Here is a 1129136-nt window from a genome sequence, read left to right on the forward strand (position 1 = left end):
TCTCTTCTTCTCTCTCTCTCTCAAATAAATAAAAAAAAATTTTAATAGAAAAGTAAAAGACAACCCATAAGGTTTTAGACCTGAACAACTGGAAAATGGGGTTGGTATCTACTGAAATTTGGAAAACAGTTTAGGTCAAGCAAGATTGAAGGAAAAAACTATTTTTGAACAAGGTAAGTTTGAGATGCCTATTGGACATCTAAGTAGAGATATCAAATAAGCAATTATTTTTTTAAAGATTTTGCTTATTTATTCATGAGAGACACATGCCTCTCTCTCTCTCTGGGTGTAGAGAGGCAGAGACACAGGAAAAAGGAGAAGCAGGCTCCCCGCAAGGAACCCCATGTGGGACTCGATCCCGGACCCGGGATCCTGTCCTGAGCCAAAGGCAGATGCTCAACCGCTGAGCCACCGAGCCATCCCCAAATAAGCAATTATTTAGAAGAAACATCCAGATAGGAAATACAAATGTATGATTCTACATAAAGATTAGAGATAGGAGAATTAATGCCTTGAGAATTAAATGGAAATATCCAGAGTTTAGCCTAAACTTTTTACCCATCCTTTTGTTGTAGGCTGGTTTTGTTTCTAGATAGTTATCCTATATTGCCATGCAAAATATTGATATGCATACCGTTTGCAATTCATTTGTGTTCTAAAAGGTTTCTTTTTTAATGTTCATGCCTTTCCAAGAAGATTACACATCTCTTGAGAAAATATCTATTTTCCTTTATATACTCCAAAATGCCATATCCCTAGAACATTTTATGATGCTTATATAATAAGCTATTCCAATATAGAGTTTTTCTTGCTTTTGTTGTCATAAAACATCCATTTTTTAAATTAACAATTTAGACACTTCTAACTGTCCTGTGAAAATAAGGGTAGAGTTAGAACTTTCATTCTATTGCCACTCATGCCCATTTCAGATCAGATCAAAGACAGCCTTCTGAAAAACAAAAAGCAACAATAAAAAATCTCAGCTCTCCTCCATATACCTTTATACTCAGGCTTCGTGTGGGAGCAAGACAGCTCCCAATCATTTCAAGTCTTCATCCATCCTGGTCCAAGTCCACCAAGAAAGAGATCCTTTGCAAAAGTCTCTGAATTCACTAATTAAACCACCACAGAGGGGATCCCTGGGTGGCGCAGTGGTTTAGCGCCTGCCTTTGGCCCAGGGCGTGATCCTGGAGACCCGGGATCCAATCCCACGTCGGGCTCCCGGTGCATGGAGCCTGCTTCTCCCTCTGCCTGTGTCTCTGCCTCTGTGTGTGTGTGTGTGTGTGTGTGTGTGTGTGTGTGTGTGTGTGTGACTATCATAAATAAATTTTAAAAATTTTTAAAAATTAAAAAATAAACCACCACAGATTATCTGCCCATCCCTTAATAAATTACCGTAGCCTGGAAAACTCTATCCTGTGATTAGCCAAATGTGAGTCACATGTTTCACCTCTGTTTCATCCAAAGAACATGTACTATAGGAGAAGAGTGGCTCTCCAGGAGAAAAAATGGGGTGCTGTCACCAAAATAAGGAAATACTGATGGTAGAAAATAATACATACTATACCAAATAACAAAGGCCTAAAGCATTCTTGCTTAAGCTTTTAAAAGAAGTGATACCACGGAGGTGCCTAGTTGTCTCAGCGGGAAGAGCACATGACTTGATCTCAGTGTCCTGAGTTCAAGGCCCACTTTTGGTATAGAGATTACAAAAAACAAAAAAGTAAAGAAAGAATACCATGGCACTTGTTTTTACATCTCTCCCAATTCCATACACAATACTGCATTTCCCCTGTATCATTAGGCTGTCATATATTCACTTGTCATTGATGAATAAATGTCACAGAAATTAAATAATTGCATGAATATAAAAGTTAACCAGCTGGAAGGGTCAGTTTTTCAGCACATCACTTTCCAGGATACTCCCACCTGAATACTGCAGGTAGTTTCTTGTCCTACAATTCTTTCCTATTGTCAGTCTGCCTGAAAAATATTTATTAGACCTCAGTACCCTGGGGGCAGGGTGGCTGCTAGCTAAGATGCCTGAGAAACCACTGCAGAAGCAAGTGACAATGAATCAGCTTAAGTTTATCTTCTTGAAGGACATTTACATGGTGTAGAATCTTAAAAGCAAAATGTATCAACAGATTTGTTTTCAGCTTCTTTTTGGTTTCACCATTTCCATTCTTTTCTATACTAATAGGTTACTTTCCTCCACAAGAAGTTTAACCTAACCTCTATGGCATTTTTACCCTTTTAGTTCAGATTTTGCTGCAGAAAATGGATAACATGGGTATAAAGAGAATGTTGGCTCTCTATTATTCTGGAATTTGGGATGGCCTCTCTAGTTTGCTGCTTCCCTGGACACCAAACATAACATTCTCTGTTCTAGGACCTGCTTCAAGTTGGTCATAAGACTGGCAGAAAATCAAACCAAACTAAATGAATAGTTGTTGAGGTTAATCTCACATCCTGGAGCTGTATGTGCCATGAAATAGCCTGCTGTTATTAACAAGCACAATTCTGATTAGAATCACTGCTCTGTGGTCCTATTTATCAGAATCTCGTGTTTGGAAATTGGATTGGGGTCTGGTTACTTTAAAAATAGATATGATAGTGGAATATAGCCATTAAAATTTCCATTGTAGGAGAAAGTAACATAGGATAGTATTAACCATGTATTTAAATGTAGAGCCTGGGTGGCTCAGATGGCTAAGCATCTGCCTTTGGCTCAGATCATGATCTCCGGGTCCTCAGATGGAGCCCTGCAATCAGGCTTCTGGGCTTCTGGGTCAGCGAGGAGTCTGCTTCTCTCTCTGCCTCTCCCCCTGCTCATTCTCTCTCTCTCTCTCTATCTCTCTATCTCCTGTCTCAAATGAATAAATAAAATCCTTACAAAAATAAATAAATGTAGGAGTACAAAGCAATATGTTCAAGATGATTCCTATATTGTTTAATATTATACAAAGACACCCAAATGTTAACCTTAAGGAACGAACTACCAGTGATTTTATTTTGTTTGCTGTTCAAGATACTCCCAGATGAAATGTACTACATCTATACTCAAAGTAATTTTTAAAGAAATATATTTATCATACCCATACCCCAGAGTCAAAATATGCCAAAGGTACGACTAAAAACTAGATCTAATTATGATGCTCAGTACTCAAAATCATTGTATATTTTTCTCTTGCCTTGTATACATCTTTTTTTTCTTCCATCTTAGGAAATCATCCACTGGATGCTAGGAGTAAACGAACTTCTCCTTCTCAGAACTAATTGTCTGGTGGAGATGTAACAAGTCAACAGACGATCCAGCCTGTCACAGTTGATAACAGAGTTTCATGCATACTCTTAAAACATCTAATCCTCCTTCTACACATCAAATTCTGGCGTTGGTATGTCATCTGACAAGAGGTTGAACTCACACACTGGCACTCACTTCCATTTGAGTTGCATCCCATTGTTCACACACTCATGTTCAATTACCAGAGTACTGGAAAATTATTTGGATATTAATTTGCTCTTATTTTGTAAAAATGCAATTGCAAATACTAGCTATAGGAAATGCAGGTCTTATAAATGCAATTTGAATGATATAAAGATGGAAATCATTAGGTGTGCCAGTAACTGAATCTCTAGCCTCAATCAGATATTCAGACATTCATGAAATGAAGTTCAGTAAACTGGCTGAAAGTAAAGAAGAAAATCTGAGAACAAGTATAGGATCCTGGAAATAGTCGTTGTTAAATGTGGTGGCTAGGGATCCCTGGGTGGCGCAGCGATTTTGCGCCTGCCTTTGGCCCAGGGCTCGATCCTCGAGACCCGGGATTGAATCCCACGTCGGGCTCCCGGTGCATGGAGCCTGCTTCTCCCTCTGCCTGTGTCTCTGCCTCTCTCTCTGTGACTATCATAAATTAAAAAAAAAAAAAAAATGTGGTGGCTAAAAGTTTAGGTATGTTTAGAAGATTTGATCTTCATTTTCCGAATTCCTCCTAAAACAGTAAGTTTATTGTTTGATTTGTAGATACATGGCCAGGTATGCTTTATGTTTGAAAGTTGGGACCTGCCTTTGGTGGCTTACCATTGCCTACAGAATATATTTTAAATCATTTATCACATCAATGATGTTAAAATGCACAAGTTTATAATGACATTAAGAAAAGAAAATGTAGGGGGTATCCCTGGGTGGCGCAGCGGTTTGGCACCTGCCTTTGGCCCAGGGTGCGATCCTGGAGACCCGGGATCGAATCCCATGTCCGGCTCCCGGTGCATGGAGCCTGCTTCTCCCTCTGCCTATGTCTCTGCCTCCCTCTCTCTCTCTCTCTCTCTCTATCATAAATAAATTAAAAAACTTTTTTTTAATTCTATAAAAAGAAAAGAAAATGTAGGGACATCCGGGTGGCTCAGTGGTTGAATGTCATGATCCCAGAATCCTGGGATCAATTCCCACATCAGGATCCCCACAGGGAGCCTGCTTTTCCCTCTGCCTGTGTCTCTGATGAGTAAATAAAATATTAAAAGAAAGGAAAAAGGAAAGAAAATGTACAAGTCACCTAGAAGTTGCTATAATAAGTTACTAAGTTATACAGTAATGGAAGTCGGTAAATAAAGAAAAAAAATCAAGCACTATGCTTCTCCTGTACAAATTGCATTTTAGGGTGACCAAAGTTGTTATGAAAAAGTTTCTTTGTATAAAATATTTCCAACTGAGGGACACCTGAGTGGCTCAATTAGTTAAGTACCTGACTCGATCTCAGCTCATGTCATGATCTTAGGGTCATAGGATCAAACCTGGTGTCAGGCTCCACACTCAGCATGGAGTCTGCTTAAGATTCTCTCTCTCACTCTCCCTCTGCTCTCCTCCACACACATGCTCTCTTTCTCAAAATAAATAGTAAATCTTTAAAAAAAATTTTTCCATCTGATAAATGTAAAAGAAATGACAAGAGATCATTGTGTAATCTCCTAATAAAATAGACTTAAATACCAATCATCAATGGCTGCTAAAACAGTAAATTAAAGATTGATAGAGCCACTGACAATTTTAACATCACTAAGATGTTTACTACTTCCCAAAATATTTTGAATTTAAATCCAATCAAGCATCTAAATGTACCAGTTTATGAGGACAAGGGAGAATGAGCAATATAGGAAAGTGTCAAAACAATACCAGAGAAGATGCAATCAACTAAACCCAGAATATGGAAAGTTCTATAGGACAAATTACAGGATTTCTTCAACAAATAAATTATCTTAATAAATTAAAAAAGATTTAAGAGACCTAATACCCAAATACAGTATGTGGATCCTGTTGTTTTTTTTTTTTTTTTTTAGATTTTATTTATTTATTCATGAGAGACAGAGAGAGGCAGAGACACAGTCAGGGGGAGAAGCAGACTCCCTGCAGGGATCCCGGAACTCCAGGATCACGCCCTGAGCCAAAGGCAGATACCCAACCGCTGAGCCACCCAGGCATCCCTGGATCCCATTTTGACAAGCAAGTTATAAACACATATATTTTTTAAGATTTTATTTCTTTATTCATGAGAGACACACAGAGAGAGAGGCAGAGACATAGGCAGAGGGAGAAGGCTCCTTGTGGGGACCCTGATGTGGGACTCAATCCCAGGACCCTGGGATCACACCCTGAATCAAAAGCAGACGTTCAACCACTGAGCCACCAGGTGCCCCTAAACAGATATTTTTGAGACAATTGGGAAATGTAAAGACTAGATATTAGATGATATTAAGGAATTACTGATAAAGGGTTTGTAATTTTGTCCTTGTAACAATTATACTGTGGTTGTGTTTTTGAAAACCGTCTACTACTACTGCTTAAGTATGGAATTCTATGATCTCCAGGATTTCCTTCAAAATATTCCATAGGGAAGGGGGGAAGTGGCTAGAGAGATGAAAACAAGATTAAGCAAGGATTGATAAGTATTAAACCAGAGTGATGGGTATGTGAGAGACAAATGGAGTTTAATACCACATTCTCTGTTTTTTGTGTGTGTTTTAAATTTTCCATAACCGGAAGTTAAATTTCAATCAATCAATCCATACCCTACATATGTAACATACAAACATACATAAAGGCTTTAGGGCAGTTTATTTCCATGCCTGACTTTTGCCCTGGGGAAGTGACTGAGTAAATGAATCCAAAGAACTGTAGTATTAGGATCCCTGAGCCAGTTCGTGTGGGTGCACTATCTAAAAGTATAATCCTGAGGAAAGGAGCGTCTCTCTTTTTTGTGGGACCATGGAGGGGAAGTGTCCCAGTAACAGCCACAGTGAGGACAGGAAGCAAAATCCAATTCCCTTCCTTCTGATGGGCTGTGCATTCATAGGCAATCAAAGTAGTGGTAGCTGAAGATCTTCGTTGCCCTTAGCTGGGGTCTGAGTTTGGGGTGTAAGTATCTCAGACTGATGCTTCATTAGGTATAAAGATGCTATGCTCAAATCCTGTGGGCAACCAGTGGAAGTTGACAAGAGCATTGCTTTCCAAGGGCATAGCTCGGGAATCAGCCATAGCACTAGATTCCCAGCTGCTACAGCAGCTAGGATAACACCTTCCAGAGCAGTCAGCCACCATTGTGATTGCTGTGATTCTTAGATTTACAAGAGAAAGAGGTGGAGCAAGGAGGAGAGAGGAGGAGGTCTGGATTTCCCACTGATCTAGACATGTGAGGCTTCCATTGACAAACCAAAGGCATCCCTATGTTGAATCACTGCGTGTTTGTCAGCTGGTGAAGCAGGATTTGCTCATTACCCAGCTCCTGAATTGCATGATTGTATCATTATATTTGATGGAAATTAGTCTGACTATGACTCAGAGGTATGACTAGAAAATTCCTCCTACTCCCTTGTCCCTTGTGTAATCTTGGACAGGTTGCTCTTCTTGAAATTAGGATAATAATACCTTGCCTCTCTACCTCCAGGGTTGTTTTGAGGATTGAAAAGATAATATGTGGAACTATAATTTTTATGAACTATCAAATGGTGTACAAATAGAAGGCATCATTATTACTGTAAGTGACTAGCTGATCCATATCTTAAAGCCCCTTATTTTCTTTGATTCTGTGTTAACAATGAATGTTTAATTAGTACATTATAAAATTAGATACTCAAGAAACAACTCCAGAGAAGTTTAGCATATAGTATGATCTTTCCGCTTTCTCTAATGTTACATAGGAATTCCTGGAAATAGGAAGATCTTATCTAGTTATATCCTTTATAGATATGTATCTCCTTTCTAGTTATGTCCTTGAATACATGCTCATCAATTTAGGAGACAGACAAGTTGCTCTATATTCCATAAATAATGTATATTACTTTATAATCTCAATTTCATAAGTCAATGTTTCTCCTGTCCAATAATGTATCACAATTGGGAGACTAGAGCAGAAGTTCACCAACTATATGTAGCCCATGCAACAGATCTGGCTACCACTATTTTTATATGACCTGCAAACTAAGAATTGTTTTGATATTTTGAATTTTTTTAATCAAAGGAAGAATATTTTATGACACATCAAATTCAAATTTCAGTGTCCATTCAGTGTCCAGAGGCACACTCATTCATTTATGTACCATCCATGATTGCAACAGCAGTTGAGTAGTTGTAAGACAGACCATATGGTTCACAAAGCCTAAAATATTTACTATCTAGCCCTTTACATAAATATCTTCTTATCCCTGGAATAGAGGATTCAAAACAACAAAAATTAAAAATAAAATTTCTAACTTGCTAGCTTTCCCTGGGATAAATAAACCTAGAATACATGGATTTAAATTATGTATATGCAATAAGAGAAATTCAAAGTTATGGTTTTAATATGCAATGACTGTTTAGAGTCAATTAGGAAGAAGTTAAAAAATATAATAAATACAATATAAATAGAACACAATTAAATCCTTAAAAGTATGTTCCCATTTTGCTCAATGTTGGTGGCAGAGTAAAGAGAATAGGGGGTATATCCATTCTGATTAATATATAGTAGAAACTGACTGTGGCTAAGGGAAATAAGTAGTTCATTGGAAAGAAGATTCATGAACAGTTTCAGAATTGGGGAGAGAGCTAGAGATCATAACACTTGAAAGGACAGGAATCAAAAAAAAAAAAAAAAAAAAAAAAGAAAGGACAGGAATCTGGAGAGCTCTAGGTCCTCAACAGCAAGAGACCCCATGTTTGCTCTCAGGGCATTTCCACAAGACTTCAGAAGCTTTCCATTTGAATTTTGGGGAGAACTGATGGGCCTAGTATAAGGCCCTGGAGCTAAAGGGATAGAGTAACACGATCGGAGTATTTCTGGAATCACATGGTTGGAGTGGAGAAATAAAGAGGCAGTAAGATAGGGGCAAGAATTCCAGGCAGACAAAACCAACAGATGTGCTCACAGGAAGCTTGCCAGGAAATGTGGGCTTTAACCACAAATTCAGCACCTTATGGGTTAATGCGAGAATAAGACATCTTATTGGGCTTTAGTTAGTTAGTTTAGTTTAGTTAGGGGTATTTCCATTATATGTTAGTACTAAAGGAGGGGTACAATTAAAGCCACCTGCCATAAAACTACTCATTGGCCACCATACACACAATATTTTTTTTGAAAAAATTTTTTAAAGATTTTATTTATTTATTAGAGATACAGAGAGAGAGAGAGGCAGAGACACAGGCAGAGGGAGAAGCAGGCTCCATGCTGGGAGCCCGATGTGGGACTCAATCCTAGGTCTCCAGGATCAGGCCCTGGGCTGAAGGCGGCGCTAAACTGCTGGGCCACCCAGGCTTCCCACACAATATTTTTTTAAAGATTTATTTATTGGGATGCCTGGGTGGCTCGGCAGTTGGACGTCTGCCTTTGGCCCAGGGTGTGATCCCGGGATCCAGGATCGAGTCCCACATCGGGCTCCTTATAGAGAGCCTGCTATCCCTTAGTCTGTGTCTCTGCCTCTGTGTGTGTGTGTGTGTGTGTATGTGTGTGTCTCATTAATAAATAAACAAAAATCTTTTTAAAAAAATTTATTTATTTATTTATTTGAGAGAAAGAGAGAGAGCACAAGTATGAGAGGCAGGGGGAGAACAAGAGAGAATCTCAAGTAGACTCTGGACAGGGTGTAGCTGACAAGGGGCTCAATTTGATAAGCCTGAGGTCATGACCTAAGTTTAAACCAAGAGTCATTTAACTGACTGCGCCACCCAGGAACCCCAGAAGATTGTTCTTTAACTTTAAAAAAATATTATTCCGAAGTGTGCCTGGGTGGTATAGTCACTTAAGTATCTGATTCTTGGTTTCAACTCAGTTCATGATCTCAGGCTCATGAGATCCAGAATCTGCTTAAGATTCTTTCTTTCTCCCTCTGTCCCACCCCCACACTCATGCACTTGCTTTCTCTCTCTCTCTCTCTCTCTTAAATAAATAAATAAATACATAAATAAATAAATCATTTTTATTTTTTTTTTTATAAATTTTTATTTATTTATTTATGATAGTCACAGAGAGAGAGAGAGAGAGAGAGAGGCAGAGACACAGGCAGAGGGAGAAGCAGGCTCCATGCACCGGGAGCCCGACGTGGGATTCGATCCCAGGTCTCCAGGATCGCGCCCTGGGCCAAAGGCAGGCGCCAAACTGCTGCACCACCCAGGGATCCCAAAACATTTTTAAAATAAACAAACAATATCTTCCATAGGATAAAATTAAAAGATAATTGTGTGACCCTGTCCCCACTTTTATTCAACATTGCACTAGAGTTTTCAGCCTGTGCACTAAGACAAGAAAGTGAAAAAATAAACATACAGATGGCAAAGAGAAAAAATGATCCTTTTTTGCAGAAAGTGATTGTATGCATATAATATCTAAAAGACTCTATAAATTATTATAATTAATAGGTGAATTCAGTTATGCCACTGGATGAGGGTCAGCCTCCAAAATTTCATTTTATTTCTATATCAGAATGTAATAACACCAAAAATAAAAATAAAATTTTAAAAATGGGACTATTGGAGCACCTGGTTGCTCAGTTGGTTAAGCGTCCACCTTTGGCATGGGTCATGATCCCCAGATCCTGTTTGGGCCCCTGCTCACCAGGGAGTCTGCTTCTCCCTCTTCTTCTGCCTCTGCCTCTCTCCCTGCTCTTGCTCTCTCTCTCAAAATAAATAATTAAAATCTTTTAAAAAATAATATGGGACTATTTACAATAGCATCAAAAAACATTAAATATGTGGGAATAAATGTAATGAAAGATATGCAACCAATTTCCTCAAATTATTTATAGGCTAATGCAGTCCCAAGGAAAATCCCCAAAGACTTTCTTTCTTCCTTTCTTTCTTTCTTTTGTAGAAATTGTCAACCTGATTCTAAAAATTTTAAAGAAATGCAACGGGTGAAGAATAGCTGAGGCAATTTTGGAGAAAAACAAGGAGAATCTACATCACCAGATATCACAACTTAGGAAGATAGCCAAGTATCCTAGTTTGCCAGAGTCTGGGGGGTTTTCTGAGATGCAATACTTTCAGTTTTAAAACCCAGACATTTTTTTTTAAGATTTTATTTATTTATTCATGAGAGACACACACAGAGAGAGGCAAAGACACAGGTAGAGGGAGAAGCAGGTTCCATGCAGGGAGCCCGATGTGGGACTTGATCCTGGGACTCCAGAATCATGCCCTGGGCTGAAGGCAGATGCTTAACACCTGAGCCACCCAGGCGTACCAAAACCCAGAAACTTTCATATATCAAATCATTATCTTGTATAACTTAAACAAATATAAAATTGTATGCAAATTATATCTCAATGGAAATATATCTCAATATCTCTGCAAAGGTGTGTGCAGATTGTACTAGGAAAACCAGGACAGTCACCCTGAGACAGTATAGCGCAATATTACTAAGATAGTTTGACACTGGCACAAGTATAAACAAGTAAACCAATGAAAGAAAACAGACCAGAAATAGACTCATACATGTTTTATCATTTGATTCTGACAAAGATGGCACAACAGTAGTCTATTTGGGATAGGATGGTCTTTTCCATAAATTGTGCTAAGTAATTAGCTATCAATATGGGGCAGTGGGAACTCAACTCCTAACTCATAACACAACAAATAAATTCTAGATGAATTGTATTTCTAAATGTGAAAAGTAGAGTAGTAATGCTTTTAGGAAAAAAAAATAGGAGATTATCAATATGACCATGATATTGGCCAAGATTTCCTAAATAGGAAACATAAAATGCTAAATATTAAGGGGAAAAATTGATAAATTGGACTAAATTAAATTCAAATGCTTTTCTTTTTTTTTAAGATTTTATTTTTAAGTAATCTCTACATCCAATATGAGGCTTGAACTCAACAACCCTGAGATCAAGAGTTGCATGCTCCACCAACTGAGCCAGCCAGAGACCCCAAATTCTTGTTTTCATTATAAAAATTATTTAAGAGGGGTGCCTGAGTGGCTCAGTTGGTGGAACATGCGGCTCTGGATCTTGGGGTTGTGAGTTTGAGCCCCATATTGGGTGTAGAGCTTACTTAAAATCTTTATTTTTAAAAAAGATTTCTTTATTTTAGAGAAAGAGAGCAGGAGCTATTGAAAGTGGGAAGAGGAATAGAGGGAGGGGAAAGAGAGAATCCTTAGGCAGACTCCCTACTGAGCCTAGAGCCCTGCCCAGGGTTCAATCCCAGAACCCCAAGATCTATGACCTAAGCTGAAACCAAGAGTCATATACTTAACTGACAGAGCCACTCTGGTGACCCAAAAATAAAATCTTTTTTTTTTAAGATTTTATTTATTTATTCATGAGAGACAGAGAGAGAGAGAGAGGCAGAGGGAGAAGCAGACTCCAGGTAGGAAGCCTGATGTGGGACTCGATCCCAGGTCTCCAGGATCATGCCCTGGGCCGAAGGCAGACGCCCAATCACTGAGCCACCCAGGTGTCTCCAAAAATAAAATCTTAGGAAAAATTATTTAAGAAAATGTTTAAAAAGCAAGCCAGTCACAGAGTGATTTACATATATATATAGCATATTATACATGTAAATATATATTATAAATAGATATATTTGTATTAAACATTTATTTTCATATATATTTTGAAGAAATATTTAAATATAAATATGTTACTATTCAGTTAATAAATTTTTAAATACCATAATAAATTAATAAATGAGTATAATAATAAATTAATTAATATTAACATATTTATATTTAAATATAAAGTTATATAATAAATATATTTACATATAAATTATATATATCTTCTCCCATTCTATATGTATCTGTGCATATATGCATCTATAGCTATACATATCAATATATATTTTTAGATATATATCTGACAAAGGGCTTATATACAGAATATGTAGAGCATTCCCGTAAATCAGTAAAAAGTGGCATATAAAATGATGCTTAACTTTATCAGTCATCAGAGAGATACAGATTAAAATCACTATGAGATAAGACAAACATCACCAAGTGCTGGTAAGGATGTGGGGCAATTAGAACTTTCATGCACTATCAAAAGTAGTATCAAATGATACAACCATTGTGGGAAACTCTTTGGCAATGTCTACTAAAGCTCAACACATTTATACTCTATGACTTACAGATTCTACTTTTAGGTAAATAGGCACCTAACATAAACCCTCCTTAATGGGTTTAGGCTTGGGACCATACATTCAAATGCATACAGAGAGAGGACAGGCAGTAATATCAACTGTGATAGACAACATAGAGTGTCAAGGACTGTGGTAGACTGTCTCCACTCCCTATTGTCTATGACAATTGACACAACTTGGCCAGCCTATCTCTGCTTACATTAGAACTTGTGGCAGCAAGGCTAAAGCCATGAAGGAAGATTATGTTGGGTACCTGGGAAGCAAGTATTCTTACTGAAGAAGAGACACAGCTGGCCACAGCTCTGCACACTGTCCAGAAGGATATTTTCAGTGGAAGTGACACAAGTAGATATATGCTGGACACCATTTGGCATAGCTGCCCTTCATTCTTCTGTTCACTTACCTCTGGAAACAGCCCTTGCTGCCATGTCTAGATCTCAGGTTTTGGCCTTTCTTTTTCTCAATGGCTGGTTGTTCTTGGGTGCACACCTTACCCAAGCCAGGTGCCATGGATGGATACAGTTGGTGCTCTGCCTAGATCCTAGATCGTCTTGCAAGGGCAATGGACCAGCCCCCAACTGCTCTGAGTGTTGGCTGCTAGCTGCTCACAGCTACCCCCTTCTTTTGAATAGCCTTGCCCAAAAATGCTTGAGAAACTATGCCTGCAGCTAATAACTGATGGACATGGGGGTACAAAAGGCATACTCCATTGCTTCAAAATGGGGTAACACTGCAGATTCCACTGTAGGATCAGACTGAAAATAGATTAACTTCTGTTCTACCCTGCTTCCCTCACTGCCTTGCAGATTTCTGCTGAAAGCACTCCCCAGAAAAATCACTTGCACCAGGATCCCTCTGCTGGCAGGGAACCCAAGCTAACTCACAGGACCTATAAGATCTTCTTTCCCCAAAGAGCGAGAAAGCCCAGGCAGGCTGAAACAATTGTACCAACACAACCATGGAGCTCCGCTCCTTCCCTTGCCAAGCTGTGGTTATTCAACTTTCCTTTGATTTCATAAGAGCCCCCAGGAACTTTCCAATAATCCGCCTTTTTGTTTAAGTCAGCCAAAGTCCATTTCTCTGCCCTAAAACCAGTATAACCTTAACTAATACGATGGGTAATCCAGACCTGACCTGACATGGACCCAATGCTTCATGGGATAACATCAGTTGGAATCCTGAGGGAAAAAAAATAATTGATTACCCTTTCTATTCCCTTAGCATCAGTAACTAAACATGCTGCTGGGCACACTCCCCATCTTGTAATCCTCCAGGAATTTGCCTTGCTAAGGAGCTAATTTGTTACCCAAGACTATGCTTCCCTGAGAACTTCTGGATTCCCTGGAGGCAGGAAAAGATAAATTCCTTCCACTGGACATCATCCTCTAGTATCTCTCGTTTCCAATCCTACCAGGAGGCTCTAGCATCTCTCTGAGACTTCTTTTTTTTTTTTTTAATTTGTTTTTTTTATTTATTTATGATAGTCACAGAGAGAGAGAGAGAGAGGCAGAGACACAGGCAGAGGGAGAAGCAGGCTCCATGCACCGGGAGCCTGATGTGGGATTCGATCCCGGGTCTCCAGGATCGCGCCCTGGGCCAAAGGCAGGCGCCAAACCGCTGCGCCACCCAGGGATCCCTCTCTCTGAGACTTCTTATCCCTCAAACCTACTTTTCTACATCCTCATTCTCTGTGTGTGTCCCCGTGTGCCATGCATATGCAATGTGTTTGCACACATGTTGGGAAAGCAGGAGGAGGTGGTGGGGAAGTCACAGGTGGATAGCCAGAGTTCAGATCATTAAACTAGGGGTTATAAAGAAAGGGTGACACATTATGAGCCTGATTAGTTCCACTCAGAATTGTTCACTGATTCATCAGAAAATTGATCCTCTGACCCAGACTCTCCCCTCTAAAAGGCAGCTTTTGTTAGAGCCAGTAATTGTGCCTCTGCAGCAATTTTATGCAGTTTAGCCCATGACAAGTTGCCACCTGAGCCAATGTGGATCTAGCAGGGTATTTTAAGATATTAACATACGTTCTATTTTCCAGTGAGCATGTCTTCCTCTCCCCACACCATTCAGGCAGACAGTCCTGTGGTCTCAGGGGAGGCTTGCTGTAGAGTGACAAGTGAAAAGTGGACAAGTCTTTCTAGCTTGCTCCCAGTGACTGGTAGATGTCATAAACTGATGGTCCACTGGTCTTAGGGTGTCTACAGAGAAGGTTCTTTTGGTCCACACAGTACTTTTTCTTTCTTTCTTTTTAAAATTATTTATTTATTTATTTATTTATTTATTTATTTATTTATTTGACAGAGAGAGAGAGAGAGAGAGAGAGCGCGCACAAACAGGGGAAGTGGCAGGCAGCAGGGAGCCCAACAGGGGGCTTGATCCCATGGCCCTGGGATCATGACCTGAACTGAAGGCAGATGCTTAGCCAACTGAGCCATCCCCTCATAGTGCTTTTTCAGAGTATGGTTTTGGCCACAGAGGGCTGAGATCCAGTTTGCCACAGTCCCTAGCACTCCTTATTGTCTATCACATTACCTGCCTGGTTTATTTCTGTGTGCACACAAATCTGTGACTGTAGGCCTAAGACCTTTAAGGAAGATCATATTCTCTGCTTAAGAAGCAAACATTCTCCTCTCTGAGGAAGGAACACAAAGATTAAGAGAGGGAACATTTCCATCAGAAGAGGGAAAAGCTCCGTGTTATAGGCAATAATGAGCCAGAGCCTCTTCTTAGCACCATGGAGAGTGAGAAGAAGCAGAGCCCACAGTTTAATGCTGGGTCCTCTGGCCTGGACCCGCTTGGGTCCAAATGTCTGAGGAGGTGGGGAAGTTACAGAAAGGGCTGCTTTGAAGGAGCAGTATTCCCAAAGCAGGAAAGAGGGAAAGAAGTATATGCAATGGCCTAAGGTCACAGTAAGGAAGTTTTCCCTCCCAACCACCCTTTTTGTTTTTCCCATGTGACTCATCCACTGAAGAGATATTTATTAAACATGCATTATGTGTCAAGCATTGTTGTAGGGACTGGGGACATGGCATTGAATAAACTTTTGTGGAGCTTTTATTAAGTGGTGTCTCTCTGTCTCTGCTTCTATCTTTCTCCAGCCTTTCATCCAGATTCAAAAACATCACCACCATGTTTTACCTCTTGGGGTAATTTGGATACCCCTTTGCCTTGAACAAGATATAGAAAATTGTCTTCCCTTCCTATGAATCTAGAATGAAAGTTCTGAAAAAGCCATGAGATCTGAGGAAGGCCTCCCACCTCCAGGAAATGGACACTCACATGTGTGGATATAAGCTCTAGCAGTGTAGCAACTTGGTCTCTTTGGTCACTGTTGCATCCCCACCAGTGCCTTGAACAGTGTCTGGCACATAGTAGGTTCTGAATGCCTTGTTGAATGAGTGAATGAATGAATGAATGAATGAACAATAAGTTGAAGATTGAGCTGGCCCCAGATGCACATGCCTGAATCCCTGTCCAGTCTCTTTCCCAAACTGCAGGTTAGCAAAGGGAAAGTCAGTGGTTCTTAGTAAGGGTTTTAAACAAAAGACTAAGTGAGAGAGAGAGAGAGAGAGAGAGAGAGAGAAAGAAGATTCAATGACCGGGACAGTTTCAGAAGTACATCTAACCATGGCAGATGTCTAGAGGAGCCTGATCTAGTGGAAGCTGCCTTGAACTGCACACGATCTATAGAAATCCCCCCCAGAGCTTCTTGAACTAGTTGCTCTTACCAGGAAATAGGTGCATTTTGGGGGTAAAGGGCTCCCCTAGGGAAAGCTTCCTATTTACCTAGAGCCCCTCACCTCCTTGGCGTTCTGTTCTTCCACTCAACATATAGCAGATCACCCAGCTGTTACCTGACCAATAGTGGGGCTCTGAGCAAACAATGGAATTGGTAGCCTCAGCTCTTGGCTCCAAGGGGTTTAGAGACTTTCTGAAACAAGAACAATGATGGCCCTGGGGTGATTTTGCTGCACAAAGCTTTAATGACAACTGTAGGCAAGATAGGCAGGTGAGAGGCCACCCCAAAAGAAGACAGCAATGCGGTCTTAGACCCTAAGGCTTGAGAGAAGGAAGAAAAGGCTGTGGACCACATGTCTGATCTGCTTGGTCTCCCTTTCCCCTTCTTCTGGTTGTAGCACTTTGGTTATCCCCTCAAAACTGCCCCAACCTATTGCACAGTCTTGATGGGATTTTCAATTAAAGTGTGGTGGCCACGGGATATGTGTGACCAAGTGACCCACCAGGCAATTCATGCTCTTTCTTCCAGGAATTTGAATCTTGAGCACAGGAACATAAGATGGAAAATCTATCCTGAAGCTTTCTAAAAGGACCACCCATTAACTCCTGCTGCCTGGATTCCTCAGGTACCTGAATTCCTCTTCTTTCAGGGACCTGCCAGGTCAGATCCTATATATTCTGTGAGCTTTCTTATATCATTCCAATAAGATTTTTTAAGGATCAGTGTCTGTTTCTGGCACCCTGAGAACCCTGACTTGTACAGAAAGATTCCCGGAAAATGTGGGATGTGAGCTGACATATACAACTGGAAGGGATGGGACATATTCCATGTGTGGAGGACATTATCGGCAAAGCCTCTCAAGAACTCTGCTTGGCCTGGTTCAAGGGCAGACTCCAGGAGAGGAAGTATGAGAAATCAGGTGGGAGGTGGAATGGAACTTGCATGGGGTGGGACTAGCCATCTTTCTCCTATAGCAGAGGTTCCCATGGTGCTGTTGGACTCACTGCGGGGCCATAATCAGTGAGAGCTGGAGATGGAGGGAGAGCGAGCCAGCAGGATCGGGCTGCATATTTTAAAAACGGGATGAGCCAGGGAAGTGGGTTGTGCTGGGCAATGTCACCTGTCCAGTGAGTTGGGGCAGCAAACAGTTGGGAACCCATATGAAGAGAAACAAGAGCCATGGAGGAGGGGAGAATATGAGGAGGAGGTGCTTGTCAAAGAATAGAATGGGTTCCTGAGTCAGTCAGCCTGAATCTAGATCCTGGCTCTATCCCTGACTGTATGGGAGTGAATTTCTTATCCTTAAACAGTCTCTACTTCAATTTAATGTAACAGCTGGCCAATAACAGGCACTCAGTAAATGATGGCTATTATTGTTGTTGTTGTCAATAAAATGTGATTATATGAATCCAAATAGTTAATTATCAATTTTCATTATCACAAATTGAACTTTAGATTCGAAGCCCCAGACCAACCCTACATGCACAGCCACCCACACCCAAAACATAATTATGCTTCAGAAATGCCCCTGGGGCCCAGCCTGACAGACTAATAAACCTGAGACAAAGCCAGTAAGATATCATAAAGAAAAGATCCAACAGGCAGAGACTTCTACCATTGTGTTAAAAGGTAAATAGTGGTCAGAGACAGAGAATTATGGTATAGACAGGGACCCAGATAACTGGCAGAGTTGGAACAAAAACCTAAAACACTTCCTGTTCTAATAAGATCCTTGGAAACTAGATATAGATATAGCCCATACTGCTTCAACGGGAGAATGAGCCTCCTGGAAGTACCCAGTGAGTACAAAGAACTGGACTTGAAAATGTAATTGTATTGTTAAAATAATTTCATGTATCACTGTTCAAAAAGACGGAATGCTGGAGAAAGTGCTGACCTGAGAGAAGTCCTAGATTCCACAGAGAGTCTGTTAGGATTTGTCCTATCTGAGAGGATTTATCCTCTCAAAGCCTGGCTTTCCCATATCAGTAGCCCCTGACCATCACATGCATTTCCCTCCTCCATCTTTGCGGACTTGCAACCGTGGCCAACTCTATCTGGAGCCTAATCTCACTCCTAGAGTGGAGAATGGGTATCAGGATGGGAGGAAGAACTGAAATTTTAAACAAAGTGGTTGAGAAGATGTCTCTGAAAAGGTGACATTTGAGAGAAGACTTGAAGAAGATCATGGACTGAACTGTGAGGGGCACCTGGGTGGCTCAGTGGTTGAGCGTCTGCCTTTGGCTCAGGTTGTGATCCCAGGGTCCTGGGATCAAGTCCTGCTTCTCCCTCTGCCTACATCTCTGCCTCTTTCTGTGTGTCTCATGAATAAATAAATAAATAAATAAAATCTTTAAAAAAAAAAAGGGGGGGGACTGAACTGTGGGATATCTGGGCAAAGAGGTTTCCAGGTAGACAGAAGAACCAGGGTCTGAGGCAGAAGCATTTCTAGTTTGTGCAAGGACAGACAGGGTGGCTGTAGCAGAGTAAGCAAGAGGTTAGAGAGATAAGCAAGGCAGATCATTTGGGCCTCATGTAAGGAGCTTTGACTTCACTTTGAATGAAATAGTAAGCCATTGGAGGGTCCTAAGAATAGGACTCTCCAAAGAATAACAAGATCTGATTCATATTTTAATTAATTTATTTATTTAAAGATTTTAGTTATTTATTCATGAGAGACACACACAGAGAGAGAGGCAGAGACACAGGCAGAGGGAGAAGCAGGCATGGGACTTGATTCCAGGTCTTCAGGATCACGCCCTGGGCTGAAGGCGGCGCTAAACCGCTGAGCCACCCGGGCTGCCCTGATTCAAGTTTTAAAAGAATAACTGGCTGCAATGTTGGGAGTAGATTGTAGGGAGCAAGGGCAAAAGCCTGTGGGTTCACCAACAGGTCAAGGACAAGACAAGAAATCAGCAAAAGAGTTAACAGAGAAGTAGGAAAGAAACCATAGAGTCTGTTTTTCTGGAAGCCAAGAGAAGACTTTCAAAGGGGAAAGTGAGTTGTATTTAGACTCTTTCCAAGACTCTAATAGCAGCGAACATTCCAAAAAGCAAACCAAGTCATGTCATTAGGCTTAAAACCCCTAAGTAAGTGAGTTCCCACTGCCTTCAGGAAGAGTCCAAGGCAATTATCAGGCTTATTAAGCCTTTCATGGCTGATCTCTACTTGCCTCATGCCAGACCTATCCCTATCTGAGGCATCTGCTGCTCCCTAAACATGGAATGCAAGTTTATTGAAGGTACAGATGTTTCTCCTTCACTAGAACCTGAAAAAACTGTAGGAAATATTTTTGAATAAAATAAACAAAATTTTTAATAAATGAATGAAAAAATAAGACTCAAGTTTGGGACATATTAAATTGAGGTATTTATGGGACACAGAAAGTGAAGCATCTGGTTGAACAGTGATGTGTTTATCAACTGGATTTTGATAAAGCCCTGATTAGTAGCATTTGTTGAATGCCATGGTGTAAATACTCCCACTGTGGCCAATTTCAAGCTACCCCTGTGACAATGCTAAACAGTCAGGAAGAGATGTGTACAATTGGTTCTCAGGAATCACTGTGGGCTCCAGCACATCACTGCCTGCACACAGGTGGATATGAGAGAGTCGTGTTCTGGAGTGGGATGTAGGCTGGAGAGATGGATTTGGTAGTCATCTGCAGAGTGATAGTCAGGGGAACAAGAGGATGGCCCACAGAGTTGACTCAGGGTCAAACAAAGAGAACAAAGGTAGACTCTGAGGCAACATTAACAGTCGTATGGCATGTGGAAAAGGAGCCTCTTTGGAGGAGAAGGAGGCAGGAAGACCTGAAAGAGAAAATCTGTAGTACGAGGTTGGTAGAGCATCATGGAAGCCAGGGAGTAGGAATTCTCTAGGAGATTTCCCATTGTCAAATAAAGCAGATATTTAGTAATGTAAATGTTAGAAAATGTCTATTGCATTTCATAGTTAGCAAGTTGTTGTTACTTACCTAGAATGGTGAGGGCAGCAGCCAGAGGAAAATGTTTGAAAAGGGAATGTATATAGTGAGGGAAGCTGGCATTTAGGGTGTTGTATTAGTTATCTATTGTTGCATAATAAATTACTGTCAAACTTAGTGGCTTAAAACAACAATGAACATTATCTCAAAGCTTCTGTGGGTCAGGAACACAGGAACAGCATAGCTGGGTAGTTCAGACCTAGATTCTCTCCTGAGGATGCAGTTAAGATATTGGCCAGAGGGATCCCTGGGTGGTGCAGCGGTTTGGCGCCTGCCTTTGGCCCAGGGCGCGATCCTGGAGGCCCGGGATCAAATCCCACATTGGGCTCCCGGTGCATGGAGCCTGCTTCTCCCTCTGTCTCTGCCTCTCTCTCTCTCTCCCTCTCTCTCTCTGTGACTATCATAAATAAATTTAAAAAAAAAAGAAACTTAAAAAAAAAAAAAAAGATATTGGCCAGAGCTGTGGTCACCTGACAGCTCATCTAGGTCTAGAGGTCCTGTTTCCAAGATAACTCACTCATATGGATGGCAAGCCAGTGCTGGCTGTTGGCAAGAGGCCTCAGTACTCTCCCACAAGAAACTCTCCATAGGGTTAACTAAATGTCTCAACAATATGGCATCTGGTTTCCTCCAGAGTGAGTGATACAAAAAGAGTATGGTGGAAATGCAACATTTTTCACCATCTAGCCTCAGAAGACATCCATCATCACTTCTCCAGTATCTTATTCATCACAAGGACCAGCCATGATTTAGTGTGGGTGGGAACGATACAAGTGCATGGATACCAAAAGGAAAGAATGACTAGGGGGCCATCTTGGAGGCCAGGTACTGGACATAGATGGAGACCAGACATGGAGGGTTGTGGGTCCTGGTAAGATTAATTGGGCTCAGGGTTGGAAACAGAACTTTGATGTAAAGTTGCTTCATAGAATCACAGGTATTGGGTTCCCCAAGAGAGTTGTGTCAGGCCCTCAGTACCAGTACATCTTTCTGTAGACTTTGAGGTGAATGCAGGAAGAGGCCCAACAATATGGAGAATTTTTTCTGGAGGACCACGGGCTAGGAAAGGCTGAGGCCAGCCATGTAGCCTCATTGTTGAGCCTATTTCAAACACAGATTCCTCCCCTGGAAGGTACACAATGACTGGACCTAGAAATCAGTGTGCAGGATGGAAGTAGCATCATTATCAGAATGTAATGATTCAGTGTGACCTTAATGATTAGGGTTTGACCTCTTAGATTTTATTTTTTTCCAATAGTAAAATACGCAATTTGGTGAAAATGCTTTTCCTTTGTAATTTTGTGTGTCATAAATCTATAAGGGCTTAAAATGGTATATACAACACCTCCTATAATGTCTGAAGATCTGAATTAAATTTGTGGACCAACTAGAATTTTCTGGTTAATCATCTTTTGAGGAATTCTCTGTTGCTGCCATCTTGTGGCCACCTAGAATAATAACAACTAGAGTGTTGCCTTTGGTCTTACCAACCACCTACCAGACAATGCCCAGAGTCTCCTCATCCAACAGTCCTCTGGATTCTGAATGAATATTTCCTTTGCAGGTTGCCAATTTGCAAGGCAGTCTATATCTACATTGTAAATATTTTAGTATTAGAAAGTTCTTTCTGATACTGAGCCAAATTCTGCCTTAGTCTCATTTCCATCCAATCTGTCCTTTTTCTATTGTCTATTTTTTTCATTTCCATACTTTTTATTCTTAGACTATGTTGCGTCCTTTATCCCTCCTTACATGATACAATTTCTAGGGCCCTCATCATCCTATACTTCTCTCTCAGGTCAGGTTCCCTAGACAGGGAGTCTTGTGCAAGTGATTTGCTGGAGGCAAGCCCTCAGGGTATACCTGTAGGGATATGAGGGATGCTGGATGGGGCAGGAGACAGAGATGAGCAAGTATGTGTTCTCAGCTGGAGCCGAGGCTAAGGGTGATCCCCAGGGCAGCTCCGGAGCATGAATAGCATCATAGAGATCTCACCATGAGATGTTTGGTTCAGCCTTTTATATTCTATGCCACTCAGGCATTGGCTCTGGAAGTATGAGGAGTTAGGAGCAACATTCCAGAGTAAAGTGGTTCCTGTTCCCCTTGTAAGGGGTTCCAGGAGCGGGTACAGGTGGGCGCTGTTAGCAGACAGCAGTCATGACTTGTGAGGAATGGATGCCTAGGACAAGGGATTTGTCTACCTTCTGTTAAGATCCTGTCTCAGTTGTAACACCCAGACCAAGACCCACATATTCCAGATGCAGCTGACCTGTAGAATTTGAGTGGGCCATTAAATCCCATTCTTTTCAGCCCAGGATCCATAGTCTAGGCTCACACTGGGGCTGTGCTAATCTAACCCCTAAAATGTTTTCACATAACATCGTTCCCAAGCCAAATGTCTTCCATCGGTGCATATAGTATGGTGATACCAAAAGGAAAAGCACTTTTGTTACCTTAAAATTTTATGTTGATGTTTTAAGTTCACATTCTAGGGGCTCCTGGGTGGCTCAGTGGTTAAGCGTCTGCCTTTGGCTCAGGTCGTGATCCTGGGGTCCTGGGATGGAGTCCCGCATTGGGCTCCCCACAGGGAGCCTGCTTTTTCCTCTGGCTATGTCTCTGCCTCTCTCTCTTTGTCTCTCTCATAAACAAACAAAATCTTTTAAAAAATAATTTTGTTTTGGATATATTAAATTTTGAAATGATTTTCAGGCATCCAATGAAGAATTTTTTTTTTAAAGATTTTATTTATTCATTCATGAGAGACACACAGAGAGAGGCAGAGACACAGGTGGAGGGAGAAACAGGCTCCATGCAGGAAACCCGTTGTGGGGCTCGATCCCGGGACTCCAGGGTCACGCCCTGGGCAGAAGGCGGGCACTAAAGCACTAGGCCACCCAGGGATCCCTCCAATGAAGAATTTAAGCAGGCACTTGGCAAAAAGAATCAAATTATTCCCATGGAGCTGATCACTGTGTAGTTGCTCCAGCAACAAGTCCCTCCTGTGACATGATGTCGGCCACTGCCAAGGCTTTCTCCCTGGTGATTGATGTCGCTTAACTGGAGACAGCATTATATCAGACTCCATTTTGTGGTACTGAGAACATAAACAGCTAGGCTTTACTGTTGGTGGCAGCTGCTCTCCAGATGCCAGAATCACCTCCTGAGACCTTTTACTGCGTTAAAAAAAAATAGTCCCAGATGCTGCTTTCCACAAACCTCATACTTCTGTCTTCTCAGATGTTTTTTAAATATGTTAGCTCATAAAGTGGAAGCCATTATCAGACTCATTTATTTTTCATGGAGTGTTGTAACAGGAATCATGGATTCAGCAAGTGAAGCTGAAAGTCATATTAATAATGCATATTAAGCACACCCGATCGGCGCTCTTGTCATCCTAACATCACTGAGAGTGTTAGACCAAAGAGGCGTACATGGGGCAACATGGTCACACTCTGCATCCCTTCTGCAGGGAGACCGATAGTGAAGCAACCAGGTGAATCTGAGCTTTCAGCTTGCCTTAGTGGTTCTTCAGCATTCACGAGCAGAAAAACAGTCCGAGGGTGACTCTAACTCAGTAAGCCTCTTTTTCACCTTACCTTCCTTCCTATCAGACAATGATCGAGCCCTAGAACCTGCATTTTATCAAGCCCTCTAATTGATTTTCTTTTCTTTTCTTTTTTTTTAAGATTTTATTTATTTATTCATGAGAGACACACAGAGAGAGACAGAGAGACAGAGAGACAGAGAGGCAGAGACACAGGCAGAGGGAGAAGCAGGCTCCATGCAGGGAGCCCGATGTGGGACTCGATCCCGGGTCTCCAGGATCACGTCCCAGGCTGAAGGCGGCGCTAAACCGCTGAGCCACCCGGGCTGCCCTCTGATTTTCATTTGGGGGTTCACAGAACATGGTACAAGAAGCTGGCCTCAAGAAACCCATAACTGATACTGTGGTTGTCTCACTAACATTCATTTCATCCCGCTCTGAGCCCACACACGCTGAAGCTCGGTCGTATTTGGTACCCACGCTGCTCTGCTCAGCTACATACTCTGCGCGGGTGGGGCTGATTGGTCCATGGCAATAGTGGTTTTCCTATTCCCCTTCCCAGGGATTGGTTTAGACAGGCTTCTGGGAAAGATTTTCTCATTCCTAATAAAAGACATACTGGAAAAGATGATCTTTTTTCCTGGGCATGGCTATGTCCAAATGTGGAGGCTGGCACTGGGATCGCCACCTTGTGACAATGAGAGGGAGGCTAGTACAGAGGTGAAGCCTGCCCACCAGGGTGACAGAGCAGCGAGATGTCTTTGAGTCATGGAATTATCCTAGAGCTGTCCTAGCCTTGGACTTCCAGGTGTTTCCTTGCTGTTTAGCCAGATGAGTTTGAGATTCTTTTGTTTTCTGCTAAAAACATTCTGACTGGTACTGAACTTATATGTGCACTTTACCAAAAAAAAAAAAAAAAAAAAGATTTTATTTATTCATGAGAGACATAGAGAGAGATGCAGAGACACAAGCAGAGGAAGAAGCAGGCTCCCCATAGGGAGGCCGATGTGGGACTTGATCCCAGGACCCCAGGATCATGACTTGAGCCAAAGGCAGACACTCAACCGCTGGGCCACCCAGGTGCCCCTGCACCTTTCTGATTCAAGGTTTAAGCTCTCTGTATTCTACTACTGAATGCTATAATGTAACGTCTCCATGGGCTCCCCAGAAGCAGATTCTGACATAGGAGTTGGAGGGTAGATGATTTATTGAGGTTGTGATCTCAGGACAAGCCAGTAAAGGAGGAGGGAGATAGGATAGGAAAAGGGAGTAGTCTCAGGCAAAGTCTATCCTCAGTCTGATCCATAGGAGGCTCTGGATCTGTGTAGTCTTATATGGTAACCACCACCTACATGTACCTATTTACATTTAAAGGAATTAAAAGGAATTAAAGTTTAAAATTCAGTTCCTTGGTCTCCTTGCCCTATTCAACCAGTGGCTCCCACGTTGAACAGGGCAGACAGAAGCATTTCTGTCACCACAGAAAATTCTACTGGACAATTATGTGTAAATTATAACACACAGTTGCCCCACCTTGATGCCTCTGCACTGCAGTTTTGGTCAATCATTGCTGTCCGGTAGGGAGTGGTGACATAACCCCTCCACAAAGATCCCAGGAGGTGGCTCCTATCAGCCAAGGGCAATTCCCCAGGGCAGAGCACAGAAGGTCACAGCACCTGTAGCAGCAGCACCCCCAGCAGCTCCAGATTGGCCTTTGGGTAAAGGAACCTAAGGGAAGTACCAACAATGACTACTACCATGGTGTCAAGCAGGCATGAGCTGAGACGCAATACTTTTGACAGAGTGATTAGGGAACCCCCTTCCCTGCTATTCTAGAATCAGGGAATTCACAATCTCCTGGAATTACTACTAGGGAGCACCTTTGTTCCATATCAACCCCGGGTTCAGATGTGTACCAACTCCAGAGATACTCAGATTTCAAGGGGAACACTGGAGGCTCAGAGAGCAGCTTCTAAGAGAGAAAGACACATGGCCCAGTGAGTAAGACCTAGAAAAAGTGCCCGATGTCAAAGAGGGGTGGTGACTCTGTGCAGAATGTGGAGCTGCTACCAGAACTGCTTCAACTAGCCTCTGTGCCCCACTAGAAAGAAAGCGGGGGTATAAATTATTATTAAGTGCCCATTATGCTTCTATAATACATCTTCCTATGTTTTACATCTGTCTATTCTGTTTACCTCTTTATATGACACCAACTTTGTAATGCCTTCTTGTATAAAAAGAATAGAAAATAATTAAGTCTTTCATCTTGCATGGTTTATCAAAATGTCTTATTATTGCAGCTTTAGAAATGCTTCTTTGGGGCACCTGGGTGGCCCAGTGGTTGAGCATCTGCCTTTGGCTCAGGTCATGGTTCTGGGGTCCTGGGATGAGTCCCACATCAGCCTCGCAGGGAGCCTGCTTCTCCCTCTGTCTATGTGTCTGCCTCTCTCTCTTTGCCTCTCATGAATTTTTTTTTTTTTAAAGAAACACTTCTTTTAGCTCTACAGTTTGTTAGGGAAAGTGACGCATCCTTACCTTCCTCCTCATTTCCTTGGTCGGAGTTAATTCTTCCCTAGGGGAAGTCCTCAGATAACACAAGCATGGAATTTCACTCTCCTTGACCTCCCAATAGCTGCTGTCGGAGTGGCTGGTCTAGCTTAGGTCAGATCTTCACTGCCCTGAGGACCTATTCCATCTGATAGTTTGGCCCCGATGGCAGGATGGTGGTGGTAGGTGGTAGTGCGGGAGGAGGTGGCCTAAGCCAGTCATAGTAACCCCTGAGCAGAAAGCAGAGGAGCTTTTCTTTCAGATATTTTTCCTTGGGTCAAAGATAGAATCCAGAGACTAAACGATGGTAGTGATGTTCTACTCATATTCCCTCAGTGAGCATCAGCCCAACTTCCAACTGTGGGCACCTGCAACTTTGTCTGAGGGCTGTTCTCTGGCCACTGATGCCCATTTTGTTCATGTGTGTGGTGGGCTGCGGGTGTCCAGGAATTGCTGTCCTTCCTCTCACCAACCCTCACTCCTCACTAGTTTTCAACCAATGATTAATGGAAGTCAGTATATAATACCAAAGCTCCTCATCCCTTGGATAGGATACTTAAGCATGAGTCTACACTGGCTCCGAGTGCCCCATGATGACAGTCATCCTCATGGTAATTGGCTTGATAATGTCTGAGCTCCCTTTATTTGACTGCCTTTCCCATGCTGTCTCACTTCCCCTCTTACTGGTTTTGTTTTGTTTTGTTTTGTTTGCTCCTAAAATGAACTGTTTGCGTTTGAGTCATTGTATCAGTATGTGCTTCTGGGGGAACCCAATGACGATCCTAGGAAAAGTCCACCTGGCCAGTTATCACTGGGAACTACTGCCCATCCTGAGCCCTAGAACCATCATCAGGTTACAAGAGCTAGAGTAGAATGCCTTGTTTCTACTTCTGCTGAACAGTTAGTTTTATTCTGGAGTGAAGATTATTAGCAAATGTATAAGACATTCAACATGCTGCTTGCTCCCTATCATTTTTTTCCCTATCACTCTTTCAGTTTTAAAGCTGATACTAAAAAAATAAAAAATAAAAAAAAAAATAAAGCTGATACTTTGTTCTCCAACTCCTGTTGTTTAGCTCTCAGTTGGCTCAGAACTTGAAAGGAGAGTACGAGGTTATTAATTGAGTCTCCTGAAACTGTTGCAATAAGCATAGTAGGAAGGTAGCAATTCAGGATGAGCAAAATCCAGGTAGACAGGTCAGAGGGTGGCTAGGTGCTGGCCACCAGCCTGAGGGGAGGAGCAAATCTACAGTCCAGAGGGGAGGAGGCATACCAAAATAAGAATTCAGGAAAAGAGACAAGGCAAAAGCCCAATAATCAGAGCACTTGGGGATGCTGGGGATGTGATCCTGTTGATGAGACCAGAGCTCATTTATCAGAACTGGATCACTGCAACCAGAGTGGGGTAATATCATCCCTGCTGATGCATAGCTTATGGGGCCTGAGCTAGTCAGATGCTTCCTTTATCAGGCTACGATGAAGCCTGGGGGCAGGAGGCTGAGCTGAAGCTGTGAGCAGAAGAGAACCAGCAAGGAAGGAAACAGGCCAGTACTGAGCCATTCTGCAACTGGATATTGAAAAGACTAGCTCGATTCTATCCCTCTTGTTTGTAATGGGGCAATACTGTGCTTTGTTAAGCCACGGAGAGGAAAATGCCGTTCTTTTGTCTCTTTTCTCAGATTTTGCAGACATTGACCTTTGAAAGCTCTCTTGCTTATCTTGTATCTTTCATCTTCTCTGTCAAGGCTCATGAATCATGAGAGGACCTCGGCTGCTCTAAATGACTTCAAAGCTGTCTGGTTCCAGATAAGTTAGAGAGCAGGTATACAGGTCAGGGCTCTGAGTTACAAGGGGTAGGACCTAGGGCGTCTTGGACTGGAACTATGGACTTGCTGCCAACAGGACACTCTCTCTCCATCCAGTTCTCAACACCCTTTGTCCCGCTTTTCTTCACATGTTCATCTTACTCCCTCTGCGGGTAGGCCTTTCTGATACCTTTAATCCACCATCCCCCAGCACCTTTCATCCCCAAGTTTACTGAAGTCAGCAGAAAGAGGTCTATGCATCACTTCCTGGGAAGGACACTCACAGGTTCTGCCTAGATCTTATGCCCATTTCATGGCCCAGCATATAACAGGCAATCAGTAAGTATTCTTGAATGAATGAATGAATGAATGAATGAATGAATGAATGAAGTTATCATGGCACATGTGGCAGAGATATAGCTCCATTGTTATAAATTAATACATTTTAGTTGATGTCTCCATCTCCAGATACTGGTTTATGGGCACGCACTTGCTTCTGAGAGCTGCCTGCGCTCAGTGTGTTGAGGAAACAGTTTCTGAGCCTGCAAGATTGAGAGTTTTGCTAAATTCAGCAAGGTAAGTAAATGCCACCCTGGGGGGTCTCCTGGACAAAAGCCTGTTCTACTTTCTCATATATCAGCCTGCTCTATGCTGTTGATAGAATTTATGCCTGTCGCTGTTTGAATCTCTACCCTGAGAACTACACTAGGAACGTAGTTTTCAAATTTATGTTCAGGGGCACCTGGGTGGCTCAGGTCATGATCCTGGAGTCCCAGGATCAAGCCCTGCATCAAGCCTGACAGTGGGCTCCCTGCTGAGTGGGGAGTCTACTTCTCCCTCTGCCCCTCACTCCTCTTGTGCTCTCTCTCTCACTCTCTTAAATAAATAAAAATCTTAAAAAAAAACAACCCTTATCTTCACGATATCATTGCAAAGTGACTGTCAGATGAGGTCTTATTGTCTCTGCTCAATAACTAGGAAAATCCAAGCATATATTGGGTAGGTTGGTGTTTTCCAGGATTTCTTTCCCAGAATGTGAGCCCCCTGAGTATCCACGGAAAGGGGATTCATAGTCAATAATGATTAGGAAACCTCTGATTGACTTACAGTGCATGTTAGTATATTAAAGGCTCTGAAAGAAAGTACAGTTATGAAACTTATATGAACTGAAATCTTTCTCACATTGAACAAAAATGATTTTACAGAACGATTGGATGCTAAGCCTCCTACTTCTACATCTACCTTCTCTTGTTCCCTGTTTTCCTAGATGATCTCTTTCCACCTAAAACCAGTCCCTTCATCTATGCCCAGCATCTTATCCCCTCCCCCATCCTCAGGACTCTCCTTTGTTTTTTTTGCTACAAGAAAGCCCTTATTGTTTCCATTTGGTCCAGGGTTTGGGAGAGGGCTACAGGGTGGTTCAAGAGCTTCTTTGTAGCTGCAGTGAAGCTCATGCAGAAGCCCTGACACAGGGGGACACCAATGAGGTCCCTTAAGGGCTGCTGAGCCCCCAAAGAACCTAGTTGTGCCTGCAGGTGAGTCTTATAGAAGAGATACTCACCCAGCCCAGTGTGGGGACCAGCCAGCCCTTGGAGATTTGTCAAGCGGTTGACCATCTTCTTGATGAGTTTCACCTCCTCATCTAGGAAGTGGTTCTCTGGGAAGTTACAGAGCTGAGGGTCTGCGTGGGAGAATGCACGGCATGCAGATTCAAAAGGGCATGTTTCAGGTTTCATTCCTGGATCACAGTAGCTCCGTTGGTGTCCAGGGTTTTACCCCACTTATCCTGGGGCGGCTTCTGCATGTCCTGGAAGAGGGCATGGCCCCCACCTTCGTGGTTCTCCTTGGCCAACTCCAGGAATAAGTGGTCCATGTCCTTCAGAACCACATCATTGGGTTGAAATAGAAGCCCAGAGAGAGAGAGATAGGGATGGGAGACCCACAGATGGATGTTGACAAGTGGTTGACAGTGGCCTCCACCTTGATGGAATAATTCTGACAAATCTGGGAGTTCCTCGTTGGTTGCCAATAAAAAGCTATGCACACGCGCGCGCGCGCGCACACACACACACACACACAAGGTGTTCACTGATCCCAGAGGCAGAGAATGACTGAGACAACGGGACAGCTGGAAGAGAGGTTGGAGGGTGGTTGGAGGCTGAAAGAAGTCATGTCCCTGGGTCCCATCCAAACACTTGAAGCAAGAGACAGATCCAGGGGACCATCCGGATGCACCACCTCTTGTATCCCTTTATCTGTTTCTGGATCAATACCTTCTCACTCCTGGATCTTTCCAATAAGCATTTACACAAACTCAAGGGCCTAAATCCTTGCTTTCAATGTGGTCAATGAACCAGCATTCTCAACATCATCCAGTTGATGGTAAGGTAGACATTGGGCAGTCATTGGTCTCACCTTTGTGACAGCACCTGACTCCCTTGCCCTGTGAACTTTGTGCTATGTGATCAGTGTGTAGAGTCCACTTGAGAATTTTGAGCTCTGATTTGTTGCAGAAATGACATTCTCAGAGGATACCAGTCATTTTCCAGTTTGCTGTCAGGTCTGGTCTCCTCTCTTGATACTACAAGGGGCTGACCCTATACTTACATTTCCAGGCTCTCTTGCCAACTGGGTGCTGTCAGTAGGAAGCATTGGTGGAAGATTGAGAGTGGGAGGGAGGGAGTGTCTCCAGCACCACTTTTGTGATTCTGGTCTTGCTCCTGTACTCTGTTAACACCATCTCTTGTCCTTGGTCCTCCAGCCCCAGGGATGGTGAAAGCTCCCTGCTCTTGCTAATCTTTCTGTGGCTTCACCGTCCCTTGTTTGGCTTTTTGATTTTCCTAATACTTATATAACAGGTTCCCCATACCAGATATGGGTTGTGCTTTCCTGAGTGCACCCTGACTGATACATGGAAGTAGCAGAAAATGGGGGTGGGGGGAGGGAGAACATTTGAGAAATAGGCAAATTCTCTTTTTAAAAGATGTTATTTGGGGATCCCTGGGTGGCGCAGCGGTTTGGCGCCTGCCTTTGGCCCAGGGCGCGATCCTGGAGACCCGGGATCGAATCCCACGTCGGGCTCCCGGTGCATGGAGCCTGCTTCTCCCTCTGCCTATGTCTCTGCCTCTCTCTCTCTCTCTCTCTCTCTCTCTCTCTCTCTATGTCTATCATAAATAAATAAATCTTAAAAAAAATAAAAGATGTTATTTATTTATTTGAGAGGGAGTACAGAGAGAGAGGGAGAGAGAGAATCCCTAGCAGACTCTGGCAGAACAAAGAGCCAGATACAGGGCTTGATCCCATGACCCTGAAATCATGACCTGAGCCGAAATCAAGAGTCAGATGCTCAATAGACTGAGCCACCCAGGTGCCCCTAGGGAAATAGGCAAATTCTACTTGACTCAGTAGGCAACCTTGAAGTCCGGGCACATGGTAATGGGGACCAGGAGGCAATGACAGCATATTTGTATCATAAGTTCTGAGCTACCCTCACTCCTATAACACTTTCCTTTGAAAGCTAATGCCCTCCAATCTGGTGGTTGTGGGAAAGTCTTATGAATAGAGAAAAGAGAAGGTTACAGAGGATAATCCATCACCCTGCACATGAGTGACTCTGGTTGTAAGTCACAAATAAATCAGTGTTGTTGTGTAGCTGCCTGGGGTGGGAGTCAGAGGAGTTGTCTCACAACAGAAACCTCTTCATCTGGAAACAGGTTGGGGACTATTTCTTTTGGCTGCATGCATAGCTGGTCTGGTTGGGCCAGTTGCTGAATTGTCATAGCGGTTGGGGCCTATTGTCAAATGTCAATATTTTCACAGTCATCCCACATTGCCAAGCTACAGCTCACCCTGGCATCTGTCCCTTGGCTCTGGGAGGACAGGCAATTCTTTCATACATAATGGGAAAAGATACAAGAGAAACTGTCTTTTTCCCTCAAAGGCTGTTCAAGTAGAAAGCCAGTGTACTCTGAATAATGCCTTTTCAAATGGAGGAAGAATTGAATTCTAGAATCGCATACTCCTGGAACAGTTGGAGATGGCAGTTTGCTGAGTATGATTTTTGCAAGAAGATTCTGTAATGAAATGTTGGCCTCAGGACACCTGGGTGGCTCAATGGTTGAGCATCTGCCTTCGGCTCAGGGTGTGATCCCAGGATCAGGGATTGAGTCCCGCATGGGGCTCCCTGCAGGAAGCCTGCTTCTCCCTCTGCCTCTCTCTCTGTGTGTGTCTCTCATGAATAAATAAATAAATCCTTTTTTTTAAAGAAAAGTTGGCCTCAAAGTCAGAAATAGTGTATTTAATCAGAATATTGCATGTTTGTATATGTGTATATATATACTATGTATAATATAGATATATTTGTATAGGTATGTTTTCATCTTTCCAGTGTCCCTTGAACAACATGACAATTATACCATGTACCATGCCTGGAAATATAGACAGAGCTAAGGCTGAGTGCAAGGTAGGTAGGAATTGCACGCATAAGGACACTCATCAACCAAGATGTTTCCCATTCCTTTTCCTCCAGAGGTTAAACCACTCCCCGTGGAGAGCTGTGGAACAGGTGTGTGGGGTGTGGTCTAAGATGAGAGCACTTTCTGGGAAGGAATGCGTCTTTACCTTTCACACACTGAAGACACAGCTTGAGCTGGAGGTGGGGCAGGTACAGCTTTCAGCAGAGACTAGAGGTCCCAACTATCTGCCCAGTGTGAGGAGAGGTAACCCAACACTCTCCTGGCTGCCATGGGAACCATGGAGGGCAATTAGTGGGTGATTACTCCTGGTAGAAGGTGGGCACATGTGATTTCCCCTCTAAAAGTCTTAAAGGCGCAGACCTGAGCATCCCAGCCCCTCATAAATGTGGGACATGTGTCCTTTTGTCTCTGAGTTGAAACCTCAGGCCTGACTCTTTTAATAATGCCTTATTGACTTTGATTTTATTCATCTCTTCCTATAGGAGCCTCATTCCTGCAAACCCTGGTTAAGGTAGAGATCCTTAGCTTTTGTGTTGAAAAAAAATTTCCAGGGGTGCCTGAGTAGCTCAGTCAGTTAAGTGCCTGCCTTTGGCTCAGGTTATGATGCCAGGGTCCTGGGACAGAGCTCCGCGTGGGGCTCCCTGCTCAGCAGGGAGCCTGTTTCTCCCTTTCCTCCCTGCTTGTGCTCTTCTATCTTGGTCTCTCTCTCTCTCTCTCTCAAATAAACAAATAAAATCTTAAAAAAGAAAGAAAACAAATTTCCATGGTTAGAAAAATGTCAGTTAAAAAGTCTGTATTTTTTAGCCTTTTTTTTTTTTTTTTTTTAGATTTAATTAGCTTTATTAAGCAATTCATGCACTGGGCAGCATCCCATCTAGCCAATAGAGAGTTGCTCCCTAGCTCTGATTTTCTTAAACTGCAAGTGTGATCCTTTAAAAATTGATGGCAATCGCTTCTCGGCCTTTTGGCTAAGATCAAGTGTAAAAATTGATGGCAGAAAAAGGCTTTATTGTTTACAATTCCCTTCCTTCTTCCTAAGGAGGCAGTCTCTAGTAACCAGAGGATTTTCTGTTTGCTAAGGGCAAAATCAACTTCCCTGTAACAATTGCCTCTCTAGCCCATGAGGACAGAGTTAAGTGATAGATGTGGGAATGCAAGATTAGAAAGGTTGAGCAAAGGAGGCTCTACTTCAGGAACGAGACAGACATGGCTGGAGGCCCAGTGGAGGAAGCTGAGCCAAATAGGGCTGACAGATGAGGGAGGAGATCTAGACATCCACTCAGAGGGCAGCAGGCAGGGTGGTTTGGGGAGAAAAGATATGCTTAATAAGATGATTTAGAGTAAAATATGGTGCACTGGAATATGTAAACCACAACCTGTGTTCTCTTTAGAAAATCTAGATTCTGGAAATTCTAGATTCTGAAGTGAAAAACCAATTTTTATTATTGCATAATGGAGTCTGTTTTCTTTTGGAGAGTCAATTGAAGTAGTATCTTGTTCGGAGATGAGGCTCAGCCACAGGTTATATAAAAATCTTGAAAATACAGTTTAAATATTCAAAAGATACAGAAACACACAAAGTAAAAAGTGAAAATTGCACTCCCCCTATTTTGATTCAGGGTTAACCCATCCACAACTAATTGGTGTGTATCCCTCAATATTTTTCCTAAGTATTGTGGGCACACACATAATTGATTAATTAATTATTTGGTTCAAAAAGAATTTGAGGTTGAAAACCATTTCCAAAAAGAAAAAAAAAAGAAAAGAAAAGAAAACCATTTCCCTTTAAAATTGTGAAGATAGTATTCCATGGCCTGCTTTTTCTTGAACATATTAAAAATTAATTTTTGAATAGTTAACACATGCTTCAGATATGAATTCAAAATATAGAAAAGGATATGAAGGTAAATGTTCTCACCATTGATACTTCCTGCTGTCTAGTTTCCTTCACTGGTAATAACAATCATCATTGGATTTTTTACGTGTCTTTTGAGATGTATTTTGTGATATCTATACATTTATAAAGATATATACACATATGTTGAACCATATGAAATTATAATTTTTGAAATTAAAAACCCAGCAATTTCATGGTTCAACATAACATATATGTATATATGAATATAATAAAGATTTCATTTATTTATTCATGAGAGACACAGAAAGAAAGAGGCAGAGACATAGGCAGAGGGAGAAGCAGGCTCCCTGTGGGGATCCCGATGTGGGACTCAATCCCAGGGCCCTGGGATCGTGCCCTGAACCAAAGGCAGACACTCAACCACTGAGCCACCCAGGTGCCCCATGAATACAATTTTTTAAATAAAATTTTATCTATTGAGAGAGAGAGCTTGAGAGAGAGCATGAGCAGGGGAAGGGCAGAGGGAGAGAGAGAAGCAGATTCCCTGCTGAGCACAGAGCCTGACTTGGGGCTCAACCCCAGGACCCAAGACCATTATCTAGCTGAAGGCAGATGCTTAACAGACTGAGCTACCCAGATGCCCCACAAATATAATTTTTAATTGCACTAAAGGTAGCATGCTGTATACATTGTAGCATACTTTGATATCTCTCTTGAGATCTTCCCTTATTCATATGCAGAGAGCTGCCTCATTCTTTTTAAACTTTTGTGCTATTATTTTCACAGTAAACCATTATTATTTTAAAACTTAAATTCAGTAAAATTGAATTTTACTTTTGGTATGAAGTTCCCTGAGTTTTAACATATGTGTAAATAGATCTGTATGCTCACCACCACAACCAGGAAACAAGTATTTCAAGCATATCCATGTACTAACAGCAAAGACAGAGCACTACCCTCAGGTACCCTAGGATCTTTCCTCAATTTCCCCTCCTTGTTGCATTGCCTTTTCTATACCCCAAGACAATATTTTCCTTGATTTCCAATGCCATAGATTAGTTTTGCCTGCATGAAATAACATAGTATACATTCTTTTATTTACCTTCTTTTGCTCAACATTATATAAAATTCATTCATGTTGCCATGTGATTACTACAGAGCAATGCATTGCACAAGATTCATCACATTAGGCATTTTCTGACAAGCAGAATTATGAAAAAACATTTATATAGATTGATAAATTCAACTTTGTTAATTGTAATGGTTTCTGGTTTTGTGTTATACTTAGAAAGACATTTACCACTCCAAGATTATAGAATAACAGTCCTGTATTTTTTTCTAGTGCTTTAATAATCTAATTTTGTAGGTGTGAGGCACGAATCCAACTTTTTTTTCCTCAAGATACTGACTTATTGGGGGCGCCTGGGTAGCTCAATCAGTTAAGCATCTGCCTTGAGCTCAGGTCATGATCCCAGGGTCCAGAGATCGAACCCCACATTGGGCTCTCTGCTCAGTGGAGAGCCTGTTTCTTCCTCTTCTTCTGCCTGCTGCTCCCTCTGTACTGTCTCACTCTCTGTCAAATAAACAGATAAAATCTTAAAAAAAAAAGATACCGACTTTTAAAATTATTTTTATTATTATCCAACTACATTTTTAACCCTCATAGGAAATTTATGGTGGATATAATTATACATCTTCATTTTGCATATGAAAAAACTGAGACACGGTGCCTGGGCCACTCAGTTGATTAAGTGTCTGTCTTGAGCTCAGGTCATATTCTCAGGGTCCTGGGATTGAGCCTCATGTAGGACTCCCTGCTCAGTGGGGAGTCTGCTTCTCTCTTACCTTCTGCCCCTCCTGCCACTCATGCTCTCTCAAATAAATAAAATAAATTTTTTTTTAAAAAGGAAAAAAAAAAAAAAACCTAACCTGAAACAGAGAAGCAAAGCAACTTTTCCCCATCACAGAGTAATAGACAGTGAAGCTAGGATTTGAACCCAGCCAGTTGAGTTCAATGTCTGTGTGCTTGCTTATTCCTCATCTTACCAACCTTTCCATATGGGAAGAATCTACCAACCATTACCTTGAATTTGAGGCAAGGGTTCTTTTTGTTTTTACTGAAACACAAACACAGTATCCAAATGTTTGCAACAGTGAATTTGTGTACCTAAGAATCTGATTGTCAAGTAGTTACTTACTAAGGAGCAAGGAATTTGCCACTTCTCACCTTTATTCCCTCCACTGTTACTAAGAGACCTCATTCTTGAAATGATTTTCCACCCCCCAGCTCAGTGTTGGGGCTTTCTCTTTGAAAGGGTCTTCTCATTAAATTGTTGCCATCAGCTGTGTAAACTGTCCTAGGACATGTCATGCAAACAACTATAAAAGTGCTAAAGATGACATTGAACTTTTAGAAATCTAGCAGGGTGTGTCTCAGAGAAGAGAGGGAAGCGTTAAACTTCTGACAGTTGGGAGGCCAGGAGAAAGAGCAAGAAGGCCTGAGGTCATTTTCCACTTCTGTCGCTGAGATCATATGACTTTAGGAGAGTAATTTTTTTGCTCTTTTTTGTGCCTATTGTCAAACAGGGCACTAACAATGACAATGTAATGCTTCACATCCCCCCTAGTGTACTTACTTTTTGCCTACAAGAGGACTTAAATTAAAAACAAAGGTACCCTCCCCCAAAATTATTTAAGGAAAAGACTGTAGGCAAAAAAGTAGGCTAGATTCCTGAGAGAGTCACAGTCTAAGTTTAGACAAAGATATGGAGACCTTTCTTTCATGGAAGTCTTTCCTACTCTTCTAGAACTGTAATATACCTAGACATACCATGTTCTTTTGCAAAAGTAAACATTAAAAACATACTATGTTTCAAAGTGTTCTCATCAAGAGCATTAAAACAATGTAATGAGGTATTTCAATATATACAAAAGTAAAATATTTCTTTTCTGACAACCAAGAAAGAATTTATTTTAGTGAGCACACATCAGTATCAATCAGTAAATCATTTTGAGGCAGAGTTGGAGAGCACAGAGCAATCAAAGTCAATGAAAATCTGTGCCTCCACAATAATGAATCCAGACGTAGTTTGCATGGTGATGTGCCATGAGCTTTAGAGCTTTAGAGCTTTAGAGCTCTGGGTTCAAATGCTGCTCTACCATCCAGACTGTGTTACTTTGGATGAGATTCTCTCTCTCTCTCTCTCTTTTAATTTTATTTATTTATGAGACAGAGAGAGAGACAGGCAGAGAGACAGGCAGAGGGAGAAGCAGGCTCCATGCAGGGAGCCCGACATGGGACTCGACCCCGGGTCTCCAGGATCACACCCCTGGGCTGAAGGTGGCGCTAAACCGCTGAGCCACCTGGGCTGCCCCTCTTTTTTTTTTTTTTTTTTTTTTAAAGATTTTATTTATTTATTTATGAGAGACACAGAGAGAGGCAGAGACATAGACTGAGGGAGAAGCAGGCTCCCTGTAGGGAGCTCGAAGTGGGGCTCCATCCTAGGGACCTGGGATCATGTCCCAAGCCAAAGGCTGATGCTCAACCACTGAGATTCTAAACCTCTCTGAGCTTTAGTTTTTAAAATTTTATTCTAAAATTTTTATACAGTGAAATTCAGTGTGTGTAGTGCATAGGCTTTTTGCGGGGGGGGGGGCGTTGAGAAGTGCACAGAGTTGTATATCTACCATCAGAGCTATGATATGAAGTCTTTCATCATCCCAAAGATTCCCTCATTATGCCCTTTTAATACCTCCCCCACCCCATCCTCATCCTTCACCCTACTTACGTCCTAGAAAACACTGAATTGCTCTCTTTCCCTATCATTTTGTCTTTCCAGAATGTCATATAAATGAATCATATATGTGTATGACTTCTTTTAAGTCTGACTTTTTTCACTTTACTTGAGATCCTTTCAGGTTGTTGTGGCTATCAATAGTTGATTCTTTATATTTTAGAGTAGTATTCTGTGGTATGGATGTACCACAATTTGTTTACTTAGTCACTGGCTGAGAAACATCAAAGGTTTGATAATTTGTGTCTTTTGAAGGATATGTCCATTTTTCTATATTGTTGAAATTATTTGCCTAAACCCTTTTGTGATACTCCCTAGTACTATCTGTAGAATCTATGGTGATAGCCTGTCTTTAATTCCTGATATTGATAGTGTTTTTCTTTCTCTCAATGAGTCTTACTAGGGGCTTATCAATTTTATTAATCTTTTCTAAAAACCAAAGTTTCGCTTTATTGGTATTTCTCTATTGTTTCTATTTTATTGATTTTTGCACTTATCTGTATTGTTTAATGCCTTCTACTTACTTTGGTTTTAATTTTCTCTTCTTTTTTAAGTTCTTAAGTTGGAGTCTTAGATTACTGGTTTTTAACCTCTTCCTTTTCTAATATAAACATGCAATACTATAAATTTCCTTCTAAGCATTGCTTTAGCTGCACCTCACAAGTTTTGACATGTTTATTTTCATTTTCATTCATTTAAAACATTTTCTGATTTCTCTTGAGCTTTGTTCTTTGACCCATTGCTTATTTGGATGTTAGCTGCCTAATTTCAAAATATTTAGGGATTTTTTAGATATAATTTTGTTATTGATTTCTAATTTAATTCCTTTGTGATCAGAGAATATGCTGTATGATATTAAATCCTTTGAAATTTATTGAGATTTATGAAATAGCATATGGTCTATCTTGAGTATCATGTGTACTAAAAAAGAATGTGCATTCTGCAGTTGTTGGTTGTTGTTTTCCAAAAATATCAATTAGGCAAAGTTAGCTGACTCAGATCCTCTATATCTTTACATACTTTTTTGTCTACTTATTTTATCAAGGAGACTAAGAGAGGGAGAGGAGGTGGCAAGATGGTGGAAGAGTAGGGGTCCTCAACTCATCTGGTCCCACACAATTACCTATAGAACTTTCAAAACATCCTGAACACCTATGAATTCAACCTGAGATTTAAAGAGAGAACAGCTGGAATGCTACAGAGAGAAAAGTTTTCGCTTCCAACAAAAATCATCTGGGGATTTTACATAGGTCATGGTTGATATTTTTGACTCAGCCCACTCATACAGCCACTCTGCACTGGACAAAATGACTAGAAGGAAGAATTCACCACAAAAGAAAACCGGAAACAATACTCTTTGCCACAGAGTTACAGAATTTGGATTTCAATATGATGTCAGAAATTCAATTCAGAAGTACAATTATAAAGTTACTGGTGGCTCTGGAAAAAAGTGTAAAGGACTCTAGAGACTTCATTACCACAGAATTGAGATCTGATCAGGCTGAAATTAAAAATAGATTAAATGAGATGCAATCTAAACTGGATGTGCAACCTGCTAGAGTTAATGAGGTGGAAGACAGAGTGAGTGACATAGAAGACAAGTTGATGGTAAGGAAGAAAGCTGAGGAGAAAAGAGAAAAACAATTAAGAGCCCACGAGGAAAGGCTTAGGGAAATAAATGATAGCTTGAGAAGGAAGAATATACATCTAATTGGGATTCCAGAAGTGCTGAGGGAGAGAGTAGACCACAAATTTGAACAAATCATAGCTGAGAACATCCCAAATCTGGGGAAAGAAATAGGCATTCAGATCCAAGAGATAGAGAGAACCTCCCAAAATCAATAAAAACTGTTCAACATCTTGACATTTAATAGTGAAACTTGCAAATTTCAAAGATAAAGAGAAAATCCTTAAAGCAGCTCAAGACAAGAGATTCTTAACTTATATGGGGAGAAATAACATTAACAGCAGACCTCTCCACAGAGACCTGGCAGGCCAGACAGGGCTGGCAGGATATATACAGGGTACTAAATGAGAAGAAGATGCATCCAAGAATACTTTATCCAGCAAGGCTCTCATTCAGAATAGAAGGAGAGATAAAGACCTTCCAGGATAGGCATAAACTGAAAGAATATGTGACCAGCTCTGCAAGAAATATTAAGAGGGACCCTGTAAAAGAAAGAAGGAGCCCAAATAAACAATCCACAAAACAGGGACTGAATAGGTATTATGATGACACTAAATTCATATCTTTCAATAGTTACTCTAACCATGAATGGGCTAAATGATCCCATCAAAAGATGCAGGATATTGTGCTGGATAAAAAAAGCAAGACCCATCTATTTGCTGTCTATAAGAGACCCATTTCAGACCTGAGGACACCTCCAGCCTGAAAATGAAGGGGTGGAGAACTATTTACCATTCAAATGGTCCTCAAAAGAAAGCTGGGGTAGCAATCCTCATAATAGATAAATTAGAGTGTATACCAAAGACTATAGTAAGAGATGAAGAGGGACACTGTATCACACTTAAAGGGTCTATCCAACAAGAAGACTTAACAATCATGAATATTTATGCTCCTAATGTGGAAGCTGCCAGTTAATTATCAATCAATTAATAACCAAAGTAAAGAGATACTTAGATAATACACTAATAGTAGGAGACTTCAACACGGCACTTTCAGCAAATGACAGATATTCTAAGCAGAACAGCACCAAAGAAACAAGGGCTTTAAATGATACACCAGACCAAATAGATTTCACAGATATATACAGAACTTACAATCCGAATGCAACTGAATACACATTCTTCTCAAGTGCACATGGAACTTTCTCCAGAATAGACCACATACTGGGTCACAAATCATGTCTCAGCTAATAGCAAAAGATTGGGATGGTCCTCTGCATATTTTCAGACCACAATACTTTGAAACTAGAAGTCAATCACAAGAAGAAATTTGGAAGAAACTCAAACACATGGAGGTTAAAGAGATCCTACTAAAAGATGAATGGGTCAACTAGGAAATTAAAGAATTGAAAAGATTCATGGAAAGTAATGAAAATGAAGATACAACTGTTCAAAATCTTTGGGATACAGCAAAAGTGATCCTAAGGGGAAATACATCACAATACAAGCCTCCCTCAAAAAAATTGGAAAAAACTCAAATACAAAAGCTAACCTTGCACCAAAAGGAACTAGAGAAAGAACAACAAATAAAACCTACACCAAGCAGAAGAAGAGATAATAAAGATTCGAGCAGAACTCAATGAAATAGAGACCAGAAGAACTGTAGAACAAATCAACAAAACCAGGAGTTGGTTCTTTGAAAGAATTAGTAAGATAGATAAACCATTAGCCAGCCTTATTAAAAAGAAAAGAAAAGACTCAAATTAATAAAGTCATGAATGAAAGAGGAGAAATCACAACCAATATCAAGGAAATACAATTCTAAAAACGTATTATGAGCAGCTATATGCCAAAAAATTACGCAATCTAGAAGAAATGAATGCATTTCTGGAAAACCACAAATTACCAAAACTGGAACAGGAAGAAATAGAAAACCTGAACAGGCCAATAATGAGTGAGGAAATTGCAGTCATCAAAAACCTCCCAAGACACAAAAGTTCAGGGCCAGATGGCTTCCCAGGTAATTCTATCAAATGTTTATAGAAGAAACAATACCTATTCTACTAAAGCTGTTCCAAAAGATAGAAAGGGATGGAATACTTCCAAACTCGTTCTATGAGGCCACCATCACCTTGATTCCAAAGCCAGACAAAGACCCCACCAAAAAGGAGAATTATACACTAATCTCCCTGATGAACACAGAGGCAAAAATTCTCACCAAGATACTAGCCAATAGGATCCAACAGTACATTCAGAGGATTATTCACCATGACCAAGTGGGATTTATCCCCAGGATGCAAGGGTGGTTCAACACTCATAAAACAATCAACATGATAGATCACATCAACAAGAGAAAAAACAAGAACCATATGATCCTCTCAATAGATGCAGAGAAAGCATTTGACAAAATATAGCATCCATTCCTGATCAAAACTCTTCAAAGTGTAGGGATAGAGGGAACATTCCTCAATATCTTTTTTTAAAGATTTTATTTATTTATTCATGAAAGACACACACAGACACAGGCAGAGGGAGGAGCAGGCTCCATGCAGGGAGCCAGACGTGGGACTCGATCCTGGGTCTCCAGGATCACACCCTGGGCCGAAGGTGGCACTAAACCTCTGAGCCACCCAGCTGCCCCCATTCCTCAATATCTTAAAAGCCATCTATGAAAAAAAAGCCTACAGCAAATATCATTCTCAATGGGGAAAAACTGAAAGCCTTTCCCCTAGGATCAGGAACGCGACAGGGATGTCCACTCTCACCACTGCTATTCAACATAGTACTAGAAGTAATTAGACAACAGTAAAATTAGACAACAGTAATTTTTGGACAGTAATTAGACAACAAAAAGAAATAAAAGGCATTCAAATTGGCAAAGAAGAACTCAAACTCTCCCTCTTCGCAGATGACATGATACTGTACATAGAAAACCCAGAAGACTCCACCCCAAGATTGCTAGAACTCATACAATGTGGCAGGATACAAAATCAATGCACAGAAATCAGTTGCATTTCTATAAACTAACAATGAGACTGAAGAAAGAGAAATTAAGGAGTCAATCCCATTTACAATTGCACCATATACAAAAGCATAAGAGACCTAGGAATAAACCGAACGAAAGAGGTAAAGGACCTATACCCTAAAAACTACAGAACACTTCTGAAAGAAACTGAAGAAGACACAAAGAGATGGAAAAACATTCCATGTTCACAGATTGAAAGAATAAACGTTGCGAAAATGTCTATGCTACCCACGGCAATTTACACATTTAATGCAATCCCTATCAAAAAACCATGGACTTTCTTCACAGAATTGGAAAAAATAATCTTAAGATTTGTATGGAATCAAAGACCTCAAATAAGCCAGAGAATTACTGAAAAAGAAAACCAATGCCAGGGGCATCACAATGCTAGATTTCAAGCTGTATTACAAAACTGTGATCATCAAGCAGTGCGGTACTGGCACAAAAAAACAGACACATAGATCAATGGAACAGAACAGAAAACCCCGAAATGGGCCCTCAATTCTATGGTCAACTAATATTCAACAAAGCAGGAAAGACTATACACTGGAAAAAGGACAGTCTCTTCAATAAATGGTGCTGGGAAAATTGGACAGCCCCGTGCAGAAGAATGAAACTAGACCACTCTCTTGCACCATACGCAAAGATAAACTCAAAATGGATGAAAGATCTAAATGTGAGACAAGATTCCATCACAGTCCTAGAGGAGAACACCGGCAACAACCTTTTTTACCTTGGCCACAGTAACTTCCTGCAAGATATATCTATGAGGGCAAGGGAAACAAAAGCAAAAATGAACTGTTAGAACTTAATCAAGATAATATCTTCTGCACAGCAAAAGAAACAGTCAACAAAACTAAAAGACAACCTACAGAATGGGAGAAGATATTTGCAAATGACATATCAGTAAAGGGCTAGTATCCAAGATCTATAAAGAACTTATCAAACCCAACACCCAAGAAACATAAAATCCAACCATGAAGGCAGAAGGCAGAAGACATGAACAGAAATTTCACCAAAGAAGACATACACATGGCCAACAAGTACATGAGAAAATGCTCTGCATCATTTGCCATCAGGGAAATACAAATTAAAACCACAATGAGGGATCCCTGGGTGGCGCTGTGGTTTGGCTCCTGCCTTTGGCCCAGGGCGCGATCCTGGAGATCCCGGATCGAATCCCACGTCGGTCTCCCGGTGCATGGAGCCTGCTTCTCCCTTTGCCTGTGTCTCTGCCTCTCTCTCTCTCACTGTGTGCCTATCATAAATAAATAAAAAAATTAAAAAAAACAAACCAAAACAAAACAAAAAACAAAACCACAATGAGATACGTCACATCAGTGAGAATGGGGAAAATTAACAACCACAAATGTTGGAGAGGATGCGGAGAAAAGGGAACCCTCTTCCACTGTTGGTGGGAATGTGAACTGGTGCAGCCACTCTGGAAAACTGTGTGGAGGTTCCTCAAAGAGTCAAAAATAGACCTGCCCTATGACCAAGCAATTGCACTGCTGGGGATTTACCCCAAAGATACAGATGTAGTGAAAAGCCAGGACACCTGTACCCCAATATCTATAACAGCAATGTACACAATAGCCAAACTGTGGAAGGAGCCATGATGTCCTTCGACAGAAAAATGGATAAAAAAGATGTGGTATACATGTAGTGTAAATGTGGAATAAATAAATAAATAAATAAATAAATAAATAAATAAATAAATAAATTTATACACACACAATGGAATATTACTTAGCCATCAGAAGAGACGAATACCCACTATGCTTTGACATGGATGGAACTGGAGGGTATTATGCTGAGCAAAATAAGTCAATCAGAGAAGGACAATCATCATATGGTTTCACTGACACATCGAATGTAAGAACTAGTGAAAGGGATTATAAAGGAAAGGAGGGGAAAAACTAGAGAGGGAGACCAACCATGCAGACTTCTAACTCTGGAAAACAAACAAAGGGTTGTAAAGGGGAGGTGTGTGGGAGGATAGGGTAACTTGGTGACGGGCACCGAGGAGGGTACTTGATGGGATGAGCACTGGGTGTTATACTATATGTTGGCAGATCGAACTTAAATAAAAAACAAATGTATAGGGATCCCTGGGTGGCGCAGAAGTTTGGCGCCTGCCTTTGACCCAGGACACGATCCTGGAGACCCGGGATCGAATCCCACGTCGGGCTCCCGGTGCATGGAGCCTGCTTCTCCCTCTGCCTGTGTCTCTGCCCCTCTCTCTCTCTGTGTGACTATCATAAATAAAAATTAAGAAAAAAAAAACAAAAAAAAAACAAATGTAGGGATCCCTGGGTGGCGCAGCGGTTTAGCGCCTGCCTTTGGCCCAGGGCGCGATCCTGGAGACCCGGGATCGAATCCCACGTCGGGCTCCCGGTGTATGGAGCCTGCTTCTCCCTCTGCCTATGTCTCTGCCTCTCTTTCTCTCTGTGTGACTATCATAAATAATTAAAAAAAAAAAAACAAATGTATAAAAAAAGAAAAGGAGACTAAGAGAGGTATCTTAAAATCTCCAACTGTAATTGGAGATTTAAAAATTTGTCCTTTCATTTCAGTTTTTGCTTCATAGCTTCATGAAGCTATGTTATTATATATGTTATTATATACATACACATTTAGGATTATGTTTTCTTGATGAGTTGACCTTTTCTTTATTTTGAAATGTTCTTTAGGGGCACCTGGGTGGCTTAGTAGGTTAAGCCTCCGACTCTTGGTTTTGGCTCAGGTCAAGATCTCAAAGTTGTGAGACAGAGCCCTGCATTTGGCTCCACACAGAGAATGGATTCTGCTTTAGATTCTTTCTCCCTCTGGCCCTCCCCTTCTCAAATAATCTTAAAAAAGAAATAAATAAATGTTCTTTATTTTTGTAATACTTCTTGTCTTGAAGTCTACTTTATTTGATATTAATACAGTTATATCAGCTTTCCTATGATTCAGGTTTGCATAGTATACTGGATTCTCTGGTGCATTGTTCAGATGTGCTTTCAGAACTGAGGCATTCATTTTGCAAGCAGCTAGTAGTGTGGCTACATATGACTCACACCTGTCTGTATTGTCCCAACCCCTCTGGCCTTTCCCCTCTAACAAGTTCTAACACATTTCTTGTAAGTAAATCTCAGAGTCTGTTACCAGGGGAACTTGATCTGTGATATATAGTATATTCTTTTCCATGCTTTTATTTATTTTTATTTTTTAAAATGATTTCGTTTATTTATTAGTGAGGGACACAGAGAGAGAGAGGCAGAGACAGAGGCAGAGGGAGAAGCAGGCTCCCTGCAGGGAGCCCAATGTGGGACTCAATCCTGGAACCCTGAGCCAAAGGCAGAAGCTCAACCGCTGAGCCACACAGGTGTCCCTTTTCCATGTTTTTATGATTAACTTATCTGTGTCTTTATATTGAAATTGCATGCCTTAAAAACAATATATAGTTGGATCTTGCTTTTCTATTCATTATGACCATCTCTGCTTTTTCATCCAAGTATTTAATTAATTTATATTGAGTGTAATTTTTATATGATTAGCTTTAAGCCTACCATCTTCTTCCTTGTTTTTTATTTGTCACATTAGTTCTTTGTTCCCTTTTCATTGCTGTCTTCTTTTTTATTATGTTTTAGGATTGTATCTTACATCTTCTATGGGACTTAAATCTTTTGTTTTAGTGTTTCTTTTTTTAGTGATTGTTCTAGGCATTACAATATGCATCCTTAACTTACCACAGTCTAACCTGAATTAATGTTGTACTACACATATAATGTAAGAACCTTATAGCAGTATACATACTTCCATTTACTAACTTTTTGTCCCTTGTGTTATTATTTTTTTTTCTTTGTGTTATTATTATCATAGATTTTACCTCATTGTATGTTAAGCCCTCCCCCCCACCAATGTATGGTCATGATTTTTGTTTTAAGTGGTTAATTTGATTTAAAAAAAGATTTTATTTATTTACTTCAGAGAGAGAGGGAGAGAGACAATATGCAAGCAGGGAGAGAAGCAGAGGAAGAAGGAGAAGAGAGTCCCAAGCCGACTCTGTGCTGAGTGTAGAGTCCAACTCCAGGCTTGATCCCATGACTCTGAGATCATGACCTGAGCTGAAATCAAAAGTCAGACACTCAACTGATTGAGCCACTGACCCAGGTGCCCCAACAGTCAATTTTTTTTTATTTTATTTATTTTAAGATTTTATTTATTTATTCACGAGACACACACACACACACACAGAGAGAGAGAGAGAGAGAGAGAGAGAGAGAGAGAGGCAGAGACACAAGCAGAGGGAGAAGCAGGCTCCATGCAGGGAACCCGATGCAGGACTTGATCTCCGGTCTCCAGGATCAGGCCCTGGGCCGAAGGTGGCGCTAAACCCCTGAGCCCCCGGGCTGATTTTAAAGAAATTAAGAGAAAAAATAGTCTTTCATATTTATCTGCATATTTATCATTTTAGGATTACTTCCTTCTCTCTTGTATATCCATCTGGAGTCATTTCTTGAGCACTTCTTATAGTTCAAGTTTGCTGGTAAAGAGTTTTCTCAGCTGTTCTTTTTCAGAAAATGTCTTTATTTTGCTTTCATTATAAATGAATGCTTTCTTTGCGTTTTTTAAATTTGTTTCAGCATTTTAAAGATGTTGTTCCATGAAGTCATTATTTTTTTTTTCTCTGTGTATAACATGTCTTTTTTCTCTGGCTGCTTTTTAAGGTCTTCCATACTGTTGGGAAGAATAAAATGACATACTTTCAATTCTCAAGGGAGACTTTGAAGAGGACGGGGTGGAGTACCACAGTCTACTATGGAATCTACTGCCTGGAAGCTCAGTCCCCTTCCCATGTGGTGTTATTCTAGCCTGAATAGCTCAGAGTGGGATAAGTGTAAAATTAAAGAATACTGAGTCTCCAAAATTGCCTAGATGGCGAAGGAGCATGGGCCAACTTCTGTGGGTAAAGGTAAGAGTTTTCCTAAAGGTTGGTAGATTTGCCCTGTAGAATCTAGTAGAGAATGTTCCTGCAGAGGGGTCCTTATGGACAGAGACCAGGGAATAAGATTAAGGTCTAGGGATGGATAATTTCAAGTAATATCCTACAAAGGATATCACTTTTTTTTCGTTACTTTAAGGAATCTCTACATCCAATGTGAGGCTCAAACTCACAACCTCGAGATCAAGAGTCACATGTTCTTCTGACTGAGCCAGACAGGTAACCCAAGGTTATAGGTTTTGAAGTTTTTTTTTCCTTAAACTATGGGAAAAGTTGTATTTAGCATATAGTTTTTTTGTTTTTATTTAAATAGAGTTGACATACAGTGTTACACTAGTTTCAGGTGTATAATTTGGTGATTTGACAAATTTATATGTTATGTATGTTTAGCACAAGTGTAGTTACCATCTGTTCCATTACATCACTATACAGTATCGTTGACTGGATCCCTTATGCTGTGCCTTTTATTTCCATGACTTATTCATTCCATAACTGGAAGTCTGATCTCTCACTCCCCTTCACCTATTTTGCTCAATCCCCATCCCCTATTTAGCATATAGTTTAGATTTCTTCCTTTAATATGCCATAATTCCTTTAGTGTTTTACAATCTGCTAATAAACTTGGTAAGTCTGCCTGTCTTGAGTAGGGCTGTAATGGAAGGAAATGAGAGTTGGGTCCATAAAGATATTTAGTATTTCCCCCAAATGCAACTCGTTTTTCTCCTCCCTCCTGATTCTCATCCTACAAAGTCCCTTAGAGGTATAGCATCAAGGTACCCAGGGAGACTGCAGTCATGATTTCCGGACTGAGACTAATAGCAAATGAAGAGGTTTCCCACAGTAGAATGGGATTTAGTAGAGACTTAAAGAAGAATCGTAGAAGACCAAGGAACACTCTATTTCCCCAAATTTACTTAGAGGGAGTTGTCCCTTAGGGAAAATGAAAAGCTAATATCTAGGTTACATGAATTTTATAATATAATCTGAAAGATCTATGATAACATACACACTTGTAACTAGATTTTAACTTTGCTTATATTTAATTGGAAATCAAAACAAAATGCCATGTCATCTTTTTGTCAAAACATTTTTAAAAATATTTTATTTATTTATTCATGAGATACACAGAGAGAGGCAGAGACACAGGCAGAGGCAGAATGTAGGACTCGATCCCAGGACCCAGGATCCTGCCCTTAGCGGAAGGCAGACACTCAATCGCTGAGCCATCCAGGAGTCCCAAAACATTTTTTAAAATATGGAAATGGGAGGAGTGCCTGAGTGGCTCAGTTGCTTCAGCATCTGCCTTTGGCTCAGGTCATGATCTCAGGGTCCTGGGATCTAGCTGTGCGTTGGAAAGAGTACAAACTAAATTATTAATAGGGGCTGTCTGGGGGCATAAGATTATACAGTTGGCCCTTGAACAATGCAGGGGTTAGGGATGCCAACCTCCTGCATAGCTGAAAAATCTGTAACTTTTGTCTTCCCCAAAACGTAACTAATGACTGGCCTACTGTTGACCAAAAGCCTTGTTGATAACACGAACAGTTGACTAACACATATCTTGTATGTTATGTGTATTATAGATTGTATTCTTACAATTAAGCAAGCTAGAGAAAAGAAAGTATTAAGAAAATTGTAAGGAAAATACATTTACAGTTTTGTACTGTATTTACTGAAAAAAAAAATCCATGTATAATTTTACCTGTGCAGTTCAAATCTGTGTTGTTCGAGGGTCAACTGCACTTTTGTTTTTGTTACAGTGAGTATATTACTTTTGTAATAATAGGTAAAAATACAGTGTGATACATACGTTAACAGCTTATAAGACTGAAGTTGTTTAGAGGGGAGCATGATTAACTCCCTTGATGTGTGTGTGGGTTTAGGGGTGGTGTTGGGAAAGGCTTGAAGCGGGAGATGACGTGGGTAGCATTATCAAGATAGACAAGAAAGGTGGAAAAAGAAGAAATATACAAAGTCATGGAGGAAAATAAGTACGCTGGATTCATTAAGGTTTTCAAAACTACTACCAATAACCTGGGGACTAAAAAAAGAAAGGCAAGGAGGTAGACAAAAGCTGGATGTTCAAGGGAACCACAAGTTAATTTGAAATTTCTGGAGGTTTTAAGTGTGGAGTGTGGAGAGGGTGCATTACAAGAGACAGCAGGAGCCAAGCTGCCAAGGGTTTCTTATACAGCCTGGAAATTTGAATAGTGTCCTGTAGGACAAGGAGTTCACTGATGAGGTTTCAGCAGGAGAGTAACATTAGCTTGGAGAGAAGCCAATTTCGAAACTGGGGGATCATCTTAGTGGTGAGATGTCATGAAGCTTGAAACTAATGGCAGGGTAAATAGGAAAGAGAATGGATTTAAGAAATATTTCAGAGTAAAAGACACAGGGCTTGGTGAGTCTCTGGATACGGGTGAAGAATGAGAGGAATGTTTTGACTAACTTCAAGTTTTCACTTGGGTAACTGGGCAGATGGAGATGACACCAGCCAAGGCAGAAAATACAGATGGCAAGGCAAGCTTGCAAAGAGGAAGATGCAAGAGGGCGAGAGGAAACACAGAAGAGGCAAATCAGGATGGTGATGGTAGGGAGTGTAGTAGCAGATGATTTCGGTTTCAGACATGTTGAATTGAGATGCCTATATACTATTAAGAGAAATTGTTCAGTAGGCAGCTGGATGTATTAAGACTAAATAATTCTGTAGAAATTTAGTGTCAGGCCCTGTACTGGAGACCAGGCACAAAAACAGCCAGTTTTTGCCCTCCTGACAGCCTAATGAAGACGCCATAGTCTGGAGCTCAGGGGACAGGTCTAGGCTGGACCTCTCAACACAGAGAAGGACAATGTTAGAAGCAAGGAGAGAATGAAACTCTCAGAATTTTAAAGTATCATTTACTATGAGCTATATACTCTATGCACATCAAACTTCACAACATTCCCATGAAATATTAAAATGAGGAAAATGAGGGCAGAGAATTAAGACTCAGAAGTCTTAATCTGGCCATCTGGCCTTTGGGCTGAATTTTATTGTAAGAGCTGTTTTGCTGCAGTGATTTAAAAATATCTCTGGAAGAGTTTGCACTATCTAGTTCGTTATTTTCCCTCATTCTTCATTGTCTTAGACCATATGTATGTACTCATAATCTTTCTGCTCCCTTCAGGCATTTGACTTTGTACTATGTGGCCAAAGTCACAATGCTTCTACTTTCTTGGTAAATACATGTATTCACTATGAGATAAGAGAGGACTCAGCCCAGTTGTCAGTGAATGCAACGTTCAGACTAGGCCCCGTTCTGGCTCTACCACACTTAGGGATCAGGCGACATTATCTTACAGAGCAACATGCTAGTAAATATTTGCTGAAACATGAAGATCAGCTCTCAGGTTCCGATACATGGAGGCAATATGAAGCAATTTGGTATAGCCTGCCGAAGTCATTGCAGAGATGGATTTGGGGGTTCACAGATGGCCCACGTTCAGGGTGTTGGAAAAACCAGGCCTATAAACATTAAACTTTCTTAGGATGATTGCAGATGCTAGGGGTAAACTTGGATCCTTTGGAAATTTGTGTATTCCACCAGCTGTGAAATCTTTTAATAAGCCCAAGGACCTAGCACTTAGAATGATAAATATTTCTTTTGAGATTTTATTTTTATTTATTCACAATACACAGAAAGAGGCGGACGCATAGGCAGAGGGAGAGGAGGGCTCCCTGCGGGGGTGGGGGGTGGGGAGCCCCACCCGGAACTAGATCCCAGGATCCCGGGGTCCTGCCTGAGCCAAAGGCAGACGCTCCCGCCCTGGGCCCCCCCGCCCCCCGGCGTCCCGGAACAGGCGTACGCTCTCCCTGGGAACGCGGCGAGGTCCCTGGCTCCCCTCCCCCCACCGCAAGCGCTCACGCCGCAGCTCCTCGCGGACGGCCTTTCCACCTCCGCCGGGGCCTCCGCAGCGCTCAGACCAGCCCCGCCCCAGCTCGGAGCCCGCATCTCCGCACGAAACCAACCGTTGCGGCGCAGAAAACGGCGTGTTAGTGCGGGCGGCCGCGGCAGGGAGCGCCACGCCGAGCGCGCATGTGCGGGCGCGGCGTCGTGCTTGGCCCCTCCGGCGCCCCGTACCGCTCCCCCGGCGAGCTCCACGTCGGCCGCGCAGGCGTCCTGGGCACACCGTTCACCTGCTGCCGTTGTCGCCGCCGCCGCCGCCGCCGCCGCCGCCGGGGCTGGATGGGGGGCATAGGCCAACCAGTGGCACCCAGAAGAAAGAGACGCGGCGGCGGCGACGCCGACGCCCGCAGGACGAGTGTCCCGATCCCCCCGCGAGCCCGAGGAGGCTGCGGTGAGGCCCGGCCCCCGCGGCCCCTGCTGTAGAGAGGCCGCTGCGCCGCGGCGGCGGGGGCGGGGGGTCTCCCAGGGCGCTCGCCCCTCCGGTCTCACATCAGGACCCCGCGCTGCGCCATGTTCAAGAAGCTGAAGCAGAGGATCAGCGAGGAGCAACACCAGCTCCAGCACACGCTGGCCTCGACCCAGGTACTGTGGCCGCTGCTCTCGCCCGGACCCGAACCCCCTTGACCTGGGCTCGGGGCCCAGGAGGAGGGAGTGCCCATCTGTGACCCTTGACCTCTCGCCCGAGACCCTCCCCCAGACTCCGGGGTGGGAAGGAGTCCAGGGCGGCCCGAGTCGCCTGTGCTGGGGGCCCGGGGCCCCAATTCCAAGCGCCACGCAGGGAGTGGGCGTGAGTGGCCAGATCCTTCGGGACGTCCCTCTAGAGTTCCCCCCTAACGCACGACCCCGCCTGGGAAGAGTTGGGAAGGGCTCCGGTGGTGCAAGACTTGACCCGTGTCGAAGGTTCCCCGCGCCCAGCCGAGACTCCAGCTCCGGAGTGAGGGCGGGATGGGAAAACCTGAGTCGCTTGCAATATCCGACCTCACGTCCGAAGGGCCCTCTCCCGTCGCCGCCCCGACGGGGACTACGGAGGGGCCCGGATCGCTCAGGACTCTCACCGGGATGGGAGGCCAGCGCCAAACCGTGGTCCGGCGCTGAGGGCCCAGGGCCGAGCCATCCCAGCCCAGGCTGCTTGCGGCAGCGTTGGACCCGAGCGAGGTGGCAGCGTGGCCGGCGTCCAGCGCCCAGCGCCCGAGGCTGTCACGAGTTAGTCACTTGGCATAACTTGGTTGATCCCGGACGGGCGGAGGGACAGGCACTCGGAGGCCAGCCCGGGCTTCTGCCTGTCCCCAGCCAGGCTTCTGCTTCAAGAGTCCTGTGTTCGTTTTTTTCTTGAATGCTGTTGCTTCAGGAAATGACAGTTTCTAGGAAAAAGGGGGCGTGTTAGCAGTGGTAATTCAAGGAAACAGTCTCCTAGACACCAGTGAGAATGTGTGTTTTGGTGCGAGCAGCACTTGTCACTTGAGGAAAGATGAGGGCTTCTGCTAAATTTCTTCCCAGCCTTTCTCCGTCTCAGCAGCTTGAGCAATTCTCTCTCTCAAATTTTAGGGTTTCTGTAAGAAAGACTGGGTTTTGACTAATTTGGAGACATTAAAAAAAATTTTTTTTTTAATTTGGAGACATTTAAAAGTACTTTTAAAAATATGGTATTTGTACAGTTTTTAAGTAACTGTTAAGCAACTAACAACTACTAAATCAAATATTGCTTTAAAACAACTGTCGATGATAAATTCAAGTTGTTCTCTTAAAGCTAAAGCTCATGTAGAGTAAAACTGCTTGAAATACATTGGAACATGACACTGAAAGCTTGTTCATTCTCCTAAGTAAAAAGCAAATAGTGATTAAAATTTAGATAATAAATATCTTGTTTTTCATACTATGTACTGCAAGCTTTTCTAACTTTACAAAACACATTTAAGAAACAGAAAACTTAAAAGTGAAGTAGAGAGGAGGAATGTGAGGAAACATCATGTTAGTGAATGTAAAGCAGTTACATTTGAGAATGTATAAAATACCAATGATCCGAGATTCCACTTCTAGAAATTTATATTCCGAGAAAGTTTAGGATGCGTTAAAGATTTCATGTCATGGGTTTCTATTTCAACGTTGTTTTGATGGATAAAACTAGCTAAAAATAGAAAATTGATTAACAGGTTAAGGGAGTTGGTTATTATGCAGCCTTTAACAAAAGCCAGCATTTATTGGCTCTTATGATGTGACAGGCATTTTGCTTTGTATTTTACATGGATCATTTTATTTAATTCTTACATACATCAAAGAGGTAGATACTCTTATAGATGAAGGAGTGAGGTTCAAATTAACTTGTCTAACACAGCTATTGTTAGAGCCTACAGGAAAGTAATAATAACATGCAAAGATATTAGTGTTAAAGGACAGACTAAGGGATGCCTGGGTAGCTCAGTCCATTAAGCATCTGCCTTCAGTCAGGTAATGATCCAGGGGTCCTGGAATTGAGCCCCATGTCAGGCTCCTTGCTCAGCAGAAAGTCTTGCTTCTCCCTCTGCCCCTCCTACCTGCTCTTGCTCCCTATTACTCTCTCTCTTGCTTTGCTCTCTCAAATAAGTAAAATCTTTAAAAAAAAAAAAAAAAAAAAAGGACAGATTAAGAAGCAGCATGTAAATTGTGACCCCTGTTTTGTGGGGAAAAAATATGTGTATAAAATATGTTATATACAGGCAGTGAAAATAGCCTAAAAAGGAAGTGCTTATGAGATATTTTGATTATTTTTCTTTTTTTTTTTTGATTATTTTTCTTAATCATAATGTTTAATTCTTCTACATGAAAAGGAATGCTTTTGAGGTGCTTATGAAATTTTATGACTATTTTTCTTATTCATAATGTTCAATTCTTCTACATGAAAAGGAATGCTTTTGCAACATTAACAGAGAGAGAGAGATGTTTTTTAGAATAATAAAAAAGTTATGAGTAACTTCGGTGAGACAATGCATCTGGATCAAATAAAATAACTGTGTATAAAGATTTAAAATATTCCTATTTGATAATATATAGTATGTATATAAAAAGGTAAAAGTTAAGTTCTTAGTGATCATTCTTTTTTTTTTTTTTTAAAGATTTTATTTATTTATTCATGATAGTCACACAGAGAGAGACAGAGAGGCAGAGACACAGGCAGAGGGAGAAGCAGGCTCCATGCACCGGGAGCCCGATGTGGGATTCGATCCCGGGTCTCCAGGATCACGCCCCGGGCCAAAGGCAGGCGCCAAACCGCTGCGCCACCCAGGGATCCCCTTAGTGATCATTCTGATAGAGACTTGATTCTGTTCTGGTCTCAGATCTTTTTTTTTTTTTTTTTTTTTTAAGATTTTATTTATTTATTCATGAGAGACAGAGAGAGAGAGAGAGAGAGAGGCAGAGACATAGGCAGAGACACAGGCAGAGGGAGGAGCAGGCTCCCCAGAGGAGCTGGACATGGGGACTTGCCCTAGGCCAAAGGCAAGACACCTGGGCCAAAGGCAGATGCTCTACCGCTTAGCCACTCAGGTGTCCCTGGTCTCAAATCTTCAGCTATTAAGATCTCTTCAGGATGAGAAGTTCTAGATTATTGTTTTCAGAGTTAAAGATTTTTTTTCAAAGGTGAGTTAAAAACCAAACAGAAAACCCTTTTTGATGACAGTCTTTTTGCAGATTACATGTATCCTACTTTTCTTAAGAAAGGGATCTTGAATTCGTATAATATTACCATTTCTTCATTTTTGAGTATGAATTATGTTGTGTTGAAGGCACCATGCCCTCAAAAATTTACCTGAGTAAATTTCCCTTTTACTTACTCAAGAGAATTTGTTTGTTCTTGGTCTACTTTTTGTAATTTTGTGATCTCCTTCTCTATCTGCCAAATGTCTTCTATCTGCCAAATGTCTTCTCTCTGCCTTTGAACTGTTGTGGGCTTTGAATCAAGACACATAAACTTATAAAATTTTGTGTGGAATAAGGGCAAGTATCTGAGGGGTTCTGTAGTGCAGTGTAGTTTATTAACACAGATTTTGAGTGTTTGGAGGCCTTTGTGTGCATCCTTCTGTTTCCTAGCTTGCTTATCTAGGTGAGGTGGCCTGATAGGTATTTTTCCAATAGATTGAGCTGTCAGGCATAGGTAATTCTGAGATAAACAAATCATTTGCATCACAATATTTGTAAAACTTTCCAGTAATAATAATAGTGATATAGTATAGTGTTCCTTAAGGATTTGAAAGCATTCAATAAAAACGAGAGGTAGACTTCTCTAATACTCTCCAATCACTTCTATTTGGTTGGTACTAAGATTTGCATCCTTCCTTGGCAGATATTATTTTAAGTAATTATTTATTCAACACTGATGATGACTTGAAGCCTACTCACTAATTAAAAATGAAGTTAAAAAATTTTTTTAAAAAATTTTATTTATTTATTTATTTATTTATGATAGTCACAGAGAGAGAGAGAGAGAGAGAGAATGAGGCAGAGACACAGGCAGAGGGAGAAGCAGGCTCCATGCACCGGGAGCCCGACGTGGGATTCGATCCCGGGTCTCCAGGATCCCGCCCTGGGCCAAAGGCAGGCGCCAAACCGCTGCACCACCCAGGGATCCCCGAAGTTAAAAATTTTTAAATCAAGGTTCACTTTTATTATTATTATTATTATTTATTTATTTTTTAAAAGTAGGCTCCATGCCCTGTGGAGCCCAACATGGGGCTTGAACTCATGACCCTTTGATCCAAACCTGATCAAGAGGGGTAAGCTTAACTCACTGAGCCACCCAGATGCCCCCACTTATATTATTATTATTTATTTATTTACCTTTTTTTTTTTTTTTTTTGAGAGAGAGAAAGAGAGAGAGTGCACATGAGGTGAGGTGGGGAGAAGAGGGAAAGATCTCACAGCCCTGAGATGAAATCAAGAGTCTGTTGCTTAATCAACTGAGTCAGCCAGGTGCTCCACTTAACATTATTTTTTAACAATGAGTATCTATTTTGGATTTTTAAATTCCTGTGTGGTGTTTGTCTCAATCGGATGAGGGCCCCCCAAATGTGAGGCGTCCTGATTGGATGGGGTCCAGTGGCATATATTCATGCAAGGCAGAACAAAGGAGATAGAAATGTACTAAATACACCTCAAGGTAGTGAGTGGCTGGCCGGATCGTAAAGCAGACTGTTTGCAACAAGGCAGAGAGAAGGTGAGGACAGTGGGGACATATGGAATTCTCCCTTTTTTGGTTACTGTGCCTGGTTGTGAGTAGCCCATTGGTCACTTAGGGACCATGGATATTTTTGAGTTGGGTTGCCTAATGTGCCTGTGGTATTTAGCCACTTGGTCACTTGGGCCCTTTTGTTTCTGTTGCTCAAGCCTGTTGTCTAAAAGCTGTCTTTATACCTTACAGAATGAATTGGATAAAAGAAACATTAAAAAATAATATAGAATACATTGTAATTGCTTGGGATGTATGTAGTACATAAAAATATATATGTTTTTAAGTGTAATTAAGGAATTACTATGCCCAATGTGGGGCTCAAACTCATGACCCTGAGATCAAGAGTTGCATGCCCCTTTGGGCCAGCCAGGCACCCCAACATAAATAAAAGTATTTTTAAACATTTCAGCCTTTTTCAAATACTACTAAAACTTAAAAGTACAGACACAAATGTACAAATATTGTATGATTCCACCTATCTGTGGTACCTAGATTAGTCAAATTCATAGAGACAAAAAAATAGAATGGTGGAGAGAGGTGGGAGGGGGGGAATTATTGTCTAATGAGTAGAGTTTTGGTTTGGAAAGGTGAAAAAGTTCTGGAGATGGATAATGGTGATGTTTGCACAGCAGTGTGAATATACTTAATGCCACTCAACTATGCACTTAAAATTGGTTAAAAGGGTAACTTTTATGTTACATATATTTCACCACAATAAAAAATTTAATTAGATTAAAAAAAGCAAAAAGTGGGACTCCAAAGTAATAGTTTATGTAATAGAATTTTTTTTTTTTTTTTTAAGATTTTGTTTGTTTATGAGAGACAGAGACATTGGCAGAGGGAGAAGCAGGCTCCCTGTGGGGAACCCGATGCAGGACTTGATCCCAGGACTCCAGGATCATACCCTGAGCCAAAGACAGACATTCAACTGCTAAGCCACCCAGTCGTCCCTGTAATAGAAAAATTTTAAAAGTGCACAGATAGCAGGGAAAGGAATCCCTTTCTGAAGGAACATAGCCTTATTATAAATCCAGATTTACTAAATAATTACCCTCAGTCGTGAAATTAGAGAACCCATAATTCCCCTGGGAGAACATAAATATATAATAATCTGTATTTTGACCAGTAGCAAATAGTGACTTGGTAATTCTTTCGGTAAAATGTGCATTAAGTTCTTATGTTTTAAATAATAAAGTAATCATACTTGATGGGATTAAAAAATGTGCCTCGAAACTCGAATAGATCACTGGCCCTATAGTTCTCTCACTGTGCTTATACTTGTTGCTTTGTTTCAGATTTTAGTAGCAGCTTGTGGTTGTTTAAAGAAACTAGAGCTTATCAAAACTCTGGGAGGGCAGCCCCGGTTCGGCCCGAGGTGTGATCCTGGAGACCTGGGATCGAGACCTGCTCCTCCCTCTCCCTGTGTCTGTGTCTCTGCCTCTCTCTGTCTGTCATGAATAAATAAATAAAATCTTAAAAAAAAGAACAACTCTAGGAGGATAAGCATTATATAGTATACACACATACATATTTAAGTTCTGTTTCTGATTTATCTAATTTTTCTGGGTCACTTGTTATATTCTTACTGGTCATCTTGTTTTGCGCTTTTTTTTTTTTTTAAAGAAAGATATCTTGTGATTGTGGAAGTCTTGGCAGTTGATTTATCTTGATAGCTGACATGGGTTTTCTTTTTCTCTGCTCTTATGTGCCTCTCCTGTGTGGAGAGCCCCAACATAGAGGGTCTGTCTACCTACTTTAAAAGGTGACTGTGGGGATCCTTGGGTGGCGCAGCGGTTTGGCGCCTGCCTTTGGCCCAGGGCGCGATCCTGGAGACCCGGGATCGAATCCCACATCGGGCTCCCGGTGCATGGAGCCTGCTTCTCCCTCTGCCTATGTCTCTGCCTCTCTCTCTCTCTCTCTCTCTGTGACTATCATAAATAAATAAAAAATTTAGAAAAAAAAAATAAAATAAAAGGTGACTGTGTAATTTATCATGTAAACATTCTTGAGAATGAAAGGGGACACTACTTCTAATAATGATCTTGGAACATAAACTGGCATAAACTGGGTGGAACTGGGATTGCAATGGTTAAACTTGGGTGTTTTGTTACCCTGCTACTTTGTGCTATTAGCCCCCACTTTTGAAGACCTAACTCCTACAAGGTAGGTTGCTCACTATATTTTGCAGTTCCTTTTGTCTGGTAATATTTGGATTGGAGGAGGCTGACCTCAAGTACCGTTTTGTCACAAAAACCCTTAATCCCTGAGAACAATAATGAGAACAATAATCTCTCATTCTAGGACACTAAACCTCTGTTTTTTTTTTTTTTTTTTTTCCTCTTGGAAGAATTTGCTGTTTCCTCTTCTTCAACATTCTGTGCAGATTTGGAGTTATGGCTACCTTTGTCCTGATTTCTTCTCTAATTTGCATCCTTTTGCCTTTGGTTCTTTAGAAATTTGTCATCATCTTTTCACTGTTGATGTTCTCTGTCTTGTTCTTGAGTTTTAATTAATCTTTGTTTTCCTACTATTTTTTTTTCTTTAACTTTCATTTCAATGGGTTTTTAAGAGGGAGGGGAGGTAAATAATAGTATTCGGTCTGCATTCTCATACTGGAAACCTAATCACAATGATGTATCTAAACATAAATTCATTTTCTGAAATATTTGACTTTAAAATTTTAAATTCTCAACACGTATTTCTTAGATTGTAAAGATATGTGATTTTTCTATCTTATTTTGTAGAATCACATGGTTAATTAAGTTAGCATATACCATGTGACTGGCCTTCAAAATTGCTGTTAACTAGCTAGTGTCTGAAGTATTGAGTATCAGTCCACTTATTCATTATCAACTAACTGTTGGATAAGATTTTAGATGAGAAGTAGATCATCTTTTAGTCTGTATATCATGCTTCTAAATTTTATTGGGTATCTTGTATTGAACATACTAAGTATTTATGCTTTTAGTTAAAATTTCAAAATAAAATTTTGCTTTTATTTTTATCACAGTAACATATTATATGGTTTTAAAAGGCAAAGCATTACTAAAAGGATATTATGCATTGTCTGCGCCTCTAGTCCTGTTCTCCATGTTCTCAACAATTTGTTTGCCCAGATATTTAACTTCATTTTTCTAATTATAAACTTTTATTACTTTGCTATTTGTTGATTTGTACACTATAAGCCATATTTGCTCTTTTCCTGCCAAGGTAGATAATTTTGGGAGCATTGCTCCATTGTTTTCTGTTTGCAGTGTTGTATTGAGAAGTCCATTGTCATTCTGCTGCCTTTTTTTTTTTTTTTTTTTTTTTTTTTCTGGAGACTTTAGGATCATCCCTTTATATCTTGTCTGAAATTTCATGGTAAATATGCCTTTGTATGGATTTCTTTATGCATTGTGCTGGATATTCAGTGGGCATTGTATGGTGACTCTTGGGCTTAAATTCTTGGAAACTTTTACATGTTGTTTCTTTGATAATTCCCTCCCCTTAATTGTTTTTCTTCTCTTTTTAGCTGCAATTTGGTAGCTTTATGGTACCTTCTCTTTTTGGTAGTTTTATGCCTTCAGGATAGATTCTTTTGTTGTTGTTGTTATGTTTTGGGTTTTGTTTTGTTTTGCACTACTTTTGAGAGATTTTTTCTTTTCTTTTTTTTAAAGATTTTATTTGATTTTTCATGAGACACACACAGAGAGAGGCAGAGACACAGAGGGAAAAGCAGGCTCCATGCAAGGATCCCGACGTGAGACTCTATCCCGGGATTCTAGGATCATGCCCTGGGCCTAAGGCAGGCGCTAAACCTCTGAGCCACCCAGGGATCCCCAAGAGATTTTTTCAACTTGTTTAATTCTTTAATTGAATTTTTAATTTTAGCTACCTTATTTTAAAATTTCTAAGGGCTGTTTCTTACTCTTTTATTTTTTCATAGCATTGTTCTTTTTATACAAGTATATCTTTTATCTCTCCGAATAATGGTGATTTTTTGTTGTTGTTTTGAAATTTTCTTTTAATCTTTGTTGTTTTTCTTCTACTTTTTTGTGTTTTGTTGTTGAGCTTGTTTTGGGCTTACTTTATTGCTTTGGAAACATTATTGAGTGCTCTGGGCTTTGCATTCATATTTAAGGGTGAGGCACAAAAAAATCTTATACCATTTCAAAGTAGAAGTGTCAGAGAGACACTGCGGCTCACTGCTGGGTTATTATTGAGGGAAATATCTTCATGCTGGTAACCACAGGTCTGGAGGTCATTTGATTTCTCCAGAGAAGCATGGGTGTGCTTTGGAGGAAGAGTGAGGGGTTATAAGCCAAGCTGCTAACCTCTGGAAATAGAGCTGATTCACTGTACAGGTTACCACTTAATTTCTCTAAGGTTAGTCATACACTTTGCTCTTCACTCCTATCTTCCCTGTGTTTGGTTTTTCCCAGTTTGTAGCCTCATTGGCTCCTGAAAAAAACCTCTGGCTCTTCAGAGGCTCTGTAAAGTAGAACAGGGACCTGAGGACCTTTTCACCAGTCTTCCTGTTTTTGGTCCTGTCTCTTTACTTTTGCATCTTGCGTTACATTTTTGCTTTAAGTCTTAAGTCTTTTCATGTTTCGGGGGATGAAAATTGGCTTCCGTCTCATCACTGTTCCCTTCTGTAGCTCCTTGGGGTTGTAGTGTTCTCAACTGTGTTAAATCCTTTACTATTCTTTCATTCATAACAATCTTCTGAAAATTGTTTGAAATTTCTTAACTCTTTGAGAGGCAGAGACTCTAGGAGCATATACTTCATCTGTTTAACTGGAAGTTTCCTTAAATTACTTTTGGGTGAGTGGATTTCACTATATTAAAAGGCTGGTTTTTGAGGTAAGCATTTATAACATGAACAACAATATTTCATTTCTGCACTATTATTTTAGATGTCAGGATGCAGAAAGTACTTTACTAAGGACATGGTGAAACGCTCTAATAATTTTGGTAATCAGAATATAAAGGTTTATGTGAAGTGTTAACTCCAAGTTACTTGGCCATTCCTATAGAGCTATTCTATCAAATAGATTGGGGAGGGACTTTCAATAGGGCTCTGATGAGAAGGATTCTATGGTTGTGTCCTTGCCATGATCGATTGTCTGTGGGTTGGAGGGAGGAATGAAGTCAGATTTTGTTATGCTTGTGTAAGAATAATGTCTCTTTAGGGCATAACGTGAGAACCAGGAAATAAGTCAAAAGGCATCCCAGATTTTAATGTCACCAACTTCACATTTCACAGCTAATCTAAGTTATTCATAAGGAAACCTAAAAACATTCTTCATTTAGAGCTTCCTTATGCTTTTTTTTGTCTACAATTCCAATAAATGTAGATATTCAGTTTCTAAACTTGTAACAGGCAAAAATGAATAGAGAAGACTTACTACAAGTAGCATATTTACAAGAGTGAAAACTGACCTAGAAAATGTTAAATTAAAAAAAAATGTTATATTATGTTCAGCTTCTGTTTATCTTTAAGAATTTTTTAGAGATTTTATTTCTTTGAGAGAGAGCACACACGAGTTGGGGGGAGATGCAGAAGGAGAGGGAGAAGAAGGAGGCTCCTCACTGAGCGGGGATCCCAACGTGGGGCTCGATCCCAGGACCTGGGGATCATAACCTGAACCAAAGGCAGACGCTTAACTGACTGAGCCACCCAGGCACCCCTCCTTTTATCTTTTAAAACTAGACTTAGTTAATGGAGTTCAGAAAGTTGTAGATTCAAAATGGTTATACCTCATTGTATCTCCAAAGCCTTTCAGGTATCAGTGAGGTGTAATCATTTTGAATCTATAATTTTATATAGATATCTATATCTATACCTATATTTGTGTTTCTCCAAATCTATCTAACAGTTCAGCTATCTTGAATAGTTCTTTCCATGAAAACTCCCAGATGGTAGAGCCTCTAATGAGTAAACTTTGGTTAACATACTTTTGACTTTAATATAGAATTTTTCAGTAATATGAATATCCAAAATTTGTCTTTTTATTATCTTTAGATTGTGTTGTTCAACCTAGGGTTAATGCTTTTTAATTTTTACTTTTCCAGATAACTGAATTATGTTAGATACATTTGATGCAGTCTCGATTTAAGAGTTAGTGGCTATGTTTATGTACACTATTCTCACAAGGACAAAATGGTATGGTGGAAACTTACCATATGGTGAAAGCAGTTAAGAGGATTGTGGGTCTTTTAATTGGTTGAGATCAGCTTTTTTTTTTTCTTTCTTTCTTTTTTTTTTTAAGTAAACCTTATACCATGGAGTGGAGCTTGAACTCACAACCCTGTGATCAAGCCAGCCAGGTGCCCCATAGCTGTTTTTTTTTTTTTTTTAAATGAAAGAACAAAATGGATCAGGAAATATGACACTTTCTGCCATAAAGATTAAGGTTCTATCAAACTTCTGTTTTAAATGTGTTTGTATGTAAAATGGATTCTTTGTTTTGTCTTTTTATACCATGGATCCCAGTGAAAAAAAATCTGAGAAACAGTGATCTAAACGATACTGGGAAAGTGTATGGAAGGAATCAGAAGACTTGTTTCCTAACCCATAACACAGAACTTGTATGCAACCTGGGCAAGCTACATAAACATTCTAACCTTCTTATTTTCTCATCAGAGATAAGAAATTGGGTATGATAATATCTGTTCTGCTTACCTTTCTGATTGGTTGTGAGGATCAGAAGGGATAAAGTATTTAAAAACATTTGTTGGGGCACCTAATTGGCTGAATTGGTAGAGTATGCAACGCTTGATCTCAGGGTTGTGAGTTCAAGCCCCACTTTGGTGTGGAGCCTCCCAATCAATCGATTGATCAATCAATGAAATTTGTAATTATAGAGCACTTATTTATTGAACAGTGCCTCCTAAGGTGCTGTGCTGGGTATTGCATTTGCCTTGAAGGGTAGAAGTAGTCTCTGTACCATGTGGTTGAGAGACAAGTACTCTTAGTATGGTAATAGTGTGTACAGGATGTTGTGGCTGCACATAGGAAAGCATTTGTGGAGAGAGCCAGGATGACATCTGAGCAGAGTCTTGATGGATAATGAAAAGTCATGGTATTGGGACATGCCACTCAAGACTTATTATTCCCCAGAGTGATTGTATACATTTTCTAATGTTGCATAACAAATTACTACAACCTTAGAGCCTAATAACCCTGTTGTTACTTCGTAGTCTTTAGGTGAGAAGTCTGGCATGGCTGACTGTCTTCTCCGCTGAGTCATACAAGGTGTCATCCAGACTGTTGTTTTCATCTGGATCTTAAGATTTTCTTCTGTGCCCATGTGGCTGTAGTAGAATTCAGTCCTCTGTGGTTGTAGGAGTGAGGTCCTTATTTCTTTCTGGCTATTGCAGGGGGCAACTCCTAGAGGCTACCTGCAGTTTCTTGTCACTTGGCCCTCTTGGACATTTTATTTTCTTTCAGGATAGCAGGAGTGCATCTCTCTGCCTTCTGCCTCTGCCTTTGCTCTCTAGACTCTTATTTGAAGGGCTTTTGTGATTAGGCTAGACCCATCCCGGTAATCTTTGGATTGACTCAAAGACTACTGATTAAAAACCTTAAATATACCTGTTAGAAATCCCTTTTACTATGTAATGTGAGATAATAAGGGGAATGATCTCATCATATTCACAGGTCATTTGGGGTCATCTTAGAATTCTACCTACCACAGTGACTAAAATGGTTTTTCCATTTTAGGAAATTGAGGCTTATGGTTAGTTAATAATCCATTGGTGGGCAATAAAGATATTAATTGTGACAAATAGCTTAGAAACTTGTCTAGATTTCTCATAGCTATGAGAATTAATTAGACCAAGTTTAGTTTGGAGGAATCTAAATCCCTTTCTATTTTGAAGTGAGACTAGACCATTAAAGATCCAGAACCTTTAGATAAATGGTCAAGTACCGTTAGTTTTTTCATGCATGTTTTATATTTTACGAACATATGTAATGTATGTGATCCTTACTCTTGCAACTCTGGGGGAAGACCAGCCATGGGGCCAAGTCTGCCAGGTGGTATACTACTTTTTTGAAGACAATGTGTTTTATGACCTATTCTTCAACTTTGCAAATTCCAACATTTGGTTTTGCTAGTTACTCCAGAGCTGATGAGGTTCTCAGTTACTGATAAGGCTCACATGAAGCCAGAGTATAAAGATTGTAAATATTTACAGTGGGGATATACTTTTCAAGTGATTGGATGATGACTGTCTAAAACTAGCTCTTTCCTGGCATCTGGGAAGCTGAATCAATAATACCTGTGCACAACTGCATAAAGCCTTGTCTCTATTGCTCACCAGATGATGAACTTTAAATTTGTGTGTCTATTTTCTCATATCCCTCACTTATGACTCAGAGTCTCATGTGGGCATATTCATTGGTGGAGCTCAGGTCACCTGCCCTAGATGAGAGGGAGACTGAGTAAATTTTCTGAGTTCTAACTTACGGATTTACAAGAGCTGTTTAGGAAAAAAAGGTTGTTAAATTTTTGTCATTATTTTGTTGTTAGTACCCCCCCCCCCCATTAAACTTTCTTTTGGTTTTTGGTTTTGACAGAAAAATCTCTTTCCCATTCAGTGATTATGGAAATACACTCATATCTTCTTTTATATTTCAATTTTTAAAAATCATGAGTTAAGTAGGTAATAGGGATTAAGGAGTATACTTGTGATGAGTATACTTGTGAAAAGTTACACTTATTGTAAAGTAAATATGTATATGTGTATATGTATGTATCTGTATGTGTGTAATTATTCCTAATGATGTCTCTGTTCCAGCCTAGCCACAGCAGTATGTGCCCACTTGACAGATCGGGGTTCCATTGGTTCATTCATTCACTCATTATTTAACAAATATTTATTAAATGCCTTTTATTGGGGATCCCTGGGTGGCTTGGTGGTTTGGTGCCGGCCTGCCTTTGGCCCAGGGCGCGATCCTGGGGTCCCGGGGTCGAGTCCTACGTTGGGCTCCCAGCAATGGAGCCTGCTTCTCCCTCTGCCTGTGTCTCTGCCTCTCTCTCTCTCTCTCTCTCTTTCTCTCTATGTCTATCATGAATAAATAAAAATAAAATAAAATAAAATAAATTTAAAAAATCTTTAAAAATAAAAAAATGCCTTTTATTGATGTAGAGCTTTGTAGACTACAAAAGGATAAGACCTCAAGAATTATTTCTTTTTTTTTTTTTAGAATTATTTCTATGTGTAGATAAGTTCAGATCTATTTTATTACAAGTGAGGGAAGGTCTTAAAGTTTTGGCTTTATACTTTTAGGATTCTTTTTAGTTCACCTTAGAGTAGACCTTAACCTTCTAGTTTAAATTTTAGGCCCTTTATCCTGAGGGTTTTTGTACTGCACGTTATGGGAGTCAGGCTGTCCTTTACAGAACTGAATGGGTTGGCATTTTAGGATCTAGTTGTGGTGTGCAAGGTAAACTTAAAGTAAGGTGATGGCCAGAGAGATGTTTATTTGTGCATTATGTAGTATCGAGTATTAGAGCTGGAAGGCACTTAAAAGATTGAATTGACAATCTTATTTTTTTTTAAAGATTTATTTATTTATGATAGACATAGAGAGAGAGAGAGGCAGAGACACAGGAGGAGGGAGAGGCAGGCTCCATGCCGGGAGCCCGACATGGGACTCGATCCCGGGACCCCAGGATCGCGTCCTGGGCCAAAGGCAGGCGCCAAACCGCTGAGCCACCCAGGGATCCCCCAATCTTATTTTTTTAATGAACTTTTAATTTTGGAATAATTTTGAGTTATGGGAAAGTTGCCAAAATAGTACAAAGAGTTTGCATATAACTCAACTGGTTTCACTTTCCCTGAATGATTTCATCTTATATTAAAATTACAACCTTATTTTATATATGAGGACATGTGGCCCTCAAAAAGTTAGGGATCCCTGGGTGGCGCAGCGGTTTGGCGCCTGCCTTTGGCTCAGGGCGCGATCCTGGAGACCCGGGATCGAATCCCACATCGGGCTCCCGGTGCATGGAGCCTGCTTCTCCCTCTGCCTGTGTCTCTGCGCCTCTCTCTCTCTCTGTGACTATCATAAATAAATAAAAATTAAAAAAAAATTAAAAAAAAAAAGTTAATTTAGCTAATAAGATCACAGTTCTGGTTGGTGACGGAGTCAGACCAAGGACCCAGTAGGCAACCTAGATCTTCTAGTTGATTGTTTTAGGTATTGTTTTCCTTTTTATATGTTTTTTTCCTTTCTTTCATGGGGTTCTTTGGGCACGGACTGAGAGAGAAGGTCTATACAATACATAGTCTACTAGTCAATGTAGTCTTTCTAATTTGTGCAATAATTTTTTTAATCTAGGCTCCCTCCAATTCTTCAACACCAACAAGAACCAGGAGCAGGACGTCTTCATTTACAGAGCAACTTGATGAAGGTACACCCAATAGAGAGGTAAGTTTGGAATTTCTTCTTTAATAAACCTTTTACAAGGAGCTTATTAATTAAAATGTGGCTACTGTTGATAACAAAATGGAAAATTATTTTTGACAGGTTAATTATTGAATTTTTAGGTATTTTTATTAATAACATAATATTTTTCTTTTTTTGTAAATAGTTATGCTTTTGTAAAGTGTGTTTTCTTTGAGAATCATAATTTGATAGTATAATATTCTCTACCTTTAATATTTGAGGTTTATAATAATTTGATAATTTGTTCAAGATAGCATCATACAGGGAAAAGTTTTATATTTTCAAGCTATTGATTGGAAACTGTGAACTTAACTGATTCTGTGTGACTTGCAGCTAGCACCAAAGCTCAGATTAGACTTTTTTCAATTTCTTTTTCTTGCTGTGAACTGCGACACAAGTTCAGAGGAGAGTAAAACAGAAATGCATAAATCAATGAATTATTATGAAGTAAACCCCATGTAACCACCGCTGAGATCCCAAAAGGAACACTGCCAGCATTATAGTGCTGCCTTCTTCCCCCGCAAAAAGCTTACTATCGTCCTGACTTTTTGGTATTTGTTTTTTTCCTTTTCTTTATCGTACCACTTTGGTATGCTTTCTGATGTAAATGTTATAAACATTTGGGTTGTTTACAGTTTTTGGTTATTATAAATTATTACTGTTCTGAACATCATTGTACAGTTCTTTTGGTATACATGTACCTGCCTTTCTTTTGCTTTGTACACAGGAGTGGAACATTGGGTCAAAAGGTATATATAATTTTAACAACTTAGAAGATCATGCCCATTGTTTTTCGGGTAGTTGAACTTTACCTTTCTACCAGAAGTTTCTGAAAGTTGCTGTTGCTTTACGTTGTTGCTAGTCTTTTTAATTTCAGCTGTTCTCGTGGATGTGTAGCATTCTCTTATTGTTTTAATTTGCATTTCTCTGATGAATTATAGAATTATAAGATTGAGCATTTTTCATCTGTGTATTGGCCATTTGATACCTTTTTTTGTGAAGTGCTTATGTAACTTGCTTATTTTTCTGTTGGTTTGTCTTTTATTGATTTGTAGTTCTTTTCTTTATGGTGTGGATAGGAGTTTTTTATTGAGGTATAATTGACATATAACATTAATTTTATGTGTACAGTATACTGATTTGATACTTGAATACAAAATTCACCACAGTAAGTCAAGTTACCATTCATCACCATACATAGTTACAAATTCTTTTTCTTGTAATGAGGGGTTTTTTTTCTGTCTTGATGTTTCTTTTTTTGTTTATTTCAAGTTTTTATTTAAATTCCAGTTAACATATAGAGATAGGAGTTTTTTTTATTGGATATATGCCTAGCAGATACCTTCTTCTCTGTGGCTTGCCTTTGACTCTCTTAATGGTGTCCTTAGAGGAACTGAAATTCTTAATGTATTCCAATTTATTAATATTTTATCTTCTGACTAGTGTTTTTGTTTCCTATTAAAGAATTGTTTTCTTACCCTGAGAGTATTTTTGTGTTTTACTTTTCAAAAATCATTATTTTTGATTGTAGTGTACAACATAGTGAGTGATTTGACAAGTCTGTAGTTTATACTGTGCTCACCAAAAGTATGGCTGCCATCTGTCACCATACAATGCTGTAACAGTATCTTTGACTATATTCTCTATGCTGTATTTTTTATTCCTGTGACTTAATTATATTGTAATGAGAAGCCTGTACCTCTTGCTCTCCTTCACCCATTTTGCCATCCTCCCATATCTTGTTTTACTTTTCAAATTTGGATCTACATTCCACTTGGAAATGATTTTTTTCAACATGGTGTGAGGTAGAGATCAAGTCTGAGTGTTTTCCCTCTACCCCCCACCCCGCCTTTATGGCTATTCAGTTGTCCCATTCTTTTTTTTCTTTTTTTTTTAAATAATAAATTTACTTTTTATTGGTGTTCAATTTGCCAACATACTGAATAACACCCAGTGCTCATCCTGTCAAGTGCCCCCCTCAGTGCCCGCTACCCAGTCACCCCCACCCCCCGCCCTCCTCCCCTTCCACCACCCCTAGTTCGTTTCCCAGAGTTAGGAGTCTTCCATGTTCTGTCTTCCTTTCTGCTATTTCCTACCCATTTCTTCTCCCTTCCCCTCTATTCCCTTTCACTATTATTTATATTCCCCAAATGAATGAGAACATATAATGTTTGTCCTTCTCCGATTGACTTACTTATTTCACTCAGCATAATACCCTCCAGTTCCATCCACATCGGAGCAAATGGTGGGTATTTGTCATTTCTAATGGCTGAGTAATATTCCATTGTATACATAAACCACATCTTTATCCATTCATCTTTCAATGGACACCAAGGCTCCTTCCACAGTTTGGCTATTATGGACATTGCTGCTATTATAAACATCGGGGTGCAGGTGTCCCCGGCATTTCATTGCATCTGTATCTTTGGGGTAAATCCCCAGCAGTGCAATTGCTGGGTCATAGGGCAGGTCTATTTTTAACTCTTTGAGGAACCTCCACACAGTTTTCCAGAGTGGCTGCACCATTTCACATTCCCACCAACAGTGGAAGAGGGTTCCCTTTTCTCTGCATCCTCTCCAACATTTGTGGTTTCCTGCCTTGTTAATTTTCCCCATTCTCACTGGTGTGAGGTGGTATCTCGTTGTGGTTTTGATTTGTATTTCCCTGATGGCAAGTGATGCGGAGCATTTTCTCATGTGCTTGTTGGCCATGTCTGTGTCTTCCTCTGTGAGATTTCTCTTCATGTCTTTTGCCCATTTCATGATTGGATTGTTTGTTTCTTTGCTGTTGAGTTTAATAAGTTCTTTATAGATCTTGGAAACTAGCCCTTTATCTGATACGTCATTTGCAAATATCTTCTCCCATTCTGTAGGTTGTCTTTTAGTTTTGTTGACTGTATCCTTTGCTGTGCAGAAGCTTCTTATCTTGATGAAGTCCCATAGTTCATTTTTGCTTTTGTTTCTACACTTGTAAAACAGTGTGATTCATCATATCAGCAAGAGAAAAACCAAGAACTGTATGGTCCTCTCAATAGATGCAGAGAAAGCATTTGACAAAATACAGCATCCATTCCTGATCAAAACTCTTCAGAGTGTAGGGATAGAGGGAACATTCCTCAACATCTTAAAAGCCATCTACGAAAAGCCCACAGCAAATATCATTCTCAGTGGGGAAGCACTGGGAGCCTTTCCCCTAACATCAGGAACAAGACAGGGATGGATGTGGATGTCCACTCTCACCACTGCTATTCAACATAGTACTAGAAGTCCTAGCCTCAGCAATCAGACAACAAAAAGACATTAAAGGCATTCAAATTGGCAAAGAAGTCAAACTCTCCCTTTTCGCTGATGACATGATACTCTACATAGAAAACCCAAAAGACTCCACCCCAAGATTGCTAGAACTCATACAGCAGTTTGGCAGTGTGGCACGATACAAAATCAATGCCCAGAAATCAATGGCATTTCTATACACTAACAATGAGACTGAAGAAAGAGAAATTAAGGACTCAATCTCATTTACAATTGCACCCAAAAGCATAAGATCCCTAGGAATAAACCTAACCAAAGAGGTAAAGGATCTATACCCTAAAAACTATAGAACACTTCTGAAAGAAATTGAGGAAGACACAAAGAGATGGAAAAATATTCCATGCTCATGGATTGGCAGAATTAATACTGTGAAAATGTCAATGTTACCCAGGGCAATTTACACGTTTAATGCAATCCCTATCAAAATACCATGGACTTTCTTCAGAGAGTTAGAACAAATTATTTTAAGATTTGTGTGGAATCAGAAAAGACCCCGAATAGCCAGGGGAATTTTAAAATTGGACATCCACATGCAGAAGAATGAAACTAGACCACTCTCTTTCACCATACACAAAGATAAACTCAAAATGGATGAAAGATCTAAATGTGAGACAAGATTCCATCAAAATCCCAGAGGAGAACACAGGCAACACCCTTTTTTGAACTCGGCCACAGCAACTTCTTGCAAGATACAGTTATCCCATTCTTTCCACATTACTCTACTGTGGTACCTTTTTTTCAGAAATAAATGCCTGTGTTTGAGTGGATTTGTTTCTGGGCTCTCTGTTCTGTTCCCTTGTTTGCTATATCTGTCTTTGATCTGATACCGCACTGTCTTAATAACAGTAGTTTTATATTAAATCTTGCCCTTCTTAGAGCAGGTCTTTCCTGTCTTGGTCATTATGGGCTGCTTTAACAAAATTCCATAGACTAGTAGCTTAAACAATAAACATTTGTTTCTCACAGTTCCAGAGGCTGGGCAGTCCAAGATCAAGATGCCAGCAGATTGGCTGTATGGTGAGGACTCTTACGGGTTTGCAGATAGCTGTCTTCTCATTATATCCTAGCATGACCCTTCTTGGTACATATACCTAAGAAGAAAGAGATGGGTAGGAGTAGGGGGGAAGGCAGTTCTCCTGTCTCTTTCTCTTTTTATAAGAGTACTAATCCCATCCTGAAAGCCCCATCCTCTTGACCTTCTCTAGCAGATTACCTCCCTAAGGCTCTGCCTCCAAATAACATCACAGGGCTAAGGCTTCAACATGTGAATTTTGGGGGGCACATTCAGTCCATAGCACTCTCACCTTGTTCTTTTTGAGTGTCTTGGTTATTCTTACTCTTTCCATATAAATTCCATATAAATTTTAGAGTTAGATTTTCAAGTCTCACAAAAACAAAAAACAAAATGAAATACAAACAATGACAACAACAAAAACCTGTGGAGATTTTGATTAGGATTGTGTGGATTCTATAGGTTAGTTTAGAGAGAGTTTCAGTATTATAAATCAAATATCATAATCTTTTTTTTTTTTTTTAAAGATTTATTTAGGGGATCCCTGAGTGGCTCAGTGGTTGAGCACCTGCCTTTGACCCAGGGCATGATCTTGGAGTCCCGGGATCGAGTCCTACGTTGGGCACCCTGCATGGAGCCTGCTTCTCCCTCTGCCTGTGTCTCTGCCTCTCTCTCTCTGTGCCTCTCATGAATAAATAAATAAAATCTTAAAAAAAAAGATTTATTTATTCATGAGAGACACACATGGGGTGGGGCGGGGGGCAGAGACACAGGCAGAGGGAGAAGCAGGCTCCATGCAGGGAGCCTGATGTGGGACTCGATCCCGGGTCTCCAGGATCGTACCCTAGGCTGAAGGCAATGCTAAACCGCTGAGCCACCTGGGCTGCCCAAATATCATAATCAGTATCACAAGCAATACTGTACTGAGCATTGTACATAAATGTAATGCTGTTCTTCTGTAGTATAGAATCCTAGGAATGGGATTGCTGGGTTATAGGGTGGATTTCAAATTTTAAAGATTTGAAAGTTTTCCAAATTCTTTAAAGGAAGGGTACTTTATTTTTAAATTTTTCCTAAGGTTACTTTAAAACAAACAAAAAAAAATTAAACCTTTTTATAATAGATGTTGATAGCAAAATAAGCACTTCACAGTATAGTTTTTGCATTCAAAGTTAATGGCATTAAAAGGGCCCCTGGGTGGCTCAGTTAGTTAAAAATTATTTGCCTATAGCTCAGGTCATAATCCCAGGGTCCTGGGATGGATCCCCACATTGGGCTTCCTACTTAGCGAGTAACCCACTTCTCCATCTCCCTCTCCCTCTTCCCTCATCTGTTTCAAATAAGTAAAATCTTCAAAGTTAATGGCATACCGTATGCTTGGTGCATAGATTTAAATGATAATGACAGTTGTTTAAAGTATGAAGTACATGCATACTTTCTTTGGGAGCTTACTTTCTTGAATATCACTTGCAGTGTTACATCTCTTTAACTATTTGATTTCAAATTTAATGCTGTTAAATTTAGTTTATACATGTAACCAATTTGAATGAAAGTTGCAGTACTGAGTAGTACCCTTTTGGCAATCAGTGTTGATAGCATCATTACTATACTCAGTATATTGATTGCTATTACTGTATATTGGTTTATGTACAATGCAGTTGAAACCTGGAAAATAACTTGATTGCTACTTTTGCTTTCTAAATTTTTAAAAATTTATATATGTATATTTAAATATTTTATTTATTTGACAGAGAGAACACAAGCAGGGGGAGTAGTAGGAGGAGGGAAAGCAGGGGGAGCAGCAGGAGGAGGGAGAGGGAGAAGCAGGTTTCCTGCTGAGAAGGGAGCCCAATGTGGGGAGAGGGAGAAGCAGGTTTCCTGCTGGGAAGGGAGCCCGATGTGGGGTTTGATCCCAGGACCCTGGGATCATGACCTGAGCTGAAGGCAGATGCTTAACCAACTGAGCCACCTAGGCACGCCATATTTTCATATATTTTTAAAGCTTTTCTATTTATGTAAGTAGTCTCTACACCCAACATGGGGCTTGAATTCATGACCCTGAGGTCAGGAGTCGCACATTGTTCTGACTAAGCCAACCAGGTGCCCCTACTATTGTTTTTTAAAAAATATTTTATAGTAGGATGCTTTAAAACTTTTTACTTGAATGTATCTTTACATTCAAATAATCCTTTTTGAAAGGGATGATTTGAATATACTTTTACAATAGGCTGAGTAAGCTAAAGGTTATTTTTTATTTCTTCCCAAATTTCAATTCTAAAGATCCTGTACTTCATAGGTTTAATTTAGGAAGTGGTTTCTGATTGAAAGAGCAGCATCATCCCTTCTTTCTTCTCCTTGCTTTTAAAGTGTTTTCTGACAGGTAGCCTGGGTGGCTCAGCAGTTTAGCGCAGCCTTCAGCCCAGGACGTGATCCTGGAGACCCGGGATACAGTCCCACGTCAGGCTCCCTGCATGGAGCCTGCTTCTCCCTCTGCCTGTGTCTCTGCCTCTCTCTCTCTCTTTCTTTCTGTGTGTCTTTTATGAATAAATAAATAAAATCTTTAAAAAAAAGTGTTTTCTGACAACTCTAAAAGGTATTTTTGACCAGTATAATGTAAACCTTAGTTCAGTTTATTTTACACAATTAAAGGACTTTCTATTTTCATAATTAAGTTCTTGTTTAAAAGGGCATTATATAAGAATTACTTTTTAGTCATCCTCCCACTCCCTGGGGTTTTGTTTTTGTTTTTGTTTTTGTTAAGTCTCTGAGTTGGAAGATACCTCATAAAGGATAGGATCCTGATTGGCTATTTTAGAGGTTATAATGTTCCTTTTTAACAAAATGAGGAGGTTTAACTCAAAATATAAATATTTGTCTACCTCTCCAGTAGATACAGTAAAGTCTTTCTTATCTAGAATGTTTCAAAAGTAGATAGTTCTGTTAAGATAATTTCCTGGGCAATTAAAGATTTTATATACCTCCCGATATATAACACTATTTTCCTGTGTTAGTAAATACCATAGGTAAATCTAAATAAATCTGTCTTTGGTTGCTGGCTTTCTTATAAGGATATAAAAAATCATCCATGATTCAGGCATTGAAGGCAAAGGAGAACAGACTGAATTTGCACTGATGCTAAGGTCCATAGACCTCTGGCACTCCATCATCCTGTACAAATGGCATGTCTGTTCAGTTGACCATCTTCTTTCTCCCAGTGATCCTAGGCATAGCCTTGTTATCTTCAGCATAGAGCTCCCTTCCCCTTTTGTTGCTTGAGATGAATCTTTTTTGCTTCTCTAGAGCTGGCTGCTTAAGAGCAGTAGAGAGTGTAGGATCATGTGAAAGATTGACTAGGGCAAATGAAGCTACCGTAGCCTCCTATCCTCTGTTCCATTCTGATGATGTTTTTTGATTGAGATTAAATTCCTCTATATAACATTTATAGTTTCAAAGTGGCATTTAATACATTCACAATATTGTACATTTGTCACATCTCTTTAGTTCTATGACATTTTCATGATCCCCAAAAAGAAACCCATCCTCATTAAGCAGTTACTCCCCATGCTCCCTCTCTTCCAACCTAGGTGGCTACTAATCTGTGTATTGTGTCTATGGATCCACTTACTCTGGATATTTTGTATAAATGGAACCATACAATTTGTGACCTTTTGTGTCTGTCTCTTTTTAGTTAGCATGATGTTTTAAAGGTTCATTCGTGTTGTAGCATGTTTCAGATATTGCTCTTTGGGGCTGAATCTAATGATTTTTCTGAGTATGAAAATCTGTTTGTGTAATTTGTTTGGAGTAAGACCAAATATAGACTTTTGAGATGAGGATGGTTTTTGGAGTCATTTGGGTGAGCCTGAATTTATATCCAGGCTTTCCCACTTGCTGGCTGAAGGACCTTTGGAAGTTAACTTTTCAATAACTCAGATTTTTTCTTTGTCAAATAGAAATAATACTTGCCTTATGAAATTGTGGAGATTTACTAGCATGTAAATTTCCTAGCATGTGCTTTGTGCATCGTAGGGGCTTGTTAAGTCGATACTGGGGGCAGCATGGAAGATGAGAAGGTCTACTCCACTTACTCTGCTTAGGTCCCTACATGAAGGGAGGGAAACAGATGGACTGTTATATGGACTAAGGCCCTAGGGATGTTATCCCTCTGTCTTTTGCTGAACTTTTGAAGGAAGGAGTGATATCTACATTTACCTGCTCTCTAATTTGCTGTTGTCACTCTTTAGAAATAAAATTGAGAAAATTGATTTTTGTTAATTGGTCTTGTATCCTGCAACCTTGCTGAACTCATTTAATAGGTTCTAATAATTACTTAATAGATTAGTTAGTATTTTCTATGTAAAAGATCATGTCATCTGCAAACAGAGGTAGTTTTATATTTTCCTTTGATCTGGCTACATTTTATAACATTTTCTTCGTAATCGTTCTGACTAGGACTTTCAGTACAATGTTGAACAGAGGTGGTGAAAGCAGACGTACCTGTCTCATGCCTGATCTTAGGGGAAAGGTATTTAGTTGTTTTTGTTTTGTTTTTTTTTTTGGTATTTAGTTTTTTTGTCATTAAGTATGATGTTATCTGTTGGTGTCAGTAAATTGCCTTTATTATGTTGACAAAGTTCCCCTCCTTTCCTAATTTGTTGAGTATTCTTACAGAGCAGTGTTGAATTTTGTCAAATGTATTCTTTGTGTTTATTGAGATGGCCTTGTGATTTTGTCCTTTATTCTCTTGATATGGTATATTATATTAATTGGTTTTTGGAAGTTAAACTAACCTTGCATTCCTGGGATAAATCCTGCTGGTTCATGGCATACATCTTTTATTGCTGGGTGATTTGCTAGTATTTGGTTGAGGATTTTTGTGTCTATATTCATAAGAGATGTTGGTCTGTGGTTTTCTTTTCTGTGATGTCTGGTTTTGATATCAGGATAATATTAACCTCATAAAATGAATTGGGAAGTATTTGGGAGGAGTTTGTGAAGATTAGTTTAATTCTTCAAATGTTTGGTATAATTCACCAGTGAAGCCATCTGATTCTGGGTTCTTCTTTGTGGGAAGTGTTTTTTTGTTTTTTGTTTTTTAAGATTATTTATTTGAGAGAGTGCACATGAGTGAGTATGCACTGGGACAGGGGCACAGGGATAGGAGAGAGAGAAAGAATCCTCAGGCAGACTCCCCTCTGAGTCTTGAGCCTGATGTGGGCTTGATCCCAGGACCCTGAAATCATGACCCAAGCCAAAATCCACAGCTGGCCACCCAACTGACTTAGCCACCCCAGGTGCCTCTTGGGAAGTGTTTTGATTACTAATTCAGTCTTTTTACTTTTTTTTTTTTTTTTTAGTTTTTTTACTTTTTATAGATCTATTGAGATTTTCTATTTCTTTTTGAGTCAATTTTGGTGATTTCTATCCTTCTAGAAATTTGTCTTTGTTATCCAAGTATCTCATTTGTTGGCATACAGTTGTTCATAGCATTATCTTATAATCCTTTTTATTTCTATAAATGCAGTAGTAATTTCCCCTCTTTCATTGCTGATATTAGTAATAATGAGTCTTATGTTTTTCTCTGCCAGTTATGCTAAATATTTATATCTTTTTAAAGAACCAGTATGGTTCTACTTTCTGGTTGAGCGTGCTGAGCATTTTCAGAATTAGAATAGCAAGTTGATCTTTGATAACTTATTTTTCTCAAGTCTCAGGTGCCCTCAGATTAAACAAAAATACCTTGAATCCATATTGCTACTTCCTGGTTGCCTAGGCTGATATAACTTTCTTCCCATCTTCATATTACTGTTGGTCTTTTCAGTGGTGTTATGGCAAGGGAATGTTAACATCTTGTGCTTTTTTACTATCTTTTTTGTTTAGAGACTTTATATTAGTATATATTCTAATATATATGTGTGTGTGTGTGTGTGTATGTGTGTGTATATAATATATATATAGACAAAATAGGGCCTTAAGTTGTGGTCTTGAATTTATTCAAAATAGTTTACCCATGGTCTGTACAGAATTAATATTTTTTCATCTGCTGCTGCTGTTGTCATGTTGTAAACAATTTTATTCTTGTATCTTTGGTAGAGTATATTATGACAAGTACTTCTTAAAATGTACATTGTTGGAAATAAAAACAATGAGTTTAGTGTACCTTAGTACAGCTGACATCTGTATATGACAGTGTCTAGGAAGATAGAAACAGGAGTTCCTCTTGTCATGGCAGAGAGACTTATACATACTTGCTAAAGTACTAAACTTTTTTTTTTAAAGATTTTATTTATTCATGAGAGACACAGAGAAAGAGGGAACGAGAGAGAGAGAGAGAGAGAGAGAGGCAGAAACACAGGAGAGAGAGAGAGAGAGAGAGAGAGAGAGAGGCAGAGACATAGGCAGAGAGAGAAGCAGGCTCCATGCAGGGAGCCTGATGTGGGACTCGATCCCAGCTCTCCAGGATCAGGCCCTGGGCTGAAGGCAGTGCTAAACCGCTGAGCCACCAGGGCTGCCCAAGTACTAAACTTTTTAGAGACCCTCCTCTAATAGGAGTTACATTAATTCATAGGAGATATGCTAATTTGTTACTTATAGTGAATGCTAGTGCATGCCTTAGGGCGGTCATTAAGACTTAAGTTTCTCTTTGAACTCTGGTTCAGAAGGACTGGGAGGGTTCTGTGGTGCCAAAGTTAGATATAGTGCTGCAAGCCAGGACCTGGAGTGGGGCTCCCAACACTGGAGGAAAGAGGTTGAGAAAAGCTTTTGCTAACTGCTGCCTAGAGTTCTCTGTGGTCCATTATGAAAAACTGCTGTCCCTAGGGAGGCCTCGTGACCAAGAACTGAAGCATACCTCACGTTGGCTTATTGTGACTGAGTCAGTGATAACCCTTGTATTGCCATCGGGCAAGAAACTCAAACTGGAGCCTAGGGAGTCAGATTGACTGGATAAGGAAAGAGGAGTACAGAAGGAAGGAGAAAGATGATACCTCCTCAAAGTGAACCTGTATATGAAAATTCTAAAGCAAATGCTAGGAAGGCAGCCATTAAAAACAGGAATTGGCATATAAGTTTATCCTAGATAAGATTCAAATAAAAGAGTAGTCTAGAAAGGACTTTAAAACAAATATGTTTCGTAAGATACATGAAGTAATGATTTTCTGAAAAAGAAGATAAAATTGTGGGGAAAAACAGACTAAAACAAAAGTAGGTAGGTAGGAAAAAGAACCAATTAGAAATCCTTGAAGTGAAAAAAAATTGTTGTAAAAACATACATCAGAATAAAACTCAAGACAGATCCCAAATCACAGGAAAATTAGGATATTCAAAAGGAATACTGAGTAATTCCACCAAAATCACATAGAGATAAATATATATATGTAAGAGTAAGAGATGTGGCGGAAAAATCAAAAAGCCTTCAGAATTCTAATGGGAGTTGTATATATCTTCACAAATGGTCAGACAGTGTTAGTTCAACAGATGGCTTCTTCTAAGGACCACAGAAGAGGTGAATTAAGTTCTTACAAGATTTGGATTCGAATTTGAGCAGAGCTTGAGAGACATGGAGTTGAGACAGAATTTGATTGAGAATATTTGGGAACTGACCATGTAAGATTTTCATAGGCATAAGAAGCAAATGACAAGGACAGCAAGTGGGAAGAAAGGGTCTAGGTTTTGAGGTAGCTGTCAATGGAAACTAACTTTGATACACTTGGCTTTTACTTGGGCTAAGGGCATGAGTGTAAATTGTTTTTTGGTAGCATCTTCCTTTGAAATGTTTGGTCAACATGTTTTTCTCTGTTGGACATCAATTTTTGTGAGTGTGTGGGTGTTTTGTTTTGTTTTTTGTTAGACTTCAAACACTCTGTGAAATTTTAAATTATTTTGTCATGTGGGCCAGAGTGACTTCATTTCAAATGTTAATTTTAGAAGCCTAAGAAGAGTAAATTTGTATAGCCTTTAATTTAAAATCACATCCATTCCAAGGATGACCTTTCTGAATTCCCAGAGGAGTTCAAATTTTCAGCAAGAATAGAAACTTGGATAAGATGAGTAGCCAGAGCCAAGCAGGCATCTAGTACATTTTAGTACACCACTAATACTCAACTTTTAGGACCAGATGAAGAGTTAGTGGAGGCTCTAGTCAATATCCATAACTCTATAGTACTAAGATGAAAAGTGTAAGTTCTTAAGGTTGTGCAACATTTCTGATATAAGTTCTTTATTATATGTAATATATAACATAATAATATACATTACTTGCTGTGTTAAGATTGCAAAAGAATGTTTTTGGTTTTTTTTTTTAGTTTTTATTTTATTTTGAAATAATCATAGATTTACAGGACATGATAAAATTTCTTTTAGGGGAGGGCCTGTGTATATTTTACCCATTTTCTCCCAAAGATGTCTTCTGTAACTATTGTATGCTATCAAAACAAGGGATTTGACCTTGGTAAACTGTGTGATACCCATAGAGCTTATTCAGATTTCAGCAGTTTTTCATTTAAAAGTTCACTTTAATTATAATTTCTTCTAAATCTGATTCATGATTATTAATATTTTGGTGTATAGTTTTTGAAAGAAGACTGAAGGACGGAAGAGAATATATACTAAAAGAATTAAAGTTTCTTCTGTACATATTGGAGAAAACTTTCTAAGTACAAAGTAAATGATTATTTAAAATTTTATGTATTTTGTCCTCCCCATAAATTTCAATGCTATTATTTTGAATGTATTTGTTATGTTAAGGCTTTGTGTTCTTTACCATATGGTTCTTACTAGTTTAGAGACTTAGACCAAATTGGCAGACATGTGGTATGCTGTGGTGGCTGTTGCATATATCATTGTATGCCAGTTGGTTAAAGTTGGGCTTTGAAATTCTGAACAGCTCAACTCCTCTCCATTCCTGACCTTTGCAGCAACTTGTTATTTCTGTTGGTGGAGAGATGGTAGCAGTTGTGATGGTGCAAGGCCATTAGTGTTGTGCATGCTGCGTGGTGAGAACAGTTTGCAACATGCCCTTATTATCTGTTTTTCATTATTTGTTTTATTTTTATACCTCTACTTATTACACTGAATGAGACAGCTACTAGCCGGGATGATAGCAGAGCCTGCTTTTCTCTCTGAGTATACTATCTTTGCTTTGGATTCCTCCAAACAGCCTAAAACAGAGCCTGACAGTGTGGTGAGTCCTTCCACCGCTTTCTGCATTCCCTTTGTGGGGAAGCAAAGTAATTTGGTAATTCTAGAAGCAAATCTCTGCTGCTTGTCACTGACTGTCTCTCAAAGCATCCTCAGTACCCTGTTGCTAACCCTGCTCTAAAAAATCAGAGTGAATTGCTGAATTCTGATGGCTGGTGTGTTTTCTGGTAGCTTTTTAACAACAATAAAATAACACTTTTCATTAATGTAGTGAAGACTACCCTCAACCTGATCTAAACTCTAAGTTTTCTCTTTAGGGAATATTTGCTTAACTAAAAATGGTATGTTTTGCTAGAAATCTCTGTTCTACTATTGGTAGGAGGCCAAGAATATTTTGAGATGTGATTCATATTTTAAGGAAAAAAAGTATTATATGTAAATCTATAATTGAACAACATTGTGTAGGTAGGTGGATTCTACTGTAATAAATAATTGCATCTTATTTTGAGAGAGTACTAGTTTTCTATATATTAAACATTTGAAAGGAAGTAATTACTCATTATTTTCCAATTCAGTGAATTCATACAATTTTGAATCTTGTATATAATTTCAGTTTGAGAAAGTGCACTGTTTTCATATGTATCTTAAGTTGTTAACTTAGGAAATTAAGAGATATTTTTTGCCCAGTAAAGATAGCTTTTTGTGGTATGTTGGATACTGAGTGAGTTAGGATTGAGGTTTTCTTTTTTTTTTTTTAACTTTTATTTATTTATGATAGTCACACAGAGAGAGAGAGAGAGGCAGAGACACAGGCAGAGGGAGAAGCAGGCTCCATGCACCGGGAGCCCGACGTGGGATTCGATCCCGGGTCTCCAGGATCGCGCCCTGGGCCAAAGGCAGGTGCTAAACCGCTGCGCCACCCAGGGATCCCGGATTGAGGTTTTCTTAAACGACAAGAATTGATTTAATTTACTAAGTAGCTTATGATGAAATTAGAACATTTCTCTACTTAATCCATGCAGCCAGGACAGATTTGGTCTGTATATAGTCAGTAGCAATCCTAAATTACATTCTGAACTTGGTTTTAGAGAAGAAAACAGTTGAGGCCACCATAGTTTGGATCTCAGGGCAAAGGGTCTCTCCTTGGTTTTGGCTACAAGTAATATGTCACTCTTTTCAAAACTGGTTTGAGAAAGAGACCGGAGTCCCAGTTAAAGATAACTTAGCAATTTATTTTATTTTATTTTATTTTATTTTATTTTATTTTATTTTATTTTATTTTATTTTATTTTATTTTTTTAAAGATTTTATTTATTTATTCATGATAGTCACACAGAGAGAGACAGAGAGGCAGAGACACAGGCAGAGGGAGAAGCAGGCTCCATGCAGGGAGCCCGACGTGGGATCGATCCCGAGTCTCCAGGATTGCGTCCCTGGCCAAAGGCAGGCGCCAAACCGCTGCACCACCCAGGGATCCCAGCAATTTATTTTAAAAACACAAAATGAGGGGCCTCTGGGTGCCTCAGTTGGTTGAGTCTGCCTTCAGCTCATGTCATGATCCCGAGGTCCTGGGATCAAGCTCCACATTGGGCTTCCTGCTCAGTGGAACTCTGCTTTTCTCTCCCTCTGCCCCCTACTCTTGCACATTCTCTCTCGAATAAATAAATAAAATCTTAAAAAAAAGAAAATACAAAATGATATTACTTTATACTTCATGTTACAGTAACAGAGACTTAAAAAAAGCTTCTCTGTGACCCACTTCCATATATAAAAGTAATTTAAGTACCTCTTCTATTGTGAAAAATGCTAATGAGGCTTTATAACTATTTAAAAATAATTTAAGTAGACTAAGTCTTCATTCATCTTATTTAAATTTTGTTCAGATAAAAGCTTCTCTCTCTTTAACAAAGAGAAACCATAGCATAATGTAAAATGGAATACAAATTTAGTGAGAGTCTATTTCTGTGTTCATCAGCTGATACCTTTTACTTAATTCAGTTTTTTTAAAAAACGACCCCAAATTCTAAAAATTGCTTAGTCCTCAGCAGTCAGTAAATAGTTGTTGAAAATTGAACAAAACATAATTGAAGACAATTCTGACAGGGAACCTGTATGTGCTTTTAAATTAAATACACTTTAGATTATAATAATTTTTCTCTTGTCTTAGAATTGCTCCCAGGAGAAAGTATTGCTGACAGTTGAGTATTGACATGTGTTGAGCTTCTCTCTGGAAGGACTTCAGAATTCTTTTTTTTATACCGAAAGAAGTAACTGTGTAAGGATTTGACAAGCATATATTGAGCCTCACCACCAGTCAGGCAAAAGTTAGGTCCTGTGGACCAAGATGAAGATACAGGGTTCCTGCTCTTTGAGAGTTTATAGTTTACTGTGGAGACATATGCTTACAATAAAAAGGAATTAAGCCTTCATAGAAGAAAATATAGGCATAGGGAATGTGTTAGCCCTCAAGCAAGCGATATGAAGCTTCATAAAAGAAGCTGCATTTGAAAGTTAAAAGGTAAATGAGAATTGGCTGGGCAGAAATGAAGAAGGCATTACAGATAGTGACAAAATCTTTAATTTTGCTTCCTAATTTAAATTTACAAGGTACCTTAGCAAATACTCTCCTTAAGCTGTCCTGCATTTATTTAGATATATGGTATGATATATATATTGAAATACATATGCAGGGAGGAAAAGTTTTTAAATATTAGGTTGTGTTTGTTTGATAGGGTGAGAGGTCAAACAATTATAGAATAGTTTTTTGTGTCATGTGTCAAGTAACTTAATATGGATTCTCTTGTCACTCTTGCTCCTAACTTAAATATCTTAGGGAACCATTTCATTTCTTTTCTCCATAACTTGACTGTCTCAATTTTCAGCTTATGGACCAAGAGACTTGTTGAACTCAACAAAGTATGTTTTTTATTTTATAGCGTGTAGTGTAGTATATTTTAAGGGCCAGCAAGCATTAATTATCATGCTTACACAAACATAGCCATATATACAACTTAATTATTTGAAATGTCAGAGAACAGGAAGATAAAAGTTATGTTCTCCCAACTTTTCTCCCCAGTAAAACTCAAAGGAAAATGTCTTGGACTGATATAATTTGATAATAATTATTATTATTTTTAAAGAGTATGTGTGCACACACGAGCTGGGTGGGGGTAGTTGGAGGGGGGCAGAGGAAGAGGGAGAGAGAATCTTAAGCAACCTCTACACCCACACTCTTTTTATATTAGAAGGAGAAGGTATTTCAGTTATTGTTAGAGAAAAATCCAAATACATTATGGAAGTGGAAATAGTAATAGCAGTATAAGAACTCTCCCTCGTCTCCCGGTATCCATTACCCAGTATCATCTGTTAACTCAAGGCCGTCTTATTTTATTATACCCCCGCAATTCTCTAACCGTCCACCCCACACATGTATACCTACCTCTCTTCCCATGCCTCCATCTCTATTGGATTATTTGAAGCAAATTTCAGAAACCTTATTCCATCTAAATGTTTTGGTATATATTTCTAAAAGATAATGACTAAAAATGTATAATACATTTATCACACCTAAAAATTAATAATTTCTTAGTATCAAATATCTAATGAGAGTTCAAAAATTTGAGAACACTTGCAAAGCTGATACTTATATTTAAGAATTAATATCCAGTTCTATTTAAGAATAAGTAAGGTCAGTTATTTGACCCTTCCTTGGTCGGCTTTGGAAATTTATGGGAAATGTGTTATTTAGCTACCAAGTTACTGAAACATAGTGGCTAATATTTGCTCTAATGCTTTGTTTAAAACTTAGAAGTTATTTTATCATGAGCTACTTATGTAGCTCTAATTTTGGTCAGTGTATTATGAATGCAGTATAGAATTTTGAATCTCTAAGAATCTCATTCATTATCATGGAACCTACGCCAGTATGTTGTGATCAGTAGGATGTCACTTAATTTAGAACATTTACTTTCTTATTTGGAAGATTTTTTAATTATAAGTTTTTCTGAAAATTGCTTTAACAATTTCATTTAGATTGCTGGTTTCAGATGAATGAGGCATTTCCATTTCTTGTTACAAAGATATTTTTCAGGTCTTAGCCCAAATAACTTTGAGTATTTTTTTATCATAGGGAACTCTTGACATTGTTTCTTTTTCTGGATAGTTGTCTATTTGAATGACTTTTGCTAATTGAATCCCTGATGTTAATTTTGTCATGGGGGGAAAAACTGGGGACATTATATTGGGGAGAGGCATGTGATTAGCTTGAAATAAATTTTGCTATATACTAATCTTTGCTATTTAGTTACATATAGCAAAATAAATTTTCTAAATACTCACCATACTAGTTTTGCCTTGCATGAAAACATTCTAATAAATGAACTAATTTTGTTTGATAAATGTATTTAATTGGTACTTGGTTTTTGTTCTTAACAGTTTTAACAGTTTAGCTTTTTGTTCCTTTTCTTTATGATGTTTCTTTGTTTTTCTTAGAATGCATCCATCCAAGCCACGAAATCTGACAGTGTTAATGGAAGTGAACCACCAACTCCTCAGGTCTGTTACTAATGTTATTTTAGAAAATAGCAAGTCATTTCAGAGTGTTGGTCCATCTATATTATTAGCATCTGACTTTCTGTTGGAACAATAATGTCCATAGATTTGATAAAATATGTATGGAAACCTAGGTTTGTTGATGCTTTCTTGGAAACAGTTTTAAATGAAAATGTTTCATGTATACACACCAGTCATGTAATATGCCATTGTTACTCATTTAAGAAATTAATGGCAGTGAAGAGAAAACTTTTTGAAAAAAAGGAATCTGACTTTATAGTTTAAAAGATTATGGACACTTTATATTGAAAGACATTGAGTTACATAATTTAGAAAGTGGGGATATGGAGCATATGGAATTTCTTTTAAAGTTTGCTCTAATGCGAGTATTTTACTAGAAAACTTTGATTTAAAAAAGTCATTTGGGGAGTGTGCAGCTCAAGTGACATTCTTTTGACTCTTTCCAAAAAAGAAAGAAAAAAATTCATTAAGAATATCATAATGGCAGCAGTGTCTGAGATGAACATTTGTTTAGGCTTTAGTGATGATGTTATCATTAATCTGGCTATTCTCAGCAGTCTCTGATTAGGACAAAAACATTTATAATCTGTGGACCTGGATCATGTATGGAGACAATTTATGAGCTATATGATATATGAATTAAATTATTTAGACTAAACATTCTAAAGTATTGTCTGGCAAATGTACAGATTATAGCTTCCAAAATTCTATGAACAGATTCGGTGGACTGAGGATCTCATTCCTTTGGTGGGGGCTGGTCAGGTGCTGGGCATAGTCCAAGTCCCTGAGCTTATTGACTCTGGCTTTGCCCAGTTTCCCTAGGTAATTCCAAGTCCTCTACAAATACATCATTTTTTATAAGCTCCATGAAGTAGGGGTAAAATATTTGGATGTACCACTCTACATGGTACTGGGCAGATCCAGTGATCTTTAATGAGTATTATTAAAAATATTATTTAGAATGATTATTTTCCCTTTACAGAACAGTTCAAAAAGACTATAAATACTGTTATGAATACAAAAACTGAATGATAATCAGCTTTATAACACATTCAGAAGAAATTTAAGTTTTCAATAAGGTGAAGAATGAGCATGGATAAAGTTCAGGAAGTAAGCCCATTGAAAATACAACTGTTTTTCTAAAAATGAATAAGGTACCGGGGATCCCTGGGTTGCTCAGCAGTTTGGCGCCTGCCTTTGGCCCAGGGTGTGATCCTGGAGTCCCGGGATCGAGTCCCGCATCAGGCTCTTGGCATGGAGCCTGCTTATCCCTCTGCCTGTGTCTCTGCCTCTCTCTCTCTATGTCTTTCATGAATAAATAAATAAAACCTTTAAAAAAATAATAAGGTACCTATTATTAACTATGTATCAGGCATTGTTAAACATTTTGCATATATGATCTCATTTAATTCTTATCACAAGGAGATGCCTTTACTCAGTCTGTTTATTTTTAAACATATCTCTGAAAGTTGGTTGTTGGCTGTTATTAGCTAATTGGGAATAATGTATATTCTTGAAGGGGGTGGAATGCTTAGTATGATTGGGCATCTTAACATCAGGAGGAAACCATGGGGTGACACCAAGGTAGGAGAAGAGATGGTACAATGCAAGCCCAAGAGTTTGTAAACACAGCTGCCTGTGATTGCCTTATTACTGGGTCAGATATTCTACATAAATCAATTGGTTTTGGCATACAATATAACAAACAATTTTCTCCTTTTTTCTTTTCAACACAGTATATTATGAAAATTTTCAAACATACAGAGAAATAGAACTTTAAAGTGAGCATGTATATACCTACTGCCCAGAGTATATCATCGATACTTTACTATATACTTGCTTTATCACAAATCTGTCCATGTATACATTATTCTATCTGCCCCTCAATCTATTTTACTTTTTTGATGCTTTTCAGAGTAAGTTGCAGGCCATAGTATCCTTCCTTGTAATATTTTAGCATGTATATCATTAACCAGAGTTCAATATTAGTATTTAAGTATTAATGCTGTAATTACTTTAAGGAAAGAGGAAGGTTAATACCACATCTGATAATTAATTCTCAAGTTAAAAATACAAGTTAAATCAAAATTTAAAGGACCTTGATATGGAACTGACTAGTTTCAGTGGTTTAATTAGTTGTGTAATTACGTATATATCTATTATGCACACAGCTTAGATGTTGGATAGTAATGAATCATGATGAAAATTTACTTTAGTTAATTTATCTGATTAAAAGGTAGTTACCTGGGATCCCTGGGTGGCACAGCGATTTGGCGCCTGCCTTTGGCCCAGGGCGTGATCCTGGAGATCCAGGATCGAATCCCACGTCGGGCTCCCGGTGCATGGAGCCTGCTTCTCCCTCTGCCTGTGTCTCTGCCTCTCTCTCTCTCTCTCTGTGACTATCATAAATAAATAAAAATTAAAAAAAAAAAGGTAGTTACCTCCCTAGAATTTTTTTTTAGATTGAAGTATAACTGACATACAATATCTAATTAATTTCATACGAGGTATAAATCATAGTGATTTGATATTTTTATACATTAGGAAATGGTCCCCATGATTAGTCTAGTTACCAGAATCCATCACCATACAAAATATTACTGACTGTGTTCCCTGTGCTGTACATTACATCCTCCTCACTTCTTTCTTTTATAACTGGAAGTTTGTACCTATTCTCTTTACATATTTTGCCTTCTTCCCCAGACCCCTCCACTCTCTGGTAAGCAATAGTTTGTTTCTTGTGTCTTTGAATCTATATTGTTTTTATTATATTATATATATATATATATTTTTAAAGATTTTTATTTATTTATTCATGAGAGACAGAGAGAGAGAGAGAGAGGTAGAGACACAGGCAGAGGGAGAAGCAGGCTCCCTCCTGGGAGCCTGACGTAGGACTGGATCCCAGGTCTCCAGGATCACGCCCTGGGCTGAAGGCAGGCAAAACAGCCGAGCCACTCAGGGATCCCCTGTTTTATTTTTTTTTAGATTCTACATATAAGTGAAATCATATGGCATTTGTCTTTATCTGACTTCTCTCATTTAGCATAATACCCTCTAGGTCCTCTAGGTCACAGATGGCAAAATTTCATTCTTTTTACATGGCTAAGTAATATTTTTATGTATTTGTTTCTATTATATAGCATATATATATATATTATATATATATATATCTCACCTCTTCTTTATATAATATATATATCTCACCTCTTCTTTATCCAGTCATCTGTTGAAGGGCATTTAGACATTCCTTCTTTATCTTGACTAGTATAAATAATGCTGCAGGAAACTTAAGGGTACATATATATATCTTTGAGTTGGTGTTTTTGTTTTTTTTGTTTCAGATAAATACCTAGAAGTGGAATTGCTGGATTGTATGGTAGTTCTATTTTTAATTTTTTGATGAACCTCCATACTGTTTTCCATAGTGACTGTGCCAGTTTATATTCCTACTAACAGTGCACCAGGATTCCCTTTTTTCTACATCCTTAACCAACATTTGCTACTTTTTGTCTTTTTGATAATAGCCAATCTGACCACTGTGAGGTGTTATCTCATTGCAGTTTTGGTTTGCATTTTCCTGATGATTAATGATGTTGAGTATCTTTTCAGGTGCCCGTTGGCTGTCTGCATGTCTTCTTTGAAAAAATGTCTATTCAAGTCCTCTGCCCATTTAAAAAAATTTTTTGATATTGTATAAGTTCTTTATATATTTTGTTCTTATATATTTTTATATATTTTGGATATTAATCCCTTATCGAATGCATGATTTGCAAATATCTTTTCCAATGCAGTAGATTGCCTTCTCGTTTGGTTGATGGTTTCCTTCACTGTGCAAAAGCTTTTTAGTTTGATGTAATCCCATTTGTTTATTTTAGTTTTTGTTACCCTTGCCTGAGGATACTGATTCAAAAAAAAAAAAAATACTAAGACTGATGTCAAAGAGCTTACTGCGTACCTTTTCTTCTAGGTGTTGTGTATTCTTTTTTGAGGTAAATTTTATGTAAAATGAAATATACAAACCTCGTGTGCATTAACTGAGTTTTAACAAATGTATATGCTAAACCCATATGCTAAACCCATACAGAGGTTTTAGAACATTATCAACACCCTAGAAAGTTCCTTTGTGGTTCTTCTCCCTCCTAGAGGCAATCTCTTAAATTTTTTTCCACCATACCATGGATTAGGTTTGCTTGTTTTAGAACTTTATATAAGTAGCCTCATATATGTATAGCATGTACTCTTGTAGAAAGCTTCTTTCAGTCATGATAGTATTTTTGAGATTTCATCCATGTTGTTGTAGTTATCAGTAGTTCCCCTTTATTCTTTGTAGGGTTCCTTTGAATAGATATTACATGGTTTATTTACCTTTAATGGACACTTGGGCTGTTTCCAGTTTTTAACTATTATGAATAGAGCTACTATAAACGTTATTGTAGAAATCTTTGTCAATGTGTGTTTTCATTTCTTCCTTTTTGACCATTATAGATTGTGTAATAATACTTTTTGATGATTTCTAGAATAACATATACTGTGTGTATATATATAAAATGATGTGTTTGATACATATCATTTTAACCAAAACATTGAATGCTTAAATATCTCTTATTAGATCATCATTATCATACTGACAGATTAAGATATAACTTAACAAATGTGTATTAAGTACTTGCTTTGTGGAAAGCATTGTGACAAGGAACCAGAGATAGGAAATAAGGATTATTTTCTAAATGAGCATAAAGTCTAGCGTGAGGGTGTGTGTGTGTAGCAGATATAATGACAGGAAAACTTACTTAGTGCTTACTGCTTATAGCACATTATTTAAAATATTTTAAATGTGCTCACTCATTTAATTCTTATAACAATCCTACTCTTTTACAAATGAGAAAATTGAAACACAGAGGCCTTAAAAACTACAAACTACTAAGTGGTAAAGCTGGGATTCAAATCAGGGAATTTGGTTCAGAGTCTGTGTTTTTAATCATTGTCCTGTGATGTCACGATAGTTATTCTGGGGCTTAAACAACTCAGGTGTTAAACCAGCATGTTGGTAACTAATGGTGAGTCCGAATGCAAGAAGTGCTCCAGTAATGGTTCTGGTAAAAGCTGAGGCCATTAAGGTTATTTCTGATGAGTGAGATCTGAGGTTTCCTAGAAGAGCTGGCATTTGACCTGAACTTTGAAGGATGTCTGGATTTTCCTATGTAGGGAAATTATGGGCAGTGGTACAGAGGCACACAGTGATGCATTTGTTTCAGGGCAGGAAGTTGCCTGTTATGACTCAAGTTTTTGGTACACAGAGGAGTGAATTTACAGAGAAAAGGGTCTTGGGAAGTGGGAATCTTGAATATAAGCTAAAGATTTTGAACTTTATATTAAATGGGGAATCCAGTTTCAGAATTGGAATGAGATGGTCTGGATGATGTTTTAGACAGACAATTGTGTGGTGACAGTGCAATAGGGCAGATTGGGGTAAGAGATTAGAGGCCAGGGAATACAAGGCTGCTAAGGTATCCAGCTGATGGAGGATGAGAGTCGGAACAATAGTGTTAGGGGAATACATAGGATGGGTTGAAAACAGGCTCTAATGGGGGAGACAGGAAGGAATTAAAGGTAACTCTTGTGTGTGTATGGATTTCTCCTTCTCTAATCCCCTTCAGTTTTTTTTTTTTTTTTTAATGAACTGTAAATCTGCGAATGTCTTTTGTATCAGAAACCTGACAGCAGTTGTCATCAGTGGGAGTTCAGTTTTTCACATATCAGAAGGCCTGAGGATTAAGGGTCCTTCTTCCTTTAGCATCTTGTCCCTGCCACATCCTTGCCACTGCCTTTCACTCTCACAATTAATTACAAGTTGGCCTTCAAGAATTGCATCTTCATTCTGGACAGGAGGAAAGACTGAAGGGGACAAAAGGCATATTCCTATTTGTAAAGAAAATAATACCTGTCCTAGAAGGTTCTTTTTTTTAATTTTTATTTATTTATGATAGTCATACAGAGAGAGAGAGAGGCAGAGACACAGGCAGAGGGAGAAGCAGGCTCCATGCACCAGGAGCCCGATGTGGGACCCGATCCCGGGTTTCCAGGATCGCGCCCTGGGCCAAAGGCAGGCGCCAAACCGCTGCGCCACCCAGGGATCCCCTAGAAGGTTCTGTTTTATAGATTTCCACTTAGTGTAAATTGTACAATAGTGTACATTATTGGCCAAACTTAGTCACATGGCCCCCTCCTAGATGAAACAGAGTCTGGGAAAAGCTAATTTAATAAACTAATTGAATAAAACAAAAAACTTAAAAAAAAAAAAAAAGCTAGGGGCGCCTAGCTGGCTCAGTCGTTGGAGCATGTGACTCTTGATCTCAGAGTTGTGAGTTCAAGCCCATGTTGCTTGTAGAGAGTACCTAAAGATAACAAAAGCTTAAAAAACCATTCCTTTAATTGAAATATATCACAATATAATATATACTGAAAAGTATGATATATGCATTATACAATTTTCTGAATTTTTACAAACCAGTTAAATACACCTTTGTAATCAACATTCCAAGTAACAGAAATTACTAGTATCCCACAAGGCCTTGTGCTCCTTTCCATTCCTCTCTTTTTCCCTAGGGTAATTACTGTTCTGACATTTAGGTTAATTTTGCCTATTTTTCTTTTATGATTTTATTTATTTATTCATGAGAGACACACAGAGAGGGAAAGAGGCAGAGACGAGACACAGGCAGAGGGAGAAGCAGGCTCCATGCAGGGAGCCCGATGTGGGACTCGATCTCGGGACTCCAGGATCATGCCCTGGGCCGAAGGCAGGCGCTTAAACCGCTGAGCCCCCAGAGATCCCCTAATTTTGCCCGTTTTGAACTTTATGTCAATGGAATAAAAGTGGGTACTCTTGTGTCTGTCTTCTTTTGCTCAGTACTCTGTGAGAGTCCTCTGTATTGTGGTGGTTGCAAATCATTCTCATTGCTGTCTGGTATTCCATTGGTGAACAGACTGCAGTTATCCATTCGGTGATTCATCAGCATCAACAGTAGCTTCAAGTTTGGGACTATATTGAATAAGGTTGCTATAAACTTTCTAGTGTTTGTCTTTTGTTGAACATACAAAAGACATATTTCTATTGAGTATATACTTAGTAGTGAAATTGCTGACTCAGATTGTGTACATGTGTTTAGTTTTAGTAAATACTGACAAATAGTTTTCCAAAGTGGACTGCTCCACATCCTTATCGGTACTTGGTATTTTCTGTAGTTTTAATTTTAGCCATTTCTGGTGGATGTGAGGTGGTATCTCCTGTGACTTTAATTTATATTTGGGAAGGTGAATGTTTTTACCTGGGTGTATTGTTATTCTGAACAAAACTGGGGTCCAGTGGAAAAAAAGAAAGAGTAGATATCAGGTGGTAGCCAGTATATATTATTTACCTTAAGCCGGTCATACTTCGGAATACTGTATATGTTTTGATTTATTACTCCTCACAACTACCCCATGAAGTGAGTGTCGTTGTTATCCTCATTTTACATATGAGGAAACAGAGGTATAGAAGGTTAAGTAATTTGCCCAAGGTGTTATTGCCAGTAAGTAGTAGAGCTAAGACTTGTCCCAAGACGTGTGGTTTCATAACCTGTGCTTTTAGCTACTGTATCATATAATCAGAAGAGTCTGCTACATAAGCTTGTGTATGATATTCTTATTTGTAAGTTTGTCTTTTTAGTCTCCTTTCTCTGTTAATAATAATTGTTAGTTTATGAGGTATTTGCTACATTTTAAGCACTTTGTATGTATTAACTCATTAGTCCTTGTGGCATCTATATAAGGTGGCTGGTATGATTATCATCATCATATAATTATTTTTATCATTCCCGTTTTGCAGAGGGAGAAATAAGACTAGTGAAGCTACTTGGTCAAGGTCACGTAGAGCATAGTGGTAGAGCACCCTTACTCGACAGTCCACAGGCCGAATCACTACACTCAAACTGTTACTTCCAAATATAGCAGAGGTGGCAGTTAGTAAGTTTATCAGCTCTGCAAATACATGTCTTTGACATTGTTTATTAGCTTCTGGCTGACCCTAAAACAACTATTTCTAGTGTTATTCAAACTTGTTTTACCTGTGTGTCCAAGGGCAACTTACTCTCTGTGTGAAGTGAAAAGCACTTTCTGCATAGGTTAGAAGTGACTGGTAATGGAATTCAGTAAAGCATTTCTTAAAAGTTTTTGAGCGTGAAGGTCTCTCCTCTCCCTCAAGACTTTCTTCATCCCCTCCCTCCAGTATACAGGTAAAACTTACACGTTATGAAAAAAAACTAGAAAGTACAAAAATATATAAAAATGAAAATAAAAACCACCTAAAATTTTACCATGCAGAACCACTCACTGTTAACTTTTGATGTTTCTTTTTAATGACCTGATTCTAAGGGGGTGTGTGTGTGTGTGTGTGTATAAATAAATATGTTCAGACATATGTATACATATCACCCTATGTGTGTATATATATATAATATATATATGTAAATTGAAAAGTAGATATAATTGCTTTAAATCAAAATGAGTTGACAATATGTATATTGTTTTCTAACTTGTTTTTTTCTATTTAATAGTATGTCTTGAACCTCCCTTCATATAGTATAGTTTACATAATGTATCCTCTACTGGGGTACATTTGGGTTGTTTCTGGTTATTTTTTTAAAAGATTTTATTTATCTATTCATGAGAGGCAGAGACACAGGCAGAGGCAGTCCCATGTGGGACTCCCAGGACCTGGGGATCACCACCTGAGCCAAAGGCTCAACCACTGAGCCACCCAGGTGCTCCTGGTTGTTTTCAGTTTTGACTATTACAAACAACCTGTGATAAATCTCTGTGTATATGAAGGAGCTGGAGCATGTTATCCCCTCTTACTTACTCCCACCTTGCCTAATACTATTACTGAATCTCTAGAATCCATAAGTAAAGTATTCCTGGTTTGAATAAGAGAATCTTTTTGCTTTCCTGTAATATTGCCCACACATGACCTCAATCTCCCCTGAGTATTCATTCCTGGCATTGCTGAGATGTTGCAGGTGACCCTGTGGCACTAATGAGAATGAGTTTGTAGGAAACACCTGTTAAATACTGACTGCTGTCACCTGAACAAAATAACGCAGTTTAAAGCAGCTTATTTACATTATTTTTCATTGTTACTATTCAAATGAACGTGTTATTCTAATTAAGGTAACAGCTCTTATTACTGTTTCTTTTTTTTTTTTTTCTTATTACTGTTTCTGACATCAGACTTGTTGATCTGTGCAGAGGGATTCTAGCTTAGACTTTTCGATTGTTGTGTATGATTTTTTTTTTTAATTTTTTTTTTTTTTTTTTTTTTATTTATGATAGTCACAGAGAGAGAGAGAGGCGCAGAGACACAGGCAGAGGGAGAAGCAGGCTCCATGCACCGGGAGCCCGATGTGGGATTCGATCCCGGGTCTCCAGGATCGCGCCCTGGGCCAAAGGCAGGCGCCAAACCGCTGCGCCACCCAGGGATCCCCTGTGTATGATTTTTTAATGCATATTTTTATTTCCAGTAGACAGAATGGTAATTAGAGCAGAGCTGGATATCACTAGTCAACTCTGCCTGGCATTCTCTTACTGAACAAAGTGGGCTCACAAATCATTACCCTTACCCTTCTCCCATTCCCCTCTTTTGTTGAATAGAGTGATGAAGAATTTAGTACCTGCATACACACTCAAGGTAAAGCTCACTTGACTTGAGCCACACATTTCACACTTTATAATATATACCCCCACTTTAGGCATTAGGTATATACTGGTGATACAGATACCATGGCTTCCAAGGATCTTACGGTTGTGGAGATGAATCCTCACAGGTATGCTGAGAAAACATGACATCCTTCTTTTTTATAGATGTACAAACTGAAGGGAATTGACCTAGTGAAGCTGTTGCACTGCTTGGTGACGGACCTGGGACCTATACCTGAAACCTCTGACTTGAGGTCCAGTGCTTTTTCAGAAATAAACAAGTGTCTCTTGTTTTGCAGAAAACAATGTATTGGGCAACCCGGGTGGCTCAGCGGGTTAGTGCCTGCCTTCAACCCAGGGCATGATCCTGGAGATCCGGGATCGAGTCCCACATCGGGCTTCCTGCATGGAGCCAGCTTCTCCCTCTGCCTGTGTCTCTGCCTTTCTCTCTCTCTCTCTCTCTCTCTCTCTCTCTCATTCTGACTATCATAAATAAATAAATAAATAAATAAATAAATAAATAAATAAATAAATGTGTGATGGAAATAAATAAATAAATAAAATCTAAAATTAAAACAATGTATTATGTAAAATATCAGGAATGTAAATTTAATTTGTTAAGAGCTTTTAATAGATTATTGATGGTGATGGGGAATCCTGGAAGTCTAAATGTGCATTTTAATTACATATTTTGTTGGGTTTTGGTTGCAGTCAGGTGACACACAGTCTTTTGCACAGAAGCTCCAGCTCCGGGTGCCTTCCATGGAATCTTTGTTTCGAAGTCCACTAAAGGAATCTCTCTTCCGATCTTCTTCTAAAGAGTCTTTGGTACGAACGTCTTCCAGAGAGTCCCTGAATCGATTTGACCTAGACTCCTCTGTGGCCACCTTTGATCCATCCTCTGATATGGAGAGTGAGCCCGAAGATTCACTCCCTCATTTAGACAGTCTCAGCAAAGAACAGTTGATTCACTGGTTGCGAAGAATGGAACGAAGATTGAATAGCTACAAAGGAAAATGTTCTGAGGTAGGAGCATGACTTTTTTGCCTATATGAAAAGTTTTCCCCTTATTCTCTGATTCATGTTACTGTATGGGTTTTACTCATCGATGCCTAAACTGTCAATTCCCTAGATACGCTGATCACTAAGGGAGGGTAGTCTATGGCATTATCTAGTTAAAGATTTTCTGGTGAACAGAAGCCCTTTGGCAAGACATTTAGTAAAATTTTTGGGAAGATCATTGTCTATAGCTTTCTGGTTTGCACGTTTTGTGCCCTCCTTTTTTTCCCCATCCCCTCTCTCCAATGTTGCTTAGACACTCAGTACAAAGTGCATCATCTTTGTTCCTCACATCCTCTCCCTTGTTCATCTTCTAAGTGCTGTAGGTCCAAAATGACCTTTTCTGCCAACCAGATTTCCATCACTACTGACTCCAATTATGTTTTAGGTAGTCTGATTTTCTGACTCATTGGGTTCACTCTCATTATACCTACATTTAAACTTTGCCTCAAATGAATCTTTAACTGCTAAACCTCTTGAGGATGATGCTGTCTGTGTAGTCTAAGAGAGGAAGTAGTCCCGCCTCATCTCTCTTTTCTGTTCTTCCCTTCGGGCTGAATTGTATTAGTTCCCCTGTGTAGTTAAACCAGTTCTTCTTCTGGAAAGCCTTTCTGGAGGGAGTTGCACATGGATTTTTTTTTAAGACAATGCATAATGTTTTATTGTCTTAATAATTTGTGAGTCAGCATTGCTGTTAACTTTTAATAAGTAATAAAATTCAAAGTTCATGTATAAAGTTAGCCATAACTTCTATATCCAATTATGGCTATAGTCTGTGTAGTTTTACCCTGTAGCCAAAAATAACAGAAACCCCTAAATGAAACATACAAAATATCTTTTTAAAACTATAGAGTACTGACAAAATTGGAAGGAATTATTACACTAAAATCTGTCAGTTGGCTGGAATTTTAGAGATATAAACAGAGCATTAAAGCCGTCTACCTCAGGATGCCTGGGTGGTTTAGTTGGTTAGGTCCCGATCTTTGGCTCAGATCATGATCTCAGGGTCCTGGGATAGAGCCTTGTTTGGGTCTTCCTGCTCCGAGTGAAGTCGGTTTCTCCCTCACCCTCTGCCCCAAGTTCCACTTGTGCATGCTCTCTCTTTCTCTCTCTTAAATAGATAAATAAACTCTTTAGAAAAAAAAATCCATCTATCTCATGAAGTACTTATGGAATCAGGTAACTTTTTCCTTTAAATTTATTTTTCGTTTTTTAAAAAAGATTTATTTGAGAGAAAGTTGGGGTGGGGGAAAGGGAGAGGGAAAGAATCTCAAGCAGACTACCTGCTGAGCACAGAGCCAGCAGGGCTTAATCTCACAACCCTAAGATCATGACCTGAGCCAAAATCAGAAGTTGGACGCTTAAATGACTAAGCCACCCAGGTTATCCCATTTATTTTCTATTTCTATCCAAGTTAATCATGGTCCTGAATTTGTTGTTTAGATTTATGTCATTTTACTAACTTACCCATGGCTTTCAAGTTTGAAGCTGGGGCAGCAGTATAATTAGTGTTTAAGTGTGTAAGACACTGTGCATTTTATGTTTATAGTGCCATTGAATTTTACATTGTCTCTGTGAAGTAGATATTAATTAGCTCTGTTGAGTAGAATAGGAATTAGAGACTCTTAGAGACTTAATCATAGATCTAAAGTAATGTGCTTAAAGTCACACAGGTAGCGCTTGACAAACTGTGGATTTGATTTTAGGTCTTTCTGGTTGTTTCCACTCTTCTGTGGCACCCCAAGTTGAGTCATGCAGCTGATTAGGGATGAAAAGAGCACATTATAGTCTTTGTCAACCTACCCTGCACTGTAGGTAACCAGGATAAAATAGTGCTGTGAGTGACATCTAATTGTTGGTTACTCTGCCACTTCTTCTACTCCGCAGTTTTTGAGTACCATTTTCTTATCTGGCAATAAGAATGCCTATCGTAAGGTAATAAGAGGAGGATTGTGGTCTTTGGCAGAATTTTTTTCTTTATTGCTAGACTCACCTTCCATTGCTGCCTGCCTCTCAACTCAAGACATCAGTAGATGTGTTTAGAGGCACACAGCAACCTTCCAAGGAGAATGGCGAGGCTCAGAATAAGGGAGTACTTCCTCCTAAAGCTGTAGCTTATGTCTTCAGAGTCCTCTTGGGCTTCTCAAGTAGGGTCCAAATAATTCATTGGAGCCATGCGCTTATTTTTCTTTTTCTTTTTTTTTTTAAGGTTTTATTTATTTATTTATTTATTCAGAGAGCGCGAGAGAGAGGCAGAGACAGGCAGAGGGAGAAGCAGGCTCCGTGCAGGAAGCCCGACATGGGACTCGATCCCGGGTCTCCAGGATCACACCCTGGGCTGCAGGCGGCACTAAACCGCTGCACCACTGGGGCTGCTCCATGCGCTTATTTTTCATATGAATAATGCTATATAATTAATAAGTTTAAATATTTGTTAATCCATAATTTCATCAGGCTGTGCTAGAATGTTTAAATATTCTATTTAATTAGGTTAGTTAAACATTCCTTTAGGACCAGAATTACCAGTTTTTATCTGTTAGTTATAAGTTCCTTTCCTCAGATTTTTACCCAGACCTTTAGAGATGAATGTTATGGTCTATAATAGCCCAAATAAAAAAATCACCTGATGAGCTTGATAAATAAACATGTGTCTGTCCCTCCTTCCCCGAGGTCACATTCAGTTAGTTTGAAGTGGGACCCCAAAATTTGTCTAACTAGCAAGCTCTTAGGGAATGCTATTGCTGTTGGTACAGGTCTATGACTACAGTTTGAGTTGAGTAGTTTCTTGCCTTTAGGCAAGTTGGCTCTAATCTCTACCCCATTCATAATTAAATACTGAAATTAAAAAAATTATTTATTTATTTGAGAAAGCAGGCAAATTATTTATCTGGGGCCGCAAAGGGAGAGGGAGAGAGAGACTCTCAAGCCAACTCCTGGCCGAGCATGGATCCCAACAGAGGACTCGATCTTACCACCCTGAGAACATGACCTGAGCCAAAATCAGGAGTCAGATGCTCAATTGACTGAGCCCCCCAGGTGCCCCTAAGTATTGAAATTTAAAGATGTATGTGTCTGAGGTGAACTCAAGTACAGATTTAATATCTTTATTTATAGAGTCAAGTTACATTTTATTTTTCAGAAACATATTCTTAAGTTTTTTTGACTGTGTATGCATCTGACTAGGTTGAATTATCTATAAAAGGATTATTCTGATTTGTGTATTTTTTGACTTTCATAAAGATATTTTAGTAGAGTCTGGAATAATTTATATAGGAATGACTGATGTTATTGGTGACTTTGTCTTTATTTTAGTTTGTTACAGCTTATCAGACTCTTCAGAGAGAGAAGAAAAAGCTACAAGTAAGTGATATATATTTTGGCTGTGATACTGATTCATACATATTTTTAAAATTAGTGTCTTATAGTATGATAGTTCTGACCCTCACTTTTAATAATTCTCCATGTGATCCAGGCATTTAACCTATTTTACTACCTGGGGTTTTAAATAGAGTGTGTGAGAAATTCCATAGATTTTATCTCTGGTAGGGATGGGCTTTTTTTGAGTTTTGGAGCCCTGCAGTGTTTAAGAGGTCTGGATTTAAGACATGTTTGCCTCTTTCAAACTTGCTTTCTGGTGTCTCAGTCTGTGGGTTGCATCTTTGTTTTAGTGATAGAGACATACAACCTTCTAAACTTTCCCTTCTATTTTTTTTTAAAGATTTATTTATTTATTTATGATAGACATAGAGAGAGAGGCAAAGACACAGGAGGAGGGAGAAGCAGGCTCCATGCTGGGAGCCCAACGTGGGACTTGATCCTGGGACTCCAGGATTGTGCCCTGGGCCAAAGGCAGGCGCTAAACCGCTAAGCCACCCAGGGATCCCCTCCCTTCTATTTTTGAAATACCTGCAGACATCTCTGCTCCTTATCATTCTACCAGGGTCCGAACACAAGCATCCTCTCTCTTTTTTCCTGAGGCTGCTGCTTGTAAAGCTCTTGGTCATGTATGTGGAAAGAAAGGAAGCCATTGAGCTCTTCTGGGTATCCCACCTCAGCCCCACTGTGTCACCCTGTTCCGTGGCTAGACATTTCCCACCAGGTATTTCAGGTGATAATTCACAGGTCAGAGCTAAGGGGAAGTATCCACTCCACTTCAAACACTGCCATCAGTTTGCTATGATATGTAAATATTATCATTTGGAATCATGCATTACTAATTTCTGCTTCTGTCCTGTCTTGAGAAGGAGAATAGTGGCTTATATTGTGAGGGGATAGCATTCTGTATCTCTGCTGTATGACTTATTCCTAAACATTTTAAAATCTTTTAATGATAAAATACATAGAAAATCATACACAAAAAAATATAGTCTTATTTCTTTCAGTAAAAGTTATTTAAAACAGTTTAGCATTTTGTCCCATCTAAAGACACTAATTGAATAACCAAAAAGTTATTTGTAAAGTAACTTGGTAAAATTAATTTCCTGATGTACATTATTTTAATATATTTAATCTGCCATAAATAATAATTTCCAATAAGTACAACATTAAATTTTCTGGCTTTGGTCTGGAGTACAATCAATTGGTTCAGAATGGTAACAGTAGTTTTTATTGCTGATTCAGTGTTCTCATTATCCATTAACAAGTATAAAAATTAGGTTATTACAATTAGAGTTTTTAGTTTGTTTGACAATGTTTTCTTAAACATGGGGTCTTTTGAAATGGAGGTTAGCTCTTATTTATTCCATTGTATTATTAATGTTCTATAAATTAATACCCAAAAGTTCATCTTATTCCTGTGGTATGGGAGCACCTTGCGTGTGTTTCTATAAATTGTCTCTGGATTTTTATTTCTACATGCATATAATTCTACCACTAAGTGGCAGTAGAGAACTGTGGTTGCATAGTCCCAATTTAAAGGATGTTGAAGATCAAGTTCAGTGACTTGTGCTCTTTTTTACTTTCTTTTCATTACTATGTCATGCAGTTCTTTAAATTAGCTTTTTTTTTTTTTTCTTTTTAAAATTAAAGGGTATATTAAGTCAGAGTCAGGATAAAGCACTTCGGAGGATTGGAGAGTTAAGAGAGGTAAGTCATGGTGATTAATACTTTGAGAATTTAATCTCATTTATCAGAACTCTTGTTATTTGTTGGGATAGTTTCATATACAGTTCTTTAGTTATAGTAAAAACCAACCAGGCCATTCTGTAAGACCAGAGATTGCTTCTTACAGTTTTTATTTGTGTAGTTTCCCTAAGATATATGCTGGTAGAATTTATGACATAAGAATGCCTTTATTTAGCAACAGAATATCATTTGCCAGCTTGACAGTCAGTGGCAACTTCCGAGGCTAACCTGTCTCTTCTGTTAGGCATTTCAGGCTCCTTTTTGTTTTTCCTAACCAACAGTTTTGATAAAATTAAATAAAAATTATGTTCATGTAATATTTTGGGGGGGGTAATTTTAACAATGAAATATTAGCAAATATTTACCATTTTTGTCCTGTCCTGTCTTGAGAAGGTTGGAGATTATTGGCTTATACTGGCTAGGGGGTTGGATTCTGTGTCACTGCTATACTTTAACAGTTTGAAATATTTTAATTGTAAAAATATTTTAGTTATAAGGTATAACAAATATAGAAAATCATGCACAAAAATATATAGCTTATTTGTGTATGGTAAACACTATTGTAACCACCACCACGGTCAAGAAATAGAATATTGCCAGTCACCCTGAAAGCCCCTTTGTGTTTCCCCAGCCAGTAATAGCTCCTCCCTTTCTGCAAAAATAACTACTGACTTTTGTTGTACTTCCTTGTGTCTTTTTAAGGTTTTATTACTGAAAAGTGTGCCCCTAGGTACTACAGTCTTGCCCATGTAAAAATTGTTTTGATACAACTTTTAAGTCTCCTTAAATCTGTACATCCCCGCACCCTGCATCCCTTTTCCTTATAGTTGATCTGTTGAAGAACCTAATGATAAATTAGAAGACCCAGTATTATTCATTTGCCTATTCCAGCACTGTAAAACAATACTTGTAGAATAACAATACTACCACCATTAATTATGATTACTGAGATTAGTTAATAAATTTTTATATACTATTCCTGGTTTTCCACCACTTAAAAAATTTTTTTCCATATCTATACTGTTAGATCATAAATCATTGCATATGTATTTCCCTTTAAACCCTTGTGAAAACTCTCTTAGGAGATGCCTGTCAGAGCCATGGATTGACAAATTTTAATTTTTTATTACCTCCCACTTGTGTTAGGTTTCTTTCTTTTTTTTTTTAATAAATTTATTTTTTATTGGTGTTCAATTTACCAACATACAGAATAGCACCCGTCATCCCGTCAAGTGCCCCCCTCAGTGCCCATCACCCATTCACCCCCACCCCCCACCCTCCTCCCCTTCCACCACCCCTAGTTCGTTTCCCAGAGTTAGGAGTCTTTATGTTCTGTCTCCCTTTCTGATATTTCCCACACATTTCTTCTCCCTTCCCTTATATTCCCTTTCACTATTATTTATATTCCCCAAATGAATGAGAACATATAATGTTTGTCCTTCTCCGATTGACTTACTTCACTCAGCATAATACCCTCCAGTTCCATCCACGTTGAGGCAAATGGTGGGTATTTGTCGTTTCTAATGGCTGAGTAATATTCCATTATATACATAAACCACATCTTCTTTATCCATTCATCTTTCGATGGACACCGAGGCTCCTTCCACAGTTTAGCTATTGTGGACATTGCTGCTATAAACATCGGGGTGCAGGTGTCCCAGCGTTTCATTGCATCTGTATCTTTGAGGTAAATCCCCAACAGTGCAATTGCTGGGTCGTAGGGCAGGTCTATTTTTAACTGTTTGAGGAACCTCCACACAGTTTTCCAGAGTGGCTGCACCAGTTCACATTCCTACCAACAGTGTAAGAGGGTTCCCTTTTCTCTGCATCCTCTCCAACATTTGTGGTTTCCTGCCTTATTAATTTTTTGTGTTAGGTTTCTATTGCTGCTGCAGCAAATTACCACAAATTTAATGGATTAAAACAACACAAATCTCAGAATTTACTTAGTCAAATTAGTCTTACTTGGCTATAATTAAGGTGTCAGTTGGACTGTTTCTTAATGAAGGTTCAGAGGGACAATCTGTTTCTTTGCCATTTTCAGCTTCTGAGGCTGCCATGTACTCTGATACATAGCTTCTTTCCTCCATCTTCAAAACTATCAGTGTTACATCTCTGCCCATTCTACTATAATCATTCCTCCCCTTCTCTCTGAACTCACTTGGGAAAGGTTCTGATTTTAAGGACCCCTGTAATTAGATTGGGCCCACACAGATAATCCATGATAATCTCCTTATTTCAAGGCTCTTAATTTGATCACATATGCAAATTCTCCTAATATGCTCCAGTTTCGGGGATTAGGACTTGGAATCTTTGGGGTTGTCTTCTATCTAACATGCTGCTTTTAATCAAGACTATAATCAAAAAAAAAAAAAAAAGACTATAATCAATAAAATGGCTAGGAGACAGCCAATAAGAGAAAGGAGGAGAAATAAGGGGTCTAGAGGCCATATAGTAAATTCTTTTTTCTTTCTTTCTTTCTTTCTTTCTTTCTTTCTTTCTTTCTTTCTTTCTTTCTTTCTTTCTTTCGTAAATTCGTTTTGGTGCGTATCTGTAGTATTTTTGTAGTAGCTAAGATATATTTCTGAGCCATAACCCTGGTTCCAGTTACATGAAGAGAGATTTATTCAGTAATATATATGTAAATACTACACAGATAAATGAGGGTCTGGATATTTTAAATTTTGTTCACAAAAAGATTTCCTCATCTAAATAGTATAACCCATAAAATCATGATTAGTATTTAAACATTCAGAGTGCTGTAAGTCATAAAATGTTTTGTTTCTTTGGAATTAAAGCCTGAATAGAAGTTACACACCATTTCATTAGTACCTTATTGACTTATACTGGGCAAAACAGTATAATGTTCTTTATTATATCAAGCTATTCAAGGTAATAGGAAGGATGTTGGGTTTGAGGTTGGTGTCGAGGAGAATAACTATCATGACTTCCAGTGCTTTGACGAAACCTCAGATGTGAGGTCTTTTGACCAAATATGTACAATTTCATATTGTTGGAACATTCACTGTATGCTTGGGGGTCACAGCTTTTTATGTTGGCTGTGGCCAAACTAGGAAAGAAGGCTAATGTAGTTTTCTACAGAAATTATGATTCCATGAAAGATTTTGAGGAGATGAAGAAGGCTGGTATCTTTCAGGGTGTAAAATAATTTAGGAATGTAAAGAATTTCTTTGGGTTGAGTTTCATGGAAGTTTGTCACTAACCTTTGTTCCTAAACTATGAAACATAAATATTGGGTTATGGAATGGTTTCCCTTTATGAGTAAACAACCAATAAATACTGTGGACAGTAAAAAAAAAAAGAAATTTTTTTTTTCAGAAAATAGTCCTTAGTACTTTATATCTTCCTCATGTTGTTATGAGTATATGCATGAGTAGAATCCATGAACATTTCTCCTAATATTTTATGGAGATATATAATATTATATGGATAATATATAATATTATATGGATATATAATACTTATATATAAATAAAAATTTTATAAAATATTATATATAATATTTTATGGAGAACAAAACAATTCCATATAAGCAAATATTGTGTATTATGTCAAATTCTAGCATAATGGATATTTGTTAATTAAATGAAGGAAAAAGGTAAACAAAAACATTTCTAATCTTGATTTTAGGGGGGGATCTCTCTATTTCCTGGATCTGAATGCCTGTTTCCCTTCCCAGATTAGGAAAGTTTTCAGCTAGAATTTGTTCAAATACATATTCTGGCCCTCTGTCCCTTTCGGCACCCTCGGGAACACCAATTAAACGTAGGTTTTTCTTCCTCAGGCTGTCGTTTATTTCACTTATTCTATCTTCATGGTCTTTTAATTGTTTGTCTCTTTTTTCCTCAGTTTCCCTCTTTGCTATCAACTTGTCTTCTATGTCACTCACTCGTTCTTCCACCTCATTAACCCTCGTCGTTAGGACTTCTAGTTTGGATTGCATCTCATTCAATTGATTTTTAATTTCTGCCTGATTAGCTCTAAATTCTGCAGTCATGAAGTCTCTTGAGTCCTTTATGCTTTTTTCTAGAGCCACCAGTAGCTGTATAATAGTGCTTCTGAATTGGCTTTCTGACATTGAATTGTAATCCAGATTTTGTAACTCTGTGGGAGAGAGGACTGTTTCTGATTCTTTCTTTTGAGGTGAGGTTTTCCTTCTAGTCATTTTGCTCAGTGCAGAGTGGCCAAAAGCAAGTTGTACTTGATAGAAGCGCGAACTCTTCTCGCTGTAGCATTTCAGCTGTTCTCTCTTTAATTCTCAGGCCGAATTCATAGATTTTCAGGATAATTTGAAGGTTTTCTAGGTAATTTGGTGGAGACAGGTGATTTGGAGACCCTACTCTTCCGCCATCTTGCCCCTCCTCCCATTTCTAATCTTTACCCTGTAATTTACTTAGCCTGATTTGGAGTCTTATAACATCAACAGATATTAAATAGCAGTATCTTACTATGAGAAGGTAATTGAACTGTGAAAATTATGAGCTCATCTAAGATGATAGGGTTCTCTGATTTCCTTTTAAGGCCAGTTAAATGTGGAATTAATGTAGACATTCTTAGCTGTTTCCTCCTTTCTCTGTCCTTTTGTCTGTGCATGGTATGTTCTTTTTTCTAGGCTTACTCAAATGCAGTTCATTATAAACAGCTGCCGTTCTCAAAGCTAACTTCAGGGAGGAAGAGTTCTTTTGCAGTTTGAAACACATCTGAACATAATGGGTAGCACAGGCTGAGATAAAAAATAGTGGAACAGTTAATGTATTTGATACATTCTACTTATCAAGATATTTCTCTCAGGACATAATCAGAAAGACCTTGTAAATCATATGCATAAAAATCTTAATTCTAGGGTACTCAGTTGGTTAAGCATCTGCCTTCAGTTTGTGTTTTGGTCCTGGGATCAAGCCCCTCTTTGAGCTCCCTGCTCAGTGGGAAACCTGCTTCTCCGTCTCCCTCTGCTGCTACTCCTGCTTGTGCTCTCTTGCTCTCTCTCTCTCTCTGTCAAATGGAAGAATAAAATCTTTTTTTAAAAAAGTTAATTCCAAAGTTTGCCAAAATTTGGAAGCAGTCTGAATGGCCAAAAATAAGAACATTATTGAATTAGTTGTTGTATTTAGTAATATTATATAACCATTTATTATTATTGTACTTAAAAGTTCAAATAGTGTAGATATACACTAAAAGTCTAATCACAAGAAATTTAAGTAAGAAATGACTCTAGATACTAGGATCCAGGATAGCTAGTGAGATAGCCAGCCTGTGGACTGTAGTCAGAATAGAAGTAGATAGTTCTTAAGTTCCTTTGTAACTATAGCCTTTTTTTATTTTTTATTTTTAAACTTTTTTTTGTAACTGTAGTCTTGACTAATTATGGAGTGCTTATTGGTAGAATAGGGTAAGGTAGAAGGGGGAGGGAAAAGAAAATATGCTGTCATTTTATCCAAGTATTTTTTATATATGAAAGAAAGGGGGAGATGGAAAACATTTAAAACCTGAACACCATCATATAAATTGAGGAATTTTTGTTGGCTGTTAGGGATGGCATGTAACAGAGTTTGGTATGGTAGGATGTAGAAAATTATTTGGAAGAAATGAATTTTAAGGAAAGTAAAGGATCACATTACTATTAAAGAGATGTGTGGCTGTTCATACTAAATAATTGGCCTCTGCAAAGTCATGGAGGACAGTATATTCCAGACTTTTGGATTTCATGGACTGAAAAATTACCTTCCAATTCCTTGGGGGAAAGGAGAATTGTTGTAGAGCTGCAGACTTTTTTTTAAAGACTTACTTATTTGAGAGAGAGAGGGAGCACGGGCGAGTGTGAGCGTGCATGCCCAAGAGCCAGTGAGCGCTTATGTGGGGGAGGGCAGAGGGGAGTATCTCAACTAGACTCCTTGCTGAGCTGAGCTGAAACCAAGAGCCTGAAGCTCAACCAGCTGAGCCACTGAGGTACCCCAGAGCTGCAAACTTATTTTTTCAAGTAAGGACATTGAGAGTAAGAAACCAGATTCTTTTATTGTCATTATTTCATGAAAGAAATACTTTTTTTTTTTTAATTTTTAAGTAATTTTTACATGTATCTCACAACCCCAGGATCAAGAGTCACATGTTTTTCCAACCGAGGCAGCCAGATGCCCTGACAGATTTTTTTTTTTTTTAAATAACAAGATTAGGAAGGACATATTCTCAGAATAAAGGACAGTTGTTTAAATAAAAGAAAAACTCTCTTCTGTTGGCTTTCTGTTTGTTTTTTCACCATGGATCAGTGAAGACTTCATTCTGGACCTGCCCTGATTCAAAGACTGGCATTTGGAGACTACTGCTGTGGGAAGAGTCAAACCAGGAGTCTTTATTGAGAGGAACAGTACAAATGTGATCTTGAAGCAGTGTAGGTGTGGGGGTGAATAGAGGACAGTTAGTGCTTTAGTATTTTGAAATTAGTAAATTTGAACTATGCAAAAAGAGGGCATTGCTGTAAGTCTTTGAAAATATTCTTTGGCCGTGGAAGGAGCCTCGGTGTCCATCGAAAGATGAATGGATAAAGAAGATGTGGTTTATGTATACAATGGAATATTACTCAGCCATTAGAAACGACAAATACCCACCATTTGCTTCCACATGGATGGAACTGGAGGTTATTATGCTGAGTGAAATAAGTCAATCGGAGAAGGACAAACATTCTATGGTCTCATTCATTTGGAGACTATAAATAATAGTGAAAGGGAATAGAGGGGAAGGGAGAAGAAATGGGTAGGAAATATCAGAAAGGGAGTCAGAACATGAAGACTCTTAACTCTGGGAAACGAACTAGGGGTGGTGGAAGGGGAGGAGGGTGGGGGGGTGGGGGTGACTGGGTGGCGGGCACTGAGGGGGGCACTTGACGGGATGAGCACTGGGTGTTATTCTGTATGTTGGCAAATTGAACACCAATAAAAAATAAATTTATTATTAAAAAAAAGAAAATATTGTTTGGGAAAATTTTCTAGCAAATGTGTAAGGGATGGATTAAGTCAGACTTGGGGTAAGATTTCTCTCTAGAAGGCTCCTGAAGGAAATTAGTCATTGAAATTATAAAGTTCTGCACTGTGGTTGTAGATGTAGAAAGAATAGGACTTAAACATCGTAGAGAAAGCAGTAAAAATATATTAGTTATACGTAGGGATCAACAAAAGTAGGTAAAATGTGACTTTGAATATATTTTTTTAAGATTTTATTTATTCATGAGAGTCACAGAGGGAGAGAGAGGCAGAGACACAGGCAGAAGGAGAAGCAGGCTCCATGCAGGGAGCCTGACGTGGGACTCCATCCTGGGACTCCAGGACCACGCCCTGGGCGGAAGGCAGGCGCTAAACTGTTGAGCCACCCAGGGATCCCCGACTTTGAATATTTTGAGTTTAGGAAATTAGAAAAGTTAGGAATCCTAAAAAAATAGAAAGGCTTTGATTGTATGTCTTGCATGTACCAGATGTTAATCTCTAGGATTCTGTTGGAGTACATATAAGGAAGAAGCACCAAGGACACAGGACTGAACCCAGAGGAATAGATGCCCATAGAATCTGTGAAGCAGGTAGAGGAAATTAAGAGACAGGAGTATAGACAGGAGCCTGAAGCCCCAGAGAGCGAGCATCTAAACTGAGGAATTATTGGTGACTGGTATAATAGAGAGGTAAAGGTCATTGGATTTAGTGAGGAAGGCTCATTAATGATCTAAAGAAAGTAGCTTTTTGAGTAATTTCAGGAACTTGAAAATTTTCTGTTTGTAGTTCAGTCTTTTCACTTTACAATTAAGGAGGCTTCTGACTTTGGCTATTGACTGCTTTCATGTATTGGGAGGAGGAAAGCTCTATTGGCTATGGCTGTTTGGTATAAAACAATGTAGTTTTAGATCAAGTGCATATAAGATAGCACAAGTCATAAGATGGCTGAAAGTAGGATAATGTTTTTTTCTTTATCTTAAGCAATTGTTTTATCCTCTCTGCATTATTATCATCACTGAGCAGTCATTACTGCTCTAAAAATACACTTTCTCTTCTTGGATCTCAGTTTTTTTGAGGAATAGAATTCATGTCCCAATGGACAAATACTAATGTTTTACCTATTGATTCTACTCTAATTATTGTTGCTGATACCTCATCTTAAGAAAAATGCAAATCTGGTTTGATCATGTTTTTAAACTTTGAAAACTTCAAGTTTATATTTTTTTGCTTTTTACTGAAAACTATTTATAAAATCCTTTATGTTTTAGGAGCTCCAAATGGATCAGCAAGCAAAAAAACATCTCCAAGAGGAGTTTGATGCATCTTTAGAGGAAAAAGATCAGCATATCAGTGTTCTCCAGACTCAGGTAAAAGATTAAAATAAAAAGAGCGGAATTTTTGGGTAAAGAAAAATTACGGGGGTTTTGATGGGATATCGCAATAGGTTCCAGATGTTATAAAATAGCCTATTTTTAAAATTCTTGCTTTTGTGTTATTTTTCAGTATAATTTTTAAATTTACTGTATCTTTTGGCCAACTATAAATGAAAATAGCAAATATAAAAATCAACTACACTGGGAGTAAACACATTATTTTGGTCCTCCCCTCCTCCCAGTATATTGAAAAAGAATATCCTTTACTCTGTCCCCTCTATGTTTTAAAGAAAGTACTACTGTAATTTCTCATTTTATTTTTTTAGGGAGAGCACATGTGGGCTGGGAGAGTGGGGGGGTGGGCAAGGCCAGGAGAGAGAGAATCTTAAGCAGTCTCCCTGCTCAGCATGGACCCAGAGACAGGGCTCAGTCTCACAACCCTGAGACCGTGACCTGAGCCAGAACCAAGAGTCAGACACCTAACCTGTTGAGCCACCCAGGCGCCCCTCATTTTTTTCCTAAGGAACATTTCTTTTTTAGGTTTCTCTGCTGAAACAGCGGTTACGGAATGGTCCAATGAATGTTGATTTACCAAAACCATTCTCTCCGATGGAACCACAGACTGAAGACATCTCTAAAGAGAACATAGACAGTGATATAGAGCCAGTAGGTAAGCTTCATCTTGTCAAAAAGTTAATTTAAAAACTAGAGGAGGGGATCCCTGGGTGGCGCAGCGGTTTGGCGCCTGCCTTTGGCCCGGGGCGCGATCCTGGAGACCCGGGATCGAATCCCACGTCGGGCTCCCAGCATGAAGCCTGCTTCTCCCTCTGCCTGTGTCTCTGCCTCTCTGTCTCTCTCTGTGTGACTATCATGAATAAATAAATAAAATCTTTAAAAAAATAAAAAAATAAAAACTAGAGGAGGATGTTGACAGTTTCCAGGGCATGACTGAGGGAAGGGGTGCTGGGTGGTGTCTAAGGCAGGAGGGTCCTCCAGGAAGATGCAAGAGTTTTGTTGTTTTGTTTCTTTACTTGTTATTGTTCTTCAGAACAAAGCTAAGTAATTATTTTAAGACTTGAAAGTCTGTGAGCACCACATTTTCATTGTAATTAAAATTCATTGTAGTGTTCACTTCAGCAGCACATATACTAAAATTCATTATATTACACTGTTTTATTGATAACAGTAGCTAGCTTTCATATAAACAGGGTCAGTATTGTTTAAGAGTAATGAATTTGCTATTTTCATTGTTTGGCTATTTCAGTTTTTAAGTAATATTGCTTACATATTTCTACATTCAAAGATTTCTATATTTGCTCTATTATTTGTTTTCTAATTAGAAAGGAAGAAACAGTTAAATTTTGTCTAAAAATCCAGTTATAGACCTCCATACTCTTTGAGGCTGTAGGTACATGTATTCAGTAAAATTTCGTTTTTTTGTTTATTGGCTCTTTCAGAGGTATTTGTGATAAACTTTTAGTCCAGCCTGCACCAGACAGAGCGAGGTGCTGAACAGCTAGCTATCTGTCTGAGCAGCCAGCCTAGAAAGGGTCCTGAAATTCCCTTCGGGGTATGAAAACTTAACTCATAAGTCATAAATGTGTGGAGAATGCAGAACTCTCAGGGACAGATTAGAATGCAGTGGAAAAAATTCTTGATTAATCCTTTGGAGATGGGAGCCAAGGACACATAGGGCACTTTTGAATAACAAAAGATGGTCATCAAACTGTCTTTTGAGGGTGGATTCAGTTAATGTTAGTTAACTAATGAGTGTTTTGTGCCATTTGGGGTAGGCACTCCCTCAGATTCTTCAGATACAGATCATACACATGGTGAGAGTTGAGGTTGGTAAGGATACCTCTCCCTTCTTGGTCTGGCTCAGAGGATAGCAGAGCATTGGGGTGGGGATGCACCCCTGTGTACTGACAGAGGAACTGTTCCCAGAGAGCCGTTCTGTTCCTTACTGATCATGTTCCTCACTGAACACTGCCTGTGCTGCTTATTTTTGATAGTGGTAGATGGAGCTTCTGCTAAAACACTGGAAGTACTTCAGCAGAGAATTAAGAGGCAAGAGAATCTACTGCAGCGTTGTAAGGAAACAATTCAGTCACATAAGGAACAATGTGCCCTATTAACCAGTGAAAAAGAAGCCCTCCAAGAACAACTAGATGAAAGGCTTCAAGAACTAGAAAAGATGAAGGTAAAAGAGCAAATGTGTTTGGTGTACTGTAACCCTGTAAAGCTAGATCCACAGGCTCCAGCGTGGCCTGCACTTCCCTCCTCCTCTGCAGAGCCTTCCCCTTCTCCATAGACAGCTTGGAGAGGACTCCCAAGTGCCCTGGGCTTCATAGCACTTACACCATCCTTTTCAGACCTCCTATATACTTTGCTCTTATTGGATTGAGAAGTATCCAAATTAGATTAAAATGTTTATAGAGTTCTCATATGAGGAGAAGCTTTATTAGAGATGGAAATGAATTTTTAAAATTTTTTTAGGAGCTTCATATGGCTGAGAAGACTAAACTTATCACTCAGTTGCGTGATGCAAAGAACTTAATTGAACAGCTTGAACAAGATAAGGTAAACCAATAAACCTTATGATACTAAAATTTATCAGGGGGCCCCAGAATTCACTTTTGAAAGCAGTTAGAAGCATTCAGGCTTATGCTTTCCAAAGTTATTATTATAGCTGCTTCCATGAAAAATCTTTTTGTTGTAATTTTGAAATTTAAATAACAATTAGCATTCGATGTGTATCATGTAAAACTGATTCTCTGTGACTTTTTGATCCCAGTCAGCATTTTGATTTCTAGATTAGAATAATGTTGCAAAAGAAATCTGTTTACAGTACCTAACTATTTTCTAGAGAAAAGAATTTTTTATAGCTAAGGCATTACTGAATGTGAATGATATTAAATATTATCTTTAATGGAAGCAGATTAGTCTCTCAGATAAATTACCTAAATGAAGAAGTGGTAGTGTATAGATTAGTATAAATAGAAGTTTCTACAATTGAATTTTGGTATATACAGGTGAGATTGGCAGTGTAGAGTTGGAGCAACAGCTATGGCTATGACAGCAGAGGCAACTGAAAATTCATTGGCAAGCGCTTTTAAGTCTTTCAGCCCCAAGTTCTTGGGTTGGTTCCTTTTCTAAAGCAGCTCCTAGTTGGTTCACATCGTCTACCATTTTCTTCAATAGGCTACTTTACAGCTACAGTATTTTAAATGGCCATGCAATTAAGGACATGTCAGAGATGTTCTGCTTTTGAAATGTATTAGCAGTATTTTCATGCTATGATGTCATTTTGTTAGATTCTACTCCGTATACTTCATGAAGGCCCATTTAAAAAAGTGAACCCACCATGCAGCTTCAACAGTTAACATCTCAGGACTAATGTTTTATCTGTACATGCCCAATCCTTATTATCCTCAACCTAGAATTTACTTTGTTGTAGAGCAAATCCAAGAAATCTCATAATTTCTTACATAAACATTTAGGTGTATTTTTTAAATAAAAGACTCTTTATAGAACTGTAATTGCATTATCATGATCATCTCTAAAACTTTCATAATTTCTTAATACTATCGTCTATCTAGTTAGTTTCAGATTTTGCCTTTTGTCTCATACGTTTTTTTCCCATTTTGATGAATCAAGATCTAAGTAAGTTTCTTTCATTGTAATTGGTTGATACGACTTTTAAGACTTCTTTTAATCTATAGGTTCCATTGCCCTCTTTCTCTCCATGTCTCTTTTTCTCCATTGTGATTTGGTTTTTGAAGAAACTGAAGGCCAGCGATCTTGTTTGAAATTTGTGTAATCCCCACTTACCTGGTTTTTATCTGTCCACTAAAATGAACCACCTGGAAGAGTCATACCCTAAACTAAGATGTGACAAACCCTGAAAGCAAAGTAATAATTTGAAGATCGTAAAATAGCTGTCACAAAATCTTATTTTTCAAGAGCCAAGTCGAACCATCCTGTTTTTTGTTAGTTGCAAATGTCTGATTCAGGATATAATATTTATTCCTTTTCCCTCTAGTGACCCTCATTTCATGTGTACATTATCCAGAGAGTGGGAGGACAGTAGCAATTAGCAAATTGGAGGAGTGGGGGTGCCTCCCTGACAGTAGTGATGGGTGGTGGTGGGACCAGGGACTGTCACAAGAGAAAAGAGAAAAAGCAGGTATACCTGTATCACAGTCTTAGCCCATCTTTGTGGCAGCAGTAACCTTCCACCTTCAGTAGCCTTTGAGGCTCTCCCCATGTTCCAGCACAGATTATGGTGGCCCTGAGCCCAGTACAAAAGGCTATATTTTGTTCATTATAAACTCTTTACTAAGATAGGGAAAATTATAGCAGACATTTATAGTAAGATTATAAAATAAGTCTTTTAATTAAAATGTGTTTTTAATACTCAAAAGATTAAACTTACTATTAAAATAGTTTTTCATATTAATAACCCTGATCTGCCAGGTAATCAGTTATTATAGTATATAGGATCGTATAGAGTGCAGAACACAGACTTCAATTTGTGAAATACTAAAATAATTCTTATTTTGTACTTAGTAAGAAATAGTATGTTTTCTGCCTTTTAAGTAAGTTTATATATGCTACTGATGATGCAGTTTTGTTATGCAAACGCTTTAGTACCTGCGCTTCTGTTTAGGGAATGGTAATAGCAGAGACAAAACGTCAGATGCATGAAACCCTGGAAATGAAAGAAGAAGAAATTGCTCAACTCCGTAGTCGCATCAAACAGATGACTACCCAGGGAGAGGAGTTACGGGAACAGAAAGAGAAGTCTGAAAGAGCTGGTAAGAATTCAAGGGCTATTTGTTTTATGTTAGAACTCAAAAGTCATGTGAAGTGCTTGACCAACCAACATTTAGAAAAATTAGTTAAATATTGATACTGATTCAGAGATTCTGTATAAAATACTGCACTGTTCCTTAGGGGAGGCAGGGGCTGGTGAACTATGGCCTGTGGCTGAAATCCAGCCTATGCATAGCCTATTTGTAGGACTCTCAATGCTTTTTTACATTTTTATGTAGTTGAAAACAAGAAGAATATGTGACAGAACATACATGTCCTGCAAAGCCAAAAATATTTACCATTTGGCCCTTTCTAGAAATGTTTGCCGACTACTGCCTTGGAGTATCAAAACTTTTGGAACTCCCCAAGTAGGCACAGTGTGGTGCATATTAAATAAAGGTCACCTTATAGATAGATATGCTCTAGGGTAAACAAAAAGTGTAAGGTAGAGTATTAAAAAAGTATAAGGTAAGCCATTTAACGTAACAGATTTATGTTTTGTCACAATAAATGCTAGGCTGTGAAAATGTGGAGACCAGCATAGTATTCCACAAGGTACGATGCTGAGTAATGCCAGTAAAGGGAAGAGAGAGCAGAGTGAATGAGCATTTCAGGTTAGTGAGGGTCTGAGTTTTGACTTAGACCTCAAGGAATGAATAGAATGGGCCTAAGCAGAGACGTGGAGGCAGCACGTATTTCAGTTACTATGAGGTCATCAGCAGGCACAGTGACTAAAGTGATGTATGAGTCAGCTGCAGACAATTCTTGCTCAAGTGGAAATAAAGTTGAATCATGAAAGAGCTGACTTTTAAAATCTTAAAAGGTGAGTTGTTGAGCTTAGACTTGGGTGTACAAGACAACAGAAAACCAGTAATAGGAAAACATACTGTGATAGAAGCTAGTGTTTTATGTAGAAAAGAAATGAAGTGGTAAATCAGACCTACAAGCAAAGGCAGAAATCTGAGCATGAGGGACCAAGCGAGAGAGCTCTAGCCACCTTGGGTGGGATGGATCTAGGAAGAGAGAAAGAGCAGAATCTGCAGAATTTGGTATCTGATTAATATGCAGGGGCAGAAGAACAGTAGAAATCTGAGATGACTCCAAGGTTTTGAGCTTCAGAGACTGAATGAATAGTGAGAAGTCAGAGTAGGAAATGTAAGTGGGGAAGTTGAAGAATGGAGTGAAGTGATGAATTTGCTTAGATACTTTGAATATTGTCAGTCATGAGTTTTCCAGATGAAAATGGTTTACTGTAATTTGGAAAAGAAACTAGAGGTTTTTTTAGAAGTCAGTAACCTAAGGTTGAAGCCTGTGATTAAATCCACAGGAGAGAAGATTAAGTTTTACAGTGGTAGCAGCCTCACTGCTACTACTAGTACCTATGAGCATGCACATGCCACTGCTGCCACTACTACCAACAGCCGTTTAGTTTTTTTTAATGCAAGGTTCTGTTATAAATACTTTACTTGTATTTACGTGTGTGTTTACTTGTATTTAATCCTCTCAGTTTCTTTGAAATAGGTACTGTTACTACAAATAGGAAAACCTAAGAATGTGAAGAAAGTTAAGTAGCTTATCTGCATTCATACACAGAGAGTAAGTGTATAGTAAGTGAATCTAGTTTGTGCTCTTAACCATAGAGATCTTGAGACTGGGAGAGAGAAATAATGAGGGGAAAAAAAGTTACCCAAGAAGTCATAGGAATTGTGGATAGTTAGGCTTTGAGAGGAATAAACAGGCATTTCCAGAAATGGAAAAGGTAGGTTGAAGACTTTACAAAAGGTCTTTGACTCTGGTGAGTATTTGATTCCCAGGATGCAGTTTGAAAATTTTAGAAACCAGATTATAAAGTTTAAGATGGAAAATGGATTTGGATGAGAGAGCTAGTTGGTTGACACCAAATAAGCTCATAAAATCTCTTTGTGGTTTTATTAATAGGTGATATTAATTAGCTAATGAATTTGTTCCCATAAACCCAAGAAAATTTCCCTTCAGAGAGCATTAATTGACAGCAACTCTCAGAATATAATCTCTGAGGAATTAATTGAAGCAGTTTGAGGCGTGTGAGACATTGTTAGACAGGTTTGCTTTCAGTCAATAGAAAACCTAATGCATGGTCTCAGCTCCTCATATCAAGCCTTCCCGTTTTTAGGGCTGTTTTTGTTGACTAATGTAGTCAGGCAAAAGAAAATAATATTGGTTAGAGGATTAAGTTTTCTTTTAAAATTGGAATGTATTTTATGAGGAGGTAGAAATCCATGACCTAGTGTCAAGTCAAAAGACAAAATACACAGTTAATTCACATGTAGGGTAAATGTTTCCCAGGCTGCTGTTCTAGTTAGTTCATTAGATAGTACACCCTTCCTTCTCTGGCTTCTCCAAAACATGGTTGTATTTTCTCTTTAAATGGCATTTTCATAAAACTGTATTTTTGTCAATATTTCATAGCCTGTAGGTTGGGAAATTTTTGTTAGTACCATAAAAATATCAAAAATTAAATACTTAAAAGAGAATTATGATTTAGTTATTTAATAAAAGCATTAACTTTGGAAAGTCTTTGGATCACAGAGTTGTAAGGGCTTTTATAGATTTTTAAAAAAATATATTTGTAGTCCTAACTATTGGACTATAACAGGAAGTTACAATAGACTCATTCTACATTGAAGATACTGCCTTTTAAATTTATAATGAAAACTAGTCTTGTACAACAACTGCATTTCATCTAATGATCTTTGATGAGTCTGAATAGACCTGTTGAAATATAAAATGGCATTTAGTTCAAATAGAAAGTGCATTTGCCAATTGACAGAAAAATTCCAATTTAGTGCTAAAAGTAGGGAAAAGTCTTTGTAAAGGAAGTAGAGTTTCCATAGTCTATAAACATAATCTGGCTCTTATAGAATTCTGTTCCTCTATGAAATATCTGTCTTTCTCTTTCTTGAATTTAAAATTCAAAGGCTAAACATGTAAGAGCTGGCCGTGGGAAAGAAGCATTAACAGCATTAACATCATTAAAGCTTGTAGTTGTTAAAGATTTTTAAAAGTAAATTTGTCTACATAAAACAATTATGAAAAAATATAAACCCTCCTAATTCATTTTCAACTGTAAATAATAAATATATTTAGTAATTCTTGATATGTGGCTATCAGTAGACAAGTAACTTATTTTTTTGGATCACCTATTTTGGAGGTAAAAATCAGCTCAAGTATATTTCCCAATACTTTTCTTAGAAAATAGTCTGTTGCACTGGTTTTCTAAATGAAACCAGTTTCATTTCAATGTTCTCATAGTTTTTCTAAATGAGCTGTGATGCCTCCCATATGTTGGAGGACAAAGAAATCTGAATGTCTCTGATTTTAAAAAGAGCAATTCTGCCCTAAAAGACCTAAACTATGTGAATATGGTGACATGCCTACTTTATAATATATGCTGTATCAACTTATAGTACTTATTTTACTCTCTAAGGAACTGTTGAGCATGGTTTTTGAAGTATGACAGTATAGCACTCTTGTTTTGTTAAAATTATTTATTTTAGTGGATAAAGAAAATGAAAACCAAATATATTTGTTAGAAGCATTTTACTATTATTGTTAATAATAATCCTTTCTAGGTATGACTTAAGAACAGATGGTCACATCTTCAAGTAACCAGATTTTAAACTTAGAGAAGTCTGGTGATTCAGCTTTAGTGCATAATGCTATATTTTAGCTACTGGGTATTATTACTAATTGTCTAGAATATTATCTTTTCAATGCAACACCAATGCAGGATGTTAATGCTGCTAAATTTTGCCATAGGTTTTGGCTGTTCTGTGTGTGTGCGTGTGTGTATGTTTTAAGTGGAGTAGGAGGTGGAGGTAGCTGGCTAGGTTTTAATACAATGTATTACAAAAACATTGGAACATAGAGAAAATGAAAGCACACTACTGTTGTTTCAGTACACTTCCATTTAGTCTTTCCTCCAATCCTTATTTTTATATTACTGTAATCATATTGTACATACAATTTTGTGTGCTCCTTTTTTCATATTTAGCATTTTACATATTGCTAAAGCACTAACATTTTAATGGCTGTGTCTGAATGCATGTGCATCACTTAACCATTTTCCTCTTGATCATCATCTAGATTATATTTTTGTTATTATGAACAATACTGTACCAACTCTGATGCAGCTTATTCCATCTTTGAATTTTTTCTCAGGATAAATTCTTACATAGACTTCTAGTCTTTTTTGTAAGTTACTTTTAGGTATTTAAACATAGCCATTACAAAAAACCCACACTATAGTGTTAAGTCCCCCATCTCCCATTAAAATGTTCTTGCCTACAATTTATGCAAAGTAACAAAATATTCTGTTTGGATTAGGAAAGTTTCCAAAGTGCTTTCCAGAGTATCTTTTGTAAACCCTGATTCCCTTTCATTTACCCCATCTTTGCCTAAGTCATGTGTTTTGTATGATTTGGCTGCATTGAAAAACTTAGATTAACTCATAACATACTTTGCTTTTTATTGCCATGTTGTGTTTGTGCAGGAAATAAGTTTTTTATTCATTTGTATAGTATAGGCCTGATATATCAAAGACATTCAGTGGAATATATTTATTTGATATTTGGAGGGCCCTCTTAAATAGAGTTATGTATTTAAGTAATATGTAAGATTTATGCATATTTATATAATAAAAACCACATGTATTTAAGTGCCTTGTTAAAAGTTGCTGATAATTTATGTAACAGAGTTTTCTTGGAGTCTTAAGTCTCACAAAACATCTTATTTTTGTGCATCCACACATGCCAATAAGTGAATCATGGTGCCTTTCCCAAGCCTTGTATGAACAGGACTGGGGTAAGGGCTATTTTTTTTCTTATCATGGGTACTTAGATAAAGCTTTATGAAGAAAATTCCATGTTTCTCAGGCAAAAAAGTAAGAATCAAAGTAGAACTTAAGTCTATCATGTTAGATAAGTAATATGTACATATTTTGGCACTAAATGTATACCTGGTGGAAAATTTCATTATTTTAAATGGAATTAGGTTTTCATTCATTATAGGTGATTTATTTAATAGCCATTTATTTGTGGGTACTTGATATGTTTCTATAGTAGTCGCTGCATCTTTATGTTTACATAGTCACTGTCATCCTGCACTTATGTCCCTGTTACTGGAAAGCATCAGGAACATATTTCTTTGCTAAGGAATCATATTTTCTTTTTTTCTTTCTGTTCTTATTTGAGTATAGTTAACACACAATATTACATTAGTTTCAGGTTTATGACATAACGATTGGACAAGACTATACATTATGCTGTGCTCTCCACAAGTGTAGCTCTCATCTGCCACCACACAGTGTTGTTACAGTACAGTACTATCAGAATCATATTTTCAATTTAATTAAATTTACTTAGCTTTAGCCTTATATATTTTTTTTAAAGATTTAATTTATTCATGAGAGAGAGAGAGAGAGAGGCACAGACACAGGCGGAGGGAGAAGCAGGCTCCATTCAGTGCAGGGAGCCTGATGTGGGACTCGATCCTGGGTCTCCAGGACCACACCATGGGCCGAAGGCGGCGCTAAATCACTGAGCCACCTGGGCTGCCCTAGCCTCATATTTTTCAAGATTAGCCTGATATTTTCAATGTATTTAATAGATAAATTTGCATGGATAATGTAAGGAGAACATGAAAATTTGGATAGATCCATAAAAAAATTTTAAAAGCCAGAGTGCAATCTGTAGGGTGAATCTTGTTATGTATTTTAAAAAGTGGTTTAAAAAGTAGGTTTCCATTGCAAATGTGATATTAAATTTCTGAAGGCTCCAATTTATTTTGTTATTATATTTTCTTAAAGGTTTTATTTATTTATTCATGAGAGAAACAGAGAGAGAGAGAGAGAGAGAGAGAGAGAGGGGCAGAGACACAGGAAGAGGGAGAAGCAGGCTCCATGCAGGAAGCCTGACGTGGGACTCGATCCTGGGTCTCCAGAATCATGCCCCGGGCTGAAGGCGGCACTAAACCACTGAGCCACCTGGGCTGCCCAAGCTCCAATTTGTATATAAGTATTGCACTATCTAGTTTGTGCCACTGGGTAGTAGTATTATCTTCATTTTTGTAAACTCTAGACAAGTGGTTTTCAAACTTTTTCATCTCAGGGACCTCTTTACAACTGTTAAAACTTACTGAGGAATCCAAAGAGCTTTCATTTATGTGGGTTATAATTAGTGATATTTACTGTATTAGAAATTAAGAAATAAAAAATTTTTTGGTTCAATTAAAAATAACAATTATAAACCTGCTGCATATTAATCTAAATACTTTTAAAAATTACCTATATTTTTCAAAATAAAATTTGGTGTAAAGTGTGGCCTTGTTTTATATTTTTGCTTTGTTTGGCATAATAGAAGATAGTGGATTTTCATACCTATTTCTGTATTCAGTCTGTTGTGATATGTTATTTTCGTTGAAATATATGAGGAAAATCTGCCTTTACACAGATATGCAGATATGTATTTGCAAAACAGGGACCATATAGGACCCTAGGATCTTTGGACCACACTTTGAAAACTGCTGTTCTAGACTTTTGCTTTTATTCATAAAAGAGCCTTAATGATGGGTGAGAATTCTAATAGACAAAATTCATTTTGTTGCTTTTTCTGTTAATTTGCATTTCATTCATTTTGTAGTATTACTTGTGTTTTTTGCTTTTTTTTTTAAGTTTAATAACATGCATTTTAGTTTTTTTGCTGTAATAAAGACACAGGCACTGGCTTACTTATTCATTCTTGATGTTATTAATCAGCTTCTGAGGATCACCAGTTAATCTGCAGGTTGGCAACCCTTCTGCACTTCTGTATCTATGTTTATTCCCTGCAGAGGGAGTAAAAATGGGTCTTATTATCTTTATAATAAAGTGTCCTCTGGGATAGTAAAACAAAACAGTAGTGCTCCCTGGATCTCAGAATTCTGGCATTTGTTATTGCTAGTTGGTAAGGATGTTGAGGATGAGGAGAGGCAAAGATAGTGAAGAGGCAAAGCAAATGACACATTTTTTTCTAGTTTTACCTAAGGTTTACTCCCCATTGCCTTTAATTACTTAAGCTGCCTTTCTGTGACAAATAGTTTTCATGTCACCCTGTGCCTCCCTTATGCTTGGCAGATGGTAAACATCCAATAAATATTTAATGAATGCATGGTTGGATTATTGAGCTATAGATTGCCAACCTTTCCCATTTAATTCTTCTAGTGAGCATTTTTTTTTCTAGTGAGCATTTATCCATATTTATAATCCCCATGGATGTGAGTGAACCTTACCTGAAGTAGAAAGCAAGGAGCTAGAAAAAAAAAAAAAAAGGTCTTCCCTGCATTTTACTTTTGACAGAGGACCATTCTTAAAGTTTGTTAAATTTTTGCCTAGAAATGTTTTCAGAGTTTTTATTTTTTAAATAAAAGTGCCTGAGATACATTGAATTTTGCTTTGGAAGAACACAATGTGTTCTTGCAACATTTGGCAGCAGTTTGTGCTTAGCCTTCCCGTTGTGTGCTGTGACTGTGGTTTTCCTGCGCTCTCTTGCATGTTGGCAGAGGATTTTTCAGCTGTGGCTGATGCACGCTTTCTTTCTCCCCACTCACTTATCCTTTGTTGGTAATTGGAAGATAAATTACGTGGACATGCACAACATACTTCTTTAGTACTCACATTAAAATCCTAGAATAGTTTCATTTTGGAAAGAGTGGGAAATTCATCTTTAGAACATTATAAGGTATGGACACAACTTTTCTGTATCTCTGATGGTTGTAAAATCAGAGGGTGAGACATTTCTGGATAGTAAGTAAACTCTCAGTATATTCTCCTTTAGCATTGAAATGGGACCGATTGTTGAAGGCAGAGTTCCTAGAGGAAGTGGCTTCTTTTGTTCTACAGTGTAGAATCCAGCATGAGTTTGAAGTATGTTTTCTGTATGTCAGTATATGTAATGTGTTTTAATGCCACCCTCCTTTTGGATACTTAATATTTCCTTGAAGCAGGGTGGAGGTGGAAAGCCATTGCATTTTTCTGTGTCTTTCAGAGGTATAACATGCTATATTTTGATGAGAGTTAGAAGCCATTAGTAATTAATTGCTTCAGAAATTCTGGTTTAGATACATTATTGCCCAACTAAACTGGATCATTGTCAGCATTCTTAGAATTTTAAAAAATGACACAAGGTAAAGAGTGTTTCTTAAATATAATTTTAAAGTTCTGACATCAAGTTAATATATTCAGGTTGGTTTATCATCAAGTTGGATGCCTCACTTCTTGCACTTGAGTGAGAACATTGAATTACAAGATTTCAAAGATTTCTTTCTAGGTATAAAATTATATGGTTCTCTGACATGATAGCAGAATGTGGGAGAGACGATTAAATTTAGATAAAAAGAACTGTGGAACCAGATGTATCCTACTTTAATCATTGTATGATGGATAATCAGGTGACTTAGGAAAATGTCGTCAGTGGACTAAACAATAAAATTAGAGTATAATATAGGAGAATATTCTAAAATTTACTGAGTGTGGTTAGAAAACTTAGTTATTGGAAAATTATTTCTGAATAGGAATTTGTAACAGAGATTTCTGTAAAGTGCTTAGAAGTCCTAAGATACAATTTGACATACTTGAATATATGTTACTATAGTAACAGTAATGAAAAGATAATGGTGACATCCAACCATTATACAATATTGTTATTCCTCTTCCCATTTTTCTATTTCCCAGATTTAAACTTTCAACACAAACTGAGCAGTAAGCACTTTATTATAGAATTTCTCTCTCATAATTGATAACGTGACTTATTTCTAAGAAATTAGGAAACCAATTTTTAAGAAATTAGTAGCAAGAGATATTTCTTTATGCTTGATACTAAAATGTATAGTAAAAGTATCTGAATAAAACAAAAACAAAAAAATCTTTTCTTTAAATATTTTATTTTCCAACATACGTCTGAGAATCTTGGTTTTGCAGGCAAATATTAGTGAAGTTAGATTAGGAATCTTTAAAAATGATTTCAGCTGATAAATATTCCTTTTGTAATTTAGACCTATTTGAGCATCAGTTTTATCTTTTGAACATATAAAACGAGTAGATTGGACAGATATTTTTTTTTATATCAAGGATACATGGCTGATAAAGAAGTTTTTTTTTTTAAATGTTGAGCAGAGTAAGTTGTGTTTCCTATTTGTTATCAGAATTCAGCCTTTCGTCTTTTTCTGTACTGATGCAACTTATCATTAAGAAAATGCTATAGAACAGGTATTTGTCTTCAGTTATAAAATTCCTGCCCAAACCACCATTTATTTATTTATTTATTTATTTATTTATTTATTTATTTATTTATTTATTTTTAGATGAATGGCTAATTTTTTTTTTAACATTTTTATTTATTTATGATAGTCACAGAGAGAGAGAGAGGCAGAGACATAGGCAGAGGGAGAAGCAGGCTCCATGCACCGAGAGCCCGACGTGGGATTCGATCCCGGGTCTCCAGGATCGCGCCCTGGGCCAAAGGCAGGCGCCAAACCGCTGCGCCACCCAGGGATCCCCAAACCACCATTTATTAAGCCAAGTTGTGGTTGGTAAAAAGTCTTCTTTTTGAGATGCCATAGGTTGAAGTTGTACATTTCTTATACCACTGAGGGCAAAAAATAGTACATATTCATGAATGAACTATCTCTCCTCTGGACATATGTTTCTTGATAGGATTAAAAACCCATCTTGAAAATTTATGTTGTATTTATGGTCTATCTCTAGGTAAAGGGAAGTCTGGTATCTTCTGTGAGGTCTAAAGAAAATAATGTAGGATAATAAAACCAGTAGGATTTTGACAGCATATTGCTATACCAGTAGAGAGAGAGTATGTACAATGTACACATGCACACACAGAGATGCTTATACACATAGATACATATACACATATGCAGTTTTTGGTGCTGAGTTCCAGCTGTTGTACCCATCCTGTATGATTTTGTTGGAAGCTGGGTGAGCTATTTGGTCTTCTTAAAAATCATACTACTGTACCCTAGATGATTATTTTTGTAGGGCCTGAATTCTTATATCACACAAGAACTCCTTGCTGGTTATGCCTTTCTATATATTGTTGAATCAGATAAAGATTTCTTTCTACTAAACAGCTCTAGTTTGAAACTTACGCAAATAGTAGATTTCATTTCAGAATACATTGTTTAATATGTGATTCAACTAGTGAATGGTAAAACAAACCCCAGAAAACTCTGTTCTTTTATTTATTGTATGATTAAGAGGTTTTTAAAAATAGAATTAGTCAAAGAATAATTTTTCTATTCTTAAAAATGTTCTAGTGAGAATGTAATGCTATTACCTAATTATTGATAATAATAGGTAAAATGTCTATAGCAAACAAAAAAGCAATTGAAATTCTATAACACAGAAGTCTTCATTTCTTGGAATTTGCAATCCATAAAGACATTTGTTGGTAGAAGGAGTGGGGAGCCATTAGTAATTTAATTTTTTCCCAAATTCCTGAGTTTAAGTTCATACAGGCAGTCTTAAGATCTGGATCCAGAATTCAGTGACAGATTGGTTTCAGTAACTGGACATTTTGTGGCTTTGTTGAATGGCTCAGAAATATCTCTTGGCTTAAAACAAAAATGACAATTTTAACCTGTCTTGCTACTGCTGCTCTTATTAGTTCCCATAAATCAAATGTAAAACACGTTAGCTGAATGATAATATTTCTTGAGATACTTGTTTCCTCTTGTTTTCATTATAGCTTTTGAGGAACTTGAAAAAGCCTTGAGTACAGCCCAAAAAACAGAAGAATCGCGGAGAAAAATGAAGGTAGAGATGGATGAACAAATAAAAGCTATTGAAAAAACAAGAGAGGAGGAACGCACCAGTCTTCAACGGGAATTAAGTCAGATGAAACAGGAGGTTGTTGATGTGACAAATGTAAGAATAATTTTAGATTACAACAGGCTACAGCAATATGGAAACATAAGTTGTATGCTTTTCCTACAATTTTTGATTGTAAAGAAGAGTTAATTTACATTTTAGGCCTTGACCATTTCATGAGTTCAGGATATAGGGAAAAAAAATCACTTTGATAGAGAAAATAATTTTTATCTTTTTGGATGTACTTCCCAGAGATAGTCTCTGCAAATAATTTCTCTTTTATGTTGTATAATCCTCTCTTAAAATTTTTTAGCACAAAAGATAGCATGTTATATATACTGCTCTGTATCTTGCTTTTCCACTTAATATATTCCTTATCATTGACAATTGGTAATGATGCTGCATTTGTTTTTGTTTTTTTTTTCCTCTTATGCCACATCTGTTTTAAAGATTGTTCAGGATTTCACTATATGAGTGTTTCATAATTTAATCAATCTACTACTGATGGATATTTAGGGTTTTCATTTTTTAGCTATTGCAGATGGTGAATATACTTATATTTGCTCACCTGTATATTTTTTTTAGGATAGATTCCTAGAAGTGGAATATTAGGCAAAATTATGTCTATTTTTAATGATTGTATAGTTGCTATAAGCTCTATGGAGGACATTTTATACTCTCACAAGCAGTGTGTTACTTCACAAAGATGGTGTTACCTAATTTTTTTTAATCTTTTCAAACTTACCAGTTAAAAAAAATGACATTTGTAGTTCTTTTTGTTTGTTTGTTTGTTTGTTTGTTTTAAAGATTTATGTATTTATTTGAGAGCAAGCGAGCAAGCAGGGGAGGAGCAGAGAGAGAGGGACCAGCAGACTCCACGCTGAGCGTGGAGCCTGATGGGGGCTTGATTCCATGACCCTGAGATCAAGACCTGAGCTGAAATCAAGAGACAGACACTTAACTGACTGAGCCACCCAGGTGCCCCAACATTGTAGTTTTAATGTGCTTATCTTTTTACCAATATGATAAACATATTTTTCCATGTTTAGAAGGAATTGGCAGTTTTTCTCTTTGAGTTGCTTTGTCAGATCTTTAACTCATTTTCCTATTGGACTGTTGGTCTTATTGATTTGTAGAAGTTTTACATTTATAGTAGGAATTAGTTCTTTGGATATATAGTTCACTTATCCAAATAATCTCTCTCTCTCCCTTTTTTTTTTTTTTTTTTTTGAGAAAAAGAGAGCTCATGCACAAGTAGGCAGGGGCAGAGGGAGAGGGAGAGAATCTTAAGCAGGATCCACACCCAGCATAGAGCCCGAGGTGATCTCATGACCTTGAGATCATGATTTGAGCTGAAAATAAGAGTCTGACACTTAACCAACTGAGCCACCCAGGTGTCTCTGTCTATTTTCAGTTGACTTTGTTTATTATTTGTTTTTGCTTTGGGATCAGTTTATTTTGGAAGAGGGCATGCAGAGATTTTTTTCTTTTCCTTAAATGCTATCTGGATTTTTGTTCTGATTTAAAAATTCAGTCTCACTGAGATCATTTTAAAATTCTCTGTTTCTTATGGCCCTTGTATGCTTTCATTTTTTATTATTAAATCTTTCATCCAACTAGAATTTATTTGGTGTTAGGAATGAGGTAGGGATCCAGCTTTAATTTTTTTCCAGATGACTACAAAGTAGTCTTCAAATTATTTATTTAATAATCCATGTTTTCTCTTCTGATATGACACAGTATCTTTATTTTATACTAAATTATTGAGCTATATATGGGTCTCTTTTTTGAATTCTCTGTGCTGTTCCAGTGCTTTGCCTCACCATGTGCCAGTATTACACTGTTACAGTTACTCTGTTTATAATATGTTCTATTATTTGGTAGCCTCTCCTTATTACACTTAGTTTTCAGAAGAGTACTGGTTATTCATGCATGTTTATTTTGTTCAGTGAACCCTTCCACCCCCATTCTATTGGCAGTTTATTCAGTTGTATTAAATTTATAGATTTATTTAGGGAGATTTGACATTTTTATAAGATTAAGTCTTCCTATCCAAGAAAGAACAAGGCCAATACTTTTTAATAAATAGTATGTGCATGGAAAGCTAGATGTAATTAGATTGTTTTAGCCAGGGCAGTGTGACCATAATGGAGTTCCCTCTTTGAGAAATGTTTTTTTCAAAGGTCTTGTTTATTTATTTGACAGAGTGAGAGAGCAGAAAAACACAAGCGGGTGGGGGGGGGGGGGGTAGCCAGCAGAGGAAGAGGGGGAAGCAGGCTCCCTGCCAAGCAGATAGCCTGATGTGGGGCTCTATCCCAAGACGCCAGGATCATAACCTGAGCCCAAGGCAGCCACTTAACTGACTGAGCCACCCAGACACCCCTGAGAACATCTTTATTCCCCATCCCATACTTCCCTGTTGTGATTGGTGTGGAATATCCCTGCAAGATGTGGAAATGCACTAACCTTTTAAGACTTACTACTGCAGCAGCAGCTGCCATCCTTGTCTTAAATGAGCAATACTTCAGTTACCTGGGTGCCTCAGTTGGTTAAGTGTCACTTTTGATTTCGGCTCAGGTCATGATCTCAGGGTCATGAGCTCAAACTTTGCATTGGGCATGGAGCCTGCTTAAGATTCTCCCCCTGTCCCTCCACCCCTCCCTCACACCATTCATGCACATACTCACTTAATCTCTCTCTAAAAAATAAAAACATAAAAAAATAAATTAGCAATGCTTGATTGGCTTTTCTTTTAACTATTGAGACTTTGGTGACTTTTGATTTATGTGGGAAATATGTTTTGATTTTTCCTCTTACACAGTTGGCTGATGATCAAATCATAATAAAGTATTATTTAATTGTAGAGTTACATATTTTATTATTATTATACATATTTTAAAGTGTTTCACTTTAACTATTTGGCTGACTTTTCAGAAATCCTCAGAACAAATTGCTAAACTACAGAAGCTTCATGAAGAGGAGCTGGCCAGCAAAGAGCAGGAATTGACTAAGAAGTTTCAGGCCCAAGAAAGGCAATTTCAGGAGCAAATGAAAATAGCTCTTGTAAGTACCTGTTTTGTTTTTGTTATAGGTAAATTTTCAGCTTTATATAAAGTTGTTATCTCCTTACTCCTACCTTTCAGCTTGAGGTCAGACTACTAGCAGCCTTGGACTTTGAGTGTGCAGAGAGGATAGGATGTAGGCAGGAAAGAGGGCTTTCAGAGCTTGTTAACTTGGTGTTGTGTGAAAATAACAGGCTTTCATTAACCGGTTTATTTGTATGTCATCCCTCTTACCTTGGCAGAGGCTATGATTATGGAGAAGTAAAGAGGAAGATAAGCTAATTAAAGCCATGAACCAGTGACTGCATAATTCAGGAAGAATGTCTAGAAACTCACTAGACTGACTATACCAGAGTTCAGGGCTCAGAAAGTGTTTTCTGAAATGCATTTTAAAGAAGAAGAAATAATGAAAATGACCAACTAGTTTTCATTTTAAGTAGAATAATTTCATTATTATGAAATTATATAAGATATATATATATATATAAGATATATAAGATATATATATAAGATATATAAGATATTTTAAAAAATAAAGTAAAATAAACAACTGACTGGATGAACCAAAATAATATCCAGAAAAGCAAAGGTGAGATTTTGGGGCATAGTATAATTTGAAAGTTTAAAACAAGAAAGTTATTTTTTTTCAAATTGTGAAAACCTTTCATATAGGTTACCACAGAAGTAGTAGTGCTAAAAATGTAGTTTGATTGTTTTTTATATTAAATTATTATCTGTAAGATAGTGTGTATAATTTTGACAAACTTTGAGTGCAAAACGATGAGAAATAGTATGTGTAATTTTAATCTTTTTTGTTATTTATTTATTTTAGAGAGAGAGAGAAAGAGAGAGCAAGCACCGAGTGGGGTGGGGACAGAGGGAGAGGGAGAGAATCTCAAGCAGACTTCATGCTGAGCTTGGTGCCTGATGCAGGGCTTAGTCTTACGACCCTGAGATCATTACCTGAGCTGAAATTGAGTCGGACACTTAACCTACTGAGCCACCCAAGTCTCCCTATTAATTTATTTTATTTTTTTCAAGTGTACTCTATCCCCAGCATGGGGCTCAAACTCATGGGACCCTCAAGATCAGGAGTCACATGCTCTATTGACTGAGCCAGCCAGGCACTCCAGCCTAGAAAGGATTTAATGTAGTTTATAAGAATGCTTAAAACTATAATAGGATGGCATAAGGGCATAAAGATTAAGGAACAAAGCAGGACATAAGTGAAGCAGGGAATTGTTCCAAAAAATTCTCGTCATAAAGATCTGTGTGTTTTCACGCTGGAGTAATTGGCCTTTGGGGACAGTGAGACTTGAACATTGGCTTTGTTAAAACTGTGTTCTAGAACTGATATACTCAAATATATTCTGAGTAGAGAGAGCAGGATACAGATACACATGAGACACCCACACATGTGCACTTGCCACTTTGTGCCCCCCTTTCTACCTAGCTCCTCAAAAAAGTTAGCTTTGTGTTGATGGTCAAAGTTCAACAGACTATTAAAAGGTCCTCTTTTATTTTTATGGGCACAGAAAGATGTATTTAAAATGTAGTTTACATTAGATAATATAGTATGTCTACGGTGATGTTTTAAAATTGATTAGAAATTAGTATTTTTGGGCAGCCTGGGTGGCTCAGCGGTTTAGCACTGCCTTCAGCCTAGGGCCTGATGCTGGAGACCCAGGATCAAGACCCACATCGGGCTCCCTGCATGGAGCCTGCTTCTCCCTCTGCTTGTGTCTCTGCCTCTCTCTCTCTTTCTATTTCTCTCTCTCTCTCTTTCTCTCTGTGTGTATCTCATGAATAAATAAATAAAATCTTTAAAAAAAAAGAAATTAATATTTTCTAATCAGTCTGCTTATCATATGGCAGAGTGCCTTTCCTTAAAGCAATATGCTTCACCAGAGTGTGTAGTGAATTGAAAATATTGTAGCTGACAATATGAACTCAATGCAGTAAGTATGGATAAGTATCCTTAATTGGAGTCCAAAGCCACTAAATGTTGAAAGTGCTCTCTAGAGCTTCTCTTTTCATGACAGTAAATACTTCTCATATGGATGTTGATACATGATCAGGACAATTGAAGAAGCAGCTTTCTGGGATTGAGGGTAAAAGAGCCCAGGTCATCTGTAAAGAGTTATATAGGCTTTTATAGATAAAAAATATGAATATACTTTATAGATATTTCCTTGATCTAATCCATATAGTCACATTATTTGTCTTTTTTTTTTTTTTTTTGAGGGCAAGAAAGGATTTATTCTCACAGCTGAGCAAAGGATGAGGCCCACAGCCTTGGTAGCAGCAGAGGCAGCTTCACCCCCCCCACCCCCCCCAGGCCCAGCCCTCTCCTCTTGGCATGGCAGCTGCAGGTGGGCTGGGTCAGGAGCCAGGGTGACAGCCAGGGCAGCAGCCCTCCAGCCACGGGAACCAGCTGGCCACAGAGCAGCAGTGGGCAGCACTAGCAGCAGCAGCAGCAGGTTACAGAGTGGGGTGGGGGGTGTTTGTCAGGCTGGCTGACTCCTGTACCCCCATGGATGGTGCTTGATGAGGGTGGGGGTAGGGGGCTGGACTGCAAGGTGGGGTGGGGGGCATCTGGAGTGGTTCAGTCGGCCGTGAAGATGCGGCTGGAAATGTCATCCAGGAGCCAGTCAATGCCAGGCAGGAGGTTCTCCCCAGTGATGGCACTACAGCCCTGGATATACCAATGGTGGCTGTGGATGGAGTCCAGCTCCAGGGCCTCACGGATGGCATTAGAGGACAGTGCTCCAGGCAGGTCTTGTTTGTTGGCAAAGATGAGGAGGGTTGCTCCAGCCAGGCGCTCCTCCACCAACAAGCTCTGGAGCTCCCACTGGCAGTCCTGCATGCGCTGGCGGTTGGCGCTGTCCACCACCCAGATGAGGCCATTGGTGCTCTCAAAGTAGTTCCGCCAGTAGGACCGCAAGGACTTCTAGCCTCCCACATCCCAGATGTTCACCTTGAATCCTCGATGTTCCAGGGTCTTAATGTTGAAGCCTAGCATCGGGGAGATGGTGTCAGTGTCTACCCCGTTGAACTTCTTGAGGATGGTTGTTTTGCCAGCATTGTCTAGGCCGAGCGTGAGCAGTCGCAGCTCCCGCTCTTTCTGTTTCATCTTCTTCAGAATGGTCAGAAGCCCCATGGTCCCTGTAGCCCCCTCCATTATTTGTCTTTCTATGTAGGGTTCCCTAACGAGATATTTCTCACAAATTATATAAACTTAAAGTCTAGTTTCTTGGCTTAGAGTTGAAATAATCAAACTCTGGAGTGGAGAGAAGTAGCAGTGACAATTTTGGGAGCCTTCACATTAAGCGTGTTTTGCAAAACATTTTAAGTAGTGGAAAAATAGCAGATGTAGTGGGGTTACTAGAACAGAATTTTTCTTATCAGTAGTAATTGTGGCAAATATTGGCTAGATCACACTGGAAAAGCCACAGTGCTTTGTTTCTGCACACTAGAGCCTGGGAAGAGAGAAATGATGATACTGCCTACCTCATAGAGCTGGTGTGCAGATCAAATGAAAGACCTGATTCCTGTGGAAGTACTTTGAGAATGCTGAAGATTTATGTGGGTCTAAGGTGGTATTTTTTTTTTTGGCACAGGAAAAAAGTCAATCAGAATATTTGAAGATCACCCAAGAAAAAGAACAGCAAGAATCTTTGGCCCTGGAAGAATTAGAGTTGCAGAAGAAAGCAATCCTCATGGAGAGTGAAAATAAACTTCGGGACCTTCAGCAAGAAGCAGAGACTTACAGAACTGTAAGTTTAAATAATATTCAGGTTCCAGAGTTGTGGAATTATTTGTACAGAAACTATTGTTATCTTTCCAATCAATATAAAGTTGTCAAGAAGCTTTTGTTTTACTGGGTTAGATTTACATACATGCACTTCATTTTTAGATAATAAGAGCTTTTTCTGTGAGTGGTTTTAGTGTTTGCTACATGATGCTGCTGACTCTGCCTTTAGCTGGCTGTGTTTCTTTTTTTTTTTTTTTGCTGGAGGTGTTTCTATTGCCATTCACTATCTTTGCATTTGGGCTTTGCATCCCCACTCCATTGTTTACTTGCCCTTGATCTGTAGGAAATGGCCTCGCTTTGTAGGCAGCATTTGCCCTGGCTTCATCTCATGCCATGGACATGATTCATTCTCTGTTTCTATCACAATGTAGGCACCCCAATGCCCTGCTTTTAACATAAAGTTTCCCCCAATTTTCCCATGTTAATAACATATCCTATAGTGAACAAATTTATATATATGTCTCAGGGTACACATTTTTAGGCCCTCCCCTCAGCAGTATATGAAATGTATGACCTGTTTTGAATAAATTGACTGATGTTATTTAGACTTTTTGCTTTGGTTTAAACAGTGAAAGAATCACACTTTTTCCCCATAATTCTAAACTGTACTTTATTTTCCCATTGCCGACATTTATGTAATGTGGCATGATGGAGGGGAATGGATACTCAGGAGGTCTAGATTTTTCCATTTGCTAGCTTTGTAAATTAATTTTTTTTAAGTGGGGGTTGGGGGATGGTGATACCTATTCTTTTTTTTTTTTTTTTAAAGATTATTTCTTTATCCATCCATCCATTTATTTATTTATTTGACACAGAGAGAGAGAGAGAGAGAGAGAGGCAGAAACACAGGCAGAGGGAGAAGCAGGCTCCACACAGGGAGCCCGACATGGGACTCGATCCCGGGTCTCTAGGATCAGGCCCTGTGCTGAAGGCGGCACTAAACTGCTGAGCCACCCAGGCTGCCCTGTAAATTAATTATACCTTAATTTGTTCACCTTCATATGGAGAAATTGGTTTTGGTAATTCCTTAGGACCTTTTCAGTTTTGATGTTGCATGCCTCTGCCTTACTTAGCTCTTTTTGCTTTTTGCTTTAGAGTCAAGATTGACTTTTTCATGAGCTAACAGTAATCTTTGCTAAAATTTGTGTAAGTAGCTTCTTTTTGCAAAAGATATCTCCTAAATAATCATTTTGCAGTGGAAAACCCAGATACATTATTTACCTTCCAAAATTAAATTATGAAGGTAATAGAATATATTCTAGGCCTTAAAAAACACACAGAAAAAAAATAACCATCTTACTATCAATAGTTACTATTATCTACTTTACGATGTATTTCTTTTTAACTATCCATTCAGAATATTCTTGAAAACATGGGTGACTGAAATAGTTAAAGTATAGGTAGAAAGAATCTGAAATTTTAAGTTGTGTTAAAATAGAATCTTTTCTTTGTTATGTGATTCCTTTAGGAATTGAGCACAGATTGTGCTTTCTAGTGTTTGGCATGATATAATGCCTTATTTTTCTAAGTTTTAATCTTTAAACAGGTGTAGTTATTATAGGTGTAGTCATATATATCATTACATGTGTTGTCATGTATATCATTGCTAATAAACAAATCTGTACTTTAGTAAAAAATACATCTGTTTTTATTAACAGAGAATTCTTGAATTGGAAAGTTCTTTGGAAAAAAGCTTGCAAGAAAGCAAAAATCAATCTGAAGATTTAATTATTCATTTGGAAGCTGAAAAAAATAAGCACAATAAAGAAATTACAATCATGGTTGAAAAACACAAAACAGAATTAGAAAGCTTGCAGCATCAGCAGGATACCCTTTGGACTGAAAAACTCCAAGTCTTAACGCAACAGCATCAGACTGAAATGGAAAGACTTAGAGAAAAGCATGAACAAGAAAAAGAAACATTGTTGAAAGACAAAGAGAGTGTCTTCCAGGCCCACATAGAAGAGATGAATGAAAAGACTTTAGAAAAGCTTGATGTGAAGCAAACAGAACTGGAATCATTGTCTTCTGAACTGTCAGAGGTACTAAAGGCCCGGGACAAGCTAGAAGAGGAGCTTTCTGTACTAAAGAATCAAGCAGATAAAGTAAAACAGGAGCTAGAGGCCAAGCTAGATGAACAGAAAAGCCATCACCAGCAGCAAGTTGACAGTATCATTAAAGAACAAGAGCTGTCCATCCAGAGAACTGAAGAGGCACTAAAAGATGAAATTAATCACCTTGGGCTTCTTCTGAAGGAAAAGGACAAGCATTTGAAAGAGTATCAGGTACGTGTGGAAAACTTAGAGGCAGATATTAGAAGGTCTGAAGAGGAACTCCAGCAGGCATCTGCTAAGTTGGCTCTCTTTGAGTCACAGCAGAGTACTACACATGAGCAGGCCAAAGCATCAGAGGAGCACTTGGCACAATTGCAGCAGAAGTTGTTGGACTTGGAAGCAGAAAGAATTCTTCTTACTAAACAGGTAGCTGAAGTTGAAATGCAAAAGAAAGATGTTTGTACTGAGTTAGACACTCAAAAAATCCAGTTGCAGGATTTAATGCAGCAACTTGAAAGACAGAAAAATGAAATGGAGGAAAAACTACAGTCTTTAACCCAATGTTATGAGTCCCAGCTTAAAGATACTAGCACAGAACAGGCACAGACAAAACAGAGTTTGATAGAAAAGGAAAATGTAATTTTACAAATGAGAGAAGGACAGAGCAAAGAAATTGAAACACTTAGACAAAAATTATCAGCCAAGGAGGACAGTTTTAGTGTTTTACATGAGGAATACGAAACCAAATTTAAAAATCAAGAAAAAAAGATGGAAAAAATTAAGCAGAAAGCAAAAGAGATGCAAGAAACGTTAAAGAAGAAATTACTGGATCAGGAAGCCAAACTTAAAAAAGAGCTTGAAAATACGGTTCTAGAGCTTAGTCAGAAAGAAAAACAGTTCAATGCCCAAATTTTGGAAATGGCACAAGCTAACTCTGCTGGAATCAGTGATGCAGTATCAAGACTGGAAACAAACCAAAAGGAGCAAATAGAAAGTCTCACTGAGGTACATAGACGAGAACTCAGTGATGTTGTATCAGTCTGGGAAAAGAAACTTAATCAGCAAGCTGAAGAACTTCAGGAAAAACATGAAATCCAATTACAGGAAAAAGAGCAAGAGGTAGCAGAACTAAAGCAAAAGATCTTCCAATCAGGGTGTGAAAAAGAAGAGATGAACAAGGAACTAGCCTGGCTGAAAGCAGAAGGCATTAAGCAGGACACAGTAGTAAAGGAATTACAGGAACAATTACACCAGAAGTCTGCTCATATGAATTCTCTCTCACAAAATGAAATGAAACTAAAAGCACAACTTGAAAAGCTGGAGGTTGACTTGAATCATTCTCTGAAGGAAAATACTTCTCTTCAGGAGCATATAGTTGAACTGGAAATGCTAGCAGAAAAAGACAAGCTGAAGGTTTCTGAGTTGACTGACAAGTTGAAAACCACAGATGAGGAATTCCAGAGTTTGAGATCTTCACATGAAAGAAGTGAGAAAAGCCTAGAAGACAAAAGCTTGGAATTCAAAAAACTATCTGAGGAATTAGTAGTTCAGCTGGATATTTACTCTAAGAAAACTGAAGCCTTGTTACAAGCTAAAACAAATGAGCTAATCAACATGAGTAGTAGTAAAATTAATGCCATTCTCTCTAGGATTTCCCACTGTCAGCACCACACAACAAAAGTTAAGGAAGCACTAGTGATTAAAACTTGCAAAGCTTCTGAATTAGAAGCACAGCTTAGACAGCTAACAGAAGAGCAGAATGCACTAAATAGTTCTTTTCGGCAGGCTACCCATCAATTAGAAGAAAAAGAAAATCAAATTAAGAGCATGAAGGCTGATATTGAAGGTCTGGTCATGGAAAAAGAAGCCTTACAGAAGGAAGGAGGCAACCAGCAACAGGCTGCCTCTGAAAAAGAGTCTTGTATCACACAGTTGAAGAAAGAGTTATCAGAGAACATCAACGTTGTCACACTGATGAAAGAAGAGCTTAAAGAAAAGAAATCTGAGATCAGCAGTCTTAGTAAGCAGCTAACTGATTTGAACACTCAGCTTCAGAACAGTATCAGCCTGACTGAGAAGGAAGCAGCCATCTCATCACTAAGTAAGCGATATGATGAACAACAACAGGAATTGCTGGGTCAGGTGCAAGATTTATCTTTGAAAGTTGAAACTCTGAATAAAGAGAAGACCTCTGCTCTTGAACAGGTAGATCACTTGTCCAACAAATTCTCAGAGTGGAAGAAGAAAGCACAGTCAAAATTTCTGCAGTATCAAAGTACTATTAAAGAATTGCAGATGCAGCTTGAGTTAAAAACAAAGGAAGCCAGTGAAAAGGATGAACAGATACAGCTATTGAAGGAGGACCTTGATCAGCAGAATGAGAGGTTGGTATGTTTAAAGGGTGAGATGGAAGATAAGAAGAGCAAGCTGGAGAAAAAAGAGTGTAACTTAGAGACTGAGTTAAAAACGCAAACAGCAAGAATTGCGGAATTAGAAGAGCATCTTACTCAGAAAACAACTGAAATTAAGTCTTTAAGTGAAGTTCTTAACAGTTACAATCAACAGAAGGATACAGAACAGAAGGAGATGCGTCAGAAACTTCAGCACATTCAAGAATTAGGAGACGAAAAGGACTGCAGGGTTAAAGAAGCCGAAGAAAAAGTCTCAAGACTTGAAAAGCAAGTGTCATCCATGAAATCTGAGCTTGAAACCAAGAAGAAAGAATTGGACCATGCGAATTCAAGTATGAAGGGCAAAGAAGAGGAGTTTAAGGCACTGGAAGATAGACTTGAGTTAGAAAGTGCTGCAAAATTAGCAGAACTGAAGAAAAAAGCTGAACAAAAAATTGTTGCCATCAAGAAGCAGTTGTTATCTCAAATGGAAGAGAAAGAACAGCAATATAAAAAAGACACAGAAGGTCACTTGGGTGAGCTAAATACAAAATTGCAGGAGAAAGAAAGAGAAATTCAGGTGTTGGAAGAAAAACTTAAATCAGTGGAAGGTCTACCACAGTCAGAAGCATCAGTTGTACCCACATCAGTAAAATACATGGTAGCCTGTGCTGAGCAAGGAATAGATCCCGAAAGCTCTGTGCAGAAAGCATATGAAGAAAATATCAGTACTTTACAAAGAAGTCTAATGGAAAAAGAAAAGCTGTTGCAGAGGCTAGAGCAGGAAAAAGAAGAGATGGTATCTTCTCATTCTGAAATGCAGTGCAGATACCAGGAACTCTTAATAAAGATAGAGCACACCGAAGCTAAGCAGCATGAGGATCAAGTTATGATAAATTGTCTTCAAGAAGAACTTGAAGAAAAAGGCAAGAAATATTCCTTGGTAGCATCCCAGCATGTGGAAGAAGAAGGAGGTAAAAATACCATAGGAACAAAGCAAAACTTGGAAAATGTGGTTGATGATGTCCAGAAAACTCTCCACGAGAAGGAACTAACTTGTCAGATCTTGGAGCAAAAGATAAAGGAGCTAGATTCCTGCCTAGTAAGAGAAAGGGAAGGGCATAGAGTTGAAATGGAAGAGTTGACCTCAAAATTTGACAGATTACAGGCTTTACAACGACAGATGGATGAAAAAAATAAACCCATAGAAGCTTTGGAAGAAAGTGCTGAAGAAAAGTCCAAATCACATGTAGTCCAACCCATATTGCCTGGTAACATGGAGGTCCAGCACAATGACCTGGAATTTAAATTAGCAGGGGCAGAGCAGGAGAAGCAGAAGCTGGGCAAGGAGATTGTTAAGTTGCAGAAAGATCTTCGAATGTTGCGGAAGGAGCATCAGCAAGAATTGGATATCATGAAGAAAGAATATGAACAAGAAATGGAAGAGAAAATCAAGTAAGTTTTCCAGCATGAATATTTATTTATTTATTGAGTGAGTGAGTGAGTGCAGGGAGAAGGGAGAGGCAGAGGAGAAGGAAAGAGTGAATTTTAAGCTGCACATCGAGTCCAGTGTGGAGCTCGATCTCATGACCCTGAGGTCATGATCTGAGCTGAAATCAAGAGTTGGACACTTGTGATGCCTGGGTTGCTCAGTTGGTTAAGCATCTGACTCTTGATTTTAGCTCAGGTCATGATTCAGGGTGGTGGGATCGAGCTCCATGTTGGGCCCTCTGCTCAGCACAGAGTCTGCTTTTCCCCCCACCTCTTCACCCCCGCTTATGCTCACTTTCTCGCTCTCAAATAAATAAATAAAATCTTTATTTTTAAAAAAGATTTTATTTACTTATTCATGAGAGACACACACACACAGAGAGAGAGAGAGAGAGAGAGAGAGGCAGAGACACAGGCAGAGGGAGAACCAGGCTCCATGCAGGGAGCCCGACATGAGACTCGATCCCGGATCTCCAGGATCATGCCCCGAGCCAAAGGCAGGCGCCAAACCGCTGAGCCACCCAGGGATCCCCTAAATAAAATCTTTAAAAGCAAAGAGTCGGACACTTAACCAACTGAAGTCTCCCGGCATGAGTATTTTTAAGACAGTCCTTTTTAATTAAGTCTTTTTATTATGCCTAATGCACCTAAATTTCACCTACCCAAACTATGAAACATAAGTCAAGTACATTAAATGCTGAGAAGAAATAAAAACAATTTAAGGCAAGAGGCAGTGTTACTTCATGTCCATTTAGAGGGGGAAAAACCATTTTTTGCATATACAATTATTAGGTACGTATCCCAGTAATTACTTTGTTTTACTGTTTTTAGTATCAGCATTGTTATCATGTAAGATAGATGTATATGATGAAAAGTTAAAGTGGAAAAGAAGACTTCTCAAATCCCCAGGACCACTGTCTAGAGATAATCATAGTTTCTGTATCCTTCCAGGAGTTTCCTGTCCCTAGACCACACATATACACATATGCACCCTTTTTTTTTTTTTTAAGATTTTATTTATTTATTCATGAGAGAGACAGAGAGGGAGAGAGAGGCAGAGGGAGAAGCAGGCTCCATGCAGGGAGCCCAATGTGGGACTCGATCCCAGGTCTCCAGGATCAGGCCCTGGGCTGAATGAAGGCTGTGCTAAACCGCTGAGCCACCCGGGCTGCCCCCACATATGCACCCTTAAACATGTTTTTATACCAGTGAGATCTTACGTGCATGTTGTGAAGACTAGGTAACTCTGTATAGCTTGTTTTGTGTTTTACAGCAGTTAGCTCTTTACATTTTTGTTACACAGACAGGAGCAGGAAGATCTTGAGTTGAGACACAATTCCACATTAAAACAGCTGATGAGGGAGTTCCATACCCAGCTGGCACAAAAGGAGCAGGAGCTGGAAGTGACCATAAAAGAAACCATTGGTGAGTCGAATTTAAATTCAGTAAAGAACATGTCAGAATCAGCAGAGACTATTTATAATTTAAACTTATTGTTTTCACACTGTGCTAAGTGCTTTAAGTAATTAAACTGGAGAAAAAAACAATTCCTGTGCAAGAAAGTTCTCTGGTGGGAACCTGTGCTGCCTGGCAGCAGCGTGCCTTTAGGAGAGGAGGAAAGGGTGAAAGAATCTGAAACATTAGCTAATTAATTGCCTTATGAAGACATTTCTACTCTATGAGAGGGTACATATGATCAATTTTTTAATCAAATTTAATTTGGAACTGAAATTGACATGTAGATATTCTTACCTAATGTGTGTTTTTGTGTGTGTCCATCTTTTATTTATTAGATAAAGCCCAGGAAGTGGAAGCTGAACTTTTGGAAAGCCATCAGGAAGAGACAAAACAGTTATATAAAAAAATTGCAGAGAAGGAAGATGATTTACAAAGAACAGCCAAAAGATATGAAGAAATCCTTGATGTACCGTACTTCTTTCTCTTTTTTGAAATTTAGCTGTGCTAGATTTCATAGTAGTGTTAACGATTGGCTATCAGATTTCCTGTTTTTTTTTTTTTAATGTAGAGGATTTTTGTTTTGGCTTAGTATTATCCAAATTTAGTATATGCACTCTATGCAGATTTATAAGGAGTCTGATTGATTTCTGCTAGGATCATAGTTTCCTGATCAGATTCTGCTAACCCAGTAGTTCAGTCCCTTTGGCAGGTATCGAAGCAACATTGAGTTACTGAAGGGAAGAATGGATTCTCTTCTCATATTTCTCTCAGACTAAATTGTAAGAGAACCAGACTAAGAATTGAGAGCTTGTGCTTGGGTGAAGTCTAAGTAATGGGACAGTTTGAGTATAAGCGTGGCCACCTACTGGGATCTTTCCAGGAGGATCAGTTAACTTTACTCCATCCCAACCCAATTTTCACAGTTTTTGTTGCTCTCAAGAGAGAAAAAAAAAATGGAGAAAAAAAATAGAATGCATCAGCCAAATATATTTAGTGGAAGGTTGGTTCAATGTGCTTAATCTGCTGGTGATGGATTAGGATTGCCATTTCTGTGTGTCAAGATAAGCCATGAATGTCAGTGAGTATTTTGGACTCCAGAAAATTTTCAAATGTAAAACAGTGTAAAGTATGCTATGTTGAGATACAGATTCTTTAGTTACTCCAAGCCTTATTTCACTATATGCTAGGAACCATTTGTTGATTAAGAATGCATAAATCAGAGAATCATGCCTCAACAGAGTATGGCAGCGATAGAAGTCTGAGCCAGGAACAGAGTCTAATAATAATATTATTTCAAATGCAGTTGAAAAGGCTGGAATTCCAGTATAAGGCACATGCATAGAGATGCCACCTTGTATAATTTTTGAACTTTAGATCTTATTATGAAAAGGTTTGAATAATTACACTCACATTTCTTATACTTCTATAGAGCATATATCTGTGAAGCTTTGAAAAACACTATTGTTTCTTGAATGCTTAGAGAATGTTGAAATTGGAAAATACATTAAAGTTTTCTTTCCTTTCCTTTCCTTTTTCCTTTTTCCTTTCTTTTTCCTTTCCCTTTCCTTTCCCTTCCCCTTCCCTTTCCCTTCCCTTCCCTTTCCTTGAAGGCAAAGCAAGTTCAGCATAGTTAATGATTTGCCTAAAACTTCACAGTGAGTAGGTAGGAGAGCACTGATCCTTCATAAGCTTCATATATTTATAAAGACTTCTTACTAAGAAAGGAACTTGGGGAACACAGCAGTTATTTATCATGGATAAACTCAGTCAGGGAGTTCATTTGCAGGGACAAATTGTGCCACAGCTAGAATGTTCCCTTTTGTGAACTACTTCTCTGTTTCTGGATGTATGGGGTAGCAGACAAAAGACTTTCCAAGGTCATGACCAGCCTCTACAGGTAGAGGGGTGAGGGAACGGGGAAGCACAGAACAGAAAGTCAACCTGTGGTATGGTTCTTCCTTGAAAATCTACTGTTTATTAGGGAAATTAAAAGAATGATCCTAGAAGTTTCAGGCTTAGAGACAGGAATTGGAGGGTGAGGGGAGGTATTGGATGGACTCTTCTCTAAAACCTCTTCCTGTGTTTCAGACCAGCACAGTCCATTAGAAATAGAATGCTGGCCACAAATGTGAGCCATATGTGTAGTTTTAACATTTTCTAGTATCCACATTAGGAAAAGAAAAAGAAACAAGTGAGCTTAATTTTTTAAAAAGTTTTTATTCAGATTCCAGTCAGTTAATATGCAGTGTAATTTTAGTTTCCAGTGTATGATATAATGATTCAATGCTTCTATACAACACCTGGTGTTCATCATAGATAGTACACTCCTTCATCCCCGTCACCTATTTCACCCCCCATCCTCTGGTAAGCATTGATTTTTTCTCTATAGTTAAGAATCTGTTTCTTGTTTATCTCTTTTTTTCTCCCTCCCTCTCTCCTTTCCTATTTTTTCCCCCTTTGCTCATTTGTTTTGTTCCTTAAATTCCACATATGAGTGAAATCATATGGTATTTGTCTTTCTCTGACTGACTGCCTAGGTGAACTTAATAGTAATATGTTAACCCATTATATCCAAAATATTGTTTTAATCTGTGGTCAGTGTAAAAATTATATATGTATTATTTCTTTAAGATTTAGTGTGTTTTTATGTTTGCAGCCCACATCAGTTTGGAGTAGCTATATTTCAGGTGCTCAAAGCCACAATTCTGGGGTGGCTTGTAGCTACTGTATTGAATAGTGTGGCCTCAGACTTATAGCTGCCAGGTCTAGGGCTAACTTTGTGATAAATAAGCAGTTCTCATCTGAACACCCCAAATACAAACTCTGTCTTGAAGAATTTCTTTCTTTCTTTTTTTTTTTTTTTAAGATTTTATTTATTTATTCGTGAGAGACACACACAGAGAGAGAGAGGCAGAAGCATAGGCAGAGGGAGAAGCAGGCTCCACGCAGAGAGCCCGATGTGGGACTCGATTCTGGGACTCCAAGATCACGCCCTAGGCCGAAGGCAGGCACTAAACCGCTGAGCCACCCAAGGATCCCCAAGAATTTCTTTTTAAAAGTACAAATATTACCAGGGCACCTGGGTGGCTCAGTTGCTTAAGTGTCCAACTTCATCTCAGCTCAGGTCTTGATCTCAATGTTGTGAGTTTGAGCCTTGCATTGGGTTCCATGCTAGACATGAAGCCTACTTTGTTTTTATTTATTCATTTATTCTTTAAAAAGATTTTGTTTATTCATCAGGGATACAGAGAGAGGCAGAGACACAGTCAAAGGGAGAAGCAGTCTCCCCACAGGGAGCCTGATGTGGACTTGATCTGGGAACTCTGGGATCATGCCCTGAGCTGAAGGCAGATGCCCAACCTCTGAGCCACCCAGGCGGCCCTGGAGCCTACTTCAAAAACAAAAACAAAAACAAAAACAAAAAACAAATATTAGCAATTCTTAGCAAATACTATATTCCTTTGATTCTGAGACATATTACATATTCTCTACCATTTTCCCATTTTAATATTTCCAGAATTAGAATTTTATGTGGGATTTGTATGTTTTATTTGGTGGTGTGTTTTTCCTCTCTGGAAAGCTATTATCAAATTGATGATGTATCTTAATGATGACATTGTAGAATGCTGCATTTTATCATTCATTAAAACAGTTCTGAGATTTGTTAATAACAAAATGGAGCACAGAAACCTTTTCATTTCCCTGCCTTTACTGTCTTAGGTAACATTATTACTATTCTTTCCTCTATTTGAAGATGCTGGGGACTTTTGTCATCTTTGATCCACACCTTCTGTCTTCCTCCATCCCTCATACATTTGCACCTCCACACCTTTTTGGGCATGAAATCTGCTTATCTTCCCTGATTTACTAGGCAGAGAAATCCTCTCTTTCCCTATAATTTTATGCCTCCAGCACAACAGCCAACATATAGTAGACCTTCAGTGCAAAGATTTTCACGGAGTCATACTGCATGTTCCTCTCCTCTCAACATTACCTCTATTGCTACTGTCCGACTGCCATCTTCCATTTGGTCTAGTCTTTTGTATTAATTTCTCAGCTGATGTCTTTGCTGCTAGTCTTTTTCTAAGGTATTCATCTCTTCTTGTCAGAGTTATTTTCTGTCTTGAAATGAGGACATGATCCTCCTAAATACCTTCATGGCTTCCCATTGTCCTAATAATACCTCCTCCAGTTCATTCTGTGGTGTAGATGAACTTAGCTTTAGCTTGTTCTTCATCATATTTTACCTTTGGTCATGCTTTTCTGTATGCCTAAAGATCACTTTCTCAAACTTTGTAAATTAGTGTAGTTATTACCATCTTTCAGATTTGGGCTTTAAAAAATAAGTTTCCAATTTAACTTTATTTAGACAAAAATTTTTGAATCAAGTCTTTTCACACAGTTTAAAGATCAAAATAATATTAATAAGTATAGTTTAGAGGATGGCCTATAATAAAATCCATTCCTGTTCTCTGTATTCTACATCTTGCCCCTTCTCTCTCCACAGGTAACCATTCCCCTCTTCTCTTTTTTCTTTTTTAAAGAGTTTATTTATTTGTTTGAGAGAGAGAGAGAGAAAGAGTGTGCATGTGCATCAGCAGTGGGAAGGGCAGAGGGAGAGAGGGAATCTCAGGCAGATTCCCCGTTGAGCCTAGAGTCTGACTCTGAGTTCAATCTGAGCCTGACACAGAGTTCAATCCCATGATCCTGATTATCATGACCTAAGCCCAAATCATGAGTTGGATGCTTAACCAACTGAGCCATTCAGTTGCCCCTATTCTTTTCTTTTAAAAAAATTCGATTTATTTAAGTTAAAAAACAGTTTATCCATTTCTCCCACCTCCGCATGCCCTACCTCTGGCAGCTACCAACCTGTTCTCTGTATCAGTGAGTTTGGTTTTTTCATCCTTTTATTTTTGGTGTGTGTGTCCTTACATCTAAACTAAGTCTCTTGCACACAGCATATAGATGGGTCTTATTTTTAATTTATTCAGCCATTCCGAGTCCTTTTATTAGAAACTCTAGTCCATTTACGTTTAAAGTAGTTATTAATATGTGCTTGTTGTCATTTTGTTCATTGTTTTCTGGCTGTTTTTGTAGTTTCTCTCTGTTCTGTGCTACTTTGCCCATTTTTTTGCTTTGTGTTTTGATGATTTTCTTTGGTGGGGTGCTTATATTTATCTTTTATGTATTTATTATAGTGTTTGCTTCATGATTACCTTGAGGCTTACATATAACAGTCTATTTTAAGTTGATAACTGTTTAAGTCTGATCCCATTGTAAAGCTTAACATTATAATCACTCCTTGACATTTTGTTTGTTTTTTTAAATTTTTTTATTTATTTTTTATTTTTTATTTTTTTATGATAGTCACAGAGAGAGAGAGAGAGAGAGAGAGGCAGAGACATAGGCAGAGGGAGAAGCAGGCTCCATGCACCGGGAGCCCGACGTGGGATTCGATCCCGGGTCTCCAGGATCGCGCCCTGGGCCAAAGGCAGGCACCAAACCGCTGCGCCACCCAGGGATCCCCCTTGACATATTGTTTTTGATGTTATATTCTACATCTCTTTTTTCATTATTTTTACTATTTTTTTAATACTACTTTTGTAGATGTATTGGGGGTTTGTCTCTCAAGTATATGGCTTAAAAGGTGGGATGCCCAATGTGAATTTCAAACCCTTCAGTACTCAGGAGAAATTCTGGGTTTTGAGTTTCCTCCCTGTTGTTAGTTGTCATCCTGGAGATACGATTTATGGCAAGGTTGTGTCTTAGCCTCTTCTCCCCACTTCAATGTGGTTTTTTCCTCATTTGTGTAATGTAGAGCTGTCCCTTATCCAGGCTTTTTTTTTTTGTAAGAGGAAATTGTTCCATATGTAGCTGTAGACTCAGTGTGTTCATAGGAGGAGAGGAGATCAGGATCTTCCTGTATTGCCCCACCATCTTTGTAATATTGCAGTGTTTTATGTTAACAGAAACAAAAATGAAATATGTTATTTTTTCTCTTTTCTACCCAAAAGTTTGCTTTTTGAATATTCTTTTCTGCATCATTATGTTTTCATATATGATTTTTTTTTAGAACCCCTTAAATAGAATTAATTGCATGTATGTTCTTTTGGTACTCTCTATCCATTTCTTCACTTATAACATGAATTTTTGTCATACATACATATGTGTGTAGGAAAATACTAATTTATATATCCTCTCTCCTAGATTGTAAGCATCTGGTAGGTAAAGGAATTTTGTTATTTATCTCTAGTTTTGAAGACCTAGCCAGATACTTGGTGTATACTAGACACTTGGTAAATTTGAAGGAGATGACATATGGTAGGGCAGGGAAGAATCCATTTGGGAAGAGGGAGTGATGACATCCCAGAGGAAGAGTTGAGTACTCATGTAAGTGAGCTTGAGTAATAGCCTGGTCCCAATTCAGAGCCGTCCCACTGGGAGAAAATAGCTTGGCTACATTAGATCAAACTGGTTTTATTGACTATATTTTAGTTTATTTGACTTTGGCATAATAACTAGTCTTTCAAATATGATTTCCATGATGTGCATTAACTTTCAATTTAACCGGGTTTCCTAATTGTTTTTACTTTGAAGGAAAACAATACTGGCTTTTTTTCCCCCTCCTCCCAGAAGACTAGTAAGCTTTTATGCAGGAATTTACAAAATTGTTTCTTAAATTAGAAATAACACAGAAGGGATTCTTTCCTAATTCTTAGAGGGCTTGGTTTAAATAGTATCCCATAACTGTCAAAGGAAATGTCAGGCATAGCTAATTGTCAAATTAAAATTTGGGCCTAGGGGCACCCCGGGTGCTTCTTGATTTTGGCTTGGATCATGATCTTCTAGGTTGTGAGACTGAACCTCATGTCAGGTTCCATACTCAGCTCAGAGTCCACTTAAGATTCTTTCTCTCCCTCTGTCCCCCGCCCCCCATACTCTCACAAAAAAAGAAATAAAAATATAAAATAAAATCTGGGCCTAACTGAATAAGTAGCTGTAGGAGTGATCCTTTCAAAGGTGCCTAAACCACAATGACACAAACATCCACCCAGGATATGCCATGGTAGACTAAAAACAGTAAACCAAGATTGTGGGCATTAACATATTTACAAGAGTTTTGATGTTTTAGGGATAGAGGCTTGATTCAAGTGAGCCTCAGTGGGGAGATGTCTAAGGAGGCTAGTTACTAGACATCTCTGCTTTGCTTATGTTGCCACAAGGAGTTTGTTCTTTTTCAGTTGGTCTAAGTTTCATGACCAGTGGAATTTCAAAGTAGGTTTTCTAAGTGTCCGTCCGTATGGTTCATTCTCTTACTTTGTGCCGTGAGGCCTATCTCTTTTCATTTGTTTCTTCATTCTGTCAATTCCGCATCTGTAAATCAGATACCTGTTTGTTGCTGTTTTTCCTGTTCCGTCTTTTTCTCAGCAAACACTTTTCCTGTCTTCATTACTCAAATCTGATCAATATTCCAATTCCAAATGTTCTTTTAGCACAAAGGTTATAAGATTTATAAGAGCAAGAAGAGGTCTGGACTGCTCTGTACAATAAATTATGGCAATTATCAAGACAAATGAACAAATGTAGAATGGGCAATAACCTTTACTAGGGCAGTCAAAACAGAAGAGAGAATGATTTATGTACCATAAATTTTCTAAGTAAGATTTTTGGACCAAATAAGTCACATATACTTTTGCAGCTTTGTCTATTTTTTTTGCAGAGTTCAGGGCAAATGGAGACATTACATGGTTACTAATGCATTGGACAATAATTTTTTTCAAAAATAGACTTTAGTTGAACATTTTACCCCAAAGAACCACTGGTGTGGTTTGGGGACAGATGAATAGATGTGCAGGTTTGCTGAGTCAGAATAAAGAATCATTTCTTGATTTACACAGCTTATCCAAAGGGCTAGAAAAAACTTCCACAACTTCTTATGATCAGTTAAGTTGCCAGCTGGTTGATCAGTGCTGTGCCTAACAGTATCTGCTAGTTTGTATTAATGGTTATTTCCTGGAAATCAAATCCTAATGTGGAAAAGGGCAAAGTCCATAACACGCAGGCTCTGTGTGCAAGTTCTGTCACCACACTGTTAGATAACCGATGGTCATTCAAGCCTGGGAACCCTTGCTTAAGGGGAAAGAAACTGCTTGTTGGGCTTTATGGTGTGGAGATGGAGAGAGTGAGAGAGGGAACAGTAATATCGCAAGAATAGCGAGCTTGGGGATCCCTGGGTGGCGCAGTGGTTTGGCGCCTGCCTTTGGCCCAGGGCGCGATCCTGGAGACCCGGGATCGAATCCCACATCGGGCTCCTGGTGCATGGAGCCTGCTTCTCCCTCTGCCTGTGTCTCTGCCTCTCTCTCTCTGTGTGTGACTATCATAAATAAATAAATAAATAAATAAATAAATAAATAAATAAATAAATAAATAAATAAAAAGGAGAATTAAAAAAAAAAAAAAGATTAGCGAGCTTGGTGTTAAAAGTGGGACATGAAGGGAGGTGTTTAGAGCATAGTCATCAGTGACAATAGAAAACGTGGTTTGTGTCTCCAGAAATGTTTCTGGGTATTTGTTTCCTCTTAGAGGTAGTTTTCTCTATACTGTGTTTGCCTCTGTGATATTCTTTTTGATATGTTCATTAGCACTTTTTTTTAACTGTAAAGGCTCGTGAAGAAGAAATGACTGCTAAAGTCATGGACCTGCAGACTCAACTAGAAGAGCTACAGAATAAGTACCAGCAAAAGCTACAGCAGGAGGAGAGCCCTGGCAATGACAAGGTGAGAGGTACTGGGTCCTGCTGCACGTGTTACTTCAAAAACACTGTCATTGCCGACTGACCTACATACCTATATCATTTAATCCTAACAAAAACCTTTCAGGAAAGATTTTTGACTCTGTTTTATAGGCAGTGAAATTGAGAATCAAACAGGTTAAGTAAAATATTCAGTTCACACAGTCAGTGTTGCGTTGGGAATTTAAACCCCATCTGCCAAATTTCAGAACCTAGACATTTATATAAGTGCTTCTCAGTCTTTTCCTTGGAAAGAATACAGGTTCCAATACAGTAAACAAAAAGGTTCCATAGAAAATATGATAATTTGAGATTTTTTATATTTTGTGCTCAACACTTATGTAGATTTTATATTCTACTCTATAATATATCCTTATTTATAATCCTATAAAAATGGTTTTGGTAATATACCAGTAAGAAAAACAATTTCTATTTTTTTCCAGTTAATGGAATAGATGCAGATACAGTGGGATTATTTTGGGAAATGGGACTGAATTCAAAGATAGCTAGCAACACATATCTAGACATTTTTGTAATTACATTCTTTAAATATAATTGATGCTGTGAAAGGCCATGTTTGCCTTGTGGGCTGCCTTTTCCCCTCTGCACCTCAGCAAGTACACCTGATAGGGCATGTGGGCCCCAGTTTGAGAAGCTGGACAATGTGTACCATTCTGCTTCCTAAAGTGTCCTCACTCACCTGGTATAGTCTTTTCATCATTGTCATAAGGGCCTTGGTAAAGTAGATGGACACTGTTCATAAATTTATCCTTGAGAATTATAGAGAATTCATTACAGAATATCAGTTACCAGAGAGTAATTTTCTAAACAACCAATTACATGGATTACTTTTCCAAAATGGAGAAAAGTAGTCTTTTTTTTTTTTTTTTTTTTTTAAAGATTTTGTTTATTTATTCATGAGAGACACAGAGGGAGAGAGAAAGGCAGAAGCATAGGCAGAGGGAGAAGCAGGCTCCCTGCAGCGAGCCTGATCCAGGATCATGACTTGAGCTGAAGGCAGACACTCAACCACTGAGTTACCCAGGCATCCTGAGAAGTAGTCTTTATAAAGGGCTCTGTTATGCTATGCCACTTGGTACATATATCTTAGCTATTAGCACCCAGCAAGCTGAGTAGACTATTTCTCTCTTTAATAGTTATAAGTTCTCTTGTGTGTGTGTGTTTTGTTTCGGTTTTTGGCTTTTGGTTTTTAGTTTTTGTTTTGCCATCTGGTCATAATTTGAATATACCAGGTGCTATTAAATATTAATTCCTTGAGAAGAGTACATGTACTTCACTAACATATTCTTTTCCTTAGTATCAGAATAAGTATGTTGCACATAGTGGCATTTGACCAATGTTAGGATGCTGTACAGTATTGAAACATGAAACTAATATTCAGAAGGTCTTCTTAGTCCTTTACCTTGTATCATAAGAAAGGAGAGAAAAAATCCTTAATTATTATTTCTGTTCTAAAAACTGTTTTCTGTTTTATTCTTCATGAATTTTTATCCTTATTGAGCATCTTTTGATGCTTCTGGGATACAATGAATATCAGTGTTGAGTTAAATGAAAAACAATTTGTGATTATACCTCAGAGTGGATTCCCAGAAATAGTCCTTTAGGAGTTTCCCTAAGGGGCCCATATGCTGTAAATAGATTTTAATATGTTTAGTTTTTTTAATGATAGAAATAATAAATAAGTGTATTCTTGTTATAAAAGAGATAATACAGGAGTATATAGAATAAACTCTGTCTGGTGGGTACCTCCCCTTGCGAAGTAGTAATCATTGTTAGGAGTCTGGTGAGTGACTTTCTAGTCCTTTGTGTTTACTTAGGTTTGTGTATATTTACACTATAATAGTTTGAAGATTTTATTTATTTATTCATGAGAGAGAGAGAGAGAGAGAGAGAGAGGCAGAGATACAGGCAGAGGGAGAAGCAGGCTCCATGCAGGGAGTCCGACGCAGGACTCAATCCCCGGTCTTTGGGATCATGCCCTGAGCCAAAGGCAGATGCTCAACTGCTGAGCCACCCAGGCGTCCCTATGCTATAATAGATTGTATAACAAAATAGACCAGGTTAAAAGCAAATATATAAAGTTGTCTCATCTTAAATCTTACCACTCTCTTAAGGTTAAAACACTAAATTTTTATTTTCCTGTTATTTCATATTATTCCATTTATTGTTCTGGATTTTAGTGTATATACTCATTTTTTCTTTTCCATTTTCAGATAACAATTATGGAGTTACAGGTAAGACTAGTTCTTTATTGAATTTGACTGAAGACATTATATTTTCAGGAGTATTTAGGGTGTGTGTGTGTTTAAGATTTTTATTTATTTGAGAGAGCACGAGTGGTTGGGGGCGGGGGCAGAGGGAGAGGTTCAAGCAGATTCTCCTCTGAGCAGGAAGCCTGTCACGGGGCTGAATTCCAGGACTCTGAGATCATCACCTGAGCTGAAGTCAGGTGCTTAACCAACATCAAGGCGCCAGGAGTATTTTGTGTTTTAAAAGTTAAAACATAAAGATAATTTACCAAGCAGTACAGTAGTATATCCAAGCAATGATGAAACCCATATACATTTCAGATCTGACTTTTTGTTCTTTCAGACACAACTAGCACAGAAGACTACTCTAATCAGTGATTCAAAGTTGAAAGAACAAGAGTTCAGAGAACAGGTACAGATTTAATTTGGTGCCTTTTATTTTGAGCTGACTCCCTTAATTTGTGTTCATATGTACTTGAATCTCATTTAGCTACTTTTTTAAAAAGAACTGATATAATATTGATTTAATAGCTGGCTTTGCAGTTTTGTCTTACACAGGAAATGTTATCTCCAAATCTGAAGGTGCTGGAGGATATCTCTTAAATTCATGATCGTGTGTATTTAAACAAGAAAATTTGCATCTTCTTCCTAATGTTTAACATCTTGGATAAGAATTTATGTTTATTCGTAATAACTTAATTTTTAGTAAAGAAGTTTTTATTTTTATCAGAGGGAAAATATGTTGAGATCAGTCTTTATTACTCTTTTTCCCTAAGTAGTTGAATTGTCTTGATTTAATATATTTTGTCCATGTATTATCCAGTAATTAGTTTTAAATAGGACTATGTATATATATTCTTAGAAGGTTGCATAAGCATGAGCATATCAGTATATGTGTATCTGTGGTGCATCATCTTTAGTCTTTTTTCCCAAATTCTGGAGGGGTAGTGACACAAGTCAGCATGCTGTTTAAAGGCTGCATCTCCAGGGATTTTTCCAGTTTTTGTTTTTTGTTTTTTAAGATTTTATTTATTCATGAGAGACAGAGAGAGAGAGGCAGAGACACAAGCAGAGGGAGAAGTAGGCTCCATGCAGGGAGCCCGATGTGGGACTCAATCCTGGAACTCCGGGATCATTCCCTCAGCTGAAGGCAGATGCTTAACCGCTGAGGCACCCAGGTGTCTCTGTTTTGTTTTAAAGGTTCTTTATTTGAGAGAGAGAGAACACATGTGCACAGGCATGAGAGGGGCTTAGGGAGAGGGAGAGGGAGAGAGAATCTCAAGCCGACTTCCTACTGAGCATGGAGCCCGACTTGGGGGCAAGATCTCATGATCTTGAGATCATGACCTGAACTAAAATCAAGAGTCAGAGACTTAATTGACTGAGCTACCCAGGTGCCCCGATTATCCAGTTTTCTTAAAAGTCATACATAACAAAAATCTTGACAATTGTTGAACCTAGGTGATGGATAGGTATGTGTGGGCATTGATTGTACTCTATTCTCTATGGTTTAGTATGTTTCAAAACTTTTACAATATATATATTTTTTAAATCATAAAAATAAGATGCTAAGTCCCAGTGCTACCTTATGTTTTTTGTACTTTCCAGTGGTTTATCTTTTCTTATCTATTCTCAAGGTTACTGTTTTTAAACTCCCTTCTTATAGCATCCTCAAATCTTCAAACTGTGCTAGCATGGCAGTTTTGTATTAGTTACTTTTATGGTGGTAAAATACATATAACAGAAAATTGACCACTTTAACTAAAGTGCACAATTCATTGACACATAGTTCACTCACAATGTGAAACCATCACCATTATCTAGTTCCAGAACATTTCATCACCCCGTAAGGAGACCTCATGCCCATTAAGCAGTCACTCCTCATTATCTCCTGGCAATCACTAATCTACTCCTGTGTCTGTAAATTTGCCTGTTATGAGTATTTATATAAATACAGTCATATAAAACATAGCCTTTCTTTTCTGGCTTATTTTACTCAACATGATGTTTTTAAGGTTCATCAGTATATCATGTATCAGTACTTCATTCTTTTCTTTGGCTGAATATTTTATTATATGGATAATAGCATAACTTCCATTCATGAATGTTTGGGTTATTTTTGCCTTTTGGCTATTAATATAACCAGTGTTCCTGCTGTCAATAACATTGTTACAAGTTTTTTTTTTTCATTGTTACAAGTTTTTATTTGAACACCTATTTCTAGTTCTTTGAGGTATATACCCGGGAGTGGAATTGCTAGATCATTTGGTAATTATACGTTCAGCTTTTTGCTGAACCACCAAACTACTTTACATAGTGGCACTATTTTTCATTCCCACTGACAAAGTTATAAGGATTCCACTTTTTCCTCATCCTCCCCAACATGTTTTTTGATTGTAGCCATAGTGGTTGATATGAAAAGTAGTATTTCGTTACAGTTTTATGTTTTTAAGATTTTATTTATTTATTTGAGATAGAGAACATGAATGAAAGGAGGAGCAGAGAAAGAGAGAGGGAGAAGCAGACTTCCCACTGAACAGGGAGCCTGGCATGGGGCTTGATCCTGGAGCCCTGAGAGCAGGACTTGAGCTGAAGGCAGACACTTAACTGACTGAGCCATCCAGGCACTCCTTCATTATGGTTTTAATTTTTCTAATGAGTAATGATTGGACATCTTATTATCTTCTTTTTGGCCACTTGTATGTCTTATTTAGAGCAATGTCTGTTTAAGTTCTTTGCTTAGTTTTTAGTTGGGTTATTTGGTTTCTTGTTCAGTTGTATTCTTTATTCTGAATACAAGTCCTTTATGAGGTAAGTGATTTGCAAGTATTTTCTCCATTCTGTGGGTGTTCTTTTCACTTCCTTGATAATGTCCTTTGAGGCACAAAAGTTTTACTTTAAAAAAAAAAAAGATTTGATTTATTCATTCATGAGACACAGAGAGAGAGAGAGAGAGGCAGAGACATAGGCAGAGGGAGAAGTAGGCTCCCAGCAGTGAACCCGATGTGGGACTCAATCCCAGGACCCTGGGATCATGCCTCGAGACAAAGGCAGACATCAACCACTGAGCCACCTAGACATCCCTCAAAAGTTTTACTTTTGATAAAGGCCGTTTTATGTAATTTCTCTTTTGTTATCTGTGCTTTTGGTGTCATATCTAAGAAACCATTTGTATTAATTGTATTTGTTTATATTCTGTCTTAAGTATTAATCTGGTTGGCTATAGCAGTCCATTTTTTACATATGATTTCCATATGAATCATATGATTTGAGTATTTGTTACTTTCAGATTCACAATTTAGAAGACCGTTTGAAGAAATATGAAAAGACTGTCTATGCAACAACTGTGGGAACACCTTACAAAGGTATGAGTGATCTCTCATGTTATCCATGGTTATCTCTTATTGCTGGATTTATGGAGGATTTCTATTTTTGTTGTTGCTAATCTTTACGGTGAGTATATTTTACGTTTGTAATTCACCAATAATAGCTAGTTTTAAAGAAAGAATGGTAGTAATCTAAAACAGAAACAATGCATATTTGTTGCAAAAAAAAATCAAACAATATTGTGGTGTCTTAAATGGAACTGCAGGTTCCTACTTTATTCTGTGTTATCCAGATGGAACCAACCTAGTGGCAATTTATGTATAATTTTTTCAGACTCTTCTATGTGTATGCAAACATTTATTTAATCTACTACATATATTCATATGGACTGTTATATTTCTAAAATGATCCTGTTTTTTACTATTACCATAAGGCTGTAATTACTAATTTTAAACTCAGATTTAAGGAGAAAATAATTTCATAAAAATTCTTATATTCAAGGTAGGAGAAGGTGATTTGGAAACATTCCCCCCAAACATAAATAAATAAAAATAAAATAAAATAAAATAACATATGCCACTTACAAAGGATTTTAAAGATGAACTTGAGTGTTTACATAGTTGTTCCCTTGAGGTAATCATGATCTTTGAATAATCTCATAATAATTTTCCATTCGTTGTACTGTCTCACTTCATTAAGAATAGTTTTATTTTGCTATTTTGTAAAGCTTTCTGCTTTTTCAGGGAGGCACTAGCACATAAATCTAAACCATTTTACATTCCTTTGTGCTTTTGAAAGCTCTTACTTATTGCAATGAAATAACACAAGATATTATACAATTTTTAATTAAATTAAACAAGGACTTGCTTTGGATTCTCTCCAAAATGCTCTTCAAAAACAAGAGAAAACCAACTTGGAAGTGTCCCATGGCTCACAGCAGACAAGACTCCTGCTATAAAGATTGTTTGTCATATCTATGTCCACACATGGGATTATCAGCTCAACTGCTGACTCAGTGCTTAGCAGTGCATAGAGAATAATATTGATTCTTTTCTTTAGTTTCAACTTAAGATTTTTATAATTTTCTTTGTTCTCATTTTAAATTGTAAAATGAACCCACATGTACATTTTTTTAAATAACTAACACATAGACAAGTTCCTTTGCCATCCGAAAGTAGAGCATTCCTAGGATACCTTACATTAGCTGAAATGGTATAAAGCAAAGAAGCAATTACCACTAGTTTATATGGAAAATTTTTTTAGCATTCTCAGACCCCAAAAATATCCTCTCTTAGGCTTTTCTGATACTTTAGGACATGTCTTGCTAACAGATGCACAAAATAAATCAAGATAAAACAGAGATGGTTACGTATACAGCTATGGTGGCTTGATGCTGAGTGTAGTTCCTGGGGAAGGTGCTTGGTGGAACCACTCTTGCTGCAGGGTTCTGTGCTGCCTCTGTAATGGCTTGTTGCAAAACAAACACTGAACACTATTTTCACTTTTCTCCCTTTTTATAAAAGCAGAAAGCCCTTTAGATTTCTTTCAGTTAGCAAAGATAGGTACTAATGAAGATTTTTGTAAAAGCCATAGTGTGGCATAGTGTGAGTTTTTGAAAGGCAGGGGATACATGTGTAACACTAAGTGCCAGGCACTGTTTTGTATATCAACTCATTTAATCCTCTCACCAACCCTGTCAGTCTGGTTAAATATGCCCATTAATCTCTTTACTACGCTGCCTCTTTACAGAGTAGAGTAGAATGAGCACCCACCATTCAGGAAGAAATAAAAGGCTACTAGTTCTTCAGAAACCTCTGTGTAGGCCTCTTCAATAATAGCTTTATTCCTCTCCACATACTGATTTTTCTTTCTGATTTATGTTAACCATTCTCTTGTTCTTTATTGTTTACCACCTATGTATATATTTCTAAGCAGTATTTTGTTTAGATTTTGCTTGTTCTGGCACTTTATGTAATAGAATCATATTATAAGCTTGTTTTTCTTTTGCTTAATATAAGTTTTGAGATGCACATGTTGTATGTTGTTCTGGTTCACTCATTTCCATTTATTAATTTTGTTCATTCTTGTATATCTCTTATATGAAAGATTTTCTCTGTACAGATAAGACTGGAATTGCTGAGTCATAGGATAGGAACATTCTTGTGCATATCCTATCCTAGGTTGTCCAAATTAGATATAATTTGAAGATAATGTAGGAAACTACTTTCTATATTTTTTGTAGTAATTTTCATTTTCATCAGCAGTGCTGGATTTATTAAGGCCCTTTAATGCTTCATTTATTAAATTCTGTGCTGTGACATGTAATTTTAATTACCTCTCTTATTGGTAATCAGGTTGGACATCTTATTCTTTTTTTTTTAAGAGATTTTATTTATTTGAGAAAGAGAGTGCATGAGCAGGGAGAGGGGCAGATGAGGAGGGAGAGAGAATCTTAAGCAGACTCTGTCCCAAGTGTGGAGCCCAATGTGGGAATTGATCCCATGACCCTGAGATCATGACCTGAGCTGAAACCAAGAGTTGGATGCTCAACCGACTGAGCCACCTAGGCAACCCAGTCGTTCATTTTTTTATTCATTCATTTTAGTTGTGTATATTTCTTTTGTGAAGTTCCTCTCCATTTCTTTTTTCTAAGATTATTATTTCCTTATTGATTTGTAGGAGTTTTTTTAAAAATTCTGAATATTAATCCTTATTTTTATGTGTGTATGTGTATATTTGTGTGTGTGTGTGTGTGTGTGTGTGTGTAGTCAAGATAATGTACTCGGTGTTTTCTTTCTTTATTGTCTTCTGAATTTTTTATTATGGAACAATAAAAAATAGACATATAGAAAAGTAATGAATATGGTATATAATGAACACATATGTACACATCAGCCACCCTCCACAGTTATCAAGACATATCTAATCTTGGTTCATCTATAACCTAGCCTTTCCTATCCTTGGCCCATTGGATTATCTTAAAGTAAGTCCTAGGTATTATATCTTATTTAATGTGTAAATATTTCAGTATATATGTGTACAAAGGTTTCCTTAGAAATAGCCATAGTGCTAATATCACACTTAAAAATTTCACAGTAATTCCTTAATCAAAGAACCAGTCAATATTCAAACTTTTAGTTTCATAAATGTTTTCTGGTGGTGGTGGTAGTAAACAGTTGATTTATTTGAATTAGTAGCCAATTAGTACCCATACATGGCATTTGATTGAGAAATCTCTTTTTAAAACTAGATTCCTTGTCCCTCTCCTTTGCCTTTTTCTCTCCTTTTGTTTTTATTTGTTGGAGAGACCAAATTACTTATAAATTTAACACATTCTGAGCTCTTGGTACTCCATCTGCTGGTAGTTAGAATGCGGGGCTTGGTTAGATTTCGATTTGTGTTATTGGCAGTAGTACCTCCCAAAGGAATTGTACTATATGTTGCTTCACAGCAAAAGATGCATGTCTTTTTTGTAACAGCTTTCACACAGTTCCAGGTGTCATCATCAGTCTCACTGATCACCTTTATTTAGCCTTAGATTTTAGCACCCACTGGTGACTGTTTACCAAAATCTGTTGTTTCAATAGTGATTGTGTAATGGGGATATTCACATTCTCTCAGTTCTTGTGCAGATATTAATTTGAATTATTCTGTAAATACAAACATTTCCATGCTATCTATGTGGTTACCTTGAGGTATAGCTCATACAGGGAAAACCATGGTAAATTCTATTTACCTGATTTAGTTATTCCATATTTTTGAGAGTCTGTTTTAGCACCTGCAGTCTGTTCCAGTGATGGATTTGTCTGTGCCTGCTCTAACACTTCACTCTGTTAATTATGATGACTTCATAGCCTGTCTTGCTGTTTAGTTGGGGAACACCTCCCACTTTATTTTTAAGAATGTCTTAGCTCTTCTTAGCTCTTTGAATGTCTATTTAAATTTTAGAATTGGATTGTCAAATTACACTCATAACACACACCCAGACCTAAGAGGATTTTGATTAAGATTGCATTGAACTTACAGAAAAATTGAAGAGAATTGGCACATTGTGGTACTGAGTCTCCAAACCATAATCATGATATCTTTTAGCATTTATTTAAGTCTTTTAAAATTTCTGTCCATAATGTTTATTGTTCTGAGCAGTATTCTTGTACCTCTTTTATTACATTTATTCATAGGTGTAATTGTAAATGTAAAATTGGTTTATTTTCCAATATATGTACAATTTTGAAGAAAATGTGAACAAGTCTGCTTTTAACTAAAATTATTTGTAATACACTTAGTTGATTACAATTGTGTTAAGTACAGATAAATGGATATTCCAATTATACATTTTGGAATGGGGCCTGGGTAAAATATTGTATTAAAAATGCTGAATAGTACTCAGGTAAAATTATTTGGAAAGACTCACAAGAAGACAATTTGGCAAGCATCTTTATTTGAATGATAACTAATATCCACTCTTACTGCGTAAAACCCAAAGTAAGAATTATAAGAAGAGGAAGCAGTTTCTTTTATATGCCACTGCTAGGGAGAAGACAAGAAAGAGGCACATGCAATGAAAAGCAGTATTAATTACTTATCTAGGAAAATGGCTATACATAAGTAATCTACATGTTTATAATAATGAAATCAAGTATTTTCTGAAAAGTGTACAGCATTGCAAACTCTTGTATTTTGCATCAATCTACAGGAATGAAACACTTAAGTATGATATATAGATAAGAAGTGTTTGAAAAGGAAATAGTGCATCATCATTATTTAGTGTGGTTGCTCTGTATTTGCAAAGTGTGATTTAAAAGAATCGTGACTTTAAAAGTGTACACGTTTAAAAAATGAAATATTCCAAACTTACGAATGCATGCAAAGTATCAAGTGTGAAGACTAGTTAACACCTATGAATTCACCACCTAGAATATTGTCAGTGCTCCTTGTGCTGCTCTTCAGTCTCCTGTATCTCTATTGTCTCCCATGCTACAGTGTACATGTGGCTCCATAAAATAATTGACTTTATTGTTTTAGATGTTTTGGGCTGCATAGAAATGATATCATACTGTCTGTTTTCTGCCTATTCTTGCCTTTTTTTCACCTAGCATTATGATTTTGAATTTCATTCTAGTGTGTGTTTAGCTATAACTATTTTGAATGCTGAATTTAATAATAATTATATGTTTATACCCTATTTTATTTATTCTCTTGTTGGTAGACCTTTGAATTGCCTCAGTTTTGCTTTTATAAACATTGTAACTGTGAACATTGACTTCTGGTATATATGTGAAGCATTTCAGGATGTATTGGTAGGAATTGAATTTTTGCATCATAGAATATGCTTGTCTTCCACTTTATGAAGTTTTGCAAAGTAATGCCAAGTTGTTGTCTATAGATGTTGTATCTGTTCGTATTCTACGAGCATTGCACAGGCATATCTATTATTCTACATACTCACCAGTGCTTGGTATTATCTGACTTTTAGGATTTTACTAATCTCATATGTTTAAATAATACTCCATGAGGTTTCATTTGTTTCTTTCTTTTTACTGAACAAATGGTGGTTTAAATTCTATGCCAAAAGAAATGTAAAGTTACAATGAAAGGCCACTTTCAACTTTGGCATTTAGAGGGTCACATGCTGTTCATAGTCTTATAATGGAAACCTTATTGTATTATCCTGCTGCACAGTGTGATTTCCTATAATTCAGTTTTTTAAAAATCCAGGGTTACCAAGGTATAAATTTACACATAATAATATTTAGTGTGATTTCGTATACCTGAACTATATTTATTGTTTACTTTTAGGCTAACATGGGGCTTGGTTAACAAACGGAGTTTAACTTTTTATGACAGGCTTTAAGATGTTGAACCAAAATATTTGAAAACCACTAAAATGGCATTAATATTTCATGTGTTTTCAAATTATTTGATCTGTTCTGTATCTCCAAAGAGGTTTGAAAACTTGATTTAAACTTAAGTGCTTTTAGGTTTGTAATACTAGAAAAACTAGAATTCTGTTCTTTTTTTTTTAAAAAAAAAAGATTTTATTTATTTACTCATGAGAGACCCAGAGAGGCAGAGACATAGACAGAGGGAGAAACAGGCTCCACGCAGGGAGCCCAACGTGGGACTCAATCCAGGGTCTCCAGGATCGTGCCCTGGGCTGAAGGCGGCGCTAAACCGCTGAGCCACCTGGGCTGGCCTAGAGTTCTGTTCTAAGATACTGAGTTCTTAATAAATAAAAATGATTGTTAACTTTAGTCATTGTGGAATATCTGAAGCCAACCACATAATATTGAGGAGAGAAATACGAGTTTTAAGGAGTCTTTATATGCTCTAAGTACATATAGTCTTTTTAAATTGCCATGTCAAAAGGAGAAGGAAAGATGTGAGAAATAAAATTGCTATAATAATTCATATTTTCTCTTCCAATGGAAAAATACCAATTGGAATGCTTTGTGTATGTATGTACAATACTATACAGTACAATATAATTAATGCAAGAGTGATGCCTCTCTTTATTCCTTTGATTGTTCTTTAGTTTGGTGTCTAAGTAATAAGTAGCTTATCTGACTTTTCTTTACAATTTGATCTGAGTTTTTTTATTTGACAGGTGGCAATTTGTACCATACTGATGTCTCGCTCTTTGGAGAACCTACCGAATTTGAGTATTTGCGAAAAGTGCTTTTTGAGTATATGATGGGTCGTGAGACTAAGGTATAAATCATTTCTGGTGATTTGGCATGTAGCTTAATTTAAAAGGAAATGTGCCCACTTTTAATACTTTTATACACATGCATATTTTTACTGTTAGACTATACGTGTTAATAGTTGACAATAGGCTATTGTGTTATTGTTCATAGATTATAAAATGAATTGCTTATATTTGTTACAGTTATAAAATATTAATAAAAATACTGTCGGGTGATGCTAAGTACTGAAAGTTGAAATTTCATGAACTTAATACTTTGTGAAATGTTGCTATTTTTATTTTTGACTTCAAATTAAAGTGAGGATAAAAGATTTCATTTTCATGGAAACGTTAGGGTAATGCAGAAATATTGGTAATGGTCATAATTAAGAAGTAAGTAGTAGACTACATAAGTAGTCACTTAGGGATATTTAGAAATATTTTAGTCACTGTAAGAAAACAATTCCTATACATATGGAATATTGATTATTAAAATTACCACATCGTATAAGTAATAGTACTTGGCTAAATTTGTTTTCTGAAATATTACATTTATTGTAAGGTTCTTGAGTGTGTAAGTCTTATCTCTTCTTGTTTGTATTCCCTGCAGTGCTTTTAAAAGAGCCTTATACTGGATTTTTTATAAATGTACCTTGAATTGAATATATTTCAGGAAATTCATGATCCTTTCTCAAAATTTTTCATTTAAAGCAATTTTTCTGACATTGCTTCAACTTTTTCCCTTCATAAACTTTTACATTGTCCATATACTTTGGCTAAGAATGGGATCATGAAATTAAAAAAAAAAAAAGAATGGATCATGAGTTTTCCATTTTTAGAAGCAATCAGTGTTTTAATTTATAGGTCTTTGGAGGTTACTAAGTCAGAGTGCTAATAAGCCAGTTCAGGGATTAATTTGGCAGATACATTTATTTATTTTTTACTTTTTTTAAAGATTATTTATTTATTTATTCATGAGAGACACAGAGAGAGAGAGGCAGAGACATAGGCAGAGGGAGAAGCAGGCTCCATGCAGGAGCCTGATGTGGGACTCCATCCCAGGTCTCCAGGAACACACCCCCAGCTGAAGGTGGCGCTAAACTGCGGAGCCACCAGGGCTGCCCAGGCAGATACATTTAAAGCCTAAAAAGTAAGGGCATAAGAAAATCTCTTAAAAGAATGTTACAAATTTATGGATTATAGATTTAGCTAAACTCTAGGAATTATAGGACTATCAGTTGTTTGAATCTTTAATATCTATAGAAATCTCATTTCATTGTATTAAATGACTTCAAATTAAAGTAACATCTTGGGGATCCCTGGGTTGCTCAGAGGTTTAGCGCCTACCTTCCCGCCAGGGGTGTGGTCCTGGAGTCCCGGGATCGAGTCCCACAACAGGCTCCCTGCATGGGGCCTGCTTCTCCCTCTACCTGTGTCTCTGCCTCTCTCTCTCTCTGCATCTCTCATGAATAAATAAAAAAATTAAAAGAAAAATAAAGTAACATCATGTGGATCCTGAACATGTAACAGAGGAGGGGTATATTAATTCATAGTAATTCAGTATTTTTTTCTTAAAGGACTTCTTTTTTTAAATTCAAAAAATACCTAATGCTGATTTTCTCCTTATTTTTTTTAAAAACCAAGCTAATGAAATATAACTATCTCTTATTAAGTCATTATTGGATAGTAGCCTATATTTGCAGTGGGGTAAATAATTTAATGTTACCTTGTTATTGCAGGGAAGGGAGAAGGGTGTGTCTTAAAAAAAAGCTGCTCAGAACTTTAGCTATACTGATTCATTTCTGAATCTAAAGCTGTGATCCAGTGTTGCTAAATAAATTACGTAATCTTTTCTTGGTCTGTGACGTGAAGAGATGACTGCCTCAAACTGTGTCTTCTGGAGGTTGCAAACTGTGGGGGATGAGATCTCTACAAAGTTTGAATCCTCTTGAAGAAAGACCCAGCACAAGCATAAGATGTGTTCTGGGGCAGTGTCATTCAGCCAAGTGCAAACTTGTGCTTTCAGGGTTGTGCAGTTAGTTTTAGGCTATGACTTACAAAACAGCTGGAAGGGGTAACCTCAGGGCATAGGCAGCCCGTCTAATACTTGATTCGGAGTCTTTGTGATGGAGTGGTCTCTCTGGTCTTTTATCTTCAGCATTTAATGCATCTGGTTACTACAAATGACTAGTCTGTCATCCTACCATCACATTTTACAGATAAATGTAGAAAATCGGTAGCAGATACTCAGCTTAATTTACTTCTTATTTATTGAGCACTTGCTACAGGTGGCCCATTGTATATCACCATGGTGGGGAGGAAGATGAAATTTGACACTATCTCTAATTTATTTTTTTTTACACTCTCCCTAATTCTAAGGAGTTAAGAAAAGTGGAGCTGTTTGCAGTTAAGCATGATACAGAATGTCGTCAGGTTGTTAAAAGAGGCACAGAGTTCTCCTGTTTACTTGTGGGAAGGTCAAGGAGGACATTGTAGAGAAGCACATGTATCTGCTGGGCTTTAAAGCTAGGTCAGGGGTATATGGGGGTGGTTAGATTTTAATAGATGAAATCAGATGGGAGGGAAAGCCTAGACAGAAAGGCCAAGGCAGGAAATTGAGTGTGGGTTTTGGAATGACAAGTAGTCTGGTCCAACTAAAACACTGGATCTGTGGTAGAAGTGACTCCCTTTAGGGCTGCACAGAGTGTGGAGGGCATGGAATGTTTTTAGAGTTTTAACACTAGATATTGGGATAGTTAGCCCTTGAGCAGAGATTGACAAGATCAGAGCTGGTTTTAGACATATCTTTTACTGATTTGGTTAATATCTATACATTGACAGAGAATTTGAAATGGAGACTAGGTTTTGGTTTTTGAGTGAGCCAAAGTATATTGTGGCCCTTGTGATTTGATCCTAATCTAGAGTTGTATCTTGCCCAGCAGGATATGTATGTCATCCCACCTGTGTTTCTTCATCTGCTTTTACACATGGTGTTCCTTATTTTATGAGGCAGATGATTTATTTAAGAAGAGCACATGTAGAACACATGTTCTTATAGTATGAAGCTAAGGAAATGTCCTTTCTTTCTTCTTTCACTTTCTTTTTCTTGGGTTTTTGATCCTCCATGCTAAAATCAGCCTATTCTCCTTTTCAGTAGAAAGTGTTTCTCATCCTAATCTTTATCAAAGCTTCTCCCTAAAGAAAACCTGGCAGGAGATGCCACCTCTAAACCAGGTAGCTCATTTGAACTTTTTTCCTTACTTCCCAGGGCCTGAGTATATTGTATGTAGAATAGACAGTCTGAGTTCTTTCCCAAGATCTGGCAAAGAGCCTGGGCTTCTCCATTTAAGTTTCCTGGCAAGAGAGGGAAGAGCTTTAAGTCTTTACTGGGTAATCTGCTGCAAATTCAGAGTCACTGATGAATTTAGAGGTGGGTTTCTCATTGTCTAGAAATGTGAAGAGACAACTAGGAATAGTTTGGGGTTTTCTTGACAGACATGCTTGTGTGTGCATGTATGTGGTTTCATAGTGAATATAAATGGACTTTTGGGTACTTTTAACCTTGCAAGCTATTGAAATTAATTCCTAAAAACAGTCTTCATAGATAGTATACCAAAAAAGCAAAAAATTGCTTCTGAGTGTTAATGAAAAGAATACTGAAATAGTCACTACTTCATATTTCTCTTGTCATTTCATGCCACATATGCTTAGTTTCTAGACCAGTTTAGCATGGAAGATTCTATCTAGGCAATACAATTTAAAGGATGAGGGTTTTGTAAAATGCCTTAGAATTCTCTAAAAACGACTTTGTTTTAAATGGTATTTTTTTGTTCCTCAAAATGGCAGAGGCAAAGATGAAAGGAAGGAAGGGGGCTGAAATCTTGCGGAGTATGGGGTTTGTGGTTGAAGAACAGTATTAGTGGTTGAAGAACAGTATTAGAAGTATGTCAAGTGACTTAACTAGGCTTAGCACATAATTGGAATTTTAAAAACATTAGTATCTTTCCTTCCTGGAGATAATTATACATATATACATTATATATGATGTGAATTTGTAAAATTTTTGGTTAACTTATTTTATGTCATCTTTTCCTTAGTGACCTTCTCTAGTCCCTAGCCCTCTCCCCTACACACACACACACACACACACACACACACACACACACACAGTCTGTGTAACTGAACCAAGAATGTTAGAGTGAGTTCTCCGGGTGACCGTGCAGTCCTCTGTGGGAGTCCTCAGGGGAGAAGCACTAGCACCTGATTTTGTATGTAAGCACTGAACTTGTTAATCCTACTTATTTCGTGAGTGTATCTTATTTCATAAGGTATCTTCTTTCCTCTCTGTCTCCCTCAAAACACCTCATCTTGATACAAAATAGGGAATTTCAACCTTTGAGGAGAATTTTCCACGAGCTTTTGGGTGACAGTCTGACTTACGGTATATTCATTTAGATCTGCACAATTTATGACCTTGTTTTGCAAGCTACCATGTGTAATGTTTTGATTCATCATGTTTTCTACCAAACAAAACATCTTGTGTTTATTTAAGATGTAATTCGTATTTCTATTAGGCTGATGTGCTGCATGTTGTAAAAAATACCTACTAAGCATGTTCATGTTCATGCAGTAGCCCATGTTTATGAGATATATGATGTGATTTAGTTAAAGCTGAACTTGGGAGTATCTAATTCTGATTATATAGAGCATATGTTTGGCAATACATCACTTACTAGATAGATTTCTACAAATAAAAAGCCTTATAAAATGAATGAGTAATAAAGTTTCATCTTAATAAGACAAAGGGCCAAGAACATTAGAACTTTATATAGCTTCATGCTATTGTAATTTCATCTTCTTGAAATAATATCAACCTAGACATTGTGAGGAATCCTTTTAAATTGAAATTTTAGTGTTGGCTGTTATTTCCTTGACTAATACCTTCACATCATACTTCTTTGGTCGTGGCTTCCATTGAGAGCACTAAAGAATCCCACCAGCAGAACATGTCAGAATGGGGTGAGACTTCATCTGCTTCACTGTCTGTTAGTGATTATCTCTTGTTTTTTTCTAGACCATGGCAAAGGTTATAACCACTGTACTGAAGTTCCCTGATGATCAGACTCAGAAAATTTTGGAAAGAGAAGATGCTCGGCTAATGGTAAGCTTTAAAAGTGGCTACAGATAGAAGACAACTTTATCCCATCTTTTTACATTCTGTTTCATTTACAAAGACTTTGAGTTGTTAAAAGACATTTTAAATGTTTAGTTTTTATTGTACTGTAGCCGAAAAAATGAGAGTGAATCTACATTAAGAAAGTTTAACCAAAGGCAAATATGAATTGGTGTCAAGGAAAGAACAGTCTTCTTCAGTAGCATATATGAGGTTGATATCCATATATGCTGTATATGGGATTTCCAGAACTTGGGCTATTTATGGGAAGTACAAAAAAGGCATTTGTTCTAGTATACCAGTAATAATTTTTAAAACCAGATTATACCATGATGTGAAATGAAACAAACACACATTTCATATACATTTTGCAAAATTATTCCTATGCCGAACTTCTTTTTACTATGGGCCAGTAATTCAGTGGGAAGATCCATTCTAAGTGTGTGTGAAAGTCACACTAAGAGTGTGAAATTTGTGAAGTCTCAGATCTTTCCCCAGCTTTCTTTTTCTGCTTCCTTTTCTTGTCTTACTGGAAGCTTGTGGCACTGTTCACATCCCCCCGCCCCCATTTCTTTACTTGTTTCGTGATCTCAGCACCATTGTTTGCTTCTCTCTCCTCACTAAAGCAAGCAAAGATCTTTTCCTTTATGATGAATTAGTCTATGTCCAAGTATCTCCCATAAGAAAGACTAAGTCAATAAATAATCACCTCTCTAAGCATCTGATCTAGCAGAGTATGTCTCTTATTACAACAGTTCTTGCTTATCTTAAGCCCCAGTCTTCCTGTAGTGGTTACCAATTTGTTCTGGGTCTAACCCATGAAACTCAACCAAAAATCTGTTGATGGCCTGAGTGGAGGACTTTTTTCCAGGCCAGACACCCCACATTTGTCAGCCATTTCTTTTTTTCTTTTCTTTTTTTTTTTCTAGAAAAATCTGGGAGGTTTATTTTTCTATCCAAATTCCCACCCATATTTTTTTTTTTATTGTTGTTCAATTTACTAACATACAGAATAACCCCCAGTGCCCGTCACCCATTCACTCCCACCCCCCGCCCTCCTCCCCTTCCAACACCCCTAGTTCGTTTCCCAGAGTTAGCAGTCTTTACGTTCTGTCTCCCTTTCTGATATTTCCCACACATTTCTTCCCCCTTCCCTTATATTCCCTTTCACTATTATTTATATTCCCCAAATGAATGAGAACATATAATGTTTGTCCTTCTCCGACTGGCTTACTTCACTCAGCATAATACCCTCCAGTTCCATCCACGTTGAAGCAAATGGTGGGTATTTGTCATTTCTAATAGCTGAGTAATATTCCATTGTATACATAAACCACATCTTCTTTATCCATTCATCTTTCGTTGGACACCGAGGCTCCTTCCACAGTTTGGCTATCGTGGCCATTGCTGCTATAAACATCGGGGTGCAGGTGTCCCGGCGTTTCACTGCATCTGTATCTTTGGGGTAAATCCCCAGCAGTGCAATTGCTGGGTCGTAGGGCAGGTCTATTTTTAACTGTTTGAGGAACCTCCACACAGTTTTCCAGAGTGGCTGCACCAGTTCACATTCCCACCAACAGTGTATGAGGGTTCCCTTTTCTCCACATCCTCTCCAACATTTGTGGTTTCCTGCCTTGTTAATTTTCCCCATTCTCACTGGTGTGAGGTGGTATCTCATTGTGGTTTTGATTTGTATTTCCCTGATGGCAAGTGATGCAGAGCATTTTCTCATGTGCATGTTGGCCATGTCTATGTCTCCATCTGTGAGATTTCTGTTCATGTCTTTTGCCCATTTCATGATTGGATTGTTTGTTTCTTTGGTGTTGAGTTTAATAAGTTCTTTATAGATCTTGGAAACTAGCCCTTTATCTGATATGTCATTTGCAAATATCTTCTCCCATTCTGTAGGTTGTCTTTGAGTTTTGTTGACTGTATCCTTTGCTGTGCAAAAGCTTCTTATCTTGATTAAGTCCCAATAGTTCATTTTTGCTTTTGTTTCTTTTGCCTTCGTGGATGTATCTTGCAAGAAGTTACTATGGCCGAGTTCAAAAAGGGTGTTGCCTGTGTTCTTCTCTAGGATTTTGATGGAATCTTGTCTCACATTTAGATCTTTCATCCATTTTGAGTTTATCTTTGTGTATGGTGAAAGAGAGTGGTCTAGTTTCATTCTTCTGCATGTGGATGTCCAATTTTCCCAGCACCATTTATTGAAGAGACTGTCTTTCTTCCAATGGATAGTCTTTCCTCCTTTATCGAATATTAGTTGCCCATAAAGTTCAGGGTCCACTTCTGGATTCTCTATTCTGTTCCACTGATCTATGTGTCTGTTTTTGTGCCAGTACCACACTGTCTTGATGACCACAGCTTTGTAGTACAACCTGAAATCTGGCATTGTGATGCCCCCAGATATGGTTTTCTTTTTTAAAATTCCCCTGGCTATTCGGGGTCTTTTCTGATTCTACACAAATCTTAAAATAATTTGTTCTAACTCTCTGAAGAAAGTCCATGGTATTTTGATAGGGATTGCATTAAACGTGTATATTGCCCTGGGTAACATTGACATTTTCACAATATTAATTCTGCCAATCCATGAGCATGGAATATTTTTCCATCTCTTTGTGTCTTCCTCAATTTCTTTCAGAAGTGTTCTATAGTTTTGAGGGTATAGATCCTTTACATCTTTGGTTAGGTTTATTCCTAGGTATCTTATGCTTTTGGGTGCAATTGTAAATGGGATTGACTCCTTAATTTCTCTTTCTTCAGTCTCATTGTTAGTGTATAGAAATGCCACTGACTTCTGGGCATTGATTTTGTATCCTGCCACGCTACCGAATTGCTGTATGAGTTCTAGCAATCTTGGGGTGGAGACTTTTGGGTTTTCTATGTAGAGTAGTGTAGGGATAGAGGGAGCATTCCTCGACATCTTAAAAGCCATCTATGAAAAGCCCACAGCAAATATCATTCTCAATGGGGAAGCACTGGGAGCCTTTCCCCTAAGATCAGGAACAAGACAGGGATGTCCACTCTCACCACTGCTGTTCAACATAGTACTGGAAGTCCTAGCCTCAGCAATCAGACAACAAAAAGACATTAAAGGCATTCAAATTGGCAAAGAAGTAGTCAAACTCTCCCTCTTCGCCGATGACATGATACTCTACATTGTCAGCCATTTCTTTCTTTTATTTCCTTTATCCTTTCCCTTCCTTCCCCCTTCCCTCCCCTCCCCTTCCCTTTTCCCCATTTTATTTATTTTCTTTTTAAGTAAGTGCCATGCACAAAGTGGAGCTTAAGCTCATAGCCCTGAGATCAAAAGTTGCATCCTAGAGCACCTGGCTGGCTTAGTTGGTAGGGCATGTGACTCAATCTCAAGGTCTGTGCTGGGCGTGGAGCATACTTACAATAAAGAAAAGAAAAGAGTTGCATCTCTAACAACTGAGCCAGCCAGATGTGATGTCTCTCTCCTCTGACGCATTGCGCAGTGCCAGTCATGAAAGATCCCAGTGCTTTAGGCACATCCTGACCTCCTCTTCCTTGCTTTCTCTAAAGTCATCCCAGCATCTCTGACCTTTGTCCCAGTACTCCATTGCATATTGTATCATATACCTATTATATAGTTTCTGAGACAGTTGGAATTATTTTGTTTTTTTGGAAAGCATTCCTCCCTGTATCTAATGGCTTAAAAAATATTGTTATACCTTTGTAGTTATTTCTAGTGATAAGTATTTTTTATAGGAAGTGTATCACTATAATGTATGCCCTTCATCAATAGAATGTTGTTTAAAGTTATAGCAAACATTAATTCTAAAACCACGTAGTTACTTAGAGTACTTTTCCTCCTCACTGAATAAAACAGCTGTGTCTTTGTGAAAATAAAATATTCCAGTGCAATTGGAACCTGTCGACATGATTCTGTCATTATGGCCCAGTTTAAGAAAATATTTTTAAATGATCTAATATACCTTTGTTCATTCTCCCATGGCCTCTTTATCATCTTGATGTTGGGGTATGCCAAACTCTCCTCTTACTGTTGAGCTACACTTCATCAGGATTTGCTTTACAGTTCAGATTCATCCTAAATCGTGGCTTTAGCAATATGATGGGAGATATACCTTTATCCCATACACACGTTCAGTCTTAGATTGGTTTGCCTTGAAGGAAATGAATTGAACTGAATGTGTAAATAGTGAACCATGTAAAGAAAAACCTTTTAAAGCAGATGGATTTTTTTTCTTTTTGAGTTTAACCAAAAAGAAATCTTTGAAAAACATTACATTCTTTATTCCTGAATAAAGTGATATTCATTCTAGATAGGGATGAAATGGTAACTGTTCATTCCTTCCTGAAAGAATCCTCCCTTGTCCCAGAGGTTGACCTGTCTAGGTGGAAAGTCCCGCTCTTTCCTCTACTACTTCAAACAGAGTCTTATCCATCATTAATTAGCTTTTGCTTAATGAATGAGTTCAGTCAGCAGTCAACCTATTCTTCCCTTTGTTGTGGCAAGAATAGGAAAATTGAAGACATGGAAGATAATGGTTGTTGATGTTATGGGAGCCTTTAATTTTAGGGGGAAGAGGTAGCACTCATTCATCATGCACAAATAAAAGATATGTCTAAGTAAGGTAATTCAAATAATAAAAATAGATGCTTAGGAAATACGAAATAACTTATAATGAGCATAAGTGAGGCCCAGTGATGGCTTATAAGTCAGTTTGAGTCACTTCTTACTGGTTTGACATTCTTGGTACTTGCGAGTGATTCATGATTGTTTTTACATTTGATGAAAAATTAAGATTGTTGTTGATTGAGAAAATTGAATCAATAGACACATTTGCCTTTATGATTGCTATCATTCCCAAAATGAGCAATAAGAATCCTTGTCTTTGAACAAGTCTTTTGAAATTACAACTTATTTCTTATCCCCTTCCAATGACTTGTAGCTGATAGAACAAAACACTTCAAAAAAGAATGACTTCTATTTTTCTAATACAAAGGTAAGATATCCACGAGGAAGATATTTGTATCTTTTCAATTTAAATATATAAAATATCTTCCCAATAAAAAGATAGACAACTGTATAGAAAGCAGGCTTTTTTAGGAGTTTATTAAATGACATTAGCTTTAAATGTGTGTTACAGATGGATCTTTTCTATAATTTATTATAAATGTGGAGCTACAGTTACCTTTGTATTCAAAATCAGAAACCTTTTTATTTTAGGTTTGGAGACTGAAAAGCTGGCAAAAGTAAACCGAAACAAACCCAAAACAGTACCAAGCTGCCTTTCCATCCATTAATTTTGGGGGTGCTTGAGAGAGAGTGTGGGCTGCGCATTGTCCTGACAGTGTGCAGCCATGCTAGTGTTTGCACTATTCAGCAGGTATTGTAGGAGGAATGCAGTCTGAAACTTTGCTTTGTGACTCTGATGATTATGTATTTGCTTTTTGGCATTGATCAAAAAATTACCATGACTGCTAATAAGGTATTTCTCAATATGTCCCCTTTTTTACTTTACCTCCCTTCCTCTCAGTGAATTTTACACTCTGTATTTGAAAACCCCATTATAGAATGCAACAGTTATTAATAAGTGGTTTCAGAATTTAACCTAATTTTAAGGTTATATTTCATGGATGAGAAATTGTTATCTGTCAAGATTAAATTGTACAGCATAATTAAATTCTGGTAAATTTGAGGGCTGTGATGTGTAGAAAATGAATCCTAGTCTTTCATTAACAAATCTCAAAACCTCTGTTTCTTAACAAAATAAACATCACCTTGTTAGGGCTGTCAGAAGACCCAAGTATAGTACCTGCACTGGGTTTCTGAGATGATGGTAGGGTTTGCAAGGATGATCACTTAGCGACCATGTAGCAATGTGTGTGTGTGTACAAATAGTATTTCCAAGAGAAGAAGAGTTAGAATGGTCAGTTAATATTAATGTGTGTAAGATCAGTCATTAAAGATGTCAGGAGGACAGTCAGGTCATTTCACAGGCATGATACCAGCTCAGAAAATGTCCCCGTGTCCATTCCAACCTCTCAAAGTACCAGCCATAAGCAGCAGTACTGTGGTGAGAGCCTAGATCTCGCCAGCCCAACCCAGCTGGACTTTGAGCAAGCCCTTTCCATGTTTCTCGCTGGTAAAATGACTGTGGGATTATTCTATTCCTAAGATTTCTTTCCTTCTAAAGTTCTGAATTACTTGTAGATTTTAAAGTTTTAGATTTGTTTCAAGTGGGAAAAAATTGCCTTATGTACAACAGGTGCAAATTAAAAAGAAAATGCACATAACACTTTTTTTTTTTTTTTAAGATTTTATTTATTTATTCATGAGAGGCACAGAGAGAGGCAGAGACACAGACAGGCTCCATGCAGGAAGCCTGATGTGGGATTCAATCCCGGAACTCCAGGATCACGCCCTGGGCTGAAGGCAGACACTTAACTGCTGAGCCACCCAGGCATCCCCAAACACACTTTTTGTGTGTGTGAGAACAGAATTACAGCTGAACAGTAATTTCAGCTTACTGTGCCTGATATTTCGTTTTGTGATGGTTCAGGCAATTTAGTTGTCCAGAGTAGACTGAATATTTGAGTAGCAGGATGGGAACAAGAGTGAATACAAAAGTCTTTGACTTGTCTAATTATTTTTTGCTGAATTAAACTGCCTTACAAGTACACCATCAGATTTTTCTTTTAAAGGAGAGTGTTATTATTTAGGATAATTTTATTAAGAAAGTTTATTTCAATCAGGTGCTAAATCATCTCTTGGAATTGAAAGGTTCTTTTGTTATATAGACATCTCTTTGAAAAAGTGTTCTTAGAAATACATTTTTCCTTTAAGGTACTCGCAAACTGAATGACATGTTTCACCTAGATAGCTGTTTTTCTTGACTCCGTTGAAGGAAAAATTTTCTCTTCCATTGAAGATTTCATCCCCATTCACTCTTGTTATTTTTAAAAATTGATTTTCTGTTGACTTTGTTTTTGCTTTTCTTTCACATTGATTCTTTGTGTTGTGTCAAGTTCTTGACCAGTTTTTGCCCTCAAACAGTCTTGTACTTAAGTTGATGTTTCTCACTTTTCTCCCTTTGGCTAGAATTTTAAGAATCTCCTCTGAGTTAATAAATCATCCAAGCTTTTCTGCATTATTAGATACAAAACTTTGCTATCCCAGAAGAGGCTTGCCTTTGCCTTTACATGGGCTCAGTAGATGCATGGAAGGTGGATCAGGAAACAGATGCAAATAGATACTGATGCAGAGTGAAAAATACTGTACAGATAAAGTACATATTTGTTGTCTCAAGTGGTTTTTACTCTTGATTTTGTTAGAATTACATAGTATATGATCATTGCAAAAGAAAACATTGCAAACAATTCAGAATCATATTACATAGAGAGGGAGACCTTCGAGTTTACAGCCTCCCAACGCTGTAACGCTGATAACACCATGCCATGTAACTATTGTAACTATCTTTGTTAATAGTTTGGTGAATATCCCCAGCTTTCTAAGCTTTATAAATATATATTTATAATATGTTTTTAATCACTTAAGTATTCTATAAAAATGGCAGAATGCAACAGCTTGCTTTTTTTACTTAACATATTTTTACTTTATTCTACTTCATTACAAATTAATGTACCTTATTCTTTCTACTGGCTGATTTTATGATTATATGGATCATTTAGTCCTACATTTAGTTCACCAATTTCCTATTGATGGATACTTAGGCTGTTTCCAGTTTTTCAATATTTACAAGCATAGACACAGGGAGCATCCATATATGTATACTTTGCATGTTTCTGCAAGTTTCTCAATAGGATATTGACCTTATTGTGTTGTATGTGTTGCAAATGTTATTTTCTAGTCTGTCTTTTGATTTTGCTGCTTATTAACTGCACCATTAAATATAAAAGATAAGTAAAATGATTCTTCTGATGTTGGTCACACTAAGAATAGACTCAGATTTTATTAATAATCCCTCCTTTTTTTACTGATGCTCTTTTAAAGCAAACCAGAAAGCTATTTAATAATCTTAGATTATGACCATTTTAGATAGGACAAAGAATTTATTTAAAGAAGGTTGTTACAGTAAAAACTATGCTTGAGATTGAGTCCCCTTGAATGGAAATTTCGATTTGAGTCATCATTCCTGAACTTAATCCTGATATAAGAGAATTATTCAGTGATAAAACTGACATGTATTAGGAATAACAGTTCAGCATATAGATATAGTGTATTCATATTCATCAACATTTTCCCCTGAATTTTTGTTGCTAAATTGAGATTATATGAATCAAATTGTAATGTGGACTTTAATGGAATTATGAGAGAACTCTTTTTATAAAGAAATAATTATACCCAGTTAATCTATTCTATAAATATTTGAAATGTGAAGTATCTTTATGTTGTTTAAATTTTTTAAGTAAAGTTGCAAATGAAAGCTACATAATGCTATATTTACTTAGGATGGGAGGGAGTTGTTACAGATTCCTTATACTTTGTACTCCCTTGATTTGGGGGAGAGTTGAGAAGTTTTAAAGTACATTATGTTTAATCCTTTGAAATTCATATACACATATAATCTCTGTGTTATATTAAGTCTTAAAACTAACCCAATAAGCTTTTTTTCTTCCTGGCTTGTAGTATACTTCACCTCGCAGTGGTATCTTCTGAGTAAACCATCAGTCTGTGCTTAGTTAGCATGTGGTGAGTGAAGAATAATGTCTTGTGTCTTTTGTGCGAAAATCAAATGTATTGCATGATACTAACCATTACACTGGAATTCTTTTGCTCTTTTCTTTAATGAATACATGATTATGCTATGGGTTAATATAGGTATTTTCTGTAATTCTGTTTTATAGATTAATAATATATAGATAATCACTACCACCAGTAAAAGTTATATAATTTTTAGGAAATTTTACTTCTTTCAATAGCAATTGAAAGTTTTAAAATTACTCTTTGAAATTTTATTAAATAAAAAAAATTATCTATTTTATAATCTTTTTTGTTTTTAATTCCCAAGGATAGTCTTGGAAATTAATAGAAATTGTGAGAGAGAAATGAAAAATCATTTTCTAGAAGGAAAAGTCATTCTCAAGATAGAGATATTTCCAGATAGAAATGAAAAATCATTTTCTAGATATATTTCACAGAATCAGAATTTAAGATATTGTAAGGTCTACTTATCAAGGCCAGACTGAAATAATGAAAACTAGTAAAGGTGACTTTAAAATAAATGCAATTTTATTACTTCCTGGGATCATACGGTATACCAGGCTAACATCTGTCCTGAGGAGACCGTTAGGCAGCCTGCTTTGATTGAATGCGGCTATTTGTAGTTAGCATATTGTTACTAGGAAGTGAAGGCATCTCAACTGTTTGGACAGTTGATGGTCTTCACCATTTAAACACCCCTGCTATTGCCTCCAAGTATTAGTCACGGTAGTGGCTTAACTTGGCACCCCCTAATATTTAGGGTACATCTTTACCTCAGACTTTTCTGCAATTTTTACAAATGCCAAATAAGCTGCAGTGCAATTAATAGAGCTTAATCAAATTAAAATCAAAATTTTCTGTGGTTGTTAATTCAGTGGTATTCAGCTAATGGTATCAAGGTTTAAAATGCTAATATACAGCTTTTCTTTTTTAACCTTTTAGCTTTAAAAATCATTTAGGCCTACATTTGAGTCTCATTTTTATTTTATTGTATATCAGTTAACCTGCCTTACCTATTATCTAAAACTTCTTTAGTCTTGTAAGTCCCTTAGCATTTTCCTTTTTTTATGGTATTATAAATACTGCGTCATGTTTATCATTGTATCATTTAAATACTATCATTTATCACTGGAAGTGTATACTACGCAGCATTTCTATTGATTAATTGACTATCTCTTCAACTTTTATTTCGAAAAATTTCAAACATAAGATTTGCAAAAATAGTGCAGTGAACACCTATATATCCTTCATCTATATTCACCAATTCTTAATCTTTTGCAAAATTTTCTCACTTGCTCTTTCTCTCCATATATATCTTCCCATCTGTAACATTTGACCATTGCTTGCAAACACTTGTACTTGCCAGCATTTGACAATTACTTGCAAATATAAATAAATACTTTAGGAAAGATCTTTAAGAACAAGGGCATTTTCCTACAAATTATCACTCTCATGAAATTTAATATTAATATAAAACTATTGTCTAGTATAGTAAATATTCATATTTTTCCAGTGTTTCAAATAATGTGTTTCATGATTTTTTTAAAATTCCAGAATCCACTAAGTGATTGCACATTGCACGTCATCGTCATGTTTCTGTAGTTTCTTTTAAACTTGAAAAGCTCTCCCGGGTTTTTTTTTTTTTGTCTTTCATGACATTGACATTGTGCAGCATTATTGAATCATGCATGAATTTCTTTTCCTACAACAGCACAAGCTAAAGTTTCAAAATAATAACTGACACAGGAATTTAAATAGGACAGATCTTTTTTTCATCTTCTCTAGGTTTCTAGGACCAATATGATTGTTGAGCAAGTTTTATAAATAATACTCTACTGGGAATACATCATGAGAACCAGTGATTTATATTTTTCACTTATAAATTGAGAAGACTCTAACACTTTACATTAAATATGTATAAAAAGTTTATTTCTATTAATCTTATTTGTAATTTATTTTTGTAGTATTTTAACTTAATTTTGTTACTGGCTTTTAGCATTCTAATCAGAGAAACCTTATTAAGAATCAGTCATTTGCATCATTTCTCTTAGCATTTTAAGTGGTTTTTTGGAGTTTGGGGTTTTTTGTTTGTTTTACATTTTAGGTTTTTAAAAATTGAGTTTGTAAATTTCCGATTAGGCATAGCTTTTTACACCAAAATGCTCTTTGTCCTCTGCTGCCATACATATCATCCTGGGAGCATTGCAATATATAGAAAAATCAACACATTAAAGAAAAGGGAAGACCTCTTTGTTCTCTTTAAGTCTGAATAACTTTTTTTGTGAGGTTTTACCAAGTCAACCTGCTTACTCCTAGCTTCTCCAGGTATGAGCTGGGAGCATTCAGTAAAAGTGAACGGTGATGGTTCCAAAGTCACTGAAACATCTTGTTTTTTTAGGATCACTGACTTATAGGATCTACAAGTCAGATCATTTTAAGAATATTAGTTTTTAGGGAAAAAAATTTTTTAGTATTTAATATTTAGAATATTTCTACTTCAATCCTTAGACAATAGAATCAATTTTAATTTGAAAAAAAAACAAATCTTCCAAAATGGGCTTTAAATTTTTTTCTTAATCCTTTTTCCCCTTTTTCTTTTCCAGTCATGGCTCCGATCATCGTCTTGAAGAAACGGGGTGGTGGTGTTGGGCAAGTGTGGAGGACTGTCCATGTTTATGTTTGCCTCTTTGAGAAGCAAGCTGTTATTCAGGGCCCATTATGGAGTTAAAAATCAAGAGAAATCTGACATTGGCCCACAGATATATTGCAGACTGCCTTTCAAATCGATTATATCAGTGGAGAAATGGTGATAGTTGTTTTCTTTTTTGTTGGGAAGAACTTTATGTTGTTTAAAAGATATTTTGAATAACTCAACCTGGCTTACGGGCTCATTTGATGTTCCCTTCTTCCATTCTTTTTGTCCCTCTTTTTAAAGAACTGCTTGCCTTTCCTATTTATTTTTAGGGTGATTTTTTTTTTTTTTTAAAGACTTGTGCAATACATTTTGAGGTGAAACTTAGTAGATTTTTTCTGATAAATTAGAGCATTTAATTGAGTATTTTATCCAGATTGATTTGTTGAATATTTGCTAAAGACTAGTTCTTTAAGCTATATATATGATAAATCTAAACAGCAGTACCTCATTGTTTACTTAGCTTTTGTACTTATATTTTTCAGAGGAAAAAATACTACTGTAAATTGTAAATAGTCAATATTGTATGCATACTGTATTGTATGCAGATTTGTGACTGTTGGCAATGTCATCTTGGGAGAACAGATAAATAAAGTTTATTTACTATATAAAATTTGTTTACTGTGCTTTTCCTCAGTTGAAATCTATTTCAAGATAGTTAAGAAATATGATGTTTTATCTGAGTGAATATCTTGAGGAACTATTTTCAAGATAGCTAGCTAAATGCGAAACCATTTGGAAAGATTTTTTATGTTTAAAATTAGCAGGACCACAAAAAAAAAAAAATTTAGCAGGACCACGTTGGAAGAAGTATGGAAACAAAAAATACTTCATGGTGTGTGTTTTAGGAGTCTGCCAACTTGGAGATGCCTGCCGTCTCTGGAGTAGGCCATAATCTGATTCTTTTTAAACTTAATGAGAGAGCATCTTTTGGACAGCAAGAGATGGGAACTGTTGAGAGGATTTCACATGCGCTTTATATTCTAACAAACACATTCAGTATCTAGGTATTACCTAACCGCTGCCTCAGGGTGGCATCTCAGTTATCCACACAGTGTGGACATTAGCATTGCTAGTGTATCTTATAGTGTGATAAAGAATGGGGAACTCTGAGTGGTAGATGACCTGTGGGTCTTCCTGTATAACCCACAGCTGACTCCTTTGAGTCAGCAGTCCTTTGAGGACTGCTGTTTCAACAAGGGAAGAGGGGCTTCTTACCCGCACACCCTTTTTTAAAAATCAGGATTCACTTAAGGGGCAAAATCTTGTGCCACCGAATGGTCTCTGACAGCAGACATGACTTCTTACTTTTTTAATATATCTTTTCCTAAGGTATAAATCGTAGACTAGTAAAATTTATATACAACTTTCTACTAACTCATTTACGGAAACAAACATATCAAAAAGTATGTAGGGGGTCAACACACTTTTTCTAGAAAGGGTCAGGGTCAGATAGTAAATATTTGCTGCTTTATAGTTCATATAGTCTCTGCCTCAGCACCCCCTGCCCCATCACTGGAGTACAAATACAATCATAGGTAATATATAAATCAATGAGCATAGCTATGTTCCAATAAAACTTCATTTATAAAAGTAGGTGGCAGGCTGGACTTGGCTCGAAGGCTGTGGTTTTCCAACCCCTAAGAAAGTGAACAAGCTGGATCTTAAACATGGAGAAGGGGGAAGAGTGATAATCAGTTAATATCAGGGGTTGCTCATTTTTCCTGAGTGCAGGCAACACAGCCTCTCTTTCAGAACAAGGTACAGCAAATTCATTTCACCTTGATTAAGAATGATGGTGACATTTTCTCAATGACTTGTTCCACCAAGAAGGATAAAGTCTCACATTGTACTCTGTGTCAGGGCCTCAGACCCCCTTCCCTTTGCTTGAAGACCCCCATCCCCCCATAAGTGCCCCTGATTGATGCCCGGGGAAATGATGGAGTTTTCCCAAAAATACTTCTAGCATGTTTGCATCATAGAGTACATACAGACTGCTGAGTATTTTGCCTTTTACTCTGATTGTTACTTGCAGACAAAGAAGGAGGATTGTGATAGCCGAAGGCCACAGTGAGAGAGCTGTGATCCCAGCACTTAGATCCTGTACTAGGGCTCTGAACCCAAGGCTTTCTCCAAGACCTCATGACTACAGTATACAAAGAGGTTGATGGAGTAAATTTATTGCCAGGAAACTAGCATTTTACTTTGAAAGGTGTTAGATGCTAATAAGATATTACATGAGCAAGTTCTTGGTAAAAATTTCACTTGCAGCTCCAGCAATGAATTTTATAGTCCCTTTGTTGAGGTCAGATGCATGTGAATCTTGATAGAGAACTATCTTTTTGTTGACTTGTGTCTTAGGCTGTTCACACTGCTATAACAAAAATACCACAAAATGGGTGGCTTATAAACATTGAACATTTATTTCTCACAGGTGCATGGACTGAGAAGTCCAAGATCATGGCACTGGCAGGTTGAGTGTCTGGTGAGGGCCTGCTTCCTAGTATGTAGATGCCATTTTGCTATAACCTCATGTGGCAGGCAAGAGCTTTCTCTGGCCTCTTTTATAAGGGCATTTATCCCATTCATGAGGGCTCCACTTACATGATCTGAGGGGTCCCAAGTCAGAGGTGATCCGGCCCCACCTCCTAGGACCATCACACTGGGGGATAGGTTTTAACATTAATTTTGGGGGCACACAAACGGTCTCTAAAAACTTGAAATTTTTTGATTTAGGCATTTCTATGTTAAAGGACTGGAACATCATTTATGATTTTCTGATGTGTGTTTACTTTTATTCCTACAAAAAATTACTGGCCACAATAACTGCCTGTAGAGTAAGTAGGGCATAGATGCTAGAAGGGTGCTTATGCCTTTCTTTGCTACAGACCCCAGAGGTGGGGATGGCTTAGCCGAGGTTCCTTACCCTCCACAGCAAATGGGTCCAGAGGTCTAAAGGATAAAATAATGTGTTGGGACTGAAATTTATCTTTGAAAAAGCAAACAGAAAAGACCTTTTCATTGTATTTTTGTTCTAATTCTGAAAGAAATCTCCAAAACTTTATTTTTGATGCCTTTAATCATGAGTACTTTTTTTTTTCTTTTTACTTTTTTTAAAAAGGTTTTATTTATTTATTTGACAGAGAACACAAGCAGTGGGGAGTGGTAGGCAGAGGGAGAGGAAAAAGCAGGCTCCCTGCTCTGCAGGGCTTGATCCTAGATGTCCCCGTGAGTATTTTTCTAATGTGTGAATGGTTGTATGGAAGAACAGGCTGTGCATGCATGTGTGTGTGTGTACATACATGCTTACATTTACATGTCTACTTACATTTGGAGCCATTAAAATTTCTTTGAAACTATTTCTAATTGTTCAATATTTTGTCCTGTGGATACATCATTGTTTAGTTTCCTTTTTCTCCTTTTGAACATTTTAGATTATGTGTAATTTGTCACCTACATTTAGTACTCCATGGTAACCTCACTGTCCATATAGTAAGCACACTTGAAAAAAAAAATCCAGGACCAACCTTTCTCTCAATTGCCTTTGATTTCCAAACAAGTAGACACACTTTACTTTCCTGTGTGCCACATTTGTCTGGCATCATTTCCCCTAACATTCCAAAGATGTGATACATGAGGGAACATTCTGAGTCTGTACACTCTTTGAATACTACATTTCAAAACTGGGTTTCACTCAAATTTGAAGTATCAAAAATGAAATGGCAATGCTTAAAACATACACTCCAGGGTAGTGTGTGGGTGGGTGCAGGTGAAGGTGTTCTTCCCATCCTCAAGCCATTTGCTTCCATAGTAATAATTTCTTGGGCCTCAGTTTGGAACCCTCTTTAGTTAGGTTTTTTACTGTTACATTCTTTAGAAGTGTTCTAACAGCAAACGTGAACCTTTCCTCAATGACTTGTAAACAGTACAGCCATTTTAAAATCTAAATATTTTCCCCTAAATTAGCCTAAAATGCGGCTATGAGTACATGTCTTATGCTTCTCCAATTGCTCATCTCCCTACTGCCTCTTGATTACCACAAACCCAGATCAAGCTGCTTTCCCCTTTGTAAATGGGGAGTATTTTGTGTTTGTCCTTCTTGCTCTTTCACTGCTATCTGTTGAGAGTGGGTAGACAGATGATTTGTCCTTTTCATTCACAGGTCTCCAGGAGAAATTGACACAAGATCTGGTGTGGATCCTGAGATCCTGGCCATAATGTCTGATGCAATGATTGGATGAGACTTTGGGGATGCCTTTGGGAGGACACTGAGTATATTTTATGGGCAGCCAGGAAGGAAATGAGTATTTATGATCCAGTGAGCAGACTGTGGTAGATTGGATTACTGTTTCCAAGTCTTCACATACTTTGTCATCTGACTTTACAGTACCTCCTCTCAGAGTGGGCGGAGTACATTTTTCCACCAACACGGAGTGTGGGGTGTGACTGTGGTCCATGGGTTTTGAGTGGACAGGATATATGCCACTTCTGAACAGTGGTTTTAAGAGCCCTCGCGTAAGTCAGCCATTGCTCTTGATCTCTGCCACAAGTTTGAGATGTGGTTGCTCCTTCAGCTTGGGCCCTGGAATAGTGTAGACACATCAACCAGTCACTATTACAGTCATGTAATAGTGTAGACACATCAACCAGTCATGAAACTCATGTTTCTCATGAGTGAGAAACAAATAGTTATGTTGTAAGCCACTGAGATTTGGGGATCATTTGCTATTGTAGCACAGCTTAGTGAAAGCTGACTAGTATGTCATGAAGGGGAAAAAAAAAAGCAAAGCAAGCTGCAGGACAATATGTTTAGTTTTTAGAGGCTCAAATATATTTCTTGGTGTAGATTTCTTCAGGTTTATCCTGTTTGGGGTTTTCCCAGCTTCAGTCAACAGGTTTGTCTTTTGCCCATTTTGGGAAGTTTTTAGCCATTATTTCTTTGAGTTTCTTTTCAGCCATACCCTTTTTCTCCCTCTCCTTCTGGAACTCCGTGACACAATGTTAGATCTTTTATTAGAGTCCCGTAAGTCCCTGGGCTCTGTTCATTTCTTTTTTCAGCCTGTTTTCTCTCTCTTACTCAGACTGAGTAATTTCTATTGTTCTATCTCAAGTTCATTGACTCTTTCTTGTGTCTTCTCCATTCTGCTGTTGAACCCATCCATTGAGCTTTTAATTTCAGCTATTGTATTTTTCAGTTCTAAAATTCCCAATTTGGGTCTTTATATCTTCTATTTCTTTCCTGAGATTTTCTGGTTCCTTGCTGAGATTTTGTTTTCTTACCCGTTTCAAGCATGTTTGTAATTCCTCATTGAAGCAATTCCTCCTCTGTTTTCAGATCTTTGTCAGGTAATTCTAACCTCTCTGTCATTGTGATGCTAACATTATCTTTTTTTCCTCACTTTGAGATTTTCTTGGTTCTTAGTATGTCTAGTGATTTTCAGTAGAAGCCTGGACATTTGGGATAGTATGTTATGAAACTCTGGAACTTACATAAACCTGTGTAGCTGGTCTCCTCTGAGACTGCTCGGGCAGGGGAAGAGGTGGGGCAGTGCCAGGTGGGGATAGAAGTCCAGATTCTCTTATTTTGCCTTCACTGACACCCAGGGTGGGGAGGGTCTCCTCATTACTACTGGGAAAGGGTATAGAATTACAGATCCCCACTGATACCACCTGGGCTAGGAAGGGTATGAGGGCCTCTTTACTCTTCCCCATGTGGCCCCCACTGACATCCAGGAGGAGTGATGGGAAGAGTGACCTCTTTACCTTTGGGTAGTAGTGAAAGTCCATGTCTCTCCACTTAACACACCACCCCCCACTCCTGCCCCAGCAGGGAGAGGGAGGGGACTTATTTGCTGCCAGCAGGAGTGGAAGTTCAGGCTTCTCCACTGACATGGGGATGAGGTGGGTGGGGGAAGGCCCCTTGCTATCCACCAGGGAGGGAAGTCCTTGCTGCCTGTTCAGTCTTCTCCAACAGCACCCTGGAATGAGTTTGGGGTGCCTCCTTACAGCCTGGCAATGTTAGAGGTCAAGTTCCCCACTGAACCTTTGCTGGCAGGTGAGGGTAGGGCTGTAGTGTTTTCTGTGCTGTGTGGGTAGAGTACAGTGGCAGTTATCTAAAAGCTGTCTTGCCAGGCTGTTCCTTTCCTAGTCTTCTCTTCAGAGAGAGCATTGAGCATTGACAGGCAGCCAGTTCCTTCATCCCCAGGTCTGCCTACGTGCATGAGGCAGAGAAACCGTCAGGAACTCAGAGCATGCCATTCCACATGCCCCAAGTCCCCCAGACAGTCTGTGGTGTTCCCTCCGCCTTCAGAGTCTTCTCATGTTTGTCTTCTATGTAATGTCCAGGGTTTGTAGTTGTACTTAGTGGGAGGGACAGGGAGGAGTGCATCTATCCGTGCTCCTGGAAGTGGAAGTCTCCTACACAATGTAATTTTATTCATGTAGCTATTATGTATTATTTACTTGATTTAAAGAATCCTGTGCAATGTTACTGATGCATATACTTTTAATAAATGTATATATATATGAACCAGAAAGGCATATAATTCATTCACTATAGTGGCTAAAACTAGTCTTCCTTAATCACCTTTACCCTGTATCTCCTCACCTTCTTTACCTTTTTTCATTGGCATCTAGCATTGCACACCCTCAGTAAACAGGGTCTCTTTCCTTGTACTAGAATAAAAACTTTTTTAAAAAAAGATTGTATTTATTTGAGAGAGACAGAGAGAGAGAGCAGATATGTGTGCAAGAGCAGGGAGAGAGGCAGAGGGAAAGTGAGAGGGAGAAGCAGACTCCCTGCAGAGCAGAGAACCCAATATGGGCTCAATTCCAGGACTCTGGGCTCACGACCTAGCGTAGGGCAGACACTTAACTGAGCCACCCAGGCGCCCCTAGAATAAAAAACTCTAAGAGGGCAGGTGTGTTATCTGTCTTCTCCACTGTTGCATCATTAGGACGTAGAATATATAGTAAGCACTCAATAATCATTTATTGAATGACTGACTGACTGAATGAGTGGACAAGTAAATTAAAAAAGAGGATAAAATGTACCATAACTTTGTCTACAATTAAAAATAATTTGTTTTAAAAAGACTGGAACATTTTTTAAAGACCTCTTTCTCTCTACATGGAGAAGGCACTGGGGAAGGCAGAGAAGCAAAAGGAACACAATAGTGGCAGAACCTGGACTTTATTTTAACTTGTTTTATAAGTCAGTTAGTTACAAAGATTGATATTTTAAGGAACCAAATCCTGGTAACACACCTCAGGACACACCAGTGGAAATGAGTACCACTGGAAAGAATCCCTTCCCTAGTGTTTTCATTCCTAATTTCCTAGATGTTTTTCTTTCAAGACTGAGCCATGTTGAATTCAAAGATTAGTTTAGGCCCAGGGAAAGAATCTGTCCAAACAGATTAATTTTTCCTCATCTCTTGGGGAGGCAACACTGCTTGCTGGCTAGGAGTGTAGGCTCTGGGGCCAGATGGCCAGGGTTCATGCTTGGCTTGGCCATTTCTTTACTCACTAGGCAGGGGGCCTAATCTGTAAACCTCAGTTTCTTCATCTATAATATGGGCATAATAATACTATGTCTTAGATTGGATTACTATCTATAAAATGCTTAGAATGGCATCTCAAACACAGTAAGAGCTAGAGAACAATTGGATATTGCTGGTCTTTAGTAAATAACTTATAACACTGAAATTGTTAGGGTGCAAGGGTACCAGGTAAGATACAAGTTGAACAAAACCGAAGCCAAGCACTCTTGTAGTTGTCCATTATAACAGGCAAGATGCTAATGACTGTGGTTACGACTGTCCAGAGCTGACCCCTGCCAATGTCAGGAAGACCTCAAAGAGAATGGGTTTGGGATCCCTGGGTGGCGCAGCAGTTTGGCGCCTGCCTTTGGCCCAGGGCGTGATCCTGGAGACCCGGGATCGAATCCCACATCGGGCTCCCGGTGCATAGAGCCTGCTTCTCCCTCTGCCTGTGCCTCTGCCTCTCTCTCTCTCTCTCTCTCTCTCTGTGACTATCATAAATAAATAAAAATTAAAAAAAAAAAAAAAGAGAATGGGTTCAAGCAAAGCAAGTGCCCATACCCTGCCTGGAAGTAGGCAAAGAGGAGTTCCAGTGAAGACTATGAGGAGGGGTGTCCCCAATTGGGGTGTTGTCACCAGCACCTGTTCTTCTCATGTGCTGCTCAGGCTTGAGAGCAGCATTTCCTTTCCTTTTCCTCTTGGTTCTCAAAGGTATCCACCCAGGGTTGGTTGGGTCTACACTGCACCTTCTTTGCCCTCCTCCTGCAGGGATCTTTGAGGATCTTCATTACTTGGAGAGGCCAGGAATTCTCTGGGAGCTGGCCATACCCCTCCTTTAAACTTGACTCCATGTCTGTAGGAGATACAGGATTTTGGGGGCCTGCAAACCAGTATTACCATCAAGTGTCCTATTTGTCCTGAAGGTGACCACCTTCCTGGGCCAGTCATGGCCTGTACAGCTCAGCGTTAGGTCTTCAAGGTGACCAGCTGCCCAGGGACCTACTGCCAGTATTTATCTTATTCCCATCCGTGTCACCCATGACCACATTTGCAGCCCTAGCCACAGGGTCTGTCCTTTCTTTTTGCCTCAACTGTGCTCAGTCTCACACTCACCATTCTGTCCTGACCTTTGATTATGTTCTCAGAACTAACTCTAATGCTGCCCTCCAGGGCTCCTTGATACCACTCCCAACCGCTCCCGGGGCCTGATGCCAGCTATGTGGTCCGGCCCTGGGCCCTGGGCCTTGGATCCTGCCCCATCGCAGCCCCGTGAGGCTCCTTGAGAGGGAGCAAACTGTCCCAGAGAGGGGGCCTGGCTAATATGCATAGGTATAAAATAAATCTAAGTCCACATGGAACTGTCTGGTCCAGCCATGGCTGAATCAAATGTGAGGCCAGGAGGATGTGAGTAGATACCGGACCCCTGTGCAATGGGGGTTTGACCTGAGCTTCCTGCATAAAGTCGGGAGCCAGTGAAGACTGTCCGTTGAACTAGAAGTAGAAAAAGCCCATTCTGTGGCCTGGGAGAGCAGGGCTGGAGCTGCCCAGGAGAGCGGGCGAAGAAGCATTGTCTGAGAGCAACTTGAGGCTGAGCCTGCACCATGTGGGCGGGTGATGGCCCGATTCCCACCCCACAAGTGACCAGGAACAGAGTCATGCCAAAACCCCGGGCAAGGAAAGGAATAGAAACACAGCTCTGGAGCCTCTGGAGCCCCAGCCCCAGGAAGCGAGAAGTGCTCTGCAGGGAAGCCTGCACATCCCAGGTGCTGGAAGGCCCACAGAGGATCACCAGAAGGAACTAGCCCCTGGGAGGGGGTGGCGGCAGACGCACAGATAGAACTGCACCCCCAAGGCAGATAAGAAAACTCCTAACAGCCTTGTGAGGATGACACCTGAAGAAGAGCAGGAGGAAGCCAGGCCGGGCAGGGGGTGGGCTCCAAGGAGGAACAGCAAAGCACAGAGATACGGGACGGGGGCAGGGGGGGTGGCTGTGACACCCCCACCATGGGGGCCGCCAGAGAAGGTGTGAGGCAGGCCGCGCAGTCATGAAGGCCACGTGCTCCTTGCTCAGTTCTTAGCCTTCGTCCCAAGCACTAACGAGAGACGGCTGCATGATAGTCTTGAGGTTTTCAGCTCAAAGCCATTTATCTTCTTTCTTCAAAGTGCAGGGCCAATTTTGCTGCCAGCAATCTTGCAGAAGCAGCTTTTGCCAGTGTGGGCTCTAAAATATGAAATGCACATGGGGATGTTCCGTTGCTCGAGCTGAATGCAATGCACAGAGTGCTCAGGGCAGGAACGGGAGGTGGCAGCGGGGGCGGGGGGAGGGGGCTGTTTCATGTTTGTTTACTGGGGCTCTGTGCACCCCCATTGCTCACTCTCTGGGCCCAGGAGAATGAGGCTACAGCCAGCTGGCCTTTGTAACCAAGGGCCCCAGTCTGAACAGTTTCACAAAGATTTAGATGAGACCCCCAGCCCCTTGGGCCACTGCTCAGCTGGCGCAGGTGGATCCCACTCTCACGTTGGGGAGCCTGTGTTCCACAGCCAGCCGAAGGTGTGAATGACCAAAAGCAAACCAACTGAGTGACTGGAGAATGATCTTAAGGGAAGGAGGGAATTGTGTGTGCCTTTCAAGAGCATTTTCCTCTTTCCCCCTCTCCCCACTCTGCACTACAGAACAACTGCTGAGAAACAGATGCCAAGCCTGGCCTCACCTGGACCCCTGGCTTCCCCACTATCTAACACGGTGGCCAGGAGTGAACTCACCTTCAGGCTCTGCCACGGCAGGTGATCTCAGGTGAATGTCTGACACGGTGCATTTGCCTGTGCTGTGTGATGGTTGGAAAGACCAGGGATGGTGGGTCGTGTGTAATGATGGTTTGAAGCCCCATCCTGTACCATGCCAGACATAACTGTCAACACTTGACTCAGTTACCTGTTGCCACAATTGTGCTGTATAGCAAACCACACAGAATCCAGCGGCTTAAAATCAGCATCTATTTAGCTCAAGGGCATCTGCAGGTCAGTGATTAAGGCTGGACAGTGCTGGTCTTGGCTGGGGCCCCCTGCATGAGGTGAGGGTTGGCAGGCTGTCTGCAGCAGCTCAGCTGGGGAAACTTGGCTCTGCTGCCTGTGCTTCTATCATCCTTCCAGCAAGCTGGCAGGCCATGTTCTCATGTGAGGATGCTAGATGCTAGAGCAGAAATGGAACCCTGCAAGCACCCTTGAACCTTTTGCTTGTATCATTACCTGGGCCAAACTCAGAATTAAGAGGCAGAGAAACAGCGTCTCTTGATAGGAGGATTCCAAAAGTCACATTACAAAGGGGTGTACTGAATACAGTAAGAGCATGAAGATTGGGATCCTTAATGCAAATGATTCATCAAAACACTTCCCAGCTCAGTACCCCCCAGCCACTGCCCATCTCTTGTGTTCATATGTGACCTCAGACCTATTTGCTATCACAATGATGAATGCACGGTCTTCAAGGTAGGTTTTGGGGAGCCCTTCAGTTCCAAAGTAAGGTGGGTGGGTGGCATCAGGGAACTCTGCAGGGGGAGGGAGAGGACGAAAAGGCAGGGCTCTGGGCCCTCCTCCCTGCTCGGAGCTGCTCCACTTTTATTTGGTTTAGATATTGGGGTTCTACATGAGATTCCTTTTTTTTTTTGAAAAAAGTTCTACCATCAAAACACCTTAAAAAGTGTCCTCTCCTTGAATGCATTCAGACCAACAGGAAGAGCAGGCTTAGCACAGATTTCCTTGGTCCCTGAAGAACCAGCACCTTGCTCAGCTCCGCCTGAGGCTCTCCTCAAAGGCCACCGGGAGAAAGTACTTCAGGGAATCAGTGATTGCATGTTCCTTACAACTCTTTAACCAGAGTCCCCTGTGTGCACGATATTTATTTCACAGCCAAGTGCCAGTTAGAGTTTCAGTGTATTTTCTCCCCTGGACGGTGAGAACTATTTTATGTATCAGATAACATGTCTCCCTTTCCACCTCGGCCACCTGGAAGCTTGGTGCCAAATTCAGATCACAAGTTTACACAACTCAAAACTAGAATGGCCCAAGAGCTTTTAAAATACAGAGCCGTCAACTGCGGAGATTCTGTTTCAGTCTGGACTGGGCCACTGGGCTGTCCCTGCTGGCTTCATTATTTCTGTTCTCTTCCTATCGCAGACTTGCCCTCTGAGTCTGCCATATGCACACTCTGGCTCTGATTGTTCTTTTGTACAACGTGGTCCAGTTTTCCTAGGCCCCAACTCACGTGAGGCTGCTCGCAGGGCCGGTGAAGGCGGTGCCCAGCTGGAGGGAGGCAGACAGATCTTCAGCGCGCGGGGAGGGGGGGTAGTGCCCCCACTGAGGGCACCCCTCCCTTCCAGGAAGGAAGACAGAAAGAGAAGAAAGAGAAAGAGAAGCAGGGCCTGGCATCCTCTCCCTCCAGACACCCGGCGAGGGACCCAGGCACCCTGGCTCACCCCTGCACCCCTGGGGCTGTGGGCTTGCTTGTCCTCACTTTACTAATCAGGATTCACTTTTAGGCGTGTTTTAGAGCTGTTTGAAAAGTTGAAGCTGGGTTTCACTGAGCAGTGGCAGGAATAGAAGCTCAAACAAGAGGGCGCTCCAGGCGGGGAGGGTGCCCTGGTCCTGGGACCGTGCCGCTGGGATTCTTTCCTGGCGGGGAGTGGGCTGTGTTAGAGCTGCCTCCGCAGAGGCGGGGGCGGGGGGATGGCAGGGGTGTGGGGAGAGGGAAGGGGCTCTTGTAGAAAACAGCTGGCAAGGTGGCCCCCCACGTGCCGGTCATCGGTCATCGGAAGCTGAGGCCAAAACGTCAGATGTCAGGACAGAAAAGGATGGGCCCTGGTTGACGGTCTCTATGCTGGGCACTTGGCATGATTTGTTTGTTCTTGTTTTTTCTCTTTAGCAACAACAAAAAACTTTTCATTTGAATCCCTGGGCTGTCTTCACAACAAGCGCCCTCAGTCCCCATCCTCCTCCCCTCCCCCACCTCCCTCTGGGAACCATCAGTTTGTTCCCTCTCCTTACAGAGTCTGCTTGCCTGCTCTGTTTGAACTTTCCTGGCAACCCCAGGTGAGGAAACTGAGTCCCCTTTGAGGTCAGGAAGGATGCTGCTAACCCAGAAGGTGGGATCTGAATTCTGAGCTCCGGGCTTGGTGATCCCAGACCTTCCCCTGGGCCTCGGCAGATCCCTGCTCTGTCCCCAGCACCCACATTCTGCTCTGAACTCTCCCGCTTTCTTGAGTCAGCGAAACCCTTACTGTCCCGAGGGGACTCTGACTCCCTGCAGCTTTCTGGAGTTTGTGTGTGTGGTAGCAGGTGAGGGGGGGGGCACTTTTCCTCATGCCCCTTGCATCCCTGGGCCCAAGAGTGTGGTCCATGTGCACCTTGTACCCTCTCACGCCCTCCAGCCTGCATCCCTTCCCCTCCCCCTTCCTGACACCTCTTGCCATCTGTACCCGTAAGGCCACTCTTCCATCAGCTGCCACATCTGTTGGGACACCTCCACGATTATTTGAAACTAAAGACCCAGCCTAAGACTCACTGCTTCTACCTCTATCCTTTCCCAACCTCATCATTTATTCCCTCCCTTTTGGCCTCGGACAGCCTGGGTTCCATGGGCCTGTGTGGTGGCCATGCATCATCAGCACCCATCTCCTGCTCTTCATTAAACTCACCTGGCAAAACAGCTACCTGGGTTCCAGTGATCCCCACCCACTACTCCTGGTCTACACCCGGCAGCTGGGGGATGCTGAGGAAAGCTGCTGAACTGCACTCACTTGCTCTTTTGAGTTGCAGGATCACCTTCAAACAGGCCCTTGTTCTCCCAGCACTTCCACAATCCACTTGCTTCTGTCCCACCAGCTCTGCCTTTGTTCCCACCATGATGCCTGAGCCCAGGTCTCTCTGAAGTCAATGCCACCATTTCAGCACGGAGCCCAGAGCCTCCTCAGGGATGAAGCTCCCCTGCTGAAAAGGGGGCTCCTCTCTGCGGGTTGCTCCCATCCCATCCGTCCATGAAAGTGCTCTTGCAGCTTCCCTCTCAAGAAACAAAACAGGGATCCCTGGGTGGCGCAGCGGTTTGGCACCTGCCTTTGGCCCAGGACCTGATCCTGGAGACCCGGGATCGAATCCCATGTCGGGCTCCCAGTGCATGGAGCCTGCTTCTCCCTCTGCCTGTGTCTCTGCCTCTCTCTCTCTCTCTCTCTCTGTGTGTGTGTGACTATCATAAATAAATAAAAAATTAAAAAAAAAAAGAAACAAAACAAAGTGAACGTCAACAAATTGCTGCTGTGTCCTCACGTCTTATTTATTTGTGTGTGTGTGAGAAAGAGAGAGAGAGAGAGAGAATGAGCAGAGGGAGGAGCAGAGGGAGAGCGAGAAGCCTGACAGGGGTTTTGTTCCCAGGACACTGGGATCATGACCTGAGCTGAAGGCAGGTGCTTAATGGACTGAACCACCCAGGTGCCCCTCAACTTCTTTCTATCTGAACCACTGAAATCAGGGATTTGCTCCAGACTGCATTAGGATGACTCTTTTCAAGGTCACGAGTGGCCTCCGGAGAGTCCAATCTGATGGTTGATTCTCAGTATTTATCTTGCTCAAACTATCAACAGCCTTTGATGTTGGCCATTCTCTCCTCCTGGCTTCTGGGACATTCCTCTCTTGTTTCTCACCTCACCCCACTGGCCACCTCTCTCTCAGTCTCATTCCCTAGCCTCTAAAGGCCCCAAGGATCATTGTGGAAACCACTTTCCTTCCCCACCTGTACCTGTTCCTTAGCCAAACTCATTTGGTCTCACGGCCTCAGACACCATTCAAGTGCTTGACAACTCCTGAATATACTTTTCCAGCCCAGCACTTTACCACCAAACTCCAGACTTGTAGATCTGACTGCTCCCTCCTCAACGTCTCCACTTAGATGTTAGGTCGCTGTAACAAGATACCATAGACAGGACGGCTTCGACAACAGAAATCATTTTCTCATGGTTCTGGAGGCGGAGTAAGTTTCTCCTGACACCTGCCTCCCTGGCTTGCCTTCTCACTGCGTCCACATGACCTTTTCTCTGTGCATGTGTGCAGAGGGAGAGAACTCTGGTGTCTCTTCCTCTTCTTATAAGAACACTAGTGCTGTCAGATTAGAGCCCCATCCTTATTATCAGATTAGAGCCTCTAACCTTAATTATGTCCTCACAGGTCCTATCTCCAAATACAGTCACATTGGGGGTTAAAGCTTCAACACATGAGTTTGGAAGGGACACAATTCAGTCCCTAGAAGTTGTGTAGTGGGCATCTCAGACTTAACATTCTATCCCTCACCAAGCTTTTAATCTTCCCTCCAAAACCTGTTCCCCATTGCAGACTTTGTCTTCTTTGGTGACTGGAAACTCTGTCCTAATTCCTCAGGCCCAAACCTTACCATGACCCTTGCTTGCCTCCTGTCTTTCGCTCACATTGCACATTTCAATCCATCAGCAAATCCTGTTGTCTCTACTTTCAAAATGTTTCTGGGTTCTAAACTGCCTTTTCTCAATCCCATTGTCATTACTCTGATTGAAACCATCATCATTTTTAAACTGAATTATGACAGTGGCCTCCTACACTGCCTCCTGTTTGTGCCTTTGGCCTCTAAGATCCTTTTTCAACACGGCAGCTACAACAGTTCTCCTAAAATAGAAGTGAGACCATTTCACTCTCTGCTTAACTCCTTTCCACTCTAGGGAAAGTGTCTGTTCAGTGACCAGCAAGGCCCTACACGATCACCACTGTGACTGCTTAGCGCTCTGTGGCTTGCTCCTTTTGCTCAGCCACACCACTTTCCTTGCTTATCCTTGAGACCTGTTCCTGCCTCAGGGCCTTTACATTTGCTGTTCTTTCCAGCTGAGATGTTCTTCCACTGGACACCCTATGTTATATTTCCTTCTTCTTCATCTGGCGTCTGCTCAAACTTGAATTTTCAGAAATGTCTTCTTTGAGCATCTTTCATAAATTATGGTTCCTACTCCTGCTAGGCAAATTCTGTCTCCTTCACTCTGCTCTGTGTATTCCCCCAGCAGTCAACCCCATATGACTCCCTCTCTAGATTTTTTTCGTAGGCATTAATTTATTGTCACCTTCTCCCCTCACCAGACAGTGGCTCCATGAGGACAGAGACTTAGTCTCTTTTGTTCATTGTGATATCTTCAGAACCCAGAACTTGCCTGAAAATGAGTTTCCTGGCCTTAGGTATTCAATGAGTCCTGGAGGAATGAAAGAATGATTGACCACCCTTGCTGTAAGGAAGGCTGGGATATGTAATCTTTTAGCTGGGCACAACTACTGCAATGCATGGGCCCCCTATGGGTGGAGAGAAGGGTACAATAATGTTGGGTAAACAACTCAGGCTGTTTCCCCAAATGTAAGGGAGTCACGTTGAGTTCTGCACCCTCTTCCTTGGTCCACAGCCTTGGAACGCATTCTGTGCGGAAGCAAAATATGCCCTTGGTCATGAGTCTGTGGATGGAGGCAAGACCATGCTGGATAGACTCTGGTGAGTTGGGGGCCTGTGACCACTTGAGGATGGGTAATCTGGGGTTGCATTGGTTGTGTGAGCTCCGGAAAGGTCCTGCTTCAAGGTCTGTGAGGCCTGGTCTGTATGTGATGGGGCTGGTGGGCAGAACATGGGCCACCAGCTTAACTCAGGATGTGGCAGAGAGGGCTGCCTGCATGTGCCATCCTGAATGTGCCCCTCTGGGCACACTCTCACCTTCCTGCTTCTTTCCTTGGGGCTTTGCCAATCATTCCCACATCTGGCCACAGCCCACACTGCCTTGTGAAAATACCAAAAATTGAGGTTTAAAGTCTCACTGAATAATTCTCCACCAAAGATACATTGTAAATCAACAGGGACCATATTCTACTTGGTCACCTGCGGATCAATTAGTTGGACACACAAGTCACTTTTTTGCTGCTTAAAATAGCTACCACTGGTTGAGCTCACACATCTGTAGATTGGCCATTAGGGCTGGAATCAACTGGGTGGTCCTTCTGATCTCAGCTAGGCTCACTCATGCAACCGGAATTGAATGCTAGTCGGCCGAATCTGGCTGTTCCAGGGGCCAGGATGACTGATTTCCATTCTGTGTGGCCCCCCAGAGTCCACAGGCTTGCCTGGCTTCTTCATTCACATGGCAGAGGGTGCGTAGAGGGCAAGTACCAGTGTGCAGGGCTTCTTGAGGCCAGGAGTCAGATTTGTACTCCATCATTCCTACTACACTCTATTGGTCAAAGCAAAACAAGGCCAGCCCAGATTCAAGTATCGGGGACACAGACTCCACTTTTTTATTTTTTTTATTTGAGTATAGTTGGCATACAATGTTACATTAGTTTCAGATGCACCACATACTAATTCACCAGCTCTATATGTTATCCTGTGCTCATCACAAGTGTAGCTCCCATGTGTCACCATACAGCACGATTACAATACCATTGACTGTACTCCCTGTGCTGTGCCTTTCATCTTCGTAACTTATACACTTTATAGCTGGGGCCTGTACCCCCACTCCCCTCTCCCTATCCTGCCCTCCCCCCCCTCCAGTAATCATTAGTTCTCTGTATTTATAGGTCTCGTTCTGCTTTTTGTTTATTTATTTATTTTTTTTTAGGTTCCACTTAAGAAGAGAATCACAGGGTTTTGTCTTCCTCAGTCTGACCTTTTTAAAAAAAGATTTTATTTATTTATTTATGAGAGACACACAGAGAGAAGCAGAGACATAGGTAGAGGGAGAAATAGGCTCCCTGTGGGAGCCTGATGTGGAACTCGAACCCAGGATCCCGGGATCACGCCCTGAACCAAAGGCAGACACTCAACCACTGAGACACCCAGGGGTCCCTCAGTCTGACTTTTTTCACTTTGCATAATATCCTCTAGGTCTATTCATGTTGTCTCAAATGGCACAATCTCATCCTTTTTATGGCTGCATAATACTCCTGTGTGTGTGTGTGTGTGTGTGTGTGTGTGTGTGTGTTCTTGCATGGATTCTGTGTGTACCACATCCTCCTTAGCCATTTGTCTATTGGTGAACACTTAGTTTGCTTCCATATCTTGGCTATTGTAAGTAATGCTGCTAGAAATGTAGGGGCACATGTATCTTTTTTTTTAATTTTTTAAAAATTTTTATTTATTTATGATAGTCACAGAGAGAGAGAGAGAGAGAGAGAGGCAGAGACACAGGCAGAGGGACAAGCAGGCTCCATGCACCGGGAGCCCGACGTGGGATTCGATCCCGGGTCTCCAGGATCGCGCCCTGGGCCAAAGGCAGGCGCCAAACCACTGCGCCACCCAGGGATCCCTGCATGTATCTTTTTGAATTCGTGTTTTTGCTTTCTTTGGGTAAATACCCAGTAGTGGAATTACTGGATCATAGGGTAGTCCTATTTTTAGCTTTTTGAGGAGCCACCATACTGTTTTCCACAGTGGCTGTACCAGTTTGCATTCCCACCAATCACGGGCATGGGTTCCTTTTTCTCCACATCCTTGCCCACACTTGTTATTTTTGTCTTTTTGGTTTTAGCCATTCTGACAGGTGTGAGGTTTTACCTCATTGTGGTTTTGATTTGCATTTCCCTGACGATGAGTGGTGTGGAGCATCTCTTCATGTGTCTGTTGGCCATCTGGACGTCTTCTTTAGAGAAATGTCTATTCTGGTCCTCTGCCTGTTTCTTAATGGGATAGTTTGTGTTTTCGATGTTGAGTTGTATGAGTTCTTTATATATTTTTGATATTAACCTCTTTTTGGCTATGCCATTTGCAAACATCTTTAGGTACGTTCCCTTTTATCTTATTGATGATTTCCTTTGCTATGCAAAAGCTTTTTATTTTGATGTAGTCCCAATGGTTCATTTTTGCTTTTGTTTCCCTTGCCTTAGGAGACATTATCTGGAAAAATGTTGCTACAGCTGATGTCAGAGGAATTATTGCCTATGCTTTTAAAAGGTTTTTTATGGTTTCAAGTCTCGCATTTAGATCTTTAATCCATTTTGAGTTAATTTTTGTGAATGGTGTAAGAGAATGGTCCCATTTCATTCTTTTGCATGGAGCTGTCCAGTTTTCACAACACCACTTGTTGAAATGACTGTCTTTTCTCCAGTGGATGGTCTTGCCTCCTTTATTATAGGCTAATTGGCCATATAAGCATGGATTTATTTCTGGGTTCTCTATTCTGTTTCATTGATCATGACAGACTCCACCCCTCAATGAGAGGAGTTGCAAAGTGACATTGTGGAGGGGTGTGGGTAGGGGGGGGGGACTTTGGCCACGTTTATAAATTCTGTACCACAGGGAGCAAGTAGGCAGATCCCACATGAGTGAGCAAGAAAAAGGGAGAGATGTGTCATCATGCATAGGCCCACCACATTTTGTGCGCCTCTGATTGTGAAGGGTGGCGGGTTCTATGGGGTCCCCTTTCCTCTGACCTTGGGCTCCACAGCAGCGTATGTGAGCTATGTGACCGCTCTCTCTGATAGGCTTCGTGGAAACTCTCAGAGGCATGCTTGTGCTTAAGAGCCTCCTGACTGTCCCCATCAGCTGTCGGAGCTAGAGCTGTTGGCAAGGCTTCAGACATTCATATCTAATCCCGTGCACTGATTAATGGAGGTGGTTTCACTTTAATTGTCCCTTCAAGGCAGCCTGTATCCCGGAGGCCCGGTCAGAAGCTGCTCACAGGTCTCTGCCCATTTATGGGCAGAGCCAGAGACCCAAGGTGCTCGCTTGGGAACACGGTGGGCTTGGAGGTGTGGGGCACTTCCTGCCTGGTGACCCCAGCAAGTCACTGTTCCAGCCTCCACTAACCGCATCCCAAAGTGTCATTTCCCTCATCTTATAAATTATATGATAATGATAGTGCCTCTTTCTTGCCATGGTTTCTCCCTCTCTACTGGATCATTACCATCTGTAGACAAGCATGCTTTATGGCTCTGACCTTACAATGTAATGCTGTCTGGACTCCACCCCCACCACCTGTTCCTCCATTCTCTACTCTTTAGAGTACTGTACACCTGAAACTGGCATAACACTATATGTTAAGTATCCTGGTCAGGACCCCCCATCCTTCCATGGAAGCTGCTCTCTGCCAGGCCAGTAGTCACTCTGGGTCTCCATCTGGAGGGCGAGAGGTGGTCCCTTTCTCCTCTGTGATACCCTCCCCTCGCTTGGCTTCCAGGGCACCCCACTCCTGCTTCTCCTCCACCTGGCTGGCTAGCACGTACCCTTGTTTCCCTGACCCAGAGAACGAAGGGCCCTAAGGTTCAGGCCCCAGGCCTTTCCTCCTTCTTATCTACGTTCCCTCGTCCCCTTGGTGATCTCATCCTGTCTCGTGGTTTTAAACACCAGCTGCAAGCCAGTGACGCTCATGTTTCTATCTGCAGCCAGACCTCCTCCCTGGTCCCCAGACTCCCGCAGAGCGCCTGTTCAGTGTCTCCGCCTGGACACCTAATGAACATCTCAAAGTTAGCACATCAGGAACTGGGTCCCGATTGTCCCCCCAGACCTGTTCCTCCCCCTGTTGCCCCCAAGTCGGTTAAGGCAGTGTCATCTTTCCAGTTTTTAGTGTGCTTTCCTGTTTCTCGTGCACCACACCTTGTGGTCAGTGAACCTCATAGCACTATCTTCAGTTTGGGGGTTTTCATTTTTCTTTTCTGTTTTAACTTTATTTTTGAATATGTAAAGTATTACAGGATTCACAGTCAAGACAACACTAAAAGTCATCCTTACAGGGATCTCGCCGCCCTCCCTATATTCTTTATACCATTTGCAGTGTATCTTTTGGGAAAAATAAGCAAAAATATTTATTTCCTCTTATTTCTTAAACAGAAGTTGGCATTTCTGTATCTTGCTTTTTTTCCCATTCATTTAACAGTATATTCTGGAGATCACTCTAGTTCACAAAGAACTTCCTCATTCTCAGTACAGCTGCATCAGAATTTCATTATATGAATGTAATTTATTCAACCAGACCCCCTACTGATGAACAATTGAGTTGTTTCCAGTCTTTTGTTATTACAAATGTGGCTGCAATTAATGACCTTGTGTATGTGTCGGTTTTTTTTGTGCTTTGGAAAGATATCTTCTTTAAAAAATTTTTTTTATTGGAGTTCGATTTGCCAATATAACACCCAATGCTCATCCCCTCAAGTGCCCTCCTCAGTGCCCATCACCCAGTTACCCCAACCCTCCTCCTGCCTCCCCTTCCACTACCCCTTGTTCATTTCCCAAAGTTAGGAGTCTCTCATGTTTTGTCACCCTCTCTGATTTTTCCCTCCTTTCCCTTATAATCTTCCACTATTTCTTCTCACAGTAGATGTTGAGGGCGGTGGTTGCAGGAAGCCATCAATAGGATCTGTGAAGTTTCACAGGGTTTGTGTCCTATTACAGCCCCCAGGGACGGCATATTCTCCAAAGCCCAGTTTAGATCTGACCAAAGAGAATAACGGAGAAAGAAGACTCTCCCAGTGCAGGGGGCCAAGGGACAAAAAACCAATATCCCAGGGAGCAAAATTATGACTATTCTACCTCCGGGGTGGGAGGCCCTTGCCTTGGCTGCTCATCAGGATTTCCAAATTGCTAGAGAGGTACCTGCTCTGTTTCTTCTATTGTCCCCTTTTGGAATTGACCTCTTGGTGCTGTGGACTTCAACCATGTCCTTAACTGACTTTCTGCCTGCTGGATCTGTCAGTTTTTGATAGAGGGGTGTTGAAGTCTCCAACTACAATAGTGGATTCATCTACTTCTTTGTTTTGATTTTCTGCGGTTTGAAGATGATATGCCTGGCTGTAGCACCAGGGGCATTTATCCTGCTTGGTGTCCTCTGAGCTTCCTGGATCTGTGGTTTTGTATCTGACATAAATCGGGGGGAAAATCTCAGTCATTATTGCTTCAAATATTTCATCTGTTCCTTTCTTTCTTCTTCTGGTGCTCCCAATATGTGTATGTTACACATTTTGTAGTTGTGCCACAGTTCCTGGGTATTCTGTTCCATTTTTTTCTGTCTTTGTTCTCTTTGCTTTTCAGTTTGAGGAGTTTCAATTGACATATCCTGAAGCTCAGAGAGTCTTTCCTTAGCCATGTCTTGTCTACTAAATGAGCCCATCAGAGACATTCTTCATTTCTATTACAGTATTTTTTATCTTTAGCATTTAAAAAAATCTTTAAAAAAAAGATTTTATTTATTTATTCATGAGAGAGACACACACACACAGAAGCAGAGAGAGACATAGGCAGAGGGAGAAGCAGGCTCCATGCAGGGAGCCCGATGTGGGACTCAATCCCAGGTCTCCAGGATCACACCTTGGGCTGAAGGCAGACGCTCAACCACTGAGCCACCCAGGCATTCCTAAAAAAATATTTCTTAGAATTTCCATCTCTCTGCTTATATTATCCACCTGTAGCTGTTTGCTGTCTCCTTTTTTCACTAGAGCCCTTACTTAGCAGAGTAATCAGAGTTATTTAAACTCCTGGTCTGTTAATTTCAATATTCCTGCCGTATCCGGGTCTGGTTCTGATCCTCACTCTGTCTCTTTAAACCGTGCAATTTGCCTTTTAGTATGCTTTGTAATTTGTGTTGAAAGCCATACATATATTGCATGGTGAGTTCAGACAACTTGTCTTTTTGGTTCATAGGTCTCTGGATCAAGAGAAACTATAATACACCTGATACAGAGACAATTCATCCCCAGATAGATTGAGTTTGATGCCATGATCTACTTTATCCCCCTTGGAAAGAGGGCAAGTATATTTTGTCTAAATATTTGACAATTGGAAAAATGGACTGTGTGTTACTAGGTTTGTCCTCAATTTTTAGCTCTCTACCACCCAGAAACTTGGTAAATTGTATTCCTTCATCCTCTAGGTTGATGGGCCACATGACCAGTTCTACACATGAGTTGTGAGTAGAACCGAAAAGCTCAGATTTGAAGTTTTACTTGATGATGTAAGACCTTCCAGAATTGTTTTTCTGCCTTCCATGACAACTAGCAATGTCTCCTCAGTCAGCTACTAACTGAAGGTATGTGGAGCAAAGTCCCTGCTGACCTGCAATGGGCATATGGTTTCAGTGGGCAATGAACCTCTAAGCCATGATGAACTGGGGATCTCTTGTTAACTTAGATGAGGCAGCTTGACCTGATACCCCTTCTTCAGGTCTTGACTCACACGTTACATTTCCCTCAGGCCTTCCTGGACACTGATATAAAATAGCAGCCCCACATCTATCGTGGCACTCTACCCTTTTCCCCACTTTATAATTCTCCATAACAACTGTCTCCATCAAACATTATAGAGTTTGCTAAGTTATTCTGCTTATCATCTGTCTCTCTCTGCCTTCAGAATGTGAGTCCATGAAGGCAAGGTAGTCTGAGTTTGGGTTCCACTGAAAGTAGACCATGAGACAAGGACCTTGGTGCCAGTTGTTCATTTCGAAGGTGACCCCCAATGAGCACAAGAGAGTTGGGGAGAAGAGACAAGGAAGGGGGCAAAGCCAGGAAAGGATGCATTAATCCATTCATTACTGCTCTAGCAGCTGGGGCTCAACCCTTTTGAGATCTTCTGAGAAGCCCTGTCAAGCCAGCCCCAGAGATTTCCTACCTACAGATAAAATAAAACAAAATAAAAACAGCTCTGGTCCAGTCCCCAGCCCCTGTCCCTTGTTGGGCATGAAACCTCTGGCACATCCAGGCAGCTGAAGAAGTTTCCAGAGCCAGAACAAGTCTTCAAGTGGAGAAGCAAATTGATGCACACAGTTCCCATGAGGGGGAATGGTCCGCCACAGTTACAGGTGGGTCAAGGGATCATGTGGGGGCAGGGGTGAGCATCAACAGCATCTATCACAGGAATTTTTGTTTTTTTATTCCACAATGTATCATCACCTAAATTTTTATAATAAATAAATGAATACTAGAGTAGACACTTGTGAGTGTGTCCCCAGCACCCTATTTCCCTTTTCTTATCAACCTCTTTTCTATTTTGTCTTGAGAAACCACTTCTCCCAATTTCTCAGCCTGGGGCTTTGGTTGGGATTGTTCCCATCACTAGTTCCTGGGTATGGGCCACTGCCCCACCCCAAAGGCTTAATCCAGTCAACTGCTCTTACCTCTTCTTTTGCTCTCCTCCACTAGTGATCTGTTCAGCAACAAACACACAGCTCATTTGGGACCAGTGTGAGAGTGTGAATTCCAGGCTTGTTCTCTCTTTCTGAGTGATGTGGTGTAAAGTTGTGAGGTCTGGAATGACTGCAGTCATTTTGCTACCATGGGAAAGCCTGGAACTTCTGGACTGACTTCATGAAGTATAAAGAGAAAGCCAATAAGAAAGCAGGGAAGAGAAGGAGAGAATCTGAGTCTCTAGAGACACCCTTTGGAGCTACTAGATCAAGTCTCACTTGAAGCTAAGATTAAATCTAGGATTTTAATGGACATAACCACTAAAAATTCCTTTATAAGTCAGTTTGAGGTGAATTTTCTGTTACCTGTGACTGGAAGAGTCTACTGATTCTATACTTGATGCACAGGCTTGTTTCAAGGTTTAAATAAAACAGCATTTAGGGGACGACTGGGTGGCTCAGCAGCTGAGCATCTGCCTTTGGCTCACGGGATCTGGGATAGAGTCCCACATCGGGTTCCCTATGGGAAACCTGCTTCTCCTTCTGCCTATGTCTCTGCCTCTCTCTCTGCGTCTCTCATGAATAATACATGACATCTTTTAAAAAAATAAAACAGCATTTAGGTGTGCCTGGCTGGCTGAGTATGGACAGCACATGACTCTTGATCTTGGGGTAATGTTTTGAGCCCCACGTTGGCTGTAGAGATTCCGTTAAAAAAAAAAAAAGCATTTAGTAAAGCATGGAGTAGAGATAATTCTCAATGAATGGTAACCAGTATTATTATGATGTATTTATTTTTATAGTTACGTACACTTTTTATTCTATATCCTAACATTGGTTTGTTTCTATTTATCTTTTCAGTATTATTCAGTTTTTACTCCCAAAAGGAGAGAGGCTGAGGGAGGAGGCTGACCAGCTCTGGCTCCTGACCACCACCTTGAGCCTCGATGAACAACACAGAGCCCACAGAGTGCAGTTCTAATTCCTCTGACATCCCATTTTCATTCTTTGATATTTGTCTGTATCCAGTTTACACATAAATGTTTCCAGTAAAGAGCTCCAAACGTCCTTTTCAGAAATCTGAATCCACATGAAAACAATGGCAACAAGAAAAAGGTGTAAACTTTCCAGAACAAGCCCAGAGTTTGAAAATGTGATAAAGAGGTTATTGTGTGTCCAAACTTTTCACACACGAATTGGAGGAGATTTAACACCAGGAATAATAAACAGAGGAAGACCAGCTAATGCAGAGCAGATGGGCCTGCAGGGCAATGCTAAGCATTTCAACATCTTTCCCCGTGGACTTTGGACTCAAGTTGACCAAATGCTGGTTTCTTTAGTTGAAATAAAGTTAATGCAATTGGGGAAATCCGTAAATAGGGCTGGCTTGATTTCTAGGGGGAGCCTACTGGACTAAAATTTTTAAGAACCTATGATATGGCAGGCATTTAAAATTCACTACTTTAATCCTGACCATGGCTCCATTTTACTGACAAGGAAACTGAGGCTCTGAAAGTATAAATCACTTACCAAAGGGCATACAGCCAGTAAGAGAGTGAAGCCAGGATCGGTTCTAGGTCTGCCTCTGCATATGCCATGTTTCTGCAAACTAGTGTAATAGGTGAGCAAGGAAAAGAGGGTCATGGTCTAATAAGTATCAGAAACACTGAGATACATATATATTTATTCATACATGATATCTGTCTATATAGAGACATATTATACATATACACTATGTATACAATATATATTTATATAGTAACAGTCTTATTGAGTTATAATTGTTGTATAATAAATTATACATATTTAAACCATACATTTTGCTAAGTTTTGACATATGTTTATAACCTATGAAACCATCGCCATAAACTAAAGAGTGAGCATATCCATTAATCTCAAAAGTTTCCTCATGCCCCATGTAATTCCTTCCTCTTTTCTCTCCCACCCTTAACCCCAATCACTGATCCCTCACTACAGATTAGCTGCCTTTTCTAGAGTCTTATATAGATGTAATCATACAGTATATGTTCTTTTTTGCCTGTCTTCTTTCACTCAGAATGATTATTTTGAGATTCATTCACATTATTACATGTTTATTTTTTTATATTACTGAGTACTATTCCATTGTATGAATATGCCACACTTTGCCTATTCGTCTATAGATGGACATTTACATTGTTTCTAAATTGGGGCTAATACAAATAAAGCCACTATGTACACTGGTGGTCAATTCTTTGTAAGACACAAGCTCTCTTTTATTTTGGATAAATACCTAAGGGTGGAATGGCTAGGTCATATGGTAAGTATATGTTTAACTTTTAAAGAAACGGCCAAGGGATCCCTGGGTGGCGCAGCGGTTTGGCGCCTGCCTTTGGGCCAGGGCGCGATCCTGGACACCCGGGATCGAATCCCACATCAGGCTCCCGGTGCATGGAGCCTGCTTCTCCCTCTGCCTGTGTCTCTGCCTCTCTCTCTCTCTCTGTGACTATCATAAATAAATAAAAAAAAAAAATTCAAAAAAATAAAAAATAAAAAAAAATAAATAAAGAAACGGCCAAACTGTTTTCCAAAGTGGTTGCATCTTACATTCCTATCAGCCATGTAAAAGGGTTCCCCCTTCTCCTCACCGGCACTGTACAGCCAGTCTTTTAATTTTTTTTAGTAATTAACTAATTACATTTTAAATTTTATTTTATTTAAATTCAATTAGTTAACATATAATGTATGGTTAATTTCTAGCAGCAATGTCCACAATAGCCAAACTATGGAAAGAGCCCAGATGTCCATTGACAGATGAATGGATAAAGAAGATGTGGTGTGTGTACACACACACACACACACACACACACACACACACACACACTGGAGTATTACTCAGTCATCAAAAAGGATGAAATCTTACCATTTACATCAACATGGATGGAACTGGAGCATATTATGCTGAGCAAAATAAGTCAGAGAAAGGCAATCATTTTATGGTGTCACTCATGTGGAATTTAACAAAGTTTTGATTTAATTCTAGCATAGTTAACATACAGTGTTATATTAGTTTCAGGTGTAGAATTTGGTGATTCATCACTTCCATTCAATACTTAGTGCTCATCATGAGTTCCCTCCTTAATTCCTAACACCTGTTTAACCATCCACCTGCCGTCATCCCCCTCCAACAACTCTCAGTGTGCTCTCTATAGTTGAGAGCCTGTTTCTTGGTTTTTCTTTCTCTTTTTCCTTTGCCTGTTTTGTTTCTTAAGTTCCACAGTGATTTCTTATCCATAAGAAAACTCCTTCTAATTTCTTAACATTATTATGGATCAAATGCTGTTTCTTCTCATTTCTAGAGACTTGTAGTGGAAAGGGAGGCTGTAACTGATGCTCAGTCCTCCTTCCTGAACTGGACCTATGGGCAAAATTCACATCTGTGGAAGAATCTCTTGGTATCTGAAAGCCTGTGAGTTCAGACCACATATGCCAAATGTCATGACAGTTGGTTGCAATTATGTTGTCTACATTTTGTTTGGGAAAGTTTGCTGGGGTCCACCTGTAAAAGGGGAAGAATAGCCATTTTTAGAAATGAAAATCTGAACATTTCTCTCCCCTATTAGAGTGTGATACCAGAATGGCCGTGTATCTGTGCTATAGTTGACAGCACCAGCCAAGCCCAGACCTTCAGCAATTCCCAGTAAAGCACCAGACATGTGAGCAAAGCCACCTTGGACCCTCCAGAGAAGCCCAGCCACCAGCTGATGTCACATGGAACAGAAGTGAAAAATTGCCCATCTGAGCCTGGCCCCAATTCCTGACCCAAAAAAGTGTGAGATGCAAATAAAACGACTGTTTTAAACCACTAAGTTCTGGGGGCAGTCTGTTAGGCAGTAATAGATGACCAAAAGCTTGGCACATAATAATGCTCAATAAATATGAGCCAGAGTATTTGGATGTGAAATTCCATTTATCATGACAAATATATAAAGGCAGCCTGGTTTGGGAGACCACTGCGCTGACCTTCCCTTCTCTGACTTGCTCCTTCTCCGAACTGATTCCCTGGCAACTGGAACTTACTTCCCTGTCTGTTGGGCAGTAGGCCTTCATCTGAAAACCTCCTAAGAGTCCATGTTAATTTTTGTCCTTCTGCATAAAGAACACTGCACCAAACAGCCTTCAAGCTGCCGCCACTGCTTCTTCTTCTTCTTCTTCTTCTTCTTCTTCTTCGAGAGAGAGAGAGAGAGAGAGAGAGTAGGGGGAGTAGCAGAGAGAGAGGGAGAGACGGAATCCCAAGCAGGCTCAACACTCAGAATAGAGTCATTGTGGGGTTTGATCTCATGACCCTGAGATCATGACCTGAGCTGAAATCAAGAGTTGGATGCTCAGCCGACTGTACCTCACAGGCGCCCCTCTCAAACCAGTTCTAATTCTACCTCTGCCATTATCTTCATACTGAGCCTGCATTCTGGGCACAATTGTCTCCATTTTAAAACAAAACAGAGGGATACCTGGGCAGCTCAGTGGTTGAGCATCTGCCTTCGGCCCAGGGCGTGATCCTGGACTCCTGGGATCGAGTCCCGCATTGGGCTCCCTGCATAGAGCCTGCTTCACCCTCTGCCTGCGTCTCTGCCTCTCTCTCTCTCTCTCTCTCGCTCTCTCTGTGTGTCTCTCATGAATAAATAAATAAATAAAATCTTTTTAAAAATTATAAAAAAAAATAAAACTAAACAGACACTTTCCAAGGGCACGTCTTGTTTCAGACATAGCTACACAGCACGTTGCCCTCATAGTTCACCCGGTGCTTTTTTACAACCTTCATCCGTATGGTATTTCCTTTCTTTCTTCATCTTTTCTTCTTCCCTCCATTGTTTAAGCTTGCTGGAGTCTCCCCTACAATTTAAAAAGCCCTCCCTTGACGCTGTGTATTCCTCGGATGACCATTTCATTTATCCTCTTGTCCTGCCTGTACCTCACCCCTCTTTGCCTAGCCCACTCTTAGCCCTTCAGGTCTCCACTGAGGTGCCATTTGAGGGAAGCCTTAGCCCCCCGCCCTCTTCCTCTGTACCCCTAATCACTTTCTACCAACATCTCAACCATCTCTCCCCATTTCATGCTTTTTCATGTTGTAACTAAGCAGTTAGTCATCTGCCCTCCTCCACCAGACTGCTCTCTGGAAAGCCATGCCAAGTTCGTGGCTATGCTTAAGCACTTAGCAGTCTTGGGTGTGGGAGCATTGATCTCTGAGGCCTCCCTCACAGTAGCAGACAACTTCTACTACTACCACCAACATGGCAGAGGCTTCCTATATGCCAGGAAGTGTTCTAATCATGTTACAGAAAGCTTGCCAATAATTCCACAAGTAGGTACTTACTATTATCATTTTACATTGTATTTTTGAGGACACTGAATCTCAGTAACTTGGGTGTTTTGTTTTGTTTTTTTACTACTGGTAAATGTTGGAGCTGAGAATCAAACTCAGAAAGCTGATTCCTGGGGCCAGTGAGGCTCTTTTGGGAAAGACTCCAGCTTTGGGCTTTGACTTGGCATCTTTTATTCAAAAAAATTTTTTAAATTTATTTGGGAGACAGAGCACGAGCCAGGGGGAGAGGGAGAAACGAGCTCCCCACTGAGCAGGGAGTCTGATGCAGGGCTTGATCCCAGGACCCTCGGGTCATGACCTGAATTGAAGGCAGACGCTTAACCGACTGAGCGACCTAGGCACCCCCGCATCTTTTATTTTTAAAAAGAAATGAGGCTTCTATGTGCAAGTTGCTCTCCTTCTCTAAGGTCTCTGTGCCAAATGTGACTATTGGTATCTTGGTGACCCATGGACACCTCCAGCTCCCTGCATGGATATCCTGCTGCATCAAGCACTCTCACCTCCCTGTCACTTTTCCTCACCATAGATACACTCAGCACCCTGCAGAGAGTCAGCCCCTGTGGGTGGGAGGGGTATATCTCAGCAATAGTTCCCTCAGGAGCCCAGCCAAGCGGACTTGCATTCCTGACATTTGGCTCTCATTGCTCATTGCTTTGTGGACAGGGAGCCCAGGCTTCCAATGGATGTGCCTCCATCTGAACCAGAGTGACTGGATCAAGTATGACAAAAGAAAACATTCTGTTCAAAAGAAAAAAACAAATTCAAACCAAGTGAAACAACCACAACAAAAGGGAGAAAAAAAGAAAGTAAAGAAAAGGCAAATAATGACCTACAGAAAGAGGATGGCAAGTTAGTTCCTGGAGGACACACAGCCTATTTACACCTTCAAATACAGAAACAAAGACCTGGCCAGTTTCCTCAGCATTTGATAGGCCATTCTGCTGGGATTTCTCTGGGCTCAGTAACCAAGTGAGAAGACCACCACACTTAGGTACATGTTTTTTTTTTTTTTTTTTTTTTTTTTAAGATTTGATTTATGTATTTGAGAATGAGACAGACAGCATGAGTGGTGGGAGAGGCAGAGGGAGAGGCAGAGCATCAGAATCCTGAGCCCAAGTCGGATGCTTAACTGACTGAGCCACCCAGGCACACTCCTAGGTACATATTTTTAAAAACTCATCAAAAGTTTAGAAATAAAAAAAAAAACATAATATGTTGAAATTATTATTATTATTTTCCTATTAGTGAGGGGGAAACACTATTTGCAGGTAATCATTACAAGTTCTATATCCGGGCCTATTAGGAATATCCAGTTCACAAGAAGATTCTTTCTATACATTTCTATACATATAAAGTTTTTTCTATACATTTAATTTTTATAGATTCTAACATAATTATAGGTGGTTGTGAATGACTAATGTGGGGCAATTGATGAGCCTCCAGAAGAAAACTGTATTGCTATTACCCCATACTGAGTAACCAAAACTCGATGCACATAAAAACCATGTGTATGCACCAAATGGCAAATGTTGGTGGCTATCTCAGATTGATCTGGGTATTTAGGTTGAAGATGACCCCCAAACCATGTTGTGAGTTCATATGGAACACTGATTTAAGTATTTGCCAGATGAAACATTGAGAAGCCCAACAAAACAGCAGGTAGTTCAACTGTGAGGATGGTAACAAAGAGACTGTTGTGGCTTGTTCTCCATTAACGTGGGTAAGCTGGACGTGTTTCTCAGAGCCTCCTTCCCTGTGTATTTTCAAGCTGGAGTTTGTCAAAAGAGAAATTCCCACAAGCTTTGGAAGGCAAAAGAGAAGCGGTGGCCAGCACTCTCTGAAGACAGGTTGGATGTGATGACAGATGCAGGACACTCTTGGGTTTCATTTGTCCTTACTCTCCACTCCTCTGACCTGCTATTCTTCTCACCGGATGATCTTGTTAACCTGTGGTGGCCCCAGGCCCACCATCAGCCTCCCGGGGAGCTGTGTTATTTATCATTGCATCTTCAGTGCATGGCACAGGTCCTGTCTTACGGGTGTTGTTATCTGAAGTGTTCATTGAGTAAATGCATACACATAGGTGGGTGTGCATTGATTTTAGCTTACTCCGTATGAGGTAATAGCAATGCAGTTTTCTTCTGGAGGCTCATTGGCTGTTCCACACTTAGTCAACGTACTCCGGAATTGATATTGAGGTTCCTTCCATTCCTAGGTTTGTGAAGGGAAACTAGAGTCAGAACCCCCACCTTGAGGCCGGGGAATACCATATGCCTGCCTGAGCACCACCCCATTAGTTTCCCAGGGACCTGGACCAGGGCTGAGTGCACCGCTCCTGTTCTTCCCACAACGGCTGGTGCTGGCCCTTCCATAGCCCCAGTGCTCCCTGGAGTTTGGGGACCAATCTTCTACCGGCCTCTGTCCCTCACCAAATAGGGCCCGGCCTGTGGTGTCACCAACACAGACACATTGCCTGCCTTCGTCCAGGGAGTAAGCCTCTTTCCAGGAAGGATGACGATCTCACCTCATGGACTCAGAATCACTGTTCCCTCTTCACCCCAATGCTGTGCATAGAGAGGGTCACCTCGCTTTTAGGACAGGTCCCTGTCCCTGGGTTCAGCTCAGGGCTATCCCAGCCTCACTACGTGTTATTTATTTCTCCTTTCATATTGCTGAGAACATTGGTACGCCGAGAAGATGTAATAGATCTATTTTGCAGCTGTGGGCACTTTCAGCATGACCTCCAAGGTTCTGCAAACAAGAACTAGAATCCTCATCCAACAACTTGTGCTTCCCTGGAGATATTCACATCCACCCTAGAGTTTGGGGTAAACTGAGGCTGTCTGAAAGAAGACATGGAAGGGGCTGGAAGTGCCCTTCTATTTCTCTGGAAGCTTCACCCTCCCCCTTTCTCACCCCAGGTCTCCATTCCTTATTTATAGACACACTCCGCTAGGGCAGTCAACTTCTGGTACATTCAATTCCAGACACTTGGTTGTGGAGGGCCCATCACAACTAAATGATACTGAAGTGAATCTCTCTCTCTCTCTCTCTCACACACACACACACACACACACACACACACACACACACACACGGCAACATCTTAACACCAGGCTGGATTTAAAGCAGGAAAACAGTGGATGGGTGGGAACTTGAGGAAATCAGTAAAGAAGACATTTCAGGAGTTTTCACTGATGGTTCACATCTGAAGAGCTGGTGGGATGCGGTTTTGACAACTCACCAAAGTGATTGTAGAGCGAGCCCTGAGGTAGGTGCCCAGCTGGTGTGGTCCACTTATATGAAAGATAAGGTCATGGCTAGTCAGGGGTCATTACTTCCCAGATCTGAAGCCCTGGGAGCATGAGGTGGTGAACTTTTAAGCCTGATAAGGCTCTAAGATAATCCACTTAAAAATGAGGCCACCTAGGGGCACCTGGGTAGCTCAGTCAGTTGAATGGCCACTCTTGGTTTTGGCTCAAGTCATGATCTCGTGGGCCTTGAGATCGAGCTCTGCATCAGGCTCTGCCCTCAGTGGGGAGTCTGCTTGAGAGGCTCTTCCTTTCCTTCTGCCCCTCCCCCAGTGTGCAGGTGCATCCGAGTACATGTGCTCTTTCTCTCTAAAATAAATCTTTTTTAAAAATGAAGTCACCTTAAGAATAGAGTTTTAAATTTTTTCTCTTTTACTCCAAACAAAAGTACATATTTTTAAAAGAGTGATGTAAGGGACACTTGGGTGGCTCGGTGTTTGAGCATCTGCCTTGGGCTCAGGGCATGATCCTGGGGTCCTGGGATCAAGTTCTGGATCGGGCTTCCTGCAGGGAACCTGCTTCTCCCTCTGCCTATATCTCTGCCTCTCTGTGTGTCTCACGAACAAATAAATAAGATCTTTTAAAAAGAGTGAAATAAATAACACAGTAATAATGGTATTAAATTGCTTAACATTTATCAATTTCTTCCCACGTGCCAGATACTCTATAATGGACTTTACGTGGCTCATCTCATTTAATCCTCACAACAAATCTCTTGGTATGATCTTCTTTTTACTAATAGGGAAACTGAGGCTTTGAGAGGTTAAATAACTTCATAAGGTCACATATCTGACACTATGGACTGAATATATATGTCCCCGTCAAATTCATAGGTTGAAGTCCTAACCCCTGAGTGGCTGTATTTGGAGGAAGGAAGTAATGAAGGTGAAATGAGATTGTAAGGGTGGGACCTGAGATAATTCATGTCCTCACAAGAAGGGACTCCTGTGAATTCGATCACTGTGCATGAGGACCCAGGGAGAAGGCAGTTGTCCCCAGCCTGAGGGGAGAGCTCTTACCAGAAATCAACCCTGCTGGGACCTTGGCATTGGCCCTCCAATCTCCAAAACTGTGAGGAAACACATTTCTGTTGTTTCAGCCACCCAGTCTGTGGTATGTTGTCATGGCAGCCCCAGCTGACGAAGACACCAAACAACTCACTGGACTAGGATTACAAGTTCTAGACCCTTCATTCTTTGCCCTCAACTGCCTCCTAGAAATATCATCATTTAAAAATTTTTTATGTTTGGACAAGTGTTATGCTAGTTTTAATATTTCAATTCAGGTGAGAAATGTTTTAAAAACTTGGCATTATGGTAACAGATGTATTCTAACATTGATGGCTGCTTGAAGCAGTTTCACTAAATTTGGATCTCTGGAAAAATAATTTTTTTTTGAGCATGGAAGCAGGTTGGAAATGTTGCACCCAATAATAACAGTTGGATTTTTGGCTTATGAAATACTTCAGTGGGAAAGTATTTGCTTAAATCTCTGCCTGCTATTAGAGTTGAACGTTTGTGATAGTAATTGCCCTTCCCCTGAACTTTCTGAATTTGAAAACCATGTGGAAGTGTAGTTTGTCTTGTATAAAAAATAAGGCCAGGCAAGTTTTGAAGAACTGACATTAAGAAGTGTATTTAGCTAAGTATCAATCATTTAGAGAATGATTATCTGGTGTGCAAATGATCTAGGCCCTTCCTATTTCTCTCTCCTTCCTTTAAAAATACTGTGAAGAGACATCTGGCTTTGACCACTTTCTTCCACATGCTGGCTGGTCTCCTGCTTACCTTTGCTGGCAAAGCCCCTTCGCAGGAAGTGGATGTCAGCCCCTCTATAGGCCTGCACTGTACATAGCAGGGGCTCATCAACAGGTAATGAGGGCTGCCTCTGGCTCCACTTTCTTCCCCTGTTGCATGAAGGTCAAGTTTTCTCCTTATTTGGAGGAGTGACAGTCTCATATGTGTGGCTCCTGATCCACTTCTCTGTCTCTCAGACTTTCTCTTTTGATTAGTAACTTTGGCCTTATGGGCATAACATCTATATCCACTCTGGCTCTCTTAGACAATTTGAACAGTACTAAGGGAAAAGGTAGGTAGACAGGTCATCAAGAACAGCCCATAATCACCACCATAACCATTACCAACACCTGAGCAAAACTTCCAGGACTCTTTATGTGCGTGTACACATTTAGATACATGAAAATATGTATTTCAGATCATACCTGGCATGTGTTAAGGAGCCTACTTCCATCTTCATGTGCTCTGGATGCTTTTCCATGTCAGTATATACAGTTGCCCACTATCCTTTTGTTACAGGCTTGTGTGAGTGCAGATTCAACCAGATAATGGCAAGAGTACAGCCTAGATTGTGCCCTATTAAGAACTAAGTGAAGTTCTTTAGGATTAACCCCAAGGAAGAACTGATTGTTGGCATGGCATGTGCTTCAAAAGCTAGGGAGGGGAAACTCTCTGGGCCATACATTTCTAGGGGCACTGGGAGGAGTGCAGTGTCCATGGAGATAGTCTTTCCTCTTCTCTTACTGTCCTAAGGAGGGAGGCCAGAGGGAGGGATGCTTATTGGATTTTTTCTCACTCGAATCTATGGAAGGGGCCCTCAGTATAACTGATCATAAAATTTCTAGGTGACTATAGGAGTAGCCTGTGTCTTATCCTTCAGTTATGCTAAGCTACTGGTTTAGAGCTGAGGGCAATGGTAGGGAAAGAATGGGAGTGAGTAGGAAAGTAGAGCAGCCACTGGAGAGGGGCAATAAGCACCCCTTTGAAGTTTCATTCCCCAAGAGTTATGTATGTCTCTGTCACCTTGCTAGATTCAGGTTGGGTGGCAGAGGGTAGTTGGCATGCACAGTATGGGCTCATGGGAGAAACCACTGTAGCACAGGAGACCCTTGTATCAGAGAATATGGATCGAAGCCACCAGCTGGGTGACAACAGAAGGGGATAGCCATGTCTCACAGGGAATTGCCAGTACTGGTGGTCCTGCTTGGGATTAGGCTTCTTAGTAGCAAGGGCTCTATCTCAAGACTCTGATATCATGACCTGAGCAGAAATCAAGAGTCAGATGATTAACTGGTGGAGACAGGTGCCCCTAAATTTGAAGTTTTATTTTTCTAATTTTTAAAAATAAAAAAAAAACATTTTACTTATTTGAGAAAGGGAGTGAAAGAGAGGGAGAGAGAATCTGAAGTAGGCTCTACAATTAGCACAAAGCCTAATGTAGGACTGGTTCCCACAACTGTAAGATCATGACCTGAGCTGAAACCAAGAGTTGGGTACTTAACTGACTGCGCCACCCAAACACCCCATGAGGTTTTATTTTTTTGAAGATTTTATTTATTTGTTCATGAGAGACACAGAGAGAAGCAGAGACATAGGCAGAGGGAGAAGCAGGTTCCCTGCTGAGAGGGAGCCTGATGTGGGACTGGGTCCTAGGACCCTGGGATCATGCCCTAAGCCAAAGGCAGGAGATGCTCAACCACTGAGCTACCCACACATCCTCTATGAGGTTTTAAATTAACAAGACAAAGTCCTCCTGACAAGAGGAGACTATGGGCAAACTGATTGAAGGGTTATGATTTGTACTGGGATATTATCAGGAAAGGCTACTGTATCGTGGATTATGGTGGTAGAGATTTAGAGAAAATATAAAACCATTTCATGCACACAGACATGCTGAGATGAAACAAACTCTTTTTACTTTTTATGATAGCTGCATACTTTTATATTCTCTGGCTGTCCATAAAGTATAAGCCAGTACCTTTTTTAATAGAATTTAGTCATAGTACTTTCTGATTTTCACTATTGCAAAACTGCTATAAAAATCTTTTTTTTTTAAATTTTATTTATGTATTTGACAGAGGGAGGGAGAGGAGAAGGAGGGGCAGATTTTATTTATTCATTTATTTGAGAGAGAGAGAGAGAGAGAGAGAGGATCTCAAGCAGACAGTACACAGAGCCTAACGTAGGGCTCAATTCCCCAACCCAGAGATCATGACCTGAGCTGAAACCAAGGGTGAAATGCTTAACAAACTGAGCCACCCAGATGCCCTTAAACTGCCTTGAAAATCATTACATGGACATTTAAAAACCTTATATCCAATTATTTCTTCTGATAAATTCCTGAGGTAACTGCTAGGGAGGATTGGACTTTATGATATAATCAGATTTTTAATATCTGAGGTTCATTTGTGGTGCAGAGAAGAGGTAGAGTGGGGAAGAGGAAGTATATAAAGTGAGATTTAATGTCTAGAGATCCATTTCCAATTTACTAGCAATCAGTAATGTATTAAAATCAGAAAGTAATTTAAAAATACAACTTTATTACTTTTACATATTAATTTAAGTGTAATTTTCCACTATATACCTATGAAGAGATATTTCTATGTTCAATAATAGGCATAATGCACAATAATGCTAGGCATAATATACAATGTACATTCATAATATAGATGCTTTCTGGGTGAATTCATTAGCTGTACAAACTGTTAATGTATTAATAAAATAAGAATATATGAAGTAGATTTCAAAAGAGCCCCTAGAAGCAGGTATTCTCATGCTACGCTATTTGGGCCTACAAACTGGCTCAGCTTATTTTCAGGGCAATTTGATGATATCCATAACAATTAAAACATACACTACTGTTGATAAAGGAATTCACCTTTAGGAATTGTACTATGGAAATACTTACTATGGTCACAGGATCTATATGCCAGAAGGTTCCTAGCCTCAACGTTTCTGAAGTCTCCAGTGTCCACCAGTTAGCAGAGGGAGAGGTTATTTAAATCAATTATAGTTCATCCATATGATGACAATCCATGCAACCACTAGGAAAATAAATCATATCAATATGGAACATTTCTAACATATTGCTAAATTTTAAAAAGACAAAGCACAACACAATGTATGGGGTAGTCTAAGTGTGTATAGAAAATCCTTTTAGTTGAATATGTACAGAATGTTTCTAGAGGCATGCTGAGAAACTGGTTGCAATGGTTGTCTCTAGGAAGAGCAGGCTTGCAGGAAAGAAGTGGAAGGCTTCTTTTTCACTGTTTTTATGTTTGAAAAAGTTGAAATTAATGAATGAATAATTCAAATACATTTGAACAAACACGTAAGTAAATAGCCACATGCATAAAAGCTTTTATCTGTCATCCTCTTCTGTCCTCTGGTCAATGTCCTGCTTCTGTTACAGCTGATTCTGGGCACTGAAGAGTGAAGATGCAAAGTAAGTAATTTCACTCCAAAGCCTCTTGCCTGGGTGACAAAGGCCTATCTTTACACCACGCTGTCCCTCAAATTCCAGGGCCCCACATTTATCCTGGCTCCTCTTTAGGGATTTGAAACAACATGAGTTCTCTTAATAGAATAAAAGACTCAAAAACACGATTAGGTCATTATTCTTGCTAACTTATTATTAAATTATTGTTTAGTGACTTAAAAATTAGTAAGATTTCCTTTTTGACAATATGGTAGAGTAAATGGTAGATATCTGGGAATCTTTCCTGGTACAAAACCCCTAAAAGTGCTGAATAACATATACAAATGAATAATGGTTTGCTAAGCTGGCAGGAAATAAATATTCAGAGGCCAGAAATAATGAAAAAAAATCTAATCTAGAGGAAAAAGTGAGTGCTGATATCAGCATTCACCCTGAGTCTATCTGGATTTAAGTGGCTCTCACACATGCAGAGGACAGCAAACCAAACCTGGCTGTAGTCAGATTGGAGACCTCAAATCAAGCTAAACCCCTTTGGTGGGTAAACTAGGATAACACCTGCCCACAGAGAGGGATTATAGGAAGTCTTTCCTGTCTCGGCCGCCGTGGCTGTTGGTGGAATGGAAATAAGAAGAGGAAAAAGAGTCCCCTGAGCACACTGAACCATATGTAGCCTGTGCTGTGCTACATGTAACAGAAAAAAAATCCCAGCAGAAATTTAGGTTAAAATAATGGTGACGGAGCAGCACCCTGGGCAACTCACAGGAGCAAACACAAATCATTCATGGAGGAAGGTATTATCCTAAACAAAGATAAATTTCCAAGGAAGCTCACAAGCAAAGATTACAGATTGCACAAGGAAACAAGCCACCATGAGAGAGAACAAGCAGACTGCAGAAGCAAATGTACAGAATACAATTAGAACAATCAGAAACAATATAAAATAAGCTTAATTTTTTAAAGAAATGAAGGAAGATGTGGAAGTACAGTTAAGGAGCAAGACACCATCAAATTGACAAAGTAGTTTTTCAAAGAAGAACCACGAAGAATCTTTTATTGATTGATTGATTGATTGATTGAACTGTTTAAGGTTAAAAGAATGTTATAATGAAAATTACAAATTCAAAGGACTGGTAAAGGGATACTTGGGTGGCTCAGTGGTTGAGCATCTGCCTTTGGCTTAGGTTGTGATCTCGGGGTTCTGGTATTGAGTCCTGCATTGGGCTCCCCACAAGGAGCCTGCTTCTCCCTCTGCCTATGTCTCTGTCTCTCTCTGTGTGTCTCTCATGAATAAATAAAATCCTTAAGAAAAAAAGGACTGGTAACAGATTTACTGAAGAAAAAATGAGTGACCCAGACAACACAGCTAAGGAAATTACTCCAAATGCAGCCTAAAAAGGCAAAGAGATGGCAAATGTGGAGGCTTATGCCCATGAATGGGAGAGCAAGAAGGCCTAAAAAATATAGCAAATAAGAGTTCCTGAAGGAGAGAATACAGATAACTGAAGAGGTCACATTCAAAGAGTAACAACTGAGACCTTTCTAGAACTGAGGAAAGATGCCTATCTTCAGAGGCAGGAAGCCTGGTGAATTCTAAGCAGGATAAAAGGACTACTGAGAAATGTACAAAATCCTTTCTTGGCATGATTTATGTATATCTTACTGTAATAACAATAACTAAAAGAGTCATTGTAAACCATCACTTTCTCAGTGGCTTCTTCCAGATCCTCCTATTTAAAATTGCTACTCTTGGGGGCACCTGGGAGGCTCAGTGGTTGAGCTTCTGCCTCTGGCTCAGGTCGTGATCCTGGAATCCTGGGATTGAGTCTTGCACTGGGCCCTCCACAGGGAGCCTGCTTCTCCCTCTGCCTATGTCTCTGCCTCTCCCTCTGTGTCTCTCATGAATAAATAAGTGAAATCTTAAAAAAAAAAAAAAAAAAAAGACCCTTGCAATTATAATGGGCCCACCTGGATTATCTAGGATAACTTTTCCATCTCAAGGTCCCGAGTTTAACAAAATCCTGCAAAGTCCCTTTTGCCATGTAAAGTAAGATATTCACAGGTTTTGGGGATTAGGGCAGAGACATTCCTGGGGCCATTATTCTGGCAATCACAGTGTGAATATCCACACATTTTGCTGCCCAGCTATATGTTTGATTTAGGTGCTAGGTGTATAATACTTGGTGATTATGCTATGTTATCTTATAAACTCTGAGGAAAAAAATCTGAATCCAGAAACATACCTGGCCGCAACAGTTTTGGACAAGGATTATGAACTGGCAATGTAGTCAAGTCCTCAGTTTGCACAGTTCTTTGGTAACTGAGATCAAGTCTTAGCCTGCAGTTTCCTAATCTGGTCACTATGTGGTTTAAATGAGACAAAATGTTCAGTAAAATGTTCGGTGCAATGTTAGATGCCTGGCACATGCACCTGCTTTGCAAATGGCCAAGCAGTTTATAGCAGTGCCTGTCCTCCTCATTACCTGCACTCACATCAGCTCTTTTCAAGCCAGTACCCACTCATAGTCATTGCTGTGGGCTCGACCTCCCCTTAGCACCCTGCTGAGGTACATTCTGTGTCCAAAAGGATGAGCACTCAGCAGGATGGGTCCAGGGAGTGTTCCAGAGTCCTGTATGGGTCACTGCAGCAGAAAGGAATCAGCGTTTCCTATCAGAGACCAGGGAGCTACATTTCAGGAAAAGAGATCTCAGGCAAAGGTATGGCTCAAGATAGTGCCTGAAAATACTCCCTTGTCTTTTCATTTGAAAGAACTATGTGTATTTTTTGTCTTCATCGAAGGTTTTTGTAATGAAAAAATTATTTTCTAAACATAAAGATTCCTGAGTCAATTGGCTTGTAGAAAGAGCCTTAAAAATGACCTAGTATCTAAGCAGCTAGGAAATAATGAATTTATAAGAAAAAAAAGTTGGTTGAGAAAGGAAGGGGAAAAATAGACCAATAAATCTTAAGACTTTTCAAGGCTTAAGAGAAACCAACGTTTCCATTGGGACATTTAATCATTTCAATACATTATTCCTCTGTGCCTGGGGCAGGGAGGGAGTGAGGGCAAACCAGTTCTTTTGCAGTGTTGCGATAAGGATGTTCTCAAGTTTTCTGCAGCTCTGAGAGGAAGTCAAGTTTGCCTTAGAGAAATTGATGGCAGATTGTGGAAAAGGCTAATGATAGGTAAGCTGATAGTGGCTGTTGTTCAATTTGCAACCACCAGAATTAACGGAAAACTTTCACAGATCTGTTCTTGAAGCGAGAGGGTAAAAAGGAAGGAAAAGCAGCCAGTTGTCATTTCACTTAGAAAGTGTGACAAGAGTTTCCGCTTTCCCAAAGGCATATACCCGTGGGGCAAATCTGCATTCTGTATGGCCAGGTTTGAAACATTCTGTTGCCCAATAGTTATCCTACAGACTCATACTTCAGATCAAGTCTCTGTAGGAAAGCTTATTCTGGCAACCAGGAAATTGAGCTCACGCTTGATGTCAGATTATATGAATAACAAATGTTTAGACTTTTACAGTTAGAACATAATGTCCCAAGAAGCCCATCCATAGGTTATTCATTTATTAGTTTCCCTGTTTCATTGACATACCAAGATTACACAGTTGGTCAGGCCTGAGATTTAAATCCTCTCCATGTGAAGCCAAATTCTGTTTTTCCTGTCATATAATGGTGTTAGGAACGTGTTCAGGAACACAATGCAGAATTCTGAATCTCTTGTAGGACCTTGCTTCCCAAACTTGGCTACTTGGTAAATTTTCTGAGAGGTATTTGAAATACAAATTCCTGGGCCTCACCTCTAGACCTGATTTAGTGGTGTTTGTAAACCTGCCTTTTATTTTTTTTTTAAAGATTTTATTTATTTATTCATGAGAGACACAGAGAGGCAGAGACATAGGCAGAGGGAGAAGCAGGCTCCCTGCAGGGAGCCCGACGCAGGACTCCATCCCAGGACCCAGGGATCACGCCCTGAGCCAAAGGCAGATGCTCAACTCCTAAGCCACCCAGGTGTCCCTGTAAAGCTGCCTTTTTGAGTGGTTGCCTGGGGGTCTGATGTACAGCCAGGTTTGGCAGGCACTGTTTTGTTGATGATAACTGCTACAATTTTCACCTGATGTCACTTTTAAAATTTAGGCTACAGAGGTTGAAATCAGTGTGATTTAGATCACTGGTTTCTAACCTTCTAAAAACTACCTTGAGGCTCAGTTGGTTAAGTGTCTGCCTTTGGCTCAGGTCATGATCTTGGGGTCCCAGGATGAGCCCCTGTCAAGCTCCCTGCTCGGTGGAGAGTCTCCCACTCCCTCTCCCTGCCCAGCTCTTGTGTGTGAGTTCTCTCTCTCTTCTCTCAAATAAACAGAATCTTAAAAACAAAGCAACTACCTTACCTTTCTTCTAAATTGAAATATAATTGACATATGACGTATTAATTTCAGGTATATAACCTAATGATTCGATGTTTGTATGCATCGCAGAATCATTACTACAGTAAGTCTAGTTAACACCTACCCAAGGAAACAGAAAACAAAACAAAACAAACAAACATCTACACAAAGCTACAGAGATTTTTTTGTTGTTGTGATGAGAACTTTGAAGATTTACCCTATTAGCAGCTTTCAAATATACAATACTGAAGCAGGAGAGTGAGGTTCTTATCTCGGAGAATTGAAGAATGAATCTCATGGACAAAGAAGAGTGAGCAAAGCAATAGAATTTCATTAGGCAAGGAAACAGGAAAAGCTCTCAAGAGAGAGAGGCTCTGGTCCCAAATGGGTTGCCAATGTGGGCCTCCACTGACAGTCTCTTATTTAGAACTGACCAGGAAGCTTGTGGCCTTATCATTCTTGTGACATCTTGGTTTGAGTAAGGACTGGTGATAATATCTTTAATGGCTTACTTCTTTGGGGTCTGATCATTCTTTGTTGGTCACAAAGTGATGCCATAAAAAGATCCCATCTCTGAGACCCAGGGCAGAGTGGTCTGGTTTCTTCTCTTATTTCTAGTTTCCTTATGGCTCAGCATTTTTCGGATTTTTGATGAGGCTGGTCACATAGCTCCCATGCGAACCTAGTCACATAGTCTACCTACCTCTCCCTACCTAGCTCCACCTGTCCCTTCCTCAATACAGCACTAGGAACTATAGTCACCATGCTGTGCATTACATCCCCAGGACTTATTTTATAAGTGGAAGTTTAAACTACCTTCCCTTTAAAGAATTTGTTGAAATCTGTGGATCTTTCCCTAAGAACCACAGATATCAACACACACTTCCACACACCCACACATACCCTTCTGCATACAATTTAAGGGAGTGTATTAGTTTTCTAATGCTGCTATAACATATAACCACAAACTCAGTGGCTTAAAACAACACAATTACTATCTTACAGTTCTAAGATCAGAAATCTGACACAGGTCTCATCAGACTACCTTTGGGGTGGTGCTAGACTGCATTTCTTTCTGGATGCTCTGGGGGAACAATCCATTTTCACCTTTTCCAGCTTCCAACCTGTGTTCCTTGGTTCATGCATCCCTGCCTCCGTCTTCAAAGCCAGTAGTTTAGCATCTCCCTGCCCCTGCTTGCATGGTCACATCTTTTTATCTGACTGCAATGAAAGGTTCTCTACTTATAAGGGTTCAAATGATTAGATTAGGCCCTCGCAGATAATCCAGGAAAATCTTGCTATCTCAAGTCCTTACCTGTCAGCATATTTGCAAAGTCCCTTTACTATGTAAGGTAACATATTCACAGCTTCCAGGGATAGAGATTTGGACATATCTGGGTGGAGGGCATTATTCTGCCAACCACAGGGGTCTCAGAACCTCTGAAGCTACTGATAGAATTGTGTGAACCCTAAGTTAGGAGCTTCTGCTCTAGGAACTGTTCAGTTGGGTGTTCAGTTAGCTACAAATAACCAAATCCTCAAAAGTTGTGGCTCCCATGAATTTGTGTTAAATTTTCTTATATAATAAGAAGTCCTGAAGAAGGCAGCCTAGGTTAAGGGTGGCAGCTGCAGGATGCTGGAACTGAGGTCTCTGCAATCTCCTGGCCTTTACTCTGAGGTAGCTCTCAAGATGGGCTTTATTTCCAGCCTGGACCTCTGTCTGTAGTGCAGGCAAGACAGGGAAGGACACAGGGCAAAAGTCACAGGCCATCAGAGTCAGCACACCTTTAAAAAAACCTTTCCAGAAGCCCCACCTGCCACAATGTACATTTGTATCACATTGGCCAGACACTGTTAGTGTGGCCTCCCCTTCTGCAAGGAAGACTGGGATATATAGTTTCATTTACTATATACTTATTTTACTTATTTTTTTAAGAGAGATACATTAATGCTGCAGTAATTTCAAGCTCTCTAAATTAGGAAAATGGGAAGTATAGATACTGGGAAGTTACTAGCCATCAGTGGAAACTTGGGTTTTGTTTCCTAAAAGTAGAATGGACCATTTCTTACTCCATAACCAAAACTCAGAGAAAGTTAAAACTCTCCTTCAGAGTGTCTTCCAAAAGGCTTTATCTTCTTTTTTTTTCTAATTAAATTAAATTTATTTATCTTGGAGAGAGAGATTGAGGGTGGAGGGAGGGGCAGAGGGAGAGAGAGAGTGAGAGAAGCAGACTCCCCAAAGCATCGAGCCCCGTGCAGGGCTGGAGGTGGTGTGTGTGTGTGTGTGTGTGTGTGTGTGTGTGTGTGTGTGTAATTGGGGGTGGTGATAGGTGGGGATGGGATGGGGGTGTGTGGGAGGGCTCAATCTTACAACCCTGAGATCACCACCCTGAGATCATGACCTGAGCTGAAATCAAGTCAATGGTCAACCAGTTGAGCCACCCAGATGCCCCAAAGGCTTTATCATTTTATTCATCTTGCTTTTCCTCAAGCAGTTCATTTTTTTCAACAATGTTTAAGCATCTACCTATGTCTGGCACTGAGCTGGGCCTTGGGGATACAAAGAGAATTAAGATATTCTTCTTTTTTTAAGATTTGATTTATTTATTTGAGACAGCAGAATGAGAAAAAGAACATGAGTGGGGGTGGAGGGGCAGAAAAAGAAGGACAAGCAGACTCCCCACTGAGCAGGGAACCTGATGCAGGGCTCAATCCCAGGACCCTGGAATCATGACCTGAGCTGAAGGCAGATGCTTAACTGACTGAACCACCCTAGGCACCCCAAGATACTTTTTTTTTTCTGTAGAGAATCTTGCAGTCTAGAAGGAACAGAGAGCCAAAAAGAAAAAGATTTTAATATTGTAAGTGTTGAGATACAGGCATGTGAACACTGCTGTGGGAGCTCAGCGGAGAAAGGGGCAGAGGAAGAGTCACATAAAGAGTGAGGCAAGAACTGAACCAGAATATTAGGATGGGTGGGACTTTGCCAGTTGGATAAGAGGGTGGAACATTTCAGGAAGAAGGAACAGCTTTGGAGAATGCACAGATGTCTGAAAACCCCTGTTGGATGCATTTACAGAACAGACAGATGTTGAGTGTCAGTGATTTGGAGGGTTCCTGGCAGTGAGGCAGAAAAGGGGCACAAATGGGGCTGGAAACAAGGGTAGGGACACCCACCCTACTTCAGTCTTGCTATGGAGCATTGGCTCCAACCTGTGGGAAGGGGGAGGCAACAGAAGTTTTCAAACCATTATCTTATCTCTGTTGTAGGGGGGAAAGGTAAAAAAGAAGAGAGCACATATAGAGAAACCATAATAGTGTAGTCACACTTCGTTGACAATAAAAGAGCCAATTCAGTATGAATCATATATCTGTATCTAAAAACAAGCCCTAAATTATAGAGGAAAAACCCAACAGAACTAAATTAGAAAATTCATCATCATAGATAGAGATTTTAATATATCTCATCAAGTCACTCATAGAATAAGCAAAGAAATATCAATAGGGATATATAAATTTTGATCTACATGATTTTACAAAATTGACCTGACATACATAGAACAAAAGTTCCAACAATGTGTTCTACATTCTTTTTTTTTGTTTTAAGACTTTATTTTTAACTAATCTCCATACCCAATGTGGGGCTGGAACTCACAACTCCAAGGTCAAGTCACACACTCTACTGGCTGAGCCAGTCAGATGTCCCTACATTTTTTTCAAGTGCCCATGAAACATTCACTAAATTGACCATATGCTGGGTCATAAAGTATATCTTGATGAATTTCAAAGAATTGAAAACATACAAAGTATGTTTTACAACCATAATGGAATTAAGAAATCAGTAACAAGGAGTCTCTGGGTGGCTCAGTTGGTTAAGTCTCAGACTCATGATTTCAGTTCAGGTCATGGTCTCAGGGTTGTGGGATGGAGCCACTAGTGGGGCTCCTTACTCAGTGGGGAGTCTGCTTGAGATTCTCTCCCTCTCCCTCTGCCCGCCCCCCCACCACAGGCACTCTTTCTTTTCTTTTTTTTTTTTTTTGGCACTCTTTCTTAAAATAAATACTTCTTTTTAAAAAAATAAAAAGAAATTAGTAAAAAAAAAAAAAAAACTCCCCAAACTTGAAAGTTAAAGAATATATTTCTATATATTCCATGGACCAAGGAGAACTCAACAACAATTAGAAAATATTTTAGGAAAAACCAACTGAATGGCTCAGTTGGTTAAGGGACCTACTCTTGATTTTGGCTCAGGTCATGATCTCACTGTTGTGAGATCAAGCCCTGCATTGGGCTCTGTGCTGGGCACGAAGCCTGCTTAAGATTCTCTCTCTCTCAAATAAATAAATACATACATACATAGATATTTTGAACTGATCGATAATGACAATACAATATATTGGCAGAACTTATAGGATGCAGGTCAGATAGTACCTAGAGGGAAATTTGTGTGTGTGTGTGTATAGAAATTTATATATATTATATATATCATATATATTTATATATTATAAAATGTATATATTAGAAAATAATTAGAAAAATAGTAAGGCTAAAAATCTGAGTATCTATCTCAAGGAGCTAGAAAAAAGTATTGCAAATTAAATCCAAAGAAATTAGAAGAAACAGTAAAGAAGGAAATCTTCTTTAAAAAGATTAATAAAATTAATAACTCTCACCAAGACAAATAAAACACAAGTTACCTATAAGATGCATGAAATGAGGGACATCCCTATGGATACTGTAGGAATAAAAAAGATAATAATTATGACACTGTGGTCAAGGAAAGCAAGGGCTTGACCCGAAGCCTAGGCAGCAGAGATGAGAATGAGTTGATAGATTTAAGAGTTTGAGGAGGTGGAATAAACAGGACTGGTTGGATAGGGGGTGGGAGAGAAATAGATATAGGACTTTGTGTTAGGCTCTTATCTTAGGTGACTGTGTGGCCAGGAGCACCATTGGTGAGTCTGGGCAGCTCACACAGAGAAACAAGCTTGGGGAAATGAGGCAGAAATAACCTTTCTCTGTTTAATTGTGCTGCTTTTTTTGAGTTTAGGTACTTGCTATCTGGGACATGGGATTATTGTGTGTGTGTGTGTGTGTGTATATATATATCTATATCTATGTATCTATAGAATAGGATGTGAGGTGAATATGTCACTGTATATATTTGTATGTGTATGGGTATATATAAATAAATATATATACACACACATATATATGTATATATGTGTGTATATATATATATATATATATATATAGAGAGAGAGAGAGAGAGAGAGAGAGAGAAACCCCCAGAATATAATAAGTGTTAAGAGCACATAGAGATAGTAGAATTTTGTGCGCTGTCTGTGGGATGGAAAATGATGCAGCTGTTGTAGAAAACATTATGGTAGTCCTTAAAAAATTAAATACAGAACTGCTATATGATACCGCAATCCTACTTCAGGGGCATATACCTTAAAGACCTGACTGCGATTATCTCAAACAGGTAACTGTACCCTTATATTCATAGCAGTATTATTCACATTCACAATAGCCAGAGGGTGGAACCAACCCAAGTGTCCATCAAAGGATCAATATATAAAGAAAACATGTATGTACAATATTATTCAGCCTTAAAAAGGAAGGAAGTACTGACACCTGCTCCGACCTAGGTGAACCTCGAGGGCATTTTGCTAAGTGGAATAAGCCAGCCACATAGGATTCCCCTCATATGAAGTCCTGAGAGCAGGAGAGCAGTCCAGTTCAAAGACAGAAAGTGGAGTGATGGTTGCCAAGGACTGGGGGAGGGGAGGATTGGGCAGTTAGTGTTTAATGGATGTAGAGTTTCGGTTTTGCAAGACAGGAAAGTTCTAGAGATGAGCGGTGGTGGATGCACAACAACCTAAGTGAACTTAATGCCATGAAGCTTGTACACTTAAAGACGGTGAAGATGGTAAGTTTCATACTGTGTATATTTCATCACAGTAACAACACCTGACTCCCCCCACACAGCTGGGCCCAACCCTCAGAGCTTCTTCGTGTTTGTTTGTATTTTTTTTAAGATTCATGTATTTATTTATTCATGAGACACACAGGGAGAGGCAGAGACCTAGGCCGAGGGAGAGGCAGGCTCCCTGCGGGGGCCCCGGGGCGGGGCTCAATCCCTGGGCCAGCGCATCACAACCGGAGTCACCACTGGGCCCCGCGCTCCCCGAGCCCCCAACCCCGGGCTTCTGGTTCCTCGGGTCCCCGCTCCCCGCCTCGGCTGGAGGTGACCGCCCGTCGGGCCGCGGCGCCCCCAGTCCTTCGCGCGTCCTCCGGCGCCCGCTGGGGTGCGAGGCCCGCAGGGGGCGGGGCCGCGGCGGGGGCGGGCGGCGGGCCTCGGGCCTCGGGCGGTCGGCAGGGGGCGCCGGCGCGCCGTCCCCCGTCCCCGTCCCCGTCCCCGTCCCCCGCCGTCCCCGCCGCCCCGGGCCGCCCACCCCGCGGGCGCGCCTCCCCGCAGTCCAGCGCCGCCCGGCCGGGACCGCTCGCTCGGGGCGCGCAGACCTCGCGGCCGCAGCGTGGACGCCGCCCGCCGCCCCCCGCCGCCCCCGCCGCCCGTCCCCCGCTCGGCCCCGCCGCCCGCGCTCGCCTGCCGTCCCGGGCCCGCGCCGCTGCCCGCCAGCCTCGGAGCGCAGCCCGCCCCGGGAGCCTCCCGGCCGTCGGCGACCCGCGGCCCCGCGCCCTCGCGCTCGGCGCCCGGCCCGGGGACAGCGAGGGCGGCGGCCGGCGGGGATGGGGGGCCCGGCGGCGCGGAGGGGCGCCGGGGGGCTCCGCGCGCTGCTGCTGGCGCTGGTGGCCGCGGGGACGCCCGCCGACGCCTACAGCCTCGACCCGCAGCGCCCGGTGCGCTTCCAGGGCCCCGCCGGCTCCTTCTTCGGCTACGCGGTGCTGGAGCACGTCCACGACCACACGCGCTGGTGAGTGCCCCGCGGGCCGGGGTCCTGGGTCCGGGGTCCTGGGTCCTGGGTCCTGGGTCCGGGGTCCGGGGTCCTGGGTCCGGGGTCCTGGGTCCTGGGTCCGGGGTCCGGGGTCCCGCCGGAGCCCAGCTCTCCCCGCGCCCCGCCCGCAGGCTTGGCTGCTCCGTCCGAGGCCCCGAGCCAGCAGCCCCGCCGCTCCGGGCGCAGGCTCCTCGGCCGCGGGAGCTCCGGGCGACGCCGCCTGCCCCAGGCCACTCTGCTGCGTGGTGCCGGGCGAGGCTCAGCCCCCGGGGCGCGTGTGTAGGGAGGCGGGGACCCAAGGCAGTGTCTGGGAGCCCGCGGGGCACCCTGCGGCCCAGAGGCCCCCTCCCTCCTTGCCGGGCCTCCGGGGAAGCAAGCTGCGAGGGTCCAGGATGCTGGGTGGGACGGCGGCCCTGGACCCTAAGTCACAAGGCTGGTGGGTGACTTCTGGGGCAGCCTGGGCCTCCTTTCCCACGGGCCATCGGACCTGGAGACAAGCACCTGAGGTTTTAGAAGAGGGATGTGGTTCTCTAGAGGTCAAGGAGTCTAGTTTGCTCCTCGAGAGTCCCAGAGGGTAGGAACCTGCCTCCATTAAGTGCCAGCAGCTAACAGGCACAGAGCGTGACTGCCCAGCCCCTGCGGAGTGCCACGGAGATGAGGTTGGTTCCTCCTTGACCCCTTCCCCAGGCACGTGGAAACCCCACAGCACACAAGGGTCACCTCTTCATCAGAGAGTTAGACCACAGACAGTTCTCCTATTCAAGGTCATGGCCCAGTGGGCCCTGGGTGACAGGCAAGTCTGGAGTTGGTTTTATTGTGTGGGCACCAGTGTGAGTATCCTTTGGGGATGCAGGTTAGGAAGGTGAGGTCAGGAATGTGTGCTCTCCACATGCAGCTCTGTGAGACCGTCACTGCTCTGAATTGGACAGAAGCTGATCAAAAAGGGTGCGTTTGGGGGATCCCTGGGTGGCTCAGCAGTTTGGCGCCTGCCTTTGGCCCAGGGCGCAATCCTGGAGTCCCGGGATCGAATCCCACGTCAGGCTCCCAGCATGGAGCCTGCTTCTCCCTCCTCCTGTGTCTCTGCCTCTCTCTCTCTCTCTCTCTATGTCTATCATAAATAAATAAATAAATCTAGAAAAAAAATCTTGAAAAAGGGTGCGTTTGGGGACACCTGGATGGCTCAGCAGTTGAGCGTCTGCCTTCAGCTCAGGACGTGATCCTGGAGTCCGGGATCGAGTCCCAAGTCAGGCTCCCTGCATGGAGCCTGCTTCTCCCTCTGCCTGTATCTTTCTCTGCCTCTCTCTCTCTCTGCATCTATCATGAATAAATAAATAAAATCTTTTTTTAAAGGTGGGTTTGTAGGTCTGAGCATTCCTGGGAAAGGGTGACTCCGTGACCGGCCAGCGTGTTCACAATCATGTTGTTTAGGAGAACTGCCTCCAAGAGGACCAGTTTTTAAAGTCCTTTGTGGCCCCTGTCCAGTCCTGCATCTCCTTCTCTACAGTTTACTCCAGTTGCTGAGTGTAAGGCTAGATTGTCTTTTTCTGCATTGCCAAATCCCCCTTTTTTTAAATTTATTTTTTCAAATCCCCCTTTTAAAGCCAAGCAGGCCTTTTCCATGTCCCGCATGTCCAGAGTCCACTGTGGGCTTTGGATTTGGTAGAGAATACAACAGGAGCAGTTGGAGAACGCATCCCGGAACCCCACGCTGGGCTCTTGGACTGTGTGGCCTTGGCACAAAGTATGTGGAGCCAACGGTCAGGAATTGAAGGGCTTCTCTGGGCAGGGGGCTCTCGAGGAAAGGCAGGCAGATGCTCAACCACTGAGCAACCCAGGAGTCCCTTTATCATAGTTTTGCTATGTCCTTGATGTCTGTCCTCTTGCTGCTTTTTCCCAGCATTTTCCTCCCTAGCCTTTTCTCTCCTCTCCCTTCCCTCCAATATTCTTTGTCTTAGACCTTGAATGTTATTCTCAGCTGATTCTGCTGTCCAGACTTTGTCAACTGTGGCTCTTGAAGCAATAGACTTCCAGCCACGCCTCCTTTCTCTTTCTTTTCTCTGGAAACTAGACTCCCCATGAGGCCAAGGAAACTTCTACCAAAGCCCCCTCACTCACATGGGCCCCCACCAAGACCCTGTGCCTAAATTTATTTTATTTTATTTTTTTTAAGATTTATTTATTTATTTATTTATTTATTTATTTATTTATTTATCTATGATAGACATAGAGAGAGAGAGAGAGAGAGAGAGAGAGAGAGAGAGAGAGGCAGAGACACAGGAGGAGGGAGAAGCAGACTCCATGCCGGGAGCCCGACGCGGGACTCGATCCCGGGACTCCAGGACCGCGCCCTGGGCCAAAGGCAGGCGCTAAGCCGCTGAGCCACTCAGGGATCCCCTAAATTTATAGTCCTAACTTTGTCTGAAAGGTAGTCACCCTAAATTTACGAGATCCAGGCTCTGTGGAATCTGGATCTACCCAATGTCTCTAAACGTTTAGCTCTGGGGTTGGTTGAGTGACTTAGCGACTGATTGCTGGTCTCTTCCTACTGGGCAGTCCCTGGGCCCTGGGCCACTAGAGATGCAGACTCCTCAAAACTGAGGAGTCTGCATCCCCTCCTACTGGAGGGACGTGCATGTTGTTTCCAATTACTCATGATTATAAACAACAGCAGGGGTAAACATCCCTGTAACTAAAGCCTTGCGGACATCCTTAATTATTTCCTTTGAATAGATTCCGGGGCTTGGAATTTGCTGGGTCAGAGAGGAGGGAGGCTTGAGACGTTTTCTATGCATCTTCAAAGTGCCAGTGAAGTTAAAGTGTGTACTTTAGAGGAATGCATTAACTCTGACCCTGGGGTTTTGGAGTGATTTGCTGCAGGGCTGATCCCGTGCAGTTGAAGAACTTAGCCATCTCTGTGAGGGGAATTAAAAAGATCACAAATAGGCAGAAATGGGTGTGAGAAGTAAGTGATAGACATGAAAAGGAAAAGAAAGACATTGAAACTTTTGAGAAGAAGGAAAATGTTAATTAATCCTTGTATTTGGAGTTTGTCTTCTTAAGAAATTCCTACTGAGCTTCTTAGTTCAGTATTAGTGGTTTAATAAATTGGCTTCATGTTAATTGAACACTGTTTTACAGGTAGAAGGATTTGTTGCAGATAGGATAGAGGAGCAAGAAGAATGTGCTGGAGGGGCCGGGGATACAGCCCAGGCACCAGGGTCAGGGTGGGCTCTGCCGCAGAGCTGAGGGTCCGTGGTGTTAATGTGATTCCAGGCGCACATCGCAAAGCACGTGTATGTGCTCTGCCAGTAGAGCTAACACTTGTTCTTGAATCCCATAACTGAGCATACCTGTCACTGCTCAGAAAGTTTTAGATCTCTGCAAGACCTAGAGGTGACCTTGCTTCTCTAAACCCTGGGGCTTGAACACAGCTTCTCTGGTCCCATCACATCCAGAGCAGAGCCCCAGACCCAGTGTTTGGCTTGAATGGTCCCTCTGTTGCTGTGCTCCAGGCAGTGAGAGTTGTCCTCATGGGCAGGTGGACCAGAATATCCCAGACAGTGTTACAGATGTCATTTGGGTGCAAACATACAAATGACTCAGTTTCTTCTTTGCCAGCAACACTCAGGGCGTCTGCCTGCCAGAGTTAGCTTCCTCTCCTGTACCTCTCTCCCCACACCCTCTGCCCCGGGTCTTCTTGCATCCTTTGAGCAACAGCACTAGGTGCCAGGGAACATGGACAAAGCCCATTTCTGTCCCCTTTGCTTAGACGTGTACCGGTTCTTCAGCTGCAGGGCAGACAACTATAACACCCTGTGATATAAATAAATGCAGCCCGGCTGGCGTCCAGCCCCCAGAGTGGGTTTCTTTCACACCCCTCCCTTCCCCTCCCCTCCTTCCTCTCTGCCCCAGACGCCCTGGAGTCCGAGGTGGTTGGGTGCATTGGCTTCCTTTCTGGCGACGTGCTTCCTGCCCCATCTCCCGGGACACATCAAGACGGCTGTGCTCAGGCGCAGAGCAAGTGCTCGGAAATGGAAGACGCGCCGGCTTTCTGCTTTGTTAAGGCTGTCAGAGCATCATTCAGTGAGGAATAGGAGGTAATTCAGAGCCAAGGAGAACATAACATTCTCCTTTTGCATTAAGGTTGAGAATTAAAAGAACAAGCTAGACGGTTCTGCACTGCCACTGCAGTTGCTATTAGCCAGATGGATTGCTATTTAAATTAAAATTAATTACAATCAAATAAAATTAAGAATTCAGTTTCTCAGTCATACGAGCCACATTTCAAGTGCTCAATATCCACACGTGGATAATGACTAGTGTACCGGACGGTATGTAGAATACTTACCGTGGAGAGTTTTGGGCAGCGTGGGTGTTTAGAGCAATGAATTCAGTCTTGAAGGGCTAGACAAGGATCAGATGGTGACATAAGAAAAACAGAAAATCAGCCGTTGGCATATCTGTGTATCAAAACAAGTTCGGGTGGTTAAATCTAACTCCGAATTAATAGTGGACAAGCCAGGGAGGCTGACTTCTTTGTCTTTTCCCTGCTCAGACACTGGAGTGGCTGCTCTGCTAAGGTGGAGGGATTCAGGAGTGGAAACCCCACCACCTGTCTGATGGATGACATTGTGGGGTTCTTGTCTTGTGTCTCAGGCACAGCCTAATATGTGGGCTCTGATGGGGAGAGGCTCGTTCTTGGGATGGCACAGGTGGTTCAGAGGGGCAAAGGGGAGACCCCCATGAAGGCAAAACTTCTAAAAGGGGGACCCTGGGATCCAGGACCTTGCTGTAGCCCACTGCCTGTCTCTGGGAGGAGGCATCCAGAAATGGCAGTGGCAGCCGCACCTTCTTCTAAGCTGCATGGGGCATGTCTTGGCTGAGTTCTGGCCCATACCAGGCCCTTGGGTGGGAGTGTGGCTCCACTTCCCCAGAAGGATTTTCTGGAAGTCACATTTTCAGACCCTGTTCTTCACACCTGGTTCTTACTGCCCTGCAGAGCCTGCTTTCTCAAGCTCTCAGGAAGGCATGGCGTGTGTGTGTGAGACATGAGTTCTAAGGGACCCAGAAAGTGTCTCTTGGGGTCTCTGGGGTGTTTCTCTGCGGATCTGGAGAAGCTGGCAAGGGTGCTGTTTCCTGAGCTAGTGCTGAAAGCTGGCAGGGGCAGAGGCAGAGGCAGAGGCAGCCGTCTTGCCCAGGGGAGAACGTTATGGGGCAAGAAGACGACTCTTCTCAAGCAAGTCACTTACAGCTCTGGGTGTGAGGGTGTGAAGAGCTGGGCCCCAGCCAGTTCTGACTCCCTGCTGACTTGCTGCTAGTCCGGAAATGGTCTTTTTCTGATAACTCTTACTGTGATTTGTTTGGGGGGAAATGTTGTTTTCGTGTGTATTAAAAGGAGCCAGTGTGTTCTCAGAAATCAAGGGAGTAGCCTGTAACTTTAAGAAATGAAAACTGATCATCCCAACAGATAGTATTGGTTGGGCATCGCTCTGTAAGGGGTCAAATGCTTTCACAGGCATCATAGTCTTTAGTGGAATCTTTGGGACAAGCTGGTTGCATGGTTTTCCAGTTTGCCAGTTGGAGAACTGCAGCTTAGAGTTACCTTGTCCAAAGCTGGCCCCAGGCTCGGTGATCAATGCACATTGACTGGGAGCTTGTGTCAGTGTTGTGTCCTCTGGGAGTGGATGCTCGGGCAGAGATAGGAGTACCAGAGAAGTGTGGGGGGTAAGGGCTATGGAAGAATGGCGGGAGGGAGCAAGGAGAGTTCAGACTGTGCTGTAGATCTAATTAAGGTGTCCATCAGTTCAGCAGGGCCACCCCTCCCCCTCGCCCCCACCATGATCCTGATCAGTCATTGGCTGTGCCTGCCTGGGAGGAGCATGGCCTCAGCTTGATTGCTCTGCCACCCTGAAGAGGCTGCCCTTGGGGACTGTCAGCTCACTGCCCCCTTGTAGCTGAGCAGCATAAGGTGGTGCAGGGGATGCACGTCTCCATGGCTGCCATGGAGCCCATCGTCTGTGAATCGCTGTGTTAGGAAGGTATGAGATGTGCTCCTTGGCCAGCAGTTGTGGCTGGGGATTATCTGTGCCTTTGCTTATTACGCTGGGTCAGCATGGGGAACATTAGGATTCTGGCCTACAGCCAACTCCAGGGTGTTCTAGCTGCTAACTGATGCCCAGGGCACCTCTTCCTGATTTCAAGGAAGTCACAGGTGAAGGATGGAAGAGGGAGAGCCCCCCCCCCCCTTACCTTGAACCATTGGGCAACTTATGAGTTCCTGACCAGAGGGAGCAGTGGGACCTCATTCCTGGTACCTTGTGAACCACAAGCCATTAAACCACGTGGATTGGTGACCAGCCCAAGCAGAAGAAAGTGTTTTATTATGACCTTCCTTTTTCCAGAGGGAGCCCTAGAAAGTGAAAGTGAATCCAAGATTGGGAAAGATCTAGAGTCTTTGAAACCACAGGCTCTCTGGGTCCCCAATTTCTGCTTTCTGAGAGAACAGAAAGGCCTTGTGTTGTGAGTTTGTTCACAGCTGAAGCAACATGGTGGCAGCAGCCATGCATACTGAGTCCTTAGCATGTGTTGAGTACTATGCTACATGCTTTATATGCATGAACTCATTTAATGTGCCTGAGTCTCAGCTGGTTGTCATTCTAGTCCCATTCACAAAGGGGAACACTGAAACACAGAGATGTTGCTTGCCTAGGTCAGGTGGCCAACGTGGCAGAGCTGGTGTGTGTTCTCTGGAAAAGAGGAATAAAGAGTTTCTCCCTCTTCTCATTCTTGGGTGCCTTAAATGAGGTGATGTCCACAAAGCCTGGAATACCACCTCCAACACCTAGGAAACCCTTGATAAATACTAGTACTTCTTTTTATTTTTACTTGGATCTGGCCTTTGGAACTAATGGTCCTCTTCATCCCAACTTGAGATACTAAAAGAGTTTGCTTTCAGTACATTTATCAAAATCGAAGTGTCTATACTCAATGCAGAAATGAATGTGATAGACCTGTGTAAGGTGCATTCGTTATGTGTGGTTTCTAAAATTTTGGTCATACTCTATGTAAATCTGCATTTTTGTGTATTCCATTACATCCTCTCTGCTTCCAGAAGGGCTCTGACATGGCTTCTTTATTTTTATTTTTATTTTTATTTTTTAAAAAGATTTTATTTATTTATTCCTGAGAGACACAGAGAGAGGCAGAGACACAGGCAGAGGGAGAAGCAGGCTCCACGTAGGCAGCACGACGTGGGACTCGATCCTGGGACTCCAGGATCACGCCCTGGGCCAAAGGCAGGCACCAAACTGCTGAGCCATCCAGGCGTCCCTGAGATGGCTTCTTTAATTGGAGGCCTGTGGGATTGGACATCCCAGAGCTTTGCATGCTGCTTTCTTCTCTCAGCAGGTGGGATGCCACCCCTGTGGTGGCGTGCTCCCCAGGATGGGGGCTCCATATAAGTCTGAGAGGTAGGTCTGTAGTTCTAAGGTTGGGGGGTAGTAGTGAGAATTTTAGTAAAAAAGTATAAAGGTAAAAGTACTAACCTGTTCTTGGAGAAAAAATTCTTGCAAGAAAGCACTGGAAAGACCTCATGGCTTTTATTCACATCTCCCAGAGTCTTGCCTCTCTTGGATTTTAATGTTTACTTGATGCTCTCAGGTGGAGAAGGAAAGCATTGGCTCTTTTACCATGCTCCCTTCTCCAGTGGCTGCTTCTCGGTGCATCTGCCAAGACCTGAGGCCCTGGCCAGGATAGCAGCCTCTGAGGACACTTCACTCCCTGACAGAGGCCTCTCCACATGCCTCTCCACGGAGGGGACCCTGCCTGCGCCTCTGCTCTGTCCCAATTGGGCATGGAAGCCCCTTGTTTCATTTTCTGACTCCGCATTTGGATTGAACGCCTCCCTCTTTCCCTTTCTTTTTTTTTTTTTTTAAATTTTTTTTTTTATTTATTTTTATTTATTTATGATAGTCACAGAGAGAGAGAGAGAGAGAGAGAGAGAAGCAGAGACACAGGCAGAGGGAGAAGCAGGCTCCATGCACCGGAAGCCCGACGTGGGATTCGATCCCGGGTCTCCAGGATCGCGCCCTGGGCCAAAGGCAGGCGCCAAACCGCTGCGCCACCCAGGGATCCCCTCTTTCCCTTTCTTTACTCCAGCGTAAAGTTCCCAGAATAAAAATATTATTGCCAGTCTTTTATGAGTACTGTCTGTGTGCCAGAGGGGGTATGTTCATCGTCACTCTGAAGCAGTGGGGCTGCTAGTGAGGTGCAGAAGCCAAAACCAAGGTTACCCAGCAAGTAGATTGCAGAGTTGTGATTTGAACCTGGATGGGCCTGACTTAGTGCTGGTCTGGCCATTTTCAGGGTCAGCCTTGCTACTGTGCCCTCCCCCATCAAGCCCCTGTCCAAGGTATCCATTTCCTAAGGAGGAAGAAAAAGTGCCCTGATGCTACTTCTAGGAGCATTTCTGTCTGCCCCTGGCCTTGGTGGATGAAAACTCCTACCCTGTTCTCAAAAGTCTGGCCATCCTAAATGCACCCCCCCACACACATGCACACATACTTTGCCATTTCTTTTCGTGCCTCACTGCTGTCCTGGGAAGAGGACTGTGCATTTGTATTATCTTTTAAAGACGAAGTCCTGAGTGGCCAGGGAGCTTGCCTGAGATCACAGAGCTGGAGGTGAGGGAGCACGTTCTTCAGGGCTGTATCTCCCACCCCACCCTGCCTTTCACATAGCAGGGTCCTCAGTAAAAGTTTGTGGTCCTGGTTGGCAAGAAGATTTCCCTTGGGGGAAGGAGAGGAGACCAGACAGCTGGAGAAACAGGAGCAGCAGTTCTCAGCTGCAGAGCCAGGTCCATAGGCTGGACTGAGGAGCAATTGGGGGACAGTGGAGGTACCACAGTGCACTTCCATGCAAAAGTGGCATGTCCTACCTTGATGCTCTGTTTTCTATTACCACAATGTTGCTGTGTAACAAACTACTCTACGACTCGGGATTAAACCAGTCACCATTTATTAGCTCATGAATCTATAGTTGGCAGTTTAGGCTGGGTTCAGCGGGATGGTTCTTCTCTCAGCTGGGCTCATGCATGTGTCTGCTGTCAACTTCTGGTTAGGCTGGTTGGCCGGCTGGTCTAGGATGGCTTCACTGGGGATGGCTCCTCTCCATGTGTCTTTTACCCCCCAGCAGCATGGCTTGTACACATGATGGCTGAGCAGGGTGCCAAGAGAGCAGTCAGGAGCATGAATGATCTCTTGAAGCCGAAGCTGGGAAGTCAACCACTCCCCCTCTGTCACATTCTGTTGGCCAATACAAATTTTGAGCCTGCCCACATTTAAGGGGTGCCGGGGGTGGAGGGTGGGGACAGACGTCACTTCCTAATGGAAGAAGCTGCAGAGCCCCATTGAGAAGGGCATGGCTCCTTTTGCAGTCTGCTAGTACTGGTGAGAGTGTCCTAGGCATTCCTGGATTTCTATGAGCTCAGCTGAGGGTCTGAATAAATTCCTGGGTCTGAGGAGCTCCTGAGAGTGCTACGAAGATGAGGAGCTGGGACAAGTTGGGTGCTCAGGTGTTTGGCCTACTGTCTAACATTCTCTCTCATGTTTCATTGAGCACCAACTTTGTACCAAGCACCATGCTAGGTACTTTATAAACATTAGCTTAAACGTTGTGAGAACCCTTACTAGGTACATTTCAATTCTTCCTGTTTTACAGAGGAAGAAAATGGAGGCCCAGAGTAGTGAATCTATGTGGCCTCAGATAGGACACTTATCAGTGTTGCAGAACTTGAACCCTGTGCTATCCCTGTGTTTCTTACACTTTTCCCCCCTGAATAACTTGCCCTCAAAGCTTAGAACTCAAGTGGAAATACTAATTTTAAACCCCTAAAAAGCAGTTAGTATTCCCTGTTTTGAGCCCGAGCCTCAGTTTCCCCAAATGTAAAAAGAGGAGCTTCTGGGGCCTTTTAGGTTCGCCAGCTCTGTTGGCAGGCATTGGCCCTAGAGAGTCTGTGCTCTCTGGGTGTTAAGGGTTCTGTGTGGTCAGAGGTGGCTCCCTGGCACCAACCAGCTCTCTCTCTGTTCAAGTCTTGGCTATTTTCTGCCCAGTAAGGGAGGTGGAGTGATTCTTAGGGTATCTGGGCAGTGTGGAGGGACATGCAATGATTGAATTCCACTCATGTAACTGACACATGGGTCCCTGGGGAAGCTTTTACATTGGGTTCAAATGCACAGAAGCAAACCTAATGCATTTAAGGTTTTCAATTCCCAGTTGCTGCCCTCGAACTCACTGTAATTTCACCCTGAGGAATTGCTGCTGTGGAATTAGTGGGCAGGGAGGGAGCCTTCCCCAGGGAGGCAGCTTGGTCCTTCTCTGTCGCCTGCTGGCTAGGGAATTTACCTGCTGTTTGCTCTCTTGATGTTAGGGATGGGTTCAGAGCAGATGGGTGGTAGGAGTGGAGCCCTTGTAGCCAGCTTGACCACACACATGTCAACCAAGGAGGTGGCTGCATTGGAAAAAGGGAGGGCATTTAAACTGCCACAATCAGGGAGTTTGGAGGACTGGAAAGAGCACACCCTCAGACATGGATGCCCAGGGTGTAGATCCACGCTCTACTGCTCACCAGTTGTGTAACCCACAGTCTCTGAGTAAAGTGCACACCAGAAGCTGCCCAACGGGGTTACCTTTGAGCAAGAAATCAGACCACATGTGAGCATAACTGGTGCTGGCAGATGAGCAGATGGGCCCAGCTCTCCAGACAGGTGTCTGAACTATACATTAGGAGAGGCAAACCTCTGAGCATCACTGTGCCAGCAGAGTACACGTTTTAGAAAAGCAAGAAAGTGATCAACACAGCCTGTTGCGGGAGGATAAAGGGCTTCTTTCTATTCTAAACCCTGGTCCTTTGGCATGACAGAAATTCCAAATCAAAGTTCTAACCTGGGGGCCACCCACAGAGCCTCATGAGTGCTTGTTTAGGCAAGATCACATGTGGTGGCTAGCAGCAGAGGGGTCGCTCCACACTTGGCTCCCTTTTCCTACTTTCTGGCTCATGTGGGGTGGGCAGAGAGGGGAGAGGGCCCTGTACTTGTGGGCTTGCTTTTGCTTTTTACTGTGCTTTGTGGGCTTGGGTACAGCCCGTGACTACCTTTGGCCTCCTGTTCCTCCATCTGTGAAATGGGGATGGGAGTGCCTTCCACAGAATTGCTCTGAAGATTAAATGCAATTCTGCCTTTAAGGAGCCCAGCCCAGCATCTGCATACTCTAAGTGCCCGATACACCCTGGTTGTCCTTGTAATTAGAAATCTAGAGTTATGAATTAATTGAAGGGACCCTAAAACATCTTGGGAGTTTGGGTGCATATTTAACGGGCTAGGATAGGAGGAGAGTCTCACTTCTCAAGAGTCATCTGTTCATACTGGCTCCAAATGGAGCATGATTTGTAATCGGCATTGGTAGTTATATATCAACCAGAGAGCTGGTTAAGACGTGCGTTCTGATTTAGCAGGCTGAGAGCTGAGATTCTCCATTTCCATCTAGCTCCCAGGTGTTCCCCATGCTGCTGGTCTGAGGACCACACTTGAAGTAGCCAGCAAAGGTGAGAATCAGCCTGATGATTTAGTGATGGGAGCCTGTTGGGAACACTTGGGCCCTTTCATATGGTAACCGTACAAGGGAAAGAAACATCTCAGGGTCTTGTCAAGAGTACAGGGAAGATTTGGGGGGATCTTTGAAGTGTCTGGGCTATCTCTTTATAACTCAGAGAACAATGAGAGAAAAGGCAGATGGCATCTTTCTGGTGGTTTGTCCTGAACCCTGGGCGGTTGCATGCTCTTCATCTCTTGGGATTGGCCTGGCGGAGAGCCAGCTGAACCAACTTCAGAAGAGACAGGCTCATCGGCTGGCCGGCAGCAGCAGTCTTGCTGGCAGACAGCCTAGGTAAAGAACAGCACCAGGCTGTGGAGGAAGCCACGGCGTTCTGTAAACACAGAGATACAAGCTCATGCTCCACCGTGCCACCCCAGTGAGCGTGTATGTGTGTACACACACCCCCTCATCTCTTGCTTCATTTCCCATGACAAAGGATTTGGGAAGAACCTTCTCATCTGGCCAGCTGATGAAGAGCTGTACGCAGAGGGTTGTTATCAGTGCTTGATCAGCCCAATGGTAGAACCCCTGAGTATTTTGGGCTTGGAAGAGAAAAATAAACCAGTGGATCCTTTTTCTATCTTAGGTTTTGATGGGAACTTCACCCTTCTCAGTCTCAGCTCTAGGCTGGATGAAGCCGCAGTTGGGATTTTAGCCCTCCGGGATCCCTTCCTGGGATAACCTGTGAGCCTTGATCTGTGAATTTGGCACAGTGGCACTTCTGACATGACCAGGGTCCTAGTGCCATTTGGGAGGATGTGATACAGAAGCACCTTGTTTCTTGCAGCCATTTCCCTTCCTCAGTATGGGAATAATTCTCTCCTTTGTGTAATTTTTACCAAATGAATTGCAAGTGGCATTTATTCACTGTGCTAATGTAAATTTGAAATTTGTGGGAATGTTTGGACCAAGCCCTGTCCCACTGGGGTTTTTGAGTGCAGGAGGCATTTTATGTTCCGCAGCTCCTACAACCTGACATGTGGAAAGGCAGTGGATGTTTCGGCAGTTTAGACATGTCAAACTGCTAATTCTTCTCACCTGTGAAAACACAACTGGCATTATCAAGAGCAACCCTTGGCTTGCCCTGGTGGCTCTGAAGCTCAGCGCCAGAAGCCGGGGGGGAAATTGATCCCTTAATGTGGCTTTCTTCTCACTGGAGTTTTGTTTTGAGTGTCATCATGCATTTGAGTTAGAGCAGCCGGGAGCCCGCGAGTTGCCCTGGTGTGGTCTGTGTGGTGAAGCGCTTACAAAGATTTCCGAAGGCTGTGGGTTCCAGCCCCACCATTGCCTAAGGATTTTGCAGCTGGGGCCCACTGGGGGGGGGCTGCAGGAGTGGGAGTTGCCAGCAAGCACCTGGAAGCACAGCTTCCTGGGGTGCTACCGAGGGGCCGCAGGGAAGCTTCGAGGCCTGTTCCTTTTATACCCCATTGTGTATAGACTCTCAAGACCTACCTAGAAAAAAAAGGTCTAGTGAGGGTGAGTTTCCCTGGCTCACTGTGGCCTCAGAGATCCTCTGTGTTCTGGGTGTTGAGGGATTGGGCTCAGAGGCAGTGGGAATGAAGACAGGACCCACATGCCTTCTTGTGAACCTGATACCACGTCTCTAAGCCAGATTAGTATGGCTGTTGGGCCTTTGCTGAGGGTCCCAGACTTTTGTTGTCTGATATATAAATCTCCATTCCTTTCAGCCAAGGTGCTGGGGAGGGAGCAGTGTCATTCTGTGGGTGGGGGTGGGTGAATGTCATGATTCCCAAGGTGAAGGTGACTTTCAGGACAAAGTGAGGGGAGCCTGGGCTAGCTTTCCACATCTCTGGGGAGGCTGTCTGGGGTCATTCCAACCTCTGCTAGACTGCTTTTCCACACATACATAGTAGATAATGCATTCTATTCCAAGGCCAGTGGGGAATGGTGTACTTCACAATGTGCCTGGTACCTCTTAGGGTGAATTGCATCTCCTTTCCAGGCTGCTACACATAAGAAGCAGCTCGTGTTCTCCTTCAGAAGTGGCTTGGAGTTTTCTACTCTTTGGACACAGGTGTAGATCTTGTTCAGAGTCTCACCTGACAAGGCTTTTTCCAAATGGCATATGGCTCAGCACATGCTGTGCCTATTGGTGCCATTAGAATTCTTCACTCTAGCTCGGCACTGGACTGCTCTCTGGGAACATGAGGCAGAAGTGTTTCTGCAACACCTGCAGGGGAGCTTATTGCCAGTGTCCCCATGTTCCGTGCCTGCACAGCCCTAAGTGTATCTCTTCTGTCATCTTAGCATTCTCACTCTTTTTTTCCATGGCAGGGAAGGGGACTGCAGGGGGAGCTCATCTCCACAGCAGCTTCTGGTTCATGATGAAGAAGGGATGCTGAGCTTCCTTCTTGGCCCTGTTCATATTTGAACTCTACCTCTGGTTTGGGATTGGCGTAAAGGATATGGTTTATAATTCTACCCTCCTGCTATTTTTTTCCTATTTCCTCTTAAACATAGGTGCCTTGGGTGTGGTAGAGGGCAAGGGGAAGAGGGGACACAGAAGAGAAATGGCATCTCTAAATTTCCTACTTTTTGTTATTACTATTATTATTATTATTATTATTTGCTGAAGTGTCACACACATCTGGAAAAGGCCCATGTCATATATACAGTTCAATGAGTTATCACATTTGGGTTAGCTACTCCTCAGGTTGCAAATAGAACATCACAAGTTCCCCTGGAAGCCCCCCTCCCTAGCTACAACCCCCCTTGCTCCTCCCCAGAGGTAACCTGTAGCATGACCTTTAGCACCAGTTAAATTCCAGCTGCTTTGGACTTCAGATGAATGGAATCAGACAGTGAGTGCCTATTGTGCCTGATGTCTTTTGCTCAGTGCTGTATTTGTGAGATTCATCGTGTGGCAGTAGTTGCGTGCTCATTGATTTTCGTTGCCATGTAGAATGCTGTTGTATTTCTGTGCCACCATTTACCTGTATCTTCTGGCATGAGTGGACCTCTGAGTCTCCTCTAGTGTTTGGCCATGACATTTGCAGCTGTGAACATTTTTGTCCATGTCTCCTGGTAGACTCCTGCATTTCTGTGGGGTGTGTTTCTGGAAATGGGATTGCCAGGCTCTCGGGTAGGCCCATGTTCTGCTTTCTTAAAAACTGCTAATTCTCTAAAGTGGTTGTCATGGTCTGCACTCCCACCAGCAGTATATGAGGGTTCTGGTTCCTCTGTATCCTTGCCAGCACTTGTAACCTTCTAGGAGGCATGGATTTCTCACTTGGACTTCTCTGATAAGAAATGTTATTGAGCATCTTGTTATATGTTTATTGGTGGTTTGGTTATCTTCTTTCATCAAGTATCTGGCCTACTATTGTATTGGTTGTCTGTATTTTCCTTATTGATTTATAGGAGTTCTTTATAGGTTTTAGATATGAGCTCTTTGGTTATATGAGTTCTCAGCCAGTCTTAAGCTCTAAAGGTACCAGGAGAAAAATCTAATAGGTTCATTGCGGGGGACCCTTCCCCTTAGGCCCTCTAGCACACTTTAATGCTGGAGGAGGGTTTCTCAATAAGCGCTCAGGCAACCCACCCATGGCTGGGTGAGGATTTAACCATCAGCCTCCTCTTTCCTGGTGCTGGGTTGTGACAGAATGTCCTTTCTTCTTCACGTGCAGGGTCCTCGTGGGGGCACCAAAGGCAGATTCCAAATACAGCGCTTCAGTGAAGTCCCCTGGGGCTGTGTTTAAGTGCCGTGTCCACACCAACCCTGACCGGAGATGCACCGAATTGGACATGGCTCGAGGTGGGTGGATGTCATTGCCAAGATGGAAATGGGTTCCGTACCCTCACACTTCTTCTTTGTCATCTCAGGGTGGCCTGATCATTAATCCCCTCTTCCATCCATCCATCCATCCATCCATCCATCCATCCATCCATCATGTGTTGAGTGCATATTACTTATTAAGCACTGAGACCTACTAGTGAAACAAAGCAAAGATCTTGCCCTCCTGGGCCATACAGATTAGTGGGCAAAGAGACTATTAAAATGAATAGTCGAGTGCAAGAAGACCAGAGGGGAGGTGGGTAGTTGATCTACACATGATTGAAAAGATTCACAGTAGTTAGCTGGGCAGCTGTGGGAGGCAGAACCTCCAAGCAGAGGAAAGCTTGTGCCATTTTAAAGCACCAAATGAGGACAGTATAGCTGGAGTGGTGAGCGGGAGGATGGGAACATGGGGAGTTGACAACGCGGGCTGGGGTAAGGTGTTAAGATTTTATGTTCTGCATGAAGCGGGAGGCCATTAAAATCAATCTTAGGCTTTATATTTCAAGTAGGGGAAAGATATGATAGGTGGAGGTCTTACAAAGCTCACTTTGGTCCAGTGGAAAATATATGATCCGTCATCTTTAGAATCAGGTTATATACTCGCCTGGGTTCAGAGCCCAGCTCTCCCAGTTACTAGTTGGGACTTACTGGGACTGAGAAAGTTCCATAGCCTCTTTGGCTTCAGTTTCCTTGCCTGTAAAGTTAGGACTAAGATATCTACCTTACACAATTACCTTGACAAAGTTAAGTGAGGTAAGTGTCACATAGATCCGTGCTTGGCACACTTTATTATCCCTTCAGGTCTTCACTTTCTCCAAAGTTCTTTCCCAGCAAGAAATCCTAGCTATATTTTTTTTAAACAAAGAATTGTTAAGATATTCTTTAGCTGAAAAGCAGAAGTGTCCGTGGTGTTCTTTAGTGCCACTCAAAATGACTGGTTTGTGAACTGCTGATTCCTGGTGCATAGCAGAGTAAGGAGCTAGCTTCAGAATGTAAATCACCGCACCACTTCCTTCCTGGAGCAAAAGTCTTGGCGATGAAAAAAATATTGGCTGAATTAAGCAGTCAACAGTGCATCGTGATAGAGTTGATTTACACTTTGTTCCAAGTTCCTCATTTTCTCACTGGCAGGTGACCAGCATTTGGACTGTAGACCACCCTTTGAAAAGCAGCCAGCAGAACATCATTTCTAAAAGGAAGTCTGGCTTTTCTCTTTCTCATCTAGGGAAGAATCGGGGCATGCCATGTGGAAAGACCTGCCGGGAAGACCGGGATGATGAGTGGATGGGGGTGAGCCTGGCCCGGCAGCCCAAGGCTGATGGCCTCGTGCTGGTAAGGCCTCCGGGGGTGCTGTGGAGAAGGGGTGGCACTCTGAGGATGAATGACTTTGTGATTCCTTAGGCAGGCTGGATGGCACGGTGACAAGGGTATGGCCTTGAGGTTGCCTGCTCTGGACTACTGCTTGGACAAATAACTAACCATTATATTTTCTTTATCTGTCAAATGTTTAACATCCGTTCTAGGGTGCAGAGGTACAGTTGTCAAATCATGACAAAATGTGGGTGAAGAGTGCTTCAGAAATCTTATTCATTACGTAAGCATTTTTGTGAGTGTGTGCTTTTCAGGGTATGCGGTATGTGAAATGCACAGGATTTAAGATTATAGTTTGGCTTTTGACACTGGTACACTCCTGTGTAATCCCCCTGTCTCCATCAAGTTATAGATTATTTCTTCCATCCCCCAAAAGTTCTCTTGTGTTCCTTTCTAGTCCATTCCTCCCACCCTGAGTCAACCACTGTTATCATTAGTACTACCATGGATTACTTTTTATATTTCTAGAACTTCATATAAATGGAAACCTACCATGTGTGTTCTTTTGTGTAAGACTTCTTTCGCTCAAAATACTTTTGAAATTAACCCATGTTGTGTGTAGTAGTTTATTCCTGCTTATTCCTACATAGTATTATATATTATGAAATCCATGTTATTTTTAGTGCTTTACAGTTGACCTTTGAACAACACGGGTTGCAACTGCATGGGTCCACTTACAGGTGGATTTTTTTTTACAGCACTGTAAAATGTATTTTCTCTTCTGTAGGATTTTCTTAATATTTTCTTTTCTCTAGCTTACTTTATTGTAATAATATAGTGTCTAGTAAATACAACATACAGAGTATGTGTTAACTGACTCTCTGACCTGCTGGGAAGATCGGTAGGTTCTTGATAAGGTTTCAGGTCAACAGACTATTAAGTTTTGGGTGAATCAAAAGCTATATGCAGATTTTCAAATGCATGAGAGACTGCTGCCCCCAAACCACCATGTTGTTCAAGGGTTTACTATATTTAGTTCCCAAAGTGCATATGATATACTCAGCAGGTTCATTGGGTGCTTTGCAGAGGTACAAAGAGAAGTTTTGACCCTTGAGACCTGTGATGTCCCAGAGCTAGACCATCCAAGGAGGTAGCTGCCAGCCACATGGAGTCAGTATACTTTAAATTTAGCTAAATTAAAAATTCAGGTTTTCAGTCATGCTAGACCCATTTCAAGTGATCAGTAGCAGCACATGGCTACTGGCTACTATGTTGGACAGCACACAGAGAAAACATTTCCATCACTCCAGAAGGTTTTATTAGACTCAACAAAAAAGGAATTTATAATTACCTCGGAAATTTTGTCTACTTTTTTCTTTTTCTTTTACTCATTTCTATTATGGTAGAACACTAAAGTACTTACATAATCTGATGTGAACAGCTTGGTGAATTTTTCTTAACCACACTCCTGCATCCTTGTTGCTAATACCAGAATGTTCCCTTGTGCCCCTCTCCACTGAGATAACCAGTATTCTGACTTCATAGGCCTTTTCTTTTCATTGACTTTTCTCGGAAGCTCTATGAAGATTTTTCTTATAAAAACATAAGATCAAGGAGGGAAAATATTACCAGCTGCCATTCATTGGAGGCTTCCTTTGGGCTACATGCTGTAAAGTGGAGTGTTTTACATATTTATATTTTATCCCAGGGGAAGTAGGTTTTCTGTACAGATCTAGGCAAAATGTTTCCTTCCCCTCTTTCAGGAGCCCACTTTTATGTTAAACTTCGCCATAGCAGAGGCTATTCATGTGAATTTGGCCTGCCTTTTCACCACAAATTTATCATCTGCCCCTTGCCAGGCCCCATGGGGAAGGAGGAAGCAGCTGAATGCTATCACCAGTATGGAGGGGCCTCCCTACTGGAACCATTGTATATCTGTTGAGGGCCCCAACCCTGCTGTGTGTCGCCATGTCCAGTGCTTTAATTACTGTTGCGGTCTTCCTGGACCATCTCCAAACTTCTACATTCCTCCAGACACTGAGCCTGACCCTGACTGGACAGCTCGGCCCCAGGAGGGCTCAAATGCTTGTGTGCCGTCCTCTGGAAAGGAGGGAAGAAGCTGATCCATTTCTAAATCAGGATGGCCTGAGGTCGAAATTCAGGATAGAGCAAGTGGTAGTCTGGTGGTGGTATAACACACCATGCTCTAGAGTGCTTGGAGCTTAGAGCCAGAGGTTGATCCTGTGAAAACATTTCCTCCTCCCACAGAAGGATAACCTCTGTGTGGCCAAGAACTTACTTCCAGAGGGTTCTGTGTCACTGCAAATCAGTCTGAGGAGGGAGCTGTCTCTGGAGATGTGATCAGCCGTAACGATTACAGGAATGAGTTAGCAAAGGATACCAAGAAGGCAGAGCCAGTGCTTAGTGGAGATAGTGCTCTGATATGATAATCTACTGTGATAATCCTGCTCTCATTCATTGCACGCAGAGCTATTTTTCTCATGTTTTATACAATTACTGCTTCATCCATTCAGTAAGTCACCCATGGGTGTTAGAGAAGGAGAAGCATCCAACGGCATTCGTTTCCCTCATGTTTTTTTTTTCTTTTACTGTAGTCAAAGACATAACATAAAATTTACCGTCTTACCCATTTTTATTTTTAATTTTTTAATTTTTATTTATTTATATTTTAAAGATTTTATTTATTCATGAGAGAGAGAGAGAGAGAGAGAGAGAGAGGGAGAGGCAGAGACACAGGCAGAGGGAGAAGCAGGCTCCATGCAGGGAGCCTGATGTGGGACTCGATCCCGGGTGTCCAGGATCACGCCCTAGGCTGAAGGCAGGTGCTAAACTGCTGAGCCATCCAGGGATCCCCCATCTTAACCATTCTTAAGTGTGCAGTACAGTAGCATTTTCTGTGTGTACTTTGTTGGGCTACAGATCTCTGAAGTTTTTCATCTTGTAAAACAAACTCTGTACCATTGAACACTTGCCCCCTTCTTGCTGCCCCCAGCCTCTGACAACCACCATTCCTCTGTTTCTAAGAGTTTGTATTAAATAACTCCCGTAAGTGGAATCATGCAGTATTTATCTTGTGACTGGCTTATTTCACTTGGCATAATGTCCTCGAGGTTCATACGTATTGTAGCATATGACAGTATTTCCTTCTTTTTAAAAATTTATTTATTTATTTTTAAAAGATTTTATTTAGTCATTCATGAGAAACATTTGCACATGTGTCATCTTGCTAGGAAAGGCTTGTCCTGAGTCTTCTCTGTTCCCAGCCCCCTCCATCCTCCCTGGTTGAGACTCATTTTCCTCCTTGAAGCCTGTCGTTTGGTGACAGTGCTTTCTGGAATAAGCTTAGCATCTTTGGGCTCATTAGGAACTGAGCATTATGTTGTTACCTCTGTATGTATAATTTATCTTGTGTGTATGTCTCCTTTATTATGGACGCTGCTTGGGGAGAGGCCACATCTTTTACCCTTCTCATGGTCAGTGCTTGGAGATGATCTCTTCAAAGAGGAGTGTTGAAAAGTGTGTTTGAATAATATAAGGGCTGAGTGTCACTGTTAAAACAACTAGAAAGCAAATCAGTTGCCATCCCTTCTTGGTGGCTGACTGGTAGACAGGGAAAATGCTATAAAATGGCCCTAGAGTGACACCAAGGTACAGGGAATGGTGATGTCATCCATATTTACATGGAGACCTTTTATCCACTTGCTTTTTCTTTCTTTTTTGTTTTTTTAATTTTTATTTATTTATGATAGTCATACACAGAGAGAGAGAGAGAGAGAGGCAGAGACACAGGCAGAGGGAGAAGCAGGCTCCATGCACCGGGAGCCCGACGTGGGATTCGATCCCGGGTCTCCAGGATCGCGCCCTGGGCCAAAGGCAGGCGCTAAACTGCTGCGCCACCCAGGGATCCCTGCTTTTTCTTTAATGTGTCAAGTCTACCTGTCAGGGCTTTCTGCAAGGCAAGTATTTATTTGCAAATTACACACAGGAAGGTGGATGTTTTTCAAACACCTTTTGAATGCTCAAGAGGTACCTGGGGTGTGAGTGTAGGACCTGTATCCCTAGGGAACATAATATTGGATTCCAGGGCAGGTTTGAAGAGGGGGACGTGGGTGGGTTTTTTAAAAATGGCATCTGGTGCTGATTCAAAGTAAAGAACAGGTGGAGAATTTAAAAGCTGTGACAGGGCGTCAAATGTCTCATTGACAAATGATGTTTTCTCACCCCTGAACCCGGCATCCAGCTCTGCCTTTGCCGGGGTCTTGACTTGCAGGTGTTGTGGTACCTTCCTGTTTTCCCCCAGCGAACAAATGATAGCAGGTGCAAACACAGCATCAGGATTTGGGGCAAGTCCCTTTCCTCTCTACGCTGTCCCTGGCACCCCCAGTGTGCAGATGACAGAGAAATGGAGAAAAAGAATTCGTTTCCTGCCATCACCACCCAACCCCCGCCGGCATAGGCATAGACTCTTTTCTTGGACTTGGGAGGGCACCTCCAAATGTTCAAATCTGATGTTTCTGCTTTTCAGTAGTCTCCAAGGCTCAGATGACAAGTAACTGAAGCGTCTAGATTATTTCTGGTGGCAGCAGCGTTCTTGGCTGTGTGCTGTGTCCTCTCCAAGTGACAGGGCAGTCCCTTCCTATTCACCATTTCTCACCTGTCTGCTGTTTTCAAAGCTGCAGAGTCCATTTTTGCATTTACTTCCGTTGCCATGTTTCCTGGTTGTTGGTTAGAGAACTTTTAATGAACTATAACACATGCAAGAAAGGACACACATAATTTGTATTCACTCTGATGAATTGTCATTTGGTCAACATTCTCAGAATGGACTTTCCCAGCACCCAGGGACCTCTTCCCTGTGCCTCCTAAGCCACTCCATCCTCCCTTGGAGCAGGGCAGGGGGCTTCCTTGTTGGGTAGGGGGAGATCTGTGGCATCATGTCCCTGACCCCCTCCACCCACTGTTCTCGGTGGCCCAGGGCCTGGCCCTGGCTGTGGAGGGTGGACCCGAGGTGTGGTAATAGCTCTGGACATCTGTGTAAGAGGGTGGAGATGGGGGCCTATGTGCCTTTGTGGCTGAGCCATTGGGAGAGGCACCCCCTACACCCCGCCCCACACGCTGCCTGCCCAGGAAGGACGTGCTGTTTCCATACAACAGAAAAGACCTTTGAAATAAAAATTGCTCATATTCTCCTTTTAATTTTTTAGAATTAAAAAAACAGTCCTTATAACTGGAAAGATGTCAGACTCTAAGATTTGGGGTGATGCTAGATGACCCTCCCCTTTCTTATGATTATTTGGAATCTGAGTTTGGCCAGTCTTGCTATTTTTAGAGAATACTCTTTTTCCTGTTCTTCCCTGCTCTGGCCCCCTTCCTCCCTCACAGCAGAACTCATTTGGAGAGATTGATGAGGTTAGTAATCCTTTGGAGACAGTCCCTAGGAATTTTTTTTTAATGTAGGAGTCAGATTGACATGTGTGTGTATACATAATGATAATCAGAGCTAAACAGTCTTTTCTTTCTATAATTTATATTCAGAAATACTCTTCATTGTTTTCCTCCATGCATACTGCCTTTGACACTTTGATCTCTGACCTCACAGAATGCCTTAATTTCAGTTTAGTTTACTGTGAAATGTAATATTTGGATTTTCTAGGAATTCTCCAAGATCACTCCTTAAACAGTTTATGGCACTTAAAAAAACAAAATAAAAACAAATGAGGAGACAATAAACTAGACATTAAATGCAGAGTGTCCTTCCTTAGGAGAGTCAGCATGCCCCACGATAAACATCCGCCTCTTTTTATGGTCTCTCCGGCCCAGAAAGACCATAAAATGCAGTAAGCCCTGGAAGCCAGGGGCTTTGCTAAGTCTATAAGTTAAAATAGAAGTAATTTACCTGCCAATTCAATGGCTTGCAAGGCATCAGAATTGAGTCAGAACTAAACAGTTTAAAAATCAACTACTTAGTGGGTTGGAGCGATGATGTGCTTTATGAAGGATTGGTATAGCCCCTTGAGAAACATGCTGTGAATGTGAAACTGTATCAAGTGGAGAGAAATGAAGATGGTTTGCAGTATAAGGAATAACAAGAGATTTATTTTATGTAGTTTAATGTCCTAGGGCAAGAGCCAGTGAGTGTGTGGGCACATTCTTATTTCCAGTAGTTTTGTCCTTGGGCAGAGAGTGCCCTTGTTAGGGGTCCTGTGGGCAGTTGGTTTGAAGGAATGAAGAGCAGAGAGGCTGGCAGACAGTGATTTTCATCATAGGATGATCTGAGGACCCCAAAGAGGCGCCTCTCTCATTTGGTGACCTGGGGATTTCACTGGGCCCCAGAGTGGTTATTTCAGGGGTGTTGGAGCCTGTGGGTAAGGCTGGTAGCCCAACAGCTACTAGATCTGTCTCAGGCGGTGGGTTTGATGGCTGCTCAGGCAGGAATAGAAAGTTTTAAATGGGGATCCCTGGGTGGCGCAGCGGTTTGGCGCCTGCCTTTGGCCCAGGGTGCGATCCTGGAGACCCGGGATCGAATCCCACGTCGGGCTCCCGGTGCATGGAGCCTGCTTCTCCCTCTGCCTATGTCTCTGCCTCTCTCTCTCTCTCTCTCTCTGACTATCATAAATAAATAAAAATTTAAAAAAAGAAAGTTTTAAATGGAAGATGTTTTCTAGTGAGATGAGGAGGACCCTGAAACAGTGGGTTCCAGGCCTGTTTATAATACTTGCTAGCTCTGAGCCCACTTGGGGTTCCCATGTGGAAAATAGGAATTCTGAAGACTCCTTTGTGCACCCTCTAGAGTTGTAGAAGAATATGGGCCATATAAATGCTGAACATGTGGCTTGTTGTACATTTGAAGGAAAGAAAGCAAGAGGTTAAGCACTCTGATTATTTTAAAATGCGGTATTTTAAGAAAACAGATTTGTAGGCCAGAGTGAGGTGAACTGGTAGCAGAAGTGAGTGGGGCACGTCCATGAGAACCGGGCATGCCCTCAGAGTAAGCAGATCGGTGCCTAATCCAAACTTGTGGATATTTGGATGTGGATAGGCCTTCCCACATCAAGTGGGCAGTTATGTCTGAGGGTGAGGCTGGGGGTGTTCTTTGGTGGGTGGGGAAGGGTGCACCCAGCCTCCGTTCCTCCCACTGGCTCCCATTCCAGTGTCTGTTGGAGCCCAGTGCCGGGAAGCTGCTCAGAATGCTGACTAGGGGGTCTGTCCCTAACGGCCTCATCTCACACACGCCAAGCTCTCGCTTGCCTCAGAGCCCTCTGCCCTGAGCCTCCCTCAGGTGCCCTCCCAGGCACTCCCTCACTTTCTCAGGCCTCTGCTCAGATGGCACCTCCTCAGAGTCACCGTTCTTGACCTTCCTATCGAAACCAGCTGATTTCTGGCATGAGGGAACTTTGGGGGTGAGATGGAAACATTTTATATCTTGCTTCGGGCCTGTTCACATAAATGTACACCTTTGTCAAAGTGCATTAAATGGTATACTTGAGACTTGAGCATTTTGCTGTGTGTAAATCTACTTTGAAAATAGAACCATCAACATTTAATTCTGGTTAATGATGTGCACGCTGAAATGTTTCTGTAGGCAACAACAGCCAAGTAAGGGCAATGGTTCAACCTTTGCCCCAAACCAGCTCAAAACAGGAGCTTCCCAAAGTGTGCCCTGGCCCAGCAGCCTCAGGAGGACTAGAGTGTGTCTCTCCCTTCAGACTGACCCTTCAGACTGACCCAGGGCTCTGGCTGTTCATTGCTGTATCCTCAGGCCCAGCACAGAGCCTGGCACACAGTGGGTGCTCAATAACTAGTTGACTGAGTGATCAGATGCACCTGTGAGGCCTGTGTAGCCATCCTGGCCGGAGGGCCTCAAGGTCCATGTTGGGGGTTATTTCCTTTTCACTTGGCTTCCTTTTCCTGCCTTCCCTGCTCTCCTAGGTGATTCCCCAGGGCCCATCCATGCTACTCGCAGCACATACCCTGAAGCTCTCTCCTCTCCTCTGCCCCACCACCCCCATCCTGGGCCACACCAGTATCTGTTCCCACCTGATGTTCACTTCTGCTCTTTCCCACCTGCAGCCTCCACATGGTGGCTGTTCCCTTTCTGAACCATAAAGCAGATCATGCCACCTACCTGTGTCAGCTTCCCTTGCACATCCACCAAAATAATAGCCCTCAAGGTCTACTAGACCCCCATGGGCTAGCTCTGTCTCCTTTCTGACCCCTTCCCTCCCGCCAACGGCCCTCCTCTCCCTCCAACCTCCAGGCCTTTCTCACTGCTTCCTCAGTTCCCAATGACCTCTGTGTCATGCTCAGTGTGGCTGGCTGGCTCTTCTCTCTCCCTGATCTCTGTCCTTCCCACCTACAGAGTCTCCATCCCATAACCCCAGTCTTTCCCTCCCAGGGCTCAGCTCCAGGTATAACCCTTGTTAGTTTACATGTTTCCTGTCTCTTCCTAGTAGCCTTCCAGGGGCTTGTTCTTGTTTAAAGAGGCTGCTGATGCCCCAGATACTACCTGGTGCCAAACCATGGCCGGGCAGGAGGGAGGATGGCTTTCTGGCCCCTCTGTTTGTCTCCTCACACAGAAGAACCTGGCACTGCCAGAGCTCTGCTTTGGCGCCTTCTGGGGCTGACTTCCCTGCTCTGACCTCGTCTCTGTCCTTTAGGCCTGTGCCCACCGCTGGAAGAACATCTACTATGAAACAGACCACATCCTGCCCCATGGCTTCTGTTACATCATCCCGTCCAACCTCCAGGCTAAAGGCAGGACGCTGATCCCTTGCTATGAAGGTGAGCGCTGCTGATCCCTGCCCCCTGCCCCTGCCACAGCACCCCCAACAACTCCCATCATCTCCATTTCCCTCAGCTTTCCAAACTAACTGGGGGGGCAGCCCTGGATCCCTGGTTTGTCTCTTGGCACCCACGGGCCTGCCCAGGGAATGGGGATGAGCAGAGGACCATGGTTTCAGACCCTGCCCAGCCCCAGCCCTCCCCATCTCTGTCCAGAGCCCAGGGTGCTTACCGAGCTATATGAAGTCTCAGCAAAATTCACTAAGCCTCAGCCAAGTGATTAAGCAGAACTTGGTTTTCTGGCACTGCCACATGCTCTGTAGCCCTGGGAAACCTACTTTTTCTCTCTGGACTTTGATGTCCTCTCCTGAAAACCCAGAGGTTGGCTCAGATGGTCTCCACAGTCCCAGCTCCCCAGATGGTCCCAAGGCTCCCAAGGCAGCTCTGTGGACAAATGTCCTGAGGCAGCAGGAAAAGGAAACCCAGATTCAATAATTCCGTGATACCTCAAGGCTGATTTTCCTTCCCATCTGGTCCACATGCTCTCATGTAAGTTTGAAGACCTCTTTACCAAGGGGCGCTTGGGATCTTGGAAAGAAATGTATTTTCTCAGGATTCCTGCTTAAAACCTCCAAACTGAGCTGATTATTATTATATTTTTTTAATTAATTTTTTTGAGCTGATCATTATTTAGTTTGGTTGAACTTGAGCTTTAAGGATTCAGGAAATGCTATCCTTTTCATCAGTCTTATAAATTGTACACTCAGGTTTTCTCTGCCTAATTCTGAGTGAGCTAGCACTTGTTCCCTCTGAGAGCTATGCTGTTAGTATTTTAGTTCCCCCTCTAATTTATTTGCTTGGACTGAAGTCTCCACTAGCCTGTGTCCACATTTCCTCTGGGCCTCCCTGGGGTTTCCCAGGTTTCAAATTTTGTGGCCACCAAAGAGGTTTCTGAGAAATGCTGTCTGGACACATGCATTTTTCTGTCCAGTCCCCAGAGGACCGTTCAGGGCCCTGAAAGGGACTTGGGTGTCCTGAGCAGGTGTTCTTTGCAACGGCCTCACAGAAGAACTGGCAGTGGCCCAGCAGGAGGCATGAACCCTGTCCTTCCGTGGGGGCGAGGCTTATGCTTTCCTTCTGTGTCAGCAATGGGTGAGCTGTGGTGGGACCATGGGGGAAATGGAACTCTGGCCCTGTTCGTCTCTCTGTTACCCCAGGCAGACAAAAACCTCCATGTGAAAAATGGATGTGATGTAGTCAGTTAACGGAGAGGCACAGGTAGTATAAATGCATCCATAAGGGGTCAAGACTGTGTTCTGACCACCCCAGCTTACTCCTCACTTGCCCTACCCCCACGGAAGAAAAGGGGAAGCCCCTGAAATAAGTCTTCGGGTAGCCTGCTGGCCTGGGGGAGGTGAGGGGATCAATCCAGGGATATTGAATCCAAACTAGTTATGCAATAGCCCAGGAGGTTGGTTTTTTTCCCAGAAGACGTGTTGTGAAATGGGGACATGTTGCTGTGCCCACTGACTCTTCTGTGTGCCACTGTAAGTATCAGAACGCAAAAGGACAGACCTCTGAAGAGGTTGCTAGAGCCCATAGCCCCCATGGCTCACACTTGAAACTAATGTGTTGGTAAGTGGCTGTGAGATCAGTGCTGGGCCAGTGTTGGCTTGGGGACTTTACACCATCTGTCATTTAATCTTTATAACTCCCTTCACTTGAGTTTGAATATGGGTAGTTTTCTGGAGGTCATCTCAGAAGACCCCAGTCAGGGCATGGGAAGCGAGAGAGGGAAGGGAAGGCAGCCTATAAGGGATGTTACCTACAGGTTCCTATCCTGGGCAGCTGGGCACAGTCTCTGGGGAGCCCTGGGGCCAGCATAGAACACACCTTGGGATTAACCACCTGTGGTGTGTAGGGGCTGGAGTCTTTCTACTGTTATGTCCTGTGGGGGGGAGGCAGGGAAAGCCCCCCACCCCCATGGAAAGATGCACATTCTGGCCACCAGGCTGCATCCTGGAAATGGTGATGGTGCTGGGGGCCCCTGATGCTTGGCAGGAAGGTGGAAGCCCGTGTGAGCCGATGAGGGCCATAGCTGGGCCAGATGACAGGTCAGTTCAGGTCTGCTCCACATGTCCCTCGTTCACAAGTGCATGTGAACTCTCAGCCTGGGCCTTAAGAGGTGTCATGTATTTCTTCCCCCTCTGGGTGCTTGGGACCCTCACCACGGAACGTGCCCCCTGTGGCTCACTGGTCCCAGAAGAGCTACGTGTGGAACAGACCTGAACTGAACCTGCTGACTGAGTCCAACTAGATCAGCCAAAGCCCGGCTGATCTGTGGGAGGAGTAGTGGGAAATGAATATTTGTTATTTGTCATAGACATTTCATGGTTGTTATGCAGTAATAGCTGACATCGAGCTCGTCTCATGATCCCAGATTCCTTACACAACAGTGGATGTACCATCAACCCAGGCTGCCAGGATTGCTCTTTGACTGTTCCTTGACTTAATGATGGCCAGACAGAGCCAGCAAACAAATTAGCAAAATGGCGGTGCCCCTGCCCAATCGTTTTCCTCCATGGGCTCACATGTACTTCTGTATGTTAACTCATTCACTGGGAAAGGGAGTGATGGAGTATAAGAGCAGCCCCTAGAACAATGTGGCACTGAGGAGAATGTTTCTGTGGTTTTTCTTTCTGTAGGAGGCAAGGGGTGGCAGACACTCAGATTTCTCTAGAAGACTGGCTTGGCAACATGCATGTTGCCGGCCATAGTTAGAGGAGCCTTGCCTGTGCCCTGTTAATTTTGGGGATGTCCACCTCCCAGTTTTGTGGACTACTTTGGGTCTTCAGGCAACTATATTTTCTCTTAATGTGGAAAAACTCGGTGACTCAAACTCTATGTTCCAAGTGAGGGATCACATTACAGCAAGTACAGTACAATAGAAGTACTTCAGAATTCAACAGGACCTTTTGGATATCATCTTAATGAGCCTATCTTTATTGAGGTCTAGGGATGTGGTGTGGCTTTTCAAGGCCAAGTTTTTGTTTCCTTTCTGTTATTCATATGTCATACAATGGAGAGGCAAAGTAGCATGGTAGCTAAGAGCATAGACTCTGGACCCAGCATGCCAGACTTCAAGTCCTGGCTTTCCCCTAAGCTACCTCAGGGGTCTGTGAAAAAGGTGGAGTGAGTTAAAACTTGTTAGTTCTTAGAATAGTGCCCAACATGTGCATGTGCGCATGCGTGTGTGTGCATGTGTGGTAAACATGAATATTTTGATATTCCATATTCTGTGCTAATGTACTGTATGCTAGGCAAATGTTTGTTAATCACTGTGGGGTGACTAATTTGTCTGCTAGGGATAGAGCCCACATAATCTTAAGTGCCTGATAGATAAAACCCAAGTGACACACAGTTCCAGGTGTGAAGAAGTTCTCCATGTACAGGGGAAAACAGGGGAAACATGATCTTTCACAAGTGGGAGAGCTATGTGGGGAGAGAATTTCATGCCAGTGTGTCCTGCAGGGCACCTCTCCCCAAGGGCCCAACCTACATCCAAGGTCTAAGTGGCATTAAGACAGCTTATTTCATTTTCCAGCTGGAGAAATGGATGCCCACTTAGAGTCTGCAGCCAAGCAGGGCTTCCGGAAGAGAGGAATGGTGGGAATCCATCGTTGGTCATGGTGGTGGGTGCTGGGAAGGGAGGGGCCCTGCCTCCTCTGAATGTGCATGCTGTGGAATAGCTGAAGGACCACTGAGGGGTGTGGAAGGTTTGGTTGAGTCCTGCCCTTTTGCACATCTGTCTCTATGGCCCCAGGCCTGTGGCTGGGCCTCCATTGCATGACCTCTAAGGATTACCATCAAGGGCTCCGGAGAAAATTCAGAAGTGCTCAGAAAAACCATGCATTGTTCTCTCACTGTGGCCTTATTGAGAGTTCTTGGAGGGTCACCTGTGCTCTCTTCAGAATGTTGCCAGGTCTGTTTAATAGACGAAAGCCTCGAAGTCTGTAGGCCCCTGTCCAGACAGTCTCAAACTTTTGAATTCTTAAACCATCAGTCTTTGGCACAAAGACATTTTTCTCATGACTTTTCAGGTGCTTCCTGTTTCTGGTTGGGTGGGAAATGCTATCAGAATATCCTGTTTGGAACCAGGAAATGTAGAGGGAATGGGAAACAAAAATGAATTTAGAACACAAAGTAAAATAAACCAATGGAGCATACCATTAAGTCAGCCGTTTAGTTTATGTTTGATATGAAAACAGCATCATTACTACCATATGGTGTTTGGTTTTATCTGAGTGTGTGAGAAAACAAGAAATTCAATGGGATGACATGGGGGAAACTATTTGTAAACTGAAGAGCAAGTGCTATGAAACCTGTTGCTATTGACCAAGTCATAGTTTAGGCTCCTCGAAGTGAAGTTCATGCATTGTTAATGGCAGGCATGGAGATTTCTCTCATCCTTTGCCCTTGAGCTTACTGAGACAAGAAGCCAGAGCTTGGCAGGAGGAGGGCTGTAAACAAGTCATATTTATTTATTTATTTATTCATTTATTTATTTATTTATTTGAGCATACATGTGAGCCGGGGAAGGGACAGAGGAAGAGAGTCTTCAAGCAGACTCCCTGCTGAACACGGAGCCCCACTAAGGGCTCCATCTCATGACCCATGTGATCATGACCTGAGCCAAAACCAAGAGCTGGACACCCAACTGACTGAGCCATCCAGGCCCCCCTCAAGTCATTTTTTTATTGTGACAAAAGAGCCTCACTAATATGGAAAAATTGGGGAGCAATGCTGATAAAGAAGCACAATTAGAGCACTGTTGTATGTTAGGCCCAGTTTCAGAATCTTGCTTTACCACTCACTTGTTACTGTGATTGAACCTACGACGTCTGGGTGATTTTGAGTAATCCCTCTGAGACTCGGTTCTTTCATCTATAAAATGGGGAGATTAGCCACTGAAGAGGTATTTGAGGTATATAAGGTGCTTAGCTCAGAGTGAACACTCGACGAGTATGAATTTTTTAGCTAACTTGAGTGCCTTAATGCTATCCTTAAACCTTCAGAGAAGGTTACTAGCAGATCTTGCTTTAATGAATAGGTAATGAAAAAAAAAATGAATAGGTAATGAAGGGTAGAAAATTGGGTATTACAAAAATGATTTTAAGATCCATGGAAAAAAAAGATTCCATGAAAAGATGACAATTTCATAAATATCTTTAAAGATCCTATTTGCACAATTTATTTGCTGGTAAGCTCTCCTCTCTCCTTTTTGTAGATGATCTAAAGTTTAATCCATGCCATGTTTAAACATTCTCAAGCTGGGAATTGTTGGGGTCGGAATTTATCAAATTTCACTGTGCTTTAAAATTGTTCCATTGATTCAAAAGACTTCTGTGCCATTTTCTTTATTATCTGAGGGTGACTGGCCTTTTATTCCTAGTTGCTTTTGCATCTCTCAAGACAGGGTTCATTTCTAGAAAAGAAAATAGATCACCCATTCACATGTGAAGTTATTTCCCCCCTGTCTAGTGTGAAGTGCTGGAGTTCCACAGGGAATAAAAATCAATCAAGAGCCATTTGCAAATGAAAAGGATTTGAGGTTTTGTCTTGTTTTGTTGTGTTTCTGTTTTGTTTTGGAGAGACCCGTAAGAAGCTGAGTTGATCCATTTAAAAATTTAAGAACAAGCCCCATAAATTTTTATTAAATAAAGAACTTTACATTTACATAGGATTTTATGGTTTCTAAAGAGCTTTCATAAACATTATCTCATTTAAGTAAATACAGCAAATTTAAAAACAGATGTAGTTCTGTATTATAGCCAGTTAATGTGGAGAAGGGACCCTGAGGCTGGGAGAGGGAGGGAGGGTAGCTGGAGGGAAGAACCAGGGCTAGAGGAGGTAACCAAGTCTCTGGCAGTGGCTCTTGGAGTTCAGGGAACCCCATCAAGTTTTAATTTTGGTGCCAAGAATTTTTATCATGGGCACAAATATAGTCTGTACTTCAAACATGTTTCCATACATTGTATGGAATTATTGATTACTTAAACTATATCATCTATATATCTATATACATCTGTATTATCCTTACAGATGTCTAAATTTTATTAATCTCATCTCCTAAAATTGCTAATCTGTATGACAGGTTTTTATTCCTTGGGTTTTATTCCTCTCAGAGAAACTGACAGATTCAGATTTACTGACCGGGTGCTAGGGATTGTGCTAGGGCACTTAACATTTATGAGTAACGACCCCATTTAGGGAGTAAGAATTCTTAACTTTATTGTACAGATGAGAAAACAGACTTGGCGAGGTTGGTGAAGGTCACAGGCTTATCAAGGAGCAAAAGGATTGTTGGCATTGAAATTCAGAGCAGGTTTCTTTGTACCACCTGTTCGGTTCGGATGTTGGTTTTTGTGATTACTGGGATGCTGTGGCCCCTCACTGAGCAAAATCTCCTATTATGTCAAAATTTTATTCTGAATTTTTAGGACACTGTACTAGAGGCTCCTCAAGCTGTATTGCAGTCTTGCAGTTGTAGGCACAAAATATAGACAAGTTCTAGCAGATGCAAGGGAGATGGGGTTCCTCAGCCTGATAACATTTTACTGGTAGGACTATCTGCTCTATGTCCTAGGTGTTTCTTTAACTTGTAGTTATTCTATGAGTGTTAGTTTTGGTCATCATGTGAATTCTTTTTTTCTTTTTTTTTTCTTTTTTTAAGATTTTGTTTATTTATTTGATAGAGGGAGAGCAGAGGAGAGGGAGAGGGAGAAGCAGACTCCCCACTGAGCAGGGAACCTGATGCAGGACTCGATCCTAGGACCCCAGGATCATGACCTGAGCTGAAGGCAGATGCTTAACTGACTGAGCCACCGGGCATCGCATCATGTGAAGTCTACTCAGCTCTGAGCTGAGACTGTCACTGAGATGTGCCTCTATGTTCAGAGTCACTGTTTTTGGAGGGATGAAAGATAACATACAGTGTACAGTGTCTTGGGCATTTCAGGCTGCTGTAACAGCAACCTAAACAACAAACATTTATTTCTCACTGTTCTGGAGGCTAGGAAGTCCAAGATCAAGGCCCTGACCTATTCAACGTCTGAAGAGGGCCCTTTTCTCTGTCCTCACGTGGTGGAGAGCAGAGAGAGGCAGGCTCTCTAGACTCCCAAGAGGGTACTAATCCCATTTATGAGGGCTCTGCCCCTGTGGCCTCATCTAATGCTAATCCCCACTGCCTGATACCAGGGAGTATGGCTTTAACTTAGGAATTTTGGGGTGACACGCACATTTAGTCTGTAACACATAGTACGTTGAATGTAGGTATACTGTATTGTGCCTGTAAGTTGCTTGTTTCTGTTTCTGAAGTAGGGAGCTGGCAAAATTGGTACTATTTAAAGATCACAAAACATTACAGATTTTTAAAACGTTTTTTATAAAAAAATATATAACATAAGATTTACAATTTTAACCATTTCAAAGTGTGCTGTACATACATTCACTAGTGTGCAGCCACCACCACCCATCCCTAGAACTTTATCATCATCCCAAACTGATACTCCGTCCTCATGAAACATGGTCCCCTCCACCAGCCCCAGGCCCTAGCAACTGCCATCCTGCTTTGTCTCAATGAGTTTGACTTCTTCAGAGACCTCATATAAGTGGAATTATGCAGTCTCTTTTTGTGACTGGCTTATTTCACTTAACCTGATGTCCTCAAGGCTCATCCATATTGTAGCATGTGTTAGAGTTTCCTCATTAAGACTTAATATTAAGACAATACTCCACGGGATTCATGTGTATACCACATTTTGTATATCCACTCATCCACAGATGGAAAACATTTTTTCCTAGGGCTAAGAATGTTATCACCACAGAGCGTGTGTGCTCTGTGAAGCATGATGGTGTCTCTGAAGCAGATTGGCAGTCAGCAAGCCTGCCCTTTACTCCTGCCTCAGGCTAATTTGCTGTGTGGGCTTAAATAAGCTGCTTGCTCTCTCTGAGCCATGGTGGCTTCATCTGTAAAAGAAAGAGATGAGGTTCAGGTGATAGATGTGCTCACAAGATCTTGTCCCCTCTGAAAGCTGCTTTCACATAATTGGAAGCTGCTGGCTTTATGTAGTTTACCTTTAATGCCCGCCATAGCTTAATTGTCCATTATTTTGAGAAAATGTTTTCCCTTGCTCTCTAACCTAGCTATTTAGGTCATTTACATTTTTTTTTTCCATTTAGACTGTGGTGCCGCACAACTGCAGGCAGTTTTGTCTTTTCAGTTTTATATGTTGAAATGCCCCAGTTACTAGTAGAGATCTGTCTGCCCAAGTTCATTGTCCTCTAAATTGTTTAATGACCAATTATTTGATGTTCACTCAGAAATTGAGCAAAAATTCAGGAATAATTTAGGACTAGAAAGCTGCCCTCCTCCCATTTCATGGCTAAGTTCAGGAGCTATGGAAAAAAACAATTTTAAAATTGATGCATTAAAAAGACTCTCTTTGAAATAGGAAACTTTCTCAAATGGGAAGAGAGATTAGTAGGAATAATATGTTACACTGTCTGTAAATCTTGATCTTTCCACGGGTTGATTTTATCCCACCAGCATTTCTGGAAGAGTGCAGGAAGTGACCCCACCCCATTTAATTCTTGAATGAATTAAAATTCATTAGTGTAAGCTCTGTGTATTGAGTTGTGGGTTGTGAACATTTGGAAACTAGCATTTTTTCCCTTTCTGAATTGCCTTCTGTTTAGACAGGGTTTAGTAAAACCAGCAGCTAAACCAAGGAAAATACTACCATTTTTAGAGCAGAGGAGCCATACAACTTAATGGATCGTGTGGAACACAGGCCAAGTAATTCAGACCCGCCCACAGCAGAGAGAAAGGGCTTTGCTCCAACCTGTTTCTGCCTCTTCCAGGTGATTTCCAGGTCTCCTCGCTCAACCACATCTTTCTTCCAAGATTCGGTTCCTGTGGATTTAACAGTGTTAGGTTTGTTATGGAAGGACAATAGGCTGCTGTCATGACAACCCTGATCCCCCCTTTGCTGCTTCAAGGTGGATAAATGTTGTGTCCCACGCAGTGAGGGAGGGAACCAGCTTGTAGCTCTCCACCTGGCCACATCCTGGGGGCAGCTGGACAATGCGTGGACGTGTCCAGGAGCTGCCCACGGCAGGGCCGCAGCCTGTGTGTGTGCGGGACAAGTTCTGGGAACCCCAGAGCTTGGGGGAAGTCCCACCCCATCCTTGCAGCCTGCACGGCCTGGACTTCTCAGTGGAGGAGGGATTGTGACCTGGGGGGTTCCTTGAGGACCCCGGATGGGGCAGCTTCTTATCTCCATACCTACCTCCCCTTTCAAAGCTCTATGGTATAGAGGGTTTCCTGCCTTCTCAGGAACTGGATCTGCGTGTTCTGTCCTGTTCCTCCTGAGGCCCTAGGGGAGATGGGATTGCCCAAGGTAGAATCAGCCAACCTAAGTTTGGAAAGCCCAGAAACATCAATCCTGTGGGGCCCTGCCCTACTCCAATCGCAACTGCCACCATCCTTAGGCCTCTGGGGTTCATGATGGCTCTGGGTAGAGAACTCAGAATTCCTGGTACCCAGGACTCCCTTCCCAGCAAGGCTGGGGGTGAAGGTAAGGGAGCCTGACTGATCGGAAGACAGAAGGTAGGGCAAGCAGAGCACAGGGCGCAATGGTCCAAGGGAAGGGAAGTTGGAGAACCCGGGTGCTTAGTGGCCGGAGGAATGTACCCAATCTTCTTACATTGCCGCCCAGGCCTTGGGTCTATGCACAGAGCCACATGTGTGCACACCCTCCCTTACCGCTCCAGCACCAGCACATCCCAGTCACTGACACGAGGCTGGTGTTGGGGACAATGAAATAAATGATTCATCTTGCTGTTGAATAAACCGTGAGGGACAAACACTTTTTGTGACGGGGAGAGGGTATCATTTACATTTACCTGCAAGGTCACTCAGACAGAGAAGCTGAAGAGGACTTCTGGAAGGCTGTGAATGGCTCAGATAGGAAAGGGTCTAACCCAGTCACACCAGTTGAGCCTTCCCAGACTAGAGTTGCTACTACTGCCTCCCCTCACCGCAAAGCATGTGTAGTGGGATGGAGTGGGGTTGGAAGTATTAGGACTGGAGCCTGTTCCAAGTTGAAGTGGTTAATCAAGAGTTACAGAAGTTTCTGGGAGGTCAGAGTTACGGGTACTAGTCTGGAGCCCCACGTGGTTGGATTTGATTCTTTGTCTAGAGCACTCTGAGAAGGTGGGTATAGGCCCTAGAATCTCAGAAAGTCAAAGCCAGTGGGACGATGCCTTTGTTCTGTGTCCCTGGCCCTCGGACCTCTGATGAGGTGGTCCCAGCTCAGGGACACTGGGGCTGGCTTCTAACGGTACCTTGATGCTGGCTAAGGGCAGGGGTGCTGGTGGTAGGGCTTTACCTTGCAGGACTTTCTCACGGGGCCAGGAGTGGGGTACTCCTAGATTCCAATATGGCTGTGCCCCCCTTAGAAGTCCTGGCTCCTGCTTCTGGCGTAGAGCTGGCCAGCACAGTCCAGGGATGGGGTAGAGAAAGACAAGTTTTATATCTACTATTTTTGGAGTCCCCATGACAAAGGAGACCTTGAGACTGTTTCCTTTAAAACATGAGAGATTCCTACAGAATTCTTATTCATGTCATAAATTTATGAGGCCTACACTGGTGTGTCCTGCACTGTAGCTTCCTTCAGCTGGTGGGGTCTGAATTTTCTTTGTTTCATTTGCTTGAGAGTTACAGTTGAGTATTTAACCTCTCAAGTCAGTGGGGGTGGATATGCTTTTTTGCCAGACCTTCCAAATTTAATATAACTGTTTGTTCAGTTTGGGACATTTTGATCCTTCTTGCCATTATGCTATTTGATGTAGGTTTATTATTAATTTTTATTATTTCTTGCTATCAGACAGTTTGATGCACGATCTCTTTATGACTTTGCACAAGCCCCACTCCCAGCCCGGGTGCAAGATTTTGCAGAGAACAGGCGAGTTCCATCGTCCCTAGGTTGCTTTCTGGCAAGGCCTGAGTTCTTCTTGTAATAACAGGACAAGGCGGGAGGAACTGATTTAGCCCTTGCAGGGAAGAGGAGTAACTCAATTGACATTCCGTTGTAATTTAGCAGTCGGTTAATGGCCACTTACTGGAAAATGTTACCAGGCTTTGTGGTGAGTGTTGTTAGAAACTGAATTACTCTGTATATTTCCCTAGGGCCCTCTAGAGAAGCTCGGGGCTGCAGGAAGTGGCATTGTGTTGCAATCACAGCTTCATTGTTCCTTCATATTATTTATTTTGTTTCAAAATTAAGTATATTGCCTTTAATGGTACCAGACACTTGCCAAGAGCCCAGAGGTGACATGGGGGGATCACTGGGTTATTTTGTTGGGTCGCCCGGGGCCTGCAGGTGCTGAGGGACCGCCACGAGCCCGTGTCTGGCAATACAATTAATTTGAGTCATCTGACTGCACGTCCCTCGGTCTCTATGTCTTTACCCATGTAATTGTTTCAGCTGGCCGGTCACGTCCTTGGGTTTGTGTGATCACTCTCTCCGTAGATCCTTTGATAGGCCGTAGGGGTGAACTAAGGTGAATGTAGGCTTTGCCATTTACTAGCTGTGTGACGTTGGGTGATTGACCTAACCTCTCTGAGCCTCACGGTTTTACCTATTAACGGATAGCAGTATGGGTTCCCAGGGAAAAGGGATTGATGACATGGCATGCGTGGATGTAGCTAATCATTCTTCCTTCCAACTTAGAAATAAAACAGTGACACCGAATGCTCCTTCGTCGGGTCAGAGTGTTGGGAACTGTGAGGACATGAACGTAACCATTTGTGTCTATCTTGACCTGGAGAGATTGCCCCGTTTACGGAAGGTGGAGGCGTTAGCATGTTGCGTGCACCGTGGGGGATAGTGTAACCCAGTCCAGGAGCAGGAGCGGTGGGGGCCCATCTCCCCGTGGCCCCCGGCTCCTCTGGCTGCTTTCTGGTCCGATGGCAGAAACCCTCTTGCCTCCAGCCCTGTGCAGTGTGGTGTTGGGAGGCGTGGTTATCTCCCAGGACGCTGCACACAGGGGTGGCCACACCAAGCCCTTTCTGGGTCATGGTTTCGGCTCCTTTTCCTACTGGGGCTCTCCATCGTTTCTGAAGTAAATGAAATAATCGTCACCAGCCTCCCACTTAATGACCACGGCTGCCGCTCCCCTTTCGCCACGTGTGTGGAGGAAGTCGGCCGGGGCCCTTGGCAGCCTCACGGCCCGGTGGCACCGGAGCCTGGATTTTTGAGGTCCGGTGGGTTCCCGAGACTCGCCTTCCGCGCCCCGGCCTGGAAGGTGTCCCTGGGCCCAGCCCCGGCCCCGGCCCCCCGCGCTCGCGGCTGCCGCCCACGCCGGCCCACACTGACGAGGCTGTGGTTTGCTTCTCCCCTTCCCTGCCCTCCAGAGTATAAGAAGAAGTACGGCGAGGAACACGGCTCCTGCCAGGCCGGGATAGCGGGCTTCTTCACGGAGGTGGGTGTCGGCCCTCGGGCCTTTGCTCCCTTGCTGCCTTTCGTTGCCTGGCGGTGGTCTCGGTAGCCTCTTGAGCTGGGCCTGCTGATGCCCCCGCATACTTGAGCTGTGGGGGGGGGTTCTGATCCCCGGATGTGATATCCAGGGAAGGTTTTTTTTTTAATGATAAATTTATTTTTTATTGGTGTTCAATTTGCCAACATACAGAATGAGGATGAGCCCAGTGCTCATCCCGTCAAGTGCCCCCCTCAGTGCCCGTCACCCACTCACCCCCACCCCCCGCCCTCCTCCCCTTCCACCACCCCTAGTTCGTCTCCCAGAGCTAGGAGTCTTCATGTTCTGTCTCTCCAGGGAAGGTTATTGACATTGGTGGGCACCTGCTGGCCAGAGGCCCCATTGGTGGGCTCATTTGGAGGATGCACCTCTTTGGACAGTTTCTCTAAAGAGTCTTCTTGACCCTGAGACCCATGGAAGGAACTGATTCAAGAGGGTGCAGGCGAGAGGGTGCTCAGTCACCTTTGTGTCTCATTGCTGGCAGTGAGGAGGATATGTTAAGCATCACCTCCTACCATCCTTCCTTCCTAGGTGGAGAAATGTTATGGTTTTATACATAACTCAGCCAGCCCCTTCCCCACATTCCAAAGGACTGTGGACTTGAATACTTCTGTACCTGTGCAGTCATACCACGATCTTTGGTTGGTGGTACAACGTTAGGGACTGTTCTTAAGTGATGCTTACCTACTGTGAGTTCACTCTTCACATCAACCCCTGATTTCTCAAGTTGCCTTCTGTGTACAAAGCTCCATGTCAGGTCCCATAAGTGGCTTTGGCATCCATGTAGTTGCTCAGGCCCTTCAAAAAAGTACTTTTTATTTCTGATTCACCTGCAATCCTATTATTTTAACCTCCTAAGCATATCCCAAATGTGACAGCTTTAATTCCCCACCACCATCATCCTTCTGGAAAAGCCATTGTCATCGCCTGGAGATATATATTCTGGTCTCGAACTGATCTCCCTGCATTTGTTTCGTTTTGTTTCATTTTGTGTGTGTGTGTGTGTGTGTGTGTGTGTGTGTGTTTGCTTTTGTAATAAAATACACATAACATGAAATTGACCATTTTGACCATTTGGAAGCAAACAATCCAGTGATATTTAGTACATTCACAGTGTTGTGCAACCACAGCCTCTCTAGCTTGAGAACATTCCTGTCACCTCCATGTGCATCTGTTCTCCACCCCCACCCTGTGTTTTCTGCACACCAGCCTGAGGAATCTTTCAAAATCAAACCCTATCATTCTGCTCTGTGGCTTCCCATCACATGGTAGATTAAAATCCAAACTCTGTGTCTTGGCTCATGGGCCTGGCTTTCTGACATTCTCTCTCTTCCTCTTGCTCCAGGATAGCAGAGAGCTGCGGGAGGGGACACCCACCGGTGTCCAGAGCTTTCTGATCTGAAGCAAAGCTGCCCACCTTGACTTCTGTTACTGCTATTTAAATTCAGAAAATAGCAATGCAGCATTGAATTCACAAAGCAACATGGAAAGGGTAGAAAAGTCAGAAATGCTGTCTTTCACTCTCAGACCAATAAATACGAGATGCTTCTTCCTGTTCCTGCAGTCTGCACCCTCTAATTCTTACTATATCCATTCGATGTCACTTTTGTAAGATCCTTATGACCATCTACACAGAATTCCATGGGAGGCCTGGTGGATGGTGCCACCCATCGTCCTCACTGCTCAGGCCCAAAAGAACAAGATTCCTCTCTTATTTCCTCTCCTGCATCCAAACCATCAGGGAATCCCACTTCCTGTGCTCCCCAATCCTATCCCAGAGGCCTCCATTTCTCTCTACCTCTGCTGCCACCTGCAAACCTAGGGCACCACTGCAGGACCCTCCTAATTTCCTGCTCCCACCCTGCCTTGAGGCAGCCTCTTCCCATGCAACTGCCACAACTACCTCCTAGAAATGAGAAAAATATTGTGGTGCTCCTTTGCCCAGAACCTTTTGTATCCCCCTCATACTTACAATAAGATCCAGACTCCTCTACATGGTTGCCCAGGTCTTCCTACCTTTCCTGCCTTACCTGTTATCTGGCCTCCTGGTCTCTTTGCCTCCAGCCTCAGACAGTTGGGACTTATGCTGGAACATACCAGATTCACTGGCAGCATTGGGCTGGAGGTCCCCCCACATGGTATTTTTGTGCACAAGTTCACACTTCTGCAGAAGAGAAATGTGGTAGAGGACTCCAAAGCTATTCAAACTTTGAATTTGGGTACATTCTGAAAAATTGTACTCCAGAAGTGTTTGCCAGCTAACAGCCACCCCCCCCACATTGTTGTGTCATTGATCCTACAGTCTCTCACCAGTATCTGTTTTTGTCATAATGAAAAGGTACCTCATTTTGCTTTAATCTCCCTTTATCTGAGTATTAATGTAGTTTAGTATTCTTCAAATGTTAGCCATTTGTATTTTTCTAGAAATTGGCTGTTTTTGTTCTTGGTTCATTGTTCTGTTCTTTTTTTCTTTTTCTTTTTTTTAAAGATATTTATTTATTTATTTATTTGATAGACAGAGGTAGCAAGAGAGGGCATGAGCAGGGAGGAGAGGTAGAAGCAGGTTCCCTGCTGAGCTCCAAGCCCAACATGGGGCCCAATCCCAGGACCCCAGGATCATGACCTGAGCTGAAGACAGATACTTAACCAACTGAGCCACCCAGGCACCCCATTTTTTTTCTTTTTTTTTTGATTAACTGATTTTTAGAAACTTGTAAGATAGTTTCAACACTAATCTCTCATCTCTTATATGTATTGTAATTTTTTTTTTACCAGTCCAAGTTTGCTTATGGTGTCTTTATAGTACTGCCATCACACATTCATGTTTGTCAAATGTATCAATCATTTTCTCTCTGGATTCTAGACTTCTCAGAAAGGTCATCCCTCTCCTAAGAATACGAAATATCCACCTATATTTTCTTATAGTTTTGTAGGTTTTCTTATAGTTTTATAGTATAGGTATACTTTTATAAGTTTTTAAAGAAAGATTTATCTCTTTAGTACATCTTGGGTTTCTTTTCGCAAACATTATATGGTAGAAACAAACTCCATTATTTTCCTAAATGTGTAGGTGATTATTTTCTCCTCCCCATTGATTTGAAATACCATCCTGCCATATGCCAGGCTCACACTCTTCTTCCATCTGTATGCACATTTAGGTTTTTTAACTTCTGTGGCTGTCACTTCTCTGGTAGGGTCTAGCAAAGTCTGACTCAGCCCAGGAGGCAAGAGGGTACCACTGTAAGTCCACAAGCAGGTGATGGACACCATGGATGGCAGTGCTGAGAGGGAGAGGTTGTATGGGCTGCTGTGCCCAGGACTTTAAAAGTGGGAGGGCCTGGGGGAGGCTGTGATGTGGTCTAGCTACAAAACAACAGGGCAGGAAGAAAAAATGCTCAGGGGAATTGGAGACTATTAAGACAGTATCAGTGGGCTGGGTTACTAGAGGCCTATGGGTTGGAGGAAGTAGGTTGTGAGCCAGGGTTCTAGAGAACAGGGGGTCCCCAGTGGCAAAAGGCTGTCTAGAGAAGAATCACTGGGGGAGGTAAACGAATGGGTCTGCTTTCAACACGTGCAGTGTGAGGTGATAGATGGGACACTCATAGGTGTTTTAATTTTTTTTATTATTATTTTTAAAATATTTTATTTAGAGAAGCCCGGGTGGCTCAGAGGTTTAGCACTGCCTTCAGCCCAGGGCGTGATCTTGGAGACCCGAGACCGAGTCCCACATCGGGTCCCTGCATGGAGCCTGCTTCTCCCTCTGCCTGTGTCTCTGCCTCTCTCTGTCTCTCTGTCTCTGTCTCTCTCTCTGTCTCTCATGAATAAATAAATAAAATCTTTAAAAATATATTTTTTATTTAAATTCAATTTGTCAACATATAGTATAACACCCAGTGCTCATCTCATCATGTGTCATAGGTGTTTTTAGAAGATGTTTGGATACAGGGACCAGAACCCCACCTGAGTTGGAAACTCTGATTTGGTCATTGCTAGTACCTCTTTGAGGGGACTGGGTGTGCTCAGCATGGAGTTGGGGGTGGGGTGGGGAGAGGGCTCCTCCTTTCGACAGTGGGAGGAGAAAAAGTAAACTGCAGAAATGAGAACTCATCAGAGATGTTGTTGAAGAGCTAAAAGAGAGAAGGAGCTCCCAGGGAGGAGGTGTCATTGGGGCTGGGTGGAAGGGGTGTTGGTGGGAGGAGCAGAAGGGGCAGGGGTGAAGCAGAATCCAGGTGGCTGTGCAAGCTCCAGGTGACCAGAGGAACAAGAGGACCTATTAGAACTCCAGGCTCTGGGAGCCATGGAACCTCAGCATGTGCTGGCTGAACAAAGAGCAGTGGGACAGTCGTGGTACACAGATGGGGGTTTGTGAGGCCAGCAAGTGGGAGGCTCAGTCCTTTGACCCAGCCACTGCCTCCTGGCTGCCCTGGGCTTTGGCCTTCTGAAACAAGAGGTCTTTGAACTCGCGGTCTCTCCTTTCTGAAACTTCAGCTACTGGAGACTGAACAGGAAATGTGTTTGCAGGGGTCAGGCAACACTTCTCCCCTCCCATGCCCTCCTGCTGACCTCATTACTTGGGCTTGCTTTGGCTGTGGGCTGGCGGTCCCTGCACAGGGCAGGCAGCTACCTTTCCAGCTGGATGTGACTCTGTGGCCTTTTGGACATGGCCATGTGGCCCTGAGTACTCTGGCCCCAGGTGCCTGCCTGCCCTGAAGGTCGTGACGTAGGGGTTACCAAAGCTGTTTGAGCTACAGATGCCATGTAAGCTTTAGTCTGTCACTGAGGGTAAAGGAGAGCTTCCTGGGAACTTTATTTTTGTAGCCTAGGAGGATAGAGACAGTTGTGCGTAGCAAGAGAAGACAGAGCACCCTGCCAGCATTGGAGCACTACCGTGGGAGCCCGGAGCGCAGACTTCTGCTGTAGATGCCAAGTGCCCCTCTGCCCCCCTGCTATGCTGCCTTGCAGGGGCGTACAGAGAGAAGTCCAAGGCTCACCAGACACACCCACACACCTCCATAGTTATGGAGATTCTGCTAGTAAATGCACCTTGGGAAAAGGCCTGTACTGTTCAGGGAAGGGGTTCCACACGTGAGTTAGGCGGTGTGGCCTTTGGCTTGCAGAGAAGGTTGTGTTCCTCTGCACCATCTGCATTGGGTGGTAGCTAATAAGTATTGGTGCCACTTCCTGACCCTTGTGAACAGCATCAAAAAGATGTAGGCATCATCCCTAGTGAATGAGAAAACCAACTACAGGGAGTTCCTGGAACTCCCCACCCCTCGGCCCCAGCCCTGCAGGTCTCAGGTCATCTAGTTTGAACCAAGGGAGGAGTCTGAGCACAAAGAGGAGAAGGAAGACAGACAAAAGCTTTGGTTGGAGGTTTTTGAGGAGATAGATTACCTTGTCTTGTTCTCTTTGCAATGTTTGAGAGACCGGGTGCGGGGATATGTTAGATGTACAGCTCTCAATTTTTATGCTGGATTGATTTAAGTCATCAGAAAACACTGTGTCTACTGCCTGGTATCCCTGAGAGCCTTTTGTGTCTCTGGCACTGCTCAGGATTTTGGCTTATGAAGAGCTGCGGATGGAAAAAGCTCTACATATGGTGTGTACCACTGGTATGGAGACTATTGATTATCATGTTCTTCCATGCCCTATGCTTTTAGACACCCCATTCCAAATGCCTTTCTGAGCTCAAGTCCAAGGAAAAAGTCCTTTGTCTAATATCCCTTCTTCTTTTTTTTTTAATTTTATTTATTCAAGAGACACACACATAGGCAGAGGCACAGGCAGAGGGAAAAAAGCAGGCTTCCTGCAGGGAGCCTGATGTGGCTCGATCCCAGGACCCTGGGATCTTGATCTGAGCCAAAGTCAGGTGCTCAACCACAGAGCCACCCAGGTGCCCTGGTCTAATGTCCCTAGAACTAGTATAGCCCCTTACACAGAGCAGATGAGTGTAGGGGACAGGAGTGAATGAATGCACTCCCCACCTGTGTTTTTTTAGTGATGAGCTATGAGTGCAGCAAGTGATATGTTTTTATAAAACAGCGAGATGCCTCAGTGTCTAGTTTCTCACCTGCTCCCTTGGAGGTGGATGGGACGTCAGAATCTGAATGCAGCATTCCTCCACAGCCATTCCTGGGCTCCACCTTCCTCGATCACCAGGAACATGCCATTCAGGCAGGATCTGGTGGCTTCTCTTCTGGCTGTGCTCACACCCTACTGTTTAAATTTCTTTCCAAATGGACCACGGCACACATGGCACTCAGAACATTGTCCCAGTGCCACCATGGTCATACGCTTGCTCTCCTGCCCAGGTGCTCTTTCTTCTTTCTTTTCTTTCTTTCTTTCTTTCTTTATTTTTTTTCTTTCTTTTCTTTAGATGGCTCTGGCTTTTTCAGACGTTTGCTCTGTGGGAATTCAGTGTGACTTTATGAATTGTCATTAGAAACTCAGAGTCCTTGTAGCAAGATGTAGCTTTCAGGGACTAGTCGGAAAGCAGCAGCTTCTGACAGTGAGGCCAGCTCTGCAGAGAGGGGTCAGCCTGAAAGGATGTTTCTGAAACAAAACGGTGTGGCTCAGCAGTTGAGCATCTACCTTCGGCTCAGGGCATGATCCCAGGATCCCGGATTGAGTCCCACATTGGGCTCCTTGCGGGAAGCCTGCTTCTCCCTCTGCCTGTGTCTCTGCCTCTCTCTGTGTGTCTCTCAGGAATGAATAAATAAAATCTTTTTAAAAAAATGTTAAAAACCATGGGGACTCTAAGGGCCAAGGGCGAGGTGGGTATCTTTTGTCACTGAGAGTCCTTGATGACATTGTGGTGTCTAGTGTCTACTCTCTGCCTGGCCTGCACCTTTGGGGTTTTTGTACAACTGAGAGGTTTCCCCTAAAATTGTCTTTATTTGGACCCTTTTGGATATAACTTTTTCTAAAATATTTTGTATGTTTCCGTGTTGCCTTACCCTGGGAATGTCATACAAAAGGACTTGATTGATCTGTCAGGTTTTCTACACAATTATAGGTGCTTAATACTATGGAATGCAAAATTAGTGATTTTGTTATGAAAATAATTTATATTGTTTCTTATTGCAACATAGGTACTTTGGGAAATATAGATAATCAAAAGAAGGGATTCCCTGTTGGGGAAGGAAGGAATGAAAGCTTCAGCCAGGGTCACCCAGTGGGTTCAGGGAGGCAGTGGACACCTACCCTCAGTACAGCTTACACACAGCCTGTGCTCCATTTTTAACACATTGTGTGTTTTCTGAGGTGACTTCCTGTCAGCATTTAATCGTTGTTCTATAACTTTGTAAAACACAAATTTTGGGGATGAGAGACAGGGAGAGACACAGAGAAAGATACAGAGTGATAGAAGAAGGGAGGGCAGAGGAGGGATCTCTGTAATCCTGTTACACAGTGGGGAAAAAACCATAAACATTCAGGGCTAATCCTTCTGGTCTTTGTTTCATGTCTGTCTGTCTGTACATGCTTCCCCCCGCCCTTTTATAAAATGTGATCGTAGTATGCATATTGTTTGGCCTCTCCTCATTAACTCAGCACTTTGCTGCCCTGTCTCAGTGCTGTTAAGCAACAGCAGTTTTACTGCTGCAGATTCTGTTGAACGGGCGTACCATGATTTAGAATGCCAGCTGTTAGACGGTTAGATCACTTCTAGCTTCCTTTAGCACAGTGACAATGCCTCTCCTTGTGGGTGAATCCACATGGGGATCCACGCTGACTTCCTTAGGTAGATGCATCATTTGGAAGCACTTGGAATTCTCATCAGGATTGCTCATGGGATGGGTCTGTAGCACAGACCTGCTCTCGACCCCGTTGAGGGTACAGGGCCATTTACCCCTAACGCAAATGCTGGAGACTGCCATGTCTTGTATTTCTGAGTCTTTTTTTTTTTTTTTAATTATTTATTTATTTTATTTATTCTTTTTAAATTTATTTTTAAAAATTCATTCATTTTAGAGAGAGCGCATGCGTGTGAGCATGGAAACGAATGAGGGGGGCAGAGGAAGGTAATTTCAATCAGACTCCCCACTGACACAGATTCCCAACACAGGGCTCAATGCAGGGCTTGATCCCACAACCCATGAGATCCTGATCTGAGCCAAAACCAAGAGTAGGACGCCTAAGTGACTGAGCCCCCTGGATGTCCCTCTGGGCCTGTTTTTTTTTTTTTTTTTTAATGAGAGACACACAGAGAGAGGCTGAGACATAGGCAGAGAGAGAAACAGGCTCCCTGTGGGGAGCCCAATTTGGCACTCAATCCCAGGATCCCGGGATCACGACTTGAGCCGAAGGCAAGATGATCAACTGCTGAGCCACCCAGATGCCTCTCTCTGGGCCTGTTTTTAAGAGCAGCGCTGTCTTTTGCTGCCAGGGGTCTCTGTCCTCTTCTTTAGTGCTCCTCTCTGCTCTCTTGATTTCGTTATGAGGTTGCCAGGGGCCACAGTGGCCCAAAAGCAAGCTTTAGAGCCATCCCTGAGAAGAATGTCCTGAGTGAGGACTGGGGACGATTTCCTTGGAGTGTTGGTACCCGTTTTTTTTGTTTGTTTGTTTTTTGCAAAGATGCTTCTTATCTTTGTTTTCTCCTTCCTCTGTAGGAAGCAGGTGGGGTTGGGGACCAGGAGGGAGGTGGTATCTTTTCACGACCACTGTTTCCCGGAATTCTATGATTTAGGACAATGTGCGATGTTTGTCATTTCCTTGTCTGATCCTGGTGTAAAGGTGAGAAAGTACATGTGAGCTTATCCATGGGTAGCAGAGGGGTCTGGTACGTTATCCTTGTCTTTACTCCCGATGACCTTGTGTATATGATGGATTCCATCATGCCAGGGAATCTGCTGAAGTACTTTTCATGGCTCAGCCAAATAAAGTCCTTGGTGTGAAGTGTCTTTGCATTGGATGCAGCTGTGGTTCTAATTATATCACCTGCTCCCTTCCTCAGCATCCTTCCTGTTTATTTACCTTTGGGTCTGTCTTTTGTAGGAGCTGGTAGTGATGGGTGCCCCAGGCTCATTTTATTGGGCTGGGACAGTCAAAGTGCTGAACCTTACAGACAACACCTATTTCAAACTGAACGATGAAGTGATCATGAACAGGCGGTACACTTACCTGGGTGAGTAGCTCAGGGATGTGACAGATAAGGAGGGGAAATGGGAACAATTTTCACCTGGCTCGCCAACTATTGCTTTATGGTAGAAAGAAGAGTTTGTTGGCTTTTACATTTATTGTTCTAATTAGGTGGGCTCTTAGCGAGGGTACCTTACATGGAGCCCTTCACCCAGCAGGTAGAGAACAAAGGAGGGGTCTGGATTAAAACTGGTGTAATCACAGAGCTGACAGTGGAACCTCCAGGGAAGCAAACATTTTCATTTATTATTTGAGCAATTACTCAAGTTCAGATACAAAATGAGTGCAGTGGAATCCTGGTTTCCCTTGACATTTGCTTGGCTGTGGCCTCTGCTTCCTGGTCACACCACCAGTTGCAAATAGAAATAGCAAGAACCAGAAATTAGCATGACAGATGGCAGCGTAATGTTGAAGGTTAATTGCAGGCTCAGGAAAATTTCTCTTATTTTCTCAACCCTTTCAACCTTCTAGAAAGAAAATAGACACAACAGCCACCAGGCAAGCATGACAGTGTACCTATTGAGGGACAGAGATAGCCTGTCTTTGCTTGTGGACCTGAAGATTTTGTGTGGCTCTTTTCCTTAGTACCTGTTCTAAATGCTATAGTTCTGGATACTATTTCGTTTCATTCCTGAAACAACCTTATGAGGCAACTATCATTACCTGCATTTTAGAGGTAAAGAAACTGAGGCATATAGAAGTCTATAACTTGAAAAGGTCACATGGCTTGTAAATAGCAGAGTGGGGGCTTAAACCTGCGGTTTCCAAACCTGAAGCTGCCTGCCATATGTGTGCTGTGGAGACAGCGTTGACCTCTGGTGTCAGCTGGGAGCACCTCAGAGGCGCAGAGCGGGCCTGACATTTCCAGGACCTGCTACAGAGCCCAGTGCACAGCAGGGAGACCTGACACGTGTCTAGAAGGCAGCCCAGAACCTGGTTTGGGTATGGCTTTAGGGTTCAGAGTAAGTCCTTTGAACCTGTGGGACCCGTGCCTTGCTCTGTACCAGAGACCTTTACTGCTGCAGGGCTTCCAAGGGTCACTTAAGGCTTTGAGATCACTCAATACTCTTAGGTAATGTGGTCAGGCCACAGGGTCCATAAGAACTGACCACAATATGGTGTCATCACAAAATCCAAACAGCTTGTGATCACAGCATTAAGGTTGAAGGCAAAGACAAGGTTTGGGGAATATATGGCCACCCATATGGGTTTCTGCTGGCTAAAGGAGAACTTTTAGCCTGCCCACAAGCCTGTCTCAGAAAGCAGGAGACATTTAGACTAAGCTCAGACAGCTTTGACCTTTGTTTCTAGATTGCTTTTGCATCCGGATTCTTTCCTCATCTATTCACCCACTCACTTATTGCCTTCTCCCAGGAGGGAAGATGGCACAGTGGTTAACAGCAGAGGCTTTGGAGACACACAGATTGGATTTGAATCTTTTTTTTTTTTTTTTTGAGATTTTTTTATTTACTCATTAAGGACTGAGAGAGAGGCAGAGACACAGGGAGAGGGAGAGGCAAGCTCCCTGCGGGGAGCTCAATGCAGGGCTTGATCCCAGGACTCCCGGATCACAACCTGAGCCAAAGGCTCAACCACTGAGCCACCCAGGCATCCCAATTGGATTTGAATCTTGCATTGTTATCTAGGGCATGTTACTTGACCATGTTTAGTTTCAGTTCCTACATCTATAAAGTGGAAGAAATAATCAGACCTTCCTCGTAGAATTGTGAGATTAAAATTTGCCGGCATCCAAAATCACACGTCTGAATGTTCACAGAAGTTTTGTTCATAGTAATGCTGGGATTGTTGGGAACAGCCCAGCCAGATGCCCAGCAGGAGAATAAAGATGTTCTGTACTCTTCATATAGTAGACCACTGCTCAACAATAAAAAGGAATGGCTGCTATTATACTCAGCATGGATGAATGTCACAGGTGTTAGGTTGAGTGAAGTTCTAGAATAGGTAAACATAATATATAGTGATAGAGGGCAGCCTGGGTGGCTTAGCGGTTTAGCGCTGCCTTCAGCTCAGCACAGAATCCTGGAGACTCGGCATCGAGTCCCACGTCAGGCTCCCTGCATGGAGCCTGCTTCTCCCTCTGCCTGTGTTTCTGCCTCTCTCTCTCTGTCTCTCATGAATAAATAAATAAAATCTTTAAAAAATATACATATATAGTGATAGAAAAAGAGTAGTGGCTGCCTGTAGGAGAGCACTGACTTGAGATGGTAGGAGGGAACCTTCTAGTTTGGGGTCTGTGCCTAAATTCACTCTGGGTGGTGATCACATGGCTGTGTACATTTGGACACTTTGAGTTCTATACTTCAGATGTATACACTTGACCATATAAAAATTATATCTCAAAAAGAAAAACATAAAGTATTTAGCACAGTACCTGTTTTCTTTTTTTTAAAGATTTTATTTATTTATTTGGCAAAGAGAGAGAGAGCGCACAAGCAGGGGGAGCAGCAGGCAGAGGGAGAGGGAGAAGTAGACTCCCCCCAAGAGCAGGGAGCTTGATGTGGGGCTCGACCCCAGGACCCTGAGATCATGACCTGAGCTGAAGGCAGGCACTTAACCCACTGAGCCACTCAGGCTCCCCAGTATAGTACCTGTTTTAAAGAGGACTCCCAGAAAACACTCTTTCCTGCCCTCATGTTTTTGTGAACCTGACTTTTTGTGAGATGAGCCATTTCAGGGTGAGAAGACTGATAGAAAGATCCATTTGTTCCCTGGGAGGTTATGTTCCAAGAATAGCTGGGTCATAGGTGTCCAGGGAAGGGATGCTTGAGACCCTTTTTCCTCTGATGGGTCTTTTTTTCCCTGCCCTCTCTCACTGTCTTCTCGGTGAACGCCCCTTCCTTACAGGCTATGCAGTGACTGCCGGCTCCTTCTCTCGTCCGTTCACCACCGATGTGGTAGGAGGTGCTCCACAGGATGAAGGCATTGGAAAGGTGAGGAGTAAAGTCTGGAATAGCATGGAGTCAGACACGAGGGGGGAGCATGCTGCCCCTGGTATAGAGGTTTGTCACTTATTTGATGTGAACATTCTACTAGGTGGCTGGCAGGTAAATGAAGCCATGAGGAGTCTCCCATCAGCCTCCTTCTGACCACTTTTGAGAGCATATCCTGAAAGCTTAATCAGAGAGTGAATGGTGCTCACAGATCTCCCTGTTCTCATCTCAGTGCGTTTGGCAGCTCACTCTGTGTGTGATGTTATTAAGACTGACCATTGGCATCATGGCGTCCTCCAAAGGAATGGTACCCAGCACTGTCCAGGCTCCACTCTGTCAAGCCTTCCCCAATTTTGACTTTGACGTAACAGAATCAGGTCTAGTCCCAAGTGTCTTTGGGACTTTACTTATCTTGAGGCCTGGAGGCTCATATTTATTTTCCCAGTGTTTTAGAGCCAAGACTGGTTCAGTCCAAAGGCTGAACTGGAAATATGTGGGATCAGTTCTCCTAAAGGATCTTCCCAGGGTATGGGAAAGACCCCATGGATCCAGGGCTTTCTGGTCCCTTTAGGAATTGTGGCCTCTATGGGTCCAAGAGCATGAAGAACTATGCTTGCTGGTTCTTTAGCTCCAGGGCATGGGAAATCTAGATTGAGTAGGTCTACATGAGTCAGGAACCTAAATTTTTGACAAATTCCATAGGTTCTCTGATAGAAAAATCTGAACAAAGGAATAATCTTTGTACCTGAGGCAATAGGGTGGACCTGGGATAGAGTATGGCCATATCTCTAGGGGCTCAGAGAAATGGGGTCTGGATTTTAGAGATGGACCCAAACTACTGTTAATTGGAGCCTTGAGCCAGCATGTCAGTCTGGCCAGCTGACTGGGCTTTACAGGTACATCATGAGAATCATTTCCCCAGATCCCCCTGGGTAGGAGTTAGGAACCGTAGCTCTCGTTTCTGGAACTTGTACCTCCCCCCCCCCCCACCCTGCTACCACTGGTGCTAGGGAGAAAGGATCTTCGAGAATGAAACCAGATAAATAAAAATGCAATGGTACTGAGCAGGGGGAGGCAGGCAGATGAATCTGATAATGTCAGGAGAGAGGTGGGTCCTTCAGGGTCACACAATTTCCTCTACATGGTGGAGGGAAGAAGCATCAGGAGCTGTCCCCATGCTGATAATGTCACCGGGGAAAGAAGCTGCCTGCATGTGACCAGGCATCCCTAGCATTGTTAAAAGCGCCTGCCTCCTGGGTCACAGCCATGCAGATGCCTCAATGCTTCCTTTTCTCACCAGTTACACAAACTTTGATCTGATTGTGCTGTTTTCTCTGCATATGCTTGTGATAGTTTCAAGATAGTTAAGTCTTAGGATGAGAACAGTTTTTATAACTGATAGAACCAGACAGAGAGAATCCTGGACGCAACTAACAAAAAAGAACCTGAAAATGCTTCTTTCACTTGGATCACATGAGAGGTGCTGGGGAAACTGGTTATAGTTGACAAAATTGCTGACTGTCCCATTCCCGGGAACCCTAGAATAGACCTCTGGCCTGCAGGATTATTTGTTTCTGGTGTCAGGTCATAAACACATTCTCACTAAGGTAGAGGCTTCTTACCCTCTAGGAGGGTCCCCTACCCTGGTCCTCATGGGACACTTCCTATAAGATGCAACTTGAAAAAGAACTTCCACAGTCCTGGCATTTGGGAAGTCCTTTGTGAGTAATCTTCCTTGTGGTAGCGATGCATGGTGCATACTAAAGGCTCTCAAAGTCCTGCAGTAGAGGAATTGATTTAATGTTTAAATCTGGTGTCTCCCCAACTAAACTCCTGCTTACTTAAGCAGATCGTAAGGCTCTGATATTCTGTGGAATCACTTTGGAAAACTGCTTTGTCTGAAATACTCCCTTCCATTCCTCTGTCTTCCATTGCTCTACCTGCAGCAGCTCTAACTCTTGGGAATGAAAGAAATATTTCAAGGAAGAAAATGCATACTTCATCCAAGAGTTGAATTGTTTATTAGTAATTTGTAAGCTCCTTGGACCTTATTGTGCATGGCTTCCATGAATGATGTGGTTCAGGAGCAGAGGATGTGATTTCTGCCTTGGAATTGAAGGACATTCTTTTTACAAAGTTGGTAAAGTGCAGGGAATGCTGACTTCTTAATTGTCAGCTAATTTAAGTGCACTTGCCCTGTGCCTCATTGGCCTTGATTTAAGTAGGACTCTCAGGAGAATGCTGGTAAAGATCTTTGATCCTGGCTTCCTTCTTAACTAGATTTTTTTTTCATTCCATAGGTTTATATTTTTAGAGCTGATCGAAGATCGGGCACGTTAATTAAGATTTTTCAGGCATCAGGTAAAAAGGTGAGATTCTTGACACTGTTATCTTCTTTTTTGCTTATGAGATGTCAGAATGTGGGAATCAGTTCATTTTTTTAGAAAATTGGTGGAAAGGTCCTACCTGGGCCTTAAGTTTGTATGGTGGCTCCGCATGCAGTTGCCTTAACCTCCTTAGCATTGTGTGTAACCTGCAGATTGTGGAATTCCTGCTTGATTAGGACATAGGAAGCAAGATGCATTTGGACATGACCAAGTTACATCACAGAGTTCAAAATAGTTTCATAGTTCAGATACTCATCAAAATTACGACTCGCGGGGTCTCTCTGCCTTTTGCAACCTCTCCTCCATCTGCTGCTCTCTTGTACCTACACATCAACACCCCGGAGATCACAGTTTAGTACAGTGCAAACCCATGATAGCTAACCAAGTAGGCACACAGGCAAATGGCTCTCACTCTCCCTGTGTCCCTGGCCCAGCACCATTCCTCCTCATCCTGAGCTCCCTGCCACCATCGTCACAGGGACTATTGTCACACAGAGACACTGTGTGACAGTGTCACTCAGCTCCTTTGGGAACCTGGAAATAGAAATAGCTTGGGAAGGCTGCCTTGAAATTAGTCCTGGGCAAGGTTGATCTGCTTGGGTTGTCTTGTCTTCATCCTGGCCCTAATTCTCTCTCCATTTCCTGCATGTTTCCATTATGCTGCACCATAGTCTGAAATTAAGGCAGGTAGAGAGTGCTTTGATTAATAAGCAGCATTTTTTCACAGGCTTATCAGTCCTGCACCCCTTAGTGTGGCTCAGACCAACAAGATTGTTGAGAGAGATTGGCTGCTCTCAGGGGACACATATTTGGGCTGGGAGGCCAACAAAGTAATTTGGAGGCTTGTCTTGGTGGAGGCCTCAGTGAGCTCTGGGAAGAAGCACAGGACCCCTGGGGCCTGGGAGAGAGATTCCAGGAGATAGGAGAATGTGGAAGGTTGTTATACCTCCCACCACCCTAAGAAAGGGTGAAAAGCGATTATTTCCTTTGTGGGGCAGGCTGTGTGTCCCAGCCCAGTGTGGGGTTAAACCTGCTCTACTCCAGCCTGGCACCATTACACACTGTTCTGGTGGTGGATATTCTCATTTCCCCAAATCCCACTCACAAGTGGAATTTTCTTTCAATTTTAACAATGTTAACGTGTGTACTTGGTATAGAATTGTCATAATCCTTTCCATTAAAAAAAATGCATTACCAAATCAGTTTTGTGAAGTTTTCCCTGGGAACTACACTGGCCTATGTTATTTTAACATTTCTAAAAACCCAGAGCAACAGCACTGGAAAAGGACTGTGAGCAATTCTGCAAAAAAGATTTTCCAGGCACTCCTGACAGTTCAACAAGAAGTAACTCAGTGCCATTTGTGAAAGAGCCCCAAAGAGCAGGATGTAAATGCTCCTAAGCCTAACATTTTATATTTTTCTTACAAAAAAATAATAAATAGGTGAGTGTGCCTACTGTGGGAAACCCAGACCCCCACCCCTCCCCTGCAAACATACCTGGGCTTGACAGCATAAAATTAAAGGAACTGTCCCCCTCTTCCAGCTTTGCTGAGATATAATTGACCTATAGCACTGGGTGAACTTAAGGTGTTCAATGGATGATTTGATCCATCACAGTAAGGCTAGTTGACACACCCATCACCTCACATAAATACTATTTAAGGACTCTAATGTGATGTGTGGAGCTGGAGCACACCTGTCATCCAGTTTTCAGAGTATCTTCACGTTCATTTCCACCTGTGTCTCCATGCCTCCTGCCCACCACCCCCACCAGCCACCTGTGCCCAGGGTGGTCATCCTGGTATAATTAACAGCCTATAATTGTGCCCCCCTCCTTCTCAAAAACCTCCTGGTGCAAATGACAATTTACATGGCCACTCATCTGTGACTGGCTGTGGTCATGTTTCGGGCAACAGATTTAAGAGCAGGTGGTTGGAGAGGTCAACATTTGAGGAGCCACTTGGGCACACTTCCCGAGAACTTTACGCCGTGGAGTCCAGGACAGACTGGTTTGCATGTCTGCTTGAATGTCCTTGTGATGTATGTGTTGGGGCTCCCTGAGAGGGGATGGAAGGGCCAGGTGTTTCACCCACCAGTTCCATGGCTCTGTCACTTGTCACTTTCATTAGGGCTCTACTTGCCTTCACTTTGCACCATCCTAGCTAGAGTCATTCCTTTCTTACACCACTCAATCTTGCTCTCCCATTTTTTCTGGCTTTAACTCCATCATAAGCTTTCTGATTTTGAAAAAGATGATCACTCTCTTTATACATATGATTTTGCTTTTTGCAAGAAGAAGAGAAATTCCAGTCTCTCTGACTTCTCCATTACTTCAGAGGGAAAGGACATGACCCCAGGCTTTCAAAGGATGTCTGTAGCTTTACCCCTGTGTCCGGAGCCACACACACACAGGGGAGGGTTCTGACTCAGCCAACCACTGGCCCACTTCTGCTTTTTTCGACCAGGATTTGGTGAGGTAGTCCTGTCACCTGGCCTACTCTAAAAACAAAACAAAACAAAATAAAATGAAACCTCAAAGTTCTGGGTTTTTTCGATTGACAGCCTTCATATAGTCCATCTAAGAAATCATCAATATGTGCACAATCCAGATGTTAATATAGACACACATCCCTGTATTTCCAGACTTATGGGAGAATTCTGATCAAGGAACACCCTCCCCCCCCCACCCCTGAAAGCATGTCATTGCCATATAGGAGTTTTATTGAGTTAACAGGGTATCTGAAGTGTTTGTATGTCAGAACTTAGATAGGAAACTTCATGTTCAGGGATTTCTGATTGAACATTGATAAAGATGCCAAGTTAAATAGCCCATTGGAATGAAGCACATTGTTCCCATGGGGCTCAGCCAGAGAGAACAGCTAGCAGCTTTGGTCCTCGGGGCCTTGTGTGGGTCTCACCAGCTTGTTTGTTTGCTTATTTTGCTAAAGTCCAGATGGAAAGATCGGCAAGGCCACCGAATTAGTGACTGGCAACTTGGTCTCAGCTGTGAATTCAGGCATTGCCCACATGCTTCTCCTCTGGGAATGGGCGGTGGTAGGGTGGGGTGGGTTGAGCACAAGTGGCATGTGACTGAGGAGGGGCGCCAGTCCCCCGGTTCACTGCAGGAAATGTACCGGAGTGCCCTCCACTCTCACACTCCCTGGGGCAGCGGCCAACAAACTGCAAACTGCAACTCCAAAAGAAAATGCTTGTTGCCATCAGCAGAACCAGAGGCCTTTTATTTGAAAACATTTATTTTAAAAGAATGGCTTTTTTTTTTTTTTTCTTTTCCCTTTCCAAGAGGTTGCAAACTGGCAGCCTTTAGAAAGGATGCAGCCTGTGAAACTTTGTTTGGCCTGCCCGGTATGTTTGTTTTTTTTTATTCTGAACAAGTTGCTCACATTTTTTTTTTTTTAAGATTTTATTTATTTATTCATGGGAGACACAGAGAGGCAGAGACCTAGGCAGAGGGAGAAGCAGGCTCCCTGTGGGGAGCCCAATGCAGGGCTTGCTCCCAGGACCCCGGGATCTCGGCTTGAGCCAAAGGCAGACGTTCAATTGCTGAGCCACCCAGATGCCCCCAAGTTGCCTGTGTTTTAAAAAGAGGCACCTCAAATACAATTTTTGATTTTTGGCTTCTCTTAAAAAACAGGAAGGTTGGTCTTCTCTGGGTCAGCCTCCCTCATGACAGCAGTTGGCTGCGGCTGGGTAGGAGCGTGTCTAGTAGCTGGCTCTGTGGGCTCCTGTTTGCCACAGTCCGTACCACTCATTGTTAGACACTGAAACCAAGTGTCACTTGCCACCTGTGACCAACTTTACAATGTTACATGTTTTTTCTTATGGTTTTTCTGTCACGGGTCTGGATCCCTTTGGCATTTGGGGTTAAGACCCCTGATTTACAGTAATAGGCATTGGAGTAAGCCGTGATACGGGAAGAGCCAATGTAACCTGGTTGTGTTCCCTTATCCATTACATAGTCTTAGGAGTTGTACCTTTTTCTGTCATTGGAGTTCATGCCTTCTTGGTTAGCTTTAGCTCTGAGCAGGCCCAGGGGGAGGGGAATCTATTTCCCCATGTAGCATTTCTTTTCAAGCTTGCCTTATGTTACAAAATTTCATATTCCTACATGGTTGGCCCTGTCAGATGTCTGTTATATGAGGCACTTTTACTATGGTTGTAACCCATTTTGCAACCTCGACTTGCATTTTTAAAAACCATATTGTATTCTCCTGGGATTGGTCCACTTGTTTTCCCCTTGGTAGGGTTCTAAGGAGGGGGCCTCTGAGCCTGTTAGCTTTGGTCTCACATTGCCGGGGCCCCAGCATAGCTGCCAGGAGCCAGGGAAATCAGGCATTTCACCACTGGCCTGGGCCTTCTGGCTTATGGGGCAGCATAGCCTTCACAGCCTCTGAGGGGCTTGGGAGCAAGAGTGCCTAAGCAGCCGGCTAGAGGAAAGTGAGGACCTCCTGTGTGAGGGCAGACACTGAACGCTTTGTTGCAACTCGACTTGGTTGCAGATGGGCTCTTACTTCGGCTCCTCCTTATGCGCAGTTGACTTGAACGCAGATGGCCTCTCTGACCTGCTGGTGGGGGCCCCCATGTTCTCTGAGATCAGAGATGAGGGGCAGGTCACCGTCTACATCAACAGAGGAAATGTGAGTACAGTGCTGGGCACTATGTGGATGAGTGTGTGTGGGGGGACATCTGTCCAGCAAAGAGTGACTGAGACCCTGCTGGGCTGGGCACTGGGCCCCATAACCCAGAGGAAGTGAAAAGACTCTTTTCCTACCTTCAGAAAGCTCAACATTCCATTAATGGAAAGCTGTACACAGTGTTATCACTGCAAACATACAGGGGTTGAAAAAAATTGTAATGTCTGTTGTTTGATTTTGAGTGTCTATTATGTACCTGAAACTGTGCCTCCTGTTTTCTATAAATGATTTCAATGTAATATCAGGGGTCCCATTTCTCAGATGCAAAAACGAGGCCCAGAGAGGTTAAATAATGTGCCCCCCATCACACAACTAGAAGTGGTGGGCTGGAATTTGAACCTAGGCCAGCTGGATCCCTGGAAGTTGTGCTCCCTCCCTGGAAGTATCTAAGCACATGCCCAGGGGAGCAGAGAAACCTCCTGGAGGACGCAATGGCTGGGATGAATCCGAAGGAGTAGGAGTTAGGCAGACAGGCAGGGGTGGGCTGGGAGCTGGGCAAGTGGGATGAGGCATGGGGCAGTAGGACCACTTAGTTCTGGGGGTTGCTTGGGGACCAGTGCAGTGGCCAAGGGCCATGATCGTGGTGCCCTTATCCTGCAGGACCATGAAAGGGGGGTGATGGTGTCAGAAAGATGCCTCTGCCCCTTTGCAGCTGAGTGGAGGATTGGGGGGATAGAGTGGGGGAGTAATGCACAGTGGAGGTGGGAGACCAGTGAGAAAGCAGAATCTTTTCAGCATCTAGAATTAAGAATGTTCAACAAGAGAGTTAAATGCATCAATTTTGTCACCAAACATGAGAAAATGGTTATGCGGTAATCAGTGAAAAGCAGGATGAAAACTTGCTCTACAAACAACCTTTATAAAAATACACAGAATGCATAGAGAATGTTAATAACAGATCTTTGTGGGTGGTAAGCCTTGGATAGATTTTTAGTTTTATCTTTACTCAAAGAGCAAGAATGTAATTCTTTCATGGTAAAAAAAAAAAAAAAAAAGTACACTTTTAAGTGGTGACCAAGATGCTAGTTATCCTAGTTGGATAACTAATTCAGTTGGAGGGGACAATGGTGTTTAACTATAGGTGGGCAGATGTCAGAAAGAAAGGACAGCCATGTGAAGAGGAGCCAGGGAATGTTAGAGCCGTGGGCTTTCTCAGATGCTTGTAAACTCTTTAAGGAAGTGAATCTAAAACCTGGGACCGAAGATACTTCCTGGTACCTCCTGCAGTGATGCTTGGCACTTGCAGCCCCCTTGACATTCCAGGAAAGGGACAGGCTGGTGTGGGGAGAAATGAGGTGGTCATTATGGAGATGAGCTCAGCAACAGTCAGTGGCTGCTGGCTACTCTATTTGTAGGAGAATGAAATATTCACATAGGTATGACCTTGTCAGGCAGCAAGGTGATCAGCTCAATAGCTCAACAGTGTGTCTAAATCAGGGTGTGGAATCTTAGAGCAGGATAACTCCCCAGACACATTGTGCCCACACATTCCAACACCCAACCAATGTATCTTAATGCCCGTGTGGCTTCCCTAAGTACAAGGGTAGTATATCTGTTGAATCTCCCTCTCTTTGATGAATGATTATGAAGCAGTGCAGAGGAATGGGAAAATGGTGACTTTGGAGTTAGATGGACCTGGATCCTGGGTTTTCCACATTCTAGCCTGTGCAATGTGGACAAATAACTTAAAATTAGTGGTTCAGTTTCCTCATCTGTAAAGTGGGGGGAGCCACGAGGTCTGATCTAAAGCCAGATACTCCTTGGGATGGCTTGTGGGTGTGCAGTGAGTCCAGGGTTCCTCTATGCCAGGGCAGATTTAGACATTCTTATGCCTCAAAATCTCAGATTGCACTTTAATACTCTGATACTGACATGTCAGTGATTTGGGGTAGAGTGGGTATCCTCAAATGGCTTTTACTGCCACCATACACCATTAGCTCCCTCCCTTTGTTATCTGGTGTTTGCTCGAGAAATGCAAATCTGAGTCCAACTAGAACAGGCATGTTGTGTATGCCCCCCCACTCTGGCCAAGAACTACTGGGTGTTGGATTACTAATCACATGTACCTTGTAAAGCAACTTTGTACTAAAAGTCACAGAAGAGAAAAAATAGAAATATGCATGCCCATGTAAAACAACTTTGCAGAGGAAAAGGTCAGGGCAGTTGAGAAGATTCAGTGGTGATAAGTATGTAGGTAGGTGGGTTTATGGAGTGTCCAGACAAGGGAGAGGTGGGGTCGCTGGTCACTGTGAGAATCCTCTTCCCTCTAAAAGGCATCTCAGGCTGTGGGAATTCTTCCTGCTGCACAAGTGAAAGGAACTCCTTTTGCCACAAGGAAAGAGAAGTTTAGGTGCCTGCAGTCCTGCCTGGGTGTCTCCTGTTGATGGGTGCACTTTGAGGGTGACATTCGGAGCTTTGTTTGTTTGTTTGTTTGTTTTTTTCGGTTCTGTTTGTGTTTTGTTTTCCACTTTTTCCTCCATCCTGCTTCCCAGGGAGCCCTGGAGGAGCAACTGGCCTTGAGTGGTGACGGCGCCTACAACGCACACTTTGGGGAGAGCATCGCCAGCCTGGGTGACCTTGATGACGATGGGTTCCCAGGTCAGTGAGCTTGCACCTGCCCTCTGGCTTCTCCCTGACATGATGTGCTGCTGGATCTGCCTGCCTGCTTGGAAGGCCCCCGTAGGGAGGGCCGCCCTTGGAGAAGATGTGCTCCATGCAGGCACTCAGGGCTGGGCTCTGCTTCTGCGTGGTAGCTTCTTGTCAGCCCGGAATTCTTGGCTGAGTGTTGCGGTGCGAACGCACCTGGGGCCGGGCCACTGGGGCTTCTTCTTCTTTTTTTTTTTTTTTAATTTTTATTTATTTATGATATATATATAGAGAGAGGCAGAGACACAGGCAGAGGGAGAAGCAGGCTCCATGCACCGGGAGTCCGACGTGGGATTCGATCCCGTATCTCCAGGATCGCGCCCTGGGCCAAAGGCAGGCGCTAAACCGCTGCGCCACCCAGGGATCCCTACTGGGGCTTCTTGAAGCAGACGTGTTTGAGGAAGTGGAACCCGCTTTCTCCCGCTACCAGCCCTCAATCTGAGCCTCTACGGTGTAGTTAGTACAACGATTGAGGGATGACTGAGACATTCTCAGCTGTGAGAGCAATAGCAAGGGGATGGTCTTGCATGTGTCCCTGCAGAGAGGTTGCAGCTGTGTGCACCCAGTTTCCAATTCTGTCTGGACTGCAGATACCTTCACAGCCTCTTGGCTCCTGTTTCTGGCCTGTTCAGTGCCCCCCCCCCCCCCCCTGCTTACTGTATATGCAGTAGAAGGACATCAGGACCTGTGGGAGCCATGTCTCCAGGGTGATGGTTGTGGCAGAGGACAGGCTGGGGGGCAGCTCTTGCCTCAGGCCAGACATCCAGGCTCCTTTGATACCCTCACGCCCCTGCCCACAGAGGACCTCTCGAGGTCATGTGAGCGTATGCCCCTCACCCTTGACCTCACTTCTGTAAACACATGACTTTTGTTAGAAGCAAAGGGAAGAAAGTCAGGAAGATCTCAGCTTTGTTCCAGGGGTTGTCAGTGTGTGAGGGTAACAATTTTTGTGGGGGGGAAGTGAGTGCCACCCTATACCAGTCCCTTCTCCCGGAACAGAGTCAACTTTTTCAGGCAATAGCCTTAGTTTATGGAATTCCCCTCTCTGACAGAAATTTGGGTAGTGGTTTCTATTTGCATTTCTTTTATTGGGTGAGTCAATGATTTTTTTTTTTTTTTCCTGTGAGAATGAGGTAGGAACTTTTCTGGAAACAAAACCCTCACAGCTTCAATAATTTTCTACTTTTTTTCCTGCTAAGAGACTGGGTATCTAGTTTAATGCCTGAGCAACCAGCGACCAAGAAATTTCTGGTGTGGAGGGACCCAGATGATGGCAGGAATTAGGAAAAGTCCTTGTGTTACTCCATGTGGCTTTCTAACCAAAAGCTGTTTTTCTCTCCTCAGATGTGGCCATTGGTGCACCCAAGGAGGATGACTTCTCAGGGGCCGTCTATATCTATCATGGTGATGCTGGTGGGATAGTCCCTCAGTACTCAATGGTAATTGCTGTGAGAATGACATGGTAACTGTCCATACATTCATCTGACAAACACGCAGGGAACCTTTAGTCTGTGCCACACCCTGGGGTACAGAGGAAAACACAACATGGTTTCTACGACTTCAATCTTCCCGCCCTCCAGGGAAAGGCAGAGACCACTGGTATTGCTTATTAAGTATAAAAACATATTCAGAGACTTCCAAGTTTGCTCATGGTCAGGGATGCATCCTGCCTGGGAAGGATTACATCCCCATCCTTACCCGCAGTTTGAGTTATTTCTTGAAGAAAAAGAGGCTTTCCTTTTTTATTGTTAGTTATCTATGCAAGCTTAAGGATTATGTTGTAAAATTTAATTTAGAGACACAATGGTCCACAGGGTAGGGGCTTGAAGGCTGTCATGGGGCTGATTGTTGTAATTGGCATTGAAATGAGGAGCTGGTCAAAGCTCTGGCCTTGAGCCCCAGACTTGGGAACGTGGAAGTGGTGAATTGTGTTTTTTTGCCATATCAGCTTGGTGTTCAGTCTTGCTGATGTGTCCAGCCCAACCCATGGGAAAAAAGGAAGTCACTCTCTTGATAGAAGCATCGTCAGGATATTTGTGGATGTCTCTGTCTAGAGTGGCACAGGCCTGTATCATTCTCCCAGTGAGTGGGTCAATGACAGGAAGGGATTGAGCACAAGTTGAGAAATTTTCAATCAGCAAATATTGATCTATTGAGTGCTTCTTAGGTGCTTACCACTTCCTACTCATGCTTTTATTTCTCATCACAAAAAAGCTGGTCTCATATCTTGATTATCTCTAAGGAAACAACTTTTAACTGAGTCGTGTTCTTTTTTTTTAATAAATTTATTTTTTATTGTGTTCAATTTACCAACATACAGAATAACACCCAGTGCTCATCCCGTCAAGTGCCCCCCTCAGTACCCGTCACCCATTCACCCCCACCCCCTGCCCTCCTCCCCTTCCACCACCCCTAGTTCGTTTCCCAGAGTTAGGAGTCTTTATGTTCTGCCTCCCTTTCTGATATTTCCCACACATTTCTTCTCCCTTCCCTTCCATTCCCTTTCACTATTTATATTCCCCAAATGAATGAGAACATATAATGTTTGTCCTTCTCCGATTGACTTCACTCAGCATAATACCCTCCAGTTCCATCCACGTTGAAGCAAATGTGGGATGTGTTCTTGTAAAATATTCTACAACTGTTTTATAAAATGCAGTATTAGTAAAGTGTCAATGCCTGTTCATGTGCCGAAGTCTCTAGGTAAGAAAGAGACTTTACAAGCTGATTTTAAGAGCCAGTACATAAATGTAAGTTCAATTTGTGCCTTCATAATTGTTCTTCTTGTAGTAGATACAAGTAAGCTGATTAAAGGTTAAGGGTTGGCTTATCACTGGCTTCCAGCATCCTCTGTGTTGGGGCCAGCCCAGCTCAGTAACTCCCACATGAGGCAGACGGCAGAGAGGAGGGACTGCTCTGCTCTCTTTTTTTCTTTAGTTCTTGTCATAGTCCTGTGAGATGGTGTCCTTATTATCCACAGTGTCTTTATGACATTCCTCCAGCCCAGGGAGGGGACTTTGCTTGGCCAAGGTCTCCGGCTAGTAAGTGGCAGTAGGGCGACTGAAACTTTGCCTGTCTGACTCTCAACCTTTTCTTATAACACGTCCACAACTCCACGTGGGAGGAAGGAACACTCAGGGAAGCTCAGTTGGAAAACTTAGAAATCTGGAAACTGATTTTGTTCTGAAGCACACGTACTCCGAGGGGCATGGGTCTACTCTTCCCATTAGAAATGAATCATGGTGACAGTAAGCTCTTAGGTGATTCAGCCAATGTGGCAGGAGGAAGAAGGCTTTGGGAGCTGGTTGGGGGCCACATCCATGTCATGAGAGCTGTTGTGGTCTGACTTAGGGACCCTCTTCACAATGTGACAAGCGGGAAGTCATCCAGGGAGCCCGGTCCTTGGGCAGCTGCCCAGGGTCACTGTCCACGCATCCTCTTGGAAGCTTGTTCCAGGACTTTGGAAGCAAATCACACAGAGAAGCAACCTGTCAGAGACCCCTCACTTTCCCTCCTCCCGGTGCCCTCCAGTGTTTTGTTATGTTGCTGGGTGGAATCCCTGCAGAGAACTGAAGTACAAATTTTGTGGTTAACATGGAGTGTCTCTAGTAGGAAGCGGGGATCAGCAGCTGGACCCTTCCTGCCTCTGTCAGCACGCTGGCAGGCTTGTTAGCTTTGACAAAGAGAAGTGGTTTGGGGCACTTTAAAAAAAAAAGAAAGAAACAGCTATGCTTATACTTTTCCAAGCTGCTAATATGTATACAATAAGGTCAGTGATTTAAAAGGAAAAAGAAAAATCCTTTAACGATAGATTCTTCAGGGCTGGGGTCCAGACAGAGCTGGCATTGTGTGGGTGAACCAGAGGAAGAAATCAGAAACAGCTCTGGGCAAAGGAGTTGCTTTTCTTTGGCCCAGACTGGTATTATTTCTGCCGGAGAAATTGTGAGATCAGGGCTGAAGTGCGTCCACATTACTCTTTAACTCATTCCTCTTTCTTGAGTTCACCATGAGAAGTGTTGATTTTAAGATCCTTGTGTGCCTTTCTCAAATTGAGAGCCCCCCGGGGCATGTCGTGGCGGCCCCTGTGATCCTTCTCCTGCCGTAAGGACACTGCCTGTAAACCTGGTCAAGCGGAGGTTTTCCAAGGCTCCTGGTTTTCATTTAGAGTTATTAGCACCGAGCAGACTTATCTTCCTGGCTTTATGGCCTAATGGCCTGCAGATGTTAAGCCCTCATCGCCACCCCCAAATGGACCACCCCTTCACTCTTCCCCCTTGTCCCAGCCACAGCAGAGCTCAGACAGAAATGCAGACCCAGGGCAAGCTGCTGCTAGCATGTGAGACTGCGGAGCTGAGCTGGTTTGCCTCAGAATGTGGCTTTTAAGAAATAGACGTATGTACATGCTTGTTTAGCCAGAGCCATGTGGGACAGGAAGCTCTGCCTGTGAACAAGAAACATTTCTTGAGTGTTTGCTACAGTGTGGTGATTTGTACTATGATGCTTGCTCCTTTCCTGCTGGATGGCTTACCTGAAGAAGGCAAGTGGAAGGTTAATCCAGTAATGGGCCCCTGGGAGGGGCTGGGTGGGGGTGGTCCCTGGCATCTCCCTCTGCAGATCCTATGGAAACTCCCCCCGCTCGTGACTTTCCTGCAGGGTGACTCAGGAAGGAAAAGGATGAGGAAAGAAAGTCCAAAGTGAGCCCCCTGGATATCTGTAAACCTGGTTCCGACAGGGATTGTGCTGTATGGTATGAAAACAAAGCATTTTTCTTGTCATCCAAAATGAGGGCATTGGGAGGTAAGCCTCCCCAAAGAGACTGTATAAACAAAGGGAAGAAGGAACGGGTCAGATCCCAGGAGATGGGACTTTTCTGATTCAGGAAGTTTGATATCTTTTGAGGAACTGTGCCACGCAGACATCGATGAATGACAAAAGCCGGTTGTACATAAATAGTCCTGAGCCAATGCAGCATGTGTTAGCATAGGTTAAACTTGATGATGAATAAAAGTGCAGATGTCCCTTGGTAGAGCTGTGCACTCCAACTGCTTGACTGGGGGGCTGCTTTTTAGGGAAGAGGGTGGCTTCAGCTGATTCATTTGGATTTCTTACAGTTTATAGAAGGTTCAGGACCATGGAGCTCCAGATTTACTAGATGGAACAGTCTTATCCTGGGAGGCTAGGGTGGCTCAGTGCTTGAGCATCTGCCTTTGGCTCAGGTCCTGATCACAGGGTCCTGGGATCAAATTCTGCATTAGGCTTCCTGCAGGGAGCCCGCTTCTCCCTCTGCTTATGTCTCTGCCTCTCTGTTTCTCATGAATTAATAAATAAAATCTTAAAAAAAATAAACAAAAACAAATCAGAATTACAATTTTCCCTTTCCACAACTTGAGGACCCAGTGTCCTACGGAAGCTGCATAGAAAAGTCACAGGTTTTATTTATGACTGTGCTCGTATTTGGTGACTCAATTTCTCTATTATCTGTTTCAGAAACTGTCTGGCCAGAAGATAAGTCCAGTCCTGCGGATGTTTGGTCAGTCCATATCAGGAGGCATTGATATGGATGGAAACGGCTATCCTGGTAAGCTGTTTTTTCTTTTAAAGCCTTTGGAGACAAATGAAGATAAATACTTGAGGTAGAGTAATTTCCAATCTGGGTAAGCAGTGGTAACATCTATTTAGAATTAGGAAAATCCCCGCAACAGAATGGGATGCTTTGCCTGGTATTTGATTTTACGGTTGAAGTTTATTTTGTGGCTTTAGAATGATCTATTCTGAAGGGTTGAAGGACCAAAAGGGTAGATCTTAACAGTGATTTCAAAAGAAACAGAAACAGAAAAACAAAAAAATCATGATTTCTGTGGCAACAGTTCTAATGAAGAAAAAAAGAAGTACTGTCTACATTAAAAATGATAGCAAAACCTCATGTTTTTCTTGATATTTAACCATCTGAAGAGGTTTCTTACACTTGAGAGGGGAAAAATAACTGAGCAGCACCTTCCCCACCTTCTAACCCCTGCAAGAAAATTGAAATATTTGGAGCAGAAAAGAAAAGCGTGCCCTGTCCCTGATGGACAAAACAGACCTTCACCATTAAAGACTGGCTGCCCTGTCTTCAGGGTTAATTAATGCCTTGTGGTGGTTGAAGCTAATTGAATAAAAATGTACAATTTCCCACCTCAATCTCAAGTGTGTCTGGCTTAGGTAAAAAGGACTAGACAATGGGATGGTAGTTCTTCTGGGGCTTGAGGAGTGGGATGAGGTAACAAAACTAAGATGAGAATTTGGAAAAAATCCCAAATCATCCTGGAATTCAGAAAACATCTCCCTGATAGTAAGGGTCATCTTGCCGTCTTGAGGAAATATTTCTGGCCACTTGAACAATGCCTCCTGAAGGACCTCTGGCATCCAGTGCAGTGCTGTACGAGGGCACCATTGTTTGTAGTTTTTTTTTTTTTAAGATTTTATTTATTATTTCATGAGAGACAGAGAGAAAGAGAGAGAGAGGCAGAGACACAGGCAGAGGGAGAAACAGGCTCCATGCAGGGAGCCCCACGCGGTACCTGATCCTGGGTCTCCAGGATCACACCCCGGGCTGAAGGCAGCGCTAAACTGCTGAGCCACCTGGGCTGCCCCCGGCAGCAGTTATGGTAATTTCTTAAGACTTTACAGAGCCAGGAGGAGGGAATAAGAAAGGGTCATTGCTGAAGTTTTTGGGCCTGTGGACCATCATGGGTCTTCTTAAATTGGAGAAAGCAAGTCTTGTTTTGGGTAATTTGTGGCCATCCTGAAATAATACCTTTTGTTGGTTTCATACTTTAACATATGCAAAATGCTTCCACATGCAGTAGATGTCTTATAGGTAGTGCGACAGGTAGGTGGAGATGGGGTGTCCCCCACTTTATAGACAAGGGTACTGAGCCACAGAAAACTTAGGGGACTGGCCAGAGGTCACATCTTGGTGGGCAGAGATGCACACACACAGTGAGGGGATGTGTTCATGCTTCATGACGCATGTGAATTTCTTACCTTTATCTCTTTTTTAAGATTTATTTTTATTTATTAGAGGAAGAGAGAGAGAGCATAAATTAAGGGGGGGGGGAGGTGCAGAGGGAAAAGCAGACTCTCCCTTGAGCATGGAGAGCCCTAGATGGGGCTCAATCGGAGGACCCCGGGATCATGACCTGAGCCGAAGGCTGACCCTTAACCAACTGAGCCACCCAGGTGTCCCTGAATTTCTTACATTTTTCATGAAAGAAATAACAGATTCCTCAGGTTCTTTTATTTTCAGATATCTAGTCAACTCAAAAAGACTTGGAAAACAGCAAAATTAATGACCAGACCCAAATGCAGAAATTTTAGCAGCACTACAATTCATGGATTTGCTGTTTCTTTTTCCTTAATGAGGGCGCCATATAGACTCGGGGATTCAGATGCTTGGTTCTGTAAAGTGGTAACAGGAACCCCAGGACTAAAAAGTTTACTTTCAAGGGGAAGAAAGGCAGAGAGCTATTAGATGAGTATACACTTCCTAAATTAAAGTTACTTAAGAATAAACATTACTGGCTAACACTTGCATCTTGGTTGGTAGTGTGCTAAATATTTCATGAATTTTCTGACTTAAATATGTAATTTAACATAGTTAACATGTATTTAAATATCAAAAATATTATATTGAACAACTAATATTATGTTTAATAGATATTTAATAGATGTCTTCTTATTTAAATATTATGAAATGTTATCAGCTTTTGGAGAAGACACTAGGGATGATTATGTCCACAGTACAGACAAGGACACTCTAAGAGATTCTGAGGTCACACAGAATGAGGGGTGGAGCAGAGATGATTCACATGTTCTACAGAACCTAGAAAAAACCTAGAAAACTGGTCTGTATTTCACCCTTGCTGGCCTGAACACATCTGAACCGAACCATTTCAGTTCAGATCAGACACATCTCAAGGTCTCAACAAGCCACACCCAGTGATTGGCTGCCACGTGGGACAGTGTGGCTCTAACTCTTACAAGATAATTGTATGACCCAGAGGAAGCTTGTCAGGGGTCCCGACCTCAGGGCTGGGCCCCCGTGGCTGTGGCCCTTGCCAGAGGTGGGTGGGGTGGGATGGGCTTCTACACATCTCTGAATGCTGTAAACTTCTGGTTTTCAGATGTAACGATTGGAGCCTTCATGTCCGACAGTGTGGTTCTTCTGAGGTGAGATGTTTCCCTCTTGCTTTCTGGATTACATTCTTCATGGTGAAGGCTAAAGTTTGGTGATGGGGTGACAGGGGGAGTTATTCACTGGTAGTCAGCAGTTCCCTCTGTCCTGTTCCTGGAGGCTCCGGGTGCTCCTGGGTGCTTGGGGAGTGGGAATGCTCTCTCTTTTCTTGTCCTCCTTAGGCCCTGTTGCAGTTTCCAGCTGGGGTGGGCCTCAAGTGGCTTGCAGCTATGAGACGGTAGCACCCTGGGGCTTGGGGTGGCTTCAGCCCTAAGGGTTTTGCTTTTGCCATGAACAGCTGCTTCATTAATGTGTGTACACGATGTCATCATCTCCATGGGTACCAGGACACCCAGGGGCTCTGAAGCTCTGGCCTGTCCTAGCACTTCATCCCCACCTTGTCAGTGCCTAGATCCCCAGGGGCTGGGAGCCTCTTACCCTGTGGGCAGCACTTCCTTGCCTGTGGAGGCAGAGGTGAGGGATGGGAGCTTGGGCCCAGGGTTCCCAGAGCCCCTGGAGCCTGGATCTCTCCTACAAAGGCTGTAGGCTGCCATCCCACCATGAACCATCTCCAAGTATTTCTGTCTGTATGAGTCAGAGGAGGCGGAATTACCCTTTGGAGTGGGAGCCAGCTCTTCAGTTTTGTTAATAACCTGATGGCAGAACTTTCTAAAATAGGCCAGTGGGATCTTGGAGCTGGAAGGGGTCCCGGAGGCCATGTAGTCGCACATCCCAGACTCTTCTCATTCAGCAGTGCCTTCCTGCGAGCCTCTGGCTCAAGGCATCCAGACTTCGCCTGAGTGAGGCGCCCCTCGGGGTGGGAGCTTAGTCACTTCTGAGGGAACCAGTTAACCCCCAGCTAACTCAAGATGTTAAATTGTGAAGGAGGCAGAATCACCTTAGGTTAAGATGATGAACTCCAGGGCCAGGAGGCCTGGGTTCGAACCCCCATTCTGATGCTGGAAGGTGGGTTTCCCATGGTGAGTCAAGTAACCTGTTTTGCAGGGTTCTCACCCATTAAACAGGAGAACAGTAACACTTGCCTCACTGGGTTCATAGAATTCTGTGAGTTAGTACTACACGCAAATGCACAGAACAGGTAGGTGGTCAATAAATGCTAGCAGTTCTTAGATAACTTGGGCTGAATTTGCGTCCCTGCAATTCTGTTTCTTGATCCTATGTCTTGCCCGTAGCAGTCCTTCAGTATTGGATGGTGGCATGTGTGTCCCCAAGGCAGGGACCTCACTATTGCCATGATTGGGTCTCCCCTTCTTAATCCCCTCCCGCCTTGGGAGTTGGCCATTTCCTCTCAGGTAAAACAGCTTACAAGGCCGCAAACAACTCAGGTGATAACTTTGGAAGCTGGGCTTACCTGCTGCCTTTGTGGTGTCCTGTCCCCAAGCAGCTTGCTCTAGCTCATCACAATTCCCCTGGAACAAAACACATTTTCCCTGCTCTCCCAGTTGAAAACAGGCACTCTTAAAACCAGGAGCGTCTGGCTTAAGGTATATCCTGTAGATTCTGCTTTTTCATCATTCTTTTATTTTATAAGCTTCCAGCTGTGAGCTTCAACTCCAAAGGGGCTTTCTTTCTACTCTGTAGTGGCCTTCTCTGGGAGTTTTGCCCACACGTGGCTGGAGACGTAAAGTGGGGCAGTTATATGGAAGACGGCAGCCCCAGCCCCCAACTTGGGGTGGAAGTTGAATCTGGTGAGGGGAGATCATCCAGGCACAAAGGCAGGGTCCCTTGGAGAAAACGTCAGGGGTCGCTTATCAAGAGAAGAGGCTTTAGGAGAGGGGCTGTAGGGCTCTGTCTGGATAAGGTTTTCAGCAGAAGGCCCTGATGGCTGGAGAGGAGTGTGGAGATCAGAGATCTGTTCCTTCATTTGTTCAGCTTATATCCTAGACCTGTTGTGGGCAATGATGTACCAGATCCCCTTGAAGAACAATTATACAAGTAACTAATATAACCAGTGTTTGGTTAAGTGCCTGCCATATGCCAGGCATTGCTTAGGCACTCACCTGCATAATTAACTCTTTTTGGTTGTTTTTTTCTTCTTGTATTGAGGCATAATTCGCATATGGTAGAGCCTGCTGATTTAAGTACACTGCTTGATGAGTTTTCACCAGTGTATACGCCTGTGTGACTGCCACCTCTGTTAAGATAAAGAACATTTTCATCACCCCAGAGAGTTTCCTCCTGTCTCTTCCCAGTTATGCTGGCTACTGATGGACTACCTTTGGCCTCATTTTCATCACCATAGATCAGTTCTGCTTGTCCTAGAATTTCACAGAGATGGAATTATATGGTATACACTCTTACTTCTGGCTTCTTTCACTCAATACAGTGTGTTCAAGATTCATCTGTGCTGTTGTGTTGTTCAGTTCTTTTCCCCCTTACTGAGCAGTAGTCCACTGACTAAATATACTGTAGTTTGTTCTTCTCTTTTGTTGATAGAGCATAATTTTTTTTAGAGAGGGGAGGGGCAGAGGAAGAGGGAGAGAGAATCTTAAGAGAGAATCAACCCTGAGTTCATGACCTGAGCCAAAATCAAGAGTTGGATACTTAACTGACTGAGCCATCCAGGCACCCCAATAAAACATATTTTAATTCTTAGTTTTCTTAACAACTCCAGGACATAGATATTATTGCTATCATTCCCATTTTATAGATGAGAAAACTAAGTGACATTGAAATTTACTGATTTTACAAAGGAGATAATTAGAGATGGTGGTCAATACCATGAGGATAATAAAGCAGGGTTATGCTGTCAAGGGCACCCACCCACATCAAGCCCACCAGAGAAACCACATAGTTTCTGTTGGAGGTGACAAGGTGACAGTGTGAGGCCAATGGTGCCCTTGACTCTGGCAGGTGTAGAGAAGTGAGGTGCAGAAGTCAGATCGCTGTGGGTGGGAGAGAGAAGGAGAAGCAAGAAAACAGATGGTGTAGTTTGACTCCTTTCCAGAAGCTTGGCTATAAAGGAGCAAATGGGATTGCCAGGTGGCTCAGATATTAAAGCCGAGAGTCTTTGAAACCTCTCCTGCTCTCCTGGGTCCTTTACTGTCCTGCAAGAATCAGAAGTAGTTACCTTTAGCTTCATCCTCAGCCATACAAAGCTTGCCCTGACCCTACTCCTGTCTTGAGTCCTGAAGGGACAGAGGGAGACGGGGATGAGGATGAATGAGGTTTGGAGGGTCAAGGGACGGGGGGGATATGGGATGTGGTATATAGGCTGTGAGTAGCAGGGGCCTTGTCTTTGAGCCAGGTCCCAAGATTGGAACAGGCCCAGCGCAAGGTTCAGCATGGAACATGGGTATGGGTGACTATCCCAGGTCTCTACTGGGAGTGTAAGGGACTCAGAGTACAGGGAAGGCCTTAAAGGCAAGTTGGACCCCCTTAGAGAAGGCACAGGGAGGAACAGGCAGAGGGACTGCTGAGTATGTCTGGTGTTCATTGGCAGTGGCATCTGTGGATAAAGTGCTGGACGTGGTTGAACAACTATGGGCAGGAAGGTGTGGAGATATCAGCTGGCTAAGCTAGGTGGGCGTCTCAGGCTTGGCCTAGCTGACTGGAAAGTTAGGTAGACTTTGAGTCACCTCAGAGTTTGGGTGGGACCAGAAAAAGAAACCAAGCACGTGAATGCAGGTAAAACACACCATTCCCATTCTTATACATCCCAAGGAAGAGTGTCCAGATGTGTATGGGTTTGAAATCCTTTGGGCTACTGTTAAGGGAAAACCTTGCTGATAATGGCTTTAAGGACATAGACCTTAATTAGCTGCCTGTTGGAGATGACTCTGGGCTGGTTTAGTAGCTGCCATCTTCACCTGCCCACCTCTGTCTCTCCTGCAAGCAGCACTGCCTATGCAGAAGGCTGGGGTGATGGGAGTTACACCACATTAGAGGGCACCCTGACTGGTTTTACTGGGAAGTAAATACAGGTGAAGAACCGATCTACCTTGACCTAGGAAGTATCATAAATGGAAATACATTTACTACCCTTGACCTCCCAAACATCATAGCTTAGTCTGGCCTATCTTAACTGTATTGGAACACTTATATCCACCTATAGTTGGGCAAAATTATCTAACACAAAGTCTATTTGATAATAATGTGATGACTGTCTCATGTAAATTGTTCAATACTGTACCTAAAGTAGCATACAGAATGGCCATGTGGGTACAGACAGGTTGTCAGTGTGCTGGTGATTCACCCTCATGATTGGTTGGCTGACCTTGAAAACTGTGGCCCCTGGCCAGCGTCACCACAGAATCATCCCGCATAGCACCAGGATGGGGAAAGCTCCAAAATCACAAATCAGAGTTCAGTTTCTACTAAATGTGTGTCGACCCATCATAAGGTTGCAAAATTGTGAAGTAAAACTGTCATAAGTCAGGGACTGTCTGTCAGGATTTGAACGGTCAGAGTCATTAGAAAGAAGTATTCTAGCTCCCAGCTTTTAAAAAATAAAGTCTTGCAGGTGCTGTCCTTAGGTACCCCTTTGCTTTTCTCACCGAGGCTGGCACATTTGTGGGCTGGCCCAGCACTGCCCTTGGTGATTTTTCTCTCTCTTTTGTAAGCTCTGTGTTAGGGTGATAGACACCTGGTGCAGTGCCATTGGAGTTCAAAGGAAGTGATGAGAGAGTTTAGGAAAGCTTTCTGGGCTTTCCCTGGTCCAAAAACAGTTCTTGGAATTGAAACAGGCTCAAGGGCCTGATGTGATTGACGTTGGTGAGACATGCACCTTCTGAAGGCTCTTGTCCTCACTTGAGAGGATTCTGGCTTGATGGCCTCCATCGACGTCAGTCTATTACGCTTCTCACCTTGTCTTCTTTATGGGCTCTGCTGTGATGGGGGACCATGTGGCCTCCCCAACACAGTGGCTTCTGGGATGGTGAGAGGGGGTGAGGCCTTTCTTCCGTGCGATGACCAGGCAGGATGTGCTCTGGGCAGGGTGGAGGCTCTCACAGGGCAGAGACTAGCTCTCCGTGGGGCCTCAGTCTGTTTTGTAAAATTTTGGGCACTGCTGTGGTTTTCAGTCCCTTGGCCTGGAGTGACATTGGCACCCATTCAACACCTGGGGCTTTTGAACACTGATCCTGAGGATATCAGGGTGAATTTGCCAGAGTCCTAGTCCTTGAGGGGCCTGCAGGCTGGTGGGGCAGGCTTGGAAATTGATAATAAGTAAGATGAAGTGTGAATATAGTGCTGGGGCCATGGAGGAGGGTATCTACCTGCCAGGGGTCTTGGAGTTGGCCCCCTGAGAGGGGGAACATAAGCTGGCTGTTGAAGGGCACCTGGGGGCTTTATAGAGTGTCTGTTGGCATCTGTACAATCACATTGGCCAGGAGCAGACTACTTGTTTTCTGTGTTATTTATAGCATCTTCTAAGGATGCACCAGAAGAAAATTGGAAGGCCAGGACATTGGATTTCTTTCAGGCACTACTATTGTCTGACTTCTATTGACCTTACAGCTGGATTTGCTCTGAAGGACTCACAGTTCCCTTGCACTTGTCACAACTCTCCCATTATTGACCCACATCCATGGCAGGGGTGGCAGCAGTAAAGACCCTTCCCCCCATCTAGGCCCCGTGTCTCCTTCCTTCCCTCTTTTTCCAAGGTTCTCCTTAATACTTTCTTCTCTGAGAGTTGTGTTCCTTTTTCCCATCTGTCTTGTCACCGTAGGCGCTCTGTGGGGCCATTGTACACAAGAGAGGTCATTGTTCTCAAGCCACTAATGCTCCTTAATCTTGTTATATCACTCCAGTGGCATGAAGGCCTAGGCTACCTAGAGGTAAAAGGGTCTCTTTGTGAGGCCTGGAGGGGAGAAAGTTAAGCCCTGGCTTAGGCGACCCATCCCTGAGCAGGTGTTTGCAATGAGAGCAGAATGATGTGAGTCACTGTCAGCTTTTGTTGGCCAACCCTGGGGATCCGCAGAAGGTACAACAGAGATGCTCTGCATATCAGGCACAGGATTGGGGTGGTGATGGGGGTGGTGGTAGTCCATGTTAGTGATGAGTGTGCAGATGTTTATAAGGTTTCAATGCTCCTGAGGCCAGGTGGATTGATTTCTTCAGCTCTGAAGTGCCTGGGTGTTATCATCTGGGACTCTATTAATCAAGTTCTTTGAGAAAAGTACTTAATGAATTGAGAGGACTTAATGAAGGGGGGACATTTGACCCACTGGATGGGACCGGAAATCTGCCATTTGTGCTTACAGAGACAGCAAATGCTTCGGGGGGAATTCCTGATGGTGCATCTACTTCTCAAGTCCTGGCATCCTCTGTAGGAACTCCTCTTAAATGTATTACTATCTTCCTAATAAAATGGAAATCGGAACTTAATTGGTGAAATTTTAAATAATCATCCAACATCTGGTGGTTCATTTATGGCTTCAACCAGATGTGTTTTATTAACAACTTACTAGCCTTTATGATTGGGAAGCTAACCATTAATTTATTAGGAAATAAGCCACTTCTAAGACCAGGAAAAAGCATTTACAGGGCACATTGGCCCTTCTCACGGGTTATTTCATGCTCTAGTAAAACGCTGGGCTGAAGGCCCAGGATTTCTCTTGCTGGCTTAGTTCTTGTTTGGTTCTGAGAGCATGTCTAAGTCACCTCCTTCTCTTGACATACAGGGCGAGACCCATCATTACGGTGGACGTCTCCATCTTCCTCCCAGCCTCCATCAACATCACAGCCCCTCAGTGTCACGATGGGCTGCAGCCTGTGAACTGCCTGAACGTCACCGCCTGCTTTAGCTTCCACGGCAAGCATGTTCCAGGAGAGATTGGTAATGAGCCACTGAGTTAGGGCTCGGGATGGCCATGTGAACTGGGGCGGGCTTGTGAGATTGTGGCTACTGATGGGTTCTTCTGGATTCTTTGCTCTCACTGTGCATTCTGGCTGGTTTTGCAGGCAGCAGACATACAGGCCAGACACCCTTTCCCTCTGTGGTTCCTGATTTTTTGTGTTTCTGGGAGTTTCCCGATTTAATGTAACTTCCAGTTCTAGAACAAAGAATATGTGACCCCAAGAATCCTTCCCCCAGATGTGTGACCATACTGAAACCTCACTGGGCCACAGGTGTCACAGGCCAGTGGAACTTGTGGAAAGGTAGTGACTGGAGCCTGGTCCTTGCAGAACATTCCATTCAGTTAGAAAAAAGAAGTGGTGAGTCTTTGGAGGCTTCCCCTGAGCCTGCAGCACGAGCCAGATGTCAGGGCCTTAAGCCCTTTACTGTGGAATCTGAGAGCAGGGATGGATGGTAGGGTTGGGATGCTAAGTTTTATGAAGGCTTAGTCTTGCAAAAGAGAGCAAGCTGCTTTGTCAGCTTCAGATGATTGAAAAGAGACAGCTGGCCCTGGTGTTTCTCTGGTTGGGGAAGGCCAGCTTGCCAGCCCAGCTCCAGAGACTGCATCAATTCCTAGAAGAGGATGGGATCAGTGTGGAGTAGAACTCAAGAGTATGTGTGTGATCACCTGAAGGAAATGAATCTGGAACAGTTGTGCAGATTTTTAAAAATATTTTATTTATTTATTAGAGAGAGAGAGAAGTGAGCATGAGTAGAGGGGGCAGAGAGGGAGAGAGGGAGAAGCTTGCTCTCTGCTGAGCAGGGAGCCCAATGTGGGGCTTGAGCCCAGGACCCTGAGATCATGACCTGAGCTGAAGGCAGATGCTTAACCGACTGAGCCATCCAAGTGCTCTCAGTTGTGCAGATTATTAAGTGCTTTGTTTTTATTGAAAGGCTGATTTAATAGTAGAAAATAGAGTTCTAGGAAAATTAAAAAAATAAAAAACCAATAAGGACCTGACTTAGTGCCTTTCTTAGACATTTTTAGAGTTAGGTGTCTATTCACAGTGGTTCCTGGATGCAGCAGTACCAGCATCCTCCAGGAGCTTGTTAGAAATGCAGAATCTCAGGCCTCACTCTGGATCTTAGAATCAAATCTGCATTTTAACAGGATCCTACAGGACCCATGTGCAGATTCATGCTTGAGAAGCACTGCTCTGGAGTGTGTGCGTGTGTGTACACACACCCAGAGGTACAAAAGTACACTTTCACTTGTGGTCTATTTCTCAGCTGCATATTGAATGTTGTACATTTAACAGTGTGCTAACCCTAGGCCAGCCATATCAATGATACTTTATTTGATCTTCAGGTGGATTGAAAAAGTTCAATAATCAAACTTTGAACTTTTTCACTGAGATGTCTTTTTTAAAAAAAAATTAGAAATTTCAAAACTAAATGTAAACACTGTGAACTCACGACTTGGTTAGTGAGAAAGGACTGACAAACACTTTATGGATAGCCCAAAGAGAAAAAGATCATGCTCAGTGAGAAAGTACTTGCTCAGGGTCACATTGGTGAAGCCAGGAGTTGAATCCTGGTCATAATGGTTTTGCTTTCCACAAACTACTTCTCACCTCTTCCCTGATTATTTAAGAGATCATTCTCTAGGGAAAAACACTTTTTCTCTTGGTCCTGCAACTCATATGTCCTCTGCCTAATTAGATGGCATGTCTTCTGTCAAATACCAACTTACGATGTAGTTGGACTCCATTAAAATACATTATAAAAGAATTATTGAGTTGAAGGTTAACATTGGTGAGCATAAAAATAAGCAGTACTACTCTAGAACTCTAAAATAAGCAAGTAATTAATAATTCACGTGTGTTCATTTGACAAATGTTTATTGTGTGCCTACATGTGCCAAGCTTATCCTCGTGGAGCTTTGAATGGGAATTCCACAGTTTCTATTATTTTGAATCTGAACCATTGTACACAATTTCCAGGCTCTTTAATGACATCACTATTGTGGTAACAAAGGTGATTTGGCATAGCAGGGGCAGGTGAGAAGAAACCCACAATGCCAGTTTTAAGCAAGAGGGATTTCAGAGCATAAGACAAGTAGTAGAGCAAACTCTGATGTGAAGGGTTGTGGGCTGGAGGAGAGGTGGGTGTCTTCTCACATTGCTCCCCACCAGTGGGCCTTCTGGGCCCCAGTCACTGGAGCCCCTTTCATTGACCTCTAGGCAGAATTATAATGAAGTCTAGGCTTAACCATGACCCTTGAAGTGTTAGTTAATAAGGGGACAGGCATTTGGGTAGCACATGGTACTGCCTCTAGGGGGAGTATGGAGTGGGGAGGCTGCCTCCCACATGGGGGTGGTGGACTGAGCAGGAGAGCTTGCTTCCGTACCCTCCATCTGCCACATGGGCTTATTGTTGAAATCAAACATTCCTTGACTATCTAAGCAGTATTTCTCCACATATATTTAAGATGGAGGCCTAAAGATAATGATAACAGGGGAATTTTAGTATCAGTGGGGCAGTGCAGAAAATTATCCACCTGTTTTTCTTTGTCCTCCCCTGACATTCAGGGAAATGTGTTATATTTCCATCTTTGCAGAAATCTGGTGAAATAGGAGCTGGCATTGGAATATGGAGAGATTTGAGGAAGGGAAAATGGGCAGCTGTTATGGAAATGTGATAGAAATCAGGGAAGTGAAAGGTAGCTCTTGTGGGTCTAGCTGTGGTGGGGTGTCCCTGGGGTCTGGCATAGAAGGCAGTGCCTTGGCTCAGCATGGTCAGGAAGATCAAGTTCCCGGTCTCCAGATGATGGAGGGTGGGGGCACCACCTTCCTCCACTGTCTTCCAGGCTCAGCAGACTGGCTGACCAGTTCAATGTCATTGCCCAGGCTTCTGTGTTGGGAACCCAAGGCTGGGGCTCTGGTGATGAGCCTTCCTCTCCCATTGCTGGCAGCTGCAGAGGAGCCTTGGTGGTGGTGGTTTTGGCCATGGAATGCCTGGCAAGTGAATGTCCACCTTGGGCAGACCTTCCAGGCACCTCTCAATGTCTGCATATCCAGGGCTGAGTTTGGTCTGTAGAATGGCTGCATTGGTGTGGTGTGCCTGGCATGGTGCGATAAAGAGGCACCAGTGGCATGCTAGGTACTTCTGAACAGTTGTCAGAAGCACTTTCTATCTGCTGGCATCTTAAGCCACAAGACCTCCCTGGAGATAGTTTGGGGAGCAATAGGCACTTCATGTTACTTATTAATAGTCTTGCCTCTTTGGTTTTTTTCTCTCCTTTAGGACCTGGTGGGGAAGGGACTCTATTCTCCTCTTCATCTTCTGCTTTAGCAGTGGAAAACCACAGCTCCCACTTGGTCTCAGGAGTGTTCAGGGCCAGCTGATTTACCAAGCCACTGGAGGGGCAGCTGTGGCCTCTGGCAGTACCGTGGGAACTGTAGAGCTTTTCTGAAGGAGATGACTCTGCCTTGGCCCCTCTATGGCAAGATCCAGTTAGGAAAACAGAAACCAGTTATTTTGACAGAATTTGACTTTAGGAATTGGTAAAGCAGGTTGTAGAGGACCTGGTAGTAGCTTTATTTTTTATTTTTTTTAAAGACTTATTTACTTATTCATGAGAGACATAGACTGAAAGAGAGAGGCAGAGATACAGGCAGAGGGAGAAGCAGGCTTCTCCCAGGGAGCCAGATGCGGGACTTGATCCGGGATCCTGGGATCAGGACCTAAGCCAAAGGCAGGCGCCCAACCACTGAGCCACCCAGGTGTCCCTGGTAGTAGCTTTAAAAAGAAACTCCCACTTCTGTGATGGCACCTGGGGCTCGCAAAGCATGGTCCCCAGTCCAGCTGCAAGCAGCAGCAACACGTGGGGATGTTGGAAATGCACATTCTAACTGACTCAGATGGTGAGGGGGGGACCCAGTACTCTGTACTTTAGCAAGCCTCTGGGTGGCTTAGACTTGAGACCGCTGGTCAAGAGGACAAAGAGAAGAGGTCACACTTGGGGTGATCAGAACCTAGAAACTTGGAGAAGAGACTGCAAACCTGGGACCTAAACCTTGGAGGAGAGAAAAAACCACAACTGGTATTAGCCACTGTTGGAACCAGCTGCTGGGGAAGACTAAAGCTGGGTTAGGCTGATGGGAACAGGAAGGTGCAGTCCCTCCTCCCTCTGCCAGCCTCCCTCAGGCTGTCCATTTGGGTATAGCCTCCCATGGAACCACTGGCAATGCAGAAATGAGGTTTGCAGAGTCCTGGACCCAGCCTCGCAGAGCAGAGTGGGCTGGAAGCTGAGAGACAGTAACTTCAGAAACCAGCACCACAAGTAGCCAGTCACGCAGAGTTATGGAGGCACCTGTTGTTGAGTCATTAACCAACAAACAGTTCTTAAGAGTGCCAGGCTATGTGCTCCTCGGACGCCAAGCAGAGGCCAGGCCAGACAGAGCCCTGGCCCTCATGGAGCTTGCATTCTGCAGGAAGGGAGGCAGAGAAAAGCCACCAATGTCCCATCGCTCCTCCTGGATGTGTCCCGGCCCCTTTGTGTGGTAGGCCCTACATTCCTGGGGTGCAGGCATGTGTCCAACTGCAGTGGTTCAAAGAATAGATTTATAACCCATTTCACCAAGCAGTTTAAAACAAGAGTTCTGCCCATCCCAAGTCTTATTAGGCACTTCATTCTTGGCCTGGGAAGCAGCTTGTCACTCCTCGAAGCCTCCTGGCTGCCATAACTAAGGGTGGTGAATACCATGCCTGGAAGGTTCTGCCCTGTACCCATGGGCTCTACCAGCTTCCTGACCAGGCTGAAGCCTAAATGTGCTCGTCAGCCTCTGGAGGCTAGGGATCGAGCCAGCAGTCCTGGACTCTGCCCAGAGTGCTAAATGAAAACCAGGGAGGGATAAGCCCTAAGTGGTTGTGTTTTGTGCTCTGATCTGGCACCCCTCGTTTCCATGGCTCTCAGCGCAGCAGAGCTGTGAGCAAGCAGGGGTGCCCACTTGTGCCTGGGGACAAGCAGTGGAGCTAGATCCCGAGGGATGGCACCAAGTCATCTAAGCCAGTAGCAGAAGTAGGTTTAAAACCAGGTGATTTGTCCCCAGAACCCTTCCTCTGGCTTTAGGGGTGCATTTCCACTCCAGAGAGCATTCACACACAGAGAACGTTCTCCGAGCTCCTTGTGGTCTCTTGAGCAGCATGGAGATGGGATAATGAGGCAAATCTAAGTTATATGAGGAATGAAGTGACCTAGTCTAATAATTACCACTTTGTTCCTTTGGGGAGGGGAGGGTGGAGAAAGCTTAGGAGAACTCGTAAAGGGCAAAATATCCTTTTACCCCCTTCTCTTGGGAGACTCTAAAGGAAGCTCAGTAAGTTTGGGAGGAGGATTTATTAATAGAATTTCACAGCTGAAATCATGTTGTGATACAGAATGGGAATGAATCAAAAACTTTCTGGGACACAACTAGAGCCGAGTTGATGCAAGACAGCTGGCTCCCTCCTGGCACAGGCCAGTATGGGGGGCCCTTGGGAACCAGCTGGGGGCAGGGAAAGGAGGAGGCTGCAACATGACTTGGGGCTGGTCAGCTTTTCCATCAACATGACATCATTCGACATGGCATGGACACAAGCTGCCAGAAGGAAAACCTGAAGATGTGGACTTTGCGGTGGGAGCAGGCGATAATCAGAACCAGCACCCTCCCTGGGCAGGGGCTGGCTGGCCTGGCTTGCATTAGGGGCAGCCATCCTCCCACAGGGCTGGGCTGCTGGAGCATGCCAGCTGATTGGCTGCTTCTCTAGCATCTCTTCCACTTCTTAGGGGATCCCTTTCAGACACTCTTGGGGAAGGTACTGTTTAAAAGTGCCAGTTGAACTCAGGACTCCAGCATGGTCTGCACTTCTTGCCACCCTGGCAGCTATGAGACCCTTCTCAGGCTGAGTTTCCCATCGTGAGTCTCCTGGTGGCTTTCTTCTAGAAGAAAGAGTTTGATACGGAAGTGACTTCTTTTTATGTGATTTAAAATGTCAAAGTAAATTTTAAATCAAGAAGGCAGATATAAAGAAGCTTTAAGCAGGCAGTTACAGAGATGTGAAAAGCTTCCAGAATGATTGCGCTTGGCGAATTGGTTAATTCGGCCTGTCTGTGATTGTATATCTTAACATTTTAGAAAAAGCTGATGGGTAAACTTGTTGGCATGCCCATGCTCTGCCTGGAACAGAGCAGTAGTTGTGATCCTCAGCTCAGTTTCTAGTAACTGTGAGTTGTTTCTGTTCTCTTTTGAGTTGTAAGAGGGATATATTGGTTCAGAGATTCTACAGTGATACGGGGTTTTACAGGACTAAAGTGATGTTTGAAAAGTATCCAGCACAGAGCTTGGCACATACTGAAGGTTGAATCCATTCCCTTTTCCTGACCTTCCCTATCTTAATTTAGGTTCTCCCAGAATCAGAGTCTAAGGCAAGGATTTGGTGCACATGGCTGATTCAGGCTGTGGTCAATCCCAGGAAGCACCAGTAGGAAAGTGTGACAGTGAGACAGGAAGAGAAGGAAGCTGTGTCAGGTTCCGCAGAGAAACAGAACCCATCAGATGTGTGTATATTGACATTGTAGTTTGGAGGCATCCTGAATGCAGAATTCCTTCTTTGGGGGTGACTTTAGTCTTTTCCTCGCAAGGCCTTTATGTGATTAGATGAGGCCCACCCACATTGTGGAGGGTAATCTGCTTTATTTGAAGTCTACTGATTTAAACATAATCTCAATTTAAATACCTTTGCAGGGATGCCTGGGTGGCGCAATCAGTTACATGTTTGACTATTTCTGCTCAGCTTGTGATCTCAGGGTTGTGAGATCCAGCCCCATGTCAGGCTCTCTGCTCAGTGTGGAGTCTGCTTAGGCTTTCTCTCTCTCTCTCTCCTGATCCTCCCTGCCACCTCCCTGCCATGCTCTCTTGCTCTCCCTCTCTCTCATAAATAAATCTTTAAAAAAATAAAAATACCTTTGCAGTGAATCCAGATTGAGTACTGCAGCCTAGTCAAGTTGAAACATAAAGTAAACCATCACAGCAGCCAAACAGAAGGTGTGTTGTTTTGAATCCTGCTGGGGAATCCTGAGAGTCCATGTAGAGCATCCCTTAGAGTTACTCCACCTAAGGGATGAGGGAGCTGGGGTCCTGCAGTGTTGAGGTCTGCTGCAGCGACTTTGGTTCTCTGGCACTTCTAGTCAGTCATGCATATGGGTAGAGCCACCAGAGAAGCTCTCAGGAAAGGGGGGTGTGGGTGCTGGCAGTTGCAAATTGGGCTGGACAACAGAGAAATGGTACAAGCCGAGAGGATATGGGTGGGGCGCTGATACTATCTGCTCTGTCTTCCTGTGATCATTTCTACCCCCAGTTTTCTTTGAGCTCAGCTAGCTCATCACTGGCAAGAGGGTTCACACCCTCTGTTCTCCCCATGCCCACCCTTCCCAAGGGAGGGCAGCTCTTGCACCTGGGAGGAAGGCCAGGGAGGGGCTGCTCAGAGGAAGGCCCACTCAGCAGCTACCCCTGCCCAGCTGTGGCCTGGCTGGTCTTCCAGCAATGTCCATCTCTAGCTCTGGACTTGCCAAACAGAACTTGAAAACACAGTCCATTTATAATCCTTTCTTACTGTTTGGCTGTTGCTTGGGGAAATTGTGATCAGTAGAAAGTAAACAGGCCAGAGTTCAGTTCTGGAAAACTGCATGTATTTGGTTCTGCTGTCTGGGCATTTGAAAAATGTAAAAAGTGCACCAAGAACCAGTGTGGTAGGAATGAATAGCCCCACACTGGAGGTTAGGAGAGTTCTAGACTCAGCTCTGTGGTGAATGGCCCTTTGGCCTGGAGCAAGTCTGGTTGATGTGGAGCAAGTCTGGTTTCCTTTTGGGGCCTCAGTTCCTCATCTGAAAAATGAAGGTTCTGAGCCGGAGGGTCCCTAGATTGTTCTGAAGCTTTCACATTCTATGTGTCTGCTCCATTACCTGGTGTCACTCACCAAAGGAGTCCATGTGTGACTCTCATCCCGGCTCTCGTGTTTTCTCTGTCATGTTACCTTCCCAAATGCATTCTTTTCTTTTTTGTTACATTTCCTGTGACTATCCAGGTCTCAGGTCCCCCTGGTGACCCTGCCTTGCCTTGGCAATTAGCGTTGGCTGAAGTAAACAAGTTGGGGCAGACCAGCCCTTGCTGACCAGGAATCCGCCAGCTAGGCATGGCAAGATCCCTGAGATGGCAGAGACCCAGGAAAACCATTAAATGCATCCAAAATACACCCTGTGGCAGCTGCAGAAAGCCTGTCCTGGTCACTTTCCTCCCTCCTGGCTCGTATCTCCCCTGGTGGCTGATCCCTTTGATGTTATTAAAAGCTGGAGCCATCCCTGCTGCCCTGCTTCTCATACTTCAGTGTGGGCAGGTGTGAGCGGCTTTTTACTGGTGCAAGAGCCCCAGCACTAAGGGGCTGGTTTCTGGAGACAGGGCAGGGTCATCTGTTTTCCCATGGCTCTGCAGCCTTATCTGGTCATCTTGGGGACAGAATGTTCCTTCTCTCGCCCTTTAAAAATGCCACATTCCCTTGAATCCACAAAGCAATGAAAACTAGAAAGGGTCACAGAGGGCTGATCCCTGCTGTGGTACAGAAAGGCAGTGAAATAGGTCTGCCTAATAAAGCACATCATTGTAGGGAGGGTGACTGGCTCTGAAATTAAGAAAGTCAAACCTCTTGGGTTTATCTAATGTGACTTATTTTTATTTTTATTTTTTTTAAGTTTCAGATTGTGTGACAATAGGTTCTCCCATCTGACATTACACATTTCAGGAAGAGGCAATGGGTTTCTCTCTTCAGGAGTGCAGCACAGTACACCTAGCACAGGCCCCACAGGGGTCACGGTTCCACTGAAACGATAAGCTCTATGACATTCGTGATCCATATACTCAGCTCCCTGGGAATAAAGTCAGCTTTAGCCTCTGTCGGAGTTTCCCTGAGTGTAAGCGCCAGGAGGGCAGGGCTCCGCCTGGGTTGCTCATACATATAGGCCCTGTGCCCCCATAATGGTGCCTGGCACATAGTTGGTGCTTGGGGGAGAGGTGGCACATGGTCCGAGGGATGTCGTGGTTATCGAGCACAACTCAACATCCGTGAATTGCTGGGTATTGCTCCCTTGTGTTGGGCATTTTTCCCATTGCTTTATAAGAATTGGGATTATGAGCAGCTGTGATAATTTCTGCAGCTTCTAGGAATATTCTGTAGGTTCACCATGGTGTCTCCTTTTCAGGACACCGACTGTGCTGGGTACAGCTAATTACTGATGTGTATAATGGTGACTCAGTTGGTAACTCATGGGCTTTATGGCAGGGAGGAGCCATGACATGTGATCCACGGAGCGTCACCAGGAAGGCAGGGGGCGGCCTCATTGTCTCTTGGTTCTGTGAGGATGCTAGCTGCGTGCTTGTCTCCAAGAAGGTGTTGACTTGGGGCTGCAGTCCTCGGTGCACTGGGGGGCCAGGTAGCATACGAAGTGTGCTTGTGAGCCTGTGGGGGGGAGTGCAGGTGGCCTTGTCACTGCACGTGAGTCCTCACTGATGTCTTGACCTTATTTATTGGCAGGCCTCAATTACATTCTGACGGCTGATGTGGCCAAAAAGGCAAAGGGCCAGTTGCCCAGAGTCTACTTTGTGTTACCAGGAGAGTCCGTGGGTCAGATCACAGAGAAGCTGCAACTGGTCTACATGGAGGAGACGTGTCATCACTACGTGGCCCATGTGAAGGTCAGTCCTCTTTTTCATTCTCCAGCTTTGATCTCTGTGGATGGATATTCATTTAGAACTTGTGGAAACTACCTTTATTGTATGTTATGTATGCTCTGACTTCTAACATTTTATTTCACAAGGAGAACATTCGTTTCTTCTTTTGAAGTTGAAGCCTGACAGCCCTTTTATTTATCTTACTGTGTTGGCCTCAGCATCTGAGGGGGAGTTATGGTGGGCCAGACCAATGACACTCCCTGACCTTGGTTTGTCCTTTTGGGAGGCTTCTCCATCCTCCTCCCTCTTTGAAGCTCTGTAGTCTTCTCGGAGGACACACAGAAGTACACCGGGTCTGCAGTGGTGCTAGATCACACTGCACCTGATGGCTTTCTCAGTGGTCTACTACACGTTAGCTCATAGTCATGGTTAAGGCGCTTTAAAACTAGTTGGACTTAAAAACTAGGTTTTTATCCCTTGATTACTTTCTGTTTATTTTAGGAGTGCTTTTTTTTTGGCCTCTTTTCCCCTCTTACTCTAAATAAACTTTCAAATGTTTTTTCCCTCTTGAGATTGTTTGTTAAATATACTTTGCTAATTTGGGAGGTCAGGCTTTGATTAGCTACAGAGTGGCCTCTGTGTAGACAGGTGCTGGCAGGATGGGAATCCTGATGGTGCCTGGTGCTGCAGGGATAGCCAGGCACTGACCCACAGGCAGAGAGCACAGGAGATAGAAGGACCTACATGTACCCAGCACATGGTGCTTAAGACGAATGTGGGGTTTGGAGTCACACAGACCCTGGTGTGTGTCCAGCTGGATCAGTACTCTGACATCTGTGTGTCTTGATTTTTGCATCTCTAAAATGGGCACATAGGGCAGTGTGGGTGGCTCAGCGGTTTAGCACCGCCTTCAGCCCAGGGTATGATCCTGGAGACCCGGGATCGAGTCCCACATCGAGTTCCCAGCATGGAGCCTCCTTCTCCCTCTGCCTATGTCTCTGTCTCTCTCTCTCTGTGTCTCTCATGAATAAATAAAATCTTTTAAAAAAACTAGATAAAAGGGTCACATATACTTAAAGGACCTGACATGGAGTCTGACCCACAGCAGGCACTCAGCATTACTGTCTGTTTGGGCCATATGGAATGGTCAGTATTCTAACATTGCTGACTTAGGACAATGTATTTTCATGTAGTTCAACCTGATATTAGCCAGTGGCTTTCTGGCCAAGAGTAAAAATAGTCCATAGCTTAGAATCTCATTCTGTTATTGAGCTGTTAGTACCAGAGCAGGAGAATAACAGCTGCTTCTTGATACTTCTGGATTGGATATAGAGAAATGCCACACACATCCATGGCACTTGGTCTGGCCAAGAGCCCATGAGTCCGTGCCTCTGAGATGCTTTTCAATGGGGCTGGCCTATGTCTCTTGCCAAGACTCGTGCTGGGGCCTGCCCAGACCAGCTGCCCTCTGGCCCTGGTGAAGGCCATTTATAAAGGGGTCCGTGCTTCTATTACGTCAACCGGCCACTCATGCCTCTAGGTCTTAGATTACATTGGTTCATGGGTGCCCTTGGAAGCATGAGGCTGCCCAGGACAGGCTCATATCTGAACACTGCGAGACCTCTAAGTGCCTGTGCTGGATGTCTCCATACTTCCCAGTGGTGAGGCATCTTCCTTCAGGCTTCCTCATGCTGAGTCTCTTCCACAGATGCTTTCCTTCAGGTCTTGTTGTGACTTTTCACTTTGGCTGAAGGGTTCACTTTCTTGTCGTGGCCTCAAGATAGGGCCCCCAAGTGCCTGCAGGCCTTTACAGAGTTCACTCAGGGAACAGCAATAATGTGCTGGCCAGAGGCAGAGCTGTTTCTGTGGTGCCTTCTGAGGGTAAACGGGAAGAAGAGCAGGGCTGCCCAAGGCTGTAGGTCTTGCTACTTCCTGATAGCCAGGGCTGCCAGAGTCTAGAAAATAAACATAAGGCTTCCTCATTAAATCCCAAAGTCAGATAAGCAGCAAATGTTTTTTTTTTTTTTTGTAGAAGTATAGCCCAAATAGTGCATGGGATATACTTATGCTAAAAATTATTTGTTGTTTATCTGAAAATTCAGATTTAACTGAGCATCCGTTAGAAGATTCAACCATCCCGATACCTTTCACCCCACAGTTTGGTACTTTTCCATTTGATCAAAACATGGTTGACAGGGGTTCCCATCCCTTGGGTGAGCTATACAGCCCCCAAAGGGGTCAGGTGGGGACACACTCTTGAGTCTCTGGGGCAGCTGGTCCCCCACACATCCCCATGCGGATGCGCTCTTTGGCATCCAGGATGCCAGGAGATCTGCTCCTCGCTCCCTGAGGGTGAGTCTGTGGAAGCCACCCTGAAGGAGTTTTTAAAGCAAATCACTGGACACCAGTTGTGCTAGAATGAAATTCTGGAGTGGCTTGCCTGGATGGCTATGTGAGCACAGCCTTGGAACAGATAGCAGAATTCCTGGATGGAAAGGGACATGTTTCTCCAAGGAGACAATGAGTTGTACCTAAACACACAGAAGAGAAGGATGCAAAGACTCCAAGAGTATAATACTTTCATACTCAGTTATATTTCTTCATGAGCTTTCTTAGTTCTTCCATGATATGATTTGTCCTATTCCATAAATGTTGGGGATTTTTTACCAGCATGTGAGATAAATATGTATAGTTGCAGATTTAATTGTAAAGGGTTCCCTCATATTGAAGCATCACTTCCCTCTACCTCTGTGTCATTGTGTAGAACACAAAAAAGAATAAAAATATCTAAAAACACATGGAACTGTGGCTTTTAAGAAGAAAGGTAGTGTGGTCAGAAGATTTTGGAGGGTTGAGGGCAACTCAGGAACACTGAGCAAGCACATGGCAATATGTGATGATTGAGTCCTTTTCAGGGAGAGCAAGAGAGCAGTCCAGTACATTGGACCTGGAGAAGTTTGGATATGATTGGTACCTGGCTGTTTTCTCATACACACAGTGGCGATATAGAGGATAGAGACACAATTGTTGTCCAGAGCGAGAGCATTTTAAGGTTTGAGACACATTACAGAGCTGCCTTGTAGTTTATAAAGGCCCTCATTCCTGCTGCTTGCGCAAGTCCTGGAGAGAGCAGTTGCTCCTGAGCTCCCATTCGTGAAGCACTTTCCTGTGTGGCACAGGCCACGAGGGGCAGGTCTGGCTGGTCTGTCACGTGGTCCTGGGCAACCTGCTTCACCTTTATTGTAAGCCTCCAGTTCTAAGCCCGAACATGGGAAGGAGAGTCTCCACTCCATAGTAGGGGGCCGGGAACCATGGGGCCCCTTTCTCCTTCACTAGCCCATAAATCTGTGACTCTACCTTGCTGCCTTGTTTGGAATGGGTCAAGACTCATTTCATAGGTGTTGAGGGGATTTTTATTTTAATGATTAGGAGCAGATGGTGAAAAGAAACTAAAAAGTATGGCACAAACAAGAAATCTACATGGGAAGAGAGGCCAAATGGTAGCACAACGGACGCCTTCCTTCACCTGGAGCAGAGTGGGTTTGGCGAAAGGCCGACTTACACCTTCATGAGTCAGTTTGCAAGGGCCTCTTAGACTTCAGTGTGTGCACAGTCACCAAGGGCCTATGTGAAGTGTTGAGTGCAGACCCTGATGCAGCAGATCTGGGGTAATTTCTAACAAGCTCCCCCATCACACCCATGCTTCTGATCCACGGACCATGCTCTGCAAAGCAAGGAGCCAGAACAAATAGGTGCCAAGATTTACAAGTAGAGTCAAAGGAGGAAGGCCATCAGCTGGCAGTTTCCCAAGAATCAGAAGCCAAGGGGCAAAAAAAAAAAAAAAAAAAAAAGAAGCCAAGGGGCATTGGAGGGGCCAGCTGCCTCTCCCCTGACCTTGCTGTTGGGAGAGTCCCCTATCAGTGAGGATGGAACATAGTTCTCCTTGTAACGCTCTGGCTTGACTGTGACCTTGTGTGACACACTGGTTCAGGCTGGTGCTTGCCGGTATATATACATGGGCATGGTGGGATGCATCAGGAAGGCACACACTTCTGTGGCCTTTGTGGTTCAAGAGACAGTATCCCTGTTAAGTGGCGCTCAGGTGGCTGAGTGTTTATGGCCACCAGGAAAGTTTATTGACCAGTTGTTGTCTGGGCTGTAGCAGAGGTCCCTGGTGAATGGCCGAGGCAACCAGTGAAGGCAGACACTAATGAGCTGGCTGACTGTATGTGGTGTGGCCCAATGGCCCAGCTGGCCAAGGAGGCAGTAGGCCTGGCCCTGGTTTGTCCATTGTGGAAAAACAGCTGGGGAGGCGGTGGCTCTTGTGGGAGTTGAGGCAGGCAACACGGTGGGGAGGGAGTGGCAGCAGGTGGCTTCCTAGAGCAGGGACTGGGGACTGGACTGGGAACTGGTCATCTGAGCATGAAGGCATGGTGTAGCCTCTGGTGCAAGTGGAGCCTTCTCATGGGCTGGCTTTGTAGACAGTGACGGAAGGTAAATAAAAGTGCTCCGGCTTATCACATACCATATGGCTAGCAGACTGTGAGGCAGGCGCTAGGGGCTGGGTGTGTTTTGTTTAGGCTATCTTTAGGGTTCCCCCCCACACACTTTAAGCCTATTCCAATCCCCTTTTTTTTCCTCTCCCTCTCTCCCTTCCTTTTCCCTAGAAGTTTTCCTTCCATATATGGTGATAAGTATCTCTACCGTAGAAGACTGTTTGAGCTAACACCTGCCTCCCAGGCTAGCTGTGTTTTGTCCCATGCTTTGTTCCCTTCTCAGCCCTGATGGGGCCTTCAGGACGTACAGAATTTTGTAATAAGCCCCATCCTCCTGGGGGTGCCAGGTCCATTCTCAGGGGCTCACTGTGGCCCACAGAGCTGACGTAGTGTAGGCTTCTTCCCTGGCCTCTCTGTCTCAGAGTCCATGTGCCCCAGTTTATCTTCTCTCCTCCCCAGACCAGCCCAGTTTTGGAAATCAGCTCCTTCTAGTGATGTGGGCTGGAGGTGTCTTGGCGGGGGGGGGGGGGGGGGTGTCTCCCCAGTTGCAGGGGAAAGCCCTCGCATGTCTACTCAGCCTCAGGGCTTCTACAGCCTGGCCTTGGCTTACATTTCTAGCCTCATCTTCCATACCCCATCACACATGCCTTGGGCTCTTGTCAAGGTAGACTGACTCCATTCCAGGGTTCTCGGGCTCACCCCCAAGAACCCCAGCGTCCCTGGCCTCTCAGTGATCAGAGGCCCAGTTTTTGTCAGAAGTATGTACAACCACATACCCCTTACATGATTTTTGCATTTTTTAAAAAATCTTAAACACACAGCTCCTCTGGTATCTTATTTCATATTTTTTTCTTTAAATCAGCTGACTTTTTTGTCTACAATAAAATAATTTGAAACAGAAATTTTGTACCCTCCTGTAGGCAGAAACCAACTACTATGTGCCAAACAGAAAGTAACTATAAAAGTAAACGCATTGAAGACACAACAGTGTCCTCAAACTCTAACTGGATTTCATTGTTTGCCAGTCTGTGGACAAGCCACCCACTCTTCCTGTGTGTGAGAAGGGGAGATGATGGAGTGCTAGGGAAGTGTTAAAGATGTACTGGCAACTGTACTGAACTTTCCCCCTGATGCAATCAGAGGGACTGGAAGGGTATTGACTGGGCAATAACTTTCCATATATGTGGGTCCTGATATAGTGCCATGGAAAACCATGTCCTGAGCCCTGTCTGGGAAGGCCTGGCCATGCTCTGCTTTGATTGAATACACCTCACCTTTCTTGCCTGCTGAAGGCCCCGGCAGTCCACAGCTGGGCATTGTCATGGGCCCCAGAGATGCCACTGTCAGCTGCCTGTCTCCTGGGAACGTGCTCCATGCCGCCTGATTCCTGCTTTGGGGATGATAGGCACAAAACAAATGCTCGTCCAAGCGCGCCTTGTTGAAGTGACTCCTTGGTTAGCTGGAGACAGAGGTCCCAGGGGGTATCTGGTTAGGGTGGGTCCTGCCCACCTCCCTGGGAACCTGCTGCTGCTGGGAGGTGGTGGTGTGAGGTGAAAGAGTTGTGGATGCGTGGCCCAAGCTGAAGACTGAATTAGCATGACCTGTCATTGCTCCATTGTTTTCTGGCCTGTGTGTGTTTACTAGGGTGAGAGCCATGCTCTGGCCTCAAGTCCTGCACGATGCCTTGAGAAGTCAGCCCTTGTGAGCCAGATGCTCATGTGTGCTGGGCAGGTGAGCACCTCTTCAGGAGCTGGGGAGCAGTGCAGCAGCTTGAGTCTCTACGGGGATGGTGGGGAGAAGCCCAGGCACGATGGAACATGGGGTCAGTTACGTCATTCCCAGCTCTGAGGATCAGCGACCCCTCTAGAGGCCTTCAGAAAACTTTCAGTGAGCGAAGCCATGTGTCAGACATTGTTAAAAGAGCCAAGAATGAGGATTAATGTAACAAGGGGAACCCCCACCCCCCACCCCACACCAGACAAGGGAATATGAGTGCGCATTGGCTTTCCTGGGTAGCTGCAGATGTTCATGCAGTTGTGCTTTTATGTTGCTGGAGGGTTTTTCAAGGGAGTTCAGACCTAACGTACTGCAGCTCTTTTGTTGCTTGTGGGAACAGATGGTCGGCCTGGCCTGGCAAAGGGCAGGGCATCTCGGGCCACCAGGTCTCCCCAGAGGTCGTGCCTCGGGCTCTGCCCAGGTGGTCCAGTCTGTTTCTGTTTTCACACCCAATGAGATGCCTTTGGACTGAGCTTCATGTGACAGGCTGGGAGTTTGCAGGGCCTTTGCTCTACTGAATGCAGTGGTCAGATATCAGAGGCTCTAATTTTCTTAAGTTTATGAAGCACATAGTAAAAGGAGATTAAGTTGGAGTGTGTAAGAACTCCATGAGGAAGGGGAGGAAGGAAAACAAAAATTTGTTTTATCTGGAAAGTGATTTGTTAAACCTCATCTTGATAAGTCAAAGAAATAGCTTTAAAAAAAAGATTCTAATATTTGGAGAAAAGGGATGCAGACCTTAGATGGAGGAAGTCATCTTAAAACTTATTTATTTGAATTGATAGTGTATGTGCATTGTCAAAAACATTTTTAACTGTACTAAACAATATACAGAGAAAGGATATCTTTTAGCCACTCAGAGACAACCACGATCACAATTTTCTGCATGTTTGTCAATAAATACACAAAGTTGTGTGCACACATCCCCTTTATACATGGATGGCAGCATGCCGTGGCACACTGTTGTGCAACTTGCTTTTTTCTTTTAGAATGTCCAGTTAGATGGATAAACAGATTTTGGTAAATCTGTACAATGGAATACTACTCAGCAATGACAGTGAACTACCAATGTACACGATAATGTGTATATACACATGCATATAACATGCGATTATATATATATATATATATACACACACACATGTGTGCAATGACATGATGAATCTCAAAAGCATTCTGCTAAGTGAAAGAAACCAGACGTAAAAAGCTAGTAGTACAACAGTTCCATCTATATGACAACGTAGAGAAGGCCAACCACAGAGACAGAAAGCAGATCAGTGGCTTTAGGGGCCAGGGATGGGGAGGGTTGGGAATGATTAACTGCATAGAGGCAAGAGGAACCTTTTCACGGTGTTGAAAATATTCTGGATCATGACTGTGGTGATGGTTATATGATTGAATACATTTATTAAAGCTCATCAAAGCATTTAGTTAAAATTGGTAAATGTTATTGTATGTAAACTATATTTCAATCAAACTTATTTTTTTTTAATGGATCTTGGGAAGTCATTGGAGAGGGAGACACACCATGAGAGACTCTTAACTCTAGGAAACAAACTGAGGGTTGCTGGAGGGGAAGTGGGGGGCAATGGGGTAACTGGGTGATGGGCATTAAAGATGATACATGATGGGATGAGCACTGGGTGTTCTATGTAACTAATGAATTAATGAACTCTACCTCTGAAACTAATGATGTACTATATGTTGGCTAGTTGAATTTAAATTAAAAAAAAAAAAGGATCCTGAGAGTTGTTCCATATTGGTGTCTGCAGTTTCCCTGCTGTCTTTCATGTCTGTATGGTATCCTGTTGAAAGACTGTCCCTTTATTTATTTAACCTGGCCAGGGGATCTTTTTTTTTCCAGGGTATCTTCTAAATGCCAGCTTCACGTTGACTTCACCTGGAGTCTGTAGATTAGTAATCTCAGTTTCCTTCTCTAGATGTGGTTCAGATCCCTTTTCGGAAAACCCTTAACCTGCCTTGGAAAGGGGGATGGCCCTTAAACAGGAATGAAATGTCCCTTCCAGCTTCAGCCATTTCGTCTTCCTTGTTTCAGGCCTGTAGTGTTCTGGTTGAGGGTTTGATAGGGACCCTGAAGAGGACAGATGGAGGGGCCCTGGTAGTCCCTGAGGTGGCCTTGGACATATGTTTTAGGGAGGATGAGCCTTTCAGCTGTGGAGTGCCCAAGGAAAACTGGGGATATCTTTCTTCATTCCTGCAGTTTAGCTTTGTCCCTTTGGCAGGTCCTCTTTGGCCAGAGGTGGCATAGGTAGCCCAAATGTGTGCTAAAGTCATGCTAGAAAGTAGGTCAGGGTAAGTGGGGAGTTCAACCTCAGGTGGGTTGAACTGATCTATGGGGAACTGCCATCATTGTTGAGCTCAGTTGTAAAGCTGCTCATGTGGTGCACTCTGGTCATCCAGATGTCACTAAGGAACTGGAGGTGGGGCTCTGGAGACCGTGCCTAAAGCCAACCCCCAGAGTGTGGATACTTTGACCACCTCCTCCAAGAGACTGCATCGTGCATAGTTGGAGAGCAAACTGGGGAGGGATCTCGAATTTAGGGGGTGGAGGGGTAGATGTTCTACATGGGTGTTGATGTCCTCTCTGGGTACCATTTGGCTATTGATTTCTTTGTTGGGTCGAATGAAGTCTGCATTTGGATAGTGCCACAGAAGACCTTATGACTGGTAAAGGAAGGTACAATCATTCTAATATAGTGGCTTTGCCCACCTCACCTTTTTTTCCCTGGAAACAAGGCTGGTATAAATACAGAGCCATGGCATTGACACTAAAAGTTTTATCATAGGCTTTTTTCTTGTACTTTATCAATTGTGAGTGAAATTTTCATTTTAAGAGACAGTTTTCTGGGTTTAGTATGTTATGCATACCCTTATAACACTAATATTTTTCTGAAGTCGCACATGATAATGTGTTCTGTCTTACTGGTTTTGTCCTGGTATTTGAGATATGATTTTAAAGGATTTAAAAAAGATTTTATTTATTTATTTGAGAGAGAGAGATAGGGAGAAAGAGAATGAGCACACGAGTGCGGGGAGGGGAAGAGGGCGAAGCAGACTCCCCGCTGAGCAGGGACCCTCATGCGGTGCTGATCCCAGGACCCTGAGATCATGACCTGAGCTGAAGGCAGACATTTAACTGAGGCACCCAGTTGCCCTGATTTTAAAGAATTTTAAAGAAGGATTTTCTTTACTCCTCAAACCTAAAGCTTACATGTTTATTATAAGAGTGATTTCATTCAAAGTAATCATCTTTTAGTAGTTCCTGTTTTGGAATTTCCTCCACGGTTTACTCACTTTTTTTTTTTTTTTTTAATAAATTTTTATTTATTTATGATAGTCACAGAGAGAGAAAGAGAGGCAGAGACACAGGCAGAGAGAAGCAGGCTCCATGCACCGGGAGCCCGACGTGGGAATCGATCCTAGGTCTCCAGGATCGCGCCCTAGGCCAAAGGCAGGCGCCAAACCACTGCGCCACCCAGGGATCCCGGTTTACTCACTTTTTTAAAAAAATTAAGATATAATTGACATATAACATTATATTAGTTTTCAGGTGTACATAACAATTTTCTCTATATATACATTGCAAAATGGTCACTACAGTAAGTCTAGTCAATATCTGTCACCACACAGTTACAAATTTATTTAAGATTTACTCTTTTAGCAACTTTCAAATATGATTGACTGTAGCACATGCTGTACCTTACATCCCCAGGACTTACTTATTTAAGACTAGAAGTTTGTACCTTTTGACCCCCTCCACCCATTTCACCTACTTGCCCCGCCCCCCATCTCTAGCAATCACCAGTCTGTTCTCTGTGAGTTTCGTTTGTTTGTTTTCGATTCCACATATAAGTGAGGTCATAAGGTAGTTGTCTTTCTCTGACTTCTTTCACTCAGCATAATGCCCTTAAGGTTTATGCACGTTGTTGCAAATGGCAGGATTTCCTTCCTTTTTATGGCCGAGTAATATTCTTGTGTGTTTGCCTGCACACATGTGTGTACACCAACAACTTCTTTATTCATTCATTCATCGCTGGACATTTAGCTTGCTTCCATCTCTTGGCTGCTATAAATAATGCTGCAGTGAACGTGGGAGTTACAGATATCTTTTCAAATTAGCATTTTTATTTTCTTCAAGTGAACACCCAGGATTGGAATTACTGGATAATATAGTTCTGTTCTTAAATATTCACTTTTAATTAATGGTAAACTTTTGGAGTTAACTTGAATTTTAAAAGCAGCAGGATTTCTCTGTGATCCTCTCTAGTAGGTAATAGTCTATTTGGGAGAAAAATAAGGTGTGATAATATCAAAATTAGTAAAGAATTTAGTAAGTAAACCCCCTTTAAAAATGCTTCTCACTAAAAGAATTCTTATGATATTTGGAGTAGTAATAATGGAAGCTGCAAACACTAGTCGAGCATTTATTTAGTATGTGCCAGTTATTATCCATGACTACTTTTATATTCATTTTCTCCTCATACTAACATGAGAGATAGTTCCTAATTTTGGCCTTCTTTGGGGAATTTAGAAGACCAGGCAAAGAGGTGTGAAGGAACTTGCTCAGTACCTTAGAGCCAACAAGGAGCAGAAGTGGAATTTGAACCCAGCAGCATGGTTCCTAAGGCTGGGCTCTTCACCACCACACTGTAGCCCCTCTCGTAAGTGTAAGCCACAACTAATGAAGCACTTTTTTTTTTTAAGATTTATTTATTTATTTATTCACCACACACACACACACACACACACACACACACACACACACACACACACAAAGGCAGAGACACAAGCAGAGGGAGAAGCAGGCTCCACGCAGGAAGCCCTATGTGGGATTCGATCCTGGGACTCCAGGATCGGGCCTTGGGCTGAATGAAGGCAGGTGCTAAACCGCTAAGCCACCCGGGCTGCCCTAATGAAGCACTTATATGCCAGCTACTCTTCTAAGGGAATTGCCTGGGTAAAGAGGGCATGTGATTTGCCCATGGTTGCAGAGTTAGCGAGAGCCTTTATTGGGATCAGCACATGGCCACCACAGGTGGCAGCTGTTGATGAGCATATTGTGGCGCAGTAGTGTGCTGGTACTTAGGGGAAGGGACCTGACCTAGAGCATTTTGCCAGTTTCCCTGGTGTGAATATTCCCACTCTTTCTATCAATGGGACATCACTGAATGTAGCATTAGGAAGAAATGCACCATAGCATACTACTGTATAGTATTTCTGGACCGTGCATGAGAGATTATGTAGATCTTATAACCTTAAGAACATAGATAACAGTATAGATATAAATAAATGATTGAAGATAAATAAAAATAAATAAATAAATAAATAAATGATACAATAATTAGGAAGTGATGAGTTTTGAGTATTTATTACCCACCTTTAACTTAATATAATTCATTTGATTATAAGCTTATGCAATTTAGTAATGGCTGTTATGACCACTGGCTCATGCACTTTCTGAAAATTGAACAGTTGGCTCTTGTAAGCCTACTGCAGAACGTTCCACTGGCTGTGACCACTGTGTCTGCTGTGTTTGTCTCTAAGTTGATCATATCACTCAAGTCCTGCCTTACACACAGATGTTTGATATCAGTCTTTCATTCTTGTTTCCTGTGGTTTTTTTTTTTAGATTGACAAATAATAGGAAAGTTAAATTTGTGAGGTTAGTTTAACCACTAGACCACAGCTTTTATATTTGTACATTTGGTTTGGAAGCACTCTGCATTTTGATCGAAAATATTAGATGGTTTAATGGTTTCCATTTAACATAATAAAAAAGATTTTATTTAAATTTATCGGTAGGTAAATTTAACCATTCCTCCCTCCCTGCCCCATATACACGCTGAGATTCTTCTGTTCAGCGGTGCTCTACACACCAAAGAGTAATGGGCTGATTATTGAGTTGTCTTGGAGGAGGAAGGGGCCTGGTGATGGCAAGAGTACTTCCAGTAGGCCATTAAACCGTGTCAATCCCCTTACTTCTAGAGACTGAGTTTGGCCCTGTCCTGATGAGTGTGGGGTGGGCTGGCTGCTCCGTGAAGTTTTCTTGCATGGTGATTTGATCAAGTAGAAACTTTGGGCGGGTCCTGCCCTTTCCTTACCAGTTGTGCTAATTAGAAGCAGCATATTAAGGTGGCCCAAATTGTACTAGTGTGCTTTTCTTTGTTGTCCCTCCTGAGGCATCCATTCCCAAAGCCATCTGGAGAGTTCTCTGGCCTAATAAGTGAGCGCCACATGAATCAAAAAGCAGCAGGCCTAGAAGCCACCCTTTGTGTAGTGGCTGGTCCAGAAGGCCCCACAAACCTTCCTATCTCTTCCCAAGTGAGCATTTGTGTCTGAGATGTCCAGCTCCATGTGGGAGGGCCCACGGTGGTCTCTGAATGAAGGTGGAAAGGCTGAGCAGACCCAGCTAGTGTCTACCTGCAAAGGCAGTGTACCATGCCACCAGGTTGCTGGGTACCCGGCGCTTTCTGCAGGGTGGTTGCAGGTGCCTGGAGGGAAGGGCTCAAACCCAGACTGATAAGAAGAGTCCTGTGTTTGGGTGGGAGCTACAGTAAGAGGGAAATGAGGGAAGAGAGCTGCCTTTGTGCTGTGCTGCATGTCAAAATAGGATATGGATAAAGACATCTGTCAGAGGGTGGTGACTGTTATCTGGGTAGGGGCAGTGGGGGGAAGGGGATGTCCAGAGAATTCTTCTGGGAAAATTCCTAGCCAGCTAAGGATTTGAGGAAGTTGACACTAATAATAGGATACCTTGCTTCACCATGTTTCCTCTGCTCCCTGGAACAGAGGCAAGTTTCAGCTCTTGGGAGGTAATCTATTGATTGGGTCACAAGTGAGGCTTCTAGTACCATTACCTCTGCAAAGAGCTTCCAGTTCTCCCTGCACTCTGGATACAGCATGACACCCTTGGTTTTCACAATAATTCATTCAGCTGCCAGGAGTGGAGACCCGCCTCTAGGGTCTTAAGCACATTACTTGACCTCTAACCATGTTATAAGACTTCTTAGAGGAGGAAGAGAAGTTGCTGGTTCTATTTTGAATGCTCAAGGATGCAATTCTCATGAACTTTCACTTATTTAGGAAATGTGTAGTGAGTGCCTACTATGTCCTGGGTTGTGTGGACCCTCACGTCCGTCTGAGAGCAGACAGAAATCCATGCTCTCTGGGACCTTACCTGCCAGTGGAGAGAGGCAAACAATAGAGATAATAAAGCAATAACTGAAATTGTGTTAGGTGATGAGGGCAATGGAGAAAGAAAACAAATAGAGCAAGGTGAAGTTGGTTGGGAGTGCAGGGTTGGGCTTCTGGAGGTCAGGGTGACCTTCCAGAGAAGGGGGGAGGGGGCAGCTAGCAAGGTGGGATTCCTATAGGGACCCATCAGAGAGGGTCCCGGGGTATGAGACAGCCTTGAGGAGGAGCAGGGGGACTGTGGGAGGGAATGGGAGGAGAGGAGTCCAAGTGGCAGTGATGGGCATGGGCAGACCACATAACACCCCGCAGGACATGGGGAGGCTGTTGTGTTTTCTCTGAGGATCTGAGCAGAGCAGTGCCATGGTCTTAACTTCCACTTTGAAGTAAGGGCTCTCAGTTTGAAAGGACTCTTCTAGCTGCTATGTTGAAATGAACTGTAGGAGATGGGATAGGAGCATTACAGGTGTAGGGGATTCTTCAAGCATCTGGGAAGAGAGCTTGGTAGCTCTGCCTGGGGTGATAATCGTGGAGCTGGGGAGAAGTGGTTGCATTCTGCATTCATTTCAACGGTGGATCCTGAGATTTTAATGGTCACGTATCAGGGAATGAGGTATCCCAGGTGACTCCAAGATTTTCAGCCTGATTAACTGGAAGCAGGGAGTTGTCAATGGTGTTCTCTTTGGAATTGGTAAGGTTGCAGGTGGACCAGGTTTTAAGAGAAAGTTCTGGAATTCATATTTAGATGCACTGAGTTAGAAGGGTCCATTGGATAGTGAAGTATAGATGTGTATATATGAGTCTGCATTTTGAGTAGTAGTCTGGGTTGGAGGTATAAAATTGGGATTCAGTGGCAGATTGTATTTGAAGCTGTGAGATTTGGGGCACCTGGGTGGCTCAGTGGTTGAGCGTCTGCCTTTTTGCTCAGTGTGTGATCCCGGGTCTGGGGATCGAGTGCCACATCAGTCCCCCTGTGAAGAGCCTGCTTCTCCCTCTGCCTGTGTCTCTGCCTCTCTCTCTGTGTCTCTCATAAGTAGATAAATAAAAAATCTTTTATTTATCACAGGGAGCCCGATGTGGGACATGATCCCTGAACTGGGATCACACCCAGAGCCAAAGGCAGACGTTCCACTGCTGAGCTACCCAGGCATCCCAATAAAAAAAAAAAAAAAAAAAAAAAAAATCTTAAAAAATAAATAAAATAAAGCTGTGAGATTTGATGAAGTCACCGAGGTGAGGGAGAGGGGAAAAGAAACAAAGACACTCCTAGAACATTAGAAGCACTTTCCTCATGGTCCCAAGATGGCTGCTGAGTTCCAGCTACTGTGTCTGCTCTCCATGAATGGAGAAGAGCAAAAAGTCTTGCCATCTGATCTGAGGGCCCTTTAAAGAGTCTCCAGTGACTTCTACCAAATCACTGATCATATCTTAAGGGAGACTGAGAGATGTCGGTTTTGGCTGGACATCCTACAGACTTTTAACAGTGGAGCTTTGCTGCCCAGTAGAACTTTCTGAGATGGAAATGTGCTCTAACTGGCCTGTCCAATATGGTGGCCACTAAAGGACTCTTGAGAACTTGAAATGGAGCTAGCATCACTGGGGAAATGAATTTTTATTTTAAGTTTAAACTTAAATAACCACATGTGGCCAGTAGCTACCATATGGGACAGTGCCAATACTGAAGTTTGATTATTTCAGGAGGAAGAGGGAGGCACACTGGGCAGGCAACTTGCAGATTCTGTGACAGGAGCAAATGGAGTCTTCACAGGACACTGATCACAGAAGTCAAGCCTCAGGAGGCAAATGGAAACATAAATAACAGGGTTGAAATCAAATTGACTGTTTCACTTTGTACTTACATATGCTGATTAAAACCTGAGTTTCAGGAATGCCATTGATTAAGTCTCTCTTTCCAGTGTTCCTTTGGAGCACATGCACGTACACACACACACAACCCTGTATCCACAAACATAGTGTCCATAGGCCATATTAGGCCATATACGGTGGGGGGCAGAGAAGAACGTTAGCGCTGAGGAAATCAGATGTTCGCCCTGAGTAGGTCATGTAAGGAATGTCACAGTCTTGCATCTGTTTTCTCTTCTGTGGCATGAAACTATATACACAGTGGCGATATAGAGGATAGAGACACAATTGTTGTCCAGAGGGAGAGCATTTTAAGGTTTGAGACACATTACAGAGCTGCCTTGTAGTTTATAAAGGCCCTCATTCCTGCTGCTTGCGCAAGTCCTGGAGAGAGCAGTTGCTCCTGAGCTCCCATTCGTGAAGCACTTTCCCGTGTGGCACAGGCCACGAGGGGCAGGTCTGGCTGGTCTGTCACGTGGTCCTGGGCAACCTGCTTCACCTTTATTGTAAGCCTCCAGTTCTAAGCCCGAACATGGGAAGGAGAGTCTCCACTCCATAGTAGGGGGCTGGGAAACATGGGGCCCCTTTTTCCTTCACTAGCCCATAAATCTGTGACTCTACCTTGCTGCCTTGTTTGGAATGGGTCAAGACTCATTTCATAGGTGTTGAGGGGATTTTTATTTTAATGATTAGGAGCAGATGGTGAAAAGAAACTAAAAAGTGTGGCACAAACAAGAAATCTACATGGGAAGAGAGGAGGCCAAATGGTAGCACAACGGACGCCTTCCTTCACCTGGAGCAGAGTGGGTTAGGCGAAAGGCCGACTTACACCTTCATGAGTCAGTTTGCAAGGGCCTCTTAGACTTCAGTGTGTGCACAGTCACCAAGGGCCTATGTGAAGTGTTGAGTGCAGACCCTGATGCAGCAGATCTGGGGTAATTTCTAACAAGCTCCCCCATCACACCCATGCTTCTGATCCACGGACCATGCTCTGCAAAGCAAGGAGCCAGAACAAATAGGTGCCAAGATTTACAAGTAGAGTCAAAGGAGGAAGGCCATCAGCTGGCAGTTTCCCAAGAATCAGAAGCCAAGGGGCATTGGAGGGGCCAGCTGCCTCTCCCCTGACCTTGCTGTTGGGAGAGTCCCCTATCAGTGAGGACGGAACATAGTTCTCCTTGTAACGCTCTGGCTTGACTGTGACCTTGTGTGACACACTGGTTCAGGCTGGTGCTTGCCGGTAATAGGAGGGCCGGGGTGGGCTGCAGCGTCTCCTGTTCACCTGCTGCCTGTTGCTTGAAGGATGGTGGCATTAGCAGTCAACTTACAGAGCGTAGCCTTTTTGGAAGTTCTGTTTAACCTCATTGGAGTGTTTTGGGTACAACCATGTCAGAAATTCATTTCTATTCCCTAAGACTAGGAGCTTCTTAAAGTACAAGCTTTTTTTAAGCAGCATAATATTAAATGTTTTTTTTTTTTTTCTTTCTCTTTTCCTTGGTTCTGCTCTCTTGGAACAAACAAAATGAGAAACAACTTAGATTGTGTGGGTTCTTCCATGTTTGAGAGAAAATGGTGGTCACGTGCATTTTCCTCATGAGCTTCTGGTGACCTCTGATTTTGAGGTTGGGGATTTGCTGGTTGGAGTGTATGTGGATGGTAGAAAGGGTGCTCTCACATAACAACCAGCCGGGGAAGCCCCCACACTGAAAAAACCCACCCCTTCCAAGTGGCTGCCTGCAGGCAGCTTTTAGGCTCTTCTCCCAAGACACATGAGGACCTACCTATTTTTACTTCTTTAGATTATTTATTTATTTACTCATGAGAGACACAGAGAGAGGGGCAGAGACATAGGCAGAGGGAGAAGCAGGCTCGTTGTAGGGATCCTGTTGCAGAACTCTATCCCAGGACCCTGGATTATGCCCTGAGCTGAAGGCAGACACTTAACCACTGAGCCAGCCAGGTGCCCCAGACCTGCTGCATTCTAGCTGGAATAATGAAGGTCCTGAAGAAAAGTCTGTCCATATGCGTCCCACTCATTTTGTGTAAAGACAGTAACAGGAAATTGCTTTCTTTTCTAAATACTACACTGGGGCTGTGCAAATAAAAAGAAGAAAATAAGCAGTAATGGTAACAGTGATAATGATAATATCTTTTATTTAACATTTACTATGTGCTAAGTGTTTTACATGTAAATTTAGTCCTTAATGTATGGACTGAGAACCCAGTGACATATAATATTATTTTATACATAGAATTACATATATCATAATTCTGTAGACATATACAGACAAAATAAAATCCCATTTTAGAGTTGTCAAATCGGATGCTCAAGTATTTCATCTACTCAGGACCTCATAACTGGTCCCCAGCAAAGTCTTGGGTTTGAATCCCATCTAGCAACTAAATAGTTCTGGGACCTTGGACAAATTATGTCCTTGCACTTGCTCCTATTGCTCTCTTCCCACCACCTCCCCCTGCACAGACCAGATTCCCCTTTCCAGATCCAGCTGCCATGCTTCCTCTCCAGAATGACTGTTCACTGCTCAATTCCTCTTCCCGATCCCCATTTCTCAGGTGGGGCAAGGCCTTCTTCTCCCTTGTTACCTGGTGTCCTAGTCTGCTTGGGCCCGTCATCACAAAACTCCGCAGACCAGGTGGCTTCACAGCAGGGATTTTATATCTCCAGTTCTAGAGGCCAGAAGTCTAAGATCAGGGTGTGGGTAGGGCTGGTTTCTTCTGAGGCCCCTCTCCTTGGCTTGCAGGTGCTACCTTCTCCTTGTGCCCTCCCTTGGTTCTCCCTCTGTGCTTGTCTGTGTCCTCGTCACCTCTTCTTAGAAGGACACCAGTCATACTGGATTAGGGCCAATTTAAAGACTTCATTTTAACATAATTACCCTACCTCCAAATACGGCCACACTCTGAGGTACCAGAGGCTCTGGGGCTTCAACATAGGAGTTTAGGAAGGACACAATTTTATCTCTAACACTTTGGTACTAGCTGTTTGTCTCCATTATTTAGGGCAGGGAGCTTAGGACATGGGGTGCAGTTACCCTGGGCCATGCCTAATATGGAGTAGGACCCCCAAAATGCTTGTCAAATGACTAATTAGGTTCCAGCCTCATTTCTTCCTTACTGTCCATTTCAAGGAATGAGTAGGGTTCATGGACTGAAGTTCAAAGGAGAGATTTATTTATTTTTCACAATGTAATAAATCAAACTTCTCTGATCCTGGAAAAAATTTGCTGGATGAAACCACATGAACACATACATGCACAACATTAACATTTTGGGGTCATTTGTTACAAAAAAAAATAAATAAGGAGTTGCTTTCTGGATAATCTCTCTCTTGGCTGTAAATGTAATACTGGGAAAAGGCAGGGCCTGGCTATTTACCCCACACTGTTAGTGTGAGGATAAGATGAGACCTTGCTTGTAATGTGCTAAACCCAGCACACTGGAAAATACACAAACACATTTGTAAAAGTCTTATGTAAATCCATTGAGGTAAATCCAGGCAGGTGCCCTTATCACCTTTTTTTAGTCCTTTGTAATTTTGCTATTTATTTATTTATTTATTTATTTATTTATTTTCTTTTTATTTAATACCAAAGGCTCACCAGATGTTGATTGGAGAGTCACATGTGCACCCTATCCTCCATGCCTTCTTAGATTACTTAATCTGGTTTGGAGGGAATGAGGAAGGGACCCAAACAGTTTCAGAAAGTAGTCCAAGGCTACATCATCCTTTAGGAAGCCAAAAAGAGCTATTGCTCTGTATAAAAAGTCAACTCTGTGGCTCATTGGGATGCCACCTGGCAAGAAGTTGATTTAGGTGAAAAGGAGTCATGCCTAGGGACCATAAGGCAGTGGCGGCTTTTTTACTTCTATCCAGGAAGAGGAGTTGTCCCCAGAGTGGAAACTCCAGAGCAGTGCTGCCCAATAGAAATAGAAGGTAGGCCACATACATAATTGTAAATTTTCTACTTGTCATGTTGAAAAAGTTAAACAGATAAGATTAACTTTAACAACATATTTAACCCAATATATCCAAAATACTATTATTTCAATATGTAATCAATAGAAACATTATTAATGAAATACATATATTTTTTATACCAGATTTTTGAAACTCGGTGTGTATTTTAGCCACGTGTCCCATGCCCACTAGGCACATGTGGGGTAGTGGCTGCCACACTGCACAGCTGCCATATTGGTCTAGCATCATACCTCCTAATTGGGATTGCTTCAGGGGCCTGAGTGTGAATTCGTATGTGTGAATACATTTCCTCAATCAACGAATAGTACAAGTAGAGCTCCTATCACCTGAGGTTCTGAGAAACACTTTAATATTGTAGAGGTTGCCCTCATGCTTCGAATAGGAAGCATGCTTGCTTCTCAGTTTCCTGAGCTGGAGTTTCTGGAGCATAAGTGTCCATAAACCTGGTGGTGAGGGCCTGTGAAATCTTTTCAGCATTTCAGAAAGCGTACGGGAGGCCCATCCAGCTGCTGACAATGTTGGTGTCATTGCTTTGAGCCCGGGTGTTCGCCCAGCTTGCTGGTGCTCCTGTGCTGCTTAGCTTCTGATGACATTGTCAGGCTTCCTGGGGTCACGCCGGAGGGCATGGGACTGAGGGAGTGGGTAAAGAAGCTCTCGGGACAGGAGAAGCCCAGTGTCAGTGCTCTCACCCACAGCTCAAGGACAGATCCTCCTGGGACTCATTTGTCAGGCCTGTTAACGCTCAGAGGCCCTGGAGGGTACAAAAGGTGGATGAAGTAAGCCAGCATCATTACTGGTTAAGTGCTTCCTGTGTTGAAGTCAGGGTGTAAGCATTTCCCGTGTGCCACAAATAATGCTCTCCACCTGTGTGGAATGCCTGGGAAATGCAGCTCTGGGCGGCCTTCTCTGCCTACAGCTGCTCTGCTGGTGGGGTTTCCCCTCTTCCCAGAGCAGAGAGCCATGAATAGAGCCCAGGGTAGGGTGGAGGGTGGCCATTGTAGGTGTTCTGTGTCTCTGGCCTCCCGGGCTATGGGAGGATTCCACTGGCTTTGGCAGCCCATCCAGCTTTGGGTGGTGTGCATTACCCAAAAGTCCTTCTTCACACTGAACCAGAGTCCACCTTGGTGTAATCACACCCTCCTCCTAGTTCTGTGCCCACCAGAGTGGCCATAGGCATTTGTCTGCCCCCGCCCGCCCCCCCCCCCCCGCCAACCCCCCACTTCCTCTTTCCTCAGGGTCTCAGTGTCTCCTGTGCCTTTGGATCTCCAGTTTGTTATTCCACTCTGTTTTTATTCTTCTCATCCTTTATATCCTGTTAGCCAATCTGTGCTCCCCACCCCCCACCCTCCCACCAGAGGTCAGGGAAAAACAAAGGAGAAGACATTCAAAGCAGCCAGTTTTCTGTTTATCCATAACAGTGTGGGGAAGATGCTGTAATAAGGAGGTTAAATGAATGTGCTAATTCCTTCCTGTTAGCCTGTTCCTGTTTCCTCCAAGCAGTGGCTACCCTCTAACCTGGTCTCCCAGCTGGCTGGAATCTTCCAGCACATTGGAGTCTGTGCTGGGCCAGGTTGAACCATGATGTGTATCCATTAGGTTCTCCTGAGGTCTGCCATTTGTTCCCCTTTCATCCTATACTTCCCCAGGCTGGATGTCCTCCTTCCCATCCTGGTAAGAAAATGTCAGCATATAGCAGGTGATATCCTTCCCTGGTTAGGTAATGAGCCAAAAAGTTCCATAAACCTAGGTTACAACCAAGATAGTGCTGGCAAGAAATAGACATGGATTCAAAGAGGTTTGGGATAATTTTATTAAAGACAAAGCCATAATGAGCTCCTGAAAGGCGACAAGACATTTGGCATCAGGGACTGGCTTGCTCCCACCATATATACCCAGCACCAGGCAGAGTCACTGACGTTGGCTAATCACTCAATACTCACTGAGTGTGAGAAGGACCTGGGCTGTGTCTAAGATGAACATATGCCCAAGGTATGCTACTACAAGTTGATAGTGTTAGCTTTTACATTTAAGTCAGTGATCCATTTTGAGTTCATTTCTGTGTGGTGTCCAAAGATACCATAAAACAGGTATGAGTAAAAATATTGTTTGATTATGACTAAGTAAATGACCACAGGGCCTGAAAGCCTGAAAAACTCTTCCCTGATGGGTGCTACATTTTCAACTTTGGCTTCAGAGAAGGTGGCCGGCAGATCCCTTACTTCCCCTACCAAATATGGGATTGTCGTTGCTATATCATGGGCTGAAGCGGTGCAGTCTGAACAGGCCATGCTGGGGGCTGTGGTGCGGGCAGTGCTCAACTGACACTGCTCAGCTTGGAGCTAGGGCATCTGCAGGTAGAAAAGCCCACCTCCCCGTTTTGGGTGTGCTGTCTGCTGTTGTTAGAGGTCTCACCACTTCCTCGTTCCCCCCCCCTTACTGTCAGAATGAAGTGAATGTCTTTGGGTGCCCGACAGTCCGTTCTGGAGGATAAATCCTACCTGTGGCTTTGCTAGGTCAACGTTCCAGTCCCTTCCCAGCCCACTGATGTTGGTGTTGGTCACTAGTGCTCCTGTCCTCTTACTCTGTCCCATCCCTCTAGAAGTCCAGCCCGGTGTGCAGAGGAGAGTGGGCTTGGCTGGGTTTCTCACACCTTTTCTGACAGTCCTGGCATTTTTGCCATTTTATAGGTCAGCAGCAGTGCACAGGCTGATCATTTTTATGGAACAATCTTTGATGACACCCAGGCCCCTGTTTAAATCACATTGACAGCAAAGAATATTATGTTTTATACCAACATTTCCCAAAGCTAAAGTGTTTTTTTCCCCATAGGATGGTAACAAGCTTTATGTCAATAACAAAATAAAGTTTTGTATTCAAATAAATTTTGGAAAATCCTGCATTTAACAATGGACAGGTTTGCTTATTCCTGGACCTCCTAGAGCTTTTAGAAGCCCATGTGCACAAGGGGCATACAGTCTGAGGCATTTCCACAGAATGCTTTCCTCTCCTGAAGTTGAGAAGATTTTGCTACCCTGTAGATTTGTTTTCTCTAAATAACTTGGCTTTACACCTTCCTGTGCCTTTTCTCCCTACCCATACAGTTACCTTTCTGTAGCTTCGCTTTTTAATAATAAAAGAACTGAATGATATTTCACATCCAGAGATATTCCTTTAGGTCCTTCTCATTGATAAGACCTGTTTAAAGGTATGGCAGGCCCTAGTACCCTCACCATTTATAGACCTCTGTCAATCCTGTGATGACTTAATTGTTTTGCTATATTTTTAGTGGCCTCGTACACTGTGAAGGACTTTCTGAAAGCCCATATCTCATGCTAAATTTAGCCTGGCTTTCAGCAGGCTTGATTGATTGCTGGTCTTAATGGAAGAAAATGTGATCCTCTTTCCTACTCCCCATCATGAAATTTTTACTGATTTATGACCAGAGGAAGCAGCCACTGGATAAGTGGGTGTCTTTTTAAAAATGTGACACATCACCAAGATAGATACATATTTGCCCCTGTAGTTCAACCGGCATCTGTTGAATGCCTAGGAGTACAAACCTTATGCTGGCCTGGGGCCCTCATGCTTTGGCTAAAGGGCCTCAGAGCTCCAGCCACACCCGTCCCCACCCAGACTTAATGAAGAGAAACAGGCTAAAAGAAGCCCCTGGGATTAACAGACATTCCTGGAGACCAACCCTACAGAGGAGTGGAAATGGGTATTGGGATACAAGGCATGAGTGAAGGTAAGGGGTTTGAATAAAACCAAGAAAGGCTGGGTCTTGGGCTTCTGTAAACCTGTCCAGTATCATTGCTGACCCAAGGGTCAGCAGCTGTCCTGCAGTGAGCTGTGGGTGAGCAAGGACCAAACTTGTATGCCTTCTACCTCTGCACTACTCTGCCCGGCAACCTAGGAACACTTCCCACCCTACTGGACCTCCTAGTTTCCTCCTCCGTAGAGGAGGCACATGTTGTAGGCACAACATGGGATCCTAGGGAGGATTAATGGAGGTAATGCTTGCAGAGCACCCCAGAGGGTGCTCAGTATGTAGCTGGTGCTCCTTAGGATCGATTTCTTTTCCTTTCCCTGGCCTCCTGGGGAGCCTGGGTGTTCCCTGGGCTGCTAGGTAAAGGCCAGGCTGGCTGATGCAAGCAGGGACAGGCCTCATATTGTGGATAGTCTTGGGTTGGGGTGGCACTACAGGGACAGGCAATAAACTCATCAGACTTCTCTGGTCTCAAGATTCAGATAAAGCAGCAGGTGAGAAGACAAGGCCGTGGAGACGATGGAATTTGCCCTACCTTATAGATAGATAGTAAGGACCTCAGAGAAATGAGTCCATACCCAGAGCATTCCATTATGCGCTTGTACCGTCAAGACAGTGACCTTGCCTCCCATATTTCTCTCTCCCCCTTCCTGTCTCCCTCTCTATGTATATGTGTGTGTGTGTGTGTGTGTGTGTGTGTGTGTATATATATCCATTATATATAGTTATACATACATACATATATATAATTTATTTTTAATTTAGTAACTTACTAAAATTTGTTTTTAGTCTTTTTTAAATTTTGAAATCATTGGACTTATAACAAGTTAGAAAAATGATATGTAGAAAGTTCTCACATATCCTTTACATACTGATAACATCTTACCTACCTATAGTACATTATCAAAACTAGGACATAGTATAATACCATACATACCATAGTTTTTTTTCTTTTCCTTTCTTTGGAAAGAGTGCCAAGCTCAAGACTAGGAATCCATTTGCAACACAATTATTTGAGTTGCCCATTTTAGCTGCACTTTGGTGAGATAAGTGCCTGGGATCCTGAGGTGGGTTAACCACAGTCCTCAGCAAAGCTTAGTCCCAGAGGCACGGGATCTGGACCAGATGGGGTTCTTGTATTTATCTATCACCTGTGGCTTGTGGCTGATCCAGCTTGTTCTTTGGAATCGACTATCTCAGGCTGTAGTGAGTTTCTTATCACCAGAGATATTCAAGCATGAGCCTTAGGATCCCTGTCCCCAGCACTAAGAGGGAACTTGGACCAGATGCTCCTTGAGTGCCTTAACCCTTGAGAAGAATCCTGTCATTCTCAATTGCTTCGGCAGAGTTTGCAACTAACATTGATCAGACTATGAATCAACTGATATTCCATGTGATGTCATTGCCAAAGTGATTAACTTTCTGGGCCGTAGTCTACTTGGTTCACATGAATTAAATCCTGGCACTCTACATACCAGGCAATGTTCCAGGTCTTGGAGTATCGAGATGAAGAGAATATTGTGCATACAAGGCAGTATATGGTGGGGAAGATGGATACAGATACACAAGCGTAATATAGATAAGTGCCCAAGGGCATGCAGATGTGAAATACTGACAGATGTGGGGAAGTAGCTGTGCAATATCTACAAGGCCAGGAGGGTGCAAATTTGAGAGAGGAGCTAGACCACAGAAGACGGGCTGGAATTTGCTGGGTTGATGAGGAGTTGGGGGTAGAATCAAGGAAAGCAAAGACATTCTAGGGAGAAGAGATAGCACATGCAAAGGTCGTATGGCATGGCCTTTGTATGCAAGGGAGATGTGGAGAAATATTGGTATGACAGATTGTAGATTCTAGGGGGAACATAGTGTTTGAGCATGAAGCAAGATTAGAATCGGCTGCCACTTTATGTGGATAACAAATGTCAGTACACTAAGAGCTTTGAGAATTGTATTATTGAGTCATGCCAGTGAGAGCTTTTAAACTATTTAAGGATCATACAATTGTGAGAAACTAGCTCCCCAAAGTGTGGTTGGCTAGTAATTTTGCCTGTTTCTGAAGCAGCTGCCTTGATCCCCCAGAGTCTCAGCATTTCTTCCGTGGGCTGGGCTACCCCTGTCCTTGGCCAACCTTCTTCTCAAGGGTACAGCAAAGACCCAATGGATGCACCTCTTAAGTGTTTGGCAGCTTTTGCTGGACAGCTTTAGAGTCCTGTGAGCTATTCTGGCTGTCGCTATTCTTCTGTGTTGAGTGTCCAAAAGCTTCACAAACCGGATCTCAGCTGGGTGGGCCCTTTGGGACAGGAGTAGGGGAATGATACAGCTATGAACTGCAGTGAGCAGTTTGGGGACCAGATTGTTTTACAGATTTCTTTGGAACCACATAGAGGCTTTGTACTTTTGGAAGTACCTGTTTTCCCCCAGCTCGTTGCCCCTTGGTATCATCTCTCAGACTCACTTTGGGATATTTCATGAGTGCTGGACATGAATCCAGGTTATGAGAACCCATTGGTGAGAGGTGGACAGAAGTTAAAAACCCTATTTCCGTCATTCAAATCAGGGCTCAGATGAAGCTGTTTGTATTGAATGCTAGGAGTGTGTCCGACAGCAGTGGGCAGGAAATTAGGTACACCACTCTCCAATTTCCTAAGAAACTAGAGCTCTCCAGGCCAGAAACGTATGACCCACTTTTTTTGAGAAGGAAACGTGGACTCCTGGGTAATATATATATATATATATATATATATATATATATATATATATATATTTTGTTTGTTTGTTTGTTGTTTAGTTTTCGTATTTCCTACAATGTAGATCGCTTCATGAAATTTGATTTATAAATAATAGTTTGCTGGTAAGAATTTACTGAATATCTGTCAAACAAATTGACTGTTCATATAGATGTGATGATTTAAAGCAGAAGAACAAGCCTCGTGCAGAGACCCTGGGAAAGCTAGTTGTTGGGATCCATCTCCTCAAAGGCCTTTGCTAAGGGCAGGGGAGGGATACACAGCAAGACACAGAGCCTGGGGCAGCTGCTTCCTGGCCGGGGGTCAGCCCAGGGCAGGAGGGTCAGCCCCGGGCGTAGGGGTTCAGCTGGAGGCAGTGAGCCAATGCACAAGGGTCATCTTTGAGATAGAGAGAGTACTTTTTGTCATTCCCTCATGTTTCTTCAAGGGAGCTTCAGTGACACAATATCATTAACAGCACGTTTTAAGTTCCCAGATAACTAGATGGGAAACGGGCCTAATGAGGTTCACATCTGACCCTGAAGAAAATCATGGGGGATCCCTGGGTGGCTTAGTGGTTTAGCACCTGCCTTTGGCTCAAGGCCTGATCCTGGAGTCCCGGGATCGAGTCCCACATCGGGCTCCCAGCATGGAGCCTGCTTCTCCCTCTGCCTGTCTCTGCCTCTCTCTCTCTCTCTCTCTCTCTCTCTCTGTCTCATGAATAAATAAATAAAATCTTAAAAAAAAAGAAAAGAAAAGAAAATCATGCAGGAGTGCAAGCATGGCCTTGTTCCAAAAGCCTCCTGTTTGAATTCTGGTTTTGCCACTTCACACTACGTGATGTGACCTCCCTGTGCTTCAGTGCCTGCACCTGTAAATTGAGATAATACTAGAATCTATTTAATAGTATTGCTGTAAGAATCCTTGCAATGTAAAAGTATTGTCACACAATTAGAATTGTGCTATTAGAAAAAAGTCAACACGCTTTAGTTATTATTCCTGGAAAGCTAAGCTATCATAAGACCTATAAAGTATGCTATTGCATATGTATATTTTTAGGAATGGAATTCTTAGTCTTCCTACCTATCCAAGATTGTTTCACAGAGCAATTACATGCATTCTAGGGAAAATCGGCTAGAGGGAAGAAAATGGTGTTATAACATTCTTTCAGCCTCATCTGAATTTTTCCTGCTACTCCATTACTGTCGCTCACTTTACTTTTTTGGTAGGTTTCGACAGGTATCATGGAATAATGGAATTCATACATCTAAAATGAAGATGCATATGATATCATAAGATCTCACTTGTGGTGGTGATAATAATGCCTCACACTTCACCCCTTTCAAAGGGTCTTTGTATGCTCTGTTTCATTTAATCTTTACAATGGTCTTACTAGGTTCTGTAGTCCCATTTTACAGTTCATACAATGAAGACCTCAGAGAAATGACTGGCCAGGCTCCACAGGTGGTTAGCGACAGCTAGATCATAACCTTGTCTCCTGGTTCTGGGATCACTCTCTTCCCAGTGTGTCTAGCACCTGGTTACTTTGGTTCTCCTTCACATTTGTGACTCTCTTCACTGAGGGATGGTATCTCGGTTACTCTTGCTCTGTAACAAGCCAGAGGGAGTGAAGCAACCATTTTATTTTGCTTTGGATTCTGTGGGGCATTCAGATTGGGCAAAGTGAGATGGTTTCTCAGAGTTCCATGATGTTTGGGGCCTTAGCAGGGAAGATGCAGGTGTATCATCTGGGACATCTTCCCTCCCAAGTCTGCCAGCTACCTGGCTGTGACAGGGACCTCAGGTGGGCTAATTGCCAGAACACCTACATGTGGCCTCCCAGCATGTTTCTCCATGTGTGCTGATCCGGGTTTCCTCACAACATGGTGCACTATTCCTAATGGGGACTGTCAGGAGAGCAGGGTGGAAGAGCATGGCGTGTTTATGACCTGCCAGAGCTCAAAGGGAAGGCAGATAGGACCTTGCCATTCAGTGGGAAGTGTGTCAAGGCTACATTATAGAAAAGTGGATGACTTAAAGGAAGGAAATACTTTTTTTTCTTTTTTTTCATTACCAGTAGAAAATATGAGCTGATCAATACTAGGCAGAGAGAGGGAACCATAGGTGAAGACCCTGACTGCAAGGTCAGGTCAGTTCAGATTTGGTGGGGAGCAGAGGAAGAAAAGAGAGTGGTGGCTCATCATTCACCTCACAAATATTTGTGCAGATTATCTTGGAGCCAAGCAGAGTGAGCAGGGCTCCTGAACAATCATTTCTCAAAGGAAACCTAAGGACTCTGTAGTATGGGCTCATCCTGTTGAAAACTTGACCTTATTGGAGACCATTTAAGATTTATTTATATTTAGCATAGGACCTACAGAGTTCTATTTTTTTTTTTTTAGGATTTTATTTATTTATTCATGAGACACACACACACACACACACACACACACACAGAGGCAGAGACACAAGCAGAGGGAGAAGCAGGCTCCATGCAGGGAGCCCGATGTAGGACTCGATCCTGGGACCCCAGGATCATGCTGTGGGCCAAAGGCAGTGCTAAACCACTGAGCCACCCAGGGATCCCCGACCTACAGAGTTCTGTAAAGAAGAGAAAAGTTCATCTCCTTCAGTGTCCTGTCTCACTTATGTTTAACTCAGATGGGAAGAAAAAAATCGGTACCAGGACAAGGTTGCTTGTAAAAGTTTATTTTACATTGTGTGGGGTTTATTTTTGGTGCTGGTATTCTTCACAGGGTATTTCTTTTAAGACTGTGAATAGTGTATTTCCTTTTCCTTTGCCACTCCCCACCAGAATAACTCTCTGATTTTTGAACCATCTTCATATCCTCAGAACGACTAACTTTAAATAATGGTTGGAGAAGCTCCAGGTTAAGTAGAGAGTAAAATCCTATTGCTTTTTGACCTTTGGGTTAGGATCAAGTGTGGTGTAATAAAATATCAGTCCCAAGAGTCACCTTTGCTGATTTTTTTCCTATTATTCTTTCCTGTTATTCCATATTCCTCCAGCTCTTGCAGCCAAGGATTGTTACATTAAGATCCAATCTGAAATTAAAACTCAAGGTCTTAACCAATAAGCTATAAAGGCATTGAACTCCCACTGGGACGTGGTTACCTTTCCCTAAACTTCCTGATTTGTCTCTTAGCCCCAGAGTTGATTTCTTATTGAGCCTTTGGAAAGGTCCCTGATGTTTCACTGCCATTTCTCATTGGAGGGGGACTCTTAGCCATGCAAACCTCATAAGGCTACGGGCTCTCCAGCTGTGTTCCTTCAATTAAGTGGGAGGCTCCCTGGGTGGGGCCGCACGCCCCTTCCTGGTGGGGCAAGTATGAAGTCATATTGGAGAACTGATCCAGGTCGGTACTGGGGCTTCAGCAGGATCTGAGCCACCTGGTCCAGAGTTAGAGGGATCCTTCTGGAACATTCTCAGAACCTTCCAGTGGATCTTGCCTTGGAATCTATACAGAGTCTATTTCCTTGAAGGTGGCTCCCCTGAAGGAACCCTTGAGTGAGAGCTAATAGAGGTGAGGGGGAGCAGCTGTACACAGTTGCGTGTGAACATTTGGTGGTAAAAGGACGACACCCACTCGTGAGGATCTTGCTGGTGAGGCAGCACCCAGGCACAGACTGCCGTCACCTAGAATATTCATGCCTAAGCCACTGGTGCAGCTCACTTTTATGCCATTGGTCCTGGTTTTCAGAAGCAGATTCTAGATGATCCCTTTTGCCTGTGTGGAGGTGGCTCAGAGCGCCGTGGAGAGAAGGCAGTCCCCACATGACTGGTGGGCCTCGAGCAGATGTTCCACAGCATAAGCTACCAAATGTGTAGCAAACACCTACTGGTGTTTTGCTCAGGCTGCTGTTTTATTTGACATTATCTGCTGTCTTCTATTTAAGCGTAAATAAATGTAGCAAAAGTCACAAAAATCACATCGGTGACAATGACTAGAATTTACTGAATGCCTAAGCACTAGTCTAAGCTCATAACTCAGATTGTCTCCTGATCTTTGCTTCAGCCCTCTGAGGTATGCTATCGTCATTCCCTGTCTACCCATGAAGAAACTGAGGCTGGGAATTAAGTGACTCAGCCCATGCTTTTAGAAGCAGAAAGCAGTGAGACAGGCCCCAAGCCCAGTGTATTTGATCCCAGAGCTGTACTCCTACCTGGGGGGCCTGGCTCTTTTGTTCAGTGTCCATGGCCATCCTGCTGGAGGGTGGGCTCCGTGACCTGGGTGACAGAGCGCAGCTGTGTAGATAATCCTGCCGCTTGATTATCTGCTCACCAGAAGTAGGGCTGTTCGGAAAGTGCTTTGCACTGTGGAAGCAAGTCATTAAAACCAAGTGGTTTTTGTTTTGTTTTGTTTTGTTTTACTTCATAAAATGTCAAGGTTTTCCTAATTGAGTTGGAGGGGTTGCTGATTTTAGACCATCTGAAAATCTTCTCAAGAAACAAAACCTGGAGTCAAGTAGAAGGACTCTTCTAGAAGGACGGCTTCTCAGAAGTGATGAAAGGGTCAGCCTTGACTCTGGGGAAGGCCCACAGCCCACAGCCCAGTGCCAGTGGACCCTCGGGTGGCTTTAATTCTGTTGCTGTTTGTGGAGCACTTGCCATGGGTGCTATTGGGTCCCCTGCTGGTCTCCAGGGACACAGAGGTGAACCAGCCATGTCCCTGTCTTCAAGGATCCCATCCTCCCAGAGGACAGGATATGATGGAGCCCTTCTCTGGTGGGCATACGGGGTGAGGGAAGCAGAGGGGAGAAAAGTGTGAATTTGGCCTATTTGGCCTTGGCCTGGGGCAATGTCTTCATGTCTTTTTTTTTTTTTTTAAGATTTTATTTATTTATTCATGAGAGACACAGAGAGAGGCAGAGACATGGGCAGAGAGAGAAGCAGGCTCCTCGGGGAGCCCGATGTGGGACTTGATCCCAGTACCCCAGGATCACGCCCTGAGCCAAAGGCAGATGCTCAATCGCTGAGCCACCCAGGCTCCCCTGTCTTCAGATCTTTTAATAGAAATGTTCAAGCCTTCCTGCAGTGTACTTTTTGTGAATAGGAACTCTTATTTTTTTTCCCCTTTACAAGAGAAAGGCTTTTGATGCAAGTTACACCTAAGTGCTGAGATCTCCATTTGGTTAGAGAAATTGCAGTCCAGTGTGAGGAGGATTCAGGAGAAGGTCCCATGAGGATCATCTCCCTTGCGGAAAAGCCCTGCTGCAGAAGTTGAGGTGAAAAGACAGGAAACAGAGGCCTTCCTGGAGCATGGAGGGGTGCTGTTGGGAGCCACAGCCAAACACACAGGCCCAGCCACAGCTCTTGTTTCAAGAAAGTGAAGCAGGAACTAGAGAATCAAGTTGGTGTGCTTGAGCTCAGAACCCAGGCACTGCAGAGACTGTCTGGGATTCCGGCCGGCAGAGGCTGGTCCCCTGGGTCTCAGAACCACGTCCTGGGGCAGTGTGGTGCCTGAGCTCTGTTCTCTGACCTGGTGTAAGGGGTCATGGGGGTAGGAAGAGCAGGCCAGTGAGGGCCACATCCGGGGAAGTCATGTGCTTCCATGATGCCACCTGTTACAGTGCCCTGTGAGAGGGGATCCCCTGTGTCTAGAGTTGCACACGCCTGGGCCCCTCAGCCTTACTGCCCTCTCTTCCCATCCCTTCCTTGCATAGGAATGCCTCAAGCCTCAATTAATTGTCTTAGTTTTCTTGAGTATAAAAGGAATCCTGGCTGGACATGGAGTGACTATAGTCATAAAACTCAAATGATGACTTTGGCTTCATCTTAGCCAAGGGTGGTGTTCACACCATGATGGCTGACTTCTGTGAGGACAGCAGGCTTTTTGGTGTCCTTCAGAGGCAAGTAAAAGAGTCCTTTTACTTCAGGGTGGTTGAGGCCTCCCTGGAGATCCATAAAATGTGGCCACAGAAAGCCCCAGGACCAGCAGTGAAACCAACTATTTCTGCCTCGAGTGGATCATCCAAGCAGGTTTTTCCAGCCCTGTCTGCCATTTCAGTTTTAATGTGTCCTTACAAAAGCATATAGAAATGGCACGGATATGGCTGAAAAGGTTAAGTCCTTTTCAGGGGCCTCTTTAATTTTGGAATAATCAGTTTTGTTTTTTATAATTCTTGCAGAATTTTTTTAAATCTTGTAGAAGATTGTCCTGAATTCTTGTTCAGTCTTGTTTTATAGTAGGTTGTAGTATAAGAGGAACAGTTAATAAAGCTTTCTATTTCCATATCTACCATGAAGCTATGTAACTTCTTCCTGCTCAGTGATGGCTGAGCAGAACATGTGAAATCTGAGTGGATTTGTGGAAACATAAACACATTTTTATTTAGCAACAAGTGTCAATTGGGGTATAAATAGGGCCCTAAATGATTCTCACATTGGTCTCTCCTCCTGGAGGCCTTCAGTATTATCTTGAGCTGTCATCTTCATGTTGTATTGGAAAAATGTGAGATTCTTTTTCCCTCGGTCATTATTTACTTTTTAGAAATAATGTAGTTTTAAAGAATTCTTGCTATTTAATCTCAAGCCCAAATATGGTTCCTAGTGAGGAAAAGATATAAATTTGTTATTTTTAGTTCCAGAAAGAATTTATAGGGGTAGGGGTGGGGATGAGATGCATCTTTAAAAGGTGGAAGCTGGGGTGCCTGGGTGGCTCAGATGGTTAAGCATCTGATTTTGACTCAAGTCATGATCTCAGAGTCTTGGGATGGAGCTGCATAGGGCTCCCTGCTCAGTCGGGAGTCTGCTTCTCCTTCTCCCCCAGCTCATGCTCAATCTCTCTCTCTCTCTCAAATAAATAAGTAAAATATTAAAGAAAATAAAATATGGAAGAAAGGTTTAGTGTGAGAAGATACTTTGTCTCCTGTTCCTTAAAAATTTGCATTTGGTAAAAAAAAAAAAAAGAGAGAAAATTAGGTTTTGGAACTTTTAAGTATATTGCTTGGTATTGTTAAATTTTAATTCATTGCTGGGAAATTTGGGGTGAGTTCATTTCATAAATATTTATATTGTCTTAAGAACCAGTGTAGGGGTAGAGGGTGGGAAAGCTTACTTCCTTCTGCATCCTTGGAGGGACATGGGATGACCTGCCACTTTTTGGTGAGACATGTAAAGGCTGGTCTACTTTTGGATGAATTTTCTTTCTTTCTTTTTAATATTTTGTTTATTTATTCATGAGAAACACAGAGAGAGAGAGGCAGAGACACAGGCAGAGGGAGAAGCAGGCTCCATGCAAGGAGCCCAATGCAGGACTCGATATCGGGTCTCCAGGATCACACCCTGGGCTGAAGGCAGCGCTAAATCACTGAGCCACCCAGGCTGCCCTTGGATGAATTTTCAAAGAAGATTGCAGCTGTCCCCTCTTCAGTCTTGCCTTGGGGTCCCTTAGGGACATGCTTCCCTTTTATAGGTCCCATGACTTTCCAGCCTTGTTTATTACACCTGCCAATTCAGACAAGAGAGACTAATTTCCTAGGCTCTAGCCCACTGCTCTGATTTGGATTTAGAGGGAATCAGGAATTTTGTTGGGCATCCTTTTGTCCAGAGAGAGAGCAAAAGAAAGATATGAGAGGAGCCTACCTCCCATAATCTACAGTCTCACGAATATTTCTTCCTGGCACATCCCCACCTGTTTCGGTGTCCCTGAGAGAGCTACAGGAAGAGACCTCATTGTGGTGGGAGGGAAAAAGGAAGGCAAGAAGGAAGTCCCAAGATTTCCTGCTCATTGCCCTTGAGGTTCCATCATTTGTAGTCATGAACAGTCATCTAGATCCATGAAGGGGGAACAAGCAGAGAGGTGAGAAGGAAGGCTGTTCTGGGTGGTTTGTAACTGATGAGTGGAAGTTAGATTCTGTTAAGAACAGGGGACGTGCCCCTGCCTTGTTGCCGCCCCCCCCCCCCCCCTTATCATGGAGTATCCTGTCCTTGCCAAGAGAAGTTCTGTGAACCCATCCTTTGGTATCTGAGCCATGGCCTGCCAACAGTGCCTGCAACCCCGGGGAGATACTCTCACCATGCATCCTCCTCTTGATTCGTCTCCTGGTGGCTACCACTCTTTTAGGCCAGACCAGTTGCATGGAGCAGAAAATCCCAACAAGAAGTATATAAGATTCGGGTTTATTGCTCTCATGCAAAAGAAGTTGCGGATTGGTCACTTCATGGTCATCAAGGATCCAGGATTATTCTCTTTTTCTTTTCCACCATATTCAGACAGTGGCTTCCAGCTTCAAAGCTGCTTTATTACCCAGTATGGCTGTTGTATCTCCAGCTGTCACATCCAAATAAGAACCATGAGAAAGAGAGAAGAGTACACAAGAGTACATGTCTCAGAGGAGTTGTCTCCCTCAGTAGAAGCCTCACATGGTTTCTGCTTATATCCTATTACCCACCTTTTGGTCCAGGGGAGATTGGGAAATGTTACCCTTTAGCTCAGCTCATTGCAAACTGGAATAAAATTGAAGTTCAGTAAAAAGGGAGAAGTATCTCGAGAATGGGTATTGGGTAGGAAAATAGCAGTCTCTACCATGACCTAGTATATATGAAGTACGTCAATGTGTGAACCATAATATATTCCGCCTGGCATTCTAGCCATTTATAGAATATCTAACTCTCCTCTCAGACCCCGAGCTGTTTGGAAGCCCTGAGCATATCTTCCTCCTCTTTGTACCATTTATAGCTACTAACCCAGGGGCTTGCATGGTAAGTTCTCAGCCCATCTTTGTGGATTTGAATCAGATTCACCTTTGCCCCCCCTTCCCTCCATGGATCTGTAGTTAGTAAGAAGTCACTTATAAGCATTTTTTAAAGATTAACTTCTTCCCAGAGGGTTTTACATAATTACCAGTTTAAATGTTAATAATAAAGGTGTTAATAATTATAAATAAAATTAGAGAAATCTAGGCCATGAAAACTGGCAGTATTAGTAAATACATAGTTTTGCTATTTGTTTTAAGGTTCTTTTTTTAAAGATTTTATTTATTTATTCATGAAAGACAGAGAGAGAGGCAGAGACACAGGCAGAGGGAGAAGCAGGCTCCATGCAGGGAGCCTGATGTGGGACTCGATCCCGGGTCCCCAGGATCAGGCCCTGGGCTGAAGGTGGCGCTAAGCCGCTGAGCCACCGGGGCTGCCTTATAATTGCACTGTTGGGGATTTACCCCAAAGATTCAGATGCAATGAAACGCCGGGACACCTGCACCCTGATGTTTATAGCAACAATGTCCACAATGACCAAACTATGGAAGGAGCCTCGGTGTCCATCGAAAGATGAATGGATAAAGAAGCTGTGGTCTATGTATACAATGGAATATTCCTCAGCCATTAGAAACGACAAATACCCACCATTTGCTTCAACGTGGATGGAACTGGAGGGTATTATGCTGAGTGAAGCAAGTCAATCGGAGAAGGACAAACAGTGTATGTTCTCATTCATTTGGGCAATATAAATAATAGTGAAAGGGAATATAGGGGAAGGGAAAAGAAATGTGTGGGAAATATCAGAAAGGGAGACAGAACATAAAGACTCCTAACTCTGGGAAACGAACTGGGGGTGGTGGAAGGGGAGGAGGGCGGGAGGTGGGGGTGAGCGGGTGACGGGCACTGAGGGGGACACTTGACGGGTTGAGCACTGGGTGTTATTCTGTATGTTGGTAAATTGAACACCAATAAAAATTATTTTATTAAAAAAGTAAAAATAAAAAAAATAAATGTAATTGTACTCTACAGCTGTTAGAGAAACGAGATGAGAGTTTCACTACTAGTCAATATTAGTAGAATGGTGGAAATATTTATGAAAAATTGTGGCTCTTTTATGTGAGTTTGAACAATGATGTAGGAAGATGGGATTATACTGAGAAAACTTGTGTCAGTACTTCATATTTGTAAAAGGCAGGGAATCCTGAAAATCAACTTATGTTAATGTATGTTCCACCACATTAAAGAAAATAATAAATGGACGGAAAGAAATTGGCATGGTTGGAAGGAAGGGCTTTCCCTTTTGCTCTGAGAGGGAAGGAAACTCTGACTATGCCGGACATCTCAGTTGGAAAGTGCTTCTGGTGAGCCCTCCCCATGTGACCAGCTGATTCACTGTCTGCTAGTTCCCCAAGGAGGTGATGTAACCAGGGACTGCAACTTCTAGGGGAGGAGGAATATCATTGTTGGCCCAACCCTCTGGCATTAGGAACCTAACAGAGCTCTGGCCAAAAGCAGATGGAATTTTGCAGCTACATTTTGTAATTCTTTATAAAATGTCATTCGTAGCATCATCTCCCATTTCCTCTTCCTCATTTTCTGTTCTTCGCATCTCTTTCTCTTACTCTCTTTCACCCCCAGTGGTGGCCCTATGTGCTGCCATCCTGCTCTTCCTGAATTAACTCAGATCTGATCTTTGGAAATAAACGAACTGCAAGCCATGGGGGCTGCCTGCCATCTTTCTGTTCCTGAATCTGGTTAATGTGAGCTCAGAGGGCAGGTAGAAAAAAAGCATGGGCTTTGGTGTCTGAAAGACGCAGATGTTAATAACTTCAGCTCACCATTACTGGCTGTGTGACCTGGGGCAAGTTACTTCACTTTGCTGAAGCTCTTGAATCTCATCTATAAACTGAGGTTAATTCCTACCTGAAAGACTATTAGGAGAATCACTCAAAATCATGTATGAGACAAGCCCAGAGTGGTAGATGAAGACCAGACTGTGTTGGGCTGCATAAGCCATGCTGAGAGTGTGCATTTTATTTGAGTGCTTTGGGAAGCAGGTCGGTGACGTGATGTGATAGGTGTTTTCAGACAGTCACTCCAGCTCTCTGGAGAGAGTGCATTGAGGTAGGCGAGGAGGAGTAGATGTGGACAGCCCAGCCAGAAGGTAAGGGCAGTATACCAGATGGCTGGGGTCAGGGATAAGCAGATGGGCCTGGAGACCTTTTGATGGTAGAGATAGTGGCTGAAGTCTTAGATGTGGACAGGGAGGGAAGGTAAGAGAACAGTCAAGTGGGAATCCTGGGTTTGTGGGGGGTTGGGGGGTGCAGAGGTGCCTGTCACAGAACCTGGCAAAGGACTGTGCACATGGATGACGGCTACAGAGTGTTGGCTGGGTGGCCAGATTCATGGGTACCTGGGGCAGAGAAGGGTTGCCTGCCCTTGGAAGTGGTGTACAATGAATAACAGTGGAATTGGCCAAGGTCCACTTCTGTTCTTGCATTTGAAGCCATTTGCTCTGACCGTCCATCCATTCAGACAGCATCTTCTAGAATCAAGTTGAGCAACATTGAGCTGGTCTCTCAGGAACACTAGAAAGTGACACAGTCTCTTGAGAGACCTCTGATATTCATCTTGATACCACCTCAGGTGACACTGGTCCCCTCACTGTAGCTAACAGGGTCAGAGCAAAGTGAAAGCCAACCCAGAGTTGGATTAGGGTTTTGAACCACTGTTGAGAAACCCTGAGGAGTTCCTGGTGTGACTCCTGCTCTGGTTCTTTTCCTTCCACTTTAATTTATTTATTTATTTATCTTTCTAACAACAATCAGTTCAGTGGTAGTAGTTCCTCTTCCTGTTCATCGTTCAGAGACACTGGGGGCGATGAGAGGCAGGCAGCGTCCCCTCCAAGGAAGAACAAATCTTCTGCGTGTTTCATGAGTATATTCCTAAAATGACCAAAATGGCAAACAGAGGCACAGTGAGGACCTTGTGCTCATGAATTTATTGTCACGGAGTCAGAGCCCAGATAAAAGTCTTTGGCCAATCTGTAAAGAATATTTCGGAGACAGAGAGAACAGAATTTATAGGGTCTAAAAATAGCAGCTGAAGTGCCGCTGTGTTTAGCTTGTCGGGGAACCTGTTGAGCCGAGACAGGCAGGGGATTTTATTTCTCCAGCCCTGAGGTCACTCGTCTTGTTGAAGAAGGGATAGCAAACATTTCCAAATAGGGATTGCTTTTGAAGGGGAGGAAGATGGCTGAATATATATGGCACTTCTTGTTTTCCTCTCTCCCTTTTCCTAACCTCCTGCATCACTCTAAACTTCCTCCAAAGGAAAGGAAAGGTTTGATGTTCTCAGTAGAGTAGGTGGGGGCTGCTGGGGTGGGGGGGCCAGGGGGACAGAATTTCAGATGGTGTCTGTCATGTTGCTTGTTGATGGCAGGTTTGAGGATGGCTGCTCTGAGGAGTGGTGGTGGCAGTCTAATTGATAGGTCTTGGTGGGTTCCACAAAAATCCACTAAGCTAAAGAAATAAACCCAGAGTTGAAGAAATAATGGTCTTAATTCTCCTCAACTGATTATCTGATTCCTGGACCTTCCTTGTACCGTTTCTAGGAAGGGACACTAACTTTGTCCTGTGCCACACCCACAGAAGTGTCTGTCTCTCCCCAGGCCTAGGCAGTCCTCTGGATCCCATAATTTAACAACATAATCTAGGGGTACCTGGGTGGCTCAGTGGTTGAGCACCTGTCTTCGGCTCAGGATGTGATCCCGGTGTCCTGGGATTGAGTCCCACATCAGGCTCCCTCCATGGAGCCTGCTTCTCCCTCTGCCTCTCTCTCTCTCTCTCTCTCTCTCTGTGTGTGTGTGTGTGTCTCTCATGAATAAATACATAAAAAATAATCTTAGAAAAAACATAATCTAATATCAACATCCCCAAATTTGTCAATCAATAGGACTTCAGTAGGACTCCTGCTCTTCAATATTTATCAAAACTTTGGCCAAAATTAATTATATTTATGGTGGGGGGCCTGATGGTCATGCTGTTCGTGTGTTTCTCAGCCAGATCTCGCTCAGTGCTGTCTTCCTTGCCCTGCATGGTGTTGTCTTATACAATTGTCAGCATGGAGAAGTGGAATATTTTGTTTCCAGATCTTGATTTTTAGATTCTCGAGAAGAGTCTCAAGATACACGCTTGGTTATCCTTTGTCTGATAGTGGAGTCCCCAGACTGTTGTGCATAGATGGCTGTCTTCCAAAGGCAACTCTCCTGTGGGTCATGATGAGAAATAGCCACTGCTCTTTCTTAGAGCATAGTAAGAAAAGGAGAAAATTGCTTATAGGCTAAGCACCTAGAAAATGACTACCAGTGCATGGGGAGCACTCTGTAAGCATTAGCCATTGCTTTCATCATCATCATGGCATCAAAGTGCTTTCTGTGAGGGTTCTGTTGACGACAGGGTTCACTACATAGGATCTGATGGGGCCCCAGGAGAAGACGTGTCTATCAGATCTCAGTTCCAGGAAATAATTGCCCTTCAGATACCCAGATCCCCTTCTGGGTATCTGACCCATCCGTGCCTTACTCATCCTATGAATCTTGTTTCTATCTTTACCTTAGCTGTTGGGAAGCTCAGAGACAACTTTGCAGCTCACATCTAGTTGGAGGACATGGCTTTATGGTGTGCATTTGGTTTATTCAGCCCTTGGTTTCACATATCATCATTTTATCTCCACTCTGCTGTTCTTACTTGCTCATTTTATTATGGGATTTTTTTTTTTTAAGATTTATTTATCCACTTGAGAGAGAGTGTGTGTGGGAGAAAGAGTGAGAGAGTGAGCAGAGGGAGAGAGAGAGAAGCAGACTCCCCACTGAGCACGGAACCCAACGTGGGGCTTGATCCCATGACCCCGAGACCATAACCAGAGCCAAAACCAAGAATCAGAGGCCCAACTGACTGAGCCACCCAGGCGCCCCTGTTATGGGCTTTTTTATAAGCATACTTCAGTTCTGTTTGGAACAAGAGTAGGTGTAAACCAGGGCTCCTGGTTTTTCCTGCCCTCTGGCCTTTATACCACTAAAAGGTCACTTCTGCTTGAAAACTCCATGGGATTTCAGGTCAGGAAGCCCTTACTTGTCTGCCACCATCCCCTCCTACAAGAACCTAGCCCAGTAAGTTCATCAGACGGAATAGGTATGGTTGTGCTTTTTCCTCTGAGGTTTTTTTTGTTTTGTTTTGTTTGTTTTTTTTTGTTTTTGTTTTTTTTTTTGGATAATTAGGGATTCTTTCAAGTGCAACGTTTTCTCCATAAATTGTGGGGGCTTTATTTCTGAGATGGGATTTATGCCATATCATGTTCCAAGAAGGGAATGTAGGTGATGTTTGTAAATAAAAAAACTCTCAACATAAGGAAGAGATACATAGATCCTTCCAATAATAATTGGAAATTAATTTTTAAAAAGATTTTATTTATTTATTCATGAGAGACAGAGAGAGGCAGAGACACAGGCAGAAGGAGAAGCAGGCTCCCTATAGAGAGCCCAATGCAGGACTTGATCCTGGGACCCCAGGATCACAACCTGAACCAAAGGCAGATGCTCAACCACTGAGCCACCCAGGTGCCCCTGCCTTAGTTAATTTCTGAGGGGGTAATTAACACCACTGTGCCCTCTCAGTAGAGTAATGCACTTGGGTATTTTTAAGCAGGAAAAAGAGGGTCCTGAATTTCAATTTCCACATGAGTTTGGGAACCAGTGGAGTATTTCCCAAACTTCCCTGGTCAAGATAATGTTTTGTTAAAAGTTCAGTTTCCCAGTGATTCTGGATCACTGGTCCCCAGCAGGGGTTGGCAGTGGGTGCCTAGAGATCTGCTTTCAACATGCATCTTGGGTGAATTATATTAATTGAGTGTGGGATACACTGTGCCCAGCTATGATTCTGACAGGTTTTGGTCTATTGACTTCAGAGAAATCTAGTGATGACGATGATGATCATATACAAGAATATGTACATTTAGAAAGCACTCCATAGTTTGCCAAGATTTTATATATATTGTCTTGCTAACCACATTGGCCCCTTCAAGACGTGTTTTTGTCTTATATTGCCTGTGCCAACATTATTTTCCCAGAATCGAATGGGAAGAATGGTACCAGCAGGCTTTTGTTAAATATCCTGATTGACCCCAGGAGTAAAGATATAGCAGTTGCCATGTTAAAACACATGATAGTTACAAGCAAATAGCCTTTAGCTAACCCTTTGAGCACTACCGCATGACTTTGTGATAAAATTCTTTGAACCTCACCCCATGTCTGGATCTTGCAAGAGGAATTTCTAGAAAGCTCTGCAGAGGGTTTTCCTGCAGGGCATGTCCTATTTGACTGTTCTCTGGAGAGGAGCACAGATGTTTCCTCCTGAAAAAGGGCATGCCGGGCTATTTCCTTCTTGCAGGTTAGAAGGCCTGCCTTCAGGAACACCATCTCAAGTTTCTGTAGCAGTTCTGCAGAAAGCCATGCCTAGAAAACTTTGAATTACTCTGATACCAGATGACTTTATGGCCTTTGGGATCAAATGTGCTGTGATTATGCTCTGGGATTCTGGAGGGGAAATTTTCAAACTTTATTAATTAGTACATTTTGGGAAGCTTCATGTCATTTATTTTAATAAGAGATCCAGGGCTGTCTGTTAACTTACAACTCATCAGGTTATTTTTTTCTGTGTCCCGCTCCCAAGGAAAGAAATGCCTTGCTGGCAAAACTGAGTTCTCTTATGGGGCTGAGGGGTCTATATTTCTGTTCCCTCCATGCATGCTGTTTATAACACTTAGTTCCCTCACTTTAATCCCCCAGTCCACACTCTCTTCTGCCGTTTGTGGAATCTGTAACGGTATTGAATGAATGATACAAGCCCAGAGGCTTAGAGGGGTGCAGAGCTATGATCTCTGTGTGTTTTAGTGTTGGCACATTCTCCTCATTCATGGCAATACCCTGGATTGAAGCTGATTTATCAGCATCCTTGGTTGAGCATATGTAGCATTGCATGTCTGGGAAAATAGTACAATACTTGTTTTCTCATTCTGCATTGACTGAGATTTAAGCCTTAATTAGTGGAGACAATAATTGTGATATTAATAAAGGTTCACAGGCAGAGATTAGGCCATGGTGCATATTGAGACCCTTGGGGCCATGAACCTTGAAATATGCATCTTCTGGAACTAAGCTTATGACCGTTGCTTATGACTGTTGCACATGACCTTCTAGCACATGTTTTAGGAGAATGCGCTTAAGTCCAAGTCCTAACTCCAGTGGTGAATTCCAAGCTTTTCGTTATTGTTTTTCTTCCTGAAAGACAAAGGGAGTTTTATTTGAGGTTCAGTTCAAGGGCAATGTTGGATGGGGAGTTTTATGAACACTAGGAAATTTGTAATATCCTTTAAAGAATCCAACCCAGAATCTGCTCACTGGTCTACTGTTCATCCATCTGTCCATCCATCCATCCATCCATACATGTCAGCATTTACTAATTCCTACAAGGTACCTGGCACTGTGTTGACATGCTGGGCTTACCATAGAAAAGCAGAATATTACCTTGTGTATCACAAACCTATTGTTGCCAGATAGTCTCCAACGTTGAGAGCATCTTTGTGAAGTAAGAATTTACATCTCCCACTCTTTTATGAGAACAGAGCTAATGTACCTTTCCCGATCACCAAGCCAGTCAAGGTGGAGCAGGCCTGAGGCATCCTTGTGACAGTTAGGATTAGAGCAGCATTTCCTTCTTTTACATTACATGGGCTTTTCTGTTTGCCTGGATGCAGACCTACCCTCTGGGAAAGTAGGGAGTGTAGAGTAAGCATTCTATGGCAGGGTCAGACATGGAACAGTCCCCAGTTTGTCACCTCTTCTCTTCCTGGGGTATTTTCCTGCCATCACTGAAACAGAAGAAGGGGTATACACAAGACAGAACCCCTGGGAAGCCCATCAACTCTCATTTCTCTACCTCACCCTTTCCAGTCTCTTGGAAACTTGAGACTCTGTTCAGACTCACCCTGTCATTGGATGATGGCACCAGTACAAGAGTATAAACTGGGATCCACATAGCAGATGCCTAAATATTAAAAAGTTACAGGTGAATGTAGCTGTGAAGTAAACTTTGTTCTGTCCTCATACCTTGGCAGATATACCTTTATGACCACCTGGAAGGCCAGGATGGAATTTAAAACCTTCAGGTGCCTCAGAGTTGAGTGTAGAAAGGGATGGCTTGAGGAGAGTGATCAAGGCTCTCCACTTCCCCTTCTATCTGGCTTTGTCCTGTACACATGCCAGCCAGGATAGTTCTGCATGCTTGTGGATGCCCATCCGGGCTGCGTCTACCCACTCCCCGCAGAAGCTGCCCTTGGGCCCCGAGGGACACTTAGTGGTGGCACGGTTTGCAGTTGACAGGGTGAACCTGGAGCAGAGCCCAACATAGACCCTGAAAGTAGATTCAGGACTTTGGGCAGGAAATGTGGGGAATCCTGGGCACCCAGAGTGCATCTGGAAGGGGAAAACGTGAATTCTGTCCTTGCTTTACCAACTCCTTGCCCCTGATGGATAAGTATAGCTCGAGGGTTCTTTTGAACGTGGGGTTCAGGACAAGGGCCCCTGTGCCTGGATCCTAGGTGATACCAGTTCTGCCAAGTCATCAGCTAGAAGGGGCTGCATGTTATACCCGAATGAGACCCACTCATAAATCCCAAGCCGAGTCTAGAGCTCCGGTTTCCCATTCCCTCAGCCACTTCCCAGTTCTCGTCTTACCGAGTAATGTGCCACTTGCATATAGTTCCAGAAGACTGAGATTTTCCAGACTTCATCATAGCAGCATTGTGAGGTATGAGGACCTTAGGCCAGCCCCGAATGGATGACTGCAGCTTACATGAGCTCTGCTGCAGAGACGAGACTTGAAAACACAGTTTATATAAAAGTCGCAAGCTTTGGGGACAGGCTTCTCAGGAGCATAGCCTCTGTCACACCACCAACTAGCCTGATGATTTTTCTTAAGCTCCTGGAGCCTCATTTTCCTCATCTGGAAATTGGGAATAAAATGGAATCTGCTGGTGGAGTTGCACAGGTGGAAAATGAAGTGTTTGTGGAAATCTAGCATGTGGCTTTGCACAACAGTGAGCACTGAGTGAGCAGCAGCTACTGTGATGGGTGCTGTTACCGTTCTCCAGGAGCCCTGGGCCCTGCTGAGAAGGAACTGCTGTCCATATGTCTGCCCAACCACTCATCCATCCAACTGATATTTATAGAGTGCTTACCATGTGCCAAGCACTATTCTGGTATCTCGGACTTCACCAGTGAACAAGAGAGACAAAATTCCTTGCCATAGCAGAGCTGGCCTCCTGATAGGCAGAAGCAGAGATGAATCATAAGCAAAATAACCATGGGAGTTGCATAGAAGCTTAATAAGTACCATGGAGAGGAAAAAAAAAACTTGACAGGGGAAGAAGCTTTGGTCACAACAAGGTGAGCTGCAGTTTTAAATAGGGCAGTCGGGGTAGGGTAGGCCCTATGAAAGAGGACATCTGAGCAAAGAAGTGGAGGAAGAAGCCATGAGAGATATGGGAGAAGAGCATTCCAGGCAGAGGGAAAAGACAGTGCAAAGGCCCCGAGGAAATGCCTGTTGCTCCAGGGACAACCAAGATGCTGGCATGGCTGGGGCAGAATGAGTGTGCATGTGTATGTACGTGTACACAGATTGTAGATGAGGCTGGAGAAGCAACGGGCCAGTACAGGCACGGCCTCGTAGACCGCTGAAAGGGCTGGCCTTCTCTGACTGAGATGGGGCCTCTGCAGGGTATTAACAAGGAAGTGACATGGCCTCTGCACCTCCTTCCCATGGCCTGCCCTGTGGCTTGGGCCCTCGGGCTGCGTCTACATCGTCAGGCTGAGCCCCCAGACCTCTTCCCCACCTCCTGTTATGGGCTTGCTGCCCTTGTCCATGTTGCATGGCCTTCCACCCCTTGCCCTGCCTCCTGTTCCCTCAGGTCCCAGACGTCTGTCTACAGCCAATTATCTGATGCACTGTATTCTGGAGCCTCTTTTATTTATTTTTTTGTTTGTTTATTTTTTGGTAAAGATTTTATGTATTTATTTGACAGAGAGTGAGCGAGCACAAGTAGGGGGAGCAGGAGAGAGAGAAGCAGGCTCAATGGGTTAAGCATCTTTCTTCGGCTCAGATTGTGATCCTGGGGTCCTGGGATTGAGGCTGGAGACCCTTTTATTTTTTTTATTTTTTTTAAATTTTTATTTATTTATGAGAGAGAGAGAGAGAGAGAGGCAGAGACACAGGCAGAGGGAGAAGCAAGCTCCATGCACCGGGAGCCTGATGTGGGATTCGATCCCAGGTGGAGACCCTTTTAAACAGAGAGTGACAGTGTTGGTGGGAGCACAGGCCTGGGGCAGATGGTGGGCGCTCACTTTAGTTCTGAAGAGGGCTGCTTATGACCACCCTTCTGGGAGACTTGGTTTAGCTGGGTTCTCTCCCCACTTCCCGTGGAGGTCAGGGCCCATGCCCAGGCCACCCTGGGCCCCTGATCTCCTGGATGCCTTTGTCCTGGTATCTGGTGGCAGAGGACAGGCAGACAGGAAGAAGATAGCCCAGGCTGGGTGGAGGGGCAGGGTGGAGTGCAGACGACTGAGGGGGTGTGTGTCAGAGAGCCAACAGGAAGCTGGGCTGGGTTTTGTTCTCTGACTAGTTCCCAGGCAAGGCTTTCCCAGGGGGCTTCAGGGCTCAGTCAGAAGATGCATTGTTCCTGTGGATGGTGCAGTCCAGACATTTAGCTGTGGCCAGACCTTGCTCTGCTGGGCGCAGACTATGGCACAGACATCCACCCAGACAACCTCCGAGAGATATATGCCTTGCCCTTGGCATCAGCCTAGCAGCCTTGCCAGGGCTGGAAGGGTCTCCTGGACCCTATGCCAAGTGACATATCCCCCTTTGCAGCTCTATGGGGGGGCCCCCAAGGGCACAGGATGGGGATAAGAAGGCTGGCCTCACCCACTGCTCAGGGCAGCAGAGGTGAGGGGTGACACTGGGTCAGAGGGTTTCCTATTGAGTCAGAGCTGCCACTGATATGCTCATCCTTCCCACCACTACCAAGTAGATGCCAAGACCCCCCGTAGCTCTGTTTCAGGAAGAACTCTGCCAGTGGAAACACTGACTCCCTTTGTGTAGCCCCACAGGTTATCAGGGTTGCTCAGATTGAGGAAATCCTCCCCCTGCTGCCTGGTGCTGCCCTGCTCCACCCTGCCCTGCGGAGGGGAGGGAGGCCTGCTCCCGGGAAGAGTCTGACTTACCCCAGGCTGCCCCTGATGCCAGGGCCCTGGGCTCTTCTTGGGATCAGCTCTGTGATCAGGGCAGGATCCATTTTTCTTCACCCACCCCCCCACACACAGTCCCTTTCCTCGCATCCATGTGAAAATGAAAGCTATTGTTTCTTTAAAAGGGCCATTTGCCTAATGCCCCTGGAATTCATTTGCTGGAGCATTTTCCATTTTCATAGTCAGTTCAGACCTTGGCTGCAGCCAAGAGGTTATGTAACCTGGGATGGAATGAATCCCATTGGCATCTGGGGACCCCTGGCGCACCCCACCCTTAGCCATTCCTGCGAGGGTGAGCATCCTGGGCTGCACACTCAAGTTGCCTCTGGGAGCTGCCAGAAGGGGGGATGTGGCTGGGGAGTGGGGGCAGGTGACAGAGGAGCACTTGGCAGCTGTCCGAATGGAGTCAGGAGGACCATTTCTTTTGAGGGGCTGAGGGGCTGAGTCTTAAATCTTCTCTGGGTCTGCTGCCTCCTCCCCAGCTGTAGACTCTCCTCGTACGTAGCCCAGGCCCTTCCATCAGCCTGCCTCTGGAGCTCAGCATAAAGCCCGAACATCACTGCTTGAGCCTTGGCAGGGTGCGGGAGCTGTTTCTGGCCTGGTCCTTGAAGGCTAGCTTGTGGAATCTGTCTCCCGCTCCTATGGATCCCTAGCAGTCAGCCTGAGGGCCTCCCCCTCACTGAAGCCCTCTTCCACTCTGAAGTTCCAGCCCAAGGTCCCTTCATTTCCCTTCTGAAACCTGGTCTAAAAGGGGATTACTTTGATAGGGGACCTGCATCATGAGGTTTAACTGACTTCTAGATTTTATTTTATTTTTTTTAATTTTTTTTTTAATTTTTATTTATTTATGATAGTCACACAGAGAGAGAGAGAGAGAGAGAGGCGCAGAGACATAGGCAGAGGGAGAAGCAGGCTCCATGCACCAGGAGCCCGATATGGGATTCGATCCTGGGTCTCCAGGATCGCGCCCTGGGCCAAAGGCAGGCGCTAAACCGCTGCGCCACCCAGGGATCCCGACTTCTAGATTTTAAAAGGAGACAAAGACATAGAGTGGTTTTTGGAACCCAGAGCTTAGACATGAGGAGACACAGTTAGGGTGGTGGTCAGTGGAGAGAGAAGGGGATGAGGCCCCTGCCTTCCCCCCTGCACCTCCATCTTGGGAAATGTTAAGAAGCCCATTCTCTATTGCCACCTCTCTCCCTCTCTCCCCTGATGTGGCCCGAGGTGTCTCCCTTCACATCACTTCTCTGCTTAAATATGCTTGTTAAGCCACATTAAGAACAAGGTAACCCAGTATGTGTCTGTGTCTATTAACACAGCACCAACTGCTGCAGCAAATAAAGCCTCAATTTTCAGAGTATTAACCCACTAGAAATTTGTGCATTACTCATGTATCCATCAAATAAGACTCTTCCTCAGGGGAAGCAGCTTCCTCCACATGGTGATTCTGGGACTTGGGTTTTTTTTTCCATTGTTGGCTTTGTCCTCCCTCAGGGCCCCATGGTCATCTGCTTCCTTAGGGTCAGGAGGAGAAAGAGCCAGTGGAGAAGCCACATCTACTTCTTAACTACTCCAGCCTAAAAATGACCCACATCCCTTTCTATTGGTGAGACCCAGCCACATGGCCACAGCTGGTCCCCAAGGAACATGGTCCCAGCTTGGGAGCTATCACAGTGATCACTCCACATGGCATCAGTGGAAGGAAATGGAGAGAAAGAGGTGTCCTGGAGAGGTGACAAAGTGATTACATCAGCAGGATTTCATGAGTGAGTGTTGGGGGCAATGAAGAAAGATCGGGAGTCCTAGGTCCCCTGAGGTCTCTGGCTTGGAGAACAGGTTGAATGGTGCTGCCACCCAAGGAAAGAAGTCTCCAGGAAGAGGGGCTGATGTCAAGAGGGGAAGCTCCTATCTGTCATGTGCCCAGCATGGACTGGGGGCTATAAGAATGTTTTGTGATTTAGGAAAGAGTAGAAACAGTAGTGAATGGACTTGAGGCCCTTCTGCCCATCCCATGGAGATCTAGTTGAGAAAAGGAGTTCAGGAACTGTACTCATAGCTTGAAACCACAGCATCTGGTGGATCAGATCAACCAGTATGCAAGTGCAAAGCTAATAATAAGAGTAATCATGGAGCACCTGGATGGCTCAGTGTCTGCCTTCATCTCAGGTTATGATCCCGGGGTCCTGGGAGAGAGCCCCTGGTCGATTCCCTTCTCAGCCAGGTGTCTGCTTTTCCCTCTCCCTCTGCTTGCTGCTCTGCCTACCGTGTGCTCTCTCTCTCTCTGTCTCTCTCCCTGTCAAATAAATAAAATCTTAAAAAAAAAGGTCAGGGGAAGAAAGGCATAATCAGTAACCCAGAAGAGGACATCACCCCAGGCATCGGGCCCTCTTTAGTGCTGGGTTCTTGTTTCTCTGAGCCTGGGGAGAGGGATGAGGGCAAGCCAGATCCTGGTCCACCTGACTCAGATGAGGAGCACCTGCCTGCTTTATGCCAGCACAGCTTCCTCTGCCCTCCTTGGCCTCAGCCTCATTGCCCTAGTGACAGGGCGCCAAGAAGGACTGGGAGCTGGCATTACCTAGGCATCTGACCAGAGGCAAGTAGGCTGCCCCTCTCTTCCCTCATCAGAAAGAAAGGGGGAACCAGCTGCAGGCCAGGAGCTGGGCTGTAGCCACAGATCACTCTGCTACTGGGTGCCAGTAGCAGGTGCCAGGCGGCCCAGGCCACCTGAGCTCTGAGTTAGCAGCAGGTCACAGGAGCAGATATTTAGAAAAGCTTTGCAAGTAAGAGTTGGGGGCAGGATGGAGGCTTGGCCCCATTTCTGTCTAAAGGTCAAACTAGGGATCCCTGGGTGGCACAGCGGTTTGGCACCTGCCTTTGGCCCAGGGCGCGATCCTGGAGACCCAGGATCGAATCCCACGTCGGGCTCCAGGTGCATGGAGCCTGCTTCTCCCTCTGCCTGTGTCTCTGCCTCTCTCTCTCTCTCTCTCTCTCTCTCTCTCTGTGTGACTATCATAAATAAATAAAAATTAAAAAACAAAACAAACCAAAAATAAAGGTCAAACTAGTAGCCTTTTATTATGCCAAGAGCAAGAAGGGGCACTGCCTGACTGGCAGGGAGCTGTGGAGGATGGGACTCACACCCCTACCTGGATGGGGAGCCTGGGCTGAGGGAGGGGAGAGTTGACAGCTGAATACTCTCTGACCTCTCCCCTTGCTCTCAGCAAATCCTGTGCCCCTTCTCCATTCCTTCTGTGAAGGCCTACAGAGAAGATTCCACAGTGGGGAGCACACAGAATTTTTTAGAGTGTGGAGGCCACAATTAAGGAAATTTTGTTTGTTTGTTTAATTTCTAAGGGAAGCCCAAAGTGTTTGTGAGACTGCGAGCACCTGCAGGAGGTTGAGAACTGTCAGAAAACCATAGACAGCTATGGATCAGGTGGTGATTGAGACATGGGAGGCATGAGCATGTTGAGGTCTGGCCTAGAACACTGTGGCCCTCAGTGTGAGGTCCCAGGTTCCTTTGCACTGGTGCTGCTGGGGAGAGCACTCTGGGGCTGCAGGCCTGGGGAGGCACCCCTGTTGGAGTGTGCAGGCAGGCTGTATCTTGAAGCCTGAGCTAGGGTTTAGGAAGGGGAGTGGGGAGTAGAGGCTTTTGAGCACATAGAGGGCAAGGAGGAACAGGTGAGAGCAAGCTCTGTATAGTCAGCGGGAAGAAGATGCTGGAATAAGATAATAAGATTGCCAAGTTAGGTTTAAAACTGGCTTCATGTTCTCTGGGTAATAAATGGAAACTTCTGGGAGTATCTTTCCACTAAACCAAAACCATTCCCGGATTGTCAGGGTTCCACAGATTACCCTCTAACTCTCATCATGTGGGCCCTGTTCAGGACTAACTGGTGAATCAAACAAAGCTGTCTTCTCCTGGAGTCACCTGAAAAGGCACCTGTAATATCTCTGCCTTGTTTCACATTCAGAAGATTTTTGACGTTGGGAAGAGCAGCAGTAGTGTCACGGTCCAGGGAAGGCCAGGCTGGAAGAAGGAGGCCTCTGGAGTCCCAGACATGTCTGGGAGCTGGGAGCCTCAGAAGCCTGAGTTTGGGGAGGCCAAGGGAAAACAGACCATATATTCCCAGGCTGCACAAGGAACCAGGCCTGTCCACCCTGATCAGGGTCAGCCGCCCTTCTGAGGCCAGCCGCACCGTTAGGCCAGACCGTACCCTTGGCAACCCAAGGGCCAAGCCAGGGAAAAGAAGAAAACAGTGAGAAAAAGCCTCAGAAGCAAGAAGTGCAGATGTCAGGGAATTCTGATGGCGTGTGATCAACTTGCAGTCTGAAAGCTGCACAGAAAAAAAAAAAAAAAAACAGCCCAAATGGAAAGCAAACAGACTCTGAGTTGAGAAACTTATTCCCTTATCCAGAGTGCACAGTTCAGAGAGTAGCAGAAAAGCGTAAACACTGCCAAACCAATTCAGCTACTTCATCGCTTTATTTTCATGATCGGGGGTGGCACTGGGAGTGCTGGGCGAGCAGAGTTGGACTCAGGGCCCCTTGGCCCCACTTGGCTTTTCCTCATGTTGCAACAGCTTGCTAACTCTGCTTCTCCACTTTGTTCCCCTCCTGGCCCGGTGTTTGGGCTGTCAGCATGGTGGCCATGTATGCATGAAGAGAGCCACAGGGTGGTTTCCTGCCACCCGAGTTTTTCAGGGCGTTTTCTTCGTCCCTGTGTGTGGCAGTGAAAGACAGTCTGGCCCATAGCTGGGACTTCTCGCCTTGGGGGTTTCAGGCCACCTCTCTGTGCCTGGGCCTGAGAGGTGATGAAAAGCTCCATTGGCTTATCCCAGGAAGGTCGAACCATGCATCCTGGTCGCAGGTGGTTTTTCCTCTTCCGTTCATTCATTGATCCACCTCTTCCGTTCATTCATTGATCCACTTGGTCAGTCAGCAAGCATTTACTGAGCACTCTCCATGGGTCATCATTGGGCAAGGTGCTGTAGGTACTGTGATGAGGAAAAGCAGACATGGCCCTTGCCCTGTAGGAGGTTGCACTATGAATAAAATGACCCTGTGAATGAATGTCTCCTTCCAGCTGTGGTACCTGCCATGAAGGAACATGATGCTATTAAAGTGTAGCCCAGCATTTACATGTGACATTCTCTTGTCAGTTTCCACCAAGCCCCAAGGGTTGCCACTCTTTCCACATCCTCAGTCCAGATACTCCACTACCTGTTAGGAACTTGGAAAGAGACAGACTGCAGCTCAGTTTTGAACTTAGCCCCTGACCAATGTCCAGAGTACAAAGGCATTGCCATTAGCGAAGCCCAGGAAGTTTGACTTTGGAGAGGGAGACAGTTTTGGAGAAGGCTGATGGTGTGGTATAGTGGTTTCCCATCTGAGCTTGTTGGAGAAAAGAGGGTATATTCCCCTCAAGCCATGAGAAAGCAGAACACTCAGAGTGCTTGCCCAGGTATCTTCCAGAGTCTCAGGGAGCAAAGGTGGATGTTGGACATACACCTTAAAGAGGAGTTCATGGAGCCCCGAGAAGGGCTTACCTTCCCACAGAAGGATGTGTGAATGCATCTCAGGGATAGCTGGTCCACTGTGTCTTCCTGAACCATCTAAAAGGGATTGGAGACCAGTTGTCCTCTCAGGAGCTTCGGAGGAGGGTCCCAATGCTGGAGAAGCTCCAGGGAGCCTTCAGATGTTCCTCAAAACATAACCAGGAACACCCACTAAGCCGGGAGACGTCAACATGCAAGTGTCCAGGGAAGCTTTGAACATCTGCAGTGGTGGCAGGAGAACCAACACCTGATGATGTGCGTTCCAGCCAAGTATGTCTTCCGCTCCTCTCCACCACCCTGCCCCAGAAGGTGTCCTAAGCAGGAGAAGGTGACCACCCTTTGCTTTTCCATCCTCTACTCTCACCTCCTAGCAGCTTTCAAGCCTGAGATAGGATACAGCCAAGTTTAACTTAAGGTGAAATTTGAAATTTTATACTATTACACAGGACTGGTCATTCTAGTACTGAACAAGGTTATTGTGAAGTGGCTGCAAGACTTTTTGTAATCTGAGTGATCCAAGAGGGAATGGGAGCAGCCCACAAGTTCATCTAGGGAGAAGGGGACCAACCTACGCATCTCAGGGTTTGAGGGGCACAGGACGGTGCAGTCAGTGTCACATTTCAGGAAGATCATGTTGGCTGCAGGTTAGGGAGGTGAGTGTGGATTCTGGAAGAACAGGGAGGATGTTTGCAGTGGTCTGTGATGGAGGTGAGGAGGGAGGGCAGGCTGCAGAGAAGGCAGCAGACAGTGATGTAGGACTCCTGTGGTCTCCTTTTGTCTCTACTGTGGACTTGTTTCTATTGTATGAAGAACTCTGATTAGTTCCCCCTCTCCCACCCAGGACTATGATTCGTACCTGCTGACAACAGGTACTTAATACCTGACTGATCAGTGTTTCTTAAATAAGGTGCAGTAAGAAAAACAAGAGAGTTCATTTCAGTTATCTCTTAGAACAATAATACATAGCAAATAAACTCAGAACCTCAGTTGGCATCTAAAAATAAGCATGCTATTCACAAATCTCAGGTGAGTAGTGGCTTGGCTGGACTGCTCTGCTGATCTTGGCAGGGCTTGTTCACATCACTAGGGGTCAGCTGGCTGTTGGCGGTCTCCACTGGCCTGGGCTTTGGTGACTGTGGCTGCGCAGCTGTGTTCCACCTGTATCTTATCCTCCAAAAGGCAGTGCTGGCATGGTGTCATGGCAATGGAGGAGGCCGTTGATGGAATCATTGACGCGGGCTTGAATCCCATCTGCGACACCAACTAGTCATGTGACTTCAGTTATTTTATGCCTTATGGTTTAATGTCTATCTTTGTAAAATGGGACTGAGAAAATTGATCTCACTGGGCCATGAATGAAATAACAGCAGTGATACCTCCTTCCCGCTGTTCCATCCTGAAGGGATAAATGACTCCGCTTATGGCACAAGCACAGAAGAGAAAAAGGAGACTCTTCATAGATGGGAAAGAGTCAGAGGGCTGGGAGGGAGTGCAAGGCTGGAGAAGTAGCACACACACAGGTGTGGAGATAAGGTAGGACAAGCGCTCTGGAAATGAAGAGGTGAGAGAGTGTGCAGGAAGATTGGCTGAAGTCTTTGGCTCTAGGGGTATGGTGCCAGTGAGTCCTGATCTTATTTTGCCAGCCATGGAAACCATGGAAGATTCTGTAAGAAGCAAGGGATTAATTTTATTCGGTAAGCATTTCTTTGGTACCTGCTGTTGTGAAACATATTCTTTTAGGTGCTAGGGATTCAACAGTGATTAATCACAGTCTTGTGGAAGAGTCAGGCAGGGTGGACAAGAGACTTTGGCACACAGTGAAATCAGAGAGGCTGGTTGGCCAAGAGGAGTACTGGCCCTGAGACATGATGCTACCTTATGGGATTTGGCCCCCCATCCACAAGCAGAGTACCTGCTCTTTGGGCCAAAGTGTATGAAGCCCCCTCTGTACAAAACCTCATTTTTTGTGACCAAAGCCATCTGATAATGGGGCTGAGGAAGAAGCAGATGAAGGAAGGAAAGCTCAGCAGTCTCTGAGGATCCTTACACCAGGATCCCTCCACCTGAACCTAGGGACTTGGGCACCTGTTGGCATGTATATTTTATGGGATCTCTGGGTTTGTAGGGAAGGCTGTACCAATGACCTGTTAAGCCTGGTGGGTGGTACCTTTCCTTTGTTATTTCTTATGTAGACATCAGTCTAGGATTCTCCACATATAGCATCTCTTGGTCCGTGAGACGGGGACAGTAATAGAATTTACCTCAGAGGTCATTTGGAGGATTAGATAAAGCATATATACCTAGTAAATGCTCATTTAACAAGCAGCATGTTATGTGTTTTGCATTTTCCTCATTTTTTTATTTTGGAAAATGCACTCTCTATAGATCTACCCTTCTTTGAGACAATAGAGAGGACTGTCCCCTCTATCATTGTGGCATAATTTAAACTCAGGACTTCAGTTTTGGAAAACAACAAGGGATGGATATTCATCTACACTGGAAATTTGGGGAATTAGACTAGAGAAGGAAGGGAGGCAATCTCATTTGTGCTGGAAACTCTAGGAAATAAAGCTTTCAGGCAAACGGGAAGAATACTGGATTCATTTACTCTCATTGCTCAACCTTCATCCACACTTTCTTAACATCTTACCATTATAAATACAGTAATTCTAATCATTTATTTAGTCAATAAAAACAAGCCTTTATTATGTACTAGACGCTATGCCAGGAGCCAGAGACCCAGCTAAACAAGGCATTCCCCCTGTACTAAAGAATTTCAGCTTCACTGCCTGCCCAGAAAACTCTAAGGACTGCCCATTGCATCTGAAATCATAGATTCTCAAGCTCAAGACCCTTCACAATCTGATCTCAGCTTATGCTACCTGGCTGCCCTCCATACCCTGTTCTTGTGCTACACTCAAGTCAAAGCAGACTCCTCCCTGTACCCCAAACAGACCCAGGGCAAGAATGAACTCCATGCTGCAGGGTCCGTAATAGAGAGCAGGCAAGCTGAGCAGGAGGCCTGGGCTGGATGTGGGAATCCTGAGCTGACACATGGACTGTGATCCGAAGGATTGAGTCTGTAGATATGATACAGTCACCTCCATCTCCAGAGGCTTTTACTGATGCTCCTGTAGCCTTAACAATGCACTGTGATCCACCACTCCTCAGAGCCTGCCTTAAAGTGGGTCAGTGGGCCAGTCTGACCCCCTGTAGGAGCTCCGTGGACAGAAATGCTCTCTTCCTCTTCTGCCTTCAGCTTCCTCCCATTGTCAGTGCACCCCTTCCTGGGAGTACCACGGGCAATGACAGAAATCCCCCACCCAAGATCACACACCAAGATCCATATTCCCATACCTCTAGGGAATGTCTGAAGGAGTGGGAGGCTGCCTAGCTTGCCCCATCCTCTTCTCCCTTAACCTGCAAATCTTGGATGAGAAGAGCAGGACCCAACACAATACAAATGCAAGTTTAATAAATGGGATAAAGAACTTGAAGTTGTCCAAGGATACCAGTCATGTACCTGTGGAACGGGGACTGTACCTTCCCCCAGGCCCCACAATGAGGCTCAGGAATCCCCTCTCTTACCCATCAACAGCCCTTCTAAGACCCACCCCCAAAATTCTAGCAATTTTGTCAGACTTCAGGCTCTCTTCCTACATACATCCTAGCCTATGGGAGGGAATAGGGGAATAGTAGTTTCTTTTTTTTCTACTGTATCTCCATGTTCCCTTGGAGCCTTCCACTTCCTCTCTTTTGCTTTTTTTTTTTTCTGAGCAGAACAGCCAAACCTTAAGTGCTCCATGGAGGTCAGCGTAGAAGAATGGAAGAGGAGGGTAAATGTGACAGAAACAGAACAGCTTTCTGGGAAAGAGAGCCCCTTTAGCCTGCAAGGACTCAAAGGCCAGATCCTCCTGGGAGCAGGCAAGGATGTGGAGAAAGGGGAACCCTCTTGCAATGTTGGTGGGAATGCAGGCTGGTACAGCCACTGTGGGAAACAGCGTGGAGGTTCCTCAAGAAGTTAAAAATGGAGCTACCCTACAACCCAGCAATTGCACTACTGGATATTTACCCCAAAGATACAGATCTAGTAAAACAACATGACACCTGCACCCCAATGTTCATAGCAGCAATGTCCACAGTAGCCAAACCGTGCAAGGAACCACAACACAATGTCCTTTGAGGGATGAATGGATAAAGAAGATGTGATATATATATATTCTCACACACAATGGAATATTACTCAGCCATCAGAAAGGATGAATATCTATCATTTACACTGATGTGGATAAAACCGGAGGGTATTATAAGACAAACCATGAGAGACTCTGACTCTGGGAAACAGAGTTACAGAAGGAAAGGTGGGTGGGGGGATGGGGTAACTGGGTGACAAGCATTAAGGAGGGCACCTGATGGGATGAGCACTGGGTGTTATACTGTATGTTGGCAAATTGAATTTAAGTAAAATTAAAAAAAAAAAAAAAACAACTCAAAGGCCAGGAGGAATACAGACAATGAGTGATATAAGAGCAGAGGTTTCTTTGTCATCCAGTTGGTGTTGCTTTTAGGAAGCAGTAAAATAAAATGGAGAGGTATCAACATCTCAATCCACTTTTTAACCCTTCATTAGCATGAGTCAGCGGTTGGTGATTTCACAGAAGCAGTATATTCCTGAGGTAGCTTCCTAAGATCTCTAGAGGCTACTTGCATTTAGGAATTTTTCTAAGGACTCCAGATAAAATACTGATTAACTTCAGACTTCATAACTTCTGCTAACTATCAACATGAAAATATCAGGCTTTCACTCTGATATTAATGAGACTTGAACTCTGTACACACAGAGTTGAACGAAATTCTCTCATACATATCAGAACTTGCATTTTGTCCTTTAATCAGATTCTTTTTTTTTTTTAAGATTTTATTTGTTTACTCATGAGAGACACAGAGAGAGAGGCAGAGACATAGGCAGAGGGAGAAGCAGGTTCCCTGTGGGGAACCTGATGTGGGACTCGATCCCAGGACCCTGGGATCATGACCTGAGCCAAAGGCAGACGTTCAACCACTGAGCCACCCAGGTGCCCCTTTAATCAGATTCTTCAAGTCAAAATTGATGGCCTTGTTTTTCTAAAATATGAAAAATATCTCAAAGTACTGTTCTAAAAAAATTCCCATTTTTCTTTTATCCCATCAGTTTATTCAAATAACATTAATTGTGAACCTCTTATAAACAAATGATGTCCTAGGAATTAGAGGTACAAAACTGAGTGGAACCATGAGGTCCCTGCCCATTGTATTATAATATTACATATGTTATAGAGCTAAAATATAGGTAGCAAACTCTAAGGTCTAAAGTAAATTCCCTTAATCCAACACGGTCTCAACAAGAACCCCATAAGTATTTTATTTAATGGTGAAATATAGAAATAATTTTCACTGTAAAGAAACCATAGCCAAGAATACATGCTGTCATTACTACTGTCTATTGAAGGGTCTTGCCAATGTAATAAGGAAAGAAAAATAGGTGTAAACGGTGGAAAGTAAAAGATAATACTGTTACTGTTTATAGATAATGCTATCTACCTAGAAAATTGGCAGAATAATTTAACTGTTAGATTAATAGATTTCAGTAGTTTAGCTGAATCTATATAAAAAAATCAATAGTTTTCCCGTGTACCAGTATTTAGTGAGAAAAAAATTTTTTTAAAGATTTATTTACTTATTCCTGAGAGATGCAGAGAGAGAGAGGCAGAGACATAGGCAGAGGGAGAAGCAGGCTCCCTGCAGGAAACCCAATGCAGGACTTGATACCAGTACCCTGTGATCACGACCTGAGCCAAAGACAGATGCTTAACCACCAAGCCCCCCAGGTGTCCTGAGAAAATATTTTTTAAAAAATCACGGTTCACAATAGCAACAAATAAACAGTATCTAAGAATGAACCTATGAAATAATAAGACTCATATGAAGAAACTTTTAAATTTTTAAAAATTACTTAAAAGATTTGACTAAATAGATACACCACACAAATCTGTTGTCCCCAAACACAATTACAGTAAGATTTTTTCCATGGAACTTGACAGGCTGATCAAGTTTAGTATTAAACCCATATAAAATTGCTACAAAAGTAGACAAATCAGTGAAATAGAGAGTTCAGAAACACATGTGTGTATATGAGATTTTAATAGTGGAAGAGCTTATGTTTCTTTCTTTTTTTTTTTTTTGAGCTTATGTTTCAAATCTTGGAGAAAAGGCTGAACTATTTGTTAATTATTAGCAGAAATAGTTATACATTTGGAAAAAATAGTTAAATCCCTACTACATACTATTGACAAAAATAATTTCCATATGGATTGAAGAATTAAGTATAAGAAGCAGGAATATTAAGATACATAAGCAGAAAAAAAAAGACCATTTTTATGAACTTGGAGTAAGAGAGAACTTTTCAAACAGGATATAAGATGTCAATACTATAAAGAATAAATGAAGCATTCTGTTATATTAAAACTCCTTTTATGACCATTGGTACCATCAATAGAGTAAAATGGCTAGTGGAGAACATATATAATAGGCAAAGGATTTCTAATCAGAATATATAAAGAACTCTAAAAATTTTTTAAAATTTTAATTGCACTATATTTAACATACAGTGCTATATTAGTTTCCAGTGTACAATATAGTGATTCAACAATTTATATATTACTCACTGCTCACCGAGAGAAGTATACTCTTAATCCCCATCACCTATTTCATCCACCTATTTCATCCATCCATCACCTATCCCCCCAACTGCCTCCCCTCTGGTAATCATCAGCTTGTTCTTAGTTAAGAATCTGTTTCTTTGTTTGTCTCTCTCACTCTTTTTTTTTCCTTATTTGGTTTGTTTCTTAAATTCCACATGTGAGTGAAATCATACGGTATTTGTCTTTCTTTATTTCACTTACCATTATACTCTCTAGCTTCATCCATGCCATTGCAAATGATAAGATTTCATTCTTTTTGTGGATGAATTATATTCCACTGTATGTATATTTACATATACATATTTCTTTTTTATCTATTTATCTATGAATGGACACTTGGGCTGTTTCCATAATTTGACTATTGTAAGTGATGCTGCTATGAAGATAGGGGTGCATGTATCCCTTTGAATTTGTGTTTTTGTATTCTTTGGGTAAATACCCATTAGTATGATTACCAGGTCATAAGATAGTTCTATTTTTTACTTTTTGAGGAACTTCCACACTGTTTTCTATAGCAGCTGCACCAGTTTGCATTCCTACCAACAGTGCAAGAGGGTTCCTTTTTTCCCACATCCTCACCAACACTTGATGTTTCTTGTGTTTTTTATTTTAGCCATTCTCAGAGGTGCACATGAGAGGTGATCTTTCATTGCAGTTTTGATTTGCATTTCCCTGATGATGAGTGATGTTGAGCATCTTTTCATGTGTCTGTTGTCAATCTGGATGTCTTTGGAGAAAAGTCTGTTCATGTCTTCTATGTTTTATTTGGATTATTTGGGTTTTGAGTACTGAATTGTATCAGTTCTTTATGTATTTTGGATACTAAACCTTTATTGGATATGTGGTTTGCAAATATCTTTTGCCACTCAGTAAGTTGTCTTTTAGTTTGTTGATTGTTTCCTTCACTGTGCAGGAGCTCATAAAGAACTTTTTTAAAAACAATAAAGAAAACCATTAACCATTAGCAAAAGCTATGAAGAGGCAGTTAATAGTCTAGGAAATACAATGGTTCAAGAAATAAGCACAAATATATTTATTTATGCCCACTTGTAATTAAGGTAGCACAAAACAATGAGATAGCATTTTTACCATTTTTGTATTGGCAAAAATTTTTAAATATTAACAATATCAGATGTTGGTGAAAATTAGGCAAATAGTTATTTGAATTTACCAGTGTTACAAGTATGCTTAACTTCCATCAAATGTTTTAATTGCTCATATCCTTCAACCTAACAATTCCACTTTTTGACCTCTCCTTTATAGAAATATTTGCACATGGGCTCAAAGCAAGGATTTTTATTACAGTGTTGTTCATAGCAGTAGAAAAATTGAAACCACTTGCAGAGCAGTTTGTACTGAAGTAGAAAGCTCTCAGAGATCGTACTTTGAAAAAAAAATAAAGAAAGGAATATGGTGGATGCCATAATGCATGGCTCACAGCTCAGCTCTGCATCCAAGAATGAAGGACTTCTTCCTCCAGCTGAGGCCTTCAGCGGGCCTCTCCCTTTGCACATCACTCTCAGTTGACTTTGTCTAACGTCACACCCCCTTCCTGAAGCAACCTGTATCCAGGGCTGATCCTCACAGAGGAATAGAGAGGTCTGGGGATCTTGGCCCAACTTGGAACCACCTTGAAAGGTCATTCCATCTTTAGAACTCTATAATAATAATAATAATAATAATAATAATAATAATATAATAAAAATAATTATTTCTTGAGTAATAGGTTGGCTAAGGCTTCCATTGAGACCACAATACAGCTCAGCTTTTCCATCTGTTCCGTCTGCTTCTGTTGTACCTTCTCCACTAGTATGGATCCCAAGGGCACTCCTTAACCATCCTCATTAGAGGAGATGATGCACACTAATTACCATCCCCAGAGTTGGCTCCACAGAACCCAGCCTGCGGCAATGAAATTGTCTTCTTGATTCCATATACATGAAAAAAACCCACATTGCTATATATTTCTTAATATATGTATAAAAATATTTTTAAAGTTCTGGAAGGCTGTTAACAGTGCCTGTGTGTGGAAAGAGAACTGAGAGAGCAAGGAAGAGGGATTTAGTAGGAATACATTCATGAATTTCTTGAGTAATTAATATGCACACACTCCTTAAATGCTATGGGAACACTATGAAGAAAGTTCAGAGAGGAAATGATGATTTTTGAAGACTGTCCTAAAGGATTAAACTGGAGTTCATTCAAGGATTATAAACTTCTCAAACCTTTTGGTAAGTCTGGAATTCTAAACTAGGATCCCCACTTCCTGCCTCTCAAACAGTCAGAAGAGTTGAAAGATTTTCACAGTGAATACCATATACTCATCACTCATCATGAACGTTTTACTGTGTTTGCTTTATGATACCTGTATCCATCCATCATCTTTTTAAAAATATATTTCTTGAAGTGCTGTCTTCCTTCATTAGATGATAAATTTTGTATTAAGATTTAGATTCTCAAAAAGAAAAAAAAGATTTAGATTCTCAGGGCACCTGAGTGGCTCAATGGTTGTGTCTGCATTTGGCTCAAGTCCCGCATCAGGCTCCCCACAGGGAACCTGCTTCTCCCTCTGCCTATGTCTCTGTCTCTCTCCCTGTCTCTCTCATGAATAAATAAATAAAATCTTTAAAAAAAAGATTTAGATTCTCCCCTCTTTCCTTTGTATCTTTTCTTTTATTCTTGTTAAATCAGGCATAATTTTCTAGTTTTCTACATTTCTTGGCCTTTTGCACGTGAGGTCAGCTATAGAGTCCATGGATTCAAGCTGTCACTGTAAATAGGTTTCTCTTTCAAAACAGCATTTTGTATTTACTGAGACCTTATTTGATGTCAGCCGTTTTGTGTACTGTATCTCATTTAATTAAAACCACATTCTGAAAAAAAAAACAAAAAACAAACAAAAAAAACACCTCACAATCTGTGTCATGGGTGATACCATTATTGTGATTTTGCCAAAAAGGGAACTGCAGTTTAGAGAGGGTAAGTAGGTTGTCCATGGCCACAAAGCCATCAATTGGGAAAGCTGGGGCAACTGTTCATTTTCCTTCAAAGGTGGTGAATTTAGCCATTATTCTCTAATGGTCTCTCATGAGGGTGAAACAGCCGTCCTAGAATTTCCCTGTGGGTCACCCACTTTTCATGATGCCATGTCTCCCTCTTGACCCAGGACATGATGATCTGGATGCAAACAAAGGGTGTAAAGCACTCTCCCTCTTGACCCAGCTCCTCAACCTCCTCATGATCTCCCGGAGAATCATTTATTCTAGCCACTTGAGTATCTTTGATATCCTGGGGCCATGTTAAGTGGGGTTGGTGTTGCTCAGTATTTCCCACACCTAATGCTAGGTTCCACTCACGTGACCATAAGAGGGACACAATGTGCGATGCTTCCTGAGAATTAAGACGTACTCTGAAGCATTAAATGAAGCATCTGCGTTTCCTTCTTGGAAGTATCTGACAAGGGGCCACATGACCTGGGCTTTTGCTTCACTGAACATGTTACAGTGGTTCCCTTTCGCCCAGCGCACCAGACGCTGTGAGATGCATATCCACTCACCCATCTTCCTTTGCCAGAGGAGGGAATGGAAGCTCAGGCTGAACCCCGTACCTAGGGCATCATCGGTGAAAAGGTTCAAACCCAGGGTTTCTGACCCCAGAGCCTTGCTCTTTCCACCACACCATGCTGCCATTATTTCACCTTGCTGGGATGGAGAAGGGCAACAAGGAGGCTCAGCGCTGGATGAAAGAACCAGATAGGTACCTGATCCAAAGTGTGTCCACACGTGTCCTAACTCCTCCGGTTTCCTTCTATCCAGCGCTAGAATTGGAAAGCAGGCTACTATCCAGCTAGGAAATGTGCAAAGGATACAGATGGGCAGACATTCCCGTCAGAAGGCAAAGTGATTCAGTTTGAAGAGATTTTTGAGGCTCTTCCCCTGCCCCCTGCCCCATCACCTGCCCCTCTCAACCCTGCAGCAGAGACGGCAGGAGGGCTCTTCCCTCTCTGTGGCACCTGGAGTCTCTGAAGTGTCTGAGATTTACATGGGTGAGAATCAGGGAGAGCAAGACAGCCAGGTGTGGATAATAGGCTCAGAGAGGTGCTAACGAAATACTGCGGAGGCACAGCTTCCATTTAGTTGGCAACAGTTCCTGGGTTTTCTCCACTTCCCACCACTTGGTGTTAGACTCAGCTCTAGAGGCAGAAATTCTTCATAGCAGCCAAATCCTAGAAGCAGATTTACTAGAAGTGAAGCCTGACATTTTTGGTGTGTTTTAGAAATAATTCATGGAAATCTGTGTAATTTCCCTACTGTGTATGCCTGGAAGATAGCAGAAAACGGGTTCCTTGTGAGAATCAGGAGCTCAAGCTACAACATTGAGGAGAAGCTTGCTTTTAGAAGCACATGTTTAGCCAGAGGGTTTTCACACTGAGGGCTTTGTGTGGCTTTTGGGAACGGTGTAGAAATCACGGGAGGCTCTCGCTCCGCTTAGCCTTTAATTATGATCCACCTTTCCTCAATGTCCTCTCTCTTCTGTACTCGCTGTGGCACAGAAACCTGAAAGATGTAGCTTTTGGCAGGTGTCCTGGGTAGAGGTCAGTATTTCTCACCCCACCCCTTTATAACCCTGAAAAGAGAGTTGGTTTCAGAAGGTTGAGGGAAATCCTGATCATGAAAGCACCGGGGCCCATTGACAAGGCCTGAAAAGGCAGTCATCCATCTAGTTGGTTAATGTATTCGGCTCGGTTGCTGAGTCTTTTTATAGGTTGGGTATTGAGGCTGGTCAGTGGGCCTAATTACTCTTTGCTGAGTTTAGCATCAGATAGGAATTCTAGAAAGTAAACATATAATAACCAAATGAGTAGAAATTGGTTGTTACAGGTGCTGTGAGGACGATGACCAGGGTCAATCATGCTAAGTGTTGGGGGGAAAGCATTGAGGCAGAGGGAATAGCCAGTGTGGTGGCCTGGAGGCAGGGAGGGGTGTTTAGAGGGGCAGCTGGGAGGCCAGTGTGGCTGCAGTGTGGTGGCCAAGTGAGCCGTGGAAGGAAGTGATGATGGAGAAGTCTGCAGAGCCAGTTCCCGAGGGGCCTGGTGGCCATGCTCAGCTAGTGGGTCTAATTAGGTGGGCAATGGGAAGCTACTGAAGGATTTGCAGCAAGGGTATGTGGTTTTCCTTGCTTTTTCAGAAGATTACCCTGGCTTTTGCATGGACAATGGGCAAGAGAGGAGCAGGAGAGCAGGCGGGGAGCCAGAGAGGAGATTCACATGGTAGATCTGGCAAGAAGTTGCCATGCATCCCAGTGACCTGGGGAGAATTCTAATTCTGCCCCTGCCGTTCCATTACTGTACAACTTTGGGCAGGTCTCCTCATCTCTCTGGCATTCAGCTGTTTGCCGCTCATAAAGAGGGACAAGTATTTTCTCATGTGGTCTCTGGAAGGAATAAGTTTTCATAAAGTCCTCTATAAACCTGGACCATATGCTTATCTGAGCCATAATATGATTCATATTGAAAGGAGGTGGACTCCTGCAATGTTGGAAAAATCACTCAGCTGCCCCTGCATGAGCAACATCTTATTACAGCCTGGAGCTAAAAAGATGCTTTGTTTCTTTACTACCATCAATGTCTCTCTAAGGGCGGGCAACTGGTGAAAAATCACACAGTGTGGTCATTTATATGTAGTCATTTACTGGGCTAATAACTTGGAATAGTTGAGCCTTTTTTTTTATTCCTTTAGCTTCATGTCTCTGCTCACCATCTGTGGGTGACACACGAGTGTGATAAAGTGTGTAGGTGTGATGGAATGCCTGATGGAGGCTCATTAAACCTTCCTGCGGTCACCCTCCCACTGACAGGAGTCTACATGCTTCTAGTGCCCACTTGGTGCCAGTTGACCATCACTGCCCCTGGTCCAGTGGAGTACTAAAGTCTCATACCCCAAGAATCTTGATGTTTTTAGGGGAAAGTCACATAGTACTTATTTTGAGTTTGAACAAAGCAGTTCTATCTTTCATCATGAGTCTGGCCATTCGGAATCCTTATGTTACAAAGAAATATCCTGTTTCAATCACAGTTTTCTGGTACGGCCCTGAACAGATGCTGAGATTTGCTGCCCTATCATCCAAGGGGTTCTCCAGCTCCCAGAGAGACCAATTTAAAAATGCTGGCTGGAAGTGCACTGCAGTGGTAGAAATATTCTCCATAGGCATGTTCAATACAGTAGCCTCTAGCCACACCTGGCTTCCAAGCACTCAATGTAGCTTGTACAACGGAAGAACTAAATTTTAAATTTTGCTGCATTTTAATTAGTTTAAACTTAAATAGCCCCTGTCGAGTTAAAGGCTTCTGGATTGGACAGTGTGGTTCTAGACAAATGTTTTTTTTTTTTTTCCTCATGGAACACCCATCCTCTGAGCCCCAAGGGTTATGTGAATCCATGAGCTCACAGCCTATTCTGATATCCACCTGAGAACCTCACCAGAATTTGTGTCTCCCGTGGTGACACTGCAATGCGGACTTGTTGTTGGACAGGCACAGGGGGTCACTTTGCCACCTCGGGATTCACTGCTGTCTGTGTGCTGAGATTAAAGTGGCACTGAGGGGCGCCTGGGTGGCTCAGTCAATTAGGCATCTGCTTTCGGCTCAAGTCATGATCACGGGGTCCTGGGATCAAGTCCAGAGTCAGGCTCCCTGCTCAGGGAAGAGTCTGCTTCTTCCTCTCCCTCTGTGCTTATGTGCAGATGCTCACTTGTGCACTCTGTCTCTCTCATGTTTAAATAAGATCAATCAATCAATCAAGTGGCATTGAGAAGGAGTCTTTGAGAAGGCTGTCCACAGAGGGATGCATGTCCCCTGTCTGCACAGACAGCTGCTCTGAGCTCTGGCCTTCTCCTGTTTGGTCTCTTTGGGTGCCCAGCAGTGGCCATGTAGGGCAGCAAGTCTGAGTGAGGGAGGGTACTTGCCACCTCCTACTCTTGGTGTTGAGATTGTCCCTACTAACATAGACACTTGAGAGTCAGTAGTCTCTTGGCACATGCCCACTTTGTGGGCTGTGTGAGAGATTTCTGAGGAACAGTGACCATAGGAGTGGGGCTGTGACAACAGCAAGGAGGGCCACCCCTGGAGAACATGAGCATTTTCAGGAAGCCCTTGCTGAATGGCAGGCAGGTGGGTGGAGGAACTAGAAGACCCACTTCTGGATTTGAGGGTAGAAATCAGGTGGCTCACTTGTGCAAAGTAGGAGAAGTTGCAGGTTACTCCAGGAAAGATGGGGAAGTAGTGTAAGAACAAAATACTTGGGCTCACCCTTGTTTTTTTCAGTCCCTAGATGAGGAAAGAAAGATTTATAACATGTGGAAGCTCAGTGGTTGAATGAGTGTTAATTGTCAATGACATCTAATTCTCTTCCATTCTGGAATTTGATGACTGTGGGAGTCCTGCCCCTCAAATTAAGGTATCAGCATTCCGCATAGGGGGAAGTCATGTATATTCTATGTAGCAAAAGATACTTGAAGGATAACAGATGAATATATGATGGAGAGCAACTTGCCCTGGACTTAGAATATAACTTTTCCAGGGAAGAAAGGGGTTAAAATGTCTGGAGCTGTCAATTACAGTAAAGAGGTGTTCAGAGCCCATAGAATCTGGTAGAAACAACATCACTGCCCCAAAACAGCTCAGAGTAGGGAGGCTGGGGCCCTGAAGACATGGTTCCATGAAAGGACTGCTGGTTCTTTTTTAAAAATCAAGTTGAATGGGAACCAACTTTAATTTGGGGATAACCCTGTTTCACCACTGGTAGTCATTCTTCAAAACTTTTTTTATTTGTTTTTTTAAGAGAGAGAGCACAAGAGCTGGAGGGGAGTGAGGGGCAGAGGGAGTGGGAGAGAGAAAATCTCAAGCAAGTTCCACACTCAGCACAGAGTCCCACGCAGGGTTCAATCCCAAGACTCTGAGATCAGGACCTGAGCCGAAACCAAGAGTCAGACACCCAATTGACTGCACCACCAAAAATTAGCTATTTTTATTCCTGCTGGGATAGCCAGGCATGAAAAAGCCAAGCAGGGCTTTTCACTAACAGGTAATCATCCTAATGGCAGCCTTGGCTTTCCATACTTGGCACATCTTTGTTGACACCCTGAATTTGAACTGATCTACTTATAAATTGGTGTTTGGATATGTATGGATTTATCTGTGGGCTCTGTATGTCCAGAATATGCTTTTAAATATTATGATCAAATTTATGTTGATTGGGGAGGGTAGTGATTTATCATAAAAGCCTCAGGCATTTATGTTTCCCTTTCCAATATAAAAAGTGTTCTTAATTTACCCACTGAAGAGGTTAAGATAAAATAAATCATAGATACAGCTTGAATATTATTTCAAGAACACAAAATTCAGCTACTTTGAAAACAAGGAGTTTGGGAAAATCTCTTCAAAGGTAAACCCCCCAAAGTGTTAACTGTTTTTTCTTTTCTGTTCTTCTTTTGGTGTGTGATCATGTGAATATCAATGCAGAGAGGCTTATATTTAGTGGTAAATGGGTCAGTCACCTAAGACTTACAAAACAAAAACTTTGTCATCATCTTTGACTCTAGTTATGTGAAGGTTGCTGGTTCATGTGAATCAGTTTAGACAGGTGTGTCCTTGGGGCTCAGATAGTCCATTGGCACTTATGAATCATTTTAGACGAGCTTGCCCTTGGTACAAATAATGCTGCGTTTAGAATTCCTGCAGGCTCTTCCCCATTCCAGTGAAAGGCTTTTTCTAGTCTTTTCGATGCCAACTAAGTGAGTTATTCAACGCTTCTCTGCACATTCTTGTGCCAGGTACAGTGGAAGATTTATCAAAGAATGATGTGGTCTCCACCCATCGCAATTGTAAGCAGCTTTGTTATATTATCACTAAATCTGAGTGTTTCAGTTATCTACTGCTGTGTAACAAACCATCCTAAACTTAATGGTATGGAACAATAGCTATTGTGCTCATAGATTCTACAGGCAAGGACTTTGGACAGAACATACTGGGATAGCTCCACAATGCTGGGGCATCAGCTGGGAGAGATGTGAATGGTTCAGAGCTATGTCCAAGCTTCTTCATTCACATATCTGCCACCTTGGCACAGGAGTGGCTAGAAGGCTGGGTATAGCTGGGCCTGGCCCCTCCAGCATGATATTCTGGGGGCTTAAAGGGAACATACTTCTTGGGTGGCTGTTAGCTTCTTCCAGAGCAAGCATCCCAAGAGTACTAGGTAGAAGCCATGTGACTTTTTCTGCCCCAAGCTAGAAGTCACATAGCATCACTCCCATTGTGTTCCGTTGGTTACAATGGGTCCTGAGATCCATCTAGATTGAAAAGGAAGAGAATTGGACTCTAGCTTTTGATGGGGGAAGTATCAAGTTCAAATGGCAGAAGAACATGTGGAATAGGAGATATTTTGCAGCTATCTCTGGAAAATACACTCTGCAAGAGTAAGTAAGAACCCAATTGGTGGTAATTATTACTAGATGACAGAGAGTCCCTTGGGGAAAATGTCTTGGGATGAGATATTGGGATTCCCCTTGAATTTTGGAAGAGGAAGAGCAAAGGGTTCATAGGGTCCATAGTAAGGTTAATAAGTACAGATGAGGAGTCTTGTTAGTGGGAAAAAAAGGTACAGGCATAGACTGGCTGGCTGGTTGAAGGATCTGTTATATCTCCTGAATTAGATTTCACATTTTTTTCCAGCTTTACTGAGATATAATTGACATATGACATTGTGGAAGTTTAAGGTGTACAGTGTGATAATTATGTGACATGTATATATTGGGAAGTGATTACCACAGTAAGGTAAGCTGTCATAACCATCACCTCATCAGAGTTCCAATTTCTCTTTCTGTGTGTGGTGAGACATGTTAGATCTACTCTCTTAGCAAGATTCAAGTATATGGTACAGTATTGTTAACTATAGTCACCATACTGAACATTATTAGATCCCTAGAACTTATCCATCTTATAACTGGAAGTTTGTATCCTTTGACCACCGTGCCTCCCCATCCTCCCACCCATAACACTTGCCTCTGGCAACCACTGGCCTACTATCCATATACAGGTGAGATCATACTGTATTTGTCTTTCTCTGATTTGTTTCACTTAGCATAATGCCTTCAGGGTTCATTCATGTTATTGCAGATGGCCAGATTTCCTTCTTCTTCTTCTTTTTTTAATGGCTGAATTACATTTGTGTGTGTGTGTGTGTGTGTATCTCACATCTTTTTATCCACTCATCAGTTGGCATTTAGGTTGTTTCCATGTCTTAGTTATTGTAAATAATGTTGCAATGAGCATGGGGTGCAGATATGTCTTTAACATAGAGATTTCATTTCCTTCGGATATATATACCTGGAAGTGGAATTGCTGGATCATAAGGTAGTTCTGTCTTTAATCTGAGGAGCCGGGATCCCTGGGTGGCACAGCGGTTTGGCGCCTGCCTTTGGCCCAGGGCGCGATCCTGGAGACCCGGGATCGAATCCCACATCGGGCTCCTGGTGCATGGAGCCTGCTTCTCCCTCTGCCTGTGTCTCTGCCTCTGTCTCTCTCTCTGTGACTATCATAAATAGACAAATTAAAAAAAATAATCTGAGGAGCCTCCATACTGTTTTCCATAGTAGCTGCACCAATTTACATTCCCACTAACACCGTACAAGGGTTCCCCTTTCCCCATATCCTTGCCAACACTCATTATCTCTTGTGGATTTTTTTTTTTTATAATGACTGTTCTAGCAGCTATGAGGTATTACTCATGGTTTTGATTTCTCTGAAGATTAGTGATTTTGAGTACCTTTTCACGTACCCATTGGTCCTTTGTGTATTTTCTTTGGAAGAATGTTTAGTTCCTTTGACCATTTTTTAATGGCTCATTTGGGGGTTTTTGTAATTGTTTTTGTTTGCTATTGAGTTATCTGAGTTCCTTATATATTTTGGATATTAACTTCTTATCAGATATATAGTTTGCAAATATTTTCTCCCATTCTGTAGATTGCCTTTTTATTTTGTCTATCATTCTTTTGCTATGCAGGAGCTTTTAGTTTGATACAGTCCTACTTTGTTTATTTTTGCTTTTATTGCTTATATTTTTGGTGTCATATCCAAAAAAATCATTTTCAAGACCAAAGTCAGGGAGCTTTCCAGAGTTTCATAGTTGCAAGTCTTCCATCTAAGTCTTTAATCTATTTTGAGTTAATTTTTTGAGTGGTATAAGATAGGGATCCGTTTCATTCTTTTGCATGTGGATATTGTATTTTCCCAGCACCATTTATGAAAGAGACTTTTTTCTCATTGAGTGTTCTTGGTTCCCTTGTCAAATATTGACCATATATTCATAGGTTTACTTCTAACCTCTGTTTTGTTACATTGGTCTGTGTTTCTACTTTGATCCAAGTACTAGACTGACTAGGCTTTCATTATTATAGCTTGTGGTATACTTTGAAATCAGAAAGTGTGATACCTCCAGCTTTGTTCTTTCTCAGGATTACTTTGGGTATTTGGGGTCTTCTGTGGTTCCAGACAAATTTTGGATTGTTCTTTCTATTTTGATGAAAAATGCCATTGCAATGTTGATAGTGATTGCATTGAATCTGTAATTGCTTTGGATAGATGGACACTTTTACAATATTAATTCTTCCAATCCATGAACACAGAATTTAATTCATTTCATTTTGTCATTTAATTTTGTCATCTTCAATTTCTTTCATTGATGTCTTATGAATCTTTTACCTCCTTAGTTAAATTTATTCCTAAGTATTGTTTTTGATATTATTGCAAATGGGATTGTTTATTTTCTTTATTTCTTTTTGAGATAGCTTTGGAATTTTTAAGGGGCAGGTCTGTTTAACATTTATCCAAGAAGTTGAGATTTATTTTTCATTCTCTGTTTAATTAAAACTCATAGGTCAGGGGCTCCTGGGTGGCTCAGTCAGTTGGGCACCCAACTCTTAATTTTGGCTCAGGTCATGATCTCAGGGTCATGGGATTGAGCTCCACATCAGGCTACAGAGGTGTGGAGCCTCAGGGTGTGGAGCCTCCTTGAGATTCTCTCCCTCCCTCTGCCCCTGCACCCCCTTTCTCTCTAAAAACAAAACAACAACAACAAAAACCTCATATGTCATCTTATTTTTTTAAATTTTTTAAATTTATTTATGATAGTCATACAGAGAGAGAGAGAGAGAGGCAGAGACACAGGCAGAGGGAGAAGCAGGCTCCATGCACCGGGAGCCCGACGTGGGATTCGATCCCGGATCTCCAGGATTGCACCTTGGGCCAAAGGCAGGCGCCAAACCGCTGCACCACCCAGGGATCTCTCATATGTCATCTTAAATTTGTACAAGGTTTCCATCTAAGGCCAGGTGGGAAAGGAAAAGAGGCTTATCCAAATAGAAGGGAGAGAAATGAGAACACCTGATAAATCCAGAAATGCAACAATAATTCAGCATCTTCTGTGATTCCTGACAACTTTAACAATTTCTTGGGATCATATCCATAAACTCTGAAATGATACACATACAGACCTAATTTGTCTAAGCTGGAGTTTCACTACTTGAGGAAAAATAATACCTGTGAAGAGGTTATACCAGGTAACCTGTAAGAGCATGTGGTTCAGTCCTGGGTGTTGGTGATTGATTAGTGTCACTGAAATGCGACAGGTGCTGGTGCTGAAAGGACCAGAACTAAAGGAGTCCTTACTCAGAGCGTCCCTTTGCCAATGTTCCAACCCTTCCCCATAAGTAAGAAAGCAGTATCCATTTTCTTTATTACTGGGTTGAGATCCCACAGTATCCAGTAACCCGAGAGTGCTAAGAGGTGTAATAAATGGTATTTATTAAGTAGTTTAAAAAGGTTTTCGTGGACCAGCATAACATGCTTCTTTTGAATTTAAAGATACTTAGAATAGCCAAGGTTAAGAAGAAGGGACATATGAAAAGAAAGGCAATAAAGAGGTGTGAGATATATAAACACTGAAAGGAAGTAATGGCAGAGCAAAGCAATGAAGTTTCAGGTCAGTGTTAGTAAGATGTCTTGTGTATTGCACATTAATTGTAGGAGTAGGATCAGTCCCCTGAGTAAAGCTGGCTTTCTTAGGAGGGGTGATCTCAGATTCACCAATGCCGCCTGTTTTGGTTTTATCCATTTCTGTATGCATACACCTCAGCAAATGTTTATTGAGTGTCTGCTCTGTCCCATGCATGGGGACATACTGAGATGAATGCAATATGACCTCAGCTCCCAGAGCGTTTTAGTCTAGTTTGGGAGGTGAGGAATATGTCAACCAATAAATGCCATGTGTTGCCTTAGATATCATCTCAGGAGGACAAGAACAGTGGAGGCAGAAGTAAGCCATCCCCTGGGTGAGTCAGGGAAGGATGAGCTTCAGGAAGAAGAGACTCAATAAGGAGTGCCTGTTGGGGGTAAGAAAGTTGACAGGAGAGGGGGGCTGCCCAGTGGATCTTGCAACATGGCAGCTGTTGGTGATCTTGACCAACCCAATGGAAACAGAGCAAGAAGAAGAATGAAATAGACCAAAGACTGCACAAGTTTTGATGAAATTCACTGGAATTTTAATGACCTTGTTTTATTACAGGTTTGAGGGGAGCTACTTTCTTCACTTGCTAAGCTGCAAATTAATCAGAGAAACTGTGCTGGTTCAGTTAACCCCCAAGCTGAGCAGATAGGCCCACTGTGGTTTGAGTAGCTTGGAAATGTTGTGGGGTCAGTATGTTGACTCTTTTCTTCATTTTAGTCACGGTTCAGGATTTTCACACACCACCAAGGTCTAGGGAAAGCTTCTCAGCTTTCTAGATACCCTCCCAGGGCTCATGAAGCAGCAGGCCTGCCCCGGGAAGGTCAGGATTCCTTTTGTAAAAGCAGTGAACACTACATGTAGCCCAGGGAACCTACTCTCTCTCCCCTACCCCTCCTAGGGCCTCACACAGGGAAACAGATGCTTTCATATAACTCTCAGCATCGAAGCAGATTTGCTCTACTCTTGCCTGAAATAACTGTCCAGGATGGAATTCTTAAAACCCCAGGGGCCCTGGTATGATTTTGAGCCTAGGCCTTGAACCTGTCATAAAATGTAATGGACAGTATATTTTTAACTGCTGAAACCGGGGAGTTCATATAACCTATGAAGACTGAAGCAACATCATGCTTCTTTCTGCAATTTTAGAAGCATATTTGGAAGCATTTCAGAAACCACAAGATGGTTCCTCTCTTTGTATCATTTACCATTTAGACCAAAGTTCTTGACCGTTTTTGTACATGGGCTGCTTTGGCATTTGGGAGAAGTCTTTAAAAACAATGTTTTTGAGTGCATACAGTAAAATACATAGAACTTTGTAAAATATGTAGATTTATATATCGAAATTCAGCTATCAGTGTTAAAAAGAAAACCCACATTTATAATATTACTTTTTATTGATACATTAAATAATGAGATCTGGCAATTTTGAAGTATTGATGAGCATGAACAATATTTCAAGGACTCTACAACTGTAATATAATGTGAAAATATCTCAGATTTCTACTGATGACAGAGTCGTAAGTCTTTCTAATACTTTAGTGGTTTGCTGTCTACATTTATAATGAAAGGAAATGCCAAATTTCAGTGAGAGGATAATAAAAATGAAGATGTAATGTTTTTCTCTCCATCCAAGTTCACAGACCCCTGAATTCTCTTCTAGGTTGAGAACCTATGGCTTAAGATGTAATTTTGGTTGAAGGTAGAAAAACAATTCTACAGTTTGCATGGCATACATCATAACTCTTCAGGGATGAGGAACTCATTATTAATTTTGTGGATGCTCCAAGCCCCAGTTCCTTTATTAACTTTATCCCTTTCTTGCCACTCTGCCCTTTGTAAAACTTGGAGCTGAGTGCACTAGAGACAGTGGTGCTTTGTGAGCAGCTGGAAGGAAGGAAGGAAGGAAGGAAGGAAGGAGGAAGAAAGGGAAGAAAGGGAAGAAAGAAAAGAAAAAAGAAAGAGTTTGCCTTGAGGAAGCCTGGGGCTGATCTGTATCTTTAACCCACCCCAAGCTCCAAGACTCTTTCAGAGTGCTAGTTCTGTTCTTTTTGAGAATAAATAAAAGAAAAAAAAAGAATAAACAAAGGAAGGGCCTGGTGAAACTCTGACTTGAAGTACGGGAGCACAATAATCAATATGGTAGCCTGTGTAGGACCCCAGACTCACAGCACTGTCGTCTTGGGATCTGCTTGTGTTTTGGTCAGACATGAGCTCAGGTCTCCATCCTGCTTCAACTACCTCCTCTCATCTCTTTAAGGATATTTCAGCCAACAGATTCTTTTTCTTCTTTAAAAAGCCAACAGATTCTTTTTTCTTTTTTTTCTTTATTTATTCATGAGAGACAGAGAGAGAGAGAGGCAGAGACATAAGCAGAGGGAGAAGCAAGCTCCCTGCAGGGGGGCCCAGGGCAGGCCTCAATCCCAGGATTCCAGGATCATGACCTGAACTGGAGGCAGAAGCTCAACCACTGAGCTACCATGGTGCCTCTCAGCCAACAGATTCAACTTGGGATTTATTATGTGGTATCTCATATCTGCTTCCCCAGGAGCAGAATCTGGGGGCTTCTGCCTGAGACTGACAGTGGGGCAGCCTCTCAGAAGTGGGGGAGGCAGAACAGGGCAGGGAAAAGTTGGGTTAAGGATGTGTTCTCTAGAGAAGTTGAGCCTCAGCCTGGTCCCATGAAGAAGCCCTAGAGTATGAATACATCCATACAGAGGCCAGTGGATGGGCTGTCTGACCTCTGTATCAGCCAGCTGGTGAAGTGGGGCACATTTTAGTTTTCTAGGATACATAAAAAGTTACAGATTTAGCAGCTTAAAACAACACCCATCTATCATCTCAGTTTCTGTGGGTCAGGAGCCTGAGTGCCCCCAACCTGGGTCCCCTTGTGTAGGGCCTCAAAACTACAATCCAGCTGGTCAGCCAGAGATTGATTTCTGCCCCTTGTACCACTTTGACCTCACAGTGTGGCAGTAGAGATAGGCACGAGGGTTAGTAATTACATTGTAGACCCATGGTGGTCATGCAGGCTGGAGTGCAAACAAGGAGGAATTTGCCACCTGCAGACCAGCATGCCCTGGGAGCTCGCAGAGCTGGATTGGGTCACTTTTGAGACCATTCCCAGCTCTCAGAATGCTGCCTCATGGGCCATATTTCCCTCTTGGTAAGAGACTGGGAGCCACAGGATCCAAAGAGCTGTGTGAGGCATTCGTCCTCACTGCAGTTCCAAGACTTCTCTAGCCAGGGCCCCCTCCACTTCTCTGACTCTATTGCATTCACATTCCACAGAATCTAGGAGTGCTGGTGCTATGACCTCGGTGGGTCTATTCACTCCTCAGCCCTCGGTGTTTTCATCTCTTTCATGAAGGGGGCATAGGAATTCCCCTTGGGTATGCCAAGGGGTTGAGAGTAGATGTTGAACAAGACAGTACTCTCCCTATGTCCAAGTCCACATTTTAAGTAGTGTGTGTATATGTAGAAGTATGTCTGCTACCACAACTTTTTGTAACACTCAGTTATGATGTGAGGTCAGGTTCCTGGACGCAGAGCTTGAAATATGGACTCACTTGCATAGGATTTATTGAGGGGGTGTTCTCAGGAAAGGGCAGTGAGGAAAGTAAGAGGGGGAGGGAGGGGTCCCAGCTGGAGACCAGCCTCAGCCTGATCCTGTGAGGGAGCTCTGGGACATGAAGTACACCACAAAGTTGTCCTACGTTTCAGCAAGGAGTATCCCCTTTTATACCCTCATGGCAGTCAGTCATCGCCAGTGAGGAGAAAGGGGGACATAAAACCTATTTTATAACATGGCTCCCATCTAACCAAGAATGTTTCTCTATAAGAAGTAGCTGTGAGCTTGTGATAGCTGGCATGCAGCTGGGGGATGGGTGCTTTAGCCCCATAAAGGTCCTGTCCTCCTCCCTTTCCATTCTCAGTCAGTCCTTTAGATCACCTCTGTGGTTCTTATCCTAAGGCTGGCTTACAAAACTCATGACAGTCCCCATTGCCCACAGAATTGAATGAAAGAAAAAAGAATTGAATGAAAGGCCTTCATCTGTTTTCAAGGTCCTGCAACCTGGTTCTAGGCTACTTTCTCTCACTGTCTGCAGCCCCTCCCTGCTCCTCACCCTGTGGTCTTGCCCCACAGCCCCTTTTCAGGCAGTACCAGTGGTAACGGTGATGATGGTGATGATGATAACACAGGTGCCCCTGGCTGTTACTCAGTCCCAGGAGCTCTCCATGGTGCTTGACGTGTATGGTCTCCAGTCTTCACAATAGCCATGAAGGGTTGATTGTGTCAACCCATCTTACAACTGTTCAGGTTCAGTGTGATGAAGTAACCAATGTCACACAGTCTGTAAGGGATGGAGCTTCGACTCCCTTGGACCCAGAACTTATGTCAAAGTCCTTGCTTCCCACCCTGTCAGTTGCCTCTGTTCCTCAGTCATACAGTGGTCTATTAGACCTCCAGATTGTCTCCACTGACTGATACAATAGCCCTTATACCTGTTCCCCTATCAGGCTGCTGAACTTCCAGTTCTTCCTCCAGAGTCACCACCTCTCCACGGAATCTTGATACCCCTATCCACATCCCATTCAGGATCCAAAGTGATTCCCTCTCACTGGGTTCTCACAGTTCTGGAGTGGGTACCTTCCCCTCTGCATCTTGACTTTTTGCTCACTACCCTTCACCCCCTGCCTGCATCCTCTCTGCTTCCCCATGCCTAATACGGTGCCTGGCGCAGGCACACAGCAACCAAGTGTTGGCTGAACGCAACCCTGATGAAGGTCTTTGGGAGGGCCAACCATAATGTCTGTCCACTCACCTTTCTACCTCCCTCCACATACACCTGTCATCCCTAGCACTGAAGGATCCCTGAGAGCCATGTCCTGCCTACTGCTGCCACATCCTACCTTGTTGGACAAGGGCATGCTTGGTCTTGTCTGAGAGACTATGACCTCAAGGTAGAGCTGACATCCGATTCTCACAGCAACACTACCCAGCCATGAGTTAACTCACCCCCAGAACTGGTACTATATTTCCTCCCTTCCTACATTTCAACAATGTAATGACAGCTTTTCAGGCAGGAGTTGAGGAGGGGAAACATTCTCCTGATAAATGTATTATTCAATGCTAAGATGCATCCCAGCTTCAGAAACTTTAAATGGGAGGTAAGGAGAAATCCTTAAAATTAAGGAAAGAGAGGAATAGAAGACAAAATAATCAAGTGCCAGATTGGGTAATGAGGACCCTGGGGTTCTAGTTGCAGGGTGGGCCATGACTGGAGGGTTGGTGTCCTCAAAGAAAGTTTCATAGAAGGAGCAGCTTCGAGCTGAGTCTCAAAGGGTAAAGTCCCATCTTGTGGGAAGAAGAGCATTCCAGGCATGGGAACAGCATGAGTGGGAGCAAAGGTCAGAGGTGGGACCTGAGCAGATGCTCAATTGTATCCCTGTCCTCACAAGATGCAGGGAGAGGAGACTGATATCTCAGGGTTTTCAACTGCCTGCTGAGCCAAGTAGGTCCCCGCCTCTCATCCCCATGTCTCCTTCACTTAACAGCCGGAGACTGCTGAGTTTCAGCACAAAGGCCACTTTTAACTCTGGCGGTCCTAGAGCATCTGCCCTGACGTGAGGACTGAAGGCTGACACACCATGCAGATACAGAACTGATGGCTGAGATGATGTGGGAAAAGGGTGGTGGAGAGGAAAAGCTACCTATGCCAACTCTGCTCATTTTTCTTTCTTGGGTTATGTTTTTAGCATTTTCTTTTGTGTTAGTTTCTTATTCAACTACAAGTATTTTTCTAAGCCACTGTGGGGGCTTGGGGATAGGAGATGAGAAGAGAGAATGAAGAGAAGAAGGGCAGCGCAGTAGATTAGAAGTCAAAATTTGGTTCTCCCTAGGGGACATGCTGACTGGATAATCTCCATGCTGGGCCAATTTTGTCTGGTGTCTTTTAGCCAACAAATGATGTGTGTAATTATCTGTGATGTAATTAACATGTCTCTTTGCAAAGAGTGTTACACAAAGATGTGACATGTTCTTAGAAGATTGTTTCTAAACAGTCAAAAGTCCTAATCCCCCATCGGCATATTTTGGAATGGATGCATGCAGAGAAAAAGAAACAAAAACAAAAACCAGAAAACATATCAACATACATAACAGCTAAATAAACAACACTCTCCCCCACCATGCCTCTCTCTCTCTCTCTCTCTCTCTCACACACACACACACACACACACACACACACACACGCACACATACAGAAACTCTGAAACACAACAGCAAACCATTTTCCGGATATCTAGCTAGAGGTTGTTTTATCTTTAAAGGGGAAAAAGCTTCAGTGGGTTTGTGATTTTCATGCATAATGTATGCAAATGTGTCAGCTGAAGAGTCATTGATGGCTTCCTGAGCATGGATGCTAGCCAGAAAATAATACATACCAGACTAATGATGATACCTATTTCCATAAGATATTATGTATAAAGGAATCTGTTGTCATAATTAAAATTTCTAATCTCACTGAGAAACTTTCAGAAACAAGACGTTCTGAGTTGCTCACCACTTATTTCCGCCTCTCATGACAGCATTACTGGAGTTCTTTGAATTCAGCTGAGCCTCAGAGCCCTGTCTAGTCAGTGTTTATAACTGAACTCGTCCAAAGATAAAGCTTTCTCTCTTCCCAGGGTAAATCTCATCTTGTAAGACTCTTATAAGTCATTTGTGCTTTTCGGAAGATTTTGCTTAAAATTATTTCCAGGAATTTTTCCCTCCGCTTTAATTTAAATTTTCATTTATTTTTTTAAATTTATAGGACTCTAAATGAAATCACACTTGGCCTAGTTTATTCTCTCATAAAATGAGAAATCGTTTCTTGCTACATGTGGAGTTCATAATAAGAATCCATTTTGTAATAGGGCAGGGCGTTTTTTTTTTTTTACAGACATTCAAAGTTGCCATTTAAAAATTATGATAAAAGTAATAGGCACTATTTATTGCTCACCTACATGGTGCTAGTCATGGTGCTTGATTTTTTGTATATTTATCAAGAGTATTATATCGTTAGAAATATATTTTCCCTTCACTTGCGGCCTCTTATGTGTCTGAACATTCCATCTTTTTTCATCTCCATGCTCGAAGCCGGATATTTTCTGTTGCCTTACCTTCTGGATCACTGGTCTTCTGCTGTGTCCAGTGTGCTCTTCAGTAGACCTTCTCTGGTCTTGACCACTCTCTTCTGCTGGGTTTCTGCATCTCATAGCCCTAGAGTGCTAATGGAATCAGCAAGTACCTGGGAGGAAATATGATGTTGAATATCAGCCTCTAGATGCTTCTCTTCTCTTTGGGATCCTAGTTCTCAAGTCCAGGCCACCTTAATAGCCCTTAGCTCTGTTTTATCTTCACAGACTCATAAGAGTACCAGAAACTCAGCTCAGAAACTGGGCCTCTGAGCCACCACTTCACATTCAGTTTCTTTGCTTCCCATTTTTGCTGCTTCCAAATCCACACCTGGCTGCCACATATTGGGGTCTGCTCATTGTCCTTTCCTTCCCCTTGAGACCCTAGACTCTGAAGTCCAGCCTCTCCGTAGTTTTCTAATACCTTTAAACAGGTGTGTGTATGTGTGTCTGGTGGGGGGAGGAGCAGTGTCCAGCCCTGCTCTTATCTGTGTTGAGGGTGGCTCTACAGTGTACTGTGTTATTACTAGAAATGTAAAAGCCTCACCTTGCTTTTCAAAGAATTTTCAAGCTTCTGAATATTTTGAACTGCCTGAACCATTGAACTGCCATTGTAATCCTTCTGATTAGATAGATAAAGGAAAAAGCATTCCACTTTCATTCCACTTTCAGGGTTTCTCTATTCGTGGGCATGCCTTCAGGACAGTCATGGACAGAAGTAGAGCCCATTGTAGGGAGAAATAGGCAGAAAGGATCTGGGGAAGGGACAAAAAAATCTCCTGTTTGGAAAAAGAAAAAATACCAAGGCCTCTTTAAAAAACACTTAGAGGGTTTTTCCGAAACCAATTATCTGGCTTAATGCTAGAGGCTTATTTGCTGACCTTCTAGGTTATTTGCACATTTAAAGTGAGGCCAGCCCTTCCTGTTTTCATTTAGTTGACCCCTGCAGCTGCTAGTTAGCTAAGAAAGATGAAAACTGTTTCTTGGGAGAAAAGCAGCTGAGAAATAGGTTTCTAATTCACAAGGCAGGTCTGGGTGCACAGGTGCTCAGGAACTGCTTGCTTTGGGTCTTGGAGCAAAGGCTGGACTTGAATCACTTGGGGGTAAGGGTTTCCCCCACCTAGTAACTCATGCCCTCTTTCGGGCAGGTATGTGGGTTCCTGTGATTTGATACTCATTATACTCACCGGTGAAATTCTGTGATTCCACAAATAAAGGAGACAAAGACTTTGGACCCCCAGACAACTAGACACCCCAGGATAATGGGGCAGAGCAACCTCTTCTCCAGTAGCAACCCTGGTGGTAGGTGGCACCTGCTTCCATGGCCTTCCCCTGCAGGATTTTCCATCTGAGTTACTTCTATTTCATTTTTAGAGTGAAGTAATCAGTTAGAAGGAAAAGCCTTGAAGGACTTTCCATAAGGAATGGGAGTCCATAGGAAGGCATGTTGTTCTGTGGCCCTCACTCCCTCTTGCTAACAGACCTTGCAAGGCCCCATAGCCCTCTCTAGGGACCCCAAGATAATGTCTTTGCATGTGAAGTGAGCCAAGGAAGGATGAAAGGTTGTCGTCCAAAGGAGGGCAAAGCCCATCCCAGGGAAGATGGTTGAATGGGCTCGTGGTATAAGCAGAGGACCCATGGTGGGTCTGTATGAACCCTACCAGGGAAGGCTGACGCTGGACACTGGGGCAGGGAAATGGTTTTGTAGATGAGAAAAGGAGGTGCTGAGTTTTAGGGCCAAATTGATCTAGTCAGGGAGATTCCTTACAGAGTTAGTCTGGAGACAGGAAGGGGGTTTCTGCGGTGTAACAAAGCTCAGTATGTCTACACCCAAGCTCTCTGCACATCTGTCCTTCTGGTACCACTATGTTGAGTGGCATGTGTCCATACACTCACTCATGCAAGCTGAATGCTAGGGCATCCTCCATAACTCTTGATGGAAGAGAGGTCATCCTCATAGCCAGTCCCCAGGTCCTACCACCTTTTCCTCCTGAGTTACCCTCTTGTCCCTCCCCTTTGCTCCATCACCACTGCTGTGTCCTGGCAAAGACCTTCACAATCTTCCCTCTGAAGCCCTATGGCGGCCTCCTCCTATCCTGCTTGTCCCCAGGCCTATCCCCATCAGTCTACTTCCATTCTACAACTAGAGGGATCTTTCTAGAATACAGCTTCCTCCAGCCTCTTACTGGCCTCCCTGCCTCCCATCTTACCTATCAGTGTAAGAAACCAGAGGGATTCTTCTCTAACATAGCCTCTATCATCACTTTACCCTTCTTGCAATTGGTCCCAGCTTACAGGATGAAGTCAGCACAACCTGTGAGAATTCTGAGATCCGTTCTCTGCTGCAGCCTCTTCTCTCCCTACTCCTCCCCGTGAGCCCTACTTCCCCACTTTGGGAATCACATGCAATCCATTGGACACCCCATGTCCTCTCCATCCTGCTGGGCCAGCCTGCTTCCTGCCTGTTCTCTGGCCGATGTCCTTCTGTCTTATAGCTGAACCCGGGGCACCTCCTCTGGGAGGCCTTCCAGAGGGATATCTCACAATGTCTAGGCCCAACATGGTAAAATGGAATTTGTCTGCTATTCCCCAAACCTCTTCCTCCTACATTCCCTCCTTGTCACCAAGCACTGGGCTCTGGCTCAGCTCTCCCTCCCACACCTAGTCCTGCTGATTCTACCTGTGTAACATGCCTCAATCCCTCTCCCATCTCTGCCCCACACTGTCCTTCACCATCTATCCCAGGCTATGCCCCACTCCTGCCCCCAGAAACCTGCCCTCCTGCTACACTGAGCCATTTTCAGTTTCCTGAAGGAATAAGTTTTCATTCCTCTCCATAAGCCCTCCACCTGGTAAGTCTCTCCCTGTGCACTCTTTTTGGACTGGATAACTCCCACTTGTCTTTCAGGCCTCTACTTGATGTTACCTCATCCAAGAAGCCTTCTTGGACTTCTCCAGGCACATGGGGCTGGCCTCTTTGGGGTTCCCAAGCTCCTTGTGCTATCTCTGCCACAGACAAGGCCTTCCAAGCCTCTGTCCAAATCAGATGTCCCTCATTTGAATTCCCTGAAGCCTCTTCTGTTCTGTGCATGTTGCACTGGATTGTCACTACTTACCTCTTTCCCCCAGGGTCTTTCTTCTCTGTTTCTTTTAGAGCCTGCACATGGCCTGGCACAAAGTTAAGCACCCAGTAAGTTTCAAATTGAGCATATGGTAAGTTTCCTGTTAAACCTCAGTCACTACCAAGTCTGCCACCAGCCTGGGCAGCGTTTTCCATGGGGCTCCTTCCACTTTCAGAATCAAGAGACTCCTGGTAGATTTTTAGTGCGAAAAGGTAGATTCTTGCCTTTTGGTCTGTTGAGTAAGTGCTGTACTATAGAAGCTTCAGTTTGCAATGGTGATTTTTTTTTTTTTAAGCAGTGAAATTTCAGTGATGACAGCCTTTGCCAACATGGTAAGCCTCCTCTATCCTAAGGAGTTCCTCCACTAATTGCAGTGCTGATCCGAGGGAGGCTTGCAGAAATGAAAAGGAAACCACTAAACGTTGCTGCCACTTTTCCTTCACAGCTCAGATAAAATAAACAGAGTGTGGGAGGGGGGATGTCCTCTTGGGGGTGTTGGCACCTTTCAAAATGCTGCCCCTGAGAATTTCAGTATACTGGGGCCTCTCAAATTTGTAGAGCAGCTGAGTGCCCAACATCACTTTGAAATATTCTTGGTTCACCCTGATGCGCCAATGTCCCAGGTTTATGGAGCCCCACACCTACTGAGATTATTTGTAAGAATTGGAGCAATGTTGGCATATACACCCCTTGATGAGAAGAGCCTTGCATTATTGTTGGGCTATTTGCATGATTTCGTAAAATATCTGGCAAAGAGTGCTGCATCTCTGTTTACTGCCAGTGATTACAAAGTGGCTTCAGCTGAGTACCACCGCAGAGCCCTGTGAGGGTCTAGTGACCACCCACTGTTATGTCTGGTATCTGTAAACATTCTTTTCATTCTTAGTCTTTTTCTTGTATCATTAATGATTGTTAATTATTGTTAATGTATAACAGGGCTTATGTTTCGGTTTGTTTTCTGTTCTGTTTTTTTTTTTTTTTCTGTTCTGTTTTTAAACAGAAAATGAAAGGAGTACAAGCCCCTTTTCTCATTGCAAAGTTGCTACCAGTGTACGCAGTAATTAGATGAAGAAGAAACATTCAGTAGAACATTTTATTGCCTAGTTGACGACATTGCTTAAATGCTGGTGGTTCTATCCCTTTGACTACACAATTTTCTAATATGTGTTAATGCTACGTGACAAAATGCCCTGATTCCTAGTGCCAAAGGTTCAACTTAATGTATATACCTGAAAACCCGTGCATTTGTGCTCTTTTTTTTTTTTTTATGGTGCTTGAAGTAAAACAGCTCATCCTCTGCAAGCCCATCTATGTTGTTCCTTAGGCATTCTATTTTTGCTCAAATTGTTGAAGGATGGTGATTTGTTTCATGGTTTTTGTATTTGAGTCTAATGCATGGTCTAACATGACAGAAGCAATGCATTATTGTGTAGCCATGGTTTTCTGGAGAAGTTGATATTTTAGGAATTGTATTTCAGATCTTAAATAAAATTTGTTTCTAAATTTCAAAAAAAAAAAAAAAAATGCTGCCCCTGCCCCTGCCCTCGCCCATGGCTCAGTGTGTTTTTGTTCCCTTCTGCCCAGAGCCACCAGGACATGTACTAAAGGCTGTTTTTTTTTAAAACTTCTTCATTAAAATAGGTTCTTGCCATCAGTGCCACAGCACAGCATCTGCACGCCTATGTGTCTGACTTCATTACTCATTCCAAATAAGAGACCCCAGTAAGGCTTCCCTCCTTGGTGAGTCTGGCTTGATGGCCACATGTTTAGGAACAGTGCTCACCCACAGACCCAGTTTCCTGGCTGTCAGTAACTCCTATTCCTACTTGTATGAGAAACAGCCCTCACTCCTGCCCCTTGTCCTCTTAAGTTAACAGGTGATGTTTGAGGGTGATGTCAGAACTGAAAGCAGTTGGGATAGCCTTTAAATAGTTTTTTATGGACTTCAGGGAAAGGAGTTTTGCTTCTGGTTCTAAGAATGAGTCTGGTTCTGCCACTTATTATTAGCTTTGGGGTGAAATGCAATTTATGTGAGCTCCTGAACCTCTTGTTGCCTCATCTACAAAATGGGAGCAATAGTCTACCAGGTCAGGTGGAATGTGGATTAGATAAAGTAACATCTTGGCCGAGTCTCTGGAATACATGCATTTGGTAGCTGGGAAATGATAGGTCACTTCTCTCTCCCCCACTCCCAGATTCAACCTTTCCCCCAAGAATAAAAACATAGTAACTGACCTACTTCAACACAAAGGATTTAAAGGAAAAGCCATAAGATAGGCAACCTTAAAACAACAACAACAACAACAACAACAAAACCACTGAGGCATTTATTTGTAAAACCATGAAGATTGCACTCTCATTGTTCTTTACACCCCCAACAGTCTTTAAATTCTGCTTAGCAAAGTCAGCAAGGCAGAGGAGATCTGTTTCCCAGGTATAGGTTTTACTCCCAGAGAGGACATAGGTATTAAAGACCTGTCCCTCAAATCTGAAGGTCAAGAGAATTTTCTGGAAGCAGTTTATCCAGAAGGTGCTGGGGTTCTGTGTATTGACTGAACCACCTCCAGGATACATGCTATGTGAAGAAAATAAACTGCAGTATGCCATGAACTGCGATTGGCCTGCATACACTTAGATTGGACCCATATCCAAAAATGACAGGCGTGTCTGCCTCTGGAAGGGGGCTCTGGGTGTCAGGGAGGGGCTGGAGCCAGTTCCTCACTGTGCACTTCTTGGGAACTTTAGAACTTTCTATTATTTTGAACTCAGCTCTAATCTGTTTGAAATTCCACCAGACTTCGCACAGAGAGTGGTGTGAAGTCCTTGGCTCTGCTCATGGCCCCATGGTCGGCTTCTGCCCTCCTGCCCAGCTTCTATCAGTCCCTGACAGGGCCACTGCTTCTCTGCTGGTTCCCTGCCCGTGACAGATGGAGAGTAGTGGGGATGTGGCTTATTGGCGCCACTCCTCAGATTTGCCCCGCTCCACTTGGAAGCCCACCTCTCACAGGGCATGCTGGCCCTAACGTGGAACTACCTACCCTGTACCCTGCCTCTAACCAGAGACCGTGAGACTGGGGGACCCAGAGTCCCCAAGAGATGGTGACACCTTGTGCCAGAAGGCCAAGAGCTCCAGGGTTGAACAGATGTGACTCAAATCCTTTTCAGCCTTGTGCCCTGGGGAGTGTATCCTTGCATTTTCCTTGATCTTTTCTGGATGATGGAGGGTAGGAAGTCCTAATTCACAGGGCTTGGGCATGTTGCTCTTCTGGTGAGAACACCTGGCCCAGTACCTGGCATCTTGCAGGTGTTCATTATCTGTTTGCTCTCTTCCTTCCTTCCCTCTCCATTCCTGTTGTGACTATCAACCTCTCATTCCTTTGGGTCTCAAAGCCCTTTGGTGTCAGAGGAAAGAACATAAGGCCACCGATACCTAACCCTGGGAAGACAAGAGTCTCCTCAGTGTCCTGGGATCTCCTGTCCTGGCACAAGAGCCATATTTATCTCTGTACAAAAGACCCGTGGTCATCCAAACACTATGAATGCAGAGGGTTAGCTTCCAGCGTGAGTGCAGATGCTCTCCTACCCGTCAGCTGGCTGAGAAGAATATTTGGAAGACGAGTAAGGTAATGTGTTCCATATGCTAAAGAGAAGATGATTGAGCATCACGCAAGGTAGAGTGGGGAAGCCCCCACTCATTATCAAGGTGACCTTAGACAAGACGTTCCCTGCGCTCCACCTCAGTTACCTCATCTGAAATATGAGAGCAATAAAATCTTACCTCACAAGGGTGGTTGTGAGGATCATATGAGGCAATCCATGTGGAAGGTCTTTATAAACTGTGAAATGCTCTGCACGTGTCGGCCAGTATTAGCAATTAATGTGACTGCTTGTTTATTGTTTCAGCGGAGAGTGCAGGACGTCATCAGCCCCATCGTGTTTGAAGCCGCCTACAGCCTGGGTGAGCATGTGACTGGGGAGGAGGAGAGAGAACTGCCAGCCCTGACACCAGTGCTCCGCTGGAAAAAGGGACAGAAGATTGCCCAACAGAATCAGGTCAGAACCTTGATGCTCACGACCGGGACCCAGGGTGGCAGGTGCCTGTGGCAGAGGCTGCGGCCCTGCCTGGCGGAAGAGGGCACAGGCACCCCCCCCACCGCACCTCCCTTTCCTGATCTGCGAAATGATAAAATATGTGGTTTGGGGGGTTGCGTCTAACAACGACATGATTTAAACACATGGAGTCTCTTCCCAAGTGGTTATAAACTTATCTTTTTTAAGTTTCTGAAGTTTTTATCTTGAAAATGTTAAACCTACAAAAAGTTGAAGAAACAGCACAATGGACATATACCCTTCACCTAGATTCACCTACCTTAATATAATATAATATATAATATAATAATTCACCTATCACTAACATATTATAATGTATAACATAGTAATTCACCATCATTAATATATAATGATAAAAATTTTAATAATATTATTATATCATTATTTTGAAGATTATCAGCAAATTGTCCTGTAGACTGTCCCATAATCTGGAATTGTCTGGTTGTTTCCCCCAGTTAGTTTCAGGCTAAACATTTTCACAAATTATTTACACAGATGATGCTGTATCCTTCCACTTTATCACTTCAGAAGGCAGTATCAGTTTGACCCATTATTCATTATAATTAAGATAGATTACTTAGCTAAAGTGGTGTCTACCAGAACCCTCCTTTGTAAAAGTATCTTTTCCCCTTTTTAGTTACTATGTAGTGTGTGAAATAGGTGAAGAAGATAAAGAACACACTCATCCTGATGAACACTGTTTACTAGCTAGAACCGTGGAATCACTGCATCGTACATTCAGTATACATCTCTTCACTCTGGTTATCTACCTCATTCTCTTTCTTCTTGTTGTAGCGTTTAAATTGATCCAATAAAGCATGTTATTTGAAAACCAAAACCAAAACCAAAACCAAAACCTGCATCATCTTCTTTTGCCACTGGAAGCCAAGGACTCAAAGGCTCCAGAAGATGGCAGACCACAAGATGGAAGAAAGTCAAGGATCCGAGTTACCAAAAGGCAGACCATTTGTTAATCCCTAATTGGAATTTGACTGAGAGAGAACTTAAATTTCTCTTAATTTAGGACATTGAGATTTTAGGGCTTCTGGGTTACTACAGCTATTATATTAACAAATATTGACCCGAATATAACACTGCATATTAACTATACTGGATTTAAAATTGGAAAAAAAAGTAACCTGGGGAATGATACTTTCTTTTTAATACATCCTTTTTTTTTTACCCCCTCTACAGTCCCAGTTTATTACGGTGTAGAATGGAGATGCACTACAAGTAATGGTTATGACCTAAGCACAGAGAATCTGAGGTCAGACAGAACCTGAATTTAACCTGGCTCTTTTTTTTTTTTAATTCAAATTCAACTAATTAACATTGGTTTTGGAGGTATTGGTTTTGGAGGTAGAAGTAAGTGATCTATCAGTCCTATGTAATACCCAGTGCTCATTCCATCACGTGCCTTCCTTAATGTCCCTTTGAGGTCATGAACTGGTTACTTGGCTCCTGATCTTGACACCTGTTCCCAGACCAGTTCCAGAGCTTAGATCACATAGGAGGTGCTCACTAAATGTTTTATTGGTGAGGGATTGAGGGAGGTGAAGAAGTGAGAACATCATCTTGTAGAATTGGTGGTTGGTTAGAAATTCCCAACCCAAGCATCCCTGGAGCCTAGAACATGATGAGTGCTGGTGGGCCACCCATCCTGTCTGATGCTTATCAGATTCTAGGACGTGCTGCTGTATAGAAGAGCTTCAGAACAATGTCAGGGACAGGCCCTCCAAGTAGGAGTGGGCTGGAGTGAGCCCATGAGCTGACTCTGTGCGGCAGTGCTGCTTGTCTGCCCTGAGCCATCTGTGAAATGTGCAGCACCACTACTATCCAGGAAATATGAAAAGAATCTGTTAGTCCCAAATCTGTTTTCAATCTTTCCTCAACACCCAAGATCACCACAGCTCCAAGACTATGGTGAGGGGACGGTCAGGCAAAACTGCTTTTTGGCCAAACGAACCTATGCAGGGTGGGAGCAAAGTTGTGGAACCACTCACCGGCCCCACCCACCTGCTGACTGCACTGAGCGTAGGGGAAAATTAGCACGTCAGTGAGCCGTGCCTTGCAGATTAGAGTTGCGAACAAAACCACAGAGACACAGAGAAGTGTTTGAGGTTTGTGATATGCATCCAGATGTTCATTAAGTGGTGAGATTTTTACCAAGGCATCCCAGTTCTCTACCAAAGTATTTCCCACATGGTCTTGGGTCAGGTTCCCTAGAAGCAGAGCCTGAGGCAGGGACTTGGGAGCAACTGGAAGAAACAAGGAAGTAAGGGAAGTGGACGGGACTGAGTAAGGATGTGGCATCAGCTAGCTTAGCTGAGCTGGGGAACTCAGGAGGATAAATTATACCAAGAAGTTGTCTTCTTGAGGCAAGAGGGCTTTTGTATCCTCTGTTAGTCAACCATTGGCTGGCTGTCCAGTGTAGAAGGGGAGTGTGGGTCTCCTTGAAGGAGATTCCCTTCAGCTTTTCACAGTTCTCTGTGGAAGGACACAGATGTGAGCTGTTAGCTACCTACACATCAGATGGGGGATGGGCAGCAGTTGTGCATGGGTGTAGGCAGGGCTCCCAGGACCTGCCACACATATACACACAACCTACTGGCAAATACTGATTTTTTAGGTCCTTCTTTTTATTTCAAACATGAACTTCTTTCAAAACACAAGTACCCTGGAAGGTGACTGGTAGGTCCTACTGTTATTGACACTTGGAGTAGGCTGGGGTCTCAATGAATCAGCCTAATCAAAGCCAAAGATGCAGGGACAGATGAATATGAAAATGCCCTTTTTGGTCACTTCTGGATCAACCAAGCACATATGTTTATGCTTCCTGAGACCCTATTACAGTAATTATAAATGAGTTAATAGAGACTGTGAGGGAGAAGGGACATCAATCAGTGAGAGAGTCTGGTAATTTTCTGGAGTGACTGAAGAAGATGGAAGAGTGTTGGTGGGTGAACCTTGAACTACGCATAGAGGGCCTGGGTGCCCATCTATCCAGGGATCCAGAAAGGCTACAGTCATGGCCAGGCCAGTGGTTACAGAGGGGTGAAAGAGTGACAGGTGGAACTGAAATAGGGGAGGGAGGGATCCCTGGGTGGCGCAGCGGTTTGGCGCCTGCCTTTGGCCCAGGGCGCGATCCTGGAGACCCGGGATCGAATCCCACGTGGGGCTCCCGGTACATGGAGCCTGCTTCTCCCTCTGCCTGTGTCTCTGCCTCTTCTCTCTCTCTCTGTGTGACTATCATAAATAAATAAAAAAAATTAAAAAAAAAAAAGAAATAGGGGAGGGAGATATTAAGTGAAATTTGGTAAGTGGAAGAGTTGACGTTTCACCTCTGTCCTTGTCCCAATACTTTGGGCATGCAGAATAGCAGGCAACCAGGCATTTTTCTTCTGTAAAGAATTGAATAAACTAGTTGAGGTGTGAGTTGGCTGGTTCCCCAAAGGAAAACCTTATTACCTCTTGGCATTTAGAGACTCCAGTGTAAGTGCTAGTTGCCCTTCTTACTGTTCACCCAGACACATCCACAGATTTTCTGATCAGCCCTTTTGCCTTAAATACAAATGGACAGCCAGTAAAACCTGAGAATGAAGGGGCAATGTGGTACATTGAGAAAGAAACAAAATAAACAACAGAATAACTGACTTATAAGAAAATAAATTATTCAGGGAATAGAAGACATTATATACATTTAAAAACTACCTTAAACTGTACATAATAAACATAGGAGATTTAAGAATGCATTCTGTCCATTAGGAAATGGTTTGAATTCTATTTCTTTTTGCAGGGAAGTAACAGGAAAAAAGAAAGTTCTTTTAAATATTTTATTTATTTATTTCAAAGAGAGAACAAGAGAGTATGAGTGGGGTGAGGAACAGAGGAAGCAGGGAGCCCGATGCATGGCTCAGTCCCAGGATGCCAGGATGACCTGAGCTGAAGGCAGATGCTTAACCAACTGAGCTACCCAGGTGCCCCAAGAAAAGGGTTCTTAAAAATTAGCGATATGGCTGCAGAGACAAAAATTTAATAGGATAAGAAGATGATGGTAAGAAATCCTCAAATAATCAGAGTTAAAAGACAAATAGAAAAGACAACTAAAAATCAATTTACAAGGTCCTATATTCAAGTAATAGGAATACCAGAAAAAGTAAACAGAGAAAATTTAAAAAGTTATGAAAGACAATAGAAAAAATTTCCCAGAGGTAAAGGGTAACATTATTTTTTAATTTACCAACTACAAGCAGGAGAAACCAAAAATGTCCTAGATTCATCATTTTGCAGTGTCTCTGCTTCTAACATTTAAGGAAAATTCTAAATGCTTCCAGGACAGAGAATACAGGATGGATGGTGGTAGTGAGGGATATATGTCAGCTTACAACAAAATTAGAGTCATACTAAGTAAACCATCAGACTCCTGATTAGCAATATTAGAAGCCAGAATATGGTGAAATAAAGACTTCAGAGTTCTGAGAGAAGGTGATTTGAAACTAGAATTTTATACTTAGCTTAACACTCAAGTATGAGGTCAAAATACAATCATTTTTCAGACAAGCAAGGATCACATGGTTTACCTCTCTAGGAACTCTTTTAAGGGAATAACTTGAAATGCACTCCAACAACACAAAAGGGTAATAGCAAATTTTAAAAAAATAATTAACCAATTTAGAAAAGGGGATCAATGGACTTCAGGAGGACTGAAGCCAGCAATAGGCAGAAAAACAGAAAGTAGCAAAACTTTAGGATACAGTGTAGATGAAATATATTTCTTCTCTAACAAAAAAATAAAGGCAATCAAAAATTCTTAGAAAAATAGAAATATGGTCAATTATCATGGTTTAAACAAACATAAAACAAAATATCATGTGATTTTAAGCAAGTAAAAGAGTATAGGGAAGAGAAGACTTTGATACTAGAAATATTCTCCCTTAAGTGGAAGTTGAGTGTTCTAGGAGTTTTCACCTATAGAAGAGGATTTGTAATCGTGATACTTGTTTTGGTTCTGTGATCAATAATCATGTAGCCATAATAACATTAGAATTATTTATTTGTATTCAGTTATGGAATAAAATGCAAATATCATTAAATTTGACTAAATATAGAGGTAAAAATAGGACAACCAAAATTGTCTTAACATCTTTTAAATTGTTGAGTCAAAATATATTGTAAAACTTGGTGAAACAAGAAATAGCTATTTACTACTTAAAATTGCAGAGGTCTTCAGTGGAGTACTACATCTTTTTTTTTTTTTTTTTTTTTTTTTTTTTTTTTTTTTTTTTTTTGGGGGGGAGTACTACATCTTAAGTTGTGGTTGCTGAACCAGCCATGTCAGCCCCTTTGGGATCTTGTAAGAAATGAAAATTCTTGGGCCCCACCCAGACCCACTGAATCAAAAATTCATGGAGTAGGCCCCAACAGTCTGTCTTTTAATAAGCTGACCAGGTGATTCTCATGCAGCTGATGTTTGAGAACTGCTGCAGGAGAGAAGCTAAGACTAATGATTTGCCCGTCAGAATTAGGAAGGTGGAGGAGAGGGAAATTCTTGTACCTTGTGGCAGAAATTCCATAAGATGTCAAAATTTGATTAATCATCAAAAGAAACATATGTGGACATGGGTAATAGTGGTTGCTCCTGGAGAGCAGGACTCAGTATAAAGAGATGTGTGGCAGGGGGTCATTATTTTTTTTTAACCATGTGATTCTTTGATTGAAATTAAAATGAAAGAAAAATATTGTTCTTAGATTGGGAAGATTGTCTAGGAGTCTCAAAAATATTCTGGGAAAAGTGATCCTTGCTTTTCTCCTTTTCCTGATTAGGTGGGGGGAGGCGCTAATTTAATGATCATACTCCATGTGTCTTCCAGATGTTAGCTAAATTTGAGGAGAAAGATTCTGAGAGCTAAGCCCACTCCATTACACTGAGCTAAATTTCAGCCCATGTATTTATGACCATTCCCCAAGGAGCATCTAACCTCTTTCATAGGAAGAAATAACCTCATTGGAACTCTTCAAGTCACATTGCCAGATAACATTAGTATTTATATACTGTAGTCTCTTCAACTAAAAGGCACCCAGCCCATGTTGGTACACAGGATTGTGCAGTGGGATGAACCAAGTTCTGGTGATCCATTGGAGTTGTGGCCTGCCCTCATGGGTAGTTGTGTTCAGGTGGAATAGCTGCACAGTGTATATAACATGGAGGCAAGGACTAGAGCATGTGTGTACAGGCATCCTGAGGGATCTGCAGTTCTTTGCAGCAAGTGGGACAGGTAGGAGGCCAAGCCTCCCCTCTGCTGGGTAAAGAACAGTATTGGTAGAATGTGGGCCATAGGATAAGTGCTAGGCTGCGTGAGTGCAGAGTGCAGTTGCCACCAGTGCTGAGAACCACCTGAGATCCTAGGCACTCTGCAGGATTCTCAGCCTGATGAGCACACACTTCTTAAAAATGTAAGCAGAGTAGAGACCTGCCTCTCCTCAGGAGATATTCAGTACAAAAATAGGCAACAACAACAAGAAAAGGCAACTTGTTTTATCCCTTAGCCAGAAGAGTATTTAAAAGGACTGTAATAAATCCAAAAGCAATCCAGTCATTGAGTGCCTACTCCATGTAAGCCCTTGATAAAAAGATAAAACATTGCTTGCTTTCAATAGGCTTACAGTACAGGAATAATGTGTACAGAGAAGATAGTGAGATTCGGATTAGTGTGTGTGTGTTCCACTTCCAACCGAGGAGAAGGTATTCTGTGGAGAAAGGGGAGAATGGGCTGGAGTCAAGGACAAAGTAGGATTTGGACACCTGGGGTTAGAGGGGTTTGACAGGCTAACCGAGGAGGAAGGACTGATGGAACCTAATGGTCTTCCATGTGGCTGAATGTCTGGTGTCAGGAGAGGGGGAGGGGCCATGAAGACTAGGACCTTGTTCACCAGCCATGGAGCTGGACTTGATTCTCTTGGGGACAGGAAACCATTACATCTTTTTGAGTACAAGGAGGTCAGAGACGTGCCTTGGGGAGACTGGTCTGTCTGGGTCTGGTGAGGCCCTTGGGAGCTCTCACAGCAGTGCCAGGAAGGCCTTGCCACGTGAGTTCTCTCAGAGGTTCAGTGTGAAAGACCCAGAGAGTTGACTTATCGTTAGTTCCTACTTGGTCTCAGCTGTTGAAACAGTATAGAGCGAATGAAAGAATCCTGCAAAGCCTCATTTGGCCTGTGTGCTGGGAAAGAAGGAAGGCTGGCACTGAACTTATCACCTGAGGAGCCCTTGTCTTTCCCCGTCAGGTGAGCATACCAGTGGCTATGACAGAAGCTCTTGTCTTCAAACCCTATACACAGAGTAGAGCTTTGAAAACTCTGATTGCTCTCACGCTTCCTCAGGAGGCTGCCAAAGACCTGACTGGGGCTGGACTTGCAGGTCACCCACCATGTAGACAGAATGCCCCTGACCCCCATATCCATACCCTAATTCCTAGAACCTGTGGATACAATAAACTACATGGCAAAGGAGACTTTTCAGGAGTGATTAAGGTCATGGGTTCTAAAATAGGGGGAGTTGCCTGGATAATCCAGGTGGGCCCCATCTTTCTCCAGCTAGAGGCAGAGGAACAAGGTCAGGGAGATGCAAAAGAAGGAGTCAGAGATTTGAAGCATGAGAAGGACTTGACTGACTGTTGCTGGTTTTAATGATAGAGGTGCAATTTGACAAAGAACATAGGAAACCTTCAGGGGCTGAGAGAGGCTCCCAGTGAGCATCTGCAAGGAAACTGGGGCCTCAGTCCTACAACCACGGGGAGCTGAATTGTGCCAACAGCCTGAGTAAGCCTAGAAGCAGATTCTCCTCCAGAGCCTCCAGAGAAGGGCCAAACCCTTGACACCTTGAGTTCAGCTTTGTGAAACCCAGAGCAGAGAAACCAGCCAAGCCCTGCAGAGCTGTGAGATGATAAATTTATCTTGTTTTAAGCTGCTCAATTTGTGCTAACTTATTACTGCAGCAGTAGAAAAGGAATGTGCTCCATACCCCAGAGAACTCCAGGGCTTCTTTCTTCCCCTGGCTTCTCTGGAGAAGGAGTACAGTCTTTGGAGTAAGATCAGGGTCCCAGGCCAGAGCAGAATGTACTCACCCAGTGGCATGGGGCACTTACCTGCTAAGAGCCCCGCTTATCACCTGTCACTTGGGGTACCTTTGTCTGCTCTGCCTACCTGGGGGAGATTGTGGGATTCTGTGAAATAATACATGAGGAGCATTGAAATGGTGAGACAGCATTAGATTCTGCTCTTCCTTTCCTGGGAAGGGCAAGTCACCTAGCCTCTGGAAGCCTCTGTCTCCACCCCAGTGAGTGGAGGTGACAAGGCAGCTTCACAGCACTGTGGTGAGGAAAGAATAGGGCAAACCACAGGAATGTCTAAGTGGGACTAGAGGAAGCAGATGCTCCACTGAAGCTTATTCCCTTCTGCAGGGCGTGTGTCTGATCTCAGCTGGCCCATGTGTCAGTTCCCTGGGTAGGAAGCAGTGACACTAAGGGCTCTGGCTGGTTATTCATATGGACCTCTCATGATCTTCAGCACTGGTCCTTGCCTGTGAGGCCCAGAGATGCCCTTGTGCTAGAGGGATGGTATGGGGATGATCTACACTACCAGAACCCAAGAGCTGGCTCTCCAGCACAAGCTGGACTGATACATGAATCCTTGCCATACTCCCTCTCTCCTGCCACCATTGTAATCCAGGCCACCAGGTCATTTCTCTTTATAATGCCTACCTACCCCCAGCTTTCCCCCAGCTTCCCTCTGCCCTTAGAAGAACATCTAGACTCTTGTTAAGGCCCACAGACCCTGCACAATGGGGCCCTGACCTCTCCAGGATTATTGGGTGTTAGCTACAAACTGCATGCCAACCACTCTCAAACTCAAACCCTCTTCGGCCTCAGGCCCTTTGCATATGCTGATACCTCTTCTAGAAAGCTCTTTCTCACAGCCAATTCTTTATTCTTCAGGTCTCAGCTTACATACCACCTCCTCAAAGAACCATTCTCCAACACCTGTATGCCTTGACTTATCTATTTGATTCCTTCATGAAACCTGTCACAATCTATTATTATTTGTCTAATTGCTTTTCTGTCTTCCTCACTTGAATGGAGGCTCAAGAGGACAGGGATCAATTTTTTTCTCATTTTCTGTTGATCCCTGGTAGCTGACACAGTGCCTTGCCTTAGTGGATACTCAGTAAATCTATCTCGGGTGACAGCCCTTCTGAAAGAACACAAAGCTAGGGCTTCCCACAAAGGTTGGACATCGTATCAGAATTTCTCCACTGACAGATTCAGTAAGGTTATATAATTTTTTTTTAAATGTGCTTTATGAACTCTCTGGGAATTCCTCCCAGACAGGAGAGCATGGTGTGTGATTTAGAGTGATTCACCTAACAACCGTCGTACGTTTGTGCACGTGTAAATGTCCTTTCCAAAAAACAAGCTGGAGGAGATATGCTCAGTGAAAGAATAGGCATTACCTGTGTTGAGAACACTCTGTCATCTTTCAAGTGAAAAGTGAGCTGTTTTACTCTACTGTTAATTTTGAATTATGTTGAAGTCATAGCCTTTGGGTCTCCATTGTGCTGGAAATCGTCACCATCTGTCCCCCGACCCTAGACCTCTCAGTGCCTGCATGTGTGGAAATATAGCCCAAGCCCATGAGAACTCACTGATTGTTCAGCCTGGACATGAGGTAATGGTTTCCCCAGTGAGGTGCCCAGCTGCCTTAAAATGCCAGGCTGAAAGTTTATTTTCATTATCATATATAAAACGTCTAGGGAACAGTGCAAAGCTGAGTGGTCGGGAGGATGGAAGAGAGAGCATGTCACTGCAGACACCAGGGCCAGAGAGGTTTCATGGACCATCCAGTCTGGGGGAGGAGGGGCAGATTAGGCACCTGGATTCAGGGAAGCACTTTGGCCCGGCAGGGTAGGAGGGGAGTGAGAGGAAGAAGTTTCTACTCCCATCCCTAGTCTAACCAGATTACCTCCACTTTTATAAGCATCAGCTCCTTGGCATCAGCTTCTGGGTAATCTTTTCAGAAAGGGCACCACGGTCATAGTGAAACACGTGTGAAAGACATCTAGCTTCAAGCATGTGTAGTTTAGCCTTCTCACTGACCCCAGAAGTCTGGTTACATCCCTATGTTCCTAGCTTCTCCACCATGGTTAACTCCAAAAGGAGAGGGGACTCCCATCTCCCAAAGGCTGGGCTGTACCCAGCAGTGACCTGCGCAGCCTGCACACTTTCTTCTTTAGTGCTTTATCTCTGCAACTTATGGCAAGAGTTGTTCCGATCCTCCACAACCCTCTGTAAGAAAAAAATCGTGGTTTTGCCCCCAAATCTTCAGGCCCATTGGGTTTTCTTTCTTTCGTCCTGCCTTATAGAAAACCTTGTCCGTGAGCCCATAGAGTATGTATATAAACAAATGAGGGCTCGACTCCAGAGGACAGTCTCTGGCTAGGGAAGGAACACCAACTTCTTTGTTCTCCTCTGAGATGATTGAGGAAGTCCGAGGCCAGGCACTTGGTGCTTGAGGTTACACCTGGAGCCCCATTGAAGTGAGGCTCTGTGGGTGCATGGGGAGGGGTCTTGCTGGCAGCCTCTCCAGTTTGAGGGCATCTGTCTCCCAGTTGCCTGATTCCATCTGGCTCTGCAGCTTTTAGGAATACAGCTAGCATATTCTTCCTTTTCTCTGACAGGCCCAGCATCTTTATTGCTGGTTCTGTTTTCTGCCTCTTGTGACTAATTAGTAGTAACTGTTCAAAAAAAATAAATGAAGTGTAGAACACAGAAGATTCCAGGGCAAAAATCGTGGGAGAGCATTTCTGACCCTTGAGGCAGAAGGTCTCTAGGAGCAAGTTTATGGCTGATATTAAAAGGCAAAGGTTGTAAGGGGATGTGAAATGTGGCCTATAAAAGGCCAGCCAATCCCAGGCAGTCCTGGAATCCAGGTGAGTCCAGAGGCCAGGTGCAGTTCCAGAGGGGCCAGCTCAGCTCTCACTTTTTCATGGGGGTTTAACTGGATCATGGGGAAGGCTGTCTTTAGGCAGAGGGGACTATGCTATGAACTGCAGGGCCATAGAGTAAACCCAAGGATGCCCCAAACAGAACTTGTCACTTCCAATTTCTCCTTAAAGACATGAGGCAAAATTGGTGCTGTGTTTGTGTTTAGAGGAAGACCAATGGGACTGTTTTTATTCCCATGCTTTCAAAATCAAAAAAGGATAATTTGTACAGACCCTGATATAGGAGGAATGTCTCCACTTTAGTCTTACAAAGTATTTGTCTTTCATTTATTTCTTTGGACATGATACTTTTTAGAAAGGAACTCTATCTGCATGACCTGATTTTAAATACTGGGCAATGAGACATTTCCTTTCTTCATTTGGGCATGGGGCTAAACAAAGAAAATCTCAGGACCACCCTGAGCTCACATTAAAGACAGTGTTGGATTCTGAAAAAAGAGTCTGTTGAAACAGAATTGGAAGGAGAAACCTTTTACACTCTGGTCATGGCATTTATACAATTTTTTAACACTGTACTAGGTGCTGGGGGTTGCAGACATTATTTACATATGGCCAGAGCCTCTGGGAACTTCTATGGGACTGTAGGAGGAACAGCAGTTTAGAAATATACTTCCTGTCATCCAGGCAGAGACCCTCTGGTAAGTCACATTGCCCATCAGGAAATGCCTCACTCATGTTAGCTTAAAAATAGCCTTCTTGTTGGGTCCCCTTGGGGTGGGATTTGAAAATCATGTATTCCCATTCAATCCACTTGTGCTATTTTCTCAGGCCTCAGCATGGATATGGTTGCCACAGCAAGCCTGTAAATAGAATCTAATCTATGTCATTGATTAATACATTGACATATGTATTATACATATGTATAATCCAGCCTCAGTACTCTGGCTCAGAGAAAAATGTAACTTGAGCTGGATTCATTGTTGGTTTGTGTTTTTTTTTAAATATATATATATAAAAGCAAATATCACCAAGTCCAAGAAATTGACCCTCCTATGAACATGCAGCTAGAATAGGTGAAGAATCCTACTTCCTATTAGATCAGGAAGGAAGATTTTTTCCAATGCAGATTTGAATATGAGAAATGGGCACCCCAAGGCTTGAGTCCCTAGACAACTTCCTCTCTAAAGTCAACCTTGGCCAGAACAGCCATTGAGCTGCCAGCCCCAAGCCACACATCCCCAAGGATGCCTTGGCCTTGGTGGCCACTGCGTTGGGAAGAAAGCATGGCCAGCTCCAGCCTCTGTACTCTGGCTCAGGGAAAAATGTAACTTGAGCTGGATTCATTGTTGTTGTTGTTTTTTGTTTGTTTGTTTGTTTTTCCTGGCCTGAAGAGAAGGAGGAAACCAATAGCCAAATATTCTAGAACAGAAGTCCATAAACTACAGCCTGCAGGCCAATCTGGTCTGTTGCCTGTTCTTATAAATAAAGTTTTATTGAGATGTGGCCATGCCTTTGTCTCTGCATATTGCATATGGCCACTTTCACACCACTAGTTGTGACAGACACCATATAGCCACAAAGCCAAAAGTATTTACTAGATGCCCTTTATAGAAAAAGTCTGCCAATCCTGTTTTAAAAGAAGCAGAGTAAGGATTTTGGGAGAAGCTGAATAAAGGATTTTAAAAAGAAAACTATTCTCCAGGAAAACCTGGGTGAAGACCAGAGTGAGGAAGGAGCCAACATGGAAATTTAGTCTGTGAGGCTGAGGAGGCCGCTGGGAGTCCAGTGTGCAAGTCTCTGAAGACTGAGGCAAGAAACAGTTTTCTCCTGAGAGAAAGGGTTTACCTCCTTTAACCAGAGAGGAATTAAGAGATGGTGGCTTCTCAGATCTGTTTCCATTTTCCAGAAAGTTTTCTTCTGGGTAAAGAAATTGACGGGGCTTTGGCAACCAGAAGGTGGAGGCTGGAGGGCAGTAGGAGAGAATGCTTCCAAGCTGGTGGGGGATTTGTCAGATTCGGACAGCCAGGCTTGCCTTTGCCCAGAAGACTAGGGAGACAGGGGCAAAAGCGGGTGGAGGAATTTCGTAGAGGCCCCGGTTGGTGCTCAGGGTTGTTTCTAAGAGGAAAGTTGGGAGTTTGGCCCATTGGCTTCATAGGGAACCTGTACTCTTTGTACTTAGTAAAAGAGAAGTAGTCTTTACTTGCTCCTGGAAACTCTCTGTTGTCAGCTGGCTTTCTGAGGCCTCAGTCTGCCTACCTTCTGCCCCAGAGGGATGCTTTTCAGTTCCTCAGGAAACAAAATGGTCATTTGCCCAGAGAGACAAATCTAGGTCCAAAGCACAGGAACTCTGAGTTTCAGCTTCAGCCTCCCCAGTACATGAGGCAAGTCTCTTGATTTCCTCTGTCTTGCTACTCTGCCTCTAAGACAACTGCATTCGCAGCTTGGAAGGATCTTTGCCTAAAGCCATGCTGATTTTCATTTTATAACTGTGGAAATTGAGTCCTGGGCTAATTTGTAAGCTGGTGTTTTATCTTCTTGGAATAGGCCATGCTTAGTTTTAGCTGGTAAACACGTGTGTGTGTGTGTGTACATATATGTATCCCTGTGTGTGTACATCAAGATATATAAATGGTGGACTCAGTGTTTGCCTTTGTTGGATGGAAATTTAGCAGCCCTGGAAGATGTGAGTCAGTTCCAGGGATAGGAAATAGCAGAGTACAAGAGGAGGGCAGACCAAAGACAATGAATTTTTACAAAGCAACAGACCCTTCATAGGGGGCTCTACACTCACATGTTGCTAAGGGATGGTTGCTACAGCTTGGGCATTGATTATTAGCATTGGCCTGGATTGGGGCGGCCACCATGGGACTCCCCATTTCAGGGTCACCTCATCTTTCAGAGCACCACACAGTCTTCCAGTGTTGACTGGGCAACTTCAACATGCCAGGCTCCAGGGACAGGCACAAAGGTGAACAAGGCCAATATATCCTGGGGTACCTGGGATGCTCAGTGGTTGAGCATCGGCCTTGGGCTCAGGTCATGATTCCTGGGTCCTAGAATCAAGTCCCGTATTAGACTCCCTACAGAGAGCCTGCTTCTTCCTCTGGCTGTGTCTGTGCCTCTCTTTCTGTGTCTCTCATGAATACATAAATAAAATATTTTTTTAAAAAGACCAATACAGTCCCTATCTTTGTGGAGGCATAATATTAGCAGGGGAGATAAACAGGAAACCAGTAATGATAAAAATCAGTTAGTTTTAAACCCAGAGGAGCAGTAGCAGCAGAAAGTACCCAGAACTAGAAGAACTACAATGAAGCCTGAGCTCATGGGTGGAAGGGGCTCAGAGACATGGTTTTGATTTGCTCATAGAAGGATGAGAGGACATGCCCTGGGTGAACCAGGTGGAGGAGCTGGGGACCAGCTGTGGTGGAGGCCCTGCTTGTCCTATGGGAAAATGGGAGGCCAGTCTGAGGGGTGGCTGGCACAAGAGAGCCAGAGGGACAGAGGTAAGGAGGGAAGGGGCCAGGTCTTGCCAGATTGTGTGCCACAGGAGGACTTAGGTCACGTCCTTTCCATAACTTCTCACCTGCTTCCCACCTCATGTCCCACAGTGGGGAACTCACCTTGTCCTTCTCACCTGTGAAACTGGAAAGACATGTGCAAGGAGGAGCCTTGTCAGCATGGGTAGGGCTGGGTATTGTGAGACCTGAAGCTTAGATAATATGGGTGGAAAGTTTGCTGGAAGAAAAATGTGAAATTACAACAAGGTTAGGTGCAAAGCCTCGGTCAGGGCATGACAGTCCCCCATGAAGGGACCTTCAGGCTTCAGTCTCAAAGGTAAAGCCACTTTTGGTGCTTTGCCCTCATTCCTACCCTCCAGAGCCTGCTGCTCTTGCCTGAGATATCCGTGCAGTCCACATCCACTTGCTCCTGTTCTCTCCTTGCTCAAGACGGCAAATCAAGCACAAATGTCTTATCTGGAAGTCTGGAAATCTGACTTCTCCCTTGCTCCCAGTAGTGTCCAAAAGGACTTGGGAATTTCCTTTGTTTTGCCCAAGCCTTCCATGAGTTTTGCCCCTGCCACAATCAAGGCCGGGAATGTTGGCTGGGGCACTTTATTCTTTTGGAAATGTGACACAGGAATATGAATTTCCATAGGCACAATTACTCCGTCTGGTAGGTCTAGACTGTCCGTGGGCCAGCAAGTTCACCGGAGTCCGTGCTGGCACTCTGAGAGCCGCCTGGATGGACCCGGTGGGAGGGGAGCAGATCACTTGGAACTGTGTTCTGTGGTGGGGAAAAACCCACAAACATGAGCAGTGACAGAAGAGACGTTCAATAGTGAATGACTTACAATGAAAAAATGACAACAGGCTCTTGTCTCCAAAATCCAAAATGATCAAAGCCTCTTGACAGTAGTGAGGAGTGTCTGTGAGTCTGGAACACCGGGAGCCTGCTGTCCGTAGATGAGCCATGTCAGAGGGCTCCAGACCAATATGAGGGAGGGACTGGCAGCCTGCTGTGGACCACAGGGGAAAACTGTAACTCCTCCCAAAATGCTGCTCCCGATTCCCCTGCCAACCTCCACAGATAGACCTGGCTCAGCACGCTGCACAAGCCCCATGGACAGAGCAGGTTTGGCGCACAGAGGGTTAGGCCCTGAAGCTAAGCGGGAGCTTTGGCCATCGAGGCCCAATCTGGGTTAGAGGCTATGCCTCCCCACCCCCCAGACGTAGGAAAGAGTCCCCTCAGCCCGGGTGTGGTGTCCTCAGCTTACTCGCCTCATTGCCTTTGACGTTTCTCTTTGGCACCAAACATTATAACATCCCATCGCTCGAGCCGAACCCATCTCACACAGAGATTTTCTGCCTCCCCAAGAGAGCAAACAGAAGACAATGACCACACTATAATCTAAGAATTCTTTATGCAACTGGATTATTCACTCACATTGGAGAGCATTTAAGGATCTTCTCAAATGTGGAAAGGACACCTGCCTTGTACCCTTCTTGAGGAACATACTTCAAGAAGCACTTCGGTAGACTGAGAAAGGAACCCGATAAGGAATGCGCTCTGCAGTCCAGGCCCCCTCTGCCCTGGGTTTCCTTGGAGCCTGAGGAGGAGCCCTCACCTTGTTGGGGGGCTGGCTTCGTGGGAGGGGAGGCCTCGAAGGTTCCCAGGAAGAGTTACCGCTCGCTGATTTGGAAGAAAGTTGTTGGCTGGTATTTACACCTTTGCCATTAAATCCTGTCCTTCCCATTGTCTGTCCCCCACAGACGGTCTTTGAGAGGAACTGCCGTTCAGAGGACTGTGCCGCCGACCTGCAGCTCCAAGGTCAACTGTTGCTCTCCAGGTAAGTCAGCGCTCCTGCCACCTCCTTCCAGGGGGCGCGTTTGTCATGACCCTAAAGCTTGAGTGTGCAGATTCCCCCCACCTCAGCTCCACAAAGAAGATAACTAGAGTTGGTAGGTTATGACAGTATTTTGTAGCTTAAAAAGATGTGTATGTATTATACATTAATTTTTAAAAAGATTTTATTTATGTGAGAGAGAACAAGCTAGAAAGAGCGTGTATACTGTGCATGAGTATGGGTGCAGGGGGACAAGCAGACTCCCCACCGCCAAGCAGGGAGCCTGACGCGGGGCTCCATCCCAGGACCTGGAGATCATGACCTGAGCCAAAGGCAACCGCTTAACCGACTGAGCCACCCACTGCCCTGTGATCATGTTAACAACGCCTATCATCTGCAGGGGATAATCTGCTTTTTGTTTCATTCACAGTTCTACATGTCTTACGGTTTAGCCCATATTTCTGATTTGTGTGATGGAGGGGGTGTTTTATACCTACACATTGTATTAGGTTGAACCGTAAGAAATTGCCAGTATTTAATTGAGACCGTTCATATGACTTGACTATTATAAAAGATTCTTTTAATTTCTCCCACCACCACCACGCACACGCACTTAACAATGGCATCTGCTTTCACAACAGGTGAAGGTTCTATGGCAGTGGGAGGGGGTGAAGGAGAGAGACTAGTGGTTCTGATTAGAGGGAACAGACAGTCTCTATTGTTTCAGGCTTTCCTCCCACAGTACGAGAGTCCCCCGGGCAAAGGTAAACCACACAGAGGCCTTCTGTTTCCTCTCTGCCAGCCTTTTATTCTAGATGTTTTGTAGGATCTAGGTGCTGGTCCTAAATCATTTGACCACATTTCAGAGAATGGTTTCCTTTCAAGACAGTTCCTTCTGAAAGATTGTTTTAGCCTGGCGGCTAGAAAGTCTCTCCATAGGTTTATTACCATTTCTTTTGATAGTTATTTTCCAAAATGCCATACTGTGCCCTTTATTTGTAACCATGATTGTTGAGAATGTGAGAATGGGTGGAATGTAAACAGTGACTGTACTGGAACACTTACATTGATAAATAATCTATTCATCAAAGGAAGTAATACTAAGATTCTTTTTCTTTTATATTCATTTATTGGGCACAAGGTGATGTAACACTGCCCCCCCCCCACCACCACCACACACACACAAATACTCCTCCATGACACTTAGATGTTATTTTTTTAAGATTTTATTTATTTACTCATGAGAGACCCAGAGAGAGAGGCAGAGACACAGGCAGAGGGAGAAGCAGGCTCCCTGCGGGGAGCCCAATGCAGTACTCAATCCCAGGACTCTGGGATCACGACCTGAGCCAAAGGCAGATGCTCAACTACTGAACCACCCAGGTGCCTGCCACTTAAATATTAATTAGCATTACTTTTACTTAGGACAAAAGTGGTAGATTAAAGTGGCACATGTTTTGCCAACCTTAGAAGATTACTTCAGACAAATGAAGTGGACATTGGAATTTTTTAACATTAAAAAGAACTTGCTGGGGTTATTAGAGAAACCAGTTCTTAAAAAGTTCATAAATTATCAAGTCATTACTTTTAGCTTTAAATAGGTCTTCCAAAAAGTGTTTTAGGGAAAAAGTAACATAAAACAAAAATATACGAATTTGTTTTGTCTTGAAGCAGACTGTGAATGTTGGAAATTTGTTTGGGATCAGAAAACTTTGTGTGGTGGGAAAATGTACACCTGCTCCAAGGTTAAATATTAGGTTAGGGAAGTTCTGATGTTCTTTCTGCCCATTAATGGACACGGTCAAATCTATCTCTGTTCAACTGTACTTTTCATGTATTAAGATATAAACTCCAAGGCTCATGGTTGGTAAGGCACCTTGTACTTAAAATGGCCTCCGCTGCCCCTACCTGGCCCCTCAGGATTTGTGGATCAGAACCAGTTCTGCTTTATTGGCCCAGTAATTGATAATTTGAGAACTGGTATGGCAGCCAGGATCCAGATCCCCCATATGTATCAGCTCACTATAGCCAGCTGCATAACAAAGCACCTCAAAACTCTGTGGCTTGAAACAGCAGTCATTTATTCTCATGGACTGCAGGTTGGCTGCGGGTTGGCTGGTCCAGGCTGGATTCAGCTGGATCTTGGCTGACTTGCCCAAGCATCTGGGGTTCGGCAGAGGATAAGTTGATCTCGGCTAGGCTCAAGTGACTCAGTTAGCTCTGCTTCATGTATCTTCATTGTCCTGCTGGAACCAGTCAGCTAGCATGGGCATATCCTTCTCATGACTTGGTGACAGTGGAAAGGGCAAGCAAAAACATGCAATAACCCTTAAGGCCGAGGTTCGGACCTGGTGTATTCTGCCTTTAGCCTTATTCCATCGGTCACAGCAAGTCATATGACAGACCCCAAAATCAGGGGACAGGAAAATATTCTGTGCCGCCTTAGTGAGAGGCACAGCAAAGTCACACAGCAGAGGGCATAAGTTCAGGGAAGGGTGAATTGGGACCTATATGGCAGTCTGCTCTACTACATTACTACATAAGGAAGAGGACTGCTCTTTTTCCTTTCTTTTTTTTTTTTTTTAGATGCTCTTTTTCCTGATACCTTAGTTTTCAGGGCTGATTCAACCTTTCTTCTAATTCCAACATTCTTGACTCAGGCATGAGACCTAGAGACTGGGTAAGAATATTTTCTCAATCTCAGAAACAGTGTCATTGGATGAAAGCTATGAGCCTCTCCTTAGGATGAGTTATTTCCCAGGAGCTCTCCCTTCCCCCACCCCTGTCCCTCAAAATAGCCTTTTGTCTGGATCCCCCATTAAACCTTCTTTGTATCTTGGACCCATAGCTGTCCCCAAGGGAGCCATCAGAGAAACATTAATTGGTAATTGAATGAGGAGAAATAAAAAAATCAAATGGTGGCTTTGGGTATACTGGATTTCCCCAGACCTTCATGTAGAGCCAGTCACCAAGTAGGAGAAGGCACAGGCAGTAAACTGCTGGTGGAAGCCAGGGTGTGAATGTGGTTCATGAAGGCTCAGTTGTCAGAACCAGAACCGAGTGGCTCTGGTTGTCACTGAACTCTATTGACTCATTATTGCCCTGGGGGCAGGGAGGGGAGGATGAGGGTTGCATATCCCTTGATTTTTCAAGTCAGGGAAACACTGGGCACCAGGGTGCAGAAATGAACGCTGTGTGCACCCTGCTCTCCCAGCATGCACTATGGACATGGCATCACCTGGTCAGTGCTAGGCCTGCCCCTGGGGCTGGAGCTGGGCAGCTGCAGTCAGCTCGGGACAGGGAGAGGACAAGGGCAGGGGGATGTACCTACCGAACTGCCTCTGAGCCAGCAGGCCCAGCCCCTGCAAGCTCCTCTGTTTAGAAGAGGAGACTAACAAAGGTAGATGGGTCGTTATAGGGCTAGGGAGCAGCTTCCAGGATGAGGAATGAAGAGACATGATGGGGAGGATGTGGGTTTTCTGGGCAGATGGAAAATGTAAGCAGAGGCATGAAGGTGTGGAGGGCTGATGCCCACAAAGATCTGCAGATGTCTGGCATGAAGGAGGGGGGTCAGGAGGACACAGTGAGAGATGTGGCAAGACTGAGAGAGAGTGACATGGTGTGGGTCATCTGTTCCTCTCTTCCGCTCAGCGAAAGCTTGAGTTTTGAATGAACTCCTTCCCACCCACCTCATTTCCTAGTCCCCGGCACAGGTCCACAGAGCCCCTTTGTCCTGGCGCAGGAGTACCCTTGGCAGCATCGGACTTATGAGACATGCTGTATTGATCTTCACCACGGTGCCTCCCCAGAGATTTCAGAAGGGCAGTTTGGACACGACTTTTGTCTTCCATAGTGCCTGTAGAACCTCACTCTTGTGTTAGCTGTGACCCACTGTACTGAAAAGTCGAAGCAAAGCATAACAGAGGAAGACCCCTCTGATGACTGGGCAGACAGCGCAGGACAAGGTGTGGCTGGAAGTGGCCAAGTACCCACCAGACTGAGGAGGCTGCAGAAGACAGAGGGAAAGACATCTGGGAGTGATTGGGTCCCCCAGAGTGGCCAGGGATCAGGCCAGGAAATGCTATCTGTGATGGGGACTCAGTGATGTTTTGGTTTTTCTCTCCAGAGAGCAGGAATTCTGGCAGGCCTGTTGTCTCTTAAAACAAACAAGTCTTTAATTAAAGGTTCATCGTCTTTAACGGGCTTGAGCCTGTTTCCAAAACACGCTTCTTCCAGAATGTCCAGGAACAGGGATGAAGCTGCTTAGACAGAACTGAAAACTCCATTTGTGAAATGATGCAACATGTCTTGTTTTGTCTGTCTGAATACTTACAGTATCTAAGATTACAGCACATGTGATTAAGATAAAAAGAAATGTAGACTATGGCAGTTGATCTAAAAATACACGTATATATTTTGATGCATCCCATAGGAGACCAGTGGAACATTGCGGTACCTTCTGGCTAGCCAACCTGAATAATGAAAGAACGCTTAAGGGAAGTGAAAAGACACAGTAAAATACTTATGAAGTTAGAAGAACCATCTTGTGGCCACATATAATGCTTGTATGTTTGTGGTCTTAACAGTGCTGTTACCACAGTGGAGGTGTGGGATCAGGTGCATTTCCCAAAATCTTTGGCTGGGAGACAGGTAGCTCCATCCATGAAAAACCAGCCTTCAAGAGGGGAGGATTGCTGCACCCAAGAGCTATTTAGAACCTGAAAATTATTCTTCTCAAAAGTGGCTATTTTTTTTATATTATCAAAACTGGAATTATCAACTGCACATCATGCAGTAGAAGTAAAGTCTTGTTTGATAAAGGGGAAGAGAGCTCTATTTAAGGAATACCTACTGTGCACTAGGTACCCTAGAGAGTCATGGGTATACATAGACACACCATAGTGTCTTACCAGCTGTGCAACCTTGGGCAAGTTGCTTAACATCTCTAGTGCCCATTTCCTCATCTGTAAAACAAGAGAAATAATAGCAACACCTTATAAAGTTATTCTAAGTATCTAATGAATTAAAACAGATTTAAGTGTCTCTAAAAGTGCTTGGCATATAATAGGCACTCAGCAAATGAAAGTTAGCATTATTATTTGATTTAATCCTCTCAATGACACTAACAAGTAAATATTATTATACTCTTTTTAGTGGGGAGGATACAGACACTCAAGCCCTTAAAGCCAGGAATGTCAAATCCTGCATCTAGTTCTCCTCCTGAACACTAGCCTCAGTTGCTGTTGGGGGTCTGATATCAGCTGGCTCTGGACCCGAAGTACTGAGGCAGGGGACCTTGGGGAAAAAGTCCTCCTCTGTGTGAGAAGTCCCATCCAGAAAGGAGCTGGGTGGGTTAAAAAATCTGTGAATCAAGATGGCTTCCATCCATCCCCATTCATGCTCTCTTGTGTGCTGTTGGACATGTAAAGCTCTGCTCTTGCCCCTGGAGACATTTGCTGCCTGTCTGATGGGTCAGTGGTGGTGTCTGCACACCACTGCAATGACCCACACATTTCTTTTTTAAGATTTTATTTATTTATTCATGAGAGACACAGAGAGAGGCAGAGACATAGGTAAAGGGAGAAGCAGGCTCCCTGCAAAGAGCCTGATGTGGAACTCAGTCCCGGATCCGGGGATCATGCCCTGAGCCAAAGCCAGGCACCCAACCACTGAGCCACCCAGGCAGCCCAAGTCACACATTCTTTTTTTTTTTTTAAGATTTTATTTATTTATTCATGACACACACACAGAGAGAGAAAGAGAGAGAGAGAGAGAGAGAGAGAGATGCAGAGACACAGGCAGAGGGAGAAGCAGGCTCCATGCAGGGATCTTGATGTGGGACTCGATCCCGGGACTCCAGGATCACGCCCTGGGCTGAAGGCAGGTGCTAAACCGCTGAGCCACCCAGGGATTCCCGAATCACACATTCTTAACTCCTCTAAGTTGGACTTTCCTCTCCTTTGAGGGCCATATTTGACCCCAAGCTTATGATGGGCACATCAGCAGTTTCCTCATATGTAAAGTTGCCATCATTGTTGTTGTCACTTTTATGAAGGAAGGCAAGTGGGAGCTGATCAGGAACCTGGAAAACTTGTGCCCTTGTCAGAATATTAGCCGGTTGACTTACTTCACTGAAGTGAAGGTTTTTTCCTTCACTGTCCCAGATCTGGAAGAAAAATGCAAAAGAAGTTTGTTGATTGGGCTGTGTAGTCGCTATTTCTAAAATATCTGGAAACAGGAATGGTTTTTTCAAGGGTGTATTCTTTTTTTTTTTTTTTAATTTATTTATGATAGTCACACAGAAAGAGAGAGAGAGGCAGAGACACAGGCAGAGGGAGAAGCAGGCTCCATGCACCGGTAGCCCGACGTGGGATTCGATCCCGGGTCTCCAGGATCGCGCCCTGGGCCAAAGGCAGGCGCCAAACCGCTGCGCCACCCAGGGATCCCTCAAGGGTGTATTCTTGAAAGAAAAATGAAATGCTCCAGTGTATAGGAGTTTTTGAATGAGTCAAAGGATTGCTCATCCTCTCCTCTCTCAGAATAAGTCTTTGCTTTTGCTCTGATGTGGATTCCCTAATGGGAGGCAGCAGGTGTGTCTTCCACATTTCAGGAACACATCAAGGTTAAACAGACATGTGGGTGGTCCTTCTTTGGGAGTTAACCAGGCAGAGGGTAGGATTTAGGCCCCTGGGAAGGTAATCAGCAGTGTCAGATAAGCAAAGCAACACTCACACACTGGGAAGGGTATCGAAACATATAGTAACCTTCCAGGGTGTCTAGCTTCTACTCATCTGGCAGGAGGTGACAAAGTGCTAGTATATTCATTTATTTGACAAGTAACAGAGCACTTGCTGTGGATATACCAGGCTTGATGAAGGCAAGTAGGGACAATCTCTTGCATCACTGTGCAACTCTAGTGTATTAGTTACTTATTGCTGTGTAATAAGTCACCCCAAAAATTCATGCCTTGGAAAAACCCTATTTATTTATCTCTTGATTCTGTGGGTCAGCTGTTTAGGGTGGGTTCAGCCGTTTGGATCTTCTGGTCTCCTGGACTCCCTCATGGATCTGCAGTCAAGTTCATTGGCCAGTTGCCTCTGTTTGTGATGATTGGTTTTTGGTGGCTGGGGTTCCTCCACTGGCCTCCACGTGGTCTCTCATACTCTGGCCAGCTGGTCCACACTTATGGTGTGGCAGGGATCCAAAATCCAGAACAGCAATGCACAAAGACTTGTAAGGGTTAGTTTCATTGTCCCATTCTGTTGGCCAGAGCAAAGCCAACAGGGCCAACAGGATTCAAGGGGTGGGGAAGTAAACTCTACTTCCTGATGGGAGGGGATGTGATGTCACATGACAAAGGATGCACGTGGAGAGAGGCCAGTAGTCAGTTCATCATGCCAGCCTACCACAGTGGCTGCAGCTATACCCTGCAAGAAAACCCTAAGGCATGGTGGAAAACATTCTTTTCACAATTACTCCATCAGAGGGGCAGAGGGGCTGGAGTGTTTGACTCTCGGTCATGGGTTGAGGGCTGCTCCAGAGTTGGGAGGGTAGGGACAGTTAATCCCTGGCACCCCCAGCCTGTGACAGCTTTGTCTGGTTCTAGAAAGAGACCCTTGGATACAAAGATGCAAACACTGGCAGCTGGAGGTCGGCAAGAGCATTTGGCACCATCCAAGGAGGGGGGCAAGGGCATGGATTATGTCTGCTACACCCACTTTCTCAAAGAATCTCAATTGATGAATTTATTCCGGAATTTCTAACAGGTGTGTTAGAACCTTTTGACCCTAAGATTTCTTCCCTTTAGCTTCCTGAGAATACTATCTTTCCATGGTTTGCCAAATACCCAACATTCTCCATTACTATGGTAACATTATTTCCTGGGGATCCCTGGGTGGCTCAGTGGTTTGGCGCCTGCCTTCGGCCCAGGGCGTGATCCTGAGTCCCAGGATCGAGTCCTGCATCAGGCTCCTTGCGTGGAGCCTGCTTCTCCCTCTGCCTGTGTTTCTGCCTCTCTGTCTCTCTCTCTCTCATGAATTAAATGAATAAAATCTTTTTTAAAAAAACGTTATTTCCTATTGCATTTGTTTGTATCTTAATCCTTTGTCCCTTCTCTAGCAAATATGAAGAGCATTTGGTTTTAGAGCAAACCCATGAGCCTAGTACAGGACTAGGAGCTTTGTTCTCATTTTCCTGAGGGCAGTGGGAAAGATAGGCAAGAGACGTGTTCACAGCACACCCTGGGCAAAGAGGGTAAGACTTCTGGCTCCTCCATCGTCCTGGGAGGGACCTGAGTGGAGCAGGGCTAAGCAGCTGTGTTTTTTTGGAGCCCTGGCTCCAGCCCGGTCTGGGGATGAGCACAGAGGGTGACTGTATGGCTCTGAGATGCCCTCTCTGTTGTCCTTCAGAGTAACTCAGGTTGGGTAGAAAGAAGTCCAGCTCACAGGTCCTTCACGGTTGGTGATTGGCATGTACATACTGGGAGCCATAGCATTTCAGGTGCAGAATGGGAAGCTGATAGGCAGGAATTGGAGTCCCTTTTCTGAAGTCAAAAAGAAAGTTAAATGGCAGTGGCAGGAAAAACACCTGCTGGTAGGTTCCTGAGTCCGAGTCCAATGTCCTAGCCATTAGACCCATGGCCTGTGTCTTTAGCCATGGCAGCTTGGGGAACCTGGTCTGTCTCTGACACCCACTCTACTGTGCCGCTAACCAGTGGAGATGACTTTAGGAACTTTCTGCCTATCTCAGGGCAGATCTGATTGGTAGCTTCCTAAATAGCCTACCAGCCTCAGGTGTGAGGTTGAGGAGAGTGGGCCACCACCTGCGGAATTGACCATGTTTCCTTGTTGGACAGATTGAAAACATGGAGGGGAGGTCACTTCATTTTTTCAGCTTCCTCTGCCCCCTCCCCCACCCACACATAGGAACAGCAGAAATCTATCCCAACAAGTACTGGATTTCAGGGACAATCCTCCCCCTGCTCAGCAGACACACGGATTTTCCATCTGGATGGTGAGAGTTTGGGGAATCCCTAAAGGAATGTTGAAGGCAGGGCTGCGGAGTAACCGTGGCAACCACAGAAGCCACTGGGACAGCACTTGCCTGTAGGCCACCTCCCTCCTAAGCGACCTGGGAAGTCTCGGTCTACCTCAAGGGTGTACCTAATAAAATTTTATTTGGTAATATTTTCCTTGGCTTCCAAATACAGCCAACCATTGGAGGTTTTATGTGTAAGCATCTTTCCAGCAAGGTCCAAATGATACGGCTGTTACTTTCCTTCTCCCTGGACATTTAAACCAAGAAAAGGAGCTATGAAGAGAAGGTAGCAACTAGATCCCTCACTTCTCAAGTGCAGAACAGACGGGCTACTTCTTTGCTAAGATTTTTGGCAGTCTATTCTGCGGCGGGGTCACTTGCCACTGTTACTAGCCTCACCCATCCTGAAGCAGACTTTTATTTCTGTAAGAAAAGCTAAATTCCAAGGCCAGGCAGTTGTTTTGTTTTCTGAAGTAAGTCTTTCCCCACACATACTTTTCTTGCTGTCTTGCCCACGCCCTGTTGTGAGCATCTTTTCCCAGTTTGTTCTGAGCCACCTGATGGGACCTCCAGGAAATCAGAAATTGACCCTTGTGCTCTCCACCAATGAAAAACCCAAGTAGCTGTGGTTGAGAAGGGATGATCCTTTTGCTTTGTCCCCAGTGGTCACTGACCCCCACCTGCAGGGCCAAAGGTGACAGACTTGGGTATAAGGTGGACTGCTCATAAGTCACGGTTCATCGCAATTGCCATGAGAAGGGAGGTATTATGTAAAGAACTTCTAGATTTTATGATCCTGCTTTTCTGACTCCATGCCAGGTGATCTTGACCCAAACACGATGAGGCTGGGTGGATGCTTTTGGTACCACACCCAGATCCTTTTTACTTTGCAGATGCCAGCTCCCAGCTGTCATTAAGTGTTGGCTACTCAGGGCCCACGGCTGCCCCTCCTCTTGCCCGGAGAATGGCCCTTGCCTTCTGGGAGTCACATTGCCTGGGAGGTTACACCCACCCTGGGGCAACTCTTGGCCAATGACTGGCTGGCTCATTTGGGAGACACAGAAACTAGTCCCCTTTTCTCAAGTGTAGGTAATTCTGTGCTGCAGTTTGTGCTCTATGTGAATCAGGCGACTCCATCCAAGGCCACAGTCTTGCTCAGCTCCTTGCCTGCCCCATCCGCCTTCCATGGCTCCTTGCTCCTCATGACATCCCTTTCTAAACCACCTGAATCCCAATCAGAGACTGCTTCCAGGGAAGGCAACCTGAGAGGCTATACTTCACATCCTATTTGTTCCTTCTTGGATCTCCTGGCCAGGCAGTCTGATTCTTTTTTAGGAATGTGAGTTTTGAGAGGAAACTAAATCCAATGTATTTATTAGGTATCAGTGGGGGGAAATAGTTGCCAATGGACTTTTTATCTGCCCTCTTGGAATTAGAGAGGTCTTTGGATTTTTAAAACCAGGCCTGTGGAGTGATGTGTAAGAGGTCCTTTCAGGTGGTGAGTGGGATTTTGTGTCATTCATTCATTCACTCATCCATTCAAGAGAAAGCAAACACGTGAACAGGAGGAGGGGCAGAGGGAGAGAGAGAATCTCAAGTAAACTCCGTAGTGAGCACAGAGCCTGATACTGGGCTTGATCTCACGATCCTGAGACAGTGACCTGAGCTGAAACCAAGAGTCAGAAACTCAGCCAACTGAGCCACCCAGGCACTCCCAAGCTCTTGTGTCTTTAGGATTACTTCTGGTGGCTTCGTCCCTGGGACTTTGTTTTTAAAGAGGGCTCTGCAGACACAAGGGATAAAAGGAGAGAGGGGGTGCCCCCATGAGAGATGGCTTTTACTGGAAAGCTCCTGACTGGTGGGGAACCAAAAGCAGCCAGAGTCCTTAGTATGTGGATACTCAGGTGGAGTAATCAGGCTTCCTCACCAGGAGCACTGGGCTCCTTTATAGAATATTTTCTGCGAAAATGAAATTTGAACAAGAGGTAAATACCATTGTTTCACCTGACAGTTGTTTCTTCAAGAAAAAAATGAAAAATGAATTTTAAAATTTTTGCTTTTGTTTCTTTTTCCTGGTGTGGAAGAACTCAAACAGATTAACCTTCTACGCCAAGAAGGAGAAGGTTCTCATATGCACCTCTTTGGCTAGCCTCCCCAGGTCCATCAGTTTTAAAGAAGGCTCATTGTCAGTCCAGGGGCATGGGAATCAAGGTGAAGGAAATCCAGAGCAGTTGCAAACACTTTATTATACACCTTCCAGAAATGACATTTTCGTCTTTCCTCTCTCCCCTAGCTCAGCCTCTCCTTCCTGTCATTAAACCAGCCCGTCTCCCTCCATTTCCCACAGGACAGATGTTCCACCCTGGATCCATAGCCCCTTAGTGATCTGGGCATCGAGTTCATGGAGTCTGTGAACTTGAATAGTAAGACAGTCTTCATTTTCATTAACTACAAACTGAAATGTAGCATCTTATTCGATTATAAATGTAGACAATGACACATAAGAATATAGGCAGGACCTGTGACTGTCACACACAGAAATCACTGATGTTGCCTATCAGGTTACAGTGTTGCAGATGTTTCAGAATATCGTTTACATTCATACTTGCTTCAAAGTCAATGGTAGTTACTAGACCCACTGCCAAATCTTATTACTTAATGTCATAAAAGAAAGAGCACATATTACTATACCACACATTTTTAAGAGTAATTATCATGATAATTTTGTATGATTGGGTTTTTTTTGTAGTCTGATTTTCCATTTTACGCATTTTCAAACCTTATTTTGATAAGGGGGCCATTCATTTCAGTAGGCTACCAGGAGTATCTGGTGGCATAAAAACAGGCTAAAAACCCCTGTTGAGAATTTTTTCCTGATTATGGGAAGGATACAGGCTGAAGAAGCAAATGTTTTGCTTTGTTCACTGAAGTAGACAGAAAATTTTTATTATAATATGCAGAACTGGGATCTCATTATAAAGCTGTTGTCATGTTATAGTTTTCTTTTTTTTAATGTAAGACCAAACTTTGAAACCACCGCAGGAAGTGTTTCCCTGACTCTCTGGCTCCTAGGGTCTGTAATATACTGATCATAAAGTACACGTTCATTCTTTGTTCTTGGTTTTTTAAAGAGACAGGTAACTGTGCATCAGAGCTTTGATGAGCTCAAGAAAACTAGTGCTTTGGGCCAAAAGCAGAGAAATTGGGCTGGGGGGTGAATGTGGTAGCCACTTTGTGGCCAAATGGGCACGCCGGTGGTTGTTGGATGCTCTGTGTCTGCTGTGTGTATTCTTGTTTCTACCTTCGAGGAGCTCCAAAGGACCCAGGCAGGCAGGGCTATTTTCTCCTTGCTCCCATGGCTCCTCACCTCACAGGAAAAACGGTTCCAAACCCAGGGAGGCTTATAATTTCAACACGTTTTATTGTCTGTAACCCATTTGCTTCTTGAGCTTGAAGCAGGGAAAAATTATGGCCACGACACACTTACTTGTCAAAAGACCCCAGTGGCCCTGCCGACTTGGGTTCTCTTGAGTTACCTGGACTGCCAGTTTCCATGAAATGCAGATCAGCTTCTTGCATGTTGAGTACGTGGTGGCCAGGTTTAAGAAGCAGCTTATGTGTGGTATAAGGTGGCACCATGCCATTGCTGGGTCGGTCACACATTGCTGCACACCATGCTGTCTTATGACATCAGACCTCTGAGCAGCCCACAGATTTTGGGAATTCCTTTGTGCCCTCCCCCGCACCCTAAGTATTCTTTGTCTTTAATCCAGTTGTTACAGTGAGTGGACCTGATTTGTTCCAGATGTCCTAAGATTTAGTGATTCCAGAAACTACTAAAGTAGAGGCTGATGAGGATTTGAATTCCTCTGTTAGCTGAGAACCAGCAGTTCTTTTCACAGTTAAACAGATGGGGCAGGGGGAGGGCAGACCCTCTGGCTTCTCACGTTTGCCTTGTTAGGAAAAGGATGACTATTGAAGCAAATACTGATTCTACCACTACATGAGTTGCTAAATGAGCCAGATCTAGGACCAAATTGATGCTAGCACAGTCAGGATATAGGCACTTTTTTTTTTAAATACCACATATTCATGTTAATTATCTGAATGTTGCTAGGGAAACCACTATTTTGGCTCAGATCACCTTAGTAAATGTTTTTCTCTCACTTTATGAGCTTAAAACTGGCCCAGGTGGGTACATTTGAGGGAGATAGGGGTATTTCTGGCTTCATAGAAGTGATTTTCAAACCAGAAACTTAGTCCCAGGAATCATTCCGGTGACCTGCTGTAAACTTTAATTGACGTGCCTTACAGAGGTGCCTTATGATCTCTATCTGGAGTTAATAACCATATGGATCTGTTTTGCATGATTAGAAGAGGTTTATAAAGCATGGTGAGATGTGAATCACGTCTCAAACTATATGGCATGATAACCCACTTTTGGAGAAGTTTAAGACCTACATCCATACATACGTATAGTGTGTTCTGTTTGATGATAGTGTTACTGGTTGATGCAGCATTCAAGAATATAAACAGTACGAACATTAAAACTACTTAAAGGTACAGATTTTAAAACGAAAGAAGAAATTGAAGTCGACAGTCTTTGCTGTTTAGATTTTTTGAAGTGTATCTGAAAGTAGACACATGTCCAGATAGATGCTGGTAGGGGTCTGGGACAAGTCATGTAAGCACATCAGCCAAGGGGTTCAGCTGAAGCCCAGACAGATGACTGTGGTGTGTGTCCCTGGAGCCCAAAGACAGGACACCCAGAGGAGAGGCTGAGTGGTGGCAGAGGTGAGGCACTGACAACTGAGAAGCAGGCTGCTCCCAGATGTGGTACTGAGTTTTAAATTTTTTTTAATTTATTTATGATAGTCACACAGAGAGAGAGAGAGAGAGAGAGAGAGAGGCAGAGACACAGGCAGAGGGAGAAGCAGGCTCCATGCACCGGGAGCCCGACGTGGGATTCGATCCCGGGTCTCCAGGATTGTGCCCTGGGCCAAAGGCAGACGCCAAACCACTGCGCCACCCAGGGATCCCTGTACTGAGTTTTAAAGCAATATGTATTATAGGCTGTGAAATGAGAGGATCTTGAGCAGGTTGGCATGAGGAACATCGGATGGGTTGGAGTAGGTGGTTCGGGGCTGAGGCTGTAAACCACAGGAGGTTGGAGGCCTGGGTTCGCGTGGGGCCAGTTTAGGATAAATACAAGTCCTCTCTTCCTAGAGTATATCAAAATATAAAACAAGACTAGATATGATTTCTTAAATATATTTAGAATTTTACCTTGTTAGCACAATATACTTTTTGGAAATTTCTTAGTGATTTTTTTTTTTTTTTTTTTTGGTGCTCCTGAATATCTGCCACAGTAGCTAGAATCTTACAAATAAGGAAACTTTTGTGATTTTTTACAGCAGTGAGAACTGGTATTTAGATTCTAGATAAATTATCAATGAGCTCTACAGGAATCCGAAGAAATGAAATAGGCAGTCACTAACTAAAATAAGCCAGCAAGTCAACTGCCCATCCCTGTAGGAAAGAGAAATCTCAGAGCTGATGTGAGAACATTCTACGAGAACTTACTTGTTTGTAGTCCCTCGCTGTACTTCATGGTTTCCTTGTCCAGGGTTCTGTCACGTGAGAATGACCATCTTGGGAAAAGGATAGCTTCTCTGGCTTATACAAGCTGAAAGGGATTAAGAATCTGAACACATGGTGCACAAGGCTCAGTGTGTACAGAATTTGGCGAGGGCACTCATCCTGGCATCTTACCTATAAAGGCTGAGGTTGGCCGCTTTAGTCTTTGGAGACATTGAAATGTTGGGGTTTTGAGAATGGGTTTTTATACTGTTTGGTCTAGACCTCTCATTCTCTATATAGAAGGGCTACCTGTGTCACAGAGGAGAGGCCTCCAGTCTGGCTCTTCAAATGCATACACTTCAGTAACGAATCCAGGGGGCTTTGGAATAAGCCTGCAAGCAGCAGTAGGCTTGACTGTCAGAGCTCTCAACCCCTAGAGGTAAACAGAGGCTGAGGCGTTAACACCATAATGACATTCTGGCACAAAATAGTCTGAACACCATTGGGCCTGGAAAGTATTGACAGCTGGCTCCCCAGGCCGGAAAGCTGAGGGAAGTCCCTCACAGAGCGCATGCCCTGCAGAGGTGCCCTCAGAAATTTGTGTTTGTTGTCATCTAGACCTTCTCGAGTTGGTTCCTGGTCATTTTCTCCAAAGTAGGTTGCACTAAGGTAGCTCAGAAAAAAACATACATACACACACACACACACCACACACACACACACACACATGCTCATACCCCTCAGATTTAGCAAGGGCAGTGTCCTGTTTGTTTTACCTTAATGTACACTAGTTTAGGGCAGGGGCAATATTCAAAATAGTTAACAATTTCTAGAAAATTGGCATATCTACCTTGATGAGCAATTGCCAGGCACGGATGACCAGTACAGCTCCCCTCATGAAACCCCCTGACTATCCCTCCCATCCCTCATGCCACCTCTCATCCATTGGTGTTTTCTGGGGCCCCCTCATGGATAAATTGTTTATTTGTTCTCAAACCTACCTCAGGGTCTGTCTCTGACAGAGCCAGACTAATAAGACCTTCCTGATTGCCGAGGTCCACGTGGCTGGCTTCATTTTCTCCCACCACATCACATGTAACCAGTGAGGCTTATCTGCACAGTGTACAACTTTGGGCCTCTGATTTTGATGAAATTCAAAATTACTCTGTAGGGAAGGAGGGAGCACATGTGAAATGCCTTTTCTGACATTTCATAATGTTTATTAAGGTATTTGAAAAGCAAGTGGGTTTTAGGAGCTAAGTATTATCGATTTTATTTTATTTTTATTTATTTTTATTTTTATTTTTTTAAATTTTTAAAAATTTATTTATTTATGATAGTCACAGAGAGAGAGAGAGAGAGAGAGAGAGAGAGGCAGAGACACAGGCAGAGGGAGAAGCAGGCTCCATGCACTGGGAGCCCGACGTGGGACTCTATCTCGGGTCTCCAGGATCACGCCCTGGGCCAAAGGCAGGCGCCAAACCGCTGCACCACCCAGGGATCCCTATTTTTATTTAAAAAAAATTTTTTTTTTACCCAAACGTACTTTCTTTTCCCTAGACCTCTACTTTGCAAGTAACGTAAGCAAATATTTACCACTGAAGATGAATCATAAGTCAACCACATTGTTAAAATTAAAATACATAGAATTTACTGAAAGAGCACCTGGGTGGTTCAATGATTAAGCATGTGTCTTTGGCTCAGGCCCTGGTCTCAGGGATCAGTTCCACATCGGGCTCCCTGCAGGGGGCCTGCTTCTCCCTCTGTCTGTGTCTCTGCCTCTCTCTGTGTGTCTCTCAGGAATAAATAAATAAGATCTTAAAAAAAAAAAAAAAAAAAAAAGAATTTACTGAAAGTCTAGGAGAGTCCTGGCCAGTAGAGAGACATAACACAAGCCCCATATTCAATTAAAAGTTTTCCGGTAGCTACATTGAAGAATTAAAGTAAAACGAATGAAACAAATGCTATTTAACAAATTTAAAAAATCATCTAAATGTGTAATTGCTATGAAAATGATGGAGGTTTTCACATCCTTTTTTTATTGTGTAAGGTCTAAGAAATCAGATATGTATTTTATACTGAATTCAGAGCTGTCACATCTTAAATACTCAGAAGCCACATGTGACTAGTGCCTAGCACGTGGGGCAACCCAGGCTAGAACACGTACTTCAGAGCTATCACAGCCAGTAGGCAAGGTTGCTGAGGTGATTACACAGCAGCCACCATCAGTCATTGGTTCAGGGCTACCCCAGGGCTACTTTATTCTTTGGCACTCTGCTGGCCTTCAGAGAAAAGTCCTCCAGCAAAAGATGGAGATCTGGCAGATAGAAGCAGAGGCTCCAGTGATAAGACCCCGGGGGACAGAGTAGAGTCAGCCTCATTTTGTCATTACTTTTACTTTGGTGAAAGTATTCGTTTTCACTTATTACTTGCAACATTGCCTGCATGGGTGACTCAAGATAACATCCCAAACACCTCCACCAATTTCAAGGAAAACTGTCAAGGGAAAAAAATAAGTAAGTAAAAATAAATAAATAAATAAATAGATAGATAGATAAATAAATAAATAAATAAATAGATAAATAAATAAATAAATAAATAACTGTCAAGGGGAAAATAGTACTTTACATAGCTTTTGTAAAGAGGTGACACCTCCTGATACTTTGAATACTCTCTAAATGCTAGAAGGGGAAAAACCATTTCACTTCTCATCTAATTAGAGCCAAATAAGGTTTCTGTGAATTTGAGTCTGTTTAATTGCATGTTTCTGTACTTTGAGAGCATTGGGAATAGAGGGAGGAACACCAGACGTCCCACGGGAGTTGGAAGGGCCTCCTGGCTTCGCCACTGTCTGCTGGACGGCCGAAGGGACATGATTCGCTCTCTGGCCTTTAACTGCAAAACGATGACTCAAGTCAGCCCCCATCCAGCTGTCCAATACCATTTCTGATTTTATGATGTTTGCCCATTTTTTAAGAATAGGAAGCATTGTCTGTGCTTTTAAATTGCAGTGGCTATAATTTATGTCCTTGCTTTTATGACACATTGTTAAGGATATCTGCGATTTTTTGGATGCTGGATCCTTACTTAGGAATGCTGCCCCCAATTTTGACGTCTCTCCTTGGGGAGAATATGATCTGCTTCACAGTGTCCTTTTTAATATGATTTCCATGATTTCCATGAAAACTGAGGATTGCCTCTGTGTGTGTGTGTATATATGTGTGTGTGTCTGTCTGTTTCTGTCTTAATTTTATTGACAGGGCTGTCATGCTATTGTAGGACTCATAGTTCACCTCCTCAGTAATACCTTGCCAAATACTCCCCACCACTCCCCCACACCTCACCCCCACTGTCCCTGAAGAAAATCCCTTCTTTGTGCTCTCATAGTTTAAGGGACTTCCTAGGGCTGTTTCTTCATACCTCTGGGTCAGCACTTCACACACGTTGACATCAACTTTTGTCTTTTGTAAATACATTAGACTATGAACTCCTAGGGGCCTGGGACTTGTATCCCTGGCACTTAAGTTGAGAAGGTAGTTTTAAAAAGTAATGGATGGATAAATAACTATAAGGAAGGGAGGAAGAATGGGCAGGGATAGAAAAAGGAAGGAGAAAAGAAAAAGAATGAATGGATTTGGCTGCCCTATACTATTATCCTGGTTCTCATGATCAAATATAGTTGTGGTTGGCAAGTATATCACCAATAATAATAATGGTATCACAAGAGGTGCCTGGGTGGCACAGTTGGTCAAGTGTCTGCATTCAGCTTAGGTCATGATCCCAGGGTCCTGGGATGGAGCCCCATGTCTGGCTCCCTGCTCAGCAGAGAACCTGCTTATCCCTCTCCCTCAGCCCCTCCCCCTGCTTGTGCTCTCTTGCTCTCTGTCAAATAAATAAATAAAATCTTAAAGAAAATAATGGTATAACAAGTTTTTAAAACTCAAATACAGTTGACTAAAATGCACTTGATTAACTCCTGTATTAGCATTCTTTACTCAGGCTGGATTGAAGCTAGCAGTAAAAGAAAATAAAAGCATTACATTTTATGGAAGGGGCTCATAACCACAAATTATTTAAATAAGGTTACAGCTTTTATCTTTAGGACTTAGGGAAAATCTAAAATGATCCAATGCATCATTAATTATTAAACACCATTGAGCTACTTTAGTTTCTTCCCGTAGCACCTTCTCAAAAAAATATCTGCATAAAATTGCTTGCATGACTGTAGAGGGGAAAGAATTTACTTTAAGTGGCCTCAGTTGTTCAGCATATGGTGGTTGGTACAAAAATGTATCACATCTACCTGGTGAGGAATTTTGAGTGTTGTGCACTCTGAATGTACGGTGATGAGTGAAGTCAGGGAACAGGTTCTGCAGTGAGCCATGGGCACCACACAGCTACCAACTTGACAGCAGTAACATCAGATCAGTGCTAAACTTAAATATAAGCCCAACATATTCAAAAACAGCTGCTATAAGATGTATTAGGGCAGTTATATTTGTTATTTTTCATAACAAATGAGCAGTGTATTTCCAGCAGGCTATATACTTGCTGTCAGATATGCTTTATAGAAACTGCACAATTTGTATCATATGTTGACTATTAGTAACACTTTTCATTTAAAAATACACCAGTGAGTGGTGTACAAAGTATTAAGACCCATTTAAGAGGCTAAATAAGCAAATTAGAATTAATGGGAAAATTTCTTAGGGAATAAAATTTCCAGAAAATTAGAAAGGTAGTTCTTTAGGGATCCCTGGGTGGCGCAGCGGTTTGGCGCCTGCCTTTGGCCCAGGGCGCGATCCTGGAGACCCGGGATCGAATCCCACGTCAGGCTCCCGGTGCATGGAGCCTGCTTCTCTCTCTGCCTGTGTCTCTGCCTCTCTCTCTCTCTCTCTGAGTGTGACTATCGTAAATAAATAAATTTAAAAAAAAAATGTTTAAAAAAAAAAAAAAAAGAAAGGTAGTTCTTTAATAAGTAAGCACCTGTGGGATGTTTGGTGCAAACCCTCTGTTCCAGATTGTCTTACTCTTTCAGTCCTGAAAGAGAGGTTGGTCTTTGTGGAGTTCTGTTCTTTTCAGATGTCATTAAAAGATATTTCTTGCCAAAACTCCTCCCAACTGAGATGGAGCTTACATAAGATGGCCTTCATGCCAAAGGAAGTTGGGCAGGAAGTTGGTCACTAGCTCCAGCTCAGCCCCTCCATGGCTAAGTGACCTTGACGAAAGTGGGTTCCCCTTTGGGGGTGGGAGGTGGGCTCATCTTCTTCAGCTGTAAAGTACAAAGGTTGAGCTGATGAACTGTTGTGGGGATGTTGGGCATGTTTATTCAACCATTCCATAAGGGTTCACTGAACACCTACTATGTGCCTGACACAAGTCTGTTCATTGAGCAAAACCAGACTGGCATCGTTGCCCCCTGGGGCTTTGATTTTAATAGGGAAGAGATGTTTCTTAATTAGATAACCACAGAAATAAATATGTCGTCCCAACCCTGGTAAATGCTATGAAGGATTGACGGAGCACATGGGGCTGGAGGGGCTCATATTTTAGTATGTGTACTGCCAAAGTGAGCACTGGAGGGGCTCATAATAGGGAGATTTATTGCCCCAAGAGGGAGATCTGAAGGGGCCTATGATGGAGGGGGCAGGGCTTTGAAGGCAGAGGAGGTGCTGCTTCCTAAGCCCAGTACAGCATCCTGGCCAACCACCTTATCTCTATTTCTCCATCTCCTCGCCTCTAAAAATGGGACTAACATCAGGAACGGTTCACGGTGTTGTAAAGTTTCAGAAAGATGACATGTTTCAAAGCACCCAGTATCAGGCAAATTACATTTCATTTCATTTCTAAGAATAGCTTTGGAAGCAGAGACAGACCATTTCGTACATAGGACTTCAACTGTAGAGAATGAGCAAAAACAGCTCTGAAGCACCCCTTTTTAAAAAAAGTCTGAGTTCACATTCCACCCTGGAAGGCGCCTGCCTTCCCTTCATCATGGAGCCATGTTAGCATCACTTGACTCTGAAAGCCTAGGAACGTCCTTGCTGCCTGATGAAGTGACAGAGGCCCAGGCTCAGGGTGCTGGAGAAGCTTAGACATGCCTGGCCTGTTCTCTTGCCATTTACATGTGAGGAAAAGAGGCTGATCACAAATGACAAAACTGGAATGAGGAGGCAGCTCCCTACCCCCACGGTCCTATGCTTTCCTGTATCATCTATGTTCCTTTTGGAAACTATGGGTACTTTCTGATGTGACTGGGCTGCTTTCGAGTGCTTACGTGATTCCTTCTCAAGAGAAAGCAAGCATAGCACTCCCTCATAACTCCTCAAGGCCCAAGGATTACTCCTGTAATCTTATAAAAGCAAACAGGAGGACAGAAATAACCCATCAATTGTTTAAAATTAAAATAGCCAACAATAATACATAACTGCCACAATAGCTTGAGGTCAGGGTCTTAATTTATTGGAGACCATTCAGGAATCTGAAACTTTTCTCTGAGTTAATTTTTCACATCTTGTTTGGATCCTTAGAGCTCTTGCTTCCAAAAAGCAAGGCCATCAGATCTCTCGTTGCACATGTTATTCTTGCTGATGAGCCAGGGCTTGCAGGAAAGTGAGGTCTTCTCTTCACGGATGGGTTATGAGGATTGTTCCCCCTGCAACAATCTGTGTTTCAAAGTATTACAGCCTACTGAGACTTGAGATCTTTCTCTTCTCTTTCATGCTCTATTCATTGTATTAGTGGTTGCAAACAACAATAAACACGTGCTGGTTAATTTAAGCAGAAAAGGAATTTAGTGCTAGGATATGGGCTGGTTCAGAGCCTAGGCAGGAAGCTTGGAGAACCAATGTGAACGGGAAACAGGGGAGACCAGGCTTAGCTCAGGATGCCACCTCTGGGCTCTCAATACCTCTCTGTAGCTCCCCTCAGATGACCTCAGAGGGCCCGGGTATCTTTGTGCAACCCTCAAAATTCATGGCCCTGGTTGGGAGCATCTGCTCACCATTCTGAGGCCACTGACTACCCTGAGATCACATGACTGCATAATCAGGTGTCCAAACTTCAGCTATCAAGAGAAGGGAAGAGGCAGGGTCAACCTCCTCTCTTCTGATGTGCCGCTCCCATCTATCTTGGGGTTCCTCCCTAACGGGAAGGTGTCAGGATGCTGAGCAGCCAAAAATACCAATTGTCCATTACACAAGCCCTCATAAGCTTAATCACATCATCCACTAACTGGTTGGCCAAAGATTGGCTACCAATGTGGTTTTATTTTGTCCACAGCTCATGTCACATTAACAGTCACCCATCTCATGTGCATCTTCATCATCGTCCTCACCCCCTTCTCATCCCATTAATGGCCTGCTCATTCCCTTGCTTTACTGAGATGCCATCTCCCTTCATCTCTTCACCCCTCAAACATTCCCTACTCCTTCTCTCCCTTCCCAGTCTTTGACTCTCCTTCTGTTTCAGTGAAAAATAGAAGCAATCACAAAGGAACCTCTACTTTGTTTCTAACACCCATTTACTAACACGTTGGTGCCATTGGCTCTAATTTCTGACCTTGTACTAGCTGAGGCCAGCCCTTCCATTTGTTTACCAGGCCATCCTGCAATTATTCCTTGTCATGTCATTAATTGTTCTCTCTGTGGAACATCCTTCCCATACTTGTGCAAATATGATAATTGCCATCTTTTAAAAAATTGCTTTGAGCCCACTCCCCATCCTCAGCTCCCATCCTATTTCTCTGTTCCCCTTTACGGAAAAACTCCTCCAAATAGTTGAATGCACTTACTGTTTCCATTTATTCTACTCCTTTTTTTCTTAAGCCAATTCCAAGCTTTCATCTCTGTCACTCCACTTACACAGCTCTTATTGAGATCATCAGTGACCTCCAGATGGCTAATTCCAGTGGCCAGTCCTAATTCTTCATGTTATTTTGGCCTATCTGCCACATTTGGCAAAATTGAGTATTCCTTCCTTGAAACATTGCTTCTGTGGCCATTTAGGTACCATCTCTCTTGGTTTACCTCCTACCCCCCTTGTCATGCTTTCTCTTCTCTTCCTCACCTGCAGCTCCTAAGTATGAGACCTCTTCTCTATCTATACTCATTCCCTAGCAATTATATCCATTCCATCCCAAATGTGTATCTCCAGCCCTCCTTCAAGGTTTATGCATCCAGCTGTCCAACACCTCTTCTTAAATATCCAATAAGCATTTGAATTTTTTTTCTGTTGAACTTTCTACATCTGTGGTCTTTCCCATCTCAATGAATGACCACTCTTCCCTTCCAATTGCTGAGCCTAAATCCTTGCAGCCATCTGTAACTCTTTTTCCCTAATACCCTTCATCCAATCAATCCATCAGCAAAATCTGTTGGCATAACTTTGGAAATACATCCAGAACATAACTTCTTCTCACTACTTTGGCTTTGATGACTGTGGTCTGAGTTGCCTTCTGGATTATTCTGAGAGCTTCCTAAACAGGCTCCCTGCTTCCCCCATGACCATGCACTCCACAGACCATTTGCATCACAGCCAACGTGAACCCTCAGATGTGGGAGTCAAATCTCACCACTCTGTGTAGAGCCCTGCAGGAGTTTCATTTCAGAATCAAACCAAGTCCTTGTGATGGCCTCACAGTGCCCCATATGGTCTGTCTTCCCCTACTTCCTTTGCCTCCCATGCCCATTTGTTCCCACACTCCCCCTTGCTCACTGCTCTTAGCCACTCTGGTGTCCTTGCCAGTCCTTAAACAAGCCAGGCATGACTTCCCCTTTGCTAGTTCCCAGGTGTCTATGTAACTTGCTCCTTTTCTTCCTTCAGGTTTCTACTCAGAGGTCACCTCATCAGTGAGGCATCCCCAACTACCCTATTTAAAATTGTAACCCACTCTCCCTCCAAATCCATCATTCTCCACCCCTCTTACCCTTTGTGAGTTTTGTCTGTAGCTTTTAGCACAATCTGACCTATATGTTTGCTGCTTGGTGTATGTGTTTTCTGTCTCCCTGAAGCCATAAGAAGGCAAGAACTCTGTTTTATTCACTGTTCTCTCTTCTAGCAAACAGAGTAGCAGTGAGTGGCTGTAGTAGGTACTAAAAAACATTTAAATGATTACATGGCCAAATTACATGTCTAGGGTATTAAATGTCTTATAATTTTCTGAGATTGATGTGAGCTCCAGAAGAACATATCGAGTTAGGCTATTAGATGAGGAAACTGAGGCCCATGGGAGCTAACTGTTTGCCCAAGAATGTATGACTGGTTAATAGGGTTCCTGGAACTTGTAGCTCTGACCCCAGGAGAGTTTTTTCTCCCAACCCCCAGCTACCCTCTGATATCTCATGTTAGTGAAAGCTTCAGGGAATTCATTGCTGTTTATTTTTCATTACAGTGTTGATGGAAAAACCCCATATCTAGCTTTGGGGGCTGTGAAGAATATTTCCCTGAACATCTCCATCTCAAACCTTGGGGATGATGCCTATGATGCCAATGTGTCCTTCAATGTTTCCCGGGAGCTCTTCTTCATCAACATGTGGCAGAAGGTAAGGAAGGCACCCCTGAAAGAGAGTCTTTGTTCCATCTGGTGCATTTTCTGACTTTCATCATAGCTTGCAATGTGTAGTGATTCTGAAAAGACTGTTTCATTATGTGGGATATCATTTGGAACCATGAGAATTTTTTCTCCTGGGACTTAGAAGGTGTGTTGGTACAGCCCAAGAAGAAACCATAAATACCTACAGAGTACTACAGCAATATCCATATCTAACATTGTCTCCCATGCTTCCTCTCTTATGGAACCCTTTCCCTACTGTTTTTTGTCTAACCCCTTCTCCAAACACTAGAGTGTTCTAGAGAATTTCAGTTTTATGTCAGTAGTTGTAAAAACAAGATAAGAAATGAGGACAGATCACTGCTTATTATGCTTGTTATCAGCACTAGTGCACTTCATGTTTTCCATTAGGGGGGTCACATATGTCAGCCTGTGCTTTGGCATGTTTATTTATGATATATTTGAGTGAATTGAGGAAATTAAATTATTTTCATTAACTGAATGAGCTTTTCAGCATGAATTCATGTATATGAATAAATTGAAGTTTAAGTAGAATGACTCAGAAAGGAAAAAGGAGGTGGTATTTTCTCCTTTCCCATAATCCAACTCAACAAACCACCTATGGGAAGAAAAAAGAATGAGTTTCCAGCAGGCAACAGGAATGAGTGGGTTCAGACAGATCTCACCCTCCCCAGTGGTTGCTCTAACTCTTGACAGCAGTTTTGAAGGCAATTCTTGGAGCTTTCCAAAGTGTTTACAACATGGAACTGCAGTGCCTTGATGTCTGTGTTAAATGGAATCAAAATCACTTTCTGAGGAAAGCTTCCCCCTGCCCACAGATGAGCACACATTCAAGCCAATGGGCAAACTTCTGTTCAGACACAGATCCTGGCAAGCTCAACAGTTTTGATAGGATTATACCAACCTTGCCCTGTTTGGGGGGCAACTGACACTCTGTAGAGCGATCTGTATTGGTGGCACACTCCAAGAACTTTACAAGACGTCATCTCAAACTCTCTGCTGCTTAATAGCTTTTAGGAGCACCAGGGTTGGGGAGGGCACAAAAGCAATCAAGAAGGACCGTGAGAAAAGCATAATTCCCATCTGTCTTCTACACCCTAAAAATTGTCCTGGTTTAAGCCCAGTCAAGAGAGAACCAAGTATCTGCAATGTTCTAGTATCTCTGACTCCATATAGAATCTCTTTTTCAGAATTTCCTGTGCTGCTATGCCATCTTTCTGTAGGGGGTGGCAGGAGAGGGGCTCACTCAAGGACAGATCTATAAAACTCATCGCTGTGATGACTGAAAGGATATGGTTGGTGACATATTACTTTGCAGATTCCTCTCACTTAGGACCTACAGGAGAAATTTCTCTTTGGTCTCAGAATTAGGGATAGCCGTGTTTTCCCTGAGTACTTTGCGTATTTTTAACTGTAGACACAGTCCTCTCTGTGACTAGGCTTTGTTCTCTCTGTTGTCTGCTAGAAGTTTCTGAGCTAGTCCCGCTCAGTTGGTATATAGGATTTGGTAGTAATATCTCACAAACAAAGGTGTAGCTTCTTATATCTTATGTTATTTCCCTTCATCATAGTTTTCTTTTTTAGCTTGGAGGCTGCATAATATTCTATCATAAAGTATACTATGTATTACACTCAAATTCCTATTATGTAGATATTTTACTCCAGTTTTATTCTCTTTAATACTGATGAATGATGACGCCTCGGTGGCTCAGTTGGTTGGCTAAGCATCCGACTTTTGGTTTCAGCTCAGGTCATAATCTCAGGGTCCTGGGATCGAGCCCAATATCAGGCTCCTTGCTCAGCAAGGAGTCTGTTTGTCTCCCTCTCCTTCTACCCCTCTGCCTGCTCATGCTTGCTTTCTCTCTCTCCTCTCTCATTCTTTCTCTTAAATAAATAAATAAACCTTCTCTAAAAATACTGTAATGAATGTCTTTCACAGAGATTGCTATGAACATTATATTTTCAGTCTTGTAACTATTTGGGAGATGTAACATAGTGTTTGTTGACCACCTACTATATATAGTTATATATAGATATATAACTACATCAGGAGCTTTACATGCATTTCCCATTCTCTCCTACTACATGGATCTGCTATAGTGGAGGAATGCTGTGGGAGAGAAGTGAAAGAAGTAGGATGAGGCAGGGAAAGGGCTAAGAGTGTGCTGTCATAAAATGTAGCCTTGGTCTGATTGATAGGATGGAAAGAGGTGGAGGGATTCCCAAGAGCATAAATCACTCAGCAGAAGTGTCTCCTCTTAAAATGACAGGAGAGCATCATATTGACCCCTGTATCATTGAGCACACCTTAAGGGGTAGTAAGTAGCCCCCCAAGCATTCTGGCTGAGGGACTCTAGTCAGTTAAGGACAGTGTACCCAAGAAGACCACAGATGTGTCATTAGCTACTACAGCTAATCATTCTAATCTCTTTTCCATTGAATCCCAATAACCTTTGGCATAGGGAGCCTCAGTTTCAATTTGGTAGAAGTTGACATCAGGGGCTCTTCAGGATGTGGGAAACAGTGTGAGAAATGTTGTAGGGCACAGAGACATCATGTAGCTGCCACAAGGGCAGACCCAACTAGAAAAACAGGCGAGATGACCCTCAATGTGGCAAGAGAAGGTAAAGAAACAAAAAATTCATCCCCTGTGATCACAACCACAACTCCAAACGGAGGTGTAAATGGTATTACTCAGTCCAGAGCAAGATTCTCACAGCTCCCAGGTGGGTGGTAAAGGGGAACCAGGAGAGCCCAGTCACCCTGCACAGACCTAACAGAACCAAAGTGGACCCTACAAAAAGATTCTAACACATAAACTAACAAAAGTGCAACTCAGGATGTAGAAGGAAAACATACCTTTTTGAAGGATTATTAGTAGAAAACAAAAGTAAATTCTATAGAGCATCCACTTCTGTTCTTGACTAAATTAAGAAAAAAATGAGACAGCAAAAGATCAGATAGTAGAACAATAAATTGGGATGAAAAAGGAATGAACTGAGAGGCAAACAAAAATATAAAGATTGTAGACAGAGAAGGAAATAAAATGAAACCAAGAAAGCGATGGCAGAATTAAAGATATGTTATAATCAGGAAAAAGCAGAATTAGCAGTATGGCAAATTGATGCATTGTTGTACAGGGCATATTTGAGATGGTCTCTGAGAATTCAAAGAAAAAGAACAAAGCAATAAAGAAGGATGACATTGAGGACTATAGATGTGGAAGGTAGAAACCAATCAGCAAAGAGAAGTAGCTCCATAATAGTTGGAATAGAAGACATGAGTAGACAGCAAGGAAGGATCTCCATTCTTTTGAGTGAACTCTGCAAACATCAGACAAAAATATTAGAGCACTTTAATGTCAACACACAGTTGCATGAGATTTTTAATTTGATAACTATGAAAGTGATACTACTTATACCTAACAGAAAACAAAGAAACCAGTGTTCCATAGGCTTCTTTTCTATAACAGTATTTTTAAAATCAGAATAGGTTCTCTTATGAATTGAGAATTCTATACCCAGCCAACTTGCCCTCCATTGTGGAGACAAAATAAAGACATCCTTGAATATACGAGAATTCATGAAGTCTGTTAACTTTCCTAGTTTGAGTTTCCCCAAAAACAGACCCCAGCACAATGATATGTAGGTATAGGTAGTTTATTTGGGGGTGATCTCAGGAGGCACTTTGTTGTAGTGGTGAGTTTAGACAGGGAAGGGATGAAAGATAGGAACACAAGCCTTGGGAACCCGGGTTCTATCTCACTGAGGATCCCCAAAGATCCTGGAACACCCCTCAGAAACACCCCCAGGGGTAAGGAAGCTGTTAGAGGATTTCTATACCAACTCTTACCACTCATCTACAGAGAATCACTCCAAGGGCATTAACTCCCTGACACTTTCAGCCTTCTCTGGCAATGGGCCATGCTCCCTAGAGTGAGCAAATAACTCCAGCAGTGAGAAATTGGAAGACCTTTGGCTTGGAGGGCATTGGCTTCAAGTGACCAATCCTCTGGCTGGTTCTAGAGCATATGAGCAAGGCAGCATCTGCTTCAGTAACTGTTAAAGCTTTAATAAGCATAAAACTATTCCTGAGAAATAGGATACTTACAGATAAAGTATGCAAAATTGCAATTGTAAAATAAAGTTAAGGCCAAATAAAAGTAGACATAAGCAAAAACAAATCTTGCAAGCATTTAAAATAGTAAGCAAATGTAAAAGAAAAAGTATTGCCACAGTAAATACATAACTGAAAAACTTAATTTAAAAAATAAGCCTATAATGTCAGTTATACCATAAAAATTTGAGAAGAAACTTAATCTCGTCTCTCTTCCTGTCTGACATTCTTCAGAATGGAGTTTGGACTCCTCAGCTGTTCCCTAAGAGGCCATTCTGAGCCCGCATTTCCTGCCCTCCCTCTTCCCCTGGCCTCATTGCTCACCATCCCCCACATGTGCACTCAGATCCAATTATAATCAAGCCTGGAATCCCCTCCACCCCCATGTTCTTTCATCAACTGCTCTGCCCTCAGATCTCAGCTCAGGTGTCTCACCTGGCTGCACAGGTGATGTGGGTAGGAGGGTGGGAGCTATCCCTGTGTCTGTAGCCACCAGGAGACTCAGCCCTAGACCTATGAGGTCTCCAGTCTTCTGTGTCATCACACAGTTCGTGATGTATTTATTTCTGGGACTGAACAAAACATCTCCCTGAAGATGAACTCTTCTGTGCTCTCTAATGCAAAGCTGCTTTCATAGATTTATGCTGATTCTTTCCTGAAAGGGAAGGCGGCTTATAAAAAATGTGGGATGCACATGGATAACCATCTGCTGACTTTTCTCTAACCTCCATCAAGCTAACTTGAAAACACTCTATAAAATGGGACTTAAAGTGTTGGTGGCCACCAGCTGGCTGGCTGGTGGGCTGGCTGGGGCACAGCATCCAGTGGTAATACAGTGGCCACCTGTGGAGCAGTGTGCAGGATCTCTTAAGGGTGAGGTAGGGGCACAGTGGAAAGGGAGACTAAGAAAGAATGGAAGAAATGCATTTGGAGCCCATCTGTATCACACAATCCCACAGTCGTGTTCACATTAGATTCTGTGACACTCCCAGAGCACCACTCCACAGACCATGTGAATGGTGCCTGCTGGAGCTATACTACCACGTGGCCCCAGAGTCAAAAGAAAGCTGAGTTTTAATTTCTTCACCGTGATGCCATTTGGCATAGAGGCTTTGGCTCCTCTTGCCTCCGTGGAATAGGAATGCATTTGTTCAGACAGCAGTTTTTAAGTACATGCTAAGTGCCAGGGGACCCAAAGATGAGTAGGATCTGATCCCTGCTCCCAAAGAACTCATGGCCTAATGGGGTGCAAGGCATGTCAGCAAGCAGAGCACAAGAGGCCAGCTACTGACCACAGCACTAAAACGTTGCCCTGCTGGAAGTGATGACTGTGACAGCTAGTCTCAAGGTACCCAAAGTCCCCAGCTAAGTGCTTAGAGAAAGACGGATGGGCCTCTGGAGAGTTGATATTGGCTGCTGCTGTCACTGCAAAGTTGGGGGGTGGGTGAGTTTATTTGATGAAGGAGAGAGCTGGCTGGAGCCTGGTGAGAGGGCAGAGGAAGAGGGACTGGAGCGAACCAGCAAGATGGAAAGAGACTGCCCATGTGGGTCAAAGGACCAGCAATGTTCCTAGTGGCAGGGTGACCTTAGGACATTTTAGGAATGCAGATGCCTGCTGTCTTAGGCTGAAGCTGCTTGTCAGTTAGGACTCCTGCACTCAGGAATGCCTCCTGTGACTGAGACAGATAAGCTCAAAGAAGGGGCTGGGTTCAAGTGTATGTCTTCATCGTATTGACCTGTGTGGAAACAGACAGGGACATGGGCAGTTGTAAGCTTTAGGCTAGTGGAAGAGAGCTCCCAGGCGACCTTTATGTGCAAAGGGGACTCAGGAGCTTGACAGCTCAGTTACAGAGGAGGCCATGCTGGACAAGAAAGAACAAGGGCAGGCCCCTGACCTAGTCTCTTCTCCACAGTGTGAGTGCATTCTTGGTTTGGATCTCCCAGACACTGACCTTGAAGCAAGGAATTGAGGGCAGTTCATTTGGCAGGTGCTAGAGCACTGGGAGGGAGGTAGAGCAGCAATAGACCAGTGGAAGCAGCTAATGAAGAGGGTGTTGTTAAACCAGCTGCCACAGTGGGCACTGGGACTTCATCCCAGAACAACCCTGGGAGACATGCAAAACACAAACCACAGAGTAGAGAGAGCTGGGAGATTTACACCTCCTCCCAGGGTATCAATGGTTGAAGCTTTCTAGGAGTGCGCCTTCCCCAGGACTCCCTTTTCTGTAATGTGCATGGCCAGAGCAATCGACCCGGTTCTGGAAAAATGCACCCATGTGGTACAGAGACCTAGCTGCTGGCAACTGTAAGTGGGGTGGAGCACCCTGAAAGGTGCAACACAGCTATGTGAGGCTCACCAGCACCTGCTGGAGATACCCACAGGGTTGGAAGCATTTGCAACCTGAGCACCTCATTTTCTAGGCTTCCAGAAGTTGTGTTAGCTTCATGAAATTTTGCCAAGGTTCTAGCTTTAGATCTAGTGACATACACTTTGCAGACTTGGGCAGTGGAGTGGGGCAAGGCAAGTATTGTAAAGAGGGTAAGGGTGTCAGGTGTGGGACAATAAGAAGCAGTGAAGACTGTGGAAAAATGGAGCCTTATCCAGAGAGAGCAGGCAATTCACTGCAGCAGTCAATGGTTACCAGGTGGGAGTGAGGACTGGTGCTGTCAGACTTCCTATTTTTCAACAAAAGCCAGAAATCCACATTTTTATGTGAAATCTCATGACTTTGGCAGCTAATTAAAATGTTCTCTGAACGTTGTATGGGCCAAACAAAACATCCAACTGACCACATCCAGCCCATAGGCTACCAATTTGTGACCTCCAGCTTAGCTGTCTTCCGTATGCTGTAAGCACATTCTCCTGCCTGCCTGTTTGTCACATGGATCTGTATTTGTGGTAGAACCAAGCATGTGTGCAGGCTTGACTGCATTTCACACCTGTCCCTGGGTGGCAGATAACTAGCCAAAGAGATTGGAGCTTGGGAGTTCAAGTGCAAGTGTGTGTTTGGGGGAAGGAGAGGGTCGATTTACATGTAGTATCCATAGCATTTTTAAAGCCAGTGACGTTTTGAAAACTTCACAGGCTGGAATATTTGTACTTTGCAGTGATTGCAAGAAGCAGCTAAGCTGGAGTTTGTGTTTCAGAAGTTCTTAGAAGTAATGTAGCAAGCAGCCAAAGTGGAGCAGAAGGAAAGCTAGGTTCTCACGACCATCAGATGCAGACGCAGAACCTCTGTTTCTTGCAGTCCGTGTGACCTTGAGCCAAGGGTCTTCTCACTGTGCCTCAGTTTCTTTCTTTATTGAATGAGATATGCTGGGGTACCTGGATGGCTCAGTGTTTGCATCTGCCTTTGGCTCAGGTCGTAATTCCAGGGTTCTGGGATCGAGTCTCACATCGAGCTTCCTGCAAGGAGCCTGCTTCTCCCTCTGCCTATGTCTCTGTCTTTCTCTCTGTGTCTCTCATGAGTAAATAAATAAAATCTTTTTTAAAAAATGAGAAATGCTGAGGAATAACTGGGGCCTATGCCAACTACTTGTACATGATACGTAGCCTGCCATGGTAGCCCCCCTACACACAAGCACAAACTTTATAATGCATTCACTTACTCAGAGGGTATATATTGGTCACCTACTCCAGACCAAGATTATATGCTGAAGGGGAGGAGGGAAAAAAGCAAGACTACAAGACAAAGCATGTAAGTTGCCTTTTTAAACCAAAAATCAAGACTTGGGTCTTACCAAGGGGATTACATGAGTGTGCATACATGGATGTGTACCTTCATAATGTCAAAAATAGAACTAGTGTTAAACTGAGCATATTTTTATATTTAATAGCCTTTACTTAAAAAATAAAATTACATGAAAAATAATGAAAAACTTGGTAAATAAAATGAGTACTGGGTATTCTCTGTAAGTGATGAGTCACTAAATTCTACTCCAGAAACTAAGATTATGCTATTTGTTAACTAGAATTAAAAAAAAAAAAAAGACTTGGTAAATATATAACAGTTAAGTATATGAGCCAGCTTTGGTGACCCCTGTTTGTTTGGATTTAGTAATGCCTGTTGATTTTTTTTTTTCATTTACTTATTATTTGCTGAAGTATTAGAAGTTTTGGTTTGGGGATGTTGACTTTTTAAAATCCAAGATATATAATGGTTCAAATATGTGATATGTGTGATGAATAATATCAGAGTTTAGAGAGTGAGGAAACTAATGTACTCCCCAAACAATGTAGGGCTAGGCCCTGAGTGTTGCAGATCGGGCAGGGAGAGGACCAGCCCAAAGGTCTGCAGTCCCCGTGAAGCCCGGTGGGGTAATCGGAATTTTATCAGGTAGACAGTGAGGGGCCATCTGTGTTCTTCCCTGAGGATTGAGAAAATAGAGAAAGGACAGAAGCTGGTGTGACATGCTGGAGGAAGAGCCAAGAAAGAGCAAATAGGCCAGGGACACCAGAAGGTAAGATTCAGTCTTGGGATTGGCAGAAGGAAAGAGACCAGTGAGTAAGCAGGGGGAGGATCATGATAACGACGTCTCTTAGAAGTTGTGTGAAGGAAAGCTTAGTTTGTTCTTTCAGAGGAGTGCTGTGAATTCCAAATGAAACTTGGCCTCCTAGTTGGCTTTGGGGGCAGAAAAGCACCAGGTCAGCTTTTGTGGCATTCCACGGCTTATTCTTTACGACAAAAGGCATAGAGGGCTCATAAGTTTGTTTTACTTGTAAAGTGAACCTTCCAGTTTCTATCTACCTTTACCATAGAAAGGCAGCGTCTTTCTCACAAGGGCTTCTCTCTTCTCACTTTCAAGGCAAACTGCTCAAGATGGCGCCAGACGATAAAAATGATCCAGCCTCTAGCCGGATAGAGTGGGAAAGATTAGACACTTACATGTTTATATACCTTTATATTTGTGGGAGGGCCCTGGCCTGTTCTCAGATGGAAGTTTCCACACAGAAACTGCATCTGTACGTATGAACAAAACAAGATGTGTTCAGTGGAGCTGGGAAGACCCATGGAAGCAGATTTCAAACATCCTGCCTTCACTCTGCCACTGCTCTCACTCAGGGCAGGAACTGATTTTCATTGTGTTCTGCTTTCTCCGGTGTCTCTCGTCAACTTAATAGTAGCCTCGAGTAAAATGCAGCCCTTAGATGTTTGTAGTCATTTGGCCCGGCCATTAAGATGATGAATGTACTCGCTTCTTGCCCTTGTAAGGGAGCCCTGAGGGTGGATATCGATACTCAGAAAATAATAAGTCTTTTCCGCCCCTTTTCTGTTTTTAATCCAGCGCCCCAAGCACCCTGGTGACTTTACCTTGAACTTCCTGCATCATGCCAGGCAGAGAAACCTCACCTGGCTCCAAGCCCATCTGAGGCTCTGACACAGTGGCAAGCTCTTTCTCTCTTGTCTTCCCTTGTTGGTCTTCCCCATCCTGCTCATCAGAGGTCAACCCCACGCTCCCTAGCCTTTCCCATTTCTGAGCTATTTCTGGCGGCGCTGATCTTCCTCCTGGAGCAGACAAGAGTGGGTGGTGGGCCAGGAGCAGGTACCCTGAGGCCAGGTTCTGGGTCCTTCACCTGGATTGCCCGTGGCCATTGCAGTCAGAGAGACTGTAACCTCCCAGTGAAGCCCTGCCTGAGAGCCAGGCTGCCCCCCAAAACACAGTGTTGGTGGGCAGTGAGGAGGTGGTAGAGAAACCTAGATCCCCATTTCCAATCACCGCATGGCCTCGGCATTCCGGCTGGGCTCACTTTTCACATATATGAAAAGTTGCATTTGTGTATTCACTGTGTTTGGAAGGAAGGCCACATTTTGCTTTAGAAATGTCAACAGAGCTATAGCTACAACAAGGATCAATTAAGAAGGACGCTTCCCAGAACTGCAGGACCTGGGTAAATCTATTTGGTGGGGGGAAAGCAGGGGGTAGTTTAGAAAAAAAGGTGTTAAATCTCTGAAATTTTTTTGTTGTTTCTAATGCGCTGCAAAACAGCAATTTAATAATTTCCTCTTTTAAGGGGAAAAGAGGAGTCTTGGATTTTAAATCTTTTTCATAAAGCAGCACCACACCTCTTAAAAGGAGAGCGATGAAGATGGACTGCTAAGCCAAGGCAAACAAGAAAACACGAAAAAGATCAAGGAGAACCTGGGTGTCTTAGGCTGAGTTTCCCCGAAGCAGATGCAGAGGGGGCAGGGAAGCAGGACCGGGCAGGGTGTGGTCTCAGGGTGGCCTCGGCCCGATCCTGCAGGGGAGCTCTGAGGTGGGAGTCACAACTCAGCGAGGTCCATCTGAAGGTCAGCATGATGGGCTTTTGCTCCCTGGTAGCACCAGTGATTGGTTATAAGCCACCTACCGAGGAATAAAAGTTCTAGCACTTTCTGCCCTCTGTGGGTGAGGTGGGGACACAGTGGTCTAGTAGGCTGAGGGGAAGCCTCCAAAGAAGACCCCTGGGTGCTGGCTCTTGGAAGAAGACACATACTGGAGTCAGGAGGTGGGCCCCTCAGGGGCCCAAGGGAATCTGGTGGGATCCTGGAAGTGTTTGTTCTAGTAGGGTTGCCGTCTGCTGGTGTTCTTTGTGTTGTGAAGTCTGGGTTATGAGCTTATTGACAAAGATCCAGCTCATGAGAAGTGTGTGTGGTATTCTCAGGTGATAGTGTGAATTGCACACAGGATATTTCTGGCAGCATCGGAATTAGGGAACCAGCAACTGTAGAGGCTCTTGGAATTTAACAGAGAATGTGAATGCACAGCCACATCCCATGACGCTCCAGCCTCCCAAAACTGTCATTCTGTCCCTTTGAGGCCAGACTTACCAGTAGCATCACTGCTTCCTGACAGCCTCTGGCATTGTTCTTATCTAGGCACTTGAGTGTAACTAGCCGGCCAGTCCTCTTCCCTAAGTAAGTGGATTAAACAACTGATTTCAAAAGTAGTTAGGAATATGTTTGGCTGCATGTAAAAGAAAGGCCAACTTTTAGCAGCTGATCCTAACCCATTGGATTTTTGAACCATTTTGACTTTTCTTTCATAATAATAAACGTAAAAATGGACAGTCCAGGACTGGTAGGCAATTGCATGATGCCATCAGGAAACCAAGTTCTTTGGTCTTTGCACTCAGCCTTTCTTCATACATGTTGTCTCTTGGTTTCCACTTCCAGAGCCGCAGCTATGTTCCTGGCAGTAAGAAAAGGAAAGCTAACAGCCTGCTCTCTTTTATTTATTTATTTTTTTCAAATCTGGTATCGTTAACATGCAGTGTTATATTAGTGTCAGGTGTACAGTATAGTGATTCATCTGTACTCAGTGCTCATCACCTACTCTGCCCATCCAGCCACCCACCTCCCCTCGGTTATCATCAGTTTCTTCTCTAAAGTTAAGAGTCTGTTGTTTGGTCTGTATCCCTTTTCTTCTTTAATTTGTTCATTTGTTTTGTTTCTTAAATTCCACATGTGAGTGAAATCATATGGTAGTTGTCTTTCTCTAACTCACTTATCTTGCTTTGCATTATATTCTCTAGATCTATCCATATGGTTGCAAACGGAAAAATATTCTTTTTTGTGGCTGAGTCATATTTTATGTGTATAGCACCTCTTTCTCCATCTATTGATGGACACTTGGGCTGCTTCCATAATTTGGCTGTTGTAAATAATCCTGCTATAAAAACAGAGGTGCATATATATTTTTAAATTAATGTATTTCTATTCTTTGGGTAAATACCCACTAGTGGAATTACTACATCATAGGGTAGTTATATTTTTAATTTTTTGAGGAACTTCCATACTGTTTTCCACAGTGGCTGCAGTTTACATTCCCACCAACAGTGCAGGAGGGCTCCTTTTTCTCCACATCTTTGCCAATACTTATTGTTTCTTGTGGTTTTGATTTTAGACATTCTGACAGGTGTGAGATGATATCTCATTGTGGTTTGATTAGCATTTCCCTGAGATTAGTGATGTTGGACATCTTTTCATGTGTCTGTTGGCCATATGTATGTCTTTTTTGGAAAAATGTCTGTTCATGTCCATTTTTTAAATGGATTATTTGAAGTTTTTTGGTGGTGAGTTGTATAAGATCTTTATATATTTTGGATAGTAACTCTCTATCAGATATATCATTTGCAAATATCGTCTCCCGTTCAGCAGGTTGTCTTTTAGTTTTTTTATTGTTTCCTTTGCTGTGCAAAGCTTTTTTATTTTGAAGTAGTCCCAACAGTTAATTTTTGCTTTTGTTTCCCTTGACTTCGGAGACATATCTAGAAAAATGTTGCTTTGACCAATGACAAAGAAATTACTGCCTGGGCTCTCTTCTAGGATCTTGATGGTTTCAGGTCTCATATTTAGGTCCTTAATCCATTTTGATTTTATTTTATATGGTGTAAGAAAGTGGTTCAGTTTCATTCTTTTGCATGTAGTTGTCCAGTTAGGCCTGCCCCCTTTTAGATAGCTTTCCTGGAACCTCACTTGGCATTTTCCATGTACCTCTCATTGGCTAGAACCATGTCACCTGACCACCCCTGGCCACAGTGGAGGCTAAGAGATGAGTTTTCTGAGCTGGGCACATCGCCGCCCCAAACACAGTCAGGTTCTGCCAGTGGGGAGGAAGGGGAGAGTGGTGTTTGAGAGGCATCAGTGGAGTCAGCCATAGCAGAAACCTGAGAGAGGGTGTTTGCAAGTATGTGTCTCTGAGAAATAGGGGGAAAAGAAAAGAGGGACGGAGAGAGAATGAATCACAGACAAACAGGCAAATGACCAGCACAATCACCATCTCATCTTCCTTTTCCTAGGGCTCTTCCAGGCTCTGCATTACTGCATTTAGGATATATTAAAGTCATCATCAAGAATACCTGTTGGGGGCAGCCTGGGTGGCTCAACGGTTTAGCGCTGCCTTTGGCCCAGGGTGTGACCCGGGATCGAGTCCCACGTCGGGCTCCCTGCATGGAGCCTGCTTCTCCCTCTGCCTCATGTCTCTGCCTCTGTGTGTGTATGTGTGTCTCTCATAAATAAATAAAATCTTTAAAAAAAACAAAAGAAAGAATACCTATTGGGAAGATCTGGTTTGGCCCTGGCCAGGTGTCACAGAGCACCCAGAGTGAACCAGCAGGTGATATGACTCAGTTCCATCTTATCAAGCAGTGCCCAGTGAAATCCACTCCAGTAGATGTCAGATCCTGATAATGTATCAGATGATCTTTACCTGTCTGCCTTATCTGTCTTCATTGACATATGCATTTCTTATTTGGACAAAATGAAGCCACTCCAATGACAACGTTGGTAGATTTGGATTTGGGGGCCTCCCACGAAAATGCTGCCACAGCTCTCTGTCCAAGCCAACCTGCACTAGAAAGGCCAGCATTCAGTACCCCTGTCCTCCTAACCATTTGGTGTACATATTTCCAGTCCCTTCTTCACTGTTCTATTTCTGTTTTTGTGCTGTGTCTAGTTTGGCATCTTCCTTCTTCTAAAATATGGAGCCCAGGCCCAAACTGCTGTCCAGTGAGCCTACCACAGAATTAGCATTGCCCCAGTTCTAAACATGGTATTTCTGTGAATGTGGCAGCCACAGCACAATTATATTCATTTGTGATGCATTTACTCTATTTTTCTTCTTGTCTTTTTATGCTATTTGGAAGTTTAGTTGTGTCATTTATAGGCTTGCTACTTAAAATATGGTCACAGACTGACAGCATGGCACCATCTAGTCAATTAGCTTGTTGGAAATGCAGAATCTCAGGGTGCCTGGGTAGTTTAGCCAATTAAGCATCTGCCTTCGGCTCAGGTTGTGTTTCCAGGGTCCTAGGATCAAGCCTCCCATCATGCCCTGCATCAGGCTCAGTGGGAAGTCTGCTTCTCCCTCTGTCTCTCCCCTTGCTTCTACTCTCTCTATCTCTCGCTCGCTCTTACTCTCTCAAATAAATAAAATCTTTTTTAAAAGGAAAAGAAAAGAAAGGAAGGACAGGCATACTCTCAGACCTTACCACCCCCGGACCCTGCTGAATCAGGGTCTGCATTTAACAAGATCCCTGGGTATTTGTACACACAGCAAAATTTGACATTGGTCATAGCTCCTGACTTTAGGTCATCTAACTTGGTAACCTATCAAGACATCAATAAGAACCCTTAAATGCACTTGGAGTAATGGGCCTGGTAGGGCTCCAGGTGTGATGTCCTATAGGTAAACATGGAGCCACTTGCTGGGTGGACTAGGAGAGAAGTAGATATTTCTGTAGCATCCTTCAGGCACTCTACTGGGTGCTTATTTCATTGAATCCTCACCACAGCCCTGTGTGATGGGTGCTCCTATTCCCAATGTATAGATGAAGGAAGAGAAACTCACAAGATGAAAGAAACATGATCATTTTATGCTCAAGACTCATAAAGGTTAACAAGACTGAGATTGCACTAGAAAGTGACTGAGCTGGTGCTAACATCACCTTCTGGCCCAGATTTCATTGTCTTATCTGCCAGGAAATCTCTCAGATGCTTTGCCAACAATGTGGTTGGCTAACCAGGGAAATCAGTCTCTGCCTCTGTGGTTAGAGGTAATGCTGTTTCTCCCTAGCATTAACTGTTCAAATGGCAGCCATTTAGGGGCTGCCCATGCAGGAGGCAATGAGGTGGGCTCTTCGCTCAAGGAGAAGAAGCTAACTGGTACATGTGCTGTAGCAAACAGAGAAGTCCAAAATCAAGGATCTTGAGGGATCCAAAGAAAGTCTCAAGACAGTTTATAGTGGTCAGGGAGGTGCCTTTCCTGGGGTGAGAAAGTCAAACCGTGAGCATAGCTGCTCATGGACTAAAATTGAGATGAGGAAAAGGAAAAAAGTCCCCTGGGCCAAAGAGTGGGCTATGCTTGAAATCAACTGTGTTGTTGCCAGGTAATAGCAAGACAAGTAGGACTCCAGCTGGCTAAATCCAGTCTTCTTTCTGGACCAATCACAACTAGTAGCACAGTTATTCACCAACCTTTTATGTCCTTTTTTTGTTTTTAGTCTTAAATAGCCTGTTTTAATTGAGATGTAATTTACATAGTGTAAAATGCACACATCTTAACTATAATCTATAATCTTTATATATATCTATTCCCATCTAGCCACCACCCACATCAAGAATGAGAACATTTCTAGCAGTACAGGAAGATGTCTGAAATGGGATCCTAGTCCCTCCAAACCTTCCATTTGCAGGAAATACCAACTCCCTTCCTCTTGCCCCTGCTCCTTTCTCTCACCTCTACATCTGTTCCACCAATGGCCTATTGTCTAGACCTACAGAATATATCCATAACCCAACCACTTTGCACCATCCCTCCTGCTCCCGTCCTGGCCCAAGTTGCTACCGTATTTTGCCTGATTATTGACTGCAGTTGCTTCCTCCATAATTAGTCTCCCTGCTTCTACCCTTGCACCTCTACACTCCTTTGCCCGAACCCTCCAATGGCTTCCCATCTCACTGTAAACTTCATTCTTTGCAATACCTGTAAGACTCTATAGGGTCAGAACCAGTTAGTTGCTGCCTCTCTGAACACATTTCCTTTGACTCTTGCCCTTGCCATCTCCAGTGTAGCCACCGTGACCTCCTTTGCTGTTCCTTGCAACACACCAAGCTTGTTCCTGCCTCAGGGCCTTTGCACAGGCTCTTCTGTCAGATATCCATATGGCCCAGTCCCTCAATCCCTTCCCATCGTGCCTCAAATGTCACCTGATTAGAAATACCCTACTGTTCCAAACACCCCCATACCCTGATTTTTTCCATAGAACTTATTACTATCTGATGTACTATTTGTTTTGCTGATTACCTTAGCCTTCCCACTGGACTATAAGTTCCATATAGTATGGAATGACTTTTTATTCATCAGTTCATCCCTAACACCTACAGCAGTACCTGGGATATAGTCAGTTGTCAGTATTGTTACATGAATAAATGAATGGGTGGCAAATGGGTATATAGAAAGAAGAAAGATATTTTTTTATGTACTTTATGGCTACTATGTCAGTTATCATTAAATTTTATACTGCCCTAGTACTTTTTAAGTACTAAATCCTCTTTTTAAAAACTTGGTGGCAAAAAAATAAAATAAATAAAATAAAAACTTGGTGGCTTGGAGAGGTATGCTAGCTTCTTATCTCCCTGGAAAGGCAAACCACAAAGAGTCAGAGAACTGGAGCAATGCTACCCCCACCTGGCGAGAGAGTCTTGCTGTGTAGGATCAGGCCTGAACTGATGAGCGAGTTTGGTCCTTTGGTGCCGAAAGTCACCATCGGTGCTAAGGGATCCATGTAGTATCTGTGCCCTGCGCCCCCTCATTTGAGGCCAGCATCGTTTTCCTGCCAGAGCAGTTCTCTGTCCATGAGTTTCTGCCCTTGGTTTGCAGGCCCTGGATAGGCCTGGGAACGTGACAGTCCCACGGGCTTGAAAATCATCTATGCTATGGGTTCTTTCACGTGCCTTCATTAAGTTTCCCCAGAAGTAAACCCTGAGACAAGAATTCAGATGCAAGGTATTTATTTACAGCAGTGAGGGTGGGACCCAGGGGGTGAGAGAAAAGAAAGCAGCAGATGAAGGATAGGTTCTCAAGCTAGGTATACTGTGGGCCACTGGGTCCCCTCCCACTGGGGAGTTCTGGGCCCATTGATGAGGCATCTCAGAGCTAGCAGCCCAAGGAGTGAGGGCTGGGGCCTTATCCACACTCTCCACAGTCACTGTTGAGGACTGCTCGAACACTTCTCGCTTGCCTTGCATAGAGGCCACAGTGCCTCTGTCACTGGAGAAAGCCCTCCAGTGAAAACCTGCAGGCACCCCAGCTGGAGAGAGACAGAGACAGAGACGTGGACCAAGGTCTGCTCTGATTGCCTCCACTCCAACAAGAAGTCTCACAGCCAAGGCTGGCCTCCGACTCCTCAACTGCTGGCCCCATTTCTTTCTAGTGCTCACTAAGATAGAAGGAAGGAGATAGGCTGTAGAATTTAAGGAGGTTGGAGCAATTATAGGCCTCACATAGCCCGGGGTATCTGGAAGCATTGGCGTCACACTGATAGACACGAGGCAGGCCGCCTCTGCTTTCAGGGAGCTTCCAGAGTCTGTGGGGCAGGTAATATGGCCTCACATGCATGTGGTCCACCAGAGGTATGGCTCAGGATCCAGGGTGGGCTTTTGGCAGGCGAAAGAGTGAGTTATTTGGTGCTTGAGGGGCCTAATTTTACCAAAGACTGCCACTATACATGAGCCACCAACAGGGCGTACCTGGTGGGAGCGTAGAAGTACCTGTGATGGGGGTGGCGGGGGGCGGGCGGCTGGTGATGGTGGCAGGGAACGATGACACAGAGTCATTATAATCACCCACTGGTGCCTCTCAGTAACCCATTTTAAAAGGAGAAAACTGAGGCTGCAAAAGGATTAGGTTGTCCCAGGAAGCAGCGCAGCTGGGATCTGAGCCCAGTCTGCCTGGAGACCAAGGCTGTGTTTTGTCCACGATGCTCATGCTTCTCCCAAGTGAGAAGCCTTTACCTCCCTTTACCTGGGGGGGGGGGGGGGGGGTGACAGCGACAGCTCCACAGGGGTCCCTGTACATGGTAGGGTGGTTAGAGCTGTGCATTGAAAGGTCTCCACCGAGGTTTTAGTTTTCCCCAGAGAAAGTGAAAGATGGACCCGGGGAGCCCCCAGCCTTTGACTGGAGAGCTCTGTTCCCTTTGCACTTGGCTCACCCCAGCAGGCAGACACAGCTCTCCGAAGCTTTTCCAAGGGGGAATGCAGAAAACTGGAGCTGCTGGTACCTGGGGCTGAGCAGATGATGGTCCTGGCAGGAGAGATGGGGCTGAATTGGGGAGGGTGGGAGCTGCCACAGAACACCTTGCTGGGAGGTCAGCTGCAGGAGAGGAGTGGCCAGCACTCCTCCTAAAGATGCCATGTTCCTGAAAGTCACACTGGGAAATGCATCATCGCAGGGTGCCTCCTTGGCCACGCATCTCCTTAATGAAAGCCCAGCCCTCCTCTGAACAGAGGTGTGAGAATTCCTTAGATATCCACTGAGCACCTCAGTGGAGTCTGGAGAGGCCCAGGACTCAGAGATGGGGCAGGTGTCAGCTCTGCCTCTGGAAAGTGCACAGCAGAGCTTGGCGTTGGGGTAAGAAGGGTCCTGTCGCTGCCCAAGCCTAGGAGGGGTGTCAGTTCAGCTTAGCAGAAAGATCTGCTGTGATCCTTCAGCACAGTGATGACTGCTAGGAATTGTTGGCATATGTCTCAAATTTCCTCTTATATTTTTATGTTATTATTTATGCATTTGAATATATATTACATAAGAGGACATATGGAGTATTTTATGCATATCATACCAGAAATACTAATCCTTCGCCAATAACATTTGTCCCTGATTTGTCCTTTGTTTTTTTAACCTTATGACAATTAGCCCAACAGAAGTCTTAAACTCTTACATAATCAAATTCATTCATCTTGTTCTTTATGCATAGTTTCTGACTTTAGTGTTGGCTTAAAATTCCTCCCCATCTCCAGATATCTACCCAAAATGTATCCATACTTCCTAGTTTCATTTTCTCTTCACATTTAAATTTCCAGTCCATCTTTGGGGGAATTTACCTTGGTGTAAGAAGAAAAATGTACAGATCCAACTTTTTTTTCTCCAAATAGTACAATGTCTCCAAAAGATTTATTAAACACCCATCACCCACTCACACTGCCTCTGACTTGATGTCACCATCTTCTTCATATTCTGAATTCCCATTACATTTGCATCTGTTTCTGGGTTTCTGAGTTTCTGTGTTCTGCCTCCTGACCTGTCTACCTCAAGGTCAGACCGATGAAGCTTTAATTGCTGAAGCTTCCTATGACAGCTTAACATCTGGAAGAGACAGTGTCTCCCTTAGCACTCGACTTCTTCAACTTCTGCCGCCAAATGTCACATGCTTATTTTTTCAGTCATTCCTTTAAGTTCAGAAAAATTCCATTGCAATGTGATTGGAATTACTTTAAATATGTACTTTAATTTTGGAAGAACATACACATTTTTTCAGTTTTCAGGTTTCTCATCCAAGAATCTACTCTGTCCATTTACTCTTCCTTTCTGTCCCTCAGAAGGATATCATCATTTCCTCCACAGAGGTCCCACCTGTTCATGTTATTCCTGGATTCTTGCTGTTGTAAATATTACATTTTTTAGAAAACCTATTCTACTTTTTAGAAAATTTCCATGATCTCTTTTTAACTGGCTCTTACATATATACAAAGAAAAAGAAGCTTTCAAGTTTGGCGTAAGTTTAACTAATGATTTTATTGAACTTGGACCTTAGCTTTTGAGCAAGGACCTTAGCTTTTTCTCTCATCCCAGCCTGTTTTAGGTAGAAATCATAATCTTTGCAAATAATGATTTTACCCCTCCTTTTTAATGTTAAAATTTCACTTCTTCCTCTAGAGGAGTACCCTGCCTCTCACTCGGTGTTGAACAGCAGTGGGCATAGTGAGCATCCTTCTCATTCTCAACTGTAATGGGTCATCATGGTGGTTATAGACCTGAGTTCTGTTTTATTAATGATATTAAGGAAGTGCATTAATGTGGATGAGCACTGACATCTTGTCAAATATACTTTAAGTCTCTTTGTAAGATTCTTGCAAACTTGAAGAGCTCTTATGCATGTCAAGGAATGGTCACTTCTATTAGTGTGATACCTAATATCCAAGTCACTTACTTTCAAGCAACTACCATTTTACAAATACTCACATAGTACTTACATGACTTGTAAGTCAGAAAATGGATTTCAGTGGTTTAAGTTGAACCATATGAAGTTGAAACTATTGTAGCTCAAAGATAGCCAAATATTGGCAATGTCAGGTGGTTCAGCCTAATAGATTTTCTCATTTAGCTCTGAACGCAAGCTAAATGCTTGAACTTTTTCTTAAATCTCAGACTCTCTTAAATGCTTTCAGTAACTTAACAAACTCATGATTCACCAGTCAGTGGACTAACACTGACACCCAACTACATACGTGCTGTTATCAGAAATTGAAATTTATTATCTCTAGTCTGATTCTAATTTTGGCTTCAGTTCTGATTTCTTCCTGGAGCTGCACTTGCATGGACGTTCCCAGAAGGGTTAGGGCCACCTGCTGAGGCCTGAGGCGTGGACTGGCACTGCTGATTTGGGATCCAGGGACACGAGGATGCAACTCTGGTCCATGATCCAGTTGTTCCATGTAGCCAAAACTATTGTTGTGACACCTGGTCCCCTCCAGCCCTTCTTGCCATTTTTGTCCCTCCACCTACACACACACTCCTCCTTGGTTTTCTTTCAACACCCAGGTACTGTGACTCTTGTATTGAAGACTGACCTCAGGTCACAGGCGCCACTTTACCTGTAGTCATGAAGAGGTGCAAGTGCCTCGATCTGGGCAGCCCTTGGCTGTGACTGTGCGGTACCAATTTACAAATGCCCAGCACCCCCAGATCAGGACAGCTGTGAGGTAACTCACTCCAGAGCCCCTCTGTGGGATCAGGAGAGGCCACCCTCTGCTGGAGTTGGCCTGAGCTCACACCTTTGCCTGACTCCCACCACCACCTAGATCCCCTTTCCTGCCTTCTCCACTTTCTTATTGGTTCCCTGGGAGCACATTTTTTTAATGCATCTTTCAATCCAGAATACTCATCTCAGGCTCTCCTTCTGGTACCCAGACCTACAGCAGATGGGCCCCTTTTTCTATAAATAGGCTTTGTTCATCACAGCAGACACTTCTCAAACTACTGATCTGACCAATCAGTTATGTTTTGTTTTGTTCCCCTGTGACCACAGACTCTTCCCTCAAATGACCCATTTGGAGTATCTTATCTTTGTAACACAACCTAATATAAATCTACTTTATAAGTATTTGTTTTGAGTGATTACTTGTTCTGAGGGAGGCCCCTTCCAAGTCAGTAAGATTTAAAGGTTTTGATCAACTTGGGTCACTGAGATGACAACGTTTTTTGTTTTTTTTAATTACTATTCTTAAAATATTGGCCTCTGAAACTATTCATGTTGCTTCTCTTTTTTTTGCCTTTTCATAGATCAAATGTACTTTAAAAGCTCCCACCTCTCCTTGATCATCACTATGTCATTGGACTCCATTTGCTAATATTTGATTTAGTACTGTTGTTTCTGTATTCCTAAACAAGCTTTGTCTGTAGTTTTCTTTCTTGTGTGGTCTCTGTCAAATTGGTGTCAGGCTTTTGCAAGCATTCACAAAAATAAGCAGGAAGTTTACATTCTTTCCCTGTACTCTGGGAATGCACATGGCACGGTCACGGCCACCACAGCGGGCAGCACAATGTGTGTGACCATGCTCTGGACTTCACTTTTATTAATATATTTAAGCCTCACACTCACTGTGGTGAGGCATGTCGAGTTATAAGCTGAGTTTTCCTGATCAGGAAACTGAGACTTAGCAAGGCTAAGGAGGAGCCATAGCTGGTAAGTGGCGGAGTGAGAATTCAGGCACAAACAGGCCACTCCAGGGAGCTGAAATGCATCTTCTTTGCATCAAGAGGCTTGTTTACACGTCCAGTGCAGTGTGCTGGCTGCTCACGTGGCTCTGGAGCTGTTACCCTCTGGAGGGCCAGGTGCTTCGTGAATGAGTCTTTCTCATGAGCTCATCTCCAGTTTTTTGTACAAGAGGTAATGGGCAAGGAAACATTAATGAATTTGCAGAGACAGCTGCAGTTGGTCTGAACAAGGCTCTCTTCAGCCTCCTAAGGATATTGGCACACAGACCCAGCTCCTGACCAGTTCCTCCTGGAGTTAGCTTTCCTGTGGTGCCTGCATGTCTCCACACTGGACCCTGGAAAACTGGCAGGAGCCTCACCCTTGGGTTTTCCTCTCTGAAATTAATTTGTCCTCATGTGAACTCAACATAAAAGGGAAGATCACACATGAAAGCTTTGCCCTTAAATGGGATTGGAGAGGTGGAAATAGCACCGTCCTCCCTACTTTGACCTTTACCTGTTGAGCATTTGACAGCTGGAAGAGGACACGCTGGTGGCTTTGTGCTCTTGGCACAGTGAGTCTGGCAAACCAGGAGGTTATTGAATGATTGATTATATCATATAACAAGTGGAATGCTATGACACATTCTAATTTCCTGATGTATGTGTACATTGAAGTGATGCAGGGTCGTAGAGACAGCTATGATTTTCATGAGATAAAAGCCTCTAGTTTTGTTCTGTTTTACTGTAAATAACCAAAGGCTGGTTCTCCTAACACCGAGGCTGAGTGAATAACATAGAGCCCTCGTTTTCATCATTTAGAATGAGACTTGGGAGGTAACCATTAACCTATATCCTAAAGGTCTATAGGGATTAATTCTCCTACCAGTAAAGAACTCACAAACGGGAAACGTGGTGCTTAGAATGGCATAAAGGGCACCTAGCTGAGTCATGACTAGGATCATGGTGCCATCCATTTTCTCAGCGAATAAAATTCCTGTGTTTAACGTGGATCAGGAGTAGAAGATGCATGAGCCAGCCAGACATAAGCCCTACCTTCAGTTGCTTACGGTCCATCAGGGAAACAGTTCTACATGCAGTGGATTGACACCATGGTGAGTGTATCGCACTTGGGTGTCATGGCAGGTTTCTTGGGGTACTGTGGGAAGTTTCTGGGAAGATGGGGGAATGAGTCAGCCCAGGAGGTTCTAGCAGGGGCCACAGGTATGTTCAGCCCCACAGCTAGATGTCCCTGTGTGAGCGGCAGGGAGGGAGATTGTGTGAGCATTTCAGCTTTTTAGTGTTGGAATTCCTTATTGTTGGAGCCTCCAAATAGATTTATAAAATGCTTATTCACTTATTTATTATAAAGCTCTCATTTCTGAAGAAGTAAGGATCTGCTTTTATTATTTTTCCTTACTTTAGGATATTAGCCCCCCCCCCCAAAAAAACAACAAAAGCTATCCTTAATGAAAGTAGAAGCTTTTCAGTTGAGCCCAGAATTGTCATCATAAAAGAATCATTCACACATTTGGTTGGCATTGATGGTTATCAGCCAGCTGATGGATCCAAGCTCTACAGCTGACCCTTGTCATAGAAGGAGGGAAACTCAAGCCCTAACAGACCTAAGACATTACGTTTCCCAGGTGGGACGAGCCCCTGGGAAAGGAAATGGTGTATTGAATGTCACAAGGCCACATGCATATCGATTTTTTGGTTCTTGTCTTGGAAAACCAAAGCTAGGTTTAGAGAAGTTCCTTCCTTCTCCAGCTTCTCTGAAAGTGGAGCTTGGTGCAGGAGGATGCTGAGGCTCCCCGGTCTGGTTTCCCAGCTCATCATTACCATATATGGTCCCTGAAGCATCCTACCTGCGCTCCTTATCAGCTCCCGACCAGTCCCAGTGTGCAATATTAGTTTTGACTTTGGGAAATAAGGCCTCTTTTACTTTGCTGGAAGTATACAGCAACCATTTTATTTTGCTTGTGCTTCATGAATTAATTGGGCAATGAGGGGAAAGAGTATGCACATTGAGCATATAGGCTTTTTTAAAGCCACTACCCACCCAGCTTTCTAGAACCTGCCTTGCTCTTTGGGAAGAAAGGAGTGTGTTCTAGCAAGGCCAAGTCCAATGAGGACTTTGAGATGGAAGCAGCAGAAAATGAAAAGGTTGCAGTTTCCATATGGTGGGCTTGACATTTGGGGTAGAATGGAAATGAAGGATGGAGGCCAGGCCAGAGGAAGTTTGGTTTTGCAGAACAAGAACCCAGGCAGGTTAATTTCTTACATTCTTGCTCTTCTCCCCACTGCACACATACTGGCCTGCTCCAGAAGAACCACATGTCTTTGCATATCTTGCCCACGAACCCTTTCGGGATGGCTTTTCCCTGTGAGCTCCTTCTGGAAATCTTCCTTAAGGCCTCGGTTGGACTACTGGGCTTTTTGGTTCACCTTTTTCCCAAAGCAATGCTTTTAAGGCCACTCCTTCCTCTAAGATCTACCAACCACAGGCAAATGGTGTCTGCCATTTTCCAAGCCTGAAATGAGGATGTAAATGCAGGTGGTTTATTGCATCAGGGTCCAGAAAACAGGAAGAAGGGAAGAAAAACCCATATGAGTGTGTATGTGTGTGTGTGTGTGTGTGTGTGTTCAGGTCACCACTGGTAGTATCCGCACCTTTGAGAAATGTAAAGAAAGTCATGCAGGAAGTTCCATGAGAGGACACTGAGGCTGGGCATTCATTCACTAGTGCCCACTCCCAGTCAGTTGAGGTCTGTCTCCAAAGGAATAGATTGTCCTGCCCTGGCAAGGGTGCAGGTGAGTGTGAGTGCCCATTGGAACTGTCTGCTGTGCCAGAGTTGAAATCAGAGTTAGGCCAAGAGCGAATGACACAGGGCATCTGAGGCATATGTACACCCATTTCTAACCCCAGTCCCAACCCAAGCTGTCAGAAACTGAGTTCAGCCCCTAATTGCCTTCTGCCATTTGAGCAAAAGCATTGGTCAGCTCTCCTCCTGGCCCAAATCCGTTTTCTGACATTTTCCATGAGCCCACAGGGAAGACAGTCTGCATTCTTTTTCTTTTTTTAAGATTTTATTTATTCATTCACGAGAGACAGAGAGAGAGGGGTAGAGACATAGGCGGAGGGAGAAGCAGACTCCCCGCAGGGAGCCTGATATGGGACTCACTCCAAGGACCCCAGGGTCACACCCTGAGCCGAAGGCAGATGCTCAACCACTGAACCACCCAGGCATCCAGACAGTCTGCATTCTAAGTCGAGGTGAACAGGTAGGACTTTGTGTTTCAGAGGGAGATGCGTAGGGTTTAAAGCAAGACCTTGGGGCAGCCCCAGTGGCCCAGCGGTTTAGCGCTGCCTTCGGCCCAGGGCATCATCCTGGAAACCCGGGATCGAGTCCCCCGTCAGGCTCCCTGCATGGAGCCTGATTCTCCCTCTGCCTGTGTTTCTGCCTCTCTCTCTCTCTATCTCTGTCTGTCATGAATAAATAAATAAAATCTTTTTTTTTTTTTTTTTAAAAAGCAAGACCTTGGCTCTTCCTGATACTATGCTTGACACCAGATATAAATTAAGAAAGCATGAAAATGGGAAAATGTCTGAAAAGCTATGACATTTAAACTATACTGTGCAAGAAACCTCATTTTGAGCTAAACAAATGAAATCCAGACCTTAGGAAAGGTAAATAAGGACTTGATTGCTTTAACCACAGACTCCTTCTGTTTACAAAAAAGATTAATACAGAAACATTTTTAAACATCTTAGCAGAGGGCAGTGCAATTCAAATGAGAAGTTCAATGTGCTTCAACAATTTACAAAGATTTAGTTAAGGAACATCTTACCAGTGAGTTATCTTCTGTTAGGTGGGATCTTGGGGTGTGGTTCCACCTTTAGCAGGTAATGAAAACCATGTCTTTGAGGAGTTTATGAAACCCATCCCTTGTTATTACTGTGTTTGTGGTCTTGTCCTGTTTCTTTTTACTCGTAGTGTGGTCTGGTGCTTTGAATTTCTAAGGACAGTAAACAAGGGCCATTTTTTTGTCATCCGTCTTGAGTTGGTATGTTCTTCCGTGTTCTGAGGTTCAGTCCTCAGCTGCCAGGGACACAGGTACAGTGAAAAAGGTGATGACTGGGTTTCTTGTATGCATCCAGTGTCTCCAGGACCCCATTTTCCTTGGCTCCAGTGGATGGGCTCAGTGGTGATCTCGCCATTCAGAGCCTCATGAAAGACCTGCTACTAGGAGTTCTGCATTTTCTTATATTCTGTCTCTGTTTTCATCTGTGGACATCATTTCTGCCTCTGGCGCTAACCAAAAAAGAAGGACTGATCATAGTTTCTGAGCACTAGGAGTGGGGACAAGCCAGGGCTTCCCTTGGCTGGCAGTACGGGTCTCACAAGGGGTGGGGTGGGTGACCCCATCCTCATGGCCACCCATTCCTGAGTGCTTCCCATTGGCTGGATAGGACTTAGGTCACTCACAGGGGTCCTCATTTATTCCTCAACTCTGTACTCTGTACCCATCACTGTAACAAACCACCCTTAGATGTAGTGACTCAACACAGCAATCACCTAAAGTCATTCATGACCCCGGTAGGAGTCCCTCCGCTCTAGGCTGGGCTCCTGACCTCACACAGATATCTGTGGTGAGATGGCAGGCCCATGGAGCTGCCCTCCAATGTCTGGGGCAGTGGGAGCGATAGCTCTGTGGTCTCCTCCTTCAGCAGATAGGCCCAGGCTCACGTGGGCTCCAGGAGAGCCAGCAGAAGCTCCAAGGCCTCTGGAGATGAGGCCTGTGCCAGGCAGAGCACCACGTCTGCTGCATTCTGTTGATCAGACAAGTGATGTGTTCTGCGCAGACTCAAGGTGGAGAAACGTCCACCTGGTGCTGGGGGCAGTGGCAGGGAAGCGTGGGGTGGTGGAGGGGAGGCATCATTGTCTTCACTCCTCACCTTTAACTTGAGAATCCTAATGGGAGGAAGCAGAGCACACTTTTGGAAGGTTTTGGAAGGTCTGGAGCAGAGCTGGAGAATCTGGTGTTTCTAAAGAATATTCTCTGGATGAAACTGACACCAGGAAGGGGAAAGGATCCCATCGGACTCTCTCTTGTGATGGAAAAACCAAGTACAAGGTTGTACTTACTGCTCTGGCTTGGTTTTCACAAAAACTCGGCAGAGCCCTGATGGGGAAAGGAACACACCCAGTGTGACAGGGACTCTGCTGGGCATAGCCACAGCCAGCATCTCACGGAGCACCCCTGCTAACCCTGCGGGGATAGAATGATCATCTCCATTTCATTTCACGGAAGCTAAAGACTCAGCTCAGGAAGAGGGTGGTTTGCCCCAATTTACAAAACTGGCAAGTGGCAGCGCTAGCACTGGAGCTCCCATCTCTCTGATGACAAAGCTTTTCTGTTGCCATCCTGCTTCACGGTGAAGGACAGGGCCTGATCCCTGACATCAGTGAACTGCCAGGAAGTAAATATTGTCCTTACCATCACCATGCGTCCTGCCCAAAATAGAGAGTAATAAGAGTATAGGGTTTGAGGATGAGCTCCCAGGCATGATTTAGGGGGGAGGAGGGTGAACAGGGCTCTCACCTAGACACATCAACAGAGACCTTCTGGCTTCAGAGTGTCTTCCCAGAGGGACCCTGAGGCCCGAACATGAAAGCTAGATTCCTTATTTCTAGGATGACCATATAATCTGTCAAACTGGGATACTTCGAAGACCTACCAGGAGAATAATTAATAAATAGCCCCAGGAAAACAGGCATCAATTGGGACTGTCCCAGGCAAATGCGATTCAGCATCACCCTACCTACGGTCAAACTATAAGGAAGGCTTTGTGATTCTGCAGGCTCCCTGGAGTGGGCATGAGGGGAAGACTGTGGCCTTGGAGCCAGATGAGGTTGGGCCTTAGTGTACCCCCTCACCCCCACTGTCTGATTCTGGGGCTCTGCACAACAGCCCTAAAGATGCCTATTCATCTATTGTTGTGCAGCAAAGTACTTCAAAACCTGGGAGCTTCAAGCAACAAGCAATTATTATCCTTCACAGCAGGTCAGGGATTTGGGGTGCTTCTAGCTCAGGGCCTCTCAGAGAGTATAGTCAGGATGCTGGCAAGGGGCACAGTTATCTAAGACTTGGCTGGGGCTAGAGGATCTGCTTCTAACGTAGCTTCTCACATGGCTGATGGATTGGTCGTGGCGGTTGGTAGGAGACCTCAGGGCTTCTGCACAACAGCCCCTCCAACAGGTTGTCTGAGTGTCCTTACATCAAGGCGGCCAGGCAGCACACTCGCCCCTGACCTTCTCTCAGAAGTCACACAGAATCACTTCCACCGCGTTCTGTTACTTGGAAGGGAGGTAGTAAGCCTGGCCCACATTCAAGGGCAGGGGACTGAGGCTCCACCTTTGAAGGGAGGAGGGTCAAATAATTTATTTGAAAACCACTATTCCTGATCAGGATGGATGTTCCAGACTTCTAATTCTGGTCTGTAAGGTACCTGCAACAGTGCCCAGTATTCATTAAAAACAAAGATTCTCTTGGCTCTCTGAGCAACATTCCCAAATGATGACGGACAAGACAGGGTCCGAAATCATGTAAGCCTGGGCATGGCTGCCAGGCATGAATGAACCTGAGTCATCTTTATAACTAAGGGCCTGAGGAAATTAGGTCAGCTCTGAGGCTTCTTCAGATGTGGGTCATTCCTGTGTGGGACCAGGTAGCCAGAGGACTCCGTCTTAGTGTAGACTTTAACACACATCCTCCTAAGTCCCTCTGATGAGCACTCCCAGCCCCACTTTGGTGCATGGGGCCATCATGGCTGAGTGTCCTCCTCTCTCAGGGGAGGTAGGTCCCAGCACTGTAGCACCCAGGCCTACTCTAGGGGCTCTTCTCCAGCCCACCCTCTGCTAGGCCCTTTCAAGGGCTTTTATTTAATTTGCTTCCCAGAACACTGGGAGATAGGTATTTATACCCGTTTTAACCCTTTTCGTGGCAAGCAATAAAAAATTCAACCCAAAGTGGCTTGGGTGAAAAAACAATTCATTGTTTTGCCAAAAACAAAAAACAAAACAAAACCAACAACAACAACAAAAAAAAAACAACCAAAAAAACCTAGCTTTGGCTTTAGTCACATCTTGTTACTAGGCCTCAGAAAGTTGCCCCAGTGTCTGTCCATCTGTCAGCTTCTCTTTCTCATTTTGGCTCATTTCTCAGACAGGTTGTCCCCTCAGGGTGGCAAAATGGCTCTCAAACCATGGTGAATGAGCAGTCTCATGTCATAAAACTCCTAGCAAAAGTTATATTGAGTTTCATTGGTCTAATTGCCCTAAGCCTGGGTTACATGCCCTACCTCTTAGGGGTTGGGGGTAGAGTGCCACCCACAGGTCCTGGGCTGAATGTGGGGAGGAGATGGCTCCCCAGAGGGAATTGTGGTCTGTCCTCACAAAGCTGAAGGGCAACATTGTTATCCTCATCGACCAGCAGAAAATGGGCTCAGAGCAGGCAAGTAACTTGTTCATGATCTCACAGCTAACAGTTGAGGGATCCTACTTGTGCTCAGGTGGATGATGAAAGAAGAGGTCCTCTCTCTACCCCAGCCTTGACTCCTAAGTGCTTTGTGACCATCTTAAGTATTCCCTTAAAACTCTAGGACGTGACCAATGGTTCTAGAAGTGACTGGGTTAAAATGACGTTGGTGGATCGTGAATTGGATGATACCCGCCAAGGGGAGGAACCAGAATTTCCAGTTAGGAAAACCCCTTTCAGAACCTTTGAAAGAACTGGGAGCTTTTGTTCTCTCAAGGTCCATATGACTTTTCCTTTTTTTTTTTTTTTTTAAGATTTTATTTATTTATTCATGACAGACACATGGGCGAGAGGGTGGGGGGCAGAGACACAGGCAGAGGGAGAAGCAGGCTCCATGCAGGGAGCCTGACGTGGGACTCAAACCCGGGTCTCCAGGATCACACCCTGGCCCGAAGGCAGCACTAAACCGCTGGGCCACCAGGCTGCCCAACTTTTCCTTTCACTTTTTAGTGCTCATCATAAGATTCAAACACAGAATTCTCCTCCCTTGTGTCATTTCTCAGGAGTTAAAAATGCATCTGCTGAGGAAATGCAGAATTGGTGCTCACAACAGAGGGGTCTCCCTCATCCATATCCCCTCTTCTAGAAGGTTCCAGTTGGAGGGACTGCCTTTTGTCTCCAAATACAGAGGAAGGCAGTGGACTGAGCCATGGAGGAGGGCCTCAGGAAGACAAGAAATAAGCTCTCTCCCCATATAAGCAGAAAGCCTGAGCTGTGAAACCCAGACTGTTGGCACTGGGTGGGGGAGGGGGGTCCAGGGGTGCTTCCCTCGTGAGATCATTGGAACAGGGCAGGAAATCTGAATCTTGTGCCAAAGAAAACTCTCTGTGCTCTTTGTAAAAGGCCTGCTGGGCTCTCTTCATGAAGGGGCTGCTGGTTGAGACCCATGAAGGGGCCCAGTGGCTGCCAGCAAGGCATCTCCTTGCCATTTCTGAAGGCCCAGGGCCACTCTACTTGCAGTCATGCTGCTGTTTCTATCCGCAGTAAGGGCAAGTTGTGGATCCTCCAGGCCACTGAGATACCATCTGACCCTTTTATTTCTGCTTAGAAAACCCCACATAGACTGGAGTCTGTTTCAAGGCCAGAAATGGTGAATGTGAAATGTTTCCTTCCCCAGCAGAAACAGCACCTGGGGTCACAGGCCCCCTCAGCACCAGTTATGTCTGAAACAGGGCATCCACCATCCAGACAGGCACAAGGACGCAGCTCGGAGTAGAGGAAACGTAGGCACTGTGTGACTCTGGCTTTAGCCACCAAGTAGCTACACACATTATGGCAAGTTGTCCAACTTTCCCAGAGCCTCGTTTTCCTCATCTGTAAAGTGGGGATTATGAGACCTCCTTCACAGTATCAGGCTTCAAGAAGATGGCACTCCAATGTCCCAAAATGAGAAGATACTCAGTAAATGTTTATTCCCTCCCCCTCTCTGTGCTCTTCAGCATCTCTTCACCACACCACCATGATGTTAATCTAGTTCCATTTGTTGCAGGAGTGGGGGAGTCAGAAGCAATGTGGAGGAAGCAGACATGGGGGTATCCCAGTGACAATGGACAGCCTGTGAAGGGCTCCCATATGCCCCAGCAGCAGGGGCCCCACAGACTTCATAGCATCCCTGGAAGGGACCACCTCAGGTGGCCACTGGCTCAGCAGACCAAGTCCTACTCCCTCCTATGAGACTGTCTTCCACTGTGGGTCTGGCCCTGGGCCAGTGTTTCTGAAAATCTGGATAGGTGCTCCTCCAAACATGGTCTCCTGCCACCAGCATCCACATCGCCAGAGACCTGATGAGAGAAGCACATTCACAGGCCATTCCCTGGACCTGCTGAATCAGAGGGGGTGGGGGTGAGCCCCAGCAGTGTGCATCTGATGCATGATAGAGTTTGAGAACCAGTGTGCTGTAGGCAGGTTATTGCAAAGCAAAGGAAGGAAAACCCCTGTGCCCTGCACCCTGCAGGCCCCTTTGCGGACCAGTCTCTGTGAGGCAGTACGGGCTCCGGGGTTAGTCTGCCACACTGGAGTTCTAGCGCTACCATCCAGCTGCTATGTGACCTTGGATGAGTTCCTTCACCCTCTCTGGCTCCTGGATCCTCGTCTGCAAAGCGGATGATCTAATACTTACTTCGTAGGATTGTTGAGAAGCATAAATCTGTCCATCCTAGCAAAGTGCTTAGAGCAATGTCTGCCATGTGGTCAGAGTTCACTACACACTAATTCTGTCTCTTATTTTTCAGGCGGCCCAGCCGGGGCCGGGTGGGGTGGGGAGGTGGCCTTATACTGGAGTGGCTTTGAACAGCCTTGGATTTGCCAGCAAATGTAGGTGGCAAAGCAAAGGAAACATTTGAAAAGTCCCTCAATAGAGCTGAGTAGCAACCACCACCACCATGGTGGCAGCCACCATAGACACTCGCCAAATCATTGTAGCAAGGCTGTGGACTAGGTATTACTGTGTTTTTACAGAGGTACTTAAGGCACCACTGGATAAGTGGTAGAACTAAGATTTAAATCCACGTCAGTTTGAAAAAAATCACTGTGCAATCACAAGTCAAGAAGTTTCCAGGGTCCTGGATCCTTTTTCTGGGAAGCTCTATAAAGAGGAGAGTGGCTTTAATCTGCTGTTCAGCGCCTCTGCCCAGAGCCTGGTGCAGACAGGTCGGGAGGACTCCTTCCCAAAGTGGACAAAGAAAAAAATGCTTAGGAACAATAATTAAATGAATTCATGTTTTTAAGAGGCACTTAAATGGATTAAAATTGATAATGTGAGTCATGTAAGTCTGCACAGCCATGTTAGCTTGCACCCTTAATGTTTGGTGGGTGGAATTCTTTGTTTTACAAGATCCTGGTTTCCTTAGAACTGGCATTCCGAGGAAAGCAGCCTTGCTCTGCATCATGCATTAGAATGAGAGGTTTTCTAAGACTTGAGAGGCCATTTGCTCAAAGTCTGAAGTGCTTCCACTGGCACCAGGCTAGGATCCCCCTACCTAGGGCATAGAGAGGGGAGGGAAGCCCGGTGTGTCTGTGATGGTCTCTGAGTTCCCCAGAATGAAATCCTGAGATAAGACATCATGTAAAGGTAATTTGCTAGGAAGTGTTCCCAGGAGAAACCAGTAGGGAAGTGGAAAAGGAGGCCAAGCAAATTTCTCAGTGGGTAGCAAGAAAGATTAGATGGATAACTTTGGCAGGAATTACAGGTCACATCTAAGAACTTCCCAATCAGGGACAAGGGTCTGTTGGGTAAGGGTTGCCCCAAGGGAATGTGAATTCCCAAGCATTTCCATTTCACCATGTTCATAAAGAGGTGCTGGCAGCTGGAAATCAGTGCACATGGCCACATGCAAAGAGATGCACAGGAATGTGGAAGGGACGCTGCCAGCAGCATGGACCCCTCCTTCCATGGCTTGCTGTGAGCGGGGTGGTGTGTGGTCAGTCTAGCCATCTGAAGTGGCCCTAAAAACCAGCGTGGAGAGTAAGACAAATGAAAACGTCATCAAAGGGAAAATAAAGAACAAGCAGAACTGCCTGTGGGGGAGACACCCAGCACATGACAGATGGAAGCACATAGAGTGCTGATCAGTCCATTACTTTTGCAGCGTCAGGGCTTGGGAAGTCATAAGCCAGTCCATTCATCTGTCCCCTGCAACCAAGCCAGCTTCTGACACAATCCTAAGTTTCATCTATTCCAGCAAGTTCAGAACATACTGGCGCTTAGGCAATGTGATGAACCTGTAGCTCATCCTCCTCTCCCCCCCACCCCCTCCCCCAAGAACCAGGAAGAATCAGAAGAGCTTTCACAAACAACTCTAGCAAAACTGAATTTAAAACCCAACCATTAAAACAACCAAAAGCTACCTTTACGCTTTGTGTAGTGTGGGTCAGTTTACATAAGTGGCCAATGAACTGAAAATGTTAAAACTAAATATAGAGAAGACCAACTATAATCCTAAGACACCAAGCCCATCTCCCTATATTGTTCTTGAAATACAAACAGGACACAGAACATTAGCATTTCGTTTCAACAGGAGGTCCTTCTCGATTCAGTGCTGTAGAATTGACGTACTCTTGTTCTGAATGTGGTATTGATCCTCGAGGTTCTTGGCATCAGGCTTTTCCTTGGCACATGTGCCGTCTGAACATCCTGAGTACAGCCTGTGCTCCCCTCTCTGCCCTTCCCATGGGCATTTCCTACAGCTTGAGCCCTCAGCTGGTGCTTTTTGCTCTGTTAGATGCACCATCAAGCAATCACTCCATGTCCGACATTGAACAGGAAAGCTCGCCTAGTACCTCCACTCCTGGCACATGAGATTAATCCACTCAAGTCCACAAGTCTTGCAGGGACCTCTTCTCCACCTTTTAGTTTGCTAGATACAGTCCTGAATAGAGGGCCCTCATCCAGATCTTTCCGTTTTATGAATAGTGCTTTTTGTTTACCATTTGTAATAGCTTTTGACATATGTGTCCTAAGCTGCTCTTGTGCACAAAGCTCCATGTCAGCCCACTGAGCACACCTCACCCAGGCTGTCATCACACAGGGATATACAGGAATCTTTCCTCCAGCAGCTAGGTCCTTGTCCCTCACCACAGGCTTCGAAGCACCCCCTGGGAGACAATGGAGACTGCTTATAAGAGCAGTGAAGGGCATTGAGGCTGCCCAATAGATAATTATTAAATGAGAGAATAAACAAAGGAATGTAAAGACAACAGAAAACATGCATATCATTCTATAGGAGCTGGTTCCCATTAGAGGCAAAATAAGAAACACTTGTTGAATGAGTGGACAGGCTTCCTTGGGGGGCACCGGGAGATGGGTACCCATGTTGGAGTTGGCTACCGTCTCTCCAATTCTTCTCTCTACATTACCGCCCTGAGGGCAAGACACCAGTCTGGGAGGCTCCCATTCCAGGCATGGGGTGCATATTGACAGGCTTCCTGTCCTCACCTGAGTTAGAACCCAGAGAAAGCACTTTTTTCCCTTCAGGCTGTGCCTCAGTCTCTTCACCTCCAAAATGGCGGTGACTGTCCTCGCCCCTGGAGTCAGTGTTTCAGACGTTGCCATGGAATACATGCTCCAGATGATTCAAAATTCAGATTTTTCTGACCCCACTTCTGCTCTTAAGAATCCCACTCCAGAGGGTAGGGCCTGCAATCGGCATCTTTAACAAGGTTTATAACGTAATCTAACCTTGGAGGGCTCTTACCTTGAGTGTACATTGGAACCACCCAGGGAGATTTCAGCGAATGCTTGCCCTTGCTGTGTGCTGTGATTCAGTGGGTCTATGGCAGGGCTTCCATCTGGGTCTTTTTTAAAAGAAAGCCTCCCACACAGACTCTGATCTTTCTAGCACAGTCATACAAATTGGAGAGAAGTGCCCCCTCTGGTGGTCCACAGCCTCTTGGCCTGGAGCAGGACTTGGGGAGAGCCACATGGCTGGATTTCACCCCCCTCCCCCCTCAGCCAGGTCTCTTGTGCAGTGGCCAGCGTCCACAGCTGTGCATGGTTTCTCTGGCCCCAGCTGGCTCCAGTGCACACTCCAGTTAGAGATCAGTGAAGGGTGTTGATTGGTAATAACCTTTGAAGTCCTTTCATAAGTAAAAGGGAACAAAGGAGCATGTTAAGATTCACCTAGAGTAGCTTGTAGAACAAACTGGGGAACAGCTGAGAACAGGGCATCCACTAAGGTGGTTTTGTGCTGATCTGGATGGGAGGAGGTTAGGGCTGATGTGCTGTGGCAGCAAGGAAAGAAAAAGAAGAGAGGGATCATTCTAGAAGAGGATGCTGATTCTTAGAGTCCTAAGATGTGTCCAAAGGTAGCTAAATGGATGCACCAAACAGAGGGAAGAGATGAGTTGGCAGCTGCCCCCAAAGACAGGCCTCCCTGAGGCCACAGCATGCTCTGTGGAGACACAGTACTCAGGAGAGGTCCTCTCTGAGGACCTGTCTCTTCATCTGTGGCTGAGGGAAGTTCATCAGTAGCTGCCTGAGTTCTGAGTCCACAGTTGACCATCCCAGCTGCTTGCGGAGAGAGGAAAGGATAGGGGACATACTGTCCAAGCCCAGGCCCTTTCATATCCCCGACACCTCCCTGGAGACCACTTGTGCCAATTGCTCTGCAGGCCGAGGCCTACCTGTGTCTCTCTGCCTTGGGCTTTCTCGGCTCCAGGCTCCAGGTGTGTTATGGTCAAGCACCAAGGCTAGAAGCACAGGAAGTACAGGACAGTCGGTGTTTCTGATACATCTCAACCAAGGACAGGTAGATACTGAAGGATAGATGTCCCAGCTTTCTCACCCATTGGTGGCATACCTGCCCACTCCTTCATGAAGTGTCCTGAGGTCACTTCCTTGTCCCAGAATCTGCTTTCAGAGGAACCTAGATCGGGGACATGTGAACGGGCAGATCTCCAACTCCAGGAAAGTGTGTCTTCACATAGACAATAGCCTTTAACTAGCATCAGTAGTGTGCATATTTTTCTGGAAGGCAGAGAACATGAGACGGTGGTCTCCATGGGTTGACATCCTGTTTCCTGGGTGGGTGGGCTCAGTGATACAGAGCAGTGCTTCTCAAATGGTCATGATCAGAAGCTACCTGGCGATCTTGGTAAAGTACAGACTTTAATTCAGGGAGACCTGAGAATCTGCATTTCTGGCATGCTCCCAAGGGTGGCTGATTGCTGCAGGTCCAAGGACCACACTTTGAGGAGCAAGGCCCTTAGCAACAAAATCATTTGAAAATGAGTTTTGAGTGGGCAGGAATGTAGGTCGGTTTGTAGGTGGGGTAAAATTCTTCACTGTTAGTACATTTCTTTTTGTTTTTAAGATTTTATTTATTCATGAGAAACAACAGAAAGAGACAGAGACAGAGGGAGAAGCAGGCTCCATGCAGGGAGCCTGATGCGGGGCTCGATATCGGGACCACGGGATCACGCCCTGAGCTGAAGGCAGACGCCCAACCACTGAGCCACCCAGGCATTCCTGTTAGTATATTTCTAACACCAAGATTCCTGGCCAGGGTTTTAATAAGTACTCCTCAAGCACTTGACTCCTACAAAGCCTTTCATCTAAACACCATGCATAAATTGTTTTTGTGCCATGATGTTAAATTCTTTCCTGTGTCCTTTGGGGAGAGGTCTCCACCTTGTTGATTTTCCAGTCAGCCTGTAGGAAAAAGGAAAAGAGCGATAGAAAATCAAAATAATTTGATTTGTGAGATAGAATGCAAATTCTTAGTTGGCTGATCAAGAATTGGCAAGCTTTGGGAAATATTTTGTTTTAATCTAAGAATAGAAATCAGGTTTAAAATCTAAGAATGAGACATTCCCACTATTTAACAGGAGGACAAACTTCCTAGATGAAAATCAAATAATTTCTTCTTAAGCCTTAGAAGGCATGGATTATTGGTCTCTTCACTTTGGGCTCTTCAGTGAGAGCTGGTTGATTTCTTTGTCTATATTCTAAGTTCCTATCCCTGTGGTCCTGAAGGCACCCATCATCAGCACTGGGGGAGGTGTTTTTTTGGTTTGTTTTTAAGATTTTATTTATCTGTTCATTATCTCTATCTACACAGAGAGGCAGAGACAGGCAGAGGGAGAAGCAGGCTCCCTGCGGGGAGCCCGATGTGGGACTTGATCCCAGGACTCCGGGATCAACCACTGAGCCACCAGGTGTCCCATGGGGGAGGTGTTTTTATTTGTCTGCACTTTGGGAAAATATAAAGATTAGCTCTAAACAGGGTTGATGTAATGTACCAAGGAGGGAATGTTACACAGATAAGTTTATTCAACTCCTTTCTAATTCATAATGGCTTTTAAAATGTAGTGTTTTTACTCATTTTAAAGCTTTCAGAGCACTTTTTCTAAGGGCCAACAGGACTGTTTGGCTCACTTTGATTAGGTAATTGCTCCTTCTCTGACAGCTGGCCTCCCTCTGCCTGAGATTGGTTCAGGGTGGCATAAAGCACACTCACCAAATTCTAATACTTCATGTCCCAGGGGAATTCTGCTCCAATGGCTATGCAGTTCATCTGTCTCAGGCATGTTCTGACTATAGTTCCTGCTTTCTTCACTTTTTTTAAGCATGGAAAGAACAAACCCAGCTTAGTCTGAGCCTTGGCTTCCAAACAGGGTTCTGACAAAATTTAAGAAAGGAACTTGCTTTGTAGTGCTTTCTTCGCCTGATTCTTCCAAATCTCCCACATGTGTGAGTGATCACCTCTGGTTCCTCAGACTGCTCAGCTGCCGGCTCCTATCTGGCAGGAGGTCTGTAACCACTGACCCAGCCTTGCCAGGCCATCAGCCATGTTGAGCATCTGTATTAGAGTCACTATACTTTCCATGTTCCTTAAAGGCTGCTTTGGGTTCATTGGGTATGCTTCCCACCTCTCAGGCTTAGTTTCCATGGGTTCTTTGGTGGGGATGGGGGAAGGGGACCTCGTCTGTTCCTTTTTTGGTGTTCCCATCCCAAGCCCCTTCTGATCTATTTATATGTTGCCAGTTAGGACCCCTTGGGCAAGTGATATAACTATTTTGTGTTCTCATTCCTCCTTGTAAAATGGCATCAAAAAGGATGCTCCCACCCAGAGGAGCTACCTGGCACGTAGTAAGCCATTATTGAGTAGGGGTCATCTGTGCATTCCATCTTTAGAGCCATCAGCACTAGCAGGCCAACAAACAAAGCAGGTGTTACCACTTCATCTGACAGGTAAGGAAATAGAAGCTTAAGGAAAGGATGGTTAATTAGCCTGACAACACATAGCTGTTACAGACCTGAGCCAGTAATAAAAGTTGGGATGCTAACCTGTGCACTTTTTATGCTGTAAACCCATGTGGTTTTCTTCATGGGTAGGAATTTCATGGATCCTATCCCAAAGGATTCCCCTCCGGGAATAGAACTGTTTTTTCTGGTGAGGCTCAGGCTGACTCATGGTCGAATGGGGCCAATGAAGTATTTCCTGGGAATGAAGTCTCTTTCTATTAAGTCACTGGACCAACTTATTGGGAACCCCTGTGGCGCTTCAGTTGATTAGAGAATTGAGGATAAAGTGCTTCCAAATTTTACCCAACTTCTGTATTAACTGAGTTAACGCGGCGGCTTCTCTTACCAACCCAATAGGGGCCACACCGCTAGTGCATAGATGAAGGAAGGGAGTCTTAGATGAACACCAAATTGCCAGACTGGCAGCCAGACATGAGGACATGAGTGTCCTCTTCAGTTTGACAAACCCATGAGGAAGCTAGAAAATGAGAAGTTAAATTTCAAACTTTTCCTGGCACCGAGCCCTTGTCAGACTTCGCAGATTTGCTGTTCCCTAAGAGCACTGTGTTGGTGGTCAAAGCACACTCCAGAATGAAATCAAATGCTGTATGATTGGGAGGAAGGAGTCCAAAGGCCAAGGGGGCTCCCTAACTTCATTATCTGATTCTTCTTGCCAACAACTGCATGTTACAAACAGGGCTGGGACTTGGCTCCCCTGGCCATACTCCTAGGCCCGGGAGAGCTGAGGTATGTCTGGAAAAGAGGGGGACTTTGCCAAGGCAAGCATCTCCCGTGCCAGGCAGACCAGCAAATGAGCTTCTTCTTACAGTCCCTTCATCTGAATCCTTGACCAGCCAAGGCCCATTCACTTAATAAGAGAAAACTCAGAAGCTACTAAGTGCCAGGCTCAGTGCCAGGCTGAGGATACAGAGGTGAATGTGCATAAACCAAATATGTATTTCATCACATGTTCTAGAAAGTGTCCATTTGATGTCTTCCTGATTCTAAGAGTAATGTGTGTCAGTTAAAAAAAAAATTTCATTTAAATTGAATCACTCAGTCTCTAGGGAGAAGCCCTGATAGCATTTGATGGTATTGGAGATCTTTGTTAGCCAAGGAAAATTGGGCCAGGCAAAAGGCCAGTTATGTGAATCTTCTTAGAATAAGATCCAAAATTTCTAGTAAAAATTTTTTTGTAAGATTTGATTGGAGCGGTGAGGCGGCGGGGGGGGGGGGGGGGGGGGCGCCTGGATGGCTCAGTCAGTTAAGCATCTGCCTTTGGCTTAGGTCATGATCCCAGAGTCCTGGGATTGAGCCCCACATAGGGCTCCCTGCTCAGCAGGCAGTGTGCTTCTCCCCCTCCCTCTGCCTGCCACTCCCTCTCTTGTGCTCTCTCTTTCTGTCAAATAAATAAATTAACTCTTTAAAAAATTTTTTGATTGGGACTTTACTTAAACAATGAAACTAAAAATTATGGAAATAAGTTTACATTATTTTACATTTAACAGCTCTTATAATGTTGGGATTATAATGTCAAAGATATACACAAGGCAAAAACTTATTTGCTTTATTAGCATCTTTAACAGTATGTAATTTCAGAGACGAAGGAATTGAGTGCTTGATGGACAGATTTTGGATGTGAATATTCCTAATATAAGGTGATATTCTTTGCTTCATATTTTGCCTTTTTTTTTTAGGGTAATCACAAAAGGGTCATTTTTACAGCATATTTCTTCTAAGGGCTTCTCTTGATCTTTTTTATTTAAATCCTTATCTTTAGAAGCATCTTAAAGTGTTATCATCCAGGGATATTTAACTGATCTTACCCGGCCAGGTCCAGATTTAACAGTGGCTTTTGGTGGCTTGAGCAGTTTTCCATCATCACTTTCATTGATTTCATGAAAGCCTACTTCTTTTGCAGCAATATCTTAGCTTCCCTCTGCAGTAGATTTGTACTGTATTTGAATTGGGTAATCAGATGTCTACACTGGCAGGTGATCGGGGACAAAGTTTGTTCACTGGTCTGTATTCCTGGTCACCTGAGAGCTGGTCATCATGTCTATCATGTCTTGCAACAATGATAAAATTGCTCTAACCTAAAGCCATAGTAAAGGCAGAGCCAAGGAGACACCTGGTGGCTGGAACCTCTCCCTGTGGGTACCAAGTAGCTGGCATAAGTAATAAGCAGCCCTCAGTAGATCACTATTTTGAAGCTTCACTGGGTCTCTCTGTGCCTACAGGGTGCCTGCCTGACTGCCAGGGGTGTGAATGGCTCCATAATGAGCCTGTTTTTTCAGTTATGCCCTGGGCATGATGTGAAACCAGAACAAAGAGGATGATACTTCTGCTTTGGGGTCAATTGCTCCCCTGATGGCCTCCTATCCAGATTTTACAAACTACTGTTCGATAGGAATCTAAAACAGATTTATTAGCATGTGCATGTTCCCCATCCATTGTCTTTCTTCACCTGGGAGCAAATGCCTGTACTTTCCCGTGGCTCTCAGTACAGGGAGCCTCAGCTCTAAAGAGCTGTTGTCGGGGTTCCTGGGTGTCTCAGTCATTTAAGCATCTGATTTCAGCTCAGGTCATGATCCCAGGGGCCCAGGATATATCCTCACATCTGGCTCCCTGCTCAGCAAGGAGTCTGCTTCTCCCTCCCCATCTCCCTCTGCCCCTGCCCCCTGCTTGTGCTCTTTCTCACACTCTGTCTCAAATAAATAAATAAAATCTGAAAGAAAGAAAGAAAGAAAGAAAGAAAGAAAGAAAGAAAGAAAGAAAGAAAAAGAGAGAGAGAGAGAAAGAAAGAAAGAAAAAGAAAGAAAGAAAGAGCCATTGTGTGATGTCAGGTTTACCAGAAGCAGAACCTGAGATGGAGATTTCTGTGCAAGCAGTTTATTAGGGAAAAAAGAGGAGCGAAGGGAGCAGAAGGGGACAGAGGAAGGAACCAAACAGATGTGCTTCAGCTGGAAGCTGCTTTAGCCTCATCCCATGGGGACTCTGGAACCTAAGGCATACACCAGAGCCAGTCTCACCTGGAGCCAAAAGGATGTCAATCCTAGCCTGCAGAATGCTGGTAGGAGAGGGCATTATAAGCTTCCAGGCAAAAGGGTTGATTCAGCTGGGAGCTATGGAACCCGCGTAGTAAAGGGGTTCTAGGACAAGCACCCACACCATCCACACAGGGAGCCATAGTGTTTGCTACCTCACAGCTGCAGTAGGAGAGCAGAGTATAGAAATAAATAACCCCAGGAGGTCTCTATTGGTGCTGACAGGCAGCAGAAGGGTGATGCATGACATCCCTTCCTGTAGTACCACCAGGAGCGCATGAGTCATGAATTGTCCGCCGAGCTCTCTCAATCCTAGAGAGGTCTGTGGTTTTTGCACTCTCTGCCTGGCCCCACCAAGGATCCAATTTTGTAATCTCTAGTAGACTGAGTAGGGTGGAAGAGAGACTTGGAATAATGAAATAAATGCTGGCTTAAGTGTTATTTTCTGGCATCTTGAAATTAACAAAAAGAAGTAAATCCAGCAGCTTTTGAATAACCAAAAGCAGTCTTAAGCCAAAGCCAAGTAAACTGAGGTCCTCTCAAGTTCCAGAGCCAATTTTTGAAGTCACAGTCATTCCTTCACACCCATGCAAAAACTAAAAAAGTCTTCAGAAGGCAGTGAATCTTTACTTCAAGAACAAGTAGACCTTAAACTTGAATCAAAAACCTGTCTCCTGGTTTGAAAGGGACTCCCCATGAGGTATGGATCTTCGCAAAGGGAGTTTAGAACTGGGTTGAGGGGCATCTGGATGGCTCAGTGGTTAAACATCTGCCTTTAGCTTAGGTCGTGGTCCTGGGATTGAGCCCCACACTGAGGCTCCCCACAGGGAGCCTGCTTCTCCCTCTGCCTACGTCTTTACCTGTCTCTCTGTGTCTCATGGATAAATAATTAAATATTTTTAAAGAAGAATTGAGTGGAGGAATCAGGTAATTTACACATATGCTGGGATGTTCTTGAGAGTCATTATACCCCATGACAGATGTGAACGGGAAATGTGCCAGGGAAACTGAGAGCCAACATCACTTAGGCTTGAGTTCACTGCCTCTGCTCCCCACAGGATGATTAGCAAGGATTTAGAGGAGCTTCTCCTTGGGCCAGCTATAGACATTGCTTCTGCAGGGAGGAATATGAGGAAAGAGATGGTAACAAAGCCATCTTAGATGGGTGACATTAGAGCCAGTCTTTGGGACATGCAAGTCGTCAGACAGCATTTAAGAAATTATCTTCTGGTTTCCTTCTTGAAATTGCCAATTCCTATCCTTCAGGTTCTAAGAGCATCCCCTCACACTTCCGTGTAGATGTCTGTCTATCTGCTGGGAGGTCTCTTCTTCCTAAACTATGAGCTCTTCAAGGACAGGGACTACCATCTTTCAGACCTGTGCCCTGCATGCTAGTCGTGGTAGGTGATACTCTGACTCAGCTGACCCAGGAGAGGCTCAGGGTCCATTCTGAATCCTAGGCCACTTCCATCCTACGTGTGTGAACTTAGCACCCATGACTATTTGAAGCCAAGATGCATGAAGTAAACCTTGGAAGGAGGACTGAGGAAAAGTGTTCCGGATCGTAGGAACAACTTAAAAAGAAGTATAGAAATAAAGCCAGATAAAGGGTGTTCATAGAATAGAAACAGAGTAGAAATAGAAGAGAATTCATATTCTCTTCCCTCTAGAAAATCAGCTTGGAATGGGGAGGGAGACAGGCTTTAGAGTCCACCAAGAATGACCTTGGGGAGGGCACATGATTTCATTGAACTTTGATGTAATGGCTTCTAGACACTCAGCAAGTACGAGTTCTGTGCCTTCTCCTTCTCCAGAATCTGCAACACACTGTCTCCCCTTGGAGGTCTTGATTTGATTTCAATAACTTGGAACCTGTGGATCCTGAAGAGCCTCCTGGCTTTGCTTTGACCTTGTTTGTAGACCATGTTTCCAGGTAGAAAGACAACAGCTCCTCATGACCCCAGTCTTGGCTTTCTCATGCCACTTTGTGTAGAGTCCAGCCCTAGCGAGCTACACTAGGAGACCTCTCCTTGCCATTGTATCTGAGAAGGCTTGCAGGGGACCAGTCAGCCCTTACCACCCCAGGCTGCAGAAAGAACTCCTATATTTTCCTTGGTGTGATTTTCTTAGAGTGTGTCATTCCCAAACCAGCAAGATATTGAAAGGCGAGATTAGAGTATGGGTTTAGGAGAAAATGTCCAGGAAGATGACTTGGTTATCTTTCATCCAAACCTTTGGAGACATCCAGCTCACATGCAGCTTGGCCTACTTCAGAGCCAAAATATTAATTAAGAATGTTCTGGCACCTGCCTTCCCAGGGAGCCCATGAGAAGGGTGGGGTGTCAGAGGAGGACTGCGGACTCCAGCCTGGTCACAGGCTCCCCTCCCCCCAAGCCAGCAGTGATTCCATCTGGGAACTTCCCTGAAGAAGAACCGTGTCTGCTGAAGTCTCAGTTTGCCTCTCTGAGACCATTTACACACATTTGTCTCCACACAGCCAGCCCATCCCTTGGTGTCTTTTCTCTTTCAGGAGGAAATGGGCATTTCCTGTGAGCTGCTGGAATCAGACTTCCTCAAATGCAGTGTGGGATTTCCTTTCATGAGGTCAAAATCGAAGGTAAGGGGCAGAGACGGGGCACTTCCTTCACAGCTGCCCCCAGCCCTTCCCACCAGCCACCTGCCCTGTCAGCTATACCCTTCCCCCAGACTTCTTCTACCCACCCCTGCCGCCACCACCCCCCACCTCCCACCTTGTACAGTGGCATGGCTCACCTCCTGTGGGGGGTGGGGTGGGGGTGGGGGCAGAAGCCTGTGATCTACTCCAAGTGCACTCCACAGGGGCCCTCCCCACATGCTGTTCCTCTTTGATCCACTTGACATACCCCAAATATGAGAGAACACACCATGGCCTTGGTACTTTGGCAAGCACCATCTGGTTGGCCTCCTTAAAAATCTTCCTCTGGGACATTCCATGCCACTGTGAGTGCGACAACATAGGAGAAATGTGGTCTGGGCTACTGACCTACAGTTCTGACTGCCACTCCCCCTGGGCACTCACAGTTTTCTCAAGAGACCTCTTAAAATTCTTAAAACATAAATAATGGTATTGCACTTCATTTCTGTTTAAGTAAAAGAAATTAGACTCACTTTGGTATTTATAAGGAGCCAATTTTTCTAAGCTCAAACAATAATATGGTCCAGCATATTCAAACATTCATGGAACATTCTGGTATGTGCCAGTATTATAAGGATATGCAAAGATACATAGAAGATGTGATTGTTGGAAGCAAAACTAGAATCTAAAAGATCAGGTCTGCCTTTGAAAATGGAAGCTATTTTTCCTGCTATGATTTGAAGGAAATTTCATATTCCTTTGTCTAACCTTTCCCCCCACACCAAAAAAATGAAAGTTTAATCCTCCTCTCCTAAGTCACAGAATCAGCTTGTTTTCATCTTCAAGACATTTTGGTCCTAGTGCCTCACAGCTGTTTTGCAAACCAATTCTGAGAATGTTGAAGTGAGAAAGAAGATTCGCTTATTTCCTAGCCAGTCACTTGAACCTCTTAGCCCCACAGAATGTGCCTGCTCCAAAGGATGGTGCTCTTACATCCGTGATTCCTAACTCTTTCAGGAAGGCCCTGAACCCTGGGTGTTATTGCCTGTAGAAATACACACCGCCACACACACACACACACACACACACACACACATTTCATTAAAATCTTTCCAGCAACAGAAAATCGACTTCATTGAAAAACGTTAACAGCTGTCATTTCATAGTAAAATCCAGCCTACATCCCAAATCAAACCCAAGGTGTGTCTTGCTCATTTTAGTTTAAAGATTTTTTTAAAAGAAAATTGTATCCCTTTCACATTCGGATTCAGGATCACTTACCATAAAGAGAGGGTAGTCATAAAAATGGATACAACAAAAACAAAGCCACGTTGAATTCTGGAGCATTAAATTTTGTCAAAATTCATTAACTCTCAAAGAGTCATGGAAATAATGGAAGTATGAACGTTGGAAAGTTGGATTTTTTTTTTCCCAGCTCGGTGATACTACTACCTTCCTCCCACATATAGAGGTTTAGCCCAGAGCAATGCTAACCCAGGAGGGAGGGGGTCTAGGGCTTAGTCCCTGGAGAATGCCCAAGAAGTGACCCAGCAGGGCCAGGGACTGCCCCTGTCCACACCTGGTCTGCCCTCCCCTGTGCCAAAGCCCCTGTGGCTCATCAGGATGCAGGCTACCTGCTGAGCCTCTGGACGGTCCCGTCAGCTTACTTTGGTGGCCCTCTGTTTCTGTCTCACGACCGGCCTGCCAGATTCCTGGCTTTCCCTTCTCCCAGGCCTCCCTCTCTGATTTCAGCTTCTCACTTCACCTGGGGCTTTAGAGTATTTAATTCAGATCTCCTCCAAATTCTGACTCTGTGCTCGGACAAGACCCTTGACTTTCCCTTCCCTTGTGTCCTCCAGCTCTGCTTCCCATCCTGTCACCACATCCCACCTTCCCTGGCAACTGACAAGCCCCATTGTAATAGAAATTTCAGTCTAGAGAGGGGTGTCCAGTGTCCACTGTGTTTGATGGTCAGCATTCATTACTTTCAGGTGGCATTCAGTGCAGTTGAACCCAGCATCACGAAGTTAGACCAGGGGCTGCCACTAGACATTAAGGAAGCCAAGTATTTAGATAAAAAACAGTTATAGACCCTCAGAACTTGATGGAACTTAAGAATCATTTTGTCCATCCTCTTCTTTTTCATTGAAATGCGAAGAGAGTAAGTGTCTTGGCCAAGATCACATACTCAGTTTGTAGTAGAGCTTGGTTCTGTAACTCCTACCCCGGGGTCCCTCCCACATTCTCACACATGCCTAATATGTATATGGTGAAAACCATGGCTCAGGGCTGTCTTTCCCAAGTCATAGGATGCTCACCATGGGGAGTACCTGAAGTGATTGTAGGCAGTTCCTGAGATTATTTTAGGCAAAACATGGACACGGCACTATACAGCATTGACTCTGACAGCAACACAGTTATTACCTGTTCAATACTCTTCCTCCCTGATCACATCAGAAGGAAGTCTCCCATAGTGCCAGCCTGTCTTTAACACCCCCCTAGCACTTGTTAGTCTCTCTCTTACCAAATAGAGTGGACCTTAAGCCCAGAGCCTTCAGCAGGCAACAGAATGCAACAATGCTTGGTTTCCATTTATTTTTACGAGCACCTTCTCTTACTGATAAGTGATCCCGATTCCCACCTATGATCATGTTAGAAATTTTCCTTCTAAAGTAGTACAGCCACTCTGGAAAACAGTATGGTGCTTCCTCAAAAAGTTGAAAATAGAACTACCCTACCACCCAGCAATTGCACTACTGGGTATTTACCCCAAAGGATACAAATCATAGTAATCAGTAATCAGGATACAGTACACCTGTATCCCAGTGTTGATAGCAGCAATGTCCACAACAGCCAAACTATGGAAAGAGCACAGATATCCATCGACAGATGAATGGATAAAGGAGGAGATATGGGGGATATATATGTATATACACACATATATACATATACATACACAATGGAATATTCCTCAGCCATCAAAAGATGAAATATTACCATTTGCAATGATGTGGATGAAACTGATGTGTATTATGTTAAGTGAGATAAGTCAATCAGAGAAAGATTTATCATATGATTTCACTCATATGTGGAATTTAAGAAATGAAATAGAATCATAGGTGAGATCAGACAAGGAGACAAACCATAAGAGACTCTTAACTCTAAGAAACAAACTGGGGGTTGCTGGAGGGGAGCTGGGTGGGGAGATGGGGTAACTGGGTGATGGGCATTGAGGAGGGTATGTGATGTAATGAGCCCTGGGTGTTACATGCAACCGATGAGTCACTGAACCCTACCTCTGAAATGAATAATACACTGTATATTAATTAATTGAATTTAAATAAAATTTTAAAAAGTAAAGTCTTTTTTTTTTTTAAAGTAAAGTCTTTAAACAAAAAAAGTGGCAATGAAAGTGCACAGTAAATGACGCAGGTGATGTGGCACCAGCTGTGACAAACATTAGGAAGATGGTGTGTGAGTGATACTTAGAAAGGTCTGGTTTAAGAGACAAGCATATTAACTTCCTAGAGAACCTCAGTTGCTGAAAAACAGTATGCCTCTCACCAGAACACACTTCAGGCTTGGTTTTATTGCTCAAGCTGTCTCTCTGTCCTGGCAACCAGAAAGAAATGCATAAAAAATAAAGCTTGTCATGCAAATGAGCTTCCAGAGGTCGTAAACTGCAGAAGACTGTAGTGTTTAAGTTTGGAATGCTTGCTGATGCCAGATGTCATTTTCTTTTCCCCTAGTATGAATTCAGCGTGATCTTTGACACAAGCCACCTGTCTGGGGAAGAGGAAGTTCTTAGCTTCATCATTACTGCTCAGAGGTAAGGAGGGGATTAATTTTTTTTTCAAAGATAAAAGATTTATGGGAACAGGAAAGGACATTCCCTGGTCATGCTTTGATGATGCTCAGGATGCTGAGGAGGAAGAAACAGTTGATAAAGCCCCCGACCCGACCGCTGGCTGGAACCAGATCTCTCAGGGATGGTGCCTGTCTGGTTCTGCCTGTGCAGCTACCAGGTCAGACTGAACTGGGAGGGACTGGGGATCATCCAGTCAGAGGTAATGATTTTTACAGCCAAGGAGAAACAGACAGGGGGGAGGTGAGGATTCCGATCCAAGCCCACGTGGTTATTAGTTCACAGACTTCCCTGTGGGTTGCATTCCTTGATGCAGGGAGAGGGTACAGCAGTCTGAAGGCCTGGGCAAGCCTGTTGTCAGCTGCCTCCACAAGCCAGAACCCATGTGCACCCTGAAGCGCCATTTGGGTAGCGCTTGGCTGACAGAGGATGGAAAGAGAGGTATTTAGATGGGTGATTAGGAAAAAAACAAGCTTTGAATGGGGTGTAGGCTGGATACCCAAGGCTACCTTTGTAATTCGAATTTTTATTTGGAAGTGATTTTAAACTTGCCAGAAATGTTGCAAAGCATAATTCAAGGAACTTCCATGTAGCCTTTACCCAGCTTTACCTAACGCTGACGCTTTGCTCTGTTGACTTTATCATTTAATACGTATAGTTTTTTTTTCTCAACCATCTGAAAATAAGTCACAGAAATCATGCCTCCCTCCCATAAGTACTTCAGTCTGCCTTCCCTAAGAATGAGACCATCTTCTTAAATAACCAGTATAGTTAGCAAATGCAGGGAATTTTAACACCAAGACAATACTATTATTTCATTTGCCACCCATGTTCCAATTGTGTCGGTCATCCCAATGACTTTGCAGCCACTCTTTCACTGGTCCAGAGTCCAGTCAAGGATCATCTATTGTGTTCAGTTATCTTGTCTTATCTAGAGTTGCCTTAACCTCCACACAAAATTTCATGCCAAAGAGCCTAAGTCCATCCCAGAGGTGGTCTAGAGATCTGAACTAAACACCCTGAAGGCCAAGATCAGACAAGATCCACTGAAAATGATGAGAAAACAAAACGAGGAACCGCATAGCTAATAGAGGCCAGGAAGACGGAAGGCCAGACACCAGGTGAGCAGGCAGTGGGAACCAGGACTGCAAGTCAACCAGGGAAAGATGGTCTGAGGAGTCACAAGGTTAGCACAGGGTTCAGACATACAGACCCGTGGGATCTGGGGTGCAGAGTAAGGCCATTGGCTCAGCTTTATGGATCTAAGGCCGCCACTCCTCCCCCCAACCCCACCATCACCACCGCCTGCATGGTCACCTTTGAAATGAGTGTGCTCCACAAACCTTCCTTTGAAGAGGAGGATGCCCTCAGGACCTGAAGGAGCTCCTCATCCCCTGTTCCCATTTATAAAGAATGCCATTTCCCAGACTCTTGTGATGAGCCCCACTAGGGCCAGCTCCCTGGGGTGATGTGCTGCACAGGATAACAGGGGCACCAGCTAGGCTATGTGTCTGGCCCCCAGTTAGAGCAAGGAGTCATGCTTTGTACCACTCTACCCACTGCCATGTACAATCATCAAGTGGTTGCCATGGGGAAAGGACCAGGCTGGGGCGGACAGAGGGATCCTGGATGAGTGAGAGCGAGTCTTGCATCCCAGAGCATCTCAAGAAGAAGGCTTCAGGCTAGAGATGGAGGTAGACACACAGCTTCCTGCAGGGGAGGGGAGAGGAAACACCACAGGGCAGGCACACTTCGCTCATCGTTCAGTCTGCAAATATTGACCCCTTCCCATAAGCCAGGCGACACTGGCAAAGTCCTACCCTGGGGAAGCTAGTGTGCTGGTGGCAGGGGGATAAATAATGAGCAAATGAACCATACAGTGTCAGCGGGAGCCAGGAGTGTAACGATTCATCCAGCAAGTGCAGACACTGGTAATCATAAAGCATCTTCCTTGTGTCCTGTACTCTCTCTCCTTAAGCCCATGGGGTGAGGTTAGTTCTTTCCCTGTCTTGAGGCAGGACGGTTGTCTAGGACAATCCTGTGCGTTCTCAGGTCTCTCTCGGGTAACGCAGAGTCACTTCAAGTCTCATGGCAAATTCACAAACTGGTAATTAAGGTGTCCCCCGAAATAATCAAAGCTGGATTTAAAGTGAAGCCTTTCTCCCCTCAGTGAGGGTGAGCTGCAGAAGGGAAGCCTGCCTCTCTCTCAGGAACAATCTTGCTTTCCTCCAATGGTGCTGCTACTGCCCGCCCTCCTTCCCCTTAGAGGAGTTCCCGAGCCCCCCACGCTCACAGCAGAGCCTGTAGAAGGTGTGAGTGAAATAGAAATGTGCTAGCACTTTCACAGGTACTGGTGTGAGCACTCCCCAGGCCGCGGGGGTATTCCAAGCTGACTCTTGCCTTCAGACAGCCAGCCCCAGCTAGGGGTTCTGGCCTCTCAGTCCCTCATCGTATCCTCCAACCTCAGCCTCATGGCAGCCAGGGATCCTTTCGGCTTCTGCTGCTGAGACTGTGCCCTCAGGGACAGGACCAAAGGGGATCAGGACCAAGGGGATCTTGCACTGGTCCCACTCAATAGCCTCTGCCCCGAAGGTCTCTGGACATGCCAGGGATTCTCGCATGTCCCCTTCTCTTTCCCTGGGCCAGGAGAGGGAAAGCCAGCAGCCTTGCCCTATATTCATTCCCTGGGCATGCAGCCCACCCCAGCTTATGATCAAGGGTGCCCCAAAGCATCCTGAAAGGACAGACACCCTCCCCCCACCACAAACACTTCTTTAAAAGCTGTTTCTCCAGAAATCTCCTTTTGGACTCTGTTCCATCCTTGATGTGACATCTCGGACTTTTGCCCCCAACCATAATACATCTTGGTGTGGTGCATTCCTCTAGATCTGGCATCTCTTACACCTCTGCCAAAATGTGCATCTGAAGGAACATACTGTCATAGTCACCCCCTGAGTGATTCTCGAATTTTCACAGAAACACCAGTTCCCCTAGAGTCTTGGACTATGATTTTTCCCAAGCTCTCCATCTTTCAATTCTCTGCAGTCCGTTCTGGCCCCTTCATAATGGATTTGCTCTCAGGTACCCCCTCTAGCCGCTGGGCATCTGGGGCAGTCCCCAACAAGTGCAACATGACAGCAGCAGCAGCCACATCTGTGGGATGCAGACATAAAAAAGCTCTGATCTCATCTCCCACTGCTCTTTAATTTTGTTTTCATTTGAGGCCTTCCTCCATCTCAACATTATTTAAAGCTCATGGAATGAAGATTCACTTTCCCTGGGGAATGGCTGTGATGCTAGAAGCATACATTTTCAGAGCCCCTCAATTCTACAGCCACGATTGCATATTTTGGCTTCGATGCTGCTTTCTGTATTTTTTTTTTTTTAGCATTGTCACTAACGTTTTGGAGACTGTTCCATCTCCTAAAAATAAGAGCACAGCACATCCCAGTGTGTGTTTGGCCTTCTTTACCTTGTGTTATTATGTCCAACTTCTTACCCCAGAGGTGATGACTTTCTGGCCTTTAGTTCAGCATGATTGGACTTACTGAACACACACTAAAGCATATGTAAAAAGTTGGTGTATATGACAACAGTATGATGGCTAAAATACAACCTAGCAAGCCCAGAAATCCTGCACAACCTTCTCGCATGGCAAGGGTGACCTACCATGGGGCACTAGCAAGCATTTCAGCACAGATTACATTTTGTTGGGCTTGCAAGCTTTGAAATTGTGTGAGACTTGGTTGTTTCTTATTCATACAATTTCGGGATCACATAATTCACATTCACATAAAACACAACTGTGATCTAATAGAAATACATGCAAAGCAAAGAGAAAGTGGACTTTGTTCCCAGAATCCAGAAGGGCTTCACTGGGGAGATGGCATTTAAACAGAGGAGTCTGTTTGCAGGCTGAAGACACAGAGGAGTAGTGCTGAGAATGTACACAGGAAAGCCTGTTCTGTGACACCCACCTGGGTGGTGGGCATTGTGAGTAATTGGGCCTTGGTGAGCCATCTCTGGCGGGGAACATACAGAGCAGTGGCAGATAGGCTGACAGAGGAGAATGGGCTGGGCAGCCTCAGACAGTCTACATTCAAAGGCAAAAGGTTACTGAAGAGCGAAGTGATGCATGCAACAGTTCACCCACAGAGCACAAGACTGTTGAATTTAATACAGGGAGGCAAAAGGCCAATCAAACCTGGGAATTGTCATTCTCCTGCTGCTTCTTGGATCCACAGAAAACTCACTATGATTGGGCGGATCCATTAGTATATTCTCTTGGTCCTCTTCACCTGGGGCCGCCCATATCCTGGAAAGGAAAATTTGGGCAGGAAATAAATGACATGGAAGGGACTTCTTTGTCAAAAAGAGGAAACTCCACCTGCCTCCCAACCCCACCCAGGGCTGATCAGTGGTGTCAGAGAAGGGGGAGCCAATAATCAGTTAGAATCATGTGTCCATAGGCATCGTAGGTGTCCAGTGGGCACTGCTGGAGTCACCTAGAAGGCTTTAAAAAACCACCAATCCCTGGTCCATCCTGCAAAGGTTTGAATCTATTGGCTTGGGGGAGATCTAGGCATTGGGATTTTGAAATAGTCTCATCAGCCAAGGTGAGAACCACTGTCTGCAGTCCCTGGCTCTAAACTGGGCACATTTCTATTCAGCATACATCTATTAAGTACGCACTATTTATCAGATGCAATGCCGGGCACATAAGAAAATGCTAATAACTTACTAAAATCAAGAACATCCACTTAGTGCACTAATATTGCCATGTCGCATCAGGGGACACCAAGGATTGGCCGGTTAAATAATGGCAGTTTAAATAATTAAATAGCAGAATCTTCTAACATTGGAATCATGGATGTTAAGGAAGCTGTTTTCTATGTTAAACACCCAACAGCATATCACAGGAATTCATTTCTTTCCAGATGTTGGTGAAAACCGGTCTTACCGCCCCAGAGGGCGGCCCCCAGCACTTGACTCCTTGCTCAGACAGAAAGATCCTTAAAGCTCCTTATCTTGAAAGCCACAGTTAAAATATCAATCATTCCGTCCTCCCCATCACCACCCTTTGAAGCTCTCCTGCCTACTTGTGGATTTAGGAGGACGTAAAGTTGAGCCTAAACAGTCCTCCAGAGCTCTCTCAGCAGCCTGGCTTTGCAGACCATGGGAAAGCGTCCCAAGTCACGAGCTTGCAGAGTGGCTGGGAGCCTTTTGATATTTGGCCTCAGTATCTCAATGTTTCAGCTTCAGCCGGTCTGGAGCAGTACCCCGATGACAGATGAGATGGTTGGGCCTGAGCTGCCAGCAGCCACAGGTGGCTGGACAAATGGCAGGGCAAGGGGTGGTGCTTCCATCAGGAACCGATTACTCAGACCTGGCAGGATGCTGGGTGTGGGGAGGGAGCAGGCCAGGGCATCATCCGTCCCATCCACTCTGTAGTTGCCTCAGGGCTCCCTCTAGCAGCGATTCTAAGGCTTTTATTGCCCCCCTGAGAAAGGAAAGGCAAGGGAATTAGGCCTGGTGGGCACCTGACCCTGCTGTTTCTGCAGACTGGCTGACCTCTGAGTGATGGATGTCACCCCATATGCGGAAGACAGATGAGAGGAGTCAGGGGTCAGAGTCACAGAGCACCATTGTTTCAGAACAATGGGAGAAAGAAGGAGAGGGGATGTGGGCTGCCCTTTAAGTATTGTTGCATTTAGCACTTGCTGGAGGGACAGGAAGGCAGTGGGGGGCAGACAGGAACTCTGCATGCATTCCGGGAATGGAGCGGGGAGCCATCCAGTGAGCTGTACCCAAACCTCAGTGGGTCTTGGGGCCACTACCTTCCACCCCTGAAGTGGCTTCCTACTGGGATCCCACATACATGCCATGTGTTAGAACCAACTGGAAGTGCTGGCTTTGGCAACTTGCACCCAACAGCCTGCCTTTTCCCAAGGCGGTGCTTCCAGTGGAATCACAGTCATCTTGGAAATGTAACAAAATAGCAAAAAGAAGCCAGGTCTTCTCTCTCCTCATCTTCCTCCTCCCCTTCCTCCTCTTCTTCCTCTCCTCTCCCCTCCTTCACCACCCCTCCCCCCCACTCCCCACAACCTCTCAAATCTGGTATCAGATTTGGAGGGGTCACAATAGAAAAGCCCTAGTTGGGAAATCTGACTGACCTGGTTTGCTCTGGATCCCTGGGCAAGTTCCCTGATCTATCTGAGCTTCTCTTTACCTGTCAGAGGCAGATAATCCTCCACCCCACTGGGGTTCCTCTGAGGACCCAATGAGATCATGCCATGCAGTATGCCTGGCACAAAGCCACCACCCAATAGCATCAGCTTCCTTGCATTCTCCTTTCCAGAAAGAGCACAACAATCCCCATTCTCCATTTTCTCATTCCAAAGGGGATGCCTGTCTGTGGACATACTGCAGCCAGAAATTTATAGGGGAGCTCCCATGGTCTTTATCATGACAGGATTAGCCAGGGCCTCTTTCTCAGGCTTGGCTGGCCATGGATACAGGTGATGCCTCCAGGTGGGAAGTAACTACTTGAGTCCAGGAAACAAGCCCCTTCCCAGCTGCAATGCCCTAACCTTGTGGATCCATTATTCATGGAACAAGCACTTACAGAAGTAGCACGTGCTGTTGGTACCTGGCCATAACCATTCAGCACCCACCTTTCCCCTGCACCTCCTAGACAGCTTCTGGCTCCCAGCACCTGCCACTCTGTCCAGGCTTTCTCTGGCCAGAGGCCACTCAATTGGGTGCAGAGGGCAGGTACCAGGAAATTCGTGCTCCCTGCCCCCCAGCAGCAGATCTCAGGAGTTAATGGATAAAGTCCCGACTCCACTGGGAAGACCAAGATTTGTACTCCATGCTGCATCCCAGATGTCCCCAGTGAGCCCAAACCCAGTTGCCCAGAGTGCTGACCTCCTAAATTGTGTGCCTTTTTTTGCCTTCATTCCCTCCCCTATCTCTTCTCCACTTCCTGCTGGTGTCTCCTGGGGTTGCCTCCCCCGCACACTGCTGGGACTCACATCTTTGGGAGGGGATCACAGCTGAGACAGCACAATGCCCACTGTGACTCTGTACAGGAACCACAAACAGAACCAAGGGGACATCGAGTGCACAGCCAACCATTGGAGAGTGACAGATTGAGACCTCACATAGAACGATGAAGCCTGCTGCCCGGTAGCTAGCACTGACCAGCACTCACCCCTCTCTTCCCATGCAGTGGCAACGTGGAACGCTCCGAGTCCCTGCACGACAACACCCTCATGCTGACAGTGCCGTTGATGCACGAAGTGGACACGTCCATCACTGGGTGAGTAGCCGGTGCTGGGTCCCCAAAACACAAAGGTGCCCCAGGCTGGAACGCCATGCTTTTATTTCCAGGTATAGCCAGGAGTCTGGTCCTGCCAGTTCCCCTTCATGCCGGCTTCAAAATGCAGGACAAAGCTGTAGCTACCGTCTCATGCCCTCCTGGCTTCCTGTTTTTTCCTCTTTCCCAGCCACCTACCCACCTGCTGGGTGACGCAAGAAGTTCCATGACAAGGCTAAGCCTCAGAATTTCTTTGAGCATTCTATATACCTTTATGTGCCTATATACCCAGCACCCACCCCTCCCTTCCGGAAGGCCATGATTCCTGGGTTCAGATCTCAGCCAAATGCTGCGGGGCCAGAGGTTACAGCCAGATGTGTCCCAACGCCCTGGCGGCATTGCAGAAAGGCTCGCCCTGCTGATTAGCTACACAGTCAGCGCTGGCTTTCATGTTGTTTCTGTTAACCCCCTCTGCAGAGCCAGCAGCGGCTCTACCTGATGTCTGTGGTGGGCAGGGACCCATTAGGACGGGTGCACCATGTGCTTGGGTAAAAAGTCCACGGCCACTCAGTGCCACTGGCATCAGAAGGCAGGACTGCGGCTGCTGGACCCCGAAGCAGCCTGGGCAGGTTTCAGCCAAAGCCCAGGCTTGGAAAAATGAGAACTCAGTTCCTGTTTCTGGCTTCAGAAAACAGAGCACATACCTCTTTGATAGTGGAAAAAGGATTTGCACAATTAGCTTAGATCAAATGAGGACCCATTGAACCCGTGCCCCAAACGCAAGCTGAACTTTCTGGAGGTTCAGAGTTTCTCATTTTTCACTCCTCAAGTACTTCTGGGTCCCAGCCTTGGCTAGAAGCAGAAATGTTAATACTTTGCAGGAGGAGCCATTCTGCAATAGCTCACATGCTGCTGGGTACTGCAGTGAGCCTCTAGGTGTTTTTGCTCACATTCTTCAGACAGGAGGCATCAGGGGAATATATTTGCAAATTAGCATAGATTTGCCTCTGTTCATGGCTCTATCTCTATTTTTAACCGTGTGGTTTATTTACTTGTCTCATCAGAGAAATAGTGAGAATATGGCCGGAACCAATCCCTGTCCTTAGCAGGGGAAGACAAAACACTTGATCCTGTTGTCAGGCCCTAGGAGGCCTCATTGTTGAGGCGTTAACAGCCCCCAGTGAAGCCATCAGTTAAAGCATGAGTCACCCTCTGATCTTTCCAGGAACATAAAACAGGGCTAGTTTAAACGAACTAGTTCTTGCCATTTGATAACACCAGGAACTCATGACATTTCTAAAATAATACATTTAAGTTGAAAGTAGATGAATTACTGACCATTCAGACTTCGTACCAAAAATTTTATATGACTGTGTCTGGGCAAGTAAGCAGCCTTCTAGAATCTCATCTAGAATCCATTATTTGTCTGGGAATTTAAGTGAGTCTGGGCCTGGTCTCATCTCGGGCTTGTTTTTATGGACAACATTGAAAGCATCACTACAAACGGAGCTTGAATTCTTAACTACATCTTAAGTAGCCACTGTTTGAAATCTGAAGAAAAATGCTATCATTGAACAGACCCAAACTTTAATACCTAATTTCTAGTGGTTTTGGTAGTCTGACAAGTTTAAAATTTTTTAAATAAAGTTGCCACAGAATGAGCTTCAAGATGCTAAATATAAAATTCACTTATATTTATTTCTTAAAAACTTGCCATAATCTTCCTCAATCCACAAAATGTTTCTCAAATGATAAAACAACATACATAATTTTGTAATCCAGTTTAAAGGAAAACAACAAAATCAAAGCTACCATTGTCTTCCTCCTTATTTTAGACATGTAATCCCAGTACATATTTATATGTAGCTTATTGATTTGACCCTAAGATGGGAAGACATTCCAGGAAACTTCTGTTTAGGAAACATGGGTCTGGCGGGTCTGGCTGTGTCCACTTATGGGACAAAGAAGTAACAATTCCAGAACGGAAGGGTTTGATGAAGACACTGGAGGGGCAAGGTTCTGGATTAGAGACAGATGTTTGGGTTTTCAAGACAGCTGTGACCATGGGTTGCTTGACCGAGGTTTAGGATGATGGATGAAATGCTTTCCTCTTTCAGAATCATGTCTCCAACCTCCTTTGTGTATGGCGAGTCTGTGGAGGCATCCAACTTCATTCAGCTGGAGGACCTGGAATGTCATTTCCAGCCGCTCAACATTACCCTTCAGGTACTGACCCCTGAAGATGCTCTCTGTCACTGGGAGCCAACAGAAGGGCCCGCAGGGATGGGTCTTCTACTAAAGGCAGCCGAAGAGCCAGGTTCTTCCTGGGAGAAACTTGTCCCAGCCTGATTGGCTGGAGTGTAGTACATGTGCTTGTATATATTTTCTGTAACCACACAGAATTAATCCCTTCCCTGTCTGGTACTCTGCTCTGTAGACCCCTCTGCTTTTCAGTACTTAGGAGAACTGCATGATAAACATCCCAAGAAGGCCTCTGGCCAGCATCCCAACCCAAATGGCCCCAAAGGCGCCTTTCAGTTCTCCATCATTATTCACATTATGAGCAGGGCAGCCTCCTCCCACAGCGGAACAGCCATTTAGAAGTGCAGGCTTACAGTGGCAAAGCAGTGTGAGAAGCATGCTGCTCCCTCACAGAGCCATGGCCCAGTCACATAAGCATCATTTTCAGCAGGTCCGCTCAGTGTGGACTGTGGACATCCGGAAAAACACTCCTCCTTCTCCAGGCCAGGGTGGGCAAACATTTTCTGTACAGGGCCAGCAGGTAAGTATTTTAGGCTTTGCAGGCTATACAGTGTCTGTAGCATCCATTCAACTATGCTACTGTAGTGCCAAAGCAGCCATAGGCAATACATAAGCAAAATTGAAGTTATGGCACTGAATTTGGGATATTATATTCTCTTCACATGTCATGAAATATTACTCTTTATATATATATATATATATATATATATATATATATATATATATATATATATTTTCCAAACTACTTAAAAATGTGAAACCATTCTTAGCTTGCAGACCATGCAAAAAACAGGTGGCAGGCCATAGTTTGCTGACCCCTGCTGTGAAGTATAAATTCTCAGGCCAGCACCGTTTGACACAAACATCTTTGCATGTTAAGCTAGAATAAGCTTAGCCTCATCCAGTCTGTTGTCCTCAGTTGACAAAAACTAGTGAGGCTCCTACTGGACAACCTATGGTCAAGCACCCTGCCAGGAGCTGTTGATGAAGTGAAGGAGATGGACCTGGCTCACCCATGGTGCACTATAAACTACGTCCAGCATCTCTGCATTCCAGCTCTCAGAGCTGTCCCCCACCTCTTCCCCATTTCTCCCCATGGAAAAGATGGTTTCCTGGTCTGGCATTGACTGATGTGGCCAATAATTACTATTTTCTTTCCCCGTGGCTACTCCTAGGTGGACTGAGGGGATGAGAAATAATTATGGGGTGTGGGTCCAGAGAAGGAGGCAGCAAAATATTTGTGGGCTCTCAAACAATGGTCTCCCCCTCTCTGAAGTGTTCTCCCAGGCAGGAGGCCTCTGAAACCATGATGGAGAACACATGTCCCCAGCTTAGAGAGGAGGAGCCTCCTGGCCAGCTAAGCCCCTACTGTCACACCCTATGCTCAGTTTCCAGGGAAAAGGGGAAGGTGAGGTTAGACCTGCTTTTGAGATGTCACAGTGATTGCTGTGAGTAGGACGTCTGTATTTCTGAACTGCTGCTCAGAAGTAGTTTATTTTTCCCCATTGCTTTTTGCAATTAGAAAACAGATAAAGACCAGATGGAGTGATTGCATTTTACTGAAATCAGTTAATTACTCAGCCACTCTTAGAATTTTTGAGGTGTCTTATAACAAAAGATACAATCCAGAAAATGATTCAGAAGGGCTCAAATGACACATACCATGTAATGAAGAGGGTGTAGGTGTTAAAGGAAAAGACAAGAAAGAGTTGGAGTTGTGCCAGAGATCCAAAAATGTTCTTATCACCCTCCAGGAAGGAAGGAGGGAAGGAGGGAGAGAAGGAGGGAAAGAAAGAAAAGGAGGGAGGAAAAGACAGACACAGAAAAGGAAGCAAGAGGGAGAGAGAGAGAAAGAAAAGGAAGGAAGGAAGGAAGGAAGGAAGGAAGGAAGGAAGGAAGGAAGGAAGGAAGGGAGGGAGGGAGGGAGGGAGGGAGGGAGGGAGGGAAAAGAGAAAGAAATTGATCTTGAGGGTATGTGGTTAAGTCCTGTTTCTCAGAAGGCATTTTTACAGGGAGCTTAAAGTTTGGTATTCAGGCAAAGAGCTTTCTTCACATCTGACCTGACCTAGGGTACAAGCTAGAGAATGGGGCCGGGAATGAGTGATGGGCATGCCCCTAGATAAACCTCTTGATTATCAGTTTGCCTGAGGAAGTACACAGCATTCCATTCAGGATTAAGAGAGTCCGCTGGGTCCTGGGTCCGAAAGATGGATAGTGTGTGTCATTGACTGGAAGGAGATCCTCTTGTGTCAGCAAAGCTGACAGTTTCCTTGGGAAAGCTCTGATGATTCATTTTCCGATAGAATTGTCATTATTATGACTGTCATGCAGGAAGGCCCTGGACCAGGTTGATGGTCATAATGATTAAAACTAGAGCTAGTGGGGGAGGGTGGGACCAGGAATGTAGATCTATATGTCCTTGACTGAAGAAGAGCACAGGATTCTGCACATAGAGTGATTTTTCTGTCTTTTAAAGGCTATTATTCAACAAGCTATGTGATTGTTTAAAGACTTCACCACAGATGCAGACGGGAGAAAGGCAGAAATCCTAGTCTCGGGCCTTGTTTCTACATCCCACCAAAGTTTTCTGAACAGAAACACGATAATGTGTTGACCATTGATAGGTTTTTTCTTTATTCATCAAGAGTCCATCATTTTTCTCACCTGAAAAATAACCATGAAAACTAATGCAGCTTCTGCACAAGAACATTTGCAAAGAATCAAATGTTAAGACATGTGTTAAGAATAAATAAATATGGTGACACAGGCCCTCTCACCAGTCTGGCTGTAGTAAGTGAAAGCATGCAAAGCAAACCCACTCTCTTCTTTCCTCCCCCACCTCCTGCTTTCACTGGGATTTCCCAGACATGTCAGTAGTTTTCTTTGCAATTCTGGGCTCTCGGGTTTCACTTCAAATTAGTTATTTCACTTGTGGTTAGATATTCCTTCCTTTTCTAGTGTCTTACGGTTGTTGTCTTTGGTGAATTCTGTTCTTTTCGAATCAAGGGTTGGCAAGGACTGCTCATCTACTCCATCGTGTTTTTGTGCTTTGAAGCAGAATCCAGCTATTGCAAAACATGAACACACGCTTTTCTAGGGAAGAGCTGGCTGGATAGAGTTCTGAATCCTTGTACATTCTGTCACGTGTGAAGACCTGGCTAGATAGAGTTCTGTTCACCTCCTGGCTCTGCCCTCAGCGACCTTAACTTCAGAGATGCCACAAATGCCCAATTTCTCTCTCTAGTCCCCAGACCACAGAGCAGCAGCATCCAGCTTCTTCTCTTGCTTGCTTCTACCCATATTTTTTAAAAAGCAATAGCATCTTTATTGGAATCTCAGTTACATACCGTGATGCTCACCCATTTAAAGTGTACAGTTCGGGGATCCCTAGGTGGTGCAGCGGTTTGGCGCCTGCCTTTGGCCTAGGGCGCGATCCTGAAGACCCAGGATTGAATCCCACATCGGGCTCCCGGTGCATGGAGCCTGCTTCTCCCTCTGCCTGTGTCTCTGCCTCTCTCTCTCTCTGTGACTTTCATAAATAAATTAAAAAAAATTAAAATAAAATAAAATAAAATAAAAAAATAAAGTGTACAGTTCGGAGGCAGCCCGGGTGGCTCAGTGGTTTAGCGCCTGCCTTTGACCCAGGGCGTGATCCAGGAGACCCAGGATCGAGTCCCATGTCGGGCTCCCTTCATGGAGCCTGCTTCTCCCTCTGCCTATGTCTCTGCCTCTCTTTCTCTCTCTGTGTCTCTCATGAATAAATTAATACAATCTTAAAAAAAAGTAAAGTGTACAGTTCAATGACTTTTAGTGTGTTTATAGAATTGTGCAACCATTGGGACTCCTGGGTGGCTCAGCAGCTGAGCATCTGCCTTCAGCTCAGAGCGTGATCCCAGTCAGGGGATTGAGTCCCTCATTGAGCTCCCTGTGAGGAGTCTGCTTCTCCCTCTGTCTATGTCTCTGCCTCTCTCACTGTGTGTCTCACGAATAAATAAATAAAATCTTTAAAAAAAATTGTGCAACCATCACCATAATCTAATTTTAGAACATTTTCCTTACCCCCAAAAAAGGAACTCCATACCCTTGAGCAGTCACTCCCTACATTAGTTTCCTCTTGCTGCTGTAAGAAGTTACCACAAACTCCATGGCTGAAAACAATAGAAATGTATCACCGTTCTAGAGGTGAACGGATACATAGAGGATCAATGTTCTAGAGGTCAGAAGTCCAACGTGGGTCTCACTGGGCTAACATCAGAGTATCAGTGGGGCTGTGTTCCTTTGTGGAACCGCTAGAGGAGAATCTGTTTTACCCTTTCCAGCATCTTCTCCAGGCCGCTGCGCTCTTGAGCCCCTTCATCTTCAAAGCCAAGAGTAGCCAGCTACGTCTTTCTCACAGTCAACCTCTATGATTCTGATGGTCTCCCTCTTCACCATATAAGGACCCTTGTGATTACATTGCACCCACCTGAATAGTCCAGGGTAATCTCATCTTAAGGGCTACTGATTAGTGACCTTCATTCCCCCTTGCCATGTAGCATATTCACAGGGTCTGTGGATTGGGACACATGGACATCTTTGGCAGCCATTTTTCTGTCAGCCATATTCCCCCGACTCCAGCCCCCAGCAACCATCAGTCTATTCTTTGCCTCGACATATCTACTCATATTTTTTATTCTCCTTTGTATTCCATTTCTTCCTTAAGTCTCCTGCCCAGTCTTTGCTCCACCTCCTTTCCCTTATCTGTCTCTTGGTGGCTACCATCTTTCCTCTCATTTCTCAGGAGATGATGGGTTGCTGGAGACAGAAAACAGGGAGGACTGTTGGGAGGATGAGGAGATCAAGTTTTACAGGACCAAACACTGGGGTAGAAAAGAGGTCCTCAGTATTAGCAAGGGAAGAGCTGTAAGTTACAGAGAAACCTGATTAGCTGGATGGTGTAGTAAGAACAGCCCTTTCTGTCAGTTACACCATTTGGTTTGGGGACAATCTACTTTGTCTTCTCAAGTACCTCAAACTGTAAAAGACAAGGCTTGGACCCAATTAGTGTTTCTCAAAGCACAGAAGCACAGTTCCTGGGCCAGTAGCATCAGCATCTCCTAGGATTTTTTACTAGAAATGCATATCCTTAAGTCCCCTCACCACGCTCCCCCCGCCCCCCCACCAAGATCTACTTTAGAAACTCTAGACATGGCCCTCTCCTAGTGTATGTTTTAATAAGCCCATCTGATTATTCTGATGTATGCTAAAGTTTGAGAACCACTGGACCAGATTATGTCTATATTCTCTAGTATAATAGTCTCTAAGTAATTCCTCGGTATGTAAAAGGAAATACAGTTTTTAGCAGGGAGAAGACAAGAACATGCTAAAAGGGAGTAAGGTAATTTGAAAGTTTGAGGGTTTTAAATGCATATTGGAAGGATTTCTGTTGCATTAAAATCTGTTATTATTCAATATTTTGATACACTTGAAGTCATGACCTCTGGATCCTAAACCCTATAGTCTCTGTGGGAGTATCTACTGTATGTCATGAAATGAAAGTCTGTATTTCTATTAAAAATTGCTGTCTCACACCCACAGGTCTATAACACTGGGCCAAGCACCCTTCCTGGGTCGTCTGTGAGCATCACTTTTCCTAATCGATTATCATCTGGAGGTGCAGAGATGTTTCATGTTCAGGAGATGGTGGTGAGTTCTCGTTTGCTGTCACTGTTGCTTTCAGACTTGAGCCAACCCATTCACCTTTTGTATACTACTCTGAGGGCCCAAAAAGTCTAACTTATTCTAACCTTTGAAGACATACCTAGAGAAGCCAAGAGGTCCCCAACACCTGAATTTCTGCTTTGAGACGGTTTGGTTAATGTCATGAGAAGACCTATTTGGGTATGGGGCAGGTTTGGTTATGAACATGACTTCTGGGATAGACTTTTCTGGCACTGGAAACTCTTGGAAAATTTAGGTGTATCTGATTGCATTTTTCTGAGGGGAAGATCCACAGTATATATGAAGAGTTTCAAAGGGTCACTGAGGCCTGGAACATGAAGGATTAATTCATAAGATAGAAGAGTACATTGAAATTCAAGTTTATATATGGAATATGCAATTCTCCTTGGTCCTAAGTCAACTGTAGATTTTGTCTCAAGAAGCTTGACAACAAGTATGTGATCATTCCTGCCCACCTCCTTGAAACATTCTTGGCTTCTAGGACATCACATTCCCTTGGTTCCTTCTTTCTCACTAGCTTTTCTCCTCATCTCACCAACATCTATAGGGCTCAGGGTCCCCCTTTTATCTGTACTCAATCTCAGAAACCTCACCCAGACTCGTGGCTTTATATTCAGTATGTACTGATGACACAGATGTTTCTCTCCAGCCCAAACCTCTCCCATGAAATCCAGACTTTGAAAGTCAACTACCTTTAGGACATCTCTACCTAGATGCCTGAAAATCTCCATCTTATCCTAAACTGAACTCTCCGTAGTACCCTTCCAAACCTGCTTCTCCCACCTCCTTCCCCGTCTTTGCAAATGCCTACTCAGTCTTTTCAATTACTCAGGTCAAAGACCTTGGATCATCTTTGATGCCTGCCTCTCTTGCCACATCTCGTAGATCTGATCCACCAGCAGCCCTAATGTCTCCACCTTCACAACAACTCAGAATGTTGCCACATTTTCCACCTCCCCTGCCAGCACCCCACTCCCAGGCACCATCATCTACCATTAGTTATTTATTGCAGGAGCCCCTCGCTAGTGTTCCTGCTTCTATCCTGGCCCCCCTGCAATCTGTTCCCAGTCTAGCAGCAGAGCAAGCCTTCCAAAATGCAAGTCAGATCATGTCATTCCACAGTTCAGACCCCTCCAGTGGCTTATCTACTCCCTAAATTCTCCCGGCACCCTAGCTGGCCCCACAGTTTCTCTCCTGACACTCCCTGACCACATTTCTTCCTCCTTCACCACTCTCTCTACCCCCACCACACCAGAGCACAGCAGACACTCTCCCACCTCCAGAACTTGGACTCAATTTTCCCTCTATGCAGACACCCTTCCCCCAGAGAGCCACATGACCTCCTCACTCACCTCCTTCACCAGCATGCTCAAATATCAGCTTCCCAGGGACACCCTCTCTACTCAGCCTCAGTCCCAGCATTCCTTGTGCCTCTTTCCTGCTCATATTTCACCCTCTCCCTCGTCACAAGCTGACATTGCATGTATTTTCATATTTGACCAGCTTCTCTCCCTCCTCCTGGCCCCCTACAGCTTAAGGACAGGGGTTTCTCTCTGCTCACTGCTGTATCTCCAGGCTCTTAATACAATGCTTGGCATGTAGCATATGCTCAGGAAATATGTGTGGGCTGAAAAAAAACTCTACAGTATAAGACAGACCTGTTTACTCTGTCTGCATGAATTCAGGAAAAGTTTCAGACCGTTAAGAGGTGCCTCAGAGCGCTTCATAGTCTCAAGTGGCTGGGCTTGAGGGTGACCCCTCCTGGGGAGGACTGGTACAGGAAGCTCTGGGGAGTCAGGACACAAGAGGAGCACCTGCAGGCACTTTGAGAGAATTATGGAATCATTGCTCTTTATATGGGCATGTGAGGGACAGCTAGCCAGACAAAGGGACAGTCTCTCTACTGATAGCTTAGAAATTGGGGCAGCAAGGTCCAGGTCACGTCACACATCTGAGCCTACAGCTGAAGAGGATACTGCCCATGGGAGGCACCATCATGTGATGGTGATAGCAGGGTGTGGCATTGTTCTCTTGGGTCACATGGCCTGAAAGCCTGGACCATGTGAAATGTCGAATGTAGAGCAGCTCACCCCTCCCAGGTTGCCTGCTCAGTCACTTCCATCCCTCACCATATTTCACTTGTGCTTCGTGAAGTGCCCATGTCGATGAGCTTTGCTGAAGAAGATAAGCCCAGTGTCCTGTACCAGCTACCATGATTAGAGCTTAGCATAAGGCTACATGTGCTCTCGCCTACCCTCCTAAATATTATTAATCATACCAACCTCTCCACCTACTCCCCAGCGGCCAGGAGTGCTTTCCTCTTGAGCATGCCCTGAGAGTTGCTCACAAAAACATCTTTAGTGTTGTACAGAGAATTTTTTTCTACACAGACAAAATCATTTATTAACCAAAATAGGAAATTTAACTCACTTGGATTCTGAGTGTATCTGAGAACCAGCTCTGCCCCTTTTCTCTGCACTAATCATCAAACCAAGGAAGAGCCACTGGAACACATTTATAAACAGCTGGTTTGCTTGGGAGGCATTAGCAGTGGTTTTCCTGAAGATTTCCAGAACGGCATGACTGCTAGTCTGAGTGGGACCCTCAAAAGCCCAAGTGATATTGGCTGGCTTCATTCCATTGTTTGAGTTTTCAGACGCAAACCCTTTGGACTTTCAAGACTGTATTTAGAATTTTCACAAAGTCTGTAACAGAATTCTCAAAACTGGCCAAGCCTTCAGTTGGATACACCAGCCCATGCTCAGAGGCTTACAGCATTTTCACGATATGGAAAATCCAGCTCACTGGCAAATCTCATGAAGCAAGTCGTGAAGCATTGTGTTCTTAGGAACAATCAAGACTAGATTACGGTGACCATGGAAATGTAAAGCCATGCATGGTGTGATGCAGTGATGAGGCAAGAGCCCCAGGTACTTGTCTCAGAGGCCGGTAGGCAGCACACCTTCCACCTTAAAGCCACAAGGCTGAGAGCTTGGGCATCCAGCAGCTCAGCCCCAGCCTCAGCCCCTCCCTTCCTCAGCAGAGCCAATACTCACTGAGGCAGGTGTGGCTCCTAATGCTCCTGGCTCTGCACTTAGGCCTTCTGGGACTTTGGGTGGAGCAGGGCTTTCATTCGGGAGGTATGGGTGGCTTGGTGCAAGTGGGACTTACTCCTGGGAGAAACCAGCCCTCGTTGCCTGTACTGCACCAGGAGATGACGCCACGGCCTGGTGGCATTCCCTCCCCACCCCAACCTCAGCACCACCATTCCTCAGTCTTGGACAGCTACTGGGCAGCCAACCACTAGCTTACCTTTTAAGCCAACTGAAGCCCAGGTGCAGATAACAGGCGTTGACATCCCTCCCCACATCCTGTGGGCGCCTCTTATTGTTTCTCTCTCTCTCTCTCTCTCTCTCTCTCTCAATCCCTCTTTCTCTCTATATATATCCCACCCCCCTCACCATAGTGCCCTTAGTATCTGTTTTACTTGTGGTCGTCATCCGTCATCCATCATCCGACAAGAATGCTAAGGGTGGGCATGCTGTCCTCAGGGGCCCTGGGCCTTCATCCCACCTATAGCCCTGACCTGTGACACAGTTTTCCAACTGATGGTTCAGAATTCATTCAGATGCCTCTGGGGCTGTAGCTGTGATCCCTGGGTAGGACAGAGTTGCCTCTAGGTTTCACCAAAGACTTGTTTTTCCCCAAGGGTTTTTAAGGTCCAGTTGCCAGTGAGTGGAGAGTGCCTTTGCCCACCTGGGAGAGATTTTCCAGCAAGTCAGAGGAAGCATATCTACTTCATACTCCCAGCCGTGGTTCATGATCTTTCCTTATAGCAAATGTCCTCAGCCCCTCCACCTTGCTTGTGTTCTATATAGAAACAGAACTATAGCGGTGGTCTGAGGAAAGACTTAATTGCTATCCCCTCCCACCCCTCAGGGTTGTACGGCATCCTGTGGGGACATGCTGACTTCCCACTGCACAGCAAAAGTGTGAGCAAGCCACAGTGCCTATGGAAGCCTAGATGGAACAACTGTGAAGGAAAGAGTATGAGCAAGAGAGACTTCTCTAGTCCATCTAAGATAAAATCATTGAAAATAATAAATCATTCTGGGTTTCTTCTGCAAACACTGGCAGAAAAAGCACCTGTATGTTCCAGGCTCCAATACGAGGAATAAGTCACACAGCATTCCCAGAAAGTTGGGCTTGCAGGAGAGCGACCTAGAAAATGTCATTGCAATACCATGGCGCAAACTCAGTAGTGGAGGCATGCCCAGATCCAGGGATGGTCCAAAGGTGCAAATCCCACCCTAGGAAAGGTGCAGGAAATGCAGACTCTCAGTCAGGGCTTAGAGGATGTGTAATAGTTCACCAGGAGAACATGTGAAGGAAAGAACATTCCAGACAGAGGGAAAGGTCACTAGTTGTAAGTGTTCAGTGGAGGCAGTATCTGGTCCTCTATGCTCTGTGCCTAGCCCTTATACAGATAGACAAAGGTAACTGTTCCCTACACTTTTCCAGAATGTACTGCAGGTAGATATCTAGGCAGTGTGATAAGAAGTACTATACCAGTCATTTCTGTGTGACAGTTAATCCTTCTGGGGTGCATCATTTCTGTGTGCTTGTGGATTGGTTCCTTCATTTCTCCTGACTGAGGAATGGGGAAGGCCAAGCCCTCTGCTACCAGAGGCCATCTGACCACACACGGATGTTGCCAACAAATGACCCTGGGCTGCTGCAGAGAACAGTGGTTTCTGTAGGCCAGGCAGCCCATGCAAGGCAAGCCTTTGCTCCTTGGAGAAGGTTCCTGTTTGAAGTGAGGATATAACCTCTCATACAGCTTGATGGGAATTGGCCTGGAAAATGTAATGGCTTCACTTTGTGGTAGTCTCTCTGCACAGATGAGCCTTTTAGCAGAGCCCTGGGCATAGGCCTCAGAGAAGCCAAGTTAGCACATATGTCACAAGTTTTATGGCTCATGAAGGGGAAACCATTTGAACTCGGGTAGTGGTCCCCTACAAAGTTAAGTTTTACTCCTAATGTATGAAGTTCAAGGGCAAGGATGGGAGGTTTGTCTCAGGACTCAAGCTTTACTTGTTAACACTGAAAACCTGTATATGAGCAGCTTTCTGATGCTGGACGAGGAGGCTTTGGAGCTTGGCTCTTGTAAATATATAAGAAGGAAGAAAGTCCTAAATGACAGCTTACATAGAGTAAAGGGCTGGAACTGTATTCAAGGTGCAAGTTCAGATCTTTTGAAGAACTCTAGAATTAATCTAGAGACATTAAATAAATGCCATCCCATTCTTTGTTCCTCCTTCAAAACCATCTGAAAAAGCTTACCTCTCTGACCAGCTCTGTCCTTGCTTTCAGGCAACAATCCTTAAAACTGACCTAATTTCCAGGAGGTAAAAAAGTTTGGGAATGAGGGATGATTTTCTTGGGAGACACATCAATAACTTTGTCATAGGGTACCCTAATATCAGTATGATATTAATACCAATGTCCATTAGAATGTATCTTAGTAAATGATAAACGCCCCTCCCACCCTGTCCATGCAGGCACACCAGACAGGGCTGCCCATGATCTAATTTCTGCCGAAGTGAGTCAGTTGATATGGGAACTTCACTTAATTTGTGATGAGTCTATATCCCTGTAAAGGAAAGATGTACCTGATATATCAGTAACCACACAGAAGCTTAAACCTATAAGTGGGGGGCTGAATTACTTTCCCCTGGGATGATTTGGGGAAGCTTTTTAATGAGAGTGGTATTGTGACAATTAAATTGATCACATTTAATCAAAAACTAAAGAATGAAGAAATTTCTACTAAATAACTAACAAAAAACAAATACCACTTACTGCAGTCCTGAGGCTTTAATGGCCTGTATTCATGTGCTGTCAGATTAAATCCACACAGCCTTTTCAAGCAAAGGTCATTATCCCACGTTGAGGAACCAAGTCTCAAAGACTTGCCCAGCATCACACAGCTGGTAAACAGTAGAGTGGGGTATATAATTAGGTCTGTCTGGCTCCAAAGCTCCTGTTTCATACTGTATTCTATGTCATACCTCTCTCCGGAGCACTGCCCACTCCCCACTCACCGGAGACAGACTTAGTCAATAAAACAGACAGATGATGAGCAGACCACTAAAAATCATGCACTAAATGAGGAGAACCAACCCCAGGACAGTGAGGCAACTGCTATCAAAAATAGTAATACCAAAGAAAAAAAAAAAAGTAATACCAGAGAGTGTAATAATGAAGCCAACAGAAGATTTTAGAATGAACAAGATTAGTGTCTTCAGAGAGATGCAAAAATAGTTTCCATGGAATAGAATAAGCTAGAGTTTCGTAAATTTAAAATTTTGATCACTCAAACAGAAACCTCAGTATATAACCTATATAGTAGAATAGATAGAAAAGAGTGAAGCAGTGGGTTGGAAACTTGAATTGAGGGGTTTCCCAACAACATAGCACAAAAGGACCCACCCCTCCCCCCAAAAAAAAGCCAGTTAAACGTATCATTTCTTTTTAAAAATCTGGAATGGAGATCCAAATGATCACAATATAAGAATTAGCAGGCAGGAAAAATGGAAGTGAAAGAAGTGAGGAGTCTTGTCTTCTTTGGGGAAGAGTTTCTGTACCAATTAGCCCAAGACTTTGATAAAATTTTTAAATACATAAAAATTTTAATGGTTTCTTAGAAGAATAAAACAACATAGGACATCCAAACCACTAAAGAAGAATTTTATAAGAACTCATGAAGAAAATAAATAAACACACACACTTATATATAATAAGATGGCAAGAATAAATCTAAACACATCAATAATCAAAATAGCTATGAATGAAATAAATGCCCTAGTTAATGACAGACTGTCATATTGAATTTTTTTAAGTACAAACATAAGTTACTTATAAGAGACACACCTTTAAAAATGACCCATAAGGTATCCCAAGAAAAGGCAAATGCTAACAAAAAGAAAGCAAGTATAACAATACTAATGGCAAACAAAATAAAATTGAAACAAAAGAATCAGTAAACATGACCAAAAAAAGCATTTCAAAATTACTAAAGACACAGTCTGCTTTTAGACAAAGAAGAAATCAAAGAGAAAATGATGACCAAATTACAAATAAATGACAGTGAAACTTGTTCATACCAAAACCAATGGGATGCAGACAAAACCCACACAGAGGAAAATATCACTACATATACATAGAAAACAGGAAAGACTGAAAAAGAAAAGTGAACTAAATTGACAAATAAACTCTAGAAAAGAGACAATTAACTTGACTCTAACAAAGTAAAGTGAAGATATTGTTAAAGTGGAAGTCATGATATAGGAAAATAAAAGAACAATAACAAAAGTATTCCACATCAAGAAAACCAAAAACTGGGGGGGGGGGGGTTGTCCAACACAATAGACAAACCTATACCAAACTTGATCAAGAAATTAAAAAGAGTCATGATGCCAGAAACACTAGAAATGATAGAAGAACTATACTCATGTGGAAAAGATTTTTAACTTATATTACTTCGCAATTTTATTCCCATTAAAAAAACTCAAAGAAATGAATGAAGTGAAAAGTCTAAATATACCAATTACTTTAGAAAAAAATATAGAAGTAGCCAAAGATCTATACCTTTAAAAAGCACCAGCCCCGGTAGCTATATAGGTAAGTACTTCCGAGTTGTCAAGGAATGAATAATTTCTAAGTTATATGAGCTCTTTCAGGGATTAGAAAAAGATGAAAAACTCATCCTAGTAGACTAACATATTCTGGGTCAATAACTAGAAATGAAGAGTGGGCACTTAGAGCAGGAAACTGCAGACCAACTCACCTGAAAACAAATATGAAAATTCTAAATAAATGTTTGCAAATTAATTCCCGTTAGAAGAAGAATATATACTGAGTAAAGTACAATATAATCCAGGAATGCTATGTTGCTTCTTTATGAAGACATTAATGGTATTCACTCTGTTAATATTAATAGAATTAAGAATGAAATAACCAGATGATTATCATGATGAGGACTTCCAAAAAGACAAAAATGAAACTTAACATACACCTATGGTATTTATTTAAATTCCCAGGAAAGAAGATATGGAAGAAAACTTCTTCACCTTGACAAAAGCCCTCTATAGAAACCTATAGAACCTATAATATAGAAACTGAATAGTGAGATGTTAAAAGCTATCCCACCTAAGTGAGGAGCAAGACATGAGTTCCTGCTTTTTTATCTTTGGTTTAGTAGTATAAGAGGTCTTAATGATAAAAAGAAATAAATAACCTTTATTGTAAAGAAAGAAACAGAAGTATCCCTATGGCAAACAATGTTGTTGCCCCCTAGAAAATCTGAGATAACCAACTGATTGAATGTGAGGTCTTGTGAATGCTGAAAGCAAAAGTTGGGGCACACATAAACTGCCTGACCTTGAATGCATTGTCCAAGACACACACTGGCCCATTGGCTAAGGGTGGAAGCCTTACTGGACCAACCTCTGGCCCATCGTTGGTTGATCACTAAGCTATGTTGATCCAGGACAACCCCTAGGAAACCAGGCTTAAAAATAAAACAAGTGTAAAAAACATACTGAGCAGACATCAAAAATTACATTTTGAAAAAAAAAAAATTTACATTTTGTAGGAGAAACAGACTCCACAGGAAAGTCCAAACAAGGCATGACACAAATAAGCAGAACAAAAAAAAGTAACAGCTACAACTTCCCAAATCAGGGGTAAGAATGCAGAGTTGCCACAGTATTTATCTAAAATGTTCAGTTTTAAAAATTTTTATGAAACATGGAAAGAAATAGGAACAGGGTAAACAGTGTCCGAGGGGAGAAAAGGAATCAACTGAAGCTGCCTCTGAGGAACCCAGATGTTGCCTTTAGTAAGCAAGAACTTCAAAGCAGCTATTATAAATATATTTGGAGAACTAAAGGAAACCATGTTTAAAGAATTAAAGGAAAGTATGATAATAATGACTCATCAGACAGAGAATATCAATAAAAGATGGAAATTATAAAAAGAGCCAAGTAGAAATTCTGGAGTTAAAAGTAAAATACCTGAAATGAAAAATTCATTAGAGGGGCTCCAGAACAGATTTGAACTGATAAAGAATCAGCAAACTTGAAGATAAGTCAGTGGATACTATCCAATCTGAAGAACAGAAAGGAAAAAAAAATAATAAAAATGAGCAAAGCCTCAGAGACCTCTGAGACATCATAAAGTATACACATAAAAATAGACATAATTGGGAATCCCTGGGTGGCGCAGCGGTTTAGTGCCTGCCTTTGGCCCGGGGCGCAATCCTGGAGACCCGGGATCGAATCCCACGTCGGGCTCCCGGTGCATGGAGCCTGCTTCTCCCTCTGCCTGTGTCTCTGCCTTTCTCTCTCTCTGTGACTATCATAAATAAATAAAAATTTTTAAAAAAATTAAAAAATAGACATAATTGGAGTTCCAGAAGGATAAGATAGAGGGAAAGAGGCAGGAAAAATATCTGTGAAAGAATTGCCCAAACAGTGGAGCTGTACAGACTCCCGTACAAAAAAAAAAAAAAAAAAAAATGAAATGAAGACAATCAGCTCTTCATTTGGAAAGAATTACAGAAAACCTCTACCTCACTGGAAAAAAAAAATAGGTATAGTACGAAGTTACATATAAAAAAAGAAGTATTAGTGGAAAGTACTGAATATTTTCATAATCTTTGGATGGGAAATCTCTTCTTCCTAAGGAAGTCATAAAAATCTAGAACACTTGGGATCCCTGGGTGGTGCAGCAGTTTGGCGCCTGCCTTTGGCCCAGGGCGCGATCCTGGGGACCCGGGATCGAATCCCACGTCGGGCTCCCGGTGCATGGAGCCTGCTTCTCCCTCTGCCTGTGTCTCTACCTCTCTCTCTCTCTCTCTCTCTCACTCTCACTGTGTGCCTATCATAAAAAAAAAAAAAAAAATCTAGAACACTTAAAGAAAAGATTGACAGATTTAAAGAATGTTAAAATTTTGTGTAATCATAAAGCATCACAAACAAAGATATTTGGGAAAACATATTTGCAACATAGTTAACAGAGAAATATGTAAATGTCATCTTCAAGCAATAAAGAAAAGGCCAAATATTATAAAAATGGGTGAAGGGATATGAACAGGCAATTCACAAAAATTTTAATGGCAAATAAACATTAAAAAATGAAAACATTAGCCTCACTGGTAATCAGAGCAATGTACACTCAAATGAAAATGAGGTCCCCACCATTAAACTGGCAAAATCCCAAAGATTGTTAATATCCATTGTTGGTTAAGATGAGGAGAATTGAGCACTCTTAAATACAGTTGGTGTAAAAGGCAATTTGACAGTAACCATCAGAATTTAATATATGAATACCAACAATTCCACTTTCAGGAATTTATCTCAAAATTCTCACAGAACTATGTATCTAGCAGAAATTTCTAACTTTTTGATAGTAGATATTGATGTCATTATTAGCATAAATGCAAGCTTTTTCTATTTTGGTGAAATAGAAAAATAATATTCCACTAGGATTCTGAGAGGAAGCTGTGAGATTCAAGCAAAAAAAAAAAAAGTAGTAATAGTAATACATTTTTATTAAGCACTTGTTATAGATGAGGCACTATACCAAGTACTTTACCTGAACAAATTCATTTAATCTTCATGAGAATTTGGCAAGGAAGTAGAGGCAGGGAAATGTACCAAGGTCACAGAGTTGGTAAGTGGCTAAGATAGTGCTCACTCAGGACGCGTGGGTGGCTCAGCATTTGAGTATCTGTCTTTGGTTCAGAGCGTGATCCCAGAGTCCCAGGATCAAGTCCCACATCGGGGTCCCTGGGAGGAGCCTGCTTCTCCCTCTGCCTGTCTCTGCCTCTCTCTCTGTGTCTCTCATGAGTAAATAAATAAAATCTTTAAAAAAAATAAAAATTAAAAAAAAGATAGTGTTCACTCTTAACCAGTGGGCTGCCACTTGCAAGGCCTCACCACATCTTTTGTCCAGACATGAGCTGTCTAGCATCATTAGCATCACCTGGAAGTTAGAATTGTAGAAACGTGGAATCTCAGGCTCTACCCAGACCTGCTGAATCAGAATCTGCATTTTAACAAAATCCCCAGTGATTCATTTGCATATTAATATTAGTATTAGTATTAATATTAATAAGCCCTGGCCCAACGCATATTACTTAAATCACTCCAAGCTTCCTTTTTCTCATCTATAAATTAGTGATGACAATCTTTGCAAGACTGTCGTGGGGAATCTTTTATCCACATGTTCATCCATTCATTCAGCAAATGCCTTGCACCCACCATATGCCACACACTGGCTTTAGCTGCAGGGGGAAAAAAAGCAGACAAAATATAATAATTTCCAGCCCTCATGTAGCTTACATTGTGGTAGAGACAAGTAATAAGTAAAATAGAGTAGCGTGTTACATGATGGCAAGTGCCATGAGGAAAAACAAAGGAGACAAGGGAGTGAGGATGGGAAAGTTTGTAGCTTCCAAGAGTAGTCAGGGCAGGTCTTGCTGAGACCTTCATTCAGGGTGGGGGATCCATGCTCTCTCGGGAGGTTGTCCAGTGATCTTTGTGTGTGAAGGCCTTGGCATGTCTCTGTTTTCTGAGAATTTTCTCTTCTTGCTCCTAGCCCTGCTTGGGTTCTCTCCTGTGAAATCCCAGTTCCCATGCTGCCCTGTGCAGTGTCCAGACTGGACATCCAGGAGCCTCTGTGTGTGTGTGTGCTCATTAGGACTCATCGTGGGGGAGTTTTTTCTGCCACAAAGGGAATCACTTATTCGCTGGCAACAGCAGTTGACAGTAACCCTGGCTTTTAAAGCTGGCTGGTGGTTAAGGCACACTTTGCAGGAGAGGAGCGAGCCCTGGATCTCATGACTTAATTATGCTTGGAGGGTGATTGCAACAAGAAGTCTCTCCCACGGCAAGCTTGCAGGAGGTCAGAACTTAATTTGTATACAAGCCAGGTCTGGCACTTTAAAACACCCTGGCGAATAACCCAAAATTGAACAACTTGCTTCTTTTTTCAGTGTCCACTACTCTCCTCCATAGTGAACACATGTTTCTTTTATTCCCCCTCCTTCTTCCTCAACTTTTCTGTAGAAATCCGAGGGCTTATACCAAACCAGCACTCATCATGGGAGGGAGGTTCCTGTGAACAAGAATTCATGGCTTAGAAAGCCTCCCTGGGGGAAGCCCAGGTTGCTCAGTGGTTTAAGCGGCTGCCTTCGGCCCAGGGCATGATCCTGGAGTCCTGGGATCGAGTCCCTCGTCAGGCTCCCTGCGTGGAGCCTGCTTCTCCCTCTGCCTGTGTCTCTGCCTCTCTCTCTCTTTCTCTCTTTCTCTCTCTCTCTGATGAATAAATTAAAAAAAAAAACATAAAAAAAAAAGCCTCCCTGGGACACAGTGTCTATGGGTAATATTCCTTCTTTTCCTTGAGGACCTGCTTTGCCATTCAAGGACTTGCTGCCTTCTACACATATTAACTTATCTGTGTAACTCTGAGAGACACCCCTGGGGTTCTCTGTAAAAAGAATAGCAAAAAGATTTTTTTTTTGAGAGACAGTGGGGGGAGAAAGGGCAAGGGGAGAGAGAGAGAATCTTAAGCAAACTCCATGCCCCGCATGAAGCTCAATCTCACAACCCTGAGATCATGACCTGAGCTGAAATCAAGAGTCAGACACTTAACTGACTGAGCCATCCAGGTGCCCCAGCAAGGAGATCTTAATGGTCAAAACCATGTGGCCTAAAACCCACCATGACCGCCCCCCCCATCTACCTTTCCAGGCCATTTCCTCCAATTTCCTCTGCCTCTGACCTTGTCTTCCTGCCACTCTGGACCATGAAGATGAAGGCTTCATGACCCACCCTATGAAGGCTGCTGACCCACCCACCATGCATTTCCCTGGGCTTCCTGACCTCCTGGTTTCTTCCTTACCCCTGGCTATGGAAAGCCCACTCATTCCTCAAGACTTAATTCTCACACATCCTCTCTTCTATCAGGCCCTCTCAGATACCTTCCTGGGTAGTCCTACCTCAGGGCCTTTGCACCTGCTTCTGCTGTGAACACCCTTCCCCAGATCTTTACATAGCTGGTTCCTTCTCATACTATGGCTCTGAGCCCAAAGTTCGCCATTTCACTGAGCTCTTCCCTGACCACCTTAGCTAATGTTGCAAACCCCCATCACCTTTATCCCATTTTCCTGTGTTATTTTTTTCATAGCATTTGCCACTGTCTGAAATTACTATTTTTCATTGCCTTCTTCCACAAGATTGAAAACACCATGAAAGCAAAGTCATGGCCACCTTGTTTCCTGTGTATCCCCAGCATCTGGTGCCCCAACCACAGTCTGTGCTCAGATAAATGAAAGAATTGGCCACACCCACTCTGTTGATTCTAATCAACGCAAGTATGTATTTCTGCCTTACCGGAGGGTGTGCTTCCTTCGACAACTGCACACCCTGTGGCACATCTAATGAGCATCTCACATGTCTTGGGAATTCAGGAAATTTGCATGGAGTTGAAATCCCACGTGTAGATGTTTTGGCAATTTCCCTTAACTCACAGCAGAAGTGGCCTTAATTTCAATGTGGGAATAAGTAAAAAGGTAAAACTTTGAAATCAGGAGCTGAATCACATACCAGAAATGAAGGCTTCTAAGAGCAGACTTGAACTCTGCAAATTTTGGTCAGAGACATGGTGAAAACATTCTCCTTCTCACAACACACACACACACACACACACACACACACACACACAGTCAGGTACTCAGATCTCAGCAGTGGCCTCCAACCTTTTTTTTTTTTTCTTTTTCTTCCCTCTGCATATGTCTGAATATGAGCCGAATAGTCGAGTTCCTGAAATGAGTCAGGATTAGGTTGGCTTCCTTTTTTTTTTTTCTCAACAGAAGCCAAACACTTAAAAGTGGGGAGATGGCTGATTGAATTTTGGAGACAGAGTTACGTTCCTGAGCTCTTGGATCAATTTTAGTTTTGGCTAGAGGGAGAAAGTGTGTGTGTTTTTGCACAGCTTACATTCAACACACGCTCTGGAAGGTGGGGACAAGGCTCAGCCTGGGCTGTCCGTGCTCAGTGTGGTCCAGAGGGTGCCCTCTAACCCGTGGACGGAGTGAGTGGATCCAGCCAGCAGTGACATCTCCCTGCTGATCGAGGGCGCCAGCTCATCAAGGAGCCCAGGGTCCTGGTGCTCCGGGGCCGCTGTGACATCTGGAAGCGTTAACTCTCCATCACCGGCGTGTGGGCCAGTTGGAATGCCTGTGCTGCGTGCGGGGTTGTTCTGGTCCCCTTGAAAGTCAACGATTATGCAGTTTACTTCCCTCCTTCCTTAAAAGCGACGTGACACAGAGCCCTGTCGTTGCTGGGCGAGGGGTTGTTACTGAAGTTGCTAACAGGAAATCTCGTTGAGGATAAACAGAGCTCATCGGTAACACGTGGTTCTCGTGTAACCGGCCCAGGACTAATTGTGGATGCTTCCAAAACCCCAAAACAGGAAAACTCCTCTCTGACATCCACACCACATTTCTTCTGACCGGAAGGAACTTTCTTGACATTGTTAGACACTGAGAAGTGATTCTCTCCCCAGCTGTCCAGGAACCAGCTTCACTCACACATCTCCTTAATGATCCAAACTGGGGAGTAGCAGCATATTTTATTTAGGCCTCTCATGAAGTCTTGAAACTTTGGATTTAAGGTTTCTCTTTTTACTGCTCTGATTGTATCTACTCTCAGAAAGTTGTGTGCAAGGTTAGGACAGATGGCTACACAGACGGCAATCAGAAAATTGTTCTTCACTCTTTTTTTTAAGATTGTATTTATTTATTTTTAGATTTCATTTATTTGAGAGACAGAGAGCATGAGCAGGGGGAGAGGCAAGGGGAGAGGGAGAAGCAGGGCTGGATTCCAGGAACCCCAGATCATGACCTGAGCCAAAAAGGTAGACACTTAATTGACTGAGCCATCCAGGTGCCCTAAGATTTTACTTATTTATTTACTTCTTTATTTGAGAGAGAGTTCTCCTGCAAGCAGGAGGAGGGCAGAGGGAGAGGAGACCCTGATGCGGGGCTCAGTCCCATGACCCTGATCATGACCTGAGCAAAAACCAAGAGTCGGACAGATGCTCAGCAGGCTGAGCCAATCAGACACCTTTTTGCTTTTTGATAAAGGGATAATTATAAAGTGATAATCTAATAAACGCTGCAATAACTCAGTGAATCAGTAGGTGTGTTACTTTATCCTTTCATGTAAACTAGAGATGAACTTTGCTCTTTACCATAAGCTGGGTCTAAGCTGGACCCAGAATCTAGATAAACTGATACAGTTCCCAGGGCTGTGTTGTGTCCAACGTGAGGGCTACTGACTCATTTATTACCCAAATCAACAGACTGTTCTCTCTCCAAAATGCTTCATTATCTGTGGAAGGAAAACATTTTTGGCATGCATGTCAAGCGCTCAGATAATGTATTTATGTCTCACTTTTTCACTAAAGAGAATCTGACCGCATCTGGAAATTCTTTTGTGTCACTGCTTCTCTGAAAGTACTTCCCATCTGTGTCCCTTTAACTCCAGGAAAAGGCCATCCCCATGCTTGAGAAATGGGCCTCATCAGGAAGACTAGTCTTGCTGTGATTAAATGTAAATGAATTCTGTTTTACAGGGCAGCACTGGTGGCAGCCTGCACTCTTGACTTCCCAGCCCATGGGCTGGCCACACCCAGAGGAAAAGGGTGTGGGGAGAGCGGGGAGGGAACACCATTGTTTTCGCCAAACCCTGGAGCTGCTGAAAGGGAAAAACCATTGGCTTTTATCATAAGAAGTGAAATATTTTATAAAATAGTGGCAGACTCATACAGAGGTCAAAACCGGACGATGGTTTACGCTCTCCCTTCACTCTGGAAGATTGATTCTGAGGCTTTGCCCTTTTATTTCCTGTTTCAGTTTTGGTCTCAGTAACACCCTGACCTTTCACCGCAGTGGTGACCCTAAGGGATTGGGGAGACGGTAAGAAGAAACAAGCGTTTTATTTAGAGGATCATTTTCAATTTGAAAGAGAGGAGACATCTCAAGTGAAATTTATGATCTTTTCAGGCTTTTTTAAAGTGACTGTCTTTGCCCATCTGGAAATTCAATGACATCAGGTCTTTTTTTTTTTTTTTTAAGATTTTATTTATTTATTCATGAGAGACGGGGCCAGGAGCTGTGTGGAGAGGCATAGGCAAAGGGAGAAGCAGGCTCTCTGTGGAGAGCCTGATGCAGAACTCTATCCCAGGACCCTGGGATCATGCCTTGAGCCTAAGGCAGATGCTCAACCACTGATCCATCCAGGCGTCCTGACATCAGGTCCTTCTTAAACTCCTTGCTCCTCTTGCTCCATCCCCAGCTCTGCCCGTTTGGAGGTGGGTTATTGTTTACAGATTGCTGCTCTGCTCTTATTTACCTTTTTCAGTTCAGAAACAGCATGTTCTTGATTTGAGGATCAAGGTGAGGAGGGACTAGCCAAAGCCGGAGCCTCCTGTTAATTTACTTCATATTGTTGTGATCATCCGAGTGTTTTGCCTTTTGTTTGTCTGTATGAATGTGTTGCACTCTCCAGCTACACACAGACATAAATATCAGAAAATCAGAATTTGTTGAACTGATACACAAGGGCCCTTTGCACAAAGCAAAAGAATCCATGGTCCTGGAAGGTCTCCCAGAGGATGCCTTTGAGAAATCCTTCCTTTACACAAAATGATGCATGCATACAAAAATTGTGTTTTCAACCTTTCAAATATATTAGTAACCTAAAGCGAGGCTTATCTGTGAGGAGGAAGTACCCAGGGTGTGTTATTGGTTTCTCTGCCCTTTTGTTAAGATTGTTCTTGCAGTTGAAAAATTAGAGTAAATAAATGGAGCCTTTGAGCAGCCCCCCTTCTGCATTATTCTGCATCTTTATTATTATTACAAAGACTCAAAATGAATGGTAATACATGAAAAATATTTGTTTGATTTATTGGTAAAATATTATCCTCTTTTCCCATTCTTTGGTCAATACTAAGAAACACTCAATAGTGAATCAAAGCAACGTGATTTAAGAAGTCATAAGCTAAGGAGCTCTCTAAGACTGGAAAAGACTATTATCACAGTTTATATTTTGCTGAATGGAAAATACATAGTTTTTATTTATCTTTCTGTCAGTAAACATCTTAGGTCAGCCTAATTAACCAGTTGGTATAATTGCTCAATCATTATATAAGTATTGTTTTTACTTAAAACCTTGAAATCCTAAAATTAATATCGCCAAAGCCACTGTGGTAAATGTTGAGCCTCCTGTAGCCGAAGGGGGCCTATTATCTTCTGATACTTGTTTCCAAGATTAGGCAGTAGATAATTGAATTAGTCAAGTAGGCATTCAAAACATTCTCTGGGTTTTCAAACTCAAGGGGCGTGTGAATCTGGAGGAGCAGGTGGTAAGTCAGGGGACAGGTCATGTTTACCCAGTTGCCATCAGCTGTGATGGGTGTAATACGATATGAAAAAGTGGCCCGAGGATGTAACAGAGAACACAGAGCCAGTGATTAACAGATAAATGTGAGTTAACATGAAACACATGTTATTCAAAAATGAACCTGTACCCTCTTTAATCCAAGTCAATTCAACAGAGTTTTAAAATCAAACTTCCCCTAAAACCCACATTGGTCAAGACTTCAAGCATCATTTGAGTTTTGTTCCCATGCCAATTTAATCCCCCACACTTCTCTTGTATTGGCCGTGTACTGTGTTCAGGGAAGTCCACTTTGTACATCAAGCCAGGAGCATTTTGGTGAGCTTTCTCATTCCTGGATGGGATGGTCAAGGAATGGGCTGATGCTGGTAGAAACGAGACATTTTTGTGTTAGCCTATTAAACACATACCAGTAATACCACATGCCCAGGATGAAAAATGGTTCCTTCATTTTGAGACATATTCATCGCCATCTGGGTAGGTGCTTCCCCCCATCCCAATCTAAGATTTGCTTGCAAGATTCTCCTTTGTGTCCAAGACCCACCTCTCCTGCCTCCTTTCTCACCACTACTACCCAACATTCATCTAGTACCTAAGCCATGTTGAACTCTTAGGCTCCCTCTAGATCAAGTCTACTGTTGGAACCTCTGTGCTTTCACAGATGCTATTCCTCCCTGCCTGGAATTACCTCCCCCTTATCACTTTTGCTCTCTGGAATTCCTCTTTATCTTCCAAGATCCATGTGAAGCGCCACCTCCTCTGAGTCCAGAGTGCAGATTATGACAGGCTGACTGCTGGCGGAGGGAGAAATTTGTAGATAAGAGTCATGGTGGCAGCAGGACTGCTGCTCTGAGGGCTGTGAGCAGATGGACAGTGAGATGAAGGTCCAGATGTGTGGGGAACAGAGGCTGTGCAGCCTGTGCCCAAGGATGATGAAACAGGAAGGGACAGCTGGGGACAGCTTCAGAGGTGGTATTCCTTCCACAGTCGAACCATCTAGGTACTTGGCTGGCTACTTACCCTCTCTGGGCCTCAGTCTTCTCATTTGTAAAACAGGGATAAAAATTAAGGAGACCAGATGTCCCAGTTTGCCTGGCCATCCCTAATAGAGGTCTCTATCTTACTAGTCTATCTGGTTGACTCCCCCACTTTATTCTAAAAAATGTCCTGGTTTTGGGGATCCCTGGGTAGCTCAGCAGTATAGTGCCTGCCTTCAGCCCAGGGCGTGATCCTGGAGTCCCGGAATCCAGTCACATCGGGCTCCCTGCATGGAGCCTGCTTCTCCCTCTGCCTGTGTCTGTGCCTTTCTCTATCTCTCATGAATAAATAAATAAAATCTTTTTTAAAAAATGTCCTGGTTTGGACAATAAATGATATGGTCACCCTACTGATCGCAGTATTCTCTGTGTGGGTACTATATAGATTCAGTGCATGACTCTTAGAATAGTACCAATGTTAGCCAGTATTATTCCCATTTATCTGAACTCAGCACAGGGATGGGGCCTTAAACAGTTGGAATTGATTTCCAGGATGATATGCTTGGGGAATGAGACTCAGAAGACAGATCAAAGGACCTCTCTGTCTCTCAAGTCTTCAGGCCCAGGGACAAAGACTTCATTAGGGCTACTCTGTTCTGGGCCCCCAGTGGGGGAGATCTGTGTCCTCTCTCTAATTCTAGGTCACCAAACAACTCTGAGGACTTTATGCAGGCCTCTATCACTCAGCCATAACATGGAAATACTTTGTTTCCCCAGCCCCTTGATCGGACCACCACAGCCTGGAAAGTCTAAAGACTTTACTAAAGTAAAAGCTCTAGATGCTGGCTTCTGACCATGAACCCTCCTGACCGAGACTGACCCGGACCCTGCCACCAAGTGATGTCCACATTCTCCTTGGGCTCCTCACAATTTCCCAAATCACCACCATCTCTTGGTTTTGACTTACATAATGTTTTCTTTGGGGTCGGGATGAGGGGAGCAGGGGAGACCAAAAGCCAGCAGAAAACCCTCAATAGCTGCTGCCTTGGCAGAATCCAGCCTTGACTCCGTGTCCTGCATCGCCGTGTCCTTTGTGTGTGTGTTTTTGGTGAAGTCCTTCTATTCACATTCCAATAGACATGGACCTCGTCCAGCTCCCAGAGGTCCTAGAAGATAAGCAGCCATGTCATGGGAAGCATGTGGACTTGGATAGTCTGGAAAATTGATGAGAAGTGAGTGGGCAGAGATGAGCAGGGGGTAGTGGCCACAGAGTCCCTGGCCAGCCATGGAAATGAGCACTGTGGTGTTTGGATTGTCTGCAACGTGAGAAGAAAACAGTACTTCCCCTTCGTTTTAAGCAAAGAACGTGGTTAGAACCAAGCTAGTGGGGGGATCAGCAATTGCTTGTCTACATAATGTGAGAGTGGATGGCCCCGTGCTTTTACAAAATGCACAGATAGTCCTCAAAGTATGGAATTAGCAGGTGAGGACAACTTTAGTAACTACCTAGACCACCATCCTAATTTTACATGAGGAGCTGAGGCCCTGGAGACCCGAACTGGCATGGCTCTCAGGAAGCAGAGCTAGGGCTGACACCCGGGACTGTCAAGTGCTCATCAAGACCATCTGTCCCATAGGAATCCTTCACTGGGTGCTTCCTGCTGCCAGCAACCAGTTGCATGACCTTGGATGAGGTCTGGAACTCCGGGCCTCTGGTTCCTTATCTGTCAGCTGAGGCCAAGGAACTGTGTGACCTGCAGGCTGCCTCCCAGAAACCACATTCCAGGATACTCTGTTCCCCTTCCAACCCAAGGCAGCCTGGCCCCCCAGCTAGCAGGCACTTTTATCTCCCACACTCTGGCCAGGAGTTGTTTTTTTGGCCACAGTGGCAGAAATGGGTCAGGATGGAGGATTCTTGGCGTTCTAGGCTGCTAGGCTAGTGCTTCCTTCCCTTTGACCTAGGTAGGAACAGGAAGGTCTGGTTTTCCTCCACTTTTGCTGATCCATGACTCCCACCCCAACCCCATCCTCAGCCTCTATACCTGAGAGGCAGGGAGGTGGTCATAAGTACCAGCTCTGGAGCTGGATGGCCTGCTAACAGGGGTCCTTAGGCAGTCATCTGGCCTCCCCTTGCCTCTCAGTTTCTCCATCTGTAGAATGGGGCTAGCAATAGTACTCCCCTCCCAAGGCCAGGACTGCATGAGCTAGTATGTGTAAAGCACTCAGAACCTGCACATAGTAAGGGCTGCACAAGTGTTAGGTGTTACTGCGACTGTCACATACATATCTATCCAACACAGAAAAATCCTTCCCTTCTATGACCCGGCCAGGATCTGAGTTGCTCAATTCTAGCTGAGGGAGCGTCTGCAGCAGGATTAGCTGGTGGGAATCAGACCCATGCAGCACCAAGCAACCTTCATTCTGCCTTTGAAAGAGGACCCCCCCTAAACCTCCCAGAAAAATGCGCCCCCCCCCCCCCATTGAAGTGATTCCCGTGTAACCACAGTCGGGAGCACAACTGGCTGAGATTTTCATTCACCACAGACTCAGTCTCCATTTCCCTTCTCCAGATTCCACTGGAGCAGATCAGATGTCACATGGGATAACATCACATGGTTGTCAGCACCCCATTCACTAGCCCCCGAAACTCCAGGGGAAAGGAGAGGGAAGCTCTAAGCTCTGCTCTGCCCCACCTGGCATGCACTGAGCCTTCGGCAGCTGCTCACCCCCTCCTCACCCTGCCATTCTCTGCTTTCTGCCCATCTATGGGGGGAGGGGGTCTTCACAGTGCCAGGCTCCCCACACCCGAAGCTAGTGAAACTGGCTGAGCTGGGACTCGATCCTACACTTTCTCTCCCAGCCTAGAGACCCCGAAGTGCCAATCTGCAGAGCTAGGAGAAACTCTGCCCCCATCCCTGATTTTAATTAAGGACCAGTGCATCCTGCAAGACTCAGAGATTCTGTTTCTCTAAACCCAGACCAATGTGTTTGTGTGGTCAGGCCCAGTAATCTCAACAGAGGAATGTGCCCTCACCCCCACCCTCTGCCCCGGGCTGCAGAAGGACCATTTCCCAGTGGCCTCTCAGCAAATGTCCACCCCAGAAGACAGGGAAAGTGGAGGATGCTTCCCAGCAAAAAGTGATTGGAATTAAGAACACGGGCACAATGTGTTAAAATTCTCAAATGCTCGATGAATGAAATGTTTGCCATCCACGGTGTGCCCTGTTTGCCTAAATGGAGGGTAACCCTCAAATAACACAATCCCCCACTTCCCTAATGAGGCACATTTAACACTTTTTTTGCCGACATAGTAGGAATGAGAAGTGTGGTTGCCTTGGAGGTAGGAGATGGGAATGAACTAGAAGGAGACCAGAGGGAACTTTGTGGAGTGAGTGACAGATTCTATACCTTCACTGGGGTGGTGGTGATGTGAGTGATTTCATTTGTCAAATTTCATCAGACCCCAGATCCCTTAGGATCTGTGCATGTTTGTGAATGTAAATTCTACCTCAATAAAAGAAGTTAGAAACATGAATTAAATAATCTCTACTTATAATATTTAACCTAACCATGCAGTTGCATACCTAAAATTATGTGAGAATAATATACTAATTTATATTACTCTTCCCATTCTCACATCTCCTGAAATGATTTTGTACAAATGTATATTTTTTTAGATCAGTGTATATCACAATGAAGCCACTTTTTAGTCCACAGTTTTCCAGAGCATATCATCTTGAATTTGTCTAATTAATTTGAAATGTAGTACATTTTGAATCCAGGCTTCTTGCTGAAATTTTATTGCAAAGCACCAATGCTTATTTGTGTAACATTGCAGCAGTTTTTCTCATTTTTCTTGTGATTATTCATAATCCTCACTACTTGTTTTGCTTTCCAAAATGAGCTTTAAAATACTTAGCACCGTTTGACACACTTGCACCCCAGGAATAATCCCTAAGTTTATGTTAAATCTCATTTCTGCCTTCCCATTAATTCCCTCTCATGACCTCTAAAAGCAGCCAAAACTGTTTGAGAACATTTCAGACTGACATGTCTTCCCAGATTTTATGATTCCAATAAAGTAATTGAGACAATCCCAAATTATGAGATATTCTTAAAGAATAATAAATCCTAAACTATGAGAGATTGGTGAAGGCTACACTCTCTTTTCTAATAATCAGTTTGAGGAAATAGATTTTCATCTTATTTGTTTTTAGGCATATATAGTAGATCCTGCCATATGTGTTTAGACCAAAGATAAAACTGAGATTAATGCAGCAAATTTGGGAGTCTTATTTTATAGTTCATCATGACAAGACTAGCACTGTTGGCCTAAGTTAGAAGTTTATGTAAAAATTTTAAGTTTTGCTCCCTACCATGAGTGGGAAGCTGAAACATTCTTATATAAATTCAAACACACTATGTTTTCCTCAAGGGTATTAAAAATAATAATCAACTGTTTGATTTAAACAGACAATTCTGGTTAGAAATGGGATTATAAACACAATCCTAAATTATAAATTACTAATTATGACTCTTACCACTTGACCTTAAGTTCTATCTGATCCTTGGCCACAACCAGTGTGGTGTGATGATCTAGGTAAAGAAGTCTTGAGGTTTTATCAACATTTCCTCAGTATAGGCATCAAAAATAGTGTTGTTCTTAAAGAAACCACCATGGAAGACCATACACTGTTGTTTCAATGTGTTTTGTTTTTAATGTTGCTGTTGCTCAGCACTCTTGCTACTGCCATCAGAAGCAAGATCAGATAACTCACCAAGAGCTCAGGGGCATATAAGCTCCCGTATGGCTCAGTGTGGTGGCTGCCCAACCTTTTTTTTTTTTTTTTTTTTTTTAAGTAGAACCCTCATTTTAAGTGACATTATATGTGGTTGCTGCTCTAGTTAGAGCAGAGAATGGGGCCCAGAGAAGTCCTGCTAGATGCCTCTTCTCTCTAGGAAGATGACTATGGGGTTTTACAGCACCCTAGGAGTTCCATGGAACACAGTTTGAAAACCTCTGGCAGTGGACCATGCACGAAGACTTGGGCTCAGAAGACCTGGCTTCAAAACCTGGGTTCTGAACTCTGTGATTGTTGGCAAATGACTTAACCTGAATCTCATTTTCCTCATCTGGACAAAGCATGAAAGCTTATCTCAGAGAGTAGCTACAAGGAGGCTTATAAATGTGCTTTAGAAACCGTAAAGTATAAGGTTGGTTTGTTCCTTAAGTCTCTCTGTCTCCTGAGTGAAGTAAGTCAATCAGAGAAGGACAAACATTATATGGTCTCATTCATTTGGGGAATATAAAAAATAGTAAAAGGGAATAAAGGGGAAAGGAGAAAAAATAAGTGGGAAATATCAGAAAGGGAGACAGAACATGAAAGACTGCTAACTCTGGGAAACGAACTAGGGGTGGTGGAAGAGGAGGAGGGTGGGGGTGGGGGTGACTGGGTGACGGGCACTGAGGTGGGCATTTGATGGGATGAGCACTGGGTGTTATTCTTTATGTTGGCAAATTGAACTCCAATAAATAAAATTTATAAAAAAAAAAAGTCTCGCTATCTCCTAGTCACACCCCATTTGCATGTTATATGCCATCTCATCTTGATTATTTAAGGACTTAGGATTGTTTGGCCTGGTTGATTCTACTACCCTGCCCTTCAGCTTTGCAGCCATATTGTCCACTGGACAATGGATGAGGGGGAAGAGATGACTTTGCTATCACCCCTGCAAGAAGGGATTACAAGCTTATGATTTCATTCTTGGGTCAGACCGCTCTGATCTATTTCTTTTCACTTTCAGGTGGGCCAAGAGAAGGGAAACTGTTCTTTCCAGAAAAACCCAACCCCCTGCATCATCCCTCAGGAGCAAGAAAATATCTTCCATACAATATTTGCCTTTTTCACAAAGTCTGGAAGAAAAGTCTTGGTAAGAATTTGCTTACTAGTTGGGTTAACATGGGTGGTCCTCACCAGGAAGGCAAGTCTGAGATGAGAGGCCAGTTTTCTATTTGGCATTTATTATTTCCCAAATCTGGTTTTCATCAATTGGCGTATAAAGTCACAAGGACTGTGGTCAACTCCTATTTTTCAGCCTGAGGTTTCAATCAAAGTGTTAAATTTACATTCCAAATTCCATCGCCTGGCAAAAGGAAAACCTTTGCAACCCACCAAACACAAAGTAAAACATTTTTCCAACAAATATGAGTCTAATCAAGAGTGATGGTTCTCCTACAAGCATTTCGGAAAACTCTTGGGTAGGATCCACTAAACTAAACATCTCTCTATCCTGTGACCCAGCAGTTCCACTCCCAGGTATATCCCCAAGAGAAATGAGTATTTCTATCCCCCAAAAGACATGGATAAGAACATTTATAGCAATCTTCTTATAGCTAAAAGCTAGGAAAATTCCAGATCCCCATCAACAGGAGAATGGGTAGACCATTGTTGCATAGCCGCACAGGGGAATATTACAGAGTAATGAACAATACTACCACACAGAGCGACATGAATGAATCTCACAGACATAGTAACGCCTGAAAGAAGCTGGAGCCAAAGCACACGTATAAAATTTCACTTATATGACATTCAGATAACAAGCCTAGCAATGATGTTGGAGGTTGGGATAGTGGTTACTCTTGAAAGAATAGCAACAGGCAGGGGCATGAGGGAACCTGCTTAAGTACCAGAAATGTTCGACATCTTGATCTGGGTGTGACATGTAAAATATATCAAGATGGGCCATTAAGATTAATTCTGTCCACTATGTATAAGTTTTACCTCCATTGTTTTAAAGTGAGCGTATTGAAGATAGAATTGTATGTTTTCCCAAAGCCTCCTTTCCCCCATGTATTTGGTTACATCTCTTTAGCTCCTTATTTCAAGCTGGGCACATCTTGCTCACATTTTTTTTCTCTTTTTTTTCCTGACCAAAAAAAAAGTAGGACTGTTTGCCACTTGGAATATGGGGGTGGTTTTTTGGGTTTGAGGGTTTTTCTTCCCCCCCCCCCAGGTTTTTTGTTTTGTTTTGTGTTTTGTGGTTTTTTGTTTTTTGTTTTTTGTTTTTTTTACTTACCTAGTGCTGATGACACAACTACTTTTGAAAGCCCTTAGAATTGTTAGGCACAGTGATATCTAGTTGTTAGACAGGACTCTGTATCTGCTGACAGTCTTACCTTACCCTTGAAACATCATAAATCTATGTATATACATTCTGGATCCTACCTTAGAAAAGAGAAGAATTCCACTTTTGTAACTTTAATTTGGAATTTAGATTTCTATTGGTGACTCACGTGTTTTCCTGTCAAACGTGCTTTTCTTTACTCATATGTTTTCTTGAGTCCTATGACTTCTTAACCCTCTTATTTGCTCTACCTGAAAAAGGAACATGAAAGTATAATTGCCACTGCACAGGCAAAAGTTACATAATATAAGGAAATACATATTGTGTTCAGAACTCTAAGGAAAATAATTTCGGAATATGTAAATGTGTTTATTTTTAAGAATGATTATTTCTCCTTGTGAAATCCAATTTTTTGATAGGGTAAACCAGGCTTTTTCCCATTTGCTTGACTTGAAAGTATGTTCTGGTGCCTGCTGGGCAGGAAATCCCTCTGTTGCCCTCTGGTGGCAGGAAGGAATGATGATTGCATCTAACTGTGGAATTCCTGGGAATGCCTGCTATTGTAGTGACCAGAATAGAACCTCATGGACCACTCTGCTCCATAAACTGTGCATTTGTCTTTGTTTTTAATAGCATTTGTAAGTTCTCTGATTTTTCTTCTCAGGACTGTGAAAAACCAGGAATTTCTTGCCTAACAATTCACTGTAACCTTAGTGCACTTGCTAAAGAAGAAAGTCGTACTATAGACATTTACATGCTGCTGAACACAGAAATATTGAAGAAGGTAAATCCGGGGCACCTGGGTGGCTCAGTTGGTTAAGCATCTGCCTTCAGCTCAGGTCATGATCCCAGGGTCCTAGGATTGAGCCATATAAAGAGCTCCCAGCTTAGCAGGGAGCCTGCTTCTTCCTCTCCCTCTGCCTGCCTCTCCCCTGCTTGTGTGTGCTCCCTCACTCTCTCGATCTGTCTTTCTCTGTCAAATAAATAAATAAAATATTTTTTAAAAATTAAACATAAATTAAAAGTAGGTGATTCCTGAGGAATTTAAAAGCATTGAAGTGGGTTTTCTCAGAAACTCTGCCCCTTCTAAAACTTCTCTGGCAAATGCCATTGGTAATTCACTGCTGGAGGATGCTGAGGGTGGGAGATACAGATCCTTGCTGTTCCAAGTGTGGTCTGAGGACCAGCAGTATCTGCATCACTTGGGAACTTATTATAAATGTGGAATTAAAGAAAAGAAAAAAGAAATGCAGAATCTTGGGCTCTATGACTCAGACACAGCATCTTCAGTTTCATAAGCTCACCAGGTGTTTTGTTTGCACATTTAAGTTTCTCAGACTTTAGCTTGCATCCGAATCACCTGGAGACCTTATTAAAATGGAAATTCCTGGGAGGTGGAGTTTGAGATTCTGTATTTCTGACAAGCTCCCAAGTGATGCCAGTACCTCTGCTCTCCGGACCCAATTCTAAATCAGAGGTTGGCAAACATTTTCTGTAAAAGGCCAGTAGTAAATATTTCAGGCTTTACAGGCCATACAGTCTCTTGCCACAGCTCAGCTCTGCTATTGTAGTGTGAAAACAGCCATAGACCATGCTCAAATGACTGGGTATGGCTGTGTCCCAATAAAACTTTATTTACAAAAACAGGCAAAGGCCCAGCTTTGACCCATGGGTGGTTGTTTACCAGTCCTTTGTTTGGCCAACACCTACCTTCAGAGAAGTCCAACTTCTGAATTTCAGATGACTTTGTCATTCCTATTTTGAGTTTATCAAAAGTGCCTCATTTAAAAATACCTCAGTCAGTGAATTAGTGGTTCTTTAAAAATGTCATATGAATTCACTGATTTTTATTTTAACATAAGAGCTGCTGACTCTGAAAGGCCACATCCAACAAGATGCTTTAAAAATAATCACTTGTGAAGATAAAATATGCATGTTAGCCACAGAGATTCTATTTATTTTCCTCTGGAAAAACTAAATGTGTTCAGTATAAACCTGAATGAATATCTTTAGAAAAGTCTTTCCAACGTTAGTTTTTAAATTAGGCATGGCAGTGGCATGTGGACCTGAGAAATCTCAGGCAGAGGGGACACAGGATGCTTCGCCCACTGTCCATCTGTCGTTGGTGCAGCCCACACACACTCAGGGGAAGCTGTGCACAGTTCTCTCAGATTTCCTTTGCAGGGAAATTAGTTTGGACTGCTGTTCCCAAGGGCCATCCAGCCCAATCTGCACCCCAAGAGATGGCTGTGGGGTGTCATATGTAGGTGTTAGAGGATCACTCTCCCTGCAAGTGCCCTTTCTGCAGAAACCAGAAATTCCAGGTGCTGAGGAAAGCCTAAAATGAGGCTGACCTGGAACCAGATGGGGCATCAGTTGCTCCCGGCGCTTGACATGCAGAATGTCAGTGCCCCAAAGCCAGCCACGACCTCCCCTGGGGAGTGAGCACTGGCCGGCTCTGGGAGCCCTCTGGCCTCCCAAAGGTTATGGAGCTGCTCCAGCCTTGTGGTTTGCCTGTGTCTATGGTTGTGTTTATTTTCCTTTGACCTCAAGATCCAGCACCAGACAAGGGAATTTGAGGTCTTATTGTTTTGATCCTAACAAGTTTTCATTTGAAATGTAAGGTCTGCCTTTTTAAATTAACAGAGGCTTCAGATTTCTCTGAAAGTGTTCTTCTACAACCACCAGGGGCCTGTCCTGTGGCAGGCTGCTCATCTGCTCGGCCTTTGACTCTGACAGTTACCATTGTCATTACTGTTATTGTTGTATAAATATCCAAGATGATGATTATCCAAGCTTGCAAACACAGTATATCCTGACACATAAAGCCACAAATCTGCAAAACTGTTAAGTCAGGAAAAGACGATTTGCATACAAAATTATTTACTGCTTCATGAGAGCTCACTGGAGCAGTTTGAGTGACAAGCTTCCAAGAAGCGTTTAAATTTGGTTTTAGGGGCACCTGGATGGCTCATGGGTTAAGCATCTGCCTTTGGCTCAGGGCATGATCTGGGGTTCTGGGACCTAGTCCTGCATCGGGCTTCCCACAGGGATCCTGCTTCTCCCTCTGCCTGTGTCTCTGCCTCTCTCTCTTTGTGTCTCATGAATAAATACATAAAATCTTTTAAAAAAATAAAAGTAAGAATAAAATTGGTTTTATTGCTGTTTAAGAATAAGAACTAGTGCGTAAGTCCCAGGTAAAGTACACAAAGTAGCATCCCCATGTCATCCCAGGAAGGTTTCTGTGATTTCTTTGACAGAGATGAGTGGGGGGCTCCCTCAGAACGGTTTCCTATGAGAGTCCTCTGCTTTCACTTCTCGGGGGGGTAGGTTTTGGCAGAAGTGGGTGGAAGCTGGCATCTGATCTGTGCCTCCGTGTGCGACAGGCAGGCTGAGGAGATGTGGGTGGGTGAACTACGAGACACCTTCCTGACAGAGCTCCAGCTCCCCCCAGCAGGTGGGCTGCGGAACACTCCAGTAGCCTGCACTCTGTTTCCACGCCTGAAGCCAGGCTGCTCCTCCACTGCGGTCAGTATAGCACCATCTGTACCACTGGCTCAAGGTCGTGACCCTTTCCGGAGCCAGAGTTTTGCCCTTTTTCTAAATTCCTCCTGCATCCCTGCCTGGGAACCATTTTCTCATTATCTGGATCTGAACCCCCACCAAGGCCTGCGACAGCATCTGGCTAGTGGACTCTTCCTGAGTCTTAGACACGCCCACGCCCACCCCAGACCCCTTGCTTCTCAGGCCACAGCCTGATTTAAAAACCAGATGTTTCCCTTTCTCCTTCCCTCTACCCGGTACCCTCTCCCCATGTGAAATGGATTTGACCCCCAGACAAATGGATTTTTACCCCCTCCTGTAAGGGTAAAGAAAGAGTTAAAAGTAACTCATGTAAAGGGTTTGAGGGTTGTGGTCAGAGAAGGAAGATGCTTGAGAAATAGAAATCAGATGCCTTCTATGGAATGCCAGGCCCGGATTTGTTGTACACAATTAAACAGCTTTATTTATTTTCTACTCTTTGTGAATATGTCAGTATCAATATCCAAATATCTGGCTCTTACCACTTGGAAACCACGGCACACAAGCTTGCATGTATTGATGATTGGCAAAACTTCCATTTTTAAGCACCCACCATGGCATGAAAGAATTCTCAACAGAGACTGTAAAATTCTGCTTATGTAGGTACCTGGGATGGGAAGGTATCTGGTTCAGTGATAACATTTTTGTCCGTCTCCCATGGAATCTTAGAATTTCAGTTTTGCCCGGTACCTTAAGGCCTAACCACTATCGCTAAAAAAAAAGTCTGAGTTGTATTGTTTCCTCCACAGGACAGTTCATCTGTCATCCAGTTTATGACCCGCGCCAAGGTCAAGGTGGACCCTGCCCTGAGGGTGGTGGAGATAGCCAACGGGAACCCAGAAGAGATGACGGTGAGTCAGCCACCCCTAGAACAGCACTCCTTAGAGGGTGGGGAAATCTGGGTGGCTTGGTGCTAGAATTTGAGGGTAAAGATGGTGTCTCTGAGCCAAGATTTGTGGTAGACCCAAGACCATGCCTGCCTTGGCTTCCAGGCCCACATGGAGAATTTCTGCCGTCTGCTCTTGTGATAGCATTGCTCTTTACTGTGCCATCATTATGTGAAAGCTCCCTGCTATGACCAGCCAAAGGAAAAATAGTCTGGAAGTACCCTTGACAGGGCTTGAATTTCCATTCAGAAAGCCAAGACTATTTTTATCTTTTTCAGACCTTTCCCTGAAATCTCATCTGTGCCACCCCCATAACATTGCTTCATGGATAAACACTGGATGTTTTAAAAACAAGTTGTTTAAATAACTTTAAAGAGGTCACATCCAAATTTCCAAGGCCTAGAACCTTCTTTCATTCTCTAACCCCTTGTCCTCCATAGAGTACAGTTGGGATGCAAGCCTCAGAGACATAGGAGGGCACAGCAGCAAGGAAGCTTGGACGTCGGGGTTTGAGAGAGACCGGAGGGGAAGTGTGGCCTTGGGATTGTGCTGCCCTTTACTGGCTTTCGGGGATGGGCAGGGAGGCACATCCCTGACACCCACACTCAGATCCTAGGCAGATAGAAAGGGGAAACAGCAACCTGTGAACTGGTTTTGCCACTGAGCTAGGCAATGACATTACTTTTTTGTGCTCCTTCCCTGGAATTCACCTTCTCTCGGGGACTCTTGGAAGCATCCATGTTGCTGTGATAAATTTACATATGTGATAAATTCATAGAGATTATGTATCTATAAAGAAAAGGTTGCTAACTAACTCTGAGAAATGAACAAGGGGTAGTGGAAGGGGAAGTGGCCGGGGGGTTGGGGTGATTGGGTGATGGGCAATGAGGGGGGCACTTGGCGGGAGGAGCACTGAGTGTTGTGCTGTATGTTGGCAAATTGAACTCCAATTTAAAAAATTTAAAAAAAGAAAAGGTTGTTAACTTATTTCCCATCAACAATGGAAACACCATGCATCTGAAGGTTAGGATGGGGATCAGACCAGAGCCCACTCTTATAAGACCCTAAACAGTAAGCCTCTGGGACCACCTCGAAACCTCAGGCCTGCTCCTGTGTGCAGCGAACAAGAGACGAGAGCGTTGGCTGGTACAGAATGAAAGTGGATCTGTGAAGCTCCGGAGATGGGATGTTTGAGCTGCCCCAGGGCTTGGAAAGGGCCATCCATCAGATGCGGAGCTTGACTCCTCTATTCATACCAAGGAATTGACCAGGTGCTAATTTTAATAACGGAAACCAAATGGGATGAGAAGGAAAGGCGTTGGCATCTCTCACCTTTGAGGAGGAGTTTTTCTGGCAGTTGGATATTTGGAGCTGGCTTTTGCCTCTCCCTCCCTGCCTTTTGGCCATTGCACTGCTAATTCAGACTCTCGCCTGAGAAGTGAAGGAGATCGTAATTCATCACTCATTGTCATAGCTCTGGTTAAAGAGTTTTCTAGAATGCAATCCATGCCCAACATGAGAGGTTTGGAATATTTGGGTAGACCACAGTGTTCCCAGTTAAGAGCAAATGGATGTAATTTAGCAGGTTTTCTACAGGTGGAATCCCTTGTGTAGATGAAAAAAAAAATCGGCACATTGCCTTCGATGACAACACTGAACTGTGGGATCCAGGAAGACATTGCTTAATGTCCCATTGTTGGCTTCTGAGTCATCTGTACGCCCCCAAAATACCACTTCCATTAATTACTGTTCCGTTTTGAGCACTATGGTGATATTTTCATTATCAAGAGTTCTTTGGAAGAAGCTCTCATTTCAACTGATTTTTCTTTAGTACTCAGCCATCAGAATCCTACAATGTCCCACTCTCCCTCCTTTCCAGGACTTTGCCTTTTCAATCCATGAGCTAAGATGAAGTCCTACAATCTGTTCTCAACTTTCCTGGCAGGAAAAAAGAAATCTTTTCTGAGTAGGAAGGTTTACTTTTTTAGAACAAACACGTTCTTCCCTGCATGAGTCTTCTGAATGCCTGGCTCTCTGTCAACTGTCTTTTTGAGGGGAAATTTCCATGGAGGGTAGCCACCAGATTTAAACCAAGCAAAATTTCACAAGATTTTAGATTAGGTACCAAATTTTGATGGCCTTGGAATGAATAGGAAGTGTACCTGTAGCTGGTATGAACAGGGTATGGGCAAGAAGAGAAATCTGATTTGTAACTACATGAGGTAGGTGTACACAATGGTAAATGTCATCGACAGGGACATGAAATGATTTTCCTGTGACCTTGTGGATCTTTTCTTTTTATGCTCTGGTCTGAGTGGTGCTTTACAAAGCATTTGGATGAATACGTAGAAATATGTAATAGATTCTTGAAGCATTTGCCCTGATTATTGATAAATAGACGTGGGAGTACTTTCCAGGTCATGTGTTAGCATTTGTCCAAGACCAACCACACCAAGCTTATCTGTGTGCAGATCCAAACCTGAGAGTTCCAGGTGAGACCAGTGAGGTGGCATTCCATACTGGTTTCCAGGTGCCAAGAGTATGCTGCATCTCGTATTCTTATTCCACCCAGCCCTTCTTACTTTTCAGGGAGAGTTGCCAACAACTAAAGCTAAAAACTCCCACAGGGCAAACCAAAAATCTGGAGAATGGGCTTTGCGACTGCAAGCCACCGCCCCCAACTCCCTTCCCAAGCTGGGTGAGAAGCCTCTATGAATTACATAGCAGACCTATTTCCTTGATATTTTCAAATAGCAGAAAATATGATACACACATAAATCTGTAGACAAATAAGTCATTGCCATGTGGACTGTGTACCAGGCTGAGATCTTAGGAGCAAGTAGGAGGGACTGGCTCTGTCTCTCTTCTGCAGAATCACAGTAGGTTCAGAGGCTATTGTGGCTCCCAGAATTGCCAAGAAGGCTGGAGAACCAGACTAGTGATAGGAGAGGAATTAAGAAACCCAAGGAGCCAGGACCACAGGCTCAGTTAGGCCACAGGAAGAGCCTGGCGTGGTGCCCGGGACACAGATGTGCCTAGCTTCTCTCGGCCCCTTGCTCCAGAGTCAGGCAGGAGGCTTTCACTAGCTGAGGTTAGGTCCCTGTCACCAGGAGACCACATCCCAGGGAAAGCAGATCACCGACATTTCTGCCTCACCATTGCCCTGAGACTCACGCAGAGGAGGATTCCCCAGCACTAGGAGGGAGGTCATCACGGAACTGCTAAAAAGTGACAAGTGTCCCCTCCCCTGTGCTTCTCCAATCCTTGAGGCTCAATATTGGGCCAACTAACCATTCCCAAGCTCTTCTTAGGGCATCCCTCTGAGCCAGAGTCCTTGTTCAATCATTTAGACCATTCTTTTGGGCAAGCTGCAACCTTAGTGAGGGAATGTAAAAATATTTCTCCAAAGATGGTTAAGGAGTATTTGTGCGCTTTTGCTTTTTTATTTTTTTTAAGAAAGCGTGTGCTTGAATGAGTGCTGTTTCCTTGCTTATTTGACAGGGCAAATGTTTGGGGCCCTTCTCCGTCTGCCATGGTGCATGGGAACCATATGTCCGCATTGGCATTCACCTCCCTCGCGCAGCTCACTGCCACCAGCATCCCTTCTGCAGATGGGAAGATAGGTCAGATTTCTAACAAGTGCCCGAAGATTCCCTTTTGCCTCCCACCCCGGGTTAGAGCCACTAGTCTCTTGCTCTACTGAACACAGGGCCTCTGATACTTGGGAAGAAGAAATGATTTGCCCAAGATCTCATAGGGACTGAACCAAGAACAGTGCCCAGAACCTTTGAGTCCCAGCCTGGTGTTCCTCCCCCTTCTCCACTGCAGCCAGCCAGACCCTGGGGGAGGCACTGAGCCAAGGGGAGTGAAACAGCCTGGACAAATGCAAAGTATCCAGTATGGAAAGGAAATCATTGACCTGTTTTAAAGCATCTCTATTAAAAACCGCCCAGGTGGCCTTGGAGCCCAGCCAGGTCCTTCAGACTGGACCTGGTTGTCCTCACCCCAGTAGGGGCTTTCTCCTCTCATCCCTAATCAGACCCCACAATGAAGCCATGGGATCACAGCCATACTTTCACTCCTAAAGAAATCTGCCCTCTCAAACACTAATGGATCAGGACAGCAAGTTGCAGGTTCATTTTCTCTGAAGTCATTTCAGTTCAATTCCCAGGCTTGGCCCTTTTGAGAAGTCAGACCTCTGAATACAGAGCACTGCATCTCCCCTTGGGAGTCAGGAAAGCCCAGATTCAAATCCATCTCCCTCACATCCTAGTTGTGTGACTTTGGGTGGCAGGTATGCTCTGTGAGCCTCAGTTTCCCCACCCATACTATGAGAAAGCTTCTACTTGCTAGAGATTTCTGCCTTTGTTCTGTACCCTACCACAGCCTCCCAACCAAAGATGCAAGCCAGGGCATCTCAACCAGAGAGGCATCACTTAACATGGTAAACAGAGATTACTCCAAAAGATGCCTCTTAGCGTCCTTTTGTTGTACTGCTTCTTGGTGTGAGCTTTACAGTTGTTACAGTCACCAAGTGGATTATGACATGTGCTTTACACTTATGTGGCCAGTTACAGTTAAAATTACATTCTACATGGCAAGAAAGTTTTCCCCCCTTGAACAGCAAGTTACGTTGCAGATGAGGGTCATTAGAAGGTCACCACCATCCCCATCATATACCATCATCCAAAGGTGGTCCTCCCTCTCACCCACCACCCCCAACAAGTGAGAATTCAGTTATTAACTATAAGGAATTAAGTAATATCTCAGCATTTGCCAGAAGAGGAGTCCTACTTCTTAACAGGTACCAGTTGCTTATTTATTTGATGAATACTTACTGGGGGCTTGCTAAGAGCCAGGTGCTGTACTAGGCAGTAGAAATTCAATGGGAAACAAAATAAACATGGTCCCTGTACTCCCAGAGATGACTGAGAGGACAACAGATGGTAATCAGGGAAGCAAAAAAGGATTTCATTTCAAATTGAGGTTAGTTCTATGGGAGTAACCTGCTCTCTGTTAAGGGGGTCAAAGAATCTTTCTCTGAGGAAGTTGAGATATAGAAAATGAGAAGGAATTAGCTTGCCAAGAATGGAAAGAGGTGCCCCAGCTTGAGGGAAGAGCTGCTTGAAGGTCCAAACAGCCCACTATGTTCACTGTTCAAAGACCAGTGTGTCAAGACCCCCAGGGAACAGTGAATATATCTGCAGGGGAACGCATAGGCAACTCCACGCCATGTAACGCCAGGGGGCAGTAGCAAAAGGAAGCCTCTGAGAGCTTCTGTTTGAAGTAGGGAATGGCATGATCCAATACACAATTGACCCTTGAACAACACAGAGTCACAATGACCCCTCTGGCAGCCAAAAATTCACATATAACTTTTGTCTCTCCAAAAAACGTAAGGACTAATGGCCTACTATTGACTGGAAGCCTTACTGATAACATGAACAGTCAATTAACACATATGTGGTTATGTTATCTGTATTACATACTATATATTCACAAATAAAGTAAGCTAGAGAAAAGAAAATGTCATTAAGAAAACCATAAGGTAGGGATGCCTGGGTGACTCAACGGTTGCGCGTCTGCCTTCAGCCCAGGGCGTGATCCCGGAGTTCCGGGATCGAATCCCACATCAGGGTCCTTGCAGGGAGCCTGCCTCTCCCTCTGCCTGTGTCTCTGCCTCTCTCTGTCTCTCTCATGAATAAATAAATAAAATCTTAAAAAAAAGAAAGAAAAAGAAAACCGTAAGGTAGAGAAAATACATCTATAGTACTGTACTGTATTTATTGAAAAAAAATCCGCATAGAAGCGGACCTGCACAGGTCAAACCAACTCTTGCAACTCTTGTGATGTAAGAGTCAACTGTATATTTAAAAATCACAGGCTGCCATGTGGTTAGTGGATTGAAAGAAGGAAAGGTGAAAATAAGGTTAGTTAGAAGCTTGTGACAGTTCCCTGGCAAGAGATGATGGTGGCAGAGGAGATGGAAATGGACATGTAGATTTATGTCAGTAAAGATGTTGCAGTTTGTGCTGGCCACATGTAGGGAATGCCTGACCAAAAGAGTTGGGAGGGATCAAGTGACATCTTGATACAAAGCCCCTTGCCTGGAGCATCCATGTGGGCATTCACTTAATAGTGGCTCTCATGGCATAAAGAGATGACCAAGGACAGGATGAACCACATGAAGAATAAGCCTCTCCCTCCCCCAAAACGTCCAGGGTCTCAGCCAGCTTATTCTAAATCAGTGATCTCTGGTTACCATCATGATCATCATCACTGCTGTTATTTTTTAAAACAATGGAACCCACTCCTAAATTGAAACATGGTTTGGTTGAATCAGAGCTGAGGTACCCCAAATTCCCCCAGTTTTTTACCTCCCATTTCCGTTGGTGGCCTCAGTACTCCCTCATTGAACCCCTGGTCTTTAGAGAATTCTGCTGTGAAAGGTGGTATTTAATCCCTGTGGTGTGCCTGGCGTTTGATGTGATAAGCTCTGGTGACCTTCTGAGCCAGGTATCATGACTCTCGTTTCCTGTTGGGGAAACTGAGGCTCTGGAAAGACCTTCCAACCTGAGGTGCCACAGCGTGTCGGTCGAAGAGCCAGGACTGGCTGCTGGGTGCGCCTGTTTGCAAGTCCTGAGTCTTCCTTAATACCGTGCTCCTCTGCCCCATTCTGGCCCATGGCCTTGTGCCCACACACAAAGGGAACACCATTCTGAGCAGGTGGTAGGTATCACAGTCATGGGTGGTAAGCAGCTGGCCCTTGGTCTTCAGAGCGACCCGTGGCTCCGGTAGCCTGGGAAGCACATTGTGTGCAGACTAAAGGGTCTGTTGATTCTGAAGCTCTTCCTGTTGTGGCCTGGGCCCTCACCAGATGCACAGCTTCTCATCAAGATAGCTGGAGATAAATGAGCTGTCCTCCCCTCCTCCCTTTATTTTTTTAAAATTTTTTTAAAGATTTATTTATTTATTTATTCATGATAGACACAGAAATTGAGAGAGAGGCAAAGACACAGGAGGAGGGAGAAGCAGGCTCAATGCCAGGAGCCCGACGTGGGACTCGATCCCGGGACTCCAGGATCACGCCCCGGGCCAAAGGCAGGCGCTAAACTGCTGAGCCACCCAGGGATCCCTTTTTTTTTTTTTTTTTTTTTTAAATTTTTCCCCCCTCCTCCCTTTAAAGAGCGGTGGTGAGGATTATGGGCAGTAGTGGATATAAACTCCTCAACGAAATGTCAGGAACTCAGTAAGTCCCCAACAAATGTGACCCGTTATTAACAACAAAGGAATTAGCACCAGCCCAGCTCATTCCTCTGCGTGTGCTAATGGGGCAAGGCTTCTCTGAAACCCAGCGCCTGGCAGCCACGGTGTGCTTGGCATGTCTGTCTGTCACAGCATAGACGGACAGTATCAATCTTGCCAAACGTGCAGTGTGTTTTCTGGTCATTGATGTTGTCTCCATAAGTGTCCCTGCTCCCCTGAGCTGGTGTGCTCCCCGAAGACTGTGTTCTGAGAGCAGTTTAAGGCTTGGCTCTGTGGGGAGCACTTCTTCCAGCCCTCACAGCCCTTTCTCTGTCCTCCCTCCCACACACCCTCACTGGCTATTAGATGTAATCAGAAGCAGGTGGAAATGTCATTTCATTGTCCCAGATGTTCCTCCCTTTCTACTTTTTATTGTACTCAAATTCCTTTTCTGTGAGACGTGTGTGATGTTGACAGCAGACAGCCTCTTGCCATTGTAACTGACCTTCCGCCGACTGGGTCTGAGGTCGAAGCTCCCTTTGGGTAGGGCTGACTGCAGGTCCCTTCATCCCCGGCAGCCGTTGTCCAGCAGAGTCCTGGACCGGGGGCACCCTGTTGTAGTCATGTCCTCAGGCCTTACACAGACACCTGAGCATTGCCAGCTATGACATTAGGCATATTTGCAGTGGTGGGATTGTAAAAGTTTCCAGAAACACAGAAGTGAATTGAGCTCTCTGGTTCTGGTTTGCCAGCTGCCTCAGACTGGAAGTTGGCTCCCGGTGGTCCCCTGACACTAGCCTGCCAACCTCAAGTACATGAAACTTTACAGCAGCAGGCAGGATGCCCGGTATCGGGGCCGGCTGTGTCCCCAGCCTCACGTCTGTCCTCCTCAGAACCTCTGTTGAGACAAATCCTCAACTCCTCCTTCTCTTATGTATTCTTAATTAACATCCGGCACCTAAGCCCTCCAGCTTAAGTCCATGGCCATGCCATCATCCATCCCTTCACTGCTCAGAACTTCTGTCTCCCCATCTCTTGGCCTCCTATCAACCTCCACCATGAGACTCCTCCTCATCCTCAATCTCTTTCCCTTTCTCCTCACCTCCTTTCATACCTGAAAAGCACCATATACCTCCCCAGCACCATTTCCCCTGCAGCCCTGCTACCCAGGTTTATTCCGTGAACCCACACACGCCCCACCACGTGAAGCTCTTCCTCCTAATCTACAGTCCTTTCTCAGCTAAGTGCTCCAGGCATACTGCGAACCATGTCCCTCCCCTGGTCAAAACCCTGCATTGGAATCCCATTCCTCTTAAGATAAAGCAGATGATTCTTAACACAGCCTCCAGCCCTTCCTATCTGTCCAGCTTCATCCTGAACATCTTCCTTTGGCTTCTTGTTCATTCTGTTTGCTCCAACCCCACTGTCTGCTGGCCCTGTATCACCCCTACCAAGCATATTCCTGCCATAGGGGTTTTGCACATGCTGCTCCTTCTTAGAATGCTGTTCCCTCCCTTCCTTTTTGACTCGTCACTCTCAGCTCACGCAGTTCCTCTAGGAACTCTTTCTGACTGCCATGCCTATCTCAGAATCTTTCATAACCGTGAACCTCTCCTTTGGAGCACTTTACAAAATTATAATTTCACATTTATGGGTCTAATTGGTCAGTATTCTCTAAAAACTGGAAGCTTTGTGAGAGCCTGGACCACCTGCTTGATTCGTCACGGAACCCCCACAGTGCCTGGCACATAGCAGTTGCTATGTAAGCATTTGTTAGATGCATGGATGGATGGATGGATAGATGGATGGATGGACAGATGGATGGGATGGATGGACAGATGGTTGGGTGGACAGATGAGTGGGTGGGTGGGTAAGCAGATGGATGGATGGATGGCCAGAACTCCCTGCAAAGAAATAACATTTGCAACTCTATTTTTGAGGTAGAGAGAAGGGAAGCACACTCAGACGCTCAGAGACTCAAGCTTCAAACCCCAGATGTCTTGTTGCAGACTGAATCACATTCATGCTTCATCTCATATTATAGCCAAGAGGACATTGAATGTATTAATCTGTGCATTCATGAATCACATAATGAATCATGATCCTGGTTTAGGCGACAGGAGGACATGCATTCGAAACCGTGTTCTGTAAGAATTCACAGGGCACTGGAGTCCATCAGCAGGAAGATCCATCATTACCTGACAGAGTGAGAAGGACTTGGAGCCAGGACTGCCAAGTACTCAGCTATGGTTTTAAAACTGTTTTAAAACTGGCTCTGGGGTAGGGATAGGCAGACTTGGGAAGGGGGCCGAGCACGCTGGACTCTGGCTGCCTACCTTCTTTACGACCAGAGAACCTCCACTTTTTTCTGTTTCAGACATGGGGATAGCACAGTAGGTCTTCTCTGCTAAAAGAGGTTGAAAATTGCTGTTTCCAGGAGCTCAGAGAATGACTAATTCTGCCAAAAAGAAAGGAATGGATCAGGCTTCTTGAAATAGGAGATGTTGAAGCAGTGTCTTTCCTTTTCATCTTTTTTTTTTAATTCGCTTTAAAATGCTAAATTAGGGGGTATGGGGTTACTGGATGATGGGCATTAAGGAGGGCACGTGGTGTGATGAGCACTGGGTGTTACACTATACGTTGGCAAATGAATTTAAATAAATGTTTTAAAAGGGAAAAAATGCTCAGCTTAAAAAAAAATTTATTAGCAAAAAGAAAAAAAATGCCCATATCAAAAAGCACCTGTGTACTTTTGAAACTTCCTATCATCTTTCTACAAAGCTGATACCTTCTAAATATTAAACTGATATTCTCATTTTTTGACTTAACATTGTAACATTTATCATTTTTCCCACGTTATCATGTTTTCAAAAGTATTTAAAACATGGAAATCAGGTAAAAAGATGATTGCACGTCCTTCCAATGGTAGACTGGAGCATTCCCTAGCCCCTCTCTACTCAAAGTATGGACCAGCGGCATTAGCATCACCAAGAAGCTTATTTGAAATGTAGAATCTCTGGTCCCAACCCAGAGTCACAGATTCAGAATCTGCATTGTAACTAGGTTCCTCACGTGAATCTTGGACACACTGAAATCTGAGAAAAGGTGTAGCACGCCTGCCTAACTCTCTAGGGCCTGGATTCTGTCAAATTACAAGTTGATTGTAGAAGACTAATAAGTTATAAAGCCTTTTGCCAATAAAGGTGAAAATGATTTCTGTCTGGCAGAAAATATGATTCCGAAGATTATAGTTCATCGCCCTGTGGGATATTAGCCAGTTTTGTATCTGATTTCAGCATTCTTGTGTGTGTACACTCGCGTATGTGTGTGTATGTGCACGTGTGTTCCACATACGTTTTCAGATCCTTCTTTGAACTAGTTTCACCATCCTGCTGGTTCCCTCAATAATGAATTAAATCCATCTTTAACATGTGTTCGCTCTCTATTTGTATGAGCAGCATGTCTTCAGCTTTTTGAAAATTGTACTTGGACAGCCAGATTTATCATCCTTTTTAATAGCTCTATGGTATTCCACTTTGTGGTTGACCATAATTACCTATTTACTTATCCGTTGCCTTGTTGTTAGACGTTGGGGAAATCTCTATTATGTACCAGTATAAATAATTACTCAGTGAACATCTTTGAAAACAAAACTTTTTCTGTTTTATGTTTCTTTGCCTTTGAGTAAATTTTCAAGTACAGGATGAATGAACCAAAGGGTATGAACATTTTTAAGATGAGCAATATTGGAGTTTGCTAAATGGACAAGAATGGAAGGGCATTCCAGATGGCCAGAGCAGCCTGCAGAGAGGCCAGAGAGCACGGGTCCCACAGGCAAGATGACGCAGACTGGCTAGGATGTGAATGGTTGCTCTGCAAGGGGCTGGCCAGGTAGGAGGGAGACCAGACTGTAAAGAGCCCCAGGACCCAGATGATGTATTCAGTGTAAAGGGAAGCCATTGATAGCTTAAGTAGAGAAGCAACAGAAGACCTACATTTTAGAAAGACAACTCCTAACACTAGGGAATCCTCCCGAAGGCTCCTGAAATGGTCTTATCTAAGATGGGACTTCTTTTTCTTTCTTTTTTTTTTTTTTTAAGATTTTATTTATTCATTCATGAGAGACACAGAGAGGCAGAGACATAGAAAGAGAGAGAAGCAGGCTCCCCGCGGGGAGCCCAATGCAGGACTCCCTCCCAGGATCCCAGGCTCACGCCCAGATCCAAAGGCAGTTTGCTCAACCACTGAGCCACCCAGGTGCTCCAAGATGGGACCTCTTAAAACTGCAGGACACTCTGATTTTCTCTCCTACACGAACTTACTAGAGTCTTGACATGCAGGGGCCAGCTCTGCCAGAGCACGAGACACACACCCGAGAAGATGAACTGCATCACTAAAAATAAGAAAGGATTAAACACGCATTCCGGGGAAATGACAGGGCATTCTTGTGGAATTTGCTAGACTAAACTGCAGTGGACACCCTTAACTGTGTCTGTATCCGTAAAACCAGACCTCCGGCGCAGCTTTGCAGGGATGCAGATTTCTGGCACTGTCCCTGAGAAGCCACTGGGGCTCTCCAAGGAGCGGGACTACAGCTGGCCCACACTGAGCTCACGGCCTGCCTCAGCAACTCACCGTCGACAGGAAGGTTCACAGACTTGCGTTACTTTCACAACACTATATCTGATTTTCCCTTTCAGACCCCCATTTCACAAGGGGGGAGCTGAGAGCAGGATCTTGGTAGCCTAACATCGTGCCTGTTGGCCACAGTGTCTTGCCTCATCTGTACAAGACACGGTGAGAGATTCTGAATATGGGAGGTGGTTCAGTCTATAGCTTTTTAGGGGTGAGAATCCAAAGGCACCAATCTGTCTTTAAAGACAGGGACCGGGATCCCTGGGTGGCGCAGCGGTTTAGCGCCTTTGGCCCAGGGCACGATCCTGGAGACCCGGGATCGAATCCCACATCGGGCTCCCGGTGCATGGAGCCTGCTTCTCCCTCTGCCTGTGTCCCTGCCTCTCTCTCTCTCTCTCTCTCTCTCTGTGTGTGTGTGACAATCATAAATAAATAAAAATTAAAAAAAAAAAAAAAAGGGACCTCGGGGATCCTTGGGTGGCTCAGCAGTTTAGTGCCTGCCTTTGGCCCAGGGTGCAATCCTGGAGCCCAGGGATCAAGTCCCGCGTCAGGCTCCCCTGCATGGAGCCTGCTTCTCCTTCCGCCTGTGTCTCTGCCCCCCTCTCTCTCTTTCTATGTCTATCATGAATAAATAAATAAATAAATAAATAAATAAATAAATAAATAAATAAAATCTTTTAAAAAATAAATAAATAAAATAAAGACAGGGACCTCTCAGTCTAAACCAGATAGGAAATAGGGGCACATGAAGACAGAATTCACAGCTCCTTTCCAAGCCACTACCCCCTGCTCAGTGTCTGAAAACCACTCTTGGTGACAGGATAGGATGGATAAATAGATTGTAGTGTGTTCACACAGTACAGTTCTATCCAGCAGTAAGGATAAATATGCTACAACCTGGATGACTCCCCAAAACATAATGTTTTGTTTTGTTTAAGATTTTACCCATTTATTCATGAGAGACCTAGAGAGAGGCAGAGACACAGGCAGAGGGAGAAGCAGGCTCCCTGCGGGGAGCCTGATGCAGGACTCGATCCCAGAACCCCGGGATCACGACCTGAGCTGAAGGCAAACACTCAACCACTGAGCTACCCAGATGCTCCCCAAAACACAACATTAAGAGAAAGAAGCCAGACACAGGAGTTCACACTGTACTGTTCCAAATGTTCCAAGGACAAAAGCAGGTGCAGTTAATCTAGGCCCTGAGAAGTCAGATTAGTGGTTACCCTTGTGCAGGTGTTAGCAGAAAAGGAGGGGGAAGGAGGCATCTGGGGGACTGGTCATATTTTGTTTCTTATTCTGGGTGCTGATTACACGTGTATGTTTAGCATGCGGTATATAAAAATTCAGTGAGCCATGCACTTGGGTTATGTTCACTTTTCTCTATGTATTTTAGACATCAACAAATGGTTTTTAAAAATTAAAGACTAGCCAACTGTGTACAACCTCAAAAACATCTTCTGGTCAGCACTGATAGAAAAATCACTTTCTATCTGTCAAGGATTGGCTCTGCCAGGTATTAGATTCAGAGCTTTATGTGCATAGTACCCTTGAATTCTCTAGGGAGGTGCTATTTTACCCCTATTGTGCAGATGAAATGAGGCTCAGAGAGGTAAAGTACCTTGCTCAAGGTCACACAGTCAGTGAGTCTGTGCTACAAGGTGGCCTCCTTTCCATTCCCAGAATGACAACTGTGTCTGTAGTTATTATCTTTCACTTGTCCCCATGCAGGAAGGGATGGTCTCTGCTCTGCCTGGTTTTCCTTGAGATAATGTTCTGGATTCAGGGCCTGCAGGTGTGACTGTGGCAGGTCATCTGCCTCATGAATGACCACAGCCCCCCCAGCCCCCGGTGCACAACTCCCCTCCTACCCCAGCTGTAGGGATAGACACAGTGAGATAGAGATGCTCACATTGGCTTTCCTTATCACCCAGACACAGACAACAAATGATCCATTTAACCAACGAGTATTCTTTAAGAAGAGCCACCATCAGCTTAGGCACTCCGTGGTGTGACATTGGCAAGCTCAGATTTAGGGGCTTGGGGTTGGCTAGACCTGAGTTCAAATCCTGACTCTGTACTTAAGCTACAGAGCAAAAGGCTTTTCCTCTCTGGGCCTCCATGGTTCCCTTCTGTAAAATGGGCGTTGAAGCCGTCCTCGGGTTGTTGTGTAAACTAGTCAGGGGGTTACAAGTAAAGCACCGAGCCTGACACAGAGAGCTATTTGGGAAGAATTAGAGAGCTGGGAGCTAGGCCCTAAAAGGGGACATACATGGTGCTGGACATATGGCTTGAGCAGGGGGAGGCAGGACCGCTGGGCTCCTCCATGATAAGCAAGGCTTCCGGGCAGAGGCAGAGCCTCAGTTGGCCTCCAGCATCCAGCTAGGGTTAGATAGGCTTTCCCCAAGGATGGAATGGCCCAGCTCGGACAAAGACCTGGGTATGGGCCAACCAGGCAGCCGAGGGAGATGATGACCGCCCAGCACTGTGAGTCCTGTCTCTTTTGCAGCAAGCTCGAGTGGGCAGTGGATGTTAGGGAAAGCTGCCAGGCAGCGAGGACACAGTGGATGCTTTGAATTCTACAAAACCAAACTGCACGGTGCCCAGTGAGGCTAAAACAGGGCCGAAGGGTACACTTAGCATTAATATGTATTAAGCAATCAGTTCCCTGGTGGAGAGTGGGAGGCCCTGACTCGTCTGCCAGTTTCCACAGTGTAAACATTGGCCCGTGGCCCATTTCAGACCACGACTGCAGTGTCACTAGATGTGGGGCGAGGAAGAGAAGCACGCGGTTGGCTCTTGCAGGCTGCTAACCCACACACCACCAGGTTTCCATAAAATTTGGGGAAACTTGCCTCACTGTGGCAGGGGCCAGGATGCATATGGCTCCCACTGGAAACCAGAGCCCGGCGCTTCAGTAGTGAGGGCCTACTGTGTGCTAGGTGCTGCCATGAGACCTGAGACAGATGGTGTCCTGGCCCTTGTGGAACGACAGCCTGTCAGGAAACTGGCATTGATCAAACGATTGCGCTAAGCTACTTGTTGAGGTGAACACTTGGGGAGAGTACCTGTCTTACATGGAGGGCATGTCCATGTCCTTCATTGCAAAACCATAATAAAAGAGAGACTGTTGTTGCCTGAATCAAGAGCGGAGCACGTCCTCTGAGACCTTTACCACACTTATGTTCGCTTCATGATACTGGTCAGGCTTTTTGTTGTTACAACCCTTTCAAGAACTGGGGCTTGGATTTCAAGTGCCTTTTCTGATGCTCGTGGGGGAAAAAAATCCATCAGTCTATAAGCAGAAAAGCATAGAACCAAAATCTACTCTGGTAACAACAGAATGGACACACTTATAGTTCCCTCCAGACATCAAGCCCAGGCCGGGCTCTGTCACGCGATGAGTACTTGTGTTTGAGCATCTTCCCCCCCTTCTGCTTTGCCTCCTAGGTGGTCTTCGAAGCCTTGCACAATCTGGAGCCCCGTGGCTACGTTGTGGGGTGGATCATTGCCATAAGTTTACTGGTGGGAATCCTTATCTTCCTGCTGCTGGCTGTGCTGCTCTGGAAGGTGAGTCTGGTGATTGTGGGGGGCCCCACGGAGCCCCCACCCATAGGTGCACAGTCTTCCTGCCTCACCAGAGGCAAATTCTCTTGGAAGAAATTTCCTCTTAGGACTTTCTTCATGGTGCAGGTACAGTGGAGGAAGGGCAGGGCCCCCTGCAGGCTCTAATGGAATCTTGGTTCCTCTTGAGGCCACTCATAACCATTCAAACATCTCAGCCTCACTCCATTCTTACCCTTTCACTGGTCCTATCAGGAAGGTGGGAGCCTGACTCCACACCAACAGAAGCCTGGGGAGGCACAGCGGACCCTGGGATGGTTTACCATTTCCTTGGGGGGAAAAAAAAGCAAGGGACTGCAGGGTAATTCTTTGTTCTTTACCCATGTAGACTATGAAAAGGGCTTCTGCCTTACTCAGGTAGCTGAGATGAGCTAACTGTCCAGAGTTCTGCCTGGGGAGCTGAGTGGACCATTCTCCCAACCCCTTGGTGGTTCATTTGTAGGTGAACCAAGGGATAGATTTCCCCTGCCTCCTTCACCAGGGAATACCTGCCCATCCTTCTTGCCTCCTGTCACTTTCTCGAGAAGAAGGGAATGTCCTCATCCCAAGTCTGAGATGCTTTCTTTGCCTCACACTCTCAGAGATCTGGAGTCCCTTTACTTCAGAGCCTCTATATTCGTCAGTAACAACCTCAGAGTCATTATCTAGTGAAGGTATGTCTCTTCCACTGGACAGTAATGTTCCAGGTGAGTGGAGCCCCTGTGTGGTCTTGGGTCTCTGGCTCCTAGGATAGCACCAGGAACCATAGGTGGGACCTACTGTTCCCAAAGCCTTGATTTTCCAGGGTTCGCAGTTTCAGAGGCAGGCGGAAATGGCCTCTTACAGCATTATAGACAAAAGCTTTAGATTCAAATAATTAGCTTCTGAGATTGCAAAATAATTTTTATTGATCCAACATTGTAACATGTCAGGAAGAAAAAAAAGATTGTAAAACACTCAGGAGTCCACATCTCAGAATAACCATGATGAACAGTGTTGTCTCTTCTTGACCTTACTCGCTGCATAAAGATGTAGACCAAGTACTCTCATAGCACCTACTTATTTTTGAATAGGGATGTTAAATTTTCCAGTAATATACTCGATATACTCGATATATTGTGAGCTACAAGACCTCTAAAGTCAAAACTGTGGGTTCAATTATTAATCTGAAAAAAAAGCATATTAAATATACTTTTATCTGAGAAGTCTAGAAACAGGAAAAAAAAAAGTGTTGTATTACACATTTTTCAGACTGACAATGGGACTCATTGCTTTAAATTTAGAGCTATATCACCTGAAAAAGGGTCTGGAGGTTTAATGAAAAATATTGAGCACACAACTTGAAGTAAGCTTATCTTACATTCCCATGCTTTTCATGTACTGTGTTTAAGCCTATTCTTCCCCAAACACAGTATTTAAACATCTTTCCATATTGTTAAAAACCCACTCTCAGGCCTGTCATGAGGCTGCAAGGTCTGCCCTTGTCCAGCCCTGTGATACAGGAATTTAGGTGGCTCCTGGTTTCACACCTCCTTTAAGAGTGCCATAGTGAATATCATCCTAAGAGCCAAATATTTGCACAAATCTTCCATTTTGTGCTTAAGATGAAACCCTATAAATGGAATTACAGAGTCAAAGGAAAAGAGTACTTTAAGCCTTTTATTACATACTGCAAATTGCCTCTAGAAAGGTGATACCAATTCACCCTCCCACAAGCGCTGCAGTATGTGTCCATTTTCCTATATATTTGCCAGGAGTGGATATTAACCTTTTTTTTTTAATCTGCCAATTTGTTGTTTGTTTAATCTATGTGGCCAGTAGATTCTTAACTCCCCCTTCTCTCTTCCAACTTCCTGCCCAGACTGCCTCTGGTCTGTGGGCAAAGAACAAAGCCAGCTCAGTGTTTGGAATCTGAAGAGACCGTAAGGGCATTGGTTGGGGTGTGTGTGTGTGTGTATTTCTTCCTTCTGCCTTTGTCTGGGCCCTTCAGATGAGAGTAAGCCTCTGTCCTCCAAAGCTGGGTGCATGAGACCAGACAGGGCCAGAGTGGGGAGTTTTGTGGCCATGCCCCATTCCCGCTCATGACAAGAATGCCCTCCTTTTGACCACCCTTCTTGGCTCTGCCACTCAGGTGTATGTCTCACCTCTGTTTACATGCACTTGCTTCATTCCACCTGCCATCTGCTTAGCTTTGCTTTTGCTGTGTTTATTTAAATAATGCAGTTGTAGGAGATGGCTGTCATGGGGTGGCCAGGACCCTGATGTCACCCAGATATATGTGATCCAAAGAGCCAGGACCCAAGAAGGCAGACACCACCATCTACCATGGACCGGGAAAGAGGGCAGAGTGGTGGCAGTTAAGTGGCGGCATTACCACAGACAAAGTCTTGCCATTACTAATGAGGTGGAAGACAATGGTCTAAAATAGCTTTAAGGAAGCAGTTGAATGATGCCGTGGGGCTCAAAACCACTTTGCTCATCATCCAAAAGCCGTACTTCATTTTGGCTCACATTTATTGAACACTTGCTTTGAACCAAATGCTGGGTAGGTACATAGATACATCAGTGATTGTGACTCCTCCATGCCCTTGAACGCTTCACCATGCAGCACACAGACCTATAACATAATAGAGTATGATGAGTGTGTGCAAGCTTCTCTGGAAACTGAGAATAAGGTACCATTAATCTCTCACACCAAGGGGGAATGGAAAGACCACAGAGTACCATGTGAGAGGCCATAGAGTACCATGTGGAAGGTGAGAGGAGCACTTTGCAGGCTAGGCCAATGGCTGTGCACAAGAACTGGGCTCTAGCACTCGCCAGCTTGGGAGAGTCACCCTCTCTGACATTCAGTCTCTTCCTCAGTAAAATGGAGACCATAACCTGGAGCCGAGGCATAGAGAAGATACAGGCAAAATCTTTAGCACTGAGCTTAATTAACACTTAGAAGCACCTGAGAAAAATCATAGGACATTTCACAAATGAGGTGTCATTCAAGTCTGACCTTGGATGTGGTTTGAGTTTTCCAGGCAGGGAAGGGCAGATAGATATTCCATCTAGAAGGTAGAGTTGGTGAGAAAGTTGTGTTGTGGCAAGCAGCTTGTGAGGTGTGTCATGAGAGGGCAGCCACCTGCAGTGAGATCGTCCACCAGGGCTGTGACAGCACCCACTGACCAGGAGAAAGGGGAAGCATGGGGGGCCTGGTGGTAGAGCAGTAGTATTGCCAGATCTGTGCTCCCCTCCCCTCCACCATGGTGATGGCCCTAGCCTCCAGGGACATCACCATGGTGGAGGGGAGGGGAGCACATTAGAGCAGGTAGGACTTGGAGGCTGGTTGGGCTGGGAGGTCAGGAAGGAATGAAAGTAGCCATCCTTCGCTGCTTTTAGCTTAGACAATTGATGGTTTCCCTTAGTCAGAGGAAGGAAGGCAGGATCTGAAGTCATTTTGGAAAAGGAGCTGCTTGGTATGAGACATTTTGAGTGTGTGGTGCCTATAGGCGACTAGAATGGGCTTGAGTCACTCCAAGCTCCCCTCACATAGCAGGGGGAAGGTTGCCAAAAGGATATTCCTGTCACCTCACTGGTCTGGCCAGCTTTCCCTTCAGTTTCCAGGGCTAAACATACTATCTCAGGCATCATCAAGGCCCTTTTTTTTCAGTGGCAAAAACCAACAACAACAATAACAACAACCAACAAACTAGAAATCCATCCACAGCCACATAAGCAAGAAAGAGAATTCTAAGGATGTAAGGGTATGCATAGACCCCAAAGGAAACATGTGTATCTGCATCCAGAAAGTGTCCAGAAACCAAGCCAGACAACCCCCTCTTCCCCTCACTCCCTTTGTCCCATGCAGCCCCTCACTACTGCCTCTCTACAGCCCTGCATCATGTTCTCCCAAAACAGACCTGCCTCTCCACACGTCCCTGTACACATCAGTCCCAGCCAAAGACTGATCCCAGTCTGCAAGTCTAGGGGAGAGAATGTATACTGCTGTGGCTGGAGGCAGGAAACTGGCAGGGAGAGAATTTGGCTCCACTTGGGTCACATGTCTCCCACTGATCCAAACAGCTAAGACTACAGTGAGAGAAAGATACAAGGTGGCACTTTGGGGAGGTAGGATGGGAGTTGGGCTGAATCTCATAAAAGAAGGAAATTAGGCAGATACCACAAAGGTGCTCACTCCAGCAGGGCTTCATGGTTGTTCGTGGTGCTGTTGCCCACATCATGGGCTTTTATATTGTACCATTTAGCTGCTGCTGTGTAACAAACTGCCCCCAAGTTGAGTGGCTTTGAACAGCCATTATATTACCTCTTACAAATGTATAGGTTAGGAGTCCAGGAAGAGTTTAGCTAGGTGGTTCTTCTGCTCCCAATGACATTAAGTGGAGTCACAAGTGGCATTTACCTGGTGGCATGAGGAGTTCAAGACAGCTTCACTCACATTGCTGGCACTTGGTGAGGATGACTGGGAGGCCCACTCCCTCTCCATGTAGACTCAGAACTTCCCAAGGGAAGGGTCTGACTTCTTACCTGATAGTGTAGGCCCCAAGAGAGCATGGTAAAAGCTGCTGGTTCTCTTAAAGCCTGGTCCAGAACTGGCATAGCATCATTCCACCATATTCTGTTGGTGAAAGCAGTCACATGCCAACCCAGATTCAAAGGAGGGGAAATAGACCCCACATCCTAATAGGAGGAGGGGCAAAGGGTTTAGGGCCACCTTTTATCTGCCACATTCATGATGGCCAGAGATAGGGGCAAACTCTTAATCTTTTCTTTGAAAGTCACTGTTGTTTTAAAGTATTTGAAACCTCATCTCTCTTCCATAGTATCATAAATAAAATCACAATTGAGCTTCTTTAGGGAAAGGGAATAAAAATTAATCTTGGTGCAACATTCACGAATACACTCAGAATTCAGAGTGGATAATCTCTTTAGGCAAAGCTACAATGCAGGAAGTAAGTTAGCAGAGGGAGTTTCTTTAAGAAAAGCATCTTTCAAAAAAAAAAAAAAAAAAAAAAAAAAAAAAAGAAAAGCATCTTTCGGGCAGCCTGGATGGCTCCGTGGTTTAGCGCCGCCTTCAGCCCAGGGTGTGATCCTGGAGACCTGGGATCAAGTCTAGCATCTGGCTCCCTGCATGAGGTCTGCTTCTCCCTCTGCCTGTGTCTCTGCCTCTCTCTCTCTCTCTCTCTCTCTCTCTCTCTCTCTGTGTGTGTGTGTGTGTGTGTGTGTGTCTGAATAAATAAATAAATAAAATCTTAAGAATAAAAAGAAAAGCATCTTTCTTCAACAGTGAACTAGTATGATGACCATAGGAGGTTAAAAATGGCAAGCAAAATGTAGGATTATTTTGAAGACCTACATATTCCTGAAACTTCACCAACAGACCTCTTATCAACTGTGATTCCTGTGTCTGTAACCTAAAAATGATGCCTTATGTATAGAATAGAAATCTGATACCGTATCGACAATCCAGTGCGTAGAAGTCTGTTGATTAGTTGGACTAAAGACCAGCCTAATATTCAGCTTCCATGGGAGGTCTTTATGGTTTTGGGCTTAATGCCATGGTTCATATATAATTCCTTCCATCCCCGTCAAGGGGAAAACCACTGAGTGGTACCCAGTTGCCACTGCTGACCAGGAACCCCTTATCTTGCCACCTATGGTTGCTTGCCATTGCCTCAAGCTGATGAGCCAAAAATGGTCATTCCCCAGAATGTGCCACATAACCACAGATCATAGCATGGTACTGAGAACGGAACAAAGCCAGTGGCTGTGCTGATGTGTTCTTTGTAAGACACAGGCCTGTGGGTCAGCACGCTTTACCCTTGAAAGATGGCTAGTGCCTTCATTCAGCAAACAGTATTGGGTCCCTACTAGGTGAGAGACTCTGGGCAAAGGGACAGCGGTAAACAAAAGAGCCCTTACTCAACCTGGAAGACCTCTGGGAAATGCGGTTAAGTGACCAGACATGGTGGCTGAGCCAAGCACCCAGATTGGTGAGCAGGACTTGGCCAGGGGAAGGGGCTGTGCCACCATCTCCTAGGCCCTCCTGCACTCACCATGGTGCTACTAACATGCCCCTCATCCACGATCAATCTACAATAGAAAGCCCTTCCAGGCTCCCTGCCTACTGCTCAGCCTCCACCTCTGCCTCAGGGCAGACCCCAGAACCTTCCTGAAGGTCCGCCCGCCGCCTGCATCCCCCAGGCGCTCTCAAGCTTGGCGGCAGCAGGCCCTGGCTCCAGCACAAAATCCACAACCAGGGTTCCGAGCTAACCAGACCCTTCTTCAAATACTGAAATGGATCCTAATCAGCTTCCCCCAAAGCTGGGATGTTAGCAGACACTGGGAGCCATAATTTAAACTTTATGTGTGAGGATTACAGTAGCTTGCCAAACCACCATGCAGGAAGAAAACTTTGAAATATGAAACTCTTTTAAGGGAGAAAAATCCAAATGAGTTCCCCTCTCCTTTCCTTTAGCTCCTGATGGGGGTTGAAGCTGCCTGGGCCTGGGCCTCGTGTCTCTTTGCCACAATCATAAAGGCCTGTTGATAAAAGAAAGTGTAATTGTCCAGTAGGGATAGCCACTTCGTGGGGCACGTGCACATTACGAAGTGCCTTCAGGTCCCGAGGCCAGCCTCTGGGGCAAGTGGCAAGAGAGTGAAGACTCAGGTTGTTTTTCCTTTGGAAGAGAAAGCCTCATTTAGGGCCCTGGCTTCTCAGTGCCTCCCTTCCCCACCACTCTCCCTCCACCCTTGGGCAGTTTGCCAAAACACACAAGCCACCCCTCAGTGGAGGAGAAACACTCTTCATCCCCCCCTTCCACGTTCAACCAAGGAACCTTTCCCCTTGCTCCTCTCTGCCCCTTTTGCAAGCTCCGATGCTTGGAGCAAAGGGAAGCGCCACCACCTTGCCAGCCCAGTAACCAGGACCTTCCCCAGAAGGCTGGGACCCCTTAGCTCTTCCTTTTCCCAGGCAGGGAGGAGGCCGGCCATGGTGGGTGTTCACTGCCCTTGAACCCTCTGCTGGGCCTGTTCCAGGAGCCTGCTGCTTTAAAGCTGGCTTTGGGTTCATGGTTTTTATTTGAGAGCATTTCTTCTGACCTCAAGCAGAAACACGCAGGAAAATAAATCTGTGAAATGGCCCAGAGGATGTGTAAGGTCTGGCAGCCCCTCCAGGAGTCACTGGGTTATCACCTTCCCTCTAGCCAGGCTGTAAGAATCCATCTTGCTTCTCTTCCAAAGAAAGAAGGTGAAGATGCACGCACACACGCATGTACACACGCACGCGCACAAACATCCTTCGCACTGTCTCAATCAAAACCATGTGCCAGAGACACTCAGTGGGGACTATTTATGCTTGGAAGTAAATATTGGGCTGATGTTGCACCGTCAACATCTCAAGAGAGACATGCTGTGTAAATACTCAGGGAACTGAAGAGATCCCATAAACATGAGGCCACAAGTTAGTCCAAAGAAGGAGTGTGGCTGAGGTCCTTGGAATGGCTACCCAAGAGGCAACCCACAGGCCAGGGAAGGAGGGGGCCGGGATCTCACAGGAGGCTAGACGCCTGGAGCTGTGCAGCTAGGCCCTCGCTCACCCCGAAATGGGCTGGTGCAGGTCCCAGAGGTTGACCAGGCTGCCTTTATTCCTAAGTTTTAAGCCTCCCTCCCAGTACCTCCCCAACTAGGACTCTTCAAAGGAAATCTTTCCCTTGTTTTCTGGGAGGTTTTTGATACAAGTTTCCATCAGAAGGTTTTGTGAGTCTGTCAGGAGGGCTCAGGGAGCCACTCTGTGGGGCTGGAGGCTCCTAGCAGGACCAACAGAGACAAACGCCAGAAAGCACACTGCTGCCTCTGTTTGCCGCTGAGCAAAGCTTGGCCTGAGTCGCTCCTCCTCTAGGGTTTCCATGAATGTTTCCTCCACTACAGACAGAACAGTTATAAACACAGTCTTTTGCCCTTCGAGTGGCAAAGCAGGCCCTGGAAGGTTCCAGAAAAAGTGCAGGTCAACATTGACTCCCCTGGATGGGAACTGAGTGGGGGTGCTGCTGCAGGGTTCAGCTTTAACTCATCACTGATCCATTTCCCAGTGGGCTCTGTCGGCAGCAAAAACAGGTTTTGCCCGGCACATCTCAAAGGTCTTCCCCCAAAGTAATCGTGAGGACTAACCAGAGTGAGAGTGTATGGTTAAGGAAGACCTGCATGAGAGAGAAATGTCTTTGAAGTCTCAGTTTATCTTCATTTAAGGAATTGTATAACTCTTTATGTCTTATTATACATCCATACTTTAATATAAAAATGTTCACATTCAGTTTTCCAAAATTTCCATAAACTCTTGGAAAACAGCTGCCCGCAGGTGGGGACTCTGTGCCTTGTGCCTCCGTAGCGTGAGTCCTGGGTACAAGGTTGCATGCCCCACAGGCTGCAATCCCGAGTCTGGTTTGGGGACCAACATAAAAAGGGGTCGTCGTTGTGTTTCCGCTGAGGTCTGAGAATGCCCTGGGTCTCTGGGGCACAGCCAGACAGCGAGCTTCCCTGTGGCCCAGCAGGGAGGTAGTTGGAGCAGGAGCAATAATCAGGACCCACGGCTCCCTCTGCCACATCTCTCCGAGTGGATCCTATGGCACTGGGTGGGCAGGCCTGGGTGACACAGTTGTTGGGAGCCCATTGCTTGGTAAACTCAGAGCCTGGGCTTTGGGTCTATCAAAAGCCAAAATTAAGCTCTAAAACAAAGCACAAAGCTAATATGCTCTGTTTCTGAAATGGAATTAGCTTGATCGTGCAAGAAACAGTATTATTTTGACAGACCCACCGCTGGACTCTATGGCACCTCTCTGCAGACTAGTAAACAGCACCGCCTGGGCCAGAAACTTTACTTCCATCTGTCAGGAAATTCGGAAAACCTCGGCTGATTTGGTTAGTGGGGGTGGGGGGGGAAGACACTCTACTGCCATCTACTGGAAAGTAGTTGTAATAAACCTAACATGTCTGTGATGTGAGGGGCACAGCCTGCACTGCTGCACCCAGGACTCCTTAGCCATGAGAGTAGGCTGTGGTTTAAGAAATGGTCTTTGGGCTGCATAGAAGGAGGGCAAAGCTCAGTGGCAGCTCCAACCTTCCATCTAAGAGACTACACACAGGTGTGCCGGGCACAGAGCTCTTGAGACACTGTGGTGTTGGAGGAGGGCATGGAGTTTGCAAGGCTATTTCGCAGCAGCGTTCCAGTCATTCCGGAGGTGGGGTGGAGGGTGATTCTTAGGACTTATGCTAACACCACACTGCTTGATAGAAAAGAGCTTGCCTCTGCATGCCTGCAGGAGACAATGGTGCCTTCACTTTGTTGATAACATGTATAACACTGAAACATGAGCACATGGTAGCTACGCGTGACAGTGTAATCCAGGAGCTCCAAATCCCTGCTAGCTGGTTTGCGCACTCTATCTCAGATCCTTATGCTAGCATAGCCATGAGAAAGTGAGCCGACTTTTGTCCTGCTTGGAGATGAACAAGGAAAGTCTGTGCAGCAGTACAAGGCTGCTGCAGTACAAATGATGCTCCTTAGATCTAAAACTATCAGGTGCCCCTCTGCCTCTCTTCCTGTGGGTGTTGATTCATTCAGTACGTCAGACAAAAAACACAGACTGCCGTATCTAGTTAACTCATGCTGCATAACAAAGCACCCCAGAGTTTAATGACTTAAAAGCAACAAATATCTGTGAAGTTCATGGGTCTGTGGTTTGGGCTGAGCCTAAGCGGGGTGTGAGGGGGGCCACTCTCTGGTCTCAGCTGGACTCATGTCTACACCTGCAGGCAGTTGGAGCTTGGCTGGTCTAGCAGGGCCTCAGCTGGGTGCACTCTCATCTAGATGGAGCTCATTCACATGGAGGCCAGGCAGGGTTCTGCGAGAGCTAGCAGAAGTGGGTGAGGCCTCTGGAGGCGTAAGTGTGGAACTGACACGGCATCCCCTCCACAGTATCCAGTTGTCAGAACGAGTCACGGTGCAGATTCAAGGGGTGGGAGTCAGCCCTGGCCTCAGGATGGGAACCACCACAAAGTCACATGGTAAAAGGCCTGGATTCGAGGAATGCAGGACTGTGGGCATTTTTGGAGTTTGTCACTGCTGCCAAGTACAGGTGATACGCTCAGTTCCATGGACAAAATACGAAAATCCTACCTGTCGGGGGTTCTGAGACTTAAAAAAAAAAATGTATGTATCTATTCATGAAAGACACACAGAGAGAGGCAAAGACATAGGCAGAAGGAGAAGCAGGGCCCCTGCGGGGAGCCTGATGTGGGACTCAATCCCAGGACCCCAGGATCATGACCTGAGCCAAAGGCAGACGCTCAACCACTGAGCACCCAGGTGCCCCGGGGGTTCCTAAGACTTAAGGCAAATGGGAAAGATAATAAGGGAGCAGTTGAAATCCTGCTTGATGAGTGCCACAGTAGAGATGAGTTACTTCCCTGGAACTGAACCTGTGAGGCATCACACCATCAGCAGGCAGAGTTCTGTGCTAAAGGATTTTTATTTTATTTTATTTATTTATTTATGAGAGAGAGAGGCAGACAGAGACACAGGCAGAGGGAGAAGCAGGCTCCATGCAGGGAGCCTGACGTGGGACTCAATCCCGGGTCTCCAGGATCACGCCCAGGGCTGAAGGTGGCGCTAAATTGCTGCGCCACCCAGGCTGCCCTGAGCTAAAGAATCTTACATCCGTACCACATCCAGCTTAGTCTCATGATTATGTTCTCCCCAGCACAGAAGGTGCTCATGACACATTTGTCCAGTCAACCGCATTTTTATCCTAACGGTATTTCAAGCAGTAACTTCTTAGACATTTCCAGTAAGTCATGGGTTGCTCTTCTGACCTTCTGTGGGTGTGCTTTGGTGGCCTTAACAAAGGCTGTTTTCCAAAACATCCAGACCAAGCCCCTGTTCTACATTCCTTGCAGAAGGGAGAAGACGGTAGAGATTTAAGGAGAAGAAAAGTGTGTGTGCACACGGGAGGTGGAGCAGGGGTCTCAGAAAGTGGGGTTCTGGCACATACTAGAAGAAACTGCCAGAGCTGAAAACGCTAGGAACTCAGTGTCCACAAAACTGGACATGAGGGTTGAAGCTCAGAACACAAGATCCTTGCCAGTTGTTTGAAGAAAGCCTCTTCCCATTCACTCAGACTGCACCAAACACTTCATTGACTCTGCTCAAAGCAAATTCTCAGGATTCCCGTGGCAGTGTGGGTGGAGATGTTTCCTGGCAGCTGCCTTGACAGCTCTCATCTTCTGCTAGGCCAATCAGCCCCTTCTTGGGGGGAAAGAATCCTAATCATCAGAATGACTGTGGACGCTCAGTTCATGGTGAAGGAGCTGGAGAACATGGGCATGCTGCAGAAATTGCTGGTCGTGAGCATTTTTAAACATGGGAGTTACAAGCTCGCAACAGTACCACAAACCTGCAGTGCCACAGAGCTGCCAATAGCAGACCGAATGTGTGTGGCTGTTTGAATCCCCCCATTCAAGGCGACTGAAGTGGGGGTTTGAGCATGGGTAACTTCAGGAAACACCAATCGGAGCAGAGAAGTGAGACAGGAAAAAGAAGGAAGCCAATAAAGACGTGGTAAGACTAGTTGCAGGGGCATCTGGGTGGCTAGGTGAGCATCTGCTTTTGACTCGGGCCATGATCCCAGGGTGCTGGGATCGAGTCTCACATCAGGCTCCCCATGGGGAGCCTGCTTCTCCCTCTGCCTGTGTCTCGACCTTTCTCTGTGTGTCTCATGAATAAATGGGCACATTCCACTGGGAAGCTCTGGTAGGCCGTGCACCTGAGGGTTGTCACACCAGGGAGGGAGCTGGTGGAAACTACTCCTGCTGGTCAGGCTTAAGGGCAGAGGCACGACGGGATGTCTGACCTTAGAAACAGTGGCCACTAATGCCAGTGAGCAAAGGACAAGACATACAAGAAAGAGTGCAACATTTCCCAAACTTCTTTGACCATGAATGAAACCTACTTTATTCCCAAATGCCTTTGAGTAACGCTCAGGAACTAGTGTTCCCCGGCACACCATTCAGGAAACGCTCCACTTAAAGCACTTAACAAGGAACAGTCAATCATAAGACAACCTGGAGGAAGTCCATGCATTTTGAAAGATTGCTCCACAATGATGCTTTTCCTACATCAATCTACTCTAGGGGATTTTCCAAGCCCTCCCAGCTCTGTGAGTAGAGGTTGTACCTCCTCCTCACCCAGGGAATCAGAACGACTGATTCTCCAACATTCTAACCTGGCTTCTCCTCTCTCTGCCTTTTAGATGGGCTTCTTTCGCCGAAGGTACAAAGAAATTATCGAGGCCGAGAAAAACCGGAAAGAGAACGAAGACAGTTGGGACTGGGTCCAGAAAAACCAGTGACCTGCCACGCCAGTCACATGACCCGATGATTCGCCTGTATCTTGATCTTTGTATCTTCCATATTTGGAAGAAAGAATCTTCTCCAGATTTTTCGGAGGCCCCACTGATGCTGTTCTCTTCCTCATTTCACCAAGCCCAGGAGCCAACCTGAGGCAGCCACTCTGGCCAGGTCACATGACTACAGCCACCACCCATTTCCTTTTAGAGATGAACTCCGAACTTTGGAAAGCAAGCTACAGAGATGAGCAGTATTTATGGATGCAACGTGTGTGGTCAACCCTCAGGGGAAAACTGTTACCTAAAAGTATTTTTATAAATATAAGCCTTTTATACTGATTACGTCTTTATATTTGTATCGATGTTTTGTTATTTCTATTAAATAGTTATATAATTCACTCAAGCACTGATATCTGGCCTGAAAGCTTGGAAGTCCATGTGCATTCATACACATTTTAAAGGATAAAAATCTGATCGTACTTTGGAACTTGCTGTTAAAAGAGACTCGGAGATGAAATAATCTGAAGAAAGCTCATGCGATGAATCCACCAGGCTGGTAGTGCTGCATTATAAACCGTGGTGGTGGTGAGACCTTTAAGACAATTCACACCTTTATTGCCTGGAGTCAGGTTTGAAGCAATGTGCTAAAGAACTGTAAGTAGCTTTTCATATGTACCTTTCACTGGGAGATTTCCAATAGGAACTTGGATGGAAAAACCTGATCCTAGCACAAGTCTGCTCTGCATCACCTCTACAGCAGACATCACACCCTCCTTCCACTTGGATTAATAGATAAGAACTTGGAGCAAGGCCATTTGGTCATCTGGTAAACCTCAGGATGGCGTCTCATCCCGGACATCATGCATTGGAGTCCACACACCACAAGGACTAAGCTGGTGCCCACCGAGCAAAGACTTGTGTCTGAATGCTGTGATGTGTTGCCTTTTCATTGACTTCAGAGGTCTCCACTTCCCCTACCATTCTTGCCGTCCCATCTAATGGTGACTGCAGATTCTTCCCAGAGATGACCATTCAACGTGTCTTTAGTTTTTAAAATAGTGTCTTAAGTGAGGTTCGCCCAAAACAGACTCTGATAGAAGGATTTACATGCAAGTGACTGATTAAGGGAGTGTCTGTGCCCCCGGAAAACTGCAATAGGGGTATGAGGGAAGCAGGACAGGGAAGGGGAGAAAGCCAGGTAAGGGTGCCATTTCAGAGGATATCCCGTGGAGGGTAGCTTCAGCCTTATCCTACCAGGGAGCTCTGGAGGGCAAGTTAAGTCTCAGAGTTCTCCCAACCTGAGGTGAGGGAGCTGAGCTTTTATATTCTTGCTCCCAAGGGAGGTGTAAACTTCTCACTCTCAGTTCCTGGAGGCAGAATGGCTCTGATAGCCCAGAGGAAGTCTTCTAAAGAGAGCTGGAAGTGCACCCCCAGCGCAGGGAGGCATCCAGAAATGTTGTGAAAGAAATGATGCACAGGGATCTAGGCATAACTGTGACCTCTGCCCCCTGCCCCGCCCCCTGTGTGTGTGAATGCTGAGTTGGGGCCTTCCAGTCCCCCCATTTGACGGTGTTTATTATCAGATGCACTGCTGCCCAGTTTTGAGTGCAAAATGGTTTTCTAAAAGGGCAGTGACATGACGGCTAGAGTGTACTCAGCCCTGCGCCTGGCCCGTAGTGAACAGTCAGTGACTGGTAGCAGCTCTGGCTGCTGTCGCCACAGACCATCTGATGAGAGAAAAAAAGTGGCAAAGAACAGGGTCTGACAAAGAGTCCTTACTGGCTTATTACAGCCCAGTGATGCCCCAGGTACTTAACGGATGGCATCAAATGGACATGAAGCCAGAAATAAGATGAAAGATCTTTCTCGAAAGGCCTTGTTTGCTGGAAACTAACATGTTGGGGGTCTGTGAACATTGTTGCAAAGACAACTCCAGAGGAAAGGGATTTTTCTGTGCAGGTACTTGGCTAATACTTGCAAAGGCATTTAAAGTTGGGGCAGACTCATGAGGAGACCGGGCGGGCAGTTGTGAACCTGGCATAGAACAGAAGCATCTTTTTGTTTCTCATTATGCAGTTGACTCTGATGCAGGAAGACAATGTATGTATCATGTGTCCCCTCCTGGTGAATATGGGAATAGACAGCAAAGCCCAGAGGGTCAGTGGCATGAATGAGGCTGATCTTAGAATGAAGTCAGGGATGTTGCTTCTAACAGAGGGAGTCACAGAGGTGACTACTGAGCAGATGCAGGCAAAGAAACCAGTTCTAAGAGTTCACCTGTGACTTCTATCAAGAGCAACAAAGGCAGTTTTGAGTGGGTCATAGTCACTCATTTCAAGGATACTTATGGGGGCCCTGTAGGCCAGGAGCTGTGCTAGGTGCTGCGGCGTCCCCCGAGAACACCACAGGCATGTTTTGCCTGAAGAGCCAGACCTCCCTTCAAGAAGAGTGTAGAGAGTGAAAGCCTTTATGAGACCCCATGTGTAGCTTTCCTTTGCTGGATTCTTGTTCACTGTGTCATGTTGTCCTTTAATAAACCATTTAAGATTCTTAGGTGGTAGGCCTGGGTCAGCTCCATCAGCGGCTTTGACCAAATGCATTTATAGCCACTAACCAGCTTCCCACAAGGGGTGCAGACACATTGGCAGTAGTGTCGAGGATGACGCACCCTGCTCCTGTGGGCAGTGTCACAGCCAGGATCTATTCGCCTCTGGTTGATTCTGAATGGTAGACCCACAGGAGTAGTCATATACTCAGGATCACTAAGATTCCATAAGACAGTTCTTTTTAAAAATTGTACTTGGCCTCACTGGAAGCAAACACTGGCAGCCACTCCAGGAGTCTCTCTGGAGCAGGATGGTGCCCCTGCGTGTCCAATGGTGCTGACTAGTAGGTGGGGCAACAGGGAGCCATTTAACACAGTGAGAAAGAAGCCAAGCGTACTGTTAGCCCTCTCAACTGGGCATTTTACCAGCTCCACCCCAGCTCAGAAGCTCTCAAGAGGCTCTCAGGGGAAGCAGACAGGGTGAATGGCATCTGTGTTACTCCTCCAGAATATTCTTTTAAAAGTCCACAGTGCATTCCAGTTTCTAACCTTCCTGCTTATATGGGTTCACTGTGGAATCCTATCAGATATTCTCTTACACAGCTGCTTCAGCTTCAGTCTGCTTCAGCTTTTAATTATGGATTCAGTATGGCATTAACTGTCAGAAGTATTGAGACACTTTTTAAAAATGGAAGAAGGACCTCTGTGAAAACTTAGGAAGAGAATGCCTTCTGTTCAAAACTGATTTGCTTGTGCTTAATTGATACAGGACTCATGAGTTGGGGACATCCCCCAGAGTGAGTCCTAGACCTGTCGCCATGAAGAGGCTGTAAAGTTTAGGAGTAAGGAGATGCTAGAAAAAGGGAGTAGGTCTGCTGGCTTTCTGGTGACTCACAGGCACACATCTGGAATCAGCTCTTTGTGAAAATTCCATCCCCAGGAGTATTCCAAAGTTTGATAAATGTTGTAGAAAATCCAATAGAAAGTCCTCCGTCACCATATCAAGAGCAGCCTACAGTCTTTGAGCCAAGGACATGGGGATTAAAAACAAACAGAAACCCAGCAGGCCTCCCGAGAACATCTGGGACCTGTTTTCAATGCAGAAGTGTAATAGATCCCCCAAGTGATACCCGTGCTGTATGCTACCTGTTAGAACCCTAGCCGGGTCATTTTTTAAAGGTTATTCTACTACTTTTATTTTTGGAAAAGGTATTATGGCCAGGGGAATGCAGTAACACATAGGTCACAAAGGAAATGTGCATCTGGTGAAACCTACAGACACCTGACTCAAACTTCTGGGAATTTAGAGGCACTGTAAAGGATGGTTATGCAGAGGAAATGGCCCTGTAGCAGAAGAAAAGGCAGAAAGTGAGTGTCACTTCAGAAATACTCCAATGTACAGGATGTGGTGTTCTACTGTCCTGCTGTATAGAGCAGCGGTGTACACAGTGGAGAATATTTTCTGAAATGAATGGCTAAAGGAAGGATACAGAGCCAGTAGGGCCAAGATGAATCTTCTAGAATGTCTTCCAATTTTCAGCACATTGTGAGGGATAATGAACAAATTTCCCATGTGGTGCAATGCTTTATAGCACAATGATCTAGATTTCAGACTTTGTTAAGGTTTTTAAAAAAAATTCTAATGTGCACAGTGTGATGGGCAGAGTGAGTTTAAAAGCTTTAAGAGTGATTAATTGCATGGCAGACACCCACGCTAACTTCACTTCCAGAACTTGACTGATGCATCCACGTACATTTCTGCTGAGGACTTTTGGTGGGAGGGGTCACCCCTTACAAAGTCACATGTATTAAAGTCTATGCAGTCACTTCTAATTCACTTGCACTATTTGGGAAATGCAGGTTTACAAAAATACACGTTTGGAATAAAAAAAAATGGCTGCAAATGATTCAGGAGTTTGGTCTATAATTTCTTTGGTGATTGAAGAACTTGAACCTTTTTAGGATGTTGAAGATGGAGTTTGAATGCAGTACTTCATGAGCATTGACGAGCATATGCAGGTCTATCTAGTCGTGCATGAGCAACCCCCTCAATGTGGCTGAACTGTCCACTGTCCTTGGCCTACATCCCATAGCCACCACCTTCTCAGTGCATCACTTACCTGCCCAGAGCCACACCCAGGACCTTAATATTTTTTTTAAGATTTTATTTATTTATTCAGAGACACAGAGAGAGAGAGAGGCAGAGGCAGAGACAGAGGCAGAGGGAGAAGCAGGCTCCATGCAGGGAGCCCGACATGGGACTTGATCCCAGGACCTCGGGTCACGCCCTGAGCCGAAGGCAGACGCTCAGCCGCTGAGGCCCCAGGTGTCCCCGGGACCTTGATATTAAGATAAAAGTGCCCAAATTAAATGAGGTGGATTCCTTGTTATGAGTAGACTGCTTCCACGTGTTCCCACCAGTCACCAAGCATTTTCTGAGAAGTGTTTTGGTAGCATCCTTAGACATTTAGTCGTGTTCTCTTAGAGTTGTCATCTCTGTCTAGTTATGTCCCTGTTCTTTTCTCAAATGTTGTTCATTTGTGTGTTTTTCTCTTTTTCCCCTGGATGAGACCAACAAAGATCTATCTACTTTACTAGTCTTTCTCAAGAATAAGCCTTTGGCTGTACCAAGCAGATCTACTGGTATTTTATTCCTATTTCATTGCTTACTGCCTTTATATTTGTTAAAATTTACTGCCCTATAATGAAAATTCATGCACAAGCACCACAGAGTGTAGAAGGTGGATGAAAAGATACACACCAAGGGATTAAAAATGGTTGCCTTTAGGTAGATGGGATTGTCAGTGTGTTTTGGCTTTGTTTGTTGTTTTGTTTTTACTTATCTGAATTTAGTTTGCTACAGTAAGCAGGCATTTCTTTTGTAACAATGAAGCGTATGCAAATTATTTCTTCAATAAAACTACACCTGGCACAGTGTGCATTGCTTAGGAAAGAGATCCCAATTTGCAAGTCTAGAAAGAGAAGAGATTTGTGTGCAGCAAAGAGCATTGATGAGCCTGACTCTGAGGGCACTGGTCCAGTGAGTAATTTCAAGCTTTTTCATTCCGGATGCTTCCTGGCTTAACAAGACCTGCCACCATCTAATTAAGTACATTTCTCTAAGGTTGCCTAACCTGTTTCCTTAAGCCAGGAAAATGCCTGGACAACCTCAAAAGAATCAAAAGATACAAAATTAAGAGGAAGAAAAATCGCCAATTAGTCATGTCAGCCCTCCCCCCCTTCAATCAAGAGTTTTTCAATCCACCAGATTACATCTGGTCCTTAAAGTGTCTGTTCATCAGGTTACTGTGCTTAGTAACAGAATTAATGTAAGTGCTCACTTAGAGCTCTGCCTGCATTATCAAACCAACTGGCAGCCATCCATCAGCAAAGCGCCTGACCCTGAGATCACATCTATTCATTCTATGTACACATCCAACTGAAGTGGATATAAGAGGGTATCGCCAGCTCTGTGCCAAGACCTGAAACTGTGCCATCTGGGCTTGCTGCCAGGCCTCTGCTATGCCTCAAAGTTTAGTCAAGATCATTTTGCACTGTATTTGATATGATTGTTCTATAATTGAAAAAGATCCTAAAAATCAAAACAAATCTCAACGAAAGTATAACCCTTTGAAGACACCAAATAGATGAAAAAGCAGGGAGAGGGAGCGCATTTTAAAAAGTATTTCCAAGAAACTTTTTCTAAGAAATGACAGATCAAGAAAAATGAAATTCCCTCCAAATCAACATCCGTTCAGAACCACCTTATCAGTTAAGAGAATACTCGGCTCCATATCATAGGAAAAAAATCCAAAATAACAATGGTTTAAACCTGATAGAAGTGTGTTCCTCTCTCACACAAAAGACGACCAGGTCTGGATCATCACAGTCTCATATAGTAGATTCATGAATTATCAGGAGATCAGCTCCTATCTTTCTAGACATGTGGTTTTCATTCTTAAAGTTGTTTCATGGTTCCGGATGGCTACCAGGGTACCAGCCATCATGGCAACCTTCCAAGCCAACAGTAGAGGAGGAGGATAAGATGGCACATGCCTCCTCCCTTTTAATTAGCCTTCCCAGAAGCCCCATAGAACACGAACCAGAAATGAGTCATCAAAATGCACCCACCCACAAAGGAACATGGGGAGTGTATTATTAAGGAATAAGAGGAGTGTACATAACTTTTTTTATATTTTTTAAATTTTTATTTATTTATGAGACACAGAGAGAGAGAGAGAGAGAGGCAGAGACACAGGCAGAGAGAGAAGCAGGCTCCCTGCCAAGAGCCCACTGGGGGACTGGTTCCCAGGACCCTGGGATCACACCCTGAGCTGAAGGCAAACACTTAACTGCTGAGGCACCCAGGTGCCCCTCATATTCTTTCTTTTGCAGTATAATTAACATACAGAGTTATATTAGTCTCAAGCATACAGCATAGTGTTCCAACGATTCTATACGTTACTCAATGCTCATCACAGTCTAAGTGTAGGCACCATCTGCCAGCAATGTTATTTCAATTTTATTGACAGTATTTCTTATGCTGAACTTTTTATTTCTGAGATTTCTTTACTTTGTAACTGGAAGTTTGTACCTCTTAATTCCTTTTATCTGTTTCACCCATTCCCCCCTCCACCTCCCTTCTGGCAACCACCAGTTTGCTCCCTGTATTTAAGAGTCTGTTTTTTGTCCTTTTGTTCTATTTTTAGATTCCACAGGTAAGTGAAATCACATAGTATTTGTCTTTTTCTGTCTGATTTATATCACCCAGTATGATACCCTCTAGGTCCACCCATGTTGTTACAAATGGCAAAATCACAATCTCTCATTCTTTTTTATGGCTGATATTCTATTATATATACACACACACACATATATATATGTCTATATATGGTATATATGTGGTATATGTATGTATGTATGTTATATATGTTATATATGACATATATGTTATAAAGAAGACGTGGTATATATATACGTATATACCACGTCTTCTTTATAATTCATCAATGGATGAACCCTTGAGTTGCTTCCCTATCTTTGCTATTGTAAATAATTCTGCAATAAACATACTGCACATATATCTTTCAAGTTCGTGTTTTCGTACTAGATCATAGAGTAATTCTATTTTTAAGTTTTTTTAAGATTTTACTTCCTTATTCATAAGAGACATAGAAGAAGAGGCAGAGACATAAGCAGAGAGAGAACCAGGCTTCCTGTGGGGAGTCTGATGTGGGACTCAGTCCCAGAACCCCGGGATCATGATCTGAGCCAAAGGCAGAGGCTCAACCACTGAGCCACCCTGGTGCCCCTATTTTTAATCTTTTAAAGAGAGGTGGGGGAAGGGACAAAGGAAGAGAGAGAGAGAATCTTAAGCAGGCTCCACGCCCAGCAAGGAGCCCGACATGCTCAATCTCACAACCCTGAGATCATGACCTGAGCAGAAATCAAGAATTGGGTGCTTAACTAACTAAGCCCCTCTATTCTTAATTTTTTGAGAAAACTCCATACTGTTTTCCCCAGCAGTTGTACCAATTTGCATTCCCACCAACTGTACATGAGGGTTCACACTCAATGGTGAACAACTCAGATCTCTCTGTTCCCTCCTTAGTCCCTGCAAGATTAGCCCCTTAGTCTGGGGACTTGCAACATGAGAATCACAACATACACTGCACACTCCAGCTATTGTGAATGATATAGCTTCCTCGAGGGATCCTATATTTTCAGGACAGGAATCTCTAAGACACTATATATCCATCACTGAAACATTTAGAAACTCCTTCCACAGCAGAAATATAGACTGTTTTCCAGGCTTTTCTGAGAAATGATGACCATCCATAGACTCTCCATGTAAGACTTCCCCAGGCTAGTTGTGATATCAAATGTCTATCATGTTCACATGCCGTGTCCAAACTGGCTGACAGATGACGTGTGAGGTGTACAGTACAGGGGCTTGTTTGACAAGATGAGCTATTGATTTAGGCAGATCATGGGCCAACACCCAACAGGAGAGAAGAGGTACAGAGGGCCATCCCCGCCAGGGCCCAGAGACAAGTGACTGGCAGAAGAGAGCCCTGGTTATTGGTGAGGCAACCCCCACCCCCTAACCATGTGCCAGAACCTGGTCTAAGGGGCCTTAGAAAATAAGCTCACCCAGGATCCCCAGGCCAGATGGATACAGGGAATCATGCAGCTGCATATAATCATGACCATGGCTGAAGAGGGGATTCAAGAACGTTTGGTTGAATGATTCTGGCCGAAGTATAGATACTTGGGTATGCGTCATTATGGTTCTGTCTATGCTTTCATTAACAGGAAGGTCTGGCACATATCAGTTACATCTAGAATCTAAATCTTGGAATTGTCATCTATTCTGGAGATCATTTGTTATGGAAATTTTTTCTTCAGCATCCCCAAAATTACATTCTTCCAGCTTCTGTCAAACATTCTATTTGATAGAGCATTCATGTGATCTCCACCCGCACCTCCCCTCAGTGGTCAGCATTACCTGAACTTTGGGAGCCCCCTCTGTTTCCCCAGCCCTCCCCAACCTTTTGTCCCCAAGCATCCCTTTTTTAAAAAATGTGATAAAATATATATAATCTATAATTTACCATCTTAATCATTTGTAACGGTATAGTCAGTGGCATTAAGTACATCCATTTTGTTACACAACCATCACCACAATCCATCCCCATAGCTGGTTTTCATTATATGAAACCAAAACTCTGTCCCTATAAAGCAGGTCCTGTTCTCCTCTCATCCCGACCCCTAGCAGCCGCCCTTCTACTTCCTGTCTCTATGATTTTGACTATTTTAAGTACCTCATATAAGTGGGATCATACAATATTTGTCTTTTTCTGACTGACTTATTTCACTCAGCATAATGTCCTCCAGGTGCATCCACATTGAAGCATATTGCAGAGTTTTCTTTCTTTTTAAAGCTAAATAACATCCCATTGCCTGTATATTCCACATTTTGCTTCTCCATTCGCTAGTCAGCAGAGCACTTGGTTTGCTTCCACCTTTTGGTTGTTGTGAATAATGCTGCAATGAAGATGAGTGTACAAATATCTCTTCAAGACCCTGCTTGCAATTCTTTTGGGAACCTACTCAGAAACGAAATTGTTAGATGACATGGTTAATTCTATTTTTCATTATTTGAAGAACCACCACACTATTTTCCATAGTGCCTGAACCACTTATACTCCTAGCCATGCACAGGGGGTCCCATGTGTCCACTTCCTCACCAACACTTGTTTTCTGGGCTTTGGGTTTTTTTGTTTGTTTTTGATAGTAACCATCCTAATGGGTATGAGATGATATCTCATTGTAGGTTTAACTTACATTTTCCTAACAATTTGTAATGTTGAGTATCTTTTCATGTGCTTATTGGCCACTTGTACATCTTCTGTGGAGAAATGTCTACTCAAGCCTTCTGCCCATTTTTGAATTGTTTTTTGTGTTGCTGTTGCTGCTGAGTTTTAGGAGGTCTTTATATATTGCGGGTATAAAAGCCATATCAGATATAAGATTTGCAAATATTTTCTCCCATTCTGTGGGAGAATTACTCTGTGAATAGTACCTCTTGACACATAAAATCTTTACACTCTTATGGAGTCCAATTTGTCTATTTTTTCTTTTGTTAACTGTGCCTTTGGTGTCATGTTCAAGAAATCATTGCCAAATTTACTGTTGGGAAGCTTCTATCCTATGTTTTCTTCTAAGAGTCTTTTTTGCTTTAGGTCTCACTTTGAAGTCCATCCTCCATTTTGAGTTGATTTTTTGTATGTGGTGTGAGGTAAGGGTCCAGTGTCATTCTTTGCATGTGGATATCAAGTTGTCCCAGTACCACTTGTTGAAAAAACTGTCTTTTTCCCCATTGAATGGTCTTGGCATCCTCCTCAAAAGTCATTTGATCATATGTGTGAGCGTTCATTCCTGGGTCTCCATTCTATTCCACCAGTCTATTTGTCTATTCTTCCACTGTCTCACCAACCCTCCCCACCATATGTCCTAAGCCTCCTTTTAAAAAAAGTCAATTTTGTCTCCATGACAGCACTTGAAGCATATGAGAAAGAGCTGCTATATAACCTACAAAATTTCTCTTTCCCGCATCAAGAAACCTCCAGTTCCTAAAACTATTTTTATGACAGTTTCCACATCCTGCACCATCTCTGACATAAAGAGGAAAATAACTGTCACCCTATAATGAAGCTACTCAACTTTCCCTCCTTCCTGTGATTTGCCAGTCTAGAACTACATTCAATAACAAGGATCTTTATCCATGTTTCGTTGGCAGCTTTGACATCCTGTTGACTTATAATAAGGTTGTGGATAATTCCTAGGTATTTTTTAATCCACTGCTACAAAAGAAAAAAAGAAGTATCTTCCCCATGCCATTTATCTTAATTCTGGGAAATATTTCAGGAAAGTGCAAACATGATTATAACAAATGCCTGGGAACCTACCACCACTTTGTCATATTTGCTTCAATTATTTTGTTGGGCCATCGGCTTTTTTTTTTTTTTTAACTTTTGGGGGAAATAATTATAGACTCACAGGCAACTGAAAAATAGTATAAAAAAGTTCCATGGACCTTTCACCCAGGTTTCCCCAATAGTAACATCTAGCATAACTATAACCCATTCAGTATCAAAAAGGAAAAAATTTACATTGTATCAATACTCAGACCATACTCAGATTTCATCAGTTATTTTAAGAACATTGATTGATTGATTCTAGACAGAGAGTCGGGGGGAGGGGCAGAGGGAAAGAGAATCTCAGGCAGATTCTGTGCTGAGCACAAGCTCCAGGTAGGGCTCGCTCTCATGACCTGAACCGAAATCAAGAGTTGGGGGCTTAACCTCTTGAACCACCCAAGCGCCTCTCATCAGCTTTAGTAGACATGCACTGATGTGTGTGTGTGTGTGTGTGTGTGTGTGTGTGTGTGTGTGTGTGTATGTGAGTGATCTATAGTTTCATGCAATTTGGTCACCTACACAGACTCACATAACCACGACCACAATCAAGATTAATCATCACATTATTTTGTACACTTGAAACTAATATAATATGTCAGTTATAACTCAATCGAAAAAAAATTTGAAGATTAATCACCACAAAGGGATTTGTTCATGCTACCCCTCCCCCACCACCCCTAACCTCTGACAACCATTCATCTACTCTCCATCTCTATAATTTTGTCTTTTAGAAGATGTTTTATAAATGGAACCATAGAGTACATAACCTTCTTTTTTCTTTCCACTGGTACACTCTAGTCAGATTTATTTCTATTCACAGAAAGTGTTCCTTTATTTTCTCTCCAGAAATGCCCACTTTGCATATGAGTCTTCCATACAAATGACCATGTGTGGAAAGCCTTCTTCAGCCATGTGGGAAGATTGGGAGGAGGAAGATTCCTAATTTCATGTTTGGTAGTTAGCTTCCATACTGGTAACACTAGTTTTCTAGTACTATCCTATAGATACAATATATGGATTCAATAGGCTTTTTTTTCCATTGGCCCAAGTGCTATCCATAACCTTGCTTACCATAGTAAGAAACTATATTCCAAAGTCTGAAGTGGGAAACAACTTGTCATTAGGTGTTTGCAAATACTGTGTTGAAACTGTGTAGACAAATTTTGTTTTGCCAAACATTGTATGGACTATGGACTGGGAGTGACTTTTATCTGACTGGAATCAGAGAAACAAGAATATTTGAACTTCTTTTAATTGTAGTAAAAAAAAATAGTAGATAACCCTCAAGATTGCTTTTCTTCATTCAGAGTAATTCCCTAGAGATCCATCCAAGTTGTTACATATATCAACAGTTTGTAGCTTTTTATTTCTATAATAGTCTGTGGTATGGACATAGTATTGCTTGTTTGACTATTCACCTGCTGAAGGGCATGTGGGTCATTCCCAGTTTGGGGCTATTACAAATAATGATGTATTACGACATTTGTATTCAGGTTTACATGGCACATAAGTTTTCATTTCTCTGTGACAAATGCCTAAAAGGATAATTACTGAGTCATACAGTTAGCGTACATTTAGTTGTATAAGAAATTGCAAACTCCTTTCCAGTAACTGTTCCATTTTCCATTTTCACAGCAATATAGGAAAGATACAGTTTTTCTACATTCTCACCAGAATTTGGTATCATCACTATTTTTACTTTTCGCTGGCTAATAGATGCAATCTTACTGCAGCTTTAATTTACATTTCCCTAACAGATAGTGACGCCCAACATCTTTTCATGGGCTTATTTGCCCACAGTATATCCTTTTTGGTGAGACCTCGCTCCAAGTCTTTTGCCTACTTTTGAATTGAACTGTGTGATATTTTGCTGCAGAGTTTGGACAGCTCTTTATACATTCTAGATACTAGTCCTTTGTGATATGTGGTTTAGAAACATTTTTTCCCAGTCTACTATTTGTCTTTTCATTTTTTGATTTATTGATTATTTCCTTTAAGGATCATGTTTTTGGTGTCACATCTATGGACCCTTCACCGAACCTGAGGTTGTGAATATTTCCTCCTCCTTTTTTTCCTAACAGTTTTATAGTTTTGCCTTTTCCAGAAGGCCACATAGTTGGAATCACACAGTCTGTAGCCCTTTCAGACAAGCCTCTTTCACTTAGTAAAATACATTTACATATCCTCCACATCTTTTCACGGCTCGGCAACTCATTTCTTTTTTAGCACTGAATAACATTTCATTGTCTGGATGTAGCACAGTCTATACGTCCATTTACCTACTGAAGGACATCTTGGTTGCTTCCAAGTTTTAGCAGTTATGAATAGAGCTGCTCAAATATCTGTGTGCAGGTTCTTGTGTGGATGTAAACGTTCAACTCATTTGAACAAATACCAAGGAGTGCAATTGCAAAATGGTATGGTAAGGGTGAGTTCGGTTGTTTTTGTTTTAAATATTTTTTAAAAGATTTTATTTATTTTTTCATGAGAGACAGAGAGAGAGGCAGAGACACAGGCAGAGGGAGAAGCAGAGGAAGCCTGATGTGAGACTCGATCCCAGGACTCTGGGATCACTACCTAAGCCGAAAGCAGACACTCAACCACTGAGCCACCCAGGTGTCCGGCTGTGTTTGGTTTTGTAGGAAACTGCCAAACTCTCTTCCAAAGTGGCTGCGCCATTCTGCATTGCCACCAGTAGTGGGCGGGAGAGTGAGCCCAGGCATACGAGAGCAAGTCAGAAGACTCTGGGAGATGCTGCTTCATCAAGAAATCAGGGCTGAAAGACACCTGACATGTCTGGTCATAAAGAAGGGAGATACAGTCTGAACTAGGTTTGGGGATGAATTAGTGAGCAGCACAGAGAAAACTAAATAAAAGGGAAAACCAGACAATTCTTAATTTCAGGGAAAACAAAAGTTGAACAGAAAAGGGAAACAGATGCATCTAGCCTCAACCCCCGCCCCCAACTTTTATGGTCACTGAAGAGACTACTGATCGTCACAGCTCTCACTGTGAAACATGATATCAGCCCAGAAGTTTCTTGTGAGTTTGGGTGTGGAGGTGGGTCCTCACAGGGAGGAATTGGGGTCTCTCAGGCTAACATCCCACCCCTCAGCAAACTACAGCAAGGCTATGCAACTACGGTTACTGACAATAATCATATAGACAATAATACAGGTAATCATACCAAAAAAAAAGGGTATTATGGGAGCATGAAATGAAAAAGTTTTCCTGTTCTGGTAGCATAGAAGTGTTCCCTAAGGAAGAGATGATAGAGAAGGAGAAATAACTGGGTGAAGAAGAAGAGAAAAGCATCTCGGGCAGAGGGAACAGCAGGTGCAAAGACCCAGTGGCAGGCAGGAGCCTAGATTGTTCAAGAAACTGAGAAGATCCCAGTGTCCAGACAGTAGTAGCCAAGAGGCACGAGTGTGAAGTGGAGCAGGAGTGGCCGAGCCAGGAACTGCTAGCGGGTGGCTGGAGGGAGAGCAGCCCTTCACCCATTCGGAAGCCTCAAGGGAAGGCCTAAAGTGAAGGCAGTAGCTCACCCTCAAGAGTATGAATTAATTGGGTGGAAATCCAATAATCTGGCTCCCGACTGTCCCCTGCTGGTCAGGACAAGTCAGGGCTGCCTGTCTAACAACTGCTTTAAAGGAGTTCGGATATTTTTGGTGTTCACGAGAACAAACATTTAACTTCCCAAAACGTCAGTGAAGTAGTGCTGAGGAGTCGCACAATCAAAGAAATGAAGTTATGCAATTAGTGGGAATAATGGGAAAAGAAAGCAAGCAGCTTTTATTTGTTTTAAAGATATTATTTATGGGCAGCCCGGGTGGCTCAGCGGTTTAGCGCCTCCTTTAGCCCAGGGTGTGATCCTGGAGATCGAGTCCCACGCCGGGCACCTCTGCGTGGAGACTGCTTCTCCTTCTGCCTGTGTCTCTGGCGCTCACTCGCGCGCTCTCTCTCTCTCTCTCTCACTCTGTCTCTCATAAATAAATAAATCTTTTTTAAAAAATAAAGATGTTATTTATTTATTTGAGAGAGAGAGAGAGAAAGAAAGCAGGCACACAGAGGGAGAGGGAGAAGCAGACTCCCCGCCCAGCAGGGAGCCCGATGTGGAGCTGGATCCCAGGACCCCGGGATCGTGACCTAAGCTGAAAGCAGAGGCTTATCCAACTGAGCCACCCAGGCGCCCCAGTAAGTAGCTTTTAAAAGAACAACAACAACAAAAGACTTCAACCATAAACTTACAAAAGCAATTTTTAAAACAGACCCTCATTTCAAGTTGCAGGACAATAGACAAAGTGAGAGAACGGCCTGGGGAACGTGATCCTTCCTGAAATGAGGCTGTTCTCTATGTTTTGTAACCTATTTCCTCCACTCCTCCTCCCAAAACTATCCCGTGGTCAAGGAGATTTCGCTTTTAATCTTTTTGTAACAATGGGTGAAACACCACTCAGTCAATGGCTATCTCTTGACAACATTTCCTCTACAGTGTTGCAGTTACTGGACAAATCATTTGAAATGTATCTTAGAAAAGTAACAGAGGCATACTTAGAATCTGAGCTCTTTACATTCTGGCCTATTTCATAGAGATTCTTTTCCCTGTCTGTGTCCAGGTATCAATGTATAAATGCTTAACTGTATACTCTGCCTATGAGCTAAAGACTCCTTTCACTGCACCCAAGAATCATTATTCTCAGGTGGTTTATGCAAAAATTTTTTGAAAGTTAATATTCTTCTACTTAGAATATATGACCTTGAGGTGTAGCATACTGAACTGAAACACCAGTATTTTGCCTACCAGAATGTTAACATTTGTTTGTTGTTAGATGCTTGCAAGGAGATAAAACAGAATAATGGCTTGCTATTTGAGAATTATTTTTAAAAGAAGCTAATAACTCCAAAGAAACTGGCACTCCCAGAAAAAATTAAACTATAAACCGAAAAAGGGAAAAAGGCAAGTTATTGAGATGTATGTACATCCAGACTAGTATCTGCCACAGTAGTGGTTCTAATTATTTTCTAGGCTCCCCAATTGAAAATATTTTGATAAATGCTATGACAGATACAGATTCATCTATTTGAGTAACAGCACTCAGCTTAATACATTTCCTTTTTTTTTTAAATTCACTTCACATGGATCATATGCCATGTGCCAAACCCTATATAATATATAAGATCTGTGTTATTCTCTACAGACTTCCTGAATTTGCATTTTAATATTTCAGAAGATATAGCTTTCTATCATTCTAGAACTATAGTTACTCCATAAATTCTTTCTTTGCTAAATTCCCAATTTCACTAGCTGTAATATTTCACTTTTTTTTTTTTTATCATGGAGCGTTGTGGGGGAGGGGCATCCTCTGGTGCGTGAATAGCAGCATTCCATCTTGGAGTTTGCTCTATGTCTCCACTGGGTGAAGTGGTTTATTGACTGTCAATTTGTAAAGTGCTCTCTGGGAGTTTCTCAATGCAAGATAGTAGGAGCAGAAACATATTTCATTGCCTTTTCTGTCAAAATATAATTAACATGTGTAATATATCATCTTTGAGCAAGACTGGATGAAATTCCAGCAAGTGACCCCATCCAACAGCTGTCCCTACAGAGAGTCCTGGCTGAATAGTTGTGGTCTCCAGGATCTGATGGCTTCCTCTGCTATCTTTTCTGTTTAATAGCTGCTTTTATACATGTGTGTATATGTACACATGCATTATGTATGCATATATAAGTATTTGGCTTAAAACCTACTCCTCAGAGTCATGGAAAGGAGAGAGAGAGAGAGAGAGAGAGAGAGAGAGAGAGAGAGAGAGAGATTTCCCTCCTACTCTATCCCCCTAACAATTTTATTTGTTCCTTATGAGTGCATCCAGAGTATCCTTATGTACTTACAAACAAATATAAATATGGATCTTTGGTTTTTCCTTTTATACAGAAAAGGCAGCCTGCTATTTGTATTATTCTGCACCTTGTGTTCTTCCCTCAATTCATAGAAAACATTCATATTGGGGCACCTGGGTGGCTCAGAGAAATATATAACAAAGGATAGACATGGTATATAATTTTCCTGGTCATTTAAAGCTTGTGTCACCAACTCAAGTGCCACAGTAGGAACATCTATGTGTGAAGGTCGGGGGTGAGGGGTCAGAGGGAGTGGTAGGCACTGTGTAGCCCTGGAGACCACAGGTCTTTGTGAAGGCCACAGCTATTGCTCTGTCATGTGGAAAGAAAATACCCATGTTGATAGACCATCCCAATTTTCAAGAAAAACCAGAAATTCATATTTTCTCCCCATCTTATATTTTAGGAACTAATTCAAAATTTGGGGAACTTTTTTGGAGACAAATTATTTTTTTAATGATGCTTGACAAGTTGATACTAAAGTTTATATAGAAAAATAAACATGCAAGAATATCTAGAAAAAATGAGGGGGGAAAAAGCTTTAACTAGGGGTCAAGGACTAGTCCTATGAGACATTAAAACATGTTCTAAAACCTCTATAATTAAAACAGTGTGATACTGGTACATGAATAGACATTCCAGCAGAACAGAATAAAAAGCCCCCAAATCAACCTAAGTACATATGGAAAATTTATACACAATAAAGGTGGAATCTTGAATCACTAGGGCAAAGATTGACTTTTACAATAAATGGTGCTGAGACAACAGGGTAGCCATGAGCAAAGAAAAACTAGATCCTGATCTCACTACCTACAAGAGAATAAACTCCAAATGGATCAGCGATCCAAGTGTAAAAGACGAAACCACACAAGTACTAGAAGAAAATATGGATGGATCTTTGCATAATCTACGTGTCAGGAAAGGCTTTCTAACTATGCCTCAAAATCTGGTGGCAATAAAGAACAGATTGATAAATTTGACCACATGAAACTAAAAATTTTCCTCTTGGCGAGAAAAACACGATAAGCAAAGTCAAATGATAAAATGGAAGAAAATATTTGCAATCTATGTTAGAGATAAAGGACCAATATCCTTAATATAGAAAGAGCTTTAAAACATGGAGGAGGTGAGATTTTTAAAAAATATGGGAAAATGGGCAAAAGACATGAATAGACAGTTCACTAAAATATATATATAGATAGATATAGATATTTAAATGGGCCTTAAACATGTGAAAATATGTTCAACTCACATTATAAGAGAAATACAAATTTAAACTATGTTGTGATACCATTTCTCTCCTAGCAGATTGGCAAAAATTTACAATATGACAACACATTCTATTGTTGTGGCTGTGGGGAAAGAGGCGCTTGCATACATTGCTGGTGGAAATGCAAATTGATACAATCTTCCTGGGAGGAAATGGGCAATTCCGAACAAAACTACATATGTGTTTACCTTTTAACCCAGTTATCAGGCATGTACCCTTAAGCTACTCCTTGACAGTGCAGCTAAAGAAAAAGAAAAAAAAAAAGGGGGGGGGGGGAAGATCTCTATAAACTGAAGGAATTATTTGCAGACTATATTAAGTGAAAAAGAAAGATACAAGTGAGTATCTACTGTATGCTACCTTTTGCTTAGAATATTAGAAATTAATAGATACATGTATTTGCTGTTTGTACAGCAGAGGAAAACACAGAAAGGACAGAGCAGAAACTCATGGCAATGATTACCCAAAGTGCTAAGGTAGAAGCAGGGTGGAGGTGTGGGGCTTGGGGGAAGGTACAACAGATAGGGCAGTGACACTTCTCTAGATGTACCTTTCCATATACCTCTGACTTTTGGGGCCATATTAATGTCTGAGTTACCGTAAAAAAAAAAAAAAAAAAGAAAAGAAAAGAAAAGAAAATCAACAAGAATGGGGAAAATTCTACAGGAGAGAAAAAAATGACCCTAACTTGGGGGTGGAAGAACTAAAGGGGGCGGGATAAAGTATTTTGACAAAAGACAGAGAGAACATGGAACAAATACTGAACTCTGGTTGGGCTGGTTTTTTGCAGTGGAATGGGTTAGCATTCTGAAGCTACTTTCTGGATTTTCTAGCATGAGTATATAAAGGGACCATGGGTAGCAGGAGTCCAGTTTCTCACTGTCAGAGAAGGGAGTTACAGAGATGGGGAGGGGGGGTGGCATAATTGTGCAGTGTTAGTAACTGGAGGTACCACTTATAAACCTATGGTTTTAGTAGAATGAATATAGATGGATGACTGATAGTTTGATTAATATAAATAAAGAAATTGATACAGATGAAGACAGATACATTTATTTAGCTGTGTCCACCGAGTGAGCCTAGAATCAATAACACCCCAGTAGCAGTGAGTGCACCTAGCACCCAGATCCTGGTTTGTATTCTCCACTAAACAGAATCAAGGCTCCTTAGACAAATGACTGATTCTAGCACTAGGGCAGGGAAAGGACAAGATAAGCCTGGAACATTTTGTACCAGAAATTAAAGAAGGGCTCAAAGAATAATGGGGAGATGCCAAACACACACAAAAGCCAACTCAAACAAATTCCCACTTTTCCCAAACTGTGAAAATGTGATGGCAGTAACCAATTCAAGCAAGAATCAACAGATACTAAAACCGGAAGGTAAACATTTGGAAGGTAAACATTTGGTGAGAATAAGGATATTTACATGTCTTAAAGTACTTCCCCGCAAAATACTTTTTATTTAGAAAGGGGGAAATACACAGGGACAAAATTTATAGTGGACAAACCCCTAGAGTTGCTGCCCTAACCAAGTGATCAAAGTGAATGTTACCAATAACGCTACAAGCAATATGATGGGCCTCTTCACATGACACACGGGTAGGGATACAACGCTTCTGGAGCATTCCTGACAAAAATGCATAACTTGCATCTAATCATCAGAAAACAAGAGGCAAACCTATTCAGGGATTTTCTTTCTTTTTTTTAATTTTTTTTTTTTTTTTTTAATGATAGTCACAGAGAGAGAGAGAGAGAGAGAGAGAGAGGCAGAGACATAGGCAGAGGGAGAAGCAGGCTCCATGCACTGGGAGCCCGACGTGGGACTCGATCCCGAGTCTCCAGGATCACGGGGTCTCCAGGATCACGCCCTGGGCCAAAGGCAGGCACCAAACCGCTGCGCCACCCAAGGATCCCTATTCAGGGATTTTCTACAAAACAACTAGCCTCTGTTCTTCAAAACTGGCAAGATTATGAAAGACAATGACCAAGGAACTGTTTTAGATTAAGGAAATAATAGAAACATGACAACATGGTCCTAGATCGGCTCCTGGACCAGAAAAAAAAGTAAACTTTCTCTTTTGTTACAAAGGGCAGGACAGGTTAGTTGGTGAAAGGTGAGGAAGGTCTATAGGTCAAATAATAATATTGTCTCAATGTTGATTTTCTGTTTTGGTAATTGTACATGGTTATGTAACAGACTATTCTTGGTTTTTAGGAAATAGTCACTGAGGGGCACCTGGGTGGCTCAGTGGTTGAGTATCTGCCTTCGGCTCAAGGCATGATCCCGGGGTCCTGGGATCAAATCCCACATCGGCTCCCCATAGGGAGCCTGCTTCTCCCTCTGCCTATGTCTCTGCCTCTCTCTGTGTCTTTCATGAATAAATAAATAAAATCTTCAAAAAAAAAAAAGGAAATATTCACTGAAGTATTCACTGGTGTTTACTGGTAAATCTTACTCTCATATGGTTCAAATGATAACAATATAGGGAGCTAAAAAGTGATCACTTAGGGAATCCAGTTGATGGGTATATGGGAATTCTTTATTCTTGTAATGTTTCTTTAAGGCTATAATTATTTTAAAAAATCCATTTTGAGAGTCTGCATGGTACAAGTGAAAACAAGCAACAACAGTAAGAACAACCAATCATATTTGCCACCAGCATGGATCCCTAGGCTGCCAGTTTGCAGTCTCTGGCTTGGAGCTATTTTCCTGAGTCGATTTTGAGTGAGGTCTTGCTGATAACAACCATTGCTGGTGCTGGAGAATATTTTGCTGCATCTGGAAACTTTCTCTTTTTTAAGAGAAAGAGAGAGTAGAGCGAGGGGCAGAGGGAGAAGAAGAGAGAGAATCTTAAGCAGATTCCATGCTTAGTGTAGAGCCTGATGCAGAGCTCATTCTTATGACCCTGACATCATGACCTAAGCCAAAACCAAGAGTTAGACATCCAGCAAAATGAGCCACCCAGGCTCCTCTGCCTCTGGAACTTTCAAACCAGCTTACTAGCAACAAGGAAGCCACAGAGATGGTCCTTATATAATCAATTTAGTAATAAAGCAATTTAAATCTGGATGCAGTCTCCATTCTCAACAATGAAGAAAAGTGGTGTGATCCAGATAGCCTTGCCCCATGGGAGTCCTGCATTTCTCTAGCTGCCTTTAGAGAGGTTCAAGCAATCTTGCTTCCTGCTTTCTGGTCTTAGCGATACACAGCACCAGAGGGGTGTCTAATAATCTATCAGAGCCTCACAGTTGAAGAAAACGTGTTTGTATGACTGAAGGGGAAAGAAGAGACTTTAAAGTTAGAATGAACTTTTGAAAGAGGGAAAATGTGTTTCAGCATTGGAAAGGGAAATGTTCTTGGCATATCAAGCTTTTGTGGGTAGGAAGGAGAAACCAGGTGAGAGGCAGGAACCCCGTGCTGCAAATGGAATGGTCTCATCTGAGGGTGCAGCCTAATCCGCCAAAGACAGGAGGTGTTAAATCAGTTTGCAGACTGATTCAGGGGACATTCAGGCCACCTCTCCCTTTTCACTCTGCAATTGCTCTTTCCAGATTAATCAGTCCAAAGGCCAAGGGAGCACAGACCAGGAGCACTAAGCCCAGAAAAGGAGGCTCCCTGCTATCTGGGCCTTGGGAGGCAGGGAAAAGTTACTCGAGGCACAGAGCAGGGAACAACATTCTTGGTAGAGGGAATAGCATATGCTAAGGAGAGGCACCATAGGGAAGATGTAGCTTTAGGGCTACGTCTTATTCTCTTGCCATTTATCTCCATCTCCTCATAGGTTTCTTGGAACAGTCCACAGATATGCAGTCTGCAGTTGTGAGTTGGGTTTCCTGAGGTCACGTCTTCATGATCTAGTGAACAGCCGTCTAATGGAATCTGGGTCTCAGGCCTCATTATCTAGAATGTAGGAGAAAGTGCCCATTTCAGTCCCTCATCATGGGCTACTTACCCTAAATAAATATGTCTGCAGATCACACGCATACACATATTTCTGGGGTTTCTTTTAAGTCGCTAAGCTTTGGAATAAAATTTTATCCAACCAGAGTAACCTGAACTATGGTAATGAACCGAGCCAAACGGACTCTCCGCCCCCCACCCCCACCCTCAGAATTTAAACTGAGGTTTAAGAGAATTAGTTAAATGCCAGCAGGAAGACAAGTGATCAGACCCAAAGGAAAGCAGGAATAGAAACACAGGGGAGTCACATTCATGACAAATGTAAAGAGGACTGGTCTGGAGTGGCTCTGATCCTGAATGGCCTCAGTTTCCTGAGCTTGGCAGTGGGACCCACTCATCCCCAAGGCCTGCCAGGTGGTGGGTTTCTCCAGAATCTAAGCTGGATTCCTCTGAAGTTTGGATAGAGCAGAGCGCCTGCTCTGGGATGCTCACCCCAGCTCCATTCCTTGCAGCTGAAGGAGCCTGTGCCCCTCAGGGATACATGGTACCCATGCAGAGCTTGGTATACAGTAAACAATCAGGATGGCCGACACCCACCCACCTCCCCACCTGCCAGGAAGTATCAGGGATTTACAGAGATAGTAAATGTTAAGGAGCTTTGTGGCCTCTCTAGGTCTGACCAAATCCATGTGGCTCATATCTTTGTTTCTCAAAAACATTTTTTTAAAAATATTTTATTTATTTATGACAGATACAGAGAGAGAGAGAGAGGCAGAGACACAGGCAGAGGGAGAAGCAGGCTCCATGCACCGGGAGCCCGATGTGGGATTCGATCCCGGGTCTCCAGGATCACGCCCTGGGCCAAAGGCAGGCGCCAAACCGCTGCGCCACCCAGGGATCCCTCTCAAAAACATTTTGATTTGAATATTTTAAAAACTTTTATAACAATTACAGACTGTCTGGAAATGTTATTCTTTCAGTCCCATCTCCAAGCTCAGACCAGGCTAGGCGCCTCCTTCTGGTCTGCACCCATTCCTTCTGGGCAACAGGCATCATGTAGCTGCATGGCCTTCCCAGGAAATGCAAGGCCTGGAGAGAGGAAGCACTTGCCTGTGGCTTCTTTCAGTGGAGACGGGTCCCCAGCCTGGCACTCAGGTGTTGGAGCACAGGGAGAGCCTCCCATGGCCAGCTTGGCAGCAGAGCAGGACCAGCAATTCACTGGGTCTTGAGCCCCAAGAGTCAGCTCTAGCCGAGCTTCTGGGACAGCAGTATAGAAGGATGAAGAGCAGCAGGGTGCACCTGAGAATGTCGGCGGGCGGGGGGGCGGGGGGGGACCCAAGGAGGTGTGTGTGGCTCCGGGGGTGGGAGGGGGTGTGTCAGAGGAACGGCTGATTTATTGACATCTGTTTTTTCTTCCTGTATTCTCCTCTTCTCCCAGTTCCAAAGCAGAAAGCCCAGCCCTCTCTCCACCCAGGCCTCTGGGCAAGTTTGTGTGAAAAATAGAAATTGCTAGCAGACATTTCCTTGCTCTTACTTGTGATCATGTCCAAAAAACACCAGGAGGCAGGAGGCGGGGTTCAAGGGGAACTGAAGGGGCAGGGTAATGCTTGGCAGGGTTGGGACATGGAGAGCCAGAAGGCTACAGAGAGGGAGAGAAAGAGGCATGCCAAGGTGGAAGAAACCAGCCTGGGCAAAGACAGCCTTGTCATGTGTGTGCCCTGTGTCCCAGCACGTATATGAGCCTGAGTACAAATGAGCTTGTACCTGTGTGTGCCAAGATGTGTGTCTGTGACCGGACCTGCCCATGATATATCTCATGACACAGACTTTGGACATGTCTGGGTTTGTCTATCTCAGCTCGAACTCAGCCTCTGCAAACACAGAGGAGGGAATAAAGGGGGTACCTGTGGCCAGGCCAGAGCCCAGTGCCTGGGGAGCCTGGGTAAGAGAAGCCAGATGCCATCAACGAGGCAAGAACAGCCTCTACCAGCCTGGGGAGATGACCCCAGGTGCCTTGGGACATACGGGAGGCATTGAAAGGGAAATCCACGTGAGGGCTAAAAGTGTGGGGTCCCAGGCACCAAATCAAGCTAGGACTCTATGACTGACTGTCCTTTCAGGAACCAAAGCCACTGCCACCAGTGGGCTGAGGGCACACAGGGCTGCCTTACCCATTCTGCACCAGTAGCTATTCCTCTGTAACAGGGTTTTAGGGCAAGGCCTTGCCTTCCCTCCACCCAGAGCTCCCAGGGAGGATGTGAGCACAGGGCTGTGTCCCCTTACTCTACCCATGTTCTCTGGGCAGGGCAGGCCTGAGATTTTGGAAGTAGAAGGAAAGGGGCTAGCGTGTCCTCCTCTAGGAAGGCTTCTTGGATTTCTGGGTATCCTGATGATGCAACATCTCTGAAGATGCAACATCTCAACCTCACAGCCCCAGAGTCTGTCTTAGACCAGGATGTATCTTATTCTCAAATTTTCCAAATGCTTCCAACCACCAACTTTATACCAGGTGTCCTCTTCTCTGCGTTCAGGACCCCAGCTGACTACCCTATTCTCCATCACCAGTGGCCATCATCACCAGCGCCACTTCATCTTCTATTCCAAGGCTGGCTGCCAAGTGGGGCCCAGTTCAATTCCCCTGCTCTCTGCTCCCGGGACAAGCACACAGATCCTCACATTCCTGACGGCTTTTCTGTTAATACCCTGCGAAAAGTGGAACAGGAGTGCAAATCATGACAGCTAGGTGAAGTAGGGGACACGACTGGGCCCACTGTGGCTATGGTGTGGAAGAAAAGGAAGAAATTTCCCTTGGTCCAAGGGTCTTCTAGCTAGCTGTACTAAGAATTAACTTGACATGAGACAGGTTATGGGAGAAAAACCCCAAAGTTTTCTTATGTGTACATGGAGGCCCAATAATGAAATTGAGACCCAAAGAAATGACCAAGGCAGAAAGTTTCTTATAGTTTTTAGACAAAGAGATAATACATTTGTGAGGAATTGATAAGTTAAGAAAACTTAACTTTGGGAACTTCAACTTGGGGGCTGGAGGAATAAATTAGCAAAAAGTAACAAGGGTTCTTTGTACACAGCCTTGTGAGCTCTAAGTTTCCCGTCTCTGGTGATAAGGATGTCTCTTTACTCCCTGGTACAGGAAGGGTACCTTTCACATGGGAGATTTATTTCCTGATTTCAGGGGGACAGAGAGTCTGAGTGTCCTTCTGACACAGGCTTTTGCTAAGGTAACTTTTATTTAAAACAATTAACATGTGAAAAAGGCACATTTGAGGGCAGCCTGTCCTTGGGCCCTACAGTACACTCCAGGGAGCTGGCAAGGAGTCCCAACTTTCTTATCCAGTTGGGCACATGAAAAAGACCTCACAACTTGGGGACCACCAGGGGGCGGGCTTCACCTACTGGACCTCTGGCTCATCAGGGGGCGGCCTTCTTGGCAGAGAACTGTGAGTCAGTGGGAAGGATGCTTTGCACAGGTCCCACATAGGGACAGATGGAAAACGTCCCTGGGGATGACCGCAGAAGGCAAACAAAGATGGCCCGGATGCCCCAAGTGTTAGTGGAAATAGGCATTCGGTTGGAGGAATCCATGTATAATGGGGGAAGGGGTCTTGGAAAGGAAGAATTAGGATGTTGTGGGTACATGGGTGTTGAAGGTAAAAGGATGCACTTTTGTGGAGCCCTTAAGGAATGATGTCCTGGGCAACCTGCGTGGGAAAGACAAGACAGGCTGTCTTGGGCATAAGGAAGACCTCTGGCTTCCCTAACTACACCTTGATCCTCCAGGTCATAGGAAATTCATACCCTCCCTGTAGGGAGCTCCACAGCCTTGAGTCAGGAGTGCTGTTCCCAGACTACTGCAGCCCAGACACGTAACCCTGGTTTAGTTACATGAGCTTCGTTGTTGCTTAGCCTGGTTCGAATTGTTTTTCACTCTACTCACAGATCTGAACAAGTTTCTTGAATGGTGCCTGTTCCTTGCTCAGGAAGGCTCCAGATTACTCACAGGTTAAAGGCCAAACTCAACCTGGCTTTCAAAATTCCAATCTTTTCCTCCATCATGATGTTATACTGCTCCTCAGAATGGAGTCTTCTCTGTGGCTGGAAAAGTCTCTTACCTGGGAGACTGTGACTCAGAAAATGATTTTGCTAGCATCATATCCTCTGTAGGGACTCCTGGACTGCCAGGAGAATAAACCAGTTATACTCTGTGCCACCCTCTGATTATTCCTCTACCTCATCCATCAGGCTATGAGCCCCTTGTGGGCACTATGTCTCCTGCATTTGACCCAAGCCGGGCATACTGAAGGTACCCAAATATACACCTGGAGAATATATAAAGGACCTCTGTGGGTATGGCCTATCCTGCCCAGCTAGAGCAGGCCCTTTTGGGATCTGATAAAACTCTGGCTCCATCCGCTGTAAAAGAGAACTCTTACCCAGAGGAAACTCATCTAGGTCCCAAGGTGACCCCAAGAGAGAGACTTGTAGGCGGGCTCAGGTTTGTATCCACTTGACTGACCATCAGGAATCTCTGCTCAGATTCTTTTTTTAAAAGATTATTTATTTATTTATTCATGAAAGACACACAGAGAGAGGCAGAGACATAGGCAGATTGAGAAGCAGTCTCCCTGCAGGGAGCCCGATGAGGGACTTACTTGATCCCAAGACCCTAGGATCATGCCCTGAGCCCAAGGCAGACACTCAACCACTGATCTCCCCAGGTGCCCCCAGCCCAGATTCTACTTCCACTCCTTTCCCAGTAAGACTTGCTGCCCTGAGTCAGAAGCACATGCAGGTAGAATTAGAGAAAGACCAAGAAAGCTGGCACGGAGATAGAAACTAAGTAACAAGACACAAAACACAAGACTGAGATGCCTGCAGAGAAAAGAGAAAGCTGACCAAGGACAGAGCCTGGAGGGCAGAGATTCAAAGATGGAGAACGGGGCCAGCCAGGCTGGGAATGGCCAGTCCAGAGAGCATCACCATCATCTCCTTTCTGGATTAATGCGACACATTCCATGGGTTTCCTTGTCCCTTGCACTGCCTCTGACCCAATCTGCTAGTCAGTAGGAACTTACTAAACATGTATCTGAATATGTCACTCCCACTGCCCCCAGAGTACAGAAATCCTCAATACCTTTCCTGAGTCACAAGCCTCTGCTTGATGAGCCTTACACATCACCAGAGATCTTCAACTCTAACCACTGTGGACTCTTTCCCGAGCCTGCTCTCCCTGGCCTCTAAGCTGGAAATCATGCTCTTGTTCCCTCTACCTGGGACACTCATTCTGCTCTGCCTCCTTAGTTGCCCATTCCATATCCACTGTTCCTTTGTCAAGGGCAGCCTCTCCCTCACTCCAAGAGCATTCTTGACCGTTTGCCCCACCTTCTGGTCCAATTGTCCCCTTCCACACTGGAGCTCTACCCCTTAGACTCCAGGCGAGGCTGCCCTCACACATACCCTTCATCTTCCTACCTACTCCTGTCCTTGGCCTCATGGAGCCACGCTTGCCAACTCTAGGGCTATGTCCCCTGCCCTTCATATAACGGTCTCTACCCCCCTACTCTGGGCAACTCTTCTTTTTTTAGGGTTGTTATTCTTCCTACAATCTCCATTTGTCTTTTTTTTTTTAATGTTATCCACTAATTTTCTATTTGAATAAAAAAAGAAGTTAAAACATTAAATAGTGCATTATGGTATAACGACACTGCATGATAATAGTTTGGGAATCGTGACTCAAACATTTTGGTGCTTTGTTCAGATCCCTTAGATCCCTTTTACTGTTTACAGCGGTGATTTATTGACCTGGGCATCCCTCTCTGGGACTTGATGTGCTTTGACCTCCAATGGCTGACACCTGTCCTCAGATCACTGGGTCTGTTTCGCTCCCATTCCTCAAGAGCCTAACGTACATGAAGGCTTTAAGCCCCCCTACTCCCAGAGACAGTCCATAGCTCTAACTGGCATGTGAGAGTATGACAGCCCACTTCCTTAATCCTCATTTCAGAAAACTCTTGAGATCCTGTCTAAAACAGAACTTGACACATAGTGAGCACTCAATAAATATTTGTTGAGGGCATGTGGGTGGCTCAGTAGGTCAAGCATCTGCCTTGGGCTCAGGTCATGATCCCAGGGGCCTGGGATGGAGTCCTCTGTAGACCTGCTCCACAGGGAGTCTGCTTCTCCCTCTGCTCCTCCCCCCTACTCATTCTGTCACTCTCCCTCAAATCTTTAAAATATATTTGTTGAAAGAACAAATGTAGCCAAATTTATCAATCTTAACCTTTGTAATAACTGTATTTCTTTGTAATTTTTGTCACACTTAGCCTTTTCCCAACTGATATATGAAAAACATTTACCTATATTTATTTTCTTATATTTACTTATGAATTTTTATATTTAATTATTTGATCGATCTTGATATGGTGTAAAGACTGAGATAAATGTATTTTCTTCTCATTACTAACCAGTTAAACCAACAGCAATTCTTGAATTGCTTTATCAAGCAAGCCAAGATACTACCTTATCTAAGGCTCATTCAGTGAGGTATTATGCAATCATTTATTATGGGAGTTATAAATGATTATGTTACCGCATGGAAAAATGCTCACTTTATAATTTTAACCATGATACATTTTTAAAACGATTTTATTTGACAGAGAGACAGAACATAAACAGGGGGAGAGGCAGAGAGGGAGAAGCAGGCTCCCTGCTGAGCAGGGGGTGCTATATCCCACCACCTTGGGATCATGACCTGAGCCAAAGGCAGATGCTTAGTGGACTGAGCCACACAGGCGGCCCTTAACCATGATATTTTTATAGCTACATAGAATTATGTTAACATATTGGCAAGGACAGAGAGAAATAGAGAAAAATAGATTGATTTAAGGATCAATTAATAGGGCTGTGGTGGTTTTTTCTCTTTAATTTCTATGAATATTTATAAAATAAATAAGCTGAAACTTTAAATGAACAAAATATGGAGGGTAAGGAGGACTTAAAACATAGCAAGCTGCTTTACCTGAGCTTGAGACAAAAACTTGAGTAAGGTAATTTTTTCTTTTTTTAGAGGTCATTTCAGGAGGAAGCTGAGGACAGTGAAGGATGCAGGCAAGAGAAATTTGTTACTGGAGGGTCCTACGGAGTCATTCTTTCAGGGAGGACCAGACAGGAAAGGCTCTGTGTATGAAAGTTATCTTCTTTGGCCTTGTGCCTGAGTTCTGAGCTCCTTCCCAGCCTCAGCTAAGTGAGCAGAACCTCTGGAAAGTCCCCCACCTAAAAGTTATCAAGACCTCAAGCATGTGGGTCAGGGTCCAAATGCTCTCATCACCTTGCCCTGGCTAATGGGATGCCGCATCAAGGAAGCAGCGGGGATACTAATTTGTGTGGTTATATACTAAGAACTGTAAGAGAACCATGTCTCACTGCACAGCTTTCTCTGGAAGGTCCCTCTGACCCCTTAGAATTCTGTAGTTTTCAAAAAGTTGAATCCAGAGGACATTTTAGTTTACCAGGCCCTGAGCTGGCCATGCCCTCCTAACAAATGTGAAGATCATTAGAAGTAGGGACAAGTGTAGTCCTGGAGGCGCTGGGGCCCTAGTCTGGTCTGCACTTGGGAGGGTTAGAGCATCTCCTAGAGCCTGGGCCACATACTCTAGGGCTTGCCTTCCTAACCAGAAGGGCACTTCACTTAAATCTTCACGTCTCGGCCACCTCAGGCAATCACTGGGGGTCCCAAAGGTGCCGTTAGAAGAGCAGGTACTCAAGCATGAACACACATCCAGTCACCTGGCACTAGGACCCAACCACACGCACAGAGCCAGGATGTCACCTGAGGCCTTGGGTTTGCGGGCGGTGGGGCCTGCCCGACTCTATTTGTAGCAGTTCCCACCTGCTTGGCCTCGGGAGCCCGGTCGGTCCCTGGGCTGTCTCCCGCAGCGGGACCCTCCCGCGCTCCACCTGGCGCGGAAACAGGTGAGGTCTGCGGGCTGCCCCCGGCCTGAGGGCTTCTCCGGGATTGTACTTTAAACTTTGGAGAGGTTCGCCGGTTCTCCCGGTTGAGCACGCGACCTAGCTACAACCGGCTCCGGGCTCCAGGAGACTTGAAGGCGCGAGAAGGGACCGACTAGATCACCTAAGTCTCCTCGGGGCTGAACGTGCCTACGAGGCCCGAAGTGCGCGCGCAACCCCGCGCAGGGAGCCGGCGCGCTCCAGGCGGCAGCCCGCCCCCTCAGCCTCGCCAACCCGTCTGATCGGTGGAGAGCGCGCGCGAGTGCTGCCCCGGCCCCGCCCCGGCCCCGCGGCCCCGCCCCCGCCCCGCCCCCTGGCGTCCAGGGCGGTCGCTGGAGCTTCCAAGTTGGAACGCCGCGGCGCGAGCGCGCGAGGGCTCCGACCCTCCCAGGCTGAGCGAGGGGCCCTTTCCCGTCATGCACGCGCTCTGGCCGTCGCTCCGGGCCTGCCCGCGGCTGGCGGTCCTTCAGCGGCCCGGCCCCTGCCCAGCCCCGCCCGCCCCCGCCCCCGCCCCCACCCCCGCCCCCACCCCGGCTGCGGAGCACCGGAAATGCCCGTTGCTCAGGCCCCCTGGACGCCGACACCCCACGTGCCAGCAGGGTGGTCCTCGAGGCCCCGCCGCCCGGCTCGCAGGCTCTCGGGCCCACGGCGGACGCGAAGCCCCAGCCCCGACCGCGCCGCCCCCTCCGGCCGCCCGCCGCCCCGCACGGGTGCCCGAGGCCCGCTCCGCCCGACCGCCTCCGTCCTTCAGCAGCCCGGCCCCTGCCCAGCCCCGCCCGCCCCCGCCCCCGCCCCCACCCCGGCTGCGGAGCACCGGAAATGCCCGTTGCTCAGGCCCCCTGGACGCCGACACCCCACGTGCCAGCAGGGTGGTCCTCGAGGCCCCGCCGCCCGGCTCGCAGGCTCTCGGGCCCACGGCGGACGCGAAGCCCCAGCCCCGACCGCGCCGCGCCCTCCGGCCGCCCGCCGCCCCGCACGGGTGCCCGAGGCCCGCTCCGCCCGACCGCCTCCGTCCGCGGCTGCTCGGTCCCGGCATCCCCCCCAGGCCCCCTCGCGGGGCCACCTCCTGTCTCGGCGCCCAAGCCCACCCCCGCGGCCGAGCGACCCTCCTCGGGCCTCCGAACCCCGCCTGCACGCCCGCGGGCCCCCGCTCGGCCCCGCTCGGCCCCGCGCCCGCCAGACTCCGCCCCCCGCCTCTGCCCCGCCCCGCCCCCGCCCGCGCCCCCGGCATCCGCGGCCCGAGCCCTCCCGGCCTCCTGCGCCCCGCTGGTCCGCCCGAGCCTCCCCCGCGCCCCCGCACGCGCGCTCCTCGCGGCCCCGCTCGCCCCTCCGTCTCCCCGCGCACCCTCCCCCCCCCCCGGGGCTGGCGGGCGGCGGCGGCGGAGGCCGGTCCCCGGGCCGGGACACACCCACCCGCCCGCCCTCCTCCTTCCCCTCGCTCCCTCCCTCCTTCCCGCCCGCCCTCCCGCCCTCGCTCGGCGCTCGCTCCTTCTCCTTCCCCCTCGGCCGCTCCCGCTTCCCGCGGCGCCCGGCCTCCCGCTCCGCCTCTCCGTGCGCGGCTCTCCCGGGCGCGGCTCCGGGGTTCATGGTGACGAGGCGGCGGCCGCTCCAGCCCAGCGGCGGCGGCGGAGGGAGCTGGGGCGCGGGCCCGGGCCGCCTCTCCCTGAGCGCGGGGCCGGGCGGCGGGCGCGCCCAGGCGGCGGCGGCGGCGGCGGCGGCGGCGGCGGCGGCGGCGGCGGCGGCGAGCGCCCCCCCGGCCCGCGGCCCCGCGCGCCCCCCGCGCCGCGCCCCCGCGCGCCTGGCTTGCGGGGGGCCGGGCCCGCGGGCGGCCGCCGCGCCGCGCACCCATGGACGGCCCGGCCATCATCACCCAGGTGACCAACCCCAAGGAGGACGAGGGCCGCGCGCGGGGCGCCAGCGAGAAAGGTGAGCGGGGGCGGGCGCGGGGGCGGGGGCGGGCGCGGGCGCGGCGCACTCCCCGCGCCGCCGCTGGAGTTGGCCTTCGCGCGCCCGCACGGGCCTGGGGGAGGGGTGCGCCCGCGGGCCGGGCCGGGCTGGGACCTGGCGGCGGTGACCCTGACGGCCTGCGAGTTTGGGTTTGCGCTCGGCCGCCGGAGAAGTTGTGAGCGTGTGTGTGCGCCCTGGTAGGTGCTGTGTGTGCATGAGACTGAGAGGTCGTTAAGGGGGGTGTGCGTCTCCCAGAGAGGTGCTGAGTATGCTAAGCACCTGACAGGTGGTGAGTGTGTGCCTGGTGGATTCTGAGTGTGTGTGCACTTGCGTGTGTGTGCACACGCCAAGTGAGATTGTGAGGGTGTGTGTGCACCTACCAGAGAGGTTATGAGTGCATGTTTTTCTGCCAGGCCATGAGTTTTTGTATGTACCTTTTGTAGAGGTTTTGCATGTAGCTAAGAGGCTGTGGGGTAGGTATGTGTGTATCTGCATGAGCGTGAGCCTGCAGAAAGGTTTGTGTGTTCCCTCCTGACGGGAGTTTGTGTGTGTGCATCGTGTGCCTACACTACCCGGCTGGCAGGCTGAATACGTTGTGTCCATGGACTGAAGCCTGTGTGCCTGCCTGTGTCATACGTATGTGTGCACCATCGAGGCTGTGTGCCTGGGTGTTTAGTTGGTGGTGCAAGTGCTGGGGGGAGGAAAGGGGGGATGGGCAGTACCTAAGCCTACCCCCTTTTGGACTGTACTGTCTCAATGACACCAGCCTGGTGGGAGTGCCTGCAAGTCTTTTAGGGCCCGCCTCTAACAGGCACTCAGGGAGCCCTTAGGGTGCCAGGTGTGTCTCTTCCCTCTGTGCTGCAGTGCATGGTTTGATTTTAGCATATTTGACTGCATCACCCTCTTCTGTTTCTTGTTCTTTTTCTTTGTGTCTCTGCTCCTCTCTGAGACTTGATATACCCCTTTCTCATATGCCCTTCTAGTCAGTTGTCCTGACGTTTTGAAGGGCCAAAGAATCTGGCTTGGTCTGTTCCGGTGACTAAAGCCTTGCCTCCCTCTCTTTATGTGTGCCCCACAAACACCTAGACTGATGTCCGGGGCAGCCCACCAGGGCACCCTCCCCTCATCCAGCCTCGTCTGGCCACAGCCAACTTTGGCAAAGAATCACATTTCTTTCCATGTGTTATCCTTGCTGGGCCAGAGGGGTGAGGTGTGCAGCCTTTCTGAGGAAGGGGGTGGGGGTAGAGTGGGAGAAAAGACCCTCTCTTTCTAAGCAGGGACTACTAGGCAAGCCCATTGGAAAATGCAAGAAACTGTGAGAGGTACCGTCAGATTGGGGTTTTATCATCCCATTTGCACTTTTGTAGACTGTAAACATTATGTGTCTGCAGACTTGTTTTCTTTTATGTAGAATTAGAAACCAAACTCCCCCAGACATTTTCCTGTGCCTTAAAACTGCTAAAAAATTATGCAAAAAAAAAGGTGCTTCAGGTGAATCTCTTATGCCTCCCTGGGGCCCAAGTGGGCAACACATAGGTAGCCTGGCCTTCCTGCCATTGGGAGCTGTCAGTTCTTGGGGCCCTGGCCTGCAAGCACTGGGCTGGGTGTGTCCTCTTGAGGAAGGTTTAGTGGGAGGCACTAAGGTGGTTTGATGTCTGGCTCTCCCACACTCCGGATTGAGCGCTTTGTGTGGTGCTTTGCCAGAGAGAGAATCGAGAGCTCATGTGAGGAGAGGTGCGGCATAAAGCAAGGAAATATTTGTCAGGGTTTCAGCCCTCCTGCTGCCCCCGGCCTGAGTCAAGGAGTAGGATCCTCCCCAACTTTCTCTGTTCCTCTAGCTGCTAGACTTTTTAAAGTAGAGTCAATCAAACCAAAATCCAAACCATGTACAAATACTCAATACTCAAATGCTTGTTCTATTCAACCTCTTCACATTGCTTTTCATGACAACCTTTTATTATCTTTAACAGCTTATTTTGTTTATTTTCTAGTGTCAGGTTGGCAGATTGTTAACTGATCAGACGAATACTTGCTGCTCTCGGATGGAGTGGCTAGCTAGTAGGTTCCTCTTGCTGAAGCATTATTATAGTGCTCAATTCAGTTTTTCATTTTAAAAAATAGGAAAAAAAAAAAAGGTCAATTACAATGTGGCAAAAAACTTGAGAGCCAAACTTTGGAACAGCTTCTTCAGATTCCTTAACCACTAAACAGGTTCAGCAATGTTTCTAGCTTAAGCCCGTTGATCTATATTTAGATAGGCACAATGTATTTTACATAGTTAAATTTAAGGTAAACATTTAATCTTTTTGTTTTTATTTATGGGTCCTGGAATGTTGTACCTTTTTGTGGTAGAAAAGAAACTATTGGTTTTGAATGATTACTTTAATCAGTTATTTTGTGAAACAAATAAAAATACTGCTCTTGGATTTGTTTTTTTTTTAATAAATTAATTTTTTATTGGTGTTCAATTTACCAACATACAGAATAACACCCAGTGCTCATCCCACCAAGCATCCCCCTCAGTGCCCGTCACCCATTCACCCCCACCCCCCGCCCTCCTCCCCTGTCACCACCCCTAGATCGTTTCCCAGAGTTAGGAGTCTTTATGTTCTGTCTCCCTTTCTGATATTTCCCACACATTTCTTCTCCCTTCCTTTATATTCCCTTTCACTATTATTTATATTCCCCAAATTGATATGAGGGTTAAATGAGATGATGTACATTAAGGACTCTGCCTGGTGTGCCACTACTCTGTAAACATTTCTTTTAAGTGTAGATTTGTTTAAAAAAAAAAGTACTAATAAGCTTGGGCTATGGTGTTTTGCATGAGTTGAATTACTTCTTGTCGCATTGCCACATGGTGGTGCACTACTTAGAGATGACTGTCATGATTGTCACTGTCAGCCTGGCCTGTCAGGGAAGATGTATTTCTTAATTGTGTTTGATTTGGTTGCTAGTATAAAGATGCAGAGACAGATTTCCCGGTAAGTTCAGCTAAGTGTGCTTTGCTTTCAAGAAATTTACTCTTATAAATTAGTAAGAAGATCCACTAGAAGAGTGGACAAGGGAGATAGGAACAAGGAATTATAGAAGTTATAGAAGAGGAAATCGGTTCAATAAATGTAGGAAATGATCCTCTACTTCGTGTGAAATAGTTGCATACATCAGCTTGTTTAAACATTTAAATGACTGACAACATTCAAAGTAAATAAAAGTTTTGGGAAATGGACACTCTTACAGACTTTTGTTAGAGAATAAAATAAACACAGACTTTTTAGAGAGTAATTTAGTACTGAATTGTTTAGGAACCTATTTGGCTGCAAGTAAAAGAAAACCAGGCTTATACTATGGCTTAAACCAATAGGAGTTTTTTCTCATGTAACAACAAATAGTCTGGAGGTAAGCTTCTGCTGATTTTCCTTCAGCAATTCATTGATAGCAGGACTGACCTCACCATGACCCTCTCGGCTTTCCTTCATGTTGTAACAAGGCTGCCACCCCTCCCCTCCAAACACCACTGCCGCCTTCAGGGCAGAAAAAAGAGACAGTGCCAGTCGTGCCTACCCCTTTTACTGGAAAGCAAAAAACATTCCTAGGAACTGCTCAGCAAACTTTTGCTGATGTTTACCTAGCTAGAACTGGGTCACATGGCCACCCCTAGCTGCAACAAAGTGAGTTTCCAGCTTTTCCAGCCTTTGTTGTGGGAGGCAGGAGATGATTAAACATGGAAGGGAACAGGTGTTGGTTCAGCCCATCAACACTATAGGTGATTCCTTCAAGTATAGTTCTATTTCAGGGTTTTTCTCCTAGAGAAATGTCCTCATACGTCATCAAAAGGTATATATGCAAGAATTTTCACTGATGCAAAAAAAAAAAGTCCATTCTGAGTTAAAATTTTTTTTGTAAGGTAAGAAACTTAGGTTCAGTTTTTTGCCTCTGACTCTAATTACTTCAGCCACATTTGTTGGAAAGTCTGTCCTTCCTCTTTTGAATTTCTTTTGCATCTCTGTCAAGAATCAGTTTAGCACGTTTGTATAGGTTTCTTTCTGGGTTCTTTATTTTGCTCTCCTGATCTATGTACCTCTGTACATAGATCAGGACCTCTGCCTATACTGTGCAGTCTTGATTTCCGTAGCTATGTATTAAGTCTTGAAATCGGATAGACTGATTCCTCCAATTTTTGTTCTCTTTCAAAAGTTATTGTAGCTGTTCTAGTTCTGTTGTTTTTCTTTTCCCCCCTTTTTTCATATTTATTTATTTATTCATGAGAAACACAGAGGCAGAGACAGAGGCAGAGGCAGAGGGAGAATCAGGATCCCTGTAGAGAGCCCAATGTGGGACTCCATCCCAGGACCCCGGGATCACTACTATCTGAGCTAAAGGCAGACACTCAATCACTGAGCCACTCAGGTGCCCCAGCTACAGATTTTTTGTAGAAAATCTTTATCAGTTTAAAGAAGTTTCCCTGTATTCTATTTTTTCTGAAAGCTTTTACCAAGAGTGGATGTTGTTATTTTGTCATGTACTTTTGTGCATCAACTGATATGATCATGTGAGTTTTTGTCTTTTAGTCTGCTAATGTGGTAGATTATATTGACGGATTTTTGAATATTGAACCAGCCTTCCATCCCTAAAATAAACTGCATGGTTTTCTGAGGTATATAATTCTTTTTTATATTGATGAATTCTATTTGTTAATATGTTGTTATTTTACATCTATATTCACATGAGTGATATTGTTCTATAGTTTTCTTTTTTTTGCATTTTCTTTAATCTGGTTTGGCATCAGCCTCACAAGATAAATTGGGAAATGTTCTCTCTTTTTTTTGGAAGAGATTATGCAAAATAGGTGTTAATTTTCTAGTGAAATCATCTGGGTCTGAAGATTTCTTTTGGGGGGAATTTTTAACTACAAATTCAATTTCCTTAATAGTTATAGAGCGATTCAAATTATCTTGTTCATATTGGCTAAGTTATAGGTGTTTTTTTTTTTAAAGATTTAATCCATTTCATGTAAGTTGTCAAATTTATATGTAGATTTGTTCATACTATTATTCCCATATTATCTGTTTGATGCCTGTAGGGTTTGAAATGATACATTATATTTCATTCTTGATATTGTTAATTTTTGTTCTTGCTAGAGGTTTCTCAATTTTCTTGATCTTTATAAAGAACCAGCTCTTTGATTCATTAATTTTCTCTATTGCTTTCATGTCTTCAACTTCAGTAATTTTTTTTTAAGACTTTATGTATTTGAGAGAGAGCATGAGCAGGGGAGGGGGAGAGAAAGAAGGAGAAGCAGACTCCCCACTGAGCAAGGAGCCCAATGGGAGGCTCAGCCCCAGGACCCTGAGATCATGATCTGAGCCAAAGGCAGATGCTTAACCAACTGAGCTAGCCAGGCACCCTCAACTTCAGTGATTTCTGTTCTTTATTATTTCCTTCCTTCTGCTCGATTTGGGTTTATTTTGCTCTTTTTCTTAGTTCTTGGAGGAGAGCTTAGATTATTGATTTGAGACTTTTCTAATGTATACATTTGTAGTGCTACAAATTTTTGTCTTAACACTACTTTTGCAATGTCCCACGAATTCTGATGTGACATTTTCACTCTGCTCAATGTATTTTTTAAAAAATAGGCTATTTTTTAGAGCAGTTTTAGGCTCACAGCAAAATTGAGTAGAAATTAGAGTTCCCATACAACGCTGACCCCATACAGGTACAGCCTTCCCCCACTATCAGTACCCTGCACCAGAGTGGTACATTTACTATAATCTATGAATCTGCACTGACACAATTGTTATCACCCCAAGTCCACAGTTTCCATTATGGCTCATTCCTGGTGTTTTACATTCTGTGAGTTTTGACGAATGTGTAATGGCATGTATCCACCGTTAGAATATCATACAGAATAACTTCACTGCCCTAATAATCCTCCGTGTCCTATTTATTCATTCCTCCCTTCTTGCAACCCCTGGCAACTACTGATCTTTTTAGTGTTTCCATAGTTTTGCCTTTAACAGAATGTTACATAGTTGGAATCATATAGTATGTAGCCTTTTCAGATTGGCTTCTTTCACTTAGCAATATGCATTTAAACTTCCTCCATGGCTTTTCATAGCTCGTTTCTTTCTAGTGCAGAATAATATTCCATTGTACAGATACACCATAGTTTGTCCATTCGCCTACTGAAGGACATCTCCGTTACTTCCAGGTTTTAACAGTTGCAAATAAAGTGCTATAAACATCTAGGTGCAGGTTTTCCTGGAGACACAACTTTTCAACTCATTTGGATAAACAGCATGGGGTACCATTGCTGTGTAGTAGAGTAAGAATATTTTTAGTTTTGTAAGAAACTGCCAAACTGTCTTCCAAAGTGGCTGTGTCATCTTTAGTCTTCAGAAGTTTAGTTATGACATGTCTTGGTGTGGGTTTCTTTGGATTTATCCTGCTTGGAATTTACTCAGTTCATTGAATTTGTAGAGCATGTCTCTTGCCAAATTTGGGATGTTTTCAGTCATTATTTCCTGAAATACTTTTTCAGCATTGTTGTTTCTCTTCTCCTTCTGGGACTCTGATGACACAAATATTAAATCCTTTGCTATAGTCCACGGATTTATCAATGCTATCTTTTTTCTTTTCTATTAATCCAGATTGGATAATCTCTATTGTTTGTCCTGCCTTTAAGTTCATTGGTTTGTTCCTGGTTCCCTCCATGCTACTATGTATCTTTCATCCCCTGAACTTTTTTTTTTTTCATCCCCTGAACTTCTATTTCAGTTTTGTATTTTTTAGTTCTAAATCTTCCATTTAGTTTTTCTTTATGTATTGTATTTCTTTGCTGAGGCTTTCTATTTTTTTTTTTTTTTTGCTGAGACTTTCTATTTTCCTCACTTGTTTTAAAGTGTTTATAATTGCTTTTATAATAGCTGCTTTAAAATCTTTATCAGATAAGTAAAACATCTATCATCTTGGTGTTGGCATCTATTGATTGTCCTTTTTCATTCAATTTGAGAATTTCTGGTTCTTGGTTTAATAAGTGAATTACAGTTGAAACCTGGACATTTTCATACTATGTTATGAGACTCTGGATCTTATTTAAACCTTCTGTTTTATTTGATTTTCTCTGAGCCGCTCCAGCAGAGAGGGAAGAGTACTGTCTCATTATGCCAGATAGATACAGAAGTCCAGGATCTCTGCTTGGCCTCTTTTGACACCCTGCTGGGCAGGGAGGGAGTTTTGGCTTCTACCTGGTCTCCACTGAACTGCAGTGGGAGTGGTCTCATTAACACCGGGTAATGGGAAAGCCCCGACTCTTCCTTTGCCTCCTCTGACCACTCCAGTGGGAGACAAGAGTACTGTATTGCTAGGTAGGGATGGAAGTCCAAGCTGGCCACGTGGTCTCCACTGACACCTCTGGGAGGCGGGATGGTGGAGGGGGGCTGGGGCTCTTTACCAGTGGTCAGGGATTAAAGTCCCTGCTCCCTACTTGGCCTTCTCTGACACTACCCCAGCCTCCTTACACCCTAATGAGGGTGGAATTCTTGGTACCCATGAGATTTTACTGGCACGGGTGAGGTTGGGACTACAATTTGTGTGTGTGTGTGTGTGTGTGTGTGTGTGTGTGGTGGTGGGGGGGAGTTGGCTACAGTAGAGCAGTATTATCTGAAAGTTTTCTGTCTTGCTAAGCTGTCCCTTTTCCAATCCTTTGGTTATAAAGAATAGTCTTTTGGGGATCCCTGGGTGGCTCAGCGGTTTAGTGCCTGCCTTGGGCCCAAGGCATGATCCTGAAGACCCGGGATTGAGTCCTACATCAGGCTCGGTGCATGGAGCCTGCTTCTCCGTCTGCCTGTGTCTCTGCCTCTCTCTCTCTGTCTCTCATGAATAAATAAATAAAAATCTTAAAAAAAAAAAAGAATAGTCTTTTGAGGGAACTCTTGCCTACAACTGTTGGTGTTAGCTTTATCCAGCTTCTTCAGCTAAGTCTGGGCTGTTAGAAAAAAGAAAACATCACTGCAATGTCATTTCAAGTCTCAAAGTCTCTAGCTGGTCTATCTTCTTTCCACCTTTCAGAGTCTTCTGTTGTTTATTTTGTAAACAGTGTCCAGGGTTTTTAGTTATATTTGGAAAGAATAAGAAGAAAATATGTCTACTCCATGTACCTGGAAGCAGAAGTCCCCTGATTAGCTTTTAGACTAATCCAAATTAGTATTTTAAGGAAGACTGCAGTTGGAAAGTTGTCATTTTAAAGGCTTATTTCAACATTGTGTAATGTAAAAGTCAAAGTGAGTTAGTGCTTTGAGAATCTTGATTGTCCCCTAAAAAAGAGACATAGTAATGAATTCAGTATGAAATCAAGGCTAGATCAGTAGGGCTTCAGTGACAACTGTTGTTTAAATAATCTTAAAAAGATGCATTCATAAGTTTTGGTCTTAACACCAGAATTTTAGATCAGAGTTCATAGTATCCTGATTTAAATATATTTTTAATCTAATATTCTGTTTGATTGGCAAGCATGTTCAAACTCATAGCTTTGACTATTTTTCAAGCAAGAAAGCATCAATTTAAATATATAGAAATGTCTTCATAGGTTAAACACAAAGGAGTGTATCTCTGGATTTAGCACTCATGACCACTGGACATGGCTTGCTGGCCAGTGACTGGAAAAGTCTGCTTTCAGTCTAGGCTGCTCTGGAAGAAGGTTTTAGGGCTTTAGAAACTTGCACTACAGTGCACTTGACTGGCCTGTCCAGGTTGGAGAGTAGCCCCACTTGTAATGGCAGGACTGGGTTTTCAGGAGGGACCACTGAGCCTCAAGTTTAATTCTGAGGTAGGTAGGTAGGTATGTATTTACTTATCTACTTATCTACCTTCCAATTTTTTTATTGAGGTATAATTGACATCTGATACTATTTAAGCTTAAGTTATGTGGCATGATGACTTAGGTACATACCTACTGTGAAATGATTACTATAATAAGTTTAGGTGACATCCTTCACCTTGTGTAGTTACAAAACAGAAAACTTCCTTTTTTTCTTGTAAGAGCTTTTAGGATTTACTCTTTTAGCAACTTTGAAATATACCGTACGGCAGTGTTAACTATAGTCATCGTGTTGTATGATATATCTCCAGTGCTTATTTATCTCGTAACTGGGAGTTTACAAGCTTGTTCCTTATGATCACCTTCACCCAGTCCCCCTCCCCGACTCCTTGTGTCTGGCAACCACAAATCTGATTACCTTTTCTATGAATTTGGTTTTTTTTTTTTTTTTTTGGATTCCTCATATGAGTGAGATCATCCAGGATTTATCTTTGTCTGTCTGACTTATTTCACTTAGCTAATGCCCTCAAAGTCCATCCATGTTGTTACAAAGGGAAGGATTTCCTTCTTTTTTTATAGCTGTATAACCTTCCATTGTATAGGCATATACCACATCTTTATCCATTCCTCTATTGATGGATTCTTAGGTTGTTTCCATGTCTTGGCTATCGTGAATAATGCTGCAATCAACATGAGACTGGGACAGATGTCTCTTTGAGATGGTGATTTTGTTTCCTTTGGATATATACCCAGAAGTGAGGTAAAAGCCTTTTTCTCTTTTAGTGATGTTGTGGGCAGAGGAAGTGGGATACGTGACAGTGCCAGTGGGTTTACTGGGTCTTTTCAGCTAGGAATTGGCAGAAGTCAGGAAATACTCTGGCCACCAATGATTCTAGATTTAAATATACATATATATTTTTAATATACATGTTTTTCACTTGCTCTGTCAGTACTGTTTGGGTGCCAAGGTCAGGGAATGTAAGGAGTCTCTTGAGTGATATTAAAGATATGATATATACCTTTTAACTTATTTTCCAGATCTTAAATCTTGATTTATTAGGCATTTAACATGCAGTATTTTCATTTTTTTTTAAGATTTAATTTATTTATTAGAGAGCATGAGCAGTGGGAGGGGAAGGGTGCTTAGAGGAATGGGGAGAAGCAGACTCCCTGCTGAACAGGGAGACCAATGCGGAATTTGATCCCAGGAACTTGGGCTCATAACCTGAGGCAGACACTTAACCCACTGAGCCACCCAGGCACCCCAACATTCAGTATTTTTAGTGGCCTTTCTTTTTAAAATCTGCTTTCTTGAAATAGTTTTCTTCCCTTTAATATTTTAATATATATTTTCCTATTTTCAAAAAAGTGATGATGCATATTCTATGCTGTATTTAAAATAAAAATAAACAAATATTTGCCTTTATGGCTCTGAAATAACATCACATAATGGGGCAAAGGCTTAGGAACTGTTTGTAGCACTGGGTTGGGATGTGGACATTTTTGTATTTGGGATCAGGACGGAAAACACTAGTGGCATAGTTCTCTGAAACCAGGGCATAATAAACAGTGGTCTTTATGGATGCTAAGGATTATGTAATCACCTAAGTAATAGCTCATTTTGATTCTGAGTAGCTGCTTCAAGTTAAAAACTGAAAGGTTTCTTTGTGATTATTTGTATTAAGGCTATTTGCCAAAATGTTTTTAGATCCTGGTACTTAAAGCATTTTAAAAACTGAAGAGAAGTGGCTTAACATTTGATGACTGATACTATTCTTATTTTTCATAATTAGTATTTAACATTTAAAAATTTCAGGGTATCTTGAAGTACAGACTGCACCACCTTGTTAACATGGCTTGAAAGTACCAGAGAGAAGTCAGTGTTCCAATAGGAATGTATACTGTACTTTACGTTGTATAGAATATCTTCTGCATTCTGATCAAGACTCAGCTACCATGCTTAGAATATCATTAAATTTGTTCTAAGGATTTGGCTCACTTATGTTCAAGTCAGAAACCATTGACCTTAATTCCGTAGACTTCAGTAAGAGCCATATTTTCTTTCTTCTTGTTGAGGAAACAGCTCAACACATTCATTTTGGTTTTGGTTAGAACAAACATATTTCATAGCCGTCATCAAATAAGTGTGCAATTTGAGTAGCTTATGGCTTATTAACTGTCAGATGTTTAAACAGTTATTGGCGAGCAGTAATTTTTCTGCTCCACAGTTTACTCTATGTCACTGCCATAGGGCTGACTTCTTTTTGAAATGTTTTTTAGTTTGCTTTTATACTGAGGCAAATTTGCATACAATAAAAATCAGTCTTTTTCATGTAACCCAAGGTTACAAATTTCTGTGAATGTTGACAAACTCAGGCAGCTATACAACCACCTCCACAGTCAAGGCAGAGAATATTAACATCAGTCTCAAAATCCTCCCTGGGCCCCATTGCAGCCATCCTCCCTCTACGCTCAGCTGCCAACAATGATCTGTTCTCTCTCCTATTGTTTTTTGCCTTTTCTGGAATGACATATTATACTAAATGGAATCGTGTAATATGTAGCCTTTTGAGTTTGGCTTTTCATTTAACCTGATGCTTTTGAAACTCATCCAGGTGGTTGCATGTATCCTCCTTTGTTTGTATTTATTGTTGGGTAGCATTCACTTGCATGGAAGTACAACAGTTTAAAAGTGTGTGTTGTACTTTATAAAAAACTTATTTTCCAAAGTGGTAGTACCATTTTGCATTTCCATCAGCAGTGTATGACAGTCCAGTTGTTCTGCATCCTTGTTGGCACTTGGCACTGTCAGTTTTTTATTGTAGCCATCCCTAACAACCAGTAGTGCTGAGATTCTGATTCTTTTTATGTGCTTGTGTGCCATGTAAATAGATTCTGTGCTAAGTTGTTGGTTCAAATTGTTGCCCAATTTTAGAAAATTGGATTGTTTCATTTCCTTTTTTTTTTTTTAAGATTTATTTATTTGAGAGCGAGAGTACACAGGTGAATGAAGGGAGGGGCAAAGGCAAAGGGAGAGAGAAAAACCTCAAACAGATGCCCCACTGAGCATAGAGTTTGATGTGGGGCTCTGCCCAGGGCTCCATCCCAGGAACTTGAGATCCTGACCTGAGCCAAAATCTAGAGTTGAATGCTTAACTGACTGAGCCATCCAGGCTCCCTGTGGATGGTTTCATTTCTTTTTATTGAGTTAGAAGTTTCTTCATATATTCTGGATATACATTCTTTGTTGAATATGTTTTGCCAAGTATTTTCTCTCAGTCTTTGTTTGTCTTTTCATTCTCTTAGCAATATCTTTTATTTTCCAATTTTTAAAATTGTGGAATACACACAACATAAAAGTTACCATCTTAACCGTTTTTAAGAGTGCGATTCAGTAGTATTAAGTATATTCACACTGTTATGCAACTATCGCCACTATCCACCTCCAGAACTCTTTTCATCCTGCAACACTGAAACTCTGTACCCATTAAACAGTAACTCCCCTTTCCCCTTCTCCCTAGTTCTTGGCAACCACCATTCTACTTTCTGTCTCTGATTTTGACTATCCTGGGTACCTCTTCTAAGTGGAGTCAGGCAGTATTTGTCTTTTTATGGCCACCTTGTTTCTCTTACTATAATGTCCTCAAGGCTGATCTATGTTGTAGCATGTGTTAGAATTCCCTTCCTTTTAAGGCTGTATAATATTCCATCACATATAGTCAATTGACCTTTGAATAATTCAGAGGTTAAGGGCACTGACCTCCTGAAGTAGTTGAAAATCTCATATAACTTTTGACTTCACAACTTAAATTGCTAATAGCCTGCTCTTGACAGGAAAGCTTACTAATAACATGAACAGACAACACATGTTTTGTATATTTGTTATATACTGTATTCTTACAATAAAGTAGGTTAGAGAAAATATTGAGAAAATCATAAAGAAGACAAAGTACCCTTACATTACTGTAAAAAAAATCCATGTATAAGTGGATTCATACAGTTAAAACCTATGTTTTTCAGGGGTCAACAGTATTGTATATGTATGTATATATGCTTTATAGCTACTGTATATGTTATACATATTGTATAAATTTATGTATATATAGTATATAAAGCATACCACATTTTATTTATTTTTTAAAGATTTTATTTATTTACTTGCTTATTCATGAGAGACACAGAGAGAGGCAGAGATACAGGCAGAAGCAGGCTCCCTGCAGGGTCTTCGATACCAGGACCCCGGGATCACAACCTGAGCCAAAAGCAGATGCTCAACCACTGAGCCACCCAGGTGCCCCACCACATTTTGCTTACTTATTCATTTGTCAGTGGACACTAGGTTGCTTCCATCTTTTAGTCGTTGTGAGTAGGTACATATCCAAAAGTGGAATTTCTGCATCATATGGTAATTCTATGTTTAATTTTCTGAGGACCAGTGATACAGTATACCATAGCAGCTATACCATTTTACATTCCTATCAGGTATATGAGGATTCAAAATTTTCCACATTCTTGCCAACACTTGTTATTTTTGGTCTTTTATAGCAATTACCCTATGGGTGTGAGGTGTTGATGTCTTCTAAAGGGCAAAACTTGAGATTTGTTTGTATATGGATGTTGCAGTTGTTACCACCTCATTTATTGAAAAGACCACCCTTTCTCTATTGTATTGCCTTTGAACCTTTATTAAAAATCAATTGACTACATATATGTAGGACTATTTCTGGATTCTGAATTCTCCTCAAGTCTTGATCACCTCTTTATTGTGAAGTGGTGTTAAGCTTAATATGGTACCAGCCATCCCTCAGAAGTAAATTTTTGGTCATGATTTAAGCAGAAGAGAAGACCAAGACATTTTACAATCTGGCAGGGAAGATTTACTCTGCATTTTGCAGTGAGGGGGGCTCTGAAAGACAAAACCTATGACTTCCTCCCATCTTTTTTTAGGAACTTACTGAAACAGATTTTGTATGGTATATCTTTCTCTTTTTTTTTCAGATTTAAATTTGGGTCTGAGAATTTCTTCTAATCTTGAGTATCCTTCTGCAAAAAGCTAATACAAAAATATAAGATAAATAAGCATTTTCGTTTAAAATATAGTCTCCCATAGTTATACAATAGTATAAAAATAGGAACTATTTTGATGGAGTCTGAGAGAACAAAGGAGTAGAATAGCACTGGAACGGAGAAATGTACTGAAGCCCCAGCTCTGAAGAAAGGGCCTGGGCTCTAGAGCCTGTGAGGGATACCTTTCAGGCTATCCACAGATGTTTGTGATGGAGGAGCCAGGGAGAAGTACTTATACTACCTGAAACAAAAGGGCAGATTGAGCTCATTCACTGGGTACCCTCATTTTTTTTTTTCTTTTTTTACCCCCAGGTAAGTAAACAAGTGAAACTTTCCCAAGAAAGAAGTCTTCAGGGATCCCTGGGTGGCTCAGTAGTTTAGCACCTGCCTTCAGCCCAGGGCCTGATCCTGGAGTCCCAGGATTGAGTCCCACGTCAGGCTCCCTGCATGGAGCCTGTTTCTCCCTCTGCCTGTGTCTCTGCCTCTTTCTCTCTGTGTCTCTCATGAATAAATAAATAAATAAATAAATCTTAAAAAAAAAAAGAGAACGAAGTCTTCAACCAGAAAGTGTGACCCAGTTTGTATAGAGATCACAGCTGTGTTGGCCACTAATGTTAACATGCCACTTAGAAAATGATATAGAGATGATCAGAGTCTCAGAGATAGGATAACTCAAGAAAAGGGCTAAAATCCTTTTCTATCTTTCTACCCCCTATCTGGGCTCTCATACCAGTTCTTCCTCTGTGAGGCTGCTTGAGGTAAATTTCTAAAGCACAGCTCTGATCATGCTACTGCCTGCTTAAAGCTGTTTCTCTGTGATACCCCATTGGCCCCAAGATAAGAACATGATGTTTCATAGCCTATAACCCCTTCATGGACTGACCCTAGACCGCCTTTACAGTGTCCTATCTAGGGACCCCTCTTCTACACTGTAATGAGCTACTTGCTAAGCCCATACATGCTGTGATTTTTTGCTCCATTGTACATGTACTGATTCACCTTACTGGGATACTTTTCCCTTATGTGCTTGATGGATTCTTAGTCCTCTAAAATCCAGCTCAAGCATCAATTTCTCTTGACACCTCCTTGTACTGCCTGAGCAGGATGCAGTAAACAGTGTAACATTCAAAGGCATAGGCTTCGGTTTGAATTCCAGCTTCATCATTATGAGTTGTGTGAAGTTTGACAAGTTACCTAATCTCTCTGAGCCTTGATTTTATAGTAGTTAATACTTCATAGGATTATAATGAGGATTAAACAGTGTAATATATGTGTGTATACATATAGTGCATATCAAAGCACGTGTCTAATCAACATTTTTCTTGTTACTATTCATATTATTTCTAATTCTTTTATTCAGAAACATTTATTGATCACTCATGATGAGTTGTTCACACATACCAGGTGCCTGGATGCACAGATGAATGAGACCTGCCCATATATTTGAGGTGTTCAAGCATATTGCTCTAAGAAAAGGTATACAAAGTGCCATGGAAGCTATTATTTATTTTATGCCTACTGTATGCCAAGTACTTTACATGCATTTCATCCTCGAACAACCTTTAGATGTAGGTATTATAATCTGTATTTTATATCCGTGTAAACAGAGTTTCAGAGAGGTTAAGTAACTTGCTTATATGATGTAGATATAGACCTACCAAATAGTGGAGCCAGAAGTTAAACCTAGTCTGTGTGATTCTGTTAAAAGACAACATAGGTAATATTTGGAGAATACCATAAGCTCAAAAAATTTACATCCTGAAAAACAGCAACCATATTTTTCCAAAAGATGCTTCTTGCTTCTGCCAGAGGCACCATATTTAACAGGATAAGTTCTAGGGCTCACCCAAGTTGACAGGCCATATTTTCTTACAATTCATGCTCTGTTATTTATATAACAAATTCTGTTTCCTTAAGTCTTACTATTAACTCTTCACTCTTCATATTCACTTGTGTACTGTGAACAGTAAGAAATGAGAGAAGTTAAAGTAAGGGCCAAGAATCTACTAGTTTTTCTCTCTAAAATTCTGAAAGAAGTGATAGGTTTCACTCTTATCATTCTAGGTGTGTAATTAGGTAAAAGTGGAGTTTTGAGGTGTTTTGGAAAGAAAGAGTGCTAAGAAAGGCTCTTAAAGATGTTTGAATCTCATTGTATTGGTCAGAGTTCTGAGGGGCAAACCACAGAATCCATGTGAACTGTTTTAGACAGAAAGGGGTTTGTCAAAAGATTTTAGTGATTTTGTAGGCTCTGTGATATTGCCAGAGAATCAGATTTGGCTGTTTCACAGACCAGGCAAAAGGCTTAATTATACTTTAGAACTACCTAGTGAAATACATTGCTGCCTCCACCTGCTGATGATTTAACTTAGCAGCATCAGAACAAGTAACAATCCTTGTTCTCCCTTAAGAGGTGCTCATTTTCTTTTTTTTTTTTTTAATTTTTTTTTTTTTTTATGATAGTCACACAGAGAGAGAGAGAGAGGGAGGCAGAGACACAGGCAGAGGGAGAAGCAGGCTCCATGAAGAGGTGCTCATTTTCTAGAAACTACTAGAAACAAAGGGAAGCCAACTTTTTTATATAAGCTCTATACCCAACATGGGGCTTGAACTCTGTACTTGAAGATCAAGAGTCACATGCTGTATCAACTGAGCCAGCCAGATGCCCCAGGAAGCCAACAGTGAAATCATATAAGGCAATTAAAAGGAATAAACAGGAGCCACACCTGTTAACATGGCTAAAATTTTAAAATGTAACATTGAATGAAAAAGCAAGTTCCATAATGTGGAACTACTAGCTACAGTGTGATACCATACAGAAATTCGAAAACATGCAAAAATAGTTTATAGTGTATGGATACATGTATATATTATAAAACTACAGAAACATCCTTTTGGAATGATGAGCAAATTCGTAATAGTGGTTATTTCCCAAGAGGGAGGAAAAGGAATGAAATCAAGGAAGGCTATATAAGTAATTTTAGGTGTATACTGAATGTTTTGTATTCTATGAATTATTTCTTGAGACAAATACAGCAAGATTTTAAGAGGTGCTAGAGCTGGGTAGTTGGGTAGCCTAATATATAGTTGTTGGTTATATTTATTCTTTGTACTTCTCTTATGCTTAAATACTTCATAATTAAAAATGTTAATCCTGGAGTTTGGTTGAGTATTAAGATAAATTTAGAAAATTATTGCCCCCTTTACATAGAGATCAATTCCAAAGAATGGTAAAGAAGCAGTTAATGAATTTAATTGGTTCTTTTCCCAATAGGAGAGTGTTCAGGAAGATATCCAAAAAAACTTGAGCTTTCCAGAGGGGATTCTGTGATCTCAGTGCTAACTCAGGCTATGCCAGATATGCAGGTTGGAGCCAGGTCACGCCCCAGTCCTATTATGTTTCTCTCAGGTGACCTTTCAAAGGGTGTTGTGAGTGCTTGGTCTGGAGTCAGGTTGGCTTTGTGTAGAGTGCTGGCTGTAAAAGTCTATGCTGGCTTAAAATGTTCTATTTACAAATGTGTAGTCAAATAGCTTGGGTAGCATCAAAGAGATGATTTGCTAGATTTGCCAATTCTACCCCGTTATCATGGGAATTTATTTTGAGAATAAAGGAACTGAAATGTTTAGTCAAGTCCTTTATATTAAGCAAAGTAAAATCATATTGGAAGGAGAACAAAGAAATGTGTGAAATGCAAAATCAAAAGGAGTCATCTTAAAAGAAATCAACTGAAAAAGTGTTTGAAGACCTGTGGCATCCCTCGCATAGAGGCGCGCTCATTAAGTCTTTGAACTGGTGGGATCAACATTTGGACTAGAGCACTGGTTTCCTAGTCACCTGGGCTGCCTCCAGCACTGGTTTTTCAGTGAAGGGATTTTTAACCTGGAGTCCACAGATCCCCAAATGGCCCATGAATAGAATTCAGAGAATCCAGCAACTTGGTTAGTGAAAAATATAACTTCTTAATTTTCATTGACCCTTAACTAAAATTGAGAATTTTTCTCGGTTACGAAGATAACGGGAAATAAACCACTATAGTATTAACAGTGCCTGTAACTTTATCATCATGTCCAAAAGAGATTGGCCTGTGGTTTTCTTTTCTTTCAGTGTCCTTGTGAGGTTTTGGTATCAAGGTTATACTGGCCTCAAAAAAAAAAATTGGACAATTTTATTCTCTTTATTCTTTCTCTGAAAGAATTTGTGTAAAGTTAGTGTTATTTTTTCTTTAAATAATTGAGTAGAATACATAGGTGAATCCCTTTGAGTTCCTTTGTGGGGAAGGAATCCTGGAGTTCCTTTGTGGGGAAGTTTTTAAATGTAGATTTAATTTACTTAATAGATGTAGGACTATTCAGATATTCCATTTCTTCTCATATAAGTTTTGGCATGTTCCTTTTTCCTAGGAATTTGTCCATCTCATCTACATTTTCAAAACAAAGTTTTTCAAACTATCCTCTTTTTAATGTCTATAGAATCCATAATGCCCTCCTCTTTTTCATTCTTGATATTGGGTAAAATTTTTAAACACAACAAAACTCAGGGTTTAGAAGGGTTTAGGGAAATGAGAACTATTGATGGGAGTTGAAGTTCATATCATCTTTCTGGAAGACTGTTTTATAGTGTATATCAAACAAAATGTGAGTATATTTCATCTAACAATACTTTTAAAAAGGAATTTGCCATAAATTCACAAATGCAAAAATACTCAATACAGTGTTATCTATAGCAGCAGAAAACAAACAAGCAAACAGAAAACACCTGAAAACTCAATATGGGACAGGGAAGTAATTATGTTAGTCACATTCACTAGACTAACTTTTATGGCTACAAAACTTAGGACATTGACATGGAAATGAGCTAGGGAAATATTATTGGTTATAAAAAGCAAATCATAGGGCAGCCTGGGTGGCTCAGTATTTTAGTGCCGCCTTTGGCCCAGGGTGTAATTCTGGAGATCCAGGATCGAGTCCCACATCAGACTCCCAGCATGGAGCCTGCTTCTCCCTGTGTCTGTGCCTCTCTCTCTCTCTGTGTCTCTCATGAATAAATAAATAAAATCTTAAAAAAAAAAAAAAAAAAGCAAATCACAGAAGAGTATGTATACTGTAGTCTCTTCTGTGTTAAATACATACTTTTACATATGAATGTATACAAAGAAAATAATTTGGAAGTATAGTCACCAAATTTATTTTTTTAAGATTTATTCATTTGTTTGAGAGAGAGAGCTTGTGCATGAGGGAGAGGAAGAAGAGAGAATCTCAAGCAATTCCCCACTGAGCCCTCATCCCACTTGGTGCTTGATCCCACAACCCTGAGATCATGACCTGAGCCAAAATCAAGAGCCAGATGCTGAACTGACTGAGCCACCCAGGCACCCCAGCCGCCAAATTTCTAACAGCAGTTATCTATGGGTGGTAGAATGTTGGGTAATAGTTATTTTCTTTTTGCTCTTCTGTATTGTTTAAAATGTTTGCATGAACATGCATCATTTCTACAAAAATAGCAAAACTTTCTCAAGAGCTTGGCAGTCACAAGATGAGAGGGTGGTTGGGGAGGGGAGTGTCAAAGCATTTTTCTTGCCTGGTGGAGAACAGCCAGGAAGGAAGGAAAGCTCAAAGCTATAAGAAAGAAGGAACAATCCGTTGAGTAAATCCCTTAGAAAGACAGGAGATCCTGGACTCAGACACAGAAGTTAGCCTTAAAGGAGCAGGACATTTCTTCTCAGAAGGGAGGAAAAGTTGATTGGAGATATGAAGAAGTTCAAAGCCAAAGAGAAGGGAGATAAGAACATTCACAACTCATAGCTGCCAATTTCTTAGTGAAATTGGAGGAAAGAACATTTGCCAAGAGTGGAACAGGGGTCTTGAGGACAGTAGTTCTCTCATAGAGTTGGCCTTAGGAGAGAGGTATGGGGTGTGGGCAGCTAAGCTGACTGGGGTCCTACCAAAGGTTTTGAAAGGGCCCAGAAGAACGGCACTTCTTCTGAAGCAGAATGCATAATTGGTGCCAGGTTATATGGTGGTACAGAAATGGTGGTACAGAAGGCTTAGTAGAGCTTTGGAGGAAAACAGAATTCAGGATACTGACGAGGGCAATATACTTAATTGGCCTTGGAATCCAGGATGCTTGGGAGGAAAGTGAATTAGAAAGAGTGCTAAGGACTGGACATTGAGTTGAAATATGGACATCCAAGAAGCCAGAGGACAGGTGTTCATGGTCAAAGTAGGGTTTCAGAGTTTGACATGTTTCAAGGTACACAAGTTGGCTAGGTGGCCATAGAGTATCAGAAATGGTTGTGGAAGTTGGGGAAAGTAAGAGTTGTGATGCCAGGAGTTTCGGTGATCTTAGTTGTGAATGGGAGCATTTCCCCAGAGTGGTGATGGGAACTCTGCAAAAGAAGTTTTTGAGGCAAATACCAAGAGTTTGGGTTCCAGGCCAGAAAGAAGGCTAATTCCTCAGAGAAAGCTTGATGAAGAAAGTTGGGAGAGGCCTGGTCTAGAGCCACTGCAAGAGAGAGGGAGTTTCCTGGCTTGCCCTGAGAGGAATCATCCAGAAAAGAAGGAATGCTCTGTAGAAGCCTCTTAGTAAAGGGACATGAGGCAGGAACAAAGGGGTGCAAATGTGTGAGCAAACAGTATGAGAAAGGGGATTCTAAAGAGAAGTGAGCTGACAAGAGGAAGGGCTGAGCTGCAAAGGGGTAGGAGCTTTGTCTGCTGGATTCCCAGAGGAAATGCTGAACTGTATGTTTCTTTTTCTTAGCACAGAGCAATATCTGCTCCCTACAGAGAGGACAGAAACTACAGATAAGCAAAAAGCAAAAACAAGTAAACAAAAACCCCTAAGAATTACCCACAATCCCAGGGACTTGGAGATTTTCCCATTGACATGTCCTTCCCCTCCTGTTCCTATTGCCATAGATCCAGGTCAAGGCCACATCATCTCTACAATAAGCCTGTCTCTGGGTCATAAATCTCTCTCCCTAGCTGAGCCTCGGGGCCTGCCCTAGCCCCTCTCCCACCTTTCCTATCCTGCCTAAGCCAGCACAGTCATATTCCCCAAACTCCACTTTCCATTGTCACTTCTCTTGGTAGGTTCCATCATATACTACATCCCCTCCCCAGACTTTGAAGGGCTTCATTAACATGGAACCATCTTATTTCCCCACGCTCATTTCCAAATATTTCCTTTTTCTTATACATGCTTTATTTCTCTCCCAGCTCACTTTCTGACATCCTCACATCTGGGTCTTTGTCCCCTCACTGTGATGCCGTGTTAGGGTGACCACCCCATTTCAGAATCCCCTCATTTGAAGGCATGTTGCCTTACTCCAGTCCATAATGACTCATGTTTGGCCCTCTAGGTACTCATCTGACCACCCCTTTTAGGACCTCACCAGTTGCATTTCAATAAACACTTAGATGTGTTGAGTATACTTGGATATACTTGGGGAAGCCCAGGATTTGGAGCTAGGAGTAACCTAGTCCTGTGATCTTACTGATGAGGAGCCTAAGATTCAGAGAGGCCAAGGGACATCCCCGTAGTCAACCAGCAAGCTGTTAGTAAAACTGAGACTAGAACTGTGATTTGCAGACCTAAATACTACATGTTGAATTGAAATTTGCTTTTAAAATACAGTTTTTCTCTCATACCCGGACATGAAGCCCCAGAGATCCAAAGTAATGGTTATCAATTTTTAGAGTATATTAGAATTACCTGGGAAGATTTCTAAAATTCCAGACTTCTAATTCTAAGCCCAGTAAGGGAAACTCGGATCCAGTAGGACTGAATTTCCTCATTAAACAAAACAAACAGAGACAACTCTTCACATGACGTTGATATAGATGATCCTCAGATTACCCTTTAAGAAATAGAGTTTGTGTCTTTCTGTTTTGAGTTCCTTGATATTGCCCCTATGACACTCATGCTTTTCTGAAGCTTCCCATGTCAGGAGTAGGTTTGGGTTAACCCACAACCAGATTCCTATCCAGAATGTGGGATAGCAACAGCTCTGTGCTATAGTTTGCATGCCTTCCCGGGCTCAAACTGGCCTGGGCTCCAGCAGCTGCCCTCCCTTGACATGCTTGGCTATTTGGCCCCAGGACCCAAATTATTTTTCAAAATACTCTTAGGCACACCTTGGCAACATATCAAGTATAGTGGAATTCTTGTTGGAAACACCCCACTTGCTGAGCATTTCTGAGCACCTTCTGAAGTGCAGATGCCCAGTCTCTGCAGCCTGCCAACTATCTGTGCCACAGGACACCCAAGTAAACCAAACCCAAACATGTACCTAGAGCTCTCCAAATCCCAGCACATGCAGCCCTGGGCCAGTATGCCAAGATGGAAAGGCAGTCTGTATAGTCATTAGGGCAAGGCACTAAGCATACTGCCTCCCTGGGTTTGTATCTCAGTTCTACCATTTCTAGTAGTATGACCTTTGACATCCTTTTCCTGTTTCCTCATCTAGAGAGTGGGAATAAAAGTGATTTAAAAAATTATTAGATTATGAAAATAAAAAATAATTCTTACCTTACAGGATGGTAATGAGGATAAAAAGTGCATGTAAAGCACTTGAAGCAGTGTTTGGCACATAGTAAGTGTTCAGTAAGAGATTGCAGTTATTATCATTGTTTCATGGGAACTCTGATGAAATAATGAGACTCTAAAGGCACGATTCATGGCTCAACACAGTTATCACCCTTAAGAGTTACCAATTCCTTTCTTGTTGCTTGAGTGCAGATCAGAGAAATGACTAATAAGGTGGTAATAGCTCTTCAAAATGCTGCCTGGACCCCTGAAGACAATGAAAATACACCAGGTATTTCCTAGCAATAAGGTCAAGCTTTGCATAATTTAAGAAATACACAGCAGTTCAGCATTTTAGTTCTTGATAAGTGGCAGTTACATAACAGGCTGTAACCACGCAGATGAGCAGAGCCAAAGGTGGAGGAGAGGGTGCTTTGAAAAGATGTGTTAGTGCTGGAGTGAAGGGTGTGATAGATGACAGACGTGGCAGCAGTTAAGGCTTTGTAAAGTTTGGGTCCGGGAGATCCATGCATGCCCATTATGGCACATGTTGGCTTGACAACAGGAAAAACATCTCTCGACATTTACTATCAGGCTAACACCAATGGGAGGTATGAATTTTTTCTCATTTGAGCCGTACTGCCAGTGTTTTCTCACTCCTTGGTTATGTTTTTAAGCTAAAAGTAAGATTGCCTCGTCTCTAAAGTGATGCTGCAAATCTGAATTAATCTTTGAAATCATATGTTTTTCTAACTCTTCTGTAAAAATACTCAACCAATTGGGTTGCCAAAGCATCACCTTGCTGTAATCATAGTGCCAAGTTAACCTTTCTTGGTGCTCCAGACACAGTGGTGCCATACTTGAGATTCCAAGTACAGGAGAGCCCTAGAAGGGTGCTAAAATGCAAGCTCCGGTGGCTTATTTCTTTTGGGGGATAGAAGATGCTAGTCCATGAGAACCTACCAAGTGATCTCCTGTGCTACCAAAATACTTTTTAGATTGCACTGTTTGAGTTGTGCAATATTCTTTAAAAGAGGACTGATTTAAATAGGTTGCTTGGTGTTTGTCACAATGTAAGGCTCACGCTTCTAGAGACTAGAAAACCAGTTTGTTTCTGGAACCATCTTTAGGCCATACATCATTCTCATCTCCTAGGAGGAGCCAGAATATTTCATTTGTTGCCCATACATTTTGGAGATGTTGCTCAAATTGTGGATCTTTAGATACACAGTTAGGGAGAGTACCGGAGGTTGCTGCTGTGGGCCAGGCCAGGCTGAAAGCCTTGACTCTGCCTCTGCACTTGGTAGGCTTCCATTTGCCTTAGCATGAAGCTGCTGTGGAATGGCTGAGACCCAGGAAAATTTTGTTGGATTGAAATATACAGTCTTACCTCAGGGTCTTTTAAAATAAGTATTTAAAAAAAAAAAAAAAATATATATATATATATATATATATATATATATATATTTGTGGCCTAAGCAGTGTGGGGGATCTGAATGCTAGCTTGATGGCTGGATGGCAGGCAGCAGCCAGGAGGCCTTAGCTAGCTATCACTTTTATTTATTCACATGATATCTCCTATGCAAGATATGGACCACTCTGTGCGTAGAGGAGGTGATTGGGTGACGGGCACTGAGGGGGGCACTTGATGGGATGAGCACTGGGTGTTATTCTATATGTTGGCAAATTGAACACCAATAAAAAATAAATTTATTTTTAAAAAAAGAAAATAGGGGAAGAATAATATTTAAAATTTTTTAGTGGCACATCCAGGAGTTTCAGTGTTTGACTAATAGGAATTCCAAGGAGAAAACACAGAAATAGAAGGAAATTATGTGAGAAATAATACAAGAGAAATTTCAGAACTGATGATCAAGTCAAGGTGCTATAGATTAAAACACGCAATGAGGGACGCCTGGGTGGCTCAGCGGTTGAGCCCCTGCCTTTGGCCCAGGGCATGATCCTGGGGTCCCAGAATCTGGTCTCACAGTGGGCTCCCCGCATGGAGCCTGCTTCTCTCTCTGCCTATGGCTCTGCTTCTCTCTGTGTGTCTTTCATGAATAAATAAATAAAATCTTTTAAAAAATTAAAATAATATAAAACATGCAATAAATGAGGGGTGCCTGACTGGTTTAGTCAGTGGAGCATGCAACTTCTGGTCTCAGGGTTGTGAGTTCAAGCCCCACATTGGGTGTAGAGATGACTTAAAAAAATAAAAGCTTAAAAAGAAAAATGCAACAAATGAAAAAAATTATTCATGCCTACACATTTTGTCATCAACATTCAAAACTCTAGAAACAGTGAATTATAAAAGCTTTGGAGGGGGAAAGCTTGTCACAAACAAATGAATAAAAATCAGAATGCTATCACAGTTCTTAACGTCAGTACTGGAAGCTAGAAGACAAGGGAACAAAGTCAATTCTGAGGAAAATTTTCCATCTAGAATTTTATACTCAGCTGAACTTTCAATCAAATACAAAGATAGAACAAAGACACTTTTAAATCTGCAAGGACTCAAAAGTTTGCTTCCTGTGGATCCTTTTCTAGGAAACAACCAGAATAAATATTTCAGCAAAATGAGGAAATAAATAAAAAAGGAGAGAGAAACACAATCCAACACAGGAAAACAGTGCAGAGAAGCCCAATGTGTATAAAATAGGCTCAGCCATTTTGGAATTCATAGATTATCTGACGTATTTGGCCATTTGGAAAATAATATTTATTGTTAATTCATGCAAGGTTTGGGAATATTTAAATAGAAGTGCAGAAAAGATTAAACAAATGAAATAAAAAGGGAAATGTTTACTACAAGGAAGAAAATGGTACACAGAAAAAAAATCAGTAAATTCCTTGGCTTTTCTTTCTTGTAATAACGTAAGGAAGGGGAAATGTGGTGGATGTACGTGTAAAGAAGCTGAAACCTAAATTATTATAACAAAGTTAAAAGATGAAGGATAAATAGGTAAACCAAGAAATGGCAATATTAACATATTATTTGGTTTTTTAAAAAACTAAAAGCATTGGAAGTGTGTACCTCAGGGTAGTGTCTTTTTTCTTTTAATTCAGTATTTTTGAGAAATTTTATTTAAACCATATGATTTTGTCTGCTCTGCTAAAAATGAAAATTATTTTAAAAAATAATAAAAGGTCCAAAGTTTGGCCCATCAGTGGGAAATTCAAGCCTGCATCTTTCAACAAGCTTTTGCCAGCACAGGCATCACCCGTGTGGTGGGTGATGGGACAGCACACAAAGTCTTGATTGGATCTAGGCCCTTTGTCCCCAGGTTCCTTGTCACAGGATATCCTTCCTGTCCCCTGGCAGGTGACTAGGCTCCTGCCAGAGTCATACCAAGTTTCAGGTGAGGTTCTAAGACGGAGGGATGTGTATCTCTTAACAGGAAGGGAGGAAAGGAAGGAAGGAGAAAATCCCCTTCATAGATGAATTTAGAAAACAATTTGCCACTTAGCTATTGAGACAGCTTCAGGGAAATTCTATCCAAAATGCATCCAGCTAGACCTTGCATCAGATGATGATTCCACTTTTCACCACGTGAAGCCTGTTGGTGTGACTCACTGTGTTTCAAGGCCAACCTTAGGGAGTAGAGTTAACTAGCGGGCACACCAGGCTCTCCCATTTTCACCACTGCCCAGGTTGATGTTGGAGTGTGGTACTATGGTTCCAGGCTATCCCAACCTGGGGATGGCCAACCCAGTCAACCTAGAAAACATGGGCTGGACCAGATTTCCTTTCCAGGGATAACCTTCTCTCCAGTATCACCACTGCTTGCTGGAGGTACCTTATCGTAAATCTGGGACCTATCCTAGTCCAGACTAATCCACATATGGGCTCACCAAGCCTCGTTAGAATTGGACTACTGTGGCCATATTTAAGCAGCCATTCAATTCTCTATCTCTACTCTTGATGACTTGCACTGTCTAAAAGAAATGACTACATAGAAAAGAGCCTTTCTACTCCTACACACAGGTGTGTGCAGGACACCAGGCCAGCCACAAGCTAGGACATGGCTGTTTGTGTACATGGGTCTGTGTTAAAGCCCAGACTGTCTTCTGTTGTAGGCCTGGAGTGCCATTTTACAGTGGAAATGACTGTACCAAACTCCTAGTTTGGGAGGACCCCTTGCACTTTCAGTTAGCCAAGATTTCACTTGTTTATGGAAGTGTTTTCCTTTGGAAAAAAAAAAAAAAATCTTTTATTTTTTAGGTAGTGAGCTATTTTAAAAATCTTACTGGTTTGGGATCCCTGGGTGGTACAGCGGTTTGGTGCCTGCCTTTGGCCCAGGGCGTGATCCTGGAGACCCGGGATCGAATCCCACGTCGGGCTCCCGGTGCATGGAGCCTGCTTCTCCCTCTGCCTGTGTCTCTGCCTCTCTCTCTCTCTGTGTGACTATCATAAAAAAAAATAAATAAATCTTACTGGTTTATTACTGAAGTAATGCATACTTATAACAGATTGAAACAATACAAAGTGTGTTAGAAAAGAATTTCCTCCATCCTAATCCCATCCATAGGGAATAAGGATGGTATATATGTATGTATATACAGCTTTATATAATATATGCACATACATGTATTCAATATATGTATATACACATGTATCTTCACAAACAACCATGACTCAACATATATGGTTATTGTTCAACAAAAATGAGATCTCACCTCTGCAGTGCATAGGTGCAATGTTTTTTCTGTTGACATGTATTATAGACATCTTTTCATATAGATTTACCTCATGTTCGGAAATATTCTTTATATGGATGCACCTTCATTTATCTAAGCCCCCTATTGGCGAACATTTGAATTCTTTGAGACTTTTGATATTAATATTCTTCATGAAATAACATCCTTAATTCTGAAATCAGCCTTAATTCAGATTCCAGATAGTCCATACTTTGTGACCTGTAGCGAGTTATTAAACTCTGTGCCTCAGTTTCCTGATGATGCAATATGGAATAAAATTGTCCTCAGAATGGCCCTATGAAAAAAAGAGCTAAGTAAGATAGTATATAATGTATTTAGCATATTATAATAATCATAGCTAACATTTATTGAGTACTTACTATCAGCTAGGCACTGTGTGGGTAAACAAATACCATAGTTTCATGCATTATCCTTATAACACATTTTTTTATATCTGCAAAGGAAAATCCCACATTATTATTATTAAAATGACATTAGCTATTCCTATGCATCTACTCCTCCAGGTAAATTTTTAAATCAACTTTCCACCTACATCCCATCAATATGACAAGTTCTTTTTTTAAAATCTAGTTGAAATTTTGAAGGGTGTTTGTACTTTTGAAGGTTGCCAGAGTAGAAAGACCCTTGGACTTGAGTTAAAGAGAACTAGGTAGTCTGGCAGTGTTCCTCCAAAGCCATGTGACCATGGGCAGTTCATTTAAGTAGTGTGAGCAACTTCAGCTTCCCTGTGTAGTAACCTGGAGGGATTACTCTTACAGGAGTAGAGGATGGGGATATTGTAAGAAAGTACTAGAACAGTACCTGACAGTAAATATTTTTAAAATGTTTTTGCTTCTGAGACAAGTGTTTTTACTTTGTCTCCTGGCCCTTTGTCATCAGCACCATTTTCAGTGGCAACTCTAAGCTTGAAAAGAGTTTGTGTCAGAGCAAGATCTGCAGCGAGTGAGCAGGATGGAGTTTAAGGCCCCCACTTCCTGTGCAAGGCGAGCTGAACATTTATGACCAGTGAAGATTAGCCAAAAGGGAGGAAAGGGAATTGGGACAAACATAGACTGTTCCGTTGTGCCGGCATGTGCCACTAACCATGGCGTGGACTTCCTGCTGCAGGACACAGCTGACCTTTGGAGAGTCACTGTCTGTGTGAGGCTGTCCTTTAAGCAGGACAGCACACAGCTGTTGTTTAGATGTCAGACTCTAGTTAATAACTGTGTTTGGCAGTCAGCTTGGGATGTTAACAGTTTGGAAAACTATGCTTCTAGGTTTAAGGAGGGCAAGTATGAAGGGGATCTTTGTATTGCTAACAGGTTGTTTGGTAATCCTTCTTTGAACAAAAATTAACACTTAGCGGCTTTAAAAAGTGTTAAGAGAACTCATACAAGTCAGAGCAGATGTGCAGAAGAAAGTCACATTTCCAGAGCCCTCTTGGGAACTATTTCTGGACTAGCAAGTCCAACAAACGTGTTAATTCAGGTTGAGCTTTCTAATGCAAATATTGACTCAGTCTCAAACTTTTGCAGTTAATTCTCCAATTTGAATGTGTCCTTTCAGGCTGTGTTGGCCTGTTTTCTTTTCTTGTGCCTCATATGTTGCCCACCTTTCATTTTGGACTCTTAGCAGGTGAGCTTTTGATAGTTCTACATACTGTCTCTAGGTCTGAATACCGTTAAGAGGCGTAAATTGAACTATTCCTCACTTGCCCAGTTGCACACGTGTGGGAAAGGAGGAAGGACAAGAGACTTTTGAGACCAGGAAATCTTGGGAATGTAAATGATTCCCAGACTTAGATTACATAGAAATAACTTCTTACCCACTATTTACCATAAAGGGAAAAACTGAAGATAGGTTGTTTTGTTGATCCACCCGCACCCTACCCTCCCTCCAGTTTACATGATTAAAAAAAAAAAAAAAATACTGTTCTTTTTAGTATATGTGCTGCTGAAGCAAGCACATAAATTACTGTGTATTTTAAAACATGTGTTTTAAAGGTTCTGTGAATTGATGTGCTGACTGCTACATAGCTAACCAACTTTTAGGGCAAAATAAAAAGCTTTGACTGAAAGATATGACAAATATACTGTATATTTACTTAATCTTCATTCCTGACAGATATTTTCACTGGATATAGAATTCTGGGTTGAGGATTTTTTTTCAGCTGCTATTTTAACCATCTTCTGGTTTCCTTGCTTTCTGATGAGAAGTCAGTGGTCACTGGGATCATTGTTATCTTTATGTAATTTATCCTTTTTTTCTGGCTGCTTTCAAGATTTTCTTATCTTTATCTTTGGTTTTATTTATTCTGCTTAGAGTTCATTGAGCTTCTTGATTCTATAAATTTAGGTTTTATACCAAAATTGGAGAGTTTTCAGCTATTATTTCTTCAGATATTTTTCTGCCCCATTCTCTCTCTCTTCTCCTTCTGAGACTGTGCTTATACCTATGATAGACTTATTTAATATCTTAATTCTGGTAGAGTTAACATACAACATTATATTAGTTTCAGGTGTACAATATAATGATTCAGCACTTCTATACGACACCTGGTACTCATCACCAAAGTGCACTCCTTAATCCCTGTCACCTATTTACCCATCCTCCCACTCGCCTCCCGTTTATAACCATAAGTTTGTTCTCTGTAGTTAAGAATCTGTTTCTTGGTTTGTCTTTCTCTATTTTTCCTTTGCTTATTTGTTTTGTTTCTCAAATTCTACATATGAATGGAATAATATGGTATTTGTCTTTCTCTGACTTATTTCACTTAACATTCTCTTGCTCCATCCATGTCATTGCAAATGGTAAGATTTCATTCTTTTTTATGGCTAAAATATACCTGTGTGTGTGTGTGTGTGTGTGTGTGTGTGTGTGTATCCCACCTCTTCTTTATTCATTCACCTATCAGTGGACACTTGGGCTGCTTCCAAAATTTGGCTATTGTAAATAATGCTGGTATAAACATAGGGGTGCATATATTCCTTTGAATTAGTGTTTCTGTATTTTGGGGTAGACACCCAGTAGTATGATTACTGGATTGTAGGTTACCTCTTGAGGAATCTCCATACTGTTTTCCACAGTGGCTACACCAGTTTGCATTCCCACCAACAGTATAAAAGTGTTCCTTTTCCTACACATCTTGGCCGACACTTGTTTCTTGTGTTTTTTATTTTAACCATTCTGAAAGATGTGAGGTGATATTGCATTGTATTTTTTAAAGATTTGATTTATTTATTCATGAGGGATAAACAGAGAGAGGCAGAGACATGGGCAGAGGGAGAGGCAGGCTCCCTATGGGGAGCCCGATGTAGGACTCAATCCTGGGATTCTGGGATCATGCCCTGAGCCAAAGGTAGATACTCAACCACTGAGCCACCCAGACATCTCTCATTGTAGTTTTGATTTGTATTTCCCTGATCATGAGTGATCTTAAGTATCTTTTCTTTTTCTTTTTTTTTCTTTAAGATTTATTTATTCATGAGAGAGAGAGAGGCAGAGACACAGGCAGAGGGAGAAGCAGGCTCCATGCAGGGAGCCTGATGTGGGACTCCATCCCAGATGTCCAGGATCATGCCCTGGGCTGAAGGTGGTGCTAAACCGCTGAGCCACCTGGGCTGCCCGCTTAGGTATCTTTTCATGTGTCTTTTCACCACTATGATAGACTTTTTTGATATTGTCCTACAGGTCTGATATTCTGTTGTGGTTTTTTTTAATCTTTATTTCTCGCTATTCTTCAGATTAGGCAATTTCTCTTGGTCTGTTTTCAAGATCACTGATGCTTTACAATATCATTTCCATTCTTTTAAGTTCATCCAGTGATTTTTTAAATAATTTTTTATATTATATTTTTTAATTAGAGAACTTCCACTTGGTCCTCTTTTACAGTCTCTATTTCTATGGCAAGGTTTTCTATATATTTCATATATTCTTTTTTGCCTTTGAGCATAATTAGAATAGCTGCTTTAAAATCCTTACCAGGGGATCCCTGTATGGCTCAGCGGTTTAGCGCCTGCCTTTGGCCCAGGGCACGATCCTGGAGTCCCGGGATCGAGTCCCGTGTCGGGCTCCCGGCATGGAGCCTGCTTCTCCCTCCTCCTGTGTCTCTGCCTCTCTCTCTCTCTCTCTCTCTCTCTCTCTATCATAAATAAATAAATCTTTTAAAAATTTGTTTAAAAAATAAAATCCTTATCTGCGGGGGCACCTGGGTGGCTCAGTCAGTTAAACGTCTGCTTTCAGCTCAGGTCATGATGCCATGGTGCTGGGATTGAGCCCTGGATTTGGCTCCCTGCTCCATGGGGAGCCTGGTTCTCTCTCTCCCTCTGCCACTCTCCCTACTTGTGCTCTCTCTCTGTCAAATAAATAAAATAAAATCCTTATCTGCTAACTGCAACATCTGGTTTATCTTGGGATTGTTATTGTTTTTTTTTTTCTTGAAAATGGACTGCATTTTCCTATTTCTTTGTATGTTTAATAATTTTAGATTATATTTTAAGCATTGTACTACTACATTAGGGAGACTCCGGATTCTACTATATTCTTCTGAGGAGGTTTATTGTTGGGGGGATGGTTATTGTTTATTTTGGCTTTTACCTTAGCTAGCAATTACCTTGGTTGAACTAAAACCGCAAACCCTGGTTATTGGGCAGCACCTCAATTCTTGGTTCAGTTATTTTATCCTTAGGTAGGTTGCTTAGAGTCCCCCCATGCACGCCTGTCTCAGGAGATTTGGGCAGAGTTTTTACACAGAATTTGAGGCTTTCTCTTTCTGGCTGTATGCTTTCTGGGATTCCCTCTTTACTTTCCAAGGCTGTGGTGGTCCCAAAATCTGTCTCTGAAAGACTGCATGCTTTCTCTTGGAGTTTTAACCACTCAGCATGGCACAGGCAGTGGCCTGCCACCAAACTAAAAGCCATAACATTGAGAAACACATCTGTGTCTTTTCCCTTCTTCTATATCTCAGCCCTGCTGCTGAATCTCCCTATTTTTTTGTCTTTCTACAATGCCTCAGGCAGTTGTTTCTATATTTTGTCTGGAGTGTATAGCTTTTTTCTGGGAGAATTGGTCCAGTAGGAGCTTATTGGCTCTACCAAAGGTGGAACCCAAAGCATACTTTTTAAAGAACATTTAAAGTGTAAATTGCTCCTTCCTATAATTAATTCAGATTAGCAACTTTGAAAACTATATCTGTAAGTAGATGAAGACATGGGACTTGAAAACTTCTAGAGGAAACAGTTATTTTTAGGGTCTTAGTATACAAACTACTATTAACAACCAAATAAGGGGATCCCTGGGTGGCTCAGCAGTTTAGCGCCTGCCTTTGGCCCAGGGCACGATCCTGGAGTCCTGGGATCGAGTCCTGTGTCAGGCTCCCAGCATGGAGCCTGCTTCTCCCTCCTCCTGTGTCTCTGCTTCTCTCTCTCTCTCATAAATAAATAAATAAATCTTTCTTAAAAAAAAAAAAAAAAACAACAACAACAACCAAATAAGCCACCTAGTTCATTGTATACTTTAACATATTATTATGATACCAGAAGCTTCATTGTTAAATCTTTTAGTCAAAATTTCTTTTTTTATTTTTATTTTTATTTTTTATTTTTTTTTAATTTTTTTTAAATTTTTTATTTATCTATGATAGTCACACAGAGAGAGAGAGAGAGGCAGAGACACAGGCAGAGGGAGAAGCAGGCTCCATGCACTGGGAGCCTGACGTGGGATTCGATCCCGGGTCTCCAGGATCGCGCCCTGGGCCAAAGGCAGGCGCCAAACCGCTGCGCCACCCAGGGATCCCCTTAGTCAAAATTTCTATTTCATATTAGCCAACTGAAAGTTGTCAGGCAGAAACTTATGTACCAATTCACAGAATTAGCAGGAGAAACAAAAACACCTCAATCAGAGTGGGAGATTTTCCCACTGTCAGCAATGATAGATCAATTATACCTCACCCCCCCAAAAAAATCAGTAAAAGGCATAGATGAAGACATAAACCAGATTGGTATTTGTAGAATACTACATTCAACAATAACAGGATACACATTCTTTTCAATTGCACATGGCATGTTTACCATGTTGGTCAAAATGCTGGACCATAAAACAAATCTCAATAAAGTTTGACCATTTAGAATATGTAGAGAATGTAATATATCCTCTGACTATATTGGAATTAAATTAGAAATCAATAAGAGAAATATATCTTGGAAAACCCCAAATATTTGGAAATTCAGGAACATACTTGTAAATAACCTGTATTTCAAAGAAGAAATCACAAGGGTATTCAAAAATAGTTTTAACTAAATGATATTGAAAATACAACATATCAAAATTTATGGGATGCCATTAAAGTGGTACTTAGAAGAAATTTTATAGCTTTAAAATGTATTACAAAAAGGTATTTTTAAAAGATTTTATTTATTTATTTGAGGGAGAGAGGAGGGCCAAAGAGAGAAGGAGAGAGAGAATCCTAAGCAGACTCTGTGTTGAGCACCAAGTCCAGCCAGGAGCTCGATCCCATGACCCTGAGATCATGACCTGAAGCAAAATCAGGAGTTAGAGGCTTAACCAACTGAGCCATGGAGGTGCCCCCAAAAGAAAGGTCTTACTTAAGTTTGCTGTACAATAGAATTTTCTGTGGCCATGAAAATGTTCTGTACCTGTGCTGTCAAGTCTGATAGCCACTAATCATATATGGCTTTAATTTTTAACTAATTTAATTTAAATAAATTTAGATACCCACATGTGGTCATTGGCTACCATATCAGGTAAGACAGGTCTAAAACTCAATGACTGAAGGTTTCCTCTTAAGAAAAATATCCAAAATAAGTGGTAAGAAGGACATGAAAAAGATAACAGCACCCAGGAGGAGCCACACCAACCAGGCAGCCCAGCCTCATGAAGGTTCTTGGTGTGCCTCAGCCCGCAGGCACCCAGCACTGGGACCCTTTCTCCCCACCCACCCCCACCCCAAGAGGAAGCTCAGTTCCTCGAGGACTGAGCGAGGGAGCAGTGTAGTAAGAGCCCAAGAGAAGGTCTCAAGGTCGTCAGCTAAAGCTGCACCTGCAAAAGCAGAAACAAAGCCAAGAAAGGTGGCAGGAGACAATAAATCTTCAGACAAGGAAGTATAAACAAAGAGGAAAGGGGAGCAAAGGGAAGATAGGCTGAAGTGGCTAACCAGGAAATGAAAGAGGACTTACCTGCAGAAAAACAGAGAAATGAAAATGAGAGTCTAGCTTCTGATGAAGCAGGAGAGAAAGAAGCTGTCTGATTAATATCATATACCATGTTTTATCAGTGGTCCCTGTCTCCCTTCTTATACAATCCAGAGAAATATTTTTATCAACTATTTAGTAAATGCAAGTTTTTTAGTAGCTCTAGAAACATTTTTAAGGAAGAGGGACTCCCACCTCATCCTGCTTTTTTAAGGGTAACTGCTTTTTTTTTAAGAGATGAAATCATTTGCTGGTTGTTTATTTTTTGGTACAACCAGAGAATAGTGAGGTATTGAATGTGGGGGGGCTTTGATTGTCTTGGCTGTCAGTTTAACATTATCCATAGATGGGGTAGTTTTTATATCCTATAATACCAGGCATACTAAATGGCAGTTTGGAGTTAGGCGTGCATTTAATGTCTTGAACATTTTAATTACTTATATTTCCATGTTGTTTTGGTAGAACTGTTTCCTAAAGAAAACCACTCCTTGATCTTGGCTCTGTCAAAATTTTGTGCATCTTGTAACATGTTGGTCTGGTAGTCCAGTTTTCCTAGTAACTGTGTTAATGTGCTATTATGCAAGATCGAGAATTTGAGTATATAGTATATATTATGTTAATTTGTGAATTAATGAGACTTAATGTTTATCAACATTTGAAGATATTGGTACTTAATATACTGTTAAGGAAAATTTGCCTTCAAATTTTAAGCTGGAAGGTCACTGGAATAACTTTTAGAAAAGAATCACAACTACATGGTTTTTTAGATTTTCAGTAAGCATGTTAAGAATTGTGTACAAATTGGGATCCCTGGGTGGCGCAGCAGTTTGGCGCCTGCCCTGGAATTGGCCCAGGGCGCGATCCTGGAGACCCGGGATCGAATCCCACGTCGGGCTCCTGGTGCATGGAGCCTGCTTCTCCCTCTGCCTGTGTCTCTGCCTCTCTCTCTCTCTCTCTCTCTCTCTCTCTGTGTGTGACTATCATAAAAAAAAAAAAGAATTGTGTACAAATTGAAATGTCTTCTGATCCTCAGGACAACCAACAAAACCACATTATGAAAGAAAAAAGATAAGACTGTAAATCAGTAAACCAGAAAATAGACAAAAATAGGGAAAACCGTAAATCCAAATACTACATCTTTTAAAAGATCAATAAAATTGATTAAATATAGAGAGCGGGCTCATTACCAATAACCAGAATAAAAGAATAATGTCCTATAGACATTAAAAATTAATGGGGGAATATTATGTCAAGAAAATTCAACAACTTTGATGAACTCTACAAATTCTTTGAAAAATACAACTCATCCACCTGGGGGCACCTGGGTGGCTCAGTCAGTTAAGCATATGCCTTTGGCTCAGATCATGATCCTGGGGTCCTGGAATCAAATCCCATGTCAGGCTCCCTGATCAGCAGGGAGTCCATATCTCCCTCTCCCTCTGCCCCTCCCCTTCTTGTACTCTCTCTCCTTTTTTTCTCTTCCCCCCTCTCCTTCTCTCAAATAAATAATTTTTAAAATCTTAAAAAAAAAAAAAACTGACACCTGATGAAAGAGAAAATCTGAATAGCCCTATGTCTATTAAAAAGTCTAATTCAACATCAGAAACTTTCCCACAAGCAATTTGGCGCTCTCAGTGTTGGTAGAAATGTAAAATGATGTAACCACTTTGGAAAACTATAGCTTTTCTTTTTCTTTCTTTCTTTTTTTTTTTTTTTTTTTGGTACACTCCATTCCTAGCATAGAGCCCAATGCGGGGCTTGAACTCATGACCCCAAGATCAAAAACTGAACTGAAATCAAGAATCAGATGTTTAACTAACTGAACCACTCAGGTGCCCTTCTGGCATTTCTTATAAAACTAAATATGTCCTTGTTTGACTTAGCAATTCTACTCATAATTATTTACACAAGAGAAATTGAAATATATGTTGACAAACACATATAAAGCCTATGTGTTCCCATCAGTGGGAAAAGGGATGTATAAACAGTGGTATACTAATACGATGGAATGCTACTTAGAATATCAAGGATAATATTACTAAAACATGCAATCTGCATGAAACTAAAAAACTGAGTGAAAGAAGCCTTCCACAAAAAGTATGTAATATTTTATTCCATTTATATGAAATTCTAGGATAAGGGGGGAAAAGTCAAAACAGTGGTTCCTTACAGCAGAGTAAGGATTTTTTTAATCCAAGTGTGTATATTTATGTAAACTCACTGTATATACATTTAAGATTTGGGCACTTCATTGAATGCAAATTTTACCTCAAGAGAAAAAAATGAAATTTGAACTGTAGTTAATGATACACATCCTGAATTATTTAGAGGAAATAGAATGATACCTGTAGTTTACTTCAAAATATATAAAAAAGATTAAATGGATTAATGAATATAAGAAGAGATATGTGTATAGATATATATGTGATAAAGTAAGTACAGTCAGATAAATGTTAATGGTAGAATTTGGTGGCCTTAAACAACTTTGTTGTATATGTGAAATTTCTCATAACAAAGTGTTGGGGAGAATGAGTGAGGAAGAAGTTTGTTTGTAATTCTTTGTACACAGAATTACTGCAACACAGTGAATTGAACCTTCATTGAATCTGTCTTTTAGACAAGAAATATCTATTATGAGCACATTTGTTCTGAGTTTCCTGAACACTACTAATAAGCAAAGTACCATAGAATAATTAATTAATATGAGTCAAGCATTTTCCCTGTCTTCTGGAAGCTTGCAGTCTAATGAAAGATCTAAAACAAACATACCAATAATAGAGTGCAGAATTTGATACCTTCTCTAATAGAGTAAGGGACAAGCTGGTGTGGTTGTGTGGTTGTTCAGAATGACAGCATATTTACGTCAGAAGAACCATGGAAGGCTGCATGGAGGAGGGTATATATTGAATACCAATGACAGAAGGCTTCAGCAGGAGAAATGGTATCCCAGGTGTAAAAAGGAGCCTGTGCAGGTATTTGGAGAGTGTAGAATAAAAGTAGAAAGGTGAGACCAGGGCCTTAAAAACCAGGTTTGGATTTTATTCATTAGATAGGTGGGAGACGTTGTGTCTTTGCACAAGGCTGAGAGACAGATGCTTTAACATAAATGTTACTTAGTGGTACCTAGAAATGTAGGAAGCCTGGATGAGAGCCCCAATCCTCCTCACTGTAAGGTTTTATTCCAGTCATGCACCCTTGGAGGGGTGCACAGGCCCTAGCTTCAACTTGAAGGAGTTAGAGGATCTTCAAGGCCCTTCTAGTTCCAACAGTCTGTGATCCTATGGCCACTTGAAAAAGTTGTTGCTCAAACAGAGTAAATATTTCCTCTTGGAATGTTATTGTACTCTATTAGCCAACTCTTTCTTCATCAAGTCTGGATTGTACTGTTAGATGTATTACAAATCCCATATTCAGAGTGTCAAAGCTCTGAGCTGTTGCTGGGTGGTAATGCTGCTTTTTACAGAGTTTTAACATTTAAAACTGTTGAACTTTCACATTCTGAAAAAATGACTGATGGTGTTGTTAAGCCAGATGGGGGTTATAGGGGAAAACTTACAACACTTCATGGGAATCTGGGAGTTCTACATCTGTCACAGAGGAGTCTGAATAATCCAAACTTGAAATGAGACTTTTCACAGAATGCTTATAGCATTCTGGTAATTCCCGAGTGCAAGGAAATGGAATCTTAAAACTGTATGGAACAACATGATTTCTTTGGATGAAAAGAGTATCTTTTACTACATGAGTTTTCATTAATGGTTTTAGTATTACCTCTGATGGGTTCTGATCTTTGATCAAAGTCCCAGACAATATATTGAACCATTGGGTGCATGATGAAAAATTAACTTTCCATCTCTAAGCATCCAGGTCCAGGTCAATACCTGCTATGTCACATGTAAAGGAAAGCTAGTGGAGATACTGTTACTTCCAGACCACTGAGTTTAAGTATTTGATGTGAGGAAAGAAATGGTAGGCTGAAAAAGTGTGATATAGGAACACAAATGCCTCGGGTGAGAAAAACAGAAAGAATGGTAGGCCAGAGCACTTCCATAGTAAGTTTGCCATGGTTGTGGTGGTTTGCTGGCTGGCTTAGAGCCAGTTCCAAAGACTCAAGCTTGATGCTTATGGAGCTACAGCGAGCTGAACTGCAGGGAAAACACGTCTCTTAATATCAGTTCACTTTTCATCATATTAGGGAGAGAAACCATGTCCCAACCTCATCAAAACGCCTAGCCACACCTTTCCAGGTATCTGAGATATCTGTGCTCTGTGAACTTGGCAAAGATGGTCTTTTACAAAGAGGTTTTCTCTCAGGGAACCCCAGTGATAAGGGTCTCAGATCAGAGCTGCTTCGAAGAGGTAAAGAATGTGTCTCTAGACCCAGGCCCCAAGTAAGGGAGGCAGTGTTTTTCTTTTGCTGGGAAATGAGGAATGCCACATCAGAGACTGTCGTCCATTTTAAAAATATTTCACTAAAATGTCTGCTTTCAAACAACATGCTTGGCAAACAGCATGTTTTGAAGACAGATATCCTGTCCAAATACTAATAACAATGTCACAACTTCTGTCATTAATACACTTTCCCCTTTCTTCAACTTATTTTCTTGTTATAAAAGAAGCTAAAGAAATCATAGAAAACATACAAAAGTGTAGAGATAAAAAAGTCATCCATAATACCACAACTTAAAGATATTAATCATTGTTAACTTTTTTATTTTTCTTGCTTTTTAATTTTCTCTTACATATGTATATGTATAATATCATAAGGGGATCATGGGAAATATAACATGTATAACTTAATATATCAGCTATTTTTCACATAGCATGAGAATTTTTCCCAAATTACAAAAACCCTTAGAGAATATCATATTTAATGACTATGGAATATTTGTTCTCTTTTGTGGACATAGCATCACATTTTAAAATAGTACCTGTTATTAGGCTTCTGGATTATTTTCAATGTTCTGTTGTAAAAGCAGCAATATCCTTGGTTTCAGGAAACACACTTCTGTGTCTGGGGAAGGAAGAGAAATGCATGTTTGCCAGGATGCCTGATGCCCCTGATTGAGCCTGTCAGAGCCTTTGTCTGGTTTCGGTAGATGCTGGGTCCAGACTGAAGGAACAAAGAGGAAGTCTTCTGATTCACTAATGATGGCAAGGGTCATTCTGTACTTGTGCTACCCTTCCCAGGGGACAAGTAGGCTGTGGGAATGGGAGCCCATCTCAGTGGATAACTCTTTTGTTCCTAGCGTTAGGCCCAAGGACCTAACCCCTCCTTACTCTCTTTTCCTCAGAAAGAAAGATACCTTTTTCTCGGTTCCCTCTTGACTATGGCCATAGATCTAACACAGAGGAGCTTGAAGTGACTTGGAGCCTATTTGGCCTCATACTAATAGTAGTAACAGTAGCTAATAATTACTGGGTATCTGCTGTGATGTGTCAGGCACTTTACAAACAGCATCTTATTTAATTTGCAGACCCCTTGTTCTGAGAGCAAGAGGTAGTACTGCCCAGTGGAAAACAAGCAAGGTAGGCTCTGAAATTATGCAGACCTTGCTTGGCACCCAGCTGCGCCATTTACCAGCAGCTCCATGACTAGGCAGGTATATCAGTGAGGGATGCATTCAGCTGCAAAACTCAGAAAACCCAACCAAAAGTGGCTTAAATCAGTAAGCAGGTGTTTCTCAGACGCAATGAGAATTCTGGAAGGAGCCAGTCCAGGGCTCACACGGTATCATCAAGGATTCAGTCTCTTACCTTCCTACCTATACTGTTCATGGCATGTGACTTTCCTCCTCATGGTGGCAGATGGCTGCTACATCTGAGGCAGGAAGAAGTAGAGTAGAAATCAGGGGCAATCCTTAGATCAGGAAAGCAGGAGATTTTTCCTAAAGGTTTAGCTTATGTCTGATTGGCCAGAAGTCTATCATGTGGCCACATAGGTGTAAGGGACTGTGTGGGAGAAGTTTCAGCTGCACACACTGCCATCCCTGAAAAGATCAGAGTTCTGTTGGAAAGGGAGGCAAGGGAACGTTTGACAGGTGAGCAGCCATCATTGGCTGTATCAGCATTTAGTATCTTGGAAGATCAGTTGTTCCTCTGGTAATAATTCTTCCTATTCAAGTCTGGCTTTTGGCTTTTTCAGCCTCTAGGAGGTGTACCCAGTTTTTCAGGGTATGAGAGCTCTTTGGGCAGATCCCCAGGGACAAGGAGAAAGTGAGGCCTGGGTCCCTTCTGCCCACACCCCATTCACCCAGGGTCTCTGTACTTCCCAGCAGGCCCAGTAACACCTCATCATTTAGGATGTACCAGGAACTCTAAGCACCCACTGTCATGCCAGCACTTAAGAACTGGTCATACAGGGCTCCTTCCCCTAAGGATTCTTCTAGGCCTGCAAAACCGGGCTCTTTGCTCTTTCTTCCTCTTGCTTCTACTGCCCTCTCTACTGTCTCACCTTGGCTGCTATCCCTGCTGCCACTGCTGTGTCTCACAGTCAGACTCCCTAAAGAGATGATGTCTTGAGTCAAACAGTCACCACTCACAAGGAACATCACAGTCAGGCCATCTTGCACCAGGCCATCCCAGTTGCCCCCAGTCACCCTTTATCCACAGGACACACTTTGGTTTCTTTCCTCAACAGAGACCTGTGGCTGTGGCAGGTGCTAATGGATCCCAGGTCCTCTCCGGTACATTATATCAGAGAGTTTCAGGCACAGAGCCATGCGCAGCTGTAGGGGTAGGGGCACTGTGCACATTGAAACCACAAGAGTTGTGTTCGAAGAAACTCTGTTACCCTGAAGTTGAGCAACAGGGAGGTACAGGCCCAGGTGGGCCTCTCCGGGCCCTAAGGTTCAGATGCCAGAGCTGGGCAAGGATGCTTGGCTGGGTCAGATGCCAGAGCCAAGCAAGGATGCCTGACTTGTTTAAGACTTTGAGATGGGGGTGAGGGCATATGTGTGTGTGGGCGGGTTGTGATTCCTGTTATCTGGGTGTTAGAGAGCCACACACCAGCCTGGGCCACCAGTGTAGTAATGCCAGGGCAGAGTGGAGAGTGTGGGTTCTCTGAAGGGAGGGAGGAAAGGTCTTGGGAAAAGGCTGCTGGTCAGATTGCTGGCATTCCTGAGGAGGACATGGTTGGAGAATGGAGCTGCTGTTAGCTGCACTCTCCGTCCCAAGCTGCCCAGAGGTGAGGGGTAGTTATCAGGACAAATGAGGGAATGTGCATGCACATACTTTGAATCAGTGACTCACTCCAGAGGCCTCCTTGTTGCTGTTATTACAGCTGCTACTGCAGCCACAAAATAGTTTTGAGCCCTGAGGTGTGAGGCTGCCTGGAGGTAGGGACAGGGAGCTGGGGAGAGTTGCCTGGCAGCCTGGGACATGAGAGCCTGTGGTCAGAGAGTGGGGAAGAGGCCTGCAGCTTGGATGAATGAAGCTGCTCCATCTCCTCAGTTTGGCTGTAGGGTCTTCGTGTGATTCCTGATGCAGATGAAGAGAACGGAGTCCCAAGGGTCGAATGCCAGAGCCAGGCAAGGACACCCTTGTTACCACGAAGCTGTGCAGGCAGACAGCAGAGGGTGTGTCACACCCCCATCACATCTTTCAGTGTGGGCCACGCAATGGCTTCATAGCAGTCTGGGCACAAGCTCAGAGTCTCTTGGGACAGAAGCCCCATTGTCCCTTTTCTCTTGTCCACCCTGCATCCATCCTCTTCTGCTGAGAAGCTGCGATAGGTCAGGGCACTACCACTGCTGGGCAGAGTTCTTGCCAACTCCATGCAGTTGCTTCCAGCTGGTGCCAGGTCCGCCAGCCAGCTTCCCACAGCCACTGCCACCAGGCAACTGGTTCATAGAAGCAGCACATGAGTGAGCTCTAACAGTATCAACATAAAGTCATTGGGTGGCACTCCCTCCCTCGCCAGATCCGTACCACACACTTGCTGGCTCCTGGACTGCTCCTTCAGCCTCTCCAGGGCAGGAGAGCTGTACACTAAATCTCCTGAGCGTGAACAATTCTGGGCAGTAAAGTTGGCTCCGTGGTCTGGTTGCCTGTCCGCTTGCCAGCAGAACGGCCCTTTACTAACTCTGAACTTGATTATGTGACATTTTCATTTGAATCAGAGAGGAAGGCCAGTTTGCTGAGCAGAGTCAGGCTGGTTGTGGCTCTTTTTTCAGCTGTTCAGCACTAATTCCCTTTGGGGGAGGGTCCTCACTGGGCCGCTTTACAGACACCCAGGAGAAGACGGAGAGGTACACACTACCAAGCTTTAGAGGACACTCAAGCAGGTGAAAGACCCAGGGTACTTGTCTCACTCACACTAAGAAAGAACTTCACAGTGTGAAGAGTTATGCCACAGGAAAACCAGTTCACCCTAGTGCTGATTCATTGGAACAGAGATGAGATTGGAGGAGCCTGTCAGGACTGAGAGGTCCCAGTCCCTGGCCAGAGCAGTGTTCCACCCCAGACTCTGAGACAAGCCACCAGGAAGGGCACAGCTCACCCTTGTCTGGGCACTCAGCTCACAGCTTTCTGCTCAGCCCCCTTTTTGTGGAGAAATCATGTCTAGCCATGAGTCCCCTTCCTTTCCACATTCCAGAACACATCTCTCTGCTGCATCATGTAGACCTGGTCCAAATCTTTGCCACTTACTTCTCCACATTCTATGATCTGGAAAAGTGGTTTTTCTGTCCATCCTTGCATCTTGACTGCAATATCATAACAGACGCCTAACGAGGCTTCCTGCCTCTGGGTTCCACGTCATCATCATCCTGTACATATTTCTTTTTTTTTTTTTAAGATTTTATTTATTTATTCATGAGACACACAGAGAGAGAGAGAGAGGGAGAGGCAGAGACACAGGCAGAGGGAAAAGCAGGCTCCATGCAGGGAGCCTGATGTGGGACTTGATCCTGGGACTCCAAGATCACACCCTGGGCCAAAGGCATGCACTAAACCACTGAGTCACCCAGGGATCCCCATCCTGTTCATATTTTTAGCATAACTTGCCAAAGCGTGATGCAGTCTAATCACTTCTCTGTTTGGAAGTGCTCAGTGCCTCCTTACTGCCTACAAGAGACAGAAAAAGATGGGAGAACCTTCCTTTGGGATTTGGTCCCCACTTGCCACTCTGAGTCGTCTCACTGAACTTTGTTCTGCCAGTAGCTCCAAACACAGACACTCAGGAAACATTTAGAGATGGAATTACTGGACATAAAAATTAGGAAGCTAAACAAGAGTTGTCTGGTGTTTTTAATTTTATATAGATGTAGCATGCTAATATATGCATGAGATTTATCATTGATAATCTTTTCATGGTTTTCTTGAGCTAAGTCTCTTATCCAAAGAATTGGGGAGACTGTCTTGTTTTATAAAGAGGACTAGGTTTATAAAATATATAAGGAAATTGAGAGTCAAATGACATTTTGATCTTTTATTTTGAATTTGTAGCTCAGACAGTGCCTCCAAAAAGGACCTCGATAATTTGCTCTTTTTTTTTAGCCAACTACTTCTCTAGTCAAATTTTAAAAGGCTTGGAAGAACATGTGATTTTTAAAATATCCTGGAGGACTTTTCCAGGCCTGGGGAGCGCATGGGTCAATGCACAGCTATTTCTGTATGTAAGTAGAGTGGGAGGGTGCTGTGCCAGTTCACTGAAGGTCGGGGGCCTGGTTGTCTGAATGGAGAGATTGGACGGAGGGACTTCGCTCTTCCCCTCTTGTGTCACAGCTGGGCTTCACCACAGAACTGCAGACATGTTCTCACCTATGTGTGTTTGCATGCCTATACCTGCTGCAAGATATTTTATTTCTGAGCTGGTCCCTTTATATTGCGGGGATTCTGACTCCTGTGTCAAAGGTGTAGCACACAGTTGTGAACAAAAGTTATTGCGGAGTAGTGTCAAGGTAGGGATTAGGAGTAACTTTGGAATACACAATCCCTAAATGAGAAATAAATCATTTCCAGCTGATTTGAAGGCCCATTCTTTTTCAAGGCTTGAGCCATGCTTGTAGGAAAAGGAATTCTTGGGTCAAATGGAGAGTGGAGGAGTGTGGACTGGCACCCAGGGATTGAGTTCCCAGCCCAGCTCTGTAGCTCATCTATCCATTTTCTACACCAGGACTTTCCCTGGGAGTTACATACCTTTCAGGCTAAAGGGTTGGATCAGTTTGTTTTTGTGCTGGATGTTTTCTCCTTGTCCCTCAGATCCTCTCTCCTCCAGCCTTCTCCACCCTGCCCTGTGATCTGGAAGCTGACCAGTAGGGACTATATGAATGGGCTCCCTTGCTTCCTGGCCCCTGTTATGTTGTTTACCCTATAAGGAAAACCCACAGGAGATAGGGGGCAAGGAGTGGAGGAGGAGTGGGACCAAAGTATTGATTCTCCTGGCTCCTCCTGGTGTCTGGGCTTCTGGCCGACAGCCCTTTATGCAGGGCACTTTGTCTCAAGGTTCCAGTAGCCTCTCTTCCCTCACCGCTTTGGTCCTAGGGTTGTAACTGTGGCACTGCTACTGGTCCCAGAACGTTGCAGTGTGGTTCCCCTACTCCCTGCCTACCCCTTATAAATGGCCCCTTTATTAAACTCTCCTCAAATTACCCAATTTGAGAGTGCCATCTGTTTCCTGCCAGAACCCTGATGGATACGGTTCCTAAGATCTTTTCCAGCTCTGAAAAAAGATGCCTGCAAGCAGGGGAGGAGCTGGCCCTTTGGGGCTCCCATTTTTCACTCTTGCCTCCTTTCATGGTTCACCAGGATCAGGAGAGGGAGGGACTAGTAGAAACATGATCTTTTGAGCAGAGTCACTAGGATAAGAATCATTGGAGCCTTGGTAGGCAGAGGCTTTTAGAACCCTGATTTCCAAAGAAAGCACAGGTGTGCTTTCCCACTGTGGTAGTGGGGAAAGAGCAAGAGCGAATCACATCAACTAAGGCTGGACTGTCCCTCCTACCCCTTGCTGTGACTTTGAGCAAGTGGCTTTACCCTCTGAGCCTCAGCACCTTCCCTCCAAACCAGGAGTTGGTAACACCTACCCTGTCCCGCACGTGATTGTTAGGCGGTGCAAAGGAAGGAGTCTGTGGGAAACTGCTTTGATGAACATCAAGTACAGGACTAAAGAGAATTGTAGTCATAAATAGCTTTTATTGTGGTAGGGGTCACAGGCAGGGTACAGAGTTCAGTGGGGACATTACCCTTGCTCCTGTCCCAGCTAAAAACCTTCCTCCATTCACTCTGTCCTGCTATGTGCACTTGCTGAGACATACGTGGTTCCCAGAGTGTCAATTTCAGGATCAAAGTGTGACCTCAGAGATACCAGATTACAGAATCATGTCATCAAACAGCAGCAGCAGCTTTCTGACATTTCTGGAATTCAGACCTCGGCCTTGAGAGTCTTAGGTGACCACCTATGGCCCTTCTAAAAGCAGCTGCTTCAAAATAGTTCTAAGAGAGGATAAGGGAATTGAATATATTTATACATTTTTAATTATCAAAACTATCACAGAGACTTCTTGGCATACAGGAAAAATACGTGCTCATAAACTACATATATCAAGTGCAATTTTTTCTTTAAAAATAATAAAAGGGCTAAATAATTTTCATATTCACTTGATAATTCAGTATTATGTTTGGCCATATCCCTGCAGTCCACATGTAGCACATGTGCAGACAAGTGGCAGAGCTGAGGAAGGAGGAAGGGGGTGAAGAGATGACAGACTGAGAGTCCACAGCATTCAGTGCCCTAGTGGATACACACCTCACTGTATTTATTACCCAGCAGTTCAGCACTGTGCACAGAGCAATGTGAGTGAATGTCAAGGGCATAGTATTTAGTGGAAAAAAGAAGGATGAGATACACAAACTAATATTTCCATAAGTTAAAAATAGGTGCACAGAAACCCCCATTGCACATTTTGTAAACACTGTTAGAGATATAAGGATACACCTCAGGCACATTAGAAAATTTCTCTGTGGAGCAAGGGGAATGGAAATGGGCGGTAGGCATAAAAGGAAAAAAAATGCATAAAAACATAAATACAGGGCTTTTGCCTAGACAGTGTTAACCAGGAACTGTTGCATGTGATAAATGCAACCCTCTGCTCATAAGGTACAAAACAAACAATAAGTCCTCAGTTTTTCTTTTTCTTTTAGATTTTAAGAGAAACCTAAAAAGGATTTTACTGTTACGTTTGAATGGTCTTCCTCCATAGCCCTCAGTATATCCCCTGAACCACAGTACTTAATGGAACAAAAGTAACCTTTGTAGGATCAGAACACAAAAACAGCACAAAAGCTGTGTAGAAACCACACGAAGGAAGAGCTGCTGTGAGCCGCCCCTCAGGCTCACTTCTGGAAACTCACCATCTGGTAAGTGCCCACCAAGTGGGCCAATGTCCATCACAGCAGGCAAGGCTATTCCAAATATGGTTCTCTTTTGTTTAAAAAAAAAATGCTCAAGGGAAGGTGGAAGATATGGCAAGTGCATGTAACTTATCCGAAGAGCTTTTGTAAAATATTTTGAGTAACACACCCTCTTTTCTCTTTTTGACGTTTTCCTTTTTAGTCTCTTATGGGTAATTTGTTTTTTTTGTTTTTTTTTTTTTTGCAAAAGTGATATCACATGCTGACATAACCTCATTTTACATAAATTACACTTTACATCCTTATCCCAGTTACCTTTCCTTAATGTTGCATTTAACAGTATTTTTCCATTTTGCTATATAGACTCTGTTACTGTCATTTTTAATGGCTGTGTAATACTTTATTGACTGAATATACCAGCACTTATTAGAATGACATTTAAGCCGCTTTCCCCTTATCCCCCACATATAAGTAATGCAGAAAATGCTGCATGTAACCTTTTCATATTTTAAATTAGTCCCTTAGGATAGACTCAGGAAATAGAATTACTGGGTAAAGGAGTGTATGAAAAGCATCTGTACTCTTGGTACAGATTACCAAATTGCTTTCCAAAAGGATAGTAGCAATTTACACTTACAACAGTAGTACATTCTTGTAGCAGTGGTGGCATTTAAAAGTTCTTAATTGCCAATTTTATAGCTCACATACATTGATTTTATTTTTGCATTTCTTTGATTATAAAGAGGTTGAAATTTTTCCAAGTTTGAGATTAGTACTTTTGTTTATATTACCATTGGGTGGTCTTGGGCTTTTCTTTTCTATTTTTTTTTTTTAAGATTTTATTTATTTATGAGAGAGAGAGAGGGGCAGAGGCAGAGACACAGGCAGTGGGAGAAGCAGGCTCCATGCAGGGAGCCCGATGTGGGACTCGACCCCAGGACTCCAGGATCATGCCCTGGGCCTAAGGCAGACACTTTAACTGCTGAGCTACCCAGGCGTCCCTTCTTTTCAGTTTTATATAGCCTTTACCCAGTGTTTAGTTTTTGTGAATTCTGCAACTATTTTATATTTTCCCTTTAAAATTTTTAAAATTTTTATATAAAGTTTTTCTTTATAGGAACTGCTATGATTCTTTGGTGTTTTTTTGTTTTATTTTATTAGTCAAACAAAAATCAAGATACTATTTGTTAAATTTGAGAAATTTTACAGCATGGGGTAACGAAAAATGCACTGAACTGAACGCTTTGTAGGTAGACAAGACCAGGTTCCAGTCCCTGACTGTGATGTCCTGGCTGGGCGGATCACACAAGCTCTCTGAGCCTCTTTGATGCCATGGAAATTATGACCCACCTTCCATGTGTGGGACTGGCTATGGTTATGAACAAACGCTGGCATGGTGGGTGCCCAGTAAACAGGGCTCCTTTTTCTGCTTCTTGCCTTCCAGATCCTAGGGCTGAGCGGGCTGTGCAGGGTGGCTGAGTGGCTGGTTAGGAAGAATAAAGCTGCACTGCTAACCCAGGACTGCTTGTGGCATGCCCAACCCTGCCCTGAGGCCTGCTGTTTCCTTCCAGGCAGGCGGCCTAGGGACTCACAGCAGTGGCTGTGCTTCTCACCAGTGGCCCTGAACAGTGGGGTTGTTGTTCTGGCATATCTGGTTACCAGCTTCCTGTTTTTCCTGTGTAGCGGTATTCTCTCAGTCAGCAGCAGGAGGGAAAGGAGTAGTCCTAGATGGGTAACCTGAGTTCTCTAACTCCTCCTGCAGCGGGAAAGTCTGGCCCTTCCCACCAGGGGCTCTGTGATCAAGATCTTGGGGCTGTGTGACCTTGAGCAGGGCTTGACACCAAGTCCCATGTGTGGGGAGGGAACAAAGAAAGGGAGAGCAAGTCACCATCACTTGGAATTCAAGACCGTGGTGCCCAGGAACTAATGCCAATGGATTTCAAACTTCCGCTGATTAAAGATTAAACTTTCATTTCCCACAAAGTGAATGTACCACACATTCCCATTATCTTCATATTCTGGAAAGAGTGGTTAAGTCATGAACAGGACTCAAATCCCAGCCCGACTAATTAGCTATGTGACTTTAAGCAAGTGACTTACCCTCCCCGTGCTTCAGTGTTCCCATCTGTAAAAGATTAAATGAGGTTGTGTGAATAAAGTATTAACACTATTCTAGGCCACACAGAGTGACCATACAATAGTTTCCATAAGGCCCTAAGATTTTACTTACTGAATTCCCTTTGAATCTATGGTTCTCAGAGGCTGGACTGCATTCTTCTATTCAGAGATCTGAAAATTCAGTGTAAAGGTAATTTGGTAAAATTTCTCAGTCATTTGAAGTAGATAATATTTACAAAGAATGTGCATCAATAGTATAGCAAACATATTCTTGAAAAATCAGTTGTAGGATATAATGAATATTTTTATTGGCTTTGATTTTTAAAATTTTGTGCTATATTCCCATGGAAAAAGTTTGCTTGCTACTGAAACAGATGTCCCTTTGTCCTGTCCTAGACAAATACATAGAGCCTGAATTACTGCACTGCACAGGGTGGGGGCCAGGGCCCTGTGTGAGAGGTGTGAGCTCAGCACACATGAATGTGGGGTCTGAGGTCTGGGGGAGGTGAGACGGTGGGTATAGCTCTTCTCAACTCCACTGGTTCCAAGGTCGAGGCCCCTGCCTGTGTGCAAAGTCCTGGCCTCTGCCCTGCTTTATGACTGTAAATAGAGCTTTGTTAGGTGGTGATTTTGTCCTGTGTCTTTCATGGGTGCTGGGACAGACACAGAGCCTCCAGTGAGCATAAAGGTAATTTAAATCACTTCATTCCCTTGATTCTTTCAAAACAGTTTATCATGGGCTGACTCAGTTTATTGCTGTACTCAGGAAATCAAAGCAAAGGGTGAGATGTGGTTATGGTGACTGCTGCGTTCACTTTTCCACAGTGTGCTTTGCTGACATGACTGAATAGTAAGTCAGAGTAGAGTACCCTTTGGGTTTCACAGACTTGGGAAGGTCCCTTTTGGTAACAATTTTTTTTTCTTTTTTTTTAAGGGTTTTTTTTTTTTTTAAGATTCTATTTATTTATTCATAGACACAGAGAGAGAGAGAGGCACAGGCAGAGGGAGAGGAAGAGGGAGAAGCAGGCTCCATGCAGGGAGCCCGACGTGGGACTCGATCCCGGGTCTCCAGGATCACACCCCAGGCTGCAGGCGGTGCCAAACCGCTGCGCCACCGGGGCTGCTCTGGTAACAATTTTCAATGCATTAAGAACTTGAGTGGAGGCTGCAGAGCGATGACTTCCCTTTTGTTATTCAGCAAGAACTGGGAAACAACTCAGAGAAGGGCCAGTGAGAATGTGAGAGGAAAGTAGAGCTGAGTATCTGGAACAGAGTGGACTGAGGGATGAAGGAATAACAGTCTTCTTTGTCTTGGGTGCAAATTACCTGCTTCCTGTTCCACCAAACATCCAGCAAGAAGACCCTTTGGCAAATAATAGGGATTTCTTTGCAGGTCAAGAAATTTTCTTTAACATTTTAGTAGATTTCCAAAAAGGTTTCAGATTCTCTTACTAGGAAGGGCAAGAGGAGAGGTAGTAGCGAGAATCAGGAAGCTGTCCAAACACCTGGGTAGCAGGTGTAACCCTCTACAGAGAGAGGGAGGAGCAGGACTCTGATATGCTTACAAGTGAAAAACTGTCATTAGGAAAACCTCTTTAGTTAATTACAGTTCAGCATATTCATTTGTAACTTTAAAGCACTTTGATTTAGGGTAGCTTGGGGGAGTGCTTGCTTCGACAGCACCTATACTGTGGTGTCTTGGGGGGTGGGGTGAGGGTCCAGAGGTGATGGGACTGTCCCAGCAGGGAAGGATAGAGTACTGTGGCTCCCCTTGGAGGACAGGAGGCCAACTCCCTCTGCAGTCAACCCTGACCACTCCTTCCTTCCAGGCAGATGTTTTCAGGCCTCAGGTGTAAGTTCTGGAATACAGGTTTGAGTACCTGTCCTCTTATTGGTTGTGAAATATTTCCTTTATGGATGGTAGGTTTTGTATTAGGAGTTTCTGGGTAAGGTAAATCCATTAGGTGTTAGCTAGGCTTCAGGCTACCCAGACACGAGTTGAGCATAAGAGGCAGGAAAGGTACCCATGTGTTTAAGGTGGGAAAAAAAATCTTAGCTGAAGCCAGGTCTTCAGGTGTGTGTGTGTGTGTGTGTGTGTGTGTGTGTGTGTGTGTGTGTGATGTTGGGGACATGGGGACCAGCCCAGGCTTCAGTAATAATGGGAAACAGAAATGTATTAGGAATTTGGTTATCATTTCAAAGGGCGTCTGACACTATAAACAAGGGACCTTAACTGCTTGAAGGATTTGGGAGAGCCTAGTAAATGAGTAACCTCTCCATTCCACAAATATTTTATAAACATTAACCAGACATTAGGCACTCTGTGATAAACCCTCACAAGTCTACACTGTTACTTCTGTTATTCTCTCTTCATCATCACCATAGCCCTAACACCCAGCCCTAGAATCTTTTCAACAATAGCTTCCAAATTTTATTTATTTTTTTATTGTTAATGGAAATATAGTTGATATTTACTTCAGGTATGCAACACAGTGCTTTGACAACTCTACATCACTCGATGCTCACCATGACAACTGTAACCAACATCTATCACCATACAGTTATTACAATATCATATTCCCTATGCTGTACTTTTCTTCTCTGTGACTTATTTATGTTATACTGGAAATTTGTAACTTTTAATCCCCTTCACCTATTTCACCCATCCTCTTACACCCTTCACCTCTGGCAACTTTCGATCTGTTCTCTGTATTTATGAGTCTGTTTCTTTTTTTATTGTTCCTGTGTGTCTGTTCATTTGTTTTATTTTTAAGATTCTACATGTGCGTAAAATCACCAGGGTGTTTATCTGTCCCGCTTATTTCACTTTGGCTTCTACTATTTTTTTTTAAGATTTTATTTATTTATTCATGAGATAGAGAGAGAGAGAGAGAGAGGCAGGCAGAGACACAGGCAGAAGGAGAAGCAGGCTCCTTGCAGGGAGCCTGATGTGGAACTCTATCCCGGGACTCCAGGATCACACCCTGGGCTGAAGGCAGGTGCTTAACCACTGAACCACCCAGGGATCCCCATGGCTTCTACTTTTTAAATGCTTACTCTGTGCTGACACTCTCCTAAATGCTTTATAAGCATTATTCAATTTAACCTTCACAGTAACTGTCCTTTCCCAGATAAGGATAACTGACATTCAAAGAGCTTAAATAGTTTAATTAGAAACTTGATAGACATGTAAATGAAAAGTAGTATTTTAAAACCAAGTTCTACTTGATTTGTCCTCTACCTTGTATGCCTCCTAAATGAGCAAATAGTATAAACCTCACTAAGCTATACCCTTTATACTGAGACTGCCTGGAATGTTTAGGACTAAAATCTGTAGGTGACAGAACAGAGGGCATAATCCCTGCTTTTTCTTTTTCCCAGAAAGCAGAGGGGAAATGGTTTCTTAGAAGATTGTCTTGCTTTCAGGTGGATGTGAGACACTGCAAACTGGACATGTTTATTGATCTGCCTATTTTTATTTCAAGTCAGAATTTTGTGACACAGTCCAGCTTATAGATGCTAGAGATGAAGAAACTGAAGATCAGACAGGGGATTAGCCTTGCCCAGGATTACAGAGAGTAATGATGTTGCTCTAGGAATCTGCCAACATTGTTCTCTCTGTGTGGGAATATATATCTGCCCACAACTGTTTCAGGGCTTCTGTTCTTTTTTTTTTTTTTTTAAGATTTTATTTATTCACTCATAGACACACACAGAGAGAGGCAGAGACACAGGCAGAGGGAGAAGCAGGCTCCATGCAGGGAGCCTGACGTGGGACTCGATCCCGGGTCTCCAGGATCACACCCCAGGCTGCAGGCGGCGCCAAACTGCTGCGCCACCGGGGCTGCCCCAGGGCTTCTGTTCTAATGCATTAGTCTGTTCATCTGTTCTTTTACCAAAATTGCATTTTCTTAAGTTACTATTGCTCTGTAAGTTTTAGTATCCAGTGAAGCAAGTCTGTTACTGGCTCTTTGCATTTCTTCTTAGAATCAGCTTATCTGTTTCTAGTTTCCATAAAACAAACAAACAAAAACTACTGTGGTTTTCTCTGAGATTGCATGGAGTCTATAGACCAATTTGGGGAGAATTGACTTCTTTACAGTATTGAATCTTCAAAACCATGAACATGGTATGTCCCTCTATTTTTTATGGACTTTAAAATTTCTCCAAATAACATTTTAGAATTTTCTGTGTACAGGTCTTACATATCTTGCACATCATAGTTTATTCCTATTTTGTATTTGGATGTCAGTATAAATTATGACTTTAGATTCTTTTTCCTTTCCTAAATATTTATTATTGATGTTTAGAAACACAAAAGATATTTTCAGACTGACTTTATCTCCCAAATAATTGTTGATTCTAGAAATTTATCTGAAGATTCTTTTGGATTTTCTATGCACACAGTCAGAAAATCCATGAATGAGATTCCCCCCTTTTCTTATACCTCCTTTTTTCCCAGTATGATGTAGGATAGAATTTGTGACTTGGGCAGCCTAGTCTTGTCCTTGATCTCTGTAGGAAGCTTTCAACATTTCACCAAGTATGATGAGTGCTACAGTTATTTATAAATACCAATTATCAGATTCAGGAAGTCCTTATCTAGTCCTAATTCACAAGGAATTTTATCATAAATGGATATTGAATTTCATCAGATTATTTTTCTGACTTTGATAAGTTGTATTCCGGCATTAAACCCATTTTGCTTGTGATGTATTATCATTTTTATATATTGCTGGATCCATCTCCGAATATTTTGTTTGGGATTTTTTACATCTGTGCTCCTGACAAGGATTGTGTATAATTTTACCCTTTGGTAATATCTGTGCTATGGTTTGTGTGAGATATGCGTTATTTCCTCCCTAAGAGTTTATTCAAAATTGATCTTATTTGTTCTTTAAACATTTGGATATTTTCTTTTAGTACTTTGACAATATTCCAGTGCCTTTTGGCTTTCAGTATTTTCACTAAGAAATCAACTGTCCATCTAATTTAAGCCCCTTAATGATAATCTGTCTTTTTTCCCCACTGGCCGCTTTTTAAGATTTTCACTTTGTCTTTGGTGCGCAGCAGTTTACTGTAAAGTGCTTAGGTGTAGCTTTCTTTTTATTCATCTTGTGTGGGGTTTATCTATTTAAGATATTAGATCTATGCTTGATGTCTTTTTTTCAGTTTTAAATTTTTTGGCTGTCATTTCTTCTGCCCAGGTCTTTCCTTCCTGTCCTATGGCTGTAACTGCATATCTATGATCCCTTCCTTCTTCATCCTCTGTATCTCTTACTCTCTCCCATCTTTATTTCCTATCCTTTTGTCTCTCTGAAGTTCAAACTAGGTATTTTCTTTGGACCTATCATTTAGTTCATTAATTTTCTTTTCAAGCTATATTTAAGCTGCTCTTAAACCTATCTATTGAATTCTCTTTTTAATGTCCTGAAACTTTCTTGCATTTCATGTTCTAGAAAGAGAGTGTGCAAATGAGTGGGGGAGGGGGCAGAGGGAGACAGAGAATCCCGAAGCAGAGCATGGAGCCCGACCTGGGGCTTGATCCAAGGACTCTCAGATCATGACCACAGCTGAAACCAAGAGTCAGACACTTAACCAACTGTGCCACCCTGGGGCCCTGCATCTGTTGAATTCTTAATGTGAGTTATTTTAAGTTCCAGGGTTTCTATATGTTTTTTTCTTTTGTTTTATTTTGCCTCTATTTCTCTGAGAAACTTTTCAGTTTTATCTTTGAACATACTAAGCATAGTTTAAAAAAAAATTCTGCATCTTAAAAAATAAAACTCTGTGTCTGATAGCACTTTTATTTTTAGCCATATAAGTCTGTTTCAGTTGCCTGTTGTTTTACTCAGAATTCATTCATATTGTCTTATATACTCATATACCTGGTTATTTTTGATTGAGTGTCAAATCATAGATGAAAAACTTACAGAAAAACCTGAGGCCTTCAGCAATGTTATCTTAACTTTCAAGAGAATTTATATTTGCTTCTGGCAGGCCCTGTAGCACATCAGCAATCTGTTATCACTGCCATCCAGTCTCCAAGATTGAGAGGGCCTTTCTATCTGTCAGGACCAGTCTGCTTGTGGTTCACCTTTACTCTCAGAGCGTAGTACTTTGGGAATAAGACTCTAATTTTAGATCCTCTAGTTCCACAGGCTGTCCAAAGCACTGCTCAGCCTCTCAGCCTCTCAGCCAGCTCTTCCAGAAACAGGCACTCTTGGAGGTAGTGTCCCCAAACTCCAGGCTTGTCTCTCTGGACTTCTCTCTTCTGAGTTTTGGCTTTGTTATTCTTCATTGCCTGATAATCCTCCATAATTTCTAGCAGAATTTTAAAAATATTTTTCCAGCTTTTTTCATTGTTCTCAGCAGGAGTGTTATCCACCTGAATTACCTAGCCTAACGTTATTTCAGTGGTTTTTTTAAATGTGGTACTTTTATTCACATGGCGCTTGATGTGGATTCAGTTGTGTCCTATAGAAAGACATGAGGAGAAGTCCTAAACCCCAGTACCTCAGAACATGGCCTTATTTGGAAATGGGGTCATTGCAGATATAATTAGTTAGGATGAGGTCATATTGTAGTGGAATAGGCCCTTAATCCAATGGACTTGTGTCCTTATAAGAAGAGGAGAAGATATACAGAGACAGAGGCACACAGGGAGAAGACATCGATGTGAAAACAGAGGCAGATACTGGAGTGGTACATCTACAAGCCAAGGAACACCAAGGGTTACCAGCAAACACCAGATGCTAGAAGAAGCAAAGGATTCTCCCTGCAAGTTAAGGAGGACCTATGACCCTGCCGATACCTGGATTCAGACTCCTAGCTTTCAGAACTGTGAAGTGGTAAATTCCTATTGCTTTAAGCCACCCAGCTTAAGTGGCTTTGACATGGGAACTCTAAGAAACACATATGTTGCTTTATAGTTTACAGAGTATTTCCCCAGAAACCACAGTGTTTGTTCTGCACAACTATCCTGACAGGAATGTGGGCAGGTAGGCGGTGCCAAGTGAGATCAGTTAGAGAAACTGAGGCCCAAAGAGGAAACATCTAGGTGCCACATATTAGGTGCACAAGTCACAGGCAAAGTTTGGATTGTACCTAGGTGTCCTGCTTCTTTCTACCCATGAGATGCCACAATTTTTGTCCAACTTCATCACATCTCTCTAGTGTCCTAGGTCAAGAGAGGTTCCCAGTGACCCTGGGCTGATGTTCATTGCTTTGGAGTTGAAAAGAATGTAACATTTACTTGACTGGGCAGTGTACACATCCATTTTTGTGTTCATTCATTTGTTCAGCAGACACTTACTGAGCACTAAGGTCCTATGTCTGGGTGAGATCAGGGCACAGTACAGGGAAGGACAAATGCAGGAAGGATAGAACAAGGACTCATTTTTTTTTCTTCAGGAGCTCACGGTCCAATGGCAGAGAAGATACACTTCATGACTAAATTATCGTAACTTTTAAAATAGAGCTTAGCAGAGTATGAATAATTTTACTCATGCAAAGTGAGTTTTCCACTCTGGTTTATATACAAATGAAATGTAAGAAAGCATTTATGTATCCTGTTTAATATTTATGGCACATCTTTTGCCCTAAAGTGTTAGACACTCTCATTGTAATTATTTAGAAAATGATCTGCTGATAAATTGTCCTAAATCATATCACAGTATAGGTGAATAAATTTAGAATTTATTAGATTGATGTCATCTGCTTGAAAATGTAGCCTTACAGCAAATGCCAGACCACAGTGTACTTACTAGATATAGTTTTACTATTAAATGTTTCTATTTAGTACACAGTGTTACTCAGTCATCAAATTTTTACTTATAACTTTCAAAGGAGTGTTAAAGGAAGTGTTGGACAGTTCCTGTCCTCAGCTAGAGACAAACTGTAAGTGATGAAGCCTTCATTCTTTTATTCATTCAACCTTAATTTGAGTGTCTAGGCAGGCAATAGGGATACGGTGTTGAGTAAGGCACAGATAAGCAAAGTGTAAAATTCAGTGCTATGGTATTTGACAGTAAAAAATTGAGTAAAGAGCTGGATGAGCAAGTGCCCAAAGGCACGGTAGGAATTAAGGAAGGGGGGCACCTGGATGGCTCAGTGCTTGAGCATCTCCCTTCGGCTCAGGGCATGATCCCTGGTTCTGGGGATCAAATCCAGCGTTGGGCTCCCTACAGGGAGCCTGCTTCTCCCTCTGCCTATGTCTCTGGCTCTCTCTGTGTGTCTTTCATGAATAAATAAATAAAATTTTTATTTAAAAAAAAGGGAGGGGGGAATTAAGGAAGAGAAATATGGGTTGGAGTTTTGGGGAAGAATTTTGGAGTTTCATGGAACTGGGCCTTAAAAGGTTAATAAAGGGCTAGGGTCTAGCGAGAGCCTGGCAGGTTTATAAAGTGAGGAGAGGTGGAGAGCAGAAGCAAAGGCAGAGGCAGGGAGCAACCAGAAATGTACAGAAGGGTGCTCCAGAAGGAACATAGGCTTAGTATACTCAGTTTAACATGCATATTTGCTTTGTGGAGTAAGAGAACAGATGATGATCAAGCCTGGTGCTCTAAGTTATAGTCTCTGTCAGCCTCTAACCAACTCTGACTTTGTGCAGACCACTTCATTTCTTTATACCTTTAGTAAGGAACTCAGAAATCCACGTGATATCAGGACATTCCTCAAAGTCTAACTTGTCAAAGCCCCTTCCACCCCTGTGCAGTCTGCTCTCATTGCTTACTTCATCAAGCCAAGGCTTTGCCAGCTCTGGAAGTCCCTATGTCTGTCTGCTTAGGCTGGCTGGGGTCCATGTGGCCCCCTGTGCCATGTGCCCGGTCTTTTCTTAGTGCCATGACCCTGCTCCCAGATTGTCTCACCACCTTTAGGGACACATGTGGAATAGTTCCCAAGCCTTCTTGCATTTAATGTATTCTTGGAGCACCCTCAGCCTATAAATGTGGTCTGCATCTCCTGGGAGATATCATCTGAGCTCACATTTCTAGAGGATTCTAACTTCATTCTGTCATTCTAGTCACATTCTGTTTTCATGTAACATGTACTCTTACTAGTTCTCCATCCCATGTTCTCTTGCTTGAATATGATCATGAACAAATAGACCAAAACTTATATTGCTTTATGGTGACGCTAAGAAATTGTATTCTTCAATTATGATAGAGTTGTTTCTCATTTGTCTTTTTGCATCAGGTGGGATCTTAAATAAATGACAGTGCCTGGAGCTTGGAAACAATTTGAGTCATTCACCCAACAAACATTAAGAACTTTATGTGATCGGCTGCTGTTAGCCAGTCAGAACCATGAAGAAAGTACTGTTCCCTCCCTCCTACAGGCTGTGCTACCTCTCTGGAAGGAGAAACAGGGCCTAGAGAATGTTGAGAGGAGAACCCTCAGGGACACTGTGGAAGTGGCAAGAGCATCTTTTATTGTAATAGGACTTGTGTCAATGGGAATACTTGTCATTTAAAAGACTGTACGTAATATACAAGTAGATTATGTGTGATATCAGTGGTTTTTAGACGGCTCAGAAACCCCCTTGGGTTGAGTGGATCAGATTTGGTGCTTCCTGCCCCCTTTTGCCCCCCACACCCCACAGAGCGGCTCTTCTCAGCTTGCAGTGTTTTATATTAGGGTCCTTGTATGAGTTACCTTTTAAAAATGACCATCTACTGATATTTTAAAGCTTGGAAACTAGACTTTTCTATAGAAGATACTCTACTATGGACTCTGGACCCTTGGGAAACTGCACTTAGGGTTTCATGATCAGAGTATCCTTGCTGTTTCCAGGAGTCTGCCTTAAGATAGGCCCCCCCCTCACTGAGGACATTCCAGACAGTTTCCTCAATTTAGAATTTAAAACTTTTCCCTTCCCTGGAAAAGCAGTTGTAGAATTTTGCCTCAAGTTAATAATTAACACATGACAGGACAGAATCTCTGAATACGTTTTCACCTCCATCTTTATTTTAAAAGTGAAGTGTGAGAGAGCCCAGAATAGGAATAGGCGGGGCAGGTGTGGAGGACCGTTTTTTACAGAGGAATTTGATGACAATAGGTATTTGCTAATCCAAAACCAGGTCCTGGGGAAGCTCAGGGATTGGTAGGAGGCTGCAGCAGAGGAAGGATCCTCAGAGACCAAATGGATGGAGGCCCAGGGCTCCCCTTTCTCAGGGTGATGGGCTCTCCATCAGTCTCTGCCCTCAGAGACCCTCCTGGGTTCTGGCAGCTGTGCTTGGCAGGGCCTCAGGGGAGACAGAGAAGGAAGTTTGTTTGCAGGCATTCTCCTCAGTGAGTAAGCCCAGTGAAGGAATCCACAGGATGGTTGGAGAAGGGAGCTGGCAAAAGCAGGCAGGAGCCAGAAAGCTCATCTAAGAGGGTGGAGAGTTATGGAAGCCCTGAGGTGATTCTTTCTCTCAGGTTCTGCTAGAGGCTTCAATAACACTCATATTTCCTCCTAGTTCTAGAGGTCAGAAGTCAAATCAGCTTTGCTGGCTTCAGGTCCGGGTGTGGGCAAAGCTGGGTCCTTCTGGAGGCTCTAGGGGGGAATCTGTTTCCTGACCTTTTCTGATTTCTGGGGCACCTGCATTTTTTAGCTCATGACCCCTTCCTCACATCACTGCAGCCTCCCGTTATTTCTCACATCTCCTACTTCCTACGTTGATTTCTTGGCATCCTTATGATTACATACAGGGCCTATCTGAATAATCCAGGGTAATCTCCTCATCTCTAAATCCCTAATGTAATCAAGTATACTAATTTCCTTTGCCATAGAGGTAACATTTCACAGGTTCCAGGGATCAGTGTGTGGCTGCCTTTGATGGGGAGTATCGTTCAATTTCAACCTACTGTAGGACAGAAAGGATTTAGCTGAATCCTGAGAAATGATTTCTGGATGAAAGACAGGAATTCATATCTCCATTTGAGGTCTTTGAGCATGTGCTACAGCACCCTGTCTTGGGGGCTAAACCCACCTGGTGGCCAGAATTGAGCTCCCTGGACCTTCCCTCCAGCAGATGGAGTGCTGTGTGACCTGTGCCAGGTCTTGGTGAGACTGAGCACCCGTGAGGGCAGCTCTCTCTAGAGCTGACTTATCTGCTGCGGCAAGCAGGGGTGTGAGCTGCTGGAACTGCTCAGGAAGGAAGCAGTCTTCTCCTCCTTTTAATTGGCAGCTTGAGCTGTGCTGTAACTTTGCTCCCCCTCATATCAGCTGTGTTTCCGCAGGCTGTGAACATCTGCCCTGGTGCTTTAACATCAGAGTGGAGGGGGAGACAAGCCCTATTGGGCTCCCTGGCAGGAGATGTGTGGGAGGCCCGGGCTCTTTCTCACTTGGGTCTGTGGATGGTTGAGGTCCATGCACAAGTGGCATTTTCATTTTGGAAATGTCCTCATGAACAGTGGTATTTTCAACAAGTGACCTTTTGGGAGGGAAGACCAACGCCTGGCTCAAGACTGTCCATCCTTTCACCCCTGCTCTGTGGTGCTGTCAGCCACTAGGGATTTAATGTGGATGCCTTCCCCTTGCCATATGGATGGGTGCAAGTGTTTTGGCCTGATTAGCTCAAGTTTAAGGGGACGCTAACAGTTGAGCCCAGTTCTAGTCTCTTCCCTGCTCCAATCCCCATGAGCCCTACTGCCTTCTGCATTTCTGAGCCCCATGGACCTGGCTCCACCAGCCATGGGCTGGCATCCAGGTCCCTCAGCCTCTCTGAGCCTCAGTGAACCAGAACCCTCATGATAGGAGCAAGAGAGAGAGGGAACCAAAAGCACCATCCTCATACTTTCTCACCCATGATTTTATCTCTTCTCTCATCCTCTAGAGGTGGCCAGCACAAGGCCTTTTATTTACCAGCTAACAGAGTTTCCCTTTGGAGCGGTTCAGTGGCTCTCCTAAGGAAAAGGCTGTTGGGGACAGGTGCTGTCTGGGATTCTATACACTGCTCCCATGTGAGGAGTACCCCTCTGTCTGTGCTTGGCTGGCCGGTGTAGCACACGCCCCATGGCACTGTCTCTTTCACAGTCGGAAAGAGACCCAGAGAGGGTGTGGGACCAGTGCCTGTTCTGCCTGACCTATTTGACCCCAGCCATAGTCCATATGCCCACATTTAGAGGCGGTGTTATAGGTAGCTGGGTGTGTGTGTGTCTGTCCCCTCCCACTCGTCAGTATGCATGTTTTCCAAGGACAGAAATGTTTCTTTCTTTAACTCTTTTTAAGCTCTCAGTGCCTCATCAGCATCTGGAATATAGCTGGTGTGAGAAAGCAGTCCCAGCCCCTATGACTGCCACCACCACCATCACCCACCCACTGACTCACTCACACACACACACACACACACACAATGTGTACAACTTTAAAGCTGATGTGCCACTGTTACAACTTTCTGAGGCCTTCTCAGTGTGGTAAGCAGACATACCTCCTATAAGAGTGGTCATTACAACTCCTGATGATCGTGGGACAGCCATTTCTTTTTGTGCCATGTTGTCTTGGGCCTTGCCTCTGCGGAGTTCACATGTGCTTGGGGACTTCTTCAAGTCAAGCAAGGGGAATGAAGACCTGTGCTTAGAGAGGAGAGATAGCTGGGGACAGCCCCGTAGAGTTCCCATGGAGAGGAAAGTGAGGGCAGCTACATCTAGCAGTGGCTACAAGTTACCCTGAGTTTGATTCTTGAATTCTTTCTTCAGACTTGCAGTGTTGTGGAGCATGAAGGCCAGGGTCTGTCTCCAGACTGAGACTGAGTGGCCTGAAAAACAGTACCCTGAGGTACTTGAAGCAGGGGCAACTGACCAGTTGGATACCCAAAGTGAAATCAGATCTCAGGACACGAATTTGGCTGGGAGTTCCCAGTTGCTCTGTCTCATGGAAAGATTCTCCCTCTCTGCCCAGGTAGAGAGGATCAAGATGTTATTTTATTGGAGGAGCTAGCAAACATCCTTATATCTAGTACCAGATAAATCCTTACTAAATAGATTGCTACTCCTTTTCCTCACAAAAGCACCTCTGTTGAGTTATGGGTTAAATTAGCTTTTATGGGCACCTTATCACTCTTTGTCACATGGTATTTATGGGAAAGAGCATTCCATATCCCAAACAAGTGATTGGCAAAATGAGGCTTGTGAGCACAGCCTGCTTGCCAGCCAGGGCCTTGCCCCCGCCTGGCCTGGGGCATCGAAGTATGTCTGCAGGACTGCTTTCAAGGCTGCATCCCAGCCCAGCCTCAGAGCCCATGAGCCTGCAGGACTGTCCCAGCCTGTGGGTATTAGATGAGCCAAGGCTGCCCTTCCATCAGGGACAGCAGGGGGTGAGTTCATCAAGCCTTCTTGACTCTGTTTGGTGTTACCTCATCTCTTGTTACACTGCAGCAACCTAGCCTGGGTAGGTGGAGCCACTGAGGGACTCTGAGCAGGGAAGGACCTCACCACATCTGCATTTCAGTAGAGATTGCTCTGCAAGAGTGGGTGCTGAGAGACCTGTCATCAGCCAGGCTGTTGCACAGGTCCCGGGGAGGGTGGGGTAGTGGCGTGGGCCAGGATGATGGCTGAGCAGATGGGAGAAGAGCCTGTGCCTAGCAGCAGGTTGGTTGTGGGGGATGTGAAAGGGAAAGCTGAGGTCACTGTCCATGTTGTTGGTGTTCCTTTAGAGGTATGGAAGTAGTCACCTGGAGGAAGGAGCCCCAGGGTCTTCTTTGGGGGAACCCTAAAGATGCCATGAAGAATTCCAGAGGACTGCATCCCAGCTGATAGTTCAAATGTGTTCTTAAAATATCTGATCTTGGCAGAATGGAACTCTGTGTAGGAAGAATCACATGGTACTACTTATTCCATGTTCAGTCCCCCAAAGTGTGGCGTTTATTTTGAAATATGTGGTTTAAGCATTTTTTATCTCAAGAGGTTTCCTGGGGTCGTTTGTTAATATTTTTTCCATTTATAAAGATTATACACCCTAGAAGATTCCTGGTTAAGGAACAAATAACTAAAAAATTTCTTATACAGTCATGCACTTATGGGAATTAAAAATGTGTGGTTAAAACTATAAGCTGCTGACAGTGACATTTAATGGCATATTTCCATCTGAATTATTAAACTGTTAGCTAGTTGATGCGAACAAGCCTTCTAGGTATTCCTTGCTTTTGTCTATTTTTTTTTTAAATGAAACAACACACAAAGCAAAACAAAATCCAGACAGTTTTAAATCACTTACTTAGGCTGTCAGGAAAACTATGATCGTAGGAAAGGAATGACACGTGTAATGATGAAATTTCAAAATTAACCTGAAAACATCTGTCCATATGCATGAGAGCTGATGCCCGTTTTCATCCAAACGTCACAAACAAACTCTGCTATTTTACCTTTCTCTTATTAAAATGAATCAGGGAAGAGTTTCTGTGTTTGAAAACTGGGCCTAAGGAAGACAGGTCTCTTACCATACACTTCAGACTCATCCAAGGTGAAATTTTCTTTGCCTTAAAATTCTTGAGGTAAGAATTCAGAGTTCATCATGATTCATGCTAAAGTTGTTTCGATTATTTGGCCTAGAGAGAGAGAAGGAGTGCTGTGTGTCCTGTTTATGTGATGAAAATAAATTTCTCTAGGCCAGCCATTTGCTCTTTTGTCCCTTGTGGTTGCTCTCCCACGATTGAGAGGCTTGTTTATCCATGCGAAAAAGGAATTCGAAAGAGTTACGAAGTCCAAAGTTGATATTTAAAAGACCAAAAAACAGGGACGAGTGACCCAGTGCCAACAGCTTTTCCTTTTACTTGGAGACTCCCCTGTATTGTAGTTACTAGCTTTTCCAGCAAGGGTGAGAGGGCACCATGAGGAATTATCCTGGTGGGTAACCTGGAAAACCTTCTGGGCTTGTGTTGATCTTCCTGCCTCCACAATTGCAAAATAATGACAAAAGTAAATATTTAGGGCCAGGTTTATTTTGGTCAGACAAGTTCCAGTCTGGTTTCTAAAATTAGGAATTCTGCGGGATGCACGTGGTTTGGGGCATCCTGCCAGAGAACTTTGTCTCAGGGATGTTCAGTTCTCTTATTTGTTGTTCCTTGCTTGGAAATGTGCATCTAAACCTCCTCTTGTGTCTGTCCATCTGGGCAGACCCACTGCTGATGGTCAGAAGGCTCTACCCAGCTAATTTGGGTAGGTTCCTGCCCCCCTGCCCTCACTCCTGCTTAGATGAGGATCTGAGCCTGCCGTCTGCCCTTCGTACACTGCCAGACAAGCCTTCCAAGAGCACAGCTCTCATCCTGTCCCTCCTCAGAGCATTCACTGACACCACCCCCACCACACACACACACACACACACACACACACACACACACACACACAGACACTGCCCTCAGATTAAGGACCCTACCTGCTGTGGTCCTACCTGGTGGGACATCCTCTGCCACCAGCCAAATTGGCCTCCCCGTTGCCCCCCAGACACACTGACTGCCTGCCTGCCCTTGTAACTTTCCATTTGTCCCATATAAAAGTCCCCCCATATCCCCTCTGTCCATCTTTCTAGGCCCAGCTGCCTTCCCATCTCCCCTGGGGACCTTTTCTGTCCAAAGAAGCCTTAGCCAACTACTGTGGATACTCGCCCGCATCATCCATCGTTGTCTTGTTCCCTCAAGCCCAGTGCACAGGAGGTACTCAGGAAACATTTCTGTTAGGGCTCTCTGAGTGCCCAGGTTCCCCCTCAGGAAGCTGCCTTGCCCTATGAAAGGCTGCCCTCCCACTGCTGGTCCTGCGCTGGTCTCTCTGTTCTACCCAGACCTGTTCAGCTCTTTGTAGAATGTAGTAAGTGCTGCTGTCAGTCACCCTGCACCTCTAACTGAGGCTGTGTTTGGAGTGGGAGGAAGGGCTCATCCACAGGGCCTTGCCTTCATCTACCTTCTTGGGTAGAATAGAAATAAGCAGGGCCGCTTCGTGGGCGTGCATTCTGGTACCTCACAGAAGGCCCCACACTAGGTTTCATGCTCTGCTGTTACTGTCTTGAAATCCTCACTTTTTAAGCTAGGAGGCTCTGAATTTTTATTTTGCACCAGGTCCTACAAAGTATGCATCTGGTCCTGGGAGGAGGGCAGGTGCTGATAGACAGGTAAGGGTAGGCAAACATTACAGAAAGAGTGCTGGGTGGGATATGTGTGGAGGCCATTGGAAAGTGGGTAACAGAAGGAGAAGTGGAGAAGATACATCAGTTGTGAAGTTCCTTCCTTATAGGGGTAATAGTTCTCCAAAGCCAGGACTGTTCCTCAGGGCTGATAACCCCATAGGACCTGACTTTGGCCCTAAATAGATTTAAATTCTATCATACGCCTGCCATTTTTATGGGCTGTTTCAACTTTCCCATCTTAATCAGAGGAAGAGCCCTACCTGACCTAGCCTCTCACCACTGACCTCCGCTCCTACCACTGTCTCCTCAATTAGTCTGTTGCAGCCACATTGGTCCCCTTGCTGTTTTGAACATGCCAGAATGCCCCCTACCTCAGGATATTTGCACCTGCATCATCCACTCTGGTTGCATGAGAGCCCAGAGTGCTCTTCCTCTAGAAGGCTTGCCTCTGCCTCCTTCAGGTCTTTGCTCAAGTGTCACCTTATCAGTGTGGTCTTCCCCCAGATCCACTATTTGAAATCACACACACACACACACACACACACACACACACACACACCTCTTTTTCTGCTCTTTCTTGCTTTACTTTGATCCATAATACTTATCAACACCTAACATACTCTATACATGCTTATTTACTGTCTGTCTCTTCCCCTGAAATATAAGTAAGCTCAGTGAAAGCAGCGGTGTTTATAAGTTTTGTCCACCTAGAACACTATCTGACACATAGTGGACACTAAGTAAACATGTGCTGGTGAATTCACTGCCCTCTGGGGGCTGACAGTGCTGCTAATTGAGACCACATTGTTTTCCACAGGGACTGCACCATTTTGCATTTCCAGCAACAGTGCACAAGTGTTCAGTCTCTCCACATCCTTGCCAACACTTGTTATTTTCTCTTGTGTGTGTGTTTTTGTTTTTGTTTTTTTTTAAGTAATGGTCATCCTGGGGATCCCTGGGTGGTGCAGCGGTTTGGCGCCTGCCTTTGGCCCAGGGCGCGATCCTGGAGACCTGGGATCGGGTCCCACGTCAGGCTCCCGGTGCATGGAGCCTGCTTATGTCTCTGCCTCTCTCTCTCTCTCTCTCTCTCTCTCTCTCTCTGTGACTATCATAAATAAATAAAAATTTAAAAAAAAAGTAATGGTCATCCTTACAGGTGTAAGATATTATCTCATTGTGGTTTTGATCTGCATTTCCTTGATGATTAGTGAAGTTGAGTATCCTTTCATACACATGTTGGCCATTGTAGGTCCTCTTTAAGAGAAATGTCTTTTCAAATCTTTTGTCCATTTTTAAAATCAGATTGATTGTTTTGTTTCGCTAATAAGTGATAAGAGTTCTGTATGTATTTTGGATATTAACCCCTTACAAGATATATGGTTTGAAAATATTTTCTCCCATTTCATAGGTTGCCTTCTCACTCTGCTGATGGTTGCCTTTGCTGTGTGGAAACTCTTTTGTTTGCTGTAGTCCCACTTGTCTGTTTTTGCTTTTGTTGCCTACACTTTGGGTGTCAATATCCAAGAAATCATTGCCAAGATCAGTGTTTTTCCCTATGTTTTCTTCTAGGAGTTTTACAATTTTAGGTTTTAAGTTTAAGTCTAATCCATATTGAGTTGATTTTTGTGTACGGCATAATATAAGGGCCCAACTGTATTATTTTGCATGTAGATGGTATATAGTTTCCAGAAATACCATTTGTTGAAGGGACTACACTTTCCTCATTTTGTAGTCTTGACTCCATTGTTGAAGATTGTGAAGATCATTTGACTATGTATGTGTGAGTTTATTTCTGGGCTCTCTGTTTTGTTCCATTGGTTTTTATGCCAGCACCATACTGTTGTGTAGCTTTCTAATGTTTTCAAGTCAGGAAATGTGAGGCTTCCAGCTTTGTTCTTCTTTCTCAAGATTGTTTTACCTATTTGGGTTCCATATGAATTCTAGGATTGTTTTTTTTTTTTTTTTTCTATTTCTGCAAAGAAACAAGAAAAAGCCATTGAGATTTTAATAGAGATTACACTGAATCTGTAATTTAACAACATTAAGTCTTTGAATCTATGAACACATGCTGTCTTAGCATTTATTTGTGTTTTCTATAATTCTTTCAGTAGTATTTTGTAGTTTTCAGTGTACATGTCTTTTGTTCCCTTGTCTAAGTTTATTCCTAAGTAATTTCATTTTTTTGGATGCTATTGAAAATGCAATTGTTTTCTTAATTTCCTTTTCATTGTTGGATTGTTAATTGTAAGCAGATGGAAATGCAACAGATTTTTTGTACATTAATTTTGTATTCAACTTTGCTGAATTCATTTATTAGTTCTAATAGTTTTTTATGGGATCTTTATGGTTTTCTATATATAGGATCATGTTATCTGTGTTGAGACAGTTTTTGCTTTTTTCTTAATAATTTAAGTGCCTTTTACCTCTTTTCCTGTCTAATTGCTCTAGCTAGGACTTTCACTGCTATGTTGAATAAAGGTGGCAAATGGGAATCTTTGCCTTGTTCCTGATCCTTGAGGAAAAGCTTTCAGTTTCTCACTTGGAGTATGATGTTAACTATAGGCTTTTTGGAGGGGAAGGGGCATTTCATAGGAGAGATATGTTTAACTGTAACATAATAACAACAGCAAAACTATGGGCTATATTTATAAAAACACTTACTATATTGAGATTATTTTTTAATCCTCATTTTTTCCTGTTTTATTATGAGTTGGTGCTGAATTCTATCAAATGCCTTTCTGCCTCTGTTGAAGATCACGTGGTCTTTATGTTTCACTCTGTTAATGTGGTGTATCACATTGATTTGTATATATTGAGCCATCCTTGCAACCCATGGATAAATCCCACCTTATGCACATGATCCTTTTAATATGCTGTTAAGTTTGATTTGCTGGTATTTTGTTAAGGATTTTTACAGCTGTATTCATCAGGGATATTATTGGTTTATGCTTTTCTTTTCTTGTAGGTCTTTATTTGGCTTTGGTATCAAGATGAAGCTGCCCTTATAAAATGAGTGAAGTGTTCCATCCTCTTTAATTTTTTGGATGGGTTTGAGAGGGATTGCATTAATTCTTCTTTAAATGTTTGATAGAATTCTTCAATGAAGCCATATGACCCTGGGCTTTTCTTTGTTGGGAGATTTTTTATTTATTTTATTTTCATTTTTTATTACTGATTCTGTTTCCTTACTCATTATTGATTTTCTCTTTCTTTATGATTCAGTTATAATCTTTTTTTATTTCTGAGATATCAGTTCTAATGCCTCCTCTTTCATTTTTTACTTTATTGAAGTCTTCTTTTTTTCATTAATTAGCCTAGCTAAAGATTTGTCAGTTTTGTTGATCTATGCGAAAAAACAACTCTTAGTCTCATTTATTTTTTTCTATTGTCTTTCTAGTCTTTATTTTATTTCTGTTATAATTTTTATTACTTCCTTCCTTCTGCTAACTTTGGGCTTGATTTTCTCTTCTTTTTCCAATTCTTTGAGGTATAAAATTAGGTTGTTTATCTGATATCATTCTTATTTAATGTAGGCATTTGCCACTCTACATGTCCCTCTTTGTACTTTTTCTACATCTCATAAGTTTTGGTGTGTCATGTTTTCATTTTTATTTGTCTCAGATATTTGTGATTTCTTCTTTGACTCATTGGTTTTTCAAGTGTGTGTTGTTTAATTTTCACATATATGTGAATTTTCCAATTTCCCCTCTGCTATTGAATTCTTGTTTAATTCCAGTATGGTTGGAAAAGTTATTTGGTATGATTTCAGTCTTCTTAAATATGTTTTGTGACTTAACATGTGATCTGTCTTGGAGAATGTTCTGTGTGCACTTGAGAAGAATATGTGCTGTGCTGCTGTTGGGTGTAGTGTTTTGTACATGCCTCGTAGGTCCCTTTGGTTTCTTGTGATGCTCAAGTCCTCTTGTTTTTTCATTTGTCTTCTCTCTAGATGTTGTGTCTATTATGGAAATCTCCTACAATTATTTTGTCACTGTCTGTTTCTTGCTTCAGTTCTGCCCATGCTTGCTTGCTCTGGTGTTGGGTACACACACATTTATAGTTATTGCCTTTCCAGTGAATTGACCCTTTGGCCATTAGATAATGTTCTTCTTTGTCTCTTGTGACAGCTTTTTTGAAGATTTTATTTATTTATTTGAGAGACAGTGAGTGAGAGAGAAGAAGGGGGGAGAGAGAGAGAGAAAGAGAGAGAGAGAAGGAACAGAAGGACAGGCAGCGGGAGAAGCAGACTCTCCACTGAGCAGGGAGCCCTACATGGGGCTCGATCCTGGGACTCCAGGATCAAGACCTGAGCCAAAGGCAGATGCTTAACCAACTGAGCCACCCAGGCACCCCTCTTGTGACAGTTTTTACTTAGAATCTATTTTGACTGTGTAACTATAGCCACTCTCCTCTCTTTTGGTTACCATTTCCATGGAATGTCTTTATCCTGTCACTTTCAGCCTATGTGTATTCTTAAATCTAAAGTGGGTTTCTTACAGACAGCATATAGTTGGATCTTATTTTTTATCCAGTCAGCCACTCTGTGTCTTTTGATTGGGAAGTTTAACCTATTAACATTTATACTAATTACTGATAGGGAAGGTTCACTATAGCATTTTGTTTTCTGTCTTGTAACTTTTAGTCTCTCTTTTTTTTCTTTTTAGCTGTCTTGTATGTCATTGACATTTTTGTGGTGACATGCTTTTTAGTTCTTTCTCATTTTCTTTTGTCTCTCATCTATATGTATTTTTTATTGTTATCATGGAAGTCATATAAAACATAGTTATAACAGTCTATTTTAAGCTGATAACCAAGACCATTTTTAATCTTGGCACAATTTGGGGGAATAAGACACAACAAATGGATTTTTTAACTTCTTCATTTTAACCTTCCTTTAATCACTTTAATAGAAGTAACTAGAATTAGTGGATGTATATTTTATGAGCCTAATGCAACCAAATCCCAGTGGTATTTTTTTTAGAACTTGATGAGTGATTCTGACATTCATCTGGAAGCATAAAGGGGTAGACTATCCAAGAAATTTTGGAAAAAAATAATAAAGGGGGACTTGTATTGTTTAATATAAAACAATAAACCTACAGTAGCAAAGCTTTGTATTACGGGCACAAGCAGGGGAATGGAGTGGAATAAAGTGGGATGGGAAGGGATAGAATAGAATAGAATAGAATAGAATAGAATAGAATAGAATAAAATGCCCAAATCAGTGTATGAAGGTGAATTTTAAATAAATATTATTAGGATATTTGATATTTTTTTAAGATTTTATTTATTCATGAGACAGAGAGAGAGAGAGAGAGAGAGGCAGAGACAGAGGGAGAAGTAGGCTCCATGCAGGGAGCCAGATGCAGGACTCAATCCCGGGACTCCAGGATCACGCCCTCGGGCGAAGGCAGGCACTAAACTACTGAACCACCCAGGGATCCCCTAGGATATTTAATCTTTGGGGATAAATAGGTAGATGCATATATCCTACTATGTTCAAAATAAACTCCAAACAGAAAAAAATATTTACTTTATTTTTTTTTAAATATTTACTTTAAAAGATACTTTTAACTAAAAAGGAACTAAAAGAAAATGTAAATGAATAATGTATCATATTAGTGTGAGAAGCAATCAGTTAAAAAACCATTAGGTTTGACTCCCTAAAAACTTAAAACTCCTGCACATCTACAACCATTATAAACAAAAGCAAACAGCCTAAAACAGACTATTTCCCACATACAGAACAGTCCAGTACAGAATAGTCCAAGGATTATGTTTCCAATATAGGACAAAGGAACTCTTAGAAATCAAAGAAAAAATGTAAAAATAGGCAAAAATATATATATAAGCGTAGTTTCTGAAGAAGAAATAGAAATGGCCAAAAGGTATAGGAGAGATTATAGAACTTGGATGGCAGTCAAAGAAATACACATGAAAGCGACAGGGTTGCTGTTTCCACCTTTCAGACTGGCAAAGGCTCCGTGTTGGCACAGCCTCAGTGGCACACCCCACAGGTGGGAGCATACATTGACACTACCTCTCTAGGTGGCAGATTGTCCACAGGTATCAAGAGGCTTGACATTTTTTCAGAGACTTTGGTCCTAGCAATTACAATTCTAGGAATTTCTTCTAATGGAATAATCAGACATGCACATAAAATTATGTACACTAATTTCACCATAATATTTTTTGAGTTTCTTATTATAATGCATGATACATTACATAGAATTATTACTTTAACAAGTGATACATAATTCAAAGGATACTAAAAGGAAATAGAGTAAAAAGTAATTCTCCTTTCCTTCCAGTTCTATCCTCCACTTCTCCGCCATGGAGCAACCAGTTACTTATAAATCCTTCCAGAGATACTCTTTGTACATGTAAGAATAAACACATGCTTGTGCTTTTTATTTTGCTAATCTGTTTAATTTTGTGCTGAAAGTTGGTGGTAGCATGTTATATGTACCATATGGACCTTGCTTTTCTCATTTACCCTCAGAATGTGCTCCATTATCAGTAGCAGAAGTTAAAAAGCACAGATTAGTTGGTTTGAACAGACTCTACTACTTACTAGTTGGGTTTGAATAAACTCTATTTATTCTATGTCATCTCAGGCAAGTTTCTTAACTTCTCTGAGCCTTAGTTTTCTCATCTATGAAGAGTATAGTAATAGTCCTTACATTGTAACATTACTGAAATAATTCAATGAGTCACTATATAGAAAGTGCATAAAATAGCAACTGGCACATCTTACATAAGTGTTAGCTAGTATCTGTACAGATGGAACTGCAACCTTCTTTTTAACAGCTGTAGAATATTCCACACTGGAGATCCTATCCTATTTTGTCCCATGTTAATGGACAACTAGATTGTTCTACCATTGCTGTTGCAAACCAACTGCAGTATTTGTCATGACACCTTTTTAAATAATATAACATAAATGTCCAAAGTTAGTTTAATTATGGTATGGTACACATCTACCCAGTAGAATACAGTACAACCAAGCAAAGTAAGGTTGTCAAAGAGTATCAGATATGGGAAAATGTTCACATATATTTTTTAAGTAGAAACAAACATTTTTAATATTCATTTTTTCCATTATTAACATGATATAGATAGTAGAAATTGGGAAACAATAGAAAAGTATAAAGAAAAATAACAACCTAGTCCTAGGATCCAGAGATTGCCATGCCTACTGCACATATTGGTGAATTTTATATAATCTCTCTCTGAAAATTTTTACTAATTATTTTATAGGGATTATAAAATTATTTTATAGGGATTAGTAGGGATTGCTACCTTCACTAAAAATGTCTGGGAGCTAAGAGTTGGATTCCTCAGATGGGGGGGTTGGCCATGTGTGGGTGGCATAGGTTAAACCAGTTTGGAGGAAGAGGCTTGCTGTGGGCAAGAGGGCTTCTCAGGAAGTAGAGCTGCTTGAGCTGACCTCTCTCTGAACAACTGTAGGAGCTGTTCCTTACTAATAATACCTCAGTCATTTTCACTGTTCTGTTTCCTTTCATACATTCATTCATTCAGTAAACATCTGTCACAACAAGCCTGTTTATACCAGACGCTCCTCTGTCTTAGGGACTCAAGCATGAGCAAGATGATTTCCAAGCCTGTACCCCTGGAGCCTACATTCCGGATCTTGTCCAGAAACACATGACAGAGTTACAGGCATAGGGCATGTGCAGTGTCTGAGATGCTTCACCAGATAGTGACCACGGGCACTTCTCCACAGATCTTCATAGTGGTATTTCTTGTGGCTGCACAGTATTCTATCCAGCTGCTATGTGGTACTTTAATTAACCATTCCTACTCTATTGGACATTCACATGGTTTACATGAATACTTCACAGTCTTCAACACGTCACTCCTCTGCTTTTCAAATGGATTGTTCCAGTTTACAGAGTTACCAGCCACGTGTGAGCAAAGGGGCCTGGGCCATCAAAACCTCACCACCATTGGCTCTCTGTTTTTATTTCTATCATTTCTATTCATTTAATAGGTAAAAAACTGGTCTTCACTGTTTAAGTGTTCATTTGTTTGATTACTGTAAAATTTTAACCTTTACTTCCTCTTAAGTGCATTTTCTGTTTAAACCCTTTATTCTGTTACCTATTTGGGCTCTTGCTATGAAAAACAGACTCTGTACAGGGATGGCTGAGAGCTCCAATTCTAGACTCTCACAGACCTGGTTTCTGTCCAGCCCTGTTACCTAGGAGCTGTGTGGCCTCTGACCAGGGGTCTGGGACATGGTGAGGCCAGGAGGGTGTTCCCAGCACAGGGACACTTCTTGGAACCTGAGTCATGGAGAATTTAGTGGCCTAGGTATGTGTCGGGCCTTACCTAATAGGCCTGCCACGAGTATCCTTGGCTCACTTTGGAATTTTCAGAAGTGCAACCTTTGGAGTAATGGCAGGCAGCACAAGGCCTCATATCTATTTTCTCCCTGGAAGTAAACCCCAAACCCAGAAGAGGACTGGGGAGAGGCAGAGAAGGGTAGTGGGAAGTCTGGGAGTGCAGCAGTCAGGCACTTCTGGCTTTGAACCCCAGCACCCTCACTGCACAGTTGAAAGTGCTCTGAGTTTCCGTTTCCTCACTGGAAAATGGGGTGTCATCTGGGCACTGCACACTGGGAAGGCCAGTCAGTATCATGTCAAGGGCCTCTGGCAAGCAAGGCACCAAACTAATGAGGACTGTTAGGAGCCAGCAGTGTATAAAGGAAACACACAGTACCATCATGGAAGGACGAGATTGGAATTCCTCCTGCCCAGCTTTTAGCCATCCACCCTTGCTGCTCCCTATGATTCCTCACCATTGCCAGTCGTAGGCTGCCCCAGGAAAAGAGCTTTCAAAGGTGCATTTCTTTCAGAGTGCCAGGTGCAATTGCCAGGGGAAATTATCACTTGGAACTAGAATAGGGACTGACTGGATATCTCAAAAGGTGACTCTTTTGATGACTAAGTCCTTTTTCTAGGAGAAAAGGATGTTTGGATTCTCAGCTGCCACATCTGCTTTTGAACTCTGTGCGGTCTGTGCCCTGGCCTCTCCCCACTCCAACAGCCCCCTACACCCCCTGTTTTATTCAAACAGAGGAAAGTTGTGTTTGTTGACCACTCTTTCGGGGTGGGAAAGGAATGTAATGTATGCATAGACTGCCCAGAATTTCCTGTTAGACACCCACTCCAAACCACGGCCCTGGGATACATTCCAGAGATTGCAGCCCAGTCCTACAAGAGAAGAAAGGGTGCATTCATTTAAATGCTGGGCCATTGGGAGGAACTCCCCCTCCCCCCCTTAAAAAATGATGTTCAGCTCTTTCTGTAGTAGTATAGTTTTGAATTCAGCTGCACGGTCTCTTCATGTGCTCTGACATCCCCATGTGCAAAGAAGCATCTTTTCCTTGGGAAACTCCGATATGTGGTTTTGAGGCCTTAACAGCACTGGTGTCCACATTGATGCTTGGACACACTTTTAATGTTCTGCTGTGAACACTCAATGATACAGACCTGCTGTGGAATACCTTTCTTGACAAGAAAGGAGCTAGTTTTCAGGGCAGGTTTTGGTGCTTTGACACATTAGCAGTAGACTTCGTGTTAAGTCACTTTTCTCCTAGAAATTCTGTTATGTTGAGTCTTTGGCCGTCTGTCCTCTGTGCTGGCATGTAGGCTGGCTTGACACTGTGGAAATTAAAGGCAAACCTTTGTTTTCTGTAGCTGCCAAGATGCAGTTTCTTCGCTTGGGGAGAAACTTGAATTATTGGGGATGGATGGATTCATAGTAGCAAACATTTCCACCTATATTCCAGCTTCTCTGATCTTCATTGTGAACCCCTTATGTCATTGTGGGGATGTGTGTGGGGCAGCGGGAGCTCCAGGTCAGATCTGAGATGAGAACAGATGGGTCGCAGTATTCACAAAGGTGAATATGTGAAGCTCTGAGTCTTTGTAGACCACAGAGGTCCTAGTCTGAAGCTAGGAGTTCAGGATGATGGAACCAGAGCCTCCCCACATCTTTAATCTAAACCAGGTCAGAACCCAAGAATTGCACATTGTTATGTGCATACACAGCTATCACACGGATTAAGAAACACTGGCAGTTTAGGGTCAACATTTCAGTTTCTGGATGCAGAAGAGGACCAGTTAGGTCAGGAAGTATAAGCGGATGACTAGAAATGCCCTCTTTTGGCTGGTGCATACCAAGTCCTGATGGATCCACTTGCACCTTTCTTCTGTTGCCATAAGCACAGTTCAATAGCTCTTTAGACCAGTCCTCTTGATAACCACTGAAGGACCGAACCTCACTGTCCACCTTGGTGGACTTTCCCCTGAACATTTCATGTTTTTAATTATAACACTTTCTTTCTAACCATATTTCATATAAGAGTTCCAAGAAAAGGCCTGAGTACTAGGGTTAATGTTAAGCTTCAATGTGGAGCTGCTTTTTATTGTTTAGTTTCCCACATTATTATTATGATTATTATTATTATACAAAGAAACCTTCACTGGATAGAAAGTAAAATTTTTAGGAGCTACTTCAAGTTCTAAGTTTAGAATTCACATACCCAAAACCAAAACGGGTCTGCCTCCATGTTTTCTCATTAAGCCAGGCTGTTTTTATAAGAACTGTTGTCTGGATACACGCTAACTTATAAATGTTCACAGTGAGACACTGATCAGTACCTAAAATCAATCAATCTTTTGTTGCTATATTTTAAGCTACTGGTAGATCTTTTCTCTTGAACAAATATGCGTGTTTTTGCTGCATCGACACAACAGCCTTTTCTGCAAGGGTAGATATGAAGATTCCTATATTAGTGGTGTGGCTTAAGTCGATGAAGTCACACTGGCTAACAAGTGGCAGGGTGAGACTTAAACCCCAAATAGAACTCCAAAGCCCATTTTCTTTCCATGTGACTTATATATATTTTTTACTTTATTGTGTATTTTTTATCTCCATGTAACTTGTATTTAAAGTCAGGTTTTAAGTAAGAGATTTCCATTCAGTACCCAGAAATGGTCCATATCTCTGATTTGCAAATTCAGTATCCTCTTTGATGCAGATCGATAGCCTGTATCAGTCAACTTAAAATTTAAGCTCAGTGGTTCCAGTTACAGAGGTCAAACCGTGACATTTGTGGTACAGATCTGCTCACACCACTCCCCATTTCTGTAGAGTCAAATACAAACTCATTACCATGGTTTACAAGGCCATCCATCATCAACCATGTCCCCAACCCCCTCGCCACTGCTCTGATTTTTCAAATACCTCATGCTGTCTTTCACATCAGGCCCTTTGCACGTTGCTGTTTCCCCACTTCCCTGCCCCCTCCAACAATTTTATGCACCTATTGGCCCGGCTCAGAAAGCACTTCTTCTAAGAAATCACTTCTACCCACTCTCAAATCTGGACTGCACACCCTTCTTTGGGCCCCGTCAGTGCCCTGTGCTGCCATCATTGCAAGACACAAACTTCTCATCCAGCCTCTCTTGCACTAGACTTGAGGCTCATGAAATGGGGATGGTGCCTTGTGTGGTTCACCACTGTTTCTACACTGCCTTGCCTGGGAGCTTACATGTTCAGTAATAAACTTTTCCAGCGCAAATAACGTAAACCTAGAGAAACAGATAATTTATATAACTGAAAATTCCAGGAGGATCTGGCTTTAATGAAACCAAGTCCCCAGAAGGTTTTGTCAGAGATCTGTCCCTCTCCATGTCTCAGCTACTTTTTCCTCCGCGTTGTCTCATGCTCAGATAGATGCTTCTCACTTGGTGGCAAAGGAGCCACCAGGGGCTCCAGGTTTACATCCTACCCACTTGGCAAACCAGCAAAAAAGAGAACATCCTTTCCAATGGCTGTAGCCTGAATCCTGGGGCACACCCTCCTTGGCCCAGGTTCAGTCAAATGCCCAACCCTAAGCCAGTCATGTGGCTTGGATTGGCCAGGCCTTGGATAATTGCTGGAAAGCAGTTTGTAAGGGGAAGACAGTAGGGTTATAAGACCCAGACAGCCAGCATCTTGAGCCCTTTCAGGACCAAATGAGTGCTGAGGGTAGGGTAAGGCTGATGCTGGTCCTAAGCAACTCTATTCATTTCCCTTGCTAACCTGATTTTGAGAGCACCAGACCAGTCCAAGAGCAATTAGAAAATTAGAGAGCCCCTGCCTCAGCCTTGGAAGTGAGACCACTTCGGGCGGCTTCACCTCCTGGTGCACAGAAGGGAGGTTCTAAATTGGGCTGTCACTTTCCTATCAGGGGGTGATGGCCTTCCTAGGGACTCACTCCCACAGCTCTGTTTGTCGCTTCTACGAGTAAGCCATCAAATGGTAGAAACTGTAAGTAGCTCACTGGTTCCAGGGTCAGGGTTGTTTTTTTTGTTTTGTTTTGTTTTTTTAGCATATAAGTTAGTTTGTTAATTTGTTAGTTTGTTGTGGGAAAAATGTATGTGACCTGAGGATGAAAATGGGATCTGAGGGAGGGTGCTTTTTGCAGAGCTCTTTACTGCCCAGCTTGAGCATTAGCTACTCAGTGTCTCTGAGACATGAACAAATAGCTTGTTTACTTGCAAGGAAATGTGCTATCAGCTAGGGAAGAGACCATTTTATTTCTTCCTCTGACTAAATTATTTGAGTGTGGCATAACAACCAAAGCACTCAAAGTAACAGCAAAACAGTTTAACCAATCATACATATTTTTTTAATTAACTATTTATTTATTTATTTTGTAGAGGTAGGGAGGCACAGGGAGAAAGGGAGAGAGAGAATCTTAAGCTGGCTCCACGCCCAGCACAGAGCCTGGTACAGGGCTCCGCCTCACAACCCTGAGATTGTGACCTGAGCCCAAATCAAGAGTCAGATGCTCCACAGACTGAGAGCCACCCAGATGCCCCCCAATCATTTATACCAAATATGAGTTTATTGCAGTGGTTTTCTCTCCATTTGGCATGTTCCCTCATTGATCTCACCTGGTCTGTCAGGACTGTTCAACATGGCACATGGAGAGAACACATACTTTGGAAACAGTCCCCCTTGGGTTTAGATCCTTGCACGTGCAATTCCTAGTTTATTTCCTCAGCAGTAAGATGGAAGCAGGAATGTCGATTGCCTTGGATAGTTGTGAGGGTTATGTGAGATGAGGATTGTAAAGTACTGGAATTTAGACGCTGGCCCTCAGGAAACAGTGGTCATTATCACTCCTTGCCCCCTGCTGCTTGGAAGGCCTCTGTGCCCAGTCGTCCCTGTGGCCTGGCCTGGCCTGGCCTGCCATGGGGGGCCCCAAGTGAGAAGACTGGTGCCCTGTGATGTGTACCCACACATTCTCAAGGAAGATAAAACAGCCAGCGTTTCCAGGAGTTTATGGTGCTAAATCTCGTTAGTGAATCAGGACCTTAAACTCACACTTAGTCACTCACCCAAACCCAAGCTGGAGTCATCCACACCTGTGGGGTTGCTGGCAAGAAATTTTTCAGTCCTTTTTCATGTGAATTTCCGTGTAAATGCATTTGATTTTGCTGCTGGCAGAAGAGTACCCCAAGACATTTAGCAGAAGTTTTATGATCCCTTGAGAGTGAAGGTGCTATACAAATCCCTCAAGCACACAAAAAGAGGAATCATGCCAAAACTGCTTTTGGGAAGAGATAAACTCCCAACAGTTATCATGTGGACTCAGTGATTTCCTACATTGGTAATTTCCCATTAACCCTGAGCACGGGCCCTTTGTGGCTTCTGCTCAGTACTGTTGACCCGCCCAGACATGGTATGTGGTGGGACAGCCCTGGCTGCATTCCCGGGCACTACTCCTGGCCCTCCAGGTTGTCATTCTCCTCCCGTAAGGTGTGTTTTTCATCTTATACTAATTTTTGCCTTTTATTTCTGACTTGTGGCAGCTCGTCTTGAGACATGGATAACAGAAAGGATAACATCACTCCCTTGGGTGGCTTAGTCCAGGCTGGGAAATGAGTCCACGGCACAGGATTGCCCTGGATTTCAGGAGGATGGGCTTTTCCCAGGCCAGCCCTGCTCCAGCCAGAGCACGTGTTCGCTGTCCCACATCTGCTGATTATATTTTAAGTGTAATGGAAGACTCCAGCCCCCCCATCAATTTCTTGACAAACCACAGAGTCTAAGAAGGAGTCTTCTTATTCCCTTCTACATCTTATTTCTTAATGAAGTTAGTCTTGGAGTTAGAGTGTTCAAGAACCTAGTTTCAAAGTGACTCTTTCTTGGTACCCTTCACAGAGAAATGCTTCTCAGAGAGTATAGAGTCTGACTTCTGCCTGAAAGGATCTCTGTTTTGAAGTCATGCTTAGTCTTGGTTGGAAGACCATATTGCTGGGTTCAGGAATGCAGATGGTGCTCGACCCTAAGGATGGGTCAGTTAATGAGCCAGCAGCCCCCACTGGGCTGTGGTCAGAGGAATACTGTCTGGCCAGCAGGATCTGACTCCATCGACCAGTTGGCCCTCTAGGAATCCCATGTGGAATAACAATCCTTTAGAGTAACTTCCTGGGGCCCCTCCTCTTCTCGTGCTCAGTAGGTCTCCTAGTATCAGGGCTCTAGGGGGGCAGCTGCACGTTTGGGCTTTTACCTTGCATGACAACCATGACAACCACATGCTGCAGTTGGCCATTGTGCTGTTTCTCTTTCCAGCATCTCAATGCAACGTCAGCTTAAAGAAGCAGAGGAGCCGTGGAATCCTCAGCTCCTTCTTCTGCTGCTTCCGTGACTACAATGTGGAGGCCCCGCCCGCCAGCGGCCCCAGCGTGCTTCCGCCCCTGGTGGAGGAGAACGGTGGGCTTCAGAAGGTCAGTGCCAGAGGACAGGTGTGCACTCACCAGAGCCTCAGTAGCTGTACAGCTGTCCCATCCTTCGTGAACATCCTGAATAAGAGTCTGTAATAGTATGTGTGCAGCCATTAACTTACAGATCTAAAATGGCTTGAAAAGTCATCTTCACTCCCCGAGGATATCTCAGTCATTCCCATTTAGCAACTGAAGCACATATTTGATGAGAGTTATAAGAATCACTTCACATTTTTATAACATTCTGTCTTGCTGCATGAAACGGAAAGCTAAAGAACCAGTAGTAGAGAAAGGCATGGGAAGACAAATGGAAAAACAGAGGCATACCAAAAAACCATTTATACTTAATAATAAGTATAAATGGATTTAACTACTTTGTTTAATAACAAACAGATTTATGTTCTTTTATATCTGTCAGATACAAAATTTAAGTCAGATTTTCACAATATATTAAAAAAAGCACAACTAAACTCTATCCACATGCTGTCTAATGGACGTATCCTAAGCAAAGTGACTTAGAACAGCTAAAAGTAAAAGGATGAGCAAAGAAGATGTCACACAAGTATAAGAGAAAAAAAAAAGGCAGGATTGCAGCATTCATTCAAATAGAATTTCAGGTAACAATCACTGAAAAAGGCAAAGAAGGGACTCGAGGATCAAGTTCCACATCGGACTCCCTGTGGGAAGCCTGCTTCTCCCTCTGCCTGTGTCTCTGCCTCTCTCTCTGTGTCTGTCATGAATAAATAAATAAAACCTTAAAAAAAAGACAAAGAAGATTATTCATTCTGAAGATAGTTGAGATTGAGGACACAAAACCCATCAAACTTAATGTCCCAAATAGTGTGACCAAAGGACGTGAGCAAGCATTTTGTAAAATAAATCCCATTGGTCAATAAACATGAAAAAATGTTCAGTATGGTTAGTAATCAAAGAAATGCAAACTAAAACAATGAGATGGCCTTTTCCATCTATCAAATTATTAAAAGATATTTATAAAGATAGTATTTGGATTTGGATGAGGGTAGCATGGATAGAAGGGTAGAGGAGAGGGTAGAAGATATAAATGGGTTATTGGTAGCCATGTTAATTGGTTACACCTTTCTGGAGGGAAATTTGACAATATAATCTTAAAACCTTAGCAATTATTTACTGACATAATTATAGATGTGCAAAGATTGAACCATAGAGTACTGTCCAGCATAGATTTTAATATTGCAGAATTGTAAACAACCTGATGAGCAACAATAGACAATAAAAAAACTAATAGAATAACCATGCAATCAAATAATGTGCAGCTGTTAAAAATAATGTTTCATAAATATAACTGACATAGGGAAATGTTCACAATATGTCATGTACAGGATAAAAAACTCGTAGGGGAGTATATTTACAAGTATACATGTAGTCATATGCACACATACACACACACACACACACACACACACACAGGCATCTATAAGACTAGAATGGTATATGCCAAAATATGAAGAGATTATCTCAGACTGATGGGATCATATATTGGATTTTCTCCCCTTTTCTGTGTTTTACTTCTTTCTTTCTTTTTTTTTTTTTTTCTTTTCACAATTTTCACAAAATAAGCTTAAATTACTTCTGGGATTAGAAAATAAATCATTTTAAAAGTATATATCAGTGTAAGGAAAAGGATTCTGGGAAGGTGATAACCTGAGCACATGGCTCTGGCCATTTAAATTCTCTCTCTGAATAAACACAGGTGAGCCTGCTTGAAGAACCTGGAAAGTGTATTAAGGCCTCTAGTTTTCCTGACATCACCAGTGGAAAGAGCAGGCACAGGATTCATCCTCTCTAGTCCTTGGTGAGAAGCAGGGAACTACCAACAGAGGGAAATGCCTGCTTGTCTTAGAGTTCTAGGACAGACACTTCAAGCAGATAGTCTTGTGAGGTCCACCAGCCAGCAAGAGTTGTGAAGCCCACTTAATGTGTGTGGTCCTTGGAAGGCCTGTACTGATAAGCTGAGTTGCTTTTACTTCTTGTACCCTAAAGGAGCCCACTAGTGCAGGGACTTTCTTCATGTCCTTGTGGTTTATCAATTTGGGCTCTGCTGGACCATGAAAACATTGTTCCTTGTGGGGCCTGGCATTGCTCTCTCATTTGCCCCTGCTGAGAAGGTCCAAGTTGAAAAACTGGAATATGAGGCTCCTACTGGGGTAGAATTAGTGGAAGAGATAGAACTTTTTGTTTTAAGGTTTTATTTATTTGAGAGAGAGAGAGAGAGAGAGAGAGAAAGCATGAGTGAGGAGAGGGGCAGAGGAAGAGGGAGAAGCTGACTCCCCACTGAATGTGAAGCCTAATGCAGCTTGGTCCCAGGACCCCAAGATCATGACCTGAACTGAAGTCAGATGCCCAACCTACTGAGCCACCCAGGCACTCTGAAGAGACCTTTAGTAGACAACTCAAGAAATGATATTTCGAGAAATGAATTTTGAGTACAAAAGTAACTTTTAGAATTTAAAAAAGAAATCCCCCCCAAAAAATAAAATAAAATAAAATAAAATAAAATAAAAAATAAAAATAAAAAAGAAATCCCGTGATGTCTAAATTTAAAAATTCAGTAAAAAAAAATAAAAAAATAAAAAAAAACTGAGAAAAAGGAGAATGAGGATGGTCACTGCTGAGAACTGAATTAATGTTCTAGAAGAGCAAGTAGAAAAGATATCTTATAGTTGAGACCAGAGATATAGAGATAATAATTGAGGGGGGTGGGAAGAGGCATCCAGGAGACCTAATAGCAAGTAACAGGAGTTCTGCAAGACTTCTCGTTACACTTAAGTTTTCAGAATTTCAACAGCATATATCTAAGTATGTGCTCCTTGCAAGCTACCAAAACAAGATATTTTCAAAAGAAAGAAAGTTATGCTAGTACCAGACTTCTCATCAACCATATTGAAAGCCACAAGACTATGAAAAAAAAAAAAAATCTACAGGCTACTGAGAGAGAATTCCAAACCAAAAATTCTATGTGTGGCCAAGATATCATTTATCTATTAAGGCAAAGGAAGTACATTTTCAGACACATAATGATTCAAAGAAGGGAAAAAAGAAATCTGGGTGAGATTGATATTCTGTTATGATGTAATTATAGGAAATGTAGGAATAAATACAAGCATTAGGAATAGAACTGCAACAAGCAGCACGATTAGAAAATAGATCTTCAGGCCATGTTGGGCCTGTGCTGAGCATGGAGCCTGCTTGGGATTCTCTCTCTTTCTCCCTCCTTCTCTGCCCCTCCACCCTGCTTGCTCACTTGCGCTGTCTCTCTCTCTCTCTCTCTGTCTCTCTCACACACACACAAATAAATAAATAAATCTTAAAAAAAAAAGAAATGAAAACAGAGTCTCAAAATTCACAAGGAGTAAAAGGAGAAATGGGCAGAAATGTGAACAAGCCATCAAAATTAAGAAAAGAAAAAAAAGACAAAACAATAAACCTAACATAAAGAATAGGCATGAAACCAAGTTTAGTGAACCAAATTCTCCTAACAAAAGACCAAGATTATATCAGATTGGCTTGACAAATTCATCTGTATGCTATTTCCAAGAATAGACCTGTATCAGATAGGACAATTTTGGCAGCAAGTAAAAGAAGACTGACAAATAATAACTTAAACAAATAGGGGATTATATTTTCACATAAAAGGCCTGAGTCTGGCAGTTGTTGGGATTGGCTTAGGTGCCTGATGATGCCATCAGGGACCCAAGTTTGTTCTGTTCTTGTCTCTCCATTTTTCTGCCCCACCATCTTTGGCATGTTTGCCTTCATCCTCATGTTTGTTGTTTATTATCTCAAAGTCATAAGCTTCAGACAGCATATCCACATTCAAGGGAAGAGGAGAAGGAGGAGTAGCATTACTCATGCCTGTCCTTTTTGTGGAAAGTAAATGCTTTCACAGAAAACTCCAGGGGACTTCTATGTATGTTGATTGGCCAGAACTTTGTCACGCATCTACCCTCCTGCAGCAAAGAAAGCCTGAAAGGGGAAGAATTTAGACTGGCATATTCCTGCCCTCAACAGAATCAGAGCACTTTCACAAAGGAAAAAGGAAGAATGACTACTGAGTAGATGTACTAGTCAATGTGGGTTCAATTATGCTGTAGTAACAACCCCCAAACCTCAGAGGCTTAAAACAGTAAGAGTATATTTTTCACTCCTGCTGCATGTTTATCATGGATTATGTGAGCTCTCTGCTCTATGGCACTTGCTAATAAATAGATAATGTGAGTCACATATGTTATTTATGTTTTTCTAGTAGCCTTATTTTTAAAACTAATTTTAAAAAGGTGAAACCAAGTTTAACAATATGTTTTACTTAACCAAAGATATCCAAAATATTATTTCAACATGTAATCAGTAGAAAAAATTATCAGTGAGATAAGATTTATATTCTTTTTATCTTACTAATTCTTCAAAATCTTATACTTTATACTCATAGCACATCTTACTTTGCACTAGCTACCTTGCACAGGCTCAGTAGCCACCTGTAACTCATAGCTACCATTATTGGATTACCTAGTCTGTTTTATCCTCATTCATAGACTAGACTTGAGAAAAGCCTCATCTCCTTGCTTCCATTATTGATTTGTCACAGTAGGAAAAAGGGTGAGTCACACTGGCTCTTTAAGTTTTCACTAAGAAGTAACTTACATCTTACGGCGAAAGCAGTTCGTATGACTACACCTAACTTCAAGGAACTTGGAAATGCAATCCTACCAACTGTCTAGGAAGAGAACTGGAATTATTTGGATACCAGCGCTAATTACTATTATAGTAGGTGGCTACTAGTTTCTGACCCAACATCTAATATACAGTGATTTTTAAAAGGTAGAAAATAGATGGGCAAAATATAAAAAGACCAAATAAAAAGAAAGCAAAAGTGGCAATATTCATATCAGACAAAACAAAATTCAAGGTCAAAGACATTAAATGGGAGAAAGAGGGACATTTTCTAATAATAATAGGTCTGATACATGAAGTGTATAATAGTCATAAAACTTTGTGCAGACAACACTGCAGACAAATATATAGAAGAAAACCATTTAAACATGATTTTTAAAAACTATCTTCTAAAAATATGGGGTATCTATCTGGCTGGCTCAGAGGAATGACTCTTGGTCTCGGGGTTGCAGGTTCAAGGCCCATGTTGGGGGTAGGTATTACGTAAAAATAAAATCTTTAAACAATAAACACAGCAAACAACATAGTAAAATCTTTGGCAGTTTCTGGCTAATACAATAAGACAAGAAAATGAAACACTTGGTGTAAATATGAAAAGGATTGGAAATTAGTTTTATTTTCATTAGACATGATTATTTACATAGAAAACCCAAATACTTCCAAAATAGAATCATGAAAATGTATTGCTATGGTAGCTCTTATTTATGGAGAGATCTGCTATATTTCTAGATAAGACTTAAAATTTATGTGGAAGAAATAATATCCAAGAATAGGTAAGAAAATTTAGGAAAAAATAATGAAAGATGACTTGCCTTAACAGATGAATCCTTATTATACATTGGTATGGAAAAATTTATTAGTGGAATTTATATGATGAGATTCTATTGTAAACCTGCTTGTAGCGCCAGATTCTGATGTGTTCCCCCAGTGAGCTTTCCTCATACTGTCATTGCTTTAGAGAATCATCATTAGCAAAAGGACCATAGTTGGTACCTGAGGTTTGTAGAGGATATAAGGGAAGAATCACTGCTATCATAGTAAAAGTTTTATTTAAAGATAGTATTTGGGCAGCCTGGGTGGCGCAGCGGTTTAGCGCCGCCTTCAGCCCAGGGCGTGGTCCTGGAGACCCAGGATCGAGTCCCACGTCGGGCTCGCTGCATGGAGCCTGCTTCTCCCTCGGCCTGTATCTCTGCCTCTCTCTCTCTCTCTCTCTCTCTCTCTAATAAATAAATAAAATCTTTAAAAAAAAATAAAGATAGGGATCCCTGGGTGGCGCAGCGGTTTGGCGCCTGCCTTTGGCCCGGGGCGCGATCCTGGAGACCCGGGATCGAATCCCACGTCGGGCTCCCGGTGCATGGGGCCTGCTTCTCCCTCTGCCTGTGTCTCTGCCTCTCTCTCTCTCTCTCACTGTGTGCCTATCATAAATTAAAAAAATTAAAAAAAATAAAAATAAAAAAAATAAATAAAGATAGTATTTGCCAGGGTGCATGACTGGCTCAGTCAGTGGAGTGTACGACTCTTATCTCAGGGTTGTGAGTCACATATGGGTGTAGAGATTACTTAAAAATAAAATATTTTAAAAAATAAAATAAAAATAATATTTGCCTAGATGAAATGCCATGAGACAAGGGTGGTGCACCCCTGGCAGGTTTCTTAGAATGGCTGGCTGTATATATGAGAGCATAAAGGCCTTTGAAGGCAGTTCCTCTGGCAGAACTGAGCTCACCTGGATTCAGTGTTCATTCATGGGACTTCCTTCACTTAACATTTATCAAAATGGCTTTTTAAAAGATTAACTATTTAACTCTGAGTAATGCATCATTTGCGTAACACTTGACTATTCAGTCTGTAAGACCAGACACCACAGAAAGAACCGGCGTCAAAGTGGGGCACTGAGGCCTAGAAGAGGACCTTGTGCCCTTCCTCACATTCAGCTTGGTCAGGACCCCTAGAACACAGAGCCCAGGCGCATGAGATGTGGAAACAGATTCTAGGCCCATCCCTACTACTGGCCTCCAGCTCCCTTCCTCTTGGAACTCAGCATGTCAGAAGCAGAGGGAAGGCTGTGGGCAGAATGCAACAGGTGGCATCTGGGGTTCTATCGTACGTATTCACTTTGCCCTGGAGAAATGCTTCCGCAGCAGTGGCCTAAAGTGGCAGCAGTCACCACCATCACAGTTACAACCTGGACCTGCAGGCCAGTTGCCCCAAATAAATGGGTCTGACGCCTTGGCCAGAGGCAGGAAGAAGTCAGCACCCAGAAGACCCCAATGGCCAGGACCATGGAGGACTTCTGGGACCTCTGGGAGAGGGCAAAGAAAAGGGATTGCTTGGATACTCGCAAATACATGCATACCCCATGCACACAGGTACACATATATGCAAACTTTTCCAGGGTAATTTTCCAGCCCAAATACCTGGCCAGAGTAGTGTCTTCGGTCCTAGCCTGTGTTTTGCCAAGCACTTCAGTTGTTTTTACTGTTACCTCTTGTTTTACCAATGATGTGCTCAGCTTGTCTGAAGATGCACCTGAGTGGAGGGGCGGTTTGCAGCATCCCACCAGTGCAGTGGTTCTCACTTGGAGAGGATTCTGGCCCCTTAGGGCACATTTGACAATGTCTGGAGACATTTTCGATGGCCACTACTGGGCACTGTACTGGCATCCAGTGAGTAAAAGAGCCAAGGATGCTGTCGAGCATCCTACAAGGCTCAGGACAGCTCCCACACAAAGAGTTATCAGGCCCAGAATGTTGGTAGCTCCAGAATTGAGAACTACTCTGTAATGGTCCAACAGGCTTGTGAGCTTCTGGTTAAAGTCTCCCCACCAAGAGCAGTGATCGGCTGCTACATCCAGGTGTTGGATATAATATTACTTAAGAGCTTCTGAAATGAACTTCCCCATGGAAGTTCTTAGAAACTGGAATTTGATTTGATTCTGCCGTCATGTTGGAGAACAGCACAGCTCTGCCTTGAATAATGGCAGAGGACAGTTTAGAATCCTTAAGACAAGCCCCAAGTGTCCTGAAAAAGGAAAGAGCAGTCAAGATGATCTGGAGAGGAAATAGTAGTTGCTGCTACACTGCAGAGGTGGTTACTAGGGCTGCAGTTAATCAAGAAGTTGCTAAATCATGCTTAGAGTCAGAGCAGAACTCAAAAGGTACCAGCCACCTGCATCTGTCAACAGTCGGATTTGACCCCTTCCCATGAGACCTTTGTCACCAGTGTGTCACCTCAGTAAAGATGGACATACTGTTCACAAATCCTTATATGTGGGAGACTGGAAACAGTGTATCTCTTCATCAAGGACTAGGATGCTGCTATTCATTGCCTCCAGTCCCACTGTTTAAAAAAGAAGAAATCCAGAAACTGGAAATGCCCAGTGGCAATAATGGAAAAACTGTGTTATTTTATTAGCATTTCTTCATGATGCTAAAATGAAATGTTTCATCAACCAGGTTTGGAATGGCTGGCATTCCGAGGCTGAGGAATGGGTGAGGCCCCACCTTGGGACCTGAATTTTTTTAATACTTCCTGTGAGTACAGGTTCTGTTCCCCTTAAAAAGAATGCTAGCTCCACATCTATGGCCTCAGAGGGAACTTCTTGAGCCTTGCCTGTCCCCTCTGCCCAGTCCTCTAGAAGAAAACCAGTATAAGAGGGTTCCTTATAACCTGATAAACTTGTTTTCCTTTCCCTGCATATTGTATTGACTTAAGGCTCAGTCTTTTCAGGGAAAAACCTACTTAAAAGAAGAAATAAGCCAGTTATTAAAGGGATTAATGGTTCAAAGTAATATATGAGCTTTTGTTTTTATTTTTCAATTAAGGATTAAATTCCTGGGAGCAAGGGAGGCACCACTTAAATAAACATGATTAAGGAGCCTCGGGAACCCAGCCTGGTTCGTCAAGGTAGGGAGTATCTGGGAGGTAGAGTGGAGCCCAGTGCCCTAACTGGAAAATCTTTGGGTTCCTCCTGTTCATTAAATGCCACTAAGGTACAGAGAACAGGAAATCATAGGGCTGCTGTACTCAAGAGTGCTTTGAAGTTTCTTTTGAGTATATGATCTACTTACTTCTCTTCAAACCTGACAATGATTTCTTTTTTCTTTTTCCTTAGGGTGACCAGAGGCAGGTCATTCCCATACCAAGTGTATGTATATTTATCCAATTTTATTTACACATTCATGGAATCTTGTATCTTTGGGCCTACTGATATAAAAGATTTTTTTTAAACATTCTTGCATATGTTGAGTTTAGGCATGTGGTATAAACAGCTCCATTCTGTTAAAAAATGAAGTTACGTTTAAAAACTGTGAGCAGGAGGTTCTGTACAGAGAGTTTCCTTTCTCAGGAACAGCAGGGCAACCAGTATCTATTACCCAAATTCTTACCTTTCCTTTCTTTCTGCAAAGGGCCTCCAAGCTAATAACCTAAGGCAACCTGCCACACTTCCCCACCCCAGCACCTCAGCCCCAACTCCATAGACCATGAGAACATACTTTTGCCCAGACATAAGATTGTATAGCAGGTTCTGTCCTGGTGGGCTCAGCAAGCCCTGTCCCAGGTGAGCAGACCATTTCTGACTACTCAGCAGTGTTGGGAACTTGGCCCTGGCTCTGAGATGAGAAAAAAATTGCCCCGATTGCATTCCCCGAAATTGCAGGATTTACTCCCACTCCCACAGGCTGGCTTTGCTCTAACTCTGTTTCAGCTGGGCACTCCCTTGAGCCACTGCTTCTCTTTTCAGCCCTGGAATTTGGGAGTAGCTACCAGTGTTCAGCCTCCCACCCCTCCAACATACACACATAAATACACATACATACGCCACCCCAACTGTTTCTGCTCTGACAACAGAGCCACGTAGCCTGAGGCCAGCCAACAAGAAAGAGAACAATCAGACTGACTCTCCAAAGAAACTTGCACTTGAGATGTCCATATCAAGCAAGGCCTTTTAAAAAGCTCTGTGCCCTTAGAGAAGAATTTAGGTTTTATTTTATTTTATTTTATTTTATTTTATTTTATTTTATTTTATTTATTTATTTATTTATTTATTTATTTATTTATTTATTTATTTATTTATTTTTTAGAATTTAGGTTTTAAAAGATGTCCATGAATTGATAACTTTAATTCATAAAGAGTCTCTGATTCAGATTGTTTGAGTCAAATCTGTTCATCTAACTCTCCTTGGACTTCTCCACATATTTTCTAGGAACATCCAGGAGACCTAGCAATCTTACATTGAAAGGAATGGATTTCATTAGTACAAGTTGACTCCATATTTGGTAATGAGTGTCACTTATAAATTGGAATACATTGCCCCTCCCCCCAGCTTTTTGATAATTTCATTTTTCTCAGGACTTTAACTCTCCATTAACAAGTTTCAGGGGTTTGTAGAGTGGTTCTAACTTTACCAGCATGCCTGGAGGTTGGGCTTCATCAGGTAAACCAACTTTAATCAAAAAGATGGATCAGGCAGCAGGACTTTTTATCCAGTATTTGAGCGGGCTACCCAGTGGAATTGACACCAGGGGTGTCCTTTCAACTATACATAGTAGTTACATAGATTTTTCCTGAAAAGCTACCTATATTAAACAGGTGAAAGTAGCTTTCCCCCTACCTGTGATACTCCTATGGTACTGGCTTTGCTCAAAGTTCATTAAGTGCCAAACCAAGCATTTGTCAGGGCAAAACTCAGGGAAAATGACCCTTTCCCCACAAATACAACATATTCTAAAATCCCAGAATAAAATAGCCAAAGAGAAAAAGATCCCTTATATAATTTAGTGCAGTGTTAGATCAATAAACCACTGACTCCTTCCTAAGAAATGAGACTCTAGAAACTCTTGTGAGTTTCTGAAATTTCTTGCAGAAAAACAAAACCTAACTAAAGTAACTTGCATCACTAAATGATATTCTCCAGAAAAGCAGTTCTACTACTGATGGGCTTAGAGTGATTTCCAACTGCCTGCTTAGCATGCACAGCTGAACCCAAGTCCATTTGGAGGCCAGCTCAGCCACAGGATTCTAGCCTTGGGATCCCCTGCAGAATCTGCACCGCCTGTCAAGGCTGCAGGTCACATAAACACAGTAGCCCTGCCCTTTCTAGATCATGGGGAACCTGCTAGAGCAGCCTATGTGAGCTTGTGGTACTGTATCATAGGACCAGAAATCCAGGCTTGTGCTGTTCCCAAACCAGAGCCTGTAGCCTCCTGAAAGCTGTTCCCAGCCTCTGGGATAAAAGCTGTTTCAAAAAAAAAAAAAAAAAAAAAAAAAAGCTGTTTCCAGTCCCTGGGATGAAAGGTACCCCTGAGTTGGTGGGTACCCAGAGTAGTTCTAGCTGGAGCCCCTCATCTCTGCTTCCCACCATAGCCATATTGGTTCATTTTCTTTCTACTCTGTTTATATGTACAGCCTTGGTCTTTTGATTTTTTACTAAGCAATGATTCAAGCTCATAGTTTTAAAAAACACTGAAAGAATAAAGTAAAAAAAAAAAAAAATCTCCCAACATGGTCCCACTCCCTAGAATGACCACTTCCAATATGTGTTATGTATCCTTCCAGAAATCTATACACAACTGTATTTACACAAATGAGAGTATTGCAAGATGTTTTTTGCTTTAAACTATATACCTTGAACATCTTCCCAAATATTAGAGCGTAATGATCTACCTCAATGTTTTATGTGTCCTTGTTGGCATTTGCCTTGTTTCTACTTCTAGGCTATTACAAATGCTTCTCTTAGGAATATTCCTATGTATGTATGTTTTTGGACTTGAATTATAGTACTTGTTGTGATCCCTTCCTAATTGTGGAAATACTAGATCAAAGAATATATATTACATTTTGGATAGATTAAAGCCACATTGTCCTCTGAAAGCCTAATTTATACTCTCACCAGGAGTGTATGGGATTGCCCATTCCCTTATCAAAAATGATAATAATTGATGAGATACCACCTCACACCAGTGAGAATGGGGAAAATTAACAAGGCAGGAAACAACAAATGTTGGAGAGGATGTGGAGAAAGGGGAACCCTCTTGCACTGTTGGTGGGAATGTGAACTGGTGCAGCCACTCTGGAAAACTGTGTGGAGGTTCCTCAAAGAGTTAAAAATAGACCTGCCCTACGACCCAGCAATTGCACTGCTGAGGATTTACCCCAAAGATAAAGATGCAGTGAAATGCCAGGACACCTGCACCCCGATGTTTCTAGCAGCAATGTCCACAATAGCCAAACTGTGGAAGGAGCCTCGGTGTCCATCAAAAGATGAATGGATAAAGAAGATGTGGTCTATGTATACAATGGAATATTCCTCAGCCATTAGAAATGACAAATACCCACCATTTGCTTCGACGTGGATGGAACTGGAGGGTATTATGCTGAGTGAAATAAGTCAATAGGAGAAGGACAAACATTATATGGTCTCATTCATTTGGGGAATATAAAAAATAGTAAAAGAGAATAAAGAGGAAAAGAGAAAAAATGAGTGGGAAATATTAGAAAGGGAGACAGAACATGAGAGACTCCTAACTCTGGGAAACGAACTAAGGGTGGTAGAAAGGGAGGTGGGCGGGGGGTGGGGGTGACTGGGTGACGGGCACTGAGGGGGGCACTTGATGGGATAAGCACTGGGTGTTATTCTATATGTTGGCAAATTGAACACCAATAAAAAATAAATTTATAAAAAATTATAATTGAATATTGAATCTTTGCTGATCTGTAAGTAAAGAATGGTATATCAGTTCATTGCTTTGATTTGCATTTTCTTTATGAATGAAGATGAACATCTTTTCACAGGTTTATTATCCATATGTCTTTCTTCTTCCCTATTCATTTCTTCTGGATGTTATACCGTGTTATCTTTTAATTTCGAGGAAATTAGGACTTTCCCCCAAAATTTATGGTATGTCTTTTAGCCTTGGTTATAATCATTTTGGCCACAAAGAAGTTTCATTTTACATAGGCAGATGTGTTCATCTTATCCTTATGGCTCCTGAATTTTATGTCATACTTAGAAAGATCTCCCCACTCTATGACTGTGAGCCATATTTTCTCCTAGTATTTTAATGGTTTTATCTCTACATTTAAATCTGTGACCTATCTGGAATTCATGTTGATGTAAGGCATGAAGTAGTGATCCAGCTTTATTTCCTTTTCCAAGTGGCAGGGCAGTTGTCTCAACACTATTTATTGATTAATCTAGCTTTTGTACCCCTCTTGAAAATGACATCTTTATCTGGACTTGATGTTAAACATTCCACTCGTTTGTCTCCCAAACACAAGCTGGGATTTGGGGCTCTCCACGCATCTTATTGGAAGCTTCATGGGCTGTCCAGTAAAGGTCAGGTATTGAAGGGTAAGAAAAAAAGCAGAGAGACTAGTTTAGAACCCCCTGAAGACTGGGTGGTCACTCAAATGCTTTGGTCCCAGCGAGGAATGCTACTGAGGCTGTGAACCGACTACCCCTGTGCCCACTCTTGCACGAATCTCACTCCGTCCTAAGGTTCACCTCTATCTGAGCCATAAAAGTGCTGAAAGGGGAGAAGAGAAATGTGTTTTCTAACAGGTGTCTATGCTATTTGCCTAAGCCTTTCAATAAACAGTAGTATACTTTTTTACACCAGATGTTATGAAGAACCCATCAGCAGAAACGAATGTAATTAAAGATAGTCTAGAGTTTCCTTTGCCCCCTCCCACAGAAGCCCTGGGATCTCTGCCCTCCACTCTATGGCTTGGGAAGCCTAGTGTACAGACTCTAAGCCTTGGCCCCCATCTGTTATGCCAAAAAGAGAGTGAGTGGGGTGGGTACTCTAAAGAACCTTAGAGTTAACTGTTCATGGCTGTGGGTTCACTACCAAGGATGAGAAATTCCAGACCTACTACTACAAGGAAGAAAACTGGAATGAAGGCCCTTCCCATACCTTGGGTGGCAAGCCAAGATTCCTTCCTTCCCCCTTCCCCTCACATGGTTTTGCCCCCTATCCCCACCTCTTCCACTCTTCTGGCAATGCCCTCCATGTGCTTTGGAGCAAGAGGTTTGTATAGAAAAGGCTCTTCTTAATATAACTAGTGCTTCTCTTCTTCTCTAGTTCTGTGGTGGCCTGAGAGAAAATTTGCCTCGGGACATTTTTAGTTAATAATTCAAGCATCACCTGAACAGATCAATTGAAATAATAAAGCACTATTGCAATTATATAGCGTCCTTGCATGTTCCAAGGACAGAGCTGTCCAGAAAAATTCTTACCAGTGGCTGAAGAATTTGCATTAATCTAAAGCCAAGCTCAGAAGCTGTGTGTATTTAGGAAGCAGGCTGAGGATTAATGGAACCTCCTTCTTGTCTATTGCCCCCAGCCCAGCCTTGTTCTCTGCAGCACAAATGCTAAATCAGTAGCTTGCTTAAGAGGACTCTCACCTTTCTCCCTCTTTTCTCTCTTCCAGTAGTACCGTGAGGCCTTTTCCATCCTGTTAGCTCAGAGAATGCTTGCAAAGTATGGGTTAAATAGGCTAAGAAAGTAATTTTTATTCTCAGGTTTGGAAAATAACTGAGCCACTTTTGGCAGATCTTTGATGTTTTCAGATCTGCTAGGGATAGAATTTCTAGAGCCTTATTTTCCAGGCTAGCAATTACATAAAGTGAAAGTGTTGTTTTAGTATATAAACGCATTGAGAAAGGCCTGGACAGATGCATACGAAACTAAAAGGGGGGAGAATCTGGGAAGAGGAATGGAGAACAGGAGAAAGGGAAGAGTTGTCTGTTACATGTCTGGGTTCTTTACAATGAGAATGTGTTTTTATTATATAATTGTGTAATAAAAAATTAAAACTAATTTTATTCTAGGCACAGGCATGCTTTTCTAGTATGGCCCAAACAACGGAAGTAACTAAAATCCTCTTTATTCTGTTCACTTACAGAGCTCATCATGCCCTGCCTTTTCAAAACACTTTTTGATACAAAGCTGCTTCTTGCAAGTTTAATTTTTCTAGCAACCTGCTTGCTTGCTGATTTATAATGAAGGACAGAGTCATTTCTAGGACCCCAAACCCCATGCCCCGTGTCTAAGGCACATCTCCTCACAGTGCTACTTGGAGTACTGGCTGAGGGAGTACTGCTTGGTGAACTTTAATTAGAGCCAAGGGAGTTGGAATCCATGGAGGCTTTTTCTTCAGGATGATGTTGGACAAAAGGAAATACCCACACTCACTGGAGAGAGCCCCTATAGAATTAGAATACCCACATGCAGCCTCATCCAGTCAGCCCAGACAAGATGATCATCACACTTGCAAATTTACCTACCCTGTCGTCCAAAATTAACTGTGGATCCTTGACTAATGTTCCCCCCACCACCAAAGAAAGGAAATATCCATTTAAAAGGGACTACCTCTTGGTTGCATTTTTTTCTTGTTTCTTGTTTTTGGGTTCGCTTGTTTGTTTTAGCATGCTAAATTGTCTGCTCTTCAGTGGCTAGAGACACAGTTTTTTGCGTTTTGTTTTGCATTAAATAATAGAACAGAGCTTGACCTTCCAGGATAGAGAATTAGCTAGTTAACATTGGATACTGAATACACCACAAAGTAAACCAAATCATTTCTGGAATGAGGCAAGGCCCAAAGAAATAAAACTCTAAATCAAGAATGAAGTTGGCTGAAGATACCTAGCAGATTATTAGCTCTTTACAACCTCTTTATCATACATAAGATTGGAGTCAGCTAGTACAAAGACATAAATAGTATGTTTTCTGATTAGCACATAGCGTGTAGATTAAAACTGAACTTTCAGATACTGAGAATCCAAGGGGTAACAGTGCCATGCTTGCTCAATATTAATACTGCAGTGGGGCAGACGCAAGACAGGGCACTTTACCTCAACCACTTTTATTTCTGTTTCCTATTATTGGAAGTCAGTTTGGATTGCATTTTGCTGGTGGGTCTGTAGGTGCTCTTCAAGTTTCTGAAAATGTTAGTCATTAAAACAAACAAACAAAACAGTGTGGTTCCAGTATAGCTGTAAGATACACTTGTGTGCCACAGTGAATTTCAGACAAAATAGGACCCCAGGAAATGAGCCTGCGTGGTTAGAGTAGCTATTGAGCATTTATTTTTGTATAGCCCATTTTAATAATAGCAGCAGGTACCATATATGTGCCAGGTGGAATGCTGGGTACTTCCCCACAACCTGTCATGGTAGGTATTATTACTCCAACTTAGAGCCAAGAAAAAGACAGAGCTGATATTCAAACCCTGGCTTGTCTGGTTCCAAAGCCTAGGCCCTCAAATAACCATTCACACAATGACCCAGTATTTGTTAAAACTTCCATTGCAAACTACTTAGTCCTATTGTTTTTAATAAAATTCCATGATGTACTTAATCAGGAATTTAAGTGTTTGGTCTCATTTATAACCTCAAAGACGTAATATGATAACAATAATAAGGGCATTGGTTTGTCTTTTACATAAAGGTAATAGTACTGTTTTTTTTTTTTTTTTTTTTTTTTCATTTTAGCCACCAGCTAAATACCTCCTTCCAGAGGTGACGGTGCTTGACTATGGAAAGAAGTGTGTGGTCATTGACTTAGATGAAACATTGGTGCACAGTTCATTTAAGGTAAATCAACATAAACAATCCATGATCTTTGTGATTCAGTCACAGTTGTATAGGAAAGGAAGAATAAAAAGGATGACATTTTGTAGTTGTTGGTGTATGTCTTCACTGTTCATGAAAAAGTCTCAAGAACAGTTGCTTACTAACTCTGGTAAACATTAACTGAAGTAGTTGAATATTACATGGTTAGTTTGGAGGAAATGCTGGGCTGCCAGTGTCACTTAGACATGTCTTACTTAGGAGATTTGAGTTTTTCAAGCCTCTAGCCCTAAGCCTCCAACCCCTACAAATACTTTTCAGGTGGCAAGTGGCAATCAATACACCAGTGCCCCCAAGACGCCACTGTGTATTTGTCAAGGTAGCTAGAAGAGTGCTGTATGTTTTATTGGGAGGGGCAGGAGAGGCATTGTTAAATTGTCAAGCAACCTGCTACCTTGGAAGATTTCCCAGAGCAGTTTTTAAAAGATGTCCAACTCTAAAGAAGACTTCCAGAGTTGCAGCATCTGAACAGATTCAGCTGTGTATTTCAAGCTTTTTCACAGGAGGTTGCTGGTTGGGTTTTGGTTGGTTTTTTACTAGCTTCATAACTAAATGAGTATCCATCCACCTGCGTGACTTTCCTCCTGAAGAGGGTGGGGCTGCAGTGATGTCACACAGTCTTACTTCTGTCTCCTTCCTCATTCCACCTCCCTGCTAGAATGACAGCAAAAATTACACATTACCAGAGAGCATCTGTGGAGGAACAGCTGTGGCTACACTATTAAGAAATGACTTTGTGAACCGCCTTTCCATTTTTTGAAATGAAACAAGTTGTTTCAAAGAGGCAACTTTGGAAAAAAGGTTTGGAAATAGAGGATTAGTATGTTGGGGAGAGGAAGGAGGGTCTTGGTCCTGTTTTCCTTGGGGTATTTCTGGAGATTAAACTGCTCCACTGGCCGGTTAGACCCCATTCCTCCTTTTACCCTCAGCCCTCAACTCCTCCCCTTCCTTTGCTAAGAGATATGGAAAGCACCAGCCATGATGAGGTATGTGTCTCACATGAACCATAGCCATTCCTTAACCATTGTATTGGGAAGTAGAAGAGCCATCAAATGTACCTGAAGACCTCTCTGTCAGAAGCATCCTTCCTTGAGCCTGCTTCTCCCTGAACAGAAGCCTTCCTTACCAGGACAAGGCCAGGCAATTGTCTGTGAGTCCTTTGGGAGAGTGGAGGAGGTGCCACACTTACTCTAGCAGTGGGAAATGGCCTGTCTCTGGCCACTGAAGCCTGGAAGTGCCACCTCCTTGTCCAGCACCTTGAGGGCCCTTCCAGGATTGGTCCCATGGCTGCCATGACCTTACATCCCAGCTTAGCTCTGAACAGCATTGGAAGCCTTTTCTCCCCTGTGGGCAAGCTGCTCAGGACTTTTCAGATTCCTCTGGAGGAAAGCCCTTTGGAGCAGGGGCCATTTGCCATTTCAGCCTACCCAGCTTGCTCCCAAGCAGCTCTGGGAGTATGGGCAATGCTGGCCAGACAGCCTGAGGTCACAGAGGGTTCCTGCCTCCAAAGGCATTAAACTATGAGCTTATGTGAACAGCATGTCTTCATTTCTTCCCTCCCTGGCCTGCCTATATTTGCAAGCAGCTTATTCTTTATTGTATTCAGTTTGTTTTTTACTCAAATATACTTTACATACAGGAGAGGAGTTGAGGGCTGAGGGTAAAAGGAGGAATGGGGTCTAACTGGCCAGTGGAGCAGTGTTAGTTTTAGGTACACAACATAATAAGTCAACAATTCTATACATTTCTCCGTGCTCATCAAGATGCATGTACTCTTAATCCCCTTTATTTCACCCATTCTTTCACCCACTTTCCCTCTGACAACCACCTTTATTAAATGTATGGTTTTTAGCATTCGGGGCATTTCAGAGGCCTTTGAAAATCCAAAATCTGTGAACCTCACTCCTTGAAAATGTATGGGGATGCCTGGGTGGCTCAGTGGTTGAGCGTCTGTCTTCAGCTCAGGGCATGATACTTGAGCTTCTGCCTATGTCTCTGCCTTTATCTATCTCTCTCTTTCTCTCTCTCTCTCTCTCTCTCTCTCATGAATAAATAAATAAAATCTTTAAAAAGAAAGAAAGAAAAGAAAAGAAAATATACAGGTGTATAATTCAGAGGCTCTCGGACCCAGGCTAAGAACTATGGCTTGGCACAGCCTCCTTTACACCAGCATGTGAGAAGAGATGGAGGCTCAGGCTTGCTCTGAGTTGGGTAATGGCTTTTTCTCTTTTAATATACCTTATGGAATACAATTTCACAATCTACTAATGCCTTGCTGGAGTTTCTTCCCTCAATCTTGTGGGGTTTCTTAGCATGATTTTCTATTTCAGTTGTGGAATTGTAAAATACTGAATTCATCCTTGACCTTCCAACCACAGGAGTGAATAAACTGTAATCTTAAGGCTCAGGTGCTCTACTGAGTACTTAGGAATGGTTCTGCAATCTAGTATTTTCTATGTATTTTCAGTCTGCTTATCAAAGAATGATGTGTGTGTGTACAGTGATGGGCTTAAAGACAGATCCCAGTTCATATTCTAACCAGAGACTCTCTACCACACACCCCGCTCTGCAACCCTGCCCAGTGGCCCCCACATACATGCTCTCCTCCCTATCCTAGGGTAATTGATTCTCATTTGAGTAGTTTCCACCTTGTTTGTGTAATTGCATTTAGCACTGTATGTAAGCCCAGCATTGACTTGCACAAGGGCTATCAAAGAATTGTATTTGGACTTTAAGTGTCATTAATGTTGTCATTGATGTTGTTAAATACACTGAAGTTTGTGGGAGTGCATTGTGTTACCTAGAGCAGAGCAGTAGCAATCTAGAGTGGGCTGCTCAGAGCAGGAGCTGGTCCCCAGCAAGGCTGAAATCACTGATGCTCAGGACTGATGGAGCCATGGGTCACTCATCAGACCCAGTACTGTAACTGTGGTAGAGAGGAGAAACCAAGGTCCAGAGGGAAGGAGCCTGCCTGAGGTCCTGGCCTGTGGCCTCTTACTTCACCCCACATGTCTGTGGCCCTGCTTTGTGTCCATGTGCTTAACATCTCCTGCTGAGCAGCCCATCACAGGGCAGCCTGCATCTGTCGGTCCCATACAAATCATTTTCCCCCAAGTAGCACGGTTCTCTGGGACCATTGGGTTCTCACCTCCTCCCCCTAGTGGCCAGCAGTGGTTCCACATCATCCTGTCAGGGCTCTAGGCAAGAGCTGGGGTTACTGGGAAGACCCATTCCCTGGGTAGGCTTCCCTACCTTTTGTCATTTAGGCCAGGAAAATGATAGAAAGGTTGGACCAAGGTGCTGAAGATGTAACAGTATTCAGAATAGGAAAAAAAAATGCGCTTTCCTGTTTGTGTTTATTTTAAGGAACCAAAGCATACTTCAACATCCTTTGCCTGAACTGTTTTTTTCCAATAATAAAAACATTGGCCCAGACAGCTTTTTTCTTATTGAAGTTCCAATTTTATTTTGTTCTTTCAGATTTATTAATTATAATTTATTTTCTCTCTAGCCTATTAGTAATGCTGATTTTATTGTTCCGGTTGAAATCGATGGAACTATACATCAGGTAAGAAATCAAAGCTCAACTTGTGTTGCAATTAACATTATTTTAGTAATTACATTTCCTATAAACTTATTTCTAAATTCCCATTTCATCAATAATTTTATGACTGAATCAAAAGGGAGCCGGCTTTCTAAAATCAATACAATGGTTTTCTGGTTTTTTTCCCACTAAGATGAATGTCTTCTACACCGAGTTTTTAAGGGAAGCTAAAATCTATTTGTAGATATTAGATGTGGTTGCAAGTTCAAATAGTTCTTTGATTTGATTCAGACTTTTAGAAGTTTCCATATCCCCCACTGGCCTAGCTTGATGATCTAATTAACTTCCTCATTGTAAATGCTTTCGGCTACTCTCCTAGCAGGCAACAGAAAAATGCCACAAGTCACCCACTAATGGTGGCATCTTGGGAAGAGATGTCCATTTCCAATGCCAGCCACTCCAGACTGATCTTGTCGCTCCTGTTTCATGTTCTCTAATGAATCTTTAGCAAAATCCCAACCCAAAGGATGAAGGGGGAAAGATGTGTTTTTGGATCAGGAGACAAATTTGAATAAAGATGCCCTAGTTAATTGGCATGCATCTTTGCTCTGATATTTTTTTCTCATCTGCATGACACTTCTCCAGGAATAGCTTCATTTATGAACATATTGGAACATTGTAGGAAAAGTAGCCTTGGAGGTTAAGGAGCAGAGGGGGTTTTGTCAGGTTTTCCACAGGGATGGTCTGACCATCTTCCTTGTCAACCCCAGGGTCTTCAGGGAAGAGTCTCTGACCTGATGTGTTTCTATCCCAGGAAGGAAAATCTCTCTTGTGCTTGAGCCAAAAGAAATGTCTTTCCTTAATGATGCCAGTCGTCTCTTTGGCCCTTGAGTATGGGGATGTCAGAATTGGTGACACCTTGGAAATCAGCTGGCCCTGCCACCTCATTATCCAAATGGGGAAACGAAGTCTTAGCCAGAGAAAGGGTTGGTTCAAGGTCATATAATGGGAAAAATTAATATGAGACTTCCAGTCTTTTGCCTCCTGGCCCATGTCTCTTTTCCTGATGCTCTGGTCCCTTCCCTCCTCTCCCAGACGGTCTTGCCAGGAAGCCAGTACTGAGAAAGGCAACTTTGTCCCTAGTGTCTCCACACTTCATGCTTTTAAAAGCCACCGGGGAGCCAAAAGGCAGGCACTTGGGCATTTAACATTTGCAAAAGCATCAGCTGAATTAACTCAGCATCTAAGAAGCAGTTAGGGCTTCATTTATTATCTTGGCTTCTGCTACAAAGTAGTGAGACAAAAGAGAGGCTGCCTACTGGCATGACAAGAATTAGGAGAGAAATTAATCCTTCTTACCTGCAACTGCAAGCATGACCTTCCGGGCCTGACCTGCTATGGCCAGCCCATTCTCAAAGGAGCCACTCCAGCTACCCCTAGCCTCCCTCGAGATTGTGCTGATTCATATGGCAATAGATACTCCAGGGCCCCAGGGCTGGGGTCAGAAACTCTCTCTCCTGAGGGAATGAAGCCACAGGCGCCAAGAGGAGGACCAAGGCCCTGGCGAAGGCCGTGGCCTCGTTCAAGTAATCCAGGATAGGCTGTGCAGGTCCCAATGGGCCTATTCTTGGTTACTTGCACGCGGACGCGGGCCTGGACGCTGGCATCTGGGCCCAGGACCTTCCTGTCTGCCAGAGGCATCAACATCAGAGTTCCCAAATCAGTCTCCTGCTGTTTGCATAGAGCAAAGCTTGCTTTCCAAGTACTATTCCCAAGGAGACTGAGGACCACAGGCTGTACCCATTCCCTGGCATCAAGAAGTCTCATGGGCAAAGTGGGGGCCTGGAGCTACTACAGCCACAAGCTCTGCCCTCACCCCTACCCCGCCTCCCAGCTCCTCCCAGCCCTGTTGTCACCACCATCCCCCAGGCCGTCCTACTCCTCTGGCCCCTCACTACACCCTCAGCCAGACTGTGCTTACCCCACTCTTTCACTTGGCTACAAGTTTCCACCAGGCCTTGGCTCATTACAGAATTCCTCTGCAATGCACAGAATGCCCCGACTCCCCACTGTGACTCCACAGGATAGACAGCTGGCAACCTCTGCCATTCACAGCCCCACGTATACTCTTCCCGAGCTGCCTTTCATACTTCCTCTTCAACCACGTCTGTCTCCCATCTCTTCTAGAGGGCTGGTCACCAAGGGCTCGGCCATGCTCTAACCCCCAGGTATTTTCAGACCAAGTCTCATGCTCATACAATTTCTTCTGCCTGGAAGCTTGCTTCTCATTCTTATCAGCCTGATGAGCTCCTGTTCACCCAAATATTACCTTCTGTGACCTCCTCCCTTGAGAAGGAGGTTAACTGTCCTTAATATATCCCTCTACTACAACTTCCATTATGCATGCTTATCTTGATTTGTTTTTATTTGTATCTGCTCTAGACTGTGAGCTCTTCAAGGGCAAGGCCTGCATTTTGTTCATTTTTATAACTTCTTCAGGCTGAGCACAGAACTGGGGCTCAGTGAATATGAGTTGAATTGAATTTTAATAAGTTTGATTTATTTTAGGGAAGTGGCTAATTTCAAATGGAATTTATTCAAGTTTTAATTAGTTCTTCCCTCCTCCCACCTTCCCTATCTTCTCTCACCAGCTCTGCTTTCTCTCCCATCTCCCTAGTCTCCTCAGATTTGTTCAGGTTCCCCAGTCAGGAGCAGAGAGCCCAGCAGCCACTCTAGGAAAGCCTCCTCTTTGCCCCCCTCTGCTTGAAGGCCCCTCCTGATTGCTGGCTGGGGGCCAGGAATAGGTACCTTCAAGTCCCCTGTAATCTGTTTCTGTACAAACCCCAGCAGAGTAACCTTTGTGGTGTCAAGTAGACGGCTTCCCAAGCTGACACGGAAGGCACCTCTTACAGCTTTGCTGGGCCCTGCACTCCCACTCCAGGCCTTCTGAGCAAGGGAGGTGTTCCACTGGAGGGTATTATGCTCAGTGAAATAAGTCAATTGGAGAAGGACAAACATTATATGGTCTCATTAATTTGGGGAATATAAAAAATAGTGAAAGGGAATAAAGGGGAAAAGAGAGAAAACGAGTGGGTCACAGAACATGAGAGACTCCTAACTCTGGGAAAGAACAAGGGGTAGTGGAAGGGGAGGTGGGTGGGGGGATGGGGTAACTGGGTGACGGGCACTGAGGGGGGCACTTGATGGAATGAGCACTGGGTGATATGCTATATGTTGGCAAATTGAACTCCAATAAAAAAAATTTTTTTTAAAAAGGGAGGTGTTCAGTCAAGGGTAGAAGGTAGCAGCAGGAGCAGTCCCAGTGCTGCCAGGCAGTGGGTCAGGCCTTGACCTCCAAAAGGACAGCCCCAGACTGTGGCCTGTGTCCACATAGGGCCTGACCCAGAGTGTATGCCAAGAAACACATGAGAGGATGAGTCATTCCATGCAAACATGGCACAACTCTTCTACTCACTGGTTCTGAAAATCCCTAAGACCCATAGTACCACGGTCAGCTACCCTTTCTCCCTTGGGAGGGGTGTCTACACCAAACTCAGACCAGGAGCCCTGCCAGAGAAGTGTGTCTGGCCTTAAGTGCCGCATCTGACCACACAGCCCTCATATAGTGGTGATAGATGATAGATAGATAGATAGATAGATAGATAGATAGATAGATAGATAGATAGATAGATAGAGGTATCTGTGCCACAGATAGAGCTGGGGCCAGGAAGTGGTGACCTTCTCAGGAATTCTTCCTACATGGGTGTTGGCCCCAGGCCACCCCCAGCAGCTGCCATGACTGACCAGTTTGCTGTTTGCTGCCTTTGCAGGTGTATGTGCTGAAGCGGCCCCACGTGGATGAGTTCCTCCAGAGGATGGGGCAGCTCTTCGAGTGTGTGCTCTTTACTGCCAGCTTGGCTAAGGTACATCCTGCTCCCAGCTGGGTGCCTCCAGCCACTCCACCCCGACCCCCTATCTGTCAGGCAGCCCTCTGTTAAGGTGGGGGAAGTGGTTTCTATGGTGACAGGTTCCCACCCCAGATGGGATTGATGCAGGCCATGTGCATGGCACCAGCCTGAAAGGCTTCTGGGTTACCATGGTGACAGGGAGCCCTGGGAACAAATGCTCCATGAAGTTGCTGCATGCAGGATATCACAAAAGTGTCCGGTGGAACTGAGAAAGGGCATCTGCGTCTCCTCTGTTGACTGGCAACCCACTACTAGAGGCGTAAGCCTTTGTGTCCTTCATTAGCTTACACAAGTTTGGGAAAGGATAAGTGTCCAAGATTCACTGACATGCACAGGCCGAAGGATGGTTCTGACTGTCCTAGTGAGCCCTCTGATACTGGGCAAATGGCTTCACTTCTCTCGACTCCATTTCTTCTAGAAATGAGGGACAACTCTCTTTACATCATAGGGTGGCACAAATGATATAATGCATGTAAAGGGCATTAGCATAGTGCCTGACTCATATTCAGCAAGTATTCATGGAGCAACTGCTGTGCTTCATATGCCCCACAGGCACTGTCACATGGAAGTGCTCCTGACATTCATTGTTTCATGATCATAATTATTGATGATAACAAAATAATTCACACATCTTTGACCCAGTGTCTACACTGGCTCTAACCACATAGAGTGGTTTCTTTGCCTTCTCCTACTGTTAAAGGAACTAGCAGGTTCACAGGACTGCCCCCTATATGATTATGTGTGTCCTGAGCCTAAGGGAGAGAGGGTAGGCTCCCACCCCTCGGAGGAAATCCTTGTCATCACCATCTCTCAAATCCTGACTCTGATGGCAAGGGGGGGTCATCCATTTATGGGTGGCACCACCAGTGTCTCCGAGGGTACCTCAGAGACTCTAAACTGGCCCCAGATATGAGCTTTGGGGAGCCCAGGTTAGCAGTCTACTCATCTCCAGACCTGCTGCAAGGACTCACATATAGCTCCACCCCACCCCATCCCCCGACAATTCCTGGCTCTGGACAGCTGCCTTCTCCTCTGCATGCTGGGGACTCTAACTCTAGGTTCCCAGACATCACACTTTGCCAGACTGGGCATTCCTGGTTTGGGCCATCTCTCTGTCATGGCTGAGATGAGAGAGGACCCCACCTGCACAACATTCTGCCGGGCTCGTTGCCAGGCCTTGTAGCATGAGCTGGTAGAGAGGGAATCTAAAACCTAGACCTTCCTTTTCCTTATGAAAAAAAAAAAAAAAAGCCTCAGGGAAGACAGTTTTCCCTGTGGGTACTCTTTCCCATGAATGGCACCAAGACCAATTGTATTGTAGTGGAGATGGCTCTCCTGGCAGTGCTCTGGGGTGCTGAGAAGACTGAAGTAACAACTAAAGAAATAAACAGGAAGATAGTACCTGTGCAGGTAGATGGAGAACTGGTAGGGTTAGGGGTTTGCTGTCGTGGGGGAGGTTGGCAGAATTGAAACACTCTTCCTTGGCGTTGTCCCCAGCACTCAAACATCCTTGTGCAGTCTCCCTTCCTCAACTGCTCCCACCTGTGCCTCCATCTGTCTCTGCAGCCCTCCTCTCAGTGCTGCTCCAGCCTGGCTCAGCTGCGTCAGCTCCCAGGTGCAACTTTCCAGCCCTTTCCTCCCTGATGCGCAAGTTCTGTGGACAGGTGGGCACTCCCCAGTTCTTGGCTCTGGGCTTAGCTCCCAGCCAGCACCACCCTGCTGGCCCACTGCCCAGGAGCCTACGGAAACCCTATGCTGTCAGAGCCCTTCAATGTCTGCTTCCTCATCTTGGTCTCCTTTGTTGATGGATTCACCCAACAAATACTTAGTGCCTATGGTATGTTGGGCTCTGTCCTGGGCACTGGGGATGCAGCAGAGAACAAAAGAGACAAAGCCTTGTGGAGCTGACCTTCCCCACATCCATCTCCAAGGCCTGGAGCCCCCAGACTCAGACATTTCCTGGAAGGATGTACACCACCACCAGTGGAAATTAATCACTGTTTCCATCTAGAGTCAACCCCTAGCATCCATGGGGCACTTCTCACTTAGCAGCTGAAAACTGCAATGGCCACCTGGTTAGCAGGAAATACAGCCTCCTCCTGATGTCTCCGGGGAAAGGAGGACATTCCCACAGAGTCCAAGCTGCTGCCTAGAGCCCTGCATCCTTCAGTGTGCTGGGATTTCTCTGCTCTTGGGGGCTGCTGTGCACTCTACTGCTGGCCTTCCCAACACCTCCAGCCTCAGAGGGGCATCCTGCCTCCCCAGCAGAAATGCCAGCAAAATTGCCAGGCCCCATGGTGACACCTGGCTGTGGCAGTCTCAGTGCTGAGACCTGGCCTCACATTGGCTTTGGAACTCTACCCTCTTGCCTCCAGCCCAGCTGCTCCGTGTGGCCGTCTTTCAGACATCTTCATTTATGAAAATTTTCCCTCTGGGATGATCCCTTTATTTCTTTATCAGTTATGAAGGTCAGCTTGCTTTGGGAAAATTCCCCAGGCCATGAGAGAGGGCCAAGCAGGGCTCACACTCCTTCTTATAAAACACCTGGGCTCCAAGGAAATTGAAGCCGGTGTCTGGGCACTGTCCTGTGGCCATCAGGGGCTTGTCTGGCCCAGCTGCCAGAGTACCCATGGGGGGGCAGCATGGCCTCATGCCACACAAGCCAGATTCAAAGCCTGCCTGCTTATTCATTTTTTATGAAACTAATATTTCCTGAGCTCCCACCATAAGGTGGGCACTGTGCAAAATGCCAGGGACATCATGGTGAGCATGACAGATAAGGCCTGCATCCTGACCAGGGAAGAGGAAACCCAGTAATCTCTGGGGAGTGATGAGCGAACTCCATGAAGGAGACCAGAGTGAGGCAATAGTAGCCAGAAAGGGAGGGATGTACGGGTGGCCAGGGAACCAAGACCTGAAAGGTGAAGGAGACAGAGGGGAGATATTCATGTAGAGATCTGAGGAGAGCATGTTCTATGGGTACAGAGGTTCTGACCATGGTCAAACCCAGTGCACCTCAGGTGACGGACAGGCTGGAGCCAAGGGGTGGTGGAAATTACGTGGCTGCAGCCCTGTAGGGTATGGCAGGTCCAAGGAGTGAGGGCCTCAGTCCAGGGGCCGCTGGTCGAGAATGGGAGTTATAAGCAGGGGAGTGGCATGAAGGGACGTGTTTTCCAGTAGCCTGACAACAGTGAGGCACAGAGGCTGCAACAGAGACACAGTGGGAGGAGAGGCTCTTTGGGAAGCTCACACCTACCCCAGCCAGAGGTTACACAGGTCAGGACCAGGGAAGTGCCAATTATGCATATAGAGATGCAGATACTCTTGCATTCAAGATACTCTCGGAGATGGAACCAATTTCTGATAGATTGGATGTGAGAGGTGAAAGAAGTGGAAGGGACGCCTGGGTGGCTCAGCGGTTGAGCATCTGCCTTCAGCTCAGGTCGTGATCCTGGGGTCCTGGGATTGAGTCCCACATCAGGCTCCCCGCAGGGAACCTGCTTCTCCCTCTGTGTCTCTGCCTCTCTCTGTCTCTCATGAGTAAATAAATAAAATCTTTTTAAAAAAAAAAAAAAAGAAACAAACAATGAAGTGGAAGAATTGGGTATATCTAACACACACGGAGAGTAGAATAACCAGGATCCTAACATACATCCAATTATTTAAATCTCTTTCTAGAAAAGCAGTGCGGATCTGGGAGCTGTATTAGGGTTTGTGGGCTCTTTCAGGCATTTTGCCTTCACCGTGCCCTGCTTTTCAGTACGCAGACCCCGTGGCCGACCTGCTGGACCGCTGGGGTGTGTTCCGGGCCCGGCTCTTCAGAGAATCATGTGTCTTCCATCGTGGGAACTACGTGAAGGACCTGAGCCGCCTGGGCCGGGAGCTGAGCAAAGTGATCATTGTGGACAATTCTCCCGCCTCGTACATCTTCCATCCTGAGAATGCAGTAAGTAGCCCCCAGGGGGGATAACACAGCTCCCCATCCAGCTCCACGCCCTGACTTACATGGCACTGACCAAGTTATCTAACCTCACTGAGCCTTAGCTACCTCCCCCTCAAATGGGGATTCTAGGGCTGCTGACTCGTAGGATGGTTGGAGGATTCAGTGTGGCAGAGCATGGAAGGCCCTTAGAACACTGCCTGCATTGGGTAAGTGCTCAGTGGGCCTGGATCTTGGTGTTTTTAATGTTAGTTACTGAGAAGGGTTCCATCAGTAACCTCCTGGAGCTAGCTTCATGACTTCTATAGACTCAGAAGGCCTGCATGACCTCTTCAGCAGAAGTTCTTAAACAAGAATGAATAGAAGGAGCCCAGTTAAGGTCTTCAGACAAGCCTGCCAGGCTTTTCCGCCTCATAATGATATCTAAAAAGTATGCAATGGGAACATTTCCTACATAAAACTCCCTGGAACGTGGCAATCCTTAGTACCTGCTACTGGGTGCAGCATGACTCTCTGAGCAAGAGACAGATGGCCTCCCACCTCCTGGCCTGTTTCCAAGGGTAGAGAACCCAGCCAGGCCTGCTGCTGATGGCCAAGCCCTCAGTCCCGCCACACTGGCCCACAGCTCAGGCAGCCTGCCCTGGAGGGGAGGGTTTCTCCCAAACCTGGGCTTCTCAGACTCAACAGAAGCTTCCCCAGGGTCCTTTCCTTGAAGCCAGAACTCTGTGGCTCCACTTAAAACAAAATGAGTTCAAGCTAGATTCAGTTAGCTAGTGTGCAATGATTACTTGAGTAAACATTCCAAATTTATTACATTTAAACATGTTCATTTCAGCGAGTTAATCAAATTCAATCTAATGCATTTTGTCATGTGTCTCTAACAGATAAGGATTACTTCTTAATATAATCACAGTTCCATTATCACACGTGACAGAACTAACAGTTTCTTAATATTACCCAGTATCCAGACTGTGTTCATATTTTCCCCGTCATCTCAAAATGTTGTCCTACATTTGAATTGTTTGACTCAGAATCAAACAAGGTCCAAGCCCTGCTTTGGTTAGTAATGTGTCTAGTAATTGTTGTATAATCTTAGCAATTCTCCCTCCCTTCTCCCTTTTTCTTCCATCCTATTTACTTGTCGAAGAAATTCTGGTTATTGTCCTGTAGAAATTTCCTCTCTTCTGGATCTGTCTGGTTGCAGCCTCCTGGGGGTGCTTTACTGTGTTTTTCTAATTGCCATATTTCCTTTAAACAAGTAGTTAGATCACTGTTACTTGATTAAATGCAGGCTCAATTTTTCAAATCTTTCAAGTTTTTACCATCAAGACCATGAAATCACATCAAGATGCATTGTAATGTCAAGTTGTTCCAATTTTAAAGACTTTATTTATTATTATTAAGTAGGCTCCATGCCCAGTGGAGAGCCCAGCATCAGACTCGAATGCACCAACCCCAAGATCAAGAGTCAGATGCTTAGCCAACTCAGGTGCCACTTTTAAAGATCTTGAATTGATCTTTGGATTCAAGTGTTGTTAGCCTATTCCATCTGTTTTCAAATTCTGCATCGACCTTTCAACTAAAAATGTGAACAGCTGTTGATGATACTCTTGCCTACATCAACTATTTCATTGAGAATTACAAAATGGTGATTTCTAAATTCTGCCATTCTTTGCACATTTGTTGGCTGGAACTCTTTTTTTTTTTTTTTTTTTTTAAATCAAGCTTGCCCCCATTGATTACTTGATTACCCTAAATTCACTTTGAATGTTTGAATTAGGAAGTCAGGGTAAAGTCTTGGTCCTCTTTCTTTAATTCTTCACTCTTCAGATAGTGAGGTGGTGCTCTAGCAAACTTCCAAAAGTAGCCAGTGAATTTGTCTTAAGTGTTATTATGAACTCATGGATTTTTTTATTGTTATAATTTAATCCATTTGTTATTCTTTTGTATGCTCAAGTGTTCACCTTTGGACAGCGGCCATCCTTTCATATAACAGTAGTCTTTGAATGCTTCCAGTTTTCTGTTGCAACAAGATGCTCCATACTCATCTTGTCCATTTCTTGCCTCAGCCACTTTTGTGGAGCCTGCTTCCTATTAATGGAAATGGTATTTAGAGATGACAGTTTGGGTGGATTCTTATTGTTCCTGAGATAGCCTTTGCTTCCAGCCCTTTATACTGGATAGAACTGAAGTATACATATTTGTAGAATTAAAATTAAATCATAAAATCATATTGGTTTTTCCAGATCAATGTTATAACAGTTTTTATTTAATTTCTTCAGTTTTGTTCTTCCTCTTGTGCTGAAACTCTTAGTTCCTAAATATATTACTATCATTACCTATTTGATTTATTCTGTAGTACACATCTAGTAGTTTCCAAATAGCAGTACTGATATTGTCACCACTACTAAGACAATTGAATGCACGTAGGGTTTTTTGGAAAACTGGCAGAACACTAGGTTTTTTATAATCACTTGAAATAATTCTCTGTGTGGTTATGTCATCAACTTTATTCTTAGGTTCACTTTTTATTGCTTTCTTTTCTTAATGGTTTAATCTTATTTCAATTATGTAACATATTTCCATGATTCCAACATCAAAACTACCAACAGAGATGAATTTAGAGAAGTCTTGTGTCCAAGTCTACCCTTTCCCTCATCCCCTGCCCTTCTCCTAGGACTAGTCATTTTTGGGTAATCCTAGTTTATATTTCTAAATTATACAATGGATTGTTTTGTCTCTGAGCAGTCTTTAGATTTGTAAAAGTGCCCAAAATACTACTTTTGAACTACTTTGGTTTCTCCCAAATTTCTCTTTACAACTCACTCTTCTTTTGCACCCCTGGCTACCACCCATTTCCACCTCTCCCCACCCTCTAAAACTAAGTGAAAATTCTGTCTGTGCCCATGGCTCAGACTGTCTTGAAATTTTATACTTCTGCTTGTAACTGATCACTGCTAAGGATGGGAGGAAGCTCTCCACTTCTCTTTGCCGTGCGGCATGGCACATGGCACCCCAAGTGGATGCTTTCCTGTGCCCTCTGTTGGTGGGCTCCCTGGGTGTCAGTAGCTGGCAGGTAACCTCTGGCTCCAGGTGAGGTGGAAAAAGCTGGTTGGCTACAATGAAGAGAGCTTTTGAAATTGGCAAGGAGCAAGGCTAGCTCTCAGATATTTCTGTGCTCTGGCCACCTTTCCTATGGCGAGAAACCAAAACAAGCAAGTGCACACAAACTAGCATTAAGACATAAAAGGCAAATACACTGAACTTTGCCTTCCTCCTGAACCAAGTTGCTTTTTGGATCAATCTTAGTTGGGACAGGAGAACAAACAAGATAATGGTGATGGTGATGATGGTGATGGGGGGGCAGGTGATGGTTTTTAAGATACCTGTCTTCCTTACCAAAAAAAAAAAAAAAAGTTAAAAGCACGGGGGCCCCAGCCAGGCTAGGAGCTGTCCCCAGGGCTGGCTGCGGTTCCGCTGCCCCTCCACACACTGTCTTCCAGGTGCCTGTGCAGTCCTGGTTCGATGACATGACGGACACAGAGCTGCTGGACCTCATCCCCTTCTTTGAGGGCTTGAGCCGGGAAGACGACGTGTACAGCATGCTGCACAGACTCTGCAATAGGTAGCGCCGGCCTCTGCCTGCCTCCCGCCTGGTCGCTCTGGAGCCTCTGGCCTCGGGGATCCACCCAGCCTCAGCTCCCTGGGAGCGGAAAGTGAGGACACTCCGTGCTCCAGGCCACGGGGTCCACGTGGCCATACCTACCTGTTTTATTTTTTAAGAACAGAAACAACTATTTTAAAATGAACTCTTTTAACAGATTTCATAAAGGGACATGCGTTTTACTGGATTTGCTTTTCGTAAAACATACCAAAAAGAAAAAAATGGAAAAAAAAAAAAAAACAAGCTTGATATCTATGAGACTTCCTATCAACTGTTCCCCACCCCCACCCCCCTCCAAGCAGACAACCTGTCCCTTTCTATCCGAGCTTGGAGCAGCTGACCCAACTCAGAATCTCTTTCCTACAGGATGAAGTGCCTTTTTGAATGTTATTTTAAGCTGAGAGTTAATTTTTCTACACAACATATTTCCAGACATCTTTTAGTCTTTTATTGTCTTAGATTCTCTAAAAAAGACAAATATGACAATTTTCTAGAACCTGGGGGTTGGGGGGTGGCTAGGGATGGAGGTGAGTCATAGAAGCCTGTCTCCCAACAGGCGTGCTGCAGGGACAGGCTCCTGATAGGAGTCTCGGTGACCATGGCGGTGTCTCCATTAATCACTGACCCAGTTTGGAATGTATCCGCGGTTGTGTGGCTCAACACTTTTGGAAACAATAGATACTTTTATATTATTATATTATTTCGGATGGTGACAGTTTTGTCTTGAGGTCACACTTCCCCCTTGAAAAGTGGCATCGTCACTTCCGCTTTCACACTACTGCCATACTTCTGTATGTTTTTTGTTTTGTTGTTGTCGTTCTGGGTGGAGCAGTTATAAGAAACTCTGAAACCCTTGGATATTTAAAGAGAAAAAAAAAATCTGTGTATTGATTTTTAAATCTTTCCTTTCCAAAAGCTGGATACACACGGAGCTGTTTGGGAATTTTCTTTGCTGCTACTGCGCTGCCACCAAATGGAATTGACCAGCGGCTGTTACACTGTTCTTTGCCACTGTGCCTATGCTCAGAATCCGCTCACTGCTAAGCTGCAGATTTGGACAGGGTCAGGAAAGTAGGTGTCCCGCTCCCCTGCAGACTGCACCAAGTATACCCCTTCCCTGGCACTGGCCGTGGGAGTCCAGAAGGGAACAAAGAGGCAAGGGCCAGCACACCACACAGGCGTGGCGTTCATTCTAGACCACAGTCAACATCAGATACTGTGATGAGCTGACTATTGTCCCTTGAGAACCCGTGGCCTCAACCAGCCACCGCACTGATGTGGCCCAGGTCTGCTCCTGGACTTCTCTCTTGAAGCACAGCCTATTTCTGAGCCGGGGTTGGGGAAACCTGTCCATATGTGGAACTCATTGCCCTGAGCTGGGGAGAGGCAGGGTGCCCTCCCTGGGCTAGGGCTTCCCTTGCAGCCTTTCCCAGTGAGCTGTTTTAAGCAGTGCCATGTTCCTCGTTTGACAAGACAGTCTATAAAGTATTGCTCTTAAAAATAATTTAAAAGAACCCTTTCATGTCGGCACCATTGCCTTAGTCCTCTGTGGGTTGGGCCTCCGCCAGAGTTCTGTGGGAGCAACTGGCACTAACAAGTCTGGAGATGGGGGGGTGGGGGGGTGAGGTAAAATTTTGTTCTTCCTTTCATTTACAAAATAATGAAGCCAGCTGCCAATCACGTCCTCCCAAACAGCACTTTCAGCTGTGGACTGCCATGCATTTGGAAGAGAAGTATTCAGGGGTAACCAGGTGCCCCAGCATTCTGCATGTGCAGAATCCAGTAATCCCCATGCCAGTTCCGGTAGAAACAGCCCCATGCTAGGCATGACCACAGGGAATGGCAGTTTTACATGGCAGATCTGCATATGCCCTAAACCTTGATTTGGAAAACTAGTCATTAATGAACCCACTGCCTTAAATGTCTTGAATGTTGCAGTCAAGTGTCTGTCATGTGTTGAAACCCACACAAAAATCAGTCCTGGGAACAGCCTTTCACCCTCCCCCCTGCCCTTTCTCTGCTGGCATCATGAGACCTTCTCTGGAATAGGGGGCAGAGAGGACTGAAATTCCAGAGTATTTCAGGGGAATCGAACCTAGGAACAGTGTCCCACTTCTGAGAGATGGAGTGAAGACACTGGCAAGCTTGAGCCAGACACTGCACCTAGTAGTTCCTGAAACCGTGAGCGCCATTGCACGACTGTTGGGGATGGAGCCCGGTTCCAGCCATCGCAGACATAGAATGTCTCAGGGGGGCCAACAGACCCCCTGAGGGTTCTGGATTCTGTGCACCTTATTTGACCATACTCCAAAATGCCATTTTTATTTTAACCCTTTATTCTGCTTTATGTACATAATCAGAATATCTATATCTCTATATATATTTTTAATCCTCTACGTGTAAATGAAGCAATAGAATTCTAACATAAGGCCAAGAAATGAGATGAATGTTTGGGATTTATGTTTTTTAAGGTAAATACGGGTATTGTTTTTAATTATTACCTTTTATTAAATTGTGGGCTTTAAAACCTGATGAACCCTATTAGCTGTTTCTCTGTGCCATATGCTTCCCATGTTACCAAAATACCATCTCACCACCCCACTCTAACCAAAAGAGAAATCCAGCCTCCTGAGTTTCTTGTGTACCGGGTTAAAATATAGTCTCCCGGACAAGTATTTTTCTACATTAAGATCTGGGCCAAGATACCTTGGGTTGTGGACTCGGGCCCCTATGATGGGATGACATCTCTGGCCGGGCCTGAGTGGTGGTGCCCGGGCACATCTGAGGTTGTCACTGTTCTGTCTCCTGTTGCTCTGGAATCCTGTGTATTGGTCTGTGGCTTCACCCATTAGCTGTTTGTAAGCAGTGTATCTGTATCCTAAGGGGGAGGACCACTTGTCAACAGCCGATGGTTGGTGGGGAAGCTCCTTAGACACTGCAGTTTTGATGAGGTGACTTTGGAGACGTGAAGAGGCTGTGATGACACTGACTTGTCATGGTCGCAGCATTTGAACTTCTGGTATAAAAAAGAAATCTGTAAATCTATAACCTGGCAACATTTTGCAATCCTATATTTTAAGGACAGCTCTCTAATAAAATCTAGAACCACACAGCCCTATATGGACAAACACTTGTGACGTTTGTGCCTCCGCTTTTAAAGGTGCTGTGATGGACAGCTGGCATGCCGGGGCTCCAGAGGAGGGGATGGCTTGAAGTGCGAGCAGTTACCTGAGCAGAATCTGTTGGCTGCCTCTGTACCTATCTCACTGTAAGATTGATGCTATTGTCTGTTCTGTTCCTTCTCCAGGGAGCTTCTCTAACCCCCCCCCAGCCCCCTCCCCCGGTAGTGGGGATTCTGGTGCCTGGGTAGTCGTGGATTTCTGTTGGACATTTGAATGTGACAAACAAGCCAGCATTACATGGGAAATACTACATGTGGAATGTGCACGTTTCCAGGGGCGAGAGGGTTGCGATGATTTCCTTCCTGCCAAAAATAAACACGTGAAGCCGCGCCCCCTTGTGGATGGCCTGCTCCTCCCGCGCCTGCCCTGCGCCGCCGCCCGCTGGGTCGCTCTGTCCGCTCCGCCTGCGCAGCCTCACGCCAGCGCCTCGGTGTCCTGGGCCCCTGCGTCGTTCTGCGGGGCCGCGGTGGATGGGAGCAGGGGCGCAGCACCCCGGGAGCCACCGACCTGGACCCCAGGCGAGGCCGGAAACCCATCCCGCTCGATGTCAGGCCCCTGGCGGTGTCCCCGCACACAGCAGCAGCCTGGCTCGCTTTCCTTGCGCGGCGGCTTCCACGCGCAGCCCCGCCCCGCCCCGCCCCACAGGAGCCGCCCGCTTCGCGTGGGAGCGCGCGGCCTTGAACCCCGAGCCCACGGCACGCGGGCTCCTGCTGCGGCTGCCAGCTGAAGCGTGGCCGGGCAGAGTAAGGACGGCCAAGCCCGCGTGCTCACAGTGGGACGTCTACTCCAGGCACTGCCCTCAGCCCAGCCCCACAACCAGACAGACAGACAGCCGAGAATTGTGGCAGCCCCTGAAGCTGAGATGTCCCAGTGAATGTCCATAGGCCCTCCCAGTAGGTGGGAAGGAAACGCACGTCATCAGGAGGTCACTTCTTTGGGACTTGGGCATACTGAGATTTCACCTCCCGATGCTTTCCTGTTTGAGCACATATTTGTATTCCAGGACCAAAGAAGGGACAGGAATCCGGGAGGGGAGCAGAAGGGAGGAATGGCTGGGGAAAGCCAGCCTGGGGAGACTAACCGGGGCTAACCCGGGGTGCATCGGGGGCTTGTAGCAGAGGCCTTGGAGAAACTGGAATGCTCACGTGGCAGGTCTCCTGTGCTGGGGCTGCCCGTGCTCAAGGCCCAGAGCCACCAACTGGCATGGTCACCAGCCTGATCTGCAAGGAGAATATACTGGGCCCTCCAGCACTCAGGAGGTTATGTGGCCTCCAGAGTTTTCCATCCCAAACTTCTATTACAGCCCCATTCCTTAGCTCAGTGATTCTTGGCTGTGGCTGCCCACTGGAATCACTTGAAGGCTCTTACATAAACATCCCTTAAGTCCACCCCAAACCATTTAAACCCCAAACCCTGAGACTGGGCATCACATTTTTAAGTGCCCCCAAGGGGCTCAAAGTTTCAGGAAGAGCTGCGAACCCCTGTTCTGACTGGCTGTGGAGGTAAAGAAAGTCCCACAAGGTGTTTCAGGCCTGACACCCCAGGTATGGCAAAGGAGCCACAGGCCGGGTTTTGGGGAAATGGCATGTATTGCCTTACCTGAAAGCTCAGCCACATGTGTTCATTGCTAAAAGATCAGGAAACCCAGAAAATTCCAAAGAAAACCCCACACGGGCACGGCGGGGCCTTCCTCAAGGCAAGGGTGAGGAATGGGTCCTAATAGGGTCACACCCAGCTGACAATTCCCTGCTGTGAGGTGCGGAGCAGAGTGGATCCCCCCACTTCGTGTGAGAGCACTGGTCACACTGCCCACCAACCTAACCGAGCCTTGCCACTCCCCACCCCGGTCCTGGCCCAGGCGGTGTCCCCACTGAGGGGGTCCACGACTGGCCAGGGTGACACATCCCCAGCAGCGGGAACGCAAAGCAGCGGCACCTCCTCGTCTGCAGGGGCCTGGGGCTCTTTTTTGAGCTGTCCTCGGACTCATGAGGCCCATCAGAGTGGTGGCCCCACGGGCACAGCGACAGACTCCTCTTTGCCTGGCCCTAGCGGTTCCCACCACCGCGCCCTCCGAGGGACCGTGTCACAGGGAGCCCACGTGGGCCCGAGGCTGCTCTCCTGGGGCCAGGACGTGTCCAAGGCTCCGGCCAAGCCTTCCTCCCCCGCTCTCCGGAGGGTCGCACCCCTCGCAGGCCCTGGTGTCCACGGGGGGCAGCGCACTGCGAGGGACTGACACTGACGAGGCAGAGCTGGGCCGGGGCGGGCCGGCTTCCAGGTGTGGGTGTGGGTCCCTGGGAACCGCCCGGCGAGAGCGCGGTGGGCCGCAGGGTCCCCGGAGGGCGAAGAGGTCCACGGGACCAGTGGGGCAGAGCGGGGCTGTGCTGGCTGAGCAGGAGAAGCGGGTGGCCGAGCTCCCTTGTTGCTTAGGGGAGGAGGTGGGGAGAGGCTGGGCTTCCCCCGTCCTTGCAGCACCCTGGTTACGTGGGAGCACTACCCTGAGCCTCCGCTTCCTCTCTCTGGGTCATGCGTGTGATCCCATGAGCTGAAGATTGTCCACACCAGACACAAAGCGGAGCGCTCATCTGGGCCCCCGGGGACTGCCCCGCAGTGGGGGGCCACTGCCATTTCTTTGGCCCTGAGGATCACAGGCCACGGGCGATGCCCACCATCCTGGAGTCGGGCAGTCGAGCACATACAAAGTCTCTGGTTTCCAGAGACCCAGAGAACTCTGGGGAGGGACCTCGGAGAGGTCCTTGTGCCCCCACTAAGCTGAGGCTGGATTGCACCAGGTGGGGTGTCCGGCTCACAAGATGTGACCTGCCCTGCCTTCTCACAGGAGGACATGTCAGCTCAAGAAAAAGCCTGAGAAATGTGCCCAGAGTCACACAGCCAGTGGGCACTTGAACTGGGGCTGGAACCTGACTCTGAGGAAGGCTCGACTCCAGGCCTCCCCTTCAGAAAGGGTCCAGGCGATCAGAACGCAGGCCACGGGAGCTCATCGACAAATATTTATTAAGCAGCCCTCGTGGGCCCGGCGCCATTCTACACGCAGGCTACAGCAGTAAGCAAGGCCCCGCTCGCAGGGACCTCACACCCGGAACAAAGATCCAAATCAGTAAGGTTATCTGCTTCTGGAAGCAGTAGGAAGATGAGGAAAGTGGCGGGTGGCTGGGGAGAATGCTGTGTTAGCTAACATGGTCAGGGAAGGCCCCTCTGGGCAGGTGTCATCCTGGCTGAGGCCAGAATGCAGAAAAAGAGGCATGGGACGATTTCGGGGAGAGGCTTCTGGCAGAGGTAACAGCAAGTACAAAGTCCAGAGACTAGAATGAGGTTGGTGTCTTAAAGGACAATGAGAAAATTATAGCTAGAGCACAGTGAGGAAATGGGGGGAGTGAATGGAGATGCAGCCAGAGGGAGAGGCACTTTGGGGCTTTATTTTAGGGAAGCCACTGGAAGGTTTGAAGAAGGGGAATGGTGTGATCTATTTGTGGTTAAGAGATCCCTTTGGCAACTGTGGGGGGATGGACAAGGATGGACATAGGGGCCAGAGAGACCAGGAGACACAGAGAGAGGCTCCCGCCCAACTGGTGAGAGGCTGGGTCCCAGAGCAGGGCAAGGAAGCCCAGCCAAGTTCAGGATCCAAGATGAACCAGACTGGCTAGTGGCCACCCTGTGCACGTGAGGGAAGGAGAGGAACCCAGGATGGCCCCCAGGTTTGGGGACATTCATAACATTTTTTGGCCTTGGAGGGGCTTGACTGGGATGTCAAGTGTGAGGTCAGATGCATCGGGAGAGATGTGACCCGACAGCTGAAGGATGAAGGGTGAGTTGGGGGTGGACGTTCAGAAGGAGAGGGAGTGGGTGTGGAAGAGACTGGTGTTTCCGTGGCATTTACATCCTGGGAAGAAAACAGACAAGGAACAGGAGCTACGGCCTGAGTTGTGTGGCCACTGACATGTCAAGGACCCAGCTGAGAGGGCAGAGTGGCCAGTGAGCTGGGGAGAACTCTTGGCCTGTGAGGTGTTTCCAGAGGAAGGGGTGGTCGGCAGGGTCCCTGGGTGGTAAGAGGGAGAGTAAGATGAACACAGGGAACAACCTGTTGTGGCAAGAGTGGGCATCGGTGACTAGGAAAGAGCCATTTCCAGGGCGTTCCAGAACAAAGGCCAAGCAGAGTGCAGGGAGGGGAGGATCTGCAGTGAAGACATGAGAAGTGAGGACACCGGATTTTGCTGAGCTTGGGGACCAAAGGGGTCAGGAAAACAGGAAACAGGCCTGCACAAGCACAAGCAGAGCCAAACACACACCGTGATAAAAAGGAACAGAGGATTGAACAGACATTGGCTCACGCACGAGTTCAGACACACACGGGGACTGACCAACTGTCCTGTGACACAGGCATCCCTTCAGTCACAGGGGCCGATTAGTTCTGTCAAATGCAGTCACGTCCTGGCAGGAGGTTGTACTAGGCAGGTGGACCCAGACTTCCTGGAGTCACCCCCTCTCTGTGACAGGGAGCCGTAGGTAGGGACGAGGACTGGACACGGGGAAAGAGGCTCGGTGCCAAAAGGCAGACTTTAGCAGTATGTCCTGGGAGAGGAGCCCCACTAGCTGGGCTGTGGCTAGGACTGAGACAAACGGCTGAAAGTAAGGGGTGGCCTTGTTCCTGCAGTTTCTGAAATGTTCTATTTTCAGCACCTGCCCCACCCTACAATCAGGAAGGAAAGGAGGGAGCAGCCCGAGGTGTGGGAAAGGTGTCTTCCGTGCAAGGGCCGGGCTGGCCTCTCCCACCATGGGTATCCGGGTCCCCCGGGGAGGACGGTGCTGGGCAGCAAGGCCAATCTGGGAGCGCCCAGGATAGCAGAGATGCTAGAGGGAGCCCTGGCCACCTCCCCCACCTCCTGAAGTGACCGGGGTCTCACGGAGCCAGACTGCCGCCCCCAATCCAACAGCCATGGTCCTCCTGCCTCCTAAGGTTTGTTGGGATGGCCTGGCCTTCTGGGGGTCGCGGATCAGGGGCTCCTCGGGCTCTCAGGAAAGTGATCCTATATTCCACACCCCGCATCTTAGAGCAGCCCAGGCCTCCGTGCCCTTCTGGCCGCCAGTCCCCAGGAGGTGAGGCCTGGCCGACCAGCTGTGGCCCTGTGGACCACGGCCTGGGAGCTGAGTCAATATTTGTTGACTGACTGACTGACTGAGTGCTTTTGAGGCCCAGCCCACAGGCGGCGGAGTGGGGTGTGTCCACGGCGGAGCAGGGGTCGAATTACAGAGCAGGGCGGGCTGGGGGACAGCAGGCACTGCCCACTGGCCCAGGAAGAGAGCACCTGGCAGCAGGTAGGCCTGGCAGTGAGGGGGCCCAGGGTCGGGGCGGGGGGGGGCGCTGCTCCGAGTCTGGGGTGTCCCGCGGGGTCATCGGAACGTGGGACGCAGCGAGTGGACACACGCTGGGAGAGGAAGGGCCGGCGCCCCCGGCGACCGATGGGGAGAAGGTGGCAGATCCTGTACGGGTGGAGGCTCCGTGGGCCAGGGTGGGAGCACCTGGGGGCCAGGCCCGGCACCCCCTGCCCCCACTCCCGCGGGCGGCGCCCCTCCCCGCTTCCTGCGGTTCAGGCGGAGTGACCTCAGGGTCCCGCCTGCCACAGGTCCCTCAGGAGGAGGAAGTGACCTCCGGGCCCCAGAAGAAGGGGGCCCCCTCGGGAGAGGAGGAGCCCAGGAAAGGAGAGGGCATCTGGAGAAGGAAGGGAGCACCTGGCAGTGAGGAGGGCCCAGGCGAGAGAAGGGGAGGCCAGGGGAGCCAGGGGGCACTGGGGAAGGGAAGGGGTGCTGCAGGGAGGTTGGGGAGAGGGGCCTCTGGAACAGTGTAGGGAGCGCTGGGGGCCGGGAGGGCAGAGGAAGGGGGCTGGGGAGGGGGGATACCTGGGGGAAGGAGTGCCCAGTGGGGACAGAGGGGGCCCAGGAAAGGAGGGAGCATGGGGGAGGGGGAGGGGAATTTGTCAGAGAAGGAACTGGGTGTCAGGGAGAGAAGGGGGTCCTGGGCTGTAGGGAGTGAGCCCCCAGGAAGAGGAAGGGGCTTCCAGAAGGAGGGGGGAGGGGCTTTAGGCGGGAGGGCTTGGCAGTTTAGAGGGGGCCCTCTGGGAAGGGAAGCCCTCCCCGCCCCTGCCCCCCTCCACCCCAAGGGAGAAGGAGACTGCCTAGGGGAGAGAGAGGTGCTCCGGGATCCCTGTGAGAATCCCTCTCCAGCCCCAGAACCCAGCTTACGTGGGGGTGAGGGACTCAGGCCCCCAGAGCCCACAAGGTAAGCTGGACCTGGATTCGAGGCACCCTTCCCGCCTGCTGCAGGTGATGCTGACCCTGCCCAGTCCCGGTCTTCTGGTCTCCAGTTTGACTCTCCTGTCCCCCACGGGTCACTGGTGACCACAGTGCGGTGGCCAGCCAGGCTTCCTGTCACTCTGTCACATGACTGCAGCCCATAGTTTATACCTCTGGCCACTACCCACTTGTGCCCTGCCTGCTGTCCCTGGACAATGCTTCTGTCCATCACCACTGAATGTCACTGTGCCTGTCGCCCAGTGTCATCACCTTTCCACGATCACCATGGCTGCCCATCACCCGCATCACTGTCACACAGCGTGGCAGGTACTGCAACAGCAGTTCTGGGCTCAGAGCTATGGTGGCCCCGCCGTCCCTCCACCCTCCCTGGGTAGGTATGGATAGTTGCCACTGAGTACCTGCGGGCTATGGGGCAGCTGGGAGCTGGCAGGAAGTGAGAGGACAGGCCTCTGCCCCCGGAGGCCTCTACTCCTCTGCTCCAGCCGGAGCCCCCGCAGGGCCCTGCTCTACCCGGCTGCTCCAGGCAGCTCCCTGCCATGCTCACCACTCCAAGCTTCCAGAAGCCACCTCTCTTTGAGAGGGCCTGGAATTCCATAGGGACCTCCGAGCTCCCCGGGGCCTGAGCCCGCCCTCAGGGGCCCTGGACAAAGGTGCAAGGCACGCAGGTGACTCTTTGTAAGTCACAGTAAGCCGCTGATTCTACAAGTCCCTAACTCCCCCTACCTCCTCTGCCCGGGTCATGCAGGGTCAGCAGAGCCTCAGGGGTTCCTACCGCTGCTAAGACGGGGCTGGACTGGGGTGGGGAGGGGAGAGGAACCGACACCATAGGTCACTAGGAAAGAGAAATTCAGAGAGTGGTGATTCTGGATCTGGGGCCCCGCAGCAGCAAGAAGCAAACTCTGCAGCTGGTGGGATTTAGGTTAGATGAAGAAAGAACTTCCACGGATGAAGGAATGACCAGACCTCCCACAGAGGTTTCTGAAGCACTGCTATGGGGAAGCCTGGGGGAGTCAAGAGTTGTCTGCTGATGTAACGAGATCGAGAGCCCCTTCCTCCCCAGATACCTCTCAGTCCATGCTGCTCTCCCAGGTACACCCAGAACCATAGTACTGAGTGAAGGGGGAGCCAAGTCACTGTTTGCAGACCCTGTGTCTGTTCACAGGTCTGTTTGCATTAAGAGTTCAGCTCTGTTTCAGAATTTAAGAGCGCCTCTGCTGGATTTACCAGGCCTCTCAGGTTAGCTAAGCCTGTTGCTTGCTACAGACTCCATCACAGTCTCCAGAGACGATCCTTGTGTGCAGAGTCTGTCCTGAGTTTGCAGAAACTTCTTTTTGTCTGTTTCTCTCCTGAGCCTGGGTCTAGAGGCTCTTTTCAGGGTCTTTTTTCAGAATGTGTCTTTTTTTCTTCTTAAGATTGTATTTATTTGAGAGAAGGGGGAGAGGCACAAGCAGACTCCCTGCTGAGCAGGGGCACCTGACGTGGGGCTCCATCCCAGGACCCTGAGATCATGACCTGAGCCAAAGGCAGACACTTAACCGACTGAGTCTCCCAGTACCTGTATTTTTAAACAGTGTGTCCCCACTCCTCTATGTATAAGATTCACTTTTATGGCAGAAGCTGCCCTGCACGTAGAACGTATCCCTGTCTACGGAGCTTGTCTGGTGTCCTTGTCTGGGATACCTCTTTCTGCCGAAAGACACTGCTCCTGTTTGCAAAGCTTTGTTTACAGTACCTGTCCCTATCAGCAGACCCTATTTCCTCTGCAGTAAGTGTCTCTGTCCATAGACTATGCCCCTGTTTGCAGAGTCTTTTCCTATTTCAGAGTCTGATTCTGTCTGCAGAATCTGAGCCCTATTTGTACAATCTATGACATCTTTTTAGGGCTTTTAACTGCTTGCACAACCTATTTGAATTTCCCTGAATGGAAACGATATCTGCCTGCAGGATCTAGTCCTGTGAAGAGTTATCACTGTCAGAGGACGCTGTGTCTGTCTGGGAGCAGCTATGTCTCTCTGCATAGCACATCCCCGTTTGCAGAGCCTCTGCCTGTCCACACACTCCGTTCCTAATTCTATGTATAACTGTTAGCAGAACCTTCCCCTATTTACAGAGTATCCGTTTCCAGAATTCATCTTTTTCTATCAACTCTGTCCCTGTTTGCAGAACCTGGGCTCTCTATAGAACCCAGTCCTGTTTCAAGATCCAGGACCCGTGTGCTTGAACACAAAGCTGATTTCCCTGCCAGCTCATTTCAGCAAACCCTGCCTGCTCTGAAGAGGCTGTCATTGTTTCAGAACCTGTCTGTTTGCAGGGCATGTGTGGGCTTACAAAGTGCAAAGTCTCTGACTGTAGAGCCTCTGTCTGCAGAGCCTCTGTCTTTTTTTCAGAGTCTGGGTCTCTTGGCAGAATTGATGGGTGTTTGCCCAGCTTTTCCCATCTCTTTGTATGTAGGATTTGAGTCTGTTTTCCAAGGCTGTTCCTGGATGCAGCGTCTGCTTGCTTAAAGAACCTGCCTCGTCTGTTTGCAGAGCCTATCCTTTCTATGTACCTGTCCATATCTACAGTCTGTCCCTTATGCAAAGAGTCCCTATCTTAAGGGTTTGTCCTCACCCAAATTTACAGAGCCTTTCCCAGTCTGTGTAGCTCCTCCATATCTGCCAAGCCTGTGGCTGTTTGAGTCTTTTTTTGTGTTCATGGCCTTTGCTTGTTTCCCTGGCCTGTCTGAATTTCCCTGGATAGAGTCTGTGTCTCTTTTTGCAGGCTGTCCCAATACACACAGTTGGTCATTGACCACAGAATTCATTTTTGTCAGGAGAACCTGTGACTGTTGCAGCTCTTTCTTCAGTCTGAGGAAGCCGTCCCTGTTTGCAGAGCCTTGCTTATATGTAGAGCCTTTTTCTATCCACAGAATCTATCACTCTGCCTGTGTGGTCTCTCTTTGCATAGCCTGTCCCCTAACTGGAAGACCTAGGCCTGTTTGCAGCTTTGAATCCTGTAGACAAAATCTACAGGATTTAGTCTCATTTCAAGAGCCTGTTTGCTGAGCCTATCCCTGGCTGCAGAATCTGTTCTTTTACTAGCAGAACTCTTGCCTGTCTGCACAACCTGTCATTGTTCCCCATGGCTGTCCCTAGCTGCAGATCTTGTCTGTCTACATACCTGTTTCTAACTCCCTGTTTGCAGAGGTCCCTGTGTTCAAAACTCATCCCTGCCCACAGAGCTTGGCTCTCTTTCAAGAGCATAACCACAGACAACAAACCAGGTCCCTGCTTGCAAAGCCTCTGTGCCAGTGTCTGCAGTACCTGTCCTGGTTTGCTAGCATTTGGGTATTTATAGAGCCCTTCTGATGAAAGGCATGTTCTGTGATGTTGGTGCTTTGGAGAGCTGCAGGTGGGGAGAGTTCCTGCTTGGAGCACAGAGCACAGGCAGCCAGGGCCTGAGAATGAGAACTCCAGCTTTTGTCATTCCCGCCTGTCCTAGGATGGACATCAACAAAGGCCTCCCAGCCATTGCGAGCCACAGGGACCTCCACGTATGGATCATTGAGGTGAGGGGCACCACCAGACAGCAGAGATGGTGACACAGCAGTCTCTGAGGCTAGGGCTCCCCCCACCACCTGCCAACTCAGAGCTCCCTCCTCCACCCCACCCCAGAGGGTCATGGCTGAGTTGTCCTGCTGAGTTGTCAATAGGTGTCCCATTCTCCCAGAACCAGAGGATGGTGCCAGTACCTGAAAGGGCCTATGGGAACTTCTTTGAGGAACACTGCTACATCGTCCTCCATGTGAGCATTTGGGGAGTCTGTCTGAGGGGTGGCTTGGCCCCGCTGGGGAGTCTGATCATGCAGATGAGGCTCTTGCTTCGGGAAGAGGCAGGCTGGCTGCCCTAGAGTCCATCCCATGAGGGGGCTGCCGCCTTTGAGGCTTCTTCGGCCTTCCCTCCCCATTCTGAACCTCCTAGGGGTGGAGGCACCTGCCCAGTCCCCTGAAGGCGGTCAGAGCATCCAGGATCTGGGTCCACTCCACCCCTGGGTCTTCTGCAAGCCATCCCCCACACCCCCCCCCCCCCCCCCCCGCAAACACCTGTGCTTTAGGTTCCCCGGAGCCTGAAGGCCACTCAGGGGGCATCCAGCGACCTGCACTACTGGGTGGGGAAGGAGGCGGACGCGGCGGCGCAGGGCTCGGCGGGCGCCTTCGTGCAGCACCTGCTGGAGGCGCTGGGCGGGGCCGCCGTGCAGCACCGGGAGGCGCAGGGCCACGAGTCCCACTGTTTCCGCAGCTACTTCCGCCCGGGCGTCCTGTAAGTGCTGGGCGGTGGCGGCGAGGCCTGGCGGATGCCCTGCTCCCTGCTGGGGGTCGGGCTGGGGGAGACGCCTTGCCTGAGTTACAAACGGGTCTCAGCGACCCTTTCAGAGTGTCAATGTGGGACGCCTGGGAGGCGCCGCGGTTGAGCGTCTGCCCTGGGCCCAGGGTGTGATCCCGGGGTTCCCGGTCGGTCCCGCCTCGGCTCCCGCGGGCAGCCTGCTTCTCCTCCGCCTGTGTCGCTGCCTCTCTCTCTGGGTCTCATGAAAAAATAAATACAATCTTTAAAAAAAAATAGTGTATAAATTCAGTGATTTCTCATACAGTCACAGACTTGTGCAAACATCACCCCAAAAAGAAGCCCCATACCCTTCACAACACTCCCTGTTTCCCCCCACCCAACACTTTCGTCCCTCACTCTGTATAGACTTGCCTATTCTGGACATTTTTATAAATGGAATTATACAACACGTGATGTGGGAACCCGTTTTGTGTATGCATTAATCACTTCCAGAATATTTGAATTGCTAACCCTTAGGGGCTGTTATGGATATTTGTATACATGTTTTGGGTTGTTTTTTTCCCAGTTTTATTGATATCATTGACATACATCACTGTACAGTTTGAGGTATACAGCATGATGGTTTGACTTACAAGTATTTTTTTTTTAATTTTTAAAAGATTTTATTTATTCACGAGAGACACAGAGAGAGAGAGGCAGAGACACAGGCAGAGGGAGAAGCAGGCTCCCCGAAAGGAGCCTGATGCGGGACTCGATCCCCAGACTCCGGGATCACACACCCTGGGCCAAAGGCAGATGCTCAACTGCTGAGCCACCCAGGCGTCCCTTGACTTACAACTATTATGACGTGATCACCACCCTAAGTTTGTGTGGACAGGGTTTTCACTTCTCTCGGGGATATACCCAGGAGTGGATACCAATGTTGTTTTGAGTTTGCCTCTATGTTACTGTGCCTAGTAAAAATATGTCTTTGGCTGTAAATTGCTTCAAATCTGTATTAAATTAATAATTGCAATAGATTAGGTTAAACCATAGGAAAATGCCAATATTTGATCATTTCTGTTTTGTACAGTTAAGCCTCACACATGCATATGGTATACAGATGGACGTGTTTATATGAGCACAGGCAGAAAACAAACCAGTCCTATGGGATGGGCCGGTAGGTGGGCACACCAACATGCAAATGTGTCCATGGGCACACATGTATGCTGTTGCCCAAATTCCACTCATTCAGGTCTATCCTTCCGTGGACAGATACCCGTATGCCCCCACTTGTACACAGGTACATGTGTACACATGTGCTCACAACTGTGCTCACTCCTGCACGTAGCAACATGCAGTCTTACAGGAGACCCCATTCCCTCCTCAGCTACAGGAAAGGTGGCCTGGACTCTGCCCTCAAGCATGTGGAGACCAACATGTACAACATCCAGCGACTGCTGCACATCCAGGGGAGGAAGCACGTATCAGCCACTGAGGTGAGGGCTGCCGGGATGCCGCTTCATCCTTGGGCTCAGGTCAGGATGTGCGATGTGTGTAGGGCAGTATAGGGAAGTGTGGAGGGTGGAGGCAGGGCAGGGGGAGGAGACCATGGGCTGTCAGCCTTCCCAGATGACCCACTGGTCCCCCCGCCAAGCCCACCCTAGTCTGTAGAGTGCCCATTACTTCCATCTGTCAGGCAAGTAATGGGATCTTTTTAGAACAAGACACATTGCTGCCATTTGGGAGGGATTTGGTATCGTGAACATTCAGATGTGTGATGTCTGTGATGTCAGTGGTGACACCTGACTTGTGCATGTTACTGTCTATATGGTATACGGCAGCCCTGTGACACCCCCACACAGGCTCACTCACTGTCCCCACAGATTCAGTGACCCTATCTCCCTGGACCTGCAGGGAAAACACACAGTGCAAGGTTTTGCCTGCATAGTATCATTAGAGTCCCTCTTTTTACTCCCCAGAGTGTCTCTGTTTGGATGAGAACTATCCTCATCCACAGGTAGCACACTGCCCCCACTCAGGCATATATACATTGTCACCCGTGAGCTCACACACTTGTTCACATTTGATGTGTCCCTGTAGATATACACATGCGCATGTACACACATATCTACACATGTGGATAAATGGATATGCACACCCCAGTTGTATACACATGTACAACTACATTTGTGCAGCTACCAACATGCATTAAGTGTCATAATCACGTACACCCTGTGAAATGCAGCATTACCTAAAGTCACACGTGCCTAGAGATGCACACAGCTACGCCCACAGAGGGACCTTCAAGGTCTCACATGGTCACACAGAGGCATGCCTGTGCTCCACAATACTGGTCACACATATACGCAGTTGCTCACAGCTTCGTGCACACAAGTGGACGCTGCTCATGTGGGTGGAAATAGGCTGTGGTACCCCTCTGCCTCGGTGCTGGTGGTATGACAGCCTGTTTCCTGTGCCATCCCTCCTGGCTCTGGCAGGTGGAGCTCTCTTGGAACAGCTTTAATAAGAGTGACATCTTCCTGCTGGACCTGGGCAAGATCATGATCCAGTGGAATGGGCCCGAGACCAGCATTTCTGAGAAGGCGAGGGTCAGTGTCTACCCTGAGAGGTAAGGGATGCAGGGCTCAGGGAGAAGGGGGATCCTCCAGATGCCCATGCTCCAGCCACCCCAAGAGGTGGGCTTGGTTCTCCACTACAATCTGAGAAGCTCCTACTTTGTGCCAGCTGAGTCCCGACCCTGCACTGGTGGTATCCTTGAATGCCAGGATACGGTAACACCTCCCCGACTCCAGCTTCTGGGAGCTGAGTTGTGACAGGAGGGATCTAGGACTATCTGAGCAGTAGGGGGGTGAGGAGCCTGCTGGGAGAGCCCTGATGGCCAGGTCCTGTCTTACAGGGACTGGCCCTGACCTGCAGCCTCCAGGACAGGGAGCGTGGTGGTCGCGCACAGATTGGTGTGGTGGATGATGAGGTCAAAGCCACTGACCTCATGAGGATCATGGAAGCTGTGCTGGGCTGCAGAGTGGGCAACCTGCCTGCCTCCATGCCCAACAAGAGTATTAACCAGCTGCAGAAGGCCAGTGTCCGCCTCTACCAGTGAGAAGACCCTGGGAATGGGCAGGGTGGGTGGAATAGCCTGGGTCTGCATGTCTATCATTATTTCAATAACAATGTCTCTAGAAAGCTCTCCAGGAAAGGCCCATGCTTTCTGGACCAAGCCACGTGGGGCTTTGGGCCCAGTCTGTAGTCTTGCATGACTGCCCTTCTGAGAAACCCACTGTACAGATAGGACAACTAAGGCACTGGAGGGTTACCTAAGGGAGCTACCCGAGGCTCCACAGCAAGGCTGCAGTGAAGTCAAGACTTCAACTCAGGGCCCCAGGCCCCATGCCTTCTGCCTCAGGGAGGTGGGGCGGGGAGGCTAAAGGAGGCTGGACTGGAGCAGGGCCCACGGAGGCTGGGCTGCCTCCATCTGGATGCCTGTCCCCAGTGTCTGTGAGAAGGAGGAGGACTTGGTGATCCAGGAGTTGGCCACCTGCCCACTAACCCAAGACCTACTGCGAGAGGAGGTGAGGTGGCCTGCCCCCAGCCACCTCATCCATCCCCACCCACCCACAACCCCAACCCAGCCTGCACCACCTCCTGACTGTCCCTCTCTTGCTCCCAGGACTACTACATCCTGGATCAGGGCGGTTCCAAGATCTATGTGTGGCAGGGACGCATGTCTGGCCTCCAAGAGAAAAAGGCCGCCTTCAGCCGGGCCCTGGTGAAGCTGTTGGGCCCTGGCTCAAGGGGGCTGCCTGGGGGTGGAAGGGGGAGCTCTGCCCTGGGGTGTGAGGGAAGAAATGGCAGTACCATTCTAAGCTAGGAGCCATCCACGTTCCTGGGGTCTTTAAGGGGAGGTGCCCTTGGGCCAGGAGGAGGATACATCCTGCCCTGGGAGCCCTAAGAGACAAAGTCTGGAGCCTAGAGACAAAGCGCCCCCCTACCCCCGCCCCGGTCTTAAGAGGGAGACACAGCTCTGCCCAGGGGTCTGAGGGGAAACATAGGGGCATGCAGCCTGCCCTGGGACCTTGATAGGAGTTGGGGGAGCGGGTGACCAGTTAGCACCCCAAAATCATGTGAAAGGCCCCCTTTGCAGGCCGAGAAGCCTACTGCACTGGGCGCCCCCTCCTTTTCGAGGGAGACAGGGCTCTGCCTGAGGTTTGGGGGTGTTGTCATGGCCCGCCCTTCCCGAGGTGCAGATTGAGGGGACCTTGCCCGTTCTCAGGGACCTCAGAGAAGTAGGTAGCGAAGGAGCCAACTTCTTAAGCGGGTCATGAGCTCGGTTAATGAATGCTGCTCCGGGCTGGGCCGAGCCGCAGGGCCCTGGGGGTGGAGCGGCGAATGGGGCCCCCGGGCCGCACGCCTGACAGAGCCCCCGCCCCAGGCCTTCATCCAGGCCAAGGGCTACCCGACCTACACAAACGTGGAGGTGGTGAACGACGGCGCCGAGTCGGCCGCGTTCAAACAGCTCTTCCGGGCCTGGTCTGCGAAGAAGCCAGAGAACAGGAACCTCCACGGGATGAGTGAGTCGGAGGCAGGGGCCTGGGGGGCGGGGCCTGCAGGGTGGGGCGGGGCCCGCGGGGGGCGGGGCCTGCGGGGCGGGGCCTGCGGGCGGGGGCGGAGCGGGGCCCGCGGGGCGGGACGGGGCTGGGGCGGGGGCGGGGCCGGAGCGGAGCGGGGCCTGAGGGGCGGGACGGGGCTGGCGCGGAGCGGGGCCTGCGGGGGACGGGGCCGGAGCGGAGCGAGGCCTGCGGGGCGGGACGGGGCTGGCGTGGGGCGGGCCGGGGGCGGGGCGGGGGCGGGGCCGGCGCGGAGCGGGGCCTGCGGGGGACGGGGCCGGAGCGGAGCGAGGCCTGCGGGGCGGGACGGGGCTGGCGTGGGGCGGGGCCGGGGGCGGGGCGGGGCCGGGCCGGCGCGGAGCGAGGCCTGCGGGGCGGGGCGGGGCCGGCGGGGGCGGGGTGGGGGGCGGGGCCGGAGCGGAGCGGGGCCCGTGGGGCGGGGCCTGCGGGGGCGGGGCCTGCGGGGCGGGGCGGCACCCAGAGCCTCGGTGGGATGAGAGCGGGCGGGGCGGCACCCAGAACCTCTGCCGCAGGGACGAGGCCCGAGTAGTTGTGGGGATACGCGCGCCGCAAACGCGGGGCCGGGTCTGGGGGTTGGAGTGGGACGGACAAGGAGCTGCACCCAGGAAGCGCCTCAGGGTCGGGCGCGCCGCCAGAGGCCCTTCTCGAGTGATGGGCTGGGCGAGGTTAGCGGGGGTGAGGACGCCAGTGATACCCTACGGCCTCCCTTAGGTGAATTGATTCGGGGAAGGCTGGATGTGGGTGAGCTGCACAGTCAGCCTGAGCTAGCGGCCCAGCTCAGGATGGTGGACGACGCCTCCGGGCAGGTGGAGGTAAGGGGCATTAACTTAGCTGGGAGGAGATAGGCACACAGGGGTGGGCTTTGCCCTCAGGTGACCCGCATGGCCACTAAAGTGCCCCACGTACACACAGTTGCACGTCACACAGGGACACCCAGGGGCATGTGTACTTGGATTCGGGTTGCTCTGGTCCAGGAGACATCTTCCCCAGAGAGAGCTGTCAGGCTCTGTGTGGGCACAGGATGCCCAGGCATTGTTTCCTGCCATTGTCAGGTGGGTGTTACACCCACTTTACAGGTGGGAAAAGTTGAAGCTTGGAAGGTCTCACCACCTGGGATTTGATGAGGATCTGCCTGGCTTCAGAGCCGAGGCGCTCTCCCCACAGGAACAGAAAATCACACTATTTAGTGTAAGGAAGTATTTTCCTTTAAACCTTTGAACAAACTTTGTCTTTTTAAGTGACACGTGAGAAAAGAGAATTTTCCCAAGAGCCCCAAGGCCTTGTGTCTGCCCAGCTTTCTCTGCCCTGGCCTGAACAGCAAGCAGCTGTGCCAGGACCTGCCCGCCCCTAACCTGCCTGTGGCCCAGCAGAGCCTTTGCCTGCACAGATGAGTCCTGCCCCTAGGCTGAGGAGAGCTCTCTGGTTGGGCACAAGCTGGGCGGGCTGGTTCAAATGGAGGAGCCACCTGTGCCCACTGGTCCCCTGTTCCCCAGGTATGGTGCATCCAGGACTTATGCAGACAACCCATGGACCCCAAGCATCACGGACAATTGTATGCGGGCAACTGCTACCTTGTCCTCTATACATACCAAAAGATGGGCCGCGTCCAGTATATTCTGTACCTGTGGCAGGTATGCTGGCCTGAGGGGGTGGTAGGCACCTTCAGGCCCCAGAGCTGAGGATCTGAGAGTGGGATCTAAGAGCTGCCCCAGGCCCTTACCACCCCCACCTGCAGGGCCACCAGGCCACCACAAGTGAGATCAAAGCCCTGAACTGCAACGCGGAGGAGCTGGACCTCATGTACCATGGAGCTCTGGTGCGGGAGCATGTTACCATGGGCAGCGAGCCCCCGCACTTCCTCGCCATCCTCCAGGGCCAGCTGGTGGTCTTCCAGGTAGGGCCCACCTTGGTGCTGTTCCCGCAGACTCCCCAGCTCCTTCCTGTGCCCGTAGCCCTTATGTAAGGGCTAGGCTTCTCTTCAGCCCCAACACCTAGCCTACCCACCCCCTGATCTCCTGGTGCTGTCAGACACCCAGGAGCTCCAAGGGTGACCCCCACCTGAGTTTCTTCACTTGCTCCCCAGAGTCAGCCACAAAACAGAAGCACAGGTAAAGAAGTTGAATTGGAAGGGAGTGGGACCTTGCCTGGGGTCTCCATTTTCTGTCTTCAAGGCCTAGAGGAACCATAACCTGACTCCTTGGAGATGGGGGAGGGATTCATTTAGAAAGGGCCTGGTTCCCTATCCTAGGCTGACGAGGTCTTCACACTCCATACTCAGAAGGTCTCGAAGAGGGTGGTGGCTTTAAGCAAGAGTCTTCTGGGCCCCAGGGCAGTTTGTCCATCACTGGGACAGGTAGGTAGCTCCCAGCCTCATCCTGAGGCCCAGCCCTCTTGTAGGGGCGCATGGGGCACAACAGGAAGGAGCTGCCAGCATCTGCCATGAGGCTCTTCCACGTGCAAGGCACTGACATCTACAACACCAAGACCATGGAGGTGCCGGCCCGTGCCTCAGCTCTCAACTCCAATGACGTCTTCTTGCTGGTCACAGCTAGCATCTGTTACCTCTGGTTTGGAAAGGTACCTCTTACACTGACCACTTGACTTATGCCGCAGGCAGGGATGGCTCTGCTCCACAGGGGAGGCAGACTTCATGTCCAGCCTCAGATAGGCCAGGAGCAGAGCAGGGGAAAGGCCATAGTGTTCCCTGTGGAGCCTGGTGTGGGGGGAGGGAGTTGAAACTGGCAGGCAGTTCTGGGACTCTACTGGTCAGAGTCAGGCCAGGCCCAGGTTGCCTCCTCTCTTTCCTGCCTCGAGCAAGGAGCATGACCCTTACCGAGTCTCTTGGGAAAAAGAGGAGGCCTAGTCGTTTTCTCTTCTCTTCAACATAAACCACAAATGATCCCTGAGCCTGGGGTCCCCATCCCATTCTCTGGACCAGGAGAAGGTCCCAGTCCTGGGAATGGGGAAGGGGAGATTGCTTGCTCATGTGTGCCTTGCCATCAGCCTAGGCCTCCTGTGTCTCAGGCCCAGTCCCCAAGAGTCCCTGGGGGTGGAGGTGAAGACCCCTCCCCATTCAGGGCCTCACCCAGCTTTGTCCGCCAGGGCTGCAGTGGTGACCAGCGGGAGATGGCGCGGACAGTGGTCACTGCCATGTCTGGGGAGACCAAGGAAACGGTGCTGGAGGGTCAGGAGCCTCCCTGCTTCTGGGAGGCCCTGGGGGGCCGGGCTCCCTACCCCAGCAATAAGAGGTAACAAGGTTGGGAGAAGGGTGTTATCCTTACACAGAGGAGGAAACTGAGACCCACAGAGGGTGGGTGACTACCTCAGGGTCATACAGAAAGCTGGAAAGGCCACCCTAGAACTGAGGTCTCTTGGCTCCCCATTCCAGGGGTTCCCAGAAGAGTGGGCCCACCCTTCACTCTGCAGTCCTGGGTAACTGGGAAGATGCCAGGACCAGCGGAGTTGTGGCGCCCTCTTCTGGCCAAACATGCTCCCTACATTGGCCAGTCCTGGACCTTCCCAGTGGCAGAGGGCAAGAAGGCAAAGCCCCATTATCACATTCCCCGCCACAGTCCCCAGGCGTCATGGTGCTGAGTGTGTGTGTGCGTGTGTGTGTGTGTGTAATATGACGTGTCAATAAACAGCATGTGTGGAGTGTGTTAAAGGACAGGGTGTGGATCAGAAGGCAAGGCAGGGTGAGGCCTTCAAGGGAGGAGGCTGCTGAGTCAGAGCCACTGTGAGTGTCTGTGGGGCTGGGTTATGCACTGTACTCCCTGCAAGTCCCCTGAGCATCCAGCCAGGACCAGGGGCTCCTCCCTCCTGTGGTGGCCAGGGCCCCAGCTTAATACCCCTCCTCAAGGCCCCCCACCCCCGGCCCAGTCCCAATAAGACTGCCATCCTCTTCCCAGGGCCCATTCATAGGGGAATTCCCAGGGCAGCATGTGTCACAGCTGGCTATGGCTAGACAGGTCACATAACATGCTTTCCCACTGGCAGGTGGGGACACTGGGGCCCAGAGAGGAGCCAGGCTCCTCTGGAGTAAATTATGGGATAGGTGGAGCTCAGAGGAGGTTCCAGGCCTCCCGCTCCAGAAGCCGTTTCCCATCCTGGGGGCAGGGGCCCTGTGCTCAGGGCTAGCTCAGTCCAGGCTGATGAGGGGCACAGTTCTCTCTGCAGCCCTCACAGCCTGGCTGCCCACACTGGCCAGGCTTCCCGAGGATGTCTCCAGCTTCCAGCCACGACTGTTTGAGTGCTCCAGCCAGATGGGCCAGCTGGTCCTCACAGAAGTTGTGTTCTTTAGCCAAGAGGACCTGGACAAGTATGACATCATGTTACTGGACACTTGGCAGGAGGTGAGGCGGCCACCCCCACCACAGCTGGGGCTGAGTGTGCAGAACTGTGGGTTCCTAGCCATGCCAGGTCGCGGGTGAGCCTGTGTGATTGTGTGTGACACAGTAACACCGTGAGTGACGGTGCACTTTATGACCGCGGACACCTCTGTGTCACGGTGAAGCTGCAGGGGACTGGCTGTGTCTGGGGCTGCAGTGCAATTGTGAGCCATCCTGTAGTTGTGTCTGTGTACCTTATAGCAGGGTGATTCCAGGTGACTACGTGCCTGTGGCTACTGTGGCAGTGATAGTGGCTGCAGATTGAATGACCATGCGAGTGTATGTGATTCCTTTGTGTGACTGTGTAGCGAGTGACTGTGTGTCTACGTCAGTGCCAGTGACACCGTGTGAATGTGGTGATGAGGCTTGTGTGTTCCCATCTCAGGACAAAAGCAAAGCCCTTATGGCAGCCCACATGACCTGGTGGCCTCGACTCTCTGCCTCCCTCCACTTGCTCTGGTATAGCCACGGTGGCCTCCTTGATGTCACCTTCTCAGTAAGGCTCTCCCTGATTCTAATGTAAAATTATAGTCATCCCCACCCTCCTTCAAGTCGTCTTTCCCTGCCTTATTTTTCTGCATCTAATATAGCACATATTTTACTTATTGTCTTTCTTCCCCAATAAAATGAAAACTCTATAAAGAGCAGGCAGGGATTTTTACCCGTTTTGTTTTTTCATTGTTGAATCTCCAGTGCCTAGAACAGCGTCTGGCACACAATAGGTGCTCAATAAATACTTGTGGAGTGAATGTATACATGCATACCTGTGACCTTCCAGCACGTCTGTGGGTGTGTGTGTATGGCGGCCAGCCTGCTGGGTGGGCCTGGTTGGCTGGGATGTCTGGGGGCCATGAGACCATTTAATGGATAGGGGTGGGAAGGAAGTGGTCAGCTCTGGGCAGCCCCTGCACTCGCCCAAGGCCAGGCCCCCTCTGTGGCCCAGATCTTCCTGTGGCTTGGAGAAGCTGCCAGTGGGTGGAAGGAGGCGGTGACCTGGGGCCAGGAGTACCTGAAGACCCACCCGGCAGGGAGGAGCCTTGCCACGCCAATCGTGGTGATCAAGCAGGGCCATGAGCCTCCTACCTTCACTGGATGGTTCTTCACTTGGGACCCCTACAAGTGGACTGTGAGTGAGGCCTCAACTCCCAGCCCCATCCTACTTCAGGGAGAGGGGCCCGCCCTGAGCCAACTGGAAGGAGGTATTGCCCTGTCTGGGGACCTCCGGTGTGGGTAGAGCAGACCTGGTCTTGTCTGCAGGCCCCCTCCTGGGGGCCTCCACCACCCTCCATCACCCGGTGGTGCCCTCCATCCTGCCCCTGCCCTGATTCTTGCCCTCAGAACAACCAGTCCTATGAGGAGGTGGTGGATGGTGGCCTGGGAGCAAAACCTGCCATATTTGAGCTCACAGCAGTGAGTATTGGGTTCCCCAGGCTCCTGCTGGGTTCTAGGCTTGGTCAGTATGATCCAGAAGGGAAGAATGGGCAAGGCAGGAGCCAGGCCCTGGTGGGGGGCAGGGTTTGCAGTGGGGGAAGGGGGCCAGTGGGCTCAGTGTGGCCTCCCTCTGGGAACTTCTCCCCACATCTCCCCAGCCTGAGTCCCCTCTCCGGGCAGGAACTCAACAACTTCCAGCTGTCTAGAGTGCCAAGCCATGGCAGGGCAGGCCCCTTGTCCCCACGGACCCTCAAGGGCTCCCAGGACGGCTCAGGAAATGAGCTGCAGCTTGACTCCAAGGGCGGTGGCACCAGCACCAGCAGCTACCACAGCAGCCCCAAACCCACCATCAAGGGGAGCCTGCCCCGTGAGCAGCTAATGCACCAAGCTGCTGAGGACCTGCCAGAGGGCGTGGACCCAGCCCACAAGGAGGTGGGTGCCTGAGGCCCTGCCACTCACTGCCCCAACACTGATGCATCATCTAAAACTGAGCTGGAGGCCCTTGGGGCACTGCCCACAGATGGTGGGCAATGGGCAGGCTACCTGGGAGATATGAGTTCCAGATGGGATAACAGGCAGAGAGATGTGGGAGAGGAGAGCCGTTAGCCCTGGGATAACACCACTGGGTGGATGGGCTAGGATTCTGGGATCAGTTGACAACTCTTCCCCTGTACCCTCTCCCCACCAGTTCTATCTCTCTGACTCTGACTTCCAAGATATCTTTGGGAAATCCAAGGAAGAATTCTATAGCATGGCCAAGTGGAGGCAGCAGCAGGAGAAAAAGCAGCTTGGCTTTTTCTGATCCCAGGCCCTGCCCCTGCTGGTGCTACCCACATGGCCGGGACCTCCAAGGGTACCTTCTCAACACATACCTGAGCCCCGGGGAGACCCTGCTGGCACTCCCTAGTCGGAGACTTCCGGATCACCCCCTCCACCCCGGTCAATAAAAGCTGGTAGCCCTCACAAGGTGTGATGTGTGAACTTTCAAGTCTGGATCACTCTGTTGGGTTGGTCCACCTCTGGGAAGAAGGGGCCTCTGGGATTGATGGGGATGGTCTGTGACATTCCAGAGGACTGAGCTCTCTTCACTGTCTTCCACGGAGGGGTTTGTTCTTGCTGGTCCTTCCTGCCCAAGGGGACAGACCACCCTCGTACTCACAGTGTGAGTGTGGGGGAGGTGGAGAGAGAGGTGCTGGGGCTCCAGCGCACTCACACACACACACACACACATACACACACATGCATGTCTTCTTTATAGGGATTTTCTGGCATTCAGATAAGGAGATCACAGGACTAAGTTTTATATTTTTTATAAAAACCCTCAACCCAGGGCCAGGCCAGAGGGCAGAGGGCTGCAGTGTTTTTCCTAACGGAATTGAGGAGAGTTCCAGGGACTAGGCCAGCTCCTGGGACCCCTAGAGAGGCAGCAGCACAGACAATATGTAGAGCTGAAGGCAGCGTGGGGCCTCTAGCTCCGAGTGAGAGGTCAGGAGCGGCTATACCAGCCCTGTCCCTACACGTGGACAGAGGGCCAGGCCTGCTTGGGGAAGCCCCCGCCAGAACCAGAACCCCCAAACCTAGTCCTGGAGAGACACCTTCACAAAGAGGGTGGCAGATGGGTGCTGGTCTCCGTTCTTTGACAAGAGGTGGACATGGCGGTATCCTGGCAGGTGGATGGGCAGGAAAGAGCACAAGGAGAGTTCCAGTCACTCAATGAGGATGCTTCAAGGGATAATGGCCCTAGCCCAAGAGATAACAGGCCCTGCCCCCTCCAACTTGTCACCCCCTCTCCCCAACAAACACCTTGCTTGAGGCTGCCCAAGGGGATGGTGCTCTGGCCAATAAAGTCGTTCTTAGAGGATGCGTCATAATCCTCCACCACAAAGCGCACGAGGGCGAGCTCAGGCACGGCCACCTCAAACTCGAACTCTGTGTCCCACCACGGGTTGAAACCTAGGAGTACCAGTACCATGTCAACAGCATGGCCACCAGCTCCAGGGGTCAGGCCCCACCGAGGCCCACCAAGTACCATTATTGGTGACGACAGCAGTCTGGCGGCTGGCCATGTCGCGGCCCACACCATGGATCTCCACCGTCACCTTGGGGTCCACTATTGAATTCTTATTCTTGTTGACTTTTGGCAACTGCTGTCCAGAGATGACCTGAGGGGCAAGGGACAGATGGGGGTTCAGCAGGGGTAGCAGGGAGGGAGGCCCACAGGCTCCTATCCCTCCTGTGGCTGGCCATACCCTGATGCTAAGCCGCTTCCTGGTCCACCAGGGCCCCTGAGCCAGGGCACGTGAGTTAAAGGTAGAGTTCAGGTCTCGCAGGAAGGCAGGCTTCAGCACATACCCACAGGCCCCGTTGTCCTGGAAGCGGCCCTGGTACACGTCCATCTCCGGGCCAGGTGTCTGGAAATTCAGGGCCACTAGAGGCAGGATAGACCAGTCACGGGCTGCGGGCTGGCCCCGGGGGGCCCTGGAGCCCAGCCTACCCGGGGTAGAGTGAAGGCCTCAGAGTCACGTGGGGAGGCAGAAACGTGGTCCGGCACCACTCCGATGCCCACTGCCCTCCTGCCACCCTAACTGGCCCCCACGCCAACCTCACATTCCATTCCTGGTGCCAGAATTCAAAGGACTATGGTGCTGACAATGGGATTTCAGACTCGCTGGTGGCTGGTTAGCTCCTGAGCCCCCAGAGCCCCTGTGTCCAGCTCCAGCTGGGTCCCCAGAGCCTCCTGACCCCTGGCCCTCTGGACCGAAACCCTCCCATGCAGGCCTCCTCCCAGCCCCTGCCAGCCCCTACCTATCTGGCAGCCCCCGTTCCACATCTCCACAGGGCTGTAGTTGGAGGAGTCCGTTCTCCAGCCAGCAGGGTAGATCCTGCTCAGGTGATTGACGTTGTGGCGAACAAAGCTGTTTCCTGAAAAGGGTGTGGGTGGTCAGAAGTGCAGGCCTCCTGCTGAGCCCAAGCACCCCCACCTCCCAACCCCCAACCCCATGCCCACCCCATCTGGAAGGGTAGGGAGTGTGCCAGCTCTGTGCCACGACCCAAGTGGTGGAGCCAGGCCTGGCCCTGGCCAGTCCAAACGGTCAGAGGGATGGCCAGCGCGCTGAGGACGCAGGGCCGAGGCTCACCTGATTCTTGGAGCAGTCGGAGGGCGCGGTTCTCAGAGAAGGACACCATCTCATAGAAGGCCTGCCCTGAGGTGCCAGGGCTGGAGAAGCCCCCAAAGTGGACACTCTTGCAGTAAATGACCATATCCGAGAGCTCCTTCACTAGCCTGAGCTTGTCCTCCTGGGGGCCACGGGGAGGCCCAGGTTAGATTCAGAGGTTGGGGCGGGTGGGCCATGAGAGAGCCAGAAACCCAGACACAGAGAGACAGAGAGGGAGACAGACAGAGAGAGGGGGGCAGAGGGTCTGAGTGGCAGCCACGGAGAACTGAGGCAAGGCAGACAGCCCATGATGGCAGAGGGCCCCGGCGCTGCCCCCTCCCCGCAGCTCCCCCTCGAACCCTGGGCTTGCGCTGCACTCGGCTCCTCACGGCCTCGTCCTCCATCTCAGCAGCCTCATCCTCATCAGACACAACAGTGGCTTCAGGGCCGCCCTCCCCGCCAGGGGGCAGGAGGCCCCCAAGCTTCTTCCCCTTCAGCAAGATCTTCCCCTTCAGTTGCTAAGGCCGGAGGAGCAGCTCGTCAAGACCCAGCTGGCCTCCCAGCCAGTCCCCCTGCCCTCTCACCAGGACGCCCCCATGCCCACCGCGAACCTCAGGGGAAGGCAGACTGGTGGTGACCCCGTCCAGCGGCCGGTCCAACAGCATGGGGCCCAGGATGGTGCGCAGGTGTCGCGCCATCACCCGCTGCTGCTCCAGGCTGCAGTGGTTCTCCAGGGACAGGATGACGGGGTACGGGGACGCCTGGAGGCCCCAGGGCAGGTTAGGAGGGGGGGCGGCCCCTACCACGGCCCTCCTCACCCGCCAGGGGCGCGCCCACCTTGAAGGCGTAGTCCCGGATGGCCCTGAGCACGTCGCAGAGGAGGATCTTGGAGGTGAAAGTGTAGCCATGGTAGATGATGGGCTCCTGGTTGGGGCCGTCCCAGCAGTCGAGCTCCAGGCAGCGGCAGCCCTTGCACAGCGCCCTGCGGGTAGGCGCGCCCGCTAGGCCCTGAGCCCCGCCCCCAGCTCAGCCCCGCCCCCAGCTCCGCCCGGCCCCTCCCCCAGGCCGCCCCTCCCCCAGGCCGCCCGGCCCCCGCCCCCCAGCTCCGCCCGGCCCCGCCCCCAGCTCGGCCCCGCCCCCTCCCGGGCCCCACCGGATGTAGGCCTCGGTGCTGCTGGGCCCCGTGAGCTGGTCTTCCAGCAGGTAGGTGTTGTGCGAGGAGGACATCAGGTAGTGGCTGAGCGGCTGGCCCATGTCCTGGTAGACCCGCCGGTGCGCCAGGCTGAAGGCGCTGCCGTCGGCGGACAGCAGGTACATGAGGAAGCCGTCCTTGGTCATCTGCCGCTGCGCCTTGGCTGCAAAGGAGCCGGGCACCGGTCAGAGCCTTGGGGCCAGCCACCTCCAGGAGACCCTCCTGGCGCCGCCGCCCTGGCAGGGGAGCCCCTTGCTGTCCCTGCCTCCCCGTCCTCAGCTGGTGGTCGAGATATCCCTCGGAGGGGGTATGTCTGAGTCAGCCATCAGACTGGGACCCTGTCTCCTCCCCGGTCCCCCACACTGTGAGGCCCCTGAAGGTGGGGCCTCATCTCCTCCTCCTCCTCCTCCTCCTCCTCCTCCTCCTCCTCCTCCTCCGTGCCTCCAGACTGAAGCCTCCCCAGGACAGGGCCCCAGGATGGAAGCAGGAAAAGGGTTTGCTTTTCCAGCCTCCTCTCTATTTCCTGAGGGAGGAGCCTACAAACCCCCCTGGACGAAGAACCAGGAGAAGGGTAGTGATGCTGGGGCCCTGTCTCCCATCTGCTTGCCTTCATGGGTCAGGCAAACGCTGACCAGAGGCCCTGGGGCCCGCTGAGGCATCCCCCTTCCCTCCAGCTCCCTACACTTGGGCTGCAGTCTCCCCAGGGGTCTCCCAGCCCCGTGTGACCCCAGGGACCGCAGCCAGGCTCTCACCAGTCTCACTGGGCTCATAGCGCTCAATGAGGGAGAGCGCCAGGGCAGGCCCTGCCGCCTCTTCCCGCTGCTGGTGCTGCAGGAAGCTTACTAACTGGTCCACGGACAGTGTCTCCCCAGAGCCCGCCGCCTCAGCGAAGGTGCGGTCAATCTCCGCCCGCTGGGTCAGCATCTTGTAGAAGGCCTCAATCTCATCGTCCTCCAGGGAGTCCGTCTGGGAGTGGTCACATTCCTGCAAGGCCAGGTGGGCAGGGCTCAGAGCATGGTCCCAACCCGGCTCTAGGGCCCACAGCCACCCAGGCCCAGCCCTCACTCCCTGCCTCACCCTGAAGATCTTGCGGGCATAGCTGTCATCCACCTGGATGTTGAGTTCCTTCAGGAAGTTCTGCAGCTCCTTGAAGCTCATCTTGTTGTCCTTGTTTTTGTCAGCTTTTCGCAAGCAGGAGTGAATCCAGCTGGGCAAGAAGTAAGGAAAGAACCCAGGAGCCCTGGTACCCCCAAGGTCCCAGCGAGAACCACAGTTCAAGCCCAGGGTCAACTCCTGGAACAAGGTGGATTGAGATCACCTATAGACAAAGCTCCCTGCAGGCCAGGCATACTGTACTGCACATCAGCATTCCAGGGACACAACCCGATGGCCTCTTTGGAGAAATGTTACATCCTATTAAAGAGGTCTTTTTTCTACTTACTTATTTTACAGGAAACAGCAAACTGTAAGCCACAGGTCAGAAGGTGAGGATACCACAGGCAAAAACAAAGCCTGAATCATGCTGTCACACTGGGGCACTTAGGCCCCCACTTCTCCCTTACCTCCAGCCCCTCTCCCCTCAGACTTGACCTGGAGAAGCCAAGAAAGAGGAACTCCACGGTACATTCCACAGAAATTGAAGAACAAAGACAACAAAAACAATTTTTAAAAATTGACAGCAGGATTTTAGAAGTCAGCAGGTTTTTAGAGGTCACAAAGGAAACAACATAACTGATACCATATAAACTTTAAATAATTCTGAGGGTTGAGTAAAGTAGAAATAAAGCCATCCAGATAACATGAGGATGACCCTAATAATTGAGAAAAGGACACAAACTGATCTTTTGCAAATGTTCTTGGTAATCAAAGATATTAATAATTTGCAAATGAGATGCAATTTCTTAAACTATAAGATCAGCAATTTAAAAGCATACTACCCACATGATGAGATGAGCACTGGATGTTATACTATATGATGGCAAACTGAATTTAAATAAAATTTAAAAATAAATAAATAAGCAAATAAATAAATAAAAGCATACTACTCAGTGCAGGTAGGGGTGAGGTGACACGGATACTCCTAACCACCATTTGGACAAAGGAAATTGTCCAACCCTTGGCAATGTGATGCAGAGATACAGCTAAAGCTTGAAACTATTACATCATTGTACTTGCTAATTCCACTTCTAGGAATCTATTGATAAGGAGATACTCCTAAATACCTAAAGGTTTTAGGAACATAGTTCTTTGCAATGTTACTTATAGTAGTGAGAGACTGAAAATAAATGTTCAGCACAAAAAGAATAGATCACTAACTTATAGGGCATCTACTCCAGGGAATATTACACAGTCACTACAGCTTTTTATGGAAACTATACTAACACTGGGAAATAATTATGACATAATGGTACACAGAAAGTGGATACAAATGTATGATCTCCACTATTTTGGCAAATGCATCATTAGGCAAATTGAAATGCAGAAAAGGAGATTGGGGGAAAACCCAAATATCGGAGTTTTGTTTTGTGGGCCTTTAAAACGTCATTTTGAGGTGCCTAGGTGGCTTAGCTGGTTAAGCGTCTGACTTGGTTTTGGCTCAGGTCATGATCTTAGGCTTATGAAACTGAAACCTGCCTTGGGCTCCGCGTTCTCAGCAGGGAGTCTACCTGGAGATTCTCTCTCCTCCTTCTGCCCCTCCCTCCACACACACACACACACACACCCACACACACCCGCCACATGCACACACGTGGGCACACACACACACACACACACTCTCTAATAAATTAAATCTTTTTTAAAAATTAAAAGAAAACTCCACATTTTATGTATATATTTACATGAAAAAATAATTATAGCAGAATTGCAGGTAAAAAAATCAAATTCAAAGTGGTCCAGCTGGATATGAGGTTCCCATGCTAACTACTATTCAGCAAGCTGGGATGATTTTATGATCTCAAAGGCTGGGCAACAGAAGCCTCCAGAGGGTACAAGATTGTCCAAGGATAAGCCACCACTTACAGAATTAGACTTTTAAAAAAGCTCAAAATCAGTCAGAGGTAGACTTGAAAAAAATACTTAAAAATCTGTGAAATGCTGAAAAGCACAGAGTAAGGAAACTAACAGGGCTCAAAGTATGTCCCTCAAAGCAGCTGGATATACACTAGTCATGAATAATCAGAAAATGAAATTAACAAAGTAATTCCAGCAAAGAGCCTCAAAATGAGTTAAAACACTTAAATTTTTTTAAATGTATAGTTTATACTCTGAAAACTACAAAACAATGTTGAAAGAAATTTAGAAAGATCTAAATAAATGGAAAGATACCCATATTTACAAATCACAAGATTTGATATCGTTAAATAGGGAATACTCTCCAGATTGATCTACAGATTCGGCACAACCCCTATCATAATCATGCTTGCTTCTCTGCAGAAATTGATCCTAAAATTCACATGGAACATCAAGGGACCCAGAATAGTCAAAACAATCTTGCAAAAAAAGAACAAGGGCACCTGGGTGGAGCAGTCAGTTAAGCGTCCAGCTCTTGGTTTCAGCCAAGAGCTCAATCTTAGGTCATGAGATTGAATCCTGAACCAGGCTCCATGCTCAGCATAGAGTCTGCTTGAGATCCTCTCTCACTCTCCCTCTGCCCCTCCTGTTCCTTTTCTCTCTCTCTCACTCTCTTTCTCTCTCTCTCTCCCTCTCTCCTGGTCCTCCTCTCTCTCTCTCTCTCTCTTTCTCATAAATAAACAGATTTTTTTATTTAAAAAAAGAACAAATTTGGAGAACTCATACTTCCCAATTTCAAAACTTACAAAGTTACAGTAACCAGAATATGGTACTGGTGCAAGGACAGACATACAGATAAATGGAATAAAACTGACAGTCATGAAAATAAGCCCTCATATCTACGGTCAATTGGTTTTTGATGAGGGTGTAAGGACAACTGATGAGGAAAGAACAGTCTTTTCAACAAATGGTGCAAGGACAACTACCTACATGTGAAAAAAATGAAGTTGGATCCCCCAAACCACACTACACACAAAAATGAATTCAAAATGAATCAAAGACCTACATGTAATAGCTAAAACTATAAAACGTTTAGAAAAAATAACAAAAGCAAATATTTGTGACTTTGGGTTAAGCAAAGCCTTCTTAGATATAACAGCAAAAATCACAAGCAAAAAAAAGCAAAAGTAGCTAAATTAGGTGTCACCAAAACTAAACCCTCTTGTTTCAGATACCATCAAGAAAAAGAAAAGAACCTTCAGAATGGGAGAAATTATTTACAAGGATAATTATGATGAAACTTGTACCTTGCATATATAAATAACTCTTACAACTCAATAATCAAAAGACATAGCCCAATTAAAAATTGTACCAGCGGGGGGCGGGGGGGGGTACCTGGGCGGCTCAGTGGTTGAGGGTCTGCCTTTGGCTCAGGGTGTGATCCAGGGGTCCTGGGATCGAGTCCTGCATCAGGCTCCCTGCATGGAGCCTGCTTCTCCCTCTGCTATGTCTCTGCCTCTCTGTCTCTCATGAATAAATAAATAAAATCTTTAAAAAAAACCACAAACCAATTGCACCAGAGATGTGAATAGACATTTCTCCAGAGAAAATTCAGGAAAGCACATATGCTTAGCATCATTAATTATTAGAGAAATGCAAATGAAAATCCAAACCAAATCAAACAAAAAAATCCATAAAATAACAAGTGTGTTGAGGATTTGAAGAAATTGGAACCCTTGTGCACTGTCAGTTAGTGTACACTAGTACAGGTGCTATGGAAAACAGTATGGTAGTTCCTCAAAAAATTGAAAGTAGAATTACCCTGTGATCCAGCAACTCTACTTCTAGGTATATACCCCAAAGAACTGAAAGCAAGGTCTCAAAGAGATATTTGTACAGCCATGTTCACAGCAGCATTATTCACAAAACAGCAAAAAGGTGGAAGCAAACCAGGCACCCTTCAACGGATGAATGAAAAAACAGTATATGGTATATGCAGACAATGGAATATTATTATTCAGCCTTTAAAAAGGATGTAAATCTGGACACAGGCTATAATACGGATGAACCTTGAGGACATAATGCTAAGTGAAATAAGCCAGGTGCAAAAAAGACAAATGCTATCTGATTCTACTTGTCTGAGGTCCCTAGGGTACTCAAATTCATAGAGATAGGAAGTAGAGGGTGGTTGCGGGGCAGGGGTGGGGGGGTGGGTAGGGGGTGGGGGTGGAGATTAGAGGCGGGAGAATGAGAATGTTCAATGGGTATAGAATTTCAGCTTTACAAGACAAAGAAAGTTCTGACTGGCGTGACAATGTGAATGTACTCAACACTACTAAAACAGTTGAAGATGGTAAATTTTACGTAGATTTTCCCACCAATAAAAATGTTTAAAAGACAGATCCATTTAAAAAAGAGCTTAACAGGGGTGCCTGGTTGGCTCAGTGGGTAGAAGATGCAATTTTTTTCTTTCTTTTTTCTTTTTTTAGATTTTTAATTTATTTTAGAGAGAGAGAGAGAGTGCGTGCGCATGTGTGAGCAGGGGGCGGGGCAGAGGGAGAAAATCTCCAGCAGACTACCCACTGAGCATGGAGCCAGACGTGGGGCTCGATCTCACAATCCTGAAATCATGACTTGAGCCAAAACAGAACTGGACACCTAACTGACTGAGCATCCGGGTGCCCAAGCATGCAACTCCTGATCTTAGGGTTGTCCAGCCCCACATTGGCTATAGAAATTACATAAAAATAAAATATTAAAAAAACCAAAAGAACAGAAAATGGGCAAAGGATCTGACAGATATTTCTTTAAAGTATCTGATAGATATTTCTATAAATGACTGATAAACACATGTAAAGATAGCTGACATCATTGGCTATCAAGGAAATGCAAATTGAAACCACAAGGAGATACCATTTCACACCCACAAAGGTGACTACCATAAAGTAGTAAGAATAGCAACAAGCCTTAGCAAAGATGCAAAAAGTTGGAACCCTCCTACACTGCTGGTGGGAACGTCAATTTCCTCATTGGGAAACTGGAAGTCCTTCAAAAGGTTAAACATACGGTTACTGTAAGACTTATAAATTCTAGGTATAGACTACACAAAACTTCTGCACAAATGTTCATAGCGGCATTAATTCATAAAAGCTCCAGAGTGAAACAGTGGACAGCTCCACTGTCCATCAACTGCTGACTGGATAAATAAAATGTGGAATAACCACACCATGGAATATTGTTCAGCCATAAGAAGGAATGAAGGTCTGATGTATACTACCCCAGGAAATCCTGAGTCATACTACAACACGGATGCACCTGAAAAACATGCTCAGTGAATGAAGCCAGTCACAAAGGACTGTACGATTCCATTTATATGAGATGTTCAGAAAAAGGCAAATATACAGAGCCAAAAAGTAGATTAGCGATTGTCCAGGGCAGGGGGATCATGGGGAGATGTGGCCTGGCTGCTAATGGGTTCTTTTTAAGGTGATGAAAATGTTGTAAATTTACTTATAAGCCTGTGAATTTACTACTAACCAGCACTGATGTGTACACTTTAAGCAGGTGAATTACATGGTATGTAAATTATATGTCAATAAAACTGTCATTAAAATAAAGGAGCTGGAACCGGTTCCACCCTAATCCTATGAACCAGAAGCCTGATCACTTTGAATCATAGGCTAGCATGTTGTTGTGCATCCAGATTTGGAGGTGAATTGGTTTTAAGCCTGCAGGCTGGCCTGCACATGAGGCCCAGGGAAAATCAATCACTCCCCAGAGAATGGCACATGGCCTTCCAAATTCCCAGAGAGAAAAAAATGTAGTAACTCCAAGAAACAAGATTAAAATGCCCAAGACACAGTCTCCCATTGAAGCAGGCTGCTGCCATTCCAGAACTCTGTGCTGGTTATGGGGGGGAGGAGAGGGAACATTGGGGGCTGCACACAGTAGATCAAACAGGACCCCAGGTACCTTCTCTGCTTCCCTTCAGCTAAGGACTGAACTGTGTTCCTCCCAAATTAATATGTTGAAGCCCCAACTCCCAATATCATGGCATCTTGGGATGAGTCTTGGGGGCCTTAATGAGGTCATGAGGTAAAGCCCTCGTGATAGAATTAGTGCCCTCATAAGAGGAGACACCAAAGATCTCGTCTCTCTCCCTGTGTCTTTGCCACGTGAGGACGCAGTGAGCAGACAGCCACTTACAAGCCAGGAAGACCACTCTCACCAGAACCCGACCATGCTGGCACCCAGCCCTCAGACCTCCGGCCTCCAGAACTGTGAGAAAATTCATCTCTGTTGTTGGAGCCACGCAGCCTATGCCATTTGGGGATGATGGCCCAAGCTGGGTATCTTCCACACCCAGGCTGCCCTGGGGATGACCAGAGTCAGCACCCATGGGCTGGGTCAGGACCCACTGCCACCAAAAGGATACTGCTGCAGCTTCTGCCTCTGGTCCATGGAGCCCGAGTGGTGGATGATCTTACGCAGACCCTGCACCCAATGCTGGGCCTCAGCTGGCGATGGGGCGATGAGGTCTAGTGTATTGCGCTGGTCCTTGAAGACAATGGAGAAGCAGCGGTCCTCGGGCACATCCCGGGCAAACTTCTCCAGGCCCTCCGTGCGGTGGCCCTTCCGCACCTCCTGAATGTCCTCAATGGAGACTGCAAGGAGGGGACAGGTGGCAGAGAGAGCTGTGAGGCCAGACCCTACCCCTGATGTGGCCAAGGTACCGCGTGGGGACACAGAGCTGAGGCTGGAGCTCAGGCCTGGGTCTGGGGACGAGGAGGGTGGCAGGAGGATGGATAAGTGGGAACACACGAGAGGAAGGAGGACAGGGACTGAAGTGGAGGAGTGTGAGACACAGCTGTGGTGGGCAGGGAAACACGGGGAGGGGGACGGGGACAGAGGGACAGACTGACTCTAGAGAAGCACCTGGGACCCCAAGTCCTGCTGTTCCTAGCCTGGAGGGAGTAGGGCCCCTGCGAGAGGACTAGGGCAGGGCAGGGCTTTTAGAGATGGGGAGAGACTGTTCTGGAGCTTGGAGCCTGTGACAGACAGGAGGCCACATAGCCTCCTTTACTGCACCTGACTTTGCACCATGCGAGCCTCCAGGCGCCTGTCCCAATCATTCAGGAGCCTGGAGCCCCCCTCCAGCAGCCCTGGCCCTAGAATGTGGGGGCACAGGGAGAAGTGCCTGTGTTGCATCACAGACAGGGCCTTGCCCTACGTAGGTCTGGATGTGTCCTGACCTCAGGGAACCCCTTGGCGAGAAAGCTGCGGGAAGGCAATCTCGTCCTCTAGGATCCCAAGAGGTATCCCTTAGGGCTCTGGGAGAGTACATCATTCTGTCCTTAGGAACTGGGAGAGAGACTTCCTATCATACCCAAGCCTTCCAAGCAAGACCTTGCCTCTCGCGGGCCCCCAGGGAGCCCTTCCTCCAGGGAGCCAGTCTCACCCGCTGGGCTCATGCTAAGCTGCTCAGCATCAAGCTCTAGGCTCTGCCCCTGCCCCACCTATGTCCTGAGTCACCCACATCCATCTGTCCTGGGTCCTAGACTAGCTCCAGCTGCAAGCTCACCTGTCCTCCCCGAGCCTGCCTGCACCCTGCCTGGGCAGGTTCTGAGAGGGGGCCATTTGGGCCCTGGGCCATCTGGGGTGCAGGGGGACATCACTGCTTCATCCAGCCTCCTGTGCCCTGCCCGGGGCTGGCTCGGAGGGGAAAGAGGAAACATGAGCCAGGCAGCACCCGGGCCAGCACCCCCGCCCGCACAGAGAGAAAGTCCAGATGCCTACACTGCTGATAACCCCTTGTCTGCCTCTGGGAGCCAGTGCGGGGCGAGCATAGCAGTGGCAGGATCAGGGGAAACTTCAAGCAGGGAACAGATGCGGAGAGAACTGGGGGTGCTGCTCCACTCCCACCTCACCTGGCCTCAGTTTCCCCAAGGGTAGAATGTATTTGGGGACAACAGTCTTACTGCTTACCTGGGGAAGGGAAGCAGCCAACGGGTTTGCTCAGCCCGAGAGCCGTCTCGGGGTCTCCGACATGGAAGAGAGCCACATTCCTCACCTGAATCCACCTGCTACCTGACCCCGCACCTGTCACCCCGGCGGCCCCTCTGGTCAGGTTCAGAGCCCTCACTCCCACCCCTTCCCCATTCTTGCTGCTGCACCTTTGCTCACACCGGTCTCCTGCCTGGAATGCCCCTCCTGCCCTGGCGCTCACAGCTGTCCCAGTATGAGGGCGGCTCATTGCACCAGCCCAGGGCCCCTGCTCTTGTCTCTGCCCCCATGCCCACTGCCATCAAGTGCTGGGCACATGCAGGGAACCATGCACATGTCCTGCCTGGTGGGGGTGCTCTCAGGAATCCCCAGAGCCCAGAGAGCAAGATGCCCACTCCTACTGTGCCATTACCCCTGCCTCCTCCCCAGCCAGCATCTGACAGGAAGCCCCATATCAGGGCAGAGGCCTATGAAGCAGCCTGGCTGGTGCCACAGACAGGCAGAGGCAAGGTCTGGGTCACTCCCATGCTGTGTGAGAGGACTTCGGGCTCTATCCACTTTAACCCTATCCTGCCTTGCACAGAAAACATCCATGGCCCACACCCCCAAAGCCCCAGCCCAGCAATCCTCATCTGACCCTGCTTCTGTCCTGCCTCCCTCTAACCCTGCTACAGGCCATAGGGCCAGCCAGTGATACTTTCTCAGGTTTCTACCCAGCAAACCCTTCCTGGGCACCTCCCCTTCCTCCTGTCCCCCTTCCCACCCGGAGCCTGTCATCTGTGTCTGATCACACTCCCCAGTGGGCTGCCCCTGCCCCTACCCATCACAGCCAAGGGGGATCGGGGTTGTGTGAAATCCAGCTACAATGATCTTTCTGCATGATTCAATGCAACAGTCACTAGTTACATGCGCTATTTAAATATAAAGTAGCTAAAATTCAGTAAAATTAAGAATCCAGTTCCTCAGTCACACTAGTCACATTTCAAGTGATCAATGGCCACAGGTAGCTGGCGGCACCCCTACTGGACAGCGCAGATAATAGAACGCTTCCATTATCAAAGAAAGTTCCTTGGAGTAGTGTTGGTCTAAAACTTTCCCACCAAGTAAAGATGTAGCGTGGGCATCTCATTTTACAAAATCTTTAGGGCACTGGGTTAAAAGGCAGCTAGTCAGTACAGCTTTCTCTGTGAGGCCTTGCTGGAGGTGTTCTCCATTTGCAGGCCTCAGCCTTGGGTTCAGAAAACCCTCAGCCCCAACATCCTGAGGGGAACTGCCCAGCTATGGCCTCTCTCTACTCCACCCTCCCTCTTTGCTATGGCCCCAGTCCCAGGGAGGAACTGCCTCCTGCGGCCCCACCTCATATCCTGGCCACTGAAACCAGGAAGGGCCTTATCTGCCTCCGGACTTTGGGCCTGGCTTTTGGTCTCACTACACCTGGAGTCCTAATCCACCCAACTTCCCTCCTTCCCATATCTGTCTGGGTGGATACCCCATGAGTTCAGACAACACTGTCCAGCAGCCTCCGAGATTGGTCCTCAATGACTACCCTCCCTGGCCCAGACTAGGCCTCAATTTCCCTGTGGGGGATTTAACTAACTCCCCCCCCACCCCCTGCCCAAACTCTGCCAGCTTCAGCTTCCCTGTATCTGGTCCTGGTTGTGTGACCAACCTGGGCACCACCAGGACAGGCCTGGGTTTCCCTATTTGTGGTCCTGGTCCAGGACTGACCTCTCTGGCCCCGGCCCCAACCAGCATTGGCTTCCCCATGCAAGCACAGGTCCTACGCTCTGCTCCCACCCTGCAGCCCCAGGGACACTCACACAGCTGGGACTCCGGGGTCCGCATGACCTTACGGGACTCCTGCCAGATGGTCTTGCAGTCTTCCTGCAACTTGTAGAAACGCTCTCTCCGCCATGAGTTGGATTTCACCTTCAGGAGCTGGCTGCCCTTCAGCAGTGCATGTAGGTCCTCATCGTGCTGGAGACCTAGGGGGCAGGGCTGGTGAAATGCCACTTCCTCTGGTGTCCCTGCTGCCCCAGGCCCTGTGCTAGCTCCTCTTGCCTCTGGACCCTCTCTGAGAAGGGACCCACTTCCCACCAGCCTTGTCCTCAGCTCTCAGTCCCCTTCTCCCACCTTCACCCATGTTCCAACGTGATCCTGGAGGCCCTGCCTCCTCCAGGAAGTCATCTCTGATTGCCAGTTAAGGCCAGGCAAACCTTAGGACGCCCCCCCACTCAAGGCTACACTTTATATACTGTGACCTGCCATCCACAGCAGAATGGAACAAGGGGAAGCAGCTAATTCAAGCACATCCAATTCCTGAGGAACCAGACACCTAGGAAATGGCCTGGTTCTGCGAAACAAAGTTTGTGCCCTTCCTGGTCACACTTAGGGGTGAAAGTGATCTGAAGGAAGCTGGGACCAAAATATTAGGCAGAGCAGAACAGAAAAGGTCTGGAGGTAACAGCAGTTGTAGTTCTTGGTGTCAACATTATGGTTGCTGTAGGACCCTTGGGCCCATCCCTGCCACCTTCACCCCTGCTGCCCCACCCTGACTTCCACCTGCTTGAGAAGAGACCAATGAGCCCACTGTGGCCAGGGTTTGGCCTGCTGGGATGCCCCAGGCTCTCCCTGCCCACCCTGTCTCTGAATGTCCTGGGTCTGGGACCTTCAGGGTATAACAGTCCTAAGGCACACTGAGCCCTCTTAGTGTCTGAGGCAGGACCCAGCCCAGGGCCCCAAGTGACAACCAGAACCCTGGCTGCATGGCCCCTCTTGCCCAGCTGTCTTCAGAGACCTGGGCTGGTCTCTATGGCATGGGCTCCCAAAGATACAATGCCCTCTGTCCTAACAGGACCAAGCAGGAGGAACTGAAGGGGCACTGGGCTTGGCCCCCAGGAGCCCTCATCCCCAAGCAGACCCTGTATCAACTGGGATCCAGGAGAGACCACTCACCACCTTAATGATTCATCAGTATAATATAGAAATAGATGCATCTAGATTCATATCTATCAGCTGAGCCAGATGCAGTCCAGCAGCCAGCTCTCTTTGGAGCCAGGTGGCCATCTCACTTCATTCCGTCCCCAAAACTAAAACTATGTGGTCCTTTGGCTCCAGCAGAGCGCTGACATCAGGGACCGTGTGGGTCCAGTCTGAGGGCCCTGTGACGAGGCCTCTAAGCTTTTCTTTTCTGAGCCCAGGTCTACAGCCCCTGATCAGCCATCCAGCTTCATCCATGTCCCCACTGCCCCTACTCGACCAGCCAAACCCACACAGCCACAAGACCTATGGAACCTTCTGGATCGCTTCCCCAGGCCTCAGCCACCCATATCTTCTCTATACCTCCCAAATCTCCTGCCTCCACTAAAGACAGAGCCCAGTGCTAACAACCCGCCCCCCCGCCCCACCCCATGGCTTTAGGCAGCTCCCTTCCCTGTGCCTCTGTTCCCCCACTAGCACTGGGTGAGAACAACGTGGCAAGAGGCGTCTATGGGCCTCCTCCCTCCTCTGTCCCAGGTCTCTCCACACTGCTGGGAGACCCCTCTGTCTTAGTGTGAGCATCCCCCATTCAGTGCCAGGGATGTTCAGTGGAAGAGAAGGGGGCTCCTGCAGGGTACCCTAAACTGCTGGCTGTGTCCCTAGCACTTGGAACAGCAGGAAGGGGAAGGGAGTCCCAGATGCTAGGAGAGAGTCCCTCAGCCTCTGCCAGGACATTCCATGTCCTTCCTAAGGCAAGGCATCGCCTTACCCCCTGCCTGCTCCCTACCCCCAGGCAGGACACTCATTAGAACAAGCCACTGCCAATGACACAGATGGTAGCAGGGGAGGGGGCTAGAAAGTAGGTGAACCCCACCCTCCGGTTCTGGAAAACACCATGGGGAGATGACATGTTCATCCTGTCCTGGAGCCAGGCTGTGGCCTTGTCTGCGGTCAGGCAGAGATAAGTCCCCCGGTTGCCGACATGGCTTCCGGAACACGTACCTCAGCCCCAAGGTGGGCCTTGATAATAGCCACTGCTTTCTGGGCCATTAGAGAACCTGGGCAGGCACCCCCATCTCTGAGTCTCATTTGCATGGCCCATTTATTTCTGAGGCCTCTGGGCTGCCTGCCCCACCATCCTTGCTCCCTTAGCACCCAGAAAGTCCATGGGCACCCCTCGCTCAGCCCCACTCACTCAGCTTTAGTACTTTCTCCTCCTGTGGGAGGATAGAGACGCGGGGCCTCTGACCTCAGGGGCCCCTGGGCTGACGTTGTAGCCTCACCAACTTGCTCAGGCAGCCGCACACAGTGAGGTGGCCATGTGGAGGAGGGCAGAGGGTGTGCAGGTGCTAAGAGGAGGCCAAGGCGGGTGCCGGGAGTCCTGCCCCTATACCGAAGGTGATGCACAATGGAGACAAGTTGGGTCTGGAGCCCACAGCCATACACAGCTACGCAGTTGCACACTGCCATCTCAACATACAGTGCCAGGACATCACAATGATAATGATAGCAGCCACCATCACATTAATGGTCAGTATTTGAATAAAATACTGTTTTTAGCACAGGTATTTAATTCCCCCAACAACCCTCTGAGGAAGGCACTATCATTATTCCCATTTTACAGATGAGGAAACTTGAGGTTCTAGGAAGTTACATGGTGGAGTCAGGACTCAGAAGCCTGCCTAAGGGTTAGTGCTACAAAACATTAACATTACCTTATGCAAGTCACCACTCAGGCACACTGAGTAATGTCACAAAGAGCAGTATCAGAAAGTCCACATAAGCTACACTGTAACACAGGACAGCATCAATCACCTGGGGCACCCACCGTCTGTCTCCCACAGTCACACACAGTGCACAGCATCACCCTGGATCACACACTGGTGTGTGTGGACACCACACTGGTGTCACAATGTCACACACTTGGTTATACAGCATTACATATCATCATTGCCACACAGCGGCTCCACGTACCACACGAGGGGCAGGCTCACCACTAGGTTACACACCAGGTCAACCCACTGTCACACCTGTCACTCACACTTGCACAGCATCACACCGGATCACATAGTCTCGGAAAATCATTTCACTGGGCTACACAGTCATACCAGTAACACCCTGGGCCATATATCTAGTAGTGCCTCAGAAATCTGTAAACAGGCGGCATTAGGGGTAATACGGGGGTGGGGGGCTTCGGAGTGGCTCAGGTAGATCAGGAGAGCAACCAATCCCCCCTAAACACATCCCGCATGCCACCCCTGCTAACACAGCCCCGCGGTGGGTCTCCCACTCACAGAAGTACTAAACAGGTCCGACCGAAGGATGGGAGGCAGAGCCCGGGGCTCGGGAACAGTCTGCATCTTGCCCCAGCTGCTTTCCCCGCAGAGCTCCGAGCCCCCGGCGTGCCTTACCTAGCCTCTGCCCATTGAGCGCGGCCACCTTGAGGCTCTCCTCCTGCAGGTAACGCTCTCTGGAGCGGCTGCGGCTCGGGATTCCCAGGCACTGCATGACGCCCTCCAGTGCCTCCGCGCCACCGAGCCCGGCCCGGGACCGCGCAGCCTCCAAAAAGCCCCGGCGGCGGGGGCGGAGCCACCGCCCTGGAGGCGGGCCAGGGGCGGGGTCAGAGCCCCGGGGAGGGGCGGGGCCAGCCAGGAGGGGCGGAGCCTCGGCCCCGGAGGCGGGGCGGGAGGGAAATCTGGGCTGAAAGGGGCGGAGGCAGAGCCTGGGAGACGTGGCCGGTCCGGGAGGGGCAGGACCTTTGCCCCGGGAGTCGCGGCCAGGGCGGCCTCCAGGCGGTGAGAGGAGGAGCCAGAACGCAAGAGGCGAAGCGGGACTAGTCTATAGCCCGGGAAGCCGAGGAGCGGCGAGCGCGAGCCCAGAGGGCGGGCAGGGGGCGGGGCCCCAACCCCAGAGGTTGTGGGGGCGGCCGGGGCAGGCGGCCGCGAGTGGGAGGCCACGTGGAGGCCGAGCCTCACTCGGGAAACCGGCCAGGGGCGGGGCCGGGGCCCAGGGGCGAGCCGGGGGAGGGTCCCTCACTGAAAACGCGGGGTTCGGGCAGGCAGGGGCTGAACCCCGGCCCTGGAGGCGGTGGGTGTCCCGCCAGGGGCGGTGTCCAAGCGGGGGCGGAGCCCGAGTCGCGAATTCGAAACACCTGCTAGGGGCGGGCGGAGGCCCCAAAGCGTGAGCGAGGCGAGACGAAGCCGAGGAGGGGAGACTGGGGGCGGGCAGCGGCGGCCTGGGTGGGCGGACTAAGCGGACAGGATGGGGCGGGGTCAGACGGCGCGGGGGACCCGGCCTGGGGCAGACCACCAAGGCCGCCAAATATTTTGCCTGGATTACTCAACGAATTCATTGTCATTCAGCTGGCTGTTGCCTCACAGGCAGACCCGTTTCCTTCTCTCGGTGTCTCCACCCGAGTGGGGTAATCTCGAAGCTTCCAAATACGAATGGAACTCTTTAAAAAAGGCTGATCTTAAAAATGAGTTCATTAACGCAGGCTTGCTTTGACAAATAGATGAGAGCCACTGCAACTTTATACAAAACTGGGCTGCCAGGGCGCTGGGAAACAGTGGGACCTTTCATGGAAGTTACAACTTCTCTTTCATGCACCCAGCCCCTACTGTGTGCCAAGGTCAGGACGCCACCCAGAGGCCTGACTCACCCCTCTCTTTTACTCTCTGCCTCTGAACAGTACCTCCTTTTGCCTCACTGCTGCTCCAGTCACCAGCGCTGGCAGTGAGTCACCGGCAAAGCCAGCCATTAGCTCGGCCAAGCAAAGCAACACTAACAATAAACTGAAGCGCAGAGTGACTTGCCTAAGGTCACGCCACACAGAATAAATCATGAGAACGTGTGTTAGTGTAGACAGGCTGAAATACAGGCACAAACAAGTTGTTCTTCTTTTAGGGGTGGGCAGGCAGACGGTAAGATGAACCTGTTTTAGAGGAACCACACAAGGGTTCCCATCCAGAGGACCAAGAACACCCTCCTACACACACACACTGCCCCACGCCAAGGACCTATGGATAGAATCACATCTCAATGTAATTTGCTTCCTTTGAATTCTCTTGTATTTTACTTTATGTATTTAAAACATGACGTTGAGGAGGGGGCCACAGGCTTCCTCTGACTGTCAAAGTGGCCCTATGGCACAAAATGTTAAGATCAGTGTGGATCAGTGTGTGTCTGTGGGGTATGAACCTGGAACCCCAGAGACAGACAGTTTTGAAACATAATTGAATGGGTAGGGGGCTGGCCACCCCAACTTGCTGTGATGGCTCTGGAACCATGATCTCTTGGGGGCACTGGCTTTTTTGCAAACTAGAGCTCCTATGCCCATTTGTGCTTTTCCCTCATGACATCCCCTGTAAATTGGGTGTTGCTATGCCATGGGTGGAAAAAAGGGCCCAGAAAAAGGGCAAGGGGGCATGCTCAGGGTCACAACCTAAAGAGAAGCAAAATGAGGACTGGAACTCAGGTCTCCTGGGTCCAAGATGAGGCCCCCCCTACAGCCTGCCTTCCACTTTTACAAATGCCAGTTTTTACAGTGGGGCAGGGTGGATTTAGTGTAAGTAAAGTTAGTGAAGGTGGATGTGTTCAGTGAGGGGAGGGCCTGGGAAGCAGTGTCCTTTTGGGCACATCTGGGGACCTCCTGGAGAGCCCAGCACAGGCCTGGCTAGGATGGAGACAGCAGAGGTAGTGGAGTAGGGGGAGGAGGCCAGGGGACTGGAGCATCAGTCTGAGGGCTTCTGAGACACCAGAAGGAGCCCCTTGGTACTTGAGTCCTGTTCTGGGCACATTTTTCCTAGCAAGGGACTCCCTTATGATGCCCCTTCATCTCCCAAGAACACAGAGAGCATGATCACTTGTGGCTGAACCTCCTGCAGAAATATAGGCCCGATGGAGCACCAGGCACTGTTCCCATTGCCTCATATGTATTACCTCATTCAGTCCTCACAGCAAGCCTATGAAGTCGGTAGTGTCCTTATCTCCTATTTCACTGAGGAAATTGAAGCACAAAGAAAACCAGGAATTTATCTAAGATGAAAAAGTCAAGGCTTGAACTCAGTCTGCCTCCAGAACCTATGCCTATTTGCGACACCGCATCTACCTGCATCTGGGGTGAGGATGTAAGAGACATCTCATGACTAGGGAGGCCCTATAGCCCCCCAGGCCAGTAGATGGGTGGGGGGCTCTCTGCAGCGGTCTGCTGACTGCCCAAGCCAGATAGCGTGGTTGGGTGCAGATATGCAAGAGGTACAGACTCTCCAGTGGAAGTGTGGACACCCTGGAATAGCACAGGGCACAATGACCACTCCTTCCTACCATCAATTCTCCTCAGCAGGTCCTTAGAGCTCCCTGATCTGGTCTACAGGAGGATCAAAGGCACTTAAGGGAGGTAATTCTGGGTGTTGGGCTAGAAGTGGCAGGGCCTTCAGGGAAAGAGCTTAGGGTTCCTGCTTGCCCCACAGGAAAGGCTGGACAGAGTGAGGCATTTGGAGGCAGGTCTCAAACAGAATGGGCCAATGTGGCCAGACCCACGCCACAGTGTCTCCACATAGCTTCCTCTCCAGGGAAGATGACAAAGGCACAGATGAGGCTCCTGAGGATGGAGCCCGTTCCAACATGAGCTGGTTCAGAGGAGACCAGAGGGCTTCTAGGAGATCTGAGTGTGAGAGAGGCACAGACGAGGTGGCACTCAGCAGAGGAGACAGCACTAATTAAACGATGGAGAGAGAAAGGAGAGGTCTCCACTGTGGTCCTCTGAGCCATCCAGGCTCCATTCCTGCCAGTCTGGCCAAAGCACTAAGGACACCTCTGGTCTGAAGAGAGAAGAGGAAGCACTGGAAGGGGCAGGGATCCCATGACCCAGCTGGACGAGGTTGCCTTGAGGAGCCCAAGCTACTGGTGGGAGGATAACTGCTCTGGGCGCTGAGCAAGATCTCTTTGGGCCATGGAGACCAGGTAACACACGGCAGACTAGGGGCTGTCTGAAAAGAACATGCCCTGTTCCCCTGAATTCCAGGGGGTCTCTAGCGGGCAGCTGGAGAGCTCTGCCTTTCTCTTTCCCAATACCTCCATGTATGATTTAGATGGATAGGTGGCAGGCACTGAAGTCTCCAGCCCCAGGGATACTAGAAAACACAGAGATATGGTTAAGCAGGGATTTGCGTAAGGCAAAATCACCGCAGATGATCTCAGGAACCAGGAGCGCAGGACATCCTTCAGAGTGAGTGAGTCCCCAGGCTGGAGCGAAGAGATGCCAGACCAGCTTGGCCGTCCTGACCTGCCAGACGTCCAGGCCCTGCAGTGGGAAGCCCCTGCGGCTCTTTCTCCTGGAGGAGGGCGTTACCGCACGGAGCCCACCCAGCCTGTTACCCGGTGGGTCAGAGGGACAGAACTCGGCCAGACCAAGGGCGGAGTTGCAGGCAGTTCCAGGTGAGACTTGGCTCAGTCCCTCCGGGAGGGTGCGCGGACGGGAGGACGGGCTGCCGCTTCCAGCCTGGGCATCGCTGACTGGGATTTCCGCGCGGGGCAGTTCCTGCCGCCCGGCCCGACCTCGGCCAACCTCGCACACCTCCTCACCTCCTCCCGCCCCGCCCCGCCCCGCCCCGCCCGCGCGGCCTCTCGCGGCCAGGCGAGCCCGGGCTTTGGGGAGCCTCTCCAGCGGCGCGGGCGGGGCGCGGAGATCTTGCGACTCACGGACGCGGCACCGTCCCGCCTCGGCCCTCCGCGCCCGCCGGACCGCGGCGCCCAGCCCTCCGAGACCAGAAAAAGGTTGAATCCTTGCAGCGGGGTCAGGGGGTCGGGGGTGGCCTTCAGAGAAGTCTTCAGACCCGCCCCCACCCCCGCCCCCGCCCCACCCCACCTCCGGCCAGACCCGGGGGACGAGCGCGGAGACGCCAGGGTCTTGCCCGGCGGTCCCGCCCCGAGAGTCCGGGGCCGAGATTTCCCCGATGCAACCGGGAGCCGAGAGGCGGGCCCGGGGCGGGGCGGGGCGGAGGGCGGCCGAAGGAGCGGGGGTCCCCGGCCAGGGCCGGGAGCCTTTGGGCGGGGTGGGCCCCGCAGGGTCTGCCCGCCCGCCGGGAGCTCACCGTGCAGGGTCAGGAAGTCCCGGCGCGGGTCCATGCCCGACGGGCGCGCAGCGGGCGGGGGCGCCTCGGGACGCACGGGTCCGACCGAGCGCGGCCGAGGGACCCGAAGAGACTCCGCGGGGAGGAGAGCGGAGGTGGGCCCGGGCCGCCGCCCCGCCCCCGGGCGCGCCGACCCGCGCTGCTCCCCGCCCCTCTCGGGGATCTGGGAGGGCCGAGGGGGGCCGCGCGGCCGAGCCAACCCCCGCCCGGGCCAGTGGGCGCGTCCCGGCCAGAAATAGCCGGATGCCTCCCGCTTCCTCCGCCGCCGCCCGCAGGCCGTGGGCCCTGTCATTACCGCGGGCGGTCCGGCCCACGCCCTACCTGTGGGCGCCGCTCCGGGTTTGGGGTGATGCTCGGAAGAATCTGGCCTGCTTCTGGGACAGGGACCGCGGAACTTCCGACGCCCCTCAGAGCTGCTGTGAAACAGGGCCCGGGCGTCCGGCCGTCCAGCTGTGGGTCCCCGGATCTCTGCTTTCCCTTCTGCAAAATGGGTGCACGGGCATGGGTTAGGAGGTCCTCAGAGAGGTACGCCTGGATCTTGTCCTGAGGAGGGGCCCCTCCTCTCTCCATGGAAGTTTCTGACCCCAGAAGCGCCTTTGGCGGGGGCTGGGGCGCAGGCAGGGAAAGCTTACAGCAACTGGGTGCAGGGAACTCACCTTTGAGCCTCTCACACCGCGAATCTCTGGTGATCTGTACAGCAGAGTGGAAGGACAGGACCTAGGGGTGGGTTACATCTCCAGGGTCCCTTCTTTGGGTGGCTTTCCAAGGGGCTGTCTGAACAAGGGGTCCCTAGCCTCCTACATGGAGGCTCCCCCTCAACTATAGCAACCCAGACACCCTCTTTATAGGGTACCCATATACCCCCAGCAGGAATCCTGCTGCCCACCACCCTTTGGGAGAGTCCCTTGGGAGAGCCCCCAGAAGTCCTCCCAGGATGAAGGGTGCTGGGCCCACCAGTGAATCACCCGGGCTTTTTGGGCCAATAAAGCCAACCTGAAAGTCTGTTGGACCTCTCTTGGAGGAGAAGCCTGGCTCGCTTTAACCCCTCCTCTTTCTAGTACAATCAGGTGTAGGTGGTCTTGAATACCCCAGGTAGGGATGCAAGCCACAGAGCAGGTCTTCCTGTTCTGAGGACTGAGACTGGGTCAGGGCTTAGGAACTTCGGAGAGCCTCCTCTCTGACCCACATACAGGGTCTAGCTCTTTATCTGGCACTTGTTCTGGTGGGTCTGTTCTTCAGTAGGAGTGCTCCCTGGCCTGGCAGGCCTGGCAGACTCTCCTTGGTTTCCTTTCCAGTCAGGGATGAGCAAGTCCACACTGGCAGGCCTGACTTTAGAGCCTGAGCCAGGGGGATGGGGGAAGGATGGATGAGGGGGTTCTTTTCTGCCCTCAACTCACTCTCTCTCTCTCTCTCTCTCTCTCTCTCTCTTTTCATCTAGGCTAGGACATATGCCTTCAGGCCTGCCCTCTGGGAGCCTCTGACTTTCCTGGGGTCCTCCAAACCCCTCTACTCAGTACATCAGGACTCTTCCAGCCCTATTCCTCTTCCCAGGCAGAAATGCGAAGAAATTCTGACACCAGCAGTTGCCTTGGCTTCAATTCAAGCATCATTCCTATTTATCCACGTCACCTCCCAGCTCTGAGCCCCAGGCTCCAAACTAGGGCATTATGTGGAACCGCAGCTTCTCCCCCGGCCCCAGATGCCTCTGGTGGGGGCTGCAGCCAGGTTCTTCCTTTACATACCCTGAACCCTCCCCACACAGGTCGTCTTCTGGCATCTGGCCCAAGCTGAAACCTCCCTGGCCTGAGATTGTTAGGTGTGGCTGACTCAGAGTTGGCACATATGACCAGGTTCTGCCAGAAAAGAGAGCTGGGCAGTGCCCTGCTCAGAGAGGCCAGGCTGCTGCCCTGCCCTGTGGCTCAGACTGAACTCCAGGACTGTCCTCACCTCCTCTGTCTGGCCCTCCCACTCTTACAGACCGTGAGGCACTCCGCCTGCTTCTGTTGGGTGCAAGGCTCTGCAGGGAGTATGACTGCGTCTTTGTGTGGAGGGCCCAGCAAGAGGCTCTGTACCCAACCACAGGGTTGCTGGCTTCTGCTCCCTCTGCCCTAAACAAGCAAGGCCTCCTGTGGGCCCAGCCCTGGGCAGGCGCCTTAATTACCCTCCCCAAAGCCCAGTTCTCAGTTACCTCTGCAAGATGCCCTGAGATCCTGGTGACTCACAGGACTTTTGGCAGGCTCAGTTAGTGTGCAGAGAGGGGCCACGCATGCTCAAAGCCGTGTTGTCCTATGGTAGAGTTTCAGGCATCTTGCCACCTCAACTGACCATCCTGCCTTCTTTTTATTTTTTCCTTTTTTTAATTTATGATAGACAGAGAGAGAGAGAGAGAGAGAGAGAGAGAGAGGCAGAGACACAGGCAGAGGGAGAAGCAGGCTCCATGCCAGAAGCCTGACGCGGGACTCGATCCCAGGACTCCAGGATCGCGCCCTGGGTCAAAGGCAGGTGCGAAACCGCTGAGCCACCCAGGGATCCCCTGACCATCCTGCCTTTGGTGTGTGTGTGTGAGGCTGGATGCAGGCAAAGGGGACTTCTGGGATGATTGGAGAAAGAGAAGACCTAGTGAGACCTGGTGTTAGGGTCCTGCCTACCTCTAGATACTTCCCTGTTCCCTCATCACTACCCCCTCTAGAGGCCTGGGGAGGAGGAGGATCAAAGCTATGAATGTCAACTTTCAGGACTGTCAGGCTCCCCAGGGCTTCAGGGCCGGCCCTGCCCCACCCTTCCCCCAGAAATGCAGACCCAGGCAAGCTCCGGTAGGTGACTTGCAGGCAGTTTATTCTGCACCCCCATGGTCTTTGGAGGCTGTCCTAGGGCACCAGGATGAGCGGCTGTTTAAACTGGCTGTGCTCTTTCTTTCTGTGAGAATTTGAGCAAATCCCTTCATTTCTGTGACCTCCACAGTCAGGAGCTGCAGTCTCCCTCAGAATTCCCTGAAATAACAGAGTTTGGCTCCCTGGTACAAATAAGTGCCTGCTGGATGGACATGCACGGTCCCCACCGATGTCCCCTACCTGGCCTCCTCTACCGAGCCTGGTGGTCACAGAGCCCAGCCTCAGGCTCTTGTTCTGAGGGCATGCCCCTGATGCTTGCCAGAGCTGGAGAAAAGCCCACCTGAATCCCCCCCAGAGGGTCCTGGACCCAAATCAGACACATCCAGAGGAAAAGCAAAGGTGGCCTCTCCCAAGGAAGTGGCTATGGCAAGTGTGCATGCTTACATCATGCCATGAAGACAGTACTGACTATGCAGGGTTTTCAGGATGCTGTGATGGACCACAGGGTGTCTGGGCCCACTGGTTATCCCAGGATGATATGGGACGACTTGGGGTTACTTTTCCAGAATTACATTTGTGGAATTTTATGGTATGCTTGCTTGTGAATGTAACTGTGATATTTATTTGAACATGGACTAAATCCCAATGCTCACCCCCACCCAATCCCACCCCACAGGCAGGGTCTAGTGCTTGGTGTGGGGAAATTGTCAGGAAACTGGCCCTCAGACCCTCCTCTGAAGGAGGAGACACACTCAAGCCTATGAAGCAAAGAAGATACTGCTCTGCTATTTTGTTTGTTCAACAAATATTTATTGGGCACCTACTATGTGCCAGGCAGTGTTCTAGAGACTTGGGAATCATTAGTGAACAAAATATACCCCAAATTCCTGCCCTTGTGGAGCTTAACTTCTAATAGGAAGAAAAGAGACACTATAATAAACGTAAGAAGTGAATTGTATAGTATATTGAAGGTATGTAGGGTAAGGGAATTCAGGAATGGGAGAGGGTTAAATTTTAAATAGTTTGTACCTTACAGGGCAAGTGACATTTGAGCAAAGCTCTGCAGGAGGTGAGAGAGTGGGCCATTTGGAGATACCTGGTGAAGAGGATTCCAGGCAGAGAGGACAGGCGGTGCCAAGGCCCTGCAGCAGGAATATGGCTGGTGTGTTGGAGGACTGGCAAGGAATTCAATGTGGCTGGAGCAAAGGGAGAGGGATAATGAGAGGGGACAAGAGTAATGGGGACCACATTCTGCTGGGCCTTCTAAGGGCTTCTACTTTTACACTGGGAGGAATGGGGAGCACTTGGAAGGTTTCAAGCCAAAAAGGGACATGATCCAACTTATATTTTAAAAGAATCACTCTGGGGCACCTGGGTGGCAGAGTTGGTTCAGCATCTAACTCTTTTGATTTCAGCTCAGGTCATGATCTCAGGGTTGTGAGACTGAGCTCCGCATCAGGTTCTGCACTGGACATGGAGTCTACCTAAAATTCTCTCTCTCCCTCTTCCTCTGTCCCTCCCCACCCCCCTCAAGAAAAAAGAAAAGAATCACTCTGGCTGCAGAAAGAAGTATCGTGGAGGGACAAGGCTTGAAACAGGGAGCTTGGCGAGGAGGCTCTTGCAGTAATCCAAGTGAGGCAGGTGGTGGCTCAGACCTTGGGGGTAGGAGTGGAGGTCATGAGAAGTAGTAGGATGCTGGATATATTCTGATGGGAGAGCCAGCAAGAGTTACTGGTGGGGGCTGCTTGAGAAAAACAGAGGAGTCAAGGCTCTGGGTATTTGGCTGGGCCACTGAGGAAGGAGTTCCCAGTAATTGAAATGGGGGAAGGCTGAGGAGGAGCAGCTGCTCTATTCTGGACATATACGTTTGAGATGCCTTCAGGCTGTCGAGGTGAGATGTCAAGTATATGATGGATGCACAAATAGAGTTTTGGAGGGAGATGTGGGCTGTATATAAAACTTGGGATATGGTTGAAAACATGTGAAAAACATCCGTCATGCTCTCACAGAATGCTGGTGGGAGTCTGCTCTGAGATCATCTTTCTGGAGGGCTATGTGGCAATATCTCAAATATTAATAATAAGTACATACCCTTTGGCTAAGCAATTCTAATTCCATGATATTATCTTATTATCTAATCCTGTCATCTTATCTATATGTTACATACAAAAACATGTACAAGGTGAAGTTCATTAGTAGGCACGTGATTAAATCACTTTATTTCCACATGGTGGGTTGTCTTGCATCTGTTTTAAACACACACACACACACACACACACACACACACACATACACACACACACACACACACATTCCAGTCAGCAGAACAGGTTAGTAAATGAAGAAGGCGGCTCCAGGGACTCCCTTTGTGCTAAGAGGTCCGCCTGGAGGAGGAAGCTGGAGAGTGGACGTAAACATGGCTCAAGCCCTTTGGCCCTTTGTTTCTGGTGCAGGGTTTGAACCATTCATTTCATGGTCTGGAGGCAGAATGGAGGATGGATCCAGCTGATCAGACAGAGAGAGACTGGCAGCAGGCAGAGACACGTGGGTGGGGAAGGGGCACAGAGGAGAGGAAGGAGCAAGGCAAGAGAGGAGGAGGCAGGGCAGCCCCGGTGGCCCAGCAGTTTGGCGTCCCCTTCGGCCCAGGGCGTGATCCTGGAGACCCTGGATCGGGTCCCATGTTGGGCTCCCTGCATGGACCCTGCTCTCCCTCTGCCTGTGTCCCTGCCCCCCCCCCTCTGCCTCTCATGAATAAATAAATAAAATCTTAAAAAAAAAAAAAAAAAAAAAAGGAGATGGCTGCAGGACTGTTGAGAAGCCCTGGATGACCAGGACAGAGGAGGGGCCGCCACTGCTGGAGGCACTGAATGGTTGCCGGAGACCTCAGCCTGGACAGAACAAGGGGGCTAAAGCCAGAGGGTAGGAAGGGTCACAGAAAAATGGGAGGCTTCTCCTGGGCTGATGCAGACCTCTCCCTGTGACTGACCCAAGGCTATCTGGAGGCAGCACGAGGAGGCCAAAAGTGACAGTAAGAATCCATTCTCCTGTCTCTCCCCGAGACAGGGAAGGAGGCCTGGGAGCCCCCACAAAAGCTGCTCCTGAGACCCCCTGGTTTCAGCTGGCCTACTCCTAATACCTGAAAAATGGAGACTCCCCCAGACTGTTCCACTGCTTTAAGGGAGGAAAGATTTAAAAAGAGGCCTGCCCAGGACTTGTCAATGGCCTCAGGATGTTTGAGCAAATCATTCCTGTGTCCCAGGTACTTGAAGGGTGGACGCTGGGCCTCTCTTCGGTCTTCTCATTCTGTGGAGAAGGGGGCAGCTGGGGAGAGAGCCAGAGTAGGGTCCTCTCTGAGGACTGGAAAAGTGCTGGAAAGGACAGATGAGATGAGGGAGACAGGCCCACCCAAAAGAAGTGGAAGTGGCCCAGGTCAGTGGCAAACATCCTAGGGCTCATCTCAGGAAGTGGGTTTAGAGAAGACAAGCCTACTCATCCCAGGAGGAAAAAGCAGGTGCAAGCGGACACCATAGTGTGCCAATGATGACAGTCCATGTGATGTCAAGGGGCTGGCCTGGACAAGCCTGGTTCTTTCATTTCAGGGGAGATAATCCCTCCCCTGGTTGCACACACAGGACATTTGGGGGTCATTCTGGGCTCCTCTTCTCACTTCCATTATGAATCAGCAGGCTTTGTGAATTCAGGTCTCCAATCAGTTCCTCCCCCCAACCCAAGCTCCTAATCCATCTCTTTTCTAACCTTTGCACTAGTTTTCTAATCCATCACCCTGACACCTCTTGCCTCCTCCCTCCAGTCTGTTCTTTTGAGGCAACCAGAGTGATCTTAGTAGAACACATGCCTCGCTGAAGACCCTTGGTGGCCCTTTACTCAGATTAAAGTTTAAGTTCCCATTTATTTCCACATGGTGGGTTGTCTGTCTTTGGCTCAGGTCATGATCCCAGGATTCTGGGATCGAGTCCCATCTCAGGAGCTGGTGTCTCCCTCTGCCTATGTCTCTGCCTCTCTCTCTGACTCTCTCATGAATAAATAAATAAAATATTTTTTTTAAATGTTGCCTACAAACCTGCTTATGATCTGGCCCTCACCTCTCAGCTTCATTCCTCCTGCTCAAACTCTGAAATTCCACTCCTGAACTTCTTTCATTTCTTCCCATATGCACTGCTCTCACCCCACTCTTATACAATGGTTCCCTCTGCCCAGAATGCCCCTTTTCCTCCTCTTATTCCTACTCATTCTCTTCTTTTTCCTTCACTGTTTAAAAAAACTGGAGTGTAGTTTGTATACAGCAAACTACATCCTTTACGGTCCTGTGAGGTTTGACAAATTCATACAGTTGTGTAACCACCACCACAATAAAGAATAGCTCCTTCACCCCCCAAAATTTCCTCAGGCTCCTTGGGAGCCAACACTAGCTTCCATAACCAGCTTCTGGCAACCACTGATTGGTTTTCTGTTTTGTTTGTTTATTTTGTTTTAAATTGGCTCCATGTAGAGCATGGAGCCAACATGGGACTTGAACTTATGACCCTGAGATCAACACCTGAGCTGGGACCAAGAGTCTGCTGTTTCACAGACTGAGCCCCCAAGGCTCCTCGATGTGTTTTGTGTTTTGCATTTCCAGAATGTCCTTAAAAAATGGAATCATTATGTATATAGCCTTTTGAGAATGGTTTCTTCTACCAGCATAATGCATTTGATACTCATCTCTGCTGTTGTATGTACCAATATTCTGTTTCTTCTATATTGCTGAGCATTTGTTGAACAGATGTACTACAATTTATCCTTTAACCAGTGGTTAGGACATGTGGGTTTTTTCTAGGTTTTGGTGATGATGAATAAAGCCACCATAAACATTTGGGTACAGGGTTTTGTGTGCACCTAAGTTTTCATTTCCCCTGGGAAAATACCTAGGAGCGGGCCTGCTGTGTGTGTCACGTTCTAAGAAACTGCCAGACCACCGCTTTCCAGCCGGGCTGTGCTTGTTGGTATTCCCATGGCAACGTGACAATTGGGGTTTCTCCACATGTCACCAGCACTCATTTGGTACATTTATTTAACTTCATGACATTCTACTAAGTGTGTAGTGGTATCGTGCTTGTGGTTTTAATTTCCACTTCCTTGATGACTAATGATGGTGATTAAAAAACAAAACAGGGATCCCTGGGTGGCGCAGCGGTTTGGCGCCTGCCTTTGGCCCAGGGCGGATCCTGGAGACGAGGGATCGAGTCCCACGTCGGGCTCCCGGTGCATGGAGCCTGCTCCTCCCTCTGCCTGTGTCTCTGCCTCTCTCTCTCTCTGTGTGACTATCATTAAAAAAAAAAAAAAAAAAAAAAAAAATCTCTGCCTAGTCTTCACTTGGTCCAAAAAGCCACTGTTCACGCTCCCTCTGGGAGATGATTCAGTTCCTGTGCTTTGTGGCTCCGTGACCACCGACATTTACTGCCAGCCTTGGGCTTCACCCTGCTTTCCGATTCCCTCCCTGCTCACCACCCTGGTGTCCCGGTCTAGGTCTGTCGGTCTGTCTGTCTCTCTCACACCCACACACGAACGAGGGCAGAAGCAGCATTTTACTTCCTTTGCTGTCTCCAGCTCCTAGCACAGACCTGAGATAGAATCTACACGAAGTAGTGCCCGAGCGGACGGACGGACCGAGAAGGGAGGAGCCAGGGTTTGCAAGCGGGCGGGCCTGGCTGCGCTATGAGCCACCCTGCACTGGTGCCTCAGCCCAGGCTCGCTTTAACAAGGGCGACGCAAAAGACGCGAGCACAGGCCGCCACCAGGGCACCGAGGACGCCCCCGCAGCGAGAGGCCGAGCGGAAGCGGCCCCGCCGGAAGCGGAAGGGCGGCGAGCAGCTAGCGGCGTCTCGGTTGCCATGGAGACGGGCGGAGCCGAAGCCCCGCAATCTGGCGAGTCCGGGTCCTGCGCTCTCGGGGCAGCGACCTGGACGCCGGCGTCGCGCGTGGCCCGGGGCCGCAGCCCCAGCGAGGCCACCCGGCTGCCCTCCTTAGCCTACTCCGAGGCCTTCCACTACGGCTTCGGGAGCCGGGCCCGCCGCGTGGGGCCCCCGACGCCCCAGCCGCTCCCGGAGCCGCACTTGCTGCGTCTGCGCCCCACCTCGCTGCGCACCCAGGACGTCTCGCACCTGCTCACCGGCGTCTTCCGCAACTTGTACACGGACGAGGTGGTCGGCGCGGACCTGAGCGCGAGCTTGATCAAGGCCCGCGGCGGCGAGGATGCGCGCCACGAGGAATTCGTGGACGAGCTGCGGCGGGTAAGGCGGCCCCGGAGCCCCGCGCGCTCCCCGCAGGTGCTCCCCGGGGTCCGCGGACAGCGTGGTGGAGCCGGAGCGCACCCCCAGAGAGGCCGGCCCCGCGGGACTCAGCCGCTCCACGAGTGCCGGCACCTGCCGGGAGCCAGGCTCTGGGGGCGCAGCTAGGAAAGCGCGAAGTCCGCGTCGCAGTGTGTTCCACAGTCTGGTGGAAGGGCGCTCTGTTCGCTCGTTTATATAAACACACATAGAGGGCACCTTCTAGTCTGTGGCACCCACCCGCCCTCATTTTTCTCCGTGCATGCACACGTATATTGCATATGTAAATAAAAGGACTGGGGCAGATAGCTAAAGTTATTGTTCCCTGGAGACGGATGATAAAGCTAAAAGTCACCCCTTCTGGGGTGCCTGTCTCTGTATCACAAACCACAGTCGTAACCGAGGCATTTATGCCCAGATTTGAGGAAGCATGCCCAGTCTCTGGAAGGCAACTGCTTCCTCATCTGTGCAAGGAGGAAGGCAGCTGACTTGGATCCCCTCTGCTCAGTGCGACTGCTGTCCACACTGCTGAGGAATCCCTTAAAGGGAGTCTCAGGTGAGCACTTTCTAGCAGCTGTGGTAAACTTAAAGGGACTGACAGCTGGAGGCTGTTCATTACACTCCCTGCTGCTAGGTAGGTAGTAAGTCCTTCCTTGGAAGGGCATCTGGGTGGTGCGTCTCCGTCTACCAGGGGTGGTATGCTAACTTGTGTTTGCTGTTTCAGAGTTTGGGTGGCAGCTGTGAAGGCAGGAGGCAGAGTTTCAGGCTTGGCTCTGCTCCTGACTTTACTATGAGACCTTTAAGCCTTTTCCCTCCGTGGGTCTCAGTTTTCACATCTGTTAGGTTGGACCAGATGGTCTCCATAGTTCTGTGACTGTTCTTCTGTGCTTCACAGGAAGCCTGATGCTCGGGGACGGGGGAGGGTTGAGTAAAACTGTGATCTCATCATATTTCTGTGCATTTTATGGTCTACCTGCCAGATTCGGGAGGTCTATAAGCAGCGACTGGATGAAGTTGAAATGTTGGAGAGACATATCATTCAGGCCCGCGCCCGGGCTCTTGCAGAGAAAGAACGGATCATGCAACAGGCCAAAGTGCATGTCCTTGAGAATTTTATCACGGTGCCTCCAGGTATGTATAAAGAACTTCCAACATGCCCTTCACCTGATTCCCCAGCTGTTAATATATTACAATGTTTGCTCCATTGTCCACTCTCTAGTCTTTTTCTGAACATTTGGAGATCAAATTGCAGATGTGATGTGATGTTTCATTACCACAAGACAGTCTAACATGCATGTCTCCAAAACAGGGACTCTCTACTATGTAACCAGCATACAACCCCTCAAGCCTAGAAATCGGCATCTGTGCAACATTAACCTACAATTCACAGGTCCTGTTCAGATTTAAGTAGCTGTCCTATAGTGGCTGTTTCTCTTCTCTGGTCCAGGACTCTGTCTAGGAAGTCATGTTGCATTTGATTGTCAAGACCCATTTTTTGAATCTTTAGTTTGGAAGAATTCCTTTATCATTTCTTGTCTTTCATGTTCTTTAAAAAAATGTCTTGTCTGGGGCACCAGGGTGGTTCCGCCAGTTAACCATCCGACTCTTTATTTTGGTTCAGGTCATGATCTCAGGGTTGTGGGATAGAGCCCTGTGTCGGGCTCTCTGCTGGGCATGGAGCCTGCTTGAGAGCCCGTCTCTCTCTGCCCCTCCTCTTTCTCTCAACCTCTTTAAAAAAATTCTTTCTTGAGTACAGTTGACACGCATATTACATTAGTTTCATGTGTACAACTTAGTGATTTGATGAGTTTAGACATTATGCTATGCTTACCACAAGTGTAGGTACCATCTGTCCCTATACCTCATTATCACAGTGTCATTGACAGCATTCCTTATGCTGTGCCTTTTATTCCTGTGACTTTACATTCCATAATTGTCTTTCATGTTATTGACAGTTGTGCTTTTCTCCCTCAATTTTTTCTTAAAAGATTTTATTTATTTATTCATGAGAGACACATAGAGGCAGAGACATAGGCAGAGGGAGAAGCAGGCTGCCTGTGGGGAGCCCGATGTGGGACTTGATCCCAGGATCCTGACATCACAACCTGATCCAAAGGCAGATGCTCAGCCACTGAGCCACCCAGGAATCCCTCCTCCAATTTTTTTTGCTGTGTTAAAATACTCAGAAAATTTACCATCCTACCTATACTTAACTGTACAGATCAGTGGTATTAAGCACATGCATAATATCATATGAACATCATTACCTTCCATCTCTGGGCCTCTTTTCATTTTGCAAAACGAAAACTCTGTACCCATTAAACAATAATTTCCCTTTCCCCTTACCCAGCCCCTGGCAATCACCATTCTGCTTTCTCTCTGTCCAATTTAGACTACTCTAAGTACCTCATAGAAGTAGAGTCATATAGTATTTGTCTTTGTGACTGGCTTATTTCTTTTTTTTTTAATTTTGTTTATTTATTCATGAGAGAGAGAGAGAGAGAGAGCGGCAGAGACACAGGCAGAGGGAGAAGCAGGCTCCATGCAGGGAACCCGACGTGGAACTCGATCCCGGGATTCCAGGATCACACCCCGGGCTGGAGGCGGTGCTAAATCGCTGAGCCACCCAGGGCTGCCCGTGGCTTATTTCACTTAACATGATGTCCTCAAGGTTCACCCATGTTGTAGCATGTGTCAGAATTTCCTTCCTTTTTACGACTAAGTAGTATTCTGTTGTATTTACCACATTTTGCTTATCCATTCATCCATTGGTGGCCGCTTGGGTTGCTTTCACAGTTTGGCTATCATGAATAATGCTGCTCTGACCAAGAGTGTACAGTTATCTCTTTGAGACCCTGCTTTCAATTCTTTTGGGTGTATACCCAAAAGGGGAATTGCTGGGTTATATAGTAGTTCTATTTTTAATTTTTTGAGGAACCACTATACTGCTTGCCACAGCGGCTGTAACATTTTCACATGCCCACCAACATTGCACCAGGATTTCCATTTCTCCATATCCTTGCCAACACTTGTTATTTTCTGTGTTTTTGATAGTGGCTATTCTAGTGAGTGTGAGATGGTATTTTACTGTAGTTTTGATTTGCATTTCCCTGCTAATTAGTGATGTTGAGCATCTTTTCACATACTTATGGCCATTTGTATATATTCTTTGGAGACATGTCCTTTCAAACCCATTTTTAAATCATTTTTGGAATTTTTGCCTGTGCCTTGGTATCATATCCAAGAAATCATTGTCAAATCCAATGCCGTGAAGCTTTGGCCCTATATTTTCTTCTAAGAGTTTTATTGTTTTAGATCTTTGAATTGAAGTATAATTAACCCTCAGCGTTATATTATCTTCAGGTGTATAATGTAATGATTCAACAATTTTAGTGCTCATCACCATAAGTGTACCCCTCTTTTTTTTTTTTTTAAAGAAATTGAGTGTGTTCTGTTTGCAGTAAATATATTTTTGTGCTTAATGGAACTAGCTTCTACAAATTCTTAAAGGATCTTAATGTACAAGATGTTCCAGAACAGCCAAGACCCATATTTTGTGTTGAGTAAAAGCAAATGGTGTTAAGCGCCAGGGTGAAGAACACTCTCAATTACAAAACTGGAAAGCCACCTACATGTCCTGCTGGCAGACTAGCAGCTACCTCTCCATTTGCGTCATCAAAGATAATTATGCTAAAGCTGGACTCAACCTCTCCCTACTGACTTCATTTCTTTACACATCCTGGCTCCTTAACCTTGTGGCAGGTAAATTAGGCAGTGATCTCCCTGTGTTCTCCAAGCCATGAGGAAAGGGAGTAGAGCCAGAGGAAAGTCAGGAGAGAACACTTGCCTCTGCACTAGAGCTTACTGCTCTATTATACAGATGGAACCAAGGCTCCATAAGTTTTGCTGCCTTGTTCAAGGTCACTCAGCTAGTAAGAAGTGGAGGCCTTTTAGTCAAAATGGAATTTATACTCTTGGGGTGGCTGATACATTATCCAAATAAGGAGAGATATAGGTTTGAGTTTTTTGGTAGGGAAGGATATACTTAACCTTAGAGTATCTTCAGTAGTTCTCACCTTGGGGCAGCGCTATCCACCTAGTGGACATGCAGAAATATTTGGAAGCATCTCTGGTGTTCCAGTGAAGGGGGAAGGTTTGCTTCTGGCTTTTCGTACACCACAGGTCAGGGAGGCTAAGACATGCTGCAGCACTTAAGACAATTGCACACAATGAAATACTTATCTCAAGATGCAGATAGTTTCCTATTGAGTAACACTATAGGTGCCTCATTAAGTCCATGAGCTAGAAGTGGTGAAATTACTTTAACTCCCTTTGGCATGAAGTCAGACTAGGTGATGCAGTGACTCACAGTTAAGTGTACTCTTAATCCCCTTCATTTCACTCATCCCTCCACCCACCTCCCATTTGGCAACCACCAGTTTGTTCTCTGTATTTAAGAGTCTCACTTTTTATTTGTCTTTTTTTCTTTGTTCATTTATTTTGTTTCTGAAATTCCACATGAGTGAAATCAAATGCTTATTGTAGCATTATTTACAACAGCCAAGATATGAAAGGGCCCAAATGTCCATCAATAGATGGATGGATAAAGAGGTACCTAAATACAGTGGAATATCACTCAGCCATAAAAAGCATGGATCTTGCCATTTGCAGCAACCTGGATAGACCTAGAGGGTATAATGCTAAGTGCAGTAAATCAGAGAAAGAGAAAGGCAAAGGTCTTTGACTCATTTTGATATGACATTTTATATGGTGTTAGATAAAGGTCCAACTTCTTTCTTTTGCTTGAGGATATCCATTTCCTCTAGCATCATTTGATGAAAAGACTGTTCTTTCCTCATTGAATGCTCTTGGCATCCTTGTCAAAAATCATCTGACTAGTGGTGTCTGGGTGGCTCAGTCGGCTAAGCATCTGCCTTCAGCTCAGGTCATGATCTCAGGGTCCTGGAATCCAGCCTCACCTCAGGCTTCCTGCTCAGTAGGGAGTCTGGTTCTCCTCTGCTCCTCCCCCTGCCTGCCCCCTAGATTTTAAAGATCTTAAAATCTCTTAAAGATTTATTTATTTGATAGAGAGAGTGTGTGTACAAGCAGGGGGAATGGGAGAGAGAGAGAGAAGCAGGCACCCCACTAAGCAGGGAGCCTGACTCCCGGGCTGGATCCCAGGACCCTGGGATCAAAGGCAGATGCTTAACCACTGAGCCACCCAGGTGCCCCTAAATAAAATCTGAAAAAAAAAAAAGCCTTCTAATCCATGAGCATAGAATGTGTTTCCATTTATTTTTATCATCTTTAATTTCTTTCAGCAGTGTTTTGTACTTTTCATTATAAAAGTCTTTCACCTTTTTAGTTAACTTTTAAGTATTTTATTCTTTTTGATGCTATTTTAAATGGAATTGTTTCCATAATTTCCTTTCCAGATTGTTTATTGTTAATGAATAGAAATGCAACTGAGTTTTGCATGTTGACTTAGTGTCCTGCTATTTTGTGGACTCATTTATTCTAATAGGGTTTTTTTTGTGGGACCTTTAGAGTTTTCTGCATATAAGATCATATCATCTGCAAACACATAATTTTACTTCTTCCTTTCCAATTTGGATTCCTTTTTCTTTCTTGACTAATTGCATTAGTTCAAACCTCCAACATTGTGCTGACTAGAAATGGTGGAAGCAGACATCTTGCCTCATTCCTGGATCTTAGGGGAAAAGTTTTTAGTCTTTTACCATTGAGAATGATGTTTGCTTTTGGTTCTCTCTTTTTTTTTTTTAATTTTTATTTATGATAGTCACACACAGAGAGAGAGAGAGAGGCAGAGACATAGGCAGAGGGAGAAGCAGGCTCCATGCACTGGGAGCCCAACGTGGAATTCGATCCCGGGTCTCCAGGATCACGCCCTGGGCCAAAGGCAGGCGCTAAACCTCTGCGCCACCCAGGGATCCCTGCTATTGGTTCTCCATCTGTGGCTTTTATTATGTTGAAGTAGTTTCCTCTGAGTCCTAGCTTTTTTAGTGTTTTTTATCATGAAAGGGTGTTGAATTTTGTTTAATGTTATTTCTGCATCAGTTCAGATGATCATATGATTTTCTCCTTTATTCCATTAATGTGATGTATCACACTGATCAGTTTTCTTTCTTTTTTTTTTTTTGATCAGTTTTCATATGTTGAACTACCCTTGTATTCCAAGAGTAGCTCTCACTTGGTCATGGTGTCTAATCCATTCAATAAGCTGCTACTAGATTCAATTTGGTAGTATTTTGCTGAGAATTTTTGCACTGAGGTTCATAAGAGATATTGGTCTGTAGTTTTTTGGTAGTGTCTTTGTCTGGCTTTGGTAGCAGGGTAATGCTGGCCTTATAGAATGAGGTAGTAAGTGTTCCCTCCTACTCCATTTTTTTAAACTTAAGAAGAATTGGTATTAATTCTTTAAGTGTTTGGTAGAATTCACCAGTAAAACCATCAGGTCCAGGACATTGTTTTGGGGGGTGGGGGAGACTTGATTACTGATTCAATCTCCTTACTAGTTATAGGTCAATTCAGATATTCTATTTCTCTGGGATTTTTGTCTTTGTAGGTTTCATATTTCTAGCATTTCTCCATTTTATCTGTTTTCCAATTTGTTGATGTAGAATTGTTCCTAATACTCTCTTAGAATCCTTTTTATTTCTGTGAAATTGGTAGTAACATCACCACTTTCATGTTTGATTTTAATTTATCTGGGTCTTCTCTTTCTCTTAGTTGATCAATTTTGTTGATTTTTCTGAACTAACATTTAGGTTCATTGATTTTTTCTCTTTTTTTTTTTTTTCTGTTCTCTATTTTCTAATCTTTGTTGTTTCTTTCATAGCTTTGGGTTGAGTTCTTCTAGTTCCTTAAGTTCTAAAGTTAGATTATTGATTTGAGATCTTTCTTGTTTTCCAATGTATTCATAGCTATAAGTTTTCTCATTTCTCAAAGAAATACTTACTTTCTCTAAGTATTTGTTAATTCCATAGTGATTTCTTCTTTGATCCATTGGTTGTTTAAAAGTGTATTGTTTAATTTCCACTATTTAGTGAATTTTCCAGTTTCCTCTTGTTACTGAATTCTGACATTGTTGTCAGAGAAGATACTTTGTATGATATCTGTCCTTTAAAATCTACTGAGACTCAATTTGTGGCCTTACATATGATCTGGGAAATGTCCCATGTGCACTGGAGAAGAAAGTTAAGCTGCTTTTGTTTAGGATGTTATGTCTGTGTCTGTTAGATGCATTTGGTCTATTGTGTTTTTCAAGTCCTCTGTTTCCTTACTTATCTTCTGTCTGGTTTTTCTATTCATTATTGTAAAAGGGATACTGAAGTCTCCAACTGGTATTGTAGAACTGTCTATTTCTCCCCTCAGTTCTGTCTATTTTTGCTTCATTATTTTGATGACCTGTCACTAAGTGTCTAAATGTTTATAATGATTACATCTCCTTGTATTGAACCTCTTATTAATATATAATATCCTTCTTTGTATCTTGGAACCTTTTGATTTTAAAGCCTCTTTTGTTTGATATTAGAATAGCTACTCCTGAAGTAAGTCAGTCAGAGAAGGACAAACATTATATGTTCTCATTCATTTGGGGATTATAAATAATAGTGAAAGGGAATATAAGGGAAGGGAGAAGAAATGTGTGGGAAGTATCAGAAAGGGAGACAGAACGTAAAGACTGCTAACTCTGGGAAACGAACTAGGGGTGGTAGAAGGGGAGGAGGGCGGGGGGTGGGAGTGAATGGGTGACAGGCACTGGGGGTTATTCTGTATGTTAGTAAATTGAACACCAATAAAAAATAAATTAAAAAAAAAAGAATAGCTACTCCTTTTGGTGTTTTTGCATGGAATACTATCAGTTACTTTTTGGTTACTATTTGCATGGAATATCTTTTTTTATCATTTCACTTACACTCTATTTGTGTCTTGGATCTAAAGTGAGTCAATTATAGACAGCATATAGTTAGATTGTATCTTTTTAGCCATTCTTCCAATCTGTCATTTGATTGAGAAGTTTAATCTATTTACACTTTAAAGTAATTACTTTGATAAGGAGGGACTTCTGTCAGTTTTTTCTATATGCCTTATAGATCTTTTATCTCTTATTTCCTGCATTGCTGTCTTCTTTTGTATTGAGTGAGTTTGTGTGTGTGTGTGTGTGTGTGTGTGTGTGTGAAATGTTTAAGTTCCTTTTTAATTTCTTTGTGTATATTCTATGTGGTTACAAAGAAACCAGCCATAGTTTGTGATAGGGATTACATTTAGCAACCTAAAGTTATAACACTCTAATTTGAATTTATACCAGCTTAACATACAAAAACTCTGCTTCTTTACATCTCCATCCCCACCCTGTTATGTTAGGTTGTCGATGTCACAGAATTAGCTGTGACAGAATTACATCTTTATATGTTGTGTTCCTATATAAACTAACAATTATTTTAAATGCCTTTGTTTCTTTAAATTATGTAGAAAACAAGACTTGGAGTTATAAAATGAAGTTACTATAATACTAGCATTTAGGCTAGTACTGTTTTTTTTTTTTTTTCTTTAAGTGATGGTCTCTTAAATCATGTAGAAAACTTTCATGATATCCCATGGATTTACCTTTTTTGAGATCTTCATTTCTCCATACAGCTTCAGGTTATTGTCTAGCTTCCTTTCATTTCACTTTGCAGTATTCCCTTCAGCATTTCTTGCAGGCAGGTCTAGTGGTAACAGACACCCTCAGCTTTGCTTAACTGGGAGTGTCTTAATTTCCTCCTTACTTTTAAAGGACAGTTTTACTGGATATAGGATTCTTGATTGACAGTTTTCTTCTTCTAGCATTTTGAATACATTGGCCCACTGCTTTCTGACCTCCAAAGTTCTTAGAAATCTGTTGGCATCCTTGTTGAGGGTCCCTTGTACTGATAAGTGACTTATTTCTTGCTGTGGTCAAGATTCCCTCATTGTGTCTGTTAGAAGTTTGATCATAATGTGTTTCTGCGTGAGTCTCTGAGTTCCTCTTACAGTTCATTGAGCTGCTTGGATAGTCATACTCATGTATTTTATCCAGCTTGGAAAGTCTTTAGCCATTATTTCACAGTGTTCTCTGTGTCCCTTTCTGTGTCCTCCTCTGGGACTCCCACGTGTGTGTGTTGGTCTGTTTAATGGGATCCCATGGATCATCTAGCTCTGTTCACTTTTCTCCCATCTTTCTCGTTGCTGTTTCTCAGACTCGATCACTTGCATTGTCCTATTTTGATTTTTCTACCTGCTCACATCTGACCTTGAACCCTCTCTGATAGTGAATATTTTGTTTACATTTTGTTCATCTATGGTTTCTTGACTTTGGCCACATCTTCCTTTGGTTCTGTGAGCATTTTTAAGACTGCTGTTTCATGGTCTTCAACGAGTGTATCTGTAATGAGGTCTTTCTCAGGGACAGTTTTGGTTGGTTGATTTCATTTGAGAGGACTGCACTTTCTTTTTTCTTTGCATGTCTTATGATTTTTTTAAAGTAGACTCTATACCCAATTGCACCCTGAGATCAAGAGTCACATGCTATCGACTGAGTCACCCAGGCACCCCTCTTGTGATTTTTTTTAATTGAAAACCGGGTATTTGAATCTAATAATGTGTGAACTCAAGAAATCAGATTCTCCCCTTCTTGCCATTTTTTGTTTATTTTTTTTGTTTTATTTTATTTTTATTTTTTATTATTTTTTTTTGTATTTTTTTATTGGAGTTCGATTTGCCAACATATAGTATAACACCCAGTGCTCATCCTGTCAAGTGCCCCCCGCCTCAGTGCTCGTTATTGTTTTTGTTTTAATTGTAGGCTGTCTGTGCTGAGAGTCAGCATGAGCTGTAAACTTAAGGTCTTCTCAGGTCATTTCTGAGCCTTTCCCTGGGCACGTGCAGTCATGTTCTGACTTTCCCCACAGCTGCAGTTGCTTTTGAATGTCCTGACCTTTAATATTTGGCTTCTGAAAGGGAGAAAAGGGAGGTGAATGACAGGAAAAAGGCATCAGCCCTTTAAATTGCCTAGAAGTCACTTCTGCTGCAGGGAGAGGGGCTTGCAGCAGTGGAGGCAGGACCACAGCAATGGCTCCTGGCTTCTTTGTCTACACCTCTGTGATCAGAAGAAGTAATATGTAATCAGAGTGTGGATCCCTGGCATTTGGACAATGGAGTCCTTTTTGCTCACCCAGGCTTCCACAAACTGGGTGCAGGTTGCACTAGGAACGTATACACAGATGCTTGCCATAGGAGTGGCATGGTGGCCGGGTAGCTGCTACTCTGCTAAGAGTTGCAGTTAATTGCAGTTTACCTCTAAGTCTTCCCCAGAAGTTACCAGCCTTCCCTAGGCTCTAGGGTTCCAAAATAGTTACTGAGAGTACTTCTGCCAGTGCAGTTGTGGGGAGAGGATTTCTGGTGCTTCTTACTCCATGTCATCACAGAATCCTCCCTTGATGGTTTCTGGATGGCCTTTCATTCCATAGGATGGCTCTTGTGTTTCCTTGTGACAGGACTCAGACTCATTCTGGGCAGCAATACCACAGAAGTTGAGGGGCCCTCTTCTCACTGCTGCAGTCACAGCTGATATTAACCTGGATCACCTGGTCAAATTGGCATCTACTGGGGGTTTTCTACATTAAATTCTCCAAATTAAATTACAACTGATTAGTATTCATGGAGAAATATCCTCAGATTTCACCGATTCTCCTTCCTCCTCAAGTTCCATCACCACCAGCATTCACAGCCTTTTCTCAGTCAGCCACCTCCATGACAACACTTTCTTTGATCAATTTATTTGTTAAAGAAATTGGGTTGTTTTTCCAGTAGAGTTATCTGTAGTCTGGATTTTGCTGATTTCAGCATTGTCATGTCATTTAACCTGTTCTCCTGGTTCCTGCATTTCCTGCAATTCGGTAATTAGTTCTAGAGACTTCATGAGGTTCAGGTTGTTCTTTGGTGGGGAAAGGGGTAAGACTATTTCATAGGTTGTGCTGAGTGCTGTCTTCAGGAGGTACATGATGTCTGATGTCTCTCCCTCTGTGATGCTGGCAACCTTTGCCCAGATCTATTATTTCATTAGGGGTTGTAAATTACAACAAAATGTTAATGGTACTGGGATACTTCCATAAAGAGAAACTTTTCAGCTACTACTATGATTATTCCAAGGTATGAATGGGCTAGATGAATTCTTTCCCCTTATTTGCCAGTTTTTAAAATAACAAGTTGGTTCCCCTAGGATCTTCCAGTTGTGACTAAAGAGATTTGTTGGTTGATTTTTTTATTTTTATTTTTAGATTTTATTTATTTATTGTGTCAGAGAGAGAGAGAGCACAGGCAGGAGGAGCAGCAGAGGGAGAGGGAGAAGCAGGTTCCCTGCTGAGCATGGAGCCCTATATGGGGCTTGATCCCAGGACCCTGGGATCATGACCTGAGCTGAAGGCAGATGCTTAACCGACGGAGCCACTCAGGTACCCTGTTGGTTGATTTTTAGTATCATTATGAACTCATGGATTTCATAACTACAGTTATATTTATTATCTTTTTAATGCTCAAATTTTCCCATCTTTGGCCAGTTGGAGCCTTTTCAAGTTCCCTCCTAACTCTTTTGAAACAATAGCAATTGTCTTTGATAACTTCCTTATTTTCTGGAATAGTCCAATATTCCGTGTTTTTCTTATTGTACCAGACCTGGAATCAGCCATTTCTCCAAGAAGGCCTGGTTCCTTTTATTTGTCCCCAGAGACTTTGGTCTAACCTCTTGCATCCCTGAAAGTCATCATTTTCCAGTACAAAAGGCAGAAAGGACTGTGCTTTTAGGGTTGAGAGACCCAGCATATCTATGGCCCTGAGGAAGGGAGAAGTGGAAGTGTTAGTGGCTTAGGAAGGCGTTATACTAATGAGGTCCTACTAGGGACCAGGTGTTGTATAAGATGGTTTGCATAGGCTATCCCATTGAGCCCTTCCAATGACCCTGGGAGGTAGGTTTTCTCTCCATTTTATACCTGTGGGGACTAAACTGAGAGAAAGGATCAAATAACTTCCCTAAATTCACACAATTCAGAAGGACTCCAGATTTGAACTTGAGTGAGTCTGCTGTCAGAGCCTGTCTTTCCTCTATCAGGAGCAGGAAGAAGGATTGTTGACCAGAATAGGCACAGTGTCATGCAGGTGTCAACGATGTGGCTCTGGGTGTGGCCCTGGGTGTGAGGACCAAAACTTGGTCAGGCTTGCCACCTCTGAGGCTCAGCCCGACAGATAGTGAACATTCCGTGTGTATTCCATATCTTCTCTTCCCCAGCCTCCACAGCAGAGTCCTGTAACTGCCAGGACTCCTCCCTCCATTGTGGATTTGGCAGAGATTGTTGAAACAGATTCCCAGGAGGTTACCTGCTATCCCCTCAGTCTCGGGAGTCCAATACTGTTCTTGTTGTGGGTAGGATTCTTTCGGCCAGAGATCAAGGGGGATGAAATCATTGTTTGGTTGTTTTTAAATGAAAGTAAAGTAAAAGACTGAGAACTGAGAATCAAACCTCAGTCAGGAGAGTTTTTTCAATGACCTTCATTATATTTTTTTACCCAAGATAATATTGTTACAACCAGACATTATCTGTCCTGGTTTATCAGTCTTCTGCTGGTGATGTTTTTCTCTTTTATTTCAAAAGTAGCAGAAGTAGAGATCTTGATCCAGTTCCACGGATATCCCTCTGGTTCCTGCTTCTGGTTGGGGTGGGGGGGAGGGGGCAAAATGACCCAAGAAAGTTTTTTTTACCTTAGATGATTGATGGTGATTATATTTCTCTGAAACTTTTCTTATTTGTGACACATGTCACAAGGTGGAAAACATGTAAATTCTCCAGACAGAGGGGGAAAGATGAGAACATCTTGTGCTTTAATTCCCTTCTGTTGCTGATAAATTGTCCACATTATCTCTTGGGGAATGGAACAAAGCCACGCACAGGAACATAGGGTCAGTGCAGGAAGCCTACTCTTCCTGGGTGGAGAAGGATGGTCACAGGCCCATGCAAGGTGTTCCAAGGCTCACCTGGTACATAGCACAGACCAGACATGGAGAGAGACTTTCCAAAGAGCTGATACACAAACTTCCCCTGCTTCTGCAGCCATGACACCTAACTCCCCAGAGCCTGGGGGAGGATAGTGGAGAAAATGGTATCAGAAGAGAGTGGATACATCTTCCTACATGGCCCCTGCCCTTTGTGTGGAAGTTTTATCTTTTAATATTTCAAATAGGACATCACCAAAGTCCTTGGCAACTGGGCTGGAACAGAACTTGGTATTCTTGCCACCCTCTGTTAAGGTCTCTGTATTGCAAAGGAGAAGCCAGGCATTTCCCAGAATGCAACTTTTCCCAATAGGTCCATGTTAGGTCACTCATGAAAAGCTCTTGGTGAGCTTTGGAAGGGGAAGTCACTATTCAGAAGCATTAGTGGGCAGATGACTAAGCAGCTTTGAGTTTCACAGCAGCTTCCAGATAACTTTTTCTTTTTTTTAACACTTTGTGTGTGTGTGTGTGTGTGTTTAAGATTTGATTTATTTATTTGAGAGACAGAGAGCATGAGTGGGGTGAGGGGCAGAGGGAGAAGACTCCTTGCTGAGCAGGGAGCTCAGTGTGGGACTCAATCTCGAGACTCTGGGATCATGACCTGAGCCGAAGGCAGACACTTAGCCAACCGAGCCACCCAGGCTCCCCTCCAGATAACTTCTTGAAAAGCCCCCGCCTCAGTGCTGCTGGCTGAAGTTGGTACCGATAGTTTCCCTGACCTTCAGTCTCTCATTCCATAATCCTCTGCATTCAACCCCTTTATATATGATACAGAGAGAGTGATTTGTTTTCATCACTGAACCCTGACTATAACAGTAACTAAGCCAAACCCTGAAATTCCTAAATTAATATATATTATGGGAGAAACATATATTCTTCACCTTCCTCATCTACACTCTTGGTTATAGGGAACCTCCAAAGGGCAAGGCCACTTACCGGCACCATTTTGGTTAAGAGGGCAAACCAGCAAAGTTCGAAAACTTCTGCGCTTTCCATTCATCTTATTTATTCCTTAATGTTTATCAATGTATTAATATATATGTTTTTTAGAAAATCAAATAGTTTGAAAAGCTTCTAATGAAATATAAAAAGCCTCCACCCATGCATATCACTATGAATTTGTCCAAACTCATAGATCTACAACACCAAGAGTGAACTGTAATGTAAATTATAGACTTTGTATGATAATGATGTGTCAGTGTGGGCTCCATCTGTTCCACTCTGGTTGGGCATGTGGATGGTGGGAGAGGCCATACATGTGTGAGGGCAGGAGGTATGTGGGACGTCTCTGTTCCACTCAATTTTGCTATGAACCTGAAACTACTCTAAAAAAATGAAGTCTATTGGGGAAAAAAATGTTCCATGTCACCTCTTCCAAGCTTAGTCCACCTGCCAAAGGTGGCCATTTTTAGCTCTTTGATTCTTCTGGATACCCTGAATAATATGTCTCTGCTACTTTTTATTAACTCATCAGCTGTGGATATTAATGACTGACTTCTTACTCTATTCAGTGAGATTTTCACTTTCATGCATCAGTGGGTCTGCTGCGGGTTGGCTGATCTAGCCGGGCTTGGCTTGCTAAGCCAGCTTTAAGCTGAACTTGGCTCCTTGGTACAAATTGGGCTCAAGTCTGCTTCACATGGATTCTTACTGGAGTCCAGGCTGAAGAGGCAGGAGCTCTTCTCAGGGACAAGGGAGCTCTTCTTGTGATGATGGCAAAGGCACAAGAGACAGGCTCAGCTGTGCAAATCCCTGCCAACATCTCATTGGTCAAAGCACATCACATGGCCAAAGTCAAAGGTGAAGAAGTGCACTCTGTCTCTAATAGTAGGAACTGCAAAGTCATATGGCAAAGGGTATGGATACGGAGAAGGGTGAAGGATTTATTTAATCTACCATACTTTCCTTAATTATATTTTATCAATAGACCTCTCCTTGAATCACACAATATTTTAGCTCAAACAATACCACAGCACAGCCTCGCGTAATGGTTGGCCTCTCTTAAGTGCCTGGTAAACATTTGCTGATTAATTTCTGAAATCTCAAAATTACCACACGGTTCTCAGAAAGAATTCTGTGAGATGATTTAGATTTGGAGAATGAAAAAGTTTGGGGTGCAGGTCCTGTAACATTAATCTGGCTTAAAACACCTTTGCTTTTGTTTTTGTGGGGTTTTTTTTAAGATTTTATGTATTTATTAATGAGAGACACAGAGAAAGAGGCAGAGACATAGGCAGAGGGAGAAGCTGGCTCCCCACAGGGAGCCCAATGTGGGACTTGATCCCAGGACCCTGGGATCATGACCTGAGCCAAAGGCAGATGCTCAACCACTGAGCCAGCCAGGTATTCCAAAACACCTTTGTCCTTTTTCCCTTCTATGTAGTGAAGTCTATCTTCAGATGGTGTGTGGACAGTGAGTTGCTACAGAAACATCATTTGATCTCTCCAGACGATTACTACAGTGACACGGTGCCATTTTGCTCTGCACCTAAAGGTAAGGCTTCTTTGCTCTGCTAGGGGCTCTGCTCTCATTCGAGGGAAGTTCTTTAGTAGCACAACCGCACTGGCCATCTTTCCTGCCATTTCTTCATTGATTCTTTTCCTGCCTTTTGTTTAATTTCGATAGTGACTATTGGGAGGGTCAGCTCTAAGCATGCCACTTCCTCTCTGGCTCCCTAACACCTGCAAGACAAAATTCTCAACTCCTCAATATGGAATTTGCACCCTTGTCAGCTGCTCAACACCAAAAGATACGAAAATGTTTTAAAAAGTAGTTGAATGAACCAAGAGAGGGAGGGACAGAAGACAGATAAGTGATTAGAAGTTCCTGCTGGAGTGAGACCATGGACCATGTGATTTTTCTATACCCCACATAGGAAAAGAGCACCTTTATATTCTTTGAATATGGTGGACAGACTTGGTAGGGAGGCAGAGAAGGATGTGTATGTGTGTGTGATGTCGGGCCAATTTCCTGTGATGTGGGAGGCAAGATCTTCTGAGAGTGAGTAGGGTGGGAGCTGGATTGTGGGTTTAAACAAGGACGTGGACTTTTGGGAGAGTCAGTGTACAGATAGGAAGAAGTTGCTCCGTGGGTCCTGATGACCACATATCAGGATGGCCCAGCGATGCTAGATTTCAAAGATGAGCTCTCTGGCCACCCTAGTCAGTGGGACTCTGGTGATCTCTGAGGCTTTGGAGCTGAGCTTTGGGGTGGGAAGACTGAGATCCAGAGAATTGAGGGTGCTAATGAGAACAGAGTTCCATTGACAGCCTGAGCCTTATAGAGAAGGCAGGCCAGAGAGAGGGAGCAGAAGTAAGTGTCATATGAACTAAGCGACTTAATGTTGTTAAGTGAGTCGGAAATTCACTGTCTTACGCAGATAAGTAAGGTTAGAGTTAACATGTATCAAAGGTTTACCAGGTATTATACTGGTACCAGTTTTATTGTGCTCTTGCTAACAAGTGTTCTTTCACCTTTTGGGGATGATCTTACAGGGGTAAAAAGCTGGTACAAACTTTGATTCCTCAGGTGATTCCTCAGGTGAACAGCAAGTTCACGTATGGGCTATGCGTACATACGAGAGAGAGAGATTGAAAGACTCCTCACGTTCTTTGACCATGCTTGACAATCAATCAAACACTTCTACATTCTAGTCCTAAGTCTCGAGTACACAGAATACGTTCCAGGAGTAATTTATATACTCAACAGGCAATTGTATCTAGTATAGTAAATGGGAAAGTTGAGGAAAAAGTATCAAGCTAACTGTGGCTTTGGTGGGTTTATGTAGTCGCCTTAGAAACGTCCCCATCGTCAGTGGGAGCACAGTTTGATTCCTTGGTGCCACAGGTGTCTCCATCCCTGGATATTCCAAACTCACATTCAGTTGTGAGAAGCATTCCGTCCCGAAGAAGCACCTGACCAAGAAGCTCGAGGCTTCCTGTGAGGAGATGCTCACTAAGGTTAAAGACGAGTTAGACTACACCGTGGACAGCCAGACAGGGGACTTGTCCCTAAAGGGCAAATGCAAGACTGTCAAGGTTGGTGCGACGACCTGTGTGCAGGGGTGTGTGTGGCCAGAGGGCACAGGGACATGATGAGGGGAAGGCGAGCCAGTGTGACACAGGATGTCCTGGATCCACAGGCGAATAGGGAGGAGAGTTTGCATTGATGATGGGTGGGTCATGCGGTCGGCACACGTGGTCCCCCAGCCCGTTCGTGGACTCAGTTTCTTGTGTATTTTTAAAAAAAGGCAGGTCCATCCAAGAATGCAAAGTGGATGAGCCACTTACACGTGCCCCAAAGAGAACTGGAGCGACTTCTGCTTGTCAGGATGGAGAGTCGGAACCGCTTCCTAAAAAACCCTCGGTTTTTCCCTCCTAACACTCCCCAAGGAGGCAAGTCTCTTCTCTTTCCCCCAAAGAAGCCAATGCTGACAGGAGACTTCCCGAGTGGAGATCTGGAGGAGAGGTGGGTCTTTTCCAGAAAGTCAGACCTGTGGAAGTAAACCCAGAAGGTCCTAGGTCTGCTCTGGGTTATAGAGGATCCTAGACTTTTGGGGGAGGGTGGGGGGCAGGATATCAGTATCAGAACAGAGCAGGGCTTCAGGGCTCCCCAGAGGCCTGGGTTTGTGTTCCTCTGACCTGCCAGAGCCCCTCTGCTTACATCTGACTGGTCTTGGTCTGTAACCATGTGCTTTTCCATTGCCCTCATACGTCTTGGAATACGAACCTAAAAATAAAAATACTTAAAATTTGATTAATTACAAATAATAAATTAAAATTGTGATTTTTCTCTCAGAGCACCCCTTTGGCTTATTTCATTAACTGTCCTTATGAAGGGAATGAATGGCTTCATGGGTTCATAGTTTCAGGGGACTTAAAACTATTCACACGTATTAAAGAATGTCTTTTTATCAAGAAAAATTAGACAGATATTTGCAAAGAAACACAGCACCTATATTGAAAACCCAATTAGGATATTTGTGTGGAAGCTTCCAGAGTGGAAGCTTCCTGTGTGCATATTGAAAATGAAACACGCAGCTGCACATATCTTCACAAAGATTCTGTCCTACAGGAAAATTATTTTGTAACCTGCTTTAAAAACAGGAACAAAACCCAATACATGACATATTGTGAATAGCTTTGACAGTTTGGGTGTCTTTGTTTTGCACAAATCACGCAAATGAAACTGACAGCCTTTCTCCCCTCATTTGCCCTTCCACAGTTGTGTGGATACTCCCGTGTTTCTGGCTAAACCATCAATCGGATTTTTCACGGATTATGAAATTGGGCCAGTTTATGAGGTAAAAAATCTTATTTCTCTCTAGCACCCCCCCTTCATCAGCTTCCTTATGTTTTAAGGATGCATGGAATTTTAAAACCATATACAAAATTAGAGTAAGAGACTACAATAAATCCTTGTGTGCCCATCACCCACCTTCAATAATTATCTTTTTTCTGCAAATCTGGTTTCACGTATTACTCCCACTGCTTCTTTGTGTGTGTGTCTATGTACACGTGCATACACTGGAGTGTTTTAAGGAAAAGCCTAGGGATGCCTGGGTGGCTCAGTGGTTAAGCATCTGCCTTTGGCTCAGGGTGTCATCCCAGGGTCCAGGATCGAGTCCCACATGGGGTTCCCACAGGGAGCCTGCTTCTTCCTCTGCCTGTGTCTCTACCTCTCTGTATCTCTCATGAATGAATAAATAAATAAAAATATTTTTTAAAAAAAGCCTAGACATCAGACCATTCTTTAATTAAAAATTCAGTATGTATGTCTACAGGCAAGGACTTTTACAAGATAACCATTATCATACCCAGGAGTATTAACATTAATTAACATTAATGAATACTAACTAATATCGGGATGCCTGAGTGGCTCAGTGATTGAGCATCTGCCTTCAGCCCAGGGTGTGATCCTGGAGTCTTGGTATCAAATCCCATGTCAGGCTCCCTGCATTGAGCCTGCTTCTCCCTCTGCCTGTGTCTGTGCCTCTCTCTCTCTGTGTCTCTCGTGAATAAATGAATAAAATCTTAAAAAAAAAAAAAGTCAGTGTACATTTGGTGTATTTGAATCAGAATTCAAACATTGCATTTGGTTAAAATATGTCTTATTCCTCCTTAATTGGTAGTGATCCCTCCTCTACCCCCTGCTAGATTTTTTTCCCCTGAAGTGACTATTTCTGTTGCTGTACACAGTGGTTGAGACTTCTGGTTGTCCAATATCTTCACCAGGACTCAGTCTTTTTAACTTTAACCATTCTGAAAGGTATCAGAGATAACTCATTGTGCACATTTTCATGTGTCTATTGGCCATTTGGATAACCTCTTTTGTGAACTGTTGATTAATACCCATTTTTTCTCTTGGGTTGTCTGTCTTTTCCTTGCTTATGGATAGACTTTTTAGTCCTATAATAGATTTGAGTTCTTTTTTGAACCATATCTATTCTCAGAGTTTACCTTTTCATTTTTTTTCTTTTATGGAAGTAGAGCTGATACACACCGTCACATTAGTTTCATTACTATGAATGACATAGTAATTCAATGATTCTGTGCCTTATGCTCTGCTTACCACAAGTGTAGCTCCCATCTGTCAGCGTACAACACAATTATAATACCATTAACTCCACTCCATTCCCCATGCTGTGCCTTTCATCTCCATAACTAACACATTCCAAACTGGAAGCCTGTATCTCCCACTCCCCTTCACTCATTTTGCCCCTCTCCCACCCGTCTCCCCTCTAGCAACCATCAATTAGTTCATTCTCTGCATTTATAGGTCTGATTCTACTTTTTTGTTTGTTCATTGTTTTTTTAGGTTCTACATTTAAGTGAAATCATATGGTATTTATTTGTCTTTCTCTGCCTGACTTATTTCACTTAGTGTACTACCCTCTGAGTCCATCTGTGTTATCACAAATGGCAAGATTTCGTTCTTTTTATGACTTACTAATATTCCATTGTGTATATGTACCAAATTTTCTTTATTCATCTACCAAAAGACGTTTAGGTTACTTCCATGTCTTGGTCATTGTAAATAATGCTGTAATAAACCTAGAGGTGCATACATGTTTTCAAATTAGTGTTTTCACTTTCCCTGGATAAATACCCAGCAGTAGAATTACTGAATCATAGGGCAGCTCTATTTTTAATTTTTTGAGGAACTTCTATTCTGGTTTTCACAGTGTCTGCACCCATTTACATTCCCATCAAAAGTGTGTGAGGGTTCCTCTTTTTCTCCACATCCTCACCAACACTTGTTGTTTCTTGTGTTGTTGATTTTAGCCATTCTGACAGGTGTGAGATAATACCTCATTGTGTGATAATACCTGCCATTCTGACAGGTGTGAGATAATACCTCATTGAGTGATGTTGAGCATCTTTTCATGTGTCTGTTAGCCATCTGGATGTCTTTTGTGGAAAAATAATCAGGTCCTCTGCTCATTTTTAATTGGACTATTTGGGGGGTTTTTGCTGTTGACTTGTATAAGTTCTTTATATACTTTGGATACTAACCTCTTGTCAGATACATCATTGGCAAATATGTACTCTTAGTAGGTTGCCTTTTCATTTGTTGATGATTTCCTTCACTGTGCAAAAGCTTTTTATTTTGATACAATTCCTATCATTTATTTTTGCTTTTATTTCCCTTTTCTGAGGAGACCTATCTAGAAAAAAGTTGTTAAGGCTAACGGCAGAGATTACTGCCTATTTTTCTTTAGGTGTTTTATGATTTCAGGTCTCATATTTTGGGTTTATTTTTGTGTATAGTGTTAGAAAGGGTCCAGTTTAATCAGCATGTAGCTGTCCAGTTTTCCAAATACCATTTATTGAAGAGATTGTCTTTTCCTCATTGCATATTCTTGCCTCATTTGTCACAGATTCATTGATCATATAAGTGTTGGTGGATTTTTGGGTTCTCTAGTCTGTTCTCTTGATCTATGTGTCTGTTTTTGTGCCAGCACCATACTGTTTTTGTTATTATTGTTTTGTGTATCTTGAGATCTGGGATTGTAATACCGCCAGCTTTATTCTTTTTTTGCAAGAGTGCTTTGATTATTCAGGGTCTTTTGTGGTTCTATACAAATTTTAGGATTATTTATTCTAGTTCTGTGAAAAATGCTGTTGGTATTTTGATAGGGATTGCATTGAATTTGTAGATTGCTTTGGGTAGTATGGATGTTTTACTGTTCTTCTAACTCATGAGCATTGAATATCTTTCCATTTATTTGTGTCATCTTCATTTTCTTTCATCAGTGTCTTATAGTTTTCAGAGTACAGGTCTTTCATCTCCTAGGTTAAGTTTATTCCTAGTTATTTTATTCTTTTTGGTACAATTTTAAGTGAAATTGTTAATTTCCTTTTCTGAAACTTCATTATTAATTATAGAAATCCAACATATTTTTGTATATTATTTTTGTGTCCTGAAACTTTACAGAATTCATTTATTCTAATAGTTTTTGATGTTGAACCATCCTTGTATTCCCAGAATAAGTCCCACTTGATTGTGTGAATGATACTTTTAATGTATTTTTGGATTTGGTTCACTCATATTTTGTTGAGGATTTTTTTATCCATGTATTTTAAGGATATTGGCCTGTGGTTTTCTTTTTTTTGTAGCATCTTGGTCTGGTTTTGGTTCAGAATAATGCTGGCCTCATAGGATGTATTTGGAATATTTCCTTTCCTCTTGTATTTTTGGAATAGTTTGAGGAATAGGTATTAACTCTTTTTTTTTAATGTTTAGTAGAATAGTTTGAGGAATAGGTATTAACTCTTTTTTTAATGTTTAGTAGAATTTACTTATGAATCCACTGGGTCCTAGACCTTTGTTTCTTCGAGTTTTTTTTATTGCCAATTCCATTTCATTACTAGTTATGAGTCTTTTCAGATTTTCTATTTCTTCTTGATTAGTTTTGAAAGATCATGTGTTTCTAGGAATTTATCCATTTCTTCTGTGTTGTCCAATTTGTTGGCATATAATTTCTCATAATAATCTCTTATAATCTTTTGGATTTCTGTGGATGCCATTTGTTCCTTCTCTTTAATTTTTTATTTTATTTATTTCAGTTCTCTCACTTTTTGTCCTGATGACTCTGATGAAAAATTTATCAATTTTATTTTTTCAAAGAACCAGCTCTTGGTTTCATTGATTTTGTCTATTGTTTTTTGGTCTGTATTTCATTTAGTTCCACTGTGATCTATATTATTTTCTTCCTTATACTAACTTAGGGCTTTGTTTGTACTTCTTTTTTCTAGTTCATTTATATCTAAGGGTAGATGGTTTATTTGAGCTTTTTCCTGTTTCTTGAGGTAGGCCTGTATTGCTATATATTTCCTTCTCAGAACCATTTTCATTGCATCCCAGAGATTTTGGACCATTGTGTTTTCATTTTCATTTGTCATTAAAATTTCATTTTAATTTCTTCATTGACCCATTGGTTATTTAGTAGTATGTTGTTTAGTCTCCATGTGTTTATGATTTTTCCAGCTTTTTTCTTGTAATTGATTTCTAGTTTCACACTGTTGTGGTTGGAAAAGATGTTTAATATGATTTTGATCTTCTCAAATTTATTGAGACTTGTTTTGTGGCTTAAAATGGGGTCTTTCCTGGAGGATGTTACATGTGCACTTGAAAACAATATGTATTATGTTGGTTTTGAATGAAATGTTCCATATATATCTGTTAAGTCCATCTGTTTTAATATGTTATTTAAAGACATTGTTTCCCTCTTGATTTCTGCCTGGATTGTCTATCCATTGGTATACCCATTGATGGGGTGTTTAAGTCCCCTACTATTATCATACGATGGTCAATTTCTCCCTTTATGTCTATTAAGATTTCCTCTGTGTATTTAGGTGCTCTAACATTGGGTGTATAGATATTTACAATTGTTATATCCTCTTATTACATTGATCCCTTTATCATTTTGTAATGCCTGTTTTGTCTCTTTTCCCTGATATAAGTATTGCTATCCTGTCTTTTTTTCTCCCCACTTGCATGGAATCTATTTTTCCATCCCTTAGCTTTCAGTGTATGTCCTTCAGACCTGAAGTGAGTCTTTTGTGGGCAGTATATAGAGGGCTCTTGTTTTTTATCCATGTGTCACTCTGTATCTTTTGATTGGAGCATTTAGACCATTTAAAGTACATTTAAATTAATTACATTTAATTAATTACATTTAAAGTAATTATTTGAAAGTATGAATTAATTGCCATTTTGTTCATTGTCTTCTGATTATTTTTGTAGTTCTCTGTTCCTTTCTTCTCATGTTTTCTTTCCTTGTGATTAATTACCTTGATGTTAAGTTGTGTTTCCTTTCTCTTCATTTTTTTGTGTACCATAGGTTTTTGGTTTGTGGTTATCAGGAAGCGCATTCTAAGTATATAGCAGTCTATATTAAGTTGATGATCATTTAAATTTGAAAACATTGTTAAAGAATTTCATTTTAACTCTCCCTCCACATGTTATGTATATGTTATTGTATTTTACATCTTTTTATTCCGCAAGTCCCCTCAGCTAATTTTTAAGATATAATTGATTTACTTCTTTTGTCTTTTCAACTTCATACTAGCTTTTTAAGTGATGACTCCACTGCCTTTACTGTGTCTTTCCTTTTATTTATAAAATTTTTCCTTTCATAATTGTATTTCTAATTATGACTTTTTCTTTTCCACTTAAGTCCCTTTAATATTTCTTCTAAAGCCTGTTTGGTGGTGATGAATTCCTTTAGCTTATTTTTCTGCGAAATCTTATATCTTTTCCTTCAATTCCAAATAATAACCTTGAAATATATCATGCTACTCTCTCCTTACCCCATAGGGATTTTTTATTAGTTTGAGTTCTTCTATTGTTTCTTTTTGGAATCATAAGCAAATATGTGGATATATTTGAGTTCCCTTTCCTTCTTACTGTCCTTGGTACCTTGTTTGTTTCACTTAACAGCATATCTAGTGATTCCTTGGAGAGTAGATATAGAGACTGACCTGATTTCCCAGTCTCCTTCATTTTCATGCTAGCCTCCACCATCCTAGGGAATCAGACCAAGACCACGCATAGTAGTCACTGACTCTGCTCACCAGGTCTAAAGACAGCCAGGCTTAATCATGACAGATCTCATGACAGATCCTTCATATACATGTGAATTGTAATTTACACTTTAAAGAGCATTTGCAAATCCATAATCTTTTTTTAAAGATTTATTCATTTATTTTAGAGAGAGAGCAAGAGCATGTATGTGTACATGGGGGATGGGGCAGAGGGAGAAATCCTCAAGCAGGCACCCTGCTGAGCCTGACTCTGGGCTCCATCTCAGAACCCTGAGATCACAACCCAGGCTGAAATCAAGAGTTAGACACTCAACAAACTCAACTACCCAGGTGCCCTGCAAATCCATCATTCTTCATGAACTCTCAACCACCTGTGGTAAAAGCAGACAAATATGTCAGTCTTATGTGCTGTTTGCTAAAGCAGTTTTGTTGTTGTTGTTGTTGTTGTTGTTGTTATTTCTTTAATATAACAGTGATAGATTCTTTTTTGGACTTCTGTGTCTAGTCACCATGTTTCAAGGACAGTTGCAGAAACTAGCAAAGACTCCAAGAAAGAGAGTAAAAATAATTTCCATTGGAGAGTGGAAGGAGGCAAAAGGAGAGACACGCAGGGCCATATGATAGACCCTTTATATGCAGGACTGGAGGGTGTCAACTGTGGAAGCCTATAGACAAGGTAGACACAGAATGCCTTCTTGTCTTCCCTCCTGTCTCTGCCTAGTGCTCTACTGCTCATCGTTTTCCTATTGCTGAGTTGTCACTTCTTTGGAAGATCACCCTGACCTTTCTTAACTGGATTAAATGTCCTGATTGCAGGCTCTTTTCCTACCACTTGCTCTTTGGTGACACAGTGTTACATTTGTCTTCCCAATAGACTGTAAGCCCAACAGAATTATTTCTAGGTTTGTGTTATCATTTTATTATTAGTGCTTGGCATACTGTAGTTCCTCAGTTAATATGTATGGACTGAATTACATAAATACTTGAAGACAGGTCTACCTGTTAGCCTTGCCTACCCCTGATAAGATAAATCGAGAGCAAATGAAAGGTGCCATATTTTACTAAAAAACAATAACAACAACAACGACAACAACAAAAAACATCCAACTCTGTGTGTGTGTGTGTGAGAGAGAGAGAGAGAGAGAGAGAGACAAGAGACAGAGTCAGAGAGAGAGGGAGAGAATGACTTCCAAAGGGTTTTGATAAGTTAGTGAATGACAGCCCACAAATGGGCTTAAGGTATTTATTCCTTTAGAAGGTTACTAAGCAGCATGCCTGGGTGACTCAGTTGGCTAAGCATCTGACTTGATTTTGGCTCAGTTCATGATTTCAGGGTCGTGAGATCAAGCCCTGCCTCAGACTTTGTGCTGAGCATGGAGCCTGCTTAACATTCTCTCCCTCCCTCTCCCCCCTCTGCCCCTCTCCCTACTTGAGTTCTCTCTCTCTCTTAAAAAAAAAAAAGAAGAGGTATGTGATTTTCAAAGAGGCAGAAAAAAAAGAAGGTTACTAAGCAGGAAAAGTGTTTTATGGGGAAGTATATGTACAATAACGTTAAAAATTAAAGTATGATGTAATGATTACATAAAATGAGTACCTATGGCTAGAAGCCACCAATAGTACATAAAGAATCATACATAATCAGTACACTTCAGAGAAAAATTTATGGTCATAAGTTTTTTTAATAAACTTGATATTGATGAAACATCTTAAATTTTAAAAATATATGAATGAAAATTAGATTTTTTACTGTTGCAAAAAGAAGTTACAAATAAGAAATGGGGATGCTAGAATCAACTCTGGTGCTGGATTGTAGTTGGAGGCATAAGTATGGATTTGTGGTTTCAAACTGTGCATTACACTTACACACAGATGGATAGGTACAGGAATAAATGTAGATGTATATGAATGCATAAGTTAGTACAATTGCATGTATTTCCTATCTACCCAGAGGAACAGAAATAGTGACACTCTAATAGCAGTTAGCACACCTAGTGTCCAGATCTTGGTTTCTAAGTACTGTCCCAATAAAAGGCACCAGGGCTGCTTAGTAAAGTAGTTGATTCCAGGGCTGAAACAGGGGAAATATGTGAACCTAGAGCATCTGTGGTACCATAAAGTGTAAAGAAGTGCTGAGAAAGAGAGAGAAAAAGAGAGAGAGAAAGATATAGATGGATGGTTGGAAGAGGGGACATTTCAAGAGGACACAGAGCTCACAATAGCCAAAGTTGAAACATTTGAAACAATAAAATAAATAATAATGGTATTAGATTATAACCCAAAGAATAAAATAAATGTCTATGAATTCATACTGATATAAGGAAATATCTGAATAAATAAATAAATGGAGAAAAGGATAACTCTCTGTTACAGAAGAATTCTAAGTTAACTTTTAAGTTTTTAAGTAATCACACTCAATATGGGGCTCAAACTCAAACTCACAACCCTGAGATCAAGAGTTGCATGCTCTACTGAGCCATCAGCTGCCTCTATTACAGGAGAATTCTCATTTTTAATATAGAAAGAATGAAAGAAATAAAAAAGTTACCATTAAATATCACACTGATAAATTTGCAGGCAAGATACACTAATAGATGCTAAAATTAGTGAGTAAAAGTTTAAATAGAAACAGAAAAGTCTTTCCCCAAATACCTTGTAATTACAAAGGAAAAATAATAACTACAATAGAGAATCCTAGCAGACACCACTTTGGCCAAATGATTTATTTTAACATCCCCATAATAAGACATTTTGATATCATAGGCCCCCAATATTACGTACTGAGAAGGGCACATCACTTATGTGATATTCTTGCAAATAATGCATAACCTCAATCTAATCATGAGTAGACATCAGACAAACACAACGGAAGGCCATTCTACAAGAACATTGCACAAAATAACTGACCAGTGCTCTTCAGAAGGCTCAAGATCAGGGCACCTCGTTGGCTCAATTTGTTAAGCCTCCGACTCTTGGTTTCTGCTCGGGTAATCTCGTGGTCATGGGATTGAGGCCCATGTGGGGCTTTATGCTCAGCACAGAATCTGCTTCAGATTCTCTCTCCTCTCCCTCTGCCCCCCCCCCCAAATAAATAGAATCTTTAAAAAAAAATAAAAGGCTCAAGGTCATGGGCAACAGGAAAGACTAAGGAACTGTCACAGATCAGAGGAGACTAAAAAGACATGGAAACATAATGCAATTTCAGATTTTGGATTGGATCCAGCAATGGAAAAAGGAAGTTAGTAGACAAATTGGAAAAGTTTACATGGATTCTGTGGTTTAGTTAGTATAGTGTAGCAAACTTTATTTCTTAGGTTTGATCATAGTTCTCTTGTTATGAAGATGCCAATATAAGGGGAAGCTGAGTAAAGAACATATGGGAACTCTCTGGATTATTTTTTGTAACTCTTGTAAATCTTTTTTTTAAGCTTTTATTTATTTATTCATGAGAGACACACAGAGAGAGGCAGAGACACAGGCAGAGGTAGAAGCAGGTTCTTTGAGGGGAACCCGATGTGGGACTCGATCCCAGGATTCCAGGACCACGCCCTGAGCTGAAGGCAGATGCTCAACCACTGAGCCACCCAGGCATCCCTGTAACTCTTGTAAATCCAATATCAAAACCAAGCATTAAAAAATATATGTATATTAGGAAGATCTCCGGTTATGGCAATATTGTAGCTAGATAACCTGAAGAATAAGAATCTAAAGAAAATGAGAATTCTAGATAGAACTGAAACTACTCAGTAGTAATAGGGCTTACCAGCAATTCAGACACAGATGAAGAGAAGACTTGCAGAGAGTTCAGTAGAAGAGATCCAGACCAAACCACAAAGAGAAAAAAAGAAGGAAAAATACAGAAAGTAGCATTTTAAAATATGGGACCTAGTAGGTATGGGACCAGGGGTCCCAAAAGGTCTGCTACATAATTGGAAGTCCCCAAAAGAGAGGAGAGAGAGGATGGGGCAGCAGCAGAGTTGGAAGATGTAGTGGATGACAGTGATCTAAAAGTAACAAAGAAATCTTAAAAAAAAAAAAAATAGGGCACCTGGGTGGCTCAGTGGTTGAACATCTGCCTTTGACTCAGGTTGTGATCCTGGGGTTCTGGGTTTGAGTCCTGCATCAGGCTCCCCACAGGGAGCCTGCTTCTCCCTCTGTCTATGTCTCTGGCTCTCTCTCTCTCTCTCTCTTTGTGTCTCTCATGGATAAATAAATAAAATCTTTAAAAGATAACTAAATAAAAGTAACAAAGACATCAAGCCATAGATTGAAGCACTAACAACCCTCAGCAGAGTAAAATAAAAGAAAATTATACCCAGGCATGTTATACTAAAATTCTGTTCTAAACCAAAGAAGGAGGGGGAAACCCTAACTTTAAGCATCTAGAGAAAAAAGACCCACTACCTTCTAACAGAAAAATGATTGAAGCTAAAAAATACTTGGAATGGAAGCTTCAAAGTGGTGAAAGAAAGTAACTTTCAATATAGAATTCTAAACCTAGTGAAAATATTCTTCAAAAATGAAGATAAAATGAAGACATTTGCAGACAAAAGCTGATAATTCACAACCAGATAATAATCATTCATCACCAGGAGATCTGCACCAAAGGAATTTCCAGTCAGAAGACAATGATACCCATATGGAAGGAGAGTAATGCAAGAAGGAATGAAAAGCAACAATTGCATGACATGTAAATGGACCAGGTACTCCAATTAAAAGAGAAGGATTATCAGACTGGTTAGAAAAACAAACACCAACTAAACATTGCTTGTATGACATTACCTTAAAAGTAAGGATAAAGGATGGAAAAAGCTTTATTAAGCCTATAGAAGTTAAGTTAGCCTAGCCTAAAATGAGTTCATTTAAAGTCAGTATTTGGGAGGAGTTGAAGATGGCAGAGGAGTAGGAGACCTTAGTTTTATCTGGTCCCAGGAATTCAGCTAGATAGCTATTAAATCATTCTGAACACCTGAAATCCCACTGGAGATCTAAGAATAGCTGCAACTCTGCAAATAGAAAAGCTACCACTTTCTGCAGGGTAGGAGATGCGGAGAAGTGAATCTGAGGCGATATATGGGAAGATAAACTGTAGCAGGTAGGGGTGGTGGGTCGGGAGCCCCCATCAGCCCCACCAGAAAGTGCTAGAGCCACAGAGCACAAATCCAAACTTTTAGAGGTCTGCTCCTGTTGGAGACATCCCTGCCTGAAAGGGTTCAGGCAGGGAAGCAAGGATGGAATCCTAGGTGGGACAGTGTGGTCTCAGGATCCTCAAGGTCACAGGAAGACCCAGGCATTGGAGTCAGCAGAGCTCCTGAGCATCATCGGAGCAGGGGAAGCTGGCTGCAGTCAGCAAGCTAGAGAGTGGGCTCTCAGCTTGGGGTTGCCATAAACTGTGAACCATGGCACAGTCTGCATGACTGTTCCCTGCTCCCACTTCCGGAGCAGGGCCCCAGCAAGTGGCAGAGACCCCCTCTGCCTCCCTGCAGGAGCCTACAGGGTTTGGGGACTCAGGCACTAGAGAATCAGCACAACAGGCCCTTCCCCCCAGAAGATCCGCAAGACCATCCAGTCAAGACCAAGTCTACCAATCACACAGAAGTGCAAAACTCCAGCACTAGGGGAATATAGCATGTAGAATTCATGACTTCTTGTTTTTTGTTTCTTTTTCTCACGATTCTGTAGTCTTTCAATTTTAATATTCTCTTTCCTTTTCAACCAATTTCTTGTTTTATCAATTATTTTTAAAGTTTTTTTCTTAATTTTCATTTTTACAGTTGCATTCTACCGTTTCATTGTATTTCATTTTTATCTTGTATATATATTTCTTTCTTTGCAATCTTGGGATTCAGTTTCTTCTAACAGCCCGGAATCTAGTGTATGGCTCTATTCTCTTCACCAGTCTGTTCATATTTGCTTTTGTTTGTTTGTTTGTTTTTTCTTCCTTTTTTTTGTTTTCATTTTTGTTAAAGTCTTCATTAATTTTCATCTTTACAGTTAATTCTATCCTTTAAATGTATTTAATTTTACTTTTGTATATATATGTTTTTCTTTCCTTATAATTTTGAGATGTAGTTTCTTCTAACAAACCAGCCAAAACACACTCAGAATATAGTGTAATGCTCTGTTCTGTTCACTTTTCTGTTTATATTCCTTCTTTTTAAAAAATATTTTATTTATTTATGCATGAGAGACACAGAGAAAGAGAGGTAGAGACACAGGCAGAGGGATAAGCAGTCTCCATGCAGAGAGCCTGACGTGGGACCCGATCCTGGGTCTCCAGGATCATGCCCTAGGCTGAAGGCGGCGCTAAACCACTGAGCCACCCAGACTGCCCTTTTTCCTTTTTTTTTGTCTTTTAATTTTCATTTTTACAGTTACATTCTATTCCTCCATTGTAGTTTTTGTACATATAACTTTTTCTTTTGTTATAATTTTAGGATCTAGTTTTCAGACAAATGGACCAAAAAACATGCAGAATCCAGTGTATTGTTCTATTTTGTTCACCTGGTTGATTATATTCTCTCTCTCTCTCTCTTTCTTTCTTTTTGGTTTTGAGTCTCTTCTGATTTGTTTAGTGTCTATTTTGGGTCATTGTTGCTATTTTAGATTTTTGTTCCCTGGTTCCATCTGTTCTTCTCTGGATAGAATGGTAAGATAAAAACTCATCTCAAAAACGAAAACAAGAGACAGGGACCTGAGCAGTTTGGCCATAAGTAAGATGTCAGAACTAGACTTCAGAATAATGATTATAAAGATAATAATGGGACTTGAAAAAAGCATAGAAGACGCTAGAGAATAACTTTCTGGAGAAACAAAAAGACTAAAATCTAATCAAGTCAAAATCTGAAAGGCTACTAATAAGATGCAATAAAAATGAAGGCTCTAACTGCTAAGATAAATGAGGCAGAAGAGAGAATTAGTGATCTAGAAAATAAAAAATGGAGAATAAAGATACTGAGAAAAAAATATAAACAACTACTGGGTCACTGGAGGGAAGGGGGAGAATTAGAGAGGTAAGTGATACCATAAAGTGAAGCAATATTAGAATAATTGGGATCCCAGAAGAAAAGGAAGTGGGGGTGGCGGAAGGTATATTGGAGCAAATTATAGCAGAGAACTTCCCTAATCTGAGGAAGGAAACAGGCATCCAAGCCCAGGAGGAAGAGAACAGCCCTCAGAATCAATAAAAATAGGTCAACACCCTGACATATAAGATGAAACTTACAAATCTCAGAGACAAAGAGAAAATCATGAAAGCAGCTCTGGACAAGAGGCCTATAACCTACAAGAGTAGAAACACTAGACTGGCAGCAGACCTATCCGCAGAGACCTGGTAGGCTAGAAAGGATGAGCATATGTTCAGGATGCTAAATGAGAAAAATACACAGCCAAGAATACTTTATCCAACGAGGATCTCATTAAAAACAGAAGGATAGATAAAAAGCTTCTAGGACAAACAGAAGCTAAAAGAATTTATCATCGCCAAACCAGCCCTACAAGAAATATTAAAAGGGATTCTTTAAGTGAAGAGAGCCCAAAAGTAACATAGACCAGAAAGGAACAGAGACAATATACAGAAACAGTGACTTTATAGTTAATACAATGGCACTAAATTCATATCTTTAAATAGTTACTTTGAATGTAAATGAGCTAACTTCCCTAATCAAAAGACACAGGGTATCAGATTGGATAAAAAAGCAAGACCCATTGATATGCTGTCTGCAAGAGACTCATTTAAGACCCAAAGACAACTCCATATTTAACATGAGGGGTTGGAAACCCATTTATTATGCTAATGGACATCAAAAGAAAGCTGTGGTAGCAATTCTTACATCAGATAAATTATATGTTAAACCAAAGACTGGGGACAACTGGATGGCTCAGTTGAGCATCTGCCTTTTAGCTCAGGTCCTGATCCAGGATCTAGGATTGAGTTCCGCATCGGCTCCTTGCAGGGAATCTGCTTCTCCCTCTGCCTATCTCTCTTTCTGTGTCTCTCATGAATAAATAAATAAAATCTTAAAAAAAAAACTCCAAAGACTAATAAGAGATGAGGAAGGACACTATATCATAATTAAAGGATCTATCCAATAAGAAGGTCTAACAATTATAAATACTTATGCCCATAACGTGGGAGCAGCCAGTTATATAAGCTAATTGATAACAAAATTAAAGAAACACATGGATAATAATACAATAATTGTGGGGGACTTTAACATCCCACTCACTGCAATGGACAGATAATCTAAGCAGAAGATCAACAAGGAAACAAGGGCTTTGAATGACACACTGGACCAGATGGACTTCACAGATATATTCAGAACATTCCATCCTAAAGCAACAGAACATATATTCTTCTTGAGTGCATTTGGAACATTCTCCAGAATAGATCACATACTGGGTCACGAATCAGGTCTCAACCAGTACCAAAAGATTGGAGTCATTCCCTGCATATTCTCAGATCACAATGCTTTGAAATGAACTCAGTCACAAGAGGAAATTTGGAAAGAGGCTAAAGAGCATCCTACTAAAGAATGAATGGGCCAACCAGGAAAATAAAGAAGAATTTTTAAAATCCATGGAAACAGATGAAAATGAAAGCAACACTGTTCTAAACCTTTGGGATGCAGCAAAGGTGGTCCTAAGAGGGAATTTTTTTGTTTTCTCAAAAAACAAGAAAGGTCTCAAATACAAAAGCTAACCTTACACCTAAAGGAGCTGGAGAAAGAATAGCAAATAACACCTAAATCACGCAGGAGAAGACAATTAATAAAGATTAGAGCAAAATAATGAAATAGAAACCAAAAGAACAGTAAAATAGGTCAACGAAACTAAGAGCTGGTTCTTTGAAAGAATTAATAAGATTGATAAACACCTGGCCAGACTTATCAAAAGAAAAGAGAAAGAACCCAAATAAATAAAATCATGAACTAGAGAGGAGAGATCACAACGAACACTGAAGAAATACAAATACTTATAAGAACATATTATGAGCAACTATGTACCAACAAATTAGGCAATCTGGAAGAAATGGATGCATTCCTAGAGACTTATAAACTACCAAAGCTGAAACAGGAAGAAATAAAAAATCCGAAGAGACCCATGACCAGCAAGGAGATTGAAGCAGTAATCAAAAACCTCCCAACAAGAGTCCTGGGCCAGATGGCTTCCCAGGGGATTTCTACCAAACATTTAAAGAATTAATACCTATTCTTCTGAAACTGTTATAAAAAATAGAAATGAAAGGAAAATTTCCAAACTCATTCCCTTGATCCCAAAACCAAAGACTCCACCAAAAAGGAGAATTACAGACCAATATCACTGATTAACATAGATGCAAAGATTCTCACCAAAATACTAGCCAATAGGATCCAACAACACATTAAGAGGATTATTCACCATGACCAAGTGGGAGTTATTCCTGGGCTGCAAGTGTGGTTCAACATCTACAAATCAATCAATATGATGCATTACATTAATAAAATAAAGACAAGAGCCACATGAGCCTCTCAATAGATGCAGAAAAAGCATTTGACAAAGTACAGCATCCTTTCTTGATTAAAACTCTTCACAGTGTAGAGATAAAGGGAGCATGCCTCAATATCATAAAAGCCATCTATGAAAAGCCCACAGCAAACATCATTCTCAATGGGAAAAAACTGAGAGCTTTTCCCCTAAGGTCAGGAACACGACAAGAATGTCCACTATCACCACTATTTTCTCTTTTTTTTAAGATTTTATTTATTTATTCATGAGACACAGAGAGAGAGAGAGAGACAGAGAGAGAGGGAGAGGGAGAGGCAGAGACACAGGCAGAGGGAGAAACAGGTCCAATGCAGGGAGCCCGATGTGGGACTTGATCCCAGGTCTCCAGGATCACGCCCTGGGCTGAAGGCGGCACTAAACCGCTGAGCCACCAGGACTGCCCACCACTATTTTCAACATAGTACTAGAAGTCCTAGCCTCAGTAATCAGACAACAAAAAGAAATGAAAGGCATCCGAATTGGCAAAGAAGAAGTCAAACTCTCCCTCTTCACAGATGACATGATACTGTATATGGAAAACCCAAAAGACTTGACCCCAAAATTGCTAGAACTCATACAGGAATTTAGTAAAGTGGCAGGATATAAAATCAATGCACAGAAATCAGTTGCATTTATATACACTAACAATGAATGAGACAGAAGAAAAAATTTAAGGAGTCAATCCCATTTACAATTACACCCAAAACCAAAATATACCTAGGAATAAAACTAACCAAAGAGGCAAAAGATCTGTACTTAGAAAACTATAGAACACTCATGAAAGAAATTGAGGAAGACACAAAGAAATGGACAAAGGTTCCATGCTCGTGGATTAGAAGAACAAATATAGTTAAAATGTCTATGCTACCTAGAACGACCTATACATTCAATGCAATCCCTATCAAAATACCATTACCTTATTCTACAGAGTTGGAACAAATAATCCTAAAATTTGTATAGAACCAGAAAAGACACCAAGTAGCCAGAGGATTGTTGAAAAAAGAAAGCAAAAACTGGTGGCATCACAATTCTGGACTTCAAGCTACATTACAAAGCCATAATCATTAAAACAGTACTGGCACAAAAACAGACATATTGATCAATGGAACAGAATAGAGAACCCAGAAATGGACCCTCAACTCAATGGTCAACTAATCTTTGACAAAGCAGGAAAGAATATCCAATGGAAAAGATAGTCTCTTCAACAAATGGTGTTGGGAAAATTGGACAACCACATGCAGAAGAATGAAAAGTGGACCATTTCCTCACACTATACACAAAAATAGACTCAAAATGGATGAAAGACCTAAATATGAGACAGGAATCCATCAAAATCCTAGAGGAGAACATAGGCAGCAACCTCTTTGACCTTGGCCATAGCAGCATCTTGCTAGAAATGTCTCCAAAGGCAAGGGAAACAAAGGTAAAAAAAAAAAAAAGAACTATTGCAACCTCATCAAGATAAATATCTTCTGCACAACAGGAAACAGTCACCAAAACCAAAAGGCAACATACAGAATGGAACAAGATGTTTGCAATGACACATCAGATAAAGGACTAGTATCCAAAATCTAAAAAGAACTTATCAAGCTCAGCAACCCAAGAACAAATAATCCAATCAAGAAATGGGCAGAAGACATGAACAGGCATTTCTCCAAAGAAAACATATAAATGGCCAACAGTCACATGAAAAAATGCTCAAAATCATTCAGCATCAGGGAAATACAGAACAAAACCACAATGAGATGCCAACTCACATCAGTCAGAATGGCTAAAATTGACAAGTCAGGAAATGACAGACATTGGCGAGGATGCAGAGAAGGGGAACCTTCTTACACTGTTGGTGGGAATGCAAGCTGGTGCAGCCACTCTGGAAAACAGTTTGAAGTTTCCTCAAAAAGTTGAAAATAGAGCTACCCTATGACCCAGCACTACTGGGTACTTATCTCAAAGATACAAATGTAGTGATCCAAAGGGGCATCTGCACCCTAATGTTTATAGCATCAATGTCCACAATAGCCAAGCTATGGAAAGAGCCCAGAGGTCCATTGACAGATGAATGGATAAAGAAGATGGGGTATATATGTATAATGGACTACTACTCAGCCATCAAAAAAAATGAACTCCTTCCATTTGCAACAATGTGGATGGAACTAGAAGATATTATGCTAAGTGAAATAAGTCAATCTCATGTGTGGAATTTAAGATACAAAACAGAGGATCTGGGCAGCCTGGGTGGCTCAGTGGTTTAGCGCCACCTTTGGCCCAGGGCGTGATCCTGGAGGTCTGGGATCGAGTCCCACGTCGGGCTCCGTGCATGGAGCCTGCTTCTCCCTCTGCCTGTGTCTCTGCCTCTCTCTCTCTCTCTCTCTCTCTCTCTCTGTTTCTCATGAATAAATAAATAAAAATCTTTAAAAAAAAAACAGAGGATCTTAGGGGAAGAGAGGAAGAAATAAAACAGCAAGATCAGAGAGGGAGACAAACCAAAAGAGACTCTTAATTGTAGAAGACAAACTAAGGGTTGCTGGAGGAGAAATGAGGGGATGGAGCAACTGAATGATGGGTATTAAGGAAGGCACATGATGTAATGAGCACTGGGTGTTACATAGGACTAATGAATCACTGACCTCTACCTCTGAAACCAATAATATATGTTAATTAATAGAATTTAAATAAAACATTTAAAAGTCAGTATTTATTTTGCTTCTATAATTATTGTAGATTTGTCCAGTGGGAGTCTTACAGATGGTCTGCTATGTTCTTTTGTGGTTTGCTTGTTTTTTTTGTTTGTTTGGTTTTTTTTGTACTTTCTTACATTCAAGCATTACAAGATGTTCCAGGTTCATCTTATACTCACTTTGTTCCAGTTTTGGAATCAGTTTCTAAGAAGCCCTGGTTCCTTTTTGTGGAGAACACAGAAACTTAGTATATAGAAACAAAGGTCTAAGCACTACACCTACTCTTCACTGCTGAGGTGTCCTTGCTTGTGGGTCCTTTCAACAGACAGATCTGGAGAAAAAGAGCAATTGCATAGATCCAACCATATATATGCATATGTATGTGCACACATGTACATGCATATGTCCATACACGGTTGCATACGTATTTAAAATCATGACTTTGTACTGATGCCTCTAATTATAGTCTAATCCCACACTGCCTCCTCCCATTCCATGCTTGTGGCTTGCTTCTTCCACAATCATCTCAAGACTCTGGGATCAAATTCTACTTTTGGAAGTCTCTGCATCTAGTGGCTTTTTAGTGAGGCACACGATCAGATCTCCACACTAAGTGGATGTCCAGTTGCAGGATTCTAAGTATTTATACAGTGGAAGGCATAAATCCCAGATGTATTATATTCTGGAACTTAACTTATTATATTCTGGAACTTATTATATTCTGGAACTTTATACAGTGGAAGGCATAAATCCCAGATGTATTATATTCTGGAACCAACATTTGTGGTTAAGAGTATTTGATAGAAAAAAAGTATTTGAAATGGTTCTTTCAGGCATGGTTTTAGGGGCAACTTTCATTTTCTTTCAATGTATTCAGTATTCCAGTTGGTATAGCCATGTAACAAATTGTCTCAAGACTTAATAAAAATAGCTATTTACTTGCTGATCAGTTAGGACACAGTAAGAAGAGTTTTATTTCTACTGTGATGTTTGGAGTCTTAACCAGAAGAGGAGGCTCGAAGTTTCCGAAGTGCAAATCATTCACAGGTCTGGTGGTTGATGCTGGCTTTCACCTTAGATTTCATTTCAGTTCCTTTCCCTGTGGCCTCCCATGGAGGCTTCTCTACATCAGCTAGTTTCTTCCCTCTCCTCCCGGCACAGTGGCTGGCTTCCCCAGAGCAAGCCTCCCAAAGAGAAAGATACACTCTGCCACAGTCTGTTATATAAATTTTACTATATAGGGGCGCCTGGGTGGCTCTGTTGGTTAAACGTCTGCTTTTGGCTCAGGTTGTGATCTCAGGTTCCTGGAATCGAGCCCCAGGGTGGGCTCCCTACTCAGCAGGATGTCTGCTTCTCCCTCTCCCTCTCCCCGTCCCCCGCTCATACACACACACAAACACACACACACACGCACACACACACACTCTCTCTCTCTCAAATAAATAAATCTTTAGAAAAATAAATTGTATTATATATAGTGATATCTGTTAGAAACACACCTTGCATTTGTTGGGCATATGACTTTGTACATAGGTTATTTACCCAACTAAACTACAAAGTTTAAGTATAAAAATATTTTCAAATTTATAAAGTTCTTACAAATGTATGCCCCATGCACTTTCCTCAGGGAACTCCTAGGGAACATGCTCTCCTATCGGCGAGCAAACAAAGGAGGAGGAAGGCATGGTATGTAGGAAACAAAAAGATCCAACATAGGAGAGAGGTAAAAGAAATCCCCAGGTTCCTAATAGTTAAGTAGTTTTCCAGTTGCTATTGCTGCAAAGCAGATTTCTCCAAAGCTTAGCAAGTTAAAACAACCATTTTATCATGCTTCCAGATTCTTTGGATCAGAAATTCAGACAGAGCACAATGGGAATGGGTTGTTCCACAGTGTTTGAGGCCTTAGCCATAAAGAGTCAGTGCCGAGGGGTGACTTCAAAGCTGGAGCTGGAATTATCTGAGGCATTTTTACTTGCATAGTGAGTGGTTGGTTGTCAGTAGATAGCTGAGGGTGTCTACCAGAGCACCTACACATGGTGCACCTACACATGAACTCTCCCTGTGGCCTGGGTTTCCTCACAGAAGGGCTGCCTCAGGGTAGTCTGACTGTACATGGCAGCTCAAAGTGAGCATCAGACCTTCTAAGTGAATATCCTAGCAAGCACGATGGGGAGGTTGTGTCACTTTGTATGATCTAACCTTGGAAGCTACCTTCCAAGTAGACAAGTAGAGAAAGTCACTGTTTCCTCTGCATGCGGTAGGTTACAAGTGATTCACTAAGGTTGACCCAGATTCATGGGGAGGCTGTATACATCTCACTGCTCAGTGGGAGGATATCAAAGAACTTGTAGACATGTCTTAAAACTGCTACAGGGGTTGTCCTGGGTGATAGCAGTAGGCCTAGCAGTCAAGCCGCCCATATTAGAAGAGGCCAGAAGACTCTAGCAGAGGTTGATTTATGGAAGTGACATCATTAAGAGTCCCTGATACACCTGAACATCTTGGGAAGAGATTTTTAGAGAAGTGCAGGGAGATTGAATTATTAATAAGTACACATTAAACAAAATAATCAACTGATTATTAACTCTGGAAAGATAATTATATAAGGGACAATTTCTTTTTTTTTTTTTTATGTTTATTATTTTTTTTTTATTGGTGTTCAATTTACTAACATACAGAATAACACCCAGTGCCCGTCACCCATTCACTCCCACCCCCCGCCCTCCTCCCCTTCTACCACCCCTAGTTCGTTTCCCAGAGTTAGCAGTCTTTACGTTCTGTCTCCCTTTCTGATATTTCCCACACATTTCTTCTCCCTTCCCTTTCACTATTATTTATATTCATAAGGGACAATTTCATGCTCAGCTGTGAATATCATTTATACCATGACAATAATGTAAACATTAATTACTATATTAACCAAATAGTAGGATATAACTTATCTTGGAAAGATGGGAGAGAGGAAGGGTATATCATATGGTGATATGGGAGAGGAAAGAGAGAATGTGTATATCATCTATCCATAATTAATGCCTAGAAATGAAAAAAAAATAACATGTCATATGGAGACATATTCTGAAATAATCAGCTAAAAGAGGATAAAGTATTGTAGGAAATGTCAGGAGAAGGATCCAAGGGAGAGATCAAAGATTTTCAAAACCTTTGACTCTGTAACCTGTGTGGCTGTCCAACTTTGATGAAAATAACTACAAATAAACCCCCAAAACAAAACTTTGTAGCAAAAGAAATGCTAGGCCCAGATCACATTACAGGTGCACACCACCAACCATTTAAGCTAATCCCTATTATATATAAACTCTTTCAGAGACTAGAAAAAGAAGGAACATACCCTCATTATTATGTGATGAGCCTGCTATCTGAATGTATGTGTGCCCCCGGAAGTTATATGTTGAAATCCTAGCCTTCAGAGATGATGGTGTTAGAAGGTAGAGCCTCTGGGAGGTGCCTAGGTCATGAGGATGGGACTTCATGAATGGGATTACTGCTTTTGTAAAAAATGTTCTAGAAAATCCTTTGCCTCTTCCACTATTTTGAGAACACAGTGATAAAGGTGCCAGCTATGAATCAGGAAGAGGGCCCTCACCAAAATGTGACCATGCTGGCACCTTGTTCTTAGACTTGTGAACCTCCAGAACTGTGAGAAATAAATTTCTATTTTTATAAGCCAACCAGTTTATAGCATTTTGTAGTGGAGCCCAAATGGACCAAGACAGAGCCTGATGTTACCTTGACCTCAAAGCCACATAAGGAGCTATGACAATGAAAAACTTGCTTAAGAACATTGGTACACCCCCAGTCCCCATCCTCTGGAAGCTGCAAGAGAGCTTCTCTGTCCTGAGGTGGGGACAGATGGGACCCAGGCTGTGAATGTGAAGGCTATAGGGTTGTGGTGGGAATAGAGATCTGTATCTTGTAAGCCAGGTGGCTGTAGACTTCATATACTTGCTCTTTTTTTTTTACCTTTTAATATTTTGGTGACTTAAAAAAGACATTTGAAAGGAAAAAATAAAAAACACAGGTGCAGAAATACTAGGTGAAAAATGGCAAGCCAAATTGAGCAAGAAGTGCACGTGGGCCCACGCATGCATGTGTACACACACAAACATGCCAGGAGCAAATTGTGTGTAACCCAGGAGTGTAAGGCATGTCTTCACAGTGGGCCTTGAATTGGCAGTTCGCTGCCCTGAGCCTGTCATTTTTCCCTCTGGGGCTTTCAGTGCTGTTAACCACTCTACAGTCCTCATAATTAGTGCTGCCCCCAGAACTTTCAAGCACCATAGCTAGCCCATGTTCTAGTTCCTGGCCTCCACCTGCATCTCATTTCAGCTGACCATGGGTGAAAGCCATGGTAGTTGTGATGTCACTGCATACCCGAGGTCATCACACCCGACCTCCTACCAGCTAGAGTCTTGATTGCCACCAGACTGGTGGGAAAGCCAACTCCAGACTTGCATCCTAAGGGTCTGCTGCTTTAGAAGCCTTCTGATGCCAACTGTCATAGCATGGGTGCCTCATAAAGCAGACTCTGAGGCAGTGAGAGCATGTGCTGTCATTTGCATCTCTGGAGAGGAGTGAGGAAAGGGGATGGAAAGAGGAAGAACCAATCTGAGAATGTGTTATTGAGCTGACTGCCATTGAGCGCAATTGACGGTTTCATGTGGCACATCCCTTCAGAAGCCATATAAACTGCTGGCTCCTGCCTTTTACTGGTCAGAGATCTGCCTTGTGTGGCTGGAGTGAGGCTCTCTTAATGCCTCGGTGGACATGAGGAGCGGCTGCTGCCATGAACACCTTGACCGTTAATCTCAGCAGTGGGTGCACCTGGCTCGGTGTCTGAAGAAACAGTAGCCTGATGGAGGAAGCTGCACATGTTGTTGCTCCGGCTGTTCCATGTACATGTGCACACCTGAGGAGGCAAATGAGAATGCTTGGCATACGGAAAATAATTTAATCCCTACCTTACTCCATACCCTAAGCAAAGTACTTTTCAGCAAAGATCTCAAACAAAATTTATTTTCAAATGAAATTTAATTTTTTAAAGATTTTATTTATTTATTCATGAGAGACACAGAGACAGACAGAGAGAGAGAGAGAGAGGCAGAGACACAGGCAGAGGGAGAAGCAGGCTCCATGCAGGGACCTGACGTGGGACTCGATCCCGGGTCTCCAGGATCACACCCTGGGCCAAAGGCGGTGCTAAACCGCTGAGCTACCTGGGCTGCCCTGAAATTTAGTTTTATTGTTATTATGAATTTTTCTAGAGAGAGAGAGATAGAAGAGGCACAGAGGGAGTGAGGGAATCTTAAGCAGCCTCCACACTCAGTGCAGAGCCCAACAAGGGCTTGATCTCACAGCCCTGAGATTGTGACCTGGGCCAAAACTAAGAGTTGGACATTCAACTGACTGAGCCATCCAGGAACCCCTCAAACAAAATTTAAAGAAGAAAATATAGGAGATATAGAAAGATTTCTTGAAAGCACAAGCTGTGGATAAATTTTATATTAAAACTTTAGAAACTGAAAAAAAAACTTTAGAAACTGTACATCAAAACATAATATGAGTTATAAACTTGGAGATGTTTATAGCATACACCTTATAAAGAATTAGTACCAAGAATATAGCAAGAACTACAAATCAATAAGAATAGACAAAGTATACAATGGTAAAATGATATGGACAGACAACTCACACAAGAAGAACCCCAAATAGCAAATAAAGGTATGAAACAATACTCATCATTATGAATAATAGAGAAATGAAAATTAAAACCATAATATGGGTCTCTCCACACTTGGGTATGGTTTGCAGATGGACTGGTGCAAATGCTGTGTTGGCCAAATATGGACAAGTGTTGACTTAGGAATACATGTCTATGAGTAGAAGTATGAAGACACACACTTCCAATTTATGTAGCTGTTATCTGGTGGAGGGTAAGGGTGCTGGAGTAGAGTTTCATCTGTATTTTTAGTGTTTTTTTCTTAAGCTGGGTGATGGAAACATGGCTTCTGTCATGTTAAAATTTACATATCCACTATAATATTTCACAAAAAAGAAGCAAAAGATGTGGTCATACACTGAGCTCCTCTTTTGTGTTAGGTGCTGTGCGGAGTGGGGGTGGGGGTTAGCAGTGTGTGAGTTCCAGGCCTTGCCCCTCGGGATCTCCCAGTCTGAGAAGGGAGTAGAGGCAGGGTTTTTTTTTTTTTAATTTTTTATTTATTTATAATAGTCAGAGAGAGAGAGACAGAGACACAGGCAGAGGGAGAAGCAGGCTCCATGCACCGGGAGCCCGATGTGGGATTCGATCCCGGGTCTCCAGGATCGCGCCCTGGGCCAAAGGCAGGCGCTAAACCGCTGCGCCACCCAGGGATCCCGCGGCAGGGTTTAATGGGAGTTGGATGGGTGGAGTGGTCGAGGAATGCCCAATTACAACCCTGTCGTATAGGTGACCACCAGCACCTCTTGACTGGGGGCATGGGAAGAAGTCAACAAGTAAGAGGCCAGGTGGCAGGATTTTGGAGCCAGATGTCCTGGGCTCAAACCTCAAGACTGTTAATTACTGGTTAGGGTACCTCTTTGAACTTCAGCTTCTTTGGGGGTAAAATAGAGACAGTGCCCACCTTTTCCTGGTTACTGTGAGGTTGAGGGGGCACATGGCAGGTGCTCAACAGTAGGTCTGGTTTTAAAGAGGACAAAGCATAAGTCAGGTCTATTCCCACCTTACGTTCACCTTGCATTTTAGTTTTTGCAAATAGAATCTATGATCCATAAGGTCGCATAATAAATCCCCATGTGCCCATCCCCCAGCCCAGACTCACTCTTTGGCACCTCTAAAGTGGGTAGCACTTTCCATATTATGTAGTCAATCTGGGCTTCATATCACTTGGCCATGCGTGCGGCCGTCTAAAAGAGCTCCCCTTGACCTTTGGGCAGATGGTAATCTCCCTGCAGAACACCACCGCAACCAGCCGCTACCTGCGAGTCATCCCGCCCTCCACGCCGTACTTCGCTCTGGGATTGGGTGAGTCAGCCTCCCGGGATGTGGACCACCTCAAAATTGTATGTTGGGCTTGCTCCTGGCACAGGCCCACCTGACTGTCAGATGAGCCTGGGCCTACATTTCTTTTCACAGTCCCTGGGGCCCTCGTGCTCTGCCAATAGCCTGCCCACCTCCCAGCCATCGTCCTGGGGTATCTCTGAGTCCTACCAGCCCCCTTCTCCAGTCACCCCCTCCAGGCTCTGCTCTCTGTCCTCTGCTCACCCTCTGTGCTGCCACTGCATCCAGTCAGGCCGTCCTCGTTCCTCACTTAACTCGTTGTGGTGGCTTCCCAGCCAGCCTTCCAGCTTCCGTGACACAGTGCTTTTTCCAAGAATAGCTCTGACCCTGTCCTTCCCCTCCCCAGCCATGCTCAGAAGCTCAAATGGCTCCCTGCTGTCCACAAAATAAATTCTGAGCCGTCAGGCCAGGCATGGCCTCACCTAACTCTTCCAGGTGGACCATATCCCTCCCACCTGCCCCGGGCCCTGGTGTTTTCACCTGGACTCCCTGCTCTAGCAGCCCATTCCCCTTGCACAACCTGGTAGTTCTGCCAGCAGTGTGGCCTTGCAGCAGCCCAGCTGTGATGGGGTCTCTGCTTGCCATCTGTCGCATTGAAGTGCGAGTCCTGGTGGCTGGCGGGGCCCCAGGTCCTCATCTGCTGCTTTTGTCATGTGCAGGGATGTTCCCAGGAAAAGGTGGAATGGTGGCCCCTGGGATGACCTGCCAGTACACTGTCCAGTTTTTTCCCGACTGCCTTGGAGACTTTGATGATTTTATTTTAGTGGAGACCCAATCAGCTCACACACTCCTGATCCCCTTGCAGGCCAGGAGGCCACCCCCAGTGCTGACGCGTGAGTGTGTGCTCTGCCTTCCCTGGACAGGAAGTCCAGGTTGACGAGTCCCTGCAAAGACTAACAGTTCCCATACAGCCTTCCCCGGTGTCAGGCCCCAACTGTCTGACTTCCCAGTGGAGGTTGACTCAGAATTACACAGAGTAGGAAAGGAGCCCAGCAGCCTAGTGAGCCCCAGCACAGGCTTCGCTGGCTCCCAGATCCCCGAGGGGGCCTGTGTCACCCTGAGCTGGGGAAGGGGTGCCTTGGGGCCCTCGGTAGATGTCACCTCCGTGGCTATGTGGGTGGCTTCTTTGGGGAAGCTGGCTTTGGCTGGGCTCCCTCATTAGCAGTAAGCCTCTTCAGCTGGGCACAGGCTGCAGGTTAGGACTCTGACCCACCACCACCAGGACCATGCTGCGTGGCCCTGGCTGAGGTCCGAGCCAATAGTGAGCACAGACTCCTGTCATTCTAGCCAGCAGTGCGTGGAGATCAGTGGCTGCCACGTGGGTACAGAGGTCAGGGCATGTCCTCTTCCATCCGCTTTGCTCTGGGTGCTGGCCCAGAGGCCCTGTGTTCTTCCACAGATGCTCTGAGCTCTGGCTGGACCTAAGGTGAACAAGGGCAATAGGGGCTATTCAGAGCTACACGTCATTTCCGTTGGGCATCTTTTCTTATGGCTTCAGTGTCACCAGTTTTGGATTGTGGTTACTGCCTCATTGGGGGAATGAAGATAACCAGATTCATCTGCAAAAACGTGGGCTTCAGTGTTGGCAAATTCTGCATTATGCCCAAAAAGAGCTGGCCACCACCAAGTTTCAGGGTGAGTGATCACAGACCACTACCTGGAGCAAGAGCAAATCCATCAAAGGAAATCCCTCCACCCCCATCCCGTGAGGGATGTCCTAGAGTACACCTGTGAGGGGAAACATGCAGAGAAAAGATTTGTGTGACTCTCTCCCAGCTGCCATATCTACCATGTATGGAGACCAGCACTGTAGTTCTTGTTATGCCACCTGTGTCACCCGGGCATGTTGTATCACCTTCCTTATCCTTCCTAGCCTGGCTCAAGTGTCACTGCATTTATTCATTCAGTCATTAAAATGTTTTCATAGAGCCAAGGCCCTAAGTTGGCAGCTCTTTGGCTGAATTCTGTGTGCATATTTATTTGGTAGAGTGCTTAAATCATCTTTTTAGGGATCCCTGGGTGGCGCAGCGGTTTGGCGCCTGCCTTTGGCCTAGGGCGCGATCCTGGAGACCCAGGATCGATTCCCACGTTGGGCTCCCGGTGCATGGAGCCTGCTTCTCTCTGCCTGTGTCTCTGCCTCTCTTTCTCTCTCTGTGACTATCATAAATAAATAAAATTAAAAAAAAATCATCTTTTTAAAGATTTTATTTATTTATTCATGGGAGACACAGAGAAAGGCAGAGATATAGGCAGAGATATAGGCAGGCTTCCTGTGGCGATGTGGGACTCGATCCCAGGACCCCAGAATCACACCCTGAGCCAAAGGCAAACACTCAACCACTGAGCCCCCCAGGTGCCCCTAAAATCATTTTTGAGACAACGTAGAGAGATTTCACCTAAAATATGCATTTCCAGTTCCTGAAAAATTGGAGGGGCCCTGCCTGGCTGGCTCAGTCGGTAGAGCGTGTGACTCTTGATCTCGAGCTCATGAGTTTGGGCCCCATGTTGGATATAGAGATTACTTTTTAAAAAATGAAAATCTTAAAAAAAAAAAAAAAAAAAAAAAACAGGAAAAAAAAAGATTGGAAGATGTGCAGCCCTGGGCCCGGATTCACCGTGGCCTGTTGGCTGGAATGGAGCACTGGCACCATGGATTGCGCGCTCACACTGTGATTTTTCAAATAATATTTCTCTGTAACTGTGTCTCCGGGAAATAAGTGATAGATCCAGAGGACTGCATGTGCCAAGACACACGTTTCACTCCCTTCTGTTACCTGCCAGGATCCTGTAGGTGTGGGTTTGTGTCCCCAGGGTGCAGGGATGGCTTCCTTTGCCAGCAACTTGGCAGCTCCCCCACCCCCACCCCTGACTCTGGGGCTTAGAGGTTGGGCAGGGTGGGTGGGTGGCTCAGAGATGGAGGCAGACACATAAGCTGGCAGCAGCCACCCAGGGCGCTGTGGTGGGGAAAGGACTATACTTTGGGAGCCCACCTGCTGGACAAGGCCTCCTATCACGCTTCTGCCTCATGTTGGAAGCATGCATCAGTGCTGTTCCTTCCACCTCCTACCAGAGCTCAGCTCTTCACTGGTGCGCTGCCAGCCTTCAGATGCCCAGGGAAAGTGGAGGGAGTCCTTGCGGAATGGGCAAGCCTCAGTTTCTTCACTGGTAGTGTCCCGGCTGACCCTCAGGATCCTTCAGATTGCAAAAGAGGTGTTTGGAGGAGAGAAGTATGTCATCAAGCACTGGATTTTACAACCTCTTCCACGCTCTTGTGTAATCTCCGCTTTTCTTTAAGGCTGTTGCAACCATTGGCTTCGTTGAGCAACCTCCTTTTGGAATCCTACCTTCAGTGTTTGAGCTGGCTCCTGGGCAGGCCGTATGTATGGAGGTAGGTAATTAGATGTGACGTACAGTTTCTCCTTGTCACAGCTGGTCACAGCTATTTCCTCAACTGCTTGCATGAGGCCATTTGCCTCTGGTTTATGTGACCTGAATATCTATTCCCATTCTAGAATGGCCTCTTACATTGGGTAGGGTGAGCTCATTTGACTGTCTCATGACCCCTCTTACAAAACAAGTGCAGATAGCCCTAGTCTTTCCATCATGATCCCTAAATGCCGCTTGCCCATGCTGTTGGCCTGGGAGGCCCTCCCATCTTAGCTGCCTCCAGGATCTTCCCATGGTTCTTTGCTCTCTCTTGGACACCAGATCCAGTGCCTGGGGGATGATAGTGGCTTCATCCTCTTTCCTCTTTTCTCCTCAGTTATATGGCCAGCAAAACCTGAAGGCCTTCCTTCCTTTGCCTTTCTCTGAACCTCTGCAAAAGCTCCCAGAGTTGAAATCTGCTGGCTTTGGGGTTTTCCTTTCCTAACCAGCTTCTTTTAGTGGTCCCTTTGGCTCATCACACCTGCTCACAGGTGCCCAGCATAGTCTGTGAGAAACGATGATATCTCCCTGCCCCTCTGCTCCACACCCTCCCCCTCCCTGACTCCCCACTGCCTGACCCCCTGTGTCTAGGAATCATACTGGGTGCTGCAAGCATATGTGGCCTTCCCTGCTGGCCTTTGGAGAAGGCACTGACATTCAAGAGTGAAAACTGTTTGGTTTCTGGGGAAGGGGATTTGGACTACACCATGTCAGCAGGTAGAGAGCCAAGAACCAGAGAGTGGGTTTTCAAACCTAGCTACCTATTGCAGCCTCCTGAGAAACTTGCAAATGTACACTGGCTTGGCTGCCAGTCCTGAGGTTTTGTTAATGGGTCTGGGGTTTGCCTGAGACATAGGATTTTTTTTTAAGATATTTATTTATTTATTCATTCATTCATTCATTCATTCATTCATTCATTCATTCATTCCTGAGACACACACACACAGAGAAAGGCAGAGACACAGGCAGAGGGAGAAGCAGACTCCATGCAGGAGCCCGACGTGGGACTCGATCCCAGGACCCCCAGGATCATGCCCTGGGCTGAAGGCGGTGCTAAACCGCTGAGCCAACCAGGCTGCCCTGAGACATAGGATTTTTAAAGCTCTGCAGGTGTGCAGCAAAGTTTGAGGCCCACTGATGTAAGCTGCTTGCCATAGTGAAAAGGAGGGCTTCTTTTATCAACTGCTTTCCAGTTTCAAGCACCTGATGGACGTCCGGGAGTCCTGGAGTGATGCCATCTTGTTCATGTCCATGCTGATCTGATCCCCGATAAGAACCTGGCCCTTGGGGGTTGGGATGAAGCCAATTCAGGGCATTGGAGGGCTTTGTCAGACCTCACCTGCTGCTAGGAGGTGGCTTGGGTCCTCTTGCCTGGTCCAGGCCTCGTCAGTACCTTGTGCTGTGGCTTTAAGGAATTGAGGCTGGGCACCCCTGCCGAGGCCAGGACACCCCCACCCCACCGCATCCTCCTGTGATCCCCAGGGAAAGGAAGAGGGGAGCAGCAGGACTTTTGGGGGAACAATGAGGAGTCCAGGGGAGGCTTTTCCCTTGGCATTCCTTGTGTATTTTGTTGATTGTTTGGAGTTTATTTTAAAATGCAGTCATATTTCCAAGTAAGAAACAAATTCACATAATTAAAAATCAAAACACTGAAGTTCTTCAGCCACCCGGAGGCCACAGCCCCACCAGGTCTCTGGCCGCCCTGCCAGAGATACCCGATGCTTGATGAACAACTGTGTGAGTGCTTTCTTTCCTTTGCTTCTCCTTTTTCCTTCCCATATATCGTTGCCCAACCTGTACTCTGTTCTTCCCACTCACTGTTCTGCTCTATCCTGAAGAGCCTTCTCATACTTGTCACAGCTGTGTAGTATCCCACTACGTGAGTGAACCATAACTCAGGTCAGCTGTCCCCTCCTGATGGCCATGAAGATTCTTTCTGACCTCTGCCATTTCGGGGACTACATACATCACTCTGTCCAACCATGAGTCTACCGGCAGGTTACAGTCCTTGGAGAGGATTCGCTGACTCGGGGGTCTCTGCTGGCCAGAACTGCTATGCGTTGCCAAAATCCCCACCATGCAGATATGGCAGGGTGCCTGGTTCCTCACACCCTTGCCAATATGATGTGTTATCAAAGTTAAAGGAAAAACTGTTGAAAGAAAGAAAGAAAGAAAGAAAGAAAGAAAGAAAGAAAGAAAGAAAGAAAGAAAGAAAGAAAGAGAGAGAGAGAGAGAAAGAAAGAAAGAAAGAAGGAAAGAAAAGAGAAAAGGAAAGTAAAAAGAAAAGACAAGAAAAAAGAAAACCATTGTCATGCATATTTTAAAGCAGATACAAAAATGGAGAGGCTAGTTTAATGCTCACTTGTGTCCACAGCACACGATCAACATTTATCAACCCTTGGCCAACCTCATTGCATCTATGCCCCTCCATCTCTTCCAGCCAAACCACCCTTCCCCTCCAGATTATTTTGAAGAAAATTCAGATATCTTGTCATTACATTTATGATTGCTGGCTTTCTGCTGTTTGCCAGAAAGAAGAGTGAAAACTACTTCTGGGTGGTTTTCATTTACATTTCTTCTATTGTGAATGAGGTTAAACAAATTTTCATGTGTCTGAGAGCTGTTTGTATCTCAGTCTCTGTGAACATTTTCTTCATCCGTTTCAACATGCTTCCTGCATTGGTCTGGGCCGGAACCTTGGCAGAACCCACTGGCCTTAAGGAGAAGGCGACTGGGGGTGGCAGGGGGTGCCAGGCAGCAGGGAGGGAGGAGAGAAGTGAGAACAAGGGTAGAAGGTGTGAGAGGAGGAGGGGTCAGCCCCTTAATGGGAGGTAACAGGGGAACCCTTCTCTCCACTAGGTTTTGTTCCTCCCAACGAGCCTAGAAAAGGCAGAGCAGACCTTCATCGTTGTGTGTGACAACTGCCAGATAAAGGAGCTGGTGACCGTAGGTGGGCTTGTGTGTGCTCCCAGGCCTGGGGCCAGGGTGGGCCGGTACCCTGACTCTAGCATTGACTGTGGCACAGCTGTGCCCACCCTGTGTCAGGGGGCACACTGAGTGGGTGCTGCAGCCTCCAGGCTCGGGGTCTAGCATGGGGCCTGTTGCTCTGGTCAGACATTGGAGACCCAAACCAGTGTGGACTTTGGGACAATCCCAAGGAACCTTCTAGAGAAAGGTACAGATGGAAACGTAAAGTGTTTGATTACTTCATTTTGAAACTCACCTCAGTCTCCTTTGGGGAATTGCCAGAGACTTACATATAAATGACCAGAGGCACCCCAGGTTCTGTGGAGCTAGAAGGGCCATCCTGCTGGATTTCCCCAAGATGCCCTTGTTCATTCATTCATTCATTCATTCATTCCTTACATCCATCCTTTTCCTTCCTTCCTTCCTTCCTTCCTTCCATCCATCCATCCATCCAATTTCACCCAGCAAGCATTAACTGAATGCCAGTTATGTGCCAGGTTATCAAAATCATGTCTTTAGTCTGGGAAGGTATGGGTACAGGATCTGTATGCTGATGGCCCCCTGCCCCCCTCTTGTGTACCATTCCTGGGGTCATGATCAAGGCCATTGCATATAGACAGTGGCATGGGTCCTGTGACAACCTTTGGCCACAGAGTCCTGATTTTAGCCCTGGTGAAACTTTACCATCTTACCGTGTCAGGAATCGGGCAGCTGGTTGCTTTGGATCTGATCTATATTTCTGGTGAAGAAAGTCATCCGGAGCCTGGAGAGCTCACAGACTTAACAGCCCAGCACTTCATACGCTTTGAGCCTGAGAACCTTCAATCCACAGCTAGAAAACAACTGATTATTAGAAATGCTACGTGAGTGACCCCTGTGCTGGACCCTCCAACATGCACCCTTTCTCCTTCCTCACCTGGCCCAGAATTCCCAGTGAAGCGGGAGAGGTTCCTTCCAAGGGCCAGGAAGGAATCTGGGCACAGGATGGAAGAATCCAGATTTGCACTGTCCATCATGGTAGCCACATGTGACTGTTTCAACTGAAATCAGTTGAAATTAGAATTAATCTCACTTTTTCAGTGGCACCAGTCACATTTTAAGAATTAGCCACGTGTGTAGCTAGTGACTGTCATTTTGGACAGAGCAGATATGTGACATTTCCATGACTGCAGTCTGTCATATTGGACAGTGTTGTTCTAGAACATCCTGGAGTATCCTCAGTCCACAATAGTTTTGCAGAGAGGTCTTGCCCTGCCCATGAGGGAAAGCCACCCGAGTTCCAAGATCAGACAGATTGTGACCAGCGGGTTCAGTCCTGCTGCTGTTTATTTCCTGCCCATCCTGGGAGCACCGCCGTTACGCTAGCACAGACCTCAGGGAGCCTCCCAGCCAGGCTTCCCTGGTGACCCCAGGCTGTACACGGTTCTGTCACCTGAGGGGATGAGTGGTCCTCATCTGCTGTCCCTCCCCACCAGCAGCATGCTGGAGTCCCGCCTCCCCACCACCATGGAGTTGTTAGTGCTCTGTTGGGAGCCAGTGGGCACATACCCTCCTGGACAGAGGTGTCCCGCGAGGCCAGAGATGGAGGGGTGGAGGCTGGTAGAGGGTAGAGCGAGGAGTCCATGGGGCAGATCTTTGGAACTCTCACGTGGTAGGAGACACTGCAGAAAATTTTCCGGGTAGCTGCACCTTAATAGTTAGAGCATGAGGACGCCTGGGTGGCTCTGGTTGAGCGTCTGCCTTCAGCTTATGGCATGATCCCGGGGTCCTGGGATTGAGTCCTGCATCGGGCTCCCTGCAGGGAGCCTGCTTCTCCCTCTGCCTGTGTCTCTGCCTCTCTCTCATGAAAAAACAACAAAAACAAAAACAAAAAAAACCAGAGCCTGATTCCCTGTGTTTAGTTATCAGTTTCCCTGAGTCACTGTGGCTCCGACCCGCAACTGCTGTAGTGGGGAGAGGGAAGCTCCCTTAGGAGGTCTCCAGTGTGCACTCCCTGACCCACGTGCTCCCCCACTTCCTGTCCCTGGGTCTTTTTCTGCTCACTGCTAGAGGGGGGCCCCGCCAGGCAGGGGGGCAGAAGACTGGTCTTGGCAAAACTGGGCCATCCACTGCCCCCACAGGCATGTGGAGCTGGCCTTCCACTGGCAGATCATGAAGCCCAATCTGCAGTCCCTAATGCCTGGAGAAACCTACAGCCTGGACAGCCTCAAGTACCACCCTGACAGGGAGACGGCCTTCTCCATCCTGCCTGAAAGGGGGGTTCTCGGCCCACACACGGACCATGAGTTCATCCTCACCTTTTCTCCTCATGAGGTAAACATGATGCCATCCAATAGTCACGTGTGATCGGGTGACTTTCACCCCCCATCCCCACCCACCATCCTTGTTCTGTAGTGACCCTGAAGCCACAGCTGAGCCTGACGAGATCCTGGCATCCTCCAAGGCCAGCACTTAGCTAAGTGTGGGGCTGGAGGTCAAAGCAGCCTGTTCCGCCTGGTCCTGAGCATGCACGCACCTTGTCTGCCCCAGACCCTGGGCTTGCTTCCTGGGCTCTGGTGTCTCCTGTATTTCCACTGTGTGGGTGACAGGACCATCTCTGCTCGGCCCCTAGCACCCCCCAGAGAGTGAGGTGTGGGTGCCAAGGGCTGGGTTTACATGGTGGGCTCCAGCGCAAGGCCCTGTATGCAACATGAGAGGAATGGGAGCTGGGTGGGAGGGGGTCCTCTGGGGCCCTCCAGAGCTTCTCTGCCTCTTTAGCCCGGACCTTCCTGGGAGGGTGTGGTGCTTCCCACGGTCAGGGGCACTGCGGAGGGATGCCTGGGTGGCTCAGCGGTTGAGTGTCTGGCTTTGGCTCGGGTCATGATCCCAGGCGCCTGGGATCAAGTCCCCCAATGGGCTCCCTGCATGGAGCCTGCTTCTCCCTCTGCCTGTGTCTCTGCCTCTCTCTCTCTCTCTCTGCGTCTCTCATGAATAAATAAATAAAATCTTTAAAAGGGGGGGGGCACTGCTGAGAGGCAATATCAGGGTCCCGAGATCCTCTCCTTCCTGTCCACTCAGGCCTGGCTGAGGCAAGAATGGCAGTCTTGAGACTGCAGCGGCCCCCACGCCGTGAGTCCTGGCAGGCCACCCTCTTTCCTTAGGATGGGGGAGCAGTAGCAGGGAAGCCGCACCGTGTTTTGCGGAAGGCCTCTCTGGCAGCGAGGCCAGGGAGAGAAGGAACTCCAGCCATGGCTCCCATCTTCTCCAGGGCAGCCCGACAGGAGCGCAGCTTGTTTTCAGGGTGCTGTGTTTGTCTTGCAGCTGAGGGATTTTCACAGTGTGCTCCAGATGGTGCTAGAGGAAGTCCCAGAGCCCCTGAGGTGAGTGGGGACGGGGCCCTCTGTGAGGGGTGCACAGCAGGGCCTGCTCAAGGAGCAGATGAGCCCCCTGGCCCCCAGCAGGCTTCGACGTGAGGGACGCTTCTGCCTTGCCCTGGCACCTAGGCCCGGAGGGCTCAGCAGTGGGGAACCACTCACCGGGCTCCCTCAGTGTTCGCACGGGGCAGCCAGCCTGGGGCCCTGGGCGGTGGTGACTGAGGCGGGGAGCCTGTGCCCCATTGGAGGCATCTCCACCAGCTCTTCCCCAGACGGACTGTCAGGCTGGGTCTCCAGTCAGCATCGTGTGGAGACCCCGCGCTGGGCACCATTACTGCGTTGTCCTGGGAGGTGGCAGGCAAGGGCCCCGTCCCAGTACTGTCACAGCCGTGGTCATTCATCACTGTTTGGTTGGCTGATGCCTCTGATTTGTGGGTGCTTAGGAGCTGCGGGAGGGGGAGTGCTTTCTTTTCATAAGACCACAGATAAGGGACAGAGGTGAGGGCCACATGGGGCCATGCTCCGGGCTGTGTTGGCTCTTATCTCACAGTGGGTTTGTCTTCAGCTTGGAATTGGAAAACCTGAAGGATTCGTCCTTCTCTGTGGATGACGTGATTGTCCTGGAAATCGAGGTGAAAGGCTCAGTGGAACCCTTCCAGCTTCTCTTAGAACCATACGCCCTCATCATCCCTGGGGAGAACTACGTTGGCATAAATGTAAAGAAAGATTTTAAGGTACACTATGGTCTCTCCCCGGCCCTGAGTGTGCTGAACTTGACATGAGTATAGGGAGGACGTGGCTGGAAGGGCAGATGGCAGCCACTGTCCCCAGGGCTCCTGAAACTGACTTGGTGTGCACACATGGTAGGCTGGGCACGACTCTCATTTTACCAGCTCCCCAGCATCCTCCGATGCTGTTGGCCAAGAATTAGCTGGAAGGGTGTTGGGAGGACCCGTCGGGGGCCAACAGCCCTGCAGTCCTTCGGTGGGCACAGATGTGTGTGTGCAGAGGCAGTGCCTGGGAGCCGGGATCGGGGCGTGTCTTGCAGATGTGGAACAACAGCAAATCCCCCATCAGATACCTGTGGGGGAAGATCAGTGACTGCCACATCATTGAAGTGGAACCCTGTGCGGGGACCATAGGTACTTCAGGGACAGGGTGGGGTGGGGGTGGGGGTTGTGACCTCTTGGGGCTGGCTGGGGAGGGAGGCCTGAGAGGTGAGGGGGTCTAGACAGGGGTTTCAGGGGCTCCTGGGGTCAGCTCCAGTTGCAGCCTGGCACATGTGATGGATGAAAAGTCAGTGAAGGCCAGAGTGGAGAACTGCCTTCCTCCCTCTCTCCAGCTCACCTCCTCCTCTCTTCCAGAGCCCAATGAGGTGGAGGATTTTGAGTTGAGCTTCACGGGGGGCGTCCCTGGCCCAGTAAGCCAGGACCTGCTGTGTGAAATCCAAAACTCCCCCTCGCCAGTGGTGTTACACATTGAGGCGGCCTTTAAGGTGCCGTCAGGGGGGCTGGGCAACTGGGTTGGCCAGAAAGGTGGCAGGGGTAGGGCTCAGAGTTTGCTCCCAGGCAGCCCAGTGACAGGCCCCTCTGGGTGTCTCAGGGGCCCGCCCTGGTCATCAGTGTCTCAGCCCTTCAGTTTGGTTTGCTGCGCCTGGGGCAGAAAGCTACCAACTCCATCCAGATCCAGAACATCAGCCAGCTCCCGGCCACGTGGTGCATGAAGGAGAGCCCAGTCTGCCTCCAAGAGAGGCATGAGGATGTAAGTTGGGTACCGCTGTCTCCGGGGATGCCACCCCTCCCCCCACGAGTCAATTTACCCACGGTGCTTTCAGAGCATTGAGGCTGGAGAGGAAGAGCCTGCCTGGTGACTCTTGCCTAGCAGTGTCCCCAGTTCTCCCCATCTCTGAGGTACTTGGGGTCCTCTCTACAGCAGAACTTATCCCTGGACTGGATTTTCCTGTTCCTCTCTCCACCATCTGATATGGAAAGAAGACATGGGTTTCTCCCTCTGTCAGAGCAGCCTGATAGAGAAGATAAGAAGAAAATAGGCAGCTGAGTGGGTGGAAAGCTCCCAGGCCTCTGGGGGAGGGTCAGGCCCGCAGCGCTCCCCCAAGGTTCCCATCCTCCCAGGGACTGTGCTTGCAGTTTGAGTACCTGCCACCAGGTGGCACTTGGGCATGGGCTTGCGGCCCAAACTGAAGGGCTCAGAACACAGAACCAAGATTCATTTCCACTCAACTAGCTCTTTCTTTCTTCCTATAAAAATAGAAAATACTAAAAGTGGTTAAATATTATCATCATTGTCACATTTAAATACGATGTGTGATTAAGAGCAAAACTAGGGCAAGTGGCACATCAATTACTCCCTACCTGCTGGCGGTTAGCTGTAAATCACTGCTGGCCACCTCCACTCTCCATACACATGGCAGCTGTGGCCTCTTGGGAGCTGCCTTAGGTCATTATTGCCCATGGGAGGCTCTGACTAGGTCTGTGTGGTGAAAGCACCCCCCCCCCCGGCTGCTTCCTGCCAACGTCCTCTTGCTTGCCCACTTACCCTCTGGGACAGAACACTGCCGCTCTCTCCTTCCATACTCAGAAGCCCAGGAAAGACAGGTGCAGCTGCACACCCATCTTTTCTGCCAGTGGGCGTTCCCTTTCTCCAGGACTTTGCATTTTCACTTGACCAACCATGTCCTTTAGGCAACAGCCTCATTTCTCCAGCCAGGCACTCAGATCATACTTAGCAGTTGTGACCATCTTCATCAGATTATCTACACCATTGCCCAGAACCACTGCCAAGCGTCCTGTTACACAGGCTTGGAGTTTAGCACTGTCCATCCAGCCTCATCGACCTCCCCACTTGGATTCAGGAACCATGGAAGATAGGGCAGGGACATGGACGTATCTGTATCTTAAGCAGGAGGCTTTTCTTCAAATGAAACCTTAGGCAGAAGCTCAAGATCGATAATAAAGTGTGACTGCTCTGGCCACCGAGAGATGCCCTAGTAGATGCCCCCTGCCCCATCCTGCCTCTCCCCATACCCTGGTCCCCTGCCCTAGGCACTCTGGAACTACAGCCACCCTTCTTGCCAGATAGAGACAGGGCCAATGGCTTCCTCAGGGTCACCCAGCTAGTGGGTGGTGGAATCATTAGATCCCAGTTCTCTGATTCCCAATCCGGGTTTTTCTCCCATGGGGAAGAATGACAGAATTTTATAATTGAAGTAACTGTCAATTTCATAGTATATTAAGATTTATGTCTTAATTGAGGCTGCTTTGAATCCTGTCTCTATGGTTCTCTGTACTCTGTTCTTTTGTTTTGTTTTTAAGATTTTATTATTTATTCATGAGAGACAGAGAGAGAGAGAGAGGCAGGCAGAGACACAAGCAGAGGGAGGAGCAGGCTCCATGCAGGGAGCCTGACATGGGACTCGATTCCGGGTCTCCAGGATCACACCCTGGGCTGAAGGTGGTGCTAAACCACTGAGCCACTGGGGCTGCCCTACTCTGTTCTTTTGAACTCTCAAAAAACAGTGCTGGGATCCGGGGTTGGTTAGATGTGCATATGTCAGGGTCCAAGAGACCCAGTCCTGGCCTACAACATCCCCCAGGGCTCCCAGGGGGGCACATATGAGGAGCAAAGGCCAAGGAAAGCAAAAGGGCTTGTCATTACTACCAGAGTTTGGGGCCCAGACTTGAGCACCTGAGCCACTTTTGCTGAGAGTTAGGTGAGCCCATCCATCTCACCAGTGCCAGGGAGGTGAACTGTCAGAAGCAAGAGAGTGCAAAGCTCAGGACTAGCACTCTGGACCTGATCTGGCCAGCATGGCAGCATGGGTGGGAGGTGGCGGGGGGCTAGGAGAGGGCAGGCCCGCACGGGTGGGCAGGACGCCCTCCAGGCAGGTGCCTGGCACCCTGAGTCTCCTAGAATGAAGAGACCAAAGAGGGGATAGCATCTCCCCTGGGTGTGACCTTTCCTTGTGTACAATGACACCCTCACCAGGGAGTGGGGCCCTGGGGCCCTTCCCTCATACCACTGCTCCTTGTCTCAAGGCAGGAAGAGTGGTGTAGAGAGCCCCGGTCCCAGGTGCATTCTTCTTCCTAAGCTTTTGCCTTTCCTCTCTCCTTCCTGTGCCTGGTGTAGAGGCTAAGTGTTCAAGCCTGCAGTGAGCAATGGTGGGCAGTGGGGATGTATGTGTGCTGTGGTCGTGGAAGCTTCACCCTTCCCCATCTGGTGACTTGGTAGTTTTCCTTACTCAGAGCCCTCAGGGTCCTGACTCATGCCTGCTTTGTGGGGCTGGCCAGACCTCTCAGAGCCACTGAGCCTGCCCCCAGGGTGGCTCCCCCTGTCCCCTGGGGCACTCCCTCTGCCCTTTACCTCTCAGATCTGGGCCAGTGCGTAGGGACCCTCTCCTTTAGAGACCAGGGTTTTGTTGTTTTGTTGTTGTTATTGTTTTAAGATTTTTATGTATTCATGAGAGACACAGAGAGGCAGAGACATAGGCAGAGGAAGAAGTGGGGTTCCTGCAAGGAGCCTGATGCGGGACTTGATCCCAGAACCCCGGGATCACACCCTGAGCCACAGGCAGATGCTCAACCACTGAGCCACCCAGGTGTCCCAGAGACCAGGGTTTTGTCCTCTTATTCCTGAGACCCTTGCTCTCCCTGCTTGCTTTTCCTGCATCCTCGCAGCTCTTTGAAGTGCTGGGGCAGCTTTGGGGGGAACCCTGGTTGGGCCAACCACCAGTTCTGCAATTCCAAGTGTCCTCTCTCCTCATTCCCCTGGATTGACCTCTAAATCAGGTGTCTCCCTTCGACATTGAGCCCTCTAGCGGCCAGATTCACCCTCTGGGGGAGTGCAGAGTGAACATCACTTTGGAGGCCAAGCAGTGCCAGCGTCTGCAGACAGTCCTAGAGCTGGAGGTGGTAAACGGGACCTGGAGGTAAGACAGGCCGTGGGGAGCCAGTACAGCTCATGTTATGCCTCTTCACAATATAGTGATGTTGTATGTCGCTAAGTGCTTATAGACATTAAAGAATTTGAAGATATTGAAATGTGTTTGTTCTATAAAATTTGGGAGTTACAGAAAAGAAAATCCATTAGCCAGATAAAATTCACTGGTAATATTATAGGGTACATCCTTCAAGTTTGTGTGTAAAGGATTATAAATTAGTACAATCACTTTCAGCAGCACTTTGTGTTACTCAGTAAAGTGAGCTGTGTGCATTCCCTGGGACCCAGCATCAGCCCTTCGAGAAATGTTGCACATGTGCACTGGGAGCTGAGCACTCACAGGGGATGCTCATCACCAGATTGTTCACAGCTGTGGAAAACTGGGAACAACCAAGGATGGTCAACAGGAGAGTGGACACCAAAAATTGTGACTTACCTACTTACACTTATTTATTCATTTATTTATTTTTAAAGATTTTATGTGTTCATGAGAGACACAGAGACAGAGGCAGAGACACAGGCAGAGGGAGAATCAGGTTCCATGTAGGGAGCCTGATGTGGACTTGATCGCAGGACCCCAGGATCACACCCTGAGCCGAAGGCAGGTGCTCAACTGCTGAGTGACATATTTAAATGAGCAAATACCACTGATTTCTGGGAAGGTACACACTGGAGGTTTCAAAGGTTATCGGTGCTATTCCTTTTCTTCCTCCCTCACTCCCTTCCTTCCTGCCTTCCTTTTTTTCTTTCTTGTGGAAAATGTCTTACATATATAAAAATAGAATAGTACATAAAAATAGAATAGTACAATGAGCCCCCACATACCCATCACCTACCTTCAATAATTATCAAATCTCTGCAGACATTATTCCATTCATATCCTTCATCCCTTCCCAAATTATTTTGAAGTATAATATTCATTTTCTTAAGCTGGGTGAGGATAACACACAGGTATTCTTTTTATTATTCTTCAAACTGTGTATATCCTTTATGATGTAGCTGTGTTTAATAGTCATTTCTGCATACACTTGGTATTTCGTTATAAAAACACTTAAGTGCTTGTTCTAAATCTTTACTTCCTTGATTTATCTTCCAAAAAGACTGCAATTTTATATTTCCACCTCCAGCGTATGAGAGTGCCCATTACCCTACAGTCTCACAGCCTCCCAGGGGAGGGAGGGAGGGGGCAGGCGTGGGGGAGGGGGGGAAGGGGGGGGTAGTACCACCAGGGTCCTGAAAGGGTTTCTCCGCGGAACCAGCACGGGTTTCAGTGTGCATCTTCCTCACCTGTCCTATGTGGCGTCTTGTGGCCTGAAATCCTAAGGTGAAGACTTTCTTCTCGGGGGAATGCCTTTTATTAAGCCTGCCTGCTTCCTTTCCTATCTCTGCTGTTCTTTACGGACCGAGTGTGAATCAGAATGTTTCCAGTTGTACGTGATGGAGACATGGATGCAATCAACTCAGGCGAAACAGGGCTCCTGTGGCTCCTGTAACTGGGCAGCCCTGCCCTGCTGAGTCCAGCCTTTTCCCAGGGCTGCTTTTCTGGGTCTGTTCATCCTCTTTCTCCTTCCCTCACCCCCGCCCCACCTCCAACTGCCCTTCTCTGTGAGCCTCTCTGCTCCCCACCCCCACTGGCAGGGGCCCGCAGGGGAGGGGCCTGCTTAGGGCTCCAGGCTCCCAGGCTCCCAGCCTAACAGCCTTGGGGGTTGGGGGCAGGGATGAAACTGCCTTTCTCCAGAGTGGGCTTCTCCAGGTCACGTGCCGCCCTCCCCTCTGCCTGTGCCCAGGGGGCGGGTCTGCCTCCGGAAGCAGCTGGTGGGAAGGTTGGCCAGACAATGACAGTGGCCACCGCGGCCCAGGGCAGGCCTGCTGGATCTGTCCTGTGGGAGTTTCACCATTTTCCCCAGGTTTTCCATCTCGGCATTTGTGCTGCTTCTTCAGGGAGATGTCCTTGGGCCTTGCAGGGCACTCCTTTGGTCTTTGGTGGCTGCCCTTTTTGACAATCATATTTTTATTTTATTAATATTATTTAGATTTGATTTATTGATTCATGAGAGACACAGAGCAAGGCAGAGACACAGACAGAGGGAGAAGCAGGCTCCCTGCAGGGAGCCCAATGCAGGACTCATCCCAGGACCCCCAAATCACACCCTGAGCGGAAGGCAGATGCTCAACCAGTGAGCCTCCCAGGCAATCATATTTTTTTAATTTTAAGCTTTTTTGTTCTCAGATGGTTCCCTTTTTATAGGAATCCGTCATTGTCTGACGGACGCAGCAGCATCTCTGATTCCCCCGAGGAAACTCATTTTTGTTTCCTCAGATTTGGTTGAGCTGCTTCTCCTTCACTCTTCAGATTTTCTTCAACATTCAGTAATCCCTTGGCAGCGGGTTCCTGTCTTGGAGTGGGAGAGGAGGCCGACTGGCGAGAGGAGCTGGCGGTCTAAGTTCCTGAGGAAGTGGGTGTAGGTGTGGAGAGCACTGCTCTCCCGGGGAGTGGAGTGCGTGTGTCTGTGAGCACCCTCTGTACCCCGCCACCCGCATCCAGGAGAAGGAGGGCCCTTCTGGGGAAGGCAGCCAAGGCAAACAGTAGAGGACCCCCCCACTGGCCAGCTACTGAAATCTTTGCATTCCATCATTTGTAAATAGGGATAAAGGACGCGGATCTCTCTGGTTGTTTTCCCTAGGTGATAATTGAGAGTCCCAGTGTTACTGCAGGATCTGCCCTGACCTCTGGGCAGCCCCACACCCACATTCCTCAGCAGGGGTGCCACAGCTTGGCCTTCTGGCGTGTTAGTGTGTTGGTGTGTTGCTGTGTTGTGGTGCGGTGTGAAGTGTGCTGTGCAGTGGGCTCAGGCGTTGGGCCCTGAACTGGCCACGCTCACCTCTGAGCAGCCTCCAGTTAACTCTTCTGCCCTTTCTCTATGGCCCACTTCTGCCCATGAGGCCCCTCCTTCTGTTAGGGGAGCTCTGCAGGGCCTTCTTCGCCAGAGATTTTTAGTAGTTTGTACTGTTTGGTCAGTTGATCTGATCCATTCTTCTTTTTTTTATTCTCATTAGAACAGCATTATATTTACCTCTTTTATTCTTTATGTACAGTTTTCCACAAATGGTATGTGATAAAATATAATGGTGCAAGTGTAACAGTGGCCAGTCCTGACCCACTCTCCATCCTTCTCCACCCTGTTGGCCTGCTTATCCACATCCTTGTGATCTTTCAATGGTAGTCATCCCAGTGTGTGCAAAGTGATATTTCATTGAGGATTTGGTTTATTATTTCCTGATGACAAATGATGTTATGCATCTTTCATGTGCTTATTGGCCATTTGTTTGTCTTCTTTGGAGAACTGTCCATTAAGATCTTTGCCCACTTTTTAAAAATAAGGTTGTCTTTTTTTTTTATTATGGAGTTGTAAGTGTTCTTTATATATTCTGGATATAAATCTCTTACTAGACATCTGATTTTTCAAATACTTTCTCCCATTCTGAGGATTGTCTTTTCACTTCCTTGATGATGTACTGCAAAGCATAAAATTTTTTAAATTCCATGAAGTCCACTTTATTTTTCTCTTTGATATCTTGTCCTTTCAAGGTTATACCTAAAAAAACCATTATTTAATCTCATGTCACAAAGATCTTCTAAGAGTTTTGTAGTCTGGACTCATACAGTTTGGTCTCTGATCTGTTTTGAGTTAATTTTTGTGTATGGTGTGAGAAAGGGATCCAGCTTCATTCTTTTCTATGCAGAAAACCAGTTGTTCCAGCACCATTTTAAAAAAAATATTTATTTATTTGAGAGAGAGAGTGAGCATGTGAGCAGCACATGCAGTGAGCATGTGAGCAGTCAAGCAGACTCCCCACTGGGCTCAATCCCAGGATCCTGAGATCATGACCTCAGCTGAAATCAAGAGTTGCTCAATGGACTGAGCCACCCAGGGGACCCTCAGCACCATTTTTAAGAACACTGTTCTTTACCCATTGACTTGTCTTGGCACCCTTGCCAAAATCAATTATCAGAATCAATTAGAGGTGCCTGGCTGGCTCAGTCAGTAGAGCATGTGATTCAATCTCAGGGTTGTAAATTCAAGCCCCATGCTGGGTGTAGAGATTACTTTAAAAAATAAAATCTTACAAAATAATCAATTGACTATATGCATGAAGGTTTATTTATAGGCTGTCAATTCTGTTCCATTGATCTATACAATTATTCTTTTGCAAGTACCACATTTTCTTGATTACTCTGGCTTTGTAGTAAGTTCTGGAATCAGGAAATATGAACTCTCCAACTTTGTTTTTCTTTTTCAAAATTGTTTCAGCTATTTGGGGTCCTTAGAATTTTCATGAGTTTTAGGATCAGTTTATCAATTATGGCAAACAGCTGGGATTTTACTAGGGAGTGTATTGGATCTGTAGGTCAATGAGGGGAGTATATTCACCTTAACCATATTAAGTCTTCCTATCTGTGAACATGAAATTTCTTTCCATTTATTTAGGTCTGTTTTCATTTCTTTTGATGATGTTTTTATCATTTTCAGTATATAAACCTTGTACTTCTTTTCTTAAAGTTATTCCTAAGTATCTTTTTTGATGCTTTTGGAAATGGACTGATTTTCTTACTTTCATTTTATGAGTATTCATTGCTAGTTTATAGAACTGTTTATTGATCTTATATCCTGCAATCTTGCTGAATTCATGTAAAGGTTTTATTAGATTTATATCTAAGTATTTCAGTTTTTCTGAGCAATTATAAATAGTATTATATTTTTAACTTCTATATCCACAGGTTCACTGTTAACATAAAAAATGTGATTCGTGGGTGGCTCAGTGGTTTAGCGCCTGCCTTTGGCCCAGGGCATGATCCTGGGGTCCCGGGATCAAGTACCGCATCAGGCTCCCTATCCCTACATGGAGCCTGCTTCTCCTCTGCCTGTGTCTCTGCCTCTCTCTCTCTCTCTCTCTCTCTGCCTCTCATGAATAAATAAATAAAATTTTTTAAAAATGCAATTTGTTTTCATATTTTGTACCTTGTAACTTTTCTGATTCATTAGCTGTGGGAGGTTGTTGTAGTTGTTGTTACTGTTTTTGTTTTTGTTTTTGTTTTTTTTTAAGATTTCATTTATTTATTCATGAGAGACACAGAGAGAGAGGCAGAGACACAGGCAGAGAGAGAAGCTGGCTCCATACAGGAAGCCTGATGTGAGACTCAATCCCAGGACTCCAGGATCACGCCCTGGGCCAAAGCCAGGCGCTCAACCGCTGAGCCACCCAGGTGTCCCTGTTGTAAATGTTTTTTAAGGAGTTTTTAAAATATAGATTCCTTGGGATTTTCCACACAGAACATAATGTCATCTACAAATAGGGATGGTTTTGTTTTTTCTTCTCAAATCACTATAGCTGTTATTTCTTTGTGTTTCAGCTACCTTCCTGTGTATGCCGAGGTACAGGAGCCCTATGTGTACCTGCAAAGCAGCCATGTGGAAGTCAGGAACCTGTACCTTGGTGTGCCTGCCAAGGCAACCATTACACTCATCAATGGCACACTCCTGCCTACCCGATTCCACTGGAGCAAGGTGAGTGAGCCTGCACTGTTGGGCACTGGGTCTACAGCCCTCAGCACCAGAGGCCCATGTGGAGAGGGTTGTTGCTCCGCATAACAGAGGCTCACCTCTCTCCCGCAGCCTGCCCCTTGCCCCATGATGCTCAGAAATGCTGGGCTCCTTGAAGAAGCAGCACATCTGATCTGGTTTTTCCTTGCCTTTTCTCCTCCCGAGAAGGAGTGCACACAGCTAGGGCTCCCCACTGGTGTAGCCCATGACTGGTCCACACAGCTGTTTTGAGCCCAGCTAGAGCTGATGTGGAGCTTTTTCTGTGTGCCATGGGAGGTGGAGCCATGTCCTGGGGATCAGAGGCAGCTGCCTTCTGCTCCCCATAACCCTAGGCCTCCCAGAGCAGCTTGTTCAGTACAGGCAACTCCTGACAGGTGTGAGGTCCACTGAGGGTTGGGGAGGTGAGGAGAAGGGCCCAGTAGATTACCCCCACCAGTGAGCGCCCAGCCCTTCTGGTCCTTCTGCGGGCCCTCAGACTGCCAGCCTCTGGCAGAGCATGCCCCAGTGCTGAGCACCGCGTGGTCCATGCTGGGAACCCGGCATGTGACAACAGGCCTGCATACCCATATGTCTGTCAGCTGCTGGGGCACCAAGCAAGTGTCTGCACAGCAAAGGTCTCCCCTCGACGTGGCACACTGGGTCCCAGTGAGGAGCGCCAGCTCAACCTGGAGCTGACTGCTCATACTGAGGTGAGTAAGGTGGTGAGGAGGCCTGAGGGACTAGAAGACTCCCCGTAGCTGTCTGTACCAGCACGGAGGTCCCCCCAAACCCCACTCCTCTATCAGAGGGCAAGAGATTTCTTGCATTTGGGTCTTGGGTCCCCATTCCTGTTAGGCCTGCTCTCTAGGGATACAAGGTCAGGAAGCCTGGAGCCGGCCTGAGTGCTCACTGGTTGTGTCTAGCCTCCGGCACCAGCTTTACCCCTCCCCTCTGGGCCTGTGCTGGGTGCTACGGGGAGAGGCTAGCCAGTGGCCACCTTCCCTGAAGAAGGCACAGCTGCTCCCTGGCACAGCCCACAGGAAAGCCATCAGGACTTGGTTGGGGGTTGCTGCTATCTGCTTGTGGTTCTTGTGGGATAAGAGACTTCTTCCTTGGGGAGACTTGCAGACCCAGTCCCATTTCTCCCTGGCAAACCTGGAGACAGTAGACTTTGTTCTCAGCTGGGTCTGAGCTCTAGGGCGATAGGCAGAAGGCCCCAGGCCCAGAGCAGATCTCACTCAGGAAGGACTTGCTTTTTGTGAGAACAGCTTCAGTAGAATAAGTACACAGCTTCTCCAGAGGCCCACTTTGAGGGGTCTGCCTTCATGGGGGTGTGCACAGATATTTGGAGCAGACTCAACCAGGGACCCTGAGGAAGGGGCCAGGGTGTGGGACGTCAGACTGGACCTGTGGATGGCAGCTCACTGGAGGGACTAGGGAGCCCTTCCACAGAGACGAGACTAGACAGAGGTCAAGGCCTTTGTGCTGAGTGCCCCACAGCTACCACCTGTGCTACGCTCAGATGCTAGACCATCTGAGACCCAGTCCTGGGACTTACATGTAGTGATGCTCCCCTGGTGGGCTTTCTTATAGGAAGAGCTGAGTGATCTGGCCCTCCCTTGTACCGTGTCTGGCATGAAGGAGCCACTGGTTCTGGGCATTTCTGGGAAGCCCCAGGGACTGCAAGTGGCTATTGCCATCTCTATGGAGGGCTCTGACAGCAGGTGAGCCCAGGGCTGGGACCAGGGCCTGAGTGCTGAGACGACCATACAAAGGACTGCACTGCACTGTGGTTGTCAGCCAGGAGATTCCCAGCTGATTCCTACAGCCGAGAGAGGCCGCAGTAACCTCTCTGGGAGCAGGTCTCTCCACCCAAACCCTGCCCTCTGTGTGGTCTTTCCCCACACACTTGGAGGTATGGTGTCCAGGCTGTAGGAGATGCAGGGGGCTTGGGCTTTCCCACACAAGGCCCAGCACCTGCGGACAGGTCAGTCACCCCTGGGCAGGGAGAGTTTGTGGTTGAGGCCCCTCTTGGCGTCATGAGCTGACAAGGAGGTGGTGTCTGTGGGGAGGCAGCTTAACGGGAGGCAGTCTAAGGATGGAGCATAGCATAAAGGCGACTCTCACAGTCCTCCCCTTGTGGGCTCACTGGGCAGGGCCAAGGGAGGTGTCTAACTTCGTGCCCCTGGGCTCGGGGCAGTGTTCCCAGCACAGCGCTGTGGCCGGGCCACCTGGAGGAGCTCCGCCTTGACTTCGGCTCGAAGGTGCCTCTGAGGACCCGCATGAACTGCCAGCTCATCCTGACCAATCACTCCCCGATACAGACGCCTTTCACCCTCAAGTTTGAGTACTTTGGGAGCCCCCAGAACAGCCTGAACCAGAAACCCAGCCTGTAAGTCTGGTTTCTTTCAGAGGCAGTTCCCAGGGAGGAAGTTGCCAGGTGGGTTTGCCCTACTAAGCATATGTGTGGCTTAGGTGGCCAGAGGCTGTTTAAAGGTGTGTTTTCACAAGTACACATGGAGTGATGTAGAGAAACGGCCCCACTGCCCACCTCCCAGACTCTGAGGGGGCCTTTGGGAGAGCCTGGGGTCATGGCAACGGGGAGGGCTTCTGGGAGATGAGGCAGTGTTCAGGCAAGTGCGTGAGGGAGAAGCTCCTGGCAGCGGAGGGAGCTGCGTGGAGATCCATCCCAGAGATGTGGCAGGGAGGCATTCTGCAAAGCTACATCTAGAACTCAGCCATGGGGAAAGTATTTCCACCACAAAAATTGCCAATTTACCAGCACACCATAGCAAACACCGCACCACTTAGTCTACTAAGGCAGGAGAGCCCAGCTTAAAAACCACTGCCGTGGGTGGCAGGGAACCACTCATGGTTTGTAAGCCATTAACTTTCCCACTCCAGGAGAGTGAGTGGACACTAGATGCTGGGCAGTTGTCAGCAGGAAAGACTGGAAATGGCCTTTTGCAGAAGGCTGAGCAAGAGATGAGGAGTCTGGGCTGCATTTCTATCTGGGGCCAACAGGGCACAGAGCCTGGGGATAAGAGGTCCCTAGCCCAGCACCCTCTGCGTTTCATGGAAGGCAATCCCTGGGCTGGAGGGTGGCCTGTAGCTGGGGTGCTTTGAGTGATGGGAGTGTAGCAGGTTGCCAAGACCAGAGAGGGGGGTGAATAGACCTGACCTCTCCCCTGGGAGGAACATGCGGAACCGCCTTCCTCCACTGGGACCTGGAGGATGCTAGTTGCTGAGAGATGTGGCTCAGTTCTAAGGAACAGCCTGATGCCTTGATGCCGTTTCTGTGTCCTGTCTGGTAAAGCCCCAACATGCCCCCTGCCCTGCTGAAGACGTCTCGGATTCGAGAACACTTGGCCAAGCGAGAGCAGCTGAGTAAGAGCCCCAGGGCGGGTCACAGCCAGGTTTGCTGGGGCCTTCTCCGGTTGTGGGCCGCCTGCTGCAGGGAGGGGACCCTGACCACAGAGCCCATTTCAATGTCTTCTCTAGCAAGACCTCTGAGGTGGCCATGGCCCTCTGCCTGACAGCGTCCCCTTTTTGGAATGAGGCCATCTCCTGGCTAAGGCATACAGCCCATGCACAGGGCCTGGTTTTGATTTGGGATGGGTAGTGGCTCAGAAGGGAGGGCTTCTGCTGGGGCCTGGCCCCTGAGAGCAGAGGGAGGCTGCCTACTGGATTCTGGGTTCCCAGGAGGAGAGTCTGTCTAGCCAGACCAAGGAGAGGCTGTACAGCAGCTTGTCCCGTATGGTGCTTTGCTAACTTCTGAGGGTTTGGACCTCATTCCTGCCCTGGAATCCTGAATCCCCATTTCTGGTTATCACCTAGATTTTATGGAAAGCATGTTGTCACATGGGAAAGGAGCTGCCTTCTTTCCCCACATTTCCCAGGGCACACTGGGGGCCCACCAACAGCTGAGCATTGACATCACAGGCTATGCCAACATGTGGGGCGAGTACTGGGACAACCTCATCTGCACGGTAAGAATAGATAGCCTGAGCCTGGTCTTGCCCTCTGGCCCTCTCTCCTCCACCTCCTGGCCCTCAGCCTCTCAAATCTCTCTGAGCTGGGAGACATGGCTCTTGAGCTTGGGACAGGCATTTGCAGCCACAGCAACCACAGGGATCCAGGCAGAAGGGGTCTTTGTGAGCAGAACCTTCCATGGCTTTTCCCATAGGGTCCCATGAGGCTGGGCACATGGAGGAGGGCAGAGAATCTGATAGGCTGTCTCCTGGGGCCAGGACTTGAGACTTGGAGGGGCAGTGACCAGAGAAGCAGGAATAGACTCCCAGAGCTATATTGTCACCTAGCCGTTGGCGCATCCCCTCGCTCTCCCATTGGTCCTTCCCTCACTCATTCAATGTGAAGTAGACACCTGCTATGCATGGGTTCCCATGTGGTCCCCTGGACTGTGGAGGATACAGGGACAAATCACAACAGATGATCCAACAAGGAGTTCCTAGTTTAGTATGGGGGATGAACTATGTACATTGTCATATTGGAGGAGGGAAAGCCTTAAATGGAGGGGACAGGGAGCCAGGGAATGCCATGGCAGCAGGGGACCAGAGTGACAGAGGATTGGTGTGCATCTGTAGGTGGGAGACCTGCCACCAGCAGTCATCCCGGTGCATATGGCAGTGGTAGGCTGCCCCATCAGCTCCCAGAGGACCACCTACTATACCACTGACCAGTTGCAGAAGGAGCCTATCATCAGGTGACCCCACTGGCCTCATCTTCTAACCCTTGAAACCCTCTGGCCCCAGGACAGGGCTGCCCCAGAGGAGCGAGGCCTCAGAGGACATGTCTGTTCTCTGCACATCTTTGGGGGGATAAAAGTAGCAAGTAGTCAGTGTGGCCTGAGGTCAGTGTCAGGCCTGGGGCCCCACATACCACAAGCTGGGATCTGTCCTATGTAGGTGATGGTGTAGAGCTGGCGGGGTGGGGTGGGGGGTGCGGGGAGTGGGTGCTAGCAGGGTACCGAGCAGCCCTGGGTCATAGCTCACCAGGCACTGCACAGGGAAGGCCTCCTGCCCTGTCTTCGTGACTTCAGGATGGACCACTGGGGGCCTCCTCCCTGCCTGAGCCCGTCTAGCCTCTGTCAAGCAGCCCTGCCCGCAACAAGTGTGCTGGCTGTGGTGGTGCTGAACCTGGTCTCCTGCCTCCAGGTTCGGCACCCAGGTCTCCGGAGGAGACACAGTCACCCGGGTCCTTCGCTTGAATAACTCCAGCTCCTGTGGTGAGAGGCTCATGAGACAGACTGGGGCTCTTGACACATTGTGCCCTGTGGTGGGTCAAGCTGGGAGGGACGATGGGGCTGCAGGAAGCTGATGGCCCAAAGGCCCATGATGCAGGAGTCCAGGTGGCCTGTGGTTACTGAGGGAAGCCCTTGAGGGCCAAGGGGGGAGCAGCCAGCTTGTTGGGGGTTGTCAGAGATAGCTAGTTCCATGCATGAGGACAGGACTGGCCCTTGGCCAACCCTGGGTCCCCCGTCTGTGGGGTCACAAATGCTCTGTTCTCTCAGGCTCACTTTGCATAAGGACAGACACTGGCAGGGGCCACCCATTCTCATCCCTCCGGCCAGCACTCCCGGAGCTAGAGCCAGGTGCTCTGCAAGTTGCTGGGGGAGCAGGACAGTGGGGTCTCTACTGAGAGGCTCCTGTGCTGATGCGGGCTGTGGGCTGCCCACAGGTTGAGTGCACTGAGGGGGAGCTGCTGGAGGATCACATGGTGTAGGGCACAGGCTCCCCTGTGGAGGGGCATCCCGGAGGGATGATGGACCAGTGGGGCCTAGGGGAGCGTATGGGAAGAGTATCGGGGCCACAGTAAGAGCTTTGGCAGTCTGGAGGTGGAAGATTGTTTAAGGCCTCTAGACACTGGACCTCCAGGCCTGAGCCAGCCTGTAGGGCTCTAAGCTCCTTGGGGACTGTAAGGAATGTGCAGCGGGGGAGTGCTAGCGCGTATGTGACCCTGCTCCATCGGCCCTTGAGGTCTGGGCAGTTAGGAAAGGGGCAGGGAACTCGCTGCTCTCCTCTAATCAGCTGTATCATGATCTCCTGGCATCCCCAGGGGCACCTGGTGGGCTTAGCAGAGTGTGCACCTCTTGATCTTGGGGTTGTAAGTTTGAGCCCCACATTGGGTGTAGAGATTGAAAAACAACAGCTTAAAAAGAATAATCTGGTGTTTCCAGCAGTTTCACTTCTAAGCTGCTGTTTTTAGATGCATTTGAGAACTAAATCTCATCTTTGCCCTTCAACTCGGAATTTCTCTTCTACCTTCCTTTCTTTTGGTGGTTCCCTTCTGTCCTCAGGGCTCATCACATGTATTATTTCTGTGTCTTTATGTAACTTTGGGGGATGGAGGTCACTGGTGGCCCTGGTGAAGGGGATGTGGTGGGTGTAAGAGGCAGGTGCCGAGGTCAGAACTTGAAGAAATACGAGTTCAGTGGTGTGCCCCTGTTCACCAGGTCTCCCGCAGGGCTAGCCACAAGTCAGATGTTAGCTAGGGAGTGGCTGAGAGCACAGTGGGGGAGGCGATGGTGCACAGGGTTACAGGCATGCTGTGGAGGGAGAAGTGCTACTGGAAATGTTGTCTGGCAGAGGGAAACTTGTTCAAGGCGGGGAGACCTGGTTTTGCCTCAGTGCTACTGGAAGCAGCTAGGGGAGGGGAAACGGGGCATGGCTGGCCCCTGAGAGGTGGGAGGAAAGGGGGATGGCATAAATGCCTGCTGACAGAAGGGGTGTCAGGATGGGACTTCAGGGCCATCTTGATTTGGGGGCTTTTGGGAGGTGAACTGGGCCAGCAGCCCAGTGCCTGGAAGGCAAGGTAGGTGTCAGCACAGAAGGCACAACAGTGGGACCAAGGTCGGTTCAGCTCTCCAGGTTAGGTTTTGCCAGGTGGGTAGGATCGGGTAAAGGGAGAGGAGAATCCTGGCAAGACAGAGGTTGATATGATAGGGTCGACTAGCTCAGCTGGGGAAGGAAGTGAGTGCAGTGGGAGCTGATGGATGGAGGGGAACAGGTACGGAGAGGGGCCAGAGGGCCTGGGGTGGCTGTAGGGGGAGCCCCAAGTACTGGGAGGGGTGCATTTGGATGTGAAGGCCTGCTCCTGTGATCCACATGGTAGGGCTGATAGAGACAGCTGGCATACCTGTAGATGTTTCTCAAGAATTGTCTGGAAGTGGCATTAGGGAGGGGGCGAGGTCCCCCTCTACCCTGAGTGTGGGAGAATAGGCAACGGCAGGAGTTGCAGGGAGGGGGTGTCCAGGGACGATTCACCTGCCCCTACCTCAGCCCTCACCACCCTGCCGCAGACATCCGCCTGGACTGGGAAACCTACACTCCGGAAGACAGAGAGGACCGGCTGCTGGAGCTGCTGGTGTTTTATGGGCCACCTTTCCCACTGCGGGACCAAGCTGGGAATGACCTCTCGTGCCCAGAGACCCCTGAGAGCAGCAGTTCCTTCTGGTCCTCAAGCCCCTCTAACACGTCAGACTCCAGCCATGAAGCTGCCCAGTCTGTGAGCAGGGATGGAGGGGCAGGGCAGGTTGGCTGCTGAGTTGGGGCCAGTGAGCCCTGAGCCTCGTGAGCCTCAGCAACTCCCTGATGACAGGCCGAGGGCAGTGACAGAGCCTCGCAGAAGATCATCTCCGTTGTTCTGCGGGAGCATGATGGGGTGCCCGCCGACCACCTGTACTGCATCAGCCCCAAGCAGGTGGTGAGTTGGGGCGGGGCTGGGAGCTGCCTTGCCAAGAGTCCACTGCGGGTAGGCATGGGGCAGTAATGAGGCTGCTGTCTGTGCCAGGTGGTCCCCACGGGGGGCAGCAGCACCATCTCCATCTCCTACACACCTATGGTCCTTGGCCCTGAAGTCCTGCACAAGGTGAAGTGTGTCGGCTATGCCCTGGGCTTCATGAGCTTGGATGACGAGGTGAGCCCTCCTGGCCCAAGTGGGGTGACAGCCACTGCCTCTCCTGGGTGGTGGGCTGCCCCATCAGTTCAGGGACCGCCAGTGATGGGGCTTGGGCTCCGCAGGCAGAACGAGAGCTTCCAGGTAGGAGGCATCGCCTGCAGGACTTTGCCGCAGGACCCCTGAGGCTGGACCTGTGTGGCTACGTGAGGCCCGCACAGTGAGTTGCCTGGGCTTCCCGTTACCCCCTTGTGGGGAGCACCTTTGCTCTGGGAGGCTGGGGCTGGGATGGGACTGGGAGAAGCCAGCAGGTGAGCCCAGGCAAAGGCTGGCTAGGGCCAGATGAGCCAAGTGGGACTGCCAGGAGGCCCTCGGGGCCCAGGCATGCTCATTGCTGACAGGCTAAGCATGGAGCTGGATTACGGTGGTGGTGTGGAGTTCCGGCACCAGGCCAGTGACCTCATCCCCGAGCAGCCCTGTACTGGGGTGAGTGTGCTGCCCACCCCCTGCCAATCTACCTGGACCTCAGATATCTCCATGAGGCCTCCTATGGTCTGGGTCCTCTACCCCAGAGCCATGGGCTCCAGGAGGGGAGAGATGCATCCCCAGCCCCACCCCCCAATATCTGTCACCACCCAGGTGCTGAGTGAGTTGGTGACCACCCACCACCTGAAGCTGACCAACACCACAGAGATCCCACAGTACTTCCAACTCCTGGTCTCCAGGCCCTTCTCTGTTTCTCAAGAAGGGGCCAGCCGCAGCCGCAGAGCTCCTGGCCCTGGCCGAGAGGAAGAGCCTGCCACGGCTAGCAAGCAGCTGGTGCTCCACCCCCAGGAAAATATGCTGGTCAGTTGGGAGGTGCACTGCAGGCAGTCACTTGGGCCAGAGGTCACCTTCCTCTCACACATATGCAGGCATGTACAGACATGTGCCCATTACCCTCATGCACTTGTACAGACATTTGCGTCCAGACACTGCACACTCTCCTGTCATCCACTTCCAGAGCTTCAGTGAGCAGTCACATCCTCTCTTCCAAAAAGTGCACTTTGGTACAGGTATACTGAGTCTACCACGTGCTAGATGCTGTACTAGGTGACAGACTCCTCCAAGGACCTCACCATGGAGGGAGGAAACATCTGCAAAAGAAAGGAGGATGGGCCCCCTCGGCTCACTTAGCACTTGCTCCCTTCTTCAGAGGTAAACTGAGGGACAGCCCCAAAGCACAGACCAAAGTCCTCTTCTACCAGAGCGCCCATGAAACTACACACTGTCACCAAGTAAAGGTCCTCTTAAAGTGCCTCAGGGAGCCGCAGGGCTCTCAGAGAGAAGACATCTCGTAACAGTACCACCTCTGACCCTCCGTGCACTGATGGAACCCAGGCATCCGGTCCTGACCAGAATTCAAACCCAAACTCAATTCTCCATTGTCCTGCCTACACCTGTGCCTCCACTCTTGGTGGGAGCATTTTATCTCTGCAAATACCACTGCCTCCCACCCTTTGCCCAAGCAGGCCTTGGCATCCTCCTCCCTGGCCCCTCTCTGACCAGCCAGCCCCCACACCCTGTTGCCACCCCTCCTCAGTCTCCACCTCTCCGTACTCTTCATCCCACACCCATAGCCCTGATCCTGCCAAGGGGTAAGGGATGGTTTGCATGTAAGGTCAGGGGCTGCGCATGGAGCTGCGCATGGAGCCGCCCAGGCTCCTGTGGTCTCCTCCAAGGTCCTTGGCTCCTGAGGCCCCATCCCCAGGACTAGTAGGTGCAGGGCACAGAGCACGGCCAGTGTCTATGGACCGAATGCCCCAGGCAGGGGCACCAGGAGGAGGCAGGCGCACTGCTGGGCTGGTCGTGTCAGGGGCCAAGCTGGGGCCTTGCCGGGCAGCTGGGGGCCGTGGAGGGGAGGAGGACGGAGCTTGGGGTGAGGGGTGGGGGGCGGGGGTGCCTGTCTGCAGCAGCCGGAGCTGACAGCCCTGTTTGCGCCTGCTCAGGTGAACGTGTCCTTCTCACTGTCCCTGGAGCTGCTCTCCTACCAGAAGCTCCCGGCTGACCAGATGCTGCCCGGGGTGGACATTCGGCAGCATGCCAGCGGGGAGAAAGAGATGGTGTTTACTCAGAGCCTGCTCCTGGAGTACGCCAACCACACCACTCAGGTGAGTCCCGGGCCCGCCCCACACCGAGGAGGGTGCAGCCGGGCCAGACTGTTCTCGGGGGTCAGAGGACAGACCCCGACGAAGACTTCAGAAACAAGAGGAGCCCCGGCCCATGTCCTGAGGGCCCCGTCTGCCCTGGAAGAGGACCTTCCATGAGGACACACACATGGAGAAAAGAGGATCATCTCTCCTTACCTACCTCAGCTCAGAACCAGGTGAGGTACTGTAGGGTGGGAAACAGGGAAGGCTTCCCAGAGCAGGTGGCATGTGAAGTGTCCCAGCTGGAAGGTACAGGTGAGGAACAAAAAGGACTAGCCTCAGGGGTGGATTCCAGGGAAGCCAGAAGGAAGAATCCATTTGTGACCAGGCAGGCCCTCCAGCTTGGTCCTTGGGTGGCTGCTGGGGCCCAGAGGTGGGGTAGGCTGAGGCAGGGCCTGAGGGTGATGTGGGGGGACCGCCAGGAGCTAGGACCACTCAGCGCACAGGTGGGGCCTGAGGCTAAGAGAAGAGGTGAGATGGGCCCCAGCAGGAGCAGGGGGTTGGGCCTTGGGGCCCCCACGGGATGGGGGAAGAGGAGGAAGAGAGAGGCCTGAGCAGGGAGCAGAAACCAGGGCTTGAACAGGGCAGGGGGTTGGGGGGATCACTGGCCTCTTGATGGTCAAAGGCCTCATTGATCTCAAAGATGGCCACGTCCTTCACCGTCAGGGGGTGGCAGGGAGAGCAGAGGGCATCTTCTGGGCCCTTGATCTGCAGACCCCCACCAGCCTTGGTTTCAGCTGCTGGCGCCCAGCCCCCTTCTGCTCACCGAGGCGCTGCCCGTGGGCTCCCCAGAAGCTGCAGTACCTGGGGTCAGAGGGCCCCGTGTCCCTAAGACCCTGGCCTGGAGCCCAGCAGGAGTGGGCAGGGGCCCCACACCACAGGCTCTGTCCCCCTAGGTGGTGCCCCTGAGAGCCACCGTGGCCGTGCCCGAGCTGCAGCTCTCCACCAGCTGGGTGGACTTCGGGACCTGCTTTGTGAACCAGGAACGGGTCCGGGAGGTCTACCTCATGAACCTGAGCGGCTGTCGGAGCTACTGGGCTGTGCTGATGGGTAGGCTGGGCCTGCCCCCCACTTCCTGTGCAGGCTGGCACCTCGTGGGAGGCCCTGCAGAGAAGGCTGGTTCCCAAATCCCAAGTGATCCCAGGGTGGCCTTGCTTCATGGCCCTGGGCCAGACCCGAGGTGCACCCCTGGGATGAGGTGGGGTAAGTGTGGGGGGAACACATGGAGCTGCCCAGGCTCCTGTGTGCCCCCTTCCCTCGGTGTAGGCCAGCAGGACCCAGATAAGGACCTTGCAGCCTTCAGGGTATCTCCAAACAGTGGGCTGCTGGAGGCACGACTGGTCAATGCCCCCCCAAATACCATTACCCTCCAAGTTTTCTTCACTGCCAGGTACCAGCCCCTCCCAACCTTGCCTGTAAGCCAGAGGTCCTGGCCCAGGGTCCCCTTGGTAACTGACCCCTACTCCCCATAGGAGCAGTGAGCTGTATGAGTCCACGCTGGTGGTGGAAGGTATGCTTGGCGAGAAGGCCTGCACCCTACGGCTCCGGGGCCGAGGCTCTTATGATGAGAGATACATGTCACCCCACCAGCTCTGAGGCTCTGCCCTCAGCCCTCCAGCTTTGGAAATAAAACATGACCCAGAGCTAAGGAACAGGTTTGCTGTGCAGGGGTGCATGCTGAAGACCTCCAAGCAGCTCATGGGCCGGAAGGGACTCCCTTACAGTGCTCTCTGCCCAAGCACCGAGCTGGGCCAGAGGCAAGACCAGTGACAGCCAGAACTGGCCCTTGGGAAAAACTGCAGCCACCAAGATGAGAATACATATTTACTGTCTGCTGCATTCCTCACTCCCAGGACTTACACAGTGGCCTGGGTGACCTGGCAGAGGGCAGCTCTGTACCTCAGCCACTCCTGTACTGTGTCACCAGTGCTCATGTTAGTCCCAGTGCCGCCACCACCACCAGAGCAGAGCCAGGGAGCGCCCCTAGCCCGGGGCCTCACTCAGTTTCCAGGGTATTCAAAGACAGCAGCAGCTCCCATCCCGGTCCCGATGCACATGGACACCACCCCGTACGCCCTGTGGAAGCAAGACTGTGTTTGCCCTTGGTACCTTCACCCAGCCAAGGCCTCACCACCGAGCTCTCCCCAGATCTCTGGGCATACAGTTCCCAGACTGCCCACCTAAGCCCACACTCAGGGTGGCAGGTACTTGGCGCAGGCCAGGGTGCCACCCTCGCTGGTTCCCAGGGAAAACAGGGGTCATGGCCCCGTGTCTTCAGCTGAGTGTGTGCATGTGTGCTTCCCCCTCAACTACCCTGGCTTGGGCACCCCACAGAACACCCCCACAGCCAGCCAGCCTTACCTCTTCCCACGGCGCTTCAGTTCATTGAGGAGCGTGATGACCTGTCGAGCTCCAGTGCAGCCCAATGGGTGACCCAAGGCCACTGCACCCCCTAGAGGGTTCACCTTCTCGGGGGGGAGTCCTAGCTTCTCCACACAGTAGACAGCCTGAAAGGAGGCAGAGCATCAGCTAAAGCTCCCCCCACCCCGTACCATGTGCCCACAGGCTCCAACTTGGCTCTCCAAGACCCAGGCAACAGTGAGAAAGAAAAGCTTACCTGGCTTGCAAAGGCCTCATTGATCTCAAAGATGTCCACGTCCTTTACCGTCAGCCCTGTCGGCACGGGGGAAAGACCTGAGCTGACCCAGTGGACCCCTGGTAGGACTCTGTCTCCCCAGGGCCCCATCCTATCCATGGCCTAAAGGCAAATCCACAAGGGTCCCAGCTGTAAGGTCAGGAAGGGCTTGGGGTAGGGGTGCTAGCCTGACCCACCTTCCCTCTGCAGCATTCACATGACCTCGCCCACCCCACTGGTAACAGCACGAGGCAGGAGTGGGATACAGATATAGATTGTGAAGGATCCACCTTACCTGCTTTTTGCAAAGCTACAGGGATGGCATAGGCTGGCCCAATGCCCATGATGTCAGGTGGGACCCCAACCACCGCATAGGACCTCAGGACCCCAAGGACGGGAAGGCCCAACTCTTCTGCCTTGGACCTCCGCGCCAGCAGGAGGGCAGCTGCCCCATCGCTCACCTGACTAGAGTTTCCTAGAGGCAAACAGCGGGGGTTAGGGTGCCCTGGAGCAGGGCGGAGGTGGTCCACCTGTTCACCGTGCCTGGGGGCTCCAGGCTCCCAGAGAACACGGGGGATGGACGCAGCCCCTCCTGCCCCTCCCCCAGCCCAGTCTCACCAGCCGTGGTAGAGCCGCCCTGCTTGAAGGCAGGCTTCAGTTTGGCCAGGCCCTCCATGGTGGTGTTGGGGCGGATACCCTCATCCTGGGCCACGGTGATGATCCTCTCGGCGCCCTTGTCATCATGGACCGTGGTGGTGACAGGCACAATCTCAGCTTGGAAACAGCCCTTGCTCTGGGCTCTGGCTGCCCTGCCAGCACCATGGACAGCCAGGCTCAGGCTCCCTTGGGGTTCCCTTCCTTCCAGGGGTCCCTTCCTTCCAGGGGCAGACGCACCACGTTCTCAGGCTGCTAAACAGGGGGACATGCTTGCCTTGGGGGAGCTCTAAGGGACTGCTGTGGGCCCTTCTCCCCCAGCCTGGGAGCCTGAGGCCTCATGGGCCTTCTTCACCATCAACCTCCTATTTTCAAATCCTGGCCAATCCCAACCTTGAAGGAAGGGGGAGATTTAGATGTGGTGAGCCCTTCACCCAAGAGGGACTGAGCCTGCTCAGTTCTCTGGGCCAAACTGAACATACAGCCCCAGGAACATTTGTGCTGGGTTCTACCAACTTGTCTGTTCCATCCCAATGGCTCAATTTCAACTATTCCCCGGGTTCTACTCATTTAAAATGATAGGCACTAAATTACTTAATGAATCTTAGTATTTAAACAGTACACAAGCATTAAGATGATCCTTGCACTTATATGCAAGATGTCAGTGCCCAGGGGTTTCCCCTGGCGAAGATTCCATAGTTTTCAGCAAATTTTCAAATGCTTCCTTAACCCCAAGGGTCTAAGAACCACTGCCTCTGAGAAGCCCAATCCTTTCTTTTGTCCCTGTCCTCTGGGCATTTGGGGCTGGCCAACCTCAGCCTGCCCATGTCCAGAGGCCTGAGCCCCGGGGGGTCTTCTAATGCTACCCAGACCCAAGAGGGGTCCGGAAGCTGGGATGCCAGGGTCCCCAGCAGTGCAGGCCCCACGATCCAGGCTATCCAGAGAAGCCTAGGGCTGCCATATCTAATCGCCAAACCACAGACAATCAGAGAAGAGTCCTGATTCTTGTTACATCTCATGAATAGATGGGGAAAAGAAGCCCAGCTAAGGAGACACTCAGGGTAAACAGACAGTGATAGGACATGGAAGAACTATCAGCACGCTTCCAGCACTTCCCCAGTCCCTGCCCACCTCTCCCTCCTGGAGGGAGACTGCAGTTAGGCTTGGAAACCACTCCCTGGCCCACCTGTAGCCTAAGGGCAGCTCCACCTGAGGCCACTTAATCCCGCCCCTTAGAGACCCTATCCCAAACAGCACTCACTTTTGCTGGGAAGCCAGGGCAAAAGTATCCTGCTTCTCCCGTGAAATGCCAAATCTCTCAGCTACATTCTCTGAAGTTATCCTAAAACAAAACCAGCACACTGTGGGGACATGCCAAACAGCCTTCGGGCCTGGGCCAGGCTGCATAGCTGTGCCTCCAACTCTGGGTCCCTGCAGCTGTAGGTAGAGACCAGGAGGGCCAGTCCAGGCCACGGAGATAGATGACTCAGGGTGGAGTGTGGGGGCAGAGAGGGAGGCAGCAGGGTTGGCTGGACCCTAAGAAGCTTGTATGCCAGAAAGACCAGCCCAGCAGCGGGGCAGATGAGGGAACAGCTGGGGACACTAATTGGTTACTCCTATGCCGTGAGGAAAGCTACTCTGGTGTGGGGAGAGGAGGGTCCCCATAGGCCCCTGGGAAGGCTATCTACAGGCTTTCTGCTGTGAAGAGAGCCTGTCCTCACGCTGGAAACCCAGAGCCACAGGTAGGCCTTCCAACCTGGGCTCTGGCTTTAGAGGCTTCCCTGGGAGACAGGGTTCCTGGATGTGGATGCAACCAGGACACTGCCCCTCTCTGAGCCTCAATCTCACATTCAGGGGAGCCAGGACTCTCTGCTTATGGACTTGGGGGATGGCCCAGAGGCTCAGCGATGTTGGCTGCAGAGCAATGGCGCTGAGCAAATGCAAGGCACTGTGATGTTGCACTGTGATGTTACATCTCAAAGCCCTTCCACTCCCATGTTTCTAAGCCTCCAAGGCTTTGGCGCGCAGCTGCCATTGTTCCCTGTGCGACTGGCTCCTCAGGGTGGAAATGACAGGCTGGGCCATGGCTGGAAACCTAGAGGTGCAGAGGACCTGGAAGCCTCAAGAAAGGGAAGTTGGGAGCAGCCAGATGCCATCCCCATGTCCCATCAAAGCAGAACAAGCCCAAAGGCCAGATGCCACAAGATGATCCAAGTCTGTGCTTCTGCTCCCGGCCAGGAAGGGAGCTGAGGGGACACACTCACCCCATAGGAATCAGGCAATCTCTGGCCTTCTTCTTCTCCACCAAGCGTGAAGTAATATTTCCAGGGTTTCCTCTGTCAGCCAGGGACATGGACTCTACCCTGAGGAGGCAGCAGAGGAGGGAGTCACTCTCAGGGCACCCTCCAGGGATAGCTGTGCAACTGGCAAGTGCTGGGAAATAGTCAGGGGGCGCTGGGAAATAGTCAGGGGGCCCTGGGAAATCCAGCAGACCATCTGGGAACCCTGGGCAGGGCACTGGCCAGCAGGGCAGAGCTGGGGGTGCAGGGTGGCTGAGGTCACCTCCACCCCAGGACAAAGCACTCCCAGGGAGTCCACATAGTCCACACTCCCAGGCAAGGCTATGCTTCCCTAACACAAATGCTCCTGTAGCCAGCCAATCAGTAGTTCCCAAGGAAAGCTGCCTAGTGGGGGGAAGCACATCCAGGAGGCCTGGGCCCTGCCCTCAGACACCACAGGTTCAGAGGGTAGAAGAGCCAAATATTTTAAAAGCCATAGATCAGAGGGCATCTGACCTGCACTGACCAGGAGGTGCTGGGAGCTCAGAGGAAGGCAAGATCACAGTTTAGAGCTGTAATCTAAACTGTGATCTGCTTCAAGGCAGGGTGCCTGGGTGGCAGAGTCAGTTAAACATTCCAACTCTGGGTTTCAGCTCAGATCATGACCTCAGGCACACAGCTGCCATTGTTCCTTGTATGTGCCCCAAGTCCAGCACCAAGCTCAGTGCAGAGTCTGCTTGGGTTTCTCTTTCATTTTCCCCCTGCTCCTCCCCTGCAGCTGGGGCACAGACGCATATACCTGCTCACTCACTCACTCTCTCTCAAATAAATCTTTAAAAAAAAGACCCTCAAGGGGATACAGAAACATAAGGCCTCAAGGAATAACATGTAATTTTGAATTCTTTTCACATACCCTGTACTATTTGAAAATCTTGTCAGATATTAGAGAGCTTTCAGCAGTGTCGGTCACATGACCTAGTCCCAGCGTGGTGGCTGCTATTACTCCATTTAGTTTTATCAACTTTAACAGAACTGAGGTAGCTATCCCTATTTTATAAATGAGGACACTGAGACCCAGAGAGCTGAATAGCTTGTCCATAGTCACTCAGCAGGGATCCAAATTTAGGTGTCTGGCCCCAGAGCGCACTCCCAACCAGGATGTCCTGGGCTGTTCTTCATGATCAAAGCCTATAGGAGACAGTCCTGGCCCAAACCCTCAATACTCTAAAAACATAGTCTTTAACCTGCCTGGGGACTCAGGTGCCCTCTAAAGAACTTGAAGGCTCCAGCCTCCTCTTCAAGTAACCCACACCTCTCCCTCCTCAAGTAAGGAACATGACAGAAATCAAAGGGAAGACTGGCAGGGGCTCTTCCCTGGCAGAAGGCTCTGCAGTGTGGTCTCCGGCTTTATGGACAAACACAGTGCTAGGCAGCACAGCCCCGAGGCGGCCCAACAACACTCCAATCGAGAAATGCTACAGGGAACACCTGAGTGGCTCAGTGGTTGTCTGCCTTTGGCTCAGGGCATGATCCCAGAGTCCTGGGATCCAGTCCCCGCAGGGAGCCTGCTTCTCCCTCTGCCTATGTCTCTGCCTCTCTCTCTGGGTCTCTCATGAATAAATAAATAAATATTAAAAAAAAAAAAAAAGCTACAAAGAGGAAATGAAAGGCAGAGAGAAGGTGTCAAAACCCTGGGGCACTCGCCTCACAGAGCCTGCCAGAGCCTGGGCTGGGCCTGCCTCTCCACAACAGATGCCCACACCAGACTGGGCCTCAGGGCCTGTCCTCTCCCCAGAGGCACTGCCTACTAAGCCTTCTTTGGCTTTACAGCTAAAGACAGAGCCACAGCTGACAGTGAGCAAACCACAGATCTGACCATGCCCCTCAGAGCCCAGCAGGCAGCTTCAAGTTTCCACCTTGGTAACAAGGAGAGGGACAAGGGGACTGATAGCCCCGTAAAATGAACAGACTAGTTATATATTAGGCAACTGTCCCTGGCTTTAGGGAACCAAACCTGCAATGTCTCACTAGCATCAGAAATCAACAAGGGCAACAGAAGGAAACCCAACGGCTATATTTTCTCAAAATACTTGCATTTTCCAGCCTGACAAATTTCCAAGAAAGCAAGGTTTTAAAAGCCAATTCCCTTTCCCTACTAGTGCTGAGAGATGTGAGGAATTCCCGAGCACTCAGAACTGGAGGCTACTTCTAAGCTGCCTAAAAGAGCCAGGGGAGAAACCTGTAATCACGGCCTCTGAGAACTCAGGACATGACAATTAGTTTTGTTGTTAGAAGTTAGTTAGTAAGCTCTGGCAGAAAGAAATTCTTACCCACAAGCCATGCCAATGTCATAAGACCCATTTCTGATGCCACCTGCAACAAAAGCATTTCATAAACATTCTTTATCAGAGTCTACCTGTTCTGGAAACAGAGGCATGTCTTCCCCTCCTGGTCTCTAAACGGGACTCAGCCCCAGATCCAAGTGTCTGAAAAGGCTGAGTGCAGTGGCAAGGAGCTCTCCTTCACTCTGTGGCCCCAGAGAGTCCTCTCAGAAATCCTTATTGCTTGCCCAGCAGACCGTGACCTTTCTGACCCAAAGCCATGGAGCCAGGACCAAGGCCAGGCAGTAGCAGTGGGCACCCACCCCATCAAAACTTACCAGCTATGTTGGCCAATGCCTGGAGCCCAGATGAACACTGTCTATTGACAGTGGACAAAGGCACAGTCTCTGGGATGTCACTGAAACAAAGTGAGATCACAGTCAGCCCCCTCTCCTCTGCCAGGCTCTCATGGAAAACAGGCCTATGCTCCTGGTCAATAGGACTGCCCCCTCAAGGTGTGCAAAAACCAGGGGAACAAACCAGTAGCCCTGTCCCCACTCCAGGCCAGATCCATACTGGGAAGACCCCATCTCTGCAGGCACTTGCTCCACAGGGCCCCACAAACACATGCTGTTTCCTCCTGTGATTCTCCTCAAGCAAGGTCAAGAACAGCTCAAAGGCAAGGAAAGCTGGCTGGACCACAGGAATCCTTCTTTCTCTCCCTTTGAAGATTAAAAAAAGGAAAACTATACATTCGTTTCTTCCAAAAAACAGAGAACGGGATCTGTTCCTGGGACAGAGAACCAGAACAAAACAAGTCTCAAGCATAAGGCCAGAAACTGTCAGCCTTACTAGTAACCATATGGCTAACCCTTGATGTTTCCACTCTCTCTGGAAGGCCTTTGTCCAGCTGGACAAAGAACCCCTGATAGGTACAAGTATTCTAACATCCTTTGTTTGGGTGTGTTCCCCTAGGTTCCCACACTGGTCCCAGTCCTAGAAGCTGGTGGGGCTACCCCTCCTGATGTAACCTGCCCTAACCAGGGGTACAAAACCCTGAGAGAATCCCCAGGCCCTCCCCAGAACCATGGACCCAGAACCTCAGGGGGGAGGTGAATGTGTTCTGGTGATTCTGGTATGCAGCCAGGGTTGGCAACCCGTGAGCTAGTGCCCAGGTCAGGCTCTGCTGAAGGCCTCTCAGGTCCTAGTTCAAGCCCTCCTAGTCCATGCAGCCTATGTAACCCTTCCCAGGTCTCCTTCCTCCTTACTACCTAGCTACTACCTTAGATAGGGCTGGAAGCTAAATCTGGAGCCAGATGGAGAGAGTCCTTGAACTCCAGGCTAAGCAGTCTGAACCTCTACTGGTCCCTAGAGGTTTTGTCAGTTTCCCTGTTCCTTCACTGGCTAAAATTCCTATTATTTCTTCTTCAGGAAGCAGGGAGTATATAGATTTAAGTGGTTCTTAAACCTATACCTGACAGTAATTTAAGAACTCCTCCCTTGTTTTAGGACAGCAAGTTTACCAGGGCGCCTCCTGGGCTACCCTTCACTCCAGGGTTGGGCCACATCCCCAAGTCTCTGCTGATATGCTATGCCTTGGATATCTCAGCTTGCTCTACCAAATTTTAAAAGCTCAAAGTCACTTTTCAGTGTGCCCTCCTAGTTATTGCTGGGCAAAAGAGGATAGAGTCCATATTTACCAAAGGTAAAGCAACAAGCTGACTTTGAATCATCAAACCAGAGAAAGCTTTTGCTCTAGTTGCAAAGGCCCTGTTTGTCCTGGCTCAGCACTGATAATGCAACCTTCCTTCAAAGTAGGGGAGGGGCACCTGGCTGGCTCAGTTGGTAGAGCTGATCTCGGGGTTCCAGTTCAAGCTCCACACAGGACATAGAGATTACTTTAAAAAAAAGAAAAAGAAAAAGAAAAAAAAAAAAAAAAAAAAGACAATGCCAAAGTAGGGGAAAGGTAGTGTCCACAAGAGAATGGTGCCGAAAATCCTGGCTGCATACAGGTCTGGTGTCCAACCTGACCCTCTTCCACTCATAGGCTGGGTTTCCTGGGGCCTAGGACTGCCCAAGAGTCAAAATGGCCAACCCACAGCTAGAAGTAGGAAAGTTTACCTCAGAAACTGAGCAATTCGGGCCATGATTGCTCCCGCCCCTGGCTGAAGCACATTTCCTGTGGACAACAAACTTTCGTTCAGTGCCAGATAGTGTTCTAGGCACTAAGGTACAGTTGTGAATACTAGAAAAGGTACATTCCAGAACTTTCTTCAACAACACATGCCCTCAGCAGGCTCCCTCGGGGCTCTGGAATTTCCAAGAGCCAGTCATACAGCAGTTCATCCTGGTCATACAAATCAACCCAGTCCCCGAGAGTCACAAGCTCCCTTGCCATGCACCCGGCTTTCCCAAATCAAGGTACAGTGGCCTGGCTGCCTGCCTTTAAAGGAAACACAAAAAGAAGACTGCAATGCAAAGCTTGCAGTCAAACAAGCAGGTCTTATCACTTAGGAAAATGAATTTCTGAAAATGCACACCGCTCTGAGTATCCTCAGCCAAGTCCTGATGGCATTTCAGAGGTGGAACCAGTGATTCCCAACCTAGGGGTGGCACCTACGTGATGGGAGTCTGGCCATGTTCTGTTGTTTCCAGGCTAGAGGAGTAGGGGTAGAGGTAAAGGGTTGGACTGAACGTCACGAGGCCCTGGATTCAGGTCCAATCTCTGCAAATTTCCCAAGACCTAGTGTTTCCATCTGTGAGGGGCTGAACTACATGGTTTTTGGTGGTCCGTCTGTTCTGTGGTGGCACAGGCGGGATGAGTAGAGACCCCTGGCTCCTGTCTCCTACGGTGTCCGCAAACCACCCCCCACCCCCACCCCCGCCGTGCCAGCAGCTTGGGTTTGAATGTCCCGGGGAGCGCTGCTTTCTAAACAGGCAGAACGTGCTTGCGGCAAAGGGTGGGGAGAGGGGGCAGAAGGTGCCTGGAGGTGGGCGGGAGGGGTAGGACGTAGCCTAAAGATTCACGCATGGGGTTCCTAGACGTTCTCCTCCGTGAAAGCACCTGGAAGGTGCCTGATGGGTGAGGAGGTGTCTGGGGAGGGCGAGGAGGACCGAGCCCAGGGCCTGGGCAGTGTGCTCACCCACGCAGATATCCCCCAGCTGCGCGGGGCTCAGCCTGACGTCCTGCAGAACCGCGGTCATGACAGCCGACAGAAGCTCGTCGGGGGTGGTGTCCTGCAGCGGGAGGCGCGGACACCGTGAGCTCCCGCCCGCAGCGCACGGGGTTCCAGGAGCCCCGCTCCCAGCCCACCCCAGAGACACGGCGGTCACAGCTCGCGCGCGGAGCCGCCTCCGACTCGAGGGGCCAGGCCCCAGCCAGCTCGGCCCGTGGGCTCCCCGCCGGCGCCCGGACCCTGGGGCCTCACCTTGAAGCCGCCGCGGCCCCCTCGGCCGATGGCCGTGCGCCGCCCGTGCACCACCACCACGTCGTCGGCCGATGCCCCCGGAGCGCCGCCCAAGCACCGCGCGGCCTGCGGCGCCGGCGCCCCATCCGAGGGGGGCTGGCCGCTCAGGTGGCCCAGCACCACCTGCAGCCTCCGCATCTCGCGTCGCGGCGCAGTAGGCCCCTTCGCCCTCCCGGAACTGCGCAGGCGCGGAAGCCACTCTGCCCCGCGCCCACAGCCCCGCCCGCAGCCCCGCCCACAGCCCCGCCTCCAACTCTCGCGCTTCCCGGCTCAGCCAAGCAGAAGGCGTGTGTGCCTCAGGTCCCGCCCCTGCCCGGCCTCTAACCAAAGCACCGAAAGCGGGGCTCGCCCTTTGGTGGAGAGGGTCTTTGCCCCTCCGAGTCGCGCTAAGGAGGCCAACCAGGAGGTAGACCCTTCCGAAGCCCCGCCCAGAAATGCAGGCAGGAAACCCTTCCACTTAACGGTCCTGCCTACTAAACAGTCCTTTCGATATCTTTTCCTTTTTTTTTTTTTTTTTTTAAAGATTTTATTTATTTGTTAGAGACATAGAGAGAGGCAGAGACACAGGCAGAGGGAGAAGCAGGCTCCATGCAGGGAGCCCAACGTGGGACTCGATTCTGGGTCTCCAGGATCACACCCTGGACTGAAGGCGGTGCTAAACCGCTGAGTCACCGGGCTGCCCTCAATAAATAAAATCTTAAAAAAATGAAAGAAAAAAGAATTTTAAAGATTTTATTTATTTATTCATGAGAGACACACAGAGAGGGAGGGAGAGAGGCAGAGACACAGGCAGAGGGAGAAGCAGGCTCCATGCAGGGAGCCCGACGTGGGACTCGATCCCGGGTGTCCAGGATCACGCCCCGGGCTGAAGGCGGCGCTAAACCGCTGAGCCACCGGGGCTGCCCATCTTTCTTTCTTTTTTTTTTTTTTTAAGGATTTTATTTGGCAGAAAGAGAGAGCAGAGACAGCACAAACTGGGGGAGAGGCAGAGGAGAGGGAGAAACGTGCTCCCGGCTCAGCGAGAAGCCCTGTGGGGGCGGGGGCTCCATCCCTGGAGCATCCCCCCCCCCACTTCCCCCGCAAGCACGTTCTGCCTGTTTAGAAGGCCCTGACATCATGACCTCAGCAGGAGGCAGACACTCAACCGACTGAACTACTCAGGCGCTCTCCACCCCTTTTATAAAAAAGATTTTACATACTGGGGCGCCTGGGTGGCTTAGTCGGTTGAGCGTCTGCCTTCAGCTAAGGTCATGATCCTTGGGTCAGGGCATCAAGCCCTGCATAGGGCTCCTTGCTCAGTGGGGAGTCTCCTCCCCGCCCCCCCCCTCACTCGTGCTCTCTGGCTTTCTCAATATTTATTTGTCTCAATATTTATTTGAGAGAGAGAGGGAGAGCTCCAGTGCAAGAGCTGGGGAGTGGCAAAGGAGGAGGGAGAGAAACTTAAGCCGATTTCACAATGAGCATGATCCCCTCTGGGGCTTGACCTCCTGGCCCTGAGTTGAAACCAAGAGTCAGAAGCTCAACTGACTGAGCCACCCAAGCCCTGAATAGCCCTTTCAGTATCTTGAAATAAAGTCCGCCATTGCCGGGTCTATTTTCTCTGTAACTATGCCCACCCCATGCTACCAAACCTAAGAAGAGGACACTGCCAGCCCCCTTCTGCTCCAACTGCCACCCCCTTCCTGCCAACGACTTCCTCCTTGGGAAGGAGGCGGGGACTCTTAATTCCTCTTCCCCCTTCTTGGTCTTCTCTGTGTCTCCTGGATCTCAGTACCCAAGCTGGGGGGCTTACATGTTTACTAGAGGCCCCAGAGCCTTACCCTGATGCAAATGTGCTCTCTTTTCGAGAACACGGAGGGAATTGTGGACTCTGGTGTGGCATGAGAATGGATTGTATAAAGTTGCAGAGATGTGACAAACCGCCTATCTAGGGAGAGTACCATGCACTTCTTACCAATTTTACAGTGGTTTGGGTTTATTTAATTAGTCCCCACCTTCACACTAGGCTGGAGTCTCCACCAGGGCAGGGAGGGACCTTGTATCTGGAGTTACTGCAACATGCTGGACATTTGGTAGGTGATCAATAAATACCTACAGAATGAAAGACCAGAGCTCCTTAGGCCAGGACTGTGTTTCCCAACCTCCCACCCCCACAACCCTAAAGAGCAAGGCCAGATGCCCCCTTGACTCCCAATGGTAATGTGTTTCCCTAGACCCCAGAAAACACTACTGGGTTTCTCCTAGACACCAAAGATTAGGGTGCCCTGTTACCCCCAACCCCAGAGGGTTTCCCACCTTTCAAAGGCAGGGCTGGCATGCCTCACACTACAGAAGGTAGTATCACTCTTTCCCACCTCACCTCTGGATTGTGCCTTCCCCAGAGATCCAGGGATGGGTGTTGGGGGTGGGGGTGACGTCTCCTCCTTTGCCGCCTCCCCGCCATCCTCGAGGGCAGTATGGTATGAACGCCCCAGGTCCCCAACGGAAAGGATGGGATTCCACTAGTTCCCAAAGACTAAGGCCCCTAGTTCCTACAAGTCCCAAGGGAGGGTCGTGTGATGACGCCCCCTCCCCCCGGGCCCCCGGCCCCTGCCACGGCTCTAGCCCCCGGAGGACAGGAATTGCGGTGCAGGTGCCGGGTTCCCGTATCCCTGCAGCCCGGCCCGGAGGGCAGAGCGGGGCACGGTCCCCGGCCTTCGCACAGCTGCGGGGGCGGGGCGGGGCGGGGCGGGGCGGGGCGGGGCGGGGCTTCTCGGAAACAGAAACCGGCGGGGCGAGGCGGGGCCGGGGGCGGGGCTGCGGCGGCGGAGGAAGGAGGAAGCGCGGGCCCGGGACGCGAAGACGGCGCTGCGGTCCCCGGCGTCCGGCCATGGCCGCCGAGGGCTCCCGCGCGGGGTCCGCCTCCCCGGTCTGCCCCAAGGCTTCCCTGCCCCTGGCTGCTCTCAACGTGCGAGTGCGCCGCCGCCTGTCTCTGTTCCTGAACGTGCGCACGCAGGTGGCGGCCGACTGGACCGCGCTGGCCGAGGAGATGGGCTTCGAGTACCTGGAGATCCGGCACCTGGAGATGCACGCCGACCCCACGGGCAAGCTGCTGGACGACTGGCAGGGACGCCCTGGCGCCTCGGTGGGCCGCCTGCTTGAGCTGCTCACCAAGCTGGGCCGAGACGACGTGTTGGTGGAACTGGGGCCCAGCATCGGTGAGGACACGCGCTTCCGGGCCTCGGGCCTCGTACCTCGGGGATGAGGGCGCTGACCTTCGCCAGCCTCAGCATCTAACCTCCCCTGGAGAGAACCTCCTGTTCTGCCTGGGGCGGGGGTGGGGTGCGGCGCTGAAGGCACCCTGCTGAGGGGGTACACCCTGTGAGACCAGTTCCCTCTTCCAGCGGGGTGATACTGAGAAAGGAGGGGAAGGCTGGACAGAGGCAGAGAACGCAGGAAAACGGGCAGAGGCTTTCGTGTAGTAGAGCCAGGAGTCAGAATCAGGGTCCTCTGTGGGGATGTCAGGACTACTTCCAGTAGAGCAAAATCTACAGTCCCGGAAACCTCAGGTCCCTGGGAAATGCACCCTTACGGGCCGCTCACCGGCACAGAATATGCACGCATAGGTGTAGGACAGTGGCCCACAGATGATGCATCTTGCTTGGTCGGGGCCTCTGCCCTCACTGCACGTAACCACTGGGTCTCCTGAGCTGTTCTTGCATCCCGGTCTCCTGCTTCCATCAGCCATGGGTCCTAGAAAAAGCAGATCTTGGGTTGTACTCTCGGGAGTTCTAGGAAGGGCGGTCAGGACAAAGGGACAGAAAGACACAAGCCTGACCATGATGACTTCACAGATGACCAGAACACCAATGACATCCCTTTGGGATGGTCGGAGCCAGATGGGAACTCAGCTCTTCAGAGCTGTTGAGCTGTGAATGGCACCAGTGCTCTGGAAAAGCCCTGGAGCACAACCCAGTTAAGGGGGTGGGACAAGGGATGGGTCCCAACTGTGCGCAAAGGCATGGGGAAACCTGGGGAGTCTGCCACACCCTGTCTCTTCTCCACAGAGGAGGATTGCCAAAAGTATATTCTGAAACAGCAGCAGGAGGAGTCTGAGAAGCCCTTACAGGTGCCTGCTGTTGACAGCAGTGACCCACGGACACCAGAGCGAGGGGGCATCACCATGCTTGATGATCCCTCAGGTAAGGACCCAATCTCACTCCTCAGGTGTGACAGGTGAACCCTAGGATATTGTTAAGAGCATAGATTTAAAAAAAAAAAAAATAAGAGCAGATTTTGAAAGCAGGTAGGCTGTTGGCCCCTTGGGCAAGTCTCTTAATCTCTCTGATCTCTTCATTTCCTCGTCTAAGAAATGAGAATAATTATAATCCTACCTCTGAGCTGGTATGAGACTCACGAAATGTGTCTGCCTCATGGTCAACCCAGGGCTTGGCCCCAGGGTGACAGGGTGGGGAGAGAGACACTCATCTTTCCTTTCGTAGGAAGGGCACTTGCTCTTAGTGTCATCTCAGGATAGGTGCAGTCAGGACCAGGATTACCTAGGCTGAGGGTTCCTGGCGGGGCTCCTCCCCTGTAGAGCTTTGATGTCACCCTTGTGCTCTGCACCCAGGGCAAATGCCTGAGCGTTTTGATGCCTTCATCTGCTACTGCCCCAGCGATATCCAGTTTGTTCAGGAAATGATCCGGCAGCTGGAACAGACAAACTATCGGCTGAAGTTGTGTGTGTCTGATCGTGATGTCTTGCCTGGCACCTGTGTCTGGTCCATTGCCAGCGAGCTCATTGAGAAGAGGTTGGCTAAGTGGCTAGGGGGCAAATGGGTGGGTACACAAAGCCCTGCCCAAGAGATCCAGATGCTGGGATTCTCCCAGCTGGGCCCTGTCTAGCCTGGGCACAATGGACTCCTGCTGAGGCCATCCCCTGGGGCTAGGAGGGCGGCTGGGGAGGGGGTGGTATATGCTAGGTTGCCACAGTGCCTGCAGCCTGCCCACTCTCCCTCAGGTGCCGCCGGATGGTAGTGGTTGTCTCTGATGATTACCTGCAAAGCAGGGAATGTGACTTCCAGACTAAGTTTGCACTCAGTCTCTCTCCAGGTAAGTGCTGCCTTTGCCACAGGTGGGGGTCAGGGGGCAGAGAGGACCTTGGGATGCCATCTGTCCCTCACCAAGGGCCATGGATGTAGCATCAAGGAACTCCTGTAGGTTCCTGAGTGTGTGTGTGCACGTGAGTGTCCCCTCTGCATGGGTGAATGTGTGCCAGGGGTGCTTAGCTGGGGGGAGAGCTGTGGTTAACCCCTGAGCTGGGGACTGATCCCCCCCTACTGTGGAGTGAGGGCCTGGTGCCAGCTCTGATCCATGACTTGCAGGTGCCCATCAGAAGCGACTGATCCCCATCAAGTACAAGGCAATGAAGAAAGAGTTCCCCAGCATCCTGCGGTTCATCACTGTCTGTGACTACACCAACCCCTGCACCAAGTCCTGGTTCTGGACTCGCCTCGCCAAGGCCCTGTCCCTGCCCTGAAGACTGCCCTGGGACCGTGGGTGGGTGTGTGTCTATCTCTCAGCCTCTGCGTGCACTTCTGCCCCTGCTTCCTCCTGCAGTGGTTGGGGTAAGCTGTGCTCCACTTGCCTCTTCATTCCTGGAGATGCCAACTCTGCAGACATCTGTAGCCACTGTACCTAGCTGGGACATGGCATGTCATGTCCTTTGTGGAACCAGTAGCTATTAAGTGGCATGTCCACATGCTAGGTTGTCAGCCAAGACCATGAAGTCCAGAGCCAGCTGGGACTAAGAGGACCGTGGAAGCAGCCCTGACCTGGCCACACATATTAAGCCTCAGTTTCTCCATTTGACAACCAAGTAGGGTGGGCAGAACTGGCAGTAGCTATGTTTGAATCACTATCGATGGGCTTAACCTTGGACAAAGGTGGGACATGCTTGTATTCCTTTTCTCTCTTTTCCCCTCTTCATTGAAACCAAACTCTGGAAAGAACCCAACATGCCAGCATTTGTGCCTTCGGCGAACCAGAGCAAGAAAGAGAGCTGCTTGAACTCGTATAGCAAGAAAGCTGCAGGCGCAGTTCTTCCCTCCCAGGGGGTCTGTATGCTTGTTATCTTCAAGCTCTTCTCAGGGGAGAAAATGTCATGGTCTCATATCTCTGTCCCAGGGCAGACCCCAAGACCCTAAATCTAATAGAAAATGTGTCTTTTCTACCCTACACCTAGCCAGGGCTGGGGGCAAGTTACCTTTTCTCAGGGTCTGGGGAGGGACTGGAGGCCCCTCTCTGCATGATCTTGACAAAGCACTTCGCTAACTGTGCACTTATCCCCACTTTGATATGGGGGAATATAATATTTTTAAACAATTTCAAAAAAGTATCTTTCATACCTATTTTGTATGCATTGTGAAAATTCCAAAAAGAGCTGAGATATGCCTATATTTGTTATTTGTCTTCTGCATCCTGGGTTTATAATAAAGAGTTCTCTACTTTTGGAATAGCAGGTTTCATTTGTGTCTGGGAGTTTGGAAGCAGGAACCTGGGATAAGGCTCTCCTGGGTAAGAGAAATTGGCCCCTTGGGTAGGCTCCAGTGGGTTTGTCAGGGGCTTGCTGAGAGCTGGGCTTCCTCACAGGTCCCAGGCCTTACCAGGGCTGCAGGTGAAACCAGGAATAGTGGCCTCAGTTCCAGACTCTGGGGAGACTGCTCCCCTCTGCCAGGCGTGGCCTCCTTTGGATTGTGCCATGTTTCTGGGTCCTTGCCCAGCCCTTCTAGGCTCTAAGGAAAGTCTGGAGAACTTCCATTACAGCCCACAGATCTCTGGAGAACTCTGTTATCAATAATGGTCATCCTTAAGCTATCTGTGTTAATCCTGAAGATTTTGATCTATTAGAACTTTTATTTTTTTAAGTTTTTTTTGTTGTTGTTTTTTGTTTTAGAGAGAGAGAGAGAACAAGCATACACATGTGTGGGGAGTGCAGAGAGAGAGGGTGAGAGGGAATTTCAAGCAGGCTCCACATCCAGCATGGAGCCCAACATGGGGCTGGATCTTTTAACCCAGAGATCATGACCCCAGGCAAAATCAAGAGTTGGATGCTTAGCTAACTGAGCCACCCAGGCATCCCTAAAGATTTTATTTTTACCTCTACACTTAGCGTGGGATTTGAACTTAAAACCCTGACCGAGATCAAGAGTTGCATGCTCTACTGACTGAACCAGCCAGGTGCCCTGGTTTTGATCTATTCTTAAATAGAATATCAGTTTTTTATTATTCACTGAGGAAAATTTAGAAAATATATTATTTTTAAAAATCAGTGATAATTCTAATCCAAGAGATAGCTCTAGTGATCTTTTAGAGGGCCCAGACATTATCAGTGACCATAGCTTTTCACTCAATAGTCACTCTGTTACCATTCCTGACCCCTGAGCTTCCTGAATTCTGGAGGCTCCCCAGCCTTGCCCCTGTGCTCTCAGGGACTCCTAGAAAGGCTCCATGTATTCAGGGCAGCTCTGAGACAGAACTTCCTTCTCCAGTGTCCCCAGGGCAGCAGAGCCTCAGTGTGGTCCCGAAAGAGTCCCCTAGGATCTACTAGTTTTTGGGTTGATTCCTGGTCATGGGGTTGGGTGAGGGGTTTCTCTGGGTAACACCACTAGAGTCATGGGAAACAATTCCATTCGTTCAGGCCGGGCTGGTGACCTGAATGTGCTCACTTCACTCCCATCTGAACCTCACATCTCTCCTACATTCCTTCCACCAATGCCCACTTCCATATAGGTGGGTTTTCCAGATACCAAGAAAACTTCCTCTTCTCATCTTTAGATTTTATTTATTCATGAGACACACACACACACACACACACACACACACACACACAGGCAGAGTCACAGGCAGAGGGAGAAGCAGGCTCCATGCAGGGAGCCCGACGTGGGACTCGATCCCGGGTCTCCAGGATCATGCCCTGGGCTGAAGCAGTGCTAAACCACTGAGCCACCTGGGCTGCCCACCTCTTCTCATCTTGAGTGTAGTCCTCTAGGAACCTTTGGCTAAGAAACCCTCATTTTTCAAGAGGAGAAATTCACTGCTAAAATTATCAAAGACAAAAGCAGAAAATTTTGGAGGGCAGCAGCAAAGTTAAAATACTACACATGTAGACAAGAATCTACGTGCCTATGGACATGAAATCTGCCACAAGTCAATGACAAGGGGAAAACAACAAGGAGAAGGATTTCCTCCAGATTAGACAATAAAATATATATAATATAGGATGACTATGCTGGATCCTGGTTCAAACAGACCTATTGTAAAAAGACATTCTTGGGTCATAAAACTGATAAGTTAATATCCAGAACTCCTACAACTCAACAAAAAAGAAATATAACACAATTAAAACATGGGACTTGGACAGACATTTCTCCAAAGGAAATATACAAATGGCAAATAAATAGAGGAAAAGATGTTCAACTTCCCTAATCATCAGGAAAATGCAAATCAAAACCACAACAAGGAGCGCCTGGTGGCTCAGTCAGCTAGGTGTCCAACTCTTGATTTCAGCTCAGGTCATGATCTCAGGGTCGTGAGATCCAGCCCCTTGTTGGGTTCTGCGCTGGGTGTGGAGCCTGCTTAAGATTCTCTCTCCCTCTTCCTCCGCACCTCCCCCCACCACAAACATACACACTCATAAACACACACACACGCGATACTATATCATACCCATTAGATTGCCTACCATCAATAAAACAATGCCAGAAAATAACAAGAGTTAGCAAGGATGTGGAAAACTTGGAGCCCTATACACTCTAGGTGGGAATGTAACATGTTAGAGTTGCTATGGAAAATGTTTCAGCACTTTCTCAAAAAATTGACAGAAGTTTCATATGATCCAGCAATTCTACTTCTCAGTATATACCCAAAAGAACTGAAAGCAGGGTCTTCAAGAGATATGTATATGCATATTTATAGCAGTGTTATTCCCATCAACAAATCTGTGTATGCAACCTAAATACCCCTTGACATATGCATGGATAAGCAGAATGTAGTATACACACACAGTGGAATACTATTCAACCTTTTTTTTTAGGATTTTTATTTGAGAGAGAGAGAAAGTACGAGATGGGGGAGGGTCAGAGGGAGACGCAGACTCCTTGCTGAGCAGGGAGCTTGATATGGGACTTGATCCTAGAACTCTGAGATCATGACATGAGCCAAAGGCAGACGCTTAACCGACTGAGCCACCCAGGGGTCCCAGGAATAGTATTCATACTTAAAAAGAAATGAAATTCTAACATATGCTGCAATAAGAATGAACATTGAGGACATTATGCCAAGTGAAATAAACCAGTGGCAAAAAGATAAGTACTATATAATTCCATTATATGAGGTATCTAAAATAGCCAAATTTATAGAGAGAAGATAGAATGGGGGTTTCCAGAGACCAAGGGGAGGAGAGAATGGAAAGTCATTGTTTAACAGGTACATGGTTTCAGTTTTGCATAAGGAAAAATGTTCTGGAGATTGGTTGTAGGAAAATGCAAGTGTACTTAACATTGGTGAACTGTATACTTAAAAAATGGCTAAGATGGTACATTATGTATATTTTACCCCTAAAAAAAAAAGACATCTTTGGGACACTTGGGGAAATCTGGGTATTTGATGATGCTAAAAAATGGTCAGTATTTTTTTAAGATGTGATAATAGCATTGCAGTTACATAAGGAAATGTCCAAATTTGTTAAAAGAGTCCAAATCTGAAGCATATTGACATGAAATAAGTGATACATGGGATTTTTAAATACTTGAGTAAATTGAGAAAAAAATAATAAGGAATATATAAAGCAAATGAGACCATACAATAGTTATTAAATAAGTTCACTTTTTTCTTATTCTTGTGTGTTTAAAATTTTTGATAATTAAAAGATGCATTGAGTTTAAAGGTACAAGTGTTGTTGCTACTCCACTTGGACAGCTGTCTCCCTTGCTGCATCTCCCTAAGGTGGGTCTTTTAAAATCATTAATTAGGAATGACTGAAACAAAAAATAATCTTTTCTCGCCTGGTCAGGGAAGTGGAGGGGAAATTGGATAATATATTTTCAGACATCTGAAAAGCTCTTCTCCGACAATTGATTTTATTTTTATTTATTTTTTAAAGATTTTTATTTATTAATTCATGAGAGACACAGAGAGAGAGAGAGAGAGAGAGAGGCAGAGACAGGCTCCATGCAGGGAGCCTGACGTGGGACTCGATCCCGGGTCTCCAGGAGAGACTAAACCACTAAGCCACCGGGGCTGCCCTGACAATTGGTTTTAAAAATTATCTGAAAAAAAAAATTATCTGTTAATTTTGAGATTCAAAAAAGTATACCAAAAATATTTTCTTTCATGGGATCCCTGGGTGGCTCAGCTCAGCAGTTTAGTGTCTGGAGTTCCAGGATCGAGTCCCACATTAGGTTCCCTGTGTGGAGCCTGCTTCTCCCTCTGCCTGTGTCTCTGCCTCTCTCTCTCTCTGAGTGTGTCTCTCACGAATAAATAAATAAAATCTTTAAAAAAAAATGTTTTCTTTAGCTCAAATTTTTTTCTGTAACTTTATCTTAAAAGGGACTTTCATGAATGGCATGGCATTCGAGTCAGAAGGACCAGACCTACTGACCCTGGACAAAGGAAGAAGTGCCATGACTCCCTGGCAGCCACGCTGAAAGCCTTGCTTTATAGCAAAGGGGCACCATGGTTCTTTAGCCAAGCCAGGAAGACATGAATACAGTTCTTTCCCACAAACAATGCAGGAGCAACCTCTTTAGGGCCTCTGGTTGACAGAGAATTCTGGGTTGTGGGGCTGAGAAGTGGCAAGGGGTGGAAAACTGGAGTATGCCTGTTCAAACCAGGCTAGAATGACTTCAAATTCTAGAAGGTGAACTCAGAGTCACAGAGCAGAACACATTGGGCCATTGTGCTGGTAGGCAGGTGGGTGAGAGGGGAGTTCACCATCAATTCAGGGGAACTTTGTCCCACTGGCGGCTCTGTGCCAGATCATGCAGAATAAATGGTCTAAAAGGCCCTGGGGACTTCTGGTTCTGAGAAAATATGGAGTAAACACAGATTTCCCTATTCCCTCTGTTAAGTACAGTTAAAAAAAACCAAAACCTTGGATTTCATATATAATAAAACAAAATAAGGAGATTCTGAAAGATGGAGAGAAAAAGACAGACTGGCTAGGGTCCTGGGGACCCACAGAGTGACATGGTGACGATTCCCGGGGCTTTCTTTCTGTCTCATATAGCTCTGACTGAGTACTGGAAAAGCCAGCAACCCAGAAATTAATTGGTACAGACTGGGGAGAAAAAAGGCTCACTCTCTCAAGCTAAAGGACTAGAAAAACTGCAATACCAACTATACCCTGCCAGCCAAGCCCAGACTTCTCCTGCCTGCCAGGGTGGTGTCAGAAGAGGCTCAGTGGAGAGTCTGGATTTTCACCACTGCCAGCAGCCATGTGCTCCATCATGTCAGTGGAGGCCACAAGGGGGGCAGGAATGAGGCATCCTTTCCCCTCCAGCCAGGGTGGTATCAGGGGAGGCCCAGCAGTAACTAGGTACCCCCACTTCCCAGGGGAACCTGAACTTCGACCTCCATCTAAGAGCACTGAGAAGGCCTTCTAAAACAGAAGGTTGAAATAAGATCCAGAGCCTCATAGTATTCAAAATTTTCAGGACAGAAATATCATTCTTCATACCAAGAACCAGGAAAATCTCAAGAAAGAAAAGACAATCTCACTGATGCTAACACCAAGGTGACACAGATGTTGAAATTACCTGACAAGGATTTTAAAGCAGCCATTGTAAAAATGTTTCAAATGCACTTCGTTTTCTATTTGTTTTTTATGAACAAGCAAAATAATGATTAAAAAACAGCAATACAAAGGGCTCCTGGGACAGAACATGAGAGACTCCTAACTCTGGGGGACAAACAAGGGGTGGTAGAAAAGGAGGTGGGTGGAGGGTGGGGGTGACTGGGTGGCGGGCACTGGGGTGGGCACTTGCTGGGATGAGCACTGGGTGTTATGCTATATGTTGGCAAATTGAACTCCAATAAAAAAAAATAATTAATTAAAAAAAAAGGGCTCCTGGGTGGCTCAGTCAGTTGAGTGTCCAACTGACTTGGACACTTGATTGGACTAACAGTTGACTTGGACCAACAATCTTGATTTAGGCTCAAAGTTGTGGTTTCAGAGCCGTGAGATCAAGCCCCCTGTCGGGCTCCATGCTGAGTGTGGAAACTCCTTAATGTTCTCCCTCCCTCTCCCCCTGCAACTTGCATCCCCTCACACACATGCACGCACTCTCTCTAAAAACAACAATAACAACAACAACAACAACACAAGAACAACCTTAAAATTGGAAGAGCAATGAGTGAAATTGCTGCATGGATGTACCCGGGCCCATGCTCTCTCATGGTGAGGCAGGCACGGGACTGTGCACTTAGGTAAATATATGACCAAGAAGAGTCAGAGATGGAAACCACTGGAGAACAGAAAGTGTGAAGAGCTTTTCATCAGGCAATCCCAAAGCACTCTGCCCTATTCCTCTTCATTGCCTGTCTCCCAAATCGTTTCTTCCTCTTTTTCAGCTTCTCATCATCTTCAGACTTTCTGAAGATTTAAGAGAGATTCAAACCAAATCTCTGAGTGCTTTCCTAGATGAGCCCTAGCTCTGGCTTTGCTTTCAAAATATGCCTGGAGCCTATTGATAAAATCTTGTTTTATTCCCTTAATCTCCAAACCATGAGCAAGACATTCCTGCTTTAGTTCAGCAAGCTTCGCTTATGGAGTTCCACTGTCTCGGCTGCCATCTTGTTGTCCCTCTAGACTAACACTTCAAACAAACAAACAAAAAAATATTCTTGATAAAGCAATAAAAGAAATGAAGGACTAATGTGAAAATTTTAAACTGAAAAAAAGTGAGAAAAAAAAACTTCATTGGATGAAGGTAAATTCATCCATTTGGATGTAGTAAAATGGAAAGGACAAAGGAAAGATTTAGTGAACTTGAAGATAGAATAATAGAAATCACCCACTCTGAACAACAGAGAATAGATTGAAAAAATATCAACAGTATCTCAGGAATTTGTGGGACTTTAAGAAAACATCTAATATTTGCATCCCAAGCACTTGTTAATGAGCTGTAAGTCATAGGGAGATTTAATTTTATGTAAATTTCCTTTACCTTTGCTCCACACATCAACTGGAATCCCAAAAGTAGAGGAGAGAGAAGGTGGAATTTTAGAAGTATTCAAATAAATGTGGCTGAGTATATTTCTAAATATAGCAAAAGACCTAAACCTACAGATTCAAGAAGCTGATCAAATCCCAAACAAGACACTCCCCTCCAAATCCATGCCAAGGTAGATCATAGTCAAACTTCTGAAAACTAAAGACAAAGAAAAAAATCATGAAAGCAGCCAGGGAAAAATGATACTGTCCCTATAATGGAAAAACAATTTGAATGACATCAAATTTTCATTGGAAGCTTCAGAGGTCAAAGAAAGAAAGTGACACAATATTTCCTTTCCTTTCCTTTTCTTTTTGCACGATTTCCACGTGCTGAAAGAAAAGAACTGTCAACTCAAAATCCTATATCCAGTGAGAATCAGGAATGAAAAGGACGTGAAGACAGTCTCAGATGAAGAAAAACAATAAGAATTTGTCAACAGCAGACCTACCCTTAAAAAGTAGCTATAGGGAATTTTTGAAAGAGAAATTAAATGACTAAAAAATTAGAATCTTGGAATATCAAGAAGGAAGAAGTGTAAAAATAAGTTAACATAATATGCTTTCCTTCCCCGTTTGAGTTTTCTAAATGACATCTGATGGTTTAAGCAAAGCATTAGCGGTTGTATGCAGGCTAAATTAGGGAAGTTGGTAAGTATGGTTATAATTTCTCCTTCAAGCAACTGCACAATGAATAGGAGAAATGAAGTGATGGCTGACCAGGAGGAGGACTCTGTGGTCTCTATGATTTCCTCTTTCCTTAAAAGATCACAGATCCAGTGTAGAGTCCCCTGTCCCACACACTCATGCATTGTCTGATGTGATTCTCAATTTATGTAGAGAAACTATTAAGACTGTTATTTATCAACAGAGGAAGGTAAAGGGACTTGAAAGGAAGAAACTTTTGACACCGCATTAAAACTGGCAATGTCAACACAAGTAAACTTGAGATAAATTATACACATACAATATTGTCCTGAGTACTTAGTAAATATCTATACAAAGAAATACTCTCCAAACACTGTCAATAAATCAAAATGAAATTCTACTCAAAATGACTAAGATTATAGAAATGGAGAATAGATTAATCAGGTGTTAGGACTGCTGGGAACTGGGAGTGGGTAGTCTATAAAAAGGTAGCCAAAGGAGATCTTGAAGGTAAGAGTTTTGTATCCAGAATGTACTGGTGGTTGCACAGGTCTCCACATGTGATAAAGAGGCAAAGGACTATATACACACACATTGTACTGATGTCAAGTTCCTGGTTTGACATTGTATCACAGTTACTTAAGATGTATCCATTGGGGGAAATTGTATGAGAGGTTCAAAAACTACCCTGTACTCTTCTGGCAACTTCCTGAGAATCTAAAATTATTTCAAGATCAAAGTTTTTAAAAAATTTAACATAAAAATGAAGTAAAAAAATTTGCACAATGATTAAGCTTAATTTTCCATCCTGTTTTTCCCCCGTTTCACTGAGATGTAATTGGCATACATAGCACTATGTGAGTTTAAGGTATACAGCATAATGAACTGACCTACATGCATTGTGTATGATTACCACAGTAAGTTCAGTTGGCATCCATCATCTCATATAGATTTAAAAAAAAGAGTTTTTTTCCTTGTGATGAGAACTCTTAGGATCCGCTCTCTTTAATAAGCTTTAATATGGGCAGCCCGGGTGGCTCAGCGGTTTAGCGCTGCCTTCAGCCCAGGGCGTGATCCTGGAGACCCGGGATCGAGTCCCACATCGGGCTCCCTGCATGGAGCCTGCTTCTCGCTCTGCCTGTGTCTCTGCCTCTCTCTCTCTCATGAATAAATAAATATTAAAAAAAAAAAAAGAAGAAACGTGGAATTGTTGGCCACAGATTCAAGCAGTAAGAGAATAATTTAGTTGGGGAAAGTAAGAAAGGAGGGAGGGAGGGAGCCCCTGGAATGTAGACTACAACTGAGTGCATGTGTCTGTGCAGGAAAAGGCTAAACCCGAGTGTAGAGATTAGTCTAGTGGTTATGTGCAGGACAGATCAGGGAAGTTTGATAAGCACTGTGGTAATTTTTGCCTCAGACAACTGCATAAAAAATGAGAAATCGTCCCACGTCAGGCTCCCTGCATGGAGCCTGCTTCTCCCTCTGCCTGTGTCTCTGCTTCTGTCTTTCTCTGTGTCTGTTGTGAATAAATAAATAAAATCTTAAAAAAAAAAAAAAGAAAAAGAAAAAAATGAGAAATGAAGTGACAGCTAGTTGAAGTGACTGCTAGTTGGGAGGGAGCAATTCTGGGATCCCCAGAATCTCCTCAAACCTCACCAGGCTCATTCAGGTGACCCCTATCCTAAACTCATGCATTACTACAGCCTGTAACTACCTAATTCTGAGGTCCTGAGGTCTTAGAAGTGGGCCAAGTGCAGGGACCCATGAGGCAAGTCTCATGTGGTCCCTGCTGTATTAGGTTCTTCTGATTGAGTATCCATAAGTGTAAATGAATGTGGGGTTTTAAAAAGATTTTATTATTTATTTCAGAGAGAGAGAGAGAATGAGCAGGGAGGAGGAGCAGAAGGAGAGGAACAAGCCGACTCTCCACTGAGCAGGCAGCCTGAAATGGAAATCTATTCTAGGACCCTGGGGTCATGACCCAAGCTGAAGGCAGATGCTTGAGCAACGCAGGCACCCTGAAGATGAACATGTTTAAAAACTACCACTCTTATGCACTTCATTACCTTACTCTAGACTAGCACTATCCAACAGAAACATACAAGCCACAAGCCATGTATTTTTAAATTCTCCAGTAACTATGTTAAAAAACTAAAAAGAAATAGGTGAAATTAACTTTAAAATACATTTTATTTAACCCAATATGTCTAAAATATCATTTTAACATGTATTCTATATAAAAACTATTGATGAGATTTTTAACTAGTTTTCATATTAAGTCCTCAAAATCTAGCACGTATATACACTTACAGCACATCTCCACTTAGACTAGCCACATTTCAAATGCTCAATAGCCACACAAGCAGCTGGTAGCTACCATATTGGACTATGTAGCTATAGAACCTTGCTACTCAAAGTGTGGTCCCTGGATCAGTAGCATTGACATCATGTGTTAGAAATAAGGAATCCCAGGCACCATTCAAGACATAATTCATCAGATTCTGTACTTTAATAGGATTCCCTGGTGATCCATAGGTACAAAAAATTGTACCTATGGATCTGCCTCATACATTGGGGAAGAGAGATAAAGGGTACAAATGTTTTGGCAATGCAACATCAACAGTCCTCCTAGTCATCGAATTTCCGTGCCATAATTTCACTCAGTCCTAACTCCAGACAGGGATCTAAGTCAAGCAGCACTTTTCCTCAGTGCTGAGCACTATGGTTGTTGGGTCAGGCATTTCATGCGACCCAACGAGAGTCAATGAGACCAATGAATCCTTTGATAGATTCTACTGTGTTTGAATAAAAAAGGCTGTGTATTTCTGGAGCCATTCTGGAGCACAATGGGAGAGCCTGCCTGTATATGAAGCCTGTGAATGGAGGAAAATCAGATACTGATGATCTCATTTGAGGCTCTGCTTCAAGCCTTACAGCTTGACTTCTCAGATATGTGAGCCAGTACATTACCTGCTTGTTTAAACTTGTTCGGGTTGTGGGATGCCTGGGTGGCTCAGCGATGGAGCATCTGCCTTTGGCTCAGGGTGTGATCCTGGGGTCCTGGGATCGAGTCCCACATCGGGCTCCTTCCTGGGAGCCTGGTTCTCCTCTGTCTGTGTCTCTGCCTCTCTCTTTATGTGTCTATCATGAATAAATAAATCAAATCTTAAAAAAAAAAAATAAACGTGTTTGGGTTGTATGCTAGTTAGTTATCTGTCTCCTCCTCCACCTCTCCTCCCCTTGTTCTCTACCAGGCTCTGTGCCTCAGGGTATTGACCTTCAAGGATTACATCAATAGGCTCCCTTTGCCCTCTGGTTTTCTGTTGGGCTTGGCCAGAGGGAGGTATCAGCAGGAGATCAGAGAGTAGGAAGAGATGGAAGTTAGGGTATTTATTTGCTTACCTCCCTTCTTATGAGCTTGGTAAGGTCAAACTTCCCATCAAAGGCTACTTTGATAGCTACTTTCTGGTACTTTCCTTCACTTACCTTCTCTGGTTCCAATAGTCTTCTGTCTCCCTGCTCTGTCATGGCCTCTGTCATGTCATTTGCTCCCAACATTGCGAATCCTGGACTATTACACATTTCTTTTGGTTTCCGTATCCCCTGACCATGACTCTGCAAAAAGCTCTTTGGCCAAATTCTTCTCAAGGTATCCATTTTGAGTGTGCCATTTATTTCCTTTTCAGACCTGACTAGTACAATAATTAGTAACAGGAGTGGTCTTAAATAGGATTCCGTGGATAAAGAAGATGTAGTATGAATATATATAAACAATGGACTATTTCTCAGACACAACAAATAATGAGATCTTGCCATTTGTGACTACATGGATAGACCTAGAGGGTACTATGCTAAGTGAAATACATCAGATAGAGAAAGACAAATACCATATAATTTCATTTATACATGAAATCTAAAAAATATATACATAAAAAAGCAAACAAAAAACAGAAACAGACTCATAAATGCAGAGGACAAACTAGTGGTTGCCAGAGGGGAAGTGGGTGGGAGGATGGGTGAAATAGATGAAGAGGATTAAGAGGTACAAACGTTCAGTTATAAAGTAAATAAGTCATGGAGATGAAAAGTACAGTATAGGGAATACAGTCCATAATATTGTAATAAAACCATACGGTGACAGATGGTAACTCCACTTACTGTGGTGAGCACTGCATAATATATAGAATTGTTGAAAAAATTAAGGATTCCAGAACTGAGTTGCTAATGTATATGAGGAGGACATGGAATCTCCTTATTTTGGTGAAATGGAACCCTGGCAATCCATAACATGCAGTGTCATCACAAATAAGCAAATTATCACTGGCAGTAGCATGGGATAAAGCACAGGTAATAAAGGATAAAGACATGAGGAGACTCAACCAACCTGAAGTACTTATCACAAACTGTGTATTATTTAGTCTAGTGAGCCATAAAATTGGAAAGGCATATCAGCCTGCCATTATAACATAGAAATGGGTATGTCCTGGGCAGATCCAAAGGCATAGTGAACTATCTGATTTCCTTGGTATCCAATGCCATTGCCTGACTACATCTCCTCCAACATTCTTCTGCCTGTGCCCTCCAGAGAAACAGATAAGATCAGTTAATGGAGGAAAAGAAAGCACAGGCTTCTTTTCCAGAAGCAGCCAGAAGTGTTGTGCCACAGCCCACTCTGGAGTGGTTCCAAAAGCTTGTAGTGAAGGGACATTCTCCAGTGAGCAGTACTCTGTTGCAAATCCAGCTAATGACAGATCTAACCTGACTTGTTGGTAGTGACTTAAAGGCTAGCCCGCTGGTCAGGAATTTATAAAGAACAAGATCGTCAAGTGAAAGATGGACTTCTTGCCATCCACAAAGTATATTCATGTTCCACATAAATGTTCATCCAAGGGTCTCTGTTGTAGATAAGACTCTCAATAATCAGGACAAGATGACCCAACCTGTGGACATAAGATGGCCTCTTCCTCAGATACTCTGGTGCTTGGTCAATAGACCCATTTGCAAAGTGGCCATGGTAGCAGGAAAAGAGACAGTGATGGGCTCAACATAGACTTGCCCTCCCCAAGCTGACCTGGCTACTGCCAACATTTTTTTGTGTGTGTCAGGGAGGATTTTAACTACAAATTAAAAAATTTGGGGATTACTGGGTGGCTCACCAGTAGAGTGTCTGCCTTTGGCAGCTCAGGGCATGATCCTGGGGTCTGGGGATCTAGTCCTACATTGGGGACTCCTATGAAGAGTCTGTTTTCCCTTTGAACTATGTGTCGATCCCCTCGCCCCACCCCACTGCTCTGTGCCTCTGGTGAATAAATAAATAAAATATTTAAATATAAATAAATAATTTTAATAACTCTATGCAGGTTATCTATTTCTTCATAAATGAGATTTGGCAGTTTGTTTTGTCTTTCAAGAAATGCATTCATTTCATTTGTTAAACTTACTGACATTGAAGTTGTTCATGATATTTCTAAATTATCCTTTCAATATCTGTAAAAACTGTGGTGATGTCACCTCAGTCATTCCTGATCTTGGTAATTTGTGTTTTCTATACTTTTTCCTAATCAGTCTGACTACCAGTTTAACAATTGTAGAGACTTTTTTTTTTTCCTCAAAGAATCAAATTTTAGTTTCATTGATTTTACTCTCTTTTTTGTTTAGTATTTCACTGAATTTCACTGTGGTCATTATTTCTTTTCTTCTGTTCCTTTTGAGTTCAAATTACTCTTTTTTTTTTTTCAATTTATTAAGATGGAGACTGAGGTCATTGATTTTTGACTGTTCTGTTCTTCCTCTGTAATATAAGACATTTAGTGCTATACATTTCCCTGAATACTGCTGCTGAGTGCCCCACTTATTTATTCAGAAGCTTTGTTGAGCCCAGAAATGGCACCAGTGCTACAAGAACCAGCCAGACACCCAGTTACTGAACCCCTTTCAACATGCTGAGGAAAGCTATTTGCCTTTATAGGAGTAGACACATAGCATGGGTATGGATATGCCTCCCCTGCCTGCAGCATTTCTTCTAGCACCACCAGTTTATGGACTTGCAAAATGCCTTATCCATTGCCACATTGTCTCACAGGATGCTGCTTCCATCAAAGGGACATTTTTTATGGCAAATCAACTGGGACAAGTGGCCTCACATTTTTAGAATTCCAGGACTTACCATATGTCCTATCACCCAGAAAGAGTTAGTTTGGTAGAACAGTGGGTTTGCCTGCTTAAGTCTTAGTTTATAAGCCTTAATAATCAGCAGCCAGTCTTTGACGCCATCTCCCCCATAGCCAGAATGCATGGCTTTGGGAAAAAGGGATAAGGATGGGCATGACCCTCCTGTTAATATGAACACCCTGCTGAAGACCATAGACTAGATTATCATTTATAAGGCATTGATTCCTTTCCTCCTCTCCTGTTCATGAGAATATACTTCCTGCTCCACTGATGTTGAGCTTGGGTATGTGACTTGTGTTGATCAATGGGATGTTAGCAGACATGATCCAAGCAAAGGCTTTAAATGTACTGGTGAGGGGGCAGCCTGGGTGGCTCAGCGGTTTAGTCCTGCTTTCAGCCCAGGCTGTGATCCTGGAGACCCAGGATCAAGTTCCACTTCGGGCTCCCTACATGGAACCTGCTTCTCCCTCTGCCTGTGTCTCTGCCTCTCTCTCCTCTCTGTGTATTCTAATGAATAAATAGACAAAATCTTAAAAATAAATAAATAATATTTAAATAAGTAAATGTGCTGGTGAAATTGGTGGGCTCAGACCTTCATCTTGCCATTCTGATTCTGGACAGGTAAGTAAAACGGTTCAGACCTGTGCCAGGTGACCAATCCTGTTCTAAGGCAACCTTCTCCACATAGCTTCTAACCTATGTACATGACTTCCCAAGGCATGCGTGTTGTTATTACCATGAAAGTCATTACTATGAGGATCACATGGCCTGGGAAGCCTGCTGGTGGCAAGAGAATGAGAGATATGGAACAGATCTGAACCCAAGCTGTACGGAGCCATACCCAGCTGAATCCAACATAGACTAGCCAAACACCTGTAGACAGGTGAACAAGGAATTAATGCTTACTGTTGGCTGCCACTGGTATTTTGTGGTTGTTTGTAACATAGCATGTTTGTGGGCATAGCTAACTGAGACCCTGGGTGTGGCCATGTGACTATGTTTTGGGCATTAGGATGGAAGAGGAAGCTATATGTGCAACTTTGTTCATAACCTTAACAGAAAAGTGTGTGCCCTCTACTTTCCCTCTTCTTCATGCTGTAGGAATGTGGTTATGGGAGCTAAGAGCTGCAAGTTGAGGATGGTAGACACAAGATGGGAAGGGCCTGGGACCTTGGCAGTAGGACATTGAACTATTAGCATAGGACTGCTTATACTCAGACTTTTGTGTCAGAAAGAAACATTTTTATTTTTGCTATTGTTATGGCAGGAATGCAAGCAGCCTAATGCAGTTTGGGTTTTCTGGGACTAGCAACCAGGAGGTCCTAATTTAGAAAATGGGTTTGTTGCAAGCCCCCTGCAGAGTTTATCCAACCACAGTCCCAACCTGCTCCTGGTCTCCTCTTCACTCTACTGTGGGTCCTGTCCATTTTGCTGTGGAATGTGGCACCCATGCTTTGCCTTGGATCACTGCTGCTCCTGTCACAAAGGCCTCCATTTCCTGCTGCACTGCTAGTGGTCAGGGTCTATCTAGCTTGACTGAAGAGCCGACTGTACGTACACTATATGCCTGCCCTATAGTATAAAGCACAGGAAAAGTTAAAGCAGGGATGCATGTTTACTCACCCTATAAGTTGGAGGTGCAGAGACAATGGAGTTTCTTGTTTTCTATAATCTAACACTTCTCATAAGCCCATGCCCTGCTGGATGTGGAGGGGAGATTTTGATCTGCCAGTAAATAACAGATGGGATTAGTTTCGTTCAAACAGTGTCTTTGGGGGTAACTCGGTCTCTCTCTCTCTCTCTTTTTTTTAATAATAAATTTATTTTTTATTGGTGTTCAATTTACCAACATACAGAATAACACCCAGTGCTCATCCCATCAAGTGCCCCCCTCAGTGCCCGTCACCCAATCACCTCCACCCCCAGCCCTCCTCCCCTTCCACCACCTTAGAACTTGGTCTCTCTTAAGTAAATGCTGCTTCTCTTTCCCCTTCCCCTTCATTTTTCCGGATGGTATCTGGGAGTATGGGAAAGGGAAGGCACACTCATATCTGTGTGGTAGGAGGAAAGAGTTGCCTTGGATCCCTGTGAGCAAGTCCTTGTACTGTCCTCTGGTTCTGTCATGAAATACTGGGTCTGATTCCTGAGTTCTATAATTATCAGCTGAGATGCAGTGCGTCTAATCTGGTCTTTGGAGTGTGATGCAATCACCCAGAGCTGAAGTCCATGGTCCCAACATTTGCCTTGTGCCACAAAGTCCTACCTCTGCAGGATTTTCATTTCAGTTCTCTGTGCAAGCCTCTACAGTACTTCCTCATGCCTTCATGGGGAAGAGGGAAGCTTTTGATCTCCTGCAGAACAAGTATAGGCTGTAAGGGACTGGGTATGTTATCCTGGTTTTCACTGGCCTAGATTCTGCCCTCCATCATTGCTACACTATTGTTCCTTCAGTATTTTGGACATGATGAAAAGCCAAGTGCAAGGCTTCACCTAAGCCTACAGGCAGCCTCCCTTGTGGACCTGAGGAAGTGGTCCACAAGTCTCTGATGTTCTTGGGTTCTTCATAGTCTCCATATTTGCCTTCTGTAGCTTCCCCTGGTCAAGATCTGGATGGATTGGGGAGGATGGATAGGGGAAAGTGAGAACCCTGAAGCCTTCTGGCCCTCCTTTCTTTCCCTCTTCTGTTTCTCCTCTCCACATCCCTGCAGGTTGGAAAACACAAGTGTGACTTTTATTTCCTCTTCCTTTTTTCTAGGGCAGTGACTCTCATGGTCTGGACATCACAGGTAGGTGGGGTTTCATCCCTACAGTAGGGAAGGAGCACCATGCTCTGAGTGAATTAGGCATGGCTTTTGATATGAGGGCTGCAGGACAACGGTGAACTAGGGCCCTCCAAGGACAATTATATTGATGGTCTATCCCTTGAATTTTAGCTGTTAAAAGGTTAAGACACTCTACTTTGCAGGGATGCTTTGTGCAAGCATCCTAGTTGCTGGTTCTACTCTACTACCCTCAGGTTTGCCCACTTCTCTTTTTCAAATATTCAGAGTGCAAATTCCTTTCTATCCTTTCTACATTGGGGTGATGGCACTAAGATCTGCTCCCTTACCCCCAGGCAATCTGTGGGCATGCTCTCCTGGCAGTACATTTCCTACAGCCTGCTTTACTTAATCTAGAAGAATGCCACATTTGTATGTGCCCTTGCATATGCACCTGCTTCTCCAGGACACTCCAAGAGGTTCTTGGCACTCCAAATTTGCTTCCTTCCAAGGTCTCCCTGCCAGGTGAAATGTTAGTAACATACCATATGCACATTTATAAGTGAAATTCCACAACTCTTTACTAAGGTTTTTTTTTTTTTTTCTAGCTGCAGCATAGTCTGTACAGCTTTAATTTCTGAAGACCAGTGGGTGTTTTTGCAATACTTGGAGTTAGTTCCTATTTGTTTCCCTGCTTTCAGGCTGTTCCCCAAGGCTTACCTGGCACATATGAAGGCCCATGAGAACATCAACTATTCTGTAATAGTTACCACAATGCTACCAAATCTCTATTTTTTTTCTCTAGAATTTGGGTGGATTAAATTTTTGGGCAGGGCATACTGTAGAACACCTTTATGTAATTCTATATAAGGTGGGCGGTATTATCTTCATGTCCAACTAGATGCTCTATGGGAGATGGCATGAAGAAGTGAGGGGTGGCTAATTGGGCTAGCACTTACCTAAGAGAGATCAAGTTACCCCCAAAAGACTGAACCAGAAGAGTCTATTAATAGTAGAATAACACCTTCTCTGTCTCCTAGATGGGATGCTTAGAGTGTAGACTACTCTAAACTCGCAGGGAGCCCTCCCTCTGTCATGATCCACTGCCCTTCACCAGGGAATTAACACTAGTTCTGGGATCCAGGTCCCTTTGGATGATGGAAGGCAATTTCCTCTTTAGGCAGACTGTTCACAGCCTGTGCATATGGAGAATGGTTCACAAATGTCCAGGCACTGCATTTGATAGGGCACTTTTTCCCCTATTTTTTTTTTAAAGGATTTTAAAATTTGACAGAGTGAGCACAAGCAGGAGGAGTGGCAGGCAGAGGGAGAGGGAGAAGCAGGCTCCCTGCTGAGCTTGACATGGGGCTCAATCCCAGAACCCTGGATTTATGATCTGAGCTACCCAGGCACCCCATCCCTATTTCTTAAGTCCTGAATTTTCCAACTCAATGTCCAGTCAGTTGGGGGCCTAGTTTGGTAGATATGAAACCCTAATTCATTTTTTCAGTTTGGGTGCTCAAGGCAAATGAACCTTCACAATTTACTAAGAATCAAAGAGAAAGCCTTCATTTCCTTCATCAGATTTTGCAATAGGAAATGAGGCAGTGCCATGGGCTGCAGGGCAGCAGCAGCGGTATGGTGTGAATGACATCATGCTCACGGTGGTAGAAACCTGTTTTTTTTTTTTTTTCCTGAGTAAGCAGACCTGGGTCAGACAGACAGCAGGCACTGCTGCTCAACCTCCATCCCATAATACTTTTTTGCTCTCTTCTACCAACTAATAAATGATAGCTATCGCTTACTGAGCACTTACAACAAGGCAGGTACTGTGCTAAGCATTTCCAGGAATTTCTGGAGGCAAGTTCCTCAAACTTCGAGTTTATTTCCTCATCTGTAAAACTGGCATAAAAACCTCACAAGGCTATTTTACTAACTATATATCCTTTAGCACGTTGTCTGGCACATTATAAACACTTAAATCTAATTGTTGCTATAAAGTTTTTATTGGGCTTTTTATCTGAATTTATATTAGGAAACTAGGCATTAAGTTCCAGGCTGTCTGCATCTATTCAGTTCCTGAATTCAGAGAGGGAGGGATACCAAGTTATGAGAAGATAAATGAGTATTAGGTTCCTGAGTTTAGTGAGAGATACCTGTATTTTTAAATGCTTTTATAAATTACAGTCACCCTCTAAGATTCTGGAATCCCTGCCTGAGGTTGAGAAGTAAGTGGCACGTACCTTTTTTGCAAATTTTCCCAGAAAGCAGAGAAATGTGGCTCTTCACGAATTTCTAAATTATCATCATGCTGGCAGAGTTTAAGGTGGGCAAAAAGGCAAAACAAAATACCAAACCCAAAAATCCTTTACTTTCTTTCTAGTGAGAGGGTATTCCTTGCCCCTAATTGGTGACTCACAACCTAATTTGAAATACAGAATAATCACAAAAAGAGAAGACTGTAGGTCCATGGCACTGTAGGCTCAGTGTCCAGAAATGGTTTGGGTGAGGTGGAAAGTGTACTTCCCTTAGGCCTAGAACAATCTCAAAGCATTCACAGCAGGGGGTGAGTGAAGGTGGGCCATTGGCTGAAACTGGCAGAGCCAGCAAGACCTGTACAGGTGGTGGGATGCCTGCGTGGCTCAGTGGTTGAGCTTCTGCCTTTGGCCCAGGACATGACCCTGAAATACCGGGATCGAGTCCCACATCGGGCTTTCTCCATGGAGCCTGCTTCTCCCTCTGCCTATGTCTTCTCCCTGTCTCTCTGTATCTTTAATGAATGAATGAATAAAATCTTAAAAAAAAAAAAAAAAAGAAGACTTCGACAGGTGGAGAAAAGTGGCATCCCTGGAAAGAGGACTGGTTTGGCCAAGGGAGGCGCAATGAAACCAGGTTGAAGAGTGTTAGAGGTCCCCTCAGTTTGAAAGAAGAACAGATTATGGGGTACCAGCAACATTAGTACCACCTGAGATATGAGAAAACAAACTTTATATTATGAAATATACTTTAAAAGAACACATAAACATATACAAATAATTGAGCTTTTTTTTTAATTTTTAGAAAGATTTTATTTCAGAGAGAGAGCGAGCGAGTGCACAAGCATGAATAGGCAGAGGGAGAGGGACAAACAGACTCCTCGCTGAGCAGAGAGCCTGAGGAGCAGGACTTGATCTCAGGATCCTGATATCATGACCTGAGCTGAAGGCAGACATTTAACCGAATGAGCCACCCAGGGGCCCCATAATTGGGCACTTGTAACCCAAATCTTGGAAGTCTTCTGTGGGCCTGACCCGGGTGGCATCCCTCTCCTTTCCCTCGAGCCAATCACCAAACTGGATTTTTTTGTTTCCTTGCTCTTCTTAGGTATTGAATACAGAAAAGCTTATTCAACTGTGCCTATTTTTGTCCTTTTTGTGAGTACAATCATAGTGTATGTATTCTCCTGTTATTTTGTTTCTATTGTTTTGGAGATTCATCTTAGTTTTTTAAATAGCTGTAATAAGTACATTTTTCTGTGGATGTTTTTACATTCCATTTGGGTGGCTTCCTTTAGTTATTATAAGCATACTGATATATTTTTATATATATTACTTGGAATATATGTACAAGAGTTTACTTAGGATATATACCAAGGAGTGGAACTGTTGGACTGCAGGGGAAGCACAGGTTCTATTTACTAGGTAATACCAACCTCCTTTCCAAAGAGGTTGCACCAAGTGATGTTCTAACTAGCAAAGTCTGAATTTCTGCTGTGCTTCATCTTGGCCAACACTTGGTATGATCTGGCTTTTAAAATTTCCCCATCTGGAGAGGGTGAAATGGAATCTCATTTTAGTTTTAATTTGCATTTTCTTGGTTACTAATGCAGCTGGGGTTTATATTTTCGAGCCCCTAAAATACTGTTGTGGAATCAATCTTTTTTTTTTTTTTTTAAAGATTTTATTTATGTATTCATGAGAGACACAGAGAAAGAGACAGAGACACAGGCAGAGGGAGAAGCAGGCTCCATGCAGGGAGCCCAACATGGGACTCAATCCTGGGTCTCCAGTATCAGGCCCTGAGCTGAAGGCAGCGCTAAACCGCTGAGCCCCCCAGGTGCCCATGTGGAATCAATCTTAATGAACTACTTTAAGAATTTACTTTGTTAGTGCTATAAATTACTGGAATGTTTTTTCTTTTTTTAAGATTTTATTTATTTATTTATTCATGTGAGACACAGACAGAGGGAGGGAGGGAGACAGAGGGAGAAGCAGGCTCCTCGCAGGGAGCCTGATGCGGGGCCTGATCCCTGGATCGGGATCACACCCTGAGTGGAAGGCTGATGCCCAACCACTGAGCCACCCAGGTGTCCCTGTTTTGTTCTTATAGTTAAAACAACACACATAAAACAAATGTGTGTTGCACCTCCAAACATCTCCCATACCTTACTCTGTACATTTGCATACATGCACATTATAGACTGAATGTGTGTATCTCCCCCAAATTCATATACTGAAATCCTTACCTGGAACATGCTATTAGTATTATTTTCTGAAGGTAATTAGGTCGTAAGGGTGGAGCCCTCATAAATGGGATTAGGGCTTGCTCCTGCTCTCTGTCCTACAAGGATATAATGAAAAGATGGCCACCTACAAGCTAGGAAGAGGGCTCTCACCAGACAACAGATCAGCCAGCATCTTGATCTTAGACTTCCCAGACTCCAGAACTGTGAGAAAAAGATATTTGCTGTTTAAACAAGCAGTCTATGGTAATTTGTTATGGTAGCCCAAACTAAGTAGAGCTGAAATCTAATTTATCTACAACTTGCTTGTTTACCTAATTGGATTATCCCATTCCAGTATGCATAGATGTACTTCATTCTAACTGCTGTATGATATTTTACAGTATGAATGACCCACAGTTTCATGGTCTCCTCTTTTAAAAAAATTTTTTTGAACACAAGTAATATTTGGGTTTATAAAATCTAATGTGTACAAGAGCATATTCTTCTTACTCCTCTTCCTCAGCAAGTCAGTAGCACTCCCAGAGGCAATCAAAGTTAGCAGTTGCAATAGAGATTGGCCAGATGCTGACCTTTCCCATTTCTTCTTCCTTGAGCACACAGGAAGTCATGTTCTGGTTTCCTTGACCTAGGTTGGGGTCAGACAATCAGGTCTGATCAACACAACATGGAAGAAAGTAACAGACACAATTTCCAGTGTTCACCACCTTTTGTGGTTTTCTCTTAGCTAAACAGCTGGCTGAATGCTGAGAGTCCACTGGAGGACTCCAAGGAGGCCCTAGAAGATAGTGCCACAAGACATCAGAAGCCAAAAATCTTAGATTCTCTGCTTGAAGGAAAGGTACTAGGGACTTTAGGTGAGAAATAAGCTTTTGGGTTAAACTAGCCAACTTTTGGGGTTGTAATTTTAGCTAGCATTAATTAAAACACACACTTTTCTTATGTATCCTGAAATGTTTCATATTAATATACACAAGCAATTGCCAATCCTCTATTGACATGTAGATTGTTTCCAGTTTTTCCCTATTACAATGATGCTATGATAAACAACCTGATGAGGTAGGTTTTTAGACATAGTAAACCCTTAAGAGTAATGTTTGAAATGGAGCAGGTCCCTAGGAACCTGCTCCACCTCAGTGAGGTATTTCCCATCTTCTGGTTAATTTGGCTTGAACTCATCAAGTTGGCAGCATTGTGCCAGTCTGGGTGAACCTCGAACTACTCTCTGGCTCAGAACCCAGCTTAATGCTGAGATTCTCCTTTCTGCACAGACTGATTTTTTTCCTACGGTAACCTTTGCACCTACCTATTTCTTACAGGTTCTGAGTGCCTGTCCTCTTGAACATTTATTTCCTGGGTTTACCAAGATACCAGCTTCTCACCAGGCCCCATACTCCTAGTTTGTAGAAGTCTCCTGTACTCTCATGCTCCATCTATTTATTCAACATGACACCTGAAATATGTGCCTATGTGGAGTACTGTTCCAGGCACAAGGGAGGAAGCACAACTACGTAAGGTATGAGTGTTGTCCCCTCTCCAAACAGCAGATAATGTTATACCACATGTAACGTGTAATAACGGACTCAAGATGAGGGGGGCAGGTTCTAGCAATCTACAGTTGCTCCTGACACTGACATGGGACTGCTGAGAAAACTGGTTTACTTTTTTAAAGATTTTATTTATTTATTCATGAGAGACACAGAGACGTAATCAGAGATCTACATCATAGACCTCCCTGCTGGGAGCCTGCTGTGGGACTCGATCCCAGGACCCGAGGATTATGACCTGAGCCAAAGGCAGATGCTCAACCACTGACCCACCTAGATGCCCCAAGAAAACTGCTTTATAACAAATACATAAAATTGTGCTTTTCTTTTATTTTTTTTTAAAGATTTTATTTATTTATTCAGGAGAGACACGCAGAGAGAGGCAGAGACACAGGCAGAGAGAGAAGCAGATTCCGGGTAGGAAGCCTGATGCGGGACTCGATCCTGGGACTCTAGGGCCGAAGGCAGATGCTTAACTGCTGAGCCACTCAGGCATCCCAAAATTGTGCTTTTCTTTATTCAGGTTACTTATATAGGATACACATAAATTTCTAGACTTCAACATTTTTATTTAATTTTATTTATTAAAACTGTAGTTACCACTTCAAGGCATTGCTAGTCCTAAAATTAGTCCTTTTTCCTCTATCCTACAGGTGCTAAAAAAGCAGAACACAATGCAAGTAAGCTGCTCAAAGGCAAGAAAGAAGGGGAAGCATGAATATACCTTCCCTCTAGGTTTCTCAGTCCAAGTAGCCATTCTCAAGTTTTGGGTCGTAGATGCTGTCTATACACTTTGGGCTTACTCTGGAGTTTGCTTTCAGAGCATTCTAGTACATGAGGAAGATTGCCTATGTCTGTTGCCTGAATGCATTCTCTGACTTTAGGAGAATGTTTCCCCAGCACTGAACTGGGTAGAAGTACAGGAGCATTAACACTCTAAGAGGGAAAGGATGTGGTGGGTGGCTACCTTTACTCTTTGGAGGAAAATTCTGGGGGTGTGTTCCAGTTTCTCATTTCACAGCGTGACTGAGCCCACACAGGAACCCCTCATTAATTCATCCTTTAATGGCTTTCCTTCCTGTCATCAGAGTGCCTCTTAGCACCTCCTAAATAAACTATTTGCATCCAAATCCTGGGTTCAGTGCTTGATTTTGGGAGAAACCAAAACTCAGACAAGAACTTCTTTGTAAATGTCTGGAAAAGTAAGATCTCCCTCCCTAGGAAAATATGTCATACTTTCAAGAAACGTAGGTAGGATTTGGTGAAATTTTGGTATTAGGACCAGGCTTCCAGAATCACCCTAACTTCTCTCCCTCCTCCCACTCCCCATCCTCCAAAAGGTTACTGAGGGAGCCATATACTAGGACCAGCAGCCTAACAGGAATGAAAGTATCATTTTAATAGCTTCAAAAGTGCCTCAAACCCCTTTCACCTGTTTTAACTATTCTCTGCTACGGCTGGCTTCCTGTTTTCTCATAGAGGGTGTTCTCCAAACTCCTTAAGTATCCTCTAGCACAGTATACAGATGGATCTGATCCATAATGGTCTGACTTACAATTTTTAGACTCTGATGGTACGAAACTAATACACATTCAGTAAACTTGTACTTCAAATTTTGAATTTGGATCTTTTCCCAGGCTAGTGCTCACAGTATTTTCAATTTATGATGGGTTTGTTGGGACATAACCCCATCATAAGTTGGAGATCTGTACCGGTCTTTTCTACATGATGCTTTATAACATATTTACCTATGTATCTGCTTCGTTGTTTACTGTTTCTCTACCAAATTATAAGCTCCATGAAAACAGGAACCAAGGCACTTTGTTTACCGCTGTACACTCGGTGTTTATGACAGCACTCTCACACGAAAGATACTCCAGAAGTTGAGAAAGAGGTTGAGGTTTGGGCTCCTGGGCTCAAACAGCCACCAATTCCCTGCTATTAAAAACATGGGAGTCTTAACCTCTATCAGGCCACATGAAGAAAGCTCTGAAGACAGGCAAAATAAAATGACCAGATCTGCAGAGCGTATCCTGGCTCAACTACACCATGAAGCTGTGTGTGTGTGTGCAGAAGGCAGAGAACCCACTAATGAATGTAGAGTGGCCCTCCCTGCCCACCAAGAATGTGGGTCAATCAATACACTAATTTTCACTATTAGGTTAGTAGCTACTTTCCATGGGGGAAGAGGTAAGGAGAAAGGTGGTCAAAATCTCTCCCTAGGGCAGCCCGGGTGGCTCAGCGGTTTGGCGCCTGCCTTCGGCCCAGGGCGTGAGCCTGGAGTCCCGGGACCAAGTCCCGTGTCGGCGTCGGGCTCCCTGCGTGGAGCCTGCTTCTCCCTCTGCCTCTCTCTCTCTGTCTCATGAATAAGTGAATAAAATCTTTAAAAAGAATAATAATTTCTTAAAAAAAAAAAAAAAAACTCTCTCCCTGAAGTATATACTACCCTGCATAGAATTTCAAGGGAGTAAAACAAGCAAACAAAAAACGTACACGGCTTCTGAGGTCTGTCCAAGGCCCCTGCAGGCTAACCCTCCCAGGTTAACAATCTCTACGGATTCTTCTGTTGGTACAAACCTTGAGATCGCTACTCTTTACCGTCAGATGTTTAGCTCCCATCTGACATATGTGCTCCTCATCCCTCCTCTCCCTGCAAAAAGGAAGGCAAGGTATGGCAGCCAAGGCGTTCGTGGTCATGACCGAAACCAATTCCTGCAGCAAGGCCGGTGTTCTGCTTTCAAACTCGCGACGGGAACGGCCTATCTTCCCAGTCTCCGCCTGTTGAAATCAGGGGACGACTGCAGGGCCTGGCACAAACGCCGCCTCTTCCACCAAGCAGGTGCAGACCCAGCGGACTTGTCTTGCGGTCAGCGGCCCACCTCCCAGCACAGCCCAGCACAGCCCAGCACAGCCCAGCACAGCCCAGCACAGCCCAGCACAGGGCCCCGGGGCCCCGGCGCCTCGGCGGAGCGCTCTCTCCCTTAAGGACCACTACCGGCCTCACGGACCTTCAAGACGGAACCGCCTCAGCACCTGGCCCAATTCTTGCTGGTGCTTTTTTCCACTTTACCAAGAGCCTTCAATGTTCACCTCAGGAGTTTCCCCAACGGACCTCAGTGGCCAACCTAACAAACTCAGGTTTAGTGAGTCACACGGAAGTCAAGACCCTTGCAACGACGCCGAGCCCCACGGACCAAGCTGCGGCAGGAGAAAAAGCCCAACGTTTCGAGGCTCCGCAAGGCAGGTGCTCACTTGGGCTCTGGGCCCAAAGTTGAGAATGGACAAGACCCCCCTCCCTGCGCAACAACGTGACCCCGAGGGCGGCGACAGACGCTGCGGGGAGCGCTTCCGCCTTGAAAACAGCGTCGTCAAGGGGCAAGCTCCCAGCTCCGTTCGTCCCGCAGCTCAAGGCCTTTCATTCCAGCAGGCAGTTGTCCACACCCCAAGGCTACCCCACCCAGCTGCGCCGGGCGGCTTCTCCACACCCGGACGAGCCGGTGGCACGTCTCGAGGGTGTGACGGTTACGCCGTGACATCACGCGGCAGAGAAGGGCAAAGCGACCACGGCACCGGCGATTCTGAAGCGGCCCCGGCGCTGAGAAGCGCGCCGAGAGTCTGGAGGAGGGATTAACTTTGACTGACGTCCGCACCCACCCATGGCCTTTCCGAGTCCTCCTCAAACAAACCAATCAATGAGACGACGGAGACGGCAACGTGCCCCAGCCGCCAGGAACGGCTCCGCCCCCTCCGCTCGGCCGTCGTTCGGTCGCCATGATTGGTGTGGCTACCGTCTTGGTCTACTTTAGCTCTCCTCTGGCTTTCCGATACCCTCTCTGAACTTCTCCCTAACCATTTGTTCCCTCCCACTGTCAACTTCTACCTTCACGGGATTCTTGCTAGCTCGGGTGCCTGCGCAGCCACACTTGAGATGGCGGCCGGAGGCGGGGCCACGGCTGGGCCTGCCCGGCGCGGTGACGTCAGCGCGCTGCGTGTCGGCAGGTGGAGGGAGAAGGGAAAGTTTGGCCCGTGCGTGGGGCTGGGGTTGAGGGCGGGACGGAGGGGTTGGGCCCGGGCGAATACCCTGTAGCTGCTGCGGCGGAGGCCGAGGCCGGGACCTGGGCCGGGCGAGGAGTGCCGGCCGCCGGGGAGCAGTGGGCGAGGTCCGCCGGAGCTTCGAGCCCCCGCCGCTCTGCCGCGCGGTGACCCCGCGCCCAGACGCCGTCCGACCCGTGGCTGTTCCCGAGGCGGTTGGTGGGGGCGCGGCGGCGGCGGCGGCGGCGGCGGCGGCGGCGGTTGGGGGTGGGGGAGGCGCGGCGAGGAGACGAGAGAGGTCAGCGAGTTTGAGGGAGGATCGCGAGCCGCGCCGCCGTCATGTCCGAGGACTCGAGCGCCCTGCCCTGGTCCATCAACAGGGACGATTACGAGCTGCAGGAGGTGATCGGTGAGAGCCGGCGCCGCCGAGGGAGGACCCGCGGGAGCGCGGGGAGGCTCGTGGGCACCCGCGGGGCGGGGGGAGGCTCCGGGTTTGTGCTGCGCGCCAGTGAGGCTGGCGGGGCTCGGGGGAGATGTGGGCAGTGACAGATACTTGAACCGGAGCGATAGACGGGTCTGGGAGGGGAAGAGCAGTGCGGGCACAGGACAGGCCTTTGGGAGGCTGTGCGAGAAGCGGCTGTTGGGGTTGTGGGCACAGCTCCCTATTTGGGGGGTCGTCTGCAGGGGGTTTTAGTGCATTCCCGCGCGGGTGTGACAACACCTAAGTGCTCACGAAGTGCCAAACGTTGCCGGGGTGGAGCTGGGGGAGCTGGAGATCCTCTCTAGAGGAAGCTGAAGGTACCGGGCTCCGCGCTGCGTAGACACAACTTCCCGCTGTTGGAGACGGACTTTCTAGTCAGGGAGGTAGGCATTGAATAACCAGACAAATAGAAGGAATTGCAAGGTTTGGCAAGTGCTAGGAAGGAAATAAACAAGATGTTCTGATAGCGGGTGACCTGGAGACCTGGTTAGGGTGATTTCAAGGAAAATGCCTTTTCTGAGGCGTTGACATTTAAGAGGAGCGCGGAAGGATGAGAAGCAGCCTTAGGGTTCCAGGGCAGATTTTTCCCTGCCGAGGGATGAGGAAGTGCAAAGGTCCTGAGGAGGGAAAGAGCTTGATGTGTTTCAGGACCTGGAGGAAAACTGGCAAGGGTAGAAGGGGGATCTTCGCAGGCATGGTAAGGATTTTAGAATTTTGAGTGTGTTGGAGGGCTTCAGGCAGAGGCAGCGTTATTTGACGGATCTGGCTGCTGTGTTTGGAGTGGTTTTGAGGTCCCGGAATACCAGTTGGCAGGGACCAAAACTTGCACAAATGTGGATTGTAATTCTTAGGCACCAGGGATTGGGGGGGGAGGGCGGAGACTTGGGATGAGGGGAGTATTTGTTGGACAACAATAATCCAGTGACTTTAGAAATCAAAAGGGGGTGGGTTCAGCTACACAGAAGCTGGGTCTAACTGACATGAGCAGACCCCTCTGTACGGGAGGAAGGAGATTGTCTGCTTTGCTAGATCAGCATCCTGTCCTATAATTAGTTTTATAACAAAGACTGGCTGAAAACTGTAGCTGTCTTAGAGGTGTGTTTATTGCAGTGTGTCTGTATTTTAGGGAAACTTTATACCTTTTTTTTTTTTTTCTTTTTTTGCCTCTTGTTTCAAAACAAATCTGGGCTAAGTTTTATCTGAAAGAAATCACATCTTTTTCCTTACGCCACGTCATACCCAGTGTCCTTGCTGGGTGTTCGACATATACCGGTTGTTTCTAAAGACAGGTAGCTAGGTCTCTGTCTTGATTGTTTCTCAGTCCCTCAGTCAATATCCTATGAGGAAGAAATTAAGTGAGAGATTTGAAAATGATGTCTGAAAAGTAAAGGAGGAGGATCTCTGTCGTTGTTTTAGAAGAGGAATTTTGCCTTCCTTTCTGGTACAGTATACATCTTTCTGTGGTCATTTTTTTTTTTTAATTTTTATTTATTTATGATAGTCACAGAGAGAGAGAGAGAGAGAGAGAGAGGCAGAGACACAGTCAGAGGGAGAAGCAGGCTCCATGCACCGGGAGCCTGATGTGGGATTCGATCCCGGGTCTCCAGGATCACGCCCTGGGCCAAAGGCAGGCGCCAAACCGCTGCGCCACCCAGGGATCCCTCTGTGGTCATTTTTTTATGCCTAGTAGTTAAGATGGCTCTAGAGATTTTAGAGATTTATTGGCTCTAGGGTTCTAGAGATTTTAGAGATTTATTAATTTGTTATCCTCAAGCAAGTAGGGTGTCTGTGAATGGGCAAAAGAGAGTCTCAGTCCTCAGGGATAGGGTTAGTTTTCATCTTAAGGTGGGCCATAGGTAAAAGGTTAAGGACTATAATGTGATTTGACCATCTTATTTTTATTTATTTTAAAATATTTCATTTATTTATTTGAGATAGAGCGAGAGACCGAGCACAGGAGCTGAGGTGAGGGGCAGAAGGAGGGGGGAGAAGCAGGCTCTTCGCTGAGAAGGGAACCTGACGATGCATGGAGTTCCATCCCAGGACCCTGGGATCATGACCTGAACTGAAGGCAGATCTTAACTGCCTGAGCCACCCTTGCAGCCCTTCACCATCTTATTTTTAAAATTAACTTTACTGAGGTATAATTTAGTGCTATAAAATTCACCCATTTTTAAGTACAAAATTCAGTGTTTTTTAGTAAATTTACTGTGCTGTGTCCCAGCCAGCATAGTCCAGGTTTAGAATATTTTCATCACCCAGTAAGATCCTTGTGCTTGTTAACAGTTAATCGCTGTTCCCACTCCCAACCCCAGGCAACCACAAATCTTTCTGTCTCTATAGATTTGCCTTTTCTGGACACTTAATATACATGAGATCATAATAACATATTGTCTTTTGTGTTTGGCTTCTTTTACTTAGCATGATATTTTTTTCATTTGTAAAAACAATTTTACTGGGTTATAACTTATATACCACAAAATCACCTGTATTAAGTGTATAATTGTATAATTAAGTGTATAATTTTTTGGTAAATTTACAGAGTTGTTCAATCATCCCCACAATCCAATTTTAGAACATTTCCATCATTCCAAAAAGATGTCTCATGTCCATTTGCAGTCACTCCCTGTTCCCACCCCCTGCCTCAGGCAACCACAAATCTACTTTCTGTCTCTATAGATTTGCCTTTTCTGGATATTTCATGTAAATATAATCATATAATACGTGATCCTTTCATTGGTTTCTTTGACTTGGCATAATATTTTCTGAAGTTTACCAACGTTGTAGCCTATATCAATACATTATTCCTTTTTATTGGACACCACATGATGGACATTGGGTCGTTTTTGCTTTTTGGCTATTTGGAATAATGCTGTTATGAACATTCACTCATCAAATCTTCATGTGAACATGTTTCATTTTCCTTGAGTGGAATTTCTGGGTCACATGGTAAATTTATGTTTGACTTTTTAAGACATTGACAAGCCTTTTCAAAATCATTTTACATTCCCACCAGCCATGTATGAGAGTTCCTATTTATCTTTGTCAGCATTTGTTGTCTTTGATTATAGCCATCCTGGTGGGTCTGAAGTGGTATCTGGTGGTTCTATTTTGCATTTCTTTAATGACTAATGATGGTGAGCATCTTGTCATGTGCTTATTAATTAGCTTTTCATATATCTCCTTTGGTGAAATATCTATTCAAATGTTTTGCCCATTGGGTTGTCCCTGGGTTGTTTTCTTACTAAGTTAAAGGGTGTGTGTGTGTGTGTGTGTGTGTGTGTGTGTGTGTATGTATGTATGTATGTATGTGTATGATGTGTTTGTTTGATGGTCAGTTCTTCACCTGATAGATGATTTCAGATATTTTTATCCTGGTCCCTAGCTTGTCTTTTCATTTTCTTAATGGTGACTTTCAAGGCCAGAAAGTTTTGAATTTTGATAAAGTTTAATTTATTACTTTTTCCTTTTACTGATTGTGCTTTTTTTGATGGCTTAACTAAGAAATCTTTACTAATCCAACATCACAAAGATTTTCTTTCCCGTATTTTCTTCCAAGTGTTAACAGTTTTAGCTCTTAAATTTTGGCCTCCAGTACATTATGAGTTCATTTTTTTTTTTTTTTTTTTTTTTAATTTATGATAGTCACACACACACAGAGAGAGAGAGGCAGAGACACAGGCAGAGGGAGAAGCAGGCTCCATGCACCGGGAGCCCGACGTGGGATTTGATCCTGGGTCTCCAGGATCGCGCCCTGGGCCAAAGGCAGGCGCCAAACCGCTGCGCCACCCAGGGATCCCTATGAGTTCATTTTTTAATGTATGGTGTGAGATGAGATGAACCATCTTGTTTCACAGATGAAGACACTGAAGCATAAAAAGATAAAATGACTGTCTAAAATCGTAGAGCTAATTAGTGGCACAGCAAATACCTGTGTTCTACTCTCCTGCTGCCTAATTCAGTATCCTTGTTTCTATGTAGGAATTTGATTGGTTTTTATATATTAAATGGACGATAGTGGTTATGGTCTAAGGGAAATTTTGAAGGTTTAAGTGAAATTAATTAGGGGGAATATCCTTACAATGAAAAATCTAATAGATATTTTGAAGGTGACCCTTTTGGATATAGTAGATTTTTCTTCTTTAATTTTTTTTAAAGCTTTTATTTATTTGAGGGAGAGTGAAAGTGAGAGAGATCACAGAGGGAGAGGGAGAAACAGACTCACCGCTGAGTGGAGAGCCCGATGAGGGGGCTCGATTCCAGGACTCAGAGATCATGACCTGAGCTGAAGGCAAATGCTTAACCGACTGAGCCACCTAGATGCCCCGAATTTTTCTTTTGTGTCTCCGGTTTTGTAAATTTTGAATGTCTCCCTCTCATTTGTAAGTTCACTAAAGTTCCTAACATCCTTCCATTCCACGCCTTGTGTCTTCTCTCACCCATCCTCCCAGGAGGGAGGGGGAAAAATGTTTTTCCTTGAATTATAGCTTATTATAAGTACCCAGCCTCAACAAAGTGGTGTAGACTTATTCTGAATTTGCTTCCATGCTGAAATGTTTGGAATACAATGTTTTCTAGTAAGCTATAATCATCAAAATGAATCTTTGTGATTTTTCAAATTACACTTAATTTTTTCTGAGAATCAAATGATTGGAGCTCAGAAAATAAAGGTTTGGAGGATCATTTGAATTTTCTGTTTTCAAAGAATTGTATTTTAAAGCAGTGATTAATTGATGCCTCCTTTCTGATCAAAGTACTTGCATTTATTTGATATGTAATTTTTTTTTTCACCTGCTGCTTAGCCTATAATATTTGTAAGGTTGAGAAGCCTGGAATGCAGTCTGTTGAGCATCAGACTCTTGGTTCTGGCTGAGGTCTGATCTCAGGGTCATGGAACGGAGCTCTGCTTCAGACTCCGCACTCAGAGCTCAGTCTGTGTGGGTTTCTCTCTTACCCTTCCTCAAGACCCCCCCCCCCCCCCGGCCCCATCCCTGCTCTCTCTCGCTCTCTCTTTCTCTAAAATAAATAAAATCCTTAAATATTTGTAGGGTTAGTTGTTTTTCACATTCTATTTTGTTTTCTCTCTTTCTGACAAAATCCTATAGAGAAAAGAAAAATTCCCTTCCTGGAACATAAAAGCATACAGATTGGGAATTCAAAGGACTTCCTTTTAAAGAATTATATCATCTGAAGCACGCTTTGGCAAGATTTGAAGTTCTTTAAGTATAATTACTTGTAAAAGATGTTAGTAGTATTTTCACTATCACTCATTCACCTCTCAGTGTTTTTGAGCTCCATCCTAACCATTATTACTGTATTAGAATTTATAATCAGGTGTTGTACTGTATGACATGTGTTGAAACAGCTGGAAGAGTATGGTCTTAGAGTTGTGTTGACCTGGATTCAAACCCTGGCTTTTCCTTTTATTAGCTGTGTGATCTTAGGCAATTTATATAACTGGTTTTAGTGTCTGCTTTTTGTCTAAAAAATGGAGGTAATGTTACCTATAACATTGGGGCTGTTATGTAGATTAAGTGTAATTGTGTGGAGAAAATGTTTAGTTTGCATTGAATGCACCTTTTTTTTGTTGTTGTTTATAAGATTTTATATTTATATATTAGAGTGTGAGACAGCACTAGCAGGGAGAGTGGCAGAGGCAGAGGGAGAAGCAGGCTCCCCACTGAGCAGGGAGCCCGATACGGGGGGAGGGGGGCTTGGTGTAGGGCTCCATCCCAGGACGCTGGGATGATGACCTTAACTGAAGGCAGATGCTCAACCACTCAACCAACTGAGCCATGCTGGCACCCCTGCATTGAATGTTCCTTAACATAATGACTTTCGTTATCTCTTTTCTCCTCTTATCTCTTTTTTTCCTCCTTATGTTTTGTAATTTTTGGTATTACCATGAAATATGAAATACTGTATGATTTGAAATCTTATAACACTTAAATACTTAGAATCTGTTGTAATATTTAATGGAACATCGCTGCCCCTTTGTTTCTTTCTAGATCTTATTAAAGTTTAGATGGATTTCAGGATTTATGGTGGACATGGTAGTACAGCTACATAAGGCCTTGCCATCTTTGACATTGTCAAGGATATGATATGATGGCAGATAGAGAAAACAATTTGGTGGGGGCTGTGCCATGTGCCTTTTATCTTTTAATTTCCTACATCTTGGAAAGTCTCCATACTCACTGTTTACCTTGGATTAGGTTTTGAAAATTGTTATTTAAGATCTGTTTTTAATAAGGTATGATTTACCCAGCTTTGACACTTTGGTGAAGACAAACTCAATTAGCTTTATTCTCTACTTTCCCTCTCCTTTTTTTTTTTTTTTTTTAAGATTTTATTTATTTATTCATGAGAGACACAGAAAGAAAGAGAGAGAGAGAGGCAGAGGAGCCCGATGTGGGACTCCATCCCGAGACTCCAGGATAATGCCCTGGGCCGAAGGCAGGCACTAAACCGCTGAGCCACCCAGGGATCCTCTTCCCTTTCCTTTATTATTTTTATTAATTGTTTATTAGCCACACATTTTGATATCTAAAGTAGTGGTTTTCAAGTACAGATTCCAGGATCCCACCTCCAGCCCCTCCGTAAATGTGAAAGACATCATACTTTATCAATAGAATGATGTTGAGTGGTTAGTGTATTTTCTTCCCCTGGTCAGGAGACTTAGCTATGGTGATATTATCAGTAAAGGCCAGCATTGGACTAACAACCTCATAGGGCTGTATCAGTTAGGGATTGCATTTGGCTGCATGTAATGGAAAACAAATTATAGTGTCCTAATAAAGTACCTTTTTTCCCTTCTGTAACTGGAGTGGCCACCTATATGCCCTAATTAACCATCCAGTCTCCTAGTTTTTACTTCACTGCACTTAGCATGTAACTGCCATTCTTATAGTTGCAACGTAGTTAGTTGTTCTACACCTAGCCTCATTCTTGTGTTCCAGGCTGGAAGAATATGGCAAAAGGACAGAGGCACATGATGACTGAGTTGGCATCTTTTCAAAGAACTTTCTTTCCTCTAAGCCTCATTCAATGACTTCCATTTCTAGTTTATTGGCCAGAACCATGTAATTTGGCCATTTGCAAGAGAGGCTATGAAATAAAACTTTTTAAGCTGGGCACATTAGTACTTAGAATAAGTCAAACTTCTTTTATTAAAGATGAAGGGAAAATTGTATGTTGCATAGGCAACTAAAAATGTTGGCCTTGGTGGTTTTTTTAAAAAATGAAAATAGTTAAATAATACATTACAAGTAAATAATTTAACCATAGCAAGCAGTTAATAAATGTTAGCTTTAATCTAAAGAAGTAGTTGCTTACCAGTTAAGAGCATGGTGTTGAGTCATCATGTAGTTCTGGTTTCTAGTCTCTACTCTGCACCTGACTAGTTTATGACCTAAGTCTTATTTTTATAATTATTATTGTATTAGATAAAAAACAAAACAAAACGGAAGTAAAGAAAGTGCTCAGTATAGTACTTGGCACACAGAATAAGCGTTCAATAGATGTTAATGCTCATGATGGTAATAATGAGTTCATAGCTTATGCCTGTGAAGACTGGGCCATATTTGTGTTTGCTCTGCCTTAAATGAGTAATTTTTTTCCTTGAAAATGTATGTCACTGCTCAGTTGATTTGTCTATTCAGCAAATATTTATTGAACTTTTGTTATGCTCCAGGTACTGTTCTGGATGCTAGGGATATGTCAGTGAAGCAGACAGAAATCCCTGCTTTTGTAGAGTTTATGATCTAGTAGTGATAAAGAACAAAAACAAAGCAGAGAAAGGAGTTGGAGACTGCTAGGGATAGAGGTGAATTTAAAAAAAAATTTTTTTTAAAGATTTATTAGAGAGAGAGAGTATGGGAGGGAGAAGAGGGAGTCTCAAGTAGACTCTACACTGAGTGTGGAGCCCAATGCGGGGCTCAGTCCCAGGACTCTGAGACCTTGATGTGAGCCAAAATCAAGAGTAGTGAGCCCCACCCACTGAGCCAGCCAGGCGCCCCTGGAAGTGAGTTTTAAATAGGTCAGGGAAAGCAAAAGAAGAGACATTTGATTTTTTTTTAAGATTTTATTTATTTATTCATAGAGACAGAGAGAGAGAGGCAGAGACACAGGCAGAGGGAGAAGCAGGCACCATACAGAGAGCCTGACGTGGGGACTCGATCCGGGGTCTCCAGGATCACGCCCTGGGCTGCTGGCGGCGCTAAACCGCTGCGCCACGGGGGCTGCCCAAGAAGAGACATTTGAGAAAAGACCTGAAGGAGGTGAAAAAAATGAAGATTGTGGTTATCTGCAGGAAGCTTATTCCAGACAGAGGGAGAGGTGAAGGCTCTAAATTGGAATGGAAGCATGCTCATGTGACTAAGGAATAGGAGGCAGGAGTGGCTGGAGCAGAGTGAGATGGGGTGAAGAGGCAGACAGGAGAAGAGATCAGAAAAGTAAGGTGGTGGGGTTGTGTGGTTCTGACCATAAGATGGGATGAAGTCTTGTAAGTCGTTGTGGGTACTTGGCTTTTGGTTTGAGTGAGAATGAAAATCATTGCAGGATTTTAAGCAGAGGATTATTATGACTGTGTTTTAAAGGGGTAATGCAGGCTGCTATGTAGAGAATAGTTTTGTAAGGGTGGAAGGAGAGTTTATTTATTTATCTAGATTTTATTTATTTATTCATGAGAGAGACAGAGAGAGAGGCAGAGACACAGGCTCCCTGAGGGGAGCCTGATGTGGGACTCTATCCCAGGACCTTGGGATCCAGACCTGAGCCAAAGGCAGATGCTCAACCACTGAGCCACCCAGGTGCCCCTGGAAGGAGAGTTTATCCAGTGGAGAGAGAGCACTGGAGTTGGTGAGAAGTAATCAGGTTGCTGGGTATAACATGTTTTGGAGTTAGAGAGTTGCCATTGGATTAGATGTGAAAAGATTCTAAGAGTTTTGGCTGGAGCATCCGGAAGGATGGAGTTACCATCCTTTGAGATGAGAGATTACCAGAGTGAACAGGGGACAGAGATGATTCATTACAAAACCATCAGGCTGTGTGAATAATTACTCAAAGCATATGGCACTGTGTCTTTATTTTCATCTTTTTTTGTATAGAGAGAATAGCATGATTTTTATGATGTTGACTATTCTTAACAGCTGTTTCACCAGTTCTAGAAGCTTTAATTTTCAGTGTGATGCTGACAAGAGAAAAGGGTTTTCAAAAATGTAATTTCCTTATATTTTTCCTTGATTCAGGTGACAGTGCCTTAATCATCTTTCAAAATGAAGAGTCTGGGTACTCTTTAGTGAATGTAAAACCATACTAAATAACATTTAAAATCTTTCGAATATGTATCTGCTATAATGATGTCTGGCCAAAATTTGGAGGAAATTATCTTTAACTGATTTGGTTTATGTATTTATTTTTCTCACAGTTAGGAATAATATCCATTTTTAACTTTCTTTTTTAAGTTTCTGAGTCTAGTAAAGTGGCCAGAGACCAATAATTTTTTTAGTCCTCCTTTGGGCATCTCCTTTTCTGTCTTGAGAGATGAAGTTACCCAATTTGAGGAATTTCAGGAAAAATCTCATATTTTTGTATATTTAATGCATTCTGTCTGTATGCATGTATGCTAAGACTGCAGTTTAAGAGCTCACTAGGAGAGGACAGAAGAGTGGAAGAACTGGGACCTAGGTGCATGGAGGATACACACCTGTGTTAAGTTTTTGAAAGTCTGAATTAGGATGTTTTATTGGAAATTGGTTTCCATTTTCCATTATATTATTATTCTTACTAGTCCATTAGTAGAGGGCATTAGAGCAGTAGCTTTTACACTTTTCACTAAACCATTCCTGAGAGATCTCTTTTACAATTTGCATGTGTATTTATACTGAAGTAAATGTTTTACAAAATAACATTTGCTTTTACTATGTGCCATGCATACTGATGTTTTTTCTATTTTACTCTTTTTACTCCAAGAAAATGATGGTTGAAACTCTGAAAATGACTTGTAGTTTGAAAATTCCTCATAAAGAAACATGCTTTAAAATATTTTAAGAATTTGTATCTCTCAATCTTTTTTTTTTTTTTTTTTTTTTTTTAAGATTTTATTTATTTATTCATGAAGGACACAGAGAGGCAGAGACTAGGCAGAGGGAGAAGCAGGCTCCCTGTGAGGAGCCCGGTCCAGGACCCAATCCCAGGACCCTGGGATCACGCTGAGCCAGAGGCAGCCGCTCAACCACTAAGCCACCCAGATGTCCTTCAATCTTTTAAATAAAAATCTTTATTTTATTTTTATTTTAAGTAGGCTCCATGCCTAATGTGGGGCTCCAACTCAGGACTCTGAGTTTGAGTCTCATGCTCTACCAATTGAGCCATCCAGGGGCTCCAAAATTTGTATCTCTAATCGTATGTTTTCAAAGTCTTACTAAAAATTGATGAATAGTTAAAATGATTATAAAGACATTATAAAGATATTCTTCCTTATCCTCTTATTCACATTATTAATTGTTATTTTCTGTGAAAGTTTTTCTAATGAAGGATAGAACATGATTGGTATTCTGAATTAGTGGTGTTGTGTATTGAGTTCTTACTGCATTACCATACACACCTTTATGTTACAACTTTAAAATATTTTTTGATTGCTGAATAATATTTTGGTGTTTGGGGAAGAAAACATGAAGATCAATGAAAGTGATTTATTGTTAGCATGGAACAACTGGAGCCTGCAAGTCTCTCTTTATCATTAAATGTGGGAAATGCTGGTGACTTTGCCCTTTGGCCATTTGTTAAATCACATCTTGTTTCTAGGGATATTTGTTTATTAAATGAGTGACTTTTTGTGTAGAAGAAGGTACTTTAGTATGTAGACAATTATGACTGATAATACCTAGGGTTAGTGTTCGTTATTAGTGAAATTAATTCTGTGTTTAATAATGACTAGGAATTAATAACAACTAAACCCCAAATTGCTGTCTGTTTTTAATGCCAGCATAGCTTTGGTTTATGTATGATATGACATTAGTGTGCTTAAAGCTAGCATTTCAGATTTTGTATATATATATAAAATAAATAATCAGTGCTTGATCATCCAGGGATACAGTAACTGACTTGAGTTAATACTGGTTTAAAGGGACGCCTGGGTGGCTCAGTGGTTAGGTGTCTGCCTTTGGCTCAGGTCAGGGTCCTGGGATTGAGTCCCACAAGGGGCTCTCCATAGGGAGCCTGCTTCTCCCTCTGCCTATGTCTATGTGTCTCTCATGAATGAATAAATAAAATCTTAAAAAACAAAACAAAACACTGGTTTAAAAGCTACCACTAGGTAGCTAGCACATTTGCAAAAATTAAAATGATAAAACATCGAGGAATATATTTACATACTAGAAGACATCTGTTTTCTAGGACCAAAGGTACCCTGTGGAGGCCTCATTGTGTTTTTTGTGACTTAAGAAAGCCTCTCAGCCGGACAGATCTGGACCTTCATGATTGGGTTCCTTCCTTTGGGGCTTCCCAGAGTAGGGCAGCAGCCTCTCACTGAAGACAAGAGTTGTTAGAGTTTTCTAAAGGGATTCCATGCAGAAAGAACTTGGAAAGAGGATGAGAAAGGAATAGTTAATGCCAAGCCACTACTGTTCTGCCTAATTCTGTCCTACTCGTGCAAAACAAAGGGAGTTCACCAAAAAAGCAAACTGCAAACTATTTCAGTAGTAATCTATTGGATCACTTATCAATGAATGTGTTAGTGGTCCTAAACTATTGTCAAAATAATTCAAGTACACTATTGGATAATGTTGTTGAATGGCAAATGTGTCCTTGAATATTGGATTTCATTTTGAATTTTGCATGACATGAGCTTTGTACAGAGTTTTTGCTTAGTTTGTTATAATTGTGATTTGGGTTTATCCATGTCAGTGTTGACTGGTTGTATATCTATGGCTTTGATCAGGGACTTTGAAACAGATTTCAATGTAACAAACAAATTCTCGAATTATATAATTGTATATGTAAATTATTTTCAAATTTTAATATCTGTAGCACATTTATACTATTAGAAATCTGATGTCCTACTTGAAGAAATTTTTTTAGTAACAGCTTTATTGGGATATAATTCACATACTATGAACATAAATTGCCCTTTTAAAGTGTGCAATTCAGTGTATTCACAGAGTTATGGAACCATCATCAATGTTTAATTCCAGAACATTTTCATATCTCTGGAAACTCCATATCCGTTAGCTGCACTCCCTACTTCCCCTCTTCCTCTAGTCTCTGGCAACCTCTAGTTTACTGTCTGCATGTATGGATCTGCCTGGTCTGGACATTGTACATAAATAGAGTCATACTGATGTGAAATGTTGGGGTCTGGGAGTGAATGGTCAAGAAAAAATTCTTGAGACATCTTTGGTGCCAAAAAGAGTGGTTTTATTAAAGCATGGGGACAGGACTCTGGGCAGAAAGAGCTGCACTGGTGGTGTGAGGAGTGACTGATTATGTATTTTCAAGTTGGGAGGGGGCAGCATAAGTCTGTAAAGAATTTGGAAGCAAGGTTTCCAGGACCTGGAGGGGCTAGCTGTTGTTAGGAAAATGTTATTTACTGCTGTCTAGTAAAATCTTAGTCATGAGACTCTTCAGATGTGTATCAGTGGGCCATATGCTTGGATGATGACTGCTAACATATCTTGGATGGGTGGGTAGAGATAGAAGAAGTTTCCAAAGGGATTTTTACAGGATCCTGGAATTCAGGCTAATGGCAAGCTAAGGTTGCCTTTTGCCTCTAGCAAAGTATTAACACTGAGGCAGTTAAGTTCCTTGATGAAGGTCACTCTGTCTCAAGTACTTGTCAATAGGCTGTCAGTTATAAGGAAGTTCAATTTATTTTCTTTTGCCTTTGTTCTGTATATCAATGCCATATATGGCCTTCTGTGTCTGGCCTATTAGCGTGTTTTCAAGGTTCATCCATGTCATAGCATGTATTTTTTTTTATTTTTTATTTATTTTTTTATTTATGATAGTCATACAGAGAGAGAGAGAGAGGCAGAGACATAGGCAGAGGGAGAAGCAGGCTCCATGCACCGGGAGCCTGATGTGGGATTCGATCCTGGGTCTCCAGGATCGCGCCCTGGGCCAAAGGCAGGCGCCAAACCGCTGCGCCACCCAGGGATCCCCATGTCATAGCATGTATTAATAGTCATTTCTTTTTATTGCCAAATAGTATTACCGGTGTATGGATATACCACATTTTCTTACTCTATTCCTCAATTGATGGACATTTGGGTTGTTTCCACTTTTTGGCTTTTACAGATAATACTGCAGTGAACGTCTGTGTGAAATTATTTATGTGTACATGTTTTTTAATTTTTTTGGGTATATACCTAGGAGTTGAAGTGCTGGGTTGTGTAGTAATCTGTGCTTAACATTTTGAGGCACTGTCAGACTCTTCTGAAGCAAATATGTTATTGTAGTCCCACCAGCAATGCAGGAGGGTTCCAGTTTCTCCACATCCTTACCAACACTTGTTATTGTCTGTCTTTTTGATTACAGCCATCCTGGTGGATGTGAAATGTTATCTTGCTATGGTTTTGTGAAGAGATTTTTAAAATTGAAAACTTTGTATTACAAAGTGTTAGCTATTGTAGCTTGTATGTTTTTATTTTTAAAGTAAATATTTGAGAGAATATATAAGAACAATAAATAATTAATGAAATAATTTTAACACTGAAATAAGTGATAATTACAAAGAGTAAATGGAAATTAACATGATGTCTGAGCCTGACTTTTTAAAACATATTTCACTGTTAGACTGTATAAACAAAGGTAACCTCTTAGTTCATGTTTAAGATAGTCTTTTTTTGGTACCATATTCTCGTGTTCGTGTAAGTTGACTTGTAACTTGAAAGTGATTTCAAAATCATTACCAGGCTTTTTTTCTTTCCTAGAAAGAAATTTCTGAAATTTCTTAGAAATCCAGAAATCTTCTGGAAGATTTGAATATTTCGTTTTAAGATGGTGTGGTATTTTTTGCTCTCAGTCTGATGGAGGCCCCCAAATGTGGGGCAACAATGGGATAGAAGCCAGTGGTGCAGGCAGAACAAAGGAGAGAGGAGATAGAAGTTTATTGAAAACATCGCAAAGGAGCGGCAGGACAGAGAGGGAGGGAAAGGAGAGAGACAGAGGGAAGGTGGGAGGTGGAGAGACAGGCAGACAAACGTACACATACACACACGCAGAGTGAGACACAGAAACAAAGAGACAAATGTAAGTAGCCCATTGGTTAGTTAGAGCCTATGGATATTTTGATGTGGGTCTGTGGGTTACTATGGGCCCTTTCTGCATTCCATTGCTCAAGGCTGTTTGCCTAAAAGTGGCTTCTACAGAGATAGAAATGGAAATTACTTCTGGTAACAATACATAATAATATGACTCGTAAATTGGGGGAAATGGACATTTAAGGACAATACTGTGTATTTTTTTTTGGCATGATAAGCTTTCCTTTTCTCTCTGCCAGTTAACTACTTTTTTTTTTTTTAAGATTTTATTTATTTATTCATGAGAGACACACAGAGAGAGAGAGAGAGAGAGAGGCAGAGGGAGAAACAGGCTTCATGCAGGGAGCCTGATGTGGGACTCCATCCCGGGTCTCCAGGATCACGCCCTGGGCTGAAGGCGGCACTAAACTGCTGAGCCACCCGGGCTGCCCTGTCCCACCATTCAAAAAAACATTTTATTTATTTATTCATTCATTCATTCATTCATTCATTCATTTGTTTGTTTGTTTATTTATTATTTATTTATTTAATACAGAGAGTGAGAACAAGCAGGGGGAGCTGCAGAGGGAAAGGGAGAAGCAGGCAATCTGTTGAGCACAGAGCCTGATGCGGGGGTGGGGGGGGGAGCTCGATCCCAAGACTCTGGGATCATGACTTGAGCAGAAGGCAGATGCTTAACCCACTGAGCCACCCAGACACCCTTACACCCTACTTTTTAGGGTATTATCTTTTGTTGAGTGTAGGAACAAGATAATTATTCTCTTGTTTATTTTATTTTATTATCTATTTTTCTTTTTAGAGAGAGCATGTGCATGAGCTGAGAGGAGGGGGTGGGGGAGAGAAATCTTAAGAGGGCTCTGTGTTGAGCATGGATGCAGGGCTCAGTCTCATGACCCTGAGATCAGAACCTGAGCTGAAATCAGGAGTCAGTCACAACTGACTGAGCCACTCAGGCACCCTGAATTATTTTCTTGTTTAAATTGTGTGGGAATTAAAAAATAATAATAAAATAAATTGTGTGGGAATTAGAAATATCATGTTCTTATCTATATATCTATTTATTTACTTATTTATGTATTTATCTTTAGGGAGTGGAGCAACGGCTGTGGTCCAAGCAGCATATTGTGCCCCTAAGAAGGAGAAAGTGGCAATCAAACGGATAAACCTTGAGAAATGTCAAACTAGCATGGATGAACTCCTGGTATGCACATCTCATATTTCTTATGTGGAGAAATATACTCCTCTGTATATTCATGTTCGAGTGAGAAATAACTTGAAATTTTTGATTACTTTTCTTATAAAACGTATTGTGATTTGCTCATTAAGTAAAGTTTATTGTAAAATTTATAAAAATCCAGGTAAATAGAAAAAAATTAGTTGTAATCCTCTCATTCTGAGATTTGCACTTGCTATATAGTCTTTAAGATTGTGCAATTTAAATATTTGTGTATTTTTATGATAATGTAATCATTGTTCTTTTCATTGAAAAATTTATCGAATTCTTTCTGTGTCTATAAATATGAATTAACATGCCTTTCAGTATGTGTAGTATTCTGTTGCATAGGGAAGCCACATTTTATTTATAACCTATTTCTCGTATTGGACTTTTTCCTGTTTTTATCATTTACTTCTTTACTTTTCTCTTTCCTTAAACTAGTATCATGCAATTGTGATACCTGGTCAAATGGAATATGTTTTATTTAAAAAATTTTTTTTTGAAGATTTCATCAATTTATTTGAGAGCACAAGCAGGGGGAGGGGCGAAGGGAGAGAAAGAAGCAGACTCTCTGCTCAGCAGGGAGCCTGATGTGGGGCTCCATCCTGGGACTCTGGGATCCTGACCTGAGCAAAGGCAGACACTTAACCTGCTGAGCCACCCAGGTGGCCCTGGAATATGTTTTAAAAGGCCCTGGCTCCTAAGAATATGGTACCACCAATCTGCATTCTGATCCTTGATGCAAGAAGACAGGTAGAGGTGGCATTTCCTTATCCAAAAGCTAGAGAAAAAGAGAAGAAAGGGAGTCTCAAGGATTCATAGCTGCAAGAGATGTTCTTTGGCATTAAAAGCTACACACACAGGGATTATTTTGTACTTCTTTTATGAGCTGTGACACTGAGTTGTTTCAAGTATGTGGTAAGTGATCAGCAAAGGACATAGGATAAATTTTCAAATCATTTAACTTTGTAAATCCGCAGTTTCTTTGGCTTAAAATAGAAATATTAACATCTACTTTATGTACCTCATGAGGTTTTTATTTTGTTTTAAAAGATTTTATTTATTTATTTATTTATTTATTTATTTATTTATTTATTTATTTAGAGAGTTGGGGGAGAGGCAGAGGGAGAAAGAGAATCTCAAGTAGACTCCATGCTGAATGCGGAGCCTGATATGGGACTTCATCTTACAACCCTGAGATCATGACTTGAGCCAGCATCAAGAGTTAGATGCCTAATTGACTGAACCACTTGGTGCCCCCTTTGTGATGTTTTTCTTAAGGATCAAATGATCCAGTACTTGAAAATTATAAACTGCCATTCAGATATGAACTAATGTTATCTTATTAAGTATTTCTCTAAGATCATGTACAGCTAGTGATAGAAAAGCAGGAGTTAGTAGCACTGGGATGATTTGACATTCCAGAAGTCTTTTCTACTTCGAGATTGGATTTAATTTCTGGTAGAGTCTGTACTGGGTATTAGGGAATATTGGAATAAAAGGAAAAGAGATAATAGAACTATACATTGAACTTTTAACATGAAACAGATGCATTTCTTCAGGAGTTAGTAGTGTATGAGCAGAAGCTGAAGAAGAAAGTGGCTAGAGTAATCTTGAGCCTCTGGTGAGACAACATACACTTGAAAGGAGATGCTGGGCAGCCCGGGTGGCTCAGCAGTTTAGCGCCACCTTCCGCCCAGGGCCTGGTCTTGGAGCCCCAGGATCGAATTCCACGTCGGGCTCCCTGCATGGAGCCTGCTTTTCCCTCTGCCTGTGTCTCTGCCTCTCTCTCTCTGTCTCTCTGTCTCTCTTTCTCTCTCCCTGTGTCTCTCATAAATAAATATAATCTTAAAAAAAATCTTTGAAGAAAGGAGATGCTGATGGAAGTCCTATGTAGTTATCTTGGATTTACAGATCCCTGCAACCCCTTAGAGCATTATTTGGATATTTGAACTGCAGTGATCATAAAAGAAGGCTGTAAATTATAGACAAATTGTTTTGAGGAAAAACCATTTTTTAAAAAAGATTTTATTTATTTATTCATGAGAGACAGAATGAGACAGAGACATAGGCAGAGGGAGAAGCAGGCTCCGTGTGGGGCTCCTGATGCAGGACTTGATCCTAGTACCCTGGCATCATACCCTGAGCCAAAGGCAGATGCTCAACCACTGAGCCACCCAGGTGCCCCGAAAAACACAATTTTTAAATTAAGTTTATTTATTGGATACAGAGAGAACACACACAGGTAGGTAGAGCGGCAGGCAGAGGGAGAGGGAGAAGCAGGCTCCCCACTGAGCAGAGAGCCTAATGTAGGACTCGATCCCAGGACCCTGGGATCATGAACTGAGCCACCCAGGTGCCCTGAAAAACAGAATTTTTAACTTCTATATTAAGACTGGAATTTGAGAAGCCCAATATGAATTTTTATCTTTTGCCACTTATTTTATATAATCCATAAGGATAACGTAAAGGTGAACAAAAGTCTTATTTTTTACCTCATGACTAAAGAAATGGAGGTTCAAAGTTTAAATAACTTGACTGTGTTCACGTGATGGTGACAGCAAACATCTTTTTAATGATGGGCACTTAGGTGTATTTTACCCTCATAAATACCACCATGAGACAGGTGGTAGCTCCATTTTAGATGAAGTAAATCATATAATAAGTGACAGTCTGGATTAAAAATCAGATCTTTCTGAGTGAAGTCTATTACTTTCCACTTCATATAATAATAACTAGTTATAATCTTGGTTCGAAAGTAGAAAGAGCATCTGTTCTCAGATATTTGACATCTCGAACATAATATTTGTGTTATTACACTAGGGCCTTCCTTGTAAAGGAATGCAAATTTGGTGTAGCTTAGTGACAGCAAAAATGAATTAGACCTCCGTAATTTTGCCCGTATAGTCCAGTAAGCTTTACATTACAAATACAATATTTATATATATTTGGCAAATAAGTGAAGTGGAGGGGGAAGTGACTTTTAGTGATTTTTTAAAAAGATTTTATTTATTTACTTGAGAGCAAGAGCATGAGCCAGTGGAGAGGGGCTCAGGGAGAAGAACAAGCAGACTCCATGCTGAGCATGGAGCTCCATATGGGGGCTCTATCCCAGAACTCTGGGATCATGACCTGAGCTGAAGGCAAATGCTGAGCCACCCAGGCACCCCTTAGTAAAGCAAATTTAAAAATAACTGGCTTAAAAAAAAAAAAAAATAAAAAAAATAAAAATAACTGGCTTTTTTTTGGAGAGCAAACAAGATCCCACAGAAGTCTTTTTTTTTTTTTTTTTAAAGATTTATTTATTTATTTATTCATGAGAGACAGACACACAGAGAGAGGCAGAGACACAGGCAGAGGGAGAAGCAGGCTCCATTCAGGGAGCCTGATGTGGGATTTGATCCCGGGTCTCCAGGATCAAGCCCTGGGCCGAAGGCAGGTGCTAAACTGCTGAGCCAGCTAGGGATCCCTGATCCCACAGAAGTCTGAAGAAACATTGGGAATATAAAGAAGGCTGGATTTATTTATGGTGTTTATAGTGCCAGGCACCTGAGGTCTGAGTGAGAAGGGCTCTGTTTCCCAGATAAGAAACCCTTTAATTTATCTTAGAAAATCTATTAGATCAAAATACCAAACTTGTGGGATTGTGATTTTAATTTTTTTTTTTTTTTCAAAATGGTCTCTGCTATAATGTAGAAAGGGTGCTAATGTGAACCAGGTTCTAGGTGTGTATCCTGTGTGACAGTTAGTAGTGAGGAGGCAGTATATTGCTCCTTTCTCTTGTCAAAATGTTTTCTTGTCTGACAACCTTTGCTAAAAGTGTGATGGGAAAATCAGCTGTCAAAGCTTACTACTACATTTATTTTTTCCAGAGATGTTACTCACAGGCACACTAAGCAGTGTTCTGAGGTTTTTCTCTTCTCTGGTAGATTCTAGGATTAGATTCATTGGACAGAGAGCTGAAGGGAATATGAGGAGGCTTAATAGGTCTTTCCTTCTACCTGAAGACTCACAATCTAGTTGAAAAGTTTGTTTCCTGTACAAGGTTGAGCGTCACATGCGCCTAGGAGAGATATTAAGTACTGGGAAGTAGGAGGAAGTGTGCTCCTAGTTACAAAGATGGAGGCCTCTGCAGAGATATTTGTGTTCTGGCCCAGCAAGGTTGAAGATGCTTTGAACCAGAGATAGAAACCTTACCAGGCAGGGATTTAGAGTTAGGAAAGTATTCATTTTTATGTATATATTCATAAATACAAATGTAACCGAAACATTTTCATGAAACAATTCTTTTTTTTTTTTTTTAAGATTTTATTTATTTATTCATGAGAGACACAGAGAAAGAGAGGCAGAGACATAGAGGGAGCCTGATGTGGGACTCAGTCCTGGACCCAGTAGCATGGCCTGAGACAAAGGGAGATGCTCAACAACTGAGCCACCCAGGCGTCCCTCATAAAACAATTCTTAATTATATTATCTGGAATGCACTCTGATTTTCTGTTTCTAACTTTATCTACTTAGTTTCTGTCGTGGCCCATGTGGCTTTTGTAACCCATGGTTTAAAGGATGAGGCCACACAAAGAGTTAAGACTCTAAACTCAGGCAGTGACAGTGATATTTTATAGATGGAAGAATTGTTTGTTTCAGAATGAACATTCCATGAAGGCAGGGACTTTATTGTGTTCAGTCTGTATGAGTGAATGAGTAAATTAACGTTACTTGAGGACTAATTGAATGGTGTAAAGTGGAGGAAAACTGCTTGCGTTGGGGTAATTAGAAAACCAGGAGTAAGTGTTAGGAACCAAGATGAGTGAGTTCTAGGAAAGAATGAAAAGTCATCATTAAGTAACACTTGAGAAAGCTTCAGGTGGAGAACAGAGAAGTCCATATCAAAGCTCTGGCAGCAGCAGGTAACAGGACTTTCAAGAAAGTGCTTTCAGTAGGAGGGGTGGAATTAACTTGGATGTGGGGGGGCCTACTGGGAAATTTGATTCAGAGTGAATATAGCACTTATGCATTTTTGCTTCTCAAAGGAAAGGGAAAAGGATAACTCCAGTGGGAGTTAAGATAAAGGAACCCTTTTCCATCCCCCACCTTTAAAGGAATAGAAGAGAAGGAAAGAAATTCTTTAAGGCCCTTTCAGTTTTTGAATTTGATGGTTCTCTGATAGTCTCCTATTAGAAGATCCTTTGTGGTCCCGCCTCTCAGAGTAGAGCTAAAAAAACCCTTACCTTCACTTTTAAGACATTGGACAGTTTGACTCCAGCTCTGTGTGTGAATTGTTAACTTCTGTCTCCCCTCCCCCATCCAGTTGGCTCCAAGTCCTATGGTTTCTACTTCTTCAGTATACCTCTTGATTCCTTCTTTTCTTTCCATTCATATTGCTACATATTTTCTTAAAACTATTTTGAGGTAGTTTTAAACTTCTAGAAGAGTTGCAAAAGAAATACAGAAAGTTCCCATATGCTGTTCACCCATCTTCTCCTAACAATAACATGACCACAGTGTGATTATCCAAACTGAATAGTTATTTATCATTTTTCAGGCCACCATCATCTCTCACCCAGGTCATAGCAACAGCCTTCAACGTGATGTACTCTTGTCTTCTCTCATTTATTTTCTATATTTGCAGCCATAATGATTTTTATGAAATGGTATATATAATTAAACCTTTGATGCCTTCCCTTTGCGTTTAGGATGAAGCCTAAATTTTTGAATACAGTTAACATGGTCCTTTATGATATGGTCCCATGTGATTAAACAGTCAAACCCATAAAGCCTACTTACCTTTCATGTGTGAGTGTAGTAAAACTTCTTAAAGGAAGCCTTCCTTGATTATCAGTCCTATTTTCTGATAATTTTCTTCTCCAATGAAATCATGTAGTATCTGGTACTTCTCCTATCCAGCTGCTTATCATTGTTTGTTGTTAAATTAATATTTGTCTAACTTCTTCACTAGACTGTAAGTTTCTTGAGGGTTTACCATTGTACACAAGCACCTAGCACTGTGCCTGGCACAGAGTAAGCAGTTGGTCGATATCTGTTGAAAGCATGAACCACTTACTCTAGACAGGTTTACTCATTTCGTCCTAAAATATGTCTTGCATATTTAATCTATTTTTTTTAATAATTATGTGTGCCTTTCACTTTACATTGCTGTAATTTCCCCATGTCCTATAGAACTAAACCTGGTTTCCACCTGCCCCTTAGAGGACTTCTTGCTACCTATTACTGTTCTTTCCAATGAATTCTTGTAACATTTACCATCTTTACTACTCATTGGCAATACATGTTGTCCTATATATTCCCTCTCATATATACTTCTCGTATCTCTCCTAATCTTGTGTGACTATGTCAATAAGGAAGTGCTTACTTTAGTTTTACAGTTTTTACCATAGAAGACTATGCTGGTGACTTTGGAGGTTGCAAAAATGCATATGACAAAATCCTTGCTATAAAGGAACTTAATATTCAAATAAAAGAAGAGAAAGGAAAAACTAACATTCATGGAGCAGTGCTTTTGAATGGGCAACTTTTATACAATTGATTTTTACTGTACAAATACCAAGGTCATTAGGGTGGCAAGTACAGTACTTGAATAAGTAAAAATTGTATAAAGTACTATAGGATTTAGTTCATTCGGTAAATATTTACTGAAGGTGTACTGTGTGCCAGGCACAGTGATAAGTGCCAGCAATACAGAGTCTTAGCTTTCACTGAGCTTAAAGTTTTATGAAGGATGCAGAAAAAATAAACAATTGCAGTATAATATGATATGTTCTGCAGTGTTTAGGGAATCACTTTTATTTTCATGGCTTTTTAAAAATTCAAGTACAATTAACATACAGTGTTACGTTAGTTTCAGCTGTACAGTATAATGATTCAGCAATTCTGTGTATTACTTGGTGCTCATCATGATAAGTGTACTCTTAATTCGCTTCATCTGTTTCATACACACACACACACACACACACTTCCCCTCTGGCAACCACCAATTTGTTCTCTGTATTTAAGAGTCTGGCATTTTGTCTCTTTATTTTCTTTGTTTTATTTCTTAAATTCCAGATAGGAGTGAAATCATATGGTATTTGTCTTCCTCTGACTTATCTCACTTAGCATTATACCCTCTAAGTCCATCCATGTTGTTGAAAATGGCAAGATGTCTTTTTTATGACTGAGTAATATAGTTCAAGGTGTGTGTGTGTGTGTGTGTGTGTGTGTGTAATATCCACTAGCTTGCATTTAGGGATCCACTTTTAAGTACTTGCCTTTATGGAGTTCTCAGTCCACCAGGAAGGGACAGATCACTAAGTACCCAAGGTACTAGCCAGTACATATGTGCCATGATGTAAAGAGATACACAGAGAGTTTGGAAACCAAGAGACACCTAGCTTGCGGAACTGGTGGAAATGATATTTTTGTTAGATCAGAAGGACGAATTAGCATTTTTAGCCAGGGTAAAATAAGGAAGTATCAAGGTAGAGGGAACAACAGCATTAAATATCCATGGTTAGAAGAAGCATGCTCACCTGAGGTTTACTGTGGCCTGATTGTAGTCGGTATATTGGGATAGGGTCAATGAGGAAGTAGGATTGAGACTAGAGAGATACGGATGCCTGGGTGGCTCAGCAGGTGAATGTCTGTCTGCCTTTGGCTCAGGGCATGATCCCAGGTCCGGGGATCAAGTCCTGCATCAGGTTCCTGCAGGGAGCCTGTTTATGTCTCTGCCTCTCTCTCTGTCTCTGTCTCTAATGAATAAATAAATAAAATCTTAAAAAAAAAAAAAAAAAGACTAGAGAGATAAGCAGGGCCCAGATCACTCGGGGTTCTATAAGTCCTTATATCATACTTAACAATTTAAATTCATAACCTGAAGTAGAGTAAGCTTAGAGGGAGCTCAGGTTTCTACTTTGGATTTAGTGTATGACCTTGCTATTTCAGGATATTTTGCATTAGAATGAGAATTGTTCATTATTGCACCAAAATGGGAAGAAACCATATTTTAAAAATAAAACACGGTGCATGGAGCCTGCTTCTCCCTCTGCCTATGTCTCTGCCTCTCTCTCTCTCTCTGTGTGACTATCATAAATAAATTAAAAAAAAAAATTAAAAAAAAAAAAAAAAAGGGATCCCTGGGTGGCGCAGCGGTTTAGCGCCTGCCTTTGGCCCAGGGCGCGATCCTGGAGACCCGGGATCGAATCCCACGTCAGGCTCCCGGTGCATGGAGCCTGCTTCTCCCTCTGCCTATGTCTCTGCCTCTCTCTCTCTCTCTGTGTGACTATCATAAATAAATGAAAAAAAAAATTAAAAATAAAACAAAGCCCATAAACCAAAAAGCACCCTTTCCCTGAATAGACATTCTTCCAAAGAAGAAGACATCCAGATGGCCAACTGACACATGAAACGATGCTCAACATCACCCATCATCAGGGAAACGAAAACCAAAACCACAGTGAGATATCATCTCACACCTGTCAGAATGGCTAAAATAAAAAAGGCAAGAAATAACAAGTGCTGGCAAGGATGTGGAGAAAAGAGAACCTTTGTGCACTGTTGGTGGGAATGTAAATTGGTGTAACTGCTATAGAAAACAGTTTGGAGGCACCTCAAAAAATTAAAACTAGAATTACCATATGATCCAGTAGTTAATTCTAGTACTGGGTATTTACCCAAAGAAAATGAAAACACTAATTTGAAAAATACTTGCACCTTTATGTTTATTGCCATAGTCAAGGTATGGAGGCAACACAAGTGTCCATCTCTACTCTAGATGAATAGATAAAAAAGATGTGAATTTACACAAACAGTGGGATACTACTCGGCCATAAAAAGAATGGAATCTTGCCATTTGTGACAATGTGGATGGGCCTAGAGGATATTACACTAAATGAAGTAAGATAAAGACAAATACATACGATTTCCTTTACATGTGGAATCTAAGAAACAAAACAAGTGAACAAATGAAAAACAGACTGTTAAATACAGAGAACAATCTCATTGCTGTGGGCTGGGGAAATGGGCCCACAAGATAAAGGATGTTAAGAGATAGAAACTTTCAGTTATAAAATATGAAAGCCACAAAGATGAAAAGTACAGCATGGGAAATATAGTCAATAATATTATAATAATGTTGTATGGTGACAGATCAGGTGACTACACTTGTGGTGAGCAGTAATATATGGAATTGTCTAATTACTATGTTATATTCCTTTTTTTTTTTTTAGAATAACAAAAAATATTTTACTAAAACATAAGATTTACAGAAGTTTCCAGACAAGCCATACAAAATGGTCACAAGCTTTTTCTTGAAGGAAGGATTCTACACTTGACAGCAAAGTCACAATGTTATTAGTGAGGGCTGTGAAGTTTGTTTAATGTTCCTATTTTGGTTCAAACAATCAAGCTTGTCCATCTACAGCATCTAAATAAAGTCAGACTTGGCTAGAGAGCATTTTCTAAAGAACTGGTTAGCTGCTCTTAACCGATGCAATTAGATCACCATAAAAAGGGGGAAAGGAGCCCATAAAATTAAAATAAAACTACCTCTCCCCCTCAAAAATAATAATAAAGAAAAACACCCACACCCCTGCAGCTAACGCTGACAACTACCTTCATTCACAGTGCTTTATACTTAAACCATGATGGGGGAAATGAATAAAAGCAGAGAGGGGCCACTGCTTTTAAACGTTTCACAACAATCCAGATGGTACTTCTAGCCTCTGCTCATGCTTTACAACAGTGAATCAGGATAAGACGTAGATTTGCTAATGTGCATTTAATCACCAAAGGACTGAAGATGTCTGGGCTTTTATTCTGTAATGTTTCTAAGACTGTGTCCATTAAATGCAAACAGAAAAGGAAGAAGTCATGGCAGAACAGGAGAAGTGATGCACACTTGATGATCAGATCGATTTTAAATATTATTCATGGCATATAGCCTAGTCCATGCTCTAGCTGTTTCTATGGCTTGGGTTTCGTTGGTCTTCCACTGCTCCGCTACATCATTTGCTAACGGATCATCTGGATTGGGAGCACTTAACAAAGCCTGGATCGATAGCAGAACTGTGCAGATCTGCAGTGCTGGGGACCACTTATCTTTCAAAATATCTAAACATATTCTTCCCAACTTGTCTACATTAGGATGATAAATTTTGGTCATGAAACGTACTTTAGGGGCTGCCATCGGGTATTCTTCTGGAAGGAATAGTTCCAGTTTAAAAGTCCCTCCCTCAAAGGGGGAACCCTGGGGGCCAGCAATGACCACATGAAAATAACGGGCATTGCTCTCATCTGGTTCTGCTTTAATGCCAGGAACTGGTTCTGCCAGTAAACGCTGGGTTTCCTTGATAATCCTGCGGGGCAGCCCAGCCATCTTGTCAGATCCCAAGTTCGGCCTCTGCTCTTGACCCTCACTATGTTATATTCCTAAAACCAATACAACATTGTATGTCAACTGTATTTCAATAATAAAAGTAAATTAAAAAAAGAATAAAATGGGGCATTTGGGTGTTCAGGTCATGTTCTCAGGTCACTGATCTCCACTCAGTGTGGAGTCAGCTGGAGATTTTCTCTCTTCCTCTTCATCTTTGTTTGCCCCTCCCTCTCTCATTATTTCTTTCTGAAACAGATAAAATTTAAAAAGGAAATAAAGACCCTTTAAGACTAGCAAGGAAAAACAAAAACAAAAACAACCCTCTGTTTATTAGTAATTATCCTCTGTGGCTGTAAAACCATATTTCCCAAGAGAATTTTTTAAGAGCACTGTGAAAGAAAAACGTGTCCTAGTGGAGGCCTCTGTGGTGCAATGTAAGGCTGTGATGAATAGTGCATGTTTCTGGTTTCAAAGATTTTATGAGTGGAATGAGCAGTCAGAATAGACTGAGGGATACTGAGAGGTTTTTTGGTTTGACTGCTCTCGAAAGGATCAGAGCCATGGAGATCTCACAAAGGTTGGAATATAGTCTTGGGACTTTCAAATCTGAATTCACTAACTTTTAGTATTGTTTTAGTCTTGCATATAATTAATTATCGTGTTTTCTCGTCTTTGTAGAAAGAAATTCAAGCCATGAGTCAGTGCCATCATCCTAATATTGTGTCTTACTACACGTCTTTTGTGGTAAAAGATGAGCTATGGCTAGTCATGAAGTTGCTAAGTGGAGGTGAGTAGAGTACAATGAAACGCTAACTTCCATTGGCTGGAAAGTTACTAAAATATTCTTTTTTTATTCTGGTTTGGTGTTCGTGGACATTTGCATTTGGGGAGATACTGAAAATATAGTATCTGCTAAAGATGCTAATGTATGATCTGAGACAGATTTCACATATTGTATTTGATTGTCATGACTCTTTTTTTTTTTTTTTTTTTGATTGTCATGACTCTTAAGTTTCTCTTAATCTGTGATGATTCCCTCCAGCTTCCTCTGTTCCATGACAGAAACTTGTTAAAGGTTCTGGTCTGAAGGGTCTGAGAATAACTGTCCTGTACAATGACCCGCATTTTGAATTTATCTGCTTATTCTTCCTGGTGGCATTTAACTTGATTCGTATTTCTCTCTTTCTTGCAAATTGAAAATTGAACCTAAAGGTTTGATTAGATTTAAGTTAAAAATTTGAGGAAAGTGTTTTGTGGGTGATGCTGTGTGTTCGTAGTGCACCACACCAGGAAGTGTTTGTTCTCTTGTTATATCTTTAATGATGACATTCTTTTTGATTGTGTATGGTTTTGACAGCCAGGCCTCACCATGGAAAGGTGGACTTTTTTTCCCTTTGCAGCTAGCAGAGAATCTGTGAGGTGGTGATATTTTGGCACTATATCTAGTTTCCCACCTAAGTCTTTCATTTAATGATTTTAGCATACATTCAGAATCCTTGTTTGAATCAGTTATTCTGTCAAGGGTTGCAGAATGGTGACTTTTCTTACGGCATCCATTCTTTTACATTTATAAACTAGCATTCTTCTGGAACTTTACCTCTTTAACTGGGATTCTTTGGTTAATCTGTATTGTAATTCCTACTAAAAATGCAAGATAAATAATTGATTCTTTTTTTTAAGTACTGATTTTCAGAGTAAAAAGTTGATTTAATATTCACCAATGGTGGTGGTGAATGAGGGTTTTTTGTTGTTGTTGTTGTTGTTTTTTGTTTTTCCTTTTTCCTGTTGGATAAGGCTCTCAGTTTTTAATAATGTCATTATATAGACACAAGGAATTTTTAGAGATTTTATTTATTCATGAGAGACAGAGAGAGAGAGAGAGAGAGTGGCAGAGACACAGGCAGAGGGAGAGGCAGGCTCCATGCAGAGAGCCCAATGTGGGACTCGATCCCGGGACTCCATGCAGGGAGAGCCTGATGTGAGACTCCATCCTGGGTCTCCAGGATCAGGCCCTGGACTGAAGGCGGCACTAAACCCCTCAGCCACTCGGGCTGCCCGACACAAGGAATTTTATATATTTGTGACTTCCAGTCAGTTTTACTCTATGTTTTGGATGCTCAGATTGTCCAAAATTTTGTCAATGGGTCTCCCTTTAAGCTTACTCTTGTGTCCTCTTGACATGAATCGATTAAGTCTGGTTACTTTATGTTTGGTTCAGGATTTCCTAGGGTCACATTTATTGTTTTCCCAGACCCAAAATCAGCCAATACTCTAACGAGTTATGTTCTTTGTTAGGCAAAAGGTATCTAGAGAGCATAGGGGGGATGTTTAGGATAAGAACTTGGAAATACAGTGTATTAAAAATTATTATTTGGAATTAATATTTCCTTTTTTGTTTTAAAGATTTTATTTATTTGTTCATGAGAGAGAGAGAGAGAGAGAGAGGCAGAGCCACAGGCAGAGGGAGAAGCAGGCTCCATACCGGGAGCCCGACACGGGACTTGATCCCGGGATTCTAGGATCATGCCCTGGGCCAAAGGCAGGCGCTAAACCGCTGAGCCACCCAGGGATCCCCTGGAATTAATATTTCCAATTCAAATTTAACTTTATAGACTTTTAAAACTTAAGATTATACTTGAATCTCTTTCTCCTACACAGAAAATTTTGGTCCCCAATATTAACATAATTAATTATGGTGTGCTTTATGCTGCAATATCTATATAGTTGTTTCTGATCGAGTCCTTAGAATGAAATGTAAGTATTGCTGATTGCCAACAGCAGACCATTGTCATGTATAGATTGAACATTTTGTTACGGTTGCCCAAAGGCCCAAGTCATGTAATAAATTAGACATTTTGCTAAAGCATCGGTTTGAATCTTGTGGCAAGATTGGGAGGACCAGTGAGTGATGGAACTGCCCAACCTTCCCATTACTATGCTGCCTGGGTTTTGTTTGCATATGTATTTTGTGTGGGAGCATGATTTTCCATTTTAGAATTGATAATATTATACTTCATTTAACACCTTACTTCCCCAGAGAGGCCATAAAGGAAAGAGCATAGGCTTTAGAATTAAATTCCATCTTTCCTACTTAGCAGGTTTATGTCATTGGGCAAAACTGTTTAAACTCTTTGAACTATTACTTTTCTGTCAAATGGGGATACCTTTCTGTATTTTAGGGTATTGGGGTATAGTAAATGAAGTGACATGTTAGGCATCTATCATTGTGCTGACATGTAGATGCACAAGAAATTTAGCCATTAATAATAATCCCTTGTTATTTGATGCTTTTCAGTGTAGCCAGAATCACCTTTTTGTTTCAATCCCATTAGTGACACACTGGAGAAACTGGATGGCTTTGTTAAAGGCCCTGTTCATATGATGGTTGGAATCCTTGCTAACACCAACCACCTTTCAAGATGGTGGTCAAGCATGGTTCTTTCAGTATGGACAGATATGGGAATATTAGGTAATACTGTATCTTTCGTTATTGATCACCTGTAGCATAATTTTCTTTATTTGCAATTTACAAAAATGTATATAATACAGAGTTTTTAATGTTTTGCTAAAAAGTCCTCTGATGAATAGGAATACATTGTCTTGCTTATTAATTCCTTCATCCACACCTGTATACTGGCCTATCCTTTCTGCTACTCCTAAGCAGAATGAATATGTATTTTTTTTAAAGAATCCCTGTTTCTCTCTCAGGCAGTATATATCCTGATCTTAGAAGAGGCAGGACATATAGCTGGGCAGGGTGTCTTTTAAATGTACCTCTCTGCCCCTCCTTGTCTTAGGTTTCCTGGGACAGTGCCCAATTTTTCTAGCCTGGCACTCAGCAGATTTCCTGGAGGATAATTTTCAAACATGTTCCAGCCATTAACTCTTTTATTTTTTTACTTATTTTTTTACTTATTTTTTTACTTATATTTTTATGAGTCAACATAATCTTGTATCTGAACCTTTTAAAATATTAAATAATTGACATCTTTTGTTTTAGGAAAACGAAGTCTTGCTGTTTTAGTTATGAAGTGAGAAAACATTTAAACTGAAGAGATATATTAAGCACTTTTTAGAAAACAAAAGCTAGAACTAGGCAGAACTTTAAAATGTTTTTGAAATACAGAGAAACGTGCCAAGGTTTATAGCTCAATTAAAATTCCATTCGTCAAATACTTACAGATCACCAGTACGTTGGTGAATCATACTGTTAGTTCCTTGCTCTTAGGGGCCTTATAGCTAATAAAGAAAAGTTACAATTAAATAATTATAAATTTGTAGAGGACCAGGAAGAAGTATCAGGTGCCATGGGAACAGGTACCAGAATTGAACCTTATTGAGGGAGAATGGATGCAGTGGGGCTTAACACAGGAGGTGATGTTCAGCTGAGACCTGAAGAATAGGTAATAATAAATAGCCAGGTGAAGTGGGAGGTGGAGGTGGTATCAAGGGGAAGATGTGAGAAGTGATCCAGATAGAGGGAACACTGCGCAGAGAAGGTTCTAGAGGCAGGATGGAGTAGTGTGGTGTGAACTGATGGGGGCTTACAGTTAGAGCCAAGAGAGTGAGAAGAGAAGATCATTGATAAGCAGGGGCTCCCTTTGAGTAATTAAATAACATAAATAACCAGAGTTAACAGAATTATGTTTAGGCTACTTTCACATCAACTTTTTTCACCAGAATATTTAAAACAGAAGCATATTTTTCATTTAGCAACATTGTACTGATGTAGAATTTATTATTATTATTATTATTTTAAGATTTTATTTATTTATTCATAGACACAGAGAGAGGCAGAGACACAGGCAGAGGGAGAAGCAGGCTCCATGTTGGGAGCCCGACGTGGGACTCGATCCCAGGTCTCCAGGATCACACCCCAGGCTGCAGGTGGCGCCAAACCGCTGTGCCACCGGGACTGCCCTATTATTATTATTTTTTTAAAGATTTTATTTACTTATTCATGAGAAACGCAGAGAGAGAGAGAGAGAGAGAGAGAGAGAGAGAGAGAGGTAGAGACACAGGCAGAGGGAGAAGCGGGCTCCATTCCAAGCAGTGAGCCTGACGTGGGACTCGATCCCAGGTCCCCAGGACCACAACCTGGGCTGAAGGCAGTGCTAAACCGCTGAGCCACCCGGGCTGCCCTGATGTAGAATTTAATAAGCTAATTAAGTCGTAAACTAAATTGGAACTATCACTCTTAATGCCTATCAAGCAGGTGGACATCATAGTTAAAATAAGTTTAATTCAGTGTGTCAATATTATAGTCATTTCTTACTGCTTCCTTATAACTGTGATATTCCTGTGTGAATTAAACTCTGATGTCGAATATTGGAATTTATTAGCATAGGAAGTTAATCTTCAGAAATGAGAAGCAGTTCTGATCTAAATTGCTATTTCTGCAATTTATTAGCACCAAACTACAATATAAGAGTTTTAGAAATCAAAGTAATTAAGAAAGCTTTTAAAAGGAGAAGAGAAAGAATTACCTGTAGGACTCAGAGGTATGAATTGTGGCAATGCAGAAATCTAATTTAAATTCACTGTCTTAGTGCATTTTATTGTTTAGGGACATTCTCAACTTTGTCATTTTCCAAGACATAAAAAGTATGAGAACTTCTTTGATATAAGCAGGACCCAGGTAAAATATCTGATAATAATAGTGACCAGCTTTGGTTGTTCAAGCAACAGTGGAGGGGCATGTCTGTTTGAAATGGAATACTCAGCCCAAGCAAATTTTGTACCCTTTGATACCTTCCACAGCTTAGGAATATGTAAAACCCAGTGTCTAAGTACTGGTTAAAGCTTCTTGGCAGAAATTCTAGTAACCAAAATGAGCTAATTATGGACTCAAAGAGTATTTTTTCATTAAAACAAATTGAGGAGGGGCGCCTGGGTGGCTCAGCGGTTGAGCATCTGCCGTAGGCTCAGGGTATGATCCTGGGGTCCCAGGATCGAATCCCACATTGGGCTCCTTGTATGGAGCCTGCTTCTCTCTCTGCCTTTGTCTCTGCCTCTCCGTGTCTCATGAATAAATAAACTCTTCTAAAAAAAAACAAAATAAAAAATAAAATAAATTGAGGAAATGAACATGTCAGCTGAGTTATTTGAGCTGTAATTATGGGACATAACAAGTGTCTTTAACCAGCAGCTGTTTTGCCACTTTTTCAATATTATTTTAATATTTAGTAATAATTTTCTTGGGCAGTTAACAGATTTGCATTGCTTTTTAAATGTTTTGTGCCATAGGCTAGGAAAGCAGACATCAGATAGACTTTTAGAATAGGTGTCTACATTTTAACTTTTTGCTTTGTTTCCAAATTTGTACCCATTTCCTCTTATTTCCTAGTCTTCTTTTACTCTGAGAAATGCTTAGGTATCAATGGACAGTGTTTATCAGGGAGTCGAGGGTGTTAAAATACATATTGGTAAAATACCTTAGATCTTTGGAATGACGGTCTGTAAGATCTGGAAATCTGCATTTTTAGCTATTTTGCCAACTAATCTCTTCATGTGTTAAAATTTGAGAACTGATTTTCCCTGTAGGATATTTCTTTCAGATTGTGTGCCCAAGGACATAAGATTGTGTGTGCTGTTATAACCTTCCTTCATTATTTCTACTCATTATTATGTGTTAATTGAATCATCTAGTGATAATCTACAGTCTTCTTTTATTTAGCATGTTTTACTTTCACATTTCTTAGTTGATATGAAGAGTTCCATGTAATTTTGATAATTGAGGAAGGACAATTGGTAAGCACCAATTGGTAAGATGATGGTAAGCACCATCATCACTTTAGATGCTATAAAATGCTGGAGGAATCATAGGGGAAAAAATGTGTACCTTCCAGGACCAAGATTTTCAGTTAAAAATAAAAGTCTTTGTGACATAATTATCCCTCCACCTATAAAAATTATACTGTTGGAAGACTGAAATGGAAAAGAAACTGTATATTTAAAAAAGGGGACTTCTTAAATACCTTATTCAGAATGTCTGTCCTGGACATAGACTGGGGATGTGCACTGCTTTAATTTCTCTATTGATCACTGATGATGTGAAATCATTTACCAATCTTTTAAGATTTTTTTTTTTAAGATTTTATTTATTTATTCATGACAGACACAGAGAGAGGCACAGGCAGAGGGAGAAGCAGGCTCCATGCAGGGAGCCTGATGGGGGACTCGATCCTGGGTCCCCAAGATCAGGCCCTGGGCTGAAGGTGGCGCTAAACCGCTGAGCCACCCGGGCTGCCCCAATCTTTTAAGATTTTAAAAAGGAATTCCTGCTTCAAACTCTTCAAAAATACAGCTCTAATAACTTTCTATGTGCTCTACATCTCTGTTGCTCCAATTTTTTTTTTTTTTTTTTTTTTGATACACCAGACTGGAAGTTCCCAGAAAGTCAGCAGTTATACCATGTGTATCTTGACATATTTTATAGTACCTAGATCTAGATCTTGCGTATAATATGGCCAAATTGTTGAAGAGATAAATTGTATTTTTAATTCCTACTAGGAATGTCTCCCTTTGCATTATTTTAGATACTCTTTACATTATAAATATGTAATTCAGTTGGCATTTATTTATACAAATGTCTTCTTGCTAAGCAGTTCCTGTGTGGCCTGGATTTCTCAAAAGAATGAAACATATGGCCTGTTGGTATAGTCACTTTGCTTTGGGGACTAATATGTGATTGATTAAACTAAGCAGAACAAAATGTCTCCTTTAGGGCTCTCCCTATGTGAGTCACAGTCTTGTGAATCCCAGCAATAGAGAGAGGGAAAGTGTGATAATGTATATTAAAATGCCACTTGGAATGTGGAGCCTCCCTGATTCATTATCTCCAGAGAGTAAATTGCCTGTCTCCTGCAGGACCTGGGGAGTGGCAGTGACCTGGCTTTCAGAGAGGGGGGAGGAATCTGGGTATCTTCTTCCTTGATATATGAACTTTCAACCAATTTTCTTGTTTTCAGCATTTTCCTTTAATCCCCTCTCACTTCCTCGTAGGTAGACCTTGCAGAATGTGCTCTATAGGGATATTGTTTCCTAGTTGGCAGCACTCCTTCACAGGCATTGGAGTTGCAGATTGCTCTACTCTGCTTAGTCAGTTAACTTTTTGTTTTCCTTCCTCCAAAAGATGATTGTCCGTCTCTCTTCTTTATCTTCTTTGTTTTTCATTTTCATCCTGGATTTATGCCTTTTTTAAAAATCAAGTTTATCAAGTTAGTGGATTTCAAATGAGATCTGAAGTAAATGTGTATATTTGGAAGGATTCCATCTAGATCCTTCTTTCCATCTATTTGGAAGTACATTTTTTCTTGTAAGTACGAAATAAAAGCACCTACTAGGGCAAGTTTTCAACAAGTGTGTGTTTTAGCTTTAGTCTTGATCATTGAGATCTTATGCCAAGAAATGGAACTCCAATCCTTTCTGTGCCCTTTATGTTATATTCTACTTCTTGGCACAATTTCAGTGTTTTGGTTTGTGTTTTGATTTGTGATCTTTATGAGCCATTGTTCTGCCAGACATCTTCCGAATCTCTAGCAAACTTGTTTTGATTATAATAATTAGTTATGGGAGTCAACATTCTATGATTTTAATTATTGCATAGGTGTCTATTCCCTCTCTTTGTCCCGATTTTTAGTCGGAGCATTATTTCTGATTGGGGAAGAATGGGAGTGATGTATGATACATCTGGGCTGTTATTGAAAGAGAACTGCCATTTTTATTCTTTTCATGTTTTTCTTCACCTATTTTATTATTATTAACCTGAAGAATAATTTTAACCCTTAAGTTAGTTTGCATGTACATGTGATCTTTTTCCTGCCAAGCATTTCTTCTGTAATTTGACCTGTGTTGTAGTTGTATTTTTATGTTTATTTGTAGAATGTTGCATAATCTGATCCAGTGTTGGAAACCTAAATTACTTTGTGGTATCATATACTAAAGTGTTATTGATGGGTGTAGTTTACTTAGGTATTCTTCAGATGTGGTTAAAAATCCTCTACTACTTTTTCCAAATTCTTACTTTAAAAATCTAAAGGAGGGACACTTGGGTGGCTCAGTGGTTGAACGTCTGTCTGCCTTTGGCTCAGGGCATGATCCTGGAGTTCCGGGATCGAGTCCCACATCGGGCTCCCTTTGTGGAGCCTGCTTCTCCCTCTGCCTATGTCTCTGCCTCTCTCTCTTGGTGTCTCTCATGAATAAATAAATAAAAATCTAAAAAAAAAAAAAAAAAGTCTAAAGGAAATGCTGGTGTTACACTGCAATTGGATGTTAGGCTGCTTCCTGTTTTAGAAAATAAATTATTAACTTTAAACTTCTGCATTTCCTTGTATTTGCCATTTTTTCCTTTCCTACACAATTAAATTTATGAAAAGGCTTACATGTGGTTTGATTTCAAAATGGCTCTGAATTATATTGAGTCAAAAATTTATGGCAAATTTTGTCTTCTGTTTTCAGGTTCTGTTCTAGATATTATTAAGCACATTGTGGCAAAGGGGGAGCACAAAAGTGGAGTCCTAGATGAACCTACCATTGCCACAATACTCAAAGAAGTGCTGGAAGGGTTGGAATACCTGCATAAAAATGGACAGATTCACAGGTATGTAAAAGACAACACTGTTCTTTTTTGGAAACTGCAGGAGTAGTTGTGCTATATCATTTCCTTGAGCCCATTCTTCAAAGTGGTTAGGGTTCAGTTACACAGCTAGCAAATATTTAAAAAGTAATAAATACTTGAGTCAAATTGGAAAATACAAAAAACAGGAAAAATTCATAATTTCCTGTCAGAAATATATAAAACAAAACTGTATGCATAATGTTGTCAGTTGCTTTTATTGTTTTTGTTTTATTTTGTTTTGTTTTGACCTTGGGTATTTTCTCAAATTATTACAAGCTCTTTGTAAAATAACTTTTTATTAAGGCACTTTTTTTCTTTTTTAATGTAAAAAGCTATGTTATCATTTCATGGTCCAGGTATTCCTGGCTGTCTCTATCTATTCAGTCCCTGGATATAGATAACAAGAATTCAAATGGTGATGGATTCTATGTTATTCAATCTGTTTAATCCCTGGATTTGGTTTTCCTTCATATCAGACAGTTTTTTCAGTCATTCTGAAGGATATTCTCACCGAATATAAGAATTTGCTATTGACAGTGCTTTTCTCTCAGCAGTTGAAAGATGCTGTACCACTTAATTCTGGCTTCTAGGGTTTCAGATGAAAAGTCTGTCGTTGAATTGGTGTTCTAACTGTTACTTTTCTATGACTGCTTTCGAGATTTTTTCTGTCTTTGGTTTTCTCAAGTTTAATTATGATGTCTTGGTGTGAATTTCCTCAGGTATATTCTGTGTGGGTTTCCCAAACTTCTCAAATTTGTAGGATTTCGCCTTTCACCAAATCTGGGCAGTTTTCAGCCATTGTGTTTTTGGGTACTTTTTCTGCCATTTTTTCCTCCTCTTTTTCTGGGACCTTGATCATGTAAATGTTACCTGTTCTGCTATTGTTACTGTAAGCCCTGAAGCTCAGCTCAATTTTTGTCATTTTTTTTTCTCTGTTCAGATTGAGTAAATTTTCTTGATTTGTTTTCAAGTTCTGATTCTGTCCTCTGTATTCTGCTCCAGAATCCACTAAGTTTTTATTTCAGTTATTGTAATAGTTTAGATAATTTGGTTCTTTTTTATAGCTTTTATTTCTTTGCTGAGATTTTGTTTCTCATGTTTTGATAATCACATATTACATGTTAAAGCATTTTTATAATGGCTGCTTTAAAATTCTTGTCAGATAATTCCAAGATCTGATTCATTTCGGTGTTGATGTCAGTTAGTGGTCTTCTCTTATTAAAGTTCTTCTTGGTTCTTGGTATGATAAGTGGTTTTTAAATTGTATCCTGAATATTTTGGATATTGTATTAGGAGACTCTTGATCTCATTTAAATATATATTTTAGTAGGTATTTATCCTGTTTGGTTTAGTATGTAAGTCTTGGTTGATTTTAGTGGGCTGTAGTTCCAGTGATAGTTTGACTTTTAGAGCCCTTACAGTGCTGTTCTGGTTTGTTTTGTTTATTTGGCACTCCTGGGGTTCTCTGCTCAATCCCTGCTGATAATCCTTGAGAGCAAAAGTGCACCTCCCCAGGCCTGGTGCTGCTAGGAGATAGATGCTGTACCTGTGGGTCTGGGAGCACTTTTGTGGGCCAGGCTACTTGGTGCCAGTGGGGCTGTCATTCATTCTCTTATGGTATTATCTGGGGGGATGAAAGCATTTGCCTAAGCCACCTTTCTCTACTGAGTAGGGAGTTGGGAGACAGCTGGGCCTGGGTTGCCTTTGCCACTGTGTGGAGGACCAGGAAGTACTGAGCCTGGGTTGCTGTGTGCAGCTGGGTAGAGGGTTAGGAGATGCTGGCTGGGCTCTTGGTGCTGCTGGTGTGATTAGTATGGGCCTAACCTGTTGCAGTGTATGTGGGTGGGAGGTGGAGTTTCCCATTCGGTTCTTCATTTAAGCCTCTGGTTCTTGGCATTGTGGGCCAGCCTGCAACCCCAGCTATAGGATCCTTTGCTAAATTTGTGCTAGGTTGCCCCTTTCCTGCTCCTTTTGCCACAGAGAGCAGGCTTAGAGGGTTTTCTGGCGGCTGTTTTTGTTTTTGTGTGTCATCTATTCCTGTTGATATATCTAGGATATGTGAGATTAAAAGAAAACTCAGGTGGGATACCTGGGTGGCTCAGCAGTTGAGCATCTATCTGCCTTGGGCTCAGGGAGTGATCCCAGAATCCTGGGATCGAGTCCCACATTGAGCTTCCTGCATGGAGCCTGCTTCTCCCTCTGCCTATGTCTCTGCCTCTCTCTCTCTGTGTCTCTCATAAATAAATAAAATCTTTAAAAAATAAATAAAAAATAAAACTCAGGGAAGTTGTATAGTGCTCTTTAAAAGTGGACTTAGAAAAAAAAAGTGGACTTAGATTAGTGTAAATGTTTATAGCAAACTCTAGGGTAGCCGCTAAAAAAAAAAATGATATGCTGAGAAGAGAGGAAAATGGAATCACGTAAAATGCTCAGTTAAAAACAAGGCAGATAAAAGGTGGAAGACACAAGATTGGTAATCTTAAAAATCACCTACCTTTAAGGAACTAGAAAAGAAAAATAAGAATAAACTAAGCCCCAAGTTAGCAGAAGGAAGTAAATAAAAAGATCAGAATAGAAATACATGAAATACAGATTTTTTGGATGTGATACAAATAGCAAAGGCAAGAAAAGAAAAATTAAACAAATGAGACTGCATCAAACTAAAAAGTTTCTTCACAGCAAAGAAAACCATCAACAAAATGAAAAGGCAGCCTATGCAATAGGAGAAGATATTTGCAAACCACATTATCCGATGGGGGTTAATATCCAAAATATACAAGGAACTTCTATAACTCAGAGACAGAAAACTGCAAATAAGCTAACCAAAAAATAGGCAAAGACTTCAAATAGACATTTTTCCAAAAACCAGTACACAAGAAAATGTTCTCAATATCCCTAATTCTTGGGGAAATGTAGTCAGAACCACAGTAAAGTACCTCACATCTGTTAGGATATTTGTTTTCAAGAAGACAGGAGATAACAGATCCTGGATGAGGATGTGGAGAAAAGGGAGCTTTCTTATATCAGTGATAGCAACATAAACTACTATAGCCATTATGGGAAACTGTGTGGAAGTTCCTCAAAAAAATTAAAAATAGAATTACCATATGATCCAGCAATTCCACTTCTGGGTATATACTCAAAGGAAGTGTGAAATCAGTGTCTCAGAGCGAAGCTATGAAAACGACCTAAGTGTCCATCAGTGGATGAATGGATAAAGATGTGGATTATTATTCAGCCATAAAAGAAAGAAGGAAATCTTGTAGTTTTTTTGACAATACAGATGAACCTGGAAGGCATTATCCTAAGAGAAGTAAGCCAGACAGAGAATGACAAATACTGCATGGTATCGCTTATTAGTAGAATCTTAAAAAAAATAAAAATAAAAAGTTGAATTCATAGAAACAGATAGTAGAAAAGTGGTTACCATGGACTGGGGGGGTGGTGGTCAAGGGAATGAGCAATTGGTGAAAGGGTGTAAACTCGGTTATGAATAAATTCTGCTAAGAGAGTAGAACTTAAATGTTCTCATAAAAAAAAAAGTAAATAAGAGAGGCGATAGATGTGTTAATTTGGTGGGGAGAATCCTTTCCCAGTGTATATATATATCAGACCATCACATTGTATACTTTAAATATTTTACAATTTTGTCAGTTATACCTTTTTTTTTTTAAAGATTTTATTTATTCATGAGAGACAGAGAGAGAGAGAGAGAGAGAGGCAGAGACGCAGGTAGAGGGAGGAGCTGGCTCCATGCAGGGAGCCTGACGCGGGACTCGATCCCGGGTCTCCAGGATCATGCCGTGGACTGAAGGCGGGATCCTGAGCTAAACCGCTGAGCCACCAGAGCTGCCCAGTTATACCTTTCTAAAAAAAAAAAAAAACCACCTACTTAACCCTAATCCTTCAGTAAATCGATAAGCAAAGGCCTGGAAAAGTATCTGATTATAGATCAGACAACTATCAAGTTCTAAAACTGAGGTTTTAAGGAATGATCATAATGTGGAGGGAATAAAAGCAAGGTATTTCCTACACACACACACACACACACATTTTTAATTAGGTTATTCTGAGAATAGCACCATTTTAAAGAAATTAAAATGTATACCAGTGAAATCAGCCCATTTATAGAAGTATCTTACTCTAGGAAAAAATGAATAATGTTTGTTGTCTACATTTTTCAACCAGCTTACATTTTCACAGAGAAACATGATCTCTCTCTATGGTTATGAAGGAGAACAATTGACTAACAAGTAATGAATAAACTAGAAATCTTGGAAACATTGAAGGCATATTCTTCAGACAATACGATTTTTCATCTCAAATTGTATCCAGTCATTTCGTCTCTAATTAAAATAATGTGTTAACAGATGACAGAAAAGGGTATGACCAAAGAGTAAACATTTGGGAATGTATTTCCTTTATTGTCAAGAGGAAAAGGAGCCGTGAAAAACAGGATTCCCATCCGCTGGGTTGTGGTACCCCTATGGATAAATACCTTGATACTAGCAATGAACATAATTCATTTAGTACCTTAGTTCTGATTTCATGTTCATCAAGCAATCTTCAGAAAAAAAAGATGTGCCAGAAACTTTTAATTGGTTCCCAGTGTATTTCTTCTTTTTGAATTATAAAAACATGACATTTTTACCAGGCATATGATCATCCAGAAGAAATGCAACATTTTGTAGCCTCCCATGAGAGCCAGATACAACTGTATGAATTGGTTTCTAGCTACTATAAGGAGAAAAAAAGTGTATAATACTTCAGAGTTGTTCCCTTAACAGGTTTTGTCAATCCCCAGTCCTGCTGACATTTGGACTGAACAATGCTCCTGTGCATTGTAGGATATATTTAGCAACATTCCTGGCTTATATGCCAAGAGCACCCCCCTCAACCCAATGTGAGAACCAAAGATGTCTCCAGACATTGCCAGATGTCCTGAGAACCGCCACTTATAGAAAGTGGCATAATCTCTATTTTCCCCTTCCTCCCATGAAATGTGGATGTGGTGATAAGCCATCTTGGATAATAATGTAGCAAGAACTTAGAGATGGTAGAACAATGAAATAGAAGGAGCCTGCATCCCTGATTCTGTGGGTTCACTATACTGGACTGAGGTCACTTATGCCAAACTACTCTATGAGAGAAAAATACCAATCTCCTGCAGCCATGTAGATCAAGGATTGACAAACTATAGCCCACCAGTTAAATCCAGCCCGATGTCTGTTTTTTGTAAAAGCCACAACAGAACAGCCATGCCCTTTCATTTACAGATTGTGTCTACTTTAGCATAAAAACAAAGTAACGGTGACAGAGAACATCTGGCCCACAAAGCCTAAAATATTTATTCTCTGGTCCTTTAAGAAAATGTTTGATCACCTCTGGTGTAGATAATAAGCATACACTGAAACCCATGTGCTGTATAGTATTCTAAGTGCAACGTGTATGTTACCCTATTTAATCTTTACAGTTATTTTATGAGGTAGGTACTCTCTCATCCCCATTTTACAGATGAGGAAACCAACGCAAAGAGTAGTAAGTAATTAGCCAAAGTCACCCACCTAGTGACATAGTTGGGTCCCAAATTTAGGCAGTATGCTTCTAAAATCTGCTAGGAAATAAAGATTGTGCTAATCCATGCAGCTTGGTATAATTGGTTTTTTTTTTTTTAGTTGAATTTTTTTTTTTTTGTTACTAATTCAGTAGAATTTAGATCTGTCACTGGGGTTACTTCTTTAAATATACTCTTTGTTGTCATCTTTTAATCCGGTCCCCATTTTAAAAATCAAAATTTTGGGATCCCTGGGTGGCGCAGTGGTTTGGCGCCTGCCTTTGGCCCAGGGCATGATCCTGGAGACCCGGGATCGAATCCCACGTTGGACTCCCGGTGTATGGAGCCTGCTTCTCCCTCTGCCTTTGTCTCTGCCCCTCTCTCTCTCTCTCTCTCTCTGTGACTATCATAAATAAATAAATTTTTAAAAAATCAAAATTTTTACTTCAGAACACAGATAAAAGTACATGCTTTATCCTAAAACTTTACATATACAGATTTTGTATAGTTAAAGGAAATTAACCCAAAATACACATTAATGTCACTGTCTTTTTTTAGAAAGCAATGAATAGATTCACATCAAGTTTAGGCAGAAATTCAGTCTGCTCAGTTTCATATGACCATAACATCTACTTTGAAAAAACAAACACAATATATATATATATATATATATCAGCTCTCATTTAGTTAAATGAGTAAAAGAGCCAGTAAAAATACTGGAAGGAATAATGGCTTCCAAAACTTCCAAATCCTGAACGGTGATGAAGACAAATACAGAGAGATCTGAGTAGACACACTATAGTTACACTGTTAAAGCCTAAACACAGAGGATCTTGAAAGATGCAAGATTTGGAAAACAACTCCTGTAGGGGGTGTGAGAAAGACTGAATGTTTATGTCTCCTCAGAATTCATATGTTGAAACCTAATCCCCATTGTGATGGTGTTAGGTGGGGGCCTTTGGAAGGGGATAAGTCATAAGGGTGGCACATAAATGTGCCTCATAAATGTGACTGTCCTTATAAAAGAGACCCCAGAAAACTCCCTTGCTCCATCTGCCATGTGAAGACATAGTGAAAAGATGGTCACATATTTTTAGAAGGTAGAGGAGGGTCAGTAATGTATCCTCCACACTGAGAAGGTGTTCTGAGACCTGAAAACTACACAGACTGCTCTACACTGTGTACAGTTTTATTCAGGGTAACTTACTGATTAGGGGGATTCCATGGACTGACAATCCAGGCAGCTATGCAGCTATTCTCTGCCCCCATTCTTCATCCAGTCCAAATCTTAACTCACAGTTTTTATAGTGTGAGGAGCATAGGAGTGATATCAAAGGATAGTTATCTAAAATGGTACCACTGTGTGTGGTACTGTGTGTGTCACTTTAGGGAAGATCAGAATGATCCTTCCCACATCCGGTAAGGGGATGTATTAACTTGGAGGATGTGGCCCCAAGGGAGGTCATTGTGCAGATCTGGACAAAAATGGAGGGCCAAAGATAGAGTCAGTATTGTCAGCACTCCTACACCTATGAACCAGGAAGTAGACCTTCAGATAGCAAATCTGCCACTGTCTAGATCTTGGACTTCCCAGCCCTCAGAACTGCAACAAATAAATGTTGGTTGTTTAAGCCACCCAGTCTGTGGTATTTTTGTTATAGCAGCCTGAACAGAACAAGCTAAATCAATAGCAGTGTATGATTGAGAGCTGACTTCCTATCAGAACAGTGGAAGCCAGAGGTTAGTGAGAAGGAACCCTGCAATCCAATGACCCCTTCAGGATTCTTATCTTCCTGGTGAATTATTCCTATTTTAAAAATTATATAATGGCTTTTTTCATTCCTAGAAATGCTTTTATATTAAAGACAATTATATCTTTTTTTTAAAAAAAATAAGGTTTTATTTATTTACTTAAGAAAGAGAGAGAGAGCATGGGTGGGGTGAGGGGCAAACGGAGGAGACTTCCCACTGAGCAGGGAGCCCCATGAGCTCAATGCAGGGCTCAATCCTGGGACTCTGGGCTCATGACTTGAGCTGAAGGCAGATGCTTAACAGGTTCCCCAATTACATCTTATTTTAATATGGCCATACTAGCTTACTTTTACTAAACATATCTTTCACTGTGGCTCATTCTTTTTAGGGTCACGGTTTTATGAAAGGGTCTCAGTTCTACTCTCAACCTTAAACTAGTCGAGTGCCATGTTTTCTGTTTAGGCAGGTGAGTTTTAAAACTTGAGCTTCCTAGCCATTTGGGGCAGTATATCTTCTCTCTCCCAAGGCTTACTGCTCCAGCTCTTAAGTGTCCCTTTCATTTCTGAAACTTGAGGATTTCCTTTTCTTTATTTCATGTTCAGCGATGTGACAGTTTCCCTTCCTAATTTATCCAGTACTTCTTTGTAGCAGGGGAATGGTGGGTTTTGCACCAAAGTCCTGGGCAGTAGTGATGAAAGACCGTTTGCCATGCATAGTTCGCCATGTTGTGGAATGCTTTCTCTATCTCACACTTTAAATCAGAGACTCTCAACCTTGGCTACCTATTGGAATCATTTGGGAAACTTAAATACTGATTACTGGATCCATTGCAAGAAATTTATTTAGTTGGTCAGAGATGAGGCATTGGCATTGGGGCTATTAAAAACTCTCCAAGTGATTCTAATGCAGCCAAGGCTGAGAACCACTCTTCACATGTTAGCAGCAACCACTCTGAGCTTTCAGCTATACTGAGACTTCAGCAGATTTGGGAGTTACTAGGGAGCAGCTGGATCTCTTTGGTGGGTTTTACAACTTCTCATCTTTATTTCAGGTCCATTTGTGTGTTAACCTGGTAGATCGAGTCAGATAATTTTCCTACATTTTCACTGTGTTCCTGCCGAATCTCTTAAGGCTTCAGAGGTTTTAGCTAGGGTGAACAGGTTTCTGAATTAGACTTCTTTTCTCGCTGTATCTACCTACTCCAATATTTTTCCCTTTAAAGAGTTTAGCTCTAACAGAAATGTTGGCTAGTCAGTTTAAGATACCTAAACCTAGTGTATTTTCCAGCTTTCATTTGATTCATTGCTTGTGTTGAACTTTTTCAGGTTTTCCACAAACTGCATATTGATGAGTCATGCAAATGTTACAGGCAGTAACTTGTGCTGTGTACTAAGGAAATAGTCAAGCATGTCTGTGATACTCTTTTTCATTTTACAAGGAATTTGTAACTTTGGTGCAATAGTGACACGTGAGAAATGGCATTAAGCTGTGAAAAACAAAACTCACTGTTCTTATTTAAGAGTGGATGGTGGATTTAACTGTTGGGACTGATGAGTTACTTGATATTATTTGTGGCAGGGGAAAAAAAAAAGGTTCTTAAGGACTCTATTGATTTGCATATACTTAGTTACAAATCTTTTCCTTGAAAGATCAGTTGTCTTGTATACCAAGATAAACTGGTATGTTTGATTGTCCAGTGAGTGAGCCATTTAGCTTTGTGGTTCTCTTTTGCTTTTATTCCTGGAAGTTGTTCTACAGATTGCACTTTGGTTTGTTTGTTTCTTTTTTAAAAAAGATTGATTTATTTATTTTAGAGAGAAGGGGAATGTGCAAGTGTGAGTGGAGGAAGGGCAGAGGGAGAGAATCTCAAGCATACTCCCTTGTAAGCGTGGAAGCCAATGTGGTGCTCGATTTCATGATCCTGAGATCATGACCTGAGCCAAAATCAAGAGTCAGATGCTTAACCAACCGACTGAGCCACCAAGGCACCGCTGTACTTTGGTTTCAAATAGGAAACAGGAACTGATTATCTGAGTTGTTGATCAGGAAAAATAGTCACTCAGAGTGCAGGCTCTACTGAAAATGGATTAGTCTCTTCACTTATGAAAGCCAAAAGCTTATAAAACATTATTTAAATAGATAATACATATATGTGGCTTAAAAATTGAAAAAGCACAAAATGGTATAATAAGTCCTGTCAGTATCAACTGTTCTAAATCATGTGGTGCCATGTACTCTTGATAATGATGTGATGAAAATAGCACTTTACTTCTGTGGAGAATTCCACTAGAGGGACATCCTACAAAATATTTGAGCATTACTCCTCAAAACTGTCAAGGTCATCAAAAACAAGGAAAGTCAAAAAACAGTCACAGAAAAGAGGAACCTAAGGAGACAGTTAAATTTACTGTAGAATCTTGAATGGAATCCTGGGACAGAAAAATGACAAAAAAACTCTTTAAAATTCTGAGTAAATTGTGGACTTTAATAATAATGCATCAGTACTGCTCTCATTAAATGTAGTAAAAGTACCATACAAATGTAAGATGTTAACAACAGTGGAAACTGTAAAGTGTGGTGAAACTCCTTTGCACTATCTTCTCATTTCCTGTATAAATCTAAAACTGTTCTAGAAAAATAAGATATTCTTTAAAAAATCTTCTTTCTTTCCTGAACCTCTAGTACCCTGGTCTAAAGGGAATTACTTTTTAAAAAAAAAAAAAAAACAGGGAACTTTAGTATAAATAAGAGGTCCTGGGGGACAGGGAGGGCCCCGAGGGGCTTCCATAATTTAACACTCTTCAAAAGCACAAACAACAGCAGGGGCAGGGTGGGGACCAGGGCAGTAAAGGGAATCACTTCTTACCATTTTCTTGTGACTCCTTTGGGAGAGATTTTATGCCAATATGAACACATTATATGCATATTCTTCTCTCTTCTTAAAAATAAAAAAGACAAAAAAAAAATAAAAAAAAAAAAAAGACAATGCAATATACACACATAATATTATTTCAATTAATATGTTTGGTGGTTTTTCCACATTATCTTATATATTCATTCCTATGGATAGTATTTCATTATATAGATACACCACAGTTTAACTGATCTCCTGTTACTGAATAGTTAGGTTGTCTTGTTTGACTGCAGGTGTATTAGTTTATAACCTTAACATTTGCAACAGAGTTAGGAGGTGGGAATTGAGGTTTGGGATGGTGAGAAGGGAATAATAGTCCAGTTTTATTTTGGTATTTAGTTGGATTTATACATTCATCCATTTAATTTAATATTCCACTTATCCCTGGAAAAGGATTTGAGGAAGATTGTGTCTGTTTATTTAAATCTTTTTGATGAATATCTGGGGGATGCTTCCTATATACTAATCATAATGCTAATAAGTAAGTGCAGGTGATACAGGAATCTGTTCAAGTACAGGTCCAGATCTTAGCTTATGGTGAAAGAGACAGCTCCAAGAATATAATTGTATTTTTGTAGTCTATGCTAACACTGTGCTGCAGAAACACAAATGAGGAACTGACTATACATTTTGAGTTTTCGGTGTCATTCCAGATAAACTCAATGATATGAAGGTTCAGATAAGCTTAATGATATAAAGGTTCATGGTTGACTCAGTTGGATGTTTTTGTCATCAAGGGAAGAGAAGGTCCTCAGTTTTCTCCTGCTTGTAGTATCTGGAGTCAGAGACTTTATGTTAATAGAGTAGACTTAGTCTGCCTCCACTCTAAGTCAAGTTCTGGGAGAAATGTCCTGTAAATTGCTTGGATTTATAAGCAGTGAAGAATACTCAGCAACATGATTACCTTATGCTTCAGTATGCATTCAGGAAAAGTATTGTATACTGTAGTTTGGTGAACCTGCTACACACAGTTGTGAAACCATTGTTGTTTTTTTTCCCCCCAGGAATGGTTATATCTAAAGACACAGGGAAAGGATGAAGTGTTGTGCTTTTTACAACCTGGTTCCTTTTCATGACAAAGCCTTCCTCCATGAGCTAGCCTTGCTCTTCTTTCTTGTCTAGCTTCAAAGACTGGCTCTCTTTTGTTTATTTAATTATATATTTATTTTTAATCACAAAATAAATACATGATTGTATTTCCACAAGATATTCAAGCACTGTTTCCCTTGACTCCAATTCCATTCCTCTCCAAAGAAGGAACCATTCATTGCTATCATTTGGTATATGTGGAAAGAGTGTGTGTGTGTGTGTATGTGTGTGTGTGTGTTTTACATTAATGATGTCCTACAAAATGCACTATCCTCTTACTTGATTTGTTCACTTAGTAGTGTGTATTAGACAGTATTCCAGGGTATAACATGTTGATTGACCTTATTGCATTTTATAGCTATAACAAAATTTGTTCAACCTTTCTGCTGCTGTTGGCCTTCTAGGTTGTTATCATTTTTGGTTTATTATTATGAGCAATGCTGTAGTGGCTTCCTTGTGCATTCCTTGTACAATGTAGGGGTTTCTCTAGGTTATTAAGAAGTGGATTTGCTACTCATGAGATTTAGGGGTTTTAAATTTTGCCAGATACTGCTAACATATTGTCGCATGAGAAAAACAAGTTGTAGATTTGATTGGATAGCATGACACCATTTATGTTGGAAGAAGAGCCCAGATATGTCACAAGAACATATTCTATTGACTGGACTGTTAATAGTTGAAAATTTTGAAGAGAATACTAGGCTTCAGAATGGTAGTCAAAGGGACTTAGGGCTTTTCAGTGATGTTTAGGTTTTTATTACAAGAATGTGTCCATGCCCTATTTGAATTATGAATAGTTACCAATAAAAATAAAAAGAATGTTTGAATAATTTATATCTATTTTTATGCCTTGGGCAGAGAATAGTCCCTGTTTTTAATCCATTTAAAATTTTGATCATTTATTAGGATGTAGAAAAAAAATCAGTGTATTTCAAAAAGTGGAATTAGGTGATGTTACATGAAGGGTCACATTCTTTGGCCACTGGTATCCCAGTCAAGTATTTAATCATCTTGGATTTTCTGAATTTTATAGTAAAAAGATATCTGTTATTGTAACTTTCTGTTTTTAATATTTAGATTCTAGTAAAAGTGACTAAATTTTTAAAAAAAAATTTACTATTGACCTTAATTCTCCTTAATGTAAAATAGAGTATTTAAATATTGCCAGTGTTGTGTGAATACAGTAAACAATTGCTTAAATTATGTGACTCCAAAGAATAGGTGTTTTTTAATGTATAACTTCTTTTTCCTTAAAGAGATGTGAAAGCTGGAAATATTCTTCTTGGAGAAGATGGCTCAGTACAGATTGCAGGTAATGATTAGTATTTCTTTTTCTTTTGATTTAATGGTCAGTAGAACTACCTTACTTATCTTTTGTGTTTTCAGAGCCAGTTTTCTCTTCTAGTGCCTGGACTCTATCTAGCCAAGCAGCCTATATTGGCACATCCCTGCTGATTCTCAAGATACCCTCCACTATTTATCCTTCATTGTTGATCTCAGACATTTTTCTCTGTCCACTAGTCATTACCTTCCAGTTTTCACTCCTTACCCCCAGGAGTCATCTTCTATGGGTTCTCATAGCAGTCTTTGCTTTCCTTTGAAGGAAAAGTAGTCAAGAAACCGCACTGTGTTTATAAATTAATATGCTTTAGTATCTGGTGAGAGAGGTGATACAGAGCTACTTCTGTCCTGGGGTGATTGGGGTATTTGCCAGTGAGGAGGAGGCATTTGAGAGGTGCAAGTGCACATTTGGTAGATTTAGAGCCGAAGAGATAAGATAGGATATCTTATTAATTATGCCACTCAATGGCATCTAGAATAGTGAATTCTTTCCAGAAGGTTTTCAGTTTACTTTGCCCAGATCCAGTAGAGGATAAGATATGGTAAGTCCGAGGCCTGCCAGGGATCCCTGGGTGGCGCAGCGGTTTAGCGCCTGCCTTTGGCCCGGGGCGCGATCCTGGAGACCCGGGATCGAATCCCACGTCGGGCTCCCGGTGCATGGAGCCTGCTTCTCCCTCTGCCTATGTCTCTGCCTCTCTCTCTCTCTCTCTCTCTCTCTGTGTGACTATCATAAAAAAAAAAAAAAAAAAAAAAAAAAAAAAAAACTTTAAAAAAAAAAAAAAATTCCGAGGCCTGCCAGAGGTGACTATGCTGGTGAAATACCCCTCCTCCAGGCTGAGACTCTGGAGTGGCCTTACAGCAGGATTGTTGAGTAAGTTGCTCATCTGAGAAGGCCTTGGCTTGGTCCCTCCCACACTGCTGGGACAGTCAGGTGTTTGACAGGAGGAAGATAATCACCCAGACCATAACTTACTTCTTCAGCTTTAGAGGATAATTTAGATGCACTTCTTCCTTCATGTCAACCTAGAAAGTATTTTAATGAAGCCACATAATGCTTTAGCATTAAAGAAAATATTGATAAATTTGGCTCTTTTAAAATTCACAGCTTCTAGGGACTCCTGGGTGGCTCAGCGGTTGAGTGTCTGCCTTCGGCTCAGGGCATGATCCTGGGGTCCTGGGATCGAGTCCCACATCGGGTTCCCTGCATGGAGCCTGCTTCTCCCTCTGCCTGTGTCTCTGCCTCTCTCTCTGTGTCTCTTATGAATAAATAAAATCTTAAAAAAAATAAAATAAAATTCACAGTTTCTGTTTATTGAAAGAGGGGCAAATGGCTAATCATCATTAATAAGCAAAAAGACAAACCACAGAATAGAGAAGATATTTGCAGCATGAATAATGGATGTAGGGCTCAAATTTAGAAGAATTCATTAAGAAAAATCAGATAAAAAATGGGAAGACTTCCCAAATGAAGACATCAAAACATAAGTGTAATAAAAGGCGTTCAGCCTTACTAATAATCAGTTAAGTGCCTAGTACAGACATACCTCGGAGATACTGTGGGTTTGATTCCAGACCACCACAGTAAAACCAATATTGCTTTAAGGCAAATCAAATGAATTTGTTGGTTTCCCAGTGTGCATAAAAGTTATTTACACTATGCTAAAGCCTATTTAATGCACAATGCAGTATTTCTAAAAAAAAATATATATATATATATATATATATATATATACCTTAATTAAAAATACTTTATTGCTAAAACATGCCAACCATCCTTTGAGCTGATCTCAGTGAGTCATAATCCTTTTGTTGGCATAGGGTCTTGTCACCATGTTGATGGCTGCTCATTGATCAAGGTAGTAGCTGCTGATGGCTGAAGTGGCTGTAGCAGTTTCTTAAAATAAAGTAACAATGGCATTTGCTACAGCAGTTGACTCTTCTTTTTATAAATGATTTCTCTGTAGCATGCAGTGCTGTTTTACCCACAAAAGAACAACTTTCAAGATTGGAGTCAGGGGATCCCTGGGTGGCGCAGCGGTTTGGCTCCTGCCTTTGGCCTAGGGCGCGATCCTGGAGACCCGGGATCGAATCCCACATCGGGCTCCCGGTGCATGGAGCCTGCTTCTCCCTCTGCCTGTGTCTCTGCCTCTCTCTCTCTGTCTGTGACTATCATAAATAAAAAAAAAAATAAAAAAATAAAAGAAAAAGCTTTAAAAAAAAAAAAGATTGGAGTCAGTCCTCTTAAATCTTGCTTTATCAACTAGGTTTATGTAATATTCTAAATCCTTTGTTGTCACTTCAACAATCTTCACACATCTTCACCAGCAATAGATTCTATCTCTAGAAAACACTTTCTTTGCTCATCTATAAGAGGCAACTCCTCATTTGTTCAAGTTTTATCACAAGATTGCAGCAGTTCAGTCACATATTCAGGGACCACTTCTGATTCTAGTTCTCTTGCTATTTACACCACATCTGTAGCTATGTCCTCCACTAAAGTCTTGAACCCCTCAAAGTCCATGAGGGTTGGAATCACTTTCTTCCAAATTCCTGTTAATGTGATATTTTGACCTCTTCTCATGAATCATGAATGTTCTTAATGGCATCTTGAAGAGTGAATTCTTTCCATAAGATTTTGAGTTTACTTTGCCCAGATCCAGTAGAGGAATCACTAGCCTTATAGAATGTGTTTATTAAATAATAAGACTTATTTTTTAAGATTTTATTTATTTATTCATGAGAGACAAAGAGGCAGAGACATAGGCAGAGGGAGAAGCAGGCTCTTCATGGGGAGCCTGATATGGGACTAGATCCCAGGACCCCAGGATCATGCCCTGAACTGAAGGTAGATGCTCAACCACTGAGCCACCCAGGCATCCCAAGTAATAAGACTTAAAAGTCAGAATTACCCCCTGATCCATGAGCTGCAGAATGGATGCTGTGTTAGCAGGCATAAAAACAATATTAATTTCATTGTACGACTCCTTCAGAGCTCTTAGGTTACCAGGTCATTGTCAATATTTTTTTAAAGATTTTATTTTAGAGTGAGTGCATATGGGCAGAGGGAGAGGGAGAGAATCTCAAAGTTGATGCTGTGCTGAGTGCAGAGCCCAACATGGTTCTTGATCTCATGACCCTGAAATCATGACTTGAGTCAAAACCAAGAGTTGGATGTTTAACCAGCTGAGCCACCCAGGCACCCCAGTGAGCAGTAATATTTTGAAATGGATCTTTTTTTTTTTTCTAAGCAATAGATCTCAACAGTGGGCTTAAAATATTTAGTAAACCCATGTTGTAAACAGACGTGCTGTCATTCAGGCTTTGTTCTTCCATTTACAGAGCACAGGAAGAGTAGATTATTCTTAAGGGCCTTAGAATTTATGGAGTGGTAAATGAACATTGGTTTCAGCTTAAAGTCACTAGCTGCATTAACCCTAAACATGAGAGTCAGCATGTCCTTTGAAGCTAGGTATTGACCTCTCTAGCTAAAAAAGTCCAAGATGGCATCTTCTTCCAATAGAAGGATGTTTTGTCTACATTGAAAATCTGCTGTTTAGTGTAGCTACTTTCATGTATTAACTTAGTTAGATATTCTGGATAACTTGTTACAGCTTCTACATCAGCACTTGCTGCTCCACCATGCACTTTTATGTTATGGAGGTGGCTTCTTTCCTTAAACCTCATGAACCAACCTCTGCCGGCTTTGAGCTTTTCTTCTGCAGCTTCCTCACCTCTCTCAGCCTTCCTAACATTGAAGAGAATTAGGGTCTTGCTCTGGATTAGGCTTTGGCATAAGGGAATGGCTGGTTTCATTTTCTGTCCAGACCACTAAGACTTTCTTCATATCAGCAATAAGGCTGTTTTGCTTTTCTTATTCGTATGTTCACTGGAGTAGAATTTTTAATTTTCTTCGAGAACTTTTCCTTTGCATTCACAACTTGCCTAACTGGTACAAGAGGCCTAGCTTTTTGCCCACTTTGGCTTTCAACGTGCCTTCCTTATTGAGCTTAATCATTTCTAGCTTTTGATTTAAAGAGAGAGACTATATGACTCTTCCTTTCACATGAACACTCAGAGGCTCTTGTAGGGTTTTTAATTGGCCTAATTTAGGGACACCTGGGTGGCTCAGGGCGTGATCCCGGGGTCCCGAGTTCAAGTCCCACATTGGGCTTCCTGCATGGAGCTTGCTTCTCCCTCTGCCTATGTCTCTGCCTCTCTCTCTGTGTGTCTCATGAAAAAATAAATAAAATCTTTTTTTTTTTTTTAATTATTTACTTGACAGAGATTGAGAGAGAGAGAGAGACCACTCACAGTAAGGGGAGTACAGGCAGAGGGTGAGGGAGAAACAGGCTGTCTGCTGAGCAGGAAGCCTGATGCGGGGTTTGACCCTAGAACCCCGGGATCATGACCTGAGCTGAAGGGCAGATGCTTAACCAACTGAGCCACCTAGGCGCCCTGAAAAAATAAGTAAAATCTTAAAAGAAAAAAAGGCCTAATTTAAATATTGTTGTGTGTCAGGGGATAGGGAGGCCTGAAGGAGAGGGAAAGATATGGGAGAATGGCTGGTTGGTGGAGCATTTAAAACACATACAACATTTATTAAGTTTGCCTGGTTTGAGGTGCCCCCAAAACAATTACAGTAGTAACATAAAAAATCATTAATCACAGATTCACCATAAGAAATACAATAATAATGAAAAATTTTGAAATATTGCAAGAGTTATGAAAATGTGACAGAGACAAGAAGGAAGCAAATGTTGGAAAAATTGTGCTAGTAGACTTGTTTAAAGCAGGGTTGCAATAGACCTTCAGTTTTTAAAAAACACAGTATTTGTGAAGTCTAAGTAAGGTGAAGGAGTAAAAAACAAGGTATGCTTGTAAAATAACATTGGGATGCCAAGTTACATTGGCTGACAGGCAAAAACATCTGACACCACAGTTGTTAGTGTCATTGTAGAGCAAAGAAAAATCTCATATTCCTATAGTGGGAGAATAAATTAGTGCAAACACTATATTAAGTTGAAGTATGCATACCCTAAAACTTTGGCTTCTCGGTGTATGGCCTAGAGAAAATGATGCTTATATGTGCCATAGTGCTCATAAGCATTAAAAGTTTGAAACAGTCCAACATCCTTCATTAATAGAATGGATAAATATAAATAAATTATGGTTAATATATGTATTAGAATACTATATAGTGATGAATGTAGATGGAACTACAACTACATTCAAAAGCATTAATAAGGTATAAAAAGATAAGGTGAAAGAAAACAGTCAAAATAGAATATATAGCATATGAATTCGTTTATATAGGTTCAAAACCAAGCACAAGTATGCTATATTGTTAGAAAAGTAAACCCAAGTGGCAAAAAACTAAAGAAGAGAGGATTCTGGGAAGATGGTGAAGTGGAAAGCACCTGGAATCTCTCCACAGCTAGACGACAACTAAACCAGCAGAATCTGTTTGATATAACTGTTCTATAATTTTGCAGTTCCTCAGAAGGTATGTAAGTTCTAGGAGAAGACTTAGAAGATAAATTGCAGTTAATTTCAATCAATTTCAGAGCTATATATCCCCCAGCCATCAGTCTCCTGGCAGGCAGCTGGGCACCTGTTTTTGGAGCAACTTGCACAGAACTTTTGGAACCCACCGTGGGCAAAATGGACTCTGTCTTCCAAATATCATGGATCTGTGCTCTGATCATTGATTGCTGCTTCTGATCACATTGGTACAGATAAAGAGGCAGACAACCATTGGTGTGGCACTCTCTCCCCTCTACGGGATTTAATAGAGCAACACCTGTTTTTCCTTCCCTTCATTTTTCTCTTCTTCCCATTTTTGGAGCCAGACATTAAAAAATAACTACATTGGTGGGGAAAACTGGAAAATGATTGCATATGACAGGAAAAGGTGCAAAAAAGTCCTAAGAAGAGCTTGCTTATACTTCAGGCTGATGCTTGACACAGAAATAATCTATAACAACCAAAATAAAAACAATTTACAACAAAAAAAAGCATCAAACTTTGGGAGAGGGAGATAATCTGATTTCTAGAAGAACCACATCATTAGACTCAATTGTCCAATTTTCAACAAAAAAATCACAGGGTATTCAATGAAACAGTAAAGTATAGTCCATTCAAAGGAAACGAATAATAAAAATGGTCTCTCTATCAAATGAAAAAACTTTGATAAGAGATCTACTAACAAAAATAAAGGAAGATATGAATAAACTCAAGAAAACAAGTATGGATAAAATGGAACTACCAATAAGGAAAAAGAACCTAAGAACAAAAACGATTCTGGAGCTAAAAGGTACAGTAGTTTGTATTATGAAGTGAAAAGCTTACTAGAAGGATGCAAATGCAGATTTGAACTGGCTGAAAAAAGAATTGATGAATTTGAAGGCAGGAAAATGGAAATTACAGTGTCTAAGGGAAGAAAGGACAAAGATTGAAGAAAAGTGAACAGAGCTCAAGGGACCTGTTGGACACCATCAAGCAGACCAATATACATGTGGGAAGTTCCAGAAGGATGAGAGAGAAATGGGTAGAGAATATTTGAATAAATAATGGCTGTAAACTGTTGAAACTTGATGGAGAATATGAATATAAATATCCAAGAATCTCAGTGATCTCCAAGTAAGATGAGCTCTAAGTGATCTACAGAGATACCTTATAATCAAACTTATGAAAGCCAAAGAAAAAGAATCTTACAAGCAAGAAGATAGGAGTGACTCATCACATACTAGGGATCCTCAATATGGCTGTCAGCAGATGTCTCATTGGAAACTTTGGAGGCCAGAGGGCAGTGGGCCAATGTATTCCAAGCAGTAAAAGAAAACATAGTTAAGAATCCTATATCTGGTAAAACTATCCTTGAAAGTGAGGAATAAATCAAGACATTGCCAGATAAACAAAAGCTGAAGAAATTTGTTTCTGATAGATATGCCTGCAAGAAATGCTCACAGGAGTCCTGCAAAGTGGAACAAAAGGATACTAGACAGCAACTTGCTTCACTTCTTTTTTCCTGCATGACTACATTACTAAAAAAAAAAAAAAAAAAAAAAAAAATATTACTGTTAACTAGTTTGTAAATCCAAAATACGTTTGCTACTTAAGAGACCAATGAACTTAAGAGTTAATCAATTCATCGTTTTGAGCACACAATGTGTTAAGATGTAATTTTGTGAGAGTAACCAGCAAGGGTGGGAATAGTGCTATAAAGAAGAGATTTTGTGTTACTGAAGTTAGGCTGTTATAAATTCAAGATTTTTTTGGAAAAAAATAACTTTTTTTTTTTTTTCAATTAAGTGATCTCTATATCCAACATGAGGCTTGAACTCATGACCCCGAGATCAAGAGTTCAGGCTGTATTGACTGAGCCAGCCAGACATCTCCTAGGCTAGTATAAATTCATATTAGAGTGTTATAACTTTAGAATGCTAAATGTAATCTCTAGTAACCAAAAAATAAATAGTTATGGAATATAAACAGAAATGAGAAAGAAAACTAAGCATTTCACAACAAAAAGTCAACTGAACAGAAAAGTAATGCAGGAAATGAGAGACAAAAAAGCAAGAAGACATATGGGAAACAAATAGAACAATGACAGAAGTCAGTCCTTCCTTATCAGTAATTGCTTCAAATGTAAATGGATTAACTCTCCAATCAAAAGACAGAGATTGGCAAAACAGATCATAATACTTAATCCAACTATATACTGTCTATAAGGGACTCACTTTAGATCCCAGATACAAATACGTTGAAAGTGGAAGGATGGCAAAAGGTTATTCCATGCAAATAGTAACCAAAAGAGAACAGAGGTAGCTATTTTAATATCAGGGAAAATAAACCTTAAGTCAAAAAGGGTTACAAAACAAAGACTTTACCTATTAATAAAGTTTCAGTACAGCAAAAAGATATAACAATTATTATTTGTACACATAATAACATACCAACAAAATATATGAAGGAAATACTGACAGAACTGAAGGGAGAACTAGAACTAGATAGCTCCACATTAGTAGTTGGAGACTTCAATATTCCATTCACAAAAATGGATACAACAGGCAGGATTAAGGAAATGAAAGACTTAATACAATACACTACACACCTAGAGCTAACAACTCAACAGGATTGAGATACACCTTCTTCTCAAGTACACATGGTGTAGACCATGTTAGACTGCATATTAAGTCCCAATAGATTTTATTTTATTTTTATTAAAATTTATTTCTTTATTTTAGAGAGAGAAAGAGTGTGCATGAGCCGGGGTGGGGGGTGGGGGGAGGGAGGGAGTGAGAGAATCCTGAAGCAGACACCTCCTTGCTGAGTGTAGATCCCTACGTGGGGCTTGATCCCAGGAGGATCATGAGATCATAACCTGAGCTAAAACCAGGAGTTGGCTGCTTAACCAACTGGGCCACCTAGGCACCCCAAGTCCCAACAGATTTTAAAAGATACTGTTAAAAGATATATTGAAAAGATACTACTACTTCAAAAGATACAAAATACTTCATCTGACTGCTGTGGATAGTTAGAAATTAATAGCAGATGACTAAAAATTTTACAAATTTGCAGAAATTAAACAACACACACTCAACCAATGGATAAAGGAAAGTTTCACAAGGGAAATTAAAAAATACTTAGAGATGAATGAAAACAGAATCACAATATATCAGAACTTCTGGGTCATAGCAAAAGTATTGCCAAAGGGCAAGTTTATAGCTAGAGACACTTTATTTAAAAAATAAGATAGCGAACCAACCATCTTACTTTATGCCTCAAGGAACTAGAAAAACTAAACCCAACACTTAACAGAAGGAAGAAAATAACAAAATTTAGAGAAGAGATAAGAAAAAGAAAAGCAGTAGAAAAAAAAAAAAAAAGAAATGCAGTAGAGAGGTGATTCTTTGAAAGATCACCAAAATTGACAAACCTTCACCTTGATGAACTAGGGAAAAAGAGAAGATTCAAATGACAAAAATCACAAGTCAAGTAGATGTATCAGACAAAGTAGACTCTAGAACAAAGACCATAAATAAAGAAAGGCATTACATATTCATAAAGGGGTCAGTCTGAAAAGATAAAACGTCTGTAAATATTTGTGCACCCAACATGGAAGCATCTAATTATGTAAAGTAAATATTATTAGACCTAACAGAAGAAATAAACAGTAATACTGTAAGAGTAAGGGGCTTTAATACTCCCATTTAAATCAGTGGATAGATGATTTAGACAGAAAATCAAGAAGGAAACATCAGCTTTAAATAATAACGTTAGATCAGATAGACTTAACGTACATTTATAAAACATTCTATCCCAAAGCAACAGAATACACATTTTTCTCAAGTACACATGGAACATTTTTCAAGACAGATCATATGTTAGGCCACAAAATAAGTCTTAATAAATTTAAGAGGCCTGAAATCAAATCAAGCATTTTTTTCTATAGTGGTATGAAACTAGAAATTTATGTGAAGAAAATGGGAAAATTTACAAATATTTGGAGATTAAACAACATGCTACTGAACAACCAATGGGTCAGTGAAGAAACTAAAAAATACCTTGTGACAAATGAAAATGGAAATGTAACATACCATATTTATTGGATGCATCAAAAGCATTTCTTCTCCCTACCCCTTGAATCACCTATTTCTTGGTTCTAAGAGGGAAGTTCATAGTGATAATGCTTACCCCAAGAAATAAAGTCTCAAGCAACTTTATATCTCAAGGAACTAGAAAAAAAAAAAAAAGAAAAAAATGAAACCTGGTTAGCAGAAGGAAGGAATTAACAAAGACTAGAACAGAAATAAATGAAATAGAGACTACATAATGACAATAGAAAAGATCATTGAAATTAAGCTAGTTCTTTGAAAAGATAAACAAAATTGGCAAATGTTTAGCTTAGATTCACCAAGAAAAAGGATTTAAGTAAATAAAATGAGAAATGAAAAAAAAATGAAAGAGAAGTTACAACTGATATTATAGAAAGGGCAAGAGACTATTATGAACAATTATATGCTAACAGATTGGGCAATTTAGAAGAAATGGATAAATTTCTGGAAACACACAACCTACAAGACTGAATCATGATGCATTAGAAAGACTGAGCAGACCAATTACTAGTAAAGAGATTGGATCAGGAATCATAAACCTCCCAACAAGTTAAAGTCCGGTACCAGACAGCCTCACTGGTGAATTCTACCAAACATTGAAAGAATTGATACTAATCCTTCTCAGTCTCTTCCAAAAAATAGTAAGGGGGGGAACTTTTTATTTTTTTATTTTTAAAGATTTTATTTATTCATGAGAGACACACAGAGAGAGAGAGAGGCAGAGACACAGGCAGAGGGAGAAGCAGGCTCCATTCAGGGAGTCCCACATGGGACTCAATCCCAGGTCTCCACGATCACACCCTGGGCTGCAGGTGGCGCTAAACCGCTGTGCCACCAGGGCTGCCCGAGGCAGGTACTTTTTAAAACATATTTTATGAGGCCAGCATTACCTTGATACCAAAACCAGACAAGAATGGCACAAGAAAAGAAAATCACTCTGATGGACATAGATGCAAAAGTCTTCAACAAAAATATTCGTAAACTTGGGATGCCTAGGTGGCTCAGTGGATGAGCGTCTGCTTTTGGCTCAGGGCGTGATCCTGGGGTCCTGGAATTGAGTCCTGCATTGGGCTTCCCACAGGGAGCCTGCTTCTCCCTCTGCCTGTGTCTCTGCCTCTCTGTGTCTTTCATGAATAAATAAATAAAATCATAAAAAAATATATTAGTAAACTCAGTTCGGTAATACATTAAAAGGACCATCCACCTTGATGTAGTGGTTATGTCAGGGATGCAAGGATTGTTCAAAATCTGCAAATTAGTATGATATACCACATTAACAAAATGAAGGATAAAAATTATCATTTCAACAGATGCAGTAAAAGCATATAACAAAATTCAACATACATGTATTTTTCTCTATAAAGCCAGTATAGAGGGACATACCTCAACATAATAAAGGCTATGTATGATAAGCCCACAGCTAACATTATACTTAATGGTAGAAAACTGAAAGCATTTCCTTTAAGATCATGAGCAAGACAAAGATGCCCATTCTCACTATAGTATTGGAAGTACTAGCCAGAGGAGTTAGGCAAGAAAAAGAAATTAAAGGCATCCAATTTAGAAAGCAAGAAGTAAAACTGTCACTGTTTGCAGATGACATGATACTAAATATAGCATACCCTAAAGCTCCATCAGAAAACACAAACAAGCAATTTATCATAAAGGAGTCAAGAGTATACAATGGGGAAAGGATAGTCTCTTCAATAAATGATATTGGGAAGATTAAACAACCACATATAAAAGAATGAAACTAGAGCACCATCTTATATCATATGCAAAAATTGACTTCAGTGTAAGACATGAAATCATAAAATACCTAGGGAACATGGATGGCAGGCCCCTTGATCTAGGTCTTGAAACTGACACCAAAAGCAAAAGTAACTAAGGCAAAAATGAACAAATAGGAGTATCAAACTAAATATCTGCACAGCAAAGAAAATCAGCAAAATGAACAGGCATCCTACTGAGTGGGAAAAAATATTTGTGAATCATATATCTGGTAAGGGACTGGTATCCAAAATACATAAAGAATTTGTACAACCCAATATCAAAAACTGAAAAATACATTTAAGAAATGGGCAGAAGATCTGAATAGACATTTCTCCAAAGAAGACATACAGATTGCCAACAGATAAATTGAAAAGATGTTCTACATCATTAATTACTAGGGAAATACAAATGAGATCCTCACACACATCGAGATAACATCTCACACCTGTTAGAATGGTTATTCTATTCCAAAAAGACTGGAATCAACAAGCATTAGCAAGGATGTGGAAAAACCAGTACCTTATGTGCTGTCCATGGGAATGTAAATCAGTGCAGCCAATGGAAAACAATATGGAGGTGCCTCAGAAACTTAAAAATAGATCTGTTGTATTATCTAGCAATTCCACTTATGGGTATTCAAGGAAAATGAAAACACTAACTCAAAAAGAAATGTGCATGATCACAGCAGTATTATTTACAAATAGCGAAGAATATACAATGGGGAAAGGACAGTCTCTTCAATAAGTGGTATTGGGAAAATTGATACAATGGGATAGTATTTGGCCTATAAAGGAAACAAATTCTGTAATATGCTACTAGATGGATAAACATCAAGGACATTATGCTAAGTAAAATAACTCAGCTACAAAAAACAAATAATATTGTATGATTTTACTTATACGAGGTCCTTAGAGTATTCAAAATCATAGAGGCAGAAAGCTAGAATGGTGGTTGCCAATGGCTGGGGAGAAGGAGAATGGGGAATTATTGTGTAATGGGTACAGAGTTTTAGTCTGGAAGGGTGCTAATAAGAATGGATTGGAGCAAGGAGGAAAATCTACTGAGATAGTGATGTGTGAGGGTGGAGAGTGGAATGAGGGACCTTAATTTAGTCAAGAATTTCAGTGGAAAAAAGAAAATGTCATGTTGTTTTTATGTAAAACTATGTCATTTTCCTACCCATCTGTGTTAGTTCTAATACCTTGGTCTTGTATCTATTTCAGACTTTGGGGTTAGTGCTTTTTTAGCAACTGGTGGTGATATTACCCGAAATAAAGTGAGAAAGACCTTTGTTGGAACTCCTTGCTGGATGGCACCTGAAGTTATGGAACAGGTACTTTGTCTTTTTTAAATGGTGTATGGTTTTGTGCAGAATGGTGGAAAACAGAGTAGTGTCTGCTTTTGGTTGGTGTACAGGTTCCCCTACTAATGGAAAGTAGTTTGTTCTGTGAAACCTTTTGTAAGCTGAAATGGTACAAAGCAAAGAAGAAATTACCACTAATTTATTTTTTTCAATAATAAATTTATTTTTTATTGTTCAATTTACCAACATACAAAATAACAACCAGCGCTCATCCCGTCAAGTGCCCCCCTCAGTGCCCGTCACCATTCACCCCCACCCCCCGCCCTCCTCCCAATTACCACTAATTTATTTGTAAAAATTTTATAGCATCCCCAGACCCCAAAATAACCTCATTTAGGCCTTTCTGATACCACAGAATGTATCTTGCTATTGAACACACAAAATAAATTGAGATAAAGCATAGATGCTCACAGTTGAAAGCTATGGTGGCCTGATGCTGAGTGTAGTTCCTTGGGAAGGAGCCTGGTGACACCAGTCTCACTGCTCGGTATGGGCACTTCCTCTATAATAGCTGACTAGAAAGCAAATACCGAATGTCATTTTCACTTTTTTTGTAAAAGTGAAAATCCTCTTCCAATTTCTTTTGATGGCGTAAACACGTACTACCATAGATCTTTCATATAAGCCAAATGGCTTAATGGGAACTTTGAAAAGTAGAGGATACGAGTGCAAGGTTAACTTTGGGAACTTTGGGAAATACAAACCAATAGCTCTTTACAAATGATATATGAAACTAAAGATTTATGCCACATATGATCTAAGGAATAATATAATGAAGATTGGCTTAATAGTTTCCATGTTACAAATTAAATGACCTAATCTTTGTACATGTAGTTTCACTGCTATGGTTCTTGAAGGACTAGTTTTGCCCACAACCACATTTCCCGTTTGTTCTCCAACAACTACAGTCGGATGTTGCTCATCTAATCATCTTACGGAAACTCTGCTAATTCTCAAATCAGTGCTTATTTCTTATTCCTTGTCAACAGTGTTCTCTTGTCATTTGAAATAGTTGATCATTTCCACCTTTACTTACGTCTTTAGCTTCCCTAGTGTAGTTTGCTCATTCTTCCCCTACCTCTCGAGCCAGGCTGTGTCTCTGACTTTTTTTCTGCCTTTCCTTTTATTTCCCCGGACCTCGTTCTTAAATTCTTCTCTCACTAGTTAGTCTTATCTCCACTTCCTACCTATTATATTTTCTTTTTAGTTTTTTGTGTCCTCTTTTTAAAGATTTATCCACTCGCTCATTCATTCATTCGTTTCTAAGTAGGCTCCACAGCAGTGGGGGGGCTTAAACTCAACCCTGAGATTGAGAGTTGTGTGCTCTACAAACTGAGCCAGCCAGGTGCCCCGAAAGATTTTTTTTTTTTTATTCATAGAGTTGCAGAGAGAGAGAGAGAGAGAGGCAGAGACACAGGCAGAGGGAGAAGCAAGCTCCATGCAGGAAGTGGGACTCGATCCAGGGTCTCCAGGATCACGCCTTAGGCTGCAGGCGGTGCTAAACCGCTGCGCCACCAGGGCTGCCCCGCTAAAGATTTTTTTTAAGGTTTTATTTATCTGAGACAGGGAGCGTGACCGAGCCAGGAGAGGGATAAGCAGACTCTCAGTGCAGAGCCCAATGCAGGGTTTGATCTCATGACCCTGAGATCATCACCTGAGCCAAAATCAAGACTGAGATGCTTAACTGACTGAGCCACCCAGGCACCCCCACCTAAAGTTTTTATTTTTTTTTATTTTTTTATTTTTTTTAAGTTTTTATTTTTAAATAATCTCTACACCCAAGGTGGGGCTTGAACCCACAACCCCAGGATCAAGAATTGTATGCTCTACTAACTGAGCCAACCAGGTGGCCCCCACCTATTATGTTTTCTAACTTATATCCATGCCAGTCTTATTTCCTAAGCCTCTAGATGGAGGTTTCTAGCTTCCTATAGATGTTTTATGTAAATGTCTTTTAAGTATATCAAAGTCAGTATGGAGAACTGAATTCACTTTTAATTTTAACTCTGTTGTATGTAATACCTGTATTCATGCTTTTGGTGGGAAGCACTCCCACTCTGCAGATGCTGAACACCTGACATCGGACTGGTGAGACTGACAGCAGTTTATTAGTCACGTACACACACAGCTGCAGGGAGGACCACACTACACATCACACGGAGGGCTGCACTCCGAAAGAGAGTGAATAAACAGTTGCCATGGGAAACAGCCTTTATAGTATCAAGAGAGTGAGGTGCCTCTTGGTTTCCAGATTCCTTGTGAGGGTGACTGGCTTGTTTGAATAATTCTGAGGGCTGTTAGGGAGCTGAAATCTGCTACTCAAGCCTGAGCAAGAACTTGGCCTGGCCCAGTTAATAAGCAGGGTTGTTGGGCAAGGGACCTTATCCTTAGAAGACTGGGGAGAGGTGGGGAACTTGCATTTAGTTCATTAGAGGCCCACTTACTTTTGCCAGATGTCAAGGCAGCATATTATATGGAGCTTCAATTTCAGGTCTCAAACCATACACTCCTCCTACCTGTTTCTTCTGTGTTGCTTAGAATAGAAAATGAAAATATTTAATTTTATAATGTTTTCATGGCAGTATAAAAGGACAGAAATTTCGCAATATTTTCACATCAACTTTGAAAATATTCATACCCCTTGTATCCTTTTTCATTTATAAAAATTCAGGTGATAATACCATATCAGAAAATTTGGAAAGCGAAAGACTTAGCACTACTGCCTAATAATTATGTTCTAGTTCTATCCTTTTTCTAAAAAATGAACAGATTATATACTTCTGTAATAAGTATCAAAACTTGTGAAGAATTTTGTGTTCTTTTTTCTTCATAAATGCTGTATCATGAGTGGTTTTCCATATTTTCATATAAAATTCATTTACATAGCTTTTAGTTGACTATATAACATTTAAGTGAATATTCCATACTTAATAATTTCCCCTTTGTTGGGGAATGTTCATTCAGATTGCTTTTTCTTTTTTCTTCTGTTATCAAGTACCTTTGGCTTTTACCTAGATTATTTTCATGGTTTAAAGCTTATGAACTGGGCAGCCCAGGTGGCTTAGCGGTTTAGCGCTGCCTTCAGCCCAGGACGTGATCCTGGAGACCCGGGATCAAATCCCACGTCGGGCTCCTTGCGTGGAGCCTGCTTCTCCCTTTCCTGTGTCTCTGCCTCTCTCTATTATGAATAAATAAATCTTAAAAAAAAAAAAAAGCTTATGAATGCTTCCATGGTTCTTGATACATATTAGAAGGTACCTTTTAAAAGTGCTTTTTAGAGGTGCCTGCTGGCTCAGCCAGAAGGACATACTACACTTGATTTTAGGGTCATGGGTTCAAGCCCCACATTGGGTGTAGACATTACTAACAAAAATAAATTGAATTAAGTTAAAGTGCTTTTAGGGTGTTAAAAATAACCATGTACATCTTTATGTTCTTTACAGGTCCGAGGCTATGATTTCAAAGCTGACATCTGGAGTTTCGGGATCACAGCAATTGAACTGGCCACAGGGGCGGCTCCTTATCATAAGTATCCCCCAATGAAGGTGAAGTTCATAGTCAAAATACCACTCTAGCTCATGTCCCAGTTTCTTTTCAGAGCCTGCTCCTAGGAATAAATGGATTTGAGAAGGATGAGTTTTTAAAACTGTAAAGTGGGAAGCTATTTTGAGGCTAAAGGAATGGTTTATTTTTTAAAAGGAGTTGGGGGAGGAAATGAGGTTTATATGCAGGCAGTGAGTCCTGTAATTGTAGCCCAGACATACATGTTAGCCTGTTTGCTCAGAATGAGAAATACCTCTATGCTTTAGTGATATCATTTCAGTAAATATAAATTGAATCTGAAAAGCATGTATTAATTCTGACTACAGCCCCCTTTTATTCTTTACTGTTGATTATGTGTTTGGAAATTGGCTTGTGCTTTTATAAAAAAGTCACACAGAATAAAAAAATCACCCTAAATCCCACTATGTAAATATGACCTTCATGACTAATACCTACGTGCATCAAGCTAGTATGTTGCCATGAAAGTCAAAAAGAAGGAAGAGACTTAGGATGGACAGAATAATCAAAATTGTCAGTTACTGCAGAGAAGGTAGGAGGAGTGAGAACTAAAAAAGGCTGTTACCTAGGCATCATCAGTGATTTCTGTGATAGAAGTGGCTGAGGAGTTCTGGAAGAGAAGGCCAGATTATAAGGGGTCACGTTAAAACAGAGCTATGAATAAATAAAATCAGCAAGATCACATTTTTAATTTTGCTATGGCTTTATATATTTATTATTTATTTTTATTATTTTATTATTTATTACTTGATTGAGTTTTATTCTTATATTTGTTGTGATTAAAATTTTTTTTTATGGTTTGGCAGTATAAAAATGGAAACAGAGGACATGAAGAAAGGGTTCTAACTAAAGGTCATTCAGTGCTGATACAGTTGGGCCCTTGTGGGCATTTCACCTGGGAAGCCAGCTATCTGTAGGATATTATTTGTGTGGAAAATATCCAAATAACTCTGAGTTCCAATAACTAGTCCAGTAGTGAACTGCTTATGTGTTGAGAAGCTGTTTATACTGAAGACTTCTGGCCACAATACTTTACTGAGTTGTCAGAAGTTTATATTATATTGAAAATTCTTCCAGGTTCTAATGCTGACACTACAAAATGATCCTCCTTCTTTGGAAACTGGTGTTCAAGACAAAGAAATGCTGAAAAAATATGGAAAATCATTTAGGAAAATGATTTCATTGTGCCTTCAAAAGGATCCGGAAAAAAGGTAAAATATGAGTTAAAGCTTATGTTTCTCTTCATCTAATATTGTAAACCATTGTGGGAAGTCTAGTACATACATAAATTCATGTGAAGTAAATTATTTGTGTGTATGCAAATATATTTATATCTACTTGAATACAAACTTTAGAAAAAATATAGAGAGACTGTTACAACTAGATTGGAAATGAATGAATTAACTTTCTCCCTTCTTTTTAGTATATGGCATATTCTAAAATTCATGTTTCCTGGTTAATTTTTTTTTTCCTGGTTAATTTTTTTTTAAGATTTTATTTATTTATTCATAAGAAACAGAGAGAGAGAGAGATTGAGAGAGAGGCAGAGACACAGACAGAGGGAGAAGCAGGCTCCATGCAGGGACCTGACATGGGACTCGATCCCGGGACTCCAGGATCAGACCCTGGGCTGAAGGCGGCGCTAAACCGCTGAGCCACCTGGGCTGCCCTGGTTAACTTTTTAAAAATTTATATGTTGTGAATTCTGTGTTAATAAAATCCCATGTTAGTGGGATAGCTTGTTTTCAATTTGTATTAAAAGTCATAAGCAATTATTTTAATACTGTTTATAATTTTAATAATAAAAGAAATACACATAGCAAATGTTATATCTAATGCCAAATAATCATATGTATTGCCTTGTTGGAAAGATATTTTAATGAGTAGACCAAAAATGCAAAGCACTTACTTGTAACACTAGACAGATTGGATGGCAAGTAAGTGAATAAATATGATAATCTAAGGTATGTATCTTTATGAATTAAACAGAATCAAATAGATGTAGGAAGTCATTGAGTCAGCATTTTATCTTTGAGGTCAGCCACCTCTACCTAGTTATTGAGATGGGACTTGAATCCAAAATTTCTGAAAGCTGGCTCAGGGACTGATCCTGGATTCCTGGGATCGAGTCCCACATTGGGCTCCTTGCATGAAGCCTGCTTCTCCTCCCTCTCTGCCTGTGTCTCTGCCTCTTTCTGTGTCTCTCATGAATAAATAAATAAAACCTTCATAAAAAAAAAATCTCTGATTCCTTAGCTAGGGCTGTTTCCACTGTATCTCATTTTTCTATTTCGCATATATATTTCACTCATTTTTTTAGCACTGAGAATTTTTAAATTTTGATTTCTCTAATGATAACAAAAATAAATATTTTATTTGACATCCTTAGTCATGTCTTTAGTATATTTCATGAGGCTTCAGAATTTACTGTTGGAAATACTGGAAAGGGTAAGAAAACAGGTAGCAAAGTTCAAACCTCTGCTGTTAGAACTTTTTTCCTATTTCTGAATAAATTGGTATAAAAGATAGGGAACACTTTTGCTTCTGCTTAATTGACTAGAATAACAATTCTTTTGTTACAAATACCTAGAAATGCTGAATAAATTTGTCAAATTTACAAAACCAAATCCAGAGATAAGGTTGCAATTAAAGGGAGGCCCTTGAGTGCTAGAAATAATAAGGAAGACCTAACTCAGAGAAGAAATACCATGAGCTAATCCTGTAGCTACCCTCAGTGGGACACTCTTCATTCTAATAACACGCTCGGTTAGATTTCTAACTTCCATATGGGGGCTGGAAATGAAATATTGGGCCGTAGCCAATGGGGATTCTGAACTGAGATCCCTGTTTATGGCTAGCACCTTTTCAAGTCAGCCTTCTGAGTAAAAGGACAGACCAGAAGACAAAATATATGACCATCATCACAAAAACACAAATCTCTCCTGAATAATCCAGTCCTCTGACCTGGACATTCTGTAAGTTGAGAGTCTGAATTTATACGACCCATATTATCCAGGAACCCACCAAATTAAAGAATAAAAAAAATTATTGCCAAGCCAGTTTTATTTCTGGCAGAAGCAATTAGAAAACTGGACCGTTTGAATTGTTCCAAATTCCAGATCGATGAGATTCCTGCAAGTAATGCCCTGAAGAGATCTCAAGCTGAAATTATAAAATACACAGCAGACTAGAGTCAGCAAACATAGCAGACTAGAATCAGCAGACACAGCAAGCAGAAGGATTAGTGCTCCAAGAACTTTGGATGATGCAAAGATACCTGAAAAGACTATAAGTATGTTTAAAATAATTAAAATCCTAATGGAGGAAATCAAAACCATAAAAAAAGAATAATATGACTTGACTAAAAAGCAAAACAAATGGAGCTGCTAGTAACTAAAATTTAAAACTTAGCAGATTCCCTTGACACTAGACTTAGTGTTCTGATAAATAGAAGATGAAAAAGGAAAAATAGCTTTAACGTGGAGACACCTGGCGGACACCTCCTTCACAAGTGATCTAGTTTAACATCATCTAATAAGACAAACTGATGATTATATACTCCCAGATAGGATAAAAGGCAGAGGGCATATCACCTCCGAGGTATTCCTTCCCCAAATTTTTCACTTCAGTCTGTAATGAGAAAACATCAGATAAACCCAAATTGAGGAATGTGCTATAAACTCCCTTAACAACACTCTTCAGGAGTAAGGAAAGGGGTGACTGAGAAAGTCTCACAGATTGGAGGATATAAAGGAGACATGAAGGCTAAAAGTGAAACGGCTAGATCCTGGAGCAGAAAAAGGATATTAGTGCAAAATTCGGGAAATCTAAATAAAGCCTGTAGTTTATAATATTGTACCAATATTAATGTTTTAAAGTCTGTAGCAATGTTAATATTTTTAGTTAACTTTTTTGATAATTATACCATGGTTATGTAAAATGTTAACATTGAGGGAAGCTGATGACAGTTATATAGGAACTCTACTATCTTTGTATCTCTTCTGTAAGCCTAAAATTATTTAAAAAGATAAAAGAAAAATATCTAGAAGCTATAGAACATCTTATTTCCAGTTTGTAAATCAAAATTATACCTTATTTAGAACATTTCTACGTTTTTTTTGTTTTTTTTTTCAATTTTTATTTATTTATGATAGTCACAGAGAGAGAGAGAGAGAGAGAGAGAGAGAGGCAGAGACATAGGCCGAGGGAGAAGCAGGCTCTATGCACCGGGAGCCCGATGTGGGATCCGATCCCGGGTCTCCAGGATCGCGCCCTGGGCCAAAGGCAGGCGCCAAACCGCTGCGCCACCCAGGGATCCCAGAACATTTCTACGTTAAAAAAACAAAACAACTTCAGTAGATTGTTAAACAGAACAGCCAATAAAACAAAAAAGAGGTAATTTATTGACTACTGATAAGTTACCAAGTACTTTTATAAACACCACATATATCATCTCATTTAATTTTTACAGTAAACCTATGAGGATGGCACTGTTATTTCCTGTTTTACAAATGAAGAAACTGAGTCACAGAGAGGTTATGTGACATTGCCCAAGGTCACACAGTTAATAAATGTTGGAGCTAGAATTCCAACCCATACAGTTTTAACTACGGAGTTTCTGCTCTTAACTTCATCACACTACAGTATACTGAGGAAATTGCTCAGAATGCAGCACAGAAAGATTTTTTGTTAATGGAAATATAAAAGAAAGATGAATGGGGGATCGAATGGAAAGGTTTAGTGTGTGTGCATGCACATGTATATACATATAGATGTATGTATAGACTTTCCAGGAGAGATGATAGAAAATGGGAGAAACAAAATTAAAAGCAATAATGGCTGAGCATTTTCTAGAATTAATGAAATATCTATATTCTCAGATTAAAGAATCACCCCACCCCACCCCCAGCATTCCAAGCAGTATTTCCCTTTCTCCATTTGTACACAGGTCACAAAACCGGATACAAAGTCAAAGAGCATGTGTTAAATTAAATGCAAGCTACGGGGGCAGATTACCTACTGAGAAATAGCAGGTTAGACTGACTGCCACTTTCTTAGTAATAACAGTAAAGGCCTAGGGGCCAGAATATGCTGGAACAATGCTGAGAGAAAATAACTGTTAACCCACAATTCTCCATCTAGTCAAACTACTATTCAAGAATAACTATGGAATCAAGATTTTTTCAGACAAAAATAGAGTTTCCAGCCACATTTTATCACTTCAAGAACTAGAAGTTTTTCTTTGGAAAGAAGGAAATGATCCTAGAAGAAAGGGATGAATCATAAAAAGCAATGTTGTACAAACTGTTGAATATAATGAAATCCTGACTGAATGAAAAAATAGGAAGGGTAATGTCTACTTTCAATTTGTATCACACTTTTACATCTGTTCTCTTAATCTGTACAGTAATCCTTTGAGGCTCTGGTTCTCCAGCATGAGTGCCCATTAGCATCACCCGAGGAGTTTTCAAAACTACCAGTGCATGGGTTTTCCCCCACAGATTCTGCTTTAATTGGTACAGGATATAGCCTGGATGTCAGGATTTGTCTTGAAAGTCCTAGCTATTATAATGCAGTCATGTTTAAGAACCACTGCCTTCAGGGGCTTGACCAGATAATACAGAACCTTAGAGAGGGTTATGTGGTAGATGTGCGGTGTACCAGATCCAGTCTCTTAAGTGTAGGATTTTTTATTCTTTATTCTCAGTCATACTAAAAATTTGTACATTTGACAGTGATGATGCCTTTATTCCAGTTGTACATTTGAGTTAAAAACTGAGTTGAGATTCATTTGGGAGAATATATACATTACTTGTAGAGTCTCTTGAAGTTGAAGGCTGGCAGGCAGGCAGGCATATGTTAAGAGACATAAGACTTCATTTGGTCCATTTCCTCTTTGTGAAGTTAAATATATTTTTATGCCTTGTTAAAGTAAATATTATCTAGTCTTCCTGGAAAATGATATTCTTGGGAAAAGAATAGCAAATATTTTGGAAGCCACTAAGAAGTCATGATTCCAAAAGAAACATTTCACTAATGAATTTTGCAAAGGACCTACAATAATTATAATCAACATTTCTGTTTGAGTTTTCTTCTCTACTCAGTGTCTTGTACCGAGTTAGTTTATCCTGCTTTTTGCTTTTTAGCCCGTTAAGGAAAGTGAAGAACACTGAGATTTTATCTTGCTGCTCAAGAACTCATGTTTTCATTTTTGAAGATGGAAACCCACAGTTACACTTGAATTAACTATTAAAACATTCTTTTCTGGTTTTAGACCAACAGCAGCAGAACTGTTAAGGCACAAATTTTTCCAAAAAGCAAAGGTAGGAAATTCTTACTTTTGATTTTATGTTCATGTGATACTCCTCAGTTACCTAAATTAGATTCACTGCCCAAAGTTGCTTTTTCTTAAATGATAATGTTTGGAAAAGTGATGGTAGATCAAATAAAAGCTGGGGGCATTATCTGTATAATTTTTGGTAATTAAGATACATGCTCTAGAATTAATAAATGTATTTTTCATATAAATTAATTTAAACATCAGGTTAAATTTATAACAGGGACAATGCATATTAACTTTTGCCATTATAAATATAATCTTTGAAAAATACTGAACTCTTATTTCAGGGTTTACTACGGAATTAGTAAACATCTCATTTCCCAAAGAGAACAGATAAGTGGGATTTTACTGTAGTTAGAAATGTGGGACCATGGTCCCAAAGAATATAGGGTAAAACAAGCTTTTCATAGATCCTGGTTCATTCAGTACACTAAAGCTCTGTCCAAATTGGGAAACTGTGGTAGTAATGTACAATTACTTTAATTGTAATGAATATTTCTGTGTCAGTTTCTTTGGTTTGGTAAAACTTGTAAGAAAAAAATTTATTTTTCTTCTCCAGAATAAAGAATTTCTTCAAGAAAAAATACTGCAGAGGGCACCAACTATTTCTGAAAGAGCTAAAAAGGTAAATGGGGATTTAACTCTGGTTTCCTAGGAAATTGGTTAAACTTACTTCTGCATTTTAAAAGTATATGTTAAGTGATGCTTTGTTAATAATTGTAAGTATTACTCACTTTTTTCCAATCCTTTCTTTTAGCAATCTTTGATATATTCATTCATCAAATATAATTACTCTAGTATGTTTAGGTTTGCTGTCTACTAGAATGAAAAGGTATGTTACACAATTGATGAATTAATTCTAGACTGTTAAATCATTGTTTGTAGCTACCAGAGTGAGTTGTGACATTTGGCCCTTTCTTCACACTACACAAAAAACAATCAAGACATATTAGGAGGACTATAATAAAAAAAGACAACAAGTGGGATAAAGATGTAGAGAAATTGGAACCGTCACTTGCTAGTGATAAAAGTGTGAAATGGTACAGTCATTTAGAAAGTAGTCTGGCGGTTTCTAAAAAAAACTAAACAAAGCTGCCGTATGACCCAGCAATTCCATTCCTCGGCATATGTGGGAGAATTGGAAACATACACACAAAGATATGTACATGAATGTTCCCAGTAGCATTATTCATAATAACTAAAAAGTGAAAACAACCTGATTATCCATCTATGGATGAATAGATACATAAATGTCACATGTCCATAAGATAGAATATTATTCAGCAATAAAAAGAAATGAAGTACTGACAGATGTCATAATATAGATGGACCTTTAAAACATTATGCTAATCATGAGAAACTGGTTACAAAAGACCACAAAGTATATGATTCTATTTATATGACATGTCCAGAATAGGCAAATGTGTAGACATAAAGTAGATTTGAGGTTGCCCAGGACTGGTATTATACAGAAATGGACAGTGACTACTAATGGGTCTGGGATTTTTTTGCAGTATGGAGGAGTGATGAAAGTGACCTAGATTTAATTATGGAGATGGTTTCACAGCTTGGAATATACTAAAAAATGATGTATACCTTAAATGGGTCAATTATGTGGTATATGAATTATATCTTAATAAAGCTATTACTTAAAAAGAGGAGCTTTTATACACTGACACCACCATGAATAAAAAGCTCTTGGAAATGGGAAACATTATAGAAGAAATGAAAATAGTTTTAATACACAGGATGTGTGGTGAAGCTGAGGAAATTTCCCAGAAAATAAAGCCAAAAGGCCAAGAGATAGAGAACAGGAAAAAAAAAGACAAAAGCATTAGAGGATTATTTGAGAAGGTTCAGTCTTTGAGTAAAAAGTTCCAGAAAAGCAGAATGGAGAAAACAGAAGAAAGGAAGTCACTGAAGAAATAATTCAAGAAAAGTTTCCAAAAAGAATAGTCACAAATTTCCAGATTGAAAGAGCCCAAGTATGTGGCACAATGAATGGAAATGGGCCAGCACTAAGGCACATTGCCGGAATACTAGAGGCAAAAAGAAGATCCTATAGCTTCCAGAGAAGGGGAAAAGATCATGGACAGGATTGGAATTGTAGTGACATTAGTAGCTCCTCTGTGCGTCTGGTCACAACAAAGCAGTTGTATACAATGTTATGAAAGAAAGTGATTTCTACTAACCTAGACCTTTTTTTAAAAACAGACAAACTGTAAGTGAAGTGTGGGTTGGAATCAAGAAAAGTTGCGAAATGCATGGCTTTAATTAACATGCCATGTTAATGGAGGAAGTGCTTAAACTGAGAAAGAGGGAGTCATGTGGCAGGTGATAGAGTGAGATCTGAAGTCCAGACCTGGCGTGAAACCAGTCTAGGGTGGAGCAGATCAGGAGGCTTGGGTGACGGTCTTCCTCAAGAAGATAATCCTGATTAGTACCTAAAGTATAGCAATGTGGTGAGAGGGGATTTACACAGCTGGGAGAGAATTGGAGGTTAAATATGACAAGTACATAGAGATAAGAAAAATATTAATTCTTGGAAACAAGAGTTATACAGGAAAGAAAGGTAATTATACAATTAGGCTTAATTATCTCATTTATATAATCATGTCATGGAAATACTGAAAAAGATCGATTTAACCAAAATTTCACTGTATCTTGAGAAAAGAGTCAGAGGGGTTGATAATAGGATTAAGTTCTCATCTTTCATAGTTGGAAGTCCAGTAGTAGATAGTTCCTAAAACCAAAAAAACCTAGGGGGAATAATTAGAACACATTACTTAGAGAGAAAAATATAAATTGAAGAAGAGTATGCCAAAATGAAAAACTTACACAGCTACAGTACTCTTGAAACTGAAGGTATAATTGTGATTTTTAAAATTAAAAAAAAAAAAAGAATCTTCTTTATCTTGGTTTTATTTTGAGGGCTGAGGTTTTTAAAAAAAATTTTTTAAACCTCTCAGAATGTGAAACCATTAATAAGATTTGGCCTGTGACTTCACATAAGGATTTGGATGATGTTTGGGTCCAAGAGTATAGGAGCATAGGGAAAGTCAGTGGTTGGAGTAAAGACAGGTAGTGGAGCACAGAGAGCAAGTAAGGGGTGAAAGATATACATAGTGTATATAGTAAATATTAAACACTACCATAATCGACATCCATGTACAGGTTCGGAGAGTACCAGGTTCCAGTGGCCGCCTTCATAAGACAGAAGATGGTGGCTGGGAGTGGAGTGATGATGAATTTGATGAAGAAAGTGAGGAAGGGAAAGCAGCAATTTCACAACTCAGAGTAAGTCTTGTTAAACTGTATGGTTAATATAGAGCTCTTTTTGTCTGAAGCCTCTGAGATAATACTATATTCTCTGGTTCTGTTCAGCTTAACCAGCTAAAATATAAAAAATAAGATAGTGACAGAATTTCCTCAAGCAAGTTATCAAGAGTAAGAGCCCATTTAATTCTACATGGAATTAATTCTACATGGAAAAGTAGACTGACATCTTTTTGAATATGATATTTAGAGTATATAAAAATGGCAAAATCTAGAAATATAACTTACTAGGCCTGAGGTGAGAATACACTGGATAAGATTAATGGCTGATTAGACATTACAGAAGAGATCACTGAACTCAAAAGCCTAAAAAAACAGTCCCTGAAGACTGCTAACCTTTGACCTGAAGAGGAACAGTATACCTTTCTTTAGTTGGTATATCCTGGATAGGCGCTGTGTGTGTGTGTGTGTGTGTGTGTGTGTGTGTGTGTGTGTGTGTGTGTATCCTGGATACGCGCACTATAAGCAGCGAAGACAAAGGTCTTGTTTTGATTTTTTTTTTTCCATTATTTTTGCCTAAAGTTAATACCTCAAGTTGATTGATAGGACTCATTCCCAGGAATAGAAATATATATGGGAAATATTAATGTTTAAGATTCATCACAGCCTTGACTGCCTAGAACCTTTTTGTGGTATGAGTGGTGAGTAGGTGGTGTATCTCTGCTTAAAAGATCTGCTCTACCATAGCACTTATGACTTTGCTTATCAACACTGAATATTTGTTGGTCTTGTCAGATGAAGTCTGAGTCTAGTCTTTTTGCAAGCTAAGTTTGTAAAGACCTTGTCAATGAAAATGGGCAAAAATTTATTATGGTCTAACTTTGGAAAGTTCTTCAAAAGATAACGAATATAAATATTCATTTCTAGACGAGTTTATTAAATGTACGACTGGTTTCTTTTCTCCTTTTTTCATATGATTCCTCTTTAAATTGACTTTTTGGTAATGTTATGTTAAAGTAATCAGAGAAAGCCAGAGATACATGAATCTTGTAGTTCTAGCCTCCTGTGCAAGAGTTGATACAGTTTTTTCTCTGGCCAAAAAGTAATATTTGGGAAGATAAATTATAGTATTTTCAATTCTGATTATTATCCCCTAGCTATCTGCAAGAAAAATTTATTTGAAATTTTGTAGTTCTGAAATACTTATAGTAGCTTTTCTATAACCTGACACACTGGTGTATAAACAGCATTGAAAATTATGTACTTTGTTCTCAGAATGAATAACTTTCTGTATTTCTTATGTTATTCTTTTTTTTTTCCTTGAAGATTTTATTAGTTTATTCATGAGAGACACAGAGACATTGGCAGAGAGAGAGGCAGGCTCCATGCAGGAGCCTGATGTGGGACTTGATCTTGGGACTCCAGGATCACACCCTGGGTCAAAGGCAGATGCTCAATTGCTGAGCCACCCAGGCGTCCCTCTTATGTTATTGTTACAGCCATTTTTGATGACATGACTTCGTTTGTAAGAGGAAACTCTTTTAAAACTAGATTGAATTATATTGAAAATATACAGTATAATCAAGCAGGTGGGGTGCAAGGATAGTTCAATATTGGGAAATCTTGTGATATTAATAGGCCTAAAGAGAAAACAAATACCATTCCTATTTTCATACATTCTGAAAAAACTTTGACAGAATCTAATAGGCCTAACAAGAGGAAAAATCATACTTTTTTTTTTTTTTTTTTAAGATTTTATGTATTCATGAGAGACACAGAGAGAGAGGCAGAGACACAGGCAGAGGGAAATGCAGGCCCCATGCAGGGAGCCTGATGTGGGACTCCATCCCAGATCTCCAGAATCAAGCCCTGGGCTGAAGGTGGTGCTAAACCGCTGAGCCACCCGGGCTGCCCGAAAATATATTTTCGTATTCTTACTTTCATATGTTCTGAAAAAACTTTTGACAAAATTCAGCACATGTTCATAATAAAGATTCTTAGAGATCCACATTTCCATCTTTTATATCATTTTCTTTTTTCTGAAGAACCTCCCTTCACATTTTTTCGTAGCATGGATCTACTTGTGGTGACTTCTTTGAGGTTTTTGGTCTGAAAATGTCTTTATTTCACCTTTGTTTTGAAAAGATATGTTTGGTAGGTATAGACTTTTAAATTGATAGGTTTTTTTCTTTCAGTATTTTAAAGAAGTTTCCCTGAATTCTTGTTTGTATTGTTTCTGTTGAGAAGTCTGCTGGTATCCTTGTCTTGTTCTTTTAGAAGTTCCATGTCTTTTTACCGTGGCTGCTTTTAAGATACTCCTTTTTGAACGATATTGAGCAATTTGATTATGGCATGCCTGGGTTTGTTTGTTGACCATGTTTTTTGTACTTGGGATTTATTGAGTTTGCATCTGTGGGTTTCTAAGTTTTTATCAAATAGGGACAGTTTTTAGCTATTATATTTTCAAATACTTTTTTCTACCCTTCATACCTTTAAGACTCTAATAACCTGTATACTAGGCTGCTTAAAATTGCCAGTTCACTGATTTTTTTCACTTTTTAAAAATTCTGTTTTTACTCAGTTTCATTTTCTATTGCTGGCTTTCAAGTTCATTTTTTCTTCTGCAGTGCCTAATTGCTGTCATTCCCATTTGATCTATTTTATATTGCAGACATTGTAATATTTTAGAAGTTTGATTTTGTGTTTGTTCATTTTTACATCTTCATGTTTCTATTTCTCGAAGATAACTGTAATAATTACAGTTATAATAACTATTTTAGTTCTTTCTCTGCCCATTCTAAGACTTATGTCCGTTCTAGAGCAGTTTGTTTGATTATTCCCTTCATTATAGCTTGAAGAATGTTTTCCTGACTTGAGGAAATAGGGCTAATAGTCCAAGGAGACTGAGGCAGATAAAATCAATAAGGTAAAGTACCATGGAGAAGATAGCTGCACACAGAGAGAAACTTAGACGTCTACAGAGCTTCCCTTTTGAGTGTTCAGCAGAATACTCTTCAAGAAATACATGTGAGAAAACCACCTGAGACTAGATAACAGCATCCAACACTCACAGAGAGCCAGAGTGGAGAAGCCTATAATTCACAAGACATTGGGTAGAGTTCTTAGAAAGGTCTGGTCTAAGTAGTGGGGGAGCATATGATCCTAGGCTGAACACTGCTCCAGATCCAACTAACAACTCATAAAGCAATATTCAAAAGGATTAAACAATTTCTAAGTAACTTGACTGTATTCCAGAACAAAGCTTAAGAGATTTATAGCAATACAAAATTATCAGCATGCAACAAGGTAAAATTCACAGCATCTGGCATCTAATCAAAGATTACCAGGTATACAGAGAATCAGGAAGACAATAACGGTGAACACAATTTATGCTCAGGTCTTAGTCTTTAATGTCATTCTCTACTAAAAGAATTAGGACTCCTTAGAGAAATGGCTGATCCTGGGGCTTACATACAGAAAATTCAAGATGAATTGGGAATATCTTCTTTTGTCTAAAAAGTTTTTTTATTAAAAAAAGTCATAGGGATCCCTGGGTGGCGCAGTGGTTTAGCGCCTGCCTTTGGCCCAGGGTGCGATCCTGGAGACCCGGGATTGAATCCCACGTCAGGCTCCCGGTGCATGGAGCCTGCTTCTCCCTCTGCCTGTGTCTTTGCCTCTCTCTCTCTCTCTCTCTCTGGGACTATCATAAATAAATAAAAATTAAAAATAAATAAATAAATAAATAAATAAATAAATAAATAAATAAATAAATAAATAAATAAAGTCATAATTTTAGAATACAAGGGCCGGGGCAGCCCCGGTGGCACAGCGGTTTAGCGCTGCCTGCAGCCCAGGGCCTGATCCTGGAGACCCTGGATCGAGTCCCATGTCGGGCTTTCCGCAGGGAGCCTGCTTCTCCCTCTGCCTGTGTCTCTGCCTCTCTCTCTCTCTCTCTCTCTCTCTCTGTGTCTCTATGAATAAATAAATAAAATCTTTAAAAAAAAAAGAAAAAAGAATACAAGGGCCAAGTTGAATGAGCTTCCACTGACCAAATTAGAGAGAATTTAACTATCAAAATTATTAGGTGCAGTAATAAATTTCAAATCATTTTAAAAAATAGGGATTTATGAGTCTATGCCAAAAATGAATAGGTGGATAAATAAGTGGTGGGAAAGGACTATAGTTCATTATTACAGTAAATTACCAGTGCTGACTGGTAAGTGTGAAGGAGTATTGGAGTGGAAAATCATCATTTTATAGCCATGATAAAGCAGTCATAAAGATTAGTTCATCAGAGGATGCAAAGTATAGGGGAGAATTTTGATGAACAGGATGTTTACAATTCTTAAAGTGTCTCTCCACAGATTGCCTATTAGTTGCAAAGGGAAAAATAATTACTGCATACTGAGAATTTGGAAAATGCCTTCACTAGATGATTAAAATTTACTGTGAAATTTACTGAAGTTGGTACCTTTAGTAGTATGAAGTTATATAAGGGAATATCTCTGTTCTTAAGAAATACATAGTGACTCTTCAGTGGTAAAACAGCTATGTTAGATGCAACTTATTCTCAAACAGTACAGGAAAAATATGATTGGCGAAATAAATATATTTAAAAAGAGAAAATGAACATCTAAATAGTAAAGCAGATAAGAATAAAAGGTTAATGATGGGTGAATCTGGTATACTTGTGTTCTTTGTACTATTCTTATTCTAGTAACTTTTCTCTCTACGTTTGAAATTATTTCCAAATGTTAAGTTTAAAGAAAAGGTTTTGATTTGGCCATATACTCTCTGTTATTTACTAGCTATCACTTGAACCTTGAATTTCCTTAATAAAATGGTGATGAAAGTTCACAAAAACCTAACTTGAGCTTTTAAGTAGTCTAAATTTATGCTTAGTAGAATTTACCATAAATTGATACTTGTTTAGAGATATGTTGAGGTTTCTGTTGTTGTTATTGTTGTTGTATTCTCCAGTTGCCTATATCTAGAATCACTACTTCTGATTTACTAAATAAATTTAGATTCTATTTTCATATGGCAGATTACAACTGGTTTTTCAATTTTGGCTGAAGAGTATTCTCCATTAAAGCCCATAACCCAAATTACTCTGCTTTGAGGATGTGCTGAATGATTAGTTTGAAGGCATATATTTAGTGTGAGATTTTATGTATATAATATGTTCATAATCAGTAGAAAGAATTGTACTTTGAAGAATGTGACCTCCCTGCTGCCTGAGAACTTAGGCCTTGAGTCCCATTATGTTTGCTTATAAACCTCAAGTTATGAACTCTTAGAATACTGTAAGACATTGATGTATTAAAGGCTACCTGGACAAAAAATACAATAGTATCATGATATTTTCTTTTTCCAGAAAACTTTCACTAGAGTTACCAGTGACTTAACTTATGGATCAAAATGAAATGGAATTTACTTACATTTCAACATTCTGTGCAGTTTGGAACTGACCACAAGTAACCTAAGTTGTACGTTAATAAGCATTTTTTGTATTTCTTTTAGTCTCCCAGAGTGAAAGAATCATTATCAAATTCTGAGGTAAGTAGTTGTGGGTTTTGATTCATTAAATGTTATGTGCTTTTGTTTTGTTTTGCTTTAATGTTAAGCACTTTTTTTAAATATGTGCCTAAATGGGAATGAGAATTTATAGCATTCAGATTTCATCAGGGGTATCAATTCTAAGTTTAAATGGATTTCTGCAGTAAGTTGGTGCCATTGCACTCACTTTAAAAGTTGACCTAAATACCCAGAAAGATGTTTCTTCCTTTCTTGCCTGACTTTATGACTTAAAGTCTTGGGCAGCTTGAAGTGGAAGGTAGTCTTTTTGCATTAATCAGTCCAGGAATTTGTCATATCCTATCTTTCCTTTTTGTTTCCGCCCCCTTTTGTTTCTCTTATGATGTAGATTCTTGTCTTTAGTTATTGCCTCTTGTGATAGGGAATCCTACTAAACTATTAGGTTGGCCTGCCTTATGCTCCTTACAATGAAGATAACCATCACTGAAGACAACAATCATTTCAGGGTATGCATCCTGTAATACATTCTTCCTTCTGGCAGCTTGCATTCCAAGCTCGGTATTTGATTTAATGATACATACCTTGCCCTCTTAAATCAGTTGCCGTCTTAAATCAAGCACAGTTTTTGGCCCTGTGCTTAAAAGTACTATTTTTTTCCACTTGATTTGTGGAATATACAATATAAATTTTTGCACACAATTACGTACAGGATTTGTGTACATAGTATTGTTTAAGCCTGAAAATAAATAACTGTATTTCAGCATATTTACAGGCCCAGTATCTGACAACTTCTATCAGAACTGTGGTTCGCTAAGATTTCTGGCTCCTTTTTTTGTTTCATGGTAGAATTGCATCTCCCTATTCCTTGTTACTCATGGCCACGGCAGTTACTTTGGACAATGAAATGCGAACAGAAGGAACCCTTCTGTTCCTTGGGTCCCCCTTGCCCCTACCACCACAATCTGCATCCCTGAATGAGGATGATAACAAATGTAGCCTCTGCTGTGCTCCCTTCGGCAGCACATATACAAATGTAGCCTCTGCTGACCAGAGATAGACATGAAGTGTGTGTAAGAAATAACTTCTTTATGTAATCTTCTGAGAATTTAAGATTATTTCTTACTCTAATTTAATCTGTCTTGACTAATTCTTAATTTCTCCACAGTTGAGTGGAGAGGGCATTTTACATATTATCCAAAGTTGTGGGCAGCCCCGGTGACACAGTGGTTTAGCGCCGCCTGCAGCCCAGGGCGTGATCCTGGAGACCCTGGATCAAGTCCCACATCAGGCTCTCTGCATGGAGCCCGCTTCTCCCTCTGCCTGTGTCTCTGCCTCTCTCTCTGTGTGTGTCTCTATGAATAAATAAATAAAATCTTAAAAAAAAAAAAGAATTCAAAGTTGTTCTTGTAATCTCCATGTCCTTTTGCCTTAATTGCAGCCCCACATGGACTCTCAGGCACCTCATACTCACACTTCTGTCCTCACTACTTTGAGTGTCTCAGTGGGTTAAGCATCTGCCTTAGGCTTAGGTCATGAACCCTACGGGTCCTGGGATCTAGCTGTATTGGGCTCCCTGCGTAGTGGGAAGTCAGCTTCTCTCTTTCCCTCTGTGCGCCGCCCCTCCCAGCCCATGCACTCTCTCTGTCAAATAAATAAAAGCTTTAAAAAAAAAAAAAATCTGTGGTGAAATAGATGTAACATGGAAGTTACCATCTTAACCATGTTTAAGAGTACAGTTCAGTGGCGTCCAGTACACTCACACCGTTGATCTCCAGGTGAACAATCACCCCATTTTTTCCTCCCCCCAACCCCTGACAGCCACCATTCTACCATCTCTGAATTGTACTATTCCATGTGTACCTCATGTAAGTGGAATCATATAATATTTGTCTTTTGTGACTGGCTTATCTCTCCCAGCATAATGTCCTCTGGGTTCATCGATGTAATAATATGTGTCAGATTTCCTTCCTTCCTCCCCTTTTGAGGCTGAATAATATTCTACTGTCTGTATCTACCACATTTGTTTATCCATTGACTGGATAGCACTTGGGTTGCTTTCATTTTTGGGCTGTTGTAAATAATTTCATTCTGAACGTGGCTGCATAAATATCTGGTTGAGTTCCTGCTTTCAGTTCTTTGGGGTCTGTACTCAGAAAGGAATTGCTGGGTCATATAGCAATTCTATTTTTATTTTATTTTTTTTATAAATTTTGATTAAAAAAAGATTTTATTTATTCATGAGAGATATATATAGAGAGAGGCAGGGACACAGGCAGAGGGAGAAGCAGGCTTCATGCAGGGAGCCCGACATGGGACTTGATCCCAGGTCTCCAGGATCACACCCTGGGCTGAAGGCTGCGCTAAACCACTGAGCCACCTGGGCTGCCCTATTTTTAATGTTTTGAGGAATCATCTTACTGTTTTCCACAGTGGCTGCACTCTTCTATATTCCTACCTGTGCTGCACAGGGTTCCAGTTTCTCCATATCAGTTCATTGCTTGGTTTTCTTTAACCTTTCTGTTCTTATTATAGGTAATTATGTATCTGGAATTTGGAAACTGTTCTTTTGAAATATTGCTAATACTTAAGGTTAACATTTTCTTTTTGTTGTTGTTTTTAAAGATTTTATTTATTTATTTATGAGAGACACAGAGAGAGAGAGAGAGAGAGAGAGGCAGAGACATAGGCAGAGGGACAAGCAGGCTCCATGCAGGGAGCCTGACGTGGGACTTGATGCCGGGTCTCCAGGGTCAGGCCCTGGGCTGAAGGCGGCGCTAAACCGCTAAGCCACCTGGGCTGCCCAATGTTAACATTTTCAAAATTAATCTTAACAATCTGTTTTTCTTTCAAAATCCAGAACCAGAGTTACTTTTTATTTCCTCTGTGTGATGTAAATGAACACAGAATTATACTTCTTTTTCTCTTGATTTTGTTTATATAATATCAGCTATTAAGCCTCTCTTGTTGCCCTTTTAGTTTTATTCTCTTTCAACTCTAAATTTTAGTATTTTTCCCCATCAACTTGTAATTTTGAATATGTTTAATTTGACTTTTTACTCAACATCAGTCTTTTTCCCCCTACATTACATACTTAATATTAATAAAAATATTTCAAACATGCAAAATTATATATATGTGTATATATATATATATATATATATAATGTCTGTGTTGGTTATAAAGCTTCACATCTGTTTTGAAAAGCATGTCAGATATGTTAAATGTATCACTGGTTAATTGTCTTTCTTTTTATGTAATGGAAGGTTCCCAGAAAAATGGAGCTTTTGTAATTTAGTATTACTACTTAAATCTGTATCTTGGAGGTGCTATTTTATTGGGCAAAGTGAATAGAATAGATGTAATTAGAAATAAATATGTGAACTAGTGTTATATGGGCTTTAGTATGGCTGAACTTGAAAAATCTGTGCTAAGTGAAATAAGCCAGATACAACAGAGTGCATACATTCTGTTTATATGAAAGATCCAGAAAAGGCAAATTGATGAAGTCAGAATGTAGATCAGTGGCTGCCTAGGGCTGGGTGTGGCAGCAGAAGTCAAATGTAAATGGGCACCAGAGAACTGAGTTGATGAAAATGTTCTCAAGCTAAAGTGTAGTAATATTTGCACAAGTATAAGTTTTCTAGAAACCATTGAATTGGATACTTAGAGTGGATGAATTTAGTAGGATATTACACCTCAAAAAAGTTATTATAAACAAAAAAACCTAGTAGAAATATTTGGCTTCCATTTGAAATAATATTCAAGAGAGGTAGAGGTGTGCCAGTGCACTACACAGAAACTGCTTTGAAAATGTCACTCCGGGAGGCTCTCCTTGCCCGTCAGCAGACTTGCTTCCCTTTCCATTCAGCTAAAGCAGCACTGTCTGGTTTTTTACAGCTATTTTCAACAACTGATCCCGTGGGTACTTTACTCCAAGTTCCAGAACAAATTTCTGCTCATCTACCTCAGCCAGCCGGGCACATGCCTGCACAACCAACTCCCGTCTCTCCCCCACCCCCGGCAGAGCCAGCAAAAACAGCTCAGGTAAAGCAGGAGTACACTTTCATGGTCGGCCTTCTGGGTAGATGGAGACAGCAGAAACTGATGTTGTGGTGGAGTTTAAAACAAACTAGAAATTCTCTTCTCACAGTTTTCATTGTATGCAGGTAATAGAGCTTTTCAAGGATCACACAGGTTTTCAAGCAGCAAGATAAGTTAGTGATGGAAACATTCCAAACCTCAGAAATTTGGGGATATTCTCATCAACTTTTTATGAGATCAGTATTACATCTGCAGCTGACCAAGTTCGTCTTGACACTAGGATTGTCAGTTCTGTTTCCTTTTTGTTCAGTTACACTTGTATTATAAATACATCTCCAATCCATGATTTTCTTTTATTACTCTTTTTTTAAAGATATTTGTCAATTTTATGAGGGTTGAGTTTATTGAAGTGATGAAATATCTATAAATGCACATCATTTGTCACACACAAATATCATTAAATCCTCATACACTGAGCAGTCAAGGGAATAAGGGACCCCACTGTGAATCACTCCCTGTTGGCCTTCTGGAAACTCCAGATACTGTGTGCAACACGTGACCTTATGCTCCATGGTTGGAGTGAGGTTTCCAGAGTCTGTTCATTTCTTAAATATTAGAGACTTCATTTTTTTTCCCCTAACATTTTAGACTGAAAGAGGTAAAGATGGAAGTTCTGATTTTTTTCTTTTGCAATCTGATGGTGGTCTGCCTTTGGAGACCTGCTCTGAGAGCTTCTAGGTAATCATGGTGTTGACTTCATGTCACCTTTTTATCGAATGCAAGCTTCCCATTTCTTTCTACCATATCCAGAAAGATACAGTTATTTTATGAAAACTGATGGAAAGATTGGATTCACTTTATAAAAAACTTCAGTAGAATGTATATTCTCTAGGAAGCAAGGGATACCTTACAGTTTTCAGAGAGGATTAGTTTAGTCATTAAAAGACTTGGGACCTCCAGGCTAGATTCCTAAGGGGCAGCTAGTTTAGATCCTACCTTGTATATTGCTATATGATACACTGGCAGAATTTTTTAAAGGGAAAAAACCAGCTATGTTGTTTTTCACCCTTGTAGAGGGAAAGAGGCATCTGAATAATACAAAATACAAATGTAGCTTGTATGGCATTTCATGTGGGTTTGAGAATTTTCTTTCTAATTGTGCTTAACTCAGGCTGACATCTCTTGTTGCTGCCTCCAAGTGCATCCTACCATAGCAAGAAATGTCCCAGCAACTGATCTGTCCTCACTGAGAGATGAAGAAATTGCTGCCACGTGGATGTTTCCTCTGCTGATGACCATTAGTCACCTCATGCTTAGTAGTTTATACGCTGACTTTATACCTTTCGATGCTTTTTTAGACTCTGCCTTCAGGAGCAGGCTCACAAGAGACCAAGATCCCAATCAGCCTAGTACTCAGATTAAGGTAAGTAAACACCTTCTGGTTACCTTTTGAATACTCTAAATATGCTGTTTTCTCTTTGAAAGTGACTCTTTTTTCTAATAGTCTGTGCCTGAGAGTAACCAGCAAGATTCTTTGCCCTCCAGTATCAAGGGCAGGGCATTGCAGGGATGCAATACTGTTGCCCTCATAGTCAGTTGAGTGTCTGACTCTTGGTTTCGGCTCAGGTCGTGATATTAGGGCTGTGAGATCAAGTCCCATGTCGGCCTCCACACTCAGTGGAGTCTGCTTAACATTCTCTCTCTTGCTCCTCCCCTCCTCTAAAATAAATAAATAAAATCTTAAAAAAAAAAAAGAAGTAATAGCAACAGCACAAGGACTTGGATGTTAACTAGCGCACACATTCTCTTAGCTGTTTCTCCATTAATGATTTTTTCCAAACAACTAGTTTAGGTTTAGGTTCTGTAATTGAGTACGGTCTGTTGGCTTATCTGAAGATTAGGCTTTTAATTTTGACCATATATCATGGGCTCTCAGATCATCTGACCCAAGAGTGGAGTGCTTTCTGATTGTGATAGATCTTATTAAGGCCTTGTTCTTAAAATGATGAAGGGAAAATCCTCTAAGGATATAATTGTCTGTTTCTCTGTTTTACAGAAAGTGTTCTAAATCAGTGGTTCTTGCTGGGGTCATATAGATAGGTTCTGACAGATTGCTCACAGGAAGTGCCATAGGTGGCAATCTGCTCATTCTAACCCTCTCCTTTTGCAGGTAGTTAGATTAAGATTGCAGAGCATTCTTGTTAGATTAGCAATGGCTGTTGTTCTAATTTGGTCTCATTCTATTCATAAAACAAAGTTATCACTTAAGACAACTCAGATCTTCTTTAACTATTACTATATAATTCCAGTATTAATTTAATTCCAGTTATCTTATGGTGTTTCAGTTGTACAATACAATAACTCAACAATTCTGTATATTACTGAGTGTTCATAGTGTATTCTTGATCCCCATCCCCTGTTTCACACATCCGCCTTCCCACCTCCCCTATGGTAACCATCGGTTTGAATAGTTAAGAGTCTAGTTTTAGGCTTGTCTCTTTTTTTTTCCCCTCTGTTCATTTGTTTTGTTTCTTAAATTCCACATGTGAATGAAATCATATGATACTTGTCCTTCTTTGAGTGACTTCCTTTAGCATTATACTCTCTGGCTCCATTCACATGGAGCAAATGGCAAGATTTCATTCTTTCTTATGGTTGAGTAATATCCAATTGTATGTGTATACTGCATCTTCTTTATCATTCATCAGTCGATGGACACTTGGGCTGCTTCTGTATCTTGGCTATTGTAATAATGCAGCAGTAAAAGGGGTGCATGTATTCCTTTGAATCAGTGTATTTGTATTTTTTGTGTAAATATCCAACTGTGTGATTACTGGATCATATGGTATTTCTATTTTTAACTTCTTGAGGAATTTCCATGCTGTTTTCCACAGTGGCTGCACCAGTTTGCATTCCCACCAACAGTGTACAAGGATTCTATTTCTCCACGTCCTCACCAACACATGTTGTTTCTTGTGTTGTTGATTGTGATGAGAGTTAGGTGATATCTCATTTGATTTTGATTTGTGTTTCCCTAATGATGAGTGATGTTTTCATATGTCTGTTGGCCATCTGGATGTCTTCTTTGGAAAAATGTTTATGTATCCTGCCCATTTTTTTTTTTTAATTTATTTATGATAGTCACAGAGAGAGAGAGAGAGAGAAGCAGAGACATAGGCAGAGGGAGAAGCAGGCTCCATGCACTGGGAGCCTGATGTGGGATTCGATCCCGGGTCTCCAGGATCGTGCCCTGGGCCAAAGGCAGGCGCCAAACCGCTGCGCCACCCAGGGATCCCTCCTGCCCATTTTTTAATTGGATTATTTGGGGGGTTTTGGTATTGAGTTGTATAAGTTCTTTTATTATTTTGGATACTAGCCCTTTCGTATCCTGTATCATTTTAATTATACCTTCCTGTGCTCATGCATTTTCCTCTTAGTTTATTTGATATCTTAGAGGGACTAAAGATGGGAGTAGGTATATAAGAATCTCCTCAAAAGCATGAGGACTTTTTGTTTTTGTTTTTGTTTTTTGTTTTTTGTTTTCATGAGGGCTTTTTGTTTTGTTTTTTCTTAGTTTGTGCTTTGGTGGGTTTTTTTCCCTATTTATTTCTGTAATCAACGGACAGTGCTATATTAGTTTCAGTTGTACAATTCAGTGATTCAGCAATTCAATTCATTACTTGGTGCTCATCACAATAAATGTACTCTTAATCCCCTTTACCCATTAGCACCAAGGTTTTATATTGATTAATATAGGGTACATAAATTATATAGAGTACATAAATTACAGAGTAATTTATGAGTACATAAATAATAGAATACATAAATTAAAAGGGTTGTATGACAGTTAGATGGTCACTCCTAGTAGTTTGCTTTGAGCCCTGAAATATGAGCTCATAGAACAGATCATATGATATGTGGGAATAGAGGGGTCTTTCTTGAGTTCTTTCCTGTTATATGTTGGCAAAGTCAATATGCATAAATCTAGAAATTTATTTTACACATTGTTTTCTTTTGTAGGAATTCAAAAAAAGAACTAAATGATATTCGATTCGAGTTCACTCCTGGGAGAGGTGAGGCATCAAAAACATTAAAAACAAAATAACTTCTAATTTATCATTTAATGAAATGTATTGTGATGTTTTTGTCCTTTAGATATATTTTGCTTTTAAAAGATGAAAATGTTCCTGGTTTAAAGGGTTTGGGTGACATATGAATAAAATAAAAAATTCAATTTACTACTAACCTCATTTTAATATAATATAGTATAATACAGACAGTAATGAATGTAGCTGTAATTTACTACCTGCTGTAGTAGGCCAGGCATTGTGCTAAGCTTTCTATCTCATTAAATTCTCAGAATAGCCCCCTAAGGAAGATTATGTCCCCATTGAATAGATGATGAAACCATGGTTTAGAGATAGGAGAGGTAACTTCTTGTCATTCACACAGCTGGAATCATATCTACACCATATCAGGGTGCAGAGTTCTCGCTCTCATCACTGAATATGGTTGTCCTTCTCCATGACAGGACAAGGAAGAAATAAGACTTCCCGGCTACTCTCCCCAGGCCAAAGCTGAGTCCTATCAAGCATTGTTTCTGGCCATGAACTTCTCCCTGGGATGAGGCTTGTTTCTTTCTTGCCATTGTTACTCAGGATTCAGATTTGGGAGGTGGCCAGCAGCCAGTACATTTGTCCTGTGTGCCATGCTCATTCTTCCTGCTGTTTTGGTATCATCAGCAACTAAGTATGAAAGAGAACAGATGCAGATGTGGAGAGGTGTATCTGTTTCACTGTTTAAAACCAGGAAGAGTCTCATCTTAAACTAATTCAAATCGCTGGTCATCTGTGCAAATGTGTACTCATCCACTCTCCAGAGGTCCTCTTGTTCCTTTCAAGGGCTCAGCCCTCAAGAAGCAGCTTCACTGAGTCAGTTGGAGATGAGATCAGTTAGGGATGCCCTGTCCTTGTCTTTTTATTTCTGTTACAACCATTGATCAGATTGTAGCACCTAAAATTGCTAGATATGAAGAAAAGCCCACCAGAATAAAAAAGAAAATGCCTTTAGCAAAAAACTTGGGGTATGATCTCCAAAGAGAAGAGATTACAATTTTTTTCTTTCAAGATGTACTTGAAAATAAATCATTCCAGTGTACTAGCCCTGGAGATGTTGCATACTCGCCATCACATCTCAGAGCTGATAAGGCTCAGGGCCAGGGCTGCCCTCAGAATGGGACTTTCCTCTAAAGCATCACTGTCAGCTGTAAGTTATCTTTACAGTGAGCATCTGATACTGGTCATCTGATTGGTAGAGACCTAAGAGAATTTCCTACTTGAGGTAAGCCCAGTGGTTGGAGAAACCTTTCTGTGGGAGGAAGACCCCACCAGCCTCCTTGGTTTTGTGGATTTAGGAGCTACTGTGGGCTTGGCAGTGCCACCAACCACTCTAAGAGTTAGCAGTGACATGCGTGCACAAGAAATGGAGCACCTTCTTCTTTGTCCTTGCAGATACAGCAGAGGGTGTCTCTCAGGAACTCATTTCTGCCGGCCTGGTTGATGGAAGGGATTTAGTAATAGGTAACTACTTTGTGCTCTGCCCTGTGCCCCCGTGTCTTTGTCTGTGTATTTAGGACCTAGAGAAGCAGACTTTGATTCCATTGAGCAGATCTCACAGGTCTTGGAATGGTCTTGGCCTCACTGAAATAATAGGTATTGGAGACAGTTTCTCATAAAAAAAGAAAAATCTCATTTTTGAGTTTGCTTTGTGACTTCCAGTGATAGTAAGTGAAAGCTGGGAGACTCTAGTAGATTGATGACATGTGTTACAAGTTAAACTTAGCCATATCTAATCCATTTTGGAGGGTGAAACTCAGCCCTTGTAGAGTTAAGAGGTAAGCAAAATTCATTAGAGGTTTATTTCTATAATAATCAGAAAGTAAGAAAAGGCACAGTTGGGCCATGGGTACATGTTATTTGAAGGGAAAAACCCATTGTGTAGGGCCAGTCAGCAAAATTTTTCTATAAAGAACCTAAATAGTTTAGGCTTTGTGGGCCATACACTGTCTCTGTTGTCTTTTTTTTTTTTTTTTTTTTTTAAGATTTTATTAATTTATTCATGAGAGACACACACAGAGAGAGAGGCAGAGATGTAGGCTACATGCAGGGAACCTCATGTGGGACTCGATCCCGGGACTCCAGGATCATGACCTGAGCCAAAGGCAGAGACACTCAACCACTGACCCACCCTGGCGTCCCTGTCTCTGTTGTCTTTAAACCATTCTTAGCCAACAGCCAGACTAGAAATAAGCTGCAGGCCAGTTTTCCCATTCCTAGTTTTTGGCTTTCTGGCCCATGAGTAGGCAAATCCTACCTCTCATCTGTCTTTTTTTTTTTCTTTTAAGATTTTATTTATTCATTTGACAGAGAAAGAGCACCCAAGCAGGTTGAGCGGCAGGCAGAGGGAGAGATAGAAGCAGGCTCCCCACAGAACAGGGAGCCCAGTGAGAGCAGGGCTTGATCCCAGGACCCTGAGATTGTGACCTGAGCTGAAGGCAGACACTTAACCGACTGAGCCACCCAGGTGCCCCCTTTCACCTGTGTGTCTTGCCCCAGTTAGTACAGCATCTTAAAGTTATTTTGATCATGATTCCAGATTTATTTTTGCTACTTATAGTTGAATTTAAAAGATAACTTTTGTTTGCAGAGTAATTTATCTTTCTGCTTCCATTTTGGTTGAACATAGACCATTCTAAGCTACCATTTAAGTTTTTAAAACATGATAGAAAGTGGACTTAGTTTCTCATTATGTTCTGTTTGTATGATTACAGTGGCAGCGAATTTGCAGAAAATTGTGGAAGAACCTCAGTCAAATCGATCTGTCACTTTCAAACTGGTACTCTTCTTCTTCTTTTTTTTTTTTTTTTAAGATTTTATTTATTTATTCATGAGAGACACAGAGAGAGAGGCAGAGACATAGGCAGAGAGAGAAGCAGGATTCATGCAGGGAGCCCAATGTGGAACTCTATCCCAGGACTCCAGGATCATGCCCTAAGCCAAAGGCAGACGCTCAACCGCTGAGCCACCCAGGCATCCCTCATCTCTTCCTTATTATTAAACTGTTCTTACACAGCAGCAGCCTCTGCAGACCAGCTTCTATATTCCCTGAGTGATGAGAATATTAAAATATGGCGGATTGTGTTCATTTAGCTTCCCCAAGGCCCTAGGCCAATGTCTCCTTTTGAGTGGCCTCACGTCCTCTCTCCATCCCAGGAAGCTTGCTTCCTACCCCAGGCCCTTGACTCTTCTCAAGAGAGAGTATTAGCCAGTCTGACTCCAGCTTTGTACTCAGCCCCCAACTTTCATCTGTGTCCTCTGTGTATCCCAGGGACCTGTACCCCACTGTTTTCCTTCCCACAGTCCTTATATCAGTTTTAATTGTTACCTGAAGTTTTGTTTACAAATAACCACAGCTTCTCATTTTGTTTTGTTCTTAGGCATCTGGTGTTGAAGGCTCGGATATTCCTGATGATGGTAAACTAATAGGATTTGCCCAGCTCAGCATCAGCTAAACCACAGCCTTGGAAGAGGCGGCCTAAGGAGATTCCATACATGCGTATCTCTGTTGCTTCTGTTGGCCTAAACCCACTACTGCCAAAGAACCCAGCAACAAACCTCCCGGCTAGGAGCTTTAGAGGTCTTTCTTTATGTTCTTGCCATCATTCCCCCGTTTTCCCACAGAGAAAGAAAAGTTGGATCACCAGTGGCCAGCATCCCTTCAAAGAGTTCCGTTAGTAAACTTACTGCACATGTTCCCTATCTTCCTCCATCTGAGATGGGAAATGTGCCTCCAAGCCCAGGAGGGAGAACTGTCAGCTCATCTTGCCTTACTCCAATGGTGGCGCTGGGTGGAAAGTAGCAGCTATATTGGGCTTCCTCATCTTGCCTGTTCTCCCACACCTGACAGGATGTGGGCATATTGGGATATCTCTTTACCACTGAAGTAGCAATTAAAAATTGATTGTTTATCTGGAGCCCAGAGAATTTAATTTAGTGATTTTTTTTTCTTTTTCTTTTTTTAAATCTGATGTGAATTCTAGCAACCTTTGTTAGGAAAAAGCACAGCCTCAGAAGGAGGCAGCCTAAACTGTGTTCTTGTTTTGTTCGTTTCTAAGCGTTTTGCTGAAGCTGCTCTCAGGCACCCCTCTTCATCACTCCCTCCAGAAAGGGTTGCTAGCCTTAACTTCAGCTGGTGCAAAACATCTGACTGTAGTCGAACTTCAGCCATCAGACCCTTCAGAGTGGAACTTTGGACTGTTTTTAGTGAAAACACCAAGTAATGGCGTGTAAAAGTGAATTTCCCCAGCAGTGGTTTTGAACAGGAAAAATTGCAACTCATATCATTGTGGAATAATTTATTCTCGGATCTTAAAAATTCAGTTGAAGAAAAACTGCTCCTTAATCCTCCCATGAAAATTTGCCTGGCCTCCACGTCATGAGGAAATGCAAGGCTGAGCTTTCTACAGCAATAAAGGAGACTCACCAGGCCAGCGAGGCCTGCCTTCCGCCCCTCTCCTGCACTGACCCTTTGGAGAGGGTCCACACTTCTGTGCGCTGAACCTGACCCAGGATGGAAAGTGAAACCACATGTGCCGTGACTTAGGATTTATGAGTAGACAGTGTTCATTTGATTTTCTATAGAAATAATATAAATTATTCTTTGGGTTTAAAAAAGAGCACTCATAATGCAATATGTGAGTAATCGGTGGGGCCGATTTTCTTTCCTACTGTTTTGCAGTCAGCCTCTAACTGCAAGTAGCCCGAACAGTTTTTGTATAAGAAAGGGACACTCAATCTGGCCTTAAAACGACACACAAAGATGAGCTTTGGCCTCACGGAAAGGGGAGAGCTGCCTCTTATAGAATTGCTCAAGCCCTTTCCAGCGCTGTTGGTCTGTGAATAACAAGATTGCTTTGTCTAGTTTTCTCTTGGAGCATCTCCGGAAGCTTTCCCCACAACTCTTGTTTCATTCTAAGCTTGTAGTTTTAGTCCTGAGCTTTCTTCCCCTTCCCTGGGTGCAGAGGCATACTGAGTAAGGAGTGGGTGTTGGGGAGGAGGAGGGGGTATGGGTTTGAGGTGGCCATTGAAAGGAAAATAGATGAAAGGATCTAAGATCAAAGTCCAGGGTCCCAGCAGGGTTGGTAAAAATCAGGAGCCTGCCAAACCTAGAGAGGGAAAAGAAGACTGATTAGCTTGCTGGAAAAATATTTACCTTTCTCTCTCTCTTTCATTCTTTCTTTCTTTCTTTCTTTCTTTCTTTCTTTCTTTCTTTCTTTCTTCTTTCTTTCTTTCTTTCTTTTTCTTCTTTCTTTTTTTCTTTCTTTCTTTCTTTCTTTCTTTCTTTCTTTCTTTCTTTCTTTCTTTCTTTCTTTCTTTCAGAGTAGGAGGAATGGGGAGCAGGCAGGTGGAAATAAGATGTGAAAGAGAGATAGCATCCTCTTTGGCACAGGACTAGTGGCTTACTTTTGAGCCCGTATTTTGGTTTCAAGCAAGCTATCATCATCTACTTATTGATAAATCCAAGGGGTGATGGCATCATTCTGTTCTAGCATTCTATTCGGAGGTGGTCTGGAGCCGAGGCTGGGTGTTAGCAGCAACTCATTTCCCTGTTCATTTTCTCCAGCCAGCCATTACTCTTAAACTGCAGTGGAACAGGCATGGCAATAGAAGTGGGCTGGGGCTTTCTCTTTTCTTTTCAGTTCAGCTTTTGCCCTGCTGGGAATTAGGAGCCAGACACCAAGCCCCAGCACAGTGTTATTTCTTCTTCCGCGTGATGTATGGTGGACTCCCTGTGCTGACTTAAGCAGTGATGCTGAGGAAATACGTGAACAGAAACTTCCCAGGTTGGACAGCACACGACTTAGTGAGCGACCTTGCTTCTCTCCAGGAGCAGTGGCTTAGGGTGCACCTCTGTCTCTAGGTCCCCAGGATCCCCAGGTCCCTTGGGGTAGAGACTAATTTAGCACAAGATAACATGTGCCAATGCCATTTGTGAAATGTATGGTCTTATTCTAAGTGACTGATGGATTTGTTTGGGGTTTTTGCTTAAGTTTTGAACCAAATCCTAGAGCCAGCTGATACTATTTAATAATCTGAGGATAGAATAATGGTGTATCAATAAATGGAGGTTCCTCCTATGATGTCTGGTAGATTATGGAAGATGTAAAATATTTTACCTCCCCCTTCCTTTTTTTGACTTTGTATTTTGCTGCATGTTTCCTTCATTTTTAATCAATAAAGAGTAAATTGTCTGTGGTGGTGTAAGGATTCTTTACTTCAGTGCTTGCTGGTGGGGAACAGTGAGGAGTGGGTCAAGGAGTCACTACTAACTTAATTCTTCACACAAATGGACAAAAACCAAAGTGCACCTAAATTTTAAAAAACTGTGTGTACTGATCTACGAATTATTAGAACAGCTTAAATCCATTGCACAGATGGGGAAACCGAAATCCCAAAAGGGAAAGAGAAGATATGGCCAGGGAAATTTCACAGGGTAGGGCATGAGACTCCTACTGATCTTTCCTGTTTGATTCTTTTTTTTTTTTTTTTTTTTTAAGATTTATTTATTTATTCATTCAGAGAGAGCGAAGAGAGAAGCAGAGACACAAGCAGGCTCCATGCAGGAAGCCTGATGTGGGACTCGATCCTGGGTCTCCAGGACCACACCCTGGGCTATAGGCGGCGCTAAACCGCTGCGCCACCGGGGCTGCCCTCTTGTTTGATTCTGCTTATGCTGTTGGATAGGGGAAAGAGGCCAGACTCAAGCCGTTGGGGTCCCTTTTGGAAAATTCAGAGCAGGGCTGACCTTGTCCCTATTTGTCTTTGATACTGAAATGGTGGGGTTTCAAGTGAGATTCTGGCTCTGTATTCCTGCACCTCCCAGATACGTAATCTCCCTGAAGGTGGCCTCCTGGGAGGGGACTGCTCGTGGATCCTTATAATTCAGAGCTCAGGCATTGACAGCATTGTATCTGAGTGAATTTGATTTCAAGATAAGCAGGTCATGAGAGTGGAATCTGACTGGGGCACTTGGGTAGCTCAGTTGGTTAAGCGTTCTTACTCTTGATTTCGGTTCAGGTCATGATGTCAGGGTCCTGAGATTGACCCCTTGTTGAACCCCATCAGGCTCCACACAGAGTGGAGTCTACTTGAGATTCTTTCTCCCTGTGCCCCTCCCTCCACTCACGTACTCTGTCCCTCTCTCTAAAATAAATAAACAAAATCTTTTTTTAAAAAAAGTGGACTATTGTGGGGACAGAGGAGGTGCTAGTTACTTAAAAGTGTTTGTGGTATGTGTGGGGGGAGGTGGCAGGACAAGAGTAAAAAGAGCCTTTCCGTTGTCCATTCTCTAACAAGATCAGGTGTCAAGGGGCCTGATTCCTTAGCTGTACCTCATATTAGCAGTTTTCCATGCCACAGTACATGGATTTCTCCTTTGGATCAGCTCATCTACGCCACACTTTTGCCCTTTTAAAAAAAAATAGACTTCATTTTTTAGAGCAATGTTAGTTTCACAGTGAAATTGAACAGAAATTATACAAAGTTCCCATACGCCCTTTGACCCCACACAGGCACGGCTTCCCCTACTGTCAACAACCTGCTCAAGAGTGGTACACTGGTTTCAATCAATGAACCTACATTGACGCGTCATTATCACCCAAAGACAATAGTTGACATACAGGTTCACTTTTGACTGTGGAACATTCTATAGATTTAGACATGTATAGTGACATGTATCCATCATTATATAAAATAGCTTCACTACCCTAAAATCCCCTGTATTCCACCTGTCCATCTCCCTTTTAGTCCTTGGCAACTACTCATCTTTTCAGTGTCTCCATAGTTTTACCTCTTCCTATGTCATGTTAGACTCCTACAATACGGAGCCTTTTCAGAATGGCTTCTTTTGCTTACTAATATGTAATTAAAGGTCTCCTCTGTGTGTGTGTGTGTATGTGTGGTTTAATAGCTCTTTTTTTTCTTTTTTAGTGCTGAATATTCTATGTTTGATGTATGAGTTTATTAATCCATTTACCTATGGGTTGCTTTTAAGTTTTGACAGTTATGAATAAAGCTGCTATAAGCATCTATGTGGGAGTTCTGTGTGGATATGAGTTTTTAACTCCTTTTGGTAAATGCCAAGGATCCCAATTACGGATTGTAGGGTAAAAGCATAGTTTTATAAGAAACCACCAGCTGTCTTCCAAAGTGGCTGTTATCTTGCATTCCACAACGGAGAGTTTCTGTTGCTCTACATCCTTGCCACCATTTGGTGGTGTCAGTGTTTAAGACTTTGGCAATTCAAACAGGTGCTTAGTGATACCTTGTTTTAAGTTGCAATTCCTTACTGAGATGACCTCTAACATCTTTTTATATGCTTATTTGCCTTCTGTATACTTAAGGGTGTCTGTTCAAGTCTTTTGCCCATTTTAATTTTTTTTATTTATTTATTTTTGCCCATTTTTAATAAGACTTTTCTTATTGTTGAGTTTTAAGAGTTCTTTGTATATTTTGTATAAAAGTCCGTTATTAGATACAGGCATACCTCATTCTACTGCACTTCACTTTATTGTGCTTTGCAGATACTGAGTCTTTTGCAAATTGAAGGTGTGTGGCAACCCTGCATTGAGCACACCTCCAGGTGCTATTTTTTCAACAGCATTTGCTCATTTTGTGTCAATAAAGTATTTCTTAATTAAGGTCTGTATATTGTTTAAACATAATGCTGTTGTACACTTAGTAGATTACTGCATAGTGTAAACATAACTTTTATATGCAGTGGGAAACCAGAGTCATTTGATTGGCTTTTTTTTTTTTAAGATTTTATTTATTCATAGAGACACAGCTAGAGAGAGAGAGGCAGAGACACAGGCAGAGGGAGAAGCAGGCACCATGCAGGGAGCCTGATGTGGGACTCAATCCCGGGTCTCCAGGTTCACACCCTGGGCTGCAGACGGCGCTAAACCGCTGCGCCACCGGGGCTGCCCTTGATTGGCTTTATTGCAATGTTTGCTTTTATTACAGTGATTTTGAACCCATTATCTTCAAGGTGTGTCTTTTATGTCTTTGCAAATATTTTTTCCAGTCTTCCTTTTTTCCCCGGAGCATATTTTAATCCTAATATAGTCCAGCTTATCTGTTATTTCTTTCATGGATCATGTCTTTGGTGTTATATCTTAAGAAATCTTTACCACACCCAAGGTTATCTAGATATTTGCTTATGTTATCTTCTAAGAGTTATATAGTTTTGAATATTAGACTGCAGTCTTCGATCCATTTTGAGTTAATTTTCTTGAAGAGTTTAAAGTCTGTATCTAGAGTTACTTTTTGCCTCTGCGTGTCCAGTTGTTCTAGCACTGTTTTTCTGCCATTGTCTTAATTGCCTTTGCTCTTTGGTCAAGGATCACTTGAATCTATGAGTCTATTTTTAGGCTTTATATTCTGTTCCGTTGATATGTTTATTCTTTATACTCTCTTGATTACTACAACTTTATAGTCTATTTTTTTAAAGATGTTTTTAGGGCAGCCCTGGTGGCCCAGGGGTTTAGCGCCACCTTCAGCCCGGGGTGTGATCCTGGAGACCCCAGATCAAGTCCCACATCAGGCTCCCTGCATGGAGCCTGCTTCTCCCTCTGCCTGTGTCTCTGCCTCTTTCTCTCTCTGTGTCATGAATAAATAAATAAAATCTTTTTTAAAAATTTTTTTTAATTTATTCATGAGAAACACAGAGAAAGAGAAGAACACTTAGAATTAAGTCAATTAATTTTTGTCAGTTCTTTTAGGTTTTCTAGTAGCTGCTAGTGTCTGTCTGATGGATAATCACGTTATCTACAAACAAAGACCACTTCTTTCTTTCTTGCCAATCTACATACTTTACTTTTTCTTTTTTTAGGATTTATTTATCAATTAAAGAGTATACATGAGTAGGGGGAGGGGAAGAGAATGAATATCTCAAGTGGACTGGACTCCACACCGAGCACAGAACCCAATGCAGGGCTCAATCTCCTGATGTTGAGATTATGCTCTGAGCCGAAATCAAGAGTTGGATACTCAACCAACTAGTCACCCAGATGCTCCTCATTTCCTTTTCTTGTATTGTATTAGTTGGGATATTTAATGTGATGTTGAAAAGCAGTGGCAAGAGAGGATATTCTTGTCTTGGTCCTGATTTTAGTGGAAAAGCTTCTATTTTCTCATTAAGTACAGTGTTAGCAAATGGGTGTTGAATTTTGTCAGGTGCTTTTTCTCCAGCATGTGATTTTTCTTTTTTAGCATGTAGATATGATGGATTGTATTAACTGATTTTTGCATTTTGAGCAAGGTTCATATATCTGAGATAAATCCCATTTGGTCATTGGATATAAATCCTTTTTTTTTTTTCATTGTTTGATTTCACTTACTAATATTTTGTTGAGGTTTTTTGCATCTTTGTTCATAAGAAATCTTGCTCTCTAGTTTTTTTGCAGTGTCTTTAATTTGCTCTTAGGGTAATGCTGGCTTCATAGAATGAGTTAAGAAGTATCCCCTCAGTTTCTGTCTTCTGGAAGGGATTGTAGAGAATTGATATAATTTCTTAAATGTTTGGTAGAATTCATTAATGAGTTGATTTGGGCCTTGTGATTTCTTTTTTGGAATATTATTGTTGATTCAATTTCTTTAATTGATACAGGCCTTTTCAGATTGTGTATTTCTTCTTATGTAAGCTTTAGCTTGTGTCCTTTAAGAAATTGGTCCATTTCATCTAGGTTATCAAAACTGTAAGCATAAAGTTATTTATAGTATTACTTTGTTATTATCTTAATGTGCATTGGATCTGTAATCATGACTCTTTCATTTTTGATGTTAGTAATTTTTGTCTTTTCTCTCTTTTTCTTAGCCTAACTAGAGGCTTATCAATTTTATTGATCTTTTCAAAGAATCAGCTTTTGCTTTTATTGATTTTCTCTATTATTTTCCTGTTTTCTATTTCACTGATTTGTCTAATTCTTTTACTTATTTTCTACTTTTTTTGGATTTAATTTGTCCTTCTTTTTCTACTTACCTAAGGCTTAGAATTACTGATTTTGGATTTTTCTTCTTTTCAGTGCCAGAAATTTCACTCTAAATACTGCTTTTGTGGCGTCTCATTGATTGTAATATGTTATATTTTCATTTCATTCAAAATATTTTAAAATTACTTTTGAGATTACTTATTGGGTCCATGTGTTCTTGAGAAGTATGTTGTTTAATCTCCAAGTATTTTGTGATATTTCAGCTGTCTTTATCTTATTGATTTCTAGATTAATTCCATTGCGGTTTGAAAGAAGACATTGTATGATTTTTTTTTTTTTTTTTTAAGTTTAAGTTTTGGGACACCTGGGTGGCTCAGTGATTGAGCCTCTGCCTTTGGCTCAGGTTATGATCCTGGGGTCTAGGGATCAAGGGATCAAGTCCCACATTGCACTCCCCATGGGGAACCTGCTTCTCCCTCTGCCTCTGTCTCTGCCTCTGTGTCTCTCATGAATAAATAATTAAAATCTTAAAAAAAAAAAAAAAAGTTTAAGTTTTTAACTTTAAAATGTGAGTTATGGCCCAAAATGTAGTCTATCTTAGTAAATGTTCTATGTGAGCTTAAGAATGTGTACTCTACTGTTGTTGGATGAAGTTAGTCTATAAATGTCAGTTGGATCTAGTTGATTTGTGGTGTTTTCAACCATGTCCTTACCAATACCTGCCTGTTGGATCAGTCCATTTCTGATAGAGGGATGTTGAAGTCTCTATCTATAATAGTGGATTAATATATTTCTCCCTGCAGTTCTATCAGTTTTTGTCTCATGTATTTAGATCATCTGTTTTTGATGAATACACACTAGGAATTGTCCTCTTGGACTCAAATAAAATCAGAAATGAAAGAGAAGAAACAACACCACCACAAAAATAAAAAGGATTGTAAGAGAATGTTATAAAAAATTATATGTCAACAAATTGGACAAACTAGAAGAAATAAATTCCTAGAAACATACAACCTAACTGATAATGAAGTAGCTGAAAGAGAAATTAAGAAAACAATCCCATTTACAATTTCACCAAAAATAATAAAATGCTGAGGAATAAATTTAACCAAGGATATGAAAGACCTGTACTCTGAAAACTATAGAACATTATTGAAAGAAATTAAAGATGGCATGAACAAATGGATAGATAATCCATGCTCAAGAATGAGAAGGACCAATATTGTTAAAATGTCCATACTACTCAAAGCAACCTACAGGTTTAGTGCAATCCCTATCAAAATACCAACATTTTTTCACAGAACTAGAATAATACTAAGATTTATGTGGAACCACAGAAGAACCCCCAAAAAGAAGAACAAAGCTGGAGGTACTATAATCCCAGATTTAAAAATACACTACCAAGCTATAATAATCAAAAGTATGCTTCTGGCACAAAAATAGAGACACAGATCTAAGGAGCAGAATAGAGAGCCTAGATAGAAACTCACACTTAAATGGGCAATTAATCTATGACAAGGCAAGAATATACAATGGAGAAAAGACAATCTTCCAACAAATGGTGCTGTGAAAACCAGACAGCTCAATGCAAAACCAACCAGACCTCCTCTTACACCAAACAGAAAAGTAAACTCAAAGTGGATTAGAGAACTAAATGTGAGACCTGAAACCATAAAACTCCCAAAGGAAAACATAGGCAGTAATTTCTTTGACATCAGCCATGGAAACATTTTTCTAAATCTCTTCCTTCAAGCAAGGGAAACAAAACCAAAATTAAGCTGTTGGGACTATAGTTAAATAAAAGGCTTTTCTACATGGGGGAAACTATCAACAAAACAAGACAACCTACTGAACAGGAGAAGATATTTGCAAATGATATATTTGGTAAGGGATTAATATCCAAAATATACAATGTATACAACTAACACTGAAGAAATCCTATTTAAGAATGGGCAGTGGTCACCTGGTGGCTCAGTGGTTGAGCTTCTGCCCTTTGGCTCAGGTCATGATCCTGGGGTCCTGGGATCAAGCCCCACATGGGCTCCCTGCAGGGAACCTGCTTCTCCCTTTGCCCATGTCTCTGCCTCTCTCTCTTTCTCTCTCTCTCTCTCTCTCTCTCTCTGTCTCTCATGTAAAAAATAAATAAAATCTTTAAAAAAATAAATGGACAGTGAACCTGAATAGATACTTTTTCAAAGAAGACCTACAGATGGCCAACAGACACGTAAGACACTCAACTCACTCATTAGAGAAATGCAAATCAAAACCACAATGAGCTATTACTTTACACCTGTCAGAATGGCTAAAATCAAAGAGACAAATAACAAGTGTTGTCGAGGTGGTGGAGAAAAAGGAATCTTCACACACTGTTCGTGGGAATGCAAACTGATGCAGCCAATTTTTTGAGGTTCCTCAAATAATTAAAAATAGAATTCTCATATGATACAGTAACTCTGCTAACTGGATATATATCCAAAGAAAATGAAAACATTATTTTGAAAAGATACATGCACTCTATGTTTATTAGAACATTTATTTTTTTTTAAAAAAAGAACATTTATTATAACTTCCAAGATAGGGAAGCAACCCAAGTTTCCATATAGATGAAAGGAACAAGAAGAAGTGGTGTATATATATATATATATATATATATATATATATATATATATATACTTTGGACTGTTACTTAGCTATAAAAAGGCATGAGGTCTTGAGGTGCCTGGGTGGCTCAGTAGGTTAAATGTGTGCCTTAAGCTCAAGTCATGAGCCCTGCTTCCAGCTCCCTGCTCAGCAGGGAGTTGGCTTCACCCTCTCCCCCTCCCCCTGCTTACACACACTCTCTCTCTCTCTCAAATAAATAAAATCTTTAAAAAAATTTTAAAAAGCACGAGATCTTGCCATTTGCAGAAATATGGATGGACCCACAGAGTATAATGCTGAGTGAAATAAGAGAAAGACAAATACAATTTCATTCGTATGTGGAATTAAGACACAAAGCAGATGAACAACGACAAAAAGGACCACTCTTAAATACAGAGAATATGGGGCACCTGGGTAGCTCAGTCAGTTAGCATCTGCCTTCAGCGTCATGGATCAAGCCTGGAGTTGGGCTCCCTGCTGGGCAGGGAGTCTGCTGCTCCCTCTCCTGCAGTTCCTCCTGCTTGTAATGCATGCTCTCTGTCAAATGAGTAAGTCTTTAAAAATATATAAATAAACATATGTTACATACAGAGAACAGACTAGTGGCTACCAGAGGGGAGGTGGATGGAGGAAATGGGAGTAAAATAGATGAAGAGGATTAAATTCACCTTAATGAGCACTGAGTAATGTATAGAATTGTTGAATCAGTATATTGTACTCCTGAAACTAATATAACCCTATATGTTAATTATACTTCAATTTTTAAAAAATTTTCTCCTTGGAGTATTGACCCCTTTATTATTATGTAATGCTTTCCTCATCCCTAATGACTTTCCTTGCTCTGAAGTCTGCTTTCTGAAATTAATACAACTATTCCTTTATTGTGGGTTAGTATGATGTATCTTTTTCCATTCATTTACTTTTAATCTATATGTGTCTTTATATTTAAAGTGATTTTCTTATAGACAACATATAATTGAGGCTTGTTTTTTGTTTCACTCTGACAATCTCTTTTTATTTGATAAATTAGACCACTATTAATATTTAAAGTCTTTACTTGGATGGTTGGATTGATATCTACCATACGTGTTTTCTATTCTTGCCTTTGTCCTTTATTCCTATTTTTGTCTTCTTCCCTTCTGCGTTTTGTGGCTTTAATTGAGAATTTTATCTTTTTATATTTTTTAAGATTTTTATTTTATTTTATTTTATTTTATTTTATTTTATTTTATTTTATTTTAGAGAGAGAAAATCCTCAAGCAGACTCTCTGCTGAGCATGGAGCCAGAGTCAAGGCCAGTTCCAGGACCCTGAGGTCATAACCTGAACTAAAACCAAAAGTCAGATACCCAACTGACTGAGCTACCCATGAGCCCCTTTAGTGGAGTTTATATGGTTTATTTTCTCTCCCTTCTTAGGAGTATATAAATTATACTTTTTTTTTAAGTAGTTGCCCTAGGGTTTTTGATATATATTTAAAATTAATCAAAGTCCATTTTCAAAAAACATCCAATGTAGTATCAGTACCACATAATAACAAAATAATCCTACTTCTCCCTTTTGTTCTTTGTATCATTTGTATCATTGTTGTTCATACCATATATAGGTGAACAATCCCAAGGGCAATGAGTGTATTTTTACACATATATACATACTTGCATTGATAATCTTATAGTTTCAATCATTATTATTGAACAAATTGTTATCAGATTAGCTGAGAAAAGGAAAAATAGAAGCCTTTGTTTTACCTTCACTTATTCCCTCTCTGATGCTCTTCTTTATGTAGTTCCAAGTTTCTGACTCATTTTCCCTCTATATGAAAAACTTCTTTTAATATTTCTTATAAAGAAGTTCTCTTGGCAACAAATTTCCTCCGTTTTTTTATCCTTCACTTTTGAAGGATAATTTCTAAGACATAGAATTTTAGATTAGTGGTCTTTTCTCTCAAAACTTTAAATATTTCATTCTACTCTCTTATTGCTTGCATGGTTTCTGAGAAGTGGATGTAATTCTTATATTTGCTCCTATATGAGGTGGGTTTTTTTTCCCCCTCCCCTCTGTCTTCTTTCAAGATTTATTCTTTATCTTTGGTTTTCTGCAATTTGAATACAATATACTCAGGTGTAGTTCTGGCATTTCTCCTGCTTGGTGTTCTCTGATCTTTCTGAAACTGTAGTTTGGTGTCTGACCACTAATTTGGAGAAATTCTGTCATTCTTTCAACTATTTCTTCTTTTCTTTCTTCTAACTGGTTTTCCCATTATGCCCATGTTACAACCTTTGTACTTGCTTCACATTCCTGTTCTGTCCCCACCTCCCCGTCTTTTTTTCCCTTTTGTTTTTGAGTTTTGGAAGTTCCTACTTGACGTATTCTCAAGCTCAAGGATCTTTCATCAGCTTTGTCCAGTCTGATGAGCCCAGTTAGAGGAATTATTTCTATTGCACAGTTTTTTGTTTGTTTTTTTAAAAACTTTATTTATTCATTCATTCATTCATTCATTCATTCATGAGAGACACAGTGAGGCAAAGACATAGAGGGAAAAGCAGGGTCCTCACAGGGATCCCAATGCGGGACTCAATTCCAGGACCCCGGGATCATGACCTGAGCCAAAGGCGGACACTCAGCTGCTGAGCCACCCAGGTGTCCCTCCATTGCACAGTTTTTGATCACTCATGTTTCTGTTGTTGTTGTTGTTAGAATTTTCATTTTTTTTCCTTACAGTACCTGTCTGCTATTGTATGTTGTCTACTTTTTCCATTAGAGTCCTTAGCATGTTTATATATTTTTAAAAGTTTATAGTGTAAACATTCTAGTGTCCCTGCCATATCTGAATCTGGTTCTGATGCCAGCTAGGTAGGTCTATTCAAACTGAGTGTTTGCCTTTCAGTATGGATTGTAACTTCTTTTTTTGAGACCCAAACATGATGTACTGGGTAAAAGGAATTCCAGTACATAGACTTTTAGCGATGTGGTGATAAATTATGGTGATAAAAGAAGCATTCTATGGTCCTGTGATTAGGTCTCAGTTTTAAAATGAGACTGTGTCTCAGCTGTGAACTACAGAAGTTCTTCTCAGTCTCCCCTCCTCCCTTAAATGGGACAGGATGGCTAGAGGACTGGAACTGGGTATTTCCCTTTCACCATGTGGAAGGCTAATGGGTGCTAGATTTGTGGCTAGTGAGAGTCTGATAAAAACCCCAATAGTTTAAGCTCTGGTCAAAAAGTTTCTCTTGAGGGCAGGTCCTATTAAGAAGTACAGAATACTCTCACATTTCAGAATGGTTACTTTCCCCCTCCCACTGCTGGAAGCACAGAGGACTTCTCTGGGATAACTCACTGTGAGAACCAGGAAGGGCTCCTGGAGGTAAACTTACAAAAGTGTGTGGACTCTCCCCTGTGAAGTTTTTGTTTTTTGGGGTTTTAAAAATTATTTATTTGAGAGAGAGCATGAATACAGGGAGGGGAAAAAGGAGAGAGAGAACCAGACTCCCCACTGAGCAGGAAGCCTCACATGGGGCTCAAACCCAGGACCCTGGGATCATGACCTGAGCCAAAGTCAGACACTTACCCACACTTAACCAGCTGAGCCACCCAGGCCCTTTAGAGTTTTTAATTCTAAGACTTAACCCACTCTGAGCCTCCAGCAATTTGTCAATTGCAATTCAGGTTTTCCTACTCTGACACTGGTTCCTGTAGAAGTTTCTGTTTATGAATTTCTTTTCCAGTAAGTTATAATTATCTGGTTTACCTGTCTCTCCAATTTTAGGGACAGCAGTTTGCCCTATCACCTTACTTCCCTGATGGATCTATAAGAAGAGCTGTTGATTTGTTGATTTTTTTTAGTTTGTCCAGCTTTTTACTTGTTAGAACAAGACCAGAAACTGGAAATCCTACCTCCAGTTTTTATTTACTAGCATCATTAATTCTCAAATGTGAGAGAGATTTGAGATACCATCTAGTACACTCCTATAGGGAATTTTCAAGGACCACTTCCTATTCCTGCCCCACCCTCCCCACCCCCCCATCCCCAAACACCACCTTCTCCTCCATTGACAGATGATTGCCAGTGATTGTCCTGAACACTTCCTATAAGGAGAGTGTGTTCATTCCACTTAAATTGCTCTGATGACTTGAAAACTCTTGTTACACTCTCTTTAGTCTTAGTTGTACACTTGAATGATAGCAGGTATAAGGAGAAGAAGAGGAGGGAGACAGCCTATAAGTTCTCCCTGAAGGGCCAGAGGCAACCCCAGTCCTATCCTACAGTCTTTCATAAGGTGGTAGGGGTGACTAGACTGCATTGGGAGGTCCGAGGCCAGCAGTGCATGCGGGTATTGAACTTACAGTCCCACATCAGTGAGGCCACAGGTTAAAGAAAGGTTACTAGAGTGATAATGATCCTGGGAAGGTTTCCTCCAAGAAAAGACCTGTTTGTGGGCCCTATAGCTTCATGAGGACCCTTTGGTATGGTGGCTAGGATCAGGGGTGGGAGTTACAAAGAGGATTAAGTTAACTAGAAACTTGAGATTACAAGGAATGTAAAGTGAAGCCAGTGGCATCCAGCACCTTAATATCAAGATTTGGGAATCATAATTCCTACTATGGAAGGTCTTTGGTTACATCTCACTCATCTGTCAGGAGTTTTATCATCTATTTTAGTATTACACATCAAGAAATGGAGGAATCCTTAAAAACCATCTAGTTCAAGCTTTCCCTTTACATAGATGGAGAAATTGAGGCCCAGAGGAGGAGTAGGGTGTTAACAAACAAACAGGCCCAAATGGAGTCACGTATGCTAAGGTCTACATCAGCAAACCAAGGCAATACATAGTTGAAGTTTCAGCCTCTCCTGGGAATGTGACCCTTAACCAGTCAATCCTGAAATACATGATCAGCACTTGTGAGGTAATCTGCCTGGTAGACCCCCACCTTTTCCCAAAGGAAGGTGATCTTGCCAGAAATAATCCACTCTGCTGGAAATTTCCTTTTTCTGCCCCCTTCTGCCTATAAAAGCTTTCCATTTTGTACAGATCTCTGAAGCTCCTTTCTACGGTTGTACTTTGGAGATATGCAGGTTTGGTTCTAGACCACTGCAATAAAGTGAGTATCACAATACAGGGAGTCAGATGGATTTGTTGGTTTCTCAGTGCATATAAAAGTTATGTATACACTATGTTGTAGTCTATTAACTGTGCACTAGCATTGTCTTTTTAAAAAAGTACAGTAAATTAATAGTACATATATAATCTTAATTTAAAAATATAGACAAGACATGAACAAATGCTGTTGGAAGAATGGTGCTGATAGACGTACTCAATGCAGGGTTGCTACAGACCTTCAGTCTGTAAACAAAAACAAAAACCAATAAAAATAAGAACAGGATCAATGAAGCACAATAAAATGAAATATGCCTATACTTGCTAGATGGGATGCTGTCTAATTTCAAATTTACTCAGTCAAATTTTTATTTTTTTAACAGATTTGGTAGAAGTGGTGGGACTGGAGGGGACAGCTTTGAAGACAATGAGAAACACATGGTACTCGCAAACCCTTTGAGTTCTCTGTCTTTCTCATGATTTCCAAAGGCTGTGGGTAAGTTCCTCTCAGTTCTGAGCTCTGCTCTTTAACCAATTTATGGTTAAATTGATTTTCCAGTCGTTCCCACATTTGGAGCTGCTGGTTTAGACCACAGTTCCCTATTTGTATGGAAACCCCAGCCTTTGGTTCTGTCCCCAGGTAACAAACATATTGGGAACTGCTGGTAGTTTAGTCTGCCATTTCCCATTTGTTTGGAATTAGTCCATAGTGTCCATTCTTTGAGGTGTGCTGGTTCAGTCCTTTCCCCAGTCCCTAGTTCCACTTTGGGAATTGGTGGTAGTGGACGCAGGGCCTTCTCTTGTCCAGGCCACAGTAATATCTCTTAGTTACTGCTGCTGTGGTAAGGTACACACATTTGTTTGTCTTGTTTTCTGTCGATAAAGGGTATTGCTAATGGGGATCTCAGAAGCCAAAATGTTATAAAAATTGGTGAGCATGGTTTGAGCATTTAAAAGCTGCTAAAGCACTTACCACCTAACCCAAAGACTCGTATGTTATGAAGGATTGGTCATGGAATGGGTTGCATTAACACTAGGTCATCCTTTGACCCCAAGAAAATTAATGTGGTACACTAAAATATCATACAATTCCCAAGTTCAGTTCAGTTCTGAGAGACCCAAAGGCTTAGCTTTAATTAATAATAATACATAAATAAATATATAAGTATAAACATATATATAAATAAGTACATATATATATTTGAAGTGTCAAGCACCTTGCCCACAGCTAGCACATAGCAGCAGGTGCCCATCAGATACTAAAAAATAAAAAATAAAAAAAAGGGAAAAGAAAAACTGGCCAAATCTGCTGGATACCAGAGCTATACTCTCTAAACCTGCAGATGAGATCCTGGGAAAAATGGCAGAAGCTGGCTAAAAGAATTCTTAGCAAAGTCAGTTCCCGCCTAGCTCTGTGTGTAGTACCTGGTAGACAAAAATAAAATTTCATGTTGTCCCTTTCTAAATCAGGCCTTTGGTTTTTGATGTTTGGGAGTAGCTCTAGATCTTGTGAAGATAATATCTTTTGTATCTCCTTCTTTGTGTGCATCTCTTGGGTCCATGGGCTTGTTTAATACTGCCAGAAATCTCAATTGAATCTTAAAATATTTGAAAAGATTTAATAACTCTATGATTAAAAATTTGACCAAACTGGTAGCTAATATTCTAGGCTTGGTAGGATTTTTCTAAAGCCTTCTCTAAGCTAAATGTACCCAGAGAGAAAGAAGAACATTCCAACATAGGTGTGTGGATGTGTCAGTCTTTCAATATAATTCAGACAACAACCCAATTATTTGAGGAATTAGAAGCAAGTATACTTACCTACAAATCTTTGCAAGAACAGAAATGTAGCTCTAGAAATAATTCAAGGTCCACTTGTCCTTTTTAACAATTAACCTCGCCTATTCATCTCCAAAAATATCTAGGTATTGTAAAATTCTGGCCTCCCAGAGCAAAAGTCCTTGGAGGAATTTGCATTCTTTCCACCTTTGAGATGTAAAATTTCTACCAAGTCTTCTCCAGGAATCCTTCTTATCTAGGCCATCTTCTTGAAATGCAAACTTAAGGGAGGAAATTCTTAACAGAAGAAAAACTTTAAAAGGGGAGAGGCTTTAAAAATACAAACTGCTATAGAAGCACTCTTGCCCAATACAGTCCACAGCTTCCATGAGATCACTTTGTCAAGGACAAAAGCAAATCTTAAGTGTCTTTTCCACAAATATTAACAGAAAGAGCTTTGACCATCTAAGCAGCTAATTATTCCAACTCTTCTTTTAAAAACTAGTGAGTTTTGCATTATTATACCCATCTCATGGCTAAAAAAACGTTTTGAAGTTTTTATTTTAATTCCAGTTAGTTCACATACACTCATGGCTAAATTTTTAAGATGAATATTTTAAGAGCTCTGTGTCTGTCTAATATGTTTATGTAGATATGTGGTATTTTCTACCTCTAGATGTCATTGCCACAATTAATTTGCAAAAGGCCATATTTAATTGGCTTGAAGAAGATCAAGCACTTACATGAAATAAGGATTTCTAAAACTCTTAGAAATATAAAAACTTAACCCAAATATTTTTCATGTTCTGTGATCTAGGATCAATCTTTAGTAAATAAAAGCTGGTTTAAGATTGTTAGTTTAATTAAAACAGGCATATCTCTACAGTTATCAGCATTAAATATAATACTTTTGTTCTATCTGAATTTGCTAATCAAATAAGTTCATTTATTTCTTACAAAATTTGTCAGCCAGAAAAATCACTTAGTATGATGACTGACTTTGTCTACTGTCCAGTTTTTGTAGGTAATCTAAACATAATTGTTAGGGGAACTTTTCAGCAAATAGTTTCCAAAATATTTTGGTTTCTCAAAACTTTAAAGTTTTGCTATTTGGGGGCACCCAGATAGGTCAGTTGATTAAGTACCTGCCTTCAGCTCAGGTCATGATCTCAGGGTCTAGGGATCAAGCCCTGAGTCAGGTTTCCTGCTGAGGGAGCCTGGTTCTCCCTTTCTCTCTGCTGCTCCCCATGCTTGTACTCTCTGTTTCTCTCTCAGATAAATGAATGAAATCTAAATAAATAAATAAATAAATAAATAAATAAATAAATAAATAAATAAATAAGTTAATAAAGGTTTGCCAAGTTAAATGAGTTAAGCCAAATTCATTTTTGAATATCCAGATTCTCTCTAAATAAAATCAAATACTAAAACATTACTGAAAATAGGTTTATCCACTTTTGGCTCCTTTTTACAGAGGAATTAAAGATTTGGATCTATTGATAAACATGTTTTGTGTCACACTGAAAAATAAACTATGAGAAAGCATGTGTTTCCAGAAATTATAAAAACTATTTATAAATTTGCCAGTAACAGACCATTCACAATTGTTTAAAACTACTAGAAATAATAAGGGAAACATCTCTGTGGGGCGACCTGATCCTGTGGAAGCTGGGTGGTGCAGATGGTGAGAGAATTCACCAGGGGCAGAAGAGTGGAGGTAGTTTATTGAATGATTCACAAAGGAGGAGTGGACAGGAGCAAAGCAGAGTCTACCTGGAGGCAGTAGTAGTGGGGGCCTATAGTTAAGGGGGAAGGTGAGAAAGTGGGAATGTATGGAATATCCCTTTCTTGGTACCTGTGTCTGAGTGTAAGTAGCCCATTGGTCAGCTAGGGCTTATGGCTATTTTGAGGCAAGTCACCTATTGGGCCTGTTTGCATTTAGCTGGAGGGTTGGGATCACTGTGGGCCCTTCTCCCTGACCTGCTGCCTGAAAGTGGCCTATACAATTTCTGCATCCAAGGAAAGCAGGATGTATGTTTTTGCTAAAAGAAATTATGAGAAATGGAAATGAATTTTTGTTGAGGGAAAAGAAAATAATTTTGTCCTGAAATTTAAGCTCCCCTCCTCACCCAGAATGGGAAAGAAAAAAACAGGACAAAATGTGAAGAAGAAAAAAAAAAAAAAAAAGAATGAAAAATGGCAGAAGGCTTATAGAAAAGAAATCTTGGAAAATAATTTTATGTGTGGTCAACTGGCTAATATTGGGATGGATCTAAAAGTACATTGGTATAAAGTTAGAATTGGTTTCATCTCTGTTAAAAGGACAAAGTTTTGGGCTGCCTAGGTGGCTTAGTTGGTTGAGCGTCTGTCATTGGCTCAGGTCATGATCCCAGAGTCCTGGGATGGAGCCCTGCCTCAGGCTCCCGGATCAGCAGGGAGTCTGCTTGTCCCTCTCCCTCTGCTTCTCCCCCTGCTCATGCTCTCTCTCTCTCTGAAATAAAATCTTAAAAAAAAAAAAAAAAAAGAAAGAAAGAAAGAAAAAAAAAAAAAGGACAGGGGCACCTGGGTGGCTCAGTAGTTGGGCATCTGCCTTTGGCTCAAGGTATGATCCCAGGGTGCTGGGATCAAGTCCCTCACTGGGCTCCCCACAGGGAAACTGCTTCTCTCTCTGCCTGTTCTCTGCCTCTGTGTCTTGGATGAAGAAATAAATAAAATCTTAAAAAAAAATTTAGAAGGACAAAGTTTTCCTACACTCTTTGCTCTTTAAGTGATTATAAATTTTTTTTTAACTTTTAAGTAATCTTCCTAGAAAACAAAGATTTTGTCTTGTCAATATAATTTCTTGTGTTTCATATCAGATCTTTGATTACTGAGTCTTCTCAGATGTGAGAAAACTGAGACTTCTTTATTAAAGGAGCTAAAGTTTGTTTTACAATTATTTAACTTTCTGTATTTGCCTGTGAAGTTTTTAATTATCACTATGGTTAAATAGATAACTAAATATTCTTTCACCCTGAACTATGATCCTATTTGACCAACTGTTTTTATAATCTTTTATTATTTTTTTTAAGATTTTATTTATTTATTCATGAGAGACAGAGCCTGATGCGGGACTAGATCCCAGGACCCTGGGATCACACCCTGAGCCAAAAGCAGACATCTGCTCAACCACGGAGCCTACCTTTTGATATTTTTGACAAACTTCCCAAAAATCAAATGCAAAATCTTTTTTAACCTCTAACTTACTGTGGGGTATTTCAGAGGGCCTCTGGAACATCTTAAAAGGTTTGTTCTTGGAGCCCTTGGCTGGCTCAGTCAGTGGAGCATGTGATTATTCATTTCAGAATCATGGGTTCAAGCCACTCATTGGTGCAGTTACTTGCAAGAAAGAAAAAGAAATAGAGAGGGATAGAGATAGAGGGAAGGAGGGACAGAGGAAAGGAGGAAGAAAGAAAAAGATGGATTTTTCTCTCTCTACTTATAAAAAGAGAGTTGTTAAACAAATTAGGTTTATTTTATGTTAAATTACAGGAGAAGTATTTTCAAATAAGAAATAATAGTAAGCCCTCTTTATGTTGTGTTTGTATAGTTATATATAAGTGTTCCAGAAATTGTGTGAAATTCCTGGAAATCTGATATGTCCTGGTATAATGTTACCAGTTGTAATTATAGTTACTATCTTAAAATGTATGTCATAGAAATAACCAAATTTCCTTGTCGATCCATTATAATAAGCTCTCATCAGATCTTTATGGCCATTGTAAGTCTTTATCATTTACAGAGAGTTATTTCATTTCACCCAAATGCTTTTGCCAAAGTGTTCTCGTGAAAGTGCTTCATCGTTTGGGGCACCTGGGTGGTTCAGCTGGTTAAGTATTGACTCTTGCCTTTGGCTCAGGTCATGATCTCGGGTCATGAGATCAGACCATGTGTTGTGTTCTACACTGAGCCTGAAGCCTGCTTGAGATTCTCTCTCTCCCCTTGCCATATTCCCATGTGCATGTATGCACTCTCTCTCTAAAAAAAGGAAAAAGAAGAAAAAGTGAGAAAAAGTGCTTTATCTTCAAGGAGATTCAGGGAAAGGATGTTGTAAAGCACAAGTTGCTGATAACTTTAAGATCATAAAACAGAACTAGGTTAAAAATTTCAGAACTAATGGAAAAACTAGATTCAAGCAAAATGATATTAATTACATGAGTCTGAATGAATGGAGGAGGATGATTATAATTTTTTATGACTCTTTGTTTGAAACATTGCTGGTCCTTAGTGTTCTGTTTTTCCAGATTTAAGGAAACGTTTTCTTTTAAGCGACCTAAGACTTACTTGGTAAAGAACACCTGTGTAAACAAAGATGAAACATTTACTTTTTCTTCCTCTTTGATCCCTCCAGAATTCGGAAATTTTTGAGTATTCTTAACATACTAATATAATTCTTTATTTGCATAAGTTCAGTAGGAATCTGGTCTCCTTGTAACAGGACATAATTTGAAACATTGACTATATTACCAAAGCTTTGACTGGAATGTTATATTTGAGAGAGATATGTATAGACTCAGAAATGACCACAGCTTTAAGGAAATGAAGTTGATTTTATGAAGCCAATGAAGCCCCTTGAAAAAATCAGCCGGGTACTCTACTTACAGGGTTGCTGGCAGTCTTACCAGGTGAGTAAGGAAGGTTATCTCTTAAAAAGCCTGGAATTCTCAAAATATTTTGGGGACCTCAAGAAAGGAGGAATTCACCCAAACTATAGGTATTGCAGCTAAAATCTAATCATGAGCCCTTGACTTGGCTTTCTGGCCTCAGAAGTTTTTTTGTTTTTTAAGATTTTATTTATTTATCTGAGGGAGAGAGAGCACGGGGGTGCAAACAGTGGGGCACAAGAGAGGGAGAGGGAGAAGCAGACTCCCCACTGAGTGAGGACACTGATGTGGGGCTCCATCCCAGGACCCAAGGATCATGAACTGAGTCAAAGGCAAATGCTTAACCAACTGAGCCACCCAGGTGCCCTGCCTCAGAAGCTTTTAAGAGTTCAATAGAAATTCCTTATAAATAGTTTAAGCAAAGTAGTCTTTAAAAGGAGCTTATAGGGGTCCTTGGATGTCAGTCAATTAATTAATTAATTTGTAAAAGGAGCTTATATGGCCAATCATTATTCTTACTGCACTTATATAAATAATCAGGCTGAGTTTAATGCATATTAGTTTTACTGCAATTATCTTTAGTAAAAAAAAATGGAGGTAATTGCAGAGAGAAAAATTATATGTGCACCATATAGATATTAGATTCTAGTCCTGTTAATTGTCTTTAGGATTAGTTAGACACACGTGAACTAGACTAAATTCTAATTTCCTCAGGTATCTGGCTACAGCTCTCCAAACCAACATTTCAGTTTCTCCCACCCTTCTGATTTGGAGTTACTGGGAGCAAAGTCTGCACTTGAACCTCCTTGGGAGGGAGGATAGATACAGGTCCTCCTGACCACCCAGACAGCAGCCAGACTTCAGGGATTGAACCTCATGGTCCACATCTCTCAATTATAAAGGGCTCTTTCAGGGTCCAGGGACTGCAGGCCACCTAAGTGCTCAAAATCAAACCGATGAAGAAGAGAAGTAGCTGACATCAATGTAGACTGCTTCCACCCAAGACACCAGATCAATACTTCCTAGTTTAACTAAACGCAAAACACTTTCTTCTTTTCTTTCTCTTACTCTAGCATTGGCCTGGAAAAATAACACCATCATCTGTATCTCCTTGGCCATTGGAAAGGGGGGTAACCTTGCAGACTATTGGATTTGTCATCAAAAGCTCTGACCTCTCCATGATACTAGAAGTGGTGCTGCCTTAGCAGGAGTGGTTTGTGCCCAACAGGACTTATCTTTGTCTGTGGTGGTGATCATCCTCCATGGGCCTAGGGATGCTCAGATTGCTGGCATGTAGCCAGGCAGTGCCTCTAGCTGTTCACAAATACACACCTCGCTGGTTGACTCCCCTGAATTTACATTGTCAAGTTAGTGAGGACCTACCTGGAGGCTTTCATTGTTCAGGATATGCTTCCTTTGGAGGTCCCTGTTTCCCCTAGTTAGGAATAGGTTCAGCTGAGGCTATGATCAGGAAACTCTCCTTACCTCTGGAGAGTATTATAGAATCTGCTTCCATAGCAATAGCTACCAACAAAGATCATTAGACTTGATGGCCAAAGTTGTTCTTGCTAATAGGATAGCCTTTATCTTTTAGCTGAGCAATGAGGTGACTGTGCTGTGGCCAACACCACAGGCTATACCTAGACTAGCACTTCCGAGGAAGTTAAAACTCAGTTATATGACATCACTGAGCAAACAACTTGCCTTAAAAAGGTGACTCCTTCTACAGGATCTTTTTTTTACTTATTTGATTTTGATTGGTTTGGGTCTTGGGGACCATGGCTCTGAAGTGCACTCCATACATTGGGAATTATTGTGCTTACAATAATCATAGTAGTCTCCTTGGCATGCTGTGTTCTCTCAAAAGTAAATTCATGTTAGCAGCCACTAACCACCAAACAAATGATCTCCCTAAGACTGGACTGTCAAAAAGGACCAAAGAGAAAGATGAACTAAAAAAATGTGAACCTGAAGTTATGATCTGTGAACACTACAGAGATTCAGCAAAAAATATCATGACCAGTGACTGTCACAAAGAAGATAAGTTAAAGCTGTGAGAACTATAGCATGGTAGCTGAGAGTGGCATTTAATGCCTTACATTTTTAATCACATCTCTTGGTTAAGTTTAGAGTCTGATTAAAAGGAGGAATTGTTAAAAAAGAAAAAAAGAAAGAAAGAAAGAAAAGAAACAATAGGCTCAAAATGGAGTCACTTGTGCTAAGTCCCACGTCAGCAAACTGAGATTTAATACCTGATTTCATTGTAATTTCAGTCTCTCCCAGGAATGTGATCTTTAACCAGTCAATCTGGGATTACCTGGTCAGCACTAGTGAGGTAATCTGCCTAATAGATTCCTACCTTCCCCCAAAGGAAGGCAACTTTACTGGAAACAATACATTCTTTGCTAGAAATTTTCTGTTTTCTGCCCTTTCTGCCTATAAAATTCTGCTTTGTACAGCTCCTTGGAGCTCCTTTCTACTTGCTAGATGGGATACTACCCAATTCATGAATCATTGAGTAAAGCCAATTAGATCTTTCAATCTACTCAGTTGATTTTCTTTTTTTTTTTTTTTCTTTTAACAAGGGACAGACTCAGGATCACAGTGAATCAGTAGCAGAACCCAAGCTTCCTGCCTGCTAGCTCCAGCTCCCTTGGCTACCTTGGAGCCAAAGAAACAAAAATCTTCTCCTTGACTGGAGTAAGAAGATGATTCGGACTGAGGACAGGCTTATGTTTCCATCTCTGTTCTTTCCCCATAGGGGAACACCATATTGGGCAGTGGCACTAGCAGCATCTGTTTTCTTACTAGTTCAATTGAGGTTGATGCTGAGGACAAACACATGCAAGAAAACTAGGTAAGGAAGAAAAGATAGAGCTGGGGACAGTGATGAGACTGGTAGGGAACTTGGGATGGGGCAGAGAGGGAGGTGCTCTTTTTTTGCAGGGTCATGGTGCCTTGCCTCTGCCCTTCACAGTCTGCCCTGCCTTGACCTGCTCTGCATCCTGGCTGACTAATAAGGAGCCAGCAGCTGTGATGACCAGGGGCCAGATATAGCCATGCCATATCCAGAACTGCTCTGTACAGCCTTGATTCCTTGCATTCCCTTCACCTGTACTGCTCAGCCTCTCTTAAAATGGTTCAAAATTCAAAGATGAGAAGGCTTCCCCATGTACACACAGGCAAATATGTGTGTGTGTGTGCATGCACACATATATTTGTGTTTTTCCCGAATGCCATCTTTAATCCTATCATTCCCCATCTCCCATGACTGAACTAGATGCTTTCCAAGCCCTTGGTCTACCTCCAGTAGACCTCTTCCAGGGTAAAAAGGATGGGGGCTTTTTAATCTTTGGGAGATTCCTCCTCTCGGAGGTCCTATAATTCTCCAGTCCTGTAAGAATCCTGACCTACCAGCCACCAGGCGTCCCATCCCAACTTTGACTCCAGCTTCCACAGGTGAGGTTGTGGTGGAGGGAGACTTTGTCCTGTGTTTCTCTGTTATCACTGAATTATCTATTGTGATTGAAGCTACCTTTCAGCAACTTTCGTGTTCCTTATCATGAGAATGTGTTAATGGTTTCTTCCTTGATTAGAGTAGGGCTCAAAATGCAACTCTTGGCTCTTTGGTAATTGTTGGGTGCTCTTGGATTGTCTTTGGTACTGAGAAGGAAAGGCATTTATGCCCTTGATAGGTCTCTTGGCCTTCATGCTGCCTTACCACATCCCAGAGACCCCTAGGAGAAAGATAAGATCAGCAGCATCAAGAGGCCAGATTGGGCTACTGACCAAGTTAGTATGCAGGCTGTGTCCTTGCTCTTCTCCTGACTTACCCCCATTGTCTAATTTGGGCTGGTCCCTAGAAGGGACTTTTGTGTCCCTCTGAGTGTTGGAACTACTCTCAGAATTTGGAGTCTATTGTAATGGGAGGGACTTGAGCCAGGAGTGACTTGTTTAGGATGTTGTTATTGGAGGGGTCTGCTCATGCACTATTTAACATTTGGCTAAAGCTCATTCCTGTGCTGGGCCTGAGAAGGTACTTCTTATAATGTTTCTGTCCATCATACTAGCAATAAAGCATCCTTGGATTCTGTAAACCAGAGTGGACTAGTTTTTCATCCTTCCCAGGCTACAGCCAGGAAGTTGAAGTGTGACAGGTTGGGCCAGGCAAGGCTGGATTAAATATTAACACAGTTGTCATTACTGCTCACAGGAGCAAGTGCCCCAAAGCCAAGCTGCAGAGCTGTTTGGTGGCCCCAGGCTGACCGGTAGACATGGCTCAGTTTGTCCAGGTCCTGGACGAAATAGGTGACTTCAATCGCTTCCAAGTACGGCTGCTGATACTGCTGAGTATCCCCAACTTCCTGTCTGCTTTCTACATGTTTGCCCAAGTCTTTATGATCCAGGATGAGGCCCACTACTGCTCAGTGGCCTGGGTCAAGAACCATACTTTGAACCTGAGTGCTGCCGAGCAGCTGACACTGAGTGTGCCCCTGGATGCTGCAGGCAGTCCTGAGCCCTGCCTCATGTTCCGGCCTCCTCCTGACAATGCCAGCCTGGAGGACATTCTCAGCCACCGCTTCAATGAGACGCAGCCCTGCGAGGCAGGCTGGGAGTATCCTGAACATGGGCCCCTGTCCCTACAGAATGAGGTAGGGCTGCCCTTCTGCCTGTCTGCCTGTTTGAGGTTGGTCAGCAACGCTGTCTGACCCTCTGCCCTCAGCTGCTTGTGTTGCCCCTTCTGTGTTCTCCCCTTAAGCACCCAGGCCTGAATGACTGACCATTGGTGTGCCTTTTTTTTTTCTTTTTGCCAATCATCCTGCTTTTGTCTTTGTCCTCTGGCTGTTGGTCCATCTATCCATATTCTCTGTCTGGTCTGTCTGTCCATTTGTCTGTTCATCTTTATCCATCCTTTTGTCCGTTCCCCTCTGCCTGCCTGCCCAGTTACCTACCTTTCTTCCTGTCCCCTCCTGCTTTCCTGTCTTTATGCCTTTCTCTCTTTCCATTGTTCCCATCTGTCTCTCCATTAGCCTTTTTGTCTTTCAGTCTGCCCCAGTCTGCCTGCTTACCTATCCTCCTGTATGCCCATTCACTTGTCTGCCCTCTGGCTTGTCTGATGTGGGTTTCCTGCCTACCAGCTGCTCTCTCTAGGGCTATGCCTGCCTGCCCTCTAAGGCGCCTAAGGATGCCCCCGAATCTAGGACTTGTCCTGCAGATAATAGCATTTGCTCTGCTAAACTCATTTTCTTAGGAAGGATCTAGGCAAATAAACAGATTCCCATTCCAGCCAACTGAGCAAGTAAGGCTCTCTGGAAGCATCCTGGCCACCCTGCTGCTTCCCAGAAGCTGAGGCTGAGACACAAAGTAGGGAGATGATTTGGTCAGGGCCACCTAATGAGCTGATTGTGGAAGTTGGGCTCCCATTCAGGTCCCTACAGGAGCAGGAAAGAGCACAGAAAGATGGTACAGAATCCTGAGATGTGGGCATTGCTGGAGTATCTGGACAACTCACCTTGATGGTGGCAAATACTGAGCCTTTGTGGAAAGGAGAATCGAGTCCAGAGATTAAACATTCATTTTTTTTTCCCCTGTGAGTAAAAAAGTATTTACTTTTTATTTATTTTTTATTTATTTATTTATTTATTTATTTATTTATTTATTTATTTATTTTAATTTATGATAGTCACAGAGAGAGAGAGAGAGAGAGGCAGAGACACAGGCAGAGGGAGAAGCAGGCTCCATGCACCGGGAGCCCGACGTGGGATTCGATCCTGGGTCTCCAGGATCACGCCCTGGGCCAAAGGCAGGCGCCAAACCGCTGCGCCACCCAGGGATCCCAGTATTTACTTTTTAGAGGCTTTCAGAGGACAGTGTTTTAACCAAATGTGTTTGCATGTTTTAATTATTATTATTATTATTATTTTAAAGATTTTATTTATTTATTCATGAGAGACAGAGAGAGAGAGAGAGAGGCAGAGATACAGGCAGAGGGAGAAGCAGGCTCCCCACAAGGAGCCTGATATGGGACTCGATCCCGGATCCTGGGATCATGCTTTAAGCTGAAGGCAGATGCTCAACTGCTGAGCCACTCAGGCATCCCTAATTATTATTATTTTAAAAAATTATTTTTGAATTAAAAAATTATTTAAATTCTATTAGTGAACATATATTATTGGTTTCAGAGATAGAGTTCAGTGATTCATCAGTCTTATATAACACCCAGTGCTCATCACATCACATGCCACATCACATGCCCCACTGTCTATCACCTGGTTACCCCATCTCCCTACCCTCTCCCCTCCAGCAACACTTAGTTTGTTTCCTATGATCAAGAGTCTCTTATGGTTTGTCTCCCTCTCTGATTTCATCTTGTTTTATTTTTTCCTTTCTTCCCCTATGATCCTTTATTTTGTTTCTTAAATTCCACATATGAGTGAGATCATATGATAATTGTCTTTGACTGACTTATTTCACTTAATATAATACCCTCTAGTTCTATCCACATCACTGCAAATGGCAAGATTTCATTCTTTTTGATAGCTGAGTAATACTCCATTGATATATATATATATATACCACATCTTTTTTATCCATTTATCTGTTGATGGACATCTGGGCTCTTTCCATAATTTGGCTGTTGTGGTCATTGCTGCTATAAACATTGGGGTAGGGATCCCTGGGTGGCGCAGCGGTTTGGCGCCTGCCTTTGGCCCAGGGTGCGATCCTGGATACCCGGGATTGAATCCCACATCGGGCTCCCGGTGCATGGAGCCTGCTTCTCCCTCTGCCTGTGTCTCTGCCTCTCTCTCTCTCTCTCTCTGTGACTATCATAAATAAATTAAAATTAAAAAAAAAAAACATTGGGGTACAGGTGTCCCTTCGTTTCACTACATTTGTATCTTTAGGGTAAATGCCCAGTAGTTCATTTGCTGGGTCATAGGATAGCTCTATCTTCAACTTTTTGAGGAACCTCCATACTGTTTTCCAGAGGGGCTGCACCAGCTTGCATTCCTACCAACAGCGTAAGAAGGTTCCCCTTTCTCCACATCCTTGCCAATATCTGTCGTTTCCTGACTTGTTAATTTTAGCCATTCTGACTGGTGTGAAGTGGTATCCCATGCAGTTTTGAGGCATTCACATTTATTAAAAGATATTTTTACTTTTAAGTAATCCCTGTACCCAATGTGGGGCTCAAACTCACAACCTTAAGATCAAGAGTTGCGCACCCTACTGACTGAGCCAAACAAGTGCCCCAGGCATTCACTTTTTAAAATGTGACCCCAGAACTGTTGCAGCCTGAAGATATGTCCTGTCTGTCTTCCTCCTAACCCTCCACCTCATTCTGCCCCACAGTGGTGTAGGCAGCCTAGGAGCTCTCCAAACAGAGCCCAGTCTGGTCCTCATTGGCCTCTCCATGTCCCCAGCATCACCCTCATGGTAGGATCAGCCTCCACTGGTCCTCAGATGCTATGGGTGCTAATTCCACATGTGCTCAAACTCTGCCAACCTGGCCAAATAATCATCCTTAAAGCCCAGGCAAATTTCCAGACTGCACGAAGCCAGCTCTAGCCCTATTCACACCCTGTGCAGTACTGTTGTGCATTTTATTCAGCCAAAGCTCCCTGAGTGTTAACTGTACAGGGAGCAGTCAGAGGAGGGAGGCACCTTATTCTTATCTGAGGATTTGGGGCTCCCCTCTTTGTCTCTAATCATCAACCTAGAGTGTGCTGGCACTGGGGTTAGGTGGTTGATCTCTTGCCCTTCCCTACCATGCTTCTCCTGCTCTAATCCTCCCAAGGACCTCAGTTCCCAAGAGAATGTACATCCTTTGGTACTTTATGTCCTGCATCACATGATAACTCCAACTTCACATCCAGGGCTACTTTGGTGTGGGATCTTTTCCTTTCCTTTCCTTTCTTTTCTTTTTTCTTTTCTTTTCTTCTTTTCTTTTCTTTTCTTTCCTTTCTTTTCTTTTCTTTTTTCTTTCTTTCTTTCTTTCTTTCTTTCTTTCTTTCTTTCTTTCTTTTTCATTCATTCATTCATTCATTCGTTCAAGACACAGAGAGAGAGACAGAGACATAGGCAGAGGGAGAAGCAGGCTCCCTGTGGGGAACCCGATATGGGACTCGATCCTAGGACCCCGGGATCACACCCTGAGCCAAAGGCAGACACTCAACTACTGAGCCACCCAGGCATCCTGTTGTGAGATCTACATGTTTCCCATCTATGAGGAGGGGCTCTGCAACACGAATCCACGGGACTCTCTTTGAGCTGACATCCCAACTTTCCTTATTATAACCAGCAGCTTCATAAACTGAACTTCAATTGGGTCTAATTTGATAAGAAAAAGCACATTGCCATATAGGCTGTGTGCTCTTAAAGAACAGAGTATATTTCTCCTTCTCAGTCTACCTCCCAGCATTTCCTGGGTGCCCATCATTGGTAAAAGAAAATACGACTCCCAGCCTTGTCCACGTATAGGGAGGGAAATAGACTTGAAGTGAATAACAATACTGTGATCTGTCCTGGGACCAGAGAAGGGGCAAGGATGGGAAGGAAGGGTAAGTAGAGAGAATAGCCATCTCTAGGACTAGATGCATGAAAGTGCTTGGCATGTTCAAGGAATGTCAGCATACAAAGAGGTTGGGAAACTGACAAGAGCTGACTTTTAAACCATCTTAGATACAGAGCAGAGGAATTGGGGCTCTCTCCTAGAGACCAAAGGGAGCCACCAAAGCTTTTGTAACAGGAAGATGTGATGGGTGTGTACCAAGAATGGGGGTGAGATTCTGTATGTCTCTGTGGCAGGCCCCAGGTAGAACCATCCACTGTGGGTGTTGCAGCTGGGGAGGTTAATGGCTAGCATCCCAAGGGCGGAGGCCTCTTGTCTCTGTTCCAACTGCAACACGATCACCACATCTTGGCACATCACCAAGCCATGCTCTCTGTGACTGCACAGTGGGCATAAGGAGCTTTTATGGGGTTAGAATGAGGATTTATTGAAATAAGGGGTATAGAAACTATAAGGAGGTAGTGAGTGGTGGCCAGTGAATAGGGGCACCAGCCTTGGGGGATTCCCTTGGATTGGCACCCAGGCCTTCAGAGCACTACAGCCCAGTGTGTCTGAGATGTCTGCCACCAGCTTGAGTTTCTTAAGCATGGAGCCAGTGCACCCTCTGCTCAGCTAACATTTACCGAGGGCTTCCTGTGTGACAGCCACTGTGCTAATAAGCATGTTACATGTGTTAATTCCTTTAATCCTATTGGGGAACACTAGGTAGTATATTTTATCCCCATTTTGTACATGGGAAACCAAGACACCAACAGATGGATTAACAGGCTCAGAGTCACACAAAGTTGCTTGGTTCAGGTTCCAGAGACTGATAGTAGCAGGCCTTTATTTATTATTTATTTTAAAGGGTGTCTAACTCCAAAAGCAATCTGTGGTTACTACACAAAAACCAAACAGACTAGAAGTGGGTGGAATAAGTTCAAATCCCCTGTCTTGCCTCACTTCATTTCCAGGGCCAAGCAGTTAATCATTTGACACTTATTGAAAATTAACAGTTGTTCTTGAAACAGAAGTATGAGCACAATGATGTCTCCTAGACTCATTAATTTCTTGCTAAAAGTTATTTTGACTGATGATGGTTGGCTAGTTGTATTAGTTCATTTACTGATTCATTCAGCAAATATTCTCTTAGCTTTCTTTTTTTTTAAGATCTTATTTATTTATTCATGAGAGACAGAGAGAGAGAGAGAGAGAGAGAGAGAGCAGAGACACAGGCAGAGGGAGAAGCAGTCTCCATGCGAGAGCCCGATGTGGGATTCAATCCCAGGTCTCCAGGATCACACCCCGGGCTGCCCTCTTAGCTTTCTTTTTATTATTATTATTTTTTTAGATTTTATTTATTTATTTGAGAGAGAGAGAGAGCACAAGGAGGGGAAAAGGGTAGAGGGAGAAGCAGTCTCCCCACTGAGCAGGGAGCCTGATGTGGAACTCAATCCCAGGACCATGAGATCATGACCTGAGCCAAAGGCAGATGCTTAACCAACTGAGCCACTCAGGCACCCCATTCTCTTAGCTTTCACTCTGTTTCTCTGGAACAAAAGGAATGCCATCCAGCAGTGAGACCTATGATAATGTGCATAACCTCTCCTCCCTCAGGAGGGTGTATTAATAAATCAAGGATCGTTGTCAGAATTAGATAACACATGTGAAGCATTTAGCAGACTACCCAACACAGAGTGAGCCCTCAAAAGGCATTAGTCATCGTGAAGCTATCTCCATGAGCTGTGGAGGAGAACTCATGTGTCTGTTCCCCCCACAGACATTGAAGCATGGAGCTGAGCTATGTGCAGAGGGCCCAGAACTCCCCCAGGGGCCTGCAGATCAGCGGAGGTGGGGGTCAGTCACATGTGCTTCCTATGTGTGCACCTGCAATAGTTATGTGTGTACAGAGTTATACCGACATGCGTATTTGCTCCACTCAGTTTCTCAGGCCACGGGTCAGGTTCTCTCTGTGAGTCTCCAGGTGGGTTGCCCCACTTCTGAGTGTGCATGAGAGTGAGGGCCCTCACGCACTTGTACCCATGTGTGTGTTCCTCTGTCCCCATCTCCTTCTGCCAGTAGTGTGTGAGGGCTCCTTGGGATTCTCACCCACCTGTGAATGATGAGAGTTTCATGGAGATTTTGCAGCCAGATGAGAAAATTTGAAGAGGCCCAAGCAGGTCCAAGGGGTGTCCTGGCTGTCGGGAAGAGGCCCCATTTGTCAGGCAGTAGCAATTAGTGGTATGTCAGAAGTTCCAAACTTTGTATCCTGTGTCAGTAACTCACCATGGCATCTTCAGCCCAAAAGACAAACCTAACAGTTTTATGTATGAACTAATTAGATCCAAAAAACTTAATTATGTTCTAAAAACTTACTAGCTGTTTTAAAAAATAATACACATAAACTGAAAGAGAGTATTTTTATTTTTAAATAAATACATCTCCTACTAATAGGATATATGTACCTATTGGGAGCTACATAACTTCTCCATCCTTGAACATTTTTCACTCCACATGGTGCTTGCTTCTTTTGTCAATACAACTGCCAAAAATACAGCTTCACATAGATATGACATTGCTGAAAGGAATGTAGCATGATCTCATGTTGAAACAGAACTGTCCTTAGTTGGTAACTCTTGTAATATCAGACAGATGTTGAGTATTGCTATATTTCCCTTTAAAATGTTAAGTGTTGTTCTGTGCCCCATGAATTTATTCTGGTGTCCTGGGGGTGACTTCGCACACAGTTTGGGAACCACAAGCATCTTCCCTGAGAGGCTTGTAAGTAGGACTTGCCGTCAGCGGCCCCTGGTTCATATCTGCCTGTGTCTGCCTCAGTTCAACCTGGTTTGTGATCGGAAGCACCTGAAGGAGACCTCACAGTCCGTGTACATGGCCGGGCTCCTCGCTGGGTCTCTAATCTTTGGGCCTCTCTGTGACTGGTAAGAACACTGACCAGCTCAGCCCTGACCTAGCATGCTCCTAGGTTCCTGGCACGGTTCCCCCACTCCCACCCCCCATGATCCTCCCTGGTGTCCAGGATGAGCCCCTGTTCCCCTCTCCCTCAAACAGAGCTCCCAGGGCAGGGCCATATGTCCTCTGTCAGACAGAGAGCCCAGGGTGGGGCTGGGTCTCCCCTACTTCCTTCTCCTCAAAGAAATTCCCTCATGAACCTACCTTGTTACTCTAGGATTGGCCGCAGGGCCACTATCCTGGTGCAGCTGTTCCTCTTTGCCATCTTCGGTCTGAGCACAGCCTTTGTGCCCAGCTTCGAGCTCTACATGGTCCTGCGTTTTGCTGTGGCCACTGCTGTCGCTGGGTATACCTTCAGCAACGTGACCCTACGTGAGTGTCTAGGTCCTGAAGCCTTGAGCCATGAGGCATGAGGCAAAGCCTTGGGGTCTGAGCTGGCCACGTTTGGGGAGGCTTGTTAGGTACCTGTCCCCCCATACCTGGCCATGCACAAGTGAGACTGAGGCCCATGCTACCAGGGGGGATCTAGGGTGTGACAGGGAGGGGGTGGGCAGGGGCTGGCCCAATCTCAGCCTATCTGTTCACACAGTTACAGAGTGGGTGGGGCCCTTGTGGAGGACTCGAGCCGTGGTCCTGGCCCAGTGCGCCTTCTCCGTGGGTGAGATGGCACTGGCAGGACTCGCCTATGGCATCCGAAACTGGAGGCATTTCCAAATGGCTGGCACTGCACCTGTCTTGCTGCTCTTCTTCTACTTCTGGTAAGGAGGTAGTTCCCAGGAGCAAGCCACTCCCCGGCTAGCTGTGCTGAGGTTGGAGTGCAACACTAACGTTCACCTCACAGCACACTCCAAAGCACAAGGGGTATGGGGTTCAGTGTGCCCTGAAACAGCTGGGACCACCTCTGGGGGAGTAAGGGGCTCCAACGTCACAGCCATTCCAACATGCAGGGCTCTGCCAGAATCAGCACGGTGGCTTCTGACCCAGGGGAGGGTAGAGGAGGCGAGACAAGTGATCCAGAAGGTGGCCTCTGTCAACAAGCGGAAACTCTCTCCAGAGCTCCTGAGCCAGGTACTTCTTACAGGCCGAACTCAGCCCTGCCCCTGAATCTGGCCTGTACAGAACTCTTTGCCTGGCCCCTCACTGTGCATCTTCCCCCCAGCTGGTTGCAGAGAAGACAGGCCCCTCGGGGAATGCCTTGGATCTGTTCAGACACCCCCAGCTCTGGAAGATGACCCTGATCCTCTGCTATGTCTGGTGAGTACACCAGGGTCCATGCCCCTCCCTGAGGCTCCTGCATGTGTCTCTGGTGTGTCAGGAGCTGGGGCATGGTGACTGTCAGGGATGGGCTGTGTGACTCCCTCTCTGGCAGGCTCTCCCTGAGAGCAATGGTATCTCATCACCCAGCAGTGACAGGGATTCCTGGACCCTTTGTAGGTTTGTGGACAGCCTGGGATACTATGGCTTGAGCCTCCAAGTTGGTGACTTTGGCCTGGATATCTACCTGACGCAGCTAATCTTCGGAGCAGTTGAAGTGCCCGCCCGCTACTCCAGCATCTTCATGATGCAATGGTTGGGCCGCAAGTGGAGTCAGATGCTCAGTCTTGTTCTGGGTGGCCTCATGTGTATTGCCATCATCTTTGTCCCAGCAGGTACCAGGCCTGGCTCTCCCACACCCTTACCCCTCAAACCACCTCCCTGCAAGCTACCAGAAGCCCATAGCATTCCTTCCAGGAGTGAGGGCTGCCCTGGGGTCCGGGTGCAGCAGGAGGTTTGGGAGGGCAGGGCAGGGGTGGGACCCAGGGTAGGGGGCTGTCTACCTGCACTTGGCTGACCAGCATCCTCCACTAGATCTGCCTGTGGTGGTCACCGTGCTGGCCGTGGTGGGCAAATTTGCCACGGCCTCTGGATTTACCATCTCCTACGTATACTCTGCTGAGCTCTTCCCCACCATCATCCGGTAAGGGCTGCTGGGCAGCTCCTGCTCCTCTGCCCCAACACCCTGATTTTGGCCATCCCTCCTCTGCCCTCACTGCTATCCCATAGATAGCTTATGAGGCTGGCTCAGGGGCAGCAGTGCTTGTGGGGTCCAGGGCAGCTAGCAATGTAATCCCCATGTCATCCTAGGCAGTGGAGGACAGATATAGGAGTAGGTCATGCCCTGGCTTTGTCAAGACTGAAATATGGAGGAAGTCTAAGAATGAATGGTTGAGAAGAGGACCACTCAGGTGGGGAGCTGAGGGGATAGTCGGGAGGTACAGACTTTTGCTTGAGACTTGGTGGGTGAGCAGGAAGGCAGCAAACAGAAAAGCCTAGAGGTGGAAGAAGCATGGCACCCAGCTGGACTATGAGCAGTTAGTGTGCAGAAGCAGAGAACAGAGGCTGACTGGGCTGGGTGAGCCTGGGGAGCCTGTGGGGACATAATGAGAGCCTGGGCTCTCCCAAGGTAGAGCTGGGGTGGAGCTGTGGCCTGGAGTCTTGGCTGGATCTGCTCAGCTTGTACTGACCTTCCTCCAGGCAGACGGGCATGGGGCTGATGGGCATCTTCTCAAGGATTGGAGGGATCCTTACCCCTCTTGTGATCCTGCTGGGCGAGTACCAGGCGGCCCTCCCTATGGTCATCTATGGCAGCCTCCCCATTGGGGCAGGCTTACTCTGTGCTCTGCTGCCAGAGACACGTGGCCAGCCCCTGAAGGACACCATCAGCGACTTGGACCAGGGTCCCCACCCACGGTGAGCTACTTGCTTTTTCTGAAGCCCAGGCCTCTACCTCACGGTGTCTATTGTTGCCTGGAAGCCAATATGGGGCCCTGAGGAGCCACAGACATCTGACAAGCTTGGGGCCAGATCCCCATCCTCTGGGGAGGGGTGGTGAGGGATACTGCCATGGGCTCAATTCCTGATCAGGCAGTGATGGCCTCCTGTTCCCTCTAGGCCTCCAGGGTCAGCACCTTCAGAAAAGGGAACAGAGGCCTCAGAAAGCACTTCCAGCCCAGGGGTGACTTTTGTGAGCAGTACGTACTTCTGATTGTGTCTCTGGAGCTGGAGTAGCAGCAGTAGCAAGCTACCTGAACACCCCCTGGAAAAGCCTGGGGCCTGCCCACAAGCCCCGCCTCACAGATAGAGGCAGCACACCCTGGCCTGGTCCCCATGCCAGCCACTGGCTGCTTAGTCCCTAGGCATCCGGGTGGGCTTCTCTCTTCTCGTTGCTTCTCATCAACTTCCCCACCCCAGCATACTCCCAAGCCCTGTTCTGGGGTAGGATCTTAGGTATATCTTGGGCTTTACTTGTTCTCTGACAGTCTTGTGAGAGTATGGCTCCTCTGCTCTTCTCAATCTGGGCTCCCCCTGCTCTCAAAACAGATAAGCTCAGAACAGAGCAGATGCTTTACAGCCTTTCCAAGGATGTGGCAGTAGAAGGAGAGAAAATTGAAGCTGCGGTGTACATCTATCCAGTGAGAGATAAGGCTGTGGATGAGGAGAAGGTTGTAGTTCCTTCTAGTGGCTGGGCCAGGCTTGGGTGGGGCTAATGAGACAATAAAAGGCAAGCAGAGGGCAAAAGATAAACTGACACTCCACATCTCCCCTCCCCCAAAGATGAAAGTGGGATATTTGTGACATTGCTCAGGCCCTCAAGACTGACCAAGAATGAAGGAAGGAAAAGGCAAATGGTCACCTGATAATAGATCACAGTTTTTACAAGAAAAGCACAATCTGGAGAATAGTCATGTAACTATAGTTATATAGTTTATATATAAACCTATAGACTCAATTTCCTGGAGCCGTAATGTCACATATTCTTCCATTGGATAAGAAACCCTATGTAATCAGTCATTCCTCATGCTTAGACCTCAGCCTTTTCTGCCCACGGGTCCTCTTGCTGTGCTTTAATAAAATCACCTTTGTTTGCACTGAAAACGTCTCAAGAATTCTTTCTTGGTCACTTGCTCTTGGACCCAAACTCCAAATTATATCATTTTGGTGCCCAGTGTGCAGCTTGAGGCTTCTCATCTGGACTCTGAGCCTTGTGCAAACCCAGTGAATACCTCTTCTTGCTCTCCCTTTACTTTCATTTCAGGGGCTTTTCAAGGAGTATTGTCTTATTGGAACACTTTCACATTCATTACTGAGGCTGCAATCCTCTAGCCTGTGGCTACTCTATGGGGAGGAGAAAGATTGCCTTTTGGCTAGAAGTTAGTACATTGGTCAGAATGGTAATAAGACCCAAAAACTTGATGCCTTCCCTTTGTTTCTGTCCTTATACAACATGATCTTTCTTCAGCACAGGACAGCCACTGAAGTCTCTAGGATGGCTGCCAGTTGAAAGACTGCCATGTGAGGTTTCCTCTTCATTGGTCTAATGTGATTCTCTAGACATTTCTGGTGTAGCTGCTTTTGGTTGCGAGAACTCTGCTCAGAGCTGGCTGAAACCAGTACCCAATTTGATTAAAACACAACTGGGGACCATTTCCTAGGGAAGCACACCTGTTGGAATGTCACTTAGATCATGGTGAATTTCTATCTTTATTCTGTCAGTGTCCCCTACTAACTACTTAAATTACAAAATTGGGTCATTTCCCCCTTGTAAAACTTTTCTTAGTGTTTTCCGTGGATTAAAAATGGTGGGTTCTTCATGGCATGGCATTTTGGTCCATTCACCAGCACCCATTCGTAGCCTAGGATGCAATGGGGAAGCAGGAAGAAATGTCAGTATCTCTCCTACAAGGCAAGGTGCTGTTCATAGCAACTTTGTAGAGGGACACCTCTGGTCACTCTGATATCAGGAACCTCTGACATGTCCCGTGTGGGACACTACCTGGGAGATGGGAGGGGGTAATTTTTGATAATGGACTTTTCTACTTTTCTAAGAACATGGGATCTTCTTCAGTCCCCAAGGATTATTCTTTGGGATGCCTTATAATCCACTGGAATCAATTTGGATTACAAGATTTATGAAAGAGAAAACTGATCTTCTATAACATTGCATAGCCTCAGTACTCCTTAGGAATTGAGGAAAACTGGCCCATTATACTTCAATACAATCTATCCATTAGATCTCTTCTGCAGAAAACAGGGCATATGGATTGAGATACCCTATGCCAGGCCTTCATGGTCCTGAATTAGGATCAGAACCTGAGGACCTCTTGCAGAATGTGTCTAACCACCAATCAATTTAATAACCTCCCCTCAGGACATATTTGATGATGATTGTCTAAGTAGGCCCATTCCTCCTAAAAAATCTGGGCTACTGGAGGAATCACTGACCAATCCAAACAAAGGGAACACCGGCTCTATTATTATCCCTCCTCCTTATAAACCTCAACATGCCTCTCCTCCTAGCCCAGCTGGACTTACCAGGAGCAGAACTCCCTATCTTCTAGGACTTCCACCTAAATCTGGATTGCATCCTTTTGGAGAGGTTGCCAATGGAGAAACGGGCACAAAGTCCACGTTCCATTCTCCATGGCAGACCTGGCTCAGATAAAACAATAGGACAATATTCTGAAAACCCTTCTAAATTTATTGGGGGCTTCTAACAATTATCTATTATGTTTGATTTGACCTGGAAAGATATATCCTTCATATTATCTCATTGTTGCACCCCTGAGGAAAAGAACTATATCTGGGCAGGAACTTGAGAGTTTGCCGATGAACTAGCAGCCAGAGATAGAGATCGTTATCTGGTAGGAGGCATTGCTATTTCCAATCCTGAACCTCACTGGAATTACCAAGCAGATAGACAGGAAAGGGAAAAGTGAGACCATATGATTGCCTGTTTAATAGAAGGAAAAAAGAAAGTATTGTCTAAACCAATACATTTTGATAAAAATCAGGAAATTACTCAAGGAGCCAATGAGAATCCAGCTCTATTTCAGGGTTGTTTAATGGAAGCCATCCATAAATATACAAATCTGAACCCAATCTTACCCGAGGGAACAACTATACTAACATACACTTTATAAGTCAATTGGTGCCTCACATATGCCAAAACTGACTAAAATGGTTTTAGGACCTCAAACCCCCACCTAGTGAGTATTAGAGGCAGCTACTGGAGTCTTTAATTTTTTTTTTTATTTGAGAGAGTGTGTGAGCAAGTGAGAGAGAGAGAGACAGTGCACAAGCAAGGGGAAGGGGTAGAGGGAGAAGCAGACTCCCTGCTGAGCAGGGAGCCTGATGCAGGGCTCCATCCCAGGACCCTGGGATCATGACCTAAGCTAAGGCAGACGCTTAACCGACTGAGCCACCCAGGTGCCCCACTACTGGAGTCTTTAATAATAGAGATATGGCCTTACAGCAGGAAAAGGACCAGTGAGCTGAAATACAGACTCAACTATTGGTTGGTGCTATTGCAGATTCCCCACAACACCGGACCAACCAGGTACTTCATGGTCCTAAATTAGGACCATGAAGAAAAAGTCCGTATCATACTCAGGACCAGGTAAGACACCGCACTACAGGTGTGGCCAAATTGGACATTGGAGTGAAGGCTGTCCAAACAAAGGCTCTCCACCAGGGCCATGTCCTGTCTGTCAGAAAAAAGGACATTGGAAGAGAAACTGTCCTCAACTCCAGAGAGAGGGGAAGAAAGGAACCCAATTCCCCACCCAAGAGCAGGAACCAGAGGATCTGGTGTGACAGGGCCCTGAGGCTAGTCGGACTCGCTTTGACATCAAGCTGCCTGAGCCCCAGGTTAACCTGAATGTAAAAGGTGAGTTTATCAATTTCCTTATTGCTACAGGAGCCAGTTGCTCTGTTCTCATTCAGCATTCTGGCCTTAATTGTCTTTCCAGCCATAAGATCGATCGTTGGCAGAGAAGAGAAACTAACATGTGCCACCAGACAATGATTCTACCCTGTAGCTATAGAAGTCAATTGATCACTCATGTTTTTGTAGTCCTTCAGTTTTGTCCCACTTCATTATTTGGACGAGACTTCATGTGTAAACTAGGAAGCAGGTCTGTTCTTAAAGGGAGGGGGTGGCTTGGTCTCTTTAACACCTGGAGAAGTAAAGCCTTAGCCTGACATCCCTTCTAATATCTGGAAGAAAGTCAATCCCATAGGTCTAGGATTATGATGTCCCAGGAAGGGCTCTTAAAGCACAACCAGTTAAAGTGACCTTAAAGGACCCAGCTACTATACCTCATAAAAAATAGAACCCTTCAAAACCTGAGGCAAAGGCTGGGTTACAACTGCATACTGCTAAGTTTCCTAAACAGGGTATTTTAAAGCCTTGTCAATCTCTTTACAGCACTCCAATTCTACCGGTAAAAAAGCCAAATGGGAAATACTGAATGGTACAAGAACTAAGAGCTATAAATGAAGCCATTGTACCTATTCATCCCATAGTGACAAATCCATATACTATTCTCACCCAGGTCCCCTGGTAATGGCAACTGATTTACAGTACTTGACTTAAAAGATGCCTTCTTGGGGCACCTGGGTGGTTCAGTGGTTGAACATCTGCCTTCGGCTAAGGGCGTGATCCTGGAGTCCTGGGATCAAGTCCTGCATGGGGCTCCCTGCAAGGAGCCTGCTTCTCCCTCTGCTTCTCCCTCTGCCTATGTCTCTGCCTCTCTCTCTGTGTCTCTCATGAATAAATAAATAAATTCTTAAAAAAAAAAAAAAGACACCTTCTTTTGCATCCCTCCAAGTAAGTAAAGGGAGCCACTATTTGCCTTTGAATGGGCCTCTCCCACATGCTACTCCATGAACTTGGACAGTCTTACTGAAGGGAGTTAGAGGCAAACCTCACTTGTTCAGCTGTGCTTAGCAAAGACCTCCATGATATTTCCCTGCCTCAAGGGACTACAGTTTAATATGTAGTTGATAAGGTGCCTTATCAACTGGGTGGCTCAGTTGATTAAGTATCTGCCTTCAGCTCAGGTCATGATCTCAGGGTCCTGGAATCAAGTCCACATCAAGGCTCCCTGCTCGGTGGGGAGCCTGCTTCTCCCTCTCCCTCTGCCGGCCACTCTGCCTACTTGTGCTCTCTCTGTGTGTCAAATAAATAAAATCCTTTAAAAAAATGTGGTTGATATTCTAATCTTAGCTCCATAAAACAAGTTCTATAAATTAATGGCAGTTCTATAAATTAGTTTCCTGGCAGACAGAGGGTACCATGTATCCCCTAAAAAGGTGCAAATATCTAAACTGAAAGTACAATATTTGGGATATGAGCTAACACCAGGTCACTGTACCCTGTCTACTGACAGGAAAAAGGCTATATTAGATCCTGGACCCCTTGTATATTCCTAGGTGGGACAGGTTTTTGCTGCCTGTGGATTCCTGGATTTGAGCTCTTAGCCAGAACATTGTATGATTCAATTAAAGGCCTTGATGAAGTACCTTTACTCTGGACTAAAGCCCAGCAGACAGCCTTTCAAACATTAAAAGCAAAGCTTTTGTTAGCCCCAGCTTTGGCTTTACCAAATTTAGAAAAACCTTTCACTTTATACATAGCAGAAAAACAGGGACGAGCTTCCGGAGTTCTTGCCCTGAAATTAGGAAATGAAAAACGAATGATGGGCTATTTTTCAAAGTAACTCAATAACATAGCACAGGGGTTGCTGGCTTGTCTTTGAACAGTGGCTGCAATAGCCCTCCTGGTGGAAGAAGCTTCTGAACTTGCTATGGGAAAATCTTTGACAGTAATGACTCTACATCAGGTCCAAAGTGTTCTGGAGACCAAAGGTACCAATGGATGACAGGAGGCTAACTCACTAAATACCAGGCTATGCTTTTAGGCAGACCTGAAATAGTACTTAAACTTGTCAAACTTTGAAGCTAGCTATACTTCTTTCTTTTAAAGATTTTATTTATTCATGAGAGACACATAGAGGCAGAGACACAGGCAGAGGGAAAAGCAGGCTCCCCACAGGGAGCCCGATATGGGACTCGATCCCCTGACTCCAGGATCATGCCCTGAGCCGAAGGCAGACGCTCAACTGCTGAGCTACCCAGGTGTCCCTAAACCTGGCTACACTTATGCCTGCATCTGACCATCATCCTTCTATGCTAGAACATGACTGCTCAGGGATTATCAATTTTATTTATTCCAGCAGACCAAATTTAAAAGATTCCCCTGTTGGGATGCCTGGGTGGCTCAGTGGTTGAGAGTCTGATTTTGGCTCAGGTCATGATTCCAGGGCCCTGGGATGGAGTCCCACAACAGGCTCCCCGCTGGGAGCCTGCTTCTCCTTCTGCCTGTGTCTCTGCCTCGCTCTCTGTGTCTCTCATGAATAAATAAATAAAATCTTCAAAAATAAATAAATAAAAGATTCCCCTATTGAAAATATAGACGACTGTTGGTTTACTGATGGCAGTAGCTTCATGGATAAGGAGAGAGAAAAGTCAGATATGCTATAGTTAAACTAAAATCATTGAGGCAAAAACGCCTCCAATGAATACTTCTACTCAAAAGCCTGAATTAATAATACCTACCTGTGCTCTTCAATTGGCAAAAGGCCTCAAAATTATTGTTTATACTTTTCTGGTGCAACATGCCCATGAGACAATTTGGAAGGAAAGAGGATTATTATCAAGCCATAACTCCCCAATCAAATATGGGCCTGAAATTCTTACTCTTCTTGAGGTGTACACTTACCTAAGGAGGTAGCTATGATCCGCCTCCAAGGACCTCAAAAGAATATGACCTTAGAATCTAAAGGCAACAGGGAAGCTTGGGTGGCTCAGCGGTTGAGCATCTGCCTTTGGCTCAGGGCATGATCCCAAGGCCCTGGGATTGAGTCCCACATTGGGCTCCCTGCAGGGAGCCTGCTTCTCCCTCTGCCTACATCTCTGCCTCTCTGTGTGTCTCTCATGAATAAATAAATAAAATCTTAAAAAAAAAAAAAAGACTCTAAAGGAAACAATTCGACAGACTGTGTAGCCAAGCAGGCAGCACAAAATAAACAAATGTTAAGTCTTACAGTCTTAACTCCAATAAAGTACATAACTCTGGTCTATTCAGACCAAGAAATTCACTTACCCCAGGAATCAGGATATTAAAAAAAATACACAGGACTGGCTTATTATTATTTTTAGACCCAAAAATAACCAATGTAAGGTAGTACAGGGTTTACACCAGGCTACTCATTTGAGCCAAAGTGCTTTAGAACATTTAATTAAAAATATATTTAATGGAGTAAATTTAACAACTACAATAAAATGTCTGCCAATCCTGTATTGCTCATGTACAAGTAAATCCAAATGGCACAGTCAGCCCTGTCCTCCCCTTTTGAAACCGGTCTGAAGGCATGGAATTTATCCAGGAGAGGACTAACAGCTTGATTTCACACAAATGCCTCCTTGCAAAGGCTATGAATTCCTACTAGTGTTTGTTGATACTTTCACTGGATGGATAGAGGCCCTTTCTTGTAAAACTGAAAGAACCACAGAAGTGACCAAAGTTTTGCTGCAAGAAATTATTCCTAGATTTGGTCTTCCACGATCCATTCAAAATAACAATGGTCCTTGGGTTTTTTTGTTTTGTTTTGTTTTGTTTTTCTTTAAGATTTATTTATTTGAGAGAGAGAGCATGAGGGGGGTGGGGTGGGTGCCAAGGGAGAAGCAGATTCCCTGCTGAGCAGAGAACTAGAAATGGGACTCGATCCCAGGCCCTGGGATCACAACTAGAGCCAAAGGCAGACACTTAACTAACTGAGCCACCCAGGTGCCCCAACAGTCCTTGTTTTACTGTGCAAATAACTCAACTAATAGCACAAGCTTTAAAAATTAAATATTTTGTACATTCAACCTGGCTCCACAATCCTCTGGAAAGGTAGAGAAAGCTAACCATACTTTAATACAACAGCTTTCTTTCTTCTTCTTCTTCTTTTTTTTTTTAATTTTTATTTATTTATGATAGTCACACAGAGAGAGAGAGAGAGAGGCAGAGACATAGGCAGAGGGAGAAGCAGGCTCCATGCACCGGGAGCCCGACGTGGGATTCGATCCAGGGTCTCCAGGATCGCACCCTGGGCCAAAGGCAGGCGCCAAACCGCTGCGCCACCCAGGGATCCCCTTCTTTTTTTTTTAAGGTTTTATTTATTTATTTGATGCAGAGAGAGGGAGAAGTAGACTCCCCACTAAGCAGGGAGCCCCAATGTAGGGGCTTGATCCTAGGACTCCAGGATCATGACCTGAGCCAAAAGCAGATACTCAAGCACTGAGCCATTCAGGCACTCCAAAGCAACAGCTTTCTAAACTTAGTCTAGAGGCCCAGGAAAACTGGATTACACTCTTACCAACAGGACTTCTCAGGATGAGGAGTGCTTCAAAACCATCTCTAGGACTCAGCCCTTTTGAGTTATTATATATTATATTATAAGTTACTTAATAAATATACTGATCACATGTATCAGGCCCAAAACCTGATTTAACTATAACTGCAAGGTCACCCCATGTAAGTCCAGGAGACATGATTTATTTATCTGGAAGTCAGATAGATAGAGCAGGGGACTTAAATCCAAAATGGAAAGGTCCATTTCAGATCATATTATGTATTCTCACTGCAGGACAGCTAGTGGGGCACTTCTGCTGGACTCGTATATCTAGAATAAAACCTGTACCTCCTTCACAGGACAACAGTGAACAAACTAATGTGCCTTTGTACTTTTGTGAATGTCCTAACAGCAGCACAAGGAGGTACATGTGCCATTATTAAAAGAGAATGCTGTGTATACACATCCCAGATTATCATAAAAATGTCACAGGACTACCAAAAAAAAGAAATACTCTATAAAATCACGAACGAAAAAGGAGAGATCACCAACAATACCAAGGAAATACAAACAATTTTAAAAACATATTATGAGCAGCTATATGCCAATAGATTAGGCAATCTAGAAGAAATGGACACATTTCTGGAAAACCACAAACTACCAAAACTGGAACAAGAAGAAATAGAAAACCTGAACAGGCAAATAGCCAGGGAGGAAATTGAAGCCATCATCAAAAACCTCCCAAGACACAAAACTCCCGGGCCAGATGGCTTCCCAGGGGAATTCTATCAAATGTTTGTAGAAGAAACAATAGCTATTCCACTAAAGCTGTTCTGAAAGATAGAAAAGGATGGAATATTCCCAAACTTGTTCTATGAGGCCAGCATCACCTTAATTCCAAAACCAGACAAAGACCCCACCAAAAAGGACAATTATAGACCAATATCCCTGATGAACACAGATGCAAAAATTCTCAACAAGATACTAGCCAATAGGATCCAACAGCACATTAGGAAGATTATTCACCATGACCAAGTGGGATTTATCCCCGGGATGCAAGGCTGGTTCACCACTCTAAAGCAATCAGCATGATAGATCATATCAACAAGAGAAAAAAAAGAACCATATGATCCTCTCAATAGATGCAGAGAAAGCATTTGACAAAATACAGCATCCATTCCTGATCAAAACTCTTCAGAGTGTAGGGATAGAGGGAACATTCCTCAGCATCTTAAAAGCCATCTACGAAAAGCCCACAGCAAATACCATTCTCAATGGGGAAGCACTGGGAGCCTTTCCCCTAAGATCAGGAACAGAAATCTCACAGAGGAAGACATAGACATGGCCAACAAGGGATCCCTGGGTGGCGCAGCGGTTTGGCGCCTGCCTTTGACCCAGGGCGCGATCCTGGAGACCCCGGATCGAATCCCACGTCGGGCTCCCGGTGCATGGAGCCTGCTTCTCCCTCTGCCTGTGTCTCTGCCTCTCTCTCTCTCTCTCTCTCTGTGACTATCCTAAATAAATAAATAAAATATTTAAAAAAAAAAAAAAAGACATGGCCAACAAGCACATGAGAAAATGCTCCGCATCACTTGCCATCAGGGAAATACAAATCAAAACCACAATGAGATACCACCTCACACCAGTGAGAATGGGGAAAATTAACAAGGCAGGAAACCACAAATGTTGGAGAGGACGTGGAGAAAGGGGAACCCTCCTGCACTGTTGGTAGGAATGTGAACTGGTGCAGCCACTCTGGAAAACTGTGTGGAGGTTCCTCAGAGAGTTAAAAATAGACCTGCGCTGCTGGGGATTTACCCCAAAGATACAGATGCAGTGAAACGCCGGGACACCTGCACCCCGATGTTTCTAGCAGCAATGTCCACAGTAGCCAAACTGTGGAAGGAGCCTCGGTGTCCATCGAAAGATGAGTGGATAAAGAAGATGTGGTCTATGTATACAATGGAATATTCCTCAGCCATTAGAAATGACAAATACCCACCATTTGCTTCAACGTGGATGGACCTGGAGGGTATTATGCTGAGTGAAGTAAGTCAATCGGAGAAGGACAAACATTATATGGTCTCATTCATTTGGGGAATATAAAAAATAGTGAAAGGGAGTAAAGGGGAAAGGAGAGAAAATGAGTGGGAAATATCAGTGCGGGTCACAGAACATGAGAGACACCTAACTCTGGGAAACGAACAAAGGGTAGGGGAAAGGAAAGTTGGTGGGGGGATGGGGTGACTGGGTGACGGGCACTGAGGGGGGCACTTGACAGGATGAGCACTGGGTGTTATGCTATATGTTGGCAAATCGAACTCCAATAAAAAAATATATACAAAAAATTTATTTATTCATGAGAGACATAGTGAGAGAGGCAGAGACGTAGGCAGAGGGAGAAGCAGGCTCCCTGCAGGGAGCCCAATGTGGGACTCAATCCCAGGGCCTTGGGATCAAGCCCTGAGCCAAAGGCAGATGCTCAACCACTGAGCCACCCAGGCATCCCTGTCTCTGCCTTCCAAACTCCCCTATACGTTTCCTAGCTGATCAGTGTTGACTCATATGTAGGAACATCTCCACATCCCTATTTAGCAGGAAGAAGCTACAGAAGATGAGACCTTGCGCCTTCAATAGCATTAAAGATTTAGGTGTCAAAATTGTTCAGGGGAAGGAAATGATAACAAAAGGCAAGGCACACCACTCTCCCCTGCAAGATGGAAGTAAGATATATGTGACATTTCTCAAGCACTCAGGAATGCCCAAGAACAAAGGAAGGAAAAAAACAAATGGTTACCTGATAAAGATCACAGTCATGAAGGACATCAAATTCCATCAGTTTGTTAACTGTCTTAATGATTTACAAGAACACAATCTTGGGGTGTCCTGGTGGTGCCATCAGCTAGACGTCTGACTCTTGATTTCTGCTCAAGTCATGATCTCAGGGGATCCCTGGGTGGCTCAGCGGTTTATTGCTGCCTTCAGTCCAGGGCCTGATCCTGGAGACCCCGGATCGAGTCCCACGTCGGGATCCCTGCATGGAGCCTGCTTCTCCTTCTGCCTGTGTCTCTGCCTCTCTCTCTCTATGTCTGTCATAAATAAGTAAATAAATCTTTAAAAAAAAAAGTCATGATCTCAGAATCGTGAGATCAGCCCCACATCAGGCTCTGTGCTCAGTACGGAGTCTGCTTGAGACTCTCTCTCTCTCTCTCTAAAATAAATAAATTGATTTAAAAAAAGAAAAAGAAAAACACAACCTTGAGAATAAACAGACCTCTAGACACCTATAGACTCAATTTCCTGGAGCCCTAACATCACCTCTCCCCTCCACAGGATACAAAAACCCTATATAATCAGTCACTCCCCACACTTAGAATGCAGCCCTTTCTGCCCATGGTTCCTATCACTGTGCTTTAATAAAATCACCATTTTTTTGCACCAAAAACATGTCAAGAATTCTTTCTTGGCCATTCACTCTCTGGCCCCAAACTCCAAATCACATCAGGGGTCCCACAAGACATTTGATCCTGCTGAGAGAAGACACCCTCTCCTCCAAATCAAAGCTTCAGTCTTGCATTCTCTTCAAAGATCCTCCATCCCCTGCCCTGTGCTCAGCTCACACCTAATGTGTGGCCCAGGGACCAGCAGCAGGCAAAGAAAGAAGGTTGGGAGGTTGGGTGTGCCTCTCCTTGCCTCCCTCCTCCCTCTCCCCCTCCTCTTCGGCTTCTGGCTCCTGCAGGGCTCTTACGGGGGAGGGGTGAGGGGAGCAGCCTTTTTTTTTTACGTAGCTGCTGCTGGCGGCTTGTACTGGCTAATCATCAGTGAGCGCACCCTGGCAGGCTTCTAATAGTTAGCTCTCCCATGGGGACATTCCGGTGGATCTCTCATTTTGGTGCTCCCAGGACCCCTGGTCGTTCCCGCATCTGAGCAACATACTCCCAACTGACCTCTCAGGCCCCTCTTCATCTCCTGCTCCCAGCACTGCATTCCGCATAGTTTGTCTTACCTTCCCACCCTCTCTCCCACTCACCTTCTCCTCTAGAGGCTGGAGGGGGCGGTAGGTGACGGGCTAGTTTCACTGTCTTTGTGAATATGGCATGAAAGTGTCCAGCACCTCTTCCAAATACATGGGTATTTATTACTCACACACTCAGCTTTGAAGTGATGGGGAAAAGTTCTATTTGGCTTCCTACTTTGTACCCAATCATGGAATGCCAAGCTAAAGTCCCCAACTGGGGACACTAGAATGTCTTTCGTGGCATGGTGTGGCACTCAGGTTAAACTTAAGCCTGTTTTTGAAAACATCCTGCGTGGAAAGTAGCCAGTTCAAAGCCAGAGGCCATTTTCTCTAAATGTGGACACTCATATCCTTTTGAAGCAAAATGATTCCCTTTCCTATAAGGAGACTTGAACACATCTGTTAGGACACAAGCATAAATACAAAGGTTCACTTATTGCCTTTGGGCAGGTCTTTGGGAATTTTTTTTTTTTTTTTTTTTTTTTTTAGGGATTGTGGTCTGTTGGGGGAAAGATTTTTCTTTGTGTTCAGTGCCCTGTGGTTTGTTTTGTTTAAATGGGAAATGTCTTTTAGCAGTTGCTGACAGGAGGCAGCAGCTGAGACCCTGAGACCTCAAAGTGGGGAAGATATGCAAGCCTGATTTTATTTTATTTTTTTTATTTTTTATTTTTTTTAATTTTTATTTATTTATGATAGTCACACACAGAGAGAGAGAAGGAGAGAGGCAGAGTCACAGGCAGAGGGAGAAGCAGGCTCCATGCACCAGGAGCCCGACATGGGATTCGATCCCGGGTCTCCAGGATCGCGCCCTGGGCCAAAGGCAGGCGCTAAACCGCTGCGCCACCCAGGGATCCCGCAAGCCTGATTTTAACCCTACCCTGAGGAGCGTGACAAAGGGGGTCTGACATGACCAGGACATTTCCAGTGAGCCTGGACCATGGCAATTCTCCATAGACTGTTGATCAGAGAAAAGCCCCGATCTGGGAGACACACTAGCAGTGGAATCATTACGGTTAGCTGTATGGAGGCTAGCGCAGGGCTCACCTCTCGGGCCTTAGCGACAGGAGCCTGCTACATGGCTTTCCATTTTAGAGTGGATGATTTCATAGGTCCCTCTATACAAATTCTCAAGGATTCTAATCTCAAATGTGAAAGGCAAAGGGCTGTATTGGTCTGCTCCCAAGGTCCAAGGAGATAGGAAAGGAGTGTCAACTCGTACCCCCACCCCACACCCCCATATCTCGGGGCTGAGTCCTGGAGCATGACCCTGACTTACACACTCTGGGCTTGCCTCACTGGCCGTCCCACTCACCCACTGCCCCACCTTGGGGAGCATACTGGACCCAGAAACACACAATTCATCTGCAGCTATTAAATCACCCCTCCCTGGCCTGGAAGGCCCCCCACCAAGGACAGGTATCTGGAGGGAGAAGGAGGTCCAGGCCAGATGAAGAGCAGGCAGGCAGGGGATGCACAAGTGCACTGGGGAGAAGACCAGTAACAGGCATGTGCCGTAGCCAGTCGGAGCTCTGGGAGCTTGAGAAGGCACACTCAGGCCACACATGTTTAATTTTGAACTTCGGGGATCCCTGGATGGCACAGCGGTTTGGCGCCTGCCTTTGGCCCAGGGCGCGATCCTGGAGACCCGGGATCGAATCCCACATCGGGCTCCTGGTGCATGGAGCCTGCTTCTCCCTCTGCCTGTGTCTCTGCCTCTCTCTCTCTCTGTGACTATCATAAATAAATAAATAAATACCTTAAAAAAAAAAAATTTTGAACTTCGTTCTCAGAGCAATTAGAAGAGTAGATTGTCTTTTTTTTTTTTTTTTTTAAGCAAGGGAGTGGCCCTGATAAGATCTGTATTATGAAAGTCAGCCTATTTCTGTAGAATGTGTTGGAAGAGGGCAAAAGCAAGAGCAGAGAAACAAGGCAGGGCATCATGACCATGAGCTCAACTGCACACGCTGACCACCTCGTCTTATCAGATGATTCAATGGAGAGATGGCCATGGACTGGAGGGAATAAGAGGAACACCTACCTGATCGGTATCCCACCCCCGAACTACACCCCGGGGTGGGGCACAGCTCTGTGCCTGCCCTCCGCAGAGAGATCTCAGAGACCAAGACACTGCACTGTGGCCTGTGTCCCCATGTGAATGTCCAAATCCTAGGGAGCCCTGCTCTTCTCTCCCTGACCTGGCTCTGTACCATGCTCTCACCTCTGCATCTCGAACTACTGCCACAAAACCAGAAGAAGCCCCCATGTCTTCAGCCCTTCACAGAAGGGTGCCCGTCTCCCGCCTCTTCCTCTGGGCCCCTGGGCTCTTCCCATACAGCCTGAGTGCCTCCTGCTCCTGGCTGCTGCTGCTGCTCTGCCACTGGGGCCCCTCCCTCTGGCAGAAACCTCCTTTTCCTGACTTCCAGCTCACATTGCCTCATTCACCTGAAACTACCTGCTTCCCTTCCAGGGAAGGGCTGCCCCTTCCACCCCAGCTCCTGCTGTCATCTTGGGAAAATACATGCCCACCTCCAAAATCTCAACAATCCCTGGCTTGTAAGTCAAGAAATGAAGCACTCTAATTCACGCACCCCGTTCTAAACTGAATCACCTCCCAAAGACCCATCTCCAAATACCATCACGTTGAGGGCTAGGATATCAATATATAAATTTGGGGGATACACGTTCACACCATAGCACCATCCTCAATCTAAATGAGGCACCTGGGCTGCTGACTTTGGGAGTCTCTCTCCACCTCCGGCCTCTCTGCTCCTATTAGGGTATGTAAGCCATCGTTTCCATGTCTACTGAGACCCAGACACTATCTCTCCCTCTTGCCAAAGCCTACTCCCTAACCCTGCCACTCTAGTTGCGCCCAGCTAGCAAAACCACGGCAGCCAATGAGCCTGACTGTCTGCTTTCCTGCTCCCTGCACCCCAGACTGCTGGTCACTGCCAGGGTCACACCCCCGGCCGGCTTCTTCCGTGAATTCCTGGCCACCAGTCTCCTACTGGGCTTTACGGTGCCCAGCCTTCCTGCCAGCTTTTTTTAGTGAGCTGATTTGCCAACCTCCACCAAGGCTCTTCCTACCCTTTGCTCTGCATAGCTCCCTTTCTCCTACCTCCTTTCAGGGAAAGGAGAAATCATCCTAGGGGGGCTCCCCAAACTTCCCACCACTGAATCTGAGACCTCTACTCTCAGGCCTCCACTCTGCTTCTGCCTCTGTTCTCAGGTCTGAGGGCAGCTGGGCTCCCCTGACTCTCCTCCCCATCCCCTGCCTTTGGGCATGGGACGCAGGGATGGGCAAGTGAGACAGCCTCCCCCAAGGTATGGGGACGGCAGGTGCTCCAGGTGCCAGAACCATCTGCCCAGAGGCCTAGGGCTGGCGCTTGTGGAGATCTTCCCAAACCACCTGGCCCCATTCTGTCTCTAGGGTATGAGGCTGGACATGCCCCTGGAATAGAATGCTGCTCCTCACCATTCCTCCTCACCCCAAGGACCTCCCCGTCCCATTGTGACACTAATCCCCAGTCACCAATAGAACCCAACTGTTCTGCTTCCCAGGGTCTGGCTGGGGCTGGATGGTGGTCAGGTGGGCCCTGGCTCTGGCTTGTGGTCCTATCTCCAAGGAGGAGGGACTGGGGCGGGGGTATGGAAGGTGGCAATTATGATGACACCTGGCAATTGTGGGGCTGCGTTCTCAGCACAGATGTGGACGGGAGCTTGCTGGGGCCTGTTCAGCTATGAGAAGTCTGGGGAAGGATCAGGCTGCCCTCACAGGAAGTGTGAGTTCTCAGGTACGGCCCTTGGCCATTTGCCGCCCTCAGACAAAGTGCGGCTCCCGCTTTCCTTTCCTTTTTTGGGCCTCAGTCTCCTTTTTTTTTTTTGGTACATTGTGAACCAACTGTCTGGGGGCTCTCCTCCTGGCAGGCGATCTTTGGGATTAGTAGAGGAAGAAAGTGCTCCAGAGCCTTGTAGATTGGCAGGGCCCCGTGAGGGGCACATGGAAGGAGACCCTGCAAGAGAGGGCTAGTGTAGCTGGTTTCAGGCCTTAAAGCCAAATCCCTGTGGGAGAGCAACTCTCCCTACCTGGAGGTCTCTATCCCTCTCTACCCCCTCCAACCTTCCAGACATACATGCTGTATTGGTTTCTGATAGCCGCTGTAACAAGTTACCACCAATATAGTGGCTTAACACAAATTTGTTACCTTATAGTTCTGGAGGTCAGAAGTCCAAAATGATTCTTACTGGGCTGAAGTCAAGCTGTCAATTGGGCTGCGTTCCTTTCTGGAGGCTCTAGGGGAGAATTCATTTTCTTATCTTTCCCAGCTTTTCTACAGGCTGCCCATATTGCTTGACTCCTGATCCCCTCCACCTTTAAAGCAGCAATGGTCAAATCCTAATGGATGTAGCTAAAATTTATTAATTTTTCATTAGTATATTATATTCCATTGTGTAAATATACGACACTTTATCCATTCTTCTGTTGATGGGCATTGATACTCTTTTTTTTTTTCATACTTGATGTATGTTATCATGAACATTTTGGTATCTATTCCTGCATCCTATATAAACATGTTTCCCCGGAGTATATACCTGGAAGTAGAATTGCTGGATATTAAACTGTGTAAGATAATGCGAGATTGGTTTTCAAAGTAGAATTGTGAATAATCCTGCCAGAAATGATGACCTTCTCTAAAACATGGTATTGTCAGACTTCCTAAGTCTTGTTAAGCAAATGACTCATTATGTAAATATCTCATTATGGCCCTAATTTGCATTTTCCTGATTATTAAAGAGGTTGAACATTTGTCCATATGTTTGTGGGCCATAGGAATTTTCTGTTCCTGAAATACGTGTCTTTTATCTAGTTTTCTATTGTCTTTTTATTATTGATTTGTAAGACTCATTATCTATTCTTGATTCTCATATTCCCCCTCAATAATATGCATTTGCAAACATACTCTCCCAGCTGTGGCTCGGTTTTTTGTTTTTTTTTTTTTTTTTTTTTTACTCTATAATTTTCATCTTTAAGTATTCAGATTTATCATTTAACAACTTCATGGTCAGCATAAAACAGCACAGCTTTTGTGTCGTGGTTAAAAAATCCTCACCCAAAAGTAAAACATATATACCTTATATTTTCTATTCAAAGTGAAATTTAAGTCCTTAAGAAGGTTGGAATTTTTGTTTATGGTCTAAGGCAGGACTCTAGTGTTAATTTCTTCCATTTCTGATCCATCATGCTACTCTCTCTTTCCTTCCAAACTTTTGTTTGCATAGATCTATTTCCGGGCTTTCTATTTAGCTATTCCTGAACTGTTACCACTGTGCCTTTAATGAATGTCACTTTATAATAAATTTCAATATCTGGCAGGACAAATCATTCCTCCCTATCATTCTTCAGAATTTTCTTAGGTATTCATGCCTTCTAGTCTTCCATATTTTGGAATCATCTTGAGAAACTTCACAAAAAGTGTCTTTTGGATTTTGACTGGAATTCTACTGAATCTAAAGATCAATATGGGGAAGAGTTGACAACTTTCATCTGTGACCATTAGCTTTCTTTCCATGTATTTTGCTTTCTCAACGTATTTTCATAAGTTTTTTTTTTAAGATTTTATTAATTTATTCATGAGAGACAGAGAGAGAGAGAGAGAGAGAGAGAGAGAGAGAGGCAGAGACACAGGCAGAGGGAGAAGCAGGCTCCATGCAGGGAGCCTGACGTGCGACTCGATCCCGGGTCTCCAGGATCACACTCCGGGCTGAAAGCGGTGCTAAACCCCTGAGCCACCGAAGCTACCGAAGCTGCCCATTTGTTTTTATTTTTTAAGGGGGAGGGTGGGGCAGAAGGAGAGAGAATCTTTTTTTTTTAAAGATTTACTTATTTATTTATGATCGACATAGAGAGAGAGAGGCAGAGACACAGGAGGAGGCAGAAGCAGGCTCCATGCCGGGAACCCGACGTGGGACTCGATTCCGAGACTCCAGAATCACGCCCTGGGCCAAAGGCAGGCGCTAAACCGCTGAGCCACCCAGGGATCCCAGGAGAGAGAATCTTAAGCAGGCTCTACAACCAGCACAAAGCCCCAGGTGGGACTTGATTTCATAACCCTGAAATCACAACCTGAGCTGAAATCAAGAGGTGGAGTCTTACTGACTGAGCCACCCAAGCTCCCCTTAGTTTTGTAAGTTTTATAATTATTTTCCAACCAGGCTTTGCACATATTTTTGAACCATTTTTTATTCTAGTAAAATATACGAAATATAAAAATCCTTTTAACCATTTTTTATTTTTAGCTTTTTTGAGATATAATTGACATAAAATTATGAGATGTTTAAAGTGTCTTGTTAAGCAAATGACTCATTATGTAAATATCTCATTTACATATCATGGTGCTTTGATATACACATACATTGTGAAATGATTCCCCATCTAGTCAATTAACACATCCATCACTTCGTAATTCACCTTGTACCACAGATATATTTTTGAGCCATAAAATTAAATTTTGAAAGTAAATGCAATTTCCCTGAATGATTTTATTTGGTCCCAAACTTCATTTAAAATTTATATTCTGGGGATCCTTGGGTGGCTCAGCGGTTTAGTGCTGCCTTCAGCCCAGGGTGTGATCCTGGAGTCCCAGGATCAAGTCCCACGTCAGACTCCCTGCATGGAGCCTGCTTCTCCCTCTGCCTGTGTCTCTGCCTCTCTGTGTGTGTCTCTCATGAGTGAATTAAAAAAAAAAAAAAAAGCTTAAAAAAATAAAATTTATATTCTTTACATCACAATTCTAAAAGGAAAAGGAAATAATGCTTGAAATATTAACTCTAACTCTTTAAATAAAGAATAGTTTGGGTTTAAAAACTAATTCTTGGACAGTTACATGGACAACCTTCCCTGCCGCCATCTCCAACCAGCTTTTGTTACAATAAATATGAAAAATTAGGTTAAGACGTTTTAAAGTACAGTACAAAATGGTACAGGACAAGAGAGTCTTCAGGACTGCATATTATACTAAAAAAGCATAAGTAATCCGACAGTTATAGTAAACACTGATAGTCATATGACCAAAAAGCAAGCTCCTAACACCAATCAATATAGAGGTGTCCATTTATTCAGCAGCATGGCCCCAGTACATTAGCCTATGAAGACTCTTCTGGTGGAAGTGAAACTGTGGGATTTAAAAAAAAAAAAAAAAAAAAAAAAGCATGCTCTTTGGAACACAATTAAGGGGAGAAAAGTCCAGCCACAGAAAGCTTCCATAATTAGCAGGTGTATAGGCTTCATGCTACAGAAAAGACAGTCTGCTGGGTAGGTTCTAAAGAAGCAGAGATAGTTATTTCAATGAAACAGCAATAAGAACATAATTAATCTGTTATCCTTGGTACATTTATCACAGAATACAATCAAAGAGGAAGTTATTCCGATGATGCTTGTGTTTTAGTTTTGCAAAAATGTTCATATCAAAGTGGTCTAAGCTCCAGATTCTCTCTTCCAAAGATGTGTTTTTATTCCTGATGGACTGTACCCTGAAGAAATCAAAGGGAAAATCCCCATCCCTTGTTATAGTCTATCTTCCCAGGTATATGCAGACTCTTTATGTTCCTGCTTCGTGAGCCATTTAAGAAATTTGTATAACAAATGAGTTGGAGATACAATTTTATTTATTTGTTTTTATTATTTTTAAAAAAGTAAGCTCTACACCCAATGTGGGGCTTGAACTCACAACCCCAAGATCGAGAATTGCATGCTCTACCGACTGAGCCGGCCAGGCACCCCTGACATTGCAATTTTAAAAAGCAAAACGAAACACACACAAAAATCAAGGGAAAGTCACAGATGATTTTATAGAGACAGAAGTTTTTTTAAAAATGCTATTCACGGGCAGCCCTGATGGCCCAGCGGTTTGGCACCACCTTCAACCTGGGGTGTGATCCTGGAGACCCGGGATTGAGTCCCATGTCAGGCTCCCTGCATGGAGCCTGCTTCTCCCTCTGCCTGTGTCTCTGCCTCTCTTTCTTTTCTCTGTGTCTGTCATGAATAAATAAATAAAATCTTTTAAAAAAATGCTATTCATGATTCAGTAGACTTAGGAATTTGCTACCATGTTGTTTAACAATTACTTACATTGTTCATTTTCTGAGATTTCATTCCAAGGAAGAGCTGCATATTGTTAGCTTGATTTTATGGCTGTATGGGATACTTTTCCAAGTACTATCTTAAAAGCATTTTGCTTATTATGTCATAAAAGTTGGGCTCTGATGAAGTTTCTGCTGTAGGTGACACACACTGAATACTCTCATAATTTTCCTTTTATTCCTCTTGGTACATATGAAGAGCCCAAAGCTGACAAGGATCCCAACCTATTAGAAGTTTGTGACTTCATTCTAGACCTTATGAAGGCCATAATAACTAGAGCCATTGGCACCCAACACCCCCTAATCTCTGGGCAGGGGAGCTGCTTGCTGGTAGGTTACAAGTGACTGGGCTGCTCCTGACTCCTTCCCTGGAGTCAGAACTGGTCCCACAATACCTTCAGTTGTCTTCCTTGTCTCTTCCAATCTGGAAAAATTCAGGCTTCATCTTCCATGTTTTGACATTTTTGGAAAGTTCTAACTAGTTATTTTGTAGAATGTCCCTAAATTTGTTTGGTATTTTCTCATGATTATATCAACATTATGCATTTTGGGCAAGAAGTGATGGTGCACCCTTCTCAGTGTATGATATCAAGGGATACCTGATGTCAACATGACCCATTACCGGTGATTTTAACATTGATCAATTGTTTGAAGGGGTGTCTGCCAAGTTTCTTCATTATAAAGTTGTTTTCCCCTTTGAAATCGATAAGAGTCTTGTAGGGAGATACTCTGAAGCTCTGCAAATATCCTTCTTCCATATGTTCATCTTCTGGTTTTATATATCCATCAGTGATTCTTGCCTGCAACAATTATGACTATGGTGCTTGCCAAATGGTGATTTTTCTATTTCCATCATTCCTTCTGTATTATTATTATTTTTTTTTTAAAGATTTTATTTATTGAGAGAGAGAGAACTAGCAGGGGTGAGGAGAGAGGGAGAATCAGACTCTTCACTGAGCAGGAAGCTTGATGCAGGTCTCAATCCCACAACCTTGGGATCATGACCTGAGCTGAAGGCAGACATCTAACAGACTGAGCCACCTGGGCACCCTCCTTCTATATTATTAATGTAGAATTGTACAGTAAGGAAGAGATGTCCCTTTTCTCCAACTATTACATCAGCACAGACTCCAGTGTATTTAATCTATGTGTTATAATTTATTACTATCACTATTTTTGTGCTAAAGTTGTCCCAGGTTTGGGTGTTGGGGACTTCTTCTGGTTGGCTTTTGTGTCTTCCTTACATGCCCCTGTCACTTTGGGGGCACTTCCTTACTTTCTGGCAGCACAAAACATCTCTCCCCCCCTGCATCTTGCTTTTTTCCTGCTCCAGCCCTGGGACCAACCACTTCTTCAAAGAACCTTCATTCTTTTACTTAGAAACCAAGATCTGAGTACTAGATGTGATCACTGCTATGAGATATCACTGCTTGTAGGCCATCTCAGTGGGCAGGGCTAGAAAATATATATCCAGCCTATCTCTATCTCTCCATATGTATCTGAAGTCATGAGTTCACACTGATACCTTTGATTCCAATCCAATGCCATGATCTTCATTCTAGTCTTCCCCTGTCCTTGGCTGTAACTCTTTTCTCTAATAGATACCTAGCTCTTATTATCTACAATATAGTTATTTGCTTAACTAAGTCCAGTATATATATAAAGTAGCTTCAGAATTACAAATTCATATCCCCGTGACACATAGTGGCACTAACTAGAATACATTTTTATACAATTCTTTTTAAAAAAATATTTTATTTATTTATTCATGAAAGACACAGAGAGAGGCAGAAGACATAGGCAGAGGAAGAAGCAGGCTCCCTGCAGGGAGCCCAATGTGGTGATCCCAGTACCCCAGGATCACTACCTGAGCTGCAGTGGTGCTCAACTGCTGCACCATCCAGGTGCCCCCTTCTTTTGTACAATTCTTACCTTCAGCTTTATAGTATATCTTCAACATATTATTTTTCAAAGTTACTTCAGCTAGTTCTTTTCTTCCTCATCCCCTTCAGTGTGGTTATGACATTTATTTATAGAACACTGAGGTTTGCCATTTGGATTTTTGCCTTGTTCCGATTAATTTTCATTATTTATTTGAGGAGGGGAGTGTATGTGAAACATGGTATGGTTCTAAGGGTCAGAATACAAAAAGCTGTACTTAGAGAAGCATTGCTTCCCCTCATCCTTTTATCCCCATTTACCCTTTTCCACCCACTTACTCTCATAGATAACCAGTCTCATTAGCTTGTGACTTGCCTGTCCTGTATTTTTTTCCACAAATGAGCATATACCTTAAATCTCCCTTTATTATATGGAAAGTAGCATAGTATACATATTATTGAGCATATTGCTTTTCTCACTAACCAGTATGGCCTGGAAATCATTCCATAACAGTTCATAGAAATTTTCCTTCTCCTTTTTGTAGCTGCATAATATTCCATTGGACAGATGTACCATCTTTTATTCAACCACTCTCCTATATATGGACATTTAGGTTGTGCCTAATATTTTGCAATACCATCAATGCTGCAGTGAATAATCTTGTGCCTATGTATTTCTTATAGTCAAAAGTGTATCATCAGGGTAAATTCCTAGAAGTGGGATTGCTGAGTCAAAAAGTAAGTTAAAAAAAAAAACACACAAAAAAACAAAACAACAACAACAACAACAAAAAAAAGTAAGTTCATATATAGTTCTGTCATATATAGTTCTTCAAGACCATCCCCGGTTCTGAGATTCACTAGAAGCACTCACAGGCCTCAGAAATTGTTATATCACAGTTAAAATGTATTACAGCTAAAGAATACAAATCAAGGTCAATAGAGGGGAAAGGTGCATTGGGTGGACTCTGGGGGAACCAGGCACCAGCTTCCAATAGTACTCTTTCATGAGAATTACACAGGATACCCTTACTCCCCCAGCAATGAACAGTAGCAACATATATCAAGTCTTTTGCCAGGGAAACTTCCATGAGCCTGAGAGTTGAGGGTTTTTACTGGGGGGAGGTGGGAAGGTGGGGGTTGTTCACATAGGCAACCAGTACCTTGTTGATTAATTGCAGTTACTGGAACTTCATTACTCAATTTCAGACCTTAGGAAGGAAGATGTTCCCCATGAGGCATAAGCCACATAGATAGGCCAGTACTGTGTGGTTCAAAGTTCCAAGCATGCAAAATTCTCTTATCACTTTGCAGCACAGGGCTCAATTCCCAGAAGCCAGCCAAGGACCAGTCACACATGCAGGTCCTATGAGAATGTGCAAGATTTATGCAACTCAGGGCAGCTGGGTTAACTCTCCTGCATGTTAGGTATTGCCAAATTGTCCTTCAGAAGGTTTGCACCAGTTTGCATTCCTATCAACAATGGGAATTTGCTTCCTCATGGTCTCACCAACAAAATGTGTTGTCATAATTTTTAATTTTTGCCAATCTGATAGGTAAAAAATGTTACCTTAGTATTGTAATTTGCATTTCTCTAATTTCAAGTGAACTCAAACATTTTCCCAATAAAAAGGTTTATTTTTACAAACTGATGTGGCACCTGGGTGGCTCAGTTGGTTAAGCATCTGCCTTCAGCTGGGGTCGTGATCCCAGGGTCCTGGGATAGAGCCCCATATCAGGCTCCCTACTCAGCAGGGAATCTGCTTCTCTCCCTTCTTCTGACCCTCCTCTTGCTTGTGCTCTCCCTCTCTCTCAAATGAATTAAAAAATCTTTAAAAAATAAATTAAAGGGTTTTAGGTTTACAGGTATGTAGTTGACTTTTATATATTCACATTACACTCAGTTAGTTGGCTCATTTCTCCTATTGTTTCTAATTATTTGTAGATTCTTTGGGGTTTTATTTTCTTCTTTCCAATCTTTATGCTTTTAATTTTTCTTTATCTCATTGCACTGGCTCAGGGTGGTAGTACAATATTGAACAGGTGACCATGGACCCTTTTGTCTTCTCTCTTATTTTTAAAGGGGATAATTCTAATGTTTCCCCATTTTAGGATATTTGGAGGGAGGTATATTCTCTTTATTGGGTCAAAGAATTTCCAATTTTTACTAGGATATTTTAAAAATCATGAATCAGTGTTGAATTTTATTTAATGAATTTTCTGCATCTCTAAACATGATCATATGGCTTTTCTCTTTTAATCTATTAGATATAAGTATTTATGTATTTTCTAATAGCAAACCATCTTTACCTTCCTAGCTTGTTTGTTTGTTTGTTTGTTTATTTGCATTCCTAGTTTAAAACTGACTTGATTGTGGTATATTTTTCCTCTTTACACACAATCAAATTTTTTTAACTTTGTTACTTAGAGGTTTTATATCTATTTTTAGGAATGAACTGGATCTATAATTTCCATTGTTGTACTATAGTTCTCTAGTTTTGTTATTGAAGTTAGAATGATTGGGAAGTTTCTCTCTCTTCTTATTCCCTGAAAAACACTTGTATACACTGGAATGATCTGTTACATAAAAGTTTGGTAGACCTCCTATAGGACATTTTGGGTCTGGTGTTTTCTCTGTGAAAAGGTTCTTAACCTCTGCTTTCATTTCTTTCTTTCTTTTTCTTATAATTTATTTTCATTTTATTTTTTTAGAGAGAGATGGGGAGGGGTGCAGAGGGAAAGGAAGAGAGAGAATCTCAAGCAGACTCCCCATTGAGCACAGAGCCTAATGCGGGGCTCGATCCCAAGACCCTGAGATTATGACCTGAGCTGAAATCAAGAGTGGGATGCTTAACCGACTGAACCACCCAGGAGCTCCCGCTTTCCTTTTGTTCATCATTGTAGAACTTTTAAGGCTTTCTATTTATTCTTGAGTCTATTGGGTTCATTTTGTTATAAGAATTTAATTCATCTTTCAAATTCATTGACATAAAGTTGATGTAAGCATTTAGTTAATATTTTTAATCTTCCTATGTATTTATATTTCTTTTTGCATATATAAAAGACTTAATTGTACTCCTGCTTTAAATTTTTTTGTTTAATTTCACCAGGGTGTGTCTAACTTATCTACTTAAAGAACAATTTTGGGCTTTGTTGATTCTCTTATTATATTTTTAAATTTCTATTTATTTTCCTTAACTTTATTATCTCTTCCTTTATTTATTTGGGTTTATTCTACTGTTCTTTTTTTTCCACTTTTTATTATAGGCATCTTGTTTATTTTTCTATTACAAAGTACTTAAAGCTATAAATTCCCCACAGAGTACCACCTTTTTATACCACCCACAAGTTTTAATATGTTCTCACTCATTATGACTCATTTATAAATATATTAAAATTTCTGTTATGATCTTTTTTGACTTCTGGGGTATTCACAAGTTTTTTTTTAATCTTAAATAGTATATATATTTATAAGACTTAAAGATATAAATATATATATATATATATATTCCACATTCATGGATTCATGGATTGGAAGACCCAATATTATTATTAAGATGTCAATTGCTCCTGAACCTATAGGTTCAATACAAATCTCAATAAAAATACAGCAAGAGGGATGCCTGAGTAGCTAAGTGGTTGAGCATCTGCTTTCAACTCAGGGCATGATCCTGGGGTCCTGGGATCGATCACACATTGGGCTCCCTGTTCAGCAGGGAGGTTGCTTCTCCCTGTCCCTCTACCCCTCTCCACTGCTTATGCATTCTCTCACTCATTCTTGCTCTAAAATAAATAAATAAATAAATAAATAAATAAATAAATAAATAAATAAATAAATTTATCTTTTTTAAAAAATGACTAAAATCCAATAAAGTGACACCAATGCTGGTAAAGATGCAGGCAAACAAGCCTTTTCACTCATTGCTGATGGGACTGGAAAATGGTTCAGCTAGCCACTTTGGAAGATAGTTTGACAGTTCCTTACAAAGCTAAACATAGTTTTACCATGTGATCTAGCACCTTTGTTCCTAGGTATTTACCCAAAGGATTCAAAAACTATGTTTACACAAAAAACCTGCATGCAAATGTTTAGCAGCTTTATTCATAATTGCCAAACACTGGAAAAGACCAAGAGGTTCTCCAATAGGTGAATGGGGAACCTGTGGAAAGTGAATACAGTAGAATATTATTCAGTGATTGAAGAGCTACCAAGCCAAGAAAAATTATGGAATACCCTAGCATATTGTTAAGTGAAAGGAGCCAGTCTGAAAAGCTATACACTGTATAATTCCAGCTATATAACATTCTAGAAAAGGTAAGATATATAGTAAAAAGACCAGGGGTTGCCAGGGGTGTGAGAGAAGGGAGAAGGATTTAATAAGTGGAACACAGGAAACTTTTTTAGGGCAGTGAAATTCTTGTATGATATTCTCTGGTGTCCTAGTGGATACACAACCCTATGCATTTGTCAAAACCCTTAGGACTTTACAAAGCAAAGAGTAAACTTTAACATACAAACATTTTTAAAAATCATTTAGGAGACCAAGAGATCTCAGGACAGAAGGCAGACTGTGACAAATAACTATAACTGTATTACAAATACATGAAAAATTCACAAGAATTACAAATCAAGCTGTCTGTTAGTGACTTCTAATTTAATTGCATGGGAGTCAGAAGGTAATTTCTGACTATTCTTTGAAATTTGTTGAGGCTTGCATTATTGCCTGGTATGTGATGAAGTTTTACCAGTGCTCTAACTAGGCATGAGGAAAAGGTGTATTCTCTAGTGTTGGATGCAGAATTTTACAAAGGCTAATTAGAAAAAGCTTGTTAATTGTGTTATTCAAATAATTTTATCTTGCTAAGTTTTTGTATATTTGACCTCTTGAAAAAGATACACTAAAATTTCTCATTATTAAATTGGAGCTGTCAATTTCTCCTATTAGTTGTACCCATTATTGTTTTATATATTTGAATACATTTGTTTTAGCTTCATATATATTTAAAATTAACATTTTTAGTGTCTGAATTTTTATCTTTTTTTTAATAAAGATTTTATTTATTTATTTATTTATTTATTTATTGAGAGAGAGAAAGCAAGAAAGGGAGAGAACAAGTGAGGTGAGGGACAGAGGGAGAAGCAGACTTCTTGCTAAGCAGGGAGCCCAATGGGGACCTCCATCCCAGGACCTTGGGACCATGACCTGAGGTGAAGGCAGATGCTTAACTGACTGAGCCACCCAGGTGCTTGAACTTTTATCTTTAAATAATGAATCTCTTTATTCTGAATGATACTTTATCTTTTTATTTTGCCTAGTAGTAATATGGCTAAAATCAGCTTTCCTTTGATGAGTGTTTGCCTAATAGAACTTTTTTTTAAGATTTTATTTATTCAATTGAGAGAGAGAGAGAGCATGAGCAGGGGGAGGGGCAGAGGGAGAAAGGGTTAAGCAGACTCCCTTCGGAGCAAGTAGCCCGATGTGGAACTGGATCCCAGGACCCTGGGATCATGACCTGAGCCAAGGGCAGCCGCTTAACCGACTGAGCCACCCAGGTGCCCCTGTATATGAATTTAACTTTTAAAAGGCTAAATACGTGGGGCACCTGGGTGGCTTAGTTGGTTAAGTGTCCAACTCATGGTTTCAGCTCAAATCATAATCTCAGGATTATGAGATGGAGCCCCACATCATGCTCTGCACTCAGTGGGGAGCATGCTTGAGATTCTCCCTCTACGTCTGCCCCTCCTCCTGCTCTCTAAATCAATCAATCATTAAAAGGCTCAATCCAGGGATCCCTGGGTGGCGCAGCGGTTTGGTGCCTGCCTTTGGCCCAGGGCGCGATCCTAGAGACCCGGGATCGAATCCCTCGTTGGGCTCCCGGTGCATGGAGCCTGCTTCTCCCTCTGCCTATGTCTCTGCCTCCCTCTCTCTCTCTCTGTGTGACTATCATAAATAAATAAAATTTAAAAAATAAATTAAAAAAACTAAAAGGCTCAATCCAACCATCTCTTTTTACTAGTGATAATCAATATACTGTGTCTCATTTCTCCAATCTCAATTATTGTCATCTGCTTTTTTGTTTCTTCTCATTTTTTCTCTTAGCTTCTTTTGGATTGAGGGTTTGTATTTGTTTTTACCTTCAGTCTATGTTTTCCCACTACTATTCTCTAGTAGTAGAGAATGGAACTGGACAACTGGAATGGTTGTCCTTAAAATGTTATCATGCAAGTGTACCTTCTCTGTCATACACCCCAAATAATAGAAAGAAAGGGTTCTTTTTTTAAGACTTTATTTATTTACTTAACAGAGAAAGAGAGAGCACAAGCAGGGGGAGCAGCAGGCAGAGGGAGAGGGGGAAGCAGGCTCCCTGCTGGTCAGAGTGCCTGATGTGGGTCTCAATCCCAGGACCCTGGGATCTCAATCTGAGCTCTAGGCAGACACTTTACTGACTGCGCCACCCAGATGCCCCAATAGAAGGGTTTCTGAGCAACACTTTGGCTTAGATTGTCCCCCTCCTGACAGATATTATTGTTGCCCATCATTTTATCTTTATTATTTTCCACAAATGGACAGGATTTTTATTATTTAATACAATTAATAGTTGAGTTTACTTACATGTTTACCATTTTTGATTGCTCATTATTGCATCTGAGGCTGTCCTCCTGAGATACTTTTCCTCCTTCTTATTCTTTAGAAACTCCATTTAATCAGATCTCTTACATGAATGCTCCCTAATTTTTGACTAGCTATAACTGTCTTTATTTTATCCTAGTTCTCGACAATTTTGCTGAGTCAACAATTCTAGATTGGCTATTATTGTCTTTTTTCTAAAGACTTTCACTCTTTCTGATTTCCTTGTTGCTTCTCAACTTCTGTTTCTTTACAGAAGACTGTGAACACCACTTGTTTGTCAGTGATCTGTCTTCTAGATGTTTTTGAAGATCTTTGTCCCTGATGTGCTGCAGCTTTATTACAATGTGTGTAGCCATGGGTTTCTTTATTATTGATACTGCTTGGGATATGCTGCTTCCTGAGTCTGTGGATTCATGTTTTCCAAGTTTTAGAAAATGCTTTGTTTTTATCCCTTTAAATCTTGCTTCTCCATTTCTCATTTCTCTTCCAGTTGGAGGATGCATGGTAAACCTTGTATCTCCAGAGTCTCTGCCTCTTTCACATTCCTGCTATGTGTTCCAGTTTGGTAATTCTCTGTGTCAAATCTGATTAATATTTTTTTCCTTTTAGTGTTTCCATTTTTTAAAATATGTATTTGTTTATTTTACAAAGAGGGAGAGAACAGGGGCGAGGGGGAGAGAGAGTTCCAAGCAGACTCCACACTAAGCACAGAGCCCGGCACAAGGCTCAATCTCATAACCTGAGATCATGACCTGAGCGAAAACCAAGAGTCAGTCAGTCAACTGAATGAGCCACCTAGGTTCCCCAGTGTTTCCATTTCTTCTAGAAGTTCAGTGTCTTCCCTCTAAAAATGTCTTTTTTGCCTATTCTTGTTGTGAGTTCATCTTGTAATTACAACTTTGATGTCTTTGAGAAGTTTATATGATAGTGGTTCTATACTCTGTATCTGACAGTTCCAACATCTGCAGTCAGGAGCTGTCTTTGTTTCTATTGACTCAGAATGGATTGCCTTCTTAGGACTTTCAGAACCTTTCATTTTAAACTCTTTGCTTGACCTGCTTCATATCCTTACAGCCAGTATTGCTTTCTTCCTCCCCTCCTCCCCCTTACCTGCCTTTCCAGTTAGGCTCTGTGTTGCTCTACACCCCTCTACCATTTTGGTGCTCCAGGCCTGGTTCCCCACTTCTGTGGTCACCCACCCATCTTGGCCTCAGTTTTCTGGCTACTCCTGATCCAGATATTTGGTGGTGGTGGTGGTGGTGGGGTGTTTGTTTTCTTGGAGAAATTTTCCCTGGAGATTCTCTCTTACCTTTTGCAAGACTGGCAGTGCCTGCTTGTCTGTGTAACCAGATTTTCAGTTGTGGGGAAGCTGTGGGAGACAAAGCTCCTCAGAATTTATTCATGACAATGGAAACATAGCATTTTCTAAAACATTTAAAAAATCTTAAGTGCACTGAAAATTAGGGATGGGTGGGGCCCATGGGGAACAGATTATGTTAACTAAGAAACTTCATAAACGAAGGAGAGAACCACAGAGAACATCAAGGCAGGAATCCAAACTTCTGACTAGTGGCTGCCATGCCCATCTCTGACGTCTGGGAAGTGGTGTCAGCAGAGTCTGAGCTGTGTCGTTTCTTTCAATAGTTGGCGACAGAAAACAACTGCAAGGTAAAGCAAAGATACCACCATCCTTCCGAGACCTTGAACCAGCTTGAGGTACCAGAACACATCCATTCCCCATCTCTGGAGATGCTGTTACGCAGACTGAGGGCAATGGAAGCTCAGCAGGATGACAAGTTTGCCAGTATCCTGGATGTGGTGGGGAAGTTTGGCACATTCCAGCGTAGGCTGGTGGCCCTCACCTTCATCCCCAACATCCTGCTGGCCTTCTTCATGTTTGCTGACATCTTCATGTTCACAGCCCAGAAGCCTTATTGCAATACCAGCTGGATACTGGCAATCGACCCCAACCTGTCAGAGGCTGAGCAGTTGAATCTGACCCTGCCCCGAGAACCCAATGGCAGTTTCCAGACATGTCTCATGTACTTGCCCGTGGCCTGGGATCTGGATTCTATTATCCAATTTGGCCTCAACTACACAGTGTCATGCCAAGATGGGTGGATCTATCCTGAGACCAAGAAGCGATCACTTGTCAATGAGGTGTGCATTCTCCTGAGTTGTTTATAGCTACCCCACAGCCCAGAGATGTGCCCTCACCGAACAGGTGGCAATACTGAGGCTCCGGAAGGGGAACAATTGTTCAAGGTGACCTTGCAGAGGCAGAGCGAGGGCAGAAACTGTCTAGGCCTGGCCTCCCCTGTCTTAGCCAGGAAGCTAGAATAGATTTGGGTGTAGAGGCAAAGGCTCTACCATCTGTCCAGGGAATTGCTCTGTAGTTGTGGCTTTGCCCTCTGAACTCTCACAAGATAGAAAATAGGGAATGAAGCGGCTTGGATCAGGTACCTCTCACAGGGTTTCTCAACTAGAACTGTAACCTGGGCCCTTCACAGCACAGACCTGCCCAATTTGAATCTCTAGGCTGGGGCCCAACATCTGTATTTGGGAAAGGGTCTTCAGTGATTCCAGCCTGTGCTCAGTTACATCTCCACCTATTCCCTATTTTGGCCTGTGCCTCTGGTCCCTTCTCTCCAGGCCTCATTCCCAGGGTCTGCCAGATGCAGGATGGGTTGCAGAGGTCACAGCTGAGGCATTTTGCACCACAGTTAGCTTCCTGTCCCTGCCCCAGGCCCCTTCTGCCTAAAGGCCCACCCTGAGGGGGTGGGGCAGGGGTGTAGGCTCAGTCTCTGGACCCAGAGGCTGACCCTGGGTGGAGGCCTGTAGCCAATCCCGCGTAAAACCCCCAGTTTGACTTGGTGTGTGGCAAGGAGTCGAACATGGAAGGCGTGCAGACCATGTTCCTGGCGGGCCTCCTTATAGGGTCTCTCATCTTTGGGTTCGTAAGTGACAAGTAAGTGTCCCGGAGTTCCCTCTAGTCCCTGGAAGCCCCTGGCTCCTCCTCGCGCGCCTTCAGAGCTAGGGTCTCAAGTGGGAGGTGGGGCGGAGGGGGGCAGCGGCACCATGGAGGCCTCCAGACGGCCCAGGACCGCCCCAGGACTGGGCTGGGCAGCCACTGCGGTCGGTGGGCGCCCTTGGCGCAGCCTCACTTGGACCCCACAGGCTGGGCCGCTACCCCACCATCCTGATGTCGCTGCTGGGGCTGATCATCTTCGGCTTCGGCGCAGCCTTTGTCAACACCTTTCACCAGTACCTGTTCTTCCGCTTCGTGGTGTCCCAGGCTTTGGTGTGCTACGCCATCAGCAGCGTGTGCTTGGGTGAGGCCGCGGGCGCGGGCCCACGCGGAGCCCCCTGGACTAGCAGAGCTGCAGCCCCTCTGAGGCCGCCGCGGAGGGAGGAGCCTCCGCCCCCAGGGCCCTGGAGATGCTGGAGAATCTGCTCAGACTGCCCTTCTCCCCTGTCTTCCATCCTAGCCCCCTTGTACTCTACACATTCTCCTCTTGAGGACCACCCCCCCACCCCCGGTCCCCCACATGGCTTATATGCATTGAGCCCTTCAGAAGGCCTGGCTGCTCTTAAACCTATATATATACACACACACTGTCTCATTTCCTGGTGACAGCACTGTCTTCGGGAGGTACTCTTCTATTGTCCCTTTAGCAGAGAAGGATACTTGAGCCTCACGAAGTTTAACCACTTTGCTCGGGACCACACAACAGTTACAGGGAAGAGCTGGGATTTCATCCCAGGCCTGTGGGATGCGAAAGCCCTAAGTGCCCACGCACTCATTCAGCTTTCAGCCTCTGCGGCCTGGTGAGCTTAGAGTTCCCTGGCAAGAGACTTCTTGTTGGAGCTTGTCGGAGGGAACTGGCTTCTCCAATGGAGCCCTAGGCCTAGGTAGCCAAAGCACCGAGGCACCGAAAACACAGATGGGGGCCCAGACTCCCTGCCTCCCCATGTGTTAGGGCACATGTGAGGAGTTGTGCCCAAAAATGGGCCATCTCTGCAAGAGAGACCCATGGTCAGGCGGGAGGTGTTGAGAGGGAGCAGACATGTGGAGAAGGGACTGGAGGCTATACATATGATTGGGAGTTCGGGCAATGGGTCTCAGGCATATCTTGGGGTTCCAGAGGCACTCTGCTTGGCTTAGAAGTCAACCTAGGGCAAAAGCACCTTCACCCAGGCTGAACTGTCCTAAGCTGGGGTGGGGCATCTCAGAAGGCTGGGTGGCAGGGTAGCCCCGGGGATCCTAAGCTGACCATGATTTTGTCCTCTTGGCCTCTGCACAGCCACCGAGTGGCTCGTAGGTCAGCACCGGGCCCACGCCATCATCCTGGAACACTGCTTTTTCTCTATGGGAGTCATGTTCCTGACGGGACTTGCCTACATCCTTCCCCACTGGCGGCTACTGTTTCTGGTGGGTGGGGCACCTGTGTTCCCCCTCATCTCCTACATCTGGTGAGCAAACAGGGTGTGTGCAGTGATGAGTCTGATGGGCTGATGCTGAGGAGTCTGGAGGGTCCTGGAAGGGGTGGAGTGGGTGGAATTTTCGCTTGGAGAAAGTGCATGTGGATGAAATGAGAAAGAGCCCAGAGCAGAGCCTCTGGAACCATAGCATTAATCCCCATCAGAGGAGACACTTGAAGAGATGTCAAAGAAGTAGTCAGAAAAGTCAGAAGGCAAGGTGTTGAAAGGTAGAGTCAGGGCTGAAGGCAAGAAAGGTGATCCTGGGGAAGAGTCAACTGGCCTTGTTGACCTTGAGGTGGCTGCAGTGGAGCGGCAGGGGAGTGAGGAAAGAGGAGAGGCTGAAAATGGAGCCTTCTAGAAGATGACTCTTTCACCATGCTGAGCTGAGGTGGGCAAGGGGAAGTAATAACGTGATTGGGCAGCAAAGGCAGTCAGGGAAAGCTGTGTGGTGTTCTGAATTGGGGGGGGAGGGTCACAGACAGGAACCTGAGACCCCAAAGCTAGGAAAAGACAGGTGATGGGAGAGAGGGAAGAGAAGGTAGAGAGAAGAAGAGACAGAAATCACCCCGTTAAGGGGCAGGCAGTTCTGTGTGGAGAAGGGATCAGGTTTCACCTTGACATCACATTTAAGCTTTACAACCCTGAGAGAAGGATGTGATTCTCATGTCATGGGGGCTGAAGGGGTGAGGATGAGGGGAGAACTGAAGCTTCAGAAGACCAAAATAACTTGCCCAAGGCCACACAGCTACAGAGTGGCAGACCTGGGATTTGGCTCAGCCTCTGTGGGGTGGGGCCACTGAATTCAGAGCCTCTGAATTTTCCCCACTGCGCCGCCATACACAACATGGATTGTAAGAGGTGGGGTTACTCTTTAAGAAGTGAGGGCACAAAAAAAAAAAAAAAAAAAGAAGAAGAAGAAGTGAGGGCACATAGGTGGCTTGGAGACCTTCCAAATTCCAAAGCTGGGGACCATCTTGAAGGTCGTCGACGTTCCCAAGTGTGTACCGGGGGCTCCCTGATGCCAGGTGGCATGACTCTGCCATGTAGCTAGGAAATGGCATTTCATGGCTTAACCTTAAAAAGTTTTTAAAAGCGGGGATCCCTGGGTGGCGCAGCGGTTTAGCACCTGCCTTTGGCCCAGGGCACAATCCTGGAGACCCGGGATCGAATCCCACGTTGGGCTCCTGGTGCATGGGGCCTGCTTCTCCCTCTGCCTGTGTCTCTGCCTCTCTCTCTCTCTCTCTCTCTCTCTCTCTCTGATGTGACTATCATAAATTTTAAAAGTTTTTAAAAGCAATAGATGCATGTGGTTAAAGTAAGGAATAGCAAAAGGTCTGTGGTGAAAAATAAGTCAACAATTTCAGCTCCCCTCAGCCCCCAGTTCCTTCCCTAAAAGCCATCACTCTGTGGACTCTTAGCTCTTTCTTCTGGTAGATGCCTACATAGTTCTACATTCTGTGAGTAGACGGCTCATTGGGGCACATTTTTCTGGAGACGTGTCCTGTGAGATGTTCCTTCCTTGACACTTGTCAATATCTTGGGCAGGTTCCATCTCTTTACAGTCATTCTTTTTTTCCCCCCAAAAGATTGTATTTATTTCTTTATTTGAAAGAGAGAGAAAGAGAGAGCAAACAAGTGGGAGGAGGGGGAGAGAGAGAATCTCAAGCAGACTGTGTGCTGAGCTCGATGCGGGGTTTGATCCCAGGACCCCAAGATCATGACCTGAGCTGAAATCAAGAGTCAGATGTTTAACTGACTGAGCCACCCAGGCACCCTTCTTTATAGCCATTCTTAATTGAAAGCGAAGTCTCATTTTTGTAATTTGGACTCACTTTCAGGGATTAAAAAATCCAATCCAGTCCAATTTTAAACTTGATCTTACATCCAGTTCACAGCTTCTCCCTGGTGGCTGAGTCGGGCTAGTGTTCTGATCTTTGCCCTTCCTCCTCTGTCTACCTGCTCTGATCTTCCAGGTCCTAGGCAGGAGGTAGGGCATCAGAGAAAAGAGACAAGTGTGCAACAGGCGCTGTCATGGGTGGTCGGTGTCTTCTGTAGGATCCTCTGGGGCCCATGTGTGGGTCTTCAGGGGTCCACTTGGCGTTTTCTAATGCTCCAGGCTGTCTTCAGCAGTTCACCCCATAGACTCTCTCTGCAGAGGTCTCCTTGCCCTAGCATGTGGGGTGACTTCAAGATAGTAGGGTCCACTTGGCCAAAAAGACTCTCATCACCCCATCCCCCAGGCTGCCATTGTGGTGGCTCCCACCAACTTACTGCCTGGTCATACGCAGGGGAGAGAGGTCCCCCCAACTCTGGGTTTGCATAGGTCCTCCAACTTGAGGGGATTTGAGTTAACTCTCCCCGTAGATGACTGTCTGGAGTACAGGACAACCCCCTTGTTTCTGAATCAGTAAGCTCCAGGCAGAATGGGAGGGCAGACTCTCTGTCTCAAAGACCCTCTCCTTAATCAGGTTTGAATAGATGAGAGCAACCTGGGGAGAAGACAGTCTCACTACCACAAAATGGAAATTTCTAGCCTCTCTGGATGGTTGCAGGAGGTGGCCGCTGGGATGTTTTTTGTTTTGTTTTGTTTTTTTAATTTTTTATTTATTTATGATAGTCACAGAGAGAGAGAGAGAGAGGCAGAGACATAGGCAGAGGGAGAAGCAGGCTCCATGCACCGGGAGCCCAACGTGGGATTCGATCCCGGGTCTCCAGGATCATGCCCTGGGCCAAAGGCAGGCGCCAAACCGCTGCGCCACCCAGGGATCCCTGTTTTGTTTTGTTTTGTTTGGCTTTTGGTTTTTAGTGGGTCCTATCCTGAATGTGATAACAACCCTCTTTAGAATGTGAGGTTACCAGTCATTGCTACTAGCCTTGGGACATCAGCTGAAATTCCAAGACAAAATTTCCGTGTCCTGTTCACTTACACTGCTTTTCCTCATTCTCTGATTTTATTATTTTCTCAATAGCATTTGAAATTCTTGTATAGAAGTCAATAAAATTGCAAAAAAACATTCACAAATATTTTGGCTACAAGTTAGAGTTTTGTTTTGTTTTTTTTTTTTCCCCTCTTGTTCCCTACATTACTTGTGTCCTCTGGGGTAATTTTTTTTTTCCTGCTTGATTACTTTGGCCCCTTTTTCACTAGGAGGGTTTGGTTTGATTGCTTGCTTTATTTTGTTTTCCACTATTGGGCGATTTTTTTTTTGGTCATCCTTCATCTCTAAGAGCATCTCTCCATCCCTAAGTCACTAAGACACTAGTGGGAAACTGAACAGAAGCTGACTGCCTGGTAATCCTGTAGGGCAATGAATCTCAGATTTCTTTGAGCAGCAGAATCAGTCACATGGGGGCTGGTGAAAACATCAATGACTAGGCCCTGCGCTCAGAGATTCTCAATCAGCAGGACTGGGAGTAGAGCAGAATCTGTATTTCCTACAAGCTCCCAGGTGATGCTGATGCTGCTGATCCGATGACCACTTTGCGAACCACTACTATCAGGTGACCAGATGGCCGGTAGCCTTTTCTTTGAGGGATCCTCAAGTCAGGGAGCTGCCTGGCTCAGGTTGTTTTGTTCCTAAGTGGGGCTGGGAGGGGGGCCTCTTGTCATCATCATGGGGACTTCCACTTGGCTCCCCTGGTTTGTCCTCGACCTCCCCTAGGCTCTGGGAGCAAACTACAGAGGGAACTGGAGTCCCGTATCTGAGGACTGGGGTGTTACATGCCGTGCCTTGCCGTGTGGCCACCAGCCTGCCTCCATCTTCTGCTGGGCTGTGTGTATTTTTGTTAAATCTTTCTTCCACTGCTCTCTTTTTTGATCTCCTTTCTCTTTCCTCTAGTTTAGTGGGCACGTGCTCAATATCTTATCTTTTTGAAAAAGCCCCAGTTGGGTGGCTTTCTTTAGGAGAGTTCCCCAGCCTTACCATGGAGAAGGATGGCAGGGAGTCTGCTTCCCCCCCGCATCCCCCCATCCCCCTGCCGCGAAGGGCAGGAGCAGAGACAGGCAGAGAAAATGAAGTTGCCTCTCATGTCAGAGGCACATGTTTACAAGGCTGGCCATGGACTTTAGGCCGGGCCTGGATTGGGCAGGGGGTGGGTGTGCAAGAAGTCAGCAGGGGACAATGGCATAGTTTATAGAGTGCCTGATCAGGGCACTGGGGTCCGTACCAGCTCTGCCTCTGTGACCTTGGGCAAGCCCTGACCCCCTGAGTCTGGGAATAAAATGGGGATAATCATACTAGGTCCAGGGTTGGGCAGGGATTAAACCTGATGATTCATAAGTAAGGGCACCAGGCACAATCCCTGGCTGTAATAAGCTCTTTAAGTGTTCACCTGTGTGGATTCTGACAGCCAGGAAGAATCGAGAAGAACTGAGGGACCAGAGTTACTCCAAGGTCAAAGCCAGTGGCAATGTGGCTGGGGCGGAGGGGGACAGAGAGGACTGCTGTCCACCGGGCAGGGGGTCAGCCCTGGGGTTGGCCCTGCGGTCCTGCTGGTCTCCAGGCTTTTAGGACACAGAGAGGAAACAGGAGCAGTGCCAACCCTGAGAATGGGGCTCTTAGGGAGCGTGTGGATATGGGGGGTGGTGCCCTCCGAGTGCCCTGAGATGGCAAGGCAGAGAGCGCCAAGAGGGAGCGGGGAGCAGCTGCAGGCCAGGGGCAGCCAGGCCGGCGGAGACCCTGGGCGGCCCGGAGTGGCTGCTGCCAGGCAGGGGCAGGGGCGCCTTGCAGGTACCGGTCACTGTCAAGGCCTCCCACCTCCCCGTCTGGTCGTGCTGGAGACCTCCGGGGCATCTTAGGAGGATGAGTAAGAGCGGGTGGGTCGTGCAGGATGCTGCCCGAGTCCCCGCGGTGGCTGATGCTGAAAGGCAAGCTGGGGGCGGCCAAGCGGGTGCTGTGCTATGCGGCCAGTGTGAACGAGAAGACCATTCCCTTAAGTCTGCTGGACAAGGTAAGAGGCCTCGGTCCTGCACTGGAGCCAGGGCAGGGGTGAGGAGGAGCCTCTTCCTCGCTCGTCCTTTCTGGTGGGACCTCTGCCCAGAGGGTGTCCCCAGGCCACTGCTTGAGGAGAATGGTGACAGCAAAACCTGACCCTGCCAGGGGCCAGGCTGGCACTGCGGGGGTGGGGTGGGGAGTGGGGGAGGGGCGGGCAGGCCTTGAGGTCCTGTGGGGGCAGCGAGCAAGCTGGGGTTGTGGTCTTGCCTCTGGCTGGTCCTGCTCGTCCTGTAGCTGCAGCTGCCCGGAAAGAAGGTGACTAAGGCCTCTGTCCTGGACTTCTATAACAACAGGCACCTCCGCAAGGTGACCTTGGTGATGGGCTGTGTGTGGTAAGTACCTGGGAGTGGCCGGCCGGGACTGCAAGCAGAGCATGGAGAGCTCTGCTGAGGGGACCGGCAAGGCCCGAGGACACTGGCTGGACTACAGGCCCAGAGCTCTGGGCTTATTTCCGTCTCCTGTTCCCACACTGCTCCTCTTGTCTCTGCTTCTGTCTTTATTCCTGGCCTGTCTGATCTCTCTCTCTCTCTCTCTCTCTCTCTCTGAGTGTCTGTCTCCTGCTCTATTTCAGGTTTACTGTCGGTTACAGCTATTTTACAATGAGCCTCAAGTTGAAGGATTTTGGTGTGAACATCAACCTCACACAAGTGGTTCCTGGCCTCATGGAGGTGCCCGCCCGGCTGTGTTGCATCTTTCTCCTTGAGCTGATGGGGAGGAAATGGAGCTTGATCTTGACTCTCTTCCAAGGCTCCCTTATGTGCTTGCTTATCCTCATCCTCCCCCCAGGTACGGCTCACCCTCCCCTCCCCAGCCTTCCTGCTTCCTTAGACCCCTTCCTCCTGCCCTGTCCTACCAACGTACGCCCTAGGAGTCTGCCTCCTGCACCCCCAGCCCTACTGCCCTCCCGAGCTGGTGTCAGACACTGGAGCACTGCCCTGCCCAAGGCGGAATCCCAAGACTGGGCTCTGGAAGCTCTCAGAAACCTGGAAGAGGAGGGCGTGCTATCCGGAAGGATTAATCCTTGGGTGGCCTTCTTCCAGCCCACGTCAGATCTGATAGTTGAATGTGAGCGGATGCCCACAGATAGTCTCTCAAAAGTGTGAGAAAAACTAACAATAGAACCCCCAATAAGTACAGCTAGATCTGGGGTTTCATCCCAGAGCCAAGAAAAGCTGGGGCCAGAGTGGGGCAGGGGCAGGGGCCAGCAGAGGCTCATCAGGGAACAGCTACAAGCTTCCAGCTCTGAGTCAGGGAGCAGGGGTTCCTGCTCCGGGCTTCACCAAGTCTGAGGAATGGGCTTTCCTGGATCTTTTCTTCCCTCAATGTGCATGTCTGGCTGCCCAATGTTGGGAATCCTGGCTCTTGGGACCCTCCGGCCCCCTGTGCACACTTACTTCCCTGCTTCCGTCCCCCTTGCAGAGGATAAGAGGGACAGTGGCAGGGCCGTGAGCAGACCATGGGGTAGGGGAAGATAGGAATGAGCCTGGAGGCAGAGGCAAGGGGGCTGAGGGGCCATGGGGTTAGCAACTCTCCTAATGCAGATGTACTAACTTCTGGCCTGGCTGGGCCTGAGTCTGCCGACCAGCCAACCAGGTGGTGAGGGAGGACGGTTCTGATGCCTTCCAGGAGAGATGGAGGGAGAGCAGATGGGTGGGTCCCTTGTCCCCCACCCCAGACTCAGGTGGGCTGAGCATTATCTGGCCATAGAGCTGAAATCCATGATGGTCTTGATGATTGTGCTTGGAGAGTTCAGCCTGGCCGCCTCGGCCTCAGTGTTCTTCATCTACACCGCAGAGCTCCTGCCCACCGTCCTCAGGTAGGCGGGCTGGCAGGCAGGGGTGTGGGGGCGGGGTGGGGGTGCGGTGGGGGCGCAGCCTGGGAACCAGATGCACACAGCACTCAGAGTGGCCATGCACCTGGTGATGGGCACGTGCGAGTGGTTTCCCTGGATCAGCCCATTAACCCTCACAAAAGTGCCCCCAAATGCTGTCATTAGCCCTATCTCTGACAGCAGAGTCAAGTGGAGGCCAGACAGCACACGGCAGGACCCAGAGGTCTCATCGCAGTCTCTGCCTTGCACTGCGGGCCTGAGTGTGTCTGTGCTGCTCTGAGGCTCCAGCTGCAGCTTCGGGAGGGGCTGGGGTTGGGGGTGGGGGGTGGTGGGAGGAGCGCTGGCCAGGGTGGCTCCCGCTTCCCCTGCTCCTGACCCATGAAGTAGGCCCCTGAAGAAATGACTGCCTGCCCTGAATCAGGGGAGAGCCAAATGCTCCACCAGCGCTTGGTGAGTCGGGACAGGCTGGAGACTGGAGCATGTGAGGTTTGGGGAGCTGCTGCTTCCACCCTACCTCCTCCAGCCTCTGGGCCCAGGAGGCCTCCTAGATGAACTCTTACCTCCCCTTCCAGGGCAACAGGTCTGGGGCTGGTATCTCTGGCCTGGGCAGCTGGAGCCATCTCATCCCTGGTGGTCATCCAACAGAAACTCACCTTCCTACCCATCTTTCTCTGCTGCATCTCAGCCTTTCTGGCCTTGTTTCTCTGCTCCCTGCTGCCAGAAACGCAAGATCAGCCTCTCTCTGATACCCTGGAGCACTACTCCCTGCAGATGAGGTAGGTTTGTGAGGCCCTTGCCACTGAGAGTAGGTCAAGCACTGTCCATCCCTGCCCATTTGCCAGATGGGCCTGTGACACGAGGGCTGCCTACAGCTGTCTCTCCGGCTCTCTTGGATGTTGCCACACATCTCCTATGTGCAGCCTGCCCTCTGCCAGCTTCTGTCCTCTTGGCTGTCCTGACCAGTCTGGGCTGGGTTTTCTCCTTTAACCCCCTCTGGCCGCCTGTCTGGACTGGGTTCTGCCCCTGGAGATACCCTGGGCTCTCCTGCCCAGAGCACACGGCCTGGCTGGGAACAGCTCTCTGAGTACCTGTCCTGTCCTACCTGAACTCTCAGCTTCTCAAGGAGGACTCCGACTGGACTCATGACTCTGTTGTGGAGCTTTTGACGGGATTAAGCCCACAGAAAGAGCTTGGTGCAAAGTCTGGCACATGAAAAGTGCTCAGCAATGTGAAAGAATAACCCCCAAAGATGCAGAAGCATGAAGGGTCTGGGTGCAGTTGGGAATTTAGAACAGGCCCAGTCCTGGAGGTGAGGGTCCTTCATGAGTGCATGACAAAGCTTGGCTGGGGACTGTCAGGCAAGGAAAAGCCTCACTGTCTGGAATGCAGTTACTGCTTTCGTTAGCTCCTAAAGATGCAGCTCATGACTTGTTCTCAAATGGCTTCTTCAGGAACGTGGCTGAGGAACTGTTCACCAAGGAAGTAGTAGTTGATGATGGGACTGACGAAGTGACAAAGAACACCATTCTCAATTCCATGATCCAGAAATCGGACATGGACATCCTCTCCAACGTGTCTTTGCAGGATGCGTCTTTGCAGGGCAGAGGAGAGGAAACAGACCCACTAAATAACTGAGGGCCTGGCCCCCAGACGATCTGAGTTGGAGCTGAGTGGCTGGGTGTGGGGCTGTGGACTCCAGGCCACGAATTCCAGGCCCAGTCCAGCTGAGGGGCAGGTCAGCCCTGCTCCAAAGCCAGCCGTTGAGATCCAAAAATGGCCCCTCCTGGGTGACCTAGTGTGTGATTCATTCCAATAAAGGTGCCATGTTGGACTTGAGATGGCTAGGTCAAAATTCACTGCGTCTGGAGAGCCCAGAAACCCAGGCCTGGAGGAGGGTGGGTCGAACAGTCTCCCTAGAGTCCTTCCTATCCTTAGCTGACCTTGGGCATGGTGAGGAGCTCTCTGGATAGAAGGGGGGGGCGGTGGTTGTGTCTGTAAGGGCTGGGAGAGGGCAAGGGCAGGACTGGGCCCACACCACCCATGTCCTCTGCCCAGGCGTCCGCTACTGTGGTGGGCTTCCAGCTCATGTGCAGGCTGACAAAGACTTCAGCCCCATCATATGCACCTGTCAAGGATGGAATGTAAAGGAATATTGATCATTTTTCCCAATTGTATCATTGCACAGAGCTTTCTCGTTCAGTTTTCTCTTTGCCACTCACAAATAAGCATGGCTTTGGGGATTACTTATCTCAGACTTCTCTTTGGGGGTTCCTTCCCCGATGGCTCCAGCCTGGCTGACCTCTGAGCTCTAGTGCCCTGAGGATAATAAGCCCGCACATCCAGCTCACAGTCCCAACTACGCTTAGGGTGAGTCTCCCCTTCCCAGCTAGTGTGGGAGCTTCCCCAAATAGGGCCCAGGGCTCCTCAACCATTAGCCAGACCCAGAAACCTTTGGGTCAGGCCCTGGGACCCAGTGAAGAATCTTAGAAACTTCACTGAATAACATGCAGAGAAATGCATAAATCAGTTAATGTTCCATTTTATGAATTATCACAAAGCACATGGAATCCATCACCCACATGGATAAGATTAATAGCAAGCATCTCAGGGGTTCCTCCTGACTCTCCCACTCACCACCTTCCCTTCTTCCAAGGAAACTAGTCACCTTCTGACCACATAGGTTACTTCTGTGGGGTTTTGAACAGGTAGGAGGAGTCACCGTTCAAATTCTTGTATATCTGGCTTCTTCCAACTCTGAGATTCATCCTGTAGAGAATTCCATTATTATGAACGGACCACAATGTATTCAGCCACTCTCGTTGTGACAAACATTTTGGTTGTCTCCAAAAGGGAGAGATGTGCTGCCATGAATAATTCTACTTCTATGCTATGGTCTCAATGTTTATATCCCCCAAGAATAGCATGTTGAAAACTTAATGCCCAAGGTGATGTTATTAGGAGGTGGGGCCTCTGGGAAGTAATTGTGTCATGAGAGTGAAGCACAAATGAATGAGATTCATGCCCTTCTAAAAGGGCTGGCTTCTTCCTTCCATCACATGGGGGCACAGTTGAGAAGACAGCCCTTGGCAACCTGGGGAGAGCCCCTCTCCAGATAGCAAATCTGTTGGTGCCGCCCAGCCACCTTGGACTTCCCAGCCTCCAGAGCTGTGAGAAATAAATTTCTGCTTTTCATAAACCACCTGATCTATGGCATGTTGTTATAGGAGTCCAAATGGACTAACACAGCTTCTGTGAGCTTTCTGGTAACTATGTTCTGGAGCACAGAAACACGTTTCTCGAGGCTCTACTTGAGAATGAGATTGCTGGGTCATAGGGTATATATCACTTCAACCCTGACATGTAAAAAAAAAAAAAAAAAAAAAACCCTGACATGTCAGGCCATGCATCATCCAAAGTAGTTGCTTCAATTCACACTTTTTAAAGGTAAGTTAAGAGGGATGCCTGGTGGTTCAGTGGTTGAGCAACTGCCTTTGGCTCAGGGCATGATCCTGGGGTCCCGGGATTGAGTCCCTGCATTGGACTCCCCACAGGGAGCCTGCTTCTCCCTCTGCCTATGTTTCTGCCTCTCTCGTGTGTCTCTCATGAACAAATAAACAAAATCTTAAAAAAAAAACAAAAACAAAGGCAAGGTAAAAGACGTTTTCTTTGTCACATCTTTGATAATGCTTTACATTTTCAGACTTGAAATCTTACCCAATCTTTTGTTGCATAATGCTATCTCTTCTATTTAAGCTTACGTTTCTCTCATTCCTAAGGAGGTTGAGTATCTCTTGATAAATTTATTGGCCACTTGGATTTCCTATTTTCTGAAATACCTGGTCAAGTCTTTTGCCCATTTTTGTATTAGGCTATCTGTTCTTTGTATAGGAGGATGTTATGTGTTCTTTTTTTTTTTTTTTTTTTAAGAATTTATTCATGAGAGAGAGATAGAGAGAGAGAGGCAGAGGAAGAAGCAGACTCCATGCAGGAAGCCCAATGTGGGACTCGATCCCGGGACTTCAGGATCACACGCCGAGCCAAAGGCAGATGCTCAACCGCTGAGCCACCCAGGTGTCTCTGTTATGTGTTTTTAATGAGTCTGTTGTCAGTTATATGTGTTGCAAATATCTTCTCTCTCTTTGGTCTGTCATTTCACTCAAAAATTTTTTACAGTTACTTTTATTAAAAAAAAATATGGATGCCTAATTTTTTTCTAGGCTTCTCCCAGCCCTCTGCACTTCCATGTAGACCCTAGAGCCAGTTCATTAAGTTTCACAACATAAATGAAAAGCATATGTTGGGGTTCTGACTGGGAGTAGGAGGAATCTATAGAACAATTTACAATACAGAGTCTTCCAATCCAAGAACATACTAGATCATCTCTCCATTTATTTAGGCCTTCTTTAAAACCCATCAGCAAAGTTTTATAGTTTTCTTTCTTGGGCCCCATATGGTTTTTATTCTTCCTTGGGTACTTGATTTTTTTAAGCTATCATAAATACTACTTTTGGTGTTTGCTTTTAATTTCATTTTCCATCAGTTTCTAGTAGATGGAAATGCCATTGACTTTTGTATATTAGATTTATATCCACAGCATTATTAAATAGTCTCTTCCTTTCCAATGTTTATGTCTTATATTTCTTTTTCTTGTCTTATTAGATCTTAACTAGTTCTTCCAGTATAAAATGGAACAGAAGTGGTGTGAGCAGGCATCCTTGTCTTACTCATGATGTTAGAGAAGGCATTCAACAAGTATGATTTCTGTGAGCCACATGGGTGCATCAGTCGGTTAAGTGTCTGCCTTCAGCTTAGGTCATGATCCCAGGGTCCTGGGATCAAGTCCCGCATCAGAATCCTGCTCAGTGGGGAGTCTACTTCTCCCTCTACCCCTTACCCCGATTGTGCGCTCTCTCTCTCTCAAATAAATGAATAAAATATTTAATAAAAAAAAGTCGGGAAGCCCCAGGTGGCCCAGCGGTTTAGCGCTGCCTTCGGCTCAGAGTGTGATCCTGGAAACCCGGGATCAAGTCCCACATTAGGCTCCCTGCATGGAGCGTGCTTCTCCCTCTGCCTGTGTCTCTGCCTCTCTCTGTGTGTCTGTCATGAATAAATAAATAAAATCTTTAAAAAAAAAAAAAGCCTGATGCTTGTTATCAATTTATTGTAGATAGCCTTAATCAGATTAAGGAAGTGCCTTACTATTTTTCTTTTTCTAGGAGTTGGGATTTTTTTTTTTCTTCTCTGGATCTTAAATTTTATCAAATATTGCCCTTTTGGAAAGGGGTCCCTCCATCCCAAGAGCTGTTCAGAGTAAGTGGAGGTCTAAGGTGCCAGCTCATCTGTTCCTCAGTTTGTGGTCTGGTCCAGCCACTTGCCCAGCAGACCTGCTTCTTAGCTCTGGGAACTTAGGACTGGGGTGTGAAGCAGAGTCTCTGAGCTGGTGGAGGCTTGGCCCTACAGCCATAGGGCACAGGCCTTCTCACCAAGCATACGTCCCACCACCAGGAGGGACTCATATAGCTCATTGCTCCTATGGGGAGTGGGGGCTGAGGTTTGGGAGGGGACCTGGGCCCAGAGGGTGATGGTGTTGGGGGTGCATTGACCAGTTGTGCCTCCAGCAGCCCACTGTTTGGAGATATTATGAAGGCCGCAGGATCCTTGTCCAGGTCCTGCTGGCCTGCACTGAGGGAAGGGAGCACGCAGGAGCTGGGGCACTTCATGCACCACCCAGAGAGCCCCCTGCCCCTCCCTGGATCCCAGGGGTGCACCTCGGGTCTGGCCCAGGGCCACAGGGCAAGGCCACCCTGGGATCACTTGGGATTTGGGAACCAGCCTTCTCTGCAGGGCCTCCCACGAGGTGCCAGCCTGCACAGGAAGTGGGGGGCAGGCCCAGCCTACCCATCAGCACAGCCCAGTAGCTCCGACAGCCGCTCAGGTTCATGAGGTAGACCTCCCGGACCCGTTCCTGGTTCACAAAGCAGGTCCCGAAGTCCACCCAGCTGGTGGAGAGCTGCAGCTCGGGCACGGCCACGGTGGCTCTCAGGGGCACCACCTAGGGGGACAGAGCCTGTGGTGTGGGGCCCCTGCCCACTCCTGCTGGGCTCCAGGCCAGGGTCTCAGGGACACGGGGCCCTCTGACCCCAGGTACTGCAGCTTCTGGGGAGCCCATGGGCAGCGCCTCGGTGAGCAGAAGGGGGCTGGGCGCCAGCAGCTGAAACCAAGGCTGGTGGGGGTCTGCAGATCAAGGGCCCAGAAGATGCCCTCTGCTCTCCCTGCCACCCCCTGATGGTGAAGGACGTGGCCATCTTTGAGATCAATGAGGCCTTTGACCATCAAGAGGCCAGTGATCCCCCCAACCCCCTGCCCTGTTCAAGCCCTGGTTTCTGCTCCCTGCTCAGGCCTCTCTCCTCCTCCTCTTCCCCCATCCTGTGGGGGCCCCAAGGCCCAGCCCCCTGCTCCTGCTGGGGCCCATCTCACCTCTTCTCTTAGCCTCAGGCCCCACCTGTGCGCTGAGTGGTCCTAGCTCCTGGCGGTCCCCCCACATCACCCTCAGGCCCTGCCTCAGCCTACCCCACCTCTGGGCCCCAGCAGCCACCCAAGGACCAAGCTGGAGGGCCTGCCTGGTCACAAATGGATTCTTCCTTCTGGCTTCCCTGGAATCCATCCCTGAGGCTAGTCCTTTTTGTTCCTCACCTGTACCTTCCAGCTGGGACACTTCACATGCCACCTGCTCTGGGAAGCCTTCCCTGTTTCCCACCCTACAGTACCTCACCTGGTTCTGAGCTGAGGTAGGTAAGGAGAGATGATCCTCCTTTCTCCATGTGTGTGTCCTCATGGAAGGTCCTCTTCCAGGGCAGACGGGGCCCTCAGGACATGGGCCGGGGCTCCTCTTGTTTCTGAAGTCTTCGTCGGGGTCTGTCCTCTGACCCCCGAGAACAGTCTGGCCCGGCTGCACCCTCCTCGGTGTGGGGCGGGCCCGGGACTCACCTGAGTGGTGTGGTTGGCGTACTCCAGGAGCAGGCTCTGAGTAAACACCATCTCTTTCTCCCCGCTGGCATGCTGCCGAATGTCCACCCCGGGCAGCATCTGGTCAGCCGGGAGCTTCTGGTAGGAGAGCAGCTCCAGGGACAGTGAGAAGGACACGTTCACCTGAGCAGGTGCAAACAGGGCTGTCAGCTCCGGCTGCTGCAGACAGGCACCCCCGCCCCCCACCCCTCACCCCAAGCTCCGTCCTCCTCCCCTCCACGGCCCCCAGCTGCCCGGCAAGGCCCCAGCTTGGCCCCTGACACGACCAGCCCAGCAGTGCGCCTGCCTCCTCCTGGTGCCCCTGCCTGGGGCATTCGGTCCATAGACACTGGCCGTGCTCTGTGCCCTGCACCTACTAGTCCTGGGGATGGGGCCTCAGGAGCCAAGGACCTTGGGGAGGACCACATGCAAACCTGACCTGTCAGTCAGGTCCTGCCTGTGTCTTTAACCTGAGAACAAAGAGGAGCCGCTCTAATGGGTTGTAAGCACCGGGGTGGGGACACATCCAGGTCAGCTTTGCCTTCCACGGAGGTCACTCTGCCTGCTGTGGGGAGGCGGCAAGGGGGCACAAGAGTCAAGGGCCTGAGGTATAACTTGGGGCTTAGATGGGGCTTGGATGTGTGACTTCCACACAGGTCAGTGAACCTCGCTCAAGGAATTTATCAAATACACCTGTTAAAATACAAATTTGTGGGCCACAGGATCAAGAGTAAGTAAAAAATGCAACCAACTCTAAGACTCTTTATTAAGACTCTGAAAGATTTAAGGCTGTGCTCCTAGACCCTTTCAACTAGACCAGTTTAGTGGAAGCTTCTGGGCAATGTTCTATATGTGTGCTGTTCACACAGTAGCCACTAGCCACATGTGGCTAGAGTCTTAACACTTTTCTTTTTAAGAAACAGGAAAGGGTGGGGCACCTGGGTGGCTCAGTGGTTCAACATCTGCCTTCAGGTCATGACCCCGGGGTCCTGGGATCAAGTCCCACATCAGGCTCCCCACAGGGAGCCTGCTGCTCCCTCTGCCTGTATCTCTGCCTCTCTGTGTGTGTCTCTCATGAATAAATAAATAAAATCTATTTAAAAAAAGAAAAAAAGAAACAGGAAAGGTTGAAAATTAATGAGTTAGGTATTTCAATGTAAGAAGTTAGAAATTGGATAATTAAACAAGTCCATCAAATATATAAAGAATGAAATGATAAAGAGCAGAGATGAATGAAATACAAAAGCAAAGAAGCCTGATAATTTGTTATTTGAGAGTATTAATTACAGCGACAAATGGAAAAATCTTTACCTATAAGAATTCTTTAGAGAGAGAGAGAGAGAGAGAGAGAGGGCACAAATAAACAGTATTAAGAATTAGAAGGGAAAGAAGGGGTGCCTGTATGACTCGGTTAACTGTCTGCCTTTGGCTCAGGTCATGATTCCAGGGTCCTGGGATCAAGCCCTGTGGGTTCCCTGTCATCAGAGAGTCTGTTTCTCCCTCCACTCCTCCATTCATGCTCTCACTCAAACAAATAAATACAATCTTAAAAAAAGTTTAAAAAAGAATTAAAAGGGAAAGAAGCTCCTCAAAAGATCAGACATGGACTGATGTTTGGATAGACCATGTGGCCCTACAATCCCCCTCCTGGGTGTATACCCAAGAGAAATGAAGCATCCATCCACACAAAAATCTGTGGGAATATCCACAGCAGCATTACAAATAAGAGCCTGAAAGTAGAAACAACTCAAATGTCCATTAGCTGGATAAATAAAATGTGGTAAATACATGTGATAAAAATTTTTTTTGGCTTAAAAAAAAAAAGTACTCACCCTGCTACAACATGGATGCATTTTGAAAACAGTATGCTATAAATAAATAAAATCTTTAAAAAAAATTTTTTTTTTTTTTAATTGGGACGCCTGGGTGGCTCAGTGGTTGAGTGTCTGCCTTTGGCTCAGGGTGTGATCCTGGAGTCCTGGGATCGAGTCCCACATTGGGCTCCATGCAGGGAGCCCGCTTCTCCTCTCTCTGCCTGTGTCTCTGCCTCTCTCTCTCTCTCTCTCTGTGTCTCATGAATAAATAAATAAAATCTTAAAAAAAATTTAGAAAACAGTATGCTAAGTGAAATAAATCCATCATAAAAGGCCACATGTTGTATGATTCCATTTATTTTAAATGGCTGAAATAGGCAAATCCTCAGTCAGAAAGTAGACTAGTGGTCTCCTAGGGTAGGGGCTGGGGGGAAAGGGAAAGGATAAAGAATGGGATTTCTTTGGGCAGGTGATGAAAATGTTCCAGGATTGGTTGTGGCAATGGGGATTAAGGAAAGTGCTTATGATGAGCACTCAGTGTTGTATGAAAGTGTTGAATCACTAAATTCTACACCTGAAACCAGTATTACATTGTATGTAAACTAACTGGAATTTAAGTAAAAACTAAACTAATTGCACAATTCCACGAAGACACTAAAATCCATGGAACTGCATATTCTAAATAGGTTAATTGTGTGGCATATGACTTACATATCAAGAGGGAGGGTTAGTTTTTTAAAAGAAAGTTTAGCAGAAGTCAGAGTGGTGAAGAAGCAGAGAATAAGCAGAGAATAAGGTGCTCTCCTGGACAGGAACAAATTGTGTAACGTTTCTGGAAGGCAATTTGGCAATATGTGCAAACATTTAAAATGTGTGTACCCTTGGACTTGTAATCCCTCTTCTAGGATTTACTCCAAGGGGATCATTACCCCAACATGAACATGCATGGACACAAGGATATTCACTGCAGCTTTGTTACGTTAAAAACACACTTTTTAAAAACAATCTTTAAGTCATCAATAGGAGACATTACAGTTCAAACTAAGTAACTGATACAATTTATAATAAAGTTCTGTATTTCCTGACGTGGACAGTGTCAGTGGCATAATGTTGTGGGAAGTAAGCAGTTTACAGAATCACATGTTGTACATCCAGTTATATAAAATTTAGACATGTATTCATACATTTAGGGATGTTCATCAAAATGTTGAGTGATTTCCACTGGATAGAAGGTTTTAAAGAGGGTGCCTGGGTGGCTCAGTAGGTTGGGTATCTGCCTTCAGCTCAGGTGGTGATCCTGGAGTCCTAGGATGGAGTCTTGAGACGGTTTCCCTACTTCTTCCTCTCCCCCTGCTTGTGTTCTTTCTCTCTCTCTCAAATAAATAAAATCTTTTTAAAAAATCTTTATTTTTAAAAGAAGGTCTTAAGGAAATATTTTTTTAAATTTTATTTATCTTTTTCTATAATGTTGGAAGTATAAAATATATATATGCATGATGCTTATAAAACAGCAAGGTATTCTCAAGGAGGAGAAACATTAAAAATTTTTTTTAAATGAAAGAGGACAAAAGGGCAAGCTCCACTCATCAAGGAATGTAAATGTTACATAAAATTTTCTGGAAGACAGTGAAAGAGAAAATAGTTGTGAACTCATTCACAAGGCTTGCAAATTCTTGATAAGAACATGGACACAGCTTAGGACTATTTATTTATTTTAAAGATTTTATTTATTTATTCATGACAGACACACACAGAGAGAGGCAGAGACAAAGGCAGAGGGAGAAGCAGGCTCCATGCAGGAAGCCCGATGTGGGACTTGATCCCAGGTCTCCAGGATCACGCCCTGGGCTGAAGGCAGTGCTGAACCACTGAGCCACCCAGGCTGCCCCACTTAGGACTATTTAGAAAAGGAAAACTGCATCTCAATCTCATTCATGAACATAGATGTAAAAATTTTAGCAATAGATTACAAACCAAATCTAGCAAAATATAGAAAAAATGAAAATACATTTTGACCAGGTTGAATTTTCCTGAAACTCAAGATTGGCTTACCCTCCTTATAAAGTAGACTAATATATGTGGGGTGCCTGGGTGGCTCAGTTGGATAAGCAGCTGACCCTTGATTTCAGCTTAGGTCATGATCTCAGGGTCCTGGGATTAAGCCCTATATTGAGCCTGCATCAGACTCTGCCCTCAGCAGGGAGTCTGCTTCTCTCCCTTTCCCACTACTCATGCCCCCCTACATCAAATAAATCTTTTTAAAAAATAGATTAATAGGGCACCTGGGTGGCTCAGTGGTTGAGCATCTGCCTTTGGCTCAGGTTGTGATCCTGGGGTCTGGGATCGAGTCCTAAATGGAGCTCCTCTTGGGCAGCCTCCTTCTCCCTCTGCCTGTGTCTCTGCCTCTGTGTGTGTCTCATGAATAAATAAATAAAATATTCAAAAAATATATTAATATATTTGAGCACATTAATAGAATTAAAAACAATCATTTATAGATTTAATATGCATTAATTTCAAAAAAAACCTCTTAGTATAAACTCAAGAATGTGAGAGGGAGGGCATCTGGGAAAATGTGTCAACTTGACTGTGGTAAGGGATCCCCAGAGAGCTGTTGAAAACATTATTTCTTTTTTTTTTTTTTTTTTTTAGTATTTTATTTATTTATTCATGAGAGACGCAGAGAGAAAGGCAGGGACATAGACAGAGGGAGAAGCAGGCTCTCTGCAGTAAGCCCCATGTGGGACTCGATCCCAGGACCCCAGGATCACGACCTGAGCCAAAGGCAGATGCTCAACCGCTGAGCCAGCCAGGCGCCCCCCGAAAGCATTATTTCTAGGTGTGTTTGTGAAGGTGTTTCCAGATGAGTTTAGCATGTGAATTAGTAAAGCAGAGAGGGCTCTCCCCACTGTGGGTGGGTACCATTGAATCCAATGAGTGCTTGAATAGAACAAAAAGGTGGAGGAAGGGCAAATTCACTCTCTCTCTCCTTAAGCTGAGACATCCACCTTCTCCTGCTCTCTGACATTGGTACTCTGGGTTCTCTGGCCTTCAGACCCACATTGGGATTTACATTACAGTTCTTCAACCCTCCAGCCTTCAGACTTGACTGAACTATACCACCAGCTTTCCTAGTTCTCCTCCAGCTTGCAGGTGGCTGACAGTGGGGCTTCTTGACCTACATAACCATAGGAGTCCATTCCTTTTTTTTTTTTTTAAGATTTTTTAAAAAATTTATGTATTCAGAGAGAGAGAGAGAGAGACAGGTAGAGAGAGAAGCAGGCTCCATGCAGGGATCCCGAGGCGGGACTCATCCCAGGTCTCCATGATCACACCCCGGGCTGCAGGCGGCGCTAAACCACTGCACCACCGGGGCTGCCCTAGGAGTCCATTCCTATATTAAATCTCCTCTGGGCAGCTTGGGTGGCTCAGCGGTTTAGCGCCGCCTTCAGCCCGGGGCCAGATCCTGGAGACCCAGGATTGAGTCCCATGTCAGGCTCCCTGCATGGAGCCTGCTTCTTCCTCTGCCTGTGTCTCTGCCTCTCTCTCTCCCTCTCTGTGTGTCTCTAATAAATAAATAAAAAATAAATCTCCTCTTGTCTATATCTCTATACATCCCATTAGTTTTGTTTCTCTGGAGAACCCTGAACAATACAGTATCTATATAAGATTGTGCAGTAGAGATTGTACTTGGTGTTAAAATGTTGAAAGTGTTTTTCTTTGAGAAAAGAAAAGTAGCTCTCACTACTTCTATTCTGCAGCTGCTAGACACCCAAGCCAGTCTAGTGAGACAAGTAATGGGATAAGCATGTTAAAATGTCTTCATTATAGTTGCAGACAAGTCCTTGTAGGAAAAGTTTAAAACTCTATGAATAAAGGAAATGAAAGATACAGCTAGCTGGTTTCCAGGCAGGTTTTCAGTCCACATCTACACACCACCTGTGAAGTTCTTGGGAGCAAATTAGCCAAGGAGCAAGCCTCCTGTCCAAGTCCAGGCCCAGAGTGATACCCAGACAGAGGAGCTGGCCAGTCACCAGAGGACAACACCAAACAATGTCTTTATTAGGGGACTTCTGGAAGAGCACAGCCCTGAGAAGAAGGCTTCAAAATTCAAAATTCACAAAGATAGTGACCTTAGGAAGGGATACAAAACTTCATTAAGAGATGTTAAAAGCTCAACATTACATAAAGCTTTTGAAAAGACAAGAAAGATCTCTGATGGAGCGTCTCCAAAGCACAGGACATCCTTACACCCTGACACTAAGTGGGGCTGAGGGCTGTGAGTGAAGCTCACTTTAGCATCTTCATCACCCTTGTATTTCCACTTAAGTCTCCAAGACCTGTGGACTCTTCCCCCCAAAATATCACTGGGTTCTGATCTGTTCTTCCATTCTTGTTCCCACCTCCATGTGATCAAGTTTCTAGGAATAAAATTATCAACTTACAGGAAAGACAGTGAACAGGCAAACATGTTAAATGACACCCCAGGGGTGCATTCACTAAAATATACATCATAAGAAACCCCATGGAACAAACAACCCATCTTCTGCATTGAATCATTTGCAAGGGGAAAAAAAAAAGATGGAAGGAGAGCCTGCAGAGAGAGGGAGCCCTAAAAGGTAGATCAGCTGATCACAGAGTGTGCACATTTTGGGGTCCCGGTTCAAACAAATATTTATGGCATTTGCAAACAAATGGAAATTTGAATATTGAAAATAATAGGAAATCACTTTAAATTTAAGTTTCATAATGGGATTGTGGCTATTTTTCAAAAAGGCTGTTTTCTGAAAGGTGCCTGGGTGGCTTGGTTGGTTGAGTGTCCAACTCTTGGTTTCGGGTCAAGTCATGATCTCAGGGTTGTGGGACTGAGCCCCGTGTCAGACTCCACACTCAGCATGGAGTCTGCTTGTCCCTCTCCCTCTGTCCCCCTCCACTCTCTCTCTCTCAAAATAAATAAAAACCTAAAAAGTAAAAAAGTTGGTTCTTAAAAGAAATAAATACATACTGATGAAATGATGTAACATCTGGGATTGCTTCAAGATAATAATAAAGTAGGGGAAATGATGAGCAGGGGAGTGTGCATGGGCAGGATGGGCCATGGGTAGATGATTTGGGGGCTGTGTGATGGGTCCATAGGGGTTCATTATATCATTCTATCTACTTTCATGGATTTTCAAAGGTCTCCATTAAAAAGCCTTTACAATTTTAATGATATAAAAAAGAGAAAGTGGTTTGAGTAAGACTAAGCATGTCTTAGGAAAACATGTATATTTTTTGCCAAACTAACCCTCTGGTGCTTGCCGGCAATCTTTGGGGCTTCTTGACTTGTAGATGCTACTCTCCAATCTGTGCCTGACTTCATGTGGCTTCCTCCCCTCTGTGTGTCTGTTCTAACTTCCCCTCCTCTTATAAAAACACCGGTCATTGGATTTGGACTTGCCCTAATCTAGTATGATGTCATCTTAACTTGATTACATCTGCAAATATCTTATTTCCAAATAAGGTTACACTCACAGGTACTATGAGTTAGAATTTTACCTGTATTTTGGGGGGCACACAATTGTACTCACTACACAGAGTCAATTTCTTTTCACTCTTTAATGAAAACATTCAAGAATATGCATTCACTTGTGAGTCAATCCCAAAGATTCTGCTGAAGATGTTTCTATTTTCTTGCTTTCTAGATGGTGCGTTAGATTTTTATTTCCTGGGCAGCCCTGGTGGCACAGCAGTTTGGTGCCACCTGCAGCCTGGGGTGTGATCCTGGAGACCGGGGATCGAGTCCCATATCGGGCTCCCTGCATGGAGCCTGCTTCTCCCTCTCCCTCTGCCTGTGTCTCTGCCTCTCTCTCTCTGTGTCTATGAATAAATAAATAAAATCTTTTTTAAAAAAAGGAACTTACACATATTTAAAAAAAGATTTTATTTCCTTTTTGACCAATAATTATTTAAGAGAATTAGTTAAAAGTCCTAAGTACCTTGGTACTTAGGTACTAATGGGGTACCATTATTGCTGTTTTGTTTTCTTTTTAAAATTCTTTCAGCCCAAAGGTTGAAAGTTCGATAATTTATCAACTACACCCCCCACCAAAAATCCCCAACAATACAGAGGTAATTAAAATACAAAGGTGACCTGCCAAACACCAGTTTCTAAATCCCATTCACAGGGCATCTGGGTGGCTCAGTCGCTTGAGCTGCCTGAGCATCTGACTTTGGCTCAGGTCATGATCCTGGGGCTCTGGGATGGAGCCTCAAGTCGGGCCCTCCCTGCTCAGTGGGGAGCCTGCTTCTCCCTCTCCCCCTTGCTCAAGTTCTCTCTCTCTCCCTCTCTCTTAAATAAATAAATAAATAAATCTTTTTTTTTTTTAAATCCCATTCTCACAGATAATTGTTGATTACTTGAGTTAATCTTTCCAGACCTTTCTTTCACATATACACATCTTCCTCAAATGCCCACAGAGTGGGGAAGGGCAGATACCAAGGCACAAATGCAGAAAAATCAGAAAAAAGGAAGATATCCACACCTACATTTAATTTTCCTAAACCCGTAGTAGGAGGGGAGGTGGGTGGGGGGAAGGGGTGACTGGGTGATAGGCACTGAGGGGGGCACTTGATGGGACGAGCACTGGGTGTTATACTATATGTTGGCAAATCGAACTCCAATAAAAATATATACAAAAAAAATTTTCCTAAGCCAAGTTTGCTTTTTTTTTTTTTTTTAGATTTTATTTATTTATTCATGAGACAGAGAGGCAGAGACACAGGCGGAGGGAGAAGCAGGCTTCATGCAGGGAGCCTGACGTGGGACTCGATCCCAGGACTCCAGGATCATGCCCTGAGCTGAAGGCAGACACTCAGTTGCTGAGCCAGCCGGGCGGGCATCCCCCAAGTTTGTTTCTGAGGTGAGTACAAACACATCAACAGCAGGCATATCCATACTCTGGTGAAAATAAGCACTTTTCTCCTCAGGGCTCTTGAGAATCTATTTGCTTAAAAATCAAAGTCCATCAAACTTTTCTTCAGATATAAACACAAAAATCAGCCTTTAAAAAATCTTAACCTCAGCTAAATCAGTTACTTATTAAACTGGAGGCTGGATCACTCCTTACTTTCAAATTTTGACAAACAAATTTCTGTGATATCTACCCTGCTAGGGACTATAGTTCAAAATATTTCTTTTCCCTCCTTACAGCTTTCCACTCATCTTACAAAGAATTTGTACTACCTTTGATATAATCAGAAGAATTATTTAACTGGTAACATATCCCAAGATGAATCTAAAAAATTTCAGACAGATAAAATAAATTAGCCTGAATTATAATGTCTTTTTCATTCCCTAATTTCTGATTTTTTAGAAAAGATTTTATTTATTTATTCATGAGAGACACAGAAAGAGAGAGGCAGAGACCTAGGCAGAGAGAGAAGCAGGCTTCCTGCAGGGAGCCTTATATGGGACTCGATCCTAGGACCCCGGGGATCACACCCTGAGCTGAAGGCAGACGCTCAACCGCTGAGCCACCCAGGTGTCTCTCAAAACTACTCATTTAGAAAAATATACATAGGCCTGGATGATTTCAATAGTTCAGTACTAATGAACATAGATTTAGGCTGGGTGGGATAAAAAACTAGTTTGCTAGTTTTATATGAAAAAAAATAAAATATTGGAATTTATACACAATGCATCTTTAGAAAGAAAGCATATTTTCTTCAGGACTTTTGCAAAGAAAAAGGCTTATTTCTGAGAAAAATCCCATGTTTACTTGGAGAAAAATCTGTGTTGTGGCTGCCAACTTTAAAGAATGAACAGATATTCTGGTGCTGTTTCATTGGAGACCAGATTTGAATTTAGGCTTGTCTCTATTTTCCTATGTTACAATGAATTTCATTATTATATGTACTAAATCAAAAGTTTTTCTTTCCCTGAAACACTTGTCTCTAGTGCTTACCTCTCAAACTGATGAGTTTTCGCCGATTTCTGTGTTATGATGTAATTTATTCAGCTGACAAACACCTAGATCAAAGAAAACTCACGATTCAAAAATCCAAGACTGTACTTAGAGAAGAAAATGTGGGCTGATATCTTTGTAGAAAATGTCAGATATTAGTTCTGTGGCCTGCAAGTGGGGTAATACTGCTTTGACAAGATAAAATAGCTTTGACACTAAGGCGAAAAAAAATCAATGGATTTTATTATATTTAAATTAAATATTTCCAGTCAACAAAGGGAAGATGGACAAAGGCAGAAGATATATGACATATTGAGGAAAAGATTTGCAACATCTAAGACAGACAAGGGATTTATACCTTGAAATGTCAGAAACTCCTGCAAATCCACAAGAAAAAGTAAAAAATCTCCTTCTGTTCTTTGCTCAACTGAAAAATGGACAAAGGACACAAGCAGGAAGTCACTGAATAGTAAATCCCAAATGTCTACTGAGTATATATATATATATATATATATATATATACTCAGTATATATATACTCAGTATATATTTGAAGAGATGCTCAAAATCATCAGTAAAGAGGGAAATGCAAATTAAAATAACAAATCACTCCTCACTTATTAGACTGGCAAACATCAGAAGGATGGTGTAACCTTAAAAAAATAAAAGTGCCAGTTATTTCATCAGGAAAAATGGGCTTACTTGGGAATAGCAGAGAATTGTAATCAGAAACAACTATGCTGCCACAAAACCCATAAGCAAGTCTGCAAAACACAGGAGAGAACCACTCTTAAAGAGGAAACGGAGGTGTTGGAGAGGATGTTACACACCAAAAAGCCAGTGGATGGGATCCCTGGGTGGTGCAGCGGTTTGGCGCCTGCCTTTGGCCCAGGGCGCGATCCTGGAGACCTGGGATCGAATCCCACGTCGGGCTCCCGGGGCATGAGCCTGCTTCTCCCTCTGCCTATGTCTCTGCCTCTCTCTCTCTCTGTGTGTGACTATCATAAATAAATAAAAATTTAAAAAAAAAAAAAAGCCAGTGGAGGAAACTGGGAGTTTGAAGGACAGTGGCTTTTGATTGGCTGAGTTGTGGCTGTCTCTCATTGGCTGGGCTCTTGGGGGGTGCTGCTGAAGAGGGCTTCCTCCTCCTGCTGGCATAGTAAAGCAGTAGCTAAAGTAGTAGCCAAGGGTAAGGTCTTCCTCTATCTAGGGAGTCTGCAAATGACAAGGGGTAGGGTGTGAGCGCTCCCCCTGCTGGCCTCTGCACTTTATTCTAAATGAGTTTCCTTTGATCAGTTTTCACAGAGGAAATGCCAAGGACTTTATATAAGGGGCTAGAGATACCTTTGAGCATTCTAGCTGGGGGCATAGATTGGCATAGCCAACATTAGGAGGAACCCAGCACTCCAATCAAACTAGTTATGCACACATAGTAGAAATCCTACTCTTGGATACATAAGCCCACATAATTCTCTCCATATAGAATCCCCCAAATCCTCATCCAAAGGGCCATGGATGAGGACGTTTTGTGCAGTGTCGTTTGCATTAATAGGGAACTCGACTCCACCCAAGTGTCACTCACTGGGAGCCTGAATTGTAAAATGTGGGGTTGGCATACTACTGAGTATGATGAAGCAGTGAGAAGCAAACAACTAGATCAGGAGTTCCCAAATGTTCTCACTACACGGCACACTTAGAATCTCAATAATTTTTTCATGGAACTTGTAGGCCATTAGTAATGGCTAACAAGTCTGTGTATTAGGTAATTAGGTCCAAACAGCTTAATATATATGTACGTTCTAACAACTTAGAAAATAATATCTGAAGAAAATAATGCACATAAGTTGGAGGAGAAAATAATATTTCACTTCATTCTTAAATAACCAGAATAACTACTAAGAGGATGTGTGTGCCTGTTGAGCACTGCCCAACTTCTCAAATGTTGGCATAGGATTGGATAACGCTGTCTTTATCTTCTATTTCACCCTGATTTCCCTGCAGTACTTGCTTCTCGCTACAACTGCTGGTGCCACAGCTCTGCAAAGATAGATGACATTATATTATAAAAAAGAATGTAGCACAAGCTAATGCTGGAGCTGTGGACTACCTCAAATTAGCAGTTCACATGGCACCCTCTGGGAACCACAGAATTAGGTATACCTATGGCAATATGAATGAACCATAAAAACAGTGCCAAATTTTAGAAAGTACTGGAAAACTAAGGCCCAAGAGGCTCCACTGAGTCTGTTCTTGCTGAGATTTCAATGACCTGCCTCCTACTGCTGACCCAGGGGACAGGTTCCCATGTAGCATTTAATCCTGTTGAGCCTCTCAGAAGGGGTCTTCCATCAGCTTCCACTAATCCCTTCTCTCATGATCTCTTCCTCATCTTTGACTTGTCCCTTCCAGTGCCCTTTGGTAGCCTCCATTTGTCCCCCTCTGAGCCCTTTCTGCACCAGGTAGCCCACTCCTATTGGGAGCTGATAACTCACAAATCATTGTCTTTGGTCCAGAGCTCTTTCTTGAGTGGGGGGGTCACGTATCTAACTGTCTGTTCAATGTCTCCACTCAGACATCCCTCAGGTACCTGAGACCTACTATGTCCTAAGCTCCCCATCTTCCCCACTCCCCCAGCTGCTTCTCCCCTCGTGTTTCCCAACTCAGAGAATGGAACCACTCTCCATCTGGTGGTGGCCTGTGGCAGATTGCATCAGTGGCCTCCGTTCCTTACCCTCCCTGCATCCACACCTTTGCCCTGGCCTCATCCCCACCATTTGACTTTGGCTGTCCCTGAGACTTTGACTGGTGGCACAGAGGAGGAAGTGCAGTATGCCAGTTCTGAACTAGGCCTTCGGAGGCCTCACATGTTTGCCATTGTCCTACCCTACCTGTCCAGGTTTGTCATTGCTTCCATGAGAAGAGCAAAGCATGCCTGGGGTACTCTGCTGGTCCCATGAAGGGAAGAGCAGAGCCATTCCACTGGAACCTAACCTAGATCAGCTGACACCCCCTTCCCTCCCCACTGCTGCCCTGCTGACAAGTGAGGGACACTGCAAGATTACTGTTATAAGCCACCAAGTTGGAAGGCTTAGAATAACAGTTCTAACAGTTAACCAACCACATTACCTAAACCAGAAACCTGGACATTGCCTTTGATTCCTCCCCCCTAGGCCCACATGATGCCCAGAGCTTCCCAAATATCTTAGGACTTCATTTACTAGTCTCCATCCTCAGTAGCTCTGCTCTACCTCGGGCCTCCTACAACCCCATTTTAAAAAAGATTTTATTCTTTTCACAGAAAAGAGAGAGCCAATACAAGCAGGGGGAGCAGCATGCTCCCAGTGGAGCAGGGATCCTGATGCAGGGCTTGATCCCAGGACCCTAGAATCATGACCTGAGCTAAAGGCAGAGACACCTAACCTCCGGAGTCACCCAGGTGTCCCCTGCAATCCCATTTTAACCCATTTTCCCTTCCTGCCTTTGGCCTCTATTCTTCAGACAGCATCCTCCTATTATGCAAATCTGATCACGTGACTTCTTTTCAGGGGGTTGGCTTTGCCCTCAGGCTGGGGTATCATTTAAGGCTTGGATGACCGAAGGAGCCTTGCTGAGGACTGTGGGTAGCCTGGTCACTGGGAAAAGACACCTTCCAGGCAGTTCCTGCTTCATTCTCAAGTCAGGGTAGGGGCTCTTTAGTTGGTTCTGTGCAAGGAGCCAAGTTCAAGCACGGAGCAAAATAAGCAAAAGACTAGCCTCACTCAGGCTGTGGCAGCACTTCCTTGAGGGTTCCCCATAACCATCTCTACTGCTGGGTGTGCTTTTTCAGGGTATCAACAGAGAGGACAACCTGAGAGACATTGGCAACTTGCAATTACAATTTCTGTCTTCATTCCTTGCTAATGGGTTAAGTCATGGGGGTGTAGCTTCCTTATGTAGGCAGACTTCTAGCCTTCTCCGGCCACAGTGAAAGGGCTGTTACATCAAAAGAAAGGATGAGGGCGGCCCTGGTGGCTTAGCGGTTTAGCACCGCCTTCAGCCTAGGGCGAGATCCTGGAGACCCAGGATCAAGTCCCACATCCGGTTCCCTGCATGGAGCCTGCTTGTGTCTCTGCCTCTCTCTCTCTCTCTGTTTCTAATAAATAAATAAAATCTTTAAAAAAAAAAAAAAAAAGGAAAGAAAGAAAGAAAGAAAGAAAGAAAGAAAGAAAGAAAGAAAGAAAGGATGAGTCACCGGAATGGGGTAGGTGCCACAGGCCATAGAGAAAGGTACCCCTGAACAAGACAAGACCTCTCTGTGAGACAACTTGAGAAAGAGCCAGCCGCCTTGGCCTTCATGAGACATTTGTGATTTGCCTCGGGCCTTCTCACAAGACTGTCCAGAAAATTGTCTTGTTTAGTGTTCAACATGCAGATTCTGGAGTCAGACTTACTGGCCTTGGGCCCAGCTCTGCCACTGATCTAGGGACCTGTGGCCACGAGGAGCATCTGGGCTCCAAGCAGCTCCAGTTCAGTAAGAGAGCCAGCCGGGTAATCAGACCACTGCCAAAAGCATGAGAGGGGCTCTGAAAAAGAACGAGAGGGGCACGAGAGGGGCTCTTCTGCTTGGAAGGCCCTGGGAGGAGCATCTCACCCGGGAGAGCTTCTGGGAAGAAGTCAGTCCTAGGGCTGAGCATGACACACCCAGGTGGAATGTGGGGGAGAGAAGGTGTCCTGGGCTCCGGGGGGAAGGGAAGTGCGTCTGATTGTGTTTCTCATGCCCCCTTCGCCATGTCTGGCACACAGTGCACTACCCAGACTAGCTGGCCAAGTGCTGAGTGCGCCTTTCTGTCCAGAGCAGAGAATCTCCTGACTTTTTTTTTTTAAGATTTTATTTATTTATTCATGAGAGACACAGAGAGAGAGAGAGAGAGGCAGAGACACAGGCAGAGGGAGAAGCAGGCCCCACGCAGGGAGCCCGACGTGGGACTCGTGGGACTTGATCCCGGGCCTCCAGGATCGCGCCCTGGGCTGAAGGCGGCGCTTAAACCGCGGCTGCCCAGAACTCTCCTGATTTTAAATACAGAGGTGAGATGCGACACGTGTCGGAGCTGGGTGATCATTCAGATTTGCTGGGACAGGACAGGGCCCTTTGGAGCCCAGTACCTGCAGCCCAGGTACAGCTGTCTGTGACCTCCGTGGCACCCCCGCGAGCGGACCGCGGCCTCGCTACCAGAGTCAGGGCGGCCGGAGAGACGGGCAGGGACAAGCCCCCTGAGAGGTGGACTATCTGGCCCAGCCGTCCGGTGCAGAGAGCCTTGCGGACGGGAGGAGGGCCGCGGGGTCGGGAGGGGCGGCAGGGGGGCCCGTGCGGTCGCTCGGCGCGGGGCGCGTCGCCGCCGCGTCCCCCCGGCAGGCGGCGCCAGAGCCGGGCCGGCGGGGACTGGGGGCGGGGACTCGGGGACTCGGGCGGGGACTCGGGGCGGGGACTCGGGGCGGGGACTCGGGGACTCGGGCGGGGACTCGGGGCGGGGCGGGGCGGGCCCGGCGTCCGCCGGCGCTGGGGCGCGGCGACACGGTCTGCGCGGGGCGGGCGGACCGTCGCGGCCATGGCGGAGCGCGGCGGCCGGCGCTGCTGCCTGGGCTGGGACTTCAGCACGCAGCAGGTGGGAGCGCGGCGGGGAGCCCCGGGCCGAGCCGCGAGAGCCCCCCCCCCGGGCGGCCGCGACCGGAACCGCCCCCGGGGCGCGGAGCGGGCAGCGCGGCCGGCGGGGCCAGGGCTCGCGGTGGAGGGGGGCGCTGAGCGTCGGCCGCCCAGGCCCGGGGAGCGCAGCGGGCACCGCGACCCGAGCCGCGGCCCGAGACCTCGGCGGAAGGGGCGCGATGGACGCCTGGACTTCGTTCCCCGCCGCGCTGAGCGGCTCCCGGGGTTCGCAGGCGGGCAGCAGAGTCCAGACGTGCCTTCAGACTGGGTGGGGGGCTGCCAAGGGCTCCCTTTCCTCACCCTGGGAAATCAGCGCAGGTGCATCCAACCCCTCTGCCCCACGGGCCAGGGAGGCAGGCAGAAAGTCTGGTGGGACTGCACAAGCCCAGTTGCCTTGCTGGGTCTCCGCGCCCGTGTCTGAGACAGGAGCTGCACCCCTGAGTTTGGAGGTCGGCTCCGTCCGGACCTGTACGTCTCTGGACTTGATCATGGCCCGGGAACAGCCCAGGGGCCCTGTCTGGTCTCTCAGGTCCCTGCAGACCGGGCCCCCAGACACATCTCCAAATGCTGCTTGTCTGTCATTCCATCCCCTGGAGGACTTCGCCGGCCTCCTTGCCGGGTTCAAGAATCAGCTCGTCTTCGAGCGTCTGCTCCTAGAGGGTCTTGGCTTTGGTTGTTTAGGGGGCACGGAAAGATTTCTTGAGCTGTATGGGTGTTTCTACTTTGCCTCAGCCTTTTCATGTTACCTACTCTTTGGGTATGTTCCCAGATGAGGCCTCTGTAGCCATGGTTACAGTGATGCACCCCAAGCAAGGCTGAGCCACCCACTCAGGTGATGGGCCTCACCTGGTGATGTTCCTACCCCTGGACCAGCGTAGAAGCTGAGGAAAATACACCATTTTTAAAAATGCCTTCCAGGTGAAAGTTGTTGCTGTTGATGCAGAGCTGAATGTGTTCTATGAGGACAGTGTGCATTTTGACAGAGACCTTCTAGAATTTGGGTATGTACCTAGTGTATATGTGTGGTGGGGTTGGTTTTGGGGTCCTCCCTCAACCGTTTACATTCATAAACTGCACTATTCTGGTGTGCTATTTTTATTTATAAGAAATACATATTCAGTCATTCAGATGGCCAGAATATATTTGGTTTGGTCTTCACAGTTCCTGACTCACAGCCCCCCAAACTCTTGGAATTTCCTAAGTGTTGAGAGTCCTAAAGGTGTCTTTTGTTATGTTAATGGAAATGACTTTTAGACTCTACCCAAGGGTAGGCGCTGGTTGCCAAGACCAACCATGTGATTAGAGACTTGGAATTTTCAGCTGGAGGTTGCAAGGCCAATGGCCAGTGGCTTAGTCAATCGTGACTATGTAACAAAGTCTTCATAAGAACCCAAAAAGACTGGGTTCAGAGAGCTGGGTTGGTGAACACATGGAGATTGGGCAGAGTGGCGTGCCTGGAAAGGAGATGGAAGCTCCTTGCCTTTTCCCCATACCTTGCCCTATATATCTCTTCGTCTGGCTGTCGATTCCTGTCCTTTATCCTGTCTTTTAATAAACTGGTAAACCTAAGTATGTGTTTTCCCTGAGTTCTGTGAACTGCTCAAGCGAATCAAAAGAACCTAAGACCATTGGAACCAACAATTTGTAGCTGGTTAGTCAGAAGCACAGGTAACAGCTTGCACCCGGCATCTGAAGTGGGTAGGGAAGGGCAGCCTTGAAGGTCTGGACCCATAACCAGTGGAACTTGATGCTGTCTCTGGGTAGATAGTGTCAGACCATTTGCTGATGGCCCAGAATTGCTTGGTGGTATGTGTAGCAGAACCACCATCCTCTCCTATCCCCCACCACATTTGAATTGCGTCCAAGAACCTAGGAGTTACTGTCTGTAGATCTGGCTTCATCAAACTACAGGACTCATGGTCTTGGTAGACCTCTCAAGCACCCTTTTCTTCTGGAATGTGTTCTCCAATTCTTTCCCAATTCCATGTACTCATGCATCCATACATGCAATAGGTATCAATTGAAACTTGCTTTGGGTCAGGCACCATGCTGGGTACTGAGATTTGATGGTGAGTGGAACAGAGACATGGGTCCTTACTCTCCCAGAGCTTTCCGTTGAATAGGGGAGACTGATATCAATCAAGGCATTTCACAAAAGAATATTTGATTATAGACTCAGAGAAGGCCATTAAAGAAAAGGAACTCACTTCTCCAAATGTTGATTATAAAGGAAGGTGACCCAGCCTTGGAGGCTGGTCAGGAAGGGTCCCTAAGGAAGTAGTGCTTAAGCCAAGATCTGAGTGAGTGGGATTCACCAGGTGATGGAAGGGAGAGAGCATTCCAGGCAGAAGGAGCAGAGTGTGCAAAGGCCCTGTAGGATGAAAGAGCACTGCTTATTCAGGGAATTGAAGACCAGTTTGGCTGGGGAGCAGAGAGGGTGGTGGAGGCTGGGCTAGACCACATAGGCTTTGGTACACAGTTTGCCTAAAGTCTATGAACAGCCACTGAAGGGCCATGGGGATAGGGGTAAGGTGTGAGTGACATGGTTGACACAGTTGTATTTGTGTTTTGAAAAGCTCTGTCTGGGTACAGCGAGAGAGCATTTGGGGGTTGGTCAGAGTGCATGTTGGGAGACCATGGAGGTTTTTCAAGATCATCTGGATGGGAAATGATAGTATCTTGGAGAGGTGGGTGATAAAATTGCCAGGGCCTGGGGCAGAATTGAATGTGAGGTGTGAAGGTAAGGTTTCTGGCTGGCCTTGCGGATGGATGGTAGATTGTGGAAGAGACTTGGTTTTGGGAAGAAAGATCATAAATTTAGCTGTTGTATATTTTGTATTAGTTTGGGAGTGCTGCCAGAAAAAAATACTACAGATTACGTGTCTTAAACAACAGAAATTTATTTTCCTACAATTCTGGAGATGCCGACAGGGTCAGGTTCCTCCGAAACATCTTTCCTTGGTTTGCAGATGGCTGCCTTGCTGCCAGTCACATGGTCATCCTCTGCCCGTTGCATCCCTGGTGTCTCCATCATGTTATTTGTTTTCTAACCTACTTTTACAAGGACACCAGTGATACAGGATTAGGGTCCCTAAGCGGGGAGCCTGACACAGGGCTTGATCCCGGAGTCAAAAGCAGATGCTTAACCAACTAAACCACCCAGGCGCCCCTTTTTGTTTCTCTTGAGACTTCTTTGACTCATGTGTTATTTAGAAAGGTATTGCTTGGGACACCTGGGTGGCTCAGTGGTTGAGGGTCGGCCTTTGGCTCAGGGTGTGATCCCAGAGGTTCGGGATCAAGTCCCACATCAGGCTCCCTGCATGGAGCCTGCTTCTCCTTCCTCTGCCTGTGTCTCTGCCTCTCTCTCTCTCTGTGTGTCTCTCATGAATAAATAAATAAAATCTTAAAAAAAAAAAAAAAGAAAGATATTGCTTAATCTTCACATCTTCCAGTTACCTTTCTGTTCTGGATTTTTACTTTAATTTCACATTATAGTATGAAAACACATTTCATATAATTTCTGTTCTTTTAAATTTTTAAATTCTGCCTCACTCTCTCTTTTGACTCAATGAGTCCATCAATCCTCTCCATTAGGAAAAAAAAAGATATCCATACCCAAAATACAGTAGTGTTTAGTATTGCTTTTTTACCCAGTTACATTTTTAAGATCTTTCAACTGTATTCAGATCTAGTTTATTCCTCCCCCACTGTTCTTTTTAGAGTTTTATTGAGATATAATTGATACACTGTGAACTGCACACATGTAATGTGTACAGCTTTGTAAGTTTTGACATAGATATTCCTTTATGAATCCATGCCCAGAATCAAGATAATAAACATTTCTATACCCCAAAAGTTTTCTCATGCCCCTTTGAGTGTATTCCTCTTCCTCAGTTGAGCCCCCAGCAATCACTGATACATTTTCTATCACTATGGATTAGTTTATGCTTTCTAGAATTTTATATAAAGGAAATAATAATTATATATTCTTTTTTATCTGACTTTTAAAACTTAGTATAATCATTTTGAGATTCACCTATGTTGTTATATGTATCAGTAATTTGTTCTATTTTATTGCTCAGTAGTATTCCATTGTGTGAATGGACCACAATTAGTTTATCCATCATCTGATGAGGGATATTTGGATGGATTCCATTTTTTCATTATTATAAAGAAACTGTGAAACTTACATACAAGTCTTGGTGTCAACATAAACTTTCATTTGTGTTGGAAATGAAATACTTAGGAATGGTTAAGTTGTATGGTAGGTTTTTTAAAAACTGCCATATTCTTTTCTGAAGTGGTTATTTTAACACCTGATATTAAGCATTGCATCTACTTGGTACATAATTTGAGAGGAACAAAAGGCATATTGTGAAGTCTTAATCTCTCTGATCTCAAGTCTTCCCTCCTGCCCTCCTAACTTTCATTAGTTTTTTGTGTATCCTTCCAGTGTTTTATATCAAAACATAAGCAGATGTATCTTTATTTTCTCCCTTATTTACACTCAAAAAGTTCATTGTACACATCATTGTGTACTTTGCTTTATTCATTTCACAATAATTGGGCTGTGTTTCCACATCAGTACATAGAGCTTCTGTGTTTGTTTTTTTAGAGGGAGAGAGCATGTGCATGCATGAGCTCAAGTAGGGGGAAGGGTGGAGGAGAGGGGGAGAGAGAGAATCTTAAGCAGGCTCCCTGCTGAGCACAGAGCCCTATGCCAGGCTGGATCTCAGGATCCTGAGATTATGACCTGAGCTGAAACCAAGAGTGAGTTGCCTAATGGACTGAGCCACCCAGGTGCACCCCCTGTGTTATTTTTATAGGATGCATAGAATTCCATTGTGTAGTTGGAATTGATGGATGCTGGGTTGTTTGCAGTGAAAAACGATGTGAGTTACCTAACTTATGGCATTACAGACATGTGCCAATTTATTTGTGAGATAGAAGTTTGGAAATGGGGGGGTGCCTGTGTGGCTCAGTCTGTTGGGTGTCCAACTCTTGGTTTTGGCTTAGGTTGTGATCTCATGGGTCATGGGGTCAGGCCCCAATGCAGGCTCCACGCTCAGCAGGAAATATGCTTGAAGATTCTTTCCTTCTGCCCCACCCCCACTCGAATGTGTATGCGTGTGTGCTCTCTCAAATAAATATTTTTTAAAAAGTTTGGAAAAAGGATTGCTGGATCAAAGAATAAATAGATTTGTAAGTTTGGAAGGTATGGCCAGATTGGCTCCCATAGGGATTGTATTGATTTACACCCCACCAGCAATGCATGTGAGTGCCTTTTTCCCACAGCACTGCAATGCAGTGTGGTTGTTAGAAGGGTTGAACTTTTTTCCTGTGAAGTTGTTTTTCATGACCTTTGCCCATTTTTCTCTTGGATTGATTATTTCTAGGTGCTCTTCATATATTAGAAGAATGATCTCTTTGTTGTTAAATGAATTGCAAATATGTTTCTCAGATTTTTGTTTGTTTTTGATTTGCATATGGGTGGTGGCCATACCCGTATTTTGTTTCCTGCCTCCTGACTTCTCAGCCTTTCCTGTTGCTTCCAGATTTTGAGTCACAGTTTAAAAGGCCTTCCTCATTCTGAGATTGTGAAGGGATTCACCTGTGTTTTCTTCTAGTTCCTTTAAGACTTCAGTTTTCTTATGTAAAAATATTTGGAGATTATCTAGGTGCATGGCATAACGTTTAGATCCAGCTTCAGTTTTTTATCAATGACTCTAATTTTTTTTAAGATCTTAATTATTTATTTGATAGAGGGAGAGAGAAAGAGCAAGCACAAGAGGGAACGGCAGGCAGAGGGAGAGGGAGAAGCAGGTTCTCTGCAGAGCAGGGAGCCCTAATAGGGACTTGATCCTGGAAACCTGGGGTCACAACCTGAGCTGAAAGCAAACCGACTGAACCACCCAGGCACCCTTCCAATTGTTTTAATGCCATTTTCCTAGAATCCTGTCTTTACCTCACTGATTTGAGACACCAACTTTATATGCTAATTTCTGTGTGTGGTTAGGTGGATTTCTGGGCATTTTCTTTTGTTACATTAGTTGGGGTCTGTTCATGAGCCAGTAATGTGTTATTTTAGTTATTCCAGCTTTATAATAAGATTTAATATCTAAAATTGTTGGTTCCCTCTGACGGTTCTACATTCAATTTCCATGGCTTTTTTTTTTTTTTTTTTTTTATATGTACTTTAGAATCAGCTTTTCAGGTTCCAGAAAGAAAAATTGTTAATATTTTTATTGAGATTGTGTTACATTTCTAAATTAACTTGCAGAGAATTGGCAACTTTATGAGATTGAGTCTTCTTTTTTTTATTTTTTTTATTATTTTTTTTTAGATTGAGTCTTCTTATCAAAGCACCTGTTTTGTCTTTGCATTTGTTCAAGGCTTATTTTGAATACTTCACATGTGTTTTGATATGTTTGACATGTGGATTGTGCACAGAAATAACCATAATTCCCCAGCCCTTCCTATACCCAGACCCTTTGCAGTGGGGCTTGGAAGCTCCCTCAGTCAAGAGAGGGGAGTCATTTCCTTACCTGTTGATTTTAACCAGTAGAACGGGAGGAAAGTAACATCAAGCCAGTTCTAAATCTAAGCCTCCAGAAGGCCTTGCTGACTTCTGCTCTCATTCTTGGAACCCTGCCCAGCCACCACATGGCCAAGTTCAGGATGGCTTGCTGGAGAATGAGAGGCATTTACTCCCATACCCCCAGCTAAGCAAGACAAGCAGCGCCGGCCCCAGAAGCAGGACCCTCTAGCTACTGTTAGCCAACCATGGATGCATGAGGCACCCAGCTGAGCCCAGCCTAGTGACCAACAGATTTGCGAGCTAAATGAGCTTAATAGTTTCAAGTCACTTAGCTGTGAAGTGGTTTATAACAAGGCAAAACCACCTAGTACCTATAATTTATTTTAAACTTATTTCTAACTATTGTATCTTCTTATGTAAATAGTGACTTTCGTGGTGATTGACCAGTGATCTGTCAGACTTATTTCCTTCTCCCCCTGGGCATACTCCTGCCTTCCTTGTAGTTTTGTTCAGCCATGTGACTTGAGTCTGATTACCAGCAGAACATAGGAGAAGGTGAACAGGCCTCTCTATGAGACCATACAACCCCTACCCACTGTGATCCTCTGCCCTGTGTCTTCCTTGGCCCTGTGGCTGGATGTAGTGTCCAGGGCAGCCTTAGAAACCACTTGGAAGGGATCCCTGGGTGGCTATGCAGTTTGGCACCTGCCTTCGGCCCAGGGCGTGGTCCTGGAGTCCCGGGATTGAGTCTCGCATCAGGCTCCCTGCATGGAGCCTGCTTCTCCCTCTGCCTGTGTCTCTGCCTCTGTGTGTGTGTGTGTGTGTGTGTGTGTGTGTGTGTGTGTGTGTCTCATGAATAAATAAAATCTTTTAAAAAATAAAAAAAGAAACCATTTGGAAGATGAGAACAGCCACTGTCCCCCTGGGTCCCTGATAACTGCAGGAAACAGAACCCACTCCTCACCTGACTCTGCATTCCTGGTCCCCAGCATGCCACTGATGATGCTTTATGTGAGTGAGAAAAAAACCTTCAGCTGTGTCAAGCCATGGAAATTAACTAATACAGGGTGTTCCCCCCCCCCCCGCCATTGTATCCTTTAAAAAAAAAAAGCCCTTATTGATATTGAATTCACATTTCAAAAAATTCACTCTTTTAAAATGTATACAGTTCAGTGGTTTTTAATATATTCACAGAACTGTGTCATGATCTCCACTATTTAATTTTAGAACATTTTCATCACCTCAAAAAGAAGCCCCATATTCACTAGCAGTCACTCCCTATGTCCCCTCCTCCAGTCCTGGCAACCACAATGTCGGTGGATTTGCCTATTCTGAACATTTCTTATAAATGAATTTATGTAATATGTGATAAATTTTGACAAGTTTCTTTTACTTACAACGTTTCTAAAGTTTATATTGTAAAACATCAGGACTTCATTTCTTTCTATATTATACTCAGTAATGTTCCTTTGTATGGATGATACCACATTTTGTTTATCCATACGTCAGCTGCCAGATATTCCTCTCTTTGGCTATTATGAATAATCCTGCTATGAACATTTGTGTGTGTTATTTTTTTTAAGATTTTTTATTTATTAATTCATGAGAGACACAGAGAGGCAGAGACACAGGCAGAGGGAGAAGCAGGCTCCATGCAGGGGAGCCCTATGCGGGACTTGATCCCGGGGCTCCAGGATCAGGCCCTGAGCCAAAGGCAGGCGCTAAACCCCTGAGCCACCCAGGGATCCCCTCATGTGTGTTATAGACTAACTTGTGTCCCCCTCCCCTCCTGCCCCCTGAAAAATCACATTGAAGTCCTAACTTCCAATGTAGCTGTATTTGGAGATATGACCTTTAGGGAACTAATTAAGGTTAAGTGAGATCGTAAAGGTGAGGCTCTAATCCAATAGAACTGGTGTCCTTATATGAGGAAGATCTCTCTCTGCCCCCCACTCTACCCCCTTCCTGAGTGTGCTCAGAGGAAAGGCCACGGGGGGACACGGTGAGACGGTGGCCATCTGCAAATAGGAAGAGTGCTTTCACCAAAACCCATATTTGCCAGCATCTTGATCATAGGCTTCTTGCTCCCAGAATTGTGATGAGATAAATGCCTGTTTTTTAAACTGCTCCATCTCTGGCATTCGTTACTGCAGCCCAAGCTGACTAATACAGCGTACGAGTTCTGTAAGGACGTGTTCTCATTTCCACTGGGTATATACCTGGGAGTGGAATGAATGGGTCCTGTGGTCACTCTATGTTCAACACTTGGAGGAACTTTTCCTTTTTTTTCTTTTTTTAAAGATTTTATTTATCCATGAGAGACAGAAAGAGAGGCAGAGACACAGGCAGAGGGAGAAGCGGGCTCCCTGTGGGGAACCCAATGCAGGGCTTCATCCTAGGACCCTGGGATCATGACCTGAGCCAAAGGCAGATACTCAACCACTGAGCCACCCAGGTGCCCCCAGACAGACTTTTCCAAAGCAGCCATACCATTTTATATTCTCACGAGTGCTGTAGGAGGGTTGCAATTTCTCCATGTCTTTTCCAACATTAGTTTTTTACTATTTTTCTGATTATAGATTATATCTATGTTAATGGGTACGAAGCAGCAGCTCCTTGTGGTTTTGATTTGCATCTTTCTTTTTTTATTTTTATTTTTTTAGTTTTGATTTTTGATTTTCATCTTTCTAATGACTAGTGATGTTGAGTATGTTTGGCCATTTGTGTATCTTCTTTAGAGAAATGTCTACTTGGATTCTTTGTCCATTTTTCAACTGCATTATTTGTCTTTTTGTTACTGAGTTGTACGACTATCTTTAGATAGTCTGGATATAAGTCTCTTATCAGACATAGGATTTCAAAACTTTTTTCCCATTTCTGTGGGTTATCTTTGCACTTTCTTGAGGTCCTTTGAAACAAGTTTTAAATTTTGATTGTTTAATCTGTTTCTTTTGTTTCTTGTACTTTCAGTACAGTATTTTAGGTTTTGGTGTTGATTTTATATTTCATAAAAAGAATTGGAAAATTCCAAGCTGCCCAGGAACAATTTGAATAATATTAGAAATACTTGTTCTTTAAAGATTTGAGAGTAATCTTCTGTGAAACCATTTGGACCTGGTGCTTTGGCAGGTATGGGAGAGCTTTAGACTTCTTCCTAGCAGGATTTGCCAATTTTAAGTTGTTAAATACACGGTGGACTGTTTGGTTGCAATTATCACGTGTTTTGTAGAAGCAACATTTTTTTCTGATAGTTTTTATTATTCATGGGAAAGTGTGCTGCTCTTTTTCTTTTTTCCCAGTAGTATCTTATAAAAATACTGGTATTATTGAATATAATTTGTGTACCAAAGAAAGGACATCTGTTAAAATGTACAGTTCAGTGCGTTTTGATAGAGGAAGACCTATAGCTGAGAAAGTACCACCAAAATGAAGATACAGACCATCTACGTCACTCCCAAAAGATACTTTTTTTTTTTTTTTTTAATTAACGAGGGGGGGCGACAGAGACACAGGCAGAGGGAGAAGCAGGCTCCATGAGGGGAGCCCTATATGGGACTTGATCCTGGGACCCTGGGATCGTGACCTGAGCCAAAGGCAGATGCTCACCCACTGAGCCACCCAGGTCCCCCTCCCGAAAGATTCTTTGTGCCCCTTTGAATCCCATCCTTTCCTCCCTACTGGACTTGGGAAACCACTGACCTGCTTTTTCACAATAGGTGGATTTGCACTTTCTAGCATGTTATATACATGGCATCATGTAGTGTGCACTCTTGTGTCTAGCTTCCTTCACTCAGTGTGATCATTGGAGTGTCATCTCTGTTGGTATGTGTATTAGTGGTTCACTTTTTTGTTATTCTGTAATATTCCAACACACACACACACCACAATTTATCCATTCATTCTAGGTTTCTGTTGTCACAAATAAGGCTTTTATGGAAACTTGTATACAAACCTGCCTATGAACTTACACTTTCATTTCTTTTGACAGGATAATTAGGAATAGAATGTCTGGGTCACATGGTTATCTAATAGTATCTTGCTATGGATTCTGAGTCTGCTTTTTTTGTTTTGTTTTTACTTCATCATTGAAAAGGTTGGGTTTTGTCAAGTGAGTTATTTGCATGAGGGTCTTATAGGGAGGACGAGAGTGGGGAGAAGGGTCCAGGCAACTTTCCAGGCTTGCAACCCAAGGACTTCCTGGTCTGATAGCCAAGAACTTTTCCTGCAGATGCAGCACCTCTGTGTAGCACACCACTTCTACCTCTCCAAACCCAGTGGGCTTGGGAGGGTTTTAATCCAACCCTGCACTCCTGGTTTCCTCATGGTTAAGTGATGCCATGCCTGCCTTCCAGGGCGAGACCCTTATATTTTTGTTTTTGCTGATGCTTTCTGAGAATTGTCACCCCTGAGCAATTTCTAGAACTTCTCTTTCCATCTTGCCAGTATTGTTCAGTCTCGCTGAGTTTAGAATTCCACCGAGCTTGGGGAAGGGACATTTCTCCCTCCACTGGAGGGATCTAGGGTCTGTCCCCTTTGGGACCCTGCCCAAGGTTCTGTCCAACACTCTCTCTTGTTCTTCTTATAGGACTCAAGGCGGGGTTCATGTTCACGAGGATGGGCTGACAGTGACATCTCCAGTCCTGATGTGGGTCCAGGTAAACACAGAGATCCCTGACCCTCTCTTGTCCTCTGCCTATCTCATGGGCGGACTTGCTGATTTACTGGAAAGCCCTCTGTTGAGACCAGGTCCTCACTGAGAAATGGAGTCTGCACGGTTTCTAGGGCTGGACTGAGCTTCAGCTGGTGTCAGTACTCTTGAGCCGAGAGGACACATGAAAGGCTTCAGGTCTGGTGCTAGAGCACTTGCAAGCCCTGCCAGTAAGTAACCATCTTCAGAATAGCGCCTTTCCCAAACCTTTGCCAAACACTGCAGGAGGCCCTGTGGCTACCCTTGTATCCTGAGATCCAGACACAGCACTGGTGTCCTAGTGTTCAGGCTCAGAAGGACCCCAAGGCAGGCCTGCCTGCTCAGGACTGACAGGAAAGGAAGAACCCTGCTGCCAATTATGGGTGACCCATGGAGCCACGGGACCAGATGTGTGACCAGTATAGACCATCATGATGGGCCTGGGTCTACCCTGGGGGTCCCGAGACCCTGAACCTGGAAGCCAGCAAAGGCAGTGTTCAGAGTGTCTGCCAAAACCGGTTCAGTCCTCCAATACCTGTTTAAGCAATTCCTCTACTAAATTCTTTCGGTTAAGATAACTAGAATAATTTTTAAAATAATTTTTTTTTAACAACTTGATCCTGACTCATACAGGAGGATGGGGGTAAAGGACAGATTTCCACCAGACAGACTAGCTGGGATGTACTTCATAGGGTTGAGCCATACCAAGGGGTGTGGTGGGGGTGACAGGCAAGAGCCAGTGTCTAGAGATCCCAGTGATAATGTCAGGGGTTTCTGATAGGTTGGGACCTTCACTCGGGGTGATGAGCAATGGATAGAGAGCCAGGCTTGGGAGTGGAGCCACATGATTTCTAATTGTGAGCAGCCTCCCAGCATTGGACCTCTTCTAGCTGTGCCCCACTCCCTGCTCGAGGTTTGACCAGGAGGGCCAAGTTGGCAGCCATAGCCAGGACTGTGAAAAGGAGCCCTCCCAGCATAGGGTGGGAATGGCGGAGTCGGGTCAGAGCTCCAGTAGCTGCTCTGCCCTCAAGGGAAATGCAGCCTGGAATGAATCCCTAATTCCTGCCCTGAAATCTTTGGGGAGGGTCAGGCTCTGTTGGGCAGTACCATTTATCCCACACCTGGGGTCTTGCAAGAAAGAAGAACGCACCCAGATGGTGGAGGGTGGAATGGGAATTGGGACAAATGGCCACCATCTCTACCTACTCCTTCCAGCCTGGTGCTCCTGGACACGGGGAGCCAACTCCTGGTCCCTCTCTGATGGGGGCCGTCTAGTTTGCTCTTCACTTCTCTGTTGCAGTGAAGGCATGCCACTAGTCCAGTGGGTTGAAATGCAAATAGAAAAAAAACACAATTTGATCCACCTTGGTTTTGCTCTTCCTGAGTGCTTGGGAGTCACAAAGTAGAGAAGCAGAATTTGAGGGCCAGTGGTTTCCGATTCCATTACCCAAACTGTTTTTACCATAGTTCACCTTCTTATTTGATTGGTGCCTACTGTAATGAATTATTCTAATGCTTATACATCCCTGCCACCAGTGCTTTTTCATCCCTGGGGTAATAGCCAGCACTTAGGTTTCAGTGCTGAGGCTTGTGGGTTTGTGTGACTCCGTGGTTAGGATAGTCACCGTGGGCTTTGTGTGACTCCATGGTTAGGATAGTCACCGTGGGCTCCGTTTGTCTTCTCAGGCTTTGGATACCATATTGGAGAGGATGAAGGCGTTGGGCTTCGACTTCTCTCAAGTCCTCGCCCTGTCTGGGGCAGGCCAGGTTTGTCTGTAGCAGCCTCTTTGCGCCTTGTGGGGTGGCTATGGGGTGGGGGTGCAGGGCTCCCCCAGAGGGAGTGCTTGTTCTTGAGAGCCACTGCACACATTCTGTTGTTGGTAAAGACCCCTATGGCACTTCTGCTGTGGAGGGTGTGTAGCTTGCCTCCTTGCTGAAGGACCCGAAGCAGCTGGTACTGTGAAGCATTATATAGAATGGGACGCTGGGTGAGGAGGAACCGGTTAGAGGTCCTCTAATGGGGTGGAGGAAGTGTTTGACGTGCATTTACGATGCCTGCTTGGGAGCACCAAAATTGTTTTTCTGTTTCCTGGAAGTAGAAGCAAAGTCAGAAATTATACTCCTGATAATGGCAGTTTTAGTAGTAGAAGTATTAGTAAAAATAATAACAAATGCTGACTGAGCACTTAGTGGATGCTAGGTGCAGTGTCAAGTGTTTTACATATATTCTTTTTTAAATCTTTTTAGAGAGAAAGCGGGCACTTGTATGAACTGGGGGAAGGGCAGAGGGAGAGGGAGAGAGGATCTCAAGCAGACCTGGCACCAGCGTGACATGGGGCTCATGACCCTGAGATCATGACCTGAGCCAAAACCAAGTCTGCTACTTAACCATCCGTGCCACCCAGGCACCCTTCATTGTATACTATTTAACCTAATCGTTACAGTAATTTTATGAAGTGTTGTTGGGGCACAGTGAGCATGGGAGCTCTGTTCCCTGACTGTGTCCCCAGGCCCACCATTTACAAGCAGTGACCCAGGCACGTCATCTAGCTTTCTGGTGACTCCGTGCCCTCATCTGCCATAGGGTCGATGTGAATAGTGTTAAATACATAGAATAGTGCATAAAAACCTCTTTTAAGTTTTAGCTACACCGTTGCCATTTACATAGGGACACTGAGGCACAGAGGGGTGATGTCACTTACCCAAGGTCACACAGCTGCTGGGAGCAGGAGTCAGGACCCAAGTTGAGTCTTGTTCTCTGAATCAACTTTGTTCCATGCTGGGTTAGCCTGCTTTCACATCCTCGTTAGAGGACTCACTAATTTTTCCGAAGCCACCTCTTCTCCTGTCCCCCACTGAACAGGAATTTAATGCTCCTAGTCCTTGTTAAACAGATTCCCTGGGGGATCTCATCCACTTCTCTTACCTGAACCCCAGGCTGGGACACCCTCTCTCTCCTGAGAGTCCCCCAACCCCATGGCTGGGTGTCCTAAGAACACCTCCAACTTCTCATATGCTCTGTGAATGCTCCAGCCTCCTCCAGGGTCACAATCCACCTATCATCCCTGACCCCACATCAAAGGGGTCCCTATGTCCTGTTGATTTGTTACATGACTCCTGAATCTACCACCTCTTCTCTAATCCTGCATCTCTTGCGCCAGGCCAAATATTTGTCATTTTTCTCTGCGCTTCTGCTTGGGCCTCCCTGCCTCTCGCATACCTGCTCCATGACTCCCCAAACCCTTTCCTCCATTCAGCCCTGGCATTGTCACTCCCATGCTAATCCAGAGTTCCCACGCCTCAAAGATAAGCTCCAACCTCCTGAGCACGGACCTTCAGGCCCTCCAGGCTGCCACCTCTCCCTGTAGCTCCCATACCTCCCTCCCGCCTGAAACTCTCCATTCCCCACACCTGCCAGCCTGTCTCACCTGTGGTTGCTCTCTGCATGGAGCACCCCCACACTCATCGCCAGGTACCTTTCCTGCTAATCCTGTCCACTTCTACCAGCTTGTTGGATGCCCCTCCTCTGTGTCCCCACCGTCCTGCCACTGCACATCCACAGGGTTTTGTAATTGTGTGTTTGTGTCTTTTTCTCTGATTCGATTACAATATTGTAGAGAATCGGGACCACACTATCCTATTCATCCATCCCATTGCCTGGCATGATCTAGGTTCCCAATAAATGTTGAATGAATGAATGGGTAAGCGAATGAAGGAGTGAATTTCAGATAAGATTATGAGCAAGATATTTAAATACAGTTTTGGGGATCCCTGGGTGGCGCAGTGGTTTGGCGCCTGCCTTTGGCCCAGGGTGCGATCCTGGAAACCCAGGATCGAGTCCCACATCGGGCTCCCGGTGCATGGAGCCTGCTTCTCCCTCTGCCTGTGTCTCTGCCTCTCTCTCTCTCTGTGTGTGACTATCATAAATAAATAAAGAAAAAAATATTTAAAAAATAAATAAATAAATACAGTTTTACAGAGGTACCAAAATTCAGACCAATAATTCTTTCTTGGGCCTTTCCTATAAGTTTTGGGGTGGACAGGGCAGAGTTATCATCTTCTAGAAAGGAAAACCAAGACTCATAAAAGGTGAGGAATTCTGTGACTAAGAAGGTGTTGGGCCTGGCTTGGAGCCCAGTTGTTTGGTGTGTGGTCCAGAGTCTTTCTGTGTCTTCAGGAGGTGATATCGTGTGTGGCTGTGTGAACGTGTGCTTGGATTTTCCCTTGACAGCAACATGGAAGTGTCTACTGGAAGACTGGGGCCAGCCAGGTGCTAACAAACCTGTCACCAGACCTCTTGTTACATAAGCAGCTGCAGGTAACCATGGGGAGAAGGGCCCAAGCCCCTGTGGGCCCTGAAATCTGGGGCTTTTGTGCGTTGTCAAGGGTATAGGAACTTGGCTCGGGCGGTAGTGCTGTGAACATGGTCCGCCCAGCCTCCCGAGGGATATACCTGGTGCCTGGACAGAGGGTCAGGTGCTGATAGCCGTCATCCGGGGTCCCTTCCTGTCTGGCACATCCCAGTTTTTCCCTCAGGGATCTCCCCTTGGGGCACGGTGCCTCCTAATGATGCTGGGAAGCAGGCTCTGTCTTCATGTTCCCTGGCTTCAAATGCCCCTGTGAAACTGCACTTGGCTGCAGCTCTAGCCACCCTGGCTGCCCCGCTGCCCTGCTCACCTCCAGTGTTGGCCATGGTGCTCAGGTGTCCTCATCAGAACCTTCCACCCTGAGCTTTCTGGGGAGAGACTCCACCAGGCCAGGGGGAGGTTTAGGCAGGTAGGGCTTGCTGGCTGGTCTTCCAAGGTCGCATCCAGGGAGGAGGTGCCCACACCTGCTGCGATTGGCAGCGTGACCACCAGTGCCAGGGCAGCTCCCAGAGTCAGCAGGCAGAGTTCAAGCCTGTGCCTTTCTTCTCCCTTTCCAGGCTTGTTTCTCCATCAAGGACAGCCCTGTGTGGATGGACTCCAGCACCACAGCTCAGTGCCGCCAGCTGGAGGCCGCCGTGGGCGGGGCCCAGGCTCTCAGCAGCCTCACCGGCTCCCGTGCTTATGAGGTGTGTAGTGCCTGCCAGGGGCTGGGGACTAGGGTTGGCCCCAGAGGAAGATCTGGTTCAGTTGCTGGCTCTGGTCTCTTCTCTCCAGGTGTCTGGGAGCACACAGCCCGTGACTTGCCCCAGTGGGGATCACATGATGCCCTGTGGGTGTCATCGCCCCTACCGAGCCAGGTCTGGGCCCTCTGGTCCCTGGTTTTGCTAAGGGCTTTCCTGCCTCCCTCTGCTGCCCATGAGCAAGGGCGGGCCTCCTGCTGCCCAGTAGGGAGCCGAGGCATGAATGTGACTGTGCCCTGTGTGGGTGATGGTGGCATCTTCACTTCAGCCTCTCACCTGGGGGTAAAAATAGCACTTACACTTTAGGCAGTTTTGAAGCTGAAAGGAGTCAATGTACGTAAAGCACTTAGGCAGTTCCTGGAAAAATATAAATAAATACATGAATGAAAAGAATGCCTTTTCCTGCTGGCTTCAGTCACCATTTCAGGGCTAGCTGCCCTTGGCCCCTCCTTGGGCCACCTGACATAAAAAGAATAGGGGTGGGGAACATTCTTGTGTCTCCTGCACAGGTGCCCTTGGTTCACAAAGTCACTGTGCGGGATGAGGAGCAAGGCTGATCCTCTAAGGGTGTTCAGCAAACATTTCTAGATTTGAGGCCTTTATAAAGCTTTCATGGTGTTAACTAATATCCAGAGCACATGCTCTGCGAGCCTCACTTTCTGGAGATGATCGTTGCACGTAGGATTTTTAAGATTTTGTACTCTTTTTCCAGCGTTTTACAGGAAACCAAATTGCAAAGATTTACCAGCAGAATCCTGAGGCCTACTCACATACAGAGGTTGGTTAAATGTTCCTGTTTAAGTCACAGTTAATTTCTTTATACTACTTTCCGTTAGCATAAATACAGCTCATGTGCGTTGGCCACAAACATTGATTAGCAGATGTTAAAAAAGGTATGTATTCAGTTTGCTTATTTCTCACTGTCAGGCCATTTCCAAAGAAGGGAAAGAATGAAATCATGGGAAAGAGAAGTCAGTCAGGGCCTCTTCTGACCAGGTGGGGCAGAGGTCAGGGGCAGGGTGGGAGCAGTGGAGACCAGTGCCACCAGAGTAGGAGATCAGGGTGCCTTTAAGTCTCTGTCTGTTCAGTTTCCTGCCTGGTTAAGTGCAGGATGGCTATCAGGCACTTGATTGGTGTGGGCTCGATGTTTTCTCTGGAAATGTGGAAAGCTGAACCCATGTGTCGCCAGCTATGACCCTTCAGGCAGAGCCTGTGTTCCAGTAGCTCAGACTTGTTCTTCATCCACATTTGCTGAAAATCAACACTTAATGCCATGTGAGAGGCAGCTCCACACCGTGGCTAGTGATTTTCATCTCTGAATAATTAGAAAATGATCAGCTTATGTTAAACCAAAGTGCCTTTGTTTTTTTTTTTTAAGATTTATTTATTTATGTATGTATGTATGTATGTATGTATGTATGTATGTATGTATGTATTTGACAGAGAAAGAAAGCACAAGCAGGGGGAGTGGCAGGCAGAGGGAGAGGGAGAAGCAGGCTCCCCACTGAACAGAGAGCCCAATGCGAGGCTCCATCCCAGGACCCTGGGATCATGACCTGAGCTGAAGGCAAACACTTAACTGACTGAATCACTCCGGTGCCCCCCAAAGTGTCTTTTTAATCTTGGGAATAACAATATCCAATTTATTATGTGACAACTCAGAGTTCCAGATTACTTTGCATCATTAGCCATGTAGATTCCAGAGGTGGAGGGAAGGGCAGAGATGAAAAACCCCCTCCAGATTCTGCGTGTGGAACAAAGGTGGCCTGAGCGGGGACAGGAAGTGTTGGCATTCTCTGCAGTGGTCCAGGGGCCCTGGCACAAGGAAGCACAGACTCTCAGGGGGACATTTGAAATCCATTATCAATTCCTCCAGCTCATGCCTGGGAGCGTGTGGCTTCTGAGGGGCCAACTCTCACTTACATTTGTTCTGAACCCCCGAGAGAGTCTCTCTTGGTTCTGAATCCTGTGGCTACACATCCTACTTCCCTTGTGGCTAGATAGAAAGACCACAGAAACGGAGGATGGAAAACAGGCACCACAGTCCCTGGATTCTGGGTGGAAAAGCCACTTCCCTAAGCATGGCTTTTTCACAAGGCTTGTTTTTTCTCTTTGTCGGACTTGATAGTTTTATGCCCATATATGTCTGTCAGAAACCACAGAGTGAGGTGCTCTCCCAGGATGGCATTTCTTAGCATTCCAGATACTCAGACACTCTGGTATCCAGGATACTCAGTCACTGCCATTGCTAAGGCATCTTGCTCAATGTTTCCTCCCCGAGGAACTCTTCAAAACTCTTCTTGTGTTGTGCATATCACAGTATTCAGTCGCTTATGGAAATGAGTCCTATCTCACTGTGTTTCTTTCTTTCACAGAGAATTTCTTTGGTCAGTAGTTTTGCTGCTTCCTTATTCCTTGGGTCTTACTCCCCTATCGACTACAGTGATGGTAAGCCTTCAGAGTCCCGGGGGGAGATGGGGTGCCTGTTCAGTATGCATGTGGGCTTGTGGGCAGTATAAGCCTCATCCACCTGGGGGGGTGCAAGTCTTAGCCCTGTCATCTTTTGCTGAGAAGGGAGTGTATTAGTTATCTTCTGCTGTGTAATGAATGACCCCAGGGCTTAGCAGCTGAAGACCACAGGTGTTTATTATCTCACAGAATTTCTGCAAGTCCATAATCTGGGAGCAGCTTAGCTACAAGGCCTGTGAACAGCAGAGGGGAGCAGAGTGTGGAGCGAGAGCCCAGACCCATGAGTGAGGCTTCAGAAGAGTCTCAGAAAGCACAGAGCCTCCTGGGACCCCTTCCGGAATTATTTGAGTGCTACCTTGTGCCACATATTATTCTAGCATACAGGGAGAGAAAGTAAGGTGACTAAGCGGTGGTCCCCAAGGTTCAATCACAATCTGGAGAAGTAAAGGTTTCCCACAGGTAGCACCATAGGAGCTGGGCCAGCAGAATCCTATTCACCACACCCACCCTGGGACCGTTAAGTGCTGCTGGGAAGAGTCATGTCTCTGCTCCCATAGGCCATCCAAAGTTCATGTTCTACAGCCTCAGCTGGGCCCTCCACTGGGCTCTCCTCCTTCACCTGAGAAGTCACCCCCTAATTTACTAGTGGTCTACCTCCTCACTTGGGTGCCTGACTGCATCAGCGTCCCAGCCAACAGCTGTCTGCCTCTAACTAGGCCTGGTGGAGGAGGAAGAGGAGAGCTCTTCTCGTGTGCTGTGGCTTCTCTCCCCTTTGCCATCCTCAGGAAAGCCTTGGGAGATGCAGATTATCTTCACAAAGAGTTACCGACCTGATCTCCGTGATCTCCTTGAAAAGTTAGATGTGATCAGGGAATCCTGAGGGCTGACCCACATCAGCACAGGGCTGCCTCTGAGCAGACCCTGTGCCCCAGGGAATACAAGGAACAGTTCCTAGTCGGTATGTTGTCAGGTCTCAAGACTGCAGATTTCCAGGCTATTTCCAACTTGAGCCTGTGAGGAATGTTTGGAGGACATGGTAGGGCCATGTGTTTGTAAGGGTCCTGCTGACCTCTGGTTCTCTGGTTCCATAATGACCCAGGCACACTGTATATGTTCCATTGGGAAAGAGCTCCGGGTACAAGTTTGCTGCAAAAGAACGATTGGCTTTCTGCCAGATTTGTACATTTTCACAACAGGTCCTTTTTTTTTTTTTTTTTTTTTTTTTTTAAGATTTTATGTATTTGACACACAGAGAGCACAAGCAGGGAGAGCAGAAGAGGGAGAAACAGACACCCCACTGAGCAGGGAGCCCAATATGGGGCTCGATACCAGGACCTTAGGATCACGACCTGAGCTAAAGGCAGATGCTTAACCGAGTGAGCCACCCAGGCGCCCCACAACAGGTCCTTTCAAAAGCTGTTCCTGTTTCTTGTTTCTTTCATTCCTTAGGTTCTGGAATGAATTTGTTGCAGATCCAGGACAAAGTCTGGTCGCAGGCTTGCCTTAGTGCCTGTGCGCCTCATTTAGAGGAGAAGCTTGGCTCACCGGTACCATCATGCTCTGTTGTGGTAGGTCTCCCTCCAGCTCATTTAAAAGCTGGCAGCTTCTGTGGGAAGCAAAATGGAACATAGACACACATACACAGAGTCACAGTCATTCATTTCTTTACACACAGGCAGACACAATTTTCAGTCTAGTATAGGAGAAGTATCTGACGGAAGTCAAATATCTGGATCAGTGCCTTGCATTTAGCAGGTACTCAGGTGAGGGAAAGGGAGGAGCAGACTTTCCACTGAGCATGGAGCCTGATGTAGGGCTCCATCCCAGAAGCCTGCAATCATGACCTGAGCCAAAAGCAGATGCTCAACTGACTGAACCACCCAGGTGCCCCCTGGCTCTGTGACTTTAATCTATGCCTCAGTTTCCTCATCATTTCCATTGTTCCTAAAACAGTGGGAACAATGATACTTTCTATGTCTTTAGGCCGTTGTTGTTTAGAATAAACAAGTTGATGCATTTAAAGTGCTTAACATAGGGGCAACTGGCTGGCTCAGTCAGTAGAGCATGCTTCTCTTGATCTGGGGGTTGTGAGTTTGACTCCCATGTAGGGTGTAGAGATTACTTAAAAATAAAATCCTTTAAAAATTTTTTAAAAAGTGTTTAAGATAGTGCCTGGCCTATTAAAAACATTTAGGGCAGCCCCATGCAAAAGAATGAAGCTCGACCCCTACCTTATACCATACACAAAAATTAAGTAAAATTGGTTTAAAGACTTGAGTATAAGACCTGAAACCATAAAGCTTCTACAAGAAAGCAGGTGTTGGTGATGATTTTTTGGATTTGACACCCCAAGTAAAGGCAAGAAAAGCAAAAATCAACAAGCAGAACTACAGCAAACTTAAAAGCTCCTGCACATAAAACAAAAAGGCAACCTGTAGAATGGGAGAAAATATTTAAAAACCATATATCTGACAAGGAGTTAGTATCCAAAATACATAGCAAAAAGGCAAAATACTGTGATTGAGAACATTTAACCATTAGCATGGCACGCCCATTCAGAGTGGACACTGGTTGTGAACACCGTGGTATCCCCTAGTTAACTATGTTTTTGGCTGTTCCATGGGGAGGATGGAGTAGAGGGCCCCTCCAGAACCCTTTTGTAGGAGCACCTGCCACACACTTAGAAGAACGAGAATTCTGGGTGGTTCTGAATGTTGGTAGGAAGGAGAAGGTCCCTGTGGCTGGGAGAGGTTGAAGGAGGGTGGGTCATGAGAAGGACCAGGCTACCTCTCGTGCTACCCATTCTGAGTTCCAGCCACAAAAGCACTTTCCTGAGATGGACACCGATGCACAGAGCTTAGGGAGGGGCATCCTCTGCCCTGGAAGGGGACAGTTCAGGGCCCAGGCCTGCTGAAGGCCAGTGGAAAGAGTAAGGAAGGGCAAACAGGAAATGGCCAAGCCTCTGGGATTGGTACTCTATGTGTGGCTTTTGGTTTTGTGTGAGATGGAGAGCAGTGTTCGGTCTGTGGCAGCAGGCTTTATTGGCCCTGTGCCAGGAACACATCCCTCCCAGAGGGAGCCCATGCACAGTCTAGCAGCCTAAGGAATGGGAAAGAACTGATTCTGAAAAGTGTATTTTCCTTTGTAACAGATGTACCCACGTGATGGGGGAGAACAAGCAGAATCCATGTTTCCCATCATCCCTTCTTTTTTAAAAAATATTTTATTTGGGCAGCCCAAGTGGCTCGGCGGTTTAGTGCCACCTTCAGCCCAGGGCCTGATCCTGGAGACCCAGGATCGAGTCCCACATCGGGCTCCCTGCATGGAGCCTGCTTCTCCCTCTGCCTGTGTCTCTGCCTCTCTCTCTGTGTCTCTCATGAATAAATAAATAAAATCTTAAAAAAAAAAAAAGATTTTGTTTATCCACGAGAGACACAGAGAGAGGCAGAGACACAGGAAGAGGAGAAGCAGGCTTCATGCAGGGAGCCCAATGTAGGTCTCTATCCCAGGATCCTGGGGTCACGCCCTGAGCCGAAGGCAGACGCTCAGCCGCTGAGCCACCAGGCATCCCTCCCATCATCCCTTCTAATGCGGGTAGTGCCTAGATAGTTTTCTCGTTTTCTGCAGGAAAATACTTGGGATGTATGAGATGGGATGCTTTTCCAGCCCTGCCTCGCAGCCTTCTCACCCATCTGTCTTGCCAGCAGCGGCTTTTTTTTTTTTTTTTTTAAGATTTATTTATTTATTTATTTATTTATTCATGATAGACATAGAAAGAGAGAGAGGCAGAGACACAGGCAGAGGGAGAAGCAGGCTCCATGCCGGGAGCCCAATGTGGGACTCGATCCCAGGTCTCCAGGATCGCACCCTGGGCCAAAGGCAGGCATTAAACCGCTGAGCCACCCAGGGATCCCTGCCAGCAGCGGCTTTATCACCAGGCAGTACCCAGCCCGAACTGTATCTCACTTTCTGCCTGGGCCTCTGTCACTCCACATTGGTGCTCTGCAAACCTGGAGGTCCAGGGAGTTAACACCCCATGGGGCAGCCTTCACCAGTAGGGACCTGTGCTCCCTGTCGTGTCCCCTGGTGGACAGCCCTCAGATCCTTCACACACCGCTCCTCAGACATTGCCCACAGTGATGACCAGCTTGACCGACATGTACTTTGGTTGGGCTCCATTCCTGTCTCATTTCCTGGGATCGCTTCCCCAAATAAGCCACCTGCATGTGAACCCTGACTCAGCCTGTTTTCTGAGGCAACCAGGGCTAAGACATTTCTCTCCCAGGAGATGGCTTATTCTGATGTAAATCCAAATTTTTCCGGATGGAGCAAAATTTTCTTTCCAGATACCAGGACAATGCACCATTTGTTTTAAACTTTGGGAACTGAGATAAAGTCAGGAAAAGGGAAAAAAGTGTTTTTCTTTTCTTTTTTTATTTTTTAGATTTCATTTATTTATTTGACACAGAGAGAGAGATAACGCCCAAGCCGGAGGAGCAGCAGGCAGAGGGAGAGGGAAAAGCTGCCTTTAGAGGAGCTCTGAGGGCCATGCTCCCCAGAGGCGTTCCCTCCTCCACACTGCTGTTTTTGGTTTATTTTCTTTAGGAAGTTGACCCGTGCACTCGCGTGTTTGGTTATTCTTAATCAGATTGCTGGGCTGATAGAGTGAGGGTGTGAGGCGTTATCTTCTTCCATGAATTTGCTTACTGTGCCCCCTTATTATTTATTTACCATTAATGCTATTTCAGAATTGGGAGCTTACAAAACTAGTACAAGTTGGCGATTGGTTTGTTCTACCTGCCTCTCAAAATCCAGTGGTGTTCAAGGCAGTGGGATGACCTAATACTTTTGGTTCTAGGTCGGTGCTGGGCTCCTCCAGCTTTTTGTGAACGGTAGGGACATCTTTGGTTTGCGACAGGGATTGATGTGAGTGCATGCCCAGTGATCTGGAGCACATAGCGTTATTGTGACCTGAAGTTTGGAGGGCTGTGCTGAGCAGGTGGGATTTGCCTCAATGAGGCATGCTTGCTTTTCCTCCTCAGGGGGCCATTTCTTCCTACTATGTCCAGCGCTATGGATTTCCTCCAGGATGCAAAGTGGTGGCCTTCACTGGGGACAACCCTGGTGAGTATTTTGGAGGATTTCACTCTCCAAGTAGCCTGACTTGGTCCATGCTGGACATTTGAGAAGACCAGTCCAGCCTCTGGAAATCCTTCTGTGGCCCTTCCTCTCTGGCCGCCTGCCACTCTGCTGACCTGAAATCTGAGTCCTTGTACATGCCCAACCTTGGCTCTGACTCTGCCCTCTCTGGAGCTGCTGAGGGTTGCCCCACAAGTGGCAATGATCAGCGATTAAGGAAGGAGGTCATGCCCACCCCTCCCTAACTACCTTTTCTGTTCCAAACTAAATGCCTTACTTCCTCCAGCCCTTCCTCCCTGATGGGTTTCCTCCTCTTCATTTGATATGTAGGTATGAATTATTCCTCATGCAAACACTTTGTCCCTCTTCTAGCTGCTCCTGGAGGGGTCATCCGGTCTCTGAAGAAAGGCCAGGTAGCTGCACTGTACCGCCAGACTGCGGCTTTTCAGCCCCACCCCGGCAGCCCATTCCTAACGAGCCACGAAATTAGGGTTGCCAGGCAAACACAGGTACAGGATACCCAGTGCGACTTGAATTTCAGAGGAACTATGAATAATTAGTATAAGTGCATCCCATGCAATATTTGAATTCTACGTAATAACAAATGATTTTTTTATACTGGGCATATTTGGGATGCCCCGAAGGATGTTTCTCTCAAATTCAGTTTAACTGAGTGTCCTCCATTTTTTCTGGCAACTCCACCCCAAATCACCATCCTAAGTTCCTGCTCTAAGGAAGTGGCAGAGGACAGGGGCTGTTGAGCAGGTGGAGTAAACATCTGCTGTCCTAAGGAAGGCTGACTTCCTTCTTAGAGCCTCTCCTGCTTCTCTCCATGGTGAGGGAGCGTGGCTCTGCATTGTATTTTGCTCTCCTTTTTTTTTTTTTTTTTGCTCTCCTTTTAAACACATTTCTTTTCAGTTGTTTTCTGCCTTCAGCCCTCTTCCCAATTTCAACACCCACTAGCAGGATGTGGGCATCAAAAATAAATAGAGATACACATACCTCTAGGAGTGGAGTTTATGCCTTGAAATAGAGCAAATGGTCCTTGTTAATATTCATTCTTAATAACGACAGTTACATTATTAGTACTATTATTATAATCCATATTTTCTGCAGTGCCTGCATGTATTTTGGGGATCAGGGAAAAACCTGATACAAATCCTTGTACCTCCTCTATCAACTGAAGTTGCTACTATTACTACAGGCAACACCACTAATAATGCTCATGGTGTTCCTCAGTCTGCTTCCAGCCTATCTGCTCTGGAGCTGAGGGCACAGCTAGCACATGCCCACCACACTTGTGGCCACCTTGGTGTCCTGGCTAGGACTTTCCCTCCAGGGACAGCCTTGGCTCTCCTGTAACCACAGGAGCCAGACAAAGGCCCCTCCCATCCCTGAGCGGTTTCTGTAGACTATCACACACAAAGTACAGAACCTAACAGAGGAAGGTTTGGAGAAGGGATCCCAGTGTTCCTGGTCCAAAGGTGAAGGAGAGGCAGAGGCTGGGGGACAATGGCCCAATTTCCACAGTGGCAAGGTGGAAGCTCCATGCTCTGTCGCTTGGGTTGAGGGGAAACTCCAGCCTGTGGTGTATGACAAGAAGCTCCCAGGGGACACTCAGGACCCAGTTCCCATTCACCCTAAAAGTTGGGAGGCCTAGCTTCCCTCAGAGAAGAAGACTTGGTATATGACCACCAATTTAGGGAAGTTCTGCCCTTTTGTGGCCTACATCTCTTCTTTCCTTTCAGAATGAAAATAACTTCTTTGAGTCTCATTAGGCATATCCTTGTACCTCCTCTATCAACTAGAAGAATGTCAGGGGGAAGAATGGGCCTTTTAAACCACTGAAGTGAGCTTCTGGGCATGTTTGAGCAGGAATGACAGAGAAGCAGCTTTCCAATCCTTTCTCTTGGACCTCGGTTTCAGGCTGAATGGTGGAGTTTTAACCAGGCAGGTAGCCATCAATTGGTCCCTCCCTAAGTCTGACCTTTAGTTTGCTGCTGTTTTAAATAATGCATTAGTTGCTCCTTCATTAAAACAACCACAATAACAAGCAAACAGACTAACCAAGGCTCAACGTTCTTTTTCTTAACTCACAAAGGGATACCTCTTCCCTGCAGAAAGGATCTGAATGACCAAAGGAAGGATGTAAAAATCATCCATTATGTCTTAACCCAGCGATAACCACAGCTAAAATTTTGATAGTTGTCCTTCTGCCTTCCTTTCTGTGCTCATGAGCAAACGTGTTATTTTAACTAACCCAGGCAATGTTTTTGTGCAGCATCATTCTAATGGTCGTCCAGGGCCCTCCTGTTGTCCTACCTTTATTTCCCATCCCTTACGGTGGCAGTTGCTGGGGTTTCCGGTGCTTGGGCAGCACAGATAGTGTCAACCTGCACATCCTGTCTTGTCCCTTATCCCCACAGGACAAGTTCTCAGAGGTGGGGCTCCTGGATCCAAGGCTCTGCCTCCCCCCCGCCCCCCACCCCCTCGCCCCATGGCAGCAGCAATGGAGGACACCCATCCCTCCCACCTTTCTCCTTTCACTCAATCACTTGACATTTAGTGAGCTTAGATTAGAGGCCCTGACCCCAGGGACTATCCCCTTTGACCCCTGAGATCTTCCCTTGGGCCATCCTGAGCCCTCAGGTCATCCTGCTCCTGCTTCTACCCTAGCATGTGGATTGTTGTGGGAGGTGGGGGCTGGCTCCCACCTGGGGGTGACTGTGGTTTGCTTTGTGGCTCTCTCTGACCTCCAGCTAACCAGAGGCTCCCCTTCCATTCTCAGCATCGCTGGCAGGCATGAGGCTGGAGGAAGGTGACATTGCGGTAAGGCGACTTCTCATATACACAGGCAAAGCCAGAACTTTCTGCCATGAGGGACAGCATCTTTGCTGCTATTAGAGGGTCCAAAAGGCAGCTGAGGGGAGGGGATAGGAAGACCCAGGCCCCACGGCCTGCTCATATCTTCTTTCTTAGAAAGTCATGGCCTTTGCTGGGCAGGCAGGTCCCCTTGACAGTGGCCAGTCTTGGTGGGTACAGTGGTAGAGGGTCAGACATTGGGCCAGAGGACTGTGACCTCCCCAGATGAATAAAGAACACATAACTTGTGCCCTTCTGGGTGTAGTAGGAAAGTCACTTGGAAACCAATTGTCACCCAAACTTTAGATGCAGTTGTGGTTAGGTTCTAGAAAATTGGCCCACAGTTTCCATGAGAGCCTAAATCTGGTTGCTAACTTTGGACCCATATGGTGTGGGAGGGTCAGAGGAGGTTTTTCTGAGGAAGTGGCATTTAATCTGAGGTCTGCAGCATGAGGAGTGAAATGATGGGGGTCAGGGCCGGTGGACCTAGGCAGAGACATGCCTCATCTCTGCCCATTTCTTCCCAGGTCAGCCTGGGCACCAGCGACACCCTATTTCTCTGGCTCCAGGAGCCCATACCTGCACTGGAAGGGCACATCTTTTGCAATCCGGTTGATCCCCAGCACTACATGGCGCTCCTGTGGTAGGCTTGGTGGGCAGGAGGGAGTATAGGCAGCTCTGGCTCAGTCTGGAGCCCTCAAGTTATTCTGCTCAGCAGGCTCTTATGGCAGCTGAGACCCCAGGACTGATTGGGTTTTTCTGACAGCAGAACTTGGGGGGGAAGAACCCAGGATCTAGAGGCCTCCCCAAATCCAGGTTCCAATGCCATCCTCAACACCTATATCCTGTGTCACCTGGGGCAGACCCCCTGGCATTTCTGAGCTGTGCTTTGCACATAAAATGGGAAGAATGAAAGGTTTGCTTTATAGTGTTATGAGATGCCTAGCATGTGGTAGACCTTCAACAAATAGTAGGAAGGACATCCTGCCCCCGACAGTCATCATGGAAGAGGTGTGCTTTGTACTCTGATCACAGAGCTTTGAAAACCCACTAGAGTCTACTCAGGAGTTTCTAACCCTCTAGATCCCAGGAGCCATTGGAGAATATGTAGGTCTAGTTCCATTTTCCGGGTGCTATAATGTGTAGAAACCATAGCTCCCCCCCCACCCCACCCGTGTCTCCCTGGGGTGCCTTTGTGGCAACCTCTGTAAACAGAACCTGGGACAAGTGCATTTCCCAGTGATTCCCAGGGATGTTTGCTGGGCCCGATACCAGAGGGAGAACCTCAGATCTCTGCCATTCACTGGGGGTCTGCCCGGCAGCCCTTCTACCTGGGATTGTTCACTAAAACATGGGTCCATTGAACAAGCACTGGGTCCCCCCTCAGGATTGTGTGCTCTTCTGCAGCTTTAAAAACGGCTCCCTCATGAGAGAGAAGATCCGTGATGAGTCGGCTTCCTGTTCCTGGAGTGATTTCTCTAAGGCACTGCGGTCCACGGAGATGGGGAACAGTGGGAATCTGGGTAGGCTGTGCGGTGATGCCCAGACCTGTGAAGGGCAGCAGCTGCTGGCAGTGGGGATAGGGCCTGGGGCCCCGGGGGAAAGCATAGAGGAGGGCCATGGCGCAAGCCAAGGGAAGCCCTATCTGTCTATCCTGCTCTGTGGGCCTTCCAAACTAGTGTGAGACCCTATGATCTGTTCTTCATGCTTCGAGTGGAAGGTCAGGCCAGAGCTGCATTTCTGTCCCCCTCAGAGCCCCTGGTGACAGCATCAGAGATGGCAGCCACAGCTCCAGCTCTGCCCTGGCATGCCTCTCTATGTAGCTTTCTGCCCCAGATGCAGGCTTTCATTAGGAAAAGTACCCAGCATTGGGCCAGGCCATCTTAGCAGGGAGGGGGTGTGCCATCCTCCATCAAACCTGTGCCGGTATCTCCAGCACGGCTGGGCAGCCGGCTCTGGCCTCGGCCGTCTGGTAAGAGTGGGCAAAACTGTCTCTGAGCATCTAGCCAGGCCCTTCCAGTTCCCAGCCTTCCTGCTGCAGAGCAGAGACCGAGGGGTATTCTCCTGTCTTCTGGGGGACAGAGATGTGGGGTCATTTCACCCTATTCTTACCTAAGTCTTCGAGAAGCTTATCTTTTATCTTTGATTACTAACAGCAAATCTCTTCCTGGTCTTTTTTTTTTAATCTTTTATTTTTTATTTATTTATTTTATTTATTTATTAGAGAGAGAGCATGAGCAGGGGGAGGGGCTGAGGGAGAGAGAGAATTCTAAGCAGACTCCATACCCAGCATAGAGCCCGATGTGGAGCTCGATCTCACAACCCTGAGATCGTGACCTGAGCCGAACTCAACAGTCAGATGCTCAACCAACTGAGCCACCCAGGTGCTCCCTTCCTGGTCTCGTTTCAGGTTTTTATTTTGACATAATGGAGATCACCCCTGAAATTATTGGGCGCCACCGATTTAGTGCAGAAAACCTCAAGGTACGTGTGGGGGTGTTACTGGAGAGAAATTGGCTCCGTGTTGGGGTATTAAATTGAACAGTCGCTTCTCAAGTTCTGCTAGTCTAGGGACTTTCTTTGTTCATTTACTCCGCGATTGCTAGAGCAAACATTTTGGCGTGCCAGAGTGCATTTCAGTGCTGGGGAATCTGCAGGATATAAAGCAGACGCCATTCTCTCTCACAAAGAGGAGTCCAGAACACCTAGGGCAGTGTCCCCTGATTGCCACTGAGAGTCTCAGAGCTTGTTGCCTTGACAGGCTAAGTGTGCTCTAAGGATGCACACTGTCTCCAGATCAGGAATTTCTTCCTGATTAAAAGCCTCTAGGATGGGAGACACTAAAAATTTATTGACTGCTGTTTAGCTCGAAGCACTGTGCTGGGGGTTTCCTGTGTCTCTCATTTACTGCTCAGAGTATCCTGGTATCCTGAAGTCCAAAGATGCTAAATCATGTGCCCCAGTCACCAGGGCCTGAGTGGTGGAGGAAGCTTCCAAACCCAGCCATCTCTGGCACTGAAGCTCCTGTTTTACAGGAGGCTACACCGTGTGGCCTTTCCTACGTGGGATTCAGTAACTCACGGTCTACTAACTGTTGCCGTTAGAGTTGACATCAGATTTGCGGTTGATGAAGTCATTACATATTGGGTTGTAGGTGGAAAATGTTACACAAAGTATATGGGTTATCTCAGTCTTCTGATGAAGGGTCTCTTTGGTTTCTGTTGTTCATACAGAGAAGATACGCTTGTTCCTTTTTTCATAAACCCATCATGGTCTGTCAGGGAGACCTAGGGTCTGTCACTGGTCTCAGGGGCTAAGGCAGGGCAATGCTCGGGCTGAGGCCTGTCAGCATTAGCCTGAGGGACACGCCACAGCTGTGGATTCTCAGAGTCAGCCGGGTTCTCAGTATCAAACACCTAGACCAGGCACTGTTGTCTAATTTGATCATTATAACCACCCTGAAACACAGGTACCACTATTAACCTCCATTTTGTTAAGAAAGAAAATGAGGTCCAGCAAGTTTTATGTAACTTATCCAAGGCCATGGAGCTGAAGGCGCAGAGCTGAACCCTTGGCAGCCTGAGACTGAGCTCTCTGATGTTCTGCTTCCCCAAAGTGAGCATGAGTGAGGCTGGGAGCACGTATGTGTGATGTGTTTGTGTGAGCGTGTGTGACAGGTGCGTAGTCGATAAGAGGCCAGCTATGTGTGTGCTGCACTGGAGGCCTGTGACATGCCAGGTCTGGGCTGGTGTGTAAACAGACAACACGCACACACACACACACGCACACATGATGAAGGGACCACAGGGGGTTTTCATTCTATACCTACTTTCTCTTGGGGACAGGTCTCAGCATTCCCTGGGGATGTGGAGGTCCGGGCACTGATCGAAGGGCAGTTCATGGCCAAGAGGATTCATGCCGAGGGCTTGGGCTACCGAGTCAGTAAGTGAGCTGCTGGTGGGCTGTGTTCTGGGGCCAGGACCCTCCTGCCCTGAGGTACTTGAGACCCTTCCCAACCTTCAGGTCAGCCTTCACACACCAATGTCTGTTGAGGCTTCATTATGGGGGCAGGACGGAGATGGAGTCTGGCCTCTGGTGGCTGGGGAGAAGGTGAGTCAATAGGTCCTTGGGGAGTAGGAGGAGGATTGTTCCTGCTTCTCTGCTCTGTCCCCAGTTGCCTGACCTCCTGGTGAGTAGCTGTAGCCCTTAGAGACCTTTCTGTAGCTTGGACCACCAACCTGCAGATGAAACATCCCAAGCTCTAGACCTGGAGAATGTGGGCAGTGCGAGTGGGCAGGGTCTAGGCTGGGACCATCTGCCTGTGGGGCACATTCTGGGCATTTCAGCTTGGATGTGGAAGAGTGGGGATGTGGAACTACTGACAAAACTTAGAGGTCTGGAGAGGGAAGGCAGAGCCGGGCAAGTTGGGGGAGAGGGGCACTCACAGAGGAAAGGGATTTTCTAAGAACTTGAGCTATGGAATGGGCAGTGAGTTCCCTTTCCTGATGGCACTGGAATGGTCTGGGGTGGGGGCCTCTGCTGGAGGGTGGAGACCTGGTCTCTAAGAGGTATTTGTCCTTCTGGGCAGCAGCTGTTATCACTAGAGAGGGTAGAAAACCTCTTAAGCTTCTTCGTTTTTCTCCATTCCATCACTCAGAGTGTAAAAAGAGATTCCCCAAAAGTCTCCAAAGATTTCAGAATCCCCTGAAAAGTGAAATCAGTGAGCAGGGCAGGGATGGTGCTGAGGTCGGCGCCCTGTGCCTGGCATGAAGGGTCCTCCGGCCAGGAGGAGGGGACACTTTGTTAGGGGGCTGGCTCCAACGGTGTGCCGGAAGAGGCAGGAAGAGCAAGGAAGTCCTCCTGGACCCTGGAGGGGTGATGGGATTATGCCACCCTTCCCAGCCTTTAAAGCAGTTTTATGCAGAAACGCATAAAATTACTTATCCTCTTAGCAAGCTTAAAGGCAATAGCAAACCTGTCTTGCCAGCTCTGCTGGGTTCCAAATAAGATTACATAAATGATCATGCTTGGAACCAAAAAACGGCTGCGCAGACATGAGGCATCCTTCTCCCAGCTGCTGTGTGTGTGTTCTTAGGTGACCTGCTTCTATAACTCAACGTTCTGTTCATGAATCCATCCATGTGAATTAGTGTAGCTACCAGTTGTCAGCTCTTGCACCATTGGGGTAGCGCATCACGTGATTATACTGTGATCGATTCATCCATTGTTCTGTGATGTTCATTTGCTCTTTCCAGTTCAGTATTAGGAACTGTGCTGCCATGAACAATCATGTATGAGTCCTTGGCCGATTTTTCTTGACTTCATCTCTTCGATTTAACAGATATTGGTAGTAAACTGACAACCTGAGTATGGGCTTTTGTTTCCAGAACTTGTCATGTTTGGCTAGCATCATTAATTCTTTAATGAAATACCTTTAGGTTGGGCCTGCTCACTCAGGTGCCACATCAGCACAGGTGCTGTCATATACTAGCCTAATCCACTTGGTTACTCCCTTATGGCCCCGCAGGCATTTCCATTGTTGGCATCTGAGTCTTGAGGCTTTACTTCTTTTTCTAGTAATTACTTTTTTTCTTTTCTTTTCTTTTCAAGATTTTTTTTTTTTTCATGAGAGACACACAGAAATAGGGAGGGAGAAACAGGCTCTCTAAAGGAAGCCCAATGTGGGACTTGATTGCATGCAGGACCTTGGGATCATGACCTGAGCCAAAGGCAAACACGCAACCACTGAGCCACCCAGGTGTCCCTAGTAATTACTTTTAAAATTTCAACATATAGGGCAGCCCCGGTGGCGCAGCGGTTTAGCGCCGCCTGCAGCCCAGGGCATGATCCTGGAGACCTGGGATCGAGTCCCGCGTCAGGCTCTCTGCATGGAGCCTGCTTCTCCCTCTGCCTGTGTCTCTGCCTCTCATTCTCTCTCTGTGTCTCTATAAATAAATAAAATCTTTAAAAAAATTTTTTTTCAACATATATATAAACACATTGCTTTTGATCAACACTTAGAATTTACATTCTCTTCAGTAATTATATTCTCCACTGGAAGACATTCTATGTCCTCTCATCCATCTTTTCTTTACATCCAGTATTCCAGTTCCGAATGTTACTGTTCAGTGTATGGTATGCAGCAATAATTATTTAAGTTATATACATGGCAGCTTTCGTTGATTACCACTGTTTATTATATTGTACATCTAAGTGGTTTTGTATATTTTTTAATTTTTATTTATTTATGATAGTCACAGAGAGAGAAGGAGAGGCAGAGACACAGGCAGAGGGAGAAGCAGGCTCCATGCACCGGGAGCCCGATGTGGGAATCGATCCTGGGTCTCCAGGATCGCGCCCTAGGCCAAAGGCAGGTGCCAAACCGCTGCGCCACCCAGGGATCCCCATCTAAGTGGTTTTGTATTTGGGTTTCATCTTGGCTTCAGGATGTCCTTGACTAATTCTTTCATGTGGTATGAGGGATGGTCTCTGACTATATGTTTAATATTTCCTTTCCAGTTAAATGCCACTGTTACAGTATGTGGAATTCTGAGTCAAAAATCATATTATTTTAAAACTTTGAAAATAACATTCTATTGTCTTCCAACTTTTAGTGTTGCTAGTGAGAAGCCCATCTGAATGGTATTTTTTTCCTCTACAGAATCTTCTAGAATCTTTTCTTTCTTTCTTTCTTTTTTAATTTTTATTTATTTATGATAGTCACACACACAGAGAGAGAGAGAGAGAGGCAGAGACACAGGCAGAGGGAGAAGCAGGCTCCATGCACCGGGAGCCCGACGTGGGATTCGATCCCGGGTCTCCAGGATCGCGCCCTGGGCCAAAGGCAGGCACTAAACTGCTGCGCCACCCAGGGATCCCTCTTTCTTTCTTTTTTTAAAAGATTATTTATTTATTCATGAGAGAGGCAGAGACATAGGCAGAGGGAGAAGCAGGTTCCCTGTGGGGAGCCCGATGTGGGACTCAATGCAAGGACCCCAGGATCAGGACTGAGCCAAAGGCAGAGGCTCAACCACTGAGCCACTCAGGTGCTCCCTAGAATCTTTTCTTTCTTAGCATTTTGAAATTTGTCAACTAAAGTCTAGGTATAGGCCTCATACCTAGAGATTATAAGGTACACCTACGTATACCTTTCGCCTGAATATATCTGACTTTTTCTAGCTTGGGAAAATTAATTACAGTAGTTCTCCGATGATTTCTTTCCTTTTATTTCCTCTGTTCTTTTTACTATTACTCATATTAGACTGGTGGTTTCCAACAGAGGTGATTTTGCTTTCCTAAAGGATATTTGACGATATCTGGAGACATTTTGGGTGTCACAAATAGAGAGTGCTACTGGCATCTCAACAGCAGAGGCCAGGGATAGTGCTGCACATTCTGTAGTGTGTGCAACAGCTCCCCACAGCAAATAATTATTCAGTCTAAATGTCAGCTGTTCCAAGGTTGAGAAACCCAGATGTTGGCCCTCTGGCCCTAATTACACTTTGCTCTATTTCATTATGGAACCTGTCACTATAGGGGCAACTGCCTGGCTCAGTTAAAAGAGCATGTGACTCTTCATCTTGAGGTTGTAAGTTTGTGCCCCACATTGAGTGTAGAGAGGACATACATACATAAACAAACAAACTTTATTTATTTGTTTTTTTTAAACAAACTTTAAAAAAGATGAACTTGTCATTATCATGCTCTATTTTTAATGTATCTATCTGTTTATTGTCTGTCCTTCCCCAACTAGAATATGAGCTCTCTGAGAGGAAGAATTTCATGTCTTGTTAAACCACCCGTTCCCACTTCTTAAACCACTTCCAGGTGGGAACTGGGCTCTCCCTAAATATTTGTAGACCGAACAACTCTAAAAGGATAAATGATTCTGTGTCGTATTACTTTATTTTTGTCTCTTTGCTTATCACTTTAAACTGTAGGGAATTTCCTGGATTGTATCTTTCAGGTTATATTAGATATTGTCAGGTTTATCCTACTGTTCAGGTTTTCTGCCTAAATGTGTTTGTATTCATAAGTTTTTTAATTTTTAGAACTCTTTGTCGTGTCTCAGTTCTTCTTCATAATGGTTTATTCTTCTTTTATGGATTCTATGCCCATTCAAATAAACCAACCAGAGAATAAATATCAGAATTTTTTCAGATTTGCCCTTTTGTTGCATGGGTTCTTTTCCTCGTAAGGTAGTCCATCCACATTGATCCTTCTGTTTCGGGCTGTTGGTTTTTCTCAATTGTCTTGGCTGTGGGTTTGTGGTACTGAATGAGGAACTGGGGTCTCAGTGTAGCAAGCCTAGGTTGCTGTTCAGGTGCAAGGAACCTTCTCCCAGCACCCACCACCCCTGCCCCACCTGCCCTCTCTAGGCTGCAGAAGTAGACAGGTGACAACAGGCAGATTTAAGTGGAAACTGGTGAGCATTGTACAAGCTTGAAAGCTGGAGTCCTCCCTACAGAGGCTCTCCCATGTGCCAAAATCAGCAGGATTTTATTCAGGTTGGAAGATGAATACAGCTTATTTTTCTAATGGGTACATGTCTGTCTCTTTCCACAGCTACCCTGGCAGCTCAGTGTTACCTCAAGTTCTGATTCCCATCAAGCCCTCGTGGCACCCTCCCCAGGTAGCAGCTCACTTTGGCTGGAGGGAGCTCTTTAACTTGAGGCCAGATGCTGCTGCTGCTCAGTGGAGTGGGTAGTGACAGAGAGGCTGAGAGTCTGCTTTTCTGAAATCATTGGTCTACTGTCAACGCATGAGGGTTCTGGCATCTCCACCAACATATGAAGCACCTTTGAATCCTTTGCTAATCTGATGAATGTAAACTAGTATCTCAGTGTTACTTTAATTTGTGTTTTTTTTTCCATTAACACAGCTCTTTGAACAGCTCTTTGTAACTTTACATTTTTTTCCTCCATGAATCGACTGTTTATATCCTTTACCATTTCCCCCATATTGAATTTCCCATCTTTTTCTTAATGATTTTCAGGAATTTATTATATACTTTGAATATTAGATCCATATCAGCTTTTTGGGTCACAAGCATCTTCTGTTATTTGTCTGTTAACCTTATTTTCCCATCTTCCAGTGCTGCAGAAATGTTTTTTTACATTTTGTACTGTTCGTGTAACTTCCACATTTAAGACTCTAATCCTTCTGGAGTTCATCTTTGTGAATGATATAAATTGGGATCCAGTTTAATATTTTTTCCACATGGTGACCCAGTTCTTTCTTCCCCCATTATATGTAATGCCCTCTTTATCATTTATCAAATTTTTATATACATGTGAGTCTCTCTCTGCATTCCCTTTTCTCCTCCATTGGTTTATCGGTCTGTTCTTGGAACAAACTATTATTATGGCTTGGTAGTATGTACTAGTTGGCCAGGGCTGCATAACAAAGTACCACAGATTAGATGGATTAAACAACAGATAATTATGTTCTCACAATCTTGGAGGCTAAAAGTCTGAGATCAACATGTCAGCAGAGTTAGTTTATCCCAAGTTCTCTTTCCTTGACTTGTAGATGCCTATGTCTTCACATGGCTTTCCCTTTATGTGTCCTAATAAACTCTTCTTATAAGGAAAGCAGCCATATTGGATTAGAGCCCACTTAATGGCCTCATTTCTATTAACTACCTCTTTAAAGATATATCTGTCTTTATCTCCAAATACAGTCACATCCTGAGGTACTGGGAGTTAGAACTTCGACATATGAATTTTAAGGGGATACAGTTCAGCCTAAAACATGTCTTAATATCTAATATAGCAATTCACCCCCTCATTTTTCTCTTTTCAGTGTGGTCTTACCCATTTATGGGTATTTATCCATAAATATTTTATGCTAAATTGATTCAGTTCTTTGAAAAAAATCCAGTGGAATTTTTATTTATGTTGCGTTGAATTTATAAATTAATGTAAAAACATGACACTTTTATAATGTTAGCTCAAACCCATCCAGGACCATGGAATATCTTTTAATTTACTTAGATATTCCTTTTTGTACTTTAAGAACAGTTTTGATTTTTTTTCTTTATAGAGACTTTTGAATTCATTGCTAAGGTATTTCCTGTCTACATTGCATTTCTGGTTACCATTGTGAAGGGTAATTTATTTTCTATCACATTTGCTAATTGATTATTGTTAGAAATGCCATTGCTTATTGCAAGTTGATTTTTGTGTCTGGCAATCTTATTAGTTTGCCTATTTTTAATTTTTCAAGTAGATAGTTTATTGTCTGTAAACAAGGATAGTTTTCTTTTTTCTTTTTTCTTTTTTTTTTAAAGATTTATTTATTCATGAGAGACAGAGAGAGTCCTGTATGAGCAAGAGGCAGAGACATAGGCAGAGGGAGAAACAGGCTCCCTGCAGGGAGCCCGATGCGGGACTCAATCCGGGATCCCAGGATCACAGGATCACGCCCTGAGCCAAAGGCAGATGCTCAACCACTGAGCCACCCAGGTGTCCCTATTTTTTTTTTCAATTCTTATATATTTATTTATTTTTCTTGCTTTATAGGCACAGCTAGTATAACTAGTACTATGTGACAGTATATTAGATAGTATGAGTCTATGTTTTGTTCCTACTATTAATTATCTATTGCTGTGTAACAAATTACCTCAAGAGTTAGCAGCTTAAAACAACAATGAACATTTATTATTTTATATGGTTTCTGTGAATCAAGAATTAGGGATTAACATAACTTGGGGGTTCTGGCTGAGGTCTCTTCTAAGGTTGAGGTCAGTATGTCATCTGGGCCTGTGGTCATCTGAAGGCTTGACTCAGGCTGTAGGATTTGCTTCCCAGGTGGCCAGCTCACACAGCTGTTAGCAGAACACTGGGGTTCCTCACCATGTAGGTGTCTCCATAGGACTGCTTGAGTGTCATCATGACATGGCAGTTAGCTGTCCCAAAGTGAGGAATCCAAGAGAGTGATCTACAACAGAACAAGATAGAAGTCTCAATGTCCTTTATGACCTGGTTTTGGAACACACACTCCACTATTGACACAATATCCTACTGGCCATGTGAGTCAGCCCCATTGATTGTGAGAAGGAACAACACGAAGTTAAATATCTGGAGGCAAGGGTCATTTGGAGGCCATTTTTTGAGGTCTGGGAGGCACACCAGTCATAAAATACTTTTAAATGCTTCTGTTAAGAATTTGTTCTAAATTTTGGATATATAGCCTTTATTAATTTAGTAAATTCCCTTCTATTCCTGGTTTGTTGACAGATTGTTTATTTAATGATTTTTTTTTAATTTTTTTTTATTTTTTATTTTTTATTTTTTTTAAATTTATTTTATTTTATTTTATTTATGATAGTCACAGAGAGAGAGAGAGAGAGACAGAGACATAGGCAGAGGGAGAAGCAGGCTCCATGCACCGGGAGCCCGATGTGGGATTCGATCCCGGGTCTCCAGGATCGCGCCCTGGGCCAAAGGCAGGCGCCAAACCGCTGCGCCACCCAGGGATCCCTGATTTTTTTTTTAAAAAATGAAGACAATTAAGAGGTCAGCAGCCTCACAAGCAAATTATTTGTGACAAGCCTGCATGGACAGAACCAGCTTTGGGTCTCTCCTTGAGTCCTGTATGAGCAAGAGGCATTGGCCCAGTACAAGCCCGTTGTGGCTGAAGAACTCTGGAAAAAGTCTTTTTTGTCTTGGGAGATAGTTACAGCCATCAATTTTTTTTCTTTTCCTTGCAGTGCCCAAGACAAAGATTTTGGCCACTGGCGGAGCATCTCACAACAAAGACATCTTACAGGTATGTGCTGGTAGTAGGCCAAGCAGTAGGGCCTCTTCCATGTCTGTTCTTTCTAAGAGCCAGACACTGTCCAGTAAGGACTGCCTCTGTTCCCATTCTTGCAGATGACTGACAGGCTATCACATTCGTGTTGCTGTCACTGTGTTACTGGGACATGCACATTTTGGGTTGTAGTCTGAGCATGTATCTTGAGGCTGTATCAACTATTGACTTCTAATATACCTTTCTTGGTCAGATTCTCTAAAAGAAGAGCCTGAGATGGGAGTTTTTCTATAAGTGGGTTGTTGAGAAGGTACTCCCAGGAGAAAGAGAGTGAGAGGTGCAGGTAGAGTTGGGGAAACGATAAGCAAGAATATGGTTTTAGCTGTGGTTCCATCCCATAGGGAAGATCTGAACCGTGAACTGTACCACAGACTTGGTTCCCCTTTGGGTAAGGGAGCCAAGTGGCTAACTTGGAGATTTGTGAGAAAAACCTCCTCTGAGAGGCATCCTCCGTTCAGCCAAGAGCAATTCCTTTGAGGAGGGGCAACAGTGAGCCATTGGCCACCAATACAGCATCTGGAGGAGAGAAGCACACCAGTCCAGGAATGGAATCCAGATGGGCATCAGTGGCATCTACTGTAATATTTCTGGTCAACTAAGACTCCCAAGTCTTTCCCATGAGGATCTCAGTAGAGATCCTCCATTTTTCAAATTATGTAATTTATTTTGGGGAGCTAAATGGAAATATTTATCCTTCTCCCTATAAGATATGCCAACTTAGTTTGGGTTTGTTTGAGCTTGTTGGCATTAGTGTCTACCTCCAACCATCTCCACCTTGACTGTTTGCTAAGTATACTTCCTAAGTCTTCCTCCTTGTCTTTGATAAAATGGTTAAATAGTGCAGGGACCTCCTGGAGAGTTGTGGCCCTCCACCAGAGACTTCCCCCCAGGTCATCCTGACTCTTCTTATCAGGGTGGCATGGCTGAGTGTACTTCCTTTAAGACAGTAGAGGTGGAATGGAAGGCATCAGAAGACGGGTGAGGAAAGAGAGTGTGGAAAATGTGTACCAAATGTGTCTGTTCCCTCTGAGGAACAACTTAGCACAGTAAGAACCTCCCCCCTTTCCAGGTGCTTGCGGATGTGTTTGGTGCCCCAGTGTATGTCATAGACACTGCCAACTCAGCCTGTGTGGGCTCCGCATACCGAGCTTTCCATGGTAGGTCGTGCAATGGGGAACAGAGGCTTCTAGAAGAGTTGGGGCACTGGCTGGGATGAGGAGGATAGAAAGGGGAGATTGAGATGTTCCCAGTCTTTAGGGACATCTAAAACTTGGGCTTTAGTTTCATTTTTCTCCCTCCTAGCAGGCAAGAACCAACCCACCAAACCTTCTGTTCTTTTATTCTGTACTTAAAGTGGGGAAAGAAAAGTAGGTCCCTAAGTGAATGAGGCCCCAAGCTCAGCACAGGGACATTGGGAAAGGATGCAGGATATGCTTGAGGGCACATGAGCATGGGTCTGGACACCTGTGGGCAGGAGAGGTGGATGAAGTCCAGGGCCATCGTTTCAGCCAATGCAGGAAGTGGAACAAAGCTGAAGCCTTCAGGGCCAAACAGTCCAGTACCCTGGACAGCTCCACAGCGGCCCATTGCACTGATGAAGGCCTCACTGAAACTCAGATCTCCCGCATCAAGGCAGGTTCTTCTGGGAGCAGCCCATGCCCACAAGGGTCCCAGTTAGTCAATTTGTCCCATTCTCTGCTTGCTCAGACTGCTCCTCCAGCTGCCCACTTATCTCAGGGGCCCTCTTCTCTCTGGCAGTTCCATTCTTCATCCATTTACTCTTAACTTTTTTTAACACACCTATTTAAACTTATATTTTCCTATCAACATTGAAAATCAATCAGGGACTAGATCCTTCTCTGAATAATTAACCTCTTACTCTTTTACTCCCCTCCATCTCCACTCTTTCCACCTTATCCCAGTTTGTACCACCTCCTTGTCCTTGATCCTTGTCAAGATCACAATTTCCAAATTGTGTTTTTAATTAAACTTGACCTCACATTGGCTTTTATTTTTACTTCCCTTTATTTATTTATCTCTCTTCTCTCTCTCTCTCTCTCTCTATTCCTTGCAGTTTCTTTCTCCTTTTTCTCTTCTGTGATTGTTTTGTTGGACTCTACAACCTAAATAAGTTTAAGAGGGGATTCAGTAGGTGATAATTTTGGAGGCCTTACATATCCAGCATGGGCTTTGTTTCACCCTCCAAAATAATGGTAACTTGTTCATGCAAAGGACTCTTAAGTTCAAAATGCTTTTCCTCAGCACCTTGAAAACACTATTCCATAATCTACTGGCCCTTAGTGTTGCCCACGAAAAGCCCGCGGCCCACTTCTCACTCCTTCTGCCAAAGCAGGAAAGGCATTGCCCTTTACAGACTCCACTGCTATGTGGCACTCTGTTTCTTTTTTATTTCTCCTTTCCTGTGCCTGTTTCATTGCCAGAGGTTAGCTGGGGTACTGCCTCACTCTGCCTTCCAAAACCGAGCCCCAAGCTAAATCCTAGCACACCGGTCCTCACTCTGAGGTATATTAGCCACTTCATGTCTGTTCTCCCCCAGCTGCATCCAGGATGAACCTCACATGTAGCCAGTCTCTGAATGAGTGGAGAAGGGACTGGTATCTTTTGATTGGTCTCCCTGCTGGCGACCCCACCACCCAAACATTCTCATGCAGCTCTGAGCTGAGATAACCCAGCATTGGGTTGGAAACTGGGCCTTGTGTCTTCACCTCCCTCACTCATGGTGTCCCTGTGCTTCCCTGCCAAGCTGATACTACATCAGCCTTAATTGCCTAGAAACTCCTTACTTTTCCTGTCCACCTATGGCAGCGTTCCCTCTTTTCCAGCCCTGCACTCATATTTATGGAGTGCCTCTGGTATGCAGGCAGTGTGCTAGGCACCAGGGCTTTTCTGAAGACCCAGTCCCTGGCTTCACAGAGCCGTGGGCTTGGCAAGGGAGGGACCTTACATCTGCAGCCAGAAATTATAAGAAGTCCCCAAGGACAGTAGATGATACTTCAGGGTGGAGGGTTAGGGAGCCTCCAGACAAGTGACATTGTTTGCTGCAGCTTATCTGAGAAGAAGAGCATAAGTCAGTGAAGAGAAGGAGACAGGAATATTTGACACGGTGAATAGGCTCTGAGGTAGGAGTAATTGTAAGAAGCCTGGGTGGCTTCAGTGCACTGAGCCATAGGGAACGGAGCTCTGTGAGCGGGAAGAGGCAGGCAGACCTTCCTCTTCTGTTAGGTGACAAGGGTTAGCTGCCTTGCTGGGACAGGTGCTGTCACAGTGAGCAAGACAAACTAGGCCCTGCTGGAGAGAAATCTGCATGTGAAATTCCTCTTCTCTCTCTCTCTCTAACAGTTTTACTGAGGCACAATTTACATGACATAAAAGTTAACCAATTTTAAGTGTACAACTCGGTGATTTTTAGTAAACTTGCTGAGTTGTGCAACCATCACCATAATCCAGTTTTAGAATATTTTATCACCCTAGAGATAAGATGCTAATTAACATCTTCATTTGCTGCATCACTAATGTGAAATGAGCTTTCTCTTCTAGGCCTTGCTGCTGGAACAGACCTGCCCTTTTCAGAGGTTGTGAAGTTAGCCCCAAATCCCCAATTAGCTGCTACCCCATCCTCAGGAGCTTCTCAGGTGAGAGACCATCAGAATTTGGTCATAGGCTTTGTATTGTGAAAATCAACTACAGCTAACTCTTGAACAACACAGGGTGTCAATCCCTTTGCTGACACGAAAATGTACATATAACTTTTGACTCCCCCGAAACTATTACTAGCCTGTTGTTCACCAGAAGCCTTACTGATAACATAGTCAATTAACACATATTTTATATATTGTGTGTTATATACTGTATTATTACAGTCAAGTAAACTAGAGAAATGAAAATGTCAAGAAAATAATAAGCAAAATACATTTACCATCTATTCTATCAAAAGAAATCCACCTATAAGTGGATCTGCACAGTTGAAACCCATGATGTTCAAGCTCAGTTGTAGGTTCTTTTTTCCAAAAGATAAGTTTTGCTCTGTCACTTAATATAAAGTTGATGTGTTCAACTTATGGGGAAATCCAACTTTTTTGTTTTTAATTGTCAAGAGAACAGAGCAGAAGAAGCCAAGTTTTCAATTGAGATTCAAGACACTGCTGATTTTATAGCTCCAAGGGTCAGATAGATTGCTGAGTATATCTTCAGTGCTCCATATGCCTCAGGATGGGCCCTTATATTTCACTGGCTCAGAAGCCACAGAAAGACTGTCACTTAAATGCAAGATGTGCTGCGTTTCTAGGACTCAGAGTGAAGTCTGGATCCAGGACAGGGGTGTGGTTCCCCAGGCCAGGAAATCCCTGTGAAGGCAGACCCTGCTGGTTACAGATTGGATTCTCTGGAAAGCAGACACTGAGATGCTGATTAAGGTTTAGGAGATTTACTGGAGGTGCTCTTGGTATCTACATTTGTGTAGGAGGAAACAAGGCAGGACAGGGCAGAAGGAGGAGGTGAGCCACAGGGCAATCTCAGTGGAGCCCTCAGCCAGTCCTAGAGGAAGTTCTGAAGCTGGGCAGGCTCTCTGGACTTAAACCCAGTTGAGATGAGGGGGCCGGGCCTTTATATCTCAGGTCAAGGAGTCTCTGCCCTCAGGCCACCCCAGGATGAGGTAAAGCATCTTTCTGTAGCCAAAGCAATCGCCAGAGGGGGCCATCAGCTGAGGGCTGGGAGAATAAGTTCTTCATTCCTGAAGGACAATCTGGCTGGTACAACACAGCATCCACCATACCTCTATTCCTATTTGCAGAAGGTTCTGGCAGCCCAGGAGCAGGGTTGCACAGATGGAGGGCATCATTACCAGTTGAGCAAGTAGCATGAGCTGAATTCATGCTTGCACCAGATTTCCTTGGCCCTAACATGCCGTGGGATGATACGAAATGGGCCCAGGAGGATACTGTGCACATGCTGTGTCTGTGTCTCAGCTGAGTGACCCCAGGCTTAGGAAACTCCCAAATTATAAAGGAGTTGCAAGCAGATCTGCTCAACCTTTGTCCTTAAGAAAGACATTTCTGTACTAGCCTACTCAGCAAATAAATTTTCCCTCTATCCCAGAGGGCAACTCTATCTCTATCTTCCATTGCTGTTTGCTGTATAAACATTGAAAAGATAGACTGCGACAAAGCTGTCACCAGACATGTGAAACTCCATGGAGAATTGCCTCTCAACATATCTTAGAACAGAAGCTCCCAGTTTCCAGGTGACTACATGCCCTCCACACAAAGGTGTACCCAGGTTCCTATTACTTTGTCCTTAAGTTGTATGTCCTTACCTTTAAGAGTCAGCTCAATGCAGTAGGAAGGCCCTAAACTGATATAAAGGGCCTTCGGGTTCAGATTCTTATCCTGCCTTTCCTTTAACATACGACCTTCACGTGACCTTGAGCAGCATTTTTTTCATCTGTGAAGTGGGGACACCATCTGGTCCTGCCTACTTTTAACCTGCTAATTGTGAGGCTTAAGAAGAATCTTTGACTATAATCTCTTTGCTATGTAACAAGAAGTGTGAAGGTAGTCGTCAGGGTTGGTTCAGTGGTTCAATGGTGTCAGGGCTCTGGGTCATATTCCCTGCAGTTCTACAGCTCAGCAACATGATGGGAACATGAGAATCACATATGTCATTTATAATTTTCTAGTAGTCTCATTTAAAAAAAAGTAAAAATAAATAAATGACTAATTTTAAAGATATATTTTATCTAATCCAGTATGTCCAAAATAATGCCATTTCAATGGGTAATCAATAAGAAAAATTACTAATGTGATATTTTAACATTCCTCTTTTTTGTATGAAGCTTTTGAAATTTGGTGTGCATCTTATACTTGGAGCACTAGTCATGTTTCAAGTGCTCACAGACATATATGATTTATGGCTACTGTATTGGGTAGTATGGCTCTAGATGTGCTCCAAATGATCACAGGCTATCTGCAGCTGCTCCAAACATCACGCTCCCTCACCACTGTATCCATAGGTAGGAATGAGAGCATGGTGTTGGGCAGCCTCTCTTCACACACTTTTTGCTCATCAGAAAGAGAATACTAATCTGTTCCTCTCAATTCCCCCACCAGACTGCCACACGGTCGTATGGTCACCTGTGGTTGTAACCATGGGGCAGGTTCTGGCTCCTTTGTCCTCTAGAAGGAGGCCTACAAGGGAGAAGGTAGTTGGGGAAAGCATTAGGGCAGCAGACAGCTTCACCTGCCTCATTATAGGTAGCAAACACTCTGTGTGTGTATCAACACCTTCCCTGGCTTGCCCATGACCAAAGTGACTAAAAAGCTCCTGGGACTCTGTACCATTAACCACATGTGTAACCTCAGGATCCTTCGTGACACCAGGCTCCAAGCAGCAACAGTCTGTGACTGTTGGTGTAATGACCTATTTGAGGACTGCTTTGTAAACTCCTTGGGAGCAGGGGAGCATCCTCTGTGTTCTCTCTATGGCACATACAGCAGTGGTTGTGCTCAAGTGGAAACTCAAAACTGCACCAGTGCTTTCTCTCGGCTCAGCAGAGAAATTGCAATTTCCTCCTGACAGAAGATCAAAGCGCCCCCTGAGTTCTCTTCTCTGTCACCTTCAAAGAGCTGCCCCAGATGTGCCAAGAGTGCGCCTTGGTTGTGTAATTAGTTTTTAAAGTACTTGACTTTGGAGCTAATTAAGCCAAATGAAGGAGTGGGATTGGCATGAGCTAGTAGTGGCATTTGTGAGACTCAAGGAAACCTAGGTCCCTTGGTCTTTAAGTGTTGCTGATCTATTAGACACCATGTGCTCACCTGAAGTGCCCACATTTCTCAGGCTAGGCTTATAGAGCCACAGGAGAAAACAGCTTTAAATAAAGGAGGGGAGGGCAGCCCAGGTGGCTCAGCGGTTTAGTGCCGCCTTCAGCCCAGGGCCTGATCCTGGAGACCCGGGATCGAGTCCCACATCAGGCTTCCTGCATGGAGCCTGCTTCTCCCTCTGCCTATGTCTCTGCCTCTCTCTCTCTCTGTCTCTCATGAATAAATACATAAAATCTTATATATATATATATAAATATATATATATTTATATAAAGGAGGGGACGGGGAATGAAGGAATGAGGTTAAGCATGTGGGGTTATGGGCGGCTCCTGGTTGGCTCGGTTGGATTCTTGATCTTAGGGTTGTGAGTTCAAGCCCCACATTGGGTATAGAGATTATTTAAAAATAAAATCTTAAAAGAAAACCTCTTCCCCTTATTGATTTTGGTTTATTACATAGCACACTGTATATATAATTTTGTAGCCCACTTTTAAAAAAAATACTACAGTACAACATGAGTATTTACATTCTTAAAAATGAGCATACACATTATTTTTAATGACTGCATAATAATCTGGCTAATGAATCATAATTGTGCATTTTATATGTCTTAGAGCAGTTGCTTTTAGTTTCTTAATTTTTATAATTGAAATTATATGGGTAAAAGGTGAACAGAACCTTTTCCTATTCTGCATGAGAATTTGAACCATGGTTCAATTTCTAGCTCTGTTGCTTTTGAGACTTAAAAATGGAATGTCAACAATATTACTATGCAACATTGCTTATGTACAAATGGCCTTTACTTAGGGCATCGTATCTGGAGTGGGAAAACCATATATACTTGGGAAGTTATACTTAGGGCTTCCCTGAGTCCAGTGACATCTCATGGGCATGTGTCTTGCCTATGGAGTAGTTACAAGAGATACTCCTGTGGGGCATGAGGTTCCAAAGCCACGGTGGTTCTTTGCACCTGTACCATGTGGATTTCACGTTTGCACCTGAGCTGTAACATGGCGGGTCAGGGAGACCCTTTCCTGGACACTTGTGCAAACTGCTATAAGGACCACTATGTGGCCTTTCATTCAAGAGGAGCACTTGCAACCACTGTACCAATAGGTATGTTTCTCTAGTTTATCCTTTTGAGGGCCAAGGTGTTGTCCATGGTAGTCTTAGGAAACTGGATGGTTAGTGTCTAAGAAGATCCTTCATAGGCCTGGCATCCCATATTTAGGATTGTTTCCTTAGGGGAGCTTTGCAGAAGTAGAATGACTGAGTCAAAGGCTATGGACATTTTCAAGCCCTTTACTACCAACATATAGTCAAGGTGATTCCCAGAAGAGTGGTACCACCAACTTCACCAGCCATGAGACAAGATGGCATTGCCAGGTACCTTCACCAGAATTTTTAAAAATCTTGTAGATTTGATAACAAATTTTTGTCCTAATTTGCATTTTTAAAAAATCTTAAACTGTAGGTTTGAGAACTACTAGCTTTTCCTCTTTTGTGAATTGATACTTCCTTTCTTTTGCCCAGCACAAGCACCTAAATTGCAAGTAAATGGGATGCTAAATTTTAAAACTGCAGGCTGCAAAGAGATCGAAGAGGCACCTCTCCCTCCCCATTCTAAACTGCTCTTTTTGTCCCTCTAGGTCTACGAGGCCCTTCTCCCGCAGTACGCCAAGCTTGAGCAGAGAATCCTGGCCCAGACCCGGGGGCCTCCAGAGTGAATGCCTTGGGCCCAGGCACCCCTGTTAACCCTGCGTTCAGACTCCACTGATCCCATTTGGAGACATGCTCCTCCTGGACAGCAGGGATCCTCTTACTTGTCCTAAGGGAGTACCAGCCCACCTGACTCTGCAGTGCTCCAGCCCTGCCTGGGACCACCTGAAACCCACCTTAGCACACCTTCCTACACTTAAATGGACCCTTTTTCCCGGAACAGGAAAGCATCTGTCTTTTCCTGTCTAACCTGGGAGGCAAGAGAAAACAGTGAGACTGGGATATGTCCAGTAAAAACTGTGACTGTTGGCCTTTTAAAGGCAGAAGTAAAGCTAATATAGGACCTCAATCAGGAGAACAGGGAGACAGAGCTGTCCCCCATACCCTGACCCCAGCAACCCCTTCCCCAACTTGGTCTTTTTGGCTAGTCCTCCCCCAAAATAACCTGCAGCCACCTTCTCTTGCCCCATACTGTAACTCCTGTGGTCCATCCCTACCCCTGCAAAGCCTGACCCCCCCACCCCATCCCCCAGCTGCTTCCTCCTTCCTCATTTCAGGGCTTCCTAGGGTCTTCCTTTCTTGTCTTCTCCATGCTCACCCCTCCTTCAAGTTTTGGTCTTCTCACCCTCCAGCATCTGCCCCTTCATCCTCCCTAATCTCTCCTCCCTCCCCATGCCCACCTGCTGTAACTTCTTCCCACCCAAAAAGCTTGACCTGTTGAACAGGCTTCTTGTCTCCTCCCATCAGCTCTGCCCACAGGCTGCCTGACTCCCTGGCACACCAGACCACGTTCAGGGGCCCTCTCTCAGGTGATACAGGGGAGCACCTCCATCCCTCCATCCCTTCCTTCAGAAGAATTTCTCAAATTCTGGATTTTGTTGATTCTATTCACGTACATACTCTCTGTCTTCTGTATTTCCTGTAAATTGGTGGTTGGGACTAATACAGAGCTCCTCAACCTCAATACTATTAGCATTTGGGGCTGAATAGGTTTTGGTTGTGAGGGGGCAGCAGTGTCACTGGCCTCGATCCACCATATGCCAGTAGCACCCCTTCCCCAAGTCATGACAATTCAGGATGTCTTCAGGCATTGCCACACATCTGGTGGGGATGGGAAGACAAAATTGCCCCTGGTTCATAACCACTGACCTAGAAATTTGATCCGATGCACATGTGATTATTTCCCTTTTTATTGTCAGACAACTTCATAAGATGGTGGTGTATTCTTCTTTCAGAAGGCACCTAATGTCTGGTTTTCTTAATGGGTTGATTCCCAAGCATCCTCTAACAGCAAGTAGGTTTTTATTTTCAGTGTCAATACGATACATTTAATATATTCTATGTATTTTTATCTATTACAGTAATTATTTCTACCTTGCCTTCTTTTTGATAGTCATTCTTTCCAGCTTCTCTCCTGCTTTCCTGATATTTCATTCCTTCTTTCTTCTTTACTGATATGAGCACTCCTTGTGTACTCCTTAATTATTGCTTGGCCCCAAATCTCTGTCCCATCCCTCTTCTCTCCCATTCTGTCCCCTGATATTTCATTCCTTCTTTCTTTTTTTAAAAGATTTAATTTATTTATTCATGAGAGAGAGAGAGAGGCACAGACACAGGCAGAGGGAGAAGCAGGCTCCATTCCATGCAGGGAGCCTGACGTGGGACTCGATCCTGGGTCTCCAAGACCACACCCTGGGCTGAAGGCAGCCCTAAACCGCTGAGCCACCCAGATGCCCTTTCTTTTTTACTGATACGAACACTCTGTGTACTCCTTCTTAGTTATTGCTCAGCCCCAAATCTCTGTCCTTATCCCTCTTTCTCCCCCATTCTGTCCTCTCTTATTGGATGATTTCATCTCTTCTTGGGTTTCAACCACTATATATAAGCCAGGAACACCCAGATCTTTATTTCCATCCAGAACTCTCCTTAGAGTCTATCAGAATTCTCAGAGGGGTACTTCAGACTCCACTTATCTTCCCTTGCCCTTCCCCAAACTTCCTCCTTTTGTGTTCCTATTTCAATGAACTGGTGCCCGCTGTTCGTTCATCCATTCATTGAAGAACCCAAACCCCAAATGCAGTTGTCCTCCCCCTTTCTTTGTCAGATAAGTCACCAATTGAGTTTGGTTATTCCTTTGGTAACTCCTAAAGCAGTTCCTTTCTCTGTATCCCTCCTGTTTTATCTTAGATCCTTTTATTCATTGCTCAAATTATGACAGAAGCCTACATAGAAAGTCCTGTGTGATCTGCTTCCTGCAGAATCCCCCAAATTTTACCTCTGCTGCAGGCCCCTGCCTGTTTTGGGACTTCGATTAAATCAGTCTATTTGTGGTTTCCACCCAGAGTGGAAAAATGCTGCAAACTGGATCTGAGACCTGGTTGATCAGAGAGTATAGGGGGAAGACAAAAGGAAGAAGTTTAGAAAGTGGGTGGGACCAGCATCATCACTTCTGAGAGAGATGGAGTCATCTTGAAAGGAAGTGGTGCCCCTAGCAAGCTTGGTGGTTGAAAGGAAAAAAGAAAGCTAAAGATAACAGCCTGTCAATAGCAAGTCAAAGATTCAGAAGAAGATGGATAACTTCCCCACCCCTACTACCTAGACATTACTTATTAAATAAGTTTTACAACATTGATCAACAGAAAAAAGTTCTCTTGGATCAAGAAACAGAAAGGACCAGTCAATCCATCTCCCATTTTACCTTTGCCCCCATAGAGTTGCCTGTTATCACAAGCATGTCAATATAACTAGAAAAAGGAACTCACTTTGTATACAAATATATGAAGAAAACAAAGAATAATAACTTTTCAAGCTGATGAAATAGTCCAAAATAAAGAGAACAAAACAGTAAACTGTAACAACCCTCCAACATAAACTCTAGAATTTTGAAACTGAATATGAATATGAATACCACAGTTCAGAAAATGCAAAACTCCGAATAAAAATGAAAAAACACAGGCATATGTGAAGAGAGAAATGACCAAGCTTGGGAAAGAATTTGAACAAAAAATTAAAATCATCAGATATAAAGACGAAACCACAACATACTCAAATAAAAGAGATGACTACAAGTGCAGTAAAGCATACAGAATATGGGAATGACAGGGCAGCCCAGGTGGCTCAGCGGTTTAGCGCAGCCTTCAGCCCAGGGCCTGATCCTGGAGACCCGGGAACGAGTCCCACATCAGGCTTCCTGCATGGAGCCTGCTTCTCCCTCTGCCTGTGTCTCTGCGCCTCTCTCTCTGTCTCTCATGAATAAATAAATAAAACCTGGGCAGCCCTGGTGGCACAGCGGTTTAGCGCCGCCTGCAGCCCAGGGTGTGATCCTGGAGACCCTGGATTGAGTCCCACGTCAGGCTCTCTGCATGGAGCCTGTTTCTCCCTCTGCCTGTGTCTCTGCCTCTCTCTTTCTCTCTGTGTCTCTATGAATAAATAAATAAAATCTTTAAAATAAATAAAACCTTTTAAAAAAAAGAGAATATGAGAATGACAAAAGCTAAGCAAAAAATACACAGGAAGAGCTGAAAAGGTCCAAAACAAAAATGATAGGTAAAGAAGAAGTAACAGATAAAATTGGAGCTCCCAGAAGCTACCAAAAAAGACAGTGTAATTGGTTAATACTTAAAACTGCCCCAGGAGAAATTTCTGAAAAATTAAAAAGAAGACTTGACGCTTGAAGGGCCCCTTTTGTTACATAGAAAATTGACCCAGAATGATCAACTGGACCTATCCTAGCAAACTATTAAAACTTTGAAGATGAAGTAAAAAACCCTTTAGCCCAATAGAGCTAGTCTCTTAACAAAGGAAAGGTCAGACTGGCATCAGACTTCACAAAAAGTAAGTAGGAGTGGAGCAACAACAATAACAAAAAAGGAGTGGAGCAACATTTTCAAGAAGTTAAAAAAGATGGGAACTAAGAATAAGTATTTTATATCCAGCTAAGCTGTCCTTTAAGTATCAAGGATATGTATGTTTAAATCGTGAGAGCTCAGGAAATATCGTACTCATAACCCCTTAGGATCTTACTAAAAGGTAGGCTCCAACCAACTAGGAGATGATTGGGGAACTTCAGCAAAAGGACTAATGGTGAGCACTGAGTATCTTCAGTTTCAGATCTAAGACCAAAAGGAAAGTGGAGAGGGCAGCCCGGGTGGCTCAGTGGTTTAGCGCCACCTTCAGCCCAGGCCCTGATCCTGGAGACCCAGGATCGAGTCCCTGCATGGAGCCTGCTTTTCCCTCTGGCTGTGTCTCTGCCTCTCTCTCTCTCTCTCTCTCTCTCTCTCATGAATAAAGTCTTTTTAAAAATTTTTAAAAAAATGAAAGTGGAGATGGGGTGGAAGAATAGAATCAAGTGGTATATGCTTTGATAAGGTAAAGGTAAATGAAAAAGAGGACAGTACAAAGTCTTGCAAAGGCAGTATGTACAAGGCAAAGAGTATCATTTAAAGTTGACAAACCAAGTAGTTGGGGCTTAAAGAAAAGAGAGACTAAAAGAATTATATATAGGTAATAGTACAAAGATAATCAATGGACAAAAGGTAGAAATTTCCCTCAGTGCCCAAAGAAACGGTAGTAAAGGCAATAAGTTGCATAGTGAAAAACATGCAGTGAATGTAACATACACAGTAAAGAAGCAGAGTGAAATTAATAAATTAAAGGTTCAACTCATCTATTTTTAAAAGATTTCAAAAATGAGCAAAGTGGGGGAAAAAACAAGCAAACTAGGAAACAGACTCTCTTTTTGGAAAGTAGGCTCCACGTCCAGTGTGGAGTCCAATGTAAGGCTTGAACTCACCACCTTGAGATCAAGACCTGATCTGGGAATAAGAGTTACTTAACTGACTGAGCCACCCAGGTGCCCTTGGAAACACTCTTAACTATAGAGAATAAACTGGAGGTTACTAGAGGGGAGGTGGAAGGAGGATGGGTGAAAAAAGGTGGTAGGGATTCAGGAGTGTGCTTGTGATGAGCACAGGGTGTTGTTTGGCAGTGTTGAATCACTATATTGTACACCTGAAACTAATATTACACTGTATGTTCACTAACTGGAATTTAAGAACTTTTTTAAAAAGTTCAGGGCAGGGATCCCTGGGTGGCGCAGCGGTTTGGTGCCTGTCTTTGGCCCAGGGGGCGATCCTGGAGACCCGGGATCAAATCCCCACGTCGGGCTCCCGGTGCATGGAGCCTGCTTCTCCCTCTGCCTGTGTCTCTGTCTCTCTCTCTCTCTCTGACTATCATAAATAAATAAAAATTAAAAAAAAAAAAGTTCAGGGCAACCCCCGTGGCTCAGCGGTTTAGCGCTGCCTTTGTTCCGGGGCCTGATCCTGGAGACCTGGGATCGAGTTCCATGTCGGGATCCCTGCATGAAGCCTGCTTCTCCCTCTGCCTGTGTCTCTGCCTCTCTCTGTGTGTCTCTCATGAATAAATAAATACAATCTTTTTTAAAAAATCCTTTAAAAAGTAAAGTTCAAATTGACTCACAAACCAGCATTTTATGTTATTTACAAGAGACACATCTAAAACAATTGATCCATTAAGGCTAAAAATTAGATGGGCAAAAATATACCAGGCAAGTACAAATCATAAAAAGCAAGATTACAATATTGATATCTGATAAAGGTAGAATTCAGGAGAAAGACAAAGAAGGACACTAATGCTAAAGTCACAATGAAGGTATACTAGTTATAAATGTTAGAACCTCTTTCATTTGCCAACTTTAAATGATTTTGTTTGATTTCAGCAATAGATTCCAGCAGAATATATATCTTCTGAATATATATTGAATTTTGCGTCTTATAATAAGGAATAATACTACATAATAGAGGATGTACCTATTCACAGAAATTGGCCATTTATTATATCACAAAGAACATCTATAATTTCTATAAACTAGAGATAATACAATCTTCTTAAATCCCAATGCAATAAAATGAGAAATTAATAAAATACATATACATATTTTTAAGTCTTATCTGGAGAAAGACTTTCTATGAATTACTCTTGGGGTGGGCACCTGGGTGGCTCAGTGGTTGAACGTCTGCCTTCAGCTCAGGTCGTGATCCCAGGGTCCTGGGATCCAACATCAGGCCCCCCACAGGGAGCCTGCTTCTCCCTCTGCCTATGTCTGCCTCTCTCTCTGTGTCTCTGTCATGAACAAATAAAATCTTAAAAAAAAAAAAAAAAAAAAGAATTACTCTTGGGACAAAGGGGAAATATAAACCAAAATTTCAAAGCTTTTAAGAAAAGATTGATAATGAAATCTGTGAGATATAATTAAAGCACTGATAGGTGAAACACAGCTTTAAAATATTATAACAAATCAGCTATACTCAAAAATTTAAAATATTGTAACTGATGAATAAAACTTGAATAAAAACAACTCAAAAGCAAAAAGAAAAAAACCCAAAATGAACAAAAGAAGGGGATGTAAGAAGTAATGATAAAATCACACATTAGAGATACAGGGAAAAAATGAGTGGAGAGTATTTTGATTATTTGAAAAACAACTCTTGATTTTGGCTCAGGTCATGATCTTAGATCGGAGATTGAGCCCTGTGTTGGACTCCAAGCTCAGGGTGGATTCTGCCTATACCTCTCCCTCTGTTCCTCATGCCATCCACCTGCTTACGCACGCTCTCTGTCAAATAAGTAACATATTTTTAAAAAGCAAAGCAAAATAGACAAGCCACTAGCTAACTTAAGTAAAGGGGGAGGAAGAAATATAAAAAATGAAAATAATATTGAAAATTAACATTAAAATAATGATTTTTAATTTTAAGGACTATTTTGTACAACTCTGCAAATAATTTGGAAACCTAAATGAAATGGTAATGACCAGAAAACATAATGTACTAAAATGACTCCAGTAGAAAGTTTAAGCAGACTAATTTTCATAAAGGAAATAGATTATCAAAGAGCCATACTATAAAAAGCTCTAGGTTGGTCGGCTTCATGGGAGGGTTCTATCAAACCTTCATAATTGAGCCCTTTGCTACATAATGCATTCCAGAACTTTGGGAAAGAAGAAACACGTCCAGATTTTTGTGAAGCAAATATAACATTGATTCCCAATTAGGTTGCAAAACTAGCCCCAGTTCTTCACTTACTCTTATATCCACATACTTGGCCATGGAGTTTTGTTGTGCCCTCCCTCTGGGTTTTTCACAAACAAGATGCAAGCACGGGCTTTGAAAGTCCTTATGCAATTGAGGTTTCTCTCATTTTGCTCTCTTCCTTTATTATGAAATTTTGGGGCCTAATCTTACCTGACCAAAGCCATCCTTGGTCAGTCAAGGTAACTGTCCTAAACATGTGAATGGGTACAGGTGAGACCAGAAGCACTGCCCAGCCAAGTTCAACCTAAATCACCAGCCTACAGATTTGTGAGCTAAATATGTGTTTATTATTTTAGGGTTTTGATATTTATTTATTTTTTTTTAAATTTTTATTTATTTATGATAGTCACAGAGAGAGAGAGAGAGAGAGAGGCAGAGACATAGGCAGAGGGAGAAGCAGGCTCCATGCACCAGGAGCCCGATGTGGGATTCGATCCCAGGTCTCCAGGATCGCGCCCTGGGCCAAAGGCAGGCGCCAAACCGCTGCGCCACCCAGGGATCCCGGGTGTTGATATTTAAAGAGATTTATTTATAGTAATAGATAAGTGATACAGAAATTGGTGCCAAATCAAAAAACTAATATATGTGACATTGGAGCTGGGCTGTGGGTGGAGCTTGGAAAAATGTTAAGAAAATTATTTTAGGAGACTGAAAAATGGAAAAACTGAGCACCTGCAGTAACCTGGAAGGGCAGAATATGTACCTCCTGAACATTTGGGCTTGAGAAAAGACATTTCTAGGCAAAACATTGAAAATGTCAGCTGCCTATTACTCAGGAACTGGCCAGATTTGAGGTAGAATTTGTGGGGGGGATATAAAGGTGTTAGAATAATAACTTTTTCATCTCCATCCCTTTAAGCCAATGAAAGACCTCAGGCTTAAAATACAGCTTTAAGTAAAAACAAAATCACGGACTGAAGACACTTTGGAGGGGCGCCTGGGTGGCTCAGTGGTTGGGCGTCTGCCTTTGGCTCAGGTTGTGATCCCAGGGTCTCTGGGATCCCACATCAGGCCCTCCACAAGGAGCCTGCTTCTCCCTCTGCCTCTCTCTCTGTGTGTCTCTCATGAATAAATAAATACAATCTTGAAAGAAAAAGAAAAAGAAAGAAAGAAAGAAAGAAAGAAAGAAAGAAAGAAAGAAAGAAAGAAAGAAAGAAGGAAAGAAAGAAAGAAAGAAAGAAGAAAGAAAGAAAAGAACCTCTCACAAGGCTATAATCAAGATGTTGGCCAGAGCTGGGGTCTCATCTGATGCTTGACTAGAGAAGGATTCACTTCCAAAGTCATGTGGATCCAGCTCCATGTGAATTACTGGATTGAGGGTCTCAATTATTTGATGGTTATTGGCCAGAAGCTCCCCTCACTTCCCTGCATGTGGGTCTCCCCATGGGGCAGCTTACTTCATCAAAGGCTGCAAGGGAGTCATTAGAGTCTGCTAGGAAGATAGCAGTTATAATCATATGCAACATAGGTACAGAAGTGACATACAATCACCTTGACCATTTTCTATTAGAAGTGAGTTACAGGTCCTGCTCATACTCAGGAGGTGGGAGTTACACAAAGGTGCGAATACCAGGAAGCAGGGATCATTGCAGGCCATCCCAGAGTTTATCTGCCACAGATAAACATGGCATCCAGTTCATTGTTCTCCAATGGCTCTTGGCTTTACCATCTACATCTTTCACTTTGCATTGCCCTCCTTGAACACTTCTGAGGAGGGCATTGGAAAATGTGCCTTCTGAATGACTTCGTTGGCCTGCTTCCTGTCCAAAGAAATTTGTGGGCTCAGAGTCTTTTTACATTTAGGCTCTTTTAATCTAGGTTGATGTCCCTTTTGTTAGCATAGCTCCCTAAAAAGTTCTATGGATCTTCTTTTTTTTTTTTAAGATTTTATTTATTTATGAGAGAGAGAGAGAGAGAGAGAGAGAGAGAGGCAGAGACACAGAGAAGAAGCGGGCTCCATGCAGGAAGCCTGATGTGGGACTCGATCCTGGGATTCCAGGATCACACCCTGGGCCAAAGGCAGGCACCAAACTGCTGAGCCACCCAGGTATCCCCTCTATGGATCTTCTGTGTCTGATTTGAATCGATTCTACACCAAAAGCCATACCCAATCATTTTGAGATCTTGCTTGCTCTCTGGGCTTAATCACTGATACTTTAGGTATTAAGCTACAATGGGACAAGAATCTTATGTGTCCTGGAAGTCATTTTAATCAACTGGAAGAGCCTATTAGAATAGGCCTTGATTCGTTCAGAGGTCTTTTAAAAAAAATTCTAAAGATTTCATTTATTTATTCATAAGAGACACACACAGAGAGGCAGAGACACAGGCAGAAGGAGAAGGCAGGTTCCCTGCTAGGAGCCTGATGTGGGACTCAATACCAGAGCCCCTGGGATCATGACCTAAGCCAAAGGCAGACACTCCACAACTGAGCCACCCAGGTGCCCCTTATGAGAGATTCTGAAGCAGAGGACTTGAGGAGCCAGGTAAACCATACCCAGATTCTTGACCCTACAGAAACTGAGATGATACATGGGTGTTATTCTAACCCACTAAGTTTGTGGTGATAGTGGTAGTTATTTATTGTTATGTGGCAATATATTATTCATATCCTGAAGAAACTGGACCTTAATCACAAACCATTTCCCATCTCTAGAGCAGGGAGACCTGTGCATACATTCCCAGTGGGATTTTAGAACTGCTATAAGCAAGTGATTGCTATACGCTTTCATTCTTACACTTTCCAAATGATGGTGCTTTTGCAATGATCTTGTCCTTGTTTTCACCCATTTGTGTTGGCTACATTAGAGACAAATAATTTGATTTTTTGATTCATGTACCTTTGGATCAAGAGTAGGCACAAACGAGGCGCCTGAGTGGCTCAGTCAGTTGAACATCCAACTGTCATCTCAACTCAGGTTTTGATCTCAGGGTCATGAGTTAAGGCATTAAATACATTCACAGTGTTGTGCCACCATTACCACTATCTAGAAGGTTTTTTTTTTTTTTTTAAGATTTTATTTATTTATTCATGAGAGATACAGAGAGAGGCGCAGAGACTTAGGCAGAGAGAGAAGCAGGCTTCATGCAGGGAGCCCAATGTGGGACTTGATCCCGGGACTCTGGGGTCACGCCCTGGGCCAAAGGCAGGTGCCAAACTACGGAGCCACCCAGGAATCCCCAGCACCTTTTTATATGCTTATTGGCCATTCAAATATACTTAATGTTTTCTGATGCTGATGTAAGGATTTTTCATTTTTCAAATGTTTATTGCCAGCTTATAGAAATGCTCTGTGGTATCATTACTAGCATATATAAGTGGATTTTTGTTTGATCTTGCATCTTCTCACCTTACTAAATTCACTTATTAGTTCTTATTAGCTCTGATAGCATTTTGCACTAGAAGAATATGTAGGATTTTCTATATATATCATGTCATTTGTGGAAAAAAGAATGTCTTTCCTTCTTCTTTTCCAATATTTACTTCTTTTTCTTGCCTTATTGCAATGGCTAGAACATCCAGTATAATGTTGAATAGAGGTGGGAAGAGCAATCACCCTTGCCTTATTCCTGATCTTAAGAGATAGTTTTCTTTCTTCTTTTTTTTTTTTATTAAATGATAAACTGCATGTTAGATGTAGAATGTGGGATGTGTGTGTGTGTGTGTGTGTGTGTGTGTGTGTGTGTTCATCCTCTTTGGGGTTTATTAAACTTTTTGGATGTGTGGGATTCTAGTTTTCATCAAAATGAAAAAAGTTTAGCCATTGTTTCTTCAAATATTTTTGCTCTATTCCCTGGTATTTTAGTTAGGCATGTTAGACAATTTGATATTGTTCCACAGGTCATAGAATTTCTGTTTATTTTTTCCAGCTTTTTTTCCCCCCATCCTTAATTTGGCTATATCTTCAAATTCATAGATCTTATTTTTCTATAGTGTCTAATCTGCTGTCAATTTCATCCAGTTAATCTTTTTTAAAAAAGATACATTTCTTTTACTCTAGAAGTCCATTTTTGAAATATCTTTATTCTCCCTTCATTATATTCATATTTCCCTTAACTTTTTCAGTATATTTATAATAGCTTTTAAAAAATCTTTGATAATTCCATCATCTCTGTCTTTTCTCTGTTTCTACTGACTGATTTTTCCCCTGCTAATAGGTCACATTTTCCTGTTTGTTTTTTTTTCTCCTGTTTAGTAAACTTTTATAATATGTTGGGCATTGTTAATCCTTTATTACAGAGAGTCAGAATTTGTTGAATTCCTTTAAAAAGTGTTGAACTTTTGTCTCCTAAATACTTAAGTTACTAATGTATCATTTCAAGTTTTGGTATTGTGGGCTTACAGGGGGAGCCTTTATTCTTGGCTAGTTTACTTCCACTACTAGGCAGTGACTCTTTATGTCTCCAGTCTGAGTGTCCTGGTAAATAATGAGGACTTTCACTCTGGATGGTTAGAACTATAAAAACTTCCCTTTCCTGTGTGAGTTCTTGGAGCTTTTCAGCTTATAGCTCTTCTGTCTTTCTTTCTCTCACCCCCCTGGAGTTTCATTGTATGTATGTACAACTCAGAATTCAGGAAAAGACCCAGGGAGATTCCTCTGCAGCTGTCCAGCTTTCTTTATGTAATTCCCTACTCTCTGGTATTCTGCCAGAGTAAAATTTGCTCTTAAATTCGCTGTATCCTTCTCCCTCTGCAGCCTCACTCTCTATTCTCAACTCAGCAAGGTTGCCAGGCTCTGCTTAGGATACACTTCCTGCATTGTAGACTGGAATTTGTCTCCAGTCAGAAAGCAGGGGCAATCATCACGCTCCCTTCATTTTGTTTTCTCTTCTCTGAGGGACTACAGCTGTGTAATGTCCAAAAATAGTCGCCTCCTATATCTTGTCCATTTTTCTTGTTATGGTAGAAAGGCGAATACCATTCCAGTTACTGCATGGTGGCTGGAAGAAAAATTTTACACAGCTCAATTGTGATTCCACTTCCAGCAATTTCTCCTCTGTAGGAATCTGATTTACAGCGGAGGCCTGGCTAATCAGTTTTGAAAGTTCCCAGGGACAAACTGTTCCACCTCTTTCTCTTCTTACTATAGTCTCCTTGCATTGACTTGTGGTTGGATTGGGGAAGCCCCTCCCAGTTTCACCTACAATTATTATTGAGCCATGCTTTCCAGTGAATATCTCCTAGCTATTTGGGGATTCGATTGTTCTCAGGAACCTTATCACCCTGCTGTGTTCTTCAGCTTCCCCTTGCACAGATGCTAGTCCATGTAGATTTTATTGGTGTTGGTAGTTTGTAGTTCATCTCCATTTGCTTGCTTTTGGTGTTTAGGGGGAAATCTTGTCACCTAGTTTTCTTGTAAATGTATATGGATTTTCTGTTTTTTTTTTCTTTTGTTTTCATGTAGTTGCTCTGTGGAGATTCAAAAACTATGCAGCCACCAAACTAGCCACCACTTTTCTGGCATCTGGTAGAAGTTTTAAGAGCCTGAATATAACTTACCTTCCCTATTTTTCTGCAATAGTAGAAGCATGTATCAAAATGTAGCCTTCATTAGCTTGTGTCTCTGAGTTATTACAATGAGTATAGCTCCCTCAGTAACTCACAATGGACAGGTAGCTGACTGAATTGAAAAATAAATATGGTTGTTTTAAGACATTGAGATTTGGGGATTTCCCATTATCACAGCATAATCTAATCTATTTTGAGAGCTCTTTCTATCCAACCTAATTAATTTAGTTGATTTCAAGGTGGGCTACCATAAGGAGAGAGAGAGAGAGAGAGAGAGAGAGAGAGAGAGAGAAAAGAAGAAGAAGAAGAAGAAGAAGAAGAAGAAGAAGAAGAAGAAGAAGAAGGAGAAGAAGAAGTAGTTGTCGTTGTCGTAGTAGTAGTAGTAGTAGTAGTAGTAGTAGTAGTAGTAGTATGAGGACAGGAGGAAAAGAAATAAAATAGTTTGAGGGCAGCCCGAGTGGCTCAGTGGTTTAGTGCCGCCTTCAGCCCAGGGCGTGATCCTGGGAACCCGGGATCGAGTCCTACGTCGGGCTCCCCTGCATGGAGCCTGCTTCTCCCTCTGCCTGTGTCTCTGCCTCTCTCTCTCTCTCTGTGTCTCTCATGAATAAATATGTAAAATCTTAAAACAGTTTGAGAATCTTCTAAGAAATAACTTTTAATATTGATGACACACAGAATAGGTCAGAAATAAATAGCTTGCTAAGTTTTGGGGGAATAGTATTGCCAAAGAAAGCATCACTTAGCCCTGTTGTAATGGGTGAATAGTACCCTCTGAAATCATTTAATGTGGTACTACTGTAACTAAATTACAGAAAAATATATTCTGATATATATTACCCTATATCTTTCATAATTACCCACTATAGCATATCTCTAACCAGTGATTCTCAGAAGCTAAGAGAGGCTGGAGCCACTTAATTTTTTTTTTTTTAATGAAGAGTTCTCTGAGTAAAATTACAAAAGTTGTGGTTATTTTAAAAGTTTATCTTGACAAATAAATGCATTTAACCCTTGAAATAAAATGTCAATGATTCAGATACCAGGTCATATTTTAATGCTATAATTTTCCATCTTCTTCCATTAGCTTGATACTGAAGGATGCCATGCTCAATTGTTTCTTCCCAATTCCTTGTTTTCTGACTTTGATCATTGAGCAGGGGCGGGGACAGTAGGGGGAAAGTGGTCCTAAACACAGAATCCCTGAAGGGCAGAACTCCGTCATACATTCTGTAGTAGACATTTGTTGGTTTTTTGCCTTTCAGCTTCCAGTTACCTCATGTCTGCTATCAAATGCGATTTTTAGTGTTCTTGTAGTTCGAAAGAATAGAAAACCCAATTAACCTTGATTTTCAGACATCCACATCATCTTTCCCTATCAGCCTGGCATTGGTTCATGAATAAAATGTTAGTAGAGATACAGGTTAATCTTATGAACTCAACAACATGGATTTCAGCTCCCCAGGAGAGTCGGAGGAGAGTATTCCAGCAGTGGCAGTGGGGATTGCAGGTGCTCTGAGGTAGAAACAACCTTAATGTGTTTGAGGAGCAGAAAGCACACCAGTGTGTCTGGCTGACAATGGTGAGTTGGAGAGGAAGAAGGGTGGATTATGTTAAGCTTTGTTAGGCGTTATAACAGGAAGCCATGGGAGGATTTTAAGGAAGGGAATAACGTGATACGAGTTTCATGTTTAAAAGATCATTTCAGGTGCTGTATAGAAGATGTATTATATAGCCAAGCAAGAATGGAAGCAGATGACTAGTTACAATCCCTTCCAGTTCACTGCTATTGCAGTGGTCTGGATGTGAGAGGTTGGGTGGCAACCGTGTATAAAAAGTGGCTTGAGGGTTGATTTTTTTTTTTTTAAGATTTTATTTATTTTTTCCTGAGAGACACAGAGAGAAGCAGAGACATAGATAGAAGCAGAAGCAGGCTCCCTGCAGGGAACCCGATGTGGGACTCAATCCCGGGACTCCAGGATCACGCCCTGAGCCAAAGGCAGGCGCTCAACCACTGAGCCACCCAGGAGTCCCGGTTGGTATGTTTTTGAAGCCAACTTGCTGATGGACTGAATATGGGGGAAATCAAGAGTGGCTCATAGTTCTGACTTGAGCAACTGGTTATTTGGTTATGCCATTGATTCTGACAGGAACAACTAGGAGAAGTAGATTTGTGGTAAGAATGGGGAATTCTACTTTGGCTAGGTCAGGTTGGAGATGCCTGATAGGCTGCCAAATAGAGATGTCAAGTAGGCAGTTAGATATACAAATTTGGAGACCCCAGAGACATTCAAGGTGGAAGACACAGATGTCTTGGCAACTTGTACCCGCCCCCCCCCCCCCCCCCCCGGAACCCTTATTGTAGTATCTAACCTGTGTGGAGTAGAAGAGAGGAACCAGCCAATCTAATTGTTGGTGCAATGGATTATAGGTGATACCTTACAGGAGGGAAAAGGCAGCAA

General features: G+C 43.8%; 14 protein-coding genes, 4 long non-coding RNA genes and 1 other non-coding gene across 79 annotated transcripts; 12 read left to right on the plus strand and 7 right to left on the minus strand.

Moving 5' to 3' along the window:
- The first annotated feature begins 3129 nt into the window (after positions 1–3129).
- Positions 3130–32464, plus strand: LOC112668775 (uncharacterized). The gene is made up of 4 exons (XR_003141867.3): positions 3130–3398; positions 16887–16983; positions 28708–28815; positions 32180–32464. It is a non-coding gene; the product is annotated as an uncharacterized LOC112668775 (long non-coding RNA).
- Positions 32465–47938: 15474 nt separating this feature from the next.
- On the plus strand, positions 47939–178163 carry GOLGA4 (golgin A4). Of its 7 annotated transcripts, none has more exons than XM_049099726.1 (26): positions 47939–47977; positions 67488–67577; positions 81002–81100; positions 85549–85611; positions 96076–96390; positions 99736–99783; positions 101452–101508; positions 109811–109909; positions 110456–110585; positions 111928–112115; positions 112412–112495; positions 114585–114732; positions 125506–125684; positions 128562–128690; positions 132310–132465; positions 134162–138402; positions 139742–139863; positions 140232–140362; positions 148563–148676; positions 150925–150945; positions 151304–151372; positions 154250–154325; positions 160895–160998; positions 166047–166133; positions 174784–174846; positions 177462–177601. In XM_049099726.1, the coding sequence occupies exons 1-25, from the start codon at positions 47954–47956 to the stop codon at positions 174811–174813; spliced, it is 6804 nt and encodes a 2267-aa protein (XP_048955683.1). In that variant the 5' UTR covers positions 47939–47953; the 3' UTR covers positions 174814–174846; positions 177462–177601. The 7 variants fall into 7 exon arrangements, with proteins under 7 accessions (XP_048955683.1, XP_025317107.1, XP_025317108.1 ...); XM_025461322.3 differs by lacking the exon at positions 47939–47977 and adding an exon at positions 52113–52536; XM_025461323.3 differs by lacking the exons at positions 47939–47977; positions 174784–174846 and adding an exon at positions 52113–52536 and having other exon boundaries at positions 177462–178163.
- On the minus strand, positions 130920–131863 carry LOC112668774 (ADP-ribosylation factor-like protein 2). The gene has a single exon (XM_035704829.2). The coding sequence runs from the start codon at positions 131553–131555 to the stop codon at positions 131295–131297; it is 261 nt and encodes an 86-aa protein (XP_035560722.1). The 5' UTR covers positions 131556–131863; the 3' UTR covers positions 130920–131294.
- A 21830-nt stretch (positions 178164–199993) lies between the features above and the next one.
- Positions 199994–205076, plus strand: APRG1 (APRG1 tumor suppressor candidate). Of its 2 annotated transcripts, XR_007405132.1 has the most exons (4): positions 199994–200144; positions 200658–200912; positions 202098–204684; positions 204839–205076. It is a non-coding gene; the product is annotated as an APRG1 tumor suppressor candidate (transcript). The 2 variants fall into 2 exon arrangements; XR_007405131.1 differs by lacking the exon at positions 199994–200144 and having other exon boundaries at positions 200223–200912.
- Positions 205077–226286: 21210 nt separating this feature from the next.
- ITGA9 (integrin subunit alpha 9) lies at positions 226287–580300 on the plus strand. 3 transcript variants are annotated; one of them, XM_049099727.1, is made up of 28 exons: positions 226287–226471; positions 241789–241916; positions 243166–243272; positions 251930–252053; positions 264532–264599; positions 273648–273777; positions 276657–276742; positions 279043–279111; positions 283647–283784; positions 286334–286439; positions 287832–287926; positions 291975–292065; positions 294653–294698; positions 301347–301501; positions 311129–311289; positions 396741–396890; positions 413217–413293; positions 437298–437448; positions 480967–481053; positions 484800–484879; positions 492147–492236; positions 494351–494459; positions 500073–500180; positions 524530–524655; positions 526514–526633; positions 530181–530282; positions 545649–545768; positions 580190–580300. In XM_049099727.1, exons 1-28 carry the CDS (start codon positions 226287–226289, stop codon positions 580229–580231), a joined length of 3051 nt encoding a protein of 1016 aa, XP_048955684.1. In that variant the 3' UTR covers positions 580232–580300. The 3 variants fall into 3 exon arrangements, with proteins under 3 accessions (XP_048955684.1, XP_025317103.1, XP_025317104.1); XM_025461318.2 differs by lacking the exon at positions 580190–580300 and adding an exon at positions 558113–562660; XM_025461319.3 differs by lacking the exons at positions 524530–524655; positions 526514–526633; positions 530181–530282; positions 545649–545768; positions 580190–580300 and adding an exon at positions 504156–504313.
- LOC112668770 (uncharacterized) lies at positions 259590–266912 on the minus strand. The gene is made up of 5 exons (XR_003141865.2): positions 266684–266912; positions 265338–265451; positions 261404–261490; positions 260957–261027; positions 259590–260081 (listed from the first exon to the last, which is right to left on the minus strand). It is a non-coding gene; the product is annotated as an uncharacterized LOC112668770 (long non-coding RNA).
- Positions 465920–491964, minus strand: LOC112668769 (uncharacterized). Of its 3 annotated transcripts, none has more exons than XR_003141863.3 (3): positions 490015–490492; positions 489120–489230; positions 465920–468427 (listed from the first exon to the last, which is right to left on the minus strand). It is a non-coding gene; the product is annotated as an uncharacterized LOC112668769 (long non-coding RNA). The 3 variants fall into 3 exon arrangements; XR_003141862.3 differs by lacking the exon at positions 465920–468427 and adding an exon at positions 473241–473793; XR_003141864.3 differs by lacking the exon at positions 465920–468427 and adding an exon at positions 491843–491964 and having other exon boundaries at positions 489051–489230; positions 490015–490415.
- A 9513-nt stretch (positions 580301–589813) lies between the features above and the next one.
- CTDSPL (CTD small phosphatase like) lies at positions 589814–704952 on the plus strand. Of its 4 annotated transcripts, none has more exons than XM_025461315.3 (8): positions 589814–590259; positions 669828–669982; positions 678804–678836; positions 686188–686289; positions 689837–689893; positions 693700–693792; positions 697598–697783; positions 701281–704952. In XM_025461315.3, exons 1-8 carry the CDS (start codon positions 590181–590183, stop codon positions 701404–701406), a joined length of 831 nt encoding a protein of 276 aa, XP_025317100.1. In that variant the 5' UTR covers positions 589814–590180; the 3' UTR covers positions 701407–704952. The 4 variants fall into 4 exon arrangements, with proteins under 4 accessions (XP_025317100.1, XP_025317101.1, XP_048955605.1 ...); XM_049099648.1 differs by lacking the exon at positions 589814–590259 and adding an exon at positions 640042–640195; XM_025461316.3 differs by lacking the exon at positions 678804–678836 and having other exon boundaries at positions 589815–590259.
- A 4489-nt stretch (positions 704953–709441) lies between these two features.
- VILL (villin like) lies at positions 709442–726685 on the plus strand. 15 transcript variants are annotated; one of them, XM_035704834.2, is made up of 20 exons: positions 709442–709595; positions 714431–714497; positions 714659–714733; positions 715043–715248; positions 716642–716750; positions 717753–717863; positions 718172–718371; positions 718766–718844; positions 718943–719041; positions 719705–719843; positions 720612–720712; positions 721394–721531; positions 721636–721794; positions 722298–722477; positions 723003–723148; positions 724108–724252; positions 725232–725414; positions 725627–725698; positions 725900–726151; positions 726408–726685. In XM_035704834.2, the coding sequence occupies exons 2-20, from the start codon at positions 714432–714434 to the stop codon at positions 726519–726521; spliced, it is 2574 nt and encodes an 857-aa protein (XP_035560727.1). In that variant the 5' UTR covers positions 709442–709595; position 714431; the 3' UTR covers positions 726522–726685. The 15 variants fall into 15 exon arrangements, with proteins under 15 accessions (XP_035560727.1, XP_035560733.1, XP_025317081.1 ...); XM_025461296.3 differs by lacking the exon at positions 709442–709595 and adding an exon at positions 709843–709954; XM_025461297.3 differs by lacking the exon at positions 709442–709595 and adding an exon at positions 710646–710915.
- A 328-nt stretch (positions 726686–727013) lies between these two features.
- Positions 727014–749309, minus strand: PLCD1 (phospholipase C delta 1). 2 transcript variants are annotated; one of them, XM_025461302.3, is made up of 15 exons: positions 749155–749309; positions 740902–741066; positions 737514–737742; positions 731144–731273; positions 730819–731050; positions 730028–730229; positions 729712–729856; positions 729486–729635; positions 729234–729392; positions 728857–729016; positions 728525–728641; positions 727969–728147; positions 727749–727881; positions 727523–727672; positions 727014–727382 (listed from the first exon to the last, which is right to left on the minus strand). In XM_025461302.3, exons 1-15 carry the CDS (start codon positions 749186–749188, stop codon positions 727297–727299), a joined length of 2271 nt encoding a protein of 756 aa, XP_025317087.1. In that variant the 5' UTR covers positions 749189–749309; the 3' UTR covers positions 727014–727296. The 2 variants fall into 2 exon arrangements, with proteins under 2 accessions (XP_025317087.1, XP_025317088.1); XM_025461303.3 differs by lacking the exon at positions 749155–749309 and adding an exon at positions 744472–744622.
- A 5508-nt stretch (positions 749310–754817) lies between these two features.
- DLEC1 (DLEC1 cilia and flagella associated protein) lies at positions 754818–833796 on the plus strand. 11 transcript variants are annotated; one of them, XM_025461290.3, is made up of 37 exons: positions 754818–758314; positions 759331–759481; positions 773821–773931; positions 775285–775475; positions 775688–775905; positions 776662–776740; positions 801638–801725; positions 802421–802594; positions 803260–803396; positions 805057–805149; positions 808047–808137; positions 808855–809017; positions 810275–810467; positions 811455–811513; positions 812073–812241; positions 812556–812649; positions 812872–813002; positions 813110–813268; positions 816313–816452; positions 821877–822030; positions 822645–822755; positions 823639–823769; positions 824246–824437; positions 825362–825432; positions 825883–826034; positions 826650–826768; positions 827220–827290; positions 829364–829569; positions 829663–829767; positions 829855–829980; positions 830085–830179; positions 830361–830445; positions 830599–830805; positions 831948–832109; positions 833045–833198; positions 833445–833538; positions 833621–833796. In XM_025461290.3, the coding sequence occupies exons 1-37, from the start codon at positions 757916–757918 to the stop codon at positions 833742–833744; spliced, it is 5199 nt and encodes a 1732-aa protein (XP_025317075.1). In that variant the 5' UTR covers positions 754818–757915; the 3' UTR covers positions 833745–833796. The 11 variants fall into 11 exon arrangements, with proteins under 11 accessions (XP_025317075.1, XP_025317073.1, XP_025317074.1 ...); XM_025461288.3 differs by having other exon boundaries at positions 754819–758314; positions 833415–833538; XM_025461289.3 differs by having other exon boundaries at positions 754819–758314; positions 824255–824437; positions 833415–833538.
- A 163-nt stretch (positions 833797–833959) lies between these two features.
- Positions 833960–846684, minus strand: ACAA1 (acetyl-CoA acyltransferase 1). Of its 5 annotated transcripts, none has more exons than XM_049099912.1 (13): positions 846548–846684; positions 845499–845595; positions 843181–843274; positions 842159–842216; positions 840376–840455; positions 840047–840089; positions 837702–837800; positions 836699–836779; positions 835402–835592; positions 835079–835258; positions 834766–834821; positions 834510–834655; positions 833960–834224 (listed from the first exon to the last, which is right to left on the minus strand). In XM_049099912.1, exons 3-13 carry the CDS (start codon positions 843239–843241, stop codon positions 834149–834151), a joined length of 1071 nt encoding a protein of 356 aa, XP_048955869.1. In that variant the 5' UTR covers positions 843242–843274; positions 845499–845595; positions 846548–846684; the 3' UTR covers positions 833960–834148. The 5 variants fall into 5 exon arrangements, with proteins under 5 accessions (XP_048955869.1, XP_025317097.1, XP_025317098.1 ...); XM_025461312.3 differs by lacking the exon at positions 846548–846684 and adding an exon at positions 845864–846007; XM_025461313.3 differs by lacking the exon at positions 846548–846684 and adding an exon at positions 845800–845907.
- Positions 846296–849998, plus strand: MYD88 (MYD88 innate immune signal transduction adaptor). The gene is made up of 5 exons (XM_025461535.3): positions 846296–846701; positions 847551–847685; positions 848114–848294; positions 848504–848595; positions 848868–849998. The coding sequence occupies exons 1-5, from the start codon at positions 846374–846376 to the stop codon at positions 849020–849022; spliced, it is 891 nt and encodes a 296-aa protein (XP_025317320.2). The 5' UTR covers positions 846296–846373; the 3' UTR covers positions 849023–849998.
- A 26018-nt stretch (positions 849999–876016) lies between these two features.
- Positions 876017–970825, plus strand: OXSR1 (oxidative stress responsive kinase 1). 4 transcript variants are annotated; one of them, XM_025461305.3, is made up of 18 exons: positions 876017–876157; positions 892242–892354; positions 903417–903525; positions 912198–912339; positions 924923–924978; positions 937621–937730; positions 941204–941305; positions 942399–942532; positions 947596–947644; positions 948221–948286; positions 950836–950958; positions 956461–956496; positions 960373–960519; positions 961875–961939; positions 964537–964589; positions 966027–966095; positions 967346–967410; positions 968012–970825. In XM_025461305.3, the coding sequence occupies exons 1-18, from the start codon at positions 876151–876153 to the stop codon at positions 968084–968086; spliced, it is 1521 nt and encodes a 506-aa protein (XP_025317090.1). In that variant the 5' UTR covers positions 876017–876150; the 3' UTR covers positions 968087–970825. The 4 variants fall into 4 exon arrangements, with proteins under 4 accessions (XP_025317090.1, XP_025317089.1, XP_025317091.1 ...); XM_025461304.3 differs by lacking the exon at positions 876017–876157 and adding an exon at positions 876602–876820; XM_025461309.3 differs by lacking the exon at positions 876017–876157 and adding an exon at positions 906071–906207.
- LOC112668766 (ubiquitin-conjugating enzyme E2 N-like) lies at positions 902158–903048 on the minus strand. Its single transcript, XM_025461314.3, has one exon. The coding sequence runs from the start codon at positions 902736–902738 to the stop codon at positions 902280–902282; it is 459 nt and encodes a 152-aa protein (XP_025317099.1). The 5' UTR covers positions 902739–903048; the 3' UTR covers positions 902158–902279.
- A 22725-nt stretch (positions 970826–993550) lies between the features above and the next one.
- Positions 993551–1005152, plus strand: SLC22A13 (solute carrier family 22 member 13). Its single transcript, XM_025461284.3, has 10 exons — positions 993551–994374; positions 1001112–1001215; positions 1001464–1001618; positions 1001836–1002004; positions 1002194–1002314; positions 1002406–1002500; positions 1002681–1002895; positions 1003095–1003203; positions 1003761–1003976; positions 1004178–1005152. The coding sequence occupies exons 1-10, from the start codon at positions 993997–993999 to the stop codon at positions 1004269–1004271; spliced, it is 1656 nt and encodes a 551-aa protein (XP_025317069.1). The 5' UTR covers positions 993551–993996; the 3' UTR covers positions 1004272–1005152.
- LOC125753418 (uncharacterized) lies at positions 1004987–1020100 on the minus strand. Of its 2 annotated transcripts, none has more exons than XR_007405201.1 (3): positions 1020030–1020100; positions 1015263–1015554; positions 1004987–1005919 (listed from the first exon to the last, which is right to left on the minus strand). It is a non-coding gene; the product is annotated as an uncharacterized LOC125753418 (long non-coding RNA). The 2 variants fall into 2 exon arrangements; XR_007405200.1 differs by lacking the exon at positions 1020030–1020100 and adding an exon at positions 1018702–1019977.
- Positions 1020007–1049539, plus strand: SLC22A14 (solute carrier family 22 member 14). Of its 11 annotated transcripts, none has more exons than XR_007405199.1 (13): positions 1020012–1020072; positions 1020190–1020277; positions 1034779–1035294; positions 1035999–1036102; positions 1036312–1036466; positions 1037439–1037607; positions 1042446–1042566; positions 1042845–1042942; positions 1043182–1043396; positions 1044237–1044426; positions 1045127–1045217; positions 1048369–1048512; positions 1049101–1049537. XR_007405199.1 is itself a non-coding variant. In XM_025461277.3 (12 exons), the coding sequence occupies exons 2-12, from the start codon at positions 1020224–1020226 to the stop codon at positions 1046074–1046076; spliced, it is 2010 nt and encodes a 669-aa protein (XP_025317062.1). In that variant the 5' UTR covers positions 1020007–1020072; positions 1020185–1020223; the 3' UTR covers positions 1046077–1046277. The 11 variants fall into 11 exon arrangements, 9 of the variants coding, with proteins under 9 accessions (XP_025317062.1, XP_025317065.1, XP_025317060.1 ...); XR_007405198.1 differs by having other exon boundaries at positions 1045014–1045217; positions 1049101–1049535; XM_025461277.3 differs by lacking the exons at positions 1048369–1048512; positions 1049101–1049537 and adding an exon at positions 1045893–1046277 and having other exon boundaries at positions 1020007–1020072; positions 1020185–1020277; positions 1045014–1045217.
- Positions 1049540–1066719: 17180 nt separating this feature from the next.
- XYLB (xylulokinase) lies at positions 1066720–1120018 on the plus strand. 4 transcript variants are annotated; one of them, XM_025461273.3, is made up of 19 exons: positions 1066720–1066847; positions 1067804–1067886; positions 1078009–1078078; positions 1079797–1079877; positions 1082342–1082428; positions 1083035–1083163; positions 1083930–1083995; positions 1085593–1085665; positions 1087136–1087254; positions 1090729–1090810; positions 1093614–1093654; positions 1094215–1094330; positions 1095095–1095210; positions 1096098–1096171; positions 1097533–1097629; positions 1105401–1105459; positions 1106571–1106658; positions 1109060–1109154; positions 1113987–1120018. In XM_025461273.3, exons 1-19 carry the CDS (start codon positions 1066791–1066793, stop codon positions 1114062–1114064), a joined length of 1611 nt encoding a protein of 536 aa, XP_025317058.1. In that variant the 5' UTR covers positions 1066720–1066790; the 3' UTR covers positions 1114065–1120018. The 4 variants fall into 4 exon arrangements, 3 of the variants coding, with proteins under 3 accessions (XP_025317058.1, XP_025317059.1, XP_035560739.1); XR_003141857.3 differs by lacking the exon at positions 1106571–1106658; XM_025461274.3 differs by lacking the exon at positions 1067804–1067886 and having other exon boundaries at positions 1066728–1066847.
- Positions 1120019–1129136: the final 9118 nt, after the last annotated feature.

The sequence above is a fragment of the Canis lupus genome, chromosome 23 (assembly GCF_003254725.2).
Source record: "Canis lupus dingo isolate Sandy chromosome 23, ASM325472v2, whole genome shotgun sequence".
Lineage (NCBI taxonomy): Eukaryota > Metazoa > Chordata > Mammalia > Carnivora > Canidae > Canis > Canis lupus.

What these genes read in the sequence shown, in the direction of transcription:
- GOLGA4 (XM_025461322.3), top strand. Translation starts at nt 52,465, where the DNA reads ATGTTCAAGAAGCTGAAGCAGAGGATCAGCGAGGAGCAACACCAGCTC. An exon ending in GAGAGAAGAAAAAGCTACAA is followed by an intron (nt 99,784 to 101,451) that starts GTAAGTGATATA and finishes TTAAAATTAAAG; the next exon opens with GGTATATTAAGTCAGAGTCA. An exon ending in TAACAATTATGGAGTTACAG is followed by an intron (nt 150,946 to 151,303) that starts GTAAGACTAGTT and finishes TTGTTCTTTCAG; the next exon opens with ACACAACTAGCACAGAAGAC.
- LOC112668774 (XM_035704829.2), bottom strand. Translation starts at nt 131,555, where the DNA reads ATGCAGGACTGCCAGTGGGAGCTCCAGAGCTTGTTGGTGGAGGAGCGC.
- ITGA9 (XM_025461318.2), top strand. Translation starts at nt 226,287, where the DNA reads ATGGGGGGCCCGGCGGCGCGGAGGGGCGCCGGGGGGCTCCGCGCGCTG. An exon ending in CGAATTGGACATGGCTCGAG is followed by an intron (nt 241,917 to 243,165) that starts GTGGGTGGATGT and finishes TTTCTCATCTAG; the next exon opens with GGAAGAATCGGGGCATGCCA. An exon ending in CAGGCGGTACACTTACCTGG is followed by an intron (nt 273,778 to 276,656) that starts GTGAGTAGCTCA and finishes CCTTCCTTACAG; the next exon opens with GCTATGCAGTGACTGCCGGC.
- CTDSPL (XM_049099648.1), top strand. Translation starts at nt 640,099, where the DNA reads ATGCAGGGAGCCCGACGTGGGACTCGATCCCGGGTCTCCAGGATCACA. An exon ending in AGAACGGTGGGCTTCAGAAG is followed by an intron (nt 669,983 to 678,803) that starts GTCAGTGCCAGA and finishes CTTTTTCCTTAG; the next exon opens with GGTGACCAGAGGCAGGTCAT. An exon ending in TTACTGCCAGCTTGGCTAAG is followed by an intron (nt 693,793 to 697,597) that starts GTACATCCTGCT and finishes CCTGCTTTTCAG; the next exon opens with TACGCAGACCCCGTGGCCGA.
- VILL (XM_035704831.2), top strand. Translation starts at nt 711,145, where the DNA reads ATGCTTCTGTCCATCACCACTGAATGTCACTGTGCCTGTCGCCCAGTG. An exon ending in ACTGCTACATCGTCCTCCAT is followed by an intron (nt 714,734 to 715,042) that starts GTGAGCATTTGG and finishes CCTGTGCTTTAG; the next exon opens with GTTCCCCGGAGCCTGAAGGC. An exon ending in GCCAGTGTCCGCCTCTACCA is followed by an intron (nt 718,372 to 718,765) that starts GTGAGAAGACCC and finishes GCCTGTCCCCAG; the next exon opens with TGTCTGTGAGAAGGAGGAGG.
- PLCD1 (XM_025461303.3), bottom strand. Translation starts at nt 744,568, where the DNA reads ATGCAGTGCCTGGGAATCCCGAGCCGCAGCCGCTCCAGAGAGCGTTAC. An exon ending in ATGCCCGCAAGATCTTCAGG is followed by an intron (nt 731,051 to 731,143) that starts GTGAGGCAGGGA and finishes CTGGCCTTGCAG; the next exon opens with GAATGTGACCACTCCCAGAC. An exon ending in CCGACTGCTCCAAGAATCAG is followed by an intron (nt 728,642 to 728,856) that starts GTGAGCCTCGGC and finishes CACCCTTTTCAG; the next exon opens with GAAACAGCTTTGTTCGCCAC.
- DLEC1 (XM_025461285.3), top strand. Translation starts at nt 757,916, where the DNA reads ATGGAGACGGGCGGAGCCGAAGCCCCGCAATCTGGCGAGTCCGGGTCC. An exon ending in TCGTGGACGAGCTGCGGCGG is followed by an intron (nt 758,315 to 759,330) that starts GTAAGGCGGCCC and finishes TCTACCTGCCAG; the next exon opens with ATTCGGGAGGTCTATAAGCA. An exon ending in GGCCAAGCGAGAGCAGCTGA is followed by an intron (nt 825,433 to 825,882) that starts GTAAGAGCCCCA and finishes GTTATCACCTAG; the next exon opens with ATTTTATGGAAAGCATGTTG.
- ACAA1 (XM_025461310.3), bottom strand. Translation starts at nt 843,642, where the DNA reads ATGCGGAGGCTGCAGGTGGTGCTGGGCCACCTGAGCGGCCAGCCCCCC. An exon ending in GCTGGGGGATATCTGCGTGG is followed by an intron (nt 842,217 to 843,180) that starts GTGAGCACACTG and finishes TGTTGTCCACAG; the next exon opens with GAAATGTGCTTCAGCCAGGG. An exon ending in GCCCTGGCTTCCCAGCAAAA is followed by an intron (nt 835,593 to 836,698) that starts GTGAGTGCTGTT and finishes TGGTGCTGGCAG; the next exon opens with GGCAGCCAGAGCCCAGAGCA.
- MYD88 (XM_025461535.3), top strand. Translation starts at nt 846,374, where the DNA reads ATGGCCGCCGAGGGCTCCCGCGCGGGGTCCGCCTCCCCGGTCTGCCCC. An exon ending in GGAACTGGGGCCCAGCATCG is followed by an intron (nt 846,702 to 847,550) that starts GTGAGGACACGC and finishes TCTTCTCCACAG; the next exon opens with AGGAGGATTGCCAAAAGTAT. An exon ending in AGCGAGCTCATTGAGAAGAG is followed by an intron (nt 848,295 to 848,503) that starts GTTGGCTAAGTG and finishes ACTCTCCCTCAG; the next exon opens with GTGCCGCCGGATGGTAGTGG.
- OXSR1 (XM_025461304.3), top strand. Translation starts at nt 876,751, where the DNA reads ATGTCCGAGGACTCGAGCGCCCTGCCCTGGTCCATCAACAGGGACGAT. An exon ending in CACCTGAAGTTATGGAACAG is followed by an intron (nt 937,731 to 941,203) that starts GTACTTTGTCTT and finishes TGTTCTTTACAG; the next exon opens with GTCCGAGGCTATGATTTCAA. An exon ending in ATAAGTATCCCCCAATGAAG is followed by an intron (nt 941,306 to 942,398) that starts GTGAAGTTCATA and finishes AAATTCTTCCAG; the next exon opens with GTTCTAATGCTGACACTACA.
- LOC112668766 (XM_025461314.3), bottom strand. Translation starts at nt 902,738, where the DNA reads ATGGCTGGGCTGCCCCGCAGGATTATCAAGGAAACCCAGCGTTTACTG.
- SLC22A13 (XM_025461284.3), top strand. Translation starts at nt 993,997, where the DNA reads ATGGCTCAGTTTGTCCAGGTCCTGGACGAAATAGGTGACTTCAATCGC. An exon ending in CTGATCCTCTGCTATGTCTG is followed by an intron (nt 1,002,501 to 1,002,680) that starts GTGAGTACACCA and finishes GACCCTTTGTAG; the next exon opens with GTTTGTGGACAGCCTGGGAT. An exon ending in GACCAGGGTCCCCACCCACG is followed by an intron (nt 1,003,977 to 1,004,177) that starts GTGAGCTACTTG and finishes TGTTCCCTCTAG; the next exon opens with GCCTCCAGGGTCAGCACCTT.
- SLC22A14 (XM_025461275.1), top strand. An exon ending in CCTTAAGTCTGCTGGACAAG is followed by an intron (nt 1,042,567 to 1,042,844) that starts GTAAGAGGCCTC and finishes CTCGTCCTGTAG; the next exon opens with CTGCAGCTGCCCGGAAAGAA. An exon ending in TATCCTCATCCTCCCCCCAG is followed by an intron (nt 1,043,397 to 1,044,236) that starts GTACGGCTCACC and finishes GATGCCTTCCAG; the next exon opens with GAGAGATGGAGGGAGAGCAG.
- XYLB (XM_025461273.3), top strand. Translation starts at nt 1,066,791, where the DNA reads ATGGCGGAGCGCGGCGGCCGGCGCTGCTGCCTGGGCTGGGACTTCAGC. An exon ending in GGGACTTCAGCACGCAGCAG is followed by an intron (nt 1,066,848 to 1,067,803) that starts GTGGGAGCGCGG and finishes AATGCCTTCCAG; the next exon opens with GTGAAAGTTGTTGCTGTTGA. An exon ending in AGGCCTACTCACATACAGAG is followed by an intron (nt 1,083,996 to 1,085,592) that starts GTTGGTTAAATG and finishes TTTCTTTCACAG; the next exon opens with AGAATTTCTTTGGTCAGTAG.